A 1,153,433-nucleotide genomic window follows, 5' to 3' on the forward strand; every position below is an offset into this window, starting at 1 on the left:
TTGGATATGTCTCCTAAGGCAAAAGAAACGAAAGCAAAAATAAACAAATGGGACCTAATTAAATTTAAAAGCTTTTATATATGAAAGAAAACCATCAACAAAATGAAAAGACAGTATACTGAATAGGAGACTATATTTACAAATAGTATGACCAATAAGGGATTAATATCCAAAATATATAAACAGCTCATACAATTAATATCAAAAAACCAAAAAAAAATCTAACTTAAAAATGGGCAGAAGACGTGAATAGACATTCTTCCAAAGAGGACATGCTGATGGCCGACAGGCACATGAAAAGATCTTCAACATCACTAAATATTAGAGAAATGCAAATCAAAACTACCATAACATTTCACCTCACACCTGTCTGAATGGCTATCATCAAAAAGACCACAAAAAACAAATGTTGGTGAGGATGTGGAGAAAAGGAAACCCTTCTACACTGTTGGTGGGAATGTAAATTGGTGCAGCTGCTCTGGAAAACAGTATGGAAGTTCCTCAAAAAACTAAATATAGAACTGCCATACGATCCAGCAATTCCACTCCTGGGTATATATCTGAATAAAACAAACACAGTAATTCAAATAGATACATGCACCCCAATGTTCATAGCAGCAATATTTACAACAGCCAAGATATGGAAGCAACCTAAGTGTCCATCAACAGATGAATAGATAAAGAAGATGTGGTACACATATACAATGGAATATTACTCAGCCATAAAAAGAATGAAATTCTGCCATTTGCAACAACGTGGATGGACCTGGAGGGTATTATGATAAGTGAAATAAGTCAGACAAAGACAAATACTGTATGTTATCACTTACATGTGGAATCTAAAAAGTAAGACAAATAAATGAATATAACAAAACAGAAACAGACTCACAGATACATTAAACAAACCAGTTGTTACCAGTGGGGAGAGGGAAGTGGGGGAAGATATGGGTATGGGATTGAGAGATACAACTACTATGTATAAAATAAATAAGCAACAAGGATATATTGTACAGCACAGGGAAATATAACCAATATTTTGTAATAACTTTAAATGGAATATAATCTGTAAAAATATTGAATCGCTATGTTGTACATGTGAAACTAACATAATGTGAATTAACTATAACTCAATTTTAAAAATCTAAATTAATTAAGGTCTGATATAAAAATAAAATCATCAAATTATTAGAGGTAATCTTGGAGAATATTTGTATAGCCTTAGATTTGGCAATAGACGTGGGGAAAAGTGGAACTTCTCAAATAAGACAGCACACCTAGAAGCCATAGACATATTTGATGGCATTATTACATTCAACATTTATTGTTTTCTATATGCCTAGTGTTCCTAATGCTTTTAACCATCATATGCACTGTAAATATTTTCTGACTCTATTGTTTGTCTTCTAAATTTGTTTTAATATTTAGTATTTCCAATATACAAAGAGCTCTTACCAATTAATAATAAAAAGACAGATAATTGGAGAAAATAAGAAGCAGATAAACAATTCAGAGAAGATGAAGTTTAAACATTGACAAGCATTTGAAACGATCTTCAACGTCTCCAGTAGTAATGGAAATGCGAAATAAAACCATAATGAGATGGTACTTTTAACTCATCAGATTGGCAAAAAATTAAAAGTGAAAACATCTCCTGCTGACAATGTTCCAGATAAATAAGAGGGAGACTTGCTAAAATTGTTTTTGGAAAGTACTCTGTCAATAACTGCTAATGTAAAAGGACTTGTAGTCTGTGACTCAGCAGCCCCATTTTTAAAAATCTCACCTTCTGAAGTTAAAAAAACACCTTCACATAAAAAAATGTATATAAAAGCTGTTTTTGTAGCATGGAAGCAACTGAGTGTCTGCCAGTTGGGGAATGCTGAATAAATTATGTTACACCCATGACTTGAAGCTGTAAAAAGTGTAAGCTATTTCTATTTCCATTGCCCTGAAGAGATGTTTCTAGTATACTGTTAGTGAAAAAAGAAAGTTTGAGAGTATTGGGTAGAAAATAGCTGCATTTTAGTTAAAACAAAACCAAATTTTAAAATTTACTTGTGTTACATATCCAGATGAGAGTAACCTGGGAAAGGCCGTTTGTCTGCGGGTGGAGAAGGGCTGAAGGGATGAGAAGATGCATGCGGGGCTCTTACCACCGGTTACCACAGGGGGTGAGAAAAGAGATGGGTTGACAAGTGTGAGATCATTCATTTTTTACCAAACTCTGGATGATCTTTCCCATTAAAATAAGTATCCATTATCTTTTGTAGTTTAAAATCTCAAAGACAAAGACTTTTGAAAAATGAAGCAGTAGTAATGATATAAGGCTGAGGTCATGTCGAAAAACCCCAACTCGATGTGAAGCCATTACGGTGAGTGAAATGTAACTTCAGGGTGAGTCACAGAAGAGGCTTCGGGCCCTGCAATGCTGCCCTGTGGATGGGCCCATGGCAACTGCACAACATTCAGATTTGACAACCTTGAAGTGGAACTCTGTGTCAGCTCACCTCCAACTGGAGTCAGTACAAGGCCTCCTCAGTGCAGAAGAGAGTTTTGGTTTCCTTAGCAAGAGGCAGAAGCGCCTTGAAAAAGAGACAATTGATGGATCCAAGTTGTGGAGAGTTACGTCAGGTGGTGATGCAATCAGACACTTCAGAAACGGGGCAGGACCCTGTGGTCTATGCCCTCCGTGTCCTCAGCCTTCCTTTTGTCTGTGGAAAAACTTTAGCCAAGGAATAAGTTTAATCAGAGAAGTGAGAAAATGTAGAAACAAAGGAAAACCATCAAAGGAGACCAAATAATAATAGTTTAGTCACTGAGTCTAGTCAAGGACCTTTAGTTCCTTCGCAAGGGCTACAGATAATATTCTGAGCCATATCCTGAGAGCTGTGTTGTAGATACTGAAACCGCCGCCAGGTGGAAGAAGTTAACTACATGATGACCAGACTGTAGCCATGACATAAGCTGCTGCGATTCCGAAAACTGGCTGCAAGGAAATGGGAACACACCGACCCTGGAACTGAAGACTAACTGTACTTAAAACAATCAAGGGACTTCCCTGGTGGTCCAGTGGGTAAGACTCCACGCTCCCAATGCAGGGGACCCAGTTCAATTCATGGTCAGGGAACTAGATCCCACATGCGTGCCACAAGGAAGATCCCTAGAGCCCCAACTAACACCTGGAGCAACCAAATAAATAAATAAATAAATACTGGAAAAAGAAAAAACCCAAACAATCAAGATGACCCTCATCAGACCAATTTCAAGATGACGGTCAGAGCTGACTGTGCTGTTTCTGCGTGTAGCTGCCTCCCTCTGTCTATGAAAGTTCTTGCCCACTGATTGTGTGGGTGAGGGAGTCTGCCTGGGGTCCGCCCTCACCCCAGGTTACCGGTATCCGAAATAAAGCGGCGTCTCCTTTCCACCAACCTTGCCTCTCTGTTGGCTTTTGAGTGGAGAGCAGCCGGACCCAACTTTCAGTGACACTTCCTGCAGGGAGAGCCTTAGACAGGGGCCGGGACACAGCTTCAGGAACGCAAGTCAAGGAGAGGAGGGCTCTTCAATCTTAATCCTTCAGCGGTAACAACTGACACGGACAGAGGGCTTCCTGTGGCCAGACACCATCCAGAGAGCCTTAAACATTTACCTCATTTAATCCTCCAACGACTGAATGAAGTTGGTCCTATTATTATCTTCATTCTCCAGATGAAGTAACTGAGGGACAGAGAAATTAATACCCTACGGTCTTATAGCAAGTCAGTGGTGGAATGCAATTTAAACCCAGACAGTCTGGCTACTTAGATTCTCAACAACTGGCTTCCTGTGCTTCCTGGAATATGTCAAGTTACTTGATACTTTCAAGTCTAAGGGTTTTCCCATTGTGTGGAATATACTCTTTTCCTCATCGAGTATTAACGTCTCCTTCCCCAATCTCTTTACTGCCTGACACCTGACACCTGTCATTTTTCACAATACCCTAAGCAACTCTTTCAAAATCTGCATCAGCACATTATAGTATTAGCTTAAAGATGACCAATTTGGACCTACAAAAATGACAGTACCATATGTTTTGATGTAATATCTACCTGTGTTTTATGAATATTACTTATGGATATTTCTTTCCCACTAAGGAGGAACCCACCTCAGAGTCCAAACTTTTTTTAATCACTGTTACTCCAAAGACTATCAGAGTATCTGCCGCATACTATATATTTATTAAATGATTACAGAATATAAAAGTAAATGATGATGCAAATAAATTCTGAAGTAAAAAGGCAGATGAGATGATGAAAAGGAGATGATAAAGCAAAAGACTTTGAGGACATTAAATTGATGATGCAGACATCATAATTTAGCTAACTTCTTAAGGATAGGTATCAACATGGCTCATAAAATGTATAATATCTTTCTATTTCACTCTTAGGGTTAAGTCACTCCCAAGTCTGTTGATTAATTGACATATTTCCTATTTCAGTTCCACAGTATATAGTCATGTTGAAGGATACAAGTCCAACAGAAGCAGAAATCCTAAGTGGTTGGGAAATATGTTACCATACAATCTGATTCAAGTAATTCTTTAAAAATGGAAGATAATGTGGGTCAGTATTATGACTGATTGGAAAGTGCACTTAAGATCAAAGAGATGAGAGCAGATGGAAGCTTTCCGCAGAAGAGCTCAGGCTGAAGATAGGACTGTAAAGCACTCTTCTTTCTCCACTGAATACATGTGGGCTAGAGAAACAGACTTTAAAAATAAGGGATGTGGCTAAACTAAGTAGAAGTTTTAAAGATAAATGTAAGTATAAGCCAACACCAACAGCTATAACCTATTTGTTTTATAAGGGAAGAAATGGATTTTTAAGATATACTAAGTGCAAAGCTGCAAAGGGTCTAAAATAAAGAAGACTGATACCATGGACATAGATGACATTTTGAGTTCTTGGGATTGTGATTTGTAGATTCTATAGTTCATGAACAAATCTATATGGCCTGTCACAGACTCAGTGGATAACCTAGTCTCTTATATATCTGAAATCAATACTACCTTATATCTTCTTCTACTGTTGCTTTCTTTTTTTTAATTCAAATATCATTATCACTTCTCTCCTCACTACCTCAAAGCTTCTGTGAAGTTCATCCTTTATTTCTTCTTAATTCAAAGCCACTCCTTCCTTGTGTGCTCTGGACTTACTATATTTCTGCCTTCATCTTTAAAATGTTACAGCATTCTTTCTCCATTGATTTCTAAGCTGATCCATGCGTCTGTCTCCTCTAATCTTAAAACCCATGAACCTGTAACCTCTTTAAATACTGTACTATTAGTGGTAAAAATTCTCAAAAGGCTTTTCTTATCTCAGTGGCTTAATTTTCTCAACACTTACTCCATTCTTACGTATTTTCATCTGGCTTCAACCATCCTCCTCATATTGCATCTGCTCTCTCCAAGGTTTCAGGAGAAAAGAAAGGGTAGTTGATGGAGTAGGTCTCAGAGAACATGAGAAGTGATGGGAGCAAAGGAACGAGGTATAAGTAAGCCTTGGAAAGGGGAAACACAGTCAAATTTATGGGAAATCGCCTGGAGAACAGCCTGGAAAGAAGGGCTTAGTCAAGCCACGTCCACAAAGCAGTGATACAGTCAGCCTGTGGTGACACCACATTGCGACACTGCACAGTAGAAGAATCTGATCTTCATGAGACCCAGCAGAGAAAAGACCAAAGAGTCAGTGACTTGACCGGAAATTCACGAACCACTTTCATGACCGATAAAGAGATGTCATCACCACAGTAACGGAAAGTGTGGTATCTGTACAATAAAGTCTGCATCTGGTAGGGGCTGTGCCTTTACTGTACAGTTTCAGATACTGTGGTTGTGGTGAGTGAAAGGAGCATAGAAGAGAGACAAGGGTGAGTGAGGCCCACGAGCAGTGTGTAAACTGGATGAGAGACAGTGGTCTGAAGGCTCTGTGTGTTTATGAAGTCTCTATGATTTGCTATCCTGAGGCCAAGAATCCAAGTCCAAAAAATTCTCTCTGTTAGTTTTCACCATTATATCTAAAAACTGGGATGAATTCTTCTTTTCTCCAAGATTCTGGATTTAGTAAGGCTCATTAACTGCCCTTCTGCTTATCCCAGGCCAGTGTTCTCAGAGGCCTTTGTGGGCATTGGTCCTGCAGTGCATCAGTTTGTTGCTTGGAATAGCTTATCACACCCACCTTGATGACCACCATTCTCAAAGAAGACTCTCCAGGTAAAGGTCTGGCTGCACAGTGTAACCAATGAAAACTTGGTAAGAAGGAGGACAGTTTCTTACAGAAATGACTACCACAAGATAACTTGCCACAAAAAATAGGCATATCTTATACGTTTTTCAATTCTGGGGAGAAGGGGGTCATGAGAATCAGACATTATTTAAAATGTTTTCACTTTAGTTTACAAAAGCAGAATTTATGAAATCATTTTTGGTTAAGAAATAGCTTCCTCATACATCCAGAAAAATAGGGTTAGGGTTAGAGTTAAAAAGACAAAATCATAAATATTTCAAAAAGGTAACCACAATAAATTTCCCCTCATCAGTTAATTCAGTGATTAATTGCTGTCCTTCTGGATCTGGTTACTGGTCGGAACTAAAACTGAGTTCTGGACATCCTGACTCAGTGTTTTGGTCTGAAAGTTGTCTAAATGATGTCTACTCAGAAGCCTGGACTCAGAGTCTATTCTCTGAATTGTCAACATCAGTCCAAGGGTTTTTTTTTTTTTTTTTTAATGTTTATTTATTTATTTATTTTTTGGCTGCGTCGTGTCTTAGTCGCGGCACGCGGGATCTTCACTGCGTCATGCAGGATCTTTTCGTTGCGGCGCACGGGCTCTGTAGTTGCGGCATGTGGGCTTAGTTACCCTGCGGCATTTGGGACCCCAGTTCCCCGACCAGGGATCAAACCCGTGTTCCCTGAATTGGAAGGCGGATTCTTAACCACTGGACCACCAGGGAAGTCCCATTCCAAGGTTTTAAGTTACCTAATAATCTTGGAAATTATCCTCAAGCTGACATATGGCAAAACATGATTAGTCTTGAAAAAAAGCTAATCAGAAAAATGATTCAATTAAGATGAATAAAATCTAATCTTTTATAATCATAAATATTATGTAAGAGTAAAGTTAGTCTATTTGATCAGTAAACCTATTTAAGTTTAGAAAAAGCAAACTCAAATAGAATAAAACATAAGCTTGTTTTATACTTAACAGTGATGAATCAGAAGACATAGCTTTTTTTTGACTAAACTAAAATTATTAAACTGGTCTTGTTTGCCACGGAGTTATCTTAATTATGTTAGCCTGGAATCTCAAAACATTTTTGAGATAGTTTTTGTAGGAAAACACATTTTAGATTTATTCCAACCTTGGACTGGAATAGGATGACCTTTGCGCGCTCGAGTCATTCCTCAGGCCAGCAGTTTGTCATGTCTGCCTGGTACGAATGAGTCCCCATTAATTAAAACCAGTGGTCTTGAATTTTTTTCCTCACCTTCTACCAGAAAATTAAGGTTACACCAAATTTTTTGTTATTATTTTAAGGATGTAACTTCTGTCATATATTAATATTGCCTTTTAAATAGAAATTGTTATTTCATGTTTGTAATATATCCAATGGAATTAGAATGACATATCAAACCTGAAAGGGACAAATTAATTCTGACTAAATGAAGTGGGGTCTCTAAAGTTCAGGGCACCATGCCCTAGATTGTCCGAGATTGCAACAGGGGGACATTTAGCTCTGCACCTGCATTTAATATGTTCTGCTATCAAGAGAGAAGTTTTTATTTAATTTGTGGAAATTAATATCAAAAATAAAAGAAGTAAAAGTAAACGTAAGGTTTATAACAGATATATTAATTATTGTCTCTTAAATGAACTCTTTATAGAGTAGAATCCACAATATACTGAATTTAGGTTAATTCAAATCTGGTAAATACATGGTAGAAATGGGCACCATCAGAGATAACAGAAATATCAAAGATGAAAAAGCAGAAAAATGGTCTATCGGTGACAACAAGCAGGGGTCTTACCCCCAAAGGAAACAATGCATTCGTCTGTGCATTATCCAGGAATCTTGTCACAAGTCAAAGAAAACATGTCACCTGTGAGTCTAAACAAATAACACCAAATAATTAAACTATAGTCTATCAGAAATAAACATGGAAGTTTTCACGTCGCCTGCCTTGAAATCATGCAGAGTATCATTTCATACTATAGACACAAGTGGATGAGAGTCTTTACCTTTTCTTTAATGAGGAGACTGAAAATGCTCTTCATAAAGTTTGAATATTCCATTTCCAAAATTCATAGATAAGGCATAGCGACTTGTCAGGATGTTTGGGCTGGATGAAATAAAGTGCTGCCATCTTCAGTATTTCTTAGTGTTGTTTGGTTTTGCTTTCCTGAGATTCTAAGTATCAATGCTTTGACAATAGCAGAGAGATGGGACGAAAGGACTTGTCAAAAAAATGTCATCATTGCCACCACTCCAACCTATAACGTATCTTGAATTCAAAACATACTCGCATGGGTTAAAACTAATTCCGGGATTTACCTTTACCAGAATTACCAGTAAGGCAAGGAAAGGCACAATAACTTACTGCCGGCTCATGGTGACTTCAGTAATGGAGGCTTTGCCAGAATCAATATTTTGAAATGTTTCATTGTTTGGCCCTCTGAAGATGTCACAGCTGGCAGTGAATGATAGCAGTAAGGATAGGTGAAAAAATGGATTTCTTCTGAAAAGTAGAAGAGAGACAATTATGAAAGAGAATACTGGAAAAATCACAGGAGTAGTCTCAGGCCAATCAATTTTAGGAACGACGACATGGATTTAAGGATCTGGAAATAGATTTGCTCAAAATTGCCCATGCTTACATACCCACTTGCAAAGTCCTCAGGACCCACTCCCCACCCCGCCCGAGGTACATCAGAGTTTGAAGACTGTAAACCTAACTTGCTAAAATTACTTTAATGAGATCTCTTTAACTTCCTAAAGGACCTTTAATAATGTGATCTCTTTAAAAGGGAATATAATCCAGATGTATTGATAATTGCATCAAGATGCAATTGAAATTTTGTGAAAATTGACAGCTTATTTCTAAAATGTATATGGAAATTTAAAGGACCAAGAAGAGCCAAGGCAAACTTGAAAACAAAAAGTAGAGGAAATAGAGGACTTAAACTATTGAATTAAGACTTATGAAAAAGCAACAATAATTAAGACAGTGTAGCAAGGGCACAAGAATAAACAGACTGATGGGATGGAAACAAATCCATACATGTACAAGAAAGATAACAATCTGATGTAAAAGAAAGATAATAATCTGGTACAGTGAGGAAAAGGATGGGTTTTTTGAAATGATGCTGTGCAATTGTGTCAGTAAGGACACAATTGTACAAACATTGTATCTTGACCCCCAACCTCACACCACACACAACAGTCAATTCCGGATGAAAATGAAAGATAAAAATATAAAGTTTGCAGAATGAATCACAGGAGAATATCTTCAATAACCTTGGGGAAGGCAAAGATTTTTTAAACACAATACCAAAAGTGCTAACTCGAGAGGAAAAACGATAAGTAGGACTATGTTAAAATGATCACTTCTGTTCGTCAAAAGAATTCTTGAGGGAGTGAAATGGCAGTGCACAGAGTGTACCCAACAAATGTGTGTGTGCAAAATATGTGAAGTGCCCAAAAAAAACAACAATATAAAGGCAAACAACCTATAGGCAAAAGAATTGAATAAGCACTTTCATGCGACCAGTGAACATACGAAGATGCCCAACTTCACTTGTCATTAAGGAGATGCAAGTTATAACCATGATGCAATGCCACTTAAACAACAAACTCCAAGAAGACTAAAATAAAAAATATAGACAGAATCACAGACATAGAGAACAGACTGATGGTTGCCGGAGGAGGGGACTCTTGGGGGAGGTATGCAGTGAGAGGCTGGGGTTAGCAGATGTAAACTGCTATGTCTAGAATGGATAAACAGCAAGGTCTAACTGTACAGCACAGAGAACTATATTCAATATTCTGTGAGAAACCATATGGAAAAGAAGATTAAAAGAAGAATGTATATATATATATAATCAAACGTTTTGCTGTACGGCAGTAATTAACACAATATTGTAAATCAACTGTATGTACTTCAATAAAAAGAAATATAGACAAAACCAGATGTTGACGAGAATGGGATGCAACCTGAACTTTCATACTCTGATGTGAATGTATAAATTAGTATAATCATTATGGAGGGGTTGCAAGACATAGCAAATAAAAATACAGAATACCCATTTATGGAAAAATACTTGGCAGTTTATATTAAAGGCGGACATACGTATGGCCAAGTGACAAAGCAATTACTCCTGATTTCTATAACCAATAAAAATAAACCCCTGTGTTCATCATAATACTGTATAGTAATGTTCATAGCAGCACTATTTGTTATAGCCCCAAACTGAAAACAAACCTAATGTTCATCAATAATTTAAATGGATAAATACATTGTGCTATATTCATAATCTGAAATACTATACAGCAGAGAAATTTAATGACCATCAAGTTTTTCATATCTACTTGTAGATATGAAAAATTCCATACACACAGTGTCTAGTAAATGAAGCCAGATACAAAACCATACACACTGTATTATTCCATTTATATAAAGCTCAAAACCAGGTAAAGGTAATCTATGGATTTAGGAGGTAAAATAGTGGTTACTTTGAGGAAGAATGAGGAAACAATCGATGGGAGGGGGCAAGAAAGTAGCTTCTGGAGTGCTGTTATAATTCTTGATTCAATATGGGTTTAGATGAGTGTTTCCACTTCGTGAAAACTCACTGAACTGTGAGCTTGTGCACTTTTTTGTGTGGATGATGTACATCAAAGTAATTTGTTAGTTTTTAGAATAAAAATATGTATGGAAGGATTTAAAATACATGAAAACAATAGCATTTATGTGAGGGGTGGGTTGGTATAAACAGAGGTAAAGTATTCTAACATCCTTGAATTCCCCAGAAGGAGTAAAACTACCAATTAGCCAAAGCAACCTACTTCTAATAAATAGACTTGACTTGTACAGCTGGTTGAGTTAGGTGACTTTTTATTGTAATTAATATCTATTATATATTCAGCATTAATCTGTCACCTAGAGAGTAGATGCTCTCAGAACAAATAGTTCAGGGAAGGGTGTTTAGTGTAGGCGAAAAGATGAAATAAAAATATACCATTTAGGGTTCTAGGAATAGATTACCTAGTAATTTTCAGAAGACAGCTAACTTGGGCCAAAGGTAATTTTCCCATTTCTGCTTTTAAGCCTTCTGTGTATAAATGGAGCTTTAATGCTCTGGTAGTGCCCCAGGAGCAGAGCAGCAGACCTCATCCTGAAGGGGCAAACCTATAAAGCCAAGGACAGAAAGACGAGAGACATCGGTTTAGCAGCATCTGGGTGCCAAGGGAAGTTTACATGAATATTTCTCAGATGTACGGTGGCCCATCTCCTGACAGTGAGGAAAGTCAGGCGTTGGCTTAGCGCAGGCCCAGGTGGCAGAATAAACGTGGGTTTGCTGCCCTCTGCATCTTACCCTCCCAGAAACTGGTCACACTGATTAAGATGGGACCACACAATTGCTATTTGTTTTATTTTTATAAAATTAGTGTTTATACTGAAGAAAAAAATCTATTTGAATCAGAAACATAATTTGGGGGGAAACATCAAATATAAATGAGATAAAGAAGTATAATGGAATCTAATTTAGGAACAACTTGTTTAGAAACTTGTGTATTTAAAAATTGACAAGTAACATTTTTCTTTCTGGGACTAAGTTTCGTCATCCGTGAAATGGGGATAATAATAATACACATATTTCAAGATTATTGTGAGAATTATATGAGATACATAACTTTAACTTCAGGCTCCAGGACACATTAGTTATGTGAACTTGGGCAAGTTATGAACACGTAATCTCTCTGCATTTTAGCTTTTTCATCTGTAAAATGAGAATATAGTAGCACTCCTCATTCATATAGATACTTTCTTTTAAACACGCGGTATAAATAGTGTGATGTACACACACAAATGAACATGCAGGTCTGTATATGTGTGCGTCAGTTAATTTTCATCCACATGTTCAGTCTGCTTTTGAAATACACTCATCTATTAATCAGCAGATGATTGTTAAAATAACTTTTCATTGGGGAAATATATTGTGTTCAAGAAATTTTATGCACATTGTTCTCCCTTTGAAGGTATGAGAGGTAAGAATCTGGAAAACTCGGCAGTCTGCCTTTTGGAGGAAAAAACTCCAACTCTAGAGCTCTATGTGATTCTGTGTCTTCCACTTCACAGAGCCCTTCAACCCAACTAAATGGTTGGTCACCTCTCCGTTGGGATTGCCAGTGAGTCCTTTACAGTATGGTCCTCCTGGCAGCATATCTTCTGATAGATCAGCATTCACTCTTGGTAGGAGGTTACCCCGCCAAGCTGGCTGTTGATTTTGAGCTTTACTCCTACCAAGGCCCAGCTTGGAGCAAACATCCCTCCACGGTGCTTGTAAAAGTGCCTGACAGTGGAGTGGGGACTTAGCTAAGCTTACAGCACACTGCATGACTGCCTTTTTGCCCTCGTGCAAATAAACACGTATTTGTTCTATTTTGGTCTAACGACCTGTATCCGTTCCAGCGTATGACACGGTGACGAGGTTATCTACATTTCAGAAATACTTGCACAAGTGAAATAAAGTTGCAGGCACAGAGATGCATCTGCTTTACCCACCTTCCAAACTCTGGAAACAGAGTCTTCCAGTCAAACAAGAGCTACTTCTCCTCCCACCCTTCTCTGGTCTAAAACTCTAGCTGCAAGTTGGAGAGGCTGGGAGAAGGGAAACCTAACCAGGCGGCCAGCCATCCTTCCCTGCAGATGGGCACCCTTCCCTGCCAATTGCAGCTCTTTGCTTGGGTGAAGTGAAGCAAAATCTCACTTTTAACGAAGACTAAAGCATTGCTTATAAATTAAGCTGAACATATTGTAGTCTCTGAGTCCAGATTGGATTTTCTTTTTCTTTTTCTCTTTATTGGAGTATAATTGCATTATAATGTTGTGTTAATTTCTGCTGTATAACAAAGTGAATCAGCTATATGCATACGTATATCCCCATATCCCCTCCCTCTTGCGTCTCCCTCCCACCCTCCCTATCCCACCCCTCTAGGTGGTCACAAAGCTGATCTCCCTGTGCTATGCGGCTGCTTCCCACTAGCTATCTATTTTACATTTGGTAGTGTATATGTGTCAATGCTACTCTTTCACTTCGTCCCAGCTTACCCTTCCCGTGTCCTCAAGTCCGTTCTCTACCTCTGTATCTTTATTCCTGTCCTGCCCCATATAGATTGGATTTTTATGATTTAAAATAACCCTAGGGTCGGCTATCACCTGAGGATGGACGGGAAAGTCAGGGGATCTGTCCTACTTTCCACTTAGAGCCATGCTGAAGACATTTGAAAGGAAGAGAAGGAAACAAAACTAAAGTTTTGTTTTAATTTCATCATAAATCATTTTTATTTGATGTGCTTATAAAAATAATTCAATGTCATATTGAATTTATATTATATAAAAATATTGAGAATGATATTCTACTTCTTAGTATAACTGGTTTGACTGATGTGACTCAATTTCTGTGTGTACTATCACAAAATGGTTTTATTTTTCCATTAGCTGTCATCATCTGTATTCTTTCGAAAGTCCCTCTTTCTCTTTCCATTATATATAAGCATCTTTAATGTTGTCTCTAATTCCTAGCACTTTCAGTCATTTTCAGTTATTAAAATAGCTTCATTAGGGAATTCCCTGGTGGTCCAGTGGTTCAGAGTCCGAGCTTCCACTACAGGGGGCATGAGTTTGATCCCTGGTGGGGGAACTAAGATCCCACAGGCTACATACGGTGGCCAAAAAACACAGCTTTGTTATATTTTAAAAATTTAGCTACAATCTTAGCTCTCCCTTTCTCCCCAGTTCCTTCAGTGGGAGTTGAATAAAAGGGAGGTTTCTTCTCTTACACTTTTCCTCCATCCGACTTCCCAACGGTTTCTCCAAATACATCCTTGTCCCCTCTCCGTTGAAAACCACTACCTATTCAGCCTATCTACATAAACACAGCAACACTGGGGCCAACAGACCCTGGATTTAACAGCAAGTAGGTACTCTAAGCATTGGTGGTCCCTTTCTAGGTGAGATCACACCTTCCTATTGTTCCCAAATTGCAGGCAGCACACAGAACTGCTCTGATGCGTGTGCCTCTTTACTCCTCAACATGGTGGCCTGTGACAAGCCTGCAACCTCCAATCCTACCAACACTTTATAGTCAAAGATAGAGGTGGCCGTAAAGCCTGAACCTTAAGAGGCCATCCTTATCCCCTCCACCTGGATATGGTCACCCTCATCTGGCTCCAATGCTCTACCCCAGGATTTGCAAACTTCAGTTGTAAGAATCCAGAGAGTAAGTCCTTTGGCTTTGTAGACCATAAAGAGTGTGTCACAACTATGACTGATGTCAACAACTAATGTCAATTCTGCCGAGGTAGCTCCAAAGGTGCCACAGACAATAGGTAAACAAAGGAATATGGCTGTGTTACAATACAATTTTATTCATGGACATTTGAATTTCATACAATTTCCACGTGTCATGAAATACCATTCTTTAAAAATTTTTTTCAACCATTTACAACTGTGAAGTCATTTGTCACTTGCAGTCACACAAAAACAGAAGGCAAATGGATTTTGCCTGCTGGTGTTTGCTACCCCCTGCTCTTCCCCATCCCTGCATCTCTAAGGTCAGGGAAGCAAGCTCAGGTCTAAACCAACACCCAGTCTTGCAAGGAAATACCTCCTGGGAATTAACCCCAAACCTTGTAAGCAATTCTCTCAGGGAAACTCTCCCCCACCCCCATCAGTGAAGGGATCGGGAAAGTTGGAGATGATAGTTTCTAGGAACAATACACTCCTATCACAACAATGTCCCAGGACCTCCCTTACATATCACCATAGTAATGGCCACCAAAACAGCCCAATACTTCTCATCGGCTCCCCCCCCCCCCACTCCCGATTGGGCCTTGGAGTATGTAGTAATTCCTACAGAGTTCAGTAAACTCGGGGATGTTAAATCTCTATCAATACCTCACATTATTGTTACATAATTTAGACATCAGAAACATTGAACAATTTACTTTTTAAAAAAAATTATTTTCCCAAATGGGTCCCCCAGTTGACCTTCCAGGTGGCTTGATAGCCATTGATGTATTTAGATAAAGTAAAATAAAAGTTTAATGTCCTGATTTCTTCTTCTGCTGTCTCTTAAGGGTCATAAAAATCAGGGAATAACCTGCGAGACATTCACCATCTGAATGACCAGCGATACTCTCCATGACTGCTTGCTGGTCTTTGCTAGCAAAACCATAAGCAAGGCAGCCGTTGTAGTCATAGCTGTCTCTGGAATGTCATCAAGCTTTCTTGATAATCTAGATGACATTCTTCTAGGTAAAACAATGAATAGGAGACCTGAGTTAACCCAGGGACAAGGTGTTCATCCAAATCAAAACTGCATCTTCACAAGCCTTAGTGGTCAAGGATTAGCATCAGTCAGGATGACTCTCTGATTTCCATGGACACTTACAAGATCTCCAGACTGATTCAAAGCTAGAGAATATTCAATACAACACGACTGGATCTGACTCCATCTTACTTGAAGAATTGTAGACACAAGATAAGAAGTCTCACCTCCTGTTTCTTTTCTCTGCACCTGATAGCCACAGATTGATGCCCCTTGGAACAGAACCTTTACAGGAGAGATTAAGGGCTTCCCCACCCTCCTACAAAAAACATCTTTGTTCCTCTCTGAGATTCCATTAGTCATTAAAAACAAAAACCAAACCCTGATCTGCTGTCATTATTAAAGGTGTGTTTACGCATGTTTGATTGCAAACAGACCATCTTGCACCCCACATTCAAGTTACAAGCCATAAAAGCTGAAGCCCTTTCCTAGTATACACACTCAAGTTAGGATAAGTAATTCTGTGCTGGTATTCTATCTATTTTACTTTTTCTGCATCAATACTAGGGTTTGAAAACTTTAAGGATGAAGAACTGTTATTCAATAGCAACCCACTCACAGATATATTTGATTGATGTTACTAGATGGGAATGACCATATTGGAAGATCTACAGTTAGAGATCACAGGCTATAAATGGATTTTTTTGTGTGTCTGTGAGACAAATGAGGTAAATTTTTTTGTGCATTTGTATTTTCTAAATTTCTACAATAATCCTATAGCAACTGTTTTTATTTTTACAAAATAATTTTTAAATCTTAGGAAATAAACAGAGCAATTATCATGATCAATTTTCCAAAGGAGAAACCAGAACCAGCTCAGAGAAAAAGGACAGACATCACTACTACCATCCTGAGCAGGCCCCAACTTCTCTGATTCTCCACTTGGCAACTTTTGGTCTCTGCAATACCTTCTAGAACAATGACCCTGAGACAAATTGGTTATGTCTCCAAAGAACTTAATGAGGGCACTTAGTGAAGGTAATAAAACTAAGGAGCTAATTACCTGACAAAAAGTAATTTTAAACTTACTTTTGAACCTTGGGTCCGTGTTTGATTTTCCTGACTGGTACTTTGTTCTTGTATTCCAGCCACATAATCTACATACTCACAGCGAAAAGCAAGGGGCCTGCTTCAGCCCACACATTGTTTTCCAGTGATTTGTCTCCAGCTCGGACCTTTTCCCAGGATTACTGTTGGGGGACATGACTCTTTCTGCTTCCGGTTTAGATAGAAGGTTTTTCTTTATCAGAGAGAAACCAAGTCACACATACGTGGCACAAACTGAATAAAGCTATTGGTTTTTAAATACTTTATTTCACTGACCCTAGTTTCCTTAGTAGATGAATATAATCAAGTTAGCAACCTGGTTTGGTCACTGAGAAAATGAAACATTTCTGAAACCTCACAAAACAGTGTAGTGTGCAAACTAGAACTAGTCAGGCTTTCATCTCTTTACAGAACAGTCTCTGCAAACAGCACAGTACATCATAAGAGCTTTCACTGCTGTCCTTCAGCCTCTAAACCGCAGAGGAGAGATGAAGGCAAACTTCCAAGGAAATGCCCAGGGAACTGCAGTCAAACATTATCCAGGAAGCTGCAGGTAGGATGCCATTACGTGAAAGCTCCAACTTGCTTCGAAACCTAGGCTACTGAAGTCTACAATGAAATTCACATTTTCTTTACATACAAAGAAATTACACACATTTAAAGAACTGTTACCTCTATGTTAATTCCCAACCTGGTCGATTATTTGTAGTCTTATCAGCAAACTTTGTATGAGGTGGTTCTTTTGTTTACTATTCTGTTACTTAAACGATTATAACTTGCTTTAATGATTCAAAAATGAGAGTGACATTTGTATATATAGTCACAGCTTAGGAGAAAGGTAGTTGACTTGAATTTCTGAATTACGAATGAAGAAAGGTGTTAAATGGCTTTGTTTAAAAAACAAAAAAAGGCCCAACACTATAGATATAAATGATAGCTTTGTCACAACAAGCATGAATGTAATATAAAATGAGACCAGTGTTTTAAAACCAATGTGAACAGACTGACTTTTTAAGAAATCAGCTATTTGAGTTCATTAAAGTGGATTTCACAGCTGCTATGATGTGTCTAGCACTGATTCCAAACATATCCAGCAATTCACTAGGTTTCCCGCTTTTTTTAGGCACTCCTGACACTGCCAGCTGATGAACGTGGATGCCAGGCTCCCCAGAGACGGCTGCACAGACGGCTTCTCCAATGCCAGCTTCTCGGTAGTGATTCTCCACCGTGATAACCCGGCCGCCTGTAGCTTTTGCACTGGATATGATGGTGGCAGCATCCAGGGGTTTAATGGTAAACGGGTCAATGACACAGAGAGAAATACCCTGTTGAGAAATGGCATCGGCAGCCGCTAAGGCTTCAGGCAGAGTAACTCCAGCTCCAATAACCGTGACATTGTCATTAACACTGTGGCGGATGACCGTGGCCCGTCCCATCTCAAAATTTTCTTGTGGTATATAGATAACTGCAGTTTCCGGCCAGCTGGTCCGAACGAAGCACATTCCTTTGGGGTTGGCAGCCAGACAAACAGAACGCTCTGTCGAGACGGCGTCACTTGGATAGAAAACAGTGCAACTGGGGATGCTTTGGAACATGTCTAGATCTTCCAGGGCCATCTGGGAGGGGCCATCTTCACCAACGGACACCCCGCAGTGGGAACCACTAACTAAGACTGATACTGGTTTGAGATATGGCTCCCTTCCGGATCTGATCAAATGCTCTGCTCAAAAAGGCAGCTGAAGTCCTAACAAAAGCAACGGTTCGACCACGTGTAGCACAGGCCAGTTCTGTTCTGCAGTAAAACACTCAGTAAGACGCTCAGAGTGTTCTTTCTTGAATATCTCAGAAGAGATGGAGTTCTTTGGGTCACCACCCAGGACAATGACTCTTTCATCTGCATGGCCCAGTTCAGCCAGAGCCAAACTATATGCTTTCTGAGTAGCTATCTTGTCACCCGCTTTATAATCAGGCAGGCAGGTCATTTTTATATCTGTGACGCTGACTGGAGGTGAGCCTTCAACAGGGGGTATGAGATTCCTGTTGGTCCGTATCTGACTCCCAGTCTGATGACTTCATCTGCTCTTCCTTTCGGCACCGGCTTTCCATGCCAGTTCTCCGCATGCTCAACGTCTGGAATACGCCGGCCCGGGAAGGTCTTCGCAACTACGGCAGCGGGCTTGCTCTTCACTCGAGACGCTTGGCAAAACGCGTGGCACGAGGCCTCCACGTCCTGGCCATCCACTCGCTACCCGCGTGTTCCACCCACAGGCTCCGCGGCGACGCCGACAGATGTCTGCGTGGTGCTTCGGGGCGTGGCACGCCACTCTGTCCCAAGCGGTTCACGTGGAAGACTGCCACGAGGTTATCCAAACTGTAGTGGGCAGCAGAGGCCGAAGCTTCCCGGCCAGAGCCCTGCGAGGCCTCGCCGTCGCCCAGCAGGCAGAACACCCGGTAGCGGGCTCTGGCCCAGTACTCGCCAGCGTAAGCCGTTCCACACGCGGCGCCCAACCCAGCCCCAGCGATCCTGTCGCCACGTCGACGGACGACAGTCTGGGGGTGGGATGTCCCTGTGGGGCACAGCGAATGGTCCTCAAGTTCAGCAGGTCGGGTTCACTGATGCCGCCCGCCTCCGCCCAGGCGGCACCGAGCAGTGGAGCCGCATGGCCCCTGGAGGGGACGAACCTGTCGCTGTTCGGGGGCTCCGGCTCTGTCTGTCTGTAGCTCATCGCGTGGAAGAAGAGCACCGACACGACCTCGGCCGCGCTGCAGCACGACGTGGGGTGGCCCTGATGGAATGGGTGTGCCGGCGGTTGGCCGAGTCCTGCAAGACCTGCACGGTGGTCGCGTCCGGGGGTGGGGGTGGCGGTGTCCGCCACGTTGGCGTCTTCCCCGGTTCCTGAGGAGCGAAAGGGGCGGTGCTACGGCGGTCCCGTCACGTAACAGCGCGCCCTGGCCCCGCCTCCGGGGGAACGAGCGGGGCAGTGCCGTCACGTGACGGCTGCCGCAGCTTCGTCAGGTGACAGCGCGCGCCGGCCCCGCCTCCCTGCGGAAACTGCTCGCCAAGCCGGCTTGGGTTCTCGCCCTGCTCCGCCTTCTTCTTCCGGTGAGTGGGTTTTTACTACTTTGTCGCCGGCATGTTCAACATTATGAGAAGTAATTAAATGTCTTCATACCCTTCCTCGTGGTATAAATTCAGAAGGGGGCATTCTTCTGTCCGTGTGTTACGGGAAGCTGTTTGTTGAAGTCGTGCTTCTTTTTCATCCCGTGAAGCCACGTCCGAGACATCTTCACGGTTCTGTAGCCGAGCATTCATGGGAATTATCCAAAGTCACTTTCAGTCTAACCGATATGGCAGCTCTGTGTCAACGAGACTTTTCGGAGCAGCTGAAAATTCTGTCTGTGACTTGCAGATAGAAGTACCAAAAGGTGCAGGAAAGGTCAAATCTAGACCCGCTGAATGGTGGCGTATCTAGAACTGCAGTTTCCCAAGTATACCCTAAAATACTGTTAGTAATAATAACTTTTAAATAAAATGAATTTACTTGCTTCAGTTATAAAACTAAACTTGTGCCATGGAACACTTCTAGTGGGCAAGGGTTATAGCTTATTGTCTAAAAAAAACAAAAACACAATGACAGTACTATATCCTCTCCCACTCTGCGGTGTTGAACAGCTTGACTCTTGAGTAATAATAAGTTAATAATAATTATTAACTTCACATTAAAATCATCACACTGGACACAAAAAACAAGCAAAAACGCCTGGACTCCACCTTAGGCAAGCCGAATTTTAATTTGTGGGCCTAGAAGTCTCGGACGCTATAGTTTTAATGCACCTTTTGATTCTCTGGGCGGAAAATAAAATGGTGTTGCTAAGAGAACTCTCCAAAATGGAGCCGGGAGGCCACTGAAGAAGTGATTCCGAATGGATTCCGAACTTTTGGCCGCTGGTTGTCTTAACACAGGCATCCAGAACACCTGCCCAACGTTCCAGAAACTTAAGATGCTTGTTGGACCCTTACCCTAAGTAACTCTCATAGCCTATCCCTTAAGGACAAATATCTCCTTCCTGCATGAGGGTCAGTCATAATTCTTGCCAGACAACTTTAACAACCTTGTGGCTTTTGTCTTTATAAGCCCCTGACTCTTTCTCTTCCCTGCACACTCTTTCAGTTTTACCCCAGTCTATGTCTCCAGAATTGCAATTCCTAAGACTTCAGTAAAGCTCTTTGTTCTTGGCACCCTTGATACTGATTATGGTTTGACAGTTCTGATGTTTAGTCAAAGTTAAGAATCAGTCATCTGCAGATAGGCTTACACCAGTGGTTCTCAATGTTGGTAGTACTTTAGAATCATCTGAGGAGTTAAAAAAACAAGTCTCATGTCCAGGCTGCACTCCAAAGCAATTAAATCAGAGTTTCTGGGTAAAGGATCTAGGCATCGGTAATTTTTAAAACTCCCCAGATAATCTCAATGTTCAGTTGGGTTGTAAACAACTAACTCAGGGGTCTTGCTACTCTTTGTTTATCTCAGAAAAAAATTTAAATATTATTTGCCACTTAAATCAATTCTACCGTTTTTATATTTAAGAATACATATTAGAATAAACCATAATGGTATGACACTGGCAAGATTTTAAGACTTGCAGAAGGAATGTTGGAGTCAGAAGAATCCTTAGAAGGTCATCTTGTATTACTCTGCATGCCCTTTACGAATTAGTGCTTGCTTACTAGATTAAAAAAGGAAGAGAAAATAAAAACATACCAAACTAGGACTGGGAGTACAGATGGAAATTAAAGAAAAAAATATTCGTAGTATCATAATAGCAAACTATTAGGGGCTGACAGGAAGGCAGTGAATATAAACATAGGTAACTCACTATTATTTTGGCTAAGGAGAGCTCTAATAAACCCAAACAATTGGTAAACGTGGATGGTATAAAAATGGTCTATGAGGCAGTGTTTACCTGAAAAAAATGGGAGAAATAAGTACTTAACATTTCTTTTAAAGTTCCCAAATTCTTCCATTCGTTTAAAGTATTGCACAACTATTTCCCAAAGTATTAAACAGAAAGTTCTTAACATTAGTAACGATCAATTTTTTTAAGAAAAGAATGTAGTCTTGAAGATTTAATACCCTAGATAGTGAGTGTGAATTTCCCTCTGTTGTTCTGTGAGACCGTGTGGATTTCTTTTTTAACTACATAAAAAAAGAATGTTTTGTAAATTATCTGTAAAATATTTTAAAGTGTTCTGAGATTTTTTAAACAAAGGAATGGAAATTTATATATAAATTATTAATATTCCTTGTAGGCATTTTAGTCTTTTAAAATATATTTTCAAATATGCAGTTGAAAGTAACCATATAAGTATAAAGTATGCATAATTTGATAATGCAGATCACCCAGTGTGGCTGTGAACACAGTCAAGTAAATCAGAGACATGACACCACATTCTATTTTCTCCATTTAGAAGAGACTACTACTGACAAAAGGCCAGCCCCCAGTTTTTAAGCCAACATGGCAAAAATTTAATTGTCTTGGAGAAAAGTCCATTACTCATTTTAGAACTCATTTTGGAAGATAGTCAGAAGTTTTCTGCAAACAGGAAGAAATTATTCATTTGTTAATTTTGGTTTATACACCTAAAGTAGGGATTGGCAAACTCAAGTACCTCTGGAGTAGGGAATTAAATGCGTAAATGAATGTAGGATATAATGTAAGAGGATTGGAGGGGCCTGTGACAAACTGGAGGATACAAGCCCACCTAAAGGCATTCAAAATTGAAAAATTTGTGAACATTTTGTTGGGGGAAAAAGCCATTTCTTCAGGCTGCCAGTTTTTACCCCTGATTTAAGGCATGTTGTAAATAAATAAATATTTTGTTTTACCTTTGTTTAAATTTTTCACTATAATTTTTTCTCATAGTACAAAAAAAAAATTTATTGTGTGTACTTCAAATGAAAATAAAACCCAACCAGAGCACTAATACAGATAGCTATGGAGGGAAAAATATAAATAGCAAGAATTGGTAAGTGCAGCTTCTGAGGAAACAAAACACCCCTACTGATTACTCAGGAGGTCTACACCAATTTGTGAAAATATACATTTCCACTGTTTGAGAGTGAGTTGTATATAGATTGGGAACACTGACATTTCGCTGATATCTGAACTGTTGAGTTTTGTTAAAATGGAATTTTATCAATGCAAGACACAAATGATGAATTCATCCTTTTTCTTCCTTTATTTGAATTTGGTTAGTTTAGTGGGCTAAGTATGGAGTGAGCGAGGGTAAGATTCTTGTGTAGGGCAGTAAGTTTCTTGGGGGAAGAAAGGTGCTCTACTTTCTTGAATTATTGCTTTGAAATTTATGGCAGATGCTATCACTGATGGTTCTACTTTTTCCATAGTTTATAGAGTCCTTATTTTTTTTGGTAGGGGAGAGAGGTAGACAGTAAAGACCTACTTCTAAAAGACCTACTTCTTAAAGTGCTTCTCAGATGAAGAAGTCCTGGGAATGTAATGTACAGCATAGTGACTACAGTTCAAAATACTATATTATATAGTTGAAAGTTGCTAGGAGAGTAGATTTTAAATGTTCTCACCACACACACAAACACACGCGCACAAATTATAACTGTGAGGAGATGGCTGTTTTAACTAACCTTATTGTGGTAACCATCTTGCAATATAAATGTGTATCAGATCATCACATTTTATGCCTTAAACTGACACAATATTATAGGTCAATTATACCTCAATAAAGCTGAGAAAAAAAATAAAGTGCTTCTCTGCTAAGTCCATTATTTCTAAATCTGCTCCTATTGCCTGTTTTCTCTTCGGACAGTGAGTTACACTGTTCTGCTTTTTGAAATAGCTAGTAATTTAAAAATTAAATGATGGACATTGTTTGGGGGTGCTATATTTTATTTCATTAAATTCTTTTAAAGGGTGTTGGATTTCATTCTAGCAGACAGCTTGGTGCTTTACACTTTTTTAAGTTTGTTAAGACTGATATAAAGTATGCTTCACTCTGGTGTTACTGCAAAAGCATAACCTCCCTGGGGTCTCCAATGAAGGTCCCAGGTGTTCAACAAGGACCCTCTTCTCTTGGCCGGTCAAGATTCAGTTGTGTCAGTCAGCGCTTTGTGAGCTCTGGGAACTGTTTCATTTACTGCCCCGAAGCTACCCTTTGCCTGGCCTAGTAGAGATCTCCAGAATTCTGCTGTGCTCTGTGTAAGACAGCCTTCCCTGCAGCGCTGTCTGCAAAGTGCCTCCAGGAAGATGATGTGGCTTACCTTGTTTGTTTTTCTTCTCTAGGGATCACGGTTCTGCCCTGCCTGTTTTCCAACGTATGAACACTATTACTTTCTATAGTGTCTCTAGTTTTGTTGTTGTTTATGGCTAAAGGGTAAGTCTCATTCTAGTTATCCTATCGTAGTCTCAGAACAGCATTTTAAAATGTTTTGAACCATAATACCTTCCATGGGGCATATACTCTCCAGATAACCTATGTTTTGTAGAATGGGTATGATTTTGGTTAGTGTAACCTTGATAGGAAGTCAAGAGCAAAGTTACAAAAGTAGCAAAGTTACAGAAGAGAATTTCTAATCTGACAGGAAGGGAAGATTCATGCTGAGAACAGTGAGGGGAAAGCAGGAAGCCAGATTTTGAAAAGGCCTTGAAATAGAGCCAAGTGAGTTGTTTTTGAGTTTTGTTTTGTTCTCTTGCTTTTGGGTTGAGGGTGAAGTGCAGTGGAAAGGGTTTTATCATCTGAACATCTTGATCATGGCAGTGTTTGGGAAAATTGTTCTGATAGTTTTAGGAGAGATAAAATGAACGTGGGGAAGGCGAGGGTTTGCAATGGTGCCAAAGTCAGACTAGGGAGTTCTTCGTCTCGTTACCTCCATAAAAATCTGTCCTAGTATGACTCTGGGCGTCCCAGTCCTCCTGTGAATCCTGGGCAAGGCAAATGAAACTCTGACTACAGAAACGTTGATAGAAAATTCCCCTGTACACAGAGCTGTAGTTAGGAACTTTTCTGTTTGCTACACGTATGGTACAAAAGTGTAGCAGAAAATTATAAGACAATTTGTGAATCATAAACACAAATTATAATAGGGAAAATTACATTTCCAGAATTAAGTGTCATGGTTTCCATTAGGACTTATTTATTTCTGTTCCATTTATTACGTTCTTTCTTTCAGATCAATTTCCAAATGTTCTAAGTTCCTGTAAGTTTAACTTGGTGTGTAATAAACAAAATTTCATTTGTTACTCCAAAAAAAAAAAATATATATATATATAGTTCTGAACATTAAATTTAATGCAAGTAAGTAGAATTATCTGACAAAGTTGAGAACAAGAAGTGGAGAAAGCAGTAGGTCTTCGGTAACAAAGGATCACACACTGGGGTTTGGGGGTGGGAGCTAAAACAATAGTGATGATCTCACAGCCCTGGAGGCTGGAGGTCCAAAATCGAGGTGTCAGCAGGCTTGTCCTTCTGAGGACCATGAGGAAAGGATCCACGCCTGGCCTCTCTCCTTGGCTCGCAGATGGCTGTCTTCTCCCTATGGCTCCTTCCCCTCTGTGCATGTCTCTATCCAAATCTCCCCTTTTTAGAAGGACATCAGCTATTTTGGGTTAGGGCCCACCTTAACAACCTCCTTTTAATTTGACTACTTCAGGAAAGACTATCTCCAAACAAGGTCACGCTCTGAGGTAGGGGTTAGGACTCCAAGGCATCTTTTGGGGGTGGGAGGGGAGCAGTTCAAATGGTAACACTTGTCTTGTGGTCGTATAACTCCGATATTCACATGGCCTTCTCCCTCATGCGTGTCTATGTCCAAATTTCTTCTTTTTATCAGGACACTAGTCGTACTGAATTAGGGGCCCACCCTTCTCCAGTAATGACCTCATCTTAACTAATTACATCTGCAATGACCCTGTTTCTAAATAAGGTCACGTTCTGAGGTGCTACAGGCTAGGACTTGTGCACTTGAACCCTAAGCTTGATCACCAGCCCTTATGGTTTTGTTTGTATTAACACATCTCTGATGACACCACAGTCTTTGACCACGTTAACCATCAAATTCAGCTTTTCTCAATCTTCCTTTTTTTAATTGGAAAAGTTTTTAAAATATTGCTTTAAATCAAACACTAGAGAAGAACAGAGTGAAGAGTTATTTTCCGAGCTCCCCCCACCTCAAGCCTCATCTCGTAAACTATTAACAGTTGATTGTTATCCTAGCTGATATTTTCTATACTGTCTTCCTTCCACAGTTTGTTCTAAGTGGGATTTCTTATGCACACTGTCTTATAGCTCACTTTTTCCACTTAACGAGTCTATAAAATTGCCCACATCAGTACATACTGATTTAAATCATTTTTTAAAGCAGCAGCAAATAATCTTGACTTGTTAACTAGAGTAGCAATCTCGAGGATGTGACCACGAGATGGCACTAGTGCACAACCACCTTTATTGGGAGTCACTCCGACTGATTTGCATGGGGGCGGGGAAAGCCTCTCAGCGCCGACCCCTCCCAAAGGCAGGGTGGACCACTCTCCGGCAGGGTAGTGGTGGGGCATCAGAGAGGGGAGACCCTAGGCCCAGGTAACTCCGAAGAGCCGCAGTGGCTTGGGGTCCTTTACAGCCCCAGGGTTGATCTCGCCTGCAGGTAGCAGATGCTGGGTGATGTTTCACAGGGTATGCAAAGCAGGGAGACTCGAAATGGCTAAACATCTGCTCTTCGGAGCTATATTTCAAATAATCGGATGTGTAAACATTTGATTTTGGCACCAATCAGGCTTTTGAGTTACTGGGTCCCAGCCTGCTGTGAGGAAGAAAACAAGATACAACTTTATAGGGGACCACCTTTAACTCTTTTGTATAACAACTAGCTCCCTACTGAAAGCCATTTTACAATTTTTCCGCCGCAAAAAAATTGTCACAGATCGTTCAAAAGAAAAATTACCAACCAATTGACATCATATGTGACAAAAGGCTCATTTTATTAATGTGATCAGGACGCCCAACAATAAGTAGGATAAAATGGTGAAGAAGCACAGGCTCCTCGAAAACAACCCTGAAAAATGACGGCAGCAGGAAGGAGCTGGCTGCTAGAAGTGAGATGACGACTGTGAACCCTCTGGGAAGATGGGGACTCGTGAGCCATGGGTGGGAGGCAGCGGCCTGGGAGGAGGATGTCCGTCTGGGGGTCTGGAGAGGTTGTTAACTTGAGCCCTTGTCTCCCTTCTTCACCTTAGGGGTGGGGGGCATCACTGGTGTCCCAGCGGTGTGAGGCACTGGCGGGGGAGACGGAGCCCAGCTAAGTAAGGAGAGGTGAAAACAGGCGCAGGAAGACAGCTGCCCTCGGGCCCTCACGCCTCCTGCTCTCCTGTCAGCAGAAGTCCTCTGGTCCCTGGAGTCTTTCCTCTGTGATTTCGCCCTCCGTGTTCTCAAACTTTCCAAGACTGACACAGTTGAGGGTGTGACTTTTGGCACGTCCCCAGTACACATTACAGGACAAGAGAGCTGACTCCCTCAGTGAAATGTGATGCTACAGGTTCAAGGAATATACACACCTGAGGAGTACGACTCCTCGAACAGAAAGTTAAAAATAATGAAATTGGGGCTTCCCTGGTGGCGCAGTGGTTGAGAGTCTGCCTGCCAATGCAGGGGACACGGGTTCGAGCCCTGGTCTGGGAAGATCCCACGTGCCGTGGAGCAACTAGGCCCGTGAGCCACAATTACTGAGCCTGCGCATCTGGAGCCTGTGCTTCGCAACAAGAGAGGCCACGATAGTGAGAGGCCCGCGCACCGCGATGAAGAGTGGCCCCTGCTTGCCACAACTAGAGAAAGCCCTCGTGCAGAAACGAAGACCCAACTCAGCCATAAATTTAAAAAAAAAACAATAAATAATAATGAAATTGAACAACACATGCCACCTTAAGCAGAGTTATTGGAACAGATGAACCAATAATTTAAAATGAGTACAATACATGTTCAAGAGTTGAAGAAGAATATAGTAATAAAGCAAAGTGATAAACTCTTTTAGAAAACAAGTGATATATGATACATATCTGTTAAAAGTAAGGTAGTTAAAATGAAGACACAAGATGGAATATCTAGCAGGATGATTACATCAAAGAATAAAAGGGTAAACTGGGAGATGAAATTAGGAGTAATCCAAGGGGCAGCAGAAATAAAGAGACAGAAAATACAGGAGAAAGGTTGAAAGATTGGGAGAACAGAATTATCAATATCCAGATAATACAAATCCCCAAAAGGAATTGAGAGGCCGTGAGTATCAGGACACGTAAGGAAATACCAATACCTAGACACACTATAGTAAAACTGCAGAAGAGCAAAGGCAAGAGAAATTATGAAAAGATTCCACACAAAAAGTAAACCACCCACAAAGGAACAAAAATTAGCCCAAAGTGAGACTTCTCAACAGTAAAACTGGATGCAAAAGACAATGGAGTAATACATTTGTGCTAAAATTTTTTTTAACACTTCTTCCTGTGAAGTATAGCCTACAAACATAGAAGTGCATAAACCATAAGTGTGACACATGAAGAAAAATCATAAAGTAAACAGCAAGGTAACCACCACTCAGGTGAAGAATATCGCTGGCCACTTAAGAAAGTGAATCTAGAAAATGTAGCTCATTTTGCCTGTTTTTGAACATTATAAATGAACTTTACAAATGAACTTATACTGTATGCATCCTTTTGTCTATTACTTCTTTTATATTACGATTAAAAATCAATGTTTACCATCACTGTAGTTTGTTAATTTCATTGCTGTATAGAATTTATCACACTTATTTTTCTATTTTTGTTGATGAACAATTAGGTTTTCTCTAGTTTGGGCTATTATAAACAGTACTGTTAGGAATATTTTCATATATGTATCCTGAGAGGCATGGGCTAGAGTTCCTAGGGTATGTGTCCGGGAATGCCACTGCTGGATTAGAAGATGTACACATTTCAACTTTTCAGATAATGCCAGAGTAGTTTCCCAAAGTGGATAAACAGAACCTTGCTCTTTGAGGTCAGGAATAAGACAATGATATCTGCTATCACTAGTACCGATCCACATTTTTATCATATTAAAGAGTAGTGTTCTATTCCTATTTACATGTATTTATAAAATCTAAAAAATCTGTGTTTGTAATTTTAACGTGGGAAGATACTTGAGTAGCATTTTTAGAGATGATGATGGAAATGGTCAAGTTTTCTATTCCTCTGTCAGTTTTATAGGTTATATTTTTTTAAGAATTTGGCTATTTTATTTAAATTTATTTGGTCATAATATCCTCTGACACTTGCATCATCTGAAGTGATGTCACCTGTTTCAATTCCAGTATTGGTTAATTGGGTCTACTCTAAATTTTTTGAGTAAAAATTCCTGCAGGAATGTATCAATTTTATCATTCTTTAAAAGGAACCAAATTTTTACTTTCCTGTTCTCAATTATGTCTATTTTTTCAATTTCAATAATTTCTGGTCTTCACTCTCTTCCACCTTCTGTTTTGAATTTCCCTTATTGTTCCTTTCCTGGCCTCTTGGTGTGGATTAGCTCATTAATATTCAGCCGTTCCTCTTTCCTAACATTTATATTGAGGCGCTAATACATACACTAAAGGACCTAATTGCTGCTTCGGATGTATCTCACAAATCTGGATATGTAGTATTTTTGTTATCATTTCAGCCCCAAATATTTTCCAATTTCCATATGATTTCTTCTTTAACTCACGACTTATTTGAAAGTGTAATTCTTAATTTCTAATTATATGGGAATTGTCCAGCTATCTTCTTCTTGTTGATTTCTAATCTAACTGCACAGTGGTTAGAGAACACATTCTGTAGGATTTCAGGCCTTTCAAATTTGTTTGGATTTGCTTTCTGGCCCAAACTATGATCATTTTTGATAACTATTCCATATATGTTGGAAAACACAAGTATTCTTGCAAGCACTGGAAGCAGCGTTCTATGAGACCCATTAGGTCAAATTGTGTTGGTGGGCTAGTCTTCCAAATCATTGTAAATATTTCATCAGCTTGTTCTATCAATTACTGAAAAAGGTAATTTTCCTCCAAGGCTGTTTGTTTTCTACCATTATTTGAAATTTTATCAGTTTTTCCACTATATACTTGGGGCTATATTACTAGGTGAATATAAGTATATAAATTTAAAATGGAACCTTTTTATCTTTATGAAGTGACCTCTTCTAACTACCATAATACTTTTTGACTTACAGTCTATCTTCTATAAGATTACTATATCTATACTTTTGGTTAGTATTTGTTTAGTATACCTCTTTCCATCTTTGACTTAATTTTCCTGTTTCCTTATGTTTCAGATGTGTCTCAATAAACAGAACAGTTGTATGTTTTAAATCCAATGTAAAATATTCATTTTTTTAATTGCTGGCAGTTAGTCCATAATTATTGTTATATGGATTTAAATCTATCACCATATTTTAAAAATTTTCCCTACAGTCCTATGTTTCTTTTTTTTTATTTCATTGCTTTGAGTTATTTTAGCATTTCATTTTCTCTTCTTGTTTGTATCCTATTCAAAGTCATATACCCTGTTTTCTGTTCTTTTAGTGGTTACCCTAGAAGGTATTCCTGTATTATTATATCAGTATCTAATCTTAATCAATACTTTGCCCCTACACATGCACACACAGACACACAGACACACACACACACACACACACGCCTTAGTACATTTGTGAAAGCACAGGGAAACATCTCTAAAGATATCTCCCAACTCTCTACTGGGTGGCAGGGTGCAGGGGTGTGATATTTGGGGGGAGAAGTAGGAGGCTTCATTCTGCTTTTCACTGTGGTGCATGTACACACTAAATTATGACCAAATATTAGTCTTCACTATTGTACTTTATATATATATAGTGCATTACTGTACTCTTACTTTGTATAACTCATTCTTGCATTTGCTACAGTGTATTTTGAACATGATGCCTTGCCCATAATCAATATTATTTAAGGGTTGAATCTGAATGGGGAAAATACAAAATCTTTTATTTTCAAACCCAAATTAAAGTGAAAAAAAAATTGAAGATACATGGTTTGTTGGATTGTTGGCAATTTGAAATTAAGAATGGGGTAAGAGCAGGTAGGGAATTCTGTGATCGGTAGAGCAATCAGTAACAGCTGAAATAGCCAGAACAAGAATTTAATGCATTTGAATTTACTGGATTTGAATTTAATGCATAAGAATTTACTGGATTTGCACTAACATAGAACTCAGGATGATGACTTGCACTGGGCCGGATTTTGGAAACTGGGTAGAGTGGGTGTAAGTTGGCGTCACAGGAAACGGTTATTGTATAGAAGTAGGGTGCAAAGGTTATGGATTAACCGGAGTTCTCAATAGAGTAGTGCCTCCAGAGTAGATGCTACAAGGGTGCCCTTCATTGTGTAGATTGACACGGAATGCGCTTTCACACACTTAAAAGCCTTTCCCCTAGATTCAGGGATCTTGTGGTCACCCATTCTTGTTTACAATTTAATCTAGTTTTCAGTGGCTATATTCGTTGATTAAATTCATGTACCTGCACACATATACCCCACTTCATCCTACCTGTAGCTCCTTGTCATGCCTGGTTTTCTCCTTTCAGGTGACAGGATTCTCTCCTTGACCAAACTCTACTCAGGCTCCTCTGAACTCTTTTTTCAACTAGACCTGGAATTTCGGATTTCCTGTTCGTATCTGATTGTTCAATTTTAGCAGGAAAGTCGGTTTAGCCAGAGTCCCCCATCTTCCACATCTGGTTAGCCTCCATGTCTGTAACTCATCAGATTCCGGATCATTCACCATCTTCCAGGTGATGTCTGATCACACCAGCCTGCCTATTTCGAGAGTCCTGTTAGGTTGGTGTAGCCAGAATGCCCCGTTACCCCTAATGTTTCCTCTTAGTAATTTTCCATCCACTACCCGCCACCCTGCTCCTGGGCTATCAGTTCCCTCCTGTCCCCGTATATTCCGAGGAGAGCCCGTATCTCCCCCCACTGCGGTGATCCTTATACAGACTGAGGAGGAACCCCTTGAATAAAGTCTGCCTTACCTTTCCTTCAATTTTTTGCCTTTAACATAGGTCTCTGCTCAACTCTTACTTTCAAAAGCGGATTCAGAGACCAGCACGTGTGAAACAGTTTTCCTGCCTACCCTGCCAGCTTTATGTTTTTCAGAACAGTATGATACTGCAAACAATATTAATTAGGTGTTTTTTTTCACACGTCGCCTTGGAATATGAGCTGAGCTAGGGCAGGAATATCGTCGGCGTATTCCCAAGGCCTGGCACACAGTAGGAGATCATTGAGTGTCTGCTGAACGAATATATTGTCCACGGAATCCTCCCAAGTACAGATGGAGCGAAGACTCAAACATCGTGAGAACACAGAAAAACCGGGTGGGAAGGAGCCTCGAGTGGGCAGAGGGGGCCTTCACGGGTGAGGAAACAGCCTCGGGGGAACTTCGCTCCGGCGGCCCGGAGGCGCGGAGGACAGGCCTGCGCCCGGGGGACGCGGCGGCCCTGGGCGCCACCGGCAGCGGGCGGCGTGCGCGAGGCCGGAGCCCGGAGCCCGGAGCCGCCACGTCCGAAGGGGCTGTGCGGCCCGGGAGCTGCGCGCCGGGCGGATGCCCGAGATCCCGCGGGGCCGGGCCCAGGTCGCGGCCTCACGCCCGGCGCCGCCTCGTTCACCCTTGGCCCCGAGCTCCGCCACCCCGCCCACGGCGCCCGGCGAGCACGCGGGGAGCCTGTCTGCGCCGCTGGGGCGTGAGAGTCCGCCGCGGCCCACAAAGGTGAGGTCTTGTTTCCGGGGACGTTTTAGGGAAGAACACTCGTCCCTCCCCCTTCCGGTCAGGCGCGCCCGGCTTCTTCCGCTCCTCGTGGGTTTGGCCGGCGTCGCCTCGTGAGCTGCTGCCGCCGCCGAGCCTGAAGTCCCGCCGTGTGGACTCGGAGGTCCGGAGGTCCCAGGCCGCGAGGACGTCGCCATGGTGGGTCCCACCCGTTCCTGGAAGGCTCCGGTCGGCGGCGGGGAGGGCGGGCCGGCGTCGGGCCGCTCGCTGGGAGCGGGGTGCGGAGGGAGAACGGTGGGCGGTGCGCGGACTGCGGTGCAGGCACGGGTTCCGGGCCGGGTTCTGCAGGGCTCGTAGGGCGCCCGCCGCTGCCCACAGCCCGCGGGAAATCCGCGGGTCTCCGTGTAGTTGCTCCTCAGCGGTGTAGGAGCGGGAGGCGGACGGGGCGCGGCGGGGACGGCGTAGTAGCCGGTCCTCGCGGCCGCTCAGCACCCCTCAGTGCCCTACTCCCGCCCCAGACTCTGCCTCCACGCCCCTCTTCCCCTCCACCGCGCTGACACTTTGTTTTTATTAAAAATGCAGTGGATGCAAAAGAGCGCTTATGTAGCACGTTTAAGTATAAACTATAAGGAACTCTCGTTTATCCGTTATTCACTTTAAGAACCCTTCTGTGTTCTCCTTCTTGAACTTATATCTCCAGGAGCCACTCACAGGTAAACAGTGTCTAAATTATGCTTGTTTGCTTTTATATTTACCACTTGTGTTTATATTGCAAAACTGCTATTTTTTTTTCCTTTTTTTTCTGTTCTTGAGAATAATTCTTGAATAGGAACATGTTTTGTAAATAGTCACTTTTCAGTTAGTTTCTAACGAAAACAACAGCATAAAAAAGTTTATAATCTGGTAAAAAGTTATGATACTCTGGTCTCATGCCATTAGTTCCCTTTCTCTGTCACTTTCCATTTTCTCTTTTTCCTTTTCATTGTATTCTTATTTTTCATGTCTGTCTGCAGTCTTTTTGCTTTAGACTATATACGTTTGTGTAAATTCAGTCTTTATTTATCAGTGTGTGCGGTGGCCAGCTCTTTATAATTTTCTTTTCTAGGCTTTCCTTTTCAGCTTGGAACATTAAAACCTTAGTAGTTGGATTGTGTGTGTGAGCGATTGGGGGGTTGATTGGCATTTGACAGTAGTTGTGTTTTTGACTATCAGAACGTCACTTTTGTCAGGCTGTATAGTAGGAGTATATTGCCTTGTCATGAGTCAAGAAAGCAGCATATAAATCTGTTCTCATTGACACGTTTCCTGCTCTGTCACTTTTCTGGTGCATCAGCCAGGGTGGCTCTGCTGCATCCTCTCTTGAATTTAAACTCAGCTTGGAACTGGAGGTTTTCCATCTAGACTTCTCTATTACTTGCTCTATACTTCTTTCATGCAGCTCAGAATGTGGACAGTGGAGTCCTGGAGGATGAGTTTGCCACCCGTCTTTGCTAAATTATGGTCTTCGTGAAGTTACTTAACCCCTCTAAGACTCAGTTGTTCTGTTAAGTTGGAGTAATCGTAGTGCCTACTTTATAGAAGTGTAAAAATTAAATGTAAGCCATTTAGTCCAGTGTCTAGTACTTAGTGAATGTTATTGTAATTAACCTTAGTAATAATAGTAGTACCTGATGGTTGTTTGTATATCTTCTTTGGAAAAGTATCTATTCACGTCCTTTGTCCAATTTTTAGATTTCTTTTTTTTTTTGTTAATGAATTGGATGAGTGATTTTGCAAATATTTTCTCCCAACTCTAGGTTCCTTTTTATTTTGTTGATCATTTCTTTTGCTGTGCAGAAGCTTTTTCGTTTAATGTAGTCCCACTTGCTTATTTTTGCTTTTGTTGCTTTGTGCTTTTGGTGTCATATCCAAACAGTCCTTACCAAGGTCAATGTCAAGGAACCTTTTTCCCTATGTTTTCTTTTTTTTTTTTAAAGAACTATTCTTTTTTTTTTTTAATTAATTAATTTTTTTTTTTTTTTGGTTGTGTTGGGTCTTCGTTTCTGTGCGAGGGCTTTCTCTAGTTGCGGCAAGCGGGGGCCGCTCTTCATCGCGGTGCGCGGGCCTCTCACTATCGCGGCCTCTCTTCTTGCAGAGCACAGGCTCCAGACGCGCAGGCTCAGCAGGTGTGGCTCACGGGCTCAGTTGCTCGGCGGCATGTGGGATCCTCCCAGACCAGGGCTCGAACCCGTGTCCCCTGCATTAGCAGGCAGATTCTCAACCACTGCACCACCAGGGAAGCCCTTCCCTATGTTTTCTACTAAGAGTTTTACGACTTAGGCCTTACGTTTAAATCTTTAATCCATCTTGAGTTAATTTTTGTGAGTGGTGTAAGATAGGGGACCAGTTTTCATCCTTTTACATGTGAATGTCCAGTTTCCCAGCACCATTTATTGAAGAGACTGTCCTTTCCTCATTGAATATTCTTGGCTCCCTTGTCTGGACTCTCGATTCTGTTTTATTTGTCTCTGTTTCTCTTTTTATGCCTATAAGCGTAGTAAGTATTAAAGCGATTGCCTGCTAGTAAAAACTGGCTTCTGAGAGTTAGTAAAACTAAAGAAAAACATTAATGAAAATCTACCTAGTATACCAACTTTTGGAATAATGTTACATGTACGTGGTTTAAAGAAAAAAAACATAGTAAAATGTGGTTGTCTGTGAAATGTGTGTTAATTTCCTTTTACTGCTGTGAAAAGTTAATACAAATTTAATGGCTTGAAACAACACAGATTCATTCTCTTATATTCCTGGAGATCAGAAGTCCAAAAATGAGTCTTACTGAGCTAAAATCAAGGTGTAGCTGGGGCTGTCTTCCTTCAAGATGCTCTAGTGGAGAATCTCTTCCCTTTTTCCAGTTTCTAGAGGTTGCCTACATTCCTTGGCTCTTGGCCCCTTCCTTCTCTTCAAAGCCATCAGTGTAACATCTTCAAATCTGCCTGAAGAGAAGGGCACATCTCTTTCTCTTGACAATGATCCTTCTGCCTCCCTCTTATAAAGACCCTTGCAATTATTTTGGGCGCATGTGGATAATCCAGGATAATCTCCCCATCTCAGGATCTTTGATGGCGTCTGTACAGTCCTTTTTGCCACGTGTGGTAACACATTCATGGGTGTGGGGAAATTTGGGCATGGACATCTTTGGGAGGGAGGGCATTATTCTACCTACAACAAAAAGTAGGTGTGCCTCCAACTGTGTTACCTAATTCCCTAGCTCAGTTGAGAAACAACCACTGTTAGAACACAGTTTCTTAGGTAACCATTCAGAGATTTCATATGAATGTGCCAGTATATATGTCCTCTGACCTCCCTCCCATACCTAGAAACAGTATGCTAGACACAATCCTATGCCCCTTGTTTTTTTTCTTGTACCTGATCTTAGACGTCAGTCTATGTGAGTACATATAGATCTACCTCTTGCTTTTTTAACAGCTGACATCCTATTGTTTGCTTTTACTGTAATTTATTTACCAGGTCTCTGATGGACACTTAAGCTGTTTACATTCTTTTGCTACTGCAAACACTGCTGCATTGATTATTCTTATTTGTTTTGTACATATGTAAATATGTCTGTAGACTAAATTAATAGAAGTAGGATTCCTTGATCAAAAGATGTACAGTTTTTATTTTGATAAGAAGTATCAAATCGCCTTCCAGAAGATTGTACCAATTTACATCCCACTTATTAGTGAGACTGCTAACTCACCCACAGTGTCACTAATGCAGTGTGAATAAATAATTTTTTTAAATCTTTTTTATACATTAAAAATTATAGCTTATTGAAGTTTTAATTTACATTTCTTTTAAGGTAGAGCACACATCTTTTCAAAACTTAAAAGGCATTTATCTATACTCTTTCTTGTGACCTGTTTTTATTTTAAGTTACTGATCTTTTTCTCATTGATTTCATAATGGTGCCTGTTACGTTGTAGGTGCTTATTAAATATCTGTTCATCTGAGCTTAGCCCTAGCCCCTTTTCTTATTCTACTGAAGAGACTCATCTCTGTGGCTTTAAAGTACCTCCTTTAACCCCAAGTTATCCCAAATTTGTATCTTCAGCCCAGACCTTTTTTCTAGGTGCCAGACTCATAACTTTATTTACTTAGTTTACATCTCTACTTAGCAGTCTCCAGGGCATCTTAAACCAGTGTCTGAAAGTGGGTTCTTGATGCCCCCTGTCTCCATGTGCCAATTCCTATCTTAGTCAGTGGGAGTTCTGACCACTTGGTTGCTTTGTTGCAAACGTGGGAGTCATACTGGACTCCTCCCTTTCCCTCACCGTCCATAGTCAGTCCTGTCATTCTGTCTTCAAAATGCATTTCATACCTTGCCATTTCTCTCCATCTTCACTGTCACCCCGGCTGTGCCACTCAACTGTCATTTTTTTCTTAATGACCTCAATACTTCAGTAGTCTTGCTTCTTCTTTATCTCCGTCCAAACTGTTCTTTATCCAGCAGCTCGCATTATCCTTAAAAAACCAAGTAGGTCTCAAGTCAGTTTCTCGGGGAGTCTCTTCCTGATTTCCCAAAGTTAGGTACACCTATTATATGGTGGCCATTTTCTGGCCAGCACTTATTAAATTACATAGTTATTCATGAGATAACTAGATTGTAAATTATGTAGTTAGGATATAACTAGACTGTAAGCAAGTCCATGTCTGTTTTTAATCCTGGAACCTCAGTGCCTATTTTAATATATGGTAGTATGTGCTCAGTAAGTTTGTGGGTTGTTTTTGTTTTTTTTGGTCAGTGAACGTTAGTATAAGGTAGAGGTGTAAAGAGTGGTAGCAGAAGAATGGGAGAAATGGTTAATTCTGACTAGATATCCATGGGTAAGTCAGGAATAACATAAAGTTGAGCCTGGTGTTAGATTTTTGCATGAAAGGTCAAGTCGGCATTAGAGAATTATTAAGATTTTTTTTAATGTTAAGGAGAGTATTGTTTATGAGCCTTTAAAAATTATTTTTATATGAGGTATTTCACACTATTTTAAAGAACTTTTTAAAATATTTTTTACTGATAGTAGCTCAATGTACAGTATACAGTATACACAGTAACTCAGTGTATAGTATACAGTAAAATATTCACTTGGGTCAACATCCCACTTTCTTTTCTTTCTTTCCAACTATTATTTTCAACCCAGTAGAACATGTTTGTAGTCTTCAGGGAGCTGCAATGTAGGAGATAAGCACACGTGTGGAATTAAATGATTGGTCAGTGCAGTATGTTAAGTGCTACGGGAGAAATGCTACCCAGAGAGAAGGGATACTGAGATGTGAAATGGTTACATATTTGCGGATATCTTCACAAATATGTGAACTGGAAATGGTCCTTGAAAATTGAATGGGGTTTAGCAAGGCTTATGTGGAGAACCGTTAAGTTCCTTTCTGGATGCTCTAACTAGGTATTTGTCGTTGACATTTGTCGTTGGCATCAAATTTACCTGTTAAGCAAGGGAAATGCCCTAGGGTTCTTCAGGGTAGAGCGCCTGCAAAAAAGTGGTGCAGATTCTGTTAATTAGTTCATTATATTCCTGTAATGTCTTCGATGTTAAGTGACTTAGTATATCATATTCTAGAATTTATTTTGTGCTTTAGGGTATTTGGAGTTTAAGGTATTATATACTGTAAGCTTTCTCAGTTGTAGGCATGGCTTTACTCTTATACATTTTTTTTTAAAAAAGTATTCATATATCTTTGTGTACCTTAAGTGTGTTTGGTGAAATGATCATTCTTCTAGGTTTCTAGTTGAACTGGGCAGTCTAAATGACACTTTTGTTTCTAGTTGAGCCTAGATTCTCTCATGCCTTTGATAGTCTTTTAGGAAAAGTTCCATTTTGTTATTTATGATTTTAACAGGAGTATTTAAAGCATATTGCTCCTGAAATACCTCTCTTTGTTGTTGTGTTGTTTGAATAAACTACTTGTGTGTTTTCTTTGTTACTCTGAAGTATGAATCCAAAGATTAGTTTATAATGAATTTTCTGAAGTAATCATTAAAGATTGTGTGTAAGAGATTTTTAATATCAGTTTTCTTAACCGGAATATTTCTGTGGTGCCAGAAACTTTCGAAAGTTTCTGTTATTCAGAGTATTCTGTGATGCATATGAAAAAAATGTATTTTTGTTGTATCTTTGAGAGTTTAATTTGGTGCTTTTTGAAACATAAAATACTAAGTTTTAATTGAAAATACACCTTAAATCCCTCTCCCCCCAGTTTTGTTATACGTTTACATTCTGTACTTTTTTATGAATTGTCAGATGTTCTACAAAATAAATTTGGATAATCCCTGATTTATGGAGATTAATTGCTTTTTAATTAAGAGATGTTTAGCTTGAGTAGACCGTAATTGATAGATTAATTTTCATTGATAGGGTTTTACTTCACTTTTCCCCTGTTGAAGTATTTTGTTGGTTTTTTTTAAAAAGTAATATACTGAAACATAAAATTGTTTTGAAATTTAATATTTTATGATACATGTTTCTGTGCCTTATTATATATTTATAACCTGCCTTGAGGCAACCTTTTCATGAATAACTTATTATAAGAAATCATAGTCTACAGTTGAGTCAGAATATAAGTTCAGTTTTTTTGTATATTCTTTGTAGTAAGTCTTGGAGGTTCTTTAACTGAGATCTTCTAAAGCTGTGCAGACATTTTTATACTCCAACAGTACCAGTATTTCTTGTTCTAAAGAAAGTTTTTAAATCTTTAAAGGAAAATTTTTATAGACTTGGACATACTGCTGAAACGTTACACAGCTCTGTAACTTAAGTTTTACAGCTTCAGAAACCATCTTTTTTTCTTGAGATTTTTGTGACCTTGTTTCATTTTTTTAAGCATTTTATTTGTTGGAATATATGGAATAAAGATACCTTTTCAAAGAGATCTTTGCTTTATTTTTTGGTCTTGCATTAGTTATCTCTTTAACATGCTATCCCACAATTTATCAACTTAAAACAACAGAATTTATTATCTCATACTTTTCCTGGGTCACAGATCAGGATCCTTACCTGGATCCTCTCCATCAAGGTTTCTCACCAGTTTCGGTCAAGGTATAACCTGAAGCTGTGGTTTCATCTCAGGGCACAGCTGTGGATGATCCGTTTCCCAGCTCACTCACGTCTTTCTTGGTGGGATTCAGCTCCCCGTGGACTGTTGGACCAAGGGCCTCAGTTCTTCAGTGGCTGTCGGCCGAGGCCGCTCTCAGTTACTTGTCACACGGGCCTCTGCGTACGTAGGGCAGCTCACTACAAGCCAGCTGGTCTCCATCAGAGTGAGTCAGAAGAGGGCAAAAGAGAGCGAGCGAGACAGAGCCGGGGTCCTTTCATAACCTCGTCTTGGGATTGATAACTCATCGCTTTTGCCCAAGGCTAGTCAGTAACGTGAGCCACTAGGTCCAGCTCACGCTCGGGGAGGGGATTGCAGGTGGGCACAAACACACTTGATTTATGTTTGCTGGGTACACTTCACGCGCAAAAGTTCCTTCTCCCACGTTCTCTTCTCCTTCCTCCCTCCCCGCCACATGTGCAGAGAGACACACAAAAGAATGCACATACTCTTATGATGGCTTCACACTTTATACTCCTATACTTCTAACAGCTTCCAGGGGCATCCTGGGTTTCAGACTTGGAGTTAATCTTCTCTGGTCAGGTTTATGAAGAAGTGAGCAGTAAATATTTATTAAATATTTCAGTAAATATTTGTTGATGAAATGAGTACATGTGTGAGGTGGTCATTTTAACTAATTCTACCTGGAGAGTTTTACAAAGGAAGTGACTTTGAGCTGCGCCTTGTCAAAGGACAAGTAAGGAAATGGATTTTGCAGGCAGAGGTAGCAACAAGTATAGTCTCCAGATGTAAAAAAACAGCAGGGTATGTTCTAGAAATGGTGAGAAGTTAGTAAGAATGGGATGAAGGGTCTTTTGAAGAAGGGGATATAATGCTGGAGAAGTAGGTTGGGGTAGATTGTTTTCCATGTTAAGGATTTAGGACCTGAGTTAGTGGAGCTCTTTAGCAGGGGAGAAGGACTTTACTAATTAGTGTTCTAGAAAGATAAGCTCTGTCACTTCCAATGAAAAAGGACTAGCAGTGAGAACCTAAAGGCCATCCTAATCATGAAAGATCATGAGACTGAATTAAGACAGTGACAGTAGGTTTGAAGAGAATATTCTAGAAACACAACCTTTTTGAGAATTTGGTACGTTAATGCCTCTTTCTTTTTCTTTTGTAATCCTGTATTTTTTCTGAGAATAAAGATTATATTTACTAATCCCTTATGTAATCCTCCCTTACATATAATATAGAAGGAACATGCCTTTTGATTTTCTTTTCCACTTCTCACTGGCTGGAGTGTAGACCTGCTGTTAAGCCATTTTGAACTCTGGATAGATACGTGGTTATAGCCTAAGGATAGTGGGATAACAAGGTGGAAGGAGTTTGGATCTCAGGGCTTTGTGGAACAGAACCTCCAGCTCCTTTTTACATGAGAGAGCTAAACTTTATCTGGGTTAAGCCACTATTATTTTGGCTTTCTATTAAAGCCAAACAAAATTCCCAAGTAATATAGGTCAGATATAAGATACAGAATTATGTAGGAATTAAAAAGTTACTGAAATGCTAGACAGCTAGTTCAGAGGACCTAGTTAAGTGGCGTAAGGCTTGAATGGGATGTGCTAATTTCGAGATGGCTTGTGTTATTTCCTCTGTTCCTGATTTCCTGTGAGCCGACGTCTGATTTGCTTTATTCACTGCCCACTGTTCGACGTGCGGCTTCTGCAGTCCGGCTCCCGTTAACATCCTGTGCTCCTTCTGCCCTCTTGTAACTTTCTTAACTTTGACGCAAATTTCCAGCCGTGAGTCTCCTCACTGTCTGCATTCTCTGTATCTGCTTTGAAGCTGGAACAGTTGAAGAGCTGGGTTTATTGCCTCTGTGCCTTTCTTTTCTTACATTAATGGAGAATAGTTCTGAATACAGTTGACCCTTGAACAATGCAGAGGTTGGGGCGCTGATCCTCCATACAGTCAAAAATCTGCATATAATTTGTAGTCGGCCCTCCATATATGCAGTTCCTCCATAACCGTGGACCATGTAACACTGTAGTATTTACTGTGGGAAGAAAATCAGTCTGTGTTTAAGTGGACCCATGCATTTCAAACCGATGTTCAAGGGTCAACTGTATATCATTTCTGTTCGGAGCATGGAAACAAAGACTTTGAGTCTGGCGTATCTCCTGATTCGTAATGTAGTATTTGTGACTCACAGTATTTCTGTTATATGACTGTTTTAAATTTTTATTTCTAAAGAAAATTTTTTGAGAGAAGTCATTTATGTATCTGACTGTGTGTGCCGTATGTTTCTCTGCATTTTAGCCTAAAGCACCAAAGGGAAGAAGTGTAGGACAAGAAAAAAAAGTCATCCATCCATATAGTAGAAAAGCGGCTCAAATTACGAGAGAGGCCCACAAACAAGAAAAAAAGGAAAAGTAAGTGTCTTCATTGTTTGTATTATGCATTGGTGAAAAGCCCTTTTATACATTTATTCCTAATCAATATTCCCTTTCTCTTCCTTTAATAAATGTTTAAGTATGTTCTGTGCACTGAGGTAACACAGTGAACAAGGATTCAGCTCTTAAAGCTTACCTGAAACAGAGACATAAATATAAATGGGTTGTGATGCGGGCAGTGAAGAAAAATTTTAAAGGATTATGGGATACAGAGTGGGGGAGAGGTTCTGTTTTACATAAGACAGTTGTGGAAGGCTTCTCTGAAGACCTTACATTTGAGCAGAGAGCTGAAAGGTGTGAGGCAGTGAGCCATGTAGACGTTTATTAGGCAAGTAGGTTAAAGTGCCTATTAGATGTGGAAGACGAGAGATAGAATGGGCAGTTGGGTGTGCCGGGTCTGGTGCTCAGAGGATAGGTTAGGGATGTAGACACAGACTTGGGAGCCATCAGCGTGTAGCTGGAACTCGAAGTCATGAGACTGGATAAGATCACCTACCAGTTAAATGAAGATACGAGAGAGAGAGGGGCGTCAAGGATTGAGTCCAGAGGCCCCTACCATTCAGAAGTTGGAGAAATGGGGAGGCTCTGACACTCAAACCTGAGAAAGAGGGAAAAAAAGATAGGGTTTCAAAGAGAAAACACTGACCAACCTGTGTCATTCGTTGGATTAACGCTGAGAATTGATTTAGTAATTTGATTTAGTAAAATGGAGAGCAAGCACTGTATATATATATATTTTTTCTTGAGTTGTTTTCTTAGTTGTTGCTCTGGAAATTTCAACTCACATCTTAAAACTGAAAACAGCCTAGTTCAGGTTAATGTAAAGTTAATTTCAGTAGTATAGGGAAAACTTGCTCCACTATAGCTCCATGACCCCCTTCTTTGTACTATTATTGTCAGATAAGTTACATCTTTATACACCGTAAGCTTATAATTTCATGATTATCGTTTTTATGCAGTTACCATGTTAGGACAAGAAAAGTGTTACAAACGAAAATACATTTATACTGTCTTTTCTATTTATTTACCTATGTAATTACCTTTTTTCATTGGTGCTCCTTATTTTTTCATGTGGATTCAAATTACTATTTACTGTCTTTTCCTTTTGGCCAGAAGGACTCCCTTTAGTGTTTCGCGTAAGGCAGGTCTGAAAATAACAAGATTTTCTCATTTTTGTTTATCTGAGAACGTCTTTAATTTTTCTTTCATTTCTGTAGGACTGTGCTTCATTTTGAAGTTCCACTGTGTATAGAATTCTTGGTTCATAGTCTTCCTATTCAACACTTGGAAGTCACCCCTTGGCCTTCTGGCCTCCAGGGATCTGATTAGGAGTCAGCTGTTAATCTTATTGAGGATCCCTTGTATGTGATGAGTCACTTTTCTCCTGATCTTTCAAGATATCCTCCTTGACTGTCAGTAGTTTGACAATGATAAGCCTAGGTGTGGATCTCTGAGTTCATCCAACATGAAGTTTGTTAAGCTTCTGAGGCATGTAGGTTAATGTTTTTCATCAAATTGGGAAGTTTGGGGCCATTATTTTTTCAGCCATCCTCTTGGTCCTCTCTCTCCTCTCCTGTGACTCCCATTATGCATATGCTGTATGCTTGGTGGTGCCCCCTTTCTGTTGCTCAGATGGGATAATTTCAACTGACTTGTTCTGACGTTTGCTTGTCTTTGTCCATAGGTCCAACCCTCTGGACTGCCTCAGGAACAGTTTCTATTGTATGCTGTCTTTAACCCCTGAGTGTGGGCGCTACTTTCCTGTTTCTTCGTGGGTCTCCTAATTTTTTGTACTTTTTTGTTCAAAACTGGACATTTTAAGCAGTTTGACAATCTTGTTAATCAGACATGCCCTACCCCCAGCCTCAGTCAGGTTTGCTGCTGTTGTGTTGTTGCTCTTTGCTTTGTGACTTTCCTGGGCTAATTTTGTAAAGCCTTTTTGTTGTGTGTGGCCTTTGCAGTTTCTGCTGAGTTAGTGGTCACCTAATGTTTGGACAGGGATTTCTTTAATTGCCTTTAACTAATGAGTCAGCCTCTATTGAGGGGCTATGTTAGTCTGTTGGATATGCTTTCAGTGCTCCAGTAGGCAGTTTATAGACTTCATTTCTCATTTGCACAGAGCCTCAGGGTTACCCAGAGGTGAGAGAGGAGGACTTTGTCAGATCTTTCTTTGGTACGAACACAGTCCTGAATGTACACATGGCATTCTAGATTCCCAGGAGTATGTTGGAGCTAGCTTTTCAAAGCCCTCTATGGGCCTTCCTCTCCTTAATTTTTCCTTTAAAATTTTTTTGGTCAGCCTTTTGTTAGCCCCCAACTGGTAATATCACTCAGGCAGCTGCTGTGTTAGACAACTGCTGCTGAGATTGTTTCTGAGAAGCAACCTGGGGATAGGGCTGCTTCCACAGCGTTAGCTCTGAGTGAGATGAAATAAAGTAATTCTGAGAATGGAGGTGTTCAGTCTGCTGCTGGTTGGGTCAGATGGTGGCAGTTCTCAGGATGGAGCTTTTGGGGAATTCCAAACCCAATCTGTTCTAGTGGCTGCTAGGAGGATGGCTTTTTACAACGACCATAAGTTGCTAGTCTATTGGTTTTCAAGTCTACTGCAGAGCTGGGAAGAGGGGGATGGGATTAAAACACCACAGAGCTTACTCTTCTTACTGAGATTGGGTCATTTTTCTTGAGTAAATGGTCCTTGGATTGTTGTAAGTCTTTGGTTAATTTTTATACTTCTGAAAAGGTTGATTTTGACAAGTTTTATCAGTGTTCTCTTGCTTTTATGGAGGAGTAGATTTCTTTAAGTTCTTATTCTGCCATTCTGAAAGTTGGCCTATATTCTTGATGTGAAGAATTCATAGGAAAATTTTCTTCTTAGGAAAGTTAAATATGTGTATGCTGCCCCTTCTCTGCTCCCCTTCCTATCCCTTAGCCACCCTTCTCTGATCAGCGTCCCGCACTGTAATCTGCCTATTTTCCCTCCATCTGTGGGCTCTGACAGTCCCCAGGAACTGCTGTGGGGTCAAATAAAAAAAATTCCTTAAAATGAAGTTATGGGGGCTTCCCTGGTGGCGCAGTGGTTGAGAGTCTGCCTGCTAGTGCAGGGGACACTGGTTCGAGCCCTGGTTTGGGAGGATCCCGCATGCCGCGGAGCAACTGGGCCCGTGAGCCGCAGTTGCTGAGCCTGCGCGTCTGGAGCCTGTGCTCCGCAACAAGAGGGGCCGCGATGGTGAGAGGCCCGCGCACCGCGATGAAGAGTGGCCCCCGCTTGCCACAACTGGAGAAGGCCCTCGCACAGAAACGAAGACCCAACACGCCATAAATAAATAAAATATATAAAAAAAAAAAAATGAAGTTATGAAATCAAAATTGAAATCATCATTTAGATTATTTTAGAGTAGCCTTAGCACTTTTTTTGGGGGGTGGGGTTTGGAATATAAAGAGTACATCTTCATTTTATTTTACTTTTATTTATTTATTTATTGGCGTAAAATTGCTTTACAATGTTGTGTTAGTTTCTGCTGTACAATGAAGTGAATCAGCTATATGTGTGTCTATATCCCCTCCCTCTTGGACCTCCCTCCTCCCCTTCCACCAACATCTAGGTCATCACAGAGCACCGAGCTGAGCTCCCTGTGCTATACAGCAGGTTCCACTAGCTATCTGTTTTACACATGGTAGTGTATTTACGGCAAACCTAACCTCCCAGTTCGTCCCACCCTCCTCTTCCCCCACTGTGTCCACATGTCCGTTCTCTACGTCTCTGTCTCTATTCTTGCCCTACAGATAGGTTCACCTGTACCATTTTTCTAGATTCCACACATATGCGTTAATGTATGATATTTCTTTTTCTCTTTCTGGCTTACTTCACTCTCTGTGACAGACTCTGGGTCCATCCATGTCTCTACAAATGACCCAATTTCGTTCCTGTTTATGGCTGAGTAATATTCCATTGTATATATGTACCACATATTCTTTATCCATTCATGTATCATTGGACATTTAGGTTGTTTCCATGTCCTGGCTATTGTAATTAGTGCTGCAGTGAACATTGGGTTACATGTGTCCTTTTGAATTATGGTTTTCTCAGGGTATGTTCCCAGTAGTGGGATTGCCTGGTCATATGGTAGTTCTATTTTTAGTTTTTAAGGAACCTCCATACTATTCTCCATAGTGGCTACATCAATTTACATTCCCACCAATAGTGCAAAAGGGTTCCCTTTTCTCCACACCCTCTCCAGCATTTATTGCTCGCAGAATTTTTGATGATGGCCGTTCTGACCGGTGTGAGGTCATACCTCATTGTAGTTTTGATTTGCATTTCTCCAAATTAATTAGTGATGTTGAGCATCTTTTCATATGCCTCTTGGCCATCTGTATGTCTTCTTTGGTGAAATGTCTATTTAGATCTTCCACCCATGTTTTAATTGGGTTTTTCTTTTTGATATTGAGCTCCATGAGCTGTTTGTATATTGTGGAGATTAATCCTTTGTCCATTGCTTCATTTGCAAATATTTTTTCCCAGCCTTAGCATTTTAATGAATGCTACATACAGTCGCAGACTAGCTGATAGAAACCAGCACTTTCATTGTTATATATTGATTCCTTGGCCCAGACCAGTAGGGGTTAGCTGCTTCATCGTGATTTGGCTAGAAGTTTTCTTGAAAAGAATAGTCAAGTGCTATGATAGTATACTCGAATTTTCTTTCTTTTTTTGTAAGGGAGGGTCTTTTTTTGTACATTAAGGGTTATTAGAATAATATTGTTATAAAACAGTAGTTTTCAAACATCAGTTATTTATATATCGCTTTCATGAATTTTTTGGTTTTTTTTAACATGTTTATTGGAGTATAATTGCTTTACATTGTTGTGTTAGTTTCTGCTGTAAAACAAAGTGATTCAGCTATACGTATACTTATATCCCCATATCCCCTCCCTCTTGCGTCTCCCTCCCACCCTCCCTATCCCACTCCTCTAGGTGGTCACAAAGCACCGAGCTGATCTCCCTGTGCTATGCGGCTGCTTCCCACTAGCTAGCTATTTTACATTTGGTAGTGTATATATGTCAATGCTTCTCTCTCACTTCGTCCCAGCTTACCTTTCCCCCTCCCCGTGTCCTTAAGTCCATTCTCTATGTCTTCGTCTTTATTCCTGTCCTGCCCCTAGGTTCTTCAGAACCATTTTTTTTTAGATTCCATATATATGTGTTAGCATAGGGTATTTGTTTTTCTCGTTCTCACTTACTTCACTCTGTATGACAGATTCTACGTCCATCCACCTCACTACAAATAACTCAGTTTTGTTTCTTTTTATGGCTGAGTAATTTTCCATTATATATATGTGCCACATCTTTATCCATTCATCTCTCGATGGACACTTACGTTGCTTCCATGTCCTGGCTATTGTAAATAGAGCTGCAATGAACGTTGTGGTACATGACTCTTTTTGAATTATGGTTTTCTCAGGGTATATGGGATTGCTGGGTCGTATGGTAGTTCTGTTTTTAGTTTTTTAAGGAACCTCCATACTGTTCTCCATAGGGGCTGTGTCAATTTACATTCCCACCAACAGTGCAAGAGGGTTCCCTTTTCTCCACACCCTCTCCAGCATTTATTGTTTGTAGGTTTGTTGATGATGGCCATTCTGACCAGTGTGAGGTGATAGCTCATTGTAGTTTTGATTTGCATTTCTCTAATGATCAGTGATGTTGAGCATCCTTTCCTGTGTTTGTTGGCAATCTGTATATCTTTGGAGAAATGTCTATTTAGGTCTTCTGCCCATTTTTTGATTGGGTTGTTTGCTTTTTGGTTATTGAGCTGCATGAGCAGCTTGTATATTTTGCAGATTAATCCTTTGTCAGTTGCTTTCTTTGCAAATATTTTCTCCCATTCTGAGGGTTGTCTTTTCGTCTTGTATAAGGTTTCCTTTGCTGTGCAAAAGCTTTTAAGTTTCATTAGGTCCCATTTGTTTATTTGTGTTTTTATTTCCATTTTTCTAGGAGGTGGGTCAAAAAGGATCTTGCTGTGATTTATGTCATAGAGTGTTCTGCCTATGTTTTCCTCTGAGAGGTTTATAGTGTCTGGCCTTACATTTAGGTCTTTAATCCATTTTGAGTTTATTTTTGTGTATGGTGTTAGAGAGTGTTCTAATTTCATTCTTTAACATGTAGCTCTCTAGTTCTCCCCGCACCACTTTTTGAAGAGGCTGTCATTTCTCCATTGTATATTCTTGCCTCCTTTATCAAAGATAAGGTGACCATATGTGCATGGGTTTATCTCTGGGCTTTCTATCCTGTTCCATTGATCTGTATTTCTGTTTTTGTGCCAGTACCATACCGTCTTGATTACTGTAACTTTGTAGTATAGTCTAAAGTCAGGGAGGCTGATTCCTCCAACTGCGTTTTTCTTTCTCAAGATTGCTTTGGCTCTTCGGGGTCTTTTGTGTTTCTATACAAATTGTGAAATTTCTTGTTCTAGTTCTGTGAAAAATGCTCTTGGTAGTTTGATAGGGATTGCATTGAATCTGCAGATTACTTTGGGTAGTATAGTCATTTTCACAGTGTTGATTTTTCCAATCCAAGAACGTGGTATATCTCTCCATCTCGTATCATCTTTAATTTCTTTCATCAGTGTCGTATATTTTCTGCATACAGGTCTTTTGTCTCCTTAGGTAGGTTTATTCCTAAGTATTTTGCTCTTTTTCTTGCAGTGGTAAATGGGAGTGTTTCCTTAATTTCTCTTTCAGATTTTTCATCATTAGTGTATAGGAATGCAAGAGGTTTCTGTGCATTAATTTTGTATCCTGCTACTCGACCAAATGCATTGATTAGTTCTAGTAGTTTTCTGGTAGCATCTTTAGGATTCTCTATGTATAGTATCATGTCATCTGCAAACAGTGACAGTTTTACTTCTTTTCCGATTTTGGATTCCTTTTATTTCTTTTTCTTCTCTGATTGCTGTGGCTAAAACTTCCAAAACTTTGTTGAATAATAGTGGTGAGAGTGGGCAACCTTGTCTCGTTCCTGATCTTAGTGGAAATGGTTTCATTTTTCACCATTGAGAACAATGTTGGCTGTGGGTTTGTCATATATGGGCTTTATTATGTTGAGGAAAGTTCCCTCTATGCCGACTTTCTGGAGGTTTTGTTAATCATAAATGGGTGTTGAATTTTGTCAAAAGGTTTTTCTGCATCTATTGAGATCATATGTTTTTTCTCCTTCAATTTGTTAATATAGTGTATCACATTGATTGATTTGCTTATATTGAAGAATCCTTGCCTTCCTGGGATAAACCCCACTTGATCATGCTGTATGATCCTTTTAATGTGCTGTTGGATTCTGTTTGCTAGTATTTTGTTGAGGATCTTTTCATCTATGTTCATCAGTGACACTGGCCTGCAGTTTTCTTTTTTTGTGACATCTTTGTCTGGTTTCGGTATCAGGGTGTTGGTGGCCTCGTAGAATGAGTTTGGGAGTGTTCCTCCTTCGGCTATATTTTGGAAGAGTTAGAGAAGGATAGGTGTTAGTTCTTCTCTAAATGTTTGATAGAATTCCCCTGTGAAGCCATCTGGTCCTGGGTTTTTGTTTGTTGGAAGATTTTTAATTGCAGTTTCAATTTCAGTGCTTGTGATTGGTCTGTTTATATTTTCTATTTCTTCCTGGTTCTGTCTCAGAAGGCTGTGCTTTTCTAAGAGTTTGTCCATTTCTTCCAGGTTGTCCATTTTATTGGCATATAGTTGCTTGTAGTATTCTCTCATGATCCTTTGTATTTCTGCAGTGTCAGTTGTTACTTCTTTTTCATTTCTAATTCTGTTGATTTGAGTGTTCTCCCTTTTTATCTTGATGAGTCTGGCTGATGGTTTGTCAATTTTGTTTGTCTCCATAAAGAACCAGCCTTTAGTTTTATTGATCTTTATGGTCGTTTTCCTTCATTTCTTTTTCCTTTATTTCTGATCTGATCTTTATGATTTCTTTCCTTCTGCTAACTTTGGGGGTTTTTTGTTCTTCTTTCTCTAATTGCTTTAGGTGTAAGCTGAGGTTGTTTATTTGAGATGTTTCTTGTTTCTTGAGGTAGGATTGTATTGCTATAAACTTCCCTCTTAGAACTGCTTTGCTGTATCCCATAGGTTTTGGGTCATCGTGTTTTCACTGTCATTTGTTTCTAGGTATTTTTTGATTTCCTCTTTGATTTCTTCAATAATCTCTTGGTTATTTAGTAACGTACTGTTTAGTCTCCGTGTGTTTCTGTTTTTTACAGTTTTTTTCCTGTAATTGATGTATAGTCTCATAGTGTTGTGGTCAGAAAAGATACTTGATATGATTTCAATTTTCTTAAATTTACCAAGGCTTGATTTGTGACCCAAGATATGATGTATCCTGGAGAATGTTCCATGAGCATTTGAGAAGAAAGTGTATTCTGTTGTTTTTGGATGGAATGTCCTATAAATATCAATTAAGTCCATCTTGTTTAATGTATTATTTAAAGCTTGTGTTTCCTTATTTATTTTCATTTTGGTTGATCTGTCCATTGGTGAAAGTGGGGTGTTAAATAAAGTCCCCTACTATGATTGTGTTATTGTTGTTTCCCCTTTTATGGCGGATAGCATTTGCCTTATGTATTGAGGTGCTCCTGTGTTGGGTGCATAAATATTTACAATTGTTATATCTTCTTCTTGGATTGATTCCTTGATCATTATGTAGTGTCCTTCTTTGTCTCTTTTAATAGTCTTTGTTTTAAAGTCTATTTTGTCTGATATGAGAATGGCTACTACAGCTTGCTTTTGATTTCCATTTGCATGGAATATCTTTTTCCATCCCCTCACTTTCAGTCTGTATGTTTCCCTAGATCTGAAGTGGGTCTCTTGTAGACAGCATATATATGGGTCTTGTTTTTGTATCCATTCAGCCAGTCTGTGTCTTTTGGTTGGAGCATTTAATCCATTTACATTTAAGGTGATTATCGATATGTATGTTCCTATTAGCATTTTCTTAATTGTTTTTGGTTTGTTATTGTAGGTCTTTCCCTTCTCTTGTGTTTCCTGCCTAGAGAAGTTCCTTTAGCATTTGTTGTAAAGCTGGTTTGGTGGTGCTGAACTCTCTCAGCTTTTGCTTGTCTGTAAAGGTTTTAATTTCTTCATCGAATCTGATTGAGATCCTTGCTAGGTAGAGTAATCTTGGTTGTAAGTTTTTCTCTTTCATCACTTTAAATATATCCTGCCACTCCCTTCTGGCTTGCAGAGTTTCTGCTGAAAGATCAGCTGTTCACCTTATGGGGATTGCCTTGTATGTTATTTGTTGTTTTTCCCTTGCTGCTTTTAATGTTTTTTCTTTGTATTTAATTCTTGATAGTTTGATTAATATGTGTTTTAGCGTGTTTCTCCTTGGATTTATCCTATATGGGACGCTCTACGCTTCCTGGACTTGATTGCCCATTTTCTTTCCCATACTAGGGAAGTTTTCAACTATAATCTCTTCAAATATTTTCTCAGTCCCTTTCTTTTTCTCTTCTTCTTCTGGGACCCCTATAATTCGAATATTGGTGCGTTTAATGTTGTCCCAGAGGTCTCCGAGGCTGTCCTCAATTATTTTCATTCTTTTTTCTTTATTCTGCTCTGCAGTAGTTATTTCTACTATTTTATCTTCCAGGTCACTTATCCGTTCTTTTGCCTCAGTTATTCTGCTGTTGATTCCTTCTAGAGAATTTTTAATTTCATTTATTGTGTTGTTCATCATTGTTTGTTTTCTCTTTAGTTGTAGGTCCTTGTTAAACGTTTCTTGTATTTTCTCTGTTCTGTTTCCAAGATTTTGGATCATCTTTACTATCATTACTCTGAATTGTTTTTCAGGGAGGCTGCCTATTTCCTCTTCATTTGTTTCGTCTGGTGGGTTGTTACATTGCTCCTTCATCTGCTGTGTATTTCTCTGTCTTCTCATTTTGCTTAATTTATGGTGTTTGGGGTCTCCTTTTCACAGGCTGCAGGTTCGTAGTTCCTGTTGTTTGTGGTGTCTGCCCCCAGTGGCCAAGGTTGGTTCAGTGCCTTGTGGAGGCTTCCTGGTGGAGGGGACTGGTGCCTGTGTTCTGGTGGATGAGGCTGGATCTTGTCTTTCTGGTGGGCAGGACCCTGTCTGGTGGTGTGTTTTGGGGTGTCTGTGAACTTACTATGATTTTAGGCACCCTCTCTGCTAATGGGTGTGGTTGCGTTCCTGTCTTGCTAGTTGTTTGGTATAGGGTGTCCAGCACTGTAGCTTGCTGGTCATTGAGTGGAGCTGGATCTTAGCATTGAGACATAGATCTCTGGGAGAGCTCTCGCCAGTTGATATTATGTGGTGCTGGGAGGTCTCTGGTGCACCAATGTCCTGAGCTCGGCTCTCTCACCTCAGAGGCTCAGGCCTGTCAACTGGCTGGAGCACCAAGACCCTGTGAGCTACACAGCTTAAAGAAAGGGAGAGGAAAAAAAGAAAGAAAGGAAAAAATAAATAAGTAAAATAAATAAATTAAATAAATAAAGTTATTAAAATAAAAAATTTAAAATTATTATTAAAATAATAAAAGTAATAAAAAATAAAAAGGAGAGCAACCAAACCAATAAACAAATCCACCAATGATAACAAGCGCTAAAAGCTAAACTAAGATAAACATAAAAATCAGAAATTGATCAGTCACGTACAGCAAACCCCAAGTCTACAGTTGCTCCCAAAGTCCACCACCTCAATTTTGAGCTGATTTGTTGTCTGTTCAGGTATTCCACAGATGCAGGCACATCAAGGTGATTGTGGAGATTTAATCTGCTGCTCCTGAGGCTGCTGGGAGAGATTTCCCTTTCTCGTCTTTGTTTGCACAGCTCCCGGGGTTCAGCTTTGGATCTGGCCCCACCTCTGCATGTAGGTCGCCTGAGGGTGTCTGTTCTTCGCTCACACAGGACGGGGTTAAAGGAGCAGCTGCTTCGGGGCTCTGGCTCACTCAGGTGGGGGGAGGGAGCGGTACGGAGGAGGCGGGGCGAGCCTGCAGCAGCAGAGGCGTCGTGACGTTGCAGCAGCCCGAGGCGCGCCGTGCGTTCTCCTGGGGAAGTTGTCCCCGGATCACGGGAGCCTGGCGGTGGCGGGCTGCACAGGCTCCCGGGAGGGGCGGTGTGGAGAGTGACCTGTGCTCACACACAGGCTTCTTGGTGGCGGCAGCAGCAGCCTTAGCGTCTCACGCCCGTCTCTGGGGTCCGCGCTGATGGCCGCGGCTCGCGCCTGTCTCTGGATCTTGTTTAGGCGGCGCTCTGAATCCCCTCTCCTCGCGCACCAGGAAACAAAGAGGGAAGAAAAAGTCTCTTGCCTCTTAGGCAGCTCCAGACTTTTGCCCGGACTCCCTCCCGACTAGCCGTGGCGCACTAGCCCCTTCAGGCTGTGTTCACGCCGCCAACCCCAGTCCTCTCCCTGCGATCCGACCGCAGCCCGAGCCTCAGCTCCCAGCCCCGCCCGCCCCGGCGGGGGAGCAGACAAGCCTCTCGGGTTGGTGAGTGCTGGTCGCCGCTCCTCCGTGCGGGAATCTCTCCACTTTGCCCTCCGCACCCCTGTGGCTGCGCTCTCCTCCGTGGCTCCGAAGCTTCCCGTCCGCCACCCGCAGTCTCCACCCGCGAAGGGGCTCCTAGTGTGTGGAAACCTTTCCTGCTTCACGGCTCCCTCCCCCTGGTGCAGGGCCGGTCCCTATTCTTTTGTCTCTGTTATTTCTTTTTTCTTTTGCCCTGCCCAGGTACGTGGGGAGTTTCTTGCCTATTGGGAAGTCTGACGTCTTCTGCCAGCGTTCAGTAGGTGTTCTGTAGGAGCTGTTCCACATGCAGATGTACTTTTTGATGTGTTTGTGGGGAGGAAGGTGATCTCCATGTCTTACTCCTCTGCCATCTTGAAGGCCCTCTCTTTTCTGTATCTTTTTGACATGATATACTACTTACATGATTTGGCTATCACCTATATCAGTATTTCACAAACTTTGGTATACATGAGATGCACCTGTAAGGTGTATTAAAGTAGTTTTCTGGGCCTGATTCCTAGAGGTTTCCATTCAGAAGGCCTGGGACAGGGCCGAGGTGTTGCATTTCTGACAGGTTTCCAGTAATCCTGATGCTGTTGCTGCTGGCTCAGGCACTGATGTAGAGTGTTCTTTAATTATGCTCTTTACAAATAATTTCCCCTTGAACATTGTTTTTAAAGGAGACATTTTATCTCTGTTAAAACCAAGTAGATACTCTTGTCTTCCCTGAGTGGTTTGAGCTTGAGGCATGCTGGCTGATTTTTGGTGGAAAGATTTAGCAAAGGTTGGAAGACTTGTAAAATAAACTAACATTAAACTAAGTTTTCTCCTTAATGTAATCTGAAAGGGTCCAAAGAAAATGACGGGAAAAGTAACTTGCTTACCATTTGATTAAAGATTATTTAATTCTGTGTATATGAACTACCTAAAATTACCTTACAGAGTACCAGTGGTATACATGCAGTATTTTAAGAAATAATGCTTTAGAATATGATTAAGTACTTCAGTTCACTGTAAATACGTGTGATGTTTATATGTTGTTAGTTATATTCAGGATCCTATGCACTGATTTATTGTTGATTTACAGTCAGCATTACAGAAAGATTACCTAAGGATAAAGCAGAACAACATGCTAATCTCATATATAAAACTTGTCTTAAAGAAGTTCTTGTTATTGGCCAAGGTTCTATTTTAATAGTACAGAGTTGAAAAATATTTAATTTTTTTGTGCTTGGGTGATGTTCTAAACAGACTGAGCTTTCTCTTTTTTCTTAATTTATTTGAAAGAAGTCATCAGTGTAGCAGTCACAGCCCCAGAAACAAACACACGTACAGTTGTGATAGTGTCTACAGGCTTACACTTGTCATGAGTAGCAGCGACAGTGACCGTGAGTCCTATTCAGTTAAGTGGGGGCATGGTCACAAATGGCATCTTGAAATGCTGCTCATCTCCCTGCCTTAGAGCAGCACTTCCAGCAAGACAGAGGTGGTGAATTGCATATCTTCAAAAGATGGTTGGTGATAAGATACTCAGACTGTAGTGGCAGCTGTAAGCAAGGTGATAGAAGAGGTACCAACAGGGCTTACCTTGAACGTCAGGTGCCTGTGACTTCTTAGAAAGAAATAGCAGTTAGCAGCTGCTGCTTTACTCAGCAGCTTGAAACAAACAGTTTCTTGGTCAGGAATCCCAGAGCCACTTAACTGGGTGCTTCAGGCTCAGGGTCTCTCGCAAGGTTACAGTCAAGGTGTTGGCTGGGGCCGCATTCATCGCAGAGCTTGGTAGGGAGAGGTTTTGCTTCCAGGCTGTTTACATGGTGGTTGACAGACCTGTTGCGGCAGCTGTTGGTGGAGGGCGGAGCAGTTAGAAGGGAGGGAGTCCGTTGCTGCTCAGCCTCAGAATAAAGGGGCCGTTTCTTGGCTCAGTTTAAAAAAGAGAAGACAACGTTTGTAACGTCATTTCTAGGTCACATCCATCACTGTGGCACTATTTTATTTGTTAGAAATGAGTCACTAGGTCCAGCCACGCTCAGGGAGGAGAGGGGCGTGAATATCCAAGCAGCAAGAGTCGGCAGTGGGGGCCGTCTTGGATGTCACTGTGTCCCGGTAGCGCTTGCCCGCCGAAGACACTTGGCATTATCTGGAAGGAGGGTAGCCAAGCAGCCCGAGTGTCTGCTCTCTGCTCTTTAGCAGAGGGCCCGGGGTTCTTTGTGTTGCTTCCTAAGATTCATTTTTAGGGAGTGAGAGAGGTGGGGGAGGATCAGGGGCAGGATATTGTTAGGGCGCAGAGCTGCTGGATTCATCAGGTAGACTCTTAGAGGTGGGGTCTACTTGCCTGAAGGTACTGCAGGTGTGACGAGCAGCACAGAGGGAGAGTCAGACGTCCTTCATCTTGAGCATTTGAATGCTCTGATTTAGGACTGTATGAAATACTGCTTCTGTTCCTATTAATAGAAACTAGTGTGGTTTGAAGACTGGCACATTTCAAGTGGTGCACAGTTTACAGGCAGCAAATAGTTATTCTGTATCATGATTTTAGCTTTATTTTATGACTTCTCAGCGTAGTGACATCTTGTTGCTGTGTACTCTCATATTTTGTCCCATTGGGTATGTAGCGAAGAACTCCACATAGCAAATGAAGATTACTTAATACGGAAAATTAACAGACAGAAGCTAAGCATAATGCGTAAGAATCTAGGAAACAACTGTTTTTGAGAATTAGTCTCAGGTTTCTCTTCTTTTCTTCATCCCAGCTCCACCCCACTGTAGTTCAGGCCCCCAGTGCGTTCATTCAGAACCGTAGCAAACTTGACTTCTAACTAGACTCCTCCCTGAGGTATAAATAAGATAGGACAAAGTAGACATGTTTGAAGTGTACAGCGTCTGGGTTTTGACAGTACGTGGTATAACCACTGCAGTCAGTGTACGTAGAGTGCGTTTCCATCCCCCGCAAAGCTCTTCCGGGTCGAGTCTCAGCTCTCCGCCCCTAGCCTTGGGCACCTGTTGATTTGCTCTTTATTTTGGTAGATGAGATTTGTCTTCCGGAGTGTTTCATGTAAATGCAATCATACTGTATGCAATTTTTGTGCTAGTTTTTTTCAGTTATAATGTTTGTGAAATTTGTTGTCTTTCTCTTTTATTACTGAGTACTGTTCCATTGTATGGATATGCAGTTTTTTAATCCATTTACCTGTTGATGGTCATTTGGATTGTTTATAGTTTTTGGCTCTTTTCAGGGTCTGCAAACTAAGTGGCCATCCACCTGTTTTTATAAAAAAAAGTTTGTTTTATTGGAAAGCAGCTGTGCCCATTCCTTTCACGTTGTTTGCAGCTGCTTTGAGGCTACAGTGGCAGAGATGAGTAGTTACGACAGACCAACCACATGGCCCTCAAAGCCTGGTTTGTTACTAGCTGACATTTAAGCAAAGATTATCAACCCTGCTGTTACATTTTGATAAAGCTGCCATGAACATTCGTGTACGGGTCTTTCTGTGGACATAAAACATTTTTCTTTCAGTTCTTAGAACTGGAATTGCTGGGTCATACAAAAGATATATGTTTAAGTAAATAAAAAATTGAGTTTTTAAGAAATTGTTTAAAAGAGTGAAGTTACGTGGTGGGGGTAATGTTTAAGTATATAAAAAATTACCTTATCTGCAGTGATGGTACCATTTTATTTTTTCACCAGTGATGCGTAAGAGTTACATTCACTCCATTTCCTCTCAAACATGTTGTATTTTCAGTTTTAAAACAGATTTTAGCCAATCTAGTAGGTGTACAGTAGTATCTCAATGTGGTTTTAATTTGTATTTCTTTATGACTAATGATATATTTTTATGTGCTTTTTGTTCACTTTTATGTCTTTGGTGAGAAGTCTCTTAAAATCTTTTTCCTTTTGGTTTTGAATTTTATCTGTTGTTAAGTAGTAACAACTATTTGTATATTCTTAATGCAGGTATGTTTTTTGTTTTGTGAATATTTTCTCCATTCTGTGGCTAAAAAGTTTTTATTAAAAAGGCTTCATTTTAGTTCTCCAGTTTTCTAGTTGTTTTAAGTGGGAGGGTAAATCTGGTCTGCTTTGTTAGGGCAGGGACAGTGGATTTTTTTTTTCTTCATTGCTGTATCCCTAGTGGCTAGCATAAAGTGTTGCAAAAACTAGCATCCAAAGGTCTTTTCTGAATGAATTAGAATTTAGAATAACAACAATCGGAGGTATATATCACCTAGACCAATTTTTTGAGAGTAAATAAGTTCTTTTTCTTTGTTATAATTCTTACCAAATTGATGAAAAGTAAACATTCTTTTGTTCTTGTTGAAGTTTAAAAGGTGATAATGATGCATTTTGGTCTTGGTGGCAGCACTCAGTCTTCTAGAAGGTCCTCATTATTCTTTTGTGCACAAGTATTCTGCATATTACAAAATATAATCAAGGTTTCTTTTGTGTCCTCAAAACCAATTTGTTTTATAGGTATCATGTAGTCATTGCAGAGCAGGAAAAGAATTTTTGACAACACTTTGTTCCAGTGATTTAAAAAAGAAGCATGGTATTCAATGTTTCTTCATTAAAAATAATTAATTTCGGGACATCCCTGGTGGCGCAGTGGTTAAGACTCCGTGCTCCCAATGCAGGGGGCCTGGGTTCGATCCCTGGTCAGGGAACTAGATCCCACATGCATGCCGCAACTAAGAGTTCTCATGCCACCACTAAGGAACACACGTGCCGCAGCTAAGGAGCCTGCCTGCTCCAGCTAAGATCCGGTGCAACCAAATAAGTAAATAAAATAATTTTAAAAAATTAATTTCATATGCATAAAAGAATGATCTTTGAATTAAGGTTCTTTGGGTAGTTTTTGTTGTTTTTGACAGATTTTTAAAACTTGCTTTGGAAGTTTTCTAACACATACACTTTTTCTCCCAAGACTGAAGAATGAAAAGGCGTTGCGTCTCAACCTTATTGGTAAGTGGATATACTTATTTGAAGTTCTTCTCTATACCTATTTTCTTTTGACTCTCTTAGTAAAATACTATTTTTATCTAAGTGAATTTTCTCTACCAGACTTGATCAAAACAAAATAAAATCAATTATTAAACTCTGAGAACAAACAGTGTTAATAATACCTAGCTCAGTTTTCTAGGAACTGTTTAGTACAGTTTTTATCCATCCCCCCTTCCTGTCTCTCTCTGTCTTTCTCTCAAGTTTAATTCTAGCTCCCTGACCATTAGAATTATGAAGGATTTTGAAAACAACAATTCATATTTAATGATGTGAATATATACATCCTCAGTCTGTATCTCAGTGTTACAGTCTTTTTGTGTGTGTGACAAGTCTGAGATTTCAAAAGAGTGGCTATTAGGCTTTATAACCAAAATGAAAGGTATTTGAACCATTAACTCTAATGCTTTATCAGGCAATAGAATAGTATTTCTAAATGGTTTATCAGTAATCCTGGGTAGAGCCATTTCTTGATTTGTAATATTAAGAAATCTAATTGAAAGTGACACCCCAATGGTAAGATTTACTCATAAGGATGAGGTCTGTTAGCTCTGTGATCATAAATGTCAGTCATTCTGCACAGTATCTGGCAGATCTTGTATGCTTAAGATATTTACTAACTTTGAGGCCCTGAACAGGTTACTTAACCTTTCTCTTCTAAATGGAGGTGATGATAATAATAATAATAATCCTCATAGGATTGTAAAGATCTTGACATAGTGCCTGCTGCTTATTAAATGTTCAGCAGATGTCATCCTCTTCATTAATCAGACTCTCATTTTTGTTATTTCAGCAAGTTCTATTCTTTGCATTATAAATACTCAGAACTTAATGTTCTGTTAGAGTGTTCTTTCTTTTTTTAAATTTTTTGTATCCTTACTGGATAAGAAATATATACAGAAAAGCATCCCTGCTACCCTTGTCTCTTCCCCAAATTAAAATGTGACAATTTAATTTCTGACAGACTGGTTTAGTTAGCTTTGAGCCCACACAAAACTTTGTATTTAACTTTGAAATAAATTTTGATACTGTTTTAAACGCATTGATGTTGAAAATTATAATGACTACCTCTGCTTGAATGATGACTTGTGGTGTTAAACTGTCTTGGTACTTGTTGTTATAGGTGAAAAACTGCAGTGGTTTCAAAATCATCTTGATCCCAAAAAAGTAGGATATTCAAAGAGAGATGCTTGTGAATTAATTGAAAGGTAAACACTGGGCATGTTATGAGCAAAGGGTCAGTAACAGGAATTCCCCAGCTTGATTCTTCAAGATTCAGAGTTCTATTCAGGATTTATAGATGAGCAAATGAGCTTTGTTATCAAGACTTTGGATTCTTATACTAGCTTAGCCATTTTAGTAGCTTTGTCACCTTTCTGGGCCTCAGAGTGGTAGTTAACCCAGTTTCTTGGCTTCCTGGAGGAATGTCATCTAGACTGCCATTTGAAGATAGGGGTTAGCAGATTGAGGTGAGGTAGTTTGAGGAGCCTCTAGGCAGAGAGAACAAGATCTGAAAGGCCCAGGGGTGAGAGCAGCATATTTAGTGATCTGCCAGACATCTAATAAGACTGAAATAATAGGTTCAAGGAGGGAATTGTGACAAGTAGGATAAACAACCAGCTTATGAAAGATCTCAGATATCAGTGTAAGAGTTTGGACTTTATCCAAGGACTGTGGGAGACACAGCAAGCACCTGAGATGGTCACATTTTTAAACTTTAGAAAGGTCACAGTTGGAGGAATGAGGAAGATGGATGAGGGGGCAGGCTTTGGCTGGGAGACTGTTGAGAGGCTGATGAAGCAGCAGCAGATGGTGGGAGCAGTGTGGTGAAGAGAAGTGAAAGAGTGCAGACACTTTAAGGAGGTGGAAGTCCCAAGCCTTTAATGACGACTTAGATGTGGCGTAAAAGAGAGAGGGGAAGGAGTCAAGGGGGGCATTCACATTCCTCACTTGGGCAACTGGATGAATGGGTGTACCAGGGGATGGAGCGGGTCGGGAGGCGGCGCCTAGGGGCAGCGCGGAGGCGAGTCCAGGGGTGGCGTGTTAAGCCAGATGGAGATGTCCAGGAGGTGGCTGAGTACGAGGACATGGAGTTTGTTTAACAGACACGTTAATGGCAGGCTGTGATGTGGTCCCAGAGATTTTGAAAATGGTTAGTTACCAAGAGAGGCTCTGAGGTCTGAGAACTTCAGGAACTCAGAGGAATATAAAAACTTAAGGGACAGGCGCAGGCTGGGGGTTATGGTTGTTTTTTGCGGGGGGGGATTATATTTTAAATGAACTAATATAAGCCAAACAGAGACTCTGTAAGTCAGATCAGTTTCTTGTTTTTCAGGTATTTGAATCGGTTCAGCAGTGAGCTGGAGCAGATTGAGTTACACAACAGCGTCAAGGCCAGGCAGGGCCGGCGGCACTGCTCCCGAGAGGCGGCCATCAAGCAGACTGTGGAGCGGGAGAGGCAGCAGTACGGGGGCTATGGCCTCGGTAGGAGCGGGAGGGGCGGCGGTACGGGGGCTGCAGCCTTGGTGTGTTCACAGGGTACCTTCCCTTCTTTCTGGTCAGATTTGGCTTTACTTATTCTATTTATTTAGTTTAGTTAGATTTTCTTCCTTTGATTTCCTTTCCTTTTGAGTGTTTGGAGTAATTTTTGAATTCATTCTTTTTTTCTCCTACATTCCCAAAACTGTCAGTGTTGACAGTGACATATCTTTCTACTGTGACAGTAAAGTTTTCCTCTCCCTTCCGGTGTATACTTAATTTGCTTTGTTCTAGAGTTATTACTTGCCCATCTCCAACCACATTGAAGTTTCTTTAGAGTAAGTACTGTGTCCTTCTTGTCTTTGTAAGTCTTGTAGTAAAGAGCTGTACTTGCTGCAGCGTTTCTTGAGAAATTATAGAAACCAAATTTTCTTTCTTAGCACTAGCATTTCTTACAGTTCCTGAAGACAAGTGTGTTGTGGGCTTAACAACACTGTCTGAAGAAAGGCGCTTAGGAGGAGAGGAGAGGGCACTTGTAAGGGCTTGCAAAGCCCAAAGTCAGGTGATGACCCAAGGGCTGCATGGCCTGCAAATAGTGTTTGCTTGGGTTATGAATTGTCAGTATAAAAAAATCTGCTGATTTCACATGAAAAACGTAGATTTCTGGCTTCTCGTAAAACATGCGATCGTCTGCTAGAGCAAAGTAGCAACTGTCCCTTTTAGACTTGAGCATTCAGTGGCCCCAAACCTTCCTTCATTCACATTCCCTGCCTGGTCCCTGTAGGCATTCCTGTGTGGATTTGCTTGGGAAGTCCAGTAAATGAAATACTTAAAGCAACATTAGGTTTTTAAATTTTAATAATAACAGTAGGGCCCTGGCGGAAATACCCTGTGGGTGACTGTTGTGTTGGTCCCAGCCTGTCCAGAGCGATGCTGTGTGCCAGGAAGGTCTGGGGCGGCCTCCACAGGCATTCTCCCCACTGGAGCCAGTGTTGTGGCTGGACCCACCCTGGCGGTTCTTACTGTGATTGCTGGGTGCACCTCAGCAAAAACCAGCAGGGAGCTTTGAAAAAAACAAGATTTAGTGCTTAAAAGTCCTGGACGGTACAGGACATGCCTGATGGCCACACAGCGAGGTCTCCAGTAGAGAAAGAGGGAGGGGACAGGGACTTGGGGCCCTGCCTTTGTTAGGGTCATAGGCGGGATGCCTAGGGTTTCACGGGTTCACTCTTCATAAAGGCGCCAGAAGGGGGAACGGGGTCACTCAGGCGGTCAGCTATCTGCGTTCCCCGGGGCTTTCTAATAGGGGAACTTCGTGGGTGGGGAGCCTGGTCCCTTACCTCGTTGTTTTGCTGTAGCCGTGTCAGTCCGGCAGTAGACCCGTAGAGTTGGATGTCTTCGCAGCGGGTAGGTACCTCGACAGTCGGAAGGTTAGCATCGGGCACTTACCTTCAGCGGCACTGTGAGCCCTGAGCAGATGGCAGTTCCTCTCCATCATTCCTAAGCAGTGAGTTTCTTCACTGAAAAAACAGCAGAGTAACTTCAGAACTAGATAGATCTGGACTTAAACCCTTACAGCTTACTATATAACAGGGCAAGTTACTTCCCACCCACTCGCTGGCCTTGTTACCTTCCATTTAAAAATAGAGGTAAATAGTGCACCTCCTTCCCAGGTTGTTTAAAAGTCAAGTGAGATTTCACGTATCAAGTGCCTGACACCGAACCTACTGTAGGAGGTTGAGGGAGAGCTTCAGCCAGTCCTGTGTCCTTTTCACCTAAATTTGTCTATGCTTGTAGTCTCCATTTCCTCATTTTTCAATTTTTATTGGAACCCCTTAATTAGGCTTTTGTAGCCACCACTCAACTAAAAGCCCTTGTCACCGATGACCTTTAAGTTGCTAAGACGCATCGTGCCTGTACTGGGCACTCACGTAGTCAGCTTTCCTGCAGTGTTTTTATACAGATGATCCCTTCGTTTCTCGTCACACTTTTTATTCGGGGTAGAAGCCCCTGACCTTCCCTGGTTTTCCTCCAGGTTAACTGGCCATGACTTCAGTGTCCTGAGTTGAATCCCTCATAGCCTCACAAACTAAATATTGACCCACGTCCCTGTCCTTGGGCCTCTTCTCTTTTCTATTTACACGAATTCCTGAGTTGATGTCATTCAGTCCTGTGGTTTTAAATACCATTTAAATGCTCATAACTTCCAAATTTATATTGTCAATACTTGTCGCTAGAACTCCAGACTTGCATTATCAAACTTGGGTTTCTCAGAGTATCTACTTGAATGTCTTATATGCATCTCCAGCTTGCGTCCCAAAGCAGAGTCCAGCTTTTCTCCTAAAACTCGTTCCTCCCACAAGCTCCGTGTGTCCGTCAGTGACATCACCACTTGCCCCGTCGCTCGTGTCAGAAACCCTGCTGTCGGTTTCGCATTCCACATGCAGCTTATCAGCAGGATGTACTTAAGAGCCTGACGGCTTGCGCTGCTGCCCCCAGTGCCTCGAGCTCGAGCCACCACCGTCTCAGCTCTGCCGTCGTGACAGCCTCCCAGGTGGTCTCTGTGCTCAGTCTGTTCAGCCTGCAGCCGCCAGGTTAATCAGCAGTGATTGACGGCACATTCCAGGTCAGACATCTACTGGTGGTGGAGCCAGTGCTAACACTCAGACCTCGTCTTCCAGTTACGCCACAGTCCTTATTCCAGATGCAGGGAATGTGTCTGGTGAAAAAAACTTTGTCAACTCTCTCAAGTTTACAAGCATCTAGAAACATGTGGGCAGATTGTCACCAAATGCTGTGTTGATAAGGTTCAGAGAAGACAAGATAACTGACATCTCTCCCACTTGCTCCATGGTGGTATAACTGTTCCTGACTCATTTTATTAGAATTTCTTAAAAAAAATAATTGTGCTTAATTTATACCTTTTAAACACCTGACCCCTCATACTCTTATTTTCTGAAGCTATTGTAAAAGTCAGTATACAGTCATGTCAAACACTTTTATCTTTTTCATTAATTGATACTGGATTTTATTTAATATTTTATCCATTGGCCAGAATTTTTGCAGCAGTGTTCCATTTTCTGTTAAACATGCCTCTTGTGTTCCACCGGCAAGGATGATCTGTGCATACAGGTTTATGACCCACTTTCTAATCATGATAAGGAGCTGTCATACACCTAGTTTTTATTTAAAATGGGTTTAAATTTTATTGAACTTTAATGAACATCTATTGATTATAGTTTATTTAAAATTTTTTTTACATTTTTGATAGTATTTTTTAATATCTAATAATCCTTGCATTCCTCAGACAAACTCTACCTTGCCAAAGCAAAGTATATGCTTGAAAAAATTGCACCTTTCACCAAGAAAATATATAAAACAGCTGAGCATGTTGTTGTAGGGGATTGATAGTTAGAATTTGCCAGGCACCTTTACTGTTTAAAAGGACAGAGTTTATTTTGTTGATAGGTTTGTTTTATTTTATAGATTCTGTGGTAGAATACATTATTTAATGGTGTTCTTTTTGAATCACCTTCTTAAAGTAGTCCTTTATACTTGCAAAACTTACTTTTCATTATAGCATTATAATTATGCTTTGAAATTTTGTTTTTCTTTGGATGTTCTTGCTGTCTGTCAGTTATTATTGTTTCTGAGGTAATAAACGAGGAAACTATAAACGTTATAATAGAAAGCATTGCCTAATAGATATAAATTATTTTCTTTTCCAGAGATTCCAGACATTTTAAATGCAGGTAATCTGACAACTTTTAGGTGAGTCTGTCGCTTTTGTTCTTCGAAGCTGCAAGTAAAATACATAAGAGATAAACGTTCTTCCCTTTTGAGTCTAGACGTTAGAGCTAAAAGAAAATTAGGGGGTTCTTTCTAACCTTTCCCCTCATCAGTTGAAGTAAGAATTTTCCTAAGTTTAGCAGCTGTTAGAGATGCCTGATGTCCACTGAAATGATAATGACCTGGTGCTTTTATTTGTTTTTCAAAATACTTTAAAATTCTTTAATATAGTACTTAAAGAACATGATATCCTTGTTCCTCCCCAGCTGTTATTTTTTAAAAAGATAAATTGTCAGCAGCAGACTTGCTGGCTGAGTCCTGTCCCCATACTGTTTGCAGCACCCCCTTCTGGAGAAGGTGGTTAGTGGGAAGTGGTATGGGGAAATGGTTAAATCATAAAGAACCAGTTGCCCCAGTGGTCTCTCTAATAGTGCTGTGTGACCGAGGGACCAGTGAGTAGGATTTCCTGTTTTCAGTTTTCAAACATGGGTTCTTTGTCTTTAGAACATAATTTTTATTAATCATTTTGATATTAGCTAGACCGTGTTGATCAGCCTGAAATTTTAATTGAAATTAGATACATGTAAGTCCATATTATTTGAAACCCTTAAGCTTATTTTATATTTTTATACTTCTGAATTCATAGAAAATATTTAATATTCATAAAATATTAGCTCTAATAGAATTTATTGATCATATTTAAGAAGTGATTCACTTTGTAGCCTATGTACATGTATTTATAAGTACATGGAGCTTAAGATTATACATTAATTTTTTTTGCCTGTAATGTTAAGTAATCAGATATATAAATGTTCTCTTTATTCCTAAAACAGTGTATGTTCTGCCTCCCGCAAAGAAAGCCAGAAATAAGAAGAAATTAGCCTAGACTGTTAGTATCAGAGTTCAGTTCTCAGAAGAATCTTCACATTGCTCGTAAAGTAATTGAACATAGGATTGTCACAGAAAAGCTGGGGTTGAAGAACTAAAAGTTTTTTTATTATAACCAAAAAAATTGTTTGATTACTAAAACTGAATTGTGATTTACCATTGTGTGTGAAAAGAAAAACCTTTTCTGACTGTGCATTTTGGAGATTTTCCAGGATGATGTAGTTCCTACTTCTGAGATTCTTGATACCATATATGTCCTAATAGAGGGAAGTGTTTGGGTTAGGGAGAATAAAAGAATGGAACGGAGTTTCCTTGTAACTTTTGCCTAATATTTTCCTGCATTGCTTTGGAAATTTTGAATGTGTGGAATTGTCTGTGCAGTTAACCGCTATTGTAGATTAATGAGAAAGTGCAGTAAGTATGGAAAAAGCAAACCTCAGTTCTTGGGGCGTTATTTTTTTTCTAGTGCATTTATATTGTTTCCTTCTAGTGCATTTGAATCTGCTGTAAATTTATAAACTTTCTTCTGCTTAGTTTTGAATATTGACTTTATTACTTCCCTACCTCACCCCTCACCAACCCTCTGCATTCTCTCTTTTGTCTAGGGAATGGGATTTTGATCTGAAGAAATTGCCAAACATTAAAATGAGAAAAATCTGTGCTAATGATGCAGTGCCTAAGAAGTGTAAGAAGAAAACTGTGACAGCTGTAGACAGAGATTTAGGAGAATTGGAACTGAAAGATGAATCAGGTGACACAGATGAGGAGATGACTGCAGTGGCCTAATTGTCTTTACTTGAGTTGAAAATAAATAATTTGAGAACTTCAATTTACACTTGAATTGATTACGGTAAATAATTGTCTCTACACAGCAATTTGCTGTTTAGCTTATTCTCTTACATGATGAGAATCCCATTTTCAGTTTCAAAAACAGTGTTATGATTTTTACTTAAAAATGAATGTTGCTTTATGTTTACATTGTTAGACTAGGTAGAAATGCTCTGCGAAATCCATTTAATCTGAATTTCTGGGGCTGGGAGAGCAATATGAGCGGGGACAAAAAAAATGTTGTAATTTTTCCCCTCATGTTTACTTAGAATCACCTAATCTCACATTTTGGGGCATGGGCAGCAGCTGTTTGCTAGAAGGTTACTGTGGTACTTCTTGAGCAGTGACAATGGCAAAATTGCCTTTTAGTAATATGTTTTACTCTTCTTCCTCTTACACATTAAAACTATTTTCTTTCCTTTTAAAATAGGGAAAATGTGATACGGAATTTATATACATTTATGGATTGTACATTGCTGTTATTTATTAACTTTGAGCCAGAGTTAGTTAAATGGTTTAAAAAAACCAGTAACTATTCTTGTTTTGTTTATCCCCTGCATTTAACCTGTTATCTTGATAAAGGGGATGAATGATTTCAGGTTAGCTCTTTGGGTTTGTATATTATTTTTTGCTCTCTCATTGTGAAAAGTGATAGGTTTTATTTGTGGAAACAGAACTAAAGATTAGAAAACTAGTCATTTCAATTATCTTATTTTTTCTTCTAAGAGGTAGGTTAAATTGACATATAACAGGATTTCTAGTATCATGAAAAACATGGATGTGGTTGAATGTTCTTCACAGAACTTGTTAAATGCAGGTGTCTTCTGGTCTGTTTCCTGAAGAATGCAATGCAGGAGTATGTGAGTACTTTCAAGGAAAAAAAATGCTGTATGACGTAACTAGGTATCAACTAAGTCTTGTTAACAGTTTTTTTTACTTCAGAAAATTAAAAATAAAACATTTCTATGATTTTACTTCTGAAGGTTCTAATTATTGAATGTTTAATGATTTAACTGATGCTGCCTTGCTTTGGCTTTGTAAGTAATCTGTGCAAAAGCATGGTTTTATGGTTGTATAATAAGTTCCTGTCTCTTTAGTCATTGGAAAATTTCCTTCTCCTTTTTTGGGGGGAGGGGATTCATTTTTAGTTTCAAAATGGCCATAAAAAGTGAGCCATAAATTACAGGGAAGAGAATAAAACCCGTTTTGTCTGGTCTGACATTTAAAAAACATTACTGTTAGGTAAATAACTTGTGAAAATAGCAGATCATTCTCCCCCTCAAACATTTGTCCCTGGTTTTGCCTGCGCTTCCAAAGCAAGAAGTATAACAAGCTATACTGCTTGGAACCAGAACGGATGAATATTTGTTGAACGAATGACTTTAGGATGGTCGTTGTCCCGTGGCTCCTGCCTGGACCACGCTAGCCGAAGAGATCGTTTGTCTTTAGACGAGCGCTCTCAGACGGCCCTTCAGCCTCTGTCTTTGGAGCGTGTTCTTTCTTCAGTGACACTTACCCGGCCCCTTTTCGGTGAGTGTTAACACCTTTGTAAGGTGGCTTCTTCAGTCCATGGCCGTGGAACAGAGTAACACCTCGTTGGCACGTCTGTGTCAACTAGTGGCTGGCAAATAGTAAAACGGAATGGCAGATAGCATTGTAAATATTTTAGATGTTGCCGGCCAAACGCAATTTCTGTTGCATATTCTTTTGTGTATGTGTGTGTGTTTTACCGCCCTTTAAAAATGTAAAACCCATTGTGGCCATACCCAAATAGGCTGCAGGCTGGATTTGGCCTGCTTGCCACAGTTTGCCAACCCCTGGTCTACATCAGCCAGCTGAACCCCATGGACTTGGGCTAATGATACGTTTCCAAGCTCAGACCCGGTAACTGGTATCTGCAGTCTCTGTTCCTAATATCTGGCCACTTCTTGCCTTGCAGACATAGATCTCTCTTTGGGACTCTGTTCACCTCAAGTAGCCTTTTCTACTCTTGCAATGCTTATGCTTCAGGGCAGGAGGTTGAATAGGTGTCCTCTTCGGTATGTTTATTTGATGGGGTATAATTTTATTTCTGACCACTTTTATTTTTTAAAGAAGTTTTGGGTTCACATCGAAGTCAAGAGGCAGGGAAAGAGATCTCCCGTCTACCGCCTTGCCCCACATGCATAGCGTCCCTGCCAGCCTGCCCCTCCCTGACTGACGTCCCCCGCCAGACGGTACCTTCGTTACAGCTGATGAACTTGCATTGACATCCAGCACATTTGGAATGAAATTCACATGCCGTACCATGGCCAGAGAGGCCTGAGATGATCTCATTCCTGACGGCCTCTCCAACCTCAGCTTGTTTCCACGTGCCCTTGGCTGGCTTCATTTCAGACACGCTGGCCTTCTGTCCTTTCCCAGGGTGGGACGGAACTCTGCCGGCACCCTGATGACTTTGCGTGCGTCCACCGAGGCCAGGCTTGGTCGCAGCTAACCTGAGCCTTAGGAGAATGCTGTGTGGTCTTCTCGGAAGAGGAGGACATAGGACGCTTGTGAGGAAGTACCCCAGGGCGCTCCACATTCGCCTCCCTGTCTTCCGGGGAGGACAAGTGCGGCGGGTGGTCATCGCCTCCCGGGTTCTGAGGAAGCGTGAGACTTTCCTGCCTCAGTCTCGGGCGTAGCTGCAGGCTGCACAATTGCTTAGCTGCATCATGGAATTGGCTTCTCAGCAACGGCGTCCTGCCCCGGATATTGTGTTATCCCCTCCTCTGGCCCCTTTGTTTTCTGTGCCTTCACTTGGGACGAGACCCCTGGGGAGCTGGCACCTCTGTTCATCTTTGTTTTGCCATCTCTGTAAGTGATGAACTTACTCTAACAAGGGCTTGTTTCCCTACTGGCTGAATCTTGCTGGGCATTTCTTGTTCAGGACTTTGCTGCCTATCTTGCCGTTTCCCTGAGTTAAAGCATCCACCCCACCCTTGCTGCCCTTGGTACCCGTCACAGCTCCCAGTTTTAGATCACTAGCTGAACACACAGTGACAATGATCTGTGATCTAGGTGTGTTGTAATTTGGGAGGTGTGAGAAGACTACACGTGTGGGTACCCAATTTGGGCAGAAGAATGAGCTCGTACAATTAGTCTAATAGGCCGGCAGGCACCCTGGCCAGGTAGTCTGTTGACCCGCCGGATTCAGGCTTAGAAGTTGGGGCTTTGGAGGGGGACATTTTCTTCACTGATCACCAGACCTCCTCTTAGGTTAGAAATAGATTCCAAAGTCTTTCTCTTAGTATTTATCATCTCTGGGTAGAAAAATGCTGTCATATTTTTTTGTATATCCAAGCCTTATTCATGAGAAAATCCTTTCTCTAGATTACGTAGTGACTTTTCTTAAAGTTTTTTTTTCTTCTTTAAAACAGGGTTTGAAAGTCTGTATAGATTATTTGCATTGGTTTTCCCTTGTTAATGCACCTGTTTAATCCTTCCTAAAATGTCACGGGTTGATCAACCGATGTTGGCCTTAAAATACGTTCAGACCCTGCTTAAAAACCCAGACCATTATAAAATCTTAAGAACTCGGGCTTCCCTTGTGGCGCAGTGGTTAGGAATCCGCCTGCCAATGCAGGGGACACGGGTTGGATCCCTGGCCCGGGAGGATCCCACACGCCACAGAGCAACTAAGCCCATGAGCTACAACTACTGAAGCCCGTGCGCCTGGAGCCCATGCTCTGCAACAAGAGAATCCACCGCAATGAGAAGCCTGCGCGCTGCAACGGAGAGTAGACCCCACTCGCTGCAACTAGAGAAAGCCCGTGTGCAGCAACGAAGACCCAACGCAGCCAAAAATAAAGCAAGTAAATTTATATATTAAAAAAAAAATCTTAAGGCTGTTTGAATGTTGCAGATACAAATCTGCAGAAATCCAGGTAAGTTAGGCAAAAAAATATAGAAACCACAACAAAGGTCTGGATCACTTGTTTAATAATACAAAGTCTTTCTTTCACAGGTAATTATTTTCTTTTCCTTAATTTGTCTTAGTACACATTATTCACAAAACAGTAAATTGTTAATGCAAGAGAATTAGGTAAAACCAAAACAGTACAAATGCTCAATCCCCAAAATTGCACACAGTTAAAATAATTTTTCCTCGTTTGTTTTAATGCAGTTTCAAATGGGCTTTCTTCAGATGTGGAGGAAACACTGCAGCCCAAAATAACAGTACTTCCTTTCAACTGTATTCGTAGGTAAAATAGCACCTTTGGGCTGACTTAAGGAAAGAAAACTAATTTTCATCTTTCTTAATTAAAGTGTGAGTCCTACACAATTACCGTATGACAACTACAATAATGATAAGTTTTAAGAGCTCTACTTTGTTCCAAAATATTCATTGGCATGGCAAGGAAAGGTAAATTGTGTCAGGCAGATGCAAAAATCTTCCTCCCCACCTCACCTCCATGACAATTAGAGTATCTTAGTGATGTCATTGCTCTAATGAGCTAGTCTTCCAGCCAAAATAAATAGATGTTTTAGGGACCTTTTGCAAAACAAGATAAGTGTGACTATGTGGCCATCTCTCTGGAACTATAATCACATGTAACAGCAGCTCGGAGTGAGAATAAATAGATGTTTTAGGGACCTTTGGCAAAACAAGATAAATGTAACTATGTGGCCATCTCTGGGACTGTAATCACATGTAACAAGCTCGGAGTGAGATTTAATCCTAGGGCATTTTGAAAGACTCCTTCAGAGTATATACCTGTCTTCCTTTTATTTCTCCATTGCTTTATGTCCCAAGTCGATGGGAACATTTTTGTTTTGCTTTTTTACATTTTGTTTGTACTTAAGTTTAATTGCCCTTTGGGCTTCACTTTAAAAAAAATACTGGATTTCATATCATCTTTACAATTTAATCTTTGATCTTACACAATTAGAGTGACAATTCTTTAAAAAATCAACAGCATAAATATACGTTTTCTGGTATTGATAATACCACAGATTCATGATGATAAAAAGCCAAGGTTTTAGCAGAACTATAAGTAAGTTTATTCTTCAATTTCAGTTCTTTGTTTCAATTGCATTTTATTTCTTACATAAGCAGGTGAGCATGCTTCAAAAAATTGCCATTCCGGAGAGCAGTTTTTCTTTTTGAAGGGTATATCCAGTCCACAAAAGTGTTGTCACAAAGCCAAACCCGGTCATTGAAAGGACAAATGTACCGTTGCCACACAGAACATAAAGAAAAGAATCAACATTAGGTTTTAAATGCACATAGTTACTTCAGATGGTTTGAACTATCAACAGCCATTACGGGAAAACTTCTAAAGATTTAAATTCGGGAGTTCAGTGTTTAAAAAAGAATAGCAGAATAATGTTGACTTTTAATGTGTTAGGGAGCTATATTATTTTCTCATTTCAAGAAAGTCAAAGCCTATTCAAGTTCATTTTGAGAATTTACGTATGGTTTTAAAACACCATGTCATTTTTTATCATTAATACAGCAATGCTTATATTTACTTTTCATACTAGAATTTCTTAGTGTTCAGTATGCCCCTTAATAAATTATTATTTATTAAGCCAATCGTCTTCCACTGTGAAATTATGCACTTACCTATATTGCTAAAGTTCGGACAGAATTTAAATGGTATTGTATGGTATAATTCAGGTAAATAATCCTTTTCCTTACAGAGCAAACAAAAGAGAAATCAACATTTCTTTGTTTGCTGGTGGCTAGATTTTGTTCCCTCAGGAATATTTGTAAACAATTGTTGCCATTGCTGAACCTCAGGAGAAATGGATTAGTAAAATGCTTAGGAAAATTATCAGAAAAAAATGAATCACGTTTAATCCCTTGGGTGAGGTGCCATGATTAAATCACCTAAAGCTTCATTATCCATGAGTGTATTTATCTTAAACCTTGAAAATGGAAATTTAAGGAGTTAATACAAAGTCCAGGTTGTTTAAGCTTCCTATATTTTTAATTACACCACTATGTCTTTATTTGTGCAGAAATTTTGGTCCAGTTTAGTTGCCTCAACTTAGTTTTTCCTGTGCCTTCATTCCGCGCTCCTACAGCAAGTTTTAAGAAAGATGGGTTTTAAACCTTTTGTTTCCTGCCTGACTGAATACCTTGACGTTTTTCTCACGTATATACAGGAACAAACACATGCCACACACACACGAAGTTGATACTGTTGACCTTTGCTCTATTTCTAGGAACTGGGACTATCTGGACTCAGTGTCAGCCACTACTCGTATCGTGTCAACCTTCTCCTCAGTAAAAGGTGATTTATTTCTCTTTTCTTTCCCTACGGTAACCTGTGAGGAAAAAGCCCACTGACCATTACAAAGTGCATCAGTGTGATACCCAGATTTGTGCAGTGCGATACCCATGCTTTGGTTCTATGGCCATCACGGTTGCCTTTTCACAATAATAAATACGACAGCTAGCAAAAATAAATCACCTCGTTCTATGTAAGACATCTCCCTTTGACAGGCCACTATATTTATAATCATTAATCTAGCTCACTGCTATGTCATTCACACTTCAGTTTTACATGAATATGCAAAGAATACAATAATCAGCTGAACTGTCAAACCTAAACAATTCAATTTATTACTTATCACAGAATCTGTTGAATATTTTTGCGTTCCAGCTGAGCAAGGGAAATACTGTCTGTCAGCTTTTTAAAATACAGTCTAAATGCTTGGTCATAACTACTCATCTGTCAAGTTTGACACCTCATAAAAAAAAAGGTACGTTTCACTTAACAAAGAAAGATATTAAATTTTTATTTTCCCTATTATAAGTGCTTCATAGTAGCAAACAAGTTAATTTCAGAACTTACCGCTGGCAGATTGCTTTATAGTTTTGTTTTTTCACCCTTTAGAGAAATGGTAACTTCATCTAACTATTAACCAAGATATTTAATTTGATTAATTTACTGCTTTGTAAAATAGTATTTGTGATACTTTGAATAAAAGAATGAATTAAGCTGCTGTTTTGAAAGATTCAATTGTTAAATGAAGCAGAGGCTTTGTCTCTAATTTTAGGGCTGCACTAGCCAATAAGTTTAATTCAAATTGAGCTATGCTGTAAACATTATGGATTTTGAAAACTTGGTTCATAAAAAAAGATGTAAAATAACTCAATACTTTTTTTTATATTGATGACGTTGAAATGATAACTTGGGTATATAGTGTTAAATAAAATATATTATCAAAATTCATTTCACCTATTTATTTTTACTTTTTCTAATGGGGCTACTAGAAAATTTAAATTTGCATATGTGGCCTTCATTTGTGGCTCACATTATATTTCTGCTGGACAACACTGTTTTAGAGGGTCCAGGTGGAGCATACAAGGCTCCTGTGGGTATTTAACAGAGCTAATTAAACCCCAAAATCTCTGAAAATCATGATTTAAACATAATTCCAAGTATCAATATCTTCAAATGTGTACTGCATCTATTTTAAAAACATGCATCTGTCAAAACAACTGGACTCCACTATAGCCATAAAAACCTGTTAGCTGGCGAAGTATGAATATCAAAATATGCATCTTCTGAGTTTGCTTCTGATGTGCCTTAGGGATAATGCAGACAATTTCAAGCTTAAAACCAAATGTGTTTGTCATTTCCAGATGAGAGAGTTAACATTACGAGGCCCTAGAAGAAAGACACGTTGCCATTCAAGTCCGTATTCTTGACCTTGCCCTGTTACTGGGAAGACTCATGGGTCTGTCCAGTTAGTCTCTCCTCGTTGCCTGAAAGCATCCCTTGCTCCAGCGGCCCTGGTCTCAGAAATCATTCTCCAGCCAACGTTGCACATTTTCTCTTCACACTGGAGACTGCTTCATGGGCTCTGACCATCTGGTGTTTCTTCTCCTTTCCTTTTTGAGCAAAGTGAGGACAAGTGAGTCAGAAAGAGGAGAGACGATAAAGAGGGTGACTAACTCAGGATCACGTCTGTCACTTGTAGTGGCTGAGGGCCAGGCGATCCTCCAGTGACACGCTCCCGGCCGGCCCCATCACACGGGTATGACTTCGGGGGGGCCGCCCTCCGAAGGTGGCGGTGCGTTGGTCCCCGTTTGTAAGGCAGGCACTGCCCCGGCGTCCTTGGCGTCAGTGTTCACCGTGCAGGAGCAGTTCTTCTCCAGCCTCTTGGCCATGTCGGGGCAGTTCTGCACAAAGATCACGCGGTTGTAGGCCTTCAGCCTGCGCCACAGCTGAACGTAGACCTTGCACTGTACGTACATGAAGACCAGACCTCCCGTGAAGCCGATGGCCACCACAACCAGTTTTGTCCAAAATGGCCATTCAAGGACACCTTTGAAATAAAAGAGAGAACATTACCACCAAGTCTTTATTGATGGATTTGGTGATGATTTTTTTTCCTATGGTTCCTTCAAAGGATCATGCCAGCCTGTTAATATTTCATAGATCAGGAATATATTCTTAACAACTAGTAAGAATTATAACCTGATTGCTTAATTGCTTTAAATATTCTCCAGGTATTGCCAAAACTGTACATGAAGAAATTCTCTCCCCTACCGCTGTAATGATGTCTCTCATCTCTCTTAGCCATCAGGAACCTACTGTGATCATCAGATACTACATCAGATACTTACTTCGACATTTATTCTTTACAGGTAAATCTTTAAGGAAGGATAGCTCACATACTGAGTGAAAGAATCAGACTTTAGGATCCTCTTAAGGTAACGTAATAGGTACATGCGTGGGATTGTACCCATGGGTCCCCTCCCCACCCTCATTACCTTTAAAATTAAAAAAAAAGAAAGAAAAGCTGCCACATCTCAGAATTCCTGAGTACAGACGTGCGTAAGGTTTAGGATTTTAGTCACTCGTTTTATCGATCTTATATTTTGTTACTGAGAACCATCTCTTTCTTAGACATCAATCAATATTTTCTCTTAATTTCCATCACCATAACTAGAAACGGACTTTCTTTCACAAAGAGTTTTTAAAACTATGTATGTCACGAGCGTTTCTGTAACTACAACAGTATTTTTAGGCCACACATAATTATAAATGTTAAACATATGATGGTCAAGAGACCAGCTCTTGCCAACATGAGGATGGTGTGGAGGACGTGATAGCTGCCTTCATTCCTGTGAGAGGCTGTCAAGTACAAGAGAAGGGGGGGTTGGAAACCACACTTTAGGGAAGTCGGGTTTTCCTTACTTATAAAACAGCGAAGAGAGTCATAAGAAACATCCTGTCTGCATTTTGTAAGAGTGCCATTTATGAATACTTTATGCTTCTGGAAGCAAAATGGACCCCTGCCCCGTTTGCGTCACACGTTGAAGGGCTTGCCTTGCTCCTTCCTCCTGTCTCTGCAGGGAGAGCAGGCCTGACTCACTGAGCTGGGGGGCCAGCAGCTCACAGCTGGGGGTGGCTGTGTGCCCCGGGCCGCTGAGCAGTGTCTGGACACGGTGATCTTCACACCTGGTGCGGGGCGGGGGCTGCTGACTCAGCAAGTCCTGTGATGCTGCTTTGCCAGCATCCCGCAACGCGTAGGACAGCAAGGAGTTACCTAGTCCAGAGTGCCAAGAGTGCTGAGGTTGAGAAGCCCTGTTGCAGAAGATGATCACTTAAGTTCCTTTATTTATTTAGAAACTTGCAGGGAAGACTCAGTATACAAATAAGACACCTTGGGCTTCTTCTCCAAATTTAGAAGGATTTTTGCTCTCAGCTGTTCCATTGAGCAGTAGTGTCTCCTTGTTTAGAAGGATGTTAACCACAGACAAGCTGAAGCGTGCTTTGTCTCCCATTTTTAGGGAAATCCCCATGGATTACATCTCATTTTCCCCTCTGATTCCTAAATCACACTACCACCTGTGCCCTGGAAGTGCCTGGAGATTGCCTCCTTCCAAGCCTTTGCCCATGCTATTTCTTCTCTCAGAATTTTGCTTCTCTATTTCTGCATGTCTACCTGTCCCACAAAACCTGGCTCGGAAATAATTTCCAGCTGGGAATAAACGTTCTCACTCTTCCAGTTTCATGTTATTTCTTACACTTGTGGCATGAGTCGCCCTCTGACATAAGTTGTTCTCTGCTGTGCCATAATCTTGACAGTGCAGGATCTACGTCTGGTTGGTCTTTCTTTGTTTTCCACCCTGCCTTGCTCAGTGGACATTTTAGGGATGAATGAAAGCTTTTAAAGTTCTAACTTTGATATATGCCTTTCTCTGTCTGACTTACTTCACTCAGTATGACAACCTCTAGGTCCATCCATGTTGCTGCAAATGGCATTATTTAATTCTTTTTTATGGCTAATATTCTATTGTATATATGTACCACATCTTCTTTATCCATTCCTCTGTTGACTGACAGACATTTACGTTGCTTCCATGTCTTGGCTATTGTAAATAGTGCTGCTATGAACACTATTGGGGTGCTGTGTCTTTTCGAATTACGGTTTTCTCTGGATATATGCCCAGTAGTGGGATTGCTGGATCATACGGTAGTTATATATTTAGTTTTTTAAGGATCCTCCATACTGTTCTCCATAATGGTTGTAACAATTTACATTCCCACCAACAACAGTGCAAGAGGGTTCCATTTCTCCACACCCTCGCCAGCATTTATTGTTTGTAGACTTTTTGATGATGGCCAGTCTGACTGGTGTGAGGTGATACCTCAGTGTAGTTTTTTTCTTTTTTTTTTTAATAAATTTATTTATTTATTTATATTTATTTTTGGCCGTGTTGGGTCTTCGTTTCTGTGCGGGGGCTTCCTCCAGTTGCGGAGAGCGGGGGCCACTCTTCATCGCGGTGCGCGGGCCTCTCACCGTCGCGGCCTCTCTTGTTGCGGAGCACAGGCTCCAGACGCGCAGGCTCAGTAGTTGTGGCTCACGGGCTCTAGAGCGCAGGCTCAGTATTTGTGGCTCACGGGCCTAGTCGCTCCGCGGCATGTGGGATCTTCCCAGACCAGAGCTCGAACCCGTGTCCCCTGCATTGGCAGGCAGACTCTTAACCACTGCGCCACCAGGGAAGCCCCTCAGTGTAGTTTTGATTTGCATTTCTCAACTAATTAGTGATGTTGAGCATCTTTTCACGTGCTTTTTGGCCATCTGTATTGCTTATATGTGGAATCTAAAAAAATGGTACAAATGAACTTATTTACAAAACAGAAATAGAGTCACAGATGTAGAAAACAAACATGATTACCAAGGGGGGAAGGGGGGGAGGGATAAATTGGGAGATTGGGATTGACATACACACACTACTATATAAAAAATAGATAATTATTAAGAACCTACTGTATAGCACAGGGAACTCTAGTCAATACTCTGTAATGACCTATATGGAAAAGACTCTAAAGAGTGGATATATGTATAACTGATTCACTTTGCGGTACAGCAGAAACTAAAGCATCACTGTAAAAAAAGCTCTAACTCTGATTGCTGTGCCTCAATCTTTTCAAAATAACCAGAAGTGACAGCTTTTCTTCACTTGTTAGTGAAGCTCCGCTTTGTTGGACAAGCTGAAGAAGACTCCATCCTTGCCCCACCTCTCCTTCCAGAAACAGTGACCAGAACCCATGATATACCTGAGAATACGGGCCAGGAGTAACCAGCTGCCATTTTCTCCATCAATTCTCAGAGACTCTGACCCCTGCACTTCCTTTCACAAGGTGTCTCTGAATCGATTTCCTCTGCTCAAGTCATTCCTCCTTTATACGTTCCTGGGGAGTCAAAGCTCCGGCGATTTCCCTAGACAAAGTTTGCAGAGTACTCCACACCCCACATCCAAAAGCCATTTGGGTGCAAACCCATTGTCCAGATGACCATCGTCTTTCAGAGACAGGCTGAGCTTTCTCTTTGCCTTTCACTAAGTGGGCAGGATTTTTGTTTTCTTTAGAAATTATTGAGCAGTTATAAGATTTTACCTTGGAAAACTCACTAAGGACGTCATGAGAGGAGATGCCAAAATGGGGCTAAATGGATTTTTCAAGATTGTTTTCATTTGCGTCCTTTTATAAAGTTTTATTTTTTAATTTTTTAATTTTTTTTGGCTGCGTTGGGTCTTCCTTGCTACTCACCAGCTTTCTCTAGTTGTGGCGAACAGAGGCTACTCTTTTTGCAGTGCGTGGCTTGTCACTGCGGAGCTTGGGCTCTAGGCGTGTGGGCTTCAGTAGTTGTGGCATGTGAGCTCAGTAGTTGTGGCTCGCAGGCTCTAGAGTGCAGTCTCAGTAGTTGTGGCGCACGGGCTTAGTTGCTCTGCGGCATGTGGGATCTTCCCGGACCAGTGATCAAACCCGTGTCCCCTGCACTGGCTGGCAGGCGGATTCTTAACCACTGCGCCACCAGGGAAGTCCCGTGCTTCCTTTTATTGAGACTTAGCACATTGTCTTCATAGTCAATTATGTTGGACTAGTCAGTTCTGTGCTGTCTTCCGTGAAGAAGAAAGAAGGTACACAATAAGGAAGGGTTGAGGTGAAGAAGGGATGCACAGGGACGTGTTCCTTGTGGACCCCTTGTGTAACCCAAGGAATTCTTTGAAGCTGGAGCCTGAACTCGAAAATGCCAAGAGCACAAAGTTGACCCCACTTGCCAGTTCAGAAGATGAATTTCGAAGATCCATCTTCAGACAATTCAATCATCTGTTTTTTTTTCTCTGAAGCCCAAGGGTCTATCTCTACTTCTGCCTTTCTGCTTGGGATCTTTCTGCAAGGGTTTCTGGAGGTGCAGGAGTCAACTCTCTGCCCATCCCTACCTCCTAAGCACTGATGGGAGACGATGCTTGGGAATTCTTGGGCAAGAATTGGAGGAGCAGATATTTTGTCAATCATCATTTTCTAAGGAAATGGGAATCTTCTCTTGCTCATAATAGATGCATTTTAACTGATTCACTTTTCATATTGTCATGTCAATCCCACAAAAATGGGCAATAAATTCTCAAACCGTCTCAATATACAGTTGTTAAAAGTCTTCTTCCAGGCCTCTTTTCTAATAATTGCATATGTGTGATGTGGTCCTTGAGGGCTGCAACAATATCCGTGCCATCCCAAAACAATGGACCTGCTAATAGGCTTCCCAGGAAAGGCTTAAGATGGTCTGTAGATTTGTCCTGTGATACGGTATTGAAGACTTCGCAAATTATAGAGTTACGTGAATCAAATGCTACGTTCCATCTTCCTGAAAGTGCAGTGCTACCAGAAACACAGAAATCAGTACACAATTTGTAAAGAAGTGTAAAGGGTGAGTGAAAGCACTTTAGACAAATAAAAGCACAGAGACCGTTCAGCTCATCCTAGGCTCTGCATCTAGGCAAGATTTTTCTAGCAAGCCAGAGAGGGAAATGAGGAAGTCCAAGTAAAATTAACTGTATTTATAGAAATTGAATGTAAACATGATAAAAGAGTAAGGTAAACATGATGAAAGAGTAAAACCTGTAACTTTTTTGCATAAAAAATCGCCCAGATCTTCCTCAACACATCCTCCGTTGAGGTTGCGTCAGGAGACAGGGATTGGGGTGAAGGGCATTTCCCCTCAGGAACCTGAGACTAGAGTTTGTTAATCCACAGGACCACTGCCACTGACTGTGTCTTTCATTTCCTTTATAGTCACTATTTTCTCACTTTCACTCTCAGAAGGTCCCCCTTTCCTGGCTAAGAAATACCCCAATCTCAAATAATTCAGACTTGTATTCAATTCCTTTGCAGATCAAACCTTACAAAGATTTCCCTTATTATGGTTAATGGCTTCTGAAGGGCTGTTTTTTTCAAGAATGAAGGGATTTTGCATAGGGAAATAGCCCCGTTTCACATATTTGTAATCTTTTCCTTAACTAGTTTTTTTTTTTTAAAACATCTTTATTGGAGTATAACTGCTTTACAATGCTGTGTTAGTTTCTGCTTTTTAACAAAGTGAATCAGTTATACATATACATATATCCCCATATCTCCTCCCTCTTGCATCTGCCTCCCACCCTCCCTATCCCACCCCTCTAGGTGGTCACAAAGCACCGAGCTGATCTCCCTGTGCTATGTGGCTGCTTCCGACTAGCTATCTGTCTTACATTTGGTAGTGTATATATGTCCATGCCACTCTCTCACTTCGTCCCAGCTTACCCTTCCCCCTCCCCGTGTCCTCAAGTCCATTCTCTATGTCTGCGTCTTTATTCCTGTCCTGCCCCTAGGTTCTTCAGAACCATTTTATTTATTTATTTATTTATTTATTTATTTATTTATTTATTTATTTATTTATTTATTTTCGATTCCATATATATATGTGTCAGCATACATTGTTTTTCTCTTTCTGACTTACTTCACTCTGCATGACAGATTCTAGATCCATACATCTCACTACAAATAACTCAATTTCATTTCTTTTTATGGCTGAGTAATATTCCATTGTATATATGTGCCACATCTTCATTACCCATTCATCTGTCGATGGACACTTAGGTTGCTTCCATGTCCTGGCTATTGTAAATAGAGCTGCAATGAACATTGTGGTACATGACTTTTTGAATTATGGTTTTCTCAGGGTATGTGCCCAGTAGTGGGATTGCTGGGTCATATGGTAGTTCTATTTTTAGTTTTTTAAGGAACCTCCATACTGTTCTCCATAGTGGCTGTATCAATTTACATTCCCACCAAAAGCACAAGAGGGTTCCCTTTTCTCCACACCCTCTCCAGCATTTATTGCTTGTAGATTTTTTGATGATGGCCATTCTGACTGGTGTGAGGTGATACCTCACTGTGGTTTTGATTTCCATTTCTCTAATGATCAGTGATGTTGAGCATTCTTTCATGTGTTTGTTGGCAATCTGTATATCTCCTTCGGAGAAATTTCTATTTAGGTCTCCTGCCCAATTTTGGATTGGGTTGTATGTTTTATTGATATTGAGCTGAATGAGCTGCTTGTAAATTTTGAAGATTAATCTTTTGTTAGTTGCTTCATTTGCAAATGTTTTCTCCCATTCTGAGGGCTGTCTTTTCGTCTTGTTTACGGTTTCCTTTACTGTGCAAAAGCTTTTAAGTTTGATCAGGTCTCATTTGTTTATTTTTGTTTCATTTCCATTTGTTAGGAGGTGGGTCAAAAAGGATCTTGCTGTGATTTATGTCATAGAGTGTTCTGCCTAGGTTTTCCTCTAAGAGTTTTATACTGTCTGGCCTTATATTTAGGTCTTTAATCCATTTTGAGTTTATTTTTGTGAATGGAGTTAGGGAGTGTTCTAATTTCATTCTTTCACATGTAGCTCTCCAGTTTTCCCAGCACCACTTATTGGAGGCTGTATTTTCTGCACTGTATATTCTTGACTCCTTTATCAAAGATAAGGTGACCATATGTGCGTGGGTTTATCTCTGGGCTTTCTATCCTGTTCCATTGATCTACATTTCTGTTTTTGTGCCAGTACCATACTGTCTTAATTAACTGTAGCTTTGTAGTACAGTCTGAAGTCAGGGCGCCTGATTCCTCCAGCTCCATATTTCTTTCTCAAGATTGCTTTGGCTATTCGGGGTCTTTTGTGTTTCCATAAAAATTGTGAACTTTTTTGTTCTAGTTCTGTGAAAAATGTCATTGGTAGGTTGGTAGGGATTGCATTGAATCTGTAGATTGCTCTGGGTAGTATAGTCATTTTCACAATGTTGATTCTTCCAATCCAAGAACATGGTATATCTCTCCATCTATTTGTATCATCTTTAATTTCATTCATCAGTGTCTTGTAGTTTTCTGCATATAGGGTTTTTTTCTCCTTAGGTAGGTTTATTCCTAGGTATTTTATTCTTTTTGTTGCAATGGTAAATGGGAGTGATTCCTTAATTTCTCTTTCAGATTTTTCATCATTAGTGTATAGGAATGCAAGAGATTTCTGTGCATTAAATTTTGTATCCTGCTACAGTAGTTGATTAGCTCTAGTAGTTTCATTCATTGATTAGCTCTAGTAGTTTTCACTGATTAGCTCTAGTAGTTTTCTGGTAGCATCTTTAGGATTCTCTATGTCTAGTATCATGTCATCTGCAAACAGTGACAGCTTTACTTCTTCTTTTCTGACTTGGACTCCTTTTATTTCTTTCTCTTCTCTGATTGCTGTGGCTAAAACTTCCAAAACTATGTTGAATAATAGTGGGGAGAGTGGGCAACCTTGTCTTGGTCCTGATCTTAGTGGAAATGGTTTCAGTTTTTCACCATTGAGAACGATGTTGGCGGGGGGTTTGTCATATATGGCCTTTATTATGTTGAGGTAAGTTCCCTCTATGCCTACTTTCTGGAGGGTTTTTTTTATCATAAAACTGTTGCATTTTGTCAAAAGCCTTTTCTGCACCTATTGAAATGATCATATGGTATTCCACCTTCATTTGTTAATATGGTGTATCACGTTGATTGATTTGCATATTTTGGAGAATCCTTGCATTCCTGGGATAAACCCCACTTGATCATGGTGTATGAGCCTTTTAATGTGCTGTTGGATTCTGTTTGCTAGTATTTTGTTGAGGATTTTTGCCTCTATGTTCATCAGTGATATTGGCCTGTAGTTTTCTTTCTTTGTGACATCTTTATCTGCTTTTGGTATCAGGGTGATGGTGGTCTCGTAGAATGAGTTTCGGAGTGGTCCTCCCTCTGCTGTATTTTGGAAGAGTGAGAAATATAGGTGTTAGCTCTTCTCTAAATATTTGATAGAATTAGACTGTGAAGCCATCGGGTCATGGGCTTTTGTTTGTTGGAAGATTTTTAATCACAGTCTCAATTTCAGTGCTTGTGATTGGTCTGTTTATATTTTCTATTTCTTCTTGGTTCAGTCTCTGAATGTTGTGCTTTTCTAAGAATTTGTCCATTTCTTCCAGGGTGTCCATTTTACTGCCATATAGTTGCTTGTAGTAATCTCTCATGATCCTATGTATTTCTGCAGTGTCAGTTGCTACTTCTCCTTTTTCATTTCTAATTCTATTGATTTGAGTCTTCTTCCTTTTTTTCTTGAGGAATCTGGCTAATGGTTTACCAATTTCATTTATCTTCTCAAAGAACCACCTTTTAGTTTTATTGATCTTTGCTATTATTTCCTTCATTTCTTTTTCATCTATTTCTGATCTGATCTTTATAATTTATTTCCTTCTGCTAACTTTGGGGTTTTTTTGTTCTTTCTCTAATTGCTATAGGTGTAAGTTTAGGTTGTTTATTTGAGATTTTTCATGTTTCTTGAGGTATGATTGTATTGCTAAACTTCCCTCTTAGAACTGCTTTTCCTGCAACCCATAGGTTTTGGTTCGTTTTGTTTCCATTGTCATTTCTTTCTCGGTATTTTTTGATTTCCTCTTTGATTTCTTCAGTGATATCTTGGTTATTTAGTAATGTATTGTTTAGCCTCCATGTGTTTGTATTTTTTTACAGATTTTTTTCCCTGTAATTGATATCTAGTCTCATAGTGTTGTGGTCGGAAAAGATACTTGATACAATTTCAGTTTTCTTAAATTTACCAAGGCTTGATTTGTGATCCAAGATATGATCTATCCTGGAGAATGTTCCATGAACGATTGAGAAGAAAGTGTATTCTGTTGTTTTTGGATGGAATGTCCTATAAATATCAATTAAGTCCATCTTGTTTAATGTATCATTTAAAGCTTGTGTTTCTTTATTTATTTTCATTTTGGATGATCTGTCCATTGGTGAAAGTGGGGTGTTAAAGTTCCCTACTATGATTGTGTTACTGTCGATTTCCCCTTTGATGGCTGTTAGCATTTGCCTTATGTATTGAGGTGCTCCTATGTTGGGTGCATAAATATTTGCAATTGTTATACCTTCTTCTTGGATTGATCCCTTGATCATTATGTAGTGTCCTTCTTTGTCTCTTGTAATAGCCTTTATTTTAAAGTCTATTTTGTCTGATACGAGAATTGCTACTCAGGCTTTCTTCTGATTTCTACTTGCACGGAATATCTTTTTCCATCCCCTCACTTTCAATCTGTATTTGTCCCTAGGTCTGAAATGGGTTTCTTGTAGACAGCATATCTATGGGTCTTGTTTTTGTATCCATTCAGCCAGTCTGTGTCTTTTGGTGGGAGCATTTAATCCACTTACATTTAAGGTAATTATTGATATGTATGTTCCTATTCCCATTTTCTTAAATGTTTTGGGTTTGTTATTGTAGGTGTTTTCCTTGTCTTGTGTTTCTTGCCTAGAGATGTTCCTTTAGCATTTGTCGTAAAGCTGGTTTGGTGGTGCTGAACTCTCTCAGCTTTTGCTTGTCTGTAAAGATTTTAATTTCTCCATCAAATCTGAATGAGATCCTTGCTGGGTAGAGTAATCTTGGTTGTAGGTTTTTCTCCTTCATCACTTTAAGTATATCCTGCCACTCCCTTCTGGCTTGCAGAGTTTCTGCTGAAAGATCAGCTGTTAACCTTATGGGGATTCCCTTGTGTGTTATTTGTTGTCTTTCACTTGCTGCTTTTAATATTTTTTCTTTTTATTTAATTTTTGATAGTTTGATTAATATGTCTTGGTATGTTTCTCCTTGGATTTGTCCTGTATGGGACTCTCTGCACTTCCTGGATTTGATTAACTATTTCCTTTCCCATATTAGAGAAGTTTTCAACTATAATCTCTTCTAATATTTTCTCAGTCCCTTTCCTTTTCTCTTCTTCTGGGTCCCCTATAATTCGAATGTTGGTGTGTTTAATGTTGTCCCAGAGGTCTCTGAGACTGTCCTCAATTCTTTTCATTCTTATTTCTTTATTCTCTCTGCAGTAGTTATTTCCACTATTTTATCATCCAGGTCCCTTATCTGTTTTTCTACCTCAGTTATTCTGCTCTTGATTCCTTCTAGAGAATTTTTAATTTCATTTATTGTGTTGTTCATCATTGTTTATTTGCTCGTTAGGTCTTCTAGGTCCTTGTTTAACGTTTCTTGTATTCTCTCCATTGTATTTCCATGATTTTGGATCATCTTTACTATCATTACTCTGAATTCTTTTTCAGGTAGACTGCTTATTTCCTCTTCATTTGTTTGGTCTGGTGGGTTTTTACCTTGCTCCTTCATCTGCTATGTGTTTCTCTGTCTGTCTTCTCATTTTGCTTAACTTACTCTGTTTAGGGTCTCCTTTTTGCAGGCTGCAGGTTCATAGTTCCCATTGTTTTTGGTGTTTGCGCCCAGTGGCTGAGGTTGGTTCAGTGGGTTGTGTAGGCTTCCTGGTGGAGGGGACTAGTGCCTGTGTTCTGGTGGATGTGGCTGGATCTTGTCTTTCTGGTGGGCAGGTCCACGTCTGGTGGTGTGTTTTGGGGTGTCTGTGTCCTTATTATGATTTTAGGCAGCCTCTCTTCTAATGGGTGGGGTTGTGTTTCTGTCTTGCTAGTCGTTTGGCATATGGTGTCCAGCACTGTAGCTTGCTGGTCGTTGAGTGGAGCTGGGTCTTAGCATTGAGATGGAGATCTATGGGAAAGCTTTCACTGTTTGATATTACATGGAGCCGGGAGGTCTCTGGTGGACCAATGTCCTGAACTCTGCTCTCCCACCTCAGAGGCACAGGTCTGACACCCGCTGGAGCACCAAGACCCGACACCTGCTGGAGCACCAAGATCCTGTCAGCCACACGGCTCAGAAGGAAAGGGAAAAAGAAAGAGAGAGAGAGACAGGGAGGGAGAGAGGGAGGGAGGGAGGGAGGGAGGAAGGAAGGAGCGTTAAAAACTATACTAAAAAAAGAAACAAAACAAAAACGGAGAGACAGAACCCTAGGACACATAGTAATAGCAAAGCTATACAGACAAACTCACACCAAGGTACACACATACACACTCACAAAAAGAGAAAAAGGAAATAAGTATATATATCATTGCTCCCAAAGTCCACCACCTCTTGGGATGATTTGTTGTCTGTTCAGGTATTCCACAGATGCAGGGTACATCAAGTTGACTGTGGAGATTTAATCTGCTGCTTCTGAGGCTGCTGGGAGAGATTTCCCTTTCTCGTCTTTGTTCGCACAGCTCCCGGGGTTCAGCTTTGGATTTGGACCCGCCTCTGCATGTAAGTCGCCTGAGGGCGTCTGTTCTTTGCTCACACAGGACGGGGTTAAAGGAGCAGCTGCTTCGGGGGCTCTGGCTCACTCAGGCGGGGGGAGGGAGCGGTACGGAGGAGGCGGGGCGAGCCTGCGGCGTCAGAGGCGTCGTGACGTTGCAGCAGCCCGAGGCGCGCCGTGCGTTCTCCCGGGGAAGTTGTCCCCGGATCACGGGAGCCTGGCCGTGGCGGGCTGCACCAGCTGCCGGGAGGGGCGGTGTGGAGAGTGACCTGTGCTCGCACACAGGCTTCTTGGTGGCGGCAGCAGCAGCCTTAGCGTCTCATGCCCGTCTCTGGGGTCCGCGCTGATGGCCGCAGCTCGTGCCCGTCTCTGGAGCTCGTTTAGGCGGCGCTCTGAATCCCCTCTCCTCGCGCACCAGGAAACAAAGAGGTAAGAAAAAGTCTCTTGCCTCTTCGGCAGCTGCAGACCTTTTTCCCAGACTCCCTCCCGGCTAGCCGTGGCGCACTAGCCCCCTTCAGGCTGTGTTCACGCCGCCAACCCCAGTCCTCTCCCTGCGATCCGACTGAAGCCCGAGCCTCAGCTCCCAGCCCCGCCCGCCCCGGCGGGGGAGCGGACAAGCCTCTCGGGCTGGTGAGTGCTGCTCGGCGCCGAGCCTCCGTGCGGGAATCTCTCCGCTTTGCCCTCTGCACCCCTGTGGCTGCGCTCTCCTCCGTGGCTCCGAAGCTTCCCCCTCCGCCAACCACAGTCTCTGCCTGCGAAGAGGCTTCCTAGTGTGTGGACACCTTTCCTCCTTCACGGCTCCCTCCCACTGGTGCAGGTCCCGTCCCTATTCTTTTGTCTCTGTTATTTCTTTTTTCTTAGCCCTCCCCATGTACGTGGGGATTTTCTTGCCTTTTGGGAAGTCTGAGGTCTTCTGCCAGCGTTCAGTAGGTGTTCTGTATGAGTTGTTCCACATGTAGATGTATTTCTGATGTATTTGTGGGGAGGAAGGTGATCTCCACGTCTTACTTTTCAGCCATCTTGAAGGTCTCTCTCCTTAACTAGCTTTAATGGTAATTTTTACTGTGAGTAAACACGAATGATACATGTGCTGTTTGTATAAACACTTTGTTTCTTTTTTTTAAAATAATATAGTATGTGTTTTTTTTTTTTTTTTTATAAATTTATTTATTTATTAATTTATTTTTGTCTGCGTTGGGTCTTCGTTGCTGTGCGCGGGCTTTCTCTAGTTGTTTCGAGCTGGGGCTACTCTTCATTGTGGTGCACGGGCTTCTCATTGCGGTGGCTTCTCTTGTTTCAGAGCAAGGGATCTAGGTGCACGGGCTTCAGTAGTTGTGGCTCGTGGCCTCTGGAGCGCAGGCTCAGTAGTTGTGGTGCACGGGCTTAGTTGTTCCGCGGCATGTGGGATCTTCCCGGACCAGGGCTCGAACTCGTGTCCCCTGCATTGGCAGATGGATTCTTATCCACTGCACCACCAGGGAAGCCCTAAACACCTTGTTTCCATTTATCTGATGCAAGGGCAAATTCATGGTGTTTTTGAAAAATGAATCATCGAAAGTTTGGAGAATGTTCAGTCCAATTTAGTCAACAAATGAGAAAAGTGAGCTTCAGAGTGATAATTATTTCATTCAAGATAACTAGCACATGACCAAGGCAGAACGATACCCTGTCCTTCTGACCACTTGCCCAAGCCGGTGTTTACCACTTTGGCGTTGTTCACAATAAGAGCATGTGTAATTACATTAAAAAGGAATGTTTAAGCAACAGTGCTGAAACGGAGAATATAATATGGATGGCAGGAAAGTGATTTTTAAGACATTCTCAAAGCAGATGTTAACAGCCAGCAGGCACGGCCCAGCCCTGGATGTTCTCGGAGGCTCACAGGGGAGTGAGACAAAATCAATTTCTTATTCTAGTCCCTCGCTTCTATGCATTTAAATGTTCCTGCAGCAGCCTTAACATCTATAGTCCCTTTAATAGACAGCATGGGGCTTTGCTGGTGACGCAGTGGTTAAGAATCCACCTGACAATGCAGGGGACACGGGTTTGAGCCCTGGTCCAGGAAGATCCCACGTGCCACGGAGCAACTAAGCCTGTGTGCCACAACTACTGATCCTGCACTCTAGAGCCTGCAAGCCACAACTACTGAGCCCACGTGCCTAGAGCCTGTGCTCCGCAACAAGAGAAGCCACTGCAATGAGAAGCCCGTGCACCACAACGAAGAGTATCCCCTGCTCGCCGCAACTAGAGAAAGTCTGCGTGCAGCAACAAAGACCCAATGCAGTCAAAAATAACTAAACAAATAAATAAATTTATTTAAAATAAAATAGACAGCATGAACTTTTGTTTCGTTTTCCTGGTCTGTATTTTTGTGATTTGTTTTCAGCACACAGATAGTACCCTGGAGCATTCCTCTAGAATATGTAAAGATAAGGCAGGAGGAGTAATTGTTCTCCCAAATTAGAGTTGGCAACATGGATAATTTAGGGAGTTAAAGTTTCAAGTACCATGTATTTATTTCTGTTTTTGTTTTCATCACAGGAAATAGAAAGAGAGGGATCTGGGGCATGATGTTTATTTAATCTAAAAGGACAGCCACTTAAAAACATACAAAGGACTTTTTCCTGGCAGTGTTGTTTTTACAGCTCAGAAGATGCTGTTTTATATTTGACCTCCACTCTGGTTAAAGAAGGGCAAATTGTTCCTCCTCAAAAGTTTTTGAAGGTTTTCAAGATGGATTTAAAATATTTTGACTTTTAAATTATGCAGTTTTTCCCAAAACTTTAAAAGCCAATTCAGGATCAGCTCCCCCTGTTCCAACGCCAAAGGAAGATTAAAATAATAACTCACACAGATGCCCGCACTACCCGAAAATGTGCACTTGGGGAAGTTAGGTGTTAAGTACAATTTGAACATAAGTGCAGAGAGTCTTCTACTAAAAAACTTTTACAAAAGTCACCATGGTCCCATTTGACATTACCCAAGTCAGGAGCTGTCCCACTGGTCAGTGACTCTGTAGGAATAACCATGGGAACTGCTTCGTGATAAAGATCTTGCTTCCTATTTCAGAAGCTCAGAACACCAAAGATAAAAGCTATGTCATTTTCACTTGCTTTTAAGACACAAAATAGGGACTCTCCTTGTGGTCCAGTGGTTAAGAATCCGTCTTCCAGTGCATGGGATGCGGGTTCAATCCCTGGTCGGGGAACTAAGATCCCACATGCCGCAGGGTAATAACTAAGCCTGCGTGGCGCAACTACTGAGCCCACACACTCCTCTGGAGCTCGTGTGCCACAACTAGAGAGAAGCCTGTGTGCCGCAATGAAGAGCCCGCACACCGCAACAAAAGATCTCGCGTGCTGCAACCAAGAGCCGACGCAGCCAAAAATAAATAAATAAATATTTTTAAAAACCTGAAAATAACTTTTAAAAGTATATGGTAGAAAGCTGACCCTATATACTGTGTGTGTGTATATATATGTGTATAGATAGCTATAGCTATAGATATTAAGAAGCTGACCTTTGATTATCATTCAACCTTTTCTGTTGGGAAATATGACTGAGGACTCTTGAGGGACAGTCCATTGGAGACTGTGGTCTGAAATCCTGCATCTACCCAGAACTGAGAAAGAGAAAAAACGTTTTGAAGAAAAATTCCAAAAGAAAGAAAAAAAGTGGAAAAATGTGTGTATGAGGCATTCACTGTCACCGTTCCTCCTCCATTGACTGGGCCCCTTGCCAGGTCCCAGACACACTGCTCAGCGCCCAGGATGTGCTGGTGAGCAGGGCAGACGCTGCCCAGCCTGCTTGGAGCTCAGTCTACTGGTGAGGGGAGACAGACAATTAAATATGTGATTATAATAAGGTGTGGTAAGTCTCCTGGTAGGGCAGAGCTGCTCAGCCTGACTGCACAACAGAATCATGTAAGGGGTAACTAAATCTAAACCTTTGGGGGTAAAACTCACGCTTTGTAGTGGTGTAGACTCTGCACAGGGGATGCGACAGGTGGTCCAGGTAGGGGGGCTACAGGAGCAGGTGTTCTCAACACTTAGAGGGTGTCAGCTACCCCCACATTGCTGGGCTCCACCCGCAGAACCTCTGATTCATAGGTCTGGGGTGGGGAGAGGCCAGGAACCTGCACTTCTAGCAAGTACCTAGGTAATGCTGATGCTGTGGATTTGGGGACCACACGCTGAGAGCTGCTGAGGTAGTAACAGTTACTCTAGTTCAGGGAGCTGAACTGAGTTTCCAAGAGGGAGTGATGTCTAAGGTAAACTGTGAAGGCTGAGTGGGGCTCAGGTGTGTGATGACCCGTGAGCGTGTGAGTGAGTGTGTGGGGTGGACACGAGAAGCTCGAGGACATGTGTCAGGGAGACGGAAAAGCAGAGCAGGGTCTGGAAGCAGATCTGGGAGCTGAACCAGTGTTCGGCATAATTGGCTTCAGCCAGGTCATGAGGTCAGCGTAGCCCCATTCCAGGGTCCAGGGTGTATTTTAAGAGACATGAGTAAACAGGGGTAGAATGTGGTCAGATTTGTGTTTTGTAAATTTGCTGCAAGTCCATTTCTGGATGTGGGTTGAAGGTGGGCAAAACTGGAGAAAGTCTAGCTAAGGAGCAGTTTTCCAGTAAAAGAGATGATCGTTTGCACACGGGTGGTGGCAGAGTGGGGAGGGAGAGAAAGGGACCGATCCCTGAGGTGTGTGGCACAGACTAAATAAATAGGACTTGGTGACCGATGTAAGGTGGACGTTGGAGGTGGCGAGGAGTGAAGCCTGGGGTACATTTGGTTACTGGGGGTTAGCGATGCCATTCCCACAGGGGTCAGAGTGGGAAGTGGTGGTAGCTTAGGAGTTTGGACACACTGCGTCCAGGTGCCTGGGAGACCTTTAAATGGAGAGGTCTGGGAGGCAGGTAGATGTGTGGTTGGAGATCATATGCGTGTGTGTGTGGGGTTACCAGCATAGAAGTGACACCTGAAGGCATAATGACACCCAGGGGGACTAGAGAGGGAGAGAAATTGAAAGAGGCATGGGTCATGGGTCACGGGTTTCAGGGCTGAGGTTGTGACAGTCATGTCCACTGTGGGATAAACGACTGCTGTTCACTCACAGGTGTCAGAAGTGGGATTGAGTAAATGAGTTAAGAGAGAGGTTCTGAGCTGCCTGCCTATGGATGACATGAGAGTGCATCCTCCTGTTCTGTCCGGGAGAGGTGCCATCATCTTGTTTCCCTCCCCTGTAGCTGGGGGACAGCAGCGGGAGCCCCGCAGGCTGGGGCAGCCAGGCCCAGGCAGGGTGGCCACCGGGAGAGGGCAAGGCTACGCCGGAACGCTGAATCAGACATCAGGACATATCCAGCCCGGCTTCAGGTCTGCTCTGGATTGTGAGGAAACACGGCAGTCCTAAGGTCGTAGGCTGGGTGTAGTGAGGTGGGGAAGGTGATGGGGTGTCTCTTCGTCTTCACGTACACACACCATCAGCTGCAATGTTTGTGGCATACTTTCTGTTACCTGGCTTGAGCCAGTTCCTGTAGCCGTAGGCGATATGGGCTTAAAATAAATAAATAAATAAAAAGTTCCTACCCTGAAGGAACTTAGATAGCAGGGATGCGACAGACATTTTAAAATCCAGCATCTCAGGAACAACGCATAATGTAGTTGTAAACAACGTAGTTTGGTATAAACTGTATATAAATGAGTTAGTACTGACACAAAAATACCCGCCACCTGTTTTTTCGAGCACTTTCATTCCCGTTCAGAAGAGGACACTGCCTCTAGAGAACCCCTGCCACACACATGCTCCAGCTACATAAAACACATCCCAGGGGGTCTGGGGTCCCGGTCCTTTTGAGTCCAGCCCTGTTCTACCCAGAAGCAGCACCCAAGGAGCACGAGAAGGGGGACCCTCCCCCCTGCTTTTGTGAACCCCAACAAAGAGACACAGAAGAAAGAAACCTCTCCTTTAAAAAATTCTTTTCCTCCTTCCTTCTTTCCCTCACTGCCTCTCATCTTGTTCTTTCTTTCACTTTCTTCTTTTCTTGAGGGAGACACAAACTTAGTGTTATCAACTGAACAACTTCTTCCAAATTCACTGCTGGTTTTCTATATAATTTATATATTTCCCCCCCAGGGGGAGGCTAGGGGAATATTCCTCACTGTTTCACCTGCTATGATTTAGGCTACAGGCTAAAAGCCAGCAGAACCTGCTGAGAAACAGAACTGGGTACGGAGGTGAAGATAAACAAGCCATTTTTGCTCCTGTTTTGAAGGACCTATCCATTGACAATGTTAGAATATGCCTCAGTGGTTTTAAAACATCTCTCTTTGCAGGCTTGATATCATCCTTCACTATCAAACTTAGCATGGCAAATATTTCAAACTGCAGTGTTAATCCACTCTATCAAATTATAGCGTGCTAATTAATAAGCTGTAACACATCTCTACTAACTGCCATCTTATTTGTGTGTTACAAGAAGCCCTGATTGGGGAGAATTAAATACAATGAAAGACCTTCTATTTTTTCCGCTGTTTGCCTTTTGCCATCAGGCAGAACCTGATACTTATCAGCTCCTTGAAAAGCCTAAAGTGGCGCACGGCCTCTGAATATTCCTCCCCCACTAAGGTTTACTTGATAAACCTTATTTCTCAGCTTGGGACCCCTGTATGCCCAGTGCTTTATCGTCCGAGTGGTCATCAATAACATAACTGGAGACGACTCTGTCGCCAGGACTGGGTGTTGCTCGTGCACCCAACGTGCTCCGGGAAACATCTTCCCTGCCTGTCTCGGGTGTCGTCCCAGGATCCAAGAGGGAAAGAGAATGGACACATGCTCTTACCGTTATCATTGCCTTGCTTGATTTCCTCCGCTGTCCGATCAATCAACACGTACAAAGACCAGACCACGCAGGTGATGGCAATGACGTGGAAGGTGACAGAGCAGAATATCTTCCTCCTCTCGCTCCTGGTCATCTGCAGTTTCTCCCACTGCAATTACAAAGGAATCACACGCAACTGAATCCCCAACCCGTAAATGTCACTCCCAATTTATACCCCAGGCATAAATCATGAATCGAGGGAAAACACTGGAGAGTTGTCATTTTAGATGACACTATAATATTCACATAAGTCTTTGTGTTTGAAAAGATCTGGAATCATAACCCGTGGAGTTATAACAACTTAAGCATATATTAAAATGAAAAAAAAAATTTTTCCTGTTCTCCAAATGAATTAAATTAGGTCATTCCTGGTTTGCTACCCTGTAGTTCCCTTGTCTGTAACACGAAGGGGCCAGTTTTAATATTGTACAATTTGCAGAAACCATTTCTACTCAGGTGTCTGCATATTACTTTTCTGTGGCCCTAGGTTATAAGCAGTAATACATAGTCTCTTCTTGGATTAATACATAACCTGATACAGTGTTGCATTCTTGAATGTGTCAATTTAACAAGTATTTGAATGGCTGAATGATATCTGTGAGAGAAAGTCAACATCTGTTCACGACTCTTCTCCTAGAAGACAAATTTTATCCTCCCGGCAATGGGAGAAAGTCAGCTGCAACCCCTTTCAGAGCAGCCTTGCTTTTCTGCTGCCACTACTGTCACAATCACTGTACCCGAGTCACACTCCTCAGAAAGTTGAGGGCTGCCCCCTCAGCCTGCGAGAGGGGGAGGGCCACAGTGTTTATAGTAGGAAGTCAAGGATTACATGAGGGAACATCTCCATTATTTGAAGTAATAGGCTCAAATGAAATTTTTGCTACCAAACAAAACTTTAATGCCTTGACAGCGACACTATCACTTGATTACTATGTTAGGATTTGATCTTTATTTTTCTTTGCATATTTCTATAGGAAAATCAAATCACTATGATCTTATTAGATCATGGATTATTTCAGTAATCCATGATTCTTTACATTCTTTTTTCTTAAAAACTGAAGTATAGTTGATTTACAGTATTGTGTTAGTTTCAGGTGTACAGCAAAGTGATTCTGTTTTATATATATATATATATATATATATATATATATATATATATGTATATATATATTCTTTTTCAGATTCTTTTCCATTATAGATTATTACAAGATATTATAGCTCCCTGTTCTATATAGTAGGTCCTTGTTGCTTATCTGTTTTCCATATAGTAGTGTGTATCTGTTAATCCCAAACTCTTAATTTATCCATTCTCCCACCCTATCCCCTTTGGTTACCAAAAGTTTGTTTTCTATTTCTGTGTGTCTATTTCTGTTTTGTAAATAGGTCCATTTGTATCTTTTTTTAGATTCCACATATAATTGATATCATATGATATTTGTCTTTGTCTGACTTCACTTAGTATGATAATCTTTAGGTCCATCCATGTTGCTGTGAACGGCATTATTTCATTCTTTTTTATGGCTGAGTAGTATTCCATTGTGTGTGTGTGTGTGTATGATATATATATCACATCTTCTTTACCCACTCCCCTGTCGATGGACATTTAGGCTGCTTCCAGATCTCGGCTAGTGGTGTGAATAGTGCTGCTACAATTCGTCACATTCTTTACCTGTTATGCTCTCGCTAAAAGCAGAACCCTTAGAGCTTCAGAAGGCACTCTCCCATCCCACCCCACCATCATGCTCCCTGAAGCCTGGCTCTGCCACCAGCTCTGGGACATGGGTGAAGCCTTCGGTCTTTCCGGGCCCAGATGCCTCATTTTCCTTAGAGTCAGAGGTGTGATGGACAGGTGTGGTGGAGAATACACTCCTCTCCTTTTCCTGCACTAACAGACTAAACCTCTGAGGCTGGCACTGGGCCAGCTGAAGCTGCTTTCCCACCTTCCTGGCAGAGGTGACAAGGACTGCTTCCTACCGGTGAGATGTGAGTGGCTATCTCCTGGGATGCTGAGTTTTTGTCTTCCTGACCCAGGAATTGCCCCTTCCTCTTTCATTTTCTCTTCTTTGCTATTAATGAGGAGTTCCTAATTAATGGTAAAAGTCCCAACAGTCATCTTGCAACCTTGAGGAAAAGCCTTGAGAATCGGAGAGACCTCAGCCAATCGGCCACAGCTCACTTCCGGCTGCCTGTCATATGCGAGGGAAAGAAAGCCCTGTCTGGCTGAGCCGTTATTTCTCAGGACTCTGGTCCTCGCCGTCAGAGGCCATTCCTGATAGGATCAAATAGAAACCTCCTAACTTCCTTTCCGGTCTGAATGTGAAGGTCCTATCATTTCATTTGTAAGAGAGCACAATGCTTAAAGTCTGATCATGACCCTCTAGAAAGCTTCTTAAACATTTTAGAGAAAGGAATGTTTTCTTTACAAACACTATCCGTTCCTCTCTTACTGCCCGGGTAATCGTCACAGAGTTTTCCTTACAGAGTCTGTTAGAGCCAACTAACCATTCGTACCTCATCTTGGACTTTCTTTTCCAGCAAACTATATTTTATATATTATTCTAAGTAAATAATGGAAAACCTTAGTAATGAAGCTACGGGGAAACCAGATGCTTCAATCTAAAATCTATTTTAAATTAATCAATATTGAATTGAGAAGATTTCAGGATGTGCATCTTAGCTTTTATCAAAACTTCACATCATAGGTGTGAAAGATTGATTTTTAAAATTTCATTTTGTTATTGATTTATTATGATGTTAATCTGAATAATTTGTGTGATTATAGAACAGAACATTATTGTTTTGGCAACAGCATTTTGTGATTTAATAACTATTTCTTGGATTACCTCAGTATCCAGTATGATCAGATAAAAAGTGCACGATGGTGCAGAAGGGCAACTTTCCATGGTCAAATTTCCTAAACGTTCCAAGCAGATGGCGATACCTTCATACTAAAATATCCATACCAAATCAACCCTCACTTGTAAGTCTGGCTTTGGAAAAAACGCTTAAAAAGTGAATCTTCTTCAATCTAAGGAGCGTTTTGATGAAGTGGCTGAAGCACATTCTTTAAAAGTAATGAGCCTCGAATAGAAAAATATCAGCGGCGCTGATAGGGATGAACCAAACTCCTTTTAGCTCCAGACAATAGAAGTTCTGAAGCTGTCACTTCCTAATCTCAGCAGCGTTTTATGGAGTGTAAAAGGACCAGCAAACGTTGCTACTTTCCTTTAGAAATCCTCGCAGGGACCACTCAGGAATTCACCAGACAGCACACGAGTGAACGCGGTACCACAGCGCCCTCGTCCGGGCGATCATATCACTGCACACGATACCCAGCGCCAGGCATCCGCAGAAACGTCAACAATTTCATAAAATGTTCGTCCACATTTTTGTACTTTCAGGTTTATATACAAAGTTTGAATAAGTTTTGCAAGCCCCACAGTGAGAAGTGGATCGGGAAGGCAAAGATAGAAATCTTATTTTAACAAAGTTGTCACGAAAGGGCAAATACTAATTTATTATTTGGGATGCTAAAATTCAACACCATCAGTTCGCGAAAGATTTTGTGATGGCACAGCGCTGATCTGCACAAATGCACATAGCATCGGGCTTCCCTGCCCAGCTGTATAAAGTAATGTGCGCTTATGCCCACAGACCACGTGTCCGTTGTGAAACGGCCCCCCCCCCCCACCACCTGTGGAGCGTTAAGAGAAGCCTCCTGGGTGCTCAGTTTTGGGGGGGGGGCCCCCCCCCACACGTCTCTGCAGGGGGTCTCAGAGGAGCTGGTGGAAGTGACCAGAAGCAGCAGCGCGGGAGGGGGGGCCGCACAGTCTCTCGAGCGCCTGGGCCTCTTTCCTCGCCAGCCCTTGCCCTCCTCGGCCTGCTCGTTCCCTTCACCTGCAACACCAGCTTCGCAATCTTAGCGCCCGGGACCTCGCTTCCCTTTACAGGATCCCTGGGTCTCTGGCACCTGTTTTACTGTCCTTAGCCTTTGATCCCTTATCCAGACCCCTCAACGACAGAGAGAATTGAACAGAACTCCGTTATTCAACTTAGAAATATACAATTAGATTGTTCTGAAAAGACTTCCAAATTGGAGCCAAAATTGATGCAGATACTGTTTCTGTGAAATTCTCCATTTGCTCTAGCGAGATGAAACTGAGCGAGTTTTCTAATTTAAATTACTTGTATTTGCCTTCTGTCCTAAAATATAAATTCAAAAGCACTGCCTAATGAGAATGCTTTTTTAATGTATTTTTTGTTGAAGTATAGTTGAATTACAACATTGTGTTAATTACTGTGGTACAGCAAAGTGACTCAGTTATACATATATATACATTCTTTTTTAAATATTCTTTTCTATTATGGTTTATCACAGAATATCGAATATGGTTCTCTGTGCTATACAGTGGGAGCTTGTTGTTTATCTCTGGGGCAGAGGTTCTTAAAGAGCTTCCCTGGGGCATCAGAATCAACATGGGACTTGTCAGTGTGACATTAATGAAAGAAGGAGGCCATCTGGCTGAGGTGGCTCAGTGCCTGGGCGCCCACATGAACAAACCAAAATCTAAGCCTCTAGACGTCTCACAATGGACACCAGTCAGAAAGTGTACACCATGCGAGCTGGTCCCTCAACAGAATTACAAATAACCAGGTACACAGATCGCCTGGTTTTCTTGCTAAGAGTCAAAACCTCAAATGTGACATCCATAAATGTTCCGTGGGTCTACCGCAATCTCCTGGAAAAACTCTTCCCCCCCCCCCCGCCACCCCATAGTGCTCTGTTCCCTTTTGGTCCACCAATAATTACTACTTAGCGTTGTTCATGCATGGTCCCACGTGAAGGGGTATTATACACTTCTGATTGAATGCAGCTCCTCTATTATTTCCCTTGGTAACAGGACAAGAGGAAATGGCCTCACGCTGCAGCAGGGGCTGGGACCCACATCCAAAGAACTCGCAAGCAGGAACAGTGAGTGTGGGCCGTGAAGTCTCCCGCTGAAATGTAACTATGGGATTGACAGCTCTGATTGCAGGACATTTGGAGCACATGTTGATCTGGAGTTGGGGGAAGTAGTCATTGACATGCAGGGCAGGAAAGATAACACTGCAAGCAAGTGGTGGTCTTACTGAAAAGTGGTTTACAAATTTTCCCAATAAGAAGAGGAATACCTGGGAACATGGAATCAATGGCTTCATTTGCTACCACCCTTGGCATCCAGAACTACTGAGTAATGGGTATTACCTGGACAAGGAGGGAATAATAATACAGATTCTTCAGCTCTGGGAGTCCTTATAAGTAGAAGTAGTTTTCAGCCTTGGCTATCTAACAGAAGCCTCTGGGCAGGTAAGGTCCCAGCACACATACCAGACCTCACTGACTCCATCACCGAGAGCACACTTGGTCCGTGGTCCAAGCACGTCTGCTAAAAATGAGGGCTCTGCCACTACGTGCTGTGTGCCCTGGGCTGGGTTACTTTAATCCTCTGTCCTTCCATTTCCTTACCTGTAAAAAGGTGATAAGAATAGTATCTACAGCAGCCACTACGGAGAAAAGTATGAAGTTTCCTCAAAAAACTAAAAATAGGGTTGCCATATGATCCAGCAATCCCAATCCTGGGAATATAGCTGGAGAAAATGCTAATTCGAAAAGACACATGCACCCCAATGTTCATTGCAGCACTATTTATAATAGCCAAGCCATGGAAGCAACCTAAGTGTCCACTGACAGATGAATGGATAAAGAAGATGTGGTACATATATACAATGGAATTAGCCATAAAAAAGAATGAAATAATGCCATTTGCAGCAACATGGATGGACCTAGAGATGATCATACTAAGTGAAGTAAGCCAGAAAGAAAAAGACAAATATCATATGATATATGATTATATGTGGAATCTGAAAAGTGATACACATGAACTTATTTATAAGACAGAAACTGACTCACAGTCATAGAAAACAGAATTATGGTTACCATATTTTATCTATGAAATCGATAAACAAGGTCCTACTGTACAGCACAGGGAACAATATTCAATATCCTGTAATAAACCATCATGGAAAAGAATGTGAAAAAGGATGTGTATGTATATGTATAACTGAATCACTTTGCTGTACACCGGAAACCAGCACAACATTGTAAATCAACTCTGCTATACTCCAATTAAAAAAAGAATAGTACGTACAGTACAGGGTCAAGTTTAAGTGAATTAATGCACATAGTGAGAAGGGCATCAGGCACTTGGAAAGAATTCAGCGAACGGTTATCATAACTTGGACCTTGCAGCACCACAGCACCTCAGCCAGTTAGACTCTGGTTGCTTTTACCTTCATGTTGATACCATCACTGGAGGATGAGGAAGGGATGAGTTGGGATTTGGTCATTTTGCAGAATTAAGGCAGTCGAAGCGCCCCACCCCCATCTATTTTCCAAGTACAAATAGATTTTTCTGAATATTGACTCTCATAGCAGAGAAATACAGTTTGTTTGTGTTAACTGTTTATACAAAGAAGGGCAAGTGGATGAATTACTGTGCATATCCTAGGTGGACTCTCTTGTTGAAAGACTGCACAACAATACACTCTTTACTGTTAGGACTGGAGAATATATCACAGGTTGCAGTGTATGTCCCAGTAACTTCTCATTCTTTTTGTCTGGAAATTCAAATCAAAATGTTATGTTAAAGCCACCTAAAGAAATACTGTTTTCGGTGACAGTTTTCACAGAAGGTTAAAGGGACTCAAATATTCCACATAAACCACAGCACTGACGCGAGCATGCGGTTATAACTGTGTCTTCCCCGAGTAACGTAATCCACGAGAGGCAGCCTGGTGGGAAACATGCCCCAGGGCCGCTCTTCTGCCTTCGGGATCGCAAAACCCAAGCAGCTACCTGAGAATGGATAAGTGAAGAAATGGCTCTTTTTCCTCAAAGGTAATTCACTTGGATTTCTATACATAATGACTCTTACTGTTTGCTTTTCAAAAACATGTTTTGAGGCCAGCTGACACAGCAGGGCTTTACCCAGAGATCTCCCATCGTTTTACAGGATTCACAGTGGTACCTGGAACGGGTCCACTGAGTAGAAAGGTAGGGGGTGTTACAGTAGGGCCAATTCCACTTGTAACAAAAATCCGAGCATTACTGAACTATCATTGTAAAACTTGAGGAAAACGTGCACCTACTTAAAACCATAGCAGTAAAAATATACTGAATATATTATATATATTGAATATATATATATTCAGTATAATATATTTATATTATTTATATATATACTATATATATTATTATTATATTATATATATTATTAATTATATATTATTAATTATTTATATATATTGAATATATATTCAGTATAATATATTTATATTATTTATATATATACTATATATATCATATATATTATTAATTATTTATATATATTGAATATATATATATTATACAAATATATTATATTTGTCACATTCATTTGCAATGGGATAATAAGTTCCTAAGAATTGCAACCAGCCCAGTGCTGGTGCAGAGATGTGTCAGCTACCTGCTGAGAAACTGCCCAAATGCAAAGACACCAGTAGAAGCAGAGGCCAAGGGAACAGAAGAGGTTGCGAAGAGCCTGGGTGGCAGGGGGTGCGGGCGGGCAGCAGGGGTCCGAGGTGGTGGGAGGGAGAGGAGCACATTGGGACGTTCAGGTGGAAAAGGCTGGAAGCGCTCTGCTGAGAGAGGCCCTGGGGTGAAGTGACAGGAGGCAGACCCTCGGGTCTGGCACCGTGGATTAGAGCCTGCGCCAGGGAACCTCACCTGTCTGGCTTGGGGCGAGGAAACTACCTCCTAAGCCCTCGTTTCCTGGTTGGTACAACTGGGATGTGAAACTATCCCTTGTAAAGGGTTGTCGTTAGAATTATGTGAGAACAATATCCATACACAGTCAGCACTTCGTAAGCCGTCAAGTCAAGCAGGGGTCTTTAGCTGGTTTACGAAACAAAGTTTCATGCAGTTCACAGATGTTTAATTAGGCCCACAGTGGGCTTTATAAAATTATAATTATTCTTGAATTCCTTGAAATGTAACAAACTCAGTTTGCTTTAGTCTCCACCACTGTCTTTGGTTTACACCCTGCCCACCCACTCATCTGTGTCACCTGCTTGGTGCCTTTGGGCAACTGAATTTGTGACTCTGGAAGTGATAGCATCAGTAAGCAAAGTTCTTCAGTGAGATGGAAGCCACAAACAAAACAAAACACATCCAGAGCTTTCAGGATCTTGAAAAGAGCTGTCGATCGTAGAAGCCAACACGAGAGGTGTCAGAAGGGCCAGTAGGTTCTAAAGAGATGCCCAGAAGGGAGCAGTCAGGAAGATCCAAGTTATCGTATTGATTTGCTGGAACGAGTGTATTAGGAAACTGGTGTGTGAGAATATTAATCTTACAGGTATAAATGGCCTAAAAATACTGTGGCCAGTAAATCCAAGGTTTCTAAAATATTTTAATAAAACAGACTAGCTATATTCAGCCAACTTGATCAGGATTAAATTTTTCTCTCTATCATATGTATGTATATTACACATTAAATGTATATTTAAATATATATGAATCTCATGTTCTTGAAGCAATTTTTCTTATGAGCCTTTTCCTGATTTCCCATTGTTTCAAGGAGTTCATGAGAGATGGAATTTCCTAAAAATTTTGAGCAAGGCATTTGTAATACAGAAAAACAGTTTGCTGAGTGAAATCATCCACTAGAGGGTGCAAAAATATCGCAGATGAAGGGATTATAGCGGAAAATAAAGAAACGGACACAGGCTTATTTTATAGGTCTCTCTAGAGGGGAGATATACAATGTGGTTCTGGGGAACATGTGCATTGGAATTGCTATGGTAATAGTTAAAAGGTGATTTCCTAGGCTCTGTCCAGATCTCCATATCTGGGGGTAGAACCTAGGTATCTGCATTCTTAATAAGCACTCCAAGTGATTTTTATGTGTGCTGAAGTCTGAGAATAACTTCCCTGAGAGGGAAAAAAACCCAGAGAAATATTTTAAAGAGGCGCTGTAATTTCTAATACTTTTTCACGAGAGTGAAAATATACCACCCAGCCCATATCTGGGTTGACTAACATGTTGTCATGTAAGAACACAAATTACTTAAAGAATTAATAGATGCATTTAAACAAAGTTACTTTAAAAATATTTAACCAAACTTGGTTGTCCGTTTTCCCTCAAAGGTTATGCTGAAAATATCATGTGGAACATTCTGGAAGCACTGTGAGTGTGTCACTGCTTCAGGCATGTTGAACCAGTGGAGAAATCTAGGGTGCTGAGTCCAGGGGATACTTAATTATAGGCTGAGACTTCAAAAAGAAAACAGGAAGACAGTGGGCTACATCTCATAAGATGGCACGTCACCTCTTCCCCACAGAGTCAAGCCCTCGCCTGGGACTCTGGGACTCGCCCTGCCGTCCACAGTGTTCTCCCCAGAAGCCTGTTTCTCTTTAGTGAGTATCCACAGTGCACATGGGGTGTTCACAGGCCAGGTACCAACTTGTGCCTAAATGATCATAGCCTTGCACTTGAGGAGAAATTGCCTGTGTGCTAAGTAGAACCAGAGACTGGGAAATTAGAAGACTTTAAAAAGCCCCAGTTTTGAATTTGGAATTAACAGACACACTACTATATATAAAATAAACAGCAAGGACCTATTGTATAACATAGGGACTGTATTCAATACCTTGTAATAACCTATAATGGAAAAGAATCTGTAAAAAGAACATATATATATATATATATATATATATATTATATATATATATATATATTATATATATATATATATATATATAAAATATATATATATATATATACACATATATACCTGAATCACTTTGCTGTACACCTGAAACATTGTAAATCAACTCTACTTCAATAAAAAATATATGTGTTTTAAAAAAGGCACATTTTACCTTCTCATTTTCTAGATGAAGAAACTGAGGCCAAGAGAACTGAACTGATTTACCCAGGGTAATACAGTAAGTTGTTAGTAGATTTTTTTTTTTTTCCTAGCTTTATTGGGTAGTAGATTTTTATCATTCAGAAGCTAATTGTTGAAGCATCACAAGGTATCAGATGTTTATTCTCGGTGTCAGGGAGCAAGGTAGCCAAGACTCCTTCTTTTATGATGTTTACATTGGTGTCATAATTGTGGATTTTTCTGTATTTGTTGGAACAAGGGACTGTATAATCGTCCATCAATCAGATATAATGGGCTTTCGTTTCATAAGCACTTCTATCCCTTTCCCAGCTGTCTTTTATTGTGTGTGTGTGTGTGTGTGTGTGTGTGTGTGTGTGTTTTCTGTACTTATCTTTCTAAAATATTCCTTTGGGTGGCAACAAAGAAAAAGAGAAGTTTCTCCCCGGAATCGCTGTGGTGCAGTAGTGCCAGCCTGATTCTAACGACAGCCCACGGTCAATGCTTATTTTCATGTCTGAACGTTGTATATAATGTAATTGGGTTGAGTTTTTTTGTTGTCTTTGTTTTTGTTGCTGTTGTTTTTTACTCTCAGAGTATTTTAGTAAGATAAAACTTTGAAATAAATATATGGTCTCCTCAGCTTGAATGGCAGCTAATGAAGGTTTAATCTCTCTCAATACTGATTCACATTTTGCAGATAATAATACAAATAAAACAAATAGTGTTTTAGGTAATATATTTTAAAATCAGTTTTATAAGTACTTTGACATCAAGCATAATTAATTGGCTCAATATATTACCTTTGATCTTGTTTTTGGCATTTTATCGACTGACCTTTTGCGAGGAATTTTGTCCTAAAACTGAAGACTTTTTATTAAAGAGAAGAGTTCTTCAGACTTTTCAGGGGTAGAGGCACACCTCAGAGGTGTTGTGGGTTCAGTTCCAGACTGTCACAATACAGTGAGTATCACAATACAGCGAGTCACACAAGTTTCTTGTTTCCCAGTGCATATCAAAGTAATGTTTACACTATACTGTAATCTATTGTGTGCAATAGCATTATGTCTAAAAAACAATGTACATACTTTCATTAAAAAATACTTTATTCCTAAAAAATGTTAACTATCATCTGAGCCTTCAGTGAGTTTTAACCTTTCTGCAATAGTAACATCAAAGATCACTGATCACAGATCACCATAGAAATATAATAATAATGAAAAAGTGTGAAATATTTCGAGAATTTCCAAAATGTGACTCAGAGATAGGAAGTGAGCAAATGCTTCCGGAAAAATGTTGCCAGTATCGTCACAATCCCTCATTTGTAAAAAATGCAGTATCTGTGAAGTGCAATTAAGTGAAGCACAATAAAATGGTTTGCCTATATATAAATTCCCTAAATTGTATGTAAAATGCTGTGTGTATTTCCTTTTTCTGGGGAGAAGTCTGTAATTTGCATTGGATTCTCAAAGAGGTCTGAGATATTTTCCGGATTAAAAGCCCTTGCTTTAAACTGCTCTCCCTTGAATTGGTGTAATAGTACTGGGTGCATCCACTTCTTACAAAATAAGGAAGCCCTGGACCGGGGAAGGATGAGAGGTACATAGAATCTCTACAGGCTGGAAATGAAACTTGTGGTCTGGGGACTTGACAAGTTTGGGAAATGAAGAATAACTCTGTAACCATAACGGACCAGATATCCTCATTTGCAGAACCTAGAGTGGGTTCCAATCCCAAATACTGCTTCTCAGCCTCTTGGGTGGTGGGAGAGAATGCGTGATGCTTGCTCGTGTTGTCATGGAGATGCTCATATAAGAGCATCTTTATAAGAAAAGCAACTGTTCCCATCCTACCAGCCCCACATCTAGTTTTCCTCCATTTTATGAAGAAGTTGCTTTGACCAGGGAAAGCTTTTGGGTGGCTAAGCATCTCCTTTCAGTTCCGAGGACACCAGAATGGTGTGTTCAGGTCCTTGCCAAGGCGTCTGTTTCCTGAAATGATCCCTTAGGTCTGACTGCTGTGTGTGTGGAATTTCTTGGGACACACGTGAAAATTGTTCACATTCTAGAACAGATTCTGCTTTCCTTCCTGGAGCTTAAGAGTGAGAAGTGAGTATGAAAGAAGCTCTTATTCAAAAGTTCTTATTTAATAGTCTGTCATTCCCCCCCGCCCCGTCTTTATGGAAATCAAATAAAAATGGGTTGGCCCTGCTTCTTTCTCTATGTCATTCATTCCCAGTTATTAAATTTTTGAAAATAAACACCTTTCTGTGTCACTGTCAATTTCTCTAGCACCATTGAATCCCTGCAAAAGGACACAAATTAAATGGTAAGACAATCTAACATAACTCCAATAATGTGTTCTTATAAAAACAATGAGGTGAAGTTCAGTTATCCTCATTGAAAATGAAGAAGGACGGTTTAATAGTCCCATTTAAATATCCCCTTTGTACCAAAGATCATAAAGGCCTTTTGATGCTTGAGCTCAGTGTGACAAAGGGAAAGAGGACGAGGTGAACTTGGGGTTATGTGACAGTTTAGAGTAGTGTGGGGTAGATTTGTCTGAGGAAACTGCAAAGACTCAGAGTGTAGTGTGAGGAGGGGAGACTGGATGGGACCAAGTGATGAAGAGCCTTGAGTACCAACCCAAAGCGTGGGAATCTGGGGCATGGGATTGACGCGGATGCATTAACACGCGGGGAGAAGTAGAAAATGTTCTTCCCGGATTTCCTTCATGGAATTTGTTTGAAAGCGATTTCTTCACGACTAGTTGGAGTGAAAAGCAAGACACACAGGACGTGAGCCTGGGCTGCTCTCTTTTTTGTGTGTGTGTTAGTTTCTGCTTTATAACAAAGTGAATCAGTTATACATATACATATATCCCCATATCTCCTCCCTCTTGCATCTCCCTCCCTCCCACCCTCCCTATCCCAACCCTCTAGCTGGTCACAAGGCACCGAGCTGATCTCCCTGTGCTATGTGACTGCTTCCCACTAGCTATCTATTTTACATTTGGTAGTGTGTATATGTCCATGCCACTCTCTCACTTTGTCCCAGCTTACCATTCCCCCTCCCTGTGTCCTCAAGTCCATTCTCTAGTAGGTATGGAGGTTCCTTAAAAAACTAAAAATAGAGCTACCATACGACCCAGCAATCCCACTACGGGGCATATACCCTGAGAAAACCATAATTCAAAAAGAGTCATGTACCACAATGTTCATTGCAGCTCTATTTACAATAGCCAGGTCATGGAAGCAACCTAAGGGTCCATCGACAGATGAATGGATAAAGAAGATGTGGCACATATATACAATGGAATATTACTCAGCCATAAAAAGAAATGAAATGGAGTTATTTGTAGTGAGGTGGATGGACCTAGAGTCTGTCATACAGAGTGAAGTAAGTCAGAGAGAGTAAAACCAACACCGTATGCTAACACATATATATGGAATCTAAAAAAAAAAAAAAAAAGGTCGTGAAGAACCTGGGGGCAGGACGGGAATATGGGCTGCTCTCTTTGAGGGAGACAATGAAGAGCTTGTCTGTCCTTCCGAGGAGGTGTGGGGATGGGGGGATGGAGAGAGGCCAGAAGTGGCTGGGGAGAGGGCAGAGCCCCTGGCTTCATGATGAGATTTCTCTCCTGCTATTGCACTCACCAAACGTTGAGCGTATTTGGGGACAAACACCTACAAAGTGGCTGATTTTTGAGGTCAGATTTATATGAACAGAAGTGAGATAGCCTGTATGGACAGAGTATGTAAAAAGAGGGAAAATAAGCTGCAGGTACCTGCAGAAAGCAGGAGGAAGATGTAGATCATCCCAGACCATGGATTTGAAGTTGGGCCAAGTTTAAGCAAATTTCCCAAGGGTACGGTGGAAAGGATGTTAGGGTTTAGGGTTTAGGGACTTAGAAAGCCCGTTCTTGTAGCTCTGTGGAGGACGAACTGGAGAGAGGGGGATGAAGCGGCAGCTCCTGATGCCAGTTTTCTCTCCTCTGGATGGACACATGTGCTAACAGGTGGGTCTTATTAACTGTGACTTCTACTTTGGAGAACACTGAGACTCTCATGGGAAAACTCCCCTAACTTCCTGTCTTCAGACTTAATGCATCATACCCTTCTTACTTCCTTTCCTCTTATTTCAGCTGACAAAATGTCCCTCCACGGTCCAAATGAATCATTCCCCATGACCCTTCACCCTGTGATTGTATCTTTTCATTTATTTTAAACTTCTCTCTCTCTGGATACAACCCCTTTCCCTTCAATATAAAAACCTGCTTTTATGTCTCTCCCAGATTTTATTTTACAGTAGTTTGTTATTTTTATTTAACTGCATGTTCATTATAGAAAATGTATAAAATACAGAAAAGTAAATCAGAAATAAAATCATTCATAATCTCATCGGCCATGTGTATCTCAATATTGCGAAGAGGTCAGTTCTGTTCCAGTTTCTTTTAAAACTTTGGTTTCAAGAGTGTGACTCTCCTCCACTGGCCCTTTGCCCCCTTCTGGCTGCTGCTGCTAATCTTTCTCTGCTGCCTCTTCTTTTCCACCTTCCCCTTTATCTTGGTCTCCAGGGCTCCATCTTCATCCCCGTTCTCATCACACTTTCTCACTCTTCACTGACTCATCTGGGTCTGAAGCTTCCACTACCGGAAATGTCCTGATGGCTGTTCCTCTCTGCATCCAGACTCAAGCTCCCTGAGACTTACCTCCTGTTCTTGGCTGACCACAGGCATCTCAAGCTCATGTGTCCTGCCTGGACTTCTGATGTTATGTCCCCGGATTTGCTCATCTGCATGTATATTCGATCCCCAGTGAATAATCAGACCCTTCCCCCCGTCACGCAAGGCAGAAAGCTGAGAGCCATCATGGGTGGTTTCCTACACCTCATCCTTCATCTTCGGTCCTTGCAGTAGCTCAGGAGCTAAACCTCACCACATGCCTTCCTCTCCATCCCCTCGGCTACTCTGTACTGAATCATTTTCTTTCCTAGCTTGCATGTTGTACCTCGCTTGCTCACTCACACGGGCAATGCACCCTCCACACGTGGCTGCAGCGCAATCTTGCAAAAATACAAATATATTAATTCCTTACTTAATACCCTGAAGTGTCTTTCCATTCCCTTCTGGATAAAACTGAAATTCTTTAGCAAAGCATCCTATATTACCTGACACTTGTTTTCTATTTAACCTCATCTATTATCTGTCTTAACAAGAATATTAATAGCTTTATATGGTTCATTTTATTCTCACAACCTTTCTATGATGGACATCTTATTATTACTTTCATTGTAGGTGAGGATGGGAGATTAAGAAACTTGCCTATGGTCATCCTTCTCTCTGGCAAAGCCAGCTATTTTCAGCTTGTGAATTATTCACACTCTATGCATGTAAATGCACTATTTTCTTGCCTAGAATATCCTCAACTCTCTAGATCTCATTAATCACCATTTATGACCAGTTTCAGTTCCCCCCTCTCCTAGGAAGCATTTCCTAACCATCCAGCAAACACGATCACCCCTACTCTGAACCACAGAGGCAGTATGGGCTACCTAAAACCATAGACCTGGGCATAACATGTTGACCTAAGTCTGAATCCCAGATCCACCGTGTAAAAACTGAGACTTTAAACAGTTTATTTAACCTCCGCTGGCCTCTGTTTACTCACTTCTGACACTATGATAAGAACACCTATTTCATGTTTCTTGGGAGGGTTAAAGGAGGTTAGGTATATAACAAAGCATGCACCACAGGGCTTGGCACCAGTAAGCAACCAGTGAACTCTGGCTGATTATGGAGGCCACAAACATAATGCAGCTTAGTGTATCATTACTGTAGATGATCTACACCGCTACCAAATTTACTTAATGGTAATCCAGGAGGAAATTTTCCTTTGGACCTCAGTGACCTGATAATCTATGTATTTGCTGAAATATTTCTATTTGTATACTAAGAATTATTTAATTGACCACATTTCTCTCTTTGGTTTGGCTGCTAAACTATTGGAAGCACACAGCTCTTCCCATGTAAACAGCATACAGACCATGGTAGGAATCTTCCTTATGTTTGCTTTAGGATTTTACTTCACTCACCTTCTTTTCCTACAACCTCCTCATCCTTTCCCTTATGTTTTGGAATGGATTTCCGAAAGCAGGCTCAAGTTCTTTGTGCATTGTGATGGGGTGCTAATAATCGTTGAAGGCCGTAATAGGAGAGGGCTGAGCTGAAAGGCTTTGTAGACAGACTGACAGGTGAATACCTGATCTGTCAAATCACGATAATGGGAAGAAAATAATGCCAATGCTTCAATAGTGGATATGATAATCTGTACTATTTTGTATAGATAAAACTCTTTATTGAAATAAGAATGGCAGCTGAAAGGTACTGAGGTGTGTTTTATCTAATAAACGTGCAACATGAAAATGCTCTGAGCCAGTAAGCCCCACGCAGAAACTTCATTACAGCCATATTTGTGTCTCAAAGCTTTGGGAATTGTGAAGTGAAAGATGGCTCCCTTTGATGTGATCAACTTTTGAGCAAAAATGTAAGGAGCGGGAAATCATATGACTTTTTGAAAAACTAACTGGAAACCCGTGCCAGCAGTATTGCATGAGTGACTAAGAATTACTTCCAATTATTTACATAATTAAATGTAGCTTGTGAGTTGTATTGCCAAGACTAGGTTAAAAATAAAGTCTTCAAATGTGGTACATATGCACATATGCACATATTCCATTGCATATTCTACTACTCAGCCATGAAAAAGAATGAAATAATGCCATTTGCAGCAGCATGGATGGACCTAGAGATTATCATACTAAGTGAAGTAAGTCAGAAAGAAAAAGACAAATACCATATGATATCAGTTATATGTGGAATCGAAAATATGACATAAATGAACTCATCTACGAAACAGAAACAGATTCACAGACATAGAGAACAGATTTGTGGTTGCCAAGGGGGATGGGAGGTGGGGGAGGGATGGCTTGGGAGTTTGGGATTAGCAGATGCAAATTATAAACAACAAGGTCCTTCTGTAGAGCACAGGGAACTATATTCAATATTCTGTGATAAACCATAATGGAAAAGGATATGAAAGAGAATGTATATATATGAATAACTTCATCACTTTGCTGTACACCTGAAACTAACACAACATTGTAAATCAACTATATTTCAATAAAATAAATTAAAAAAAACAGTCTTCGAATCTTTAAACCTCAGTAAGAATCTTAACCTAACCCAGTTTTCTTGTTAATAGTGAGCTAGCAAAAATAGTAAAATGACCCCTGCTCTTCTTCTATTGAGATTTTCTTTTAAACCAACCTCTCGGGAGCCCAGATCTCTCGGGAGACACCTTCCCCCTTGATGTCAGTATCTGAATTCAAGCATGATGCTGTCATAGCTTCCTAGGGAATTGTGGAGTTAGCCCAATTACATGGAAAGAACTCTCAAAACTGGGTCTTGACTCTTAAAAAGGGGGGAAATATGCAACAGGTGGGTGCTATTAACCTCAGAAAATACTTTGTCTTTTATGTGATTTAATTTCACAAACCATGAAAAAGCTGTTGACTGCAATCAATTTACATAGAAATTAGTTGAAATATGCCGACATTGTTACCACAGCTCCAAAAATGTAACTGCCTTTAGTAAACAACCTCACATCTCCTGGAAATGCAGAGATAGGGCACAAATGCTGTGGGACTAACGTTAACGCTTTAACATACACATTATCCCTCAAGTCAAATTCTTTCACTGTAATGACACGATATCTTATAAAAAAGTAATAGCTTTGTGCATGCAGGGGATGTATTTGACCCTGTGTATTATAAGAGATGATTGAGATTTAGGGTTTGCAGCACTGGAAATGGTTTTCTAGAGGGGAGAAAGCAGTTAAGTGGGTTGCCTTGACAACATGGGTTAGTTGCATCAAGAAATCCATGGCAATGCAGGAGCTTCTGGTATGTCAAGATTGCAAACTATCTCGCAAGTTAGGTTAAAAGAAAACGAATCCCACTGCAAGGCAGTGTTACCTGACCTATGAAATATTAGTTCTCACTTTTTATCATGAACCTTGTTAGAAAATAGATGAAAACTCTAGGTGGGCAAGATAGGAGAGGGGTAAGAAAACAGGAAGTACAAGGGTTCTATTAAAGAGTCTTCCCCACTCTCCTCCACACACCTGCACCCCCAACAGGGCTCCAGGGATCCCTGCATGTTCTCTGAAAGTCAATTCTGCTAAGAAAAGGTGTCTCGCCCCGATTCTGTTCATTTCCCCAGCAGTCTCCCACAAAGCTTCTCTGTGGGGAATATCCCATGTCCATATTGCATATTCATAAATAATGAGCGTAATAAGGGTTACCGCAACAAAGCTGGTTATTAGTGGAAGTGAAAACAAAACCTGTTAATATGCATGCTCTCTAGTCCAATTATCCTGGCAGGGCTGAGGAGAGATTTATCTGCAGAGCATCAAGCCTCAAAGACAAAGCCTGTTACTGAAAACAAGCTTGTTTCTTCCCACCCTCCAGCAAGCAACCCTTTCTGGCCCTGTTCTAAGTACACAGTTTTGAGATTCTGCTTCTAAAATCTCCATCAAGCAATTATGAATGAGGAGCTTGGATTTTCCTTTCATAAAGCCTTTTCTTTAAAAAAAGGTAAGCAGAACTATGCTTTTCTTTGGTTAAACTGCAGTATGAGTTTTGCTTTCAACCTAGTCTTAGGCTATGATTTACCTGATATCATCCGAGATGGGCCCTGAGTATCTGGGCTGCCCTTCCCTTTTGTATTTCCTGGCTTTAGGAGCATGGAAGGGAATGGGGACCAGAGGGACACATATTAGGACAGAGGGACTGCCTCTGTAGTAACAAAGTTGAGACGCACCAGTCCAGACTCCTGCGGGCTTAGAGAGTACGAATAGGCAGGCACTGGAAGCTCCCACACCTGCAGGGCCAAGGAAACCCAGCAGAGTAAGCCACTGAGCGTGAAGGCTAAGAACTAAGACAGTTTTCGTTCCAAGTGGCGTTTGTTTTCTTTCTCCTGCGAAATAGACAGGAAGCCCTAATAGGTGGACCCATCCCCTACAGTAAAGTCCAGTGCTACTCACGAGGCTTTTTATGTGTCTTGGAGGCAAAAGCCATCCCTTCAAGCCGATGAACAGCCTAGAGGGTGCCAAAGGGTGCCGGGGACACTGCTCTTTAGGTGTATCTTTAGAGGTGACAGGTGAATGGGCAGAGCATCAACAATGACTCGCTGGCCAGATACCAGGCAGAAAAATAGGCATGTTATTAGGGAAGTAGGCCAAAGAAGGAGTCCTGGACAGCTTCTGATTCAATCTTAAACGTTAGGGTTTCTCAATCAAGATAAGAAGACAGGGAATGCAAACAAATATTAAGCCATAATTTGTGCTCTTAGCTAAGGCCTTTAACCTAATCAGTGGACAAGACAACCAATATATCTCCTATGCAAACACTCTTCCAGGACCACGGGAAACAGGAATTTCACCCACAAAGACAGGACTCATCTCTCTCCTATGACCTCTTTCCTCAAGGTATCAATAAATGGCCCACCTGTCCTTTGAGCCACTCAGTGTGTCCACACATGGGTCAGTCTCACATGGGAACTCTCTGGGTGAAATACATGAGTCTATCTTAGTGGTCACATTGAAGAAAACCCCTCTATTTCAGAGCAGAAAGTAGGCATATCTAAATAAAAGCTACAGCTGGTGAAAAGCAACAAATATGACACAGAAGGAAATCTTGCCTCCTGGTCCTCATTTTACACAAATGTGTAAGAGGTGTAATAATCTTTGGGTCTTGTGTCTTTCTGCCCCTAAAAAAGTAAAAAGATTTCCGATCTTTTTTCTTTAGAGGCCAGGGATTTCGGAGTCCCAGGGGCTACCAGAAGTCAAAGGGGACCAAGAGCAGGAAGGACTCTGAATCCCCCTTCTGTAACTTTTCTCACTAGTCTAAGCAGAGTATTTCAGCTTTTACCCCTTGTTATTCACTCTTTTATTTAACATTTTAAGAGAAACTTTTAATTTTGGAATAATTTCAGATTTATAGAAAAGTTTCGAAGATAATAAAGGCTGTATGTACCCCTCACCCAATTTCCGCTAATGTGAGCATCTTACGTTACTGTAATACATTTGTCAAAGGAAGAAAACAGCACTAGTACATTAATGTTAATGAAACTCCAGACTTGTTAGGGTTTCACCAGTTTTCCCACAAATTTCCTTTTAACTTTTAACTAGACACTGTTCCCTGAAGAAAGTCTGGAGACTACTTTTGGAGTTGGTAAGCGACAATCTAGTACCTAAGTGAGGCTTTCTCTCTGATGGCATCAGGATGTCTTAAGTTCCAAGTTAGGAATAAATTCTCCTTACGTGACTCCATGCTACAGAAAGCATGGTCCTACATTGGCATTACCTGTGAGCTTATTAGTTATGCAGAATCTCATGCTCTACCGAAGCTTACTGAACAATCAAAACTTGATATATTTCTTGAGATTTATTTCCATAAATCTACAGGAAAGTTCATTTTAAAGACCATCTAGAATTTCATCGTATGCCAATCTCCTGCTCTGCTCTATTGCACCCTTTTTTACCCTTATCTAGAGGCAATCACTTAAATGTGGTAGGTGCTGCTTCTTTTTATCTTCAAATTTAACATATATTTAAAAAATTATTTTATTGACGTATAGTTGATTTACAATGTTGTGTTAATTTCTGCTATACAGCAAAGTGATTCGGTTATACATATTCAATCTTTTCATATTCTTTTCCATTATGGTTTATCACAGGATATTGGATTAGTTCCTTGTGTTCTACAGTAGGACCCTGTTGTTTATCCATCCTATATATACCAGTTTGCATCTGCTGATGCCACACTCCCAATCCATCCCTCCTCTGCCCCCCCTCCCCCTTGGCAACCACAAGTCTGTTCTCTATGTCTCTGAGTCTGTTTCTGTTTCGTAGATAAGTTCATTTGTGTCATATGTTAGATTCCACATATGTGATATCATATGATATTTGTCTTTCTCTGTCTGACTTCACTTAGTATGGTAATCTCTAGGTCCATCCATGTTGTTGCAAATGGCATTATTTCATTCTTTTTTGTGGCTGAATAATGTTCCATTTTATATATATATATATATGTGTGTGTGTGTGTATATATATATATATATATATATATATATATATATGTGTTCTTCCTCATCTATTCTTCTGTTGATGGACACTTAGGTCGTTCCCATGTCTTGGCTATTACGAACAATGCTGCTATGAACATAGGGGTCCATGTATCTTTTTAAATTATAGTTTTCTCAGGGTATATGCCCAGTAGTGGGATTGTTGGGTCCTATGGTAGTTCTATTTTTAGTTTTTTAAGGAACCTCCATACTGTTCTCCACAGTGGCTGCATCAGTTTACATTCCCACCAACAGTTTAGGAAGGTTCCCTTTTCTCCACACCCTCTCCAGCATTCGTTATTTGTAGGTATTTTAACGATGGCCATTCTGACGGTTGTGAGGTGCTATAGTAGGTGCTGCTTCTGATATTTACTTCCCTCATTTTCCGTAATATGCTTCTACTGTTACGACAACTCACTGATATTACACGTCACCTACTGATCTCTTGTTGTTGTTGCTGAGGATTTAATGCTCAGCCGCAGCCCCACTCACTCGTATTCATCCTCCCAGTACAAGTGTGTGGCTAGTTTGATTATATCAACATAAGAAATTATAACTATATAAAACGGTATTCATTAAAGAAATCGAGTGTTACTTGAGGGCAGTGTTTTTCAAAGTGTCATCTGGGAATCCTTTCAAGACATCAGTGCGGTCAAAGCTATTTAATAATAATTCTCAAAGATCTTTGTATGGTGGGATTCTCCAGTAGTTCCATGAAGTATGACACACTCAGCAGACTGAATATGGAAGCAGACCTGAGATTTCAGCTGTCCTCCATTGGACCAGATGTTAAAGGGATGAGACATTAGAGAGATTAGCAAAGTGAGAAAGTGCAGCTCTTCTCATTAAATATGTTTTGTTTTGGAAATATAATTTTTCATAAAACTATAGTACTTATCCTAACATGAAATGTTTCTTATTATTTTAAAATAATTTAATAAGTGCATATTTGACCGTTTCTCAGTCTCAGTTCCTAACCTGGTAAAAATCGGTAGATATAACCCACATAAACCAAAGCTCTCTGGTGTCTTCAATAATTTGTAAAAGCATCTTGAGACCAAAATGTTTGAGAATTGCTGCTCTAGAGAGATAATTCACTTTCTTAATAAATTTCTGTTGCATTTTAAAGATAATTCCCTTTTAATTATTTGCTTAAAATGTACCTACTTTAATTTTTTTCTATATCCTTCAATGCATCTATCCAAAGCCCCTTAATCTTACTTCTGAAGCAAGTCAGATATCCTACCAAACTGAGTTTTCCACTGACCTCTGACCCTGAGGCTTCTATCCTCTTCCCCATTCTGAACACGTCACTGTCTTGCTGGATGGATTTCTTTCGCTCCTCTGCACCCTCCCCGGGGGCAGTCCCTTTCAAATAGTTTAGAAATGCTGGGTGCCCAGACCTTGTTCTGAGAGCATCTTTGCTTCTCTGCTGTGTTGCTTCCTGTGCTTTTCCAGTCTTAACTTTTTCCCATGTCAAGTCCCTTATTGTGCTTAAGGATTCCCTTGAAAAGTTTCCTAAAAGGCCATGGGATGTAAATTTTTAGAATCCTTGCATTGTCTGGAAATCTTCATTCTACTCTTACATTTTGTTGGTATATTTGCTAAGTATTAAAATTGTGGTTGAACATTCCTTTAGAATATGCCAGTGTTTACTAAACCACCTCTTTATCACCAAATTATGGTAATATTTATCACCATAATTCTGATTACAATGGAATTCATTAGAAGCCTTTTGAAAGCTTCCTGAATTTACTCTTCATTTTTATTTATTCTTGGTCTTCGGAGTTTTACAGTAGCAAACACTTATCTAAGTATTTCTTCATTTGTGCTGGATAATCATGCCCTTCATTTTTCGGAAGCACTCTTGCATTATTTCCTTGATGATTTTCTCTGCCTTTTTGTCTATTCTACGACTTAAAAAATTGTTTTACTCTTTTTATCCTTTTATTTTAGTTTCTGGAATATTTGTTCAACTTTCTTTTTCAAGTCTTTCATTGAATGCTTTTTATTAGCTACTTGACGTCTAAGGGAAAAATTTTTACTTTTTTTAATTGATGGGTGCCTAAAACATAAATATACAATTTAATCAATTAAGATTTCTTTGTCAAGTTCTGATAGTAATGCTATGGCAGCTTCCTGAGAAATGCTGGAAACGTCATTCTTTCCCTCCCCACTGGACGTGTTTAAATAACACTGGTGTTATGTAAGTTACAGGCCCTGACATCCTCCAATTTCCACAAACATCAAAATGTCGATAAATGCTGGCCCGTGAGGGGCAGGAATTCTTCAGCTGTCATGACTTTGGTTGGACTGTTCTTTGAGCTAAACTCAAGGGGTAAGTTGGGAGGTTAATTTCTGCTATTTCCTCAAAGTCACCTGACAACGCTCTGTGATTCAGAAATTTGGATGAGGAGATGCCCAAAGGGAGGACAGAAGTTGTAGGCTGTGAGGAAAGGCGGGTGGTTATTTTTCTTACAGAAACAGATTAATCCCTGAGCTTGGTCTCTTTCAACCCAAGTCCACCCATTAAAGGTATCTGGAATGCTTGGTGACATCAGGGCTTGGACACAGACCTTCCTCAAGAACTGTGTGTCTAAGGCAGAAGAAGATCAGTGCCGGCCAGCCTTCCCCTGCCAGGGCACCCAGAGGAAGAGATACATACCTAGGCTGTTGGGATCATCTTCCCCAGGTAAGGCAAACAGTTGTACAATTTGGTCTCTGAATGTCTCAGGGAACTGTGCCCAAGAAAGACCAGAGACTCCAGACATGTTTCTCGGGCATCATAATGCTAAGAATTCCACTATGAACGCCAAGAAGGAGGCACCTCTGCTCAGGGTTGCTCAGTGCCAGAGGCTCAGGTGAATCAGGTGCAGAAGCATTGGGACCCCCAGGACAAGTGTTTGCAGCAGCGGTGGGTACGGGGTCTCCCCTTCACTGAAATGGTATGGTTTGATGCTCCTGGCAAAGCCTGTTGCTGAGTCTTTCCACTGCTGTTTCTTCTACTTGACTCCCTGGTTCTTTTTTTTTTTTATAAATTTATTTTATTTATTTTTTTTAGCTGTGTTGGGTCTTCGCCTCTGCGCGAGGTCTCTCTCCAGTTGCGGCGAGCGGGGGCCACTCTTCATTGCGGTGAGCGGGCCTCTCACTATCGCGGCCTCTCTTGTTGCGGAGCACACGCTCCAGACGTGCAGGCTCAGTAGTTGTGGCTCACGGGCCCAGTTGCTCTGCGGCATGTGGGATCCTCCTGGACCAGGGCTCGAACCCGTGTCCCCTGCACCGGAAGGCAGATTCTCAACCACTGTGCCACCAGGGAAGCCCAACAGCCCGGTTCTTGAACCAAATCATTGGTACTAGCTCATCAAAGCTAGGAGCTGAAGTCAAGCATCCAATCTGTGTCTATGATCTTTTGGAACCCACCTTCCTACACCCTAAGGTGTTCCAGGCTAGGCTGTGTGGCTTCAGCGAGCGTGCCATGGCTTTGCTGATCCCTGGGGAATGCAACTGTCAATCAGGGGGCCACTCCCGAGTCACGCTGTAGTGTCTCCGTTTACCCTGTGTCCTCTTACCTCTTTTATATTTTTCAATTCTAAATAGAATTACATTAAAAAAGGAGGGGAGTTCTACTGCTTTAAACAGCTTTGGAAACCAGTTACAATTTCAAAAGACACTTCTTACTTAAAAATTCTAGGACCATAAACAAGGCTGAGAAGTTGAAATTAAAGTCACTTAAAATTTACATATACTAATAGTTAATATTTATTCTCATCATGTTCCAGATGCAGTGCTGAGTGCTTTTCATGTATTATCTCATTCAGACCGCCTAACAACCATATCAGGTGGTACACACTTTTATTATCTCCATTTTACACATGAGGAAATACAGGCATGGAGAAATTGAGTAACTTGCCCAAAGCTCTAAAGCTACAATGACTCCTTTCAAGGTGCGACCACTGGCGGGCTGACTCCAGAGCTCAAGCCCTAATCATTACATAGTCAGGTAGAAAAAAAGAAAAATAACCATGCTATTGGGTTACTTTGTAACAGAAGTTTTTAAAAGAAATATTTCAATGCATCAATAAAAATGATTAACAACTACGTCAGGTGTTCATATGCAAATGACTGCGCAGTACACTTAGCGGTCACCCTTTAGAAAGTAAACACGAAATAAATTTTGGTCAAATATGCCAGGCAAGGCTAATTATTTTCTTGAACATTTTTATGAACTCCTTAGAAGTTTTCAGTATGTTAATGATTTTCCTGCCTTCACCTTGCTTACATTATTAATTTGCTCAGCAAATTCTTTATAGATAAACTAAGTTGCAAGCTTAAACCAACATAACTCTTATGTGGATGACTAAACACCTCGAATCACTGAACAAATTAATCAATGCATGTACCCCTATAATCAACCAGTGCTTTGGAAATAGTTCTTTGAAAATGTGCACGCTACTCTCTTAATGGCCTTCCAGTGAATTCAATGCTGAATGCTGATTTAGTAAGAGTGGAAAAGTGAATTTGCTAGAGCATCGGGTGATGGGAAACTGGGGAAGATAATAACACCGCCACTTTGTGGGACTTTACTGCTGACAAAGGACTTGTACTTACATCATTTTATTCCTCAGTATAAACTGAAAAGTTGGCAAAGTAGATATCAATATTATTGCCACCCTTCCTCCTTCCTCCTTTAATTTGATAGATCCCATCTCAGGTCACAGGATGCACCTATAGCCACAGGGTGGCTACTTGGGGTTTGACTTCCGCTGTCCTGCACACTCAGCACTGGGGGTTTGACTTCCGCTGTCCTGCACACTCAGCACTGGGGGTTTGACTTCCGCTGTCCCGCACACTCAGCCCAGGTTCTTTTCACTGCATCACGCCCTACTCCATTGGGGAGATATTTGCAAAGACAGATAGGCATTTCTACCCTGCAGAGGTCATAGGCTCTTGGTCTGGGGGCTGAATCTAGCCTTCAGATCTGTTTTGCTTTGCCCGAATAGATTTTGAGTTTGATTAGTTACGATTGTTTTTTAAAAATCAGACGAGATTAAGCTAAATCCAGAATTGTGGCTTCATCTGGAAAAGTAGTTGACTTGGCAACAGTGAACTACTGTTGATTGCTCTGTTTAGAGTAGGCGTGTCTATTTCAGAGTGCCACAGTCTCTGCCACTCCTTATCACATGACCGGTATTGGCTTATTTGCCAATTATCCTCCCAAAACCAGGCTGCTTCATTCATTTATCTTACCTGCCTGGCTCCCAATAGAAAGTGAATTCTCTGTGGGACTGAGCAGCTTTCCACAGACATGGGGTAATTTTTCTCAGCCAACTTGGGCAGGGTTGTCTTTGTGTATCTTCCCAGCTTTGGTTCCTCACTCACTCAACGACCTTTTCATTTAATTTTCTTTATTAAATTGTTCTGCTAATGGAACAGAGAGGTAGTTGTGAAATTGAGGATTCACAATACCTAAAAAGTCCTATAAACTTCCTCTTGATTACAATGTAATAGCTGGAATTTTATTAACCCTGCCCAGAGTTACTAAAAATATCTCCCATATAGTTTTTAAGTCTACTTCAAAATATTTTGACTAACTCATTTTCAAACTCTCAGCCTTCATCCCCACTTCACAAGAATGTAAATTCTCTGGGATCAGAGGACTTTGCTTGTTCATCACTCTAATCTTACTACCAGGGACATTGACTGGCACATAGCAGATGCTCAGTAAATGTTTGTTGACTGACTGAATGAAAGTGGGAGTAGTGTATCAGGACTGGGCATTCCTGGAACCCTCTCAGTGTGGTCCTTCAGACACAGTTGGCCCTTATCTATGGTGTGGTCTTATTTCTGCAGAGAGTCTAGTAGGAGATTATCAGTCTCTTGGGAGATGAGTCATTTCCTGGAGGCAGAAAAGATCTAGCTCAAAAATTTGTTAGCTTTGCTTATTGGTAGAAATACTTCATCAAAATATCAACTTTTGCATTAAACTGGCTCTATGTTTACAGAAACACTAGCCTTCAAGAAAACAGAATCTTTCTTGGATTCAACTAACCCTTCAGTCTACACTGGTTTTCTTGGTTGTGCAAAGAGAAGATGACTTTCAGCCCAGCCTGCCTCTTTTCTTAGGGCCAGGAGTCTTCCATGTAGCGGAAGCTTGTTGTCAAGAACCATTTGAATTTGCTTGACTTTTTTTTAGTTTTTAACGACCTGTTTACATCTTATAAGAAAAAAGACTTCCTGGAAAGCAATTTGTAATATGTAATCAATACTGAGATGCTAAAATGTTTATGCCAATGTTCTATATCTGACATATATATATATAAAATTGATCTGTACAAGAGTTGTACACTTTGCTATACATAAACCATAACCTTAATTTAAAAGAAACATATGTGCCTACAAATGAAAATGGATAAAAATGTTAATAAAAAAAAAAAGAAAGAAAGAAGAGTGTGGCCTGGACCCTCTAGCTTCCAGTCACCTCCCAGGACGCCTCGGGTACTCAGCGCCCCATACACTCCCCTTTCCTCTCTCTGCTTCTTTCTTTCTCCTCTTCCCTCTCCCTTTCTTCTTCCCTGTCTTCCTTTAGTCATGCTTTTCACTGGCTTTCTTTTTTGAATGTGGAGAGAGTGTGTCTTGTTTTTCCCACCATGGTTTGCTCTAAAGGGTAACAAGATTGAGAAAGCACACACATTACTTCTTCAGGACTTGAACTTGGACTCTATTACTCAGCATCCTGTCCTGTACAACCTGAGCTACTGTGGGTGTGAAGTTTTTCTTCTGAGCATTTAAAATTCATTTAATGTGAGGTCCCTTCCTCCCTCCCTCCCCCTTCCTTCCTTCCCTCCCTCCCCTCCTTCCTTCCCCCCTTCCTTCCTTCCTTCCTTCCTTCCTTCCTTCCTTCCTTCCTTCCTTCCTTCCTTTCTCTCTCTCTTTCAGATTCCTCACTTTGCTTTTTTGTGAAATCACAGAATTTTACATTGGAAAAAACTTAAAAGATAACCTTGTCCAGACTCTTCGTTTTACAGATGAAGAAACTGAGGCAAAGGTCAGAGGGATTAAGTTTCAGAACCAGAATTAAAATCTGATCTTCTGGGACTTCCCTGGTGGTCCAGTGGTAAAGAATCCACCTTACGATGCAGGGGACACCGGTTCGATCTCTGGTCAGGGAACTAAAAGATCCCGCATGCCGCGGGGCAACTAAGTCCCATGTGCCACAACTACTGAGCTCCCGCACCTGAATTAGAGCCCACATGCCACAAACTACAGAGCCCACACGCCCTGGAGCCTGTGCGCCACAACTAGAGAAGAGAACACCCGCACTCCACAACTAGAGAGAAGCCCGCACACCACAACGAAGAGCCCCATGCGCCACAACGAAGAGCCAACGCAGTCAAAAATAAATAAAATAAATAGATAAGTAGTAAGTAAATCTTAAAAAAAAGAATCACATATTAAAAAAAAATCTGATCTTCTGACTTGTAGCTCTTTCCTTTACTATTTGAATGGATTATTTGTCTTTTTTAATTTACTGTAACTCCTCTCTGTATATTTCAGTTAAAAGAGGATTTAAACGTATGACTCATTCCTGACTGTAGGGCTCTCTGTGTTTTGGGAGTGGAGTGTGAGGTCCCCTGGAAGAAGATCCCTATGATGCAAGCGATAATGCAAGCTGTTGTCTTCCAGGGAAACCTCTTCCCTTTGCTTCAGGTCTCCGTGTGGAGGAACCTCCCTTAGGGGAGAATAGCTTGCCTCTCAGAGAGAACGGGAAAGAGAATGGGGTACGGATTGCCCAACCTCTCTGCCTCCTGACCCACTTTCCCCACTTTTTATAATGTTTCACGCTGTACATTTCACAGGGGCAGGTCCTGCAATATCGGGCTGGGGTAAATCAGCCTAATTTGGGGCAAAGCGTTCATATGCAGGGTGACAGCATGGTATGAAGAGGCTGTGGTGTATCTATGTGGGAAGCAAGGAAGAGGAGCCACTTGAAGGTACCAGGGAGACAAGAGTAGAAAATCGGAAGGAAGCTGGCTTGTGAGGGATTGGTCCTCTTTTAGAGTGAAACCTTCCAGCCATTGACCTCATGATAATGTTCATAGCATCACACACGCATGTTGATGGACGAGGTGGGGCTCGACACCATCCTCCCAGATAGATCGTACCAAAGCCTCCCTCATTTCTCTCTTACTTGTCAATCCAATAGAAAAGGAATCTGACTTGGTTTAAATCGTTTTTCAAAAGGCCAGGTTGATTCCCAGTGCCTTATGTTTCAAAATATTAAACCAAAAAATTAGGGAAAATTTTTTCTTATGCTTTATGCCAAGATTTGAGCAATGAATTAACAAAAAAACCTCAGCCAAGAGAGAAAAATGTTTAGTTGGAGGAAAATTTAAATATGAAAGTAATTTGATAATCATTCCACTGTCTTAAGAAAAATGAAAGTGCAAGACAAATATAAATATACCTCTTTCCGAGAAACACAAATACCGTATGCTAACACATATATATGGAATCTAAAAAAAAAAAAAAAATGGTTCTGATGAACCTAGGGGCAGGACAGGAATAGAGACAGATGCAGACGTAGAGAATGGACTTGAGGACACAGGGAGGGGGAAGGGTAAGCTGGGACGAAGTGAGAGAGTAGCATGGACATATATACACTACCAAACATAAAACCGAGAGCTAGTGGGAAGCAGCCGCATAGCACAGGGAGATCAGCTCGGTGCTTTGTGACCACCTAGAGGGGTGGGATAGGGAGGGTGGGAGGGAGACGCAAGAAGGAGGGGATACGGGGATATAAGTATACGTATAGCTGATTCACTTTGTTATACAGCACAAACTAACACAACAATGTAAAGCAATTATACTCCAATAAAAGATGTTAAAAAAATATATACATACCTCTTTCCCATAAAAAACCCTCCGTCATAAGATGATGCTTTGGGGAAAGCTTTATTTGCAACTGTGTGTGTGTGTGTGTGTGTGTGTGTGTGTGTGTGCGTGTGCAGATGTGCATCTGCTTTTGCACATTCTAATTTGATGCTTTTATGCTTTCCATATGGATCATTGCAACACTGATTCCATCATTTTAACCATCGTTTACATTTCAAATATCAAAATACACAGTATATAAAAGAAGTTCCATTCTGTGTGTCCCTTATCCTTGGCAAAAGAAAAATAGGTTCTCCCAAGCTGGGGGCACTGTGTCCAGTTAAAGACTTCAGTAAAGAATATAATGTAAGTTAAGTGTTTCTTTTCATATCTAGAATACTAACACCAGGTAACGTTCTAACCAACCCAGTGAAGTTATAGTCTTCAAGGGATAATGTTCAAAGAGAGAAACTGAACTAAATTAGTATACAATTGGGACTTCTAATAAGGAAGTACTGAAGAGAAATGTTCCAGCCAACAATGATCATTCAGGGATAGTTTACTTATGTCTCCTTTGGGAGACCTAGCAAATTCTGCTCTGTTTTCCCAGATGTCCAACTGGTAACTAATACCTTCTTGATTACCCCAGGTTATGGGAAGCATGGAGAACAAAAGAGAAGAGACACTTTGCTATGTGTCTATAGTTACTGCAAAAAGAACCCCTCTTGGTATGATGGTCTCACAATAAAGACCAAATATACGGTGGCTTGCTCTCTCTGAATGACCGTTCCCGTTCCCACAGAAAATTCTTGATTCCCACATCACTACCCACCAACTACCATGCTTTTCAAATTTATTACACCTTATTGTAAGTTATTCATCCTTTTCCATCCTTCTTGCAGGGGACTCTAGGCCCTCTGAGAGCAGGGGTTTTCTATCTGGTTCTCTACTGAGCGCCACTGAGACGTGGTAGATCCTACAGGGAGTTGAGTGAATGAGTGAACTGGGCCCATTGGCCCCTTTCCAGAACAACCATTCAGAACACAGCTGGCTGTGGCTGTGGGGTCCACTCTGCCTAGGAGGAGGCCTCTTTATGGATGCAAGCTTCACAAAAGAAGAAGATCTGCTCCCCAGAGAAGAATATTTCTATTTTGAACCAATTATTCTATATTATTGAGCCCAGTTGACTACACAGTTGTTTTTTTGTTTTTGAAATTTTACAGACTAATTGACCGACGAGTGTTTCCTCAAAAGACAAAAGGATGAGGCCATGTGATAATTCCCAGGTACCTATCAGAAAAATATGCGAGATGCTTGTATTTTCCATCTCATGATTATCTGACACAGACATGTCGGGATTGTTATCTACTCACCCTGGAATATTATTTTAATCGAAATATCAATTGTAGTTCAATCGAGAGCATGAGGGTAAGGCAATAAAACAAATAACAACAACAAAAACCAAGAAAAATGTTTTAGTAGAGAATATAATGCTCCAATTGAATTGAACTACTACTCTTTTAATGATCTTCTTTCTGTTATCTGGTGGTTTACTCACTCTCTCCCTTCCCACAGCAAGCAGTTAGGAGCCTGCTGGCCCCTCCTTCTCACAGAATAAAGCCCTTGGAAGGTAAGGGAAGTGCCGGGCTGGAGACAACGCCACCACTGGACGGTGAGAAATCTGTGTGGAAAACTTCCTGGATCATTTGGAGACTGTGAGTTTGAAAGTGGAATCACTTCCTAAGAGTATTCTAAATCACTGAGGGCTCATATAATAACGAAACTGAAACTCAGCAAGAAGAGGGTTGAATGAGCATGCATCGCAAATTATGAGTATGGATGTTCTGCAAGTGGTATAAAGGAAGCTTTGTCTGGCCCTGTACTAGGGCAGAGATTTTCATTGCTTCCAGGCTTGCACGTCTGTGAAGAAATGAAATAGCAAACCTGCTCCCAAGAGCTGGGCTCTGACTATAAGGGAACAGCCTAGAGACATCAAAAGTTCGTTTGCGGAGGGCTTTCTTATGTAATCCCAGGTAATTCGAGTAAAACTGAGAATTAAGACGGATGCCGTGGAAAACTCCAACAGCACTAGACTGACGTCAGCACGACACACTTGCTAAAACCCCTGCCGATGATCAAAGAGGATCGTGCAGAAGTTCATCTAGAACGGACTTCAGCCTTTTATAGACCCAAGTCCATAATTTTGATTTTGTCGTTTCTGTTGTTTAAAGAGAAAAGGCAGTAGCTATGCAATATGTTGAATAAGGGCTACTGGAGAGGCAGAGGACTGAAGTACATGCTCTGAGCGCAGGAAGAAAGAGAAACAACAAAAAGCAGAGAGAGGGGCTGGCAAAGCACAGTAGGCTGGCAAATCGGAGTGAAGATAAACGGCCGAGGCTGTTAAAGTTTTCAGCCTGTAAAATAATTGATGTTTATATAATGATGTAACTAAGTATTAGGAAAATATATTGGCTGAAACCAGCATGTTTAAAAAAGAAGGGTTTACAAACTATGGTTACCAAAGGGGAAAGGGGGAGGGATAGATTAGGAGTCTGGGACTAACAGATACACACTACTGTATATAAAATAGATAATCAACAAGGACCTACTGGATAGCACAGGGAATTATACTCAATATTTTGTTATAACCTATAAGGGAAAAGAAACTGAAACAGTTTTATATATATACATAACTGAATCACTTTGCTGTGCACCTGAAACTAACACAACATTGTAAGTCAACTATACTTCAATAAAAATAAAAATAAAAAAGGAAGGTTTTAGAAACAATTTTATTTTAGAAAGTTTTAATTTGAAAGATTTCCACTAGATAGTTTAAGTGAAAACTGAAGTTTTGATGCTTAAAGGGCAAGGTTCCCACGGACTTCCCTGGTGGCGCAGTGGTTAAGAATCCACCTGCCAATGCAGGGGACACAGGTTCGAGCCCTGGTCCGGGAAGATCCCACACGCCGCGGAGTAACTAAGCCCCTGCGCCACAACTACTGAGCCTGCGCTCTAGAGCCTGCGAGCCACAACTACTGAGCCCACGTGCCACAACTACTGAAGCCCGCACGCCTAGAGCCTGTGCTCCACAACAAGAGAAGCCACTGCAATGAGAAGTCAGCGCACCGCAACAAAGAGTAGCCCCCGCTCAATGCAACTAGAGAAAGCCCGCATGCAGCAATGAAGACCCAACGCAGCCAAAAATAAATAAATAAATAAATAAATTTATTTAAAAAAAAAAAAAAAAAGGGCAAGGTTCCCAGTGCTTATGGCAGTGAGATGCCATGCAGCGAGCACATGCTATGGAATCAGGAATCTCGGGGTGTGAGACAGCAAGTGGCTCATTTGCTCATCTGTAAAATGGGCTGCACGTGCCTACACACAATGGGGCTGTAATGAGATGAAATTAATTGAGAAATACATTCCAAATGCCTGGCACAGGGTAGAAAATTCAGTCTGTGGTGGTTGCATTAGTGAAACTGCACATCACCCATAATGATAAGTAAAGGATGCATTTTGAATTCCCTTTCTGTATTATTGTATGATTATTCAAGAGGGTGCTAGAAGCTGCTGGCTAGGAATCTGACTGCATCCTGCCTGGTCCAATGTTAAGGCTACGAACTGCAAGAGCTCCAGCTCAGCAGAGAATCAGTAACACCCTTGGGATGGCTGACCTGCTATGGCAACTTGCACTGGTTCTTGGCTAGTCTGAAAGATGGATGCTACCTCAAATTAAGGAAAGGAAAAAAATAGCACGGTAGTTGTTAAATACAGTTCTTTATTTTCTAAAAATAGGTATTTCAGCTAAAGCGTTTGTAAGTCACTATGGCGGAAATGTAGAAATATAAAAATGCTGTATTGCACAGGGAACTATATTCAATATACTGTGATAAACCATAATGGAAAAGAATATGAAAAAGAATATGAATAAGAATATATATATATACATGTATATATATGTATATACATGTATAGCTGAATTACTTTGCTGAACAGCAAAAATTAACACAATGTAAATCAACTATCCTCCAATAAAATAAATTAAAAAATATCAAAATGATTATTCCTTTTTATTTAGCATAATAAGTTCTACAGAACTTACATTTATGAACTTTCCAATCTTCAACTGCTTTTGATCTATAAAAATGACAAGTGCATACGGTTTGACCTAATTGTTACTAAAGCAAAGGTAATTGAATTGATTCACTGCCTCATTTTATTTGTAGAAATGAGATAAGGAATTGATGCATAGACTTGCATATTTTGTATTATCTATTTGTCAAATAGTTTGTAAATGGAAAACCATGTACAGAACTCTTTCAGGGAAGGACACACAGTGTCAGGAGTATTCTCTGTCCTCACAAGCTTAGCTTTCTGTCCAGTAGCTGGTTTCTCCCATTCAGGAGTGAGATTCAGATCTGAGCCCCATGCAGTCCTTCAGCTTCAGAACAGATTAGTTTCCTCGTCCTAACTGAGATTGCATGCAGTTCCAGACTGCACTTAGTCGTTGCTGTGTTTTCTATATTTTTGACTTTTCTGGGCCCTGAGAATTATTACTGATTCTTGGTAACTCAGTAGATTAATGAGACTTCTACTGAGTGTTATAAAAGTAGCTGAGCCACTGACTTAAAGGTGATGAAAATTGCTTTTTCTCAATTAAGGTCTTGCTTTTATTTAGACTTTAAAGATTTTCTTCTGGAAACATTAGGATACCTTGATGAATTCACTAACTTAGATTTTGGTGTAGTAATAGCAGCAATTAATGAAGTAAGCTTTCACTGATGTCTTTAGAGGCTATTAAGTCCCAAGGTTTGTCAGACTATGAAGATTTGTACCTTTCTACTTCAAGAAACCATTTCATCTCCACAGAATCTCCTGCCTCCATTGGCTAATGATAGAAATTCAGAATCATTAGCTAAATTAATTGTTTCATGTGGTTGGTCTTTAGAATGTTATAAACTGTAATAGAATTACTGAGTTGAGAGCAATTAATTAGATGTACTTTGAGTATATTCTAATTAAATGCTATACCTGTCATTCTTAATGACCTCTTGAAAACTACCAAAAGAAAACTGTTGATGAATCTCAGTGCCATGAAAACAAACCATCCAGAACCGTTTAAATATGCCTCATGTCTGTATAGTTCATATCATTTCAAAATGTGAAAAGTCATTTCAGATACTGCCATTGAAGTATTATCACAGGGCCCCATAATTTTAAGGGAGAAAGTGAAAGTGTGGAATCGCTTTTCTAGGTTTTTAAAGCCCGTAAATCATAGAGGTAGGAACAGCATGCATGTTTCTTATGTCTAGGACTGTGTTAGACCATGTTAGACCAGGAGCTGAAAATTCAGATCTGTACACCGGAGCCACAGAGAGATCTGATGCTCAGAGATCACTGAGATCTCATGCTCAAATGAGAGGAGATCCCTCAGGATCAGAAAGAGGGAGGACTGAGAAATGCAGGGCCCTTGAGGGCAAACAGCTTCACAAAGGGGCCAGCCTCCCGCTAGCTACACTGGTGGTTGTCTTACGGAAACGTGGTTCCTGTCAAGCCAGATACAGGGGTTTTCAAATAAATACAGATGTATGGGATTTTACATGAAATAATCACAGATTCAAATTTTCAGCCCTGTGGGTCAAGTAAAACACATCTGTGGGCTGTTGGGAAGCAGCCTCTGGATTAGATTCTGACATCCTCTGTAGGTATATATGCTATTAAAAATGAAGGATGTTGACATGCTGCCCTTCATCAATACTTATGACCAATCAAAGGAAACGTCTGTGAAAAGAAACTGGGGTATTTCATTAATCAACAGATAGGATGTGCCCACTAGGTTGCTGCGATATATATTTTTTTAAATTTTTATTGGAGTATAGTTGCTTTACAATGTTGTGTTAGTTTGTGCTGTGCAGCAAAGTGAATTCGTTATACGTATACATAGATCCACTCTTTTTTGGATTTCCTTCCCATTTAGGTCATGACAGAGGACTGAGTAGAGTTCCCTGTGCTATACAGTAGGTTCTCATTGGTTATCTATTTTATACATAGTTGTGTATATGTGTCGATCACAATCTCCCAGTTCATCCCACACCCCCTTCCCCCCTTGGTATCCATAAGTTTGTTCTCTACATCTGTGTCTCTATTTCTGCTTTGCAAATAAGTTCATCTGTGCCACTTTTCTAGATTCCACATATAAGTGATATTATACGATATTCGTTTTTATCTTTTTGACTTACTTCACTCTGTATGACAGTCTCTAGGTCTATCCACGTCTCTGCAAATGGCACAATTTTGTTCCTTTTTATGGCTGAGTTTAAGATTAAAAAGATAGATGTATTCGTAGTCTTTCTCTGGTTTGTAAACAGGTTGGTTGAGGAAAAAAAAAGATCTCTTGAAAGGATTGTAACTTATTGGGAATGGAATACTAAGAAAGGATCAAAGCTGTAAGTCAGGGGTGATTCTAGAAAAGCTGAAGGTAGAAGACTTTCCAAGGTCCATACAGCATCATGTACTGTTTATGATACAAAAATGGGGGAGGGGGACACAGTATGAAGAAGAGAAAATTAGAATATTTTATTATCCTAGATTGTTGTTCTCATATTGAAATATCATATTTGAAAAGTTGAAATGAAAATTTTATACAGATGTAGGTTGAAAAAAATGGAGAACTATACAGACGTTATGAAACAATTGGTACTTCCCTGAGGGGCAAGAAGAGAAATTTACAGAATCACAGAGCACAGTGTGTCATGTAGCAGCTGCAGAGAGCACACAGCACCCTTCAGCGGATAAAGCAAAGGGCAAGGAGGTAGGGTCCATCTCTATTTCTGGCATCGATTGCTTTGGGACTTGGGAGGATCAGAGTGTCGCCTTTTGGCACTCAGGTCACCCCACATGTTAAAAAAATCCGTAACTCAAAGGTGTCTTGGGCTTCCCTGGTGGCGCAGTGGTTGAGAATCCGCCTCCCAATGCAGGGGACACGGGTTCAAGCCCTGGTCCGGGAAGATCCCACATGTCGCGGAGCAACTGGGCCCGTGAGCCACAACTACTGAGCCTGCGCGTCTGGAGCCCGTGCTCCGCGACAAGAGAGGCCGCGATAGTGAGAGGCCCGCGCACCGCGATGAGGAGTGGCCCCCCGCTCGCCGCAACTAGAGAAAGCCCTCGCACAGAAACAAAGACCCAACACAGGCAAAAATAAATTAATTAATTAATTAATTTTAAAAAAAAAGAAAAAAGAAGGTGTCTTATGCACCAGTTTTGACATCTATAAACCACTGGCAGATTTGAAAAATCAAGGCTATCACGAAAGCAGGGACTGTCGTTCTCCCTCTCTGTAATGTACAGAATTCATGAAGATTTGCAATGGCCAGCCACCAATCAGACGTCTATCGGAATATTCTTGTTTGCCTTACATCTCTGTTCATCCTGGAACCCATCACCTTAATCCACTTTTTCTTTGCATGAAATTTAAATGAAAAAGCAGCTCTAGGGAGATTCATTATTTAAGTTGCAGTCTCCATACTCTCCTTTGGAAATTGAGGCATCCGTATACGTAAGGCTTCAGTTAGGCTAAAAGATAAGTTAACATGCTAAAATCCAGGGTCCCAGCTATCAAGCATGAAGTATATAAAGTTCATTGTCTTCGTTTGCATCCTTTACAAGCTATCCTCTGCCAGCATTGATTTAGATGCTAACTTTATATTTAACTCAATTCTTACCTTCATTCTTTAGAAAAATATAACACAAATGAGAAATTTGAAGATTAAATTTATAGATAAAAATACTTACCTCTCTCTTGCAGCTTGATGCACAATATGGAAAAATAATACATGAAAAAATAAAAATAATACATAAACTATCAAACCAAATCCCCAGATAAAGGCAAACACAAAAAAGAGTCCACGCCTTACAGAAGACATCATTCTCTTCCATTACCTAATGCCTGGCTTTCAAGAAATTAGGTGAGTTCACATTGTTTAATCTATGGGATCTATTATCTAACCTTCTCGGGAACTGACTTCAGTAAGTATCAATACAATGTTCTCACAGCTCTCATCAATTCAATTACATTGACCCACAGGTATATTTTGCACACACACACACACACACATATGCACACATGCACACACATACATACACACACACACACACACACATGCTTTTCTTTGACTTTGAAGAGTGATACAAAAATCATAGGCCCTAGACTCTAAAACAGAAGTAGGGAGGATTATCTGAAAACACTTGGCTGCATTTTACATATTGAGCCCAACCCAAGACGTGTATTCTTAGCGGATACTAGCATGTTAGCAAAATCTTATTGAGGAAAGAAATGGGTTTTTAATATGTATGTGTAACTGAATCACTTTGCTGTACACCTGAAACTAACACAACATTGTACAGTTTTACTGAAGTCAACTATACTTCAATGAACAAAACGCCTGCTTTGTCGGCCGTCTCTCTCACACCAGTCCCGGCGACACCCTACCTTGCGGAGGGGCTTGAGCTTTGTCTCCATGATGAAGTCGTACTTGCATAGCTCACAGCAGCGCGTGTCAGAGCTCTTGATCCACTGGTGGAGGCAGGCCTGGTGCACGAAGCGCAGGGTGCCCGTGCAGCGGCAGGGCGTGATGAGAGGACTCTCCTCATCCCCTTCGCAGTGACAGATCCTGGGGAGGACACAGCAGCCGGGTGAGATCTCCCCCTCGGGGAGCACACGGAATCCTCCTCCCGCACATCCCAGGCTGTGTTAGAAACTGCAACCTCACGTTCAGACCCACGGACACTGCACTTCAGCTTAATGCCAGAGCTGAATCTATGGCCGATACTAATTTCCTTTCCCTTGCATAGTCATTGCTGGACTCTTAAGTCATGTTCAAAGGCATTAGACACCAATACATCAAAAACGTGCGATCATTCCTACACAGAAGTCAATTTTAACAGCAGAGCTATTGAGCTATGTCCCCACCTTCATCTATTAAAAGTCAGTGCCCATAGGCACAAGCTTGCTTTCATATACAAAAGTTATGACTTAGTATTCTAAGGAACGCTGGAACCTGGTAACTTCAATGTTTTACTTTGATGGTAGTTTTATGGGGTGTATACTTTACTACATATGGTATCTTACCAATGTGGAAGAATTCTGAAACATTTTAACGTGCTACTATGGAATAAAGTGAATATAGAAAGTCTCAACTTGGAAATACTATGAAGATTTTCCTAGGAAGATGCACACATATTTGGTCAAAACAAAAGGCCTAAACTGTCAGTAATCATCGTCACAAAAGTTACTGGTTACAGAAAGTCCAAGTACGGTAAATCCTACTGTTTTAAAATGTTAATTACTACATCTTCCAAGGAATTCCTAGTTCAAGTAGTTTACTGAATTACTGTGACTTCTAGTGTCATAGATTCATAGTCTATGAAATCGTCATTATTCTCCTCTTCAAGTTTAAAAAAATAATTTGTTTTCCTCACTGCATAAGTTTTTATACCACCAGGTCACAAATTCAAACCTTAGAACTTCAATAACTCTTATTATATAACCAGCTGTTAGAAGTTGTTACTAAATTTGATTAGAAATATTGCTTGAACTCTGTTAGAAATATGAATGGGATGTTCCCCAAACACCTGTATAGTAATTTTTTGGAGCAGAATTACAGTGGTAGGCTGGAAGAATGTTTGAATTGCTGCTACTGCTTTCCTTTCATCCCTCTTCTCCAGAAGCATGTTTTAAAGAGTGGATTTTAAAATATATTTATCTAGCTCAGCTGTCTCCCCAGGGGAAATGTGATGGTTGGTCAGATTGTTACTGCAATGAGATACAGGAATTGAAACCCAACCCTCCCCTAACCTCAAAATGAAGAAGTATGACACAGTACACTAGTATCTTGGATCTCTTTTTCTTAAGTAAAGATAAAGTAGGCCAAGAGGAACACTGACTTCAAAAGTTCTTTGGGTGGAGTGACAGGATGAGAACACAGGAAAGTTCAAAATCAGCGTCCGCCTTCCCCTGGACAGAGTTAGGAGGTATCAGTGTTGGATGTTGCAGCACCTGTCAGAGGCTGGCGTGGTGGGGAAAAACTAAAAATCATCTCAGAGCCTATTCTTTAATATGAAAGTCCGAGATATGTCCTCTCTCCAAACGTGTAGGTCCTAGGATCAGGGCTTAAGTATACTTTATAGCATACCTGTTGCCGATAGACTGTTGGTCAGTAGACGCTTGTTGACTAAAGGAATTGTTCAGTCAACAAACTGTGACTTATTATAAAAGCAACCAGTGAAAGCAAATCTGGGTTTCTATAGCACATCATTTTATTGTAATATTTATTTTTTTGAGTCACTGAAACCTAACGAATTATACATCATGAGCGGCTGGGATTTCTGAAGTCCTTTGAAGCTCTTCTCTACCTGATCCCACACAAAGATACTCCCTTAGATCAGGGGCCAGCACACCATGACCCGTTTCTTCCTGCTGCATGTTTTGGTAAATAAAGTTTTATTGGACCACACCCACACATGTTTGTTTATGTATTATTTAGAGCTGTGTTTTCACTATAACTGTAGACCTGAGAGTTGATGCAGAGGCCATGTGGCCACAAAAACTATCATCTTCACTATCTGGCCCTTTACAGAAAACACATGTCTTAAACATGGTGATCCTGAGTTAAAGACAATGTCTGACTATTATCAACAATGATGAAAACAAGGTTCACAAAATAAATCACCCCAAATTCTGCAAGTAACAAAAGTTGAAGTAAAGGTTCCAGAGAGAAGCACACAATAAAAACGAAAGCCCCTCCTGACCCACCACTGAAGCTCGCTGATCCATAACAGTCTGCAGGGACAGGGGGTAAAGTTTCTTATTTGAAAAAGAAAACTTTGCAGTTAATGCCATCTCATAATTCGTCACCACAAAGGGGGTCAAGTGCTGCACAGCTGCCAAGACAATTCTGAGGCTCTGATTTTTTACTAACTTGAAGAAGTAATTCATCATAAGCAGATGTAAACAGCGACCTCGCTGATTACTGAGTTCAGACTGACCAGAACCGTTCTCTGTTTGTAGTCAAGACTTCTTGTATCTTACAGATTCTTTTTAAAAAACTTCTCCTGAAACTGTCACCTGAAGCATCACTGGCAATATCATTTTTTCATAAAGTTAAGATTATTTCCCATAGGAAAAAGCAAAAGCTTGGTTCATTTTCATTTCCATTTCACAAGATTTCTTTTCATGTGATTTTAGTATTTTGAATTTTTTCTAAATTATCCAACTCAGGTTGGCTCCTAAGAGTCTTTTTCAAACTATGTTGAGATTGTTCTAAATGAATTTAAAAGCTAAATATCGACTTCAAATATCTGCTAGAAATGAAAATAAAGTGACAGAGCCATTACAGGAAGAATTAAACAATTCTTAAATGGATACACTTCACACAAACCATAATTGCTAAATTATAAATGAAAGCATAGTAATAAAAATATAAACATGCTTTTTTTCCAACAGAATAATTGTGTAGAGAAAATGATTTCAATAATAAAATAAAAATGCATTGTAAAATAATCATAATTTTGATGCATTTTTACCTTATGGGAAATCGAGACTTGGGAATTAAGTGATTTTTTAAAAATCATTGATGATCTACATTGGTGTCTGTCACCTAGCAGCAGGAACAAGCTGAATTCACAGATATTATTGGCATTTTAGTATTTTAACTGGCTGCTTACAATCCAACCACCATGTGTTAGGCTTTCACCATTTATGACGTGAATAAACATCTACTTCCATATAATTTCTAGTTTTCTGTAAAGAGTGGACCACAAAATGCTACTGAGCAAATTAAATTTTAGAAAATGTGTGTGTGTGCGTGTGTTTGCAGCTTCAAGTCCCCCCTTAATGTTTGAGTTTTAAGAAAAGTTGGCTTTTTTTTTCAGTCTTATAGACCTGAAAATGACCTCCACTGCCACCCCCAGCCCCCATCCCTTGCCAAGGCTTCTTGGCTCAGGTAGAATAGTATTTTTTTTTATGCATAAGTTTTAAAAAAAAATAATTCATCACTTAAAAAAATCTTTGTGAGGGCCATAGTGATTATGTAACTTTAGAATTCTTTTCATTCATTCATTCATTCATTATTTAATTCATTCACATTTTCTTAGTTCTTGCTACATGCAAAGAAAATCAGACACTAGCATCTGCACGGAGGGTGACTTGAGAGGAAGAGAAGAGAACCTGAAGGCAGGGACACCATTTGGACAACGATTACAAACATCTAGGTATTAAGAATCTGGAACAATGTGGTAACACTTGGGAGAAGATGGGAGACAGCCTGCAGAGTGTGTCAGGATCCACAAGGGACTTGCTTGGTTTCCATGACTACTAGCGTTGGCATTGAAGCACATCAACAACATGGGACTCTTAAAGGCAGTCATCCCTGTAACCTTCAGACAGCATTGCAACTCTTTTCCCATATTCCATGCCATTTTTTTCCCTTTCTCTATCCCCTCATTTCCCTACCTACATTTTCTTCCATCCGCCTCTCTAACTAAATAAGCTTTAAACACAGTACTTATGGACACTGCTATGTTTGTAATGGTTTAATTTGGATGTTAATCTTTACTCAAAACTAGTCATCATGCTTCAGAGTTTGGCACCCATTCTTAGCCTTTCAAAGAACTAGCTTGGTTTTATTGATATTTTTCTATTTTTTTAACCTTCATTTTATTTATTTCCTCTCTGATCTTTATTATGTCCTACCTTCTGCTGACTTCAGGTTTTTTTTGTTCTTCTTTTTCTAATTATTTTAGGTGTTAGGTTAGGTTGTTTATTTGAGATTTATCTTGTTTTTTGAAGAAGGCCTGTATTGCTATGAACTTCCCTCTAAGAACTGCTTTTGCTGCATCCCATAGATTTTGTATGGTTGTGTGTTTTTTTGTTTGTTTTTAAATTTTATTTATTTATTTATTTTTGGCTGTGTTGGGTCTTCGTTTCTGTGCGAGGGCTTTCTCCAGTTGCGGTGAGTGGGGGCCACTCTTCATCACGGTGCGCGGGCCTCTCACTGTCGTGGCCTCTCCTGTTGCGGAGCACAGGCTCCAGACATGCAGGCTCAGTAGTTGTGGCTCACGGGCCTAGTTGCTCCGTGGCATGTGGGATCCTCCCAGACCAGGGCTCGAACCCATGTCCCCTGCATTGGCAGGCAGATTCTTAACCACTGCGCCACCAGGGAAGCCCTGTATGGTTGTGTTTTGATGTCCATTCTTAGAATTCACTTTCTTAAGCTAAAAAATGATTAGAACACGTTGGGCAGAAGCCATGTTGAAAGGTAGTAAGCAGTTATGAGAAATTAGTGCTCAAGTAAACAAGTGAGGATATATAACCTCTCTTTTTGAGAAATATAGCAGAGCAATGAAAGGATGGTGGACTAGAGAAAATTTTAGTTTTCACTTTCATTTCATTTTTTTTTTTAACAGTAAAAGCTGAATGTGTTCAGAAGCAGAAGTGAAGGTGCCACAGAGAGGGAGACATTTACAGAAATCATCAGGCAAGAGAATGACCCATTGTTAAATGAAGTTTCTTGAGAAGTCAGGAGAGTGTGGGGAAAGAAAAAATGGTAGAGGAACATCTTTGGACAAGTGCAAGGGTATCCAGGAGGGAAACAGACACCATTTCCTGTGAGCAAGAGGTAGAGGAGAAACGGCAGGTGAAGATGGAAAGGAGGTGGGGGCAGGGAAGGTGCAGCCCCTGGGCCTAGGGGGATCTTACTATCTTCCCTGATATAACAGACAACAGGTAACTAAAGGGAAGGCAGGAAGGCATGGGGTTACGGTCTCACAGAGGCTGTAAATAATTAAAGAAAGCCACTGGGAGAATGTGATGGAAAACTAACCAAGCATGTATATCAGAATCGTGGAGCAGCCATGAGGTCCCCGGTGAGATGAGACAGCATGGATTTATGGTGGACGTTCTGGGACTCAGTATGCTGAGCAGTCAGAGAGGTCCTACAAAGGGTAGCACAACCTCTCCGTCCCGAGATCACTAGGTCAGGCTGGGGAAGGACGAGGAGTGAAGGATTCTGGTGCATCAGAGAAGACGGTGTGAAAATAGTTGTCATAAAGTCTAGATGAACTGAGCAGGGAAGCTAGTGAAACCACTTCATGGTCACTGTATTATGAGAAAAGGATGGGTTTGAGAGACCAGAAGACACAGCGATGCGGAAGAACAGATGCTGAAAATAGGAGGAAATGGGACAAAGATTGTCTCTGTGTACAGTATGCATTCATCTCCCTCACGGATGAATTCCTATCCCTTCTGTTGTATTTCTTCCATTGTCACAGAAAAAATGAAAATAAAAAATATAGACTTATTTGGTGCTTGAGGTTCACAAGCAAGTCCAATCCTGACTCACATCCTTGTTTTCCGCTCCAGTAAACTGGAGAAGTTCTCTGTTTACTCATGTGTAAAATGAGGTCAAAAATAACTCTTAGGGTGTCAGGAGGATTAAATAAAAGAGTACATGTCTGCCATATAGTAGGCAATCTAATACTTGTTAATTTATTATGGCTAATTTGTTAATTTTATCATGGGATCATGGGATTAATACTATTGCTACTACTACTATTAATTTGGTTTTTCTATGTTACTGCTGCCAATGCACTGGGACTAACAGCTTTTAGCAGCTAGTTTGTGAAGTCAGTTAAAGCAAGTGCTTGTAAGGCCAAGGTCATGAATTCTGACAGCATCCAGGTGAGTTAGTTACGACACCTTTGAATCCCCAGGTTAGTCGAGTCACAAACATGTCTCAAAGAAATCTTGGCATGGGAGTGTGTTTAGATCTGGGATGGGATTCAGCTTCACTCTTCTGTATGTCGGGTGCTCTCAGACAAGTTTTCAGACAGCTGGTTTTTTCATCTGTAAAATTTTACATGGCTATCACGAGGTTCAAATAAGATATGTGAGAAAATACTGCAAAATATAAATATTATCCCAAAGTAGGGCATTATTGCCAATACATAAACAGTCAATAAAGTCAACAAAAAGTGCTGCTAGGTAATAAATGCATGCTTTTTTAGAAAAGCAACTCAATTCTTTTTTAGTTTTTTTAAATTAATTTTTATTGGAGTATAGTTGCTTTACAATATTGTGTTAGTTTCTGCTGCACAGCAAAGTGAATCAGCTATACGTACACATATATCCCCTCTTCTTTGGATTTCCTTCCCACTTAGGTCACCACAGTTAATTAAGTAGAGTTCCCTGTGCTATACAGTATGTTCCCCTCAGTTGTTTATTTTATACAGAGTATCAATAGTGTTTATGTGTCAATCCCAGTTTCCCAATTCATCCCACCCTCCCCTCCTTGGTATCCATACATTAGTTCTTCACGTCTGTGTCTCTATTTCTGCTTTGCAAATAAGATCATCTCTACCAGTTTTCTAGAGTCCACATATATGCGTTAATATACAATATTTGTTTTTCTCTTTCAGACTTACTTCACTCTGTAGGACACCCTCTAGGTCCATCCACGTCTCTATAAATGACCCAATTTCGTTCCTTTTTATGGCTGAGTAATATTCCATTGTATATATGTATCTTCTTTATCCAGTCCTCTGTTGATGGACATTTAGGTTAAAGCAACACAATTTTTTATGTCTGCATTTTACTTCACAGGACTCTGTCATTTTTCATCTCATAGGACTGTGATGTAAGTAAGGGAGATATTTCCTAATCTACCGTACTAATGAGATTACTTTTCTCCTAAGCTACCAACGTCCTCCTCATAGTCAAGTCCAAGGACCTTCTCTAGTTCTCCGTCTTTCCTGATGTCCTTTTACATTATGGACTAACCCCTCCTTCTTGAAACTTCTCCCTTCTTGGCTTATATGACACCACTCTTATATCACTACCCTTAAACTTGGGAAAAGTGGAATCAGAAGAGCATGCAGGATGATTGTAGGGATTGAAATAGTGACTACTTATGGAGGACCGACCCAAAATGTCGGTATTCTGGAACCTGGAAAGATGAGAGATGATGGGGGAGATGATCCTATGATAAGACATAACAGGTGAGTTACCATGTGGAGAATAGTATACAATTCAGCATATTTAAATTCATGGTTAAAACTCATCTACCATAATTTGATATTGTAGGTTACAAGGCCCACCTGTTAAAGTATGAGTGTACTCATTTTGGGACAAATTAAAAAAAAAATACTAAGTCCTACGTTTAACATCTTGGAGGGGAACAAAAAAGCAAGGAAGGGCCATTACATGCCAATTGTCTTTAGATATATGACAGGCTACTGTGTGGAAGGGCAGCTGGTCTTATTCTGAACCACAACTGGATCCAGGGAGTACAAGTTAAAGAATATATATATTGATATATACAAAACTTTCCAAAGATGAACTGAGCTTGCCCAGGCGGGTGTGGATTTCCCACCATGGAAGGTACTCAAGCAACAAACGTAAGTTGTGTGATTACATGGCAGGCATAGAGTAAAGGAATTCAAGCAAGGGTACTTAAACTACATGACCTAAAATTTCTAGTGTTGAGAGTCTGTTTTCCTTCCTTTCCAGCAGACCGACCTCCCTGCTCCACCCCCTGAAATTTCTTTGTCAGCATTTCCCCTCTGCTTATCCTGGGAGTTTTGTACTTAACCCTTTGATTTTTCCATTCTACGCTGACTGCCCCAGGGAGGCCATCCTGGACCACAAGTTCAAGCATTGCTCCTAGACTTGTGATTTTAAAATATTCATCTCCAAAACCAACCGTTGCCCCTCCAACAGCAAGAAACCTCAGCCGGTTCTTACTGGTTCCTGCATCTCACCATCTCCAAAATAGCTTCTCTTCCCAAAGATGCCATTCCATCAACATCAGCATCCCGTTCTATTGCTTGCCTTTGTTTTGAGCCTTTCAGGTACTTCGTACTCTAAATTCAAATTATCAATATGCCAATAATTTTTCTCCCTTAGTGTTTTGTTTTTTTGAAATTATTTTCCTCTTTTCATCCTCACTGCCATTGCTCTGGTAGTTCTGAATTGTCACCAGATACACAAACTGTCTTAAAGCCTTTGCTCCTTCCAAATCATTCTTTAAACATACAGTTATTCAGATCCTCTTAAAATACTGCCATTCTTCAAGAACCCTATCATCAATCAAATAAAATCCAAATTACTTCACCTGGTTTTCAGCTGACCTTCCATAATTTGGATATACCTTACCCATCCTGCTGTTATTTCCTCTTAATCCCTAACATACAGGCATAGCAGCATGCTACAGAATCTACCAGCTGAGAAGCTATGAGTTTTGCCACAAATAACTTACCACTGTGCCAAGATCTTGATTCCTCTCCATCTAGAGGGCATTTTAAGGGTCTGGGTGTGTTGCCCATTAATCCCAGTTAACTCACAAATGTTATCATGTTCTGCGCGTGTCATGATGTAGAAAGTGTTGGGAAACACTGGTGTGGTTTTTAATAGTACAATCACCATTAGAACCCTAATTCTGCTGGTCCATGTCTGTTACCTCACTTAATCTCTGGTATTTTCAAGTTCCTCACCAATAAAATAGGAAAATAGCAGTGTCTACTTCATAGGATTGTTTATAAGCATTAAGTTAAGTGTCAATAAAGGTTAAATACTATTTTTTTTTCAATTAATGCTCCGATGTTTATTTCCTCAGCCTATTGTGTTCTGGGACTGTGCTTCTGGGAATTTTCTCAAATATGATCCCAAACCCCTGTATTTATAATAAAATACACTTTATTCCATATTTTCATAACTTTTATGTCCAGTGTTAGCTCCATTCTAGAAAGTAATTGTTAACTTTTCAAAAAGTGTACAGATTGTATCTCTTTAGTGAAAATTAAAGAAATAAGGTCCTCGGGACATCTTTCTGAGTTCTTATAAGACACAGAAGACATCTACAGAAGTTTAAACACAAATACAATTGTAATTTAAATTCACTAAACATTTATTTGCTAGACTGTCAATTTGAGCCACACTGAAAAGAAATATAAAGACTTTAACAGTTGCTATTATCAGATATCAGCTTAATCTTTTTTTCCTATTTCTTGATCACACTTCATTTAAATTTAAGCTGCCCTGAGAGTCACATCCTTCATGAAATAGACTCTAGATCTTCTTTCCCTACAGTGTTAGAGGTGTCATTGTTCTTAGCACAGATACAGATCCGGTCTTTGCTGTTTGTTGTTTCATCTATGCAAGTTCTGCTATTATGAGCTGAATACATTCTTGTTGATTAATTTTGAGGGTCAGGATCTTCTTTGTATGGAAAGAATAGCAGGATATTAAGAGTAATTTAAGTGATGGGATCGTTAAAAAGTCAAGGTGAAGATGGCTGATTCCTAGACCGCAAATGGATTGGGAATGCTGTACTTTAAACTACTGTTTAAGCATGTACAGACCAAAAGAGATAGCCTAGGTTAGTGAGATGATTTATCAATTCTCAGAAGATGTTACCAACCACCAGTGTTTTGTTTACGTTTCGGGAAGACTCACTTATAATGAAAGTGAGAAATGTATGACCCTTACACGTACCATGCACTCTTCATTTGCATTTGAGGAACTAAACTGAGGTGTACCAGTTTTACACCCTCTCTGAGCATCAGAGGAAGTCAAGCAAACCGATCTGCTGCAGAAAGGAGAAGTAACTCTTATTTAATAAGCAGAGAAGAAGATAGGCAGTATTCAGTATTATTCTTACCAGCAGCTGTTTCCAGCAACTCTTATTGACATGGAGCCAGAATATAATTTAGAATTAAAAGAAAAAGGCCTTGCAAATCAGGTTTCTAAGATTTCCCTACAGAGATGAAGGTAAGTATTGTGAGCTACCATTCAGCCTGAGATTTAAAATATTTTGAAAACTTCTATTAAAGGTACAATTATGACATAGGAATAAAAATATTTTGTAGAGAGCTGATACAATTTTTATAATCATAAGACTGGTCATTCTGAATCTACAATCTTTTTAACATCTACAGATGAGTGACAGCTTTTTACACACAAGTGACTTTTTTAAGTGTTTTGTTTTCTCAAAGGAATATTTTCAACTCGAAAAACCTGGTATATACCATGACTTCCTTAGTTTAATTTCATGCCCTAATTTGTCACCACTGACTTGGTCAAAACCTCAGACCATCTGCACAGAGCTGCAGGGAAGGATCAACAACAAAGGGAGAAACATAGCAATGTCCCTGGCTCCTCTCTGGATCCTGGAGCAAATCCAAAGTCACAGCTAATCAGCTGCATCTTCTTCCCATCGGATACCACACGATGGAAAACAGTGGAGAAGAAGATAGTGATCACTTGTGCCAATGATGGAAGCAGAGGAAGCCAAGGCTTATTTGAGTTCCTAGGTACTTGGGTTAGGTGAGCTGCAGTGGCTTGGTAAGATACTATTGGAATTGCTCCCCTTGCAGCCCTATCCCCTCTGGTGATGGTTTGAACCTACTGATCCCAGGAGTTCAAACCTTGATTGGGATCGAAGGTTGTCATAAGAACTCCCCTATTAGTGGCTAGCCTAGTGATTCAATCTCATAGTGGGCTAGGTCCTCTTGGAGGGCTTTCTGAGACGTCTCCGTGGGTTCATGGAGTACGTGAGATTTCTTCCCCTGTGTGTTGGCAAGTGTAGCCCCAGGAGTCCCAGCCCCAAGTGTACCCAACAAGAGGATAGATCTTCCTCATTAGTCTTAGTATCAGCTCAGATGGTCCAAATCCTCCAAGTCAGGAGAGATCAAAGGATGGGTTGTGCCCTAAGGGATAATCCCTCCCTTGTTAACCATCACCTTGCTTCCCATCCACACTCTGTTGGTAGGTTCAGACAGAGCACGGTCTACTTCTGAGTAGAGAAATGGATTTTCCCCAATGGTGCTTACCTTTCCAGATCCCACCTTATAATTTTGGTGACATATAGATAAGTTAACAGATAATAAACATTGAATAAATATCCCGAGGTAATGATTCTCTTTACACTCTCACACGTCACCAACATTCATTTTCTGTCAGCTTTGAGACCTTTCTGTGTGTGTTCATAAGATGGACAAAATTGAACTAGACATTTCTAAGCAGGAATTCTTAAAGTTGTTAGGCTCAGTTTTTATTAGCCGCAGGCGTTGACGTGAAAAGGAAAAACAAAAGGACAGATAACACACACTCATTTGCTTTCTGTGTAGATATAACCAAAGAAATATATTTGGTCAGATGCAGAATAGGGCTTTTGTACATGTATAATAACAGAGCTATCAGAAAACTTATCATTATAACTTTTTAGTCCTTTTACTTTTCTGCATGTGGCAGAGATTCTTAATTCAAATTGATTTTGGGATGGCGCTTTTTTGTGATTGCTTAGTGTTTGAATCTTCATAACCTCGTCCTCAACCATGACTTCCTTCTGTTTTTGTCTATTCGTGAATCTTATCTGGTGGAGCATTCCTTCAAAGGAAGTCTCAAGTTGCCATGCACAACTGACAAAGAAGGTAATTTATTTACAGATAACCAAGAATGCACTGAATGAATTAAAAACATGCTTCTGCATATAAATTCTCCTACATAGGCAAGCGAGTGTCTTGGCAAAATATCGATGTTTTATAGCAGCTCCAGCCACCTTGAGTGAACACTGGTCATTCTTGATTCATTTATTCACGTATTCCTTTATTTGTTTATTTATTCATGTAATCATTCTCTCACCAAATAATCTGTGGCATGTGTGCAAGGTTATACGAGGTGCTGAGATAAATGCAAAGATGAGTAAGTCTCAGTCTTTGTCCTTCAAGGAGCTTATACTTTGACACTTTATACATTGGACACCTGCACAGCTAGCTGGAATCCAAGTCACCATGTGATGTATGCCATATCAAATGCTGTGCAAGGCAGGGAAAGAGAATGTGTAGATTGGGGGTGGGGGGAGGGTAGTTAGAGCCTAAGGGAAGATGTTTATAGGAACTGGAATTGGGGCCTGGGGAGAATTTTTGGCAGATGGAGATGGAAGTTGATAGAATACTCCAGACATAGAAGATCCTTTCAGTGAATGCCTAGAAGTAGGAATCACCAGGTAATCGGGTCAAGTATGAGGCTAAGTTTGAAAGGAACATGAAAGTTTGGGTAGGATTGTATTGGGACGTCATGCTGACAAATTAAGATTGTGGAGAGCCTAAAATACATTTCCTTCACCCAGCGCCAACATTTATACACACACACACACACACACAGAGGCATGCACATAAAAAGTTTTAACTATCAATATATTCAGTTGGAGGGGGAACTCAATAAAGAATCGGATTAAGAAAGAAAATTATTAGAAAGATTAATCTGCCTGTGTAACCTCAGAGATTAGAAAGAAAAAGAAGAGGATATTACAATCGTCAAAATCAACAGTAATAAGAACATGCACTAGTGTAATAGTCGTGACAATGAAAAAAGATAACAGGAGATCCTGAATAAAGTTGGTGGGATGTAGACACGAACTTGGGAAGAGGAACAGGGATGAGCTCTGGGAGGAGAGGAAAGGACTGATGACACTGACCTCAGGGTTTTAATTAAAACTATGATATAGAGAATGGATAAAAAACAAGGTCCTCCTGTATAGCACAGGGAACTATATCCAGTGTCCTGTGATAAACCATAATGGAAAAGAACATGAAAAAGAATATGTATATGTATAACTGAGTCACTTTGCTGTACACCTGAAACTAACACAACATTGTAAATCAACTCTACTCCAATAAAATAAAGAAAAAAGCTTCTCTGGACAGAGGTTCAAGATTAACCTACTTACAGGGCCTCTGAGCATTGGTTTGTCACCACAAGCACCACTTGGAAACGATAATGTTCATAATTTAATTTGTAACTTAGTTACACTATATGGGGAGGGTCATTTCGAAAAGCAGAAGGAAGTAGTTCCACACATTCTCATAGATACTGTTTTCTTGGATTTGAGATATTTCAATGAATAAACATATTTGAAAGATGTTTTTCCAAATAGCAACAGAATTACCTATAACAAATAATTATGTCAAATAACAAGTCTATTTGAAATAGACTTTTTTCCAATCAGCAGTAGAACAGCCAAGAGGTTTCTAAATATTAAGCCCAGAATTCTACCTTCTCTCTTCTCTGTGCATTAAAGAAAAAGACACAGTCTGCACTGATATCAAGAAAGTGGAGGAGCAACATTACTTTTGCTCACATTATATGTCAGCTACAAATCATCAGAAACCAAAACAAACTGGGAATTCATCATGATACTCATCTCCTCTTTATTTTACTTATCTTGCATTTTGTATAGTGCAACACCATGCTTGAGGTTTTCATTTTGCACTTGCATTTTTCACTTCTGTAGTTTGTGCATGAAAAAGAAATGTTCTACTTTACCTTTCATTAAACCCCATGTTGAAGTTATACACTTAAAAAATTTTAATTGTTTCTATCTTCACATAAAGACAGCTGCTTCAAAGACATAACAAAAAGGCAGAGATAACAGGAAAGAGATATGTTACTGCTTTTTATTTTCAAATTATATTTTAATTTTCAAATAGCATCTTAATGTGTATATTCTCTAAGGAAGTACATGGTGAATATAAACTGCTAGTAGCTTCAGTTTGATTTCATACAAATAGTATTTTACTTGAGTCTAACTATAACAGCTTTAACTATTATAGATGATTACATATCTATTGTATATATACCCACATATACATATATTATAAACGTAAATGTATATGTTTCAGTCCATAAGGAATATTCACATTTTGGGCTAAGATATCTCCCAAGGGATGTTGAAGGCTGTGGCTTCATAGGTGGGAATTCGGTACGAATGCTCTTTTAGCTGAGTGGCCCCAACCTGTGGTTATACTTTGTCATGTTGGTTCATTGTGGGGAAGGTGAGTAGGGGTGGTGAGGAAGAAGAAGCATATTCTGTTCCTATCCTCTTCTTCAAAGGCTCTTCCTAAGTGAATCTAAGATGATTTTACCCCGGCCTTTTCTCTTCTTCACAAATGATATATTGTATATAGTAGACCATGCAAAATGATCAAAAATGTATCAGCCATGAATTTTAGGATACATCACTGTATTTCTTATAAAATCAATAGGCTCTTGCAATGGCATATTTTAAGACCAAAATAAAATGTAAAAGGAACACAACAAAGGAAAACCAAGCATGGTATCATTTTAAAAATCACGCTTGCAACAATGTGCAAGTCATTACATATCATCATGGGAAAGTGAAGCGGTTACACAAGAGAGGATTGATCTTGAGCTATTTCTCAAGAAAAAGTGCAGGCTGCCAGTGGACATGGACACTTGCTTCTTTGACTTTCTTTTTCCCACAAATACTGAGTGTCTAGGGAGCTTTGGAGTTGGAGAAGCCTCCTTTTAAGTGCTTATCTTGAGGTAGCTCTCTAGTTTCTTGATAGGGCCTTAACCCTGTCTTCTGCCAAGCCTTGATTGTCAAAGAAAGTGGCACACGTTGCTTACACGCAGGTAGCCAAGGATGCCATCCAATATATTGAAATGTTCTCATTGTAAGGAAAGAAGTTTTGCTCAGTCATTCTTTACTAGCAAAAGGTGGGTTTCATCTGAACGCTCGATTTGCTTTTCTGTGAATCCTGTTTCTTTCTTTGCTTTGGCCACTGTACCTATGAAAATTAAACTTGTAGTAAATCTCCATATATGCATTTTTGTGGATTTAGTAGTTTTCTACCCTTCTTTTCATGTGTCCTGATTTTCTCAATTTCCTATTTTATCCATTTTGAGTGTGTGTGTACACACACACACATATACACATGTATACCTATATATACACACACATATATATACATGAAAAAGTGGTCAAACAATTTAAAAGGGACATAGGAAATTTTCAAATACAAACATGTATGATCTCCTTTACTTGCTTTGTGTTTTGCTGTCTCTCATGCATGACTTGCATTGGGATCCTTTTCCTTACCTTCCCCAGCACACTATGCTCAACCCATGGGGGCATGAACACACTCTGTTACAATCGTCTGTTTTCTCCTCTGCAGCCTCTACTCCAGTGGTTCCCAAACATGAGCCTGCATCAGACTCACACGGAGGGCCAGGGCCAGTTAAACTAGGGGCTGGGCCCCCCTCCCAGAGCTTCTGATTCAATATGTCTAAGTTGGGACCCATTAATTTGCATGTCGAACAAATTCCCACATGATTCTGATGTTATGGGTGCAGGGACTATCCTTTGGGAACCATGGATTTAGCTGGGTTTTATTTCCTATCCTGTCATTTGTAAGTGAATTGCAACTAGATGAGAAATTTGAGGTTTCATCAAAGATGAAAACTGTAAAAGACAATTGTATCTTTTATTGCCTCCAATCAAGTTGTCACGTTTGGGAACCCCTGTCCCAAACGGTTTCAGGAGACGAGAGGAAATTATTTGTACCCGTCGTTCACCCCAGGGTCCATTCTACTGAGTCCAGATCACAGACGTGCCACCAAGTGGGCTGCTACCCGAAGTAGGTTTCTTATGACACACGTGTCTTCTGGGGGTCAATCTGTTCACCCAAGACTGAGCTGGAAATCAGTGATTCTCAGCCCTGACTGTGCATGAAAATCGCCTAGGATGCTTTTATACATGTGCCTGTGCTGAGACATCGCTTCCAGAGGGATCTGGATGAAGCCCTGGCGGCACCACTTTTTTTTTTTTTTTTTTCAATTTCCCAGGTGAGTCTAATGTGCAGCCCAGACTGAGAACCACTGGGTGAGGTGAGCTCTCTAGGTCTTTCCAGCTCTACCTGGTAGGATTTTGAGGCTTTCAAGTGCTGATTGGAACCAGGACTTCTCCAATCATGGGACATATTGACAGTGTATATGACTTCTATTTCATTCTAGTTTTTATTTTTTCTATCTTTCCTCCTCCTTAATTTTCTCCCTTGGCACTGGCTGAGAGTGTGGCAAAACACCTTAGGTTAACACCCTCGGAGAGTTGTGAGCTAGCCTAAACCCCCAAATCCCTAAAATAAAGACACCAGAATTTGTTAAGGTGAGGCTCAGAGAGCCAAACAAGAACAAAGTGGTGCAACTTCGGCAGAAAATAGGGAGGTTTTGATTATTATTTATTAGATAACCATGAAGGAAAGAGGAAAGTTTTCAGTCTAAAGTCTAAAGTAAAGGCCACCTCCAAGAAGCTACCTAAACCCAGGACTCCGGGACTATGGCATCTTCAGTCTGCAAAAACATGCAAGTGAGTGCAGGGGAACCAAGAGTCCTCTGGAACAGAGGTGGGAGGACGGTCACGGTGCTGAGTTTGAGACGCTCAGAGTGCTATGAACGGAAGACAACTCACTGGGGCTGCTCCAGGGGCATTTTAATTTCTGAACCGAATTAGACACTGTATTTAAATTTACCTATGTCTGAGGATGGTTGCAGAAGATTTGAAATGAATGTATAACCACTCTGCAACAGTTACAAGGAAGATGAGAACTCAAATATGGTGATTAGGAATGGAGGAAATGCTCAAGCTATAAATACATTCTCAGAGACAAATCGTGATTTGGTAGCAACAAGCACTGTACCCAATATTCATCAGCATTGTACACAGTGTTCATTTCCTGTTTGCATAAATATGTGAATATATAGGATTAAAAAGGAATTTATGTGACTGAAAGAAGAGAGAGGAGGAGACCTTGAAGATGGAGGAGGAGTAAGATGTGGAGATCACCTTCCTCCCCACAAATACATCAGAAATACATCTACATGTGGAACAACTCCTACAGAACACCTACTGAACGCCGGCAGAAGACCTCAGACATCCCAAAAGGATGCGCGAGGAGAGGGGATTCAGAGCACCACCTAAACGAGCTCCAGAGACGGGCGCGAGCCGCGGCCATCAGCGCGGACACCAGAGACGGGCATGAGACGCTAAGGCCGCTGCTGCCGCCACCAAGAAGCCTGTGTGCGAGCACAGGTCACTGTCCACACCGCCACTCCTGGGAGCCTGTGCAGCCCACCACGGCCAGGCTTCCGTGATCCAGGGACAACTTCCCCGGGAGAACGCACGGCGCGCCTCACGCTGCTGCAACGTCACGACGCCTCTGACGCCGCAGGCTCGCCCCGCCTCCTCCGTACCGCTCCCTCCCCCTGCCTGAGTAAGCCAGAGCCCCCGAAGCAGCTGCTCCTTTAACCCCCGTCCTGTCTGAGTGAAGAACAGACGCCCTCAGGCGACCTACACGCAGAGGCGGGTCCAAATCCAAAGCTGAACCCCGGGAGCTGTGCGAACAAAGAAGAGAAAGGGAAATACCTCCCAGCAGCCTCAGGAGCAGCGGATTAAAGCTCCACAAACAACTTGATGTGCCTGCATCTGTGGAATACCTGAATAGACAACGAATCATCCCAAATTGAGGAGGTGGACTTTGGGAGCAACTGTAGACTTGGGGTTTGCTTTCTGCATCTAATTTGTGTCTGATCTTATGTTTATCTTTAGTATTTAGAGTTTATTATCATTGGTATATTTGTTTATTAATTTTGTTGCTCTCTTCCTTTTTTTTATATATAGATATATATATTTTTTTCCTTTTTCTTTTTTTGTGAGTGTGTGTGCTTCTTTGTGTGGTTTTGTCTGTATAGCTTTGCTTTTACCATTTGTCCTAGGGTTCTGTCTGTCCGTTTTTGTTTTTTTTCTTTGTATACTTTTTAGTGCTTGTTATCATTGGTGGATTTGTTTTTTGGTTTGGTTGCTCTCTTCTTTCCTTCTTTCTTTTTTTAAATTACTTTTTAATTTTTAATAATTTAGTCTTATCTTTTATTTTAATAACTTTATTTTCTTTCTTTCTTTCTTTCTTTCTTTCTTTCTTTCTTTCTTTCTTTCTTTCTTTCTTTCTTTCTTTCTTTCTTTCTCTCTCCCTCCTTCCCTCCCTCCCTTCCTTCCTTCCTCCCTTTTCTTCTGAGCCTTGTGGTGGACAGAGTCTTTGTGTTCCAGCCAGTTGTCAGGCCTGTGCCTCTAAGGTGGGAGAGTCGAGCTCAGGACATTGATCCACCAGAGTCCTCCAGGCTCCATGTAATATCAAACAGCAAAAGCTCTCCCAGAGATCTCCATCTCAACGTTAAGATCCAGTTCCACTCAATGACCAGCAAGCTACAGTGCTGGACACCCTATGCCAAACGACTAGCAAGACAGGAACACAACCCCACCCATTAGCAGAGAGGCTGCCTAAAATCATAATAAGGCCACAGACACCCCAAAACACACCACCAGACGCAGTCCTGCCCACCAGAAAAACAAGATCCAACCTTATCCACCAGAACACAGGCACTAGTACCCTCCACCAGGAAGCCTACACAACCCACTGAACCAACCTTAGCCACGGGGGGCAGACACCAAAAACAACGGGAACTACAAACCTGCAGCCTGCAAAAAGGAGACCTCAAACACAGTAAGTTAAGCAAATGAGAAGACAGAGAAACACACTGCAGATGAAGGAGCAAGGTAAAAACCCACCAGACCAAACAAATGAAGAGGAAATAGGCAGTCTCCCTGAAAAAGAATTCAGAGTAATGATAGTAAAGATGATGCAAAATCTTGGAAACAGAACAGAGAAAATACAAGAAATGTTTCACAAGGACGTAGAAAAACTAAAGAGCAGTCAAACAATGGTGAACAACACAATAAATGAAATAAAAAATGCTCTAGAAGGAATCAATAGCAGAATAACTGAGGCAGAAGAACGGATAAGTGACCTGGAAGATAAAATAGTGGAGAAAACTACTGCAGAGCAGAATAAAGGAAAAAGAATGAAAAGAATTGAGGACAGTCTCAGAGACCTCTGGGACAACATTAAACTCACCAACATTCGAATTATAGGGGTCCCAGAAGAAGAAGAAGAGAAAAAGAAAGGGACTGAGAAAATATTTGAAGAGATTATAGTTGAAAACTTCCCTAATATGGGAAGGAAATAGTCAATCAAGTCCAGGAAGCACACAGAGTCCCATACAGGATAAATCCAAGGAGAAACATGCCAAGACACGCATTAATCAAACTATCAAAAATTAAATACAAAGAAAAAATATTGAAAGCAGCAAGGGAAAAACAACAAATAACATACAAGGGAATCCCCATAAAGTTAACAGCTGACCTTTCAGCAGAAGCTCTGCAAGCCAGAAGGGAGTGGCAGGACATATTTAAAGTGATGAAAGGGAAAAACCTACAACCAAGATTACTCTACCCAGCAAGGATCTCATTCAGATTCAATGGAGAAATTAAAACCTTTACAGACAAGCAAAAGCTAACAGAATTCACACCACCAAACCAGCTTTACAACAAATGCTAAAGGAACTTCTCTAGGCAGGAAACACAAGAGAAGGAAAAGACCTACCAAAACAAACCCAAAACAATTAAGAAAATGGTAATAGGAACACACATATGGATAATTACCTTAAATGTAAATGGATTAAATGCTCCAACCAAAAGACATAGACTGGCTGAATGGATACAAAAACAAGACCTGTATATATGCTATCTACAAGAGACCCACTTCAGACCTAGGGACACATACAGACTGAAAGTGAGGGGATGGAAAAAGATATTCCATGCAAATGGAAATCAAAAGAAAGCTAGAGTAGCAATTCTCATATCAGAGAAAATAGCCTTTAAAATAAAGACTATTACAAGAGACAAAGAAGGACACTACAAAATGATCAAGGGATCAATCCAAGAAGAAGATATAGCAATTGTAAATATTTTGGCACCCAACATAGGAGCACCTCAATACATAGGGAAATGCTAACAGCCATAAAAGGGGAAATCGACAGTAACACAATCATAGTAGGGGACTTTAACACCCTACTTTCACCAATGGACAGATCATCCAAAATGAAAATAAATAAGGAAACACAAGCTTTAAATGGCACATTAAACAAATGGACTTAACTGATATTTATAGGACACTCCATCCTAAAACAACAGAATACACTTTCTTCTCAACTGCTCATGAAACATTCTCAAGGATAGATCATATCTTGGGTCACAAATCAAGCCTTGGTAAAGTTAAGAAAATTGAAATCATATCAAGTATCTTTTCCGACAACAATGTTATGAGACTAGATATCAATTACAGGAAAAAACTGTAAAAAATACAAATACATGGAGGTTAAACAATACACTAATAAATAACCAAGAGATCACTGAAGAAATCAAAGAGGAAATAAAAAATACCTAGAAACAAATGACAATAAAAACATGACAACCCAAAACCTATGGGATGCAGCAAAAGCAGTTCTAAGAGGGAAGTTTATAGCAATACAATCCTACCTCAAGAAACAAGAAACATTTCACATAAACAACCTAACCTTACAGCTAAAGCAATTAGAGAAAGAAGAACAAAAAACCCCCAAAGTTAGCAGAAGGAAAGAAATCATAAAAATCACATCGGAAATAAATGAAAAAGAAATGGAGACAATAGCAGAGATCAATAAAACTAAAAGCTAGTTCTTTGAGAAGATAAACAAAATTGATAAACCATTAGCCAGACTCATCAAGATAAAAAGGGAGAAGACTCAAATCAACAGAATTAGAAATGAAAAAGGAGAAGTAACAACTTACACTGTAGAAATACAAAGGATCATGAGAGATGACTACCAGCAACTATATGCCAATAAAATGGACAACCTGGAAGAAATGGACAGATTCTTAGAAAAGCACAACCTTCCGAGACTGAACCAGGAAGAAACAGAAAATATACACAGACCAATCACAAGCACTGAAATTGAGACTGTGGTTAAAATCTTCCAACAAACAAAAGCCCAGGACCAGATGGCTTCACAGGCGAATTCTATCAAACATTTAGAGAAGAGCTAACACCTACCTTTCTCAAACTCTTTCAAAATATAGCAGAGGGAGGAACACTCCCAAACTCATTCTACGAGGCCACCATCACCCTGATACCAAAACCAGACAAAGATGTTCAAAGAAAGAAAACTACTGAGCAATACCACTGATGAACATAGAGGCAAAAATCCTCAACAAAATACTAGCAAACAGAATCCAACAGCACATTAAAAGGATCATACACCATGATCAAGTGGGGTTTATCCCTGGAATGCAAGGATTCTTCAATATACGCAAATCAATCAACGTGATACACCATATTAACAAATTGAAGGATAAAAACCATATGATCATCTCAATAGATGCAGAAAAAGCTTTTGACAAAATTCAACACCCATTTACGATAAACACCCACCAGAAAGTAGGCATAGAGGGAACTTGCCTCAACATAATAAAGGTCAGATATGACAAACCCACAGCCAACATCGTTCTCAATGGTGAAACACTGAAACCATTTCCTCTAAGATCAGGAACAAGAAAAGGTTACCCACTCTCACCACTATTATTTAACATAGTTTTGGAATTTTTAGCCACAGCAATCAGAGAAGAAAAAGAAACAAAAGGAATCCAAGTCGGAAAAGAAGAAGTAAAGCTGTCACTGTATGCAGATGACATGATACTAGACATAGAGAATCCTAAAGATGATACCAGAAAACTACTAGAGCTAATCAATGAATTTGGTAAAGTAGCAGGATACAAAATTAATACACAGAAATCTCTTGCATTCCTATACACTAATGATGAAAAATCTGAAAGAGAAATTAAGGAAACACTCCCATTTACCATTGCAAGCAAAGGAATAAAATACCTAGGAATAAACCTACGTAAGGAGACAAAAGACCTATATGCAGAAAACTATAAGACACTGATGAAAGAAATTAAAGATGATACAAACAGATGGAGAGATATAACATGTTCTTGGATTCGAAGTATCAACATTGTGAAAATGACTCTACTTCCCAAAGCAATCTACAGATTCAATGCATTTTTCACAGAACTAGAACAAAAAACTTCACAATTTGGATGGAAACACAAAAGACCCCGAATAGCCAAAGCAATCTTGAGAAAGAAAAATGGAGCTGGAGGAATCAGCCTCCCTGACTTCAGACTATACTACAAAGCTACAGTGATGAAGACAGTATGGTACTGGCACAAAAACAGAAATATAGATCAAGGGAACAGGATAGAAAGACCAGAGTAAACCCACATACATATGGTCACCTTATTTTTGATAAAGGAGGCAAGAATATACAATGGAGAAAAGACAGACTCTTCAATAAGTGGTGCTGGGAAAACTGGACAGCTACATGTAAAAGAATGAAATTAGAACCCTTCCTAACACCATACAAAATACTAAATTTCAAATGGATTAAAGACCTAAATATAAGGTCAGACACTATAAAACTCTTAGAGGAAAACATAGGCAGAACACTCTATAACATAAATCACAGCAAGATCTTTTTTGACCCACCTCCTAGAGAATTGGAAATAAAAACAAAAATAAACAAATGGGACCTAATGAAACTTAAAAGTTTTGCATAGCAAAGGAAAACATAAACAAGACAAATGGACAACCCTCAGAGGAGGAGAAAATATTTGCAAATGAAGAAACTGACAAAGGATTTATCTCTAAAATTTACAAGCAGCCCATGCAGCTCGATATCAAAAAAACAAACAACCCAATCCAAATATGGGCAGAACACCTAAATAGACATTTCTCCGAAGAAGATATAGAGATTGCCAAAAAACACATGAAATAATGCTCAACATCACTAATCATTAGAGAAATGCAAATCAAGACTACAATGAGGTATCACCTCACACCGGTCAGAATGGCCATCATCAAAAAATCTACAAACAATAAATGCTGGAGAGGGTGTGGAGAAAAGGGAATGCTCTTACACTGTTGGTGGGAATGTAAATTGATACAGCCACTATGGAGAACCGTACGGAGGTTCCTTAAAAAACTAAAAATAGAACTACCATATGACCCAGCAATCCCACTACTGGGCACATACCCTGAGAAAACCATAATTCAAAAAGAGTCATGTACCAAAATGTTCATTGCAGCTCTATTTACAATAGGCAGGACATGGAAGCAACCTAAGTGTCCATCGACAGATGAATGGATAAAGAAGATGTGGCAAATATATACAATGGAATATTACTCAGCCATAAAAAGAAATGAAATTGGGTTATTTGTAGTGAGGTGGATGGACCTAGAGACTGTCATACACAGTGAAGTAAGTCAGAAAGATAAAAACAAACACCGTTTGCTAACACGTATATACGGAATCTAAAAAAAAAAACAGTGGTTCTAATGCACCTAAGGGCAGGACAGGAATAAAGACACAGACGTAGAGAATGACTTGAGGACACGGGGAGGGGAGGGTAAGCTGGGATGAAGTAAGAGAATAGCATTGACATATATACACTAGCAAATGTAAAATAGATAGCTAGTGGGAAGCAGCCGCATGGCACAGGGAGATCAGCTCGGTGCTTTGTGACCACCTAGAGAGGTGGGATAGGGAGGGTGGGAGGGAGGTACAAGAGGGAGGGGATATGGGGATATATGTATACGTGTAGCTGATTCACTTTGTTATAAAGCATAAACTAACACACTATTGTAAAGCAATTATACTACAATAAAGATGTTTTAAAAAAAAAAAGAAAGAGGGTGTTTTTCTTTCCTTTTTGTTTTTTGTTTTTTTGCATATTGCCAAACAGATATAAGTTAATTAGAGAAGGGATATAGTTCAAAATAACTGCAATCCTGGACACATATTGCTCTTAAATTAGAAGTAGATAAACTTGATCTAATCGCTATTCCTTCTCACTCAGTATTTTGCACTTTGCTATGATTGGGCATTTCACAATCGTGGAAATTACCAAAGAAAAGATAAATGTAGCACAGTATAAACAGCTTTATAATATGTACATATTTCCTTTTACTTCTGAAGGAGCTTTGTACTTCTATGTACCTTTGCCTGAAGTTTTCTGAGGTTGGAAAATTCCTGCTTGATTCAAATCTACTTTAACGCATTTTTATAAGCAGAAAAAATTCTGTTTTTTTTCCTTTCTAAATGTACTACTTGTTAAATCATTTGCCTACGGAATACATGTTCTTTCCAAAAATCAGAGGTACTTGATTAGCCAAATTAGAAGGTAATGAATCAACCCGCTTGGTTTTGGTCATGTAAGATAATTTAACAGTCAAGACAATCAGTATTATTGATGACACTGTCATTTCATTCCTGGAAAGATTATCTCCCAATTCAGAACAATTAGAAAAAAGCCTGCATGTCTTTAAAAGATAGAAAAAAAAAAGATATAAATTGCCATTTCTGCTAGCCTTTCAAGTTTTTTCCTTATATGTTTCGTGTGTGTGTGTGTGTGTGTGTGTATCTCAGTGACTTCATTTATTGTTTTTGTTCATTCAAAATACAAATTACTGAGCTAAATGTTGAAATTCTATGTGAAATCACACCAAATATTTATAACATTAAAATGTGGTGTCATCAATGTTTATCTTTTTGAGAACCTTTACTCTGTGAAATAAAGTAGCATCATGTATATCTGAATTTTTGCCGAGGACTGCAATGAATTCAGTTATTCACTTGGAGGAAAGAAATTAGTTTAAAACATTGTATTAGACTAGCAACACACCTATTTGCCACACACATCAATTTTTCACATTTTTGATCACATAAATGAAGAGAGGGCCACTTCACCTTTTGCAGCCTGCCTGCTCCAAGTAGACAGAAAGCAAGAATTGAAAGTGAGACCTTGTGACTCTGTGTCGAGTCACCCCGAGTAACTCATCTCTGGAGGGTCACCAGCAATGTTCATGCTTGTATTTCCTACCAACTCAGCCGTTATTAAAATGAACAGGAGAAAGGTTGTTATTAATTCCTACAAGACTCAGCGAAACAAAGGCAAAGGCATAAGGAAGACAATAAATTTGTGAACTTCCTTAAGAGTCTGTTACCTCTTGGAAATGAATGCTTCTCTTTAGGTCACTTCGGATAAACTTTCTCACCTGAATGTTGAAGACGGTGAACAGCTTATCTTTTACTCATGGAATGGACTTTGAAAAAGAATGTCAGTTTCATTTTTGCACAGAAAAACTAATAGAAGTAATAGAATATGTAACAAAAGTAAAAAAAACTCTACTACTGAGTGAATATAAATCTAGGACTAACAAATAGAAAATAGAGGGACACAGGCTATTAACTATTACAAAGAATGCTTTCACAATTAGAGGCTCTGGAAGGAAAGAGGCTCCCAGGAAAAGATATGTCCAAGGAAGAGATAATGTAACCAAGCAGGAGCCTATGTGGGCTTCTGGGGTTGGACCCCTCCACCATATCCTCTGCTGTAGCTCCTCTCTGAAGTACTTGGATAACAGTATCTGATGCACATTTCCTGAGTTGTTTTACAGATGCTAAAACCACCACCAAATGGAAGAAATTAATTACTTGATAACCATGAGCACGTAGCCCCCAGACCTACTGGCACCTAAAGATTGATAATGTTAACCCCTGTGACCACCCTGTTACTTCACCGCCAACCAATCAGAGAACTGTGCCCCAGCTGATCACACACCCTGTGAGCCACTCCCTCGCCTTGACTTTAAAAATGCTTTGCTGAAACCCACTGAGGAGTCCGGGTTTTGAGCACTAGCTGCCCAGAACTCCTTGCTTGGCGTCTGCAATAAACGCTGCACTTTCCTTCATCACAACCCGGTGTCAGTAGATTGGCTTTACTGCGTATGGGAGAGCGGACCCAAGTTTGGTTCGGTAACAATAGATAATAAGAGTGCTGATATTGAAGGATCCTCAAAGAGCAAACTGGAAAGCGACCTGGACGGTCCATGAACCTAGGAACCCAGTCTTCCCAATGACTGTCATAATTGCCTAAAAGGGGAAGGTAAAGAGAAGTATGTTTTTTCCTCTAAATACATATGGAGAGAAAGACTACTCAGTGAAATGTTATTTTGCTTTAAAAATCTTAATTTGTAAAGCATATTTGTCTTAGTTTTTACATTTCAAAATGTAAATTCAAAATGTAAATGTGAAGTGTGTCCCTGGGGACACATAGGGATAAATACATGAAAATGTGCTACGTGTGAAAGCTGGCTATTTCATGATGTCACTCCTTTAGGTCCCTGTTCAATTGCCCTCCTTTGGTCATATCTGCATTTAAACGATGAGCTGCAGAGGGAAACTGCACTTCCTGCAGCTGTGGCCCCATAAACTCAGTTATGAGTCTCAGCAGCACTTTCAATGTGCTTTTCTCTCTTGTTATTCTTAGCACTGCCAGACTTAGAAAAAATATACAGGATGCCCAGTAAAATTTGAATTTCAGATAAACAACGAATACTTTTTACTGTATGAGTGTGCCCCAGTGACAAACTATTTGTTGTTTATCTGAAATTCAAATTTCCCTGGATGTTTGACCCTGCAAAACTCCCTCATTCTACAAGGCCATAAAAAGAAAATGTTATAATCTGTAGATCTGCATTTGTTCACATCTACCGTTTCCTTGTTCTCTTCTATTGGAAAGAAAGACATACCTATTTTCCTCACCACAGTGATCCTTCTATTTTTGGGCTCTGGGCCCCATCCTTTTCTACCTTCCCTGTGGGACCTCAACAAATAAGCAATCCCCCCAGTTTCCTGCATCTTCAACTTCTTTGAGGCCAAGGGTTCTCTAAATAAAAAGCACTAACAAGCCCCCAAATTCCTCTCTCCCTCCACCTGGTCTTTTCTCTCTTTCCTTCACACACTCTGCTCCTTTTCCTTTCCCAGGGTCACTAAACGTTGCTGTTCCATGGGGTTCTCCGTGCCCTCATCCTCTCAGTTTTCAGTTTTCTACGGGAGATCTCGCCAATCACCACCTATCGGCTCAAGACTTCCTAGTCTTCATCTTAAGTTGCAACGCCACTTCTGACCTCTAGACCTATATATGTCTCTTTGATATCTCTCTTTGGATGTTTGTTTTGTGCCTCAATCTATCATGTCTAAAACTGAACTCCTCTCCTTTTCTGCTTCTCACTGTGTTCTCTCCACAGTAAATGGTACTAGAATCTACCCAGTTTTCTAAATAAGAAACTTGAGATCAGATCTATAGGTACTTAATCATCAAGTCCTGTTTGATTTACTTTCAAAATACTTTAAAAAATCCATCTACTTCTTTTTATTCTCATGGCCACCATCACCTCTTTCCTGAGACACCGCGCTGGCTTTCTAACCGGGTTCATTCAGCTTCCATCTTGCCCTTCCTATCTGTTTTCCAAAAGTAGCTTGAGTGTTCTTCCAAAACACAAAAGTGACAGTGTTGTTCTTTTACTTAAGTCTATGGAAACTTCCCCTTGTCATTGGAACACTGTCCAAACTCCTAACTGTGGTTGATAAAGAACCCGTGGTTGGCTCCCACCCCCTGCTCCTGCTCCCTGAGGGGCTACAGGGAAATCCTTTTCTCCCCAATCTCACTCATCTCTGTGTGCTCACTTGTACCATACCCTTTTCCTAAAACAGGTTATCTCTTCTCTTTGCTTCTCCTTTGGATTGTTCCTTTATTAGTTCCACAGGGAAACCTGCTTTGTTCTACTAGATCAGTATGTTCCTTTAGCTTTGTTTATTCATGGATTTTTTTTTTTTTTTTACATTTGCCTGTTTGATTATTTGTCTTACCACCTGGAATATAAGTTCATTAGGGATGAGACCATTACTGCATTTTCCACTGTATTTCCAGCTTCTAGGACCTAGCTCTGATACAGAGTAAATTCCCAAGAAAGAGTTGTCAATGTGAATGAATAAGTGGGCACACAGATATGATGACAGGGATAAGAAAAAGGTCCATCTTAAGCACAATTTTCTTAGGAGCTCAGGCCTATGATTCAAAAATAATCTAAATCAATTTTCTAAACCCCAGTGCTTTGTCAAAAAGCATGATTCTGTTGCTTTTGAAAGGCAGTCTTCTGCTACGAACACTTGGAGTTTTAGAAATTTTCTGTCTCTACTTTCCCATACCCAGATCAAAATTATTGTAACGATTAAACAAGTCAACATATAGACTATTTTTATCATTTTCTCATCCAATTTGCCTCAAAATTTTTTCTTAATGAAGGTGAAGGCTAGAGAAAAATAACATAAAGTATATCTTCAAGTTCACCATCCAACCCAAGATAGACCTAAAACATTACCAGGAATTATTATTTACTTTTGGGCTCTTCCATCCAACCCAAGATAGACCTAAAACATTACCAGGAATTATTATTTACTTTTGGGCTCTTCCTGTTTTAATGAAACCATTGAAAGAATTCAATATTCCCTCTGTCACCCAATTCCCATTATAGTACCCATGTTCTTTGCAAGTCTCCTCTCTTAGGTTTCACTGATTACAAAGCCATTCCAAAAGTTCTGTGTGAGCCATCGCTAAATTCCCAAGTTATTCTGAGTACTGCATAGGGCACAGAATAGGTGTGAGACATGAGTCCTACCTTCAAGGAGCTTGTTGTGTAGAGAAAAGGGAACCAACACACTTGAAACCACTAAAAAAAAATGACTGAATACCAAACACGTGATATTGAGAATAAAGGTTATGGAATTTTAAGAAGGAAAATGTCACCATGGACCAGAATACTTTGGAAAAGCTTCATGGAAGAGGATAAAAATGAGAAAGCATATCTAAATATGGGTGTTTGGAGAGGAAGAGAAAGACATTTAGGAAGGAAAGAATTGCATTTGATGGTGGTTGAACACTACTGTTTTGTCTTTTTTTTAATTGAAGTACAGTTGATTTACAATGTTGTGTTAATTTCTGCTGTACAGCAAAGTAATTCAGTTATATACATATATATATATATTATATTCTTTTCCATTATGGTTTATCCCAGAGCATTGAATATAGTTCACTGTGCTGTACAGCAGGACCTTGTACTGTATTTTTTTTTGCTTTTTCCTGCTCATAATTCTTTTCCCACTTCTTCTGGTACTAGTGCTGTTCTTTTTGGTGTTGACGTGTTCTTTCCCCAATTCGTAAGGTTCTAAAGGGGTTGCCCATAGCCACATTTTAAATCCAACCTTCCCAAGGACTTTAAATTGGATTTTAAATCCAATCCAACCCAAGGACTGGGTCCAAGCATAATGACCCATGCCCTGGTGACAGTGATTACCCCTTGGATGTGACCTAAGGCAGGCGAATTCTATTCCTTCTCTGGGATTCCATGTAACTGCTTGAAGAGAACATTTCCCTTTTCTGTTAAGCCATTGCTGGTAAAATGTAAGCCTGTCGCTGTCTCTGTCCACAATGTTTCTTCCCTCTGCTGTACAGAGGAAGCTTGTCTGCAGTCAGAGGAAATAAGAACCACACAGAGAAGGAGAGAGAGTGAGGGAACCACATTGCTTGACTCTCTGGAGGCCCCGAGGGCATCTGTGTACCCGGATTTTCTATTTCTGTGGCTAAGACATCAAGCTCATTTGAACTGGTTTCAGCCAATCTTAACCTGGGAGACGAGTCCTGACCAAAACAGGGGGTAAACGGTGGATGTGGAGAGAGAACAGACGTGTAGAGTAGAGTCACAAGGGGATGGTGGTAACGGGAAAGAAGACCCAGATCAAAGCAGTATCTGGAGGAAGTGACAGAACTTGGTTGGGGCCGGATATACCCAATGAGAAGAAAACATTGTCAAAACTGAAAATTCAGGGGATCTGTGAACTCACTGACAGAAGTGGGGATAGATGGGATGAGGAAGTGTGTTTGAAGGGAAACAATAGTCAAACCATGACAGCTGAGTTCCTGGTAAAGTTGGGACTTTGTCAGCCTACGGTTTTAGCTTGATGACCTGTCCCACGCAGGTATGACAGCATGAAATACAGGAAAGTGATCTGATTTGGTGCTTTTTGTGTCAGCACTCAGCAGAGGATGACAGAAAACTCTAATTATGCTTCCCAAACTCAGCCTTTCCCACAGAAGGCCCAGGGAGAATTTGTAGCATCGAACAGTGGTTCTCAAAACGTGGTCCCTGGATCAGCCGCATCTGTATCACTTGGGAATGTTTTAGAAATGCAAAGTCATGGGCCCAACCCCAGAGGAAGGGCATCAGAATCTCTGGAGGTGGGGGCAGTGGTCTGCCTTTTACAGGCCCCATAGCTGATACTGATATCCACTAGCTGCTCGTGAAGAATATTCTTTACATGGGACGCCACTGCAGGAGAGGTAATCCACCACTTACTGTTATGATTTCACATAGGAAGAATGACTCCCTTCAAAAAATTTATTTTCCCTAAATCTATTCAATCAAAAACTGCATGTTGGGCTTCCCTGGTGGCGCAGTGGTTGAGAATCTGCCTGCCAATGCAGGGGACACGGGTTCGAGCCCTGGTCTGGGAAGATCCCACATGCCACGGAGCAACTAGGCCCGTGAGCCACACCTACTGAGCCTGCGCGTCTGGAGCCTGTGCTCCGCAACAAGAGAGGCCGCGATAGTGAGAGGCCCGCGCACCGCGATGAAGAGTGGCCCCCGCTTGCCGCAACTAGAGAAAGCCCTCGCACAGAAACGAAGACCCAACACAGCCATAAAAAAATAAATTAATTAATTAAAAAAAAAAAACATATACGTCACATTAAAAAAAAAAAAAAAACAAAAAAAAAACCTTCATGTTGAGTATGTGCTATTTACCAGGCACTGTTCCAGGCACTTTGGACACTCCAGGGAGCAAATCTGATACCGTTAATCACAAAAATACATAGATGTTGGCAATTGAAAATTATGCTATGGTAACTGAATCACAATGCTGTACACCTGAAACTAGCACAACATTGTAAATCAACTATATTCCAATAAAATAAAATAAAATAATGATGCTCTGGAAGTGGAGGGGACCTGAGTGTCGGTTAGGGAATCACAAAAGCTTCCCTAAAGAAATGACATTTAAATCAAGAAAGAATGACCAGGAGTTAGCCTGGTGAAGGGCAGAGCAGGTAATGTGAAGGCATCCCAGGCCCTGAAAGGGACAGGCCTGGCTCTTTCAGAGACCTGAAGACAGACCGGCATGAGTAGGTCATTGTTAATGAGGCTGTTGAAGCTGGGCAGGCAGGTCAGATAGATCATGCAGGGCCTTGTAAATCCTATTAAAGATTTTGAACTTGCCACTGACGGCAACTAAGAGGCTACTGACAAGTTTCACGCATGAGCTAACATGATTTTTTTTTAATGTAAATTTTCTACAAAAAAAGGCAAAGTCTTTCCTACTCCACAAGTGTGAGTGTGATAGCATGATGATTTAAAGTCCCTCTAAGTTATAGGAAGGTAATAGAGAAACTTTCTCTGCGCGAGGCTTTGGTGAGGGTCAAGAGTGGGTAGCGTGTCCCTGTGGGACTAAATGCCAGGAAGGAAAAAGGAAGAAGGGCTCGGGAGCTTCTTCTGCTTTGTGGTTGTAGCTGAGATTCTTCCTGCCCGTCCGTGTCAAGTGGCAGGAGTGCAAGTTCATCTTCCTCCCGTACGCAGGGGACCCTGGTGCTCGGGCTGGGTCCACAGAGGGGCTTTTTTCCTACATATGATCTCATACAGAGACTTCATTCACTTTCCAGCATCTCAGTCACCTCCCTGAGAATGATACCCAAATCTGTATGTCCTCCGTGACCTTGAGATTTTCATTTTTAATATCTCGATGCGATTGCCCTGTGCTCATACACCACGTTAATGACCATTGCAAACGTGCAGCTGTTTAGTGTTGGTCTGTGTATAGTTCACTACTGCTTGAAAAAATCACACAGACCCAGCCTTGACTGCCCTCCTGCATTTCAGTGACGTGACTCACATTATCTGCTCAACAGCCGACCCTGGGACGTCACTGTCACCACAAATAGCCTGCCTGAAATTAAACTCATCATGTCTTTCCCAAACCAACTGGCCTCTGACCTCTTCTGCCTCTGTCAGTAACATCGGCTTTTACTACCTCCCAACTTCCAAGGTCTGGAGTCTTTCTTGACTTCTTTGTCTTCTGCCCTCACTGATTGCAAGCACGAAGATTGCTCCTGATGACCTGGCGGGGGGTGGGGGGCGGGAATCCTGCTCACCTGGGGGATCCTGCCCACCTGGGGGGATGCAAATGCCTGCATGCCATTTGTTCCTCCCTTTCACTCCCCTTTACCATCCTCATCCTACTCACCCCAAAGTAGGCTGCTTCCACCACATCACCACTCCTCCTCAATCTAGGTCCGTTTCCCGTACATCATTGGCGTCACTGTGACTACTCTTACATGTTGTTCTTCATCAAGCCTATTTGATTTAGCAAAGGCTGTTCTACATTATTTTTTACAGTGGAATTTCTTTGTTTTCCTTAAAGGAATGTTATGTAGAACCCCAACCCTCTGGTTAAAGATGGGCTAACGGGAGCACAATTGCCTTGATCTGTCCTCGGCAGCCTCTTTGGCACCCAGAGGCTCAGCAAGGCAGTTTGAAAACAGGGATGCACGGAACAGAGTTAAGCTCCTTGGAAGGATATGCATGTTTTCTTCACAATGTCTTTTTAAAAAATATTCTAGTTATCCATCTATGCAAACCTTCTAACCTAGTCACACAGTTCACAAAGAGTTCCCAGGTGCACAGCGGCATTCCCTAGTCCCTGCCTGGGCCCTGCCTTGAGGGCCTGGATGCAGGCCGTGCATCTCTGCCAGGCTAACTTCTCCTTTTCTCAGTCCCAATCCCACCTCTCAAGGGGTTCCTGGATTATGTCAGCTCTCAGCAATTTTTCTTTCTTCAAATTCCTGTAGTATTCCTCTTCTTAAACTTACCCTGTGCTATCTTGAACATTCATCGTTTCGAGTATACATTTGATTTCTTCCACTAGAAAATAGGCCACTTAAGGGAAGAATCAAGTCTTTCTGTCACTTTATCCTCAGCTCCCAGTATAATATACGGCTCATAGGATTTGCTTAGTGGGTGTATTTTGACAATAACCTACAGTAAGAAATGATAACTATAGGTCCATCGATCTCACTTTCATTAATAGAAGTCCATGTTAAATATTCTGTCTTTGAAAATGTTCCTCCAGAGCAGTGCTTTTAACTTCAGAGAGCCAGCCTCTATGACTTTAATTACAAGCATTACTTTTTTCTCCAATTACCGTTAAGCCTACAACTAGGTTCTCTGACTCTCTTTCATTAAATTATGTTGGAAGTAGATTTGGGGAATGACCACAGATGTTTGTGATTGGGGAGTTCTTCATCTAGACTAGAAATAGTGTTTTAGTCCATCCCCAGACATTGTAGCAAAGTCACACTTAAATCATAGTCAAAAGATTACAAGAAACTTACTCGTATTAGTGTCTAAGTCAAATGGTGTCACTTCTGTTTTAAACCACTTAGTGTGTTTTACAGGGCCCTCTCCACTTCTCTAGCCTCAGCTCCACCACCTGCCCCCCCTCCTCCCCGCCGCCCCCCTCCCCCTCCCCCCCCCCCCCCCCCCCCCGCAGTAGCATCCGGCTCTCAGTTCCCTGGAACCCTACTGGCACGCTGCCTGGACGGCCTTCCCTGCTCTTTCCTTGATCAATTCCTGTCATGCTTGAGCCTCAGTCAGCTTGTCACTTCCTTAAGAGAGTCCTTCTCTGATCTCCCGGCATAGGTAAACCTTCCTCATTATATGCTCCTACATTCCTTATCACAATTGTAACTAACTGTGAAATAGCTTTCGTGTCTGTTATTCCCATCCGATTGTAAGCTCTAGATGTCAGAGACCCTACAAATCTTAGGCACTGTAATATTTTCAGTGCCTGATGCATTACAAATGCCTGAGTGAATAAATGAACGAACATTTTATGAATGACTATTTCATAAAACTTTCAGAGAAACAAACCATTATAATATTATTTACATCCAGAGCTTAATTCTCCTTCTCGTCCTGCCCTGAATGAACATAGGAAGTGTTCTCTGGGTCACGTGATTCACACGAAACACACATACATGTTTTATAAAATAACTTCAACTTTCATAAAAATAAGCCCCCAAAACCAAGCATTATGCAACGAAAACATCACTTACTCCCAAACAGAATCCAAGCAACGTAAATGATTGGGTATAATAGGAAAATCCAAAATATTTGTTTTGTTTAACATTGTCTTATTTGTGCATACTAGCCTGGAGAGTCACATCATTCTTTTAAATTTTAGGTTATTTTGAAAATTGTATCCAGTCGGGTAAAAAGTGCAAACAAGCAGTCTCAGAGCTATGAACTGTCTACCCATTGAAACCTTGTAGTACACAATTATCACCAAAGTTAATGTGGTCTCCTTCCCCGAAGGCCCCAGCAACCCCGCAGATAGGTCCATGACTTGTTTCTGTGCCCTTTCAGTCTCGAGTTACCCTGCTGAGTCATAACTGGAGAACAAATTAGCACCAACTGCAGAGGAATTTTTTCTGGTACAAAAATCTGACCTTAAACCCCCCAAGCCCTGAATATCCTCTGTCAGAGCACTAACAGTTCACCAGATCTGCATTGAAGAGTCTGAAGTTTCACGCTCTCACTCATGTTTCCTCCACAGTTCTTGTCTTACCGAGAGTAGGGACAGGACGCAATTGGTTTGTCAGTCTTTTGACCAGGACAAGTCATTATTCAGTTAAAAGAAGGGGGAGGGGAAAATCTAACTGTATTCTGGAACAGCTTTCAAACCCACGGATACTTGTGCATTGTTCTTCCCATCGCTTTGCTCGTTTTATCACCCTATATCCAATTGGACAAATAACAGTATGGATAAAGGTTATGTTTTGAGGGTAGGTGACACACACACAAACACACACACACACACACGTAACTCACAGCAGGAGGAGATATATTCGGCTGTAATCAAGTCTTTCTCTGGAGTGACTGACCTGCATGCTTTTAAATGATCAGACCCATCATGGTAGGTGGCAGGAGGCTTCTGAAGGAATCCTGCGGGCTCCACAGTCTTGCCACCTTCTTTGACTGCCAGCATTTCAGTGCTGGAATCTGTCTCTGAAAATATTCTCTTGATTGTTTCATCTTGCCCAAGCCTGGGCAAGAGCTGAGGATCCCTGCGGTGGTACCTGCCTCTGCTTTCCTCATGCTTCCTTGAGGGTCTCTTAATGTCAGAGGACCGTCTTGGCAGGGAAACACTGCATCCTTGGTATGTTGTGCCTTTTCCTCTGTGGAGATTTAAAGAGTAGCTCTCACACTCGGTCAGCTCCGGGCGCTTTTTACCTTCGGATCCCAAATGTACTGGATGGATTTCATTAGGAGCGGAAGACTCATCCAAGTTTCCACTTCGTTTCTTATTTTGCCTTCTCCGAGACAGGCAGAACTTCACCTGGGCTCTCCTTTTTGCCTGAATCCAATGACTCTCATCGGTGGAAGATGAATCTGAAGAATCTGTGTCAGTCTCACTCCATCGGTGGCTGGGGATTTGGAGGTGAAAATCCCTTCTTCTCCCTTTCACTTGTTCTTCTGTGTGCTTGTACCTCAGAGCAGCCCTCCTCCTCCTCCTAGGCCTCTGTTTTACTGATTTCTTACCAGACTCCTTCCTAGCAGGGCTCAGCACCACGACCGGGGTGCTTTGCTCAAGTGAGGCTTCTGACATGTCATGTAAGATGGCAGATCTAGACAAAGCAGCAGGTGAAGGATGGAGAATGGGGATGGGGAGGAAAGCCATGGAAATGGGAATGGAGAGGAAAGCCATGGGAAAACAGAGAGAGAGCAAGCGATGAAAATGATAGCACGGACCCGAAGTTGGTAAATAAAGATCAAATGAGGGAAATGCACTAAGGGAGAAAAATTAGGCTGGTCTAAATTACCCACGGACAATGTAAGGCAGAGGCAAGAGTCACACAGTCTCAGCACACACAGCAAGAGTACAAAGCACTGGTCTCAAAAAACACCAAACGGGATCATTCGCTAGGCACTTACCTGCAGATGTCCTGAGTGGACGGACAGACAGACAACCTTGACTGGCTCCTGGGAGCTGTTCCTGTGGTCGGGCTGCTCGCCTGGAGAAACAAGTTAGATAATTTGGCATCTTGGTTAAGGTAATACATGGTCGATATCTTGCTTTTTTTCCACATATTTAAAAAATTACAACAAATGCGGCTGCCGGTCATGTTGCTCGTAAGGCAGCTCACAGGATATAGGAAGTCGGAGGGCCGGTTTTGCAAAAGTAAAACTGATTTGAGGAACTTGGAACAGCTGAGATGCTGTACCACTTTGCTGTTTCTTCATTTGTGAGAGAGGAAGATGATTCCAGAAGTTTCTATTCTATTTACTGTAAACTTTTGAGGGGGAATGGCTCAATTTGCCTTGGGAACAAATAGGCAACCCCTGAATAGCCTATGATAGAAAGGACACAATGTCTATTATGTGACAAGGGTGATAATAATCCGGGAAGCTTAAATAATCAAATAGCCCTTAGATTGCTAGATACTGCCTGGGGTTAACCTTGTCACTTTAAGGCCCCATGAGATGATATATTTAAAAACACTTCATAATATTTAAAAGCCTGCAGTGATTATTATTATTTCATCATTGACACTAATAAAATCTATCCATTGCAACATTATTGAACCTTCATATCTTTTAACCTAAGAGAGCCTGAAATTATGCAGATTGTTGGCACAAATTTGAGTCCATTTCATGCAACTCCCACCTTTGAAACACAACATTTTCTTCACTATTTTGACTTATTCAACTGTTGTATTTAGTACAGACAATAATGACAAATCAAAAGCTAGACTGTATTGAGAATTTACTGCGCGTAAGGCACGGTGCTGTGGTTTATCTACTGTCCCTTTAATCCTTACAATAATCTCACAAAAGAGAGATAGTAATAACTAACAGTTTTGAGGGAATATTATGTGCCAAGCACTGTCCTAAGTAATTTTCATATGTTCATTCATTAATACTCACAAGAAACACATGTGGCACATACTAGACTTACTTCCATGTTACAGATGAGGAAACTGAGAAATCGGTGCTGTTCCTTGCTAGCAGGTGGTAGAGCAGGGCTTCGGGTTAGAAATCCTGCCCCTCCATCTGTTCTCATTCCCACCTAGAAAGGCACCCCTCTCCTTTACACAGAGGTAACGAGGGAGTCCCAGGTCCAGATTTAGGCCATTCTGACTGCACAGATGAAATTGCCACCAAGAAAATAATAGTAAAGGTAGAAAGATTAACCCCAAATTTCAAAGTAGTTCTAAAAATCTCCATATTAAAGTTATATACATAGAAATCAACTACAAGAAAAAAACTGCAAAAAAATTTTAAAAAACACATAAACATGTGGAGGCTACACAATATGCTACTAAACAACCAAGGTGTCACTGAAGAAATCAAAGAAGAAATAAAAAATACCTGGAGACCAATGAATATGGAAACACGGTCATCCAAAATCTCTGGGACTCAGCAAAAGCAGTTCTAAGAGGAAAGTTTATAGCAATACAAGCCTACCTCGGGAAACAAGAAAAACCTCAAGTAAACAACTTATCCTTACACCTAAAGGAACTAGATAAAGAACAAACAAAAGCCAAAGTTAGTAGAAGGAAAGATATAATAAAGATCAGAGCAGAAATAAACAAACTAGAGACTAAAAAAAAAAAAAAAAAAAAAAAGAACAGATCAATGAAACTAACAGCTGGTTCTTTGGAAAGATAAGCATAATTGATAAACCTTTAGCCAGACTCATCAAGAAAAAAAGAGAGAGGGCCCAAATCAATAAAATCAGAAATGGAAAAGGTAAATTACAACCAACCCCACAAAAATACAGAAGATCATAAGAGACTACTATGAACAACTATATGCCATTAAAATGGACAACCTAGAAGAAATGGGCAAATTCTTAGAAATGTACAATCTCCCAAGACTGAACCAGGAAGAAATAGAAAATATGAACAGACTGATTACCAGTAATGAAATTGAATCCGTAGTTTAAAAACGCCCAACAAACAAAAGTCGAGGACCAGATGGCTTCACAGGTGAATTCTACCAAACATTTAGAGAAGAGTTAATACCTATCCTTCTCAAACTATTCCAAAGAAATTGCAGGGGAGGGAACACTTTCAAACTCTTTCCATGAGGTCAGCCTCACCCTGATACATAAACCAGACAAAGATATTACACAAAAAAGAAAATTCAGGCCAATATCACTGATGAGAATAGATGCAAAAATCCTCAGCAACAACACTAGCAAACTGAATCCAACAGTACATTAAAAGAACCATACACCATGATCAAGTGGGATTTGTCCCACGGATGCAAGGATTTTTCAATATCTGCAAATCAATCAATGTAATACACCACATTAACAAATTGAAGAATAAAAACCATATGATTATATCAATAGATGCAGAAAAGCTTTTGACAAAATTCAACATCCATTTATGACAAAAATTCTCCAGAAAATGGGTATAAATGGGAATATGAAGAATATGGGTATAAATGGGAATATGGCCTTCATGACATAATGAAGGCCATATATGACAAACCCATAGCTAACGTCACACTCAATGGTGAAAAGCTGAAAGCATTTCCTCTAAGATCAGGAACAAGACAAGGATGCCCACTCTTGTTATGTTTATTTAACATAGTTTTGGAAGTCCTAGCTTCTGCAATCAGAGAAAAAAATAATAAAAGGAATCCAAATTGAAAAGAAAGAAGTAATACTGTCACTGTTTGCAGATGACATGATACCATACATAGAAAATCCTAAAGACAACACCAGAAAACTAATAGAGCGAACCAATGAATTCAGTACAGTTTCAGGATACAAAATTAATATACAGAAATTGGTTGCATTTCTATATTAATAATGAACTATCAGAAGGAGAAATTAAGGAAACAATCCCATTTACCATCAACTTGAAAAGAATAAAAACTGGAATAAAACTACCTAGGAATAAAGCTACCTAAGGATGTAAAAGACCTGTACTTGGAAAACTATAAGACACTGATGAAAGAAATTAGGACGACACAAACTGATGAAAGAAATACCACGTTCATGTATTGGAAGAATTAATATTGTTAAGATGACCATATTACCCAAGGCAATCTACAGATTCAGTGCAATCCCTATCAAAATACCAAGGTTATTTTTCACAGAACAGGAACAAATAACTTTACAATGTGTGTGGAACCACAAAAGACCCCCTATAGACAATAATGTCTTCAGAAACAAGAACAGAGCTGGAGGAATTAGGTTTCCTGACTTCAGACTATACTACAAAGCTACAGTAATCAAAATAGTATGGTACTGGTACAAAAACAGAAACATAGATCAATGGAATAGAATAGAGAGTCCAGAAATAAACCCATGCACTAATGATCAATTAACCTATGACAAAAGAGTCAAGAATATACAGTGGAGAAAAGACAGTCTCTTCAATAAGTGGTGCTGGGAAAACTGGACAGCTACACATAAAGAATGAAATTAGAACATTTCCTCACACCATATACAAAAAAAAAAAAACTAAACTCAAAAAACCCTCAAAATGGATTAAAGGCCCAAACGTAAGACATAAACCATAAAACTCCTAGAGGAAAACATAGAACACTCTTTGACATAAATTGTAATAGTATGTTTTTTTAATGTGTCTCCTAAAGCAAAGGAAATAAAAGCAAAAATAAACAAATGGGACCTAATTAAACTTAAAAGCTTTTGCAGAGCAAAGGAAACCATAAGCAAACAAAAAGACAACCTACTGAATGGGAGAAGATATTTGCCAATGATATGACCGATAAGGGGTTGATATGAAACATATATAAACAGCTCATATAACTCAACATCAAAAAACAAACAACCTGATTATAAAAATGGACAGAGGACCTGAATAGACATTTTTCTAAAGAGGACGTTCAGATGGCCAACAGACACATGAAAAGATGCTCAACATCACTAATCATCAGGGAAATGCAAATCAAAACCGCAATGGTGTATCACCTCACACATAGCAAGATTACTATAATCAAAAAGAAAACAAAAGGCAAGTTTTGGAGAGGATGTGGAAAAAAGGGAACAATCCTACACATTGCAGCCACTGTGGAAAACTGTATGGAGGTTTCTCAAAACACTAAAAATAGAATTACCACACATGAGCCAGCAATTCCACTCTTGGGCATACATCTGAAAAAAACAAAAACACTAATTCGAAGAGATACATGCACCCCAGTGTTCACAGTGGCATTATTTACAATTGCCAAGATATGGAAGCAACCTAAGTGTCCATCAACAGATGAATGGATAAAGAAGATAATATTCAATGGAATATTACTCAGTCATAAAAGAAAAAAATTTTCCATTTGCAAAAACATGGGTGGACTTGGAGGGTATTATGCTAAGTGAAATAAGTCAGACAGAGAAAGATAAATACTGTATGATATCACTTCTATGCAGAATCTGAAAAATAAAACAAACTGGTGAATATAACAAAAAAGAAACAGACTCAGATATAAAACAAACCAGTGGTTACCAGTGGGGAGAGGGAACAGGCGAGGGACAAGATAGGGGCAGGGGATTAATAGGTACAAACTACTATGTATAAAGTAAGTAAGCTACAAGGATATATTCCACAATGCAGGGAATACAGCCAATATTTTATAATAATTATAAATGGAGTGTAACTTTTAAAAATTGTGAATCACTATGTTGTACACCTGTAACTTACATAATATTGTACATCAAATATACTTCAATTTACAAAAAGCTAAAAAAAAAAAAAAGAAAAAGGTAAATGCAGATGATTGTGGGATCCAGAGGAAAAGAAACTAATTCTAACTCAAAAGGTTAGGAAAACTTCAAGAGGAGGTGTGGAAGGCTGAATAATACACCCCTTCACCCCAGCCAAGATGTCAACTTCTTAATCCCTGGAGTTTGTGAATCTGTATCCTTACATGACAAAAGGGACTTTGCAGAGGTGATTAAGTTAAAGACCTTGAGATGGGGAGATGGTCCTGCATTATCCAGGTGGGCCAGGTGTAATCAGGAGAATGCTTCTAAGAGGGAGGCAATAGAGTTAGGGTCAGAGAGAGAAGACGTAAGGATGGGAGCAGAGGTTGGAGAGAGGGGAGATGCTACACTTCTGCCTTTGAAGATAGAGGGAGGGGGCTCTGAGTGAAGGAATGCAGGCAGCCTCTAGAAGCTGGAAAAGGCTAGAAAATAAGCTCTCCCTAGAGGGCCCAGAAAAAATGCAGTCTTGCTTATATCTGGATTGTATCCCAGTGAGACCCATGTTTGACTTCTGACCTCTAGAACTATGATACGTTTGTGTTGTTTTAAGACAAGTTTGTGGTAATTTGTTATAGCGGTCACAGGAAACTAATATAGGAGGTAACATTTTAGCTAAGCTTAAAAGGAAAGAAGGAGTTATTAACAAAGAGATTAAAAATATTCTAGGCAGGGGAAGCAGTGTCCTGATAGGGAAGGATGGCATGCTCAATGTGTTCTAACAAACTGATCTACATCTGTGCACTTCTTTTTTAAAAATTTATTTTACTGAAGTATAGTTGACTTAAAATGTGTTAATTTCTGCTGTACAGCAAAGTGATTCAGATATACATATATATTCTTTTTTATGTTCTTTTCCATTATGATTTATTGCGGGGTATGGAATATAGTTCCCTGTGCTATATGGTAGGACTTTGTTGTTTACCCATCCTATATATAATAGTTTGCATCTGCTAATCCCAAACTCTGAATCCTTCCCTCCTTCACCCCCCTCTCCCTTGGCAACCACAGGTCTGTTCTCTATGTCTGAGTCTGTTTCTGTTTCATAGATAAGTTCATTTGTGTCATATTTGAGATTCTATATATATGTGATATTATATGGTATTTGTCTTTCTCTTTCTGACTTCACTTAGTATGATAATCTCTAGGTCCACCCATGTTGCTGCAAATGGCACTATTTCATTCTTTTTTATGGCTGAGCAGTATTCCACTGTATATATGGTACCACATCTTCTTGATCCAATCATCTGTCGATGGACATTTAGGCTGTTTCCACGTCTTGGCTACTGTGAATAGTGCTGCTATGAACATAGGGGTGCATATATCTTTTTGAATTAGCATTTTGCCTGGATATATGCCCAGGAGAGGGATTGCTGGATCATATAGTAACTCTATTTTTAGATTTTGAGGAACTTCCATACTGTTCTCCCTAGTGGCTGCACCAATTTACATTCTTACCAACAGCAAGGGAGGGTTCCCTTTTCTCCACACCCTCTCCAGCATTTGTTATTTGTAACATCTGCACCCTTCTGACTTCTAACTTTCTGAGTCTTTTCTGTCAACCCATGAACGTGGTGTATTTTTAAAGTCTTGAACATCATCTTTGGACACCAGTCCGTGTTTTATTATCTCCTTCAATATTTGTATTAAAACTCACTTATTTCAAGGCTTCTAATTTAGATCAACTTCATATCTACCCATCAAAAGCATAGCCAGTTTTTGTAAAAATAGAAGCATTTCTGTACTCGACGCAGTGAGCAGTAAGTTTTGCCAGATTGTGTACTGTTTATTCCACGTACACCCATTGAGGTTCATAGGAAGCTGTGCATACAGCAGGCACTGAATAAAGGCCACATGTGTGAAGTTTGCTTCTCATTCTGTTTTTAAAAAAGCAATGCACCAAATGCAAAACAGATAGCTAGTGGGAAGCAGCCGCATAGCCCAGGGAGATCAGCTCGGTGCTTTGTGACCACCTAGAGGGGTGGGATGGGGAGGGTGGGAGGGAGATGCAAGAGGGAGGAGATATGCGGATATATGTATATGTATAGCTGATTCACTTTATGATACAGCAGAAACTAACACACCATTGTAAAGCAATTATACTCCAATAAAGACGTCAAAAAAAAAAAGTAATGCAGCCCCAAAATGACCTTCAGTCACTGATGATGTGACTATGAATGTGAACCACAATATGATGAGCATCATAATGGGTATCCATGGCTACTTAATGGTGTGTTAAAACCAATTCCATGGGGCTTCCCTGATGGCGCAGTGGTTGAGGGTCTGCCTGCCAATGCAGGCGACACGGGTTCGAGCCCTGGTCTGGGAAGATCCCACATGCCGCGGAGCAACTAGGCCCGTGAGCCACAGTTACTGAGCCTGCGCGTCTGGAGCCTGTGCTCCGCAACAAGAGAGGCCGCGACAGTGAGAGGCCCGCGCACCGCGATGAAGAGTGGCCCCCGCTTGCCGCAACTAGAGAAAGCCCTCGCACAGAAACGAAGGCCCAGCACAGCCAAAAATAAAATAAATAAATAAATAAAAATTAAAAAAAAAAATAAGAATCACATATAGTACTGAGTATTTATATTAAAAAAAAAAAAAAAAAAAAAAAACAATTCCATGAAGTTGCACAGGCAAAGGTGCTGCAATAGACATCATCATGATAAAACAAATTTTATAACCTCACAGGTCTGGGCAAATGCATATTCTGCAATGGGAAGGTGATTTATCAATTAATAATAACACAGAACATTAAAAAACGTGCAGCTTTCCTTTGGAGAGAGTTTTGGTCCACCATGACACTGAATCAAATAACATTTATATCTATAACCCTGAAGGATTTTGAAGGGGACTGAAACTGTTCCTTGTGGCCCCTCAAGAGTCTTCAAATAGTTCACATCCGGTTTTAGTCTATACGTATTGAGCGGGCAGTTGGGCTACTGCTGGAGCAGTTGCTGTCAGTGCCTCCCTGGGCCTTCGCCCTACCCTGAGTTCACTTGCCTGTGGACTGGTCCCCACTTGATTTCTCTGCCTGGGTCTCTCCTGGTACCACGTGCACTTGCTGGGCGGCACACAGGCACAGCCTGGGAGTGTGGGATAAGTTAAAGCCCTGGGGACAGTTCTTGGATTGGAGTCAGTGGATAAATGCCCTGGCTTATTCCACCTTCCCAGGGGCAGTTCTGAGGTGGCTACCAGAGTTTCTCAAAAGGTCCTGAGCTGGATCAAGGCCCGTTTGTTCAAGCTCAGGACATGGAAGCAACCTAAGAGTCCATTGACAGATGAATGGATAAAGAAGATGTGGCACATATATACAATGGAATATTACTCAGCCATAAAAAGAAACAAAATGGAGTTATTTGTAGTGAGGTAGATGGAGTTAGAGTCTGTCATACAGAGTGAAGTAAGTCAGAAAGAGAAAAACAAATACAGTATGCTAACACATATGTATGGAATCTAAGGGAAAAAAAAAAAAGGTCATGAAGAACCTAGTGGTAAGACGGGAATAAAGACACAGACCTACTAGAGAATGGACTTGAGGATATGGGGAGGGGTAGGGGTGAGATGTGACAGGGTGAGAGAGTGTCATGGACATATATACACTACCAAATGTAAAATAGATAGCTAGTGGGAAGCAGTCACATAGCACAGGGAGATCAGCTCGGTGCTTTGTGGCCAGCTAGAGGGGTGGGATAGGGAGGGAGGGAGGGACGGAGATGCAAGAGGGAAGAAATATGGGAACATATGTATATGTATAACTGATTCACTTTGTTATAAAGCAGAAACTAACACACCATTGTAAAGCAATTATACTCCAATAAAGATGTTAAAAAAACAAAACAAAACAAAAAAAAACACACTCTTTATTGGCATTTCCCCTTTCTCTTACTTTTTTCATGCCTTGCGTGCTTCCCAGAAAAACTACCTGCACCTGACAGAGACAGCATCTAAATTGAATGGAATCTATTTGACCAGCTGATTGATATGAAATTAATCTTAGCTGTGTCACTTTTGATTCATTTGCTCAGCAAACATGAATAAAGATCTATCATATAATCAACACAATGCTGAGTTCTGGGAATAAAGAAATGGGTGGCATCCTGACAGGGCTTCTTGTTTAGTGGAGAAGAGGTGTAAGTGAAGAGGCAATTTTAACACAGTCTAGGGTATCCTGATAGTATAGTAGCGGGAGTTCTGATGAAGGAAGGGCACCTAATGGAGGGTGGAGCAGAGATTTAAAGGAAGTGTCCCAGAGAAGAGAAAACCTCACCTCAAAAGTGTGGTGTGTGTCATGTGGGTGAGGACCGTCCAGAGGGGGAGAAGGGTGTGTCAGAGCAGAGTGGGGAGACCATGGCTTGTTTTGGGAACCACAGAGAGTTTGGTAATGGCCGGAGAGAAGGTGGTGAGGGAGATAGGAAGTGATACAAAGTCAGGAGAAAGAAGTAGATGGAGGTTTTATATGCCACGTTGAAATGCATTGGTTGTATCCTCAAATAAATGGAAAGTCACTGAGATAATCAGCAGCAAATGGAAATGATTAAATTTGGGCACTAGAAAGCTCACTTTGGCAGCTGAGCATTGGAAGGTCCAGAACCGACTATAAATAGGGAGAAGAATTAGGATTTGTTATATCCAGGATACAGCGGGAAAGGAGGAAAGGAAAAGTTTAAGCAATACCATCCCAACTGGTTGTTTTATTTTTAAATATGATAAAAATTATTTGAAAGATCAGCTGAAAAAAGTAACATGGGGAAACATCTAAGAGAATCTTTAATAAGAGCTAAGTGAAATCAGAGTACTTTTACCAAATAGCAAACATAGTGTGAAGCTTCAGAAATAAGAATATGTGGGTGGCAAAGATACATCATTAAAATAGAAATGTATTTATCTATATATCTATCTTTCTATACCTTAGTACATAATAAAGTTGCATTTCAACTTCTCGGTGGGAAAAGGCTAGGTTATTAAATAAATAGCATGGGCAAAAATGACTATAGTCATTTAAAGCTTGATCCCTTCCTTACCATTTACACTAAAGTTTATGTGAATGAAAGACTTAAATGTAGTAAAATAAACGATAAAAGTATGAGAAGGAAACATAACTGATATGATATAATATTGTGGAAGGGAATATTTCTCTTAGGATGATATGGAACAAAAATCTCATACAGGAAAAGACAGATTATCATAATAATTTAAAAAATTAAAACTTCTAATTTATAAAAAGGAAGCACATATACCTACACACCAATACTACCCCAGACAAAAGTCAAAGCCATAAATAATGCCACATTTCATAACATATATGAAAGCCAAACAGCTAATTTTCCTAGTATTCAGAGCTCTATTACAGATCAAGAAAAATAAAATTGATTGTTCTTAGAGGCAAAGGAGTAAAACAGGTAGGTGACAGAGAAGGAATTCCACATTCGCAGAAGAAATTCCAAAAGCCTTGTGTAAAAAGATGCTCGATCTCAGTAAGCAAAGAAATGCTGATTCCGCTAACAATGGTATTTACTTTCACTTATAAGATCAGCACATTCAGGGGCTTCCCTGGTGGCGCAGTGGTTGAGAATCTGCCTGCCAATGCAGGGGACACGGGTTCGCGCCCTGGTCTGGGAAGATCCCACATGCCGCGGAGCAACTGGGCCCGTGAGCCACAACTGCTGAGCCTGCGCGTCTGGAGCCCGTGCTCCGCAACAAGAGAGGCCGCGATAGTGAGAGGGCCGCGCACCGCGATGAAGAGTGGCCCCTGCTTGCCGCAACTGGAGAAAGCCCACGCACAGAAACGAAGACCCAACACAGCCAAAAAATAAATAAATAAATAAATAAACCCAAAAGTTTAAAAAAAAAAAAGAAAAAGAGAAACTATTAAAAAAAAAAAAAAAAAAAAGATCAGCACATTCAAAAAAAATTGATAATACCCAGTGTACCTGAGGTGAGGGGACCAAGCATCACTAATGCATTGTTGAACTAATCATAAATTGGCATGACTAATTTGGAGGGCAATTTGGTAAACTATTAAAATAGAAATTGTCTATGTTACTCAAGTCAGAAATTTTACTCATAGGAATCAGTTTTGTTAAAATACTTGCACAATTGGCCAAAGATATGTTCATTATAAGAAGAAATTGGAAACAACACAAATGTTGTTATTTAAAGTGAAATACGTAAGCCATTAAAAGAATGAGATGCACACACATTTGAAGGATACATTTTTAAGTGAAAAGCTAAGTTTCAAAATTTTATATAGTGTGATCTCATTTGGGTAAGTAACGCTTTCATGATGTATGTTATCATATGACTAGGACACATTTGGAGGAGTACACACCCAGCCACCAACAGTGATTATCTTTGTAAGGCAGGATTATAACAAATCTTTATTCTTCAGGTTAAATATATCTGTAATATCTAAAATCTTTAATTTTAATAAAAGTAAAAAGAACTTTTAAATCATATTAATGATGATGTGATAAATCACAACGATTAAAATCAAGAATCAAGATTTGTGGGTGTTTTCCTCCAATATTTAAGTGATAAAGTCATTGCTTATTTAGCCTTTTTGAGCTCCACTTTGCTCCTTCAATTAAATGTAGTCAATACAACATCTACATAAAAGGATTGTTAGGAAGAGAACGTGAAATCATTGATCAGATAACTGCTTTTTGAGTGTCTAAGAGTTGTAATAGGACACTGATTTTGAAATATTAGAATGTTTTCTCTCTACAAATAACTCAATGATATCCCCTCTTTCAGAAAGAAGACATGTAACAGTCTTAATTCAATGGTTCTCAATCCTGGCTAAAATTTAGAACCACCAGGGAAGTTTTAAGAAAAAATACCTCTTCCTGTGCCTGATTCCAGAGTCTCTGAGGACTGGGCATCAGGGCATAGGACCTGACCATCAGTCTTCTTAAAGCTGTGACTCCATGTATATCCAAAGTTAAGGCTTAGGTCAAAGGGGACACTATTCTACCTTAAATTTCATATTAGATTTTTTCCCCTGAGACTCCAGGGCTAATATTCTTGAAATCCTGATTTTTTTTTGAGAGAGTGAAAATATTTTCTGAATTCCCAAATCAGACTTTTATATATCTAGAAGAGATCTTGGACTGTGGTCATTACTTTACTACAACCTATAGTGTAGGGAGATAAGGGGAAAGACTTAAAGGAAATTTACAGTTCGCAGGAATAGGAATCACGCTCTGCTTACCACTACTTGTGCTGAAGGGCAGGGCAGGGACAGAAGACCAGGGATGACATTCCGGTGTGTCTCCCTCCCCATTTATCCCCCAACAGCACAATCTGGGGAGAGGCAGGGTACGTGGCAGGCTCGCCAGGATAGGCTTGGGGGAAAACCTAGAGCGTGATGGCTCTTCCCTTCCCTGGAAAGACCTGTCTTTCAGATCAGCTTCTGGGTGGCCACGAGCGGTGCCTAGCCTGGCACCTGCTCCGGAGGTGGAGTGACTGAGGATGGGCCTGAGCAGCTCCCCTAGCTCCGCCTGGTGTGGGCCAAGCATCTAGAGGCCTTGTGCTTCTGCGAATGTGTGAGATGGCCAGCCTGGGGGGGCGGGGTAAGCAAGGGTCACCAGAGTTCAAGCTAACGTGACGTCACACCAGAAGGCACAGAAAAGACTACCCAGGCAAGAGGCCTGGCAAGGGTGGTGAAAACCCAGACGGGCTGGAAGGTCAGAGCCTTGCTCGACTGTAATACAGAGCTGGTCACCAGGTCCACCAGCCAGGGGTTGGTGCTTTAGCAACAGGGCTGGTAAAAACCTGTAGGATAAAGGTCTAAATAGAAGCCCCTGCCCCAGCCTATTCCGAAAACTGAAGGGAAAAGAGGAGAAAGTTTAAAAGTCTGAATGTGATTAAGTCCTGAATGGGTAGAGACTGAGGTCTTTTTTTGAAAAAAATCCAACATCTCCCATATCAGAGGTAAAAGGGCTTAAGAGGAAGATAGGGGGACCGAGGTTACTTTTAGAGTCGCATGTTTTCTTCCCTGTCTTGTGCAAAAATTCACCACACTACACACTGAGGGCCATGTGGGATCCCTAAGAAACTGAGTAGCACACATCCACTCCGTTGGCTGATTACAAAACCTGGATGTATTGATAGAAGAAAGTAATCTTGAAGCTGAGTCTATAATCCTGTGAATTAAAGCTGGTGCCTAAAGAGGAAGCAGGCCAGACATGAAGCGCAGAAAACAGCAGGGTGGCAGGTTGTCTCAGTCCTCCTTTTGGGACACCAGGTCTTGGAAGGAAGCGAACATCTTTTCAAAAGGGGAAAATCCAGTCTACCCTTGGCAATTCATATCATTTGGAGAGAGGCTTAGAGCAGGGCTAGATCTGCAGGTCAAAAAGAGAAGCTGCAACCAATGGTGCAGAACCTAGCCTGCCCTGAAAGGCCCTGGAAGGCCAGTGAGTGGAGCCGCAGGGGTCTGCAGAGGCCAAACTGAGCCAGCCTGTATGTCCTACTGGAAGCAGAGATGGGGCACTGACCGTCAGCAGGGAGGCCATGGCCGGGAATTTCATTCAAAGTACCAGCTTGTGTTACCTCCCAGTTCTCAAAGGCCATCCACTCCCATTGATACAGATTAGATCCAAGGTAAGCCTCGGCAGCAGTAAGACCAGGGACCGGGAGATGATAGGTCTGATTCTGAGAGCAAGGGTCGTCTCTTGGGGGATGCATAGGGACCATACTGTGAAGGAGTTGAGGACCCATCCTGGTACCCAGGCAATCTAGTAAGATGCAGGCATTCTGGGAGTGGATGGAGAAGCAGACTCAGACAGGTGTCTCTGGTCCCCTGTATCGCACCCCCTCTGTCTACGTCCAGTGGCTGCAGCCCTGGTGAACACTCCTTGTGAGAGTCAGCTGGCCTCATGCTGACAGTGACCCACCTCAAGTGAGTGCCACACTGTTTGTACTTCCAACTCCTAATTCCATGGGAACCCACTTGGCCTTACATAATCCTGAAGGCAAGGGAGTTCCTCAGTCCAGGGGTGGCCCTCAAAGACACAGGGGCCAGGAGCTTGTGGATAAATGACCCACCCTCCTATCCCTCAGGTAGAAAATTCTGAGAGACATTTTGGATATTTCTCAGGAGTCCCATTAGAATCAGGCCCCCATGACTGACTTCAAAATGCACCCTTCCACCTCAAGTGAGTGCCACACTGTTTGTACTTCCAACTCCTAATTCCATGGGAACCCACTTGGCCTTACATAATCCTGAAGGCAAGGGAGTTCCTCAGTCCAGGGGTAGCCCTCAAAGACACAGGGGCCAGGAGCTTGTGGATAAATGACCCACCCTCCTATCCCTCAGGTAGAAAACGCTGAGAGACATTTTGGATATTTCTCAGGAGTCCCATTAGAATCAGGCCCCCATGACTGACTTCAAAATGCACCCTTAACTTGATTTTTTGCCTGTCCTTGTTTCATGTGCCTTAATCCCTCATTTACGATTTCTGGGATGACTTCTGAAATATACCACCTGCACCAAAAGTCTATTGTTGCCACTACTGCTTTGAGGGGAGCCCAAACTGAGACATAGCTGGTATCAGAAATAGTGCTGGAAAGCAGACCCACATAGAATTTAGGAGCTGGGTCACTCATGGCTAGACATAACAGGGAACCCTTTGCTGGTGGCAGGTAGGGCGGTGATAAAGCCTAGCGAGCTGTAGCATTGCTATTCCTGGGCTGGCCGAGGTGCAGGTGGTGGAAAGCATGCAGTAGCTCTAGCGTTTGTACAGGAAGCACCAATGGTAATTATAAGGACACGTAGTTGCCTGGCTCGGTTTCCTGCCTTGGCAGCTTCTATGAAAGAGAATGGTCAGTTCAGCTTGGTCAGAGGTGCTTTGTGTATATCCCCAAGGTGCTTTGTGTATATCCCCAAGTGCAGAGATGGTACCGAGGCAGCCCTCAACCCAAAGGGGGCAGGAGCCAGAGGAAAAGTGCACCAGCCCCCAATAACTCAGGCGGTCAATTCTTGGCAATATTCTTTTTTTTTTTTGGAAGTTTCGTACACTAGTTTTATTTTGTTCTGGGAGATTTTAAAAGCAAACAATTCTCTGGATGCGTAAAAGTGATGCCTAGGTTTCTGTTTTTAGGTATTTAAGCTAGACATAGAAAACAAACTTATGGTTACCAAATGGGAAAGGGGGGAGGGATAAATTAAGAGTTTGGGATTAACAGATACACATTACTATATATAAAATAAATAACCAACAAGGACCTATTGTATAGCACCAGGAACTATACACAATATTTTTTAACAACTTATAAGGGAAAAGAATCTGAAAAAGAATATATATATGTACATATGAACATATATCTAAATCACTTTGCTGTACACCTGAAACTAACACAACATTGTAAATCAACTATACTTCAATAAAAAAATGAAGATCAGGCAGGAGTCAGGCAGATAGCAGTCTCATGAAAAACCACAGCACTTGTCAGATGCATTTGTATAGGTAGTAGTGACAATGGTAATTATCGCAACACTAGTAATAATCAGAAATAGTCAATAGTAAATATTGGTGATCATTTACTAAACCCTTATAACGTACTTTACTTATACATATCCAACATATACAACCTTGGAAACTAGGGATTATTATTATTATACCCATTTAACAGATGCAAAAACCAAGTCTGAAGAATTCGCAGGATTTGGCGACATTGTTTACGTTTCATAGGAGATCCTAGGGATTCAAGCCCATCACTCTACCAATGGCCTCTTTACACCCTTCTACTGGCTTCTCCCCCTTTTCTGTCTCACTGCCCTTCTCCCTCACTCCTGCTGCCTAGGGAACACTTCCCAAACAGGGTACCCATACAAGTCCTTGTCCCGGGTCCTGCTTGTGTGAGAACAACGCAGACCCTGGAGTTCTAGGGTGGGCTGTACATCAGGTAAATGGTTTGGCTGTCGCCTTCGCACCTGCTGGCCTGTACCACTTCCCACACTCCTGCTGTTGTGTGCATTCTCCACTGCCCAAGCCCTCTACTTTCAGGTCTGCTGCCCAATCTAAGTCTCTTTGCAAGAAGATCAAGTTCCAGATCCTGGCCCTTCCCTTTCCCTGGTGCAGTTAACTGTCCAGAGAGAAGAAAAATATTCTTCTCATAGTTCTCGCTGCCTCCCGTTCTTCTCCATCTTGGTCTGTATTCCATGAGCTTTGAGATGTATCTTCTTAAGGGAGATTCCCCAGTCATTTCCTTTGTCTTATCAAAAGGCTTCAATGGTCTTGACTGTCTAATAAATTAAATACAAAGAGACCAGTTTTGGGGATTTTAGGGCCTCTGGGTTCTGCATCCCATCTACTTTTCTGGTATTAACATCAGTCAGTCCTTTTCATTCCCAGATTCCAGCAAAACCAAGCTTATTTGTTATTATCAAATACATCCTGTACTTTTATTCCTATGCCTTTCTCCATAGAGAAAAGAGCAAAAGCAAAGGCTTGGAATTTTCCTCAAGGCCCAGTTAATTTTCCCAGCTCTCTGCCAGCCATTTCCTTTGAACTCCAAGAGCCCTTCTTCTCTTATGGTATCCACCTTGCTCTAGCATTTATTTTTTTATTTTATTTTTTTTTAAAGTTTAATTTTTATTTATTTATTTATTTATGGCTGTGTTGGGTCTTCGTTTCTGTGCGAGGGCTTTCTCTAGTTGTGGCAAGTGGGGGCCACTCTTCATCGCGGTGCGCAGGCCTCCCATTATCGCGGCCTCTCCTGTTGCGGAGCACAGGCTCCAGACGCGCAGGCTCAGTAATTGTGGCTCACGGGCCTAGTTGCTCCGTGGCATGTGGGATCTTCCCAGACCAGGGCTCGAACCCGTGTCCCCTGCATTGGCAGGCAGATTCCCAACCACTGCGCCACCAGGGAAGCCCTAGCATTTATTTTATCAACCATGTTCCTGTCTAACCATTTCCAAACTGCCATAATGTTCTATGGTTAATCTTCTGTACCGGATTGAGAAAAGAGGCCACATTTTCCTCATTTTGGGGATCTTCACAGTGTCCTCTATGTAGCAGGTATCTAATAAAGAGTTGTGGGGTTGAACTGAACTTGGTAATAGTTGCACTGAGGTGAACTGAGCTTGGGAGTAGTTGGACGGAGTTGAATTGACCTTGGTAAATCCCGTCCTGACTGTGGTGGAGAGACAGATGACAATCGCATTACAGTGAACCAAGGAGAAAGGGCTCCACTCTCTGTAAAAGAGGCATTTCTGCTCTGTAACAAAGTAAATGAACTGAGTCCTAAGTTTTATATATTTCTTGAGATCCCTTCCATGGACTTTGGGGTTAAAAAGCATATCAAATGCAAGATGCATGCTCTGTTTTCTTTTAAAGATAGAGATTTCTAGTTAGGAAATGACATAACTATACTGTGCAGAGAAGAGTGTCTTCCAACAATTTTTAAGCAGGCAGGGTCTGTTTAAAAAGAAGACATGGTAATTGAGGATAAAACTGAATTAAAATCTTTTAAATGCATGGCCCTATTCAGCATCAATCAATTGTTTTAATTAGCTAGTTGGTACATTATGAGAGCTTGGTAATTTGCTCATCCCTTTAATAGGTACAAGAAAGAAATGTATTTGGGGAGGGAAAAATAACAATTGGCTGGATGAACAAAATAATATGTCCTTTGAAATGAAGCATTCGTTGTAATGGATGTTTATTTCAGACGATTACACTGTACAGTGCATTCAAGTGGGAAAAACAAACAGGAGGCCAGCTGCACTAATTTTACTGAAGTTATTTATATCAGCAGTATAATTAAAGGCAGTAATTTCAAATTAGGTTTTCTGAGAATCCATTTATAGGCAATACAAGACAACTCGTCTCTATGGCATCCAGGCCATGATTGTGCTCTGGGGGCAATGTTAACTATTGCCAGTTGGCCTTGGCATTTTGAAAATTAATTATTGTTTCTAAAGACGCTAAAGCTGTTGCCTCCTCCTGCTCTGACCCGTTTAGAGCCACTCCGCTAGGAGAGCCCGACAGATAATTTATGGATGTGACAAAGAATGATCATGCATAACCATTTGCAAATGGCTTCTCTTATTTAGTAATACATTAATAATACCCTGTCAAGGATGATTCTAGAACTTCCGACGGGAAGTGCTGTTGCAGAAGCTGCTTTTTAAAAAAGCCTCTGTTAATTTCAGCAGTAGTTCATGAGTAGCATGTTCAAGAGTTAAGAATTAGAGGAAATATTAAACTGGCTCTAGGGAATGCAAACTGAAAGACTCCTTTTGGTTGTGAAATGATATTTAATGACTATAAATAAATAAATTTAGAGAATATTTTCATGCAATCTCGGCACTAGGGGGAACTTTATAAAGGTGACCCAATTTAATCCCCACGTGACACTATTCATTCTCTTTATCACAATCTCAGTAGCTGATCACTCAGCCCCTGCTTGGCCAGTAACAAAATTTACTGTCTCCTGAGAAAGCGCCTTGCATTTCTCTAACTATATCGTCTGACTGTATCATCCTAGTATCACACTGAAGTCAGTTTCTCTGCAGTTTCCAGCACTAATTCTAGTTTTACCCTCCAAAGCCAAGTAGAAATTGCTTACTCTCTGAGTCTCTCTTCTATATCAAGGCCCTTTACTACTCACTGATCTTCATATATACCGTATTCTTGCACACCATCTTTGGTCCTGGTCCTCTTATGCAAGTTTAGAGTATACATGTGCAGTTTTATATGTAAGCTTGGAGTATACATTTGGAGCAGTGAGTACTTCATTTTATTGGAAACACAGGATGCTGGTGATACATCTTGTGAAGGAAGATTTTAGACAATGATGGGATTTCAATGTCGGGTTAAGTAGTGTTCTACATTATCTGATATGTAATCAGTGAAGGTTCTGATTAGGAGAGAAAGATGATGACAACTCTTAAAAAATAAGCCTGTTGAAAATTGAAATTAAAAAAAATTCTATTTACAACAGCACCAAAACCATAAAATACCTACAAAGTCATCAACGGAACAGAATAGAGAGTCCAAAAATAGACTCACAAATATGCTCAATTGACTTACGTCAAAGGTGCCAAGGCAATTCAATGAAGAAAGGAACATCTTTCAAACAAATGGTGCTGGAACAAATAGGCATCCACATATAAGAAATGAATCTCAGTCCTTACCTTACAACAGGTTAGAAAATTACTTAAAATGATTTGATAATTAAAAAAAATCTAAAACTGTGCCACTCTGAGAAGAAAATATGCAAGAAAATCTTTGTGACCTAAAAGTAGGAAAAGATTTTCTAGATGAGACACAAAAAGCAACAAAGCATAAAATAAATTTTTGGTAAATCAGACTTTATATAAACTAAAACTTTTGTTCTCAGAAAGGCATTATAATGAGAGATAAAATGCAAGGTGTATATTGGATAAAAATATGTAAAGAATTCTTAGACTCTTATGGCTCAAAAATAAACAAACACCCAATAAAGATGGGTTAAAGATTTGAGCAGCTACTTATAAAAAAAGAATATATGAGTTTCCAATAAGCATTTGAAAAGATTCTTCTAAATCATTAGTCATCAGTGAAATGCAAATTAAAGCCACAGTGATGTACCGCTACGTACCCATTAGAAGGGCTACAATTAAAAATACTGACAATATCAAGGACTGGCAGGGATGCAAAGCAACAGGAAGTTTTGTACATTTCTGGAGGAAATGTAAAAAGGAAAATCATTGGGTAGTTTCATAAAAAGTTAAATATGACCTAGCCATTCTACTTCTATGTATTTACCCCAGAGAAATGAAATCACATGTCCACTCACACCAAGACTTATATATGAATGTCTATAGCAGCTTTATTCACAACAGGCCCAAACTGTAAACTATACAAATCTCCATTAATAGGTGAATGGATAAACAAAATGTGGTATATTCATGCCTTAGAATAGTACTCAGTAATAAAAAGGAACAAACTACTGATATACGCAGTAACACTGATGAATCTCCAAATAATTATGCTCAGTGAAAGAAGTTAGTTACAAGACTATATACAGTACAGTCTCATTTATACAATGTCAACTAATCTTTGTGACATAAGCAGACTAGTGGCTGCTAGTGACAGAGGTGGAAGGTGGGATGGATGGACTCCAGTGGAGTCCAAAGCCTCTTTGGGGGGTTGATAGAAATATTCTGTATTTTGGCAGGTTCTAAGGTCAAAACTCTGTGAATTGAACAATTTAAAGGGATGCAGTCTATTGTTCTATTTGTTTGAGTTAGAACAATCTAAACTTAGTTTAATTAGACAATATTGTGATAAATGGATTATGGTGGGAAAAGACAGACTGGATTCCACAGAAGCAAGAATATTTCTATGTTCAAGGTAAGAGATTATTAATGTAGGCTATAGAATATGAGAAGGGGAATGCAGTTAAAAGCAGGAAATGACCAAAGAAAGAGGGAAAAAAGAGAGAAATGAAGAAAAAGTTAAAAATAAGAAAGATGAGTAAAGTTGGAATGAAAAAGAAATTGGAAAGAAAAAAGCTGAGGTCAGAAAAGGAGCAGAGAAAAAGGAAAAATAGAACTAAAATAAAATAATAAAAAGGAGGGATAAAAGAAAAAACAAAAAGATATTTATATTTATATATACTACATGTTGTGGAGAGGAGTCTGGCTGCCTACGGTTTTGAAAACTTTATTCACTCCAGCCTTTATTCCACAGTTTTGCAGGATATCAATTTTTTTTAACTTAGCTATGTTGCTTAGTTATTGTTCTAAACTGGATCTTCTGAGACATGAAGCATTTAAGGCATATCTTAAATAGAATAAACAGATATGCATGAAAATTCAAATACAAAATATAAAATCAACTGCAGGACTTTAAAAGATATGTAGCATGGCTGCTAATTAGTTTGGAGAGGGTTTAAGGAATGGTGTCAAAAAAGAGGTGAATAATTAAAAAACGCTACCTGATGTCTCTTCATATATCTCTTGCTCAAAAATGAATTTAGGATAATTTACACAAATTAGATAAATCAAGCAAAACACAAATACCAAAAATACAGTTTTAAATATAATTAAAAGTAAATGTAAAAAATTATTAGAAGAAAACATAGAGGGAAAGTTTCATGACATTGGTTTTGGTAATGATTTCTTGGATATGACATGAAAAGCACAGGAAACAAAGGTAAAAATAGATAAACTGGACTATATCAAAATTAAAAATTACGGGCACACAATCAACAGAGTGAAAAGGCAGCCTACTGAATGGGAGACAATATTTTCAAATCATATATCATATAAGGGGTTAATATACAGAATATATGACAAACTTCTACAACTCAACAGCCTCAAAAAACAAACAACCCATTTAAAAATGGGCAAAAGACTGATAAACACATGAAGATGCTCAACATCATTAATTATTGGGGTAACGTAAGTCAAAACCACAATGAGATACCACTTCACACCCATTAATTAGGTTGGTCACTATTGAAAAACCAGAAAATAACAAGTGTTGGCAAGGATGTGGAGAAACTGGAATGCTTGTACACTGTTGGTGTGAGTGTAAAATAGCACAGCCACTATGGAAAATCCTACGGCAGCTTCTAAAATATTTAAAAATAGGATTACAAATATGATCCAGCAAATTCACTTGTGGGTATGTACACAAAATAATTGAAAGCAGGGCCTTGAAGATATATATGTATGCCCACATTCATAGTAGCATTATCCAAAATGCCATAATGTGGAAGCAACTCATGTGTCCATCAACAGATGAACAGATAAGCAAAATGTGGTCTATATATATACAAGGAATAGTATTCAGCCTTAAAAAGGAAGGAAATTCAGATACATTTTACAACACAAATGAACCTTGAGAACATTATGATGAGTGAAATAAGCCAGTCACCAAAAGACACATATTGTATGATTCCACTTACATGAGCTACTTATACGTAGTCAAATTCATAGAGACACGAAGTAGAATGTTACCAGGGGACTGCGGGGCAGGGTAATATGAGGAGGTGATTAATGGGTATAGAGTTTGAGTTTTGCAAGAGGAAAAGAGCTCTGGATATTGGTTGCACAGCAATGAGAACGTCCTTAACACTATTGAACCTTACACTTAAAATTGGTTGAGATAGCACATTTTATGTTAGGTGTATTTTAACTACAATTAAAAATTTTAGAAATGTCAAAGAAAATGGGACAAAGAAGAAATGAGAGCAGGAAAGATGAGATACATACCTTTGGGTACACTGGCCAGAGCAGTAACCCCAAGGTGGTTCTAGGTTTTCTAGCCCCTGATACAAAGAATCACATAATTTGTACTTGCCATAGGACAAAAACAAACTGAATCATTAGAAGAAGCACAATCGCTGGTGCTGAGACCAAAAAGAACTCTCACATCCTGCGTGATCATTTAAGAGAACTAGCGATGAACATTTATGCCCAACAAAATTTTTTAAATGAATACAGTGATGAATTTCAAACACACGTCCACTATTATTTTCCAGTGGCATAATGTCAAGGTAAAATGCAGTGTGACAGGAAAAGTTTTACTTTGACACTGTGCCATCGGGAAACAATAATGGATGTGTGTTTGAAATTCATTGCTGTGTTCATTACAAAATATTCTTAGCTCCTTCCGCTATCCCCTCCCTTTTTAAATCTTCACTGCTTGTCGTTATCACGCTATTTGGATTGGCGGATAGTGCTACTTAAGGGAGCACAAGAAGTGGAAAAGATTACAAGGGAAAAGTTTGAAAAGGAAATAAATAAGATCTAATAAGGAGATGGAGTAAGGACAGAGTGATAGGGAGCTGGGAATAGCTTTGAGAGTTCTGTGAATGGACAAAGATGAGCCTCTGCTTTAATGAATGAGGACTCGGGGAATGGAGATAAGGAAAGGATCTCTTGGAGTCTTTATTGTATATTCTTTGCCCTGATTCCAACTTTATATCCACCGCTGCCTCTAATCCATAGACCATTCGAAAGAAACCCTTACGAAAGAGTTCATCAGCGCTGTCAGAATTGGAATTGCATTTCTTTTGAATGACATTTTGTGTCGACGCAGAACTTAAATTAGGAGCAAGAAGGCCTAGATTTCTTTAGTTTGTATCCAAGAAAAACAGCCCTACAAGAGAAAAAGATATGAGATCTAAAGTCCTCTTTACTATCTGGTTGAATTCAGGAATCAAATTTAGAGCACCTGGAGGAAAAGCTATAGATCAGATAATACTTTACAAATATTATGTATCATAAAGGGTGTTGATGAAGAGTTGAAATGAGTTATATATTCCTGGGCATATGCTTCCATGAAGCTATTCTGTGTGGCTAGTTAAGTGTGGAGTCAAGACAAGGTCAATATATATCTTCTTACGTATATTGAGGATCCTATCAAAAATGTGTCTGAATAAAAATCTGACAATCACAAGCAAATTAGGCAAAGATTTACACAGAGGCAAGGCCAGGTGCTATCAGAAGAAACATCTGAGGTGCACTCAAGTGCACAGACAAAAGGACAGTTAAGATCTCACATGCCAACACCATGGGCCAGAGCTATAGATAATTTTATCCTGGAAAAATTTTAAAGTGTGTCCAATCACATTTTACCATGTCCATACAAAAATATTCAGCAAACCACCTACGATATATTTAGCAGCCTGAGCTGTCACCTTCTATTATAACCACCAAGTTCGACATCTTGCCAACTTCATGCCTAAGTCACTGCATGAGTTAGATTTTTATACAGCATTATTGACATTTCAAATAAGCAAAGCACATTAATTGGGCTCATTGTCTGTTAAGGCCATTCTTTTTCATTAAAATCATATTATCTGTATCAAAGACTATGTTTATTTTTGTATTTCAAATGCCAAAGGGGTACAAATGGGCAATGAGATAAGAATGTAGAAAAAGACTTAAATATTAGTCTCAGTTTTCACACCTCCTTCATTTATAATTTGTGTTTTTATGGTTTTAACACAAAATCTCATTATCATGTCAACCTATAAGTGCATTCCCTTTGTTATCTCTAAAGTCATTTAGTCATCTTTAGCTTCTGGCATATATGATACATTTGCTTAATGTTATGTCATTCTTGCATTTCTTACAGGTTAACTTCTAAGTAGTGTCTGCTATAAGAAGCTAAAGAATATTTCTTAACATCCAAGTTGTTATTTCATCAAATCTGTCATTTTTCAAGAATAAAATGATAGTTTAACTTTGATTGAGAGAGCATAGGGAAATCAAGTAATACTATTTGGGAGAAGAAAGAGAAGAACTAAAGTTATTAATGATTCTTGTAATTTAGTTGTTATGACTGGTAATCATATAAGAAAATGATGGCTGTTTGCAGGGAAAAAAAAGAGGTTTCTAAGGGAAATGAATTCTTTCAATCTTCATAAATCTGGGTTTTACTGAAGGTCTTGGGATATATTCCTTCAAGGGTCTACTCTATGTGATTATCACATATTAGACCAGGGGTAGGAAACTACAAGGAAGATATTAATTCCTGAACTTTTTCAGGAGTGAATAAGTATCTTTAAGCTTACTTCAATGGAAAGCAAATATATACATGCTAGTGAGGGAGTCCTGGACATGCCCCAAATCTGCCTCTTTTGCATGTTGATTATTCTGAGGTAAAAGTTCTTGAGAAACAGCAGGGGCGAGAAAGGAGCTCTGACCTCCCCTTTACTTCCTGAAAGAAGGAGATGAAATTCCCACGTGACAGATGCAGTCCCAGTACCAGGAGGAGACAAACATTCTTACCACCAGAGACACAGAGTTGAGGCCCAGAGAGATGACCTCAGCAAATAGACCTGGCTATGATAATTCTTATCTTCCTTGAGTCTCTCCATGTATTTTAGTTACTTTTCCACAATTGCATCTCTTTGTTCGGCCTGGTATATGAGCACTGAGGCCTGGCGGCTTCTTTGGGACTTCATTTTCCTGTGAGAACTCCCATTACTTGTAAGATTTGATTCAATACAATTTGTATCTTTTCCTCTTGTTAATCTGTCCCAGCTGGAAACCCCAAGACGGCAGAAGAGAAAGGTCACCTCCCCTACAGTGGGGACAGGGCGTCCCTCCTCTTGGGTTTTTGTTGAGAAACATCAATCCAATGGCTATATTTAGGAACCCCAAAAATCCCCAAAGGCAATGCTCTTGGGTGGTCCCTCTCTCTCTCTCTGATTTCCGTGTATTTTCTTCTTTTTTCTTGCTCTTCGGTTCTTCCTCTCCAGACTAATGCCAGAGATCTGCGGTACCAAAATCAAAGGTGTTTTTATCTATGTTGGAATTAGGTATGATCCCACTTTGCTCCTTTCTTTGGCTGGCGTGGCACTGTGTACAGAAGCTGCTGAATGAAGGTCACCAACAGAGACACTTGTGTTCCTATTCTTAGGGAAGTCTCCCCCCCTCCAGCCCCACTCCCGCAAGGACAAGCCTGCCTGTTCTCCAGTGGTTGTGTTATCCAGGCTGATCTCCTGATGTGATCACAGATCAGATCACAAAGAGTTAGTAATGTGACTTCATATGTGGATCAATTGCTCAACGACTTTAACTGAGCTTAGGTGACAGTTCCTCATTGTGAGTATGTGGCAGTGCAATCATTACACTCATTTTGGCCTTTCTCTCGAGGGTAATTTTGAGGGTTGGCTTTCAGTTTCTGTTGTTCTCCAGGAAAGAAAAATAGACAAATTCCTTGTGGTGGCTTCTCTTGTTGCAGAGCTTCAGTAGTTGTGGCACGCGGGCTCAGTAGTTGTGGCACAAGGGCTTAGTTGCTCCACGGCGTGTGGGATCTTCCAGGACCAGGGCTCGAACCCGTGTCCCCTGCATTGGCAGGCGGATTCTTAACCACTGCGCCACCAGGGAAGTAGTCCCTGACCTTTTAATAGTCAAATTAAATTTCCTGGAGTCCTGGTTTGCCTGGATTTATTTTTCCACTAAAGTGGATAGCTGTCACTGTTTGCTTAAAAGTCACTTCAGTTCCGCGTGACCCATTCTCATTGGACTGATACATCATTACCTTGCATTCTGGTTGACTTGATTGCATGTCTGTCTTTGACTAAGGAGACAAATTTGCTAGATCTCTTTGTAAAATTGTTTCTGTAGCTACCGTTACAATTGGATTGTTTCCTATGCTCTGAAGCAAATGGATGGGTGATTAATGGAAGCTTACTGGATATACTATTTATCTGTCTGGTTTGCTCCTCCAGAACTGCAGATCTGCTAACCTTATTTTGTAGAGCTAGGGTATTATGTTTCTGTGGACCTGTCAGATAATCCTCCTAAAAACACCTCTATCTGTGGAGTGACAAAAGAATTATGTGACTACAATGTACGGAATTATTTAACACCACGATTGGGCAAGAAACTGAAAAGTCTTAGATTAAGAATCTACTTCCTTGCTTGGCTTACATGTATCTAGCTTTTTCTTCCTGAATCCCTTATGATTTGTTTTTTAATCCTTGTAACTGTGTAACTTCACATATATGTGTGTGTGTGTGTGTGTGTGTGTGTGTATTTTTGGCTTAAAACCACCATGTTTAATTCGTTTATGATTCTGTGGGTTGGTGACTTGGGCTGAGGTCATCTGGTTAGTTCTCTGTTGACTTCTGATGGGCTCATTCATGTACCTTTTATTTTTTTATTGAAGTAGAGTTGATTTACAATGTTGTGTTAGTTTCAGGTGTACAGCAAAGTAATTCAGTTTTACATACATGTATACCTATTTTTTCAGACTCTCTTTCCTTATAAGTTATTACAAAATATTGATTATAATTCCCTGTGCTATACAGTAGGTCCTTATTGGTGTGAGTTAAGCACTAATTGAAATACTAATTGAAATACCTTACTTCTATATTTTATTTTTTAAAAGATGGTTTGTTACTAAAAATGGAGATAGGGTACAAGAAAGAAGAATTATATTTATACGAATAAATCAATCCCAAACATCGATTCTGAAATAATCAATTAAAGGGGAAAATTGCTACAGTTCCTTTTCTTGTAACTCCCTAGGGTGATGGTTAATTTTATGTGTCAATTCGCCAGGGCTAAGGGGTGCCCAGATTAAACGTTATTTCTGGGTGTGTCTGGGAGGGTGTTTCCTGTTGAGATTAGCATTTGAATCTGTGGGTTTAGTGAAGTGGTTTGCTTTCCTGATGGGGGTGGCCATCACCCAATCTGTGAGGACCTGAAAGGAACTAAATCGTGGAAGAAGGAAGAATATGTCCCTGCTTGCTTCCTGCTTGCTGAGCTGGGATGCTGGTCTTTTCCTGCCCTTGGATTGGGATTTATACCATCAACTCTCCTGATTCTCAGGCCTTTAGACCTGGATGGAATCACACCACCAGCTTTCCCGTGTCTCCAGCTTGCAGATGGCAGACTTTTCAACCTTTATAATATCTCAAGACAATTCCGCATAATAAATCACTTTCACTTGGTTTTGTTTCCCTGGAGAACCACGACTAGAACACAGAGGTGGGTTCTGAATACTTAGCAGTGATTTCAATGATTTACATTTCTTTAGACATTCTTTCCTTTTTGGGGGGAGATAGGTAAACAACTGTCTGTTTTTCAAAATTAGCTTTCAGTTTATATTTTGTTACCATTTTGTTATAACAGAAAGAAAGCGGCCAGAAGGAAAACATGTAGAAGAAAACCACATATATAAATATATATATATTTACATATATATATTTATATATATTTAAAATTTTTATTGAAGCATAGTTGATTTATCGTGTTTCAGGTGTACAGCAAAGTGATTCAGTTATATATAAATATATATATTATTTATCAGATTCTTTTTCCTTATAGGTTATTACAAGATATTGAATGTAGTTCCCTGTGCTATACGGTAGGTCCTTGTTGTTTATCTATTTTATATGTACTGATAGTAGTGTGTGTCTGTTAATCCCAAATTCCTAATTTATCCCTCCCCTACATATATTTTTTGTGAATAGGGTGGGATGCAGATGGGACTGATGAACAAGGAATGTGTGGAAACTACGATGTTAGTGCGTTATGTTCCTCCTATGCTATCTTAAAGTTCAAATGTGCTTTATCTCTCTACAGATTATATAGTGCTTTTATAAGTGATACCACCTTGTTTCTTCAAAAAAATGTTTTTAATTATAAAATTTGTAACTTTTAGGTAAAGCCAATAAAAATATTTCTATATTTTCTTTAGTACCATGTTTTCTTAATGTTTTAACCATTTTAAGTAAAATATTGTTTTCTCAGAAATGTCCTTCCAGTGTATGTTCTCCACAAATACTGAAGCAAATTCAGGAGGCTGGTTGATAAGTTTTGATCTACAAGAAAGAGTATCACCTAATAAAGTTTCTCTATTAACATGAAATAAAACTTAGGATTTTCCCCTTAACATTAGGGACCCATTAAAAAAATGAATCATGTAGTTAATAAAAATGTTTCCAAGCTCCCTTTAAAGAAAAATTGTTTTTCTGAGTCAAAACGTGAAATTGAGACTAAGTAAATATTTATCTTCATATAGATCTTTGTTTCTAGGTATTAGGCTTGATTGTTAATTAGTGAGATCAATTTTAGATACAATATATTATCCACTGTGCAGAATATTGCCTAAGAATAATATATTTTATATCTATATATATAATATTATTATTATTATATTATATTATGAAACTTAGTGAGTCCGTGATTTTAAGGCATATCTCCTGTGTCCAAACTTTTGGAGTTTGGTGAATGAAACTAGGCAAGTTAGTCATTTTTGCATCTCTTCTAGTTAATCACGAAGACTTCATTCACTTTGTCATTTTATAGTTTTTATCAGGCGTCAGCAAACTGGCCCATTGAGCTAAATCCAACTTACTGCTTGTTTGTTTGTTGTTTTTAAACTAATTAATTAATTAATTTATTTATTTATGGCTGTGTTGGGTCTTCGTTTCTGTACGAGGGCTTTCTCTAGTTGCGGCGAGCGGGGGCCACTCTTCATCGCGGTGCGCGGGCCTCTCACTGTCGCGGCCTCTCTTGTTGCAGAGCACAGGCTCCAGACGCGCAGGCTCAGTAGTTGTGGCTCACGGGCCTAGTTGCTCCGCGGCATGTGGGATCTTCCCAGACTAGGGCTGGAACCTGTGTCCCCTGCATTGGCAGGCGGATTCTCAACCACTGTGGCATCAGGGAAGCCCACTGCTTGTTTTTGTAAATATCATTTTACTGGAACAGAAACACACTCATTCACAGACATATAGTCTGTGGCTGCTTTCACACTACAAGGCCGAGTTAAGTAGCTGTGACATACTGTGTGGCTTGCAAAGATGAAAATATTTATTATCTGGTCCTCCACAGAAAAAGTTTCCCGTAACCTGGGCTATAGTAAAGGTAAAAAATAATGGGGAAAAGCCCAGCTGGCCACCTTCAATGTCAGATTAAAAAAAAAAAAGCTGGAGAGAAAAGAAAATATATAATGTTGTGGGGAGAATAAAAATAATGGAGGAGCTAAAAATTATCATGGAGAGAAAAGGGCAGAGACATATAAAATAATAATGAGCATATATTAAAACTACAACCCTAGTACTAAACAGCAACTCAGAGAAGAATGGCTGTGAGAGGGAAAAAGAAGAATGTTTGGGCAAAGTAACAGAAAACGTATGTTTGGGATGGAAAAAAAATTTCCTCTACCTTTCTAGGTGCTTCCAGCTGATCTGAGAATGAAGTTGACATGAGACAGATTAACAGGAGAAAATCCAATTTAATTACGTAGGTACAGAGGCCCATAAGAATATGAGGCCCAAGGACAAGTCAGGCCATTGAGACTTAAATGCCCTCTGAGAGAAGAAGCGGGCAGGGGTTTGAGACTTCAAAGGGGAGGAAGGCAATTCACATGGAGGCGGGGAAGCAAATGTTTGGTAAAGAAATGTTTGCTGGGCCAGCCAGATCACAATGGTACACAGAGTGGACTCTGGTCTCTAGGCTCTGTTCTCCTGCCACATCTAGCCATGTTCTCTGCAGATACCCCTGGTGATAGTGTTCTCCCTGGACCAGGCCCTCTATCCAAACCTTTAGGCAGTTAACAGGCCAGTAAAAAGAAGGACTTACTCAGTCTTCTATTTCTTAAAAATAATTAGTCTAAAATAACCCACAGGTTAGCACAAGGAAATTTATTCAATATGCTGTGATAAACCATAATGGAAAAGAATATAAAAAGTGTATATATATGTATAACTGAATCACTTCGCTGTACAGCAGAAATTAACACAACATGGTAAATCAACTATACTTCAATAAAATAAATTTAAAAAAATAAAATAATCCACACGCCAACGAAATACATTTTGGGATGGCAAATTTGCTCCCCTACACAAACAAATACAAGTAGAACAATTGAAACAATCTCTTTCTGTCCTTGCCTGTTATGGTCTGAAGTATTGCTACAGATACCATCATTGGGGAAAAAACATGTAACAACACAGGGAGTTCAATGCAGCTTTTTTTCCCAATGTGACAATATTTTGAGGCTTTCCTCAAATCATCATGGTTCTTGAAGGCAAACAGTGCTATTGATGTTGAATGCCTAGTACAAGATCCAAGCCACATGTGATGCATTTTTCTAAAATATGCTGAACTTAACTTCATTTCTGGTAAATTATATATCTGGTTCAGCATATTTCTGAGAATGAGTTTTTCTTTGAGCACAATATGTTCCATTAAACTGGATATTACATTAAGATGAATGAATTCTCTGAAATAGGCAACTGGAGGCCTCACATCACACAAAAAGAACATCTTCCTGGAGCATTTTTGGAATTTAAATACTTGAAGCTTAATTTCCTTTCAACCCAAAGGAACACCTCATGCAACAATGGAAGAGAAAGTTATGGGCAGAGAGTTATAAATCAAAACAAATTGCCCCAAAGAAAAGGATATTGGGGAAAATAGTTGGTGATAATCAATGCTTTTGTTTCCAAATCTCTTAGTCAGAGAGATTGATGTGGTAAAATTTTGAACAGATGTTTTTAGGACTTAAATAGTGTCTGCAACGTAAAAGCTGGGCATTGAGGGGGTCTGGGCAAGATGGCGGAAGAGTAGGACGCGGAGATCACCTTCCTCCCCATAGATACATTAGAAATACATCTACACGTGGAACTGCTCCTACAGAACACCCACTGAACGCTGGCAGAAGACCTCAGACCTCCCAAAAGGCAAGAAACTCCCCATGTACCTGGGTAGGGCAAAAGAAAAAAGAAATAACAGAGACAAAAGAATAGGGACGGCACCTGCACCAGCGGGAGGGAGCCGTGAAGGAGGAAAGGTGTCCACACACTAGGAGCCCCTTCGCGGGCGGAGACTGCGGGTGGCGGAGGGGGGAGCTTCGGAGCCACGGAGGAGAGCGCAGCCACAGGGGTGCGGAGGGCACAGCGGAGAGGTTCCCGCACGGAGGATCGGCGCCGAGCAGCGCTCACCAGCCCGAGAGGCTTGTCTGCTTCCCCGCCGGGGCGGGCGGGGCTGGGAGCTGAGGCTCGGGCTTCGGTCGGACCGCAGGGAGAGGACTGGGGTTGGCGGCGTGAACACAGCCTGAAGGGGCTAGTGCGCCACGGCTAGCCGGGAGGGAGTCCGGGAAAAAGTCTGCAGCTGCCGAACAGACAAGAGACTTTTTCTTACCTCTTTGTTTCCTGGTGCGCGAGGAGAGGGGATTCAGAGAGCCACCTAAAAGAGCTCCAGAGACGGGCGCGAGCCGCCGCTGTCAGCACGGACCCCAGAGACGGGCATGAGACGCTAAGGCTGCTGCTGCCGCCACCAAGAAGCCTGTGTGCGAGCACAGGTCACTCTCCACACCGCCCCTCCCGGGAGCCTGTGCAGCCCGCCACGGCCAGGCTCCCGTGATCCGGGGACAACTTCCCCGGGAGAACGCACGGCGCGCCTCGGGCTGCTGCAACGTCACGACGCCTCTGACGCTGCAGGCTCGCCCCGCCTCCTCCGTACCGCTCCCTCCCCCCGCCTGAGTGAGCCAGAGCCCCCGAAGCAGCTGCTCCTTTAACCCCGTCCTGTCTGAGCGAAGAACAGACGCCCTCAGGGGACCTACACGCAGAGGCGGGTCCAAATCCAAAGCTGAACCCCGGGAGCTGTGCGAACAAAGAAGAGAAAGGGAAATCTCTCCCAGCAGCCTCAGGAGCAGCGGATTAAAGCTCCACAAACAACTTGATGTGCCTGCATCTGTTGAATACCTGAATAGACAACGAATCATCCCAAATTCAGGAGGTGGACTTTGGGAGCAGGATAGATTAATTTTTCCCCTTTTCCTTTTTTTCTGAGTGTATATCTGTATGCTTCTGGGTGAGATTTTGTCTCTTGAGCTTTGCTTTATAATAGCTTTATTTTACTTCACTATATTATAGCCTCTTTCTTTCTTTCTATTTTATCTCCCTTTTACTCTGAGCCGTGTGGACGAAAGGCTCTTGGTGCTCCAGCCAGGCATCAGGGCCGTGCCTCTGAGGTGGGAGAGCCAACTTCAGGACACTGGTCCACAAGAGACCTCCCAGCTCCACGTAATACCAAACGGCAAAAATCTCTCAGAGATCTCCATCTCAACATCAAGACCCAGCTTCACTCAACAACCAGCAAGCTACAGTGCTGGACACCCTATGCCAAACAACTAGCAAGAAAGGAACACAGCCCCATCCATTAGCAGAGAGGCTGCCTAAAATCATAATAAGGCCACAGACACCCCAAAATACACCACCAGACGTGGACGTGCCCACCAGAAAGACAAGATCCAGACTCATCCACCAGAACTCAGGCACTAGTTCCCTCCACCAGGAAGCCTACACAACCCACTGAACCAACCTTAGCCACAGGGGGCAGACACCAAAAACAACGGGAACTACAAACCTGCAGCCTGTGAAAAGGAGACCCCAAACACGGTAAGATAAGCAAAACGAGACGACAGAAAAACACATGGCAGATGAAGGAGCAGGGTCAAAACACACCAGACCTAACAAATGAAGATGAAATAGGTAGTCTACCTGAAAAAGAATTCAGAATAATGATAGTAAGGATGATCCAAAATCTTGGAAATAGAATAGACAAAATGCAAGAAACATTTAACAAGGATGTAGAAGAACTAAAGAGGAACCAAGCAACGATGAAAAACACAATAAATGAAATTAAAAATACTCTAGATGGGATCAATAGCAGAATAACTGAGGCAGAAGAACGGATAAGTGACCTGGAAGATAAAATGGTGGAAATAACTACTGCAGAGCAGGATAAAGAAAAAAGAATGAAAAGAACCGAGGACAGTCTCAGAGACCTCTGGGACAACATTAAACGCACCAACATTCGAATTATAGGGGTCCCAGAAGAAGAAGAGAAAAAGAAAGGGACTGAGAAAATATTTGAAGAGATTATAGTTGAAAACTTCCCTAATATGGGAAAGGAAATAGTTAATCAAGTCCTGGAATCACAGAGAGTCCCATACAGGATAAACCCAAGGAGAAACACGCCAAGACACATATTAATCAAACTATCAAAAATTAAATATAAGGAAAACATATTAAAAGCAGCAAGGGAAAAACAACAAATAACACACAAGGGAATCCCCATAAGGTTAACAGCTGATCTTTCAGCAGAAACTCTGCAAGCCAGAAGGGAGTGGCAGGATATACTTAAAGTGATGAAGGAGAAAAACCTACAACCAAGATTACTCTACCCAGCAAGGATCTCATTCAGATGTGATGGAGAAATTAAAACCTTTACAGACAAGCAAAAGCTGAGAGAGTTCAGCACCACCAAACCAGCTTTACAACAAATGCTAAAGGAACTTCTCTAGGCAAGAAACACAAGAGAAGGAAAACACCTACAATAACAAACCCAAAACATTTAAGAAAATGGGAATAGGAACATACATATCGATAATTACCTTGAATGTAAATGGATTAAATGCTCCCACCAAAAGACACAGGCTGGCTGAATGGATACAAAAACAAGACCCATATATATGCTGTCTACAAGAGACCCACTTCAGACCTAGAAACACATACAGACTGAAAGTGAGGGGATGGAAAAAGATATTCCATGCAAATGGAAATCAAAAGAAAGCTGGAGTAGCAATTCTCATAGCAGACAAAATAGACTTTAAAATAAAGAATATTACAAGAGACAAAGAAGGACACTATATAATGATCAAGGGATCGATCCAAGAGGAAGGTATAACAATTGTAAATATTTATGCACCCAACATAGGAGCACCTCAATACATAAGGCAAATACTAACAGCCATAAAAGGGGAAATCGACAGCAACACAATCATAGTAGGGGACTTTAACACCCCACTTTCACCAATGGACAGATCATCCAAAATGAAAATAAATAAGGAAACACAAGCTTTAAATGATACATTAAACAGGATGGACTTAATGGATATTTATAGGACATTCCAGCCAAAAACAACAGAATACACATTTTTCTCAACTGCTCATGGAACATTCTCCAGGATAGATCATATCTTGGGTCACAAATCAAGCCTTGGTAAATTTAAGAGAATTGAAATCGTATCAAGTATCTTTTCCGACCACAACGCTATGAGACTACATATCAATTACAGGAAAAGATCTGTAAAAAATACAAACACATGGAGGCTACACAATACACTACTTAATAACGAAGTGATCACTGAAGAAATCAAAGGGGAAATCAAAAAATACCTAGAAACAAATGACAATGGAGATAGGACGACCCAAAACCTATGGGACGGAGCAAAAGCAGTGCTAAGAGGGAAGTTTATAGCAATACAAGCCTACCTCAAGAAACAGGAAACATCTCGAATAAACAACCTAACCTTGCACCTGAAGCAATTAGAGAAAGAAGAACAAAAAAACCCCAAAGCTAGCAGAAGGAAAGAAATCATAAAGATCAGGTCAGAAATAAATGAAAAAGAAATGAAGGAAACAATAGCAAAGATCAGTAAAACTAAAAGCTGGTTCTTTGAGAAGATAAACAAAATTGATAAACCATTAGCCAGACTCATCAAGAGAAAAAGGGAGAAGACTCAAATCAATAGAATTAGAAATGAAAAAGGAGAAGTAACCACTGACACTGAAGAAATACAAACGATCATGAGACATTACTACAAGCAACTCTATGCCAATAAAATGGACAACCTGGAAGAAATGGACAGTTTCTTAGAAATGCACAACCTGCCGAGACTGAACCAGGAAGAAATAGAAAATATGAACAGACCAATCACAAGCACTGAAATTGAAACTAATTAAAAATCTTCCAACAAACAAAAGCCCAGGACCAGATGGTTTCACAGGTGAATTCTATCAAACATTTAGAGAAGAGCTAACACCTATCCTTCTCAAACTCTTCCAAAATATTGCAGAGGGAGGAACACTCCCAAACTCATTCTACGGGGCCACCATCACCCTGATACCAAAACCAGACAAAGATGTCACAAAGAAAGAAAACTACAGGCCAATATCACTGATGAACATAGATGCAAAAATCCTCAACAAAATACTAGCAAACAGAATCCAACAGCACATTAAAAGGATCATACACCATGATCAAGTGGGGTTTATCCCAGGAATGCAAGGATTCTTCAACATACGCAAATCAATCAATGTGATACACCATATTAACAAATTGAAGGAGAAAAACCATATGATCATCTCAATAGATGCAGAGAAAGCTTTCAACAAAATTCAACACCCATTTATGATAAAAGCCCTGCAGAAAGTAGGCATAGAGGGAACTTTCCTCAACATAATAAAGGCCATATATGACAAACCCACAGCCAACATCGTCCTCAATGGTGAAAAACTGAAACCATTTCCACTAAGATCAGGAACAAGACAAGGTTGCCCACTCTCAGCACTATTATTCAACCTAGTTTTGGAAGTGTTAGCCACAGCAATCACAGAAGAAAAAGAAATAAAAGGAATCCAACTTGGAAAAGAAGAAGTAAAGCTGTCACTCTTTGAAGATGACATGATACTATACATAGAGAATCCTAAAGATGCTACCAGAAAACTACTAGAGCTAATCAATGAATTTGGTAAAGTAGCAGGCTACAAAATTAATGCACAGAAATCTCTTGCATTCCTATATACTAATGATGAAAAATCTGAAAGTGAAATTAAGAAAACACTCCCGTTTACCATTGCAACAAAAAGAATAAAATATCTAGGAATAAACCTACCTAAGGAGACAAAAGACCTGTATGCAGAAAATTATAGGACACTGATGAAAGAAATTAAAGATGATACAAATAGATGGAGAGATATACCATGTTCCTGGATTGGAAGAATCAACATTGTGAAAATGACTCTGCTACCCAAAGCAATCTACAGATTCAATGCAATCCCTATCAAACTACCACTGGCATTTTTCACAGAAGTAGAACAGAAAATTTCACAATTTGTATGGAAACACAAAAGACCCCGAATAGCCAAAGCAATCTTGAGAACGAAAAATGGAGCTGGAGGAATCAGGCTGCCTGACTTCAGACTATACTACAAAGGTACAGTAATCAAGACAGTTTGGTACTGGCACAAAAACAGAAATATAGATCAATGGAACAGGATAGAAAGCCCAGAGATAAACCCACGCACATATGGTCACCTTATCTTTGATAAAGGAGGCAAGCATATACAGTGGAGAAAAGACAGCCTCTTCAATAAGTGGTGCTGGGAAAACTGGACCGGTACATGTAAAAGTATGAAATTAGAACACTCCCTGACACCATACACAAAAATAAACTCAAAATGGATTGAAGACCTAAGTGTAAAGCCAGACACTATCAAACTCTTAGAGGAAAACATAGGCAGAACACTCTATGACATAAATCACAGCAAGATCCTTTTTGACCCAGCTCCTAGAGAATTGGAAATAAGAACACAAACAAATGGGACCTAATGAAACTTAAAAGCTTTTGCACAGCAAAGGAAACCATAAACAAGACCAAAAGACAACCCTCAGAATGGGAGAAAATATTTGCAAATGAAGCAACTGACAAAGGATTAATCTCCAAGATTTACAAGCAGCTCATGCAGCTCAATAACAAAAAAACAACCCAATCCAAAAATGGGCAGAAGACCTAAATAGACATTTCTCCAAAGAAGATATACAGATTGCCAACAGACACATGAAGAATGCTCAACATCATTAATCATTAGAGAAATGCAAATCAAAACTACATTGAGATATCATCTCACACCAGTCAGAATGGCCATCATCAAAAAATCTAGAAACAATAAATGCTGGAGAGGGTGTGGAGAAAAGGGAACACTCTTTCACTGTTGGTGGGAATGTAAATTGATACAGCCACTATGGAGAACAGTTTGGAGGTTCCTTAAAAAACTACAAATAGAACTACCATACGACCCAGCAATCCCACTACTGGGCATATACCCTGAGAAAACCATAATTCAAAAAGAGTCATGTACCAAAATGTTCATTGCAGCTCTATTTACAATAGCCAGGACATGGAAGCAACCTAAGTGTCCACCATTGGATGAATGGATAAAGAAGATGTGGCACATATATACAATGGAATATTACTCAGCCATAAAAAGAAACAAAATGGAGTTATTTGTAGTGAGGTGGATGGACCTAGAGTCTGTCATACAGAGTGAAGTAAGTCTGAAAGAGAAAAACAAATACCGTATGCTAACACATATATATGGAATCAAAGGAAAAAAAAAAAAAAGGTCATGAAGAACCTAGTGGCAAGATGGGAATAAAGACACAGACCTACTAGAGAATGGACTTGAGGGTATGGGGAGGGGGAGGGTTGAGATGTGACAGGGTGAGATAGTGTCATGGACATATATACACTACCAAATGTAAAATAGATAGCTAGTGGAAAGCAGCCGCATAGCACAGGGAGATCAGCTCGGTGCTTTGTGACCACCTAGAGGGGTGGGATAGGGAGGGTGGGAGGGAGGGAGATGCAAGAGGGAAGAGATATGGGAACATATGTATATGTATAACTGATTCACTTTGTTATAAAGCAGAAACTAACACACCATTGTAAAGCAATTATACTTCAATAAAGATGTTTAAAAAAAAAAAAAAGATAAAAGCACAAAAAAAAAAAAAAAAAAAAAGCTGGGCCTTGCTGGTTTCCTAGTAGCTGAGGTTGCAGAGACTCACCACACAAAGGTCTCAGAACTCCTAACCTCTTAGCCTGATGTCAGTTTTAAAGTGCATGATGCTAAAAAACAAACAAACAAACCCCCACACACAGCATTTTTCCTCAAACACAGCTAACTGAAACGCCCCTTATGATACACTGTGGAGTCTCTCCTTGTTTATACCTGGCTCTGTCACTGTGTCTGTGATATAATCACTTAATGGCTACACTCTCCACCTCAGGAAGACAGAGAGAATATCTCTGTGAGGATAAAGGCAAAATGAGTAGCTGACTAAGTACAATTCACTTGAGATTATTAGAACAGAGAATGCACTCCAATTCACCCTTATGAGAAGGTTTGCACAGGAAGTCGGCAACAAGGAGGCCTTTACTAAAGATGAGAAATGAACAGTTCTGGGTAGATCTTTGGGGTGAAAGACATGGTTAGTGACAAGATATGGGTAGGGATTAAAATTCACATGTTAGAGTGAAAAGAATGAGTAAGCATAGGAGATATTATGAAAGGCCGTGGCATAGGACTTCTACAAATATACTGGGTATCATTTTGTGAGGTCACTGAGAAGCTTGAAGTTGGGATAAAAAAAAGTTGTGCTGAAAACTCTGAGATAACTAAACATAATCAAGCATTTAAATCATTTAAGAGTAGCTGTTAAAGTAAGAAACTAATAAAAAAGAGAATTAAAAAGGGAAAACAAAGCCATTTTCTAAGTTTAACAGTAGAAAAAGATAAATATTTATACAATGGAAAAGATTAAAGTATCTAGAAATTATGAGACTCTGGCATGGGCTGTGAAGTCAGACAAACTTATGTTTCATTTCTGCTCTCCAGTTCACTAATCCTAAGCCTCCGAAGCCCCATGAAAGTGTCTGAATTTCCCCCGGTCTTGTTTCTTCGTCTATAAAATAGCGATAATATTCCTGCATTGTATGTGCTCTAAAGCTTACATTAAATGCAGTGTAAAGTGTCTAGTACACCTGCTATGTTAGTTCCCTTCTTCCTTAAATATGTTGCTGGGAATTGAATTCCACAGAGTAACAATGCAACGCCAATTAAAATCTTTTCATTCACTTCCACGTTTACTTAATCTGAAAACAGATATCAAGTGAACAATTTCACAATGGATAATCCACTTTCTTTGCAGCATTTCTCACTCTCTGAGAGTTCTTCATGTATTAACTAGTCTTCCAGCCTAGAATGTTTGTGACACTGTCTTTTTTTCGACCATAATCCCAGAGACTGGGACAATTGGACGTGTTGAAGTCACAGAAGGAGAAGCAAATACTTAACGTTGTGCTTATTACATGCCAGGCATTTAAAAATATTAACTTGATCTTCATAACAACCACATGAAATGGATACTTCTATGGTCCTATTTTACAAAAAAGGACATGAAGCAAAGAGAGGTGACGTAATCCACCTAAAGCCACCCAGTATCAGAGCTGGGATTTGCACTCAGGAAGTCTAGTTCCAGAGTCAATAATCTAATCATCACCTTAAACTTAAATCAATACACATTTTTTGAATAAATGGATAAATGAATGAATGGCTTGTTTCGACTGCCACTGGGAACCAGCTGGGACTGGTACCTTGGAGTTCCTTGCTTTGTTATGAGTTTCTGTTTGTTAGTCTGTGTACTTATAAAATTTCCTCTCAGTGTACCCTATGCATTTGTTGACTTTTCTCAGGACGTTCAAGCACCATATGATCTGGATCTGAAGGTTTAACTGCTTCTGAAACAGACTTTCAACCATTACTAGAACTTTCACTCCCACCTTTGTGCCCACCTCCAAAGGCTGGCCTTTTGGGAATTCCTTGCTGGAAATGAAGTGGTTTCTTAGCCTTTCCCGCTGCAAACTTAGGTGTCAGCTTTCTTAACACTGCTTCTTCAATTCCCACAGCTCTATCTGCTTTTCAAATACCACAAGTTTTTAATGTTCTTTCCTATTTTTTAAACGGGTTTATACTTGTAAAAGAGTCCGTTAGTTTTTTTTTTTTTTTTTTAACAAATCTGTGAAATAGCCAGAGTTAGAAACCTTTTTTTTTTTTTAATTTTATTTATTTATTTATTTTATTATTTTTTTTGGCTGTGTTGGGTCTTCGTTTCTGTGCCAGGGCTTTCTCTAGTTGCGGCAAGTGGGGGCCACTCTTCATCGTGGTGCGCGGGCCTCTCACTGTCGCGGCCTCTCTTGTTGCGGAGCACGGGCTCCAGACGCGCAGGCTCAGTAGTTGTGGCTCACGGGCCTAGTTGCTCTGCGGCATGTGGGATCTTCCCAGACCAGGGCTCGAACCCGTGTCCCCTGCATTGGCAGGCAGACTCTCAACCACTGCGCCACCAGGGAAGCCCCAGAGTCCGCTAGTTTTATTTCAGTGGCAGGCTAAAGAAAAGTAGAGGTAAGTAGTCGGGTTCTGCCATAGCATCTTCAACTGAAAATTTAGGTCTTGTCTTTAACTCCTTTCTCTTTGCACTATTTTACACATCCAAGCAGTCATCAAGTTCTACTACCTTTTCCTCATTACTATCTTAATCTATCTACATTTCTCCATTCCCTCTTTTTTTTGCTCAATGACTTTATTTATTTACGGCCACACCGAGCAGTTTGCGGGATCTTAGTTCCCCAACCAGGGATCGAACCTGTGTCCCCTGCAGTGGAAACGCAGAGTCCTAACCACTGGACCTCCAGGGAATTGCTCCCCCCCCTTTTTTTCAAAACTTAGTTCAAGGCATTATTTCTTTTTTTTTTTTTTTAAATTGGGGTATAGTTGTTTTACAATGTTGTGTTAGTTCAAGGCATTATTTCTTGATCGAATGACATCAGCAGTCTCCTAATGGGAGCTTCTTCCAATGATACTCCACTTGCCTAAAGAAATTCATGGCTTTGTATTTTGGCTAACTAGGCTTTATGATCTGGCCCCTGGTTATCTTTGCAGTCTCTTCCCTCCCTCTCTCCATCCTCTGCTTTACTCCTTCTGAATTATTTGTGACCTTGTGATTACTATCTAGGAAGCTTTCTCTGATTCTCTTGGACTGTTTCAGATGCCTCTCAAGTTTCTCCCATAAGAGTCTGCACTTACTCCTCCCATAGTCCTTTTTCACACCAAACTGACAATGGTCTCCCCGAATTAAAACACTTCTATGGCTTCCTACTGTATTCAGAGTAACATTCAAACTCTTAATGGCGGCTGAAGATGTCCCAGGTGATGTGTAACTTCGTGACGTCATCTCCTACAATGTTCCCTTTACTTGCGCTGGGCCAGCCATGCTCTCTTCCTCTCTGTTCCTTCAACACACTGAGGTCCTCCTGGAAGACCGAGTACATTTCCTCTCTCCTCTGGCTGTTGTGACTCTCCTCCAACTGCTGGCAGAGTAGGTTCCTTCTACTTGTCACTCAGCTTCATCTCAAGGCCCTTAATTTGCTGTATCTAAAATAGCCACTTCTCCTCTTTCCAGCTCACATATAACTTTATCTGCTCTATGGCTCTTACCACAAATTTCAGCCATGAGAGCAGGAATCCTGCCTGTGTCTTTCAACATATTTTTTTATTTCTTCTAAATATTTCAGAAGGATCTAGAAATGTTTTACTTTCCAGTTAAGGGAAAGGAACCAGATAACTTCATATGTGTACACACAGTTCCAAGTGGTATTTTCCTTCTTTTCTTTTTAAATTTTTTTATGGAAGTATAGTTGATTTACAATATTATATTTGTTTCAGGTGTATAATATAGTGACAATATTTTTATAGATTATACTCCATTTAGAGTTATTACAAAACAATGGCTATATTTCCCTGTGCTGTACAGTATATCCTTGTCACTTATCTATTTTATATCTACTAGTTCGTACCTCTTAATTCCCTACCCCTATCTTGCCCCTTCCCCATTCCCTCTCCCCAGTAGTAACCATTAGTTTTTTCTCTGTATCTGTGAGTCTGTTTCTGTTTTGTTGTATATATTCATTTGTTTAATTTTTTTAGATTCCACATGTAAGTGATAACATGGAGTATCTGTCCTCTCTCTGACTTATTTTGCTAAGCATCATAATCTCTAGGTCCATCCATGTTGTTGCAAATGATAAAATTTCATTCTTTTTTTATGGCGAAAACTCCATTATATATATATATCACAACTCCTTTATTCATTTGTTGATGGACACTTAGGTTGCTTCCACATCTTGGCTATTTTAAATAATGCTGCTGTGAACATTGGGGTGCACATATCTTTTTGAGGATGTGGAGAAAAGGGAACCCTTGCACACTGTGGGTGAGAATTTAAATTGTCGCAGGCACTATGAAAAACAGTATGGAAGTTCCTCAAAAAATTAAAAATACAACTACCATATGATCCAGCAATGCCACTCCTGGTATATATCTGAAGAAAACAAAAACACCAAGTGGTATTTTCTTATCCAATTTTTAATGTCTGCCAGTAGCTTAGGTTAAGTCCCAATTTATTAATTGAGCAAATATTAAACAAACATTTATTGGTCTCTGATTCTGTTCCCAGTGCCGTGCTAAGCATTAGGGATATAACAGTAAGTAAAACAAAGATGTGTCACTTATGGAGTTCCTATATTTTGTTGGGGGGAGGGGGGTTGGAGACAGAACATTGAAAAGATAAAAAAACAAGAAAATGCCTTATACGGTCATCAGGTACGGATAAGAACTATTAAGGTCAGTTTATCAGGACAATGGGCTGAAAAGTCATTGGTGAGGGGTTTGCAACTCAATGGGTGGTTGGGAAGGCCTCTCTGAAGAAGTGACTGAAGTGGTAGAGTGAACCATACGTTGAGAAAGGGCAGTCCAGACAGAGAACAGCAAGTGCCATTGCAAATGGACATGGGCCAGCTACGAGACCACTATGGCTGCAGCAGAGCAAGCGAGAAGCAGAGCGATGAGAAAAAAAAGGTCAGAGAAGCAGCAGGTGTCAGATTACCTATGTCTGGTAGGCTGTGGTAAACACAAGGGTAGCAACACAATCAGATTTAAACTTGACTGTTGAGCACTGCGTGATGCGTGGGGAGTGGAGCTTAGGGCGTAGAAGTGGAAGTGGGGAGACCAGTTATGAGATTACTGCAACAGGAGAAAGATACAGAAGCTGCGTCTAGGATGTAGTGAGAGAGAGAAGCAAAAGAGGTTGGATTTGGGATATGTGTTGAAAGTGAAGATTATTTACATAAAGACTGACAAGTTGATGACGGGACAGTTTGTTGAACAGGAGAGGAAGAGAGGAGAGAAGGTAGACATCAAGGTTTTGGCCTTTAGGATGAGATGGATGGAGTAGGCTTATTTCAAAGATGAGGAGCCCTCCTAGAGATGCATCAGGTGTTTCCTTGGACAGGTGTTTTGGATTTTAGGGTTTGGTCTTGGAAATATTAAGCTTGAGATGCCTATCTGATACCCAAGTAAAGATGATGAGTAAGTAGGTGGATACGTAAGACCGGAGTTATACATTCTGGAATCACACTGTATAAATGGTATTTCAAGCCATGGAATTGGGTGCTGTCAGCAAGAAAGTGGAATAGGTCCTCCGCTCATACCCACCCCTCAGCAACAACAATTCGACAGCCACCCATAAAAAGGCCTTTGTGGGGGCGTTGAGATCCAGGAAAGAGACTGTAAAACCCTAGCGGGGCCCAAGACCAAGGAGGCTCATTTCAAGAAGGCAGGCCCATGGCCAGGTGGCAGGCTAGCCAACTGTGGTCCCAGTAACAGACCCAGAAACAGCTCCGCTGTTGCTGTGAACTCAGATACAGACCCATGTGGCCTTGGTCCTCCGCCAGCACCATCTGCCAAGGGATCCTGCAGTGGTCACACCCACCTATGCCCCAGTAACAGACTCACTGACCTCAGCCCAAGCTGTGGACTCTGAGGTGGCCCATGAGCCAGCTCCTGACCCTCACATCCTGGACAGGGAACGCTCCTACCCACCCAAGGACCCGCAGGGAGCCATGCCCGTGCGGGCTCTAGGGGCAGGCTCTCTTACCTTGTTTCTACTGCAGATCTAGAAACGGCCCTGTACCTTGGCACCAGCCCCTCTCAGCCACGGGCTGGGAACACTCCTGCCTGTACAGGGACCTTCCAAGAGATAGGCCGTCCATGGCCCTGGAGATAGGCATGTTGACCTTGGTCTGACTGCAGGTCTTGAAGTAACCCTGCAGTACAGCTCTAGCCTCTCTTAGCCATTGTCTGGGGATGGTTCTGCCCACCCAGGGATGCAGAGGGGGACACGTCCATCTGCGGTGAGGGAATCACTTTTGCAGTACCTCCTATGGACGCCAGATTCCAGTCCTGTTCATTGTCTTTCAGGTTTGGTCATTGACCTGCAAACTAGACTGGAATTCTTCTAGTCTCCTTTGACGTCTAGGCTATGACTCTACAAGCTTATGTTTCCAATTTTCTCCCACCCTTCTGACTTGAAATTACTCAGAACAAAAACTGCCTTTTTGGGAAAAGAATCTAAAAAAAGAGTGGATATATGTGTAAGTATAACTGATTCACTTTGCTGTACACCTGAAACTAACACAACATTGTAAATCAACTCTATGCCAATAAAAATTGAACAAACAAATAAAAAAAAAACAACCGCCCTTTTCCTCAAAGCCTTGAAAGCAGAAGCTAGGCAACTGGACACAAACTCCAGAGAAATCACCACAACAGTTCATGTATGCAAAACCATTGTTCCTGTTGCTGTGTGACCCCCTCAGAAAGTTCACTGGAAGAGCCAATGACATCACCAGAGGTATCCAAACTGCAAAGGATTCTTTCAGCCCAACATCTTAAAATCTTCGCTACAGGCTGCCCTCCAGACTTAGAAACTTTTTTATAGTCTTCTCCAATCATTAAGTTGTTTTTCTTTTGTCTCCATAGAAATGTCTGTTATTAAATACCTGATTTCTAACACCTTATAGGCCTAACTTTGATAGGAGCCCAACTTCACCATCATCTCCTGAAATAAGACCCAACTGCTTCACTGAACTGACCTATTTTTAAGGACTAAGAGACAGGTTCAGTGAGATGTGGAGCAATCTACCAACTCAACTTCTGAACTGTGAAACTTCTTGGGGAAGTTTCAAAGGCAGGAAATGAAGGGTAGAAGAATATGGCATCCTTAAATATGCCACTTTGGCATAAGGATTATTTTGAGCTGGAGGCAACTGAGTAGAAGTGGATATAAGAAAAAATTCTCTGCCTTCCCCCTATTTGACTAAAAGCAGGACATAAATTTGCAAAGCTGTCCCTCTTCCCCCCTCTTCCCCTTCCCTACTGTGAAGGACAAAGGCTCATCCCCAGACACAACTTTGTAATTTTATCAAGGGAGAAGGCACCCGCTTCAATCTATGTAACAGATCTTACTCTTTTTACTGTGCTTTTTCTGGTAATCTCCCCATAACTGGCCTCCTCCACAGCTTTTTTTTTTTGTCTTTCGCTGAAGATGGTATTTAAGTCAGAGTTCTAAGCCACTGCTTCGAGTTACTCATTTTTCCTTGGGATATCCCATGTACACATGAGGTATACGTGTTCATAAGCTTCTGTTTCTCTTGCTTAAAAAAAATAAAACCATGAAATGGGTGTGATAACCTAGGAATTGCATATAGAGATGAGAGGTAAGGATACATCTCTGGGGCACTCTGACATTGAGCTCAGAAAGATGAAGAGGAACCACTGAAAGAGACTCAGAAATAGGGACCATTTGGGTGGGAGAAGAGCCTGCAGAGAGGGGGCCTTGAAAGTCAAGTGAAGGGAGAAGGCAGTTTGAGAAGGCCAGAGAGGACCACTGTGCTAGATGTCCTGAGAAGCCTCTTTGCAACATGGAAATCACTGTTGCCCTCGACAGCAAGAGTAGAAGGCCTGACTAGAACACATTCAAGAAAGAGCTGAAATATAGGAATGAAGTCAGCAGCTATAAAGAATTATTTTTAAAAAAATCAAAAAAAAAAAAACAGGGTGGAAAAATGCAAGAGAAAAGAAAAATTAGAGGCAGATGAAGTTTGTGTCAAATGTTGTATTTCTGCCTTTTGAAGATCAGAGATTGTAAAAGCTACTCAAGAACACTTTGGAGTCTCTCACTTTTTAATTATAAAATATTGTAGGCATACAAAACAGTATAGAGGCCATTATAATTGAACGCCTGTGTACCCCGCACAGGCGTTCAATTTTTTTGTCTGATCTTAAACTGGGGCTTCCCAACATTTTTCATGTGTTGATTTCTATATAAAATTACAATAGGGCTTCCCTGGTGGTGCAGTGGTTGAGAATCTGCCTGCCAATGTAGGGGACACGGGTTCGAGCCCTGGTCTGGGAAGATCCCACATGCCACGGAGCAACTGGGCCCGTGAGCCACAACTACTGAGCCTGCGTGTCTGGAGCCTGTGCTCCGCAACAAGAGAGGCCGCAACAGTGAGAGGCCCGTGCACCGCGATGAAGAGTGGCCCCCGCTTGCCACAACTAGAGAAAGCCCTCACACAGAAACGAAGACCCAGCACAGCCAAAAATAAATAAATAAATAAATGATTTTAAAAAAAATTACAATACTATTTGTAGAAAGCAGGGTACATAGAGGCAGCCCCTGGACAGACTGGGTTACCTGACTCAGGACCGCGGCAACGCGAGGATCTTCTTGACTGAGGGATCCCTGTGTTCGGACAGCACCTCTATCATCCTCCTTGAGAAACGGCGAGTTAGATAAAGTTGTTTATTGCATTGCTGGCATCTTGTATACGTTGTAAAGTTTTGTTTTTTTGATTTAGCAAGTACTGAGAGGGATGTATTAAACTTTTTAATGTAGATTTCTCTATTTCTCTTTCAAATTATTATACCTTTTATATTTTTAAGACTCACTGGTGCCTACAAATTTAGAATTCATGTCACTTTCAGGTGAGTTGTTCCTTTTCTTATACGTTCCTCTTCAGCCTTAATAATTGTTCTTCTCAGAAAGTCAATTTTGCCTGATATAAACACCAACTTTCTTTTGCCATTTATTTTCCTGTTATCTATTTTTCTATCTATTTACTTCCAATCATTGTGTCTTTGACTTTAGACATACCTTTTATAAACCCCAAACAGCTGAATTTTGCTCTTTTGAGTCCATCTTACAATTTCTATCATTAAACATCAAGTTTAACTCATTTATATTAATTTTGATTAGTTACATAGTGAATTCCTATTTATTTCTGTTATCTTTTTATGTACTTAATATTTACCATGCTTTTTTTTCCCTTTGTCTTTTTTTCTTTTCTGCTTTGGAATTAAGTTTCCTCTAATCATGTATCCCTTTCTTACCTCCTTCCCACCTCCATCTGCATAGGTTTGGAAGTTATACACTCTACTTTTATTTTCTAAGTTTACTCTTAAATTTTTAACATGCATCCTCTGATCTCTTGCTAAATGTTTGTCATCCCCTTTCATCTTACCAGTTATGGTTCCTCATTTTTTGTTCCACCCTTGTTGTTAAAAGCCCTTAAGTTAATCATTATTATTGTTATAGCTCTTTAGCTCTATGCATACATTTGTTAATTTATTCAGTCATCATTTCCTCTCATATCTCGTGACATTTTGTACCTAATTTTCTTCTTGAATGAGTAAACTTTCTAGTTCTTTTGTGAAGATCTGTAGTAAATTCCATCAGAACTTATTATATCCTTTCTCTTCAAAAATAATTTAGCTGAGTATATAATTCTACATTGACAGGGTTTGTGGATTTTTTTTTTTTTTTAGCTTTTACATGATAGTATTTCATTTTCTTCTGGATTTTATTCATTTTGTTGGAAAAAAATATGGGATTAGTTTATTTGAAGGTACCTGTCTTTGCTCTATTTTGCTCTTCCCTATTGACTATGGTGTTCTGCATTCACTACTTTCTGCAGCCTGGATTTTTACGTGACATTAACCTTCTTAAATCTAAGGATTCATGATTTTCATAAATTCCATAAAATTAGTCTTCCCTACTTCTTCTCACTATTATTATGGAATTCCAAGTGTTATAATTTTTCACTCTGATTCTTCCTCTACAGATAAACCACTTTCAGCTCATTGAGACGTTTCTTTTGGAATTTACCTTTGTATTGCTAAATATATATTATTATTGATATTATTATTATTATTTTTTAATTTGGATGGTATTTGTTGACTTCCTACTATGGAAATTGAGAAATTTACCTTTATTACAATTCTCCTCCAGCCATACATCCCTTCCTTCTGTTCCCCTAATATAACTGTATAATCATTTTGGCTATACTGTATAAACACTGAGTCATGTACTACACTTTCTGCTACCACTTGACATGATTCCACTTCAGAAGCCCTTTTCCTGGATCCAAAGTCTTTATTTTTCTAGATGCTTTCCTTTGTTTGCAAGGAATACAGATTTCAATAGGAATCAGAGAATGGGTTGTAAGTTTGAGATTTTTATTTCTGAAAATATTTTAATCTACCTTGCCATTCAACTGATTGCTTGGTGGGATAAAAAAAAATTCTAGATTACAAATATTTTATTTCAAAACATTGAAGAAATTGTTCCCCTTTTCCCCCTAGAATCTAGTGTAATAATTGAGAAGTTAGAGGTCATTCTGTTTCTTGATTCTTCAAACAAAATCACTTATTTTTGGATGTGTAGGATACTGTCTTTGTCTCCAGTGCTTTAAATTTTTTAAATCCAATTTATTGGGCACTCAGTTTGTCCACGCAATCTGGAAACATATGCTTTTCAGATTGGGGATGTTTTCTTGAATTATTTCCCTGATGATTTCAACTCACTTTTCTTTCTTTTTACTCTCACATGATAACTCTTATTATTTGGATGTTGAAGCTCCTTAACTATCTTTTCTATTTTCTTTGTCTTGTTGTGCTTTCTGGAAGTTTTCCTCAAGATTTTCTTCCAAACTTTTAAATTACTTTTTATTTCTCCTCACATATTTGTAATATCCAGGCACTCTTCTACTCATTGAATCTTCCTTTATAAGAGTTACCTGTCTTGCTTCAAAGACACAATATCTTTCCTCTCTATGGAGTGCTGTGTTAAAAATTTCCTTCTACTCCTTTCACTGGCTTTATTTTCTTCGATCCTTGGACATTGATTCATATTTAAGAATAAGTCACTAAAAAGCTGATTAGAAATTCTATGTGTGCATTTGGGGCTAGTTGACAGATGGTCTTCTCCATAGGGTGATCAGGCTGGACTGTTTTGGGGGGAAATTTCCTCAACTCAATGTCTTCAGCTATTTTCTCTGCTTCCTCAGTTTCTTAAAAAAAAAAAATCTTGCCAATTCTTGCCTTAGGTCATATGGCTGATGCCAGAATTCTGGGACCAAGCAAGGAAAGAGGACTCATCACCACTCAATGTGCAGACTTACACTTAAACTGTTTTACAACATTAACTCCACCCTAAGCTGAGCCTGATTCCTAAATGCAGAATCCATGTGAATTATTTTGTGTCCAAGGTTGGGAGGGGACAGTCATCCAGACACCTGGGGCCGGGGGAAGATCTGCAGGCCTTTCTGATTCTTATGCACACTTTCAATCCAGTTTCTTTTTATTCAGCCCAATCTGAACCCGATTTTCAAAGTACCAGTCACCTCTGATTCCTGGAGTTCCATAGCACGAAGCAGCTTTCTTCTTGTTCTTGGACGCTGGTTTAGTTTTGGCTTTCTCTCTTACAGTCAGCAAGATACTGCTTCCTACGTGCTGAGGTACTCCTCACTTTTCCAACTTCCAATATTTTTGTTATTGTCTCCTTTCTCCTCTCCACAATTTTTTGTCCCTTTGTGTTTACACTTTAAATAAAATATTTTGACTATAATATTAGTGAAGTTTCAAAAAGAACACGTGCAAACATATGTAATCCATCTTTCTGGTTTAACCAGAATTCCAGTTCTCTCTTAAGCTGTGTCTTATCTTCTGTTTAATTACTTACTGAGTTTTTAAAAACACATTTACTATATTCTTCAGTTCAGCATTTCTAATATTTTTTCAAACCCATTTTTTCGTGGTTTCATGATATTTTCTTATTTTGGGGTCCTTTTTTTATGTCTTTAATAATTTTAAACCTACTAATTTGAAATTTTCTATTTAATTTATTCAAGTACTTGAAATTTTGGGGGATTTAATTCTGTCATTTGTTGGTGCTGCTTACTCTTCCTCATGTGGCTGTTTCTTTGTGTCTTTTTAAGGTTTGACTGTAAACTCACCTTCCTCAGGTTGTCATCTGGGGAAACCTGTTCATCCTTCAAGGAGGACAACCCTTCTGAGGGTTTGTGTTTATTCACCTGGGGTTAACATTGGCCTGGAACAAAAATGTTTCTTAATTTGGGGGATCCTAGTTCATGCAGATTAGACAAATTTGAGTCCCCAACTGGAATGTAGCACAGATCCGTGATTAAATTTCTCAGAGAACATTTTTTTTCTTGTATACACAGAATTCAGGTCAAAAAAAGGACAAGCTTCTTCCTTTTTATCTCTCTGTGTGGGTTGGTTGGATTTGTTTTCTTTTCTTGGTAGATACTTTCCCTGAGACAGTTGCATTTTAAAGAGTCCCCCTCCCTTTTTTAAAGGTAGGGGTGGGGGAGTTTAACTCTGCATCCCATGCAGGCCAGCTGCCCCGGCTCCTTTCCTGAGTGGGCGTGGCACTCACTGCGTGATCACAGTGACCAGCTCCCAGGGCAGCCGCCTGTCAGCTCTCAGGCCAGCTTCACTGGCTTACGGCGCCCTCTTCCTTCCTGATTCCTGGAGATTGCTGTCGCCCTCTTGCTCATGCAGCTAAGCATGGATAAGGATATTTGCTATTTTTTATCTAGTGTTTCTAAGTTTTAATATTAGGAATTATCTCAAATCATCCTGTCTGCAACACCACTAGTCTCTACTGTCTTATTTTTATCTTTGCCAACAATGGGTTTTACAGGCAAGGAAGTGGAAGCTTGTAGACTAAATGACCAACCCAGGAGCAAGCAGTAAGTGGCAGAGCCAGGGTCACCTCTCTCCTGGTCAGTGTTCCCTCCAACACACTGTGTCCCTGGATCTCTTCCAAAGCCTTTTGACTTTAATATACACTAAGGTATACAAGCTAACGGTACCAGACCCAGTTCCAATGTGTGTGTATATGTGGCGGGGGGTGGCAATTCTCTGACACAAGCTGGGTGTCCTATAACTTGACTCAATTCTGACCCTCTATATATAGCATCAGAGACCACAGGTTAAGGGATTTGTCCCACAAGACTGCCCTCTCTTCAGATTTCAGATGCCAATCAAAAGTCCAGGTTGCTACCTGTACTTCTGACCAACAGGCTATAAATCAGGGGTTCCTACAGCCTCCTCTCTGTCTTCGATGAATTTGCTGGGGTGGCTCACAGAACCCAGGAAACCTGTTTACTCACCACATTACTAATTTATTACAAAGGATATTAAAGGATACAAATCAACAGCCCGAGGAAGAGCTACTTTGTGCCAGGTCCCAAACAAAGGAGCTTCTGTCCTGGTGGAGTTTGGGGGCCTGGCAGGGTGGTTCACAACAAGTGTTCTAGCTCACCAACCTGGAAGCTCTCTGAACGCCCCCTCTCTGGGTTTTTATGGACGCTTCATTACATAGGCCCGGTTGATTAAATCACTGGTGAATGATTCAACCTCCAGCCCTTTTCCCACCCCCAGAGGCCAGGAGGTGGGATTGAAAGTTCCAACCCTCTGTTCTTGGTTGGTTCCCCTGGCAACAGCCCCCTCCCTTAGGTGCTTTGCAAAGTCACCTCATCAACATAAACTCAGGTGTGGTGGAAAGGGCCTTGTGATGAATATCAAGACACCGTTATAGCTCTTATCACTGAGGAAATTCCAAGGGTCTTAGAAGCTCTGTGACAGAACCAGGGATAAAAACCAAATAGATATTTATCATAAATCACAACGTCACACAAGCTTATGTTGATATCTATTCTCTAAGAAATAAGTATCAAGTACATAGAAATTAATAGAAGCTAAAAATCCCGAGGCTTTCATATTTATCACCGTATCTTCCACTCTGCACCTTTTATCTCTTCTGAAAATCTCTTGCTACTAGACTGTTCTTCAGAACTTTGAGCTAACAACACAGCTAAGGCAAGGCTTCAATGTACTTGCCAAAATAGGGTAGTTAAAAACAAAACAAAACAAAAAAAACGACAAAAATACCAAAGAGCTGACAAATGCAGTCAGCTGTGATACAAGGATTTGCATTGTTTAACTGGCGACTGAACACTGAAAAATAAAGTAAGAGTATTTACACTATCTTAGTTTTCACAGACAATAAAATTCAAAGGCACTTGTAATGCTGAAAAGGTCTGGCAAAAATGTTTTGTTTAATAAATCAAAGAGTAAAGAGTTTAAAGCGATGAACTTGTGTATCACCGTCTCCATCTGTCTCTCCCTGGTAAAGAAAGTAAAGTACTCCTGTTCTCGGTAGTCAACAGGTATGTGGAGCACATACTGCTCAGAAAATTCCAAGGTGTTTACGAAAGATCAAGTTAATTAAAAGATACTTTGAGGGGCTTCCCTGGTGATGCAGTGGTTGAGAATCTGCCTGCCAATGCAGGGGACACGGGTTCGAGCCCTGGTCTGGGAAGATCCCACATGCCGCAGAGCAACTGGGCCCGTGAGCCACAACTACTGAGCCTGTGCTCTACAGCCCGTGAGCCACAACTACTGAGTCCGCACGTTTGGAGCCTGTGCTCCGCAACAAGAGAGGCCGCGATAGTGAGAGGCCAGCACACTGCGATGAAGAGTGGCCCCCGCTCGCCTCAACTAGAGAAAGCCCACGCACAGAAACGAAGACCCAACACAGCCAAATATAAATAAATAAATAAATTAATTAATTAAAAAAGATACTTTGAGACACAGCAATCGACTTCTACTTGTAAACATATAAATTCTGTATTAATGATTTTCTATCTTTTTTAAAAAAGCAGTAAGGCTCATTTTTTCCAAATTAAATGTTATCAAGCGAGTCCTAAATATGAAATAGATGAAAGTAAAATGTTCTCTTTGAAGAAGGGGAGGGGATCTCCTGCCTCCTGGCTGGTCAGGGCAGGCACCTCCAGAAAATTAAGGAGTCCTCAGAAACAGTTCTGAATGAACCAAATCCTGCACGGAGGTTTATTGAATCTAAAGATCACGTTTGAAATTCCTAATCTGATGGAATAAAGACATATTCCATTTGCAGGGTCAGTTTATCCAGCAAGCACAGCAGGTGCAGGGCTTGAGCCCGGTGCTATTTTTAAGGGATCATGAAAATATTTTGATTTTAGTTTCTTTAAAATTAATATGATAAATATAAATGTATAACAATGAAGCCAGATTAGATTATATTTGTCTTTATACTAACATGGTCATAAGGAATAATTTTAATTTTTTTTTTTGGAGTAAGGGGCCCACCAGAGGCAACAGTGCTTTGGGCCCAGGAAAGTCATAAGGCAGCCTTCTCCATCTGCCCCAGTAGTTACTGGACAGGATGCTGTGGTCCTGATCCCAACAACTTTGGAACATTCTGCAGAATTAAAGAGGATCGATTCTGTTACAAGTTTTAGTATACAGGAAAATTCACATGTCACTCTTGATGTCATAATATTTAGTAATACAGATGGAAGTAACTATACAGGTACAAATTACAGTGTATTTAAATTGCTTAAAAGGTTCTGTCAAGAATATAACTGAAATTACGCCATTTGCAGCAACATGGATGGACCTAGAGATGATCATACTAAGTGAAGTAAGCCAGACAGAGAAAGACAAATATCATATGATATCACTTATATGTGGAATCTAAAAAAAATGATACAAATGAACTTATTTACAAAAGAGAAATAGACTCACAGACATAGAAAACAAATTTATGTTTACCAAAGGGGAGGAGGGGAGGGATAAATTAGGAGTTTGGGATTAGCAAACTATTATATATAAAATAGATAAACAACAAGGACCTACTGTATAGCACAGGGAACAATATTAAATATCTTGTAATAACCTATAACATAAAAGAATCTGAAGAAGAATATATATATATACATATATATGTATAACTGAATCACTTTGCTGTATACCTGAAACAGAACATTGTAAATCAACTATACTTCAATAAAGTTTTTTTTAAAAAGGAATAAAATACTGCCCAGAATGGAAGCCTGCTCTGGTTGAGAACTTGGTTGGCTGCAGCCTCTTCTAAGAACTACAATGCTCTGGAGACAGCGGAACTTAAAGGAGCCGTCCAGTCCTACTACCTCAAAGAAATCCTCTTCAAAGTGCATTTTCAGGCAGTAGAGATGACTAAGGATGTTCTTCCAGTCACACTATAGTTTTCTTTTATTACAACAATTTTTATATGTGTGATAGAAATAGCATTCCCTCGAAGCATTGCTGGAGAGTGTATAACATTTAAGGAAACAACCCTGTTACATAAGCCAGCTTTGTGCTTGAAGATTATTAAGGTGAAGTGTGAATTCATTGCCTTTAACCATCCTTTTCCCCTTTGTTGTGGCTTTTCTTTCCTCCATGGGGTAAAAAAAAAAAAAAAATGGCCCAAGCTAGGTAGAAAACTCTAACCATTGCCACCACTGCCTGAGACAGAATAAATCTGTGTTCTAGAGTCAACTCTCAAAGATACTTTGCATTTTATTATAAATCTTCCTGAAAACATCTTAAACTGCTTTTCAATAGCTAAAAGTTACCAGTTTTCTACTGCACTGGGCACACTGACGTAACCTCTCGGAAGGAGAGATTTATGATGAACGTGAGGCTCTGCACCCAGTGGGTCTGATGTGGGGGACATGCCCACGCCCTTTCGGGCAAACATTCATGGTTATGCTGCATGCAAACACTCTTACTAAAATCTCATACAGTAAGTTAACATGTCTTATTTTACTTAATTCATTCTTGATTACTTTATTCCCATTGTCATTCTAATCCCAAGAACAAATATCAATAAATGGTCCAAGTCATGAATATTGCCTCGTCCATCTGATTCTACAGAACAAAATTAACCAGAGCATCGGAACCATTTGCCCACGAGTCTTCTGAAAACCATAAAATACATCATTTGATAGTATTACTTTGTGTGATTAAAGTTTTGGCCACTGTAACACACAGCTTTATAATATTATTTTTTTCTATTTTATGAGCTTCATCTTGTAGGTGATTTTGAAACTGATTTTGAAGAAATACTTTAGCATTAAAAAAAGCGTTTTTCATTTTATTGTTCCTAACCAACTCTTCCTCTTTTTAGTTCCACACACACACACACACACACACACACACACACACACACACACACAGAATAAACCCTCTCAGGTTTGGCACCAGTGCTGTGTAAATGCTGCAGCAACAGCGTTATTTACTAAATTTATTACCAGGAACTTGTCAAAGAAGCACACATGCAGATTTAGACCACCTGCATCTCCATAAACATGAAGCACTCATTTAAAATAGTGATGGTCCCTTCTTCCTGAATTGACTGCTATGCTTACTCTCAGTCAATGGGTTGACCATCTTTCCACGGGTCTCCACTATCAAGTTTATTTTCAGGGGGCAGAGCAATCAGACGACAGATGCCATGTCACGAGATAGAATTCACAGAATTTTCTTTTTGGGCCTGTTTTCAGAGACTTGAAGGTTCTGCTTTGTACTTCCTGTTTCTAACCAGTGTTATAGGTTCCCATTTAAAAATACAATTTAAAAACAGTTTAAATTCTGCTTTTAAATTGGCAAATAGAAATGACACTAAAATCACAAAGCCCTGAATTCTTGGAATCCTCATGTTAGACTCTAAGAACTCCAAATTTTTTGAAAGAAGGGAACATTTTTATCTTTTACTGTATCTTATCATTTTACCTTTTATCATTATTCTCATTTATTTTTTAATATTTTTATCATTATTATCATTTTACCTTTTATCTCACCGCGTTATCCATACACTGCCTTGCCATCTTTAATATTTGGTGACTAAAATAATATGGGGTAAGTCTTATAAACAAAAAATTGGTTCAACACCATTTTCTTTTAAAGCCAGTTAGTTTGATGCAAAATACTTTTTAGAAAACCCAGCAGTGTGACTATTTGCAGATGTTCTGACCAAGAACCGCAGGGGGTGAACTGAAGTTGGGCTGCAGGCCTGCTACCACGGACTCGCCAGCAAGAGAAAAGTACTGCACTTTTCAATCATTAACTACGTGTACTTTTCCTCTCTACACTGCAGGCTTGAACAACAATGCCCCATAATTCAGAAGATGTTGAAAATAGCCTTCTACTGATTGGGTCAAAATCTTTACTGACATCAAAACACACACACTTACTTTCCTTAATCAAGTAAGATTGGAATTATGTAAGAAGCCCCTAGAAGAGTGGAGAATTCCTTAGGAAATCTTTGTTAGTTTTAGAATATTTTCTAAGGTTATATAGCTGTTTGATGTCCATTATAAGAAATGGACATCAAACAGCTTTGAAATTTGAGGGGAAAGTAATATTTTATGGTCCTGCTTTTTTTTTAAAGCTTGTTTTGGAAGGACCTGTGTTAGAATGAATGTAAGCACGACCCCTATATGCCAAATATTTCCAGGTAGAAACACTGGTGGCACTTTAGTGATTGAACCATCTGATATAAGTATATGACCAAGTGATCATGAAATTGTTATATCACTCTGTGTGGTATAAACAACGATAATTTGGAGAAACTTTGCTATAGTTTTTTTTTAGTATGTTCCAAACAAATCCAGAGTTCACAAGTTCACTGCCAAGCTGGATCCTAATCTCAGGGAGGCAGTGATCTAAGTGCAGGTAATAGAAAACGAGTCAGACGTAGTCAGTACCCACCCTCAAGAATGGCCACAATTTTACAAGTGAAGCAGATATGCAAGCAATTGATGTATACGCTGCTTGATAAGGCTCACGCATATGACAGAGAATAGCACAGGGAAGTGACTAATTCTAAGAAGGAAGGGGGAATGATGGAGAAGAATGGACAGAGAAGGGTTAGAGCAATAACAAATGGGCTGGTCTTTAGGGGAGACCAGGACCTGCCGGATACACGTGGGGAAGAAGCCAAATGAGAGGCAAGTGGACAGCACCTTTATTCCCACTGAAACATGGCATCAGCAGAGCGCTGAGTGGTGAGTTGAAAGAGTAAGGATGGCTTGGGCTAATACTTCTGAAGTTCAAAACCAAATCTAGCAGAAGCAAGGTTTCTTTATTATTTCTCCTTAATCATTTTCCCAATTGACAGTGCACTGAAGGAATTGTAAAGGATAGTGTGAAAACCCCATATGTGCCTTCCTTTTAGTAGTATAACATGCAGAAAAGTCATCAAAATTAGCTAGAAGTATCAATGAGTTATCACAAAATATATCAGGTCCAGAGATAGAACATTATGTTCATTTTAGAAGCAGCCTTCATGCCCCCTTTTGGTCACCTACACCTTTTTCCTTCATAAAGAGAATAATTATTTTGTCTTTTATGATACTACCTTCTTTCTTTGAAAGAGTATTTTCAGCATCTATATACGTAGTCCTAATAACTATGATACAGCTTTGCCTGTTTTTAAACTTTATGTAAAGAGGATCGTATAGTATGCATTATGTTCTGACGGGTATCTCAACATTATATTTGAGATTAATTTAATTTTTTGCACGTATAAGCAGTGCGTCCATTTTCATTGCTGTATAGTGTTGAATTTTATAAACATGCCATAACTTCTTTTACGATATTTAGAAATTTGGGTTCAGTTTATTTTATTTAGAAATTTGGGTCCAGTTTGCACTATTAAAATTAATGGTGCTAGAAAGATTATTGTATGCATCTTGGTAAAAATGTGCACACATTTCTATTGAATATATAAATGAGCGGAAATGCTGGGTCATAACGTATATGAATTTTCAATTTTAGGAGATAATGCCAGAAGTGGTTGTTTCAATTAACCTTCCCATCCACTCCCATTGGTCTGTATCCTCTCCAACACTTAGTATTTTCAGTCTTTTAAATTGTAGCCATCCTAATATCTGTGTCATAGTATCTCTTTATGCTTTAAACTTGTGTTCCTTTGATAACTCATTAGCTTGGATATCTTTCATACATTTTTTTAAACTATTTGTATATCTTCTTTTGTGACATGTTGTTAATTGCCATTTTTCTATTGTGCTGTCAGGTTGATTTTTTTCCACCTTACTGAGCCATAGTTCTTTACATAAACCTTTGTCTGTTATGTGTGTTTAAGATATCATTTCATACTCTGTAGCTTGCCTCTTTACTCCATTAATGATGTCTTTTGATGAACAGTTTCTTCATTTTACTGCAGTCCAATCAATCTTTTCTTTTATGGTCCGTGCTCTCTGCATCATAGTTTAGAAGTCTTTCACTGTTCTGAATTCGTTAAGAAATTCTCTCATGTTTCTACATAACTTCTAGAAACCAAGAAAATAAGCCAAAGGACACAGAACGCAAGATCCCCTCCCTGGGTACTCTTGGTGAGAGCCTCTTAGGAGTGATTGGGAGGATAGGAAGGAAGCCATAATTCCCCAGAGGCTTTTGCAGCTGATGTGTGGGCTGGTCGGAGCTTTACAGTGGCTTTCCAATGACCTTGAGATCCACCCATTTCTCTTCTGCAGATTGTGGTATTTGTGGGAACTTGTGAGAATTTCCTGAGAATTGTAGCAGCTTTTGAAAAGCTTTTGAGAAGTTCTACTTTGTTACTTGCGGCTGAGGGCAGTAATTTTCCGTGGTAGCTTCTCAGCTCTACGGTCCTCCCTCCCATCTTCCAGGGTGGATGGAAGCTTCCAGGGCTCCCATTAAATGCTCTGTACCTGGCACGCATCAGTAGCTGCTCTGTTTCTGACTGAACCCCGACTTGGCTCTAGTTTTGTTGTCTTGTCTCTTTGTATGCCTGGTTATCTTTACTGTTGGACATTGTATCCCTAAGAGTGCTTTTTAGAAATAATTTGAACCAAAGTGAGAGTTTAGGTTTGTTTGTATTGGGCACCTAGTGTCACTGGTGATCCAGAATTGCATTAATTCTGTTCCGGGCGCTGAAATGATGTGAAACAAGCTGCAGGTGCTTTGAGGCATGTCTGCCTCCTGCTCGCACTTCATCCTAGGGTTGAGCCTTGAAGGGCCACCAAAGTGAGGGACGCTCACCAGGTGTCTGGCTGGGTGGGCCCTGGACCCCTACTTTGGCCTCTCAGACTGCCAGCTGCTGGGCCACTTCTGAAATTCTTAAATACCTTACACATATTTCCCTGTATAGGGAAAAGTAGCCCCAGATGCCAAGCTCCCCTCCCTGATTTTTACCCCCTTTGGATCTTTGCCTGTTATCTCATCCCTGTCATGTTAATTCTCCAAATTCTTGCCCCAAAAATGATTTTTAAATATTTTTTCAGCTTTTCTAATTGTCTTTGGTGAGAGTAATGATCCAGATTACTTAATTAGTTATAAAGAGCGGAAGTCACCTATGGTGACTTAAAGTTTATTTCTTTAAATATCATTCATTAAACACAAATCCTTCATCATGCATACTAATAAATTTCAGTTGAGTTAAAAAGGCTTACATAAAAAACTATAGAAGAAATGGAAAAAATTATAATCTTAATATGATAAGGGCCTGTCTAAGTCAGACATAAATACTAGAAACCAGAAAGAACAAAAAGAGAGGGAGAGAAAGAGAGAGATTCTACTATATAAAATTTAAATATTTCTGTACTTTAATATTTTTTAATTTTAATATTTTAAATTTTAATATTTTAAAGCAAAGTTATTTGGGGGGGGCAGGGGTATATGGGAAATCTCTGTATCTCCCTTTCAGTTTTGTTGTAACCTAAAACTTCTCTAAAAAATAAAGTCTTTAATGTGAAAAAAATAGCAAAGTTAAAGGACAAGTTATAGACTGAGAATAAGTATTTGATTCATATATAATGACGCATTCTTTATGTCCATTATCTATTACTCTCTCAATTGCACTTTTATTTTCTTTTAAATTTTCTTACTGTGTACATTTTCTTTTCTTTTTTTTCTTCTCTCAGCTTATTCTCTCTATAGCTTTACATTCATGCTTCATAGATTTTAAAGACTTGTTGTTACCCATTGAGAATGTGGAATACTTTTTGAAATGATTTATTCATTAATTTAGTGAGTATTTATTGAATGCCCACTCTCAGTCACACAAATGTTTTAGGAGCTGGGGATATAATTGTTAACAAGACAGACAAGTGTTCTTATTCTGATTGTCAATCACTGTAAGGGTTCTATTTTTCTTATGAAACTTGAGGTGTTTCCTTTCTCTTGTCTTATAGTACCTGGCAATTATAAGTGTGTTTTTCTTTCTGTTTATTAATCTTCAAACGAGAGGAGGGCCAGGCAGACCTAGTGTGCCAACGGGAGGACCATGAGATTATCTTTGACTTCATTCCTTCTGGGTTCACTTGTTTGCTCGTTAAATTCTTTCCCTTGCATTTAGCTGGGGGGTTTATGGAGGACGTAGCTCATGGCTGTTTTACTCTTTGCTGTTCTCTGTCTTAGCAGTTGGATACATAAATGTTCTCCTAGACTTACTGCCTAGTCATATAAATGGATGACTCAAATGAAAAAACAAAATCGTCACTACTTATTGTACCAAGGCTCTTGTGCCTTATCTCTTCCATGATTATAGCCATTTCTCTGTTAACCTGCCTTTTTGTTTTCTGGGAAATACAATTATCAATAAGATGTACTAAAGCTGAGAGTGACCGAGGGTGTTTGAATCAGCACTGGCTACTTCGGAAAGCAGGGGACTCATAGTAGAGGGAGAGCCGCCAAGATTTCGTTAGTAGAGAATTTACATGTTGAATAAGGGTTCAGGTAGAGGCAGAGTCTGATAGTTTTCTTTCAGCAAGAATACAATGTAAATCTTTTACCGTAGCATTTTTCTTTTTTTTTTTTAGTGTGGTTCTAGTCTGGTAGTTTTCTGTATGTCTTTGTAGGTACTTTCCTTGTAAGTGTCATAGGGTGGGCCATATTAGGGGCTAATCAGATCCCATTTTCCCCCAGGGTTAATTTTTTAGTTCAATTCCTAATGCTACATTTTATCATTGGTATTTATTATTGGTATTTATAAGTAAATGTGTTGGTATTTAAATATACATACATTAGATTTGCAAAACTCTGAATGGTATGTAATCAAGTAGGTCATGACATAATCTCATTCTCTAGACCATTACATACTTAGAGAAAATCCTTATAGCAATTTACTTTGAAATGAGACAGGTGTTATTTTTTCTAAAAATGAAAGTGAGAATAGAAACTATTTTTCAGACCATCTCAACAGATTTTTAAAACTTTTATGTTTTATTCTTTTTGAAATTTATTTTTTTTCTTCATTTCAAAAGTAATTAAAGTTTATTGTTCAGATGAAGAAAAGAAGAACATAAAACATGGACATCTTCTACCACATAATATTATCATGCTTTATAAGTTTGCTTTGCTTATTGTCAAGGGTTATTTATGTAAAGAGGACTAACAGTGCAGGCTCAGGGGTCTCATGTCCTGGTTTCAAATCTGTTACCTACTAACTGTGAGCTCCTACTGACTCAGTGCCTTAATTACCTCATCTGTAAAATGGTGATAGTATATCCACTTCCTAGGAGAAATAATTGAGATAATACATGTAAAGCTCTTTAAAATTTCCTGCTGCACATAAAAGCACTTAAAATGCAGCTATTTTCATTTGTAATTTCCTTGTTAAAAATGAGTTAACATTTGTTTTATGACTTATTTTTAATTAATAACATAATATGAGCAGCACATAAAATATTGTCCTACAACACAATTCCAATGGCTGCATAATACATATTTTTTGATGTGTCATTAATTAGTTAACGTTTTGTAGTTGATTTGTTTTTAACTTTTTCCTATTATGTACTTTATTAGTTTCCTATCGTTGCTTTAACAAATTACCACAAATTTAGTGGCTTAAAAAACCCAATTTATTATCTTACAGTTCTAGACGTCAGAGTCTAAAATCAAGATGTCGGCAAGGGTGTGCTCTTTAAGGAGGCTCCAGGGGAGGACCCATTTCTTTGCCTTTTCCAGCTTCTAGAAGCACCTGCATTGCTGGGCCCACCCCCTTCTTCCCTCTTCAAAGTACATCGCTTCAATCTCTGGTTCTCTTGTTCCATGTTCTCTTCCTGACTTCAACCCTCTTGCCTCCCTCTTCATGAACGTTTGTGATTACACGGGGCCCACTCAGATAATCCAGGATCATCTTCCCACCTCAAGGTCCTTAATTAAACCACATCTGCAAAATCCCTTTTGCTGTGGAAGGCAACATATTCATGGGTTCCAGGGCTTTGGACATGGACATCTTTGGAGAAATTAACTTGTGCGTACTTCTTCATTATTTCTTAGAATACATTTCTAGACATAAGTTTCTGGTCAAATAACATGTCCATTTAAAACTTTTGTTCAATATTGCCCTATTTAGGATTTAGCAAAAGCCTAATTGAGTGAGCATTATCTAATTAAATCCAAGAATGTGGTATTAATTTACACTCTGACCCAGATTTCATGACAGCTGCATTTTATTTTAATGTTCAGCATTTCAAAATTTCCAGACTTTCTAATCATCTTAACACTAGGCTTTTAGTTGTTCTTTTTCTTATTTGCCTAGTCAGTTTTCAATAACAAAATGAGGACTTTTCTTAGTTTTCTATATTGAAATACAATGCTAACAGAACAAAGATATCCTATTAAATAAGATTTGCTTTCCTTTCAATCGTAAAACACCTATTCCATGAAATGCAGGTGACAAAAATATGAGATGTTAAAACATCTGAAAAAGGAAAGAAATAAAGTTGTGATTTCCTAGAGACATCCATAAACATAATATCATAAAAGGCAAAAGTTGCTTTTTTTTAAGTGCTTGCCATATGCCACAGACTTTGATATATTATATATGACTTTTGGAATCTGTCATGAGTATAATTCATGAATTGCAGTTGGAGAATAAAGATAGCATTGATTCAAATCAAAGAACTACGAGAAAAAAAACAGAACTTCTACTCCTGTTATGAAGGTGAGCTAGCATGAGTTCCTAGCCACTCCTTCAAAATCAAACTTGGAAAAACCAAAGATGAGAGTAGAAACATGACTTACGGGCGTCACCTGTTAACAAACAACCACTCCGACCTGACCCACCCCTAGGAGACTGCCCGATGTCTTGACCCGGGAGTGTGGGAAGTGGTGAAGGGGCCTTTCAAGTTCCTCTTTGCTTCTCCCTTCATGCCTTCAGACAATCATTCTTTCCTGTCTCATCCTTAAACTCATCACCAACACCTAGAGGATAGTGATTTAAGGTGCAATCAGGGCCGAAAAACATAACGGAGCCAAACATGAGCAACAGGGAGACAAAGTGATGGGCAGCCTCGCCTCCTCTAAGTCCCCAGGGCAAGAGTCGCACCTAGGAAGGAAGACTCCTCTTCATGCTCCTTATTTCATCTCCAAAGCTGACACGAAACCCTGACCCATGAGTTTAACCAGAAGAGTGACAGCAGGTGGAGGTTGTCAGCGGGGGTTTGGGTGTTGGGGGTTTCTGCTGTCCCTCATCCACGGCCCCAGCTAGTAGCCCTTCCCCAGAGTAACTGCTGCCTTCAGGGAAGCAGGAGCTCATAAATCAAATACTGGACACCTGGTAATACAACCTTTGTAAAGAAAGGTTTAAATTGAACAACATATACCATTCAAAGCACAATCATTGTAGTCATAATTTAAAATAAGTATAATATTTATGCTTGAGTAGAAAAGGTAAGACATCAGCAATAAGAAACAAGAAAAATGTCATAAAATTGGAAACATTAGATATTAAAATATAATGGTTGAACCTGAAATGATGCTCAACATCACTAATCATTAGAGAAATGCAAATCAAAACGACAATGAGGTATCACCTCACACCAGTCAGAATGGCCATCATCAAAAAATCTACAAACAATAAATGCTGGAGAGGGTGTGGAGAAAAGGGAACCCTCTTACACAGTTGGTGGGAATATAAATTGATACAGCCACTATGGAGAACAGTATGGAGGTTCCTTAAAAAACTAAAAATAGAACTACCATATGACCCAGCAATCCCACTACTGGGCATATACCCTGAGAAAACGATAATTCAAAAAGAGTCATGTACCACAATGTTCATTGCAGCACTATTTCCAATAGCCAGGACATGGAAGCAACCTAAGTGTCCATCAACAGATGAATGGATAAAGAAGATGTGGCACATATATACAATGGAATATTTCTCAGCCATAAAAAGAAACGAAATTGAGTTATTTGTAGTGAGGTGGATGGACCTAGAGTCTGTCATACAGAGTGAAGTAGGTCAGAAAGATAAAAACAAATACTGTATGCTAACACATATATATGGAAGCTAAAAAAAAAAAAGGTTCGGAAGAACCTAGGGGCAGGACAGGAATAAAGACACAGACATAGAGAATGGACTTGAGGACACAGGGAGTGGGAAGGGTAAGCTGGGATGAAGTGAGAGAGTGGCATGGACATATTTACACTACCATATATAAAACAGAAGCTAGTGGGAAGCAGCCGCATGGCACATGGAGATCAGCTGGGTGCTTTGTGTCCACCTAGTGGGGTGGGATAGGGAGGGTGGGAGGGAGATGTAAGAGGGAGGGGATATGGGGACATATGTATATGGATAGCTGATTCACTTTGTTATAAAGCAGAAACTAACACACCATTGTAAAGCAATTATACTCCAATAAAGATGTTTAAAAAAAAAGAAAAGATGCATCAGAATCGTAAACTGGAAATAAACTTAAAAAAAATAATAAAATAAAATATAATGGTTGAAATAAAAAACATAATAGAAGGGATAAATACCAGGGTAGATATAGCTGAAGTATAAATTAGTGATTTGGATGATAATATGGAACTTTTCCAGAAGACAGAAAAATATACATAAAATATAATAATAAATACAAACTTCACAAGATTAAAGAAAGATGGAAGACTTTAGGGTGAAAGAATTTAGGATTCTAAACAAGGGGAGAAGGGAAAACAATTACCTAACAGATATAATTAAATTTAAGAAATCAAGACAATGAGAGTGTTCTGGAAAACATTTAGAGAGAAAAGCAAAGTTCTATGTAGGAACAAGAATCAGGTTGTCAAACATTTTGATAGCTCACACATAATACAACAAAAATGGAGTAATATTTTTAAAGTATTAAAGAATATCCAGTTGAATAATTCTTCAAACATGAGGACGTAAACATATTCTCATGCACTGAAAATTTCAGAACATTTGATAATGTCATACAATGAAAACATTCTTGAAGTAAGTACTCAAATAAGTAAAGAAAAATAAAAAAGAACCCCAAAGATGTTACAAGTACCAGGTGAAGAAGAGGTAGTCAAATTATTCAGTAACATTTAGTGTGTGTGTATGTGTGTGGGTGTGTATGTGAGGGAGAGAGAGACAGGAGAGAGAGAGAGAGAGAGAACAAGCACAAAATCATAGGACCTAGTTAAACTAGTAAGTTTATCCCTAAAAATTAAAAATTCAGTTCTAGAAAATATTAATAAAATGAGGGCTGGGGAATAACAAATTAGATTTAATAATGTTTTCTGCAAGTGACACTACTAAAGCAAAAAGACAAAATCTTTTAAAAGGGAAAATATGAACAACATAAACCTGGGGTAGCAATTTGAAAACCTAACAAAATAAAATTTAAGAAAAAAGTATCATGTGCGCACAGAAGGATATGCTACACTGCAAAAGAAAAATAATAGGAAAAGAAGGCATGATGTTATAAACATATGTGCTCCTATAAGACAGACTCAAAACATACAAATCAAAACTTTCCAGGGAGAAACAGGTAAATGAACAAACGATTGTCATTTGAGATTTTACATATCCCTCTCAAAAACTGCAATCATGTATATAAAAAATAAGCAATCTGTTCTCCACACAGAACCTAGAATAATTTTTTAAACATGTAAATTAGATTATGTCTTTTTTTTTTTTACCACAATTCTTCTGTAGCTTCCCGTTATTCTTAGAATAAAATCTAGAGGGTTCTACACATCTCTCACGGCTCATGATTTGTTCCCTCTTATTTCACTATTTTCTCTCCCTTATTTATTACACTTGTGCCCGACTAGCCTTCTACTGGTACTTACTTAGAAGTTGCCAAGCTCCTTCTTGCTCAGGATTCTGGAGTTTACTGCTGGTGCTACAATAGTCTCTCACTTACATCTAGTGATTTTGCACCATTCAGGTCTCTCCTTAAAATATCTCTTCCTTGGCTATTGTAAATAGTGCTGCAATGAACATTGGGGTACATATACAGACTACTATATATAAAATAGATAATCAACAAGGACCTACTGTAGAACACAGGGAACTCTACTCAATATTCTGTAACAACCTATATGGGAAAAGAATCTGAAAAAGAATAGATATATGTGTATATGTATAACTGAATCACTTTGCTGTGCACCTGAAACTAACACAACAATGTAAATCAACTATACTCCAATATAAATTTTTTAAAAAATCTCTTCCTCAGAGAGGCCTTGCCTATTCATACTGCATTGAAAACAAACAAACAAAAAAACCAAAAAACTCTTCCCCTCCCCCAATTCTCCCAGCCCACTATTTCTTCAAAAGCTCTTACCACCATCCGATAACACCGTGTGGCTTATATCTTGACTTGTGTACTCTTGGTCTGTCCCACTAGAGTGAAAGCTCTATTGGGGACGTGACTTTTTATCCACCGCACACGCCCACCCTTAGCAGACACGGCACACACTGTGTGTGATTCACACGCATCACTGAATAGGGCAGCGGGCAGAAGGGAAGGGCAGGGCCTTTGCAAGCCCAGATTTCCAGCTCACCAGTTGTGTCATTTTGGAACTCTTCTGGCCTCAGTTTCCTTGTCTCAAATAGTTTGTGTGTGTGTTTAAAGAAGTGGGCTAGATCGTAAGGATGAACTCACTTATGAGTTAATTCATGTGAAAATGCCGAGAAAGGTGTCCAGCTTTTAGCAGATACATCGGAGATGATAATGAAGAAGCTTGGGTTTTCGCCCCTCCTTCCGTAGCTCAATTGCCCTTGATACAGGATTACCGGTACCACTATAAGCTAAAACGGCCACGGCAGAATTCTTCGGGTCTCTGCCCTTCCTTATTCCTTAGAGTAAAACACTAGTGTTACCTTCAGGTCAGGAAACCTCCTGAACTTCATTCTGATGATTGTGACAATGCTATCAGGCCTGCCGGATTAGAGCCATCTCCGGCTCTGTATTGTTTCTACGCTCAGGCAAAGGGGATGCTGTCCACGGTGATTAAGTTATACGGAGTCTGCTGTGCCTCTCGCATAGAATTAACTTTGGTATAGCTTCCATTTCATTAGAGAAACGCTTTAAAACAGGTCAAGTGTAACCAAGACAAAATTGAAAATGCATTATTCTATTTTGATAGGCCCTCCAAGCTGATACATCTTTAATGCAATTTTAGAAGGAAGTTCAAATGTCAGGCAGACTCCTTTAAGGAAACAAATGTCTTAAGCCCCACACTCAGTAATTTTAGAATAAACACTCAGTATATCTCTCCTACTATCCTAGAACATTTTCTGGATGGAAGGAAAATAAGCTATTATTTGTGTGAGTTATGTGGAATGCAGCCGACAGCACTACACTGAATACTGTTCTCGTTAATGTCTGTCTCTTTGGGGCTCACTTTATGCTTTCAGGAATACCTTGAAGTTTTCTATATTTTCTTCCTTTGTATTGGATTCTTGGAATTATCAAAGTTTAATAAAACTTAGGTCTGTGCCTTGCTGTTCTTCCACATATTAACATAATATAATTAAGTCTTATTCATCGGGTTATTCAATCATCTGGGCAACTACAGTCACTTTCAAGTTTTCACTAAGTGCAAAAGCAGCTCCGTTTAGATGGAACCGCTTTCTGCAGTTGTCAACACAATTTTAAAAAGGAACATTTTATTTCTACCACTGTCGTGATTTTTCAAAAAGGAGTCCACGGACTAATGAGTGGTAGATGTTGGGAATCAGCACTGGGCATGGTGGTATGGGATCTGGGCAAAGGGAACAAGGTGTGAAGTGGGTCGTGAGCTGTGGCCATAAGTCATTATCATAGTGTTTGGCTCTCGAAACATTCAAACCAATTGAAAGAGGAGGGGGTGAAATTACTTCCCTTCCTGCCAGCGTGCTTTGGGAGAACACGAAGTGAGAATTTCTGGGCTTAATGTTTAAACTTGTGTCATGAGTTTCAAAAATCACTGGATTTTCCAGGAATATTTTTCCAGATTTAAGGACACTCTGAGCTGATCATTTTCCAGAAGAAAATCTGAGTGTATATGCTGATATGTCTGTTTTATTCCCACAGCCCAGATCCCTCTGCCTAGAGCCTCCTGTCATTTAGAAAACCCCAGGATACCTCAACCCTGTCTTCTTCTACCCCTGTGTCCTCCTTAGCGGTAAGTGCAGTCCCTGCCCCACATGTTCATCCTGGGAATAAAGATGGAGACCTCACAGCAACCTAGCCTCCTCCCTCATCTTGCCCCCAGCCTCCAGAGTCTTCAAGTCCTAACACTTGGCCTTTAAAGGATAGGCACATGTATCACATGTATCTCCACCCCTCAAACTCCCATGTTTCACTCGGGTCAAATGCAGTTGCCTCGTAACTGATCTCTTGCTTTGTGTCTGTCTTTTTTTTTTTTTTTTTGAAACTGATCAACCTTACTGCTGCTGTAGTGCTCTTACTAAAACTTAGATCTTTTAACGTTACTTTCTTGTTTTAAACCTTCCAACGTTTCGCATAACCTTTCATATCAGGCTCCACTCCTGGACCTCGTCCAGGGATCTTGGGTGACCTCGTCCATCCCACTTACCTCCCTAGCCCCGTCTCTCTCATCTGTTCAAATGCAACCGCTTGCCCCAAACCACTGGCAGCTCCAGAACACGCCACCCTCTCCTGTTTCTCCGTGGCTTCCAGCACCTTTTTATCTCACTATTGCTTTACCTGTAAAACTCAGCTGGAGCTCAACCTACCCCCAAAGCCTCCGTGGATGCCACAGCCTAAATCTGAATTCCTCTTCCTCGTGAAGCTGTAATATTCTCCTTGCGTCCTTATCAAAAAACTCAGGACCCTTTTCTAAACTTGAAGGTGGCCAGTGTTCACGTATCTGTCCAACCGAATAACCTCTCCTCAGTGGTCATCGTCCCTAAGCTAAGGACACTTGCCCTCTGCAGCACCAGCTCTTTTTGAAACAGCCTCCTTGGTGTGTTCTGAGGCTCTGACTCAGGTTTGCTCGTGTCTCTCTGCCACTTCTCCTGTTCTTCCAGGGCACCTTCCTCTGTGGAACAAAGGGTGCTCACTGCAACTCTTTTTTTTCATACCTTTACTCCCTGTGATGATCATTTCTTATATTTAGAACCACCATTTCTATGGGATAAATCCCGACTCTATTCTCAATCCGGACCTGTGCTCCAAACATTCCTCTATGACTTGAAATTCCTTCATAACACTCATCAGCATTTACCATTATATATTCATATATCTGTATGATCTTATAACTGTTTGAATAACCCATTACACTGTAAATTCCATGGCTCATCAGTATATTCCTAGTGCCTGGCACTGTGTCTGATTATATATATATATACATATATATATATATACCTATATAGACATAGAATCAATAAATACTGGCTAAATAGAGAATAATAACCAGATGTTACTGGGCTATGTTAAATGGGACTGTTTTTCTTCCTCAACTGCACCTAAAAACAAGTAAACAGTATCCCCATATTTTAAAGGGCTGTGCTACTGAATCTATGTAGGGCTTGTTAAGAGATGGCCCCGTCAAACTAGCTCTGTGACACTTCTAGATCATTAATCATCTTCAGGCTAAGATTGAAAGGGGAGAAGTGCTATTCAGTGTGATTGAGAGAATGCTTCCATCCACTTCAAGCCAAGTAAGGAAACCTTGGAGAAGAATTTTCAGACTGGCATGTACAGTTGTGCAGGTTGTATACTGCGCTCTAGGGGTGCCATTCACATCATAGGCATTATAGTTTTGTACAGTTAAAATAATTTTCAGAGTGGCAGAAGTAAAATATTTTGTTCTAGTAAAATTAGTAAATATGATGAGAATTTTATGAGGGAAGTATGATATCTTGAGTAAGTGGTGCCTTTCTCTACTTTGCACAAAGGGCACATATGCACTGGTGGTTGGCCCGAGTTTGGTATTTACTGTCTAAATTTTGGAAGCTACAGAGAGTCTGTCTCTCATTTAGAAAAGTTTAAAGATGAGAGACTAACTGAATCTAGGCACTACTGCTGAGTGAGGAGAGAAACCAGTTGTAATAAGATGGAATAAGAATAACTGCTAAGGAGCATGGGTTCCTGCTTCCTGCGGGCTTAAGTTGTCTTGAAAGAAGTCGGGTCTTCCTTCTAGGACAACGTGACCTTCCTGGAAAAAGTCTGTGTGAATGTGCTCTACTTAGGATGGCTGAGTGACAAAGTATCTCCAAACTTGGTGGCTTACAGTGATGACATGTATTTCTCTTACAGATGTGTAATCTGGGCGGGGCTCAGCAGGAACTCCGTGGAGGCTCTCTGGCTTATGTGCCCACCACCGGGGCTGGAGCAGCTGAGGTTCCTCGGGCATCTCTCTCTCTCTGTTTGCTGACCATGTGGTCTCTCCAGCATGGTGGCCTCAGGGCGGCCAGGATTCTTCCACTGGCATCTCAGACTCTCAAGGAGTGAGTCATGGGAGACAGGGAGCTAGGCAAAAGACACACAGTAGCACTTCTGCTGCATTCAACTGGTTGCAGAAATTACAAAGGTCCACCTACTTTCAAGGGGGGGGAACCTGGGTCTTCCTCTTGGTATTGATGGACAGGTGAGGATGTCACGTTGCAGGAAGAGCACGTGGCATGGGGTATGATGCATTGGCATAGCCAGTAAATGGAGCTCTAGCGGGGTCAGGAGATGCTAGGTACTAAGTCTGCTGTCAACATCAGGGAGAATTCCAGTTTGGGCAGTCTCCAAAAACACCTGCTACAGAAGTGCCTCAAGAGAGCCGAGATTTGGGCACCTGTCACACCAGCACCTCGACGCCAGAGGACAGAACACCATCATTTGCTCTTTCTCCCAGGCTAGAATCTCTCTGTAAGATTCATTTCTCTTTATTTCATCCCTTATTTCTAATTTTTAAAAAGTAACTCATTCCTTTATTTTAAATATCAATCATGATCAATATTTCTTCTTTCCCACTGTTGTTAACTAGCCTAAGTACTCAGCAGCTCAGATCCAGTTTATTGTTATGTCTCTAAGCATTGCTTTCTGCTCCGCCAATCTCTCCCACGTATGGCTACCAACGTTTCTATTTTTTCTAGCATCTTATGAAAAATGTCAACTATACATAAAACCTGAAAGAATTATGCAGTAACACCAGTATACCAAAACACAAATTTCTAAAATTTTGCTAATTTTACTTTATCACATATTTTCCTATTTACCCATATGTCTATCCAGTTACAAATCCATCATATTTTTATGATTCATGTCTAAATAAATTGCATGTAAAAGTACACTCTATTGGTAAATAAGTTAGAATGTATACCAGTAACCAGCACTCAGTATTTGTGTACAATAATTTTTTAAGGTAAAATTCACATACAGTGAAAGGCATATATCATAAACGCACCATGTGACAAGCTTACACAGCACTGTTTTTTAAGTGCCATTTTTATGATGCTATTCCCCTTCTCAAGAAACTCAAATGGCTTCCCACCCTCCATCAAAATAAGCCGCCCCAAATCTTCCCTTAATACAACCACATTCGTTCTCCAATTATATTCGCAATCACTTCTCTTCCTTCTGTGCTGTGAGTCCTACATAATCTGGGATGGCCATTCACATTTCTGCGTGTGTCACACTGAAGAAAAGTCAGGAGTCCTGTGGGGTGGTCTGTCACTTGCGACCGTGGATGAGTAACTCCTGGAGTGTAACACATAGCTTAAAATCCAGGCTCTGCCACCAAATTGTCCTGTGATTTAGGGTAAACTACTTAATTTAGGTCTTAGTTTTCTAATCTTTAAATTGTAGTCTATCTAAAAAGGCTCACACTTATTAGTGATAATACGTGTACAGTACCGACTAGGAGGCTTGACACATAGTAGGTGCTCAATAAATAACAGCAGGTGTCCTTAAGGATTCTTATAAATGTTAATAAGACACAGCAAAGTTCCGACCTCAAGAAACTTAAAACCCAGTCCGGTATTGTGCTAATAACAAAACAATTTTCAATAGAAAACAATATTTTTCCCTCAGATATTTATTTTTTAAATATAATTTTATTATGCATTAAACAGCAAGCAAAGCCTCTCTTTACACTGGGGCAGAAAGATCTATATGTAAATCACATGTTGTTCTGTTTCCTCACTCGGGTTCGTACGTGAGTCATTGAACATGGCAGGGGATAAAGTATGTGGAAAGATGGAGGGATGGTCCGTATCTCTGCTAATGTCTTTCTCCAAATCTCCTTCAAGTACCTTAAATATACACTCACTGAACTATCTCTATCGTAAGGTCTGATTTTCTGACTACCCACATTGAAAAACCTTCATCTCCTGGGTTAAATGTTGAGCTCATAACACTTTTTTATTGCAAACACATAAGTTTGCAATAAAAGTTAACTATTATTATTATTGTTGTAATTTGTCCATTTAGAAAAGAGAAAGCAAGTCAAAGAGTCAGCTGACATAAGAAAAATGCTTTTTCATACAGGGTATGCCCATGTAGAAAACGAGTCTGCCATTACAATTCACTGTGAAAAACCTAGGAATACAGGACTCAGTTGAAATATTTGTGGAACCGTTAAATAATTATTATAATTTTTATTACTTTTAGCTATTAGTTCAGTTCTCGGAACAAAGATGTTTTCTCAAAACCAAATACTCTTCCATTAGAAGTGATGAAATAAAATTCCTATTTTAAGGCAAGAGAACAAAAATTTAAACACAAAATTTTTTCTCTGCCCTTTGGCCTCCTCCCTCCCCTCTGGTGTGCATTGTGCATCTGTGTTATGTGTTCTCCAGACCTCCCCAAAGGCAGAAATACCTGCTCAGCCATAAAGATTCATTTTACTTCTTCTGACGCCAGCCTTAGAAGATAACATTTCTTTCTCAATCCTGTAATGGGTCATGATGACCCACCACTCGCCTTGTACATGCAGACATCTTTGGTGAACTTTATGTACAAAGCCAATCTATCATGTCTCTTAAAGATAGTGATTGGTGCAGGACAGACTGGTCAGACCACCTGGGGAGATACTGGGCCACACCTAAAGGAAGATCTTAGCTTAAATACTTACTTATGACCTGATTAATGCTACTCTCTTTATTACTTGTATTCTGCCTATTTTACCTGACTATTGTTTCTTGCATTACCAAATGTGTGACTGAACCTCCGATAAAGATAATGATGGCTAGGCAACTTTAAACGATTGACCAAATATAGTTCTGTAAGATCAATGATTGTAATAGTGTAACTCTATATATGGGAAGAAGCAACAAGAGGGAGCCATTTCCTGGACCATAACAGACCAGTAAGACAGGAGGTCCAGAGATTTCTGGTTACGGTTAATAGTAATAGCACATGGAGTGGCCTATCAACGCAATCTTCGTCTGGTCTGGGAATGAGCATTTCTAGCACTGTGGGACAAAGTGGTCATGAAATGCCTCCCAAAGAGTCACTGAAATTAAGAATGTTCTAAAATTGGTTCTGGTGTTGGTTGCACAAGTCTGTGAATATACTACAAATCACTGAATTGTGTACTTTAAATGGGAGAATTGTGTGATATATTATCTCAGTAAAGTGGTTTATTAAAAAAAAGAAATTAAGAATGAAAGGGAGGTGATCATAAAATAAAAAATGTTGCCCACCATTCCTGATCTTTGCCCTGAATTCCTCCCAGGGTGTACTGTACAAAAGTTCGTTGAGTAAAAAAATAAAACACTAGTTTACTGTAGTTTGGTCAGCAAAAATGTTCTTTCTGAAGACTGAAGGCCTATGGTGAGCCAAAACGTAATTACTTATTCTATTTTCATTTTTAAAGCTAAAAATCAAAAGCTATTAAGACTGAGAGTTTCAGTATGTTGCAAGGGGAAGTATGTGTATGAGATTTGGGTTTAGTGGGTGTAGGGTCCCCTCTTTCTCCCTTTCTCCCTTTCCCTGGCGGCAGCACAAACGATGTATTCTTATAACTTTCCCCTTTCCTAACTTACAGAAAACAATGCAAGTGGTTATTGAATTTCATTTTAAATTGGTGCTGTTTATATGTCACCATGCCTTCATAGAGCTTAGACTGTAAATCACAACGAAATGAGAATCAAATGAGGGAATACACCATGCGTCTCTGCAGTAAGTAGTGAGATAGAGATTTGACAATTATCCAGCTAATCTGATTGGCAAAGACAGCCAAACTGGGTGGTTTAAGTCTCAAAGTGGATTTATATGGCCTAGTCAATCCAAATTGACTATGCACATTAATTACATTACCAACACAGCTGCCAACATTCTCCGCACTGTAGGATACATGGAAAGAGCTCAAAGAAAGGGGTGATGAAGGACACAGGAAGGAAAAAAGTATTAGGTGATAGCAAGTAAACGAATCAATGAAACTGAGAAAAGCAAAAATACAGGATTCAACTGTAACCTGCAAAAAAGAAAAAAAAGCCAAGACCTGACCCACAAATTTAAACAGACAATTATTATCTAATAATGTCAGAAATAACAGAGAAGGAAAGAGACACAGAGAAGTCAGTGTAATGCCATAGAAAATATGTCAATACAGTATCTTTTGTTTAAGTGGGTTAAAGATGATCAAAAACTTACTTCTTTGGCTTTTAATGACTTAAACAATGCTTCCTTTATTTACTTGCAGTATTTGAATTAGCATGTGTCTTAAGTCCTTAAGAGATCAATCTCTATGGTTGCTGGAGCTAAATGCAGCCTATTGTCAGGAGTGGGGAAATCTCAAAATTAAACTATTTCCTAAAATAAAATCATAGGTGAAAAATTCAAGAGGGTATCCATCAAACTACCACGTTAGATAAGATGAATTTAGGTACATTTGGTATAGCTTATTAAACTATCCAAAGTTTAAACATATCCAAAGAAAACAAACACCCGTTTGGCTTCAGGTCAATTTTTCTTGCCTTGAACTTTTAGTGGAGGAAATCCAGAGGGAGAAAGTCATGATTGCTTAGAGTGTCAATAGACAGACTTCGTTCCTCTTGCTTATCCCATCTCCCACCCACAGCCACCAGCCACCAGAATCTCAGGAAACTATTCATTCATGACCAGTTAGACTTGGAATGTATGCTCCTATTTCATCAGAGATTCAATAACTGGAATTTATGAGTATCTGCAAAAATTAGAAATACACTGAATACAATCAGTCTCATTTAAAATAAACCCCTTCCTTTAGAAAAGAAACTACAGCTGCAAGGTTGTTTTTTTTGTTTCTGCTCTGTAAAGTAGAAGGATGATCAGTGATGTCGGATGATTTCCACCCTGGCACCACAAAACCATGTGGTCTTCGTTCCCTTTCAGAATTGTTAAGGGAACCGAATACTGGCCCCCTTTTGCCTTATGACCCCATCTGGAAAAACTACTTCCAACATGACCACAGAACCACAGTCACAACCATTACAGCCCTGTCATTTGTGCCCTGGCGCCTGTTCATGATCAATAGTTCTTGATCTTCAGTATTTCTTGTTACGAGAATATTACATTAAGCCACGCAAGGCTGAATGGCAGGCATCAGGATTTAAGAGCTTGCAAATTGCTGAATTAAGTATTATCACATATTATATTATCACAGCTAATAACTGTCACAGATAACTAAGTATTATCACAGATTGGGCTTATTTTTCTAACTGTGTTGAAACTGTCTAGGCAACATTCACCTACCTCTTTCCACAGAGGAGTTTGATGTATTTTCTAGAGCAGCAGAGTCTGTCTGATAGAGCTTTTGGTGACGATGTGAATATTCTGTCCCTATGTTGTCCAATATGGTAATCACTGGAATGTGGTCAGCACAACTGAATCATTTATTTTAAAATTTTATATAATTGCAATTAATTTAAATTTAGATAGCTACCCATGGCTAATGGCTACCATGCTGCTTAAGAATCAATAACCAGCTACTTACTACTGTAAATTCACCTGTATAGAATATTCTTTTCCATATGTGTCATAAAACAAATCTTTTTCATCTTGCCCCAAAGGACGCAGACTCTTTGAGACAGACTTCCCCCATTACTTGTAGGATGGATGAGAACTCTTTACATCATTAGACAGGTATATGACATGATATCCTAAATTCATCTCACGAATCTATTAATTTATATTATACTAAAAAAAAGAAATTAAAATATTCAAGTACAATACTGAAGAGTTTAAGTTAAATCGAACTGGTCCATTTCTTACATGTTTGGTTGGCCACTGCCAGTGTTACTTAATATCTTGGCACTATTCTCTCATTCTGCCTGTTCTCTCCCATTGAGTGGTTGGCATGACCCATTTTCTGAGTTTTTTAGGAGCCTGTACTTAGCTGGGCATTGGGTCAGGAGATCTGAGCTGTCTACACTCGTCATGATATCCAGAGTTCTTCACCTAAGGAGACCCAGGGCACACAGGCTAAACGCCAACAGTGATTCCCACTCACCATTGGTGTCTGATTCCCGGGCCAGCCTGCAGCCTTGTTTCTGAACTTCACCTCCACAAACATAGTCCTTATTATCAACTAATTCTGTTTTCAACTAAAATTACTTTGACTCTGGACTTCACTTAAAGTGAGTCACTCTTCTTACGGGATGTTTACAGAGGCAATACAATGCAAACGGATTAAACACTGAAAGGAGATGGCATCCATCTACTAAGCACTGGGGGAGATAAAATGTTACTGATCCTAACTTCTTAGCAGGTGTTCTGTTCAGGGATTTAATCACTGACAATACTTGAAAGTGGAATTAAAAGCAGACCTTAGAAACTATGAAGCCAACATTTCTTGTTTTAGAGGTGAATCCCGTTCACCACCACCATCCACATGTTGGTCACATTAAGGTACATTTGAAAAGTGTCTCCAAGGACGGTCAACCTCACCCCAGATCTCAATGACACTCCTACCCAGACTCAGCTCCCCGCCTGCCAAGGAGCCAGGCTGGACCCCGTTGGCCCCGTGCTGGGGGCGGGGATGGGGGTATCAGCCCCACATTTCCTATTTCAGACGCCGACAAGCTGTGACCGAAGGCACGACAGGGAACCCCCACATCACAAAGGAGCGGGAACGATGGCTTGAAGGCCTGGACATCCCGCCTTCCACGCCCATGCTGCTCCTGGCATTAAGGAGCTGTCACTCGCTGTGCGAGACCTCTGGGCTGGAATTCTCCTCTAAGCCGGAGAAGGTTCCAGAAGGATGATGATAATCAGTACTTTGCGGTGCAAAGATGGGGAAGTCACCCAGAGCCACGGGGTGGTTTTGCAGACAGAGGAGAAGAGGCTCCTGCTAAGAAGCCTGTCCACACAGACGCCAGATGACCCCTGGGCCTTCTCACCCCGACGACCCACACAACCTCGGGAGCACGGCACCCTGGTCTGGGCTTAGCAGTCTCTCCCCAGACCTGCTCTTCCCACCTGCCCAGAAGCCCAGGGAGCATTCCAGATGACGCCGGCCACTGGTGGAACACATCTGTGAACTTTGCTTTTGTCTCTGACACATCTCCTACCGGCCCACTAAATCCTGCCTCCGTGGAACGTCTAACCTCCCGCCTGGACCGTCAGTTTCTGCCCACGTGGCGTCTGCCTTCAGATCGGCTTGTCTCCAGCCCCAGTGCGCCCTCCAGCGGCGGCGCTGCTGCCGTGGGGCTGGCTGTCCCGCGCATCCTAGGTGCTCGGCACCATCTCTGCCTCCCCCCGCGAGACGCTGAGGCATCCCCCTCCCCAGCTGTGACAACCCAAAGTATCTCCAGATGTTGCCAGATGTCCCAGGGGCTTTCATCTGGGCTGTACATTCAAATCACTTGGGAAACATCTTAAAAAACGCCAATGCCTGGGCTCCACCCTACTTAATTACCTCTTAAGTAAATCAGAAACTAAAAGAGAAAAGTACCTCCAACTCTTCCTATTGTCAGAAGGCTTGACATGGTACGGTTGTTGAAAGAAACCACAACTAAATAAAGATTACATAGTTTAGGGAAGGAAAAAGGAGAGAGTATATTTCAAGCCCTCTGCTACCTATTGCTTGCCAGAATACACATACATAATTTCATTGGATAACAAAAACCAGCTAGCATTACAGTATCCAAATCACGATCCTTTATCACCTTTGGGGTGGTCATGAGGTCACCTCAACCAATGGTCATGTCAACAGCCTTCCCCAGGCTGGCCCCCAGCACTAGACCACCATATCTTCAAAATGTTTTAGCAGAAGGCAGAGTTGACCTGTTACGACACCCAAAGCTTCCCGAACGTCTGGCTTTTCCTACTTCTTGAAATCCAAGAGAGCTATGGAGACCCGTCCTAGAGGAAATTCTGAAAAAACCAACCAACCAAACAAACAAAAGCCAAAATAAACCTTTTAGCTAAAGATAACAAACCAGAGAAATGTTCAATAATCCTGGAATATATATTTCATAATGGCCACGACTAGAGTAGCTCTAATAGCTTTGAATGTTTAGCATCTAAAATAATTTCTTGCATATAATAACTGGGCATTCTGTAACTATTCAAGGTATGAGTGAAAAATCATAGATGCCGTCCTATTCTGTTTTACAAAAAGTAGTAGGGCAGATCGAACCAGTTCTAGCAAACAAACAAACGAAGCTCATGATGACCCAGAAGACTGATCTTTCATGTGTATTTCTCTACAGATATGTGGAGACATAATTTTCATCTTTGCACATTTTTCGGATGATGAAAACTATGTAGTCTCTCCCCAAATGCATAAATATACACACACTCAAGTTAATTCGATGTAATTTCTTTTTTTTTTTCTTTCTGGACTTTCTAAAGCATTCTAGACAATTAATAAATCTGGATCTTCTAAAAACATATTAGATGCCCCAGGGCAGATTATCTGTAGTAAAGAACCAATTCTGTCGTTCTCTCTCTTCCTCTCCCCCACTCTTTCTCTTTCTCTCTTTTTTTCTCTACAATCCTTTACGGACTAATACACTTGAAAATACAATTAAAAATTGCTGTGGGATTGCGTGCTGTAAGAATGTAAAATTGCTAAAAAATTTCTAAGCTGCGTAGGTCAGATTCCCTAGGAGCAGAGCCTGAGACAAGAATTCTTGTCCAAGTGATTTACTAGGGTGGTGTTTTTAGAAGTGGAAAGAGGGGCGAAGTTACAGAACAGGAGCTACAGAGCCGGGCAGAACTTTGTCTTACCTGAACGCTAGCTTCAGCTGATCCCATATGGCGGCTCTGGCACCCACACTGTACCAAGCATTAATCCCACCTTGAGGCAAGGGGGTCAGTGCCCGCTTCCTTCCAGCAGCCCTTGACCTCGTGGGCAATAAAGTTCCCGTGTGGCCAATGATAGGTCTCTGGGGAGGGAGCAGCTGTGAGTTACATTATCAGCCAGCGCTCACAGCAGCTGTGTGACGGGGTCTGTAGTAGGGATCTGGGTGGGGACTCGACAGCGTCCACTTGAGATGATGCCTTGGACCACTCAGATCCACCTGCGGTTGCCATCAAGTTCACCCCACCTTGACATAGCTTCTCCAGGATTCTGACTGGTTCCACCTTCAGGAAAATCTCAGCAGAGGAGGTTAAGAGGGATGAAATACAGCCCCCGTTGCTGCATTTGGTCCAGAGATCATGACTGATAACTCATCATCTTCCTGACTGCACACCCCTTCTAAATTCCTTTCACCTTTGTCAACCGTTCTGTTGGTCTCGGTGGCTTGCCTGAGGGACTGAGCCCTGGTTACTAAGCCCTTATCAGGCTGTAGTTGTTCTACTTGCCCATTTACAGACACAGCGAAAGGAACAGAGATGCTAGTAAATCACATGAGAGGCAAACATATTTCCCCCTGCCCCAATTTTGTATAAAGGTTAAGGATAACGTTAATTGCTCCTGCTAGAATGGTAACAGATTTCTTTACTTGCTGGGATACTAGCTGGAGGCGCTCAAGGTGACCGGACAGCAGTCATAGCTTTCAGTTTAGTGGGATTCTTACTGTGTCCTCCGGTGGGACTGTGTGCCTTGTGAACCAGCACTTAGAAACCCACCGAGCCTAAAGTGATGGCTGTGGGAAGCACAGAGTCCACAAATGGATCACCGGGAGAAGGGTAACTGGACCTGTAAGAAACAAGGCACCATTTCCTGGGTGCTGGTTTCACACACGTAATGCATCTTGTGGGATAGTGTCCCATTCTCCCAGGGAGTCTTCTCTAGGCTGATAGCTCGCAGCCATCTTCAAAAGTCTGTATAATTGCTGTATCAGGCTGACAGCATCTGGCAGACAGGGTATGTGCTGCGGGAGGCCTGTGAATCCCACAGTCACACACACACGGCTGCACCCTCTGCTTTACACTGAGTGCCTGGGTCTGATGTGATGTTGGCAGAATCCTGCATTGGTAGATCAGATGCTGAGTTCAGACTGCTGACAGTGGCTGGAAGCTGTTACATGAGGCACAGAGCCAGGACTCAGACCAGGAAATGAGACACTCGCCTCAGGCATGCAACATAAGGGGGCACGGAAACACTCAATAATCAAGAGGAAAAAAAAACTTTAAAACAATATTTTAAAAAATGCAAAAAATCCTTGATGAACAAACACCAAAAAATTAAATATAGAGAAAATCAGTAATTCAGAATTTTCCTTTTGCCTCTGGCTGCATATGGCCTGATACAACACTGATCCTGTTTTTATTTAAAATGTTGATATCCTATTTATCATGGAGTTTTTGCAAGACACTTGTTTCTTAAAGTATTGCATTAAAATTTATCTTGATTACTGAGTGTTTTGGCACCCTGTTGCAGCTTGCGTCTGAGCCTAGTGCTTTTCTTACTTCACCCTAGTTCTAACTTTTCAAGAGAGGCAAACCCAGAAGGCCTGTGATGCAATCAAGCTGCTATCAGGGGGCTGGCTGGTTTTCTTGATAAACAGTACTAAATTAGGGGGCTCAACATCAGCTTATGCTTCTTCAGATCAAGTGTTCATTCAGCAAGGCAGGTGGCTGGATCACCCCTGGTGAGGAGGAGACCATGGCATTGTGCCCACACAAGGCGTCCTTCTCTGCCACCAGAGCTATTCCATTTATGGGCTCTGGCACAGCAATGGGGGAGCTTAGGACAGAGCCTGGCTGAAATCCACTGGATAAGCCATCCTTTCCACCTATTTAGCACCTCTTCTGCAACAGATGCTCTTTGGTGGGTATTAAAGTATGATTTTTAAAAATGCTCACATGTTATGTATCTAGGGTGAAAGGCTAGACTTCACCCACTTGACTTAGGGAAAATCTCTGAAGAAGGAGGCAGCTGGTGAATTGTGTGAAAACACTCAGAGAAGCTGGGAGAAGGTGGCTGGTGTTGGGCATCTGGGGGGGGCATCAACTGCATCCATTATAAACACGTGTACTTTCGCCTGTCTTGTGTGTATTGGAACAGTGAGTCACGGACTGGCCTGGTCCAAGGATCTGTGCACCCACAGATTCCAAATTAGGAACATACATTCTAAAGCTAACAAAACAAAGCAGGCTCTAGTCTCTCATTCAACACATATTTTTTGAGTGTATTTATTAGTCACATTTCTAGGTGCTGAGGAAGCAATATTGAAACAAGAAATGAAGTTCTTACTCTCATAGACCTTAAACTAAACAAATAAAGAAAATATATAATATTGCAGATTACAAGACAATGCTTAAGGGAAAATAAAGCAGGAAAGGAGATAGGTCCTCACTGATAAGGTAGTATCTAAGTAGAAAAATCGAGAAAGCAAGCCATGTAGACATATGGGGAATGAGCCTTTTGAGCATCCAGGGCAGAGACAAATGCCCCGAAGCAGAGGGGTTCAGTGAGTCGGTAGCTGAGTAACCCAGAGGAAGAGCAATAAGAAATACAATGAGAGAGACTGCAGGGACAGCTTAGGGATTTCTGTTTTACTGAGTGATATAGGAAACGATTGGAGGGTTGAAACAGGAGCAAGACACTATCTGGCATATATTTGAAAAGGATCATATTGGCTGTTTCATGAGAATAGACTTAAAAGGATATAAGGGTGGTTGTTTCCATCAAGTCACTTAATTTCTAGTCTGTTCCTGCTGAAACCTGGTGGGCCAGGCACCCTCACCATCAGAGCAGACCAGCATGTGGTATGAAGCTACTTTCCTAGTAATGTGTTCTTTCAATATTCATCATAAATGAGGATCAAAACCAGTTTGCATTCACCTGGCATGGACAGCAGTACACATTCCTGGTCCTGCGCCAGAGATACGTCACAATATAGACTGAAGGTAACCTTGATGGTCTGACGATTGTCAAAATCAGTTTAGTCCATTTTGTGATGATATCATGTTAATCAGGTCTAATGAGCAGGGAAGGCCAATAATCTGAAGGCTTTTTTAGGACACGAGGGAGGGAGAAAAATTCCACAAACATTCAGGAATTGGCCAAACCAGTGAAAATATTGGGGATCCCATTTTGTTGTGCGTGTCAAGACATTCCCTCAGACACATCTGGCATCTAATCTTGCTATGAAGAAAGACCCAGAATGCTCGGTAGGATTCTGAGTCTTAGAACAAGACAACACTTTGGAATAATTCTCAGGCCCTTTATCAGATGACTCAGAAGGCTACCACTTTTGAGTGGGGACTAGAATGAGAGAAGTTTCTGCAGCAGTGTCAGCTGCAATACAAGCGACCTTGATGCCAAAGCCGTAATAAGTGGCAAGTCCCAGACTATTATCATTACCATGGTAAATAGGAATGCCAGGCGGGTTCTCTGTCAAGTCCCAAATGGAGAATTACAGTGAAAACTTTAGTGTTTTGGATCAAGGTCACACCATTGCAAAGTTCTCATAGTGCAGAAAGCAGCTCCTGGTATGCTACTTGGCTCTAGAAAGACTGGTCAGGACATCAGTGGACCACAGGACTGGAGCTTTCCCTCAGGAGTGACACAAGTTATGTTGTCTGGTAGACAGAGCAGCAATTCACTCAACAACAGATTGGCCATCAAGAGGAGCTAGGGTGGCTGCTACATAATGAGAAATCAAGATAAGTTTAAAACTTGGGGGATCTGCCGTAGCATTTTTCCATTTATCCAAACACAGGTTTAACTTCAAATCGTTGATTATATCAAGCACAACCTGTTAAGGGCAAGGTAATCAGAGACACCTCACCAGCAACCGGCCTAGTCTAAAAGAACTGATAATCAAGAATGAGGGATATCAATACATAAGGTAACTGCTAACAGCTATAAAAGAGGAAGTCGACAGTAACACAGTAATAGTGGGGGACTTTAACACCTCACTTACACCAATGGACAGATCATCCAAAATGAAAATAAATAAGGAAACAGAAGCTTTACATGACACAATAGACCAGATAGATTTAATTGATATTTATAGGATATTCCATCCAAAAACAGCAGATTACACTTTCTTCTCAATGCACATGGAACATTCTCCTGGATAGATCACATCTTGAGTCACAAATCAAGCTTCAGTAATTTAACAAAATTGAAATCATATCAAGCATCTTTTCTGACCACAATGCTATGAGATTAGAAATCACTTACAGGGAAAAAAACGTAAAAAACACAAACACATGGAGGCTAAACAATACATTGCTAAATAACCAAGAAATCAAAGAGGAAATCAAAAAATACCTAGAGACAAATTACACCAAAATATGACAACCCAAAACTTATGGGATGCAGCAAGAGCAGTTCTAAGAGGGAAGTTTATAGCAATACAAGCCTACCTCAAGAAACAAGAAAAATCTCAAATAAAAAATCTAACCTTACACCTAAAGGAACTAGAGAAAGAAGAAAAAACAAAACCCAAACTTAGTAGAAGGAAAGAAATCATAAAGATCAGAGCAGAAATAAATGAAATAGAAACAAAGAAAACAATAGCAAAGATCAATAAAACTAAAAGCTGGTTCTTTGAGAAGATAAACAAAATTGATAAACCATTAGCCAGACTCATCAAGAAAAAGAGGGAGAGGACTCAAATCAATAAAATTAGAAATGAAAAAGGAGAAGTTACAACAGACACCGCAGAAATACAAAGCATCTTAAGAGACTACTACAAGCAACTCTATGCCAATAAAATGGACAACCTGGAAGAAATGGGCAAATTCTTAGAAAGGTATAACCTGCCAAGACTGAACCAGGAAGAAATAGAAAATATGAACAGACCAATCACAAGTAACGAAATTGAAACTGTGATTAAAAATCTTCCAACAAACAAAAGTCCAGGACCAGATGGCTTCACAGGCGAATTCTATCAAACATTTGGAGAAGAGCTAATACCCATCCTTCTCAAACTCTTCCAAAAAAATTGCAGAGGAAGGAACACTCCCAAACTCATTCTATGAGGCCACCATCACCCTGATACCAAAATCAGACAAAGATACTACAAAAAATGAAAATTACAGACCAATATCACAGAAGAATATAGATGCAAATATCCTCAACAAAATACTAGCAAACAGAATCCAACAACACATTAAAAGGATCATACACCATGATCAAGTGGGATTTATCCCAGGGATGCAAGGATTCTTCAATATACGCAAATCAATCAATGTGATACACCATATTAACAAATTGAAGAAGAAAAACCATATGATCATCTCAATAGATGCAGAAAAAGCTTTCGACAAAATTCAACACCCATTTATGATAAAAACTCTCCAGAAAGTGGGCATAGAGGGAACCTACCTCAACATACTAAAGGCCATATACGACAAACCCACAGCAAACATCATTCTCAATGGTGAAAAATTGAAACCATTTCCACTAAGATCAGGAACAAGACAAGGATGTCCACTCTCACCACTATTATTCAACATAGTTTTGGAAGCCCTAGCCATGGCAATCAGAGAAGAAAAAGAAATAAAAGGAATACAAATTGGAAAAGAAGAAGTAAAACTGTCACTGTTTGCAGATGACATGATACTGTACTAAAGATGCCACCAGGAAACTACTAGAGCTAATCAATGAATTTGGTAAAGTTGCAGGATACAAAATTAATGCACAGAAATCTCTTGCATTCCTATACACTAATGATGAAAAATCTGAAAGAGAAATTAAGGAAACACTCCCATTTACCATTGCAACAAAAAGAACAAAATACCTAGGAATAAACCTACCTAGGGAGACAAAAGACCTGTATGCAGAAAACTATAAGACACTGATGAAAGAAATTAAAGATGATACCAACAGATGGAGAGATATACCATGTTTTTGGATTGGAAGAATCAATATTGTGAAAATGACTATACTACCCAAAGCAATCTACAGATTTAATGCAATCCCTATCAAATTACCAATGGCATTTTTTACAGAACTAGAACAAAAAATCTTAAAATTTGTATGGAGACACAAAAGACTCTGAATAGCCAAAGCAGTCTTGAGGGAAAAAAATGGAGTTGGAGGAATCAGCCTCCCTGATTTCAGACTATACTACAAAGCTACAGTGATCAAGACAATATGGTACTGGCAGAAAAACAGAAATATAGATCAATGGAAAAGGATAGAAAGCCCAGAGATAAACCCACGCACCTATGGTCAACTAATCTATGACAAAGGAGGCAAGGATAAACAATGGAGAAAAAACAGCCTCTTCAATAAGTGGTGATGGGAAAGCTTGCCAGCTACATGTAAAAGAATGAAATTAGAACACTCCTTAAAACCATACACAAAAATAAACTCAAAATGGATTAGAGACCTAAATGTAAGACTGGACACTATAAAACTCTTAGGGGAAAACACAGGAAGAAAACTCTTTGACATAAATCACAGCAAGATCTTTTTTGATCCACCTCCTAGAGTAATGGAAATAAAAACAAAAATAAACAAATGGGACCTAATGAAACTTAGAAGGTTTTGCACAGCAAAGGAAACAACAAACAAGACGAAAAGACAACCCTCAAAATGGGAGAAAATATTTGCAAACAAATCAACGGACAAAGGATTAATCTCCAAAATATATAAACAGCTCATGCAGTTCAATATTAAAAAAACAAACAACCCAATCAAAAATGGGCAGAAGACCTAAAAAGACATTTCTCCAAAGAAGACATACAGATGGTGAAGAAGCACATGAAAAGCTGCTCAAATCACTAATTATTAGAGAAATGCAAATCAAAACTACAATGAGGTATCACCTCACACCAGTTAGAATGGGCATCATCAGAAAATCTACAAACAACAATTGCTGGAGAGGGTGTGGAGAAAAGGGAACCCTCTTGCACTGTTGGTGGGAATGTAAATTGATACAGCCACTATGGAGAACAGTATGGAGGTTCCTTAAAAAAACTAAAAATAGAATTACCATATGACCCAGCAATCCCACTACTGGGCATATACCCAGAGAAAACCATAATTCAAAAAGACACATTCACCCCAGTGTTCATTGCAGCACTATATACAATAGCCTGGTCACGGAAGCAACCTAAATGCCCATTGACAGATGAATGGATAAAGAAGATGTGGTACGTATATACAATGGAATATTACTCAGCCATAAAAAGGAATGAAATTGGGTCATTTGTAGAGACGTGGATGGATCTAGAGACTGTCATACAGAGTGAAGTAAGTCAGAAAGAGAAAAACAAATATCGTATATTAACGCATATAGTGGAACCTAGAAAAATTGTACAGATGAACCGTGTTGCAGGGCGGAAATAGAGACACAGATCTAGAGAACAAACGCATGGACATCAAGGGGGGAAAGTGGCAGCAGGGGTGGTGGTGTGATGCATTGGGAGATTGGAATTGACATGTACACACTACTGCGTATAAAATGGATAACTAATAAGAGCCTGCTGTATAAAAAATAAATAAAATAAAATTCAAAAATAAAGGAGGGGCTTCCCTGGTGGTGTAGTGGTTGAGAATCTGCCTGCCAATGCAGGGGACACGGGTTCGAGCCCTGGTCTGGGAAGATCCCACATGCCGCGGGGCAACTAGGCCCATGAGCCACAACTACTGAGCCTGCGCGTCTGGAGCCTGTGCTCCGCAACAAGAGAGGCCGCGATAGTGAGAGGCCCGCGCACCGCGATGAAGAGTGGCCCCCACTCGCCGCGACTAGAGAAAGCCCTCGCACAGAAACGAAGACCCAACACAGTCATAAATAAATAAATAAATAAATAAATAAATAAATAAATAAATAAATAAATAAATAAAAGAACGTGAATTTCTAAAAAAAAAAAAATAATAAAGGAAAAAAGAATGAGGGATAGTGTGGATGAGTGAATGGGTAGAAGGAGGGGATAAAGCAGTGATGGCTTCGGCAGCAGCAATAGCAAAAGCTCATCCTACCAGCCACGTCTTGTCATCTCTTCCTCAGAAATTGTGACCTGACCAGTCATCACCTCTAAGTATCTGTGGGTTCACATAGATCTGGGTGGTGTGACGGACAGACCACAGTGGATGCTGCCAGGGTTCCACCCACACCCAGCTTGGCCCCTTTTACCATGTGAGGTCCTGACTCCTGAAGCACCTGGGCACTTTGGTTTCTAAAGTTCTGCCACTGGGATTCTCTTTGGAAAACTGCCCTGGGCGTCTTAGCTTCCTGATGCGAGAGAGTCACAGTACCTGGACGTTTCCCTCTGTGTAAGTGACCTGAGCCTGGATGGCTGGTGAGGAGGGTAGAAGCCCTGCTTCTCTGCCTCAGGTGGGGACAACTTCAAGTTCATTTTATACTGCAGGGTCCCCTTGCAGGATCGGGGGGACTTTTCTTGACTTCCTCCTCTTTCTGTCCTGCTTCTCCTAATATACTCCCACAATACATCACTGCAAAAGATTCCCATCTCAGCATCTGCTGTGGGACACATGACGTAAGAAAGATTCCTATTACACATTCATGTGGAAAAGTGGAGTAGGATATTTGAGCCTAGAATTCATGGCATAAATCTGGGTTAGAAATATCTATTTGAGAGTTGTTGGCATATTGATTCTATACTGTCATGAGGCTGGATGAGTTCACCTAAGAAGTGAGTGTATATAAAGAAAAAGCCGCATGATATAAGAAGGTCTCAGGCTCTCTTAATCTACCACCACCACTTCTACTAATTCAACTAAATGTTTACTCATTTCCTCAGTTTCGGTCTCAGGACAGATCCTGACCCAGGCTCTATGAGAGTTCTCAAATTAGTCCACCTCATTTCTAGCTGTTTCCTAATTCTACATCCCATTTTACTTCATCAACCTGTCAAATTTACCCTCTCAAGGTATGTAGTCTGAAGGTATGGCTGATTTATAGGTCCCTTGTATAAGCAAACCAAGATGGATCTCTCAGTAACTCAGAACATTAAATGCCTGTTCAGAGATGCAAATACTTGGCTCAGGTTCAGCTGAACGAACTCCCAATACATGTTAAATTGGTGAAGCACATTCACCTTCACCTTGCTGGAAAACACATTGGAATCTTAAAGGCAAAGCTGGCAAAACAGGAAGAGGTGAAGATTTACAGAAGTAGAATCAAGGTATTTATTTGATCAAAAGAAAACACCTATTTAAAATGTACATCCTTAAAAATGTTTGTTGAGTAAATTGTGTTGACTATACTATACACCTTTATTTATTGCAGAATAAGCTGGGGCACACAGAGAGGGAAAGGAAACACTTTAGCATTAACACTTCATACACTATGTACTGTCTTTACCTTAACGTTGTATATGATATTCCTAGGTAGATACCAACTGAATATTTTAGATGACGCTTTGTCAAGTAAGTGAGGTCTATGGTATACAATAGGGAATAATGGAAGCTAACTGAAACATCATTTTAAGGTAGTAGCTTTTGAATTTCTTTTCATAAGTAGATTAGATTCCATGAGCTGCTTCCTACATAGACCAAAAAGCATAAAGTGTTTTGTTTAAAAGAAAATGCCAGATGTTGATTTCAACTGGAAGTACAAGCCTCTCTTTCCTTTTGACAGTTTGCTCTTGAAAGGTTTTTCTTGTGAAATACATAATATACTGTTGCTAGTTGAATGTAATGAGGCCTCACCCTAGAAAAAAGAAAAGAAAAGCCAAATTTGGCTAATTTTGCTTCCCGAGGAACCTATTTGTGAGCCATATGTGTGTTAAAAAGCAGCAACAAACACTAATATCAAAAGCAGCTTTTCAGAGGAAAAGTAAGTGAGAAAAAAATGAAAACTGGCATGTTCACACTGAGATATTTTGACAATCTCACATACATTGTTTTAAACTTATATAGCTTCTCTGTAGCTTTTGGAGAAGCATTAACATATCCAAGGCACACAAATCCTATTAGAGTAAAAAAAAAAAAAAAAAAAGAGTCACAAGTATATCTTATATGTCCTAAAACGAGCTAGAAATATAAACTAATAAAAAACTCAGAGTTGGAATGACCAGAAAACTCAAAGTATAATCACAACTGAATAATATAGGGTAGAAAGATTCAGACATAAAGACTAAGGAGAAAAAGTTTAAATGTTTACTAACAATTCAACATTTGTTATTTATCCCACACTTCGATATTGCATATTCACAGCAGCAAGATCACTCAGGAGTTACACAATCCTGAATATCAAAAATAATAATGTTCCGTTTCTAATGTTCTGTTTACTAAAAAAAAATGTCTCAAGGATCTCGATGGATTCTAAATCCATCTCTCTGTTTCCAAGCCAGGGAACACTTGTACAATTAAAGAGAATGTATCCTACGACCAACGTTCCATCTCAAAGGTCCCTGAAAACTATTTTGAGTACCTTTCTTCTTCTAATCCATGTTTTCTGGCTTCCATGCCTTGTACTTATATGCCTTTAAACATGCTTTCCTTGTTTTTGATCAAGTCACACCCCTCCTTCAAGTCCCTGTTTATATACAGTTCTTCCCTAGTGCTATCCTGTCACCAGACGGAAGCGGTCATTCTCTGAACTCCCACAGCCTGCGGTCTGTACTCTTTTGCCTAGAGCACCAGAGGGTCCCGTGACTATGCCCAGGGGCAGTGATCTGATCTCCTAGGACCCCTCATAGGACTGAACTTGTAGCCATATTCATCCCTACGGTTTATTACAGTGAAAGGACACAAAGCAAAATCAGCAAAGGAAAAAGGCACACGGGGTGAAGTCCAGAGGACATTAGGAGCAGAGTTCCAAACTTCCCCAAGTTTACTCCCAGGGGAGTCATACAGATGCGCTTAATTCCTGCAGCTGTGAGTTGTGAGAACAGATGAGAAGTGCTGTCTACCAGGGAGACTCGTGAGAGACCCAGTGTTCCAACTTTTTACTGGGGGCTGGTCTTATAGGTACCAACTGTCTAGCATGTACCCAAACCCCAGACTCCCAGAAGGAAAGCAGGAATCTAGGATAAACTGTCTTTTTTGCACAATTTAGGCATCATGCGCCATTCTTACCAGTTAGGGTGGTGGTACCCCACTCCTGAAATCCCAGATGCCAACCAAAGGCCAGGCCTTTCTAAAGGTGAGAGGCGCAGGGTTGCTTGCTCTGTTATCTTTTTTGCACATAGTTCTACTTAATATATATTAAATTATAATGTACGTATATATTAAATTACAAGTTATATATCTATGTCATATCTCAACTCCTTCTCTGTAAGCTCACTGAGGACTTGGAGGGGACTTTTTCATGACTCCGTCACTCCCAGTATAGAATAAGATTGCTGACGGAGACATTCCACAAATACTAATGACGAGAAGGTCTGATTCATTAAGAAACTGTAGGAAACAGGCAGGAAAGCAGACTCAGTGGCATGCAGGATGGTTCTGCTACCCCAGCCTGGAAGGAGTCCTCTGAACTGTGACTTCCCTTTATCAAAGGATCAGGGATGGCACAAACTTGACAACAGTTAAGGAAGATGCCCATTATGAGTTTTAGTGCTAATGACCTAACAGAATTTTTATTGTTAAAAACACATGCACTTTTTAATGAAACAAGAATGTGCAGTATTTTTTCAATAAAATTATGTCACATCACAAACGTTTTACTTAATCCTAAATTTAACTTAATCCTGTCCAATCTGTTACTTATTCTTATTCCGCTGAGAAAACAATATATATACTATAACCCGTGTCACAAATTCACTTGCTCACAAAAAGATTACTGAGTACTTACTGTACTGTGAGACATCAGTATTAAGAGCCCCATAATAAGAGCAGCTCATACTTACACAGTGCTGGGTACTGTGCTAAGTACCCCTCTGAGAGAGATACTGTTAGATATTCTTATTTTACAAATAAAGTTACTAAGGAAGTTAAATATGCTGCTAAGCAGTTACTCTGAATCCATACTCTTAATTACTCTGTTATGCTGATTATCACACCCTTGAGAAACTCAGTCTTTTTTTGACATAAAAATTATTTTGACAAAGTTAGAGAAAAAATACCCTTGTTCTACTTTAATGTCTTTTTTTCCACCACTTTAAAAGTTAAAGGACTTGAGGAGACCTTCAAGATGGCAGAGGAGTGAGAAGTGGGGATCACCTTCCTCCCCACAAATGCATCAAAAATACATCTACATGTGGAACAGCTCCTACAGAACACCTACTGAACGCTGGTAGAAGACCTCAGACTTCCCAAAAGGCAAGAAACTCCCCACGTACCTGGCCGTGTGGCTGACAGGGTCTTGGTGCTCCGGCCGGGTGTCAGGCCTGAGCCTCTGAGGTGGGAGAGCCGAGTTCAGGACATTGGTCCACCAGAGACCTCCTGGCTCCATGTAATATCAAACAGCAAAAGCTCTCCCAGAGATCTCCACCTCAACACTAAGACTCAGCTCGATTCAACAACCAGCAAGCTACAGTGCTGGACACCCTATGCCAAACAACTAGCAAGACAGGAACACAATTGCACCCATTAGCAGAGAGGCTGCCTAAAATCATAGTAAGTTCACAGACACCCCAAAACACACCACCAGACAGGGTCCTGCCCACCAGAAAGACAAGATCCAGCCCCACCCACCAGAACACAGGCACCAGTCCCCTCCACCAGGAATCCTACACAACCCACTGAACCAACCTTAGCCACTGGGCACAGATACCAAAAACAACAGAAACTACGAACCTGTAGCCTGTGAAAAGAAGACCCCAAACACAGTAAGTTAAGCAAAATGAGAAGACAGAGAAACACACAGCAGATGAAGGAGCAAGGTAAAAACCCACCAGACCTAACAAATGAAGAGGAAATAGGCAGACCACGTGGAAAAAAATTCAGAATAATGATAGTAAAGATGATCCAAAATCTTGGAAATAGAATGGAGAAAATACAAGAAATGTTTAACAAGGATGTAGAACTAAAGAGAAAACAAACAATGATGAACAACACAATAAATGAAATTAAAAATTCTCCAGAAGGAATCATTAGCAGAATAACTGAGGCAGAAAACGGATAAGTGACCTGGAAGATAAAATAGTGCAAATAACTACTGCAGAACAGAGTAAAGAAAAAAGAAGAAAAAGAACTGAGGACAGTCTCAGAGACGTCTGGGACAACATTGAACACACCAACATTCGAACTAGAGGGATGCCAGAAGAAGAAGAGGAAAAGAAAGGGACTGAGAAAATATTTGAAGTGATTATAGTTGAAAACTTCCCTCATATGGGAAAAGAAATAGTTAATCAAGTCCAGGAAGCACAGAGAGTCCCACACAGGATAAATCCAAGGAGAAACACGCCAAGACACATATTAATCAAACTATCAAAAATTAAATACAAAGAAAAAATATTAAAAGCAGCAAGGGAAAAACAACAAATAACAGACAAGGGAATCCCCATAAGGTTAACAGTTGATCTTTCAACAGAAACTCTGCAAGCCAGAAGGGAGTGGTGAGACATACTTAAAGTGATGAAAGGGAAGAACCTACAACCAAGATTACTCTACGCAGCAAGGATCTCATTCAGATTCAACAGAAAAAGTAAAACCTTCACAGACAAGCAAAAGTTAAGAGAATTCAGCACCACCAAACCAGCTTTACAACAAATGCTAAAGGAACTTCTCTAGGCAGGAAACACAAGAGAAGGAAAAGACCTACAATAACAAACACAAAACAATTAAGAAAATGGTAATAGGAACATACATATCGATAACTACCTTAAATGTGAATGGATTAAATGCTCCCACCAAAAGACACAGACTGGCTGAATGGATACAACAACAAGACCCATACATATGCTGTCTACAAGAGACCCACTTCAGACCTAGGGACACATACAGAATGTAAGTGAGGGGATGGAAAAAGATATTCCATGCAAATGGAAATCAAAAGAAAGCTGGAGTAGCAGTTCTCATATCAGACAAAATAGACATTAAAATAAAGACTATTACAAGAGACAAAGAAGGACACTACATAATGATCAAGGGATCAATCCAAGAAGAAGATATAGCAATTGTAAATATTTAGACACTCAACACAGGAGCACCTCAATACATAAGGCAAATGCTAAGAGCCATAAAAGGGGAAATCGACAGTAACACAATAATAGTAGGGGACTTTAACACCCCACTTTCACCAATGGACAGGTCATGCAAAATGAAAATAAATAAGGAAACACAGCTTTAAATGGCACATTAAACAAGGTGGATTTAATTGATATTTATAGGACATTCCATCCAAAAGCAACAGAATACAATTTCTTCTCAAGTGCTCATGGAACATTCTCCAGGATAGATCATATCTTGGGTCACAAATCAAGCCTCGGTAAATTTAACAAAATTGAAATCGTATCAAGTATGTTTTCCGACTACAGCGCTATGAGACTGGATATCAATTACAGGAAAAATTCTGTAAAAAATACAAATACATGGAGGCTAAACAATACACTACTTAATAACCAAGAGACCACTGAAGAAATCAAAGAGGAAATGAAAAAATGCCTAGAAACAAATGACAATGAAAACATGAGGACCCCAAACCTATGGGATGCAGCAAAAGAAGTTCTAAGAGGGAAGTTTACAGGAATACAAGCCTACCTCAAGAAACAAGAAACATCTCAAATAAACAACCTCAGCTTACACCTAAAGCAATTAGAGAAAGAAGAACAAAAAAACCCCAAAGTTAGCAGAAGGAAAGAAATCATAAAGATTAGATCAGAAATAAATGAAAAAGAAATGAAGGAAATGATAGCAAAGATCAGTAAAACTAAAAGCTGGTTCTTTGAGAAGATAAACAAAATTGATAAACCTTTATCCAGACTCATCAAGAAAAAAGGGAGAAGACTCAAATCAATAGAATTAGAAATGAAAAAGGAGAAGTAAAACTGACACTGCAGAAATACAAAGGATCATGAGAGATTACCGCAAGCAACTATATGCCAATAAAATGGACAACCTGGAAGAAATGGGCAAGTTCTTAGAAAAGCACAACCTTCTGAGACTGAACCAGGAAGAAATAGAAAATATAAACAGACCAATCACAAGCACTGAAATTGAGACTGTGATTAAAATCTTCCAACAAACAAAAGCCCAGGATCAGATGGCTTCACAGGTGAATTCTATCAAACATTTAGAGAAGAGCTAACACCTATCCTTCTCAAGCTCTTCCAAAATATGACAGAGGGAGGAAAACTCCCAAACTCATTCTACGAGGCCACCATCACCCTGATACCTAAACCAAAGATGTCACAAAGAAAGAAAACTACAGACCAATATCACTGATGAACATAGATGCAAATATCCTCAACAAAATACTAGCAAACAGAATCCAACAGCACATTAAAAGGATCATACAACATGATCAAGTGGGGTTTATCCCAGGAATGCAAGGATTCTTCAATATACGCAAATCAATCAATGTGATACACCATATTAACAAATTGAAGGAGAAAAACCATATGATCATCTCAATAGATGCAGAGAAAGCTTTTGACAAAATTCAACACCCATTTATGATACAAACCCTCCAGAAAGTGGGCATAGAGGGAACTTACCTCACCATAATAAAGGCCATGTATGACAAACCCACAGCCAACATCATTCTCAATGGTGAAAAACTGAAACCATTTCCTCTAAGATCAGGAACAAGACAAGGTTGCCCACTCTCACCACTATTATTCAACATAGTTTTGGAAGTGTTAGCCACAGCAATCAGAGAAGAAAAAGAAATAAAAGGAATCCAAATCAGAAAAGAAGAAGTAAAGCTGTCACTGTTTGCAGATGACATGATCCTACACATCGAGACTCGTAAAGATGCTACCAGAAAACTACTAGAGCTAATCAATGAATTTGGTAAAGTAGCAGGATACAAAATTAATGCACAGAAATCTCTTGCATTTCTATACACTAATGATGAAAAATTTGAAAGAGAAATTAAGGAAACACTCCCATTTACCATTGCAACAAAAAGAATAAAATACCTAGGAATAAACCTACTTAGGGAGACAAAAGACCTGTATGCAGAAAACTATAAGACACTGATGAAAGAAATTAAAGATGATACAAACAGATGGAGAGATATACCACATTCTTGGATTGGAAGAATCAACATCATGAAAATGACTATACTACCCAAAGCAATCTACAGATTCAATGCAATCCCTATCAAACTACCAATGGCATTTTCCACAGAACTAAAACAAAAAATTTCACCATTTGGATGGAAACACAGCAGACCCCGAATAGCCAAAGCACTCTTGAGAAAGAAAAACAGAGCTGGAGGAATCAGGCTCCTGGACTTCAGACTATACTACAATGCTACAGTAGTGAAGACAGTATGGTAGTGGCACAAAAACAGAAATATAGATCAATGGAACAGGATAGAAAGCCCAGAGATAAACCCACGCACATATGGTCACCTTATCTTTGATAAAGGAGGCAAGAATATACAATGGAGAAAAGACAGCCTCTTCAATAAGTGGTGCTGGGAAAACTTGCCAGCTACATGTAAAAGAATGAAATTAGAACACTCCCTAACACCATACACAAAAATAAACTCAAAATGGATTAAAGACTTAAATGTAAGGCCAGACACTATCAAATTCTTAGAGGAAAACATAGGCAGAACACTCTATGACATAAATCACAGCAAGATCCTTTCTCACCTACCTCCTAGAGAAATGGAAATAAAAACACAAATAAACAAATGGGACCTACTGAAACTTAAAAGCTTTTGCACAGCAAACGAAACCATAAACAAGATGAAAAGACAACCCTCAGAATGGGAGAAAATATTTGCAAATGAAGCAACTGACAATGGATTAATCTCCAAAATTTACTAGCTGCTCATGCACCTCAATATCAAAAAAACAAACAACCCAATCCAAAAATGGGCAGAAGACCTAAATAGACATTTCTCCAAAGAAGATATACAGACTGCCAATAAACTCATGAAAGAATGCTCAACATCACTAATCATTAGAGAAATGCAAATCAAAACTACAATGAGGTATCACCTCACACTGGTCAGAATGGCCATCATCAAAAAATCTACAAACAATAAATGCTGGAGAGGGTGTGGAGAAAAGGGAACTCTGTTGCACTGTTGGTGGGAATGTAAATTGATACAGCCACTATGGATAACAGTATGGAGGTTCCTTAAAAACTAAAAATAGAACTACCATATGACCCAGCAATCCCACTACTGGGCATATACCCTGAGAACACCATAATTCAAAAAGAGTCATGTACCTCAATGTTCAATGCAGCTCTATTTGCAATAGCCAGGACATGGAACAACCTACGTGTCCATCAACAGATGAATGGATAAAGAAGATATGGCACATATATACAATGGAATATTACTCAGCCATAAAAAGAAACGAAATGGAGTTAGTAGTAGTGAGGTGGATGGACCTAGAGTTTGTCATACAGAGTGAAGTAAGTCAGAAAGAGAAAAACAAAATTGTACGCTAACACATATATATATGGAATCTAAAAAAAAAACATATTTATGAAGAACCTAGGTTCAGGACAGGAATAAAGACACAGACGTAGAGAATGGACTTGAGGTCACGGGGAGGGGGAAGGGTAAGCTGGGACAAAGTGAGAGAGTGGCATGGACTTATATATACTACCAAATGTAAAACAGATAGCTAGTGGAAGCAGCCGCATAGCACAGGGAGATCAACTTGGTGTTTTGGTCCACCTCGAGGGGTGGGATAGCGAGGGTGGGAGGGAGACGCAAGAGGGAGGGGATATGGGGATATATGTATACGTATAGCTCATTCACTTTGTTATACAGCAGAAACTAACACACCATTGTAAAGCAATTATACTCCAATAAAGATGTTAAAAATAAAAAAGTTAAAGGACTCAAATATTACTAGAATTTGCCACCTCCTTCTTGGTAAGTTATGTGGTCTTAATGAAGAGTTTATCACTTAGTAATTCATTAAAAAGTAGTGAGGGCTCAACAGTGGATTTAGGATTTGTGGCTGTCATTCTGAATATAAGTAAAAGTAGCAATATATTGTCTTAAGTCTAATAAACTTAAGCACACTGAAATATTTTCACCCCCATGGGCGTGTGATGGTTTGAGTTTTTGTGACTGTACAATTACAATGACTGTTTAAGGGGAGAGCTTTTTTTTTCTCTCTGAATAGAATGCATTTTATCATTAATTGTCTCCCACACAAGCCTGCAATTAAAATGTATCAAATAAACTGTTTAGTCGTAATTGAAAAAAAAAAAGAATGAGTCTAGAACATTTATGATGCAGTTTGGCAAACCAGTCAATAAGACCTGCCAGTTCATGTTCCTAATCTAAGATAAATTACCATCAAAATGGATAACACCTAATATTTATATCTAATACCTTTTGCAGGTCATCTCATAGAATATGGATTAGCAAATAGTTGTTAGACTGATGACAGCTCACACTTGTCTTATTGTCCCAAACTTGTATCATCTTTGAATAAAATTTCTTCATACTACTCCTATTTTAAAAGTGTTATCAATAGTCTGTGAATACTGTTAATACAAAAGAAAAAAGTATTTCTGAGAGTAATAAGATGTACATGAAAGATATACATTAAACAGTAATAAAATCAATAGTTTGTACCAATAAAATCAAGAGCGTTGCTCTTGAAGATGCAAATACACACACAAAACATGTATCAGAGGCTGGGTGGCGAATTCATGAAGGGAAACTACACTTCTGACTTTTTCTTAAAGAATAAATGAAAAGGTAAAAGCTATGAACAAGCTGCATTATGTCAAAGTCAAACAGCAGTCTGGAAACGCAGATACAATTTTACCCCTGGATCACGAAGCAATTGGCATGACAAAGGAGTTGCCAGTACTGCCTACAGGTTTGTAGGTCAACATTAACACTCACACTCAGAAAGCTGACAATGCCCTGTAGTTGCAGGGAAGGCTCTCCGTGATGTGATGGAGACGATTGACATTTGAAAGGTATTGTTTTGATTTACAACCACTTAAGAAAACCTTCAATGACTGATACCATCGCCTCATGTCCCAGTGGAGGCAAGTGTGTCTCAGGGCGGTTAAGTGAGTGTCTCGGGTCCCATAAGTAGGAAGTGACAGTGGCGACTTACACTCACGTCCTCCGTCTGCACGGCTAGTGCTTTAACCACTGGGCCACATGGGCTCTCAAATGTTAGGAAGGTGCCCAGATTGCAATGTCCTTAGAGATGTACAGTTCCAACTACTGAGATACAATTCTCTGTGGGTCTTTTGCATCTCTGCATGTCTTGGAAGCAGAAACATTGACTGCTTTTGTTCTGGACTATCTTACTACACATGTACAGTGGAGAGCATTGCAACACAGTGATGTGGTCTCCCTATGGAGCGCTGGACAGGCATCCTTATTGTGTATTAAAAACACTAGAGTTTCCTAAGAGCAGGATTCCATTCCCATACTCAACCCAGTGTGTTGACAGGTGTCAACTGACCATCTTAACATGGTCTCATAAGAATCAGCCCAGGAAACCCACTTAAGAAAATGCTGATAATCTGGCTACTGCTATTTTTCAATTTGTAATAAAGTCCTTTGTTTGTGAAAACAAGACAAAACAAAACAAAAACTTTTCTAAATTGGAAGTGGGTCTGTGTTCTGTAGTGCCTATGGTTTATTGCTGTTTTGGGGGCCCCCTTGAAGGAAAATAATACAAAATTACATTTACAAAATTGAGCTCAGGGCTGTGGTGTTGGCAAGTGAGGGGCCCTGCTGTGGAAGTTCTCGTCATGGTAAATTCAGCTTTGTCAGAATTATATTTTTGGAAGTCATAATTTTCCAATTTCACAAATGGCTCTAGATGATTTTTCACTCCCCAAGTACCAAGTCTATAAACTGCATAGTGCCTCATCTTAGAGAATAGCTCTTAATTTTTGTTTTCTAGGAGAAATAAAAATCTAGAGGATCTCTCCCATGCCATGAGATTTTCAACACCCTCGTGTCTTGCTTGGATTTATAGGCAGTCTAGGGAGTATTTTGGTTTATTCATCCATCGACTCTATAAAGCAAATATGACCAAACTAGTGTCTTAAATTAAATTGTTTTCTAAAACATGCCCTGGTTAGATTCCAGCATAGTTGAGCCCATACTCCTGGAAAAATTGAATTCATGGGAATTGTACCATGATGTTGATAGAGTTTCACCTTGGGCGTGTGGTAGCTTTCTGAGCCGAAGTGAGAGAAGAAACATATTTTGAGTGACACTCGGAAAGTAGTAAATTATCTTTTGCATACAGCACTGAAGAGGAAAAATAGCTTCACTCATTTTGCTGTATGAAATCAATCACAGTAAACTCTTAAAATATTTAAGATCATTAACAAGTCATGTTTGTGTATTGCTCACAGATAACAGTAGCAGGTTAAATGTTAGAAAGTATTTACTTGAACTCATAAAATATGTAAATTAATAAACAATTAAGAAAGTGAATACAGTTCACCTACTTTTGAAATATTACTTGATCGACTTGCAGATCGCCCTGGGGATTTGTCATTCTGAAAAATAAAATTAGAGACATTGATTAAAAATATAGCAGTAGTATTCTTTGCTGCTGAGAAAAGAAAGCACAGCACAGGCCAATGTGTAGATGTTCTCTGTATTGTTCTAACAGACATAAAAATTGCTTACACAGGATGGTATTTCTTTTACCAAATTTTATTTCTCTAGTATATCTCGGTGTCCTTTTGAAAATGTTTCAATTATTATCAGGTTATATATCAGTCTAGGAATATTTATTTCCAGGAAACACTTATTTCTCTAGAAAAACATATGAAGTTCCTTGGAAATAGAATTAGAAATGAAAATATAGTCCATTATTTCCCCTTTTCTTCTTCTACCAGTAAATTCCGGTTCTCAGTGTCAGTAAATATTGCATACTGGGTACATGGTGCCTAACATCTAACTCCTGTTCTGCTAAAATACATTTTATCTGTCTGTTCAGTTATTTTATTTTCAAAATTTTAAAAAAATTAAAGGTAATTTAAAATTTTAAAACATTTAATCATTTAAATTAAAAATACTTAGAAATTATTTTAAAATTTAAAACTTAAAAATAAGTTTGGTTTTTTTTTGTTTTTTTAAACATCTTTATTGGAGTATAATTGCTTTACAATGGTGTGTTAGTTTCTGCTTTATAACAAAGTGAATCAGCTATACATATACACGTGTTCCCATATCTCTTCCCTCTTGCAACTCCCCCCTCCCACCCTCCCTATCCCACCAGAAGCAATCATATTTTGCAATCAGAAGCAATCATATTTTGACCTAGGATGGTAAGCTGAAGTTTTTAAAAGAGGTAAAAAGAACAGGGGGCTGATTCTGGCTGAAAAGTATTACCTGGAATTCTGGTATTACACTGCATCTACTTGAGCTGACTCTCCCCCAGGTATTAGCTTTTATATATTTGAGATTTTCTAGGTTTATAAAGTGTTTACATGATTTCAGCCACTCAGATGTGGAAATCTGAAGGGGCTGAACGTTAATCTCAGTGGAAATCGCTCAGATCCAAGACATGAACATATATGCAAGAAGGGAACATGAATTAATGACTATTTATTAAAGACATTTGAATTTCTCATAATAGAAATAATCTCTAGGGATAAAATATAATAAAATCAGGGCTGGTATATCTGCTGAAAATTCTCTACTTCAATATCAGTAGCTCAAGAGGCATTAAGACCTTTGACCGCAAGCAGATTCAAAACAATTAATGAATTTCAACCACACTCTATGGGATCAATAAAAAATCAACACTTCCTAGATCTCCACTTAAAATAAGATAGTCCAGGGAACAATTCAGTTCCTGAAATTTTTGAAAAGCATAAAAAAATGTAAAGTTAAGAAACTTTTACCAAGAATACAGTAAGATAAATATGGGCTGTCATCAAAATATCTCTGGTTCAAAATAAAACAATGTTAGTGAATTATTATTCATCACCAAGAAGATTTATTTGCTTATGTAACTAGTTTTCTGCAAGTCTTTATGGAAGAACAAAATCGAACTTTTATGACGACTCTTCACTTGTTGGCAGGTTCTAAGAAGCCTATCAAATCTAGTAAATGTGATTCAAATTAAGTAAAAACAAAAACAAGCATTCAACAGATACAACTATTTCTCTTTAGTCCTAATTTTAAAATTTGCTTCAGAGTAGAAGATGCACAAGTTTATAACGTTTATATCTACGGAGAAATTTGCAAATTGCCTTCATAGTAATAGATGAAAAGAGTCATTTCACAGCCTTCTGGATGATAATATAGATGGTTCTAAGATGTTGATTCTAGACAGAAGTAAAGTCAACTTCAAATCAGGCAATCTGTAAAACCATAAAAACCCATTATTTCTATGTATGGATATAGGGAAGCAGAAGCTTAATTTATAAACATATATATAGAACCGATCATGTTAAAGAACTGTGGACCTGCTCCCTTGGCATGTGGAGCCCCAGGGACACACTGCTCCCTCTGCTTCTGCAGTGCTGCTAACTTCCCTGACGCAGGGCACCACCATGCCTCCGGTCAGTCCCCGGGTACCAGGGGGTAAATCACCCGCGGGCAGCTGGCAGCGCTGGAGTGCAGCCACGTGCAAAAGAACACCACCTAAAAACCAAAGGGGCACAGAACTGCCAAAGTGTGAGTTGGCTGCTAAGAAGCAACTCCAGGTTTAGAAACTATTCAAAAATCTAGAAGGATACTGTCCACAGTTATTCTAAATGGACGAATTAGCAAATCTTCTCATAGACATTAATGGCTTCTCTTTAGTAGTATAAATTTCTTGAGTTAATAACGTGTTAATTTATAGTGTCTCTTGAAAAAAATAAATGTCCTGAGTGGTATAACATGGTAGTTGTTGATTAATTTGTTTTAGTGAGAAGTTTACATTTCAAGCATTTAAAAAATTGGTGTTAAAAATAGTAGCACAAAAGAAGAAAACACAAAGTATGGTAAAAGAAAATTTAAAAAATGGGAATTTAAGTGGTAATAGTAATGCATTTTCCATTCAATAAGTGGTTTAGAAAATTAATTTCAAAATAAATCCTCAAAATTTTCATAGTCTGTATTTGTGAGGCAGTATAGAACAGCATGTAAGGGCATACAATCTCAAGTCGGAGATTCCAAAGCTGGAGTTCTGGCTCTATCATTTGCTGATTAGCTGTGCAATCTTAGGACACTTACTTAACTCCTCTGTGCCTGTTTCTGTAACTGTAAAAGGTAAGTAACAATGGTACTTATCATTAAATACCTTTACTGTAAGAATTAAATGGGATACTAAATATTTTAGCCTATAATAAGTTAATATCTGTTTTTCATTTTTATTAAACTATCATGTTTAGAATGACATTATTTTATTTTATTTTTCATGGCTTCCATTGACCTAATAATGCAAAAAAATTTTTTAAATGATGAGAAACATAAGTGATCACTTGTCCTTAACTTTTAACATTTCACTGCATGTTATTGCATAGAATTACACATTTTATCAAATTAATATTTTAAAAGTAACGCTGCATGAAGAAATATGCTAGCATGAGCCATCAGAGCATTCATTGCCAAAGGCCAGATCTAAGAGGAACCTTTTGAACTTTCTATTTTTACAGATGAAATAGATATGAATGAGTGAAGTAATTCACTCGAGGCCCTGGTTAACTTGTGGCACCTCGGTTTCTGCCATAAATCTAGCATTTATTCAGCTGAACTTATTCAATATGCATTATTCATTATTTCATTCATTTATTCATTCAATCAACAAACACTTATTGACACAAATAATATCGGGTATCAGACACCCAGCTATAACCCTCTGTTGCTTTTTGACAATACAGTGAGTAAAATGCAAATGCAAAGGGCATAAAATAACTAACATTTATAGTGTACGTATATAAATTTTATTGAGGTTAAAGAATGTTTACTAAGTGATCTGTGGGGTTATCAACCTGAACGTCACAGAAATAGGAAATGATGAGAAGAGTTTTAAAGACAGTAAGGTCTATAAGCCCTGTAACCTTCACATAGGAAAGAGAAGACCAGGTAAAATGATTGCCATGTTTCAACTAGTTGTAATCAGCTTGCTACCTATAATAGCAATAGTGCTAAGACCTGTGGACCAGAGCACGTGAGTTTCCATTACATTAACCTCAACTGAGTGAGCCCTGGGGAATCCAATACAGTCATTTACCTTCCCGTCTTACAGCATAAAGTCATACAGCAGAACCGACATATGTTTATGGGCTTATTTCATAAGTACATTGCTTCTCATTTCAAGTACAGACATTAAGAAAGCTGATTGTCATTCAGGATTTGCACCCACACGAGCTTAAGGAAACTGAAACCAGCCCTGTCACATCTTCCATTAAAGATGGAGTGCCCTTTTGATAATTTCTTTACTTGTTTAACTGCTGTTTTCTTTCTTCCATATCCAAACAGCATGACATGTACCTATTAATTGTGGTTCAGTGAGTTCCTGGCATCACACCCCAACAAAAGTCAATTATTTTTTATTGCTTCTCCCCCTCTCAGTGCCACCTCCACCTCCATTAACCATGGTAACAGTCTTTTTGCTGAATTCTCCTCCTTTTTCAAACTCCTAAAAGTTGGAGTGCCCCAGGGATTACCTCTTGAATTTCTTCTCTTCTTTATCTATACTTAACCTATTGGGCGTGCTCTTCCGGTTCTACGGGTTTAAGGATAACCAGTAGGATGAACTCTCTGAATTCATAACTCCTTGTCTGATCTCTCCTCTGAATTTCAGACTCACCTGCCCAACTTCCTTCTCATCATCTCCAAAAACTTACTTAGCATCTCTATATAGATATATAATAGGCAACTCAAATTTCCTCGTCCGAATCTAAGTCATCCCTACAATGACGCAGGACAAGAACAACTCAGATAACCTAGGGCCTGCTCTAGATAATTGCACTTGAAAGGAGACACCACTGTGCACACCTTTCATGAAGCCCTTGGTGTTTAGCCAAAAGAATAAATTTTAAAACTGAATTTTAATTATGTGCAGAAAAAAAGTAGGATAAAGCTCCCTACGGCCCAACACACCACTACACATACACAATCAATTCTCCTCATGGCAATTAAGATTATTCTTTAAAAAGCAAATCAGGCCACTCAGGAATAGGAATCCTGTGAGCATTACTCACTGCAAGTTCTTGATTCAAGACTCAGTAAAAAGACAACAAACAATTAAAAAAATATGCAAAGATTTGAACTCTTAACCAAAGGAGACATACAGATAGCAAGCAAGCACATGAAAGACATGTAACATCATTAGTCCATCATTAGAGAAATAAAAATTAAAACCATAATGAGCTACCACGACAAAATAATTATTGTGGCCAAAATTTTAAAACAACAAAAAAAACCACAAAACAACTGACCAGTATAAGTGTTGGCAGGACATGGAGAAATGGGAACCCTCATCCACTGCTGGTGGGAATGTATAATAGTACAAGTACTTTGGAGTATAATGTGGCAGTTTCTTTAAAAGTTAAATATACATCTACCATATGACTCAGTCATTCTACTCTTAGATGTTTTAACCCAAGAGAAATGAGAGCATATGTCCATAGAAACACTTGTACACAAATATTCATAAAAGCCTTATTTGCAATCGCAAAAAAACCTGGAAACAATCTAAATTTCCTTTAGCAGGTGGAGAAATAAACTGTGGAATATTTATGCAATAGAATATTAGTCATCAATAAAAAGGATTGAATTACTGATGTGACACAAAGTGGATGATTCTTAAAATAATTGTGCTGAGTTAAGAAGCCGGACCATCATCAAAAAATCTACAAACAATAAATGCTGGAGAGGGTGTGGAGAAAAGGGAACCCTCTTGCACTGTTGGTGGGAATGTAAACTGATACAGCCACTATGGAGAACAGTATGGAGGTTCCTTAAAAAACTAAACATAGAATTACCATATGACTCAGCAATCCCACTACTGGGCATATGCCCTGAGAAAATAATAATTCAAAAAGATACATGTACCACAATGTTCATTGCAGCACTATTTACAAGAGCCAGGACATGGAAGCAACCTAAGTGTCCATCGACAGATGAATGGATAAAGAAGATGTGTCACATATATACAATGGAATATTACCCAGCCATAAAAAGTAACAAAATTTAGTTATTTGTAACGAGGTGGATGGATCTAGAGTCTGTCATATAGAGTGAAGTAAGTCAGAAAGAGAAAAAGAAATACCAGATGCTAACACACATAGATGGAATCTAAAAAAACGATACTGATGAACCTAGGTGCAGGGCAGGAATAAAGATGCAGACGTAGAGAACAGACTTGAGGACACAGGGGGGAAGGGGAAACTGGGACGAAGTGAGAGAGTAGCACTGACATATATACACTACCAAATGTAAAATAAATAGCTAGTGGAAGCAGCCGCGTAGCACAGGGAGATCAGCTCGGTGCTTTGTGACCACCTAGAGGGGTGGGATAGGGAGGGTGGGAGGGAGACGCAAGAGGGAGGGGATATGCGGATATATGTATACGTATAGCTGATTCGCTTTGTTGTACAGCAGAAACTAACACAACACTGTAAAGCAATTATACCCCAATAAAGATATTAAAAAATAAAAAAAGAAGCTGGACAAGAGTGCACACTTTTTGTAATACTCCAATTATAGAATGGAATGTCCAAATTCTAGAATATTCAAACTACTCTAGAGATAGAAGAAACATGGGTAGCCTCCTGGGGATGAGAATGGTGGGGAGTGGCAGGATGGAGGAACTGCCCCGGGATACAGGACCTCCTTTGGGAGAAGGTCATGTTCATTACATTGGTTGCAATAGTGGTTTCAACAGGTCTATACATATGTCAGAATGTATCCAATTGTACACTTTTAACATTGGCCATTTATAGTATGTCAGTTATACCTCAATAACATTGTAAAAATATATTAAATCAGACCTTACCACTCTTCTGCTCAAATCCCTCTATTACCTTCCCACTGTTTCGGAATAAAATTTAAAGCTCCTACGCTGAGTTAAAAGGTTCCACATAATCTGGCCCCTGTAACTCCATCTGGTCTCCCGCCTGGTCCATAATATATCAGACATGCCCCTGATCGGGAGCATTTACCATTCCCTCAACTGCACACATCTTCCCTACGAATCCTCACAGATGCTTCCTCACCTGCTCTATTCTCTAATCAAATGCTGCCTCCTCCGAGAAGCCTTCTTTGACCACAGCATTTAGAGGAACCCCTACAAACTCATCCTGTTCCACTCTTTTTTTTTTAATATTTTATTTATTTATTTATTTGGCTGGGCCCCATCTTAGTTGCGGCAGGCGGGCTCCTTAGTTGCAGCATGTGAACTCTTAGGTGCAGCATGCATGTGGGATCTAGTTCCCTGACCAGGGATCGAACTCCGGCCCCCTGCCTTGGGAGCGTGGAGTCTTAACCACTGTGCCACCAGGGAAGTCCCCCGTTCCACTCTTGATCCCATTATCCCAACCCATTTATCTCCCTGGCTATCATAACTACCCGGTATTATATTAAATAACTGTTTATTTATTTATTGTCCATTTTCCCCGTTTGAAAGGACAGCTATGGCAATGGAGAACCTTTATGTTCTGTTCTATGTTAAAACTCCATCACCTGGAACACTAGCTAACATATTGTGCACTCAATAAAGATATATTGATGCAATTCCCTAGACAACGCTAAACCTTTCGCTGTATGCTATTGTTCTGGAATAGCCCTTGTCATTTCTTTAAAATTTTCCTTTCCTTTTTTTTTGGTCATTCTCATGATATGCTGGAGTAGTTTATGTGTTAGGATTGGAATCAAGGGGGAAAGGGGGGGAGGGATAAATTGGGAGATTAGGATTGACATATACACACTACTAAATATAAAACAGATAACTAATAAGGACCTACTGTATAGCACAGGGAACTCTACTCAATACTTTGTAATGACCTATACGGGAAAAGAATCTAAAAAAGAGTGGATATATGTATATGTATAACTGATTCACTTTGCTGTACAGCAGAAACTAACACAACTTTGTAAATCAACTAGATTCCAATAAAATTTTTTAAAAAATTGTACATACTGCTCCCAACCTACCTTTTCCCAAAGTGAAAAGAATCATGCTGAAATGGGTAGTGATCTGTAAAATGCCTAGGATGTAAGGAAGCCTAAGAAATATAGGGCAAAAAATATGGGCTATTTTAAAGAAACTAAAAGCTGTAAAAATCAATAGTAAATGACACTAAGTTATATCATATCTAAGAAATATAATAAAAAATTCCAAAGTGCTCAACTAGAATGCTTTTATTCTATTACAGTTAACAGTTTTTGTGCATGTATGAGCAAGAAATTGTTTTTCAGTACGAATAAAGTCTTGCATAAGATATACTTTACTTTGTTCATAGTCGTTTAACGCTACATCCTTTCTTAGTTTTCTCCTCAGTACACAAAAGTGAAAGGCTCATAAATTTATGATGGACCTAACATATTCAGTTGCAGATGACATAAAAACCAACCATAACTCACACACGTGAAAGGAGAGAAACAAGCGTAGGGCTGTGTCTAAACTTCTTTAAACGCCATCCTCATGGCTCAGGCACAGAGGCAGAGCCCTCTGTTCATGGAGAGAAGAGGAGGGTGTGTCAGGGAGCAACCATTGTTCTACAGGGCCTCTGTCTAAGCGTCTGTCAACTGGACAAAGCCTGTGGCCACGCCCCTTCGGTCAAATCACCTTCCAGCACTCACAGCTTTCTTTGTCGCTTCCTCTGGAAGCAGTTTAGACTTCCTGGTGGTCTGGTAGGCATGCATTGAGGGTGCATGGTAGGGTTCTGTGTTACTCTGAAGTCTGCAGGCTGGTCTGCCCTGTAGACCTTGTTCACCAAAGTGGTTCAGTTCTTTGTTTTTTTAATTGAAGTATACTTGATTTACGATGTTTGTGTTAATTTCTGCTGTATAGCAGAGTGATTCAGTTATATATATATATATATATATATATATATATATATATATATATATATATATATAAACTTTTTATATTCTTTTTCATTATGTTTTATCTCAGGATACCGAATATAGTTTCCTGTGCTATACAGTAGGACCTTGTTTATCCATCTTGTATGTAATAGTTTGCATCTGCTAACCCCAAACTCCCAGTCCAAAGTGGTTCAGTTCTGACTCTAGGTGCTTCAGAAAAGGCTGAAGGAGATCTGAGTCTGTTTTCAAATTGGCCTTAATTAGTAGAGTCAACAGAAAAATTCCAAAGGCATATTTTATATTCAATTCAGGCCCTTGAAGCAAACATGAGTCTTTCTCAGTTGACTAGAAATTTCCACCAGAGAACCAAAGCCTTCTTTCGGGCTTTGCAAGAACAAAGCTGAATGCTTATGGGCCTGGGGTTTTGTTTCACTCAAGCCTTATCAGATCCCAAAGTATATTTAGCATCAGAGAACTTTTACATATTTTTTTAAAGATTATTTGCATCATCTATTATTGCCTTTTAGGTAATATGACACATGAGACTATACATTTTTATGCAACAAAAGCTTCTTCAGATTGAAAAGTAATGTATTATCTGCCACCTGGTACTTTCATATTAGATACCAAAACATGCCCCAATGTCTTTATGTACGTGATAAAGGGCTATTTTTCTTATTCAAAATGGTATTTTTAGAGAGTGCTTTAACGTCTCCCAAACTGCAGTTCTCACAAATGCAAAGCAGAACAGAATTTCATTCTTCTGTTCAGGACTTCGCCTGAGAAAAACATTTCACTGCTATAAACACAAAGCCACAGCTGGATAAATGGCAAGAAAAAGCACTCATGAAACTTTAAAACCTGAAGCATCTTTTTAAATTACAAATTGCTTCAAACATCATATATTTTCCTGATACTCAGGCACAGTAACTAACCTTTACCTCCTTCCTAACTAATTTTTAGCTGAGGTATCAGTGGCTGATGAGAATCCGTGGATGAAAAAAGGAAAAGAGATCTGTAAGCCCATGGTTGAAATTTCAGAAGGCTTTTTTCTTATTGTCAGATTACTGATATTTGCCTTATGGAAGAAAATACCAGTCTGTCACAAAAATCAAGCAAATATTCTACAAAATAGAATTTGATAGCATTTTGATTTTCATTTCTTTTCTCTAAAAAAAGTTTACATGTGGAATAAATATTTGTTTGCATCTCAGCTAATCTTACAGCCCTGTACAACACACTGAATGTAAATAGATTTTATACTCTTCCTCCATGTGATGCATTACAAAGATCCCTGGTAGGGTGGTCACTGAATCAGACTTTATACATGGAAATACGAGGACAACTAGACAAATCATAAAAGGACACAGTAGACTAATTCATTGAACAAGTGATTATTCACAGATTATGGAGGCTAATTGTTATATATGAGAAAATTCAGTATGATGAAAAGGGCGTGCCTTCTCTTGACATTTATGCCAGGCAGAATGACGAAACTGTATGTGTAAATGACAGAACGGTAATTTCAAAGTACACCATATCTTTAGTAAAAGAACACTAAATTGAAATGCCATGAACTCAAACCACCGCCCACTACACACACTTTTAAAAGCCTTTAATAGAACACTATTTGGTATTTAACAACTAAAATAGTGTAAGAGATAATCAAATAAAATTCACTAACATGACATTCAGAATAAATTCTCAAGAGGAAAGTTTTCAGTCATTTAAACTTCTTTTATATGCTAATTTTCAGAGATAATTTCTATTCACACTTTAATGTTAAGATTAAAGTCCATTTTCTTTAAAATACAGTAACAATCATCACTTAAGACTTCAAAGCATCTTGTCCTGTAGTAAAAACTCTATTTTTCTCATTTCTCAGTGGAGTCCTAATTCCCTCTGATATGGCATTCCACTCATAGGTCAGAATGCCTGAATGGTGGTAAAAGAAATAATAAATTGTGATTCACTTTCTTCTTGTTGCAATCACTTTTTGCCATTTACTTACCAACATGTAAATTACCTGGTCATTACAGGCAGGCTGCACGATTGACCTGACGTTGATTCACAGTCATTTGAAATGAGAGACTTCATGATTGCACACCACCTGAGAGCGAGCTCAGTTTTAGCCCCTAATAAAGACCGATGGCGTTGTAAAACCTAGCTAACCTCATCCACTATCCCCTTCCTGCCAGGCTACTCTGCTCTCACTAACCCTCCGCAATGCAGGCCACCCTTGTTGGTGTCGCCTACCCTTACATGCTTCGGTCCAGGACAGGTCCTGTTTCACTGATGCAGGCAGAAGATGTAAGACTTGTGGATCAAAGACAAGGACAGTTTGTTACTCGGAGTCAGAGTACCAGCATTTATGCTGGTTGCCCATGGCTAATTTACCCTGGACAAAGCGGAGGGAGCCAGAGAGTGTCTACACTCAGGGGGATGTGTAACAGGAGAGCAACCCTGGGCTTTAGGATCCCGAATCACTTGTAACGGCCGGAAAGCATGCCTGGTCGGTGCTTTGGAGGGACACATAGTCTCCCTCTTCCAAGGCTCTTCCTATATATTATCCTTGGAGAGACGGTACGAACTTAGTGCCTCTCCTAGCGAGATGCGCAGAAATGCAAGAGACTCATGGAGACTTGTATTCCAACATTAATTTAACTTAATGTAATGCATTTTTGTTGTCTTCCCTGAATAGGTAAAGAGTGAAATGAAGAAACTCTAAGGCAGGTAGTTCACAACAAGCTACGCATCTTGCTACTCAAGAGCAACCAGAAGACACATGGGGGCAATTGGGGAAAAGGAGATTCCACGTCATCTATTGCAAAGAAGAGCCTTGCCATTTCTAATAAATGACGCTTGTCAGTAGGGACCTCTCCTTTCTTCCACTTAGACCCTTGTCCTTTTGTGAACTATCTTCTCTATTGTTTTTTTCTTCTCTCTGTTACTCTTTTATCTACTACTCTTTATAGGGCAGAGGGTATGATGTAGAGCACACTACCTGGGGGTCAGAAGACTGGCTTCTAAACTCAGTTCTTCTACATATGAATTATGTGACCTTGGTTAGTCATTCAAAATTACTGAGTCTCAAGTGTTCTATGTAAAATGAAGAAGTCACATTTCCATTTCCAGCCCCGTTCTATTACCCCAGTTATTCTTTTCTTCATGGTTTCATGGTTTAATTGCTCAGGATTGTTATTATATGTGTGTGTATGAGGGAGTAGAGAATAAAAGAGAAGGGGGAAGAGAGAGAGAGAGATTAATTTGCCTTTAACGTCACCCTTAATTTGCTCCCTAAGGAAAACCCAAATCTTCATGTATTAACTTACTTATTATGCAGTGTATTATGAAGAAACTGTCTGCTAGAAAGTTTTCAAAAAGGATCTATTCTGTCTAGTAACTGTGCATAATACATTACCTTGATCATTTTGATTGATCTTCACAAAAACCCTTGCTGGTGGGTATATCTCCTGTCACCTCTAAGGGGTGGAATAAGGATTTGCACTGAAAGCAGAGACATGGATTCAGGTCCTGGGTCTGCCCCCTTTGAACCAGTGATCTTAGATAAGTTACATAACTTAATCTTTGTTTTTTCATTAAAACATCTGAATAATAACCTATATTATGAAGCTATTCTGAAGATCATGTATTTTTTTGAAATATAGATGATATACACTATTATGTTAGTTTCAGGTGTACTATATAGTGATTTGACATTTGCACACATTATAAAACAATCTCCAGAATAAGTCTAGTAACCATCTGTCCCCATGGGTTTATGAAATATTTCATGTAAATTACCCTAGTACATATTTGATGTAGATAAATGTAAACATTTCTTACCTCCCATTAAAAAAATTAGGAAACCTAACATCAGGGTGTTTAAGTGACTTGCACAAGATCACATAGCTGGTTTCCCTCCGATGTCATAGATGCTTCCGGAAGGAAGTCTGTCTCCCAGGAGGTCTGGCCTTTAATAGTGGGGACCAGGACTGTGGTATGTTCACTCTGGCTTTAAGCTTCTCTCATCGCTCCAGCCAGCCATCACAGGGCACACCAGCTATTCTGGACTGATATGTTTGAATACTATCTCTACTTATGTCAACATTTTTTTATTATGATCAAATATATATGATATAAAATTTACCATTCTAACCATTTTAAGTGTTCAATCCAGTGGCATTAAGCACCTTCACCATGTTGTACAATTCTACTTACCTTTATCTCATCCTGTCATTTCTATTTTTATATATGCTTATTATCTATATAATGAATCAACACAGTAGTGTATTCATTTTTGAATTATTTTTTAAAATATAGCACACTGAGGGTGTGCTTCCAAAGTTTTTTCATGGGTGCATGACCCCAAATCCTGGAGACCACAGCTGACAGAAGTGCTCTTTATGACCCTAGACCAAATCCACCGGGTGAGATGTGCTCTCCCTTGGTACTCTCTATTCTCGTTCTTCTTCCTCGGGCTCGCTGGGAACACTGAACGAAGTCAAACAAACATGATAGGCAACCAACCAGTCCTAAAGGGGATTAACTTTCTACTTCTGAAAGATTAGGACCCGTCACATCACCAGGAAAGGTTGAGACAGAGAAAACAAGTGTTGCAATTTCGTTGCTGCACGTGGGCTTTCCCCAGTTGCGGCGAGCTATTCTTCATGGAGGTGCGCGGGCTTCTCATTGTGGTTGCTTCTCTTGTTGCGGTGCACGGGCTTCTCATTGTGGTGGCTTCTCTTGTTGTGGAGCACGGGCTCTAGGCGCACCGGCTTCAGTAGTTGTGGCTCGCGGGCTCAGTAGTTGTGGCTCTCGGGCGCTAGAGCACAGGCTCAGTAGTTGTGGCGCACGGGCTTTGTTGCTCCGCGGCATGTGGGATCTTCCCAGACCAGGGATCAAACCTGTGTCCCCTGTATTGGCAGGCGGATTTTTAACCATTGTGCCACCAGGGAAGCCCTAAATGCCATTTTAAAGCTGACACATGTTTCTACGTATTGGCTGGAATTAGACGCTTCAAAGGATTGAAACTAGAAAATGGGCATTTGAAGAAACAAAATATTTTCTGAATTTTAACATGACACTTGATGAACTTTTTTAAAATTAATTTTTATTGGAGTATAGTTGCTTAACAATGTTGTGTTAGCTTCTGCATAGTAAAATGAATCAGCCATACTTATACATATATCCCTTCCCTTTTGGATTTCCCTCCCATTTAGGAAAATGGTATAGATGACCTTATTTGTCAAGCAGAAATTGATGAATTTTTTAAGCAAGGCTAATGTAAGAAAAGTATTTACCCATGTAAATAGACAGTCTCTAGATTTGTGAAGTAATACAAATTCACTCCTTTTATGTTTTTGTCATAGATTGCTTACTGATATAAATTAAATTAGTAATTCAAAATCAGTCCTCAAATAATTAGAATTATAACTAATCTCAGTGGAGGTTCTTGCTGACTCCTGTGTCCCAATAGATTGAGTAATTTAGACATTAAGGCATGTATTATTGATTCCAGTGGCTGTCCTTCTGGGCTTTAGAGGACATGAGACCACGCTATGAAATGTAGGCATGAGGGCTGAGGTGGCAGTGAGGGTTCCTTTGAGGGAGACGGAATTCTCTCCATCTATCCTGGAGCAGGAAGGATGGAGCCTTGTCCTGGGGTTGAGAAGAATCCTTTTTATAGTTGGTGTTGAGGAGAGTTTGGTTTTGGATCCTGACCTGAGAGAAGAAGGTCAAACAGGATTCCAGTGAAGGCGAGAGAAATTGGCCCTTGAAACATGGAGGTCGGCTACAAGCAATGGAGAGAGAAGGCCTCACCTCTGGGAACACTTATGGCCAATAGGCTCCAGGAAAAATATGTGATCTTCAGTTTAAAGTTATATTTTTCTTTCCTTCCCTGATAAGACCAATTGCCAAGCTCTCAGTAATAAATGCAATATGCATTGCTCTGCTTTGTGGAAACAGGAGAAGTACCTACTTCTTCCTTTGGTGGCATCAGACTGAGGAGCTCCAGTCTGATCTCCAGTCACCACGCTCCACCCCTCACTCCTTACCCTCCTGATATTTCCAGCAACATCTCTGGGACTATTATGTGGGCATTAGCTCCATGGGGACCCCTTATGAGAAACTCTCATTTGCTCGATTATTCCTGGAGGGCAACTGCACCGTAGGAATGCAAACAGATAGGAATAGTTCAGATTGTATAGCTCAGTCAGTAGAAATCAGGACTAATAAAGTCAAGGTCAGGAGATTGTTCTCTATGGTAATCAGAGGCAGGAAAATAAGATGGTATACGAGAGAGAGGTACTATTGAGGCTCTTATCTCTGTGGCTGATTATGGTAAAGTTAATGTATAAAGAAAAGGACACTAATTACCCCACCTAATTTTGCTTCTCCGTTTAAATAGATTCAATTATAATAATAAAAAATGGAAAGGTGATATACCTTCTTTCACAGAGTAGTGCTAAACAATTTGCTGAAATTGGTAATCTCTCTTAGACTTAAAAAAATTATAACAAATAAATACCCTGAATGTGGTGCTGAAAATATGCATTCTGTATCACAATTCAGACTCTCAAATGTGTGACAATACATTGAGGCTGTAGCTGCAGCTTTGGTTGAGTATATGCAATAAATCACTTTAGTTTTAGTGAGAAATACTTCAAATAGAATTATTCCATAAAATATTAAATTAAAAACTGTCATCTATCCTCAAATCAATTTCTACTTCATGAGCAGGTGCTGGAGCAGTTTTCAAAGTGACTGTACTTAACCCATTCTCTGGGAGCACTGATTGATTTATTAGTATGGGAATATTTTGTTACTACGAGAAGACTCCAAGGACCCACTGGGTGACTTTTCACAGAATTTTATTTGTATTATCAAACCAAAGTCTTTTTTTCCCTATAGTACAAAAGGAAATAGACATCTTACTCTTATCTTATTCTGTTTAGGGTGATGCTTTGCATATTTCAGGTGCAGAGTTATAATAAAAGTCCACACATTCCAAGAATAACATGGGAAAATAGCATGTTATTCATCTGAGTTCAATAGACTCTCTATATAATAAGCATTTCCTCAGGTCTTGTCTAGATAAATATCAGTACCATGTATTGAAATGAGCTTGTATTATAGAGTCAGTTAGAATTTACTGTTACTTAAGCTCTCTGATCATCAGTTGTCTTGTCTGAAAAGGTAAAGAAAAATACCTAATTTGTTGGTAAATATTGTGTGAAGGTCAAATTTGTAAGATATAAATGTGCCTAGAATAACACCTGGCAAATGAAGAAGTATATGTGTAGAGCATTTCCCCCCACTGCTGCTTGATTGTGTATGGTTTACATCACAGTTGAAAGGTGAGAGCCCAGCCATAAATTGGCCCTAAAGTAAAATGTAAGGCTCCTTTTATGTATGTGTATGTAGATTGCCTCATTTCACAGAGGACTGAGACAACTTATAAAAATATAGAAAACACAATAAAACTGAAAGTAAAATTGAGCCAGAAAATATATTGATAGACTAAAAAGTGTAAAACTGGAGAGTAAGATAATATACAGATTATGAAAAATAGACATTAAGTTCTACATTTTTTCCACTAAATAAGGCTGAAAATTTGGCTCTGAGTGACCAAAGCAAAAAGAAAAACAAAACCAGTTTCAAACTTTGATTACCTATTTTAAAAACCTAGCAATCTCACACCAGAAATGAAAATTTTCATAACACTTAGTTTCAAAAATTGTTGTATGGCTTATTTTTCAAGGGACATAGTAATGTAGTGGGCAATCTACTCAATCACACACTCAAAAACACAGAGGGAATGGGATCCTGGGAAGATGGCAGAGTAGGAAGGTCCAAGAATCCATCTCCCCACCTAGACAACAATTTCACTGGCAGAATCCGTCTGTTGGAATGATTTTGGAACTCTGGAGTCCATTAAAAGCTTAAAATTTCCAAGGGAAAGCTTGGATGGTAAATGATGGTTAATTTTGGTCAGTTTCAGCTCTCCTGTTTCTGGTCTCAGACATGAGGACAAAGAGGCAGGTGGCTACTGTTGCACCCCAAACCCCAATGGTTACACACACCTCCTCCTCCTCCAGCTGAAGGGGCTCCCAGGGGATTGAAATGGCTGACACCCTTCCCCACTCCCTTCATTTTTCTCTTTTTTCTCTTGTGGGAGCCAGACAGTAGCGACTAGGACATTCAAAAGCAACTGCATAAATGGGAGAAATTAGAAAGTTACTATATGTGCCTAGGGAAAGGAGCAGTCTCAGAAAAGACCTGAGATGACCTTGAGTTCACACTTCAGGCTGATCTGCAGCACAAAGACAGCCTACAACAATAATTTAAAAAAATAAACAAAAACAAAAAATTTCAACAAATCCTGGAGAAGGGGGAGAATCTGATTTCCAGAGTTACCACGTTATTAGATTCAAAAGTCCAGTTTTCAACAAAATATCCCAAGGCATACAAAGAGACAGATAAGTATAGCCTATTCAAAGGAAAAAAATCAACAGAGATTGTCCCAGAAAAAGACCGGATGGCAGATCTACTAGACCAGGACTTTAAAACAACTGTCTTAAAGATGCTCAAAGAGCTGAAAAAGATGTGGAAAGAAAATTATGTATGGATAAAACAGAAACATTAATAAGGAGAAAATCGAAAAGGAAACCAAAAATTAATTCTCGAGCTGAAAAGTATAGTAAGTGAAATGAAAAATTCACTAGAGGGATTCAAATACAAATTTGAACTGGCAGAGGAAAGCATTAGCAAATTAGAAGTTAGGACAAAGGAAATGATCAAGTTTGAGGAACAGAAAGAAAAAATATTGAAGAAAAGTGAACAGAGCCTAAAGACCTTTTGAGTCCCATCAAGTAGACCAACATATGCATTGTGGGAGCCCCAGAAGGGGCAGAGACAGAAGGGGCACAGGGAGAACTCAAAGAGAATGGCTGAAAACTTCTCAAATGTCATGAAATACATGAATACAGGAAGGTCAACAAACTCCAATAAGATGAACTCAAAGAGACCTCCAGGGACATGTTATAATCAAATTTTTGAAAGACAAAGACAAAGACAAAAAAAAAAAGAATCTTGAAATCAGCAAGAGAGAAGAAACTCATCACATACAAGAGCTCCTCAGTAAGACTGTCAGCAGATTTTTCATCAGAAACTTTGGAGACCAGAAGACAAGGGACCAATATATTCAAAGTATACAAAGGAAGACTGTCAACCACAAATTCTATATCTGGAAAAACTGTCCTTCAAAAGTGAGGGAGAAAGTAAGACATTGCTAGATAAACAAAAGCTGAGGAAGTTCATTACCATCAGATCTGCCCTGAAAGAAATGCTCAAGGGAGTCCTGTAAGTTGAAATAAAAGGATGCTAAACAGCTAATTGAAGCCATATGAAGAAAAAAGATCTCAGTAAAGATAAATGCATGGGCAATTATAACATCTAGTATTTTATAACAATGGCTATTAATCCAGTTTTTATTTTCTAGATGATTTGAGATTAGTACACTAAAAAAAATTACTAGTTTAAAAGCTAGCACTATTATAATTTTGATGTGTAATTCTACAATTTGTGTTCTACATAATTTTTAAAAAACTAATATATGTAAACAATCATTAGTGTAAGTTTTTGGAAACACAATGTATAAAGATATAATTTTGTGACAACAACAACTGAAAGGGGTGGGGATGGAGTTAGCTGTAAAGAAACAGAGTTTTTGTATGTTATTGATGTAAAGCTGGTATAAATTCAAATTGGTGTGTTATAACTTCAGGATGTCAAATGTAATTCCACAAAAAAATATTAGAACTAATAAATAAATAAGCAAAGTATTAGGATACAAAGTGAACACACAAAACATCAGTTACATTTCTATACACAAACAATGAATAATCCGAAAAGGAAATGAAGAAAATAATTTTATTTACAGTAGCATCAAAAAGAATAAAATACCTAAGAATTAATTTAACCAAGGAGGTGAAAAATTTGTTCAATGAAAACTCTGAAATGCTACTGAAAGAAATTTAAAAAGACATACAAAATGGAAACACATCCCATGTTCATGAATTGGAAGGTAATATTGTTAAGACATCAATAACTTAATACTTATTGTTTAGATGTCACTACAAAGTGATTTGCAGATTCAATGCAATCTCTACCAAAATCCCAATTCTGTTTTTTGCAGAAATTGAAAACCCCATCCTAAAATTAATATGGAACTCAAGGGGCCTCAAATATCCAAAACAATCTTGAAAAATAAGAACAAACCTGGAGGATTCACACTTCCTAATTTCAAAACTCACCACAAGCTATAGTAATCAAAATAGTGTGGTACTGGCATAAAGACAGATATATTAATCAATGGAACAGAACTGAAAACCCAGATATAAACTCTTGCACATATGGTCAAATGATTTTTGACAAAGGTACCAAGATAATTCAGTAGAGAAAGGACAGTCTTTTCAACAAACGGTTCTGGGAAAACAATATCACATGCAAAAGAACAGTCTGACACTTACCTAACACCATACACAAAAATTAACTCAAAATGGATCAAAGACTTAAATGTAAGAGCTAAAAGCATAAAATTCTTAGAAAAAAAACACGGAGTAAAAGCTTCACAACATTAGATTGGCAATAATTTCTTGGAAGTGACACCAAAGACACAGACAACTGAATAAAAAATACAATTGGACTTGATAAAAAATTTTTTTTAATGTATATCAAAAGCCCTGATCAACAGAGTAAAAGTCAACCCACAGAATGGGAGGAAATATTTGTAAATCACATATCTGATAAGGGATTAATATCCAGAATATATAGAGAAGTCCTAAAACTCAACAACAACAACAAATCCAATACAAAAATGGCAAAAGACTTGAATAGAAATTACTCCAAAAAGATATAGACATGGCCAATAAACACATGAAAAGCTGCTCAACATAACTAATCACTACTATTAAAGCTACAATGAGATACCACCTAACACCATTATGGATTTAAAAAAAAAGAGAAAATAACAAGTGTTGGCAAGGATGTGGAGAAATTGGAATCCTTGTGCACTGTTGGTGGGAATGTAAGATTTTTTTCTAGCTCCTGTGGAAAATAGTATGCCAGTTACTCAAAAAATTAAAAATAGAATTACTATATAATCCAGCACTTTCCCTTCTGGGTATATACCCCAAAGCACTGAAAGCAAGGTCTTGAAGATATATTTGTACACTTATCTTCACAGCAGCATTATTCACAAGAGCTAAAATGTAGAAGCAGTCCAGGTATGCACTGATGAATGAATGAATAGGCAAACATGGTATTTACCACAGTGGAATACTACTCAGCTAAAAAATGGAAGGAAATTCTGACATATGCTACAACATGGATGAACCCTGAGGACAATAAGTGAAATAGGCCAAACACAAAATCCAAATATTGTGTGATTCCACTTTTATGAGGTACTTAGAGTCGTCAAAATCATAGAGTCAGAAAGTAGAAGGAGAAGGGTTGTTGCTCGGGGCTGGATGGTTGGAGGAATGGGGTGTTATTCTTTATTAGGTATAGAGTTTCAGTTTTACCAGATTCAAGGTCTTCTGGAGACGGATGGTGGTGATGGTAGCATAGCATTATGAATCTATTTATGACCACTGAACTGTACACTTAAAGATGGTTAAAGGTGGTAAGTCTTATGCTATGTGCATTTTACCGCAATTTAAAAACTGGAAAAAAAATTGTAGGGAAGATCCCTTAATGCAGCCATAATGCTAGGTTAACCCATGAACACCCTCTGCTGGAAGGTGGGCGGGCACGCCGACTCCCGGTGTGCAGCTCTTGCAAAGCTTTGTACTGACCCTTTGCACCTTCTCACGCATTCTGCTCAAGCAATGCATCATCTGATCAAAAGTGACATTCTTCAGCTGCCCATCCCAGCAGCAAGCCATGGGAAAACTCAGGACCTGCTAACGTGACAGCAAGGAGTATCCCGCATGCAAGACGCTGCTCTTCTCCTCTGAGGAGTTTAGGAATTCCCTTCCACCTGAGAGAAGCTGGGCTGCTGTGAAGCTGGGAAGGTTCTGTAATAGACACCCTCATTTTTTAAAAAAATAAACTATTTTTTGGAGCAATTTTAGGTCCACAGAAAAACTGAGCAGAAAGGACAGAGATTTCCCATATACTCCTTGATCCTACACATGCACACCTCCCCTACTGTCAATAACCTGCATCACAGTAGTACGGCTTACAACTGATACAACTGATGAACCTATATTGACACATCATTATCACCCAAAGCCCGTGGTTTACATTAAGGTTCGCTCCTGGTGTTGTACATTCTATACGTTTGGACAAATCTGGAGTGACCTGTATCCACCATGATAGTTACATACAGAGTATTTTTCACTACCCTAAACATCCTCTGTGCTTTGCCTGTTTCATCCATCCATCTTCCCTAACTCCTGGCAACCACTGATCTTCTTACAGTCTCCATAGTTCTGCCTTTTCCAGAATGTCAGGTAGCTGGAATCATACACTATGTAGCCTTTTCAGTCTGGCTTCTTTCACTTAGAATTTTGCATTTATTATTGTGCCTCAGGCTCTATTTCTTCAGAAACATAGGCTAAGGCACCTGGCACCCGTACCATGCTACTCATAAGCTAGCAAAGTGACTTCATCTCAGGATCCCTCATCCTCATGGTACATCAGCAGTGGGGGAGTTTTGTAGACTGAGGCTTCTTACTCAGAAGCACAAAGTAAGAAAGATAAGTAGACCATTAAAATGGTCTTTGACCTTGAGCACATTTTCAAAGCTGGGTGAACTTGATCAACATTTTCTAATATCATACCCTGCCGAGGTACAGGAAACAAAGTTCAGAGTCTGCCAATGGCACTGTTTAATAGGAGAGACACATAATTTGAAGCATTAAAGGATTACATTGCCAGTGTCATGAGGGAATAGAAAAATTTCATCTCCTTTCAGGGAACTATAAAGAAAATTGTCTTTCATGAAGCATAGCACTTATAAGAGGGGAAAAGTACTTTCCCCAGAGAATTTGTAACTATAACGACCCTGAATTCACATTATCTGGCTGGACCAAAATACCTCAAGCTGAGAATTTATTTTAAAGTGATCTCAAGCTGGTAGTGCCCTGAGGCACTGGCAGAAGCAAATATAAATTTTCTCTGATGGAACTTAGTTTTAGATCTCAAAACAATTCCCACAGGTAATATTCCAAGATATATGAGCTCACAGTCAAAACTCAAAATACACAAGAAAACATGGTATCATATATGAGAATCAGCAAATTAACTGACAGCTGAATTTGACATACAAAGTCTTCAAATTCTGGAAGTATGAAATAAACAATATATTTTAAATGTTTAATAAAATAAATGAAGGAATTAAATATATGACTCAAGAAGAAAAGTCTATTAAAAATTATCCAGCAGATTCCAAGAGAGATCAAATTGAACTTCTAGAACTAAAATGATATATAATAATGTAATAATTTAAATTAAAAACTCTGGGATTGGGTTTAACAATAAATTAGATTTGCTGATAACATAAATAAATTTTTTAGAATATGGCAAAGAAATAAAAATACAACAGAGAAGTGCAGAGATGAATAACTGAGTGAGAAGGTGTAAGATCTATCTAGCCAGAAAAGACAGAGTGAGGTATTCTAGTCTTTTACTTTTCCATGTATATTTTAGAATCCTTTTGCTAATTTCTAAAAAAAAAAAAATGCTTGCTAAGATTATTAATAGTATTGCATTGCAACTACAATCATATTGAGAAGAACTGGTATTTTTGTGATTTCCTGTCTTTAATCTATGAATGTGGCATATCTATTCATATTTATTTAAATCTTTTTCCCTGCAGGTGTTCATAGTTTTAGGTGTACTGGTATTGTGGATTATTTCGTTGACTTTATTCCCAAGTATTTTATGTTTTGAATGCCATTGTAAATAGTATTGATTTTCTATTTCATTTTAAAATTATTTTCATAAATAAAGAGAAATATAATAGATTTTCTCCACCATCTGGTCATTTGTAAATAAAATGATTAGCTTCTTGCTTTCTGATTTTTAAGACTTTTATTTCCTTTTCTTGCTTCTTGCCCTGGCAGGGAGCGCTAGTAAAATGCTGAATAGAAGTGATGCGGGTATTCATCCTTGCCTTTTCCACATCTTAGGCAGTTCTGTCTTCACCACTGTGTATAATGTTAGCTATAAGTATTTGTAGACGGTCTTTATTAAATTGGGGGGTTCTTTTCTCTATTTCTAGTTTATGGAGAATTTTTATCATGAACAGTTATTAAATTTTATCAACTGTACCTTCTGAATCTACCGAGTTGATGGTATGATGTGGTTATATAGATTCTCAGGGACTGTTTTGTGAAATCAGCCAACAGAAGCACTTAACAGAGGCTAAATCATTAATATATCCAAGTATTGGCTTCTGTCCTTGTCCTTTTCTATTTCATTCCTTTTGTCCCTCATTCTTGCTTCTTGTGAATGAAATGTTTAAGATGATTCTGCTTCCTAGAGATCCCAGGCCCAAACACCTTAGACCTATTAAAGACACAATCAATAGTGAAAAATATTCTACAAAGAGAACACAAGACTCAGATGGCTTTACTTATGAGTTCTCTCAAACTTTCAAGGAGAAAATAGTTTCAAGCAAGACAGATTCCTCTGAAAAATAACAAAGGATGCCTCTGCCTCATTTTATGACATTAGCATAACCTTGATACCCAAACTAGAACAGTTAAGAGAAAAAATTAAAAGACAGTCTAATTCATAAACATAGATGCAAAATTCTAAACAAAATGCTAGTAACCAAATCTATGGATATAGAACAAGATAGAAAATTAACAAATTTGTATTTCTCTCTGGTATGTAAGAGTAGACTAAATTTAGAAAGAATTTTTCCATTTTACCACATTAACAAATTTAAAATGTTTATACTAAAAGATATAGGAAAATGATAAACTTCAGGATCAATTCAAGATAAATATTCTTTGTAAAATAAGAATATAATTGAATTTTCTGTAACTGATGTAAGAACAGATACCAAAAAAAAAAAACAAACCAGGGCATAATTATATTATACTTAATGTATAACACTAAAAATATTTTTTTCAAGATTAAGAACAAGACAAGGATATCAGCTGCCACCACTTCTATGCAACATTGTCTTGGAGTCTGAGCCATGAAAAAAGGCACAACAAAAGGAAAAAAAAGACAGAAGAGAGGAGAAAGAATATCAAATAGCCGTTTTTTTCAGGAGATACAATTTTAAACAGAAAAATTCAAAAGTATCTACAAATAAATAATCATAATTAACTAAAAAAGGCTTTTGAAAATTCCTAGATATAAAATTAATATATGACAATAAAATGCAAATTTATGTACTATCAAAAATTAAAATATATGATATATGAATAGATATAACATCAAGTGAGCAAGAGCTTTATGAGGAAATTATAAAATTTTATTGAAATACAGTAACATAGACTTACATAAATAGAGAAAAATACCTAATATTCATGACTAAGAGCTACAATATTGAAGAATATCACTTCTCAAGTGATACATAGATTTAATGTAACTTTGGCCTCACTTGCTTCATTCAAATATTGTGGGATCACTTCCCTGGTGGCGCAGTGGCTAAGACTCTGTGCTCCCAATGCAGGAAGCCCGGGTTTGATCCCTGGTCAGGGAACTAGATCCCACATGTGTGCCGCAACTCAGAGTTCGCATGCCACAACTAAGGAGCCCGCCTGCTGCAACTAAGACCCAGCACAACCAAAAAAATAAATAAATAGACAAATATTGTGGGATCATCATAAGTGTTAAATGTTATTATTATAAAAGGGAGAAAAGACAAATCACAAATGTGAATACAATGTTTGCAGAACATATAATTGACATAGGATTAATATACAGAATATACATAGAATACTTAAAAAATAATGAAATACAAAAACCGTATCAGGGGGACTTCCCTGGTGGCACAGTGGTTAAGACCTCACGCTCCAAATGCAGGGGTCCTGGGTTCAATCCCTGGTCAAGGAACTAGACCCCAAGGGCATGCCACAACTAAGAGTTCTCATGCCACAACTAGGGAGCCTGCCTGCTGCAACTAAGGAGCCTGCCTGTTGCAAATAAGACCCAGCCCAAACAAATAAATAAATAATTTTTTTTTTTTAAAAAGCAATGCTGTCATGAGCACACACACACACACACAACTTTTCCCTGCCAGGAAAAAATAACAAAAATAGTCTAAATAGGCACTTCAAAGAAAAAATATCACAAATGTTCAATAAGCATGTGAAAAGTCATTCAACCTCATTTTGTAATCATAAAAGATAAGCAAATCCATAAGATAGTATTTTACTTCCTTTAAATTGGCAAAAACTAAATATTTTAAAAATATGAAATCTTGGTACGAATGTATTGCTATGGTTAGTAGTCTGCAAGTGGAAATTTAAATTGCCACCACTTCTTTGCAAAATAAATTTTCATTACCAATAAAGCTAAAGGTACGTGCCCTTTATGCAAGGTTCTTCAAAAGACTGATGATACGTGAAGTTCTTTCCATGTGTTCTTTCAAATACAGACACAAATATATATAATGAACGTTCTTTTGCATGTTGAGTCCCTGACAACACTGGAACTTCTGGTTTTTTCCATCAATTTAATTTCCAAACTTAACATCAGCAGTGAACACAGCTATCTTGCTGTGTCTGACCCTCTCTCATTTTGAGCAGATCATGCAGAAAGAAAGAAAAAGTGAGCCACAGAGCAAAGATACAACTTTTCTCCTAAAAGAAAAGGACTCAAGAGGTGAAACGATTTGTTTGGCTGGACCTTTGGACTACTGAGCATCTGAAAAGGAAAATAAAATCACCCAAATAATTGAGGAAGCAATGCTATATTTCTATTATAACAAGGGAGCTAGTAAAGAATATAAATTCTTGGTGAGGTTTAGATTGCATGAGCAAGCTCAATAAATTTGGTGCTAGATGAGAAATTTCCTAGATGACATAGAGAACTAGATAAAGGTGCACACAAGCTCTGTCATTCCAGGGAAGTAAGGGGTATTACAGTTGAATCCAAGCTACTGGGCCTTACCTACTATCAGATCTATATTGGTGGCAACCTTACCCCTCCAATGAGTAAGGAGAGAGATTTTACTCTATGATGTAATCTGACCTGACCTATGGATGCAGCCTAAGTGATCCAGATGCTTTTCATTTTAAGGCTACTTGTGACTCCTCAAAGCAACTCAAGTACTAAACACTTAAAGCAACATTGAGCTTACAAATACTTTCACATACGATTTATACTTAGACCATCACAATAGCCCCTAGACAAGAATGAACATTGGGATACAGAGCAAAAAGGATGCTTTATGCAAAGTCATAGAGCTAGTAAACCTGGAGCCAGAATCCAACCCTATCTGTCTAATTCCTATTCCAGGGCTTTTTCTACTGCACCAAAATAGCTTCTATTCTTAGAGAGATCAGTGGTATAAAAGGAAGTGTGCACTGTTGGTAGGAATGTAAATTGATAGAGCCAATATGGAGAACAGTATGCAGGTTCCTTAAAAAACTAAAAATAGAACTACCATACGACCCAGCAATCCCACTACTGGGCATATACCCTGAGAAAACCATAACTCAAAAAGAGACATGTACCACAATGTTCATTGCAGCTCTATTTACAATAGCCAGGACATGGAAGCAACCTAAGTGTCCATCATCGGATGAATGGATAAAGAAGATGTGGCACATATATACAATGGAATATTACTCAGCCATAAAAAGAAATGAAACTGAGTTATTTGTAATGAGGTAGATGGACCTAGAGTCTGTCATACAGAGTGAAGTAAGTCAGAAAGAGAAAAACAAATGCCATATGTTAACACATATATATGGAATCTAAAAAAAAAAAAAAAAAAATCGTTCTGAAGAACCTAGGGGCAGGACAGGAATAAAGACGCAGATTTATAGTGCATTAGCCACTATAGTCGCTGATCTACAGTACACACTGAAAGAAATTCAGGGCAAAGATCTGGATGAAGCACTATCCTCTGCTCTGGGAAAAAAGATAAAGCAGGCTCTCAGATAGTTAGAAATATTATAGGGGAAACTTTTATGAACTTGGATTCTTGCATCTTCCCATACTTAGAAAAGTACTAAATCATTAACTGAAATATCTGTTCCGTGTGACTAGCAGTATCCTTCTACAAAGATGCATGCATGATTGCATGAACCACTTTGTCAAAATCAAATATATACTGGCCTCCCTCCCACCTCTTCAGAGCAGTTCCTCAGGGCTATCTGAGAGGCTGTCTCTGGGGCAATAGTCCTCAGTAAGTCCCCAAGTAAAACTGAAACTCACGGCTCTCACATTGTACATTTTTATCTCAGGCAACAGTTCTGGCAACCATGAAGGGACCCAGAGCAGACTTCTCTCCTTCCCTTGAACTCTATGAAGATCTGGGGCCTTGGTATCAGTAAGGGTCCCTTGTTCCCATCCACCCCCTTGGCAAGTCCAGATGAATTTGTGTGAGTCTCCTCTGGTTTCAGATCTCCTGTTATTGGTTGACAATCTGAGTTTTATTTGGTGGTTGATAAAAAGGCACATGACTTCTCAGTTGAGACACTTAGGAAGATTTGCTCAGTTGAAAGACATTGAGTGGTTTGGACCGGATGATTTGGTAGGAGGCCGGCCTAACATCTTTCCTCTATTTGACAAATTTTGTTAACCATTTAACGGAATTTGTTAGGATAAAAGTGAACATATTGTATAAGAGCTCTCTGCTCCAAAGAAAGATCCTCCCACCTGGTTATGGCTTTCTCAGACACCTGAGAAATTTATGGGAGTGACGGAGGCAAGTCCCCTCACACTGAGCAGCAGTCTTATAGGTTAACCCCCTCATTAATTAAAAACTAGCTTCAGGGATGCACAATGTAAGAGTTGGTCACTCAGTGCTCCGAAGAGCCACAGCCGTTTTCGACTGCTGGAGGGACACATAAAAGAGCTGAAATGACTCTAGCATGACACCTAGAGGAATTAAGCTCACACACAGCACACCAACTCACCATACAGTTGCATACAGTTAGTAATTTTATCCCAACAAACCAACATTACAATGGGGAAAAATGTTTCTCAAACAGAGAAATGAGGGGTGTCAAAGAGCCAACCTCCAACTAACACCCCTGCCAGGTTTATGTAGACACGGAACTTATACTTGCAAGGACTTATTTAATTGGGGAAGCTATACTAAAGGAGATCCCAACCTCAAATGGGTCAAATTGGGGCTCTTTTCACATTTGACAACTGACTTTTGCATACGCAATTAGAGGAAGCCAGCTTGATGAAGCATCTTTTCAAAATTCTTACTCTAAGGGATAAAGTCCTTCTTGGAGGAGCTTACATTTTTCTCCCTGTGCCTTTGAGATGTAAATGTCCTACCAGGGCTCTCAGGAGCGCTTATCTTACTCTTATCTAGATCATCTCTAATTCCTGAGACTGAGAAAAAAAAAAGACAAAGAAAAAGAGACCTTTTTCAAACTTATCTCAACTGTTATTTATAAATTAGTGAGTTTTAATACCTCATTCACGACTAAGTTTCAAAATAAAGCTAAGAGATCTCTGGCTGTGTCTGTCTATATGTCTGGAGTATGTTATAGATATGATATGTCTCTACCTCTGGATGGTATTGACAAAATTAATTTGTAAATGAGCTCTATTTAATTGACTTAAAGAAAATTAAGCACTTACATAAATTCTCAGAAATACAAAAGAAACTAACCCAAATGAATTTCAGGTTCATGTGATTTGAGAAATATTCAATATTAAATTAATATTTGATATTAAAGTTATTTTAATTTTGTTGGGGGCTTCCCTGGTGGTGCAGTGGTTAAGAATCCACCTGCCAATGCAGGGGACATGGGTTCGAGCCCTGGTCCGGGAAGATCCCACATGCCGCGGAGCAACTAAGCCCATGCGCCACAACTTCTGAGCCTGCGCTCTAGAGCCCGTGAGCCACAACTACTGAGGCCCATGAGCCTAGAGCCCTTGCTCCACAACAAGAGAAGCCACTGCAATGAGAAGCCCACGCACCGCAACGAAGAGTAGCCCCCATCGCCACAACGAGAAAGCCCGTGCGCAGCAACAAAGACCCAACGCAGCCAAAAACAAAATAAATAAGAAAAAAAAAATTTAATTTTGTTGGTTTAATTAATACAGACATGTCTTTAGAGTCATCAACATAAGTACTTTTATTGTACCTAGGTTTTCTAGAAGTCAAATAAGACATTACTTCTGTTACAACATTTGTCAGCAAGAAAAATATCTTGGTATGAAAAATTTTTATAAGTAAATTAAATATAAATAAGGTAAGAAGTTTCTTTAGGTGATCTCTTTAGGAATAGTTATGTTTTATGGTATGTCTACTTAAAATAGTTTCTCCAGATTTTTGGTAACTTGAAACTTCAGAGTTTTGCAAAATTAAGTTAAATGATGAAAGTCTATTGAATATCCAGATCATTCTCAAATAAAATAAGATGTTGAAACATTAATTGCTTAACACAGGCTTCCTTTTACAGAGAAACTAAAGATATTTAGGACTATTAATAAATATGTTTGGTGCCACACTAAGACATCCTTTATGAGAAAGCAAGTTTTTAGAAATTATAAATTATAAATAATGTTTATAGGTTTGCCAAGCTACAGAATGCTTACGGAAAATACAGTTCATAACTGCTTACTTCTTAGTTTTCACTAGAAGTTAAGGTTTTCAAGAGTTGAGATTTCTAATTAACATATGTTTCAAGTTACCAAAAATCTGCACTGGACTGGTCTAAGGAGAGGACTGCTGACCTCAAAATCACCTTAAAAGAATGCTCAAACAGAGGATAAATGACACCCACACCAAGACAAGAAGAAGACAGCTATCCTAAGATGCCAGACCTCAGCCGTATGATCACTTATAGTGTTTTCTTAGACTTTTGCATATGAATCAAATGTTTTTCTATCATGAGCATGATCCTATGCAAATTTTAGAAATCAATCCAATTGTTGGGTTTATAGTCAATTATCTACATCCAGTACTTCTGGTTACCTTGGTGGATTTATTCTCTCCAAGGCTCTGACTGGATGGCCCTCAGAAAATTCGTTTTAGAGGAAAGAAGTTATAGTTCTATTCAGGCCACTGTTGATATTACTAGATGGGATCCCATCACTTGGCTGATCAAAAATACCTTCTCAAACTCAGTCAGAACAAAGAGCTGAATCTCAGTCAAAAACCATAACTTCCTGCTTATTAGGAGGAACCCTCCTGCAATTATGGGATGGATTTATATGGATCACACAAGGCTATGGCCATTTGAGTTTAAAGGTCCCTTTATGTTGGGAACAATTAAATCATACTAAGGATAATAAGCGTAGTAACTCTAAGAAATTGGGCTGGGTGCCTAATGAAAAATGCCAATGTATTATTATCCTTAAAGATAGCAATTGGTACAGGCTGGATCAGATGACAAGGGATATACTGGGTTGCACCTAATGGAACTCAACGGCTTTATGGTACCAATTTATGGCCCTGGCTGCTGCCAGGATGGATAGGAAGATGTACCCTAGGATTCCCTTGGACTCAAGGCTACTTGAGTGCAATTTAGATATGACCCCAGCAAAAGAAACCCTTACCAGACCTAGGAATGGGTCTTCCTAAGCCCCATGGGACAAATTGGTCATGAAATACCTCCCCAAACTTGGTTGATATGACCTACAGGGGGCACTGCGAACTAAGGAATGTCACTCACCATCCAGTACTACAAGGATTGAATTATTAGCCACTGCAGTCTCTGACCTACAATACACCCTGAAAACAAGGATGAGGTACTCTGTGTTCTGGGGAACCAAGCAAAATAGACTCTCAGATAGTTAGAAATATTTCAGAAGAAATTTTTATGTATTTCCTGGACTCTTGCACTTTCCCATACTTAGAAAAGCACTAAGGTCATTAACTGAGATATCTGTTCCTTGTGACTAGCAGTCACCGAGATGTGTGCTTCCTTCTACAGAGATGTGTGCTTGAATACATGTACCCTCCTTCACCAAAATCACATATATATACTGGCCTCTCCCCTTACCTCTTAGGAGCAGTTTCTCAGCATTGAAAAATTGTCTCAGGGCTATAGTCCTCAGTAAGTCCCCAAATAAAACTGACACTCACAGCTCTCATATTGAACATTTTTATTTCGGTCCACAATGATAACAATTGAAATGTCTTACATGTTGACTTTCACCTATAAATTTTGGAGTAAGCAAGTAAAAGTTTTTCAAATATTAGGAAAGTCTTCTTATTACTAGTGCTTTTAATTACTAGAATCCTAGTTACTAGAGCTACTAGTTACAGCTTGAAAGAACTGAAGTAAACATTAAATCAAATAATAAGTTGTATATGCACAAGCTGTTTTATCTTTATGTAATTTTTAATTATCTTTTATGTTTCACTTATATTCACTTTATTTTTCTATTTAAGAACAAATTATTCATGCTGGTGATCGTTTTCAAAGTGTAAAGGTTTGGAAGGTAGGGGCTTTATTTATTATTCTTAAAGCATCAAATATGAGTTGGAATTATTTTATGGTGATGGAGAACAAAAGGTGGAAGCGGGTAAGTTCTTTTTCTTACGGTATGAGCTTTTCTTAATGTATGGAAGTATAATTTTAGAAACCACGTGGCTTTCTGGGGAAATTAATAATATAATATACATGCATGGATCATTATTTTATCATGTCAATATTTCCTTTAATTTAATCTCCCGAAAGGTACATGATAATTTGGCTTAGATGTATTCAATAATGGTTTATAAGCTTTTTCTTCATTTGGTCAATAAATGATTAAAAGCATTTTAAGGTTAATGATCTCACGATGTGATCAATCATTCTAAACTACAATCTGCCACCAGGGCTTCTCATTTTGCAAATGATTTCTTGATAATGATCACAAAAGCACATCTGTATGCTGGTTGAGAAGTTAATTAAAATGTGATTCCATCTGGTTGTCCTGTTGGGAATGTCACTATTCAATTTAATCTACATTGAGCTGAAATGAACTCTGCATAATCAAAAGATATAATGCAGTGGGAGACACGGAGATGTTAGTCAGTCAGTGTTGCACATGTTCATTTAAATTTTTTTTCCTTCTCCTTTGATTCTTTTATTTTTTATAAAAGTTAGAAACCTGGGAAAACAACATATCCTTAGGATTTTCTCATTATGGGTACACTTCCCTTTATGTGAACTTTGTCTAACTGCACACTTATTCTTATTTTCCCCATTGATTTTTAGTAGTGTTGAGAGAACTGATGTGAGCGCATCATTCTCTCAAAGCTGCAGACTTCAATCACTCATTTTGTTCTGATGCCATGTGTATTAGGTACCTATTGCTCTTGTAAAAATTTACCACTAACTCAGTGATTTAAAACAACATGAATTTATTAACTTACAGTTCTGGAGATCATAAGTTCGACATGGGTCTCATGGCTAAAATCAAGCTATAAGTAAGATGGTGTTCCTTCTAGAGGCTCTTGGCGGGACTCTGTTCCTTGCTATCCCAGCTCCTAGAGCCTGCCCACATTCCTTGGCCTGTGGCCCCCTTCTGTCCCCAAAGCCAGCAGTGACTGATCAGGTCTTTCTCATGATGCTATCTCTGATTAGGGCTCTTCTGCTTCCCTCTTTCTCTTAAAGGACCCTTGTGATACATGGAGTCCACCCATATTATACATGATAATTTCCTTGTCTTAAAATCAGCTGATTAGTGACCTCAATTCCATCTGCAACTCTTATTTCCTCTTGCCGTGTAACATGACATATTCACAAGTTTGGGGGATTGGGATGTGGACATTTTGGGGAGGCCATTCTTCTATCCTCCACACATTGTAACCGGTTTATTCTCATCCTAATGCTTGGGTAGAGAGTAGAATGATGCCCTTCCTTTCCTCTCAGAGTAATTTGAAATGTTTTCTTTTCTGGTTTGGCTGATGTTTACCAGTTTGCACGTATGCTGACAAGTGTTTCTAGTTACAGATTTTCCCAAGGGATGAGGAACTGGAGATAAGACTTACGTTAAAAGATTCTTTCATTGGGTATTATTGCTATGTAGAATTGAGTTCATATAAAATTCCATTTCTTTGCATGGAAAGGCCGAAGTTTTTTTAAAAATATTAACTCAGAAATTCACTATGGGTCTTACAGTATACCCAATTTTTAAAGCCACTAACTTAGTTATTATGGGTTGGCTAATATTCCATCTTATAAATTCATTTTCCATCTTATTTTTCTTTGGAAAGTGGAAAGTGTTTATTTTTCATCAGTTAAATGTATTTCTGCTAAACTCAAATAGGTAGGGCATTAGACTTTGCTTGTTGAATTTGCAATTTTGATCCAACTCTAAGTTTGAGACTCCAAAGAAAATGTCTAGTAATGTTCTGCAAATAAAATGTATCCAACAAAATAACCATAAAGGATTACTACTAGGATAGTGATAATGCAAGCATAAAATTATTTGCATTTGGAAGACAATCATTTTAAAACTAAAAAAATATAAGAAGTTCTGAGGCTAAGATGTTTAGTCTATCAATCAGTCAGATTTTAATAGACAGGCAGAGACATTAGAATATATATTTATAGATGAAAAGGTTTGTTAGACAGGTTTATTTTTCATTTTTAAAAACCCATTTTATTAAGGTATGATTTATGTGTAAAAAGCTGTTCATATTTAAAGTATACAGTTTGATGAGTTTGGGGATAAGTATACACCTGTGAAACCATCACCACCACCAAGGCCATGGACACATCCATCACTGCCCAAAGTTTCCTGCCATCCCCTTTATTATTATTGTTACTACTATTTTTGGAGGCTGTTTTTTCCCCAGTTTTATTGAGAAATAATTGACATACATCACTGTATAATTTTAGGGTGTACAGCGTGATGGCTTGATTTACACCTATTGTGAAATGATTACCACAATAGGTTCAGCTAACATGCATTGACTCTGTTATACAGATTTGACTTTCCACAGTTATGAGAGCTGGTGAAGCAGTTTCTCTCTTTTATGTGTCTGATGCTGGAGCTTAAAGTCTATGGAGCAGGAAGTGGAGGAGGAAAGATAGATGTGAAGAAGGGGAGGGCGAGGGTAAGCTGTAAGCTACGAGCATGGGTTCAGTCCTAGGAGAACAGAACAGAACCCATTCAGCTCTTGCTGCCTCTGCCCTTGAAGATACTGGTGTCCTGCAGAATCTGAGGCCCTTTGTCATCGAGTCCAGGAGGAGGAGAAGCTAAAGGAAGACCCAGAACGATGTTAAGGGCAGCTGCCTAGCCCTCCCTGCTCAAGTCCCACCGTCGCCCTTTGCTGCTCATCTTACCTGGAAACACACAGTGCAGGGAGTCTGTGCAGCCTTGCCAAGTGGCCACGTTACAAAGCCACCACACACCGTCCGGGAACACTTACGTTCTAATAAAATATTCATCTCTGGTGAGTCTCGAACCATAAGAACAACACATAACCTTGCTTTGCCCCTTTCCCTCCTCCACACTCAGTGTGGGTATTGAGTTGTTTTATTGAAATACACATTATAGAATATTTTTCTTTGGGATAAAAAACACTGATAAATCTTTAGATTTATCATTTTTCTTTCTCAGTATATTGTCAGATGTCATTGGTCTTTCAAGCCAAATAGTAATTTATTCTATTTCAGAAATGGGAAATAAGGGAATAGGACGGGAATTAAGGTACCCCTTTACAGAGTAGAGCAATACTTTTACTAGCTAAATGAAATAGAAAATTGAGGTATTATCTGTGTTATTTCAGGTTTTTCTTTCAAAAGCCTCTCTCACTTGAATTTTATTCTTCCAAAAATAGCCCGCTTACTTTGTATTATTCAGATGTTTCCATTTATTCATTATTTTGTTTCACATTTGTATGTCTGGCCTATATGATTAATACACAGCTTTTTATGAAACCAGCTTTCAGAAAATTCTGTTCTAACAATGGTGAAAAAATGTATAACCTGGACTTTGTTTTAAAGAAAATGGCAAAAGTAACTATGAATGTGTTGTACATAATCAAGAGAAGAATTCCAACAATTACCTGGATCATGTACAAAGAAAAAATACCTTTTTAATTGGATATTTAAGGCAAAATTGCATTATTTGGGCTACTTTATCTTCAAAATTGTCCTGGTTGTCCAGATCCCATTATGTGCACAGAAAGTTGGACAGAAATATATACCTAGAATATTTATATAATATATAATATATTCACATAATATTTACATATCAGATAAATTATAATATATATATATTAGATATATGTAATCAAAGTCAATCTAAATGTTAAGAATGAAGATTTTATATTCTAGAATATTTTAGAAGAAAATACATCCTTTATTATCACTTATTTGATCATTGTAAATATATATTATAAAGATTTAAAATTATACAAATAGCACACTTTAATAATTAAAAAATCTTTAAAAATGTTTCTAGCATATATTTGTTGCATATGTGAAACCTTGGTGCAGCGTTTTATATATAAATACATATATATTTTATTTAGAGGGTTAATATGTGATCATGTATCTTAGCTGGACCTTATGTATTGACTATTTTGGGGTTAATTTTCTTACCAGACACTTCCCTGATGTTCATTATGAATATGATAAAAAGAGTAGGGCCACAATGAAAACATACATGGCCACTTGATAAGCTTACTCTAGTCTTCTTCATTATAAAATAATCATGTATCTCCCTACTGCACATAACAAGGCTCTAATTATATTGAAATGTTGAAGGGATAACATAAACTCTGTTGTCCCTTTGTTGTCCCCTTGAGGCAAAATGCAGTGCTTTTGGCATTGGGACATCAAATGTGCTTATTGCATTCTGAGCACAATTTTAACTTTTTTTTTTTTTTTTTTATACGCCTAGTAAAAGGGAAAGCTTAAATGAGAAGACTTTATGGTTCCTATTTCTTTAGAAATCTGTCAGGATGCAGCTCTTTCCTGCACTTGAACATTTGCAGTTCATTCTACCCTTAATGAAGTCTGAGGACAGAAATCAAGGGAAGCCCTAGGAAAGCCTCTAGTGAGTAGATGAGTTCATGACCTGTGCTTATCCTTGTTTCCATACCTGCTCCCGCATTATTGTTCACTGAGCAGGAGTGAACAAATGTTTATTTGCAGGGCTGCAGCATTCTCGTCCTGTCTAGGGGAGAATTAACCCTCCCCTGGCTTAACATTCATTAATTTTATTTGCCAAGGCTTGCCTAAACTGAGTTTCTCTGGAGCATGTTTAATCTGTAGACTGTAAAATGCCCTGTGTAACTCATGCAAAATTGTCTGTTATATGGGGATACTCATTTTTCTGGGGAGAGGAACCCAGGTCTTTATAAGACCCTCACTGGAACTCCGACCAACAAAAGTTTAAGAATCACTGCTTTAGAGCATGTCTGAACGACTTCCCCTCAGCATTCTACTGTCTGCTAATAAAGTCTTCACACACTGCGTGGCATTTCACAGTCACACCTTGTTTGGGGACATTTCGTACTGGAGAACAATGAAGGCTCTGATATTAAGGACTCATAACTCTACTTTTTAACTGAGTCAGACTGTTATACAGGCAGTGAATTATTTAGTCCTAAACATCATGTATTAAGCGTGCAAGTAAATTAGACTCAAGGAAAAAAAAAAAGTTAAAATCTGTTTTCAAATGATACCAGCTATAAGGCTAGAGTCACATAACCCCCATTACCCCACCTTTTTGGAAATCTGTCATTTTAAATTTTTCATGAAGAAATAAACACCATTCCAAGTCTATGCCAGTGCAGGCAATTAAGGCCAAAAATACAAGACTTTACTCCTTCACCACAAGGAATAGACTCAATTCATTTTCTTTTCTTTTTTTTTTTTTTGGCCTGAGCCTGAGTCAACCCCCCTGAACCATACATTCATCAAAAGAGTTATTGGGGGCTTCCTAGGTCTATGTATTGTTCTAGCGCTTTAGATTGTAATAGATGGTAATACTATTTAGGAAGAAGAAACACCAGGTTGTGGCAATTTACACGTTGTAAAAATGAGGGAAAAAGAAGAACCCAGTATTACATCCAGGTTTCTTGCTTTGATAATTGGTGGACAGAAGTGACATTTAATAAGACAAATAATATAGGAAGAAGAATATGTTAAAGGGTAGAAAGCAGAAGCAGAAGCTCCTTAAAATATTTTCAGTGGCTAAAATTCTTATTTTATTGCACTAAAAATTGAGGTCTGAGCACAGAGGAAAAAACCAAATAGAGGTTTCTCTATTTGCTAATTCTTTGGAGAAACAGTGGCACATGTGTCCACAGAAAAGCATAAGAGAACTTCACTGCGAGCCATTGAAGGGGTTCAGAATGAGCCTCCCCAAACTGTGCCAATTCAGCAAGTGGATTATTTTGAGCTGAAGACAAGCAAGGCCCGAAAGACTCAGGAAGAGCTTTTTATCTCCCCCTGAACTACCTAAAAGAATTTAGATAATGGACCTGGCTTAGAGAGAGAGCTAAGACCAGAGATAACTTTCATCTGAATGACCTATCTGCCTGGCAGGGCAAACATCTAATTAATAAACATCTGCTCTTTTTATCTTCCTGTGAATTGCTCTCATGCCCTCAACCTCTTTGAAGTCCCCGCTCCTACCCCTTTCTTAGCTCAGGATTCACATAGCCTCAACTGCTCAACTTGCCCTGGGGTCTCAAATCTCCGAAGCTCCCATATGTATGTACTTAAATTTGTTTTTCTCCTGTTAATCTGTTTTATAACAATCTAATTAATGTACCAGCCAAAAGAACCTAGAAGGGTAGAGGAAAATTTTTCCTGCCCAACACCATTTTTCACTTTGAGAAAATTTATCTTTGTAGTGGAAATCCACTAAGATTAGAGAAATTCCTAAAATATACCCTTCTCTGAATATTATATGGTCTCAAGGTCTCAAGTTCACTGTGACAACTACAGTGACCATGTAAATGTGTCAATAGAAGACCCAAGAGGGGTTATAAGATTATAATCTCTAATGGAGATTAGACATAGTGGTGAGTCAGCAGCTGAGTATTATTAGTTTCAACCATTTCCCACTTTGTTGCAGGTTGTCATTATGACACCACAAATGGGACCAATAGTATCAGTATGTTGGAGCTGGTTTGTATTGGCCCATGAGAGCCAACTGTTAAAGCTTCAGGAATATTGTGAGCAGTTGTTAATCACAGGCATTATTAAGAAGTTAAATTATATAAAGTCACAACTAAATAAGTTATACTAAAACAAAAATAATAAACACTCAATCTCACTATTTCTTAAATTTTTACTACATTTTACTATTACCTAAGCTCTTGAGGTGACTGATGACTATTATATCTGTATGGTGGAAACACTATATAATGGTGTTTGCTACTGTGCTTCTTTTCTCAACTCTGCATTTAATGAGGTCACATTGGTAGCTTGATCTCAGTCATGGCGAGTGTATACCACTGAAATCGGCAAAAGCTACAAATCAAGGTTTATTGTTTCCTTGATTGTTAGATTTAAGATTGCAGAGAAAATGTTAATTATGGAGATTAAATTTAAAAGTGTGTTTTGTCTGTAGCCATTATAGTTTAAGTAACATAAAAATGTGAGGTTATATTCTTCCAGTATTTGAAGAGTATTCTCCAATTTACCAAAGAAAACATTCATCACTGACCATTGATGAATACATGACCCTCCAACATACAATTCTGATGTTTCACTTTCATCCTACTGTCAAATAAAACAAAAGCACCAACCAGCATTTTTGTTGGAACAACACTCATCTGTCAATTGCAGCCATAGGTTATCTATGGATAGAACATATCACAAAAAGTAATTAAAGCATTCTATGACCATCAACTGACTACATAGAATCTACAATAAAAGTATTACATATTGTATTATTATTTGTAAACTGTGTGCTACAGATCCTTCATGTCAGTAAAGTTTGTAATAAATGTATATACGGATAGGTATGCAGATTTTTTTTTTTTTTTGGTGAATACCTATTGAACACCACTGTCTCAGGCATAGGACCAACGGCTTGACCCCTTTCCTAGTGTACAAATGGCAACATTTGGAACTAGCTGGCTGTATTATGAAATAACTCAATAAATATTCATGGAATATTCCCTAGCTCTGCAGTCATAATTTTCAACTGTTATATTAGAAGCAAATGAGATGGGTAATTAAAACTAAGAAAATAATATTATTCATATGAACATTTTATTGACTTTATTCTCATATCATATAAATTTTTCTCAAGTCTAATTGACTTCTCAGATTAGGGGCTAGAAGAGATACCTTCTATTTATATGGAATTTTCAGTTTTCATACCTTTTTACATAACATCTCATGGATCCCCATAAAGTTTGTGACTAGATAGGAAAGTATTATTATCTTAAGAGACACAGCTGAGGATATCGCTGTGTGCGGCATAACTTGTGCTCAGTGCGCAGCTATTCCTTGCCAGAGCTGAGGACAGAACTTAGGACTTTTGGTGAACTTGCCACTGCCTGGCCACACAGATTCTCCTTTCTTGTTAACTGCTGACTGTGGGCTTGGAGCCTTCTTTCCCTGTCCCAGGTAAGAGAAATACGGTGCACCGAAGTGGTAAGAGCAATGGCATTGAGGGAGGTCTGCCATGGATTTCAGAGAAGGATTTTTTCCTCTCTGTGTTCTGAATTCTGAATGACAGGTTTAAGATTGCTTTTTACCTTAATTTATGTTTTGAGTTTCTTTTTATGATTATCAGTGAGTTCTCACATGAGTATGCAATCATAATGAGTCAAACTTCAGCAACTTCCTGACAAGTTAGAAAACAATAAAATACTCCTAAATGGTATATCACAGAAGATGACACTTTTAAACCAGAGGTATGGTGACACCTATATATCATCTAGGCATTCGTCTAGAGATTTCCATTCTCACTTGGAGAAACTAAAGGAAAAATGTACACAGAAAATGTCATCCAGAGAAAACAAATGTAACCTTGGAGAAAATAAGAAGATACAGAAGTCTTCAGATGCTTATGTAAATTGGAGAAGAGAATGCTTTTCTGTCTCAATTCTTCTCACCCCATATTTACACTTTATCTACACTTCTAAAGGTTTGAGAATTTAGCACATAATATTAAAAGTAAAATATAAATGGCTGATCATGGCTTCTCAAGAAACATCTTTATTTGAATGCACAATCTAATTGCAGGTCTATCATGTTTTAAAATGAGCCCCTGGGAAAAGGGACAGAATCTAAAGTTTTGAAACTCAATCTCACCAGGTGAGTCAGTCTTAAGGAGGAAAAAGAGGTAGGGTGGCACCCCACACCTTTTAATAGACTAACACATTCCACCTTTGTTCTATTTCTGAGCAGCTGGGCATTACCTACAGGCTCATTATTAATGTATAGCTGCCAGAATAGGCTCACGGTGGTATTTTGCCATTAAGAACCCCACCTAAGGGGGATTGCTCCCACAGGGGAATACTCCCCTTTGTTAAAAAAATAACAACAACCGGGCTTCCCTGGTGGCGCAGTGGTTGAGAATCTGCCTGCCAATGCAGGGGACACGGGTTCGAGCCCTGGTCTGGGAAGATCCCACATGCTGCAGAGCAACTAGGCCCGTGAGCCACAACTACTGAGCCTGCGCGTCTGGAGCTTGTGCTCCGCAACAAGAGAGGCTGCGATAGTGAGAAGCCCACGCAGCGTGATGAAGAGTGGCCCCCGCTCGCCGCAACTAGAGGAAGCCCTCGCACAGAAACGAAGACCCAACACAGCCTAAATAAATAAATAAATAAATAAATAAATAAATAAACCCAAAAGTTTAAAAAAAAAAAAAAAAACTAGCACAGCACATATTTCTTTAAAATAAATAAATAACAACAACCAAACCCCAAACAAACGGCTAGAAAAGCAAAACAAACAAAATAGGGCCCAAAGATCTTTTACTTGGTTCTTCTTAGCAGAGATGAGACAAAAGAGGCTTTTCAAAACCACTTTTAAATAAGATAAACTGCAACCGCATTGATTTCCAAGTGTACATGTTTGACTTCCAATAACCTTAAATCTAAGAGGCAGGTTCAAATTCACCAGACTGGGATTGCTTCTGAATTTCCTACCTCTCTGTGCATCAGCGTTCCAAAGCAGCTGGTTTATCAGTGACCCCCTCACAGGTCCTTGAAGAGGCTGCCTTCCCAGCCTTGTCAACCCTGTTCCCCTCTCGTGTCCACCCCCTCCCACTGGTAGACCATCCACCGTACCCTGGGGCCCTGGCTGCGAAAGGAAAGGCCTCTCCCCCAAATAAGGGAGAAAACCGTACCTCTGCCGGTTAATTCACTACAGTCCTTCACTCAGTCACAGAAACACTGCAGGACACAGGTTACATACCTAATAACAGGAAATGCTTTCAAAGGGACAATTAAACATTTGCTTCATTTTTCGAGCTAGATGGATTATTTACCTTTTACTAACAAAAAGAAATCCTCTGGTATTATACAATGTTTCCAAGCCATGGAAACAGTGAGAGTTTTCTTAATCTTTTTGCATCTACTATAGAAATGTTGCAACTTTTATCTATACGTAAAAAAGTTTTCCTGAGGGATTTTTCTAACGTAATACCTAGATTGTTATCATCGGTTGTAAAAATAATAATTACTATATGCCAAGCATTATGACGTACAATTTTTCATTATCTCATTTAACCCCCGTGAAACATCTTCAGGGTACATGCTGCTGTGTATTTTCAGATAGGGAGACGGAGATGTGGCAAAGTTAAATGTCTCGCCCAAGGGGGGATAGCCTGTCAGTGTGGATATCCGCCTGATTCTAAGTTTCCTTCCTAGAAATTCCACTCATTCCCACTGGGGAGGAAAAGCAATCTAGACAAGAGGATACTGCTTTTTTAATAACCAGTGAAAATATGAGGAATTTTGGTTCTGTCTAGTTATCAGTAGAGAACACAGTGCCCTGTCTTCAGCCCCATTATTGCCACTTTTTGACCCAGCGGTGACACCAAACGTTAGGCTGGCCTTTTCCCTGCCCTAATGTTCTGTTCTATCCTTATCTACAGATTTCGTGGTTTTATCTGTTCCCTCAAGTTAACATTACAAAATTTGCTTTTACTTCTTTTATTTCAGTGAGTATTACTAGACCTCGAAACAGGCTTTAAAAAGAAAAAAAAGAAAAACTAAACTAAGAATGAAAGAACCTAATTTTATGTGATTTATAAATGTTGCTACCGATGTTTGTAGCTGCACATTGGCATCAATCATCTCCTTTTACCAAGGCGGAAATTTGGGGTTTTACCCGTTCGGTTTAAATTTTCAGCTTGGGGCTCTCTGTATAGGAATGGCCAGATTTATCTAGAAAGAGTGCATTTATGAAACAAAACAAAACAAAACGAAACTTCTTCATAAAAAAAAAAAAAAGCTGAAAATGAGCAATCATATTTATTAAAAGATTTAAGGGAAAATTTTAGAAATATGATTGTAAGGTTTGATTTTCTCGGTGTCGAAGTTGAACTGAATACTCTCTAGAGTGTCTAGGAGTTTGCACAACCTATGATAATGCTTCCTTGAAGCATTTTGGACTACATTTTTTCTTAATTTTACTTAAAAAAATTTTTTTTCACCCTTTGTTTTCACTGTAAGATCTCCCCAGTTGGAGATCTTCACTCTGACTCTTAAAACACAATAAAACTCTCAGACACTCAGACCTGCTTCTCTCCCAAACAGAACAACATTCTCTTTTAAAATACCATTGTATTATTTTAAAAGGACAAATCCCGTTTTCCCTTTAAAATACCATTGTATTATTTTAAAAGGACAGATCCCGTTTTCTCTTTAAAATAGTCCAAATGTTACCAATAAGCAAAACAGGATCTAAGTACCTGAGTTGCATTAACTGATTGCCAGGATGCCTCATTCTTTCCTCACATAAACGCAGAAGAGAAATCTCATCTGGTTCTCTCTGCAGAGACACGGACCCTCTTGGCTGGTCTAACTTTCTCTTCCCGCTGTGTCATCAGACAGGAATTCCTCCAAAAAAAATTACAGGTGGAATGTGGAATTGGATTTAATTTGGTTAATGTTAGGAAACATTTTAAAACCCTTTCAACTGCCACATATTCTTAGATTAAAAGGAAAATCAGAGAGCTTGGCAAAAGAGTATAAACTTTCAGCTGTCAAATGAAGAAGTCTCAGGCTCTAATGTGGTGACTCTAGTTGACAACACTGTCTAGTGTGATCGAAATTTGCCAAGAGAAGAGAATGTAAATGTTCCCATCAAAAAATAAATAAATGATAAAATATTTGAGGTGATAGATATGTTTATTAACCCGATAGGGGAACCTTTTCACAATGTATATCAAATCACCACGATGTACACTTTAAATATCTTACAATTTCATGTGTCATTTATAATGCAATCTGAAATTCTTAAAAGGTAGAAGAACTAGAAAAAAGTCATAATTATCAGTATAATGTGTTTAAACCCCTCATGCTGAAAAGAACACTATGAACACAACCTCAGTGAGTTACAGAGACACACTGAACTGGCTACATTAAAAAATTATGAATATATCATAAACATGATTCAAACTAGCTAGAAGTATGGGTAGTTCTACTCTAATTTTGAGGGAAAAACACAACAGGAAAAGTGCTGCTAACAGGGAAGGTCATTCAGTTGCCCTCAATCTAAAAAGTCAGGTGAAAAAAGTTTGAAATATTTTATTAATACAATGCTACAATAATTTCATTTCTTTTTTCTTCAGCAACATGTAGGTAATTATTGTTTTGCAAGAGCCTGAATAAATGTCAAAGACGGAGTGAGTCATCTTCAGTACAATGCTTATTATGGAACTATTCAGTGTAACTTTTGCACTTTGTAGTGAGTTTCTGAAAATTCTACAAACCAAATCGAGGCTCCTTTCTTTGGTTTGAGTTTTGGCAAACAAGTAGCAAAGTAAAAACTTAAAGTCAATAATTTTCCTGCCTGTAGAAATAGGATGAACTTTCCTGTACTTTCTTTTTCATTAAGCCATTAACTCTTCAATTGACATTAAATCTCTGTGTCTTAAATATCTGGACATATTGGTGTCTACAATAATCCTGAAAATATTTAGTGTGAATATATATCTTAAACTGCATACTATGTGAAAAGTCCAAGTAATAATAAGTCCTGTTTTTCCTCAATTAGCAAAAGGCCACTGTAGAGATGATTTTTCTGTTGTGCTTTTTAAAAGCAGACCAGGATATTTTAACAAGTGACTTATAGCTATATATAAATGTATATGTTAATTACATATATAGTATATATGTAAAAATATATATATAAGAATTAATATGAACAAACAAATTTCTGATCTAGCCATGCCTTTATGTCTACCCCTAAGATTAAGGAAAACAAATAGCCAGAGAGGCAATAGATCAGGAGAAGTAAAATGATATTACTATATATTAGTTAATAATATTATTATTTATTAATAACATAAATGGAATACTTTCCATGGGCCTAGTCCTGTGCTAATCACTGAACTTATTTTATTGCATTTTATCTTCACAAGAAATCTGTGAGGTTGGTTCATCCCCTTTTCAAATGAGGGGACTAAGATTTAGAGAATTTACGTTATTTGCCAAAATGGTGCACACAGCTAGACTCAAACCCATGTCTGTCTACTCTGAAGACCATGTCTAATTCCATTCCTCTGCACTGTTTTTCCAAATAAATGCTAAGTGACAGACATGAGAATAAAGGAGCAGTGTTCAGGCCACCTTTAACAGAGTGACTAAACTCTGCTCAGTAAACCATTTCTTCTAGGATGGCCTCTGGATTTGAGAAATTAGCAGTAGCTGGGATAGACTTAAGTTTTTTTCCACTTCTCTTTTTATTGAGATATAGTTGATGTACCATAGTATAACTTTCAGTTGTACAACATAGTGAGTCACAATTTTTAAAGGTTACACTCTATTTATAGTTATTATAAGATATTGGCTATATTCCCTGTGCTGTACAGTACATCCTTGTAGCTTATTTTATACATAATAGTTTGTACTTCTTAATTCCCTACCCTTATCTTGCCCTGCCCCCTTTTGTCTCCCCAGTGGTAACCACTAGTTTGTTCTCTATATCTGTGAGTCTGCTTTTATTTTGTCATATTCATTCATTCATTTTATTTTTTATTTTTATTTTTATTTTTGGCTTGCCATGCAGCTTGCGGGATGTTAGTTCCCCGACCAGGGATTGAATCTGGGCCCTTGACAGTGAAAGCGTGGAGTCCTAACCACTGGTCCACCAGGGAATTCCCTGTTTTATTTTTCAGATTCCACATATAAGTGATATCACACAGCATTTGTCTTCCTCTGTCTGACTTATTTCACTTAGCATGATGCTCTCTTAGTCCATCCATGTTGTTACAAATGGCAAAATTTTATCTTTTTTATGGCTGAGTAGTATTCCATTGTGTGTGTTTGTGTGTGTGTGTGTGATTTCACAACTTCTTTATAAAAAAATCTATAATAGATACACACACAAAAGAAAAAGGAATCCAAAGATAACACTATAGATAGTCATCAAGTCACAAGGGAAACAGCAAAAGAAGAAGAAAGGAATAAAACATACCTATGAAACAACCCCAAAACAATTAACAAGATGACAATAAGAATATACATATCAATAATCACCATAAATGTAAATGGACTGAATGCTCCAATCAAAGAGACAGACTTACTTTTAAATGAGTAATTGCAACTACCACACAGACTATTTCACTGTGTACATATTTAAAATCAAGCTTTTAGTGATTTTACCTTACAATTATCTTGAAAATAGTTAGCTGGAAAAGAAAGGATTGTGTCTCGTAAGGAGGGCAAAATGAGGAGTTGAAGTTACTCAGATACACACATGGCTTACTTGCTAGATTGCCTTAACAATAAACTTCAACATGAAATATGAATTCAAAGCAGGCATTATTACTGGTGATACAGAAGCATGGTCGTCAGAATACATTTTTCCTCACTGAAAACACACACATAGTCATTTAATAGTGATGGGAATTACACAGACCCGTAGAAAGTTTCAGAGTCAGATTTTTACTGATCTGTCTCATTTGTGGAGAGAAAAGTGTGACATGCTATTCAGCAGAGAGATTTGCCAGAAGCAAAGGACCACTAAACTGGTTGGGAAAAAATGGAGAAGGGTTGGAAACAGTATTTCATGGTTCATGAGAAATGTTGAGGACATAATTTTTTAACAAGCACTCTTTTTCATAGCTTTTATCAGACAGTTACAGTCTTTTGAAAAGTAGAACTGCTAAGCCTTATAAAGGCATGAGTATTAACCAGGACTTCACAACTTAAAGTCAATTATTGCAAAGTTCAAACTGAATTAAGCAAGGATTGACTGAAAAAAGTTGCACTTAGAAATTAGTGTCTATCTAACAAGTTAAGTCATGCTATAACTTTCATAGCGTATTTTTATGGATATACATTTATTCTATTTTTATAGAAAAAAAAGGTGACTGAGTCCTGTGCTAAACACACTTTCAGTTATGTCTTTTCTAGATAAAGCCTAAATCAACAATCTTTGAAATTTAGAGCCAGGCGGGATTTTGCTCCCTGGGGGCATTTAGCAAAGTCTGGAGGGACTTTTTGTTGTTATGACTGGGGAGGGGGTGTGCTATTGGCATCGATTGAGTAGAGACCAGAAATGTTATTAACATTCTCCAGTGCACAGGAAAGCCATTCACGAAAAGAATTATCCATCCAAAGCATCAACAGTGCAGGGGTTGAGAAACCCTGCTTCTGAGTAACATAAGATACATCTGAGGACCTTATTAAAGATACAAGTTCTTGGGCTCTGCGTCCAGCAGTTCTCATCTCAGGGGTAGAGACGGAATTCAGGAATCAGCACCTGGTTATTTTCCTCAGGTTACATTCCATTCCCCTCTCTCAGGTGACACTTTGAGAAACACCAGACTGAGTATGTAGTTACTTCAATCAAAGTCAATTCAACACCACTTGATGACCATTATCTAACTTATAAGAATGGTGCCTAAGAGGAATTACACATTTCAACAGGGTTAGCCATGCAACTACAAATTTTAGTTGAATTTCTTGAGTTATATCCACAAACAAAGCTATGAGGCATCCCCTGGGAATTGGTTTGAATCTCAAACCCCAACCTAGACCCACAGACGCAATCTGCATTTTCATAAGAGCCCTGGCTTTTGTGAAACTTTAAATAAAATAATACATCGGCAGAATTTAAACACAGTGTCTAGCATATTCATTCACTATTAGAGGTGGTGGTGATGGTGGTGGTGGTGCTGGTGGGGATGACAGTATAAATGAGGCAGCAACGAGAGGCTGAAGACTGAAAACAATTTAATGAAAAGATTCCTAAAAAGAGATAAGAATAGATGTAGAGTGTATTCGTTTTCTATTTCTGTGTAACACATTGTCACAAGCTTAATAGTTTAAAATATCCATTATTATTTCACAGTTCTGCAGGTGTGACTGGGTTTTTTGCTTGGGGTACCACAATGCTGAAACCAGGTACGAGCCTGGCTTGTCTGGAAGCTCCAGAGAAGAGTCAACTTCCAAACTCATTCTTCTTATTGGCAAAGTTCAGTTCCTCGTGGTTGTGGGACTGAGGTTCCTGTTCCTTGAAAGCTGTCAGCAGGGGTCTTCTCTCAGCTTCTAACCACTCACATTCCTTGCCAATGGGACCCTCCATCTTCAAGTCAGCAATAGCTCACTGAACCTTTCTCAGGTTTTGAATCTTTGACTTTCTTTTCTGCCAGGAGCCAGATAAAAAATCTCTGCTTTTCTCATGTGATTAGGTTAGGCACCCAGATAAACTCCCTTTCCTAAAGTCAACCATCCCATAAAATAACCTTACCATGAAAATAAAATCCATATATTCACATCCACAGGGATTATGCTGGGGGCGGGCAGGGAATCTTGGGGGACAACTCTGCCTGTCACACAGAGTCCCTGCGGTGATGAGCCCCACATGGAAGGGCAACCTGTGTGGCATCAGAAAAAAGAAGGAGGTAGGAAGGTGTGATGGTAAACATAAATCTGGCTGTGCTGTGCAGGATGTCTGCAGACCTCTATTCTATTTGTCACGTTACCGTTTAATTTGCTAAAAGTTTCAGTTTCAAAGCTTTAAGGCGACTGAAAGTTTTAAGACGCTGCTACAGGCAACGGGGGAGAAGTTTAACAGAAACAAATGAGAGAAATGTTGCCGGAGAGAACAGAGATTCCAGCGGGAGGCGGAATGCGCCCCAGAGGAGCGGGGGGCTCTACACGAGGGAGGAGCCGTAGCAGGGAGAGGAGGAAGACGCAGAGCACCCCCCCCCCCCCCCCGCACAAGGCAGCCCAGAAACCAGCGTCCTCAGCGGGAGGCTGGGTACCCCAAGCCAGGCGATACCCAGAGGAGAAATCTGCTAACATATTGTTTCCTCTTTATTGTAAAGTGAACATGAAGTAGAGAGGTTCCCACCTCCTGTGAGCTTCAGGATTTTAAGTAGGGGGATGACGGCACTGAATGAAGTTTTTCAGACTTTTCTAAGCCACAGAATGTCACCACTTCATCCTGCTCCTTGGGGCTCTGGGGCCAGGGCTGGGGCTGCCCGGCTAAGAGTGAAGATTCTCTTGACAGATTCATGGTAATGATGTTCAAACAACATAGAATAGAGGGAAATGACTTTATCTTCCCTCCCACTTCATTACAGGTAAGAGACGGTGAGGTATGGGGCTGACACCAGCAATGGGTGACACCAGCAATGGGTGACACCCCGTTTGTCACATGCCTCACAGGCTCCTGACCTTGGGGCTGCCCTGGTCCTCCACATCTTGCTTCCTGGCACCTGCTCCTTTGTAGGCAAGCAGAGGGCAAGGTTTCTGCCTTACTCCTCGCCGTCAGGCCTCTCTGTTAATGCTGTGCTGTCTCACTTTGGGTTTAGATCAATGTTCTGCTTTTGTTTACTGAATAATAATTTTAGAAAACGTTAAGCAGGTTCCCATTATAGACAGGTAGTCTTTTTTTTTTTTTTTTTTCCAGATAAATATTCTTTTATTCCCAGACTCTGCTGTGACACTGCAGCACAGGTATTCAGATCTCATGGGGACATAAAACCCTTATTCACAGGGTGCTCGGTGCAGAGGCACCGACAGGTAGTCTTATAATGTAATTTTAAAAAGTAGGTTTGAGTTTCAGTGAAAAAAAAGAATTAAAGAATTCAAATTTATTATGGTTTTATACATAATAATCTCCTTTTCCCCTGGGTTCAAACTTCTGCCAAAATACTTTGCAAAGGGTTGACATTTTACATAAGGTTTTGAAGAAAAGTCTATTTGAGAATTAATCAGTGAGAATAAGACAAAGATTCTACATGTCTGTTTCCCTTAAGACAGGTTCATGAATTCACTTACAATAAAAAACACTTAAAGCCATGAATGGTGCCTCTAAAACCATATAAAACAGGTCAAGTCAGTATTCACAGTAAGTGAGAATCATACCTGGTTTTGCAGCTTTCCCTTAAATCCAAATATTTTGGGGATTTTGCTTGAGATGACTCAAGATTGCATACATAAAGCATAAGGACATGGGTATCTTTGGTATCTATCCAAAGTGACCACAGTTGTTTAGATGTGATCCCAAGAAAATCATTATTATGGAGAGAGGTAAAAGCTGATATTGACAAACGCACATGCGATAAGGTTTAGTATTGTACTTTTAATAAAGGGTTCATCACGTGTTAGGCATTCTGGTAAGTACTCATTTAATTTTCTCAATTTGACAAGGCAGTTGTTATTTTCCCCATTTAAAAAAAAAAAGAAAGTGAGCCTCAAAAATGTGGGGATATCTCAGCATAATCTAGTAAGAGATTTGGAATTTGTGTCTACACTTCGCTTTGATTTTTTCCCCCAAGTCATGTCGTGTCAGGTCTCTGTTCCAAAGTGTCTAATGGATTCTCCTCTCTTCTCAGTAACATCCCAAACCATTATTGTTTCCTACCAGGAGGGTCCTGAGTTAGCTCTTGCTGCAACCTCACCGCCTACTTACCCCGACTCTGCTCCAGCTACACTCAGGCAAGCTCCTGCTCTCCATCTTTACATTGCTGCTCTCTCTTCCCGAATTCTCTTTCCACCAACATCGGCATGCTTTACTTGCTTACTTCTTTCATATTTTTACTCAAATGTCAACGTACCAGACAAACCTTTAATCATTCTCCCCTTACTTTACTTCATATTTCATCATAGTACTTATTTATGTATTTGTTTACCTGTTTGTTGTCTGTCTCCTGTCTCTCTGCGTGAGAATACGGCTTTCTTTTGTTCAGTGCTATGCCCCTTATTCTTAGAACAAAGCCTGTCATGTGGTAGTCACTCCAATATTGTTGCATGAATATATGAATTATTAATATTTTATAATATCAAAGGAGAACATGCATTATGTGTCCAGGCCGTAAAAGTCTCAAATTCAGCTCAGGAAGGTTTAAGAGGTATTTGTGGCCAACCGTCAGTCCAGCCAGGGCTTTACATAGAGCAGATATAATTTTCAGGGACAGATTAAAGGACTTGATTCACAGATTTAAAGATAATAATAAGAATGGCGGGCTTAAGACAGATGTTAGAAAAAGTGCTTAGTTTGGGGTGAAGCAGAATATTTCCAAGGAGGAAATGGTGAGTAAATTTATCTGAGTCGAGTATAAAAGAAAAGAGGGAAAAAAGGGGGAGACCAGGTGGTGGGGTCATTTAGAGCAGCCTGTGATGGATGGTCAAGGAGAGAGGGTTTGCACTCTGTCTGAAGTGCTATCAGGGGCTTCCCTGGTGGCGCAGTGGTTGAGAATCTGCCTGCCAATGCAGGGGACACGGGTTCAAGCCCTGGTCTGGGAAGATCCCACATGCCGCGGAGCAACTAGGCCCGTGAGCCACAACTACTGAGCCTGCGCGTCTGGAGCCCGTGCTCCGCAACAAGAGAAGCCGCGACAGTGAGAGGCCCGCGCACCGCGATGAAGAGTGGCCCCCGCTCGCCGCAACTAGAGAAAGCCCTCGCACAGCAACGAAGACCCAACACAGCCATATATAAATAAATAAATAAATAATTAAAGTGCTATCAGTGTCTGCAGGTGGTCAAAGTGGTTGTAACGATGCAGTGAGAATGCAGGTGAAGAACCGCCCTGGAAACATTGCTAACCATGTCCTGGAAAGAGCGCAACTTTCGGCTAGATTTCTGCCAGGAAGGCCATATGGATATGAAAGGGCATGCGGGGTGGCGGAGAAAAAAAGAAAACTAGCAATTTATTTAGATCCTACTACAAGTCAGTGTTCAAGTCCAGATCTACTTCTCAGCATCCATTCCCCCGTTCTCTCTTGTTCAGTTTTTGTGGTTGCTGTTTATATAACTGAGATTTGCCAACCTAACAGATGCTGAAAGAAGAAAATTTAAAAAAATGTGTATCCAAGAAAATGCTCAAATGTCCCAGTTGGAGCTAAGCTTTTACTTTTATTTTAATATTTAATGTATTTTGCCTTTTGTGATGCTTGACTGTTCTCCTGCTTTCCTCTTCACTAGACTATCCATCCACTGGGGACTGACACATTTCTCACATGGCTCTGTATCGCCAAGACTCAGCATATCGTTTTATACACAGAAGATACGCAGATTGTTTTCTGTGAAAAATAGGTAACATTTTAGAAACAAGACAATCCAAAGAGGTATTACGGAGGCAACTTGCTAATATCATCACTGCTGTAGAGAGGCTGGGTTTGATCACAGAATTTAGACTATCTAAAAAGATTTGAATTGAAAGTAGAGATCCTCTACTAAAATGTTGATAAAATAGTCATTTGGAGAGATGGGAACAATTTGTGGCAATTTTTCTACCCTCAAGATACACTGCCACTGTACTCTCTTTATGAACCCTTTTGCTCTAGCCTCTTTGGCTTTTTAATTCAACCTCTTTACAAAGGAAATCACTTGTAATTGATATTTAAAGGGACAATGCAGAGACTTTCAATCCTTGTGATGGAGGTCAGAGCGTTTTATGATGATCTGCATCTAGGTCAAGACACCGCCTCCTCGGAAGCGTAGGTCGATGGATCCAGTCTAAGTTGCATGCTAACCTCCATGAGGATAAGGTTGTGCCTTCCCTGAAGATAAAGGGGCCTTTCAAATGGCAGCCTTGCAGCTGGAATTTAATGAGAACGTAAAGGCCACAAAAAGATATTTTCTTTTGCTAACGATGGACCACTTACTCCTTCCTTTTTTTTTTTTTTTTTTTAATGATGAAAGGCTGTGTTCTAAAATTAACAACATAGCACGGAGTTGCATATCTGTTTTTCTCTCAGATGTCTGCATTGCATCATTTTAAGGTCTCTGGTGGCTTCTGTGGATGTTTTGGGTTTTGCTTCAGAACTTCTATTGAAATATATTACATGCTTATTGTGGAAAAATTATACGGGTTATTATCAATTGATTCTTTTAAAAAATATTTTCTTAATACCACAGTGATAAACACTGAAAACCGAGAGCTTGGGATCAGCAGAGAGACCATATGTTTTATTCAGGGATTCTCTGTTTATTTATTTTAGCATGTTTTATTCTCATTTTGTGAAAAATGTTCAAGAGTATTAGGATATCAGGCACAAGAGGCAAGCCTATCCGAACATGTGATGATACTTTTACTTAAGGTTTTCCTTCACCACAGTTTGTACCATTTTACTGTCAGTTTTATTGACTGTAATTTACACACAATATAACCAACTTTAAATGTACAATTTGCTGAGTTTTGACAAATGTATATAGTTGGGTAATGATCATCACAGTAATAATTCTGAATATTTACATCATCTCAAAAGGATCCCATGCTCACTAATGCTTGGCATTGTCAGTCTTCCAAATTTTAGCCATTCTAGTGGGTGTGCCATGGTATCTCACTTTGATTTTAATTTGTATGGCTCTAATGAATAATGATGCTGAGAATATTTTCATGGGCTTGTTTGCCATCTATATATCTTCTTTGGCGAAGTGTCTGTTCAAATCTTTTGCCCATTTGTGAGGACTATTTGTCTTCTTACATCATTTATTTTAAAAGAATGCAGTAAAGCAAAGAAAGTAACTAAAATTTGGCTTTAAAAAATTGACTTTCACCTGCCATTGCCCCCTCAGATCTGCCACCCAAGCAACAAGATCTGGTCACTGAACTCCCACAGCCTAGGGACTAAGTCTTGAGTAGAATTTTGAGAACTGGAGTCTTGAACAGACAAAATGATAGACTTCTTTATAAGGCTCTTTAAATACATATTAATTTCTCTCCCTAAACCTAATACTATCTCTAAGAAACCCCACGAGAGTATTTTTCTTTTTTTTTTTTTTACCATGTTACATCCGGCTGTGAGGAATCTTTTCAATGCAAAATTCTGTTTATTAATTTACTGAGAATACTTCAGTGGCTAATTAGGCTATTCCTTACAGTTTTGTATACCTCAGATTGGTGTGACTTCTGGACGCAATATGTTAATAATTTCTTATAAGTAAAGCTGTAAATTACATACTGCCTAGAAGCAAGAATAGGGCAACCCAATCAACAGCTACTGGGCATTTCTTGAGTATTTAGCTCAGTAACAAGTATAAAGACGATGCTAAAAAATTATAGTTTCTTTTTCACAGGTTGATGTCACAAACCTGACTCCTCTTTACAATGAAACACTGGTAGTTCTGTTAGCTTCGCATTCCAACTTGAAGCATAGAAATGTAGGAGTATTCTAAACAGCAGGTAAAGGTAGGAATTGAACACGATTTTTTAAAAAAACGTGTTTACACCAATCAAGCTACAATCCAGACAGAAGTGACAAACGATGGCATTTACTTCAAAACATTTAAACGACCCTGGATCCACTTTACCAATGGCAACTTTTCCAAAGGTGTCATTATTCTGAAGTATTCTGTTGGCTTCAGAAAAAGGATTGGAATGCTGTCTTTTTTCTCTGTGCCCTGAAACAACTGTTTCCCTCCATCACCAATCCACCTCACCCCTGCTTCAGTATGATTGGTGAAAGATCCGATTAGAGGAAACTGCATTGGTTCATGGAGTTGACAGCGGGCAAACTGACTCCACATAGATCATTAGATCAGACATTTCTCTGATTTACCCTTGAGAACAGTTATCCACTCTTATTCACAAATGTAGGGACACGTTGTTAGAATCTAACGTTTTGCTAAACAAACTTCTCTCTTTTAATATTCTCTCAAATATTAAAATGTACTCATAACCAAAACTAACTTCTAATAAAGGGGTCTGAGTCCTGAAAAGATTATTTGAGAACTTTTCTTATGCCCGTAATCTTTGTTCATAGGCAAAGAATAAATACAGGATGATTCTACCGTGTTTGCTTTTGCCTTCTTAGAATGGGATGCGCAGGGAAAGTCACTGAAATGTATGGTATAAGAGGCAAGAATTCTGTCCAAGCAACTAGAATCATGCTTAGTACATATTAGGCACTCCAAAAGTTTTTGGATGCTTAACAGTGTCTTGGTGTCTTTTCCTTGTCTCCCGCATGACCTATCAAGTTTTTAGAACTCATTTTTCAAGATGAAAAGATATGTAACCGAGCAGGACCCTCTGAGGCCTTCCCAGGACGAACTCCTCCCCCCATGCCCTCTGCCTGCTTCTTGTTTGTAGCAAAGCTGTAGTCTCCCAGGCCTCCCCTGAGTCACGAAAGCCTGGCTCAAGAATGACCGATTGAAAGGATGTGAACATGTAGTGACAAAAATAGCAGTTGGGCCAGGAAAACTGATAAGAATTTAAATAGTAAATCAGCCATATAGCAGTCACAGAATCTTTAGTTCCTCCCTGAAGGACATAGATGACAGTATCTGATGCACATTCCTGAGTTGTTTTACAGATGCTAAAACCCCCACCAAATGGAAGAAGTTAACTATGTGATGACCATGAGCACGTAGCCCCCAGATCAGCTGTAGCCTAAAGATGAATAATGTTAACCCCTATGACACCGCTCTGTTACCTCACTGTCAACCAATTCGAGAATCATGCACAAACTGATCACATACCCTGCAACTCCCCTCCCTAACCTTGCCTTTAAAAATGCTCTTCTGAAACCCATTGGGGAGTTCAGGTGATTTTGAGCATTAGCTGCTCTGAACTCCTTGTCTGGTGCCTACAATAAAGGCTGCACTTTCCTTCACCATAACCCGGTGTCAGTAGATTGGCTTTACTGCGCCCAGGCGAACAGACCCAAGTTTGGTTCGGAAACATATTATTGAGGTTCTGCAGATTGCCCTTTACTGAATTGTGACTCTCATGAAGTAGAATCAAGTATAAACCCCGATGTGAGCAGAATACTGAAAAAGTTAACTGATCAGATAATGAAAATTATCAGAGTCAGGCTGGGAATTCTAAATCTGCCATTAATTCTCTGTAATTCCCTAGCGAAAGTATTTAGCTTTTTCCAGACGTCATTTCTAATCATAAAAGGAAGCTATAACATCTTACAAGAACTGTTCACGAGGAGACACTCTGCAGCTCATAAAAATAGGAAGGCTTGGGACTTCCCTGGTGGCACAGTGGTTAAGAATCTGCCTGCCAATGCAGGGGACACGGGTTTGAGCCCTGGTCCGGGAAGGTTCCATATGCCGTGGAGCAACTAAGCCCATGCGCCACAACTACTGAGCCTGCGCTCTAGAGCCCACGAGCCACAACTACTGAAGCCCGCGTGCCGCAACTACTGAAGCCCGTGTGCTTAGAGCCCATGCTCCACAACAAAAGAAGCCACCACAATAAGAAGCCCGTGCACCACAACAAAGAATAGCCCCCACTTGCTGCAACTAGAAAAAGCCCGCGCACAGCAACGAAGACCCAATGCAGCCAAAAATAAATAAATAAATAAATAAATAAATAAATAAATAAATAAATAAATAAATAAACATTTGAAAAAGGTGTGCATGGATACTGGGCAATAAGTGGGCTGTTGTTTCTGATTTCCAAGCACACCTTCCTCCTTCTGATGAGAGAACCACCTTTTCCACAAGGAAATCATTCTCTTGCGAGGTCGGTAGAACTGTCTGCATCTCCTACAGTGGCATCCATGTGACCCAGCCCCAGCTAATCAGAGTGCTACACCTCACACCTCCTGGCCACAGTGCTTGTCTGAGAAACAGCATGTGCTTGAAGCGGGGTGAGTCAGGTCCCTCTTTGGTAGTTTTCTGCCAGAGCCCAAGTGGAAGACACCGTTTTACTACTGGGATCAACAGGCTGGTGGGGTATGAGCTTTGACTGTTGGAAGACATAAGGAAAGGTCAGTTTAAAAGAAGAGAGAAAACGTCTTGACCTAGATTCTGTCAGGCATGGAGCCAGATGTAGTCTTGGACTTTTCTGTCCATGGCCACATTTGCAGGGTGTGGAGGGAGCCTGTAGCATGACTTATCTGGTATCATTTTACATTCTGTCATTTGGAACGAAAGGAGTCCTGACTGATGCCTTGGGTGGGAAGATGGGCTAAGGTCACTAATGGCCAAGGGGTTCAGGGGGTTCAGCTGAAAGTAGGATTCAAATGTGGCAAGTGATCCGTGTTTGCTAAAGGAGTAGGGAGAGGAAAAAATAGGTGGGAGTTGTGTTGAGAGTAGTGAATTCCCACAGGCCATCTTGCACAGGTTCAGTGTTTTCTGCAGCAAGAATAAAGGAGAAAAAATAGAAAGGAGAGAGATAATAGGAAAACATTTCTGATACAGGGTCCAAGGCCAAAGGAGGCCAAGTTTGGAGTGGTCATATGTGAGTTATACCTATTAATAGTTAGAGATTGCCTTTACAAAGTTAAGATCTCCATCTGACCGTTAATCTAACAAAACCACCTGTGGCATTCCAGAGTCCTTACCCAGGTAAAGTTGGATAAGGTCAGTGCTTACAGTCTGAGGCACATAGACGATGTTCATCTTAAGACCACTAAAAGTAATAGGTCCCCTCGTATCACAGTAACACGCTACAGCTTCTTTGTGCATGTGTTCAACTATCTAGAAAAATATATGTATATATCTTAAAAATTAAGGGAAAGCCCTCTTCCATGGTTACCTGCAGAAAACTATTACTATTGACTCAAAAGAGAAAAAACAATATGTTCTAAATGAGAACAGAATAGCTTTAGTATTATGACAACCCCTGAAAAAATGGGAATTAAGTAGGAAGAAGCAGAGGCACTCTGATTCAGAGACCCGGTAAACTCTCTGGGATGAGGTTGGTGCCCAGGGCATATCTCGGGGTAACGATGAGGCAGGTTGGCATTGTCTGCCAGTATGGCAACGGGCATTGTCCGCCAGTATGGCAACGGGCAGCAGATGACAGTCAAGACTGAGTAGGCACTGGAATGTCCTGCACATGGTCATGGGCAAGCAGGCACGTAGGCACAGGGATGGAGAGTGTGAACCCACGGGCGTGCTGTGAAGATAGGCATGTATCCAAGGGCATCAGGGAGAAAGAACAGGAAGTACTAGTACTGCGATTTAGGACTCCAGTCTCCAATAGCCATGCAAGGGAAGTGCGGAACTTGAGTCTCATTGGAACCGAGGTGCCCAGTAGACTATCAAGGTAAAGAACTTGGAGTGGGAGGAAAATGGTAGAATAGAGACCCTGATTATTAAAACAGTAGTGTCAGGCAAAACCAGGGACAAAAGAACAAGGGAAATTACATTGGTCATTTTAAATTAGAGATAGAGCAAGATCCAGATGCATGGATGACTTAAATCCCCAAATTAATAAATAATGTTAACAAACCACAACTATCCAATGTATGTCTTGCACTGTGTTGTTATGTAAATGCTTAATTTTCAAAATAAGCCCCAAATAACCCCCAAATGTAGCACTTTGGCATATTGAATAATTTAAGCTAGAGGAATTTAAGAAATGGCTTGTGTAGGAAGGACCTTCTGACCTTCTCCTGAAGCAGGTTATGTGAGAGGAGCCCGCCCTATACCTGAAGGAAAGGAACATCCTCATCTCCAAGATGCCGAGAGGAATCTGAATGAACGGGCCTTGCTCTTTCCTCCAGTTTACTACACTTAGCTCATACCGTTTTTTGTCCTATCATTTTTCCATGACTCTCCACTCTTCGTCATACTTTGCCTAAAAACAGTGAGGTTTAACTGCTTCTCTGAGTCTTCATTTCCATGTGAGGGTTCCCATGCCATGTACAACTTTAATAAACTTACATTTAATAAATGTGTATGCTTTACTCTCGTTAATCTGTCCTTTTTTCAGAGTGGCCCCAGCCAAGAACTTAGAAGGGTAAACAAGAAAGATATTTTTCCTCTCCTACACCCATAAGGTACAATTATTATTACCCTTTCACAGATGATAAAATTGAAGCTCAGACTAAAGTAACCTTAATGGAAACTAGCAAATGGCAAAGTCAAAATTTCTGACCATCAAAGTTCTAAATTTTAGACAGCAGAATCTACTCCACCTAGATTAAACAGGGAGAGATTTAATGTAAGATATGATGCAGCTCACAGAATCCTTGGAAAGGATGGGGTCCTTGGCTATAGGTCAAGTTTATAAGACGGCTTCCAGAAACACAGCATGGAATTGGCCTGACAAGTAAGCTGCAGACTCCCATGAACCAGGATCACATTTCTTCTGCTTTAATGATAAACCTGTCTCACCACAGTACCCCAAAAACACACTGCATCTGCTGCCACCTGCACCAGTCGTATCTCCCAGTTCACTTCTGAAACAAAGTCTGAGGGCATACAAACTCCAATTCAAAGGAAGTGTGTGTCGTCTAAAACTTAGTGAATGGGGGAGTGGGAAGGGTAAGCTGGGAAGAAGTGAGAGAGTGGCATGGACATATATACACTACCAAATGTAAAATAGATAGCTAGTGGGAAGCAGCCGCATAGCACAGGGAGATCAGCTCGGTGCTTTGTGACCACCTAGAGGGGTGGGATAGGGATGGTGGGAGGGAGACGCAAGAAGGAGGAGATATGGGGATATCTGTATACGTATAGCTGATTCACTTTGTTATACAGCAGAAACTAACATACTACTGTAAAGCAATTATACTCCAATAAAGATGTTAATAAAAACAACTTAGTGAATGACATGCATTTATGTAATTTTATTTTTAAAAATATAAGGTGTACATAGATATTTTGTATTGTTACATCTTTTTTTTTTTTTTAATTGTTACATCTTTAACCAACTTTTTCAATGAATCCACCAAACACTGGTCTTGATTTTGTTGGTGAAGAGGACAGCCACTCTATTTAATATTCACTGATGTTCTTTAGTTTTGTAAAATTAATGTTTATGGCCAAAACTTCAGATATCCTGAAATGTTTTGTCCTATCTTAAGTGACAAAAGATGACAAAAAAGTCTCATTTTGAAAAGTATTACAATATCAGCTAACCTATACCCGTAAGAGGACCAAGTTCTTTCAGATGGAGTTATCCTCTCACTTGGGGTGTTGTTTGATACTCGTAGGAGGAAGATGAAATGATCTGATGGATGGAAGAATATTTTTATTCCTTAACGAATCCTAAGTTTATTGAACTTTTTGGAGCTCCAGGACAAATTTGTTTTGGAGCACCACAGCAATTCAGCCAAGTCACAGACTGAAAACTCAGCTAGTAGGTCTGTTTCTACCTACGCTGCTGACATAAGATCTTTGATAATTTGCTTACTATTTGGCTCTCCATTTCTGGAAAAATAAGAACTGGGAGATAATGCTATTTCATAGGGACTGCTGAAGTCCATAATTGTTAAATACCTTAACTGCTTAGCAAATAAAGAATGGAATAAGCAATCAATATATATGTTCTTCTAGTGATTAATTTCAAATGAGGGTTTTTTTTTTCCCCAAATAGCAACTTTTGATAGAAAAACCTGATTCCCACCAGTAGATATTCCACTTTAGATATTCTTGATTTGCATATCTCCCCAGCACTCACTGAGAAATTCAAACACTGCACGCAAAGATTTCTATCTGATCTGTAGGTCTCTCAACTTCATTCTTGTAAAACACTGCCTGATCTCAATCAATATCCTTTTGTACCAGCCAAGATATTGACTGCAGAGTGGAGAAATGTGTTCACAGCATTAGGACAAGAAAAATACCAGAGGAATAATTAGTCTTAAAAAACTCTAAAATAGTTACATTTGGGTTGCATTGAGTTTGTAGGTCTAGTGCTGCTAGAAATCAGAATCACAGATTTGAGAACTTAGCATGATGAAAAATTAAGTATTTCAACTTGTAGTTCTCCACATAGGAAAATGACATAAATAGCATTAGTTCTCCAAATATATTAATTTATAACTTGAAAATTTCTCCACAGTTTCTCATACAGAGGACCACAATTTACTTGCCCATGTCTATAGTTTGCTCTGATTCAAAGTGTGTCTCAGGTATTTTATCTAAAGCAGCTGGTATTTCACACCCTGATAATCATAGTTAAGGAGGCTTTTCTAATAGAGGTGTTGTCAAATACTGATCTCAATTTATTCTTCTATTATTCTCGTTTAGCTAGAACTGAAATAAAATGAAGACAGTGGCTTTTTTTCTTCATTCTCAAAAAAAATATTTTACTTATGAAACACAATGTGAAAATACATGGGAGAACAATATTCCATGCTGTTAGAGGCTATTAATTGAAGAATAAAGGATTCTGCTTTACACTTTGTTAGAAGAGGCAGATAATACTAATATATTTCCACAGTGTCTGTCAAATATCTTCCCACAGTATCTGATTAAAAGTAACACATTTACCCCCAATTTAATGGATGTCAGAGGAAGAAAAGTCACTGTTAATGACAGAATAATGCCCCCTACAGAGGTCCACATCCAAATCTCAACACCTATGCATATGTTACCGCACATGGTAAAAAGGACTTTGCACCTGTGATTAAATCAAGGCTTTTGTGATGATGAGATTATTCTGGATTATCTTGGTGGGCCCAGTATAATCAAAAGAGTCCTTTTAGAAGGGAGAAAGGAGGGTCAGAGTCAGGGAAGGAGATATGATATGAGGACACCAAGGGTGGAGAAAGAGAGGGGGTTGGTGGGGAGGGAGACAGAGAGACTGGGAGATTTGCAAACTTTATGCTGCAGACTTTGAAGATAGAGGAAGTGGTCTGGAACCAAGGAAAGCAGGTGGCTTCAAGAGGTGGAAAAGGCAAAAAATGGGTTTCCCTAGAACCTGCAGAAAGAATTCAGTCCTGCTAGAATCTGGATTTTAGGAGTTCTGACCTCCAAAAATGTAAGATAATAACCTTGTGTTGTTTCAAGCCGCTCAGTCTGTGGTTATTTGTTACAACAGGAAGCTCATACATTCTCTCAATCACACCTCTACTTTTTGAATTTCAATATTTATAAATCTCTAATGGAAATTAAATTAAGGGTGTTAAAATTCAGATTTTATATTTGGGATAGATTTGAAGATATAGACAATGAAAATTATTCCTAAAATGGCACTTCAAACTAATTGTAGCAATTAAGTAGAAATCTTTACTCTATGTATATATATATAAATTATATATACTATTTAAAATTATACAAATTTTTCACATAAATAATGAATGATAATAAAATAGTAATGCAAATTATTAAATTTGCTTTTTAAACGTTGACAATGAGACATTATAGTAAATATATAAAATAAAAAGAGTAAATAAATATTTAGTGTTCACAAAATCATGAATTTTGCCAATATTCCTGGAAAACTAAATGTTAAACTTATTATATATTAAAAAACTTTTTGGCTTTCTAACAATTTGGGGTTACAAACACAATAAAATGTTAACAAAGATGATAGAGTTCCTGCATAATCTTCTAACATTAACCCAATGTTAACATTTTACCTAAGTATATTTATCAAAATGAATAAATTTACATTGCTCCATTGATAGTAACTAAATTTCTGACATTATTCAGATTTCACTAGTTTTTCCACTAATGTCTTTTTCTGTTCCAGGATCTAATCAGGGATACCATATTGCATTTGTTCATCATGTTTCCTTAGTCTCCTCTGATCTGTGAAATTTTCTCAGTGTCTCCTTGTTTTTCATGATCTTGACACTTTATAAGTATACTAGCTAGGTGTTTTATAGAATGTCCAGCAGTTGGGGTTTGTCTTATTTTTTCTTGGGAAAGGAACACCATGGAGATGAAGGGCCTTTCTGATTGCATCCCATCAGCATGGGTGTGCTATCCATATGACCTATTGCTATTGATATTAACCTTGATCACTTGGTACAGGGTGTCTGCCCGGTTTCTGCAGAGTATTTTTCCCTAAACCCAGACTGCACTCCAGAGGTGGGGGATTCAGCTTCACCTCCTGCAGGGAGCAGAATCAATGAATCCACGGAAATATGTTAGAAGCCTCACATGATTAATATTTTGGTGGTGATATTTTGAGGCTATGCAAATATTCTGTTTCTCCTCAAAGTTTTTCCCACTAATTTGAGCATTTATTAGTGAATCTTGACAGCAGCAATTCTTACTGGGATGTTCTAATGGTGATATTACATTTCTCTTATTTTTTCTGCATTTTTTAATTGGAAATTTTTGTGCAACAATATGTCTCTTTTCATATATATATTCAGACATTTTTTAATATCAGTAGAGATTCATGGATATTTATTTTATTCTTTGGGTTAGAATCTAAAACTCTCATTTAAAATTTTGTTGCTCTTTAACCTCATATTTTAAAACATGCAAATACTGTGGGATAGAAATATAAATGATATAAATTCTTTCTGTAAAATATTAAAAATAAATGTAAAGGTATGCATGTCAGATTCAGCTGAGGAATCTGATAAAATGCAGATCCTTGGCCCTCCCTCCATATATTTGTATCTTTGTATTTGTATATTTAGCAGGTCTGTGGTGGGGTATAACACTGGCATTTTAATAAATATGCCAGGTGATTCTGATATGTGCACATGAAAAAGTTTGATATATATTGCTTGAAGTAAACATCAATAATATCACTTGTTTAATATGTGGGAAAAAGTATAGTACTTGAGCTTCCTTCTTTCTTTCTACTTGTGAATAAATGGATTTGTAGGAACTTGCTTGGAGGACCTTAAGGGGAAATGTTTAGAAAAGGTCATGTATTAAGAAAAAGTTTAAGAATGCCGTAAGTTCAGTGTTACATCTGCTTCATTTAATATAGTCATGAATTATGTAAGTAAAAGAGTGAAAATCATATCTTTCAAATTTGAAAATAACATTGACAAGTTCAAGAAGCACCAGTTCAGTAAGAACAACCACACACAAAAAATGTGCATGATAAATATCTACGGTGAGGAGAATTTTCATCTTTTCAAATACTTTATTGATTGTCCTCCATCTTATTGGTTTCATTATAGCACTCGGTATGTATAAGCAAAGGATGCTTACAAAAGGTGGTCATTCACTCACGGGAACTTTAAAAAGAATTATAATATGGACTTCCCTCGTGGTCCAGTGGTTAAGAATCCGCCTTCCAATGCAAGGGACGGGGGTTCGATCCCTGGTCGGGGAACTAAGAGGGGCAACTAAGCCTGCGTGCTGCAACTAGAGAGAAGCACGCGTGCTACAACTACAGAGCCCGCGTGCTCTGGAGCCCACGCACCACAACTAGAGAGAAGCCTGAGTGCTGCAATGAAGAGCCCACGCACCACAACGAAGTCCCAGCGCAGCCAAAAAAAAAAATGAATTATAAATGGGGTTTGAGTTCTAGCTCTGCCTTTTGCTAGCTATGACAATGGAAAGTTATTTTACCCCTGTAAATCCCAGAGAATACAATAAGATAGTGCATTTAAATTCTGTACCAAAAAACCTGGCACAAGCCTAATATTTGGCAAGTTATTATTATTACTATTCCTATTATTCTTAATAACTCAATGTCTTAGATATCAACTTCATTTTTTTAGGACATATCTAACCAAAGACAAATTTGTTAACACGAATTAGAAACATCATAGATGTATTTTTTAGCACTTATGTGCATAAGGTACCTCCCTCAAAGTTCAGTTAATGTGCAAAGACTCTATGTGGTTTGCTAAGACTTACGTTAGCTGGTGCTGAAGTTTAATTCCTGTTAAAGTTGTAGACTACACCCACTTCTTAGTCAACTTAAAAAGTTCATTAATACAATGTGAGAATGTATTTCTTATAGTTGGTACTGAAACTATGGAAACATAGCAACAGTTTCTGAAATGTATTTGTGTGTTGATGCACATGTGTGTTGATGTATGTAAACCAGGTAAAAATCCTTAACACATGTGTGTTCGTATCTTTCCTCTTGACCCAATTTATAAGGAACAAAGATACCTGCTTTCTGTGTCAGCTTCTGGGCTTGAGTTGTTTTGAGAATTTTGATGAGTGGGTAAATCTCAGAGAGAAAGCAAAGAAGCCAGAGAAGCTAACCTGATGTAGCTAATAAAGATAATAGAAAAAATATGGTGGCGAAGGTTGGCAGAAAGAGAAAGAAGTGCAGCACGGCATGAGTTTGGAAGGTCATTTTGACATGGAGGTAAAAGTGAAGCATCAAGAAAGGGAGTCTTTGGGGTGGCTTTCGCTTCTTTGAGATCAGAAGGAATGAGAAAAGGAAGATTTTGAGAAATGTGATGAGTTTTACATTAAATCTCCATTACTCTTCCTTGAGATGGTTAAATAGAAATGCAATCTTTTTACTTCTGGGTGTTATTCTTTGAATGAAACACAAGTTAAGATTGACCCATGTAGGGCCTGGGAAGTTAGGTTACAAAATGTATTATTTCACCTTTAATGTATATATGCAGAGACCTTTCTCACTGAGAGTGTCATTGACTGACAGCACAGTGTCTTTTTGTGATCTTGGCATTCTGGGGCCCTGGTGATATTAAAAAATATGAGAAGTAAAGGTATAGTAATTACTTGCTCAGTGTGTTCAATAAGGAAATTTTAAAAGAAGTTTGCAGCTTAACAGTGCTTTATTTTCCTACTGTTTTAATCTTCCCAAAAGGTCAGGTAAGCCTTTATTGATATTCAAGAAATCAAATGTCTGTAGCCCTGAAAAGACAAATGGTAGTGGCTCTTTTAAATTACTTAGTGATGTGGATGAAAACGAACCACTTGATAGAAGATGCTGAAACAACAAAAACCCATGTCCTCCTTCTAACATAGCTTTTCATAGGATGGATATTCACAAGGGCTCAGAAGGCAGAATATTTCGCCTCTCTACACAAACTTCACTTAGGTACTAATATGTCTCTTCGGTTATACAAAGACCTGAAATAAAAACCACCTGCACCTCAGAGTAAAATCAGACTCAGCTTATCCTAGAAACTGATGGATTGAAAGAAGAGTTCTTAGAAAAATTGTTAGGGGAACCACTGACCGAAACCGCCCACCCTGGCCAGGCCCGATAGTAACCACTTGCATGAGTTATCTTACAACAGGAGGTCCTGGTAAGGAATGTGGAACTCACAAGCTACCACCAACTGGAAGGGAAAGGTCAAAAGGAGAGAGAAGACGCCAGCCCATATGTCCTACCAACCTCCCAGAATCCTTTCGCTGGAATCCATCTTGGCTGAGCGATGTGTGCACCACCAGGAAGGACGCTGAGTCAGGATGATTGTCCAGAGACAACTGGAAACTCATCCCATCACCACAGAACCGGAGACCATGAGCCATGTGGCACAGCAGTTCTCCTGGGGTCCCTTACCCTGCTGCTCTCCGCCCGGGCGCCCCTTCCCAATAAAGTCTCCTGCTTTGCCAGCACGTGCGTCTCCTCAGACAATTCATTTCTGAGTGTTAGGCAAGAGCCCACTCTTGGGACCTGGAAGGGGCCCCCCTTCCTGCAACAAAAGGACCCAGAGGAGTGATGAGTCTGGACCTGTAACAGCATACGTTTTTCATCCACTAACAGCACTGCTGACTGGAAACTGAACCTGCAGTGCTGGGGCCTGGGGGTGGGAGAGTGTCTTCTTAGGCGGCAGTGACATGAGACGTAGGGGATGAGAGGGAAGCCACCTTCTCGCACTGGGATGAGGGCTGAAAACAGAATTTCTGCAGCGGCTAGTGACCTGGCTGAAGATGCTGTTAGCGTGCAAGGAATGTAATTAAGGGGCAAGTTTTTTGCGTCAGAAGTCTCATTAACACCTCCTAGCAATGCAAATACCTCATTTTAAGTCTCCTGTAATATATGTTTGAAAAAGGGATGAGAAAATTACTCATTTATTGATTCTGGTTTAGCATGGAAGGCATTCTGACAACGACTTCAGAATAAGAACATAAAACCACAGTACCTCAAGAGTTCCGAAGGCACAATAAAGAAAATAACATGGTAAGAGCACATTTACTCACTCCCTGAACTACAGCATATATGAATGTTTTCTTCTTCTAGCTGAAAATGAACCACCTCTGACTTAGAGACTTACGACAGGTGTGTGGCTATGTGGCCATTGTTATATATTTTGTGTGCTACTCCTGCATTTTTTCCATCACTGATGGGTTTTCTCCATAATGTGTCCCTTGTACAAACCAAGCCCATATATAGTAGGATTGAAGTCCCAAAGAATATCCTAGTGTAATTATCTTGAGGGCTACAGTTTCATTTAAACGTGTAAACTAAGAATGCCTTCTGCCACATCAGTGAACAAAGGATGTTCCAGCCGTCGAGCCACCACATTACAGCCGCCCCGACAGTGAGCCCTGAGGGAGCTCAGGATGGAAACAAAGAATGCCTGCCATGTAGCAGTCAGCTGCTGCAGTCACCCCTGATGGTACCCCTTAAGGAGACTCAGGATGAGAAGCACAGGATACTGGCCCCAGATTCCTGAGGTGCATATCAATGACTTCAGTGAGCCCAGACTCTTGCATCTTCTCATACATAGAAAAGTGCTAAATCCCTTAACATGAGAGAGCTGGTTTTATCGTATTGTATATTATTTTTTTATTAATAGTAATCTTTTTATGTTCCGACCACCTGGTTTTGCTGCAAAACACTCCTATATATCCTGGCTCCCTCCCTTCCTCTTCATAACAGTTTCTCAGAGTTATCTAAGATGCTGTGTCCTGGGGCTTAAGTCCTCAGATTTGTCCACCAAATAAAACATAACTCAACTTTTGGCTGTGTATTTTTTTTTAGCTGACAAAGGTAATTATATATGAGTCATAACATCTTAGTATTTTTTCGTACTCTGGAAATTATACACATTCATATTAACTTCAGAATAACTTGTCAATCAAAAGTGTTTTTATGTTAGACTATGACATCATACCAGCGTAAACCTCACCCCTGATCAACAAGTGTGGGTATTACGGAACTACGGAAGAAGGATTGAGGCCCTGGCTCCTGAACAGGGTCCCCTCCTCTTTACAAAGCACATCTGGTCACCCAGGCATTCCTTCCTGGCTCCAAAGACCAACACAACTTTTCCAACCTAATCTTGCACCTTCGATTTGTTTCTTTCCTTTGATTTACTCTTCACTCCTAAACTTCTCCTGTGCTTTCTGCTTTCATCGCCCACCAATCCTTAAAAGCTTCCTCTCTGCATTTATGCCCATGTCACTCTAGTAAAAATTTTCTTGTTGAAATTTTCTTGTGTTCAAATACTAATGCCCCTCAACTGCCCAAATAGTAACTGTTTCTGAGAACTTTTCTTGCTGGGAATCAAGAGGGAAAAAAAAAGTGTGGTTCTTAAACCATGATGTCACCTTTTTTCTACTATCAAAACACTTCCTCCCACTTGCTGCTTCATAAAGACAGAATCCATGAACAGAATTTTCACTGTTTCATTCCTGCAGTTGCTTCTAGGTTAACAGATTATCACAACAAAACTATTTAAATATCTCCTAAAGTCTACCACAAAGGATCTTCTCTTTGCATAAGTCTTTACATTCTTTTATTTGAGATGAAAAAAAAAATCTCTGCAACAAAATGTAAAGAAAATGATATCCAATTTTCAGTAAACAATATTTAGATTCTACAGAGAATTTAGCAATCAGCTTAATTTTAATTTGATGGCTTATAAATATAATTCATGTTTGTTCCTTTGCTCTTCTGATCCAAACAGACATCCTCTTATGTTCAACAAATGCATGCTGATCTTCAAAATCTAATATTTGCAATGCACATTTCACACAATCTACATCTGTAAATTTGTATTAAAGTATCGATATAATTCTTCCATAGTGACATAACTAAATCCCCATCATATGTGTATAGCTAAATCCTAACTACTTCATTGGTATCATCTTCTAATGCACGTGGCATGCAATTAAAGCATTTGAATAACTATTTTAACTGAGAAGTAAAACATAATCAAGTCAATCCTGATTTAGATGCAATTTGCTATACATGGAATTTAGAATTAAACACTAAAAACCACACCACTTAAAACAGGTATATTGCAACGCACATACTGGTGTTTCACAAGGTGATTGTTGTCAGTTACAGGGGAGAGTTAGACTAGGAATCCAGGGAGAAAGCTTGGAGGAAGAAGTGTGGAGCAGTGAAGAGGCCCTGGCCTGGGAATTAGGGCCACCAGCTCTGATAGACCCTGGTTCTATTGCTACATAACTTGACCTCAAGCACAGCAAGGTACTGAAATTTCTCTGTCTCCTCCTAAAATGGTACTACCGTCCAAGAGTCCTTGGAGGACTGAATGCAATGGTGTGTACAAACAACTCAACTCAATGCCTGACATATAGCAGGTGTTAAGTAAATTTTAGTCTCCCTTTGTTTGAACACCATGTGTCATTTTCGATTAAAACGCAGTAAAAAAAATGTTATCCCTAAATGAAAAGTAGAACAGTCAAAAATGTCATCTCAATCTAGGGATGCAAGTTGCCATGGCAATGCAAATATCATCCTACTATTCTCTCTACTTAGGTAGTAACAGGAATATATTTCACAGATTGAAAACAGCATTTAGAAAAGTCTCAGTTGTGACTGGCATTGGTGGATTCATGAAGTTACTTGCTGGAGGGCAGATCCATCCCCAGGCCTGTAATTCTCCCCAAGTAGCTGGACGAAAAGATATGGACCTCAAGGGAAGAATTTCTCAACCTTTAAGAAATGTCCCCTTCCTCTCCCTTGAAACACTACTCAAGATATTTCCTGGCTTTGAAAATAAATTTGATTTTTGTGATAGAAAGAACAGTGTAGAAAGTGTTCGGTCACACTATTAAGTTCACTATGCTATCTTCTCTCTCAGTAATTGTTAAAATAAGTGTCCTTTATGAAAATTATTGGGGACAGCCTCTGAGAGGGAATTGCTTATGGAAAACACTTATTCCTTCATTTTAATAACTAACAAATAAAAGCAGCAGCTGTGGTGCAGCGTGCTGACGATTCAGATTGACATTAGTGTATGAAATACATGCTTCCTCTGTCTTTCCCCCCCTCCTTTTTTTTGGATTACTAAAAATATATACTTCCTGCACATTATATATCTTTCAGGGGATGTAACCTCTGATGCATTTTCAAGTTTTAGTTTCTAAAATATTGCTATTTCTGAAGAGGATTGCTTGACCAAGCACATCAGTTTCAACTATACTTTTTCATAATAAAAGGTATACTTTTTCAAAATTCCTAACACATCAAATAATAAATTTGTAATAGTCAATGAAAAAGTGTAACACAAATGGATATATAATAAAACAGTAACTCTGTAGAAATTCACAAATTCACAAACAGATGCACACATTCGCAGAGAAAAAGACTAGAAGTATAATGATATTCATGATGCTTAACCTGGATCCTGATGATTTTTATTTATTTGTGCATACTTTCTGTATATTCCAAATTTCCTTGATTACACATGCATTCCATTTATATTAAAATATATTTTAAAGAGTGAATAACAATTATTGAGTTCCACATATAAAATGGTAAAATATCCTCATTTTTAGTTGTCAATTCTTCAGAGCTATGAGCCTCAGATTTATACTGTTAGTTTTTTAAAAAAATGTTCAGAAATAGAGTACATAAAAATATATATAAAAAATAATTTGGGGAGGAGGAGAGAAGATGGCGGAAGAGTAAGACGCGGAGATCACCTTCCTTCCCACAGATACAGTAGAAATACATCTACACGTGGAACTGCTCCTACAGAACACCCACTGAACGCTGGCAGAAAACGTCCGACCTCCAAAAAGGCAAGAAACTCCCCCTGTACTTGGGTAGGGCAAAAGAGAAAAAAGAAATAACAGAGACAAAAGAATAGGGACGGCACCTGCACCAGTGGGAGGGAGCTGTGAAGGAGGAAAGATTTCCACGCACTAGGAAGCCCCTTCGCGGGCAGAGACTGCGGGTGGCAGAGGGGGGAAGCTTCGGAGCCACGGAGGAGAGCGCAGCCACAGGGGTGCGGAGGGCAAAGCGGAGAGGCTCCCGCACGGAGGAGCGGTGCCGACCAGCACTCACCAGCCCGAGAGGCTTGTCTGCTCCCCCGCCAGGGCGGGCGGGGGCTGGGAGCTGAGGCTCGGGCTTCGGTCGGATCGCAGGGAGAGGACTGGGATTGGCGGCGTGAACACAGCCTGAAGGGGTTAGCGCACCACAGCTAGCCGGGAGGGAGTCCGAGAAAAAGTCTGCAGCTGCCGAAGAGGCAAGAGACTTTTTCTCCCCTCTTTGTTTCCTGGTGCGCGAGGAGAGGGGATTCAGAGCGCCGCCTAAACGAACTTCAGAGAAGGGCGCGAGCCGCGGCTAACAGCGCGGATCCCACAGCAACAGGGGCGCAGAGGAAAAAGCGGAGAGACTCCCGCACAGAGGCTCGCCGCCGAGCAGCGCTCACCAGCCCGAGAGGCTTGTCTGCTCCCCCGCCGGGGCGGGCGGGGCTGGGAGCTGAGGCTCGGGCTTCGGTCGGATCGCAGGGAGAGGACTGGGGCTGGCGGCGTGAACACAGCCTGAAGGGCTTAGCGCACCACAGCTGACTGGGAGGGAGACCGGGAAAAGGTCTGCAGCTGCCGAAGAGGCAAGAGGCTTTTTCTTGCCTCTTTGTTTCAGTGCGCGCAAGGAGAGGGGATTCAGAGCGCCGCCTAAACGAACTCCAGAGAAAGGCGCGAGCCGCGGCGATCAGCGCGGACCCCAGAGACGGGCGTGAGACGCTGGGGCTGCTGCTGCCGCCTCCAAAAAGCCTGTGTGTGAGCACAGGTCACTCTCCACACCGCCCCTCCCGGGAGCCGGTGCAGCCCGCCACTGCCAGGGTCCCGTGATCCCCGGACAAATTCCCCAGGAGAACGCACTGTGCGCCGTCTGGTGCAACGTCACGCCGGCTGGTGCAACATCAGGCTGGTGCAACGTCACGCCGGCCTCTGCTGCCACAGGCTCGCCCCGCCTCCTCCGTACCCCTCCCTCCCCACGGCCTGAGTGAGCCAGCGCCCCCGAAGCAGCTGCTCCTTTAACCCCGTTCTGTCTGGGCGGGGAATAGACGCCCTCAGGCGACCTACACTCAGAGGCGGGTCCAAATCCAAAGCTGAACCCCAGGAGCTGTGTGAACAGGGAGGAGAAGGGGAAATCTCTCCCAGCAGCCTCAGAAGCAGCGGATTAAAACTCCACAAACAACTTGATGTGCCTGCATCTGTTGAATACCTGAATAGACAACGAATCATCCCAAATTCAGGAGGTGGACTTTGGGAGCAGGATATATTAATTTTTCCCCTGTTCCTTTTTTTTTGTGAGTGTATATGTATATGCTTCTGGGTGAGATTTTGTCTGTATAGCTTTGCTTTACAATAGCTTTATTTTGCTTACTATACTATAGCCTCTTTCTTTCTTTCTTTCTTTCTTTCTTTCTTTCTTTCTTTCTTTCTTTCTTTCTTTCTTTCTTTCTCTCTCTCTCTCTCTCTCTCTCTCTCTCTCTCTCTCTCTCTCTCTCTCTCTCTCTTTCTTTCTTTCTTTCTTTCTTTCTTTCTTTCTTTCTTTCTTTCTTTCTTTCTTTCTTTCTTTCTTTCTTTCTTTCTATTTTTTCTCCCTTTTACTCTGAGCCGTGTGGACGAAAGGCTCTTGGTGCTCCAGCCAGGCATCAGGGCCGTGCCTCTGAGGTGGGAGAGCCAACTTCAGGACACTGGTCCACAAGAGACCTCCCAGCTCCACGTAATACCAAACGGTAAAAATCTCTCAGAGATCTCCATCTCAAAATCAAGACCCAGCATCACTCAATGACCAGCAAGCTACAGTGCTGAACACCCTATGCCAAACAACTAGCAAGACAGGAACACAGCCCCATCCATTAGCAGAGAGGCTGCCTAAAATCATAATAAGGCCACAGACACCCCAAAATACACCACCAGACGTGGATGTGCCCACCAGAAAGACAAGATCCAGCCTCATCCACCAGAGCTCAGGCACTAGTTCCCTACACCAGGAAGCCTACACAACCCACTGAACCAACCTTAGCCACTGGGGACAGATACCAAAAACAACGGGAACTACAAACCTGCAGTCTGTGAAAAGGAGACCCCAAACACAGTAAGATAAGCAAAATGAGACGACAGAAAAACACACAGCAGATGAAGGAGCAGGGTCAAAGCACACTAGACTTAACAAATGAAGAGGAAATAGGTAGTCTACCTGAAAAAGAATTCAGAATAATGATAGTAAGGATGATCCAAAATCTTGGAAATAGAATAGACAAAATGCAAGAAACATTTAACAAGGACGTAGAAGAACTAAAGAGGAACCAAGCAATGATGAAAAACACAATAAATGAAATTAAAAATACTCTAGATGGGATCAATAGCAGAATAACTGAGGCAGAAGAAAGGATAAGTGACCTGGAAGATAAAATGGTGGAAATAACTACTACAGAGCAGGATAAAGAAAAAAGAATGAAAAGAACTGAGGACAGTCTCAGAGACCTCTGGGACAACATTAAACGCACCAACATTCGAATTATAGGGGTCCCAGAAGAAGAAGAGAAAAAGAAAGGGACTGAGAAAATATTTGAAGAGATTATAGTTGAAAACTTCCCTAATATGGGAAAGGAAATAGTTAATCAAGTCCTGGAAGCACAGAGAGTCCCATACAGGATAAACCCAAGGAGAAACACGCCAAGACACATATTAATCAAACTGTCAAAAATTAAATATAAGGAAAACATATTAAAGGCAGCAAGGGAAAAAAAAACAAATAACACACAAGGGAATCCCCATAAGGTTAACAGCTGATCTTTCAGCAGAAACTCTGCAAGCCAGAAGGGAGTGGCAGGATATACTTAAAGTGATGAAGGAGAAAAACCTACAACCAAGATTACTCTACCCAGCAAGGATCTCATTCAGATTCGATGGAGAAATTAAAACCTTTACAGACAAGCAAAAGCTGAGAGAGTTCAGCACCACCAAACCAGCTTTACAACAAATGCTAAAGGAACTTCTCTAGGCAAGAAACACAAGAGAAGGAAAACACCTACAATAACAAACCCAAAACATTTAAGAAAATGGGAATAGGAACATACATATCGATAATTACCTTGAATGTAAATGGATTAAATGCTCCCACCAAAAGACACAGGCTGGCTGAATGGATACAAAAACAAGACCCATATATATGCTGTCTACAAGAGACCCACTTCAGACCTAGAGACACATACAGACTGAAAGTGAGGGGATGGAAAAAGATATTCCATGCAAATGGAAATCAAAAGAAAGCTGGAGTAGCAATTCTCATATCAGACAAAATAGACTTTAAAATAAAGACTATTACAAGAGACAAAGAAGGACACTATATAATGATCAAGGGATCGATCCAAGAGGAAGCTATAACAATTGTAAATATTTATGCACCCAACATAGGAGCACCTCAATACATAAGGCAAATACTAACAGCCATAAAAGGGGAAATCGACAGCAACACAATCATAGTAGGGGACTTTAACACCCCACTTTCACCAATGGACAGATCGTCCAAAATGAAAATAAATAAGGAAACACAAGCTTTAAATGATACATTAAACAAGATGGACTTAATTGATATTTATAGGACATTCTACCCAAAAACAACAGAATACACATTTTTCTCAAGTGCTCATGGAACATTCTCCAGGATAGATCATATCTTGGGTCATAAATCAAGCCTTGGTAAATTTAAGAAAATTGAAATCGTATCAAGTATCTTTTCCGACCACAACGCTATGAGACTAGATATCAATTACAGGAAAAGATCTGTAAAAAATACAAACACATGGAGGCTACACAATACACTACTTAATAACGAAGTGATTACTGAAGAAATCAAAGGGGAAATCAAAAAATACCTAGAAACAAACGACAATGGAGATACGACGACCCAAAACCTATGGGACGCAGCAAAAGCAGTGCTAAGAGGGAAGTTTATAGCAATACAAGCCTACCTCAAGAAACAGGAAACATCTCGAATAAACAACCTAACCTTGCACCTGAAGCAATTAGAGAAAGAAGAACAAAAAAACCCCAAAGCCAGCAGAAGGAAAGAAATTATAAAGATCAGGTCAGAAATAAATGAAAAAGAAATGAAGGAAACAATAGCAAAAATCAATGAAACTAAAAGCTGGTTCTTTGAGAAGATAAACAAAATTGATAAACCATTAGCCAGACTCATCAAGAGAAAAAGGGAGAAGACTCAGATCAATAGAATTAGAAATGAAAATGGAGAAGTAACCACTGACACTGCAGAAATACAAAAGATCATGAGAGATTACTACAAGCAACTCTATGCCAATAAAATGGACAACCTGGAAGAAATGGACAGATTCTTAGAAATGCACAAACTGCCGAGACTGAACCAGGAAGAAATAGAAAATATGAACAGACCAATCACAAGCACTGAAATTGAAACTGTGATTAAAAACCTTCCAACAAACAAAAGCCCAGGACCAGATGGTTTCACAGGTGAATTCTATCAAACATTTAGAGACGAGCTAACACCTATCCTTCTCAAACTCTTCCAAAATATTGCAGAGGGAGGAACACTCCCAAACTCATTCTACGAGGCCACCATCACCCTGATACCAAAACCAGACAAAGATGTCACAAAGAAAGAAAACTACAGGCCAATATCACTGATGAACATAGATGCAAAAATCCTCAACAAAATACTAGCAAACAGAATCCAACAGCACATTAAAAGGATCATACACCATGATCAAGTGGGGTTTATCCCAGGAATGCAAGGATTCTTCAATATACGCAAATCAATCAATGTGATACACCATATTAACAAATTGAAGGAGAAAAACCATATGATCATCTCAATAGATGCAGAGAAAGCTTTCGACAAAATTCAACACCCATTTATGATAAAAGCCCTGCAGAAAGTAGGCATAGAGGGAACTTTCCTCAACATAATAAAGGCCATATATGACAAACCCACAGCCAACATTGTCCTCAATGGTGAAAAACTGAAACCATTTCCACTAAGATCAGGAACAAGACAAGGTTGCCCACTCTCACCACTATTATTCAACATAGTTTTGGAAGTGTTAGCCACAGCAATCAGAGAAGACAAAGAAATAAAAGGAATCCAAATCGGAAAAGAAGAAGTAAAGCTGTCACTATTTGCAGATGACATGATACTATACATAGAGAATCCTAAAGATGCTACCAGAAAACTCCTAGAGCTAATCAATGAATTTGGTAAAGTAGCAGGATACAAAATAAATGCACAGAAATCTCTTGCATTTCTATACACTAATGACGAAAAATCTGAAAGTGAAATTAAGAAATCACTCCCATTTACCATTGCAACAAAAAGAATAAAATATCTAGGAATAAACCTACCTAAGGAGACAAAAGACCTGTATGCAGAAAATTATAAGACACTGATGAAAGAAATTAAAGATGATACAAATAGATGGAGAGATATACCATGTTCCTGGATTGGAAGAATCAACATTGTGAAAATGACTCTACTACCCAAAGCAATCTACAGATTCAATGCAATCCCTATCAAACTACCACTGGCATTTTTCACAGAACTAGAACAAAAAATTTCACAATTTGTATGGAAACACAAAAGACCCCGAATAGCCAAAGCAATCTTGAGAACGAAAAATGGAGCTGGGGGAATCAGGCTCCCTGACTTCAGACTCTATTACAAAGCTTCAGTAATCAAGACAGTTTGGTACTGGCACAAAAACAGAAATATAGATCAATGGAACAGGATAGAAAGCCCAGAGATAAACCCACACACATATGGTCATCTTATCTTTGATAAAGGTGGCAAGAATATACAGTGGAGAAAAGACAGCCTCTTCAATAAGTGGTGCTGGGAAAATTGGACAGGTACATGTAAAAGTATGAAATCAGAACACTCCCTGACACCATGCACAAAAATAAACTCAAAATGGATTAAAGACCTAAGTGTAAGGGCAGACACTATCAAACTCTTAGAGGAAAACATAGGCAGAACACTCTATGACATACATCACAGCAAGATTCTTTTTGACCCAGCTCCCAGAGAAATGGAAATAAGAACACAAATAAACAAATGGGACCTAATGAAACTTAAAAGCTTTTGCACAGCAAAGGAAACCATAAACAAGACCAAAAGACAGCCATCAGAATGGGAGAAAATATTTGCAAATGAAGCAACTGACAAAGGATTAATCTCCAAGATTTACAAGCAGCTCATGCAGCTCAATAACAAAAAAACCAACAACCCAATCCAAAAATGGGCAGAAGACCTAAATAGACATTTCTCCAAAGAAGATATACAGATGGCCTACAGACACATGAAAGAATGCTCAACATCATTAATCATTAGAGAAATGCAAATCAAAACTACAATGAGATATCATCTCACACCGGTCAGAATGGCCATCATCAAAAAATCTACAAACAATAAATGCTGGAGAGGGTGTGGAGGAAAGGGAACACTCTTGCACTGCTGGTGGGAATGCAAATTGATACAGCCACTATGGAGAACAGTATGGAGGTTCCTGAAAAAACTACAAATAGAACTACCATACGACCCAGCAATCCCAATACTGGGCATATACCCTGAGAAAACCATAGGTCAAAAAGAGTCATGTACCAAAATGTTCATTGCAGCTCTATTTACAATAGCCAGGACATGGAAGCAACCTAAATGTCCATCGACAGATGAATGGATAAAGAAGATGTGGCACATATATACAATGGAATATTACTCAGCCATAAAAAGAAATGAAATGGAGGTATTTGTAATGAGGTGGATGGAGTTAGAGTCTGTCATACAGAGTGAAGTAAGTCAGAAAGAGAAAAACAAATACAGTATGCTAACACATATATACGGAATCTAAGGGAAAAAAAAAAAAAAGGCCATGAAGAACCTAGTGGCAAGACGGGAATAAAGACACAGACCTACTAGAGAATGGACTTGAGGATATGGGGAGGGGGTGGGGTGAGATGTGACAGGGTAAGAGAGTGTCATGGACATATATACACTACCAAATGTAAAATAGATAACTAGTGGGAAGCAGCCGCATAGCACAGGGAGATCAGCTCGGTGCTTTGTGACCACCTAGAGGGGTGGGATGGGGAGGGTGGGAGGGAGGGAGATGCAAGAGGGAAGAGAAATGGGAACATATTGTATATGTATAACTGATTCACTTTGTTATAAAGCAGAATTTAACACACCATTGTAAGGCAATTATACTTCAATAAAGATGTTTAAAAAAAAAAAAAAAAAAAAATAATTTGGGTGTTAAATATAATAAAACAGATTTAAGTCCACCAAGATTAAGAAATAGAAAATTCTTTGTCTACTTTAAACACTGCCCTTCATCTTGTTCTTCTTTTCCGAACATGTCTTGATTATTCTTCACCTATTTTCTTTCCATATATATTTGGGACTCGTTTTATCAGTTTGCAGAACAAACTACATTGGAATGGAATTGTATCTACAAATTCATAAAAATCTGTTTGTGAAATTGATTTTTTCTATCCAATTACATTTATTTAATCTTTTTTCAGTGTGTTTCAATAAAAGATGCTGCACATTTTTGGTTGGATTAATTTGCAGGTATTCTAAGAATATTTTCTAACAAATTTTTACTTGTATAGGCGTACCTTAGAAATATTGCAGGTTCCATTCCAGACTACCGTGATAAAATGAGTATCTCAGTAAAGCAAGTTACATGAATTTTTTGGTTTCCTAGTGCATATAAAAGTTACGTTCACACTATATTGCAATAGCATTATGCCTTAAAAAATGTACATAACTTGGGCTTCCCTGGTGGCACAGCGGTTGAGAATCTGCCTGCCAATGCAGGGGACACGGGTTCGAGCCCTGGTCCGGGAAGATCCCACATGCCGCGGAGCAACTGGGCCCGCGAGCCACAGCTACTGAGCCTGCGCGTCTGGAGCCCGTGCTCCGCGACAAGAGAGGCCGCGACAGTGAGAGGCCCGCGGACCGCGAGGAAGAGTGGCCCCCGCTTGCCGCAACTAGAGAAAGCCCTCGCACAGAAACGAAGACCCAACACAGCCATAAATAAATAAATAAATAAAAATTTTAAAAAAATGTACATAACTTAATTAAAAGTACTTTATTGCTAAAAAATGTTAACCCTCGTTTGAGCCTTTAGTGAGTCCTAATCTTTTTGCTGGTGGAGGGTCTTGCCTTCATGTTGATGGCTGCTGACTAATCAGGGTGGCGGATGCTGAAGACTGGGGTGGCTGGAGAAATTATTTAAAATAAGACAATGACTCTTCCTTTTAGGAACAGTTTCTCTGCAGCACGCGTGCAATGCTCTTTGATAGCATTTTACCCACAGTAGAACTTCTTTCCAAATTGGAGTCGGTCCTCTCCAACCCTGCCACTTGCTTTATCAGCTAGGTTTATGTCATATTTTAAATCGTTTATTGTCATTTCAGCAACCTTCACAGCATCTTCACCAGGAGTAGATTCCATCTCAAGAAACCACTTTCTTTGCTCATCCATATGAAGAAACTCCTCATGTGTTAAAATTTTTCCATGAGATTGCAGCCATTCAGTTACATCTTCAGATTCCATGTCTAATTCTAATTCTCCTGATATTTCCACCACATCTTCGACTAGTTCCTCCACTGAAATCTTGAACCCCTCAAAGTTGTCCTTGAGGGTTGGAATAAACTTCTTCCAAACTCTGGTTAATGGTGATATTTTAACCTCTTCCCATGAACCACAAACATTCTTAATGGCATCTAGGATGGGGAATCCTTTCCAGAGGTTTTCAGTTGACTTTGCCCAGATCTAAATAAGGAATCAATTTCTATGGCAGCTATAGCCTTATGAAATGTATTTCTTAAATAATAAGACTTGAAATAAAAATTACTCCTTGACCCATAGACTGCAGAAGGGATGTTGAGTTAACAGGCAAGAAAACAACATTAATCTAGCTGTACATCTCCATCAGAGTTCTTGGGTGACCAGGTGTATTGTCAACGAGCAGTAATATTTTGAAAGGAATCTTTTTTTTTTTTTTTTTCCCCTGAGGAGTAGGCCTCAATAGTGCACTTAAAATATTCAGTACCAGTACCATACTCTCTTGATTACTGTAGCTTTCTGGTATAGTTTGAGGTCAGGGAGCCTGATTCCTCCAACTCCATTTTTCTTTCTCAAGATTCCTTTGGCTATTCAGGGTCTTTAGTGTTTCCATATGAATTGTAAAATGTTTTGTTCTAATTCTGTGAAGAATGCCATTGGTAGTTTGAGAGGGATTGCATTGAATCTGTTGATTGCTTTGGGTAGTATAGTCATTTTCACAATATTGAGTCTTCCAATCCAAGAACATGGTATATTTCTCCATCTGTTTATGTCATTGATTTCTTTCATCAGTGTTATATAGTTTTCAGAGTACAAGTCTTTCACCTCCTTAGGCAGGTTTATGCCTAGGTAGTTTATTCCTTTTGTTGCAATGGTAAATGGGAGTGTTTCCTTAATTTCTCTTTCTGATTTTTCATTGTTGGTGTATAGAAATGCCAGAGACTTCTGTGCATTAATTTTGTATCCTGCAACTGTACCAAATTCACTGGTTAGTTCTAGTAGTTTTCTGGTGGCATCTTTAGGATTTTCTATGTACAGTATCATGTCATCGGCAAACAGTGACAATTTTACTTCTTCTTTTCCAATTTGTATTCCTTTTATTTCTTTTTCTTCTCTGATTGCTGTGGCTAGGACTTCCAAAACTATGTTGAATAAGAGTGGTGAGAGTGGACATCCTTGTCTTGTTCCTGATCTTAGTGGAAATGCTTTCAGTTTTTCACCATTGAGTATGATGCTTGCTGTGGGATTGTCATATCTTGCCTTTATTATGTTGAGGTAGGTTCCCTCTATGCCCATTTTCTGGAGAGTTTTTATCATAAATCGTGTTGAATTTCGTCAAAAGCTTTCTCTGTATCTATTGAGATGATCATATGGTTTTTATTCCTTAATTTGATAATGTGGTGTATCACATTGATTGATTTGCCGATATTGAAGAATCCTTGCATCCCTGGGATAAACCCCACTTGATCATGGTGCATGATCCTTTGAATGTGCTGTTGGATTCTGTTTGCTAGTATTTTGTTCAGGATTTTTGCATCTATGTTCATCAGTGATATCCGTCTATAGTTTTCTTTTATTGTAATGTCTTTTTCTGGTTTTGGTATCAGGGTGATGGTGGCTTCATAGAATGAATTTGGGAGTGTTTGTTTCTCCCTCTGCAATTTTTTAGAAGACTTTGAGAAGGATTGGTGTTAACTCTTCTCTAAATGTTTGATAGAATTCACCTGTGAAGCCATCTGGTCCTGGACTTTTGTTTGTTGGAAGATTTTTAATTATGGTTTCCATTTCATTACTTGTGATAGGTCTGTTTATATTTTCTAATTCTTCCTGGTTCCGTCTTGGAAAATTGTACCTTTCCAAGAATTTGTCCATTTCTTCGTGGTTGTCCGTTTTATTGGCATATAGTTGTTTGTAGTAGTCTCTTATAATCCTTTGTATTTCTGCAGTGTCAGTTGTGATTTCTCCTTTTTCATTTCTAATTTTGTTGATTTGCGTCCTCTCCCTTTTTTTCCTGATGAGTCTGGCTAAGGGTTTATCAATTTTGTTTATCTTCTCAAAGAACTAGCTTTTAGTTTTATTGATCTTTGCTATTGTTTTCTTTGTTTCTATTTCATTTATTTCTGCTCTGATCTTTATGATTTCTTCCCTTCTACTGACTTCGGGTTTTCTTTGCTCTTCTTTCTCTAGTTGTTTTAAGTGTAGGGTTAGATTGTTTATTTGAGATTTTTCTTGGTTCCTGAGGAGAGACTGACTTGCTATACACTTCCCTCTTAAAACTGCTTTTGCTGAGTCCCATAGGTTTTGTGTCGTCGTGTTTTCATTGTCATTTGTTTCTATGTATTTTTTTTATTTCTTCTTTGATTTCTTCAGTGATCTTTTGGTTATTTAGTAGTGCACTGTTTAGCCTCCATGTATTTGTGGTTTTTCACAGTTTTTTTTCCTGTAACTGATTTCCAATCTCATAGCGTTGTGGTCAGAAACATAGATCAATGGTACAGGATAGAATGCCCAGAGATAAACCCACGCACATATGGGCACCTAATTTATGACAAAGGAGGCAAGAACATACAGTGGAGAAAAGATAGCCTCCTGAATAAGTGGTGCTGGGAAAACTGGACAGCTACATGTAAAAGAATGAAATTAGAACACTCCCTAACACCACACACAAAAATAAACTCCAAATGAATTAAAGATTTACATGTAAGGCCAGACACTATAAAACTCTTAGAGGAAAACATAGGAAAAACACTCTTCGACATAAACCACAGCAAGAACTTTTTTGACCCATCTCCTAGAATAACAGAAATAAAAATAAAAATAAACAAATGGGACTTAATTAAACTTAAAAGCTTTTGCACAGCAAAGGAAACCATAAATAAGGCAAAAAGACAACACTCAGAATAGGAGAAAATATTTGCAAATGAAACAACAGACAAAGGATTAATCTCCAAAATATACAAATAGCTCAGGGAGCTCAATATCAGAAAAACAAACAATCCAGCTAAAAAATGGGCAGAAGACCTAAATAGACATTTGACCAAGGAAGACATACAGATGGCCAAAAGGCACATGAAAAGATGCTCAACATCACTAATTATTAGAGAAATGCAAATCAAAACTACAATGAGGTATCACCTCACGCCAGTCAGAATGGCCATTAGCAAGAAATCTAGAAACCATAAATGCTGGAAAGGGTGTGGGGAAAAGGGAACCCTCCTGCACTGTTGATGGGAATGTAAATTGATACAACCACTATGGAAAACAGTATGGAGGTTCCTTAAAAAACTAAAAATAGCACTACTGTATGACCCAGCAGTCCCACTACTGGGGATGTACCACAATGTTCATTGCAGCACTATTTACAATAGTCAGGACATGGAACCAACCTGAAGGTCCATCGACAGATGAATGGATAAAGACAATGTGGCATATATATACAATGGAATATTACTCAGCCATAAAAGGAAATGAAACTGAGTTATTTGTAGGTAGGTGGATGCACCTAGAGTCTGTCATACAGAGCGAAGTAAATCAGAAAGAGAAAAACAAATACCATATGCTAACACATATATATGGAATCTAAAAACAACAACAAAAAAAATGGTACTGATGAACCTAGTTGCAGGACAGGAATAAAGAGGTAGATATAGAGAATGGACTTGAGGACATGGGCTGGGAGAGCGAAGCTGGGGTGAAGTGAGAGTAGCACTGACATATATACACTACCAAATGTAAAATAGTTGGCTGGTGGGAAGCAGCCACATAGCAGAGAGAGATCGGCTCGGTGCTTTGCGATGACATAGAGGGGTGGGATAGGGAGGATGGGAGGGAGGCTCAAGAGGGAGGGGATATGGGGACATGTGTATGCATATGGCTGATTCGCTTTGTTGTGCAACAGAAACTAACACAGTACTGTGAAGCAATTACACTCCAATAAAGATCTATTAAAAAAATATTCAGTAAACCATGTTGTAAAGAGATGTGCTGTCATTCAGGCTTTGTTGTTCCATGTATAGAGCACAGGAAGAGTAGACTAAGCATAATTTTTAAGGGCCCTAGGATTTTCAGATGGTAAATGAGCATTTGCTCAACTTAAAATCACTGGCTGCATTAACCCCTACAAGAGAGTCAGCCTGTCCTCTGAAGCTCTGAAGCCAGGCATTGACTTCTCCTCTCTAGCTATGAAAGTTCTAGATGGCATCTTCTTCCAGTATAAGATTGTTTTGTCTACATTGAAAATCTGTTGTTTAGTGTAGCCACCTTCATGAATTAGCTAGATCTTCTGGATAACTTGCTGCAGCTTCTATATCTGCACTTGCTTTTTCACCTTGCACTTTCATGTTATGGAGATGGCTTCTTACCTTGAACCTCATGAACCAACCTTTGCTGCCTTCAAACTTTTTTTGCAGTTTCTTAATCTCTGCCAGCCTTCATAGAATTAAAGAAACCTAGGGGAACGGGAAGCTGGGATGAAGTGAGAGAGTAGCACTGACATATATACACTACCAAATGTAAAATGGATGGCTAGTGGGAAGCAGCTGCATAGCACAGGGAGATCAGCTCGGTGCTTTGTCACGACCTAGAGGGATGGGATAGGGAGGGTGGGAGGGAGGCTCAGGAGGGCATATGGGGATATATGTATACATATCGCTGATTCACTTTGTTATACAGCAGAAACTAAGATAACATTGTAAAGCAATTATACTCCAATAAAGATGTTAAAAAAGACCTGAAGGCACACAGGAAGGTAACAATAAATCAGTTCATCCCATTGGAGAATACATAGTAATTGGAGAATTTGCTAAATCTATGTAATTGGAGCAGGATGCGGACATTTTCTAATTGTTGATAACAAACTGTAATATCTTTTATTTGACCACACACACAAAAGAAAGAAAGTTAGGCCCTTGCTCTGGATTAGGCTTTGTCTTAAAGGGATGTTGTGGCTGCTTTGATGTTCTATCCAGACCACTAAAACTTTCTCCATATCAGCAATAAGGCTGTTTTGCTTTCTTATCGTTTGTGTGTTCCCTGGAGGATCACTTTTCATTTCCTTTAAGAACATTTCCTTTGCATTCACAACTTGGCCGTTTGGTGCAAGAGGCCCAGCTTTTGGCCTATTTCAGCTTTCAACATACCTTCCTCATTAAGCTTATTTATTTCTAGCTTCTGATTTAAAGTGGGAGACATGTGACTCTTTCTTGTAAGGTTATTAACTGGCCTAATTTCAATATTGTTGTGTCTCTGGAAATAGGCCTGAGAAGAGGGAGAGAGATGGGGGAATGCCAAGTCGATGGAGCAGTCAGAAAACACACAACACTTATTTTTATTTTTTTTATTGAAGTATAGTTGATTTACAATATTATATTTGTTTCAGATATATAATATAGTGATTTACTATTTTTATAGATTATACTCCATTTACAGCTGTTACAGAAGAATGGTCATATTTCCCTGTACTATATAGTATATCCTTGTTGCTTACCTATTTTATACGTAGTAGTTTATACCTCCTAATCCCTTACTCATATCTTGCCCCTCCTCCTTCCTTCTCCCCACTGGTAACCACTAGTTTGTTCTCTATATGTGTGTTTTTCTATTTTGTTATATATATTCATTTGTTTTATTTTTTTTAATTCCACATATAAATGATAACAGAATATTTTTCCTTCTCTGACTTATTTTACTAAGCATAATACTAATTATGTCTATCCATGTTGTTGCAAATGACAGAATTTCATTCTTTTTTATGGCTAATACACCATTTTATATATATCTCAAAACATCTTTATCCATTCATCTCTTTATGGACACTTAGGTTGCTTCCATATCTTGGCTATTGTAAATAATGCTGCTATGAACCTTGGGGTGCATGTACCTTCTTGAATTAGTGTTTTTAGTTTCTTCGGATATATACCAGGAGTGGAATTGCTGGATCATATGGTAGTTGTATTTTTGGTTTTTTGAGAACACTCCATACTGTTTTTCACGGTGGCTGCACCAATTTACATTCCCACCAATGGTGCACAAGGGTTCTCTTTTCTCCACACCCTCTTCAGCATTTGTTATTTGTAGAAATTTTGATGATAGCCAGTCTGACTGGTGTGAGGTGGTAACTCATTGTAGTTTTTTTTTTTTTTTTTTTTTTTTTTAATGTGGGATCTTCCCGGACCAGGGCTCGAACCCATGTCCCCTGCATTAGCAGGTGGATTCTTAACCACTGCGCCACCAGGGAAGCCCCTCATTGTAGTTTTGATTTGCATTTCTCTGTTGATTAGCAATGCTGAGCATCTTTTCATGTGCCTGATGGTCATCTGTATGTCTTCTTTGGAAAAGTGTCTATTCAGGGCTTCTGCCCATTTTTTAATCATATTGTTTAATTATTTTGATTTTGAGTCATATCATTTGCAAATATTTTCTCCCATTCAGGAGTTTGTCTTTTCATTTTGTTGATGGTTTCCTTCACTGTGTAAAAGCTTTTAAGTTTAATTAGGTTCCATTTGTTTATTTTTGTTTTTGTTTCTGTTGCTTTAGGAGACAGACTCAAAAAAATATTGCTACAATTTATGTTAAAGAGTGTTCTGACTATGTTCTTTTCTAGGAGTTTTATGGTTTCAGGTCTTACATTTAGGTCTTTAATCCATTTTGAGTTTATTTTTTGTATATGGTGTGCTAAAATGTTCTAATCTCATTCTTTTACATGTAGCTGTCCAGTTTTCCCAGAACCACTTAGTGAAGAGACTGTCTTTTCTCCATTGTATATTTTTGCCTCCTTTGTTGTAGATTAATTGAACATAAGTGTGTGGGTTTATTTCTGGACTCTCTATTCTATTCAATTGATCAATGTGTCTGTTTTTGGACCAGTGCTTTGCTGTTTTGATTACTATAGCTTTGTTGTATAGTCTGAAGTCAGGGAGTGTGATACCTCCAGCTTTGTTCTCTTTTCTCAAAATTGTTTTGGCAATTTGGTGTCTTTTATAGTTCCATGTAAACTTTAGCATTGTTTGTTTTAGTTCTGTGAAAAATGTCATGGGTATTTTGATAGGGATTGCATTAAATCTGTAGATGGCTTTGGGCAGTATGGCCATTTTAACAATGTTAATTTTTCCAATCCAAGAACATTGGATATCTTTCCGTGTCATTGTATCACTTTCAAATGCCTCCATCAGTGTTTTGTAATTTTCAGAGTAGAAGCTTCTTGGTTAAGCTTATTTCTAAGTATTTTACCTTTTTGATATGATTTTAAATAAGATTATTTTCACTTTCTTTTTCTGATAGTTCATTATTAGTGTATAGAGAAACAACAGATTTCTGAATATTAATCTTGTATCCTGCAATTTTACAGAATTCATTTATAACACACATGACATTTATTGATTCAGTTTGCCATCTTACATGAGCACGGTTCATGGCACCCCAAAACAATTACAATTGTAACACTGAAGATCATCATAACAAATGTAATAATAATGAAAAAGCTTGAAATATTGCAAGAATAACCAAAACGCGACACAGAGACTGAAGTGAGTAAATGCTGTTGGAAAAATGGCACTGACAAACCTGCTTAACACAGGGTTGCTGCAAACCTTCAATTTGTAAAAGATGCAATATCTGGGAAGCACAATAAAACAAGGTATGCCTGTATAGAAGTGCAATCTTGTTAAATATTCACATTATGTTGTTTAGGTCTTTTTTAGCTTTATTGTTTTCTCCCTTCATCTATCATTTACTAATAGAGTATGTTAAAATTTTTCCCTTATGATGATGATTTATCAACTATTCCATGTAATTCTGTCAAGTTATGAAGAATATTTAACATATGTAAATTTATAGTTATCATGTTCTCCTAGGAAATTGAAACTTTTATCAACTGTAGCCAGGCTTTATCTCTAGCAATAAATTTGACTTAAAGTTTAATTTGTCTGATATTACTACTGCCACACCAGTTTTTGTTTTTGTTTTAGCCAGGAGCAGAGAAAGGTTAAAGGGGTGATGTTTAGCTTTACATCCACCTTGCTATCTTTGGTCTTTTCCATGTCAAGTTTTAGGTGCATCTCTTAAAAATAGTACATCATTATGTTTATGTATGTTTTAATATAGTCTGACATTTTTTCTCTTTTAATTAGTATATTTCATTTATATCTATTTTGATATTTATTCCCACCATTCTTCTGGACTTATTTTGGATTACCCCTGATTCTATTCTTTTCCCTTCACTCTTTGGTAATTACATTCTTTGCTCTTATTTTTCTTTATTAGTTATACAGCTTTTAACCTTCCTACTTAATAAAGTATGAAGTATAAGAACACATTTACTTTCCTCCTAAACAATAAATGTCCTAAGAATGTTTTAAATCTGACCACATCTCACACCTTTATGCTAGTCTTATCTAATTCCTTCTATTTAGGATTATTTTTTAATGTCAGAGGCATACCAGCGAATTTCCTTTCATAATGGTCTATTGGTAGCAAACTCTTTTATTTCTCTTTGTCTTTGTCTTTATTTCACCCCATTCTTGAAATGTAGTTCATATTTGCTGAGTTTATTTTTTTCCTCCAGATATATTGAGGATATTTTTCTACTGCCTGAAGCTTCCATTCTTGCTGTCAGGAAGTCTGTGGTCCTTTCTAAGGGGTCTGTCTCTTCTCTGTGGATGCTCTTTAAGCTCTTTCTGTCTTTGGTATTATGCAGCTTCACTGTGATATGGTGTGTGTGTGTGTGTGTGTGTGTGTGTGTGTGTGTGTGTGTGTGTGTGTGTGTGTGTGTGTGTGTGTGTGTGTGTGTGTGTGTTTATTCCATTTGAGATTATTTGGGCTTCCTGATCTGGGATTAGTGTTTTTCAACAACTCTTGAAGTTGCCAAATTTATCTCTTCAAATATTGCCACATACTATATTCTCTCTATTTCCTTTCAGAACTCAAGATGGATATATATTAGACATTAGATATATATTAGATATATATAGATATATATTAGACAGTATTCCCAGTTTTGATTAAAATCTCTTTTATAATTTACATGTATTTCTCTCTCTGCTGCATTTTGGGTATTTGGTTTGATACTCCACTAATTTCTTGAGCTACATTTAATCTGTTTCTAACTTGTCCATTGAGTTTTTAGTCTTAATTATATTTTTAAATTTATAGAATTTCATTTGACTCTTTTCTAATTCTGTTGATTTTTAAAATAATCTCTCCTTTCTTACGCATAATTTCCAGTTTCTCTTTTACTTTTTTTAACATAGGTATTTAATATTCTGTGCCTGGTCATTTCAACTTCTAAATTTTCTGGGCCTTATTCTGTGGTCCTTGTTGCTTCTTGCACGCATGCTTGTGAGAGTTTGTGAGTTTGTTTTTGTGTGTGATTTTAATCTCAAAGCTCACGTTTCTTGGAACCTTTGGAAGTTCTTGGAGGCCTCAGTTGAAGGTGTATTCTTTAAGAGTGGATATGTATTTGCACTTGGGAGCATTACGAATGTAATATCACTTTATATTTGATTCTCATTTTGAGGGGGTATTTGGACCCCTACATTACATGAGGTCTGGGAGATGGTTACACGTTATCAGGGCAGACTTATTTCCCTGCACTCAATGCCAAATTCTAATCAAGCAAGTTCATTTCCAGGTCATATTTATACTCAGGATAGAGCATTTTGGGAAAGAGAAGTAATTGTTGAGTAGCCTTTCCTGTCACGAAGGGAAGGAGAAAACAAAAGAGTAGATAAGTAGAAATAAAAGTAAAATGGACTGTTTAGTTAAACAAGAGAGAGAATTTTAGGGGAACATAAAGGGAGAACAGGGAACAAACTATAAAAATAGTAGAAAAGTCAACAAATCTCAAGGATCAGCAGTACCGGTTAAGTATCGAATTACAAAAGGAAAGGAAGGAAAGTGACTTAAGTACAACATCTAGTATGGACCAGGCACTATGTATGCACCTCACCATTTTAGGTCATTTCATCTTCTCAGTGATAGTGTCAGGTGGTACTGCTAGCTTCATGGAAGCCCTCTGCTTGATTTTTTATATCTAAAGCTGCACTGTCCAATGCAATAGCAACCAGCCACATGATATTTAAATTTAAATTAAATAAAATTAAGTACTTGTTTTCCTATTTGTATTAGGCACATTGCACATGCTTGATAGCTACATGTGGCTAGCAGCTATCTTCTGTGTAGTACAGACAGAACATTTCCATCAACACAGAAGTTCTGTGAGATCGCACTCATCTAAGTGCCTTCAAAGAGATTCTTAGCGAATAATTTCTGATGATTCTGACAAAGCATTGTCTCTGGGCACTCCTTAATTTCTAAGCTCTACTGATGAAAGAATGTACATTTTCTAGCATGCTTGCAAAAATGTTGTATACCCTTCTAAAAGTGAAAATATAATGTCTGAGAATATTCAAAAAGGCACAAATAAAATAATAGATTTAATTATTTGCTAAATCAGGCAAGTATGAACCAGCATGTATAAAGGTATATAAGCCTAAGTCAACTGAAGCTTAATAATAAAAAAACAAATGTCCACACCTACTAATATTTGATGTTTCTTCACTGGATTCTAAGAAAAAAATTCTTCACAACATGTAATATCTTTACAGAGCTTAAAAATGAGGCTCTAACCATTATTTGATTTTTAATCATGAAGAATTAAACTAAAAACTGTAACAGTCTTAATTTTAATTTTTATTATTTTAAATTATGTTATTAATTATAAACCAGTATTTATTATTTTATTGGCACACATGCTGTCTTTTCAACATCATTTTCCTCTGGTACTCTATTTTATTAAAACACGCAACATATAATTCCTTTTCTCTTTACAATAGTACCTTAAGTACAAATTAATAGGCATTGAGCCATATAAAACACCTCTCTCCCATCTCCTCTCAATAGTCTTAAACACAGGATTCTGGTAACAATCAAAAAATATATAAACATAATTCTAGGCTATATTCTATGATAAAATATATTTGACTTCCTTTTCCCTACATTTAAGCAAGAAACAACGAAGTATCATCTGATATTGAGACTTTAGATAATTATTACGACATGATTTACTTTTAAAACTGATTTTTCAAAGATAAAGTCTTCTGACTCTGCAGAACATCAAGAATCATTGCAAAAAGAAGTTGAAAACTTTTTAAATGATAATACCATTGTAGATGTTCCATCAGGGAAAAGACGTTGGGTAAGATGTCTTCAACTACTCCAAACTCCAGGGAACAAGGCCAGATTTCACATCAGCAAACAAACAGATAATAACCGAGAAGCTCGAGGTGGCTCTGAGATCAGTGATCTCCCTCTTAAGTTCTGTAGACGAGCCCAGCGCCACGAACTGAACTATTCACGGGAAGAATACCACCTCGGCTATAACTGGCGCTCACAGAGCACACTCACTAACGCTCCCATCTTTCCACTGGAAATCTTAAAGAATCTGTAATACCATCGCCATATCACTTGTAAATTAGAGAGAGAACAAAGGTTATACTTTGCTTTTTAAAGAAAGCCAAAAAAAAAAAAAAAAAGCCACCTATACATTCTGGCTAATCTTTTACCCAGAACTTATAAAGGATAAATCCTAATTTTTTTTGTTTGTTTTTAGTTACAGACAATCCATGAATTTTTGATCATGGAAGGATTTCCAATGGACTGTTAGGAATCGTCCAAAAGTCAACACAGGGACGGGCTGTAATATTTGAGGCACCAGTTTCTGAAGAAAATGTCCCTGGGTATCTACCTACCTACCAGTTTCCTGAAAATCTCTAAATAAACTCTGATTTTTGTTCTATTTTCATGATGCTATGTTTAAATATTTTGAGTTGTGTCACTGAAATAACTTGAACTACTTACAGTGACTTGTTTTCACTTTATTTTTTATTAAGGTATAACATAAATTTGGCAAGATGTACTAAACTTAAGTATACGGCACAATGAAGTGTTACATTTGTACACACCAACATGCGTAGCCAGATCAAAATACACATCTTCAGCAACCCATGCTTGCTCTTTCCTCTGCCCAGTCAATTCCTCTTCCTAAGAGGTGACTATTAGTTGTACTTCTATCACATTCCATTAATTTTGCCTGTTCTCTAACTTCATGCAAATAGAATAACAACGAATACACTTTTTGTGTCTGTTTTCTTTCACTCAACACAAGATCTTGAGAGTCATCCATGGTGTTGCATGTGTATGTTTTTCATTCCTAGTTTTAATTGTTATATTCAGAATATGGTTTCTCAGTTTCAGGATTTTTTACAGGAGTATTTTTAAGAGGATTCTTTGTAATGGAGAGATGGTATTTGAAATTGAAAAGCAAAAGCAATTTTGAACATACATTAGATACATTCAATTCTTGAGAGGAAACCATTGACCAAAATTTCCCTTGATTTGCCCAGGGTCTGTACTCTGTAACTCTGAACAGAATACTAACAGGATCTTATTTGATTTATAAAAAAGATAAATTATTCTCTTTCCTCTGGTGAGAATAATAAGATGAATCAGTTAAAGAAATCTAGGTGCTTTGCTCCAATCACAGGGAACGCAGTGTTAATATAAAGTCATTGCCCTGATGATCCTAATACTAATTTAGAACTTCTCTTTCATGTACAAAAATGACTTCTTGCCTCACATTCAAGCGGTAAAGGAAACACTCATTTACTACCTGATTCACCCCATTAAGCCTCATTTTAAGGTGTTTCCTCTGACTCTAGACTTTCATGTCTGTTGAATTCTTGCTAAAACTCCAGTTGGAATTTCTGGAAGAAGTGGTCTTCATAGCTATGCAAACATTGGGAAGTAAATCTATTTTGAATATTTTAAAATAATATTTTCTTAATGTAAAACATGTATTCGAAGAGTCTCCTGAATTCAGAGGTGTCTCTAAACTTTGCATTTTAATTAGATCCGCCAAGTGTTAAATAGCTCTTAACTTTGCAATCACACTCTCCTTAATGTAATACTTTGTATACAGCTCAAGTGCAGTGCCCACTTGAGATTATTATATTGTTAGTAAAAGGTGGTAGGCATCTCTACTTGAAGCTTAAGTCAGTCTTTCTCCCAATGTAATGGTCTTCTGTATCTTTTTGTTTCAATTCCATGTAGATTGGGGGAGAATATTAAATTCAGTCTTTAATCCCCATTGCAAAGTCAAGAATGTATTTTAGCAAAATATTTCTATATAAGTATATTCTTGTACTTACACAAATATAAGAGATTATCTTGGAAGAGTTGTTTGACATCACTTGTAAACCAAGCATTGGATTTCTCATTTCTGCAGCTGAAACAGTAGCTTCTTTTTTTTTTTTTTTCAGTAGCTTCTTAAGACATGCAGCGTGGCAGGCATGATTTTATTTATTTACTTCCAGTATGACCTTACTTTTCATATTAATGCTTAAAGTGCACTCTTTTTTTTTTTTTAATTTTATTTATTTATTTATTTATTTATGGCTGTGTTGGGTCTTCCTTTCTGTGCGAGGGCTTTCTCTAGTTGCGGCAAGCGGGGGCCACTCTTCCTCGCGGTGTGTGGGCCTCTCACTGTCGCGGCCTCTCTTGTTGCGGAGCACAGGCTCCAGACGCGCAGGCTCAGTAACTGTGGCTCACGGGCCCAGTTGCTCCGCGGCATGTGGGATCTTCCCAGACCAGGGCTCGAACCCGCGCCCCCTGCATTGGCAGGCAGATTCTCAACCACTGCGCCACCAAGGAAGCCCCAAAGTGCACTCTTGATTGAGACAAAATCATCTTTGAGAAGCAGCTCTTGAGCCAAACTAAGATCATAGTGGGACGATCTGTTTAAAGAACTGCCATTATGGAACCACAACAGCACTACTCATAACATCGTCACTCACTCATAAAACTGTATTCCTGTGGGTCCCACAAATTTCTAACTCTAAGCAGCCAACATCCAGAGACACGGTTGACTTTAAAACCAAGAACCGAAATATCTGAAAAGTAACCACATCAAGGACCTTTATTTTTGAGTCGCAATCAGTTTTCTGCAGTGCTGGCTCTCTAGGTGCAGTCCTCAGATCCGCACTGTCAACATCAGCTTGAGAACTTGAGAGGTACCACCCAGACCTACTCAATCAGAGACTCTAGGGTTGGGGACAAGCTCTCCAGGGGATTCGGAAGCACACCAAAGTTTGCAAACCACCGTTAATAGAAATATGCAATGGAATATTACTTAGCCATAAAAAAGAAAGAATGCCATTTGCAGCAACATGGATGGACCTAGAGATTATCATACTAAGTAAAGTAAGTCAGACAGAGAAGGACACATATCATGTGATATCACTTATATGTGAAATCTAAAAAACATGATACAAACGAACTTATTTACAAAACAGAAACAGACTCACAGACATAGAAAACAAACTTATGGTTACCAAAGGGGAGGAGGGGAGGGATAAATTAGAAGGTTGAGATTAACATATACGCACTACTATATGTAAAATAGATAACCAACAAGAAACTACTCTAACAAGAACTATACTCAATATTTTGTAATAAGGTATAAGGGAAACGATTTGAAAAGGTATATTATATATATTTTATATATATATATATATATATATATATATATATATATATATATATATATATATATATATATATATGCATGTATAACTGAATCACTGTGCAGTACACCTGAAACTAACACAGTATTGTAAATCAACTATACTTCAATAAAAAAGAAAGTAGAAAAAATATTTAAAAAAATCAAGTTGTATATAGTTTGCAAAACAAAATTCTCTATTGTCTATTACTTTGAATTGAATTAAAGCTTTTCTATGAAACCTTAAAAAAAGAAATTTGAACTAAAAGAATATGAGAAGCTCTAAAAGAAAAATTAGAGGTCAGTAATTAAACTTTCAATTAAATTAAGCAAAAACATCACCAGACTAAATCAACGTAATTAAAACTTTCCTGTTTTCCCACCTCTTGTGAGAAAATAGAAGAGGTTTTATCTCCCAGAGATCTATGACTATAATAAAATAACAGTCCATGCAAAGGTGAATGAGTCATTCATAGAGTAGAAATCCAAAGTTTGTACTAATGCCCACTAGCTGGTGCATTAGGACAATAAAAATGTAGAAATGACTTATTTGCACCTCTATTTTTCTTCGAAGCATTCCTGTCTGATCTGTTCCCTGTCTCGTCTTCATTCTTAGCTGCATGTCTGTCATTGCCTCTTAGTGCCTTGTGTTTCAAATCACTCACTTTAATGATAGAACACAACTCTTTTGGAAATTTCAATGATTCCAATATTGAAATGACTGTAATAAAGTTATGCATTCTGAAGGAGGCTTTGAAAAGCTTATTTTTTCACCTTTGGATAATGGCCCAGACAACTGGTTACCTGCATTATCCATGAAGGCAAGATGGAGATCTGTGAAGATACACACACACACACACACACACACACACACACACACTCTTTCTTCAAGATTCAGCAAGTTGGCAAGTTGGTAATTAGTAAACCTAAAAATATGGTTTCTAAAAGACATAAGATCAAACATTCTTAGACTCAAAAGCAGCTACTGCCAAGCAAAATTTGACATGGCACTTTTGAACCCCCAAAATTAAATTTAGCTTTTCTTACTGCAGGGCAGAGGCAACATGAAAAAAAGGGTTCAATATCAAATTTCAGCTAGATTTTCCTAATTGAAAAATGTGAGGACATGAGGTTCAAGAGATAAGACATGAGGCTCCCAACTTTCTTTACGTTGGTGAGCACGCACGCTTGACAGCTTTGGAGCACACGGCTAGGGCATTCCATGCCAGCATGTCAGTTGCTGTGGACGGACAGAGTGATCGGTGGTTTAAACAGTCACAGCACCAACACAAACTCAGGGTTCACCCGTAGAAGCCCTCCTTCCTTGTCTTTCTCTTATCTTGTTAAAAGTCTTTACCCCCATTTTTTGAAGACTCTTTTAGGATTCTTCGTCACCAACCCCTTAAATAATGTGATTCTCCAGAGATCCTCCTAATTCTAGTTTCGTTTTATTCACTTTCTTGGGAACAATCTGCAAACTCGGAAGTGCCTGTCCTAGGGGAGATGCTTGGATTCTCTGCTTATACATGCGCTAGGCTTACCAAGGGGCTCTGCCCTTACTAGTGGCAGGCCAGTAGCAGGAAAGAATGGGTTCAGTTTAGGAGTTACACGTAAAACCCAACTGTAGGGCAAATAGGCAAATAGTTTTCTCCCATCCACTTTATAGGCAATGGATTAACGTGTTAATTGCCATCTATCTGACAACCTCCTTTCTTTCTCAGTTGGCTTCACACTCTGGGAGAGTGGAAAGAATGGGAGGGATGACAGCATGATTAGCAATCCCCTAAACTCCAAATAGGGAAACAAACTGAAACAGAACATTGAAGGGAAACATCTCAGTCCCACCTCTGAGCTCCAACCCCTTTCCATCCATCTAGCACCTTCTCGTTTCCTGTTAATTGCAGCATCCTCTTTTTTTTTTTTTTTTGTAACTACTGCTGTTCCACTCCAGCCATGGGCTCCAGTGGGTACCACTGGGTACCCCACTAGGGTACCACTAACCCTAGTACCCTGGTTCTCTGGCCACTGGGGTAGACACATAACCCATGAAGTGACAACTGACGTTCTTTCTTAAGAAAGCTTTAGCAGGGAGGGACTTATTCTCTGGTGGCAAAGCTCTGAAGATATAAATAGATGGGCACCATTTCCCCACTGCAAAGAGAAAAGGAAACCAGTATGCAGAGAGGAGGAGAGATGGGAGACAGCATCCTGTCTGATTCCAACTGTTCTTATTCCCAGGTACAATGTTTCCCTTCCCAATTTTATAGAATAAACCTGCCCACTTTAGTCCAAAACAGTGTGATCACTCACAATAAAAAAATTCCAGACTAATAAAACATTACTCAACCAACTAAATTTCAGATGGGTTAAGGAGATAAATGTAAAAAAAATACCAAAAAATCTAAAAGAAAACAAAAAAGTATGTCTCATAAATATCAGATGAAAAATTTTTCTCCAAGCTTGAAAATGAAAGATGATACAAAGGAAATGTCAGATAAAATGGAAAAACAAAAATAATAAGCACTTCTGTTTGTCACAATCCTAAACAAAAAACATAATTGGACAGAAGAAACAGCACAATATTTACTAAAAATTTCAAAAAGTGATTACTCTGTAAAACGGTTATATAAATTGATAAAGGATGGCAACAATGTTTCCAGTATTAAAATAGGTCAGATATATAAACAGACAAGTCACAAAGAGAAAGCATAAATGGCTAACAAACATTTAAAAATGTATCACTGATACAAAGAAATGTAAGGTAAATTACAGCTTTCGGTCAAATGTTATATGCTGTGTGTGTGTGTGTTATAATTTAGAGACACACACATACGTATGCTTACATGTGAAATGAGCATTTTTATACACAATTTATGGATATGTAAACTGCTGTTTTGGAAGCAATTCAGTACTTTTTCCAAGCAGCCTTTACAATCTTCATTCCAATTATCATCTTACAACTTCATTTCTAGGAATCTATTACAAGAAAATAATTCAAAATTACCCAAAGAATTCTTGCCTAAAGATGATTGTGGAAGTGACAAACTAGAAGTAATCCAAATGTATTATAAAAGGGGCACTTTAAATAAAATTTGACATATCCATTTATTATTATTTCACTATTGAAATAATGCTAATGAAGAATTTATAGTAAGATTATAAAAATGGTTCTGCTTCAGTGTAAAGAAGAAGAGTATGGTATTATACACATGGAATTATCTCAATTACATTAAACATAGATATAGAACAAACAGTGGAAATAAATATACCCCAAATTTAATAGTCCTTAACTCTGAGTAGTGAAATCATAGGTAATTTTTATTTGCTTCTTTATGATTTTCTGCATTTTACCCAATCAGTATTTACTATTTTTGTTATAAAATTGTTATATGCAAAGGTTTAACACTTTTCTAGCAGTATTTTTAAAACACTGAATTACAGAATCGACTCTGACGTGATTATTCAGAGTCTCGGGTAATCATAGTAAAATTCAGCCTCTTGCCTGGGATTCTCTCCCCTCAGTCCTACACACATTTCCTGAACTGCTAGCTTCCTGTTGTGATATTTTGTGACACAGTATTTTGAGAGAGAGAAAAAAAAATTACTTATATGCAGATACTGAGTGACATTAGCTTCTTCTAAGTAGGCAATGTAATTGCAACAAAAACCACAGCTAACCAAAACCCAATTATAACCCCTGCTCACATAAAATAAAACATCCATTTCACTAATCACATCCTGACTGGACCGTCCTTTCTCCATGGCTTCTCTATATAAGCTTTTCTGATTCAAGTACATAATCGGCAAGTCCGCTCCAGCTTGATTGACCTAATTTAGCAGAAGTTCTGCAGCCTGAATTGGAAATGCTACAGCTGAAAGGAAATTTCAAATACAAGTATCAATTAAAACATGTTTTATATTTAATTTTGGAAATTAAATATTGGTTAACAGACGTGTTTTTTAATTTTTTTAAATTTTTTATTTTTTATTGGAGTACAGTTGATTAACAAGGTTTTGTGAGTTTCAGGTGTACAACAAAGTGATTCAGTTATACACATACAAATATCTGTTCTTTTTCAAATTCTTTTCTCAATTAGGTTGTTACAGAATATTGAGCAGAGTTCCCTGTGCTACACAGTAGGTCCTGCTGGTTATCCTTTTTTTTTTTTTTTAAGATTTTTTAGATGTGGACCATTTTTTAAAGTCTTTATTGAATTTGTTACAATATTGCTTCTGTTTTATGTTTTTTGGGTTTTTTGGCCGCAAGGCATGTAGGATCTTAGCTCCCCAACCAGGGATTGAATCTGCACCCCCTACATTGGAAGGCGAAGTTTTAACCACTGGACCGCCAGGGAAGTCCCTGGTTATCCATTTAAAATATAGCAGTGTGTACATTAGAGTCAGAGAGATCACTGATATCACTTGAATGAGGCCTAGGAGATGTTAAAATGAGGGACAGGTCACACGGAAATGCATTCAAATCCACTTTTGTATTTAAGGAGAAAATGAGGTACGTTCGTTGGGTGGAGGCCAGATTAGACCACCTCATTCATTTCACACAGAGCCGGGACCTCAGAACTCCGCCCCATCTCTGTCACCGCATCCCAAACACAGCAAGTCCTCCCTCTTTCTGCCTGGCCCCTACCTTCTTGTATCTTTGCAACTGACTCCCAACTTTCACTCACCATCCCTCCCTGACTTTAATCCTATAAATGATAATTAACACATGATTTAAAATTTAAAAAGGCTTTGTTACTGTTAAGCCAATTAAGACCTATCCTATGTGAAACCTTAAAAAGGGGTTATGATTTGTGTAAGACTAGACTAGCTATGGGTTATGCAAAGTAGTTTACTAACCGCAAAAAGAAAAACTTTTTACCAGTGTTTATAAAGTAATAGGTTCAAGAAAAATCCAGCTGAGACCTCAATGTCTAATCCACTCTGCAGTGATATTTGCATTTTATAATGACATCTATAATATTTCACACTTCTATTTATTTCAAAATAGCACTTTAGTAATAAATACCAGTTCTGCCCACATCTTTGGTATGAAAAAATTTCCCCAAGAACTGAAAATGTTAAATTGTTTGGTTCACTCTCTCTTATTATAAAGTCCTCCATGATTTCAGAATAAGTCAGAGGAAAGGTCACAATTTATATTGAAAACCAGGACTGCATGAGGCACATAGCATCTGCTGCGGATATTATTATGTGAAAAAGATATATATTTTTTTCTTTTCTTTCGTTTCCATTACTTTTATATATGTGTGGATATACATATAAGTTATATAAAAATCAAACACACCATATATATGACATATGTGGTAAGTTTTTGGTCAAAATTAAAATATTTTAAAATAAGAATGTAATTTGAAAATGTTAAGGGCTGACTCCTATTGTATAAATAATGGAGTGATAGAAAGAAGAAAGGCTATGGATTTTCACTGAGTTCAGTAACTTCTATAAAGCTTCACTTTTTTTTTCTGTCTTTGGTAAGGTTTCTTGTAAATGATACCATTTTAAAAGCTCTGGGCAAAAACTCTCAGATTGGGAGACACCTTTTAGTTTGAATACCAGACCCCCAAGACAACCGGGAAAGACTGACACGGAGCCTGGCAGCCCACAATTAAACCATTTACAGTGAGTCTCCAGGGCTGCCCTTCCAAGTGTGGACTCCACCTTTGATGTGGACAAACTGAGGCTGCCAACGTTGTATAAAGTGAAGGAAAAAGAGGGGGGTAATGAGAAGAGTCAGTGTATCGGTCTGAGGAAGCCCCCGCTCTGGGCTGACTAAAGATCTTTAGCAGTGTTAAACTCAGAACCATCATGGTGCTTTCCACTATCTGTAATTCAACAGTATTTTTAAAAATTGTTAATAATTTTAAAATGATGATAAATACATTTAAGAATACCCAGCAAGGGCTTCCCTGGTGGCGCAGCGGTTGAGAATCTGCCTGCCAATGCGGGGGACACGGGTTCGAGCCCTGGTCCGGGAAGATCCCACATGCCGCGGAGCAACTAGGCCCGTGAGCCACAACTACTGAGCCTGCGCGTCTGGAGCCTGTGGTCCACAACAAGAGAGGCCGCGACAGTGAGAGGCCCGCGCACCGCGATGAAGAGTGGCCCCCGCTTGCCGCAACTAGAGAAAGCCCTCGCGCAGAAACGAAGACCCAACACAGCCAAAAATAAATAAATAAATAAATAAATTTTAAAAAAGAGTACCCAGCAATATTTTGAACTTTCCCGTGAGGTCTTCTTTTTGCATTCAATGTTCTTTTACAAGGTAGTAAATACAAACTTTAACTAAAAAATGATCAGGTTCTGGGTAAAAAGTTAGACGAGCAAGTGCCAGAGATCTGCTGTACACCCTAGTGCCTGTAATTAACAGTCAGGCACTGTGCACTTAAATATGTGTTCAGATCTCAGATTAAGTGTTCTTACCGTGAAAAAAAAAAAGAAGAAAAGAAAGCCAGAGGGATACTGGAAACTTTTAGAGGTGGTGGATATATTTCTTACCTTGATTATGGTAAAGGTAACACAAGTGTATACATATGTCCAAACTCACCAAATTATATATATATATTAATCATGTGCAGTATTTTGTATACCAATTCTATCTCAATAAATCTTGAAAAAAATCAGGTTCTACTGCTTCTCTGGAGCCTGAGCATGTAAAGTCGACAGGTGAATCCATCTCTGTCTCTGTGGCCCACAGTTTTCTGGGTTTACCATGTCCATGTGGTCTCAAATGGCTCAGCATATTTTTCATATGACAATAATTTCCATGATGGTATGAACATTTTTTCTAGGTTAAAATTAAAACTGAAGTTCTTACCCTTAAAAAAAGTTCATTCACAGACCAAAATTCTGCTTGAATTTAAAATTAAAATTAGCTAAGTATATTTTTGATTGTTTCATTATTTTTATAAATCTGAAATGTTAATATGTTTAAGAAATGTCTTTGAATTCTTACCACTAATTAAATGAATATAAATATGACCTATTGACAATTATAAAGTAATTTCACCCACGGTTAAGAAATCACTTTGAAGCCATCCGCCTTCACCTCATTTCCAAAAATACCCACAAAACCACTGAATTTGCTTGAGTAAATCTTTAAGCAATAGTGACTCAGGCACTACTGTCAATGTCAAGGAGTGGTAGTATCACTGCTTTTGTGTTTTATCGGTTACATCTGTGTTAGCGCAAAGAGGTTTCACTGCAGTAAAGGGCTATCTTATTGGAAATCTGTCGGTTTGCCCGTTTTTCTTCTCCAGGACACAATAGATGAGACCTTAAGTCTTTCATCTAGTCAAATCTGGAGTCGTTCCTTTCTTGACTTTGTCAAACTCTCAGAATGTGGTTTGTCTACTTTTCAAACTTTGTTCCTTTGCAAAATTATATTACTATTTATACATCAGACAGGCCCAAGGTCTAAGCTTTCAATCCACTCAACAGGCTACTTTGGAGAGTCCCTGATGGCCAAAATAAATTTCCTAAATACCTTCAGTCTTCAGAAAACCAAAATGGAGAGGGAGAGGTGTAAATAGCAGAATCAAATTTCTGATGCCTTGGTGGCAATTGCACGTGGGCAGGAAAGAAGAATATAATTCAATTGTACGTAAAGGTCAAACCTAGAAAATTTATTAGAAAAGAGCTGACAATCTGAGGCATTGGGGAAACTCTAGTATAATTATCATGATTCCTACTTATTCGGTACTTAACAATGGACCAGGCGCTGTGCTTCACTTGGATCATCCCATTTAATCTCCACAACGACTTAGTAACTCAGCTGTGGTTTTCACCCTCATTCACAGATGAGGAAGCTGAGGCTTAGAGCTATTAGACCTAGGTCCACAGTGCCTGATTAAAACCTTTTGGAGCTAAATGATCTTTGAAATTCAGAAATGTTATCATTTATTATTGTTTTTAGAAGGTAACATCACACATGAACCATAAATCGTACAACCTCACAATAGCATATAGGGTGATACCAGCAAACATAGACTCTTCACACACTAAGTGGGATAAGTAAACATTATAAATAGCTCATGTCGGCTCAGGACGGGTGGTACTGTAGTCAGAGCTATAAAAATCATTGGGATTTCAGAGCTTTGTGGATTTAAGAATTGTGGACTTACCACATGCTGGAAATTACATGACTGGTCATTGATAGATTTGAGTCTTAAACAGTCAGGCTGATTTCTAAGCCCATGCACTTGCCCCTAAGCCACTTTTAGTGGCTTCAAAGAAGAGGAATCCAAGGACCAGATTGGTTAAGTAACCCTGGAATTCAAACCCATATTTGTCCAATCCCAACATGTAGACTCTGCTTTCAGACTCTTAGGTCAGTTTTTTTGCATGTTAGTTGATATCTTGCTTCGATTCTGCTAACATACTTTATTATCATGGTTGGTCACCTGTAAATAAGCATTATTATTCCTGGGACTATTCTGCCCTCAGATTTCCTCAGGACAATACACAACATGCATTATTGCTAACCCAACCAAAATGCTATACTAGGATATTACGTGGATGTGACTTCTACAAAGCTTGTGTAGTCAACTATATTTTTAAAAAGAAATTAAGGAACAAAAGCTGAAATTGCATCACATCTGCCCATATTTTAATACATAAATTACTTTCACTCAATTTTGTTATGTACAAGATTCTGATTATTTTGTTAAGCAGTTTCGTTCTAAAATAAACCTATAAAATGACTAAATTAGTTGCAAATACCACACATCCTAGAAGCCAATAAGTAACATATTTGAAAAAAATTACTTTCATATGACTAGAAAATTATTTGCTGTAACCACACTTTTTTGGGGGAAGAAAACTTTGCAGTACAATGTAATGTAAATTGAGACTGACTACAAGTCAGAAAACTTATTATTTCTGGTTCAAAAGCTTCTTTGTCATGGGACTTTGAGCAAATCATATATTTTCTTTCTATTTTAGTTTTCTGGTCTGTGCAAAAAACTATCAACAAACACTAAAGGAGTGTGAGATGTTGAAATTATATAAACAAGTTAAAATAATTTAAAAATTCTATAATGCCAAAAAATGTAAGTATCTCTTTTTAGAAACTCATGATTTATTGTAAAAAAAAAAATACATTTGTACAAGTTTGAAATTTTGAAGATTCTTTTCTACTGGTTTTGAAATTAAGTTTATGTATGCTAGAAAATGGTCAACATCATTTTTTAAAAGTTAAGATGGAATGAAAAGGCCACAGTTGTTAACCAGATATACTCACGAACAAAGAATTTTCTTTATTATGTTTGGCTTGTTTGTCCAGACCATAGAGTAGTAAGGGCAATATTACTATAATAAAGTTCAAGTTGGCATTCTACCGTAAATCTTACATGAACATGTTAAACAAGAATAAGTTTGGATACTTTACTTTTATTGTAACATGTTCTCACAAGTTTTCCATTTAAGCCAAGATTTTTAAAACTCCCAAAGAGCCTAGTGAACATGTACATATTCATAAATAAAATGGTCTCAGTCTTTATTCCTTTCACACCCAAGTAACCATACTGAAGTTTTGAAAGAAACTTCTTTTGTGGCAGATCTAGAAAATGGTGTTATATTTTCTTACTGATAAAGAAAGGAAGAAATTTAACAGGACATCAATTATGAGTAATACCTGGTACTCTTGCATTATCCACACGATTGCATGAAATCTTCACAGCACACCTGGATAGGTATTACTAGTCCTACTGTACAGAGGCTCAGAGAGATGAAATACCTTCATGATGATTCCACGGCTGTCTGATGGAAAAGACAGGAGTCCAACCCTCAAATACCAGGCCTAAGGCCCAGTTTCTTTGCAATCTGCCACAGTCTATCTTTCTGTGCTTTTATAGTTCCACACAGTAAGACTTTTCTTCAAAGATGTCAAAGAAAGGGCTATCATAATCTTCCAAGACTCAATAATTTAAATGACCGGTCTATGCAGATTGTATAAGATATGAGAACATTATGTAAGAGACATTCCATACAACTCAGCCATAAAATAGAACAACATTTTGCCATTTGCAGCAAGAGGAATGGATCACGAGGGCATTATTCTGAGTGAAATAAGTCAGACAGAGAAAGATAAATACTGTGATATCACTTATATGAGGAATCAAAAATACAACGAACTAGTGAATATAACAAAAAAGGAAGCAGACTCACAGATATAGAGAACAAACTAGTGATTATCAGTGGGGAGGGGGAGGTACAAACTATTGGGTATAAGATAGGCCAAGGATGTACTATACAATACAGGGAACATAGCCAATTATTTTGTAATAACTGTAAATGCAAAGTAACCTTTAAATTGTATAAAAATGACAAATGATTAAAAAAAGAGACATTCCAGAAAAGTACTTAGTTCTTCCTTCCCAGAAAAAATTGTGGGAACTATCGGCCTAACAATTAATGCAGAAATGTGGGGAAATGAGCCAACCAAATGAAAATTAAAATAGCAACCATCTTTTTTTCAATCATATTAACTCCTTTCATCTTCCCTTTCTGTGGCTGGAGAAAAGTAAATATAATCTCCAAGTAATATTATATGTTCAAGGAAAATGCAAACACACGTATTTACCAGACCAAAGTAGTAAACATTTGTCTCTATGGGTTGCCAGAAATTTCTATTTCATAGCAACCATACTGTACTCAGAGTTGCCTCATTTATACTAAATAAACAATACAATGGGACTTCTCAAAGGAATGTCTGGAGCTTGAGCAATAACACAGTAAAATTAAGGGGATGTCAGTGGGACCAGATGTTTGTAATTACATGTAAACTGCTGCGAAGGTGTTGAAAACTAGCTGAGAAAAGGGAATAAAACCTGAGGCTGATCAATAAGCAGGAGATGACTTCTCATATAGTCCTGTGCACTTGTTGGCAGATAATTACCACAAATTACACTGATCTTCAGAAAAGTACATAGACCACATCAGATGAGTGAAATACTACCTTAGTGTGATTTTTAAAAATATCTTGTAGTTCAGCTAAAACTCTTCACCTTCATACATTTTCCCCTTCTTGACTGGATGTCCTAACCAAAAAGTCTTTAATGATACTATTAATAATAATTTATTTGTCAATACTATTGTATAATTAATTTTAATACAATTCTACAAATAAATATTTATTGGAAGCTATGTATCAGGCTGTGTTCAAAGAGGAAAAGGTTTATTTAATTCTGACCACAGCCCATTGAGATAAGTGGTGTTATCTCCACTTACAGATGAGAACACTGAATTTCAGGAAGGGTAAGTGACTTACACATAGCTGGGAAGTAACAGAGTTGGGGTTTGAAACCAGCAGTCTGGTTTCCGGGCACAGGCTCAGTGGTCACATTACACACCTTCTATGAGAGTGCCAGAGCAGTTCCTGTGTGCCAGGCACTGGCCATACCCTGTCCACGGCACTTCACTTAACTGGCTCAGAAAGCAAGCTCCCAGTAGCTACGATGCTCTGTATTTTACTAAGGAAACTGAGGTTCAGAGGATTTAACAAACCTGGTCAAGGCCCATAGCTACCAAGTGGTGAAAACAGACTATGGCTTAGGTCTTTCCGACCCCAAACCTCTTCCCTGTCTACTCTTCTGTGCCTTGGCTTTGCCAGTTACTTTCTCAGCAATTTTACATTAGTTGCATGAGATCAAATGCCAGAATGGTTTGGAAATAGTCATAAGATGAAAAACAAGGTCAGACGTGTCTTTAATAATTAGAACTCACTCAAGATTGCAATAAACCATGTCTGTTATACCACTCTTCACCGTGTTACCCTTCAGCACTGGTTGCTCTCCTGTTTTATGTGTATCATACGTTTCAGAAGCATATCATCTTTCCCTGATGTAAAATTATGCCCTCACCAGTAGATCTCTTTACTCTTTAAAAGGAGCTAGTTTTATACAATTGTAAGCCACATTTCATGATCTGTTGCACTCAAGAATATGTCTGTGTCCAATAGAATAGCGCCCAAATAGTGTGTATGCTCAGGTGAATTAAAAATACAATTTACATATCAATCAGGATTTGGTGGCATTTCTGTCAAGAATTTACATACATTTTGAAACTACTTGGGAAGGTATCTGCAATGAAATTATTACTCAGATGTTTTACTTTGTTCTATGTTGCTTCATTTACTAATATTTCAATTTTTCCTATTTCATTATTATGTTTTAATCTGCTTCCTTTTTTAAGGGGAAGATAATAAAAGATTCTCTATCTTGTTGATCTTATGGGATCTTGCAAAATATTCTTTTATCCATGTTTCACGAATCCTAACTGATGTAAGGGATGCATCTCATAATATTTGTTTTTAAATCAATGTGAATTAATATTTACTTTTAGCTAGAAAATTATTCTCTGATATTTCTTGATAAAACTGGAACATTTCAAATCAAGTACCTCATTCCCATATTGCTCTGTTTTCTTTGTCCCAAACTCAGGCTTTAATCCCTCCCCCTTTACCCAAACCCTGCCACGTCACCCTCTGGAACTGCCATTCCCAAAGCTGCAAAGCCCCGCTGTGTCCTCTCCATGTTTTAATTGAATTCTGGTTTGCCTCTGAAGACACTAGTTTTTCAGTGTTGGCTATTTTCTCACCATCCTGTGAACCTCACGGTCAAGAAGATAAATTGACGTTCTTCTTACTTTCACTTAGAACTCCCAGGCAGCTAACTTCTCTTTTTGAAGCCCATGCCATCATGCTCAACACGTGCTCACTCTTAATGTCTGCAGACATCCTGCTCACATTTCTACTTTCATTGAAGATTCAGGCACCAGGCTCACAGTCTACTTTCCTGGCCCAAAACCTGCTATTCATCTGCCTGAGGACAACATTCACCCTAATGACCCAGCATCACCGTGGCCTCCTTGACCCCAGTGCGCTTCTCTACCTTGGCGCTTCAGACAGCACGCCAGAGTTACAGCTGAGACTGGTGCTCACCTCTAACAAATGCACTTCCAAATCCACCTTTATTATTCGACTACACCCACTACAATCATTTTGAAACCGCTCTTGGACATCCCAGTCCTTGGTCCTCTTTATGTTATTTACTTCTCTCATTATCAAGTTGATACTCTATAATTTTTTATTTTAATAATACACTTTCTGGTGTCTCAGCCTCTCTCTTTTTTCATCACATTTGATGGTGGAACTACTGGCTGTAATGAAACCCCTGCACATCTGAGTTCTGTGGTTTCCCCAGAGCAGCTGAGTGCTGCTTGGGAGAGTTTCACAACAGGACATATTCAATCCACTATAAATCAATGATTAGCAAACTCAAAAATGCCCTGAAATATCTTCTGTAAACCTTACTCTGTCTCTCTGAAAGCCTCCTCTCCAATTCACCACAACCATTTCAAAATTTTTTGAGTCTCATTATACCTCTGATAACTTTCTACATCTCCAAATTGGCACAAGTCTGTGCAATCAAGAAAAGAAAATATATCTAAATAATATTTTTAAAAAACATAAAACTGACCCTATGTTCCCCTCCAGCTAGTGCCCTCTCTCCTTCACAGCCAAATTCCCCAGAGGAGTTATCTGTGCCCACTGTCTCCACATTCTCACCCCCACTTACTCTCCAGGCTATGTCAAACAGCTCTTGGTACGGTCAGTGCTGGCATTTACATCGTCAACTGCAGTCGATACTTTTCACTCTTCTAACCTGCCCTCTCAGCAGCCTTCTAGAATGCTGACCTCAGTGAAGCATTCTCTTCTATAAACCTCCACAACACGACCCTCTCCTGGTTGTTACGAATCTCCAGCTTTCCTCTCTGTCTCCTTTAGAAGTCATCCTTCTCTACCTGGCCATTAACATTAGGATTTCCAGCTCTTCTAGGTCCTTTCATCTTCTCATTTTATTCTTTCTCACTGGGAAAATCATTCACGCTCACAGATTCAATGGTATACAAATACATGGCCACACTTTGCAGGCCACTCTTTACTCTGCAAATCATTCACTCAAAGTCTACTGACGTCTTAGTTTGAACATGCAAACTCATAATGCCTACCATGAATTTTACTCTCTTCCTCACAGCCCACCAAACCTGCTCTGTTCCAGTGTTCTTTACTTCTAATAACAGTGACCCAGTCACCAAATTATGCTGGCTGGAAACCGAGGGTGGTTTTGCATCTCTCTCCCTTCTTTCCACATCCAACCCCTCACTAAATCCTGTAAAGTTGACTTTGCAAGTTTCATTCACATCCACTTCTTTGTTTCCACAAACACCACCTCCCATGAATTCTAGTCTATTATCATCATCTCCTTCCTGGGTTACTGAAATAATCTCCTAAGTATTCTACCCATTTCTACTCTTGTGCCACTTCACTCTTTATGCTGCAGGAGGAGCTTAAAATGAAAATATAATGGAATCACACCACTTACCTGCATAAAATTCTGTGTTGCTCTTAGTATAAAATGAAAGCTCATCAACCCAGCCTGCAATGTCCAACCTGGGCCCACCCCTACCTGTCCACCTTCATCTTGGACTACTCTTGACAATCTCACTGGGCCTCCTGGTCTTCAGATACACTCACAGTCTTCGTTTCCATGGGTGCTTGCACACGGTTTCCTCATTCTGGGGCACACTTCCCTCCCTTCTTTGTTTAGTGAGCTCTAATCCTCAGCTCTCAATACATGCCATTTCTTCAAGACAGTCTCATTTTCTAATTATATACACTTTTACCTCAATTACCACTCCTCTCTAGTATTCATCACAATTTCAATTTTACATTTTGTGTGTGTTCGGTAATTTAGTTAATGGCTATTTCTCTAACTAGACCATGAGGTCAAGAACCATGTATGGCCAATGCTTAGTATAGGAGTTGGCAACAGTAGGCATTGAATGAATATTTGGGGAACAATATTAAATATAAATAATTTCAATTATCCAGGCTGATAAATCTGTGGTTAAATTAAATCACTGACACTAAGAGGTAAATCAAAAATACTATGGGCCAAAATTGAAAAGTTCAAAGAGGGTAAACTAAAAATTAATCATGAAAACTTTATCACGATTAAAAAAAAATGATTGCTTTAATTATTTTTAGGTTCTCCCTAATTTTCATCTCTTTCCTAATTCAATTGAGAAATGGCTAGTTCCACAAATCAAGGAAAAGCTGTCCTTTGTAGAACAAAAGACTGCAAAAGTAGAAAATTCCAGCTTCAAATCCTGAACCTTTCACTTATTGTCAAGGCCCTGGAAAAACTACTCAGTTGCAATCCCACTTCAGGAAAGCATCATCTGTGGCTCTGTTGTCACAAAACAGAAGCTCCTTTGGCAAAAGAAAGCACAGAGCAAACTTCCCTCTATAACTTCTTCTCCTCATACAGCCACCAGCAGGAGACATGCAAGGAAATTGGTAGAGTTATGAGATAATGTCGTTAGATAAAATTAATAAAAGCATAACTTTGCATGACTTTTTATGCTTTGCAAAGACTTAATTACTTTTCATTTAACCTGTTTTTTTTTTTTTTTCAGCCATGTTCTCAACTTTGAATTTCTTAGATAGAAATCACCTGTTGTTTGATTTCTAAGTAGGGAATCTAAAGGAATATGTAACTATAGAGAGTAAAGGCTTGCATTCCTTTTCATGAACATCTATTCTGTGCACACATCACATGATTATTTTTCACTAAGGAGGCTCACTCCTTCTTGCTGACCTTCCATTCTGAAAGTCACCTGATCTATAACTATTTCTACTCGCTGCAACATGCATACACAACTGGGAAAATACAAAAGTAATTATTAAAAGCATCATTGCCATCTATTTATTTGCCAACTATTTGAATGGTAAGGCAAAAAAAAAGAAGTGCTAGATTTTAAGCCAGTTATTTGAGGTGTGGAGGTCATAGATGTCATTGAGAATAGGATGAAATCTGTGACTCCTTTTTCCGGAAAAGTACTCTTCACGTACAATTTTACATAAAACATCAGGAGATTTGTAGTGTCCTGAATTCCATTCATGGATCTGAGTGTAGAAACCCTGTTAAAGACTGTAGACTCTAAGAGTGTAACTACTTACAGTCTTCTTCACCTGCTGTTAAATCCATCGTGCTTCCAACACAAATAGTCTCACTATATGTTCATTAGTCTTATGCCATCTGTACCCATAACACCTACAAAAGTGATAGAATTACAGACCCCCAAAAGCCAGAGGATTAAGGGAATGGACAAAGAATTTCCTTCACATGTCCACTTAGACCTCCAAAGTGTTCTGATGTCTCAAGTTTGTGTCAAAAAACCCATTACAATGCTGAGTGCTTTGCCAGCTGCTTTGTCCATCTCACTAACTCACAGCTACCCAGCAAGAAAGGCATCGTTACCCTCCTGTTACAGATGAAGAAACAGTGTCAGAGAGTTGAAGACAAGTTGGCCTGGATCCAGCAGCTGATAAATGGCAGAACCAGAATCTACACACAAATCTAATCAATTCTAAACATCTTGTTCTGTCCACTACTTGAATTTTACCTAATGCAAGATAAAAGGTACACATTAGGATAGTAGAGATTTAAGAGAACCATTATTCTTCTAATTTTACAGTAAAATAATGTCCTAACCAAATTCCTAATCGAATATAAACCATTGCTGTTGTTTTGAAAACCACACCAGTGGTCATTAAATTAGTCTTAGATAATTAACTGAGTTGATAGTTTTCTATCCTGATTCAACCATTTCAGCATTATCGCTGCTAGAGCATAAACATTTACAAAGCAGAATGATCAGAAGTAATGAAAGTATGCTGAGATAATGTGACCAGTAGGAAACTAATGGTGAGGATGATGAAATCATGTCAAACCTTCAGGAAAATTATATTTCAGTTTCTACATTTAATAAAACACAATCAATGGACTTTGAGCCAAAAATACATTGAAAATTAAGTTAGAGATTCAACAATAGAAATTGAGAAAAAGAAATTATAGCCAGTGTGGATAATATATTCCCTTCTTATAAAAATTTAAAAATCATAAAATCCCCTTAACCTCAGTCTTTATCTAAAGGATGAAGTCCCAGGATCACAATTTCTGGAAGAGTAGAAATAAAACCAAACTATAACTTGAGGGGATGGGATTACAAAAAAAGCACATAAACAAATGAGCAATTTAGACTTAGTACACAGAATCAGTTTTTGATCATTCCAATAAATATTTAATGTCATCAGTCAAAGTTCATGTGTATATATATATATATATATATATATATATATATATATATACACACACACATATGTGTTATATGTGTTTATTTTAAATTAAAGTCATATAGAGATCCTTCTTGACTTACTGTGTGTTCATCCTGATAAACCCATTGTAAATTGGAGATACTGTAAGTTGAAAATGCATTTACTACACATAACCAACTGCACATCACAGCTTAGCCCAGACTGCCTTAACCATGCTGGGATCGCTTACATGAGCTGTGTTCTTTCTGCGTTTCTCTTTGCTCTCCTGGCTTTACTGCTCTGGGACTCCCACCACCAGCTTCTCTCTGTGCTATTGATCTCGCACTTTTCCTTTCCATTGGTTCCATCAGATCACTGCATGGAGTCAGTATTGAATTATAAATATGCTCACGGTAGGTACTAAAGGCTGTATGATCAGCACAATGAACACCTGTCCTGTTAGGTGTTGAGGGTCTGAAACCTGTTACACCAGTCCCCCCCTTATCTGTGGTTTTGATTTCTGGGGTTTCTGTTACCCTCAGTCAACAACCACCTAAAACTATTGAATGGATAATTCCAGGATTAAACAATTCACTAGTGTTAAATTGCACGTCGTTCTGGGTAGTGTGATGAAATCTGACTGTCCTGCTCTGTCCCGCCCGGGCCGTGAACCATCCCTTTGTCCAGCATGCCCTGCCCATTAGTCACTTAGCAGCCATCTTGTTCATCAGGTTGACTGTCACGGTACTGCAGTTCCTGTGTTCAAGGAACTCTTGTTTTACTTTATAATGCCCCCAAAATGCAAGAGTAGTGACGCTGGCAATTCGGATATTCGCTCACTGTGCCTCATTTATAAATTAAACTTCATCATAGGTTTGTATGCATAGGAAAAAACAGTATATAGAGGGTTCAGTACTATCTGCGGTTTCAGGGGTCCACTGGGGGTCTTGGAACGTTTCCCCCATGGATAAAGGAGGACTACCGTTTATGAGAAACAGTGACCTGTGACCTCATGTGTTTTTGGTGCTTTATGCTCTCAGGATCTGTATACTCAGAGGTACTTTTCTTTCCCACTTTTTACCAACACTGAACCTTATTTTGTTGATTTTCATATGTCATAGGGAGCGGTTGTTAATGTAACCTAGAGGTTTTACCACTCAAGAAGGTGCTTTATTATTTCTTTTTGCAATACTTCTCACTTATATAGGATTTTGCCATTAAATTAATGAATTATCTTTGAACACAGTCTGTCCTTTCTGAGCTTATAAACTATTCAGTTCTAAAATCTTGAATGAAATATAAATGCCAACATAATACTTCATAACTATTTACGCAATTGATCATTTAAATTATTTATTTAATAATTAATTATTCTTCACTAAAACATGTTTCCTTTAAGGTATACTCACTGATTTCAGATTTTCAGTGAAATAATAACTTGAATCAGCTCCTACCAATTCCTCTTTCAGTTCTTCCTGTGATGAACGTGGGTTTATCGAAGCTAGTTACGTCTGGCTATCCAGACACTTCCTGTGGAGAGTGTGGGAGTGGATTGGCTATGGTTACTCAACCTATGAGTAAAACTACTTTTGATCAATGAGTGAAAATAGGAACCAATAGGTTTTGTGCCAATCTTAAGCATCAAGCACTGAAAGGTCTTTGTTTCGTCATGAAACTTTTACAGACATGAAATGATGAAAATGGACCAGTTGGAAAACAATACGATTTTATAAGATGTTAAAAATAACTGACAAAGGCTTCCCTGGTGGCGCAGTGGTTGAGAATCTGCCTGCCAATGCAGGGGACACGGGTTCGAGCCCTGGTCTGGGCAGATCCCACATGCCGCGGAGCGACTGGGCCCGTGAGCCACAATTACTGAGCCTGCGCGTCTGGAGCCTGTGCTCTGCAACGGGAGGGCCGCGATAGTGAAAGACCCGCGCACCGCGATGAAGAGCGGCCCCCGCTTGCTGCAACTAGAGAAAGCCCTCGCACAGAAACGAAGACCCAACACAGCTAAAAATAATAAATAAATAAATAAATTTTAAAAAAAAACCTGACAAAACGTGTTATTCTCTAGTTAATTAATTAACCTAGTTTAATTTATTTAGATTATTATCTAATATTTAACAACTTTTGTAGTACCATTTATAATCTGGCTTTGGCAATTTACTTGCACATTACATATCCAACAGCTATAAAGGTATCTTAGAAAGCTATTAGTGCCCAAAAAGCATCAGAGAAGTCATTTCTTCTCTCTTTGGTTTCGGAAAAAGGCAACACAAGAAAAATAATCACAATTTATTATTATCTAAAAATTTCACTCAAGATTTTATATTTTCATTATCCTTCTTGATGAAAAATTTTGAAATATTTGATAAAGTGATTCCCCAAATTCATACAGTTATGAAAATGAATACCTTAAAGTTGTACATAAACATAGGTTTCATTGAACTACAGAATATTCAAGTGGTATGTATTCATTTAATAAATATTCATTGAGAGTCTAGAAGTGTTGTACTAGGCACTAAGGTACAACATTTAGCAAAATCAACATGCACCCTGCTTCACAGAGTTCATAGGGGAATACACAAAGTGTAAGACAATATATTGATTAAATAATTAGAAAATATAGTCAGTGCTATGAGCAAACAACAGGTATTGCCAGAATAACAAGGGCATCCCTACTTTGAAAGGATAGAAGGCTGCCATGAAGATCCAATATTTATTGAACTTATCTATGAACAGAAACAGACTCACAGATATAGAAAACAGACTTGTGGTTGCCAAGGGGGAGGGGGTTGGGGGAGGGAGAGATGGGGAGTTTGGGGTCAGCAGGTGCAAACTGTTATATAGAGAATGGATAAACAACAAAGTCCTACTGTATGGCACACAGAACTATATTCAATATCCTATGATGAACCATATGAAAAGAATATGAAAAAGAATACATATATATGTATAACTGAATCACTTTGCTGTACAGTAGAAATTAACACAACATTGTAAATGAACTGTCCTTCAATAAAGTAAACTTTTTGAAAAGATAACAATATTTATGCTTAGCTCTGTATCTCCATGGGTAATGCAGGGAGTGGCCAGGAAGTGTATGGGGTTGCTCCCAGCAGAGGAACAAAGGAAGCACAACAGAGAAATAAAATAGTATTAGCAAACCTAACTTATAAATAACAATACTGAGGCATTTCCCACAATTCCCAGAAAGAAAAACTAGGTAAAATTTATGGTTTCCTCACACTTTTCTCTGCAGAATTAATGACTACAGAATATTTTCTACAGTCTAAGGTTACATAAACTTATGTTCCCTTTGCATATAGAAGATATGAATATTTTCATTTTTTAGAATGAAAAAGAGAATCAGTAATAAAAATATATCTTTTTTTGCTGCCATTCCCAATGGAAACTAAAAGTATTCATATTATACTCATTCTTATAGCAGCTTTGAGAGGCAGATAGGAATGCATGTCTCCTTTTATCTTAGGTTAAAAATAAGATATGTAGTGGTATAGAACTGTTTACATACAAACCTCTTCTAAGCATGTTGATGCTTTAGGGAACTTTCAAAAATCAGATTTCTGACCAACATATTGACTTTTTCCCATTGGATTGGGAGAGTCAGGGAGAGGGACCTCAACATTAAAGCCACCAAAAACTAGCTGAAGATTACAACACCTGACACTTCTGTAGGAGATTATTCTAATTAATTCCATTATAAAAATAAGAACTTATGTCAAATAATGTCTTTGAAAAAGCTGAGATTATGTTTCTACTTTCACTGACGTGATTTATAAATCTGTTGAATAGATAGATTGGTTAAAATATTGGTTAGTGAATTATTTCTGACATTGAATTAAATGTTTCCTTTTAGACTATAAGTTCATTTAAGGCCTAAGTTCCTTTGCTTCATGAAAGCAAGGCAAGGCCCTCAGGTTAGCCCATACCTGCCACGTGGTGAGTATTCAGTAAGATATGGCTGAACAGAAAAACCCTTTTGCACTAGTTAATCCTGGGTATACTCCAAGGATGTTTTGTAAGTTACAGATAATATTGTTAATTCTTTGTACACTATTAATTGAACTTTATTTTGCAATTTTGCAGTATTGAAATGGACCATACAATGAGACATATAGCCAATGAAAACAAGACCTTTCTTTTTCTTGGAGACTTTTAAATCAATACAGCTAAACAAGCACAAACCTGAACTGAAATCACTGTCTTGTGTAAGTGAGTTTATAGAATGCACACCATGGGTGTTGACGCAGTGGATCTGAGAGAGGCACAACTATGGGTATTCTGCAACCAGCAAACCCACACTCAGACACACACACACACACACACAGATTCCTCATGTGATCCTATGGCCATCCTGATCAAAAACTTTTGCCTTTGGTTTACTTTTAAAGCATTCCTTATTTTTTTCATACTTGCTCTTAACTTTATAGAAGCATGTTGAAAGAGTCAAAGGAAACATAAGAAATAACTGAGTCCTGGTTTGCATACCTGATTTTACCTTTTATATTATTCTTCTTTTCCTCATTTTACAATAAGACCTAATGCCTCAGACATTATGGAATTTTGTTCTGTGGTGATTTTTCTTATATAAATGTGACTTCTACATGAGGCAGCTGAATGGAGGCACATTTCAAGGAATTTAAATAAACATTTTTAAAGAAACTTTGGTAAAAACGTATTCATTGATGCCTGGAGTTCTTTTTGTAAGGCAAGTAAAGCTGATGTCAAGAAAGGGAGAAATAAAGGGGCATTTACATTAAAAATAGAAAAAATATGTATTCAGTTTTATATGCACATACACACAAAGCCTCAAAAACAACTTACAAGGAAAAAATTGGTTGGTAAAGCAACTCACTATGGCTAATAAAACACCATTTTAATTTCTCCCTCAGCCCTGAACCCTGGCTATTCTGGCTGTGTGAATCTGTGTTATACATTAGGAGAAAAGGGGTCAAAAAATAAGTGCTTGGGTTCTAGATTTGTTTTGGAGAAAATTCATCAGAAACATTTATAACTTCACACTGTGAATCTCCTGTTAAACAAAAGCAGAAGACAGTCTGGGGATCCCAGGCAGGGAGTACAGAGCTACTTTTACATTTGACTGAAGAACAGAAGCACATCTTATCCTGGTAACGTAATTCTCTACAGATGAACAGACATACAGGCCCAGGAAGGACACACAAGGAGCACATAGATGGGGCAGGGACCCCCAGGCAGTCAAGCTGAGCAGCTGAACCAACCCTCGAGTCCAGGGGTGCTGCAGACCACCATCAGAGCCCCTTCACACGCAAAAGTGCAAGAGGAAAGGGCACTCCAAAGAAAGATCCATTTTTATCAGCGTGATTTCTGACCATCAGATGCATACTTTCTCACTCAGCGCCTAAGAACTCCTTTTACTAAGAGAAACCCAAAACAGTTTGTGAAACACCACCATACAGTGACAAGTTAGATGATAAGAATTTTGTCATATTTACTCTGCAATAAAGAGGCAGAGAAAGACTAGAAGACCTGCATCAGTTAACATAAAACCAAGATTCAAGTTGCTTGAATCGCATCTCCTAGAACCTACCCTAGACACCATGTGTCACTAGCATATTTGTGACTCTCTCTTATGACTTAACACATTTTCATATGTGGCAGTTCAAGTCACCCACTTAAATATTCAGAAATTACCAAATCTCCATACAGCTCATACAGCCAGACTGCCCAGGGCCCCCTTCCCTGGATCTCTAGGAAGTGCACAAAGGCCCAAAGGAAAGTACAGAAGGAAGGGAGGCAGCTCTTCTCCTGGGCAGGATGGTGACCGCATCCGCACCAGCATTAAAAACCCACACTTCCGTTTGTAAACGCTGTTTCTGCCAGCGTTACTTTTATAAGTGCAGAGGTACTTTATGAATTTAAGTTTCTCCCTACGGATCTGTATCGAGGGGAATGTGCGCAGCTATGTTTGCGTGTAAATTAATTAGACAAACAATTGAACTGAAGGCCAGGCTGCACGGGAGATAACCCTCTCACCTATTCCGGCAGACAGGTTAATAACGTGGCCTTGCCTGACTTCCTAATTTTCTGAGACTAATTTTTTAAATAGCAGATAGATTGTATCTAGCCAATCCAGTTTTGGGCTTAGTTTCTAAAACATATTGTGTATAGCCTGGAGCAATGATGAAATGTCAGGATTTTGTGAGTAAGGTCGAATTGTAAACAATTGAATTAAAACCTCCAAAAGTTTAATTCAAAATGTGTGCGCTTTCTGGGAATTGTATTCATTTTATAGTTAAGTTCAGTTTCGTATCTGCTTTACCGGTTTGGAAGATAAATACAAACTAGATCTAACAATGCCTGATAAACTCCCAAGTTTTCACATATTACCTAGGAATGTTTCTTTTTCTTCTTCTTTTTTTTTTTTTCTGCTTGTGTTTAAATCCATGTATTTTGTCAGTACCATCATACTATATTGATGGGTCAAGTTGGACTAAAGGAGGAAACTCTATACCTCCTTTGCTGGCTGGAGGAAACTCTATACCTGAAAAAAAGAAAGTACAGCAGGGAGAGGAAACGAACGTCAGGCCAACAGAGGAGCTGCAAGGGAGCTGGAGCTAGAAGGTTGCTGAGGACCCTGGACTGATTCATTCAACCCGCAGTCCTCCCTCCTTCTGCATCTGGAAAAGCCCCAAACTGCTTTTCCCAGATTCCCTTGCAGCTAGGGTCCTCAATGTAAATTAGGCCCATCAATTACACGCCGTCCTGAGATCTGGAAAAGTGGAAACGAGGTCTCCTTTCTGGTGCTTGTGTGGCAGTGGCTGTTTTCAGTCCGGAGTGTGAAAATGTTCAGGTGTCCCAACAGCAGCAGTGAAGTACCTGTTATGAGTTTTGGAGACGCTGCGAGGCAGCTGTGATAGTGCAGATGGGGCTCTGGCTCCAGCCTGGTTCCGGACAAAGAGTGACCTCCCCCTTATGGGGACAAGAGTGTCGTCGTGGGAGTATGTCCAAGAAGCTCAGCCCAAATAGTCTCCGGCCCTTCCAACAACTTAAGTCCCATCTTAACGATCTTCCTCGCGTCGTTTCTGTTTCTGGTACTGAGCCCTGACTGATAAAGGGAGTGAGGGCCGGAGGCTCTCAATGGAATTTTCTGTTCTTAGAACCATGGAACTTTTCCTGGCCCAACACCCAGAGTGTTGTGATGCCGGGTTAGAACCACATCTATGGTCCAAAGTCAGTCTACTTACTAAATCCAAATCAAAACAGAATTAAAGGAAAAAAGAAAGCCAATGGCCAAAACAGAGGCTTCAGGGAAAAGGGAAGCAGTAAAGCTAATTCATGCAGAAAGGTAACAGGCAATGGTCCAAAGGAATTTTTCAGCCCCCAAATTCACGTCTCTCCCGTCTGTACTTTTCTCAGGTATAGAGTTTCCTCCAGCCAGCATTTCTGTGGTCTTTTTTTTTCAGGGTATGTGGCAACACTTTGGTGTGGCAGAGCTTGGGCCACTAAAGGAATTCGTGGTAGTAAATACAGAGCTTGAATTTGAAGAGCCTCATTCACACACCACACTAACAAGCTCGGAGTTTGTGTTACAGGCAAAGCTGAGCATTGATGGTCTCAGGGCACTGGGTTCTATTTATTGTCTTGGAAAGACAACTTTCAAGCAAAGTTCAAAACGTATTAGAAACAATAACACCTAGCAACAGAAAGACAACTTAGGAGACTATTGAACTATTACAGGGCAGACATGATGGTGGCACGAGCGGAAATGAGGACTGAAAAGACATTATCAGGTAAAAAAGACATTATCAGGTAAAGGAAAAAAGACGTTATCAGGTAAATTTGATGAAACAGTGAGTGAGAGACTGGAGGTACATGACAGGAAAGGATGCACTTTCTAATGTCCACAAATAGATAAACTGTGATGCCTTTTATAAAGACATAGAACAGGCATGGAATTCATGGGAATAAAGAACAAGGTAGGACTCAGCAAGGTAGAAAGTCAGGATTACATGATTCTGGGGCTGGTCTTGTTCCTGATGAGTTGTGTGACCCTGAATAAATCCCTTAATCTTCAAGTCCCTCTTGTTTGTATAATGGAGGGAAGAACATCTGTCCTCCATCACACATGAAATTCATGTCCGAAGAAAAGGAGCTCATGTGACAGGAACATGAAGATTAAGTTGTTTTTTCTGATTGTGATTTTTAACTCATTTGGAAAAACTAGAAATGTTTGTAAAAAGTCCCCAACCTTGAAAAATTAAATTTCATTTCCTTCATCTAGCTCAGTTTAAAGTTTGATCCAAAATGTTATTTATTGTTTTTAACCTCAGACCAGGAGGGCTGGGCTCCTTTTGGATGAAAAAGAATAATGGTTTGGAGCCCATTATTTTATTTAGAAAGACAACTGAGTAAAGTGGACATGAGTCAGAGATGTCCATGGAAATGAGGACAATTACCATGGAATAACGCACTTCGGTTTATCGTACACAGCCTTGCGTAACATCAGTCAAAGCTTTCCAGAAGCAGTTAGAAACACACAGGGAACTGCAACTTCATTATTAAGTCCATGTCCACAAGTGAACAGCAGGCACACATGGGAACCTGGTCTCATTCTTCAGCCATTCTGACAAGCAAAAGGCAATGAACATAAGCCATTTTATGTGTTACAAAATTTACACCATGTGTTTGTACCGCACTCCTTTGTTTTCGAAGAGAAAGAGTCAATACGTTCTTTATCAAGAACAAAACAAAACAAAACAAAAATTTGTAAGTCAGCACCTGAGTTAATATCATGTTTGACACAGAAACAAAAGTATGTAAAAAAACAACCTTGCTTTAGGTACATCAGAGTTGTAACTTTAAGAGAACAAGTAGCAGGAATTGGTCACCTGATAAAACCTGTCAAATAACCTTACTAATTAGAGAAATTACACAGACTGCTTTGTGCACTCTCAAACAACTTTTGTGTTATATATAACTAAAATAGGACGTGCATGATATATTATGCTTGGTCAATTTGTGTTGAGACAATAAAACTTTTTCTTCACATAGTAGATCTTAAGTCAATCTCTATATTTATGCCTTGTCCTCATAGGTATCTACTCAGGTCAGGGCAGCTTTCTGGATAGGTAGACATGTGCTGTTGTCATAAATGCAAATAAATATTTGATACTTATATTATTATATTTATAGTAAATAAAGTCCAGTATAATAACTAGGACAGAATACTTATTATCATTTATAATCAATGTATGGAACAGGTAAGGCCACATCCAGGGTTCTTAGAATCCCAGAGTCAGAAGTCTTTATAGACAGGCAGACAGAGGAGTGATGCAAGTCATCCATGGATTTTGGCTGTTTATCTCAAACTTGAGGATTTCACATGTGGTTTACAGAAGCATATATAATTACCTTATGTAAAGAGTTAATGTAATATAATTAAAGATTCTTTTTCTTTATTATTACCTGGCTTAGTGATAAGGAAAAATTTGCTTCAAACATCTTCATTTCAGCTTCTCCATCTGTGAGACGGGAAAAGTAACATAACAATGAGTCTCTTGAAAGAAGAAATAAAAATGGACTGACTTGGTTTGGCACAGTTCCCTTGGATAGGCTGGTGATGAACAACATATGGTGGTCTTAGGCCAGATTGAATGAAATATTTACTTCTTTTTCTAGTGTCAGGAATTAGCATGAAGCTAATTAGAGTGTTTGCAGGAAGAGTTCCATGTAACTGGAAGAAGCTAGCTTTGTAGGGACCCATCTTCAGGTCCATACCTACCTAATAGTTGCAATTTATCTTCTGATGCACACTTATTCTTTACCCTGCACTTAGGGCGTGTTAAAAGACACACCCCAGTCTCTCTGCTATGAGGAATCAAGCGTCACCTTTGGAATAAGGTAGACAAAGACAAGAAATGAGGAATGGCCAAAGCTCACAGAGTAGTAGAAACAGTAATTGTCAGCAGAAGAAACTGTCTTCCCCCAAAACAGGGATACCAAGTGGACCACTGGCAGCAAAAAGCTCAGAGGCTGCTTGACCAGAGGGCTGTGACTGGAGAATATGAGAGAGTTATTTCTGAGCTCAAAAGGACTCGGCCCCCCTGAACACTCTCAGAGTGAACTGGAAAACAAACTGAGGAGGTTGAATTTTAGGTGAGCAAGTTGAAGCAAACCACTCTACTGTGGGTTTTAATAATTGCTCTAAATATACCACAGGATTGTTTTGGAGAGATAAGAATGCAGTATTGTTTTTGGTAGGGAGGACATTAAAAACACCATACGCTTACTATCACAGGGAAGTTGAGTATCTAACTTAAAGACACACCACTAGTCAGTGGCAGATTCAGAAATGAAAATACCGTGAATCACAATTAGAGGCAGTATTTGGAGCAGGCAGGACTGAATTCTCAATCCCAGTACTATGAGACTTGATCCAATCATTTAAACATTCTGAGCCTGAATTTGCCCATGATTATACAAGTAGGAAGCGGCAGAGCTATAATTCAAATTAAAGTAATAGGAACAAAGAAACAGTTGGCACACACACGAAAAGACTAAGATAGTAGATTTAAACATCAAAATTAAAAGTCATCAGATTAAACTCAGTTAAAAAGCAAATATTTCCATGTGGATAAATAAGTACAACTATTAAAAGCTCTATATAAGAGACACAACTTACATATAAGAATAGAGAAAAATGAAAGTATTAATAGTTCAAAAAAGATATATCAAACAAAAACTAACAAAAAGAAAGTTGGTGTAGTTAAACAGACATCAAAGTAAACCTTAAGGAAAAAATTGTTACTATGATTAAATAAGAATATTTATAGTTATAAAATGGTCACTACACAAGGAAGATATAATTAAAATTTTATGAAATGAATAATTAAATTATTATATAAAGCAAAATTGGAAAAATTAAAAAGATAAACCTATAATCATAGTGAAAAATAGTAAGAAACCTCCCTGGAACTGCTAGAAAAAACAAACAAAAAGAAAATCAGCAAGGGTATAAGATCTTTGAAAAACATTATTGACTAGCTTGAGCTAACTGATTTTTATAAAACACTGCACCTGATCATTGTAAAATGTACATTCTTTCCAAGAGAATGGGGACCTTGAACATTTACCAAAATTACCATTTGGTGGCATATAAAGCAATCTGAACAAATTTAAAAGGACTGAAATCAATAATAAAATGATAATCAGAAATATCCCCCCCATGTTTGAAAGCTAAGAAGTATACTTCTAATAGCCTATGAGTTCTTCTGCCCATTTTAAATTGCGTTGTTTGTTTTTTTGATGTTGAGTTATAAGAGCTGTTTATACATGTTGGATATTAATCCCTTATGAGTCATATCGTTTGCAAAAATGGGGCAAAGAACTGAATAGACATTTTTCCAAAGAGGAAATGCAGACGGCCAACAGGCACATGAAAAGATGCTCAACATTGCTAATCATCAGGGAACTGCAACAAAGCCACAATGAGATATCACTCACACCTGTCAGAATGGCTATCATCAAAAAAGAAAAACACAAATAACAAATGTTGGTAAGGATATGGAGAAAAGGGAACCCTCCTACACTGTTGATGGGCACGTAAATTGGTGCAGCCACTGTGGAAAACAGTATGAAGGTTTCTCAAAAAACTAAAAATAGAACTACCATATGACCTAGCAAATCCACTCCTGGGTATATAGCTGAAAAAAATAAAAACACTAATTTGAAAAGATACATGTACCCCAATGTTCAAAGCAGCTTTATTTACAATTGCCAAGGTATGGAAGCAATCTAAGTGTCCATCAACAGAAGAATGGTAAAGAAGATGTGGTATATGTATACAATGGAATACTACTTAGCCATATAAAAGAATGAAATTTTGCCATTTGCAACAGCACGGATGGACTTGGAGGGCATTATGCTAAGTGAAATAAGTGAGACAGAGAAAGACAAATGATGATATCACTTATATGTTGAACCTAAAAAATACAACAAACTAGTGAATATAACAAAAAAAAGAAGTAAATTCACAGAGAGAGAGTACAAACTAGTGGTTACCAGTGAGGGGTGGGGACCATACAGGGGTGGGGTAGTGGGAGGTACAAATGATTGGGTGTAAGACAGGCTATAAGGATGTACTGTACAATACAGGGAACATAGCAACATTCTGTAATAACTATAAATGGAGTGTAACCTTTAAAAATTGTATAAAAAGCAAAAAACAAAAGAACAGAAAACAAGAAAAATCCATCCAAAAAATATCCTATGAGATAAAAAAAACTGTAATGAAACTATTAATATTTTACATCAAATGATAATTTAAAAAATATATTTCCTCTACCAAATAAGTCATAAAGTAAAAGCTGCACAGAGGGAAATTTATAGCCTGAAAATTCCCATATTAGAGAAGAAGAAAGTTGATATTCAATGATCTAAGTATCTGTCTCCATAAATTAGAAAATAAACAACAAATTGAACCCAAAGTAAATAGAAGAAAGAAAACAGTAAATCAAAAGAACAAAATAATTAAATTAAAAACAAATATACAAAGGTCAACACAACTGAATGAGGAAAGAATAGTCTTTCTTTTTTTAATTTTATTTATTTTTCAGACAGCAAGTTCTTATCAGTTATCTATTTTATAGATATTAGTGTATATATGTCAATCCCAATCTCCCAATTCATCCCATCACCAATCCCCCCACCTTCCCCCCTCCTTGGTGTCCATATGTTTGTTCTCTACATCTGTGTCTCTATTTCTGCCTTGCAAACCATTTCATCTGTACCATTTTTCTAGATTCCAAATATATGCGTTAATATACAATATTCATTTTTCACTTTCTGACTTACTTCACTCTGTATGACAGTCTCTGAGTCCATCCACATCTCTACAAATGACCCAATTTTGTTCCTTTAAATGGCTGAGTAATATTCCATTGTATATATGTACCACATCTTCTTTATCCATTTGTCTGTCGATGGGAAGAACAGTCTTTCTATTTAGTCTTTCTAGTTAGCAGCAGATGGAGCTAAAACAAGTAGATTGCATGAATACCCACATTCAGAAGAATAAATGTGAATCCCTACTTCACACCATGCACAAAGACTGACTCAAAGTTGCTCACAGATCTAAAAGTAAGAGTTAAAACTGTAAAACTCTTAGAAGAAAACACAGGAGTAAATCTTTGCAATCTTTGGTTAGGCAGTGATTTCTCAGATGCCACACTAACAGCACAAGCAATAAAACAGAATATTGATACTTAGATTTCAAAGGACACCACCAAGAAAGTGAAATGACAATCCACAAACTGGGAGAGAATATTTGCAAATATTTTTATCATAAAATCCTATTTATAGTAGGGGATTTGTGTCCAGAACATGTAAAGCACTCTGTCAACTCAGTAATAAAAAAGACAATTGAGGGCCTTCCCTGGTGGCGCAGTGGTTGAGAATCTTCCTGCCAATGCAGGGGACACGGGTTCGAGCCCTGGTCTGGGAAGATCCCACATGCCGCGGAGCAACTAGGCCCGTGAGCCACGATTACTGAGCCTGCGCGTCTGGAGCCCGTGCTCCGCAACAAGAGAGGCCGCGATAGTGAGAGGCCCGCGCACCGCGATGAAGAGTGGCCCCCGCTTGCCGCAACTGGAGAGAGCCCTCGCACAGAAACGAAGACCCAACACAGCCAAAAATAATTTTTAAAAAAAGACAATTGAAAAGACATTTCTTGAAAGACGACACACGGGTGACTAACAAATATATGGATAGATGCTCGGCATCACTAGTGAGCAAATTAAAAATCAAAATCATGACCACATCACACCCACTACGATGGGTACAATCAGAAATACAGACAATACAAGTGCCGGAGAGAACGTAGAGAAATTGAAACCCTCGTATATTCCTGGTGAAAATTTAAAATGGTGCAGTCACAATGAAAATCATGTTGGCAGTTCCTTAAATTGTGAAAGAAAGAGTTACCATATGACCAATTGATTCGACCTGCATCTAACCAAGAAAATGAAAATATATGTTCATATAAATACTTGTACATGAATGTTCATAACAACATGACTCACAATAGCCAAGAAGTGGAAATAACCCAAATCGGCTGATGAATGGATAACAAAATGTGGTGTATTTGTACAATGGAATACTATTTGGCAATAAAAAGGAATGAAGAACTGATACACGCTACAGCACGGACAATACTCAAAAACATTACAGGAAGTAAAAGAAGTCAGTCACAAAAGATCACATAGTGTACAATTCTATTTATATGAGATATCCGGAATAGACAAATCTATAGAGTCTAAGTAGATTAGTAGCTGCCAAGGCGTGGGGGCTGGAGGGAGGGCTGCTGAGTGACTACTGATGGGTACAAGTTTCTTTGGGGGATGCTAGAAATGTTCTAAAATTAGATTATACTGATGGCTGCACAACTCCGTAAATATACTAAAAACCACTGAACTGTGCATTTTAAATGGGTTGACTTAATGGTATTTAAAATATATCTCAATAGAGATATTAAGAAAAAGTAAAATTGACAAAGTATAAAATTTGTTCTTTGGAAAATACTGGTCAAAACTGGCAAGAAATATCATGATAAAAAGAGATTAGCCCCAAATACCAGTATCAGAAAGAAAAGATGATGTTATAGATCCTGTAAGTGTTAAAAAAAAAATGACCAATTTTACACTAATAAATTTCAGAATCTACTATCAAGTGGATGAAATTACCATATTTCTAGGAAAACATGACTTATCAAAACTGAAACAGAAAGGAGATAAATTCTGCTTTCTGCTTTTCTGAAATTTGTTGAAATCTCTTTTTGCTGTATGGATTTATTCCTTTTTGTATTTTTATATATTCCTTCTTTGGGATCTCAGGAAGAAAAGGGGATGAATCACTACCCTGAAAGGGAAACAGACATTTGAGAAGAAAGGCAAGTATTTTTATTTTTAAAGAAAAGTAGGTGATTTGAGAGAGACACATTTAATCTAATAAGAAAACATCACTTGATTCCTTTTAAATCAGAAAGTAGATCATTTTTTAAAATAAATTTGTAAATAGTTTTATAAGAAGCAAACTTATTTTTAACCTCTGCTCTGCATTTACTTGTGTGCCCTAAATCAATGTATTATAGTAATGCAAAGATAAGCATACACTGCATAAAGACTGAGTAAAAGAACATGTTTTCTTAAATGTCTTTCACTAAGTGTAAATATGTCTCTGTAAAAGAATTAATACAAACCAGTGGCAGTGGAGCTAATCCTAAGACTTTTCAGAAAATATAGTGAATAATGTGGTTCTGGGCTTTGATAAAACACTATGCATACGACTGCACTAATTTTTGAGTTTATTCTTGCATAGTGAGAGGCAGTAACAAATTGGCAATGTTACTCTCAATGAACAGTGCTGCTTTATCTAATTTCCATAGGTGAAATTACTCAACCCATGAAAACAAGACAACACATTTTTGTTTGCTGTCTCATTGCGACATGTGTAATAGCATTTGGTTGGTGTGACATTGTGTCTGTGAAAGTTGACAGTTGGTAACTGCAATGTGAAAGCTATTTCATTTTTATCTTCAAAGAATTACTGGATTGTTAAATTAAACTTTATTCCTGTAGGATGTACCAGACACATAGAAACCAGGTGTGTAAGTTCCCATATCTGCATTTGAGTTGCTGGTTTCCTAATGTGGGATCACAGGGCTGTACCCATGGATTATTTCACCTAATAATACAGTTGACAATTACTGTGGTGATATAAAAATATTTTAACAGACCATCAACTAAAAGGTTGCTTTGGCTTTTAACCTAAAGGACTCGCTTCCTATGTAGAACAGATAATTTGCTGGATGATATTGCGCTAAATAGTTAAAACGAATTAAGCCTACACAGGAGAATCTATGAAATAACCTTATCCCTTCCTCCAGAAATGTCATTGATAATTATTAGAACATGAGGATAATCAACCAGTGATTTCAAATATAGATCCAACATGTATGCTTCTTACCTCCAAATTCGTTTTAAACACTATTTAAAACTGCTTTGCATTTGCACTTTAACATTTATTAGGTGCAAAGAAAAAACTCAGAAGAGATTACCACTCCTATAAAAATGCACTAAATTGAGCTATTTTAGATGCTGACGAATCCCCTTGGGCAAGATATTTAGTCAAAACCTAAGTTTTTTTATCTGTGAAATGGGGACTATAAGGGCTGTTTTGCTAATTAAAAAAAATATATTATATATAATATAAAATATAATCATACACTGCTTAGAGAATACTATTATATACATACAATATATGTATATAAAATATATATTTATGTATATATGTACATAAAATGTGTTCAAAGTGTGCAACAAATTCAGAGTTAAATGTGAATCTGAATTAAGCTTATTTCTAATAAAGTCAGTGTTTTTATCTTTTCCTGAGCATATTCTTTGCAGCATAGAAAAGTGTAATAGAGCATGGATTCTAGAATAAGATTTGCTAGCAAAATAAACTTGGGCAAGTTACCTCTTTCCTCTGCTGTAGTAAGGATTAAATGGGTTGTTAAAATGTCGGGTGCTCAGAACTAAGCCTGGTACACAGTATGTATTCAACAAACATTAGCTTTTATTGTATTGTTTTCCCACCATGTGCTTTGCCAAGTGAGCAAATACAAGTACATTTACATGTCCTTGTTTCCTTCCCAAAGGATGTGTTTTGACACACAGCTTCTCTTCACTAGGAAGTCTCACTGTTCTCTCAAAGGAACTTACCTTCATGGGGCCACCGAATTATTACAGTCTGTATATATAAGATAACACGTTGGATATTAAGGCTGAATAAAATATACAAAAATATTTAGTTAACTCCACTACCTATAGAAAGTGTTACAGCAGGTAGGTAGCTAGATATGAGCAGAAAAAGGGGGACAGGGGCCAGGTGGCAGGAAACCACATATCTTGTAAACAGCGGGGGTCCATGGACAAAGAAAAGCAGGAACCTTCAGATTGAAAGGAAACCATGCATGTTGGGGTAATAAGTGTCCCAGAGACAAAGAAAGGTGAGGAAAGGCAGGACTCTCCTGCGTCTGAATGTAACCTGTTGCTCATTATGCTCTCATTACAATAAAATTAGCCTTGCAGATAAGAAGTACCCATCATGCACCGACACCATGACACTTCTGATCTAAGCTAAATAAGGGCAAAAATCCCTCCTCCCCTCGGGAAGGTGGAGCTGGGATCAAAATCAGGGAATACGACCCCCAAACTCCTTCTCCCAAATGAACGTTCTGCCCCCTCATTTCTACGCCCTGCAAAACCGGGCTGCCAAAGAAACCCAGGGCAGCTCCCCGCCTGTCTGCCCACTCTCCCTCTGACAGCATATTCTTGCTTAAATAAATCCTCACTTTACTTTCCTAACCTCCCTGTCTCGCTTCTGAATTCTTTCTGTGAGGAGACAAGAACCTTACACTCACCAGGAACAAAAGTACAGTCTTGTGTTAGGTCAAGTGTATTTCTCTAACTCAATTCCTGAAGATGATTCTGCTTACTAACTACACAAAATAGATAATATGTCTTTAAAAGTAAACAAAATTCAGGAGTTTAATTTTCACATGACAAATGGTTTACACAGGGTCATGGAATGCCCCTTCTCATCCCTCCTTACCACCATCCTCTTCATATCTCCAACTCTCAGTGTCTACGGGGAACTTGAACTCCCACAGCTGGACCAGCGTCACCTAAGGGGTCTTCTAACGCCTTATGTTTACTCCCTGTCCTATCCTACCTTTGACTGACTCATTTATTTGTTTTTCTTCCCTAGATTCTTGAGGATAAGGACTGTCTTTTTTTTTCAGTACTGTATATTTATTGCATAGTGCAGGGCTTCACACAAAGCTAACTATCAATACAGAGTAGTTAAATGAATAAATGAAGACACGTTATAAGCTGGGTGGTAACTGTGATTCAGATAGCTCTGAATCACTCAATTTCCCCCAAGACTTACTTACCCCTATTTTGTTCCATGACAACAGACAGCTCTGGAGTCCCAAACTGAAACTGAACAATGGACAGCCCTGGGTGTCAAATAATTCATTCATCAGGCCTTTCAATGACCGTAGTGATGAACTAGTAGGGTAGTTGCTCTAGGTTAAGCATCATTATATTAAATGATGTGACTATCAAATATTTCAATGAACAAAATACACTCTATGAAGTAGCACAGAACTCTGGATTCCTGTTCTGCCACTTTTCTAATCTTCCTGCATCTTCATTTCTCTGTAGGAGTCATCAGAACAGCAGTACTTGCTTTCAGGGTTACCAGGACATTTTGAGATACACATCTAAACTCGTCAGCATAGAACAGGCATTAAAAGTACTCTTACTATGTTATTGGTAATTGTGTTTTGAGATATAAATGTATCTGAGATATAAATGAACTCTATCCTATTTGAGTAAGAAGATTGTTGCACAGAAATAGCTTGGATTCTTCAGGACCACTCTGACATGTTCCACTTATTTCCAGGTACAATTTTTAATTCTGAGGCCAAAACAAGCTGACTTGACAAATATCACATCAATGTGTCCTGCCTGGTCCCTTGCTATAAAACATGACGACACTCCCACAAAAACCAACACAAAGAAGACAACTTGCTGTCTGTATCACTTGTGAGTGGAGAGAAAGAAGGCACCTCAACTCCACACTCGTCTATCTGGGTACACACAAAAATGACCATTGGGTCTCAGATAATTAAATCAGTATATTGGAAAATCAGTACGTTCTAAATACTATACAGACAGTAGAATTAAACAACCATTGAGAATTAAACACTTTTTTGAGGAGCTCACAATTTAATTTATATCTAAATGAAACAGAAAGACATGACACGTTTTGACAAAGAACAGCTCTGAATCTGATCTCGTGACTTACTCTGTAGAGGAAAAGATCTCTTCCTCTGAGAAGCATTTTCAGATCAATCATTACTATTGTGAATAATCATGTTTTGACATTGTTCAGTAACTATACAATTAAAGTTAATGCATTACTTTAAGCTGCACGGCGAATGTAACCTTTCTTTGTGATGTGATGTTTGAGGCACCAGTCTCCCCCCTCTGCATTCTTCAGTTCAATCTGTTTCCATAAAAACCACTGGGATATATTTTTAATGATTTACTTCCTTACAAAAATCAAAGATTTTGAAAGGCATAATGTCTTTTATGCCATTTCCCTCCTTTGTTTTTTATAGTTATTCTAATAAAAATTTAGATTTCATTCACTATTGCCTTTGGCAGTACTTAGTAAAGGCTTTGTAATAGCAATTAAATGCAATAACTGATAAACGATCAAATAAGAAAGAATCCAAGGGAGGAAGAAAATGAGGTTAAAAAAACCTTGCAAACTCTGTCTGCCCTGACTTATTTATTTTCAGAATGTGTACAGGCCATCACACAATGAGAAGCTGGCCCACTTGCTCAGAGACTGAAAGAAATAAGGGTGAACCTATTGAAAATAAGTCAATATGTTTAATGAGAAATTTAATATACTCAATCTCCTCTTTTTATTTACCATTTATTTGGTTTCTAAGAGAGGTTATGTTTGTGGGGCAATACCAGTCCATTTGCTGTAGGCAGATATATGATTTCCTTCAGCCTGATAAGACTAAAAATAGACTAAGGGGATAATTGGAAAGAAAGAGAGTAAGGAAGATGACTCTGGTAAACCGTAATCGGTAAATGTGTTTTCTTAATAAAGACACATTTACATTTCATTGTCTCATGCACTGGGGAAGCTATCTGCAATATTTTAAATTCTTACCAAAGGGGAGCCTTATTCCAACGGAATGTAGTTTTTATAATCATGATTTCAGTTTCTAAAACTTTATGTATTTTTGTCATAGAAACTATCTCAGAATTGTTTGATCTTTCAGACTAGTTTTTCCATATTTTAAGGCATAGGCATTTCTAATAAGAAGGGATTTAATATGAGATATCGTACTTAATAGAATTTTGTAAACAAAAAATAATTTCGCTTTCTCTCAGTTCATGCTGTCTGCTCAAGCTGTTTATCCATTCTACAAATTTTATTAAGTTCCTATTCTGTTCCAAACACCAGGGATATAGAGGTAAATAGGACAGATCTTCCCTTTTCATCCTATATCCTAGTGTAGAAAACAGAAAATAAACCAACATGCATTCATATTTATGTAACTATTTTCAGATTAGGATGAATCTATTAAAAAGAAAAAAGAAAATCAGAATTGGTGTAGAGAGGGAATGGGTGAGGCACAGTTGGATGAAAATCAGGAGTAGCTCCAGTCAAAGTTGCTATGGTAGATGTGCCAAGTCTTGAAGGAAGAAGCTAGCCATGCAAGGATCTAGGAAAAGAAGCTTTTTGGCATATAATCTAGATCTATTAGGAATACACATATACTCCCTGTTCCCATCTCCTTCCTTTGCGTAATAAACATCATCTCCATATTACTAATTTATGAAGCAGATTCCTTTTTCCCTCAGTTTTATTTGTTACCATTCTTGCATAAAGATAGTTGACTTGGATCAAATATTATGGTCATTGATCAAAAGGATGTATTTCTTCACTCCAATCTAATGATTAAATATTATATATTACATTCAATACACCATACTCTAATCGATTCAAACAACACCATTGCTGAAAGTTACGCATAGAAGGCAAATAATTTAAAACATTTTGTTTATTTTGAACACAAAATACTTCAACCTACTAGACTTGGATAATATGGCTATTTCCAGCAGCAAATGATATCAACATTACAAATCCTGGCATAGACTAAGGAAAAAGATGTTATATCCATCTGTCTATAGCAAAAGCTCTACCTGACTTTCTTTTATGTTTTCATCTAATTTTGCTCTTTTGTGATATTATCGTTCTTTGAAATGGTAGGATCACTTGTAATTAATTAAAGTTACATAAATTCTAGGCATGCATTCATTTTCTGTATGATATCCAGCCATTGTTCACTAGATCATAAAGAATGGGATCCCAGATGAAGAAGTCTCAAGTTCAGGGGCTGATTTCATCTATATTACACAAATGTCCAAGTGGGCTGGTTTAATATAAACCAAAGAAAATACTAGTAAAGTCTATGAGCAACAATAACAACAAAAAAGCTGATGATGGTACGGCTTTTCAATTAAAACATACAAAAAGAAGTAAAAATAAAAGTGCATCATTTTAATTTCTGATTTTTTCGTAAGCTTAATAACTATGGAACTTTAACCTTCAACACAACTGTTCTATTTTGAAAATAACCTTATTTTGAAAATAAGGTTATGCCGTAATTAAGCATGAATCTTTTTAGCTGCTTGTTTCATTAATAAATACTTATCAGGCTATGTAAGGAGGTACTTAGTCGTCCAGTAGCTGAAAATTTGATTTCTAAAATGTGTATTATTAAGTTATATTATTCCTAGAAAGAGTTTATAGCAAGCTGGAAAAATCTTGGGATTTAAAATTAGACAGAAATCAGAATCACAAATTCTGATTTGCCACCGGGGTGAATTACTTCACCTTTTTGAGTTACACTATTTTCACTTACATTATGCCAAAAACACTATCAACTTCTCATAATGGGTGTGGTATATAAATAACCTGGAAATTAGAAGTCCTGGGTCCTTATGATTTGGAGTGAATTACTTAACCTCTTAACAGCATCTCCGCTTCATTATTATGTATTTGAATAATTAAATTGTATTGTGTACATTTCAGCAATGGTCCCCAACCTTTTTGGCACCCGGGACCGGTTTCGTGGAAGGCAATTTTTCCACACACCAGGCGGTGGGATGGTTTGGGGATGATTCAAGTGCATTGATTTATTATGGTCTCTGGGCAGTCAAACCTCTCTGCTAATCATAATGTGTATCTGCAGTCCCTCCCCAGCGCTAGCCTCACCTCAGATCATCAGGCATTAGATTCTCATAAGGAGCGCGCAACCTCGATCCCTCGCATGCGCAGTTCACAGCAGGGTTCGCGTTCCTATGAGAATCTAATGCTGCCGCTGATCTGACAGGTGGCAGAGCTCAAGCGGTAATGCAAGCAATGGGGAGCAGCTGTAAATACAGCAGTAATGCAAGCAATGGGGAGCAGCTGTAAATACAGATGAAGCTTCGCTTGCTTGCCCTCCGCTCACCTCCTGCTATGCGGTCTGGTTCCTAATAGGCCATCGACCGGTACCGGTCCGTGGCCCGGAGGTTGGGGACCCCTGCATTTCAGTATGGTTGTGAGAAACAATGACACAATGGACATAAAGACTGCTTGAAAACTGTAAAGCTTTATAAATATATGTCTTATTACAAATAATTATATACATATATGTGTATATATATATATATGAAATATACTTCTCCTTGAAAGCTTCCTTATCTAGTATCTTCAGTCTTTTCTAGAGCAGCAAGTACCTCATCCCAGACCATGGACACAGAAGCTTGGAAAATGTGTCCTGAGCTGACGCATACATGATTGAAAGTGGCAAATCACCCCATCTAACACAGAGTGACACTTTGTTCTTCTTTTCTACCTAACCATAGTCTATTTATAGCCTTAAAGAACCATCACTGATTAGAGGAAAGTAATTTTTTCTGGAGTCATTGATGACTACCTAAAATGACATTTTTGGATCTCCCTATTTTGACTTCCGTAGATTTTTTTAAAACTCCATTCCTCATAAAATCTCTCACCGTCTTATTTCTATTTCTTATGATATCCTTTGCTCTCATTTTGAATTTAATGTTGAACTCTGATTTGATTCAAGAAATTGCTTAAGGGTATAGTCAATATAAGGTATTTTTTTGTTTTCTTTTTAACATGTAAACTTGTGTTACAATAAATTTGAAAGGTTTCTTCCCTGCCTGTCATACAAAGGGCTCCCTCACCCCATAGGTTAAAACTATGAAGATGGTTGCTTAATAAGTATCTCTCAAACCCTTCAATGTTCTCACTCAACTTAAGGGATTTTAGGCTAAGTAAGCACTTTATGAATTTAAAAAGCAGATAGTTTGAACTGCATTATAGATGAAAAAAAGTGCTATTTTTTTTTCAATTAGGTCAGTTATTGAGGATGCAATGGTGATACTGGCCATATTTATATGTCAGTCAATGCAGAGCAGAGAGTAATCTAACAGACACATGTAATCAAGAGAGTATAAAGAAAAGGCCCTATTTGTTTTTAGGTCACACACTGTAATGTATTATTATCTCCTTTACAATCTTTGTGTTTAACCAAATGTATACCATTCAAATAATGACTTTTTCCCCCAACCTGAGAGACAGGAGAGCAGCCCTCTGGTTTTAGACTGCTTGGACTGTTGGAATCTCAGCTTCACCAGTCCTAAGACCTAAGTCACTTTCAGCAGGTTTTACATTTCCCTATTATAACTCAGTTTCTTTATCCACAAAATAGGGATACTAATCATGCCTATCTCATCGGATCCTTGTAGTATTACAAATGGGAATGTGTGTGAAATGCTTAGAAAAGCTCCTGGCAAATACTCATCATCCACAACCTCCTCAACCTCCTTTTTCTCCTCCTCCCCCCCCAATCCTTATCATCACTAGATGGGGTATGATTTGTACAGAAAAGCCTCAAATGCTCTGGGTGACAGCAGAGAGTAATAGAGTTAAAGCCTGGGGATATAAAATGGAACGGCAGGTACAAAACTGCTAGCACTCAAAGAATGAACGCATTTGTGGTAGAGGCTGGCCAAATGCTCTCAATTTCCCTATTCTGGTCATATAGGAAGACCTTATTTCCCATCATTCTGACAGATACACTGGGGTATGCCATTGGTTCCACCCAACGGCATCAGGGGAGTGATGCTTAGCACTTCCAAACCTAAACTGATACCTACACAGTCACCCATTCAGACGTCACCCCTTATCTGATAAACTCACTACTAGCAGGCCTGTGTTTAAGACAGCAGCCCTGGGAGATGCGAGCAGCAGAGATCTCTGCATTCACTGTCTGAGGATCAAACGTCCTGGATCAGACTGAGCCATGAGTGAAAACAAACCTTTATGATGTTAAGCCTATGAAATTTCTGAGTTCGTTAAAGCTTCCATTCTTAATTTTCCATACTGATTACTAAGCTAACATCACTCAGCCCTAAATCCGTTCTCCTGTACTCTACGCCGAGATGCTGGAGCTGGGAGCCTTCAAACCAGATGTCTCCTTTGACATTTACTTCTTGGTCAGGCTCTGCCAATGCTAGTGCTAAAAGAAACCAGAAGACAAGAGCAGAGAGAGGGCTCCGTTTCTGTTAGTGTTATCCCACAAGACTTAAGTCGGCAGTGGAAGGTGGGTCCAGTTTCTAAGTTTTTTTCACACTCCCTGAACTACCTTTATTGCACCAGCCCCTTCCCCCCACTTGAATATATAAGGATTGAGAAGTGCATCCCCTTCAGGGGTCTGCGTCCTAGATCTTCAGGGCCCTTCCTCTGAGCTCCAAGGTTCCTGCATCAGATGAGAAGCACCCCTCCTCAGAGTCGGGGTGCAGTTCTGAGGGGTCCCTCCATCAACCTTTTAGGTTTGAGTAGCTCTAGTCTCCTCCTTGTGTGACTCCTCTGCATGGGTGGTCGCTACTTCTTGCAGCTTCCAAACATGTGTACCTTTCTGACATTTTCAATCTCCCAATAGCAGATTAAATAATTTTTCACATTATATATTCCATTAAAATTGGCTGTTTCTGTTTTCTTGACTATACCCCAACTTCTACAACTATCCAAATACAGAAATCAGCAGCCAAAGTCTGTGCTAGCATAAGAAAAGTCTAAAATATGTGGCATTTGTTTCATGTGTAAGCAACGGGGAGGGGGGAAACTGATTACAAAGGTAGAAAGCTATTTATCTGCATGATGTTTGGGCAAAACTATTGGCAAAATCTCTACTTGAATTAACTCAAGAGGCAGACCCTGGGCCTGCTGGGCTGGCAACACTCAAAATAGATTGAAAAACAGAACTTAATAATGTATGTTAACTGCTATCAGCTACATTCAGCAAGGTGTTACAGGAGAAATGTGAGCTCAGGAACTAAGTGGATTGTGTGAAAGCAGATCTGACCAGGAATAGAGAGAAGCCGAAAGTTTCAAGGTTTGTTGGACCCAATGCCTGGCTTCTTCTAAACCCCAACTTGTAGACCTGCCATTGAAGTGAGTGTTGAGTAACAAAGGTCCAATGAAAAGTTACATTTGAATAAAGTGACTCAAGGCTAATATGATTTTTAGAGCTGACACCGAGTGGACCCTCTCAGTTGAACAAAGCATCTCCGGACAAAGAAGTTAAAGATGTGGTCCTCCTGCCTGTTTTTCAAGATATGATCATCTTGAGATAGAGACATGGAGAACTGGAAATCAAGCGCAACCAAGATAGAACTTTGCTAGGCACACGGACTATCAGGAAGCAAGGAGATCAGAACCCTGGCAGATTTCAGAGGATTGTCGTACTGAAATACCATGATTCCAGCAGTATGAGCCTTGAAATTCTTAAGACTTAAAACAACTCTTGGTTCCATAGTTTTCCCCAAACAGGAAAATAAAATATTTTAAGGCTATACAAGTTTCATTAGGCACTTTAAATGTGGACAAGGAGAATAATAGAAAAGGAAGAACTTCCCAGAGGGCGTATCCAAAGGCTAGAAAAAAGCATGGACAAGGGAGATCTCCCAGGGAGCAGGGTCAAGGCCAATTCAAGGATCCTCCCTGACCTAGAGGTCAGGGAGACTTGACAATGTCTGTCCAGCAGGAATACACCACTGACTTCCATGTACATTTAATTCTTTCTCTTTCCAAATGTGAGTGTTTATTGTGGTTTCCCTTTTCCTACTCTTCTCCTTCATATTGGGTATATATATGTATGTTGGGAGCTGGTTGCAAAATATAAATCATTTATTTATAGGTGATTCACCCTCATCATCATTAGATGAGGACAATGAATAACCAGAGACCATGAATTTGAACTGAATCCAGTGACTGAAAGAATTTTTAGTTACCTCTCTTGGAAAATAATAACCTTCTTAATGAAAGAGTGGAAACATGACATGAATGTTTGGCGACCAGAAGAGTGGACTTTGGCAGAGATGTCCTTATCTGCTTTTCCTGCCCACACGGCTTCCTGATATTCGCCAGCCTCCCTTGCAGTTCAGATGGGGCTATGAGACTAGGTTTTGGCAAATGGAAGGATGTCTACACGTTTCAGGTTGCTCCGTAATAGCTCATGCACAATGGACTGCATAGCCTTTTCCTTTCCTCAGTGACCGAAGAGGCCATGTACTTAAGAAGGCAGCATAAAAAGATGGATGGAGTCTTTGAACAATCAGTTAACCTTTGACAGTGAACCCCCAAGGAGAGCTGCCCCAGACACATGAGCTATGACATAAGGAATATTTTATTTTTCTGAGATTTGGGGGTTAGGTTACAGTGACTGAAGACTATTGCCCTAATACAGTATGCCTTACCTTCAGAAGCCAGCCTTCTAGTAATCCTAGAAGTGACATTTACTAGCTAAGTGACACTGGGAAAGTCACTTAACTTCTCTGGGCCACTACACATTTGTAAAATGAAGCTAATATTAGGTTACCCAAAATTATAAGAGAAAGTCAGGCCAAATGTTTGCTCAAGATTTTTTTAATGGTTTTGATCTATGGTTCTATGAAATAGGAATTAAGCACTAAAGCCACTCTAATGACATCACAGAAGTAATTTTTTTTTTTAATTTTTATTTATTTATTTTTGGCTGTGTTGGGTCTTCGCTTCTGTGCGAGGGCTCTCCCCAGTTGTGGCAAGCGGGGGCCACTCTTCATCGCGGTGCGCGGGCCTCTCACTATTGCGGCCTCTCCCGCTGCGGAGCACAGGCTCCAGACGCGCAGGCTCAGTAGTTATGGCTCGCTCAGTAGTTGTGGCTCACGGGCCCAGTCGCTCCGCGGCATGTGGGATCCTCCCAGACCAGGGCCCAAACCCGTGTCCGCCGCACTGGCAGGCAGACTCTCAACCACTGCGCCACCAGGGAAGCCCAGAAGTAATATTTTTATTTAAAAAATTTTAGTTATTGCATGGTACCTACAAAATCCAGCTTTATGTATAAATATTGTGCAACATGTGTATTTAAATGGTGTTAACTCATGCCAAGCAGTTTTATTGAAAACAGTAATTTACAAAAGAGCATATGAGTTAGATGAAACACTGCAGATAATAATTTCAAAGAATGTATTCCCTAGAACTTTGTCCAATCACATTGCATACTTTCTTCATACCCTCAGCCCTCTCCCTACAGTCTAAGATGATGGAATTAAACAGAATTCCCATTTCTATGTTTTGTCTATTGAAAGCCTCTTCCTTTCGATGGTTTCTCTTGAAATTCACTCAATAATGTTTGCTCAGGACCATTGTTTTTATGTAAAATGATAGAAATTATCAAATAACTCAAAAGTAAAAAAAAAACCTAAAACCTTTGCTTATATTTAATTATATGTTCATCAACTAATAAATCAGGCTAATGAAAGTACGTGTTCTTATAAAATGGTAAAATAGCAATTAAAATACAACTAACATGTCAATTTAAAACTTAGAGATTGAATGGAATTTTCCTTCCTTAAATCAAAATGAAGTATGTTGCAGCCAAAATCTAAACAAAGAACTTATAAAACTCCTTTTGCTAATGAGTTCTCTTTTCCTAATCACTGGGAAATAAAAGCTAGCTGAAGCCGAACATGTAAACTTAAAGCAGAAAACAAAACAAGAACGAGTATGTTATTGATTTGGTCTTCAAATCATTTTAGCAATTAATTCACGACTTTGTATCAAAATTATAATTTTTTGAATCCTATATATTCTAAAAAATGCCTTTAAAAAGGATTCAATGTAGGAAAATACAGAAGGTAGGATTCTGATTTTTCATTATTTTTGGATAACGTTACTTGTTTTGCTCCATTGATGCCATTACCGAAGTGTAGAACGCAAGGTATAAACTTTAAATGTCTCTGTAAGGTCCCTGACATAACGGACGGGCGATGTCCAAAGAAACAGAAAGAAAAAAAGAAATTGTTAATCTGAATTAAACTCTGGATTCTATGAAATTAAGATGTTCTTATTACTACCCGTTGATTAAGCGACGTCTATATGAGCAATATAATACATTGTAAAGCAAAGAACTATTGAGGAAGCCCTCCCCGGCCCCCTCCCCATTCCCTCCGCATCCGTTCGCACAAGCCATCGGAGGTACCACGGCTGCACTCACCAGTGTGGAGGTTTGCGAGGCGTCAGCCCACTCCTCTGAGCCCTCGGGGGTCCGCGTGTTGTTTGGGATCCTGCGAGGGTTACGCGCTATCGCTTCACACCAGCCCAGCATTTTCTCCTTCCTCTTATCCCTTTTCAATTTCTGAAATTCTGAAAATAATTTACATTCCCTGAAACAGGTCACTTGTTTTAGATGTCTGTTTTTGGAAAATGTACATCATTGAAATGAAATAAGCAATTTATTGTAATACCAGTGGAGGCACTTTATTTTAGCCAGGTGTTACAGGGAGGAAAAGAATACGCTGATCATTAATGACCTCAGAACCACAGGCAATGAAAACAGTACACGTCTTACTCAAAGAGCCTAACGTTTTACACCCCGATTTGTGACACTTGTAGATGGTGGGAATTCCTTGCATCAGGTTCTAAGTTATTTTCAAAGATCAGTTTCTAACAAGAAGTTCTTACCTTGAGAGCTAAGAACAGACTCAGTTCCTGATATATCTACATATTTCAATATCTAAAATTTGGCATAGCTTTTCAGCTGAATGTCCTACAGATGCAGAATGAATTGAACACAGGCCAGTGATGAACATTACTCATTCTGGCAGTGGCATGACTATCTCTCTCATAAAATTCTGCCAACTAAAGAACGAGAAATTTTAGTGGAAGCATGGTAAAATTAGTATATGACACCCATCACCAATCTATTAAAATAATAATTTAAAAAATCTCCTTACTATATCATGAATAAAAATATTCCACAACTCTTTCTAGCTTTCCAGAACTTCCCATTTAAGGAATTTTTTGTTTGTCTCTGAAAAAGTTATATCAACAATAACTTTTAATGTAATGAAGAAAACATTGTTTCCTTGTAAAGTTTTACAGCCTAGTTTTTCCACTCCACCACCCTCAGTAATTAGAAATAGTTCATTGCAGATCTTTAGTTAAATGCATTACACTGTCAATTAAATATCAAAAATAATGTGGAGTAATTATTTTTCACAGCATCCAAAGCAATTAGCAATCTGGTGGCTTATAACATTTCAGAGGTTCAAAATAGAACATTTCATAGGACTAAGAAAAGTAACATTAAGAAAGTTTGCATTAACGGATTGATGAGTTATTACTCTAAATGACAAAATACTCAAGTGAAATGGACCTGAACAATGTAAATTGGAAATTATTTTTAAAAAACTTTCATAAAAATTAAGTCTAAGATACTCAATGGAATGGCCTTTTAAATAAGACTGGCAATCTTATATGAGTGAATCATTCATCTGAGGTGCAGGAAAATGGGGAGGGGAGCTTCAAAACAATTGTGTGAATGAGCAACAAATTATTAATGTTTGCCCTTTCAAACACATTGCTTGAGATTTTATTTGAAAACTCTGATCTGTGTAATGCAAAATCTGCATACCCAACTAATTTGCATTCCACAGAAAGTAAATATTTCCACATTCCTGGTACACAGTATCTTGGTTAGTCATCAGTTTTTAACTACATTTCTTGAAGTGTACTAACAGTAAATGAAAATGAGTATCTTTATTCAAAAGCAGGGAGTGAAATGATACATAATGACCAAAACAGTTTATTCAAGTACAAACAAATGTTCTACTTGTAAGTCATTTGGCAATTAAAAAAAAAAAATTAACTCCATAATTAAATATATCACTTTAGTGCTTATAATAAAATGTTGAATTCATGCATGAATAAAAAGCATAATAAAGTGGCCCACAAAAATTATATCATCAGTACACATTCTGGGATATGTTTTTAAAAGCAGTCGACTTCTTATTTCCTATTCAGTTTCTGAGATTAAATAATGCAGTTTAATTTCATTTGCAGCTTTCTCTTGTGATGGTGGTGGTCATAGCTATATTCCTCCTTATTCAGTCAACATTAATCCTTAAGTATTTCTTGAGCCTCTACTATACTGTAGGTACTGAAGTAGGCATGGAAAAGCCCTAAGAGGAAGATTACTTTCATTTTTGATTTGAGTCAGATTCAATGCAATATTCTCGAGAATTTTAAAATCCAAGCATAACTAGGATCTTCCTGACTCCCTAATTTTTGAATTTGTGAACTTATATGCTCAACTCCAAGGTGACTGCCCGCCCCTTTTGATCTTAGACATCCTCCCTGAAGTTTGCTTGTGCAAACCATCTTTCTGAACTGTTTTGTTGAACAAGTCATCGTGACAGGGCTATTAAACTTTGGACTACACCTGCTGATGTAGTATAATAAAACGTCAGCTGCGTTCTAGTTTTTTTTTTGCATGGAACAGATATTATCTTAATTCTAGGATGATTAAGTCGGTTAAATAATTCAACCAGTTAAATACATACTCTTTTTCCCTAAATAATCATCATCGAATATTTACCATGGACACTGTCCTGTCTGTTGTGGGAAAACAGAAAAGAAACATGATACATGGCTATGGTCTGGAAGACTGGAAAGCTTCTCTTTGAACTTGGACATATTCATAGGAATATTCACAAAGAAAGTGAAATGTGTGAAATGACCAGAGCAATCTAACTAGACAGCATCACTTCACCTTTTTATCATATGAATGAAGAATGCATGAGATTATAAGAAAGGCCTCTGATGGTTACATTACTACATCTGGACACTCACATCATCTTATAAGAGAAAAGCTTTTGTCTAATGACGTGCTTAGTATAATGTGCATCCACCCACTTTACCAGCTACTTTTGAGTCGAAGAATCATATCTGAAAGAAACCAATGTTTCAGTGGCCCCCAAGGAAGCAGCACAGGTGCAGGTGAGTTGAAAGAGAGGGAGACAGGGAAGAAAGGAGAGGTCCACTGTCTCATCCTGTAAATTCCTGTGGGTAAGAGACTGTGATAGTTGCTAAAGATAATATCTTCTTCTCTATTATCACAAAACACTCAGACTTTAGCTTACACTTCACAACGATCTTTTTGCCAACATGGATGACAAAGTAGAGATTCCAGAAATAGTTTAGGTTATAGATTTGAGATAACGGAAGGGTTAATAATGGTGATTGCTGAGCCTCTGAAGACCAGTATTCTTCCTACACAGGTCTGGAGTGCACACCATATTCTGAGGTGTAAGAATATACTGTCAGTCAGAAGGGTGGGCAAATTATGAGCATTTATAATTAACCCTAATGCACTTTAAACTGTAAGTATCACTAGTAATATATCAGAATGGAAAAGTGGTCATTAAGTATTCATGTCAATTACCATCTAACCATTGAACCAAGCTAATATGAGATGCAGCAATGAGCAGCTTATATAATTATCACAGGAAATTGAGATTTAACTAAGCTTAATTTTTAATATGCTACCCCTAGGAGATATTTAACTTAATAAAGAGAAACACAGTGCATTCTCTGTGAACTAAATTGACAACAAATTAAAATTAGGAAGAAAAAAATGCAGGGCAATTGGGTGTATGTCACAGAGAATAATTACTTTTAATTCAGAAACATTTAGCAAACCCTTCCTTTGTGCCAGACAGTGTGCTTGGGACTATTGGTCAAGGGATTAAAGCGATCTGGAGTTCCAGGTAGAGGGAAACTGACAAGTCAATCAACTTATGATAGCAGTGCAATGAGTACTATGAAGACCTTGAGAACAGACATTTGACTTAATATCAGCTGAAGGAGACCATTGATTTTGGACAACTCTCCAAAGAAAATACAACTACAGATAACTTACATGAAAATTAAAATTCTTACTACTCCAAAGGCTGCCACAACCAGCTTTGCTACACAACGCTAGGGGGCCTCCTTCCCATTGTAATCCATGTAAATGGCACTGCGCTCCAAGGGGTGCGCTCCACGTAACCGCCATGTGAGTGGTGTTCCTGCAGCTACGCTGCCTGGCGGAAAGAAGGGCCAGACAATTTCTCCAGGAGAGCTTATTAAAATTACCTTACTGAACCCCAAAACTAATGTAATTCAGCTAGTGGGAAGCAGCCGCATGGCAGAGGGTGATCAGCTCGGTGCTTTGGATGGGATAAGGAGGGTGGGAGGGAGACACAGAGGGAGGGGATATGGGGATATATGTATATGTATAGCTGATTCACTTTGTTATACAGCAGAAACTAACACACCATTGTAAAGCAATAATACTCCAATAAAGATGTTAAAAAAAAAAAACATTTTTTTCTCATAGATAGAAAAAAAGCGCAGCTGCCTGCCTCTACCTTGCCTGTCTACCTCCTCAACTCTCTCCTTCCTAAAACATTGCCCACTCCCTGCCATATCCAGGAGAGTATAGTTAAGGGCCTAGTCAAGTCCTTCCCTCTTCACCACATACATGTAACTGAGAAAGTCTCCCCCACCTCCTCATGTACACAACCATCCTCAAATTGGAAACTTGAGGATAGTCCTTGTCTTAAAGAATTTGAAAGGATCTTTCAAATGAAAATTTTAGAGATTTGACTATATAGTTCCTTAGCTAAGTGTCCTTAAGAAATATGTCTCAACAGTTGAACACTTTCCTCACCCCACCAGAATAAACCTGAAGATCAATCTCCATTGTGAAAGAAACAACTTGCAAATAAGAGAAGGAAGGGACAGTTAAGAACATGCTTCCCTTCCTCAGGGGGCTGCAATATCTCTGAGAATTAATGTTTGTTTTTTGAAAAGGTGTGTGTGTGTGTGTGTGTGTGTGTGTGTGTGTGTGTGTGCGCTCCAAGAGTACTCCTTAGACCCTCAGAAGACTATAACATACATGCCTAAAAGTCACACCAACTGCTACACTGGATGCCTCCGTGGATGTTTTGAAGTGCTCACACACCAACTGTGAATTGTCCTTGGAGACATGGAGTCCTAACAACCATCAAGAACTGCCTGCTGGGAAGTCTTCAGACCAGGTAGTCTTTACACGAGGTAACTATTTATTAAATTTACTGTTATGAAATGGAAGTATGTCCTGAGGGCCTTCTGATTTCTATGAGAAGGGTGTGAGGTTTCCCAAATGCACAGAGAGGTTCGTAGCTGCCTTCTAAGATGTGGAACACTAACTGATATAGAGCCCAATAAATAACTGTTGACAATAAAATAAATGAGAAAATAAAGAAGAGCTCTTCCCTTTTGAGTAAAGTTAAGAAATAGGAACCACCATAAGGTGACTCATAGAGAAGGTTTAAATTCTTAAGTGCTTTTTTGCTTGGACTATAGGAAAGATATATTTAGTACATAGTTTTCTTTTTAAAAACTCTCCCTCTACCTTGCAATTCCTTTTAGAAGCACCCGTCTTTCTGTGAAGTCTTACAAGTTACTCTAGCCTTGTGAGGAAGCCTGGGGGTGAATAAAGAAATGGCACAGAAAAGGTAGGGGGCTCCTATTCCCCCTCTGTTGGGGCAGTGCAGAGAGAAGGGTTTTGAAGAGACAGTCTTGGTAGCAGTATGAGCCATAACACTGAGGTCATTAGAAAAGGAGGAAGGGGCAGCTTCCAGGTCAGCAACCTTGGGAAAACTATAATAGCAGGGACTACTCCAGCTTTTTTTTTTTTTTTTTTTTTTGGCTGCGTTGGGTCTTCATTGCTGCATGCGGGCTTTCTCTAGTTGTGCTGAGCGGGGGCTACTCTTCGTTGCGGTGTGCGCGCTTCTCATTGCGGTGGCTTCTCTTGTTGCGGAGCACGGGCTCTAGGTGTGCGGGCTTCAGTAGTTGTGGCATGTGGGCTCAGTAGTTGTGGCTCGCGGGCTCTAGAGCGCAGGCTCAGGAGTTGTGGCGCACGGGCTTAGTTGCTCCGTGGCATGTGGATCTTTCTGGACCAGGGCTCGAACCCGTGTCTCCTACATTGGCAGGCGGATTCTTAACCACTGCACCACCAAGGAAGCCCTACTCCAGTCTTAATACAGACGCAGATGAAGGGAAGGCCACACACACATTTCCACACCAGAGATGGAGGAGCTCTTCTTTAGTGATGGCTAAAGAAGCCTCTTCATGAGAGTGTGGTAGTCACTCAACCCTTAGCACATAGGTTGGGCCAATCTTTGAGACATCAAAGGTGAAGTGTGAGGGACTTCTAGTTTAAACACTGACATGTAAAGAGTGTGGAAACCATCACTCCCATCCTTACAAAAAGATAAACCTGAACAAACTGAAAATTAATGATATTTCTTGGAACCATCAGAGAATGAAGTTGTAATAAAAAACTACTACCCCCAAATATGGAGAGACAGATGCCTACAGAGATGCATGGCCAATTTCAGAATACATGCAGAGAAGCTGCTAGAACCATAAACTGGTGTAAGCACACAGTAATTTTGATGTATTATTGGAGGCACAATATGGCCTAGTTTGAGAAGGAGAACTTCCTGGAGGCTGCATTCTTAGTGGAGGTCCCAGAGTTTCCTGGGTCTCACCACCAGGAAGCTGACCTAGATCTCATGATGAACAGCTCAGAAAGGTGGCACTGTGGCACTACTAGGGAGGAGGGAAGAGTAACCATCATGAAATGCCCTAGAACACTCTTATACAAAGACCCATTCTTCAGGGAAAATATCTTAGCAGAGTCATATTAACCTACCTGAGTGAAGGGCACTGTTCCCACTCCAGGTATTTCTAGGCTTCCTGCCTCACCTAAGGTGGGGAGGGAAGCTAAGAAACACCCGTGAAGGCCACAGCCCAGGAACACAGGCCCACTAAAAGACTTGGAGATTTAATCATACAAATGTAGAATACTTTCCTTCTACTCTACATTCCCACCATGCCAAAAGGGCTCCAGGATAATAATAGCAGATTATAACTGAAAACACTGCAAGATACAAACTCTCTTGGAGGAGGAGCACTTAGGGAAGGCTCAAAGTCAACAGAACAAACACAAGGATGCTAGAAGGATTTGAAGCATCTGGTAGTGATAGCAAACATTAAATACAGCCCTATTTCTAGCCAGAATAATAGAAACTCACTTAATGTGTGTTTACTTCAGTTTCTATTACTTAATACAACATATGTGACTTTCAACAAGAAAAAAAATTAGAAAACATACTAAAAAGCAAGAAAAAAGTCTGAAAAGACATAAGAAAGCATCAGAACCAGATTCAGATATGAAAGATACTGGAATTACCAGATAGGGAAATTTAAATAACTATAATTAATGTATTAAGAGTTGTAACGGAAAAAGTAGACAACATACAAGAACAGATGGGTGGGGTAAGCAGAAAGATGGAAACTCCAAGAAAGAAAAAAAGGGAAATGATAGAAATCAAAACACTGGAACAGAAATGAAGAATGTGTCTGACAGGCTCATCAACAGACTGGAAATGGCCAAGAGAAGCATCAATGAGCTCGACGAGAGAACAGTAGAAACTTCCCAAGAGAGATGCAAAGAGCATGAAGAATGGGGGAAAAAAAAAAAAAGACCAGAACATCCAAGAACTGAGGGATTATTTCAAAAGATGTAACACAGGCATAATCGGAATACCAGAAGAAGAAATAAAGATAACAAAGCTGAAGAAATATTTGCAGGCTACAAGGTTGATATACAAAAGTCAACTGCTTTCCTATATACCTGAGGGCCTATATACTGTCAGTGAACAACTGGAATTTGTACAAATCAATACCATTTTCAATAGCACCAAAAGAAATATTTAGGTATAAATCTAACATAATATTTAAAGAATCTTTGTGGAAAACTACAATATCTTGATTGTAAAAATCAGAGAACATCTAAATAAATGCCAATAAATTCTGTGTTCATGGATGGGAAGACTCAATATTGTTAAGATGTCAATTCTTCCTAACTTGAGCTATAGCACAATCCCAATCAAAATTCCAATAAGCTGTTTTGTAGACATTGACAAACTTATTCTGAAGCTTATATGGAGAGGCAAAACACCTAAAATAGCCAAGGCAATAGCGAAGAAGAACAAAGCTGAAGGATTCACACTACCCAGCTTCAAAACTTACCATAAAGTTACAGTAATCAGGTCAGAGTGATATTGGCAAAAGAATGAACATATAAAACAATGAAACAGAATAGAGAGTCCAAAAACAAACTCAAACAAACTCATAATTATTATTAATTCATCTATCAAAAAGAGCAAAGGCAACGCAATGGAGAAAAAAATCGTTTTTTCAATGAATGGTTCTGGAAGAACTGGACATCCACATGAAAAAAATCAAATCTAGGCACAGAACCTTACACATTTCACAAAAAATAATTCGAAATGGATCATAGACCTAATTTAAATAAAAACTATAAAACTTCTAGACGAAAACAAAGGTGAAAATATGAGTGACTTTGGCTTCAGCACTGAAGTGTTAGATAAAACACTAAAATCATGATCCATGAAAGAAAAACTGATGTTAGAATTTATTAAAATTATAAACTTCTATTCTCTGAAAGACTTAAGAGAATGAAAACTCAAGTCATAAACTTAGAGAAAATATTTGAAAACTGCTTATCAGATAAAGGACTTGTATCCAAAATATACAAAGAGCTCTTAAAAATTAATAACAAGAAAACAAACAACCCAGTAAAAAATGGCCAAATTATCTGAACAGACACCTCACCAAGAGGATATACAGATGGCAGATAAGCATATGAAACATGGTCACCATCATATGTCATTAGAGAACTGCAAATTAAAACAATGAGATACCACTACATATCTATTAGGATGGCTTGAACCCAACTGATAACACCAAATGCTGGCCAAGGATGCAAAGCAACAGCAACTCTCATTCATTGTTGGTGGGAGTGCAAAATGGTGCAGCCACTTTGGTACTTTCTTGCAAAACTAAATATTACCATACAATCAAACAATTGCACTTGTAGCTATTTATCCAACTGATTTGAGAATTTATGTTTCCACAAAAACCTATACACAAGTTTTTCTAGTAGCTTCATTCATAATTGCTAAAAGCTGGAAGTAACTAATATATCCTTCAGTCAGTGACTAGATCAACAAATTGTGGTACATTCATATAATGGTACATTATTCAGAAATAAAAAGAAATGAGCTATTAAGCCATAAAAAGATTCATAAATGAATCTTAAAAGCATATTGCCATGTTAAAGAAGCCAGTCTGAAAAGGGCTACTTTATGTGTGATTCCAGTTATATGACATTCTGGAAAAGACAAAACTATAGGAACAGTAAAATAATCAGTGACAGGGCACTGAAACTATTCTGTATGACACGGTAACAGATTGTGGGATTGTGACAGTCTATAGAATTTCACAGCACAAAGTGTAAACTTGAAAATGGATGCAAATTAAAACATGTCATTTAAAAGGTTGGGGGCTTCCCTGGTGGCGCAGTGGTTGAGAATCTGCCTGCCAATGCAGGGCACACGGGTTCGAGCCCTGGGCTGGGAAGATCCCACATGCCGCGGAGCAACTAGGCCCGTGAGCCACAACTACTGAGCCTGTGCGTCTGGAGCCTGTGCTCCGCAACAAGAGAGGCCGCGACAGTGAGAGGCCCGCGCACCGCGATGAAGAGCGGCGCCCACTTGCCACAACTAGAGAAAGCCCTCGCCCAGAAACGAAGACCCAACACAGCCATAAATAAAATAAATAAACAAACAAACAAAAAAAGAAGTCTGCCTTTGAAAGAAAAAAAAGGTTGGGAGATCCCAAGATGGAATGTGAAAAATACAGTCTAAATACGTGACAAACATACGAAAGGACCTCACCGAAGAGCATGAGGGAAAATGTGCTGACCTAAGAACTTTAGAAATAGTGGAATCTGTTGGATTAAAGTTAAAAAATATTGTACATCAGCACTGTGCTCTAGTTCATATAATTGTTCCCCACGGAAGTACGAGTTGACAATTCTGACACAGCTTGACAGGTATGCTGGGATTGAACAGCTAAGTAAGTGGTTGGCAAGCAAGGAGGGCGAGGTTTCTCAGTGTTGGAGTGGGAGGTTACAGATAAACAGGGGGAGAGCCCGTGCCCGGCAACAAGAGAAGCCACTGCAATGAGACGACCGCACACCGCAGTGAACAGGAGCCCCTGCTCGACGCAACTAGAGAAAGCCCGCGTGCAGCAACGAAGCAACGAAAAATAAATAAATAAATAAATAAATTTTTAAAAATGAAGAAAAAGGCCATACGGTTTCTAATATTTCATTGTTTAAACTTGCCATCTTCATTTCTTTAAGTTCTTAAATAACCAGTAATAATCATGGTAAGTATAAGATTTGTAAGCAAAAATTTTTAATATTAAACAGATGGAAGCCTCTTTGTGGATTTCCTTTCATATATGAGGTAAATTGAACATACAGTGTCCATAATACAGTAGAATTTACTTATGTTTAACATTAAAATGATTGCATATGACCTAATCAGAATTACATTTAAGTGTCAAAAATACAATGAGTATGCTATTGTATACTCAGTCTTATTTTTATCTTGGACACTTGACCTGACTAATAATTCACATATCGACTACCAAGATTTTTTTTTTAATAGTACACTTATTTGCCACAAACTAACCTTTGCCCCTCCCAGAAATTACTTGTCCTTAAATATTCAGTAATATCTGGGTTTTAAATATCACAGTTTAATTGTTTACAAAGCGATATCAAAAATTCAAAGTGTGAAAAGGTATGCCGCATGGTGTTAGAGATGCAAACATCGGTATGATCTCATGTTTACCTTAATTGCACATAGAAATATTTACAAACATGTGCATATACACGGATTACTACATATACATATATCTCCCTGCTCTATCAGTTGAGAGGGCCTAGAAGCAATGAATATCCCTAGTGCCCAGATTTTGCTTTCTAATACTATTCTCCAATAAAAGGGCTGCTTTGGGAGCAATGGCTGATTCTAGGACGGACACAGGAAATATACAAGATAAGCCTGGAGCCGTATGCAGTGCCAGAAAGTGAGGAAATGCTGAGAAACAAAACAAAACCAACCAACCAAGCAACCAACCAAACACAATTATGGGTTTGCCAAAGGGACACAGGAGCCAAACAAAATACCTCCCAATGGCCAAAGCTAGAATCAGATTATAACCCAAAGCATACGTGAACTATCTATGAGTTTTTATTGATATTAATAAACGATTGAATAAGGAAATACATGAAGAAGAGACAAACCTCTCATGTGGAATTCTAAATAATTTATGTAGGTAGTCCACCCTCAAAGGCTGAGGAGGAACATAATTCCCCACTCCATTGCAGACTGTATATAGTAACTTCCTTCCAAAGAGTACAATATGGAAAGATGGAAAAGATGAGTAACTTCACAGGGGAGAAAACTGACGGACTGCACCTTAGGCGGGTTATTAAGGGCAACATCAACGGTGATGTCATATTGATAGTACGTATCCTTTTAAGATATGATGACAATGGTACTTTACCTCTGGGGGCTTCCTCTCCAAAACCTATAACCCCAGTCTAACAATCAGAAAAATCTCAATTAAGGAATCTTCTACATAATATCTGACCAGTAATCCTCAGAACTGTTCAGGTCATCAAACAAGGCAAGTCTGGGAAACTGCCACAGCCAAGAGAAGGCTAAGGAGACATGAGGATTAAATGTAATGTATCTTGAACGGGATGCTGGAAAAGTGACATTAGGAAGAAATGAAGGGAATCCGAATAACGTACAGACTTTAATTAATTTTAATGTATTAGTATTGGTTCATAAATTGGAACAAATGTGCCAATCTAATACAGGATGTTAATAGGTAAAACTGCACACAGGGTATATGGGAACTCTTTGCATTATGTCACAGTTTTTCTGTAAATCTAAAAGTGATATAAAATTGAAAAGTTTATTTTAAAAAATAAAATGTGGATTTTATTTTTCAGGTCTGTGAAAACTACAATTTATTTCACCATACAGTTCTAATCAATAACCAGTAGGAAAGTGCACATTTCCAAAGACTAATGATTTAATTAGTCCAACAAATTGTTCTAAATTACATGGTTCGGATGCTTATTACAGAGAAAGGCTGTAGATGAAGTTAGAAATTTTGACGGGAGTTATTTTTACCTTCTTAGGAGAAATAAATAAATAACTACAAGAGAATGGCAGAAGAGTATGTACTACTTGTTTGGGATTCAAAAGTGACCACATTGATTTTACCCAAATTTCCAAACAAAATAATCACCACTGGGTTGAAAATAGGCTAACTTCCAGCCTCATCTCTCTAGAAATGAGGGAACTTAGTGAAAGAGTGAAATTCATAAAATTGAGTGCAATGCCTTTGAAGTACACATTTTGCTATGTGCATCAGACATATCCACTTCCTCAAGAATTCTGTTTACCAAGAGCATGAAAGTGAGATCGTATAAGAATGAAAAACAAAACAACAAAAAAGGAACTCTGGGTTTCTTGAGTAGCTTTGTGAACACATTTAAAGGTGTTTGAATAAAATATGGGTTTCCAAAAGTTTTCCAGTGTGAAAACATTTTTTTTAATCTATCTTTTTATCATAAAAATTTAGCAAACCACTGACTTAATACTAAGTATATTTTAAGTATATATTTATTGAGAAAAGACATTGCCATGTGAATTTTTTCTGATTGTAGTAACTTCGTAATCCATTCCAGAGATTTATATTTTACATCTTGAAAGTCATTGAAATGTCTAGGTGTTTTGCTTAAAATTTTCAAATATATAGTTTTTACCATCCTCATTGGGCCTGAAAATATAGCTTCCAGGAATACTGGTTTCTTTTCTAATTCTCTTGGTCTTTGAGCTGATTTCAAGATGATTGTGTCACACATTACTCAAGGGAACTTTCTGAAAGGCATATGCATTTGTAACAAGTAGCTGGTACTGAACATTTCACATCAACTATTTTAAACATTTTCTCCCTTAAAACCAAAATACGTCATTTAATGTCAATGACATTCTGCACGGCTAACATATGAAAAATATATGAGAATATAAATACAGAGATGCCTGGATTTCTAGGTTTATTTTGGGGACTTTTATCATTTATGTAAAGGTAGTAAAAATTTCATAAACAGTTTCCTTGTTTTGTCCACACTGTGGGACTGTGGACCTCTATGCCTTCCTTTTCCTACATTACCAGCTGAAATTTCTATTCAATTTTTATAATCAAAGAGAGAGTTTATCTTTTTGACACTGTAACTGTTTGAAAAGAGCTGCATGTTTCTCTCTTTACATGGGCAATTAGGGAACTAGAAGACAACTTTAACAGTATAATTTAATATTTTCTGATGTTTCTAGTATATTTTTTATGTACTTAGTGTAACCCTGATCACTTGTTAAGGTTTGAACCTCATTAATGCTCAGGGTAACACTAAGTATGTAAAATGTATACTAGAAACATCAGAAAATATTAAATTATACTATTAGTTGTCTTCTAGTTCCCTAAATGCCTACATTTTTACCTGATGTTCCAAATATATCTTTGCAGCTCATTCAAACTTCTTTTGCAAGTTATAAAGGTACATTCAGAAAAACAGATTTTTAGTTGCAGGTATATACCAAGAATCGGTAAACTTAGTGCTCACTCACAATGAACGTCCTTCTTCCCTTTCTATCTAGTCTCCAATTGTGATACTTATATAAAATGAAGAGGGACTTCCCCGGTAGCGCAGTGGTTAAGAATCCACCTGCCAATGCAGGGGACACGGGTTCGAGCCCTGGTCTAGGAAGATCCCACATGCCGCGGAGCAACTAAGCCCGTGCGCCACAACTCCTGAGCCTGCGCCCTAGAGCCCACGTGCCACAGCTATTGAAGCCCACACGCCAAGAGGCCGTGCTCCGCAGCAAGAGAAGCCACTGCAATGAGAAGACCACACACTGCAATGAAGAGGAGCCCCTGCTTGACGCAACTTGAGAAAGCCCGCGTGCAGCAATGAAGCAACCAAAAATAAATAAACAAACAAATAATTATTTTTAAATGAAGAAAAAAGGCCATACGGTTCTAATATTTCATTGTTTAAACTTGCCATCTTCATTTCTTTAAGTTCTTAAATAACCAGTAATAATCATGGTAAGTATAAGATTTGTAAGCAAAAATTTTTAATATTAAACAGATGGAAGCCTCTTTGTGGATTTCCTTTCATATATGAGGTTAATTGAACATACGGTGTCCATAATACAGTAGAATTTATTTATTTTTAACATTAAAATTATTGCACGTGACCTAATCAGAATTACATTTCAGTGTCAAAAATACAATAAGTATGCTATTGTATACTCAGTCTTATTTTTATCTTGGACACTTGACCTGACTAATAATTCACATATCGACTACCAAGATTTTTTTTTTAATAGTACACTTATTTGCCACAAACTAATCTTTGCCACTCCCAGAAATGACTTGTCCTTAAATATTCAGTAATATCTGGGTTTTAAATATCACAGTTTAATTGATTATAAAGTGATATCCAAAATTCAAAGTGTGAAAAGGTATATTAACTTTTAATAAATCACTTTTGAATTTTTTTTCTGAGAAGCTGATCCTTGTAAGCCTCCTTGTAGTCTCCTTTTCTGTGTTCATCTCCCTGCGATGTCTCTTCTCAGCTCTCCTAGTTTTGTCATCAGTCTACACTAGACTACTTCAGCGGTAACCCTGCGATATCTTGCCTGGTTCCTTACCTGCTTCCCCGTCTATGAGAACTTGGCGGTTTATTTACTCCACCATCAGAGAGTCTTTTGCATTTCATTATTATTTGTTCATTGTCTGCCTCTCTACCTGTGTTGAGGGTAGTCTGAGAAAGCGGTGAGCGTGTCTTCAAATGAGTCTCTTGTATCTTCAGGACCAAAACCAAATCATAGCGCAAAGCAGATACTCAGTAATGTTAGATGAATATTAAAATAGGAAGAAGAAATGCAGGTTGTCAAAATAAAGAAAATATTTTCCATATGTTAATGAAAAGCAAAAACATTACTCAATGCTGAGCCATCTTTTCATACTGTCCACATACATTATGTATAAGAATGCCATAGAGACTTCCCAGCTGGCACAGTGGTTAAGAATCCGCCTGCCAATGCAGGGGACTCTTGTTCGAGCCCTGGTCCGGGAAGATCCCACATGCCACGGAGCAACTAAGCCTGTGCACCACAACTACTGAGCCTGTGCTCTAGAGCCCGCAAGCCGCAACTACTGAAGCCTACACACCTAGAGCCCGTGCTCCGCAACAAGAGAAGCCACCGCAATGAGAAGCCCACGCACCGCAAGGAAGAGTATCCCCTGATCGCCGCAACTAGAGAAAGCCTGCGCACAGCAATGAAGACCCAACGCAGCCAAAAGTAAAAAGAAAAAAAAAGAATGCCATAAAAATGTAAGTTAGAATTAAAGTCATAAAGAGAGGTCATTTTGTCAGGATATGACAAAAACTACAAACTACTTTTATGACAAATAGGAAGTTGGCACCAAACCAGAGAATATAAGATAGAGAAAACTATTCAACAGTTCATTCTCAAAGGGAAAAATTAAAACTTCATTTGAATGCATCAAAAAATTATGTCTATTATATATAGAATGGATAAACAACAAGGTCCTACTGTATAGCACAAGGAACTATATTCAATACCCTGTGATAAAGCATAATGGAAAAGAATATGAAGAAGAAGGTATGTATATGTATAGCTGAATCACTTTGCTGTACAGCAGAAATTAACACAACACTGTAAATAAACTATACTTGAATAAAATACATTTAAAAAGATATGAGCTTCTGCAGAGTTCTAATGCCACTAATTTCACCACAAAAGAGAAAAGAACATGCATGTATATACATAAGCAAATGTGTAATTTGGAACGGATTCCATGAGAGCTAAACTTGGATATGTGAATAGTAAGTTTTAAAACAGAATCTGGGAAGATCCATCTGAAGATAAATTTGACATTTAAAATGTATCCTAAAAAAAAAATAAAAAATAAAAAAAAAAAAATAAAATGTATCCTGCTCCACCGTGGGAAATAAAAATGTTGCACTGATCATAAAAGAAGAAGGAAACTTTGCTTTTGACACAATAAAATGAAAAGGGACTTTGGTTGACTTTATATCCCTCCATAGATTGCTTGTGTGATGACAAGCAAGGAGTATTGACCCCAAGAACATTTTTTTTTTTCCCAGAATAGGAAATAGAAAGTTCTAATATGACACTATGTCCTGCTGCCAGATTCCTGACCACACACTTTTCTGTAACATTTAATAGATCCTCTACAACACGCTAAATAGTTTCTTAAAATTTAATTCACAATGCACAAGAAATGTCTGAAGCTTTAAACAATACCTTAAAAGGAACAAGGTCACTGTAGCCAAAGAAAAAAGGATATCTACAGAAAAACCCGGGAAGGAATTACATGATTGAGCTGAGGTATCATGCCTTATTTCCCAATCATAATCTAGATCCATGATAGCTTGATTTATGCAGGCCTAACTGTGGCTTCTGAACAGCCAGGTGTAAATAGCGGATATTCTTTAGGGAATTTACTGTAAAGATGCTTCATGACCTTTGTCGATGGTAAATCCCAATAACAAGAACCACCCAATGGATTTGCTCGGACAAGCTGCAGGCAGACTCAATGTGCTCGTTCAGTAGGTTGAGAAATGAAACCCTGACCAGAGATACTGCAGTTCCAGAAAAGGCGTAAGGTCTGCCTCGGGGCCATTCATCTCTTGCTTTCTTTGATCCCAGAATTCGCCACCAAATAAAAACACAAGTTACACATTATATGTTGCTACTGTTGAAAACTCTCCCCATCATATAGTTTCTGTCTGACAACCCAAGGGGAATAGAATAATCCTGAAATAAGAGAGCATCTTCCAGCAGTTTATCTATTAAAGAACATTATAAAAGTCTATTTTGTTCAGATAAGAAAACACTAAGGCTATTAAGTAATATGAAACCAACAAATTACTCTATATTACACAACATTATGTAGCTATATTTATTAATTGCCTCATGATTTAGGTGAGTTAATGTAACACCTTGTCCAGATTTTATACTGTTAAAGTCAAGACTCTCTTGTCATTACTACATATTGTCCATGCACCAAAATTTCAAGCTGGATTTTAGTCATCATGCAAGAAGATTGGTGGAAATAATATTGGAAATAGGCATCTTGCAAAATAGTGAACTCTCCCAAGACTGTCTTTGAATAGTACAGAAATCTTAAGCCTAAGAAATGTATTCAATACATACTCAAATACTGGTCTTGTTCTAGGAATCTGAAACTCAATTTAGCTACTGAGTCAAAGGTCCAACATGTAACACTTCAGACTGTTTAACAGTCAATTTTCTGGCTAAACAGAATTTCTATGTGATTCAAGTACAATACTATAAGGGAAAAAAATTCAAAATAGAAAGAATTATTTTTCGATTATGTATATAGAATTTTTCTAAATTTCTGTATTATATTTAAAACGTCTTGTGGTTCCAAATGACTATTGTCAGTAAGATGCGTCACAAACATTTTCCATTTGAAAAGCTTTGTCATTCAAACCAATCTTATTTTCTATTACTCTTGTCATTGCCCAAATATATTTATGATATAGACAAAACAGAGCAGAGATGTTGCATTTCTGCCTAGTACCCAAGTTTTTTGTTTGGCTTGGTTTCGTTTGTTGGCATATTATGAATAGCGTTTTACGTACAGCAGAAGGGAAATATTTTTTTCAATTAATTAACTTACATGACAAAGAATCTGAAGTGCACATTTCTTCCTGATTGCTGTCACATTTACCCAACACTGCAGTGAAGCAAAGTGGAATGAATTTAAAGAAACTGTCAGTCTAGAGACGTTGCCTTTCTCATCACAGCTCAGAGGAAGATTAAGGTGACTTAAAAATTTCTTAAATCAATGAAACATAAATCATGGGTTTTCATATGTGAGAAACAAAGTACTTTTTTCCCCTTATGTATTATGGTAAGATTCTTATCCTCAGTCATATTTGAAGAGTCAGTACAAAACAGCACTATTTTTTACATGGTATGGCACAATTGGAGGTGTTTAGTGAAAGATCTAATAGGGGGAAAACTTGTTTGGGTAGAGGATAAAAACAGGATTAGTATTTGACTGGTGTTATGCCTAATACTATCTATCCCAACATCAAAACTGCACTCCTTAAGTTCCTTCTTGCCCGTGGTGCTGTGTAGGGCTCATTCAGAGAACTTTAAACACAGTCTTTGCTCTCTAGAGGGCTTCACAGTCAAAGGTGTAGGAAAGTGAAAGGCAGGATAGAAGAATTAATTGACATGAAAGACACATTTTAAATTTGGTTAATTACATTAAAGTATATGTATGTGACTCTAAGAAACCACACATAGAAGGTAATAGTCACAGGATATGCATTTGATATCTCCATTTGAATTATATGAAAACTGTATGCTTCTTCCTTTATTATGTAGTTCTGTACGATACATCTTCATTTGTCAGTATTTGAGACCAGGAATTCCCAGTTAATGAGTAATCCAGAATTAAATGTAGGAAAAGTTTATTTTAGACAGCTTATTAAAATGACTAATTTCATGACCTATAATGTCCAAAACAATTGAGTTTTATTAGCCAAGAAGGATATTTGATACTGGAGTTCGTTATTAATTAATTTAGTCAAAAAGCAGCTTAAAGTATTCGAAATGAAGATGCTTAAGAGAAAAAATTTAAGAGAAGTAATACAATAAAACCAACCATTACATGGAGTTGGACGTTTTACTAGATACAGCAGAACGAAGTTCCAAATATGTTGGTGTAAGCGATATTTAATTCTAATTCAAAATAACCTTAGGTATCCTGCATTCTTTTAGCCAATACTTATGTCATATGTAAAGTGAATAAAACATTCACTGGAGCTGTCTGAGCAAGTCCATCACCTTGAACTGAAACTAAGTTAATTGCCTTCCCAAAGGGAAGACCAAAACAACACTTGATTAGTGTGAAATGCCAAAGAACACTTAACTTTTCATTTACATCTACACAAGTAGACCCTTGAAGAATGGTAACTCTGTACCCACAATAGAAGATGAAAGCAGAATCTTTGCAGAGTTGATTGGAAGCTAAGAGCTCTCAGCAAAGAATATACCTGATGTAAGAAATACTTGATAATCATGCTTTCCTTTTCTGCAATAAGAAAGACACGTTTCTTGCTTATACATCAGAAGAGATATCACAATAATGCTATATCTTTAAGTAAAAAGATAAACATGGTCAACTACAAGTTACCTGCATTCAAAAAGTATTTTGGCCAAAACAAACAATGCATATTTTACTTTCAAAATACTTTCAAGAAAAAATTGTGGAACTCACAGAGACAGAGTAGAATGGTGTTGCCAGGGGTTGGGGGCGGGGAAGTGCAGATGTTGGTCAAAGGGCACATATTTTCAGTTATAAGATGACTTAGTCATGAGGATGTAATGTATCACAGGGAGTCATGAGGATGTAGTGTATCACACGGTGACCAGAACGAGTAACACTGTATCATACACCTGACATTTGCCAAGAGACATGTAACCATCTGCAGTAATGGACTGTGGTAACCATTTTACAATGCATACGTATATCAAATTGTCATCTCATATACTTTAAATATATACAATTTTGTTTGTCTATTGTACCTCAATAAAGCTGGAAAAAAAACAAAAAGTTGTTTAAAAAAAGATACATTCAAGATATTCTGTACCAGAATACCAGAAATGTGTATATATATGGCCATATGTTGTGATATTTCTCAGCATTTATTTAAAAATAAGAAAGTCATACTGGGAAGACCCAATTCACTGGAAATTAAAAAAAAAATCAACTTCTTAAGGTTCTTTTTCAGGTAGTAGACAATCTTCCTCTTTCTATCAGACTGACAAAATTGAAGCCTAAGTCAAGTTTCCCTTTAAGCTTCCTATCTACCAAGTCCACAACTCACGCAGTGGTTGTGGGGATTAGGGTGGGGTAGAGGTGACCAAGTTTAAGTGTTCAAATGCAAAGCCTCTTAGAAATTGCTCTGGTCCTTATTTATGTGTCAATCCAAGCTCCCTTGGCCCCTGGGACTTGGGAGCCACATCAGAGCCCCTTGGCCTCTGCTGCTATTGCCTCATTCCCTGACACCTCTGGTTGATCTCAGCTCCTTTCAAGAGTGAGGCAGTGGTCAGGGCTGGACTTGGGCTTGGCGTCCACCAGGCTCCTTGTGATGGAAGCTGCAGCTGCTCTGACAGCCCCGGTCCCTGGAGCTCTGGTTCCCCAGCATCTGGGGAACACCATCTTCACCTGGTGACACCATCCAAAAGTGTGTGAGAATTAATGCCCAGTAGGTAAACTAAGATTAGTGAGAGATAACGTGACACGAATTCCTTGCCCTTTCTCCCTGCTCAGGGACTGTTCTAAGGCACAGTGGTTCTACGTGTTCTAGCTGGACACTTCCTCTGTGCAAGCCGACTGGTCACGTTTCCTTGTTAAGCTATGGGAAGAAAGATAATGCAGTATCTTTATGTGTTTTCCCTCCCCTGTGCTGTTCTGCAATTGCACCCCTACTAAAGCATTAGTGTGTAAACCTTGCTTCAGTCTCTTTTTCCTAGACTACCTGGGCTGACACAGGAATTGAAACCTGAATTTTGATGTCAACTCTTATTTTTAAAGAATTTAAAAGAATTAAATTCAGTTTAACAAACATTCCCTTCTATATACCAGGAATTGGAAGGCTATACACATGAAAATAGTCCAGGCTGAGTCGTTATGGAGATCTTAGTCTAGCAAAAGAGATAAATAGAGGGATTAGAGCAAGAGTCACCAACTGAGTGACATTCAAAATATTTAACGACCAGTATGGCATGAGGACTACCAATTACAGCAGATATTATCCTCTTGGATGTTGGATTACCAGAGATGCTAGGGCAGCCAGGTGGCAAGAGTTCACTCAGAAGGCTGAGGTCCGCATTATTTATCACCTGGAGCAGAGGTATTGCACTATTTTAATAGCTGGTCTGGTAGTCCTGGTGTGTAGTATCAGTCTGCACGCCAAATACTATAAGTCCCGAAGACACATAAGTAAATGGATATCCATGTGACTGAGATTTTATTGTGCAGAAGCATTGGATTACTTAAATTCTCAGGAAACTTCTGCACTTTATATAATCACCTTTATGTTGTCCTCCTTTAAGGAAAGTTTTCTACCCAATCTTCCTGAAATGGATCCAAATGTATAGAAAAAAGAAAAAGAACAACATTTTGCACACACCTTGAGGTATGCACTTCAACCACAGAGATATGAAGTATCTTTATATGCAGTAAGATTTATGAATCTCTTAGGAAGTTTTGACTTTGTGTCTACATGATATCTCAATAATCTGCCTCCTTCTGTGATTTCTGTCAGTCCAGGATAATTCATAATGGTGGACTGAGCTCTATTTTATCGGTCTTACCTGAAAACCTGCGTTGGATTTGATTCTGAATGCCTGCACTTCTTTTTAACACATCACTGATGCTTTTTTGAAAATTTTTCTTCAGTTAGTCTTCAGTTAAATGTGCTCATACAAATGTTGTTACAAACACGAGTGACGCACTGGGAGGTCCCCCAGTTTCGAGTCTCTTGGAACTCTTTAATTCCAAAGTCACTGATGTGATAAAAAGCAACTCAGCAAGACTCAGCAGTGAAATATGCCAAATTTCAATAAGCTGTCACAATTTCTTCCAAAACTGCCTTAAAGTGGTGAAGATTAAAATCACAATCTGAAAGAAAATTCACTCCCTTAATTACATTCCCCAACACAGCAAGCAAGGAGAACTGCTCCCATGTTCCACAGCATGACCCACCCTGCTCAATGACACGAGGAAAATTGGGCTCATGAACTTTCCCTTTTGCTTTGAATAAAATGTTGAAACCTTTATTTGTCCCCCTTGTATGGCAGATACCAACATGTGAAAACTGAACTCAGTTTTTCCATGTTTAAACCAAACTACAAAATCGTTACTGAACCGCTTTGTTAGGGTTTTTGTAAATTGTGAAGACTTGTGCAAACAATACTACAGAGTCAGGTTAATTCCTCTCATTCAATAGGCTGCCTGGGGGATGTTGCTTGTTCCCCATCCAGAGCAATGAGTACCTGATTCTGACCAGGAGATCTGAGAGGCAATTTAGCACACATTGGAAGGCTGAGTAACCAATCGGTATTTGGAAGAGGGAAGAAAGTAGATTTCAGGCAGAGATAATGGTAGAAAATTAGGGAACACAGAACCATAAAGACATGTGTAGATAAAGAAAAGCAAACTATTAGAATTGGAATTTTAAAAGCCCTTATTAGATAAATTACTGATCAGATATTATGACTGCTTATTAGCCCTTACTAGACACATTCTTCTCATTTTAAAGATAAAGAAATTCCCAGAGAAACTGTCTTGACAATCTCTAGACAGCATAAATTGACACGACACTGGAACACCAAATTTTACAACACAGCTCTAACCTGTTTCCCCAAATCCAGACTCAACAGCTAACTGCAAATGTATCCACGTCAACGTCCTGTGTGGATACATTTGATACATACAATGTCCTGTATATATATATATATACACATACACACACAATGGAACATTACCCAGCCATAAAAAGAACGAAATAATGCCATTTGCAGCAACATGGATGGACCTGGAGATTATCATACTAAGTGAAGTAAGTCAGACAGATATGGCTTATATGTGGAATCTAAAAAAGATACAAATGAACTTATTTACAAAACAGAAACAGACTCACAGACTTAGAGAATGAATTTATGGTTACCAAAGGGGAAAGGTTGGGGGCAGGGGTAGATTGGAAGTTTGGGACTGACACATACACACTGCTATATTTAAAATAGATAACCAACAAACACCTTCTGTATAGCACAGGGAACTCTGCTCAGTATTCCGTAATAACCTAAATGGGAAAAGAATTTGAAAAAGAATAGATACATGTATATGTATAACTGAATCACTTTGCTGTACCCCTGAAACTAACACAACATTGTAAATCAACTACAGTCCAATATAAAATCAAAATTTAAAAAAATATATTGAATGTAATATGTGAAATTACTGGACTTGTAAAAAAAAAAAAAAAAGAATGGCAGGATTACTATGTCTAAAATGGATTTACCTTCTCCTCAAAATTGTTCTGTCACCTAAAACTTCCATTTTTGTTCAGATTTACCTTCTCCTCAAAATTGTTCTGTCACCTAAAACTTCCATTTTTGTTCAGACTTCCCATCCCCTCAGGTTCCTAACTAGAAATGTGGATGCCACCCATGGATACTATCCTCCCTGTATGTCTAGGCAGCCCCCAGATTATAAAGACTGATTTCAGAATGCATCTCAAATCCAGTTTCTTCTCTCCATCTCCTGCTCCCGCTGGCTTGATTCCAATTCCTCAGGTCTCCTTTGGATTATTAAACAGCCTACTCACTCGTCCCCCTTTTCCGCACATGGGGTGGGAGATGCCGGAAGAGCCTCCAGCTCAGCGGCAGTCTGAAGGGTGTGAAGTATTCTTGTGAAACAGGATGGGGATCAGGGCTAGGACTGTACTTATTGGTAAAGAAATAATGGTAGCTATTGGTATAGAAGTAATATTAGAAACCATAGAAATACATGGTAACAAGAAGATGTGGCACATATATACAATGGAATATTACTCAGCCATAAAAAGAAACGAAATTGAGTTATTTGTAGTGAGGTGGATGGAGTTAAGAGTCTGTCATACAGAGTGAAGTAAGTCAGAAAGAGAAAAACAAATACAGTATGCTAACACATATATATGGAATCTAAGGAAAAAAAAAAAAGGTCATGAAGAACCTAGTGGCAAGACGGGAATAAAGACACAGACCTACTAGAGAATGGCCTTGAGGATATGGGGAGGGGGAAGGGTGGGACGTGACAAAGTGAGAGAGTGGCATGGACAAATATACACTACCAAATGTAAAGTAGATAGCTAGTGGGAAGCAGTCGCATAGCACAGGGAGATCAGCTCGGTGCTTTGTGATCACCTAGAGGGGTGGGATAGGGAGGGTGGGAGGGAGGGAGATGCAAGAGGGAAGAGATATGGGAACATATGTATATGTATAACTGATTCACTTTGTTATAAAGCAGAAACTAACACACCATTGTAAAGCAATTATACTCCAATAAAGATGTTAAAAAAAAAAAAAAGAAATACATGGTATTGCCCCAAAACAGGATGGTGAAAAAGGAAGAGGTGGGAATAGAAATACTAAGTGATATCTTTTCCTTTTTTACAGTCTACTGCTGATTATATTCTCCCATCTTCCACGTGGACGTTGAATATTCTTTCACCAATTCACTAGTTAAATCAGAAAATTAACCAGCCAGACTTTCCAAATAATTACAAGAAGAAATATTGATAGTTGAAAAGACTACATAGAGCAAAATGTTAAGCTAATGGTGTTTGATGATTAATCAGATACTTTAAAATAACTTTATGGATGCAATCATAAATTCTAAGCTAATGGTGTTTGATGATTAATCAGATACTTTAAAATAACTTTATGGATTCAATCATAAATTTAGTTGTTTCAAATCATTCTTTAATTATCATCAATTCTTTGAAGTTCTAGGGAGCAGAAAATAGCCCCAAATTATATTTTTAAAACTCCACAGGTTTTGGAATAATAGCTATTATCCGTGCTTAACTCTATGGAGACTGTATTAAGAACTGTACTGTATAAATGATAATGACAGCCTTATATTATAAGCCCCTTTCATCTGTCATCACTTGTGATCTCAAGATCAGTTATTTTCATTGCTACAGAAATGTTTTTGATTAAATGTCTAAGTGACAGAAGCATCAGTGATTTAATCCCAATACATTCACCATTTATCTTTTTCTTCCTACATGTCCAGGGTTTAGTCCTCTTCTCTTTCTTTAACAATGTTTTTTAACCCTCGTTGCACATCAGGATCAGTCGGAGAGTTTTAAAAAATTACCATTGCCTCAGTCCCATCCCAGTCGTTTCTATTCAATTAATGTGTATTTGGATGTGGGCAGTGGTTTTTTGTTTTTTTTTTTTCTAATGAAAACACAGGGCTGAGAATCACTGCTCTACAGTCTCTCCCATTTTCTGGAAAATAATCTGTTACACTCTCAAATTTTATCTCACCTCTATGTCTTACTTTCCTCATGTATAGATTAATAAATCCAAGTTCCTCTTTGATATCTCAACTTAACACGTCCAAAATTAAACTCTTGACCACTCCTCTCCGAAATTTGCACCGTCCACCTTCTTACACGCACAATAGCTAAAAAGTATGGGATTTGGATTTTAGTTACACTGCTGCCACCCTGATATCATTGCTTATATTCTTGTCCTCTGATAGCATAGCCTTTACAGAGCAGGCGGAGCAAGCTTTTAAAAATGTAAATGATCCAGGTGAACTTATTTACAAAGCAGAAATGGACTCACAGACATAGAAAATAAACTTATGGTTACCAAAGGGGAGGCGGGGAGGGATAAATTAGGAGTTTGGGATTAACATAAACACACTATATATAGAACAGATAAACAACAAGGACCTACGGTATAGCACAGGGAACTGTACTCAATATTTTGTAATAACTTATAAGGGAAAAGTATCTGAAAAAAATATATGTATAACTGAATCACTTTGCTGTACCCTTAAAACTAATACAACATTGTAAATCAACTATACTGCAATTTTAAAAACAGTAAACGAAAAGTGTAAATTGGATAATGTCTGCTTACAACCCTCCAACCATCTGGTTATACTGAGAATGAAGCCCAGTCTCTTCCCGTGGCCTTCATGTATGTCCATGCAAGGACGTGTGCGCATCTAGATGTACATATACACACAGGCACGAAAGTGCGGGGTAGGGAGAGGAGGGGATGCACTCTGAGATATGGAGTCGCAGGAAGTTTCTCAAGCTGTCTGAAGACGTTCTCTCCTATGTTTCTCACTTTTCTCTTCCAGCCCCTTTGTCAGGAGCAAAGAGCCCTCTGCTTCTTCCGCGTACTCCCTTTTTCCTTGACCTCGTTTGGCAAACGTCTGCAGGAATTCTGCCAAATGCCCTGCGGTCACATACATTTACGGCAGCCGCTTTCCAAGAACAAGTTTGATTCTGCATAGCACCAGCTTCTTTACTCTGGTGAGCATTAAACAGGAGGAGGTAAGCAGCAGATGTGGGAGGTATTGGTATTAAAAAAAGGATATTTGCTCACCCACTAGAATCTGTAATGGCTCTGACTTTCACCTGTGCTCGGACAGTGAGGTGATGGAAACTGTGACCTGCTAGGCGCAGCTTTGGGGCTTCCTGGGTTTTAGGGTATCATCCTGGCCCTCGCAAGGCTTTCCTAACTCGGGATCTGGGAGGCCCTCAGTGCCTTTTTGGATTAATCCCGCCCCATGACTTTGTGGTGAAGTTTAGGCAGGACTGGGACACGTGAGTCCATTTCTCTGGTGGGTGCTGAGGAGGACTGTAGAGCTTCTTTGTTCACATAACTGAAGGACTCTTTCCCTAAGCCATCAAATAGTCTCCTCAGCAGTTTTTGGCTGAGGTAGGATTAAAAAATAAATTATAGACACCATTACCTGTGCACCAGCTGCAGTTGGGTTTTGTACCAGCCACTGCAGGCTCACCAGGTAAATTTATTCTGGCTGCTACCCGATGCCCCTTTCCACCATGCCACGTTCAGGACTGGACTCAGCGGGGGATGTGGGCACCTTCATTGCAGTGGCACCACGAAATACAGAGGCTCCCAACACATCTGTGCCCTGAGAAACTACAACGAACAAAGGACCATCTGGCTCCACAGTAAAACAAGATGAAGCATTCGACTATTAACAGAAAGAAATTTCAGACTGTCACCAAGGAAGAATTTGAGAAGGGGAACTCATTTTTCAGGTGATCCTGAAAGGGCTGTTCGGATTTGGTATAACTTGAGCACATCGCAGCAGAGTCCTGGAGACTGCCTGTGGGTCACACATTGCCTCTGTAGTTTCTCCATCAGGGGGAGGAGTGCAGGGTCCTGGGGCGACTGAGGCGATGAGATGGGATCCCTGGGGACCAGGGTGCCTAGGACACCAGCATGGTTGTCAGGTGGCACAAGTGTACCCATACACCAGCTACACTTATACAAATATAACTTTCATGGAAGCATTATTTATAGTTATGGAAAAGTAGAAACGATCTAAATGTCCTTCACGGGATACAATTAAATCAATTTTACATTATAAACAAAGAAGAAGGCTGACACTCATGATGCATCGTTTAAAGTAAAAAAGCGAGTTTCAGGCTAAAGATAGTACCATCCCCTCCATTTAAAAAAAGCGTGTGTATGTGTGTGCATGTGTATGTGCGTGTGTTACATACACATGCAAATATCTAGGACGTTTTATATCAAACTTCAACAGTTCCTGGAAAAGTGAACTATGGAGGGAGTGGAGTAACCGAAAAGGACTTCAGATTTTATGTTATCTGCTAAATATTGTTTGAATTTTACAAGGAGTATATGCCATTTTGGTAATTCAAAACTAATCTATTAGACAAAGGAGTTGGAGTGGTGTGTGTGTGTGTCTGTGTGTGTCTGTGTGTGTGTGCGTATATAGTTTTTAAAATCAAAAGTTTGAGGATAAAAGCTAGTGGATATATTTTGAGGGGTACTTGGAGATTTCGCTTGTCCTAAGGTTCCCACACACAGTGCTTGAGGCAATGACCATGGGCAGGGCATTTGCAATGGTCGCCCACATGGATAAGGAAAAATTTGCAATACTAAACAATTTATAATCTTCTTAAATGTTATAATAGTACATATATAGTACTAAAGTAAATACTATAAATACTTAATCAACCAATACTGTATGCACATAGTATGTGTATATATAAATATGTGTGGATTGAGTTATATATGAAATCTGGCGCTGATCAATACATTAGCAAAGAGGTTGATATAGAATTGAAAATACTTTTAGGTTTATAAAGTTATTTAATAAAATGCCAGAAACTTTTCAGAAAATAAATTTAAAATTTTCACCTTTCAAATAATTTTGCTTTCAGATTTTGAAGTTTATAAATACAATTTATAATTTACCTTTTAATTATAACAGGCAACTTTGAATATTTAGAAAAATAATTCTTAAGTAATATGAAAATAATTTAAATTTTATATTTTACATTTACATTAAAGGACATTGTTATAATATATTTGAATTTTCTATATTTTGAATACAGTTATGTTTTACTCTTTTAATCATTTAGATTATTACTTTTGCTGAAACCCAAATTATATAAAAAATATTGATTGTAACAACATAATTATTTTGCTGAAAGCAAGAAAATAACTTTTTGTGAATAAATACATAATAAGATATGAATTAAGAAAGTTTTACTGCATTATTCCTCCAAACATTGTTGATCCATGAATGAGGAACACGTAGACGTGAGCAGAAATAGTGAAATTAATATGTCTGTGAATTTTTGTCAATTCATCGTTGTATAAAAATATAGCTTTATATTTCTTAAAAGCAATTTATTGCATAAAGTTGTATTTTTAATGTAGGGGAAGAGGGTATATTTAATTTAAATGCATTAGCTGGATTTAAAACTGTTAAATATTCCACATATATCCTGAGTTTCCATTTGAGCTCCTGCTCCAAGTATCCCGTTCATCCCCTTGTGAGCGAGCCTCCAGGCTTCCACACTGACAGATTCACTTGAGGAGGAGGGAAGTATTTGACTGCAGAATGAATTAGACGTAAATAGAGACAAAGAAAGGATTGAGGAGACAGGCACAGTGACGTTATCAGGACAACAGCGCAGAGCAGACATGGGGGAGCTGGAAATCTGCACAGCCTCACGCCCTCGTCACCCATCGCATCCAAGTGCACATTTACACTCAGAACATATCTGACTCACTCTGTGAAGCATGAGGAATAAGACCATCCAGCAAACACATAATTGGTGCCCACTCTGTGCCTTTGCTGGGCTCCGGGGGAGAAGACACATGACAGGCTTCCTGCCCTCAGGGTGTCTCATCTACGAAATAACTGAATGTATAACAAGGGGAGGGGGAAGAGAAATAATAAACCAGTCAACCTGCCTGGGATCAGGGGGAGAAAAGATAAGGAATATGGGAAATATAGGAGCTACTCTACAGGAATCAATGAAAAAGATTTAAGAAGAGAAACATATCTATGAACTTTACTTGGGCACATAACACCAATAATAACAGTCAAAGCCATGTAGATAGACACAATTTATTAAATCTGAACACTACCTCTTGTACACGAGGAAACAAGGCAGTCTAATGCTTCTCTACTGTCATCCCCTCAAGGGAGTGTCAGGAAAATAAAATAACTTGATTATGAGTCTACTCCAGTGAAAACATCTATAAATAAAATCGTAAGTTCTTTGTCACTTCATGAAGAAAGCTACATAAACAATGAATTGTGGGTACTGTCTGCAGTATCAGATCCTATTTACTGATTTCTTTCTGTTTTCAACAGGTCAAGAGATTTGCTTCTCTTTCAAATCTGCAGAAATATAGTACTTCACGGGGCAGAGATGGAAGAGCAAGTTTTTGGATGTCTGGTTTTGAAACTGATTTTAAAAGAGTCAACCATTAGGGGAAGACTCTGTCACTGAAATAAACATAGGACTGCATCTCTGGGACTTGCTGGTAATATTAAGCCAGTGAGCTCACTTAACCTCTTTCTGCCAGTGCTAAGGTGACATAGTAATGCTTACCTGCACCACGGAGGATGATCAGAAAGTCAGAAGCCAACCAAAGGGGAGAGGTGGGGGGGAGGGATAAATTAAGAGGTTGGGATTAACACATTGCTATATATAAAATAGATAATCTGTTGTTGGACATTTAGGTTGGCTCCATGTCCTGGCCATTGTAAATAGTGCTACAATGAACATTGTGGTACACGTCTCACAGATGAATGGATAAAGAAGACGTGGCACATATATACAATGGAATATTACCCAGCCAAAAAACGAAACGAAATTGAGTCAGGTGGACGGACCTAGAGTGAGGTGGATGGACCTAGAGACTGTCATACAGAGTGAAGTAAGTCAGAAAGAGAAAAACAAATACCGTATGCTAATACATATATATGGAATCTAAAAAAAAAAAAAAAAATGGTACTGATGAACCTAGTGGCAGGGCAGGAATAAAGAGGTAGACATAGAGAATGGACTTGAGGACACGGGAGGGGGAAGTTGAGGCGAAGTGAGAGAGTAGCATCAACATACATACACTAGCAAATGTAAAATAGATAGCTAGTGGGAAGCAGCCGCATGGCACAGGGAGATCAGCTTGGTGCTTTGTGACCACCTAGAGGGGTGGGATAGGGAGGGTGGGAGGGAGCCGCAAGAGGGAGGAGATATGGGGATATATGTGTATGTATAGCTGATTCACTTTGTTCTACAGCAAAAACTAACACAGTATTGTGAAGCAATTATACTCCAATAAAGATTTATTAGAAAAATAGATAATCAACAAGGACCTACTATATAGCACAGGGAACTCTACTCAATACTCTGTAATAACCTATATGGGAAAATGATCTGAAAAAGAATAGATATATGAACATGTATAATAAATCACTTTGCTGTATACCTGAAGCTAACCCAACACTGTAAATCAACTATACTCTGATATAAAATAAAAATTTTTTTAAAAAGTCGGAACCCAAACAGCCTGAGAGGTCCTGGGTCCCAGGGAAACTCTTGTCTTCAGGAGGAAACATGCCCTTTTAGTCAGCTAAGCAGCTACAGCATATTAAAGGGATTATGAATGTATAAACAAATCTCTTCAATTTCATCATCTATAGAAATTGTCTAAATTATTGTCTTTCTATTTTGACTTCTGCCTCTTAAGACACAGCCTGTTGAAGACCACTGTTAGCTCACTTTTTTTGGTAAGTTTTCTTTTTCCTCTCACTATTATATTAGATGTCCAATGTTGAAATCACATAAAAATATTAAAAATTAATTTCATGAACACATAGTTTACATTCCAGAGGAGGTGAAATATACATAATTCAGCACCTGGGAGCCAGCTGTGCAGGAAACAAGCCCATTGCTCTCGCCTCATACCGTAACTTCTGGTTGTCCTAGAGGCTTGGGAGTAGCTCCCTTTGCTATTGCTGTGCCCTGCCTGTACAGCTCCCCACCACTGGAAATAGACACATATACCTAATGATTATAAAACAACTTTATTAAAAGGAGACTCAATCAACCACACATCATTCATACAAACTAAGATGCCCAGAGATGCTGGCACCCGGTTTGATTTTGGTTATGTTGTATCCGCTAGATTCCACTCTGACATGTGGACATTGACACCTTTCTGCCTGATCTGCTGATTTCACGTGAGAATTTGATGCCTGGTGAAGTCTGGTGGGTCAGATCTATTGCTTTCCTCCAAATAAGCCATTTTACTACCATGGCATACATACCTAATAATGTCTGAAATGCATTTTTATACTTAGACTTGAACATGCATAGGTCTGACCTTACAGAAATTTAGGGTGTTTTAAACATAGCCAAAGTCAAAAGTAAAACACATTTAAGATGCTTTGGAAGGATATCTAGCTAGAAATGGGTGATTGCCATATCACAGATAAAAGGTAGGAAATTCGATTAAGAATTTGACTCTATATTTTTTAATGTTAAGCCTTGTTTTTGAACTGAGATTGGAAAAGGAAAGCAGATGTTAACATCTCTTTCCTTCCACTTTCCATCACTGAGTATGAACAGTGGTAATACGTTCCATTCCACTGATAAATACAAATAAATTCCATTTAATTAACTTATTATTGATACTTATTAAAAAACTGAGAATTACATACAGAGGTATTTTTTCCATTTTACGTATGAAGATTTGAGGGCTCATAATCACCTAGTCATTAAGGTTTCTTAACCATATTCTTTATTGTTTCTTGACTTGCTGAAAGGTTCCAGTAAGCGATCCAACTCTTAATTAAGGAATCTTAAGATTTGTTATAAAAAATGATCAGATATTGTACTATCTGGTAACAGAGTATTGACTGCCAATATTGGAAATTTTAGAAGGACATTATGGTTGTGATATTTTTTTCCCTGAGGCTTTAAGATAGGGTTGCCAGATAAAATATAAGATGCCTGCTTTAATTTAAATTTTAGATAAACAACGAATATTTTTAGTATAAGCATGCCCTAAATTTTGTGGGGGACATGCTTGTACTAAAAAATTATTTGTTTTCATCAGCTATTCATATTTAACTGATGTATTATGTTTTCATTTGCTAAATCTAGCAACTCTATTTACCGAGTACTGCTAGTAAATATCCAATTTATATACTGCCATACTGAGCTCTTTGCCTGCCCCTGTCTGTGTCTAATCTAGGGACATCTAATAGATTTGTCAAAAAATAGCGAATTGATGTTCATTGATGTTTGGTGTTTCTGAATTGCAAATACCATGATTACTAACCACTTCCTCTGGCAATTACTGTACTGAAATAAAAAACAGCTCCTTATTTATTCAAGGAGGGAGAAATACGTGATTTACTAGGTTTCATAAATAGTGTCTGAAAACTGGTTTCTGAATAAAGAGATTGATGGTTGATTGTCACACGTGCCCAAGTCACTTAGTAATCCAGGGAAACGTAACTTTGTAGAGTGACCCAGCCTAAGTGGTACCCTGAGAGGCCCCCATAAGGTCCCCTGGAACCTGGGGCCCAAATCCCTGCTTAAAGTATTTCTAGAAAGAAAGGAGAAAGCAGTCATATTAAGAAAACTCAATAATTATCAAATAAAGGTATCTCGTGTCACCTGAATATAGAATGTTTCCTTTTCTGTCTTAAAATGAACTGCATTTTATGACCATATTTGAGTATTCCTTCATTTTTCTTAATATTCTAAATAAATAAAATTTTAAAATGGAGGGTCTGAGCCTCTCTTCCCTCTGAGAGGTCATGGGTACAAATGTGATAAAGTAGCAGTGGGGCTGCACCTCTGTCCTATTCCCCTCGTCTCCATGTTTACTGAGAGACACCGGTTCCAAGATCCCTTGGTACTGAGAAGGTCACAGGTGCTGCTGGTGTCACCAGGGTTTTGAAACATCAATAGCACAGAGCCAACCGATTTCAAATTACCCTGAACACATTTAAAGAGATCTCTTTTACCTCTGTTCCAAAATTGCAATCCTTAAACTTGCAAACTTACATAAACATAGTTATTTGCCAGGAGACAGACCAAGCCAGAAGACAGACATGGTATACATATACATTTTAGAAAATGGTTAATTATTGGAAAGACACTTTATCTAAAAATCAATATGATGATGAATACGAAAGCTATTTTACTTTTAAGGACTTTTAAAGATATAATGAGAAAACTTCAAAAAAATTTAGTGACTGTCATTTTAAAGCTAATGCCCAAATCTCCAGGAGTGTGAATTGCTTTCCTCTGCAGTGGGTGACCTTTGGGGATAATTTTGGAAAAGTATTCCATTTAAATCAGTGGGAGTCCACAGGAGAACAAACAAATGAGGCAGTGAGTAGGGCTTAGGATGAAAAAAATAGGTATGTGCACACATGTAACAACAAAGAAAACTAAGCTGTACTAGTCAGTGACCAGCACAGCATCCTTTCCCACGCTGGTAACACTCATCACATCACCCAGGTTCCGGAGGAGAGAGCATCCCTCCTGAGGAGGAACGGACAGTGGCTGCCTCACTCAGCCATTTAATTGCAGCATATTTCAACCTCCCTTAGTTTAGACATGCCCTGTTAAATGGATTTCAAGGTTATTTAATCTGCTTTAGTAAATTAACCTTCATTCATTGGACAAGTGGCTTATAGCTACCTTACAAGAAACCACAGATTGAAAATAATAAAGGAACACAAGCAAAAAATAATTGTAAAAAGGGATAGCAAGCCCTTCATCAGGCACATTACAGTTACAAAGTAGGGATGATTTAATCAGAACTTAGAGTCACAAAAACAACAAACTTTAGGATTATGATTTGAAACTTGCTTCCCAGCCTCTATCACCGGAGGTGTGCCCGGCTATCTCTGTGCTTTGAACTTTGAAATATTAACTAAATAATTGTATGACATCATCACCATAGATAACATTTAAAATATAATAATATATTTTAAATGTATAATTTTTTCACCACTCTCACTTTTTTAATTTCTATTTTTATGTGTTTTATAGTCTACCGAATGTAATGATCCACCATATAGCTTATTGTATATAGCTTATTAAAAAATATAGCAAAATAAAATACATTTGGAAATGTGTGATAATATTTTTAAAGCATAAAGAGACTCAATAAAAAAAAATTTGGAGACCCCCTAATTTAAGCTATGGTGAGGCAGTTTGTAAAGAAAATAGATGCTAGGTAGGCATTACCAAAAATCACCCAAATCTTGAGATTAAGTAAGGTCAGTATAGTAAGCAAAGAAGAGGTTGGGGGTTGGAGATTTTTCTGTTCATATAGAGAAAAAAATGTAGAAAATGTAAATGTAATTGAAGGAAGAAAAACCTGTTGTGACTGGAGAGAACCTACATAGGATTTCTCACTTCCAAAGTGAAAGGCAAGTTTCATTTTCCTTGATGAGGGTTTTGAAAGAAGGGGCGTTTAGCAGGAGAAAATCTGAAAGATCCTTGATGCTAAAAAGTTCAAAGCCCATGTCAGGTTTCAGACACAAGGAACTCTCCCCCTGTAAGATGAAGAGGTATTTTTGAAAGATAAGATGAAAAAGTCAAGGATTACCTAAACTTTTGCTCTGAAGCCTCTTCTCACCCAGCCCCAAATTCTCATGCCTAAAAGACTTTTCCATTTCGACACCTTCAAATACCACACTTCCCAACCCAAAATTCTCCCTTGAGTATTTCTACCTGAATTCATTCTTTATTCAACATGTATTTATTGCAGATCCTCCCAAACGTCTGTCCTTAGCAAGAAAACACAGTCATTTTTGCACTTTGAGTATTCCTGTCTGTGTGAGAGTCATTTCTCACAGTTAATTGATAAACTGCCGTCTGGTTTCATCGATCTGATTAATTAGGACAGACAGAGTCCACTCCTGAGAAATGAATAAAGGATTGGTGTGCATTCCAGTTCGTTTTCTAAGCTCTTAAGGCTGAGGCTCAGATAGACAGTGGAAATTCATCAAGACACAAGACTTCTGAAGGTTTCTTGGGAGGTAGCCTGAGGCCCTCTTCTTGGAGAGCATAATGCCACTCCAATATCCTCACTGCTTTGTGTTCAGCAAGCACTGTTTTCTTTTTCCTGCTTAACTCCTGCACTACACGCCAGACATTGTGCTAGATGCTGAGGGTGCAAGATCATTCATTACGGTCCCTGTGAGCTAGAAAAATGTATCTAAGTAAATCAACATCCACAGTAAATTGTATCAACTACTACCTATGCTATAATAAATGCTATTTGAGCTCTGAGTTGATGCTTTACCTGAGTTTCAGTAACAAGCTGGAGTTAATGAGGAATCAGGGAAGGACCTGTGTGAGAAAACAGAAAATCTATACATTGGTCTTCGGCTCCCTGGTTCCAGGCACAGGGCTCCAGAAACCCTTGTAACTGCCTAAGTGACAAGAGCACTAGAAGCGTCTTTGGTTTGACGAGGCGACTCAGGGTGGGCCCCTGGATGGCTCCCGGAAGGGGGCTGGTCACCAGAAAGACCAAGCCACGATTAGAAGCTTGGAATTTTCAGCCCCATTCTCCATCCTCCAGGGAGGGGAGAGGGGCTGGGACAGAGGTCGTGATCCGTCATGGCTACGTGAAGAAGCGGCCATAAAAATCCCCATAGCGCAGGTTTCTAGGTGCTTCCAAGTGGCTCAATACATCCACATACTGGGAGGGTGGTGCACCCCAAGTACTCGGGGACAGAACCTCCTAGGCACGGGACTCTCCCAGACCTGGTTTTATGTGTCTCTCCATCTGTATCCTTTATCATATCCTTTAATAAACTGGTAAATGTACGTGTTTCCCTGACTTCCGTGAGCTGCCCTAGCAAATTATTTGAACCAGAAAAGCGGGTTGTAGCCAAGTCAGACAGAAGCTATGGGGAGCCTGGGGACCTACTACATGTGATCGGCACCTGAGGTGGGATGGGAGCAGTCTTGTGGGACAGAGCCCTCAGCCTATGGGCTCTGACGCTGTCTCCAGGTAGAAAGTGTCAGAATTGAGTTGTAGCACACCCAGCTGGTACCACAGAGAACTGATTGTAAGGGGGGCGGGGAAAGCTCCCATACATCTGGCATCGGAAGCGTTGTACATGTGACAGCAGTGTGACAATAAAGCTAGGACCCAAAAAGAGAACTGTAGGCTTTTGCAATACAAAATGTTAGGAGAAGGAAAAGAATGGAGAAAATAGAGCTATCTGGAATGAAATGCCGTGTTCCGGGAACACAAGTGGTTTATCATAATTTAGTGTAATATTATGTATATTGCATTAAAATAACAAGTAACATTTATAGAGTCTTCACCATGTGCCATGCACTGTTCTAAGTGCTTTATAAATATTAAACCATTTAATTCTTTAATAATCCTATGAGGTAGATATTCTTTTCATCTCTACTTTAGGGATAAAGAACTGAGGTACAGAAAGGTTAAATATCTTGCTCAGATATAGTCTTAGAACCAGGACCGAAATCCAGGGTGTGGGAGCCCAGAGGCTTCACTTTTAACAAAGAGGCTACTTAATATGATGATTTTTTACGTGTTCCTACTTAATTATAAATGTAATTAGAGCAGGAATTCTGTCTCACCACCATATAGTACAGCCAAACTCATTTGACAAATGTATGTTACATGGTGGAAGAGGTTAAGATAATAGATAAAAGATTGACAGAAGAGATCCTGATTAAATTTCTCAGACCTTAGTCCCAGGACTGCCTGAGTATCTCTTGAGTAACGTTTGTTCCTCCCTCACGTGCAATGAGAATCATGTCCTGATCCTATTTCCCTTTTATACTCTATTTTATAGACCAGAAGTCCTGCATTCCCAAGCTGGTGACTCTGAAAACTGTATCAGCCTCTTATTACACTTCTGCACATGCCCTTAAAAAAATCCACCTTTTAAGTTATTACTTCCAGACCACTATCTACAGATCAAAAAGAAATCTTAATAATAAATACCATATACTATTTTTGCTACATTTTAAATGTAGGAATGTATGCTGTAATTTCTGATGTTTTTGTGTCAGAATTAGTAAGTAAAAAGAATTTTCTATGTTTATATTACAAAATATTCAGGGTGTTTTGAAATTTAAAAATAAGCCCCCCTCCCCATTTTTATTCTTTATTGTTTCTTTCTTTGTTTTTTGAGTCCCAATAAAATGCCAGACATAAGGCTTTAGAGCCAGACTGACTGTGATCAAACCCTGACCCTTGACCTCCATTAACTGTGTGACTTTGGGCAAATTACTTGATGTATATGTGCCTCGGTTTCCTCACCTGCAAAACGGAGTGAAAATGACTTCTTCATTGTGTTGTTGGAAGGATTAAATGAATTAATATTATATAAAGCCCTTACAATGGTTTCTGGCAAATAGCAAACACTATTTAAACATTAGTTAGTGTTATGTTCATTTTTAAAGTACAACCAGATTTATTCCTTCTTTCATTCAACAAATATGTGTTAGGAACCTACTATATGCTGGACCTGCTTCTGGCAATGAGTATGTAGCATTGAATTAAAGAGAAAGCATCCCTGCCTTAAGAAGCCTACTTTCTATTGCGGGGACACAGACACTAAACAAATGAGTCAATATAAGTGTGTCAGCTGGTAATAAGTGCTGTGGAGATAAACCAATGCCTAGAAAGCAGGAAAGGGGGTTGGAGAATGGGGGTGTTATTTAATACAGAGTAGGGAGTAGATATCTGAAGGAAATGAAGAAGGCTATAGCTTCAAGAGGAAGATTATTTCCCTGCAGAGTGTATGTCAGATTCACTCAGGAAAACAGAAGCCATTCTTTGTATTCCAAGTATGAAGTGTTTCATGTAAGCCACTAGAGACTTGCGTAAGTTTTGGAAAGGCTGGGGAGGGAAGGTCAGGGAATCCGTTGCCAAAGATCGTGGCCATCAGTACTGAATAGCTTTCTATGACTTGAATCTCAAGAACTCCAGAAGCTCTACTGGTAGACTCTAATCCAGAGCCATCTAAGGTAAGAGGTTTTAAGAAATGTGATGTTGAGGAATCCTTTTAAGAAATGTGATAGAAATGATGTGAAGGTAACAACAGACATCCCGGCATACAGAAGGAAGGGAAAATGCAAAAAGAACATGTCTGATATTGTTCCAGGAAAAGCAAGAAAACCAGTGTGGCCAGAGCAGAGGGAGACTGAGCATGGAATGGGCAAGGCTTGGAAAGTAGTGGGGAATGAGCCAAGGAGCGGACATTTAATTTGTCAATAAAAGTTTTGCTCTAGTTACTTTGTTGTGATGAGGGAGGAAGGGCAATTTAGTAAAACCAATGAAGAGGCACTTGCAGTAGTCTGGTAGAAAGATGACGATGGTTTGGGTAAGCAGTGAAGAGAGGTAGCCAGATTCTGGATTTATTTTTATCTGTTTGGATGTAGTTTGAGGGAGGTGAATAGAGGATGACCCTGAGGTTTTGGATCAGAGCAATTAGGACAATAGAGCGGTCATTTCATGAGATGGGAGCAATATAAAACACTAGGATTTTGGGACTTCCCTGGCGGTCCAGTGGTTAAGACTTTGCACTTCCACTGCAGGGGGAGCAGATTCGATCCCTGGTCAGAGAGCTAAGATCCCGCATGCTGCTGATGCAGCCAAAAACAAAAACCAAAAACATTAGGTTTCTGAGAAGGGGGAGATTAGAAATTTTTTTTAACCATATTTAAATTTGCAGTGTTTATTAGACTCCATGAAGAGCGTCAGGAAGAGAGTTAGATACATGAGTATAGATTTCAGGAGAGAGATCTGGGATGCAGGTATAAATTTGGGAGTAATGAGCATGTAGCTGAGTTTTAAAGCCAACAGATGGATGAAATCGCTTAGGGAGTAAGTAAAAATAGAGAAGAGGTTTAAGGATTCAGCCCCAGAGGAGTCCACAGTTGATAAATAAGGAGAATGTGCAGAGCCAGTAAAGAAGTCTGAGGAAAAACAGCAGCTAATGAAGTGAGGAGGAGGTTGACCATGAGAGAGTGGGGTGTCCTGGGAGTCAACTGGGGGGGCAGTTATAAGGAGGAGGAATTAACCACATAGATCAAATGCTCTGTGAGAAGACAACTGAGACTTGACCATTAAATTAGGAAGGCGAAGGTCACTGGTGACCATGACAGTGCATTGTTGATGAAGAAGGAGAAAGCTTGCTTGAGTGGGCTCCAGAGAGAAAGGGAAGGCGTTAACTGAATGCAGAAAATATGGACAATTTTTGAGGATTTTTTTTTCTGTAAATGGGAATAGAGAAATGGGCTTAGCTGGAATGGTATGTTGGGTTATGAGGTCTTCTGTTGTTGTTTAAGATGGGATTAATGACACATGCTTGAATGCTGATGGGAATGATGGAGTACAAGGGAAATACTGATGATTTCTGGAAGAATTTCTCCAGTGACTTTGAGTAAGATGGAGGAAATTGTATCTAACACACAAGTTGAGGCATTGCCTCAGCTGAGATCGTGGACTCTTAACTACTCAGCCAAAAGAGGGAAGTGTCAAGTGTATGGGCATGGAGCAGTGGAGGTAGGTGATGGTGGAAGGGCTTGTGGATTCATGGAAGTTCTCTTCTGGTTGCTTCTATTCTGGTGAGAAACAAAGCAAGGACATCACTTGAGAGGGAGGATGAGAGAGGAGGCCTCAGGGGTCTCAGGGTGAAGGTATAAAATAGCTGATTAGGTTAGTGAGAGAGTGAGTGAGTTAGAGAAATAGGGATGGATGAGTAGCTCGTGGGTCTGCTTGTGGTAAGTGGCCAGGAAGTTAAAGGGAGGCGTGGGAGGCTTGTTTTTCTTCAGTCGCATTCAGGGCACAGCTAAGTGTCCAGAATAGGCAAAGAATTAGATTTAACAAGACTTAGAAGTTTTCCAACCAAATACTAGAAGGAGAAGAAGGGCAAGTAAGATGGATGGTACATACAAGGGAGTGATTACAACGATGGATCAAGGAATCTAAGTTATGTAAGAAGGACACTGAGAAGCTCACTGGGCTAAAGACAGTGAAAAGTGGTAAGATCAATGGATTCAAGGTCTAAGGGGAGGATATCTAAAGATTGTTGGAGATGGATTCTAGAGAGAGTGAGCTAGAAATACAGGCAGGGTGGTCAGAGAGAGATGTACATGGCAATGAGATTAAGAAGTGGGTATAGTTATTGTTAATGACAAGGTCTAAGCTGCACTGTATAAGACAGTAGCCACATGTGGCTATTTAAGTTAATTAAAATTCAGTAAAATTAGAATTCACTTCCTTAGTCATACTAGCTACATATCAGTGCTCAATAGCCACATGTGGTTTCTGGTTACTTGTTTTACTCTTACTCTGTTCCAGCTGCAATAATACAGTACCATTCTCTGGGGAGCTTAAACAACAGCTATTTATCTCTCATAGTTTTGGAGGCTGGGAAGTCCAAGATCAAGATGCCAACAGATTCACTGTCTGGTGAGAAATTGCTTCCTGGCTCATGGATGGTCATCTCTTTGCTTTATCCTCACATGGCAAAAGGGATGAGGAAGCTCTCTGAGATCTCCTTTAGAAGGGCACTAATTCCATTCATGAGGGCTCCACCCTCATGATCTAATCACCTTCCAAAGGCTCTGCCTCCAAATACCATCACGTTGGAGATTAGGTTCTAACATAAGTTTTAGGAGACAAACATTCCGTCTATAGCATAGGTACAGAACATTCTCACCACTGCAGAAGGTACTATTGAACAGAACTGGTGTAAGATATAGCCATAAGAAGGGATGGCTTAGTTAGGATGGAGGCTAGGATATTGAAGGACAAATAAATGATACACAAGGTCACTGGAAGGATCAATTATTACAGGAACAAATTTTAAGAGCCATACCAATTCTATACAGAATAGAGAACAATTTTGAAGATCGCTATCCAGGAGCTAACATGTTCAAGGAATAAGGGGGATAGATCAATGGCCTGTAGGTGATTATAACAAAGAGAGTTATTAGGTAGTACATTGTGATAGAATGAGCTTCGATGCTAGTGTTTTTTTAGGGAAGAAGGAGGCATGGTGATCTGAAAGTAATTAGGAATTATATCACGTAACAGAGAGAGGAGTGAGGAACGGTTTATCAGCAATTCCCTTACCTGCAGCACCAGCTCCCTGAATTACACTCCCTCTGTTTAAATACTCAGAGCATTTTCTACTTTCCTAATTAGACAGAGGCATATTCTTAATTATATATTTATTACATACTTATTATTTACTTTTTAATTTTTCACTGCAGTTTTGGTCAATATGTCATGTGATAGAGTAGCCTTGCTTTTTAATTTTATTTTGAATTTTGTTATTTTTTTAATAAAGCAGGTTCTTATTAGTTATCTATTTTATACACATTAGTGTATATATGTATCCCAATCTCCCAAGTCATCCCACCACCACCATCTCCCCCCGCTTCCCCCCTTGGTGTCCATATATTTGTTCTCTACATCTGTGTCTCTATTTCTGCCTTGCAAACTGGTTCATCTGTACTATTTTTCTAGATTCCACATATATGTGTTAATATACGATATTTGTTTTTCTCTTTCTGAAATTCCTTGACTCTGTATGACCATCTCTAGGTCCATCCATGTCTCTACAAATGACCCAATTTCGTTCCTTTCTATGGCTGAATAATATTCCATTGTATGTATGTACCACATCTTCTTTATCCATTCATCTATCAGTGGGCTTTGAGGAGCTTCCATGACCTGGTTATTGTAAATAGTGTTGCCATGAACACTGGGGTGCGTGTGTCTTTTTGAGTCATGGTTTTCTCTGGGAATATGCCCAATAGTGGGATTGCTGGGTCATATGGTAATTCTATTTTTAGTTTTTTAAGGAACCTCCATACTGTTCTCCAGAGTAGCTGTATCAATTTACATTCCCACCAAAAGTGCAAGAGGATTCCCTTTTCTCCACACCCTGTCCAGCATTTGTTGTTGGTAGATTTTCTGATGATGCCCATTCTAACCGGTGTGAGGTGATACTTCATTGTAGTTTTGATTTGCACTTCTCTAATAATTAGTGATGTAGAGCAGCTTTGCATGTGCCTCTTGGCCATCTGTATGTCTTCTTTGGAGAAATGTCTATTTAGGTCTTCTGCCCATTTTTTGATAGGGTTGTTGTTTTTTCAGTATTGAGCTACATGAGCTGATTATATATTTTGGAGATTAGTCTTTTGTCTGTTGATTCATTTGCAAATATTGTCTGCCATCCTGAAGGTTACCTTTTCATCTTGTTTATGGTTTCCTTTTTTGTGCAAAAGATTTTGTTTCATTAGGTCCCATTTGTTTATTTTTGCTTTTATTTTCATTATTCTAGGAGGTGGGTCAAAAAAGACCTTGCTGTGATTTATGTCAAAGAGTGTTCTTCCCATGTTCTCCTCTAAGAGTTTTATAGTGTCCAGTCTTATAATCCATTTTGAGTTTATTTTTGTGTATGGTGTTAGGGAGTGTTCTAACTTCATTCTTTTACATGTAGCTGTCCAGTTTTCCCAGCACCACTTACTGAAGAGACTGTCTTTTCTCCATTGTTTATCCTTGCTTCCTTTGTCATAGATTAGTGGACCATAGGTATGTGGGTTTATCTCTGGGCTTTCTATCCTCTTCCATTGACCTATATTTCTGTTTTTGTGCCAGTACCATATTGTCTTGATTACTGTAGCTTTGTAGTATAGTCTGAAGTCAGGGAGTCTGATTCTTCCATCTCTGTTTTTTTCCCTCAGGATTGCTTTGGCAATTCGGGGATTTTTGTGTCTCCATACAAATTTTAAGATTTTTTGTTCTGGTTCTGTAAAAAAGGCCACTGGTAATTTGAAAGGGATTTCATTGAATCTGTAGATCGCTTTGGGTAATATAGTCATTTTCACAATATTGCTTCTTCCAATCCAAGAACATGGTATATCTCCACATCTGTTTGTGTCATATTTGATTTCTTTCATCAGTGTCTTATAGTTTTCTGAGTAGAGGTATTTTACCTCCTTAGGTAGGTTTACTCCTAGGTATTTTATTCTTTTTGTTGCAATGGTGAAAGGGATTGTTTCCTTAATTTCTCTTTCTGATCTTTCCTTGTTACTGTATAGGAATTCAAGAGATTTCTGTGCATTAATTTTGCATCCTGAGACTTTACCAGATTCATTGATTAGCTCTAATAGTTTTCTGGTGGCATCTTTAGGATTATCTATGTATAGTATCATGTCATCTGCAAACAGTGACAGTTTTACTTCTTCTTTTCCAATTTGTATTCCTTTTATTTCTTTCCCTTCTCTGACTGCCATGGCTAGGACTTCCAAAACTATGTTGAATAATAGTGGTGAAAGTGGGCATCCTTGTGTTGTTCCTGATCTTAGAGAAAAATGCTTTCAGTTTTTCACCATTGAGAATGATGTTTGCTGTGGGTTTGTCATATACGGCCTTTATTATGTTGAGGTAGTTTCCCTCTATGCTCACTTTCTGGAGAGTTTTTATCATAAGTGGTGTTGAATTTTGTTGAAAGCTTTTTCTGCATCTCTTGAGATGATCATATGGTTTTTCTTCTTCAATTTAATATGGTGTACCATATTAATACACATTAATATGGTGTACCACATACATTGATTCGCATATATTGAAGAATCCTTGCATCGCTGGGATAAATCCCACTTGATCATGGTGTATGATCCTTTTAATGTGTCATTGGATTCTGTTTGCTAGTATTTTGTTGAGGAGTTTTGCTGCACATTTATCAGTGATATTGGTCTGTAATTTTCTCTTTTTGTAGTATCTTTGTCTGGTTTTGGTATCAGGGTGATGGTGGCCTCGTAGGATGAGTTTGGGACTGTTCCTTCCTCTGTAATTTTTTAGAAGAGTTTGAGAAGGATGGGTGTTAGCTCTTCTCTAAATGTTTGATAGAATTCACCTGTGAAGCCGTCTGGTCCTGGACCTCTGTTTGTTGGAAGATTTTTTTTTTTTTCACACACACACACTGTATTTTATTTTTACAAGAGATAAATAGACTGACACCAAGAATTGTAAATGGATGACCACAACAAAAGCAACAATGATTGCAATTACCAAATGTTGGAAGATTTTTAATCACAGTTTCAATTTCATTACTTGTGATTGGTCTGTTCATATTTTCTATTTCTTCCTTGTTCATTCTTGGAAGGTTATACCTTTCTAAGAATTTGTCCATTTCTTCTCGGTACTCCATTTTATGGGCATAGAGTTGCTTGTAGTAGTCTCTTAGGATGCTTTGTATTTCTGCATTGCCCATTGTAACTTCTCCTTTTTCATTTCTAATTTTATTGATTTGAGTCCTCTCCCTCTTTTTCTTGATGAGTCTGGCTAAAGGTTTATCAATTTTGTTTATCAATTTTGTTTATCTTCTCAAAGAACCAGCTTTTAGTTTTATTGATCTTTGCTACTGTTTTCTTTGTTTCTATTTCATTTATTTCTGCTCTGATCTTTATGATTTCTTTCCTTCTACTAACTTTGGGTTTGGTTTGTTCTTCTTTTTCTAGTTCCTTTAGGTGTATTGTTAGATTGTTTATTTGAGATTTTTCTTGTTTCTTGAGGTAGGATGGCATTGCTATAAACTTCCCTCTTAGAACTGCTTTTGCTGCATCCCATAGGTTTTGGATCATTGTGTTTTCGTTGTCATTTGTCTCTAGGTATTTTCTGATTTCCTCTTTGATTTCTTCAGTGATCTCTTGGTTATTTAGTAATGTACTGTTTAGCTTCCATCTGTTTGTGTTTTTTACGTATTTTTCCCCTGTAATTTATTTCTAATCTCATAGTGTTGTGGTTGGAAAAGATGCTTGATATGATTTCAATTTTCTTAAATTTACCAAGGCTTGATTTGTGACCCAAGATGTGATCTTTCCTGGAGAATGTTCCATCAGCACTTGAGAAGGACGTGTAATATGTTGTTTTCAGATGGAATGTCCTATAAATATCAATGAAATCTATCTGGTCTATTGTGTCTTTTAAAGCTTGGGTTTCCTTATTAATTTCCTGTCTGGATGATCTGTCCATTGGTGTAAGTGAGGTGTTAAAGTCCCCCACTATTACTGTGTTATTGTCGATTTCCTCTTTTATAGCTGTTAGCATTTGTCTTATGTATTGAGGTGCTCCTATGTTGGGTGCATACATATTTATAATTGTTATATCTTCTTCTTGGATTGATCCCTTGATCATTATGTACTGTCATTCCTTGTCTCTTGTAACATTCTTTATTTTAAGGTTTATTTTATCTGATATGAGTATTGCTACTTCAGCTTTCTTTTGATTTCCATTTGCATGGAATCTCTTTTTCCATCCCCTCACTTTCAGTCTGTATGTGTCCCTAGGTCTGAAGTGGGTCTCTTGTAGACAGCATATATAGGGGTCTTCTTTGGGTATCCATTCCGCGAGCCTGTGTCTTTTGGTTGTAGCATTTAATACATTCACATTTAAGGTAATTATCGATATGTATGTTCCTATTACCATTTTCTTAATTGTTTTGGGTTTGCTTTTGTAGGTCCTTTTCTTCTCTTGTGTTTCTCACTTAGAGAAGTTCCTTTAGCATTTGTTGTAGAGCTGGTTTGGTGGTGGTGAATTCTCCTAGCTTTTGCTTGTCTGTAAAGCTTTTGATTTCTCTGTCAAATGGGAATGAGATCCTTGTCGGCTAGAGTAATCTTGTTGTAGGTTCTTCCCTTTCATCACTTTAAATATATCATGCCATTCCCTTCTGGCTTGTAGAGTTTCTGCTGAGAAATCAGCTGTTAACCTTATGGGAGTTCCCTTGTATGTTATTTGTCATTTTTCCCTTGTTGCTTGTAATAATTTTTCTTTGTCTTTAATTTTTGTCAATTTGATTCCTATGTGTCTTGGTGTGTTTCTCCTAGGGTTTATCCTGCCTGGGACTCTCTGTGCTTCCTGGACTTGGGTGGCTATTTCCTTTCCCATGTTAGGGAAGTTTTCAACTATAATCTCTTCAAATATTTTCTCAGGGGCTTCCCTGGTGGCGCAGTGGTTGAGAATCTGCCTGCCAATGCAGGGGACACGGGTTCGAGCCCTGGTCTGGAAAGATCCCACATGCCGCAGAGCAACTGGGCCCGTGAGCCACAACTACTGAGCCTGCGCGTCTGGAGCCTGTGCTCCGCAACAAGAGAGGCCACGATAGTGAGAGGCCCACGCACCGCGATGAAGAGTGGCCCCGCTCGCCGTAACTAGAGAAAGCCCTCGCACAGAAACGAAGACCCAACACAGCCAATAATAAATAATAAATAAATAAATAATTTTAAATATTTTCTCAGGCCCTTTCTCTCTCTCTTCTCCTTTTGGGACCCCTATAATGTGAATGCTGGTGTGTTTAATGTTGTCCCAGAGGTCTCTTAGGCTGTCTTCATTTCTTTTCATTCTTTTTTCTTTATTCTGTTCCACGGCAGTGAATTCCACCATTCTGTCTTCCAGGTCACTTATCCGTTCTTCTGCCTCAGTTATTCTGCTATTCATTCCTTCTAGTGTATTTTTCACTTAAGTTATTGTATTGTTCATCTCTGTTTGTTTGTTCTTTAATTCTTCTAGGTGTTTGTTCTTTAATTCTTCTAGGTCTTTGTTAAACAGTTCTTGCATCGTCTCAATCTCTTCCTCCTTTCTTTTTCCGAGGTCCTGGATCATCTTCACTATCATTATTCTGAATTCTTTTTCTGGAAGGTTGCCTATCTCCACTTCATTTAGTTGGTTTTCTGGGGTTTTATCTTATTTCTTCATCTGGTACATAGTCCTCTGTCTTTTCATATCGTCTCTCTTTCTGTGAGTGTGGTTTTCATTCCACAGGATGCAGGATTGTAGTTTTTCTTGCTTCTGCGGTCTGCCCTCTGGTGGAAGAGGCTATCTAAGAGGCTTGTGTAAGCTTCCTGATGGGAGGGACTGGTGGTGGGTAGAGCTGGCTGTTGCTCTGGTGGGCAGAGCTCAGTAAAACTTTAATCCCCTTGACTATTGATGGGTGGGGCTGAGTTCCCTCCCTGTTGGTTGTTTGGCCTGAGGCGACCCAGCACTGGATCCTACAGGCTCTATGGTGGGGCTAATGGCGGACTTCGGGAGGGCTCATGCCAAGGAGTACTTCCCAGAACTTCTGCTGCCAGTGTCCTTGTCCCCACGGTGAGCCACAGCCACCCCCCACCTCTGCAGGAGACCCTCCAACACTAGCAGGTAGGTCTGGTTCAGTCTCCTATGGGGTCACTGCTCCTTCCCCCTGGGTCCCGATGCACACACTACTTTGTGTGTGCCCTCCAAGAGTGGAGTCTCTGTTTCCCCCAGTCCTGTCGAAATCCTGCAATCAAATCCCGCTAGGCTTCAAAGTCTGACTCTCTAAGAATTCCTCCTCCCGTTGCCGGACCCCCAGGTTGGGAAGCCTGACGTGGGGCTCAGAACCTTCACTCCAGTGGTTGGACTTCTGTGGTATAATTGTTCTCCAGTTTGTGAGTCACCCACCCAGCAGTTATGGGATTTGATTTTATTGTGATTGCGCCCCTTCTACCATTTCACTGCAGCTTCTCCTTTGTCTTTGGATGTGGGGTATATTTTCTGGTGAGTTCCAGTGTCTTCCTGTCGATGACTGTTCAGCAGTTAGTTGTGATTCCGGTGCTTTCGCAAGAGGGAGTGAGTGCACGTCCTTCTACTCTGCCATCTGTAACCAGTCCTTGCTTTTTATAATAATTGTGTATTTTTGGAGTCATAATATTTAAATTCTGGAAATGTCATTAACCTGGGATAAGCCAGCTCTCTGTTATCACTAGTAAAATTTCTGCTGGATCTCAAACCTGGCCTCTTTTTTTTTTTTTTCCTTTGCTTCCTAGTTCAACACCAGGAAACAGACTTGTGCCTAATCAAATGAATAAATATTCAGAGAATTTTGTCAGGCAAGTTTGAAATATGCTACTCTTGCTTATATTCATTTTATTTTTCTGATTTCATACTACTTAGTATAATTAACCTATATCTCAACCACCAGAGACAATATCAAGCTTCAAAGCCCAGGGGACACCATGTGAGGAAAGGAAAGGTCACCAAAATCTTGTCAGGTCACAATTTTGACCGCTCTGTTTTATATGTTTTAGTAATAATTATTTCCATGCTTTATCTTGGCAGCATACAAACAGTAATTAAATTTTCACCCTAAGAAGTGAGTAATTGTCTTCCCGATTTCTTGCCTAGTTCCCATGAAGATAAATGGCTTCACTAGCTCATATGTTGAATAATTTTAACACCTGATTGTCTCAGAGGAAAATCTAGAATAAAAGGTGTTAACTAAAGAACACAAAACTGAGATTCCCAATTAAATTATTTGCACATTGTTCCTGCTTTGTGCTTTGTTTTCTCATTTTTAAAGTTTAAAATAAATTCCCAGTGGATATAGATCCAAAGCATTTATTCCAAAATATGTTTCACAAAGGAGTACTTTTGCCTATGGAAATTTATGAACTCTCTCAACTCACAAAAATGAAACAAAAAGCTGGAAAAGCAGTCATCATCACACAGGACAAGCAGAGGCTGTCCACTGGTCCCCTGAAATGTGTGCCCCGCTCCCTCAGGATGGGACCTCTGCCACCTGAGGACTGGACCTGCCCCCCACTGGGAATTAGGGGGGCTTTGATTCCCTTCACCTTCTCAGGGCTAATCCAACTAGAGCCAAAGCAGACTACGGCAGAAAGCACAGCAAACTGCCCGGCACTTTGTTTCTTCTCCTCTGACATGTATGACTTGATAATCATCCTCCAAGTGGTGATTAATAACACACACAATGGCAAATAATTATTGTACAAGATCGTGTCCTGCTTTCTACTTCACCATCATCAAATGAGACTGGACGCTATTAACCTGACCCTGTTCAATGAAGCACTAAAGGGTCTCCACAGAATAAAAAACACAAAAACTAAAAAAATGAACCCTCAGCCCATTGTCATCTTAACAAGTTAATTTTGAACATGTAGAAAATTAAAAAAAAAAAATGTCGGATGGCCTCATCTACTCACTGAATTTCACATTTTTAAGTTAACAAGGGAAATAAGGTGGGAAAAGCATGAGCACCAGTTCCTAAGCAGCTCTCTCCCAGACTAGAAACCTTTTACATGCATCATATAGAACAGTGATTTAAAACATTTCCTTTTTATATATTCCTATATTCATTCATTTTTTCATTCATTTATTCATTTACAGCCTGAAACATTAGACAGACATGTAACACAGAGAACATGTAAGAGTGGAACTGCCATGTTTGAAATGGGACAGACCCTTCAAGTTGCTCACAATCCAACCACAAGGCCCACTGAGGCTCTGTACAGCTTAATTTAAAAAATACTCCTTAAGAAATATGCTGCTTGACTTGGGAAGGTACAAGCTGCTATAGCTGTTATCATCTAGCAAATATTTATCATAAAGAATACAGGTACAAGGAAAAAAGACATATTAAATGAGTTTTTTTAAAAAGAATTATTGACCTGATATTCTATATAGAAAACCCTAAAGATTCCACACAAAAACTATTAGAACTAATAAATTAATTCAGCAAGATAGCAGGATATAAGATTAATATATAGAAATCTGTTGCACTTCCTTACATTAACAATGAAATAACAGAAAGAGAAAGTACATAAAAAATCCCATTTAAAATTGTGTCAAAAAAATAAAATACCTAGGAATAAACCTAACCAAGGAAGTGGAAGACCTATATGCTGAAAACTATAAAACTATATAGGAAATGAAAGATGATGCAAAAAAAAAAAATGGAAAAATATCCCATGCTATTGAATTGAAATAATTAATATTGTTAAAATGAATATACTACCCAAAGCAATTTACAGATTTATTGTAATCCCTACAAATCACCCATGACATTTTTCACAGAACTAGAACAAATAACCCTAAAATTTATATGGAATCAGTAAAGATCCAGAATTGCCAAAGCAATGCTGAGGAAAAAGAACAAAGCTGGAGGCATAACCCTCCCAGACTTCAGACTATATTACAAAGCACAGTAAACAAAACAGCATGGTATTGGCACACACACACACACACACACAAACACAGACACAAAAGACACATAGATCAATGGGAAAGAATAGAGAGCCCAGAAATAAACCCACACACCTATGGTCAATTAATCAGCAACAAAGGAGTCAAGAATATACAATGGAGAAAAAACAGTCTTTTCAGCAAGTGGTGTTGGGAAAGCTGGACAGCTTCATGTAAATCAATGAACTTAGAACACTCCCTCACACCATATATAAAAATAAACACAAAATGGTTTAATGATCTAAATATAAGACATGATACCATAAAACTCCTAGAGAGAATGTAGGCAAAATATTTTCAGACATAAATCATAGCAATATTTTCTTAGTATCTGAAGGCAAAAGAAATAAAAGCAAAAAAATAAACAAATGGGATCTAATCAAATGTAAAAGCTTTTTCACAGCAGAGAAAACCATCAACAAAACAAAAACACAACCTACACAATGGAACGAAATATTTGTGAACAATGCAACCGACAAGGGCTTAATTTCCAAAACAGGCAAACTGTTCATACAACTCAATATCAGAAAAACAAACAACCCAATCAAAAAACAGGCAGAAGACCTAAATAGATATTTCTCCAAAGAAGACATACAGACAGCCAACAGGCACATGAAAAAATGCTCAACATCACTAATTATTACAGAAATGCAAATCAAAACTACAATGAGGTATCACCTCACACTGGTCAGAATGGCCATCATCCGAAAGTCTACAAATAATAAATGCTGGAGAGGGTGTGGATAAAAGGGAACCTTCTTACACTTTTGATAGGAATGTAAATTGGTGCAGCCACTATGGAGAACAGTAAGGAGGCTCCTTAAAAAACTGAAAATAGAGCTACCACATGACCAAGCAATCCCAGTCCTAGGCATATATCTGGAGAACACCATAATTTGAAAAGATACATGCGCCCCAGTGTTCATAGCAGCACTATTCACAATAGCCAAGACATGGAAGCAACCTAAAGGTCCATCAACAGATGAAAGGATAAAGAAGATGTGGTGTGTATATATATATATATACACATACGTATATAATGGAATATTACTCAGCCATAAAAAAGAATGAAATATTGCCATTTGCAGCAACATGGATAGACGTAGGAAATATCATACGAAGTGAAGTAAGACAGAGAAAGACAAATATTATATGATATCACTTATATATGGAGTCTAAAGAATAATACGAATGAATCTATATATGAAACAGAAACAGATTCATAGACATAGAAAACAAATTTATGGTTACCATGGGGAAAGGGACATGGGAGAGGGATAAATTAGGAGTATGGGATTAACAGATACAAACTAATGTACATAAAATGGATAAGCAACAAGAATTTACTATATAGCACAGGGAACAATATCCACAATCTTATAATAAATTATAATGGAAAATAATCTGAAAAAAATATATAACTGAATCTCTGTTGTTCACTGAAACTAACACGATATTGTAAATCAACTATACTTCAATTAAAAAACTGAAAAAGGGGAATAATTTATTTATTATTTATTTATTTATTTCACCATAAGGAAACAAGATGATGGTAGAAAAGAGGTAATTTAAGAGAACATTATGTCAAGAACTGTGAAGGGTGTATTTGCAAGCTAATTAGTTAGCCACTAATTTCATGGATGCTGGCATGAGACATGAGATTACAGGATCGGGGGCAAGTGACTTTGTTACTCACAGTAACAGCCATAGCCAGAGGATTAATATTTGTGCCAGTTCCTTGAACCCAAATTTCCACACGCTAATGCAAAGGGGATTTGACAATATCTGTACACACAGTGGGTTGCCCAGCAGGAGAGGAACCCTGAACTAGGGTACCCAGATCTTTTACAAAAGGCAGTAAGCCCTGGAGGGAGACATTATCTTTACTATAATGGACAGTAAACAAACCTGCCTTTGCTCTGGCTGGAGATACCATTTATACCTTTCAAGGCTGTTTGCTATACAAACATCTTTGAAAAGATAGTTTGGAACAAAGATAGTTGATGCATCCACTCGCAAAATGTGCAGAAATGCAAGACACCCATGGATAATTTTCTTCCAACTCATTAAGCACACAAATGGATAGGGAACCTGGGTAAATAATTATCAAACATTTACATAATATTCTCTTCACTTGTTTGAATAGCTAATTGCTATTTCTAAAATTTATATGAGAAAACATTAGGAAACTGTACTGAGACTTTCACACATAGTTTAACTAATGTGTTTTGAATAAAAGTATGAATAAATAGCAATGATTTTTCTTTTAGGTTAAGATGAAGGGACACTTAGTAGCTTCCCTAAAACATTCACTGAAGTCTCACTACAGAGTGTAAGAGTGAACCAGGGAGCCACCAGATGCCAGGCAGCCAGGAGCCAACATCATCAAAGAAGTGTTCACAGGCAGTGTGGATGATTCAGCCAGAAAAGAAACTGATTACCTACTCGAAATTTGATCACTGGTCAAATGGCATAGGAACACTCATGATGTTCCTCGATAACTTGGATTAAGGCTGACTTTAAGTACCTCAAATAAATTGTTTCACCCACGTCCTCATTTTTCTTGCATAATCCCAGAAAATAAAGCAGTGCAAGATGGTGTACTCAGTATATATTCATTGAATTGTACACTTTAAATGGGGGAATTACATAATATGTGAAGTATGTCTCAATAAAGCTGCTTTTAAAAAAAGATGGTGATTCAGAATTACAAGGCCACTGACTCTCAAGTACAAATTAATATTATTTCCTATTAGAGACAGTGGGTTGAAGTCTGTCATCCTTTAGGACTCAGCTAACTGTGAGAGTAAACCTTCCTTCCAGGCTGGATTGGTTTGGCAATTTTCCTCTATGTTATTATAGTACCCTAATTGTAGAATTTGGCACTTTATATTGTAGTTGTCTATTGTCTAAATCTCCACGTAGTTATATAAGAAAATTTGAAGCAAGAATTGAACCATAATCTTCGCTAAATACCCCAAACATTCAGTACAAAGCTATTTAGATTTATAATAAATATATGCAGAATCAATGAATGAATGATCAGTTAATGAAGAGATAAGCTTCATTGCCAGCCTTTGTAAGAATGAAGATAGGTACATATTGAAGGCACTTTAAAATCATCTTGCTGAAAGATAAGAAGTACACTCATTTACATATGCACACATATATGTAGTTTTACCTACAAACAAGCATGTATAACAATGCATTTGCAATAGCTAGAAAGTCTGCAGCACCAAAGTTTTCAGCAATTTAAATGATTAAGTTGTGTTGTGTACTTCTACAATTAGGGTAGCAATTACTTGGAATTGTTGAGCTTCATTATTGCCCCCACTACCTCATTTCTTTAAAAGTGCCAATTAAACTCTCTGCTAGAAAGGAATAAATCATTTTAGGACAAGCTGCTCTCCTGAGACAGCTACACTTCCTGGGTGCTTGATGAACTGGCTCAAACAGTGATGCCTGGCCAAGGACAAGCACCGTGTTTGCTGCGTAAAAGAAACTATCTCAACCTAAACCTAACACCCGCCACCTGGACCAGAAGAGGGGCTGAATGTTATTTCTCCGGTTCCTTGCGCATGTGGTCGGCCCCTGCCCTTCCGAAGTCTGAGGTGCACGGTGCACAGTGCAGATGGGGGCAGGAAGGACAGCTGATGGGTTTGAGGGTTTCCATCTCCAAGCCTGTAGTCCCGCAGACTGAGGGAAGTCTCCTGATTGAAGCTCTTCTGTGCTAACCAGGTTGCACATGGAGGGTGGGGGTGGCTAATTTTGCTTTGTATTTTCTGGTTTACTGATTATAAGCAGAGGCTTTGACTGCATACACTGCTGGGGGGATACTCAGTGAACGCTGAGTTACCACTTGGATGCAGGGAGTGGAGGGACAATGGCCCTCGCCTCCCCCAGAACTAATCCTTGACTCTCCCTTTGGCCATCGCTGTTCAGTCACGCAGTACGCACGACACCACCACCCAACAGTAAACACACATGCAACTGCAAACAGGGAAAGAAAAGTTCCCAGCAAAAGTGGCTCAATTACCTCACTGTGAGTAGCACTGATAGACACTTTGAAATCACTGTTTTGTGAAATAAAAATGATTTTCTATAACCAATTATAAAATATAGTGTGCGAACATTTCCCTCTGATTATACTTTTATATTTTCTTTTGATTGTGTCTTCTTGTTTTCTGTTGAATTTATGTTAAATATACATTATGCTAAAAAAGAATCAAGAATAATTTTCTGTTCAAGTTAGGGTGTATTAGCATGCGATTAATTATAACGACAATTATAGTGATGATAAAACCAAGAACAGAAACTAGGGATTCAGCTGGGACTTGGTTGTTTTGTTTGTTCTACGGCACTAATAGTCAGGAAGGCTGAACTCTGGTTTCAGCTCTACCACGTTGGAATCAGTCACGCAATTCAGATAAATCATTTATTTCTTTGTGCTTCAGTTTTCAGATCTGGAAATGGTCAATATAAGGCATTCCACCCCTTACTGTGTTTAGGATTTCTGAGAATCTAAGGGTGGCTGTTCTCTTCTTGGAATTCCTTCCTTATACAGTGTCTTTCTTGGTTTTCCTCCAACCAGCCTGCTATGTCATCCCTTCTTCCAATATGCCTGTAACTTCTCACTAGCAGTTGTATAATAAATAGCCTTATTCTTGATCTCTCTCTTCTCCTCTGTCTCTAATCTATTTTAACTACAGTTGGCATATCAGTCCTCTGGATACCTGTCTCTGATCCTGACACTATCCTAATAAAAATAGTTAATTTTCTCAAGTGCATCAAAAAGAGTATTGAACAAAATACAAAATTAGTACCTTACCTGTACCATGGTGACTTCCCACACTCCCACCACAGCCCTTGCACCACAGGATTGGGAGATGGGTGCCACCCATGTCTCTAGACAATTGTCCTGCTTTCCTCTCTGAATCGCCTCAGTCATCAAATGTATATCACCAAACCACACCATCCATATTAATTCAGGTACAATCAATTCACCCTTGGTCTACTCCCCTTAATTTCTTGAATATTTGAGCGCTTATCTCATTGCTCATTCTCTCCACAACTCCTGAACACTGATAAGTTCAAAATCCATGGAGATAACCATTCCAACACAGCGGCCTCTAAGTCCCTTTATCTTATCTTCACCCTCCCAAGGCCAATCGCTACTGAGTCACCGTATATGCATACATACCTTGTCATTACATTACGTCCTTAATCTCGAGGTCAGACATCTTACTCTTTTCCCAGTAATTCATATCTTTCAACTCTCTACCTCAAGTATCTGACCCTAACAATTCTTTAACCCCAGTGGGATATATAATTTGTTGAACCCACCATCTGGGTGATCTTTGCTAAGTAAATTTGCCTCTTCAAATCTTACTTTTCACAGTCAAATGGTCTTTGACAAGGGACCAAAGGCAATATAATGGAGCAAAAGCTGTCTTTTCAACAAATGGTGCTATAGCAACTGGACATCCACATGCAAACAAATGAATCTCGACACACATCTTACACCATTCACAGAAATTAACTCAAAATGGAACACAGACCTAAATGTAAAAATAAAACTATAAACTCCTACATGATAACATAGGAGAAAATCTAGTATGGTGATGAATTTTAGATGCAACACAAAGCATGATCCATAAAAGAACAGATTGATAATCTGGATGGACTTCATTAAAATTTAAAACTTTCTCTCTGTGAAAGACAATGTCAAGAGAATGACAGGATAAGCCACAGGCTGGAAGAAAATATTTGCAAAAATCACATATGGTAAAGGACTGTTACCCCAAATAAACAAAGAACTCTCAAAACTCAACAATACGAAAACAAAAAACCTGATTAAAAAAATAGGCCAGCACTTCCCTGGTGGTGCAGTGGTTAAGAATCCGCCTGCCAATGCAGGGGACACGGGCTCGAGCCCTGGTCGGGGAAGATCCCACATGCCGCGGAGCAACTAAGCCTGTACACCACAACTACTGAGGCTGCGCTCTAGAGCCCATGAGCCACAACTACTGAGCCCATGCACCACAACTACTGACCCTGTGTTCTAGAGCCCGCGAGCCACAACTACTGAGCCCACGTGCCAGAACTACTGAAGCCGCACACCTAGAGCCCGTGCTCCACAACAAGAGAAGCCACCGCAATGAGAAGACCGTGCACCCCAATGAAGAGTAGCCTCTGCTCGTCGCAACTAGGGAAAGCCCGCGCGCTGCAACAAAGACCCAAAGCAGCCAAAAACAATTAATTAATTAATTAATTAATTAATTTAAAAAAGTCTCCCATTTCTAAAAAAAAAAAAAAAAAGGCCAAAGTCCTAAGCAGACACTCACCAGAGAAGATCTACAGATGTCAATGAAGCATATAAAAAAAATGCTCCGCATCACGTGTCATCAGGGAAATGCAAAGTAAAACAAGACACCACTATACATCTATTAGAATGGCCAAATCCAGAGCACTGACAATGAAACCGGAGGTTAAATTCATGTCACCTGCCTTCATTAATCAAGATCATTTTAAGAGTTGCAGGTCCTCCAAGTGGCATGTAGCCTAAATAGTAAGACGTTTGCCTGAGTTGTTTTCTAGAAACTTGGAGTCAGTTAATTAATTCTAGTTTGCACTGAGCTGGTTAAGACTGGATGGGACCACTGCCCTGCTAGCCAGGCATGCACTAGTGTCTGCTTGTAACCTCTTCCATGTGCAGAGGCCTGTAGCTTAGTTACACCTGTGCAGAAAGACCATTCCTGCACCTTCTCCCTACCACCTTTCCCCACACTCCCCATGCCTCACGCCGCCCTGCTGCTTTATTCGTTATTCCATAATCCCAATCCCCTCACCTTCAGGGAGGCAGATCTTGTTCTCCCATCTCCTTGCTCAGCTGCCTTACGAATAAACACTCTCTTTGCTGCAAACCTCGGGGTCTCACTGTTTTGACTTGCTGTGCATCTGGCAGAACAAACCTGGTTCAGTAACAACACCACCAAATGCTGGTGAGGGTGTGGAGCAACAGGAATGCTCATTCACTGCTGGTGGGAATGCAAAATGGTGCGGCCACTTTGGAAGAAGTTTGGCCGTTTCTTACAAAACTAAGCATATTCTTATCCTAGGATCCAGCCATCGTGCTCCCTGTTTTTTACCCGAAGGTGTTAAAAACTGATGTTCACACAAAACGTGCACACAAGTTTATAGCCGCTATATTCATAATTGCCAAAACTTGGAAGCAACCAAGATGTCCCTCAGTAGGTGAATGGATAAATGAACTGTGGTACATCTAGGCAATGGAATATTATTCAATGTTAAACAGAAATGAGCTATCAAGCCATGAAGTGACATGGAGAAAACTTTAACGCATCTTACTCGGTGAAAGAAGCCAATCTGAAAAGGCTACACACTGTATGATTCCAATTATATGACATTCTGGAAAAAATCAAAAATTATGGAGACAATAAAAAGATCAGCAGTTGCCAGGGGTTGGAGGTAGGGGGGAAGGATAAATATGTGGAACTCAGGGGGTTTTTAGGTCAGTGAAAATGCTCTGTATCCACGCCCACATCACGATGGATATGTGTCATTATACATTTGTCCAGACCTGTAGAATGTACACCACCAAACGTGAACCCCAATTTAAACTGTGGAATTTGGGTGATGACATGTCAGTGTAGGTTCATCAGTTATAAGAAATGTACCCCTCTAGCGGCGGATGGCGACAATAGGGGAAGCTGTGCATGTTTGGGTGCAGTAGATGGGAACTTCTGTACCTTCCTCAATTTTGCTGTGAACCTTGAATTGCTCTTAAAAAGAATAGTCTTAGGGGCTTCCCTGGTGGTGCAGTGGTTGAGAATCTGCCTGCCAATGCAGGGCACACGGGTTCGAGCCCTGGTCTGGGAAGATCCCACATGCCGCGGAGCAACTAGGCCCGTGAGCCACAGTTACTGAGCCTGTGCGTCTGGAGCCTGTGCTCTGCAACAAGAGAGGCCGCAATAGTGAGAGGCCCGCGCACCGCGAGGAAGAGTGGCCCCCGCTCGCCGCAACTAGAGAAAACCCTCGCACAGAAACGAAGACCCAACACAGCCATAAATAAATAAATAAATTTAAAAAAGAATAGTCTTAATAAAAAAAAGTTACCTTTCTTCTCAGTTGATAATTATACTATCTTATTGGGCTGTGGTAAAGACTTAATACGAGGTAAGTCAATTGCCTAGCATAAGAGGATTTAAGGGTATTCAGTATTAGTAATAGCAGTAGCAATAGTGTGCGTCCTGTTCTTGGTATAATACGGTTATTTGTAATACAGTCCTTGTTATTTGCCTGTGGCTTTTATTAGATTTACTGCCCCTACCAGCAGGACCAACCTTCTCCCTTTTTGCAGCTCTATAGAGCGCCCAAGGCAGCACACTTACTCCACACAGAGCTTTAATAAGATTTTGACCCTGAGGATATTTTTTCAGAGTTAAAATTGTTATAGAAAAGCACAGACTAACAAATGGGCAAGAATGACATTTCTCTTCCTGCTAGAGCAATTGCTGTGTCCTATTTCAAATATTCGGAGGTTTTTGCGAAATTTATGGGAACAACTAAATATCTACAATCTCCCCTTTTATCCCATCTACAGAAGCAGTCATTTCAGGAACTTCAGAATAAACCACAGGGCAAATATAGCTCTGCCTCTAGTGTTTGGTTCTGTTGTCCTGATGTTCAAAAGCTCTAGCTCTTTAAAATTAATATCAAGTAAATTCCAACACTTGTAGCAAATGGAATTATACCCACATCACTTCAGTGAGAAATTCTGCTGTAAAATTTCTGGATGAGGAGAAAACGCTGCCAGTGGGGAAGAAACCCTGCCCGCTGGTAATTTTCATATCCCCCAATACTCCACAAAGAGGGGTGATGAAAAGCCTATGGGAAAGGATACGTCAAAAGCACTGTTTGTTACATTTGAGAAGGTTCTAAAACTGGTGTTGAGCACACCTTTAACCCCACAGGGCTCTCTCAGTGAGTTCTACCAGCTGTGATGTGCCCACATTACCATCACAGGAGGCTAATTTTTTAAATCTAATTAAATATTAAGAAGGCAATACACATCTTTTCAAGCGATTTGATGCCCTAATTAGAGACCGTTGATCGCATAGACCAGGAGAATGCTATCGCTGGCTCTCAGAGTACCTTAAGTGGCACTGAAATGGTGAGTATATGAGACTACAGACATGAAGTGTTTTCTATGAACTGATTGTTGGCCCTTCTGTTAATGAGAAAATCTTTGAGACACGATTTCCATCATAATGTAATGTGCATACATTTGTTCAAACCACCTACTGCATCTTTAATGACTTTTTCATCCCTAAACAAAGAGCTTCAGATAGGAACTCCTCCGTGTGCTGTTCTAGAAAAGCCAAAACTGTCATATTCCAGATTCCCTGACTGAGACGGAGTAACTAGAGCTTAGTCTTTCTATCAGAAGGAAATAATTATAATGGACTCTCTTTGTTTCTAGAAAGCATCCTATTATCCATCACAATAAACATATGATTATTTGATTGTTACCTCTGCAAATAAGTGCTCTGTTCAGCTCCCAAACATCGTATGCCTTAATTCCCTGCTATACTTGCAGCTACACTTTCCAAAGCTATTGTCGACTCTACCATCACGCCTGCTTTGGGGCTACAGTAAGAACTAGAGCATAACGTGGGCTGTGGTCTTTCTTCTCCAAACCCTGCCTGTTCCCCTCTGCTGAAGGGCTGTCATTGTCCTCACCCACCGCCTTCAACCTGTACACCCACTGCCTCTCCCCCCTTCACCCTCTGCAGACCGTCCCCAGTGACCCCCATTTCTAAAACGATCCCTAATAACTACTATGTCTTCAAAATGGATTGAGGAGCCAGAATTCTCAGGTTACTGTCAGTTCAGGCAAATTACATAATCTTGGAAGGCTTACTTGAAGTCTCTGAAAGATCGTCCCAAATGTTTAACTTTTGTGTTGGAGGTGAAGTCATTTTTGGTTTTTAAATGATCTTTCCTATATTTTCCTTCCCTTATGCATGTGTACACACATACACTACCGAAAACCATGCTGAGAAAATAAAATATAAGCTCCTTCAGGGAAGAAACCTAGAGCCTGGGACCAGGTGATATAAATGATAAATAAATATTCTCTACTTTGGAATAGTGACAACAGACTTTCCCTAATAGCTACAGTGCCAAGGGCTGTATCACCCAATATGAATTTTCTCCAGCTGTGTCCAGCCTCCCCAGCAAACACTCCATTTCTCTGGCTGGACCTTCCTGATGTCTGAAGGCTGTCTATTTGACACACCCACTATCTTGTTCTTCCTTTTTAGCTGATTGCCTTTAACACTCAGCACCTACCCCATTAAAGTAGATATTTCACATTTTAAGATTTCTCTATGTATCTCCTTTCCAAGGATCTTAAACTTTCAATACTACTACGGTCCTGACATAACCATGATAAAAAGGTTATTCTCAGGAGCTAAGAAACAGAGAAGATTCCAACTTAACTGAACATTTTAGAACTTAGTTAATCTCAGGTTAACTTGAATTTGTTCAGCATGTAATTTGGGGGGAGTTCTATGATTCAAAGAAGTTATATTAAGATTTCAATGCTGAATTCTAAAAGGGTTGCATTTGTAAGAATTAGCCATTTTAGCCACATGGAAAAGTTTCATGATTCTTACAAGTGTGACATACATTAAACAAAAAGTAACTGTAATCTGGGTCATGCTCTTCAGATGATCTATATTTGTACTTTTGAATAGGATAGATTTGATTTAAGTACACTTCAATTATAAATTAGGCATATTTTATTTAATTCATTACACAGTAAGAAGACATTTTAAAAGCTTATGTAGAATAAAAACCTTGTTATTCTACTGATTGTTGAATATTCTACATAAACTTTATGTTCATTACTAATTGGAGATTTTAGGTTCATTTATTGAAAATAGTAATACAATTTTCAACTACAACAGCAAACTGAACCATTGTATGCTTACCTTCTTCTATTTAAAAGAGTTAAACAGGTATTTCTGAAATCATTGCCGACTAAACCATCTCTAATTCACAGGAATATCTTGAGATAAGCTGCAGCCATTTCCAAGGCTGAAGTAAAACTTCGAGAAGCAGAACCAGAAATGAGTAAACCTCAGCGTCCCGAGCTGAAATGCCCTCATTACTTGTCTGCTCACCAAGGCTGCTGACACTGAATACAGAATGATTGCACTGTCTGCAAAGAGCTTACCTTGTGAAGATCCCACTACTACTGGGAATCAAACAGTCCTACACCCCATTCTGGACAGAGGAACAGTTAATGCATATTCTGGATAGTTTTAAATTTTAAAAAATGTATGTGCGTGAGTATGTATGCACTTTTAAACTCATTTTGAATCTCCCCGTGCTGGTTGTTTTGGCTTGGTGTTAACAGATGCATACGACTCCAATATTGCATTTCACATTGCTTAAGGAAAGCAAATTAGAACCTGCTCTGCTACAAAAGCAAAAACATTGTTTCTATTATGCTTCACACAATTTGTTTCTATATTTTAAGCGATGTCATTAATAAAAATTGTATGTTTCATATTTTAGAGCAAATATGTCAAGTATATTGAACAATGCTTCTTAGGTGCCTTATGTTGATACTACTTTAATAAAGTTACAATCATCCATTTGAGGAGGTAGGCATGTCTAATACTACAGATGAAGAAACTAGGGCATAATGAGCATTATTGTACTTTGATTTTGAACCAACAAAGTGAAAAAAATTAAAATAATTCTAAATTAAATAATTCTAAATGACAAGACTATTACGATTTTCAATTTCATTCACCAAATATTTATGTCCCATTAGGGACATTGACTCACATAATTAATGACCTATTTGAACTACCTACTGAATCTTAATCAAGCTTAATATGCTCCTTTAATGATTCTTCTCTAAACCTTTTATCTAAAGCTTAACGGCTTGAACTTCTGAAATAGAATATGACTATCCCAATATTGAGTTAACTTCAATCTGAAGTTTATTTTGCAAATATTTTCAAGGATATATAGCTGAGATATCATAGACAAAGAGGAAATAAAGTATTTAAGGGAGGAATTTCTGGTGAAAGTCGGGGTAAGGACAGTTCTGCTATGTAAATGATGTCCAGTCGGAATCCCTGAAGAGTTAATTTTTGATTGCCACAGATTCAGGCAACCTGTATTGTTGCTTTACTTGTGAGCGTCTTCTGATGGCGATTGTGAGGTGTGGGAAGGCTAAGATGATTTCAGACTCCTAAGCTAATTGTTTGGGTGGGAAGATTCCCCATTTACCAATGCTTCCTTTCCCGTCTGATCTCTGGAAGAGAAACTGGATAATAGCGCGACTGAATGTATTTCTTCTGCTGACAATGTATCCCAGCCATGTAATCAGCTGAACCTGTTACCATCCAAACTCTATCATTGACTCTCCCAACCTGCAAGGAAAGCTCAAAAATGGTTTTCATACTTTTCCCTGTTAATGTATGTGGCTTAATCATTCGTATTAACTCCATGCATCTCAGACAGATAAAAGATATTGATACTAAATCTCTGCGGTATTTTGTGGAAAGCCTAAGATTTATCCAATGGATACATGAAGTAATATCACTATAATTTACCTCTGAAATTTAGTAGAACAAAGGATAGTTTATTTAGTACAAAACTGTTAGCAGATGTGTAGTAATAGTTTTTTTTTTTTTTTCCATCTTCCACAGGAGGAAATTCTTGCTGACCACTGGCTTATACTCATCTTCTCCACCAACCACTACCCACAGAGAATTAAGCATCTCTCCTGGGCCTTAATGTGTAACTGGGGAAATAAAGGGGGTATTGAGGGAGAACCTGAGATGTATCTGGGCTCATTAGGATTTACCTTGGAGAGGCTAGAATATTGCTCAGGTTCAAGGGAACAAAAGAAAAGAGGAGAACGGAGATAAGGAGATAAAGAAGAGAGAAGAGAAAGCTTGTTATGTATCTGGCTAGATTCCAAATAACATGTTTCTCCTTTTATCAGCAATAAACCAGGTTTGTATTTTGTTTTGCACCTCAGGCTATGAACAGGAAGCTTAACTTTCTGTTGATGCCTCTCCAGGTCCTGAAACTAAAAAAATGCCGCTCGCCATCTGACTCTACCAGAATGAAGTCACTAGCCACTGTAGTTGCTGACCTTTAACACACCTTGAAAGTTCAGGGTGAAGATCAGGAATGAGGCCCTCTGTGCTCTGGAAAAAACTGGCAAAACAGGCCTTCAGATAGATATAGGTGATTTCAGGAGAAGGTTTTATGAAGCCAATTTCTTCCATCTTCTTATACCTTCAAAAGCACTGAGTTGTTCACAGAGACATCTGCTCCTCGAGGCTAGCAGCAAGCTTGTCCTGAGATGTGCGCTTGAGCGCATGTACCCCCTTCACCAAAATCACATACGTACTGACCTCCCCCTACTCTTCAGAACAGTTTCTCAGAGCTACCTGAGAGCTTGTCTCCCAGGCTATAGTCCTCAGTAAGCCCCAAATAAAACTGCACTCACGGCTCTCATGTTGCGTGTGTTGCTTTAGCCAACAGAGTCCTCAGTAAGAACACTGGTATTTGACAAAGACTATTTAAGGGACACACTATCTCTTGTCTTTTAGAGATCAGGTATCTAAGGCTTGACTTTGATATCAGGTTAAACACACACACACACACACACACACACACACACACCAAGTTACCAACATAATTTTATTCAGTATTAATTTAATCATTTGCTTTGGCTTTCCTTGAAAATCAATAGATAGTATATTTTTATGAACATTTTTTGCATCTTTCACCAATCCACTGTTCAGATATTATCATCTACTGTCTTTAACTCTTGTTTTTGAATCCATGTGATCAATTTCTTTATAGAATGTCAGAAACAATGGAGTTTCTTCAATAACGTATGTATTTTATCTGGTCTGATAGTAAGAATTACACAGCAGTCTTTTTTCCATACTTGCCTTGTTTTTGGACGCTCACAGCTAAATTTTATGCTTAATCATATGAATTAGTTTTTTCTTATACATTTGCATTTCTTATTTATATGACTTATTAATTTTATATTTCTATTGTAAGGTCTTTGTTTTATACCTTTCTTAACAAAATAAACTGTAAATGAAAGGAATACACTTTACATGCCAGTAAAAGCTGGCTGGCTTTGTGTGTGTGTTTGTGTCATTTTGTTTAGTTGTTTTAAGAAAAAAATAGGGTGTATACAGGAGAATGAGTTGTAAGAGCAGTAATAGCTTACAATATAAAACTCAGTAATGCTTTGAATGAAAATGTATAGGTTAGGAGATGCAGAGGTTACCTTATTTGTCTGGCAATGTTCCCATCCAAACAAAGCACCCAGATCATAACAGAATAAAACATTTCATTCTAAACCAATCAGGTACAATTTGTATAGAGATCTGAGATCAGAACATACTGCAATAACTTTAACTTCTAGACTGAATTTTTAATCAATTAAGATAATAATGGTGTATAAGGGAGAACAAAGTTTAGATGAGTTGACAGGCTGGAATGAATTGGAACTGTAATTTCTTATTTGATCTGGTCAGTCTGCCCTGTCCATTTTGGTTCATTTCTCCTATTTAGAAATTAAATCAAGCTGAACTATGCCACTTACTAAGAAATTCTTACTCCTAAATAATTTCACCAAGGTTTATTAATTTAGGACAATAAATGTTAAAGATCATGCAAGAGTTCTCAGCACCTGGCTCACCCATTATATTCCAACACCAATGGAAGTGAGGTACCTAGAGAATAAAACAAGGGGCCTGGAGATTGGTGTTGGAACACATCTGTTGCATCCCACAACTCAACTGGCTACACAACACACTTCTCCAAATGCGCTCAATTCTCAAATTCCCCAGACACGTCTCCAAATGCTACTACAAGCCGACGTCTACACATGGCATGCATATGAGAAGACACGCAGTGTTGATGGCTCATCTCACAGGATGAATTCAGCAATATGGCTCAGTAATCGAGAGGAAGAAGATCAAAAGTCAGCCTACATCTTACCCAAACAAAAGATTTTAATCAGCTAGTAATATGAAAGTCTGCAACCATCTTCTGCACATACCAAAATGAAAATTCACCTTGACATAGGTAATGGGTTTCAGTCAACAATATTAACCATGTACCCATGACATTCAAAATGTTTGTAGCATGCATTAATTAAAGATATTCTATTGACACCATCAGAGAGAGAGAAAGAGAGTGGGAGAAAGAGACAGAAAGAGTAAGAGACCAAAAATATACTATACTAATTCATATTTTCAGTCCTAGATACTTACAAGCTAGGAGTGATATCATCACAATGGCAAGATACATCCAGAAACCAGGGATGAGGCTGAAGCATGCTCCTTCCTGGACCACAGAGACTGGAAACAACTGCATTCTAAGGGTAAGAGGAGCAGCTAAACTCCAACTACATCACTCCTCCCAGGCCGGCATAGTGACACACCAAGGGGAACCAGCTGGCCTATGGTTTCTCCAGTAAGAAAAAAAAAAAAAAAAAAGAACCCAAGGTGAATATCCAGCTTCCCCAGTATTGAGGGGCACTTCCTAGGAGGCCTACTTGGGTCTTGCCTCACAGGGATCTCTGAGGAAATTTGTGGGGCTTGATCACCTAGGATCAGATAGAAACGGAGAGGTGGGGCAGGCTTAAGGGAACCAGTGCTCAGATGTTGTCAGACCACATTCCTCCCTGAAGCTGCACCTGAGCGGACACCCCAGCCAGCAGCTCTGCCCATCTACCCAGCAGAGCCAGTCTGGCCAGGGAGCTCAGTGGGCAGTTCTGCTTGATTCATGTCCAGCCAACGGGGCTATACTGGCCATGGAGACTGCTCTACAGTCCCACTGGGGCAGGGACGCAAATTCAAAGCCCCGCCTACTGCTAAGTATAGCTTTCAGTCCAGCCTGACTAGAGAGCCTGTCCAGAGAACCTGGACAGCTATGTAGCCCATCCTACATATATCTGCAGCAGCACCAAAGCAGAAATCCCAGCCAACAACTCTGGTCATTTGCAAAGCAGAGCCAGTGGCCCTAGACTGGAGCTTGGTGGGAAGTCTAACACCCTGCCCGGACATGGAAGCAAATTTGCAGCCTTGTCCAACAGCTGAATATAGACTCCAGTTCCACGCAACCAGGAAGCCTGACCGGAGAATCCTGACCGCTTCACAGCCCATCTTACAGCTGCACTTGAGCAAGGAATTGAGCCAGCAGCCCACCTAGCTGTTAAGTACAGCTGCTGGCCCTGCATAACCATGGAGCCTGAAAGTGACCCTGGGCAGCCTTAGCACCCATTATGTTGTACAACCCAGCCATGAGGCCCAGACTACATCCCAACAGCCTTGCCTGACTGCTGAATGCAGCCTGTGACCTTGCCGAGGCAGGGGGCCCAGCCAGTGACTCCATTCAATCGTGGAGCACACTGACGAGGAACTCTGGACCCTTGTCCAACTGAGGAGATACACAAAAGATGATGATAAAGGAGTCAAAGCATACGGCTACAAGTGGTCATCAAATCAAAGAGAGCAAGAGAGGAAGCAAGGAACACGCACCTACAAAACAGCCAGAAAAAAAAATTAACAAAATGACAATAATAAGTCCTTACCTATCAACAATTACTTTAAATGTAAGTGGATTAAATTCTCCAATCAAAAGACAGAATGGCCGAATGAATCAAAAACAAGATCCTACCGTATGCTGCCTACAAGAGACTTACTTCAGCCTGAAGAACACACATAGACTGAGAGTGAAGAGATGCAAAAAAGTATTTCAAGCAAATGATAACCAAAAGAAAGCTCTATATATATATATATATATATATATATATATATATATATATATATATAATCAGACAAAAGAGACTTTAAAAATGGTCAAAAGAGGCAGTCATTATACATTCATTATATATATTCATGAAGAAGATATGACAACTGAAAACCTTTATGTGCCTAACATCAGAGCATGTACATATGTAAAACAAATACTAACAGGGCTAAAAGGAGAAATAAACAGCAGTACGATAATAATTGGAGACTATAGTACCCCACTCTCAACAATGGATAGATTATCTAGACAGGGACTCAATACAGAAAGAGCAAACCTGAACAACACCATAGATAAATGGACCTAAAAGACATATATGGAGCATTCCCTCCAATAGGAACAAAATACACATTCTTCTCAACAACGCATGGAACATTTTTTAGGATATATTGCATGTTAGGCCACAAGAGAAGTCTCAACAAAGTCAAGAGAACAGAAATTATATCAGGTGCCTTTTCTGATCACAATGGAATAAAACTAGAAATAAATAACAGGGGGAAAGCTGCAAAATCCACAAATAAAGGGAAATTAAACAACATACTCCTGAACAACCAAAACGTCAAAGAAGAAATTGAAAGGGAAAATTTTAAATATCTTGAAACAGTGAAAATGGAAACACAATATACCAGAACTTATGAGATACCACAGAAATACAAAGGATTATAAGAGACTACTATGCACAACTATATGCCAACAAACTGGAAAACCTAGAAGAAATGGGTAGATTCCTAGAAACGTGAAACCCATTAAAGCTGAATCACGAAGAAACAGAAACTCCGAACAGACCAACAATGCGTAAGGAGATTGAATCAATCATCAAAACCTCCCAACAAAGGAAAGCTCAGGACCGAATGGTTTCACAGGTAAACTCTACCAAACATTTAAAGAAGAATTAACACCAAATCTTCTCAAACTCATCCAAAAAATTGAAGAGGAGGGAACACTTTCAAACTCATTTGATGAGGTCAAAATTACCCTGATACCAAAGCTAGATAAGGACATTACAAGAGAACTATAGACCAGTATCACTGGTGAATATAAATGCAAAAATTCTCAAAAAGACACTAGCAAACCAAATTCAACAGAACATTTAAATGATTATGTACCATGATTAAGTGGAATTTATCCCTGGGATGCAAGGTTGGTTCAACACACACAAACCAATGAGCATGATAATTCTCAGTAACAGAATGAAAGATAAAAAACACAACATCATCATCATAGATGCAGAAAGAGCACTGACAAAATTCAGCATCCTTTCATGATAAAAACTCTCAACAAATTGGGTAGAGAAGTACCTCAACACATTAAAGGCCATATATGACAAGCCTACAAATTATATGCAATGGTAAAAGGGTGAAAGCTTTTCCTCTAAGATCAAGAACAAGAAAAGGGTGCCCATTCTCACCACTCTCACCAATATAACACTCGAAGTCCTAGCCAGAGCAGTAAGGTAAGAAATAAGAAGGGGGGAGAACATGATTAAAAGAGATCATTTCCAGTTACCAAGTTTATTGATTCTATTAGCTTCTTTACCTGAGGTGAAAAAGCCCATTTCTTTAAAACGTTTCAATTTCTGTAAATGGTTGACCTGCCGATGAAATGGTCACTATAGACACAATGTATCTTTTCTGCAGCCTCTGAACAGAGGTAACATCACTGGGTCAAACTGAAAGGGCAGTTGTAAATAGATAACTATGGGGTGTGTTCATATATCTCTGGAAAAATGAACAGGCCAGGCATACCATAGAAAAAATTCTGCCCTACACAGAGCAAGTGTTCCTAGAATTCATAACTGATCAATACTTTTACATTTTAAATAGATTTCACAGTTTTCTTAGCCAGTAGCAAATATAATACATGGTCACTGTAGAAAATTAGGAAAATATAAAAGAAAAAAATGTAAAAGCCACAATCTAGGGATAACTACTAAGCATTTATATGTGTATGTATATATATATATATATATATTTTATGTATATATATATATATGTATTTGTGTGTGTATAGATATTGCATTTATAATTTTATGGGCTTTTATTGATTTAATTGAAATTCATATTAAACCTCTTTTTAAATGGCTGTGCAGTATTTCATCATAGGACTGGATCTCAATTAATTTATTACCAAGGTTGACTTTTTCTTATTATCATAAATAATCTATGGTGGGCATCCTTCCATATAAGTTTTGCATTTACATTCCTAGAAGTGGAATTAATGGATTTAAAGGCTATATACTTTTTTCTTAAACAGTTTTATTAACACACAGTAAAGATATAACAGTCTATAGAGAATGTAAAACCAGTGGATCAATAAAGTTTATCTCATTCTGCCAGAATATAATATTAAGAAAATCAATAACACACTTCATTATTTTCTCTTTTTTAACATTATAATTTTTCCCAGTAATGCAGTTTTGTGTGGCACTCCTAGGCTTAAAAATTACTTTTAACAAGTGTTAATTTATACACTATAGTATAATATCCTTCTTTAAACAGCCCCTTCTGGATTAACTTAATTTAAATTGCTGCACAAAGTAATTAAATTGTGTTCAGGTAGTGGTTACTATGGAAAACTACCAGCAATAAGAGAAACAGTAAATGTTTAAATGTGAGATGATAATAAACTCTTGTAGCACTCCAGGATCCTGATTTCAGAGACTTAACATTATCTTTTATATGCATAAACATAGCATTTCTCTCATTGCAAGTCCATAAATTGTATCCTACTGTGGTAAGTATGAATGACACCTACAATCATGTTTAATCCATAGTCACACTATAATTACCATGAAACATTACAAATATTTTCAAGGGAGAGAGAAAGCGTTCTATGCCTGTAATTGAAAATGTTTGCCCTCTATAAGAGAGTGGGTTCAACAGTCCAGTGGGAGGGGCATACTTTACAATACAACACTGAATCTCATTTTTCTTTCATTAAGCAGCATTCAATCAGAAGTTTTATTCAGATTTATGAGCTTAAAATAAAGGCTTATCTCCCATAATCTAATCTATTACACTAGTGATTGAAATCTGACTAGATTTTGAAGAATTAAAGAACTTTAATTTCATAGAAAATAAAATTAGGTAACCCAGCTTAAGTTACTTTAGAGATTTTTTTTTAACTGTGCCCTGGAAAACCATCAAGTTATTTGCATACATATATTTAAAGGAGAATTATTTGAGAGTTAGCTTGTATTTCATATTAGTGAAACTGAGACATGTTAGTGAATAAGTATCCTAAACCATTAATTCACTGAGAAAAAATTTCACTAGCTACACTTTACATCTGTTTAGGAAATTATCAACCCATTTTCCCATTAGGGTGCAATGGAAATAAAATTATCTGATCAGATCTTAACTAGAACACTGGTTCTTAGCCTACATGAAGAGGTGTTTTACAATTTTCTAAGCATAGCAGAACATTTTACATATAAGGACCAAAACCTTCTTCTGTGAAGAAATGTAGAATTCATCAGTTTATATCTGAATTAATCCATAAAATTTTTCTATGAATAACTAAATTAAACATAACCAATTACATATGATAATTTGGCATTTTAAAGAGGCAAACTACTGGCTAAAAATGAAAGTATCACATATGACTCTCTTCTATACCCAGGAAAGCAAATATTTCCAGAGCAGGCCACACAATAAATATCTTAGGCCTTGTGGACAATATGTTCTCTTTCATAATGACTCAACTTTGTTGTCTTAGCACAAAACAGCCGTAGACCTTGTATAAACAATGTGTTCCAATAAAACTATTTGCAAAATAGTCTAAGGGCCAAAACTGCCATAGTTTGCCAAACTTGGGTCCGTGCCAACAAATGCACTAAATCCTGAGACCACAGCACTGCCAGTGGCTTTAAGTTCCAGCAATATGTTCTCTTCCCTATGTATTGTGACTCCTACAATATACCATCTCGAGTGCTCCAAATTTTACCAAGTTTCCCAAATAGTAATCTTCCAAAGTGCCTGGTGAAAAGTCTCTCCTACAAGAGACAGTTTGAGTAATTAATAATAACTTTGATAAACTCATAGGCCATGTGCTCAAGACTTCTGGCTTGCAATGTTATCAGCCTTTAAAAAAATTTAAATGCAAAATAAAATTTTAAAAGTCAGTAGTACCAGGTATGTGAGAGGTAGTTTATCCAGCATTAGAGAAAAGAGAACAAAGTCATTTCCCTTAGCTTCATGTTTCCACGTGGAGAATTTTTAATGAGAGGACTCAGGTTTGTGCCTCTCTGCTCATACCTTATCATCAGAGGGTGCAGTGACTGAGCGATCTGTCTGGTGGGTTTGGGAGAAGTTCACACACATGTTTTAGTGTCTCCTGGGTCCCATCTCTTTCTTGGAGCACAGGAAACACACTTCCTGTTCGCTCTCTACCCAGCAATGATAAACTTGCTAGGACAGGTTTTGCCCGCCAGGGGGTGGTGTGTGCCTAGACCGGGCGAGAAGTCAGGTTAGTGAGGAGCAAAGACCTAGGAGGCCTTTGACGTCCAGACATCTAAGCCAGGCCATCTACCGACCCAGCTTCCATCAGTAATTACAGCATTTGAATATCCCCATGTAGTGTCAGGGATACGTTTGGCAACAGGTTAAAAAAGAAAAGGAGAGAAAAGAGTTGCTATGGGTTACATTGTGTCCTGCCAGAATTCATATGTTGAAGTCCTAACCCCAGTACCTTAGAAGGTGACTGTATTTGGAGAGAGGGCCTTTCAAAAGGTAATTCGGGTAAAGTGAGGTCATATGGGTGGGCCGTAATCCAATACGATTGGTTTCCGTAGAAGAAGAGGAAATTTGGACACAGACACATACAGAGGAAGACCACGTGAAGACACAGGGAGAGGATGGCCATCTATAAACCAAGGAGAGAAGCCTCAGAAGAAACCAACCCTGATAATGCCTTAACTTCAGACTTCTAGCCTCCAGAATTGTGAGAAAATAAATTTCCATTGTTTATACCGTTCAGTCTATGGTACTTTGTTATGGCAGCCCTTGCAATCTAATGCAGCGTGGCTTAAGCAAGAGATATGGCTTTTCTTATGAAAACAAAATCTTTCGTCTGGAGCTGGTAAACCAGCACTGTGAAGCCCTCAGGAATACAGGTTATCTCCATGTTTCAGATCCAGCCATCACATCTGCATTCCAGCCAAGAGGAAGAAAAATCAGGAGAGAAACCAGGCATCCTTGGTGTAAGAGCATTTCTGTTTACAAACCATCGGCAGAATGAAGATACATCACCACACATAGTTGCTGGAAGGGAGACTGTACTATGTGGCCATTATTTTAGGAAGTCATCTGTCCAGCTCAAAACTCAAGGTTCTCTTACTTAAGGAAAAAAAGAGAAGCGATAGTGAAAAAAAGAAACCATCTTTCATTTGGATCCGAACCAACTAAAGAAAGAAATGTTACATAATTATCCCCTAAAGAACCAGTAACTTTTAAATGCAGATTTATCCAGAGTATTATAGGTAGCTCCATGGAATGGGGAAGGAAGTGATAATTCAGATTGTCTTCGAAGATAGATCTGAGTGGAAAAAGACATTTGCATACAAGAAATTATCCTTAAAATCCACAAGAGCTGGCTTTTGAATTGGACTTCAGCGAGGCTAATTTGATGGCTTTGACATTTTCCTGGTTATTACCATTTGCTTAGCTTCAACTCAATTATGTGGTGATCCACATTGATTATTAAGACAGCTAACCATCATTCTTCTTGTCTGTTATAGCGGAATAAGCAAAGCAGAACAGAACAAAAACAATCCCGTGGCCTGTCAGTGTAAGATTGGCATTGGCAAAGTTGTCTAGTGGCCCTAACCCTTGTCTAAAATCCATGGAAATCGAAAAATAATGCTGCAGGAATAAGAGAAATTATTTAGGAAGTCACTATGGTAATGTCACAGGAAACAAAGTGTGTAAAAATGCTGTGACAAATAGAACTATGTAAATTAAAAGACATTATTATAAAGCAAATCACTCATTAATTTGAAACAAGTCATTTTTCCTAGATAAATCATACATTATGAATGTTAAATTGCTTTTCTTTACAGTTTGCAATCAAATATAAGTTTCCTTTGTGGAACAGAGTCTGTTGATAAATGGTATCTGAACAGATTTTTGAGACATTTAGAGATTAAGGCCTTGCGTTTTTTAAATTACAAAGTTATACAAAAGTGGAAGATCTTATTACTTATTTCTCTTTAACTAATCAAAGTGCCCCAAGGGGCAGGGCTAGAAGACCCATATGTTTTCTGCATTTTGTGTGAATTATACACATGCGTAATGATGTTCAACATAAGCTTGAGGGCTTGCTGTTCAGGTCTCTATTTTTGATGATTATAGGGTTCTTGATTAATGCTTGTGCCCCCAAAGAGGGATTTGCTTCTGCTTTAGTTTGTAATGAAAATAAACACTGCCTTGTACTCAGAGTCTAGCCTTTTCTGAGACCCTATTGTGGAAACAGTAACCATCTTTTCCAGTGCTATATTCTCATGTCTAGAACCCTCTTCCCTTATCAAGGAAACTGTCTATTTTCCCTGCATACAAGTCTTGAAATCCCACTACCTCTGTGGAATCTTACATTACTCATGGGAAAGTGCCAGGAAATTCCCTTTGCCTTAGGCCACGATGTGCACTAAAAACTAGGGTATTAAACCCACACAACTTGCTAGTCTATATTTAACACTTTTTTTATAAAGAGGAAGATAACTGACGAGAAACTGAGCTCTACTCTGTAATGGCCACACTTTTATTGGATGTGTGAAGCTGTCATAACACCAATCTCACTGTTTTCTGGACACTGGTGCCCTGGTGTCCCTCTCCCTGACACTTCTTACTGTCACTGATTATAACTGTCACCACAGTCTAAGTGCACAAACCCAGCATATCTTGGGCATCAATAAATGTTAATTGATTAGACTTCTGCCTTTCATTCCCCTGATTATACGTTTGTTTCTTTAACATTTGCACAGAGGGTGGTGGCAGGCTATTACAACAGACAGAGGCTGGTGACATCAGAGACCATAGCAAGGTGTCTCCATTCTTGGATTTGTTCTTTGTGCATTCGTAGGAATAAAGATCTTTTTTTGGCAGTTATTATTCAAGTTTTACATAATTTATATAGTATATGGAAATTTTTTATTCTCTAGGAGAGAATGGATATCAAAACTTATGAAAAATTCAATTTAAAAGTGACTTTTTACAACCTCCTTTACATCCTTTAAAATGTTTCTTAACTATGGACTAATGTTCTTTTCTTTTACAGACATTCTCATCAAATCTTTGGTAAAGTACCATTTCATGGAAGTGAGGATCACTTTTTTACAAGGGATATAATCTTGATAAATCTTTAAAAAAGGTTCTCAACTGTAATTCTGCCCTACTATAAGCGAAGGGTTTTAAAGCTCTCTGGGAAAGAAACTGCTTGACTTTTACAAATGTTTTCAGAAAGCAATGGATGTAAGAGAAGAGAATGCCTGTAAATAGTCATAAAACTTTAATCCTCTCCCTACATACTATTAAATACAGACATGCAATAAAACTGTCAGTTACAAAAGGAGATAACAAATACAATTGTTAAGGTATGGAATTTAAAACATGGTTGCTTTTTTCAATATTAAAAAACGCCAGAAAGTAAAAAGAATAGAGTATATGGTTTTATGATGATTAAGATTAAATTCAGAAAAAGAAATTGAGCTTTGTACCTTATTAAGAGTACCTTTCAAGCACATGCTAAAAATTTATAACAAATCACTCAGATATTAAGCCATTAAGAATGCCTGAAAATATTCCCCAAATCAGAACTTATACAGGTATAATATTTTAAACAACATAATAAAATAGAAGTTTCTATTACATTAAAAGTTCTTAAAATAAAACAGTTTCCTTTATTAAAAAAAAAAAAAGGCTTGTTCTTAAAAATACTTTTGATTGAAGAGAAAGCAAAGACCAGATTTTTAAGAAAATTATGATATCCAAAAAATTACAAATAAAACTTAAGGGAAGTGACCAGGCTATATTTAGAGCAAATTCTTTTTTTTGAAGTTTTTTATTTATAAATATATAAGAATGAATATAAATAAACACTCATTTCAAAATACTAGGAACAAGTCTAAAGAAGATATGAGAAAAGAAAGATTAAAGATCGAAAGCAAACAAAATACTAGCAAACAGAATCCAACAGCACATTAAAAGGATCATACACCGTGATCAAGTGGGGTTTATCCAAGGAACACAAGGATTCTTCAATATACACAAATCAATCGATGTGATAAACCATATTAACAAATTGAAGGAGAAAAACCATATGATCATTTCAGTAGATGCAGAGAAAGCTTTCGACAAAATTCAACACCCATTTATGATAAAAGCCCTGCAGAAAGCAGGCATAGAGGGAACTTTCCTCAACATAATAAAGGCCATATATGACAAACCCACAGCCAACATTGTCCTCAATGGTGAAAAACTGAAACCATTTCCACTAAGATCAGGAACAAGACAAGGTTGCCCACTCTCAGCACTATTATTCAACATAGTTTTGGAAGTGTTAGCCACAGCAATCAGAGAAGACAAAGAAATAAAAGGAATCCAAATCGGAAAAGAAGAAGTAAAGCTGTCACTATTTGCAGATGACATGATACTATACATAGAGAATCCTAAAGATGCTACCAGAAAACTCCTAGAGCTAATCAATGAATTTGGTAAAGTAGCAGGATACAAAATTAATGCACAGAAATCTCTTGCATTTCTATACACTAATGACGAAAAATCTGAAAGTGAAATTAAGAAAACACTCCCATTTACCATTGCAACAAAAAGAATAAAATATCTAGGAATAAACCTACCTAAGGAGACAAAAGACCTGTATGCAGAAAATTATAAGACACTGATGAAAGAAATTAAAGATGATACAAATAGATGGAGAGATATACCATGTTCCTGGATTGGAAGAATCAACATTGTGAAAATGACTCTACTACCCAAAGCAATCTACAGATTCAATGCAATCCCTATCAAACTACCACTGGCATTTTTCACAGAACTAGAACAAAAAAATTCACAATTTGTATGGAAACACAAAAGACCCCGAATAGCCAAAGCAATCTTGAGAACGAAAAATGGAGCTGGGGGAATCAGGCTCCCTGACTTCAGACTATATTACAAAGCTTCAGTAATCAAGACAGTTTGGTACTGGCACAAAAACAGAAATATAGATCAATGGAACAGGATAGAAAGCCCGGAGATAAACCCACACACATATGGTCATCTTATCTTTGATAAAGGTGGCAAGAATATACAGTGGAGAAAAGACAGCCTCTTCAATAAGTGGTGCTGGGAAAATTGGACAGGTACATGTAAAAGTATGAAATTAGAACACTCCCTGACACCATGCACAAAAATAAACTCAAAATGGATTAAAGACCTAAGTGTAAGGGCAGACACTATCAAACTCTTAGAGGAAAACATAGGCAGAACACTCTATGACATACATCACAGCAAGATTCTTTTTGACCCAGCTCCCAGAGAAATGGAAATAAGAACACAAATAAACAAATGGGACCTAATGAAACTTAAAAGCTTTTGCACAGCAAAGGAAACCATAAACAAGACCAAAAGACAACCATCAGAATGGGAGAAAATATTTGCAAATGAAGCAACTGACAAAGGATTAATCTCCAAGATTTACAAGCAGCTCATGCAGCTCAATAACAAAAAAACCAACAACCCAATTCAAAAATGGGCAGAAGACCTAAATAGACATTTCTCCAAAGAAGATATACAGATTGCCAACAGACACATGAAAGAATGCTCAACATCATTAATCATTAGAGAAATGCAAATCAAAACTACAATGAGATATCATCTCACACCGGTCAGAATGGCCATCATCAAAAAATCTAGAAACAATAAATGCTGGAGAGGGTGTGGAGGAAAGGGAACACTCTTGCACTGTTGGTGGGAATGTAAATTGATACAGCCACTATGGAGAACAGTATGGAGGTTCCTGAAAAAACTACAAATAGAACTACCATACGACCCAGCAATCCCAATACTGGGCATATACCCTGAGAAAACCATAGGTCAAAAAGAGTCATGTACCAAAATGTTCATTGCAGCTCTATTTACAATAGCCAGGACATGGAAGCAACCTAAATGTCCATCGACAGATGAATGGATAAAGAAGATGTGGCACATATATACAATGGAATATTACTCAGCCATAAAAAGAAATGAAATGGAGGTATTTGTAATGAGGTGGATGGAGTTAGAGTCTGTCATACAGAGTGAAGTAAGTCAGAAAGAGAAAAACAAATACAGTATGCTAACACATATATACGGAATCTAAGGAAAAAAAAAAAAAAAAAGCCATGAAGAACCTAGTGGCAAGACGGGAATAAAGACACAGACCTACTACAGAATGGACTTGAGGATATGGGGAGGGGGTGGGGTGAGATGTGACAGGGTAAGAGAGTGTCATGGACATATATACACTACCAAATGTAAAATAGATAACTAGTGGGAAGCAGCCGCATAGCACAGGGAGATCAGCTCGGTGCTTTGTGACCACCTAGAGGGGTGGGATGGGGAGGGTGGGAGGGAGGGAGATGCAAGAGGGAAGAGAAATGGGAACATATTGTATATGTATAACTGATTCACTTTGTTATAAAGCAGAAGTTAACACACCATTGTAAGGCAATTATACTTCAATAAAGATGTTTAAAAAAAATAAATAAATAAAAAAAATAAAATGAAGAGAATGTCAGATTATAAAAAAAAAAAAAAGATCGAAAGCAAAATTAATAAGTTAAAAAAACAAGTATTTCAAAATTATTTTTAAAAATAATATCAATAAAAGTGAAATTTATAAATCAGAATGCTAGTTGTTTTGAATAAAAGAATTAAATGTACAACATTCTGGCAAGTACAATAAAACTATCAAATATTTCAAATTATTTTATAAATATAATGTAATTCCAATCAAAGTACCAGCAGTGTTTTTTTTTTTTTTTTTCTTTAAGAAACTGATGAGTTTCTAAAGTTTATGTGGAAAACTCGCAGATAAGAACACCCAAAACTTTGGGGGGAATAAAAGAATGATGAGTGAAGCTGGCAGATGATAAAAGCCTTGCTAAACAAATCTTCCTGTGTTTTGTTCGGACTTGAGTTCTGTTTCACTGTCATTTCTGCTTCATGGAGGTGTGAACTGTTCCTTGGAGCCTGAGTCTACACTGCGTATTATCAGTGAGTCCTTCAGCTGTTATTGCAGGATAACTATGCTGAATAATTGGAGCTGGTTGGTCTGAGGAACAGCACGGCTGTGGCAGAGTGGGGCCAGGGGAGTAGCTGGAATAAGTCTGGGGAGATAGGCAGGGACCAGATCACCGCAGGGCGTCGCAAAACAAGGGAGGTCTTTGTATATCTTGTTCTAAGAGCAGTGGGATGTGGGGGGGGGGGGGGGGGAGGGTGGCTAAAGGGGAACAGGCTTTGTTTCCTTTAAAGAAAAAAGTACATGTTGCTCTTTTGTGAAGATTAACATGTGAGAGAGCAAGATTAGAAAGGGGGAGTGAAGAGGAAAAGAGAAATAAAGAAAATTCCTAGGTTGCTTTGAAATTAAAAACAAAGAAAGAAATAGTTGCTTCGTTGATAAGATGGGATGAAAATGACACTTTATCTCTGTGATCTTCCTCCCCTGAACCCATAACCCCAGTTTAACTTTTAAAAAAATATCAGGAATAAATCCAAGAGAAGAGCACCGTACCAGTACACCTCAAAACTGTCAAGGCCATCAGAAATGAGGAAAGCCTGAGAAACTGTCACAGCCAAGAGATGCCTACGGAGACCTGACAGCTGAATGTGATGTGTATCCCACATGGGATCCAGGAACAGAAAACAGACATTAGATAAAAAGTAAGAAAATCTGAATATACGATGGATTTTAGTTAATAATATGTTAATAAATGCTTATTAATTATAACAAATGTACCATATTAATGTAATATGATTTTAATAATAGGGGAAACAGTGAGAGAGGTATGTGGGAGCCCTCTGTACTACCTGCTCAATGTTTCTATAAATCTAATACTACTCTAAAAATAAAGTCTGTTAATAAAAAATGAATACATAGTCTATTGAACTGTATTTATTAAAATAGGGATTGCTGTTAGAATAGTTAGGTGGTCCCTAAAAAGGCAGCTGGTAGGATCTGTGAGCGTTGGCCTGATTTCCTACTTGACTAGTGGTTAGATCCAAAAACCTTCTGCTTTAAGTACTAGGGTATAAAACACTTAATTCTAATACTCCACTGGGAGGTTATAAAGGACAGAAATTAACTCTACCACTAGGACAGTCAGGTCTTCCCAAGGAACCCTGTAAGAATCTGAGCTAAATCTGTTGTAAACTTCTCAGAGAAGCTATGGGGCTCAGAGCCCCATAAACACCAGGATCAGGTAGGATTACCTGCATCTCTGGAAAAAAATATGTATCAGTACCTGTAACTGTGGAGCTAGACCAGGGTAGGTAGAAAGCAGAAATCACTTTCTCATTTCATGTTACTTTCCCACAGTCTTTCGAAAGATGGATCCCCATAAGTTGCTCCAGGCACTAATACATTTGTCCCAGACCGAGGGACCTCCTTTACCCCACCCCTAGATCCAAGGTGAGGAAAACTGGCACCAAAATGAGGAGTTTGTCTACTCTAGCACAGCAGAGGTCATTCGAAGAACCATGGCAGGTCAGAATCCGAGACAAGACGGGGGCAGGTACACAGGTGTGTGAGGGCACAGGAGTGCAAGGAGAAGGAATCGAGAGGAAAGGCAGCACTGAACGTGTGGCTCCAAATGGCCAGAAATATGATCACTGCTTTTCTGATGGTCCCATGAGTCACAGAAACTAGCCCACTAAGTGGGCTAAATTCTCTATGGCCCTATCAGACAAGTCAGGCTACAGGTGACTTCTCTGCGCTTCATTTTTTATAGACTTTAATTTTAGAGACATTTTAGGTTCACAGAAGAATGAAGCAGAAGGTTCAGATTCCTCATATACCTACTGCCTCCACACATACACACAGGCTCCCACCAGGAAAGTCCTGCACCAGAGGGACACATTCTAACAACTGATGGACCTACACTAACACATCACTGTTACCCAGAGGAAGGCCACAGTGTGCATTAGGGTTCACTCTTGGTGTTGTCCGGTCTGTGAGTTTTGACAAATGTGTAATGAGACGTACTCACCCTTAAAATATCACATAGAATCATTTCACTGCCCTAAAAACCTTCCGTTCTTCACCAGTTCATCTTTCCTCCTCCCCAGCCCCTGGCAACCACTGATCCTTTTTCACTGTCTCCATAGTTTTTCCTTTTCCGAAATATCATATAGCTGGAATCATGCAGTGTGTAGCTTTCTCGGACTAGCTTCTTTCACTTAGGAATATGCATTTGAGGTTATTCCATGTTTTTTCAGGGCTTGATCACTCATTTCTTTTTAGCTCCAAATAATATTCCATTGGATGGACCACAGTTTATTTATCCATGCACCTTCTGAAGGACATCTTGGTTGCTTCCAAGTTTCAGCGATTATGAATAAACTTACTATAAACATTATGTGTGTAGGTTTTTGCATGGGCATATGTTTTCAACTCCTTTGGGTAAACACCAGGGAGCATGATTACTAGATCTATTGTAAGAGTATATTTAGCTTTACAAGAAACTGCCAAATTGATTTGCAAAGTAACTGTACCGTTTTGAATTCCCATCAAGCAGTGAACGAGAGTTCCTTTTGCTCTACATCCTCACCAGTATCTGGTGCTGTCAGTGTTTTGGCCACTCTGATAGGTATCCATTGCTTTAATTTGCAATTTATAATGCTGAACATCTTTTCATATGTTTATTTGCCATCTATATGTCTTCTTTGGTGAGGTACTGTTTCTTTGGCCCATTTTTAAATCAGGTTTCTCATTTCTTGTATGTTGAATTTTAAGAGTTCTTTGTACATTTTGAATACAAGACCTTTATCAGATATGTCTTTTGCAAATGTTTTCTCCTAATCTGTGGCTTGTCTTATCGTTCTCTTCACTGTGTTGTATCTTTTATGGGATGTACTCTAAGAGAACACAAGGTGAGGTGGAGAAATATATGAAAGTACTTGCAATCAACTAAAGTTAAGGAGGCCAAAATGTGAGAATGTTGGGGAAAATCTAGCATGTTTGGTTTGAAAGGTGTGTGGCAATAAAGAATGATGTGAAAAAACTGCATCTTTGGAAATACACCACTTTTACTTCATAACTATGGACGTTTTTGTCCATCAAAATATGTCTAACGTTTTACTCTTTCAGACAATAAAGAAGTTTATACCTGGAGTCTATTTGTTGTTCATTCATTTACTTATTTGTTGTGTGCTTATTTTTGCTAATGTGTGGATTAACTGGGAATTAATTGGTTAGAAATCAGCTGCGAGGAGCAATGTATTATTTGTCCAAGATAAGCTCTGTGATAAAAAGAAATATACTATCTGCATCAATTTATATGTGTTTCCCCATCAGTGTGGATTTTATGCAGGGATGTTGGTAATGGTTTGGCCTTAATAGATAGTCTTTCTCCTGTGGTATGAACTCAGGAGAAATTAAGTTGTTTCTAACATATTTGTTTTTTGGTTTTTGTTTTTGTTTTTTTTTCCTATAGGGGATATGTTGTTGCAAGGTCATAAACATTTCTAAAGCAAAAGGCTGCTATTTCCTTTTAACTTAAGAAACTATACTGACACATTGTCCACGAGATGATACTGATTTCATGAGCAGGAATCCAGAGAGTGGCCATGGACTCACGGACGCTATTATGGATTGGATTTCATTTGAAGAGCAAATGTTAAAGCAGTTTTTATTGGCTTAAAATCCATTGTGAAAATACTGGAGAAAGATGTTAGAGCTGGCCAGAGCTGATGAAAGAGATGGGGAAGTCCTTCGAGAAGGTGAGAGTAAGAACTTCCATTAAGAAAACAATTAACAACACATGGGAAAATGGATACAAACACATGATTCTCAAAAAAGGAAGTAAAATATGAAATATCTAAAATATTGTACTGAAAATTACAAATTAACCAAAAAGATATTTTACCAATAAGATCGGGAAGGATATAAAAATGACAATGTCTTGAACTGGAAAGTTTATGTATGTATTTCTTTTTTTCTGTGTATATTACTTTATTTTCTCCCATTTTGTATGACAAATAGAAACTATTTATAGTTAGAAATAAATTAATTAAAAAAATTAAAAACATACATTTTAAAAGACTTCCATTTCTCTTGTCATTACACATAATTATGTAGCTCAGTCTAATGAATGTTATATATTGTAGTCTGGACATGAATTCTGTTATATCAATGTATTTATTGATATAACAATAAATACATTGATATAACAGAATTCATTGATATTGATATTGATATTGCTAAGGTGTTTCAATAACTCAAAATATCCAGAAATATTTTAACCAGTCCTTTGGACTGAGAACTGACTTTAACACTACGTCTTAAGGACCCCTCTATTTTAATGGCATTTAATATTAACTGGAAGACATTAGATCTAGCAATCTACAGGAATACAGATGTCTCACTAAGAAAGAGAGCACAACTCAATTTGAATCCAGCTCCTGTCAAGGAGTGTGATTTTGGTAAGAAATTAAATCTTCATAATTGTATATCTCTACCTTCAAAATGAGGATAATAACTAATATTTCATGGGCTTCTTAGAAAGATTATTAGAAGGACTAATTTAAAATGAGATAACCACATATGTAGGATCTGGCGCAGAGATGGTATTCAAAGGTAGATCCACTTTGTGGCTCCCAGATCAGTGAGGAAATGGTAGATGGTATACTTAGAAATGATCGAAGGTCAAGCTCTGCTTTCTTTACCCAGAATAAACAGCCAGCTGGAAACATGGGCTAAACACTGTCCACGTGTAAGAACCAGGATACCCATGGATTGGTTCACTTTCTTGCAAGAATTAGTCTGCTTAAGAACTCCCCTGGTCGGTCAGGAGATGCTACAATTGGAAGCATTTTTGACATAATGTCAAATTTTAATTTTATGTTGAGTGAAATGAATTAGTCTTCTTGCAAAAATAAGTCTTAAGAATAACGATGCCTCTGTGTTATGGGTTTGAATTTCCAGGACTGAGCAGATTTTTAATTAGTGTGATTTGAACAATGTAAGAATCTTATGAACAGAAACTAGGGAACCATCCTACACGGTTGGTGGGAATGTAAATTGGTACAGCCACTATGGAGAACAGTACGGAGGCGCCTTAAAAAACTAAAAATAGAGCTATTATATGATCCTGCAATCCCCACTCCTGGGCATATATCTGCAGAAAAACATGGTCTGAAAGGATACATGCACCCCAATGTTCATTGCAGCACTGTTTACAATAGCCAAGACGTGGAAGCCACCTAAATGTCCACTGACAGATGAATGGATAGAGAAGGTGTGGTACATATATACAATGGAATATTATTCAGCCATAAAAAAGAATGAAATAATGCCATTTGTAGCAACATGGATGGACCTAGAGATTGTCATACTGAGTGAACTAAGTCAGAGAAAGACAAATATCATATGATATCACTTGTATGTGGAATCTAAAAAAAAAAAAGATAAAAATAAACTTATTTATAAAACAAACAGACTCACAGACTTAGAGAAGGAACTTAAGGTTATCAAGGGGGAAGGGTCGGGGGGAGGGATAGTTAGGGAGTTTAAGACTGACATGTACACACTGCTATATTTAAAATGGATAATCAACAAGGACCTAATGTGTAGCACAGGGAACTCTGCTCAATATTATATAACAACCTAAATGGGAAAATAATTTGAAAAAGAATAGAGACACGTATATGTATAACTAAATCACTTTGCTGTACATGTGAAACTAACACAACATAGTTAACCAACTATACTCCAATATAAAATAAAAAGTTAAAAAAAAAGAAACTCATAAAAAGTACAAAGGATTCAACAAAAAACACCAAACTGGCTACAGTTTAGAAAATAAAAGTTATAAAGTTTTAATAATGTTAAATTTGAAAACAAATATAATTTGAAAAGGTGTAGCAGGTTTGAATCTTGAATTATATCAAGTACTGTTCTCCAAACAGAATGATGGCAACTGTCTTTGTTTCTAAGGAGAGCAAAGTTAGGCTAAAATGATTGAAGATAACGAATAAGAAATTTAAATGAGAAGAAGAAAACAGCCTGATGGGAATGTTCTTAAACTGCTCATGATGCTATGAATTGTGATGGAATCTGATTCCCCCGTGGATGTTTGGAAATTGACCAGACCCTCATTCAGCTGCAGTAGCTTAAGGTTAATCTTGCCTGAGGATGACACTAAAAACCTTCTCGTGGGATCAGACTTCGGATATTTATGAGCCTATATTGGGGCTGATTTAAGTCACTGGCTCAAAAGAAAGCAAGTAGATCTAGAAGTTTACACTCATGCTATATTTTTGCCTTCAATACAAGGGTAATGTGTTGTGAATTCTAAAAATGGGAATTATCATGGATGGTGGTTTTCATAAACAATTTGACCATCATTAGAACCCTTTCATGATGACTCAGAATGGTAACAGAGCAAAGTAAGACGATGTAATTATATTTAATGAGGTAAGAAAGAGTAAGAACATACTTCAGGGAGAATTCTGTGGTGTATTTTTTTCTCAGAATATTACAGCTGTTTTGGAATAAAAAAAGATATAAAGTTGATACCATGATAAAGAAAAAATCAATTTTTGATTTTTCAGAATTGTTTAATTCTTGGGAAAGCCAGGATTAAATTTTGGAAGGGAAAAGTGATTGTTTTTTCTTTCATTCTTCTAAATTAGCTAGTATACTTTTAAATTGGGAAAAAAATTCTCAGGAATCTTGAGCACTTGGAAAGGTACTTTGAACCTCCCACACCATATAAAAAAGAACACAACAAGAACACTGGGTCTTTCACTTTAGACCCATTTTCGGTACTAAACAAAACATAAGTTTCCTCTGGCTATTGTATAGTGAGTTGTGCCGGCCTATAGTACTTTACCAAAACGTCTCTCTAATGTATTTTCATAATGACATTAGATAGATATTTCAGCTAAATAAAGACATTCACAAAGAGTAATGAACTTCCTTTTAATGCCAAAAGACACACATCAACAGATATTCTTCACTGAGCAAACAACTCTTCTGCTCCCATTTTATCTCTGTGGAGTTGTTTCTTTCCATGGATATATAAAAGTGCATTTTCTTTCAACAAACTTTTCTTCAGCACTATTTTAGAGAAAAATCTCTCACCAATAAAGTCAAATTCAGCTCAACCAAGTAAACCATAAGAAAATTTTATCCTAAGAAAAGCTAGAGAAATAGAGGAAATTTTGTCAAAGATGAAGAAATTCCTTAAGGAGCCAAATGTCAGACCTGTGTACCTCTTACAGGACTGGAAGAAAGTCCTTTTGAGAAAAGGTGTTAAAATAAGTATTTGAAGAGCACAGTAATGGTGACCCAGGGTTGCTTAACAACACAAGATAAGTCTACTTAATAGAATAACCTCTTGGAAATACATTTTAGATGATCAATTGAACTCACTTCTAATTGCTTTCTTGAAATGACAAATATTTTACCTTCATTATCAACAAAATAGATATTCATTATTCCTTTATGTGTGCACTATAAAATCCATTTTCAAAATGAATCATTTAAAAAAAAAACACTCTATAGATATATATGGCCAGCTTCCTTTCAATTCCCCATTGGTATTTCTTAATTTCTCTCTACATGCTTTTTGCTTTCTGCATATTTAGAGCAAGTCAAAAATACACTTTGCTTTCAATAATTAAAAGTTCTGTATGGAAAATATTTAGCAGTTCTTTTAAGATTTCTTATTGAGAATTACTTTTTATTTCTCCAAGCTGAACATTCCAGTTTTTATTACAAACTATTTATTGCACTTAGAATTAAGCAAGAGAGATGGAAACTGTCTTCCATGCTGTCTCTCCCCAGGATGTCTAAGGTCTATATGCTGAAAAGCCAGCAGATAAATCTATTAAATCAATTTATTTTAATCTATTTAATCTAAGCTATTCAAAGATGATGGTGTGTTCTTATATTTCTAGGCTAAAGCAATCTTATTTTTGTATAAGCATTTATGTTGTTGCAATACTAAGCTTTTATAATTATAAAGGTGATGTACTGGGATTGTAGAGATTTCATCAAAAACTAAAAGAAAATTTAAATCACCTGCATCTTATAATGTAGACATAAATGCTGTCAACATCTGTGAAGTTTCTTTCCAGTCTTTTCGGAATAGATAGGTAGGAATTTATAGATATGTAGGTAGGTAGATAGATAGATAAGAGGTAAATAGATGGATAGATAGATATTTTATTTTAGAAAATTGGAGTCATACTGCTTATAGAGTTTTCTATCACTTAACATTATATCGTGAGTATTTTGTCCTATAAATAGATATTCTTAGAATATTTCATTTTTAAAAACAATGTATTTTAGTTGTAAAATATATTTAAATCAAGATTCATTAATCCATTCAACAAGTATTCGTTGAGCATCTACTCTGCGCAAAGAACAGTGCTCAACTCATGGAGTGTATAGAAGGATTTGCACAACATCTCCACAGACCTCTCATCTAGATAAGTGTCATATTCAAGGAGCTATAACACAAGATAGAAAGAACTTAAATGCTATAGTAGAACAATAAGATTTACAGTCGCAGAGGAGGAAGAAATTCACATCCTCATTTAGAGAGTAATGAAAGGAGTCGTATATTTGAGCTAAGCCTTCGAGGTCGGCTGGACCTTGGACATGCAAGGATGAGAGGAAGGAACATTCCAAGTGAAGGAGTGCAGGGAAGGGGCAGGAGGGACAGAGCGTCTCAGCATCTCAGCAAGTGTGACATGATGCATGCAGGTTCGAGGGCACAGACGTCTTACAGAACAAGGGACAGCAACAGAAAACAGTGTAGTAACAGATAAAGGAGTTTCCCTTTCTTTACTTAATTTCTGTGGAGGTTTCACTTATTTTATTTAACAAAGCATATTTAGAGCCAAGAAGTTCTCTTACAACTTCATAAACATAAATGCACTTGATCATTTTGACAGTGAGGTGGGTATAACATTTCAGATGAGGAAATGGGGGTAGGTGGAGAAGATGGAAACCTGAAGGGGTGGGGTACACAGCCAGCAGGTCCTAGAACTTGATGTCAAAACCGGAAAGTTTTGCTTCAAAGTCCAATCTCTAAAGCACTTGCTTTGCTGCCTTTCCCCCACCCCATCATTTATAATTCATTCATAATGTAATAAACTTGTGGAAAAAGAAATTGAACAGCAACATAATACATACTTACACAAAGGTATTTCCATAGATACCCGTTTATCTCCATGAGCCAACTGATTTTTGGTCAAGCCCTATGGGTACAGGTATAAAATAACATGACAATGGCTCGTACTCAGGAGTGAAACTCTGCAGAATCTCAAGTTTCAATGAGTTTTCTAACATCCCAGAGGCACAGGTTATTCCCCTGTTTTTGCTCTCCAGTGGACTTGAATTTGGTCTCTCCAGGAAGGACTGAAATCACTGATAAGCTTCTTTAAAGAACTTGTCACAGGAAGTGACCGTGTTTGGCCAAAGACTGTCAGTTTTGAAATCTGTTTTTCTATCTACCTGACAATAATTCCTGGCAGATACTCCATTCAAGAGAGGGAAGGATAAAGAAGATGTGGTATACACAATGGAATATTACTCAGCCATAAAAAAGAATGAAATAATGCCATTTGCAGCAACATGAATGGACCTAGAGATTATCATACTAAGTGAAGTAAATCAGACAAAGACAATACCATATGATATCACTTATATGTGGGATCTAAAAAAATGATACAAGTGAACTTATTTACAAAACAGAAACAGACTCACAGATGTAGAAAACAAACTTATGGTTACCAGAGGGGAAAGCAGGGGGAGGGATACATTAGGAGTTTGGGATCAATAGATACACACCACTGTACATAAAGCAGATAGACCACAAGGTCCTACTGTATAACATAGGGAACTATATATTCAATATCTTGTAATAACCTATAGTGGAAAAGAATCTGAAAAACTGCATCACTTTGCTGAACACCTGAAACACTGTAAATCAACTATACTTCAATTTAAAAAAAAAAGAAAAAGTAAAGAGTGGGAAGGAAAAGAGTAATAAAAGAAAATGAGTAGAAGGTTTGTTCGTACGTGAAGCCATTCAACTCAAAAGCACAGACATGCAGCACTTGCTGGGCACCCAGGGGCCCACACGTTTACTTCTGTACAGAATGTCCATTCCTCAGACACCTCAATAACTCAGTAACTGAATGTTCCAGGAAGGTCCAGGTGGAAATGCTCCCTAGTGAGCACCTCTATACTTACTGTTGAGAAATAGTTATCTGGCAATTGAAATTATTCTTCTAAATCAACCCATTGCTACATTATTTTGTGTATTCAACAGGTGAGATGCTTTAAAAAATTATAGAGATCAAGTGAGATATATCAAGAATTTTGTTCAAAAGAAATAATTATGAAAATCTGTATCTGTCACCCTTTCAAAGAAGCTTGGAGACTGAGCTTTCAGAAACATCTAACAATTTTCATGTGAAAATAGAAGATAAATATTTGGGTAGAACGTATTAGGTAGGCAAGATTGAAGTGTGACAGACCTTTACTAGACCAAATCTCTTGGAGTAACTGCTTATTTGGGGGGTTATAGTTAAATTATTAGTTAATAATCTATTACTTGTTCATTGAAACCTAAACAGAAATTTTGACGTTAATAAATGCATCTTCGTAATGGAGAAAAATAAAATGTCTAATATAAAAAAGAAAGTTAGTGATTAAAATTTGGAAGTACTTCTCCAAAGCTCTTCCTACCCCCAGAAGTATTTAGTTTCAAAGTACTCTTGAGTTTTTTTAGTTGCATTCAAGTACAGAATGCAAATAAAACCAAGTCATATAGAATATGCTTTGTAAACTTTTTAATTGAGGTATCAAAGAACTGTAAAAAACTGGTAAAAATAGTTACATCCATTGAAACTAAAGTTTAGTGTGTGAATTTGGGTATCATACTTGGCCTAAGAACACTTGCACAAAATAAAAAGAAGAGAAAGAGAAGAGGTTGCTTTGCACTCATGAAACCAGGCAAGCGTTAAGTCTTGGAGGGGCCTCCTTTCTATTTTCAAAGTGAGTACCTAGGAGAGTTTTGTGTATGACTCCATGATTTTGATACTTCATGGTGAATGATCCTAACAAGTTCAAGAAACAGCTTTTCCACTTCTAAAATGAAACAGGTTCAAACCAATCCAAAACACTGATTTTCTGAAGTCCAAGGCTTAGTGAATAAGCTCAGAAGTCGTGACATTTAAAAACTCTGCCGCAAACCACAGAAGGGACCACTGCCTCTGCTACACGTGTGTCCCATGACGCAAGGGGCACCAGGCTTTTCATCTTCACTGCAAGGAAGTCTGGAATCTCAGAATGCTGGGGTTGCCAGCTTCTGCCCAGGGCACCACTTTATTTGCTAGTTTAAACAAAGCAACGCAGGGAGGGGTGGCACATTACGTGTGTACTTGGCCAAGTTGGTTCACCCAAGAGACGTGGGGCGGGGGGAGGTGGGAGGGCAGGGAGGGGCAGGGAGAATCAGCATCTCAGAGAGCTTAGAGAGGCACCACAGTTTCTTACCACCTGCATGACCAGCACTAGCATTGGCCACACAGGCAGGTGCCAGGGGAAGCACCCCACCAAGAAAGGGAAAGTACAAAGGTGTAAAATGCCTTCCTGGAATTCTTTAAATAAAATCTGCTCATCATCGTTTTTTAATAGAATTGGGAAATGTTAATGACATGATATAAAATAAAATAAAATAATAAAATGAAATGAAGAGAAATGAAATGAAATGAAGAGAAATGAAATGAAACAGGTTCATTGGTTAGTGGGCAGAGTAATTTCAGAATAGACTATATACAAAGTTAAAGCAAATAACATAAAACTGTACTCAAGAAAGAAAGATAGAAGAATTCTTATGGATTCTTGGTAACATCAGAAATGTCCTCTGCAGTTACAATGTATCCATTCTGTAAGGATTCCAAGATGAACTATGGGATTGAGCTGATTTTTCAGATTAACTTCTCCTTCAATATGGAACGTGTGCACTTATGCAAGTGAAGACTCAAAAGGCTTTCGTACCAATACTAAGATTTAAATATTTTCTTTGCCAAAGGGAATACAAGGAAGGAAAAATTGTACATTTTCTTTCACTTATCTGCTGAGAGAAAGTTCTCGTTTTCTGATTGCCCACTTCTGAATTAGGCACTTGATGCTTGAATTGTGTATGTATAGTTTGCTCATATTGGAAAAGTCTCAATTAGATGTTCAAGTCCTTGAATGATCTCTTATGCAATTCTTTTATGTAATTCTTTACAGTAGAGACAACTGAAGCAAATTGCCTTTGCCAACTTCAACCCTTCATTCCTTCTGTGTTAATTTACTTTTCCCTCCATGAATATTTACTGTTATCTCTAGGCCGCTCATCTGCTGTGCCCAAGGAATACAAACACACCAACACAGTGTCTTTGCCCCAAGCCAACACCCCAATAGCGAGGACAAAACAAAGATAAGAGATAAAGCAGTATGACAAGTGCTGGGAGAAAATGAAAAGGAAGAAGAGTTAGGTATGGGGGCAGAGGTATCTTCTTAGCCTTTGTGTGAACTTTACAATTTTATAATTCTAAGGTAGTTGATATTTTGACTCAGGTTTTACAGATGAGGAAACCAGGACAAAGAGAATTTAATTGATTTGGGGTAATCTAACTGGCATCATCACAACTTCAGAAAGATCAGTTGCTATATTCATTTTGACTGAAAACTCTGGCTAGAAGTGACATTTCAATTATGTCTGTAGCAGCCTTTGAACAAAAACTTTAAAATCCTGACTTAAGTCATATATTAATATTATGAAGACTAGCTATGAACAAGTAATATGTCACGTAAGAAAATCAAGAAAAATAGCACATGCAGAGAGTGGTAAAATCCACTATAAGCACTTTAAGTTCCTTTCACTGGGTTTTTAATTTTAATCATGCTTTTTAATATAATTTAAAAAACATTATTGCCTTAATATAACTTTTGAAAGTTCACTGATCTAATATTTTCTATACTTTAAGAATTGTCCTCAATATACCAGTGGGACAAAATAGAAAAATAAGAGAGCTATATTTCTATTTAAGTAACTTTGTAACCTTTAAATAGAGAGACCACAAAACTTACGGTCCATACTAGAATACTCTTGAGATGGAAAGGGGGCTTTAATAAAAATCATCCCAGCACATCAGATGTAAACTGGGGTTATTCTGAACAAGATGGGATGCATGGTCAGGGGTTAATCGGCTGAATTGTGTCTCCCAAAATGTATATGTTGAAGTCCTGACCCCGAGTCATTCAGAATGTGACTGTATTTGGAGATAGGATCTTTAAAGAGGTAATTAATTTTAAAAGTGGTTGTTAGGATGAGCCCTACTCCAATATGACTGGTGTCCTTATGAGAAGAGGAGGTCGGGACACAGATAACACAGGCACAAAAGGACAGCTGTGAGGGGGCAGGCTGGGGAGGTGTCTGTCTGTAAACCAAGGAGAGCGGTCTCAGGGGAAACTAATTCTCCCAACACCTTGACCTCAGACTTCTAGCCTCCAGAAATAAAATTCTGTTGGTTAAGCCATCAGCCTGTGTTATTTGTCATGGCAGCCCTAGCACACAAATACAGCGTGCCTATCAGGTACTTCATTGCTTTCTTCATGTTCCAAAAGCTAGAAAATAGTTGTTCTGAAACTTGAGGGTACAAAACTATCACTGGGAATTTCTGGGCCTCACTTCAGGCCTACTGAATCAGAACATCTGATTATTGCAGGATTATCCAAGGGGAAGGCTCAGGAATGTGATGATTAATTTTAGACAGTCTAGAGCCATATACTCTAAGACCCTCATCTTCACAGGAATATTTTCTTATAATTCTGAAAAAGAACAATCCACATATATTTTAACAGAGCTTAAGTAGAAGATTTTCTCTAATCAAACTGGCATTGTAATTATATTTCCTCTTTATCTAGCTATATTCTTTTTTCCCAGGTTTATTGAGATATAAACAGCATTTAATATTGTGTAAGCTTAAGGTATACAATGCATTGATTTGATTCACTTATCTGTTGCAAAATGATGACCAGGGTAGGGTTAGCTAATACCTCCATCATGCCACATAAAGCTGTATAGGTCTTGATAATTAAAATTATGGTATAGCAGTTATAAAACTAGATTACTGGGTGCTATTCCCAGAATCAGCACTTCCTTGCTATGTATATTCAGACAAGTTGATTAACCTCTCTGAATATTTCATCTATAAAAGAGAGATAATAATAATGCCTTCTTCACAGGATTATTATCAAAGTTAAATAATTACAGTCATCCCTTGGTATCTGAGCAGGTTGGTTCCAGGACCCGTCAGGGACACCAAAATCCACAGATGCTCATGTCTCATAGTTGGTCCTCCATATCTGCAGTTCTACAGCCTTGGATTCAACCAGCTCTGGATCGTGTAGTACTACAGTATTTATTGAAAAAAATCCACATATAAGTGGACCCACTCAGTGCAAACCCATGTTTTTCAAAGGTCAACCTGTATATGCAAAGCACTTAAACTAGTGCCTGTACAGAGGGAAAAAAATCAGTGAATAGTAATATAATAATATAATTGTATGTACATTAAACTTATCAAATATCTCTATCTTTTCTTGCTGCAATAATTTGGGTGTTGAAGTGATTGGATTGATTTAACAACCCTTTTTCAGGTTGTTCATCTTTGCCAATTAGATTGCTTTCTGTTTCTTAGAAGACTGCTCAAAATTCATGCCAATTCTGGCACCTTCTAATGCTACTCAGATTTATGTCAATATCTCAATGGTAACATATTTGAATATATTTGGATAAATAAATTGTATGATACCATGATAGATTACAAGATCTGAGAGTTTTGGAGCTGTAATAAATGGTGAAAATAGTCATTTACTCTTCAGAGTGGATTTGAGTGATTGCTCAAAGACACATGCAGTTTTTACACTCAGTGCTAGATCCCAGGTGTCCTGACTAGAACACTGTTCTAAACCTTTAGCATGATTGTATCGCTTATTGTTTAACTAGGATACTTTGGAGAGTAAAAGGCAATGAGAGTTAAAAACACAATGGGAAAACAGACATAAATTAGGACAGTCCCAGGAAAACCAGAATTATTGAAATGGACTGAATATTTGTGTTCCCCCAAAATCCATTATGTTTGAAATCCTAATCCCCAATGTGATGACATTAGTAGGTGAGGCCTTTGGGAAGTTATTATGTAATGAAGATGGAGCCCTCATGAGTAGGATTAGTGTCCTTATAAGAAGACACGAGATCTTGCCTCACTCTCTGCTCTCTGCCATGTGAGAACAAAGCCTGCAAATCAGGAAGGGGACTCTCACAGAACCTGACCATGCTGGTACCCTAATCTTGGACTTCCATTCTCTAGAAACTTGAGAAATAAATTTCTGTTGTTTATAAGCCACACCACCTATGTTAAAGACAGTTATGGTGTATCGGCCACCGCGGTCTAACAGAAAAAATAGAAATGGCATCAAATATTTTAATATGCAGAATTTAATATGGGGAATTTGTTAGACAGCTTTACAGAACTGGAAAACAAAAAGGGAACAGTATAGTTAGACAATAGTTGCCGGAATCAACTATCACTTCCTGGACTAGGGAGATTAAAGGAAAGATATTGAGATTTTTAATCCTTAGAAGTTCAGCGGAGGGGCGCCACAGACCTGAGATTCAAATTGTTTGGAGAAAAAGTACCACTGGCTGCTACTGGCACCTCAGAAGCCAGAAGAAGGGTCCCAGAAGAGTTGGGACTCAGACCTTTAAAGATGATGTGATGTCTTATGTGACAATTGATTTCACATGTCAACTTGGCGGGGCCATGGTGCACAGAAATTTGGTCAAATGTTATTCTGGATGTTTCTGGGAAATGTCTGTCTATCCTATGCGTGTCACACCATCAAATTTTAGAAGCACGTAACTTGTGTGGCTTCAGAGGTTCACAGCTGGAAGGAATTTTGCCTCAGGATGAATCATACTTCGAGTCTCACCCGTACCTGATTTAGATGATATTTAAATGTGACTTTGAACTTTAGACTTCAGAGTTGATGCTGGAATAAACTTTAGACTTTGGGGGCTGTTGGGATGGAATGAATGTATTTTCTGTGCAATAAGGACCCAGATTTTAGGGGGCCAGGGAATGCTATGAACTGAATTGTGTTCCCCCAAAATTCATAGGTTGAAACCCTAACCGCCAATGTAACTCTATCTGCAGATAGAGTCTTTATGAGACTTCAGGGGAGCAGATGCTACCCCCCTGATGCTGGGATCTCTGAGTGGGAACATTCAGGCTGGTTCTGGAAATGACTAAGAAGCTTGGGACGTAAACCAACTGCTGCTGATTGAGTGAAACACCATTTGCTAGGATGATACTGACATGAAAGAGATTCTTCTTCTTGCCTTTCCACCTCCCTCCAGGGTCTCTGGTTGGGTGAGCTCACAGGGAATCAGCTGACAAAGGAGAAGGCAGTTTTCAGAATCTCAGGTTCAGCATCTCCAAGCAGAATACATTAGAGTGGGTTTGGAACACAATCCATCCCTAGTCTAAACAGTACCAGTTTTATGCTTCTGTATAACAAGTTGCAAATAGATTTCATGTAAATGAAAGAACTCTCACCTGCTCCCTAAAAAGGGAGGTACAAAATCCAAACCATTATGTATCCATCTCTAGAGACAGTAGTTTACACCTCTCTAGAGATTTTCATTACTGCTCTATTTCAATCACACTGAATATTCTGAATATTCTGTAACCTAAAGGCTAAATTTTGAAGTAAACCACCAGCACCAAGTTTTAAGTAAAATAATAAATAAAATAAGGGAGAAGAAAAAAGAAATTAGTGAATACATACATACAAACATATATACACATGTATGCATACTCATATAGCCAAGTACTTAATAAAATATGCATATTGATTGCACTAACAGTTACTAAATGGCGTTATCATTTTGTAACTGGTTATGAAGCTGTAACTGGTTTCTGTAACTTCTTTATTCTACTATCAAGTCCGTAGACTTTTTGTCATTGGCAGCAATGACAAATTTAGGTCAACCTAAATTTTCATTCCTAAAAAATCCAAATCCTCAGTGGTCTTGTATACTAATATTTGGGTTTGCTATAATTTCCCACTAACTTGTGCCCTTGGGTGGAGGCATCACAGATCATCTTTCAGGCTTGCTGACATATCAGTGACCCAATTTCTTCTTTGTAATCAGGATCAATCATGTCAGCCAGTGTAATAACCTGCCTTTTGGTTCATGACAGGAGAGGCACAAATTGGCCAGGTGTCAGTCAATTTCTAATTCAGTGAAACCATTGCTGTGTCCCCTGGTGAAATTTTTTTTCCCTTAGGAAATTAAAACCAGCAGTGTCTAAGTTATGGGAAAGAAATGCAAAAATTCTGCAAAAGGGTTATTAAGTGAAATAGTGAGTGATACCACTCATCCTCCGCTCCTTAACTATCAGACCCATATGCTCTAGCTAGAGAAAAATGACATGATATGCTGGTCACCCATTCAAAACATATTACCCATCCTACACAATAAAATTTAGTTTTCTAAGGGTATAATTTCTAAACTGCACTGTAATTAAGTTTTAAATAGACCATTCCAGCATTTGATCAGGCTGCCTACTTTAAACTGAAGGAGTGCATGAAGAAGACCAGATAATTTTATGGGCATGAGCCCACTGGAACACTCCTCTTTGTGTGAAATGAGTATTTTGGTCCTAGGCAATGTCCTAGGAACATAACAAAAGTAAATAAGACCGTAGATTTTGGTGCTAATAGAAGCGTTTTAAACAGGGAAAGCAAATGTTTATCCAGAATACAGTCCCATTTTGTAAGGGCAAATTACTGCCTCCCCCTGTTGGAAGGTATTCGGTGTAATCATTCGACAGTGAGGTGGCCGGCCGGTCCCCCTGAGAAAGCTGCCACGTTGGAGCCTGTATTGATCTCTGCAGTTCAGAGGGTTGAGTGTTGAGCCGGGGTGGTGGCCAGATAGGACACTGAAGGGGAGAACAAACCTGACTCCATATTGGATCTGTTTCTTTTACTTTAAACTTTTTCTATTGCTTTTGCTACAATTTAAGAATGTTGCCTATAGCCTGAAATATACAGGATTGCCCATTCTCAAGGCACTGACCTTTAAAAGTGGAACACTGTTCCATTCATATAGAGATAAAAAGTTGCAGAAGAGAGAATAACATTTGTCTTGCTGGAGGTTTACAGGAACACCATGACTTGACCTACAACCTGACCTGCACGGACAGCTGCAAGAACAAAGGATTCCGACACTAAGAAGTCTGCAATTTCCGACACTAACAAGTCTGCAACAACCAACCACACCCCTTAGTATAAAAGAAGCCTGGGGACTTCCCTGGTGGCGCAGTGGTTAAGAATCCGCCTGCCAACGCAGGGGACACGGGTTCAAGCCCTGGTCCAGGAAGATCCCACATGCCATGGAGCAACTAAGTCTGTGCGCCACAACTACTGAGCCTGTGCCACAACTACTGAAACCTGCACGCCTAGAGCTCGTGCTCCACAACAAGAGAAGCCACCGCAATGAGAAGCCCACACACTGCAACGAAGAGTAGCCCCTGCTCACCGCAACTAGAGAAAGCCTGCACACAGCAATGAAGACCCAACGCAGCCAAAAATAAATAAATAAATTAATTAATTAATTTAAAAAAAAAAAAAAAAGAAGCCGTAATTCTAACTCGGGGAAGATGGTTCTTTGGGTCACTAGTCCACCATCTTCTCGGTCTGCCGGCTTTCTGAATAAATCACTATTCCTTGTCCCAACAACTCATCTCTCCATCTACTGGCCCGTCACGCAGTGAGCAGTACGAGCTTGGACGCAGTAGCAAGAGGAAAAAGAAGGGCAAACACTGTCTTCACTATGGTTGTCAAGACAGGCTTTGTGAAGGAGCTGGGGTTGAGCCGGGTGCTGAATGGAGGCGGATAAGGTAAAGGGAGGAAAAGGATATTCCAAGAAACCACGAGAGTGAAAGAGCATGGACCACGGTTAGGGCACGAACCAATGTTGCAGATGTGACAGCAGTAAGGAAACACAGCCTTCGGGTTAGAAGTAGCTCTGTGTGCTTAACAGCAGTGAAGGACACACGCTCGGATTGTGCGGGACCCTCCCTGCTCTCCATCTGTGGTCCTGCTACTTAGTTCTGTGGGACCTTTTTGGGTATTTCCCAACCCATACAAAACCGACAACAAAATACACTGTTCTAAGTTCTGCCCAAAGGGCAGATTTCCCTTTATCACTGATTTTACAGAGACATTCCTCAGTTTTCTGGTTGCTCCTTGAAGAACAGTTTACCTAGGTAGCTCCGTTTTCTCACTTGCGGAAAGGAGATTCACAGAGCCGTTGCAGTGATTAAAGGATTCAATGCATGTAAAGCATGTAAAACAGTGCTTGGCATATAGCAAATGCTATAAAAGTGTTTTTAAATTACTATTTAAATTTATGATTCAATTTTTTAAAGTGTTAACTTACACTCAGAAATACTTCAGATAAAAAACAAATAAAGTAAAACCTGTCTGCCTCTTTCCATGTTATGTTTCTTAAGCCAAAGAACTTTCTTCTGTGTTTACTTTTTGGTCAAAGTCATATACACAATACATGAAATTCAGTGTGAAGGACTGGTTAAACTAGAAACACTTTCTCAATAAAACTGTTGTATTTGGGGTCATGAACAACAAAACAGCATGTTAAAATATTTATTTTCTATTGCTTTATATTACAACTTTCATGAGTCATGGCCTGATTTTGTGAAATATCTGTGAAGCTGCAATGTTCCACATCATCTTCACCTTGGAAAAGTGGTCAGATTTACCATGGCCAATTTGGAAGTCATCCTCAAAGTGCAGTAGTATAAAGTGGTAAAGCAAAGAAAGTAGTCATGGGTTTTAACAATCTCCTTCATATCCAGGAGTTCTAGAAACATGTCCTCCTGGCTAAGCCAGTTGTTTCTCTAATTGTAGCTCCTGTTAAGACTCACATCAAGATAATAAGGTGATTGTTCTGTAAGCCTCTTGGGCAGCTTCCTGACCTTGTGCTACATATGGTGCCAGGCAGTGCTCCTGAGAGCCTGAGCTGATGGAATAGGTGTGATATTACCTGGGCAGAGAGATGGTGGTGGATATACCATATTGGGAAAACTGACAGGAAATCCATCCTCACCAACCATCTTGCAAGCCGGACATTTTTCTCCTCTATTTTTTCCTCCTGATGGGGATGAATAAGGGAGCACTCATCACCTGCCCAGATCTATTTTGGAAAGTTTTTTTGATAGAAAATTCTCCCTTATAATAAGTTGAAATTATTTCCTCTCAAATAAGATTTCTCCTTGTTTTCATACGTTAATTCCTTTGGACTCTACACCACCCACCATTACCACCTTTCTAATGTGGAACTGTGTTTACCTGGTGGAGAACTCTCCTTCAAAAAAAGAACAAAATGGGTATACTGGTTCCTTCAGCATTCTCAGAAACCAGCTCAGAGTACATCATCATCACCATCACCATAACAACACTGTTATTATTATCATTATCATTATTATTTTTGATTAGCCTGGGCACCATCTGTAGGGGACCACTTTATAAGCAACTCAACCAACTCTTGTCAACTAAGAGAAAATAAGTAAGGAATCTATTGGAATACTACTACATCACTCACAGAATCAAAGCAGCATTTTAACACTTAGATCTCAAGCAGAGCAAGAGCCAGGAAAGCCCTGAGGCTTGAGGGCAATCTTTTCAGGAAGCTGCCACCTTGATGAATCAGCCTCAACCATCTCTTTCCTACTCTTGTCATTCCTCCCAAAATTCAAATTCTAGGGGGAATGCATCTTACTGGCTGAACTAGTCTTACGTGCCTACATCTAGGCCAGGAGACAGCAGAGCACGGGACCACAGCAGTAGGAGAGCTGTGATTTTCCAAAAGAAAATCAAGGTTTTGTTCAGGAGAAAAAAAGAGTTGGATTCTAGACAAACACAACTCACCTCATAGAGTATCACTAACGGATACGCTGGCATCTGTGTTCTGTAAATGCTTATAGTGCTTCAAACTGCACAATCATAGATTTTACAGAATGTTAAATCTTATATTCATCTTATAATTCACCCATTACCATTCATCCAAAATGCCTTCACTACAGCCCTTCATCACAATCTGCCATTTACTAACCCAGGGTAGCAGACACAGGAATATGCTTCCCTTTAAGGAAGGATTCATCTCGCTGGGGTGAGCATGGGCTACAGGCAGTCTCCAGCTGGCACCCCCTTTATGGTCTGCTTCTGCAGCAGAAAGCCACCTTGCTGATGGCAGGCCCTGCCGGGGGCCGTTCACACCCAGTGACTGAGTAAGCAAGGTGGAGAATAAACTCCCCGTGATTCCAGCTGGTCGCGGGGCACCCTCACCTGCAGCATCCCCTCCTGAGATCTCAGCCTAGTCGGCCAGAGCAGTGCTGGGTCTGCACTGCAGTTCAAAGTCTTCCTCGACTCAACCCTGCTTCCTCTTACTTTCTTTCCTTTGTGTCAAATGTCGATGTCTAAGAAACATCTTAAACCATAAACTCCCCTTAACACCTGCTCCAGAAAGTCCAACGTGTAACACTTGTAAACTGAGGCAATATCTGTAAGGTAACTTGTTCAAAGTCACATTAACTGGAGGCAGAGACATACATAATCAGAACATGTGTCTCTTGACGGGAAATCCAGTGCTGTTTCTACTCTTCCATTCTGCCTGATGTCAGTCTTCCATGACAATTTGGTTGATTGAGTCTTGCAGGAATTGGTACTAAAATGATTAGATACAGCAGCAAGATAGAAATCATGAAGTCACCTGTATCAATTGACTATCATATCCATGGGACTCCAAGCACAGGAGTGGCCCACCCTTCCATCTCCATAAACCAATTTATTTATGGTACAGTCCTAGCGGTACAGGTAAAATACAAAATGATATTGTCTTACACACATGAACAACACTCACAAAAGCTGAGTCTCAGCTATATGAAATGCCCCTATAATTCCTACCTTAGCCTCTACTCCCAAAGATTTCAGGAAAATAATGTCTCATCTGTTATCTCTAGCTTTACAGAAAACTATGCTTTTCTCTTAATTTTCTTTGAACTCCTGGTTGTAGACCAGCCATATGTTTTTCTGGGATTCTTTGTCATGAAAACTTTTGAGTTATTTTGGGTCACTAATTGGAGAGTAGGTGTTCCAAGGAGCAGAAAAGGTAGCCAAAAATTTCTACTGTCGTGTAAGATGAGAAATTTTATGATAAGCATAATATATATGATTGTCAATCTGTTTGGGGTTCATTATGGTGGGTAGGTGCAAGTAGTATAATTTTCAAATGGCATCAAAGATCATCACTAATAATGCTTCAAAATTAGCTTGTCTAATAGTTAAGTTACCAACAAAACCCCCAAAGCCTAGGTCTTTCTGAATTATTGAGCTCAACCCCCCACAATGCTGCAATTACAGATCTTTACATCAGTTTCAAATTTCATTAGCTCTATATACTAGCTTATTATTGGCAACTCAATATTTTGCATATGAATCTAATGGAAAACTGCGCTGCCCCTGTGTACACCTAATTCATTTATTGAGTCATCTTGATATTTCAAAGGATAAAATAAAGAAAAAAGGGATGAATTCACCAGCATATTATGGAAAGTTGTTAGAATACTCTGCCTTCTGGTCAGTTTAAGAAACAGGCTTTTGTCAGGAAAAGGTTTCTCTCTGCCTTGGAGAGTCCAGGATGGTCCAGCCTTAAAGAAGAGCCCAAACAGAATCATCTTTCTAATGCTAAGTGGACAGTTCAGTGTGTCTCACAGCTTCCCTACTTCTTAGGTCTGGGGTATGGAAAATATGTAACTCAGCTCCTCATCCTGTACTTTTAGTACACTTAGGGAAAAAGGAGAAACCTAATCCTATATGGCATCAAATTGATGCTAAATCATTTACACAAAAACCATTCGTTTCTTGGGGTTTTTTTTTTTAATACATCTTTATTGGAGTATAATTGCTTTACAATGATGTGTTAGTTTCTGCTTTATGACAAAGTGAATCAGCTATACATATACATATATCCCCATATCTCTTCCCTCTTGTGTCTCCCTTCCTCCCTCCCTATCCCACCCCTCTAGGTGGTCACAAAGCACCGAGCTGATCTCCCTGTGCTATGCGGCTGCTTCCCATTAGCTATCTATTTTACATTTGAAAACCATTAGTTTTAAAGTTGATTGTTTACAAAAGCATTACACAGAAAATGAATTCAAGTAATTCATTCATTCAATAAAATTCAATAAATGTATATTAAGCTTCATTCTGAGCAAAAAATAAACAAAATAAACAAAAATCCCCATCACTGCATATTTTTCTTGTGTGCATGTGGGGTGGAGAGACCTTACACTCCAGGGTTTTGTCTGTTTGATTGATTTTTAAATATCCTGTATTATTAAGCCTAAATTTTTTTAACTGCCCTTAAAGAACCTTTTAATCTGACCCCACTGTGTCCATCCAAAATAGAGTCCATAATATCCTGCTTTTCTTTTCACACTGTTCTTTTTTATCAACTGCATATCTAAGTCCACAGTGTCATTTTCCCCTATCCAATTCATCAATGTAAAGTAGTTTCCTCCAGAAAAGGTTGCTGATTCCTCTAAGACAAGACAATTATGTTTATCTCCCAATTTCTACGGCAATTTAATTTTCTTGAATATCTACCTAATCTCTCCGAACAGCTTAATAGAAAAGGTCATGCTTCTATTATTTTTGTGTTCCCCAAAAGGCTTCAGATTAAGCTGAGCACAGTGGAGGATGTTAATTAATTTACTTTTAAGTAATCTTTCGAACTTTATCTGATTGTGGTCATGCTTTTTAAAGTCACAGTAGCATTTTAATCGTCCCTCTCAGTAATTAAAAATGATTACATTTTCCATGATCTGATTTTGATGGGATGAATTTGCATTATGTATTAAAATATCCCTTAAATACCACTGCGACATTTTGTTGAGATGTTACCTCTATACCATTAGAAAATTCTACCAAATTCTACAAAGATAACGAAAGTCCAGATCTGTATTTAAATACAGGGCACCTATTTACAGAATTTTTAAAACGTAGGCAGCGTTCGCCTTTCAAACATGTTTTTGAAATATGGATAAAAATAGCACATTCATTAAACCGTGAATAATTATTTGAACATTTTTGAATCAGCACGTGCACAAAGAAATGGTATAAATGTGGAACAATACATTTGAAGATTGTGACTTGAGAAAAATCATCACTAAATTCACTTGGAGAAAGGTGTTTCACTTTATATGATAATAACTTACTAAAAAGATGGTCTAAAAATTGCAGATTTAAACATTTTTTGGTGACTCTTTTCCAGGTACTCAGAGTAGGAAGATGATGAGCTATGGTCCTTATACCCTTAGTAGCTATGGTGGCCAGAATACTGTCCCGCTACAGATGTCCGTGTCTGAATCCCCAAATACTATGACTATGTTACCTTATATGGCAAAGAGGGTTTTCAAGTTATGATTAAGAATCTTGAGATTGGAGATTATCTTGGATTATCCAGGGGAACCCCTTATAATCACAGGTGGGTCAGAGTCAAAGAGGGGAAATGACAGTGGATGCAGAGGTCAGAGTGATGTGTTGGCACAAGCCCAGACATGCATGCAGCTTCCAGAAACTGGAAAAGGCAAAGAAATGGGTTCTTTCCTTTAGTCTCCTGAAGGAACACAGCCTTGTAGACCAATTTTAGATTTCCGACATTCAGACCATAAAATAATAAATTTTTGGTTTGACTTAAGTCACAAAATTTGTGGTAATTTTTTACATTAGAAATAGGAACTAGCAGCATAGCTTATATTGCCTTTTAGGTAGCTTAGTTTCCTTTTGTGTATGCTGAGCCACCTTTAGTTCATAATTATTTATCTTCTTTTTCACATCTGGGTACTAAAAGCTGTTTTGTAGTTATTATAGCTTCTTAGGAGAAAAATAAACATGATTTAACTGTTTCTATTTCTGTTGACTATTATCAAAATTCTAAAGGTATGCAGTAATATTCCCCAATGCAGACGTCTTTGCTTCCATCCTTGTAATAGGGAAGAACAAATCTGACTCCATATTGGACCTATTTCTTTTACTTTAAACTTTGTGTTCTATTGCTTTCGCTACAAGTTAAGAATGTTGCCTATAGCCTGAAATATACAGGATAGCTCATTCTCAAGGCTCTAACCTTTAAAGGTATAGCAGCTTTTCCATTCATATAGAGATAAAAAGTTGCAGAACAGAGAATAACATTTGTCTTGCTGGAGGTTTATAGGAACATTGTGACCTGACTTATGTAAACAGCTGCAAGAACAAAGGATTTCAAACCAAGAAGTTTGTAACAATCAACCACACCCACTCCCCTTTTAGTATAAAAGAAGCCTGAATTCTAACTCAGGGAAAATGGTTCTTTGGGACCCTTGTCCACCATGTTCTGAGGCTGCTGGCTTTCTGAATAAAGTCTCTATTCCTTACCCCAGCAACTTGTCTCTCCATTTATTGGCCTGTCCTGCAGTGAGCTCTATGAGCTTGGGCTGGGTAACATCCCCAACCAGCACTGCTCCCTTTGATTACGTGTTCTGCCTTCTTACCATCTACTTTTCCATATTATGTCCTCTGCTACAGCACATTACTAGTCTACATAATGTACAAAACCAAAATCTAGCTATAAAATTAAAGGCACAAAACATACAATAGCATTTTAAACTAATAATCAGTGTCCTAAAATGGCAGTACATGGTGCATTTTGCGTTTCAATGGTTCACTAACAATACTCCTGTCAAATCAGACAGTATCATTAGCTACACTTTTTTCATATTAAGAAGCAAATTCTTGGAGTTTAAGCTAATTGTACCTGTCCTAATATAGTACAGAGAGCACATTTATTTTCATTAGAAAGAGCAGTCTTCTAAGAGTTTGCTATATGCCTAGTATTTTAGGACTTTAGGGAGCAAGAACTTTAATTCCTCACCTATGTGAAATTTACAATCAAGTTAGGGAAACAACACAAGTTAGTGAAAAAAGTAGTACATGATGAATTGCCAGGTATTTCAGTCATAATGGTATGCATAAAGAAAGATGATCAAAGAGAGTGTGTTTCTCAGGAAAGACTTTTATGTAAACAGGACATGAGTTGGACTTAAAATTGTGTGTAGAAGAGGAGAGAAGATATTCCAAGTAGACAAACAACAAGAGTAAAGACACAGAAAAACCTAAGCACAGGACTGTGATGGCTTTGTAGTATGGAGGCATAGTGGAAAATTAGAATAAACAAGAAGAGAAGTCCACAATTAGTGGAGCAGTCAGCAGCAACTTGGAAACACTGTGGAAACTTGAGCAAGAAAGCAGAAGTGATGAAAGCATTAAAAAACAATGATTAGCACAATGGGTTTAAGATTGTGAAAACCAAACACCAGAAACCCCAAGTTTAGAGAGTGTGAATGGATAGGAAGATTTTAGTCCTGGAGCCACCTGGCCCTTCAAGGATCTACGACATGACACATGAAATTCCCGTAGCTCATGCTGTGATGCTTAACTATTACAAATGATTTCTTAGGGTAATAAAAGATATTAATTTATAGGGTTATTTGTATTTTATGAGTGTGTAAGTTTATTAATAGAGCATTTTCAAGAGATTAATCTAAATAAATATTTCTCCTTGACATTAGAAGCAACCTCACCTTGATATCAGCTCCACAGAACACTTTCCAAGGGAGGCAATGAGCCAAGTGACTTCTAATAATTTATAGATTACTGCAGTTATTGCAAAGGCTGAGATCTCATAGTCTTGGCCACAGTCAAGTCACATAGACTGAACAGATTAGCTCTCAAAAAATGAAAGCACATAAAAATATTACTTCACTCACTTTGATGGTATTCTGATAAATTCATTAAACTTCATCTGAAATATTAGATGAAAAGAGGGAAAACTGATCTTCAAATCAAAAAAAAAAAGTAGATAAAAAGGATCATTACTTCTGGAAATAGTCAACTGTATTCGCACTCGTTCTTAACCATATCTGCAATTTTGTCTTTAAATCTATCAACTCCTACTCTCCCTCCACTGCCTTTAAATTAACACTTGTCCTGAACTTTCACCCACAAAACAGATTGCTATATAGATGCAAAAAACCATGAACATTAAGTGTAACCCTGTGGAAAGGTTAGGGATAGTAGAGCTTGAAAAATGTGCCTATTGAAGTGAACAGAATTCATCCTTGTGGAAAATAAATGGGCCGAAACTAAAACCAAAGCAAATACCAAGAAGAAAGTAAAGTCCTGGCAAATAGAGAGAAAACCTACATGACTAACTGAAGGTAGTCCTGAAATGAAGGCTCCAAGGGAGTGAGAACTGAAATCTGGGAATTAAGGAGGAGAGAGCAAGAGAAAAAGCAGAAAGATAAAGTAGAAAGGGGACCAGGATAATTGTCAAAAGCAAGTACTGAGGTTCACAGCTTGCTCTCTGGGTCCTGCCTGGGCAGATTGTGTGGAGGAGTCAGTTGAGTTTAAAGCTCTAGGGACAGCTTAGATCATCCCAGAGTATCATTTAGGAAGGAACAGTTGGACTCATGGCTGTAGCTCCCCAAACATTTGCTGTTTCAAAGAGCTATAGCTAAAGGCACCTTAGAATAATATTTTCATAAGCAGACAGTCCCCAGGTTACTATTTCAAAATATGCTACATACTGTGAATTACAGAAGTCAACATTTTTATAAAATATTTCTTGCCTGTTTCCTCATTTTCCATTTCAACCTATAATTTAACATTTATAAAGGATAGAACATTTCTTAATCTTGGAAAATAGTCATTAGTAGCAACAAAAATTCTATTGATCTCTTACCTCTTTAAGACTCCATGAAAATTGCTTAACTTTCTCTAGATAAACATCAGGGCATGAGAAACATAATATTTGCATTTGATCTTCCAAATACAAAGTTATATTTTCCATCTCCTGAATCAAAGTTGAATGCTGTTAAATATCATAGACTCTTCCACACATACTTTTATTGTTTCATTATCCTACTCTGTAGAAGATGCCAACACAACGACATGTGAAATCTCTGTTAGGGTGTAACTTTCTCATATCATTTTTCTAACATTTACTGTAGACTCTTGTGCAAATGTTCTGGACTAATTTCTTCATTGTCTTACCTCAGCTCTTTCAGCTGTGAGGGATTCCTGAACAAAGAATAATTAAAATGCCTAAAGAATAAGTGGATATTAAATATGACTGCATTATTAAGAGGAAAATGTAGATTGTGTTTCTCAACACTCTCACTGCCCAACAGAGTCTGCATAAGGTGCATAGTTGTATTAATGAAATACTCACCACTCCACCTCCATAGTAATTATCACCCAGCTCAAATACTGTGACCAGATATAATGTGCACAGCATCCAAAGAGCTATGTGGCTGTAATCTGCTTTGAGAAAGTACAGAAGGCAATGGTGTATGGAAGACACAACCTCTATGACCTGCCTCCTTTGTCTCTGATTACAGCCCACTGCCAAGTACAACTGCTGGAGATTAGAGGTGCCTTCTGAAAATTTTCTTGGGGACTTGAATTGCCAGGTGAGCAGCCATGAGTTTACTTTTTGAAAAATTTTATCCAAGAACAGAGACAGAAAAGTAAAAAGAAGAATGTGAACAAATTCTCTTTTGGTCAGGTTACTAAGGCTAAAAATTACAAAGGGAAGAGGAAGTTAAATGAAGGGGAGTGAAAGGAAAGACAATGTCACATCCCCTGGGAATTTAAAAGTGGTCTCCCATTTGCCTATTTTTCAGCCTCCAAATACCTCCTCCTTGGCTTTGCACCCCTATATTTGGATTGCCTTCCTCTACCTTCCAAACTACTTGTCAGAGTTCCACTCCGAGGTTCCAAACAAGCATTACATTCTATGTGACACTCTCCCTCATCTTCCTCTAAAAATATATTGTTTTAGTATATTGGGTGCATTCCTGTTGGGGGAGTCACGTGGCCAGTGTGGTATAGTGCAAATCTCTGGGGATTTGGACTCAGACTTGGATTAATTCTGCCATTCACTTGCTGAATGACCTGGAAAAGTTATGTAAGCCTCAGTTGTTCTCATGTGTCAAATGGCAATGACGTTACTTCCTTCACGGGGGTGTGGTGAAGTTTAAACAAGATGACGATATAAGAGGCTGAACGCGGGGTTTAGTACATAGTAGAGTCACAATGACTTTTAGTTCTCTTTGCTTCTACCTCTTTCTCTTTCAGTCTCTGGTTTTCATCTAAAATCAACAAAAACATAAGCCCATGTCATAGTTAAGGTACCAGGACTCATCAGGTTCCTATGGAATCTATAGTCAGTAGTGAACCACCCTGAATACCCACTCATAGACTCAGTGACTTACATCAGAAGCCAGCAAACCAAGCCTGCAGACCAGACCCAGCCCACTGGCTGTTATGTGAAGCCCTCGAGCTAAGAACGGCTTTTACATTTTTAAAGTGGTTGAAAAAAATCAAAAGATAAATAAAATTATATGAAATTGAAATTTCCATGTTCACAAATGAAGTTTTATTGGGACAGGTTCATGCTTACTTGTTTATGTGCTGGCTATGGCTCCTCTTATGCTGAGAGGTCAAAGTTGAGTAGATAAGAGATTATATGGGCTACAAAACCTAAAATATTTACTACTCAGCCTTCACAGAAAAAGATAGCTGACCCCTGTCTTAGATTAGTAACAAGAGAGAACTGAATCAGAATGATTCATGAGCAAGTGTCCCAGACTTTGATGCAAATTTCCTGAAGGCAAAAATCACTGTGGCTCTAACAGCAGTTTTGTATATAATAAGCCCTAAGTAGACACTTTTAAATATATAAAGAAATAATTAGATAAAGGACACAGGTTCTGTGAAAGGTAAATAATTTCTAACTTTCATTTATTAAAATTTCACTTAAAATACACATAGGGAATTATAGTTCTTGCAGAAATCATATAGAATATTAAGATATCATAATTAAATTCCCAAGAAATTCAGAATTTTAAAAAAGTCATGTTTAACACAAACCCAAATATTTAAGTGGTAGTTGAAAGAATTTAGCATCTAACATTCCATATCTAAAACTTTCTTGGAAGATTGATATAATAAATTTCATTCAGTCATTAAAAATGCATAATCAGACGGAGTGAAATGTAGTGAGGTGACATTTAGAGATGCTTAAAAACAATTTTCCCATTTGTCCCCTGCATGCTCTCAGGTAAAAATAAAATCCATATTTAAAAAGACCAATAGTCATAAGCAATATTCTTTCCTTTCTAGAAGAATTTTAGCATGCACATAGTCTTGACAAGTTTTCTTCTTTTAAAAATAAATTATAGCCATGATTTTATTTTTGGCCATCACATTCTTGTTCATAAAAAATTTAAAATCTAATAAACAGTGTCTTAAATTAGTGCTCCTAAAACCTGAAGTGCACATGAATCACAGGGGATTCTGTGACAGACGCAGGTACTGATTCAGTAGCTCCCAGGGGATGCTTATCACACAGTGAGTTGCAAGGTCTAAACAATACTGGCTTCCAACACACACAAAAGAACAGCATAGCCTTGTCTGAGAATTTATAATTTTGTTCTTTTTACCTGGCATAAATTCAGAGTAAAATTCCTTCCTCTGGGGCATGACCTGGAGTTTTCAACAAACTATTATACTGTTTGGGATCTTAAAATGTTAATCCTTTTGCAAAAGTCACACCTTGTTCCACATTTAAAAACCAATTCCAGATTGTAGCAACATTCTTTGTGTTCCTCTACTGTCTTCTGTTCTGTCCACATCCACTGTACTTTTTATTGAGATATAATTGACATATAAAATTATATTAGTTTTAGATGTACAACATAATGATTGGATATTTGTATGTATTGAGAAATGATCACCACAAGAAGTCTAGCTAACATCCATCACCACAAGTAATTACGATTTTTTTTTCTTGTGATGAGAACTCAACTGTAGTCCCCATGCTGTACATTACATACCCAGGACTTATTTATTTTATATCTGTAAGTTTGTACCTTTTGACCACCTGCAGCCATTTCGCCAACCATCCAAGCCCCGCTCTGGCAACCACCAATCTGTTCTGTGAATCTATCGGTTTGGGTTTTTTAAAATATATTCCACATACAAGTGAGATCATACACTATTTGCCTTTCTCTGTCTGACTTATTTCACTTAGCATAATGCCCTCAAGATCAATCCATGTTGTCACAAATGACAAGATTCCCTTCTTTTTAATGGCTGAATAATACTCCACTGTATACATATACCACGTTTTTTTAACCCATTCATCTATTGATAAGCATTTAGGTTGCTTCTATGTCTTGGCTATTGTTAATAATCTTGAAATGAACATGGAGGTGCAGGTATCTTTTTAAGTTAGTGTTTTTATTTCCTTTGGATAAATACCCAGAGGTGGAATTGCAGGATCTTTAAGTAGTTCTACTTTTAATTTTTTAAGGAACATGTGTACTATTTTCCACAGTGGCTGCACCCACCAATTAACAGTCCCACCAATGGTGCACAGGGATTCCCTTTTCTCCACATTCTCGCCAACACTTATTTCTTGTCTTTTTGATAATAGTCATTCTAACAGGTGTAAGGTGATATCTCACTGTGGTTTTGATTTGCATTTCCCTGATGATTACCCATGTTGAACACCTTTTCATGTGCCTGTTGGCCATCTGTATATCTTCTTTGAGAAAATGTCTACTCAGATCCTCTGCCCATTTTCAATCAGCTGGTTTCCTTGATGTCAAGTTGTACGTGTTCTTTACATACTTTGGATATTAACCAACTTATCAGATATATGATTTGCAAGTATTTTCTCTCATCAGGAGGTTGCCTTTTCATTCTGTTGATGGCTACCTTCACCATGTAGAACCCTTTTAGTTTGATGTAGTCCCACTTATTTATTTTTGCTTTTGTTGCCTTTGCTTTTAGTGTCCCATTATATTTCTTACTTGTAAGAAAAAAATATGGGAAATTTGGACAATGGATGTGAAATGTAGGTATGTTTTTACTGGTTATTACTAAAATTTACCTATGGAGAAAAATAACTTCTAAAAATGTTTATGAATGATAGCCTTAGTCTTAAAGTCTTTCCTAATCCTAGTTAAACATTAAGGGAAAATGAAACTACTTTGAGAAAGACACAGTGTTTTGAATAAAAATCTAATAGACAAGAATAACTCCACAGAGTGATCCAATGATCTTATTAACAATCACTGTCACCTAATATAGAGACAAATTTTTACAGGCTCCATTAAAAAAAAAAAATTCAGTGGCTCTCGTTGCCTATGAGATGAAGCCCACACTTTTTAGCAGAACAGACAAGTCCTTCGGGATCTGAGTGCCCACCGCCCCACCTGCCGTCCTACTCTCTCAGCACTCATCCTCTCACTCCGTGTGCCGGTCTTATGAGTAACTGTGCCGTGCTCCTCACCTCTGTGCCTTTGCATATTCTGTTCTCTGTCTGAACAACCCTATTTACCCGCAGAAGTCTCACTTATGCTCCTTGAGGACCTGATCTCTGTTTCCAGTCGGAGTCAGATCCTTCCCCTAACATCCTCCCAATCCCTCTCTTAAGCACTTACGGCATTGCTGGAATTATTTGCTCACAGCAGATTATGAGCCCCTCTAGGATAAGAATAATCTCATCATGTTTATATTCCAGTGCCGAGAACAGTGTATTATAATAGACATTTAATAAGTGTTCAATGAGTTGATAAATAAATGAAACAGATTTCATTTCTGTATAAAATATATTAGAAATGCCAACCATTCAACTACTTGGACATAGATGTAAAAGTTTGCTCAAAAATTGTCTCAGGTAGAAACAGATAAGGGCACATGATGACTAAACCCAAGATCTGATCCTGGGACATGAAAATAGACATGAATGGAAAAAATGGTGAAACTCAAAAATTCTGTAGTGACTAGAATAGCACCAATGCTAACTTTCTTAATTTTGACAAAAACAATATATAAAAATTACAATTATGTAAGATGTTAAATTAGGGGAGCCTGAATGATGGGTATACGTGAACATTCTCTAGCATCTTCATAATTTTTCTGTAAATCTAAAATTATTCCAAAGTAAAAAGTCAAAGAAAAATTCTGCTCAAGTCATAGTGACAAGCCAGATATCCTCAACTCATTCAGTCATTCAATATTTATTGAAATGCCTACCATATAGTAGGGCCTCAAAGGTATTTGTTGAGTGGACCACTGCTACAGGAATAACACAGCACGTGATCACTCTGGAATTGGAAATCCTATCATTAAAGTCACCGTGGAGGCGGCCAGCGAAGGAAGTCAGTACCGTTGCCAGAATGCCCCTGTTTCAGTGGACACACCAGACAATAAGACCTTCAGCCCACTACTAATTTGTAAGAAGATTTTTATCTTGCTTAATTGCTTCTTTAAGCAACAAATAAAGATAATACCAAGGAGAACATTTTCTATAAGGGCAACAAAATAAGAAAGATGTCAGTAAAATATACCATATTAACAGTAAAATTTTAATATATGATACACAAATTATTTTAGATAGTATAATTCCTGTGCTGAAATAACTGACAAATGATTTGGGGCAAAATGAACAAGTAGATTATGAAATGGCAAAGTGACTTTCTATAGTAAAGATCTATATAAGCATTTAAATAGTATGTTTATCATTCCATTTGAAATAATCCCTGTAAGGTTGTTTCTTCATCAGAAGACTTCAAAACTGCACATACTGTGATGGTTATATATTTAGCCAATAAGTATATAAGTATTCCGTCAATAAGAATCTCTCCTGCTTACTCATTCCACTTATCCCAGAATGTTTGTCTACATTACATCTATATTATTAGAAACTCAGAAAATAATTTTTATTTTTCTCCAAATATAGAAATTTTATGTAGCTTTTATTACTTACGTAACTATTTTCAACTGTTTAAGAATTGTATTAAAGTATATAATAGAATTTCTGCATGTTTTAACAGACAAATTTGAATTTACTAACAGAAACTTCATAGTTACAGCTGAGAATAGTTTTTCTTTGGGAAAAAATATAGCTGTGTAATTAAACTGTGATACTAAATTCTAAATACTTTATTAAATTGTATAATCATTAATGTAACGTGACAAATTATTTTCTGAAATTCTGTGTAGATGTGTAGTGACTATAATGAGAAATTAATCTTAGCAGTGGTTTTAGGATTTCTTCTATTTCAGTTCATGAAACCAAAACCAAATTGGTATCAAACCCAGTGGATGGAAGGAAACCATACCATCCACTGATTTCAAATTTTCTTTGAATATATGAAAACTCCTACCCAGAATGCTCTGTTGTGCTGGTAAGTCAACACCTTGGCTCTTTTCTGCCCTTTCTTTTTTCTTTTCTTTTTTAAGGATACACTTTATTATGTTGTAGGAAAAAAAAAAGTTATGAAAGAGGGAAAGATGATATCAAATTGCCTGAGCATTTATTGAAATGTGTGCCAGATACAGCGTTAGTTCCTTCCACATATAAGCTAAATTCGTGCTTTCCTTTATACGGAAACTTGCTCTTTTCCCATTCTTCCAATTAAGGAAATAGCTCTTACTTTTCACTGAGTTGCCCAGGCCAGAAATTTTTAAGTTATTTTGGACTACTTATATCCTTACACCCAACCTCCTTCTTGTAAGTAGATCTACTCTACTTTCACTGTGTGTCGTGGATCTGACGGCTTGCTGTACATCCACAAGCATCACCCACGGTCTGATCATCACTTTTCCCAGACTCCTGTAAAAGCTTCCTAACGGGTTCTCTGTTCAATGCATGTTTCTCCAGTTTATTTTCCATACTGCCTTCAGAGAGCCTTTTAAAAACTTAAATAATTTCTAATCACACTTAGAATAAAAATCAGAGCCTTACGATAGCTTGAAATATTCTGCACGTCTGGCCCCTGGATACTTCTCAACTCCATTTTCCTTCATGGTGCTGCAGCCATTCTTGCTAGAACATTCCAGAGCATTCCTGCCATAGAACCTTTGCACAGAAGGAGCTTCCTCCACACACTGCAGATCTAACTCCCTGATTACCTTCAGATGTTCAAATTTTACCTTTTTCTGACAGCTTTAACCTACTTCATTTAAAATATCAAACTGTCCCTTCCCCGGTTGCCTCTTAATCACTTTATCTTTTTTTCTGTTTTTAATAATCTCCCTTACGATGTGACTTAATACATAAGTGTCTGTTAGTTATCTAACCACTAGGAAGTTATAGCTCTGAAGACAGTGTTAGGAACATTCTTAGGGATAACAAAGCTGGCGACTTTGTTTACTCCGGTATATCCACCGTCCGGAAGCTTGTAACGTAATAGATAGTAAGCATGTAACAGGTAATTATTAATTTTGTAAATCAATGAATTAATATGTTCTCCTTTGATTCTTATACATTCTTGTAAGTTGTTTTCTTATTCATATAAGATATTGACTATCCTACATATGGAGAAAAACCTGGGATCATACAACATAAAACAGATAAAATTTAGCCTTTCTCAGGAAAAGAGTAATAATTTTAAAACCATATTCTTCACTCTGATTTTTAAAAATTTTCTTTATGTTATTTTTATTGCTTACTGACCTAGGCTGGTCTTTTAAAGTGTACTACAGTCTACAACCAGCTGAAATTATTGAAAAAGAAAGAGAGTTCATTCCTGAAAATGTTGTTTCATTTTACCACACACAAAATCTCCCAGTAGTTTCAGACTATTTTGAGTGACCTGTTTTGACCAAGAAAATAGTGAAAGTGACATTCTAGGAGTTCTGATTCTGAGCTTTCAAAAGGATTCACAGATCCTACTTTCACAAAGAGGGAACCCATCTCCATGTAACAAAGTCTAGGTCAGCCCATCCCTTGAGAATTAGAAACACGTGGGAAGAGAAAGCCACGTGGAGAAAACTGTGGCCCTCCCACCAACAGCCAGCACCTGGGCCCCAACGTGAGCATGGGGTCACCTGGGAGTCTCCCTGCCCAGCTGGTCTGCCCTGCACAACACCAGAGAGGGCAGGGGAGAGCTGTCCTTGCCAAACTGGACACAAATTCCTGATCCTTGGAATTGGGGAGCAAAGAGCATCATGGTTGTTTTGAGCCAGTGAAACTCAGAGAGGTTCATTCAGTAGCCATATCAGTCCCCTCAGGTTGCCAAATGCCACAGCCTGGGGGTTTAAACAATGGAAGTTTACTTCCTCACGTTCTGGGGGCTGGAAGACCAAGATCAAGGTGCTGTCAGGGCTGGTTTCTGGTGGGAGCTCTCTTCCTAGCTTGCAGACGGCTGCCTTCTCACTGTGTCCTCACCTGACTCTCCCCATGTGTGTGGAAAGAACACTCTCGGTCTCTTCCTCTTCTGACAAGGACATCAATCCTATTGGATTTGGTACCACCCTTATCACCTCATTTAACCCTAATTATCTCCCTACAGGCCTTATCTGCAAATACAGTCACACTGGGGGGCAGGGATACAATTTATGAATTTTGGGGGGACACAATTCAATCCGTAACAGCAGCAATAGAGAACTTATGGCTATAGAAGAGTTATTAAGTAGCAATTAATCCCATAATGACCTTCCATATAATAAATGCCAAGCATTAATAGTCCTAGGGACGACTAACATATGTGACATTGCTATTTCTTATATTTAAAATGAGCACTAATGCTTTCATTTAAAATGATAAAAGTCAAATGTTTCTACCATTGCTATTGTGTGAGACTAGCTGAGTATCATTGATTTTTTTAACCACTATTTCCCTTAAATGGAAGCAAAAAATAATAATAAAAGAAAGTTACATGGTACCATTCCCTTAAAACTTGTCATGTGCTACCCTTGCCCATAACCGGGACAGACTCTTATCCTATCACAGTTTGCCATCAGCTGAAGCAGCATTAATGATCAAAGTGACACTCAGCCAGCCTGGTCCAGAGACTTGCTTATTCATCTCTTTCTCAGCAAATGACTTTGCTATTCTTTGAGCTAATATTTTATGTAACTTCTTTTTGACTCCTTTTCACTAAAGTTAAAAAATAAGATTAAAAATACTTTCTCTTAAATACCGTACTTAAAAATACATCCTGGGCTTCCCTGGTGGCGCAGTGGTTAGGAATCTGCCTGCCAACGCAGGGGATATGGGTTCAAGCCCTGGTCTGGGAAGATCCCACATGCCGCAGAGCAACTAAGCCCATGCACCACAACTACTGAGCCTGTGCTCTAGAGCCCACAAGCCACAACTACTGAGCCTATGTGCCACAACTACTGAAGCCTGCACGCCTAGAGCCCATGCTCCACAACAAGAGAAGCCATGACAATGAGAAGCCCACGCACCGCAACAAAGAGTAGCCCCCGCTCACCGCAAGTAGAGAAAGCCCACGCACAGCAACGAAGACCCAACACAGCCAAAAATAAATAAATAAATAAATAAACAAGAAAGATTCTTAAAAAAAAACTTCTTTAAAAAAAAAAAAAATCCTGAGGCTAACGGTACTAATGCACTGATGATACCTGTGCTAATTTTCACTAGCATACTTGGAACTCCTTGACGAAAGGCTGTAACTAGCAGAACATATTATCATTTTTTAGAAGAGAATACTCATCGTTTCTCAATGCTCTAGCGATTCTCATTTTTTCTGTTCATTTTACTGATATGGCCCAGATTTCTGGGGACAAAGAGGAAAATTTTAACATTCCTTTTTTACTTTGAAATTAGGAAACATTGCCTGTTAAAATGTTTAAACTGTCATTTGAACTAATCTGTAAAAACAGAATGTTTTAAAAGTTAATACTAAATACAACTTGTTGGTATCTATGTTAAATTTCATTTCTAAAATATTTTTCTAATATTCTCACCCAAAAAAGCCAATCACCTAGGCTTTGCAAAGCTTTCAATTAGGGTAAGCTGCAATTAAAAAACTGATAGAGTCATCCCTAATCCAGGTGATCTTAGAAACTCAGGTACAAGTTGAAGTCATCTGGGACCAGGAATGCTTTCCATCCAATTAAGGAGGCAAAGGTTTTCATTCATTCACCAAATGCTTATTGTGCACATTCATTATGGCAGGCCCGTGCTAGATGCTGGAAGCAATAAGATGAGTAGAGGGGTGGGGGCAGCTTATACGGAGCGCTCCGGGAAGGCTTCAAGGTGGAGGTGGCTGGATGAGAAAGATAAAGCAAAATGCCATCTGTGGGAATTCACAAGTCCACAGCCCCTAATTAACTGATGTAGAGAATGATTTAAAAATATACTATGACCGTGACCTAAATTTGAACAGCAGGTAGTATAGTATACTATACTATAGTGTCCTATAACCCTAGAGAAAAATGTTCTGTTTAGGTATTCAAATCTGAAGAGTGTTTAAAAAAAAAAAAAAGAAACTGTCTAAGAAATAAAATATAAACATTCCCATTCTCTTTCATTTTAAAAGCTTAGATGCTATAGTAATATATTAAAGAAGAGATGTTTTTGGCATTCTGATGAAGAATCGTTTTATAAATATTTTAGTATAAATTTAAACATAAAAATCCTTTACTACTTTTTTAGAGAATAAGCAATTTTTAAAGTAATTTTTAATTATTTAGAGCTTAAATTTTTAGTTTGCTTCTTTGGTAAAATTTTAATGACTTTCATACAAGGAATAGCACCTGGCTTGATTCATGAGATACTCTGAGCAAGAGAGTCTGTACATTCATAAAATTATAAGAAAAATCCACATTTATTTTCACTCATCAGGATTTCCTAGAAGGCACTGCATTTCTCTACAGAACCTTATATTGCAAAACATCTGGGTCAGAATAGAACCATTATTCTTTGAGGAATAATGATTGTAATGGGCTAAAAGTTCCCTTCAGTACACTAAAATGAATTTATAGGACATTATTGACTTTAAGAAACTTACATACACACATGCATTGGCTATATATCACCACTCTGAGATTATGATTAGTGTGGTCTGATTATAGAGATGAAATTAAAGCCAAGATGCTTCACCAACATAAGGATATATTTTTTCTGGGAGGTTGCTGGTAGTTTTATAACCTGAAGAGAAATTTCTCTGTGTACTTCAACAGTCCATACTGGTAACCAATTGAAAACCAAACGCCATGGGAGAGAAAATTGACGATATCCACTTTAGATATATCTTACTGTTCTCCTTGGTGAATTACCATTTATGGAGGCCAGTTTGGAAGGTCATAAGAGGTGAAGCTGCAACAAAGAACACTCCAGAGGTCATCCAGGCCGTAGCCAACATCTTCCAGGGTTTGTCAGCGACTTGTGGTCACCGGTTAGTCTCCGGAAGATGGCCCTCCAAGTAGTCACACCTGTGCCCTCCCTCCCCTTAAACTGGGACTTGACCTGTGACTGCTTTGACTCTGAGACCAGGACGCTGGGAGAAGCCCAAGTCACGTGGAGATGTCCTGGACGCTGAGGGCAGAGGGAGAGAGGTCACGACCTGTGAGTGAAAAAGTGCTCACTGAATCCATCCTCCTCAGACTTTTGGAGAACTCCGCCCAGCTGCAATTGAGACAGGCTGGGACCTGGGACCTGGGACCCTTTGCTGCAGTGCTTGCACTTGGACAAATATCTCCTCAAGCAACAAAATACAGAGAAACTATAAGGGACTAAAAATAACCGTGTGCATGCACAGTTGGTGCAAATTATGGACAATAAGATACAAAAAGACCGAAAAAACTCAACTGCCACTTCTGAAGAGCTGAAAAGCAGGGTATCTGGAGCAAAAGCAAAAGCACATACCCCCTGCGTTCAGCACCACCAAAGGGGTGGTCAAAACACCTAAGCCACCCCTCTGGCCTGATCCCTGGACACACCCCTACCTTCACCCCATATAAGGAACCAGCTCACTCCCTCCTCGGCAAGCAAGCAAGCAAGCAAGGGTTTGTTCTCTCTCCCTGCTGGTGCAGCAGGGGCTCCAAAAAAGCCTTGCCTGAATTTTTTGTCTGGCCTCTCATCAATTTTTATGGATTAAGGAGACCAAGAACCCTGGTCAGTAACAGGATCCCACTGCACTCGCAGAGGAGACCCCAGGCAGGAACCTCCCAGCTGAGCCCAGCAAACCCAGAACTATGAGAGATAATAATACATTGTTGCATTAGGCCACCAAGTTTGGGGTGATTTTTTTACTCAGCAATACATCATCTGGAGACTTGCCTAGAAACCAGAGCTGGAACACGACGACCCACTTCCACTAAATTCTCTGTCCTGACTTTGTCTACAGTCACCTGCCCTGTGGGTATCACCACCTCCTCTGAATATCTATAGTATTTATTACAAAAAATAATCATCTGATACTAAGCAAATACTGCTTTGGATGGTTAGCTGTCTATTTATAACTTCTTTATCTCTAACAAGAAAGCAGAATATAGCTGCTTCTTCATCTTCAGGACGAGCGGAAACGCACGACCTCCATCTACAGCAGTTATGTAGAGATTACAATGATATTTTAAAAATTGTTTCATTACCTTTACTTAATAAGCACTGAACGTCAATGACTGTCTACCTGCCATCTGGCTAGGTTATGACCGGGGTTCCACCTAGAGGGCTTGTGAAAACCAGATTGGGGGGACTCCATCCCCCAGAGTTTCTGATTCACAAGGTCTGAAATGTGGTCCAAGAATGTGCATCTCTAACAAGTTCCCAAGTGACGCTCACGCTGCAGGTCCCAGACCATATTTTGAGAACCTCAGGGTGAAGATAATCCCCAAACAGTATTTTCTAGGATCGTTAGTCCCCCCCAAATTATAAATCAGGTAAAAATAAGTTTGTCTACTATGCTTCTCCGTTTCTCATCCTGGGCTGCTCCCGTTTGTGACTTCTCTGCTTTACAACCCTCTCCATAGGCAGTGCCTTTAGGTCATCCCTGCCGCTCCATGTAAAGTCCTCCAAACATACAGAACATGCCAAAATTCCCATTGCCTTTTACTTTTGATTCAGAAATACTGCATTAAATGATCAAGTTTGAGCTCATCCTGGGTTGAGATTATACCGGTATATTCTTGTACCATCAGTGCCCAAGAACACAGTGCCTGATGTACAGAGTTGGTACCCAACTGTTTTTAGGTAAAATTAAATAAAAATTCAATGTACAGTGTGAATTACTGATCATTTTGCCATGGCGCTACATGCCAAGGATTCTATACAACTTTAAGAATTATGTCTGTGAACTGAAAAGGAATAAAACACCAATATTTGATTTTCAAGTGATTTAAAAAACAATAAAAAAGATTGAAATAATGCCATTTGCAGCAACATGGATGAAACTAGAGATTGTCATACTGAGTGAAGTAAGCCAGACAGAAGAAGACAAATATCATATGATATCACATATGTGGAATTTAAAAAAAAAAAAGTACAAATGAACTTATTTACAAAATAGAGTCACAGATGTAGAAAACAAACTTATGCTTACCAGGGAGGAATGGGGAGGAGGGATAAATTGGGAGATTGGGATTGACACATACACACTACTATATATAAAAGAGATAACTAATAAGGACCTACTGTATAGCTCAGGGAACTCTACTCAATACTCTGTAATGACCTTTATGGGAGAAGAATCTAAAAAAAGAGAGGATATATGTATATGTATAACAGATTCACTTTGCTGTACACCTGACACTAACACAACATTGTAAATCAACTATACTCAATAAAAATTATTAAAATTAATTAATTTAAAAAACAAACAAAAACCCAAGAAAACATAGGTAAGACAGACATTTGTTAAGTTCCTGTGTTAACTAGAACCAGGGAGAATGATGAATAGGGCACAATCACAGTTACTTACAGACTCGGGGAAGACAAGAGGGATGGATGAGATTTTGCTTTAAGCTATGGAGGTTCTAAGCACTCTGTTCAAACATAGAAAAGATCTCTCTTGTTAGAGTGAGGTATTCAGGCACATGCTTGCCACAGGGCTAGATGTGCACTATTTTATATATTCATACTTTACATATATCGACCCACTGAATCCTCATGATTACCCTGTGTGGTAGAGACTGTTCTTTTCAGCATCCCCATTGCACAGATCAGGAAACTGAGTCACAGAGAATAGGTTAATAGAATTGAACTTGGGCAGACTGGTCCTAGAGACTGGGGTCCTTGTGACTAGGATGCAATGCTCTCTTTTAAGGCAATGAGACAGTACAATTCTAAAACAGTTCCAAATGGCAGCATTAAGAACACAGATCTGCCTCTTTCTTGGCTCCACTCCTACTGTACATGACACTTTTACCAGAATAGTTGACAGGTTCACCTCTAAAATAGCTCTGAATTTATAAAATCTGTACTGTTAGCCTGAAAAGACTATAACACTGTAGAGTTAAACCAAGTTGATCTACACCAATTATCCCCAAATGAACAGGTTTAGGCCTATGGAAAACCACATAGAGCACATAACAAGGAGTCTGCTTTGTCACTCAATTTTTAAATGAGTACCTGAATGAGTTATATAGTAAAGTTGCATATGTAACAGACTGTGGTCCATTCACTTAATAGGTCCAGTATTTGATACCTAAGAGCGTATGCATTACCTCCATGTATACGTAAGGATACATATATGTGGAAAAGGACATACTTTCATTTGTATTTCTCACAATTTTCAGTGTAATTTATAATATACCAGAGACTGAGATGTTAGACACAATAACATAAAAATTATAAAATGTAAGTATATTTGGCATTTGAGGTCCTGTGTTATTACTAACAGCTAAGGTTATATATGTAGCTCTTGCAAAGTTATATTGATTTAGTTTCAAAGAGTTGAGATTATTAATATTTCAAAGGTTACAATTTATATCTAATTATACTAAACTTTACCATATTACACTAAGACGAAAACACACAATCATACCATTTATAAATTGGTGTTTCCAATATAATTTCATAAGGTATTATCTTCATAAGTATAGTTATTTTGCATACAAAGAAGGTATTGTTTTATCTTAATTAGGTTATCTAAATTCTGAGCCACTAAGGAAAACAGCATTCGTGTATAAAGCATGTTTATCATAGCTACAGGCAGTATCTTTTTACCTAATAAATAGAATGGAAACTGAGTATCCAATTTCCCAGTAGTTAAGCCTAATGACCAAAGCAATTTTTATGTTGATAAACATATAATGAACATCTATGTGACGTTTACTGGGCTAGGTGTTCAGCATTTAAAAATGAATGTGAACTCAGTAATTATAAGGGTGATCATACTAATGTCTGGTACATAACAGATACTCAATAAATATTTCTTGAAGAATCAATAGATAAATGAACTAAAGCTAATATTTTAGAACTCTTCTTTTATGAGAGGCACTGTTCTAAATACTTTCATGTATTAAAACATTTAATTTTCCTAACAATCGTACTATTTTCACAATTTTCCAGATGAGGAAATGGGCCTTAGGAGGAAATACCTTCCGTGTCACCCAGCTATCACGTAGCACAGCTGAGTTTCCAAGCCAGGTGTGTCTGCTCCAGCAGAAAAATCAGCCGTGTACGCAGTGAAGTCTGCTAAAAACTGGTGTGATGGTGTTATCACAGTCATGCAAAAACATGCTCTGACAGCAAAAAGGAGGTGATTTTTCTGATTCTCTTGAATGGAAAATATTTTACAGCTGAGGGAAAATATTTTCCCTTTTTAGTTGGGGAAAAATTCAAGCACAGGGTAGAGGGGGAAATGCCAGCACGGCTGTCTGTTCAGGCAGTGACCAGTAGAGCGATGAGTTCACAGCAATCAGAGTGAAATGACTCTGGTGAGACCTGGAAGGAGAAATGTCCTTGGCATCCAATCATTAAGGGACCTTGTGTACCATGACAAGGAAATTAGATTTATGGGGAAGACAGTGGGAAGTAATCAGAGTCACTTAAGCAGAGGCGTGATATTGTCAAATTATCTTCTACGAAGTTAACCTGTTGACAGAGTCAAGCCTGGTGCTTGACAGAGAGGAATCAGGAGCAATAAGCAGTGAGAGGAAGGAAGAGGAAATAAGTGACCATGATCATCGGGGATCAATACTTGATCTCCCTGCACTACTGCTCTCCTCCTGGCCCATGTGTTTTTAACTTTGAAGACATGTTTGAAGAAATGCAAATCACTTTGGCAATTTGCACAACTAATACAATCAAAACAGTACCAGAGCCGTGCTGTAATCCGCAGCTGCCCGTGTTTTTCCTGTGCTCTCACTTTCTGCCCTACCACCCAGCTAGCTTCCCCAGTCCCCACTACTTCCTTCAGCCAGTGCAACAAAGAGAGACGTTCAAAGGCTAGTCGTGGTCGTACGGGTCAGTGTTCTCCAGAGAAACAGAACCAAGAGGAGATATATATGTACATATGCATATAAATAGAAAATAATATATATACAGTGCATTAACATATTGCACTTTGTATTATATAATATATATAAATCTCTTTATATAATATAGAGAGATTTTTTTTGTTGTAAGGACTTGGCACATGCAATGATGGAAGCTGGGAAGTCCAACATCTGCAGCATCGACCAGCAGGCAGAGATCCAGGAGAGCAGATATGGCAGATAAGGTTGAAGGCAGTCTACCAGAGAATTTCCTCTTCCTTGAGGAGCCCAGTATTTTCATTCTATTCAGGCTTTCGACTGATTGGATGAGGCTCACTCACATTATGAAGAGCAATCTGCTTACCAATTTAAATATTAACCTCATTGAAAAACATCCAATTCAACACATGGAATTAACAATCAAAGTGGTCATTCATGTTTCTAGTTGATATGCTATCCATTTAAGCATTCATAAGAGTCCCCCTGGCATGGCTGGAAATATCTTTCATCCTACTGGTATTTGCTGCTGTAAGTATTCATTTGCTGCAAGTATTCCCCTAGTGAGAGCATCAAATTCAAGGCTCCTTGTACCCATCTGCACGAGAATCCTTTATTTGCAAATAGCTTCTTGTATGCTCCTTGGACCATACTCACTATACCTTATGACCCATGAAAAATGCAAGTCTTGTTTTGGTTCTTGAAAGGCATTTTAATGCTCACTTAAAGACACTCCTATTATGGAAACAGGGCACAAATAAATAAAGTAAGAGGAAAAGTTAGACTTAAATTTCTACCTGGGTAATTTCCAAATTCCGCACTTAGAAACATTTTACTACTTGTTTCAAAGACAATGATTACCACCACGTAGTTGTTTTTCTCTGAATACAGAAAAAAGTCAATCACTGTGCATGTATTACCATTATTAAATAATACTTAGAGCACTTAAAGCATACAAAGAGCATTCATCAAAAACACCATTACACTTCACCGACATTTGCTGAGCTCTTACTCTATGCCCAGCACAGAGTAAAGGCTTTCTGCTTTCCGACAGTTCCGGGGCATCCTTCCCAGTTGGGCACACTACATCATTTGCACTTAAGAGAAGCCTGGGATTGTGGATGCAAACCCCCAAATCCTAATATTTGGCAATCATTTCCTCTCTCACTCAGCACCACTCCTCGTCCATCTGCCCCTCAGCCAACAAACAGCTCTGAAGTGAAATTAGCCCTGGAAAATAATATGCAACAAAACAAAAAGTAGACTTCCTGGCTCAGGAATTGCTTATCCAAATCCATGGTGTCTAGCCACAGTGCATTAATTAGGAGGGCTAAGCTTAATTACTCCCCCTGGCCCACGCAAAGCAGGGAGGAAGATGGCTTTGTGGCAGAGCCTGGTCCGCAAGATTCGAGGTCCTGGGAATGGCCAGGATCCCCAGCTGACAAGGGGGAAGCAGCTAGGCACTGCAGCTAGCCATAGGCACAGGGCTGGAATTCACTCTCAGCAGAGACTCAGTGGAGCAGGTTGGACAGGTGCTCTCCAGAGTGAACACCTGTTTCTCCAAGAGCTTTGACAAGAAAGGAGTGGGGGGCGGTTCCTGAGAGAGAGTCGGAGCCTGCACACTGCCAGAGAAATGGGATCGCACACACACACACACACACACACACACACACACACACATGCACAGCTGGCAAACTGTGTTTGTTTGCATGTTCACGTGCTGTGCTAGCTCAGTATGTAAGAGTACCATTTCAATTAAGAAAATATAAGAGCAGCGCTATGAAATTCAGTATGTTTCCTATGGCATTTTCTACAAGTTAAAGCAAATTTTGTGTTGGAATAAAAATGCTTTAAAATCTGTTCAAAGAGATCTCAGTCAGAGTGGTGATAGATTTCAGGGAAGAAATAACGCTTTCTGGGGAATTGATTCTTGACAATAAAGCTGGTAGGTGACAGGATAACAGGAATATGTATTTTAACAGTCCCCTTTTACAGAAACTTAAATTGTATTTAATGTAAAAGTGAAAATGGTTTTCCACAGACTGGAAGTTCATCTTTCCATTATTTATCTTTTGTGATAAAGTGGCATATGTTGGAGTCCATCTGGATGGGCAACAGATCAAAACAAATGACGTGAAACAGAAATACATGCTACATGCAACTTGTTTCTATCATCCAATTTTTCTTAAACTTGATGCCATGTAGCTTATCAATCAATGCATTTATCATTCGGCAAACAGACGTAGATTCGAGTGGAAAATGAAGTGGGAGAGGAAATGAACGGAAATTTTTCAGCTCATAACACACGTTTGGGGGAAGAATTAAGGAGAACAGCAACAAACAGTCTCAAAATAATCTGAAATGTGTGACCACTATTTAAATAAACAGGCCTTAGAGTCAAAGAAACAGATTTGTAATTAAATCACTTCACCAGAGTGACACTTGGCAAGGAGAAGGGCAGGAGGGTGATAGGACAGAGCAGGGCTCAGTTGTTCTCACTCATTCCAAGAGCCAGAGAGACAAAGCCTCAGACACAAGACACAACGACATCGTTACTCTGACAGCGTGACACCTTTCCAGGTTCCGTTCACGTCATGTCTTCGGCGTTGGGCAGAATAGTAGGTGTTCTATGGAGACGGGTATGGAGGCTCCTTAAAAAACTAAAAATAGAGCTACCATATGATCCTGCAATCCCACTTCTGGGCACATACCCAGAGAAAACCATAATTCGAAAATGTACTTGCACCACAATGTTCACTGCAGAACTATTTACAATAGCCAGGACATGGAAGCAACCTAAATGTCCTTCAACAGGGGAGTGGATAAAGAAGATGTAGTACATATATACAATGGAATACTACTCAGCCATAAAAAAGAATGAAATAATGCCATTTGCAGCAATATGGATGGACCTAGAGATTGTCATACTGGGTGAAGGAAGTCAGACAGAGAAAGACTAATATCATATGATATCACTTATATGTGGAATCTAAAAGAAATGAAACAAATGAACTTATTTACAAAACAGAAATACAGTCACAGATGTGGAAAACAAACTTATGGTTACCAAGGGGGAAAGTAGGGGGTGGGGAAGGATAAATTGGGAGATTGGGATTGACATATACACACTACTATATATAAAATAGATCACCAAAAAGGACCTACTGTATAGCACAGGGAACTCTGCTCAATACTCTGTAATAATCTAAGTGGGAAAAGAATTTGAAAAAAACCAGATACATGTATATGTACCACTGAATCACTTTGCTGTACAACTGAAACTAACACAGCGTTGTTAATCAACTATAGTCCAATATAAAATTTAAAAAAAATTTAAAGTTAAAAATAAAAATAATCCTTTGGGGTAAACCTACTAGCTTGAAAAGTTACAGTAAGCTGAGGACCTCTATTTTTACTGCCTTGAGTATCATCTGATTGAGAACAGGAATGCACTGTGATCCAGGACTGCATCAAGCTGTCTGAGTGGAGAATCGCTAATTACTCTGCTCTCCCCTGGGTCCCGGAGGATGCTGGGGGCAATCCGACCACCCAGGAACTACACTGAATCGTCCCCTAAGTCCTTCATGACAGATCAGTCATGCATGGGGCATGCTTCAAAACACAGCAAAGCAGACTCTGGAGGAAAAAGAACAGGACTGTCTCCCCATTTGGAAGTTGAATCCCCTCTAGAATATTCCCTCCAAATCCTCTCCCTGCCTGATTGAACCCCTCAGTGGCTCAGGAGCCCTTCTGCTTCATGAACCAGGCCTTCTCTTGTTAGAATGAAATAGCCAGTTCTCAAGGTTTATAAGTCCTTGTGTATAGTGAAAAAAGATCCTACCTCCTTACAGGACTACTTCTGACCTCCGTAATCATACTTAGCGGAATCCCTCTTCTCCCACAGGATGCATGTGAACTCTATGAGGACCAGGAATGCGTCTGTGTGCAGAACAAGTGCTACATGCTAGCAGAGAGTTAGAGCTCGATATGTCGTTGTTAGCTGAGTGAGGGAATGAGTGAGTGAATGACAAATGAATGGAGTCTCAAAGGCTTGAAAGTGCTGTTTCGTAGAAAGAAGGAATGTTAGAATGTAGAGAACAGTGAGCGAGAGCCAGCAAACCTGGATACTAGTTTTACATGCATCTCAAAATTTGTAACATCTTAAGGCATATTTTGATATCAACACTCTGGTTTTTTTTTTTTTTTTAATCTGAAAAGAGGAGTTTGGTTACTTTTAATCTGAATTATCATCAGACTCTGACATTGTGTCCTCTTAATTCTAGGTTATGCATTCTAGTGCTAGATAGAACATATTTAATCCCTCCCCTAGCTCAACTCTCCAAATACTCGGGAAAAAATGTGATTTTATGCATAATATTTATTCTCTAAGACATACATACTCTACATATGCTCTTAAATTTTTATAGAAAAATTGTTTTGAGCCTCTTCACCTCCCTGGGTTGTCCATTTCTTGGAATGCTTTGGTTTGTCCACAGTGCTTTTAAAATGCAACATGGAACTAAACCCAACACTGCCAGCAAGTTGCAAGTTCTGAACAGTACAGACTGGAGGAAGATCATCATTTCACGAGTGCTACACACAGTTTCTTCTTCCCACAAATATTTACCGTAGGGCTGCAATGCACCAGCCCAGCTCTGGGCGCTGTGGCTATAAACAAGGACAGAGGCAAAGCACTTCTCCCTTCTGTACCTTATTTTCAAGGAGGAGTAGACAGGTTAGGTAATTTTGGATTGGGATCTATATTAACCAAGTAAATAATACCAAGGAGTGGGACAGAAAGTGGGGTAGGGAGCTGCAGTACTAAGACAAATTCAGACAGGTGGGCAGAGCCAGACATATAAAGAAGCAGGGGGAAAGCATCACAGGTAAATGGAAACGGTAAATCCTATCCCTGAGGCAGAAATGAGCTTCATGTACCCAAAACTGAAGAAAAGCTTGTGGGCACTGGCCAAAGAAAACCCGGGGAACAGTTTTATTACATGTAACGTAATTGTAGTGATTGACAGTTAGGCTAGTTCCAGTTTATCATGGTAGATTTGCCAGACAGGTTGGTCCTGTTAGTGAAAATCCCACAGAATCATATTTGGTGGAGAGCACGGGGCAAGGAAAGACTTAGAGTCTTCACCCATGTACGTCTGAAAAACTGCACTCTCCATGAAAAAGGTGTGCTGGAGAGCTACTATATTTAAAGGTCTAGGGGCTAGGTGAGAAGATTTGATCTCTTCAGATACTGTCTAACATTGAGTCTTCCAAATACGATACTACATATTTAAGAAGTATGTATGCCTTTTATATTGTCATTCAGAATATTATAAAAAGAGTGAAATATGAATTAGTCAAGGGAAAGAGCCCTGTCAAAAGGATTCTGCAGTTTGCATTTGATATTGTTCAATTTTTAAAAAATTAAAATACACTCCACTTTTTTTTTTTTTTTTAATTTATATATTATTTATTTTTGGCTGTGTTGGGTCTTCGTTTCTGTGCGAGGGCTTTCTCTAGTTGTGGCAAGCGGGGGCCACTCTTCATCGCGATGCACGGGCCTCTCACTATCGCCGCCTCTCTTGTTGCGGAGCACAGGCTCCAGACGTCCAGGCTCAGTAGTTGTGGCTCACGGGCCCAGTTGCTCCGCGGCATGTGGGATCTTCCCAGACCAGGGCTCGAACCCGTGTCCCCTGCATTGGCAGGCAGATTCTCAACCACTGCGCCACCAGGGAAGCCCCACTCTACTTTTAAGTATTAGATTTATTCATATTGCAAGGGATAGTTGTACTAAAAAAATGTCTTAAATATATGTCTTAAGAGCTCAGCTAGGTATGGAAATCTAAAGGGCTCGATTTACAAGAATCAGAATTAGTCACTATCAGAGTAACTGATAAAGTTGTAAAGTTAATTTAGCAGCTGAGATTAACCAATCCAACAATGGCAGAGATGATTTCTATATATAAATGTGGTATTAAAATAGGTTGTCATATCCTTTAAAAAAACAGTGTGGCAAGCACAAAATCTGTATTTAACCTCTTCAGGGACTAATGAACAAGCTGTACAAATTTATCACGTGTAAAGGCAGGCTTTAGCACATAAAGCTTGACCATATATTGGTATTTTGAAGCACCCTAATACCAACCTTTAAGAGACCGTTAGTGACAGGTGGAAAGATCTCAAGGAGATTTGATCAAGGACGGGAAATTTAGGAAGAAATTGGTATTGGAGGTTGAAAAAAAGGGTGAACATTGTTAGTGGCAGAAAGTTTGGTAACACTCTCATTTATGATGAGAAAGTAGCTGAAGAGATTTACAGGCTGCATATGATAAGATACCAATGTAGAGACAAATGGAAAGAGAACTTCAGTTTTGAAGCAAAATTTAGAGGAAATATAAGGGAACCAGGCCTTCCTCCTTTTGCTTAGAAATAAACTTATTTTTTCTATCCTTAGTCTCTCCCAGCAGAAGAGTTTCAAATTAAGAAAATGCCTCAGTGCAAATATCAAATACTGGTTCCTCTCAGGTAAACATCTCTGAGTTAAAACGAATTCCAGGGAATGATTATAAAAATTCTTCAGGGGGACTTCCCTGGTGGTCCAGTGGTTAAGAATCATCCTTCCAATGCCGGGGACACGGGTTCAATCCCTGGCTGGGGAATGGAGATCCCACATGCCGCAGGGCAACTAAGCCTGCGTGCCACAACTAGAGAGCCCACGCACCACAACTACTGAGCCCACGTGCCACAACTGGAGAGGAGCCCGCAAAGAAGATCCTGCATGCCACAACTAAGATGCAACACAGCCAAATATATAAATAAATAAGAATAAATTAAAAAAAAAAAAAAACAACTCTAAGAGCTTAGAAGGATTAGAAGTAGTGCCTTGTAAACCCTTTCCAAGAGAGAAAAGCCCTCTAAGGATCTTAAGAGCATCCCTGGAAAGTTCCCCCTGTTAAACATGGGGATTCTGAGAAGGTTAAGATCCTTGTGTCCAGCTGTCTCACAGGAAGCCAACATAGTTGAGTTGATCTTGAAGAAAATTCTGCGTATGACTTTTGTCTAATTAAATGGATTATAAATCAAAACACAGGAGACCTACAAAATGTTTAAGGAAATTGGTCAGCTTTGACTGAAAAGGACAGAGACAGTCCAAAGTGAAAAGAGGCCTTGGCCACTTTTTGTAAGCAGGAAGCAAGCTTGAGAGGGCTTTTCATCTGAAGGACAGACGGTATCTTATAGAAAAGAAAGAATAAGGAAAAGGGAATAACCAAGCCCTAGACAGCAGAACCAAGAGCCTCAGGAAACTGCTTCTGGGAGGCAGGAACAAACCCTAGTCAAAGAATTTGCAACAAGTACCCAGATTTCAGAACTATTATGGACCAGGGTCTGCTGTGAGTCTCTTATTTCTTTCTTCGTGAATAGGAGTGTCTATGGAGGGGATTCAACCTTTGAGTGTTGAGTGTGTAGCAGAGAGACAGTGTGTTTCTTTATTTTAGAATTCATCATATTGAAAACAACCATCCTAGAAGAACTGCACCCAAGAAGCCTCACTTGCACCTAGATAGCTTAGACGACAAGATCCTGGACTTGTTAGTTGATGAAAAAATGGATTGAGACCTGAGAGGGCTTGGGGAAAGGAATCATTGTAGTTTGCACCCTGGAATGCAAAGGAAGGTGTGTAAGTAATTGTGACCACAGGTGAGCTGTGGTGGCTTTAAAACATGAGCTCCAATTTATTTGACACTATTTCCATCAAAAGGTGGGCTCTATATCCACTGTCCTTGCATCTGGGTAGGAATATGAGCAACTGCTTTGACTAATAGGTTACCGCCTAAGAGATGCTGGAAAATGAAAATCAATGCAGCTTCTGATTTGTTTGTTGGAAAATTCACACTTAGAACTTTGTGTCTCCATGCAAGAAGTCTGGCTACCCTGAAGCACCATGCCTGCTGTGAAGATGCAGAGACATGAAGAGGTCATGTGCAGGTTATTCAGTGGGTGGTCCTCGTCTTCTAATAATCCCAGGTCAGGTGCCCAACATCTGAGTGAATGACCTCTCAGATAGTCCCTAGCATTTGAGTCACCTCAGTGTCATAGACTGGGAGTCACAGACTGGAAGTCAGAGCCACACACAGCAAAGCATTTCACTGTGTGCTGTCAAATACCTCACCCACAGAATTCATGGGCATTATAAGATGGTTGCTTTAACCCATTAAATTTTGGGGCAATTCATTACACAGAAATAGCAACCAGAATATGATTTCATAGAGAAGTTGTGAGTTACCATGGAAAGCACATAAAACTATTCCTATTGGACATGTAGTATTTAACAATATTAGATATAATAACGATGATTATTATAAATACATTAAATACATTATATATATTATACTAATGTCGAGATTAGAGAAAACTGCCTTTACCCTTATAGCACATTCATTTAGCAGGTTGGGAACAGAGATTATCTGTTAAGGCTGATTACCAGAAATTACATACTAAGCCCAGAATTTCTGCAGCTTGAGGCACCTGGGAGAAAATGGTCACCTCCTTTGTTGACATCATACAAAGGCAGAGTAACTGACACCTATTAAACATCACCTGTAGCGTTAGCCAGTCCCTGTAAATCAGCTCCCAAGGATCTCATATTCTGTTATCCCAATTCAAATTCAGGGTAGTGGCTTTTTCTTAGGCATTTCTACTCTCCAAGTTATTTCACTGAAGTTGAAAGCACTAATGTCCCTAAAGTCTAACAGAAGAAAAAAAGTAAAACTTTTCATAGAGCAATTCACTTAGAATTAAACCAGGCCAGTACCTCAGGTAAATGCTGTAGGTTCAACAGTTACAATAAAGTCTTCATCCTGCAGTTGAAGACCATTTAAAAGATCTTCAGAACAATGTTACTTTGTGAAGAAGAGTGTTATTTTGATTTAGAAAAATGAAAAAAAAAAATGACCATTTCCCTAAGTGCTCAGATATTCACAAGACAATCCTATGCGTGTAAACTTTCAACAAACTTTCCCTTTCAGTATCATTGGTTATTTTAGTTTTTCATAGCATGGGCTATTCTACATAATAACTAAAGAGTTGTTAAAACAAAAGGAAATTGAGAGCATCACCCCCTTAGAGATGAAGAAAAGTAAAAAGAATTATCAAAGGGATATGTACAATACTTAAATTTAAAGGCCCATGAAATGTTGAGAAATAGTACCATAAGTAAAGAACGCCTGGCAATATGTACATGGAACAGAAGTGAAAGACAGCATGCATTTTTCTACAAATTCTTGACTCTAGAAAATTCTTGGTTTAGCAGCTGTGAGACTGACATTCAGACAGTAAAGAGAAGCCATAGGTTAGGTTTCACTTATCTAAGGCAAACAGAGGGTCTAAACACATAAAGGTCAGAGTGTGGGCAAACTTCGAATAGCAATGAGTTAGCTTTTTATTTTCATTATTTTTTATCATCACCATTATTATGACAGGCTCCATCTGGGTCTTCATCACTTCATCACTAAGGGAAGGTACTAACTAATGGGTCTTATTCACTGCAGATAATAAACTATGTTGATGAAAAACAGGGATTTGATTCCTTTTTCCACTTTTATTTATCAAACACTTAACGGTATTTATTTTGTCCCAATGAATCTTCCTAGCATTTTAGAACTATTAACTCATTTTAATTCTCATAACTTTGAGGTACGTCTCACATTTGTCACTATTTACACATGAGGAAACTGTGGCACAAAGATGTCAAGTAGTATTGCCGAGGTCCCACTACTAAAAGTGGCAAAGCTCACATTTGAACCCAATTAGTTTTCTTCCAGACACGTTTTTAACTACCTTGCTCTGTAGCCTCTCCACATGTAACATGCAAGAGATTTGTTCGAATTCTAAGCCATGACATTTCTATTATGCGCTCACTGGACACCAAACAGAATGCCTGAGTAAGAAGGTAACGTTGCCAGTCACAGGCAAATCCTTTACTGTGTTATTGGCTAATGATGAGCAGAAATCACTTCTTCTAAAACTTGAATGTACTACAGTAGTCGTTTCATAGTAAACGGTCCGAGAGAAAGTCGTTTCAGATTAAAACAAAACCATCTTGCTGGAATTTGAATTTTTAAAGCTTTGTAAAATTTACAATAACAAATCTCTTTCATATTTTGTAACTTTATGAAAATTAATTTTGAATAAAATTGGAAAGTAAAACTGCTGTGGATCTAAGTCTGCACAACCTGAACCCAACCTTGAGCCACCACGAAGCATTCACAGCCCTACACCACCGTGTGGAACTTGCTTAGCATTAAGTGTTTACGTTTACAGGTAGGAATAATTACTCTCTGTTAAAAAATGTGACCATCTGTGAAAACATAGCCGGTGCCTCACTTAACCAATGTCTGTTCACTCTGTATCTCACGCCTGAGCTTTCCAGCGCCCTGCAGCACTGCGGGTCCAGCAGTTTCCTGGAGCCAGAATTCTTTCCTAAGAAGCTCTCCTTTTGATGCTGACATCAAAAGCACAAATCCTAAAGAATTCCAAGCGCTCCTGTGTATCAGAGACTGTGTATTCTCTGGCAGCGGCTGGGGGAAGAGAGCCCTCTGCAATTGTCTTCTTTGCCTGCCGCGTCCAGATTTGCACCAGATGATGAATGGAGCCATCACGTCAGGAACTCCACACCCAGAAGCACTCTGGTTGTTTCTGCCTTTTGTCCTCTTTTAAGAGCCAAGTCTCATCACCAGTCCTACCCTCGTGTCATGCCTATTTCAATTATTTAACAGGGCTGCAGAGACATGGGAGAGAATCAGTATTGAATAGATGTCATTTCTCATCCCCACCTGGAGGTTATGAAGGCGGTGGCAAGTGGCTCGAGGTGATTTCGTAGGAATGAGCCGGGGGAAAGCAATGCTCTCACCGCCATCCTCCCCCTTCAGCGGTCCCTCAAACTGAGAGATTCTAAATGCATGTTGGCATCCTCAGTGCTCCCTTTGTGCTGCAGAGAATCGAGTTAAATGTTGGCTAATCAGCAAGTTCTAAATATCCTGATTAATAAAACATGGATAGCGACACCTGTTCCTCCCATGCTCCTAGACACTTCCGCATCAAGAATTTTGTTCTACAATCTTTCAAACACAGTGATCACATCGAGTCTCATTAAATCAGCCATAAATTCATAATAATTTCCAAAATCCGCACCCGAGGAGTTTTAACAATCTACCTGCCTAACTGAGCCCACAATTTAAAAACTACTGACCAGGGTGTGTCGGCAATTACTATTTTCATTTAATAGTCAATAAAATGTGTTATTCAGTCTTACTGATTAATGCAATTATCCACAACATCTGTTTTAAACAAGAAAAATTAATGTGAATTACGCTAATTTTGTTTCTGAAAGCAAATAATAATATGGAAATTTCCTGCTTTTCATTATAGAAAAGTCTTTCCATACTATTAGCATGCCCAGTGGAGTTCACGCTAAGCACATGGGACTCTAATACACAATTTAGACTCAGGAGAGTCCTTGGAAAGTGTACTTTTGGAAAAATGAAAAGTGAATTAGCCTTTCTACCCCCTGGCATTCTCCCTGTAGCGTCAGGCTCACACCTGCTCAAAATGCGTTTCACTTGGATAATACAGAGCATTCTGGGTAAATGTGCACAGGTTATTCATAAATTAACGTTTGCGATGGCTTTACCTAGAACCCGGCTCTCTCCAACCTCAGAAGTCAGCTGCTACACTTTGGCAAAGAATCATTTAGGACCCTGTCATGTTGTAAGCGACTTAACATCCAAACAAGAAAATGGCTTAAACAATAAAGAACATATATTGAATCATTTTGTTTGGTTTTGAACAAGGTTTGGTTTCTAGCAAGCACTGACCCCATGGCTCAACCGACATCATGTAGAACGTACGTTTTCTTTCTCTCCTTCTGTCCCGCCTGTTTCCAAGTCAGATTCAGCATCCACCGCATCTCTGGTCCCCTTGAAGCGCCAACCTTTTCCCTCACAATATCCTGTTACAGACCTGAAGTCCTCGCACAAACCATTCAGAAGAAGAGAGCTAGTCTATTCCAGAGGCTTTCAGGAAGAGCAAGGCTTCTCTTCCCAGGAAGTTTACTAAAGGCTCCACGTGTGCTATCGATTCTGATGGAGTTATGTTTCCAGTCCTGAGCCATTTCCTATGACAGAGTATTACGATACACGATCGGTTTAAGCCCATCAAGGCTGTCCTGAGTCACTCGGCTGAACATGGCAGGGCTGGTTCTCTGAGCACGGTTACTAGAAGGCAGAATGAATGGTGGGCAGCAGACAGCAGGTGTCCACTGAAGCAGGTGTCCCATCCGGCCTTAGCTAAACCTGCCTTTGGGGACAACCGCGTCCCTGGGTGTCCAGAGTGAATCACGATCACATGGTTACATTAAAGGAGTAACAGAAGAAGATAAAAGGCTCTTACTTTTGAAATGAGATCTAGCAAACTTACTTTTTTCTGCCTTTACCAGTAAACATACTTTTTTCTCTAGGGGACAAGCTTGAGATGTTGAGTGAGTTTCTCAAGGTTAAAAGGCTTTGGGGAAGCCAGGACTGCATTTCAGGTACTCTGAATCTCAGTACAGTATCCTCCCTACCAAACTCTTTTGAGCATTATTTTTTATTTTTACCTTATTTTCTAAATTTTAATAAAATTAATTCTAGGTATATTCTATAAATTGGACCCATTTTGTATTGCATCTAACCTATGAGTCATGGGCAGCTAACCCTCACAACAAGAAACCCAAACTCCCCCGTTCAGAGGTTAGCAGCTTCGAGGGTTACATGAACTCTTTTAAGTTTGGGGATTGTAATTTTGTGCCTTGAAAGAAAAAAATCAGTAAATTCAGTAATAATAGAAAGGACAAAGAAACTGGCAGTCAGAAGGCCCATGTTTTTGTCCCAACTTTACCACTAACTACTCGTATGACGTAAGTAAGTTATTCATCCTCTGTGGGTTTCAATTGTGGAATTAAGATAAAGACTTTTTAAGGGACTTTCTGATTCTGGAACCCTTTGATCCACAAATTTTGGTTAAGCAATGGGAAAAGTCTGTGGTACTTTAATTGTAAAGAAACACATAGAATTTGGAATTAGATTGGCTAATCTCAAATTAGCCTCTGGCCCTGAGATTAAATATGTTATTTAACTTTTATGATTTTTCTATGCTTTTTCTAGTTCTAAAAATAGAATTAATAAATCTATAATATATCCACTATTTCAAAATGATTAATATTCCAAAAGCCATATTTTTTTCAATTCGCCAAAGTTCATGAAGGGATTGCCGAGTAAGAGATCAGCCGCTACTTGGAGTAAGGAAAGGTGTCCCTTTGGGCTATCACTGGAAAGACAAATAGAAGATCTTGAAAGGGGTATCCTAGGAAAGAGGAAGGGAAGTTAAAGATTCTTTAAAAAAAAAAAAAAAAAGGAAAATTGAAGTAGAGAAATATCGTAAAATTGTGAACGCAGGGAAGGAAAATGTACATATAAACAAAGGTTTATTTGTTTTGGTTTTCTTCCCCCCAAAACCCTTCAAAAGCATGGTTGTCATGCATGGTCAGTTTGAGAGTGAGGAAAAGTTGGAAGGAAAGGGTTCCAGCCTTTTCTCCTCCGACGCAGCCCCCATCATCTGAGGAATGACGGAGTGTGCTGATGGAGGCCTGGCAGCATGTAGGGCAAGTAGTAGGAACACTGCGCTTGGTCCCTGGTTTATCTCCACATTTGAAATACAATGGATCTTAGGGACATTTGCTTATAAATTCCAGAAGGTCATGGGGAGTACGTGCTACAGGTTAACTAAACACTGGACTTTGTACAATCCTTATAATTTCCTGTTATGGAGTATGAAATTAAAATACCCCTGAGGTCTAAGAATTTGATTCCCCTTGTAAGAGACAGATGTCTTACAGGCCCAGATCCCTAGTGTGAATTAATTGCAGCCTAATAAGTGATGTTAATCTATGTAAAAAAGAAGGAAAAGACCGGATTAATAGAAAAGTGGCCATTTGGAAAAGCATGCAAACGAGAGTTAAAGAAGCTAAACTGGTCAGTCTCTGTCTTCAATGAGAGAAGGAGAGCTCCGGAGAGACCTGGAGCTATGGACCTCATCAGAGGTGCGCTTCCCCCGTGGCCTTCTCAACATCCCGGCTTTCCCCAGGTGTAGATGAACTAACCCCACCCCAGACCAGTTGATTTCCCTCCTGATTCCATGCTACGAAGGAAAGTCTGATTACAAATTCCCTTTCCAGAACTTTCCTGCTTGCAGTCAAGCATTTCATCACTAAAATAAATATCTCCAGGTACAAATTAATAAATTTGACCGACTGCATTGTACACATACCTTCTGTAATTTTGATTAGTCCATTCACTTCGTAAGAGATGGATCACCTCTGGTTGTGCTGATAAAATCTTGTGTCTGAAACGCAAGCCCGAGGCACACTACCCTTTAACTGCCCAAGGACCTCCAGAGCCGATGTCTCTGGAAGATGAATCTGCATCCGTCCCTTGAGCACTAATACAAACTATGTCCAAACTGGATGGATTATGTTATTTTGTGTTTTGCACTTCCAGGGTTAGTTAACTAAATAGATAAATGATTATAATGCTATACCATGCAAAATATGTCAAAATGTATATGCATTATAAAGCTTGGGGTTAGATTTATTATTTTTTAAGATCTTAATCTATGTATTTTTTACAGCTTAAATGTTCTGGAGTGTAATAATAGCTACGAAATAGTTTCCACGTTTTCTCTTTTTTTATATGCCTTAAAACAAAAACAAACAAAAAAACTATATATAAAGTTAATAGATCAGTATATTTGAAAGACTCTAAGTTTCTAAAAGAACAAATTAAATTGACTCACATTTAAATTAGCAAAGTCTTAATTCTGAAATTAGATGGTTTGCACATGTATTATTTGGATAACTTTAGCACAGGCAAAATACATTAAGGAAACTTCAAAGGAGGATATGTCTCATTTGTTCAACCATCAGGAAATGTCCCCATGTATACAAGATGTTTTGCCTTCCTTTGGAGAGACTCAAGACTTGAAATTACAGAAATCATTGCCCTGAATAGATTCTTTCTGCTTTCCACACACAGGGTATGCTGTTTAATTTATCCAATTTAAATGGCATTCACAACTTTTCTGGACTATATATTTAGTCCATCAAGACAAACAATTTAATGGCTCATAAGATTTAACAGTATGTTTCAATATACTCTTAAAGAAATACTTTTAACTCCATCCTATAGAAAACTAAGATGTACTTGAACCTGAAATGAGCTTCCATTTCTGATGCTCAGAACTATGTCTCTTTAAGAAAGTAATATATAAGCTGGGAATTTCCTTTATTTCTCTCATAATTAACCCAATTTTCCTATAGAATGTCCACTGACTCACACTGTGACATAATAAGTGTGTTTGCCCCTGAAGAAAACACAGCTGCTCATAAATGGAAACTTTTTCAAAAGACTCTGGAGGATTTCTAAAGATGTGGCTTAACATCAAAATCAGGATAAAGATCGTGGCTATTTATATTTGAGGTTGAATAATTTCATTATTATTTCTAACAAGGAAACAACCAAGTGTGATTTATTTAAAAAGTCACATAAGCCACTCCAGCTTTATCTGACTCATTGCCAAGTAGACATGAACAGCAGGAGATTTCTGGTGGTGACATAATGCCAAAGAAGGGGGTGGGAATCAAAACAGTATTTTCATTTCCAAATACGGTTCAGATGTTGATCATTATGGATATTAAACAAAATTGCCACCCAGTATTCTCATATGAAGTTTCCTTCCAAATCATCTTAGGATCATGCAAAGAGTCTAAATGATGAGTAAATAATGTATAACTTTCGTAAATCTTGCTTTTAGCATTTTCATACCCATTTTCAGAATTGACCAGTGTCCCTCACTCCACACCCCACCCAATACACTTAAGAGATGGCTCTTTGATATTCTAACAATCACATCACCAAGTCAAAAGAAAGAGCCATATCATAGAGAATAGTTCCAGTTAATACTGAGCTGATAAATTTCCTCACTTTGCAGATATTTCATTCTCAGAAACTCCACAAATACACCATGAGCCTATGGCAGGGCAATGACTGGAGTAAAAGTGTCTGTCACTACATGAGTCAGACACACCTTCCGACGTTTCCTACAAACTCTAGACACGTCATGATCTGCTTGCTCTTCGATCACATTTTCAAAATCAGTACAAAGAAAGTACAAAGAGGCTACACATGTCTTTTCTTCCTTGAAGGTGATTCGAGTTCATTACTCTCTTCCTCTCAGGCTCTCCTTGACACTCCACTCCCTTTGTTTCTTTCATTTTGGTTTTGTTTCATTGCCCCTTCTGTCCCTACCATCCATTCTTAAGAAAAAAGAATGAACATACAGAACTAGACGTGGGGGAAGCTCATTTTCTACAAAGCTAATGAGTCCTGAGGACTAGACAACAGTTACGTTGAGGGGAACAACAGGATTACAGATTCTAGCATTCTGTCTCAAGATCCCTTTTAGGGGAACACAACAACATTTATAATATTTTCACGCAATATCCTTGAGCCTGCTCAGTCTCCTTAAAAATGCTTTGAAATAAGTTCCCAGCATCTTTCAAGCAGTTTCACTTAGAACAGCCCCAGCTAGATTTCACTAGGCAAAATAAAGCCTAAATGTAATAAGTTGAATATTCTATTTCTCTAGCCCATGTAAGTTTCAGATAACGCTTTTTTTCATGAAGAAAAACAATACAAATGAAACAGACATCAAACAAAAGTAATCCACACACCCCCCCCCCGAGAACGAATACGGAAGCAGTAGATCGTATGAGGCAGTGAAGTGCCGTCCTAATTCATATTATGTCATCAGCGACACAGCTGTCACAGCTCTCACTTCTGTGTCACTGCGTTAAGAAAGTTATTTTCAAACATTCTAGCTTAATGGGCAGTGGGCAAAATTAGCAGCCATCAACAGCCCCACTGTCTGAAAATGAATGACAGCCGTGTCACAGCCGTCCAGGGCACCCCTGGGAGCCATCCGAGTCCAAAGGGACTCCGTAGGATGTTTAGACAAAGAGAAGTTTTTATCTTTCAAGCAGCAAGTGTCCTCAAGGATTTGGTTCCTTCATTCAGAAAATAAAGGTTACACTTAATATGCTCCTGTTCGTTACCAATGAGGGATTTGGTAACGAAGAGGACGGTCCTCTTCCAGTGGACCATCACACACTGAGCGGGGTAGCCCAGCTGCCCTTAAGCCTTGGCCACTCCTGGGGGCACACAGAGCAGTGCTGGCTGCAGTTGGCTTGGCTGTCCTAGTTGATCAAATCAAACCTCCTCTTACCTCGACTTCCTTGTTCTTCTCTTTGTTTCTGCCCATTGAACTTCGCCCATTGCTGGCCGTCTCCCGGGTGGGGATTACGGAAATCTGGTGGAGGGGCATACTGGCAGGGCTGCAGGTGGCCAGTCCCTGACTGGATGCCTTATCTCTTCACTCGCCCTGAGGAGCCCACCTGCACAATTGTTCATATCCTGGCTTTGCCAAGCTCAGTTCTAAACAAAAAGGGGGAAAATAGTGTTTGAGACACTGTGCAGCAGAAGCCAGGGTCTCTGGCCAAAATGTCAAACACGCTGAAAGGGAATGGAAAAGAAATGCAAGAGCAAATAATCCAGGGAGGGTTGCGTCTCAGAAGAACGACTGACTGCAAGTCATAACCGCTCCGCTTTGTCACTGGAGCACCCCCTCTCCCCTGAGAGCATTGTGGGAGACAATTCAATTTCTAGGGTACCTAATAACTGTCATGGAAACCAAGGAAACGTAGGTCTCACAGGCCCTTATTAGCAACCGCTTCCTTTAATGGCACAGACTCCCATATCTGCAGCGGCTGCCACTTCTGTTTTTGTTTCTCCCTGATTCCCCGGGAGCCCGCTGAGCTCCCAGAGACACCGCATCCTGCTGACTAGGGAAATAAGCAGAAGGCTGAAAAGCTTAGTGTCCTATTTGGAGCCAAATCTCTTCCTTGAAAGGCACGGCTAGCTGGCTGTGCCCTTAATGCATCGCGATAATCTGCTTAGGCCAAAGGATCTGCCTTGAAGTGAAGAGCGTCCAACGAGGTGTTGAAAAAATAAGAGACTGGGAACAAGTGCAAATGTCTTTCTTTGACTGGTTATTAGAGAGAGCTGCCTACTGCCTGCACTTCCTGAGTAAGACATCGGCAACAGGAGTCAGGGCATCCTTACTCCGAGGCTTGGAGCCCCAAACTGCCCATTTCTGCTTTAACTGCCACTCCTGTGCTCCCGGAAATATATCTGTTACAACCAAGAGTATTTTCTCCTTGCTTTTCCAGGAAGGGAGCAGACTCTGCTAAAGACTTTACTGTCCTCTTTATAGATATACAATTTGGAGAAAATGAATGTTTAATCCAGATTTCTGCCCTTCAAATTAAAAAAAAAAAAATCCAATCTCTCAGTGGAGTGAGTTCTCAAAATATATTAACTTTTAAAAAATCCCTTTTCTCCTGTGATCATGTCTTCTTTGTTAGGGTATTTGGTATTCTGTTTTTAAAAGGACAGACTTTTCTTATTTTAATACATGCACTTGCTGTTTTCCAGACGTTATGAGTAAATCAAATCTCCCACTATCTTTTCTGCTTCTTCACCCCAAAAAAAGCAACATTCAGGAAATCTGTTGTTTTTACATGTCTTCAGGCACTTATGTGTTCAAATTTGTCCCTAATCACATAGGAGATATTCAGAGTAGTCTCTAGCTGCAATTCATCTCTAACTAGCTTTGTATTCCATAACAATAATGCCATTTCTATACAACATTCAATTTGTTTAAACTCAGGCAAAGATAAAAAGCGAAAAAGGTAGTATTCTCATTGGCAATTAAGCCAAAGATCATCAAAGATTGCTAAAAATCTTTAAATGTTTACTGAAATGAACACTTTGATGTACTTGCAAGTTTAATCTATTTTCAGCCTAAATTTGCCCCCTCACGGGAGCCCTGGCTCTCTGGCCACCAGGCTCATCTGGGAGATTTCATAACAGGGGAATGGATATCTGAGACTCACTTTAAGACGGATTCAGGTTCAGCCAGTCTGCAGGGAAAATGTGAAGTAGATGCTTCTTTAATATATCACAGAGGATTCGAACATAAACCAAGTTTGAGAATCACCACAGCATATCAATAATATAACCTTGGAACAATAAGCTATTTCAAGTTTACCTAGTGACAAATGTCTTGCTTTAAAATAGTAAAAAATAGAGTTAGATAGCCCTAAACCTAGTATTTATTCATCATCTGAGGTCACAAAGTGTATCTGTAAAGCCTTAATGAAGGGACTAAAAGCCAAACTCTTCCAAAACTGCCACGTCCAAAGTTAAGTACATAATGCTTAAACATTTCTGTAGCTCAAGGATCACACCTATGACCTGTCATTGTGAGGTTGGCATTTCCTTACTTTAAAAATAACCATTAATCCCTCTATCTAAAAGGACTGTCTTAATTAAGGAAAGGATGTAAACAGAAATCTGTAAATTTAATAGTGTGTGACAAATACTAAAATGTAAATTATGAACCTGTTTAGAAAAGTAGTATCGTCTGTGTTTACATCCATGAGAATTTCCGTAAAAAGCTAAGGCAGCTTTCCAGACAATTTAGACTTAAATACTTTTGTTTAAAATATTCATTGAAGTCACAGGAAAGGAGATTTTTAGCTTGAATTAACTAAACTGGTATCTTAATCCTTTACCTCATTATGCGTGTGCTGTTATCCCTTGTTTGCTCTGAGTTTTTTTTAAAAACTCAGATTTGAATTTCAAGTTAATTTTGTTTATGTGGTTGAGTCATTTCAATTAGCTTTCTTTTATCTTAAATTTAGAATATAAATCAGGAAAAAGCTTTACTGTGTCAAGTATTTTACACACTATCCAAGAGTTTAGTTCTTATTAACATAATAAACATGGTTTATCATGTATTTTCAACTAAATGCTTCATAACAGGAATAATTAATAATCAGGATGTTTAATAAACACTTCCCTAGTACTGTATGAGGTACTGCCACAAATTAAGCTTCTAAAATTTTCAAATCAGGGGGAAAAAATGCTTTGAACACTCTGTGGGTTCTAATACCGTGCAGCCTTGGAACACTGGAACCTATAACAGCCAGTGTCAAGGACGCATTTATCTAACACCTTTGCTTAAGCAGCTCCCAGGGTGCTCTCCTAGCTAGAAGCATGAAGTCTCGCTGGGATGACTCTTTATGTAACAATCCAAAGCTAAGAAAAATGTAATGGAATGCATTTCTCCTGTGGGAGCACAGTCTATCTCGCGCACTAATTAAACTCTACGGGATAAACAAGAAGCAGCGTACTCAACAGCTGAGCACGACCAGACACTGGCCCCCATATCAGAGAATCACTCACCTGATTTGTCTCTACATACACAATCAATCATAAGACATGATCCAGATTTCCAAACTTGATTTTTGTGAATACTACTGACCATAATTATTGTTGAAACCACCCTGGAATATTCTCTCTCTACCTGGATACTATTCCACACACATGCCTGAATTGCATTTCTTTTGGCTTCCAACCCCTGGCTCTGGGGACAGTACCCTAATTACTTCCCCTGGCTAATAACTTTGGGGTTTGCAGTTGATGATTCTAATGCTGGGACCTCGGACTTTCTGAAGAGGTTCTGATTTGGTGTTTCTCCTTGCTCTCAATAGCCTCGGTTGTCTCTAGTTTAAAAGGAAAACAAAATGAAATATACATCTGATCCTCTACTATAAGACCTACCTCAGTCTTTGCCAGCTTCAAGAACTAAAAAATGACCTCTAAAAGGTTTATTAAGTTTGATTGTAATTAACCAAGAAAAGAAACTCATTATTAGGCAAAGACAAGGAACCAAGTAAACATCTGCTAATGCTTTACTGGAGAAACTGATAATTGAACAAACATTTATTGAGCATCTTCTGTGTTTTCTGAACCAGGCTAGGAATTAAGCGGCAGGAGGTAATATATAAAATTATGTGGGACAATCTCAGTAGTCAAGAAATTTGCTGTGTCTTTAGGGGGATAGGACTTCCACAGGTAAGTCAGTTTGAAAAATACACGGTAAAATACAATCAACATTCAAAACATAATATAGAATATTGAATGTAAGGGCCAAAGAAGGTTTGAGCACCAAGAAATCATTATAGGTCTAAAAAGTTCACCTTAAGGAGGAATTGGGGTCCGGGCTGGGGCTTAGTAGAGAGAAGGTGATCGACTCACTTCAAGTCATAGAGATGAATGTGAGATTGGCAGGTTCAAGTTCAGGACACTATTTTTAAAACGACAGAAAATTTGTTTCAGGTTATCAAGTTGTTTAAGCCATGTATGGCCATTCGAATGTGACACTGATTGAAACTTGGGAGGAAGAAATCAGGCCAAAGGACTCAAACAGAAAGTCTAGGCAAAGCAGTATCAAAGTTGTAAATGCATTGATAGAGGGCATGGAAGTAATAAAGGTAAGAACTTTAAGAGAATTCTGAAAATGGAAACAAGACGTTCTGAGCTGGGGAAAGGAGATTTCGTAACGCGTTCCTGTTGAATGGGAGGAAACCTGGATGGAATGAGTTTTCGAGGTGCCACTGCACAAGGCACTGGATGGCCACTGTCACAGGTCATCAAGACGAATGCATGAACAAGATAGCACCACACAAAGACTTTATGATAGCTGGTAAAAGAAGAGGAGAAAGGAACTTGGATTGAAAATGCTGTTTTTACTGGGGAAGTGTTGAACCATATGCTTATGTAGAGTTATGTAGGGTTAGGGAAAAACTCAAACAAGCAAAGTAAGATCAATGAGAATAATGAGAGGAAAAAAAAAGGGGGAAACAATTAAAATTTCTGGTTCTGGGTTTACAAAAAATGTGCAATGTAATGAAGCATTTCTAAAATGGTGTGTTTTTCTGTGTTTTGTCTGATAGTTGGAATTCACTTTGTGATTATATTTGGTATATACAAGCATCTTTCGTAATTAGAAGAACATCCATTTAATGTAGACATTTTATCCCTGAAGACCTTTCAGAAGCAATCAGATGATCAACTTATGAAACTGAAGACAGGATGATGGCTGGGATGAACTTTCAAAGTCCTTGATTTTATTCTCTGGAAAGCATTGGTCCTAATTTTGGACACATCTATTTTCTGAGGTTGAAGCAGATTACAATGAAGCCAAGGAATTCATTTCAGTCTTTTGGAGAATCAATAGCAATCCTCACAGTCACATAAAATGTGTGATAATTATAGCAGGTGCTGAAATAGTCAGTTGTACTAGTTTGTATTTTTATATTATGCTCATGACAAAAGAATATCATCAGAAACAGACTCTCCTTATTAATTTCATAGGACTGATCTTTGCTCCCTTCTAATTTGCTAAGGGAAAGTAAAAAAGGTCATTTCATTCAATTATCTAAAAAAATGACATGTTAGAAGTAATCAAAATTCTAAGGAACATAAGCATATATTATTATTCACTTAGCTTTGTGGACATAGTTTAGGATTCAATAAAGGCGAGTATTTAATGTTCTATTTTTTTTTCTTGGCCAGACAAATAGAACTAAAATTTTGTTTAAAAACCAAGATTTATTTTGGAAAATAAAGTTAAACAGCCTTGCTCTCCTACCATATAAATCTACAAATTAGTCTTTGCTAATGTCCTCTATAACTTTCAAAATATTAGTATATCTGGTTGAACAAGGAACAGATAAGAAAAAACAAATCTCTTAGGGCAAATATCTATTTTTTCACGTATCTTCAGAAAATGGAAAGCAGTTATCCCAAAGCATAAACTGGCATCTAGAGGGGAGATGGAATCACGGTAGTGTTCAAGTCACTTGTTGCTTCAGAACCTTGCCACCCGGTCTTCAAGGAATGGGGTGGGGGTCATTTTCACACGGGTAGTGATGTTCTGCCCTCTATATTCTGGAATGCCACTGTCAGCATCTCCAGGGTCTCAGGAACCCCCGCCTCCTCAGAGCCCAGCAGGAAAGCTCCTCTCAGACTTTCAATGACTTAAAGAAGGAAATAGTAGTTTCTCCTCATTCGTGTCAAAACTCTGACTTAATGCATCAGAAAATTAAAGAGCAAATTTAATTAAGTGCTTCTTGTATGGTTTTAAGATATTATGCAAAGGACAGTTGGCCCTGACATTCCTAATCAGGTACACACACACACACACACACACACACACACACACACACACATATACAAGCACATGCACAAAAAACACAAAACAAATAACATTACTTTGGACTCCTAAATAAAATTTAAGTCCAGATGTAGAGATACACATATCTGCTCAAATATTATTTATTTGAATTCTCTATAAATAAATTTCTCTTACTGGTCTTTATTCAGTGTAAATTGAAAATAGAATCATAGAATTTTATATTTGGAAGTAAAATTGGAAAGCACCCTAGCATTTTAGAGATGACCAGATTAAGTCCCAGGAGACGGAATGTTGTGACATATTTGGAGACTAGCTGATGACAGAGAGAATGCAGAACGGTCTCCTCATTCACAGCGACTCCTCCCCTTTCACCATGATCTGGCCCAACCTTATGAGTATAAAGCTTAGATATGTTTTATTTATTTATTTTTATTTTTCATTTTTTGAAAATCAAGGGTGTTTATTTGTAATTCCTACATGCATAGACTTAATCAAAATTACATGCTGTCTCAGCTAGAGATTTTTTTAAAACATCTTTATTGGAGTGTAATTGCTTTACAATGTTGTGCTAGTTTCTGCTGTATAACAAAGTGAATCAGCTATATGTATACATATATCCTCATATCCCCTCCCTCTTGCATCTCCCTCCCACCCTCCCTATCCCACCCCTCTAGATGGTCACAAAGCACAGAGCTGATCTCCCTGTGCTATGCGGCTGCTTCCCACTAGCTATCTATTTTACATTTTGTAATGTATATATGTCCATGCCACTCTCTCACTTCGTCCCAGCTTAGCCTTCCCCCTCCCCGTGTCCTCAAGTCCATTCTCTACGTCTGCGTCTTTATTCCTGTCCTGCCCCTAGGTTCTTCAGAACCATTTTTTTTATTTTTAGATTCCATATATATGTGTTATCATATGGTATTTGTTTTTCTCTTTCTGACTTATTTCACTCTCTATGACAGACTCTAGCTCCATCCACCTCACTACAAATAACTCAACTTCGTTTCTTTTTATGGCTGAGTAATATTCCATTGTATATATGTGCCACATCTTCTTTATCCATTCATCTGTCGATGGACACCTAGGTTGCTTCCATGTCCTGGCTATTGTAAATAGAGCTGCAATGAACATTGTGGTACATGACTCTTTTTGAACTATGGTTTTCTCAGGGTATATGCCCCGTAGTGGGATTGCTGGGTCGTATGGTAGTTCTATTTTTAGTTTTATAAGGAACCTCCCTACTGCTCTCCATAGTGGCTGTATCAATTTACATTCCCACCAACAGTGCAAGAAGGTTCCCTTTTCTCCACACCCTCTCCAGCATTTATTGTTTGTAGATTTTTTGACGATGGCCATTCTGACCGGTGTGAGGTGATACCTCATTGCGGTTTTGATTTGCATTTCTCTAATGATTAGTGATGTTGAGCATCCTTTCATGTGTTTGTTGGCAATCTGTATATTAGAAATGTTTTAAATAAAAACAAGCTATGTAATAAATACATTTATTTATGCACATGATGCATTTATTTTGTCAGCGTTAGCTGTTCTGAGAGAAATATATTTTATGGTATAATTGTGAATTACATGTATCTCCTCTTTGGAAACCTCATTTCACTAAAAGCTTTAAAAAATTTTCTGGAAGATAGAAAAATATGCTACTTTCAATAACAAGTTACCACTAATTCCCCAGTTTTTGTAGCTTAAGGGTTTGTTTTTCTACTCAAAATAACAGAATCTGAGAAATAACTGGGTATAACCCCAATTGAGCAATGTATTTTTACAAGACCATTCAGTGTACAAAACTCTCTCTTGATCTTTCTGAGAACAAAAGTGATTACTCTAATTTGTTTAAACCGGCATGTATATTCCTTGCAGACTTTTAGACATAAGACATAGAATACCATCAGAACTTAGTAATACCCTCTTTTCAGTGAGCTATCCTACTCCACGTTATGGGTTAAGTTATGTCTCCCCAAAAATATATGTCAGAGCCTTAGCCCTCAGAACCTCAGAATATGATTTTATTTGGAGAAAAGGCCTTTCCAGAGGTAATACATTTAAAATGAGTCATCAGCTTGGGCTCCAGACCAGTTCAACTGATGTCCTCAAAAAAAGGGAACATTTGGGCACAGAGATGGAGGGAGATGCCATGTGAAATTTGCAGCTCTGCTACCACAAGCCAGGGGACTGCCAAAAGCCTGGATCCAGCATAGACGCTGCCATAGGGTCCTGAGAAGTAGTCGTCTCAGCTGACACCGTGATCTTGGACTTTTAGCTTCCAGAATTGTGAGACAATACCTTTTTATTGTTTAAGCCATTCGGTTTTGGTACATTGTTACGGCAGCCCTAGGAAACTGACTCCTATTGACAGCCCTAGGAAACTGACTCCTATTGACTCCTATTGACTGACTCCTATTGACGGCAGCCCTAGGAAACTGACTCCTATTAACCTTGTTCTAAAAGTGTATAAGTAATTTTTAATGAGCTGCTGAAAATAACTGGGTATAACTCCAGTTGAAGAATGTATTTTAAGAGACCATTGAGTATACAAAACTATCTCTTGATCCTTTTGAGAACAAAGTTGCTTATTCTTATTTTTTAAACCAGCATGTTTTTCCTTGCAGAGTTTCAGAAATAAGTAAATGAAAGAAGAAATGAGCTACTTATTAATTGTGAGTAGCTAATGTAATGGTCCCAGAAGAGAAAAAGTATACTAAATTCACTAAATATTCTCTTTGCATATATTGTGATTTTAAAATTAATGTTATGCTCTAAATTATAATCTAAAATGGATGAAAACATTATGTCAACATTTGAATTTACCATTATAAAAACAATATCATGAATGGAAAATAAGGAACAACTGAAACCTTTACTCCCTATTGGTTGCTTACATATTTTCTTGATGAATTAATACAATTTTGGCTAAACATTACCTACTCCATATTCAGACAGCTAAGATAGGTCTGATCTCTTTCTAGAAAAGAGGAAAGGAAGGATAAATTCAAAGGATAAATTTGCATTTCTACGTTTCAAATGCTGACTAAAAGAATTAATAAAAGCACTCAGATATCCTTGTTTTTAACTCTATACAATAGACTCTATACCTCATCAAATCTAGTGACTTTTTTCTTCAAACTAGAAACACTTTCCAGTAAGAGGCAAATAACAGGTGTACAAAAATTAGAAAGCAATTTACTGAAATCTGAGCATCAAGAAAGACATGCTACTCGGATAACTGGGAAAACGGAAATGATATTCCAGGGGGCGTCCAGGCTTCCGTATCAGGCAGGTGTGTTCAACAGGAAATGGCCCACGTGAGAGGGACAAATAGGGGAGCCTCTGAGGCACAATACATAAGACATGAGGGCTGACAAAGGGCCAGGTGAAGGCAGATGGTCCTGGGGATGGAGTCTTAGCAGAAGGGCAGTAACTATTGGGTCCTGAAATGGCATATCTTTTTGGGAAATGAGAGTAACCATTAACAAGAAGCAAAACATTAGTCAGATGATAACAATGGGCCTCAAGTCCTGGGGAAACAGCTAAGGATAGAAAGAGGAGACCAAGGATAATGCAGCGAGAGCCACGGGCAGAAAAACACAGCTTTAAAAGCAGCCTGAGGATGAAGAGTACACACCAGGGTCTGCATTTTGTTTGTTGCCTTATGTGTGGTTACAGGGCCTTGTCAGAGCTAGAAGAAAAGCATGGGAAGGGTGGTAAATGGCTGAACTCAAGTGGCCTGGCCAGCTGGTGTATTCTGAAATAACGGAACACATATTCCTTGCCTTGAATATAGTCTAGCAGTTAGAGCCTCATCTGAGCCAATACAAGAAGGAAAATTATGAGTCAGAGCTCTGTGAAAATAAAAACAGGCTATTTTTTTATTCTACAGTTTAGGGACAAACTTTATGGATCAAATAGGAGATACACAACCTCTTACTGGGATGATAAAGGAATACACAAAAAATCTTTTTAGAGGCTGGATTCAGTAAATTCTGAAGTACTTTTTAATTGGGGATTCGGTGACATTAGATCTTGTGTTTATCCTTTGTACCTATGATTGTTCCTTGTATAAAGATAGTAACGTTTTGAAGCGATATATTTTAGTAAAGGGGAATTCAACATGAGTAGGAAGAGTGCTGCTGTTGATGACTTACTATAAAAAAAGAGCAGAAAAAAATAAAAGAAAAAAGCACAGGGGATAAGAGGTGTTAGATTTTATCACAGAAGATTTAAATCACCAGCTTGTGGCAACAGTGTAAAGAATTGAACTGTCTAGTTATTGACTATATTGCTTGTCAATTATACACTCCTTTTCTACAATTTAAAAATGATTGACTAAAACACACACACACACACACGGATTCTACATGTAAAAGGTCTAAAAGGAGGCATAAATAATAGAACAGATTCCTAACATAGTTAACTTTGTAACACTAAAGATTTTTTAAAGTTATTACTATAAAAAATTCATAAAGAAAAGACATTCAATAAAAAGATTAAAGGGTGTAAAATGTATGAAATACTATAAAATATTTGAAAATGGACTGTTGAATAAATATTAAATAAACAGTATTACTGTGACTACTTTTTAAGAAGAATAAATCAAAAACTTTATCAGATGGACATTATATCATTCTTATAGGATGCTCTCGACATTCATGATTTGCTCTCCAAAATCTGATAAATTAGAGCATCACAGTAATCATTCAAATACCTTCTTATTTTTAACAGTATTAATGATCATCTAGATTTTTTAACTTTCAAAGGCAGTAAGATTTTTAAATAGCATTAATTATTAACAGGAGTTCTATGGTAATACTTAAATAAATGAAATAATGCATGTCGACTTCTTGGCATGCGGCCTGTTGTGGAGGAAGCACTAAGCAAGTGTTAATCATTCATATTTGATGAAGTTTAATACATGTTTCAACCACAAAAAATGTACTGATACTTAAAAGAATAATGAAGATTAAATATAGTTTTTTAAAGAAATAATTGAGGGGCTTCTCTGATGGCGCAGTGGTTAAGAATCCGCCTGCCAATGCAGGGGACATGGGTTCGAGCTCCTGGTCCGGGAAGATCCCACATGCCGCGGAGCAACTAAGCCCGTGTGCCACAACTACTTAGCCTGCGCTCTACAGCCCATGAGCCACAACTACTGAGCCCACGCACCACAACTATTGAAGCCCGCGTGCCTAGAGCCCGTGCTCCGCAACAAGAGAGGCCACCGCAATAAGAAGCCCGCGCATCGCAACGAAGAGCAGACCCTGCTCGCTGCAACTAGAGAAAGCCCGTGCGTAGCAACAAAGACCCAACGCAGCCAAAAATAAATAAATAAATATAAGTAAATAAATAAATAAATCTATTTTTAAAAAAAGAAGAAATAATTGAGTATGTTCCTTCAAACTCTACCTAAGAAAGGAGTATTCAAACAAACAGTAAAACCTAATATTTCATACATAAAGGGAATTATTTCCACTTGTTGATTAAACATAAATATGTATGCTAAGTTGAATTGCACTCTTTAAAAACTAAGAATTATAAGAAAATAGCATACACCTTGTACCTATAGTTTATACAATGTAACTTTTCATGATCAGAGGGTTGCAGCAGCTCAGTTCAGTTATTATACATCTGAATTATTACATTGCAGAAAATACCAATGATGACAATAGTAATTATTATTTGTTGAACCATCTACTATCTGCCAATTAATGTATCAGGCACTCTGCATATATACGTTACCTAACTTGGCTCTCACTATAAGCTTTCTAGGCAGAATAATTGTCCCATTTAACAGAGAAGGGAACTGAGGTTCTGAGAGGCGTATGACTTGCCCAGGTTCCCACATATAGTCAATGACAGACTTAAGATTAAATATAACTCTGCCTGACACCAAACACCTTTGAAACAACATGTTAATAGAGAGAACGGATTGATGGAATGGAGAACAACTACGATACTGATGTGTGAGTGCTGATGAGATTCATCATGGTACCCTGGTTATGCCATCCCTGTAGTCCACACCACAAAGCCAGTCAATGGATGTTCTTAAAGCTTTAGTAACAGTGACACCCAGCTCAACGCATTCTATCGTAACGTCTTACTTTCATAGTAGTGGGCAAACAAATATATCCATCACAAGCTCCTATACTGTTAGGTCATTTCCTCAAGAATGTGGAACCAAGAGAGTACTAAAACAGGTCAAAAATCTAGAAAATTAATTTTAAAAAGGTGGAAAAAATAAACTATTTTTATGCCAGATTATAAATCATTGAACTGAAAAGATAAGCGTTTGGCAAGACACTATTTCCTGAAAATTTTCATAGATGGTAGTCACCCTGGATGTCAAATAATCGTTAAGTACCTAAATTTTAGAAAACAAACTTAATTCGCTCCCCTAAGAGGTCTGCATACACACACAGAGAAACCGAACAACTTCATCTAAACTACCAAAAAGAATAAATTGGATTATTTGTGTTGAATATTTACTGATACAATTACTGAGTTGGATGGAATTTAAAAATTATCTTTAGTCCCTGTGGAGTCCACCAAGGAAGAAAGAACACTTGAGTAGAATATTAAGAAGTACTTATTCCCAGACCACACAGTGGACAAATATCTATAAATGGTTTGAAAATAAAATGCAATCTGAACTATGATTCTGTTATGAACATTTTACATAATTTAAAATTTGATATCCTTTCCTTCACAGAAGAACAACTACCTAAGAAAATGTTTACTACTATATAAAACTGCATCAATATAATGAAGCAATAAAAACATAGATCTCTGTTTAGAATTTTTAAATTAACTGGTGATTTTTCATCTGTTGTAAAAGAGTCTGCAATTGCCCAAGGATCATTTTTCTAAAAATAGCTACAATTAGCAAATTAATAAGACATGAAAGAAAGTAATGACCATAAAATTTCCATTTAAGAATAGAGAGTTCAATGCATCTGCAATCATATTGTTCATTGATCTAATTTTTCTTTTAAAGAAAAGGCTAATATATATTTTATTCCTTAAATTACTTTAAAATAAAGACAACCATTTGCTGTTATATGGAGTCTATACGAGATGAATACTAGGAAAACATTTAATAACTTCATCTAAGGTCAGCACATAGAGTTAAAAAGTATGTGGTTAGATTATACAATATGTGTGAAGCACAAGATAGATCATGACACATTCTGGGCACTCAAATAATTTAAGTTACAAACACCTAGGAACAGAAAGGAAATCACAGAATAAGGTATACAAGAGGCAAGGTAGATAGGATGAGGAAGCAAGCAACATGAGATTAAAAGTGATGGTGGGGAGATTTCTCTCTCAGTTGTTTGAGGCTTTCTCTCCCACTGTATATAACTATATACAATTGTAAAGAAATATACAACTGGGGAAATATATCACACGAATGTTTCCAGGCAATGGACAATCAGGCAACACAGATCCATGATTTTTTTTAAAAAGGGAAACAATGAGAAGATTCCTACAATTTTCTGGTTTTCTGCCTGGAGGCAACTTCTGGATTCTAGTACAAAGAAGAACAAAACCAGAACCTGGTTGTTTATCTTAACTGAGGAGATACAGATTGAGATGGAGGGAAATGAAGATGGCTGAAATTTGTGAACCAAAGAACCAGAAAGGACCTCAGAGAAAGAGCTCCAGAAATCTGTAGAAGTTTCTCCTCGAGTCTTTAGCTACACACTAATCTGCATGTTCATGAGGTGACACTCTGCAAGAAGAAGGAATGAAAGAACAACTTCCTGAGAGCCAGAAACCAAGCAAATCCCAGAGGCTACACAGGGTTCAAGATCCAGCAAGTGAGAAAGAAGAGAATTTGTGGAATCGTGGGATACTCAGCAGAGATCCCTGGAAAATTACATCTTAAGAGAGTAAATTCTTCTAGACGTTCTCTAAACAAAGCTTAAAAGCCAGCCTCTAGAAAAAAAAACATACTAAACCTCAAGTAAATTAACTGTTAGCTAAAACAAAATTTTGTACTTTTTAAAGGAAGATAGAAAAATCCAGATTCTCAACAATGGAATATTCAGAATGTCTGGCATTGAATAAAACATGATTAGACATATAAAGATGCAGCAAAATATAATTCATAGTCAGGATTAATGTCAGTGATGTAGCAAATCTAGAAATTATGGAGATGATGGAGTTGGCAGACTGTCATCATAATAGCTATTATAAATTGGCTCAGAGGAAAACAAATGTAGGAGGAAAGAAATGAAAATATTTTTAAAAAGCAAATGGAACTTATAAATATAAAAATATAATATCTGAAATGAAATTTTACTAAATAGATTCAAAACCAAATTAGACATTACAGAAAAAAATAAGTAAACTTGAAGACATAACAAAAAATTATCTAAATTTTTCACAGAGAGAAAAATAAAAAGACTGTAAAATAATAGAGGAGTGAAATATGGGAGAAAATCAAGCAGTTTAACACTCATGCAAATGAAGGGCCAGAAAGAAAAGAGAGAGAAGGGGGGCAGAAATTAAAACATAATGGTTAAATTTTTTTCTAAAATGTATGATAATTAAATCCACAGATATAAAAGGCTTATCAAATCCCAAACTAAAGAAATATAAAGAAAATCAGACCCAAGCACACCAAATTCAAATTTCTGAAAACCTTTAACTAAAAGAAAATCTTAAATAATGCTAGAGAGAAAAAGACATGTTTAATACAAAAGAAGAAAAATGAGAATCACACCAACTTCTCTTTAGTCCATCTGGAAGAAAAAAAAACTAGTCAAGTTAAATACCAATTAAAATATCTTTCAAAATAAAGGAAAAATGACTTTCACACAAATAATAACTGATAAAATTTATGTTAGCAGTCCTGCATTACAAAAAACGTTAAAGGAAGTTTTTCAGGCAGAAGTGACACCAGATGGAAATCTGTATCCACACAGAGACATGATGAGAGCTAGAAATGGTATATTTATAAGTAATTATAAAAGATATTTCTTGTCTCATTAAAAATTTTTACTTAAATATTGATTATTTAAAACAATGCACTGTGGAGTTTATTATATATATATTATGAAATGTTTCTGGCAAACACCATACTTAATGTTACACAAGCAAACAAACAAACCAAATGCTTTCTTCCCTGTGATCAGAAACAAGACCAGATGATTCATAATTCCTAGTCAATATTGTCTTTGTTTTTAGAAAACAGGATCAGGTAAGCAGACAAGCTTCAGGAATCTCACAAAAAAGCAACTAGAACTAAGTGACTTAAGACAAATTACAGAATTGAAAGTCCGTATTGCTAAAATCAATCGTATTTGTACATACTGACACAAACAATGATGAAATATCATTTTCAAACACCATTTACAATAGCATCCCAAAACAAGATTACTTAGGGATATATTAAATAAAGTGTATGTAAGAGCTATACAATGAAAACTATAAACTATTGCTGAGAGAAAATAAAGAAGATTTAAATAAATGGATATATTATGTTTTTTAGAGTATCAATATTATGTCAATTCACCCTAACTTTATTTATAGTCAATGCAATTAAAATAAAAATCCTAGATTTTGTATAAAAATTGATACACTAATGATAAAGTTTATATAAAAATGCAAAGAAACAAGACATGAAATATATTTGAATAAGAACATAGCTGAGGAACTTGGATTACCAGATATTAATATAAAGCTAAGTAATCAAAACTGTGCAGTATTAGTATACGGATAGACAAATGGGCCAAGGGAAACAGATAGGAAGTTTTCAAATATACCTACACATCCGTGGTCAACTGATTTTTCTACAACGTGCCAGGTTAATTCAACAAAGAGAATTATATATCTTTAACAAATGGTGCTGTAATATCTGTAATTGGAAATAAATGCGCATTGATCCTTAGCTTACACCATAGACAATATTTCACCCAACTGAGAACAAAGACCAAAGTATAAGGGCTAAATCAATAAAGTCTCTAAAAGAAAGCATAGGAGAAAAACTTGCAATGCTGGGTTAGGCAAATATTTTTTGCCTGAAGAAAGCCATGAATATAAAAGGAAAACATTTGATAAATTTAATTCAAATAAAACCACCATGTTTGAAAGATACTATTAAATAAATGAAAAAGTAAGCTATGGAGTGGGAGAAAATATTATATCATATATATATTTTGTTATAACAAAATATATAAATAATATATAATAACATATTATACATATTTTTCTCCCACTCCACAGCTTACCTTTTCATTCATACTATTTATTAATTCTATATTTTTAATATATATGATTATAAACATCTATATTTATTTTAGCATATCTATATTAAAACATAAACCTCTGTCTATTTAGACATAGTTATACATTGCAAAAATGAAAAAGATCTCTTATCACTCAATAATAAGACAAACAACCAAATATAAAGTTGTCAAATTAGTTTAATGGATGTCATACCAAATAAGATATACAATTGATAAGTATATAAAACAGTGTTCAAAATAATTAGTAACCTGGAAAAGCAAATTAAATCATAATTATATACTGACAATAAAGGCATTCAAAGAAAATAAAAATTATAATACATATGCTTATTATCATTTATATACAATTGTATAATTGATGAATTTCCTGGTAAACTGAACTTCTGCATTTTACAGTTACTTTTGCTTACCATAATAATGCACATACCAAATGCAAATATTTTATAAATAATAATGGACTCATCACAGAATGCCACTGTGGTTTTCAAGTTAAAGCGCTATTAATATAACAAGACAGGGTGCTCTTGGATGCCATCTAGATTATACTACAAAATCCATTTACTAGTTAGTTCCCCTAAGTTTTATTTTAAAATCTGTAGTCACGAGAGAAGGTAACATATTGGTCTTTCTGCAATTGCCTGAGATTTTTTTTAAGTGTCTGTGCCCATTATTTCCTGTTGGCCTCTCTCTCTTCTCTGCTCTGCCCTTCTCTGCTCTGCTCTGCATCCTAAGATACAGCACAGACCGCATCAGTGGGACTGCTTTATCCCCTGACCTTGGCTGGGTTTGTAAGTGCAGGGCACCAGGAGGGAGTGGAGGGTGGGAGGAGAGTGAGGCCAGGGTCCTTTTCTCTCCGTCTTCCTTCTCTGTGCCATGGCATTTCTAACAGTAGCTGCTCTCCTCTTCAGTGAGAGCATTTGCTGAGTGGTACACCAGCTGTTCCAGATCTCTCCAGATGCACTGTGCTTTCCGGGCTGTTCCCTTCCGGATTCCCACCACAAGTCCCCACTGCCTGTCTTCACCATCTCTTTTTGGTTCACTTAGCTCTGTCTTCTTTGAATTCTTTGTATTAGAACCATTTGGAACGTGCCCTCTGTTTCCTGCTGCAACCCCAGCCGATACAATAATTGGTACCACGAGCGGGACTCTGCCTAGGGCGCCTCTCCTATGTTTGAGTGACTGATAACCGGACGGAGAAGCATCACAGATTTCAGTTTTTCACTGGAGTGACGTGGAATGAATTACTGACCGAGTGCAAACCATTTAGTGATCAATTGTCTTTGGCACTTAGTGGCTATGGCAAGAAAAAAAAGGTTATTGCAAAGATTATGGGATGGGATGTTTGTTTCTGACTGTTCTGAAGAGTACAAAGATAAATATATGTTCAAAAACCTGAATTCTCAATTCACGTCACAGGTGGAGATCCAGAAAACCTTAATAGCAGCCTTAAAATAATCCCTAATTTGTAGCAGCATAGGGCAGACAGGGCTGAAGATCAAATCCAGGGTCTGACTGCAGGGGATGCAAAGTTGCAATGTTGCTGAAATGCACAACTTGCCAAGTCATTTACTCCTAAGGAAAGAAAATTTGTTGGGAAAGAGTGGAGCCATGACATTGGGCAAAAGCAGACAAAGCTGAAATTTGGAATCTAAAAGCCCTCCTGCAGTGTTCTTGACAGTGGAAGTAGCTCTGCTCCTTCAGCTGAGGGAACTAATCTTCCTTGCAAAGAAATGTTTCAGGGACTTCATTTGGGTGGTTGCCTCGAAATAATATGCAGATAATTCTCAGGATCTATCTTCATCACCCCTCATTGCCTTTGGTCTCATAATGAGATTAATATCTGAGTATTAACCAGAGGGAAAAAAGTGCATAGTCTTTTCCGAAAGGAGAAACTGTATATGCCGAAGGAGTTGCAAGATCTTTGATAATTTCATTTGTCAAGAGCCAAGGGAGGGTTTTGGAAAATATTCTAATGATGTTATATGCAAGAAGAGACATTGTGACATTGGACTAAGCCAGACTACCCATAGGGGAGTATTCACCAAGGATTCTGAATAAAATATGAGATAAAGCATCTGTGTGTGGTGGGGATACATTTGAATCAAATACCACTGGGGTTTCACAGACCCATTAACCTCACCCTAGACCTGAGTCAGTTTACAGACTTGCAGTATACTAACTTGGAGGGAGGTTTTGGTTATTTTGAAATAATGCAACATGGCAACAAGCATACACTGTAAATCTTCCCCCAAGCTTTCTCCAGACGCAGTTTTGACCATTTATCAAGATGAAAAAGCTCTGGAAAAACAGCTATATACCTAGACCTTCTGTACAATCTAAGATCCAGGTAAGATTAACTGACGATTGGCCTCACCCTGCAAAGATACCGTGACTGTGGGACTTTGTATTTCTTCTAAGTAGGGAACGCATTTTTCTGAAATTAATCAAAGGACAAAAACAGAAGCTGATGGGTAAAGAGAGTAGAATCTTAGGCGCATTTCCTCTAATCCACTTGCTTTTACTGTTCTTCCCTGTGTGTGCCCTGAAGGGATGACTTCTGTGGACCATGTCAGTCAGGTCCCCCAGCCTCTAGACTCCACTTGGGATGCCAAAGTAGGATAATTGTAGCAGGTAGCTAGAAGTAGATTGTTTTTCCAGTGGATACTTTCCTCATCAAATAAAGCTTCTCCTGGGCAGCCCTCTTCCAGGGTTTTAGCTCTTACTGGGTTGTGCTAACATCGTTTGGCTCTCTGGCCGTTAACTCTGGTGAAATGGCATCCTGCTGCTGTAGTCTCTGGGTTTCCCCTTCCCTTTCTTATTTCCTTAACCCTTATAAATATTTGATATATGGGTTTTCCCTTGAGTCTTTTCAGTTAAAAATTTTTGAATACTAAAATATTTTAATGTTGATAAAGTCCAATTTATCTTTTTTTATTTTGAGTGTGCTTTTTATATCATATTCAAGAACTTCTTACCTAACAAAAGGACAAAAGTATTTTCTCCTAATAGCCTCTTATAGAAGTTTTATAGTTTTACATTGTATTGATATATTAAGGAATATGATTTTATATGAGATATGAGGTATACATCAAGGTTAATTTTATTGCCTATGGACATCCAATTGTCCCAGCACCATTTGTTGAAAACTATCCTTTATAATAGCTTTTGTGTAGTGTAAAAGCCTTACAACAATATTGTCACGTATTTTACTTTACACATGCCACAGAAACACAATATATTGTCACTATTTTTTTTTTTTTTTTTCAGTGAAACCCTGTTGACTGTACAATGAGTTTCCTGCTAGGAAACTGACTGTTGCTGTGTCCAAGTCCTCCTTTTCTCTAAGACTGCACCGTCAGATACATTATCTACTGGCCACATGTGGCTAATTAAATACAACTGAAATTCACTTTCTCAGTTCGACTAGCCACATTTCAAGTGTTCAAGAGACACACGTGGCTAGGGATCACCTGGTCATACAATGAAGAACAGAAAAACTCCATTTGTCTCAGGAAGTGCTGCTGGGCTGCGTCTCCGTACCTATGTTTGTGGTCATAGATTGCTGGGCATATTAAAACTTATTAAACCTCATCTTCTTTGTATTGATTTATAGTAACTTTATTAAGTGATAAATTTTGGGTTGATGGAATATGATACTAAGGGTAAATTTTTAGTTTATTCCAGGATTTGTAGATAGAAGCCATCGACATTGAAGTCATATGAAAAATGCATCAGGAATTTCATAGTTTCAAATGCTGTCCTTAAATCCAAAGATACTTCTTACAATGCTTTATTTCCAATGAACGTTGAGTTTTTTTTTTAACAAATTATATTTTTAAACATTGTATTCTTTTGAGAAAAATTTTGAAAAAGTGTATTTTTTTTCCTTTCTGGGTTCTGCCTTTCATAGGGGTTTTACAAGTGACACACTGACAACAGTGAATGGAAAAAAACACCTGGAAAGGGGACAACCAATTGGAGGACAGCTGTATTTTCTGAAGAGAAATATTTAAAAAGACATATGTGCTACTGTTTCCTCTATTTATAAATAATAATATTTCTCAATGCTTTTAATTATCTTTTACAAGAGGTCCATTTTAAAATTTAGACTTGAAAAGAATATTATTTTAATATAATAACAAATGGAATATTCCATAGAAAAACAGGAGTAAATCCCCTCCCCCAAAAGATGGCTTTTTGGAGAAAAGTGGGAATGTAGCTTGTTGTTTAAAAATTTAGAGCAGGAGCTAATACACCTTTTCTATTGTTTAATAAGCTCCAAGTGCAGCAAAGGCATTTTTAATGTTCTTCCTTAGAAGACTTTATTCTTATCATAAATTCTCTGTCAGTGATGAAATGCTGCTCTATGACAACCTTGTATAATAATCTGCCACCTATTTTTGCATCCCCTTCAAGATCAAACTACCTGTGTTTACAGACACTAACGATTCACCTTAACACAAAAGATTCAGCCTAATCACAAATGACAGGCCTGAGTGTCCTCATCTTTAAATTACAATCCAACAACTCTATGGAATGTTTACTGAGTGTCCAGAACGGTATTGGGCACTGTGGGGTGTGCAAGAAAGCATGAGGATATAGCACTGCAGAGGAGTTCAGACTTATAAAACAGGATCTATTTAGCAATTAAGATAATACAGTAGCACACATAAATCTGTGTGGATAGTAACTGCAACGTAATTTTCAGCATGAATGAATCAGTAGGTATAAGAGGTAATTTTTTTTCTTTTTGCTGAGAAAGTGAGATTGGAGTGTGAATTGAAAATGTTGCGAAGAGAATGTAAGTGGATGGGAGTGAAGGAGATGGTAAGAGAAGACAATTTTGAGTATATGGCAATGCTGTGCTATACTTTATTCTACAAGAAAAAAAATGACATCGGATATATGCACCCCTAAACTCATTGCAACATCACTTAAATGGTCAAGATATGGAAGCAACATAAGTGTCCATCAATGGATGAATGGATAAAGAAGATGTGGTGTGTGTGTGTGTGTGTGTGTGTATATATAAAATGGAATTTTATATAAACCATATATATGTATAAGGGAATTTTACTCAGCCATAAAAAGAATGATATCTTGCCGTTTGTAACAACGTGGATGGACCTGTATGAGACTCTCATGGGAAGCTGAAAGGGAGTAAATGATGGAATCCACGGTGGAGGATGTAAAATTCTCATATTTTGTAGTCAAGAGCCCCAAGTTAATGTCTAATGTTTATGGAACAAGAAATAGAAGATTCTGTATGTATTTAACTGGAAATGTTTGCATTTCTAACATGAGAATTAGTGATGAAATAAAAGCATTTAATGATAAAAAATAAAGTTACAAAGCTATCAATAGAAAATGAATCACAGTAATCTCATTTAAAATATTAGAGTGGGGTGGGTAGAAATGATGGGGGCGGGGGTAGAAAACCAGCTACATTTCGTCTGTCCTGGTGTGAGTCAAAGGCACTGGCAAGAATTAAAGTATAAGTAATGGAGACCGACAAATGCAGGCACTGAGAAAAGTAAAAGCAAGGATGGTTTTCAGTGATTGCCTTGGAGCAAGGGACTGGAGTGAAATATTGCTCCTTTAGAATGTGTGCTTGCTTTATGTCAATTAAAATTTCAATGTATGTAAGTGTACTTCCTGAAAATGGGTGTATTACACCTAAAAAGTGTTCAAATTCAAAGATATTTTATTAAAAGTATATTTCTCGGGCTTCCCTGGTGGCGCAGTGGTTGAGAATCTGCCTGCTAACGCAGGGGACACGGGTTCGAGCCCTGGTCTGGGAAGATCCCACATGCCGCGGACCAACTAGGCCCGTGAGCCACAACTACTGAGCCTGCGCGTCTGGAGCCTGTGCTCCGCAACAAGAGAGGCCACGATAGTGAGAGGCCTGAGCACCGCGATGAAGAGTGGCCCCCGCTTGCCACAACTAGAGGAAACCCCCCGCACAGAAACGAAGACCCAACACAGCCAAAAAAATAAATAAATAAATAAATAATAATGAAAAAAAAAAAAAAAGTATATTTCTCAACATCTTATTTACTTTATTTTTACTTTTACTTTTTTATTGGGGTATAGTTGATTTACAATGTTGTGTTAGTTACAGGTATACAGCAAAGTGATTCAGTTATACATATATAAATCTATCTGTCTATCTATCTATCTATATATTCTTTTTCAGATTCCCCTCCCCCATAGGTCATTACAAAACATTGAGTACAGTTTTCCTGTGCTATACACTAGGTCCTTGTTGGTTACCTATTTTATATATAGTAGTGTGTATATGTTAATCTCAAACTCTTAATTTATCCCTCCCTACCTTTCCCCTTCAGTAACCATAAGTTTGTTTTCTATGTCTGTAGGTCTATTTAAGTTTTGTACATAAGTTTATTTGCATCATACTTATATCAGACAAAATATACTTTAAAATAAAGACTGTTATAAGAGACAAAGAAGGACACTACATAATGATCAAGGGATCAATCCAAGAAGGAGATATAACAATTGTAAATATATATGCACCCAACACAGCAGCACCTTAATATATAAGGTAAATCTTATTTACTTAAAAAAAAAACAACTGAAATATGTACAAGGAGGTGCAATGATTCCTGTGTGGCAAATATACTCTGGACTCAAAAACATGCCTTTTAATCTCACCTTATTTTTGCACTTTTCCTAATGTTCCCTTGTTCATTTTTGCAACCAATTTTAACATATTAAAATGTGACTCACTATTCATCAGCTTCATCAAAAAAAATGACTTTCAGAAAACATTCAAAATACCAAGTAAAATAGAAAATCTTTTTGAAGCTAAAATGCTCAGAATGATTATACAGTGAAATAAGTTTTCATTGCCCAAATTATTAATTCTTTTGGTATGCAGATACTATTAATGTCATAAAAATATTTACCAATACAAAGAAAGAATAATAACAGTAAACTTTTGTTGAGTCCTTATTACAACTTTTTTCTTGTGATGAGATGAAAGATCTACTCTCAGCAACTTTAGTGTGCAATACATTATTATTAGCTGTAGTCACTATGCTGTACATTACATCCTCATGATTTAGTTATTTTATAACTGGAAGTTTTTTTGGTACATTTTGATCCCCTTCACCCATTCTGCCCGCCCCTCATCTCTGGCAAGCACCAATCTGTTCTCTGTATCTATGAGCTCGTTTTTTGTTTGTTTGTGTTTGTTTTTTTTTTTACATTTCATATATAAGTGAGATCATACAATATTTGTCTTTCTCTGTCTGCCTTACTTCACTTAGCATAATGCCCACAAGGTCCATCCATGTTGTTACAAATGGCAAGATTTCATTCTTTTTATGGCTGAGTAAAATTCCATTATACATATATATGGTTTATATAAAATTCCATTTCCATGTAAATAAATCACCAGGGCTGAAAAGAAAAAATACTGGCAAAAATATATTAAATGTTTTTAATGAGAGTACTAAAATCAAACACAGTGGATTCTCTGGTTCTAAGTAAACTTTATATAGATGAAAAAATTAATAGAATTAGATCAAATTAATAGGGTTTTATTACCAAAAAGAGTTGTTAAAAACGATATATGTTTTAGTTTGAATTAATGGTAATGAAGTTCTGGGACCTTAGTTATCTACCTCACCCATGGATAATCTCCCTTAATTACGGTTTCTGAACAATTTGACAGATACCATTAGCTTGTCAATGTTGTGTCTATAATACAGTTTGAGAGGGGATCGAGAGACTGAAGAAAGCTGCTGTGAAGATCTGTGTTTTCTGGTGTTGCGAAAGCTGGACGGCAGCATGTAAATCACTGAAGTTAGAACACTTCCTCACATCACGCACAAAAATAAACACAAAATGGTTTAAAGAGTTAAATATAAGACAAGTCACCATAAAACTCCTAGAAGAGAACACAGGCAAAACATTCTCCAACATAAATTGTACCAATATTTTCGTAGGTCAGTCTCCCAAGTCAATAGAAATAAAAGCAAAAATAAACAAGTGGGACCTAATCAAACTTATAAGCTTTTGCACAGCAAAGGAAACCATAAACAAAATGAAAAGATAGCCTACAGACTAGGAGAAAATATTTGCAAATGATGTAACCAACAATTTCCAAAATATACAAACAGCTTCTACAATTCAATAACAAAAAAACAAACAACCCAATCAAAAAATGGGCAGAAGACCTCAATAGGCATTTCTCCAAAGAAGACATAGAGATGGCCAATAGGCACAGGAAAAGATGCTCATCATTGCTAATTATTAGACAAATGCAAATCAAAGCAACAATGAGGTACCACCTCACACCAGTGAGAATGGCCATCATTAAAAAGTCTACAAATAATAAATGCTGGAGAGGGTGTGGAGAAAAGGGAACACTCTTACACTGTTGGTGGGAATGTAAATTGGTGCAGCCACTGTGGAAAACAGTATGGAGGTTCCTCAGAAAACTAAAAATAGATTTGCCATATGATTCAGCAATCCTACTCTTGGACATATACCCAAACAACTACAATTCAAAAAGATACATGCACCCCTATGTTCATAGCAGCACTACTTACAATGGCTAAGATATGGAAACAATATAAATGTCCAACGACAGAGGAATGGATAAAGAAAATGTGGTATACATGCACAATAAAATATTACTCAGCCATTAAAAAGAATGAAATAATGCCTTTTGCAGCAACAGCGATTGACCTAGAGATTATCATACTAAGCTAAGTATGTCAGAAAGAGAAAGACAAATACCATATGATATCACTAATATGTGGAATCTAAAATATGGCACAAATGAACATATCTATGAAAGAGAAAGAGACTCACAGACATAGAGAACAGACTGTGGTTGCCAAGGGGGTGGGGAGGGAAGGATTGGGAGTTTGGGATTAGCAGATGCAAACTATTATACATAGGATGGATAAACAACAAGGTCCTACTGTATAGCACAGGGAACTATATTCAATATCCAGTGACAAATCATAATGGAAAAGAATATATATATGGATAACTGAGTCACTTTTTTGTACAGCAGAAATTACACACAACATTGTAAATCAACTATATTTCAATAAAATTAAAAAACAAATCTGTTTTTTCTGATTCAGACAGCTAAAAAAAGTGACTGTGTGATTTAATTGGAATACAGGGCCTGATTACAATTACAGTTAATGTTAAGAGCTATGAATATATTACAGAAATGAAAATGTAAAATGATATACAATACATGTCAATCACCTTCCAACTACTTCTTCTGGACCCCTTTCCCAGTCCAGTAGGTCTCCTCTCCAGCTTTCCACTGCTGGGCACCACCATATGCTCTCTGGATGTCTAAGTCCCTCTAACCCCTCATATTCATCCCTCACTCTTCCCTCCTGCTCACCTAACTAGAAAGGTCCCATTTTCCTGTCCAAATTACTCTAAAACCTCATAAATCCTATCATTTTTAACAGATACTAGTTCTGGGCACTAAAGATGAGCCTCATTGATGAACCTATGAATTTCCACCAAAAAATAAAAATCTATACAAGTTGTGTGTTTTTACACATGACCTTCACACATCAGTCCATAATTTATGTAGAACAAAAGAAGTGAATTTGTATAAAAAAAGATAATAATGTTTCATTACAGAAGAACATAAACGTAATCTCCATAGCTTCCATGAGACTGTGATGCATTAAGAACCACAGTATTTCCTCTCTGAATGAAATCTGCCACATAAAATTGTGAGTAACAAGTACAGTCACATTATTAATGTATAATTGTATTACAGAAAAAGAACCTTAAGCATAAACACTTGTGGAAGAGGCAGGGGACTCTGCCATTTCTCCGTCCTTACTTGTCTTCCATGGTAAGTGCAGCACACATGTTACATTCTTTCCTCTGTGAATGCATTCTCCAGTGTGTGAAGCACAGGGCAAGAAGGCTAGCGGGAGCTAAAATGTAGTCTGTGTTTACTTACCAAACTCTGCATCCTGGCACTGGGCTGGACAAAGAAGAGAGATGTCTTTTTATTAGTGCAAAGGACACCTTTCTTCACCAAGCTGGGACTGGCAGGGCTGTGCCTAACTAGAAAAAGTGTGTAGCATTAGGGTCCCAGCAGGAAAAAGAAATGGTGTATTCATACTTTAATTGAAGATAATTTATTGAAGGAAGTATTTACAGAAGTATGTGCAACATGCAGAAAATAAACAAGAGATAGGGACACACACAGGGCATAGACAATGGGAATTCATAGCAACCCCTTACTATAAAAGGATGATGTGAATGTCACTAGATATTGGTAAAAGCAGAAGTGGTGGCAGAAGGGCTGCCTGATAGAGGTTAGAACTACAAGTAGGACAATGTCAGAAGGGAGGGAGCTGGAATAGTATAAATAGCCAGGCCCACTCTCCTTCCCACCTCCAATCTCTGGCAGGTGTGTCTCATTGCTGAGTCTACCTGCAAGCAGAGGGAAAGAGAGTTGGAGTAATGTGCTACATCAAGGTCGGCCTCTCAGGGCACAGAGCAGAGCAAAGAAAGGCAGAGAGTGGGTCTGGAGAGCCAACCAGGATAACTAGCTGGAGATATATCTTTCCAACTCGTCTAATGCATTAACCATGTTTCTAACTTCTATAAACTCAATGCTTTTTAACATCTGTCCTTCATGCATATACTGGACACACCTTGTTGTACACAATTCAATAATATGCCTGAGACACTTGCTCTTGGGAACTGGGAGTAATAAACTGTGTTTTTAATAGAAATTATCCCCTGATAATGTTGGCCTTACTATACCTCTAGTTTTCTATTAATATAGTATATTTTTTAAACCTAGGTTGATGACCATCTTATTAAAATTTGTACAGGTGCTGTATAAGCTAGAAGTAGTCATGAAAAAAAAAGTTGTCCTTTTTTCATGTTAGACTTTCTTGATGATTTAATAGTTTCTCTAGCTCTACTCTGAATTCAGGTAGGAGGAGAGACCAACAAAGTATAGAAAATTGCAGGGCAGAATGGTTGTCTTTGGCAAACTCCCATCTCTCTCTTTCCATCTTTCTTATACCCATTGGTCTCAACTTCATCCAGTAACTTCTTCCTGTGTCTAGAGGACTGTTTGCTAATTTATAAGTAGTACATTTATTAATCCCATGGCATTGTTTGATGATTAAAATGATTTGTTATGAGTTGAGATTATGAAATTTTGTATTACCAAATTCATTATCTCCCATTGTATGTTTTCAAGTGATAAATCAATAATTTATATAATTGACTAGGAATAAACTAACATAAAATAAAACAATAAAATGTGATTACAGGAGACCTGTAACCTCAAGTAAGATAAAGTAAGATGAAGGAAAACTCATTAATTCAACACATACCTTCAAGTTTATAGTCAATATGAACTTCTAACATATGGAATTTGAGCAGATACATATACACAGACACATATACACTAGATTAGAGAATAAAATAAGCTATTCACCTCTAGTCATTCATTTAGAGAAATGGAAAAAGCTCTGTATATCTGCTTTACTTTTAAAATTCAAATACAGTGATGTTTGCTAATTTATCTTTTTTTTTAAATTGGAGTAAAATTGCTTTACAATGTTGTGTTAGTTTCTGCTGTACAGTGAAGTGAATCAGCTATATGTATACCTATATCCCTTCCCTCTTGGACCTCCCTCCCACCCCGTCCCACCCATCTAGGTCATCACAGAGCACCGAGCTGAGCTCCCTGTGTTATACCCCAGGTTCCCACTAGCTATTTTACACATGGTAGTGTATTTATGTCAAACCTAATCTCCCAATTCGTCCCACCCTCCCCATCGCCCCCGTGTCCACATGTCCATTCTCTATGTCTCCATCTCTAGTCCTGCCCTACAAATAGGTTCATCTGTACCATCTTTCTAGATTCCACATATACGTGTTAGTGTACGATATATGTTTTTCTCTTTCTGGCTCACTTCACTCTGTATGACAGACTCTAGGTCCATCCACATCTCTACAAATGACCCAATTTCATTCCTTTTTATGGAGAACAGTAGGCAGCTTCCTTAAAAAACTAAAAATAGAACTACCATATGAGCCAGCAATCCCACTACTGGGCATACACACAAATTTATCTTTTTAAGATGCTTTGAAAAGCAATAGGAGCCACCGGCTTGGTATATAACTTGACTCTCTGCGGAACTTCTGGCATCAAAGTAGCAACTTGTATTGATTTTGACATGCCAATAAAGTTATGGAGAAATAAATTGGGTTGAAATTGCATTTGCCATGTAACAGTAAAAATCTATGCAACAAAATTAAGTGAAGACTGGAGATGTTCTTAATATAAGAAGTCCTTTCCTTGTGCTATTACCGCCAAAGACACAAGACTCATGTAATCACAGTTAAAAATATATCCACGGGGCTTCCCTGGTGGCGCAGTGGTTGAGAATCCGCCTGCCAATGCAGGGGACACGGGTTCGAGCCCTGATCTGGGAAGATCCCACATGCCGCGGGGCAACTGGGCCTGTGAGCCACAACTACTGAGCCTGCCCATCTGGAGCCTGTGCTCCGCAACAAGAGAGGCCGCGATAGTGAGAGGCCCGCACACCGCGATAAAGAGTGGCCCCCGCTTGCCACAACTGGAGAAAGCCCTCGCACAGAGACGAAGACCCAACACAGCCATAAATAAATAAATAAATAAATTTTAAAAAGAAAAGATGACTACTATCTAAAAAAAAAAAAAAAAAATATATATATATATATATATATATATATATATATATATATCTCCATCACTCTTCCCAATGCACATGGTCAAAGACACGTACTCCCTGGAATTTGCAGTAACTTCTAGAAAGAACTGATCAGGAGGCACTATCAAGTATGAGCGTCCATCTACTATTGCTACAGTTCAAGTTAATCTTCCGCTTAAGACATTGTTTCTTTCCACCTCATCACACGATAAACAAATCAATAAATAAAAGCAAAGACATGTTAGTTTCCTATTGTGGTCCAATGCCACATGATAGTAGAGTTTCAGGGAGTATTAAATGAGTCCTTTGAGAATTCTTGACATCTAGTTTAAGAAAATGGAAGTGGTCTTTCCTGTGGAGTATTTGAATAGGTACCTTTTTCCCCTGCTGAGTACTATAAAACTGAGTTCCACCTTGTGGCATTTCCTACTTCCAGAAACAGCCAAGGAAAACAGCTGGGAATATGCATATTCATCTTGGATAAAACAAAGCCCACCTCATGAACTTTTACATTTATATAAATTTTTACATACTTATGTTTGAATTTTTTTTAAATTAGTCTTCTGAATTAGAATGAATTGTGCTGATGGTTGATAAGTAGATTTTTAGAAGATGCGAATGTTAAATATATTTTAAACATCAATATGATTTTGGATTTTGAACTGTGTATACACATGGCAATGGTTTTTTTTGTTTCCTCTTTAATACTCAAAATAAGAGTTTAACACCAGCAAATATGTTTGTTGTTACTTACTTCTCTCTCATATTTAAAGGAATGGCCTTATTTTGTGCTTGGAGAGTTTCCTGTGTAGAAACTGAACATGGAAAGTAACAGTGACCATTTTCTAAGCTAAGGATAACAGAATATAATAGGAAACCCTGAATTGCTTAATCTAATATCAATCTGAGTTATGCTGAAAGACTACCTCGCTAAAATCGTGTGCGTATTTTATCAAATATACACTCACTACCTTTCCTGACAGTGTGCAATTTTATTAGCTCTCAGATACCAAATTTAATTTAAAATCTCATAGGTATATATAATGACAATGTTAATAGAATCATAACATAATAAACCTATTACCACGTATTATATTACGAAGCCAACCAGCTCCAGCTCTCAGATATTTGTCACACAAGTAGATAGAGAATTTCACGGCAGCACCTAAACATGAAAATCAAATATATCTTATATGGCAAGAAGAGAATTTGGCCATGGCTGGAGCTGTGAAACCTATCCTCTAGAACCTCCACATCTTGTAGATCTCTGCCAGATCCTCCCTCCTTTCCCCACCAGAGCTCCATAAGCTACACTTTGTGTTGTGGCTCTTAGCCTTTCTATTGGAAATCATTGTCTTCTACATGCCTTATCTCTTCTTTGAGCCCGGAAGCCATCTGTGGATGGGATGTATGCCTACCTCCTCAAATGATCTGCCATAACTACTAGCACAGTGATTCCTTGGTTGATGTGTCCTTAGCAATTATTTGTGGAGTGGATGAAGACATTAATCACAGAGCCAAATTAGTACCTGTCTTATAACAAAGAGCACTGTATTTTAGATTAGAATATTTAAATGTACTTTCCTTTCCATTCTACCAACAGCCTGGGGTTGTGGTTCTCACAGTGTGGTTCCAGCACCACCAACAGCAGCAGCTAAGAGTTTATTATAAATGCTAGCTCTGGTTCTGATATACTCAATCAGAAACTCTGAAGGTGGGACCCAGCAGCCTATGTTTTTACAAACCTTCTGGGTTACTCTGATATAGGCTAAGTTTCGAGAACTATTGGTCTAAAGATTCATGGCAGGCTTATAATCTTTCATTTGCTTTTCTTTGTACCTCCCATAGAACATTAAGCTTTTTTTAGTTAATTTTTTATTGGAGTCTAGTTGATTTACAATGTTGTGTTAGTTTCTGCTGTACAGCTAAGTGAATCAGTAATACATATACACGCTCTTCTAGAGTCCATTCTCATATAGGTCATTACAGAGCACCAAATAGAGCCTTAGAATTAAGATGGGAATTGTGTAGGGAAAAAAATGGTCCCATGCCGGGTTTAAATGATCGATCTGGGCTTAGAACAGGAAAGGCCCCTCCTCGCTCCCGTGATGTGTCATGCTGGCACTGCCAGTACTGGTCTCCAGTCCCCAACCCTGCTGCAAGATGGCACAACCAACCATTCTCACTTTATTTCTCTTAATGAATATTTTCTGAAAGAGTGAAATATGTTTATCATTGTCTTCTACCTTTCGTCCTCAGGACTGTTCATCCTGGCCAGGATCCAAGGATGAGACCCCTCTGTCCCTCCAGACTGAATAAGAATTCAAGTACTACTTAAAATGATTGTTCTATGAGAGGAGAGGTTAGCCTCTGAGGGAACGGATGGCAGATAATGGAATGAGGCCTGGGAACCTGGCTCCTAGCCTTCCTCCTCTCTCCTCCTCAGATCACCCTGTATCATCGTTTTTTTATTTTATAACATATTTCCCTCCCCTAATCCTAAAACAACTCCCCCAGGGCTGGCTGGAAGTAGATGGGGGATGGAACTGAGGTTCTAATGCTCAGCAAATATAAGAAAAGGTGATCTGTCCAGTAATTCAGGAAAATGGACGTGGACACATATCTAGACGTGGACATCAAAAGAAAAAGGAGTCATTATTACTGTATGATAACTGAAAACAAAAGTCAAAGCATGCCTAAAATTCTCAGAAAAAAAAAACCCTAATTAACCAACTAAAACAAGAAGACAACAAAAAAAGGACCCTTTAAAGAATTTTAAACTTTCTAAATGCATACAACTTTGATTAATTAAAAATTGATATCCTCTTGGCAAATGTTAGGGTTATGTTATTCAAGTTTAGTTTAGTTGTTTTCTTTTTTTTTTAATGCAGAAATAATGGTATTACACCGATGAAAGTATTGTGGCTTACTTTAAAAAATAGCAAAAAACCAAAACAAATAAACAAACAAAAACACCCCTAAAACCCTCCTCCTCCTGATTTTCTTCTCTGTCATTCTTGTCTCAAATAATAGCAACCCAAGATAGATTAATTACATGAGGGTAAGGTACAGCTTCTTTTTAACCTTAGACGTGGAGCAAAGTACCTGAAACATGTCGAAAACAAGGAAGGGATGGGTTTACCCTATTCGCAAGCTAACAAGCCAGCCTGCCTCAGTTTCATGGATGCTGGCAGAAAACAAGGCAAAAGGCAGTTAATTACTCATAGCAATTGCACTAGCCAAAGTACGATCATTTTCTTGTACCGGTTCCCTGTGCCCCACTTATCACAGGCTGACACAACAAGAGGGAGGTGACACCTGCACGTACAGTGGTTTGCACTACAGGAACGGGACCTCAGGCTTAATCCCAATGTTTTATAACACGCCTTTGCCCCAGAGGGACACATTATCCTTATTACACTGGACAGCCAACACATCTTCCTTCTTTCCCAGAAGAGACACTATTTCTATTTTCCAAGGCTGTTTGCTCCACAAATATTCTTGAAAAGATCATCCAGAACAAAAGCTATCTGTGCCTCTGTTCACAAGATGTGCAGAAACACAAAAGACCCATGGGGAATTATCTTCTAACACATAATAGGTGCTCATTTCCAGTTTTCTATTAACTGATGAAAATTTGTCCAATTATAAGCACTATTTCATCGCATTATCACAGACTAATTATTGGTATATTCTTAAATGGCCAATGTGAATATAAAAATTTTCATCTTTCCTACTAAAATAACTCATTAAATGCTTAATATATCTTTCCCCAATACTAGAAATTATAGCTTATTGGCAGAAATCACCTCCTTGTCCTGTAATGAGTTTATAATTCAGTGTAATAATATTAATAAAACTACAAACACATTGGACCTACTATACATGAATGAACATGAAGAACATTATTTTCAAGACACCACTGCATGTCTATGAATGAGAAGAAAGATAAATTACACACTTAGTGTGAGGATTAGTGAAAATAACTATAGAAATATGATCACCCAGGACAGAGTGAAGGAGAACAGCCAGTTATTTTGATGAGAACTCACAAGAAAAACTTTTATGGATGAAGTACTTCCAGATCTGTTTATGAGAAAGGAATATTTTGGTGGAAAATAAGAAAATGCAAACTAAACATAGATTAATATTTTTATAAGAAGGTTAGAATATGCTATATTAGACTTGAAACCTCAGGACAAAAATCACTGCCACAAACTTAATTACATTAAATAAAATGAATATTCCTCAAGGGAATATAACCTTTCACAAATGTTATTAAATATAATGCATATATCTGAAATAAAAAAATTTGGCTTAAAGGCATATCCAAATATATTTTTTTAAAACACTCGTTTGATGATTCTGCTCCTAATCCCAGTGACATTCATATATATTCAGCCCCAGCCAGAGGATGCCCATAACAGCTGAGAATGACATTCAGCTGACAGACAGCAGGGAAACAGAGACCTCAGTCCTACAACCACCTGGCAATGATTACCTCTGTCTTGAATGAGCCTGGAAGCAGACTTTTCTCCAGAACCTCCAGATATGAGCCCAGGCTGGCCGTACCTTGATCTGAGTCTCGTGGGACTCCTCTGGAGCAGAGGAATCCTCCTCCTGTGGCCCCAGCTGAGTCCACAGGGACTTCTGACCTCCCAAACTATTAGATAGTAAAAGAATATTGTTTTAAGCCACTAAATCGGTGGTAAGTTGTTATGGCAGCAATAGAAAACAAATACAGTGACATTCTGTAAACATATCCCAGCTTAATTTTGCAGGTTTTACCACTGCCCCCTGCCCCATATTTGACCACAGAGATATTCTAATTCTAATCTGTTCTCCACTTTTGTTTCCTGAACACACATATGTTCGTTAACCACTATTATTTTGTTTTTAAGTCTTCCAGAAAGACGTCTGTGGGCCATTTCTGCTGAATAAGATCATATCCATCCTTCCAGGCTTAGCCTAAATCCCAAATAAAATGATTTTTATCTTTGAGCATCTGGGCCTAAAGAAATTTCTAATTTGATAAACACCAATGTTCATATTATACAAATCCATTTTGGGGCAGATACGTAGTGCCTTGCCCTTGTAATTATATTTTCTCATTTATTCACCTTATTTCCCAGTTGAGATTCGTACCTCCTAAAGGTGAATGATATTATTTTACCCTCTAGTAACCATCTTCCTTCCCAAGGCAGTGCCTATCACATCCAAACTTCTCTCAGAAGCCTATGGTAGTTAATATACTTTTGGTTCTTTCTACTGAAAAAAAGCAAAATCGAAAGACAAAACAATACAAAATCTCAATAGATATGCAATATAACATAAAGTTAATAAAAATTAAATTGTAAGAAAAATGGTCCATGACCTTTTGTTAGATGCCATATTCCCTGGTCACATGAAAAAATATATTATTACTCAGCTCCAATTTTATAAATAGAAATGTTTAAAAATCAGCTTAAACACACCTACACTTTTATTTCTGATTTACACTTTAAACCTACTAGGCAATTCCTTCGAATTCAGCAAATAATCACATAAATTTTGATGTTGAATATTGTTAGTCATTCCAGACTAACCCAGGAAGCATATCATGACAGTGCACAATGAAAATTCAAGAATCTAATATATAAAATAGTTTATTCTATACAGGGAAAAAGTTAAAAACTAATGAGACCAAATAAGTGATGGCTGAAAATGTTAGAGAGAATGTAAATTCAACAACAACAAAAACTTAATCAAATTACCTAAAACATAGTCTTTATATTAGCAATACCTTCCAGCTCCTTTTTGAGTGCTTCCACAAAAATGCAAGAGCTGAAAGGAAGACAAAGGTCAAATGACCACCCTTTTACTGCACATCTTCCTTCACTATGACCTGGTCAGACTGTTTGTCTTAGTGTGTGCTGGCCTTCTAAGGTTCTTTCAGAAACAACAAAGTACATAGCTGATTTTTACTTCTGAAAATTTCACTATGACTCTAGTTTTCTCTTGACATAGGTATTACACTGCATCTATGGACCTTCAAAGTTCCTCTTCCTTTTTCACTTCAGTTTTCTAGTCTCATGCCTACCCAATCATGACATTGAAAGCATTTTCCTTAGAGGTTTTGCCTTTGACCTTTTAAAAACGTGCAGATCTCAATTTATCTAGTTTAGCAATTTCCTGAAAACTTTTGTCTTAGTTATTTTTCCCACTGCAATAGTCTAATCAATACAAAAAGCTATTGAAAATTCCTTCTAGAATTGATTTTCAGGGTTTTTTCATCTTTTTTGACTTAAATATGTTAAATCTTATCATCTTTTAGCTGCCTTCATAAAATATTTTACACACCTTTACTTATCGTTTACCTACCTATGGGGGGGAAAAAGCACAGAAAAAAATCAACTCTATGTAATTGCCTTACACAAAAATTTCTAATCTAGTGAAAAAATATGCTAATTATTAAAAGAGAATATTTACTGAATATGAATTAACAGATGGTAAGAACCTAATGTTAGTTATTAGGTTAAAAACACTTTCTGATTTATTCTTCTCAACAATCTTGGGGAACACGTATTTTAATCCATTTTTCACAAATGTTGATACCAGGGATCAGAGAGGTTAGTTAACTTGACTGAATTTCCTCAGATATTAAGGATTAGAGCTGTTACTAAACCCATGACTTCTGACACAAAACATAAAGTCTTAACCACTGTGGTATATCACACTCATTTCTGTATGATACATTGAGAACATATCCTTGGCCACATCTGTTCATCCCTTTTTCTAAATGAAATTAACAGAAAATATCACAAAATAATTACCTCACTTGTTTTTCCTAACAAACTGATGAATTAAAACATAGCAGTTTAGCTCCCGGAAGGGAAATTATACCATCTCACTCTTGTCATATATACTTCACACATGCATACACACACATACACATCTGAGAAGCCTAATGAAATTATATCTTTATTGCTACTGTCTCCTTGCATCTTTTAAGAGAGGCACATATTTATAGCATGATACCGTCTCTGATGCAAGTATCTATCTAGACCTCTTCCCTGAACTCTGCATGTACATTTTCAAATGCTACTTAATATTTCCACCTGGACACCTGTTAGGCACCTCAAATTGGATATGTCGAAAACTAAAACTCTGACTTTAGCCCCCCTCCAGCTCTTGCTCCGACTGTGTTCCACATCTCCATTAACATCACTTCCATCCCCCCAGTAGCTCTGATCAAGGACCTGAGGCTATCATTCAGTCTTCTCTCAGTCTTGTGAGCTTTACCTTCAAAATACATCAAACATTCGCACTTCCACTGCTGCGCTCTGATCTAAGACACCGTGATCTCTCATCTCAATTACTGAAATTGTCGCCTAACTTCCTGCTGCTCAAAACGTGGTCCAGCAGGCAGCATCAGCAACACCTGGACGACGGCTGGACATGCAGGGTCACAGGCCCACTGGACAACTGAAGGAGACGCTGCATTTTAATGATACCCCCTGTGGTCACAGGCAAATTAAAATTTGATAAGTACTATTCTACCTCACATCCCTGCTTCCTCCCTTGCCCTTCTATTTGTGTGGTAACCAGAGTAATTCTTTTAAAATGAGAGATTATATCACACTTTTGCTCAATGCTGGAGATCAATTTGCTACCATGTTTCCAAAGATCTTAATATACTCACTCCCTTTAATCCTTTAAATTCCATTCCTCAGATTCTGTCGTGTATATAATGATGCATCTCAGACGTATACATAAAAGTATATATACATTTATGTGTGGAAACGGACTAAATGTCTGTTAATTGGATTATAATACATCTTTGTGGTATCATAATGTGTAGCCACTGATAAGCATGTCTTTTTAAATTTTTTTTTTATTTTTAAAATATCTTTATTGGAGTATAATTGCTTTACAATGGTGTGCTAGTTTCTGCTTTATAACAAAGTGAATCAGCTATACATATACATATATCCCCATATCTCCTCCCTCTTGCGTCTCCCTCCCACCCTCCCTATCCCACCCCTCTAGGTCATAAAGATAAGTATGTCTTTTATAAAATTTTTAGCCAACTTGAGTTGGCTAAATGCACCTGACATACTTTTAAGAAGGAACAGTAGTTCAGAACACAGTAGGTGTGATATGGTCCATATGTGTTTGTGTGTCTGTGTTCATGTAGCATGTGTTCATGTGTTCATGTAGCAGATAAACCAGAATGTTAATAGAGCTTTTTCCTAGTGGGGAAAAATTTTAAGTTCTTATTCATGCTTTTCTATATATCCTAAATTTGTATTCTTAATCTAATGGGTAACATTTTGCATGTTGACATTGGGCCAGACACTCTACCAAGTCTCACATTCTGATGAAATAGGTTATAATATCTTCTCCCTTACCAGAAGAGGTGCCCACTGCTTACAGAGGAGAGGTAACTTTCCCAAGAACATGTAACTAGTTAGCAGCGGAGCCAGCATTTATCTTAGGTCTATCTGATTCCACAGTTCAGATACTTAATTGCCATGTCCTTCAGTAATGTTCAGGAAAAACAAGGCAGTGCATTAGGGCTACTGAAGTCTTTAGAGATAATACAAGATTTATAGAGAATTAGCCTGATTCCTTCAAAATAATGGAGCATTTCTGAATACTTTAGAGGACACTTCTACTTTAACAATGTAGCCTTTTCAAAGCTAAGACTTTTCATTTGCATCCGTGGAAAGTGAATACTGCAACAATGAGATTTCAGATATTAAAATCCTCATCAAGATATATATATATATATATATACACATATACGTGTATATGTACATGTATATGCACATATATATATGTGTGTATATATATATGTGTATATATATATATATATATATATGACTCTGACCTACTGATACAGAGCTGAAATCAAATGACAATGCTTGCTACTTTATTTCTACAAAAAAAAAAATCCTGGTACCCATGTTATAAGACAATTCTCTGAGATGTTTCTATACATCTATGACAGCTTTTTTTTGTTTTGTATTATCTCTTCAAGGACATTTTCAAAGCACACAGCCTTGGAAGCTGAAGCTGTGTCTCTCTCAAATCAGGATAATAAAGATAATGCCTTCCTCCTGGGCAAAGATTGGATAGGTTTGCTAGAAGCCCCTTGTAAGATTAAAGGTTTCCCAAGCTCAGGGTTCCTTGGCTGTGACACAGACCTACTATGTGCACAGCACCCACCTGGGCTGCTTCTCATCACTCCCAGGAAACAGAGGGAAAAAAACGGATGCTACAGAAGCCCATTCTGCCTGTTGTGCTGCGAATAGCAGCCTTTTGTCTCTGACCCAGTGGCCTGTGTCTTCTGCCAGCATCTAGAAAGTGGCAGGATAACTTGTTATCTTGCAAGCGGGTAAATCTCATGCCAGTTCCTGACACCAGGATGGGAAATCACAGTAGTCACCAATGGGGGTAAAAACTACTTAGGAGAATCGGACTAGAGGTACTTAAAATTATCCTAGAGTAGAACCATGAAAGGAATCAACCCACTGTAGAACTCTCCTTCCCAACAGTGGTTTTCACACTCACATGGCCTCTTTGCTTTTGGCTCTTACAGTTTCTTCATCTTTTCCACTTTTGGAGTTCTTTCAAAAGAGAATGTAATTAAATCTTATTTGATAGTCAAAAATAATAGAATTATTAAATTCTTCAAAATATTTAGTAAATTATTGGGGGAGGAAGCATATTGATTTAGAAATAAATTTGGGATTTATAACATACAGTGTACAGTGAAAAACTTTTCTAAATTCGGTCTGAAGAAAGTCTATTTGAATTCATAAAAAAGGCAAGGTGTCCTTTGATGTTTCTTTCAAAGTTATCAATGACTATGTCTCATGGACTTGGATCAAACCATATGAAATTCTTGACTTCTGAGCACTTTTGACCTATAATATCATTTCAATGGGTCAATCCCATACATATGATTTGAGAAATGAAATTTAGGAGGGAATTCCCTGGCAGTCCAGTGGTTAGGACTCCATGCTTTCACTGCAGGGGGCCCAGGTTCGATCCCTGGTCAGGGAACTAAGATCCTGTAAGCCCCGTGGTGCAGCCAAAAAAAAAAAAAAAAAAAGAAATGAAAATTAGGAGTCTGATGATATTTCTCGTTCAATGATGCCATGCTTGAATATAGTAAAAGCCCTGGCACAGTTTGTGATGCTGGCACACATCATGGTGACAGTGATGCTTGGCAGGGTAACATTTGCATGTGATTAAAAAGGTTCAAGCATAATCCATCTCCTGGTTTTCTAGTTTTGTCTACAGTAAACTTCTGTTTGACTAGCAATACTTAAATCTCAGGTTTTAAGGCCCAGGACACTTTTCCTCTGAAAAAGATGTTTTTCCTAACTGTGCCTAGCCCTTGGGAAGCATTTAAAGTAGTGCTTAACTGTGTTTTCCACATGCTTCTTCCATTAAACTCCTGAAATAGCCCTGTTTCAGCCCATGAAGAAACAGTCTAAGTACCTTGCCATCCTTCTTTGTTTTACTTTATATTTCTTCTTCTTCTTTTACTATTTTTTTTTTTTTTGGCTTCTACTCTCGAAGATGAAAATAATATTTAAGGGTATCTCACGCAACCTCATTTTCTAATGCTCTAATGCAGGAATCATCTCTTCAGCATTTTAAGTCAACAGTCAGAATATCTTTGAAAAAGTGTAGCGATAACCAACTCACTGTGTCATGAAGAAGGCCACCTTGATTTGAGATGGCTCTAATCGTTAGAAAATTATTCTTTACAGCATCAGGTAGTATGAAAGTTGCAAGTGACTTTGGATATTGTTTAATTCAATCCTCTGTTAAATCTGTTGGGGCTTACGTGATTGAGGGGGTATGAAAAAATAAACAAGTGAGCAAATGAAAAACATACAGTAAGTTAGTGAAAACTACAGTGAAGGCAAAAACCCTAGACCAAGTGATGAGACACTGGGGAAAGGGAAGCCCCTTGGATTGTGGAGGGTCAAGGGTATCCTCCCTGAGCCCTTCTCTCCCAGAACACAGGCACCAGGCACTAAATTAATATTTATTAGATGAACAAATAAGTAAACTGAAAAGGAGAGGAGTTATAAATAAAGGTAGATTTATGCTGAACTTCTGGTCCACTTAAACATTTTTTCTTTTTGGTTTAACACACGTTAAGTAGCATGGATTAGGGAAGAGAATACAGTCCCAGAGTAATGGTCCTCTGGGGACTATTGCTTTGAAACTGGATTAAATTTATAGTTACTCTATAGGAAAATGCACATATACATATGCATGCAACACTCTCGAGCCTCCTTATTTTATAGCCCCATTATCAACTGTGCCAGATGGGGCTTGTAACAAGAAGAACCTGATTTCCTGAAGGCCTCTGAATGTTAGATTTCAGTGTGAGTTTTTTTGTGCAAGAAAACCTGTTCTTCTTTAGTCACGTCTGCACTATTGATGTTGCTCATTTTCGTCACCAACGAAAGGTGCAAGCATCCACCTTGCAGAAGTAACCTTCAAAGAATTTGTAATGCATTCAATTGGCTACAGATACCTGCAGCAGGAAAAAAAAAAAGTCCAACCATTGCCTGCAAAGCAGCCATCCAGTTTGGGATGTTACTGCAGGACGTGCTATTGGTGCCTGGGCCATATCCCCTGTGCCTGTCACCACCTCTAGGGCCACAGGGATACGGATCCCTCTGCTTTCCCTCCCTCAACCAGCATCTCCCATCTCTTTGCTGAAGGGCTCCCCAGTCAACCCTGGCTGAGTGCCACTGGGAGAACAGAAAGTACTTGGGAATTTATTTTCCTGGGGGGTATCCCCGAACTGGGGACTGCCCCGTGTGGGCAGATATTTCTTAGCTCTCCTGTGGTCCGGTCAGGACAACTCAAGAGGTCTGGCCTACACTGACTCAGGAGCGCTCGCAAGTATGTGGGACAAGTTTCCCTTGAGAACTTGTAGGCCGTCACTTGGGTGCCTGTATTTCCCACCCCACTTCTCCGGGCTCCTACCACGCTTCTCTGGGAAGACTTCCTAGTGAACCACTTTCACAGGAGCTCATGTCAGGGTCTGCCACTGGAAAATTCTACCTATACATATTAATGGTGTTATCAGTTTCCAACCTGTTCGTTTAGAGTAACTGACTGGGTAGAAGAACTCATAACCGGTGCTGGCTTTGAGAGCTTGTAACCAGTGTAGGTGCACAGGGCTCCAGGCTCAGACAGGGACCCCGTGATGACACTTGGGGTTCGTACTCTGTGGTCGCCATCTTGAAATTCTTAATAATTTTATCTTTGAGTCTATGTTTTGTTAGCAAGGTACGACGGGACACTGGAGCTGTAGCAGGGTCCTGGGGCCTCTGCTTACCTGTGGTCCTGCATCCTGCCCCCTCAACTCCCTGGGGCAGACAGGGTCTCAGCCCCTCCCTCACTCTCCCACACTGACTCAGCAACTGTAGCCTCTGTGCCCCCACTGAGGCTTGAGTGTGGACCCTGGGAGGGCTGCATGGAGTTGCAGGGAGGGTTGCCAGCACGTGTGAAGTTTGGTACTCACCTCAGGAGCAGCCTTTTGCCAGGGGCGTATGACATTAAATAGCAAATAAAAACACAGTGACATTTCAAGAGAGAGACTGCAGAAGAAAGCAAAAAGCTTTTTTTCCTGCTTTAGAACAAGGCGCCCCAAATTTTCATATTGCAGTGGACACCACAAATTAGGTAGCTGGCCCTGATCATACCTTTTTTTCTTTGTAATAATTATAATAAAGACTGCAGTGCCTTGAAGAAAAGTATTACCACATTAACAACACAAGAATATCCACTAATTAAGTCAAGCTAAGAAGAATTGCATCCAGCAAATTGTTCTGAGTCAATGTGGTAGAAACTGCTAGTTGCTTAACCCAACTTCCATTTCATCCACTTGTTCTTAGTAACAGATACCTAACTATTTTTCTAGACACATAATTTTATATAATTCAGATTAGATTTTTCTGGTCTCCCTTGTATCTGGATATGGTCATGTGACTAAGTTCTGGCCACTGACACCTAAACATATATATATGTTGGGGGGACTTCCATGAAAGTTGCCTTATAGCTGAAGGAAATTTTTCTGCCAATTTGTCTTCCATCCTTCTTAGAGGTTGAAACTCAGACATGAAACAACCATCGTGGCTAAGGAGACAGCTGTGTGAATAGAAACAATGGGTGAAAATAATAAACTGGAAAGACAGAAGTCTAGATCCTTAATGGAAATGCCATATCTCTCTGGATTGGCTACATCTGTACTTCCTTATGTAGGCAAACTTAACCTTAGCTGACAAAAAAGGCAATTATTTTCCCTTAAAACGCCTAAAATCTAATCAGTCTCTTTGAGACACATCCACTGAAAGCCCATGTTCATCCATGACAGTAAAAAGGAACTTCACATTTTATGCCATGTCTTGATTTAAAAAAACGCCTCTTGAAAATGTGGTTATTCAAACCCCGGTTTTTGACGAAACTGACAACTTTCAGGACAACGGAAAAGATGGACTTGGAGTGGTTGGCATAGTCTTTAATGCAAATATTCACATATATAGAAACCAGTGAGTCACAATGATGCCTGTGGAACTTCTCTGTTCCCTACAATTGTAAATTCAGATATGTTGCCAAAAACTGCAGGTGCTCCGTCTATTTAGAGCAACAAGATTTTCTTTCCAGTTGAAGTCTGCCTTGGCATAGACATTCTTCACCGTCTGAAGATACTGATGTCCTTAACAGTTTGCAAAAGGGACTCATGGAAAAGGAGTTCTTTGTAGATATTTTATGCTTACATGTAAGAGCTGCTTGTACTAAGAACATTGCAGGGTTCCTTCCAGTTGCATATTGAAGGAAAGTAACTACCAATTTCTCCATCATCTGCTTCAAAATATTAAAGCAATATCAGGAGTGGAGTAAATGATGTCTTGTTATAGAGGCATTGATTTGGCTTGCTTTCTCATAAACCACGCTGACATTTCCAGGGCATATGACTTCACTGAGAGCTTTTCAATGCATACACATTCTTCCTCTTAGCAATGTGATAGGCAATTCTGTAGGATACTTCAAGACAAGGCTTTTTTGTTTAGGCAAATTCAAGTTTTGATAAAGTTCTCGCCTTTTCAAATTGATACTTCTCATCAAAAATTCCACATGATTTATACATCTTCAGGATGGATAAATAAAACGTGCTTCTTCAGCTTTCTCGGCATTATATGAATTTATTGGCAAAAAACGCTGGTCACGTAAGAGGCATTGCAGCTTTTGTGCACCATCAAGCTTAGCAATGAAAATGAAATCAAACATCTGAGCTTAGTTGTACTATTTTTATGTTTTCCAATCAAGATTAACCTGACGTAAATAAATAGAGATGTCCACAGTCATCATGGTGGGTACATTTTGGTAGCTCCTAACAAAGGAATCCACTCTGAATGGCACACTATGTGAAACTCACAAATCTGTATTATCTGATGATTTACAATTGTACACTTGTTTTCATGTAATAAAATTTGATAATAAAATTAGACCGTGATTTTTCATAAAGATGGTCAAAATTAAGTAAACAAAATATTTTTGCAACACACTCAACATGGGAGGTAGGTAAATAACCCCTTTGCTTGCATCTCCAGTCTGCCACTTCTTATTGATATAAACATTGTCAAGCTGTTTATCTGCTTTGTGTCTCAGTTTTCTCATGTGTGGAATGAAAATTCTGTCAAAAAGTAAATTAGATAATTTAGTATATAAGTCAATTTGCAAAACCAAATAATTTTAGTTTTTTCTCTGGGTCACATTCTGCTTATAGTATACTTTTTGTACAAACAAAATAAAGGATTTTTAAATCAAGTATGGTCTTTTTTTATTCCCCAAATATCCATATTTTGATACAAGATCCGTAAGTATAATGTAAAATTGTAAGAATTTAACTAAGGATTTGCACTTTAATCTTACTATCTAAACAATGGTTTAGCATAAGCATATATTTTAAAATGTATTGGAGAATTTAATAGAGAGTGACCTCACTGGAGAACAACTTTCTGATACGCTTTCAAGTTATATTAACAGAAAGCAGAAGTTCAAATAAGGGAGATAATCATACACTATTCTAATTTTATCAGAGAATATTCTTTTTGAGAATATCTTTTATTTTATTTGTAGTCTTGGAATGAGATGTGATAAAGTGTACAAAAATATTTTGTGACCAATGGGTATTAAGAACGATTGCACACAAATGCAGAACCATGTCATTTAATAATGAAAAAAGAACGAGGATGTTTACCAGGACAAAGTGGGAACAATCACAAGAGCTTTCAAATAATTAAATGGCTTTCAGTTAGAAAATAAGGTCCAACATTCTTTATAGCCCCCAAGGGAGAGAACCAAAAAAACTAAGAAGTTTCAAGGAGATAAATTTCCTTCAACAATCTTAAGAACTTTCTAAAAGTTTGTAATTTTCTAAAGATGAAATGGATGTTTAGAAGGACTACTGGAGATGTTCCTCTCTGCATTTCTCCTAAACCATGTATTTTATCCTTTTTATCTATGCATCACATTCTGATTTGCCATACGTATAAAGAGTCTCCTCCCCATTCTACCACTAACAAAAATGTTGAAGAGACAAGTTACATGATGCTAAAGGGTGGTCCTCTAAGTTACATCAATTTATCAATCGATACTGTCTGACAATGGTTGTTCGATCGCTTACAAATTCAACCAACTAACCTATCATTGTGCTCTCTTTCATCCATTTGTTTTGCTAAGTCATTGTAAGATATTATTATACATCTTGATTATATATACAAGATGTATATTATCTTTCTACATCTACAACAGTCCAACAAGTTATGAGTTGAACAACAGCAACAAAAGACCAAAAAAAAGGCTAATTAATCACGCCATGCACATCAGAATCTTGTTGGTTCCCACTTACAATGTTGTTATTTCTACTTGCTCATAAACTATTTTTTAAAATAATTTCTTTCATAAATTGTCATGCTTTTGGGGCACTTTGCTTCTGAATTCCAACTTTCCCCACTTTAACTATCTTGGTCTTTCATTAATTCTTTCATTCACTATGTTTTCCCAAATAGGAATAACTGGTTCATCTTCAAAACTTCAATCAGTGCTTTAGGATGGAATTCATTTTTCCTATAATTTTAATTCACTTTGGAATATTTCCATTGAAGTAGTCCAATGGGAAAAAAAAGATAAGTAAACTTGTACTCAAGTAGCTTGATTTTGCCACCTGTGACCATTATATCATCTAGCTCCTCGTAATTAGCCTAGCCCCTTTTTATTTCTCTCAAATTCAACAAAAGTTAGAACCTATTTCACCATGCTTAAATTTTTCTAGGCTTTATTTTGAACTCTTATAATCCAAATATCATTCTTAACATTTCATACTGTACTTTTGCCCTCTCTACATCAGTATAGTCAGAAAAACTGAGTTGTAGCAAATATTGCCTCAAAACATGTAGAATAGATATTTTGAAAGAATTTAGTGTCATGGCATTTAATGTTAAATATATACTTAAGTGATATGTAAAGGCCTTCAATATTAATGTACCCTATGTGGAGAAAAGGGAACCCTCCTATGCTGTTGGTGGGAATGTAAATTCGTATAACCACTATAGAGAACAGTATGGAGGTTCCTTAAAAAACTAAAAATAGAACTACCATATGATCCAGCAATCCCACTCCTGGGCATATATCCAAAGAAAACCATAATTCGAAAAGACATATGCAATCCACTGTTCATAGCAGCACTATTTACAATAGCCAAGACATGGAAACAACCTAAATGTCCATCAACAGAGGAATGGCTAAAGAAGATGTGGTACATATATACAATGGAATATTACTCAGCCATAAAAAGGAACAAAATTGTGCCATTTGCATAGATGTGGATGTACCTAGAGACTGTCATACAGAGTGAAGTAAGTCAGAAAGAGGAAAGCAAATATCGTATGATATCGCCTATATGTGGAATCTAGAAAAATGGTACAGATGAACTTATTTGCAAAACAGAAATAGAGACACAGATGTAGAGCACAAACTTATGGATACCAAGTGGGGGGGAGGGGGGGTGGGAAGAACTGGGAGATTGCGATTGACATATATACACTACTATGTATAAAACAGAAAACTAATGAGAACCTACTGTATAGCACAAGGAACTCTACTCAATACTCTATGGTGACCTAAGTGGGAAAGAAATACAAAAAAGGGGATATATGTATATGTATAGCTGATTCACTTTGCTGTACAGCCGAAACTAACACAACATTGTAAAGCAACTATACTCCAATAAAAAAAAAAATTAGTGTACCCTATGAAAGTTGTGGAGGTCACTTTCCACCCAGAGGTTTGAGATGGTACTCATGAATGTGAGAAGGTCCTTAACTAGAATTTTACTGAAGTGTATATATGTATATAAGACTAAAATGGGGCTCATTGAAAAGACTGATGAGTGGGAGATGTGGGGAAGGTTTCAATGTGTATTCTTTGAAGAATAAAACCACATGTTCTGATTTCTCTGGGATGGCCCACATCCATTCCAGTTGGCCCACCATAATATCCAGTTACTACTCCTTTCCCTCTCAATAGGATCCTGGTTAGATGACAAATTACACATTTAGCCTGACTCTATAACAAGGAATTCTTCATTTGGAAGAACTTTTAATAAGTGCAAAGACAATTCTATTCCTGTATGTTAATAAGCAACTAAATACCTGCAATGTAGGCAGAGTCACAACACCCTCTTTACGCGAGACTAAATGCCCCAATTCATTCTGTTAGAATATTCAGTTACGTAATGTAAAAATCTATTTTGACCTTGAGCTTTGAGCTACAAACAAAGCCAAACATCATTTTTCAAATTTAAAAAGTAATAATAAGTAAGCAGCATTTCATGCCCCTTTCAGGGTAAACATCTGGGTTTTTACTGTATGTGGTAATTTAGTTTCATAATAACTATAAATAAGTAAGCTGAAAAGAATATACCACTGTTTTCAAATTTAAAAGAAATAGAAAAAAATCATAATTCTTCTCTATCAGTTGAGTTGTTTTGGTTCAGACTATATATAATAGTTTTCACAAATAAAAACTATAAGTGAAAAATTTGTATTTTCTCTATTATTTGCTTAAAAACAAAAATTAATAGTGATTAAAAACATACTAGTTGGGGGAGACCTTCAATAAGGCGGAGGAGTGAGACGTGGAGATCACCTTCCTCCCCACAAATACATGAAAACTACATCTACATGTGGAACAACTCCTACAGAACACCTACTGAACGCTGGCAGAAGACGTCAGACCTCCCAAAAGGCAAGAAACTCCCCACGTACCTGGGTAGGGCAAAAGAAAAAAGAAACAACAGAGACAAAAGAATAGGGACGGGACCTACCCCTCTGGGAGGGAGCTGGGAAAGAGGAAAACTTTCCACACACTAGGAAACCCCTTCACTGGTGGAGATGGGGGGTGGCAAGAGGGAAGCTTTGGAGCCACGGAGGAGAGCGCAGCCACAGGGGTGAGGAGGGCAAAGCGGAGAGATTCCCGCACAGAGGATCAGTGCCGACCAGCACTCACCAGCCAGAGAGGCTTGTCCGCTCACCCGCCACGGCAGGCGGGGGCTGGAAGCTGTGGCTCCGGCTCGAGAGGTCAGATCCCAGGGAGAGGACTGGTGTTGGCGGCGTGAACACAGCCTGAAGGGGGCTAGTGCGCCACAGCTAGCCAGGAGGGAGTCTGGGAAAAGGTCTGGAGCTGCCGAAGAGGCAAGAGGCGATTGTTTTGGGGTGTGCGAGGAGAGGGGATTCAGAGCGCCGCCTAAACGAGCTCCAGAGACAGGCGTGAGCCACGGCTATCAGCGCGGACCCCAGAGACGGGCCTGAGACGCTAAGGCTGCTGCTGCCGCCACCAAGCAGCCTGTGTGCGAGCACAGGTCACTCTCCACACCGCCCCTCCCGGGAGCCGGTGCCGCCCGCCACGGCCAGGCTCCCGTGATCCGGGGACAACTTCCCCGGGAGAACGCACAGCGCGCCTCAGGCTGGTGCAATGTCATGCCGGCCTCTGCCGACAGAGGCTCGCCCCGCATCCGTACCCCTCCCTCCCCCAGCTGGAGTGAGCCAGACCCCCTAATCAGCTGCTCCTTTAACCCCCTCCTATTTGGGTGAAGAACAGACACCAGAAGGTGACCTACATGCAGAGGCAGGGCCATATCCAAAGCTGAAACTTAGGAGCTGTGCGAACAAAGAAGAGAAAGGGAAATCTCTCCCTCAGTAGCCTCAGGAGCAGCGGATTAAACCTCCACAATGAACTTGATGTACCCTGCTTCTTTGAAATACCTGAGCAGACAACGAATCATCCCAAAATTGAGGCAGTGAACTTTGGGAGCAACGATATATATATATTTTTCCTTTTTCTCTTTTTGTGAGTGTGAATGTGTATGCTTCTTTGCGTGATTTTCTCTGTATAGCTTTGCTTTTACCATTTGTCCTAGGGTTTTGTCTGTTCGTTTTTCTGTTTTTTTCTTTTTTAGTATAGTTTTTAGTGCTTGTTATCATTGGTGGATTTGTTTTTTTGGTTTGGCTGCTCTCTTCTTTCTTTCTTTCTTTATTTGTTACTTTTAAATTATTTTTATTCTTAATAATTTTTTATTTTTTATTTTAATAAATATTTTATTTTATTTTATTTTATTTTATTCTTTCTTTCATTTTTTCCCCCTTTTCTTCTGAGCCCTGTGGATGAGAGGGTCTTGGTGCTCCAGCCAAGTGTCAGGCCTGTGCCTCTGACGTGGGAGAGCCAAGTTCAGGACATTGGTCCACCAAAGACCTCCCAGCTCCATGTAATATCAAACGGCGAAAGCTCTCCCAGAGATCTCCATCTCAATGCTAAGACCCAGCTCCACTCAACAACCAGCAAGCTACAGTGCTGGACACCCCATGCCAAACAACTAGCAAGACAGGAACACAGCCCCATCCATTAGCAGAGAGGCTGCCTAAAATCATAATAAGGCCACAGACACCCCAAAACACACCACTGGATGGGGTCCTGCCCACCAGAAACACGAGATCCAGCCTGATCCTCCAGAACACAGGCACTAGTCCCCTCCACTAGGAAGCCTACACAACCCACTGAACCAACCTTAACCACTGGGGGCAGACACAGAAAACAATGGGAACCTCAAAACTGCAGCCTGCGAAAAAGAGAACACAAACACAGTAAGTAAAGCAAAGAAGACAGAGAAACACACAGCAGATGAAAGAGCAAGGTAAAAACCCACCAGGCCAAACAAATGAGGAGGAAATAGGCAGTCTACCTGAAAAATAATTCAGAGTAATGATAGTAAAGATGACCCAAAATCTTGGAAATAGAATGGAGAAAATACAAGAAACGTTTAACAAGGACCTAGAAGAACTAAAGAGCAAACAAACAATGATGAACAACACAATAAATGAAGTTAAAAATTCTCTAGAAGGAATCAATAGCAGAATAACTGTGGCAGAAGAACGGATAAGTGACCTGGAGGATAAAATAGTGGAAACAACAACTGCAGAGCAGAATAAAGAAAAAAATGAAAAGAATTGAGGACACTCTTAGAGACCTCTGGGACAACATTAAATGCAACAACATTCGAATTATAGGGGCCCCAGAAGAAGAAGAAGAAAAGAAAGGGACTGAGAAAATATTTGAAGAGATTATAGTTGAAAACTTCCCTAATATGGGAAACGAAATAGTCAATCAAGTCCAGGAAATGCAGAACATCCCATACAGGATAAATCCAAGGAGAAACATGCCAAGACACATATCAATCAAACTATCAAAAATTAAATACAAAGAAAAAATATTAAAAACTGCAAGAGAAAAACAACAAATAACATAAAAGGGAATCCCCATAAAGTTAACAGCTGATCTTCCAGCAGAAAATCTGCAAGCCAAGAGGGAGTGGCAGGACATATTTAAAGTGATGAAAGGGAAAAACCTACAACCAAGATTACTCTACCCAACAAGGATCTCATTCAGATTTGACGGAGAAATTAAAACGTTTACAGACAAGCAAAAGCTAAGACATTCAGCACCACCAAACCAGCCTTAAAACAAATGCTAAAGGAACTTCTCTAGGCAGGAAACACAAGAGAAGAAAAAGACCTACACAAACAAACCTAAAACAATTAAGAAAATGGTAAAAGAAACACACATATCAATAATTACCTTAAATATAAATGGATTAAATGTTCCAACCAAAAGACATAGACTGGCTGAATGGATACAAGACCCATATATATGCTGTCTATAAGTGACCCACTTCAGACCTACAGACACATACAGACTGAAAGTGAGGGGATGGAAAAAGATATTCCATGCAAATGGAAATCAAAAGAAAGCTGGAGTAGCAATTCGCATATCAGACAAAATAGACTTTAAAATAAACACTATTACAAGAGACAAAGAAGGACACTACATAATGATCAAGGGATCAATCCAAGAAGAAGATATAACAATTGTAAATATTTATGCACCCAACATAGGAGCACCTCAATACATAAGGCAAATGCTATCAGCCATAAAAGGGGAAATCAACAGTAACACAATCATAGTAGGGGACTTTAACACCCCACTTTCACCAATGGACAGATTATTCAAAATGAAAATAAACAAGGAAACACAAGCTTTAAATGACACATTAAACAAGATGGACTTAATTGATATTTAAAGGACATTCCATCCAAAAATAACAGAATACACTTTCTTCTCAAGTGTTCATGGAATGTTCTCCAGGATACACCATATCTTGGGTCACAAGTCAAGCCTTGGTAAATTTAAGAAAATTGAAGTCATATGAAGTATCTTTTCTGACCACAACGCTATGAGACTAGATATCAATTACAGGGAAAAAAATCTGTAAAAAATACAAATACATGGAGGCTAAACAATACACTACTTAATAATCAAGAGACGACTGAAAAAATCAAAGAGGAATTCAAAAAGTACCTAGAAACAAATGACAATGAAAACACAACCACCCAAAACCTATGGGATGCAGCAAAAGCAGTTCTAAGAGGGAAGTCTATAGCAATACAATCCTACCTCAAGAAACAAGAAACAACTCAAATAAACAATCTAACATTACACCTAAAGCAATTAGAGAAATAAGAACAAAAAAACCCTGAAGTTAGCAGAGGGAAGAAATCATAAAGATCATATCAGAAAAATATGAAAAAGAAATGAAGGAAACAATAGCAAAGATAAATAAAACTAAAAGCTGGTTCTTTGAGAAGATAAACAAAATTGATAAACCATTAGCCAGACTCATCAAGAAAAAAAGGGAGAAGACTCAAATCAACAGAAAGAGAAATGAAAAAGGAGAAATAACAACTGACACTGAAGAAATACAAAGGATCATGAGAGATAACTACTAGCACCTGTATGACAATAAAATGGACAAACTGAAAGAAATGGAAAAATTCTTAGAAAAGAACAACCTTCCAAGACTGAACCAGGAATAAATAGAAAATATAAACAGACCAATCACAAGCACTGAAATTGAGACTGTGCTTAAAAATCTTCCAACAAACAAAAGCCCAGGACCAGACGGCTTCACAGGCAAATTCTAACAAACATTTAGAGAAGAGCTAACACCTATTTTTCTCAAACTCTTCCAAAATATAGCAGAGGGAGGAACAAACCCCAAATCATTCTATGTGGCCACCGTCACCCTGATACCAAAACCAGACAAAGATGTCACAAAGAAAGAAAACTACAGGCCAATATCACTGATGAACATAGATGCAAAAATCCTTAACAAAATACTAGCAAACAGAATCCAACAGCACATTAAAAGGATCATACACCATGATCAAGTGGGGTTTATTCCAGGAATGCAAGGATTCTTCAATATACACAAATCAATCAATGTGATACACCGTATTAACAAATTGAAGGAGAAAAACCATATGATCATCTCAATAGATGCAGAAAAAGCTTTCGACAAAATTCAACATCCATTTATGATAAAAACCCTCCAGCAGGTAGGCACAGAGGGAATTTAACTCAACATAATAAAGGCCATATATGACAACCCCACAGCCAACACTGTTCTCAATGGTGAAAAACTGAAACCATTTCCACTAAGATCAGGAACAAGACAAGGTTGCCCAGTCTCACCACCGTTATTCAACATAGTTTTGGAAGTTTTAGCCACAGCAATCAGAGAAGAAAAAGTAATAAAAGGAATCCAAATCAGAAAAGAAGAAGTAAAGCTCTCACTGTTTGCAGATGACATGATACTATACATAGAGAGTCCTAAAGATGCTACCAGAAAACTACTAGAGCTAATCAATGAATTTGGTAAAGTAGCAGTATACAAAATTAATGTACAGAAATCTCTTGCATTCCTATACACTAGTGATGAAAAATCTAAAAGAGAAATTAAGGAAACACTCCCATTTACCATTGCAACAAAAAGAATAAAATACCTAGGAATAAACCTACCTAAGGAGACAAAAGATCTGTATGCAGAAAGCTATAAGACACTGATGAAAGAAATTAAAGATGATACAAACAGATGGAGAGATATACCACGTTCTTGGAATGGAAGAATTGACATTGTCAAAATGACTATACTACTCAAAGCAATCTACAGATTCAATGCAATCCCTATCAAACTACCAATGGCACTTTCCACAGAAGTAGAACAAAAAATTTCACAATTTGTATGGAAACAAAAAAGACCCCGAATAGCCAATGCAATCTTGAGAAAGAAAAACAGAGCTGGAGGAATCAGGCTCCTTGACTTCAGACTATACTACAAAGCTACAGTAACAAGACAGTATGGTACTGGCACAAAAACAGAAATATAGATCAATGGAACAGGATAGAAAGCCCAGAGGTAAACCCACGCACATACGGTCACCTTATTTTTGATAAAGGAGGCAAGAATATACAATGGAGAAAAGACAGCCTCTTCAATAAGTGGTGCTGGGAAAACTGGACAGCTATATGTGAAAGAATGAAATTAGAACACTCCCTAACACCATACACAAAATTAAACTCAAAATTCATTAAAGACCTACATGTAAGGCCAGACACTATCAAACTCAGCCTCTTCAATAAGTGGTGCTGGGAAAACTGGACAGCTATATGTGAAAGAATGAAATTAGAACACTCCCTAACACCATACACAAAATTAAACTCAAAATTAAACTCAAAATTAAAGACCTACATGTAAGGCCAGACACTATCAAACTCTTAGAGGAAAACATAGGCAGAACACTCTATGACATAAATCACAGCAAGATCTTTTTTTGACCCACCTCCTAGAGAAATGGAAATAAAAACACAAATAAATAAATGGGACCTAATGAAACTTGAAAGCTTTTGTACAGCAAAGGAAACCAGAAAGAAGTTGAAAAGACAACCCTCAGAATGGGAGAAAATATTTGCAAATGAAGCAACTGGCAAAGGATTAATCTCCAAAATTTACAACAGCTCATGCAGCTCAATATCAAAAAAACAAACAACCCAATCAAAAAATGGGCAGAAGACCTAAATAGAAATTTCTCCAAAGAAGATATATAGACAGCCAAGAAACACATGAAAGAATGCTCAACATCACTAAGCATTAGAGACATGCAAATCAAAACTATAATGAGGTATCACCTCACACCGGTCAGAATGGCCATCATCAAAAAATCTACAAACAATAAATGCTGGAGAAGGTGTGGAGAAAAGGGAACCCTCTTGCACTGTTGGTGGGAATGTAAATTGATACAGCCTATGGAGAACAGTATGGAGGTTCCTTAAAAAACTAAAAATAGAACTACCATACGACCCAGCAATCCCACTACTGGGCACATACCCTGAGAAAACCATAATTCAAAAAGAGTCATGTACCACAATGTTCACTGCAGCTCTATTTACAATAGCCAGGACATGGAAGCAACCTACGTGTCCATCGACAGATGAATGGATAGAGAAGATGTGGCACATATATACAATGGAATATTACTCAGCCATAAAAAGAAACAAAATTGAGTTATTTGTAGTGAGGTGGATGGAGTTAGAGTCTGTCATACAGAGTAAAGTAAGTCAGAAAGAGAAAAACAAATACTGTACCTTAACACAAATATATGCAATCTAAAAAAAAAAAAAAAAATTGGTTCTTATGAACCTAGAGGCAGGACAGGAATAAAGACGCAGATGTAGAGAATGGACCTCAGGACACAGGTAGTGGGAAGGGTAAACTGGGACGCAGTGAGAGAGTGGCATGGACTTACATATACTACCAAATGTAAAATAGATAGCTAGTGGGAAGCAGCCGCATAGCACAGGGAGATCAGCTCGGTGCTTTGTGACCACCTAGAGGGGTGGGATAGGGAGGGTGGGAGAGAGACACAAGAGCGAGGAGATATGGGGATATATGTATATGTATAGCTGATTAACTTTGTTATAAAGCAGAAACTAACACACCATTGTAAAGCAATTATACTCCAATAAAGACATTTAAAAAACCCCAAAAACATACTAGTTAAAAACACAGTAAGAGGGCTTCCCTGGTGGCACAGTGGTTGAGAATCTGCCTGCTAATGCAGGGGACGCGGGTTCGAGCCCTGGTCTGGGAAGATCCCGCATGCCGCGGAGCAACTGGGCCCGTGAGCCACAACTACTGAGCCTGCGCGTCTGGAGCCTGTGCTCCGCAACAAGAGAGGCCGCGATAGTGAGAGGCCCGCGCACCGCGATGAAGAGTGGCCCCCGCTTGCCACAACTGGAGAAAGCCCTCGCACAGAAACAAAGACCCAAGACAGCCAAAAAAATAAATAAATAAAATAAAAAATAGTTAAAAAAAAAAAAAAAAAAACCACAGTAAGAAAATACAAAGTATTTTTTTCCATCAAGGAATAAAACTATAGTTATTAATCTCACTTGTGTTTAATAAAAGATTTTATTTTATTTAATATGCTTTTAAAAATTAATATTAATAAAGCAAACATAGACAATGACATTTGCCCAAATTAATCCAACTTGTTACAATTAATGCTTAAACTTTTGTCTTGTTCCTTTCAGGTGCGTTGCTGCTTTGATTTCTTTCTATAAAACACCTCCTCAGGTTGTTACTGACACCCCACAGCCCCTGATGGTAAACTTTGCTTTTAAAATTCTCACCCTGCTGTGTGTTTTTGGCCGCTGCTATAAGTACACACTATACGAAATAAAACTTTCCTCCTTCTTCTAACCAGCTACCTTACTTTGATCTGAAAGAGAAATATTTCATTGTATCTCTTAGGCATTTTTTAGTGCAGCAAGAAAGTAGAATTCATATCAAATAGATAATTCCAATGCTAACAATATGAGCATACATTTGTAGATTTTTTTTCAAAAGATACTGAAACCACAGAGAGAAGTAATAAAAATGTTTTTTTTGCTCTGCACTTTGAGCTGGTCAAAATCTAGAAATCTAGAAAACAAAGTAATTTCTAACAAGCAAAACCACGACTTCTTCCCTATTTGATGCTTTGTACGAGATATGCAGTTAAAGTAACACAGAAACTGCTGAGGTTAGGTCATTTTTTTTTCCTATACCAAATATAAAAGCTTAATTATTTCCCAATGTTTATTCATGTTTTCCTATCAGCAGAATTATTCACTCATCAGTTTCTTCACTAAAAACAGATAAACTTTAAATGTTCTCATTATTCTCATTTCTTTGAAAGGAAATTGAAGCATTATCTCCTTTACAAAAATGGGAGCACTAAAACCATGAAATTATGTAAGTTTCTCTAAAAAAACCTTTATTAGTGCCCTAGATCCTTGGTTTCTTAAGAAAATATTAATTGATCAAAAATTATGTATTGAGGACTAAAGACACACAGACACAGAAATGAGGGGATGCAAAATGATTTTCACGCAAAGGGAAATGACAGGAAAGTGGGAATAGAAATACACGTCAGATAAAATAGACAAAATTAGAAAATACCTTGAGATAAATGAAAATGGAAACAAAATTTTCCAAAATCTATGGGATGCATCAAAAGCCATTTTAAGACGAAAGTTTATAGCAATACAGGCCTTCCTCACGAAACAAGAAAAATCTCAAATTAACAGCCTAAGCGGGGATTAACCAAGATGGCGGAGTAGAAGGACGTGCTCTCACTCCCTCTCGCGAGAGCACCAGAATCACAACTGGCTGCTGGACAATCATCGACAGGAAGACACTGGAACTCACCAAGGAGGATACCCCACGTCCAAGGACAGAGGAGAAGCCACAGTGAGATGGTAGGAGGGGCGCAAATAAGAGTACAATCAAATCCCATAACTGCTGGGTGGGTGACTCACAAACTGGCGAACAATTATACCACAGAAGTCCAACCACTGGAGTGAAGCTTCTGAGCCCCACGTCAGGCTTCCCAACCTGGGGGTCCGGCAACAGGAGGAGGAATTCCTAGAGAATCAGACTTTGAAGCCTAGTGGGAATTGATCGCAGGACTTTGACAGGACTGGGGGAAACAGAGACCCCACTCTTGGAGGGCACACACAAAGTAGTGTGCGCATCGGGACCCAGGGGAAGGAGCAGTGACCCTGGGGGAGACTGAACCAGACCTACCTGCTGGTGTTGGGGGGTCTCCTGCAGAGGTGGGAGGTGGCTCTGTTTCACCGTGGGGACAAGGACACTGGCAGCGGAGGTTCTGGGAAGTGCTCCTTCGCATGAGCCCTCCCAGAGTCTGCCATTAACCCCATCAAAGAGCCCAGGTAGGCTCCAGTGTTGAATTGCTTCAGGCAAAGCAACCAACAGGGAGGGAACCCAGCCCCACCCATCAACAGTCAAGTGGATTAAAGTGTTACGGAGCTCTGTCCGCCACAGCAACAGTCAGCTCTACCCACCAACAGAGCCTCCCATCAAGCCTCTTAGATAGCCTCAACCACCAGAGGGCAGACAGCAGAAGCAAGAAAAACTACAATCCTGCAGCCTGTGGACCAAAACCCACAGTTACAGAAAGATAGACAAGATGAAAAGGCAGAGGGCTATATATCAGATGAAGGAACAAGAAAAAACCCCAGAAAAACAACTAAATGAAGTGGAGATAGGCAACCTTCCAGAAAAAGAATTCAGAATAATGATAGTGAAGATGATCCAGGACCTCAGAATAAGAATGGAGGCAAAGATTGAGAAGATACAATAAATGTTTAACAAAGAACTAGAAGAATTAAAGAACAAACAAACAGAGATGAACAATACAATAACTGAAATGAAAACTACACTAGAAGGAATCAATAGCAGAATAACTGAGGCAGAAGAACGGATAAGTGACCTGGAAGACAGAATGGTGGAATTCACTGTTGCGGAACAGACTAAAGAAAAAAGAATGAAAAGAAATGAAGACAGCCTAAGAGACCTCTGGGACAACATTAAACGCAACAACATTCGCATTATAGGGGTCCCAGAAGGAGAAGAGAGAGAGAAAGGACCAGAGAAAATATTTGAAGAGGTTATAGTCGAAAACTTCCCTAACATGGGAAAGGAAATAGCCACCCAAGTCCAGGAAGTGCAGAGAGTTCCATACAGGATAAACCCAAGGAGAAACACGCCGAGACACGTAGTAATCAAAGTGGCAAAAATTAAAGACAAAGAAAAATTATTGAAAGCAGCAAGGGAAAAACGACAAATAACATACAAGGGAACTCCCATAAGGTTAACAGCTGATTTCTCAGCAGAAACTCTACAAGCCAGAAGGGAGTGGCATGATATACTTAAAGTGATGAAAGGGAAGAACCTACAACCAAGATTACTCTACCCGGCAAGGATCTCATTTAGATTTGATGGAGAAATCAAAAGCTTTACAGACAAGCAAAAGCTAAGAGAATTCAGCACCACCAAACCAGCTCTACAACAAATGCTAAAGGAACTTCTCTAAGTGGGAAACACAAGAGAAGAAAAGGACCTACAAAAACAAACCCAAAACGATTAAGAAAATGGTCATAGGAACATACATATCGATAATTACCTTAAACGTGAATGGATTAAATGCTCCAACCAAAAGACACAGGCTTGCTGAATGGATACAAAAACAAGACCCATATATATGCTGTCTACAAGAGACCCACTTTAGACCTAGGGACACATACAGACTGAAAGTGAGGGGATGGAAAAAGATATTCCATGCAAATGGAAATCAAAAGAAAGCTGGAGTAGCTATACTCATATCAGATAAAATAGACTTTAAAGTAAAGAATGTTACAAGAGACAAAGAAGGACACTACATAATGATCAAGGGATCCATCCAAGAAGAAGATATAACAATTATAAATATATATGCACCCAACATAGGAGCACCTCAAGGCAACTGCTAACAGCCATAAAAGAGGAAATTGACAGTAACACAATAATAGTGGGGGACTTTAACACCTCACTTACACCAATGGACAGATCATCCAAAATGAAAATAAATAAGGAAACAGAAGCTTTAAATGACACAATAGACCAGATAGATTTAATTGATATATATAGGACATTCCATCCAAAAACAGCAGATTACACGTTCTTCTCAAGTGCACACGGAACATTCTCCAGGATAGATCACATCTTGGGTCACAAATCAAGCCTCAGTAAATTTAAGAAAATTGAAATCATATCAAGCATATTTTCTGACCACAATGCTATGAGATTAGAAATGAATTACAGGGAAAAAAACGTAAAAAAGACAAACACATGGAGGCTAAACAATACATTACTAAATAACCAAGAGATCACTGAAGAAATCAAAGAAGAAATCAAAAAATACCTAGAGACAAATGACAATGAGAACACGACAACCCAAAACGTATGGGGTGCAGCAAAAGCAGTTCTAAGAGGGAAGTTTATAGCTATACAAGCCTACCTAAAGAAACAAGAAAAATCTCAAGTAAACAATCTAACCTCACACCTAAAGAAACTAGAGAAAGAAGAACAAACAAAACCCAAAGTTAGCAGAAGGAAAGAAATCATAAAGATCAGAGCAGAAATAAATGAAATAGAAACAAAGAAAACAATAGCAAAGATCAATAAAACTAAAAGCTGGTTCTTTGAGAAGATAAACAAAATCGATAAACCATTAGCCAGACTCATCAAGAAAAAGAGGGAGAGGACTCAAATCAATAAAATCAGAAATGAAAAAGGAGAAGTTACAACAGACACCGCAGAAATACAAAGCGTCCTAAGAGACTACTACAAGCAACTTTATGCCAATAAAATGGACAACCTGGAAGAAATGGACAAATTCTTAGAAAGGTATAACCTTCCAAGACTGAACCAGGAAGAAATAGAAAATATGAACAGACCAATCACAAGCAATGAAATTGAAACTGTGATTAAAAATCTTCCAACAAACAAAAGTCCAGGACCAGATGGCTTCACAGGTGAATTCTATCAAACATTTAGAGAAGAGCTAACACCCATCCTTCTCAAACTCTTCCAAAAAATTGCAGAGGAAGGAACACTCCCAAACTCATTCTATGAGGCCACCATCACCCTGATACCAAAACCGGACAAAGACACTACAAAGAAAGAAAATTACAGACCGATATCACTGATGAATATAGATGCAAAAATCCTCAACAAAATACTAGCAAACAGAATCCAACAACACATTAAAAGGATCATACACCACGATCAAGTGGGATTTATCCCAGGGATGCGAGGATTCTTCAATATACGCAAATCAATCAATGTGATACACCATATTAACAAATTGAAGAATAAAAACCATATGATCATCTCAATAGATGCAGAAAAAGCTTTTGACAAAATTCAACACCCATTTCTGATAAAAACTCTCCAGAAAGTGGGCATAGAGGGAACCTACCTCAACATAATAAAGGCCATATATGACAAACCCACAGCAAACATCATTCTCAATGGTGAAAAACTGAAAGCATTTCCTCTAAGATCAGGAACGAGACAAGGATGTCCACTCTCACCACTATTATTCAACATAGTTCTGGAAGTCTTAGCCACGGCAATCAGAGAAGAAAAAGAAATAAAAGGAATACAAATTGGAAAAGAAGAAGTAAAACTGTCACTGTTTGCGGATGACATGATATTATACATAGAGAATCCTAAAACTGCCACCAGAAAACTGCTAGAGCTAATTAATGAATATGATAAAGTTGCAGGATACAAAATTAATGCACAGAAATCTCTTGCATTCCTATACACTAATGATGAAAAATCTGAAAGAGAAAAAAAAAATTATGTATTGAGTACCTATTAATGGAAGTTATTACATTAGGTGATAAAGAAGATATAAACAAGTGTGTGAATTTTGCACATAATTGATCTGGTCAAATAGGATAGGAAAAAAGTTAGCATATGATATCAAATTGGTAATAGTGATATCAAGTACATATAATAAAAATTCAAAGGAAAGAGTTTGTTGGTAACCAGTCTTAACATAGAAGATGAAAATGAGTGAGTTTTGAAGAATTCACATAGAAAGGGAGAAGGAATTCCAGAAAAAAAATAATAATGTAAATAGTGTCAGGAGCAAAGTTTCTCTGTAGTACACTGTCTTGTGCAGACATTATGAGTAAGTTATGATGCACGCCTTGAGTTTATGCATAGTACACAAATGTACACGTTAGGGCAGAATAAATATGAAAGTCTCTGAATATCAGTTAAATACACTCATATCATCATTGCTATACTGAATGTTGTGTCTCCCCAAGATTCATATGTAGACACTTAATCCCCAGTGGGATGGTATTAGGAAGTAAGGCCTTTGGGAGGTGATTAGGTCATGAGGCTGGTGCCCTTATGAATGGGATAGATGTCCTTACAAGGGAGACCCCAGAACTCCATTACCCTTTCCACCATACGAGTACATAGTGAAAAAAAAAGTCTGTCTATGTACCAGAAGGAAGATTCTCACCAGACACTGAATCTGTCAGTGGCTTGATCTTGGACTTCCCAGTCTGCAGAACTCCGAGACATAAATTTCTGTTGTTTATACGCCACCCAGTCTATGGTATTCTGTTACATTTTTAGCCTGAACTAAGACAAACATGTAGGATATTAAATGCCATTGAGTTTGTTTTTTTTTTTAACATCTTTATGGGAGTATAATTGCTTTACAATGGTGTGTTAGTTTCTGCTTTATAACAAAGTGAATCAGCTATACATATACATATATCCCCATATCTCCTCCCTCTTGGGTCTCCCTCCCACCCTCCCTATCCACTGAGTTTTGATAAAGGGTAATATAATGAACACACTATTTTAGAAAGTTAAACTTAAGTGAGTAAACAACAATAGCTAGTATTTGCTGAGACCTTGCTATGGATTAATTATTTTGCTAAAATCTTTCCATAAATATTTAATTGTAAAAGCAATTTTTAAAAAATAGATAAAATCACAATGCAAATGAAGCATTAGTTCTTTGATGACTTTTTCAATATTAAAAGACTGAATATACAGATGAGCAATAGCCAGACCCTATATGGCAAGAGACTTCTGATCACACAGGAAGTCCTGGAAGCCAAACCACAGGTTCTGCAACAATCAGGCCAAAGAGCCAAACCTCTGCAGCTGTTGATCCAGAATAGTCAGGACTTAACCAACAATCCACAAGTAATTTTTCTTTTCCCCTGCTTCCAACTCAGGACCAACCAGAGAAAGCTAAATATGCTCCCAAACCAATCACATACACTGCTCAGCTGCTACTTAGCCTGCCTCCAATGTTCCCATGCCCATAACCTCCAATCAGAAACCTCCCCTTTCTCTGTAAAGCTTTCCCATTCCCACGTGCCTGACTGCCTCAGCGGCACTGCCGTGGGCAGGTGATGATGACTGATGCCCGGTGCAAACATCCTCCACTGGTCTCACGGGAGCGGTCCTCATTCACTTCTAGAGTGTGCGACGGGTGAACATTCCCAGGGGCAAATACAGAAACATGTATCCCATCCCTGAAAATGGGTACAAGCTTTAATCAATTTGTCTAATTCAGGTAATTCATCCTCAAGAAATTAATACAAAAAATCAGAAAAATCTACATGAATAGTCCTTGCAGCATTATTTATAATATTGAAAAAAGGAGAGCCCATCTGTCTAAAAGTAGGTGTTTGGCTGAAAAAATTGGGATAAACAACAGAATAAAATAACATGTAGTCGTTAAAAGTATGTAGTAGAGGAGTATTTATAGACGTGAGAAGCTTTCCTCAGTGTGTTTTGAGGTGAAATGAAAGCAAGTTATATATAGTATGAACAGCACTATCCTATTATTTTTTAAATCTATCTGCAGTGATTTCTCCTCGATGCTTTAGGCTAAGTATGGTTCATATTTTCTTCATTGTATAAATCTATATATTTGATTGTCATTATAAGAACAAAATTAATATTTTATCTAATTATAAGAACAAAAAAATGCTACCCTATTTGGTCCAACCAATTCACCATTTGTAATGGTCACATTATATGTGCTTTATTTTGATGACATCTGCCTCAGAATGTTAAAATAGATTAATAATTATAGAAATGAAAAAAAATAAATCAATGAAAACAGGCTCTGTTCTCTCAGGCTATTCTATTTGAACCAAATAAACCAAAGAAAACAGCAAAAATATTAGATAAATATAAAAACAATAAACTTCTTAATAGCATCACAGATCTGAAAAGATAGTCAGAAATTACTGAGGTAAGTTAAATTGTAAATTGTATCCCCATTCTTCAACTCGAAGTGTATCCACCCCTTTGTCACACAGTAACCCTGGTCCAATGCCACGTCGGCAAGCATGCTCCAAGCAGGAGCTTGAAAGGTGCTTATGGCTTTGGATTTTCTCACTTATATGGGAACTGAGGGCCATCATCAGTTAGATCTCTTGAACCATAACTTGCTTAATAAATAATAACCTGAAACCACCTTCACTGACCAAGCTTGCCTTAATTGTTCCTGTGAATTGCACACCTTCTAAGCTTCACGTAGCCTAGACAGTACATGAGGAGACTCCTTAGCAGCTCCCGACAGATAACTCCTCTGAGCTACGGGTCACTATAGTAACAGTGGCTTAAAGAAGTTTTTAGGAAGCTGGAGTCAGCTCTTGTTCAGTTCAGCTCCCTGCTGGTTAAGACTGGTTGGGATGGACACCAACCCTCCAACTGTCAGAGGGTCCAAAACTCCACCCTCAGATCATGCTAATGCTGCCATTTTCTGAACATGCATAAAATGAAGAAGCATGTAACTCAGATATGCTGCACAGAACACCAATCACTTCACCTTTTTCCTACCTCCGATCACCTTTCCCACACCTCAGACCACCCTGTTTCTTTATCGCGTAAATATCCTGGGCCTCTTACCTTCAGGGAGGTGCATCTGAGATGTTCTCCCAACCTCTCTTGGCCGCCTCGGGAATAAAGCTTTTCTCTGCTGCAAACCTTGCTGTCTCAGTGTTTGGCTTGCACACCAGGCAAAGCAACCTGGTTCAGTAGCAATACCTTCTGTGGTAGCCACAAGGGACACACCCAGGCTGGTCCTGCACAGCCCCAGGCAGAGGATGAGAGCCATGAGGGGCAGCATTAAGTCACCCCCGTCCTGCCAGCTGGCCCCGCGCAACTAAACAAACCCCAGCAAGATCCTCAGAGCTGCCTAGCTGACCACGCCAGATACGTGAGCAATGGGTGCCTATTTTTATATATCACTGAAGTACTGTGATTGTTTGTTACACAGCATTATTACAGGAATAGAGAACAGATATCTGAGCCCAAGTCCAATACAGACTAGAGAGCCCAGAAATAAACCTACACACTTAAGGTCATTAATCTTTGACAAAGGGAGCAAGAAAATACAATGAAGAAAAGACAGTCTTTTCAACCAGTGGTATTAGGAAAACTGGAAAGCTACATGTAAATGAATGAGATTAGAACACTCCTTCACACCATATTAAAAAAAAAAAAAAAAAAAGCTCAAAATGGATTGAAGACCTAAAACTCCCAGAAGAAAACATAGGCAGAACACTCTTTGACATAAATCATAGCAGTATTTTATTGATCTGTCTCCTGAGGCAAAAGGAACAAGAGCAAAAATAAAGAAATAGGACCTAATTAAACTTAGAAGTTTTTGCACAGCAAAGGAAACCAATGACAAAATGAAAGACAACCTACTGAATGGGAGAAAATGTTTGCAAATGATATGACCAGTAAAGGGTTAATATCCAAAATATAGAAACAGCTCATAAAACTCAATGTCAAAATAACAAACAAACAAAAAACCTGATTAAAAAAATGGGCAGGGGCTTCCCTGGTGGCGCAGTGGTTGAGAATCTGCCTGCCAATGCAGGGGACACGGGTTCCAGCCCTGGTCTGGGAAGATCCCACATGCCGCGGAGCAACTAGGCCCGTGAGCCACAACTACTGAGCCTGCGCGTCTGGAGCCCGTGCTCCGCAACAAGAGAGGCCGCGATAGTGAGAGGCCCGCGCACCGCGATGAAGAGTGGCCCCCGCTTGCCGCAACTAGAGAAAGCCCTCACACAGAAACGAAGACCCAACACAGCCAAAAATAAATAAATTAATAAATAATTTAAAAAAAAAAATGGGCAGAAGACCTGAACATATATTTTTCAAAAGAGGATTACACATGGTTAACAGGCAAAGAAATAAATACTCAACATTGCTAATTACTAGATAAATGCAAATCAAAACCACAATGAGATGTCACCTCACACCTGTCAGAATGGCTACCACTGAAATGTCTACAACTAATAAATGCTGGAGAGGATGTGGAGAAAGGGGAGCCCTCCTACACTGTTGATGGGAATGTAAATTGGTGCAGCCACTGTGGAAAACAGTATGGAGATTTCTCAAAAAACTGAAAATAGAACTACCATATGATCCAGCAATCCCATTCCTAGGTGTATATTTGAAGTAAATGAAAACACTAATTCGAAAAGATACACCATTGTTCATAGAAGCATTATATACAGTAGCCAAGATATAGAAGCAACCCTAGTGTCCATTAACAGATGAATGGATAAAGATGTGGTAAATATACAATGGAATATTACCCATAAAAAGGAATAAAATTCTGCCATTTGCAACAGTGTGGATGGACCTAGAGGGTATTATGCTTAGCGAAATAAGACAGAAAAAGACAAATTATGTCATCACTTATATGTGGAATATAAAAAAAAATAAAACTATGAATGTATACAAAACAGAAACATACAGATATAGAGAACAAATAAGTGGTTACCAGTGGGAAGAGGAAAGGGCGGAGAGGGGCAAGATAAGGGTATGAGATTAAGAGATACAAACTATTACATATAAAATAAATAAACAACGAGGATGTATTGTACAGCAGAGGGAAATATAGCCATTATTTTGTAATAACTTTAAATGGAGTATAATCTATAAAAATATATTGAATCACTATGTTGTACACCTGAAACTAATGTAATATTGTAAATCAACTATACTTCAATAAAAAATAAAATCTAAGTGACAGTTGGAACTCAGATGATTAACTGGACCCATAACTCCATTTTGTCCTGAGTGTATTTGCCAAATTGAATGAATTTATGCTTTTTTTTTATGTATATATTGCAATATGATTACCACAATGAGGATAGTTAACACATTCATAACCTCACGTAGTTACTTTTTTTGTGTGTATTGCGAAAATTTTAAATCTACTCTCTTATAACTTTCAAAATACAGTAATATTAACTATAGTCATTGTGCTGTATATATTTTTATTTTGCTGTATTTACAGGGATTGGGAAAGAGCATTAAATGCCAGGGTGTGCCCCAAGGTAGGGGTGGAGTCTAAGAGGCCATCTCCCTGTCGTAGTGACTGAGGTGTTTGAAAGAGGAAGATCAAATATCTTTTTGACAAAAGACAGCTTTTGTCTTAGGACTCAAAGAATCCCAACAAACAATTTTCAAAAAAAATAATAATAACAATAATAGGCAGCTCACAAGAAAAAAAAAGTTAAGTACATTAGGAAATGAGAAACCATGAACAAAACCTATAAGAAACAAAGACCAAGGAAGGACTTGGAAATACATTAGATATTAGAATTCAAAGAAAACTATGCTTACTGTGGTCAAAGAAATAAAAGACAATATTTAAATTAATACCAGTTAATAGGAAACTATGAGAAATAACCTAGTCTTTTTGAAAAAGAATTATATATGACTTTTAGAAACAAATACTATAGCTGAAGTTAAAAATTCAAGGACTAGCTTATGAGCACATTAGACATGACTATTTTACTGTCTTTGTTAAGAAATGTTTTTGTATATTTCTGGGTCTAAAATTCTGTGTTGATGCTCAGAAATCACATTTACAATCTCACCAACAGTATATCAGTCTGTTTTCTCAAAACCCTTGCCAATTTTATAGGTAGTAATTTGTATCCCATTATCACTTTAGTTTGCATTTCTTGTATTTTAAAAATAAAGGTTTGAGCATTTTTTTAATCCACTTATGGCCTTTTTCATATCTTCCTCTGTAAGGTGCTTATTGATGTTTTGTCTCTGTTCCTATTGAATTATGTACTTGCTTCTTATTCCACTGTAAAATATATTTTACATTATGATATTAACACTCTGTGTGTTACATATGGCAAATATTTTCCCCTTGTTCATTCTTTGTCAAAAAATGGTTCTATTATTTCAGGAAGACCACTATTCTAAGAAACACAGGGGAAAAATCAGTGAACCAAAGAGAAATCTATATTTTCTGCCAAATTGAAAATGGAAATCAGATGATCACAATGATTATACTTCTTTACCATAAAGTAATCAACAATTGCAGTGACTGCCAAAGCCAGTAATTTTATAGAAATTCTATTCTTTATACTGTTAATAAATGTTTAATTTTTATTGTAATATATTTGTCTAGACAGCATGTCTTTTTATTTTTAGTAGAGTTCATTATGAAATGGATACCTAAGAAAATATTACCAGAACTGTGAATAAACCTGTGGTCTCATATAACCTCTAATTTAATAAAACAGTAAGAGTTTCCAACATAGAAATTCAATGAATCTTCTAGTTTAGAAGCTTTGCTAATTACTTATACTCATTTATAAAAGGATTAGTGTGTTTTTTCTTTTTGGTAAATTTTATCTACTTTTCTATGTCTATTCATCTACTTTGCAGTAGTCATAATTTGACCATTCTCAAAATAAAATAAAATTTTACAACGCAATCTACACATTTTACAACACGATACTAAAAGAAGTATTTACTTGCACTTTAAGTTGCGTATCTTTCCATAATATTAACATTACAAATGTATTATGGAAAGAGTGAATAATGTTATACACAATATATTAGCATCAGTGTGGTTGTCTGTTACATTGGTGGTTCATGATGAGTCATTGCTTAGTATTCATTCCTCAGTGAAATCAAATTCTCTTGATTTGGGGCTCTCCCTGTGGCTCGTTTTAATTAATAAAATACAGTTAAATTGACAATGTGCAATTTTCACCCTAAGCCTTCAGATGCCCTTATAGCTTCTGCTTTTGTGGTTTGGGGAGCTCAGTGACACCAAGTGAGTACTTTGGCTATCTGGCTGAAGAGGCCATTCAGACATGACACATAAGAGAAGAAGAGGTCCTGAGACTATGTGGAATAAGACAGATTACTAGGCTTTCTGGCATCAGAGCTGAGCCCAGGCCTTAGCTAACACGCCAACAGATTTTAGTCACATGACTGACCACTGGCAGTATCAGCAGAAGCATCCAGCTGAACCCTGCGCAAGTTGCAAAATCATGAACAAACACAGTAGGTAATTTATTTAAGCCAATAAATTTTGGAGTGTGGTTGGCTATGCATAATAGATAAAATCTTTATTGTATTTCCGAATATCCAATTACATGTTTTTATTGTATTTTCATTATTTCAAAAATGAGGGAGGGAAAGGTTGAGGGAGAGAACGGAGCATAGATTTTCACCAGAAGAAACTCTTGAGTCATAAATTATATAAACCTTTCCACAGAATCTCTTCCTTCATTTATCTTTAGGGAACCACAAACTTCTACTAAGACTTATTCTCCATTACCTTTCATTGACTTCAAAGACTCTTACTTAATAGTAATCTATTATATATTGTTCTGTTTTATTTTGATAATGGTGAAATGTATATTCTTGCAACACATTAGCAGAAGAGTCAAAAGTAAATGATATAAGTTCATTTGTATCATTTTTTTAGATTCCGCATATAAGCAATATATATTTGTCTTTGTCTGTCTTACTTCCCTTAGTATGATAATCTCTAGGTCCATCCATGCTGCTGCAAATGGCATTATTTCATTCTTTTTAATGGCTGAGTAATATTCCATTATATATATGTACCACATTTCTTTCTCCATTCATCTGTCCATGGACATTTAGGTTGCTTCCATGTCTTGGCTACTGTAAACAGTGCTGCAATGACCATTGGGGTGCATGTATCCTTTCAAACCATAGTTTTCTCCTGATACATACCCAAGACTGGGATTGCTGGATCATATGGTAGCTCTATTTTTAGTTTTTTCAGGAACCTTCATACTGTTCTCCATAGTAGCTGTATCAATTTACATTCCCACCAACAGTGTAAGAGGGTTCCCTTTTCTCCACACCCTCTCCAGCATTTACTGTTTGTAGACTTTTTGATGATGGCCATTCTGACTGGTGTGAGGTGATATCTCATTATAGTTTTGATTTGCATTTCTCTAATAATTAGTGATGTTGAGCATCTTTTCATGTGCCTCTTGGCCATCTGTATGTCTTCTTTGGAGAAATGTCTATTTAGGTCTTCTGCCCATTTTTTGATTGGATTGTTTGTTTTTTAATATTGAGCTGCATGAGCTGTTTGCAAATTTTAGAGATTAATCCCTTGTCAGTTGCATCGTTTGCAAATATTTTATCACATTCTGTGGTTTGTCTTTTCATTTTGTTTATGGTTCCCTTTGCTGTGCAAAAGCTGTACAGTTTAATTACCTCCCATTTGTTTATTTTTGCTTTTATTTTCATTCCTCTAGGAGATGGATCAAAAGATATTGCTGCGATTTTTGTCACAGAGTGTTCTGCCTATGTCTTCCTCTAAGAGTTTTATAGTATCCAGTCATACATTTAGGTCTTTAATCCCTTTTGAGTTTATTTTTGTGTGTGGGGTTAGAGAATGCTCTAATTTCATTCTTTTACATGTAGCTGTCCAGTTTTCCCAGCACCACTTATTGAAGAGACTGTCTTTTCTCCATTGTACAGTCTTGTCTCCTTTATCGGAGATTAATTGACCATAGGTGCGTGGGTTTATTTCTGGGCTTTCTATCTTGTTTCATTGAACTATATTTCTGGTTTTGTGCCAATACCATACAGAAACAGATTCACAGCCATAGAAAACAAACTTACGGTTACCAAAGGGGAAAGGTGCAGGGGAGCGATAAATTGGGAGTTTGGGATTCACATATACACACAACTATATTTAAAATAGATAACCAAGGACCTACTGTGTAGCACAGGGAGCTCTGCTCAATATTCCGTAATAATCTAAATGGAAAAAGAATTTGAAAAAAGAATAGATACATGTATATGTATAACTGAATCACTTTGCTGTACACCTGAAACTAACACAACACTGTAAATCAACTATAGTCCAATATAAAATAAAAATTTAGAAAGTAAAAGATATAAATACTTTAAAAGCATGAAAAACACAGAATTCCCTAATTTTTTGGAGATTTATAAATGAAATTTGCAGTTACTTTCAAAACCAAGGAAACTCTAAAAGTTACTGGACAAAAGTCAAACCAGTTATTATTGGACAAAGGTCAAACCAGTTATCTCTAATTTTGCACATCACGATTTAAGAAAGCCACACTAGATAAATTCTTGAAGTTGAGAGATATTATTTACATATTAAACTGTTGAAATCAGGAATGTTTCTGATTCAGAAGAGCACACATATATAATTATGCTAGCAGATTTTGTTCACTGATTTTATTTAAGTTTTTTATGGAAAATGATACTGTTTTAATATGTAAGCACTTTTTGGCATAACTTAGCAAAGAAAGATTTTTGTAAAATAAGAACTGTTCTGACAAGTCCCTAAATAAAAAATAATACTTAAAACTCTTCCTTGCTCTTCTCAGAATCCTGGGATCTCCAGGGGTGTACAGGGATTTAAACATATTCTGTGAGTTCTCCTCTACTCATCACTTAACAGCACAGCAATCTGTCTCTTCTTAGTTTTGTGACAAAAGGGAAAAAATGCCTTTCCTGTAGGCAAGGTTTCCTAGCTTGATTTGGAAGTCATGAAAACACACACACACACACACACACACACACACACACACACACACACACACACACACACACACTAATGCAGAATCCAGATCTTGGGTCCTTCTCTTTCCTCATGAGCGATTGGGAAATCTGGTAACTAGACCTTTACCTACGGACATGTTTAGCCTTTGGTTTTTCCCATTATGGTTGCATTTTACTCACGGCTCTACCAAAGCCATACTAGACTAACAGTCAACTTGACTAAAACAAGCGAATGAAGACATCATCTAATAAGGAAACTGTCTCATGCCTTCTGGCTGGTAAGTGTACACAGGTTTGCTCACTCTGTCCTGTGCATGTCATCCTGTCTACCTCACCAGCAGAGCAGAGCAAGTTATTCATGTATCAGTGTTTTCCAAATTATGGCAACAGCCCCAGGAGACTACTTTCCCCAAAGCTTCCTCCTCCCCCTATATGCATATGCATATGCCCTATAAATATCAAATTCTCCAAAGAACACGAGTTTGCTTTTCTCCAGTGAAGCCTGACTTCTCATTTCACCTTCAGCAGTCAAGAGTTTCTCTTTTTCACAAGGTATGAAATTATGTATTAACGAAGTAAATTTTCCTCAAGAACACCAGGAACAGATGCTATATTTCTTATTGCCATCAGTTTAAATATATTAATTTATAGACCATTATATATTTTTAACAAAAAATCTGCATAATAAGGAGTGAAGCAACAGATGAAAGACCTTTACAGTAATTCTTATCTGTGCCCTCCCCCCCAATTTGGTCTTCAATATGTCTTTGAATTTGTTTACAATATAGAAGATGCCAATTTTACAGGGAATTTTCAAAGAAAAAGAAGCAGAAAGGGATAGTAAAAATGTCACTTCGTTAAAAAGCTTCACAAAAAAAAAAAAAAAAAAAGCTTCACACATTTCCTAGAAAGCAAACATGCAAACACTATCTATACTTTAACTTAGATAATTATTTTGAGGCCATTCTACAAAAAAAAAATCAAGTAACTGGGCATCACATTATTACTTTCATTTGTTTAGAGTAATGGCAAAGAAATGGCGTGCTAAAAATAGACCAATTCATAAATTGTATCTCATTTTCAAACCCATGAAGCAAGCAATGTGATCGTTTTTGAAATTAGCCAAATTCAGTGCCCTCATCCTGATTTGCAATCCATTTTAAGCAGAGGAGAAACAGGATTGTAATGAAGCACATCCTCACAAATCACTGCTACAAATCAGCACCAGTCGTGTGGAATACTTAAATTAGAATCCACATTAAAAACTCATGTTGCCATTATTCTACCCTGAATCTCAAGTCTCAAAGCTCTTCTTACATGTTGAGATTTTTTTTTTTCCTATATTTCACTAGAAAAGATATGCAAATGGTGGCTTTAAAGGGAAGGTCTCCCGTTTACTATACTTCCGGCCTTCCTTCCCCTCACTTGGAGCACGTGGCATTTTACCTATACTCTGAGGGGACAAATGAAGTCACCAATGTGATGCTTCCACTGTCTCTGCTCAGAAAACTGAAGGAAAGGAGGAGCTCAGGTGGGTAAGAGATGAGAAATAGTCAAATGAGGTTGGATGCAGCTGAAAGTTTTGTGGTTTTGGTTCCCTCCCTCCCTCCCTCCCTCCCTTCCTTCGTTTCTTTTTGAAATAATCTGGCTTTCTCTTGGTCCAAGTGCCATAAAAAATTAAATTGATATGCCGACGATTCATGTTGGCACATGCTAAAGGGGCATTTTAGGGGCGAGGGCTGGTGTGATGGCTCCATTCCTGGCTCATAAAGGGGCAACATGGAATTGGTACCAAGGGCATGAGGGCAGCGACAACAGCCAGGCAAAGGAAATGCCCTGCTTTTATGCAGAAAACAGTATAGATGCAATAGTCAAACAGATTATTCCAAAAAGAATACACTTTGTTTTCCAATGGAGTGAACTGCACAGCATTCCCCCAAGTCTAAGCTGCGTCCGATGATCTGGTACGGAAAGGCACTTGGTTAGATCCCTGAGGAAACAAAACCAAAGTGAGCAAATGTTTCTGGTGGCCTTATTGAATTCTAGCACCACCTAATTCTGCTTCAGTCACATTTTTAAAAATCTGATTCCACATTTTCACAAAATAGACCTAAAAGGACCCCTATGACTAATTTCCAACACTACGATATAAAACATAAAGGCACAAAAACAGAAAAAAATATAGAAATGATTTGTAGTACATTTAATTTCTATTTCCATTAGCCATACTTCTTTTAGATTATTTTAACCTAGGGATGTGACTTTGTTGGTTTTTTTTTAACATGTTTTAGCATCTGTGGTGTATTCTCCATTACCCTCTCATAGCAAAATATCTCCGACTTAGCGAAGGGGCTGCTAAAGGGAGCATTTATCATTTACTAAGGACTATGTTAGACACTTGGGTATAAGCTTATCTCATTGCACCATCACTGCATCATCAGGGAGCTGTGATTTATCCCATTTCACAGGTAAAGAAACTAAGGATCATAAAATAAGGATAAATTAGCTTCCGTCATACAGCCAGTAAGTGAAGTTGAAATTACGTTCTCTCTCTTATCTAATTTTCTAGGACAAAAAATTTCTGTTTTAGAGATGTTGAACTTGCATTAGTAACTGTAATTTGTTATAATTTATTTAAGGTATGAAATCATGGATTATTATTTATTATTTTTCCCAGCTATACCAATTCATTTCTTGGATATAAAGGTATACAATAAATATTTGGTGAATTAAATTGAATTGAATTTCCATACTTTAGATAAGGCACATTTTAGATACCTTATCTTTAAGATGAAGTATTTAAATAAGGAAGAGAGAAGAATTTCCATACTTTAGGTAAGAAATACTTTCTTAATTTGGAGAATAACTTCATTATACAAATGCAATAGCTGTTGCAGAAGCTTATTAAAATAAGCAATTATTATTTGCTATTCTAAGCTAGTATTTTACATAAGTCATAAATTTGCCAGCTTCCAAGTTTAAGTGTTTATAATTTGCTATTCTAGTGTTTTATATGAATTATAGATTTGCAGACTTCCAAAATTCAAGTAAGAAATACTGCAAATTGAGCACCACTTTATCACTGTTTTAATTGGGAGATGTGTTTGTATTTCACAGCTCTTTACTCTAAGATTCAGTTCTTTAGCTATATTGCTTGAACCACCATTAATGTCAAAGAAACAAACTTCAGTGATGATTTTATGAGGACATATAAAATGAAGCAATGCTTCTGTGACAGTATAAAGGTTAATGATGATTTTTTTAACAAATGAGATCAAATATTTATACTTTATATTTTATTGAAGGGATAAGACCACAGAGCCCAAAGAAGATCTTTCTTTATGCTGCCACTGGCCACCTTCTATTGCTTAATTACATAATCTTAACCTAGGGACCGTTTACTAAGTTTTCTCTCCATTTCTCCTTTTAATATACCTCTTTCGTCTACATAATCTAATTTGACATATCCAAAAATACAGGATTATTTTTCCAGCAACTGAAATGTTTTCCACATAGTGGATCTATTATTTGAGGTACAGCAAAATTTGTATGTCACAATTCTATTTATATAAGTCTTCATATCAATCTAAGATATACTTTGATTTCTAATTTATTTTAAATCTCTACATAAGCCAAAAATATTAGTTTTATGAGATTTTTTGAGGCAATAAATTGCCAAGATTTACTCCAAGTTAAATTTGCTGTTACATAAAAAGAGATTTTCAACCCTTTCAAAACCATGTGTTATGGGAGAATCTCTTATTTATCTCACTATGTACAGTGCCATAATGGAGCTAAGATTAAAAAAACAAAATTCTGAATATCCAGATCCAAGAGGATTATATTCTTCAACCCAATAGTACAAAGTCATAATAATAAGTCACATTATGCTCTCAACAAAGCACTTTACCTTTTAAACACATCCTACTGTCATTTCATTTGCCAAATTCCCATTGACATTAAGGAACAGACTAAAGAAAGAATATTGTAATTTAAGAGCTTTTGTGCATTAAAAATAATACATAGTTATCAAGAATAAAACTCTTGGGCACCTAAAAAGAAGTTATTACAACTTTCTCAAAGGCAAATGCCATTGATTTTTTTCTTCTTTATATCTGCAACAATTCTGTAGTGCAATTCTTTTTTTTTTTTAACATCTTTATTGGAGTATAATTGCTTTACATTGTTGTGTTAGTTTCTGCTGTATAACAAAGTGAATCAGCTATACATATACATATATCCCCATATCCCCTCCCTCTTGCGTCTCCCTCCCACCCTTGTCTTGGTGCATGAAAATCATTTCTATTATGAAGGATAATTATGATTATTCATTCCTCACCACTTTTCTGGGTAAGAGTGAGATAAGAGAGGATAAAATTGGAACAAGGTAAATATTGAAATGTGAAAAAAAACCTTGCCAAACATCCTTGTTCTATGAGTTATAGAAAAATTTTTCTATGGGAATGAGTTATTGAATTTTTACAAGGAATTGATGACTTTGGTTAATAAATATAACTAAAAAGAAGGAGAAAACAATTAAGAATAAATGATATGCCTTCTGGAAATACAACATTCCAAAATAATGTTTGGCTGGTTCATTTTAAATCTTGGGATTTATAATATTATTAAAGGCTGAACACCACTAGCCCTAAAGGATGAAAATTTACTTTTCTTTTTCTAAATATACTTCAGGTTTTCAAGTGTTGGTTAGGTTTGATACACCAAGGCACACTTTTATTTCCTGTAGCTAAGACCACTATATAATTTTTATGAATACTGGCTAAAAATATACATTTGCCATGGAGGTGTATCATGGACCTTATCAAACAATTATCACTTGAAAAACATGCTGTACTATGATTTTTCTGAACTACACTTTTGTTTCAAGACATGAAGCCATTTGTTAACGAACATATAGATGGCCAACAATCATCTTAGATTCTTCATGAATATAATACATTTCACATTTAGTCATGAAAAGTTCAACATGCTTTACCACTGTAAATACCAGTTATTAAGATTGATGTTCATTCAGTGTTAATTGCGTACTGCATATTATCTCACTGAACTCTTTCATCTACCCAGGCTACAGATTAAGTACCCAAGTGTTTGGATTAGAAACCACATAGCTAAAAAAGAGGCAGAGTTGATATTCAAGTGCAGAAGAATTTATACTCTGTGTTTAATCAGTAAACCACACAGCACTTTTTTTTTAAGGAACTGACAGATGTTAACTGAAAGTACTAATTAAAAATGTCAATTATCATCAAGAACTCAAAATAATCTCTGTTAATGATTTGCCATCATGGATGTGGACTGAAATCACTGATATAATTTTGGGAAGATGGATGGTGGCTTGAGAAGAGGAAGGAGTATCTGTGAAGTGAATGAAAGGAAATATTAAAACAATAACCACAAAATGGAAGTTATTAAAATCATAATGGTATGAAAACTAACTTTAAAAACGTCTTTAGAAGGTTTTGTTTTAATGAAGCACCAATCACAATGTGTGGAGCATAGTATTATATAATAAATAATTATTTAGTGAACGAAAGAGAAAATTAATATGTCTTAGCAATTGTAGATGTACAGTGAGACCAGTGCTGCCACACGACTGTGCCTCAGAAATGAAGCACAGTTAATTCAGCCAGCTGGATTTGGATGTTTTGGACACTTACTGATCTTTGATCTATTTTGCTAAAGATTTAAGAATGCTGGAAATGAATCAATAACTGCAAAAGTAGCACATTTCTATGATTAAATAGTTTCCTCTTTCTCTACTAGTGCTGGCTAGAACTATTCTCTATTATGTGCAAAAATATATTTCATAAATATTTCAGAGTGATGTTGTATAAGTCAATTACCATAATCAGATTCTTCAGGAAAAAGTTTGTAGTCTTCCTGTAAAGTAGCTATAATTGTTATGAGTGAGAACATAAAGAGATAGCAATATAGACAGGCATCAGGGTGATGGTGGGATAGGGAGGGTGGGAGGGAGACGCAAGAGGGGGGAGATATGGGGATATATGTATATGTATAGCTGATTCACTTTGTTATAAAGCAGAAACTAACACTCCATTGTAAAGCAATTATACTCCAATAAAGACGTTAAAAAAAACTAAGAAAAGAAATACAGACAGGCAAAGTGTATACGAAGAATCAGTGAGAAAAGTAAAATAGATCGTGGAGTGAAGGGAGTTACGTAGACTCTCGTGATGTCCATCAATTAGGTCAGTTAGGTTGTACCCGTGGATTAAAGTCAGGGAAACACAAAGAATCAATTAAAATTATACAGGATGGACATTCTCTACTCGCAGTTTACTCCTAAGCCAATTCTATCTTCATCCCAAGTTCCCAGCTATGTGCACACCAGTCTAGGATAAAATAACTATTTGATCTAGCATAAATCCAAGGGATTTTAGACAAAATGGCTCTGTAGTGTCATCAAGGAATAAATCCTCATTGCAGACCATAACGAAGAGTTTTCTCAGACCCTCCAAGCTAACAGACACAAAACCCAGCTGGGATCTTGGAAAAATGGAAGCGTTTGTTTGGCCCTCATCACTCCGGAAATTCCAGAGTTGCTATGACACTTGAAGGAGAGGATGCAGACCCTGGAATACAGAAGAAAGTTAGAGGTGTCGAACTGAGACATGACCTAAAAGGGGTCTTCCAACACATGAAGGGATTTAGAGACAGAGAAAAGCACTTCCCCTCCCTAGAACCATAAATCAGGAATCAGAAGCAGGGATAATTAGATGTCAGAAAAGGTAACCAACTTTGTTAACAATGCATTTGTGTGTTTCTCCCAATGTGCTTAGTCTTTAAGATAGATACTTTCAGAATTTGTTACTTATAGACTGATCACAAATATGTAAGTATTACTCTACTTCAAAATAAGGGAATAGATTAATTGGCTTTCAAAGGTTCCTATGAATAAAGCTTGATAATTCTACAGGTTGAAAAGTTAAAATATGATTAATTTCAGTGATTTAATATTTTCCTTATTAAGAGTATTGTATATTTATAAATGTTTAAAATTTAAAAGTACTTATAATCTGGAGTTGTAAAGGTTCAGCGGGCATCTGTTTAAAGTCTGAAAATCTAAAAGACAACTTGATAAGACAATCATGAAAGTGGAGAGACAGGGTTTTTGGAAAAAAGTATGTTTTATACAATAGAGATTCCTTTATTTTAAATTACATCTAAGAAGAGATATATGCTGATATGGAAACAGAATCCACATATAAATGTATGGAAACTTCTTTTCCTAGAGTCAACATCAAAGACACAGTTTTAAGCTGCATGAAAACACACATCTGACCTAGAACGACCCTGACAGTGCTCCTAGGATTATATTCCTTACAGCCACTTAAATGCACTTAACTATAAAGGCTATTCTCCAAGGCAATAGTGTCCCTTTCCTGTAAAAAATGGATAACATTCAGTTCACAATGTTTTGTTTTCTTTCTCTTCTTGAGGAAGAATCAAATAAATATGAAAATATCACATTAATATTGTCCATGCAACTAAATATTAGATAACACATTTCTGGGTATGCATCTCCAACAATCTGACAGAATTTTAGCAATCAAACATAGATTAGATTTTATCTTCATACTTACATTCACGAAAGATGGATACATGATAATTAGATAAAATTTCTGCTAAAATCTTTAAAAGATGTATTTCTGTACAGAAGTAATAAAAGACTGTTAATTCATACGGAAGCAGAACATTTACTGATAAGAAATATTCTAAAAGTCAACTGATAATGAGCACAGCATGCTATCACACAACACGCTCAAGTGGAAACGCAAGGAGGAAATAGTGTGAAAAAAGCACAAAAATCACTAAAAAATATATAAATTAAATCAATGAAATACCATTTTTGTCATGCAATTTGGGATGAAAATAATTTCAACAAAAATTCCAATACAGCTGAGAATTATTGAAACAAAGGCTCTCATGTGGTATTGATGTAAGCATAAATGGATTCATACTTTGCGGAAGGAATTTTCTCACTATATAGCAAAGGCTCAGAAATGTTCATACCAAATGACTGAGTCATTCTACTTCTGTGAATTTATTCTAAAGAAATCTAAAATAGAGATTTCTACAAATGACTTTTGTCATTCTGCTTATAAGCATTAAATTTTGAAAATCCATGAAAGAGTATATCTAAGACATTAGAGTAGGCATTCATTAAAGTTAATGTTTGTAGAATTTTGGTTGAAAATATAATCTGTTATCTTTTGAATCGCTTTCTCCAGCTTCATAATAAAATACTTACGAAAATATTATAAAGGCAAAGACTCATAACACAGAAAATACATGATAACAACCAATATAGTGGCCAAATCTGGGTGAAATTAACTAACTCAAAGATTGAGAAAATGGGATTGAGAATGAGTGGCCAATCATTACTAGGCACCAAAAAACCGGGGCAGACACCAAGGTGGCAAAAAACTAATCAGAAAGTATATAAGGTTCACCAATTGCCATTGCAACAAAAAGGATAAAATACCTCGGAATAAACCTACCTAAGGAGACTAAGAACCTGTATGCAGAAAACTATAAGACACTGACGAAAGAAATCAAAGACGACGCAAACAGACGGAGAGATATACCATGTTCTTGGATTGGAAGAATCAACATTGTGAAAATGACTCTACTACCCAAAGCAATCTACAGATTCAATGCAATCCCGATCAAACTACCACTGGCATTTTTCACAGAACTAGAACAAAAAATTTCACAATTTGTATGGAAACACAAAAGACCCCAAATAGCCAAAGCAATCTTGAGAAAGAAAAACAGAGCTGGAGGAATCAGGCTCTCTGACTTCAGACTATACTACAAAGCGACAGTATGCTACTGGCACAAAAACACAAATCTAGATCAATGGAATAGGATAGAGAGCCCAGAAATAAACCTATGCACATATGGTCACTTACCTTTGACAAAGGAGGCAAGAATATACAATGGAGAAAAGACAGCCTCCTCAATAAGTGGTGCTGGGAAAACTGGACAGCTACATGTAAAAGAATGAAATTACAACACTCCCTAACACCATACACAAAAATAAACTCAAAATGGATTAAAGACCAAAATGTAAGGCCAGACACTATCAAACTCTTAGAGGAAAACATAGGCAGAACACTCTATGACATAAATCACAGCAAGATCCTTTTTGACCCACCTCCTAGAGAAATGGAAATAAAAACAAAAATAAACAAATGGGACCTAAGGAAACTTAAAAGCTTTTGTACAGCAAAGGAAACCATAAACAAGATGAAAACTCAACTCTCAGAATGGGAGAATATCTTTGCAAATGAAGCAACTGACAAAGGATTAATCTCCAAAATATACAAACAGCTCAATATCAAAAAAACAAACAGCCCAATCAAAAAATGGGCAGAAGACCTATATAGAAAATTCTCCAAAGAAGATATACAGATTGCCAACAAACACAGGAAAGGTTGCTCAACATCACTACTCATTAGAGAAATGCAAATCAAAACTACAATGAGATATCACCTCACACCAGTCAGAATGGCCATCATCAAAAAATCTACAAACAATAAATGTTGGAGAGGGTGTGGAGAAAAGGGAACCCTCTTGCACTGTTGGTGGGAATGTAAATTGATACAGCCACTATGGAGAACAGTATGGAGGTTCCTTGAAAAACTAAAAATATAACTACCATATGACCCAGCAATCCCACTACTGGGCATATACCCTGAGAAAACCATAATTCAAAAAGAGTCATGTACCACAATGTTCATTGCAGCTCTATTTACAATAGCCAGGACATGGAAGCAACCTAAGTGCCCATCGACAGATGAATGGATAAAGAAGATGTGGCACATATATACAATGGAATATTACTCAGCCATAAAAAGAAATGAAATTGAGTTATTTGTAGTGAGGTAGATGGACCTAGAGTCTGTCATACAGAGTGAAGTAAGTCAGAAAGAGAAAAACAAATACCGTATGCTAGCACATATAAATGGAATCTAAAAAAAAAAATGGTTCTGATGAACCTAGGGGCAGGACAGGAATAAAGACGCAGACGTAGAGAATGGACTTGAGGACACGGGGAGGGGGAAGGGTAAGCTGGGACGAAGTGAGAGAGTAGCATTGACATATATACACTACCAAATGTACAATAGATAGCTAATGGGAAGCAGCCGCATAGCACAGGGAGATCAGCTCGGTGCTTTGTGACCACCTAGAGGGGTGGGATAGGGAGGGTGGGAGGGAGGCTCAAGAGGGAGGAGATATGGGGATATATGTATACATACAGCTGATTCACTTTGTGATGCAGCAGAAACTAATACAACACTGTAAAGCAATTACACTCCAGTAAAGAGGTAAAAAAGAAAGTGTATAAGGTTCAGAGAAAGCTGGTGGGGGAGGGAGTTGGCTGTCATTTGAACATCATGAGTAAAACATCAAAGCTAAGGGCAGAGAAAGATCCTGAAGAAAGGTGAAGACCATTCTCTCCGGAAACCCCACTTGATGGACTGGTCAAGACCCCGGCTGTGGTCCAAGGAAATCACCCCATTTCACAACAACAGAGCAACCTTAAAAATGGCTGCAGAACACAGGAGCTGGGCTAGGCTCTGCACTCATGCTCCAACTCTAGGAGATAATGTAACTGGTATCCAAATGGAAAGAAATCAGGTCACTCCAAATAGTCTGGTAACAACTACCAGAATTTGATAGAATGGGACATTTGAACACATCTCTCTCAGGCATTGATAGATCCTGTCGATTAAAAATAAATAAATAAGAAATAAAAGATATAGATTATTTTATGATATCTATTTGATTTAAAAATTATACATCAGGTACTGTATTCTATTACAGAAATATACATATTTTAAAATGTTGAAATATTTTCTAACACAAAGCCTTCAAGTAGTCATTCAAAAAATTTCAACAAATTCCAAAAAAAATTAAATGTCATATTCTAAGAATATAGTTTAAAGAAAATATCTATTAATAATGAAGTTTGAATAGGCACTCAGAAAAGCACAAAAGTTAAAATATATAACTCATGGTCTAAATAGTAAATGCAAATAATAACATAAGAACTACTTGCAATCATTGTCAATAATTATCAGCATAAAGTAATATGTGACAGAAAAGGGCTAGCAACTAGAGATTCAAAAATAAACAAGAGATGCACTGTCTGCAAATACTTTACAGTCAAACTGGGCATGCTGTTTAAGAGACAATATAGCGTTACAGATATAGTGTGGATAGTATGTGACACACAGCACCTAACTAATTCTTGGAATTTCAGGGAAACCTGTAGGAGTAAATGATATCTAAGCAGAGCCATGAAGTGCTAACAAAGTGGTGTGTGTGTGTGTGTGTGTGTGTGTGTGTGTGTGTGTGTGTGTGTGTGTGTGTAGGATATCAAAAATCAGGTGGAAAAATTTTAAATGAACCAAAATGTGAATTTTTGTCATCTTTTTCCACTCACCCAAGAGTGAAATGGGTTACAGAGTGTAGCTATGTTGGTAGGGATAGATAGAAACTATACATAGCTTAACAACATGGTCTTTCCTCTTTGAGGCTTGTCTGGCTACCACTGCTTGGTGCCTAACTTGCCCGCAGCAAAGACCAGTAATAAGTCCTCAATTCTGCACCAGCAAGCCACTTGGCAGTAGGTTAATTACACTGAAGCTCTTTCCATCGTGATACGGATAGGGAGTTGTACTCACTGGAATAGACACTTGGTCTGAATATGCATTTGTCTTCCCTGACCAAAATGCCTTTGCAAACCTTGACATCTGTGAACTTCTCAGGTCTTAATACCATTGTGGATCCCATGAAACACTGGTTTGGACCAAAGAACAACAAAGGGTTTATGTCAGGGAATTCACTTTTCTCATGATGTACCCTGTTACTCAGCGGCCGCTCAGCTGACAGGAGAGTAGAGTGCACTATTGAAGGCTCAGTTCAAGAAATCTGTGAAGCTGGAGGGCAGTTTAATAGGATGTGTTATATAAAGTAAACAAGGTTCAATGCTCTAGCCTAGAGCTAGAATACTTGGGTCCAGAAATCAAGGATTCAGTGGAAGTGATTCCTCTATTAGACCTAATAACCTACTTGCGGAATTTTTAGTTCTATTACTCAAAACTTTTGCCTTTGATGGTTCAGAGTTCTTGGTTCCTGAGGATGTAATGCTTTCCCCAAAGGATAAAATACTGTTTTAATTTAGTTGGACATTGAAACTGCCACCAGTTCACTATTGAATTCTTTTCCCATAGAGCTAATTGGTAAAGAAGAAAGTAGCTTTACTGGTTAGGTTGACTGATCTCAGTTAACAGAAGGAAATTGGTTTACCGATACATACTAGGACAGGAATGATTATGTCTGGAGCCCAGGGGATTCTCTGGTGCTTCTCTTATCATTCCACATTCAATGGTGAGTGTTAATGGAAAACTGGAACAGTTCTATAAATTCTTGATCACAGAGCTTAAAACCTTCTGGAAATAAAGGCTTGGGTCACTTCTCTGGAGAAGAACCTTCACAAACTAGGGTTCTGGCTAATAACCGGGGAAGATGAAGTCCATGGTGAATAAGGAAGTTATAGAAATGAGAACATTAGCGGTAAAATTATATAGTTTCTTCCTTATTTATTTGAATATATTAACTTACTTTTCCCTCCTTTTTTCCTCTAATATTTTATACTTTAAAATGTTCTTTAAGTTAAAATAGATCCATCGGGAGTATTACTAAACCACAAGAGGAATTACTATCCCCAGAGATGGACTTGAGGACTGATTAACCTTGTTTCTTCCTTTTGGGGAAGAGGGTAAAAGCCTTTCATTTGTATGACAGTGGCTTTATCACATCAGGCAAAAACATGAAAGTGTTGTTATTGTTGCTTGGAAACTACATACGCATAGAAGGCTAAGAACAGACAGACACCAAGAAACCTTTCATCCCTTTGCTCTCAACCTCCATTCCAACCTCCTGTGCTCTGTTATAAGGCCTCTGTGACACCACAAAAGGCACTTCTAAGATTTTCTTGGTTAAGCTTCCAATAGGAGGTGCATATTAAAGTTTAGAAGGCAGAAGAAAGAGAAATGTGACTCTCTTCATTTCAAGTTTCTGGAGGCATCTCCAGCAGGACAGCGCAGGAAAAGTTTCAGCACTGGAGGAGAGAACAATGGCAGTGAGGGATCCAGGCAGCTGCTTTAGACTAGAATAAGCTCGGGGCATCTGGAATCCAGCACAGAACCTTTCTCAGCATGGCACCCTTAGTGTATGGGAAAGTGTTTGCATCTCCAGCCCAGAAAAGGGAAACCAGTTACTAAATCTGGAGTTGCTTTATCTTTTCTTCTTTTTGCCCCATACCTTTGTCTTACTCTCTTTTGTTCCTCCAGTTCTTCCAACACCGTTATAACAAAGACAGTATTAATTTAATATTTCTCTGTATGATGCAACTACACTGGTTTTTGTTATCTAACTGACATATGCCCCGATTCACTCTTCTAGGGTTCAGTCCAAATGAGGGAGGGATGCACCTGATTGATTGAGAGGGATACTGAAGATCTAGAGGTTACTTTCAAATCACCATTCCGGACTTCTTATGTCTGCTGTACAGGACATGCGTGTAAGAGGAAGGGTAGCCCAGAATGCCAAAAAGGGCAGAACTGTGGTGAGGCAAAGGAAAGAAAATAATCTGTGCTGCTAAGCCTCTCTCATTTCTAAGCCACTCCCACACGGTAGACTGCTGGCATTAAAATCAGTGTACACACCTTTGGGTCAGCCATGTGGCAGGGGAGAATGATGCAGTGGCAGCAGACAGGTATGGACCAACTGAACTAAGACTTCAATGGGGGAAAGAGGAAAGGGTTACACAATGCAACCCAGCCCAACATGCAGCCAACCTGGCCCAAGAAGGAGTCACGGGCTCTAACAAAGTCCGGAGAGCACAGAGGAAGACTGGCATCCAGTGATGCCAGTAATCACATTGCAGTCATCATGAATGTGATACCACAGGGTATATAAGCCCTCCTTTTTTAAAACCAATTCTCAGCTGAAAGAGCAACGGTGCGGAAATAAGAGACCATGCACAAGTAGTCCCAAAGACTGACAATTACCTAATATGATCTTGATATAAAAGCCTGCCAAGGATTACACGAGACATAAAGCTACTGTAAGACTATAAATGCAGATATTAAAAGCAAACCTTACGCAAATTGAATTCAGAGCCATGACTAAGAGCTATTTACTGCTACATTGAAAAAAAAACCACTATTAAGCTATTTAGAAACTTATCAATAAAATATAACTTTGATTCGAAAGAAAAAAAGGACTATGACCATCTTGATGCTAAAAGCCGTTTAACAGGATTCAAAACACATTTCTGAGAAACATTCTGAGTTCAACAGGAATATAAGAATACGTTTTACATTAGGAAGTATATCTTTATTATAACAACACCCCTCCCCCCCAGAAATTTTAATAGTAAACAACCAAAAGCAATCCATTAAAGTCTGAATATAGTTAAAAGATACCCATAACATCACTAATGCTTTACAATGGTCTAAAAGCTTTAGTTGATGCAACAAAACACTAACCAGAAATAATATATTTAGGAGCTGAAAAGGAGAAAAAAAGTTATGAGAGGCCTCATAGCATAGAAATTAAGAGCTCAGACTTCAAAGGCAGATGCCCTGTGTTATACTCCAGGGTCTAGTCCTCACTAGCTGCCACTCAACGAACTTTGTGACCTTGAGATAATTACCTGACCTCTGTACTTCAGTTTACTCATCTGTAAAATAAGGCCAGTAATAGCACATATCAAAAAGAGTTATTGTAAAGATAAATGAGTTCCTATAGATGAAGTACTTTTGAAACTGTGGTAACTGTGTTTGCTATTATGCTATATATATATGAATTTAAGCCTGGAAACAAAGATTCAGCTGATAACCTAATAAAGCTAATGTATGTGATTGCAGGAAGTTGCCTAAAGATCTCATTAAACATATGGATGTTCTTAGCAATAGCTGGTTAAAAGTATAATTTAAAAAGGACTCCTTTGTGATTGCATCAAAACTTAAAATATATAGCAATAAATAAGATATCTTCAGATCCTGCATTTCAAAAATTACAAATCTTTACTAAGAAAGATAAACTGAAAAGAGTTTTATAATGCTTTTAAATGGGTGGAATAAATATTATAAATATGTAAATTTTAAAATAAATTTAAATATAATACAACCCAAAATGTTTTCCCTGTTTTCAAACTTGACAGAGGTCAAATTTATGATTTCCAACTTTGATACGTATCACTTCTATAGTTTGAAAGGAAAATAAAATTACGATTAATATTGTTATTTGCCTCATACCTTATAGAAGGTAACGATATGGTGAAAAAACTTGACTTGGCTTTACTTCTGCTACCAGTGATCAAACCTTAGACACATCATAAAGCACTTTGTTCAGGTGTCTCATCTTTTACAAAGAGATGACCATTAGATAGATTTAGAGTACATGTAAATATACTTTGAAAGTTAGAAGGGCTAGTGCAATAAATAAAGAAATCTTTGCCTTTCGAAAGACAATGTATTTTATAAAGTTTATTCCTCTTCTTTTATCAAAAAAAAAAAAAAGAAAAGAAAAGAAAAGAAACTGCACCCCAGAGAAACCAAATGGATTTTCCCAGGTGACAACGTTAGTGGCAAAACCCTGACATGGGACCTACATCAAGTACCTTTTTGACCACATGCAGCGCATAATGAAATGCTCCAAACTTGAGGTACTTGGGGAGAATTCAACACCTCTGAAAACTGGTCAGAGACAAAGAAGACCAAAAGTGACTAGTTTGACATTACAGAATACATAATAATTACTAGAGACCCACAAAGCATCCAAAAGGAAGAAAGCATAGAGAATCAATGATATATTGGGAGAATTTATGTCCATATTACTTGGGAAATGAAAATAGTGTCACAGAAAAGTTTAAAAATAGGTTAACATTCAGAAGACAGATCAAAGTAATTGCCGCACTATTTTAAAATACCCTTTTAAATATTTATAATGTCTAATAAATTAAATGCCCATGGCATTATCTAAAGAAAATCTAACTGACGTTTATTAAGGCCTGCTCTGTGCCATGAAAAGCACATAACAACCATGAAAGGGTGAAGACTGACCATCACCATTTTACAAACAGGTTCAGCTGGGCTGATACTGAGGAAGTGCTTGGTCCAAAACCCAAGTCTACTCAATGAGAAACGATCACAGTCAAGATCTAAATTTAAGTTCCTTCCAAAGCTTGAGCTTTTCATTGACCTCATGGTGTTAGAAGAGTTAATATAATTCACTGTAGTCTACGTACCGAAGTGGTAGAATAAGGTTGGAGCTCCTACCTGGTTTCCAATCCAAACACTTTTGGGTGGTAATGGCATTACCTCAGCCAAGTTATTTAACTTCTCTACGTTTGTTTCTTTTTTTCTTTTTTTTTTTGGAATATGAAGGTAAATACCAACAATAATTATTCCCACTTTAAAGGAATTAAATGAATGGATACAGAAACCATTTAGAACCCTGGCTGACACTCAACTTTTATTTTAATGGCTAAAACATATACAACATTTATGTCCTTAAATAAAGGTAAAAAGCAACATTGAAACTATAAAACCAAGCTTACTGCACACCCAGAGATGGGAGAAAGCTGGCACTAGGCACAGCCCAGGAGCCACAAACGAAGGTTTAGGCCGGAGGGCTGAGGAAAATTGCGGTGGTGGAGAGTTACCTAACTTCAGTCAGGAGGAATGACAGATTGGAAAGCTGGGTGAGAAAGAAGTGACAAAGGTCTGGATGAATGTACCATCTGGGAGGAAAGGGGGCTCTAATATTCAGAAGCCAGCTACATAGGTTACACAGCGTAAATTCTACTACTCCATCCACCAATGACAAAAAGGGAAATTAAATTAAAATGACTGCAAAACCAGCAGTCAATCCAACATGAAACCTCAGTACTATGATGAACATGCCATCAAGAATCAGTTCCTAAACATTAAAAAAATCAAACCAAGAAAGACATAGAAAGTCAAATTGTGAAAGAATTTACACCTGAGAACACAGTTGATGGAGTAACCAGAATTGTTTTAAAACCACTTAATTAAATATTGGGCTACCGATTTTCCTATAATTCCCAAAAGCAGACACAGGAATTATGAAAGTCCACAATTTCTTATTCATCTATAAAATACTTTTATGAGGTGTAAAATTAAACATCAAATAATCTATTATCATCATAAGAGAAAGACAACATAAAGTATGAAACCTTAAATTCTAGAACAAGCACCTTCTGTTTCTTCCATGTGACCTTAGGCAAATCATTTTCCCTCACTTTGTTGGAGCTTATTTATCCATAAAATAAAGAGAATAAACATTTCCCTCTCAGCGCTATAGTGTCAAGATTATCAAATGAAATAATGTATATTAAAGTGATTTTTAGATGTTATAATACAATTAGAATAGATAATAATTATTAATTCCTAATTGTGAAGAGTATCTGTTACTGTAAACAAGTCACCAAACTTTCTACCTCTGAGAATATTCTAAAAATAAGGTAATAATAGAAATTCAGCAAAAATTTTTAATGTATTATTAAAAATCGTGCCTCTATTCATCTGTTGACGGGCATTTGGGTTGTTTCCATACCTTGGCTATTGTGAGTAATGTTGCAATAAACATGAGTGTGCATATATCTAGTCAACATCTTGTTTTCATTTCCTTTGGGTATATACCTAGAAGTAAAATTACTGGATCGTGTGGTAGATCTATTTTTAATTTTTTGAGGAACTCCCATATTGCTTCCCATAGTGTTTGAACTAATGTCCATTCCCACCCACAGTGTATAAGGACTCCCTTTTTACCACATCCTTATCAGCACTTGTCTCTTGTCTTCTTGTTGACAGACATCCCAGCAGGTGTGAGGTGATAACTCGTGGTTTTTATTTGCATCTCTCTGATGATTAGTGATGTTGAGCATCTTTTTATGTGCCTGTTGGCCATTTTAATGTCCTTTTTGGAAAAATGTCTACACAGTTGACCTGTGAACAATGCAGGGGTTAGGGTCATCTACCACCACGCAGGTGAAAATCCACGTGTAACTTTACAGTTGGCCCTCCATTTCCACCGTCCTGCATCCACGGATTCAACCAACTGAGGATCGTGTAGTGCTGTAATTTATTGAAAATAATGTGTGTATAAGTGGACCTGCACAGTTCAAACCTATGATCTTCAAGAATCAACTGTTTTCATTTCTTCTGCCCATTTTTAAGCACATTGTTTGTTTTTTTGTTATTAAGTTGTATTAGTTAATTTATATATTTTGTACATGAACCCCTTATCCAATATATAGTTTGCAGAAAATGGTATATGTACACAATAGAATATTATTCATCCATGAGAAAGGAGGATATCTTGTCATTTGGGACAATATGAACGGACCTTGAACACATTATGCTAAGCGAGATAAGTCAGACAAAGACAAGTACTGTATGATACCACTTCTATGTGTAGTCTAAATAAGTTAAAACTGTAAAAAAGCAGAGAGTAAAATGGTGGTTACCAGGGGATGGGGCCTGAAGGGGTAAGATTGATGGTATTTAAGGATACAAACTTGTAATGAGTAGTAAATAAGCCATGGAGATCTAATGTACAGTATAATGAATATAGATAATAATATTGTACTATAATGATGTAACATGATAAATATTACTTCAATGACAATCATAGTACAATATATAAATGTATCAGGTAACACACTGTACACCTTAAACTTGCAAAGTGTAACATGCCAAATTTATCAAATATAAAAAAGAAAAGAAACAAAATTGTACCTCTAGATTTCTTCTTTTCTTAAGAGTATGCAAAAACAAAGTTGAACACAAAGTTTAAAACGGCCAAAGTTAGAGAAAACAGAATTAAAAGAAAAAAGAATGAGACAGAAATTTGACATTCGATACTAATATTGAATATTATTTCACTTTGTATCCTTATAGCAGTATCTATTTAATAAGCTGTGCATTACTCTGCAGTCTTACTGCATGCAAAGAGAAAAATTTTCCTTATAAAATACAATACAGATTGAAAGAAATTCATTTGAAAACATTTAATAACTGCCATACTCAGGAGTCTAAATGGCACTATTTTACTATGTCTAAACTGTGAAAAAAATCATTGAAGCCTTCATAGCAAGAAGAAAAATCCCGGGACCCTACTAACAATTTAGTGTGGCCAGTTCTTATGGAATGTTGATTTTACTTTTCACAGAGACATACTGAGATGCTGTTCATTACGATTAAGACTTTATAACTATAAACAAGTAAAAAAATAAGCATGAGGTTTATTATACTACAGACATCATTTAGCATGTGATACCCACAGCCGGGCATCTAGACCTCAAAAATGTTTCTTTGAACTTTTTACCTTAAAAAATAAGTACAGGTAAAGATCACTCACCAAGAGAGTTTGTGACTCCAAAGGAGGGATACTATCCTAGGATTTACACATCTTATCTATGAGAGGTCAATGAACAGAATAGATCTGTGCATGTGTATTGGGAAAAAAATTCATATTTTTACTGAATTATAAGTGAAAATTTATCATTTTCTTGAATTATGATGTTAGTCAACAAAGCACAATAGGAATAGCAACATTTATGAACTTTTCTTCATACAAAGTATTACATTTTCATATATTTTATTACAATTATGTAAAGTATGATTTACACTCACCACAGCTTCAGAATTACTCTTATTATTAAACATTTGCCTAGACCCTATTTACCGTATTATGATGCCTGTGTTTGACTACACTACAAATTTGATTTCTCATGTTTTGATGACTGTATTCTAATAAAATTGATTCTCTGTGTAATCCTCAGCATTTGATTATATGCATTTAAAATATTAAAATCATTATTTTGAAAGGGGATGCATAAACTTCATCAGACTTCCAAATGGACCCATGGCACTGTGGTGGCTCTGTGTTATGTCAGCTGGGCTAGGACAAACAACATTGCTCAGAACCCCCTACCCTGTATGATTCCAGTTAGTGTGGGCCATGGAGACGATTTTGTGAGATTTGTGGGCACAAGTGAAGCCGCAGCCATGTTGTTCTTTATCTGGAAGGGCAGGGCAGAGTCATCAGGTGCCTCTGTAGATCACGCACAGTGTATCTTATCTATTCATCCTCCTTCAGCCTCTCCTGCGTCACATGTGTGTTTAGCTCTGTAACGATCATGGCCCCAGTTTCTCCTGAATGACATCTGTATCACCAAGGTTGAAAGCAGTGAAAAGTAAGAACCGACATGACTTCCAATCCATTTCCCTTGGTTTCAGCAAATGCTTGTGAGTTACAACATACTCTTTCCCACACTACATCCATCTTCTCTTCCCAGCTGCCTGTCCTGTGGATTTAAATTCTAGACACATGCAAAGACAGCGGCCCTATTGACATCTTTTACCCAGCTCCTATAAATATGTAAATCCTTATAAAAAGCTCTTATAACAAATATATACTTTTTTCTAATTTTTCAACTTCTCTGATGGAATACTAACTGATACAGCACAAAAATTATGTTAAGAAACCCTGTTTTAAAACAAATTTTTTGAATTATCACAAGACACTGATAACTATAAGGTCATTAAATTGGCTAACATTTATTCTAACTTTAAAAGTAAGTACTGGCTGACATTTTCTGGTCGAGAATGTATGTAAGTTAACTTCACAATAAAACAATTTAATCACAATTTAGTCACATATCTAATCACATACTACATATCTAATGGTTTCAGGTCAGGATATGTCAGGAAGACAACCCTGAAATGGAGAGCAGAAGGGGAAAAAAAAAACAGAAAATAGCCCCAGAAAGTGTTTGTTTCAAAGGGTGAGAATGAATTATTGAAGGGCAGTTCTAAAGTGCCACGACTCAATTCAAGGGGATAATTTAATTCTGCTTCTAGTTGAATTCATAATACACTTCAGTCTTCTCCCATGGCATAATATTGAGTCTTATATATCAGTCTTACTCTATAGTTGTTTTTTAAGAAATGTATGTGATTTTTTGTGTCACAACACAAGTGACAGAATAACATCACCGATATATAGGAACATATTCCCAGCCATTTTAGAATGGAGAGCTTTACACTCTCTCTTCAATCATACAAGAGAGACATACTCAGATCGAAATTTGAATGTGATGCAAAAACTCTTTTGACTGTTTTTGTGCAATGGCTGAAGCTGAATACCTACATTCCTAACTCTTGTCTAACCGTGAACATAAGGAGTAATGCATTTAGACACATGACCATTTTGCCTTTAGACTAACAACACTGAGGAACTACTCAAACTAACCCTTGGAAAAGTACAGAAAACTCTACATCATTTGGAGCCGATTTTTCCCCTTTTGGCTCCAAATGATATAGAGTTTTCTGTACCACTGCAAAGCAGAAAAGATAACCTTTTGCAGATGTAGCATTTCAAATATGACCAATGTTAGGTTTGGGTGGGGAACCCTCAAAACACAATTAAATGCCTGTGTTTGTCACCATCAACAATGCTTCGATCCAGTCTTCTCAAAATACAACAGAAAATCAGAAACCAGGATTCTAAGCAACATTAAAAAAAAGGTCTTACTTGTACACATTCTTTAATCCACAGAAGACTCAGAGAGTTGGCAAAGGTAGAATAACAGTCTGGAAAAGTCTATTTCAGCAGATTGATATTTATGTACTAATTCTGCTCCCATGTAAATTTGCAAGGAGCTCCTTTTCATTTACTTAATAATAGGAAGTTGGAATGTAGACCATTAATATTAAGGAGATTTGAGGCTACATGCAACAATACTAAATGTCTGTTGGTCTGTGTATAAAAACTTTTTTCAATTTCTGTAATTTCATATATTTCTTTGTCAAAACATCTCCCATGTTCATAATGACTTCACTGAAACAAATTCAGTTTGAGATAAACTCTATTTCTTGGGAAAGTCCCTCTCATTTTCTCAGAGAAGTATTATATAAGCTACTGTAACAGGGTCAATTACCTGAGGCATATTAAGAAGCAATGATGCGTAAAACCTTTTTCAATATCAAGTTCAAAGCAGGACAAAAGGTGAATTCATTAATGTGAATGTTAAGACAAATGAAATAGAAAGTCACAGTGGTTAATTATGCCGAGGAAACAAATTAGAGTTTGTCACACTTAAAGAAAGTCTTTTTTAAATAACTAAATTATTCAAAAGGAGATTTTTCTCAATATTGTTTCTGAGGCTATAATGTCAGGAATGTGTGTGTGTCTATGCACGTATGAATTTTTAAAAAACAATAAAAATGGAGAAACTAACAATTTTTGATTTTGTCATATTTTCTTTTTTAAATTTTTTTTAAAAAGTTATTTAAATATAGTTGATTTATAATGTTGTGTTAGTTTCAGGTGTGTAGCAAAGTGATTCAGTTATATACGTATTCTTTTTTTACATTATCTTCCATTATAGGTTATTACAAGATATCAAGTATAGTTCCCTGTGCTATATACAGAAGGTCTTTGTTGGTTATCTATTTTATATATAGTAGTGTGTATCACAGATGCCCAATGATGCAATTGATGGTAATTATGAATAAAGAAGAAGAGATGTGTCTCTCTGCTAATAAGCAAGGACCACTGGTACAGCTGATGAGAAGAAATAATGTATGAAATTTTGTTATTTTTAGAACTGACGCTTACTGTGTTGATCTCTATTCTATCCATGAATATAAACTGAAAAGAAACTGACTTTTCCTTTTAGAGACTTCTAATTTTTACACTTAAACTTACTTGCTTGTACTTACATTATTACACAGTAGTTTTTTTCCCCATTTAGAGGCATTAAGAGCTTTACTCCAAGTAATAAAAGAGCCATAACTTCCCAGATAAGGAAAGAAAGAGTGGGTGAAGTGCACACATTTCCATCACTCTACCTGGACACAGTGCTTCCCTAGCAGATTCATCACAGTGGAATTTCAATCAGATTAAACTCCTTAAGAGAGAAAACTTAGGTTTTACTGTGTTGATGGTATGTAGCGTATCTTTAAGATCTTCTGCCGTATCTTTAAGACAAAGACATACAGAACTTTTAGATATCCTTTTAGCACTCCTAAGCATTTAGAGTTCCTTCCTGACAAAAATTTCCATCCTGCACATGGGTGCCTCAACTTCTGGTGATAAACAGAATGGCCAGCAATATATGCTACCAAAGAATATGTGTAGCTAAGTGAACGAATTGATAACCTTTAACTTTCACAATGAAATGTCTTTATTTTCAACATGGCTGATATCTATAACATAGAGGTGTTTTTTCAGTCAGGAATGAAAAATTCCCGCCCTTCAGATCCTCAGTAGAACTTCACTTATGAGTTGTCTGCCATAAAACTCCTACCTTAAACCTGCTGGAGACAGTTGATGTTCAAGAATTGTCTAAGGAATAAGCTGTCAACTACTTAATCCTCCACAATTCTTCAGGCTTCTTCCCCGTGTATGTAGATAATCAGAAAGCTACCATAATCACTTTGTTTCCTTGTGTAATTGCATTTAAGTTTTGTTCAAGGTGACTACCAAAGGCTCATACAAGAAACAACCAACCGTATGCGGAAGACCTTTCATATATTTTAAAAAGCTGCTGTTGAGAATGCGTGCCATTATGTGGTTCAGTCGTATAAGCAGCCTTATAACATATGGGGGAGAGAAATGATTCTCCTGATGAACTGTTATCCTGTCTTTTAGACAAGGTTAGACTAACAAACTTAAAGCTTTATACTGAAATGCGACAGCTTTCCCCAACATATTTATTTGTTTTGTTTGGACATAAACAATCTCCAGTCCAATTCTGTGCTCAGCTCATGCCCTTTATCATATACCAGTGGTTTTTGGCTCACAGTTTGCATTTTTCTTGTCAATCATCAAATAACTTTTAGATTAGAAAATATTTAACAACATTAAAAATATATTATATGTTCAAAACAAAATGGTGAAAACAGATGAAGAACAGATTATGAGAAATTAGTGTGTCTTGCTGAAATCATTGTTATCAATTCTAGTCTCTCACAACTGGTTGCAAAGGCCCCAAAAGAATCCACATGGGCACATCTCCCTGTGCTTCATAATCCTCTTGAAAAGTCACTAATAAATATTTTTATTCTAAATTATTTTTCACTGACACTTTGGGAAATATTAAGTTGTTTTTCTTTCTTTTATGTCAACTTCCCTCAGTAGGTAGCTATACCATCTGTACTACTCTCTTTTGTATACACTATGTATATTTTTACAAATATTCCTTAAATCAGGGTAAGCATAGTTCTGTCTTCCTCAGAGAATGTCTAAGTTGTTTCTGGCCACATCATAAATAGATGCCTATTAATGGATGAGAAAAATCAACACATGAAATGACTAGGCCTCTACCTCATAGTTATCTCTTTCTGACCAAGTGTCTCTCTGTCTTTTAGGAAAGTAAGAAGAATCTTTGTCAATAGAACAAAAAAATCAAATCCATTTTATTTCTATAAAATGTCCAAAGTTATAAAACAAACTGTTCAATGTCTATAACGAAGCAAATAATTACTCCTGAATGTCAACTCGGGACTTTATGTGAGTAAAAGTTACTCCAAAATGAATGAACATTTCTTTCACCATTTCAATAATTCCTGTTTATTCACTTAAAAATTCACTTTTAGATAGACTAGAGGTGCAGTGACAGTATAAATTATAAATGAATACAAATAACCCATTTGTTTTACTATCAAAAATGCCAATAACATTAAAAGCAAAAAGAATAGGTTTGAGATAAGAAATATAAGTAGAGATAAGTCACTCTTGGAAAATAAGCTAAGGATGTTTCAAAATCAGAAGATTTCACCACTTACATCAACCTTACCAACTGCCCTCTTCACCCCAACCTCTTAATTTTCATATTTCCATTCATAGCACATTTTTTCCACTTATTCAGAGTTAGACGTATGCCATAGTCTTTGATTTTTCTCACCTCTTCCCCCCATGTCAGTTATTCAGGAATTGATAGGAGAGGATTTCACTGAAATGTCTCTGGTGACTGACCCTCCCACTGAATAAAGTATAGGCTGCACAGCATGGAGTTAAGACCTTCCCTCGTTTAGACCAATCTTACTTCTTAGCTTTGCTGCTCACTACTCATTTTATAAAATTCGCTTTCCAAGACCTTTAAAGATAGAATCTATCGCCATATCCTAAGTAAATTCTTAAGCCAAGTCTCTTTTTAGTTTGTCCGATCTGTGATGTGAGTCCCTTAGTTTTTCCTGTTTCATTTCTCAAATTTAATTACATTGACTCTGAATAACTGCAGCACTTCATTCATTCATTCATTGTTCTTTTCTCCATCTCTTTAAATATGTATGTGGCATACAAGGGTACACTTAAGATGTTGCAGGAAGTCAGAGAGTTACAATACAGTCTGAGTTTTTTACTGACTTTAATCCTACATTTAATTTTTATATAATTGATTTTTTGTCCACAATGAAACTGTAGCAATTTGGAAGCACTGGTCTTTTGCAATTCTCCTTTATTCTCCACAGTTCTTAGCACAAATATTCATTTGATTGAATTAAATAATTCAATCATTTGATTGAATTAAAAAATCTTACAAAACATAGTTCTGATTTCATCGCTACTGAGTTTCTTGGAAAAGAAAGTCTATAAAATAACTAGCATTATAAGCCAGAAGATAGAGTGATTTCTAAGCTAGAATCATTCATGATCTAAAATACCAGAAAAATAGCCTCTATTGATAGATATTACCTTGTGAAGTATAATCCTCTCTTAAGGGAATAGCAATATTGGACAGCAAAAAGATAGCTCTGAGGTTTTTTTTTTAATGTGCTCCTTAAAACATCTGTTTAGATGACTTCCAGTCAGATGAAATGAGTAGAGCTCCCAGGGAGGTTCTCATTCCAAAGGCAGAGGGTCCACTTTGATCATCCTTCACACCCTTAGAGAAAAGCATACTAATTCTCCATTAGCGACTAGACAGTATTCAACTGACACCACAGCGGAGCAGGAGGTGTTTTGCTAAACCAGTTAACTTCCTCCTTTGTACTGTCTCAGAAAAGCAAAGTCAATATTGACTGAAGCTAATGACTTATTACAGAATGTAAAGCAGCAACCAACATATGATCATATAATCCTAGGTTTGGAAAATTTCATGTTGAATTAATTAGCATTTTTTCTCTCAGATAGTCTCTGCAAGATAGGATCTGTGTTGCTTGAAAAGTCTTTCAAAATAAGGGATTTTCAAAGATGCATCTGTAGTTATTCTAGCACTTAAAAATTCTCTCAGCATGGAAATCTGCGCTATTAATAGTCAAGGTTTTTGAATTTTTTAAAAATCACTACAAAATAAAGGATGGGTCACGTTTTTGTAAGATTTCTTCATATACATTGAAGAATAATATTCAGTTATTTCAGTATGTTTTCTTTTTCAAATGTAATTATTCTACTTCCTTAATTTTTTTTTATTGGAGTATACTTCTATTACTGAGAATATTTAATCAAAATTTTTATTTCTCCCCTGTACCTTCTTGGTACATTCCAGATTCTTCATTAGCTGAATAAACTACAAGTGCTCAGAGAAATCAAGAAGAGTGTGGTCCAGCCAAGAATACATTTGTTCCTGGTTCTTAAAAATCTTTCTTTTTAGTCTAAGTTCTAATAATACGTCCGTAGTTCCCAACTTGGATTTCTTAGAGCTGTAGGGATTGATGTAGTAATAGGGGAACAGGAAACTTCTGTGAAATCCTAATAGAAAATGTATGTTCACCACTGATCAGATGGCACAGGTCATATTCAACACTAAATGTCTTTGCCATTTTTCATGCATAAGGTTTGATACATACTAAATATTCAACAAATGTTTCTTATTAATATAAAATTGTATAAAGTCATTTAAATGCTGTTGCTATTCAATGATAAAACTTGGAATTTATGAGGAAGATACATACATAGAGAAATCCTTAATAAAAATAGAAAATTGAACATTTTTATTAAATGCAGTGTTTTAGGGGGAGAATTCCCTGGTTTCCATTTAGAAGAAGAATAATGTAAATGGATAGGACTTGAAAAAAGTGGAATTGCTATGTCTTAGTTTAAATTTAAGATAAAGATTTTTTGTTAATCTTCTATATAATCCTTATTTTTTGTCTTCTATATAATCTTATATTTTTTAATCTTCTAAATAAATCCCTATTTATTTATGAGATATGTTAATATTTATCTTTACAAAATTTCCCTCCTTTTTTGTGAGTGATTCTTCACCAATTTCAAGATCTTTTTGATTGATTTATGCCTTCCAAAATACTATATGCATTTCTAAAATCTATTCTAACTTTTGAGTGTGTTTTTCATGTTACCATACTCAGTATTAATCCCGCTTGTTCAAAAATACTGGAGCAACAAAATACCCCTGCTGAATGCACTTGGAATAGCCACTGAGCTGCTGATTACAGATCTCCAGGTACATTGTTTCATCCAGATGACCCCCCCATCCACTTACTATGGGGGGACATAGCACAATTTTCTCTCTTGTTTATTGGGAATAGTTTACTTGAATAAAAAGCAAAAAAAAAAAAAAGCACAGAAAAGAAAAAGTTGCAAATGTCAGATTACATGAGGTGTATTACATTCTCAATCTCCTGAGTCAGTCATAGAAAAGTAACTAGAGGCAAGGGGGCTATTCTGTATCAATATCAGAAGAGAGCTTGTAAAACAGGGAGAAATTGATTTGCTTTATACTATGTTTTAGAAACTGAAATAGCAAAATTCTCAACTTTGAGGTCATCAGAAGGGTTGTAAATTCGAAGGTTCAGGAAACATTCAATTTAATGTCACTCATGACTCTCCACACAGTAGCTTTTGTTTGTTTGCCTCACATCATGAAAAATTCATGAGTGTTAGACAGATTTTAGTACATCCAAACAATGTGATACACATCTCATCATAATGAATAATCCTGGAATGTAAAATCTAAGTTTTAGTAACAAAAAGAAAATCAATATGTTTCCTAAAGAGGGTCATTATTCAGTTACCTTCATCAGGCCACAAGAAGTAGTTGTTACAGATCAAGTTGAAAATATTTGTTCAGTGAAATACAGGACATTATAATTACCAATATATTCACCCAGGCCAAATCGGTATTACTGAGAGCACTGCCTTTTTAAATTAGCTCACCAACTGATAAAGTTCCTCTCACAGGTCATTAAAATACTGGCTAATACATACAATGAAACAGAGTTCATCTAACAAAGAAATGCTTTTCACTATCCATTGAAATTGAATAAAATTTAGGTAAAAAATCTTGAAAAAATAAAATTAAGTCTTCTATTAAATCAAAATTTGACTCTAATTCCAAATTTAAAAAAAAAAACAAAAAACTGGCTCTCTGCAGCAGAAAGTCTTCTTTACTAAGATAAAAATAGATGAACTTACAAAATACAGCAGTGTCTTGTTTAATCCCAGCAGAACATCTGAGGACATTGTCTCAGAACTCCTCTTGGGTACATTTCCTGAAAAAGAAAATTGAAATAAATAAACTTAAAGGCTGAACTTAAAAAAAAAAAAATTTAACTTTAAGGAAACTAATTCTGTGTAATGGAAAGATCCCACAAATGTTGCACAAATTGTGGGTCTATCTAAATAGTCTTTATAATGTAATAGGGAGTGTTCCCAATGTCATTTATGTCAATATTCAGATCATGTGAAAGAATTTATATCAATCTCCATACAGTTTCAAAATGTGTAAATACTTTTAGTATATTAAGAAGAGTCAACTGAAGTTTTATTTTCTAATAAAAAAAGTTCATAATGATCTCTTCTAGTGTAAGACATAAAAAGGCTGTTTATGCCATTTATGTGCTGCTGAACAGCTAAGACACTCAGCAAAAGCCCCAAAGACAGATGACAAACTAAAAAAAAAAAAAATCAGACTATAATATCTGGCTCCGGTTTAATACAGTTGCTTTATAAAGATAGTTGGAAATTGGGCTTCCCTGGCGGTGCAGTGGTTGAGAATCTGCCTGCCAGTGCAGGGCACACGGGTTCGAGCCCTGGTCTGGGAGGATCCCACATGCCATGGAGCGACTAGGCCCGGGAGCCACAACTACTGAGCCTGCGCGTCTGGAGCCCGTGCTCCGCAACAAGAGAGGCCGCGATGGTGAGAGGGCCGCGCACCGCGATGAAGAGTGGCCCCCGCTCGCCGCAACTAGAGAAAACCCTCGCACAGAAACGAAGACCCAACATAGCAATCAATCAATAAATAAATAAATCTTTAAAAAAAAAAAAAAAGTGGGACAGCATTTGTTCCTCAGATTGAGCCTAGCACATCTAAGGGTGCCTCACTCATAGCAAACATTTTTATTTGTATATTTTTATTATAAATATCTAATCCAAAATAGGTGATTTGCATGTTTATTATGACAAACTTCCAGTAAATGGGATAAATTGCTCTGTTATTATAGAAGGATCAATATATATCACTTTACTTGGATTTACAAAGGAGGAATAAGTTTGCTAAACTAAAGATTGGATAATCAAAAAATAGTGTTGATTTAAAAACATCTATGATAATCTGTGCTTCTAAACAAGTGGCTGGGTTTCAAATTGCTACAACCATCAACCTTTCTAGCATTCTATCTTAATTCAATCTGCTTGATCTACCTACCTATGTATCTAATCTATCTACGGTTGGATGTATGCACGTATATATGTATATATATTTACACAATTAAAAAATCTCTCACTGGTGTTAGTGCAATGGCTATACTTAATACAATTTTATGGTAGTTTGCACCATCTGGTTTTTGTTTACTGAAACATAAAGATATTGCTGAGCCCCCATTTAAATCTAGAAGGTGCTTTAAATATGACACAAATCATTACATAAGTGTTATTAATTAATCATTAATAATCCAAAAGTAAATACTAATATAGGCTTAAATTAAAATTACTGTATAATGATCCACTCGTTATAGCACAAGAATTGCTATTTTCTTAGTGTAAATAGTTGGTCAGTACCACTATTAAATGCTGTGTTAAAAGTTGCTGTTTCTTTCCAATACAGGTTATATATTATAGCATATCAAATTATTTTATTATTTTCCCTAAATATTAGAAACACAAAAAAATTTATGATAAACTTATTAGAATATAATCATTGTAATAAACGTATTTTATTATAATAGAAATCATTGAGACTAGTAAACAAAAAGTGGAAAACCTTACACAAAAAAATAAAGAGGAAATTATTTGGAACATCAAAAATATTTTTGAAGAATGAGGATTCAATGATCAAAAAGAAAAAAGGAACAAGAACCTCAGAGCTATTAAGTTTAGCAGAATGTAGCATAAGTCATCATTGATGGGACAGGATATGATATTATCGCCCATCTCTCAGTCTGCAATGACTAGTGACTTTCAAGAAAAACTAGCAGAGAAAAAAATCCTAAAAAAACCATCAAATCAAATGTGTTCCCTTAAAATCCCAGAATGTAGACATATTTTAAAATATTCATCAATGAGCTACTCTTGCTGAAAAATCATCCATTTCATAAAAGAAAGTTTGACTATACAAAAGGTAGCTCAGGTTTTGGGATATTTGATACACTCTGATTTTTTCAAATTAAAAAAAAAATGACTACATTCTGGTTCCTTTATGCAAAGCAACTTGCGGTTAGTCTGAATTTCTACAGATATAAAATCTCTGAATCAGCTGAGAATGAACAAAATCAATTACAGGCAGTGAGTAAACATGAATAAAGTGAACTGGGTAGCTATCACAGTGTGTGTTAGGTGCTTAACATTAAAATCTAATTTGTAAAAATCAATAACTATTTTTGTTGCAGAGACCCTAAATGAAAATAAGAAAGGAGAAGTTCTTGCTCATATAATATAAATAAATTTGGTTTTGGCAAGGCAACTGTGTACAGAATATCATCCAAAGAAATTTTATGAGAGTTATAATGGAAATTTTCTGCATTTGGCAACGATCATAGTAAAACTTGTTAGTATTATGAAAGAATGTTTATTCAGACTAAGAACACTAGCATCAAGTAATATGACACATCATTCAAGGAATGATATACCAAGCTGAATAATTAGATTTATTGCAAAAGTAATGAATCATTAATTTTGAAGGAAATGCTAAATGTTACTCAAATTATTTTATATACAGTTCATACTATAAGCATTGTGTAACAAAATATAATTATTGAGAATTTGATCATTTGAAATTTTGACTATTTCTATGTAAACATTTTGGAGATATTTTTTTCCAGGAGGTACGACAACAGGTACAATTTTTGTAGATTCTTGAATTCCAAATACAGGGGGGAAAACTGATGGCTAAGCGGACGCCGTAGCTGCCACAAAATACACAGAAAACATAATAGATTTCAGTAAAATTTTGATTTCAGGAGAAAATACTCAAAAAAACCTTAGGAATTCTAAATTCTTTTGCTGTCTAGTCTGTAAGCATGAATACTTAATAACACAGCACAAATTTCTTTGGACATACCTGATTTTGTCTTATAAGGTTAAAGATCTTAACAACTTTCCTTGGCTTCAATTAAATTTTAAATGATATTGAATATTTGTCAATCATAAACATTAAAACATTACAAATATTCCATGGGAAAGTTAAATCGATGCCTACACACCATGAAAAACTCAAAGCTTATCATGCACTGTTTCAAATAAATCTCTTGATGACAAGGCTACATGATGGTACACCTTCCAAAATACCTGCTTTTAAATTTATTTCTTAATTCTGCATGCTGTACTAAGTAAAATTAACATTTTAGAGCAGGAGTCTGCAAACTTTTTGTGAAGAGCCAGAGGGTAAGAGCCTGTGGGCTTTGCAGGCTGCATAATGTCACAACAATACTGTTGTGTTGCACATTCTGTGTCTGTGTGTATTTACAATCCTTTACAAACATTCAACAAATTCTTAGCACATGGGTCATACAAAAGCAGGCCATAGTTTACCAGTTTATGTTTTAGAGTTTTTCTAATGAAGTAGCCACTAGCCACATGTAAATTTAAATTTAAGCAATAAAAATTCTCAAGTTCTCAATAATTCCAAGTCTTGATAGCCACATGTGGCTGGTGGCAACTGTAATGAACACTGCAGAGAGAAAGCATGTCAAGAAAGTTCTATTGCACAGTATTGTTTTAGAGAAAAAAAAATGCAAAATGTCGGTGTGTGCATTTGTGTGTGTGTGTGTGTGTATCCCTTGAAAGCATTAGGAAAAACCAAGGTAATAAGGGCTGAATCTCTTGACATTGATACTAATCTATGCCATTTAGAAAATGCCAGAATTAAAAAGATGGCTTAATTTGACATTGAATTCCATTGTTAGTCCTTCTTTATCCAAAGTTATAATCCATATCAACATGCCAAATCAATGTCTCTTTTAAATAATAGAATAATTTATACTTTCAGAGAATATTTTACAATACTAAAAAATAATAACTTTCTCATTATTCTAGGTCAATGCTTTCCCCATTTTAATGGGCATACATATCATCTAGGGACCTTTTTAAAATGCAAATTCTGATCAACTAGGTCTAATCAGGAGATGATTAGGAAAATTTTGATTAAAAAACAAAAAAAACAGTGATGAGCACTGTATACAGTATTTATTTGTGAACCTAGTCAAAAAGATAGGTTGGGACATTTGTGGAAGAATTTAGTAAGGAAGGGTTATGAATTTAGAGACAGTACAAATAATTAACAGTAGAAATAATTACAGTAGAAATAATTAAACTAAAAAATGAGAAGAGGAGGAGAAGGAAAATACTAGTCTAATCGCTGTGTAGGAAGAGGTAAATAATGGATATTATTTAATGCTAATCCTGACAAGCCAAATAGTAGAAAGATAAGTGAGGGGAAAGTAGTGGTAGCATGGTAACAAGTCTTAGAACAAATATAATCACGAGAAAAAGATGCAAATCCCATGAAATATAAAAAAAATAAAAATATATAAATAAATGTAAAGATGCTTAATTCACTTTTGTATTTTTTTCTAAAAAACTAAATACAATTCTATTTTGTATACAAGAGCCACAGCTAAACAAAATTGTCCAGAAAAGCAAAATATTAAAAGGATGTGCAAAGGTGCTCCAGCCAATGCAAATCAAATAAAATGCCAGCCAAATGCCATTAGTTTTTAATTCTGATGTAAGAAAGTAAAATTCAGATCCCAAAACACTAAAACAGGCAACAAAGAACATTTTGTAATGCTAAAGACCAAAAATCGTAATGAATTTATGAGTTATAAATATCTGAATGCAATAACACCAGAACCACCTTCAAAATAAACAAAACAAGGAGATTCAGGAAGAAATTAATAGGAAAACACATTTAATAATACAAGACTTTCAGACCAAGACGCAAGTGGGAAACATATTTTTAAAATATAAATGTATACAATTTACATATTAATTAATAAGGGTTTTATTAATATGGGTTAACTACTAAGGGTTTTTTGCACATCCCCCGAAAAAAGGCACATCTTCTTCATACTAATAAGAAGTGACCATATACTAGGTCCTTAAAAACCTTAGCAAGTCTTATAGCAGAAATAAGACAAACAATATTTTCTAGTCACAATGAAATAAAACTAAAAATCAATACCAACAATTATTAAAGTCTCTCTCACCTCAAATTTTTAAAAATCTTACGTATGCAATTCTATTTAGAAGGGATAATTTACACCAAACTTGAAATATTTCAAAAAATAATGATAAGGAAAACTTAGGATATCAGAATCTATGGGATATAATAAAAGCATTAATCAAAGGAAAGTCATATCTTTAAATCCATAGGTCAGTATATACGAAAAGTAAAAATAAGTGCATCAAATATTAAATGCAAAATTTTGGGGAAAAATTAAGCCAAAAGAAAGCAAAAGGAGGAACATATAAAGATAATACAAAAATTGAAATTAAAAAAAATTTTTAAGGAGTAATAATCATCCTTTGAGAAAAAATTAATAAAAACAGCAAAACCATGAACTAAGCTAATGAATAGAAAACAGAATCATAACGACACCACCTGAGAAGTAATAAGGAGGAATAACTTTTGAAACTGATAATGTTCAAAAATCTTGACTCTTTTCACAAGTTTATGTGAATAAATTTGAAATTCTAGCTGAAATGGATAATTTCATAAGCAAACATATTTTTTAAAATGTAACAAAGCATAGAAAAAAGCTTAAGTGGAGCTATTTCTACAGAAAAAATAAAGTTATAAAACAAATACTACACACAAAAGAACCAGGCTCAGATATTTTCACAAATGAAATCAATCAAATCTTAAAAGACCTAATAAAGCCAAGACTATTTAAATTGTTCCTGAGAATACACAAAGAAATATTTTTAAATTATTTTTATGAAGTGAATATAAGAGGTACCAAAGCTTGATAAAATTGCACTGCATAAGAAACTACAGATCGATCTATATATGCCCATTCATGAAAAATCATAAGTAAAACATTAGCAAATAGAATCCAACTGCACATTAAAAAAACTTAATGCATCATTATAGAGTGGGATTTACTCCAGGAATACAAGGTAGTTCAATACTAAGAAATTCATTAACAGCATTCATCATATAAATAGAGTCATGGAGAAAAACTTTACAGTCATCTTAAGTGCTGAATATGTTTTTGTCATTCAACATCCACTCTTAATAAGAAAATTATGGATAGGAATTGATAAATACATATTTAACATCATAAAATAAATACATCTCACCCAAAAGTCCCTGTAACGCCTACTCTACATTGTAACCTCAGAGTGACAGCCAAGCTCATGAGACACAATAGGCTTTAACCAAGACCAATTTCTAGTTCATAAATGATGTTGATTGCTAAAAGGTCCAAACTTTCAGTTATAAGATGAATAAGATCTGAGGATGGTGACTGTAGTTGATAACACTGTATTGTAGAATTGAAAGTTGCTTAAATGTTCACACACACACAAAAAGCAAACATGTGAGGTAACAGGTGTTAATTAACTTGAAGGGGAAATTCTCTCACAATGTATATGGATATCAAATCATCATGCTGTACAATTTAACTATCTTACAATGTTATTTGTCAATTATACCTCAGTAAAGTTGGGAAAAAAAGGGAGAAAGGGTGTATAACAGGCAACACAGCATGCATGTCAAGAGTCTTGTAAATCCCAGTCACCACTCATTTCTAGGAGGCACATGTTTCTGAGAAATGTGGCTTGGCAGGTAAGGATGTGAACCATCTCAGCTCAGGGAAGCCAGTGGATTGGTGGCCCTCTCTTCTCATTCTCTTGCACTGTTTGCTTCACATCATGAATTACGTATTTACGAAAAAGACAATTCCAACTACCTGGTACAGAGTACTCAGCTCAGTAAAGAGAAATTCACATTTATGTTGAATCTGGTATACTGCTGTATATTCCCTGAGTTAATGTTACAAAGAGTTTGAATAAGCTTGCTTTTCAGTCAGTAGGGTCAAAGGATTCATTTTGGTTCTGTTGCCAACCCATTCATTCCAGGCAAAATCTTAACAGAGAATTATCAAGCTTTCTCACTAAAGTTAAGAGCAAGACAGGGGTGCTCACTACTATTTGATTTAGTAGCCAAAGTAATCAGATAGGAGAAAAGAACTAGAGACGTAACATTGAAAAGAAAGAAGCGGACTATGCCTATTTGTGGGGGAGTGGATTGCATGCAAAACCCATGCGCTGAAAGAATGCTACAACCCATGTTAAAACCTCACATTTGGTAAGATAGAGAAATATAAAATGGACATTGAAAATCAATGGTCTTCCTCTATATTTCCAGATATAATGCAAGGAAATATCTCAGTTACAATAAAACAACAACAACGACAAAAAGATCAAATGGTTAGGAATAAATTTATCAAGAAAAAAGCAATCTATATAAAAATAACTTTAAATTACTTATGAAAGATGCAAAGTAAACATAAAACAATAATTTTTATCCAAGTTAATATATGCATTTTTAATTATCCCCACAAAATAATGAGAGGTTTATCTTTTCTTCTTTTTTGTTTTTTTCTTTTTTGTTTTTCCTTCTAAAGCTGGACAAGTTGACTCTCAAATACAAGTGGAAAAATCAATGGTGGAGAAGAGCCAGAAAACATTTCAAAAGAAATGAGAGTCCTTAGCCCTAGTGAAAGTAAGATGTGCCATAAGGCCACTATAACTAAAATAGTATTGTACTGGCCATAAATATACCCAGAGCAGACATTTGAGAATCAGATTCATCAATATAACTCTGGGAGAAAATGGATTTTTAAATAAAAATGTGTAGCCATCTGGAAAAACCTGGATCTATACCACTACAGAGCAGAATTACTTTAAGTAGATCAGACATCCAACTCAAAAGCAAAAACAAACAAACAAAAAAACATGCACCAGAAGAAAACGTGCATTAATTCCTTATAACTTTGAGGTCAAATTTTCTAAAAATGACATAAAATCCAGAAGCAATTAAAGAAAACACAGATATATTCACCTATGTTTTAAAATACAGACACATTCACTTATGTTTTTAAAATAATAAAATGAACCATGTGCAAATTCGAAAGATAAATTATAAGCTCTTAAGACAAATAGCTATGAGTACTGACCACATTCTTTCTAACTATGTAGAAAAGAATTTAAAACCCCCAAATGCCTGTAGAAATGCTCAGAAAGTATAAACGGAGGATTCACAAGAAAAAGATATAAAAATGACCTTTAAACACATGAAATCATGTACTCATAATAAAAAAAAATACAATTTAAAAATACCCAAGGATACTATCCCTCATTTCTCAGGTTGGCAAAAAAAAAATTATTGCGAGCACACCTCAGCAAAGCTGTAAGGAAGCAATGTGTGCGCGCGCACACACACACACACACACACACACACTGCTGATGAGAACTCAGGGCATCTCTGCAAAATCCTACGGAAGTGTTCATGGATTTACACATCAACCGAGTGATCCCACTCTACACTGAAGATACTCCTTTGCCAACACGAAAGAACATTCACCATCTCTGCTCCATTTCCCCTCATGGACGTCCCCTCTATGGGCTCCAAAACCCGGCATGGAATTGCCCCTTGATGTGGTCCCCAACACCAACACCTTACACTCCATCACGGTCCGCTTTACCCTTCCTGAACTCCAACCCCTGCTCTGTCCTCTCACAGCTCAACCTGCCCCCGGAATGGATGCCCTCCTCGTTTGGTCCCATCTAATGGCTTTTGAACTAGATTTTTAGAAAGAGAAGGGAAATGAAGGGAAAGCAGGGGACAATAAAGAATGTAGATCTTGATTTTTAAATACTTCTCTCAACTAAAAGGTAGTAGGGCTCCTAGGAGAAACGGTTGACACAGAGAAACTGGAAGTGTTATTGTAGCAAAATATTAGCCCATCTGGAAATGTAGATTTTTTTGTGATTTTCTCTTTCTGTTCTACAACAGAATAGTAGTGATTAAGATGAAGGAGGAAGAAGTTCCTGTCACAACAGATGTCATTTGTCATTTGGAAACTCAATCTCACAATGATAAATCTAATTTATTTTAAAACTTGATAAAATGTTTTATAATGGCTTGGTAGTACTCTTTAAGAAAACATATAGCTTGAAACACTGATTAAGGAAACCAATTAATATAATTTACTAGTATGAATCTGTACTTTCCTACTCTGTTTGCAGTTAAGCAAAAATAGAAAAGTATTTGAGACTCTCCTAATTTGGAAGCTGGAATGAATTATCTGAGAATAAATTATCCAGAGGGCTGCCACAGTCTCTCAGAATGGTCATTGAAAAGTTCGGTGATAAGCACCTCCAACTTCTTATATGAACTTTTCTCTATATTAGCTAATTATATAATTTTATTATGTACTCACAATATGATTTTACTCACATGATTTTTATTATATACAGAAATATTGGGTCAGTGTAGATTTTTCCCAGTTTCTTCCATATCAGTTGGCACAAGCAAATGTTGGTTTTTTTTAATGAATTATTGTTCTAAATAAATTTCTAGTTTAAAAATTTTTCTAAAATCATCACATTTATTTTAGAAAGTAAATCCTATGCTACTGAATTTTGATCAAGTATATTTACAATTTACAATTTAGAGTGTTGTAAAAGCATATGAAATAAATTAGCATAATGTTTTGGTTAAGACTCATTAGAATGCAAAAGTCACACATCACTTTTATAAACATAATCATTCTAAACTTAAGCACCAGTGATAACATCTGAAAGGAAAAATGGAATAAAAATTTTAAAAAATAAACATATCTTTTTAAGCACATATGAATTTTAGTTTCTTCATAGTGGTTTGTCACAACAGAATGCTAAAGCACTTTTCAAAATAATTATGATTTGAAAAGTTATTAAAATATGGATGTGTATTCAAAGGTATAAAAGCAATTTTAAATTCAAATACAGAGTGCTTTGGTTTCATAAGAAAGACTATGTAGAAAGCAGTTTACTGTTCCTTTCTGATGATTTCAAATGCCAACAATGATTTCATTTAGAATTTCACTCATTTCATTATTTTGAATAAAGTGCTTAAAGCTACAATATCATTGTTATGTTTTAATTGTGTAAAGCTTACACTTATCAAATGTTGAGGAGGAGAGTGTAATAATAAACCCCTCATAGTGCTTTGTTGTTAACGAAGAGTTTTTATAAGAATCTCCCATTGTCTTCACAACACCCTGCGAAGTTACACCCATTTTCTAAACTGGAAAATTGAGGTTTAGAGAGAGTAAATAACCTCTAAATATTAAAGCTGTAAGTGACCCCTGGGAAGATCCTGAGTTGACTGCTTTGGGCTCACAATCCCTCCCAGGATCCACAAACCTCTCAGCAATAATTAACAAGTTAATGATATAGTTATGTATTATAAGTAAATGGACTTGAATTTTTCTCTTCCCCCTAGAATTCTAAATTTATAAGCTTTTCTTTCAAGTAACTTTCTAGGATAGAGACTTTTTTCACCTTGATAAAAATGATCATCTCGTTGTCTACAGACAGGAGAGTAGTGATTTTGCGAAATAACAGCATTCTCTTCTTTGGGATCGAAACATGATTCACAAACCATGTGAAAATCAAGTACCTTCTTATCCATATAAAGGAACATATATGCAATCATGGAAATTGTGGAAGGGGTCCTCACTAACCAAGCCCCTTCTAAATTAATGAAAAATGCTGTCCTTGAAGTGCTAAGGTGGTTTCCCTGGGAGAGACTAGCTCACTTGGGAGTCAGGGAGCTAAAATGCCATTGGGGGTTGCCATGGGATACAGTTTTATAAGGACATTTGCAGAGCAGATGGAAGGAAGCTAAATAAAGTACATGCAGGTATGAAAAGTTTTCTATTTAATTTGCCATTAAACAATGGACGAGCTTGAACATTTGTCTACGGGAAAAATTTTCTCCTGTCAGAGCAAATTACATTGATGTTTGGAAATGTGATCCCATAATTGTAAACCTAATTTGTCGTAAAACTTGAAAGAGCAGTTTTTATAATGGTGGCATAATGCTCATTAAGGAAAAAGATAGTTTCTAAGCACTGGTTGAGAAAAACAAATTAATATTACATTAGTAATATGAATTTATACTTGCCTCTTTTGTAAGGTTACGGGTAAATAGATTAGGAAACTATTTGTGACTGTACTTTTAAGATCTGACACTGGAAATTCTAAGAATTAATTATCAGAGGGGATAGCAAACCTTTTAAAATTCTACTGATGGCCCTGTTTGCAAACTAGTTTCCTGCATCCGCTACTCTGAGTAGCTCATAATATTTCACTCCTTTAAATAGCACATTTAAGCACAGTTCTTGAGTGGCCTTCAGTGAATTAACCAGCTTTACATAAAAATGTAACTTTTTCCATGAAGTTTCTGTATTGAATACATGTAAGACATGTCATGTAAATTTCTATTAAGAAAAGCAAATGCTTTTCTCCAGAATGCATTGACCAACTATTCCTTGCCAGAAAAATTACAAGAGGACATTTACTTACAAATCTTATATATTAACACTAATTTTTAAATCACCCCTTGAAATGTACTAAATTCTAACAGTAAGAAATCCTACACAGAACAGCCAATAGAACAAAATAAAACAAAATAAACAAAAACCGGTAGCTATCTGTGTGCCTGGCAGAAAAAATGATTCATACATCAAGAGAGAGAAATTGTTGTAGGGCAGAAATAGAGAGAAAGAAGGTAACCTTCCCACCTGTCCTCCCTCCCTCCCTTTTTCTCCTTCTTGCTAGGCTCTGGAATGGAGTGCAGAGGCTTTGTTAGATTCAGGTTAACATTATTAGCAAGAACACTAATAATTTTCTTCATGAGGCATCATATCAGAAAGTGAAAAATCATCGCACTGCCCTACTATTAGTGATAGTCAACTGTAAATGTACTCATTTGGCTCAGATGATGACGGCCAGTTCTGTAGTAAATGTACAATTTCTCTTTGCAATCTGAGCTGGATTTGCCAACATTTGAATATCCTGCTCCCCAACGACCATCTATATGATGGTTTTAGCACTGAATGAATACCTTTCCCTGAATCAGGTATGAATGTTGAATTTCTAATTCTATCATTCCATAGACTTTTATATCTAGCACGTCTCTCACAGAAGAAGTTGTTTTTTCCCCTTTCTCATTTATGTATGTATGTACATACATAGGTACACATGTAGGTATTTATTATGATTAGGGTTCATGGATTTTTTTATACCGTATATTATAATCAGTTGTAGACATTATCATTTTCTGATGCTCAAATATCTCATCATTTATCCAGTAGGAACACCTTCCAACTGGGTCATCTCTCCTCTTAACATGACCCCATTAGTCTTTGAGCTCCCTTGCTTTCTCGTAGAATACAATGTCCGAGGCACTACTTGTACTATAGTTGCCCCAGATCTGAAATTAACTTCCTATCAAGGAAGAATAATAAATTTGCCTGATTGCTGCACCTGGGAGCAGACCCAAGGAAACTGTATGTAGCTCGGTCACTTTAGGGTATCTTTCTAAGGAGATCTCATCAGGATACACGCATCCTGGGTGCTATGCAACAGATAGTGGAATTTTACCTAAACAAAGATGATATGTTTTTGACCTATATAAATTCTAATGCCCAAAGACTAATCAGTTATTGATAACTTTACCAAAAATAAATTACATAGGGTGTTGGTAAGGGCTAGTAGAAGTACAGCCTAAAAGAAAAGTAAAATTCTTGTAATGTGATATGTACTAAAGGAGCATCTGGGTCATCCCAACAGTGGGTATAACCTATCCACCTGTTATAGCTGGTGGTCCTCTCATTAACCTGGATAAGCCACTGCACTTCGCCAAAAAAACACAGAGTAGGTTACGTGTGAAGAGAATCTGATTCACAGAGTCCACTTACGATGGTCTCACTTTCTAAATGGGTACTGCATTAGACCAAGACTATTTTTTTTCACCTATATGTCATTTCCTAAAGATATTAAAAGTTCCTCAAGGGTGTTTTATAACCCTAGCATAGTATACTATAAACAGTAGATAGTCAATTAAAGTTTTGTTTTCAAAGTCATTCTTATTCAATAATCAGTTATGAACTTGGCCGTTTTTTGGCCATGATGTTTTTTTTTTATCTTTCTAAAACCTTTTCAGTTTGGTATTACAAAGAAATGTCATGAATGGATCAAGGGAAGCAATTTCCCCTTTTACTTTCTTTCCAAACACATTACTACAATAAGGTGCACAGTGACCTTCTGCCGGAACAAGTGACTGCTTACCAGTGTTGCTACAGTCTCAAGAGGGCATCTTAAAACTCAGATAAATTTCATTATGCTAAAAGGCATTCTCATTTAAATGTCTGTTGTCTGCTGAAAGCAGTACCTGCTTTAAAATTTTCCTTTCTTTACACTGATAGTGTACATACTTAAATGAAGGATATATTGTATTTCCTCTTGTATCTAAGTCACTCTCTAGTGGTAAATGTGCTGCTCAGTGACACTCACTCTTTAATGCACGTCTCCTGCTAATTTAAAATCAAGGGAATTTCCTGACCTGCATTTATTTATATTCCTGCCTGCTCCCAACACACACCACCATATTCAAAAGACTCTGGGAATATACATAAGCAATGCCTAACAGGGGTGGTCTCCAAAGAGGAGAACTAGAGGACTGTACAGGGGCAAAAGACAGAATTACTTTTATCTCTATTTTTTGAAGTCCTTGAATTTCTTTTGGCATGTGCATGTATTACCCATTAAAAAACAATAGAAGATTCAAGGCACAAATCCAAGCATTATAGAGTCTATCAGAGTATCAGCCTGAGAGAAAAACTAATTTCCCAAGTTTAAGTGAGCAATTATTTCTCCAGGCAACTAAGGTACGGAGTAAGTTGACCACAGTCTGGATAACATCTGTCAGGTCTAGGCAGAGTAATAGGTACCTTTGATATTTCCTCTCATTTTCCTTGTGTCCTTTGAAGGAGTTCCATGTAGAATTTGTTTGACTGTCGTCTTTGAGATCCTCTTATTCAAATAAAAGGACAGGGTCCTCCTGGTTTGTTATTAGTGCATCTCATGTCTTCTTTCTTCCAAGCAGAGCCTCCTCGGCTCCATAAACATAAGAAATACTGGAGAGGGGCTATGCTCAAATTAAAACTATAGAGTTCCATTTGGAAACACAACCAACAACAAAGAAGTCATTATATATGGAAATATACAACACTGTGGTTTTTTTAAATTTTAGCACTTCTCTTAGCATGAAAGCAAGTCAACAATTCAGTGAAGGGTCTGCTTAAATTTATTAAAGGCATCAAAAAAGATTAACTATTTAATGCATTATTGCATTTGATACTGAGCTAGGTGATTGTCATCTAAAATAGGAATACTAAATAATGTGATCCAGTAAATATATGCATCAGGGTCACTAGAATTGCCTGTTAAAAGTGCAAATGCTTGAGCCTTCCTCTCAGTCCCAACAAATCAGAATGTTTAGGGGTGTACTCTAGGCTCATAGATTCTTTTAAAGACTCTTAATTAGAATATTTTTATACTTAAGTCCTAGAATAATGACTCTCAAATCTTTAACAGAAGATCGCATCTGTTTGCTAGAGCACAGAAGATACAGTCGATACACGTTTATAATGTGATAATACATTTTTAGACAGTGCCAAGATTACTTTAAATGGAATTCAAGAAAAACGTTATCATTGAAATTATTATATTGATTATTATGTATTTATACATATATATACGAATCACATATATGACTACATATTATATACATACTCAAATACATAAAGTGTTAACATGATTTAAATGTAAATATTTAAAATGTGTAAAAAGACTGTTGCACTTATAAGTCATATATAATGTAACAGATAAATTATTTTATAAAAAGTAATATAGTGAGTGAAGATTAATTAGATACTTGAGAAATACATCATGACAATTTCTTAAGGAGAACCAGATAAAACATTATTATTTGGGAAATATTAGAACGTTGGAGGAAGATTCATTTTAGTATTTATTTGCCTGAAAGGAGTGGATTCCTGAGAGAGTTTAAAGTGATTAGTAAGTCTCACAGTTAAGAGTATTTTTCAGAAGGTGTGGTAGCAACAGTGGTTACAGTGAGGTCGGAGAGGTAGAGGGTGGAAATAAAAAGATATTTTGAGCCAGATGAACCTGAGATATATAAGAATCATATGCAATGATTGAAGGTAAGTATGTACCTTTAACCTACTTCTATGGTTTCATTACAAGGTCATAATGACTTGTCATAAACAGGTATATCCCTGTAGCACTGCTTCAAATACAACTGAATCAAAGATCAGAAAAATATAAAATGGTTTTGTTATTATTTGCAGCAAAACAAGGTTAAGCAAGCTCTAGGAAACAAATAAATTCAAAGTTGAATATATTTTTCCTCAATATTTTCTCAAACTATTGAAGATGAAAAAAAATCAAAGAAGAAAAAAGTATAAATATATATTTAAAATTTTAAAATATATCAATGTATTAATTCTATCTATAATAATAAAGTACATTAGAAATGCTATATGACCTAGAAAAAGGAATGACTATAAGAATCAAACTGTAATATATATTATATTTATGTTCCTATACATCTATGGGTCATAAAATTATTGTATCTAATTATAAATTAAAATGGTATTTTCAACTTTTTCAGTGATTCACTTGAGCCTCTTCTTTTTTTCTTTGCTCATTTTTTAAAACTTTTTATATTAATAAAACCAATTAAAACTGTCTCTAAACATGAAATTTTAGAGGAAACTAATATCATCCATTTTTTTCCTAAAATATTTATTTTTTATGTTTTAAATAACACTAATAAAATACACTTAAGGATAACTAGTGTTTCTAAGCCTGGTTCTCTAGCTTTCGCAGTCCCTTGTTTCAGGTGCAGAATCCTCACATAGTGTGTGACAGGTCTCTGCAAGGGATTATCGAGTTTTACTTGCTACTGTCAATAGGACACTATTCCCAAACTTAGGAGGTTCTATCATGTCTTTGGACATTTCTAGAGGAGTTTCTGGTCTCCCTAGCAACAGAGCCCTACTTCCATTTCAGAAAACTTTTCTCTTGTTAAATTGAATCTCTCAAAAGGTAGTCTAAGAGCATTTCTTCTTGTGAAAGCAGAGAATCTCTCACCACTGCAACCCCCCGTCGGGAATCTTTAATTTCAATGATCAAATCTCCATTTATTTTTTTCTGTGCAGAATAGGGTCAGTTTAAGTATATTATGATGGGCGATAATGTTCTGTGATGAATGGGTATGTTGCTGAAATATGTAGGATAACTTGAACTACTACTGAATAATAATAGTAATAATAAAAATAATAGAACAAGAAGAGGCAGCATGATATTTTTAAACGCTTATTTTTATTTCATTAGAAAGACTAACTTGGGGCAGAAGCTCTCTTTATGTCCAATTCATCCACTAACTTAATAAATTTCTTTATATTTGTTTTTTCAAATGGATTGAGTTTGGTTTTAAGAAAAGATATTCTCTGCACACTGAAACAGCTCTTTAAAAAATCAGAAACCTATAATCAATACCATATTCTGAATTAATGAAAGCAACAGAGATGTCACACAAAATAAATTTTTTAAAGATTGGCTCCAACTTTAACCCCCTATACCTTCAATGAGCCCTCTACACACTTCATATTTATTCACCTTGAAAACCTACATTAAATCTAACATCTCTTCATCGTTGACAATGACTATTCTGGTAGTCCCGTGGCTAAACTGCATACAGGATGTTTATTCTTTCAATTCTCAAAATAATATCAAGTTACCTGGCAAGTTATCAAAATAGTTAAAAGCCAAAACATTATTTTTATCAATTTAAGTCAAAATAAGGCTTAAAATTAAGGCCCAAGGGGATTCTGGCCAAGATGGTGGAGTAGAAAGACCCTGAGCTCACCCCCCCTCATAAGCACACCAAAACCACAACTATCTGCATGACAACCATCTATGAAAAAGACTGAAACCTACAGTAAGAGATCTTCTACAACTAAAGACATAAAGAAGGAACCACAACTAGTCAGGTAGGAGGGATGACTTCACAATATAATCAAGTCCCATACTCCCTGGGTGGACTACCCACAAGCTGGCAGAGGCTCTCCCACAGGACTGAGAGTTCTGAGCCCCACATAGGTCTCCCCAGCCCAGGGTCCTGGGCCAGGAAGATGAGCCCCCAGATCATTCAGCTTTGAAGGCCAGGGAGGCTTAATTTCAGGAGTTCCAAAGGACTGCAGGCAACAGTGACTTCATTCTTAAAGGGCATACACAAAATCTCATGTACACTGGGACCCAGGGCAAAAGCAGTAATTGGATAGGAGCCTGGGCCAGACCCACCTGCTGGTGTTGGAGAGTCTCCCGGAGAAGTGGGGGATGGCCGTGGCTCGCCACAGGGACAAGACACAGGCATCAGCCATATTTGGGAGCTCATTTGACTGGGCAGAAGTCAGTGCTAGTGGGGGGCATTAGTTCACTGGCTCCAAGATCTGATCCCACCTAACAGCCTGGGGCACCAGTGCTGGGATACCTCAGGCTAAATAACTAAGTGGGTGAGGACACAGCCTCACCCATCAGTACACAGGCTGCCTAAGACTTCCTGAGCCCAAAGCCACCTCTAGACATGACTCTGTACATGGTCCTTCCCACCAGAAGGCCAAACCCCAGCTCCACCCACCAGTGGGCAGGCACCTGCCCTGCCTTCCAGGAAGCCTGCTCTAGCCCCTAGACCAGAATTACCCACCAAGAGGCAGACACCAGAGGGAAGAAAACCATAAACCTGCAGAATGCAGACTCAGCCTGCCCAGAGCAGGCCAAACCCTACTCTGGGACCAGCTGGGCTCCAGCCCTGCCGACTATCAGGCCAACATAAGCTTTGGAACACCCTGGACACCACACCCAACTGTGTCAGGAAACACAGCCACCCCCAGCAACAATCTGACGCCAGCTCTGAGATCCCTGGGCTCTGAAGCCAGACTTCAGGACCTGACTCTACCTGCCAATAGTCTGGCAAGAATCCCAGGACCTGGTTTCGCCCACTGGTGTAGAGGGGTAGCAACAGCCCCAGATTCTTCTGGCCCTGACTCCACCCACCAGTGAGCCAGCACTAACCCCAGGGCCTCCTAGGGTTCCGCAACCAGCGGACTCATGACCAGGCCCTGCTAAACAGCAGGCGGCAGCACCCACATGAGACAGGTCCTGGCAACGAACTGGACTAAAAGCCTACCAGACTGCCCACGTAGTCAGCCCACGGCAATAGAAAGACCCACACAGCCTTCTTAGGGGGAACCCATAAAGGATATAGATCAGGTGAAGAGAAGGGAGTGTGCTGCGGTGACACATAGGACACCTCCTACAGAAGACCACTGCCCCAAGGTTGAGAAATATAACTAAACCTACTGCAAACATAAAAATATCCATAGCAACTTAGACAAAATGAAGTGGCAGAGCAATGTGCTCCAGATGAAGAAACAAGATAAAACCCCAGAAGAACTAAGTGAAGTGGAGATAGGCTCTCTACCTGAGAGGAATGATCATAAAGATAATCAAAAAACTTGGGAGAAGAATGGAGGCACAGGACAAGAAGTTAGAAGTTTTCAACAGAGTTAGAAAATGTAAAGAACAACCAAACAGAATTAAAGAATACAATAACTGAAATGAAAAATACACTACAAGGAATCAGTAGTAGACTAAATGAGGCAGAAGAACGGATCAATGATCTGGAAGACAGAACAGTGAAAATCACTGCCGCTGAACATAAAAAAAAAAAAAAGAATGAAAAGAAATAAGGACAGCTCAAGAGACTTCTGGAACAACGTTAAGTACACCAAGAAGCAGAAGAGAGAGAGAGAAAAGGGCTGAGAACATATTTGAACACAATATTTATAGCTGAAAACATCCCTCCTCTGGGAAGGGAAACAGGTACCCAAGTCCAGGAAGCACAGAGACTCCCACAGAGGATTAACCCAAAGAGGAATATAACCAAGACACATCGTAATCGAAATGACAAATATTAATGATAAAGAGAGAATATAAAAGCAACAAGGGAAACGCAACAAATAACATACAAGCGAACTCCCATAAGACTATCAGCTGATTTTTCAGCAGAAGCTCTGCAGTACAGAAAGCAGTGGTATGATATATTTAAAGTGATGAAAGAGTAAAACCTACAGCTAAGAATACTCTATCCACCACGGCTCTCCTTCAGTTTTGATGTAGAGATGAAAAGCTTTAGAGACAAGCAAAAGCTAAAAGAGTTCAGCACCACCAAACCAGCTTTACAACAAATGTTTAACATTCTCTAGGAGGAACTTTTGTAGGTGAACAAAGAAAAGGCCACAACTAGAAATGAGAAAGTTATGAAATGAAAAAAGCTCACTGGTAAAAGCAAGCATAGAGTAAAGGTAGGAAATCATCCACAAAGTTAGTAAGGACGTTAAAAGACAAAAGTAGTAAAGTCATCTGTATCCACAATAAGCACTTAAAGGATATGCAGAACAATTAGACATAAAATACTATAGCAAAAACAGTAATTCTTACAGGAGGAGAGCAAGAATGCAGTGTTTTTAAAATACATTAGAAACTAAGAAATCAGCAACTTAAAACAATCATATATATGTATATAGACTGCTATACAAAAACCTTATGGTAGCAATAAACCAAAAGCCTATAATAGAATAATAGATACATACACAAAAAAGAAAAGCAATCCAAACACAACAGTAAAGATAGTCATCAAATCACAAGAGAACAAAAGAAAAACAAAGGGGGGGGGCGAAGAACTATAAAAACAAGTCCAAAACAATTAACAAAATGGCAATAAGAACATACATATTGATAATTACCTCAAATATAAATGGACTAAATGCTCCAACCAAAAGACACAGGGTAGCTGAATGGATACAGAAACAAGATCCATGTATATGGCACCTACTGGAGACTCACTTCAGATCTACAGACACAAACAGACTGAAAATGAGAAGACGGAAAAGATATTCCATATGAATGGAAATCAAAAGAAAACCAGAGGCACAATACTTACATAAGACAAAATGACTTTAAAATAAAGACTGTTTCAAAAGAAAAAGAAAGACACTACACATAATGATCAGGGGATCAATCCAGGAAGAAGATAAAACAATTGTAAATATATATGCACCCAACATAGGAGCAACTCGATATATAAGGCAAATACTAACAGCCATAAAAGAAGGGGACTTTAACATGACACTGACATCAGTAAACAGATCATCCAGACAGAAAACCAATAAGGAAATACAGGCCTTAAATGAAACAGTAGATCAAAGAGACTTAATTGACACATACAGAGCATTCCATCCAAAAGCAATTCCATAATTGGATGGAATTATGGAATACACATAATTCCATCCAAATTATGTGTATTCTTAACTGACACATACAGAATACACATTATTTTCAAGTGCACAAGGAATATTCTCCACATAGATCACATGCTAGGCCACAAGAGATGTCTTGGTAATTTAAGAAAATTGAAATCATAAGCATCTTTCCAACCACAACACTATGAGATTAGACATCAATTACAAGAAAAAAAAAACTGCAAAAATACACAAACATATGGAGGCTAAACAACATGCTACTAAACAATCAATGATTCACTGAAGAAATTAAAGAGGAAATCAGAGAATACATACAGACAAATGAAAATGAAAAAAAAAAAAAAAGATGATCCAAAACCTAGGGGACACAGCAAAGCAATTCTAAGAGGAAAGTATATAGTGATACAAGCCCACCTGAGGAAACAAGAAAAATCTCAAATAAACAACCTAACTGTACATCTAAAGCAACTAGAGAAAAAAGAACAATCAAAACCCAAAGTTAGTAGAAGGAAAGAAATCATAAAGATCAGAGCAAAAATAAATGAAATAGAGACTAAAACAATAGAAAAGATCATTGAAATTAAAAGCTGGTTCATTGAAAAGATAAACAAAATTGATAAACCTTTAGCCAGACTCATCAAGAAAAAGAGGAAAAAGGCCCAAATCAATAAAATCAGAAATAAAGAAGAAGTTACAACTGACACCACAGAAATACAAAAGATTATAAGATGCCACTATGAATAAGTATATGCCAATAAAATGGACAACCTAGAAGAAATGGACAAACTCTTAGAGAGGTACAATCTCCCAAGACTGAACCATGAAGAAACAGAAGATATGAACAGACAAATTACCAGTAATGAAATTGAATCAATAATTTAAAAACTCCCAAAATATAAAAGTCCAGGACTAGACGGCTTCACAGGTGAATTCTACCAAACGTCTAGAGAATAGTTAACACCTGTCCTTCTGAAACGATTCCAAAGAATTTCAGAGGAAGGAACACTTCTGAATTCATTCTATGGGGCCAGCATCACCCTGTGACAAACAACAGATTATGATATCACAAAAAAGAAAATCACAGACCAATATCGCTGATGAACATAGATGCAAAAATCCCCCATAAAATATTAGCAAACCAAATCCAACAACTCATTAAAAAGATCATACACCATGATCAAGTGGGATTTATCCCAGAGACGCAGGGAGTTTTCAATATACACAAATCAATCAATCTGATACACCATATTAACAAACTGAAGAATGAAGACCATATGATCATCTCAATAGATAGAGAAAAAAAAACGTTTGATAAAATTCAACATCCATTTATGATAAAAACTCTCCAGAAAGTGAGCATAGAGGGAACCTACCTCAACAATAATATAGGCCATATAGGGCAAACCCAAAGCTAGCATCATACTCAATGGTGAAAAGCTGAAGGCATTTCCTCTAAGATCAGCAACAAGACAGGATGCCCACTTTCACCACTTTTATTCAACATAGTTTTTTGGAAGTCCTAGCCACAGCAATCAGAGAACAGAAAAACATAAAAGGAATCCAAATTGGAAAGGAAGAAGTAAAACTGTCACTGTTTGCAGACGGCATGATGCTATACATAGAAAATCCTAAAGATGCCACCAGAAAACTACTAGAGTTCATCAATGTATTCGATAAAGTTGCAGAATGCAAAATTAATATACAGAAACCTGTTGCTATTCTACACACTAGCAGTGAACTATGAGAAAGAGAAATTGGAAAACAATCCCATTTATAAATAAAAGGCTTCAGAATATGGTCACAAAGCACCGAGCTGATCTCCCTGTGCTATGCAGCTGCTTCCCACTAGCTATCTATTTTACATTTGTTAGTATATATATGTCAATGCTTCTCTCTCACTTCGTCCTAGCTTATCCTTCCCCCTCCCCATGTCCTCAAGTCCATTCTCTATGTCTGTGTCTCTATTCCTGTCCTGCCCCTAGGTTCTTCAGAACCATTTTTTTTTTTTTTAAGATTCCATATATATGTGTTAGCATACGGTATTTGTTTTTCTCTTTCTGACTTACTTCACTCTGTATGACAGACTCTAGGTCCATCCACCTCACTACAAATAACTCAATTTTGTTTCTTTTTATGGCTGAGTAATATTCCATTGTATATATGTGCCATATCTTCTTTATCCATTCATCTGTCGATGGACGTTTAGGTTGCTTCCATGTCCTGGCTATTGTAAATACTGCTGCAGTGAACATTGTGGTACATGACTCATGACCACCTAGATGGGTGGGATAGGGAGGGTGGGAGGGAGACGTAAGAGGGAGGGGATATGGGGATATATGTATACGTATAGCTGACTCACTTTGTTATACAGCAGAAACTAACACAACAATATAAAGCAATTATACTTCAATAAAGATGTTTAAAAAAATAAAAAAATAAAAAATAAATAAAAGACTTTAGAATAAACCTACCTAAGAAGCTGAAAAAGACCTGTACTTGGAAAACTGTGATGCTGATGAAACAAACTGAAGATGGCACAAACAGATGGAAATATATACAATATTCTTGGATTTTAAGAATCAATACTGTTAAAATGACCATACTATCCAAGGCAATCTACAGATTCAGTGCAGCCCCTATCTCTTACCAGTGGCATTTTTCACGACTGGAACAAATAATTTTAAAATTTGTATACAGATGCTAACACAACATTGTAAAGCAACTATAATCCAATAAAAATTAATTTTAAAATAATTAAAAATAAAATTTGTATGGAAACACAAAAGACTCCAAATAGATAAAACAATCTTGAGAAAGAAGAACAGAGCTGGAGGATACAAGCTCCCTGACTATACTACAAAGTGTCAGCAATCAAAACTGCATGGTACTGGCAGAAAAACAGACACATAAATCAATGCAACAGAATTGGGATCTCAGAAATAAACCCACACACTTACGGTCAATTAATCTATGACAAAGAAGCCAAGAATATACAGTGGAGAAAAGACAGTCTCTTCAATAACTGGTGCTGGGAAAACTGGACAGCTACATGAAAAAGAATGCAATTTGAACATTCACTAACACCATATACAAAAATAAACTCAAAATGGATTAAAGATCTAAATGTAAGACGAGATACCATATAACTCCTAGAGGAAAACATAGGCAGAGTACTCTTTGAATAAATCACAGTATTTTTTTAATCTGTCTCCTAAAGCAAAGGAAGTAAAAGCAAAAATAGACAAATGGGACCTCATTAAACTTAAAAGCTTTTGCACAGCAAAGGAAACCATCAACAAAAGGAAAAGACAACCTACTGAATGGGAGAAGATATTTGCAAATGATATGACTGATAAGAGGTTAACATTCCACATATATAAACAGATCATACAACTAAACATCAAAAAAACAAAGAACCTAATATTAAAAATGGGTAGAAGAACTGAATAGACATTTTTCCAAAGAGGAAATCTGGGTGGTCAATAGGCACATGAAAAGTTGCTCAACATCACTAATCTTCAGGGACATGCAAATCAAAACTACGAGTTATCACCTCACACCTGTCAGAATGGCCATCAACAAAAAGAACACAAATAACACATGTTGGCAAGGATATGGAGAAAGAGAAGCCCTAGTATACTGTTGGTGGCAATGTAAATTGGTGCAGCCACTGTGGAAAAGAGCATGAAGGTTTCTCAAAAAACTAAAAATAGAACTGCCATATGACCCAACAATTCCACTTCTGGGAATGTATCCAAACAAAAGCAAAACACTAATTTGAAAAGATACATGCACCCTAATGTTCATACCAGCATTATTTACAATTGCCAAGGTATGGAGGCAACCTCAGTGTCCATCAACAGATGAATGGATAAAGAAGATACGATAGACAGAGATAGAGACAGAGATATACAATGGAATACTAGTCAGCCATTAAAAAGAATGAAATTTTGCCATTTGCAGCAGTATGGATGGACTTAGAGGGCGTTAGGCTAAGTGATATAAGTCAGAGAAAGATAAATACTGTATGATATCACTTATATGTGAAATCTAAAAAATACAACAAACCAGTGTATAAAAAAAAAAGAAGCAGACTCACAGATATAGAGAACAAACTAGTGGTTACCAGTGGGGAGAGGGAAGCGGGGGGCTAATATAGGGTTAGGGAAAAAAGGGTTATTATGGGATTATATGGAATCATGTGTATGAAACTTTTGAAAATTGTAAAGCACAATAAAATTTAAAGCACCTTTGAGTCACATTAAAAAGACCAAAAAAAAAAAAAGATTAAGGCCCGATGTTTTGTGCAGCCTTGACATCTGGTAAAATGAGGGGGTTTTGAGTGGCTTAACTACAAGTCCTCTCCCCACTCTGTTCCCTTGGGTAAAGTCCCCTAGACAACAATCCTCCTTACCAAGGGCACCAGGCACCGTCCCTGCCTGCCCCTGAGTAGTTGGTTTCAGTTGCCAGCCTGCCTACAGAATTATTCAAACAAGCCAGTCAGATCCTCCAGCAGGAACCAGGGGACGCATCTCCTCTTGATACTATAAAGCCTGCCTCCTGAACCCCTGGTTCCTCACTCTGGGTGCAACCCTGTGTGGCCCTGCATTGAGGGCAGTGTCATCTTCATTGGGGCTGTGAGCATATGTGACTAAGAAACTGCTGTCCATCATTGGGTGCTGTGTTCAGTCAGCCCCATGACCTTAAGGCAGGAGTCTTCTCCTCACCAACAGGATGAAGAGAAGCTGGATAAAACATAAGGCAAATCTAAGTCTAAAAAATCTAAATTCTGTAGATGTACAAAATATTAATTTACATGCTTAAATCAAATATAAAATTTATATTAATATTAATTTTATATTCATAAAAATGATTTTCTGAATGAAAAATGAAGAATGTCATTCTGGATTTCCTTGGAAACTAGATGAAAATATTCTGGAATTAGTAGTGATGGTTGCACAACTTTGCAAATAGACTAAAAACCACTGAACTGGACTTCATAAGGTGAATTATATCAATAAAAATAGCTAAAACTTAAAACTAAAATAATAGAGCCAATAGTCCAATGAAAATTTGAATTTTCATACTAAATGTTAATACTCATTTGGAAGCATAAAATCATGTTACAATAGGAATGGCTATAAAATTCAAAGAAATGAGTATTTATTTGGAGAGTAACTCACGGCAAATGCTGAAATAAACATACCAAACCAATCTCTGTTCTAAAGAATAGCAGTGGACACCTAACAAGTGCATTTACTAGCAAAAATTGTGAAGGAAGTAAAACAATTCACATGGAGAATATAATGCTTAGGTTTGATTTATCATAACAAATGCATTAGCAATTAGAATCAAAGTGAGTCATATATTGAATTCAGCTTTACGAATCAATAGCTAATAAACATTTATTTAAGATAAAAACACCCAAACCATTTTTATATTTAATATAATATTTAAAAACCTATATCCACAGAATATTAAGATAGAGGAACTCTAGATAGAGCTCTAGCTTCTTTATTTCCCAGATGAAGAAAAAGATATCCAGAGGGACCATACGCCTGGCCCAAGGTCGTGTATTGAGGTAGGTCAGAGCCAGGACCAGAACTAAGGTTTTCCCTCACCCAGCTCGTGCTCAATTTTCCTCTGCCTTCTTCTCAATCACCAACATTAAACACTGGTATCATTTAGGTTGGCGCTAGACGTGATAAATATTCCTATAGCCATTTTGACCCTGAATGTTCAGAGTCTTTAGTTAGGCATATGTGCATATGTGGCCTCTGGTTATAACAAAGGAGGCAAGAACATACAATGGAGAAAAGAGAGCCTCTTCAATAAGTGGTGCTGGGAAAACTGGACAGCTACATGTAAAAGAATGAAATTAGAACACTACCTAACACCATACACAAGATTAAACTCAAAATGGATTAAAGACCTAAAGGTAAGGCCAGACACTATAAAACTCTTAGAGGAAACATAGGCAGAACACTCTTTCACAAGATCTTTTTCGCCCACTTCTTAGAGTAATGAAAATAAAAACAAAAGGGATCTAATTAAAAGCTTTCGCACAGCAAAGGAAACCATAAACAAAGAGAGAAGACAACCTTCAGAATGGGAGAAAATATTTGCAAATGAAACAACCAACAAGGGATTAATCTCCAAAATATACAAACAGCTCATGAAGCTCAATATATAAAAAAAAAAAATCAGAAAATGGATGGAAGATCTAAATAGACATTTCTCCAAAGAAGACATACAGATGGCCAAAAAGCACATGAAAAGATGTTCAACATCACTAGTTATTAGAGAAATGCAAATCAAAACTACTATGAGGTATCACCTCACACCAGTCAGAATGGCCATCATTAAAAAATCTACAAACATAAATGCTGGAGAGGGTGTGGAGAAAAGGGAACCCTCCTACAGTGTTGGTAGGAATGTAAATTGGTATAGCCACTATGGAGAACAGTATGGAGGTTCTTTAAAAAACTAAAAATAGAGCTATCATATGATCCAGCATTCCCACTCCTGGGCATATAACTGAAGAAAACCATAATTCGAAAAAGATATATGTACCCCAATGTTCATTGCAGCACTGTTTACAATAACCAGGACACGGAAGCAACCTAAATGCCCATCAACAGAGGAATGGATAAAGAAGATGTGGTACATATATACAATGGAATATTACTCAGCCATAAAAAAGAACAAAATAATGCCATCTGCAGCAACATGGATGGACTTAAGGGTCTGTCATACTGAGTGAAGTAAGTCAGACATAGAAAGTGAAATATTGTATGATAGAGGGAGGGAGGGATAAATTGGGAGATTGGGATTGACATATACACACTACTATATATAAAATAGATAACTGATAAGAACCTGCTGTATAGCACAGGGAACTCTACTCACAGCTCCATGGTAACCTAAATGGGAAGGAAATCCAAAAAAGAGGGGATATATGTATGCATATAGCTGATTCACTTTGCTGTGCAGGAGAAATTAACACAACATTGTAAAGCAACTATACTCCATTAAAAATTTTTAAAAATAAAATAAAATAAATAAAAATTAGAAAGAGGGTGTGTTTATATACCACTGATTCATTTTGCTGTACACCTGAGACTAACACAACATTGTAAATCAATTATACTCCAACAGAAATTTAAAAATAAATAAATAAAAGGTTCTAAAATGAGCATTTTATTGATCAAGAGTGATATACTTGGTAAAGAAAATGTCAATAGTCATAATTAGGTCACTCTGGATTGCTATTTATGTATGAGAATCACTTAGAGAAAAAGTCTATTTGAGTACTACTGTATAAGAACTATTTTTTATCACATCTATTCACTTTGCTCACTAAAATTTTGGCTCTGTGTGTTTTTATACACCTAATCAAGGTTTTTAAGCTTTACTCCTTCTTAAAAGCATTTGACTGAGCAATTTAAAACAAAAGGAAGGTTTAATTGCTCCTGGCTGATCAGATATGGTACATAAAATTGAGTAAATAGTTAATATAAATAAATGGGAGTACAGCAGAAAATATATACTTAAGACAGAAAGTGACTAGAAAATGCCCCTTACCTACTTTTCCCAAGTCGGGTTATCAGATGATTAACTAACAGTTACGTAGAGCCCGTGCCTTTCGGGGAGTGGATGGCTCACAGTGGTGCTCTGTGTCGCCTGCGTTCTCCCTGTGGAATGAGTGCTGTTCACACTGAGGGCTTCAAACCTGTTTACAAGAGGAATCTCTTCTTTTCTGAAGTTCACAGGGACAGTTCCTGTACAATACCATTAAGGATTTCCTCAGTCCTTAAAGGTAACGGGAGTGGAAAGCTAGCTTAAAATATTGATCCGGCACGATATCAAAAAAAGGGAAACGACTATAATTTCAAAGCTCTGCCTGGTCTTTGTATAGCTAATGGTGATGATTTGGAATAGATGGCTCTTTGGGAAGGGATTGTAATAGCTTTGTTTCTTTCACTCAGATTGATCTCCAGGCAGAGTGTTTAAGACAAGGCTAACAATAAAGAGAAGTGAACTGTTCTGCCTAGGAAAGTGATAAGAATTTCATGAGTCTTCTATCAAACAAGGAATATGGGTATTTCTGGGAGATGACCCCTGTAAAATTTAAAGCATGTTGTTTTTTTTTTCTCCTAGACACTTAGAATTTAACAGCAAAGCTTAGTTTTCATTCTTTCTTTTCCTTAGGTTGTCGTTTGCTCCATCACCCCTGAACGTTAAGCATCAGCACCCTAGACTTGTAGTAGCAATTACTACAAGTAATGTAGTAATGGGGATGAAAGAAAGTAGTCGAGTGTGCTCAGCCTGGGGTAACATGGTGATTCAATAAACCGCAGTAGCCAAGAGAAGGCCAGAATGAGGGTGAGATCCATGTAACCAAGAAGATGTAGGTTCCAGTAGGTTACCTTTTAGAAAAAATTGGACAAATGTGTTCTCATTTTCAGAAGATAGTCACTTAGGTGTTATGTACAGCATCTGGTGCTTACCTGCTCCATATAAATACCTCACAGCAAAGAGTTACTTTGCTCTATTAAAATTCAATATTTCCCTGGTACAGTCATGACCATGAACGTAATCCATGATGCATGGAAGAGAAGAAGGGTATAGAAAATGCAGTATTGTGACATAGGCTAGCTATATCTAAAAAAAATATGCCATTCTACCACTTGGAAACACAAATGCAGACTTTTGACACATAACTCTCTTAATCATTCAGACATCTCTGGGAAAGAGAATTAGTAGTAAGATTTATATTAAGGTCTTGTTGGGTCCCAGAGGAATGTATGAAAGGAACTAATGGTCTAAATAACCTGTTCATATCTAAAGGGAACTAAAAACTTTATTTTGAGATTTAAACCATATGACAAAATTTACTTCAGTCAAAAATACTGCTATTTTAATTCTCTCTATTCAATTCAAGTTTCACAGCTCTCATTATTTACCTAAGTATTATGGTAATTTTTACCATTGATGTCTACTTTCTATTAATTCTATACATTTTCCAGCTTTAAAGCTATCAGGACTTCTGTTGTTGTCTTCTTAACAGACAACTTTTTTACTTAGTAGACTGAAAATCCGGAATATGTCAGAAGGAGAAGTATTCTGAATAAAATGATTATGTTAATATATTTCTATGATATCATGATAATAGAACATGACAGACAAAACTTGATGATAAAATACGTGGTAATATCTTTCATGCAACATCAACAGAGCGATGATTTTTTTAATAGCAGCAAGGAAAATTCAGCTATCAACGTCCTTTCACAATATTAATGAGTTGTAAGTTTCAGATTGCTCAGCCAAATGCTACGGATTAGGTTCGTTAAGCCAATATCTAATATTAATAGCTCTTTTTTTTCAGAATATATCAAAATATGTATTCCTGGTAAAATATGTCACAATAGAAAAGAAACATTCAGTATCTTATTTTTGAGTATGACGCGGAACAGAGTTCGTTGTGAATGATGAAAGGGTAAATTCCAGTTTTACATCTAATCATTTGTACTATTTCCATATCTTTGGGGGAATATTTCCCCTTGCTGTGATCGAACCAAAATCTTTAGGCTACAAATAACACAAACAAAATAAACATACAAATCTCAAGAAGTTAGTCAGAAGAACTGATAGCAGTGGAATTCCTGAAGGGTGGTGTTGAGGAAATGGTTGTGAAGTGAACCCAATGTAAAGGACTTGAAAGCACGCTTGTCCCTAGCGGTAATTTCTGAAATTCACAGCCGTTTCTTTGCTCCTTGGTCACCAGGCTGCTCCAGGTGCTTCTCACTGCAATGAGGACAGAGCCAGGGCCGACTTCTCAGGGTCAAGTCCCTACAGCGACCGCAGCAGCTGTGAACTCGGGGATAGGATGTGTGTATGTTTCTTAGAGAACTTCCTGGACCAAGCAAGACGTTTTATTATTTTAAGTTCTTTTTCATCTAGTTTATTAGTTTACTTTTTTACTGATCTCTCACATGATACAGTTTTTCTGTTCTTTACGTCATTGTAACCTTTACTTTCTCTTAATGCTAGAAACTAGCATGCCCCTATATAAGCCGAGCCTGTGTCAATGGGTTACTGAAGTTTGGCAGCTTGCACACCAAAAACTAAGATATCTGAATTGAACTCACTAAACAAATAACAAGTTGTTGACAGAGAAGCCTAGGCTAGATGTTGTATATTTTTAGTATATTTAATTCTTCCCCTAGGGCTTGACTTAAAAAGATATTATTCTTTCAGACTGCCAAGGCAATGTCAGTAGTAACAGCTAACCTTTCTTGAGTACGAAACATGCGCATCTGATACTGTTCTAAAAGCTTTTTATGAAATAATTTCAAATATCCTTACAACACACTAAGAAGGTACCATTAGCATCCTCACTTAATGGATGAGAAAACTCGTGGTGCAGGTGCGAAGTAACTTGCTCACATCTGCGTCTGACATTCTTACACTCATGAGAACCATCACCCTCATACCTCTATGTCAGTGATCATGAGCATTAAAGGTAGCAGCCCAGTAGCCTTGAGATCCTATTACTATTTGCTCTAAAGCAGCAGTCTTACATAATGCAAGACTCTTAAGAAACAGTGACGAACTCATGGTTACCGGGGGGTTGGGGGTAGGGATAGTTAGGGAGTTTGGGATTGATGTGTACACACTGCTATATTTAAAATGGATAATCAACAAGGACCTACTGTATAGCACAGGGAACGCTGCTCAGTATTATGTAACAACCTAAAGGGGAAAAGAATTTGAAAAAGAATAGATACATGTATATGTATAACTGAATCACTTTGCTGTACACCTGAAACTAACACAACATTGATGATCAACTATGCTCCAATATAAAATAAAAAGTTAAAAAAAAGAAACAGTTACACAAAAAGACATCTATTTACCAAAAGTGGAGGCATATTTACTGAAAGGAGGATACAACAGTGTGAGGAGAGTCCCAGAAATAAAAATCACTTTGTCTCTGTCCTCATAGAGTTTACAGTGTAGTATAAAGACAGAAGTACCCAAAGGATTAAAAAGCCAAGGACACAAGAGAGGGTCAAAGGGCTGTGTGGAAGGACTATGGGAGAAGAGATTATTTATGGTGAAGAGATCAGGAGAGTCTATATACTTATTAACAACTGAGTTAATAAACAACAACAAAAACAAAATATGCTTGTTAGTTAAAATTTTTAAAAGAATATAGAGACCCACAGACATAGAAAATAAACTGATGGTTACCAAAGGGGAAAAGGGGGGAAGGATACATTAGGAGGTTGGGATTAACAGACATACACTACTATATATAAGATAGATAACCAACAAGGACCTACTGTATAGCACAGGGAACTATACTCAGTATCTTGTAATAACCTATATGGAAAAGAATCTGAAAAAGAATATATATACACACACATATATATGTGTGTGTATATATATAATACATATAACTGAATCAATTTGCTATACACCTGAAACTAATACAACATTGCAAATCAAATATATTTCAATTAAAAAAATATAAATTTTTACAGGATATTTAATTTTGTTTGTTTGTTTGATTGGTTGTATGTTAACCTTGAAGGGCATAACCTATGGAGGAGCTATCATTTTAAAATTACAACTAGTTTGGGCTGCACCTTTGGTTGCGTCTGTGGAATGAGTCTCTTCTATAGTTCTGAAAAACTAACTTGAGAAAGCTCTTTATTATCTAAATATAAAGAGAGTCATCTCCCATTGTGTCTGGAGAAGGTCATTAACATGAATGCATCTTTGGGAGAAGTTTTCCTTAATTTTGTATTAATTTGACTACTGCTTGTTCAGTGTGTATGTACGTGCTTATTTAGAAGTTATTCCCTAAATAACCTAGGCTGGAGCCCCTAAGACTTCAGCCGAGATCTTTAGAAAGACATTTGTTGAAGGAAAGACATTGAAAAGAAAAGTTTCTGGGCTCCAGTGAGCCCAACCTGCACTATAAAATCATGTCCCATGCATGATGCTGCTTGCCAAACGCCACTCTGGGAAATGTACTGATGTGATTGTCCACAAGCACTACTGTGACTCTCACAAGAGGGATAAAGTGTCAGTGAACCAAAGAAGAGTTAGATGCCGCAACCAGAAGCAGGAGGGAGGAGCAAGGCCTGACCCTGGAGGCTGGGTCACTCCTGAGACTCAGGGCCCAGGCTCTGAGTACAGGTGTGCTTGTAGGACAAACAGCCGTCGTGGGCTTGGGATGGGCCAGGACACAGACACAGATGGAAGATGAGTATTCTCTGTGGAAACCAACTCTACACCTACATGACAATTAAAATTCAAAGAACACTATACACAAGTATGTGTATTTAATGCCTATTGTGAATGCTCAAAAATAATGTATAATATATATCATGAACTCTATTTACTTTTAGGAAATAAGGAAATGCTCAGTTAGATTTAGATTCACTAGAAGTTCTGGACAAAAGATGACATACCTCACTTCATCTTTTTTCCCCTGCCCCCAATAACAAAGGTTTGCTAATTATCCTATTTTATCAGGTATAATCTATGTCATGAATCTAAGGGCCAGTTAACAAATCAAGGTCTCCATCTCTGGATTAACCCTTTTATCTTTTGGACTAATAGCATCAACATTTCTCCACCCATATCACCAAAAAATACACCCTTGGAGTTAAGGATATAGATATTTATTACCTGAACTCTAGTTGCCAAGAGGGACTCCGGCTACACCTAATAGCACTACACCCTCATCCATAAGGATATCTCTAACTAATCATAACATCCTTCCTCAACAAACCTGAACATGACCTTCTAAATTTTGTCAAGACAGTGCCCTAACACTGTCCTGTCAGGAAGTCTCTAACCGTTCATGAGGGTTAGCAGAAGAATTTAAACCTATTTGCTACTCTAAGTGTTGAGGGTTTTTTTTTAGTAACAGGCCCCTATAACCTGACACTATTCTTCTCAATGGGAAGTTTCTGAAATGGGCTTCATGAAGTTGTTCACTTGGTGAGTTTATCTTTAAGAGAAAATGGGAGAAAACATCACCAACTACTTCCTGTGATGGAAGCAGCAGGAAACACTGGCTTCCTGACCTTTCCTTTGGCAAATAAACCCCACCACAAGCATTCTCTAAGGGTGAGGCCTTCTAGAATCTTTCCCTGTCCAATATTATTTTAAGATCTGAAATTTGTCTCTGCAACAGCTATTGACTCCTTCTTGATGGGATCAATGAGTGTTAATTTTTATCTGCTTCATTAAGAAAACAGTTGTAGCAAGTTTCTTTTAGCTCTCTTGTGGTAACTCCTTATAAAGGAAAGCCTTATAAAGAAACTTCTGTAAAGAACTTCTCCCATCCTCTCCATTAGGATAACAAGTCTGTATGTACCTTACCAGACAAAATCATACTATCTTTTGTCCTGCCTTCAGGCAGTGAACTTTTCACACTAAGGTTAGTTATTTTAGTAATTAATTTTAAAAAACATCCCTACTAGTTGCAACATGGAGTTCATCATTCCAACTGGTAATGTGCAAGCTTTAGGTAAGATGGCTACTTGGTAAAAATACAAATTCTTCACATTATCCTTCCAAACAGTACAGAAATAACAGTTTCAGTGACCTTTAGAAATAATGCTGGTTGTCCCATGTAATTACTCAGATGAACACAAACTAAATTTAAAAAGTCATTCTAGAGTTTAGCTAAATATAGGAGAGAATAACCCACAGAATATTCAAATATGATAACAATTTGATTAAAATTACAATCATATTTAAATTTTTATAATCAAATTGAATTAAGATATTAGTCATGTCCTGAGAATAAGTACTCAGTTCTTTTAATTTCTTATAACAAAAATATCCTGAGCCCAGGTAAAGAAGACACATATGCATTTAACTGAGGCAATCTATTTAACAGAGGACCAGTAGTGGATGCTGACATGGTGTGAGTTCACTGGATTTTGCTCAATTCTTGAATTTAATTCTAAAACGAGTCAGCGTGAAAATAACACTACTTGACTAATGAGAGCAGATAATTCAGACTCTTCAGAAAAACACCATAATCCACAGATCCTGGCTAAGTAATCTATCCCTGCTAATGATGGACAGCCATCTTCTCCTCAGTTAATCACCACCCCATTCTACCATGTCTTTACCCCTCTCCTAGTCTCACTGTTCAAAACTTAGCTTTCCCAATAGGTTTTCAGTCTGTAAAATCCTTGGGCGGGCAGGGTTGTTTCTATACTGCTTCCACTTAAGCCACTGCCTGAAGCTAGGACTCCTATAGCATTCCATGAAGGTCCTCAAATAAAAAGAAAAATTGTCATTTTAACAAAAATGCAATTAACCAAGCCAACGATTGTTAAGTGCATTTTAAGGCCTTTAGAAAACTCTGGCTAACTGACAACTGTGCATTGTGAATAATACTTTTTTAAAAGAAAAGATGAATTCCTACATGTGATTTTAGAGATTCAAGCAAATGTTGCCTTTTCTTCCTTCTGACCATCCATAACAATTAACATGGGCAAAGACACTAATGTAATTGTTATATATATATATATGATATCCTAACATGATATTTAATTTCCTACAGGCAAGGATCAGGCATATGTGTTTAATGTAGCCTGAGGACTCTAGACTTCTCTGAAACCTTCACATTTGAAAAGTGAATTGTTATTAAATCTAACAGATGACATCTTGGTGAATATCAGAACATGGATTACAGAGAGTCGAGTAGAAGACAGTTTCACGGCATGACAACTCGGGATGGGCCAGGCCTGAAAAAGTTGATCACTACGTATCAGCTTCCCTGAGAAATGGCTGCTTTTCAGAATTTTTCTCCTTTTTAACTAAGAGATTTCGATGATATTTTGTCTTCATTTTCCAAAGCTCGTTCCTTAGCAACAGCTTCAAGGACTCTTTCAGTAAAAACAACTATTTTTAGATTTGAGTCAGTAGTAAAAATTCATGTTTTTGGTCAGGAACACCATGAATTCACAGAGTTCTGGACATAATTAAGTCAGATAAATCAGAAGCTTCCCCAGTGAGGTAGGTGTTGGATGAGTGATGTAAAGAAATTCAGACAGCTTGTTTGAGGTATGGATTACGTTATAGATTTCTGGATATTTAATAAATTCACATCAAGTTTTCAAACTTTTGACATTCAAACATCATTAATCATGGCTTTTACTGTAGTTATGTGTCTCACTTGGGCCCGCCTCACATGAATAATAATCTGATTTCCTGATTTATTGATGGAAATCTCTCTGTTATTCAATAGGATAAATTATTTGTGCCCAGAATTTTTCTACTTAGATGCTATATTATTGCCTCATAAAACAATATGATGGAACAGTCACTGACAAAAACAGTAAAAAATAAGCAACTGTTGGTTTTGCCTGCACACAATTATAAAGTGAAATTCCACTGCAAGTTAATTACAGAGATTAATTCTTATTTAGAATCTACCACAGAGGGTCAAATATATGAGTCATTATTAAATCTCACTTGGACAGATAATAATGATTTCAAAAGATTTGGTATTAATTTTATTTTCTAAAAACTTTGGAAGTGCCTGAAGTGTTGTGTTCTTTGCAAATGTAAAGCACTAGTTCAAATCTTCCCACTAAGTGCAGGGAGTGTACCAAAAAACAATGTATATAAAGTCCTATCTGAGACTTGTGTGTCTGCAAATAGGTAATTACCCGTAACAATGAATGGGATTGCTTTCTTCACAAGAGAATAGGTATTTCTTCTAAACAGCAGCAAGTCTAATTGGAAAAAAACAAGTGCAGCTGTGACATTTCTGACCTCATCCCATTCCAGCAACTGTGAGACTGGTCCTCTTAGAAGAATAAACTGACTAGAAATAAACAAAGGTTTAGATGCTCTTCTTTCCTAGATCTAGGCCATTTCAACCAGACATGAAAGTAGCATTGTCCCTTTTCTAGAGATGTGCTCATTTTTAGAAAAGCCCAAATCTTTATAAATAAAATATATAATGTGGTAGGCAGAATAACTGTCTCCCAGAGATGTACGTTTCCTAATGCCTAGAATCTACGAAAATGTTAATTACATGGCAAAAGAGACTTAAGGTCTCAGGTGGCGTTATTTATGGCTATTAACAAGCTAACCTTCTCTGGATCATCTGAGTGGACCCAATGTAATCACAAGGGTCCTTAAATGGGAAGGGGGAGGCAAAAATGTCAGTGTCAGAGTGATATGTTGTGAGAAATACTTGATCGGCTACGGCTGCATTTGAAGACGGACAGGGGCCAGGAGCCAAGGAATGTGGGTGCTTTTAGAAGCTGGAAAAAAAGCAAGGAGAAACAGATTCCCCTGGATGCCCCAGAAGGAACACACTGTTGACATTTGGTTTTAGCTCAGTGAGCCCCATTTTGGACCTCTGACATCCAAACTGTAAGATAATAAATGTGAGTTATTTTAAGCCAATAAGTTTGTGACAATTTGTTTCACCAGCAACAGAAAACTAAGACAAGGAGGAACAGGAGAGTTAAGAGAGTTCTGAGGAGAAACACATCACAGAAACCCCTCCATTTGGATTTTGAAAGATTGCCTGCAAGTCCATTTGCTTGTAAGTTCAAATGCACAGTATGAAAATGGCCACCCATGCCCTCTGTCCATGGTGACAAAGCTGACAGCCTTGGTTCCTGGAAAAAGCTTCATTCTTACCTATGATGTGCTGTAACTGAAAGGCAGAACAGAATTACCTTTCTACGGTGTGAAGAACAGCCCTTTCCTGAAGTAAGATTTCCTATTGGGCACTTGCCCCAGATGGTGGAAATTGTGCTCAGAACTGAGTGTCATTGAGAATCAGAGGTCCCTCAAGTCCATTTCTGAACTCTGCTGTGCTCCCGGATTTGAATGAAAACTCCTCAGCTGCGTCACCTTCCCCAAGGTCATCCAAGTAGCAGAAGCAGGATCCCCTCCTCCACTGGAGCTGCTACCAGCAAGCCAGGCACTGGCCTAAATGTTTTCTACATTACTTCATTTTGTGCTTTTATCTAAAAGAGGAGAAGACTAAAGTGCTTTTTTCTCACATACCCCAAGTTTTATTTGCTAACACCCTTAATCTCTTAACCACTAATCCCATGAAATGTTTACTTAGCTTGTTATAAATGGTGCCTTTCCTGAGCTTCCCATTCTTTAGGTGTTTTTGACTCTCACCCTTCACAACCCTACTGTGAATAGCTGGTTGAGTGGACGTTAGCACATATGACTTTAACCGTATCCATCCATTCATGCGTTTGCCAAGCACTGTTCTGAGTCCTGTGGTTGCAATGATGTCTAAGGATGGCAAATTCGTTCTCTAATGGAGTTTTATCTTCTAGTGGGAATGTGAGAAAGACAGAAACAAAACAACAAACAGGCACTTTCATTTAGACGTACACACCAAATTATAAGTTCAGGTGCTGATGAGTAAAATAAAACAATGGGAACCAGAGTGACACAGAGATTATTTTAGGAGATTATGTTAGCCAAGATGGTATCAAAATTATTTCTGAATTTTTAAAAAACTATTTCATTTTGTCACTTATGCCTTTAAAAAATACTTTTCTCCCCCATCCTTCCAGAGAATTTGAGAGAGTAGAGGCAAAAATAATGATTAGATTACACACACACACACAGAAATACACAAATATGCACTAACCCTCAATGACTGAAGCAGTAGTTCAAACCATCTTAGAGTTACAAAATGAATCTGTTATTGTAACTTACCTATTCTCTGCTTATCTACTTTGAAACCACCTACATCCTTTTAAAATAAAAGAAAACTTTCTAAAGCAGTGTGTGGAAGGAATAACTCTACCTCAAGTACCTCACCAGGGAGTGTCAGGGATAAATAACCTTTGAGAAAAAATCAAATATATAAATATGAGATGTTAAATTAAAAGTTTGAAAATGTTGAGACATAGCCAAACACTATAATTTATATTATACAATATCACCATGTAGATATAATACTCCTTTTAATAGAGAAAGCAATTATACTCCAATAAAAACATTAAAAAAATAAACGAATAAATAAATAAATAAACAAGAAGCAAAAAAAAAAAAAAGAAAGCATGCCACATATGAAGGAAAATATCTGTCACATTTGAGGAAGAATGGCTTGACTTTTCACAGATCACCACTTAGGAATAAATTTGATTTTTATGCAAAGGGCTCTCCACGGACAAAACATGCTGACTTTCAGAATATACATAATACAAATCACCAAAATTAAAAAGAAAAATCCATCACAGATTATTTTCAACAGTCTCCTATTCTTGTGCATTTAAAATATAATTTGATTTTTAAAATCTTAATTCAGATTTTTAAAATACATATACTGTTAAAAAATCAGATAAAACATGTCTGATATATACATATATACAACAATATAAAAAATACATTAACATATTCATGTATTTTTTGAAGTTCTAACTTTACCTTAAGTGAGATGACACTTTCAGAAATTGCTCTGTAAACTATAAAAAGCCGAAGAAGTGTGATTTCTCTATTTACCTGTTCTATATTATGTTGTGCCACTCAAGAGCTAACATAAATGTGAGCAGGACACATTTCATACATTCTGAGTTATACGTGTGAAATGTTTTGTAAATGAATACTCTTTAAAAAACAGTAGAATAACTTACATGTACTTTTGTGAGAGCGCAACATGGACATATATACACTACCAAACGTAAAATAGATAGCTAGTGGGAAGCAGCCGCATAGCACAGGGATATCAGCTCGGTGCTTTGTGACCACCTAGAGGGGTGGGATAGGGAGTGTGGGAGGGAGGGAGATGCAAGAGGGAAGAGATATGGGGATATATGTATATGTATAGCTGATTCACTTTGTTATAAAGCAGAAACTAACACATCATTGTAAAGCAATTATACTCCAATAAAGATGTTTAAAAAAAAATAAGTATAGGAATGACTGAAACATGCTTCTGAAGAATCACCCAAAAAACAGCATTAGCGAACAGTAGTTTTTACACAGAACTGTATTCATTATCCTGTAATAAAACATAATGGAAAAGAATATGAAAAAGAATACATGTATATATTCTTTTTCATATTCAGTTATATATATAACTGAATACTTTCCACATATATATATAACTGAATCACTTCGCTGTACACCAGAAACTGACACATTATAAATCAACTATACTTGAATAAGAAATAAATTTTAAAAAACAATAGTTTTAAAATTGATGTTAAGATAATTATTTTAACAACTTTGAAAGACAACTTCTGGGCATAACATCATTCAGGATAAAGCAGAATATTTTCCTTAAGAAATTAGGGGCTTCATAGTTTGTGAAAATAATGCAGACTACTCTGTATTGGAAACTGTTCTGTGCATCTGATTTATTCCACTGCACACTGTATTAGCTTTCTAGGTTTGCAGATAACAAGACACCACAAACTGGGTGGCTTAGAAGAACAGAGACTTAGAGTTTCAGAGCTCTAGATGCCAAAAATCAAGGTGTTGGTAGGGCCATGGTCCCTCTGAAGCCTATAGGAGAACCCTTCCTTGCCCCCTCCCAGCTCCTGGTCTGTCCGTAATCTTTGGCATTCCGTGGCTTCCAGCTACATACCTCCAGTCTCTGCCTTGCCTTCTCATGATGTTTTCTGTGGGTGTTTGTGTCTTCACATAGCCATCTTTTTAAAAGGACACAAGTCATATCAGACCAGGAGCCCATCGAACTCCAGGATGATCTCAACTTAATTACATTTGTAACAACACAATTTCCAAATAAGGTTACATTCTGAGTTACTGTGGGTTAGAATTACAACATATCTTTTTTGAGGGGGACACAATTCAACTCATCACACACATTAAAAAAATGCAACTTCACAGCTAATTCTTTAATGTTTCCCAATGCTTTCTTGGATGAGTCTTCAGAAGCATCTTTCAGTCATTACCATGCTCAGTAGTTCTTCTACATTCACCTGGCTAAATTCATCAACAGCATATAGGGAAGTATGTGCATGTGCTACCAAACTCAGGCTCAGTTGCTTGCTGCTCAAAAGCCAATATACGGGGGCTTCCCTGGTGGTGCAGTGGTTAAGAATCCGCCTGCTAATGCAGGGGACACGGGTTTGAGCCCTGGTCCCGGAAGATCCCACGTGCCGCGGAGCAACTAAGCCCGTGCGCCGCAACTACTGAGCCTGAGTGACACAACTACTGAAGCCCACGTGCCTAGAGCCTGTGCTCCACAACGAGAGAAGCCACCGCAATGAGAAGCCCACCCACCACAAGGAAAAGTAGCCCCCGCTCACCGCAACTAGGGAAAGCCCGCGCGCAACAACAAAGAGCCACCGCAGCTAAAAATAAATAAATAAAATAAATTTAAAAAAGAAAGAAAAAAAAAAAAAAAGCCAATATACGGGAGACAAGTGTTGGTAGGCAAGGAAAGGTTGCTTTTTTCAGGAAGCCAGCAACCTGGGGAGAAGGCAGATTCATGTCTAAAAGCCGTTCCCCTGCTGCTGGTCAGGGGGGAAGAGTTTTTAAAGGGGAGTTTCAGGGGTGTATAGATGGAGGGAAGGGGCTGCATGCAGAAACAGCACAGTCAGCTCTGACCGTCGTCTTGAAATTAGTCATGTGGCGGTCTGACCAGCATCATCTTGACTGTTCTAAGCACAGCTAATCTTCAGTTTCAGGGTCGCTTTGTTGCCATTTCTTTGAGGCCAGTTCTTAGAACTGTGTAAGATGGAGCAGCTTATGTCATGTCTACAGCCTGGTCATCACGTAATTAACTTCTTTCACGTGGTGGGGAGTTTCAGCGTCTATAACACAGCTCACAGGATATGGCTCAGAATATTATGATAGCCCTTGAGGAGGAACCAAAGGTCCTTGACTTTGTTTAATGACTAAACTATTACTATCTTGTTTTCTTTGATTATTTTCCTTTATTTTCTGTATTTCCTCATTTCTCTGATTAATTCTGTTCTTTCGCTAAAGTTTTTCTACAAACAAGAGACAGGCAGCGGAGATGGGGGTGCGTGTCCCAGGAAGGGCCCATTGGGTCCTGCGCTCCATTACATATGCACTTGGTGCTATATTTAAAACACAGCAGAAATGACAAGTTCTTGTTCTTAAAACTTATGTTTAATCAGTGTCACACTTAGAAATAAGTCAATGTTTTCATTGGCTAAAATAGACTCTGTTTCTACTATATTTTAACATCCAATCAGATGAGCGCTGCACTTTTTTGTGGTCATGACAAGTACAATTTTGATGAGGACAAATTCACTTAAAAATGATAATGCCTATGTATTTTGTACTTGCAATCTTATAAGGAAATTTAAACCAAATACATGGAATATAGAAAATGAAAGAAGTCTCTAATCGCAAAATTATCCTATCTCAGTTTCCCACAGCAGCCTCTCCCCAGCCAAACTGGCCCATTTGTTTCCATACCTGCTGTTCCTATTCCTCCATCTGTTCCCCACCATCCTCCACCAGGAATCCTGTCACATTGACTATACCACTGGCCTGGCCTCACATGCCTTGGACACCAAGCTACTTTGAATAGTGTTTTCTTTGGAAAGTATGCCAGTTACATAGGTAAAGAAGGATAAAGACATACATTGATTTATTTTTTATGTCTTTTAATATATTTATTGACTATTTGTGTTTCTTGTGATAATTGCCTCCATATATCCTTTGTAAACTTTTCCTTCACTTGTTTAGCTTCTTTGATTTGTATGTACTTCTGAAGTATTCTGGTTAATAATCTTTTTTTTTAATTTTTATTGGAGTATAGTTGTTTTACAACGTTGTGTTAGTTTTTCCTGTAAAGCAAAGTGCATCAGCTATACGTATACATATATCCCCACTTTTTTGGATTTCCTTCCCATTTAGGTCACCACAGAACAGTGAGTAGAGTTTCCTGTGCTATACAGTAGATTCTCATTAGTTATCTATTTTATATATAGTAGTGCATACATGTCAATCCCAATCTCCCAATTCATCCCAACTCCGCTTTCCCCCCTTGGTGTCCATACATTTGTTCTCTGTGTGTCTCTATTTCTGCTTTGCAAATAGGTTCATCTGTACCATTTTTCTAGACTCCACATATATGTGTTAATATGTGATATTTGTTTTTCTCTTTCTGACTTACTTTACTCTGTATGATAGTCTCTAGGTCCACCCATGTCTCGGCAAATGGCACAATTTCGTTCCTTTTTATGGCTGAGTAATATTCCATTGTGTATATGTACCACATCTTCTTTATCCATTCCTATTAATGGACATTTGGGTTGCATCCATGTCTTGGCTATTGTAAATAGTGCTGCAGTGAATATTGTGGTGCATGTGTCTTTTTGAATTATGGTTTTCTCAGGGTATATGCCCAGTAGTGGGATTGCTGAGTCATATGGTAGCTCTATTTTTAGTTTTTTAAGGAACTTCCATACTGTTCTCCACAGTGGCTGTATCAATTTACATTCCCACCAACAGTGCAAGAGGGTTCCATTTTCTCCACACCCTCTCCAGCACTTGTTGCTTGTAGATTTTCTGATGATGCCCATTCTATCAAGTGTCAGGTGATACCTCATTGTAGTTTTGAGTTGCATTTCTCTACTGATTAGTGATGTTGAGCATCTTTTCATGTGCCTCTTGGCCATCTGTGTGTCTTCTAAGACATACAGTGATTTAGATCACCATCCATTTCTCATAACCAGAAGTGTACGTGGCAAAATTAATTAAATCAATAAATACTTTGTACTGTGTGCTTTTTAATAATGTTCATGTTAGGCTTATACCCTATAAAATTATTTAAACGTGACATACTTACATAGGACACCGAATAAGATTCACCACGATGCTTTTAAACCTCACTGTAATGTAAGATCTAAGAGGATGATGACCTTGGCTATCTAACTTATGATGGAATGACTTGCCAGATCGGAAATACATCACCTGGCTCAGAGCCAATGTTCAGTACATATTTGCTGAATGAGTACATAAATGAATGAATTACCTCTTTGCTAATTTTCAGCGCCTAATATAGGTCTTTATCATATCTTGCCTGGTCTGTTACATAATTTTCTAAAGGTATAGCAGGGACTGGCTAAGTGTTCACAAAACCACTCCCATTTTCTCCTGAGGATGTGGTCGGCCATCCTTTTCCAGGACCCCTTGCAGTTAGATGTAGACTTGTTACAGTGTTGGGTCAGTAGAATTTGAGTAGAAGGGGAAAATATCACCTGGTCTGTGACATATACTGCCTGGTTGGTTAGGGCTACGGTTAGGGCTAGGTTTAGGGTTAGACAAAAATCTTCCACCTCCCTTCTCTTCTCTTCTGGTCAGATCCAGAGCACTCATAAGACCCTAGAGGATGAAGAGTTTTTGGATGAGAGAAACCTAAGGCCCGCATTGACTGCACGGAGTGGAGACGAACCCCTGCACGTTTGCCAACCTGCTCCGGGCTGTGATGTGAGAACTAAGCTCCCAGCGCGTCAGGAGATGAGACTTTTGATTGTCAGTTAGAGTAGTGAACATATCATAACTAGTACCAAAATTGGTGCCTTCAAGAAGGGGTTTGTTTTTGTAAAAAAAAAAAAACCTAACATTGGACTTCACTGTCAATTGTCAAGAGAAGATAAACTGGAAGCTGAAAAAAATGGTGACCCACGTTATGTGATGGCAAAATACCTGTTCAAGCTGTCACCTGAGATTACTTGGAAGGAAAAACATGTGCCACTGAATCTGGAGTTCTGAAGGCATTGGTTGGAAAGAATTCTAGTTTTGTGCATTTGACTTCTGTTGACTCTCTGGCAAGATATTAAAAACATGAATGAGCTCATCAATGAACTGGCCAATGTACAGGTTGAAACCAAAACAGTGGACAGACTGGGAAAAAAAAAACGAACTTGGAGCACTTAAGATTGGAAAATCAATTTGCTCCTATATTCCAAGCTATTTGAAAATAAATGAAACTCAGGGTTACCGGGGGTAAAGTGGAGGGTAGGGAGGGGTGAATTGGGAGATTGGGATTGACATATATACACTACTATATATAAAATAGATAACTAATAATGACCTACCGTATAGCACATGGAACTCTTCTCAATACTCTCTAATGACCTATATGGGAAAATAATCTAAAAAAGAGGCGATATATGAATATGTATAACTGACTCACTTTGCTGTACACCTGAAACTAACACAACAACTATACTCTAATAAAACTGTAAATCAACTATACTCCAATAAAAATTTTAAAATATACAAATAAAGTTTTTTTTAATTTAAATAAATAAATAAAAAGGGTCTGGAAGTCATAGACTATAAGTAGCAGAGATTCTATCTCTGTTTCTGGCTTTGAGGACGCAATCTATCACGAATGCTACAGCCTCAAGGAAATGAATTTTGCCCACAACCTTAGAGAGCTTTGAGGCAGACCTTTCCTTAGTCAAGCCTCTAGAAGAGCATGTAGAGTGGCTGACACCTTGATTTAAGCTTTTGAGATCCTTGGGAAAAAAACCCAGCCGAGCCATGCCTGGACTTCTGTCTTACGGAAAGAGTGAGACAAAAAGGAATGCTGTTTTCAACTGCTGAATTCTGGACAGTGTGCTACCCAGCAATAGAAAACGAATACCTACTCCTTCCAAGGATAAACACTCCTTGTTCCCGTCACATCGCTCCCTAAAACATAGAATATTACTTCTGGGCCTTTTCCTTAATGGTCAGGTTCAAATGCCCTTCCCTTTACCTACCTGGCCAAATCCTGTCATCCTTAAAGGATCAGCTTAGATCCCATTCTTGCCTCCATCCCCTGCACCCCCTGCCCTGCCCTACCCTCCACAGAAGAATTAATCCCTTCTTCTCTGTCACCCTTAATTGTTTTGGTACTTTGACTGTACTCATTATTGTTAGCTGTTTATGAGTTTATGCACTAATTTGTGAATTCTTTCAGAGAAAGACACATATCTTATTGATCTGCAAATTCTTATCACCTGGTACAGGGCCTGACCCATAGAAAGTGTTAAGTAAGTATTTGTCCTCTGAGATTTCCAGATTCTTCTAATTTTCCGTTGGTTTTGCTCAAACTCTAATGAGCTCTTGTCTGTTTCTTTTCTCAATTTGGCCAGTATTTTTTTTTCCTTTATTTGCTTCTACTCTTTGGCAGATATTATCCCAGTAATATTTCCTTTTCATTGTGGCTCTTATTTTTAAAGACAATTGTTTTGATACCATCCGGTTTCATAAACATAGATGTTTATAAGTTTGAAGTCTGAAAAAATGTATCACTTAAGCAGCCAACTTATGTAATGATGACAGACACTCTTCATAAGCCTGAGTCTCAATAATAATCACAGTGGTCAGAAATGTTACATGTGTATTTCTAGAAGTATTTATGCTGCTTTATGCCAAGTATTCATGTGCTTCAGATTTCAGTACATCACTGGGGTTGAGAACTCAGGCTCTGCATTTAGACAGACTTAGACTCCATTTCCCTAATTCTTGGGTGACAATGGCCAAATTACTTAATCTCTCCAAGTCTCAGATAATAAAGTCATTAACCTCATAAGGCCACTCTAAGGGTCAAATACCACACACGTGGTTGAAGCTAAAAAAAGTGTTACCGGGAAACTATTGGGAATTAGAGATTAGGTGCAATGGTGCAAATATTTATTGTATCCCTGTTAAATAAATTGCATAGTCACAGATGGCTTTCTCTACAATAAAACTATTTAAGATAAATATATAAATCTAATTTTTTCTTTGAATAAAATAAATGTTTCTCACCTTTTTAAACAGACAATATGGATAAAAGACACGAAAAAGGAATTAATGAAAAGGAATAAATTCATTAGGACTTTGTTCCTGTACTTTATTCTGAACGGTGACTTTTTAAAACATGTTGGAAATGATGAGTGAAGTAGTTGATAAAGACTTCCCTCACCTGAGGCAAACAAGAGGACTTTCTTAGGTTGCAAATCATGATGAAATATTCTCAGTATAAGCTTTGCGTTAGCCCAGGTGATATTTGTAAAGGTGTGCAGAAAAGTTTGTAAAATTGGTGTGAAAGAGCTATAAATGAAATATTTATGATACATTTCTGGGGGAGATTATTAGACATGGAAAAACGTTAGCTAACGGGAAATACAGTGTACTAGAGAGAGAAGTGCACTTGGACTCAGAGTGGAGCTAAACCCTGTCTCTGCCACTGAGCACTGCCTGAGCCCAGCAGATCCTGCCTCTGATCTGGACCTTATTCTCCATCTGTACCCTGAGCCCAGAGGGCGTAATCACTGTGGCTAAATATGCAACTGTCAGTGTTTCAGCCTGTAAAATGCTTCTGAAAAACATGACTTCTCCTTCAAGACATCCTTCCTACTGAGCCAGGACCTAACCCTAGTATCCTTCATAATATTATACTCAAGAAAGCCATTACCATTATGTTTATTATTATTGTTAAGTGGTATAAAATATAAATTTAATCAGCCATCCAAATTACAGATAAATTCTAAAGACTTTCTTACCTTTTAAACTCCATATTTCATAGGAATATATTAAAATTTCACTATCATAATCTGATTTTATATTTATGATGTGAATATTAAAATTAGAAAATGTTTTGTACTTAAAGAACTTTAAAATATCCATTATCAGAAAAACTTGTTGCTTAGGAAGATAACTAACATCAAAAAAAAAAAACTTTGGATAAGACATAATTTTTTACATGCTGCTTTTAAAATAAGGGAAACAGCATGATCCAAAATGAACATGTGAATTCAATCACTGAGGGCTAGTGCTCTTTCCTTCTTTTCTCATTACAAAACCCCAACTGACAGGTACACTTTCATCACAATTCAGCTTAAGGCTTACCTTCCCCATGAAACTTTTAAAGAATAACCCACGTAAAGAACTGTAAAGATCAGAGAGCATGTAACAAGATAACAGAAGACAGACCATGCAATGAAAAGACACAGAATCTCAGATTCAATATAAGTAAAATCAACTGTATTCTCTTTACAAATGACACAAAATGGCAAAAGGATAAGAATAAAATAATGGCTGCTGTTTTCAGCATTTTTGCTAACAAGATATGCTAAGCAACCGTTCAACTGAAAAAAAGTTTGAATGTTGGATAAAACCTAGGGAAGCATATTTTTAAATCTCACCATAAGATTTAAAATAATAATAATAAAAAGAATAATGATGATAGTAATATTGCTCAGGCCAAACCTCAGTGAAAGTGGGAACTAAAATGAAGCGTTGATGATAGCTTTCATCTTGAAGGTAACTGTTAGACCTCATAAACTTGAGTTGATGTTTTCATGGCCTTGTATAGCTTAAAGGTTAAGAGACAAAGCCTGGTACCTCTCTCAGTAGAGAATCTAAAAGAAAAACTTCACTCTAAAGATCTAGGACACCAAATGGCTATAAACATATGTAAAAATGAATTATATACACCTGTCTTATTGCTAATAATTAGCAGTAATCATGAACCATCCCTCATATGACCTAAATTCCAATAATAAATTTTAATTTATAGTGATCCTTGATAATGTAGTTGACTGAGGGACCTGTCAGAAGAAAAACCAATCTTTTAGAGGAAACTGTCTTTATCCCAGGACTCAGAAAATGTCCATCAATTAAATTCCAAGAAATATGAATTCACACTCAAAAAAGCACAAAACACTAAAAGAAACAAAGCATGAAAGAGGCAATGAAAACAACTGTCAACAGAATCAGACTCATGATGACTTCGAGTACAGGAGCCATCCGGCAGCATAAAAAAGAAATATGTTTTGTATGTTCAAAGCTGTAAACCAGGAAGATAAAATATAAATGAAAACCACAGACTATATAAATCAATTACCAAACAGATTTGATACAGAACCCAATAGAACTTTTAGAAGTTCAAAGTATAATCATTTAGTCCAAAAATCATTAGAACTAAAGAAGTAAGATTTGAACTGGAAGGAATGACTCAGAATGTAACACAGACATAGAGACACCAGTTACGACAGGCAGGTTAAGTGGCCCGGAGACTGAGAGAGTCATGACATTGGTATGAGTCAGAGTCTGAATTGGGAACAGTACTGTCCAACTGGGCAGTTTAGGGAGAGGTTAAGAATGGCCATGTATAAATTTGGGGCCATAGTTTAAGGAAACTGCATGAAGCACTACCTCCTTAGGACTCGTGAGGAAAGGTAAGGGAGCGGTGATGGAGCCCAGAGAGGACAGCCATAGGGAAAGGGCTGCCTGACAGGAGCATGGCTTTCAGTAAATGGTCCATCGGCCTGGCTGAGGAGCAATGGTAGTAAGAGGCCAAATTCACTTTCCTCCCTCTCTCTCATCCACTGCCTGTGCCTTACCGTCTTTGAACATCACTGGAAACCAGAGGGCAAAGGAGGTCATTACTGCAGTTCATACAAGTCAGCCTCTTAGAGGTGAGTCGATAAGAGGTCAAAAAAGATATCCAGAGTAATATATACCTGAGTTCTCAGGGGAAATGTAGAGACAATGCTTAAGAATTTTCTAAACTGAATGAAATAGTTAATCATCAGATACAAGAGCTCAGAAAATTCAAAGCAGGAAAAATAAAAAGAAAACATCATTAAGCAAAATTACGGGGGAAGAGCAGAACACACACACAAAAGACTCTGATTTAAGCAGCTAACTTCTCCAGAGCAACACCTGTAGCCAGAAAACAGTGGAATACTATTTTCTATGCACGACAATAAAATAAATGTCAACCTAGAATTCTATACTCCATGAAAATATCATTCATGAATGAAGATAAATTAAGAAAATTTTAGAAAAATACCGATAGATTTTGCCATCGACCAAATTCATCAAAATTGCAAAGAATGGTTTTCAAGCAAAAATAAAGTTACCCCACACAGAAGATCCTAGATACAGGAAGAAATGAAAACCAAACAAACTGATGGCTATGTGGCAATATTTGAAAAGAAAAAAAAAAAATGGATTTATAAAATTATCATAATAATATTGAGGGAATCAGAAACCAAGATAAAACTAAAATACAAAACCAAAATAGCATGCAAGTAAGGCACAAGGTAATTGGAGATAAAGTGAAATTTCCCTCCAGTGTCTGGAAGGAAGGTTATGATCCTGATTGATGTTTAACTTTAAAGTGTGTAAATTAAAGGTTTAGAGCAAGTGCTAAAAGAATAGTTCTATTCTGTATCACTTTCAGATTAGTAGAGGGAAACACTTGGAGAGAAAAAGATAGTAAATCAGTCCAAGAGAAGTCAAGAAGGAGAGAAAATAAAAATATAAAAGACAGGACAAACTGAAGTTTCAAAATTCATAGAGCAAAAACTTCCATAACGGGAATGAAAACAGACAAATCAAGACTCAGCTGAAGATTTCAATACCTTCTTTAAATACATGACAGAGCAAGTAATTAGAAAATTAGTGAGTACATAGAACACTTAACAGTACTATGAACCAGCTTGACCCAGTTGACATTTATAGCACACTTCACCAAATAAGAACAAAATATACATTTTTTTCAAGATAATATGGAACATTTACCAAGATAGACCACATCTGGGTGACAAAATAAGTCTCAAATAAAAGATATGCCATAATACAAAGTATGCTCTCAGACTACAAGGAAATTAAATTAAAAATCAATAGAACAAAGATATCTGTAAAATTCATAAGCATTTGGAAATGAAACAAAGTAATGTTGACACACTCTAAATAACCCATGGGGCAAAGGAGAAATCAAAAGGAAAATTAGAACATATATTGATCTGAAAGTAAATGAAACAAAAATATATCAAAATTTGGGAGAATGTTGCTAAAGCAGTTATTAGAGGAAATTTACAGGAATAAATGCCTATATTAAAAAAAGATCTAAAAAAAAACATGGTTCTGAAGAACCTAGGGGCAGGACAGGAATAAAGACACAGACATAGAGAATGGACTTGAGGACACGGGGAAGGGGAAGGATAAGCTGGGATGAAGTGAGAGAGTGGCATGGACATATATACACTACCAAATGTAAAACAGATAGCTGGTGGGAAGCAGCCGCATAGCACAGGGAGATCAGCTCGGTGCTTTGTGACCACCTAGAGGGGTGGGTTAGGGAGGATGAGAGGGAGACACAAGAGGGAGGAGATATGGGGATATATGCATACATATAGCTGATTCACTTTGTTATACAGCAGAAACTAACACACCATTGTAAAGCAATTATACTCCAATAAAGATGTTAAAAAAAAAAAAAGGGAAAAATAAGATCTCAAATCAAAGACCTGAGTTCTTTCTTAAGAAATGAGGAAAACAAGTGCAAATTAAACCCAAAGAAAGCAGAATAAAGGAAATAATAAATATTAAAGGAAAAATGATGAAATAGAAAATAGATGAAAAAAATTTAAAAATCCATGGACTAAAAGCTGGCACTTTGAAAATATTAATAATATAGGAAAAGCCTCTACCTGGATTGATCAGGAAAAATAGAGAGAAGATACAAATTACCAATATCAGGAGTGATAAAAATGACATAATTCAGATACTGCATATAATAAAAAAATAGGAGAATTTTATGCACAACAATATGAAATATACTGAGATTATGAATAAATAAACATTTAGATCCAGTGAGTAGAGGAACGCCTGATAAATTCCGCCCATATTCAAAGATGATATAAAAAGGTTATGTATACAAAAAAGAAGTGCCCAATGTTCACGCCAATTTAGTGACTGAAATGAGTTGTATACTAAATCATATACACAAATAATTTGTGGTTTCAAGTGTGTACCACTGTGGTCTTGTAAGAAAATAATGGTTCAATAACTTTAATTTGGTGGTAGAGAAACCTCTATGGATTGACAGGGTAATCAAGGCTTTGAATGAATATGAACATGGGTTTGAATCATGGCTCCACTAGTTTCTAACTGTTTGATCCAGAAGTCATTAGTCTCATTTACAGGTAACTCTATCATATAGTGCTTTTGTAAAGATAAAATGCAGTAGTACATGTAAGGATGAGTAGCATTATTCTGTGAATAAAATTTATTTCTCTTACTCTAATAAGAAAATAGCAACGGGGTAAGTAAGACCCTCCCCAATTTCCTTCCTCCCTCCCTGACTCATTCAACTATTAGAAGAAAGCATCTATTATAGAACAAGAATCATACCATCATAAGAGAAAGAAGCCTGGCTGTGGCTAGGATTGGAGTCACCAATATCAGTAAAATGTAGAAAGAACAGTAAACAACCAAGAGAAGGGGATCCGATGACTTGAAATGCAAAGAGCACATGTTGGAAGACTCAAGGATTCTGTGAATAGGGAGACAGAATCTTTGAGCAGTGGTTCTGGCAATCCTTCTGATAAAGGCTTTGGGCCAGAGACAATTGTTGATTTACAATATCGTGTTAGTTTCAGGGGTACAGCACAGCAATTCAGTTATATACACATACACACACACACACACATATATATACTTTTTCAGATCCTTTTCCCTTATAGGCTATGACAAAATATTGAGTATAGTTCCATGTGCTATATAGTTCCTTGTCGGTTATCTATTTTATATATAGCAGTGTGTATATGTTAATCCCAACCTCCTAATTTACCCCCACTTTTTATATATCTATTGTTATGGCCCAAAAATCTTATACTGAAGCCCCAACACCCATTTTGAGTGCATTTGGAGACAGGGTCTTTGTGAGCTGATTAAGGTTAAAGGAGATCGTAAGGGTGGAGCCCTGATCTGATAGTGTTAGCATGCTTATAAGAAGAGACACGGGAGAGCTGTCTGTCTCCATCTCTCTCTCTGTGCCCCCAGTGTCCCATCCCCTCCACCTCCTGCCATGGGAGGATATGCGGGAAAATGGACAGTCTGCAAGCCAAGAGGAGGGCCCTCACCAGAAAGCCATCATGCTGGGACCCTGATCTTGGACACCCACCCCCGAAACTGTGAGAAAATAAATTTCTGTTGTTTAAGCCACTCAGTCAATGGTATTTTGTAATGGCAGCAGAGCTGACTGAGACACCTCTAGTTTTTATTTTCACTACATTATGCAGATTGTGCCTGGTGAATGAGGATTACGCATTAAAGAACCTTCTGTAGAACAAAATCACAAAGTGTGCATGAGCTGAAAGGCCCTGCATTTTGGATCAACACTGGGGTAGGCACGGAGGGGATGTGTGGTGACTTGAGTTCTGTTTTTGCTGGTGATCCCAAATCCCATGTCTTGCTTCTTTCTTTGAGACCATCAGCTGAGCCGGAGCGCTCCCCTTCTCAGTCCCCTCTCTCTCCTGTCTCTACTACTCCAGTGCGTCACGCGGCTGCCACGTCACCAGTCTGATCACAGACCTTGGTGAACAAAGCAGCACAGGCGTGAGACACCATCCAGTTGCTCCTTCCCTTTCCTGTTTGCTTGACTCACATAGCAAAGTACAGGGTCTGAATACACACAGCAAATAATGCAGCAATTCATGTGCAAAGAATTTTTAAAAGCTAATTCATGCAAGGAACAGAGCCTGACATGCTCAACTCTTAACAAGACCCACTCTCACTGGAATCCGGGATAAGAATTTCAAAGAATTTTATGCCTATCAAAAATCAACCTGGGGATAGAATTCCATCAGCCTAATCAGGATCCCTGCCTTTGAAGCGCTCCTTTGTCTTTTATGCCTTTTCCTCTGGAGCCCTTATTTCATGCACAAGATGATACACACATAGGCATGTTGGGTGAGCTTGTTCAGTCTAAGAAAATTCCATCAAAGTCCAAATGAAGTGTGAAGCTAGTTAAAGGCTTTTCATTATTTCCTCACTCATATAATCAAGTTATCCCAAAAAATCATATAGCAAAATGCTGAGTGTTTTCAAAAGACACGGATTACAGAGAAAATACTAGTCTCTAAACCTGTCCTTAATTTTAAAATGTATTCTGTTGGCATAATGACAAGTTAGAAACCCCCAAAAAGAAATGTAAGTTTTTTTTTTTAATGTATGTAATGTCAAAGAGGTATAAAAGCAAAGAGTTTTCAGCATATTTAAAAGAGGGTATTTATTGAAACAACAGAAATCGGACGAGACCATGAGCACCCAGGGCTGTTGGACACTGATTGCATTTCTGCCCCATGGGTACCTGGCGTCAGTTACCCAGTTTTCCCCATTTACCATCTATACCTATGAGAATGACTCGCTCACTTAGTAACCTATACATCATTTTCAGGCAGACAGCACAGCCAAGTAATTTAAAACCACTTGGAGAATTAAAACTCTATCATCTCACAAATACACATTTACCCTTCATTTAGCAAGGTCACCTCGCATGCCAGTTTTTCTTACTCTTACTGATCCCTGTGTTTTCGGCCCTGCTTAATTGGACTCAGGAGTATTTTGAAAGCCAGGAGTATTTTGAAAGCCAGCTATCTTCCCAGAAAGCCAGGTGTCCAGGAAAACCAAACAAAAGGAAAAAAAAAAAAGAAATGAAAAGATAGCACTTTAGGTCCTCTAAGTATGAGCCAGCTCTTATCATGAAAATTTAAATTTTCATATTTTGATGGAAACAGTAAACACATTTTGAAGAAAATGTCAGTGTGCCATTCTAAGAACATAGTAAGTTAAACTACTTTGTTTTGGCCATAAAAAGCCTTAGCATATGTTGCAAAGGTAGAGTTCATGAAGCTCAACAGGAATTAACTGCCTTTAATGAAAATACCTTTAGAGTTGTTATAAATGTCAGTGGCACCTATTAAATGGGTGATGGAGTTTACAACTTCTTTTTTAGACTGATGCTTCCAGGCTCACCAGGGACATTATTAATGTCATAGATAATATTTCAACAAATGTTTATTGTATTTGGGTCAGGGATAGTGTTATCTTTCCTAATCACTGCTGCCGTGAAGATTAAGTGAGATAATGTAACCAGATAACGGACATGACCATGCCTAGCACGTGTTTAATGAATATTGGTTTATCTACAGTTCCTGCCCTCAGAGAGCTTGCAGTCTGTTAGGGTTGCCCAGTCAATCACTGACCACAGTGAACTTATGACTGATGGGACAAGCAGGCCCAGTGGTGCTGCAGGAGCAGAGCAGGGCAGAGGCGTTTAAACACGATTAACAAGAGATTACACCTAAAATTAATTTTGAAGGATACATAAAATTTAGGTAAATGCCAGGAAGAAATTTATTCAAAACTGGTGGAGCAAATCCCTGTGGAGGTGAGAGTAAATGTGATCCAGACACAGAAGAGAAGCCATTAGGATGTGCCGACTGGCATGAAAAATTCATTCACGCTCACAGGCTACCGATGTTCACGAGTAACTGTGATGGCTCCATGTGCTTTAATAAAGACGTCAAAAAACTCTGATGAAATTCACCTAGAATTATATCACTCATTATGGCTGGCTACCAGTATATGCTCCCAACTGGAAAAAACAAATATGTATCCTTGGATGCAACCAATGTTTTAAAATGTTTATTCTTTGATTCAATAAATGTTGCAATGAATTGAGTGGTAAGTGTAACTAGCCTACCAGGAAAAAAGGTCTTATGATGTATTTGCACTGCACAGTACTTTTGCCCTTTTAATAAACATTAATTGTTTCACCATTTATTTCAAGATTTCCTTTCCAATGGGAATACTGAAAAATTTACAAATTCCAATCATCTTAAATGGTAAAAAGAGAGAGTGATTATTTATGATCCTGGGTGTTTCCATTACTGTAATTTACTTTTGGCTTAGCAAAATGATTACATAATCAAGCAACATTAAGATCCACAATAGAGTAATAATATAATTAATATATATGTGTGCTTATGTCTACCTACCTGCCTTTAAAGTGTATTGCCCAGTGACCACAAATTATCACCATGCTTATACTGTGTCACATTAAGTGAATTAAGTGATTAGGCGATTCTAGGGATGATTATTTTTCAAATAAGAGTTAAAAATAAAAAAATTTGTCAAAGTTATACTATTATGCCATTAAAAGGAAAAAGTAAGGGTACCTTATTTTTTCCCAAAACTTATTAAGAAAAGCAAATTACTGGAATCCAAAGCCTAATAGAAATTTAAGTACATTTTGTAAAGAATAATAAGTTAAAAAACAAAACTCATTATCGAGTTCTTCAGTATACTGAGTCTTCCTGTCACTTATCAGCCTCATGATATTGGGAATGAGTGCTGAGAAAATAAAAATGCATCAGACTCTTTAAACTTTGCTGTTCTGGAGATTTCCCAACCAATATGCAAATCTGAGCTTAAGAAAACAATGCTGTTACAGCAAATCCAGTATTTCTCTAGTTTTTCGATGGCTCTGTAAGAATGACATTCTGTTTTGGCCGGGGAATATTCCACTCTATTCAGCAGAGTTTACCATTGCCTCCACCCGTAAGGCCTGGTCCATGGTCTCCACATCACAGCCATGGGGTAGAATTAAGATGCCAAACGTGAGCCCTGTGTTCCAACGTGGAACCTTCGCACTAATCACTTCTTTTCCCCATACTCTGATGCTCAGTTCTTGTCTAACTCATGATCATCCATCACCCCCCATTCTCTCTTGTCTGTTGGAGCAGGAATTACAATGTACCATCTGCGTGGCCTTATTCTCCTCCCTAGTGACTAGAAGGGAGAGTACAAGTAAATTAGTTCATCAAAACCTATAAGGAAATCGAATTATTGTTTACCAGTCTGTAATCACTTTATGGGCAGCAAACACAATACACCATTTCTAGTAATCACTTAAAAGTTTAAGTTAGAAGGAATATTAGAAAGTAATATTTTCTGAGCATCAGAGACCTAAGTTAATTTTTTTCTCTCGTAAGGGATTACTAAAAAAAATTCAAGCCTTGCCCACTGCTTCTCAGCATACTGTAAGCTCATGGAGTCTACTAAGCTTATTCGTTATCAATGTCTTCCCATATACAGACTAGGCAATGACAAATTATTTTTAGAATAATAATAATAAATCTCCAATAGCACACACAAACCAATATTTGAGTTAAAAGTCAATTTGCAGCCTCCAAGTCTGTAATTTATATCCAGAAACAATATTAGATCATAGAAGAAAGAGCTTTGCAAGTTACACATTGTAAAACAAGTTATATTTTCCCTCCCTCTTCATCACATACTCAGGATGCACAATACACTATCTCCATTCCCACACAAGAATAGCTTTTTTAAAGAAAATTAAGGGACAAAATTCAGGTAATATATATATATATATCTTAAAGTTCTACTATTGTGTTTTTGATGGATTACTACATAAAAAGCAATTTTTAAAAATACCGCTATAATAGTTATTTCACAGAATTCTTAAAACTGAAATCTAATGGAGTGACAACTGACAATGTACAATGTTCAAGTTATGAGTAAAAAAGAAACTACCTATTTATTTCCAAATATGTAGGTTTTGCGTTTTCCATTTAGACTTCTTGGAGCAATTTTTATAAAGTTCCAGAACAAAGAAATCTCTTAACCTGAAGAGTAATTTTTTCTTGATGCCTATTCTAGGGAAATCTAATGGCAAATATGATTGAGTTTAAATGAGAACAAATAAAATTAACAATTGGCCACAACATTGGCTACCCAATATTACTTGGCCCCTTATATTAGGACTGGTTCTTCTAGTCATTACTTTCCAACAAAAGCTGAATGAGGTTGACTATTTGTACTGAATGTCATCAATACAGATTACTTTCACAATAGCAGATCAGACACACTGTTAGGTTAAAGTAACAATGATACACATGCAATCTCCATCCTTTCTCATCCTTAAAACATGTTTCCCAAGTTTATAACGGGTCATTCCATGTCTAGGGAAAATTTCTGGCGGGGTTTTATTTTTTATTTTTGAGTTTTTTATTTATTTTTTTATTGAAGTGTAGTTGATTTAAAATGTCACGTTAGTTTCAGGTATACAGCAAAGGGATTCAGTTATACATATATATATATACACATCTATTCCTTTTCAGATTCTTTTCCATTATAGGTTATTACAAGATATTGAGTATAGTTCCCTGTGCTATACAGTAGGTCCTTGTTGGTTATCTATTTTACATCTAGCTGTGAGTATATGTTAATTCCAACCTCCTACTTTATCCCTCCCCCCCTCCCCTTTGGTAACCATAAGTTTGTTTTCTATGTCTGTGAGTCTGTTTCTGTTTTGTAAATGAGTTCATTTGTATCATTTTTTAGATTCCACAGATAAGCAATATCATAAGCCATTACTCTGCAGAAATTATCTAACATGACAGTGTCCACCAATCTTCTAAAATTGTTAGAAAAAGCTGATCAGTATTACTTTTTGCGTTAAAATAAGAAAGTTCAAAGACGGTAAGTTATTTCTCACTATGGCTCAGCACATGTTGGGCTCCAAAGGTGCAATCTTGGGTCTCACAATGTGTGATAAACCAGTAGCAAGAGATGCAGAGGAACGACAAAGGAAGAGAACTGAAAAGACAGCATCAGCGCCTGCATTGCACTGATTCCCTACTCCGGAGCCTCTCAGCTGCTGGGAGGCCAATTACACCAGTAAGGGTGTTACAGAAGTAAAGAAGCAGATTGAAGTGAAGAAAATGCAGAGCTAAAAAGTGAGTGTTGCTAGGAATATTCCTTCCTTCCTAACTTCCCTCCTTCCTTTCTCTCTGGAATGACTGACTCAGCATAATACACTGTGTAAGGCATTAGAAATACAACTATGATGTTGTCCAGCCGACAGAAAGACTTGAGAAAGGTTGCAGCCACGGGTATGAAGTAAGCAGTGGTGAGACATTCGAAAAGCTGGCAGAGCAAACTCAACCTTATTGTTGGATCTGTTGAGATTACTTCTCCAAGCAGTCACTCTGAAGATGGTAGAGATGTCAGTGAAGAGTTTCTATTAAGCTTACGAGGCCTTAATTTTTTTCCCCACAGCTTAAAGGTCAAACTGAAAGTATCTTATTCTAAACCAGTTCTTTAAAAATAGATACACTAATATTTAACAGTTAGTTAATAGTCGTATAGCTGTGCCAACTGCCCACACAATCTTCTTAGAAAATACTGACCAAGAAAACTAATCTGACAAATTATTAAGGAGCAAGAAAGAGTCATCCCTTTTTAAAGGCATTAATAGCTAACTAATTGTTTCTAATTTGGAGGAGAGTTTCTCTTCATAAAAATTGGCTATAATTGAATTTGACATATGTGTGAGTACTTTGTTATATATATATTGCAGAGGATATAACAGAATTAAGGCATGTTTCTTATCCCCATGGAGCTAAGAATTTAATTAAGTGGACAGCATAAATAGTCACATAAATAATACACACTAAAGTTAGACAGCCTTTTCTAATATTTACCTTTGTATAGTACTTAAGTGTCAAGTGTATTGCAATGAAGCTAATGGGAATTAGGAGCTTTGTCTTGTTCCATTCCCGTTCACCAGCATCTGGAATAGGACCTGCGTGCACATAGAAGCTGCTCATAATACGCTCTGGTACAATGTTATAAGTCATAATTCTAGTTATTACTAGAATAGTTATAACTATTACTAGTTATTACTTTAAAATGTGTATCTCAGAAATAACTAAATTTCCTTGTCAACTGCATTATTATGAACGTTCATCAAATCTTTAACCATGGTCATTTTTAAGTCTTTTGTCATTTACAGACAGTTCTGGATGTACTCTGATGCTTTTGCAAAAATGTTCCTATAAAAGGGTTTCATCTTCAAGGAATTCATGGAAAAGACTCTGACGAGTACAGGTTTCTGGTAACTGACTGTACTGCTGAACTGAATGAATAAGCATTTTCAGAACTCTAATGGAAAACTGATGAATTCGTAAAAGTGCTAACAAAAGATCAAGATAAAAAAAAAAATTAATTACATGGGACTGAGTGAACTGATGAGGATGAGTATAATTTTTGTGACTTTCTGTTTGAATACAAAAAAAAAAAAAATCCCACAAGGACCCAGAGGCAAAGAATATACAAATCAATTTTCACTGCAAAGTAAAGGAGCTGTTACAGTGGAGGATTACTGGACTGAATGTCAATATTATGGCATAGTATGAGGGTGTTTTGTGTTTGGTAATTGCAATCGTTGTTGCTTTTGTTGTGGTCATCCATTTACAATGAAAAAAAAAAATAAAGCATGGACATTAAAAAAAAAAAAAGAAGCTGCTCATAAATCCTGATCAGATGACTAAATGTATGAATCATTTCATACGCATTATTTCACGCAAGTAACTTCCCTGTGGTCAAAAGAGAGATCGTTTCGTAGGCAATCAAATCAAGACAGAGATGTAAACTTATTTGCTGAAATCACACCATTAGGAAGGGGCAGAACTGAATACAAAACCCAAGGTTTCTGACTTCCAATACCGTGCAATTGCCATGCACCAAGAATTGCATGGCTTGTAACCACCAAAGGAGATGTACGTGGAAAGAAGCAAATGTCCAGTGTTTCAGACTCAATACAGACACGTTTTCTAGTGTTAAGATTGAACTAAGAACAGGTTCTCACCCTCTAACAAGGTGGATCTTTTAATGAAGAACACACACTCACCAGATGTGAGTTAAATGAAAGCAAGTTTTAATGTTGACACCTAGGAAGTACTGTATTTCTTAAAGAGGAAAATGGATGATCCCAAACCCAGGGGAAATAAAGGGTTGCAATTTTCACAATGTCAGATAGAATATCATGCTGAGACGCATGTAGATTTGTGTGTATGTGTTTGTGTATGAGAGAGAGAGACAGAGAGAAGAGAGAGAGTGGGAGAGAGAGCGTGGCCATAAGTGTAGCCCTGGCCCCCCCTCAGACCATAAATAAGCATTGCACCCACACTGACCCGTCAGGGAGGGACAGTAATTCCATCACCAGAGTCCTTGAGTTGTAACACTCTGCCCTAGGGGGATGTCACAGAACACTTTTTCTTGTGGATCTAAAACAGGGCATTGATGTACAGTGACACTTTCACAAATAACCCCTCAGTTTTCTGAAAATACATCCTTGAACCCAATTACACTCATAATTCAAATACAATACCTGCCTCTACACTCAAATACCCTCTACGATAAAGCTGCATTATCTCTTGCTTGTAACTCTTGTGGAGGGTCTTTCTTAGCAAAGGGATAAAGTCTTTACAAAAAGTAACTTTAGCTCGGAGATGCCTAGACCCGGCTGATGCAGCCAGATAGGAAAGCTTCTGGAAAAGAGGTAACTCTAACAGAGAGGCCGAAATGCAGGATAGATGGAGGGAGGAGGGGGAGCAGGGGCAAAGTTACGGGTCCAGGAGAGATCTGGGTTTTCTAAAGGAAGACGGGTAAGCCACCCTGGTGGCAGGAAAGGTTTCAAGACGGATGTAGTGGGAGTGAGGTTTCCTCGCCCACTTTAATTTAACAATTGGAACTAATGAGATGACAGAGAAACAATTATAATTATTTAAGAACTTCCCATCAGACTTAAGGAGCTCAAGCAGTAATTGATGTATGCTCCCAGAATAAATCACAGATTACCAATGATGCTATTCTGTATATGAAAATCTATACATCACTACAATTTTTAATACTATACCATATCTGAGGAGTTGGTGTTTTCTCTTTTACAATGAAGATTTATGTCAGATAATGATAAAATGTTGGCTTATTTCAAAAACAGTGATCTATTTAACTACAGAAGTTAAAGAAATGTAACTCAAGGAGAAAAAATAAAAGTGTGGTAAGAAGAATATAATCATACTGTAGGCCTAGGGAAAATGAGAATTACAAAGACATGGAGTACTGTTTCTCCTGTGAATTGAAGAAGTTTGCCTCATAGTTGTTTGCTGGCTTTTTTTTAAAGGTGAGGCAATGTTATCTACAGAACAAATTCAAGGCCTCAGTTTTCAGAGAAGAAAAGCACACAGCACCAGCCGTCCCTGGGATGCTGGTGTGTTCAGGAGGAGACCTGTTCTTCTCCCAGCACTGCCCCAGGAACCTTTTGGATCCTTACATGGTTTCTCAACCAGTGAATTACCAGGCAGGTAACCCCAGGTAGCAGAAGCAGCAGGTGACAGATAAGGAGGAAGCCATGGCCTCTTCTTTCCAGGATTCAATCAAAATAGTTTTTAAGAAAATCACTTAGCATAGGGTCCTGCATATAGTAAACTCTCATTATATCTAACCTAAAATTATTAAGACTTAACACGCACCACTTGCCAACAGCCTTGTAATGTAATTTCTTTACTCATCAATTTCTCATAGCCATGTCTTCATGGCAAAATATGTAATACTTGAACAAATAAAGGGAAAAAGTAGCAGGTTATATGAATTATAAGATAATACATGAGTATAATAATATTGAATAGCTTTAAAGTCACAGTATGTCCACAAAGTGGCACAGAAACCACTGAAAAATGCAATTTTCCTAATTCATCTTAGGAAGTAACATAAAAGTCAACTATAAAAATTAATTGCCTGGAATTAAAACATACACACACAGACACATAGACACACACACAGACATACACTGTAAAGGGCAGTTTAATGAGGAAACTTTGCACATTCATTCTTATAGGCTATTATGACCTATAAGATACTATTCGTATGCCTTCTCATTTGCAGTAATTACTCTCCATCTGGTAAAATCTCTAGGAGACATTTTTCTTCTCAAAAGAAAATTTTGCATAAAAACAATTAGATGGCCTCTAACCTATAAAAAGACAAAGCAAGATGGGGAAAGTATCGAGAAGAAAGTTTTGCTCAACCTAAGAATATTCCAATAATTTCTAGAGGGAGGAGAATTTGAACACTGGCTGATTGTTTACAGCAAGGACAGACTAACAAAATATAACTCCATACTAGATGTTAAAACTCTTGATGTTGAGTGTTTTGTTTCCTTCACCACTGAATCACCAACAGTGACTAGTATTTGTATATCGTTAAGTGTTGAATAACTGTTTTTTTTTTTTAAAGCAGGTGTTTTAAAAACACCCTTTTTTTTTTTAATTATTATTTATTTATTTATTTTTATTTATTTATTTTGGCTGTGTTGGGTCTTCGTTTCTGTGCGAGGGCTTCCTCTAGTTGAGGTAAGCGGGGACCACCCTTCATTGCGGTGCGCGGGCCTCTCACTATCGTGGCCTCTCTTGTTGCGGAGCACAGGCTCCAGACGTGCAGGCTCAGTAGTTGTGGCTCACGGGCCCAGCTGCTCCGCGGCATGTGGGATCTTCCCAGACCAGGGCTCGAACCCGTGTCCCCTGCATTGGCAGGCAGATTCTCAACCACTGCGCCACCAGGGAAGCCCCTGAATAACTGTTTCTTGATTTAGATCACAGGATGCTGATAATGGTAGTATCCTTTAGTAGTGACTGCAATGAATTCAAATACAATTACAATTTTTCCAAACTTTAGTTGTCAAAAATGTCATGATTAGGCACATACTTATACATTTTTAAAGTTAGGAATTTATATTGAATTATGGATTCTGCTCTGGTAAGAATTTTATTAGATATAATAAATACAGATTTATTAGATAAATTCAGTGTGTGCTAAATTTGAAGATATAGAATTTTGTGTCATTTAATTTTTTACGTAAGTTTGTAAAATACCCTTGCCTAAAACTGAAGATTTATTAGCACAACTAACCTTTCAAGACATCAGTTACATGAGACTGCAATCTACTAGTATTCCAGCAGTCCATTTAACGTACATCTAATAATTTTTTTTAATTTTTAAAAAAGTTTTATTTATTAATTTTATACAGCAGGTTCTTATTATTTATTTTATACATATTAGTGTCTATAGGTCAATACCAATCTCCCAATTCATCCTGACCCCCCTCCACTTTCCCCCCTTGGTGTCCATACGTTTGTTCCCTACATCTGCGTCTCTATTTCTGCCTTACAAACCCATTCATCTGTACCATTTTTCTAGATTCCACATATATGTGTTAATATACGATATTTGTTTTTATCTTTCTGACTTACTTAACTCTGGATGACAGTCTCTAGGTCCATCAACATCTCTACAAATGACCCAATTTCGTTCCTTTTTATGGCTGAGTAATATTCCATTGTATATATGTACCATATCTTCTTTTTTTTTTAATGTTACTTTTAATTAATTTATTTAATTTTTTTTTTTATTTTTGGCTGTGTTGGGTCTTCGTTTCTGTGCGAGGGTTTTCTCCAGTTGTGGCAAGCGGGGGCCACTCTTCATCGCGGTGCGCGGGCCTCTCACTATCGCGGCTTTTCTTGTTGCGGAGCACAGGCTCCAGACGCGCAGGCTCAGCAGTTGTGGCTCACAGGCCTAGTTGCTCCGTGGCATGTGGGATCTTCCCAGACCAGGGCTCAAACCCGTGTCCCCTGCATTGGCAGGCAGATTCTCAACCACTGCGCCACCAGGGAAGCCCAACCATATCTTCTTTATCCATTCATCTGTCGATGGGCATTTAGATTGCTTCCGTGACCTGGCTATTGTAAATAGTGCTGTAATGAACATTGGGGTATATGTGTCTTTTTAAATTATGGTTTTCTCTGGGTATATGCCCAGTAGTAGGATTTCTGGGTCATATGGTAATTCTATTTTTAGTTTTTAAAGAAACCTCTATACTGTTCTCCATAGTGGCTGCATCAATTTACATTCCCACCAACAATGCAAGAGGGTTCCCTTTTCTCCACACCCTCTCCAGCAATTGTTGTTTGTAGATTTTCTGATGATGCCCATTCTAACTGGTGTGAGGTGATACCTCATTGTAGTTTTGATTTGCATTTCTCTAATGATTAGTGATGTTGAGCAGCTCTTCATGTGCTTCTTGGCCATCTGTACGTCTTCTTTGGAGAAATGTCTATTTAGGCCTTCTGCCCATTTTTTGATTGGGTTTTTTTTTTTAATATTGAGCTCCATGAGCTGTTTATATATTTTGGAGATTAATCCTTTGTCTGTTGATTAATTTGCAAATATTTTCTCCCATTCTGAGGGTTGTCTTTTTGTCTTTATAGTTTCCTCTGCTGTGCAAAAGCTTTTAAGTTTCCTTAGGTCCCATTTTTTTATTTTTGTTTTTATTTCCATTACTCTAGGAGGTGGGTCAAAAAAGATCTTGCTGTGATTTATGTCAAAGAGTGTTCTTCCTATGTTTTCCTCTAAGGGTTTTATAGTGTCTGGCCTCACATTTAGGTCTTTAATCCATTTTGAGTTTATTTTTGTGTAAGGTGTTAGGGAGTGTTCTAATTTCATTCTTTTACATGTAGCTGTCCAGTTTTCCCAGCAACACTTATTGAAGAGACTGTCTTTTCTCCATTGTATATCCTTGCCTCTTTTGTCATAGATTAGTTGACTATAGGGGCATGCGTGTATCTCTGGGCTTTCTATCATATTCCATTGATCTGTATTTCTGTTTTTGTGCCAGTACCATATTGTATTGATTACTGTAGCTTTGTAGTATAGTATGAAGTCAGGGAATCTGATTCCTCCAGCTCTGTTTTCCCTGAAGATTGCTTTGGCTACTCGGGGTCTTTTGTGTCTCCATGCAAATTTCAAGATTTTTTGTTCCAGTTCTGTAAAAAATTTCATTGGTAATTTGATGGGGATTGCATTGAGTCTCTAGACTGCTTTGGGGAGTATAGTCATTTTCACAATATTGATTCTTCCAATCCAAGAACATGGTATATCTCTCAATCTATTTGTGTCACCTTCGATTTCTTTCATCAGTGTCTAACAGTCTTCTGAGTACAGGTCTTTTACCTCCTTAGGTAGGTTTATTCCTAGGTATTTTATTCTTTTTGTTGCAATGGTGAATGTGATTGTTTCTTTAATTTCTCTTTCTGATCTCTCATTGTTAGTGTATAAGAATGCAAGAGATTTCTGTGCACTGATTTTGTATCCTGCAACTTTACCAAATTCATTGATTAGCTCTAGTACTTTTCTGGTGGCATCTTTAGGATTCTCTACGTATAGTATCATGTCATCTGCAAACAGTGACAGTTTTATTTCTTCTTTTCCAATTTTGTTTACCTTTTATTTCTTTTTCTTCTCTGATTGCCGGGGCTAGAACTTCTAAAACTATGTTGAATAATAGTGGTGAGAGTGGACATCCTTGTCTTATTCCTGATCTTAGAGGAAATGCTTTCAGTTTTTCACCATTGAGAATGATGTTTGCTGTGGGTTTGTCATATATGGCCTTTATTATGTTGAGGTAGGTTCCCTGTATGCCCACTTTCTGGAGAGTTTTTATCATAAAAGGGTGTTGAATTTTGTCCAAAGCTTTTCCCGCATTTATTGAGATGATCATATGCTTTTTCTTCTTCAATTTGTTAATATGGTGTATCGCATTGATTGATTTGCAAATATTGAAGAATCCTTGCATCCCTGGGATAAATCCCACTTGATCATGGTGTATATCCTTTTAATGTTTTGTTGGATTCTGTTTGCTAGTATTTTCTTGAGAATTTTTGCATCTATATTCATCAGTGATATCGGTCTGTAATTTTCTTTTTTTGTAGTATCCTTGTCTGGTTTTGGTATCAGAATGATGGTGGCTTCGTAGTATAAGTTTGGGAGTGTTCCTTCCTCTGCAATTTTTTTGGAAGAGTTTGAGAAGGATGGGTATTAGCTCTTCTCCAAATGTTTGATAGAATTCGCCTGTGAAGCCATCTGGTCCTGGACTTTTGTTTGTTGGAAGATTTTTAATCACAGTTTCAATTTCATTACTTGTGATTGGTCTGTTTATATTTTCTAATTCTTCTTTCTCCAGTTCCTTTAGGTGTAAGGTTAGATTGTTTATTTAAGATTTTTCTTGTTTGTTGAGGTAGGATTTTATTGCTATAAACTTCCCTCTTAGAACTGTTGTTGCTGAGTCCCAAAGGTTTTGGATTGTTGTGTTTTCGTTTTCATTTGTCTGTAAGTATTTTTTGATTTCCTCTTTGATTTCTTCAATGATCTCTTTGTTATTTGGCAACGTATTGTTTAGCCTCCATGTGTTTGTGCTTTTTATGTTTTTTCCCCTGGTGATTTATTTCTAATCTCATAGTGTTGTGGTCTGAAAAGATGATTGATATGATTTCAATTTTCTTAAATTTACTGAGGCTTGATTTGTGACCCAAGATGTGATCTATTCTGGAGAATGTTCCATGTGCACTTGAAAAGAAAGTGTAATTTGCTGTTTTCAGATGGAAGGCCCAATAAATATCAATTAAATCTATCTCATCTATTGTGTCATCTAATGCTTGTGTTTGCTTATTAATTTTATGTCTGGACGATCTGTCCATTGGTGTAAGGAGGTGTTAAAGTCCCTACTATTACTGTGTTACTGTCGATTTCCTCTTTTATAGCTGTTAGCAGTCGCCTTATGTATTGAGATGTTCCTATGTTGGGTGCATATATATTTATAATTGTTATATCTTCTTCTTGGATTGATCCCTTGATCATTATGTAGTGTCCTTCCTTGTCTCTTGTAACATTCTTTATTTTAAAGTCTATTTTGTCTGATATGAGAATTGCTACTCCAGCTTTCTTTTGATTTCCATTTGCATGGAATATCTTTTTCCACCCCCTCACTTTCAGTCTGTATGTGTCCCTAGGTCTGAAGTGGGTCTCTTGTAGACAGCATATATACAGGTCTTGTTTTCGTATCCATTCAGCGAGCCTGTGTCTTTTGGTTGGAGCATTTAATCCATTCACATTTAAAGTAATTATCAATATGTATGTTCCTATGACCATTTTTTTAATTGTTTTGGGTTTGTTTTTTTAGGTCCTTTTCTTCTCTTGTGTTTCCCACTTTTATTAGCATTTATTGTAGAGCGTTTATTGTAGAGCTGGTTTGGTGGTGCTGAATTCTCTTAGCTTTTGCTTGTCTGTAAAGCTTTTGATTTCTCCATTGAATCTGAATGAAATCCTTCCTGGGTAGAGTAATCTTGGTTGTAGGTTCTTCTCTTTCATCATTTTAAATATATAGTGCCACTCCCTTCTGGCTTGTAGAGTTTCTGCTGAGAAATAAGCTGTTAACCTTATTGGAGTTCCCTTGTATGTTATTTGTCATTTTTCTCTTGGGCTTTTAAGAATTTTTCTTTAATTTTTGTCAATTTGATTACTATGTGCCTTGGCGTGTTTCTCCTTGGTTTATCCTTCCTGGGTCTCTCTGAGCTTCCTGGACTTCGGTGGCTATTTCCTTTCCCACGTTAGGGAAGTTTTCAACTATAATCTCTTCAAATATTTTCTTGGGTTCTTTCTCTCTCTCTTCTCCTTCTAGGACCCCTATAATGTGAATGTTGGTGCATTTAATGTTGCCCCAGAGGTCTCTTAGGCTGTCTTCATTTTTTTCACTCCTTTTTCTTTTTTCTGTTCCATGGCAGTGATTTCCATTTCCACCATTCTGTCTTCCATGTCACTTATCCATTCTTCTGCCTCAGTAATTCTGCTACTGATTTCTTCTAGTGTACTTTTCACTTCAGTTATTGTATTGTTCATCTCTGTTTGTTCTTTAATTCTTCTAGATCTTTGTTAAACATTTCTTGCATCTTCTCGATCTTTCCCTCCATTCTTTTTCCAAGGTCCTGGATCATCTTCACTATCATTGTCCTGAATTCTTTTTTTGGAAGGTTGCCTATCTCCACTTCATGTAGTTGTTTTTCTGAGGTTTTTATCTTGTTCCTTCATCTGGTACATAGTCCTCTGCCTTTTCATTTTGTCTATCTTTCTGTGAATGTGGTTTTCATTCCACTGGCTGCGAGACTGTAGTTCTTCTTGCTTCTGCTGTCTGCCCTCTGGTGGATGAGGCTATCTAAAAGGCTTGTGCAAGCTTCCTGATAGGAGGAACTGGTGGTGGGTAGAGCTGGGTGTTGCTCTGATGGGTAGAGCTCGGTAAAACTTCAATCCCCTTGTCTGCTGATGGGTGGGGCTGGGTTCCCTCCCTGTTGGTTGTTTGGCCTGAGGCAACCCAACACTGGAGCCTACCCGGGCTCTTTGGTGGGGCTAATGGCGGACTCTGGGGGGGCTCACACCAAGGAGTACTTCCCAGAACTTCTGCTGCCAGCATCCTTGTCCCCACCATGAGCCACAGCCACCCCGCGCCTCTGCAGGAGACCCTCCAACACTAGCAGGTAGGTCTGTTTCAGTCTCCCCTGGGGTCACTGCTCCTTCCCCTGGGCCCTGATGTGCACACTACTTTGTGTGTGCCCTCCAAGAGTGGAGTCTCTGTTTCCCCCAGTCCTGTCAAAATCCTGCAATCAAATCCCACTAGCCTTCAAAGTCTGATTCTCTGGGTATTCCTCCTCCCGTTGCCAGATCCCAGGTTGGGAATCCTGATGTGTGGCTCAGAACCTTCACTCCACTGGGTGGACCTCTGTGGTATAACTGTTCTCCAGTTTGTGGGTCACCCACCCAACAGTTATGGGATTTGATTTTGCTGTGATTGTGCCCCTCCTACCATCTCACTGTGGCTTCTCCTTTGTCTTTGGATGTGGTGTATATTTTTTGGTGAGTGCCAGTGTCTTCCTGTCAATAATTATTCAGCAGTTAGTTGTGATTCTGGTGCTCTTGCCAGAGGGAGCAAGTGCACTCTGCTATCTTGAACCCACTCTACATGTAATAATTTTTAAATTATTAAATTTTTTATTATTATTAAATTTAAATTTTAAATTATAATTATAATTCAAAGTCACATTGACCATGAAAATTATATAGCGCTTGGTAACAATAAAATATTTTGAGGTGTAAGTTTTGTTAAAATATGGTAACCGCCTGTCATATGATATTGCAATCCCACTCCTGGGCATATATCCAGACAAAACTCTAATTCAAAAAGATACATGCACCCCAATGTTCATAGCAGCACTATTTACAATAGCCAAGACATGGAAGCAACCTAAATGCCCATCAACAGATGAATGGATAAAGAAGATGTGGTATATATGCACAACAGAATATTACTCAGCCATAAAAAAGAATGAAATAATGCCATTGGCAGCAACATGGATGGACCTAGAGATTATCATACTAAATTAATTAAGTCAGACAGAGAAAGACAAATACCATATGCTATCACTTATATGTGGAACCTAAATTATCACACAAATGAACCTATCAATGAAAGAGAAACAGATTCACAGACACAGAGACTTGTGGTTGTCAAGGTGGAGGGGGTGGAGGAGGGATGGATTGGGAGTTTGGGATTAGCAGATGTAAACTATTATACATAGGATGGATAAACAACAAGGTCTTACTGTATAGTACAGGGAACTATATTCAATATCCAGTGATAAAGCATAATGGAAAAGAATATGAATCAGAATTCAGTTATATATATATAAAACTGAATCACTTTGCTGTACAGTAGAAATTAACACAACACTGGAAATCAACTATATGTCAATGAAATAAATTTTTTAAAAAATAAAAATATGGTAACTGCCTTGAAGCTCCTTTACTTTATAAGGAGGCTTATGTAGCAGAAGAGACAGTGATATACATCTTTAAGCAGATAACGAACTTTTTATTTACATTAAGACAGCAAAAATGTGTGCAGGTATCCTAAATCTACCTGCACCTCAGGGACAAGTTAGATTACTAAGTCTCTTACAAGTCACTCTAAATCTTACCGTTTTGTAAGTAAGATTTAGTAAGTAATTAATTAGGAAGCAACTAAATTAGATTAACGTAGAACTTAGCATTTGAGGGATGAATGCCATTAGAAGTGCAACGTCCACTCACCATCTCTAGTCGCACTGCTCTAGTCCAAACTGCCAGCTCTCACCTGAACCATGCTACTTGCATCCCTTCTAGGTACCACCTGCCTCCCTAAAACTTAACTTTCAATTCTGTAGCCAGAGAAAGCTTGTCAAACTAAAATCCTCATCACCTCATGTCCTTGTTTAAAATCCTTTACTAGACTCTTACTGCTTTTAGGACAAAAGCAAAATCTTAGTATGGCCTGCAAGTTCCCCATAATGCTGGGTCCCCTTCGCCTCTCCCATGTCAGCCCCCTAAGCCTTCCTCCGCTCCTCACAACCACCAATTTTTCTTCTCTTCAAAGCATTTGCTGGGGTACTTCCTCAGCTAGAATGCATGAGCCTCCTTCATTGACTAGGTAACTCCTACTCAACCTTCAATTTTAGCTCCCAGCATAGTCCTGTGTATCTTTTGTAACACTTTCGCATAAACATTTATGTGTATATCACACACGCGCACACACACACACACACTCACACACACATATAGTGAGGAATATAAGATATATACATATATTAATTATATACATATACGATGTGTGTGAGATTATTTGATGAATGTAAATCTACTTTACTCTACTAGACTGTAAGCTCCATGAAGGCAGAGGTTGTACCTACTTTTCGTTCATAATTTTATCTCTACTTCCACGCCTAATTTCTGGCATGTACTAAGGCCTGATAAGTATAAATTATGTCAACTACATGCAAGAACTACAACTAATTCCACAGTAGGACAGATTAGATGGCCAAAGAAAGGACTCAAATTTGAGGGCACAGAAGAGGCATCATAATTCTGAAGTCTTGTAAAACAAAATCACTTCCAAGTTATTTATTTCCACCACAGTTTTTTGATGAATTTTCTATAATGAACAGTGTGAAATTATGATGCTCCTTTGGGAAGGTGATTATATTTTTAGTACCATCAAATAGATGGCCTAAGTACTGCTTAGAACATGACAATATGGTCCTAATTCAAAGATGTTCTATAATTAAATAGACTGTGTTCTTTAGATATGTCAACTTGTTTATACATTGCTGCAGCACAACTAATATTATTTTTAAATTCTGTGTCAAGTTAACGTATTTTTTGCTAAGAACTATGTCACAGCTTCTTGAAATTCAATTTTTAGTATCACATTACAAATTCCCTGAATGTAAACAGAATTAATCATTTGCCAACCTACACTTCAGGTATGTTTTCTCTTCTTTTCTCAGAAACTTATTAAAATGAACTAAAGAACAAAATCCACAGATAGATGTTTCATTGCCAATGAAATGATTAATAGCTACATGACGCTAAGAAGGCAAATCATAAAGACTTGAAAATTACACCAAGCACTTCCCTGGAGGGCACTGTGCAGAGGGAGACGACCACAGGTTAACAAGATGAATAAATGAAGGATAATGTAGAGACGACTGCAAAATATAGTCAATATATTTGACCAATAGACATATAGCCAATTGCATATCCTACTAATGTTCCCATATAATATTTTCAAAAACAAAATTAAGCACCTTAAGATACAAATAATACAAAAATATATCTCAAAAAGCAAAAGTCATACAGAACATATCTTCTGAGGTAGATGTAAAGGTATCAGGAAGATTAAATAAGCCACATTTGTAAGTAAAAAAAGCAACTTGAGATGATGTAAGCTCATTTCTTTTACAAAAAACCCTCTTTCCCTCCCTCCCTCCTTTCTTTCCTTCCTTCCTAGTTCCTTTTCTTTTTTTCTTTCTTTCTTTCTTTCTTTCTCTTTCTTTCTCTTTTCTTTCGTTCATATATAATACACACATTTTTAGTACATGCATGTAGGTTTATAAAAATGTCTGATGTATGTGCAAGAAAAAGCAGTTACAATACTGTAACTACCCTTGCAGAGTAGGACTGAAGAAGTTGCAGTCATTTTTTCCTAACTTTATACACTTTTATACTACTAGAGGTTTTACAAGGATTGTATCTGTCATTTAAAATTAAATAAATTAATTTTAAATTAAACAAAAAGGGAGGTCTCAAACTCAACTACCTGGAAATGTCTGACACATGTAAGTCGGCCTGTTTTATCAGAAATGGATAATTTGAAATTCTCCCAAATCTAACATCGTATTTTTCCTTTGAAAATTTAAGCCCAATTGCTTTGAGCTCTTCTTAATGGAGAAAGAAAATATTTGGACATAACACTTTATAAAAACCCCTCATGTCAAATGATAAGGTCTCAGAATTTGAAGTGACCAAGAGATCAAGGCCTAAATCCCCATTTTTAAGTCAAAGCATTTAAGCCTGAAGACACTTGCCAATTTACCTTTACCTTCCCTCTGCCTGTTATAAACTCATCCCACTTCTTATACTTTCCTCATATTTTATATTTTTAAAACTTTAAACACTTTCCTTTCTCTAATTGTTGTTTTACTGAATTTTAATAAGTGATATGATTTCAGGGTTCAAAGACTAAAAAGTTAAAGAGTACTCATCACTGAATGTTGAAAAACTCACCTCACATCCCGGTTCCTGCCCCTGCAATTCACTCTAGGTAATCTTATTATTTTTTATATTCTCTCCCCACCACCCAAAGATTGTAGGTATCAACTTGCAAGATTTGATTTGAAATAAGCTGAGAAAATAATATCTCCAGTGAATATTATTTATATGCTTTCACTACACACCTCATTTAGGTTTTCCATCTTCACTACTGGGTGACTGGGAATCCACTTTTAGCCTCCATAACAAAGAGAAAGTAACCCTTTCTACCCAAAGTTACACATCCATTGTTATGTACACAGAAGGATACAGGCTGCATTGAAAATGCTGGCTCAGCCAGAAATAAAGAGTCTCACCACTACTCAATAATCTGTAATGGCCTATATGGGAAAAGAATCCAGAAAAAAAAGAAAAAGGAAAGAGGATATATGTGTATGTGTAACTGATTCACTTTGCTGTACACCTGAAACCATCACAAGATTGTAAATCAACTCTACTCCAATAAAAATTAAAAAAAAAAGTCTCGCGAATGCTGAGCAGCAGCCAGAAGCAAAACCTTGCCTAGAAGATAGGTGATGAAAACTCAGTAAAGAACGATACACGTAAGCAAGGACATCATCAAACATTAACTCCCTTGGTGGAATGGCCCCTGAAGCAACACTGGACTTCAATGTGGAGCTGACCATTTGGTACACAGAGGGAACTGAGCCTGATTAGAACAACTGTCCCCTTGATCTCAGCTTAGCCCAAGTTCTTAGCAATTTTGATTTGGACACTAACACCGAAACCTGCATGGAGTGTGCCGTATAAAAATATTGGTGTCGCGGGGGTCTGGGCAAGATGGTGGAAGAGTAAGACACGGAGATCACCTTCCTTCCCACAGATACATCAGAAATACATCTACACGTGGAACTGCTCCTACAGAACACCCACTGAACGCTGGCAGAAAACGTCAGACCTCCCAAAAGGCAAGAAACTCCCCATGTATTAGGGTAGGGCAAAAGAAAAAAGAAATAACAGAGACAAAAGAATAGGGACGGGACCTGCACCAGTGGGAGGGAGCCGTAAAGGAGGAAAGGTGTCCACACACTAGGAGGCCCCTTCGCAGGCGGAGACTGCAGGGGGCGGAGGGGGGAAGCTTTGGAGCCATGGAGGAGAGCGCAGCCACAGGGGTGCAGAGGGCAAAGTGGAGAGATTCCTGCACGGAGGCTTGGCGCCAAGCAGCGCTCACCAGCCCGAGAGGCTTGTCTGCTCCCCCGCCGGGGCGGGGGTGGGGCTGGGAGCTGAGGCTCGGGCTTCGGTCAGATCGCAGGGAGAGGACTGGGGTTGGCGGCGTGAACACAGCCTGAAGGGGCTAGTGCGCCACGGCGAGCCGGGAGGGAGTCCGGGAAAAGGTCTGCAGCTGCCGAAGAGACAAGAGACTTTTTCTTACCTCTTTGTTTCCTGGAGCGTGAGGAGAGGGGATTCAGAGTGCCGCCTAAACGAGCTCCAGAGACGGGCGTGAGCCACGGCCATCAGCGCGGACCCCAGAGACAGGCATGAGTCGCTAAGGCTGCTGCTGCTGCCACCAAGAAGCCTGTGTGCGAGCACAGGTCACTCTCCACACTGCCCCTCCCGGGAGCCTATGCAGCCCGCCACAGCCAGGGCGCCGTGATCCGGGGACAACTTCCCTGGGAGAACGCACGGAGCGCCTCGGGCTGCTGCAACGTCATGACGCCTCTGACGCCGCAGGCTCGCCCCGCCTCCTCCGTACCGCTCCCTCCCCCCCGCCTGAGTGAGCCAGAGCCCCCGAAGCAGCTGCTCCTTTAGCCCCGGTCTGTCTGGGTGGGGAACAGACGCCCTCAGGCGACCTACACGCAGAGGCGAGTCCAAATCCAAAGCTGAACCCCGGGAGCTGTGTGAACAAAGAAGAGAAAGGGAACTCTCTCCCAGCAGCCTCGGGAGCAGCAGATTAAAACTCCACAAACAACTTGATGTGCCTGCATCTGTTGAATACCTGAATAGACAACGAATCATCCCAAATTCAGGAGATGGACTTTGGGAGCAGGATATATTAATTATTCCCCTTTTCCTTTTTTTGTGAGTGTGTATGTGTATGCTTCTGGGTGAGATTTTGTCTGTATAGCTTTGCTTTCACCATTTGTCCTAGGGTTCGGTCTGTCTGTTTTTTGTTTTTTTTTTTTTACTTAAAAAATTTTTTCCTTATTTTTTATTTAACAAAAATTTTTTTTAATTTTTTCTTAAGATTTTTATTTTTTATTTTAAAAAAAATTAAAAATTTTTTCTTAACAAATTTTTTTCTTAATAATTTTTTTCTTATTTTTTATTATAAAAAATTAATAAATTTATTTAAAAATTTTTTTTTAATATTTCTTAATAAATTTTTTCTTAATAATTTTTTCCTTATTTTTTATTATAATAGCGCTATTTTATTTTATTTTATTTTATTTTATCCTCTTTCTTTCTATTTTTTCTCCATTTTACTCTGAGCCGTGTGGATGAAAGGCTCTTGGTGCTCCAGCCAGGCATCAGGGCTGTGCCTCTGAGGTGGGAGACCCAACTTCAGGACACTAGTCCACAAGAGACCTCCCAGCTCCACGTAATACCAAACGGCGAATATCTCTCAGAGATCTCCATCTCAACATCAAGACCCAGCTTCACTCAACGACCAGCAAGCTACAGTGCTGGACACCCTATGCCAAACAACTAGCAAGACAGGAACACAGTTCCATCCATTAGCAGAGAGGCAGCCTAAAATCATAATAAGGCCACAGACACCCCAAAACACACCACCAGACGTGGACGTGCCCACCAGAAAGACAAGATCCAGCCTCATCCACCAGAACACAGGCACTAGTCCCCTCCACCAGGAAGCCTACACAACCCACTGAACCAACCTTAGCAACTGGGGACACATACCAAAAACAATGGGAACTAAGAACCTGCAGCCTGTGAAAAGGAGACCCCAAACACAGTAAGATAAGCAAAATGAGATGACAGAAAAACACACGGCAGATGAAGGAGCAGGGTCAAAACACACCAGATTTAACAAATGAAGAGGAAATAGGCAGTCTACCTGAAAAAGAATTCAGAATAATGATAGTAAAGATGATCCAAAATCTTGGAAATAGAATAGACAAAATGCAAGAAATATTTAACAAGGACATAGAAGAACTAAAGAGGAACCAAGCAATGATGAAAAACACAATAAATGAAATTAAAAATACTCTAGATGGGATCAATAGCAGAATAACTGAGGCAGAAGAAAGGATAAGTGACCTGGAAGATAAAATGGTGGAAATAACTACTGCAGAGCAGGATAAAGAAAAAAGAATGAAAAGAACTGAGGACAGTCTCAGAGACCTCTGGGACAACATTAAACGCACCAACATTCGAATTATAGGGTGTGCCAGAAGAAGAAGAGAAAAAGAAAGGGACTGAGAAAATATTTGAAGAGATTATAGTTGAAAACTTCCCTAATATGGGAAAGGAAATAGTTAATCAAGTCCTGGAAGCACAGAGAGTCCCATACAGGATAAACCCAAGGAGAAACACGCCAAGACACATATTAATCAAACTGTCAAAAATTAAATATAAGGAAAACATATTAAAAGCAGCAAGGGAAAAACGACAAATAACACACAAGGGAATCCCCATAAGGTTAACATCTGATCTTTCAGCAGAAACTCTGCAAGCCAGAAGGGAGTGGCAGGATATACTTAAAGTGATGAAGGAGAAAAACCTACAACCAAGATTACTCTACCCAGCAAGGATCTCATTCAGATGTGATGGAGAAATTAAAACCTTTACAGACAAGCAAAAGCTGAGAGAGTTCAGCACCACCAAACCAGCTTTACAACAAATGCTAAAGGAACTTCTCTAGGCAAGAAACACAAGAGAAGGAAAACACCTACAATAACAAACCCAAAACATTTAAGAAAATGGGAATAGGAACATACATATCGATAATTACCTTGAATGTAAATGGATTAAATGCTCCCACCAAAAGACACAGGCTGGCTGAATGGATACCAAAACAAGACCCATATATATGCTGTCTACAAGAGACCCACTTCAGACCTAGAGACACATACAGACTGAAAGTGAGGGGATGGAAAAAGATATTCCATGCAAATGGAAATCAAAAGAAAGCTGGAGTAGCAATTCTCATATCAGACAAAATAGACTTTAAAATAAAGACTATTACAAGAGACAAAGAAGGACACTATATAATGATCAAGGGATTGATCCAAGAGGAAGGTATAACAATTGTAAATATTTATACACCCAACATAGGAGCACCTCAATATATAAGGCAAATACTAACAGCCATAAAAGGGGACATCGACAGCAACACAATCATAGTAGGGGACTTTAACACCCCACTTTCACCAATGGACAGATCATCCAAAATGAAAATAAATAAGGACACACAAGCTTTAAATGATACATTAAACAAGATAGACTTAATTGATATTTATAGGACATTCCACCCAAAAACAACAGAATACACATTTTTCTCAAGTGCTCATGGAACATTCTCCAGGATAGATCATACCTTGGGTCACAAATCAAGCCTTGGTAAATTTAAGAAAATTGAAATCGTATCAAGTATCTTTTCTGACCACAATGCTATGAGACTAGATATCAATTATAGGAAAAGATCTGTAAAAAATACAAACACATGGAGGCTACACAATACACTATTTAATAACGAAGTGATAACTGAAGAAATCAAAGGGGAAATCAAAAAATACCTAGAAACAAATGACAATAGAGACACGACGACCCAAAACCTATGGGATGCAGCAAAAGCAGTTCTAAGAGGGAAGTTTACAGCAATACAAGCCTAACATCAAGAAACAGGAAACATCTCGAATAAACAACCTAACCTTGCACCTAAAGCAATTAGAGAAAGAAGAACAAAAAAAAACCCAAAGCTCGCAGAAGGAAAGAAACCAAAAAGATCAGATCAGAAATAAATGAAAAGGAAATGAAGGAGACAATAGCAAAGATCAATGAAACTAAAAGCTGGTTCTTTGAGAAGATAAACAAAATTGATAAACCATTAGCCAGACTCATCAAGAGAAAAAGGGAGAAGACTCAGATCAATAGAATTAGAAATGAAAAAGGAGAAGTAACCACTGACACTGCAGAAATACAAATGATCATGAGAGATTACTACAAGCAACTCTATGCCAATAAAATGGACAACCTGGAAGAAATGGACAGAGTCTTAGAAATGCACAACGTGCCAAGACTGAACCAAGAAGAAATAGAAAATATGAACAGACCAATCACAAGCACTGAAATTGAAACTGTGATTAAAAATCTTCCAACAAACAAAAGCCCAGGACCAGATGGCTTCACAGGCGAATTCTATCAAACATTTAGAGAAGAGCTAACACCTATCCTTCTCAAACTCTTCCAAAATATTGCAGAGGGAGGAACACTCCCCAGCTCATTCTACGAGGCACCATCACCCTGATACCAAAACCAGACAAAGACGTCACAAAGAAAGAAAACTACAGGCCAATATCACTGATGAACATAGATGCAAAAATCCTCAACAAAATACTAGCAAACAGAATCCAACAGCACATTAAGAGGATCATACACCATGATCAAGTGGGGTTTATTCCAGGAATGTAAGGATTCTTCAATATACGCAAATCAATCAACGTGATACACCATATTAACAAATTGAAGGAGAAAAACCACATGATCATCTCAACAGATGCAGAGAAAGCTTTCGACAAAATTCAACACCCATTTATGATAAAAGCCCTGCAGAAAGTAGGCATAGAGGGAACTTTCCTCAACATAATAAAGGCCATATATGACAAACCCACAGCCAACATTGTCCTCAATGGTGAAAAACTGAAACCATTTCCACTAAGATCAGGAACAAGACAAGGTTGCCCACTCTCACCACTATTATTCAACATAGTTTTGGAAGTGTTAGCCACAGCAATCACAGAAGAAAAAGAAATAAAAGGAATCCAAATCGGAAAAGAAGAAGTAAAGCTGTCACTGTTTGCAGATGACATGATACTATACATAGAGAATCCTAAAGATGCTATCAGAAAACTACTAGAGCTAATCAATGAATTTGGTAAAGTAGCAGGATACAAAATTAATGCACAGAAGTCTCTTGCATTCCTATACACTAATGATGAAAAATCTGAAAGTGAAATTAAGAAAACACTCCCGTTTACCATTGCAACAAAAAGAATAAAATATCTAGGAATAAACCTACCTAAGGAGACAAAAGACCTGTATGCAGAAAATTATAAGACACTGATGAAAGAAATTAAAGATGATACAAATAGATGGAGAGATATACCATGTTCTTGGATTGGAAGAATCAACACTGTGAAAATGACTCTACTACCCAAAGCAATCTACAGATTCAATGCAATCCCTATCAAACTACCACTGGCATTTTTTACTGAACTAGAACAAAAAATTTCACAATTTGTATGGAAACACAAAAGACCCCACATAGCCAAAGCAATCTTGAGAACGAAAATGGAGCTGGAGGAATCAGGCTCCCTGACTTCAGACTATATTACAAAGCTACAGTAATCAAGACAGTTTGGTACTGGCACAAAAACAGAAACATAGATCAATGGAACAAGATAGAAAGCCCAGAGATAAACCCACACACATATGGTCACCTTATCTTTGATAAAGGAGGCAAGCATATACAGTGGAGAAAAGACAGCCTCTTCAATAAGTGGTGCTGGGAAAACTGGACAGGTACATGTAAAAGTATGAAATTAGAACACTCCCTGACACCATACACAAAAATAAACCCAAAATGGATTAAAGACCTAAATGTAAGGCCAGACACTATCAAGCTCTTAGAGGAAAACACAGGCAGAACACTCTATGACATAAATTACAGCAAGATCCTTTTTGACCCAACTCCTAGAGAAACGGAAATAAAAACACAAATAAACAAATGGGACCTAATGAAACTTAAAAGCTTTTGCACAGCAAAGGAAACCATAAACAAGATCAAAAGACAACCCTCAGAATGGGAGAAAATATTTGCAAATGAAGCAACTGACAAAGGATTAATCTCCAAGATTTACAAGCAGCTCATGCAGCTCAATAACAAAAAAACAAGCAACCCAATCCAAAAATGGGCAGAAGACCTAAACAAACATTTCTCCAAAGAAGATATACAGATTGCCAACAGACACATGAAAGAATGCTCAACATCATTAATCATTAGAGAAATGCAAATCAAAACTACAATGAGATACCATCTCACACCTGTCAGAATGGCCATCATCAAAAAATCTAGAAACAATAAATGCTGGAGAGGGTGTGGAGAAAAGGGAACCCTCTTGCACTGTTGGTGGGAATGTAAATTGATACAGCCACTATGGAGAACAGTATGGAGGTTCCTTAAAAAACTAAAAATAGTACTACCATACGACCCAGCAATCCCACTACTGGGCATATACTCTGAGAAAACTATAATTCAAAAAGAGTCATGTACCAAAATGTTCATTGCAGCTCTATTTACAATAGCCAGGACATGGAAGCAACCTAAGTGTCCATCGTCGGATGAATGGATAAAGAAGATGTGGCACATATATACAATGGAATATTACTCAGCCATAAAAAGAAACGAAATGGAGTTATTTGTAGTGAGGTGGATGGAGTTAGAGTCTGTCATACAGAGTGAAGTAAGTCAGAAAGAGAAAAACAAATACAGTATGCTAACACATATATATGGAATCTAAGGGAAAAGAAAAAAAAAGGTCATGAAGAACCTAGTGGCAAGACGGGAATAAAGACACAGACCTACTAGAGAATGGACTTGGGGATATGGGGAGGGGGAAGGGTAAGATGTGACAGGGTGAGAGAGTGGCATGGACATATATACACTACTAAATGTAAAACAGATAGCTAGTGGGAAGCAGTCGCATAGCACCGGGAGATCAGCTCGGTGCTTTGTGACCACCTAGAGGGGTGGGATATGGAGGGCGGGAGGGAGGGAGACGCAAGAGGGAAGAGATATGGGAACATATGTATATGTATAACTGATTCACTTTGTTATAAAGCAGAAACTAACACACCATTGTAAAACAATTATACTCCAATAAAGATGTTAAAAAATATATATATTGGTATCGCAAGATGAAAAGTATTCTGTGCATGGATGGTGGTAAAGACATCATAGCAAGTCAGAGTACTTAATGTCCCTGAACTGTATACACGAAAATGGTTAAGACAGTAAATTTCATGTTATGTGTATTTTACCACATTTTTAAATTAAAATATAAAATTAAAAAACAAAACAAAAATTTAAAAAATTGTATTAAACAGTATAAAATTCTAAACAAACCATTTCATTGCCCTCATAAAATTCTTTAGAATTTATACTTAGCTACTCAGGATGGGTGGTAAAAATGCGGAAAAAAATACCACATAAACTCCTACTCTGAGGCTTGTTTCTGTTTGGATTAGCTTTGTGTTGTATTAGCATACAAAATTAGTTTTGACCAAGGCTCTAACGCTGACATTTGGTGATACACATATGGCACACATAAGTCATTTAGGTGACTGCTTATTTTTATTGAATTTTGCTTTTATTTCAATGACAAAAATACTGCAATTAGTACATTCAGTAACTTCGTTAGGAAAATTTCTTTCCAAGGTTAATCAATCTTTAAGTTCTGCACACAGCAAAAAGGTTCTTATCCAATGTTACCATGTATTAATGGAACAGATTTTATTATAGAATCACCTACATTTTGAAGCAACATTAAGTCCTTAGATGCATAAGGATTGTTGAAAAGTAATATATTTCTACAATTAAATTTCCTGCTGGTTTTCATGTCATCTGAGACTCAGTTCCTTTAAAGGAAGAGCAGATCTTTGCTGTAAACTCTGGGGAGATTCAAAAACAAAACCTTTTTTTCCTCATTGAAATAAGACTATACCCAGATGATTTATAAAAATAGGTCACTTATTTTCCAGGAAAAAAAAAAAAAACACTAAAACTCCTTTTATATTGCGGGAGATAGAACTAGTTACAAAAAACTTTTCAGGCCACTATCTAAATTTCCTCTCAACAGTCTGTTATTTTAGCTGAGGGTTTAATAGGACAAGGGCTGATTTCTGGTTTCAATAACTTTTGGAAACATGGGGCAATCCTAAAGCCCCACAGTGTTCAGGATCTCTTCAAGGATAGGAAAATTGTTATATTAGTATACAGCTCTCCCTTTAAAAACCTATCAACCTAATAGAATGTGTGTCATTGTTAGCCAAGCTCTATGTGACCCAGTTGTGTGAAATTCTGAGAACAGAAACTTTGCTCCTAACTTCCTTCCACCAACTGTCATTCAAGCAGAGATCACCCTGTGGATCAGTCCATCTCCTGGGCTCTTATTTGGAAGGGAGCATTTCTTAGTATCTACCGCTACTGTCACATCCTCTTCAGAGAGGAAATGGTATAATCTGAGAAGAGAAAGAGCTCTCCCATTTGTAATTAAAAACTACACACTATTTACAATATCCAGGACATGGAAGCAGCCTAAATGTCCATCAACAGAGGAATGGATACAGAACATGTGGTAGATATATACAATGGAATATTACTCAGCCATAAAAAAGAACAAAATAATGCCATTTGCAGTAACATGGATGGACCTAGAGATTGTCTTACTGAGTGAAGTAAGCCAAACAGAGAAAGACAAAGTATCATATGACATCACTTATACGTGGAATCTAAAAAAAGAAAAGAAAAAAAAAGATGCAAATGAACTTATTTACAAAACAGACATATAGAAAACAAACTTATGGTTATCAAAGGGAGAAGGTGAGGGAGGGATAAATTGGGAGTTTGGGATTAATATATACACAATAGATTGCCAACAAGGACCTACTGTATATCACAGGGAACTATACTCAATATTTTGTAATAACTTATAATAGAAAAAAATCTGGAAAAGAATATACATGTGCATATATATATATATAATATATATATAATTGAATCACTGTGGTGCACACCTGAAATTAACATGACATTGTACATTAACTATACTTCAATTAAAAAAAAATTTTTTTTAAACCAAAAAAATAATAAATAAATAAATAAATAAATAAACCTACAATCTGCTTAGATCTATGTCTGTATACACTTTCTTAGTAGTGAGGGGCTCACACGAGTAAAAGCCTCAGGGCAAAGCTGAATTACTCAAGGATTCTTAGGTTTTAGCTCAATTAAAGATCTCAGAAGAGTTCATTCTTCTCTCCTCCCACGTAATTAGTTAGGTGTTCCAGGTTTCTTTATAATACAAGGGACAGTCCTCAGTTTGCTACCTGTGGACAGGGCCTTGCAGGTATGTGCCTTAATCTCAACACCAGCGGGGTAGGTGGAGGTTAGTCCAGAGGCTTCGGGCCAGATCGAGAGTGTCTAAGTGTGCCAGAGTTGCTTTCATGTTTGTAAATCAATATATATGAAGTTCCCACCAAAAATAATATGACTTGAAATGTTTTCAAATAGCCTTAAACTATGAGCGAAGCAGTCCTCATTTGAGTGCAAATCCACGTTATAATCGAATCTTGCTCAGACTCTCGGCGTCTGTGCACCGTTTAAGGGCAGTGGATGCACCTGTGCAGGGAGAGGTCACCGCGGGTCTGGCGTTTCCGCACACCTGAGCAGAGGGCTTGGACAGTTCTGTCCGAGGACATCCGCAACGCTGCCGTGGGGCAGGGACAGATCTGCTTCTGTAGGAGGGCACTCGAGTGAAGCTCCCCGTCTCTCCCAGGGATATTCCAGGGTGATACAGAAAGTGTGTCGCCTGGGTTAGAGGGTGGCTGGGTCGTGTCTCTCCCTGGAATGGAGGACCAGCAGGTGTAGCAGTCCCCTAACGACTCAGGGATTTCCTGAGCTTCTTCCGGTGACACACACCCATCTACCCAACCACCCCACCTCGGCGACTGACATGAACGTGAACGTGAAGCTCACGCCGCCTACTGTGCTGAGACGAGTACACTGACGAAATCATTTGGGCTGTTGTCACCTCCCTGGTTACATCAACGGAGCCCGGGAGGCCAGCCCAGCATCTGCAACAGCGCTGATGGCAGGACCTGCTGAGCGCCTGGCAATGTGGGTCACAACGGTAGGCGAATTAAAAGAAATTAATACAATGTTCAGCAATACAAAATAAAGCATAATCTTTCGCAATGACTGTCACAATCGTTTCATATAATGATAGGAGTTGTATTGTTTATAATCATGTTCACCAAGGAAGATATTTTCAACCTTGTCAACAGCACAGAGCTTGTACCTCCGGTCCGCTTCCACATCTTCTCTCTTTAATTCCACAGATTAGAAAATCTAATTTCCCAACATAAATTACTCTAAGTAGTAATCATTTTTGGCACTATAAAGCCCTTCCGAATAACCAGATTGAGTTCGGAAACACCTAGAAATTATGAGTGTTTTCTCACTGAGGGTCATTTGCAGCACTCCTTCGGATGCAAAGTCAGTGAGCAAGGCACATTCAAAACTAGAAGGCTGAAGGTTTTCTTTTAGGAGAAAGGGCAGTGTATGGAATTCATATCTGATTTTTGACTGCTGACAGCCCTGGAAATAATTTCCCTATGCTTTTGCTACATTTCATTGTGGTTCTTACATATGCCCAAACATATATAAAAAATACTTTCTCAAAAGAAAAATTTTTAGAAAGAGGTCAGGAGAGTGTCAAATTCTTGATTATTGAGTTTCTTCTTCATATGAAATCCTGATATCATATCAACATGATAAGTAATCTTTCTCATTCGGTCTTGATGCAATAGGTTTACGCTTTGAAGGGCTTCAGATACATTACTAAGATAGTTAATTTAGGACATGTCCCTTGAAATCATAGAACTTCTCTTTACTTGTGTTTTTGTTATCAAGAAGCAATTGTTTTAATGTTTGAATTTTGTTTCTTTTCAAACATTTGAGAAATTGTCTTTACCCTCAATGGTCAGCTGACCTCAGAGTAGACAAGCAAAGTTACATGGTTCTCTTAATACTGAAAAGAATAATATTTGGTGGTAATAATTGGATCATAATAATAATTTTCATTATTTCCTGCAACATGCAATATAACCAAAATTCAGTGCAAAACCCTCTCAAAGTAAATATGTCCTTTCTTAATCCTCACATAGGCAGGGTTGAATCACCACTGAACACTTCTCCCTCATACTCTGGACACCTGCCCAGAACTGATTCATAATCTGCACATCAATTGATAAATCCAGCTATAAAATCAAATGTGTTAGAATACAAGTTAAAAAGTAATTACTTTTCTACAATGTACACAATTAATACAGCATGGCACTAAGCAGTGTCATTTAACAAAGATATTTTGCTAACTTGTTCCACTTTTTCTCTGAGTACAATATTTGGAATTACCTTTGCAACTGTTTCTACAAATTTCTCAGAAATAGTGTTATTTATTCATATTTTCTGTTTTGAGAAGTGCAATTTTGAGCAATGACTCCAAGGTTTGCCCCTTCTCTACAAACAATTGCAGAATTAATCAAATTTACACTGGAAATGTGATTTTGTACTTGTTCTGAAAATCACTATTTGGTAAAGTTTTTATGATAAGTAATATGTTAGAGACATGAGGTAAATGGATTATTTTAAACCAATACTGTCCAACTTTTTACAGTAGTAATTGTACTTCCTATTTGCCCTATATTTAAATGGGTTTCTTTGAAATAGCTATAATCACACTCACTGATAGATACATATTCACTTTCTACATTTTTACTTAAATCCTGTTCACATTGAACATCATGGACGTCTCATGGATGTTCTCTGGGGGCAGATACCATGTCTGTTATTATTTCATCTTCAATGCTATAATAATAATCATCACATCATAAACATTCAATAAACATTTGGTGAATGAATAAATGCTGCCTCGAATCTTCCAGCCCCTGTCAACTACAGTCCTCTGGGGAGATCTGTAACATTCAGGCCAGTAGTCCAGTTCCTTAGATAATCTCAAGCCAAGAGCCTTACAGTAAACAAGTCTGTCTTTAAGAAGCAACTTGCTCTTGGTCAAATACCCCAAGAAATTTGATTTCTGTGGTTAAGAGTTCTAAATCAGTGTCTTTAATGGTCTAAAGATTTCTAGACCAAAATCCGTTTTAAAGATCCTGGTGATTGTGGTGATTCACATGGATAAGTCGTCTCTTTCAAAAATAGGTGAAATCAAACAGAATCATCAACAAAATAAAAATATCAGGCAACTGAGTTCAAGACATAAAAAGGTTTAGCTGATGAGTGAGTCATAAATTAAATTGTTTGTCCTCATGACTATATTACACACAAGTTCCATTTCTTTGTGAAAAGAGAAAAGGGCAAGAAACGTAATTTTAGTTTCAATTTGGTATTTTTTCTTCATCTAGCAGTTTCTGCCCATGGTGCCAACAAAGTATTAAACTTTAATGCCACAGTATTCTAATTTCTAAAATTGCTTTCAGAAACAGATTAAGGGCTCTGCAGGTGGGAAGTGCATTATGACTTCACTGGGAGCAAAATGTGAGAACTGCCATGATGGATGAACAAATCTCTCTAATGGGAAATATCCCCTTCCATTTTTCTTGGCATCATAACATGAAATAAAACTTAATTCAGTTTTTTTTAAAAAACTATTTTCATTTTAATTTTTAATTACCTGGTGTCTGTCAAATCTTGCAGTTAATTAGCTTTTCATACTCACTGTCTCCATCTCTTAATTATATGCTGTCATTCCACAGCAAAATTTAGCACGATACTCTTGACTAACATCAAAATGTTAAGGCCATGTTCTATGAGCATTTAATGGGTTTCCATAAGAAAGAAGAGAAGCATGGTTTTAACCATTTGATATCAAATAGTAAAAATCAAAATTTTAGTACTTCATAAATTCTAAAACGAATTATGTTATACTAAACTCTAACTCACCAATGTACACACCTTTGCTGAAAGGTGTGAAAACTACGCTGACTGTGAAAAGAAAACGTATTTTCCTTACAGCACTCCATTCATTCTAAGTTGGTTGAGGACATGATTCATTTTTTACTAATCTTTGTAACCACACCTCCATCAATATCTAACCACTTTTTTTTCATGTAACAAGCATATGTTTACTGAATGAATAAAAGGAAAGTGCTTTTCCAAATATAATTTTAAGTGTTAAAATCAGGTTTCTTATGCTACTATTAAGAAAATAATGAAGAATTTAAAAAACGAAATCGACTTTTTATATTAATGTTTTCATGGAAATATGACATATTTAGGATATTAAAAATATTTTAAACAGATTATGAGGTAAAATATAGTGAAACTAAGTAAAGTATATACCTCAAGATCTCCAAAATTTTTTATTCCAACAACTTCCATGGCAAATAGAAACAGAAAGTTACTTTCCCATTGTGTAGCACAAGGGACCCTGGATTACACAGTCTGTGCCCTCATTCTGATTCTTCAACTCTCTGGCCTGTGCCCAGGATTTAGAATTCAAATGCTCATGGTCTCATTTTCATCACTGAAAGAACTAGGGAATTTCAGAACTAAAACGGACCTGACAGACCACTGAGACCAACAATAAAGTTGAATGTAGACCACTGACACTTCAAATACATAAAGTCTTACTGGGTTTGGAATTAATCAAAAATTATAAATCTTTTTTTGAGTTTTACTGACATGCTGTAGACTTTTATTTTTATACATGGTGTAACAAGTGAGTTATCAGGGACTACTGAAATCTGATATGAACAACTAAAATTGGTTTATGACTAGAATTTATTGAGGTCTCCAATAACAATAAAAAATAGCAGTCGGTGCTGAAAATTCAACCAGAATCTAGCCGTGCTGCTGCAATTTTCCAACAATCAATACATTGATAAATACCTTGACTGATAAAGGTATCACTGACGATGCCCTGAGTTAGATCATAGTGTTTAATTGCTGTTATTATTACTATCGATTACTGTTATTTATATTACTCTCTGAGGATATCTCTTTTCCACACTTTTTTTGCTAAAGTAGATATATGCGTAATGCCCCCAAGGACGCTTCATTGGTTCTGGACAATGATTTTGCATCATCTAAATAATTTGCAACATATTATGAAAATAAAAAGTATATTAAGTTTCTTTAGGCTTATGAATCATTGTCTTAAAATATAAAATCAGGTATAAAGCACAATATTCTTTTCCCAAAAATGTACATAAAATTTGCTTTAGCAATAAGTTCATTGTAATTTGTTTTATCTTTTCAACATTATTTTCATTGTAAATTTGTGTCTTTCTACATTTTTCTTTTTTATCACTGAGCTTATTTTACTTGAAAACAAGAGCAAGAAGTATTAATTGGGTTGTAGTGTCTTTCCCTCTATAGGAAAGAATTTAAGAAAAGAAAAAGAACAGGACTTCCCAGGTGGTGCAGTGGTTAAGACTCTGAGCTCCCAATGCAAGGGGCCCTGGTTTGATCCCTGGTCAGGGAACTAGATCCCACATTCATGCCACAACTAAGAGTTCGCATGCCACAACTAAGGAGCCCACGAGCTGCAACTGAGTCCACCTGCCACAACTAAGGAGCCAGCCTGCCACAACTAAGGAGCCCATTTGTCACAACTAAGGAGCCCACTTGCCACAACTAAGACCCAGTGCAACCAAATAAATAAATATTAAAAAAAAGAAAAAGAAGAGAATGAGTGAGAAAAGAAAGATAATTGATAGATAAATGCTCTAGAAAGCTGCTGTCCTAGTTAATATTCACCATTCTGATGTGTGAAGAAAATAACAGGTAACATGGGTCAAGCAGAAAAATTATTCTAGCATAAAATCTTCCTTGTAAGAAGCTATGTGTCACTGGAGATGAAAAGAAATGGTACCTGGTGCCCACGATGAATACTTGTGAATGAACATGAAACATCTCTCTATCCTATTGTCACTCGTCACAAGTACCCACTACTTCTTTGTTTTAGAGACCTGGAACCGGATGATTTATCTTTGAATCTATACACTACATGAAAAGTAACCTGAGTATATTCATAACAGAAAATAAATAACACAGTGAACATAAAAAGACATCTTTTTGGTGAGATTTCCTCTCAAATGAAAGAATAAGTAAAATGCCAAAATCATCTTTTAAAAAGCTAAGTATATCCTTCATTGGTGTTTTCCAAAATACCTAACAATATAGGCTGTCTTTAGGTCGAAAATCTTTCAAAAAGCTCACAAATAAAGAGCTTGATTTGTAATTGGTAATTCAAGTGTTATAAAATATCATGAATTCTCCATTTCTCACTTATAATGTGATCTCAGTTGTATCTGTTCTGTCAAATCGTAACTAAAACCATAAGATTTAACCAATTTTACCTATAGCAAAGTATATAGGAGTAAAATTAAAAAGCATATATATCAATTTAGAGAGAAATAATTTTCTCCTTTCTGAGATTTATTTGTTTTTAGTAAGCAAAGAAAATAATATTACTGGTTTTCGTCAGTTTTTCCACAAGGATCTTGAGATCTTTTTCAGCAGGTATTAGGCATGTGTACTATATTTACTAAACATGCTATATTAAAAGAAAATATTTCCCTATAATATGTTTTCACAGATGTATGGGACTTAGGGGAAAACATTCAGAAAGAAGATAAGTTAATACATTGGTCCATTGAGAAGAGCTAGAAGAGCAGACATTAGGGATTTGTGTCTGAGTCATAATTCCACCAGTAAATAGCTCCAAAGAAATGACACAGGGTGCTTTTTTTTTTTTTTTTTGGTCTCATTTTTCAATCAGTGAATTGAGAATAGAAGTATCATTTTGTCCCATATTATAATATATAACATAACCAAAAGGGAAAGGCACAGAACTAAATGGTTGCAATCCTAAGCAAATATAAATACATTTCCTGAAACCCTTACTATAAACATATGAGCAATAGATTCAAATAAAATGGGAAATAGTAAATAAAAGTTATCCCAGATCCCCGCAGTAAGATTTTTGTGGATTTTAACAATCTTATTCAGATTGCTGACTTATATGTGCTTAGACTGACTGTATGTTCCAAATCCTATAACCCACACATAGCAAGAGAGCATTGGGATAGTCTAATGAGCTTAAGTAAACTGTCTCAAAATAATGTCTCAAAATTTGCCTAGTTTATATCCCACATATTTCCATTCTGTACATCCTGACCATCACTACTGGGTTTCAGACCTTCAACATTCTCTTGTACACAGCTACCCAATAAACTTCTGATACTGAACTTCACCCTCCTAATTTGCTCCCCACAAATCCGTCTACAATACTAACACAAAATGATACAGATGCATGGATAAAGTATTTTTGGAATATTCCATTACACAGTGGAATATTACTCAGCCATAAAAAGAATGAAACAATGCCATTTGTAGCAACATGAGTGGACCTAGAGATTATCACACTAAGTGAAGCAAGTCAGAGAAAGAAATATACCGTATGATATCACTTCTATGTGGAATCTAAAAAAAAAAAAGATACAAATGAACTTATTTACAAACAGAAACACACACACATAGAAAAAAATTATGGTTACTAAAGGGGAAATGGTGGAGGAGGGATAAATTAGGACCATGGTCCTAACTTATCCCTCCTCTGCCATTCATAGATAAATAAATTATATATATATATATATATATATATATATATATATATATATATATATATGAATCACTTTGCTGTACACCTGAAACTAACACAACATTCTAAATCAACTATACTCTAATAAAAACATAAAGAACAGATATAACCCTTGCTTAAGATTTCAGCAGCTTCCCTAAGTCTTCCCAGCCATCTTATCATGACACACATGGTTGTCTGTGACCTGGGGCCTATGCATGTGTTCAGTCTCCCTGCTCATCAAACAGGACCCCCAGGCTGTGTGTTCCAGAGGAGCAAACTGCTGAAAGCATCCTCAGAAGTGCCCTACTTTTGCACCTGTGTGTCTTTGCCCTTGTGCTTTTCACCCAGGACCTCCTTGCAATCCCCAGTTGCTTTTGGTCACCCTCTCCTTTAAGAACCACTTAAGATATCACTTCTGCCTAAGGCTTCCTGGGTGATTCTGGTCTCCAAGAAGTGCCCCTTCTCTGTGAGTGCAAACATGGTACCCAGATCTGTATGCTGCAGTTACCACATTTATATGTGCTATGGATCTGGTCGTCCCTCTACAGTGACTTATCCATCATATTATTTTTGTTTCCTAGTGCCTGTCGTGTTATTTTTTAACTAGATATCTGTAAAACGTCACTGTGAACATTAAACAGTCATTTTGAGATTTTTCCAGAAGAAGTATCAAGGATGGCGTAATCTCAATATGATTAAAATAACTGAGAAATAAGGGACACTTTGCCTCTCCACCCTCTGATGTGTCAGGCTCTGAGTTACACTCATATGGTGACTTGCCACTTTCTAAGTTTATCTTGTACCTGTCTTGTGCATGTACCTCTTCCCTAACTAGTTCAATTCCATTCATCTTTCAAGGTACGGTTCTATAAAGTATTTCTTTGTTCATGTCTCTTTTTTCTACCAAGTCCTCAAGTTCTCTTGTCAGATACAAAGATACTGAACAAAAGTTTGTAAATTAAATTGCTCCCACAATTATCTTTCTACAAAAATGGTATATTTCTTCAAGAATTCATTCTACAAAAATTGAATGTCTCCTACAATCCCAGCACTGAGTTTCCAACAGTAAATAATCCAGAAAGATCCTTGCTTTGATGGATCTTATATATCTCAGTAAGAGTAAGTAGAAAAATAAATAAGCAACAAAAATAGATAATTTCGGACAGTACCAAGTAGTAGGGAAGTGAAGAAAACAGAATGATGTTACAGGGAGCAACTGGAGGGTCATGCAGACAGATGGTTGGAGATCTTCCCGGGAAGGTGACAACTGAGCTAAGACCCCTGAGCATGTGGGCCAGAGAGCTTTCCAGGCAGAGTGAACAGCCAGTGCAAAGGCACAGCACAGCAACAGATGGGACTGTATGGGGACAGAAAGAATGCCAGCTCAGCTTGGCTCAAAAGAGTGAGCCACAGGAGAGAGTGGTGGAAGGAGATAAGGATGCTGAAACTCATACTGGCCTTACAAATCACCAAAAGGCATTTGGGTTTTATCTTAGAATGAAAGAAGATCCTGACATCTTCTTGGCATGAAACCTGATTTACGTTTTAAAAGACTGCTTTGAGAAAATGGATTTTTAGCAGGACCAGTGCTGGGAGGCTATTGCCCTAGTACAATCGAGATTGTTAGTGGCTTCCAAAAGGAAATAATGGTGAATTGGCAGGTGGAGTTGGGAGCAATTGTTAATGGGTTGCATATAGGAGGCAAGGGAGAGAGAGAATTAAGAACAACATCTTGATTCTTGGTTTGAGCTAGAGGGACAGTGCTGTCCTCTCAATGGGGAAAAATGGGAAAGGAACAAATTTGGGGGCAGAAACTCAGGATTTTGTTTGTCGAAAGGATAGGTTGGCTTTAATGTCCAAATTCCTTAGTATAACGTACAAGGTTTTAAATTTTTTTGCTATAAATGCAATATATAATGTGTTTCTCAAAATATGAGGGAGAGAAGGGAAAATGTAACTAAGAATTATTTCATCAACTGAACCAGATACTTTAAGTTTCTACTCAATTAAACAAATGTTAATTGAGCATTCACAGTCAGAGACTAGGTCCTAGGGATATAGTGGTGGACAAAACAAAAATATTTCAGCTGTGCTGGAGTTTGTAACTTGGAGAGAAGAGAAACATGCAACAAATAATGTCATGTGTTATGAAGGTTGTGTAAGGAGAAGTTGCAGTATGGGAGCGTAGATCTTGGGGACTGACTTGATTAGCGGTCAGGGAAGTCAGCCCAAGGAAATGGCATTACATTGAGATGATCTGAAGAGAAGTCAGCCTTATCTAAGGTTGCTCTTTAAGCTATCTCTTTAAGATGGTTCAAGCAGAGTTTCAGGCAAAGGACACAATCTACACCAAAACCCAAAGGTGAGAGAATGCAGTAGATTTCATAAACTGAAAGTGTTCTGTATAACTGACTCATAGAGGGTTGGGTAAAAGTGGGGTGAAATATGGTTGCAGAGGCAGGAAGGAGTTAAGGGTCATGGTTATAGGAAATAAGGTGTCTTAATCCTTGTTAAGGAAATAAAATACTTAAAGAAGAAATGTGGTATAATTTTGAAACACATTTTTAAAAGACTAGAATGTGTAAAAATTAATTTTCAAAAAAACTTTATCAGGCAAATATTTATTATCATCCCTATTATATATGTGAAAAAAATCAAAGCTTAGCTTGTGTAAGCAACCTGTCCAATGCACATAACTAGTATTAGAACCAGCATTTAAATCTAATTTTGTGTGATGAAAGTCCATTGTTTTTCCACAGTACTTTGCTGCTTTATATCCCGTCACCTCCTTCTCTTGTATCCACATAACAAAAATCATAGTTCCCAAATACTTCCAAATATTTGCTTATGTCATCTGCAGAACATAAAAGCATTCTTCAACGTGCTTAAAACTAAAGTTCCATGTTTCTCCCTTTGAATTTCCTTAACCAACCTACAGTAATTGTAATGGAACAATATTTTGAAGTAGTCAATGTAATTTTCATTCTCTTAGTTCATTTTGACCTATTCCTGTCTACCATTAAACCAAAACAGCGACACACACACACACACACACACACACACACACACACACACACTCAGAGAACAAGGGAGTGGACTGAGTTTCTGATTTTTGTTTTCATTTGTTTTTTCTTTCTCTTTTTTCTGTCTTGATATGGACAACAGTCATGAAAGCCCTGGATTTCAATTCCTATAATCAGGTACTTACTAGGGTTTTATGGGATTTTTAGAATAGTCTGCATGTCAAAAACTCAAGCAAAAATGATAATTACCACAGAGAAGAGAGAATATAAAATGCAACCATTTTTCTGAACACTCAGGAAAGAGGGAGGAAAGAAGGAAGGAAGGAAGGAAAGAAAGAAAGAAAAAATGAAAGAAAGGAGGGAGGGAGGGAGGGAGGAAGGAAGGAAGGAGAGAGAGGGAGGGAGGGAGAAAGACAGGCAGGCAGAACCTTCTGGACTTCAGAAGGGTCTGGAGAAGACAGAGGAAGACGATGGCTGTAGAACGGCCGTGTGGGACCCTGCTGTGCTGTACCCTCTCCTCAGTGTCAATGGGTAAGAGTAAGTTGATATAAAACTCCACAGAAACTTAAACTGGTTAGGGAAGGTGAGTTAGTCAGGGTTCTCCAGAGAAACAGAACCAACAGGATTTATTTATTTTAAGGAATTGGCTCACACGATTGGTGAGTCCAAAATCTGATGGGCTACACTGGCAGGCTGGAGACTCAGGGAAAAGCTGCAATTTCAATCCAAAGCCAGCCTGCTGGCAAAATTCCTCTGTGCTCAGGGCGGGTTCTATTCAGGCCTCCAGCTGATTAGACGAGCCCCCCCAACACATCTGCTTTACTCAAAGTTCTCTGATATAAACGTTAATCTCATCCAAATACATCCTCACAGAACAAAAATGAAAAGATATTCAACAGCTCTAACTATTAGAGAAATGCAAATCAAAACTATAATGAGGTGTCACCTCACACCGGTCAGAATGACCATCATCAAAAAATCTACAAACAATAAATGCTGGAGAGGGCGTGGAGAAAAGGGAACCCTCCTATACTGTTAGTGGGAATGTAAATTGATACAGCCACTATGGAGAACAGTATGGAGGTTCCTGAAAAAACTAAAGGGCTTCCTCGGTGGCGCAGTGGTTGAGAATCCGCCTGCCAATGCAGGGGACACGGGTTCGAGCCCTGGTCTGGGAGGATCCCGCATGCCGCGGAGCAACTAGGCCCGTGAGCCACAACTGCTGAGCCTGCGCGTCTGGAGCCTGTGCTCCGCAACAAGACAGGCCGCGATGGTGAGAGGCCCTCGCACCGCGATGAAGAGCGGCCCCCGCTTGCCGCAACTAGAGAAAGCCCTCACACAGAAATGAAGACCCAATACAGGCAAAAATAAATAATAAATAAATAATAAATAAATTAAAAAAAAAAAAAACTAAAAATACAGCTACCATATGACCCAGCAATCCCACTCCTGGGCAAATATGTGGAGAAAAACATGGTTCAAAAGGATACAGGATACATGCCCCCCAATTTACATTGCAGCACTATTTACAATAGCCAAGACATGGAAGCCACCGAAATGTCCATGGACAGATAAATGGAGAAAGAAAATATGGTACATATATGCAGTGGAATACTACTCAGCCATTAAAAAGAATAAAATAATGCCTTTTGCAGCAACATGGATGGACCTGGAGATTATCACGCTAAGTAAAGTAAGTCAGACACAGAAAGACAAATATCATGATATTGCTTATATGCAGAATCTAAAAAAAAAAATGATACAAATGAACTTATTTATGAAACAGAAACAGATTCACAGGCTTAGAGAAAGAACTTACGGTTACCAAGGGGGAAGCGTGGGGAGAAGGGATAGCTAGGGAGTTCGGGATTGACATATATACACTGCTATATTTAAAACAGATAACCAACAAGGACCTACTGTATAGCACAGGGAACTCTGCTCAATATTCTGTAATAACCTAAATGGGAAAAAATTTGAAAAAGAATAGATACATGTATATGTATAACTGAATCACTTTGCTGTACACCTGAAACTAACACAACATTGTTAATCAACTGTACTGTAATATAAAATAAAAAGTTAACAAATTAAAAAAAAAAAAGAAATACCCAGAATAACACTTGACCAATGATCTGATCTGGGTACCATGGCCCAGCCAAACTGACATACAAAGTTAACCATCACTAGAGGATTTTGAGAGTCAGAGATTTGCCTTACGTTCAGTCCAGAACATTGGGGAAAACACCCTCACTGAGAACAGACATGTTGGTGGAGGAAAATTGGGGAGAAAGTGAAGAAGATAACAGACAGACCTGTAAACCGGAAGTTCTGAGTTACATTAACTTGCAAAATTTGCTTTATTCAACTATCGTGTTTAAATACAGATCCACAGATAAGCTAATTTCAGTTATAAGCAATAACTTATTTATGTATTAACAGACGTGTTATATTCTAGAATCATCACTGTAGTGTCTGCACCTAACTCTGCTGGCACCTGTTCCCTCCACTGTAAGTGTTTTGAGGTGATATTTTCCCCCTAGATGTGAGGAACAGGCTCTATTATTTCTTTATGTGTCCAGATATGGTTGATAGGCGCTAAATAAAAGCTTCTTGCATGAAGTTTCATTAAGTGGAAAAATCCCTAGATGATGTCATTCACTCAAAGTAAAAGATGATATCCTTCGATTGTTCACCATTTTGAACATAGTTAGAAGAACAAACATTAGAAATCAACATATAACAGCAGTCAAAAAATACCCCTGGGGCTTCCCTGGTGTCGCAGTGGTTGAGAGTCTGCCTGCCAGTGCAGGAGACACGGGTTCGAGCCCTGGTCTGGGAAGATCCCACATGCCGCGGAGCAAATGGGCCCGTGAGCCACAATTACTGAGCCTGCGCGTCTGGAGCCTGTGCTCCGCAACAAGAGAGGCCACGATAGTGAGAGGCCCGCGCACCGCGATGAAGAGTGGCCCTTGCTTGCCGCAACTAGAAAAAGCCCTCGCACAGAAACGAAGACCCAACACAGCAATCAATCAATACATACATACATACATACATACCCCTGTTTTTCACTTACAGAAATTCTTTGGGATTAGGAACGTTTTCCTCCTGACTTTAGACATGTACCTCCATAAAAGAACCTGTTTTTAAAAATCACGATTTTACTTTTTGCTCTTTGACTCAGACAAGAATAGGGAAAATAATAAGAGCCTTTCATTCTGTGTGAGTCACATTTCACTGTAAATACAGAGCAGATTTTGCCAGTGAAAAATGACATGAAATGTGTCCTTCACCACTCAGTAGCAATGACCCAGTTATATCTAACCATTCTGGGTTAAAAGCTTTGTGCTTAATAAAATATGCAAGAAGCTTGTCTGATTCAGAAACCTTGGAATCCTGAAAATGCCTCCAACGACCAGCGTCAGAAAGCCAGTGATGGTGGAGGCTGTGAAAAGAATGTCAAAGATAATGATGGAGGTGTCAAAAGATGTCCTGAGCAGAGGACTCAGGGCTTTCTCTGCAGCAACACTTCCAGCCTCATTCAGCTTTGTCAGAAGGTAAATTCCTCAAGGACTTGTAAACGTAACTGGGAGCATTAAATATTTAATTTTACATTTACAACATGAAATTCTCTCCTACCATTCCAGTATTTAGATGTCTCTATGCAGTCAAGAAACCTAATTTCTTTCAGTAGAAACAAAGTTAAACAAAATAGTATTCAATTATTTTAAAACAAACATTATCGAAACGTCGTGAACATTTTCTTTGAGGACATGTTTTAATTTTCTCTAGTGTTTTACTGTATTCTTTCCTTCAGTTTAATAACTTAAAATCCTGTAGTCTTTTCTGATCCTGAATGAAAACCTTATTCTTAATTCTGTATAAAAAATGGTTGCCTGAGAATTAATTACATTATTAGCCATTGACAGAAAGAAAAACAACCTATATATTAAAAGTGGCTACATTTTAGCACTTAATAACGGCCCAGAGCTTATATTTATTGACCAGTCAGTATGTTCCCAACCTAGGCAAAGAGCTTTTATTTTATACTCATAACAACACAGTGATATCTGTATTTGAAAAATGAAAATAAAGTTTGTTCAGGAAAAGTTGTCCAATCACACAAAAGAACCCAGGCTGGAACCTTGGTCTCTACAATAGCAAAGTCCCTGCTCTAAATCATTCTGCTCCGTGTCTCTTTCCAACAGGGATTAAGATTATGTAATAAGAAGAAGGATTTTAAGTCTCTCACTGAATTTAAAACACGCAAAAGTGCTCTAAATGAGAACTCACATAGGTCTACCCTGCCTGCCCATTGAGGATTTGGCAATGCTACGAAGCGATGGCTTTTGTTTGTTTGTTTGCTTTGAAATACTTGCTAGAAATTTGAAATATTCCTGTGATTTCTCAGCTCTGACTATCTAACTAATATGGTACGCCAAAATTCTCTACTTAAAAAAAAATCTAATTGTTCTTGAAATTCAATTAACCTAAAGTACTGTAAGATACCGCTACAACCATAAAAAGATAGTAAAAATAAATTGTAAGGAAGCCAAGGAAAACTAAAAATCTAACCACACTACACTATTTGATAAAACTTTTCAGAATGATATATTTCTTAGTAATATCTTCCGAAGGGGATACAACTGAATTCATACTTCATCAACAATGACCATTAATCATAGGCTCAGCTGTAATAATGTAAACATAAAATTTAAGTTCAAGACTGAAAACTGTAAACGAGTCACTCTATTCTGGATTATTAGATTTCTGCTCTGAACACTAAAATAGCATGACACCCCCTCCCTCACTTATCTTTGGCAAGAAGTGAAAATGAGAAATGATGAGTTTTTACTTTATACCGCACAGACCAAGGGAAACCTTTGTACTATTTGCTCACTTTCTCTTGGATGGGGCCAAAGTTGCTCCAAAAATCCTTACTCATTAAAACCAAAACAAAAAGAAGTTTCAATTTCCCAAAATTTTTAAACACAATTCTGTTCTATGTCAGACATCAAACTAAGAATTAGAATATAAAAGAAGAAAAACTTTTGCCCCTTAACTTATTACAACACAGCCTTCACATTCTTCTTTGTTTCAAATAAAGTCTATTTAGTTTTCAGAGCCATAAAACTCATTCCTTTTAAAATTAATTATTACTAACAACTAGGCTACAATTTTTCATATAGGTAATCATAGGATATTCATATATTTAATTGGAATATAGCCAATATATGTAATAATTATACAAAACAATTGCTCAAAATAAGAGTTTAAATCAATAACAAAACCCAAAAACACTCTGCAAATTAAAATAAGGAAAAAACAAATTTAAAATTATGATTAACAAATATGATTTTACCAAATAAAAGAATATACTAATTTACCATTAAAATGTAGCATATATACCAAATAAAATTTTACTAGAATGGAAGCCATTCTTAACAAAACTGAAGAATAGTAATATTTATGTCAAAACAAGTCATCATTGTTTTGCATTCTATAATGCATAGAAACATTATTTCCTAATACATCTGTGTAACATGATCACACTGGTATAGCATTGCCAATTTGGAAATGTTTAGTCAATTGTGGGCCAATAAATTTACTAGACTGTCAATTTTCTGTTTTAACTTCATTCATCTATTCATTTTAATAAATATTTCCGACTACTAGGTTACAGACAACGGGGACAAACGCAGATGGGAATAAAACACGCAGCATTAAACAAATTATCCCAAAGCCAATTTACAAATACAAACTGTGACAGCTTCAATAAAGGAAAAGCATACTTTATTAAGAAAACTTATTAAAGAAAGAAACAATGTTGACTGAGACTGAAAGAGACAAAGACGTCACTAAACAACGATATTTAAGCAGAGCCTTGAAAAGAACTTCCCCGCGATGGTTTCTGGGAGGAGCATTCTTGGGGGCACCGCCTGTAGGAAATCCCTGAGGTCAGAGAGCCCTGTATCTTCAAGGAATGAAATAATCAGAGTCGCTGAATCAAAATAAAGGAAATCTGAGAAGAGGCTGGAAAGACAGGCAGGGGCCAGGGCCTGGTCATTAAAATTCCACATTAAAACTGTAGAATTTGACTCAGATGCAATGGGAAGGTATTTGAAGGGCTTTATGGAGGAAAGATGGCTTCTTCAGATTTCCTGGGCTAGATTCTTCCTGTCTCCTTCTGCCTCTATTGCAAATTGAGAAATATGAGCTTTACTTGATGTCCAGGCCAAAGGATCCAGAAAGGAGTTTAACCTGAAGCCGAACTTTCATGGACCAACTGCAGAAGTTTACCTTAAATGAAATCTGAGTCCAGTTTCTAGATGCCATTTAAATATATCTCCCAGGAAGACACAGTAATCTTTGCCTTCCCACTTGTGTTTGCCTGCATAACATCAGTCTGGGGATAACTGCCGTTCCCCACAAACTGAAGAGATGATCAAGCAAGAGCAAAAAGGTTAAGAATCTTTACAGGTCGTATCATATAAAAACAGTGTTCTTTCAGAAGGAGGTGAGTAAAAGCTCTGAATAATGAAAATTGAACATTTAAAAGCTTCTTGTATTATAAACCTTAAATGAAAAAGCAAGAGAATCAGGTCACCATTTTATGGCATTAACATTCATTACGGTGACGCTATTGTGATGGATACAGCTCCAAAAATCTCAGTGGCGTAACTAATATTAGTGGATTAACATTAGTTTCTCTGCTCAAGTCAAGGGCAAAATGTTCTTCCTGATCAGACGACTGTCCTCCAAATGGTAATTCAGGAATATTTCCTTCCAAACGATAGCTCTGTCATCTTGAAAATGTGATCTCCAAGATGTCCATGCTCACCTATATATCAAACCTCAGAAAGAGCAGGAAACATCAAACAAAGGATATTTATATGGCCCAGGGCTGGAATCTTTTCACAGTTCACAGTTCAGAATCCACTAGCTAGAGCTCAGTCCTACCTAACTGCATGGAGTCTGGGACAGACAGTCTGTCTGTGGACCCAGGAAGAAGAAGAGGTGGGTTGGATTAGTAGCCAGACAGTCTCTGATACTACAAGGCTGCCTCAGGACATGTATTTCTGGAAATTCTGCAACACAAAATGGCCAACATTAAGGCAAAGTGATCCATATTTCTGGAGAACAAGGAATGGCCAAAAACAAAATGAAACAAAACAAGAGCTATTTTGTCCCATTTGTAGCAATGTTCTTATCTGATGCCACCTGTAAAGAGTCTTGCCTTTCCTCACTTGCTTCATTATTGGTTCAGCTTGTGAGAAGTGGCAGTTATGCCCAGCTGATGTTATTACGTAGGCAAGTCCTAGTGAGGAAGCAAAGATTACTGTGTCTTCTTGGGAAACAATTTAATCACATCAATGATTTTAATTGTCCCCATTGTATAAATACAGCGTTACAGATTGCCTTTTTCCTTCATGAGTCACTGCCTCTTCTCCTATAACCAGTCCTCTTCATTTAACATGTATCTGTAATCGGAATATTTCACTAATATGAAAAATCTCTTAATTAATTTTACTGAGTGGCCTCCAGAAGAAAATTTGAGTCTTGTGAAAAGCATGTGTAATTTAGAATTAATATTGAGAAGCATCTCAACCACTAGAAGAAGAAAAAAAAAGTGTTTAAAAAACACAGTTAAAAAGAAAGAAATAATTAGGCCTTACTGACTCTTAAATGAGTTAGTCGAATAAACATCTTGGTTAGGCAAGTTCCCTATAATTAAATGTTTTTTACTTTTTTTCTTGGAAAGTATTTTTCTATGAGTAGTGCAAAAGTAAGTTCTACTGTACTATTTTAGTTTTCAGTTATAAATAAAAGAATATGTAAAGAAAAACTGATATAGCACTCTGCTTGCAGTATGGAGTATTGATTAGAAAGAGACAAAAGGGGAAACAGATGGACTGATAAGCAAATAATTACATGTGCCCAAGTGTGAGAGGGCTTGCATCATTAACCAGCAACGCTGAAGATGAAGAGAAGTTGATGGCTTAAAGCTACAGAACATTTCAGAAGTAGCATTGACAGTGTCATGGCAGGTTCCATAGAGGAGGTGAGGGAGAGAGAAATCAAGGCTAACTGCTCAATTTCTAGCACGAGCAATGGGATGAATGTAGATTCCTTAAACTGAAATGGAGAAAAATAGAAGCTAGATGTGGAAGAAAGAACAAGAATTCAGTTTGGGGCATATTAAGTTTGAGATACAAATATTAGCATACCTTGGCATATAAATAGTGTTTAATGCTATGAGTAGATTAACAGAGCTAAAAATAAGTAAATCCAATACTGAGCCTTAAGAAAGTTAGAAGGTGTGGGGATACTACTTGCAATTGGCATCTGAAATGGGGGGCAGTCTTATGGGATGGGATGGAGCCCCAAACCTGTGGTGTCTGCACTAACTCCTGTTAGCGCCAGAATTAAATTGTAGGACACTCAGCTGATGTCGCAGAGAACTGCTTGATATGTGTAAAGAACCCACACGTCTGCTGACAGAAGTACTGTATGTGTGAGTAAAGGATAAACACAGCCAGAGAAACTGTCCAACTCAGAAGGTATACGGGAATAGTGAGTCAGAACTGGAACGAAGAAAGTGAAGATGACCTTTAGGCAATTATTTTAGTAAATTTTGCTTTGAAGGACCCTACAGCAGGGGTCCCCAACCCCCGGGCCGTGGACCAGTACCAGTCCGAAGCCTGTTAGGAACTGGGCCTCACGGCAGGAGGTAAGCACCGGGCAAGAGAGCGAAGCTTCATCTGCCGCCCTCCATCGCTCGCATCACCGCCTGAACCATTCCCCCCATCGCTCGCATCACCGCCTGAACCATTCCCCCCATCGCTCGCATCACCGCCTGATCCATTCCCCCCATCGCTCACATGACCGCCTGATCCATTCCCCCCATCGCTCGCATCACCGCCTGATCCATTCCCCCATCGCTCGCATCACCGCCTGAACCATTCCCCCCATCGCTCGCATCACCGCCTGATCCATTCCCCCCATCGCTCGCATCACCGCCTGATCCATTCCCCCCATCGCTCGCATCACCGCCTGATCCATTCCCCCATCGCTCGCATCACCGCCTGAACCATTCCCCCCATCGCTCGCATCACCGCCTGATCCATTCCCCCCATCGCTCGCATCACCGCCTGATCCATTCCCCCATCGCTCGCATCACCGCCTGACCATTCCCCCCATCGCTCGCATCACCGCCTGATCCATTCCCCCCATCGCTCGCATCACCGCCTGAACCATTCCCCCATCGCTCGCATCACCGCCTGAACCATTCCCCCATCGCTCGCATCACCGCCTGAACCATTCCCCCCGTCGCTCGCATCACCGCCTGAACCATTCCCCCCGTCGCTCGCATCACCGCCTGATCCATTCCCCCCGTCGCTCGCATCACCGCCTGATCCATTCCCCCATCGCTCGCATCACCGCCTGAACCATTCCCCCCGTCGCTCGCATCACCGCCTGATCCATTCCCCCCATCGCTCGCATCACCGCCTGATCCATTCCCCCATCGCTCGCATCACCGCCTGACCATTCCCCCCATCGCTCGCATCACCGCCTGATCCATTCCCCCCATCGCTCGCATCACCGCCTGAACCATTCCCCCATCGCTCGCATCACCGCCTGAACCATTCCCCCCGTCGCTCGCATCACCGCCTGAACCATTCCCCCCGTCGCTCGCATCACCGCCTGAACCATTCCCCCCGTCGCTCGCATCACCGCCTGATCCATTCCCCCCGTCGCTCGCATCACCGCCTGATCCATTCCCCCCGTCGCTCGCATCACCGCCTGATCCATTCCCCCGTCGCTCGCATCACCGCCTGATCCATTCCCCCGTCGCTCGCATCACCGCCTGAACCATTCCCCCGTCGCTCGCATCACCGCCTGAACCATTCCCCCCGTCGCTCGCATCACCGCCTGATCCATTCCCCCCGTCGCTCGCATCACCGCCTGATCCATTCCCCCCGTCGCTCGCATCACCGCCTGATCCATTCCCCCCGTCGCTCGCATCACCGCCTGATCCATTCCCCCCGTCGCTCGCATCACCGCCTGATCCATTCCCCCCGTCGCTCGCATCACCGCCTGATCCATTCCCCCCGTCGCTCGCATCACCGCCTGAACCATTCCCCCCGTCGCTCGCATCACCGCCTGAACCATTCCCCCCATCGCTCACATTACCACCTGAAACATCTCTCCCCACCCCCCCCCCCGCCCCCATGGAAAAATTGTCTTCCAGGAAACCGGTGCCTGGTGCCAAAAAGGTTGGGGACCGCTACCCTAGAGTGATTGGGAAGAGGTAGGTTTAAATGAATTATTTTTTTTAAAGTTGGAGGACAATACAACTTGTTTGAATACTTATGGGAAAACATTTGGAAAGGGAGAGATGAAGGAAATAATGTAGAAAAACAATGGAGCAAAGTCCTTGAGAAGGGAGAATATTACTGTGGTGTCATGTGGTGTTTGACTTCATTTAAAAGCGATGAATAACAGCGATGATGATGATGATGAAAATGATGATATGAAGGAGAAGGAGAGGGGCTACAACAACATTTATTGAACACCCACCACGTTCTAAGTGCTACGCAAATCTCTTGACGTACACTTCCCTCCTTTATTCCTCATGACAGCCATACCAGGAACCATTATTTCTGCCATTTTGCAAGGGAGAAAACTGAGGAAACCTAAGGTGTCTTACATAAGATCATCCAGCCATGATGAGGTGAGTCAAACATTGAAAACGCCAATGTGTCCGTCTCCAGAGCCTGTGCTATGTAACTAAATATGTTTTTCTGTTTTCTAGCTTTCCAGAGATGTTAAACAGATTATATTTAAAAATTTTTGTTATTTCATGGGTTGAGAGAAGACACACGTTTGTTTCACTATCTTATTTCAGATTAGATATAGATAAAGATATAGATATAGATATAGATATAGATTCACACACATTGAAAGATAGGGCAAAACAGCAAAGGGCAAAAATGCGACTGATGGCAAACAGGCAAAGGACAAGCCTGTACATACGTATGTGTGCTAATATCATATGTGTGTATTTTTATGTCACATAAAAATCCCTATCATCAGTAATTCATTTCTTAACTCAGATAAATTTTCAGCGTGCCTTTAATCACTTTTCTCTGGAATTTTATTTTTAAAGCACATTGATAACAGGCAACAAAAAAGTGATATCAGTAATACATAAATATATTCTAATAAAATTATATTATGTCATTAATATTTTTAAATGTTAACATTAGAAGCTAATTTCAGAAAAATTTAGAGTATACATCAAATATGTGATGTTCTTTGGGCCCAATAAATTATATTATCCTAAGATGTTGATTCTCTGCTCTATGAAAGTACATTTAGAAATGTAAATATGTACATGATAAATAACAAACATCTTATGAATTAAAATGTAATTTGATTCTGCACAGCAAAGGAAGCCATCAACAAAACAAAGGCAACCTACCAAATGGGAGAAAATATTCCCAAATCAAGTATCTGATAAAGGGTTAGTATCCAAAATAACTCATACAACTCAACAGCAGAAAAACAAACAGTCTGATTTTAAAATGGGCAGAGGACCTGAACAGGTATTTTTCCAAAGAAGACACACAAATGGCCAACAGTACATGAAAAGGTGCTCAACATCACTTATCATCAGGGAAATGCAAATCAAAACCACAATGAGATATCACCTCACACTTGTTAGAATGGCTATTATCAAAAAGACAAAAAAACAAATATTGTCAAGGATGTGGAGAAAAGGGAACCTTTGTGCACAGAATGTAAATTGATGCAGCCACTACAGAAAACACTATGGAAGTTCCTCACACAATTAAAAACAGAACTACAGTATGATCCATCACCTCCACTTCTGGTTATTTATTTGAAGGAAATGAAAACACTAAGTGAAAAAGATACATGCACCCCACTGTTCATTGCAACATTGTTTATAATAGCTAAGACATGGAAGCAGCCTAAGTGTCCATCAACAGAGGAATGGATAAAGAAGATGTGAGATATATATATACATAAAATTAAAAAGAAGGAAATCTTGCCATTTGCAACAACATGGATGAATCTTGAGGGCATAATGCTAAGGGAAATAAGTCGTATAGAGAAAGTTAAATTCCATATGACCTCACTTATATGTGAAATCTAAAACTAATAAACTCATAGAAACACTGAACAGATTGCTGGTTGCCAGAGGCTCGGATGACGTGTAGAGGAAATGGGTGAAGGTGATCAAAAGGTAAACTTCCAGTTATAAAATAAATAAGTCCTGGGGATGTCACGTACAGTATGGTGACTATAGTTAATAATACAGTATTGTGTATTTGAAAGTTGCTCAGAGTAGATGTTGAAAGTTCTCATTATAAGAAAAAAAATTTGTAACTGTGTGTAGTAATGGATGTCCTCGTGATAATCTTAAAATATATACAAATATCAAATCATTCTGTTGTGCAGCTGAAACTAAAATAATGTTATATGTCAATTATATCTCAATTTTGAAAAATAAAAAAAAATGCAATCCATTTCAACTAGTTTTCAAGAACAATTTTTGGACAGCAGGAAATGGAAATTTTCATAAAACCTTAACTCAAAAACAAGTAATTTGGGGTTTTTAAGTTTGAACCTTCAGGTAAAACGTACATAGTCTTCACCCTAATAAAAAACTTATACTTTATATTGTCAGTATTAGTAAATATATTCTAACCAGAATATTCACATAAAAATAAATATATGACTAAGCCTGAGAATGACAGTCATTAGTTATCATAATTTCATGACATTCTTTTCCTTTAAAAATCTGTGAATTAAAACGAAATTAAAAATGAAACATGAAAACTAAAGGAGCAGTGACATTTGTAATGAGAAAAAATGACGTGTATGTTAAAAATCAATCCATTAACAGAAATATTGAGACATAACAGGATTTTAAGCAATTCAGAGTTACCCTGCCTGTTTGTTGGACTCTGCTGTTCACCCCCCTGTATACCTTGTGAGACACAGTTAACTGTGGGTAACGCCCAGCACCCTGGGGAGTTAGAAAAGTTGGGGAGAGATCTTAACAGTTTAGCCCTAACAATGGATACATTAAAATGTCTAACATAACTTTCTGGACTTTTTTCCTGTGATTATTAAAACTTGATTAAAATTAAAATGAGGGTTTTGTGTCAACTTATTCGTGACATCTTATTTTTCATATACAATTGAGTATATCATGGGAATATAAGCAGAGCTCTTTTGAAATAAATTTACAGCAGTAAAGTCGTTCTTCTTCAGGAGAAAAGACACAGTTCTTACTGCCAAGATATGAGCTGAACACTATTTGATTTCCCATGGTTGACAAACACACACACACACACACACACACACAAATATAAAAAAACAGAATTTTTTAAAATGCTTGTGAAAAACTACAATCATAAAAAGAAGGCTAAACATAACTAAAGGACTATCAAAAGTGAAAAATGGAATATTTCAAATATCATGCTGAATAAATGGGGAAAAGAATGCCTTTTGATAAATGATGCTGTGCAACAGAAATATATTTATGGCAAAAATGAATCAACTCCACCTTATTTCATATGCAAACATTAATTTGAGGTTGCTCGTGGACATATATGTAAAAGCTAAAACATCAAAGCTGATGGAGCAAATGTAGGAAAACGTCTTGACAACTGAACATTTTCACGTTCACGATTTCAATAAGAAGTTCTGATTTCAACAAAACAAACTAATCCAAGAATTTACTGCTTTTCTCTCCCAAATTAAAAACAGTTAAGATCTATGCCACTGTGGACCTGGATAGATGCTACGAACAGGACCAGATTGTGACTGGACTGTACTATGAAGTAGGAAGATTCTAGCAACTGCAGACAGGCGAAAGGACCCTTGGAAAATAAATAGACACCTCCTTCCATCAAACCCCTGAAACAGAGGAAGAAGGCCCAGGGTTGATGAAGAGTGATGGATGGGTGTGAAGAGGAAACAAGGAACTTGAAGAACCTACACAAGCTTCCCACAACTCTGGTCCCCAGTATGTTAAAATCTGACTATTTGCTTGTTGCTACTCTCCAGCCACTTTCTTTCTTTTTTTTTTTTTTTTTTTAGATTGATTGATTGATTGATTGATTGCTATGTTGGGTCTTCGTTTCTGTGCTAGGGCTCTCTCTAGTTGCGGCGAGCGGGGGCCCCTCTTCATCGCTGTGCATGGGCCTCTCACTATCGTGGCCTCTCTTGTTGCGGAGCACAGGCTCCAGACGCGCAGGCTCAGTAGTTGTGGCTCACGGGCCTAGTTGCTCTGCGGCATGTGGGATCCTCCCAGACCAGGGCTCGAACCCGCGTCCCCTGCATTAGCAGGCAGATTCTCAACCGCTGCGCCACCAGGGAAGCCCCTCCAGCCACTTTCTATTCTGCTTTTATATCTCAAAGACCTGGAAAATCCACAAATTACATTCTCTAGACTTTCCTTCATGCTGTATTAGTTTGGGCCCCACCAATGGAAAGCACTAGGAGAAAGCAGAAGTGGGAGGGAGGAACTTCTTTTTTCTGCTCCCAGTGGTATGTCTGTCCGTCCTGTTGTCAGCAGCGTGTGGCCTGAGACTTGAGTGGCCTTTGAAGTTTCTGCAGAGTATCAGAGGTTTCGGGCAGCAGTGAACTCCCAATGCAGAGCTGCTCTTGGACTCTGGTTTCCTCACTCTGTCTTTATTTATCCCAACAGAGCTTCCCAAAAAGCTTCTCTTTTTATCCCAAAAAGAGCTTCCAACTGTTATTAATATCAAGGATATATCAACTTCCTGCTTCCTCCAGCAGTCTGGAAACTTTTGTAAAAAATTCTTTGTGTTTGTTATCAATATTTATAATGGTTTTTGTTTTCTTGCATGAAGGATGAGCAATACACTGAGAGATTTTTCGTGAGAGGTTACTCTCGCATATTTGGGAGAAGGAGAAAGGACGACACTATTTTAGCTAAATGAAAGTGACATCACTACTACTCCAGGGAATACCTCAGCACAGCAGTAACTTCCTCTACTTTTTTCTTCATCCCGGAAACTCTTTACTTTCCACTTTTAAGTGAAGTGGGTAAAGAAACTCAATGGGAGAAATACTCCATTGCTGATGGAGTCAATTCTAATGACCACCACTGTTGCGTTCCCTCATCTTTAAAATCAGCAAAATGCTAAAAACTTACTTCATAGAGTTGTTACGAGATTTAAATGAGCTAAAGCAAATAAGGTACTTAGTATAGGCCCTAAAATATAGAAAGAAATAGTAGTATTAGGAACAGAAGATGCAGCAGTAGTTTTGGGTGGTAGCCACTCAGATTTCTGACCTAAGAGCTGTGAGATAATAAATGGATGTTGTTTTAAGTTACTACATTTATGATAACTTGTTACACAAATTCCTAACAACTTCCTATCTGGTTAACATGACACCACATTGCACTTGCAAGTCTACAATCTGTTTTTTAGTATAAAAAAGTTTCCTTCTAAAACACACCTTTGGTTATAGTGTCTCCCTTCAATGAACCCCCATTATCCTCATGAAAATGGTCCCTACATTTTAACTGCATATAACTACATTATATTATCATATAATAATATATCAGATTATATGATATAATAATGTACTATCAAGCCAAGATCAAAGATTTTGTAAATGGCAAATCTAGATCCAATTCATAGCTCTACCATTATATTGTGACATTAGACAAAGGGCTTAAAATTCTGATTTTCAGAGTCTTTGTCAGTTTAGAAGACAAGTCACACATTGGTAGATTGTTGGGGCAACTTCTGGCCAAGAGTCTGTTTTTTGTTTTTGTGGGGTTTTTTTGGTAGACAGAAAGTTTTAGTACATTTTTAAAACTTTAATGCATTTTGGTAGGACACACTTTCCAAGATTCACCATAATCTCTACCAATTCCTCTTGTCTTAAACCTTCATCATGTTTTCTCATTACTATTCAACTCTTTAAATAATTAGGTTGTGCTACTCTGGCCAAGAACTTCAAACAACAAAATTAAGTGAAGTTGAGAAGAATCTAACATTTAAGGGATTTGAGGAGGAAGAGATAAGGCTGATCAGGAACAGTCAGAACACTAGGGCAAAAATTTTAAAAACTGATAATTATCCTAAAGGATTGTATAGCACTACCAGGGATGAGTTGTGAACGTGAAATATACTTTTCTAAAGTAACAACAGTAAAAACAATTTTCAGGCAACCATGCTAGAGAAAACTCCGAACTATCTTTTTCTATAAAAACTGATACAATAAAATTGCTGAAAAATAATTAGAAATGATCAAAGAACATACTGTGAAAAATGTATGAAAAATATTACTTTTGTGTTTAAGTTGGTTCTCATACAAGGCCTATATAGTTAATGAGGATACTTGGGACTCAATTTTCTGTGGGGCCGGCAACATAGGAAATGTTTCCCAAGGATAGAACTAACATAAACTCCACTTAAAGTCTTTGTGAGGGACTTCCATGGTGGCGCAGTGGTTAGGAGTCCGCCTGCCAATGCAGGGGGACACAGGTTCGAGCCCTGGTCCGGGAGGATCCCACATGCCCCGGAGCAACTAAGCCCATGCGCCAAAACTACTGAGCCTGAGCTCTACTGCCCACAAGCCACAACTACTGAAGCCTGCACGCCTAGAGCCCACGCTCCACAACAAAGAGAAGCCACCGCAATGAGAAGCCCGCGCACCACAGTGAAGAGCAGCCCCTGCTCGCCGCAACTGGATAAAGCCTGCGCGCAGCAACAAAGACCCAACGCAGCCAAAAATAAAAACTATATAAAATAATAATAATAATTAGTATAAAAAAAAAATTTTTAAGTCTTTGTGAAAAAAAATGTTTTTATGACGACGCCAACATTTGAATACATGGAAGTATTTCCTTTTACGGCTTAGCCATTTTCTCCCTTGATCTTTATAAAAGAAAACACCGTAAGTATTAACAGTGGCAGTTGATTCATTTGTTTAGAAATAAAAATATGTCTTTTATAAGAAACTGTCAGGTAGCCAAAGGAAAAATGATGTGCAATTACAGCTCTTTATTCTAAATGTCTTGGAAAATAGCATTGTAAAACATTCTTTTGAATCTGAAAGTCTCACTAGTATTTCATTAAATCTCCCAATATAAGGTGAAAGGGTATGTGATGCTAATAAGGGAAAAAGCAGAAAAACGTATGCTTTATAAGAAATGGCAGCAGATTGAAAAAATAATTAAGTGAAAATTTAATTAGTTGGAGCCCAATTGCTAACAATGGAATGATCACGTTTAGTTAATTTTTCTATTAATAAAGTGAAGTCATTTCTTGGATTAGATTGATTACTGACGAAGAAAAATATTTAAATTTTAATTATCCTGAGCTTCATAATTGAATATATAGTTCATTCTCAGTTTTTACCTCTTTGAAAAATACAGGGATTATCTATGGCCTACAGGTGTCACATTCTATGAGAAAACCATTTGAAAGCAGGGTTCTTCAAGGGTCTCTGCTGCTGCAGGGAAAATTCCTGACTTTAAAAAGATGATAATATTTCCACCTTTCTCTGTGATCTATGTTAGTTAACTATTGAGATCCAAAAATATTAATTTTTTATTAATTTTTTAAAATATATAACTACATATTACCAAACATGCTTATAGAAAGATTATAGAAATATTCAGGATATTTTAATTTAACTGATAGCCTGAAAATAAATATACCTTGGAGTACAAATGCAGAATTAGAACTACGAGAAATAAATGGAAACCTTTAGAGCAAGCACCTTTCTACTCTCATTTATTAAAGATAACAAATTGTCAATGTTTCAACTGCTTGCCAACAATTCTTTCCTATCGTTGAACAGAATTACATTACTCCAGACTATTAGTACTACATTACCACTCACATATGATTAGCCTATTTTTTTTCTTGATATCCTCATTCAGTCAGACCAGATAACTTCCCAAAACCATTTTGGGAAAAGTATCCCTTGCCTATCCCACTAGCTAAGATTCTGATGTAGGCGTTAATTTATTTAGCTGGGAATAAAATAAGAATTCTCCTAAAGGCAAAAAATGTGAGATCTCTGTCAAACGAACAAACAAAACTCTGATTCTGTGTATTCATTTATCATTTATCAAAGGCTAAAAGCTCTCACCACCTACCACGAATGTACCAATACTACAACTACACGTAGAACAACTCTCTTTGAGAACAACCTGATGGCTAGCAGAACAGCACTTCTACAACCAAGGATATAAAGTAAGAACCACACAGAGTCTGGTAGGAGGGAGGAGAAGTAAACTAGTCAGGGCCCACACCCCTGGCAGGTAACCCAGAAGAGGAAGGAGATGTCACACGCTCAGAAGTTCTCCTTAAGGAGCGAGTAGTTCAAGCCCCACATTGGGCACCCCAGCCCTGGGGACCAGATCCGGAAGATGATCCCCCTTAACTGGTTTGCAAAAGCAGCAGGATTTACAACTGGGAGAACCCGAGGGCCGTAGGAAACTGACACTCTGCACTTAAAGGACACATGCACAAACTTACTTCCAGTCACAGCACAGGGGCAGCAGAATGATAAGCACTTGGCAAGGTTTCCCCAGCACATCTCCAGGCCCACCCCTGGCTCCGTCTCCAACCCCACCACCGAGGCAGTGGCCCCAAGCATGCCCTGGGAGAAGCCCTGCCTGCACGGGGCCCTGACTCTATCCCCATTGGCTCCAGTTAACCTCCACCAAGGTGGCAGTTTCCAACACTCCCTGGGAGAAGCCTTGGCCTGCATTGGGCTATGGCTCAAATCCCATGCCCACAACCCAGCCAAGGAAGTTGCTTCTGACACATCCCAGGAAATGCCCTAGCACCCACTAGGCTCCACTTCCAATTCAAATTATCCAGCCAAGATGGTGGGTCCAAGGTGCCCCAGGAGAACCCACAGTCCACGCTAGATTCAGACCCTGCCCTCCCACCAAAACCACCTGTCACACGCAGTCTGCATAGGGATGCTCCCATACAAGGGCATGTTTTCAAGACCTGAAGAAGTAACTGTTTCGCCTAATTTCATAGAGATAAACATAGAAGATCAAACAAAATGAGAAAACAAAGGAAAAGTTCCAAACAAAAGAACAAGATAAAACCTCAGGATAAAAACCCAGATGAAATGGAGATAAGTAATTTACCCAATAGACTTCAAAGCTGAGGTCATAAAAATGCTCACCAAACTCAGGAGAAAAATGGAGGAACACAGTGAAAACTTCAACAAAGAATTAAAAATATATAAAATAACCAACGAGAGCAATCAGAATACAATAACTGAAATGAAGACTACATGATAGGGAATCAAGAGTAGATTAGGTGATAAAGAAGAATGGATCAGCAATCTGGAAGACAGAGTAGTGAAATTCATCAAATCAGAAGAGCAAATAAAGAAAGAATTTAAATGAGGTTAGTTTAAGGGAATTTTGAGACAACATCGAACATACTAATACTCACATTATAGGGTTCTCAGAAAGAGAAGAAAGAGAAAAGGGGGCAGAAAATTTATTTCATGAAATAATGGCTGAAACTTCCCTAATCCAAAGAAGGAAACAAATATCCAGGTCCAGGAAGTACAAAGAGTCCCAAACAAGATGAACCCAGAAAGACTCACACAAAGACATATCACAATTAAAATGTCAAAAGTTAAAAATCAATAGAGAATTTTTAAATCAGCAAGAGAAAAAGAGTCATATACAAAGGAACCCCCATAAGGTTAACAGCCAATTATTTCAGAAGAAATCATGGAAGCAGAAGGGAGTGTCATGGTATATTTAAAGTACAAAAACCTTCAACCAAGGATACTCTACTCAGCAAGGTTATCACTCAGAATTGAAGGAGAAATAAAAAATTTCCCAGACAAGCAAAAACTAAGAGTTCATCACCACTAAACCATCCTTACAAGAAATGTTAAAAGGGGTTCTTTAAGCAAAAAGCATCATAACAAGAAACAAGAAGGTATATGAAAGAAAAAAAATCTCACTGCTAAAGGCAAATATATAGTAAGGGCACTGGATTACCCACTTAAAAAGCTAGTATGAAGATTAAAACACAGAAGTCAGAAAAGCATTGATAACAACAATAAGTAGTTAAAGGATACAAAGAAGATGTAAAATATAACATAAAAAACATAAAACAAGAGGGGTAAAAAATGTAGGGTTTTTACAATGTGTTTGAACTTAAATGACTATCAGTTTAAAATATATGTCTATGTATGTACAACACACATATATATGTATATATACGTGTGTGTATGTATATATATACATACATACATATACATATATATATGTAAAAACTAGAGACTACTAGAAAACAAGGAACAAAATGGCAATAAGTAAGTACCTATCAATAATCACTCTAAATGTAAATGAATTAAGAGCCCAAATCCAAAAACAAGGTGACCTAATAGACAGCAAACAAGACCCATCAATATACTGGCTACAAGAGACTTAATTCAGAGCTGAAGACACGTAGAGATTGAAAGTGAGAGGATGGAAAAATATATATAACATGCAAATGGAAATGAATAGAAAGCTGGGGTAGCAATGGTCATATCAGACAAAATAAACTTTAAAACAAAAACGGTAATAAAGACAAAAAGGGGCACTACATAATGATAAAGGGGGTCAATCCAACAAGAGGATATAACATTCATAAACATATATGCACCTAAATATATAAAGCAAATATGAACAGACATAAAAAGAAAAATTGACAATAATACCATAATAGTAGGGGACTTTAACACCCCACTTACATCAATGAACAGATCATCCAGAGAGAAAATAAATAAGGAAACAGTAATCTTAAATGACATATTAGACCAGATAAGACTTAACAGATAACTGCTCAACATTCCATTCAAAAATAGGAGAATATATTCTTTTCAAGTGCATATAGACATTCACCAGGATAGATCACATGTTAGGCCACCAAACAAGTCTCAATACATTTAAGAAGACTGAAATCGTCATTAATCTTTTCTGACCACAATGGAAAGAAACTAGAAATCAATTACAGGAAGAAAATTGGAAAAAAGCACAAATACTTCAAGACTAAAACCATGGTAATAAAAAAATCATGGGGCAACAAAGAAATAACAAGAAAAATACAGAAATACCTTGAGATGAATGAAAATGGAAACACAACTTTCTAAAATCTATGGGATACAATAAAAGCAGTTCTAAGAGGAAAGTATATAGCAATGTAGGCATAAATCAGGAAATGAGAAAAATCTCAAATAAGCACCTAACTTTGCACCTAAAGGAACTAGAACAAACAAAGCTTAAAATTAGCAGACGGAAAGAAACAATAAAGATCACAGTGAAATAAATTAAATAGCAACCAAAAAAGAAAAGATCCATGAAACTGAGCTGTTTTTTTTCCAAAAAGATCAACAAAATTGATAAAACTTTACCCAAACACATCAAAAAGAAAACAGAGAAAGCCAAATAAAAGTAGAAATAAAAGAGAAAATGTTACAACCAACACCACAGAAATACAAACAATCATAAGAGAATAGTTTGAACAATTATACTCCAACAAATTGGAACACCTAGAAGAATGGATAAATTCCTAGAAACATTCAAATCCAAGACTAAAACAGGAAGAAATAGAAAATATTAAAAGATTGATTGCCAGTAATGAAATTGCATCAGTAATAAAAAAAAAAATCCTAACAAACAGAAGTCCAGGACCAGACTGATTCACAGGGGAATTCTACAAAACATTTAAAGAAGATTTAATACTGATCCTTCTCAAACTATTCCAAAAAAATATATAGAAAAGGGAACACTTCCAAGCTCATGCTACAAGGCCAACATTACCCTGATACCAAAACAACACAAATACACCACAAAAAAAAAAGGGGGGGAAATTATAGACCAATGTCACTGATTAACATAGATGCAAAAATCCTCAACAAAATGCTAGCAAACTGAATTCAATAATACATTAAAAGGTTCACATACCATGATCAACATGGACCTGGAAGGTATTATGCTAGTGAAATAAGTCAGACAGAGAAAGACAAATACTGTATATTTTCACTTACATGTGGAATTTAAAAAAACAAACACAGAAAACAAATGAACAAACAAGCAAATGAAAAATATAACAAAACAGAAACAGTCTCACAGAACAGAGAAGTGTTGGCCAGAAGGGAGGCATGTGGCTAGCTGAGTGAAACAGGTGAATAGGATTAAGAGGTACCACCCACCAGTTATAAAATGTATGACTGGGATGTAATGTACAGGACAGGGAATATAGTCAATAATATTATGATAAGTTTGTATGGTGCATAAGCTATAAAAATGTCGAATCACTATATTGTACACCTGAAACTAATATATAATTGTAAGTCAACTATACTTTAATTTTTTTAAAAAAAGCTAAAATCCTAAAATGTCTATGTAAAAGTTTTTTGGAAAAGTGCCAACTAGTATTATTAAGGATTGAGGATAAGCTATTAGTATGGAAAAAAATAATTTTTCCCCCAAAATTATTTTAAAATAATCACCATCAAATAAGTAAGGGTTTCCCAGGGATGACTATGTCACCTTGGGTGATAAAGACTCATTGTCAGATGTCAGTACTGAAGGCTTACTTCTTTCTCAGGAACACATTCTGCCCAGACATTTATAAGTGTTATTAAAATAATTAGAGAACAAAGTGGAAGAACAGAACCCTCAGCTCCGGTACATGTCCATCCTTATTAAAGTTGAATATTTAGTCCTGTTGTAAACACTATTAGTGCCTAAAGAACAATAATAGGATGGCTCAAGAACAAAAGACCCATTCATAAACAAAATGATACCTGTCTTCCCACACTCACAAGCTGTTTTTATCCTAGTTGTGAAATCAGTTCAGAACGTATTTTTTATCTCTATTCTAAAACCAATGATCTTCAAATAAATTTTCTTCAAAGCAATATGGTAATAAACAATATAAAGAACATGTATCAAGTTTATCATAATAAAAGCAAAATAAAATCAAGTTTTATAATATAGACCTTGAAATTCCAGTGTATTTACATTTAGGTTGGAGCAGTTTTTCATTTTATGAATTTTAGAGGGATGGATCATTCAAAATTTCAGTTCACTCTCACTGATAAAATGTTATCACAAAGTAGGAGGTAATATCTGCGCTATCCTTCATTAACACTAAAATGATTTAGAAAACAAGAGCTCTCAAGTCTCAAAAGGACCTACTTAAAAATTCAATACCTCTGTACATTTTAAAAAGTTATTAACTGTATAGTGTATCTGACTACCCTCTTAAAATGTAATTAAAACTCAGGAAAAAGAAAACAAAAAAATATGGTGGGAAATATGTCCTTTTACTATTACACCATGACATAGTTTAACAAAGCCACTCAAGGATTACTTAAATCTCCAAGAGAATATACCTATGTTTGTTTTTTCCATTTTTATTCGAATACAGTTAATTATAGGCAATATGAAGTTACATGTTAACTTGTAGATTTCTGTCCAGTAAAGAAGATATCCCTAAGGTTATGGTTTAATCACCTTGTAAGATACAGTAATCAACTTTGTGTGTGTCTAACCTAGCAATCTTATTCTAACATTTTAAAATACTTTACCAAAATCCCTGTTTCTCAAAGGTACTTGAAACCAGATTTACCATCTTATCTGTCCCTACCTAATTAACAATTTGAATAAAATGGTTATCATTTTGTATCTGAATGAGGGCTATATTTTTACTTTCTGGAAATTACATTTCCTGAAAAGTATTGAAAACTTTTTGAAAATTATAATTGCTCATCTCTACAGATCATAGTCAAAGTTATTAGAAATGAAGTCCATTATATTAACAAAAATAAAGCAGTGGGGACATTGAATAATAAAATTTTAGGGGCATTTTAGGCAAGTATCTTTTCCTGCCTCAAAATATTTTTGTTTGTTCTGCTTTTCCTCCTAATGGAGTCTGAAAGAACTGTATGGGGGAAAAAAGGGATAAAGACAGAATCTCTCTTCCCTTTAAAACTGGTCTTATCCTTCAAAAGATGTAGTCCATAATTTTAAACATACACTATGGGAGATTATCACATTTTGTACAGTCGATTTAGGGTGTATATAACTAGAGTAGTCTATGAATTTGCTGGTGAATTGTTGACAGTAAGGATATATCTCCACACTGAAACCATTCTTAAAGACACAAGGGAACAAATCTATATATTACTGTGTTAAATTTATGTTAGACTAAACATTATGAAATATCTGTGCACCAATGTTCAGAACATCAGAGATGGCAGATATCTAATGGATAAAGCAGATATTAAATAAGAAATTACATAAATAAAATTGAACTATAACTGAGGAGAAACACATGATATTATTACGGTAGTAATTATGGGAGAATTAAATAATAACAATTGATATCTGATGTAAGAGTAGAAAATAAAATTCATAAAAATATAGGATTATGTCATTTTCAGAGTCCCTTACATTCATGTAAACCATAATTAAGTAAAAAACAATATATAGCATCAAATTTGCATCCAATAGAAATGATCTTCGGTGAAAATATAACCAACCTGCCTACGAAATAAAACACATAATAGTTTATTTTTCTCATGCAAACAGACATCCAGAGATAGAAATCCAGGGATGGTTACAGATGCTCAGTGATGCTTTCAGATACACAGGACATTTTTTTTTCCTCTCTCCTCCACCATCAATATTTTGTTGGTTTTTATGCTATTGCTGTTGCCTCATGATCACACAGCTGCTGCTACCTTCTGAACATCAGAGTTCCAAGCAGAAAGAAGAAGGGGAGGATGGCTTTACTATCTGGCAGACTCTGTTTACATTCTATTGGCAAAAACCGGGTAACATGTCCATTTTCAGGTCAAGAGAAAATGAGCTTACCAGGACTGGTTTGGATCAATTGTGATCCTTCTCTGAACCACATTCCCTGAGCTCAAGGAATATACGTCAGTATTTAAAGAAATCGGCGTTTAGGCAGCAAAGAAAAAGACCTGGTGAGGCAAGAGGGTGGGAAAACAATAGTTGGTGTCTGCTATTAAACAGCCTCCAGAAATTGACTATAATTGAATAAGCTAGAAAGCTTGAAAGTTTATGTAGGTGACCTTTAATTCAATCTGTTAGGCAGGTACACTTTATTATCACACTCTCTGTAGAAAGACAAATGGGAGCTGTTTTGTTCTCATTTTATTAAAAAAAAAAAAAAGAAAATGTATTTGAATAACACCTGTCAACACTCTTTAGAATAGCAATTGATATTTTAGCATTTTAGATTTTAAATTGACATGTGTCTTTTTATTTTCTCTTACCTTCTTGTTCATTTAGATTATGATTTTTATGCTTTATGTGGTTGAGGAAATTAATTTATGGGAAATATTTCAGAAAGGCATCATAAAAATAGGTGGTTCTTCAGGTATATGTATGAAATATATGATTTATGTATACTATGAATGAAGGCACACTGGATTGTGAGTAAAATAATTTTGTAAAAGTAAAAGGACTTACTAGCATAGACTTGTAGTGATAACAGAAATTATAGCTTTCATTCAGATTTTCCTAGGGAGCGTTTCCCATAGGGAGTTCTAACAGTGTCTGCCAGGTAGAAAAATAGGAGAGAGAAAGGGAGGGATGAAGGGGGGGAGGATGGATCATTTATAGCAAATATCTGACTAATCAAAAATAGTAAGGAGAGATTGTAGATTTTGATGGCAGTTTTACAAATTATGACTGTTCAGTGTTTATGATATGTGTTCCACTACCCGAAGGGCAATATTTGATAGAGCATGTGAACTATGTATCAATTAACTCAGTAGTAATAATAAAGTGTGTGGGGAAATTTGAGGAAGACCTCAAAGGGCATATTGTAGAGGTGAGCCAATAATGAAGTTTTAGAAATGCAAAATGACAGCAGTAAACCTACAGGGAGGAAAAACCGCTTGTATTACTGCATTCTTAATTAACCAGAAGAGTGAAGGGAGAAGCGGGAAACTGGTGAATGCATACACATGCTGACAGTTGTTGACTGCTAACAGCAACATTTGAGGACTTGAGCATTTCTTGAAAAGGCACCAGAGAAGTCAAAAGATTGAATAATCAGTGCAATAACAAGCTTCTTGGAAAAGCAGATGAAAAACACCGATCTCATTCATTCTTCAACCAACAGATAGTTATGTGAACTAGGTCCAGTGTTTTGGGAAGAAGATCCAAAGATAAAAATTTCACCATTTATTGTAACAGTGAGCAGATAGGCTCACCCCAGTGATTTTTTTATGCCCTTCAAACTGAGTTCAGATTCCTCAGCAATCAAATCCCTTCTGCAGAGACTACCATTTTCCAAAGTGTGTTTCATGAACTACTAAACCTGCTCTTTAAAAAGAGTGTTCCTTGGTAAAATATATGTAGGAAACATATTTATTAACATATTGTATTCTCCTTTTAGAGAACAGTGACACACACGAACATGTTAAAGGCTCTAAAAATTCCTGAAAAACATTTTTAAATTTGATTAACTTATTCAGTTGTCAAATTTCTGAATTTATTTGTACCCACAGCACTCTTTCCTGCTACCCACTAGCATCCAAAGAAACTAATATTTCAATTCAGGAAGTTTTAGTCTTGCCTCAGGACATTTCCAGGATTCTCTTTTACAGCATCTTTCCATATACACTATTTCAGGGAAGCAGAATCTGCCACCCCAAAATATGTCTCTTTGGCATACTAATTATTTTAAGCTGGTTATTTTCTAAGAAACTGCAGACACGAGGGAAACTCTGAAAACCAAGTAAGAGTTACACTTTCATAAGAAACATCGTATAAGGGAAATCTCCATTTGTAAGGGTGTTTCCCTTGCTCTACCAGTAAGAGGAATATGACCAAATCTCTAGAATTGAGATAATAATGAAGGAGGCAAGGACTTAAACTCTTAATAATGAAGGAGGCAAGGACTTAAATATGCATGACAACCTTACCCTTCTTTACCGTGCTTTTCCTGGTCACCTCCCATACCTGCCTGTCCACCATCAACATCCTCTTTTGTCTTTAGCTGAGGATGGTATTTAAGCTAGGGGCTTTGGTCATTTTGGCAAGTTACTCGGTTTTTCTGGATCTCTCCTGTGTAGGCGTGTTATTAAACTTCAGTTTGATTTTCTCCTATTAATCTGTTTCATGTCAATTTAATTCTTAGACCAGCCAGAAGAACCTGGAAGGGTGAGGAAAATTTCTTCCTTCCCAACACTATTAGTCAAAGTGGAGGACTAGATACTCTCTCTATATATCTTAAGATTTCTTACCTCTCTTGCTATTTTAAATTTTGTGTTCTTCTCTCATTTTTGCTTACTTACATCCCAACCCCTACCTTCTCTCTCCAATCTACCTTCATATCACTAGCATTAAAAACTTCCACAGACTTTTATCTAGTAGCCTCTTCCCTAATAATCTCTCCTATAAAAATCTAAAATGTAGAAAATGACTTTACATGAAAGGATGTTCAAAATGTAACTTATATTAGCAAAACCTAAGAGACTACCTAAATGTCCTACAGGAGAGGCCTGGCTCAGTATTTAGAATATTCAGAAAGGTGGAATAAACAACCATTAACATTATAATTATTAAAAAGTTTTAAAATACAGTGCAACTCTGTTATTTATCTAAGTTAATATGATATTAATTTTCAAAAGCAGCATATAAAATTATAAGCATACTATTCTCTCAAATATATGAGGCAATGAAATGCAGCAGGACCCTGAGGGGCCTTCCCGGATACAAATCTTTTCCGTATCCTCCGTTTCTATTTGTAGGAAATATGGTTCATTCAGCCAGCTTGACCTTCCCTGAATTCCAAAGAGCTGATTCAAACAGCTGCTCATCAGGGAAGGGAGGGGATGCAGAAACAAAGGAGAAGCAGTCAAGAAACAATAGTGCGGCCTTGGGGCAGGGTCCTGGTTCCTCCTCAAGGAATATACATGACAAGATCTTTGAGTTCTTCTGTAGGAACTAAGTCCCCCCCCAACCCAAGTGGAGGATGGCAACTTCAGGCTGAGCACAAGATTCCTGGAACACCGCCCTGTTACCTCACCACCAACAAATCGGAAGAAAGTCTGCACACAGTGGAAGATAACGAAGACTCTGACCCCCTCCCCAAATGATTAACTTCCTTTTCTCCCTTTAAAAACTTTCATGGTTGAGCAGAATCTTCAGAGTTGGTTTCTGGAAACAAGTCCACCTTCTCTTCAGGTTCCCAGCCTCCTGAATAAAGCAACCTTTCCTTTTCCAGCCAACACTTGTCTCTTTAGTATTGGCTTTTGAGTAGCAAGTAAATGAACCTCAGTTTGGTAACAGTAATGCAGAGAAAGGCTAAAGTGAAATATGCTCAAGTGTTAATTATGATTTTATTTGGGTGGTGAAGTCTAAGATTTGTTTTTTGTTGTTTTTTAAAAATTTTTCTAAGTATCTGCATTTTCAAAATTTTTTACAATAACATTAATTTCATAACAAAAAAATTAAAACCAAATAAACAAACAGACAAACCATTATGCATTCTTCAGGGACAAATTGATTTTCTTTGTTGTCAAGAAGCCTTCCCTAATTCCCCCTAACAGATGTCATTGTTTCTGCCTCCCAACTCCACAGCTCTGTGGGGTGTGTCTCCCATGGTACATTTCACAATCTACTTTGGACCAGAGATAATTGTATAATTGTCTTATCCTGCCTGCACCAAATTACATTCTATTTTGTGTCTGCTGCAGTGTCTAACAGAATGCCTTTTATAAAGTACACATTTGAGAAGCATTTGTTCAGTGCATAGATTATTTTCTGTCTCAAATTTGTTCTCTTTTGTCAATATACTTTTAAAAGAAACTTTATAAAATCGAATGGGTAAGATCAAATGGTACAGGCATTCAAGAAACTTCGCCCACTGCCTATTTCTCTTTGCCTATGGCATCCCGTGACAAGATTGATATCCTCTTAAGGGGTTCTTCTGATAACTGAAACTGAAGATTGTAAACATGGAAAAAAAATTGGAAAAATGCACTAGGACTAATGAGCATATCAATCATAATTATATGTTCTCTTCATATTACTTAGTTATTAGACTGGCCTCTGACTTCATTATTCCTTCTAGGTCATCCTACTGTATATTAACGATCGAATGAAAGGGTGTGCCTTTTCTAACTAAGAAGACCTGCTACTCACGCTTCCTGTGAGTTATTCATACTCTTATATTTTCCACTACCTAAATACTAGAATTTATAATTTTTCAATTTAAATTTTAAAACATTTTTTTAAAAAACTGACTAAATCAACTCCTGGTGATAACGTGAAGCAACTGGAATTCTCATATATTACTAATAAAAATATAAAATGGAACAGCCACACAGAAAAAGAGTTTGGCCATTTCTTACAAATGACACATACTTCTAATTCTTCACCAAGTTTGTCAGGCTTAAGCAGCCATTTGAAATATTTCCCACTGGTTTTAATGCATGCCATAAATTTAAGCATAACTATTATTCTTTGCTTTGAGTATCTCCTTATCCTGATTAAATTTCAGTCATTCCATTCCATCTTGCAGGGAGGTTGTTGATGGAAATAGTCGTAGGAGATCAAGAACTAGCAAGTGCAGGACGGGTTTTACACCATCAACTGTAACATAATGCATTTTATACAACCAACTCCCTTCCATCATTTACTGTCTTCCATTTCTGGTCTTATTTCTTTTCTTACATTCTACTTATTTTTCTTTCCTCTTTGTCCTTCTCCTTTGCTTAGGCCAGTGATCCTTAATTCAAGATGTCCCTCAGAACCACGTGTAGACATTTTTAAAAATAAAGACCTGGGCTCCACCATGTGATCCATGCATCTGTATGTTTCAGAAACTCCACATACAAGGTTGATGCGCTCAGCTCCTGGGGGATGCTGACTTAGGGTCTGCGTAGGGAAGCAAGGTTGAACCTCTAGCACTGCCACATGCTTTAGGTGTTGACACCTGCTCTGCAGAAACTACATATCTGCTGTGAGCATAACAAGTATATGCTTCACAGTTCCTTTATGTAAACACCAACTTAGCTTAGGAAAGTGAAAATACTGGCCGAGTACATGAAAACTGAGATCACAGCCTGACCCTCTTCCATTTACTACGACTGACCAGCTCTTCACCTGAATATCCATCCGCTCCCTAGGAACTCATTCCTACTCTCCCTTTCATATCAGCTTTTTATCTTCATTTGAGATATTATCTGGAACACAGCAGACGCTCAACAATTCTTTTGTGTTTGTATTGATTCATTTACATTTATTTTATACTTAGTTTGTATAGTTTTAGCTACCTGGATACAGTACTATATAATTCTTTTTAAGCCTCCCTGAAACTCCGTGTGTACAGCTGAAGCTGCAGCTCTGTAATTCTGACTTGGGCTCTCTAAATGGGTTCTGGAGTTAAAGTGTTCTCAGCTAACCATGGCCAAAAGCAGAGGCCAGGAGACTCTGCACTCAGAAAACACACCCCTGGGTCTATCCTGCTCCTGGCTGTGCTCTCACCCCTGCAACCAGTGAGCAACAACATTGGTTTTCCATAATCCACATTTAGACTTTAAATGCGCTCTAGCTGCCAGTGTTATTTAATATAAAATTTTAACCACAAATATAAACTGATAGCCTCAAATCACCAAAAAGTTAAAGAAAATTAACATTAAGAACAAGAGGGACTTCCCTGGTGGTGCAGTAGGTAAGAATCCGCCTGCCAATGCAGGGCACATGGGTTCGAGCCCTGGTCCAGGAAGATCCCACATGCCACAGAGCAACTAAGCCCGTGCGTCACAACTACTGAGCCTGTGCTCTAGAGCCCGTGAGCCACAACTACTGAAGCCCATGCACCTAGAGCCCTTGCTCCACAACAAGAGAAGCCACCGCAATGAGAAGCCCACACACCGCAACGAAGAGTAGCCCCCGTTCGCAGCAACTAGAGAAAGCCCACGTGCAGCAACGAAGACCTGACGCAGGCAAAAATAAATAAATAAAGATCTTGGTGAAAATGAAAAATGTTTCTTTAAAAAAAAAAAAAAGAACAAGAGAAGTCAAATCTTGCAAAGATGCTAACTTCTGAACAACATCATCATTAATAAAAGCAGAAAAAACTCAGTAAAGTAAATATAATACCTTCAGAGATATTCAGAAGGCTATCACCTCCACAAATGAACAACAAAGATAGTCGTGGCAGAAAAAAGGAAACTATTATTGGAGTTGTCTGGGGGGAAAATCTGTTTGCCAAAATAAAAACATGTGGAAAACAAATAAAAGAACAAGAACAATCAGTTGAGGAGTAGACTAAATCAACTGAAAATCACATTTCTGAGATGAAAGACTGACACAAAAGATTCTTGCAAAATTCAGTGCAGAAACACAAATGAAAAATGCGAGAAAACAGAGAAGAGACACAGAAGACAGAATAGGACATTGTAAAATATGTCTAGTAAGACATATATATGTGCATTATATATACACACACATATATGCACACATATTTATCCATTTACATATGTGCACACATATACAAATACAGATGGGGATGAAGGCAGCAATTACATATATATATAAATACACCAGATGTTCATGTATGTGTCTACATGTGTGCCTATACACATACATATGTGTGTATATAAATGTAATACACCTTACTAAACATATATATATATAATAGAAACTTGTATAATAGAACATAGTAAATAGAACTGTGTACTTAATGTATAGAGAATACAAACAACACATTTCAAAGGGCCATGAACCACATCAGATTACTATGCTCTATATGTCTTTCTCCTTCCAAGCTCCCATCCCGATCTCTCTGACATTAATTTGCTTTCTGGTTGAAAGATTTTCATCCATAATGGTTGATAGAAAGTATAGCCAAAAAGCCAAAGAGGTTTATTAATGAAAATATTGAAATGCAGATTTTACTACAATATCATTTTCCCCAAGGAATTAGTGGAGAAACAGAATGTAAGAGTCAGTAAATAGAGATTGGGAGAAGTACCCCCCCCCCGCACCCCATTTTTATCAGCATCTTAAACACAGGAAACAAGGAACACTGAATAACAAAGCTGTTAACAGTGATCCAAAATCTGTGGTCAAGGATGTCAGGATGTCAAAGAATTTGAAGAGAATGGCATTTGCCGATACTTGATGACAGGAATACTTCCTTATACAAACTATGCTGGGGATAAAGGAAGTGATGTTGACGAATATATTAAAACTAGCCAGAGGCATTATATTACCTCTGTGTTACCTTATTAAAATGTAAACATATGTATATATATATACATCGTGTGGAAAAGGAGGACTAGAGGAGTGCTCCTGTAGTGGTGGATATATCCCGCCATTTCCTGGCGCGCCCACCCAAGATTGCTAATGAAAAACCATCTATATTTGTACACTCAGCCAATTTCAGGACCTCCTCCCTTTGCTCAGCATTTGAGGAGAAGACAGATACCTTATTATGCTGTGATGAACGCTGTGGCCCTGTGATAGAGCCAGGAGGTGGCTGGTAAAGGTGGTGTCATACATGGAGGAAGAGCTATGGTACAGTCAGGGGATGGTACGGCAAGGTAACTTGAAAACATAGGTACCTCAACAACTCCTGGACTTGACTGTTCCCTCGAAATGTAACCTCAGACAAGCCACTTAATCTCTCTATGCCTCAGTGTCTTCATCTCTAAAATGGATTTTTTAAGGGGACTGATTTATAGACATGTTTTTAGAGTTAAAACTGCAGAATGTTTGTGAAAGACTACTCACATAATAAGTCTTCAATAAATGATGATTTTGATGATAACGATAATGGTAACACTTGAAGAGAAGCACCCACTCAGCTCAGGAAACCATGTGATCTAAATACTACAGAGATTCAAGCTTAGCTTCGGGGCACAGACTCCCCCCTTGGTGACAGAAGCTTGAATTTACTTTGCTATCGCTATATTTTATTTATTTGGCCCTATTATCTTAAATATTCCTTAATCTATTAGAGAATAACCATAGACTGAATTAAACACATGCATGTCCTTAATTGGGTTTAATGGAATGTTGTAAGTAGCTTTATTCTACTATTTATCATGGTTAACAGCCTTTACTTCGAAAAGCTCTCTTTAGCAGTTAATCTTCATGTGTGACCATTTGGTTTACCATGGAGATTACTCCAAAAAGCACTAGACTGAATGATGGACAAATCTATAAGATTTAGGGAAAAAAAATGTTTCCCTTAATCCTAATGCATCTACCAGGAATAAACTCAGAGTGTATATCTATTTCTTATTTTTTAATTATTAAAACAAGAACATTTGGGGAAATTCAGGGTCCTCCACAATTCCCTTGCCTTCAGATATTGCATAGGAAAGGATATAGTTTTATTTTCGAGTCCCTTTGCTAAGGATTGCTTGAAAATTTTTAGCTCATGTGAACAAATGCGTGTAAACCTATTGCCTTTCTTGATCAGGGAAAACAAACAGATGTCTCTGGGACCGGTAGACCAAATCCCCATCTCAATAGAGGGAGAAGAGGACAGAGTAATACATGAAAGAAAGCCCGTAACGAAATCAATAGACAAAGAAAAGTTGGCATTTAAACCAGAACCATAAGAGGAAGTAAGGGAAAGATGGATAGCACAGTTTTGTGAGGATGTCTAAGGCAGGGGCTTCTGTGGGCATCAGGCAAATGTGAAGGAGAAAGAAAGGGAAGTGACATAGAACTAGCTTTGCGCTTATAGAGAACAGTGTCTAATTTATAATAAGCTCTCACTAAATGGTAGCTATTATCAATAGTTGTGTCCTGTAGTTTTTAAATGTCCACAAATTCCTTAATACTTCTCCCTTCTTGCTTGCCTCCCCTTGAGCGTGGGCTACCCTTGGTGCATTGCTTCCAATGATAAATGGGATAAGATGCATGTGCTAGTATGTAATTGCAGAGACTGGGACATAAAAGCCATCTCTGTGACTCTGTGGCTTCCGTGGGGCTCTCTCTCTTTGGATCACTCACTCCAGGGAAAGTTAACTGTCATGTCCCAAGCAGCAGTATGGAATGGCCCACATGACAAGGAACTGAGGCCAGCTGCCGACAGCCAATGAAGAACTGAGCCTTTGGTCAACAGTCACGTGAGTGGTCCTTCTTGAAAGTGGAACCTCTAGCCCCAGTTCAGCTTCATCTAGTTATAACCCAGAGTTACATCTTTTTTTTAAATTTATTTTTAAATTTCTTTGGAGAAATGTCTATTTAGGTCTCTGCCCATTTTTCAAACTGACATCTTGACTACAATTGCATTTGAAGACTCTTAGCTAGAAACACCAAGTTCAGGCCCTCTTAAGTTGTTTTGAGTTGCTCAATTTGAGAGCAATTTTTATGCAGCAATAAATAACTAATACACGCTACTATTCTTACTTTTGGTAAAGAGTTTAAATGTGCATTTGCTTTGACTGCTTAGCGTACTGATTTATGAGATAATAATGAAGTGTCGTTTCAAGTAAGTATAGTACTAAAATTTTTAAATCTCTGGTATATCAGAATAATCCTATCCCTGAAAGCATTGCTGCCTAGAAATCCGGGAACAATACAAATATAAAAATAGAACACAAATGGTTAATGAATCCTAGTTTAGTGAACAAGATGTGGATGGATATAAAAGTTTGGTACTTAAAGTAAAGAGCAAAAAGAAATGATGTATTTTCTTCAGCTTGTCAAATTCTGTCCAAAGTCTGTCCCCAACACTAACTCTATGTTGCTTTGATGGGGAAAGAAAGAGCATAAAAGACATATTTAAAAGAAGAAGAAAAAATAATTTTAAAAAAGTTTTGAGGTGGAATAAAAAATACAAGCCACCAAGTTCAGCCTCCACAGAATTTTCTTCCACAATATTTCTGACATATCTTAATGCGGCTTACTTCTTTCATAATTCCATTGATGGAGAATTGGTCAATTTACTTTTTAAAGCATGCTAAAATTTAGAAACCCCAAATGTTAGATTCTTGGTAGGTTCAAATCCCCCTTTCCCCTTGGACATACTTCTGCTATTCAGGTGGAAACAGAAAAAAATTAGCATGTAAATCCTTCAAATTTGGAATAGCTAACATGTCAGCTTTTAAGTCCAGCAAAGACATGTGAAAAGGACATTGTGAAGCGCTGGACACACACACACTCCTAAGTGAGAACAGAATCAAAGAGCAATAAATGTGTGGGGGCATTTTTATGTGCAGTGTGAGACTAAAAGCTGGGGATCCAAATTCATGGCTTTAGACCAAATGTCCTGTCTTTTGTTCCTAGCTCTCAGCCCAAATTACACATAAATGCCCAACATTAAACTGTTGAAAAAGTATTGATATATTCTCCTCCATACTCTTTTCCCTGAACCTCTAATATTATAGGTCAGACTCATAAAGGTTAAGAGGGGATAATACATTTTGACAGGAGAATAAGTTCTTAAATCTATAACCAACTCTAATTTTGGACACATCACTGATTATGGACAACTTATATGCTCTAATTCTATCCTTGTAATGAAAGTGATTGAATGACCTCTAGTCATATCATCAATAAATGTCTTGAGTTGGCTCATATAACAATATCATAAAACGTATAATAGAATGACTGACCAGTGAGAAATTTGGGAATTAAATCATCATATTATTTCATTTACATAAAGTCTATTCTAAAGAAAAGAAGGCAACCACTTATATGACAAGCTTGATTAGTGCACAAAGAACAAAGGCAGTACTAATTTTAGTAAAACCTAATTTTAATCAAGCAACACCATTTTCATTCATCATCTTTTGGCTATAATCACTTGAATGCTGAACAAAAATGATTGCTAATTTTTGAAGGTTAATATAAAGAGTTATCAAACTACACTTACGAACATTGCTATAAAACACCACACATTCCTCACAATGCTTAAATATTCTTGGGACTACAGCTGAATCTACCTAGGTGTCTTTGTGTATATAAAATCTTATCTCACACACACACACACACACACACACACACACACACGAGTAAATGAAGTCAGGGGAGTATATAATGCCTTGTGATGACAAAAGACAGTACAATGACAAGGAAAAGCACATGACAGGGCTCAGACACAGACATATTGATATCAGCGGGTGATAACCAATAAACCAAAAAATATAAATCCCTGTTTCTCATATCTTGAAGATTAGAAAAACTATTCCTATACCACAAATTCACCCTTGGCCTATATGCAGCCATCAAAGGATTTATAGATTTTGATAATAACGTATTTAATATGTGGTTATACCTCTGACCCATGAATAATATGCTTAATATATTAAATTAAAAATCCAGGTCTTCAATGATATCATAACAAAAATATTTTCTAATGTGTTATATTGGATTGTGGCTATAAAATAATATATCCTTTGCTTAGCTGATCAAGGAGTATTTAAGTTTAAGAAATCTTGTATACATGCAACTCAAGCTGTGTCTTCAATTTCAGCGCAAGATGCAATAAATGTTACACAATTATACACACACATGCGTGAGTGTGCACACACACACACATATATAACTGCATACTTGTGCTGTATTATGGCCCATTTTATAAAGCGTCTTGCTTAGTTAACATGAGATTCATTCAGCACTGTGTGTAACTACTGCCTTTGTCAGGTCCTCCTCATCTCCTACCTCTGCAAAATGCGCCCTGAACCACATTTATAGGCTCAGCTGTGCTTTAGAAATAACTCTGGAATTATACAGGAGGTTTCTAAGCACCTAATAAGTAGTATTCTTGGATTCAGGATCATAACAGAGTATTTGGTATTTAACAGTACCCCTCTAAGTGTTTGTTAAATACAAGAATAAAGGTTATCTGCAAGTTTAATCCCTAACTCTTAGCTTGGGGTACAACTCTCATAACGGGATTTCTGCTTATTTCTAAAATAACAACCCTTCAGTTCACAGGGTACCAATAACCAATCTTGCTCACTGCTTCAAAATTTCAGTCTCATCAACCTGCCCAATGACATCATCTCTCTGGGTATAGCATCCTGACATTTTGCTCAACATCCCAAATCCCTAAAGAATCCCCCTAGTAGAACTTAGGGTCTGGGATCTTGCCAAGACCAGAATCTGTGTGCACACCTGCAGGCCTGCCTTCTATTCATTTCCCTTCTTACATCCATCAGGGCCTGTCTCTGTTTACCTGCCATGACACACCTGAATGAAACCCCTCAGGGCCCACAATGCAGCAGGACTGGTGCCTATGGACGGTGTCCACACCTTTAAAATCCAGGCCTTGAGCAGGCTGTCCCCACACCGGACATCAAACTGTGTGTCCTGCCCCTCCCAGGGGGCCATTTTCCTCTTCAGCTAGCCCAACCAAAAAGGGCAGATCCTGAAATATTACTTCCCTGGTCAGTTCAGTCTGTAGAAAAATAAACGTCTCCTTCATCTTATATATTTGAAAATTGAATCAGGTTTGGTGAAATTTAAGGAAGGATATACCAATACCATCGCCACCAAGAAAGAAAACTAAGCATAAAATCTAAATGTTACCTCTATAAAGTCACTTTATAAATATCTTAATTTATAAGAAAGTCAAGTCTTCCTTATAATTTAGTTGCCACATGAATATAATAAATTGAAGTTCAAATCAGATGGGACATTATTTCTGAAATTTTTTTTTAATGAGATGAGAATGTATGCTTCTGAAAATTCCAGAAATTTTCTCTTTCTGGAATACCTCTATCAGTTGAGTTCTACGTGACACTATGAATTAAGATGAAGTAGAGGATCTCTGGGAAACTCCTATCAGAGGTGTCTCCTATCAAAAATTACTATGGGGAGCTTCCCTGGTGGCGCAGTGGTTGAGAGTCTGCCTGCCGATGCAGGGCACACGGGTTCGAGCCCTGGTCTGGGAAGATCCCACATGCCGCGTAGCAACTAGGCCCGTTGAGCCACAACTACTGAGCCTGCACATCTGGAGCCTGTGCTCCGCAACAAGAGAGGCCACGACAGTGAGAAGCCCGCGCACCGCGATGAAGGGTGGCCCCCGCTCGCCGCAACTAGAGAAAAGCCCTCGCACAGAAACGAAGACCCAACATAGCCAACATAGCCAAAAATAAATAAAATAAATAAAGACAGAAAATTAAAAAAAAAAAATTACTGTGAAAGACAAAAATCACCTTCTGGATGCTATAAAACGGTTTAACAAGCTAGAGTTATCTACATCTGGGTAACCAACAGAAAAATATTTAATATTAATTATTTGATAGGCTTCTAATACCTTTTTATAATGTCTTATAATGTATGCACATGCTGAATAAACTATACAAGAGCTATTTATGGTACCTACCTACAAAAATATAATGTCATGCATATTTACCTTTTCTATGATATATTTTGCCAGAAACTTCAAATGAAATAACAAGAGATGACCATAAAAACAATAAAACTGTTAAAACCTTGTTTTAGCCAGTGAAATCATTTTATTGACGTCTGTGAGAGTCCTAATAAATGACCAATACAGAGTCTCAGACTACTTGTCCTTTTTTTCCTTGACAAAATGCATAACTTTAATGCACTTCTAAGGGGAACAGTCAAAAATAGAGGTAATGAAAGTTTTTAATACATTTACCTGGAATAAGCTTTTTCAAGAGATGCCCTGGTATTAGAACTAATTCTCCGTACTCTCTTAAACCCACAGGAATAGACAATGAAAATGATGCGATTTTGAGGCACCATAAGATCTCAAATCAAAGACAGATACAGAATTCTTTTAAAGATTTCCAGCATCAGATAAAATGGGAAAGGTTTCCACTTAAACTACCCTTACCAGGATCCTTCTTTACCTCAACATCTGAATTTCCACCCAGCGGTACTACTGAGTTAAAGAGATTCTGATAGTCTTTGCTGGGACAAGATGAACAGCGAAAACGTGAATTTATACCAAATTAAGTGAATTCATACCAAATTAATTACTCTTAAATTAAGCTGAGGTATCCATACTTTTGTAACACCTATCCTGTTTTTCCTTCTACAGTTTAGCTCTAATTTCTAATTTCCCTTTCTTCACACCTCTTTCTCCTCACATGCCTTAAATAAGGACTTTCCCTAAAACTGTCCCCCTAGGCTTCTCCTTTCAGATCACTCTCTCCTCACATGTACATTGTAAAGTTTCCAAGAAAATATTCTTGATTACCTCCAGCTTAGTTCCTGCCTTCTCCACACACAAGGATTGTGGGAATAGTCCCTATTTCCCTGTATCTCAAATTCCAAATCTCAGACGGCGCTGCAGAACAAAACTACACGAAAGCGTCAACTCACTCTTTAGAATATTGCATTTTACTTTCTATTAGTTTTAAAGTATTAGATCTATTATGCGGGGAAGAAAAAATAATTTTCCCTCTTCCCTTCTTCTTGGCTGAGACACGCCTGTAATGAAAAGACAGATTGACAGAAGAGAAACAAAGGTAAATTTAATAACATGTACATCTTCTGTATACCTGGGAGAGACCCAGGAAAGCTGAGTAACTCCCTGAAATGGCCTAAGCCATCACCTTAAATATCATCTACAGCTAAAGACAAAAGATGTTGGGAGGAGGAAGACCTGTTACGGGAGGTGACCGGGAAAAGCGCAGCAAATGAAGGCAAGGTGGTTTATGCGGATTTAAGTCCTTGCCTCCTTCATTGAGAAACTTCTAGAGATTTAGAGTCATCCTCTTCTTCCTGGTACAGGAGGGAGACACCTTCCAAATGGAGATTTCCCTTATACAAAATGTAACTTTTTCTCAGTTTTCTCCGCTTCACCTGTGTCTGTCTGTTTCTTAAAAATAACCAGCTTAGGTGGTTAAGAAACAGACACAGGTGAAGCTCTGAGAAAACTGAGAAAGAGTTACATTTTGTATAAGGGAAATCTCCATTTGGACATCGACAGATGAATGGATAAAGAAGATGTGGCACATGTATACAATGGAATATTACTCAGCCATGAAAAGGAATGAAATTGAGTTATTTGTGGTGAGGTGGATGGACCTAGAGTCTGTCATACAGAGTGAAGTAAGTCAGAAAGAGAAAAACAAATACCATATTCTAACACATATATATGGAATCTAAAAAAAAAAAATAGTTCTGAAGAACCTAGGGGCAGGACAGGAATAAAGACGCAGATGTAGAGAATGGACTTGAGGACACGGGAAGAGGGATGGGTAAGCTGGGACGAAGTGAGAGAGTGGCATGGACATATATACACTACCAAATGTACAATAGATAGCTAGTGGGAAGCAGCCGCATAGCACAGGGAGATCAGCTCCGTGATTTGTGACCACCTAGAGAGGTGGGACGTAGGGTGGGAGGGAGGGAGACACAAGAGGGAGGTGATATGGGGTATATGTATATGTATAGCTGATTCACTATGTTATACAGCAGAAACTAACACACCATTGTAAAGCAATTAAACTCCAATACAGATGTTAAAAAATAATAATAATAATATAACCTATAGAGGTGAAAAAAATAAATAAATAACCAGCTTAAAATAATCAAGATGTCAAAGAGGCATATTTTGCTCCCCTTCAACTACAAGAGAACATACATTTCAGGACAATTCTTGATCCTACCCTAAAATGCTGTCCTAGTATTTTTCCCCTGTGATGAGTGCTGAGATTCAGAACATCCTCAGAGTAAGTTTCTTGTCATTTACTTTCTAAGTTCTTGTCTAATTTCTTTACTGCTCTTCTTCTCCACCAAAGCTATTAATGAAGAAACCCAGTTATATAGGGAATTTGGCTCTATTTGGCTAAATCCATTCTTTCTTTTTGCCTCATTCCTGCATTTCCCGTCCTGGCCTTTTACACAAGGGGACACGGCATCGCCTGTATTCTGAAATCTAAACTAAAACACCATGTATTTGTTACCTCACACGCTCTCTGAGGGTCAGGAATTTGGAAGCGCTCGGCCCAGTGGCTCTGGCTCAGAGCCTCTAAGGAGTTTGCAGTCTTCACCTGATTACTCCTCCTTTCAATCATTTCTACCTTTTTACCGCAGAAACCTTATTTTATCACCCCTTTCTCCACTTAACCTCATTTGGTTTATTAAATGCTGGTGAAACTGACGAACAGTCTGTGCCATTCTGTTAAATTCTCAGAAGGATCTATATTAAATATTAAGAAAGCTGTCGTGTGTTGAGCCCTCTGACGCAAACAGTGGTAACTTTAACTAATTTGTCATGTGATTTCTCCTTGGCGTGCAGAAGAGCTAGGCAGAAGAAGGTTGATCTCAAACACCCTTGTTCCATAGTTCCTACAAAAACTACTGTAAAGCTATTGCTTTTATTTAACTTATTTTATTTTTTATTTTTGCTTCTCTACCAGGTTTTCTAGCTTATGATACGAACAGCAACATTATATCAGAAATGCTTATAGGAAAAATAGTTGAACCAATGAAACAGAAGGCTGAGGAAACATTAAGGAATTGTTCAGAATATTGATCACATTTTAGAAAAGGATGTGCACTAAAGATACAAATTCAGATGAAGAAAACACACATCCCGATATTCTATTATTTATGGCATAAAACATGATAAAACCATTTAAAATATTTTTTAAAAAACATTGTTTAAAAGTCATTTTAACACACAAGCCACTTTGAATGGCTCATTATCTGAAAGATCCATAACAACTGAATAAATTACTATGAAATTTCTTGCAAATAATCCGTTTGAGCTTTTGTGGACAGATAAAAAAATGCATTTTCTTTGCTTTAATATAGAAACTTCTGAAAAATGTTTTATCAATAACCATGTCCCCTACTCAAAAAATAGTTACATTATGATTATGGCAAAATAAAACACAGACCTGAGAAATATTTTAAAGGATTATCAATATTCCATTTTAATCATCCATCTAAGTTTTGAGCTGTTTATAAGTACAGTCAGTTCTTGTCTTTGGCAGTAGTTAGGATATGAACAATCACTGAACAAGAATTAGCAAACACTGAACCTCTGTTTCTAGGGGAAACACTGGATTAGGTCCCTGCAAACACCAGGTCACATTTCTACCAACCGATCAATAAATAACCTTGCTTTAGGTCTGTTTCTGTTGAAAGACACTGTCAGAGAGGAGGAAGATTTCCTCTACCCTTCTAGGACCTTCTGGCTGCCCTAAGAATTAAATGGACATGAGACAGATTAACAGGAGAAAATCAAACAGAGTTTAATACCATGTATACGTGGGTGAGACCCAGGACAACTGAGTAACTCCCCCAAATGGCTGAAACCCTCACCTTAAATACCATCTTCAGCTAAAAACAAAAGAGGACTTTGGGGATAGTGGTTTGGGACTTCAAAGGAGAGGAAGGCGGCTCAGGTGAAGATGAAAAAGCAAATGTTTGGTAAACAGGTGTTTGCTGGGCCCTGCAGATCACAATGGGACACAGTGTGGACTCTGGTGTCTGGGCCCTGTTCCCCTACCACATCCAACCCATATTCTTTGCACATATCTCTGGAGATGAGCTCTATCCCAGCAACAGAGCCTTTATCTAAATTCTTTAGGCAGCTAAGGGGGAGGTAAAAAGAACATTTCCTGAGCCTTCTGTTTCTTAAAAATAACCAGCTTACCTTAACCCTCATGTCACAGGTGGGGTGGCAAACTGTACTGCCTTAGGACACCTTCTTTAATATGTACCGTTGCTCCATTACCACTGAACTCGCAGCCAAAGCCCTCTCACGCACACCTGAATGATGCCTGTCTCACACAGGCAACTTCTGTAAAAGGCACGTGGGAATGCTACTTAACACTTCAGCCCTAGGTTTGGGGCCATTTTACACAGTGAAATCACAGACGAAACCCACAAAAGTGTGAAAAACATGGCACCAAATAGACTGCAAAAGGGAGGCTTGTCCACAGTAGAGACTGAAACTGAAACAGAGCGGGACCCGGTGGGGCTCCTGGGCACAAAAGTCTTTCCTTGTCCCCCGTTTCTTGTTTATGGGAAATGGGCTTCATTCAGCCTCCCTGACCTTCCCTGAGTTCCAAAGGCCAGGTTCAAAGAGTTGCTTTATCAGGGAAGATGGGGATGCAGAGACGAGGGCGGAACAGTGAAGAAACAATAGTGCAGCCTTGGAGCAGGGTGTGTTTCTCCTCAAGGAATACACAGAACAAGATCTTTGAGTTCTTCTGCAGGGGCTAAGGCCCCCCACCCAAGTGGAGGACGGTCACTTCAGGCTGAGCACCAGATTCCTGGAACACTGCCCTGTTACCTCACCACCAACCAATCAGGGGAAAGTCTGCACACAGTGGAAGATAAGCAATACTCTGACCCCCTCCCCAAATGATTCTCCCTCTAAAACCTCTGATGGTCAGCGGAATCTTTACAGTTGCTCTTTGGACACAAGTCCACCTTCTCCCCAGGTTGCTGGCCTTCTGACTATGGCAGCCCTTCTTTTCCAACCAACACCTGTGTCTCGAGGTTTGGTTTTTGAGTAGCTGAACCTGAGTTTGGTAACAAATCCAGAAGTCAGCATGTCCCCTCGTCTGACCTCAGCTGGGAATGTGTGCATCTGGCGCTCACATTCTTAGCTCCTCTGTGCATGTGGGCAACAGTGAGAGCACTGCCTCGGGGGTTACAAATCCATCTTAGTGAGTACATGAATCCACAAGTACAGAACCCATGAACTAGACCACATTTCAAATGACCTTGAAATTTAAAGACCATATTTTTCTTTGCCTCCTACAAACTGGGTTAATTTGATGTACTCCCAACATCCTCCTATTTGACCATCCCCACTTCACTGGCCATTGTGCACCTCTGTTAACTGCAGGCCAGTAAATCCGCCACGGCTTTCAGCATCACATAACTGCTCCGCCTTCATCTCTCTCATTCGGTTCTTCAAATTTCCACATCCAAGCATTCCTTTCAAATAGACTCAACTTCCTACCATCTTGAACAACTTTTTTCTGAGACTGTGCCATGTTCCTTAACTGTTATTCATTTTCTTTCTGTTTTATGTTCAAATCTTTGAATAAATCACTGATATCCGATAACATGACTTCATCTCCCTATTAGCCCTTAATTCTTTAAAAATCTGGCCACTGCATCCAATACCCAATTAAAATTTCATTCTTCACTGACATCAAAAACCTCTTTCCTGCCAATTCTGGGGGCTTTGGCTCAGATGTTATCTAAGCACGGGGCACTTGCTGCCTCACGGTCTCTCCACTCATACATCATGCTTCTCCTGCTTATTTGACACTTGATCTTCGATGCAGCTGCTTTTCTATCTCTGTAACCATCTCCTCTTTTTCTTCTCTCCCACTATCTGTAGGCATTTCTAAGACCAAGGACATTCAAACATTTTGACTAATGTTGAAATACATTTCTAGGCCCAAGATGGAACCACTCCCATCCAGGGTGCCATGTCAGCCAACTGAACTTTCCTGCACCTGTAAATGACCAGAAGTGCAGTACATTTAGTCAGCCAATCCCCAAATGCCACCAACTCCGGGCTCTACACTTACTTCCTTGTCCCTTGATCTTTCTACTTAAGGTCAGATACACAACCTCAGGCATTCATGCCAGTTCCGCATTGCCACTTTGAACATTCTGTAAAACTCATTCTTGCCCAAAATCCCTCAGAAAGAGGGCCCCAGTGCTGAGGCACTGTATCCCCCAACCCATGGATTGTTTTCCCTTGAATAAAGAATATCAAGGTGTTACTAAATTGTTACAGTTTTGCATTTAACTACAACCCACAATATCAAATACGTGTTATATCATGCCTTAGTGCATGTACACACACACACACACACACACACACATGCACACAGAAACATGAAAATACTTGAAATAAAGGGTTGCAAAATAATTCTCCTTATTAACTGCAATGCACTCTGATACTCCTTTCCTAGTCTACTGTATTCTTTTTCTACATTTCTATTCCTATAATATTCTATTTCTATAATATTTTCTATAGTATATTTATATAACACCTCTCAAAACGTGTTTCTTTCTGTCCTTAAACCTTCCCTCTAAAATGCAGCTCAGTGCTTTGTGCTTGCCCTAGAGACAGACAGGCCTAAATGTTGCCAAATACACAATGAAAAACATTTCAGATATGGAGTTTTTACAAACATTAAAAAGGAGGAATGATTCAAGAATATGTTTTCTTGAAAAGATTAAAATACAAACCTGCTACATATTTCTTTTAGATGCTAAAAAATATTTTGGAGAAAACAATAAAAGTTCCAGTGGACTTTTCCTGATAACTTCCCATAACTGCATCCCCATCCTCAACATTTTTTCTCTTTAGCTGGTGATGGTATTTCAGGTGAGGCTTCCACCATTTCAGGGAGTTACTCAATTTTCCTGGGTCTCTCCATGTATGCAGGAGGTATACATATTATTAAACGTATGCTTGTTTTTCTCCTGTTAACCTGTCTTATATCAATTTAATTATTAAACCAGGCAAAGAACCTAGAAAGGGAGAACAGAAAAGTCTTCATCCCTAACAATGTACACAGCTGGCAGGACACTTCACTGGCTGCATACTGCTCACTCCAGAGCTTTTGCAGCTCAGGGATGCTGGGGCCTCTGGCGGTACAGGTAGTCACCACCTCCATCTCCCAAATCTCTGCCTGCCTGCAGGGCCTAATGGAAGAAAGAGTGGTGAGACTCCTCTTCATTTTCTAACTTTAGATTAGCAGGAAAAAACATTTGCGGAGCTAATTGCTTGGGGATAGCAACTGTGGGAAACACTTGTTACGAGTGCTCTTGTTTTCCACTGATCCCAGTGATGGCCATTGTTGTCTTCTGTCTCTCCCATGTGGTTCTACATCCTGAGGACTTGGCTTTATGACCAGTGAGAATATTCTTTCCAGTCTCCACCAACTGGAGAATTAATGTACTGGCGTGTATCCAGCAGGCAGCTGAATAAGCTGTGGATTCAATGAGCCATTGGTTAGAAGCACAGGTGACAACCCGGGCTTGTGACTGGCATCTCTGGCCAGGCCAGCAATCAAGGCAGTTTGTCATAAAGGGCTCAGGTCTGCAAGGGGCTTTGTCATCTCAGCCTTCATTGTCCTGTTAGTTCTGGAAAAGTCCCATGCCAGTAGTGCCTGCTCAGTGTCACAGATTAAGGGGTCTGTTACTGGAGGCACCTTACATTCCCATGGGAAACCAAAGACACCATTTGCACTACACCATGCTTACCACCTGTGACAACAAGGTCTTCACTTTCTTAGACTATCTTTGGGAGTGAACTTTCTGGATCTTGTGAGGTTTGCTTTCTTTGTACTCTCTTGTAGGATGCCTCTGGCATCCTTGGTTAAGCCATAAAAAGGCTTATTGGTTTGAGTCACGAGTGAGATTAATAAATCCAGACAATGGATGCTTTAGATTGGCTATAATCTTTAAAAGTGTAGAAAGCTTTCATCCTAAACAACTGTCTCGTTGGTACCTTTGGAAAAAAGAAATTAAAAAGCAGATACAAAGAAATATAACCGCTAGCCTTAAAGACTCCTTTAACAAGATGAAAGAACAGAAATTAAACTTAGAATAAAAATTAAAATCCACATCTAATGTAAATTCCACCCTTTTCTATGCCCATTTATCCACAACTCCCTGACCCAACCCTCCAGAAGATCTTTTTGATCTCTGGGTCCCTTGTCTAATCTAAACACTCCCTCTCAAAATCCAGACCCACTGCCTTAGCAAATTCCCTTAGAACCCAAAAACTCTCCAGCTTCTCCAGAGAATTCCTTAAATACCCAGCTGCCTGTTTTGATTTCCCTCCCTTTACAAGATTTACAGAGAGCACTCCAGCCTGATCTCCAGGCCTGCAATATACAAGCTACTAGTGTAAACATTAAAATCCAGGAAATAAACTTAACAGAAGCCTCAAGAGGGGCAGTAGGGCTTGCTTTGCGTCTTTTACAATTCCTCCTACTTCCCAGGGCTCTGTAATCAGGCTCTGCCAGCTTCAGGTCTTCCTGTATGATGTCTTTTGTGGATGTATCCTGGATCCCCACCACAAAGAATTTATGTCCCCTGGACAAGAACAGATCCTTAAGAAACTATGTACACAGAGAGAAAGAGGCAAATTAGAAATAACATAGTTGGATGGGCAGATCAGGCCACTGATACCACTCAGGCAACAAGCCAATTCTCTGAGGAATTAAAAACAGCTGTCCTTTGTTTTACAAACCTAGTCTTTACAGAAACAGAGGTGTGTTTCCAGAAACAAAGTCTCACCCAGCCCAAAACCTCCCCTATTCATGTCAAAATGCTTGTGGATATTGAGACATCAGAAATAGAATTGTCCTGCACGTAAGAAAAAGAAGAATAATTTTAAACAATAACTAGCCTAGACCTCTGATAATAGTCAAATATGCCCCCAAAATTCCATTTTTGAAAAAACTTAGATACTTTCTCTGTGCCTTTGTGATGTAGTTCTTCTACCCTACCTGCTCTAGGACTTAAGAACCATTCTTTGAAATACTAACTTTAGGAAAATTATTCCCTTCAGGGGGAAAAATAAAGGGGGAAGGTGACTATTTGGAAGTTGGGCAAATGAGAAATCTTAAAAATCTTCTCCATATATTTTAGTAACAAAAGCATTAGCCACAGAGGTTGTAAGCTCTCTGTTTGCATCTATCTGTATGTTTCTCTCTTTCTCTCATATATATCTATATCATATATATATATATATATATGATGTGTGATATTTTTCTATCTCCAGATGGTTTTACCAAAATTAATTTATAAAGAGCTCTATTTAGTTGGGTTGAAGGCAAGTGCTTGTAAGAATTGGGTATTCTAAAATTATCAGAAATATAATAGAAGCTAACCAACCCAAATGCTTTTCAGGTTCACAAGATGTGAGAAATTATTTGGTATTAAAGCTAGTCGAAGTTTGTCGGTTTAATTAAAATATGCATGTCTTCAGAGTTATCAACATTGGTTATAATGCAGACATACAACTTTTTTTCTTCCTGAATTCATTAGTCAAATAAGTTCATGTTATCTCTGTTACATAACTTGTCAGTAAGGAAAATAACTTGGTCAGAGGAAATTTTCATAAGGAATCTAAACATAATCACTGAAAACAAGTAAATTAAATGGATGTAAGTGATATAAAAGTTTCTAGGTGACCTTTTCAAACAGTTTCACCATGTGTTTTTGAAAACCTGAATACTTAAAGTTTTGTTAAGTTAGATTAAATGGTGGATAGCCATTGAATACCTAGATCATTCCCAAATAAGATAAAATACTGAAACATTAATTACTGAAAATAGGTTTATCCACTTTGGCTTCCTCTTACAGACAAACTAAAGATATGTGGGTTTATTAATAAACATATTTGGTACCACACTGAGAAATTTTCTATGAGAAAGCACGTTTCTAGAAATTATAAAAAGTATAAGTTTGCCACTCTGCAGAATGCTAATGTAAAAGACAGTTCATAATTGCTTAGTTTTTAGTTTTCACTAGAAATTAAAGGTTTCTAAGGGTTAAAAAAAATCTAATATATGTGGTTAAAGCTACTACAAACAATAAGGAAAACATCTCCATATGCAAGGAAAGTATGATGTGTGTTTTTAGTAAAATAAAATTCATGAAAAAGGAGTCTTTGGAAATGAATTTCATTTGTGGTCATGACTGGCTAACATTGAACTAAATTTAATTGAGTTTTAATATCAAAAGTAAGATCCCACAAAATTAGAATGAACAAAGTTTTTTGGGCTATTGGTCTGCTCTTGATAACATACTGTAAAAAGTTTTTCTGCACCTTTTAAAATAATCTGTCTAAAAACAAGATTTTGTGTTTTGTCACAATTTTCTGTGTTAAGAAAGCTGAATCTCCTCTATTAAAAGAACTAAGTTATTTGTTTGTTTGTTTGTTTTTACAATGATTTAAATTCTGTATTTGCCTTTAACATCTTCTATCATCACTTTGGCTAAATGACAAACTAAGCATTGTTTCACACTGATCTATGAGCCTATCTGACCAAGTATTTTTAAAACTTTTTGATATTTTTGACAAATTTCTCAAAATCAAATTCTAAATAAAGTTTTTTTTTTTTTAACTCTAACTTCAAAATCTTCCAGAGGGCCACTGGAACATTTCAAAAGATTTGTTCCCTCTCCCTATAAAAAGAGAGATGTTAAACTAATTAGGCTTATATGATATGTTAAATTACATGAGAAACATTGTCAAATAAGAAGTAATACAGCACTTTCTTTGTGCTGTGTTTATGTAGGTATATAAGAGTTTCAGAAGTTATGTGAAATTCCTAGAAACCTGTTAGATCCTGGTGTAATGTTATCAGTCATAATTCCAATTATTATCTTAAAATGTGCTATGTTACAGAAATAATCAAATTTCTTTGTTAATTCCATTACAATGAATTCTCATCAGATCTTTAACCATGGCAATTTTTAAGTCTCTTGTCATTTACAGAGAGTCACTGTTTTACTCAGATGCTTTTGTAAAAATATTCCTGCAAAAATGCTTCAATCTCAAGGAGATCCACGGAAAGGACTTTTGATACACACAGGTTTACGATAAATTTAAGATCATACCATTGAACTGGGTAAGAATTTACAGAATCCTAATGGAAAAACTGGATTCATAAAACTGCTAATGAAAGATCAAGCTCAACAAGAATTAATTATATAGCTCTGAATGAGCTAAAGATGATTATAATTTTATGACATTGCTCATTTTTTAATGTTTTATTTCTCCAGATTTAATGAAACTCCTCTTTTCTCTTAAGCTACATATGACCTAGAGCAATTTGGTAAAATATACCTTTGTGGACAAAGATGAAACATTTATCTTTGCTCCTTACCTGATACCTCCAGAATTCAAAAACTCTTAGTATTTTTATTTTCAAGACTATATATTTATTTGCAAAAGTTCAATAAGAACCTGTTCTCCTTGTAACAGAACACAATTGGAAACAGTGGTTATAATTCCAAGGCTTTGACTGGAATGTCATAGTTGTGAATGACGTGCATGGATTCAGATATTAACCCACAGCTTTAGGGAACTATGGTTGGCTTTATGGAGCCAATAAAGACCCTTGGAACAATTCGCCTGATACTTTGCTTACAGGGCTCCTGGCAGCCTTACCAGGTGAGTAAGGAAGATCACTTCCTGGCAGGTGCAGGAACCTCAGGATTTTTCTCTCAAGAAGAGAGAAATTCACCCAAATCTGTAAGTATTTCAGGCACAGTCTGATGGCAAGTATTTGGCCTAGTTTCTTGCCTCAAGAGATTGTTTGTTTAAAGTTTAAATAAGAGATTCCTTAGAAAAGTTCCAGCAAAACACATTTAAAAGAGCCTATCCAATCAATCACTATTCTTGCTACACTTTTATAAATAACCAGGCCAAGTTTATTGAATCTAGACTTATTTTGCAAAGAAATTAGTCTTAATTTGGCTATCTTTGGTAGAAATGAGGATGATTTTATAGAGAAATATTATGTTTCAATAGCCCACCTCTGTGGCTATTAGATTCCACTGTTGTTCATTGCCGTTGAGATTTTGTTGTTTATTATAAACTGTCCAGGATCCTAAATTCTTCTACTTTCCTCCAACATCTGGTTACAAGTCTCCAAATTAACACTTTCAATTCTCTCTTATATTTTTGACTTGGAATCATTGAGAACTAAAGCTGCCCTTTTTCCTGAAGCTCTGCAAACTGAAGCTGAACAACTTGATATAAACTTCAATGAAATCACTACAATAGTTCATGTTTAAACAATCTTCTTTGTGCCTGTTGCTGTGTGATTCACTCAGAAAGTTTACCAATATACTCCATGACATCAGAGACAGTCAAACTGTAAACCAGGAAAATCTGTCAGATTGCCACTACCTGCCCTCACTCCATCTGAAGATCCTTTGAGCCTGACATCTAGAAATCTTCTCCACTGGCAGCACTCAGGACTCAGACACTGGGTTTATAATTTGCTTCAAATCATTAACTTCTGTTTTTCTTTTGTTTCCATAGAAATGCCTCTTATTAAATACCTAACTTTGGAAGCCCACATGCAAGACCATCTCCTGAAATGAGACACAACTGTTTAACTGAACTGAGCTATTCTCAAGACTGAGACGGTTTAGTAATATATGTAGGAATCTGTCAACTTAGTTTCTGGACTATGAAACTTCTTGGGGGAAGATTCAATTTCCAGAATTTGCCACCCCAGAATATGCCCTTTTGGTATGAGGATTATTTTAAGCTGGTTATTCATAAGAAGCAGCAGACACAGATGAAGCTCTGAAAACTTTTGAAAGAGACATTTACATGGATAAGGGAAATCTCAATTTATAAGGGTGTCTCCCTCACTGTACCAGGAAGCAGAGATGACCTTATCTCTAGAACCTCTTATCAATGCAGAAGGCAATGACTTAAATATGCAAAACAACCTTACTCTTCTTTATATAGCTTTTCTTGATAATCTACAATAACTGGGGGGGATGGGGGTGGGAATTGACATCAGGTTGGCTCATCAGTTACCAGGGAAACCAGAAGAAGGGCACGCCCCTCACCACCGCTTTGATAAGTATAGTGGAGAGTTCTGATCTAAAGCTAGAACGATCACTAGCTGGGTTCTGGGGCAAGTATGTAGGAAGGTCAGTCATGTGAGTAGGTGTAGGGGAAGCTGGCACTGGTCGGGCAGGGGATGTACAGAGAGCAAGAGGACAGCCACCTTGAGTGGCCTGACCCATACAATGCTTTTAACAAAATATGGCATAGAAAGATATTTTTAGAGTAGCAATATTACAGTTGAATCTAGAAAACAGAGTTACTGAGTTTCCAGAAAAAGAAACCATGTCTCTAATGAAACAATGTGTATTTATAAACGTATAAAATAAAACCTTAATTAACCAAATTCTGATCAAGTTTGTACGGATATTCCTGATTAAAAGAAGGACTTTCTATGAGTGTCAAATCTTTTAATTTTTAAAGTTTTCCTGTCATCCTTCCTAATTTGCAGACTGAGGCTCTATTTAAATCTATATCAATAAAAGTGAATCGGCTCTGAGCGAGGGGCAAAGTGGCTGTGTCACGATCAAGCACATTAGCTTTACTTCAAGAAGTTTGGAACATCTGTTTTGTTTGGATAAAGGCATAATTCTACTTATTTACTAATTCCTGCCTGTATGCAGATACTGTAACTGAGCAGGACCCTATAGGGCCTTCCCTGGACAGACCTCTCCCCCCATCCTCTGCTTTCTCTCCTCTCCGAAGTACTTGGATAATAGTGTCCGATGCACATTTCCTGAGTTATTGTACAGATGTGAAAACTCCCACCAAGAAGAAGAAGTTAACTACTTGATGACCATGAGGACATAGCCCGCAGACCTACTGGAGCCTAAGGATTGATGACCTTAACCCCTGTGACCCTGTCCTGTTACCTCACCATCAACCAATCAGAGAATTGTGCATGGGCTGATAACTTACCCTGTGACTCCCCTTCCTCACCTGGCCTTAAAAATAATTTGCTAAAACACATAGGGGAGTTTGGGCTTTTTGAGCATTAGCTGCCCTGGACTCCTTGTCTGGCACCTATAATAAAGGCTGCACTTTCCTTCACCACAACCCAGTGTCAGCAGTTTGGCTTTACTGCCTGTAGGCAAGCAGACCCAAGTTTGGTTCAGTAACAATACTCGAGGCCTTACTGTGGTTTTAAAAAACATTATTTCAAAATCTGCCAATAGTTAATTGTTTTATTATGAGACTTTTCAGTATTTGAGAACTTTTTAAAAACTTCAGTAGTATGTCAAAAAAAACAAAAACAAAAACACAAAACACGCCTCCCCAGATATCATCTAAATCGTGTGGTTTGACATGACTGGAGTCAAGCTGTCCTTGATATCTTTGATTTTCCTGCTGGATTACAGTGTTCAGATCGTTCTGTTGGGAGGCAGTACATTACCGGTAATTCAAACATGTTTTGAGCACAAGAAACTGTTTTGACAAAATTTGAAAATGCCTTGTACTTAGAGACTTTGGTAACCCATCTAAATCATGACTCTGTCAACATTTTCAGTAATAAAACTATCACACCTTAAGCAAGCATTGATGTTAAAATAGACTGTCTCTTGAGAAACTGAAAACTCACAGAATTTTTTTTAAAAGGTGTGTGTGGGCTTCCCTGGTGGCACAGTGGTTGAGAGTCTGCCTGCCAATGCAGGGGACACGGGTTCGAGCCCTGGTCTGGGAAGATCCCACATACCGCGGAGCAACTGGGCCCGTGAGCCACAACTACTGAGCCTGCGCGTCTGGAGCCTGTGCTCCGCAACAAGAGAGGCCGCGACAGTGAGAGGCCCGCGCACCGCGATGAAGAGTGGCCCCCACTTGCCGCAGCTAGAGAAAGCCCTCGCACAGAAATGAAGACCCAACACAGTCATAAATAAATAAATTAATTAATTAATTAATTAATTTAAAAAATTTTTAAAAAAAAGGTGTGTGTGTGTGCCATGTTCTTCTTTCATACCTTTGACTTCCTTAGCAGTTTTCCAGAACTTAATACTGATTTCATATTGATGAAAATCTTTCTGACAGCAAGAAAGCATTCTTAATTAAACACTATGATTATCCTATGAAAGCATTCCTTTCCTCCTTATCTTGTATTGATTAGTACACGTTTAAATATAGCAATAGAGCATCTGTGCTTTAAACATTTATGGTGTGGTCATAGCTATTTGTTAATTCAATAAATGCTCATCAAGCACTTTTTAGGTGGTAAGCCTTGAGGTAGACACTAGACTTATAGGACGAGTAAGACAGACTTGGTCATTCCAAGGACAGTATGACCTGAAGCGACACACAGAATAAGAACCAGGAGACTTGGCCTCCCGCCCAGCTGTACCATCAATCAGCCATGTTGCTTTATCCCCACCCCTTCAGTGAGTTTCTTCAAGCTCAGTTTTAGATCACAGAATTTTTCCATTAGAATATAAGTAGTAAACAAGTCATTAGAAGTGACCACTAAGTACCAGCATGAGGGGTAACGTGAATATAATATTCTGTTATTTATTGTATTTGGTTTTGTACTGAAAGAACTTTAGCCATGTTTTTTAGAGAGCATTTTCCACAATAAATACTGCTGCCTGGACAAGTTTCCAGGACCAGTTCCAATGGAGACTTTTCATTCTTCATCTCACTTTACATTCCTGCAACATTTGAACTCGACTTCCAGATCTCACTCCCTCCTGGGTTTCTCCCAACACTCCCAGTGTTCATTTTTAATAAGAACTATTTCTTCTTCCTCTGCCTGTCTTTTAATTCCTTAGGAAATAAGTGGTCCTAAGCCATTCTTACCTTAGTTCTCACCAATCACTCTACAAACAAATGGCTTCCACTAAAATAAAATTATAATTTTCACTTTTTGCATTTGATATTTTGGCCAGTGGTCACTCAGAACACATTGATGCCATGAGTTTAAGCCTTAGATAGTTTAATATTTGGCCACAGTCTTAATTTTGCTTGACAATAGTTTGTCAAGATAATATGTGTTTGAGGTTTTGACAAGAGACCTACAATTGAGAAATTCCTCTTTTCTACGTATTGCATTCTGGGTTTAGCAAAAAGCAGAGCTTGAAGCATAGACTCATATGTTACTAATTTATAAGGAAACACAATCCCAGGCAACACCAGTGCTAGACAAGGGGAATGAAATGGGACAGAAGGAAGAGATGATGTGAGGCTGCTCTATCGAACTGGCCGTGGCAACGTGACTGCAATCTCATAGAACTGCTTTGTGAGTAGCCACAGAAACTTCACCTTAGGACATTCCACCTGGAGGGGGAAAGGGGAAAATTGTTCCTTACTGCCTCCCTTTTCCACGGGTCAAAAGTGTCTGTGAGGGACTGTTAAATCCCTCACACTTGAGTTTTGCCTGCACGTGTGCTAAGCACCCCACACTTTGGAGTCAACAAAGCAGCTCTTGGGCAAGGAACACAGTTACGTAGCTGGGGCACAAGGTGAGGGGTTGTCATGTCGCACCTGAGTGAGTCTATTGGCACCTACGTGGACCTGGCTGACTCAGTACTAGTTGAAACAAAATAGCCCAAGAGCATCTTTAGTGACATGTGATGGATGCCTGATCAAACATGGAACATACATGTCGGCTAGGAGACCGAGTCTTACACGACACTGATCGAGGAGACCCAAGGTGAGAGCTACGTTGTCATGATTTGGTTCTGCCATATTCAGCACAGAGGGAGAAAGTGGGGAGGGTGGAAGGAGAGAAAGAGAGAGAGGCAGAGACAGAGACATTTAATCCTCATTTCCTAAACTGTCCTCTCAACTCTTCTGATTCTCTCTTTAGAGGTGATTACCCACTCTCAACAATGTGGTATATTCCCTAAAAGGCTATTTTTCACTCTTTTACACACAGATTTCCTGTGTGCATGTACACATACAGACACACACGGTTTTTACAAAAATGGAATTATGGTATATGTATTGGTTAGAATCTTGCTGTTTTCTTCAGAGGTTTATTTTAACCCTTTTACGATTACTCAAATCAACCCTAGGAGAAGGGGTAGCGAAAGAAACAACTAGACATGGAGAGCCTTCTGAAGGATTCTGGGTAAGGTCAGGGACTTCCCCTCCCCCACCCAGGTTGCTGTCTTCCAGGAGGCTACCCTCTGTATCAAAATAAACTCCAACTTCTGAAGTTTCTACAGAGATCATTAATCACTATGGGTATGTCCCAAATTCAAAGACCCCTGCCCATTGGCTGCTGTAGGTACTTTACAGATCAGTGCTTACACTCTTAGTTTTGTTGATCCAAATGGGCAGAATCTGTGAGGGAGATGACTGATCTCATGGACAAGACGTGCAACTCGTCAGGCTGCTGACACCCTGGGAGAGGATGCCCTGTGCGTAAGAAGCTCAACATGCGTGGTGGTGGTGACACCGTTACCTGTCTCTACACTTCCACTATCAAAACTTCTCTGCTCCAGCAGAGATCTCAAGAGATAGATAGTACGACAATTTTTATTTTGTCCAAAGAGTTTAGTTTTACCCTCTGTTCAAATCATCTACTGCTGCATAAACAAGTTCCCCAAACTTAGTAGCATAAACAAAAACCATTTTATTTTGCTCATATATTTTTGAAGGTCAGGAATTTGGACAGCGTGCAGTGCAGGCGGCTTGTATCTAGTACGAGCTGCCTGGGGTCTCAGACGACTCAAAGAGCTGGGGTCTAGAATCATCTGGAGGCTCCTTCTCTAATGAAGTCTGGCTTTAGAACTGGGACGATGTACAGGCTGAGCTCAGCTAGAACTGTAAATGCTACATGTGGCCTCTCAGGAAGATGGGAATCTCAGGATGAGTTGGGGTTCCCACAGGGGAAATCTGAGAGGAAGAAGAGTGAGAGCTCCAACAGACCAAGGGAGAAGGGGCCGGGCTTCTTCTGACCTGGCCTGGGAATTCAAGCAGCATCACTCCTGGATTGTTCTGTTGTTTACAAGTAAGTGACTAAGACCAGCTTAGATGTCAGGCGAGCAGAATTACACCCTTACCCTTGATGGGAGATGGCAAAGTCACATTGCTCAAGAGTACGTGCAGTATGAGATGCTGTTGAGGCCATGTTGAAAAATATAATCTACCCATATCATCCCATAGTAATCCACACTTAGTAAACATGGGAAGTCATCAGTGAACACTATCACACTCCTAAAGATCTAGAAATTAAAATGATTTGCTTACAGCTATACAAAGTTCAGGCCCTAGAGAAATTAGCACTTGACCTATACTACATCCACAATACTGCCCCATGCATCAATCACGGCATACGGTTTTTCCATTAAACACTAGTGGAAGAGTAAGGTTATTGTGACCGATATAGTTAAGCTAGTAATGTAATTTCATGGGTTATTTCTCAAACTCTGTAATTTTTTTGTGACCTTGAGCAAGTCTTTTACCATCTTGGGACTTCAGCAGCTACATTTAACATGCATCAGTTCCAAGGTGCACGGTGAGAGTAAATGTCCCATTGTTAAAGACTGTTAAATGTCTGCCTAGTAATGGTTGCATAATGATCGCAATGGTGATGGTGACATTGATTCTTGGTTTAAACATGATTCTAACACTTGTCTTAGAAATGGACTTTTGTGCCTCTCATTATTTCCCCTTCACGTTATCAAAGGTTCCAGCAAATCCTAAAGCAGCTTCTGAAACTCAACCTAAATTTCCATATGAAAAATAATTATTTTATATGTCAAGAGGGGAAGGAAGCAGAACAAGAATAAATGAATAATGATTTTTAAATAATCAAAATATATACGCAATATACTCTGCGTTGGTTCCTGGGGATGACAAATTGCCCAGCATTTACAACTGGCAATGTAAGTTCAGAAGAACATTTGCCGAAAAGGTAAAAAACATTAATGGCGGTATCTTATTTTTAAAGCAATTGTTACTTATTCCTTTATATTGATTTCTTCTTGCAACCCAGAGGATTAAAAAATAAAGATCATGGTATACTATACTATTTTATATATAAGAATGAGGAAATTCTAAATTTCATAATAAATTCACTGGAATATGTAAATAAACCAAATCTGCTCCCTAAAGACATGATTATTATTTTTCAAAGACAAAACTATTTACCAAGTGTTGCTGGCATTTTGTTCAGAAATTACTTCGTGAGATCAGTGAAAAAACAAATGAACTCTAACTTTAACAATTTTGAAATGAGATGTATCTCTTTTAATTAAAGGTAAACATTTTCTCCCTCATTATTCCAATCTGCTAATAACAATATTAGCAACAACAAAACCAAAAACTATAAATTGAATTACAAAGATTTTTGTTTGTTTCAAGTGCGTGTGTGTTACACATCACTAAACATCATCTGTATTCCATGACTATGATGTTATTCTTTCATATTTTATGTTTTATTTTTACGTTATTACAAAATAATAGCTATATTTCTCTGTGCTGTACAATATATCTTTGTTGCTTATTTACTTTATACACAGTAGTTTGTAGCTCTTAATCCCTTACCCTTATCTTTCCCACCCCCTTCCCTCTCCCCACTGGTGACCACTAGTTTTTTTCTGTGTCTTTATAGATAATCTGAACAGACCACTCCCTAGTAGTGAAATTGAATTTATAATAAAAAAATTCCCAACAAACAAAAGTCCAGCACCTGATGGTTTCACAGGGGAATTCTACCAAACATATAAAGAAGAACTAATACCTACCTTTCTTAAATTCTTCCAAAAGGTTTAAGAGGATGGAACAGTCACAAATTCAATTTTTTAAAAACACTTTCCTGTTTATTTATTTATTTATTTATTTTTTGGCCATGCCGCGCAGTATGTGGGATCTTAGTTCCCCAACCAGGGATCGAACCCATGCCCCCTGCATTGGAAGCACAGAGTCTCAAACACTGGATCACCAGGGAAGTCCCCCAAATTCATTTTAAGTGGCCAAAACCAAACACTACAAAACCGGACCCTGACACCAAACTAGACACTACAGAAAAAGAATATCCTTTCATATTTTATATAAGACTTCTGGAACAATTTATAATATAAGCGTTGTTGGAACACAGGCTAATACTATCAGGGTGTTAAATCTCTTATTTAGAGGAAAAGATCATGGATTCATAAAATTTACCACTATCACATGATGGTACCTTAAAATTTTACGGCATCATTCTTCACAGAAACTCAAAAAGTTTTCAATTACATGATCTCATTTACCCCACCATATTCTTTTGGTTGGGAAGATCCAGAATATTCCCTTCATTTAGCCTAACAGAATGTGTGGCATAGAGATTTAATGACCTCGTGGTGATGGATCACGGCATAAAGGAAAGGTTGGATCTGGTTTTCGGCACAGATTCCACTGTTTCCTGTTTGGACAACTAATCCAATCTCTGGAAGCCTTGAGCCTTTCTTCCTCTTGACTCTAAGATGGGAGTTGGGGTAGTTCCAAAATCTATGGTATCCTGCAGCTCCACTCCCTCTTTATTGCACTCAGGAAATACTTGTTGAACATACAAATGTGTGAATTAATAAACAAGTGAGTACAAGAAAACACTGAGACTAAAATTCAGCATGGTTAGCTTTCAGCCCTTTCCTCTGTCTTCAGCTTTTACAAATATAAAACATTTACCATGTAAACTTTCATCAGGATAGTAAAAGCTATGCTATTATTAATAATACAACAAAACCAAGTAGTAATTAAAATTAAGACATTCAATAATTATCTCAAAGTAAATTAAAGCTACCAGTTAAGAATTCAACACACACACACACACACACTCACACACACACACACAAATGGCTAACTGTATGTCTTGGGAACTGAAAAACCAAGAATGTGCAATATTTATGTTATGCCAAAATCCTAATGCAAAGTTTTTGCGGTAAAGCTCCTAATTAGAAGCTTAAATTATAGAATATATTTGGAGTACTGACAGAGATGTTCTTTTTTAAAGGGCAGAATATGTTGTGGCTAAATGAATCACTGAAAAGTATGTTTTAAAAAAAATTCCTCAAAGTTCATAATTTCATCTGTTAGACAAAAATGTTAAGTATATTGGCAATTATAACCTTTTCTGCATCTCATAAAACATGTTGAGAATAGTTCATTCCAAACAGTTTGCTGTCTCTTTAAAAATCACATAACCTACTTTTGTCAAAAATGTAAAAAATCTTTCAGTAAAGTTGTTAAGAATTTAAACCACTGTTAAAACATCATTGAATATTTATGGCAATAAAATCTGGAAAATCCCAGTTCCACAAGATATTTATGCAGAAATAAATATTGTTCATGAATTAAAAATTATCATCAATTAAAATATTTCCTCTCCTATGACGTGTCTTACTGAATGGGAAACACCACCTTACTAAGGTTGCTTAATAAATATATCATTTGAAAAACATTTTGCAAAAGAAACGAAGGAATGATTCTCACATTTTTAACTTGACTCTAAATTTTTTAAGATCCAACTGGCTTAGTACTTCTGAATGTAAATTCAAAACCACAGTAAAAAGAAATTCATTCAGCGTCTCAAAGTATTTTATAAGCAATGAGTGGCAAACGTTGAGACCACTCTCATACTACAGAAAGTCTACTATAACAAGGACTGTACATTTTTATTGCTATATTCATTAATTTTCCTCACAAATTTTCTTAAATCCTTTTGGGAATCACATGAGTGATAACTAAATCAATACATATCCATTTATTTATTCAACAGATGTTTATGAAGTAGTATAGGAAGAGCTTATTTATTACCCTTGAGTGAATTCCAAGATGAAGATATGGATTCTGCCATCAAGAAACTTACGGGGAGAGAGGACATGTAACTAACATAAAGCAGAAAGTGGCAAATCATACAGGTGAAGTGAAAATTTAGATTAAGAAATAATTGCATTACTGGAAATCACTAGAAAGAGGGAAGGCTCTGAGTTGTACCTATAAAATATGGGTATGATTTTGGTCATATGGGCATCAAGAGAAAGATGTTCTGAGGCACTGAGGAGCATAAACAAAGAGTCTGAGAAAGGAAATCACGTGGTGTATGCGTCTAATCAAAGTGGCTTCCTGTGATGTGAGGCAAGGTTTGCAAAGAGAACAGTAAAGACAGAGGGGAAATGCCTAGGTACCGCACTATTGAGGGTCCTGAATCTAAAACAATGCAAGTTGGACTTTATCTTGTAGATACTGGGGAATCCCTTGAAAATTTATTAGTAGTGGAAGGACACTCAGGACTGTATTTCAGAAGTTTTTCCTAGCAAGGTATAAAAACTAAATAAAGAAGGAAGAGCCGGGGTCAGGAAGAACAGTAAAAGCCAATTATGAAATGAACCAGGCAAGTAGATCCTGACCCAGAGTAGAGTCACTTGGGATCAAAGAAAAGCAATTGGTGGGAATTCATGGATTTGACATGGGAGGCAAGGAAAAGCACAAACTGAAAAATGATGATCGGTGAGTGGATGGCGGTTGCCCTGAGAGAAATGGAAAACTCACTCCTCGGAGAGAGGGGGTCAGGGAGGGAAGAGTTGGCCATAAGAGCAAACAACTATTGGGCGCCTCCAGACACAATTCTAAGCACGTCCCTGGTGTTACCTCGTTCAGCCTCACACTGGCTGGGGAAGCTGAGGCTGCTGAGATGACTTGCCCAGGATCACTTAGCGAGTGAGTGACAGATCCAGGAAAGACCACGAGGTCAGCTGGAGTCATGCTGAGTTAGAAGAAGAGGCGTAAAATTCAGGGGATGGTATTGGGTAATGAGTTTGGAGCTCCAATAAAAGGCAGATCCAAGGCAGATTTTGAGTGAGTCATAGGCACAATACAAGCCATTAAGTTACAGAGCTGTAATGGTATAACATAGCATTAAAACAAGGAGGGAAGAGAGGTAGTCAAAGAAAATAGAAGGCAAATATTTGTAAGAGTAAAGAGTTAAATGAGTCATTACATCTTACAGATCTTCACTTGTTACCAGATTTTAGAATTTTTCTCTCACAAAGCAAAGATAGAAGATGCTCTGAATGTGGAAAATTTAAAAGATAAAATTGCATAAAAGAGTTCCAGCATTACTTTGATGTCATTGTGTAAACTGGTAAATAAATCTACAGGAAAAATGGTAACACAATTTTCTACTTCGAGATTTCTTAATTAATAAAACTAATATCACATACATTATATTAATAAATGATATTTATTTTAATTATATTTTGAGAAATTATTTCTCATCCCAAGGTCATCCCAGGTTGATTAAGTAAATAAATCAATAATTAATCATAAGTTTCATAAAATGATAAATTGGAGTTTGGTTTTTTTAATTACTAAAAAACCAATAGCATTATCTGTTACAACTAAAGCAATTTAACTTTTTAAAAATAACTAGACTCTAGGTAAATAGGATGAGAAAGTGTTTTAACAACTCTAGAACAAGAAAAAGGAGGAAATATAATGTAAAAGGGAAATGGACAAGGAAGAATCAATCAAGGCCTTCCAATCCATCAACCAGGAGTATCTAAATGTGTCCTAATCGAGTGAATTCATTATTCCCTACCTGTTTCATTTTGTTCTTTTTTAATCTGGGAGAGGAGAATTGAGAAGACTTGAATGATATCATTTCTTACCAATGTTTAATAGAACCACAACAAAAATAGGGAAATATATTACCATGAACAATTATCACTAGCATAATGATTTAATATAAATAAATGGTCAACAATGTGCTAGTCATTATACAAAATTAAGTATTTAATATAAGACTTATGTTCTTCTTTGCTGAGTTATTCATTTGTGAAATGAATTTCCCTCGCAAAATCTATTTGAACTTGCTCTTTGCTTAACATTGCACAGTAAGCCATTCTTTCCATAGTTCTAAGGCATAATACCACATCAAACACAGAACGTATAATTATATTTACCCAATTCAAACTCACAATGTTTTACTGCCATTTTATGAGATGATCAATAGAAAAAGATACAGTGTAAGCCATGAGACTCACAACACTTGAGGACGCTTATGTGTAAAGAAATGTAATGTCTGCCCTGGCAGCTTTTCTTTCTTGGCCCTTCTCCTCCTTGTCAAATCCTGCACAACCACACAGACGCCAAATTTGAGCCTCAGGCCAAAGCAAAATTCACACGGAAACAATGACCACTTTCAATCCTTACACTGTTGTTTTACACCATGTGTAAATGGATATGGCTTTGCACTTTATGTATCAGGATGACGGTAAAGGCAAATTACTTTATGTATCAGGATGATGGTAAAGGCAAATTACTTTATGAAGTATTGATAAAACAAAACTTTTTATTGCTCCCTCCTTTATAATGCACAATGATTTTGAGAAATCCAAGACTTGGCTTAAATAAAAACACTTCTGTATTGCCTTACCATCCCTTCCAGCAGAATTCTCCACATAGAAACAGAATACACCATAGCTGCATACTAATAAATACACTCTTAACAGGACGGAAATCACTGGGGGAATAAAAAGATACATTTCAAAACTGACAAAATAATACACTGATAACTCAATTTTAAGAAGATTAAGAGAGAAATATAAAATACAATTATTCAATTTTATTCAAAAAAGGCACAAAACACCAATGGATTTTTTAAATGATTTTGATTGCTTAAAGGATCAGTAATTTTCATCTTAGATAAAGCATCACAAAATAATGTTTGGGGAAGAAAAATACACAAATTATTCTAGAGATAATATGATTGCTAAACTAAACTCAAATGGATTTGAACTTTTTTAAACTTCCCTGTAAATGGATGCCAAGAAAATATCCAAAGAGATTGGATTATCCTCTATAACTTAAGCAACAGAATAAAGAAAGAGAGTTTACTACATAACTAAGTATAATTTAGGCCACTGTTACTAGGAATATGTCAAAATGTTCAGCTTATAAGAAAATTAGGCACAAGCTGGATTCTCCCATTCTTGCACCAAGCCTTTAGAAAAGGTAGAAGAGATACACATTTTTTAAATTAATAACTGTATACATCCTTTAAAAAAGAAAAAGAAAATCAGTAGAGGCAACCCCAGGGAAAGGGGAGAGATGTGGCCCTAGCAATAAACTTCCACCTGGAAGCACTGGGACGTCCTCTCAGTCTATCCTCGCCCCCGTAGCCGTGCCCATGCTCGGTACCGGCTTCAGTACCGAAGAGACACAGCCTCAGAGGCGTGCCATTTGGGAGGCCAAACACTATAGAAAGACCAACACTACAGAAACCACATACAAGGCCCTGTGTCCCTGCCCTTTGAAGTTAAAGGCTTTTGCTTTAGTCTCTGGAGCCTCCCCTGAGTCTCTAAAGGCTGCTGCAGAGTTAATGATTAGGAATGTGAAGATGTAGAAACAAGGAATAGCTGTTGGGTGGAGAAACTGGTAACAATTTAGACTATAAATACACAGTGTGGCAGAATCACCAAATTCCCAGTTCCCCGAAAGTTATAAAGGTATAACACACATTCCTAAATTGTTTTTACAGGAAGCGTACCCTCACCAGATGAAAACTGCTGACCACAAGCACAAAGACCCTAGACTGGTTAAAACTAGATGGTTGGGACTTCCCTGGTGGTCCAGTGGTTAAGAATCTGCCCCCCCAGTGCAGGGGACATAGGTTCAATCCCTGGTCGGGGAACTAAGATCCCACATGTTGTGGGGCAACTAAGCCTGCATGCCGCAACTACTGAACACACGGGCCACAACCAGAGAGCCCACATGCCGCAACTACAAAGCCCATGCGCTCTGGAGCCCGTGCTCTGCAACTACTGAGCCCATGCGCCACAACTAGAGAGAAGCCCATGTGCTGCAACGAAGAGCCCCCGTGCCTCAACTAAAACCTGACGCAGCCAAAAATAAAATAAATATTAAAAAAAACAAAAAAACTAGATGGTTGATGACTCTTGAAACCTCACCTTGATGCCAATCAAGCCGAGAACTGTGCTAGAGCTGATCACACACCCTGCAGCTCCCTCCCTCACAGTGCCTTTAAAACACCTTTCCTCAAAGCCATCAGGGAGTTGGGGCCTTTTGAACATAAGCTGCCTGTTCTCCTTACTTTTCACCTCCAATAAACTCTGCACTTTCCTTCACCACAACCCAGTGTCAGTAGATTGGCTTTACTGGGCAATCTTGGTTTTGGGCAAGTTTGGTTTGGTAACACTATCAAAAGAATCAACAAATTTCATACATTAAACACTTAGCACAAAAAGATCAATCAATCAATCAGTATTAACATATTAAAATAAGTAGGTTAATATCCTCAGAGAAAGGAGGGAAAAGTTTACATGAAATAAACATAGAAGGTAATGCAATAAACATCTAACAGTAATAAAATGATTACAAATGAAAAATATAATTGTTATAGTAGAAACTCAATAAATGACTAAAGAAGGAAATGGGGAACATGGATTCACAAGTTTCCAAAATCTATCTCTAAGTAGCTCCCAAGAAGAAAAAAGAGAGAATATAAGTGAGAATGTAAACTAATTCATATTTGAAGGAAGAATGCCTGAGTGTTTTCCAAACTGGGAGGGGGGTAAAGGACAGGGCAAGTTCTCCAGTTGAAAGAGCCCACTGTCTAATAAAAAGGATGAAAACAAATCAATAGGGCCTAATAACGTAGTCCAAATGCAACTTGAAAACAAAGGATAAGAAAAAAAGCTAAAAGCTTTCAAATAGAAATGATAGATTAATACCAAATGAAGAAAATATACTATTTCAATCTTATGATTTGCAAAATTAAATACAAGAACTATAGAAATAATATATTAAAAATGCTGTGGGAAAAGAATTTAAATCTAGAAATCTCTAATAGTCCAACTTTTATTCAAGGGAGATAGGCTCAGTAAAGACAACTGCAGACACCAGAGGACTTGGAAAATAGACTACACACAAAACCTTTTCTAAATATAACCAAGAAGAAAAAAAACATGCTAGAAGAAAATAATAAGATGCAAAAACAGTAAAGCAAGTGAATGAATAAAATCTATTGTAATACTTAAATAGGTACCAGTTAGAAACAATGTTTTTAAGAAGTTGGAACTAAAATTCCAGACAATAGGAAAATAGTAGTGAAATACAACAAAAGTACAATCTGATTATTTAGTATATTCACTATATAGATTTCTTTAGGGGAGGATATGACTACTGATTAATCTATACATTGTTTTAAAAGATACAAGATTAATTCTGTATTAAAAATGTAAGCATAGGGCTTCCCTGGTGGCGCAGTGGTTGAGAATCTGCCTGCTAATGCAGGGGACACAGGTTCGAGCCCTGGTCTGGGAAGATCCCACATGCCGCGGAGCAACTGGGCCCGTGAGCCACAACTGCTGAGCTTGCGCGTCTGGAGCCTGTGCCCCGCAACGGGAGGGGCCGCGATAGTGAGAGGTCCGCGCACCGCGATGAAGAGTGGCCCCCGCACCATGATGAAGAGTGGCCCCCACTTGCAGCAACTAGAGAAAGCCCTCGCACAAAACGAAGACCCAACACAGCTAAAAATAAATAAATAAATAAATAAATAGAGTAGCTATTAATTAAAAAAAAAAAAGTAAGCATATTCCTAGGCATTTATTCTAGAGAAATGAAAACATATGTTCACACAAAAATCTGTTCACAAATATTCGCAGCAGATTTTTGTAATAGCCCCAAACTGGAAATAATCCAATTTCCTTCAAGGGGTGAACTGAATGGATAAAAAGAATCTGGGACACCTATACAACGGATGCATTACAAAGGAAGAAACTATAGAATCACACAAAATTTGGATGTAGAATGAAAAAAAAAATCTCAAAGTGTACAGACTGTATGATTCCATTTTTATAACATTCTTATAAAGACACAATTGTAGAGTAAAGCAGATGAGTGCTAACCAGGGGCGGGTGGAAGGTGGAGGTGCTATAAAGGGTACTACAAAGGGATTCCTTGTGGACAGAGCAGCTCTGTATCTTGACTGCAGTGTTGCTTATACAAGTCTATACACGTGACAAATGTCATACAACAACACACTCACGTAAATGAAACATACAAAAACTGTGAAATCTAAAGTCTCTGATTATATATACCAGTGTTAATTTGGGGGTTCAATGATGTGCTGTAGTTATGTTAGACGCTACCATTAGAGAAAACTGAGTGATGGGTACATGGATATCTCTGTACTATTTTTGCAGCTTCTGTGATTCTATAATTATTTCAAAATATAAAGTTTAAAAAATAAAAAATAGAAAAAAAATTCTAAGTATAGCCCCTAAAAGAATATAAATTATAACTGTTGAACCAGTGAAGGGAAAAATGCAATGATCAACAAACGGCAAGAGAGACCTTCAAGATGGCAGAGGAGTAACACGTGGAGATCAGCTTCTTCCCCACAAATACATCAAAAATACATCTACACGTGGAACAGCTCCTACAGAACACCTACTGAACGCTGGCAGAAGACGTCAGACTTCCCAAAAGGCAAGAAACTCCCCACGTACCTGGGTAGGGCAAAAGAAAAAAGAAAAAACAGAGACAAAAGAATAGGGATGGGACCTGCACCAGTGGGAGGGAGCTGGGAAGGAGGAAAGGTTTCCACACAGTAGGAAGCCCCTTCGCGGGCGGAGACTGTGGGTGGCGGAGGGGGGGAGCTTTGGAGCCACGGAGGAGAGCGCAGCCACAGGGGTGCAGAGGGCAAAGCGGAGAGATTCCCGCACGGAGGCTCGGCGCCGAGCAGCACTCACCAGCCCGAGAGGCTTGTCTGCTCACCCGCCGGGGTGGGCGGGGCCGGGGAGCTGAGGCTCGGGCTTCGAAGGCCGGATCCCAGGGAGAGGACTGGGGTTGGCTGCGTGAACACAGCCTGCAGGTGGCTAGTGCACCAGAGTTAGACGGGACGGAGTCCGGGAAAAACTCTGGAACTGCCTAAGAGGCAAGAGACGATTGTTTCAGGATGCGCGAGGAGAGGGGATTCAGGGCGCCGCCTAAACGAGCTCCAGAGACGGGTGCGAGCCGCGGCGATCAGCGCGGACAACAGAGCTGGGCATGAGACGCTAAGGCTGCTGCTGCAGCCACCAAGAAGCATGTGTGCAAGCACAGGTCACTCTCCACACCTCCCCTCCCTGGAGCCTGCGCAACCCGCCACTGCCAGGGTCCTGTGATCCAGGGACAACTTCCCTGGGAGAACACACAGCGCCGCTCAGGCTGTTGCAACGTCATGCTGAGCTCTGCCGCCGCAGGCTCACCCCGCATCCACACCCCTCCCTCCCCCGGCCTGAGTGAGCCAGAGCCCCTGAATCAGCTGCTCCTTTAACCCCATCCTGTTTGAGCGGGAACAGATGCCCTCAGGCGACCTACATGCAGAGGCGGGCACAAGTCCAAAGCTGAACACCAGGAGCTGTGTGAACAAAGAATAGAAAGGGAAATTTCTCCCAGAAGCCTCAAAAGCAATGGATTAAATCCCCACAATCAACTTGATGTACGCTGCATCTCTGGAATACCTGAATAGACAACAAATCATCCCAAAATTGAGGCAGTGGACTTTGGGAGCAACTGTAGATTTGGGGTTTGCTTTCTGCATCTAATTTCTTTTTGGTTTTATGTTTATCTTAGTTGAGTATTTAGAATTTATTATCATTGGTAGATTTGTTTATTGATTTGGTTGCTCTTTTCCTTTTTTTTTAATGTATAGATATATATATTTTTTTCCTTTTTCTCTATTTGTGAGTGTGTATGTGTATGCTTCTTTGTGTGATTTTGTCTGTATAGCTTTGTTTTACGATTTGTCCTAGGGTTCTGTCTGTCCGGTTTTATTTGTTTTTTTTTCTTTAGCATAGTTTTTAGCACAGGTTATTACTGGTGGATTTGTTTCTGGGTTTGATTGCTCTCTTCGTTCTTTCTCTCTTCCTTCTTATTACATTTTTATTTTTAATAATTTATTTTATTTTTTACTTTAAAAACTTTATTTTTTTCTTCCTTTTTTCATTCTTTTTTTCTCCCTTTTCTTCTGAGCCATGTGGCTGACAGAGTCTTGGTGCCCCGGCCGGGTGTCAGGCCTGTGCCTCTGAGGTGGGAGAGGCAAGTTCAGGACATTGGTACACTAGAGACCTCCCAGCTCCACGTAATATCAAACGGTGCAAGTTCTCCCATAGATCTCCTTCTCAATGCTAAGACCCAGCTCCACTCAATGACCAGCAAGCTACAGTGCTGGACACCCCATGCCAAACAACTAGCAAGACAGGAACACAACCCCACCCTTTAACAGAGAGGCTGCCTAAAATCATAATAAGGTCACAGACACCACAAAACACACCACCGGATGCGGTCCTGCCCACCAGAAAGACAAGATCCAGCTTCATCCATAAGAACACAGGCACCGGTGCCCTCCACCAGGAAGCCTACACAAACATGGAACCAACCTTAGCCACTGGGAGCAGACACCAAAAACAACGGGCACTACAAACCTGCAGTCTGCGAAAAGGAGACCCTGTATACACTAAGTTAAGCAAAATGAGAAGACAGAGAAACACACAGCAGATGAAGGAGCAAGGTAAAAACCCACCAGACCAAACAAATGAAGAGGAAATAGGCAGTCTAACAGAAAAGTAATTCAGAGCAATGATAATAAAGGTGATCCAAAATCTTGGAAATAGAATGGAGAAAATAAAAGAAATGTTTAAAAAGGACCCACAAGAATTAAAGAGCAAACAAACAATGATGAACAACACAAAAAATGAAATTAAAAATTCTCTAGAAGGAAACAATAGCAGAATAACTGAGGCAGAAGAATGGATAAGTCACCTGGAAGATAAACTGGTGGAAATAATTACCACAAATCAGAATAAAGAAAGAAGAATGAAAAGAATTGAGGACAGTTTCAGACACCTCTGGGACAACATTAAACGCACCAACATTCGAATTATAGGGGTCCCAGAAGAAGAAGAGAAAAAGAAAGGGACTGAGAAAATATCTGAAGAGATTAGAGTTGAAAACATCCCTAATATGGGAAAGGAAATAGTCAATCAAGTCCAGGAAGCACAGAGAGTCCCATACAGGATAAATCCAAGGAGAAACACGCCAAGACACATATTAATCAAACTATTAAAAAATAAATACAAAGAAAATATATTAAAATCAGCAAGGGAAAAACAACAAATAACATACAAGGGAATCCCCATAAGATTAAGAGCTAATCTTTCAGCAGAAACACTGCAAGCCAGAAGGGAGTAGCAGGACATATTTAAAGTGATGAAAGGGAAAAACCTACATCCAAGATTACTCTACCCAGCAAGGATCTCATTCAGATTTGATGGAGAAATGAAAACTTTTACAGACAAGCAAAAGCTAAGAAAATTCAGCACCACCAAACCAGCTTTACAACAAATGCTAAACGAACTTCTTTAGGCAGGAAACACAAGAGAAGGAAAAGACCTACAATAACATACGCAAAACAATTAAGAAAATGGTAATAAGACCATACATATCGATAACTACCTTAAATGTAAATGGATTAAATGCCCCAAACAAAAGACTTAGACTGGCTGAATGGATACAAAAACAACACCAATATATATTCTGTATACAAGAGACCGTATATATGTTGTCTAGGGAAACACACAGACAGAAAGTGAGGGGGTGGAAAAAGATATTCCAGGCAAATGGAAATCAAAAGAAAGCTGGAGTAGCAATTCTCATGTCAGACAAGATAGACTTTAAAATAAAGACTATTACAACAAAGAAGGGCACTACATAATGATCAAGGGATCAATCAAAGAAGAAGATACAACACTGTAAATATTTATGCACCCAACATAGGAGCACCTCAATACATAAGGCAAATGCTAGCAGCCATAAAAGGGGAAATCAACAGTAACACAATCATAGTATGGGGCTTTAACACCCAACTTTCACCAATGGACAGATTATCCAAAATGAAAATAAATAAGGAAAAACAAGCTTTAAATGATACATTAAACAAGATAGACTTCATTGATATTTATAGGACATTCCATCCAAAAACAACAGATTACACTTTCTTCTCAAGTGCTCATGGAACATTCTCCAGGATAGATCATATCTTGGGTCACAAATCAAGCCTTGGTAAATTTAAGAAAATTAAAATCATATCAAGTATCTTTTACAAACACAACGCTATGAAACAAGATATCAATTACAGGAAAAAATCTGTAAAAAATAGAAACACATGAAGGCTAAACAATACATTACTAAATAACCAAGAGATCACTGAAGAAATCAAAGAGGAAATCAGAAAATACCTAGAGACAAATGACAACAAAAACACGACAATCCAAAACCTACGGGATGCAGCAAAAGCAGTTCTAAGAGGGAAGTTTATAGCAATACAATCCTACCTCAAGAAACAAGTAAAATCTCAAATAAAAAAATCTAACATTACACCTAAATGAACTAGAGAAAGAAGAACAAACAAAACCCAACATTAGTAGAAGGAAAGAAATCATAAAGATCAGAGCAGAAATAAATGAAACAGAAACAAAGAAAACATTAGCAAAGATCAATAAAACTAAAAGCTGGTTCTTTGAGAAGATAAACAAAATTGATAAACCTTTAGCCAGACTCATCAAGAAAAAAAGGGAGAAGACTTCAATCAATAGAATTAGAAATTAAAAAGAGAAGTAACCACTGACACTGCAGAAATACAAAGGATCATGAGCAATTACTACAAGCAACTATATGCCAATAAAATGGACAACCTAGAAGAAATGGACAAATTCTTAATAAAGCACAACCTTCTGAGGCTGAACCAGGAAGAAATAGAAAATATAAACAGACCAATCACAAGCACTGAAATTGAGACTGTGATGAAAAATCTACCAACAAACAAAAGCCCAGGACCAGGTGGCTTCACAGACAAATTCTATGAAACATTTAGAGAAGAGCTAACACCTGTCCTTCTCAAACTCTTCCAAAATATAGCACACGGAGGAACACTCCCAAACTTACTCTACGAGGCCACCATCACCCTGATGAGACAAACAGACAAAGATTTCACAAAGTAAGAAAACTACAGGGCAGTATCACTGATGAACATAGGTGCAAAAATCCTCAACAAAATACTAGCAAGCAGAATCCAACAGCACATTAAAAGGACCATACACCATGATCAAGTGGGGTTTATCCCAGGAATGCAAGGATTCTTCAGTATATGCAAATCAATGTGATAAACCACATTAACAAACTGAAGTAGAAAAACCATATGATCATCTCAGTAGATGCAGAGAAGGGTATCGACAAATTTCAACACCTATTTTGATACAAACCCTCCAGAAAGTAGGCACAGAGGGAACTTACCTCAACATAGTAAAGGCCATATATGACAAACCCACAGCCAACATTATTCTCAATGGTGAAAAAATGAAACCATTTCCACTAAGATCAGGAACAAGACAAGGTTGCCCACCCTCACCACTATTATTCAACATAGTTTTGGAAGTTTTAGCCACAGCAATCAGGGAAAAAAAAGAAATAAAAGGAATCCGAATTAGAAAAGAAGTCAAATTGTCACTGTTTGCAGATGACATGATACTATGCGTAGAGATTCCTAAAGATGCCACCAGAAAACTACTAGAGCTAATCAATGAATCTGCTAAAGTAGCAGGATACAAAATTAATGCACAGAAATCTCTTGCATTCCTATACACTAATGATGAAAAATCTGAAAGAGAAATTAACGAAACACTCCCTTTTACCATTGCAACAAAAAGAATAAAATACCTAGGAATAAACCTACCTAAGGAGACAAAAGACCTGTATGCAGAAAACTATAAGACACTGATGAAAGTAATTAAAGATGATACAAACAGTTGGAGAGACATACCACCTTCTTTGATTGGAAGAATCAACATTGTGAAAATGAGTATACTACCCAAAGCAATCTACAGATTCAATGCAATCCTTACCAAACTACCAATGGCATTTTTCACAGAACTAGAAAAAAAAAAAATTCACAATCTGTATGGAAAGACAAAAGACCTCGAATAGCCAAAGTAATCTTTAGAAAGAAAAGCAGAGCTGGAGGAATCAGGCTCCCTGGCTTCAGACTATACTACAAAGCTACAGTAATCAAGACAGTATGGTACTGGCACAAAAACAGAAATATAGATCAATGGAATAGGATAGAAAGCCCAGAGATAAACCCACGCACATACGGTCACCTTATCTTTGATAAAGGAGGCAAGAATATACAATGGAGAAAAGACAGCCTCTTCAATAAGTGGTGCTGGGAAAACTGGACAGCTACATGTAAATGAGTGAAATTAGAACACTCCCTAACACCATACACAAAACTAAATTCAAAATGGATTAAAGTCCAAAATGGATTAAAGTCCTATAAAACTCTTAGAGGAAAACATAGGCAGAAGACTCGATTATATAAATCACAGCAAGATCCTTTTTGACCCACCTCCTAGAGAAATGGAAATAAAACAAAAATAAACAAATGGGACCTTATGAAACTTAAAAGCCTTTGCACAGCAAAGGAAACCATAAACAGGAAGAAATGACAACCCTCAGGATGGGAGAAAGTATTTGCAAACGAAGCAACTGACAAAGGATTAATCTCCAAAATATACAAGCAGCTCATGCAGGTCAATATCCAAAAAAAAAAAAAAAAACCCAATCCAAAAATGGGCAGAAGTCCTAAATAGACATTTCTCCAAGGAAGATATACAGATTGCCAACAAACACATGAAAGGTTGCTCAACATCACTAACCATCAGAGAAATGCAAATCAAAACTACAATGAGGTATCACCTCACACCACTCAGAATGGCCATCATCAACAGGTCTACAAAGAGTAAATGCTGGAGTGGGTGTGGAGAAATTGGAACCCTCTTGCACTGTAGGAATGTAAATTGATACAGCCACTATGGAGAACAGTATGGAGGGTCCTCAAAAAACTAAAAATAGAACTACCATATGACCCAGCAATCTCACTACTTGGCATATACTCTGAGAAAACCATGATTCAAAAACAGTCATATACCACAATGTTCACTGCAGGTCTATTTACAATAGCCAGGACATGGAAGCAACCTAAGTGCCCATTGACAGATGAATAGATAAAGAAGATGTGGCACATGTATACAATGGAATATTACTCAGCCATAAAAAGAAACAAAATTGAGTTATCTGTAGTGAGGTGGATGGACCTAGAGACTGTCATACAGAGTGAAGTAAATCAGAAAGAGATAGATAAATATAGTATGGTAACACATATATATGGAGTCTAAAAATAAAAAATAAAAAATGGTTCTGAAAAACTTAGGGGCAGGACAGGAATAAAGATGCAGACGTAGAGAATGGACTTGAGGACACAGGGAGGGGGAAGGTAAGCTGGGACACAGTGAGAGAGAGGCATGGGCATATATACACTACCAAATGTAAAACAGATAGCTAGTGGCAAGCAGCTACATAGCACAGGGAGATCAGCTCGGTGGTTTGTGACCACTTAGAGGGGTGGGATAAGGAGGGTGGGAGGGAGATGCTAGAGGGAGGAGATATGGGGAGATATGTTTATGTGTAGCTGATTCAATTTGTTATAAAGCAGAAACTAACACACCACTGTAAAGCAATTATACTCCAATAAAGATGTTTTAAAAAAGCCACTTATCTTCAAAAGAAAAAGACGGCAATAAAAATTAAAATAAATAAATAAGCGAAAATAGAAGAAAGGGCAAAATAATATGGCAAAAATAAGCCCAAAGTTTTCAACAGTACCATGCATATAAATGAGTTATAGACACATTTAAAAGATGGAGAATATCACAGACAACAAGATCCAAATTTTGTTGCTTATAATCGACCCACTTAAAATCGAAAAGAATAGGATGCCAAAAGTAATATCATAAGATAAAATAGAATAGCTGTTGAATTATTAAAATCAAAGAGGAAAACTCTTCAAATGGACAAAGATAACAAATGATGTGAGTCCCAAATATTTATGTACCTTATACAGTAGCCTTAAAATATATAAAGAAAAATAATATAATTTCAGAAAAGTCAAAAAATCATAAATCATATTTGATAACAATATAACTCTCAAAGAAACTAATGGACCAAATTTGTAAAATATAAAGAATGCATTGAGGTTATGAATTATATAATTAACAAATGACATAATTGCTTTCTGCCTCAAATATGTAGAGAATATACCTTCTAATCATACACTGAAGGAGTATTTATAATATTTGACTATCTAGTAGACCACAGAGGCATTTCAAGGAAAAAAAAGTGTTAATTATATCATAAAAGTCATTATCTAATCATTGATCACAATATAATATTTAGAAAACAAACTGTGAGTTAAATAAAAATACAAGTTTTGGAAATTTAATGCAAATGATATCACTGTTTTCCAAAACGTTAGGATATATCCAAAGTGGTGATCCAAATAAAATTGATACCCCTAAATGCATTTTGGTGAAGCAAAAAGACTGAACATGTGTACTTACTTGTAACACAAGAGTAGGCGAAAAAAGAAAAAGAAAAAGAGAAAAAGACTATAACGAAGATAAAAAAACAATGAGTTGACTATATAAAATCACTGTTTTTTTCAAAAAAGTAATTGAATAGACAAGAAAAATGGTGAGGATGTAGAGAAAAAAGAACCCTAAAAAAAAAAAAAAAGGTTGCCTATTCAGAATATAAACACAAGAATGTCTACCCCCAGACTGATCGATATATCTGTTTATACCCTTAATTTTATCTTAGAATTGAAAGAAAGAGAGGTACATAATTAGATGATTTATCTTATTTTTCTTATAGACACAATAAATTTTATAGATCAGATTTTTCCCTTTGTATGGCTATTAAAAACCTTAGATCTATATTGGAGGCCCAATCACAAAAAAATATTCGATTGTATGTTATAATAAATTGCCAGTTCCATTTTATGTTCCTTTTTCCTTTCTAACATATTTGTTTTATATTTTATTAGGCTAGCTTTTATTATGACCTAATAACTATTTGTTAGATAATGTAAATATTTTGGGGTAAAACATGGGTTAGCAATAAATATGTATATGAAAAATTGAAAATACACAATGTATAAGGTATTTTTCAATATTTAGTAGAATGCAAAAATGAAAACTGTAATAAATGTAATTGTGCATATGGATAGGTTCTGCAGGAAAATACAGAAAAATAAAAATTTGTAAATTTTTAAGATAGAGACATAATACTTTTTAAACTTCTGTATTTTCATGTTTTGTACGATATAAGGGAAAGCTGGCATAAAAGCAATAAATCAGAGCCACAAAGCAAGCAAGCGAGAAAGCTTTTTTAAGAAAAGTCGCCTGGACTCGTAGAAGGCAACACCATCTCAGGAAGAGTGGGGAGACCCGAGTTCTGGTTTCTGTTCCACAGTTAAATAGGGTGTGACGCTCTCTAATTCAGGCCTTTAATCATCTTCTATCCTAGGGATCCTAGTTAATCTAACTTTTGAGTCTTAGCGTTCTTTGCCACTGGATGGCAATTGTTAAAATGAGTCTCTGCGATGTGTGAAGATTGTATCAAGGAAATGCACTTGAGGCTCATGTTTTAATCATTGTATGCAGGCACTTTATAATCCATTTCCATTTTCGGCTTTAAAATATAATGTAGCCCTTTAATTATAAATATGTATTCAAAAAAGGTCTGGATTTGTTTTTCATCTTTTGTCTCACTCACTTTAATAGCTCAAGTTTGATTATTCTGGGGAATTGTTATCTTTAAAGTCAAAGGCTTTTATTAACAGTGAAAAATAATGACATTTCAGAATTACAGAAGCAGATACTAACCTTTGGGACCCGAAGATATTTCAGTATTTACAGACCAACATAAATGAGATTATAAAATCAAGTACATAGTCATTAAAAGTTGGTCCATCCTTTACGCCAGATGGTTAATTCATTTAAAAAAAAAAAAAAAAGCAGACAAAAACCTACTGAGGACTTCCTATACAATAGGCACCATGTTTATAAAATTTAAAGAGGAGATTTAGGTATATTTCTAACAAAAAAATTAGCAATGAACAGTAAATCTGTATTAAATTGAATCTCCCATGGTGCAGAGACTGACCTCAGGCCATCCCTGTGAATCACCTACCCATCAACACCGGTTCTTCTGTAATGATTAGTCAAGATGCATAGTTGCAATAAATATAAGGAGGATAACATTTCAGCAGTTTGCACTATTAAGCTTTCTGGTTTCTTCCAGAATGGTGAATCTCTGTGACCCTTGTAGAAGGTTACATATGTAAATTCTGTGTGACCCTTGAAACAAGTATATGGACATAACCTCTGGCATTTGCATAGATTTAGTCACTTTCCAGTAACCATCAGATTTAAAGGTGTTCAGCTCTTTGGAGATAAGTTAAACTACGTTCAGTTGCCATTCTGTAATTCACATATGCTTGACTGCCACCAAAAATCTCTGGACTGCATAAAAAAGAATAAAATAATGCCATTTGCAGCCATGTGGAAGGACCTAGAGATTATCATACTAAGTGAAGTAAGTCAGACAGAGAAAGAAAAATATCATATGATAAGACTTATAAGTGGAATCTAAAACAATGATACAAATGAACTTATTTACAAAACATAAATAGACCCACAGACATAGAAAGCAAACTTACCAAGGGGGAAAGGGGGGGATAAATTAGGAGTTTGGGATTAACATATACACACTACTATATATAAAATAGATAACCAACAAGGACCTACTGTAAAGCACAGGGAGCTGTACTCAATATCTTGTAGTAACCTATAATGGAAAAGAATCTGAAAAAGAATAGATAAATATGTACACGTATCACTGAATCACTTTACTGTACACCTGAATCTAACACAACACTGTAGATCAACTATATTTCAATAAAAATTTTAAAAACCCAAAAACCTCTGGCCTAACAATGTTCTCAACCCTGGCTGTCAGTCCAACACCCCCAGCAATAATTCAATCGACTTGGAGCAGGGCTGAGCATACTTTTTAGATATCTCCACGTGATTCTAATACAACCAGGAGTGGGAACCAGTGACCAAGTTGTAAAAAGATAATATCCTAGAATGTGGAGGTAAGTTCTTTCCTTCTTGACTTTGAGAAGGATCTAACATAAAGTTTGATCTTCTCTTTTCCTCTAACTCAGGGTCATCAGCCCTCAAGCTTCCGCCTCTGTGTTCACAGGTGCTGCAAACACCCACATCACTATTCCTATCCCACTTCATGCTCTGTGGCTCACAAAACTCCAGATATCTGTAACCTATAAACCTCCAGAATAATGAGCCTACGGGGCTGAATAAATTGCTTTGTTCTGAAGCAGTGTTAGCCCAAAGTAAGAGACAAAGATAAATCTGTCAATGGCACGCTCTTTAAGATGACTTAAATGGTGTGGAAATTGCGGATCAGTCTTCACTCCAGCAAATGGTAAATTAACCCTCTATCCCTGTTCTGTCTCTCTCCAGTTGGGTTCCACCTGGTGTGCTTACCTACCCACCATACTCCAGGGCCTCACCTCACTAGATATTTCTCTTGACCAACCTAACATGGCACACAGCTGAGCTCAGCAAACCCTGGCTGACAATTCCACTCATGCTATTTTCCCTCGTTCAACGTATTTACTGGAGTAAACACGTATGACCACAGATACTCATAGAAACATCAACTTTATTAACATACGGACTAATTGTGTAACAGTCTATACAGGACCAGAGAGCCTTCCTCAGATATTCAATACCTGGCATACGCAAAGGTCCCACCACGAGCTACGAGGGAGCGGGGACAGGAGATGAGTAACTCTACCTTTCACCAGCTACATACCTACCAGTAACACAAAGGTATGGCTATATGTGATAAAATAATAAAGACTGAGTGTTCTCTATTTGGAAGCTATTTTGTTAAATTCTTTACCTATACAATTTCATTTGATCTTCATGTTATAAGTGAACTGTGCTCCCACAAATTTCAAATAACCAAGTCCTAAGGCCTAGTACCTCAAAATGGGACCTTATTTGCAAACTGCAGATGTAATTATTTAAGATGAGGCACTGGTTGAGGGACCTGATGCATTGTGAGTGTGTCCTTATTTTTTAAAAGGGGAGTGGGGATTTGGACACAGAGACAGATACATGGAGAGAATGCCACGTGAAGACTGGAGTTCTGTGCACAGGTCAAGGAACTACCTACCAGAAGCTAGGAGAAAGGCCTGGAACAGAGCCTTCCCAGCACGTTTGCAAGGAGCATGCTCTGCGACACCTTAATCTTGAACTTCTCGCATCCAGAACTGTGAGACAATACATTTCTGTTAAGCTCATTTTGATATCCTTTGTTAAGCAGCCATAGAAAACAGGTACACTTTATAATCAGTAAGGTAGATACTATCATTATGCCCATTTTACATATGAGGAAATGACGCCTCAGAGCGGGACTTGTCCAAAATCATCCACTCTTGACCCACTCCAATGCATTCTCCTTTCAGCAACTTTTAAAAAGTGTACTGCAAATCATGTTAGGTCCTTGCTTAAAGTCTTCAACTGGCTTTCTCTTTCCACAGAATAAAATGCAAACTCTGATCACAGCTCTACATGAACTCCTTCTTGACTATCTTTCTGACACCCTCTTGCATCCCTCTCCTCCTCAGTCATTATCTTCTCCCCAGAGTGGCTGGGATTACCAGCTTAGGTCCTTTGCTCTTCCTGTTCCTTCTACTTGAAATACCTTCCCACCCACTCTTCAGAGAGCTAGCTACTTCAAGGATTTGGTCTCTGTTCAAATATCACTTCTACAATAACGGCTTCCTGACCACGAAGACTGTTTTATTTTTAAGTAAAACAGAATGTATTAATAAATGTATAAATATATAATCATAGTTCTTATACCAACCTAATATATTATCAATTGATAAAAACTTTCTTTGACTGTCCCTTTCCGTTAAACTGAGAAGAATGCCGCATGCGAGAATGAGTCTTAATGATTTTGTGCACCTCCCTAGAAGTGAACACATCCCCAGAGACTGGAATAGTCCCTGGTATATAAAAAGTGCTTGTTAATAGGTAATGATGCAACATCGTTAATCAACTGTGCTCCAATATAACATAAAAATTTTTTTAAATACGTAATGCATGACAATGTGACACATGTGGGAAGAAAATATGCCTCAGCTCACCAAAATTAGATCCCCAACAAGCAAGGATCTTGCTCTGTCATTTCTGCTCACCACCCCCAGTCAGGCCTGAGTCACTTTGTATCTTTAACCAAATCATTTTTTTCCAACTGTAGAAATGAGATGATGATCGTGAATGGGCAATCAATCTCTTTGCATTTTGCAAGCATGGTGGACAACTCAGAACCAGCACTGGACTCTGTTGAACTTTGGGCAAGTGGGATGCCAGCACTTATTTGGGGTATGAAACAGGGAAGCAGAGTGTTCAGTTTTAATGATGCTCAAGTGTGTGTCACAATGGCAGTTATAATCTCTCAATTATAGAACGTGGAGGAATAAGTGGGTATTCATTGTGAGTGGGATGGATTTTATGGTGAATCAAAGAAATACTGTGCCCTGCTCCTGCATCCATGGGAACCGCAAAGACCTTGTAATGATCAGGATAACAGGAAAGAAGAGAAGTATTTACTGCCCCTTCCTTGTGTAACAGAGTGAGTTAAAATGGGGGCAAGAAGAGGACTGGATGAGAAGGATGGGAGTCCACGAGGGCTGACTTTATTAAGGACATTTGGGGGGAAGCTCTAAGAAAAAGAGAAGGGGGTACTTTTCAAATTGTGTGTTCATGTGTGTGTGTGTGTGTGTGTGTTAGTAAGTGAGAGACAGCAGACAGAGGGAAACCCTGGAAGACCAGGAGATGAGAATCGCAGGGGAAAGTTGAGGCAGAAAAGACACATTTAGAAAGCAACGGGCAGGAGGGGGGAGCAGAGAAGTGTGCGCTGTGAGTGTAAACCACAAAACTACATTTGATATTTGCAAATTGTATATATCTATATATGAATATATATTTTAAAATATATATTTAAACAGTTAATATGCATTAATATATTCTTTATCCTTTTTAAAACGAAAAACCATGCAAAGATTAGATGAGGCAGCTCCACTCAATAAAACAAACACTTACTAAAAATTAAGCTCTTCTTATCATCTGCAGGGTAATATGAGAAACACTTTACTTTTATTCATTCCTTTCTGCTGATGAGGAAACTGAGGCATGGAGAGTTAGGAAGTGTCCAAATTGAGACATAAGACCTGCCACCATCATGTTGCAAATTTTCCTAGTGTTGAGGAAGTCAGAGCTGCTCCTAAATCAATTTTAATTCTGCAGAACTGTTCCTCAGTTTGATTTATTTCATAGCTTTGCTCTTGACAAATTATTAACCCTCAATTCATTATCATTATTTCATATACACCTACAACAGAATACATTATCACACTCCTATTAGAAATCTTATTCATAATGCAGAGGATAAGATTGTGATTTTTGCCTTAATTTTTTATTGAAATTTATTCTACATTATATACAGAAGGTTCTTATTAGCATTTTATACATATTAGTGTATACATATCAATCCCAATCTCCCAATTCATCCCACCCCCCCCCTCCACTTTTCCCCCTTGGTATCCATACATTTGTTCTCTACGTCTGTGTCTATATTTCTACCTTGCAAACAGGTTCATCTGTACAGTTTTTCTAGATTCCACATATATGCGATATTTGTTTTTCTCTTTCTGACTTACTTCACTCTATATGACAGTCTCTAGGTCGATCCACATACCTACAAATGACCCAATTTCGTTCCTTTTTATGGCTGAGTAATATTCCATTGTATATATGTACCACATCTTCTTTATCCGTTCATCTGTCAATGGGCATTTAAGTTGCTTCCATGACCTGGCTATTGCAAATAGTGCTACAATGAACACTGGGGTATATGTGTCTTTTTGAATTATGTTTTTCACTGGATATATGCCCAGTGGTGGGATTGCTGGGTCATATAATAATTTTATTTTTAGTTTTTTAAGGCATCTCCATACTGTTCTCCATAGTGGCTGTATCAATCTACATTCCCACAAACAGTGCAAGAGGGTTCCCTTTTCTCCACACCCACTTCAGGATTTGTTGTTTGTACATTTTCTGATGATGCCCATTCTGACTGGTGTCAGGTGATACCTCATTTTGGTTTTGATTTGCATTTCTCTGATAAATAGTGATGTTGAGCAGCTTTTCAGGTACCTCTTGGCCATCTGTACGTCTTCTTTGGAGAAATGTCTATTTAGGTCTCTGCCCATTTTTTGATTGGGTTGTTTGTTTTTTTTAATATTGAACTCCATGAGCTGCTTGTATATTTTGGAGATTAATCCTCTGGGCATTCATTCATTTGCAAATATTTTCTCTCATTCTGAGGGTTGTCTTTTCGTCTTCTTTGTAGTTTCCTTTGCTGTGCAAAAGCTTTTGAGTTTCATTAGGTCCCATTTATTTATTTTACTTTTTATTTCCATTACTCTAGGAGGTGGGACAAAAAAGATCTTGCCATGATTTATGTCAAAAGTGTTCTTTCTATGACTTCCTCTATGAGTTTTATAGTGTCCGGTCTTCCATTTAGGTCTTTAATCCACTTTGAGTTTATTTTTGTGTATGGTGTTAGAGAGTGTTCTAATTTCATTCTTTTACATGTAGCTGTCCGGTTTTCCCAGCACCACTTATTGAAGAGAATGTCTTTTCTCCATTGTATATCCTTGCCTCCTCTGTCATAGATCAGTTGACCATAGGTGTGTGGGTTTATCTCTGGGCTTTCTAACCTGTTCCATTGATCTTTTTTGGTTTTGTGCCAGTACCATATTGTCTTCTTTACTGTAGCTTTCTACTATAGTCTGAATTCAGGGAGTTTGATTCCTCCAGCTTTTCCCTCAAGATTGCTTTGGCTATTCAGGGTCTTTTGTGTCTCCATACAAATTTTAAGATTTTTTTGTTCTAGTTCTGTAAAAACTGAGATTGGTAATTTGATACGGATTGCACTGAATCTGTAGATCGCTTTGGGTAGTATAGTCATTTTCACAATATTGATTCTTCCAATCCAACAACATGGTATATCTCTCCATCTGTTTGTGTCATCTTTGATTTCTTTCTTCATTGTCTTACAGTTTTCTGAGTACAGGTCTTTTACCTCCTTAGGTAGGTTTATCCCTAAGTATTTTATTCTTTCGGTTGCAATGGTGAATGGGATTGTTTCCTTAATTTCTCTTTCTGATCTTTGGCTGTTAGTGTATAGGAATGCAAGAGATTTCTGTGCATTGATTTTGTATCCTGCAACTTTACCAAATTCATTGATTAGCTCTAGTAGTTTTCTGGTGGCATCTTTAGAATGCTCTATGTGTACCATCATGTCATCTGCAAACAGTGACAGTTCTACTTCTTCTTTTCTGATCTGTATACCTTTTATTTCTTTTTCTTCTCTGATTGCCATGGCTAGAACTTCTAAAACTATGTTGAATAATAGTGGTGAGACTGGACATCCTTGTCTTATTCCTGATCTTAGAGGAAATGCTTTCAGTTTTTCACCATTGAGAATGTTTTTGGCTGTGGGTTTGTTGTATATGGCCTTTATGATGTTCAGGGAGGTTCCCTCTATGCCCACTTTCTCAAGAGTTTTTACCATAAATGGGTGTTGAATCTTGTCAAAAGCTTTTTCTGCATCTATTGAGATGATCATATGGTTTTTATTCTTCAATTTGTTAATATGGTGTATCACATTGATTGATTTGCGTATATTAAAGAATCCTTGCATCTCTGGGATAAATCCTACTTGGTCATGTTCTAAGATCCTTTTAATGTGTTGTTGGATTCTGTTTGCTAGTATTTTGTTGAGGATTTTTGCATCTATATTCATCAGTGAAATTAGTCTGTAATTCCCTTTTTTTGTAATATCTTTGTCTGGTTTTGGTATCAGGGTGATGGTGGCCTCGTAGAATGAGTTTGGAAGCGTTCCTTCCTCCGTAATTTTTTGGAAGAGATTGAGAAGGATGGGTTTTATCTATTCTAAATGTTTGACAGAATTCACCTTGAAGCCATCTCGTCCTGGACTTTTGTTTGTTATAAGATTTTTAATCATAGTTTCAATTTCATTACTTGTGATTGGTCTGTTCATATCTTCTGTATCTTCCTGGTTCAGTCTTGGAAGGTTATACCTTCCGAACAACTTGTCCATTTCTTCCAGGTTGTCCATTTTATTGGCATAGAGTTGCGTGTAGTAGTCTCTTATGATGCTTTGTATTTCTGCAGTTTCCATTATCACTTCTCCTTTTTCATTTCTAATTTTATTGATTTCAGTTCTCTCCATTATTTTCGTGATGAGTCTGGCTAATGGTTTTTCAATTTTGTTAATCTTCTCAAAGAACCAGGTTTTAGTTTTATTGATCTTTGCTAATGTTTCATTTGTTTCTATTTCATTTATTTCTGCTCTGATCTTTATGATTTCTTTCCTTCTGCTAACTTTGGGTTTTCTTTGTTCTTCTTCCTCTAGTTCCTTTAGGTGTAAGGTTACATTGTTTATTTGAGATTCTTCTTGTTTCTTGAGGTAAGATTGTATTGCTATAACTTCCCTCTTAGAACTGCTTTTGCTGCATCCCATAGGTTTTGGACTGTCGTGTTTTTGTTGTCATTTGTCTCTAGGTATTTTCTGATTTATCCTTTGATTTCTTCAGTGATCTCTTGATTATTTAGTAACGTATTGTTTAGCCTCCATGTGTTTGTGTTTTATATGTTTTTTTCTCTGTAATTTATTTCTAATCTCGTAACACTGTGGTCAGAAAAGACGCTTGACATGATTTCAATTCTCTTAAGTTTACCAAGGCTCGATTTGTAACTCAAGATGTGATCTGCCTGAAGAATGTTCTGTGTGCACTTGACAAGCAATTGTAATCTGCTCTTTTCAGATGGAATGTCCTAGAAATATCAAAGAAATCTATCTACTCTATTAAGTCATTCAAAGCTCGTGTTTCCTTATTGAGTTTCTGTCTGGATGATTTGTCCATTGGTGTAAATGAGGTGTGAAAGACTCCCACTATTATTGTGTTACTGTCAATTTCCTCTTTTATAGCTGTTAGCATTTGCCTTATGTATTGAGGCGCTCCTATGTTGGGTGCATATATATTTATAATTGTTATATCTTCTTCTTGGATTGATCCCTTGGTCATTATGTAGTGTCCTTCCTGGTCTCTTGTAATATTCTTTATTTAAAAGTCTTTTTTATCTGATATGAGAATTGCTACTCCAGCTTTCTTTTGATTTCCATGTGCATGGAATATCTTTTTCCACCCCCTCACTTTCAGTCTGTATGTGTCCCTAGGTCTGAAGTGGGTCTCTTGTAGACAGCATATATATGGGTCTTGCTTTTGTATCCTTTCAGCGAGCCTGTGTCTTTCGTTGGAGCATTTAATCCATTCACATTTAAGGTAATTATCGATATGTATGCTCCTATTACCATTTTCTTAATTATTTTGGGTTTCTTTTGAAGGTCCTTTTCTTCTCTCATGTTTCCCACTCAGAGAAGTTCCTTTATCATCTGTTGTAAAGCTGGTTTGGTGGTGCTGAATTCTCTTAGCTTTTGAATGTCTGTAAAGCTTTTGATTTATCCATCAAATCTGAATAAGATTCTTGCTGGGTAGAGTAATCTTGGTTGTAGGTTCTTCCCTTTTATCACTTTAAATATATTGTGCCACTCCCTTCTGGCTTGTAGATTTTCTGCTGAGAAATCAGATGTTAACCTTATGGGAGTTCCCTTGTATGTTACTTGTCCTTTTTCCCTTGTTGCTTTTAATAATTTTCTTTGCCTTTAATTTTTGTCAATTTGATTACTATGTATCTCAGAGTGTTTCTCCTTGGGTTTATCCTGCCTGGGACTCTCTGTGTTTCCTGGACTTGGGTGGCTACTTCCTTTCCCATGTTAGGGAAGTTTTTGACCATAATCTCTTCAAATATTTTCTTGGGTCCTTTCCCTCTCTCTTCTCCTTCTGGGACCCCTGTTATTCGAATGTTGCTGTGTTTAATGTTGTCCCAGAGGTCTCTGAGATTATCCTCAATTCTTTTCATTCTTTTTTCTTTATTCTGCTCTGTGGTAGTTATTTCCACTATTTTGTCTTCCAGGTCACTTATCCACTCTTCTGTCTCAGTTATTCTGCTATTGATTCCTTCTAGTGTATTTTTCATTTCAGTTATTGTATTGTTCATCTCTGTTTGTTTGCTCCTTAATTCTTCTAGATGTTTGTTCTTTAATTCTTCTTGGTCTTTGTTAAACATTTCTTGCATCTCCTTGATCTTTGCCGCCCTTCCTTTTCCAAGGTCCAGGGTCATCTTCATTATCATTATTCTGAATTCTTTTTCTGGAAGGTGGCCTATCTCCACTTCATTCAATTGTTTTTCTGGGGTTTCATCTTGTTCCTTCATCTGGTACATAGCCCTCTGTCTTTCCATTTTGTCTATCTTTCTGTGAATGTGGTTTTAGTTCCACAGGCTGCAGGACTGCCTGCCTTAGTGTAAATATTAAGTTGAAATAAGCTATTCAGAATTTGACAAAGAGACTGAAGATAAATATATATGATAAGTATTTAGAAATTTTGAAATTACTAAGTAATTAGAAATTTTGAAAATAGAACAGAAGACAATTATCATTACCTATCTCACAGCCAATTATAATTCTGCCAAGAAGCATAGATAAAAATCATTCCAAGAAATTCATAAAATATCCAGATGACACTGTTATGAACACCTTTTCTGGATTCTTCATGGAAGAAATTCTGCCAATTTAGAATATTTGTGTCATTCAAAGTAGCTAAAGACTGTAGCAGGCTAATAGTAAGCACTTGATATTTGTTAAATATGAATACCATATATGTTCAAATTGCATTTTTAAACGAACTTTTTACAGATATATATTTAATACAATCATGCTTTCACTCGCTGCTTATACTCTCGGTTGTCTGTATTACATTAATATCCTAGCGTGGCCTGCAGGGCCCAGGGCAACGTGAACCTGCTGACATCTCCTGCTTCATTTAACAGCACTTTCCCCCCATCACTCTGATCCAGCCCTTCAGACAATTTGCAGTTCCCAGACCAAGACAACCTCTCCCCATATTCAGGTCTTTGTACCTGCTCTTTCTTGCCTAGACCATTTTAACCCTAACAAATTACTAATTATCAATGATAATTCCACTTAAGTGGCACTGATTCAGGGGAGACTTCCTTAACTGCCTCCCCTCTGTGTGGTCATCATATAGGAGCTCATCATATTTATAATTTTAAAACAACTGGAAGGTTTCATTATTTAACATCAGCTCCTGCCATGAAGGCAGGGACCATGCCTCTTCTGTTCACTTCTACATACAGTCAATAGAGTTCTTGGAATATTCAGTAAATGCCAAAAGAGTACTAAATGAATCAGTAAGTAAGTGAGTGGGTACCTCATGTTTAGAATAAAGTGCTAAAGGGGTCACGAAAGCTCTACTCACACAGGTCATTCATGAGAGATACATATCTCGTCCAGTCTACCTTTTCCTGGATACATGGCTTTGATAAGTCTCTTACTCTCCTATAACTTCAGATTCCTCAGTGGAATACTATTCATCCTTAAAAAGGAAGGGATGGGGACCTTCAAGATGGCGGAGGAGTAAGACATGGAGATCACCTTCCTCCCCACAAAAATATCAAAAATTCTTCTACAAGTGTAACAGCTCCTATAAAACACCTATTGAACACTGGCAGAAGACCTCAGACTTCCCAAAAGGCAAGAAAAACCCCACATATCTTGCCGTGTGGCTGACAGGGTCTTGATGCTCCGGCCTTGTGTCAGGCCTGAACCTCTGAGCTAGGTAAGAGGAGTTCAGGACATTGGACAACCAGAGACCTCCAGACTTCACATAATATCAATCGGAGAGAGCTCTCCCAGAGATCTCTGTCTCAATGCTAAGACCCAGCTCCACCCAAAGGTCAACAAGCTCCAATGCTGGATGTCCCATGCAAAACAAGTAGTAAGACAGGAACACAACGCCACCCATTAAGAGAGAGGCTGCCTAAAATCATAATAAGGTCACAGACACCCCAAAACACACGTCCGGACGTGGCACGTCCCACCAGAGAGACAAAATCCAGCCACACCCACCAGAACACAGGCACCAGTCCCCTCCACCAGGAACCCTAAACAAGCCACTGAACCAAGCTCACCCACTGGGGGCATTCACCAAAAACAATGGGAACTAAAAACGGCCCCTGTGAAAAGGAGACCCCAAACACAGTATGTTAAACAAAATGAGAAGACAGAGAAATATGCAGCAGATGAAGGAGCAAGGTAAAAACTGACCATACCAAACAAATGAAGAGGAAATAGGCAGTCTACCTGAAAAAGAATTCAGAGTAACGATAGTAAAGAAGATCCAAAATCTTGGAAATAGAATGGAGAAAATATAAGAAACGTTTAACAAGGACCTAGAGGAACTAAAGAGCAAACAAACAATGATGAAGAACACAATAAATGAAATTTAAAATTCTCTACAAGGAATCAATAGCAGAATAACTGAGGCAGAAGAATGGATAAGTGACCTGGAAGATAAAATAGTGGAAATAACTACTGCAGAGCAGAATAAAGAAAAAAAGAATGAAACGAATTCAGGACAGTCTCAGAGACTTCCAGAAGAAAAAGAGAAATAGAAAGGGTCTGAGAAAATATTTGAAGAGATTACAGTTGAAAACTTCCCTAATATGGGAAAAGAAATAGTCAATCAAGTCCAGGAAGTGCAGAGAGCCCCATACAGGATGAATCCAAGGAGAAACACACCAAGACACATGATAATCAAACTATCAAAAATTAAATACAAACAAAAAATATTAAAAGCAGCAAGGGAAAGCAACAAATAACATACAATGGAATCCCCATAAGGTTAAGAGCTGATCTTTCAACAGAAACTCTATAAGCCAGAAGGGAGTGGCAGGACATATTTAAAGTGATTAAAGGGAAAGACCTACTACCAAGATTACTCTACACAGCAAGGATCTCATTCAGATGTGATGGAGAAATTAAAACCTTTACAGACAAGCAAAAGTCAAGAAAATTCAGCACCACCCAACCAGCTTTACAACAAATGCTAAAGGAACTTCTCTAGGCATGAAACACAAGGAAAGGAAAAGACCAACAATAACAAACCCAAAACAATATAAAAAATGGTCAGTAACATACATATCGATAATTAGCTTAAATATAAATGGATTAAATGCTCCAACCAAAAGACACAGACTGGCTGAATGGATACAAAAACAAGACCCATATATATGCTGTCTACAAGAGACCCACTTCAGACCTAGGGACACATACAGAATGTAAGTGAAGGGATGGAAAAAGATATTCCATGCAAATGGAAATCAAAAGAAAGCTGGAGTAGCAATTCTCATATAAGATAAAAGAGACTTTAAAATAAACACTACTACAAGAGACACAGAAGGACACTACATAATGATCAAAGGATAAATCCAAGAAAAAGATATAACAATTGTAAATATTTATGCACCCAACATACGCACACCTCAATACATAAGGCAAATGCTAACAGCCATAAAAGGGGAAATCGACAGTAACACAATCATAGTAGGGGACTTTAACACCCCACTTTCACCAATGGACAGATCATCCAAAATGAAAATAAATAAGGAAACACAAGCTTTAAATGACACATTGGACAAGACGGACTTAACTGATATTTACAGAACATGCCATTGAAAAACAACAGAATACACTTTCTTCTCAAGTGTTCATGGAACAGTCTCCAGAACAGATCATATCTTGGGTCACAAATCAAGCCTTGGTAAATTTAAGAAAATTGAAATTGTACCAAGTATCTTTTCTGGTCACAATGCTATGAGACTAGATATCAATTACAAGGGGAAAAAAAACAGTGTAAAAAAGACAAACACTTGGAAGCAAGCAATACATTACTAAGTAACCAAGAGATCAATGAAGAAATCAAAGAGGAAATCAAAAAATACCTAGAGACAAAGGACAGTGAAAACACAATGACGAAACACCTATGGAATGCAGCAAAAGCACTTCTAAGAGGAAAGTTTATAGCAATACAATCCCATCTGAAGAAACAAGAAAAATCTCAAATAAACACCCTAACCTTACACCTAAAGCAAATGGAGAAAGAAGAACAAAAAAACCCCAAAGCTAGCAGAAGGAAAGAAATCATAAAGGTCAGATGACAAATAAATGAAAACGAAATGAAGGAAATGATAGCAAACATCAATAAAACTAAAAGCTGGTTATTTGAAAAGGTAAACAAAATTGATAAACCATTAGGCAAACTCATCAAGAAAAGAAGGGAGAAGACTCAAATCAACAGAATTAGAAGTGAAAAAGGAGAAGTAACAACTGACACTTCAGAAATACAAATGATCATGAGAGATTACTACAAGCAACTATATGCCAATAAAATGGACAACCTGGAAGAAATGGACAAATTCTTAGTAAAGCACAACCTTCCGAGACTGAACCAGGAAGATATAGAAAATATGAACAAACCAATAACAAGCACTGAAATTGAGACTGTGACTAAAAATCTACCAACAAACGAAAGCCCAGGACCAGATGGCTTCACAGGCGAATTCTACCAAACATTTGGGGAAGAGCTAACACCTTTCTCAAACTCTTCCAAAATATGGCAGAGGGAGGAACACTCCCAAACTCATTCTACAAGGCCACCATCTCCCTGGTACCAAAACCAGACAAAGATGTCACAAAAATAGAAAACTACAGGCCAATACCACTGATGAATATAGATGCAAAAATGGTCAACAAAATACTAGCAAACAGAATCCAACAGCACGTTAAAAGGATCATACACCATGATCAATTGGGGTTTATCCCAGGAACGCAAGGATTCTTCAATATACGCAAATCAATCAAGAAGATATACCATATTAACAAACTGACAGACAAAAACCATACGATCATCTCAATAGATGCAGAAAAAGCTTTCAACAGAATTCAACACCCATTTATTATACAAACTCTCCAGAAAGGAAGAATAGAGGGAACTTATCTCAAAATAATAAAGGCCATATATGACAAACCCACAACCAACATCGTTCTCAATGGTGAAAAAATGAAACCATTTCCACTAAGATCAGGAACAAGACAAGGCTGCCCACTCCCACCACTATTATTCAACATAGTTTTGGAAGGTTTAGCCATAGCAATCAGAGAAGAAAAAGAAATAAAAGGAATGCAAATCAGAAAAGAAGTAAAACTGTCACTGTTTCCAGATGACATGATACTATGCATAGAGAATCCTAAAGAGGCTACCAGAAAACTGCTAGAGCTAATCAATGAATTTGGTAAAGTAGCAGGATACCAAATTAATGCACACAAATCTCTTGCATTCCTATACACTAATGATGAAAAATCTGAAAGACAAATTAAGGAAACACTCCGAATAAAATTCCTAGGAATAAACCTACCTAAGGAGACAAAAGACCTGTATGCAGAAAACTATAAGACACTGATGAAGGAAATTAAAGATGGTACAAACAGATGGAGAGATATACCATGTTCTTGGAGTGGAAGAATCAACACTGTGAAAATGACTATACTACCCAAAGCAATCTACAGATTCAATGCAATCCCGATCAAACTACCAATGCCATATTTCACAGAACAAAAAATTTCACAATTTGTATGGAAACACAAAAAACCCCGAATAGCCAAAGCAATCTTGAGAAAGAAAAGCGGAGCTGGAGGAATCAGGTTCCCTGACTTCAGACTATACTGCAAACCTACAGTAATGAAGACAGTATGGTACTGGCACAAAAACAGAAATATAGATCAATGGAATAGGATAGAAACTCCAGAGATAAACCCACGCACATATGGTCACCTTATCTTTGACAAAGGAGGCAAGAATATACCATGGAGGAAAGACAGCCTCTTCAATAAATGGTGCTGGGAAAACTGGACAGCTACAGGTACAAGAATGAAATTAGAACACTCCCTAACACCTTACACAAATGTAAACTCAAAATGGATTAAAGACCTAAATGTAAGGCCAGACACTATAAAACTCTTAGAGGAAAACACAGATATAAGACTCTATGACATAAATCACAGCAAGATCCTTTGTGACCCACCTCCTAGAGAAATGGAAATAAAAACACAAATAAATAAATGCGACCTAATGAAACTTAAAAGCTTTTGCACAGCAAAGGAGACCATAAACAAGAAGAAATGACAACCCTCAGAATGGGAGAAAATATTTGTAAATGAAGCATCTGACAAAGGATTAATCTCCAAAATTTACAAGCAGCTCATGCAGCTCAATATCAAAAAAAAAAAACAACCCAATCCAAAAATGGGCAGAAGACCTAAACAGACATTTCTCCAAAGAAGATATACATATTGCCAACAAACACATGAAAGGTTGCTCAACATCACTAATCACTAGAGAAATGCAAATCAAAACTACAATGAGGTATCACCTCACACCGGTCAGAATGGCAATCATCAAAAAGTCTATAAACAGTAAATGCTGGAGTCGGTGTGGAGAAAAGGGAACACTCTTGCACTGTTGGTGGGAATGTAAAGTGATACAGCCACTATGGAGAACAGTATGGAGGTTCCTTAAAAAACTAAAAATAGAACTACCATACGACCCAGCAATCCCACTACTGGGCATATACCCTGAGGAAACCATAATTCAAAAAGTGTCATGTACCACAATGTTCATTGCAGTACTATTTACAATAGCCAGGACATGGAAGCAACCTAAGTGTCCATCGATAGATGAATAGGTAAAGAAGATGTGGCACATATATACAATGGAATACTACTCAGCCATATAAAGAAACGAAATTGAGTTATTTGTAGTGAGGTGGATAGACCTAGAGACTGTCAAACAGAGTGAAGTAAATCAGAAAGAGAAAAACAAATACCGTATATGCTAACACATATATATGGAATCTAAAAAAAAAAAAAATGGTTCTGATAAACCTAGTGGCAGGCCAGGAATAAAGATGTAGACGTAGAGAATGGACTTGAGGACACGGGGATGGGGAAGGGTAAGCTGGGACAAAGTGAGAGAGTAGCATGGACCAAATGTAAAATAGATAGCTAGTGGGAAGCAGCCGCATAGCACAGGGAGATCAGCTCGGTGCTTTGTGACCACCTAGAAGGGTGTGATAGGGAGGGTGGGAGGGACACACAAGAGGGAGGCGATATGGGGTTACATGTATACATATAGCTGATTCACTTTTTTATATAGCAAAATCTAATACAACACTGTAAAGCATCTGTACTCCAATAAAGATGTTAAGAAGAAAAAAAAGGGAACGGAAGGGAAGGGAATCCTGCAACATGTGACATCATGTATAAAACTTGAGAACATTATGCTAAGTGAAACAAACCAGTCACAGAAGGGCAACAGTGAGAGATTCCACTGATTTTAGGGATCCCACAGAAACAGAGACTGGAGTGGTGTTTCCAGGGGCTGGAGAAAGGAGGAAAGGGGACATTATTAACCAATGGGTATAAATTTCAATGAAGCGGCATGAATAATTTCTAGAGGTCTGCTTATACTGCATTATGCCTACAGATAACAATGCTGTGTTATATACTTAAAAATCTATTAAGAGGGTAGATCTCATGTCAACTGTTCTTATCACATTAAAATTAAATAAAGACTAGGAAACATGGACCATAGCATTGCTGTCTTGCCCAACTCAAACTGTTACTGAGGATCAAGTGAGATGAATGAAAAGTGGCATTGGAAAACTGTAAACCCCTATTAAAAGAAAACTATCAGTTGTTATTATCATTAATATTATTGTTACAACCAGAAACTAATAACATTTCCAACTAACAATATCAATATCTATGACAGCCTTGAATCACTTGTTTAGGTCCATTCTCAAAACACACATCTGCCCACATAGCGACTCCGAGCTTCTAATCCAGAGTTCTTGGAACCCGCATTTATCAGTACTGTGCTAAGCAGTGCCAACGGGTCTCATATCCCACCTGACTCTTTGACTTTCAGGTTTATTTCTCTAAATTTGCAAATTAAATATTTATTTTTGTCATTCAGAAAAGGACACAGGATTGATGAATTCCCTGTAACGGTTGCCCATTTCAAGAGGAACTTTACATATGAAAATAGGGGTCTGATAAACAAACTGAGGGCTCTGACTCAAACAAAATCTTGACAATTTATTTTAGCGTTAAACATCTGTATTCTAATCTAACGCAATAACATGGACAAAAGCAACTTTTTTAATAGAACCATTCACTAAAATACAGACATGATAAATTCTTCCTGTTAGCTGAGAAACAAGGGAGGTATGATACTAATTCAACTCCACAATTTAAGAAACATTCATTAAGAGCCACATACGTGCTCAAGATTGAATAAGCTGCTACGGTTTGGTGAGATGAAATGCTGTGAACACCACCGTGCAGTATTCATGACAAATCAAGACAGACACAGATTCTAACACAGAGGTCTGTGATGAGAGAAAATGTGAGATGGGAGAATGTACAAGAGTCATTTCTTATTAGAGTGACCAGAGAAGATCATATCTGAAGCCCTGAATAAGATATATTCTGGATAAGATATTGTGGCTGCTTCTAAAGTAGCTCCCAATGATCTCTGTCTGCTAGTATTCATGCCCTTGTGTAATCCCTTCCCACTGAATGTGGCCTGGACCTGGTGACTTTACTTTTATTCGGTAGAATATAACAAAAGTAATGAGATGTCACTTCCAAAATTAGGTTATAAAATATTGTGACTTCCCTCCCTCCAACCTTCCTCGCCTCTCTTTCTCCCTCTTGGTGGCTCACTTGGATGAAGCCAGCTGTCCCGTTGTGAGCTGCCCAATGAAAAGGTCCATGTGCAAGAAACTGAGGACTATCTCTGGCCAACAACCTGAGGGAAATTGAATATAGCCAAGCATCCTGTGAGTAAACTTGGAGGAGGGCTCAACCCCAGTCAAACTTTGAGATGACCATAGTAACGGCTGACACCCTGAGTCCCATGGCGTATGGGAGGTGGGGAAGCAGGGGGACAAAGCCAGGGTTCACACAAAGTACAAACTTGGTTTTGAGATCCTCCCATAAATGCTATGCCCTCAGTGAAAGTGTGAACTAGAAATAAAAAATAAATAAATGCTGCAAGACAGACAGTAAGTTTTCCCATGGCCCCAGCTGCCAGTGGATCGAGAATGGCCCCTGTGTGGTTTGTTACCAAAATTCAGCTCTCAAACAGGTTTCAGCCTGAACACACACTACCTGTATGTGGCCCAAACCTGCAAGTTGAGAATTTAATTCCAAGTGGTCTCAGGTTGGTAACTGGCCAAAGCGTCTGGTAGAGATAAAATTCTCTCTGGAAGAATACCCCATCCAACCAGGCCTCCAGAAAACCTATATATCAGGTTTCAAAGACCGTGAGTCTCTGACGACAAAAATCACAAAATACATGCTAATGTAACAGAGAAGAACAAACTTGACTCCATACTGGATCTATCCCTTTAGCTCTAAACCTTGTGGTCTGTTGCCTGTGCTTAGTCATGCTGGCTCTGTACCTTCATAAAAGAATGTTGCCTATAGCCTGAGATATACAGCATAGCACTTTCTTAAGGCTCTGACCTTTAAAGGTGTAACACTCTTCCATTCATATAGAGATAAAGAGTTGCAGAACAGAGAATAACATTTGTCTTGCTGGAGGTTTACAGGAACAGGTGACCTGACCTTCGTGGACAGCTGCCAGAACAAAGGGTTCCTGCACCAAGAAGTCTGCAACAACCAGCCATACGCCCTCCCCTTTTAGAAGAAAAGAAGCCTGAATTGTAACTCGGGGAAGATGGGTCTTTGGGATACTTGTCCACCATCTTCTTGGTCTGCTGGCTTTCTGAATGAAGTTGCTATTCTTTGCCCCAACAACTAGTCTCTTGATTTACTGGCAGCCAGGAGTACAGCTTGGACTCGGTAACACTAACACAAGGCGACAAGCGTTAGCAGAAACACGAGCAGCAGACTCAAACCTGAAAACACTTCAAATGTCTACATTATTAGATACAGATTATAAAATAATATGTTAGTGTGGTTAAAAAATAAAAGAAGGAATCAAACTTATGAGAAAAGAACAAGAAAACCCTGTTGGATGCCCAGGGTGCCACCTCCATTCCCGTTTAAGCCTGGGAACTGTGTTGACCAATGTCTCCCTCCGTGTGCGTTGTTGCAGATTTGAGTTTCCTAATGAAAGAACCTCTTGAGAGCTGGAAAGGAAAGTGAAGAGAAGGTCTTCGGATTCAGGATGTTTGGAATTAGCTATGGCGGCTTTGGCGGATGTGATGGCTTGCAGACCCCCTTCATGAGCCCTCACTGTCAGTCTAGGTGGGATTCACAAATTCTTCAGAAACCCCATAAGCTCTAGTTTTTGTACCCACTCTCTGGTCTTTTAGGCTGAGATCTCAGATATAAAACAGAGCTACTCTAATCTTCTCTAGCTGCTTTCCTGACGTCTACTTCCCCTACTTCTTCCAATAATAGTATAAGCCCCTAATTGATATGAAACTATGATTACTAGAATATGTACCATGGCTTTTGTTTTCCTGATCAGACTCTGAGTAATATTAGAGTACAAAAAGATTGTCCAGAAAGGTATGAGAAAAAACTACACATTAAACTTTTGATAATGAAAATATGTGTAATTGTTTGGACTAGGATGATTATAGTGGAGGTGATGAGAAGTGGTTCAATTCTGAATGTCATGTGATGAAACAGGCAGTAGGAAACCTCAGCAACTTGACAGAAAAAGTTGCCATTTACTTGGAGAAAAGACTGGTGGTGGTAGTGTAGGGAAGGTCTGAATTTCTGGTACCTTTGGGATGTCCATTACAATGTACTAGCTATTTTATTCCTTACCACTTTCTAATGATTCAGGGATTTATATTCTTGAAAGGGATATGCCTTTAATTTTCTTTTCTTGTACTATTTTTATCTAACTTTACTGGGCAGATTATACGACTGTCATAAAATTAGTGGAGAATGTGCCTTATTTTCTGGTCTCTGGAAGAGTTTCTGTGAGAGTAAAATTAACTGTTCCTTACATGCTAGAACTCTCACGTGAAACTGTCTGAGCTGGTTTTCGTTTTAGTTTTCCTTTTTTGGTTGGAGAGGGGGAGGTTTAACCTACTAATTCAAGATGAGAAGATAAGATTCAGATTTTCTATTTCTCCTTAATTCAGTTTGGGCATGTTCCTTTTTTTTTTAGTAATTTGTTCTTTTCATGAAACTTTTTGCAATAGCCTCTGAATGGCCCCTCTGCTCCTGCTCTGGACCTGACAATCGATCCTTAATACAGAGCTGGAGTGTTCATTTAAAACATGTAACGGATTATGCCACTTCTTTTGCCCTAGAATCTCTCATGGTTTCTCATGGTATTTATAGTAAAAGTAAAATCCTTGCACTGGCCTGAGAAATGGCCCCCATCTGGTATCCATATATTGTCTATCCTAATCTCCTTCTAACCACCCCCTTGGCTGATTCTGCCACTGCCATCCTGGCTTCCTTCCTGTTCACTAAAATCTCCAAGATGCTCCTACTTCAGGGTGCTTGCCTATTGGTTGTTTCTGCCTGGGAGATTTCGCTCCCAGATAAACATAGTAATTGCTTTCTCATGTCCTTCAAGGGTTTTCTCAGATGTCCCGTTCTCTGAGAAACCTTCCTGATCATCTTTTTTTTTTTTTTTTTCTGATCATCTTATTTAAAATTACAGTCTTACAGTCCCACGCTCTCTCCTACTTTAATATTCTGCATTTTACTTATCATCCTTAATGACCTATAAATATACATGTTTACTTGTTTATTGTCTGTGTGCAACTTCTGGAGTATAACTTACATAATGACAGATATTTCTGTCTGTTTGATTTACTAGTATTCTTAAAGTATTTGTAACATAATAGACATACTCAATAAATATCTGTTGAATAAATATCACATTGGGTTTATCCCTGAATTCAAGGTTCTTTCAATAGTTATAACTATCCATAAATGTAAAATATTACATTAACTGATTAAAGGAGCTAAATCATATCACTACCACAATAAAACCAGAAAAGGCAGAGAAACATTTGATAAAATTAAATACTCATCCATGTTAAAAAAAAAATCTTATCAAACAACGAAAAAAGACACGATACACCCTATTTGTGTATAAAACAATAAAACTCATAGCAATAACAAATTTTCCAAAATTTATCCAGAATTTAATTAAATTCCTATCAAACTCATAGCAGAATTCTTCTTAAAACTCGACAAAATGATTCTAAAATGTATATGGAAGACAAAAGAGCCAAAATGGTCAAGTTACTTCTAAAGAAGAGGAAAAAGAAAGTAGTGAAAACTTTACAATGAGTCTTGAGACTTATTTTAAAGCTGCAGCAATAACTCCTTCCAGCATGATGTACGAATAGAAGTAAACCTATGGAATAAAATAGAGGAAAAGACCATGCTTAAATGAATTTTGATAATTGATAGGTATGTCACTGCAAATCACTAAGCTAATGATGGAGAATTTAATCAATGATGTTAGGGCAAGTGATGTAATAGGCAGACTTACAGACTTCAAAGATGTCCACCCCCCAAACGTGGAACCTGTGAATACGTAACCTTATACAGTGAAAAGGACTTTTCAGGTGTGACTAAGAATACACACATTGAGAGCCACCACTGATGCCACTCCAGCAGGAATAAGCCAGCTCTCACGTGCTGGGCAGGACTGGTTCCAGCACCCACACCTCAAAGGTCTTTCCTTCTGTTTCCTGCCTAGAGAAGCTCCTTTAGCGTTTCTTATAAAGCTAATTCGAGAGGACCTTCAAGATGGCAGAACAGTAAGACGTCGAGACCACCTTGTTCTCCACAAATACATCAAAAATACATCTAAAGTTGGAATAAGTCCTACTGAACACCTACTGAATGCTGGCAGAAGACCTCAAACTTCCCAAAAGGGTCTTGGTGCTCTGGCCGGGTGTCAGGCCTGAGCCTCTGAGGTGGGAGAGCCAAGTTCAGGACATTGGTCCATAGAAACCTCCTGGCCCCTTGTAATAACAATCAGCGAGAGCTCTCGCGGAGATCTCCATCTCAACACTAAGACCCAGCTCCACCCAACAACCAGCAAGCTCCAGTGCTGGACACCCCATGCCAAACAACTAGCAAGACAGGAACACAACCGCACCCATTAGCAGAGAGGCTGCCTAAAATCATAATAAGTTCACAGACACCTCAAAACACACCAATGGACACGGTCCTGCCCAACAGAAAGACAAGATCCAGCCACATCCACCAGAACACAGGCACCAGTCCCCTCCACCAGGAAGCCTACACAACTCACTGAACCAACATTACTCACTGAGGGCAGACACCAAAAAAAATGGGAACTACAAACCTGGAGCCTGTGAAAATGAGACCCCAAACACAGTAAGTTAAGCAAAATGAGAAAACAGAGGAATACACAGCAGATGAAGGAGCAAGGTAAAAACGCACCAGACCACACAAATGAAGAGGAAATAAGAAGCCTACTTGAAAAAGAATTAAGAGGGATGATAGTAAAGATGATCCAAACTCTTGGAAATAGAATGGAGAAAACACAAGAAACGTTTAACAAGGACCTAGAAGAATTAAAGAGGAAACAAACAATGATGAAGAACACACTAAATGAAATTAAAAATTCTCTAGAAGGAATCAATAGCAGAATAACTGAGGAAGAACAACAGATAAGTGACATGGAGATAAAATAGAGGAAATAACTACCACAGAGCAGAATAAAGAAAAAAGAATGAAACGAATTGAGGACAGTCTCAGAGACCTCTGGGACAACAATAAATGCACCAACATTCGAATTATAGGGATCCCAGAAGAGGAAGAGGAAAAAAAAGGGACTGAGAAAATATTTGAAGAGATTATAGTTGAAAACTTACCTAACATGGGAAAGGAAATAGTCAATCAAGCCCAGGAAGCACAGAGTCCCATACAGGATGAATCCAAGGAGAAACATGCCAAGACACATTAATCAAACTATCAAAAATTAAATAAAAAGAGAAAATATTAAAAGCAGCAAGGGAAAGGCAACAAATGATATTCAAGGGAATCCCCATAAGGTTAATAACTGATCTTTCAGCAGAAACTCCGCAAGCCAGAAGGGAGTGGCAGGACATATTTAAAGGGATGAAAGGGAAAAACCTACAATCAAGATTACTCTACCCAGCACGGATCTCATTCAGTTTCAACAGAGAAATTAAAACCTTTACAGACAAGCAAAAGCTAACATAATTCAGCACCACCAGACCAGCTTAGCAGCAGATCCTGGGGGAGCTTCTCTAGGCAGGAAACAAAAGAGAAGGAAAACAGCTACAATAACAAACCCAAAACAATTAAGAAAATGGTAATATGAACATATATATTGATAATTAGCTTAAATGTAAATGGATCAAATGCTCCAAACAAAAGACACAGACTGGCTAAATGGATACAAAAACAAGACCTGAATACATGCTATCTACAAGAGACCCACTTCAGACCTAGGGACACATACAGACTGAAAGCGAGGGGATGGAAAAAGATATTCCATGCAAATGGAAATCAAAAGAAAGCTGGGGTAGCAATTCTCATATCAGACAAAATAGACTTTAAAATAAAGACTATTACAACAGACAAAGAAGGACACTACGTAATGACCAAGGGATCAATCTAAGAAGAAGATATAACAATTGTAACTATATAAGCACCCAACATAAGAGCACATCAATACATAAGGCAAATGTTAACAGCAATAAATGGGGAAATTGACAGGAACACAATAATAGTAGGGGACTTTAACACCCCACTTTCACCAATGGACAGACCATCCAAAATGAAAATAAATAAGGAAACACAAGCTTTAAAGGACACATTAAACAAGATGGAATTAATTGATATTCATAGGAAATTCCTTCCAAAAACAATGGAATACACTTTCTTCTCAAGTGCTCATGGAACATTCTCCAGGATACATCATATCTTGGGTCACAAATCAAGTCTTGGTAAACTTAAGGAAACTGAAATCATATCTTTTCCGACCACAACACTATGAAACTAGATATCAATTACAAGAAAAAAATCTGTAAAAAATACAAACACTTGGAGGCTAAACAATACACTACTAAATAACCAAAAGATCACTGAAGAAATCAAAGAGGAAATCAAAGAACACTTAGAAACAAATGACAATGAAAACACAACAACCAAAAACCTATGGGATGCAGCAAAAGCAGTTCTAAGAGGGAAGTTTACAGCAATACAATCCTACCTCAGGAAAAACAGAAAAATATCAAATAAACAACCTAACCTTACACCTGAAGCAATTAGAGAAAGAAGAACAAAAAACCCCCAAAGTTAGCAGAAGGAAGGAAATCGTAAAGATCAGATCAGAAGTAAATGAAAACGAAATGAAGGAAATGATAGCAAGGATCAATAAAACTGAAAGCTGGTTCTTTGAGAAGATAAACAAAATTGATAAACCATTAGCCAGACTCATCAAGAAGAAAAGGGAGAAGACTCAAATCAACAGAATTAGAAATGAAAGAGAAGAAGTAACAACTAACACTGCAGAAATGCTAGGATCATGAGAGATTACAACAAGCAACTCTATGCCAATAAAATGGACAACCTGGAAGAAATGGACAAATTCTGAGAAAAGCACAACCTTCCGAGACTGAATCAGGAAGATATAGAAAATATGAACAAACCAATCACAAGCACTTAAATTGAAACTGTGACTAAATATCTTCCAACAAACAAAAGCCCAGGACCAGATGGCTTCACAAGCGAATTCTATAGAACATTTAGAGAAGAGCTAACACCTATCCTTCTCAAATTATTCCAAAATATAGCAGAGGGAGGAACACTCCCAAACTCATTCTATGAGGTCACCATCACCCTGATACCAAAACCAGACAAAGATGTCAGCAAAAAAGAAAACTACAGACCAATATCACTGAGGAATATAGATGCAAAAATCCTCAACAAAATACTAGCAGACAGAACACAACAGCACATTAAAAGGATCATACACCATGATCAACTGGGGTTTATCCCAGGAACGCAAAGATTCTTCAATATACGCATATCAATCAATGTGTGAGGTGAACGTGATAACCACTACACTACGGAACTTAAATCAATCAATGTGATACACCATATCAACAAATTAAAGGAAAAAACCATATGATCTTCTCGATACAGAAAAAGCTTTCAACAAAATTCACCCCTCTTTTGTAATAAAAACCCTCTAAAAAGTAGGCATAGAGGAAACTTACCTCAACATAATAAAGGCCATATATGACAAACCCACAGAGAACATCGTTCTCAATGGTGAAAAACTGAAACCATCTCTATTAAGATCAGGAAAAAGACAGGGTTGCCCTCTCACCACTATTATTCAACATAGTTTTGGAAGTTTTAGCCACAGTAATCAGAGAAGAAAAAGAAAGAAAAGAATCCAAATCGGAAAAGAAGATGTAAAACTGTCACTGTTTACAGATGACATGATACTATACATAGAGCATCCTAAAGATGCTACCAGAAAACTACTAGACTAATCAACGAATTTGGTAAAGTAGCAGGATACAACATTAATGCACAGAAATCTCCTACATTCCTATACACTAACGATGAAAAATCTGAACGAGAAATTAAGGAAACACTCCCATTTACCAATGCAACAAAAAGAATAAAATACCTAGGGATAAACCTACCTAAGGAAAAAAAAAACACCTGTATGCAGAAAACTATAAGACACTGATGAAAGAAATTAAAGATGATACAAACTGATGGAGAAATATACCCTGTTCTTGGATTGGAAGAATCAACACTGTGAAAATGACTATACTACCCAAAGCAATCTACAGATTCAATGCAATCCCGATCAAACTACCAATGGCATTTTTCACAGAACTAGAACAAAAAATTTCACAATTTGTATGGAAACACAAAAGACCCCGAATAGCCAAAGCAATCTTGAGAATGAAAAACGGAGCTGGAGGAATCAGGCTCCCTGACTTCAGACTATACTACAAAGCTACAGTAATCAAGAAAGTATGGTACTGGCACAAAAACAGAAATATAGATCAATGGAACAGGATAGAAAGCACAGAGATAACCCCACGTACATTTGGTCACCTTAACTTTGACAAAGGAGGCAAGAATATATAATGGAGAAAAGACAGCCTCTTCAATAAGTGGTGCTGAGAAAACTGGACAGCTACATGTAAATGAGTGAAATTAGAACACTCCCTAACACCATACACAAAAGTAAACTCAAAATGTATTAAAGACCTAAATGTAAGACCAGATACTATAAAACTCTTAGAAGATAACATAGGCAGAACACTCTATGACATAAATCACAGCAAGATCCTTCTTGACCCACCTCCCAGAGAAATGGAAATAAAACCAAAAATGAACAAATGGGACCTAATGAAACTTAAAAGCTTTTGCACAGCAAAGGAAACCATAAACAAGAAGAAAAGACAACCCTCAGAATGGGAGAAAATATTTGTAAATGAAGTAACCGACAAAGGATTAATCGCCACAATATACAAGCAGCTCAATCAGCTCAATATCAAAAAAAATGGCCGGAAGACCTAAATAGAAATTTCTCCAAAGAAGATATACATTTGCCAACAAACACATGAAAGGTTGCTCAACGTCACTAATCAAAGACATGCAAATCAAAACTACAATGCGGTATCACCTCACACCGGTCAGAATGGCCATCATCAAAAAGTCTACAAACAATAAATGCTGGAGTGGGTGTAGAGAAAAGGGAACCCTCTTGCAGTGTTGGTGGGAATGTAAATTGATGCAGCCACTATGGAGAACAGTATGGAGGTTCCTTAAGAAACCAAAAATAGAACTACCATACAACCCAGCCATCCCACTACTGGGCATATACCCTGAAGAAAACATAGTTCAAAAAGAGTCAGGTAACACTATGTTCACTGCAGCATTATTTACAATAGCCAGGACATGGAAGCAACCTAAGTATCTCTCGACAGATGAATGGATAAAGAAGATGTTGAACATATATACAATGGAATATTACTCAGCTGTAAGAAGAGACGAAATTGAGTTATTTGTAGTGAGGTGGATGGACCTAGAGTCTGTCCTACAGATTGAAGTTAGTCAGAAAGAGAAAAACAAATACCGTATGCTAATACATATATATGGAATCTAAAAAAAAAAAATGGTTCTGATGAACCTAGGGGCAGGATACGAATAACGACACAGACGTAGAGAATGGACTTGAGGACACAGGTAGGGTGAAGGGTAAGGTGGGACGACGTCAGAGAGTAGCATGGACCTATATACACTACCAAATGTAAAATAGATAGCTAGTGAGAAGCAGCTGCACTGCACAGGGAGATCAGCTTGGTGCTTTGTGACCACCTAGAGGGGTGGGATAGGGAGGGTGGGAGGGAGACACAAGAGGGAGGGGATATGGGGATATATGTATACGTATAGCTGATTCACTTTGCTATACAGCAGAAACTAACAAAGCATTGTAAAGCAATTATACTCCAATAAATATGTTAAAAAGTAAAGAAAAAAAACATAAAAGAATACACACTTTGCGGTGGGCACATTTTCCTGGATCATCCAGATGTGTTCAATCTAATCACACGACTCCTTAAAAATGGAGACTTTTTTCTGATTGAGGGCAGAGAAAGAGAATTGTAACAAGGAAAAAAGGGTCAGAGAAATGTGACATTGCTAGTTGTGAAGATAAAGGAAGAGGACCGTGAGACAAGGATGTGGGTGGTCTTTAAAAGCTAGAAATGTCAAAGAAATGAGTTCTACCCTAGAGCCACCAGAAAGAAACCCTGGTGGCAACTTATCTTAGTCCAGTGAAATTCACCTCTGACTTTTCACTTGCAGAACTATAAAATGGTAAATATGTGTTATTTTAATCCACTTTCTGATATGTGTTACAGCAGCTATAGAACAAGTGGTTATCTATATGTGAAACAATTGAACTGCATCACCTATCTCACTCCATAAACAGAAATGAATTCAAGATGGGTTCCAGGAAGATACTGAAAGCTTTTACATAAAAATAAATAAGAATTTTTGTGTCCTTTGGTAGGCCATAAAATAAGCAACACAAAGTGGAAAAATGCATTTCTGACTGCCTTAAAATATAAAGCTTCTATATTTTGAAGACACCACAAAGTGGCAAGAAAAATTATAAACTTTAAATCCTCGCAACATATATAATGAATGTATATTCAGAATACATAATATAATGGATTCTCAAAAATCAAGTAAAAGGAATCATAAAATGGAAAAGGTGAGCAAAATACATAAACAAAAAAGGAAAAAAGAATGACTAGTAAACATATGAAAAGAAGCTCACTCTCATAAATGCACAGGGAAATGCAGATTATAAGACATTTATTTGTGTTGTCTTCAATTTGGTTCATCAACGTCTCACAATTTTCAGAGTATAGGTCTTCACCTCCTTGGTGAAATTTATTCCTAGGTATTTTATTCTTTTTAATGTAATTATAAATGGGATTGTTTTCTTGATTTCTCTCTCTGATAGTTCACTATTAGTACATGGAAATTCAATAGATTTCTGCATATTAATTTTGTATCCTGCAACTTTATTTAATTCATTTACTTTGACAGTTTTTTGGTAAAGTTTTTAGGTTTTCTATATATAGTGCCATGTCATATGCAAAGAGTGACAGCTTTATTTCTTCCCTTCCAATTTGGATGCCTTTCATTTCTTTTTCTTGTCTATTTCTGTGGCTAGGACTTCCAATACTATGTTGAATCGATGTGGTGAGAGTAGGTATCCTTGTCTTGTTCCTGATCTGAGAAGAAATGCTTCCAGCTTTTTACCATTGAGTATGATGATGGCTTTTGGTTTGTCATATGTGACCTTTATTATGTTGAGGTACATTACCTCTACATCCCCTTTGTTGAGAGTTTTCATCATAAATGGGTGTTGAATTTTGTCAAAAGCTTTTCCTACATCTATTGAGGTGATCATATGATTCTGTTCTTCAGTTTGTTAGTGTGATGTATCACACTGATTGATTTGCAGATGTTGAACCATGCGTGCATCCCTGGAATAAATCCCACTTGATCATAATGTATGATCCTTTTAATGTACTGTTGGATTTTGGCTGTTAATATTTTGTTGAGGATTTTTGCATCTATGTTCATCAATGATACTGGCCTATAATTTTCTTTTTTTGTGGTGTCTTTGTCTGATTTTGGTAACAGGATGAAGCTGGTCTTATGGAATGAGTTCTAAAGCATTCCTTCCTCTTCAGTTTTTCGAAACAGTTTGAGAAGGATAAGCGTTCAGTCTTCTTTAAATGTTTGGTAGAATGCACCTGTGGAGTCATTTGTTCCTGGAATGTTGTTAGTTGGGAACTTTTATTACTAATACTTCAATTTTGTTATTGGTAATTGTTCTACTCCTATTTTCTATTTCTTCCTGATTCAGTCTTGGGAGATCATATGTTTCTTGAAATGTATCCATTTCTTCCAGGTTGCTCAATTTGTTAGTATTTAACTGTTCATAGTAATCTCTTAATCTCCTTTATATATTAGCGGTATTGGTTGTAACTTATCCTCTTCCATTTCTAATTAAATTTATTTGGGCCCTCTCTCTTTTTTTCCTCATGATTCTGGATAAAGGTTTGCCAATTATGTTTATCTTTTAAAAATAATAATAATTTTATTGATCTTTTCAATTGTTTTTTTGCTATTTCATTTATTTCTGCACTGCAAGTTATTATTTCCTTTCTTCTGATACCTATGAGCTTTCTTTTTTCTAAATCCTTTAGGTGGAGTGTTAGGTTGTTTATTTGAGATGTTTCTTATTTCTTGGAGTAGGCCAGTATTGTTATAAATTTTCCTCCTAAAACTGCTTTTTCTACATACCATAGATTTGGGAAAGTTTTGTTTCTGTTTTCATTCCTCTCAAGGTATTTCTTGATTTCCCTTTTGATTTCTTCATTGACTGATTTATTTTTTACTAGTATGTTGTTAGTCTCCATGCTTGTGTTTTTTTCCAGTTTTTTTCCTGTAACTGATTTCTAATTTCATACCACTGCGGTTGGGGAAATGCGTGATATGATTTCAGTCTTCTTAAATGTATTAAGACTTGTTTTGTGACCCAGCAAGTGATCTATCATGGAGAATGTTTGTGTACTTGTATACTTGAAAAGAATGTGTATTCTGCTGTTTTTGGATGGAATAATGTGTCAATATCTATTAAGTTCATCTGGTCTAATATGCCATTTAAGGCCTCTGTTTCCTTACTGATTTTCTATCTGGATGATCAAGCCATTGTTGTAAGTGCATTTATTAAAGTCCCCTAATATTACTGTATTACTGTCAATTTCATCCTTTACGTCTGTTAATATTTGCTTTATATATTGAGGTGCTCCTATGTTGCATGCATATATGTCTATGACTATTATATCCTCTTCTTGAATTGACCCCTTTATCATTATATAATGTCCTTCTTTGTCTTTTGTTATAGACTTTGCTTTAAACTCTATTTTGTCTGACATGAGTATTGCTACCCCAGCTTTATTTTCCTTTCCATTTGCATGGAATATCTTTTCCATCCTCTCTCTTTTAATCTGTGTATGTCTTTAGCTCTAAAGTGAGCTTTTTGTATGCAGCATATAGATGGGTCTTGATTATTGTATCCAGTCAGCCACCGAATGTCTTTTGATTGAAGCATTTAGTCTATTTACATCTAAAGTGATTATTGATAGGTATGTACTTATATGTCATTTTGTTTCTTGTTTTCTGGTTGTTTTTGAAGTTCTTCTTTGCTCTTTTCTTCTTCTTTTAGTTTCTTCCTTTGTGGTTTTATGGTTTTCTTTAGTGTAATGTTTGAGTTCCTTTCTTTTTTGTATCTATTGTAGGTTTTTGGTATGTGGTTACCATGAGGTTCATACATATATTTGTTTTAAACTGACAGTCATTTAAGTTCAAACACATTTTTTACCTCCCCCCCCATGTTTTGCTGTTTGAAATCATATTTTACATCTTTTTGTAGTTATAGCTGACTTTACAACTCTTGTCTTTTAACCTTCATACTAGCTTTTTAAGTGGTTGATCCACTGTGTTTACTATATATTTGCCTTTACCAGTGAGATTTTTCCTTTCATATATTTTCTTATTTCTTATTATGTTCTTTATTACTATTTTTTTCCTCTTAAATAAGACCTTTTAACATTTCTTGTGAGGCTGGTTTAGTGGCGATGAACTCTTTTAGTTTTCCCTTGTCTGAGAATATCTTTATCTCTCCTTCAATTCTGAATCATTATCTTGCTGGGTAGAATATCCTTGGTTGTAGTTTTTTTGTTGGGTTTTTTTGTTTGGTTTGGTTTTGTTTCCCTTTTAGCACCTTAAATGTATCATGCCACTACCTTCTGGTCTGCAAATTTTCTGCTGAAAGATCAGCTGATAGCCTCATGGTGGGGACTCCCCTTGCTTGTGACACTTTGTCTTTGTCTTGCTGACTTTAGAATTCTCTCTTGATCTTTAACTTTTGCCATTTTAATTATAATATACCTTGGTATGGATTTCTTTGAGTTAAAGTTGTTTGGGACTCGCTGTCTTTCCTGGACCTGGATATCTCTTTCCTTCTTTTGCTTAGGAAATTTTTCAGCCATGATTTCATCAAATACATTTTCTTCTACTTTTTCTCTCTTCTTTTTAGAAACCCTATAATGTGAATGTTAGTGTCTGATGTTGTCCCAAAGTCCCCTTAAACTATCTTCATTATTATTTTTTGCTTTTTACTTGTTCTGGTTGGGTGATTTCCACTATTCTCTCTTCTAGATTGCTGATCCATTCTTGTGTATCACCTAATCTGCTGTTGATTCCCTCTAGTGTATTTTTCATTTCAGTGAGTACATTCTTCTGCTCTAATTGATTCTTTTTTATATTTTCTAATTCTTTGTTAAAGTTCCCACTGTGTTCCTCTATTCTTTCCCCTGGTTCGGTGAACATTTTTATGACCATTGCTTTGAACTCTTTATTAGGTAAAATACTAATCTCCATTTCATTAGGATTTTTTCTAGGGTTTTATCTTGTTCTTCTGTTGGGAACATATCCGTCTGTCTTATTTTGACTCTTTCTCTCTGTCTCTACGAAATTAGGCAAAACAATCACCTATCCCATTCTTCAAAGGCTGTCCTTGTGTAGGAGCGTCCCTATACAGACTACATGTGTCCATTGGCTTTGGTGGGAGAGCTGGATCTGAAGTGATTGTGGGCCAGGTTTTTTCTGGGAAGCACCAGGGCCACTGCCTTGGCAGGGGTGGGCTGAAACTGGTGAAGCGGGGATGGAGCTGGAGCCTGACATAGGTTAGTGCTTCTCCCAGGGCACACTGACAGCTGCTGCCTTGGCAGGGAGTGAAGCTGGAGCCACGGGAGCCTAGGCTTTTCCTGGGGTTCACCAGAGCTGCTGCCTTGGCAGTGGTGGACGGATTGAAGCTAAGCCCAGTTTGGGCTGAGGGATGTTCTGGGGTGGTTTTGGCAGGCCAGCTACAACATCAGGCACTTTTCATTCTGCTGCCTCTGTGTTGGGATTGGGAGTAAGATTGTGCAGAGCAAAGTCTGTGTCCTTTAAGAGCAGAGTCTGAGTTTCCTACAGCCCCTGGCTCTTGCAGTTGTAAGCCCGCTGGTTTTCAAAACCAGCTGGCTCCAGGCGTTTCCCAGGAGCTGAGGTGCCCAATGTGGGACTCAAATTACTTGTTCCTTAAGGGGGACTTCCGAGGTTGTGATATCCCCTTCCTCTTCTGGGTTGCCTACCAGGGGTGTGAGTCCTGACTAGATCACTTTTCTTCCCCTCCTACCCATGTGGGTGTGGCTACATAATTGTAGACGAGCCTTTCTGCTAGTCCTCAGTTTGTTCTCAGAAAGAGTTGTTCTATATGTAATTGCTGTTTTGACGTGTTCATGTGGAGAGGTGAGCTCAGGGTCTTCCTATTCTGCCATCTTAATCCTGCCTCGAGTTAATGTTTTAACAGAATTCTTAGTAAAGAATAAACAGAAAGTTGTAAACCATCTATGCTAAGACATAAAACTCATTTGGTTAGCTGTAAGATAGAATATGACCTCCTAAGAAAGAAACTTAACTGGTACAAAACCTTAGAAAATATTCAAGTTATTGATCTTAAACAGAGCTATTATTGTAACACTAACTACAGTAGAATAATCTCAGTAAGATAGGTGTATATGTTTCCTAGTCACAGTAATTAAAATTTAATGAAACTCCACTGGTGGTGTTTTCAATCAAACAATTTCTGAAGATGTTCCAGCTTATTCATAGAAGCAAGCCAAATCCCTAATACCACAAAAAGAGAGAAGAAAACAGGCAAATGAGATCTATTCCAAATTTTTCTGAAAAAGTAATAAACAAATAAAAATGTTCTTAAAAGAGGAATAAAGAAATCAATATTCAGCTCAAACTGACAGTATTTGAGGTAATTTATCAGAGGCCACCAACCCTCAAAATCAGTCTTCTGGGCACGAGGCTTTACAGTAGAGAAGACGATATCTTATGAAATAAATCACAAAGTTAAATTTATCTCATCTGAAACTAACTAGACAGTGGTGGTAAATTATTTTCTACAGAAACAAACAAGTCTTATTTACTCAGGTTCCACTCTATCTGGAGCTTCTCCTTGTTGGTTAGCAAGTGGGTAGAAAATCATAATTTGTGCACATGCAGCCTAACCATCCTTTCAGCAGATGAAGATGACTCACAGGGGCTTATCTGTATTTCAAAGTTTGCTTAGAGCAAGTAGTTGGTTCAATATCTACCTCTAAAAGTGCTTAAGCCTGCAACATTTCCCTGAATGATTAACAACGTGTTGGTTGGTTCTTCACTGAATCCTGGATAGATTACTTTTCTTAATAAAGGGGATTCACACGGATCAGCCAGAAAAAAATTATTAAAAGAAAAGTCAATTTGAAAGTTATATTACATGTGAGAAGACCATTCTCAAATCCCCTGTTGTTCACGGCTGTTTGTGCAAGTAAAGAATGCCAGTGTTGATTAGGTTTGAAATGTCACCATTGGTCCAGGATTTATTAACTCTCTGCATGACACACGGCATGTGCTTTAGAATCCACTTTTAAAAGTAGATACTATTCTGAAAGTTGTAAAAATGTAATGAGATAAGACTTATTTGCCCTTAATCTAAGTACAGCAACTGCATATCAACAAAGAGTTCCAAGAAAAGAAATGGAAAGTAAAGAAGGATGGGTCATTAATCATGTCATATATTTTAAATTATAAGAGAAGAATTAGGAAGGATTTTTCTGGAAGTTGTGTTCCTTTTCTGCTGTTGCTGTACAGACTTCCACAACCAGCTGTTCACCTCCTTGCTTCTAGTAGAGAGCTAATTGACTTACGATAAACATTAAGTCGGAAAGAGGTAAGGGTCGCTACAGATATTGTTTATCCTACTCTTACATTAGGATAACCCTTGGGGGGAGAAAAGGTTAAAATCCCCACTGGATAAGTGTTAATTAATTAATGATGATTGTACTAAACAATGTTTGGATAATTTGTCCTTGTCCTTTGACATAAAGTTGATAAATAACACAGAAGTGAGAAAGAGATTAATGGTTTATTAAAATCCACTCAAGGACTTAATAGTAGCTCCTAAAATATAGCTATTTATAAACTGTCATGCATTGTAACAGTAGGTAGTAATATGTAGATTTCGTTTATCTTTGGTGAAGAGAGATTGAAGCATAAATCATTGAAGTCAAATACTCAACTAAGAGAAACATAAAGGCATTTTCCCTTTTTCCTTAAAAAGCAACATCATTAGTTAAGTAGAGATTATTAGTTGATACTGGAAAAATACATTTAAAGTGATAACAATAAATGAATTGATTATTGTGATGATTATTAGAGAGATACTGCCTCTGTAGTTGTGCCTCCACAAAAGTTTATAATATTTGCCAAGTTCGGGTTACCCATTAAACAGTATTATTAAACTTCCCTTCTTTCATTTGTATATTCAACACCTCCATCTTGACTGGATCTCATCAAGTTCTAAACATAACACAGTCTTCCCCATTAAAAACAAAGACTTCCTTGATTCTATAGTCTCCTTCAGACACTATTTTAGTCTCTCCTTTTCGTATCTTTGAAAAGTTTTCCAAAATGTAGCTATTCTGACGCTTTCCACTTCTCGTTTCTCCATTCTAATGGACTCGGCTTCCGATACTCCATCAAAACAGGATTTAGTAACCCTCCAGTCACTAAACCCAAAATAAGTTGTTCTTATCCTTACCTGTCAACACCATTTAATGACAAAACCACTGCTTTCCTTTTTCCTTGAATTCACACAACATACTTGTGGCTTTTTTCTCCCATCTTCAGAGCAGCTTCATCTTTTTCCATCCAGCCATAAAATCTTGTCCTCATCTGTTTCTCCCCTCGCCCTACGTTACCTCTGTAGCCTATTTTCTTCATGTCCACTTCTTAAATTACTGCACATTACATGCGTGCATGCACACATACATATATGTGAGAGCTCATCAGTGCCCTCTGAGCTGCAGAGTCCAGAGTCAGGACAGCTGGAATGGTTTCTTCTGGCTGACATGTATTCCACTGGTCTTAGGTATCATTCATTCCCTCCCTGGATCTCCTCGTTTTCTTCAGATTCTTGCTTACATGTCACTTCCTCTATGAGGATTTCTCAGACCTATTACACACTGCACTGCATTACCAGCAGTATGAGGACAGGGTTTTTTTTAGTCCCTGCTGCATTTCTTGTGCCCATAGCAACGTCTGATGAACAGTAGGCACTTGATAAGTACTTGTCAAATGAAGTGATAAATTTACGTCAGATCATGTCACCCCTTTTAAGCACTTCTTTGGCCTTCACACTGCATGGAGAGTAGAGGACACATCTTCTCATACAACATAAGGCCCTCCACAATGCAGACACCCTCTCCCTCTCAGGCCTCTTTTTAACGCCGCTTCTACTGGCTCTCAATATCCAGGCCATTCAGACCTCAAAGGCCACTCAGACCTTTCCTCAGTTCTTTCTATAGACCTTGTTTCCCCTGCTCGCAGGGTCTCTGCATATGCTCCTCCCCCTGCCAAAAAGGATCTCCTCTCCACTTTGCCTAGCGAATCCCTGCTCAACTTTTCGTCTCAGCAGAAGATCCACTCTCTTTGCAGTCACCCCGGCCTCCCACCCATTTATTGTGTGCTCACATATCAGCATGTACTGCACACTGTATGTACATCAATTGCACTTTCACATTTAACAATTTATATTTCCCATACTGGACTGTAAATCTCCTGAAAGCAGGGACTCTGCTTTTGCTCATCACTGATTTGTCCAGTGTTGACTGCAGTACCTAGCACTTAGGTGTAGTCAATAAAGGTTCATGGAACTTATGGTTGCCAGAGGGGAAGGGTGGAGGGGAGGGATAGTTAGGGAGTTTGGGATTGACATGTACACACTGCCATATTTAAAATGGATAACTAACAAGAACCTACTGTATAGCACAGGGAAACTCTGCTCAATATTATGTAACAACCTAAATGGGAAAAGAATTTGAAAAAGAATGGAAACATGTACATGTATAACTGAACCACTTTGCTGTACACCTGAAACTAACACAACATTGTTAATCAACCATACCCCAATATAAAATTTTTTAAAAAGTAAGGGTTCATGGAATGAATGAGGAAAAGAAAGAGTTGATGTATTTTTCAATCAGGATAGCGGGGCTCATATACAGAAAGCTGGCCAAATTGCTGTAGTGCCTTCACATTACTTCCCAATTAAGGGGAATCATCATTAAAAGGCAGGTTCAAAATTAATAAGTAAGAATTTTTAAAAACAGAAAACAGAAAACTAAGCAACAAATTAGCAGAAAAGATTTAAAGCTTTCTCCAAAACCACTAAATCAACCTAATAAAGTTAAAATTTGATTTAGTGTTCACAAAATTATATTATGTATCAAACATATGTCATTAATCAAATGCTAAAATAATTCCTGGATTAAGTGGTATAATGTTAGCTTATGCCAGAGCTGACCTTGAAAAATCTTTCAAATATGGTTCAGTGTGATTGGAAGTTACATGTGAATATGTTTTCCTAAGGATCTACCAGCAATGCTTCAGTGTATGTTTTTGAAATAAAATGTATCTGAGTAGCAGCAGATAAAGTTACTCTTGGATCCCCTTTTGTTAGCAGTAGCTTTTGAAACATGTATGATAAAACCCAATATGGATTAATTCCTTTTGGGAGTCAATCTATTATATGAACGAAATGTTGAGGTGGGTGGAGAGTTAAAATAAAATAGTTGCTTGGCTCTACAGACTTGATTTCTTATTCACACCATCTGATTGCTGTATCCCCACCCCCTCCCAAGGATTTAGACTAAACAATGAGTTAGGAAAGGTAAAAATAAACCCACAGATACACCATACACAAATTTACCAAAATCTCCACGTATACATGCATATGCACACCTAATGGTGTATTAGTTAAGCCCATTCACAGTTTTTGTCACTATAACTCAGTTTTCTATTTCACCTAAAAATCAACATATGTTTTTACATGGTTAACCAAAATCTGTGTACAATTTAAAATGTGATCTACAAACTCTTAGTTTAGGGGGAAAAAAAGCCAAAATTTACACTATATAAAAATTAAAGGATACAGCCAAATTTCTAACCTGATAAAATTTTACACAAGATTTAAAATTTCTAACCTGATAAAATTTTATACAAGAAAAAAATAACTGAACTAATTACTGAAGAAAGTATAGAAAGAAAACAAAATAAAAAGAGTATAAAGATTTTTTAAAATAAGTGCATAAACTAATATATTAGAAAAAATAGGAAAACAGAATTGATAAATAAGAAAGAACAATATAATACACCTCTGTAAAAACTAATTTAACAAACATAAATAAAAGGTGTTCCATACATAAATGAACATTTTTCAAAATGAGAGAAATTCTATTTAAAGTTGTGGAATAATAAAATTATATGTTCATAAATTGAACAGTTTTAGATAAGTATACCAGACTTAATTAGGAGGAAATAAAAATTGTAATGGATAAAACACGTAAGGGGTAATTAAAAATTTTGTCTAAGTATTGCTTAGCTAATCATTGTGTGTAGCAAAAATTACCTGGATACTAAATACGGCAAAAGAAACAAAATCAAAATTCCACAGACCAATCTGAGTACTGAATACAAATGAAAACTCCTAAATAGAATATTATCAAATTAAAACCAGCTTTGTAAAGCATGAACCAAATACCCAACTAAGTATGTATTATTCTGGAAATTTTAAAAATAGTTTATCTTTTGAGTATTGATTAGAATAATTTATTACATTACATTAATTATTGTAATAATTTATTACAATAATTATTCAATAATTTGAATAATACAATTATATATTCTTTTCCCCAGGTGCCAAAAGCAAAAAAAAAAAAGTAAATTTTTATATTCTTGCCCTGTGCTAGAAGTCAGAAACATAGTTAAAAAGGTAACATAATTCCTGCACTAATGTACAGTCTATCAAAAGGTTCTTGTAGCTTTTTCAAATAAATAAGAGAAGACAAAATAAAACTTTTATGCTATAAAATGGAAGAGTGTAAGTTATCTATGCACAAGACAGTCTACCTGATAATCCAATCAGTACAATGGAAAACCCCTAGAACTAAGAAAATTTAGGAAGGTGGCAGATGACAAAATTCATATTCAAAACACAGCAACTTTTTATCAGCAATAATCAGTTAAAAATAAGACTTTAAAATTTGGCTCCATTTTCAAAGACAACCAACATTATTTTATACCAATAAATATATATATTAAGGAATGTAAAGACTCTTCTAATTTTACGGAGGGATATAAAAGTAAGAAACACACCATGTTTTAGGGGAACTCAAGTTTCCATCCAATTTACCCATAGGTTTAATAAACCTTAAACAAAATGCAAAAAAACCTTCTTTGAAAACTTTACACAATGATTCTTAAGTGTGTGTGTTAGTATAGAAGTGAAAAAATAGGAAAAAATAAATCTTAAAACAGAAGTTAATTGAAGGGGCATTGTCCCATCTCATAATAGATTATGAGATTTAATGGATCATTGGATATTTAATGTGCGCAGAAATTATACTAAGTATGTACATAGATTATCTCAGTTAATCCCCTCAATAATTCTACAAGAAACATTATTGGTATACCCATTTCATAATTATCTTCATTTTAGCATTGAGTAAACTAAAGTTTAAAAAGGTTATTTCCTCAAATTCACAAATCCAGCAGAAAGCAGAATTGAGGTTTGAACATAGGCCCATATGACTTCAAACACTGAACTCTTAACAACAACAAATAACTGTCCAGAGTGACTGATGCAAAGATGGGCACATAATGCAAATAGGGTCAGAGTCACTTATAAGTGATTGAAGAGATCTCCTTTCTCTAAGGCCATGGATTTTAAGGATTGTTTAGGTCTAGTGTTATTGGGGGAGTCATTCTCACTGCATGGGAATAACACTCCTACAGAGGAAGAGAGAGCATAGCGACAGAGAGACAGAGCCTGTTGATTGTTCTAGAACCTCCGGATCCAGCTGTTCTGGACTCTCAGATTTCCAAATTGTGAGAAACAAATTTCCCTTTTTATTCAAATGAGTTGTGTTCCTGACACTTGCAACGAAGAGCATTCTGACCAAAAGACCAGCTGTGTGTTTTTGAGGGAAAGAGGGACAAGAGAATTGAGGGCATCTGCAAGGGAGTGTTTATAATGAGGACCTCTATGGGCAGTGAAGCAGGACAGTGGTGACAGGTGGTGAGGCCATATGGGTACATGTACTGGGAGGGCTGATGAGCTGGAAATACTGCTCCTACATAAAGGGAGTTGGTAGGTGGTGGTCTGAGTGCAAGCTTGTTGAAACTGAGATACTGGAGATGGTGGAATGATTGGTGATAATAAGAGTGCAGGTGTAAACACACCAGTGGGTGACTGAGGTGGATAAAGGTGAGGAGTTCAAGGAACTAGGAGGCCAGGATACAGGATGATAAAGTTGGAAAAGCTTTGAGCAGAGTCGAAATTATGCGTGGGCTGGAGAGTTGGGGACGATGTCTGTTAGCGAGCAGAGAGTGGTGCAAACGGATGGTCCGAGTGCTGACGACGTCAGGGGCTGGAGGAGCAAAGGGTCAAAATGATTTGAAAGTGGTTATTGGCAGCAAGGAGGATCCTTCCACGAGATATATGATGTGAGAGGGAAGAAACAAACTCCATTAAATGAAACTCAGTTCATGCAAGAAAGTGATGTATGAGAGAGTTTATAAATTAGAAACTAAGAGGCCCAGGGGGTAGAGCGAACAGGTGAAGGAGAGAAGCAAATATGAGACACTGGACCATCAGATGTCCAGTGTAGCTGGATGCATAGCTGGTCTCAGGATAACCTTACAATAACTGAAAGTCAGAGAGATCTATCGTATGGGTGTCCCTCAAGCTTTCAGAAGTGCTGGACGTTTTGCAATTAGTTCAGATCATCTCTTAGAAGGAGGAGGGCCAATCAGCGGCCACACAGCCCGCAGTGAGGTGTGTGATGTGCAGCCCAGGTGGCACACACTGTGCCCCCTCAGTGGTATTTCACGGTGCCCTCCTGATAAAGTGACGAGTTTAACATAACGTATGGGCTCTTGTGATCCAGATCCCTGACCCTCCTGTCTAGTCACCTCTCAGCATTGTATATTCTAGTCCAGAACCCCTCTAAGTTCACCTAAATACTCCATATCCTCTCTTGCCTCAGATCTACACACATATTTTTCTTCTGCCTGAGAATGCCTTTCCCACCCACTCCGCCTTCCTGGTTTTGGCTGACAACTGTAGTCGTCATTCGTGATTCAACTTTGGCATCCCCTCCTCAGGGAAGCCTTCTTTTACTCACCAGTCCCAGATCAGTGCTCCCGTAACATCTTTTATCCCTATTAGAGTACTTGCTACACTACGTCATCTTTGACTTTGAGCGGAAGCTCTCGGATGGAAAGTATTATGACTTGTGCACCCAGCCCTTAAGAAAAAAAGGCATGTGGTAGTTAGTTATTCAATACTTATTTATAGCATGAATGACCTGAACAAATTAAAAACAGTCATGACACAATCAGCCTTCTGCTTGAATATTTCAGGTAACTGATCTCACTACTCTGTGTCGTTATGTATTTTTGCAACACAATAAATGATGCTCATGTTCCTGAAGATTATGTGCCACAATAAAGACAAAAATATAACAACTAGGACATTGAGAGACAATTGAATCCAGATGCCACTGAGTATTCAGGTTGGTTATAAGCAATGTATTTTTTCCATATTGTCCTGAGACATAAAAGCTTTAGAAGACATCCCATTCAGTCCTCTCTTCATTCCCCAAAGTACTGTATAATTGCTCAACGATTCTCTTAGTCATCACTAGTTTTGTTCTAAAAGAACCAGGGAAATTTTTAGGAGTACAAAGTTACAGCCAAAATCTTTATAGTTAGGTAGCATGAGCTCAGGGATAGAAAAATAGAAATATTTGTTCCAGTTTTATCCATTGGCTTCCCCACTATCTAATCACTTAGTATAATGGGTCTAATAATATTAGAAAAAAATAAATTTTAAGAAATTTGAAATGGAAACCAGAAGTCTGAATTTATACCTTAAAGGGGCTCATACCTGTTCCTGAAGTGTTCCTAAATCTGTAAACAAAACATCTAGCCTTCTATTTGCTGGGCCAAGTTGACAAGTGTAATAAATTTGGTTTCAATATTTGAATATAAATCTATAATCCATCTGGAGTTTATTTTGGTTTATGTCACAAGGAATGAACCACTGTTATTCTTTTTCCAAATGGTGAGCCAGTTGTTTCAACACCTTTTCTTGAATAATTCATTTCTTTCCACTAATTTGAAATGCCACCTTTATGATATACTAGTTTCTTTAATTGGGTTTATTGCTACTCTTTCTATGCTATTCCAATGATCTTTCTATTCTTGGGGAAAAAGTCAATATTGTCCCAAAAGCCTACTTCTTTTATTTATTCATTTCATTTACCCACTCTGCGTTCAGTATGTCACGATTTTCCTCTCCTCAATATCAAATACACCTTCCCTACCACATTCTCACCACGTATAAGCCACTTTAGAGGAAATTCCTCATCTTTTCTTCACAAAGTCTATCTTTTTCCACCCTTGCCCTCAAGGAAGATGCCTGGGAAATGAGGAAAGACGGTGCTACGCACTAAGAGACAGAACACAGAGAAAGAGATGGGGGTCAGGGGGGTAAGAGCACTGTTTGCAGCAGTACCAGCAGCCCAGAAAGTCTTGAGAACCCACCAGTATATATACGTGTACTCACTGAAGGCTTTGTAGGCAGTCCGACAACCCACAGTGATTTATACAGTAAGAAAAGAGCAGAATGGGACTTCCCTGGTGGTCCAGTGGTTAGGATTCCACCCTTCCAATGCAGGGGGTGCAGGTTTGATACCTGGTTGGGGAACGAAGATCCCACATGCCACACGGCACAGCCAAAAAATAAAAACAAAAACAAAAAAAAGAAAAAGAAAAGAAAAAAGCATAATGGAGTCCAGACACACCAACAAAAACCTTAAAAGATGTTGCCAAAAAAAACCCAAGCCAGTAGAAGAAGACAGGAGAAAATTCAGGCAGGAGTGTATATGGAGGGTGATGGGATCAGGGAACATCAAAGCAACCAAGGGAAGAAGGATTTTTAAAAAAGGTTTTGAATTCTGATTTGGTCTAGTATATTACTATGTTTCTCTGCAAGGAACTATTTTGTTATAAACAGAAGAAACAGAAATTATTTCCTGATTCAAACAGTTATTAAATGTCAAACTCTACTTGAGGTTAAGTAAGAGAATGCCATTTTAAAAAGACAACTGATTCAACAATTAAAATTGATTTGTGGTATGTTTGAAATCAACTCCACTGGAGAGACTTAGCAATGAATTGGATATAAAAGATACTGAGACTGAGGAAGGAGATAAGATTTTGGATGGCTGGCTATCCAAATCAGCTCACAGATGTTAAAAAAGAAAAAAGCAAAAACACATTCTTAGTTTGGATGTGATGCAGAATGAAATGTTTTTGAAAATTCATTCATATGAGTATCCTGATGCATATGTAAGTGTAGACCAAATGGAAAGAGATTTAGGAGGTCACTCAGTTTGTCTTTACTCCAGTCCTTAAGCTAAAGAAGACAAAAAAAAAAAAAAAAAAAAAAAGATCGTTGGTCTATTTCAATTCACTGGAGTAGAAAAACCTCACAGGAAATAGGGTGTCCTATACTGTTTCTGGACACCTACACCTTTATAAAACATATCATGGCAACTAGGTAACTAAGGCTTTGAGTATTCAGGTCATCGCTACGTATCTTAAAACAAGCAACTCACTTTGGAGGAGCTAAGAAACCAACTCAGATTTTTTTAAAAAGAAAACCTTTTAAATAGTTTTACATAGTTTCCACACACTTGGGAACACATGAAAACCAAGAACAGGCTGGTCCCACTCTCTGACTTCCAGGAAACGCTCTATTGCCTCACAGACGCCTGCTTGGCTCCAGTAACTACCTTCTATGTTAGAAGACAACTGGGTCAAAACCACAAAGATATTCAACCATCACAACAATTTTCCTTCCTTGATACACACTGAGAAGTAAAACTAGTAGAACAACATATATATTTAGCACAACTTTTCCAAATACAACATGGGAAAATTAGATAAAAAGTCATCCAAATATGTTTGGGTTTTCAACTTACAAAAAGTGAAGCTTCTTTCAATGACCTTAGCTAAAATGCATACTCATTTATGGTGGCTGATTTTGTTTCTCCTTCATGAACCGATCACATAGATAAAATCAACTGCCGTCTCTTCAGCAAGTGTTCATTTTACAAAAGTGGTTTTACTACTTCAAGGGGGAGTGCAAAATATTATTTACAACAAAAAAATTACCTGACCCTGCTGAACTAGAACATATCTATGATTAAAATTTTAAGAACTGTGAGAACTTCAGAACAAAGACAATTATAAGAGATGTCACTAGGAACTATTATTTCATAACAACCAAAAAAAAGCCTAAAAGTTGAACTGCTATTTACTAATCAAGCTATTTTACTTTACGTTTTAAATTGAATATCCTAGTAATTGTGTCACCTTCACTGTATTTTTTTAAAAGAGGCCAAACTGAGGACACAGATTATATAAAGTGAAAATTTAATGGTAATGCTCTCCCAACAGAATATCTGATAAAAAGTAGCAAACTAGACTACTTTGGTCTCATCTCATCCCTACCAGCACTCCTGGGGAGGAGTAAACATGCAAGTAAATCAATGACAATATTTTAATTTAATTTAAACATGCAAGTAAAACAATGACAATAAATAATTTCTATATTTTTAAAACAATATAGAAATCTAAATTTAATAAGAACAAGGAAAATACTTCATAAACTGTAATCATGACAACAAACAGCTATGGAACTTATTTCCCAGTATTCAGCAGAGCAGTCTACTTGTGTCTGACTCCCCAAAAGATAAAGGGAAATTTTAATCATAAGCCCTGGCCGTGTGATTATTATGAAACTTGCATTCGAAAGTTCATCATGTGAATAATAAAAAACACCACAGTGTCTAACCTCTAAGTTTTTAATATATGTCCATCATTTACCTTGAGTGTTATACATATATTATCTCACTTATATAGAATAAATGAGGGCCTCCCTGGTGGCGCAGTGGCTAAGAATCCTCCAGCCAATGCAGGGGACACGGGTTCGAGCCCTGGTCTGGGAAGATCCCACATGTCGTGGAGCAACTAAGCCCGTGCACCACAACTACTGAACCTACGCTCTAGAGCCCGCAAGCCACAACTACTGAGCCCACGTGCCACAACTACTGAAGCCAGTGCACCTAGAGCCCATGCTCCGCAACAAGAGAAGCCACAGCAATGAGAAGCCTGCGCACCGCAACGATGAGTAGCCCTGCTCGCCGCAACTAGAGAAAGCCTGCGCACAGCAATGAAGACCCAACACAGCCAAAAATAGTAAACAAATAAAATAAATATAGAAGAAGTAAGATAATATTTCATTGAAATATTATTCAATGAAAGCAAGGCATTTCATTGGAAACAAAAACAAGATACACATAATTTAAGTTTTAGTCTTAAAATAAAACTCTATTTTTCACTTATCTTGTTTTTCCTAAGGGCTTACTTATTGCAAGTTTACATGATTAACAAATAATTCCATCAGGAATGAAAAAAATACTAACACAAAACATTTTACCTAAATTAATTTAACAAACTAATAAACAAACTAATGACCTGACAGGACTTGTTTACCGATCACTGTCTTCTGTTTTCCGTGGAGAACCATAGAGTTATAAGGAAAAGCTGGCACAGACAGAGCCAGTGTCTTTCAACATGTGTCATGAAGTCTCTTGGATGACAGGTCATTTTTATTTCAAACACAATTGAACTTTCATTCTCTCTCTCTTTCTGTTAACTGACAAAATTTAAATTTTTGCCTCATCTCTTTGAAATAACACATCAAATTTCTCCTTGATTCTCTTAGAGGAATAATTTGTCACCCAAACCACATTCATTTTTAAGGAAGGCTAATTTTGAGTAGAACTCTCCATATATACTGACACCATTGAGATTAAAAATAAATATTCATCCCATAAAGTGAACAGAAAATATACAGCTTTGTGAGTTCACACGTGTGGATTTGGTCACCTTGGTTTAATGCATATGTTTAGGAAACAGCTGATACATAATAAAATTAAAGCAAGAATACCTGGAAAATACAAGTATAAAAACCTTTTCAAATATGTGTAAACTCTTATTCGTGATCATTTTTTTAGTCTTCCCTCCCCTTCCAAAAGTAGGAGTTCATCGTAATCCCCGTAACATTATTCTCATAAGTAGCAATGTGCAACATGGTCATCAAGCAGAGTTAAGTGTGTTGTGGTCAAACTCTGGATTCAATGATTAAACACAGGGACAAATACTAGAAACAACATAATAATGAAAACAATAACAATAATAAATAAACTATGTAGAACTGACGATGAAGACAAAGCCTTCCTAAATTCAGTGAAAAGATTCAGAGACGGGAAGAAGTCAGACTCAACTCCTTTGCTTGAGAATGGCATGTAGCTCCGTAGACATCATGTTTTGGGTAAATTGTGATTTGGAAATGTTTCACAAGTCCCACACATGACTTATGATCAGTATGTTTGGAAACACATCTCTCAGGCAAGCCACTTTCCAGCAAGGGATCAGAGATAATTCTTAACTGGTGAATAAACATGCACAGAAGTAGGGTCGCCAGAGTTAGGAAATATAAACACAGAACACTCAGTTACATTTGAATTTCAGACTAATAAGGAATAATTTTTTTAGTATAATATATCTCAAATATTGCATACATACACACAAAAAGTTATTCATTGTTTATCTGAAATTTAAATTTAACTGGACCTCCTGAATTTTATCTGGTACCCCTACACAGGAAATCAGTACACAACATTATATATTTTTTTTAAAAGTAAAATGTTTCCCCCTCCACATGACCATTACTGTACAGTGAACTGTGTCATTTTTTTCCTTTATCAATCCCTCAACATCCTTGAAACTAGCTACTACCTATAAATGTAGTCACATATTTTAGCAATGTTTAGTGCCAATTAATTTATAATTACTGGATCATTTGTTCCAACTATTTTCTCAGAATAACAAATTTCTTTAGAAAATGTACAAAGCTCTAGAGGCACACAGAAACTTGATGCAATTCTTTGGTATCATGAATCTTAATCCCTCCTTAAAGAGCCTGGAAATGTATCTTAGATGATTTTATGTATTATTTTTATGTGCATATGTTATATTGTTATAAAATATGTTATATCATACGCGTGTATAAAATTACATTGTATAAAATGCAAAACGGTGGAAGCCTACATTAAAGGTCATTCCATCACTCAGGTCAAGGGTTCTGCAAAGTCACTGCCATCAATAGTCAAGTATATGACAAGGATTTCATGGGAATGGAAACAAGGGAAAAACAACCCATCCTCATGGCAAATGAACTCATTTTAAGGGCAAGTAGGCAAGGACTACCTGTCATCGTTTTCACTATGAAGTTCCTTGCCTGTCACTCCAAAGGACAGCCTCCAGGATAAGCTAAACGACAACACAATTTAAGAGGGAGTAGCCATGTTATAACAGAGATCTCAGTTTCAGAGCAGCAAACATGATGCTGGGCATATAGATTAAGAGAACACACTCCTTGGCATTCCTTAGAATCAGTCAGTCAAATCTGTAAGTCACTGAGACTGCATCACTTTTCCCGGCTACCATGAGCGCAGCCTTCGCAGAACTTAAATGAGAAGTAGTCCTGGGGCTTCCCTGGTGGCGCAGTGGTTGAGAATCTGCCTGCCAATGCAGGGGACACGGGTTCGAGCCCTGGTCTGGGAAGATCCCACATGCCACGGAGCAACTGGACCCGTGGGCCACAATTACTGAGCCTGCACGTCTGGAGCCCGTGCTCCGCAACAAGAGAGGCCGCGATAGTGAGAGGCCCGCGCACCGCCATGTAGAGTGGCCCCTGCTCGCCACAACTAGAGAAAGCCCTTGCACAGAAACGAAGACCCAACACAGCCATAAATTAATTAATTAATTAATAAAAAAAAAAAAAGAAGTAGTCCTTTATTCAAACTTCGAGATCTGCACAATCTCTCTCACTTTATGATGTGCAAAAGAAAAACATCTTTTTCATCATTGTGATGGCAGTGGTGCTGGCACGGCATGAAACTAAACTAGTATCTGTCTTCTTAAGAATTCCAGAAGGTCACTTAAGAATAGCTTCTTGTTGGCTGTATTATGTAAGGTTTTGCATGTGGAAACAAGTTCTTAGAAATTTGTTACTAGACCATTAGATTACAGTGATATATTTCCCTGAGAAGCTGAAAATCAGAGCACACTAAAATGAATTCTACAACTGTTAATATAAACTGGCCCAGAAAAAAAACAAAGATACAATTTTAACTAAGGCTGCTATGGGAAGCTTATGAGTATCTAAAAAAGAAATGTTGTGTGAGTGTAGGAAGGAAAGAGAAATGTCACAGGCAAGATTAAACCCGTGATCTGTATGGTTGGAAATCCTGGGTTGCGAATCCTCAAGGTAAGAGACTTGGCGTTGAGATCTGAGTTTTCACAAACTTTAGAAGCAGCCACTGTCACTGTGCATAGGATAAAGAAAGACAGACATAAAAAAGCTTACCACAAGAGCCAGAGCTACTTAGAATACTCTAACATAGATTAAAATACATTTTTTAATTTTTAAAATGAGTATTTTTAGTAGGGGTTGAAAAAGTGAATCCACTGGAATGAATTCCAAGAAATGAAGTGAAAAAGGAAAGCAAATGTTGCCGAGGACGTTCAGTGACAGCCCCGTGGGTCACAGAGGAGTTCTTCCCAAGGGTGGAGATCAGACCACGGTGGTATTCGGTAGTATTACAAAAGGGGTGGCTATATGAGCAAGAAATTTAGAAAGGAAATACACAGAATGACAATTTCTAGGTGTGAAAGCAGAATTAATGCAAACTAATTGTGAGTGAAGATAAAAAAGAAAGTCATCAAGCCAGATGAAATGTAAAAGATAAGAAACACAAAAGAGATTTCCCTCCCATTCAATAATCATGATTCTCTCCTCATAGTTATATTATTATGTAAGTACCAGTGAAATTTTCACCTTTCACCACATTTCTAGAGACCTGCTCTATTCACTGATGGAGTCCTTTTGAAATCTTTGGGAAAGACTCAAGATAAACATGAGGAGTTTCCACCATTGCATTCTCAGAAATCACTTAACATTCCTAATTGACTGTCTTTGAAGTATATACTAATTTAACTCTCCATCAATAAAGAAAACTTAAGAACCAACCCTATTACTTCAAATTCTCTCATTCCTTGACTATCCAAATTGTTTCACTGTACTTGTTAGAATTAGTTAGGTAAAAAGTACTCAAATCTTGAATGCTTGAGACTTGGACTATTCCAGATAAAATACTTTATGGATATTGAGGGGTTTTGTTTTTGGTTTTTTTGGTATTTGCTATACTGTTTTTGGGGGGTTTTCTGGGTTGTTTTTTTTAACAAACACTGTGCCAATTTATCCTAATTAAGTTGATGTCCTCATTCATTTATTACAGATATTTTTCTGGCTGAGTATATATCAAGCCTCATTTATATAAAACAAACTCTAGTAACTGGGGCTTTCTGCATGGAAGCCTAACAATGAAGTGACACCCACTCTTGGGGTTGTTTGATACCAGTCCCAGGAGGTCTGGGAACTTCCCAAGGGTGGCCTTGCTCATGGCCCCGGTCTTAGGACAGATTTCTATGTAGCTTGATATTCTGTGGTTTAACAGATGGGTTTATATTTTCTGATATCTGGATTTTGGAGTTTTTTTTAAATGAACGTGAAGTACATCAGTCATTACCTGGGGTTTTATAATCACTATGAAACAGATTTTTAAATGTTGGGCTTGACTTGCAAACATATTTTCATAGATGTAGCCAGTTTTGTGTAATGGAAGGAGGCAAGGGGTTGCAGGAGGGAAGTCAGTGAGTTGGGGGAGTGAATAAAGAAAACAGATTTTCTGTTTTCTTTATGATGTTCAAACCATCACTCCCCTGATTGAAGCAATAACAGAGTCAACCTTGCCGTCCACCCCCCTTACTCCACATTTGACCAGACTTTCATAGGCTACAAATTCTCGTGTCTCTCTTCACTCTCCACCACTCCATCCTCAATCCTGTTCTTACAAAGACCTTTCAAACCGCTGATCATATCACACTGCACGTTACACACCTCAGTGGTTTATCATCACTATAAATGTAGAGATCAAAATACTCAGCTCTTTATACTGTAATCCTAGCCTTTCTTTCTAGCCTCATCTACCACTGGGGTCTACACTTCTGCTGTTAACAAATGACCTGCTGTTTCCTAGTAAGTCTATGCCTTCACAGAATTCTCTTATGTCTTGTTTCACGTCTCTCTGAAATTGTTCTGAAATCCTTCAGCGCACACACACACCTTTCTTTCCCTGTGTCCTGACGCACATCATATACGTCTCTATAACAGCATTCGCACAAGGATTGGAACTATTAATCTGCATATCTGTTTTCCCCACTAACAACTGTACCCTCAAGTCAGAGGCATTCTTGGCACCTTCACTTGTCCTTGGGGCTGGCCAGTCACTCAGTACAAGTTTGATGAATGGATGAATAATGATGTCTCTAAGATTACATAAAATATCAAGGAGACCTACCTATTCTTTCTTATGTTATTTGAAGTTTCATCAATTGAAACAAAAAGATACTGCATTACAAAAAACGTTACATAAACTTTTGAGATTTACTAACTTACTGCTTTTCAAAAGTCAAAACCATTCTTAAAAGTTCAAAGACTAATCCTATTTTAAACTCTTGTGATGTCATTGAATTAGCACCATGATTGGGGAAAAGAAAAAGACTGCTTCAGAAGAAGTTAACAACTCAAGAACGTCCCCTCTCCATATATATATTCTTACTTACTTGCCTAATTTTTGCTAATTTATAAATGAGAATCTCAATTATGTGCTTAAAGATAAAATGCATCAATGAATATTTAATCATATAGTTCAAAAAGGAAATGCTGACAAATAATGAAAATAATTTGAAAAGTATTCATACTTCATTTTTGTGAAAGCTAAGAATTGATTTTAAGCTCAGTATCTCAAATTGTCATATAATAGGTCATGAAGGAAAGATCATGAAAAATTATCCACAAAATCTATTTGTTTAACTTCTAGAAATATACACATTTTTCAAACAAGGACAAAGAAGATAGATCTAAACAACTTTAGCTTCAGATATGTCACTAGTATCTTCCCTTTACATGTGTTCATCTTAGGTAGACATTTTTTTAACATGATGATTATCTGTAGTATTACCATTGTTTATTCTAATTTTTAAACTGAAATTAAAAAAAAAATACTTGGTAACCCTGAGACTGTGATTAAGGATCAGAGGACTCAAACTCTGCTGATGATAAAGCATGTCATCAGATTATAATTTTTTAATACCTAAGAATTTGTGAAAGATTGGTTACAGCTTTTCCATTCTGATTTATAATTCAACACTATAAATGAAGTTCTTGATCACTTGGATAAACTTGGATTGCAGTATTAGAAGAAGTCTGTTTTAGAGAAGATCTAATGTAATAGATTTTCACTTACAGAAGGTCCTCAACTTACAACGGTTCAACTTTCTGATGGTGAGACAGCTATACGCATTCAGTAGAAACCTCACTTTGAATTCTGAGTTTGAAATTCTGATCTTTTCCTGGCTGGTGATATGCAGTTCCATACTCTCTAGTGACGCTGGCAGTTCAGCTCCGAGTCAACCATGCGAACACAAGGGTAAACAATTGATACACTCACAAACATTCTAGACCCAGACGACCATTCTGTTTTTTCACTTTCAGTATAGTATTCAACTAATTACATGAGATATTCAACACTTTATTATAAAATAGGCTTTGTGCTAAATGATTTTGCCCCACTATAGGCTAATGTAAGTGTACTCAGCATGTTTAAAGTAGGTTAGGCTAAGCCGTGATGTTCGGTGTATTCAATGCATTTTCAACTTACTGTATTCAACTTACAATGGGTTTATTGGGATGTAACCCCACTGTAAGTAGAGGATTATCCACACATATAAGTAAAATAATTTATTGCATACTATTTGTAGTGCTATGAATGTAAACACAATAAACTTTCTTTAAACTACTGGTTTACAGAATCACTGTTTTGGTAACAAAATTATCTGATTTGTAAAGAGTGATGTCTGGATTACCATTTTATATACAGTAAAATACAAATACATATTTCCTTGATGATTCATGGATTCTTTACATGTATTATATTCTCTCAGGTATTTTAATGGCATTTATACTTACTATAATTTACTCATTCATGCCTTCCACAAACACTATTGAGACTGCCGTATAAATTTTGTTGAAGTATCAACTCAGAGCGATTCTGGTTTACATAATGCTAGCTACTAAAGATTTTCCATATTTGATTGAATTTAAGATGTCATCAACTATAAATATCCCATTATTTCATGTATCACTAAAGAAGGAAAAACCACATCTGCTATTTAAAATTTTGACCTTGTAATTTCTTGTAACTCAGAATATTTATGTAATTCTTCTTGAAAAGGCTCTTCTGGATTTACTTGTACATAGACTACTACCAACTCCTGTTGAAAAATAAATGCAAAATAAATTGCTTAAGATTATTTCTAAAGCTTTTTCATATTCAGAATCTAAAGTCTCTGAAACGTTTTACAATTCAAAGTGATGGATTTTTTTTTTCTTTCATACGGAATGATCCTCTATTCCACCAAGGAAATTGATGAAGCATCAGTTCTTAAAAGAGAGTTCTACTATTGTCTCCAAGCTTCTTACACCCACACTACAGGTTTTGATGCTGACGCTTTCTTGATCTTGGCAGAAGATGTCAATAAACAGTTTCCAGATAACACACGGGAATCATTTTCCCCCTTAAATGGTTTTCACATGGGCTGTTATAAACTGCCAAGATGGTGCAGTTGTACTGTAATGCCCCCAGGAGTGACACATGCCATAACTCAGTCTACCAATGTAAAGGCAATAAAAACTGTCTCTCAACTTCCAACTGGCCAATAGCAACTGCAAGTTTGCATACCAATTTCAGAAATGTTAAAATGTGTATTATATGCACATCTTAGAATCACTGAACAACAGCGGCCATGAATTCACAGTAATATTATTATAACTAACTTTTTTCCATATATGTTCTTACGATAATACAATCAAGAGTATGTGTATTTTGTAACCATTTCAAACTCTACTGGCAAACTGTTTTTCATATGTGTTGCTATACAATGTCACCCCTCCCTAAAATCTTCTACTAATCTTGTAAGATTCGGGATACTATATATATATAGTATATATATATTAATATATATTAATATACTATATATTAATTCTTTCTCCTAATCATTTGACCATCCCATCACTTTTCTTTAACAACACCCATGAAAAGTCAAATTTGATTCACTGTCTTTTCTTAAACAATTATTTTCATTGTTTTTGAGTATAAGAAACCATTTGAAAATGAAAAAATATCATGTGTTCTTATGTGACAGTAAAAATATTTTAGTGGTCATTAATCAAAAAAAAACCCATAATGACAAGAAGCTACTATACACTTAATAAATTGTTTATATAAATGTTATTTTTTATTAAGAGTCACAATTCTGATATATAAATTTTTAAATTACAGTACATATGATCAAATGATATTATTTAAAAATTAACAGAATGTTTCTTGTGCCTGTAAACATGAAGGACTCTTGCAAGGGTCCTTCAGGAATCTAAGGCCCAGAGTTGGAAGTCATTGCTGAAAACCAGCAATTCTCAACCTGATGTCATCTCACTCTGGTGTCATGATCAATTACGAGAGTTTAAGCAACAAGACAGGGAGTATCTTGAAAAGACTCTTACTTTTGCCTCGATCCAAACATGTAAATATCCCTTGTCAATACATGTTCTCCGACAAAATAGCCTGAGAATTACTGCTCCAGATGCAACTCAACCAATTCAAAGCTCAGTGCCCCCCATCCTTCCTCCTGTGATCTGGCAGCGTTACAAAGCAACTGTATCTCTCTTGCCTTCTGAATCCTGCCAGACTCAACCTTCTTCTCACACGTGGCTCAGCCACAACCAACTCACTAGAGTCAATACTACAAGTAGAACCTATTTGCTGTCCCAAGTCTAGACTATATACTTTTTCACATGCTACATAAACCACCTGGTTCCTAAGGTTTTCTAAATTTTTCTTCCTCTCCTTTACAATCCTCTTCTTCTGTCTTCTCTATGAAATCTTTTCAAATCAAGAAATTTTTAGCAGATTCACACATCAATTAACTGTATGCACTGCACATATTATACATTCCAATTCAATTTAATATTTATTGAACTTCTACTTGATATGCCCAGCACTATCACGGAAATTGTGAACACAAATAAAATATCTCAGGATTCCTGGTCTCAAGAAATGTACAGAGTGGTATGTATACTTAAAAATAATTACAAAGTTCTTCAGGGTGCGACAACTTAAATACACAACTTAAATACTACGTCATAGAGGACACTAGAAGACATTTCACACAAGAGAACAGTATGTGAAAAGTCACAGAAAAATAAAACAAGATTTTATTTGAACTAAACTAGATTCAATATTGTGGGAGTATGAGATCCCAAGAGAGCATTTGCCGGATTAAGGTAGAACCATTGGACAGGTCTCAAGTTTTTAAACAACTTGGCATTATATCTTTGAATATCAATTTTGCATATGACAGGAAGGCACTGGAACTTTTAAGAAAAAATGTCCCATGATCAAGATAGCTCTCATAAGAGAAAAAAGAAACAATAGTAGTAGGAAGACCAGGTAGTGAGTTGCAGCATTTGCTAAAGAAATGGAAGAAGACGACCTAAACTAGTGCAAAAGGGGTGAAGGAGGGAGGGCATTTAGACAGTTAGTTACAATCAATAGCACTTGGTAATGGATTAGATAAAGAGTGTGTTGTGGAATGAAGAGGAATTAAGAATGAATTAGAAAGCAAAACAATTACCACACACACACACTATCAATTACAGGAGAGAAATCTGTCTGGCATTTCAACAGAAAGTAGGAATCACTTAAACAGAAATTTCCAGCTTTGTTTCTGTATAGCTGTATAATTAGACTACCTTTAATAATCTCAAGAAGAATTCTGAAATTCCCAAGTAAAAAATTTTGTTTTAACTTAAAAAGTGATTAGTAATAACACTAGTTTTGAGGTGGTGATTGTTGTTTTATGACCCAAGACCAGTGGCAGAAAAATCAATCAGCGATGCTTAAGCCCCACCCCAAGAGTCTGGGGATCCTTGGCTTGCTGAAGATGAGTCACATTTCTTCTATATCTGTCATTGCTGCTGATTTCTCTAACCAACACAAATATTCCATTGATGGTTAAAGAAGTTTTAACTGATGGAAGAGCTTCAACAACCATAATTTAATATTCATGCACTTGTATACAGTTGCTTTGTTACACCCTGATCCCACATTTACCTCATATATATGATTCCACAGCACTTGTCATGGAAATAGTCTCTAGAAAAGGTGAATTTTCAAGTTATATAAACTTTTTGATATACAAATACTTGCCCCAAACATGAATCTTTGCATATAGAGGGAACCAAGAAGCCAGAACAAAGAGTATGCATAAATTTCTCATGGCCAAATTTGGTGAGGTTTGGGGTGTCTATCAGGGAGGCTATATAGCCTAACGGTTCGCAGCAAGGGCTGTAGCGCCCAGCAGACCTGGTTCACGCCCTCGTTCTCTGTGACCTTGTCAAATTGCTTCATCCTTCACTCTAGTTTCCACATCTGTAAGATGAAATAATAACCTCTATTTTATAGGTCTGTCATACTACGAGAAACAATTGATATACCATGTTTAGTATAGTGGATTGAATATAGAAAGCAGAGAAGAAATGGTAACTGTTATTAAAATTCTCTTCAATGGAAGCAATAAGGAAATTTCCTCCATATATTCCCTGAGTCATTAAAACTAGGTAGGGAGCCTAGAGTGTTGGCTGAAATTTAACACTTACTTCCAAAGAAAAGAGTACGGGAAGGGCAGGGAAAGGCAACCTGAGGGTGGAGAGACCTGGTGAGCAGGCCCCTTTCCAGGCGACCCGATGAACATGAGCTATGATGAAATCATGCTGATCGCAGAGACCCCTGTGGGGACATGATGGGAAGGGCACTTGCCCTCTACAGTGTTCCTCGTGAGAATATCAGACAAACGCAAACTGAGAGGCATCCTACAAAAGAGCTGAGTAGTACTCCTCAAAACTGTTAAGTTATGAAAACAAGGAAAGACTGAGACACTGTCACAACCCAGCAGAGACCAAGGAAACGCTAAACAGAACGCAGTGTCCTGGACAGGATCCTGGACTAGAAAGGGGAAACTAGGGGAAAAGCCTGTGATGTGCCGATAAAGCCTGGAGTTCAGTTTATAGCAATGCAGTAACGCTAATGGTTTCTTAGTTTTCATAAGTGGACCACGGTTATGGAAAATGTTGAAAGCTGGAAAACTGGAGGAGACGTATATAGTAATTGTCTATACCAGCTTTGCAACTTCCCTGTAAATCTAAATTTTAAATTACTTTAAAATAAAAAGTGTATTAAAGTGAGTGGGGTCACTTCACACCAATCCGAATGGCCATCATTAAAAAGTCTACAAATAATAAATGCTGCAGAGGGTGTGGAGAAAAAAGAATCCTCTTACATTGTTGGTGGGAATGTAAATTGGTTCAGCCACTATGAAGAACAGTATGGAGGTTCCTTAAGGAACTAAAAGTAGAATTACCATATGATCCGACAATCCCACTCCTGGGCATATATCTGGAGAAAACCATAATTCAAAAAGATACATATACCCCAAGGTTCATTGCAGCACTATTTACAATAGTCAAGACATGGAAGTAACCTACGTGTCCATCAACAGATGAATGGATAAAGAGAATGTAGTACATACGTACAAAAGAATGTTACTCAGCCATTAAAAAGAATGAAATAATACCATTTGTAGCAAGATGGATGGACCTAGAGATTATCATATTAAGTGAAGCCAGACAGAGAAAGACAAATATCATATGATATCACTTATGTGTGGAATCTAAAAAATGATACAACTGAACTTACTTACAAAACAGATATATACTCACAGACAGAAAACAAACTTACTGCTACCAAATGAGATAGCACGACAGGGGGCAGATAAATTAGGAGGTTGGGATTAACATATACACACTATTATATATAAAATATATAAACAGCAAGGACCTACTGTATAGCACAGGGAACTATATTCAATATCTTGTAATAACCTATAAAAGAATATGAAAAAGAATATATATATATATATAACATATATGTGTAACTGAATTCACTTTGCTGTACAACTGAAACTAACACAACGATGTAAATTAAATATACTTCAATTAAAAAATAAAAATTTTAAAATTGAATTCAGAAAGCAATGGTGGGAAGCCATAAGATATAGAAACCATGTAACTCAGTTTACCTAAAGCATGTTTACTTAAGTATAAAATAGATACCATGAATCTCCTCATTTTGAGACCTTATGGCTTTGAATTCTGATAACTTCACAAGACAAGTCAGGTCTTAATCCACACAATCTAAACTAGTAAAACATCCTAATACAGTGCCAAATGATAAGGGTGAAAACACAAGACCCATATAGAGCTTAAAAAGACTCCAACAGATATGGAGGGGACCTTACAGATGGCGGAGGAGTAAGACATGGAGATCACCATACTCCAAACAAATACATCAGAAATACATCTACATGTGGAACAACTCCTACAGAACACCTACTGAATGCTGGCAGAAGACCTCAGACTTCCCAAAGGGCAACAAACTCCCCACGTACCTGGCGACGGCAAAAGAAAAAAGGAAAAACAGAGACAAAAGAATACGGACGGGACCCGCACCAGTGGGAGGGAGCTGTGAAGGAGGAAAGGTGTCCACACACTAGGAGCCCCTTGGCGGGCGGAGACTGCAGGTGGCGGAGGGGGGAGCTTCGGAGCCACGGAGGAGAGCGCAGCCACAGGGGTGCGGAGGGCAAAGCGGAGAGATTCCCGCACGGAGGCTCGGCGCCGAGCAGCACTCACCAGCCCGAGAGGGTTGTCTGCTCCCCCGCCGGGGCGGACGGGGCTGGGAGCTGAGGCTCAGGCTTCGGTCGGATCGCAGGGAGAGGACTGGGGTTGGCAGCGTGAACACAGCCTGAAGGGGCTAGTGCGCCACAGCTAGCCGGGAGGGAGTCCAGGAAAAGGTCTGGAGCTGCTGAAGAGGCAAGAGACCATTGTTTCGGGGTGCGTGAGGAGAGAGGATTCAGAGCGCCGCCTAAACGAGCTCCAGAGACGGGCGCGAGCCGCGGCCATCAGCGCGGACCCCAGAGACGGGCCTGAGACGCTAAGGCTGCTGCTGCCGCCACCAAGAAGCCGGTGTGCGAGCACAGGTCACTCTCCACACCGCCCCTCCCGGGAGCCTGTGCCACCCGCCACCGCCAGGGTCCCGTGATCCAGGGACAACTTCCCCGGGAGAACGCACGGCGCGCCTCGGGCTGCTGCAACGTCACACCGGCCTCTGCCACTGCAGGCTCACCCCGCATTCCATGCACCTCCCTCCCCCCGGCGTGAGTGAGCCAGAGCCCCCGAATCAAATGCTCCTTTAACCCCGTCCTGTGTGAGCGAAGAACAGACGCCCTCAGGCGACCTACACGCAGAGGCGGGGCCAAATCCAAAGCTGAAACCCACCCAGGAGCTGTGCGAACAAAGAAGAGAAAGGGAAATCTCTCCCAGCAGCCTCAGGAGCAGCGGATTAAAGCTCCACAATCAACTTGATGTACCTGCATCTGTGCAATACCTGAATAGACAACGAATCATCCTAAAATTGAGGAGGTGGACTTTGGGAGCAACTGTAGATTTTGGGGTTTGCTTTCTGCATCTAATTTGTTTCTGGCTTTATGTTTAACTTAGTTTAGTATTTATAGCTTATTATCATTGGTAGATTTGTTTATTCATTTGATTGCTCTCTTCCATTTTTTTTATCTTTTTATATATATATTTTTTCCTTTTTCCCTTTTTGTGTGTATGTGTATGCTTCTTTGTGTGATATGTCTGTATAACTTTGCTTTAATCATTTGTCTTAGGGTTCTGTCTGTCCATTATTTGTTTTGTGGGGTTTTTTTAGTATACTTTTTAGCACTTGTTATCATTAGTAGATTTGTTTTTTGGTTTGGTTGCTCTCTTCTTAATTTTTTTTAAAAAATTTTAAAAAAGTTTTTACTTTAATAACTTTATTTTATTTTATTTTACTTCTTTCTTTCTTTCTTTTTTTCCCTCCCTTTTCTTCTGAGCCATATGTCTGACAAAGTCTTGGTGCTCTGGCCGGGTGTCAGGCCTGAGCCTCTGAGATAGGAACCAAGAACAGGACATTGGTCCACCAGAGACCTCCTGGCTCCAGGTAATACCAATTGGTGAAACGTCTCCCAGAGATCTTCATCTCAACACTAAGGCCCAGCTCCACTCAACAACCAGCAAGCTCCAGTGCTGGACACCCTATGCCAAACAACTAGCAAGACAGGAACACAACCCCACCCATGAGCAGAGAGGCTGCCTAAAATCATAATAAAGTCACAGACACCCCAAAACACACAGCCGGACGCGGTCCTGCCCACCAGAAAGACAAGATCCACCCTCATCCACCAGAACACAGGCACCAGTCCCCTCCACCAGGAAGCCTACACAACCCACAGAACCAACTTTACCCATGGGAGGCAGACACCAAAAACAACGGGAACTACGAACCTGCAGACTGTGAAAAGGAGACTCCAAACACAGTAAATTAAGCAAAATAAAAAGACAGAGAAATACACAGCAGATGAAGGAGCAGGTTAAAACCCACCAGACCAAACAAATAAACAAGAAATAGGCAGTCTACCTGGAAAATAATTCAGAGTAATGATAGTAAACATGATCCAAAGTCTTGGAAATAGAATGGAGAAAATACAAGAAACGTTTAACAAGGACCTAGAAGAACTTAAGAGCAAAAAATGATGAACAACACAGTAAATGAAATTAAAAATTCTCTAGAAGGAATCAATAACAGAATAACTGAGGCAGAAGAACGGATAAATGACCTGGAAGATAAAATAGTGGAAATAACTACCACAGAGCAGAATAAAGAAAAAAGAATGAAAAGAATTGAGGACAATCTCAGAGACCTCTGGTACAATATTAAATGCATGAACATTCCAATTATAGGGGCCCCAGAAGAAGAACAGAAAAAAAAAAGGGACTGAGAAAACATCTGAAGAGATTACAGTTGAAAACTTCCCTAATATGGGAAAGGAAAGAGTAAATCAAGTCCAGGAAGCGCAGAGAGTCCCATACAGGATGAATCCAAGGAGAAACACACCAAGACACATATTAATCAAACCATCAAAAATTAAATACAAAGAAAAAATATTAAAGCAGCAAGGGAAAAGCAACAAATAACATACAAGGGAATCCCCATAAGGTTAACAGCTGATCTTTCAGCAGAAACTCTGCAAGCCAGAAACCAGTAGCAGGATATACTTAAAATGATGAAAAGGAAAAACCTACTACCAAGATGACTCTACCCAGCAAGTATCTCATTCAGATTCGTTGGAGAAATTAAAGCCTTTGCAGACAAGCAAAAACTAAGAATTTAGCACCACCAAACCAGCTTCACAACAAATGCTAAAGGAACTTCTCTAGGCAGAAAACACAACAGAAGGAAAAGACCTACGATAACAAACCCAAAACAATTAAGAAAATGGTAATAGGAACATACATATCAATAACTACCTTAAATTTACATGGATTAAATGCTCTAACCAAAAGACAAAGACTGGTTGAATGGATACACACAAGACACACATATATATATGCTGTCTACAAGAGACCCACTTCAGACCTAGGGACACATACAGACTGAAAGTGAGGGGATGGAAAAAGATATTCCATGCAAATGGAAATCAAAAGGAAGCTGGAGTAGAAATTCTCATATCAGACAAACTAGGTTTAAAATAAAGACTATTACAAGAGACAAAGAAACACACTACATAATGATCAAGGGCTCAATCCAAGAAGAAGATATAACAATTGTAAATATTTATGCACGCAACTTAGGAGCACCTCAATACATGAGGAAAATGCTAACAACCATAAAAGGGGAAATTGACAAGAACACAATAATAATAGGGGACTTTAACACCCTACCTTCACCAATGGACAGATCATACAAAATGAAAATAAATAAGGAAACACAAGCTTTAAATGACAAATTAAACAAGATGACTTAATTGATATTTATAGGACATTCCATCCAAAAACAGCAAAATACACTTTCTTCTCAAGTGTCCATGGAACATTCTCCAGGATAGATCATATCTTGGGTCACAAATCAAGCCTTGGTAAATTTAAGAAAATTGAAATCATATCAAGTATCTTTTCCAGCCACAACACTATAAGACTAGATATCAATTAAAGGAAGAAAACAGTAAAAAATACAAACACTTGGAAGCTACACAATACACTACTAAATAACCAAGTGATCACTGAAGAAATCAAAGAGGAAATCAAAAAATACCTAGAAAAAAATGACAGTGAAAATACGACGACCCAAAACCTATGGGATGCAGCAAAAGCAGTTCTAAGAGGGAAGTTAATAGCAATACAATCCTACCTCAAGAAACAAGAAACACCTCAAATAAACAACCTAACCTTACACCTAAAACAATTAGAGAAAGAAGAACAAAAAAAAACCCCCAAAGTTAGCAGAAGGTAACAAATCATAAAGATCACATCAGAAATAAATGAAAAAGAAATGAAGAAAACAATAGCAAAGATCAATAAAACTAGAAGCTCGTTCTTTGAGAAGATAAACAAAATTCATAAACTATTAGCCAGACACATCAAGAAAAAAATAGAGAAGACTCAAATCAACAGAATTAGAAATGAAAAAGGAGAAGCAACAACTGAAACTGCAGAAATACAAAGGATCATGAGAGATTACTACAAGCAACTCTATGCCAATAAAATGGACAACCTGCAAGAAATGGACAAATTCTTAGAAAAACACAACCTTCCAAGACTGAACTAGGAAGAAACAGAAAATATGAAAAGACCAATCACAAGCACTGAAATTGAAACAGTGATTAAAAATCTTCCAACAAACAAAAGCCCAGGACCAGATGGCTTCACAGGCAAATTCTATCAAACATTTAGAGAATAGCTAACATCTGTCCTTCTCAAAATCTTCTAAAATATAGCAGAGGGAGGAACACTCCCAAACTCATTCTACAAGGCCACCATCCCCCTGATACCAAAACCAGACAAAGATGTCACAAAAAAAAAGAAAACTACAGGCCAATATCACTGAGGAACACAGATGCAAAAATCCTCAACAAAATACTAGCAAACAGAATCCAAAAGCACATTAGAAGGATCATACACCATGATCAAGTGGGGTTTATCCCAGGAATGCAAGGATTCTTCAACATACGCAAATCAATCAATGTGATAAACCATATTAATAAACTGAAGGAGAAAAACCATATGATCCTCTAAATAGATGCAGAAAATGCTTTCAACAGAATTCAACACCCATTCATGATAAAAACTCTCCAGAAAGTAGGAATAGAGGGAACTTATCTCAAAATAATAAATGCCATATATGACAAACACACAGCCAACATCATTCTCAATGGTGAAAAAATGAAACCATTTCCACTAAGATCAGGAACAAGACAAGGTTGCCCACTCCCACAACTATTATTCAATATAGTTTTGGAAGTTTTAGCCACAGCAATCAGAGAAGAAAAAGAAATAAATGGGATCCAAATCAGAAAAAAACAAGTAAAACTGTCACTGTTTGCAGATGACATGATACTATTCATAGAGAATCCTTAAGATGTTACCAGAAAACTACTAGCACTCATCAATGAATTTGATAAAGTAGCAGGATACAAAAAATGCACAGAAAACTCTTGCATTCCTACACACTAATGATGAAAAATCTGAAAGAGAAATTAAGGAAACACTCCCTTTTACCACTGCAACAAAAAGAATAAAATACCTAGGAATAAACCTACCTAGGGAGACAAAAGACCTATATGCAGAAACGTATAAGACACTGATGAAAGAAATTAAAGATGATACAAACAGATGGAGAGATATACCATGTTCTTGGATTGGAAGAATCAACATTGTGAAAATGACTATACTACCCAAAGCAATCTACTGATACAACGCAATCCCTATCAAATTACAAATGGCATTTTTCACAGAACTAGAACAAAACATTTCACATTTTGCATGGAAACACAAAGACCCTGAATAGCCAAAGCAATCTTGAGAAAGAAAAATGGAGCTGGAGGAATCAGGCTCCCTGACTTCAGACTATACTACAAAGCTACAGTAATCAAGACAGTATGGTACTGGCACAAAAACAGAAATATAGATCAATGGAACAGGACAGAAAGCCAAGAGATAAACCCACGCACATACGGTCACTTTATCTTTGACAAAGAAGGCAAGAATATACCATGGAGAAAAGACAGCCTCTTCAATAAGTGGTGCTGGGAGAACTGGACAGCTACAAGAATGAAGTTAGAACACTCCCTAACACCATACACAAAAATAAACTCCAAATGGATTAAAGACCTACATGTAAGGCCAGACACTATAAAACTCTTAGAGGATAACATAGGCAGAACACTCTATGACATAAATTACAGCAAGATCCTTTTTGACCCACCTCCTAGAGAAATGGAAATAAAAACAAACATAAACAAATGGGACCTAATGAAACTTAAAAGCGTTTGCACAGGAAAGGAAACCATAAACAAGACGAAAAGACAACCCTGAGAATGGGAGAAAATATTTGCAAATGAAGCAACTGACAACGGATTAATCTCCAAAATTTACAAGCAGCTCATGCAGCTCAATATCAAAAAAACAAAAACCCAATCCAAAAATGGGCGGAAGACCTAAATAGACATTTCTCCAAAGAAGATATACAGATTGCCAACAAACACATGAAAGGTTGTTAAACATCACTAATCATTAGAGAAATGCAAATCAAAACTACAGTGAGGTATCACCTCACACTGGTCAGAATGGCCATCATCAAAAAATCTACAAACCTTAAACGCTAGAGTGGGTGTGGAGAAAAGGGAACCCTCTTGCACTGTTGGTGGGAATGTAAAGTGATATAGCCACCATGGAGAACAGTATGCAGGTTCCTTAAAAAACTAAAAATACAACTACCATACGACCCAGCAATCCCACTACTGGGCATCTACCCTGAGAAAACCATAATTCAAAAAGAGTCATGTACCACAATGTTCATTGCAGCTCTATTTACAATAGCCAGGACATGGAAGCAACTTAAGTGTCCATCGACAGATGAATGGATAAAGAAGATGTGGCACATATATACAATGGAATATTACTCAGCCATATAAAGAAACGAAATTGAGTTTTTTGTAGTGAGGTGGATGGACCTAGAGACTGTCATACAGAGTGAAGTAAGTCAGAAAGAGAGAAACAAATACCATATGTTAACACACATATATGGAATCTAAAAAACAAGGTTCCGAAGAACCTAGAGGCAGGACAGGAATAAAGACGCAAACGTAGAAAGTGGACTTGAGGACACAGGGAGGGGGAAGGGTCAGCTGGGATGAAGTGAGAGAGTAGCATGGACATATATACACTACCAAATGTAAAATAGATAGCTAGTGGGAAGCAGCCGCATAGCACAGGGAGATCAGCTCAGTGCTTTATGTCCACCTAGAGGGGTGGGATAGGGAGGGTGTGAGGGAGACGCAGAGGGAGGAGATATGGGGATATATGTATACGTATAGCTGATTCACTTTGTTATAAAGCAGAAACTAACACACCATTGTAAAGCAATTATACTCCAATAAAGATGTTAAAAAAGAAAAAAAAGTTAATAAGCTACCTCCAAAAAAATAATGAATAAATAAATGAAATATTTATGTACATATAAAAGGAGTCTAACACATTAACAATTTTTAGTCTTATAAATGAAAGTGCTTGGATGGCTCAAGTTTAAGCATAAGTGCATCTTTTTATGAACCGCTCACTACCAAGTAGTATTTTTATAGCAATTTCAAATATGGAACAAGTACATAAAAATAAATGTTAAATGCTAAATAAAATAGATTAAAAATAAAGTCCCCTCCAGAGTGGCTTCGCATTGCAAAGAGAGGTTAAACATATTGAACAGTTTAATGAAGTAGCACTTCTCTTTCTGAGTAAAAGTGAAAACAAAAACAGGAACCCTATGACCCTGAAATCTTTCCATAACAGATATTTTCTTCAAAGTTTGGGCAGTGAATACCCATGGGAAGTAACCCATTACCACCTGATTTACAGCACAGAATATGGACAATTCCCCTTTGTATACTGTAAACAATTTTCATATTCTGCTTCACACAGTAGGATGTGGCACAATACCTTTGCATGGATTTACAGTCATCCCTGAAATATATTATGAGTCTGTCTCTCTAACGGCCTTTCAGGTTTGTTTTCCACAAAGTTACACTCAGCTCTCACCAGAGCTTAAAACAGTCTTTGTCTTGTAGTACGTTTACAAAGACTTCACCTCTCTAAGGTAATAGGTAATATATTATTGCTTCTTCGGATAAATGACACCCCGGTTCCTGGAAACACTTGCTCTTCTGAGAGTATCTCTAGGAAGAGGTTATACTTTATTATTCTCCAAGTTAAATAAACACAGAGATTGAAGCAAAGTGAGGTACTCTGCTATGGTTAGAAGGAGTTAAGTGATAGGAGATAATTCACTTTCCTTTCAGGTAGTATCCTCTATAGAGTAAAATGCTAGATTATTTTTTTAGGATAAAAAGGTGTAAGTAAACTAAGGTATAGAAAAACTGCATTTCAAGTGTATTTTCCTTGAAATCTTGACATGTTATACAAAATACATCTTAAAGTATGCACTCATTCTAGCCCACAATATATTCCTCCTGACATATTCATACTCATCAAATACCTGCTCAAAATTATCATTTAAAAATATGTATTAAGCACATGTTCATCCAACAAATATTTATTGGGTGTCCACTATGTGCCAGTCTTTATGCAAGAAGGTAGCATTATTTTCATTCCATTAGAGCTAGGTTCCCTCCATTAAGAGCACTTCCTAGGCCAAATCCCTTAATTGTCCACAATAATTTATAGTTCTCACATCTATTTTTAATGGAGGGGAAAAAACTAGCACTAAAAGTCCTGACAACTTTAACATGTTAAATAGAAATTTTAGAAATAATGTAATGGAAAGAAATCATTGCATCTGAAAGCTGCAGGCCTTAACATAATAAGAGAGAAATTTAGAACTTGCCTTTATTATTGAAATGGAGTATTAGCTTAAGGAAACAAATCAAGTAACCAAATGTATACGAGGTACAATTTGTTGGAGGTTAAGGAAGTTGGATTTTTGTGGCCTGAATTAAATCTGATAAGCTCAATCTAAGCATTCCAGCCGGGGCTGCAAGACCCTAGATGTACAAAGGAGTTTTCCTATTTGGTGCAACTGATGAAAATAACCTAGATCTCAAATACTGTTCCAGTGTCTGTTCCATGATTTTCTGAGGTTGGGCAGCAGTTGAGCTGCTTGTCTAGTGGGCCAATTTTCAATAATGTCTTATTCGAAGTAAAATATCTCAATTTTCAATCGAATTCACACACTATCTAACAAAATTCTATCGACAAGTGTGTTCAGTGGAAGAAAAACATCTAAATCAATAAATATGGCACCCACTTGTAGCCTTGGAACCCGTAAACAACCGAATAAAAGTCAAAACTTAAGTTACCTAAGCCTAATCTCCCAGGACCAGGATATTTATAAAAGACTAGGTGTTGAATTCAGCCCTAAGTGGCTCTCTCTCCCCCTCCTACTCCTTCCCCCAGCACAGAATATCATTATCATTATAATCTTCTTCATTATCACAAAGAATCTGCCTTAACGGCTGCTCTCAGCTCACCTTCAAAATCCTCTGGCTGAAACAATATTTCAGACAATGAACTGTACACCAGGCTGATTGGAGCCAAATGGTGTATCCTTATGGGAGTTTAGTGCTGGCCATAATGAGCTTTTGAGATATCTATAAATGCTAAAGCCTAGCTTTCTGTCTGTCCACGGACGTCTCAATATAACCTGAAATTTCAAAAACGGCATTTTCCCCCAAGGCCCAAATCTCCTCTCTAGAGATTTTCCAGTCTCCTGACAATTTCCACTCCTTGAACTAATATCTTTACAATACTGTTGGAGAAAAACATGCATGAAATTAACAGTGATACTAGTTTGAAGGTAATAAGTCCAATCAGTGCATCAGATAGCTACATGCCAAATAATAAAAGAGGGAGATTTACTCATTTGCCTGATCTGACTCAGGGTGGTGACAAAAAAGAGGTGGCATTTAAGGTGAACGTTAAAGGATATGGAAGATGTGAATAGAAAGGGAAAAAAGATGGGAAAACAAAAGAAAAAGCTAATCCACACAGATGTGAATATGTGCCTGCCTAATTTGCCTAGGATAGGGTCTTTGGAGAGATATCATGAATAACAAACACACTAAAAATTAAGGTGAGACCAGAACTTAAAATGCCCAAACACATAATTAACTAATGTGCTGACAACGGGAGACATCTAAGTTTTATAAAGGAGCACGGGGCTTCCCTGGTGGCGCAGTGGTTGAGAATCTGCCTGCCAATGCAGGGGACACGGGTTCGAGCCCTGGTCTGGGAAGATTCCACATGCCGCGGAGCAACTAGGCCCGTGAGCCACAACTACTGAGCCTACGCGTCTGGAGCCTGTGCTCCGCAACAAGAGAGGCCACGATAGTGAGAGGCCCGCGCACCGCGATGAAGAGTGGCCCCCGCTTGCCGCAACTAGAGAAAGCCCTCACACAGAAATGAAGACCCAACACAGCCATAAATAAATAATAATAAATAAAATTTTTAAAAAATTAAAAAAAAAAAAAAGGAGCACGAACTTCCAGGACTCTGAGACAATGCTAAAGGAGAAAAGGCATTCGAGGTTGGGGAACCAGATATACTGATCCATGGCAGTGGCAGTAGAAATGAAAGATGAGAATGGAAGACAGAAGTATTTTGAAGATATAATTGCCAGGACCCGACAAATAAGGAAAAGAAAGTGGAGCACTATGTATTTTCTAGCTTGGGTGAAAAATAGTTACAAGAAACACAGTATCTGTAAGGCTGTCTTAAATTAGATTTGGATCTAACTGCACCGAATTCTGTAGAACAGAGAGGGAGTAAGTTCATCTGATAGAAAAGGCATTCTCTTTGGAGCTGAGGAAAGCGGACAAGGCTGGATTTGTGCATTAGGGATGCACAAGCACAGTGCTGAGAGCTAAGCCTTGGGAGTGGGTGCAGTTACCCAAGGAGAAAACACTGAGCCAGTAAAGAAGGCCAATGTCAGAAATTTAAAGAACTCATATATTTAATGAGAGTCAAAGAGTCAAAGAAGAAAACCAACAGGGAAAAAAAAAATCAATGAAATAAAGGAAGAATGCCAAAGGTTCAACATCACGGACGGCAAAAAGAATGAAAATGTCCCAAAGTGGAAGGAAAAACATTGTAGAAGGGTTGAAGGCTGGCAGAGTTCATGAAATTGGCCGACTTTGACAAAGGAGTCAAAATGAAGTGTGACACAAAAACTTATTTGCAACTCCTAAAAAACTGAGAAGTTCAGTTACAGAAGATAAGGCTGAGAGGAAGCCTAATAACACTTGTTTTTACGTTTATGAGTTCTATTATAAAGAATATTCTAATTAGGCCTGTATATTATTTTAAGAATATTCTTTAAGAATATTCAGTGAAGGCCTGGAGGACTCTGTCTGCAAAAGGAAGTTCAGTTAGACATAATTACAAGCATATCTTCATGCTTACAAATAATAAGGCTTCAAAATGAGATCTTTAAAATCACTAAGAGATGTTTATCTTTCTGCAGTGGGAAGAGTTGGACACCAGGCATTCCACGCTGGGATCTGTAGTTTTATCTCTGCCACTGGAGCTGAGCGGTATTGTCTCTGGTTTGGAAGACAGCGTGCCTACAGGCGAACACACAGCCTGTCAGCTGCCCAGCTCATGTTTGCCTTCCTTCTTTCCATAAGGGGTCCCTGGAGCTCAGTAGGCCCCTCTCTGCCTGATGATTTGTGACCAAACTTTATGATCTGTTTCTGTAGAATAACCTTAAGAAACTCAATCTTTTAATAAGAGTACACATTTCTCTTCTAAGAAATGAAGACTGTCTTTATGGTGAAGGAGAGTACTTTCTGGAAGCACCCAGAGGAAAAGGGCCAGCTTGGACAGGTGATCTAACTTCCTGAGTCTTTGCTTCCTTCTCCTCCTCCTTGATACCTCACAGGTATCAAGGGATGAGGGATCAATGAGATGGTGTGTGGACCACCTGTCAATGTGCCTGGCACAGAGCAGGTGTTCACAAATCACCATCCTTCATCCCTACATGGAATTGTAGTCACGCCCTTTCACCTGTTCTTGGACCACACAAGTGATATTAACTAAACACAGGGCTGGGGGGGTGGGGGTTGACTTCACTCCACCAAGCCCTCACTACCCCAAGCACCCATGCCCCCGACCTCCGCCACCAACACACCCACACACATTTCAGGTCTGGGATCTTAAGTGAAATTCATGAGGACAAAGTAAAGGGAATTTGATTTTCCTAGTTGCTATTAGGAAAGAAGAAAATTACAGCCCCCGTGGGCATTACTGGGATGATCAACACCCTGAGTGATAAGTCTGAGCAAAGCTCCCCTACCCCTATCCACTGCTGGCATTTAAGACATCAAGCTGACATGCTATTGAATCCCTTCCAAATGGACTACTGCAAGCTATTTCATTCTAAAACACATTCTTAAAAACAATCAAATTATGAATGAATCCCTAAAGACTGGAAGATTGCAAGCCATGAAGTAGTACAGAAGCTTGCAATTAGGATCATAAATAGGAGATTGCAGAAGAGATGCCAGAAATTATGTTAAATGATTAGCTATAACCAGAGGGAGAAAAACAAGTATAAACGTCCCAGAAGATAATCCCTGAGCTCAGAGCAAGTTACAGGAGGAAAATGCAAACTGTGAGATCTCTAGCCACAGTTGATTACATTCCAAAGAAGCAAACCAAGCCAGTAACATAGAAGATGGGTTACTAATGTAAACTAACAGCCTTTACCTGTACCGCAAGTGCATTTTGAAATAAATGAGAAAGCATGTGTGACCTCTCAGTGACTCTCCCTGCCACTTCTTCGTGTCTTTATTCATTTTGAAACTATTTAGAGTCAGTCAGCAGCATTGGTCAAATATGGCTCAGATTTCTTTAAGGATAATTTCCGAGAATTTACATAAATTCTCAGAGTTTCCTATTTTGGATTTCAAGTGTTAACTCACTCCAATGGAAATACCTTATATTGAGATGGGTTACAGCAAGGCACATACAAGATACGTAATTTCCCTAAAGTACAATGAAAACACCTGTGATCCGAGAACTTATGAATGCTTCCTGATTCCTTAAATACTCACTTCAAAATTTTATGTTCTTGATGCATCCATCATTTTCTCATGTTAGGTCTTTATAAAGTATGTCCCTGAGCAGCAGAATTGTGTCTGTTACGGGGTCCACAGGTTTCTGTTTCTTTTGTTTTGTTTGTGGGAAGAAGAAAGCTAAATTTAGTAAATAAACCATTTTTATTTAGTTTTTGTTTAGAAAAGTTGCTTTTTAGATTTTTAGGTGTTTGGTGAATCTGAATGTTTTCGTCGAACAGATTTATGAATGTAGACATAGTCTAAGTTTCCAACATCATTTGTAAAACCCCAAAACACATTGCTTTGATTATAGTGGACACCCTCATTCATCAAGTCACACCTTAAGTTACTCATTGCAAATTTAATGTGCACTAGGTATGTCAGACACTATCCCAGGAAATGGGAAACAATTGTAGTCCAAAAAAGGCAGGATCCTTACCCCCAAGCAGATTGTACTCGAGGTAGGAAAACAGATACTAACCAAATAAATACAACATACACGCAGATACAAAATTTACAAACTATGAGTCAGTACTATGAAGGAAAAGGACAGAATATTTTGAGAAAGACTAACATTGTTGAGTGGTGGCTTCAGGATGAAGCTGTCATTTAGATGAAATCAGACAAAGAAGTAGGAGCAGGGGTCCAAAAGCAGGGAGAGAACATACGAACAGCAGTTTTCTTTTATTAGAATTATAGAATTCTAGGAGGTCTTGAGAAATTATCTACTAAAATCAAACACGCTCATGTTTTAGAGAAGAAACTGCATTCCAGAAAGAAAAGGTGACTAGTCCAAGGTCACCGTCCAAGTCAGAAATCAAGCCTTGTTTCACAGTTGTTGCTAAACTCACTTCCCCTTTCCTTTGCCACATCAGACTCATTCTCCTGCACAACCCAGCTTTAGACAATTCTCTCCTCACTTGTTTCAGGAAATCATTAATACTCACTTGATTTCAAGTTACCTCCTAGACCCTTCTCTAATATTCCTTAAACTGAGATTATAATCTATACTTGTGACAAACGGTAAAATATTCCTCTTAAAACTGAGGTGAACAAATGGTGATTAAAAGACGAATGAATGTCAAAATGTAAGTCAGTGCACATCCAGAAAGTTTATAAATTAAAACAAAACAATGAGTCCTTTTGTGCCCATCTATCACCTCTCTGGAAAAGAGGGACGATATTTAATAAAATAAAAAGAGAAAATATTAATTTAGCCTCTTACACAAAAGATATTGATTAAAAGTTAGGTATTCAAGGTGCCATAAATTAATCATCATCAATGAAACATCTACTCATTGAGTAATTTTAAATGTTGGGAGAGGTAATATTTAGGGATGTTACACACTCGTTTTCTGTATTTTCCTACCCTGTGGCCCTCCAATCTTGAATTATTTCCTTCTGACTTTTGAATTTTAAGCCCTCAGGCCTGGAGGAATAGGAAAAACTCTTGCTTGAACAAAACATCTAAAGATTCGGGTGAACACAAAAGGAAGAGAAACTAGATGCCCTCACAACCCACAACTCATGTCTTGTCCAGCAAGATATAGCTTCTCTAGATTTTCTGAACTGAGGACAAAACTCTAAGATGAGTTTATAAATCTAGGGAAGAGGGAAAAACTGAGCTGTGATGCCAGAAAGATTTGGAAAAATATACTCCAGTATTTAGGTAGACAAAGCCTCCCAGAGGTCCTTACAGCCCAGCATGATAAGGGGGTAACCAAATGAACTCTGATGCATCTAAAGGGGATGGATCTGAAGGGGCTCTGAGCTCAGGAATGGAAGGGAAAACTAGCAGCAACGGGTTCACTCCTCCAAGGCTGAGATAAAGTGATGGACGTGTCAGTGGTCCATGAGTGTATGTGTGGCCATGCCAACCCCATGTAATCCCTGTATTACCCCACTGTCTCCTACCTCCTACCCCCAACCCCCTGCGCAAAAGGACGGAAAAGCCTGAACCCAATGCCATTGCATTTCTGCTACTCAAGGAATGGAGACCCCCATGAGAAATTAACTTCAACAACAGCAACAGAAATACTCTGTTTGTGGATTGAGACGGTCACCCTCTACATAACAGACTGTGCTAAATGCTAAAGGTACAGATTAATTTAAAAACAGGTCAGGGAATTCTACTCAATGCTCTGTGGTGACCTAAATGGGAAGGAAATCCAAAAAAGAGGGGATATATGTATACGTACAGCTGATTCACTTTGCTGTACAGTAGAAACTAATACAACATTGTAAAGCAATTATACCCCAATCAAAATTAATTTAAAACACAAAACAAAAAAACAGGTTATGCCCTTAAATTGGTGCTACAGCTAGGAGACAGAGTATAGGCACAACAAAACTATAGGGAAACGTGCAATGTAACAAGACCAATAAGCTCTAAGCTGGTGCAACTCCCTGATGTGCCCCGTTTCAGGAAGAATATATGAGCTCAATGTCCAAGTCTTCAAAACTATTGTGCTGTAATGCTTTCAAATCATGTGTCTTCATTCACATTATTGGCCACTTGAGCCTACTAAACATGTCAAATTTTCAAGTTGTCTTATAGCTACACCAACTCTTTCATATCTGCCAGATGAGGTAGCTATACACTAATGAATAAAGAGCAATATATGAGAAAAGCTGCAGTGACAGGACCAGAAAATGTGCCTCTCTACCTAGAGTACTTAGATCTAGCACCCTTTCAGAAATCACAAAGCTTAATAGGATATCGTTAATTCTAGGTAGAACAAAATCACAATGATGCCATGACTTGACATAATTCACAGAGGATCTTGACATTTCATTGAAGCCTAGCATTGAATGTGAGATATATCAGCAAATATTAACTCAGAGTTCATACTTACATTAAACTGTGAAGCATATGTGGAGGATAAATTATCTGCTGTTTTCCTTTCTGGATTCCAGGACAAAGAAATCAGTAGAGAATGGTAATGATATCATTGGTGGAATCTATTGATTTCAAATCATGTTCTCTAAAGATGGGTCTGTGAGCCCGATCATTTTCTCAGAAAAGCAGCTCACTCTGCACTCCTTGTACTTCTCTGATTACCCAAGCTCCAGAAGAGATCAACTAATTATGTGAGATGATTACAAAAGCTATTATTTAAGAAAAAGCAAAGTATAAATTTTTTAAAAGACGTATGATCTCATAAAATGATCACCGGATAAGAAACAGAGAAAAAGAGTGTTGTCTTGGCATCATATAAAAATTCTATATTAGTAAAAATAGATGGACAGATAGATAATAAAAATATATATTGTGCAAAGAGAGCATCAATTTAGGCATAAAGAAAAATTAAGCAGCAAGAACAAATAAACTTGAAAACAGGAAAGAAATATAATTATATAGAATTAGCTGCCCTGGATATTTTCAAAGAAGGTCTATTTTACCATTGATGTATGTGGCAAAAAAATTTTAATCCTTTTCTATAATTCTGGGAAACTACCAAGTGCTGGTTAATTCACAACCAGGACTTAGTGTGTGTATACACATACATACACACAGATATACATACATACATAGTATATATACATAAAGCATCTTGTGTGAGTGTGTGTTCGTATCATGTCTCTGCTTCTCTCTGTGTGTCTGCCCTATTCCACCCTCTGCATTTCAGAAAAAATCAATGGTAATGAGGCCTTTTGGGCAGAACCGTTCCTGTGGGTCTGAGAGTTTGCTTACAAGTCTACAGACGGTGTGCTGTGGGTCAATAGTTCACCTCTGGGTCAAGAACATGAGGCACAGTATCCTCAAGCAGGGGGCTGGGTGCAAGGCAGTATAATTTAGAAAAGTGGCTATGGTGGCAGGCATCACAACTGTTAAGAATTAATAAACTATGACTTGCACTCTTAACACATTTATATGGACCTTGAGGACAGAAGAAATTCACGTCTTCCTGTACTTTTTTATTCTGTACTCAAGGCTTAGCACAGCTCAAGTAACCAACCAGTAACTAGTGGAATTGAATCAAGTTCAAAAGAATAAGATCCATTTGATGGTAACCAACCAATAACCAACCAATAACTAGCTGTGGAATTGAAGCAAGTTCAACAGAATAAGATCCATTTGATGGTAAGCCCAAAGATATTAAGGGGGAAAAGAACTAAGCCAGAAACTGAGTATGTATGAGGAATTTCTGGGCAAGCCAGGTAATGGTAACTCTGTGCTTTGTTTAATTACTTAACAGTGAATCACAAAGAGCGATTACGTTGCTTGCTCTTTTTCTGATGCCTGACAGCTCCCTTACCAAGAAGATGTGTAAAACCAAACTCAGGCAGTGCAAAAATGAACACGTAAAATGATGTTCCTTTTAAATTATTTTCCAACTCATTAGGAAAAATAGAATTTGAGTTTTACTGAACTACCTTGAGAAGAAAGTGTTTTTATAAAGAACATGTTGATTTAAGAGACCATTAAAACCATTCTGTTTCTGAAAATGTGTTTGTATCTTTATCAGAAAATTGAAATTTATTTACAACAGTAGATGAGGTATTTATTATTTCATGGTGTTTAGTCCTTTACCATGTGTAACAATTTGCCCTGCAAGGAATTTAGTTGCTTACATTATTATATAGCTCCTTAATTTTAAATCATTAAACAAAACAGTAGAAATATAGTTACATAAGGAAACTTAGAGAACAAAGCAAATGAGATCATTGAAAAAATATAAAAATATATTTATCACACAGTTTAGAAATTTTTCTAATAATGACAGTGGAGAATGAATATTGATTCTTTTCTTCTCCATTTAGCAATTTGTGGGTCTACATTAAAATCTGAAACAGATTCAATTTTAAAAACCTAGTTTCAAGATTGTGTGCTCAAACTTTCCACTAAGAACCCTTTCCTTCTTATGAGGTTTTGCCTTAGAACTCATTTTAAAGAATTCCAGGGAAAGGAAAAGGTAGAACCATTCCAAAAGCTTTGTACATGCTGCATTTGCCTCCAGGGACAAAGAAGTTGCTCTCTATTATTTATTTAGTATGCTAAAAGGTGAGTGTTCTTGAATTAGTTACTCCTTTTCATTGACTGTGCTCTATACTGAATTGTAGACAGACATGTATTGAGCTATCTTTATGAGGATTACTATTCAAAACACCCAAGATTCTCTTAAACAAGCTCTCAGTCACTCTCTAAGGTAATCTTGAGGCAGAAAAAAGAAGAAAGATAAAATATGAATTTCAGTTACAGAAATAGCTTCTTTAGCTTTATGGCTCAATATGAAAGTAACCAAAGTTAAACGTTTTGGAACATCTTGGAATGAGATACATACAATTAACTGATGCCTCTACTATGCATATTTTAAGGAAACATAACATTTTCTTAAAGAGTACAATTCATTGAACAATTCTTCAAGAAACCTTTCCACTGACCATCTGTCCAAACCGTGTGTTTAAGTTCTGAAACATTTAAAAAGAGATCAGTGTAGTTAATTTTCAGTTGCTGTGGAACTAAGAGAAAAAATTATGGTTCCAAATATTATGTTGAGTCACATTAACCTTGGTGATTATTTTGTGTGTGTGAACATTTTTTTCATAATCTGATTAGATGAAATTTGTCAAGGATTTGCAATCTCATCTGGGTTACATCTACTCCCAAAAATTTTTGGTGCAGTTGTGTTTCACATAAGAAATACATATTTACATGGAGACTAGGAATTAGATTGTAACAATGTTCATGCATCAAATAAGAAAGACCCTATCTAATGTGACTAGATGTGTCATGAAGCTCTTTCTGAGATGGAGAGGAGCTTTATGGCTTTCTCATTAATGTTTTGAACAATGATTCTCTTGTTTTTTATTGTATTTTTTTTTAATTTATTTTTGGCTGTGTTGGGTCTCCATTGCTGCACGCAGGCTTTCTCTAGTTGCAGTGAGCGGGGACTACTCTTCCTTGCGGCGCACAGGCTTCTCATTGCAGTGGCTTCTCTTATTGTGGAGCACGGGCTCTAGGCATGCGGGCTGCAGTAGTTGTGGCACACGGGCTCAGCAGTTGTGGCGCACGGGCTTAGTTGCTCCACAGCATATGGGATCTTCCCGGGACTGATGAACCCATGTGCCCTGCATTGGCAGGCAGATTCTTAACCACTGCGCCACCAGGGAAGTCCCTTGTCTTTTATTTTGGACCAATTTTTTTCCATCTTGCTTCCCTTTGATCCCCAAGTTTCAAGTAAGACCCATAATGATAATATCACCAGCTTTAAATAGCTCCTCAGCTTAATGAGTTTCCTCTCCAAAATCATGTGTATTTTAAAGGAAACAAAAGCCATGAATAACTGAATATATCATCTTCCCCAAAAATCCCTCTCCCTAGATTGCCTAACTTGGTGAATGACAATTAAATCTACCCAAGTCACCCACGCCAGCAACCTGAGAGTCAGAATGAGCCGCCTTCTCCCACATTCAATCAATTATCAAGGCCTGGCATATTTTTTTCTTATTAATAATTCTCAAATTCACTACTTCTCCTATATACCTACTAATCTGCCCCAGTTCTGATCTCTGTTATCTTTTGCCTGAAAGAAAACAGCTTCCCCAGCTTCAGTTGCATCCATTTTAATCCATTCTCTATTCAGATGTCAGAGGAAGGGCTTCAACCAATATATCAAATTCCAACATTCCCCTGCTTAGAATCCTTCACTGCTTCGAAGATAAAGTTAATATCCTTCAGCTTCTACACAGAACCCTTCACTTATGCTCATGCAGCACGTTCTGTGACTGTATCCTCTAACCCAAATTGCTCCTTGGCACTTTCTGATCTGTATCAGAATGGATCATTTCTTTCATCATAGAAAGACTATGTAGACTAGACTACTGTCTAGTCTTCTGTAAAGACTAGAGGAAAATACACTTCTGTCAAGTTCAGACCTTAAGATGGAATGTTCATCACACCTTGTCTATAGGGGTAATTATCCTTGGTCTTATTTGCTAGCATGACAGAGCCATACAATGAGAGAACTAACTGTACCAATCTTGTGCATCACACTTCTCCAGGGAAAGTCACCTGGAAATAACTGGTCTCTTTCCACACCACCCAAGGGATAGAAGGAAGGACTCAACTGTTTATTTTACCTAAGAAGTTTTCTCAACTGTATATAAGCCACTGACTCTAAATAATTCCCTTTGCTCTGCTTATGAGCAACGCTTTACTTTGGGAACAGGAGTTTTGCCAGTCAGTACTTCCATATGCACCCACTGGGGTAGGTGAGACTTTAACCCTGAGAACGCCAACCAAACTAAATACACTTAATAATAATAAGTGTTAGAAAATTTACTATATTCTAGAGACTACATCATGTGATGCAATTTTTAGACCATGCAAAAATTGTACATAAGTATTTGTTAGTCCTTTGTTAGTAATTTATTCATGTGGCCCTTGCCATCATGCCTTTTATTTACCATCTCCTATCACTTCTTATTCATATAGTGAACATATCTTGAACCCTTACTGTGTGCTATGTTCACTATGTTTACAATGCAATGGATTTTATTCCACTATACTAACCAAAATGAAATCTCTGAGGTCCTTTTCCCTTTACTCAGGCAAGAAATTGTTGGAAAATGTATACTTCGACTACTTGTGTTAGGTAGTAGGTCAGACATGAGCAGGTCCCTGCCCTGTCCTGGCTGGGGTCATCGTTTCCTTCCCCACTGGACACCGGGGATCAGGGCATGCCCAGAAATCCTCCCTTTTGTGGTCGAGCACCACTAAGTTTCCAGCCTCATCAGGACCAAGCAAGACGAGGCCACCAGCACAGGTTGCCACAGGTGCACCAGACCCAAAAAGTGGCTCAAAGTAACCCAGGGTTCATCATGCCACATTTGTAATAAATTAGCATTGCAGTCTTTGGCCCGCCATGGGTTTCACTCGGGTGCTTACGGATAAGCACCCGTGCACAAGGAGAAAAGTTATACAACCTAAAGCTGTCGATCAACTTGTCAATCAAACGATACAGGACACAAGGAGGGACTTCCCACCACTCTGAAAAACCAACCCTACCCCCATTCTGGGGCTGCTGCTTTCTAGACAGCCCACTCTCCTTTTTCCGGGAAGCATACTTTCACTTTGCTTAATAAAACACCTGCTGCTTAAAACTGCTCTATGTCGCTTAATAAAACGCTTGCTGCTTAAAACTGTTCTATGTTGCTTAATAAAACCCTTGCTGCTTAAAACTGCTCTATGTCTCCTGATCGTATTCTTTCCTTCAGGAGGACAAGGTCTGAGGAACTGCTATTTCGCTGGTAACACTGGCACTAAAAACTTTTTTCTATGACAGTGACAATACAACTTTCAGAAATGATTTAGAAGTCACTTGCCAAGTAAGTATCAAATAGGGTACAGGAATGACACTACTGAGCAGTTTTCTTGGGCGCGGCAAGATGCTGAGGGAGTTGGCCAGGGTATGGCAAGATGCTGAGGGAGTTGGCCAGGGTATGGCAAGATGCTGAGGGAGTTGGCCAGGGTATGGCAAGATGCTGAGGGAGTTGGCCAGGGTATGGCAAGATGCTGAGGGAGTTGGCCAAGCTACATTTTAAACACTAAGCACCAAGACTGTCCATGCCCCATAGAGCATTTCAGATTTCATTAAAACCAAGTGAAGAGTGCCAATAAGACCATCTAAGGCCAACTTCAGCTTTCTTCTGTATTAGGTTAACTCAAGAAAAAAAAATTCCACAGACCTTCAACTTTCAATTACAATACCATCTTGTGGAAAATACTGAAGCAATGCAAAAGACTCATTACCATCTTGATACAGCAGTTAGCAAACCACTGCAGAAATATGGTAGATATGTGAGAACTTAACACACCAACGGGCAATATTTCCATCAAAGTCTTCTAATTCTACGAGGTAAAAATCACTCCAAGATGCAGAACTATGTTCCATAGCATTAAGATCCAGCCAAGCACATTATCATGAGGAAGGGAGGTAGTCACACTGCAGCAAGGATAAAAGCAGATGAAGAATCGCGGCAAGATGGCAGAGGAGTAAGATGCGGAGATCACCTTCCTTGCCACAAATACATCAGAAATACATCTGCATGTGGAACAACTCCTACAGAACACCTACTGAACGCTGGCAGAAGACCTCAGACTTCCCAAAAGGCAAGAAGATCCCCACGTAACTGGGTAGGGCAGAAGAAAAAAGAAAAAGAAAAAGAGACAAAGGAATCAGGACTGGACCTGCCCCTCTGGGAGGGAGCTGTGAAGAAAGAAAAGTTTCTGCACACTAGGAAGCCCCTTCACTGGTGGAGGACAGGGGGAGGGTAATTTCAGAGCCTTGGAGGACAGCGCAGCAACAGGGGTGCGGAGGGCAAAGCGGAGAGATTCCTGCACGGAGGCTCGGTGCCGACCAGCACTCACCAGCCCGAAAGGCCTGTCTGCTCACCCACTGGGGCGGGCGGGGTCTGGGAGCTGAGGCTCGGGCTTCGGAGGTCGGATCCCAGGGAGAGGACTGGGGTTGGTGGCGTGAACACAGCCTGAAGGGGGCTAGTGCGCCACAGCTAGCCGGGAGGGAGTCCGGGAAAACGCCTGGAGCTGCTAAAGGGGCAGGAGACCTTTGTTGCGGGGTGCTGGAGGGACAGCCCACCATAGGAGTTTCCTGTTCTGTGCACTCACAGACAACAGGGCCACACCTCCGTGAGCACGAGCACAAGCTACGGCTGCTATCTTGGACCCCAGAGGCTGTCGCTGATGTCACCAAGGATCCTGTGTGCAAGGCAGGTCACTGCCCACACCTTTCCAGCAGCCTGTGCAGCCCGCCACTGCCAGGGTCCCGTGGTCCGGGGCCAACTTCCCCAGGAGAACACACGGCCCACCTCAGGCTCTTGCAACTTCACGTCGGCTTCTGCCGCCACAGGCACTCCCCGCACATCCCAACTGTGACTGCCATACCTCTCCCTCCCCTGGCCTGAATGAGCAAGTGAGCCCTAATCAGCTGCTGCTTTCACCCCCTCTTGCCTGGGTGGGGAAGAGATGCCTGACAGCGGCCCACACAGAGGCGGCGCCGCAACCAAAGCTGAACCCCAGTGACTGTGCTACCAAAGAAAGGACAGGGAAATATCCCTGTGCAGCCTCAGGAGCAGCGGATTAAATCCCCACAGTCACAATCAACTGGGTAAACCCTGCACTAGTGGAATACCTGAATATACAACGAGTGTTCCTACAATTGAGGCAGCAGACTTTGGGGGCAACTGTGGACTCCGGGGGCAAGTACACACAGGAGTAACACCAGATGAGAGTGTGAGTGGCCCCCAAAGTGTCCACAGCAGGTCCAGAGACCAACCTAGAGTTACTGGAGGACGTCCTGGGCAGGCAGGGATTGGCTGGGGCTCACTGTGAGGGCAAGGACACTGACAGTTAAAGCCACAGGAAAATACCACTGCTTTCTTTTTGTTGTTGTTGTTTTTTAATTATTCTTTTAATTTTAATTTTTTATTTACTTTTTCTTTTCTTTTTCATGCTTTTATTTTTAACATATTATTTTTTTTTTTCCTATTTCTGCTAGACTTTTTTGTTATACTGTTGGTTTTTTTCCTTTGTTCTGCTTTTTTCTCATTTTACTTTTAAATATATTTCCTGTTTTTGTTTTTAATGTACTACTTCACTGTCTTGTACTTTTTCCTTTTGTTTTCATCTTTCTTCTGTCTTTACCTTTATTTTTTTATTGTTCTTGTGTTTGTTTTATGCTTTCATCATTGCCTTTTTTTTTGTTTGCTTTCTGCATTTGATTTGTTTCTGGTTTTATGTTTTTGTTAGTGTAGCATTTAGTGTTTGTTTTCATTTTTGGGTTTGTTTATTGGTTTGTTTGCTCTCTTCTACTTTGTTTTCTCCTTTTTTCTTTTATCTTTTCTTTTCTTTCTGTGAGTGCATGTGTGTATGTTTCTCTGTGTGATTTTCTCTGTTTTCTTTTTATCATTTGTCTTGGGGTTTTCTCTGTTCATTTGTCTGGGGTTTTGTTTTTGGGGTTTTTTTTTTTTCTTTTTTTTTCTTTATTTTTTTGCTTTTTTCTGTTTCTTCTTCCTTTTCTTCCCCACCATGTGGCTTGCAGGGTCTTGGTGCTCTGGCCATGGGTTGGGCCTGAGCCTCTGAGGTGGGAGAGCTGAGTCCAGGACATTGGACCACCAGAGAACTCCCAGCCCCATGGAACTCTTAATCAGTGACAGCTCTCCCAGAGGTGTCTGTCTCAACACTAAGACCCAGCTCCACCCAAGCTGCATTGCTGGATGCTACATTGCTGGATACCTCCATTGTTGAATGCCTCACACCAAACAACTAGCAAGACAGGAACACAGCCCCACCCATTAGAAGACAGGCTGCCTAAAGTCATACGAAGCTCACAGACACCCCAAAACACACCACCAGACGTGGACCTGCCCACCAGAAAGACAAGATCCAGCCACATCCACCAGAACACAGGCACCAGTCCCCCCAGCCAGGAAGCGTACACTAGCCACTGGACCAACCTCACCCACTGGGGACAGAAAACAGAAGTAAGAGGAACTACGAACCTGCAGCCTACAGAAAGGAGACCCCAAACACAGTAAGTTAAACAAAATGAGAAGACGGAGAAAACACAGTAGCTGAAGGAGCAAGGTAAAAACCCACAAGACCAAACAAATGAAGAAGAAATAGGCAGTCTACCTGAAAAAGAATTCAGAGTGATGATAGTAAAGATGATCCAAAATCTTGGGCATAGAATGGAGAAAATACAAAAGATATTTAACAAGGACCTATAAGAACTAAAGAGCAAACAAACAATGATGAACGCAATAATTGAAATTAAAAATACTCTAGAGGAACCAATAGCAGAATAACTGAGGCAGAAGAACAGATAAGTGAGCTGGAAGATACAAGGGTGGAAATAACTGCCATAGAGCAGAATAAAGAAAAAAGAATGCAAAGAATTGAGGACAGTTTCAGAGACTCTGGGACAACATTAAATGCACCAACATTCGAATTATAGGGGTCCCAGAAGAAGAAGAGAAAAAGAAAGGGTCTGAGAAAATATTTGAAGAGATTATAGTCAAAAACTTCCCTAACATGGGAAAGGAAATAATCAATCAATTGCAGGAAGCGGAGAGAGTCCCATACAGGATAAACCCAAGGAGAAACATGCTGAGACACATATTAATCAAACGCTCAAAAATTAAATACAAAAAAAATATTAAAAGCAGCAAGAGAAAAGCAACGAATAACATACAAGGGAATCCCCATAATATTATCAGCTGAGTTTTCAGCAGAAACTCTGCAGGCCAGAAGGGAGGAGCAGGATATATTTAAAATGATGAAAGGGAAAAACATACAACCAAGATTACTCTACCCAGAAAGGACCTCATTCATATTCAACAGAGAAGTCAAAAGCTTTAAAGACAAGCAAAAGCTAAGAGAATTCAGCACCACCAAACCAGCTCTACAGCAAATGCTAAAGGAACTTCTCTAGGCAGGAAACACAAGAGGAGGAAAAGACCTACAAAAACAAACTCAAAACAATTAAGAAAATGGTAATAGGGACATACATATTGATAACTACCTTAAATGTGAATGGATTAAAGGCTCCAACCAAAAGACACAGATTGGCTGAATGGATACAAAAACAAGATCCATATATATGCTGTCTACAAGAGACCTGCTTAAGACCTAGGGACACATACAGACTGAAAGTGAGGGGATGGAAAAAGATATTCCATGCAAATAGAAATCAAAAGAAAGCTGGAGTAGCAATACTCTTATGAGACAAAATCAACGTTAAAATAAAGACTATTACAAGAGACAAGGAAGCACACTACATAGTGATCAAGGGATCAACCCAAGAAGAAGACATGACAATTATAAATACTTAACCACCCAACATAGGAGCACCACTATATATAGGCAAATGCTAACAGCTATAGAAAGGGAAATCAACAGTAACACAATAATAGCAGGGGACTTTAACACCCCACTTACCACAAGGGGCAGATCATCCAAACAGAAAATAAATAAGGAAACACAAGCTTTAAATGACACATTAGACCTAATGAACTTAGTTGATATTTATAGGACATTCCATTCAAAAACAACAGAATACACTTTCTTCTTAAGCGCACATGGAACATTCTCCAGGATAGAACAAACATCTTGGGTCACAAATTAAGCCTAAGTACAATTAAGAAAATTGAAATCACATCAAGCATCTTTTCCGAACACAACTCTATGAGACTAGATATCAATTATAGGAAAAAAACTGTAAAAAATACAAACACATGGAGGCTAACCAATACACTACTTAACAACCAAGAAATCACTGAACAAACCAAAGAGGAAATCAAAAGATACCTAGAAACAAATGACAATGAAAACACGATGACCCAAAACCTATGGGATGCAGTGGAAGCAATTCTAAGAGGGAAGTTTATAGCAATACAATCCTACCTCAAGAAACAAGAAAAATCTCAAATTAACAACCTAACCTTACACCTTCAGCAATTAGAGAAAGAAGAACAGAAAAAACCCAAAGTTAGCAGAAGGAAAGAAATCATAAAGATCAGATCAGAAATAAATGAAAAAGAAATGAAGGAAACACTAGCAAAGATCAGTAAAACTAAAAGCTGGTTCTTTGAGAAGATAAACAAAATTGATAAACCATTAGGCATACTCATCAAGAGAAAACAGGAGAAGACTCAAATCAACAGAATTAGAAATGAAAAAGGAGAACTAACAACTGACGCTGCAGAAATACAAAGGATCATGAGAGATTACTACAAGTAACTATATGCCAATAAAATGCACAACCTGGAAGAAATGGACAAATTCTCAGAAAAGCAAAACCTTCCAAGACTGAACCAGGAAGAAACAGAAAATATGAACAGACCAATCACAAGCACTGAAATTGAAAACTGTGATTAAAAATCTTTCGACAAACAGAAGCCCAGGACCAGATGGCTTCACAGGTGAATTCTATCAAACATTTAGAGAAGAGCTAACACCTATCCTTCTCAAACTCTTCCAAAATATAGCAGAGGCAGGAACACTCCCAAACTCATTCTACATGACCACCATCACCCTGATACCAAAAACTAGACAAAGATGTCACAAAAAATGAAAATTACAGGTCAATATCACTGATGAACATAGATGCAAAAATCCTCAACAAAATACTAGCAAACACAATCCAACAGCACATTAAAAGGATCATAAACCATGATCAAGTGGAGTTTATCCCAGAAATGTAAGGTTTCTTCAATATATGCAAATCTATCAATATGATATACTATATGAACAAATTGAAGGATAAAAACCATATGATAGATGTAAAAAAAAAAACCTCAATAGATGTAGGAAAAGCTTTTGACAAAATTCAACAGCAATTTATGATAAAAACTCTCCAGAAAGTGGGTATAGAGGGACCCTACCTCAAAATAATAAAGGCCATATATGACAAACCCACAGTCAACATCGTTCTCAATGGTGAAAAACTGAAAGAATTTCCTCTAAGGTCAGGAACAAGACAAGCGTGCCCACTCTCACCAGTATTATTCAACATAGTTTTGGAAGTTTTAGCTATAGCAGAGAAGAAAAAGAAATAAAAGGAATCCAAATCAGAAAAGAAGAAGTAAAACTGTCACTGTTTGCAGATAACATGATACTATACATAGAAAATCCCAGAGATGTCACCAGAAAACTACTAGAGCTAATCAATGAATTTGGTAAAGTAGCAGAATACAAAATTAATGCACAGAAATCTCTTGCATTCCTGTACACAAATGGTGAAAAATCTGAAAGAGAAATTAAGGAAACCCTCCCATTTACCATTGAAACAAAAAGAATAAAATACCTAGGAATAAACCTACCTAAGGAGACAAAAGACCTATATGCAGAAAACTATAAGACACTGATGAAAGAAATTAAAGATGATACAAACAGATGGAGAGATATACCATTTTCTTGGACTGGAAGACTCAACATTGTGAAAATGACTATACTCCCCAAAGCAATCTACAGATTCAATGCAATCCCTATCAAACTAACAATGGCATTTTTCACAGAACTAAAACAAAAAAATTCACAATTTGAATGGAAACACAAAAGACCCCGAATAGCCAAAGCAATCTGGAGAAAGAAAAATGGAGCTGGAGCAATCAGGCTCCCTGACCTCAGACTATACTACAAAGCTACAGTAATCAATATAGTATGGTAGGGCTTCCCTGGTGGCGCAGTGGTTGAGAATCTGCCTGCCAATGCAGGGGACACGGGTTCGTGCCCTGGTCTGGGAAGATCCCACATGCCGCGGAGCAACTAGGCCCGTGAGCCACAACTACTGAGCCTGCGCGTCTGGAGCCTGTGCTCCACAGCAAGAGAGGCCGCGACAGTGAGAGGCCCGCGCACCACGATGAAGAGTGGCCCCCGCTTGCCACAACTAGAGAAAGCCCTCGTACAGAAACGAAGACTCAACACAGACAAAAATAAATAAATAAATAAATTTATTTTCAAAAAAATATATATATAGTATGGTACTCACACAAAAACAGAAATATAGATCAATGGAACAGGATAGAAAGCCCAGAGATAAAACCACACACATATGGTCACCTTATCTTTGATAAAGGAGGCAAGAATATACAATGGAGAAAAGACAGCCTTTCAATAAGTGGTGCTGGGAAAACTGGACAGCTACATGTAAAATGATGAAATTAGAACACTTCCTAACACCACACACAAAAATAAACTCAAAATGGATTAAAGACCTACATGTAAGGCCAGACACTATAAAACTCTTAGAGGGTGACTTCCCTGGCAGTCCATTGACTAAGACTCCATGCTCCCAATGCAGGGGGCATGGGATCGATCCCTGGTCAGAGAACTAAGGTCCTGCATGCCACACCGAGTGACCCAAAAAAAAAAAAAAAAAAAAAAAAACTCTTAGTGGAAAACACAGGCAGAACAATACTCTATGAAATAAATCACAGCAAGATCCTTTTTTGACCCACCTCCTAGAGAAATGGAAATAAAAACAAAAATAAATTGGACCTATGAAACTTAAAAGGTTTTTCACAGTAAAGGAAACCATAAACAAGACAAAAAGACAACCCTCGGAATGGGAGAAAATATTTGCAAATGAAGCATCTGACAAAGATTAATCTCCAAAATATACAAGCAGCTCATGCAGCTCAGTAACAAAAAAACAAACAACCGATCATAAAATGGGCAGAAGACCTAAATAGACATTTCTCCAAAGAAGACATAAAGATGGCCAACAAACACATGAAAAGATGCTCAACATCACCAGTCATTAGAGAAATGCAAATCGAAAGCAAAATGAGTTATCACCTCACACAGGTCAGAACGGCCATCATCAAAAAGTCTACAAACAATAAATGCTGGAGATGGTGTGAGAAATGGGAACCCTCCTTCACTGTTGGTGGGAATGTAAATTGACACAGCCACTATGGAGAACAGTATGGAGATTCCTTAAAAAACTAAAAGTAGAACTACCATATGACCCAGCAATCCCACTACTGGGTATATACCCTGAGAAAACCATAATTCAAAAAGAGTCATTTACCACAATGTTCATTGCAGCTCTATTTACAATAGCCAGGACATGGAAGTAACCTAAGTGACCATCGACAGATGAATGGATAAAGAAGATGTGGCACATATATACAATGGAATATTACTCAGCCATAAAAAGAAACGAAATTGAGTTATTTGTAGTGAGGTGAATGGACCTAGAGTCTGTCATACACAGTGAAGTAAGTCAGAAAGAGAAAAACAAGTACCATATGCTAACGCATATATATGGAGTTTAGAAAAATGGTACTGATGAACTTAGGGTAGGGCCAGAATAAAGATGCAGACATTGAGAATGGACTTGAGGACACAGCCGGGGAAGGGGAGGCTGGGATGTAGTGAGAAAGTGCCATGGACATATATACACTATCAAATGTAAAATACATAGCCAGTGCAAAGCTGCTGCAGAGCACAGGGAGATCAGCTCGGTGCTTCGTGACGACCTAGAGGGGTGGGATAGCGAGGGTAGGAGGGAGGCTCAAGAGGGAGGTGATGTGGGGATATATGTATGCATATAGCTGATTCACTTTGTTGTACAGCAGAAAGTAACACAATATTGTAAAGCAATTAAACTACAATAAAGATGTATTTAAAAGAAAAGATAGTATATGGAGACAAATGTGTCTAGTGTCTGAATTCATAGTCCATTTTGCTGATGATTTAGAACTTGTTCTAGATGTTCCAGGCCAGCTAGTGACCTGTATCAGAGAGCTGAAGTCTTTCAGTGGCCTCAGGAAATCTTTTTTTAAGGAAATCTTATTTTCACAAAATACCTGGCTGGTTCACTGGGAGGTATTGGAAAACCGTTAGTTATATGAGATCAAAACCAGGTGATACCCAGTAACAGTATAGCTACACGGTGTTAATAACAAACTCTGAAATATAAGCTATCAAAAGGACTGGCTAAGAGGCCTCCTTATTTAAGAGATGAGTAAACGGTCTTATAGAGGTTATATACCTTGAGGTCCCAAGTAGAGGTGATGAATGCAGGATCTGGACCAGATGGGTTGAGTTGTAAGTCTAGCTTCTTTACTTTCTAACCGTAAAAACTTGAGCAAATTATTTAATCTCTGACTCACTTTCCTAATATGTAACCTGGAAGTGATAACAATGTCAGCAACTACCATTACTCAAGGTCCTCAGTGGTAGAGTCAGGACAGGAAGTCATGTCTATCGGCGCCTGGACCCAGCTAGCCAGTCATGCCGAAGGTGGCAACAACTTCAGTGTTTGGGGTAAGGGGTTGGTAAAAATGGGGATGAATAGGTCACACTAGCAACAACTTTTGAGAATAACAAAAGACTTTTGCTCGCTAGTTAGTATTCAGATCTCAGGTGGCTCATTTTTAGGGAACAACAAATTCATAAGGGATTTAGGAGGAAGAGATAGGAAAGAAGAGAAAGTAAGGAAAGTTTTGCTTAAATATTAGTACCAATATTGTGTTTTTAAAAATAAGGAAAAAATTAAAAAATAACAAAACCTATCTAAAATATTTTAAAATATCCAAATTCCACACGTCCTATGTTAAAGCAACAATAACACAAAAAAGTTTCCTAAGAGAAGTGAAAGATACCTACCTGTAAGAGAACAAAAGAATATCTTTTTGTTGAAAAAGTACTTCTTTTATGCTGAGTTATTCTAATGTAGCCTTGATCACTATACTTTCTTTCTGGTGGATAATGTCCGGAAGACATGTCTTTGATAAATACTATTTTCTTTGAAAAGCAATACAAGTAAAATAAATAAATTTCTATTCCAAGATTAAGCAACTAACTCTACTTTAAACCACAGCACGTGGAAATTACTATTCACCTGTTTACCTGATTTTCTACTGTCCTTTTATTTTTCTATTGCTCAAAACTCATCACTTCTATTGATACTTAGAATGAATCAGTTAAGTTCAGCTGGTATGATGCAATGAAACCCAAAATAAGAGTTGCTTCATCAAGACAGAAGTTTCTTTCTTTTATATTTAAAAAGCCTGGACATGAGGTGTCCATGGCCAGCAGAGCAGTTCCTCAAGGTTGTCCTCAGATCCAGCCTCCTTCCAGCCATCCGTGGAGGATGTCCCATTTCTTCATGGTCTAGGATGGCTGCCAGACCTGCAATCCTAACATCCACCATCCGGCAAGAGGGCGAACAAGGAGAATAGCCTCCTTCCACACCCTGAACACACCTGCTCATGTCTTATTGACAGGAACCTGGTCCCCTGATCGCTCCTACAAAGAAGTGGAGCTGGAAACTAGCTTGGCTGAGCCCCACTTTTGCTCAGGAAGGGAGAGTGAATATTGGGAGACAAGCAGCAGACTCTGCCTCAGGAAGGACATCAAATAATGCAGAACAGACGACCCTGTTGTAGGAGGGCAGGATATCAGTTGTATTGATCGTGGCTGAAAAATCTGAGAACCAAAGGATGCATAGCTCTGCATAGGCTTGAGTAAATGGGAGACTGGATTGTGTAGATTGTGTGTTGATTCTCTGCTCACTTGTACCTTCCTCATGAGGCACTTATGGTCTGGCTAAAAAGCAATTTTCAGGATACAGTCATCAGCCATGAGACCCACGTGATAACATGTTCAGACGCAAGTCTGTGCAATTTCGGATCGTTTTCAACTAGGATTGAGGACTCCAGCCTGATTCCATGTTCTTCGTCTAAATATATCATTACCATTGACAGGACAGAAATTGCACTTTACTTTTAACTCCAGAAAGAGTGAAAATTCAAGGTCTTGAGAGGCATCGTAGTATAATGGTCATAAGTGCAAACTCAGGAGCCTGATTGCTTGAATTTCAATTCAAGTTCCTCTTTTTACTAAAACTGTGAGTTGGACAAGTTATTTAATTTCTCTCCACCCCGGGTTCCTCATCTACAAAAATGGGGATAATAACAAAATCTAATTGATAAGAGAGTTGGTGTAGGAATTAAATGAATTTACAGTTGTAAATATTTATTATAGGGCCTTGCACATGGTATTTGTTCAAAAAAATGCTAGCTCTTATCAACTGCAGACTTGTATTCTGGAAGAAAACAGTGCACTATAGCCTGCAACCATGCGGTTGATGGCTAAAAAAGCAAAAACCACAGTCTGAGGAAGTGTTTGATATTAGTGGGGGAGATATGGGTTTTGTCATACTCAATCTGGAATTTATTTTTTTCTTCTGAAGAGAGAGCTAGCACAAAATCTTCATACTACCACAACATAATTCAGAAACTGGGACGTGAAAATGACTGGATATTATGTGGAAGGACATAGACGCTGATGTCAGAAAGAAATAGTACCCTACAAAGAGAGAGAACATGTTATAGGACAAAAGAAGTGGCATTCTTAAATGTGGTAAATACAGAAGGAATTGCATCAAGTTGTGTACAGTGAGGGACTGGGATAGTTGGTCTATAGAAATGCATTTGAATGCTGACTGTGTAAAGGAGAACCTTGAGTCCTTTTACCAACTGTGAAGTCTAGGCAGCTATTACTGGAGGCCCTGAAGCAGGAAGGGATGTGTGTAATGTGACAAGGACAAGGTCGGCAGACCCCGCAGAACCTGGATTACAAAGGACTGCCCTTATGTTTCACTTAGCCACTAACGTACTTTTTTTTTTTTTTATTGAAGTATAGTTGATTTACAATGTTGTGTTAATTTCTACTGTACAACAGTGATGGGTTATAAATATATATATATACATTCTTTTTTATATTCTTTTCCATTACAGTTTATCACATGATATCGAATATAGTTCCCTGTGTTATACAGTAGGACCTTGTTGTTTACCCGTTCTATATGTAATAGTTTGCATCTGCTAAACCCAAACTCTCCATCCATTCCTCCCCACCCTGCTCCCCCTAGGCAACCACAAGTCTGTTCTCTATGTCTGTGAGTCTGTTTCTGTTTTGTAGATAAGTTCATTTTGTCATATTTTATATTCCACATATAAGTGATATCATATGATATTTGTCTTTCTCTGTCTGGCATACTTCACTTAGTATGATAATCTCTAGGTCCATCCATGTTGCTACAAATGGCATTATTTCATTCTTTTTTATGGCTGAGTAGTATTCCATTGTATATATGTACCACATCTTCTTTATCCATTCATCTGTCGGTGGACATTTAGGTTGTTTCCATGTCTTGGCTATTGTAAATAGTGCTGCAATAAACACTGGGGTGCATGTATCTTTTCTTTATAGTTTTCTCCATATATATGCCCAGGAGTGGAAATGCAAGATCATATTAGCCACTGAAGTTCTTTTTATAGGAGAAATTGAAATTTAATGCCAGAATTGTAATCTATTTCATTTGTAATATTTTTCCATATGAGAACATATATGTTTTTATTCTTAAATTAATTATATAATCTTCAGCTCACCCTGTGACCTGATAATACCCATCTTATTTGGTTGTCATTATAAAGTATGGAGTTAAAGAGCCTCTTCAGGTGTTGTCTGGACCTGATTGAGTGGACTCCCAAAGACAATTACACTTTCCTGATGCCACAGTGAGCAAACAAAACAGGCAGCACCTCGAACAGGGGAGCCTTCCCCTGGCTGACTGCCCCTAACTGTGCTACATGCAATAGTTCTTCCAGAGAAAAGTGAGAAAAATATTTTAATAAGAAAATGTTCTATTTTAATAAATCCACATGTGGTAGATCTCTTTAAAACTGTCATTGATAAGGCTCTTTGATATAAAGAAAGAACATGAAAAATGTTATATTATTAAAGTTCAACCTCATGTTAAAGAATTACTTTTTAGTTCAGATAATTTATTTGAAGAGGAAAACAAAGACAGAGATGAGATAATAGGCTTCGTGAATGATTTATACACTGTTTGGGGCCATGCCTGGGTCATATTTATATCCCAGAATGAGAACAGCAAAACAATATGCAATTTTTTCAGTCAATTACTGAATCCAACTTTACATTCAACATGTATTTATTGGCATTTACTTTATGCCAGACATTATCTTGGATGCTGGAGACATAATGGAGACCAAAACAATCTTTCTATCTTCATGGAATTTGCGTTCTACTTAATGTGTATAGAAATCACAAAAAGTTTCTGATGAGCTAGGATTCACTCATCAGGGATTTAATTCCAGAATTCTCTGCCAGATATTTCCCAAACTCTCTGAGAGGAAAGGCCTAGGAGAACACCAGAAGCAGAACTAAGGAATTCTTGCTCCTCAATTTATGAGAAATAGTGGACAAGATGAATTCCTTCTCATAAAAATAATGTCACAGAAGTTACCCAGCTCTGAAAGGAACAGAGCAAGGCCGTCCTCATACCCCAGTCTCCACCTGCAGGCTGAGAGCCACTGGTAAGCAAATATAGGCTTCTGGTCTGATACAGGTTTCCTTCATGAAACCTACAAAATCTAAACCCTTCACCATCCCAGATAAACATGAACATCACATGCACAAGCAAACAAAGAGAAGAAGACTGAAAACTAAAAACATGTCAGTTAACCGTAACACGGGAAAGAGCCAGGGATTCAGATCCTTTAAAAAAACCCAGGCCCTTGAAACTGGTGATCCCACAGTAACAAAAGATTCCCATAGGTAAATCTACAGTCATGGCCTTAAAATATGATCAGGGATATAAAATTTAGAAAACCAATGTTCTGGGGAGATGGCCTTCAGACATGGCTTACTGCCCCTCCATTCCCAGCTCCAGCTTCACTGTCTCTTCTGAGCCAAAGGCCAGCCAGGTGTGAGGTGTTGGTTAGTGTCTCAAGATAGAGAATTGGTGTGGTTTTTCTCAATGATAGATTGAGTGAGAGGACACCAGCCTCTGACAGTGCTGGGGTAAGGACCCGGGAGATCCTGGGGATCTGACACACGAGAGACAGTCGCCACTTGGGCTGCTCCAATAGAGATGATTTTCAACTAACCTAACAGTATATTGAAATTTAAAGGGACCAAATAACCACGAGAGGGAGATAAAAATAAGCACATGCCAGTGATAGAGAACCACTGGAGAAGACAGCTGATGAGTTCAACAAAAATTATAATCAGAATACCTAAGGAGATGCATTTACAGTACAAAGAAAAGTCTTGCTGAAGAAAACACTGCTTAACAAAATCATTTTAAAAATTAAAAGATTCCCAAAGTAAAGGATTCAGTAGATAAATGTAAAGAGTGCATAATAGATCCTGTTGAGACCTGCTTTAGTAGCTTGAAAAATCAGGTAAAAAGAAACACTTTAGTAATGGAGAAAAGCTACAAGGGGACAAAAATCATGATACATCCTGGTAAAATGTCTGAATGCCAAGGATAAAAAGAAAAAATTATTACACTATTCCACATACAAAGAATAAGTTATCTGCAAAGGAAAAGGTGATCAGATTTGCATATGATTTCTCACCTGCAACATCAGAAGCAAGAAGGTATTGGAAAAACACGAGAGACTGAAATTCAAGGACAGCGTCCCAAGAATCACTCTCATTCATCTGTCAGCATTAAAGGAAGACTTTTGAAGCTAGGCAAAGGATCTGCGAGTACATTACCCATGTTCCCCCAAATGAAATAAGAACTGAAAAGAAAGCACAAGACACCTGGAGATGGGAAGGTACATAGGACAGTCAATAAAGGTGAACAATGACCTGTAACATAATTACTAACAGATAAATCCAAGTGGAAAACAGTGGACTTAATGCTAATAATTATAGCAAACACTTACTGACTGCTTACATATCAAAAGCAATGTTTCACACACTTATTTTTCATTTAATTCTCACAACAAACCCATAACTTTTATTGCAGTGATTTCAAAACAAGGAGTTGTGGGTGGAAGAATACAGTGTTAAATGTTTCAGCCTAGAGGGAGTCAGCAGAGGAGAAGTAAAAATATTCTGAATTTGCTCTGGTGTGTGCAGTGGGTGCAAGAAGACAGTTAAGGAAGGACAATTTCCCTTGAGGGAATATAGCTGTTATCCACGAAAAACACGTATAAATGCAAACAAAATAATACTAGGATGGCAATAATATTATCAGATCACATGGTGCCTAAGGTTTACACAGTTACATATGTAAAGGGGAATATTATGTAATTAGAAGAGACATGATGCCTATAAACCTGAAGATACCAAAACATAGTAGTTAAATATGTAAAATAAGAAGCATCTTTTCATGTGCCCATTGGCCAACTCTGTGAATATACGAAAAACCACTGAATCAGACATTCTAAATTTGTGATATTGTACAGTATGTGAATTATATTTCAAAAAAGCTGTTACCAAAAAACTAGTATTTAAAAAGAGAAATGAAAAGAACAATTGATATTAAAAACAGGAAAAATACAAATGGACATCATAAATACAAAGAAGAATTTACTTTTAAAAATCAAGAAAACTGATTTAAAAGATATATATAGAACCTTACATTCTTCAATTAGAAAATTTATACTTTTTAGTATGTTCGTGGGTAACTAACAAAAATAAATCACATAGTTGGCCACAAGGAAACCTTGTGGGTTTTTTCTTATGAAGATCTTATAGATTAGAAATACTGATCATATTCCAATAAATTTAAAAATGTCAAATAATCTTAACCAATTTCAAACTAACAAATATATTCCTAAGATAACCCCTGGATGAAAGAGGAAAGCAAAACTGAATATAAGTAATATGAAAAGCATACAAATGAGTAAACACCATCTCAGAATACATGGGACATAGAAAAAGCTTGATATAGGAAACCATACAGTTTTCATGCCTTTATCATTATTAAAGGTGAAAGCACATAAACACAGAACTTATAAGAAACATAGATACCTTTAACAAAATTTATTTAAAAAGTTGGAAAAGAAAACAAAGCAAAAATTAATTAAAACTAGAGAGGATAAATAAATCAAAAACTTCTATGAAGATACAAATAAAGCAGATAAAACCTTTGATTAAGGAGTGGTTAGATAGCAAAAAATATAGAAGATAAAGGTTGAGAAAAGAGACATAACCAGCTATTACATTGCATGAAAAAATTTATAATTGAAACTATGTCAATAAATTTTTTAATGAACAGGAAGTAAAATATTTCATAGCAAAGTCGAAATTTCCAAGTTGGACCTAAGAAGAAGTATACAGAAATTCTGGAATATATCAATTACCTATAGAGACTGGAAAGGTGATGAAAAATCTATTTTAAAAAGAATCTGGATTAGATGGACTCATAGCAAATTCAATCTAATCTCTAACCTTTAAAGAACAAATATTTTCAGTTATTTACAATATTCAACAATGTGAAAGTGCATGGAAAATTCTTCAGTTGATTTGAAAAAGACAGCAAACTTTAACACCAAAACCTAATAAAGATCAAACCAAACAAAAAGAGACCAATTTAAATTATTTCAATGCAAAATTTTAAAGAAAATATTAAGTAAAATCTAGTCCAGTGTAAAACGATTAATATCCCATGCCTCAAGTAGGGTTTATGCAAAGAATATGAATTATTACAGATTACTATGTTATCAGATTTCCTGAAATTGAATCACTCATATACAAAAAATATGCATATGAGTGATTCAATTTCAGGAAATCTGATAACAATCATTTTTACCAATAAACAGAGGGAGAAAATCACATAATCATATAATTATGGGTAGAAAAGGCATTTGACACATTTCATATATTCCTAAAAGGGATTCTAGGTAAAATAGAAATAAAAGAACACTACTGATATATAACAACAATTACCTAAGAAAAATCAACAGCTAATATGATCCCAAATATTGAAACATTAAAACAATTTCAATTACAATTGGAGATTGCACAGGAAATCACAGTATCATTCAACATCACCTTGGAAGTTGTAGTAAATAATTAGACAAGAAAATGAAATTACCTATGTAAAGAATGGAAAAGAATATACGAAACTTTGTGTAATGAATGAATAACATGATTTTATTCTTTGAAAACTCAAGAGAATCTAGGTTTAAAAACTGTTATATTAAATAAGATAATTTGATAAAGTTCTGCATACAAAAATAGCTTGAAGAAATCAATATTTATTCTCTATTTTAGCAATAAATAATTTGAAGGGAAAAAAGAAAAATATTTGCAAGAGCAACAAAACTATAAAATCTTAAGTACTAAATTTAACAAGAAAGTCACAGGATCTATATGAAAAAAATATAAAATAATTTTGAAGGACTCAGAAAAAGATGTAATGAAATGAAGATTTATTGTATTTCTTTGGATGACTTATGTAACAACTTATATAATAATAATAAATTAATATATAAATTTAATGCATCTTGAATTAAAATATCAATAAATTGTAATTAAATAAAATGATATTGGAGCTCATATGGAAAAATAAATTTCCAAGAATATCCAACAGTACAAAACAAACAAAACAAAAAACAAAAAAAATATATATATATATATGAAAGGGAAGAGATTTGCTTTATAAGATTTAACAGGATAATCATATTGATATGTTACTAGCAGAAGAATATTATATGGATGTATGTGTATACATATATATGTATCTATACAGGTGTTGGTGAAAGTTGTGGTTGAATACAGGTTTTTTTAATGATAGATTACATATAAATTATTGGCTTAACTAGCTACACACTTTTAAAAATGTTACACTGGAGCCTTATCTTACTCCATATACAACAATTAATTTCAGATGATTTGAAATGTAAATTAAAAATTGTTGAATTTTTAAAAATTGTTTTAAGTTAAAGAAAACTTACTTACAAAACCAATTTAGGAAGAAGGGTACCAAATAGCTGAGAGATTACATGTACAAATCACACCTTCTTGACTAAAAGAGGAATCCCAGGATGTATAAAAATGTGACAGAAACATTCTACTTTATAAAAAATTTATAATATAGCAAAAGATACAATACACAAAATAAATGATATCTAGTAGCAAGAGGAAAAATAAAAGCAGAAATAAAAAAATTTTTCATTAAGATTTAAAAACATATGGAACCATGGCTATGTACTAGTCACATTTCATCATTTTACATTTTTATTTCTATTCTAAAGCTTTCAGTTATAAGTGCTTGAAAACTTTTCTTAATAGTAAGAAAATCCATAATATTTTTCATTTCAGGCTCCCGAACCATCATATTGTCTCATCAGTCAGCAAAATAAAGCTTGCTATTATTTTAAGTTTCAAACTATGTTTTTTCTTCTCACATCTCTCTTCTATATATTATCCTTGCCTTCACTAGGATTACAGCTTTCCTTTGAGGATACCATGATGGAAACAGCAAGTTCTTACACAGGGTTAAATACAACATCAAAACAGTCTGGGCGTGGTCACAGTTACAGGACATTGAGATGCAAAATGGCTGGATCTTTCCGTCCAGACCATCTTCTGACCTCCAGAAACAGCCAGCAGTTCTACATCACATTCAAAAGTAAACTTAAATTCTGATGAAAGGAAAGTTACTTTTTAAAAACAAGGATTAACTGGATGCCTGGAGAGATAAAAGTAATAATAAAGATAATAGAACGTGTGACTCTATAGGAATTTGCTAGGAGAATCGTGGCTGCTAGAGGGGACACTGTACCAAGGAAACGGGCAAAGGCCCGCGAGTTGGTAGGTAGGAAACTGGGAGCACAGCAAAGTGCTACAGGGAGCTAGCATGTGAGGATACACAGAGTAGAGCAGTGCCTGTCTGACAAGTTCAAGGTGTTGTTTGTATAGTTTTGTTGATATAACCGAGACTGGCAATAACTACAGATTTTCTGAAGTAACTATTAACCAAACCACAAAGTTCACTTATTCATAGGTATGAGTTAAAAGAATAAATTTTGGAGCCAAATAAAAAGACTGCCTGTAGTTTAAGCTCAGATTCTCTGCTGACTTGCTGTTACCCTGGGTATTTTACTTAACGTTATTGTGTCTCAGTTTCTGCAACAGTTAAACAGGTTTAATAACAGTACTTCCTTCACTGACTGGTTGTAAGGGATTAAATGTGAAAACACGTATAGGGCTTAGAACAATCCCTGACACGCATAGGTACTAATAAATGTGAACTATTGTTATCATCTTGTATTCAGACAGCAGAAATATATTTGAGAGTCTACTATATACCCCATGCTATACGCACTGGAAAGACAGAAGTAATAGGAAATACAACCTTAACCTCAAGTAATCTAATGAGGAGATGGGCAAGTTGACCAGCAGCTACAAGTCCTCTGCTGGATCCATGCAGAGTCTGAGAAAGCAGAGGGGTGGCACAGATCAATGACAGTCAGCAAAACCCCCTGCTAGATGTGACTCTTGAGATGAGCCTTAAAGAATGAAGGAAAACTGAAGAGCACAGTTTGTGCAAGCAATGATAGACTGAAGCATCACAGCATTAAAGAGAGAATCTCAAGTACTTTTGTAACAGCTGGAGTTAAGTTGGGGGAAAGAGGGAGGAATGTGGTAGACAGCTGGGCTAAAGTCAGTGAGAAGAGCAGGGGCAACACAGGAAGGATATTGTACGTCTGGGAATCTGAACATGATTGTGAAAGGCTTTAAAGTCAAGGAGTGACAAGTTCAGATACTCCTGAGCTGTGGGTATGAAGGTGACACTGGGAGCAGTGGCCACTTGGAATGACACGCCAGTAATTTAAGTAGAACTGAGGATAGCTATGCTAAAGCAACGTCAGTAGAGAGAAGGAAGAACAAACAAAAAGCAGCAACAAAGGAAACCTGTTGTTAATACCAGGATTCTAATTTGATACAGGAATTTAGGGGAAACAAAGGAATCTAGGACAACTTTCCAGCTCAGGTTTCTAGCCTGTGCAGCTGGAAAGCTGGTGCAGGCATCCTGTAAACCAGGAGGAGGAGCAGATGGGGAGAAGCCCAGGGTGGGGCAGGTCCTATGAGCGCTGTATGCAGGGAGTCCAAGCAAAGATGCTTAGTGTGCAGTTAGCGTCGGGGTTGAGACTCAGGAGTTCAAATCTGTGCCACCCCGATGGAGGATATGCATTCTCCTCTACCCTACAGAAACAGAACAGCAGAAGCCTAACTGTGGAGCATGGATTTTCAAGGGGCTTTAAAAATATATGTGGAGGGCTTCCCTGGTGGCGCAGTGGTTGAGAATCCACCTGCCAATGCAGGGGACACGGGTTCGAGCCCTGGTCTGGGAGGATCCCACGTGTCGCGGAGCGACTGGGCCCATGAGCCACAACTACTGAGCCTGCGCGTCTGGAGCCTGTGCTCCGCAACAAGAGAGGCCGCGACAGTGAGAGGCCCGCGCACCACGATGAAGAGTGGCCCCCGCTCGCCGCAACTAGAGAAAGCCCTCGCACAGAAACGAAGACCCAACACAGCCAAAAATAAATTAATTAATTAATTAATTTTAAAAAAAAAATATGTGGAGAAAATTCTAAAATTAGATTTAGAATATTTCACTTAAAGACGTTTTCTCATATCTGAATAAGTAAAGGAAAAATGATGCAACAAACCAGATGTGTTCTGAAGGATAATGAAATGTTAACAACACTCAAATACTTATTTTTTTTCTTTTTAAAACAGCAAGACATAATATTTAGATTTATGCCCTCCACAACTGTATATCAAATGCAAGGAGATACTTCAAAACCTTACAATAGTTAAAGAAAGAATGTGTTCACCCAGTCAGGTGTGAAAAATTTATTGCAGTGTCAGCCTTTATCTATTTCTTAAAGCAGCCAAATACTAACGCTTAACATGGCAACTGAAGAACAAAGACCCAGGGTATAGCTAAGTCAGTGTATCAGCTTATGTGCCATATATTTCAACAGACAAAATATCCTTATGTGCCATATATTTCAACAGACAAAATATCTACTTTTCAAATTAAATGTTAATTTACATCATTCAGTGGTAACACTCTACTGGAGGAAATCACCAAAGATCCCTAGTTTCAGCATCCCTGCCACAGAAAAAACTTCCAGGAAAGATTTTTTTCCTGGCAGGATCACTGCTGTGTTTCAATCACCTTACCCACCTAAGCATGTGTAATGCATTCTATGTTTAGAACTTAAATATCCCTTCACGATTCCCTCAACATTCTACATTTTTACCTCATTGTGGAAGGAAGGGGACTTACCACCCCAGACAAAGTTCTGTCACTGGATTCCTGGAAAAGAGATTAAAAACTTCCAGAGACAAATGAAATCCTCATTATCATCAGAAATTAACAGATGTGCTTTGGCAAAAGTAAACTGTCCTTGACCTCCACGACGATCTTTGACTTATGGAAACTGTGACAACTGATTCTTTTGAAAGTTATAAGCTTTTCCTGCCCAAAGTGTTAAAACGGTATATAGTTAAATTAAAATATAAGAAAAGTAGTTGATGTGGTCCAGGTTTCACCAGCTTGAGGGAGGAAGGAAGGAAGGAAGGAAGGAAGGAAGGAAGGAAGGAAGGAAGGAAGGAAGGGAGGGAGGGAGGGAGGAAGGAAGTGAGTTAGGGATGATTTATATTAACTGGCTTTTTAATGGCTCAGGGAAATTCTGCCCATCAATCTTTCACACCACAATGAGAATGAAATAATCTCCCAAAAAGGAAAGGAAGAGAAGGAAGGAAGGAAGGAAGGAAGGAAGGGAGGGAGGGAGGGAAGAAAGAGGGAAAAGAAGTCATACTTGTATCAACGTCCTCCCTCCTCCCAGGGTCCCGGTGTTCCCTGGGGCTCTACGAGGACCTCTAGCTCACACACCAGTCTGCCAGCTGCCCCTGCAGACAGCATCTGTTCGGTTCTCCTCTTTTGCTTCAGCACCTCCCCTGGGGTGACCCCAGAGAAAGCCTCTTTGTGAAAATGCCAAGTCCAGGCCAGGGGCGGTCTCCCTGCGCTTCTGAAGCCACACGACTGGCTGTCTGGTCCTGTGGGAGACGTGGGAAGAAACGGCCTTTCCAGCTGCACACCTTATTTTGTCACCTGAACCACAGAGCAGTGCGGTGTCTGCTCAGAGCCCACAGAGTCTTTCCAGAACAGTCTGCTGGGAGGACACCTCATCCCCTAGCGCAAGGACAAGCCCGCTTCACAAGGAGGCTGGGACTGCATGTGTCTCACGCCCTCCATCACTCACTCCATCACTCCCTTGGCTCAAGGCCCAGCGGCGGCACATGGCTCTGAGCGTGACAGACGCAGGGGGGGTCCCACCGCCATCCTCTTGAAGTCCCTGTGGGCTTCAGACTGTGCAAGTTGTGTAATTCAGGATAATTAACCCATCAAGTAGAAAATACAGCTGATACAGAGTTTCCCTTACAAATACAGTAAGTCCCCTACACATGAACCTTCAAGTTGCAAACTTTCAAAGATGCAAACGCTCCCAGAGAAAGGATGAAGAGAGACAAGAGGAAGAAGAAGTGACTGAAGAACTGAAGAGATTCACGATGCAGGAAATGGCAAGGGGATTTTCTTTATGTGAGGAGGCACTGTTAGTTGCTGAGGCACAGGACCCGAACGGAGAATGGTACACAAAGGCTGCAGCAGCCGTTCAGGATGCAATCCAGTGCTACCAGGTCTTCTATGACAAGAAAAAAAAAAAAAAAAAGAGCTACTACCCAGACATCACTGGATCATTCTTTCAAGAGGGTAGATAGAATTGAATCCAGCAAGGAACCAGCACCTGTGCCATCAGCATCAGGCATGAGTGACATTGCAGCTTGCCCTCCGTCTCCTACTGCTGACAATCCTTCAGCTCTACCATCACCTACCTCCTCTCCCTCCTCCAGTCGTAACTCTTCTTGCCTGTCCACTCGATGCCAGCCCCTGTATGCCAGCTGTTGTACTGTACTACTGTACTTTTCAAGGTACTGTACTGTAAGATTAAAAATGTTTTCTTTACTTTTGTGCTTGTTTTTTATGTATTATTTGTGTGAAAAATATTATAAACCTATTACAGTACGGTACTATATAGCCGATTGTGTTAGTTGGGTACCTAGGCTAACTTCGTTGGACTTACAAACAAACTGGACTTACAAACTCGCTCTCAGGAACAAAACTCATTCGTTATGTAGAGGACTTACTGTACACGAAACAGGCACTGCTCAAATGTGAAGATGTAGTAAAACTACTGCAAGAACATGGTGAGAAATATACACATGGTTGGTTTTCTGCACGGAAGCATTAAGGGGGTCTCCAAAAATGCAATACTGACTGATATGGAATAGGATTCCAGTAGGCAAAACACCGCCATCCTACTCGGCAATAGAGCTCTTGTCTGGAGGATTATTCAACACTATTTGGGTTTTTTCCCACATTTGGGGAAATGAGGCTATTCCCAACCATTCAAACTATACCTGTATTTGTTAAAAAATATAAATCACATTTTTGCCAGAGGTAGGCCTAAATATAAAGATGATCCAGTTCTATAAAAACAATTTTGAATGTTACTTGCAGACACATAAAAGCACATCTATTCCTGAATTAAACCTTCACATTCTTTGTGTGTCAGTAGATAATTAGGCTGCTTGAAAGCCTGAGATGTTTAACCATTAGCACTTTTCTGATGAAACCATTTTTCAAATGACTTTTAGTCTTTTATATCTCTAGTTAATATTTCTTCTATCCCCTTTCATTTAAATATATATATTTATACATATACATATATTTTTTTTTCCTCTCCTAAGTAAAGAGTATTACCTTTTGCTACAATCTTAGAGAATTTACTGGTGGCAAAGTAATAGGAAAGTAAATAGTAGGCCATTCAAAATAAGTACATTAAAAAATAATATAAATGCAAGATTTAATTATAATGGTGAATAATTAAGGTCCCATGAAAGAAAGAAAAGTAAAATGGGGTGAGTTAAAGCATCCTTATAAAATGCTTTACAAAGCAACCTTGAAACACATGATTTTGAAGAAAAAGATGGAAAGTGCACATCTCTGATTCTAGACTCCTCGTTTGTACGAGTGGATTTCAACATTTTAATTTCTTTTGTTCAGCCTTTTATGTTTCACATGCATATTTGCATGTATTTCGTAGGTATTATTACCAGGCCATTAAAATGCCATAGGAGTGCATTTCCGTTCTTTTTCTTTAAAATCATGGGCCTCAACAGGTCACTTTGTAAAGCATTTGAAAGAACGCTTTAATTCACCCCATGTCTCTTCCCTTTTTGCCACATTTATATACAGTCTTATAAGTGTATGTGTGTACATACTACCTCTATATGCATACATCTATAATTTACAACTCTCAGGATAAATGATTTGCACACTGGTAAAGAGAAAAATCTTCTCCAAATACCTCCTTCAATCTTCTCAATCTCAACATCACCCCTTTCATATTGTATTTATACCCTAGCTTATCTTTATCTTTATTACATAACATTTCAAACACATACAATAGCAGAGAAGACAATAAAATAAACTCCCATTCCTATCATAAAAAATCATTTTAATAAAGACACTTTTGTTCTTTAGAAATATGCCAGGACCTTACAGAGTTCCACATACCACAAAGAATCCATCTCCTTCCTAAATTTCCCTAAACTCTGTCTTTCTTTTCTACCTTTTATTCTTCCCTTCTAACTTATTTTCTTATTCTGTCTGTTCCTACTGAGGTTATGACAAAGAAAAATGACAGGTGTGCAAACAGAAAGAGAAGAGAGAATAATGGGATAGAACATGCCTCGGCCATGTCTTCTTTATTTGCTACTTTCAAGACACCCAGATCTCACACACTGTGACCCAGACAGACAAATGGCTGCTGTTCCAGTTTCCATCTCTGATATCCCTGTTTTACCTGCCAAAGAGTGTTATCAAAAATAATTAGAGGGCGCCTTCAAGATGGTGGAGGAGTAAGACGGGGAGATCACCTTCCTCCCCACAAAAACATGAAAACTACAGCTACAAGTGGAACAACTCCTACAGAACACCTACTGAACGCTGGCAGAAGACCTCAGACTTCCCAAAAGGCAAGAAACTCCCCACGTACCTGGGGACGGCAAAAGAAAAAAGAAACAACAGAGACAAAAGAATAGGGACGGGACCTGCACCTCTGGGAGGGAGCTGTGAAGGAGGAAAGGTGTCCACACACTAGGAGCCCCTTTGCGGGCGGAGACTGCGGGTGGCGGAGGGGGGGAGCTTCGGAGCCACGGAGGAGAGCGCAGCCACAGGGGTGCGGAGGGCAAAGCGGAGAGATTCCCGCACAGAGGCTCGGCGCCGAGCAGCACTCACCAGCCCGAGAGGCTTGTCTGCTCCTCCGCCGGGGCGGGCAGGGGCTGGGAGCTGAGGCTCGGGCTTCGGTCGGATCGCAGGGAGAGGACTGGGGTTGGCGGCGTGAACACAGCCTGAAGGGGCTAGTGCGCCACGGCTAGCCGGGAGGGAGTCCGGGAAAAAGTCTGGACCTACCTAAGAGTCAAGAGACCATTGTTTCCGGGAGCGCAAGGAGAGGGGATTCAGAGCACCACCTAAACGAGCTCCAGAGACGGGCGCGAGCCGCGGCCATCAGCGCGGACCCCAGAGACGGGCGTGAGACGCTAAGGCTGTTGCTGCCGCCACCAAGAAGCCTGTGTGCGAGCACAGGTCACTCTCCACACCTCCCCTCCCAGGAGCCTGTGCAGCCCGCCATGGCCAGGCTCCCGTGATCCGGGGACAACTTCCCCAGGAGTTTAATGTTTATCTTAGCTTAGTATTTAGAGCTTATTACCATTGGTAGATCTGTTAATTGATTTGATTGCCTTCTTCCTTTTCTTATTTTATATATATATATATTTTTCCCCCTTCTTCTCTTTTTGTGAATGAGTATGTGTATGCTTCTTTGGGTGATTTTGTCTGTATAGCTTTGGTTTTGTCATTTGTCCCAGGGTCCTGACTGTCCGTTGCCTTTTGTTGTTGTTTCGGTTTTTTTACTATAGTTTTCAGTGCTTGTTATCATTGGTGGATTTGTTTTTTGGTTTGGTTGCTCTCTTCTTTCTTTCTTTTTTCTATTACTTTTTTATTTTTAATAATTTTTTTCTATTTTAATAACATTATTTTATTTATTTCTTTTTTCTTTCTTTCTTTCTTTCCTTTTCTCCGTTTTCTTCTGAGCCATGTGGCTGACAGGGTCTTGGGGCTCTGGCCAGGTGTCAGGTCTCAGCCTCTGAGGTGGGTGCGCCGAGTTCAGGACATTGGGCCACCAGAGACCTCCAGGCCCCACATAATATCAAACAGTGAAGGCTCTCCCAGAGATCTGCATCTCAACGCTAAGACCCAGATCCACTCAATGACCAGCAAGCTACAGTGCTGGACACCCTATGCCCAACAAGTAGCAAGACAGGAACAAAAACACACCCATTAGCAAAGAGGCGGCCTAAAATGATACTAAGGTCACAGACACCCCAAAACACACCACCAGACGTGGTCCTGCCCACCAGGAAGACAACATCCAACCTCACCCACCAGAACACAGGCACCAGTCCCCTCCACCAGGAATCCTACACAACCCACTGGACCAACCTTACCCACTGGGAGCAGACACCAAAAACAAAGGGAACGATGAACCTGCAGCTTGCGAAATTGAGACCCCAAACACAGTAAGTTAAGCAAAATGAGAAGACAGAGAAATACACAGCAGATGAAGGAGCAAGGTAAAAACCCACCAGACCAAACAAATGAAGAGGAAATAGGCAGTCTACCTGAAAAAGAATTCAGAGTAATGATAGTAAACATGATCCAAAATCTTGGAAATAGAATGGTGAAATTACAAGAAATGTTTAACAAGGAACTAGAAGAACTAAAGAACAAACAAACAATGATGAACAACACAAGAAATGGAATTAAAAATTCTCTAGAAGGAATCAATAGCAGAATAACTGAGGCAGAAGAACGGATAAGTGACCTGGAAGTTAAAATAGTGGAAATAACTACCACAGAGCAGAATAAAGAAAAGAATGAAAAGAACTGAGGACAATCTCAGAGACCTTTGGGACAACATTAAACACACAAACATTAGAATTATAGGGGTCCCAGAAGAAGAAGAGAAAAAAAAAGGGACTGAGAAAACATTTGAAGAGATTATAGTTGAAAACTTCCCTAATATGGGTAAGGGAACAGTCAATCAAGTCCAGGAAGCGCAGAGAGTCCCATACAGGATAAATCCAAGGAGAAACACGCCAAGACACATATTATTCAAACTATCAAAAATTAACTACAAAGAAAAAATATTAAAAGCAGCAAGGGAAAGGCAACAATTAACATACAAGGGAATCCCCATAAGGTTAACAGCTGATCTTTCAGCAGAAACTCTGCAAGCCAGAAAGGAGTGGCAGGACATATTTAAAGTGATGAAAGGGGAAAACCTACAACCAACATTACTCCACCCAGCAAGGATCTCATTCAGATTCAACGGAGAAATTAAAACCTTTACAGACAAGCAAAAGCTAAAAGAATTCAGCACCACCAAACCAGCTCTACAACAAATGCTAAAGGAACTTCTCTAGGCAGGAAACACAAGAGAAGGAAAAGACCTACAATAACAAACCCAAAACAATTAAGAAAATGGTAATAGGAACATACATATTGATAACTACCTTAAATGTAAATGGATTAAATGCTCCAACCAAAAAAAATGGCTGAATGGATACAAAACCAAGACCCATACATACGCTGTCTACAAGAGACCCACTTTAGACCTAGGGACACATACAGACTGAAAGTAAGGGGATGGAAAAAGATATTCCATGCAAATGGAAATCAAAAGAAAGCTGGAGTAGCAATTCTCATATCAGACCTTAAAATAAAGACTATAACAAGAGACAAAGGACACCACATAATGGTAAAGGGATCAATCCAAGAAGAAGATATAACAATTGTAAATATTTATGCACCCAACATAGGAGCACCTCAATACATAAGGCAAATGCTAACAGCCATAAAAGGGGAAATCGACAGTAACACAATAACAGTAGGGGACTTTAACACCCCACTTTCACCAATGGACACATCATCCAAAATGAAAATAAATAAGGAAACACAAGCTTTAAATAATACATTAAACAAGATAGACTTAATTGATATTTATAGGACATTCCATCCAAAAACAGCAGATTACACTTTCTTCTCAAATGCTCATGGAAAATTCTCCAGGATAGATCATACCTTGGATAACAAATAAAGCCTCGGTAAATTTAAGAAAATTGAAATCGTATCAGTATCCTTTCTAATCACAATGCTATGAGACTAGATATCAATTACAGGAAAAAACCTGTAAAAAAACAAACACATGGAGGCTAAACAATACAGTACTAAATAACCAAGAGATCACTGAAGAAATCAAAGAGGAAATCAAAAGATACCTAGAAACAAATGACAATGAAAACGAGATGACCCAAAACTTATGGGATGCAGCAAACGCAGTTCTACGAGGGAAGTTTATAGCAATACAATCCTACCTCAAGAAACAAGAAACATCTCAAATAACCTAACCTTACACCTAAAGCAATTAGACAAAGAAGAACAAAAAAACCCCAAAGTTAACAGAAGGAAAGAAATCATAAAGATCAGATCAGAAATAAATGAAAAAGAAATGTAGGAAACAATAGCAAAGATCAATAAAACTAAAAGCTGGTTCTTTGAGAAGATAAACAAAATTGATACACCATTAGCCATACTCATCAAGAAAAAACGGGAGAAGACTCAAATCAACAGAATTAGAAATGAAAAAGGAGAAGTAACAACTGACACTGCAGAAATACAAAGGATCATGAGAGACCACTACAAGCAACTATATGCCAATAAAACGCACAACCTGAAACAAATGGACAAATTCTTAGAAAAGTACAACCTTCCGAGACTGAACCAGGAAGAAACAGAAAATATAAACAGACCAATCACAAGCACTGAAATTGAAAGTGTGATTAAAAATCTTCCAACAAACAAAAGCCCAGGACCAGATGGCTTCACAGGTGAATTCTATCAAACATTTAGAGAACAGCTGACACCTATCCTTCTCTAACTCTTCCAAAATATAGCAGAGGGAGGAACACTCCCAAACTCATTCTATGAGGCCACCATCACCCTGATAGCAAAACCAGACACAGATGCCACAAGAAAAGAAAACTACAGGCCAATATCACTGATGAACATAGATGCAAAAATCCTCAACAAATACTAGCAAACAGAATCCAACAGCACATTAAAAGGCTCATACACCATGATCAAGTAGGGTTTATCCCAGGAATGTAAGGATTCTTCAGTACACACAAATCAATCAATGTGTTAAATCATATTAACAAACTGAAGGAGAAAAACCGTATGATCCTATCTATTGATGCAGAAAACGCTTTCGACAAAATTCAACACCGATTTATGATAAAAACCCTCCAGAAAGTAGGCATAAAGGGAACTTACCTCAACATAATAAAGGCCATATATGACAAAGCCACAGCCAACATCATCCTCAGTGGTGAAAAACTGAAACCATTTCCACTAAGATCAGGAACAAGACAAGGTTGCTCACTCTCACCACTATTATTCAACATAGTTTTGGAAGTGTTAGCCACAGCAATCAGGGAAGAAAAAGAAATAAAAGGAATCCAAATCGGAAAAGAAGAAGTAAAGCTGTCACTGTTTGCAGATGACATGATATAATATATAGAGAATCCTAAAGATACTACCAGAAAACTACTAGAGCTAATCAATGAATTGGGTAAAGTAGCAGGATACAGAAGTAATGCACAGAAATCTCTTGCATTCCTGTACACTAATGATGAAAAATCTGAAAGAGAAATTAAGGAAACACTCCCATTTACAATTGCAACAAAAAGAATAAAATACCTAGGAATAAACCTACCTAAGGAGACAAAAGACCTGTATGCAGAAACCTATAAGACACTGATGAAAGAAATTAAAGATGATACAAACAGATGGAGAGATATACCATGTTCTTGGATTGGAAGAATCAACATTGTGAAAATGACTATACCCCCCAAAGCAATCTACAGATTCAATGCAATCCTTATCAAACTACCAATGGCATTTTTCATTGAACTAGAACAAAAAATTTCACAATTTGTACGGAACCACAAAAGACCCCAAATAGCCAAAGCAATCTTGAGAAAGAAAAATGGAGCTGGAGGAATGAGGCTCCCTGACCTCAGACTATACTACAGAGCTACAGTAATGAAGACAGTATGGTACTGGCACAAAAACAGAAATATAGATCAACAGAACAGGACAGACATCCCAGACATAAACCCACACACATATGGTCACCTTATCTTTGATAAAGGAGACAAGAATGTACAATGGAGAAAAGACAGCCTCTTCAATAAGTGGTGCTGGGAAAACTGGACAGCTACATGTACAAGAATGAAATTAGAACACTCCCTAACACCATACACAAAAATAAACTCAAAATGGATTAAAGACCTAAATGTAAGGCCATACACTATAAAACTCTTAGAGGAAAACATAGGCAGAACACTCTATGACATAAATCACAGCAAGATCCTTTTTGACCCAGCTCCTAGAGAAATGGAAATAAAAACAAAAATAAACAAATGGGACCTACTGAAACTTAAAAGCCTTTGCACAGCAAAGGAAACCATAAACAAGATGAAAAGACAACCCTCAGAATGGGAGAAAATATTTGCAAACGAAGCAACTGACAAAGGATTAATCTCCAAATATACAAGCAGCTCATGCAGCTCAATATCAAAAAACCAAACAACCCAAACCAAAAATGGGCAGAACACCTAAATAGACATTTCTCCAAAGAAGATATACAGATTGCCAACAAACACATGAAAGGTTGCTCAGCATCACTAATCATTAGAAAAATGCAAATCTAAAGTACAGTGAGGTATCACTTCACACCGGTCAGAATGGCCATCATCAAAAAATCTAAAAACAATAAATGCTGGAGAGGGTGTGGAGAGAAGGCAATGCTCTTGCACTGTTGGTGGGAATGTAAATTGATACAGCCACTATGGAGAACAGTATGGAGGTTCCTTTAAAAACTGAAAATAGAACTACCATATTACCCAGCAATCCCACTACTGGGCATCTACCCTGAGAAAACCATAATTCAAAAAGAGTCATGTACCACAATGTTCATGGCAGCTCTATTTCCAATAGCCAGGACATGGAAGCAACCTAAGTGTCCATCAACAGATAAATGGATAAAGAAGATGTGTCACATATATACAGTGGAATATTACTCAGTCATAAAAAGGAATGAAATTGAGTTATTTGTACTGAGGTGGATGGACCTAGAGACTGTCCTAGTGTGAAGTAAGTCAGAAAGAGAAAAACAAATACCGTATGCTAACACATATATATGGAATCTTAAAAAAAAAAAAAAAATGGTTCTGAAGAACCCAGGGGCAGGACAGGAATAAAGATGCAGACATAGAGAATGGACTTGAGGACACAGGGATGGGGAAGGGGAAGCTGGGTCGAAGTGAGAGAGTGGCATGGACTTATATATACTAACAAATGTAAAATAGATAGCTAGTGGGAAGCAGCCGCGTAGCACGGGGAGATCAGCTCGGTGCTTTGTGACCACCTAGAGGGGTGGGATAGGGAGGGTGGGAGGGACATGCAAGAGGGAGGGGATATGGGGATATATGCATATGTATAGCTGTTTCACTTTGTTATACAGCAGAAACTAACACACCATTGTAAAGCAATTATACTCCAATAAAGACGTTAAAAAAAGTTTTTCAGTTAAAAAATTTAAGATGTTAAAACAATTAAAAAGGTTGCTTTTCAAAAAATGATTATTTCTAATTCATGCATTTGGTGTATATTATTAGTACAGGTGTGGCCTTTCTACCAAAATTGACTCTGGACATGGGACTCTGAGAGAAGTGGATGTTGCCCCAGGGTTGGGAGTAAGGAGCAAAGGGAGGTGGTAGGCAGCAGGCAGAGACCGTGAGCCCTGGGGGCAGGATACAGGCTTGAGCTGGCTTTCAAGATGCAGAAAAGAAGATGAGCTTTACTGCATTTTGCAATATACGTTAGGGCTGGCCTTGAGCACAGGAAAGAAAAAAGCCCTGATTTCAGCACCTAGGACTCAATGCAATTAGAGCCACACTTGCATCTTGATTAACTGGCCATCTGTGATACAGCCTGGATGCCAACTCAGCACCGTAAGATTGTAGTTTTGAGTGAGAGGTTCTGCAAGCGGACTTAGAAAGGGAACGCTTCAATATAATTCGTTGGTTAGAAGCTGCCTCTATTAACTGAGCTTCCAATGTTGCTAATTTTCAGGTAGGATTTTGGAATTGTGGGTATGGATATTTAATAGTCTTTGTATTTTAAAATATATACTGAAATATACGAGTGAAATGAAATGTCTGGGACTGCTTCAATATAATGTGGGGGAATGGGAGGAATGTGGAAGAAAGACAAAAAAAAGGTTGGCCGCAAGTTGATCACTGTTATGGTTGAGCAGTAGAAACATGGGTGTTCATTTTACTGTCCTCTCTGATATTGTCTGTGTTTCTGAGTTTACATAATAGAGATAAGATGCAATGTAAACATTATAAAATTATGTATATATATATATATATATACATATATATACATATACATATGTATATATTCTCTCCTCCAATCACCAATCAGGCAACCTTAGTAATGTATACTATATAATATTTTCAATAGCAACCTTTTCCTTTTTCTACTTAAAAAAACAAGTAGTTGAGGAAAGAACAGAGTTACTTGTTCAATGGGAGTTAATGAACTTGCATTTGCTGTACCGAAAGACAACATTAGTATCAAATTCAGGAATATAAAATGCTGAGGCAGAAGGTTCACAGTTGTGAAACGGAGGATTTTCTACCCGCACCACCAAAGAGAAAACAAGTGCCGTCTCTGTGATAGATGAGAGACTAAACAACCAAATTGACTATTCTGAGACTTGCCGGGATGCCTGAAGGACAGCCCACGTCAGGCAGGAGTGTTCAGTAAACAGCAGGGAGTGGTCGTATAACAGTCACGTAGTATCGGTATTTGGTTGAGGCAAAGAGAGTGGAAATATTAACCACAAAGGATTTAGTCTTTCGGGCTAGGTATGGGATGTGCAATATCCACTGTAAAATAAACTACCAGCCTCAAAGGGCCCAGAGATCACTACCACCATCATTTTTTCACACAAATCAGTTTCCTAACTCCATTTATTTTATTATATGTAGCAATGGTTATAGGATTTTTCTCTCCTTTTAAAGCAAATATTCATATTTTAAAATAATGAATCTTGGAAGCTGTAACCAATCTACCGAAAGAACATTTTCATTCACAGTAGGAGTTGCTTATACTTGTATTAAGGCTACATTTGCTCTAAGGATACAGTCTGCGAATATTGTCAGTATGAGGACCGCCCTCTTCTCACCTCTTTTTGCAGGTGTGGCAGGTGAGCTCTCAAAGCTTACTCCCAGGTTGCTTTGTTTTTCTGCTCTTGTTGGGAGTCAGAGCAAAGGCTGTGTCCCATCACAGGAAAGGGGTTCAAATAAGGCTGGCTTCATACAGAAAGCTTTCTATCCGACAAGTTAGGGATGATTTATATTAACTGGCTTTTTAATGGCTCAGGGAAATTCTGCCCATCAATCTTTCATACCACAGTGAGAATGAAATAATCTCAAGGAAAGGAAAGGAAAGGACAAAGCGGGGAGGGAGGAAGGAAGAAAGGAAGAAAGAAGGAAAAGAAAGAGGATCTAGAAAGGCAACTAGCTTTAATGGACCAGTACACAGAAATGAATTTGGAGTCGGTTCTGTTGCCACTACTTAACTCTAAATTCTGGCGAAACCTAACCTTTTGGTCCATACATTTGCACACCTACAAAACAGGTCTAAAAGTGGTTTGTTTGCAATCTCGAGAGCTCCCCAAGTGACATTTGGAACTGGCCCTGGACACAAAGAGCAAGGAGAGACAGAAGAGACAGCCACTCCAGATTGGCAGGTGGCAGCTTTAACTTACATGTGAGGCTTGTCGTGGGCACCACAAGACAAGCAGATCTCCACAGCCACCAGCCAGAATCTGCAACGTTTGTACAGAGGCCTTAACGGGGCTCAGTGCCTAGTCCCATATTCAGTCTCGATGGTCTCGGCAACGCGTTGCTCTCTCCAGGCTGCGTCCTTGAAAACAGCTCCCACTGTGGGAACAGGGGGTGGGGCATGCACTCCAAGGACAGGGAAGGGGGGGGAACCTGGATCCCTGGGACCAGCTCATGGGTCAACCTGCGGTCACGTCCTCTCACTGACCTCCTCTAACAAAAGAAACACACCTATCCCAAACCCACCACCCGGCCCTACAAATTAAGGAGACTGATTATTAAACTAAAGAAGTCTTTTGTTCTCTCTGTTTCAAAAGTTTGGTTCTTCATAACTAAAGGCAGTTCATGGACTCATTTAGTTAATTTTTCCCCGTGGGAAACAGTAATCAAACAGTTTTCATGTGCCAAGCACCCTGCTAGGTACTAAATCTATAATCGATAAGCCACGACTTTAAATCGTTGCTGTAATACCATCAAGCAGATGTCACTCTGCATACCATTCTACTGTGCACTGTGGTTAACTGCAAATATTCATGTTAGGACTTGGCTTCCCTATTAAATGCAGTTTTGTTATTTTATCATCTGTTGCCATTTTCTCCAAGTTGTTTATTTCCTCGCTTTCACCAACGCTAAAGTATTTCTGAGTTCCAGAGCCTGATAATACACTGCAAATATTGGAAGATCTCTGAAGAATTTAATAAGAATATACTAAAACCTGTTTTAATGATTCTCACAGTAATAAAAATCATTCATAATGCCTTTAATTAGTAATTAGGTAAGTAAGATCAGGTATTTATATAAAGAGTGTTTTAACAGTAACATGAATTTTATCAGGCCGATGGTCTGATTGCTACTGAGACAAAGTCACATTACTTTAAGAGCTGACCTGGCGAGTGCACAGCCCATGACCACACATCTGGGTTTCAGAGCTGAGACTCTGTTCTCCTTAGCTCTGAATACATGAGCTAAGTGGAACTGAACAGATAATGCCGAGATATATCAGGATATAGGAAATGAGTCTTCTAGGAGCTGGGCTCAAGTAATAAGGAGGCAAAAGAAATATTGGTATTGAATAGGGAGAGTCATTGCCATAAAAATCCCCTATACTTTTAAAAAGCAAATATGTTTTGTGATTCTCTACAATCCATTATTTTTTGAAGAGACTATGTACCTAAACTGCATTGTTCACATACATTTAGCCTTTAAAGATTATGTGCAATGGCTAGACCAAAAGGCCGTGGAGGCCTGGGTCTCATCTTCTGGTATCTCTGGTCCCACGTGCTGAACGATCCTGTCAAAGCTGATATCCCCAAACCAGTGTGCATATACTCAAATATAGTAAGAAATGCTTAGTCTTTTCACTTCAGAGATGCTTATGCATCATTTTAAAAGACGGATTCATTGTGCAGCACCTAGCACTGGTACCTGGCACGAGGGTTAATAATTTGTTGAATAAGTGAATGAACAAGTGAGTGAATGCAGATTTACGAAGAGCTGTATACATTACAGTGACCTTCATAATGCCTAAGTGACTCTGGACTACTCCTCTTTACAGGTCCTTAAGAAAAAAATGTAAATGTAAGTAAAAACTAATTTAATTCTTTAATTGAAAATTTTTCCACTCTTTTTTTTTTTTTAGATTTATAAGCCAGCATTCACATTTCTAGATTTTTTAAATTCATTCTCTGCTAGAATTCACAATCGGGATTACCCTCCGAGTGAGTGTGTGCTGGGGAAGAGTGGAACTGTGTTTTTATTTACTGATGTTTCCCATGCCTCTTGAACTGGGTCTGGCCCATCCTAGGTGCTCCCCACTTGTTGAATGAATAAATGAAGAACACATAATTGTAGGAAACAGCTTGACTTTGGACTAAGCTGAATGAAGAAGTGACGTGTGTTCCAGAAAATCTCCTTCAAATATCTTTATTTGTATTTAATCCTTCACTTTGCATTAGCAGAGATTCCGCCCCTTATTTCTATGTGTCCTTCCAAACTCGGCTGAGCGAGAGCTGCCCCTGGTGACTTACCAGCTGAGGAATGGCCCACAGAGCTGAAGCAATGGAGAACTGGGTAAGTTCTTTTCTTTGCCAGAAACAAACGTCTCTTTTAGCAAAGGGGACAGATGTTGTTCTCAATCACCACTCTCTTCCAAGGGGCTTCTGTACCCCCTGTGTCATGTTAATGAATGATGCTGAATTTATCTCGTTTGTCTGTTCTTCGCCATTTTTATTTTATTTTCATTTATCATACTGATAAAAGGCAGCTTATCCCATTTCCCAAAGTGGGTAAATTATTTAGTTCTTGTATCTGCACTATGCTGCCATTTTTTTAGAAGAATCGAAACATATTCCTAATCTTAGCCCCCAAAATGAAACATATGATAAAACACTTAATAGCTGTTTAATGGAGAGCAGTACTAAGGAAAATTGTTATTTATGAGTTCTGTAGTCCCTGAGGAGTTTCTGTGTTTCGTGGACATTAATTTAGAGATAGTAAACTGAAAGCCAGAATCAAGGTGGTCAAAGGAACAAAATGAAAAGAATCTACTTTAGTGCTAAATACAGTGAATAGAAAATGTTTGTTCATGACATTTAACACAATTTATTCTATACATTTGTTTTGTCCCTACACAGCTTTTAAGAAGTTAGCCTTATCTCTAATCCCATGAGACTTCAAAATATTGTTTTTAAAAGGGAGAACAGGTAGAATTAAATAACAAACTAAACTAAATGAGAGCGAACTGAACACTTGCCTGTGTTGGGGGCAGGGTGGACAGTGGTAATCTGGTATTTCTGCAGTTTTCTAGGAGCAGGTAGAAGAGGGAGTATAAAAATGTAACATTTTGCCCAATAATCGGCATCAAGAGAATCTGCCTGACTTTCTTTATAGGAAATCAGCCTTATTTAAAAGCAGAAAGCTTGTTCAGCAGCCCAGACTGCACTTCAGCCGGTGCTGATTTATAAACTGCCTTTATTTGGGGGAAATGGGGCGAGTTCATACTGATTAGTTGCAATAAGAAATGAGAAGTAGAGGGATAATCTTTATTTAATTAAAATACTTACTTATGAGAACAAGGCTCTTCTACTTCATAAATTAAAGTTGGGATTTCTCTCATCCCAACTTCTTCTGAGATTCATGGTGTTCCCATGATCTGGAGGAGCCAAATACACAGATATAAGATAGCTTGTTTTTAAGTAGACATTGCTGTGCTGGGATCCTCACAAAGGACCCAAACAGAAGACAGCACACTCTTCTGAGAAGGCGTAGAGCCTGGTCTGAGAGCCATGAAGTTCTAAACTCCTTGGGGGTTAATAGCAATATCATTTCTATACAGAAATGAGACTAGGGTCAGAGAATGAATTAATAATAATAAAGTAAGCATTATAAAACAAAGCAAAAAGAAAAACATGGACGTGATTCTTACCTAAACTAATATATGATCTCCTGGTCTTTAGCTGTATGTGACCATGGCAGTGGATGTTTGGCCAATTCATTCATACATTCAAACATTACTTATCGAGACACTACTATATTTCATGCACCTTTCCAAATACTGAAGATACCATCACAAAGAATAAGCCAGACAAGCTCCCTGTCTTAGAGCGCCTTATACTCCAGTGAAGACTGTTAGTTTATGATCAACAAAACCTGCTTTGAGGTTCTAACGGTAAGCAAAGCTTTTGTACACCAGAATATCTTCTTCTACCTGGGCCTTTAACTCTTCCTGACACACAGGGATGGTACTGATGCAGCACACAGAGCAGAGTGCAAGAGTGGTCGGGGAGAAGATGAAAGCCCTCTCTCTGACAGCGCTCTTGAATCAATTCTGGAGATCAATCTACTGCTAGTTTCCAAAAAAGATCTGTACTCCCACTTACAAGTTCACGTTTAACTTCATGGTATCTAATGTATGTCCGCTAAAACCAATACCAGTGACTTGAAAGAGTTCTTTGCACTTCTCAAAATGCAATCTGCTATGAACTACAAGAATATTTTCTGGTCCAACTCCTGAGTAGAAGTAAAATTTGAAGAACATTACAAGGCCTCTGCATTTTCAAATTCTTCTCATCTCTGACCGTATTATTAAAATAAAGCACGAAGTTAATAATATCAAAACATCAGCCAGTCATCAGCTCCCCATTTTGAAGTACCCTTTTTCCACTAACAATCTTATTCAGAACAACCAATCTTGATATAAGAAACGCTGGTGATTATTTTTTTCGTAGTATATCCTGTTTAGAGTATAGTACGTATTTTCCAGTGTTTGTCCAGTACTGTAGGTTTTATATCCTTTTATAGGAATGCTTCTGGAATTAACACAATTTTAGAGAGTAAAGATTTTCATAAGACTTCAAATACTCTATAATTTATAGAACTCGAATATCATAATCAGAGCCACTATACTTATAGAGATGTTTTATCAGTACACAGCAGTTACTTGCAAAAGAATATAGCACGAAAGGAGAAACAAGGAGGAAGAAGAAAAAAATATTTCTTTAGCATTTGAGGTAAAACAGTAAAGTCACATGTAAGAGTGCATTTCAAATTTATCACCTTACATTGTTCAGAAGGTTTCAAGAAATTTCAAACATACTGAAGACAATGTAACACGGTTGCCAAGTAAATATTTGGCTTTCGAAGTCAGAAATATCAAAGCTGGAATTTCAACTCTATCACCTAGTGATTGAATGACTTTGGTTAACTAAACCTCAGTTTCCTCACTATAAGATTGGGATGACAGCACGTATTTCACAGAACGGTGAGGATTAAATTGTAATCTTTGTAATGTATTTAAAACCTATTAATGTTTCATAATAAGCACACAAATATTTAAGCAAACACACACACACACATATTTTCAATAATCCTAGAAAAGAAAAAGCTACTATTACTTGTATTATCCTGGGACTGTAAATATCCAAACTGCCTGATCTGTGCACAGAGGCTGTGTTTAAAAATCATGTGTGCCAATCCAATTTCACATCATACCAAGTACAGTAAAATATTGTCTGTCATCTTCAGGGAGAGGCAAGTCTAATGCTGATTGTATTCGTTCCCTAATGTTGCTATAATACATATCATAAATTTAACATCTCAAAACAACACAAATTTATCATCTTATAATTGCGGAGGTCAGAAACCCAAAATCAGTTTCCCCGGGCTACAGTTGAGGTGTTGGCACGGCTGGCTCATTCTGGAGGCTCTGAGGACATATTCCATTTCCTTGCCTTTTCAGCTTCTAGTGGCCGCCTACGGTCCTTGGCTTGCAGCCTCTTCTTCCCTCTTCAAAGCATATCACTTCATTCTCTGCTCTGTCATCACATCTCTTTCTCTAACTCAGATTCCTGCTGCCTCCCTCTCATAAGGACTGTTGCAGTAACCTTTGGCCGACGCATATAATCCAGGATAACATCCCCTTCTCAAGATCCCTAAATTAATCTCACCTACAAACTCTCTTTGGCCACATAAAGTAACCTTCACAGGCTCTGGGTATTAGGAAATGGAGATTTGGGACCAGGGAGCCATTATTCCACCTACCAAACCCACATAAGACATATAAGAAATGCCAATTCAAAAAAATTATTCTGCCTACCACACCTACACAAGACATATAAGAAATGTCAATTCAAAAAAATTATAATGGAATAAAATACACTTAAGAAAAATTTCTGATCATAGTTCAATCAATTTTCAATACAGAAGAAAGTCTGAATCCTACAGTGAGAGAGGCATTGGAAAAATGAATGTGAGTTATCATTTTATCCTAAGTACTGAGTGTCAATCGGTAAATATCCTGTAACTGATAAAAACTACGTTTTTTCTGTCCTCCCCAATACTCACAAAACAAAACTTTCAGCTAAGTATTAAGTTTGTACAAAAAAGATACCTGAGAAATGATTTTTCCCCAAAACCTCGTAAGAAAAAGGAAGTATCCATTTTCTGGAAGGGATCATAACATCAGGAAGAGTTTCAGATTCTCCTGCAGATTCGGTAAATTCCCAGTGCTCAGGTGACGGGTGGCAAGATGAGAATCATTAAGAACGAGAGGGAAAGACTGCACAAATTGTACACTGTGACTATATTTTTCCAATAAATAGAATACGAATTACTCCCCAGGAAGGTACAAACATCTCCCCCACAACAACTCTGAGATTACAGAAGTGAGTCCACAGCATACAACTAGAGCCCGAGGTGTGACTCGGAACAGAATGCAGAGCATCCCCTGCTAGGGAGTATCTGCTCCTTGGACAGGGAGCCCCGGGGAGAGTGAACAGTTAGATGGGTGCCAGGGGCCCCCAGGATCTCTCGGCATGACTACAAATAGAGGTCATGAGTGGATAGCCTAGAGACAACCAACGTGACTGAGGGGCATAAAGGCTGAGAAAGTCACTGGCCAAGTAACACTGAATATGAAGCAAAGGGAAGCTTCCTTTGTGCCAGAGAAAGAATTAGAAGATGAAAGAAACCTTGGCTTGGTTTAAGAAAAACATATATACAATGGAATATTACTCGGACATAAAAAGGAATGAAATAATGCCATTTGCAGCAACACGGATGGACCTAGAGATTATCATACTAAGTGAAGTAAGTCAGACAAAGACAAATATGATATCACTTATATGTGGAATCCAAAAAAACACAGTACAAATGAACTTATTTACAAAACAAAAATAGAGTCACAGATGTAGAAAACAAACTTATGGTTACCAAGGGGAAAGGGGGGGAACGGATAAATTGGGAGATTGGGATTGACATATACACACTGCTGTATATAAAACAGATAACTAATAAGAACCTACTGGGGACTTCCCTGTTGGTCCAGCGGTTGGGACTTCATCTTCCAATGCAGGGGGTGTGGGTACAATCCCTAATCAGGGAGCTGGGATCCCTCCTGCCTGGCAGCTAAAAAAACGGAAACATGTTGCAGAGGCAATATTGTAACAGATTTGATAAAGACTTTAAAAATAGTCCACATCAAAAAAAAAGAACCTACTGCATGCACAAGGAACTCTTCTCAATACTCTGTAATAATCTATATGGGAAAAGAATCTTAAAAAGTGTGGATATATGTATATGTATAACAGATTCACTTTTCTGTATAGCAGAAACTAACACAACACTGGAAATCAACTATACTCCAATAAAAATTAATTTTAAAAAACACAATGGTAATGCCTTAGAGTTTATCTTCATGATCAAAATGCAAAATTAAAAAAATGTAAAATAAAACCTAGGAAAATTTGTAAAACAATAAAAAAAGAAAAAACTAAGATAAGAAACAGAACAGTGAGAATTTCAAAATGAGACTTACTAAACAGAATATCTGAAATTAATTTCACAAAAATAAACGACATTTTCAACACGGTTTTTGCTTTGGGGACATAAAAAGGGTGCAAAGACAGTGTACACTGAGAGGACTCTTGGCAAATGAGAATGGGGAGAGCTGGTTAATATAAGCAGTTTATCATTCATGCTGATATCATTAAGGAAGAAGGAAGTCAAGGAATAAGAGCATCAGTTTGTAAAGCAAGATGTAATTAGATTAATATTATTAATATCATCCCAAGAAAATTAAATCTATTTTTCTGGCTACTAAACCAAGTTCAGCATAGTTTACAAAAAAGAAAAAGTTACTGAGTAATATTTGTTATTGTAAGAACTGGCTTTTTCTAAGTATTGATGATATGGGACATTCAGCAACCAGACATTAAAATTAAAAAACATAGAAATGTAAAAAGAAGCTCCAAAGGTCTTTTAATCTATTTTCACGTACTTTTATAGCAATAGCATTTTTCTTTAAAGTGTTCGGAAGAAGATATGTTAATACATTCTGATATCTCAATCCATTTAAGAAAGGAGTTTCTGTAATTACTCTACAAACCCTAACCTCAAATAACACAAAGATATGCGCTTTCTTCTGGGGATTCAGAGAGAACATTGCTAGTGCAATAGGTGTATTTAAAAGGAAGGCAATTCCATTCCTTTGCACCCAGCTCTTACAGAACCTTTGGAAGATGTGGACGTCTGCATCGTGCCTTTAAGCGTTCTATTAACTCCAGTGACGTGTGTCATCACGTGGGTGTGGGTTCTGAGAGATAGTGTTCTACTCAAGAAGTGATGGTTGGGGAGGAGTTCACGCTTTCTCTCATTTGCCATTGTTTTCAATATTGCTGTCTGAGGCATTTAAAAGCTCTAAACTTCAGCAGGTCTGTCTGAAGTGAAACCCTTCGATCAAGCTACTACTTCTGCTACACACCAAGACAGATCCCTTAGCTGCTGCTTCTGTAGAGAAGAAAGATTTTCTCTGCAGTCCTTACTCCTGGTGTGCTGTAAGTAAATCATGAAAGACCATAGTCCATAGTCTACACATGGTGAAAATACAGTTTAACCAATTGTACCCGCAACAGAACATTCAAATTATTTATGCTGCAATTTCAATGTACTAGCTGTGCTATGAAATAAATAAGGCACCCTCTAGAGCTTCATTTTTCTTCCTATAGCAAGTTCTTTGCTGTAACAATGTCTATTTTTTTAAAAATAGCCTCACAGGGCTTCCCTAGTGGCACAGTGGTTGAGAATCTGCCTGCCAATGCAGGGGACACGGGTTCGAGCCCTGGTCTGGGAAGATCCCACATGCCGCGGAGCAGCTGGGCCCGTGCACCACAAGTGCTGAGCCTGGGCGTCTGGAGCCTGTGCTCCGCAACGGGAGAGGCCGCGATAGTGAGAGGCCCGCGCACCGCGATGAAGAGTGGCCCTCACTTGTCGCAGCTAGAGAAAGCCCTCGCACAGAAACGAAGACCCAACACAGCCAAAAATAAATAAATAAATTAATAAATAAAATTTAAAAAAAAAAAAAGCCTCACAAGTATGGATAGTGTTACAACATAGGTGCTTACATTGCAGCTGTAAGTCCATCTCTCTGGGAGACACAGGCCACTAGGAAAGTGACAGACTGTTGTTCTCACTCAAAATGTCAGAATCTCTGGCTGTGGGACCCAGGAATCTGGATCTTTAGCAGCTCTACAGGTGATTGTGATTCACACCAAAATCTGAGAACTACTGATACAGACTTTTAAATTAAAAATGGCATTATTTCAGACAGTGGCATATTTTAGCAGCCAATGTGAGCAGGAACTGAGGACCATCCACGTGGCCAGTGTGCCAGGCAGGTACCGGGCCTCAACTGCCGCAACATTCGCCCCAGGAGAACTGTACTGTGTCGTCACTACCAAGAGCATCCTACTGAAGACTTTGTGACCCAGCAGAGCCACTGGCTTTCCTCCCACTGGCTTTATCTTACAAGATAAAAGCTTCCAGCTTTATCCAAAGGGGGAGAAAAAAAAATTTTCTTTTTCTGCCAAGTTTTGCAATATGTTTAACACAGCAGGTGGTCTCTTGCCAGGCTTCCAGAGGCAGAAGGCTTCTCAGGCATCGGGCCCTCACTGAGGGAGAAGAGGAGGAACTCTTCGTCCCCAGAGGATCCATAACAAACATTCCTGGTATTTGTAGATCTTTACGTCTCTATTATTTCTTCACTTTAAAACGGTTTGAGAGAGAAGGCTGAAAAGAAAAATAAGACGAAATAGAATGCCCTCGGTCAGGCCATGGCATGTGTCATACAGAAACAGGAACAGGCTTTATCCTATTAAGTTGTGGCTCATTATATACACGTGTTACCGAGTCTCAGCTCATACCGCTCACCGCACGACAGGCCAATAAATTGACGCTCGAGTTGTTGGGACAAGGAATAGCGACTTTATTCGGAAAGCCCACAGACCAAGAGGATGGTGGACTCGTGTCCCAAAGAACCATCTTCCCCGAGTTAGAATTCAGGACCCTTCTATACTAAAAGGGGAGGGAGTAAAGTCAAACACTTCCTGATTCCCATCAGCTATCGGACGGGATGTGTTCATTTCTTCCTCCCTGCAGTCATTCACAGGTGGGCCTGGTCAGAATGGTTACTGTTTCCTGTGAGCTAAACAAAGGTATTTTAGCTGAACGTTCATTACCTGGGAAGCAGGGTTCCCAGAGATGGGCCATTATGTATAATTTAAGCTTATAGACAACGTCCTTTTAGTGATTAACTTGTAACAGAATACAAAATGTTCTTCCTATTACAGACGCATCCCCCAAAGAGACGGTTCAGTGTAGATTTCTCAGTTCCACCTGAAGAGCTGGTCTGGGAAGAGGGCTCTGCATTTTAACGGCCCTTCTAAAAGTCTCTCCATGGATGTGCTTGGGGAAAACATTGAAGAAATGGCCCTTGGCACTGTTCTCCCAGCTACGGGCACCAAAATTTCACCTGCAATGATCATTTTCATATACTTATTTATAGTAAGAGCTGAAAGCTTTTTCTAACTCTGAGTTTTATAAAAACAGAAATACTTAGTGAAGAATACCTGCACCGGGGCTTCCCTGGTGGCCGCAGTGGTTGAGAACCTGCCTGCCAATGCAGGGGACACGGGTTCGAGCCCTGGTCTGGGAAGATCCCACATGCCGCGGAGCAGCTGGGCCCGTAAGCCACAATTACTGAGCCTGCGCGTCTGGAGCCTGTGCTCCACAACAAGAGAGGCCGCAATAGTGAGAGGCCCGCGCACCGCGATAAAGAGTGGCCCTCACTTGCCGCAACTAGAGAGAAAGTCCTCACACAGAAACGAAGACCCAACACAGCCATAAATAAATAAATAAAGATACCTCTCCATTTAAAAAAAAAAAAAAAAGAATACCTGCACCAATAACTGATAGTAAACCATATGCATATGGTTTGTTGACAAATAACTTAAGCAAATACACATAAGCTGAACCTAACGATATGCACTGTTCTGGTCCTAAGGATCAGTCATTCACACAAAGGACACTTGGCTAAATGCGGCTGAAGCAGCTCAACCCTGACTGTACCCTCGTCCTCCTCTGGTGTTTGATTAGCTAATTCTCTTCCCTTTCCTACAGTGTTGTATGTTCCGCACTTGCTTTTCAAAATAGCTACTTCCTTACAGCAAACCTTTGGTACTCATTACAAGACTTCTTATTCTCTTTGTTTACAGTTATTTAAAGTTCAAATTAAATTAAATCCTTCATCAGCCACCCTCCTCCTTTCTCTGCAGCTGTTGTCATACTTCCTAATTTACTATTACATGCACTGGTACAGTATAAATCCATAAGGGGATTTGTATCCCTCCATTATGGACAACACAAAATCTGCAGTGTTTACTGCAAGTGCTACTTATCTGAAAACAGGGTCAGTTTCCCTCTCTCCTCTTTCTTGAGCTCTGCCTCTGTAATCACTCTCTAGTTGTTTTTGCTAAGATATAACTGACATAGAACAATATAATAGTTTCAGGTGTACAACATAATGATTCAATATTTGTATATCCTTCTCACATTTTTGTAGACATTCATGCTACTATGAACTCTGCCTGTATTTCACTACAACTATAGGAAGCTGGTTTGGGTAGGGAGAGGTGAATATATCAGAAAGAACACTTCACCATGAGAATTTATTAATCAAACATTAACCCTTGTCATGCCTTTCTGAGGTTTACTTTTAAACATGGACAATTTCAAAAGGTAATTTACTAAGGCGGAACTTTGCCTTTAATGATATGAACTTTTGGAATGGATTTCAAAATTACATACATAACACTGTACTGTAATAACCACAGAACACATAGTTTAATTTCAATTACAAAAATGAACACCAACAATTCTAATCATGTATCCCTACCTAGTTGGCCCAGAAGTATCAACACAAATCCAGAATGTTTGGAGCACACTGGGTACATTAAGCATTTGTAGGATTCTAAGATTGACTCTTCATGTTTTTCCCCTCAGTGAACATCAAAGGGCTTAATCACCAAATACGCAGTTTAAATTTAAGTATGCCTCAGGTATTGAAGTAAAAGATAGTGGGTGAACAAACAAAGAAATTGACTTATATAGAAAATATTTTCTAAGGAACAATGAATAATATCTAAAACCTATGGACAGTTATGTGTGTAATACACAGATACACATCCTTTAAAACACATAATCCTTCAAACACATGTGAACAATCTATTTTGTTTTCAAACGGCCAACTCTCTATTTCCTTAACTATTGGAAGAAAACAGTGGTGTATTCCACACCAGAAAGATCTAAATGAACAACAATTGTTTTGGTTAGTGTAAATGTCTGAGGGACATGAGTCCAGGGGCATATGATTTATGTGGATGAAGGTCAGGGCCATACAGGAGCCATAAGAAGTTCTGCCTACATCACTGGCCTGCACCAAAGTTTATAGACACACAGACACCTAAGACTAATTGGACTGGAAAACAGGCACCTTTTATTACCCTGAGGAGGTCAGGAACGTTCCTTTATAACATAAAGTAATAACCAACACAACTGAGGTTCAAATGGTGTGCTTCTGTCACGAGTTAAAATTTAAATAATTATCTGCGATTTATCAAAGGCTAGTCAGGTATGACAGGTGAAGATACTAACAAAGATATAAAAAGGCAGGGAGTTTGCATAACAAGATTTAACACAGTTTCGTGAGCAACAGAGACAAACAGAAACTCATCTACAAATATCATCTACAAATAGGTGTTCTTCTGTTCCAATTCTTATTTTGAAATTTTATTTTCTTTTACTTACAGTCCTACCAGATTGTCTCATTTTTGCCCCAATTGTTTTTCTGGAAACATGTGTTTCTATAAAATATAATTGCTAGAATCATTTTTCACAACAACAAAAAAATTACTGACTAGGTTACGTAGACTCTTGTTGCACACACAACTGCCATAGTCCCTAACAATCCAATACTCCAGGCAGAAAAAGACTTATTAATAGTAAATCCCATAAGAAAACAATTTAGTATACATAAAACATGCATGTGTTCCATTCTGTTTCAAACTTACATGTGGCAAACTTTTACATAACCAATAAATGGTACAAGAAAAGACATTTCCAGATGATGTAAAATAAAAAATTTACTAAATGTAGACTGAATCTAAAAAAAAAAAAATGAGGGCAGAAACCAGGTATATTTAAGACAGGCCAATCTTCTTTCCACTGAGAAGTGAGAAAATCTGAATATTGAATATTTGACAAACAGCTTAAAGCAAATATAACTAGTTCTTATCTTTTGAAAGAGGATTCCAAGGTCCCAAAACAAACACTTGCAAATTTTCTCTTGTGTAGCTGGCAAATTAAGAGAGGATCACAGATAAGAGGATAACATCAGCAGTTAAAAGGGATCCACAGGACCCCATCAGAAGAGAAGCCACCAAAGTTCATCTCCATCATTCCAGGGCATGAGACTTTGGAGGAAGAAAGAACAAAAGTGGAGTCAGGGCTATTCAAGACTTAAAAGAGTTTAAATGATCAGGTGATGACTTCGAACCAGCCACTGAACTGTAAACAAGACTGGCATTCAATGTAATTGCCTGTATTTCATTATTTAGCAATTATATTACTATCAAGAGGCATATGTGTGTGTGTTTCCCTATATTGCATACCCTGGGTCTACAGCATATTCCACCTCACTGATTCTCCTGTTGAATAGAGCGTGTGGAGATGGTCCAGTGATATCAGTGATGTACGACCCAGCAAGCACAAGAACAGGGCTCCTAATACCAAAGAACACTTTCTGCCAATGTTTATCAGGGCAAGATCATTAACCTTTCTAAACAAGTTTCTCATTCATAAGAATAAGAATAATCCTTCTCCTGCATACTTCATAGGGGTTCTCCACCCCAACAAACAGTCCATTGAATTTGTACCTGATAATTAACTGTGGCCAGGATATGGGTGGGTTCTAAGGATATACAATCCTGGCTCTTCTGAAGTTTACCTTCAGCTGAAGGACCAGCATGTAAAAGACTGTAGTTATAACTACACTGGATAATGCATGTGAATATAATCTCTTAGAAAATTAAATAATACCATAAATGTAGGTTAAAATTGTGTGATTCTTTTTCTTACGTTGCATGTGTTCAAATTCACAGGAGGCAAGGGTCTGTCTTATATCAACAGGACTAGGCCTGACCCTTCTGCATAGTCACATAACAGATACTATGATTCGGGGGAAGCAGTTTATTAAAAAGATGATTTAACAATATTAAATACATTTTTAAAGGGAAAAAAATCAACCATAAACTTATCATTGTAACAATACATTTACATTTTTGCCTAATACTTGCCAGTTATCTGTATAATCGCATTCATAGAGTACACATTTTAGTATGCTTTTTAACATATCTTTTTTTTAAGGATTTATTTATTATTTATTTATTTATTTTATTTATTTTTGGCTGCGTTGGGTCTCAGTTGCGGCACGTGAGATCTTCGTTGAGGCATGCAGGATCTTTCGTTGCTGCGTGCGGGCTTCTCTCTAGTTGTGGCGTGCAGCCTCCAGGGCATGTGGGCTCTGTAGTTTGCGGCACATAGGCTCTAGCTGAGGCGCTTGAGCTCAGTAGTTGCAGCACGCGGGCTCTAGTTGAGGTGTGCAAGCTCAGTAGTTGTGGCAGGCGGGCTTAGTTGAGGTGCACGAGCTCGGTAGTTGCGGCGCACGGGCTTAGTTGCCCCGCAGCATGTGGGATCTTAGTTCCCCGACCAGGGATCGAACCAGCGTCCCCTGCATTGGAAGGCGGATTCTTTACCACTGGACCACCAGGGAAGTCCCAGCATATCTTTTTATATTGTACACATTTTACATGTTTATTTAAATGTACATGTTATTTACATTTGCAAAAAAAATTAGGATGATTTGTTTCTAAGTGTTCGAGAGCAGTTTAGTTCAAAATAATTTCCTCATCGTTTGCGTCATCACTATCTACAACCACATAACATTTGTACTCGAATTCAGATCACTTGCTATAGCAAAGTCCCATGATTATCTCATAATCATTTCTTCGGTACTTTCAGGTGCAGTCTAGTTACCAAAAAGAGACAATCTTGTTACAGACTGACAACTGTTCAGAGGGACCAAGCACCACAGGAAGGGAGAGTGATCACAGGAGCCACTACCATACCCTGGGATAGTCAGATTTCAAAAAATAATAAATCTGCCTACTCCTGTCCAAATTTCTGCTTATTTTATTTTTCTTAGTTTTTGACCACCACTTATAGAAAAATACTAAATGTTAATGGTGATAGTGGAGATTTTTGTATTATTCCTAATCTTTCACAGAAGGCATTCTGAAATTATAACCAGTTAGATATGTATTCATACATGCTACAAAATTTTCTTCTATTGTTTTACTAATCGTTTTTAAGCAGAAATGTATCTGTATATTTTCAAAAATCACCTGAGCATCTATTGAAAATTTCTGGCAATTTTATCCTTAAAATGTTCATTGGATGAATTATATTAATAGGTATTCAAAAATTAAACTTTCATTGTACTCCTAGAAATAACCCCATTTTTTCATACTGTTACTGTTTTAATATACCCATATATGTTATTTTTCCAGATATTTTGTTCTGAATTTTAACACCAATAATCACTTGGTAGAAATGTCCAATTTGTTGGCATAGAATTGTTTATAGTAGTCTCATGTCCCTGAAGTATTTCTGTGGTATCAGTTGTAATGTCTCCTCTTTTATTTCTGATTTTGAGTCCTCTCTCTTTTTTTCTTGATTAGTAAAATTGGACCCCTAGATCTTACATTACTCACAAAAATTAACTTAAAATGGATTAAAGACTGAAATGCAAGATCTGAAACCATAAAACTCTTAGAAGAAAACACAGGGGAAAAGCTCTTGATATCGGTTTTGGCAATAAATTTTAAATGTGGCACCAAAAGTACAAAATAAATTAACAAAAGTAAAAATAAATTAACCGCTGGGACTACCATTAAACTAAAAAGCTTCTGCACGACAAAAGAAATAATAAAATGAACCTACAGAAAGGCAACCTATGGAATGGGAAAAATAACTTGCAAACCAACAATCTGACAAGGGGTTAATCTCCAAAACATGTAGGAAACTCATGTAACTCAGTAACAACAAAAATAATAATAATCCAATTTTTTAAATGGACAGAGGACCTGAATAGATACTTTTCCAAAGAAGACATACAAATGGCCAATAGGTACATGAAAAGGTGCTCAATATCACTAATGATCAGGGAAGTGCAAACCAAAATCACAATGAGATATTACCTCACACTTCTTAGGATGGCTGTTATCAAAAAAGACAAGAGATAGCAAGTGAGGATGTGGATAAAAGGGAACGTCTTTGTATACTACTGGTGGGAATGTAAGCTTGTACAGCCACTATGTAAAACAGTACGTAGCTTCCTCAAAAAATTGAAAATAGAACTACCATATGATCCAGCAATTCCACTTCTGTGTATGTAACTAAAGGAAATGAAATCACGATCTCAAAGGGACATCTGGACCCCCATGTTCATTGCAGCACTATTCATAATAGCCACGACATGGAAACATGGAAACAACCTAAATGTTGATAGATGGAATGGATAAAGAAAACATGAGATGGATAGATATTAATATGTTAATATACATGTGTATGTGTGTATTTTGGAATATTATCATAAAAAGAAGGAAATCCTGCCATTTGTAACACTGAAACTTAAGGACATTATGCTAAGTAAAATAGGTCAGAGAAACAGATGCTGTACAATCTCGTTTATACGTAGAATCTAAAAACCCAAACTCATGTAAACGGAGAGTAGAATGATGGCTGCCAAGGGCTGGGGTTTGGGGGCAATAGGTTAAGAAGGTAAAAGGGTGGAAACTTCCAGTTATAAGTTAAATAAGTCCTGGAGATGTAATGTACAAGGAGGTGACTATAGTTAATAATACTGCATTGTATATGTGAAACCTGCTAAGAGAGTAGATCTTAAATATCTCACCACACACAAAAAATAAACTATATGAGATGATAGATATGTTAACTAAACATATCATTTCACAGTATATACATGTATTAAATCGTCACATTGTACACCTTAAACTTATACAATGTTATATGTAAATTATATCTCAATAAAGTTGGAAAAAGTAAATACATATTTTTAATAAAATTTTTAAGTATAAATGCATGATAATAATATCTATATCATAGGATTGAAATGAAGATTAAATGAGTAACTAAAGTATGTCTTTCAGAAAAGTTAGTTCTTAATAAGTTTTAGTAACTATTGTTATTACTATTTTTATTATAAAGACACAATATAATTATCTACCTAGCCTATAAAAGAGAACCTCCATAAAACCTATTAGAAAAAATGAAATAGTTTAATAAGTTTGCTGGATGGAAAGTCAACACGTAAAAATCAATATCCATCACCAATAACCATTTAGAACATATATCTTTATAAATATCTCATTTACAATTATAACAAAAATGATAATAATCCTGGGAATAAATCTCAGGAAAAAAAACTAAGCCAGATCTTTATTTAAAAAAAAGTTTATAACCTCATGGAAGCACACAGAAGAACTCGACAAATAGAGATGTGTAACATATGTATGGGTAAAAAAGGCTCTATCGTAAAAATGACAGTTCTCTCAAATTAAACTATGAGATCAAAATGCACTTCCAATCCCACCAGGGTGTATGTCAGAAGCTTGAAGGAAAGAGATATCACAACCAAAGGGACAAAGTGCTGAGATGTGATGATAGTTAAAAGAAGGATGCTGTTGGGACTTCCCTGGAGGTCCAGCCCAGTGGTTAAGACTCCGCACTTCCACTGCAGGGGGCACGGGTTCGATCCCTGGTCAGGGAACTAAGATCCCACGTGCCATGCCGTGTGGCCAAAAAAAAAAAAAAAAAAAAAAAAAAGGATGCTGTTCTCTATCCCTTCGCTACTACAACCACCACTACCTCCCAGGCTTGATGGGACAAAGGGAAGGTATGGAGTTACAGAATCCAGATGGAACTGAAGCTTTGTAGCACAGTTGCCTCCTTTTATCCACCTTGGATATGCTCCAAAACTCCCAGTGGATGCCTGAAACTTCAGCCAGTATTGAACTTCCTATACACTATGTTTTTTCCTATAGCACTAACAGACAGGTAGTGTATTCAGTGCAGATACGCTGGACAAAGGGATGATTCACGTCCTGGGCAGGATGGAGCTGGGAGGCACAAGATTGCATCACACTTCTCAGAATGGTGCACAATGTAAATCTTATAAATTGTTTTTTTCTGGAATTTTCCGTTCAATATTTTATGACGGAGGTTGACCACGGTAACTGAAACCTCAGAAAGCAAAATCCTGGACAAGGGAGGTACTATACTGTGTAGGGCTTGCAGGCATAGACGTATGCATTTACTGCCACATCTGCTAAGGGCCAGAGAGGGGGCCTGAAAAATAAATTCCCTTACCTCTCTCTTCTCCACCCCAATCTCCTGCTGCTGTCTCCCATTGGCTAAACTCAGCCACTAGTCAGAAGACAAAGAAGCACAAGGGTTGTAGCTCCATGGAGAAATGGTCAAAAGAAGCAACCAAAGACTATCCATCCCATAGAACGTCTTACGGAACTTAACAGGCAGACTCTAAAATAATACAGACAAGTTTATAAGGACAGCCAAGACAATGAAAAAAAAATAAGAATTAGTGTTACTGAACCAGACTTATTTGCCTGAAATGCAGCAAGCCAAATGCTGAGATGCTCAGGTCTGTTTGCAGCCAAGAAAGGGAGGATTCACGAGGCAGCCAAGTGAGATGGGAGAATAAAGCTCAAATCTGCCTACCCGAAGGTGAGGGGCTCGGGGTATTGATGGGATAAAGCTGAGGCACAGGGAAAGGTAACTGCAGACAAGAAGAAGGTGAGGTAACCATTCTGTGAAGACATAACTAAGTTACAGGCTTCTTCTCCACGGGACGCACGCTCAGAAAACCGCAACATCCGCATGCTCTGAGGGTGGAGTTTGGGGCCCTCTGACATCAAAAGGTCACAAGCGGACACTGGCGCAAGCCCATGTGGAGGGTTCATGTTCTTAACAGGCTCAAGCTCAAAGTGGACACAGCCGATTCCCAGTTCCTAAAAAAAACCTGGGCAAACATCTTGCTGTTTAGGCTACATCAGGGGTCCCCAAGCCCCCGGCACCCCGGCCTCACAGAAGGAGGTGAGCAGCCAGATAGCTAGCGAAGCTTCCTCTGCCGCTCCCCATCGCCCCCCATCGCTCTCATGACCGCCTGAACCAACTGTCCCCCAGCCCCGTCCGTGGAAAAACCGTCTTCCACGAAACCGGTCCCCGGTGCCAAAAAGGTTGGGGACCCCTGGGCTACGTGACATGTGGAAGGCATGAGAGTTTTTATAAAAACAATTAACAAGGGCTTCCCTGGTGGCGCAGCGGTTGAGGGTCTGCCTGCCAGTGCAGGGGACACGGGTTCGAGCCCCGGTCTGGGAAGATCCCACATGCCGCGGAGCAACAGGGCCCGTGAGCCACAATTACTGAGCCTGCGCGTCTGGAGCCTGTGCTGCGCAACAAGAGAGGCCGCGACAGTGAGAGGCCCGCGGACCGCGATGAAGAGTGGCCCCCGCTCGCCGCAACTAGAGAGAGCCCTCGCACAGAAACGAAGACCCAACACAGCCATAAATAAATAAATAAATAAATAAATAAATAAAATTAAAAAAAAAAAAAAAAAAGAATGGCAGCACGAGCTCCCAACCAAAAAAAAAAAAAAAATAATTACCGTTTACAACCTTCTTTTTCACACAAGCTAAATTTTACAGATTTATCTACCTCGACATGTAAATTTTCGGTCAGTCATTTAACTTCTATATAGTATTCAGTTGCCTCGAGATACCATAATTGATGATTTTTAGAATTTTTAAACTAATACAAAGATACTCTCATAAACTCATGTCTCTTTGTACCCACATGCAAGAGCTTTTTAGAAATTAAATCGCTGAATACTCCCAGAAATGTAATGTCATACAATTTGTAGACTATACTAGTAAGATATCCAAGAGATATGATAAAAAGATAAGGTACAGCCCAATACATGTTTAGTAAAAGGTGTATGTTCTAATACAGCTGAGCATAAATACATAGGATATATACGAGCATAAAATGTCTATATTTTGGCTACATCTCAGGAAGAAAGTCAATACTTTTGAGTTCAGAGGGAATTAAGGAGGGCCTTTCACTTTTTACTAAGATATTTCCATATTGTTTAAACTCTTTACGACAAGCCTGTTTTACCCTGTAGTTTTATAGCTACAAAACCACTGAAAAAATCCACATTTGTTCTTTTCTTTTGCATTATGCTTATTATCCTACTATGATATAGTAACAATACCCTTGGATATCAGATTGAATGTTTGTTGTCTATGATTCACAAACTAATAATTAAGCAAATAATCCATCTTTCAAATAAAGTTTCCTTCATATTGCTATTATCAAAGTGTTGTGCTCTCATCACTGAAAGTTTTAAAAATAAAGAGAAAAAAGGAAAAATAAAAGCACTCACTGTAAATTGATACCAATTATGAATACATGTATTAATTAATTCATTTGGAGGTGGTAGTGGTAGTTGTTGCCAACTTTCTTAGTTTCTCATGCAACTAAATCTTCAAATTTCATCCACACCTAAAAAGTACCAAGACAACATAGAGAGTATATAATACTAGCTTTAATAATGGTATGAACTACTTGTATTAAATACCTACTATTTATTAGGGAATTTACTTACTACCTTTGATCCTCATAACAACCCTAGTAGGAAGGTACTATTATCCATGTTTTGCAGATAAGGAAGCCAACATTCAACCATGTTAAGCAATTTGATTAGTGTACCTCACTAATGAGTGGGGATTTCAATGACTTAAGAGTCTGAGCTTTTTCCGGCTACCACTGTATACCATTCCTCTAATAGGGATACTGAGTCTTTCAGTTTAAAACCGATTTTCAAATTTTCTTTATATAACAAATATTAACCTAAGTAAAGTATAATAACTTTTCACTCATTGAGGAAGAACTAATGCAAAAGCACTGCATCTCTAAAAGCATGGATACCCCTAGCACCCACATGGTGAAGTGCACATGATCAAATTACACCGCAGCTGCTGAGCAGGACCCCAATCAGGGCTAAGGGGCTTGTGAGTTCAGAGTGTGTAAACCACACAACTGTTACCACCATTAAAAAAAAAAAAAAGGAAGGCAAAAAATGTGGAGAACTCTTTGCTCTTCATGAAAACACATAAAAGCAAAAGTTGGCAATATTAAATTGTTCTCTTACTTATTAGGACAAGTTAGGATAACCAACAATTCCCTTAAAGCAATTTATTTGAAACAAACATAATTTTGGAGCCCAGTAAGAAAAAGCCAAACATACGTTGTCTCTTATACTGTTGAGAGGCACATTATTCAAGTGATTTTTGCACTAGATGTATCACCATAGAGGGTAACTTAGCATGAAATAGAAGATTCCTTTCACATCATTTTTTCTCTATGATTAATTTTATCATAAAATATATATGTATCATGCAGAAAAGTATTAAAAAATAACAAACACCCACAAAAGAACCCTTCAAATTTAACAGAGGTTATCACGTTGAAGTGTGCTTCAGATATTCATTTTTTCCATTCAAGAAGTATTTATTTACATTTTTATTATGAAAATAAATCACACTTATTGAAAAGTTATTTGGAAAATAAAAAGTAGGAAATAAACTAACCATACTCCTATGACCAATACCAATATTTTGAAATACTTCCTTTCATTGTTTAAAGGAAAACAGCTTATTGTAATTAGACTTCAAATACTAAGATCCTTTTTACATGTCCTCAAAATATAGTTTTGGGCTTTTTGGGTTACTGGGCAATATGTGATAAAAAAAAAAACTTAACACTTTTTGCATCACTTTTAACAATTTCTGCAAGTTGACAACTATGGTTCGTCCCCATAGCAAAAGTCCATGAAAATAATATCTATTGTCATTGCTTTTAAGACTTGTTTTCTTACTTCTGGTCTACAGAAAATAGGGGAAGGGATTTTTCTAAGCTGGTTTTTCTGAGTCTAGGGGTGGTTATCTGCCACCATCATAAGGAACAAATCAAAGAGTCCCAGACTTTCGCTTTTATACTTGTTATTCAATATCTTAATAATCTGCCCAATTAATTCCCCTATTTCTGTCTAATTCTCTGGAACAAATCTTTCTTTCATGCTGTACTTGCTGAAGCAATACTTGTATATCCATTTATTTAATAAACTTTTAAAAATGAGACATACAAGATTAAGAGATTTCATAAAAGATTAAGTTTAAAAGTAACATAAAAATAAACCAAGTTATCTCATCAAGAAGACAGAGTAACTAGCAAGAGCTGTTATATATATTATGCTAAATCTTAAAGGGTCATTTCACACTGTGTCTGGAATATAACGTTGGATTCTATTAAGGCAAAATTCCTGAGACATATCAAAGGAAATATGGTTCTAAGTGGAAAATAATTTGTCTCTAGTCCCTTGAATTTTAAATTAGAGAGGAATTAGCAGAACCAGAATCCAAACTTGTGTGGGTACACAGGCAATTTAACTTTATTAAAATCTCAGTGCAGGAAGTGACTTGGGACTGGGTAATTAAATGTGGCCAGGCACCGTGCTTCAGTGCATCCGTGTAGATGCCCTTCTATGTTACACTGTTAAAAGCAACCGTATGTAAAATTTTACTTGAAAAGTCTACCTACAGTTCTACCACCCTACAAATCGACAGATAACTAGTAAAGGTACATAAATTTTATAGCAATGTGAAACTACTTAGATACATAGAACTTAAAAAGCCTTTTGTACAGTTTTTAAGATCTCATGAGCTAGGACAAATAAATAGAGCAACAAATACATGAATATCTCACTCCCTTTTTTTTTTTTCCACTCTTTTTAGAAATGCACTAATTTAGAATGATCCGTTCCTACAATTCTCACATTTTTCAAATATTCATCACTTTTACTATTTGTTAATCTATATACTATACAGCGTTCTCCCCAGATGCCTCGCATATTTCTTTTTTGCTAATACAGCCTCTCACTTATTTATGAGGCCCCTCCTTACTGCCACCATCACACACAAACACAGTTACACACACACATGCACACACACTTCAGTCGTCGACATCTGGAACATTCTGGGACAGCCCCTCATACGTGGCACATCTCCTCAACCATATCACACGCCCTCCTTCAGGCTGCCTACGACTCCTTCAAAACTGTCAAACTTCCCCCAACAACAGGGCCCTGAGCACATTCCATTTGTCCCTCTGTTAGAAGACTCTTTCCTTCTCTCGCTGCCTGATTAACTCGCTCTCACCTTTTGCTGTCAGCTCAAGTGTCCCCTCCTCAAGAAGGCTTGGCCAGACCTCTCCTATAATAGCTGAACTAAGTCAAACTCCCCTGTAACCGGCTTTCTAATCAGTGTGTACCTGTCCTTCAGTGCATTCACTCTCCCATATGTGCATCTGCTTGAGTGTTCAATTAATTTCACAAAATAAAACTCTCCAAAGAGGCAGGAATCATGCCACATTTTTCAATCATCATATCACCAGGACCCAGCTGAGTACAGGATGTAGAGTGGATCACCAGTAAATATATATTAAAAGGAAGTAGAAAAGAAGGGAAGGAGGGAACTTAATCATTAAGTCAACAGGTGACCTCATAGTTACTAAAAGAATTATTTAAACGGCCCCATTTGGTGACTTGAAAAATGATGACTTTGTAAATAAAATACCTTTGAGAAATATGTTGTTTTACTTCTTCCTTATCACTTTTCTCACATTGTAAATGGATGTGGCTTAGGCTTTAGTCCTGATTCTTTTTCTTTCTTTTTTTTTTTTTTTGATTGTTTGTTTCTCATTTTCCTCTAGAGAGGAGAAGCTAATTTACCACATACCTCAGGCCAAGCTTCCTTTAAAAGCAGTGGCTGAAATAAAAATTTACGTGCAAATAGTATAAGGTGATCTCAGCGAAAGAAGAAAGAAGCCCCAGGTAAAGTGAAACAGGCAAAGAATCAAAGCCACTACGGGCGTATGGAGTTGGGTCATGATCATGGCCATCTGAGGTTCCACCCAACCTGGACCTTCTGAGGCCCCACAGAAAGCCTCTCAGAACTGCCCACTTGTCCCACTCTTCCCACTTCTAGGCTGCACTGCACTTCCAGGGGCAGGGGTAAGACATGCTGGTAGATCACAGACCAGAAAGGAAAAGGTTCTCAGCACAAGCTCAAGGTGCAAAGTCAACACAACTGAGTCACAGCCTTCTTACAATGTCTGCCACAGTCACAGACAGAATCAGAAGTGAGGCTGAAGGGAGGCCAGGAAGGGCCCAAGAGGCATGTGATATGCCTGTGAGATTCAAAGCACTGATCTTCAGAGTGTCAGCCCCAAATAGCGAGCCAGCAACTCCACAGTGCCTACTTTATCGCTCCCACCAAGCATTACTCAATTTCCTGATGGACCTTAGGACACTGAGTGGAAGGCAGAAAAAGAGTTCATTCTGGGCATTCTCCAATTTCCACCTGATTGTGTCCCAAAACGTCAGTGGTTTCTTATATGTTACGTAGAATATATAATCACTTAGAAATAGCATTACATATTTTAGTTCACCTTGAGTATTCATCCATCCACAGACAGATTCAATACAACTCCTAGGCTAATCCATAGAAGTATAGTTAAATTAGGTCATGCTTTAAGTATACTGTTAAAGACATTATTTCTAAAACAACTGACCATCATTTGCAACATTTCTTCTGGAAGAAATATATTCTGAGTTTCATGCATATACCAGTAAGAAAAAACTTGATATACTATTAACTTGTTAACTCTTGTTACATGCATATGACAAGCTATCAGTCTGTATCTTTGCTTTCCAGAGTAACAATTTGAAAAACAAAAGACAGTTGTTTCTACAAAGAGCGAGGCTCTAGACTTCCCACGTTATTCACTCCTTTTATGTAGAATTTATTTGTAAATTAAGATGATTCCTAAATCACGGGGTGCTTATGTTCAGAAAGGAATATTACTTTTTATACACACGTGTGTGTGTGTGTGTGTGTGTGTGTGTTGTGTGTATCACTCCTAAGAGGAAGAAATTTCGCCACTTTACTGTGTTTACTTACCATGAATGTAAATTTACTAGCTATTTGAATCACTGTCTTTCACTGTTGCTAAATTCTATCTCAAAAAGGAAATAGTCAAACTGTTTCCAAATCATACTGTACAAAATATGACTACAGTATAATATATAATTAGTAGAATCTGACCTCTTTTTATGACAATACTTTTTTAAATCAAATGGGTTTGGAGTTAGCTGTATTGCCTAGGAGCCCGTAAGGCTGAGATTACTGAGATTACTAACTCCAGCTTTATCACAACGTAATGATCTTGCATCTCTACACATCTATTTTGTACTCAGTGAAAAGTGATGACTCACTTCAGCTGAAAGTTAAGGTGGAGTAACTCACAGTGACCAACATTACCACCTGGAACAACTAGGAAAGCCAGATATAAGAAAAAAATCTGTTAAAAACTATTGAGGATCTTCTGAAGAAGCCAAGACTAGAGGCTTCAAGACTCCAGATAAAGGAAGCATTGAAGAAGTAAACTGAATTGTTGAGGGTGCTTTTCTCCCCTGGAATGAAGAATGGGGGCATTTGTCATTCTAAACACATGGCAAAAGGTTAAGAATATGGGCTTTGCCTGAGCAAAGGACTACTGAGATGGGCTAGAGAATCCAGAAGAAATTTTTGCTTTGACGGTGAAAGATAAAAGATTAGATATAGGACCGGCCGAGATCCCAGTGAGAAACAAATGATGAAGTACCAAACTGGCACATGCCTGGTTTTACCCACATGACATTTGCTCATATGATGTTGCATGTATGATTAGAGGCTAAGACGGTAGGTAAGAAGAAAGCTTCTGAAAAGAAGAGCAGGATTCTCAGAAGTCCTGCCCTGACTGTGTTTAGTACTTGTGAATGCACCCGTGGAAGGCTCTGGATGTCCGTGCCTTGGCAGCTATGTAACCCTGCAGGGGATGAAGTCCATCTGCACTGGAGTTAGCTCTATCACCCACTGGATTACAATGACTGTCCACCACTCCATTTTATCTGCTTAGCAGAAGAAATGTTGACAACTCTTTGGTCTTGGATGAATTTGTCTGGAGCCTCTACAATTTTTATACACAATTACTAAAATCAAGAGTGAAGAGAGACACTGAAAAGAAGCTCACAGTAATCGGCATTAGCATAAAAAACTTTAAAATAATTTTGATTAGCATGGGCAAAGTAACAAGAAAAGATGGAGAAAATAGATAAATTAGTATCCATAGCAAAGAATGAAATACACATTTGAAAACTGGAAAAAAAAATACAGTAATTAGAGTAATAACCCATAGATGAGCCTGAGAGCATAACAGGCATACTGTAGGTGATGATTAGTAAACTGGAAGAAAAGGTCAAAGAAAAATTTCCAAATAAGCATACAGAGAAATAAAGAGTGGAAAGTAGTGAAATAAGTATAAGAGTCATGCTGGGCACAGTGAAACCATGTATTAAACATATAATTGAGATCTCAGAAAAAGAAAAGAGAATGGAGTAGAGTATCAAGAATTCACTACGAATTTCATTTGATGAGAGACATCAATCCACAAATTCAAGAAGTTGTGCAAACTCCAAGGAAGTTAAACCAAAAGAAAATCATACCCAGGTGCATCATAGTAAAAGTGGAAAAAAAAAAAAAAAAAAAGACAAATGAAAATTTTAAAGTCAGCCGGAGACAAAGACCAATTATCTTTAAAGCAACAACAAGATTGAGAGGTCTGATGGAAGGTAGAGTCAAAAGAATAACAAGGTAAAGTGTTGAAAGAAAACAACTGCCAAATAAAAATTTTATACCCAGCTTAAATATTCTTTAAAAATAAAGGCTGTATAAAAATATTTTCAGACACACACACACACACACAAATGAGAGAATTTGTTGCCAGGAAAGTTGCAATAATAAAGATATATAACAGCCTACGTAACAATTTTTATGAAGATTATAATAAATGAGTTGTCAAGAATGCTACTAATTAAAAATACCAGATGTTTAAAGTAGAAATCACAAACTAAATTCACCTTTATATAAATTTACTTCTTTAACTGAAAATACCTGGTTTAAAAGTTAACTAATAAATAATATTTGTTAGATAGTTCTTCCTCTATTTTTAAATAGAAAAACTTTTGCACTTACTTTTGCACATTAGCTCATTTACTATACACCACTCCCTGTGAGAAAGGCAGAGCAGATACTATCTTTGTTTTATGTAAAATGAAAGTGTTATCCAAGAAGTTCAGAGACTTGTCCTCAATTAGATGACAAAGTCAAAGCTAGAACACATTTTTCTTACCCAGTGCTCAACATTCTTACACTGGGAAGCAGAAGATGAATTAATAGTATCAAAGGAGTCCATTAAGTTGCAAAATGTGTCCAATACATAAAAAGGGGATAACTTTGGCTTCTGAGGATTTTTTCTCAATTTTTAAAAAATTTTATTTTTAAAAACTGCATTGACAAAATAACCTTACCCCTATAAATATCATCACACTCCTGAATATTTTCAACAATTCCATACTGTTGGTTTTCACTCTTAAATTATAATTCCAAGAAAAGGCTGAAATGCCAAAACCTTTCAGCCAAAAGGCTTTTACTAAACAACTTCAATATCCAAGGCCTACACAAAAGTTAAAGTCACGATGCTTTGTGATCCATAAAGCATCCTTAAGCTAGAATTTGAATTACACCACAGAAAATACCATAAAACCAACTTCTGATTGGGTTCAAGATTTAATTTAGCCTCAAGGAAGGTGAAGAGACTTTTACTGTATCACAGAAATCCTACATTACCTGTTCAAATCAGACAATTGAAACAACAAACCAAGAGGCCACCAAATAGTATAGACTTAATCCTCATACATCATCTTTTCTTGGAAATCTTCCAGTCTTCTGACATAGTGCTCTTTTTCCATGACCTTGAAACATCACTGATACCTACTCTGGGCAACATACTATAGGTTTGGGGCTTCCCTGGTGGCGCAGTGGTTAAGCATCTGCCTGCCAATGCAGGGGACACGGGTTCGAGCCCTGGTCCAGGAAGATCCCACATGTCGTGGAGCAAGTAAGCCCGTGCGCCACAGCTACTGAGCCTGCGCTCCAGAGCCCGTGAGCCACAACTACTGAGCCCGCGCGCCTAGAGCCCGTGCTCCGCAACAAGAGAAGCCACCGCAATAAGAAGCCCGCGCACCCCAACGAAGAGTAGCCCCCGCTCACCGCAACTAGAGAAAGCCCGCGCGCAGCAACGAAGACCCAACACAGCCAAAAAATAAATAAATAAAATAGAAATCTTTAAAAAAAAAAAAAAAAAAATACTATAGCTTTGTTTTTGTCTTACAACTTCCTCTTCTTCCTCTCATTTTTCCCAATTCAGAGTCCTTGTGTAACAAAATAGCCAAAATATTTGTGAAATATATTAAAGCACATTATGAGAATATTACTTCATACATTTTGAAAAATAATTTTGTACTGCCTATCAAATATATTAAACAATATAGATTTCTAAGATGCTTGCACTATCTGAGGACTTTCCTCACATATTCTAGGGTGTGTGTAGTGAAGCATCAGAGCATTTTCACCTGCTTGGATAAATATTTTTGAAATAAAAGATTTCAGACATACAGTATAACCTGTTGCCTTAATGTACATTTTCATTCACCATGTAAAGGGAGTAAAATATCTTATCGTTAAAGGAAATACCATTTGCCAAAAACCATGAGCCAAATACCATACACCAGCTTATCTCTGCTGGCTGACTGTCAGATCAGGATTATATGTTTTACATAAATGTACATTATTATGTCCGGTGCACATCATCACATGAGCACATCAGCAGACCGTACATTCACTGGGCTAGTTTCAGAGAGATTCTGGTATTACTATATTTAAGGAGAACAGCCAATATAAGCAACAGGCTCTCTAAGAACCTTCACGTGAAGCTCCTGAAGCTTTACTACAAAGAGACGAGCACAACAAAGTTAGAAAGAGAGAAAACTTTTGAAGAAACTGGTGGAGCCCTTTCTGATACGAAGTCAGGAAACAAATAATAAAGTAAAAATTATTTCTGAATCACGGGAGAAAACGTTGCTTCCAAACCCAGAAGTTCCGGATAAAGATAGGCTCCCTCTGGTTATATCACGGGTCCGTCAACAGAACGTAACACAATCAAACATTTAATTATGTCCTCCCGAGAAAGAGAAAGAAGCATGTAAAAGCCACAATGAGCAAAACTGATGTGACATCCTCTGAGACCCATCTTCGTTCCACGGCTTATATTTAGGAAAACCTCCCTCTATGATCTCACCTAGTTCCTTTTTCACCTCCACCCCATTTCTTACTCCAACAATTTTCTATCAAGTCTGTTCTGAAAAGACCTCAAGTTTATCACAAGAGCTTGCACTGATCAAAAAAACTCACTTTGATGCTTCCGTTCTGGAAAAGCTTACTTAGGAATGCCTGTCTTTAAAGGAAAAGAAACATTCTAAAGGAAAACCAGCAAATCTTTTTTAATAAAAAGGCAATAAAATGACCCTCCGAATTATGACTGTGATTACTTCCTTATACCCTCGTACTATGTTAGATGCTGGAATAGCGAATGCGTATACCAAGAATCTCGTTAGTACTCCGAGATAATTTATTATACACTAAATTCATGAATATGAAATAGCTCTTAAAATTTTAAATATCTTACACGGCAATGACAGTAGATGAAACTCCAAAACAAAGTAACTGAACCCCAAAGTGGCAAACTTTCACTTTCTTTCACCTTTTCCACCAAGTGTTTCTTTTGGAAATAAACTGACACTAAAATCAAATATTCCAATAGGTTTCGCTACTTCTGTACGATCTGAAAATTGGATTCTCCCCAAACAGAAAAAATTCACGGGTAAAAGGTGCGTGGAACCCCCGGGCAGCGAGGCGGCGTGGGTGTGGGCGCCGTGGCTTGCAGCTCTCAGAGGCAGCCCAACTCTGAACGAAGGGACGCGAGCAGGTTCCCACTCTTTCCTCGGTCAGCCCACAAAGCTCTGTGACAGAACAGATTCCGACCCCAAAAATATTTAGCAAGCGGACCTCTTCCGGCACTACTGAATAACAAAAGGGATTGCCAGGAAGACGTGCATCTCCCTAACTACATACTGGACGTGCCTCTAACTGCATCCACCTGCCACAAACAATCCTCAGGAAGAGCGCTTTGGAAACGAGAAAACAAAGCGCGAGGGAGTCCCGCTAAGTTTGCCCTTTCACTCGTATCACCTGGGGACAGAACTTGGGCGTCTTTCTGCCTCCACCGGTCACTTCACTTCCTGGAGCTTAAGAAGCTCGCTCTGCACCTGGACAACACTGCACCTGCGACACTCACCCTCGGGCGCAAGACCCTGCTGGGGTCTCAGTCCCGCCGGCGGCAAGAACACGAAGGCATCCCCGGCAGGCGGGCGGGGCCGGGACGCGAGCCCCCCTCGACAGCGGCCGAGGGCCCGCGCAGGGCTGAGCGCCCCGGCGCTCACCCGACACAAAGGCTGCGCTCGGCGGCCCGCGGCGCGCGCCCTCCCCGGGAACCGGCGTCCGAGCCCCTCACGCCCGCACTCGAGCCTCACGAGGGACTGGCATCGACTCCGCGCTGCCCGAGGGGCGCGGTCGGGCACCGGCACGAAGCCGGTGTCAGCCGCTGCCGCGCACCGGGGGGCCCGCCAGAAAGGGCCGGCGCACGGGGCGAGCGCCGGCGGACGGGCGGGGGCGACCGCCCAGGCGGCCGCCGAGGAGGCGGGTCCCAGCGGCCCCGCGGACGCCGAGCCGGAGCGCCCGCTCCCGCGCGGACCCACCGGGCACGGGCACCTGCTGCCTGCGCTCCCGGGCGGGCGCCGCGCCGAGCCCCGCTCGGGTCGGAGACCCAGGCTTCCGGGACGGCGGGCTGAGGGGCTGCGAGCTCGCACCGGCGCTGCCTGGAGGATCCTCGCGGTCACTCACCGGCGGAGGGAGAAGCCGCTCAGGCGGCCGCCCGGCTGCGCGCAGCCCGCCTCCCGCGGCGCAGGCATCCTCCCATCCTTTGTCAGCCGCGGGCGGAGCGCTCCTCTCCGGCTGGCGGACGGCCGGCCGGCGGCAGGCACCCGGCTCCGGCTCCGCTTCCCAGCCTCTGCCCTCCTCTCCCCCCGCCCCTTCTCCGTCCCCCCGGCGGAGCCGGCACTCACTCGCTCCCATGATGTCATCCGGCGGAAATCTGCCGTGCGCAAAGCCTGGCTAAGCCGGCGCGCACGCGGGCACGCAGCGCGGGCGGAGGCGGCACGGGGCCCGAGGCGCAGCGGGGCCCTCCCGGACAGGGTCGCCGGGGTCAAGGGCAGTACAGGGCGGGGTCCGCCGCGCGGTGGCTCCGAGGGTGAGTGCGGGCGGGGTAAGGGTGGGCGGAGCCCAGGACGAGAAGTGCGGGCGCCGCTGCGAAGATTCCTATCTCGGCGCTGGGACTGACGGCAGAGGCGTAGGGTGAGCAGAAAGTTTTGCGGCTTCTCAGCAGCTCATGCGCCCCAGCACGCGGACGGACACCTAGGTTGCAGCCTGGTGAATGACCAGAAGCCCCGGGACATGACCAGAAGCCCCGGGACACCGGAGCCCCAACCTCAGCGAGAGAGTGTAGGATATCTGGCCGGCGGCAGCCTCAGCGACGAGCCGCTGAAAGGATGAAGAAAGGCGTGTACTGTTTATGGGTGAAAGAATCTGAAACAAAGCATCGGGAAACTAGGGGGGCGCGATGACCCAGGAAACTAACACGGAAAAACCTAGGCTCCCCAAAGAGAAGCTAATGGCAGAGATTCACCCGCGGTCTTACGTTGTTGCTCCTTCCCTCCCCACCAAACACTGTTGGGCACTCTAGAGGTGACTTCCTCGTGGCCTCACCCAGGGACTGCCCTAGCTGATAAAACCATGTAAATCACAAGAGGTGCATTAAGAGCCATAAAAGATGTAATATCAATTCCTTTTACTTAATATTCTTTATAAAATCAATACATGTTTTATTAAAGAGGAGTAAGCAAACAGTACTTTTGAAGATTTCCCTGTATTAAGAGAAACATACACACACGCGCGCGCGCGCGCGCGCCAGCCAGATCTGAGACCCAGCCCTACATCAGTCTAGGGCAGCTTCATGTTAAAAACTCTGCCTGTTCAGAGAACAGAGTCTGACAAGTGAGAGTTTGTGCACTTATTAATCAGCGCTTCAGGGAGTCTATCGAGATCCTCAAGATTATACACCACTCTCACCCCTGGAAGAAACTAAGGTTGCAGAGGAGACCACCAACAGCCAGTGCTAGTGAGGCAGGCTGTCCTGAGAGTGTCTAGGTAGGAACATGGGACTCTGCCAGCGGCGTCATCCACCATCATCCTTTACAAGGAGAGACTAGGAACAGCGTTTATAGTAAATATGGGTACAATGAGGAACTCCTTAATCTTTGTAAATACAAGGAGGAGGACTCAATAGAATAACAACCTGAAGGCTATGGGCTGTATTCAACAGGTGTTATGAATTATGAAATTGTGAAATTCACTGGGACTTTCCTTAAGAAAAGTTAATACACTGTGAGAAAGCAAGATCAGAAACTATTTTTAAAAAAATATATCCAAAAGGCCATGAAGTACATAGTTTGCAAATAATGTAGGAAATCTATAAGTGTTAACTTGCATTTATTTATATTCAAGTTAAAATATTTGGGGTATCATTTTTATATATATATATATATATATTAGAAATAGGTATTTTAACATCCTCGTTAACAATTCTTACTTTTTTTAGATTAAAATAAACTTTTAAGGATAATGACATTCTTTCCTTCAAATCAAAGTACAAAAGGACATATAAAATGCACGAACAACTTTTAGAAACAAGTATTTTTAAATAGCAAAATAATGAAGATTTTTAAAATTCAGGGCAACTAGGAAATAAACTAGATGGAAAAAACTAAGAGAGGTAAGCATTTGGTAAAGTAAGCAATGACCATCTTGGAGAATAGAAAAACGATCTAATTGCTTGAAAGAAGCTAATTAGAACTGCTAATGATGCTGTTCTAAGTATATCAGAAGGTCAAGTTGTAAACCTTCCTTCCTAGATTGCTTCTCTGAACCCCATCTATCTTCATTGCCTCGGTTTATCTTGATGTTCTTCAGCGTTCTCTGGGCTAAGACACAAGTGTGGAGACAGGAAGAAGGTCCCAGGGACTTAACAGATCTGGGAAACTGAGACAAATAACCAAAAAGATCAGAAAATGTGTCCCTCAACTTTTATTTTTTTTATCATTGCTCTGAAAGGTTAAAGCAAAACCTCTATCTCTTACTTTAAGAAAAATGAAATGCATTCATATGTGTTCATTTATTTGGTCCTATGGAAAAGTCTCCAGTTATATAATTCTGGCCTTCTTTGAGAATTAAAATTACTGTGCTGTGGCCTTCGCTGTGGCCCTTGATCTTAGCAAAGTGAATTGACTACATCTCTACAAGAACTTTTTCTCTGTGTGTTAACCTACCAAGATCCTTGCCTCTGTCACTGACATTTCCCACTTCTAAACATGCTTTTTTCTTTATTTATAATTTTTTAAGTCATGCTGTTTGAATATTTTAAGATATTTTTATCCAAATGGATGGCTATAAATAACTAAGATCAAACATCCAATTGTTACATTGAAAAAAGTGTCACAATTCTTAGAAAAAAATTACATCTGAAGTCATATAAACCTTACATTAGAATTTCATTTAAATGGTGAATATATTAAACGTTGAAACTGAAGATTCAGAGGGGAAATATTAACTTTGCCTCAATTATTGATGCTTGGCTGCACTTTTTTCATATTGATACATGATTCTCTTCACAAAAACAATGACTGTTCAGGGGGGAAATAAACACATTTTAGTATTTTCCCTTGTGGATTTCATGAAATGTAAAATTGTTACACTCTGGTTTTATCCTAATTAATAGACTCATTAATAGCTAGTGACTTTTTAAAACAAGCTTTCATAGATATGATTTTGTTAATACATAAGAAGCAAAACTAATATTATTAAGCCCTTATTATATGTCAAATACTGTACTAAATGCTTACATGCATATGCCCCTTTGATCGTTAAAATTGCCCCATGACATGAATGTCTTATTAACCTCTCTTGAAGATGAGGAAACAGATACCTAAAGGGGTTACAAAAGTTGTCCAGGCAGCTAAACCAGTAACTAGTCAAAGTTAAGATTTTATTATATCAGCCTAAACACATAAAACCTGCCCTGCTAATGGTACACTAGCAACTTTTAGATAATTTTTCCTCTGAAAGAGTAAAAGCATGATGATTTTCTATATACATATCCTATTTAGAGAGGTGGACAATATGCCTTTGCGAACTTTGCCATCAGTTACTAAATCCATCACAAAATTTATTTCCATTATCCCTGTTAATGAAATGCTTCCAAAGTTATTTACAAAGAAAAGGAATCTCAGGATACCAAATACATTTTAGTTTCTAATGTATCCTTAAAGAGTTTCAGACAGAAAGCAAGGTGCAGTGATTTTACACTTGGAGACAGATCACTGTAAAATGAAATAAAAAAGAAAAAAAAACATTAACAATTTAAATAAAGACAAAGACTACCTCAGCAACTATCTTCTCTATATAGTTAGTCCACTAGTGGATCTGAGAAGACAAACTGCATCACCCATCCAAACAAAGGCTTCCCTCCCTGCTGTGGATATTAACAAGGAAAATAGATCATTTTACACATTGTATCTCAAAGGACCCATACGTTTTTTATCATAGAAAATAATATTCCCTGGGCACAGATGTATAAGCAAGCTTCTTTAAATAGAAAGTTTTAGTATATAGATTTTTCCAAAATCCTTTTTTATCTCACCTTTTTGGTAATTGGGTGATGTTCAGCAACTCTGCTAACAAGGATTATTTGAATGGATTTGTGGAAAGGTTAAAAGGTACACATCACAGATTATCATTCTTCGAAGGTATGCTGCTAACCTAGCTTTTTGTATTAATTTCTCATTTATGAAATAAAAATGTAAACAAATAATGGGACTCCTTATATTCATATGTTAGCAGACCAACTAGTCTATTGCACACATGTGATATACATATTAATGTTATCTTGACTCTGGCTTCAGAATGTTCTTCTGTCATCAAACATGCTTATTTTACAGGGCAGGAGGCTTTTCCCATTCTTATGCTCATCTTCCAGGTGCTCTGTCTGTGGTGTCTGTAACAGGTCACCGGCACTAAAATGACATAGAAGTGGTCATAGAGGAACCACTTTTGTTTAAAGGTGGATGAAAGGATGAGGGAAAGTTCTCTTGAAATGGGCATACTGCTTGTGAAAGGAAAGGGAAGTTATGTATAACAGCGGCAGGCTTTGAAAAAGTGTATGTATACAATCTCTTCTTAAAAAACAGTATTTGAAAAGTAGAGAGGCTGATTTATCTATGCATATGTTAGTTCTTCATTATAATAAGTGGGAATTTTTCTTAATCAAATGCTCATGGTATTCAGCTGTCATAATAGCATGAGTGATCTGCCTTCAATATTTCCACCCATATCCCGTGATCATGTATATATCTTCAAATTACTTCAATTACCTTGGCTGACCCCATTTATAAACATGGAATTAAGGACAATGCAAAATGAAATATTCACAACAGGGAGATACTTCTCTGATTTTTGAGTCATAGTTCTTAATCTTTATAGCATACTGCTTTTCTAAGGCTATACCTTTTTTAACTATTATGGGAGAAAACACTAACAAACATATTTACTAAGGAAAGACCCTAGTAGGCATTCCTGATTTTCCAAGTCAACTTTCATTCCTGAAGTACACCATACACTGAGAGCCATATGGAAAGGGCTCAGAGTGCTATGACCTTGCTTCTGGACCTGGCTCTCTTATTGATGTCTTTTATGATTTAAGCAATTTATTTAACCTAGCTACCTTAGCTTTCTCATTTGGGAAAGGAAGTTAATGACATCTGTCGTACTTGAGAGGATTTTATGAGAAAAGAAAGTAGAGTTGGAAGTGTGATATAAAGGTTGGGTAATAGTTTTAATAATCTAAATGGGCTCCCTGAGCTGTGTCTTGTACAGATAGAAGGAACATTCAATCATGCGTGGTTGATATTGGTGACTAGAAAAAGAAGTAGGAGAAGGAAGAGGAAGAGAGAAGAAAGGAAGATCTAGTCTGTTGGGGAGCTTTCCAACACATGTAAAACTACAGCAGTGAAAAGAGAGTGGCTTTCGAAAAGGTTCTAACTCCAGTTTTGCCATTGACCTTGATTAATATCTTAAACTCTCTGAACCTCACTTCCTCCTGTAAAAGGCAACTAAAGTTATTTTTTTCTTAATTTATTGCAATGTTTCTGAAATCAAGATACGTGTGTACTTCTAGAGTAATTTTAATACAGTGTTATTTCTCACCACTCCTGAAAAGTTATTTGCTATAACAAGAATTGGTGATAAAGTCTCAAAGAAATAAGATGCTATCTCAAAGGAAGGAGAAGTTAATTTGTTTTATTAATGCTACACCCAAACACCCTGAACAGGATCTGGAAACTCTCGGTTGAATGAGTGAATATATGACTGGATCATCATGATGATTAAGTAAAATAACAGAATGGTAATACCTAGGATGGTGTCTGGCATTTAGCAGCTGATCAGTAACTAATATAGCCCCAAATCCTGGATTCGGAGACTAACTGCATCCTAAAAGTTTTTATTCATTTATCCTTTTAGAAAGAAAAGAGTATATAATGTATTTTGTGTAATATCCCCACAGTGGTCTAGGTAAGCACCCTGAAATCAAACACAGCAATATGTCTGCAGTAAAATATTGAAGGTTCACATCCAGCTTGATAAAAGAAGCCATGAGTCAGTTCAGGTCATGTTGTACCAAATGAGTCATGAAAATGTTTTCAATATTCAGAGATTTCTAGATTTTAGAATTTAGTAAATTAATTGTGACTGATAATGGGTAACATTTATTAAGTACCTACAATGTGTCAGGTCCTGCTCTAAGCACTTTACATGAATTAACTTAATTAAACCTCACAACAAATTTCTAAGGTAGGTACAATTATTATTCCCATTTTATAGAAGAGAAACCTGATGCACAAAGAGGTTAAATCACTTGCTCTATTTGGTTTATGAACCAAATAAGTCTGGAAGGATTTGTGTTAAACATTATAAAAGTAAATTTAAAATTAAATTAAGCGGAATATATAGGTAGCCATTTATCTCTAGGAAAGGACTTTCTAAGATATAAGCAATGAAGGAAATAAAAAATTAAAAGAGTAATATATTTTATTAAATAACAAAATTTCTTGAATATCAAAAATACCAAAAAATTTTGAATATCAAAAATTTAAAGTTTAATAAACTGTATTAAATATTTATAACAAATTGTTGATATATTAAATATATAAAGAGTTCATACAAATCAATACAAAAGCACTAAGACCTCAGTAGATGAGAAGGAAAGACATAAAGAAATTACAAAAAAAGAAATGCCAGTGGCAAGACAAGTGTGAAAATTCAAGTCTAAAGTTCAAAGTTAGAAATTGAGGTAAAAATTTTCAAGTATCAAGTAAAGATTTTTATAACTTATAATATGTGCCAAATGCTTTAAAAATTTCCACAGCCTTTGAGGCAGTGAGTTGATTTTTTTAAAATCTACCACAGAGAAATAACCAGAAATAGAGGGGAAAATTTTTATCTGCCAAAATGTTCATTAAAGAGTGATTTATAATATAAAAAAAGGAAACAAGTGCTTTTAAGGCTGAGAGCCATGTTGTCGATAAAATAACTTCCAACCAATGAAAAATTGTTTGGGGCAACCAATATGCCATTCTTCAAGCACTGCTGAGCCTAATAGAATTACCAACGTTGTAAAATCATAGTTTAGTTCCTGATATCACATTAATAAGCTCTCTGGAGTTGTTGCCAGGGAACCTGAGACCCCGAAGCCATATATCTAAGTGGGAGAGTTTTCTGTGAAGTTGTCTTGATCAGGTGGGAGGGTAATTTTTAGTGCAGACACATTTTTTCCGCAGTAAGTGATGACTAGCTGTAAAATTGTTATATTCCACTGTGGACTTGTATGCTGTCCCTCTCTCCAAAAAAGTTAGTACTGCAACTTTAGAGCAGTATTAACTTTGAAGCCTTTGAGAACTAAATTAACCCAACTAGAGTATAATAAAATAGCAATTTTAACCGTTAAAAATGAATCTCATGCATCTTCCTTTTCTTAACTCCAACTCCAGCCCTTCTTCCTTCCTGCTCTGCCTTCTGTAATTCTTTTCTTGGTAAACAATTCCACCATTCATCCAAGTTTTCAAGCAAGAAATCTAAATACCCCTGCAAGATCTCTCTTCTCACTGCACCCTGTTGGAGTAATCAATATTTCATATATACACATACAACTATTATTTAACAGATTATTCTATTTTGATTAATTAAATGCCAGTCCTTTTAAACATGTCTGACATCATACGATTTAGTCATTATATGTTTTCCAATCAAATGCTATCATGTGAATTAGTAGAGTCTTAAGGGATGGGACATAGTCATCAAGTCCTATGGATCCTACTTCACAAAAATCTCTTCTGGGTATTCTTCTTCTCCCCCTTGCCATCGCCTTCATTTAGACCCTTTTCATCTTGTGCTGACTATTCTGTCTCTCTCCCCTCCTACATCTATTCTATATTCTTCTTTGTCTTTCTCGGTTCCCCAGAGAGTTGACTCCCATGGATATTTTTTTGCCCCCTGCCTTCTGGTTGGGTTGGGTTTGGAGAGAGGGAAGAGAGAGAGCTGAGTTGATATTTTCCCCAGTCCCTCTCTGTTTCAGTGTGGTTCTGGTGGATATGACTTTGCTTCCTGATTTCAGCTTCCCCCAGGATTTCAGCCCTCAAACAGCCTCCCGTGATACCTTAAGAGTAGAAGGGTAGTAAGGCTTAAGGGTGGTAGTGGCCTCTTTTCTTGCTAGTCCTAACCTGTTGGTTTCTTTAACTCTACTCACCTATCACTAAGTATTTCCTTTACTAAAATGTCTTGTAATAAACCCTAGCAGATTGTGCCCTTTGTTTCCTATCAAGACACACACAGGTACATAGCCCTTTTCCAAACCACTGAAATGGCCTCTAATTGATTTCATGCCTACAGCCTCACCCTCTCCCCAGCCCTTTTACTGCACATCCTTCAACCATGCAGAGTACCCTTTCTCAGATGCAAACCTGATCATGTCATTTCCCTGAACAATACCTTCAGTGTTTTACATCATCATTGGCAGTAGTTTCCAACCAGACGTGCTGCAGATGATCTACAAATCCTTATACACCCAAGAATTTTCTGTGAAATAATCAGTCTCACTTATACACAAACTACTATTTTTTAAAACATCTTTATTGGAGTATAATTGCTTTAAAATGGTGTGTTACTTTCTGTTTTATAACAAAGTGAATTAGCTATACATATACATATATCCCCATATCTCTTCCCTCTTGCATCTCCCTCCCACCCTCCCTATCCCACCCTTCTAAGTGGTCACAAAGCTGATCTCCCCGTGCTATGCGGCTGCTTCCCACTAGCTATCTATTTTACATTTGCAAACTACTATTTTTTAAAAATTAGGCCACTGTGATTAATTAAATGCCAGCTCATTTAAAACATGACTGACTTCATACTGACCTTGTCATTATATGTTTGCCCAGGCCGTTTAATCTTCCTTTATGTGTATTTTTAAAAGTTCATATTCAAAATAAAGTCTAGACTCTTTCTAATTTTCTAGTTTATTCTTCTATTGCTCACCCACGTGTACTTACATTTTACTTAAGTGCCACACTCTCTCTGCATCTCTGCTTTAGGTAATTTCCTTCCCATTTCTGAAAGGAACTCACCTACACTCCATAAACTTTTCATGGCAAATTCTTTCTCATTTTTCATAATAGAAACATGATATTGAAAACCAGTAGGCTAGAGTTTAAGTACTTTGTATGCATTATCTCACTTAATACTCATTATAATAGCTGAGATGAAGCTTAAGGGGTTTGTACAAGTTCACCCAAACATAATGTGTAAAATTAAGACTTAAACCTGGCTTCAAACCCACACCTTTAAAACTAAACTATACTTTCTCGTAAGATGCTTGTCCAGAAGGTCAAAACACTACATACTCTGAAATCTCCCTCACATGCCTCTCCTTGTGTTTATTCCCATGCCACTTTATACTTACCTCTTCAGAGTTTATTGCCGTGATTTGTTTACTTGTTTATCTCTCCCATCAGTTTCAAATATTTTAGGGATGAAAACTTCATCTTGCATTCTGTTTGTTCATTTTTTTAACTTTGCATATTAAAATTTAATAGAGTATCTAGTTATCAAACCTAGAATAATTTCTTAATCAAGTTAATGCTTGGTAAATTAATGACACTGCTTTTAATATTAAAATGAAACAATTTGTATGAGGAATTGTTGCATTGCAACATTTCCAAAAGCGCTTATTTTATTTAAATCCCTGATTTAATACTGGCTTGATATTTATACAGGGTGTCTCTTCTGACCATCTTATTGTGGCAACTGACCACTTTTTCCTTGGTTGCCCAATAATGATTAACTAATCATACATGCTAAGAAACATTAATTTTTCTGTTAACTTAATTGACTTGGTTCACATATGAATGATTATAGTAATTACTTTTCTGTTATCAATATCATACATTGTAAATCAGCTGCACAGTGAAAAACACTGTCTATCTGGATGTCTTCATTTGTAATTTATGTTGTTTCTTGTTTACCCAGTCACATATACCAAATTTAGAAGATGTGTATGGGGGTGGAAGAGCAGCCAAACTTCTATATTTAAATTATAAAAAAGCAATGCATAAGAAAGAAAATAAATATTTAAACCGTGTCCTTTGGCCACAAGATTTTTGTGAACAAGATAAGGTTTGTCAAATATCTGATTGCAATGTAATTAATGCCATGAAAACATGCAGTAATGATAGCTGATATTTATTGAGGTTTGTTATGTGCCAGGTATTTTTCTAAATACCTTACTTTCATTAATTAATTTAACCTTCACAACAACTTTATGCAACAGGTATTAATAGTTCCCATTTTGTAGATGAGAAAACTGAGGTGCAGAAATGGAAAGCAACTTGCAAAGTCATGGAACTACTGATGTTCCAGGTGGTATTTAGAACCCAGGGAGTCTATCCTCTGAGCTTTCTTAATCACTATGCAATATTGCCTTTACTTAAAGAAATAGCTAGTTGAATCAATTATTATTAGTGAGGACACACACACACACACACACATAAAAGCATTAGAAATAAGGGCCCTGGCCCATATTCCTGACCCTGGCCTATATTCCTGACCTGACTAGTTCCTGAGGCAGGATTCTGGTTCCATCATTTTCTATCTGTGTACTTCAAGTTTTTTACTTATAAAACAAAAACTATGGGTATTTATTTTATAGGTTTGTTGTGATGATTTTATCACCTAATATATATATGAAGCACTTTAAACAGTGCCTAGCGCAGACTAAATGCTGGTTATTAATCATTTTTGACTAAAATGAGCATTTATCCTCTTGGTAAGCATTCATTTCATTACTTTTTAATATGAAAATTAATAAATTATTATTCCAATTTATAGATCAGTCTATTGTATACTTACTAAACTGAATTTTCTTCCACAAGTTCTGAAGTACATGCAAGGATGAGACATAATATTAGACATGGATTGACTGATAGGTTTTAATTTGTGAGCCATCTATAAGAAATTGATGGCCGTTTCTTGGGTATGCAGTTGAGGTTCCTCTAGTCACATAAATGTACAGCAGGAGCAAGTGCTTTGCTGGATTCATGATGAAGCTGTGCACTTGGTTCAGGGAGGCTGGGTTCAGCACCATGGACAGCACTTTGCAGGGACACACTATGCTGGCACTGCTCAATCACTCACGGTCTTCAGCAAAGAGGCACGATAAGAAGAAACCTGGTGTTTTTCAGAAATTTGACCAAGAATACACACATGTGTATATAATTTCATTAATCTTTTGTATATATAGCACCACTAATTATTCCCAAGAAATCAAGGCCATTTTAGTTGTCAAATACCTCAAGCAAAAGCTAACCAAGAAAGAAAAGAATAACTAAAATTTCAGCAGTGCTATATTATTGCCATATTTCTAGTTGCACCTAAAGAATGCATATTTGTATTTTCCTAAGTTTTTTTAAAAAACATTAATTTATATATTTTTATTGCAGTGGAACTTAAAGTGGCAGAATTCATGAGATTGGTAAGATTTGACAGTAATGTTTTATAAGTCTTATTTTAGTCAATAGCAACGTTTGTACTGTATGAAGTTCATACTTAAAAATGTTTTAATATATGCCAACAAATTGAACAACCTAGAAGAAATTAATAACTTCTTATTATCAACAATCTTCCAAGATGGAATCAGAAAGAAATAGAAAATCTGAATAGAAAGATTACTAGTAAGGAGATTAAGTCAGTAATCAAAAACCCCCCAACAAACAAAAGTCCAAGACCAGATGGCTTCACTGGTGAATTCTACCAAACACTTAAAGAAGATTAATACCTATCCTTCTCAAACTCTTCAAAAGAATTCAAGAGGAGAGAATGCTTCCAAATTAATTTTACAAGGCCAGCATTACCTGGACATCAAAGCCTGATAAGGACATCAAAAAAAAAAAAAAAAGAAAGAAAGAAAGAAAGAAAAGAAAAAGACAGTGAAGACCAATATACCTGATGAACACAGATGCAAAACAAAATATTAATAAACCAAGTTCAACAATACATTAAAAGGATCATACACCATGATCAAGTGGGATTTATTCCAGGGATGAGATGCAAGGATGGTTCAACATCTAGAAATCAATCGGTGTGACAAACCACATTAACAAAATGAAGGATAAAAATCATATGATTATCTCAATAAATGCAGAAAAAGTATTTGACAAAATTCAACTTCCATTTATGATAAACATGGAACAAAGTAGGTATAGAGGGAAACTATCTCAACATAATAAAGGCCATATATGAGAAGTCCACAGCTAACATCATACTTAATGGTGGAAAACTGAAAGATTTCCTCTAAGATCAGGAAAAAAAGACAAGGATGCCAATTCTCCCCACTTTTATTCAGCATAGTACTGGAAGTCCTTTCCAGAGCAATTAAGCAAGGGAAAAAAAGAAAAAAAGAAGGAAAGAGAGAAAGAAAGAAAAAGAAAGGGCATCCAAATTGGAAAGGAAGAAGTAAAACTGTCATTATTTGCAGATGACATGATTTTATATATAGAAAACCCTAAAGACTCTACCAAAAAAAAATAAAACTGTTACAACTAATAAACAAATTCAATACAGTAGCAGGGTACAAAATCAATATACAAAAACTTGGTATACATTAGCAACAAACTATCAGAAAGAGAAATTGAGAAGAAAATTCCATTTAAAATTGCGTCAAAAAGAATAAAACACCTAAGAGTAAATTTAACCTAGGAGGTGAAAGACCTCTACACTGAAAACTGTAAGTCATTGATGAAAGAAATTGAAGAAGGCACAAAGAAATGAAAAGATATTTCATGTTCATGAATTGGAAGAATTAATATTCTTAAAATGTTCAAAATTGTTATATACTCAAAGCAGTATATAGGCTCAATACAATCCCTATAAAAATTCCAATAACATATTTACAGAAAGAAAGCAAACAATCCTAAAATTTGTATGGAACCACAAAAGATCCCAAGTAGCCAAAACAATCTTGAGAAAGAAAAACAAATCTGAAGGCATCAGGCTTCCTTATTTCAAACTCTATTACAAAACTATAAAAATCAAAACAGTAAAGTATAACCATAAAAACAGACAATACACAATATTGTAAATCAATTATACTTCAATTAAAATAAATAGACACATGATTCAATGCAAGAGAATAGAGAGCCCAGAAATAAACCCTCTCATACATGGTCAATTAATTTGCAACAAAGGAAGCAAGAATATACAGGGGGAAAGAATGTTTTCTTCAATAAAGGGAGTTGGGAAAACTGGACAGCTATATGCAAAGGAATGAAACTAGACCACTATTTTGCACCACACAAAAAAGTAACTCAAAAGAGATTAAAGACTTGAATGCAAGACCTGAAACCATAAAACTTCTAGTAGAAAACATAGATGGTAAGCCACTTGACATTGGTCTTAGCAATGAATTTTTAGATCTGACTCCAAAAGCAAAGGCAACAAAAGCAAAATAAACAAATAGGACCTCATTAAACTTAAAGGTTTCTGCACAGCAAAGGAAACCATCAACAAAATAAAAAGGCAACTTACTGAATCAGAGAAAATATTTGTAAATCATGTATCTGATAAGGGGTTAATAACTAAAATATATAAAGAACTCATAAAATTTAATAACAAAAAAACAAACAATTTGATTAAAAAACAAGCAGAGGATCTGAATAAATATTTTTCAAAGAAGACATACAGATGGCCAAAAGACACACAAAAAGATGATCAACATCACTAATCATCAGGGAAATGCAAATAAAAACCACAATGAGATATGACCTCACACTGTTAGAATGGCTATTATCAAAAAGACAAGAAATAACAAGTGTTGGAGAAGATGTGGAGAAAAGGGAACTCTTATACACTATTGATAGGAATGTACATTGGTACAATCTCTATGGAGAACAGTATGGATTTTCCTCAAAGAATGAGAAATAGAACTACCAAATGATCCAGCAATTCCACTTCTGGGTATTTATCTGAAGAAAACAGAAACACTAATTTGAAAAGATACATGCATCCCCATGTTCACTGCAGCATTACTTACAATAGCCAAGATATGGAAATAACCAAAGTCTCCAGTGATAGATGAATGGATGAATGGATAAAGAAGATATGGTGTGTGTGTGTATATATATATAGTATATATATTTATACACACCATATATATACCGTATATATATATATATACACTATATATATATATGTGTATATATATATATATATATATATATATATATATACATATATATATATATAATGGAATATTATTCATTCCTGGGAAAGAATCAAATCTTGACATTTGTGACAACATGAATGGACCTTGAGGTCATTACACTAAGTGAAATAAGTCAGAAGGAGAAGGACAAATGCCATATGATTTCACTTATATGGGGAATCTAAAAAGCAAAACAGAACAATATATACTGAGAACAGAGTGGTGGTTGCCAGAGGGGAGGGCCGTTGGGGCCTGAGCAAAGTGGGTGAAGGAAGTCAAGAGATACAAATTTCCGTCTATAAAGTAAACAAGCCATGGGAATGTAATGTACAGATGGTGACTACAGTTAATAATATTGTAGAGCATACTTGAAAGTTACCAAGAGGGTAAATCCCAAAAGTTAACTTTGTATGGTGACAGATGGTAACTAGATTTACTGTGACAATTATTTCACAATGTATACAAATATTGAATCACTATGTTGTACACTTGAAGCCAATATAACAGTATGTCAATTATACCTCAATAAAAGAAATTTTCTTAAATGAGGGAGATACGGTCGTGATGAAGAGTGAATAGAAGGAAAAAGAAGGTGGGGAAGTCTCAGAGAGCTATCGATGAAGAGGGGAATCTCTGTCCTGGTCATCTTTCTCTTTTTTTTCCCTTCCATTTCTAAGCTGTTTTTTCTTTGTTGCTCCCCTCCACCATCACATCCAAGTGAACAGATAATAAAATGGTCAACTAGAAGCAATAATACACTAGTATCAGTAAGCACACACAGCACCCAAATCTTGGTTTTTAAATACCATACTCCATTAAAAAGAAACAGGACTCCTTGGTGAAATGGTTGAGTCATTGCCAGAGCAGAGGAAATACAAGATGATCCTAGAACATCTTGTTCTGCCACGAAGTAAGAATGTGCTCAAACGCTGATAGAGACATGTCAAAAGACAAGGGAATCAGTTTGAATGGACCAATTAGTAAGAAGGAATTACGGAATAGAAAATCATCAGTGGATGAAAGGTAGTGGGTAAAGGCTTGATGAGGAACATATTCTCAAAGAATCTCCCCACAATTACTCTTTGATTGCAAAGAAAAAGTAGCAGTTGTACAGTGGGGGAACTGGGTGCCCACCACCTAAGCCAAGTGATCAAAGACAGCGTCTCTAATAAATGGGGAAATGGGCATCATGTGTCTCCTGATTTGATACTCTGAGAAAGACACAAATCACCTTTGTAGTAACCTTGCCAAAAATGCATAACCTGGAACTAATAATGAGGACAGCAAGCAGAATTTGAGTGACATCATTCTATAAAATAACTTGTCTGCACTTTTCAAAATTATCAAGTTCAAGAAACACAAAGAAAGCCTGAGGAGTTCTTCTAGATTAAAGGAGGCTAAAGGGACATGGCAACTAAATGCAATTGGTGACCCTGGAACAGGAAAAGAATAGACATAAAGGAGACATGATTGAGACAGTTGATGAAACCTGAACATGGACTATAGATTAGATAACAGCATTGTATCATATTGTATCAGTGTTAAATTTTATGATTTTGATAATTGTATCATGGTTCTGTAAAGAATATCTTTGTCCTGACCAATGCACACCAAAGTATTTAGGAGTAAAAAGGCATGATGTCTTCAATTGACTCTCAAGTGACTCAAAAAAAAAAAAAAAAATGTGTGTACGTGTATATATACTAAGTATAGTATATATACCTTGTATAGTGTATATATACTATGTATAGTGTATACATATATAAAATATAGAACATAGAGTATATTGTACCCACATATGTACAGAGAGAATTATAAAATAAATGGACAAAATATAAATAATCGGTGACTCTGCATAAAGGATATATGGAATTGTTTGCAAATTTTATGTAAGTTTGACATTAAAATAAAATTTATGTAAATAATAATGATGGTCAATAATTTTTTTAAATAAAGGATATTTTAAGAATAGATACATAATATTATTCTCTGGAAGATAATTCCATGGTCAATATATGCCTTCTGTCCCAAAGATGTTTGCAGTCATGTTTTTCAATATTTTACTATAGAATTATAAATTCTCAGTGTGCTCCTACTACAGTAGCATAATAACTAAGTTTACTTCTGTTTCAGTGCATTTGAAGGTAAATCAAATTAACTTCCGAACTGACCTTACTACTTGGTAAATTCACTCCAATCTAATGCTATTGTGTAAGTTCCCTGAGCAGGCAGTTGGCTTTTCTTGGCAAATTTTTATCTTTACACATGCCTTCTATTCCTAAATTCAGAAAGCCTTCCCAGATTCCCTTTTTATAAATGACATCTTTCCCTCTTCTGGGTCCCTCCTCTAGATTCCTATAATATTCTATTCTGCATATTTTTACATTTTATATCTTTGTACTGTTTCACCTTATATGAACATTCCTTGCCCCATTAAACATCAGTTTCTTGAAGACAAAGATTATATCTTCACCTTTGTAATTTCCATATTATGTAACATAATGCACTACACACAGAAGGCCCTTAAACAAAGTTTATGAAAGAGTCATAAAATATTTTGAAAACAACTCCTATAAAGAAATATAAGCTGAAGGATGCTTTGTGGCATTCAGAGCATTCTTCTTTTGGTAACTTTTCAGAAAAATAAAATAAATATGCATTTCTACAAATAAATTTTGCTGACAGGGCAGCAGAATTAATGACCATCAAATATAGCAGCCAAACTGTTATTGCTAAAATATCTATTAGTCCTTCCTTAGAATATTTCCTGTTATGAAAAATGCTGTCATGAAGTAAGTTATCTTACTTACTTCATGACAGCATTCTCCAAATCCGCTGGTGGCAAGATCCCAAAAGCCACAGAAGAGAAACGCTCACAGAACAAATTTAAATGCTCAAATAACACGATTTATTTAGTCAGCTAAAACACATAGGGAGAAGCAAAGGGGAAAGATGGCATAGGTTATTGAACTTAAGATAATGTAAAGAATGGAACACCACACCAACTAACTTCTGGGTGATTCTATATAGATGGATAGAAAGATGAGATAGATAGATGATGGATAGATAGATTATATAATAGATATATACACATATCTCCAATATATAATAGATATATAGACACATATATCTATTATATAACATTATAATATTACATAATTTTCATCTCTCTCTCCCGAGCTGCCCTAGCCCCTAATGGTATAGTTATAAGCACTGAGTTGAGGTCTGAGTAAATAGACTCAACAGACAGAAGAGGCCTGGGCCCGGCACACATACTTGCTCTGCCACAGAGATGTAGGGAAATATGCCCAACCAATCACTGGACTCAGTCTGTAAGGAGCTGTGGATTTTATCTGTGTTTCTTGAGTGGAGGACATAGGCCAGAGGACATTAGCAATGAGTGACCAAATTAAAACCTTAAGATGTAAAATAGATAGCTAGTGGGAAGCAGCCGCATAGCACAGGGAGATCAGCTCCGTGCTTTGTGACCACCTAGAGGGGTGGGATAAGGAGGGTGGGGGGGAGATGCAAGAGGGAGGGGATATGGGGATATATGGATACATATAGCTGATTAACTTTGTTATACAGCGGAAACTAACACAACATTGTAAAGCAATTGTACTCCAAAAAAGATGTTGAAGAAAAAAAACCTTATGAACACTCAATGGCTTACATCTATTTGGTACCTCACGAATACTACGTGATATTTAGGGTACCATGAATATTAGGTGCCTTCTGACCTTTCTATTTTTTATATCTATGTTCAGCTCACACAGGCTCTGCTTACAACCTTACTTATCTACTATATTTTGCAAGCTACTTGCTTACACGTTATATGTCCACACCTAACACATCTTATGGGTTTTGCCTGTGTATTCCTCTTCTTATTCCCCTCTATATACTCAAATATTTTCAAATTATTAGTAAAAAAAACTTCTGTAGCAATATTAAAAATTGTGCCATTGGGTTCAAAAGTGTATTGTGTATTTAAAATATTCAGAAGAAAATAAATAGACAACCAGTTTAGCATGAGGTTTGTGGCAGAATTTGTATGTATAAAAACGAAAAAACACAAACATTCCACAAAGCAATGTAAGTAAAAAAGGTATTTCAATAGAGTGAAATAGCATTAGAAGGGTCAGGTAGAAGAAAGTGAGTTGCAGGAATCAACAAATTAAAAAATATTGGTAGGGCTTCCCTGGTGGCGCAGTGGTTAAGAATCTGCCTGCCGATGCAGGGGACATGGGTTCGAGCCCTGGTCCGGGAAGATCCCACATGCCGCGGAGCAACTAAGCCCGTGCGCCACAACTACTGAGCCTGAGCTCTAGAGCCTGCGAGACAGAACTACTGAGCCTGCGAAACACAACTACTGAGCCCACGAGCCACAACTACTGAAGCCCACGTGCCTAGAGCCTGTGCTCTGCAACAAGAGAAGCCACCGCAATGAGAACCCCCGCACCTCAGTGAAGAGTAGCCCCCTGCTCGCCGCAACTAGAGAAAGTCCGCACGCAGCAACAAAGACCCAACACAGGCAAAAATAAAATAAATAAATAAATAAATTTATAAAGAAAAAATAAAACATATTGGTAAGAGTTGCTATAATGGTCAGGATAAGCTGGGTTATGTTGTGTTCAAAACACCCCAAAATCTCACCCTTAAAATTGCAAAGGCTTATTTCTCACTCACTGTTTATGTCCAACACGGATTCAACTAGAGACAGATGTCTACATCTTATAATATCACCATCTTGATATATGGCTTTAAAGTTTATCATAGCAGGAGGTAGGTGAATGAAGAAACTGCATTAGCTTTCAAGGCAGACGCTTCTACCCAGAAGTAACACACATCACTTTCATTCACATTTCATTGCTCAAAGCAAGTCACTTTGCCACACTTAGTTTCAAGGAGGTGTGTGGCAAGAAAGAAAGGAAAACTGAAAGTCTTGGAAAACACTGGTAAAGTCTTTCTTGGTAATTATTAACACGAAAGCAAAAATCAGAGATTTACCAAATTGAAAGGCAACGTGAAATAGTGAAAATTGGATAATATATCTATAGTACACGTACAGACATATGCATATATGTGTGTGTACACATATATAATATTCATATACATGCTACATCATCAGGGGGAGCTGAAGGCAACCTCGTCCCCAGTCAGCAGAAAGTTTGGAATCGAAACCATCTACATTGGGGTGACTCCTGCCCCCCACAGCGGGTTCATAGTCACTCCTGATTAATGAGGTGGTCCTTGTAACCTAAGCAGGCCCTGCAATTTGTCGACTGCTGTTAGAACCATGAAGTCAGGATTATCCCCTCAAAGGTAGGACTGCCTAAGTCACAGTAATAGTGCAAATAAACTTTCCTCATGGGATACTACATTTGCAGTCTTTGAAAGAAAATCAACATTCACCGTCTGAGGTCAAGGTTTGAAGTTTGAGGTAACGTGTGACTTGCTGGGGGAGGGGAAAGGCAGACTAGGGTGAGAGCCCACTGCCTGTTGAGGAAAGAACCCGCCTGCCCCCTTCAACATCAGGAAGGAGCCAGCAGGAAAGTTCCCGACAGCCTCTGGGCTGAAGCTGATATTTGTGCCTCAACAAGGCCCCAAGCGGACGTCTTTCTCCCGGGGAGACGTGGAGATGTCGGGGCAGGGAACCCTCTGGGAAGGAGGAGCTGGAGAAGAAATAAGGAGATGGGTTAGAGGGAGGGCCTGCCTTTAAAATACGAGGAGGACCTCCCTTCTTGTGTAAAACAATACTAATAGACAATATTAATAGACAATACTATTAATAAGGTCCACGCTCTTGGGTTTGTTTTGTGTATATTTTATTTTATATTTTTGTATAATATGAATCTGACCCTTCAAGAAAAGAACTGTGCGTTTTATTCTGGGGCAAGCAGTCCTCGGAGAAGCCGGTGTCTGATTTCTGACCCAAGCAAGAAGAGGCTGAGAAAGCGCCAGCCCCACTTCTGAGGATGAGCGAATGCAGCTGCGGACCTACACGTGGCCCAGCTTGGGAAAGCCTGGCACTGCATTTCCTGTCTCACCTCCCCGTTGCACAGGCGGGGCCGTGCACACACCAGGGAGTGGGAAGAGGGGTGTGGGACTCCTAGTAAGTCCTTAGAAAGTGCACTATGCCTCTCTCTCCATTTCCCTCTTCTTCTGTAAATTAGAAATGGTAATCTGGGCACTGCAGCTCTAACACGTTGTGAGTATCAAATGAGTACATGCGTTTGAAAGGCATCTGGAACTGTTAAGAGCTGGTTTTGTCATTAATAATCTGTTTATTCTGGACATGGAAAACTTATGGTTACCAAAGGAGAAAGGACGGGAGGGAAAATTGGGAATTTGGTATTAAAAGATATACACTATTATATATAAAATAGATAAACAACAAAGACCTACTGCATAGCACAGGGCACTATATTCAATATCTTGTAATAACCTATTATGGAAAAGAATCTGAAAAAGAATAAATGCATATATATGTAAAAATGAATCATTTTGCTGTATACTTGAAACAGTGTAATCAACTATATTTCAATTAAAAAAACGTTTATTTTGAATATTTAAATTAGGTAGTCAATTTATATTTACAGTGTTTTTTAAAAAATAAGGTATTTTCTAGGGGAAATTTATATTTACATGATTCTTTTTAGAAGAAGTCATTTTCTAATCTGATATGTTCATTATGTATTTTATCCTTAAAGTAATCATATCTTGTGTAAGCATATTTCTTTCGGATTTCCTTTTGTAGCAAGCTCTCCCACCCGTGGATTTAAGAACATGAGAGGGTTTCTTTTAAAAATTAAATCCTCTTAAGAGGAAAACATAACACTAACTTTTTGGTGGTCAGCACACCAGTCATTAAACAAACTTCTGTGGATAAATGTTTATACTTTATTATTACAGCTTTTCATAACATACCAACATAGCACTGTAATTACATTGTTATCTATTTTCATAAAAACCTCAACACAGCTTGACAATTTCATAGAATTTTAGAATATTAAGCTCAAAAGGATCTCAGAAATTATTTAGACCATATTTAGATAAAATAACTAGGCCCCAAAAGGTTAAGAGGTTTTTATAAAATTCCGTGGTTACCCCTGGCAGAATTATGACTCTGACTTAGAGTCTCTTTACTAAATAGTGAATTTTCAAAACCTTTATGAAGAAGCCTTCTCAATTTTACTTAGTAGAGAGAACATATACTATGGTGATATGTGGATAGAAGGAAAAATATTTTACTTCAAAACTAAATAATACATTAAAATGAAACAATATACCCATAATTAAGTGGTGTTGCATTGAGCTTTAAACAATTAATTCCACAATACGTTAAAAAACACACTATTTTTAAAAATAAAACATGAAGAGTATGCAGTGTATCAAATACTACCTAAAGCAGCTAAACATACTGCATAAAATGTTTATCTTCCAAATCAGATATTCATTCAAAAAGGAAATTAATGAAAATTGGCCACTAGCAGGTTTCTATGCGTCCAAAACTCATCAATTATATAAAATTTTGTGTACACACACACACACACTCTGTAAAATAGCTGAGTCATCTTATGTCTAAGGTTTCTTTTAAAAGAAAACTACACAAAAAAATCAAAATATAAACATAATTTTTTATTATTTGAAATGTAACTATATTTGGGAGTATTATATTTTTTATAGCCAAATTCTTTGGTTCTTTACTTGTCTCATATCTATTCAATGCTTTCGGTAAATAAGAGTAATTTTTTTCTTCTTTTGGAAAGCAGTCATTACTCATCTGCCACAAAATCATGCTGGTGGAAAAAGAAAAGTATAGTATGGGATTTAATAAAACACAGTCTTAATAGAATTTGAGTTCCATGACACCAAAATAGAAATTAGGCATTCTATGTAATGAATTATACGAAATAAAACCCATATAATATATAAGCAACAGAAGGCAAAAAGGGGAAAATATTTTTATTTAATTTTATTCTTTGGCATAGACTACATAAGAAAACCCCTTATAGGAGCAACTCACAATATGTGAATCAATTTTGTTATGTTGATCTATATAGCCATAAAATACTGAGTTCAAATTTATCAGGTTCTGCTATGTAAGGAACTCATCATTAAGCACTGCATTGATGGACAGAGAAACAGAAAATTACATGAGAGTTACGACTCCCCTGGGGGGACTGGCTTGAGCAGCGTGGATGTGGCCCCCTCTTCCGAGGCTAAGTGGAGGCCTTCACAGAGCTGCGACAATAGCCGCCTTACATGGCTGGACCACGTGATGCCACGTCTGCTGTCTCATCCATCTTCCCTCCTGCTGGGCATCTGATCACCAGGCTTTGCTGTGATCATAAGTGTAAAATATCTGAGTCTTAGGATCTCTCGTAAGATTTGAACCCATGAATGAACTCCAACACCTGCACAGAACTCATTTATGATACTTGGTATCTGAGAGCTGTTTCATAACGAGTGTGTTAATTACTCACTCAATAGAGAGACATCAGTTCTGACATTGCTTCCAGCTTGACCATCAGGAACAAAGTTTCTGCACAACTTCATCTTCACGCCTCACAGCTTGGACTCTGCTTAGTTACAATTCAGTGTCGAACCCTCTATCTTTACGGAGGATTGATTAAACAAAAAAAAAAAAAAAAAGAAGATTGCACAGGCTTTCCTTACTGATTGTAAAACTGTGCTTCAGGATATTGTGCCCTCTGTCATTCAATGCCCTCCATCCAAGGACACACATGATCAATTTATGCTTTGGTTTAGTTAAAAAAAAAAAAAAATCATCTGCATAGATGGGTGTGCCTGCTTTCTGTTGTCACAAGATAAAAGCTGTGTTTCTTTCTTTAGTCTTTAAATCTGAATGAAAACAGCATCACATTTACTCATCAAACACTGTAATTCAATTCTGGTCCTGAAAACATTTCACTTTTTCTGGTAAATTTAAAGGCACCATTCAGGTTTGTTTTGTTTTGTTTTTTCATAAATTTATTTATTTATTTATTATTTTTGGCTGCTTTGGGTCTTCATTGCGGTGCATGGGCTTCTCATTGAGGTGACTTCTTTTGTTGCAGAGCACAAGCTCTAGGTGTGCGGGCTTCAATAGGTGCAGCACGTGGGCTCAGTAGTTGTGGTGCGTGGGCTCTAGAGCGCAGGCTCAGTAGTTGTGGCGCACGGGCTTAGTTGCTCCACGGCATGTGGGATCTTCCCGGATCAGGGCTCAAACCTGTGTCCCCTGCATTGGCAGGCGAATTCTTCACCACTGTGCCACCAGGGAAGGCCACCATTCAGTTTTATATTTCCAATACACATTCTTGAACTCTTATCAAATCTGTAAACTTCTTCAAAATTCTGTTTTCAATCCTGCTTTCTTCGGTGGCTCCATTTATCTGCCACTGTCTTGGCCCTTCTTTGGAGGCCCAGTCCCACATGGACGCTGAGCCTGACCTGACCAGGAGAGGAATGTATTAGGAGACCCCACCGATCAGAATTTCTTGTCGGAGACAAGTCATACTACATTCGATTCAGGAACCAGTGAGCTGGGTATGTTGTGGATACCTGGATGCCCACAGCTACACACTCTTCTCTTCTTCCTTTCTTCTCCTGTTGAAGATTGGGTTTCTGCCTCAATTTCTGGAATTAGCACTCCATGTTCCTTGCTTGGAATGGAGACCTACTCTAAACACTGACTTTGTTAGAATCATGATAACAAGTGTAATATCAGATGATCTCTTTCATACAAGGAAGTTTCTGGGGTGTGTATCCCTCTGTGAGCCCTGGCGCCCTCCACGTCAAAAAATTGCTTGGGAAACTAATGTAGCTGTTTACCCAAGCTTAAATGTGATTGCTACTTAGACACCACAGCTGTCAGACTCTTCACCTGCTATGTTGGATTTACTTGTATATCTGTGTTTGCCCAAATCAAGCTCAAGTTTGTAATTTGTCAACTTATCCCAGGAGCTCTCAGCACTGCCTACAATCCTACAACATTGTCTTAGTCGATTAATTATCTGACTTTCTCAGGCAATTATTTCCTACCTTCTATTCTTTCCTGAACCTCCCAACCCCCTTTCGCCTTCGCACATGCAGATGAAGAACTTCTTATTCCATACTCCCTCATTCTCACAAAAATAGGTGGTATTTTTGTACGGGTGTGTACAACAGACAAAATACACCTGCTTCTACTAAGGTATCACTCTGTTTAGTCCCTAGATCCTATTTCTTCTCATCTGCGCAAGAGTTATGCCACTCTTAGTACTCTGACTGTATTTTGCATTATTAATTTTTATCTTTTCTCTGGATCTTGAGGTTGGCATACAAATGTACTTGTATTGCTTCTTTCATCTTAAAAATAAAATCTCTCTTAAGGTTGTTGCCTCGTTTTTCTGCTCTCCTTTAAAGAAAAACCTATGTTGTCCACACTTCCTGATTCTACTTTCATACTCAGTGGTTCAGTCTAGAAGTCATTTCAATCAAAATTTCATTCCATACACTCAACTAAAACAGCTTTTGTCAAGTTAATCAATAATCTCCACCATACTTCTTCCAATGTTTCATTTTTAGTCTTCATCTTATATGACTTCTTGGGAACATTTGAAGCATTCAGTTGTGTCCTTCTTGAAATGCCTTACTTGGTCATTTGACCTCTGGAACATCATATTTCCTTAGTTGTTCTTATATCTGACCATTCTCTATCTCCTGTGATGGATATCTTTCTTTCCTAACTTGTAAATACTGGAGTGCTCCAGGAATATACTCATCGTAACTTATCTCTATCCACTTAATTCTCTGGATGATCTCATCCAGTTTCATGGACTTTACATATAGTCTTTATTCTGCGGACTTTAAAATTTCACTTCAGACTCAACTTCTTTAATGAATTTCAGACTGATATATGCAGAAGTCTTCATTACAATAAGCTTCTCAAACCAAATTCTTAGTCCCAACACTTCTCCCTCAGGCTTCTCCATTTCAGTAAATAGCACTGTCATCATTTTTGGTGTCTCATTTTATATCACATCCTACATCAAGTCCATTAACAAAGTCTGTTAAAGAATAATGCTAATTTTACCACTTCTTGTCTCCTCCTCTGTTATCACCCCATTCCAAGCCATCATTGTCCTTATCTAGAACATGATCAAAGCATCCTATCTGATTCCCTGCTTCTCCTCTTTTAAGTCTTTTCTCCAGAGCAACTGTAGTAATCCCTTTAAGACATTACAGCTGATTATTCCTTGCTTAATACACTTCTGTATCTTCCTATCATAGTTAGGAAAATAATTAGTCTTTATCTTAAATTTACAAAGTTATATGACGTGGCGCTGGCTAACTCTCCATCAACATCCCTTACCACACTCACTCTGAATCACTAATTCCAGCCACACTGGCCTCTGGCATTTCTCCAATCAGCCAAGCATGCTCTTACCTCAAAGCCTTTGCATTGAATGTTTTCTCTTCTTATGATATCCTTTCCGCAGATATCTTCTTCCTGATTTTATTCAAGACTCAGTTCAGATGTTACCTCCTCTAAGAAACCTTCACTGATAAAACCATTGAAAATAATGCCTCAAGTCACAATCTATTTCCTTGAATTCTTTATTTATTCCATGTTACTTATCATTACCCACCACTGAAACAACCAGTAAATCCAGTCAATTTTGCCATAAAAATATCAGCCAATTTCATGAAACATCCAACCTTTCATCCTGGTATCATAAAAACAGAAAAGGAAATAATGGATTACTTTTTAAAGTTTATTTTGACTTTGGGAAGACAGAATGCAATCAGCATTACCTCCAAACTCCCTCTTATAAAGAACATTTTGCGAAAACGTTATAAAGCATATTATGTGAAATTCACAGTTGTATTATGTGGGAAACTCAGGGAGATAATTTTCAGAGAGAAATACATGCACTTCTCACATATTTTGACACAGAACTGACTGTGTTTTTTCAAATGCTAAATATGCTTATACCACACCTAAAAATCTCATTTCTAACATACTCATGCTGCTCGTATCATTCAGAGACAATTTGTTGGAAAATCTTGCTCTTTTTGGTTGAACTCATAAACAATTTGGACAGTATATTGAAATGTTTATATCCTCTTTTCGACATGAGTGTTAACAGAGGAATACGTGGAGTCCAAAACCCAGAGCTTGAGTCTTGGTCCCATCCTTTAGTGTGTCTGTGATTTTGAGTTAGTGATTCAATGCTATATCTTCAGTGCTCTTATTGTTACAAAAAGAAAAAAAAAGAGCAGACATTTTTTAGATACTTTATAAATGAAATTATCTGAAAACTTGGAATTTATTAGTAATGTAAAATAAATCTTGAACAAATTTTATACTACGGTTGATGAATAGAAATGATTTGGATACAAATGAAGACCTATAACTGGCAACAACTATTTATTTAGGCACAAAGTCATATACTGGGTATTTTGCCACAATATAAGACTAAGATTTTTGGAGGGGTTAATGTGTTTCGCAAGTCCTTATGTTACTACCATATAAAGAGGTGTAATATAAAAGTAAGAATCTGTTGCATACCCAAAGAATATTGGCTGACACAATAAAATAAATATATATGGTTATATATTTACATAAGACTTTCCTTAAAATAGCTTCAAAATCTCAATATTCATGTAGCAGTTACACCAGGGACATTCTAAACAAGTAAGGGAATTATTCTTGTTTTATAAGTTTTGTCACTTATAGTCCAGCTGATGTCTGTCAACTTACCTAAAATCACCTGATAAATCAGTGATAGATTAAAAATAAAAATTAAAAAAAAGAAAACAATTGATGCTTAGCATAAGTTTTAGGACAGAAATTTAATTTTTTAATCACGTTTAACACTAATTCTCTTTACAAATATACTTATGATGTAAGTATATTTGTAAATCCCCACCTTCTAGCATGACCCTTTCCAGTGTCCAGTGTCACACATGGCATAGCATATCATCTGTGAGATGACATTCTCCTGCTCCCTTCCTCCTCTTCAGAACATACTCGAACCATTACAAAGTCACTCTCAGCACTTTCGGTGCTGCTGTGGTGAGATAATGAGCTTTTCTCTTCGGATACAAGAATTTTATTCACATACAGATTATGCTGTGGCTTTCAGGCATGCAAAGCTGACTGCTTCTCTAATTGGGATAGTTTCAAGGAAACTCATACATTTAAGAGAAGATGTGATCTTTTGGTGGACACATCTAGCTTAAAGGATGATCTCATGATGCAATTTATTAACCTCTTTTCACCTTTTTCAATATACTCATGTTAGGAGTCTTCAGAACATTAGCATTTGCCCAGGGGTAATCACTTTTCGAGTTTGGCTTGATAATCAGTTCTACCACGAACAACATTAAGATTAAAATAATTGAAATTCAGCTTCATATGTACCTTGTGCATTGGTACTTTTTCCATGCTATTTAATGTTGTGATTTTCCATTTTCATCTCTTACACTAAAAGAGAATGAGCTGATGTAATGTGAAACAATTAAGATATTTTCTTACATGAGGGCTAACTACCTCATAATTTTCTTATAGTTATAGCTTCCTCTATTTGGGTAACCTATGGAAAACCATCTTCTGCTATTTGCTTGTCTTTGCCTTTATCCAAAATATGAAGGAGGCAAAGCTGATGTTCCAAATCTGATCAGATGTCACTATCAAACCTCTCCCTTCCAGAACTCCATGACGGGTAGCTGATTTAGTCATGTTACCTCTCCATTACTGAGGACTACCAACATCAAGGCAAGCAAAACTTCAAGATTTCAGTCTTTCCTGTCTCCTTCTCTCACCATTGCAAGTTACCTTGCCCTGTGTTCCATTTTCTCCAGATCCTTCTTCATCTTAAGAAATTGAGAAATTCATTGTTCCAAGGTAACAAAAACTAATGATACCCCACCCAAGAAACACATATTACTAGATGCCTTTAATGTGACAACTAAAAGTTCAAAAATAGAACCTCAAGGGTAGGAGAAGTTCGGGAAGGGAAATGTGTGTGTGGTGGTGAGTGGGGCTCCTCAGTTGTCTTTGAACCACACTGTGTATGGCTGACTAACCTGCTGGAACATAGATTGGCCTAATTTATTTAGCTTGAACCTTGAAGATAGTTCACCAGGATATAGGGAAGCAGTAAGACATTTTATGATTACCACATGGCATAAATTTTCCAATATCCCCTTTTGATTTTGAATAATCTCATCTATGAGCCCAATGAACTTAACTCATAAGTTCATGTATTTCATTTTTGTTTCAGAACAGATATTATGGAAAACATTACTAAACTGATGATTCACCACCAGATTCTTGCATTACATTACTACTGGAAAATATCAATGGCCATTTTCTCCCATGGAATCATAAAAATATTGGAAGTGAAAAGACCTCAGATCACTTAAAGATTCATTGACCCCTTAGAAAAAATATTTGCTTGATTTACATTTCCTTGAAAGAGTCCTAGTTAATCATATGTTCTTAAAAATTTTAATAATCTGTCTATTCATTTAGTAATGTGTTTATAAATTAAGCTGGCTCAGCTTTTTGAGTTCAGTTACTTGCTTTTTTTTCATTTTATTTTATTTTTTTATTGGGGAATAGTTGCTTTACAATGTTGTGTTAGGGTTACTTGCCTTTTTAAAAAAACTTATATCTGATAGACTGAAAGAAGGGAGGAAATATTGAAAGCTAAAAATGCAGATAAAATAAAAAAGAAATGTCTTAAAATCTATTTAATAGAGTCAAATAAATTAATAATCTAATGGTTAATATGATCATTTTCAATATTGATCATCTTACAAAATCAATAATATATTAAGTGAAATTAAAGCATACACACCTTTTTGTTGTTGCTGTTGAGTCAGTCCATAAATATTTAGTGAACAGTCCCTGATATCGTTTTAGGTGCAAGGGATAGAGCAGTATAAAAAATACCCTGTCCTTGAAGGTTACATTTTTTCATCAGGATATACCAAAAGTGAACTAGCAAACCAAATAAATAAAATTAATAGAATGTTAAATGATCAAGCCATGGGCAAAAATAAGGCAGGGAAGGTGGGTAGGATGTACCAAGGAATGAGAATCTAGTTGCAATTTTAAGCACTGTGGTGTGGTAAGTTCTTAATAAAGAAGATGACGTCTGAGAAAGACCTGAAGGGTATAGGGGACAAATGATGTAGATGTGTTGGCAAAAAGCATTTCCTTGTACAAGCAGCTGAAACAGAGGGTGAGAGTTGGGAGATGAAGTCAGAAAAGCAACTAAGGACTGGATGTTGTTAGGATCTGGGGCATTGTAAGGTCTTTGGCTTGATGAGTGAGATAGGAACACAGAATTTTGAGCAAAGGAGTAACATGGTCTGACTTGTGTATTAACAAGATAACTCTACCTGCTGTTTTGAGAATATATGACATGCAGCAAGGGTAGAAGCAGGAAGACCAGGTAGGAAGCTAGCACATTAATCCAGGAGAGAGACGGTGGTAACTTCTTTAAGGGAGAGTCAGTGATGTCTCCAACACTTCTGAGCGAACAACTGAAAGAATATATTTGCCATTTACAAGACTAGAAAAAAGGAACAGGAGTGACAGGTTTGAGGTTGGAAGATCAGGATTTCAGTTTGGGATGTGCTAATTTTGAGCTTCCTAGAAATCTAAGTGGAGGTGTAGACTATCACATATTCAGGTGATGGCAGATGGATACAGGTGCTGGAAACTGGGAGAGGTGCCAAGCAGGAGGGTCATAGGCAAATAGATGATATTTCAACCTGTAAGGCATGACACAATCACCAAGAGTTGAGTTTAGAGAGAAAAAAGGAGCCAGAATTCTGAGTCTCAGGACTCCCTGCAGTCTAGAGATCTGAAAGATTCAAAGAAACCAGGCGAGAAGAGGGAGAAGGAACTTCCAGTAAGGTAGGAGAAAAACTAGGAGAGTGATGTCCTGGAAATCAAGTAAAGAAAGTGTTTCAAAGAAGAAGAAATGACCACTGTGTCAAATACTAAGTGTATGTCCAGTAAAAGGAGAACTGAAAATTGGCCATTGGATTTTGAAACGTGACATTGTTGGCTCTGACTAGAGAAGTGTTGGATTTTTGGGTGTGGATTCAAGAGCACACAGGATGACTTAATCATAATTATAATTGTTATAATAAAAACACAATTTTTTGGTTATTCTGCTATTAGACAAGTTGAATATGAAATTTATTTGAAAGAAAAAATAAGTGAGAATAGCCAGGAAAATATTAAAAACAAAAAGAATTAGATCTTGACATTGGTCTTAGTAATGATTATTTAAGATTGGTACCAAAAGCAAAAATAAGTAAGTGGGACTACATCAATAAAAAGCTTCTGCACAGCAAAGGAAATCATCAACATACTGATGGGAGAAACTATTTGCAAATCATGTATCTTTAAGGGGTTAATATCCAAAATATATAAAGAACTCATACAAATCAATAACAAAAAAAATAAACAACCCAATTTAAAAATGGGCAGAAGACCTGAATAGACATTTTTCTAAAAAAGACACAGACGGTCAACAGGTACATGAAAAGACGCTCAGCTTCACTTGTCATCAGGAAAATGCAAATCAAAACCACAATGAGATCTCACCTCACACCTGTTAAAATGGCTACTATTAAAAAGACCAGAAATAACAAGTGCTGGCGAGGATGGGAGAAAAGGGAACACTTGTGCACTGCTGGTGGGAATGTAAATTGGTGCAGCCACTATGGAAAACAGTATGGAGGTTCCTCAAAAAATTGAAAGTAGAGCTACCATATGATTCAACAACTCCACTTCTGGGTATTTATCCAAAGAAAATGAAACCATTAATTTGAAAGGATATACACACCCCCATGTTCATTGCAGCATTATTTACAATAGTCAAGATATGGAAATAACCTAAGTGTCTGTTAATAGATGAATGGATAAAGAAGATGTGATATGTATATATACGGTATATATACTATATATATCAATATATAATATTCCATATATATACACACAATGGAATATTATCCAGCCATAAAAATAAGGACCCCAAGGTCATTATGGTAAGTGAAATAAGTCAGACAGAGAAAGACAAATACCATATGATCTCTTTAATATGTAGAAGGAATCAAAAAAAAAAAAAAAGTTCATAGATACAGAGAACAAATTGGTGGTTGCCAGGCCAGATGGGGTGGGGAATGGGCAAAATGAGAGAAGGGTGTCAAAAGATATACTTGGATTTTTTATAAATTAAATAAGTCCTGGGGATGTAATATATAGCATGGCAACTATAGTTAATAACACTGTATTGCATGTTTGGAAATCGCTAAGAGAGTAGCTCTTAAAAGTTCTCATCACAAGAAAACCATTCTGTAACTATGTGTGGTGATGGGTGTTAACTAGACTTATTGTGGCAATCTTTTCCCAATATACACAAATATTGAATCATTATGTTTTACACCTGAAACTGATATAATCTTCTATGTTAATTATATCTCCATTAAAAAAAAAAAAGCAATTGGGGGTTAGGAAGTAGCTGGCTGTGTCAAATATTAAAACATATTATATAGCTTCTGTAATTAAAATGGTGTGGCATTAGAGCATGAATAAGTGAGTAGACCAATGGAAGCAAATTGAAAACACAGAAATAGAATCAATATCATATAAAAAGTTAGCACATGATAAAGGCTGCACCTTAAAGCATTGGGGAAAATATGGACATTTTAATAAATGGTATCAAAGTGACTGGGCAGCAAAATAATAGAACATAAAATTGAATCTGTTCCTGTATACTATGATAGATTCTAAATAGATGGAATATTTAAATGTAAAAAATATAATTATTCAAGTATTACAAGAAAATATGGCTAAATTCTTCTATAACTCGGGGCTGGAAAAAACTTTTCTAACTCTACTCAAAAGATGCAATAAGAGAATGATTCATAAGTTGGACTAAATAAAATGTTAAATTTAAATAAATTTTAAATTCTGTACTCTTGTGTATGGAAACATTTTATATTATCATGATCAAGATAAAAAAAAAGGAAACCCAGAAAAATATTTTTAACTTTTTTTAACTTGCATGTCATATATTCAACTTATAGGATATTTTATCATTGATAAGGTTTTTAAAAAATATTTATTTATTTATTTGGTTGCGTTGGGTCTTAGTTGCAGCATGCAGGATCTTCACTGTGGCATGTGGGATATTTTCATTGTGGCGCGCAGGCTTCTCTAGTTGTGGCACAGCTTCCAGAGTGAGCGAGCTCAGTGTAGTTGCAGCGCATGGGCTTAGTTGCCCAGCGGCATGTGGGATCTTAGTTCCCCGACTAGGGATTGAACCTGCGTCCTCTGCATTGGAATGCGGATTCTTAACCACCTAACTACCAGGGAAATCCCTGAAAAGGTATTAATAATCCTAATATTTAAGTAGCTTAAAACAGAAGGAACAACCAACAATCAGGTAGAAAAATGGGCATAATATGTGAACAATTTGTGGAAAGAGAAATGAAAATGGTCCTTAAACATGTAATAAGATGTGCAATTGATCTTGAGCCATCATAATGGAAAAAGAAATTTTAAAACTGCTCTGAGATATCATTTCTCCTCTATCAGTCTGGGAACAATTTGAAAGTCGGACAACAGATTTTTGTTAAAAAGGGCTCAGAATAGCATTGCAGGTAGTGGCAAAAACTTGGAGGCTATACAAATGTCCTCCAGTCAAATTTTGTCCTTTAGTTAAATTTTGATTCATTTATTCAATGGAATAGGATATGACCATTCAAAGGACAAAAAAAAAATATAAGCGAAATCTCAGGATTTCTACCTTTAAGTGCTATTTTAGCCAGAATTTTCTGTTTGATTACCTGACCCAGGAAAAGACATAATTATTATTTTTTTTTTTAGACATAATTTTTTAAAGAGTGTTTTAAATAAAATCAATAATCACCACTAAAAGCCAATATATGCTTTGTTTTTAGGCTTTTTAAACACCACCTACCACTGTAAAATCTTCTAAATAACTACTGCACTTAAGTTTCAGTGAGGTATACAAAGCCATGTGTGGAGCCTCTAAACAAAGTTAACAAAACACAGTGAAAGTGCAAAGTGACAGAGTTATTCATGATGTGGAAATTTAAATCAGATGAAGAAGAACCTTGATTATGTTAGAGACCTGAATCTATAATTTACATTCAACAAGATGAAAATCAACATTGCCAGGAGTATTATAATCAGTAACCCAGGGATTAAGTAACTAGCTCGGGGTGGGGGGAAGAAGAGGGAAGTAGTCAAGTCATCAACATTTGTCTTCTTAATGTCAATCTTACCAGCACATTTTCTTGAAAGGAAACACTAACTAGGAAACATTCATATTACAAAGTCATGCATTTTTAGTTCAGCTTGAAAGTCTGCTTTAGAAGTATGATAAGGAACGTGAGAGTCTGGCATAAAAATATCAAGTGCTATCACTCATTCATTAATAAACCATCTGATTGGTTTATCTATCATACCAACGGTCAAGCTTTGCACTAGGGACTGGGTATTTGAAGTTCCCTGTTGTTGACAAATGATTATAAATCAGTGTGATAAGTTCTATATAAAAGTACATATAAAAGACTAGGAAGAAAAATTGAGACTGTTAAGAATGACTTCATAAGGCAAAGAGTGTGTGAGCTGTGTCTTAAGGAATGTTTCCTTCCTTAATCTATTCCATAACCAGATGGAAGAGAGGAAGAAGGTCCACGCAAATAGATTAGCAAGTACAAGGGTATAGAGCATGATATTACATGCTCTATTCAAGAAATGCAAAATAGTTCTGTGCTAGCAGCATTAACTGCAGTGAAAGTGGGTGCAAATGAGGCTGAAGTGTCCATGAAGCCACTGGTGAAGGCTTTCACTTCTACCAGGCTAAAAAAATTGTGAGCTATCTGGAGGAGGATGAGAGACCATCTAAGGTTCTTTAGTAGGATGATGATTTATTTGGGTTTTACAAAGAGAACTCTAAGGCAATATTATAATTGGATTGGAGAAGTGAGACACTAAAGATTTTTTCCTAATTATCTGTTAGTCAGTAGGTCTTGGTAACTAATTGGGTGTTTAAGGTAAAAAAAGAGGGAAAAGTCAAGGATGACTCAAGTTTCTGTCTTGTAAATTAGTGTTAGATGCCAGGAACATCCAGGAGATGCTCAGATGGCAGTTGAATATAAGAGTTTTAAGCTTGAGATAGAAGTAAAGGCTAAAGACACAGATCTTGGAGTAAACAACTTGCTGGTGATATAAAAACTATGGGGGAAGAGGGTCAACTGTATAGTGATGGATGGTAACTAAACTTGTGATGGTGATCATTTTGTAGGGTATACACGTACCCCACAAATCATAATGCTGTACACCTGAAGCTTATATAATAAAAAATGTTTTTAAATTATGGATGAGGATAGATAATATTGACAAGAAAAACTATGGCAAATACAAAAGTAAAGAGTTCCAACAGCAGAATAGAACTTTGGGTCACTGGTATTTAAAGGACAAAGGGAGGGAATCTAGAGAGAGGTGGAGAATCTGTGTCATAGATATCAAGGGAAGAGAGAATTTTATGAAGTACACGTTACTGTCAACTGCTTTACCCTAGTCGTGAAAATAGAGACTAAAATGTTTCCATTGCAAACTTGGGGACCTTATAAGAAGAGTCAATGATTGATGGGGGAGTAAAACTTTATTTCAGTGAGTTAAAAGTAAGTGGAAGAAAAGCAAGTGAAGATAGTGTATGATACATTTCTTGATAAATTGCATGATGAGGAAATGAGAGGGCTTCATCTATATTTTAAGATTGAGTTCTCCTTCTCTAGGTTTACAACAAAATATTGTCATACTAAAACACAGTTGAAATATTTAACTTGCTTGCTTCATGTGAATAGGTTTACATAGTGGAGGATAGAAACAAAGTTGTCTTTAACTACCCTCTTCTTCAAAGTGAGATGAGAATTAGAATCGATTAGTCACTTAACATGAGCCCAAATAAGTTTACCAGAAAAATCAACTTACTACACCGCAATATCCACAAAGATTCTGAGACCTTTGAGAAGCCCTTCTCTGGTTTTCTCCCAAGAACTTTCCTTACCCTGATCTGTAAGAAGCTTAATTCTTCCACTAATGTGCTCCTTTTAAGCTCTGGCACAGACTTTAGGAAAATTCCCAATTTGACCACAAAAACCTCCTCACTCCTTCCCTCCCTCCCTCCCTCCCTCTTTTTTTTTCTTTTTTTCAGACTTTAGGCTGAACCACATTTATTTTAAACACCAATCTTTTACCCTTTCTCAAAGTTCTCAACCCCTGAAATTCCTACACCTTCTCCTTTCCTGTTTTCTTTCATTTCTGTTTTCAAGGAAATGGCTTATCACTGGGCTGTTCCCTAAGTTCCTGCATCTAGCCTGGGTTTACTTCTGGTTCCCATGTCATTTGCAAAGCAGAGATGCTTGATATTGCCTGAGACCAAGCATGGTTAAGCCTTTCTTGTTTCAGGTCCCAATTTCCCTGATTCCTTAAATGCTTCAAGTGCCTTGCTAAGGAAAATAGCCCTTGAGAGTTCTAATTATTAACATGTTGCCACATATTCTACTTAACTTTTTCAACATCAGTGCAAAGTATTTTTCTCACTAGATTTCAAGCAGAAATTACAAAAAATATAAAATTGTCCTGTTCTTTCTTAGATCATATGATTTACTGTCTGTATCTTGCAGCTTCCCTCCTTTCCAAGTAAAATCTCTTCATTTGAAGGGTGACTCAACAAGCATAAGCTGAAACTTCTACTCCTAGGATTGAGCATATGTGTTTTAAAGAATATGCACAAGCATGACTTTGGGCCTTTAAACTATTTAAGTGAAAGTAGTTTGTAGAGGAAAATAATACATAAAACTGGATCAGTTAACTATTGCTGTATAACAAACCACCAATCGTGGCTTAAAACAAGAAAGATTTTACTTGCTCATGAACAATTTTGGTTGAGCACAGATGGAAGGGTCCTCTGCTGACTTCTCCTGAGATCATCTGATGGTTCGGCTGGGGCTGGAAGATCCAAGATGGCCTCAGACACGTATCTGGCAGTGTGCACTGGATGTTGCCTAGAGTGCCTTTGTTCTCTTCCACGTGGTGTCTCATCCTCCAGGAAGCTAGACAGTGATTCTCCCTATAATGGCAGACATGTTTCAAGAGAGCAAGAGTGGAAGTAGCAAGAATTCTTAAGGTCTAGGGTTGGAAATCACCCAACGTCACTTTCACCATAGCGAATCTCAAGGCCAGCCCAGATTCAAGGAATATAGAGATAGATTCCACCAATTGTGGGAGAAATGGTAATATTGCATTGAAAGGAATCATAGATGAAGGGCAGTGTGATTCACTGGAGCTTAGATTAACATTTTCACATGGTAGGAGTACAAATAATAATAATATATGATAATAATTATTGTTATTATCATTATTATGTAGTATAATAGCTAATGTTTATTGAGTTCACCGTGGTCTGAAATCTTTGTGTGGATTATCTTTTTTAATGCTCACAACAACGATACTAGGAAAGTGTTGTTATTACCTTCAATGAAAAGATGAGGAAACTAAGCCTTAGCAGGAACAAATAATATAGCCAAGATTGTATGGATAAGCGAAGAGAGATTACAAACCAGTTCTGCCTGACAACTGAGCCCATCATTTTGACCTCCAAACCATACAGCCTTAGATGATGACATTCATGAGGAATGTGATGTGAATGGTTTTATCTAACTCCAGGCAAGAATATTCACTCACCGAAGTATGAGTCTTTTATCTACTGCTTTATACATTTTTCCTTAGATATTAGTTTAGATTTTGCAAGTCCTGAAGGTGTACGGAGGTGATTTGTTTTCATCTCAGTTCCAACATATTTTGAGCCATTTTATCAGCCCATGGGGAGAACAGATTGTTGTTTTTGTTTTGACTTAATTAAAAAAAAAAAAAAACACACAAAAAGTTGGCTTACTAGGTAAAAATATTGTAAACATTCACCCGGGGACATCTCCTTTGGCAGAAAAACTGTTTGTAGGGTCCAATTCCCACTAGCTCAGTTGAGATTAATGATATGGGAAAGGTTTGAACACTATAGGTGGCAAGAATGGGTGATTGAACAGCAAAGCTGTGCAATTCAATCTACTCCGTATCTCATGGTCAACTTATAAGTTTACAGAAAAAGAAAAAAAGGGAAGGAAGAAGGAAAGGGAGAGAAAGAAGAAAAAAAATTAATATTTCCTACTTTCAATATATGGAGTTATATGTGATTTTTGCCTACTTTTTATATTTATCTTTGTCTTTACTTTTATTACAAAGTGCATGTGTTACCAAAACACTGTTATAATGTGTCTCTCATTGTTAGGAATTTGTATACAAAGCAAATAATACACTTCCTCTGAGCACCAGTTCTAAATGAAAGGTGGGCTCGAGTTTTACCTTTGGGGGAGGGACATGTGGAAAGAGAGTGATTGCTGGACAGGGAACTCTAGGAGAGGAAAAGGTAGATACCTGTGTTTCCAGATTCTACCAGCCTGATCTTCCCCAGTGGGATCAACGAAGGGGTACCATCTGATCTGACAATTCCTTGAATTGTCTCAGACACACCGGAAGCCCAACCAGGAGAAGAATACAGAACTGTCCCAGGTAACACCAAATTTAATTTGGATCAGGCTGTCACATGGTCTCACCTTGGTTATTTTACTAACTGCACAGTGGCATGATTCTACATTTTATTAGATAGATTTTGGTGGAGGGCACTACTTTACAAATTATAACTGAGTTTAACACTGTTTACATACTCATAAGAAAATGTATGTGAAAAAATATGTATGCAAAATAATATGTGTTTATAATAGTAACAGAAACTAAAAAGTATTTACTGCGGTGGAGTCTGCTGGTTGTCCCCTAATGTCCACTTTCCCTTCTTTCATATTAATAGAAGGCTGGACTTTTAACTGATTCATAGTGTCCCAGAATAAAGGAAATATTTCTCTGGCTCTCTTGCCATTGAGGGCTGGCCATGTGACACCTTATTCTGGCCAGTGGGAAATGGTAGGATACGAGTGGAATTATTCTGTGTCAGTTTCCAGAGGCCTTGTTTGTAAGATATCTGGATGTTCTCCTTGTCTCCTTCTTGTGTACCTTTTCCTCAGTCTTCCTGGGATGCAGATATGTCGGCTGCCACTCTTGCAGTTATTGTGAGTCGTGAGGACCGGAACTGACAGGACAATGCAGAGGAAACTGAGACCCTAAGACTGTGTGGGAGAGCTGACCTACCAGCACTTTGTGACACACGTTCATGTGAGAGAGAAATAAATCTCCCTCATATTTAAGTCACTATTACTTTGAGTCTCTTTTACTTTCAGCCAAATCTAGTCCTAGACAGTATACCTAGGAATCAAAATAATAAGAAATGTAAAAGACCTATGTAAAACACACTTTATTTAATGAAGGATATAAATGAAAACTTGAATCAGTAGACAATTATGTTAATTTTCTGGTTGAGAATACTCAATATTATAAAGATTTAAATTCTCCCCAAATTGACCTATAAATTCAATGCAAACACAATCAAAATCTCAATTGGATGTTTAAATGGACCTTAAGGTGATTCTGAAGTTCATCTGGAAAATTAAATGTACAAGAATACTCCCTAAAATGTGAGAAAAAGGATGATGAGTAGCAACTTGTCCTTTAGTACACCAAAATATATTATAAAATACATTAATTAAAATAATGTGTTATTAGCACAGAAATTATAACAAATATACATTATAAAATAAAATACCCAATTATATATGTGTATATATTCATACACTCTATATGAATATAAGCAGGTAACATATATATATATGTACATATATATACACACACATGCATGGGACAATATACATATATATATGTGTGTGTTTATATTTATATTTATATATGTGAAAACTGCTAACATTCATGTGTAGTATGTGTTTAAATATATAGTATATGTAAAGATATATAAACATATGAAAATATCTATATGTTAGTACTTTTAAAGCATAAATGTCAAATGAGTGATGTTGAAGAAATTAGATGTACTTTGGGGGAAAAATTGATTTATATTTTATTTCATATAATTTTCAAAAATAAATTCCAGGTAGATTTAAATATACAAATGTAAAAAAAAACAAAAAACAAAACACAAAAAGCTGAAAAAACAAATTAGTAGGGCATACAGGGTACTATTTTTTAACATAATTCTAGGTTGGAAGAAATTTTCTAAACAATTCTCAGCAGTCATAAGAGAAAATTAAATTATTTCATTGTATATAAATTTAAATTTTTTTCAGTAAATGGTATAGTAAAATTAAAATACAAGCAAAAAATTGGGGGAAAATATTTTCAACATATAAATAGTTTGTGTAACAGATAAATGGTAAATTTTCATAATATATGAAGAGTTCTTACAAATCCAATAAAAATGGGTGAAGTTTCCAAAGAATTAGCAGAAAAAGAAAGGCAAATAACCTGTCAATATAAAAACATACAAATATATTTAACATTTTAATAATCAAAGGAATTCAAAACAACAAAAAAATAAGATACAAACTTTTGGGGTGTTCAATTGCAAAATTTTAAAAGATACATAAAATTTGGTGTTGGAATGGGTGTAGTATACAGGAACTCTTATACACTATGGATGGAATTAAAAAAAGACCACCTGTAATATCTTTCAATATTTAGAATATGCATAACTTTTGGCCCAAGAGTTCCACTTCTAGGAAGGTATCTTACCAAAAGCATAGCCCATGCATACAGATAAAGAAGGATCATAAAACTACAAACTAAAGTTTAGCGTCTACTCCTGGAAACACGCTGGTGTGTGAGCAGTCCCAGTGGCCTGTGGCGGTAAGGATCACCAAGATCTCCCTATCTCAGGCTCTTCCCTGAAGGTCCAAATCCATTTTCCTCCAAATCCAAAGTTTATTTATTTTTATTCTCCTAGGGGATGTCATCTCAACAAGAGAAAGATTCCCAGCCCTGACCATGTTTTGAATTTAAAGGAAAAGTTTGGTTAATATTGTGAACTGTCTTAGTATTAAAATAAATCTAAATGACAGCAAAATCACAGTTTTAATTGTATAAAGTATTGCCAGGGTATTTATCAGTGGGTTAGAGATCAGAAAAACTGCAAATTCTACTATAAATGTCCTAGTAATGTATACTAATAATGTAAATTGGAGAAATGGTTTAATTTATTCATATGTAACAAAATATCACTTATTTTGTATATCAGAAAATTACAGAACAGAAAGGTCTAGAAGCTTTTAGTTAAAGTTTCAAGATACCTTAACTAAAAAAAGAAAAAATATCCAATTTTTTTTATTACTACAATAAATATTGGTCTTATTTTAGACTGCCTTATCAAATTGCCCTATAATTATTGATCATTGAAATATTTGCCATCTGTTATTTAAGAGTCTTACAAATATTTTATCTTATTTAACCATTGAGTTCCAATAACTCAAAAAGATATTCACTTTCTTACTATATAAACAAGGAAATGAATGCTTGAAAAAGAAAGTCCATATCCAGTTAATTATTATCCATGTAAGAATCCAATATGACTTCAGAGAAATAGCATGATACAATGGGTAAGGATCAGAATCCTGACTCTGTCTACCAGCTATGTGAAGACATACAGATGGTAACAGACACATGAACAGATGCTCAACATCACTAATAATCAAGGAAATGCGAATCAAAACCACAATGAGATATCATCATATCATCTCCCACCTTTCAGAATGGCTATTATCAAAAAGACAATAAATAACAAGTGTTGGCAAAAAGGTGGAGAAAGGGTAACCCTTGTGCACTTTTGGTGGGAATGTAAATTGGTGCAGCCAGTATGGAAAACAATATGGAGGTGTCTCCAAAAATTAAAAATAGAACCACCATATGATCTAGCAATTCTACTTCTGGGTATTTTTCTGAAGAAAACAAAAGCACTGATTCTAAAAGATGGATGCACCCCTATCTATGTTCACTGCAGCATTATTTACAACAGACAAGTTATGGAAGCAACCCTAGTCCCACTGATGAATAAACTGATAAAGAAGATGTGGTATACATATACAGTGGCCTATTACTATGCATAAAAAAAGAAGGAAATCTTTATCTGCGACAACATGGATGGACCTAAGGGTATTATGCTAAGTGAAATAAGTCAGAGAGAGAAAGAAGACCACCATATGATTTCACTTTTATGTGGACTCTTTGTTTTTTAACAAGACAGATGAACAAACAGAACAAAACAGAAACACAGTCATAGATACAGTGACGGAACAGTTAGTTCTCAGAGGGGAGGGGCATAGGAGGATGAGTGAAATAAGTGAAGAGGATTAAGAGTTACGAACTTCCAATTACAAAATAAAGGAGTCACAACATAGTAATATTGTAATAAATTTGTTTAGAGACAGATGGTCACTAGACTTATTATGGTGATAATTTTTTAATGTATAGAAATAATGAATTCAGGTTGTGCACCTGAAACTAATACAATATTATAAGTCAGCTATACTTCAAATAATAAAATAAAGAAAATGAAAAAATAAATTAAATTTAAAAAGATAAAGAATGCACTGTGAAAATGCTTAGCTGCAATGATTCTCTAACACTTTCCTACCATTACTCATTGATAGTAGATGCTAATCACTTTTACCTGGAACTATTATTGGATGAGACACAGAAGAGGCAGAATTCACTGCAGCATCACAGAAACAAACACCATACCGTTTTCACACATTCTATTCTTTTCACACATGCTGTTTAGAGTCTTGAGTTTGTGGGGGAGGAAAAAGCGTTCCTCTACCCTTCTAGGTTTTTCTTGCTGTCCTAAGAGTTAAATTGACATGTGACAGATTAACAGGAGAAAACCAAAGTTAACTGTGTAGGTATGGGGGTTCCATAAGAATATGGGGCCCAAGGACAAGTTAGGCAATTGAAGATTACATGCCATCTGAGAGACGAGAAGTGGGGTAGGATTTGGGTCTTCAAAGGAAAGAATGTCATTTTATAGGAAGATGAAAAGAGCAAAAGTTTGGTAAGTAAATGTTTGCTGGACCATACAAAGACAATGGGACAAGGAGGAGACTTTGATCAAACAGGCTTTTCTCCACACTTCCTTTATATTACACTGTAGTTGTCTACAGCGATATTTCTTCTTCCTAGAAAAGGCCTTTTTTTTGTTTATTTATTTTTGGCTGCGTTGGGTCTTTGTTGCTGAGCAGGTTTTTCTCTAGTTGCCGCGAGCGGGGGCTACTCTTCATTGAGCACGGGCTTCTCATTGCGGTGGCTTCTCTTGTTGCAGAGCATGGGCTCTAGGTGCGCGGGCTTCAGTACTTGTGGTACGTGGGCTCAGTAGTTGTGGCTCACAGGCTTAGTTGCTCCGCGGCATGTGAGATCTTCCCGGACCAGGGCTCGAACCCGTGTCCCCTGCATTGGCAGGCAGATTCTTAACCACTGCGTCACCAGGGAAGTCCTAGAAGAGGCCTTTCATCTAAGTTATTTTAGGCTATTGAGGGAGGCAGTAAAAAACTCTTCCTGAGCCCTTTGTTTCTTAAAAACAACCAGCCCCCAGTAATCCTGAAGCCAAAGAGACACATTCTGGGGTGACAAGGTTTGCTCCTCTGCAGTTTAAGAAGTTCCTGCCGTTCAAATACCAGTCTTTTGTCAAACCCAGTCCAAGCGATTCCCTTTTTCCGAGCAGCTCGCCTGAGCACTCCAACCTGAGGTTGTCCCTCCTTCAGGAAGCAGTAATGATGGTTAGCACATTACTCTGTGCTGTCAGGGACTGTTCTATACACTTTAGGTGTGTTAATTAGTCCTCACAGCTTCCTATGGTTTCCCTTTTCCATGGCTAGGAAAACTGAAGCCTGGGGGCACATAGGCAGCAAGTGATGGAACCAGATTGACACAGAGGTCGAGAGCTCCAGATGCTCGTTCTTGACCTCTGCTCTCCTTGTGATGCTTCTGGGACTTACTGACTTTGTGACAGTTGATCTTGTGATGGTACCTGAATTTTCCCACAGGATCCCTCCTATGACGGGGAGAGAGCCCTGCGTTGTCTGCTTTCCAGCCAATTGGTAGAGGAAAGGGCCCATTGTCTCCCTGGCCCCAGGGCCTCCCACAGTACCTTGGCTCCTGCCCTCATTCTGGGAGAGCCACTGTGTCACTGGCTGCTTCCCTGCCACCTTCCCTAGACATGGTGGGGCTCCACCTGGGCAATAGTATTGTTAGCAGGTGTTCCTGCTCTTGTCAGGAGAGAAAAAATAATTTTCCCTCCACCCTTCTAGGTTCCTGGTTGAGACCCCCATGTAATAAAAGACAGATTTAAAGGAGAAAAACAGAAGTTTAAAAACATGCCTATCTCTTACAAGAGACCCAGGAAAAATGAGTAACTCCCCAGCTGCCCAAGCCATCACCTTAAATAATATCTCCGGCTAAAGAAAGAAGATGTTGGGGAAGGGAGTAGTTATGGGAGGTGACCAGAAAAAGCATAGTACACAAGGGTAAGGCTGTTATGCAGATTTAAGTCCCTGCCTGCTGCACTGACCAGAGTGTCTAGAGATTTAGTTATTCTCCTCTTCCAGGTACAGAGAGGGAGACACCTTCACAAATGGAGATTTTTCTTACAAATGTAAATGTTGATTAAAAAGCCTAACTTCTACTCAGCCCTCAGAGCTTTTCCAGTGTCTGCTATTTAAAAAAATAATCAGCCTATAATAATCCTTTTGCCCAAAAAGACATATTTTGGGGTGGCAAATTTCTTCTCTTCACCCTCACTGCCACAGCCCCTCTTCCTCCCACCCCAAATGTTCAAACTCAGGGGCCACAGAAAGGTACCTGTGGATCATGTCTGGCCCCTGACATCCCACTGCCCCAAAGCTGGGTGAAGCCTGCTCAGGACCATATGGGACCAGCCTGGGCAGCGGGCAGTCCGCCTCACCCCAGGCCATTCAGTGTGGCCTCCAGGTGTCCAGCCCCACGGCCCCGCGTCCTGTTGCTGTCACTGCCCACAGGGTGCCCCCTGGTCCAGCACATGGTCTGTCCTGCCTGTTGAGCTGCCCCATGTGGTGTTGTACCCATTCCCCCCAGGGCTGGGCTGGGCTGGGGCCACCTCCCCTCCCATGTACTCACGCTCCAGGGCATTATTATTATTATTATTGTTATTTTGCCGATTTTTGAATGTGATTTTTTTTTCCCCACATTTTAAGAATGAACTATTTAATCGGATTTGTACCACTTGGCCCAAAATGTCAAGCATACAAAAATGTTCTTCTCAGACAGAATATTCTAATGGATCAGAACTCATTTCCCAGGAGCCAATCTGAGGCCATACCTGAAGATAGGCATTTGTAATGAATATGCAGGTTTTGAGCAACCCAGACATGTAAATTAATCCTTTAAACCTATACATTTAAACCAAGTTAAACACTCTGGTAGGCACAATAACACTCCCCCAAAGACGCTCATGTCCTAATTGAATGAGATTTTTAACAAGTGGAAAATGAGAACTCATTTTTATAAAAAAATCGTGCTCCCCCCACCAAAAAAGCTTCAATAAATATTTTAACGCTATTTACTTTTCCCACAAGTTTATGCATTTACTCCCCAATCAGATTATAAGCTCATTGAAGGAAAACAGCATACTTTATAAGTTTTAGGTTTTCCAGAGAATTCCCTGGTGGTCCGGTGATTAGGACTCGGCTCTACCACTGCCGGGAGGCCTGCGTTCCATCCTTGGCCAGAGAACTAAGATCCCGTAAGCCGTGCATCACGGCCAAAAAAGAAAAAACAAATTAGGTTTTTCAGTAGTGATAGTTTCAAAATTTCTCTACAGGAAGGGATTAGCAGCCTCTTCTGTTGTGGGGGGAGGTTGGGATGAACTGCAGGATTTCTCGTGAAACTTCATTTTCAAAGGAAACATTTTTATGTAGATTATATATTTATTTGGGGCACTTGTGATGGTGGAGAGTCTGATAGAATTTTGGGTTGATAAAGACTCCCCATTACCCTTCAGCCCCAAAGCTATACAATAGTGCTATGTACATGAGAGGCACTTAATGAACGTTTGATGTATAATTTTACTAATATGAGAAGATTCAAATGACAGGAAACATCAGGTGCCTTCCTAGATAGTAAAGAGGACAATATTCTCATGAAAAAAATGGACAGTCTGCGATTGTCTCCCCTGCTCCAGTTCCCATCTGGAATGTCCCACTATACCAGTGCGTGATCGGTGGCCACTCTGAGCCAGTCCCAGACAGATGGCAACCTTAAAAAGGAAGTCTATTCTTAGGAATTAGAATCAAGATTTTATAACACGATAAAGTCCAAGACCATATCTTTTTCCTCTATAAAACTTGCAAAAAGGAGCCAGAATTTAATTAAACTGCCATTACTCCTGAATTACGTATTCAGGTTTCTACTTTTTTCCAAAGTTCTTCATTATCTTTTAGTTTTCAGCTTCAAACTGATCTCGGGTGGCCTCGGCCTGCAGCGGCTTGAAGCAGGATCTCAGTTCCCCAAACAGAGACTGAAGCAGGGCCGCGGCGGCGAGAGCGCTGAATCCGAACCACTAGACCACGAGGGCCAATGGCTGGTGACAAGGCCCTGGCTTGTCTGCTTTGGAGAAATGAATTTCAACAAAGAGACAGAAAGTAGTGAAACAACTAAAGTGTTCATTAGGAGGAAAAGAGTACCTGTGAATAGACTCACACGGGTGGGCTCAGAGAGTCACGCCCTTGTGGTAGCTTGAGTGACTTATATGGGGCATTTCTTCTGGATTTCCTCCGGCCAATCCTCTTGCCCTGCCTGCCTCTGAGCCCATATTTGGTTTAACTCAGGGTCCTCCCTTGTGTGCATGCACATCTCTTAGCCAAGATGGATTCCAGCGCAGAGGACTGTGGGAAGGTTGACACCACCTATTATGGGGTGGCACCCCCTTCCTTTCTGACCCCTGAGGAGCTTTGCCACACACGTGTAGTCAGGAGGTCTCCTTGACCTCAAGAATGAGAAATAGGTGGTCTCTTTATCTTTTATCTGGGCAGGACTCAGCTCCTCCTTGCTCTTACCATTATCTTTATCTTGGAATATCTGTCCACAGGGGACAGATCCCAGCTGCTCAGTCTGGGGCCCATCTATCTCCTGCCTCAAAACAAAGCAGCATGAGGAGGAGAAAGAAAAGAAGAAGAGGAGGAGGAAAGGAGGCTGCCAAGGAGGAGAAGAAGGGGGAGGAGGAGATGGAGATGGAAAGAATGACTACCGGAGGAAAGGGCACTGTTCAAGAAAATATTTGTAATTATTTAAACTATTTCCCTTCGTGAGGGAGGAAAAACAATTTTCTCTCTATCCTTCTAGGTCCGTGGCTGAGATGTCCCTGTAAAGAAAAGATGGAGCAATAGGAGAAAAACAAACAGAAGTTGAATGACATGTATACCTCCTGTATACATTTCCTGGGAGACACCCAGGAAAACTGAGTAACTCTCCAAAGTGGCCCAAGTCACCACCCAAAAACCATTTCTAACTAAAGATAAAGGAAGATGTTGGGGGAAGAGAGAGCAGTATGGGAATCCATCAGGCAAAGCACAATAATCAAGGGTACTGTTGTTATACAGATTTAAGTCCTTGCCTTCTCCACTGATAAGTTTCTAGAGATTGAGTCATGCTTCTCTTCCTGGTACAGAGAAGGAGATACCCTACAAATAGGGATTTCTCTTCTAAATACAAATGTCTCTTACAAAAGAGTGACTTGTACTCATTTTCAATGCTTTTTTCCTGTGTTTGCTGTTTCTTAAAATGAATTAGCCTAAAATAATCCTTATGCCTAGGAAACATATTTTAGCATGGCAAATTCTGCTGCCCTTCACCATCTTAATGCAAGGGAATATCACAACAGGAGGGGATCCTATGAGGGGACAGGAATTTAAAGTACAGTATTTGAAATCAAGAAGACCTGGTTCCCTTCCTGATTTTACTATTTACCATCTATGCAAATGAAGTTAAATTATTTAACTATTCTCAGCTTCAGTTTTCTCATCTGTTAAACAGAGACACTAACACCTACCTATCTCAGTGAATTAAATAATGTATACAAAATGCTCAGCACAGGGTCTGGCATATTAGAACTCAGACACTAGTAGCTGTTATGACCATTAGGGCTCCCAAGGCTGATGCTTCTGTTAAAAAAATAATAATAATAACTGAGTAAATTTAAAGACCTAATTACCTTTATTCAATGATTTATGAATCAGTCAGCATCCCATCTAGTAAATAGAAAAGGGCTCAGAGGAGCTGTACAGAATGGAAGACATTTATAGGCAGAAGGAAGTGGAACAAGGAAGTTATTCTAGCAAAGAGTGGATTGTTTCAGGCAAGGTCCCCTTCCTTTGGGGGAAGGTGAGGTCTTGCAGGTAGATTACCTCACTAGTGCTGAGCAGGTCATTCCAGACAGAATGGTTAAAGGTCACATTCCTGGGAGAGGCTAAAACTGCAGTTAGGTTAGGTATGAAGTCTGGGTTTGCTGACATGGGACTGAGCACAAGGGACTCCATTCAGGGCCTGTTGTTTCCTTTCTAACGCTGCCTACTGATGGCACAGGAGAACATACAACCTAGAAAAAAGTGAAATTGACATTCTGCCTTAGCGTGTCCTGCTCTAAGGCAAATAGACTTAAACACTGGTGATTGTTGTGACAGAATTAAACAATATTCTTTTCTTTAACAATTTGATTGAGATATAATTCACATACTATACAATTCACCCATTGAAAGCATACAGTTCAATGACTTTTAGTATATTTAGCTGTGCAATCCTCACAACAATTTTTGAACATTTTCATCACCTTAAAAAGAAACCCCAAACAATATACTCTTTATCAACAATAATTTTTATGCTTTTGAATAATGTCATAGAAACATTCACCTCTAAATTATAAGAAATTACCAGATATGTAATATAAAAATAGTAAACAAAGTAGATTAAGCCATATTTATGTACTATCAGCTTATTCAAACATATTATGATGTTTAATACTATAATAATTTTATAAATAAGTTCAATGAGGGAGGAGAGAAGATGGCGGAAGAGTAAGACGCGGAGATCACCTTCCTTCCCACAGATACAGTAGAAATACATCTACACGTGGAACTGCTCCTACAGAACACCCACTGAACGCTGGCAGAAAACGTCCGACCTCTAAAAAGGCAAGAAACTCCCCACGTACTTGGGTAGGGCAAAAGAAAAAAGAAATAACAGAGACAAAAGAATAGGGACGGGCCCTGCACCAGTGGGAGGGAGCTGTGAAGGAGGAAAGGTTTCCACACACTAGGAGCCCCTTGGCGGGCGGAGACTGCGGGTGGCGGAGGGGGGAGCTTCGGCGCCACGGAGGAGAGCGCAGCCACAGGGGTGCGGAGGGCAAAGCGGAGAGATTCCCGCACGGAGGATCGGTGCCGAGCAGCACTCACCAGCCCGAGAGGCTTGTCTGCTCCCCCACCGGGGCGGGCGGGGCTGGGAGCTGAGGCTCGGGCTTCGGTCGGACCGCAGGGAGAGGACTGGGGTTGGTGGCGTGAACACAGCCTGAAGGGGTTAGCGCACCACAGCTGGCTGGGAGGGAGACCGGGAAAAAGTCTGCAGCTGCCGAACAGGCAAGAGACTTTTTCTTACCTCTTTGCTTCCTGGTGCGCGAGGAGAGGGGATTCAGAGCACCTCCTAAACGAGCTCCAGAGACGGGCGCGAGCCGCGGCCATCAGCGCGGACCCCAGAGACGGGCGTGAGACGCTGGGGCTGCTGCTGCCGCCACCAAGAAGCCTGTGTGCGAGCACAGGTCACTCTCCACACCGCCCCTCCCGGGAGCCCGTGCAGCCGCCACCGCCAGGCTCCCGTGATCCGGGGACAACTTCCCCGGGAGAACGCACGGCGCGCCTCGGGCTGGTGCAACGTCACGATGCCTCTGACGCAGCAGGCTCACCCCGCCTCCTCCGTACCGCTCCCTCCCCCCGCCTGAGTGAGCCAGAGCCCCCTAATCAGCTGCTAATTTAACCCAGTCCTGTGTGAGCGAAGAACAGACGCCCTCAGGCGACCTACACGCAGAGGCGGGTCCAAATCCAAAGCTGAACCCCGGGAGCTGTGCGAACAAAGAAGAGAAAGGGAAATCCCTCCCAGCAGCCTCAGGAGCAGTGGATTAAAACTCCACAAACAACTTGATGTGCCTGCATCTGTTGAATACCTGAATAGACAACGAATCATCCGAAATTCAGGAGGTGGACTTTGGGAGCAGGATATATAATTTTTCCCCTTTTCCTTTTTTTGTGAGTGTATATGTATATGCTTCTGGGTGACATTTTGTCTGTATAGCTTTGCTTTATAATAGCTTTATTTTACTTCACTATATTATATCCTCTTTCTTTCTTTCTTTCTATTTTTTCTCCCTTTTACTCTGAGCCGTGTGGACGAAAGGCTCTTGGTGCTCCAGCCAGGCATCAGGGCTGTGCCTCTGAGGTGGGAGAGCCAACTTCAGGACACTGGTCCACAAGAGACCTCCCAGCTCCACGTAGTACCAAACGGTGACAATCTCTCAGAGATCTCCATCTCAACATCAAAACCCAGCTTCACTCAACAACCAGCAAGCTACAGTGCTGGACACCCTATGCCAAACAACTAGCAAGACAGGAACACAGCCCCATCCATGAGCAGAGAGGCTGCCTAAAATCATAATAAGGCCACAGACACCCCAAAATACACCACCAGACGTGGACGTGCCCACCAGAAAGACAAGATCCAGCCCCATCCACCAGAACTCAGGCACTAGTTCCCTCCACCAGGAAGCCTACACAACCCACTGAACCAACCTTAGCCATTGAAGACAGATACGAAAAACAACGGGAACTACAAACCTGCAGCCTGTGAAAAGGAGACCCCAAACACAGTAAGATAAGCAAAATGAGATGACAGAAAAACACACAGCAGATGAAGGAGCAGGGTCAAAACACACCAGACTTAACAAATGAAGAGGAAATAGGTAGTCTACCTGAAAAAGAATTCAGAATAATGATAGTAAGGATGATCCAAAATCTTCGAAATAGAATAGACAAAATGCAAGAAACATTTAACAAGGACATAGAAGAACTAAAGAGGAACCAAGCAATGATGAAAAACACAATAAATGAAATTAAAAATACTCTAGATGGGATCAATAGCAGAATAATTGAGGCAGAAGAAAGGATAAGTGACCTGGAAGATAAAATGGTGGAAATAACTACTGCAGAGCAGGATAAAGAAAAAAGAATGAAAAGAACTGAGGACAGTCTCAGAGACCTCTGGGACAACATTAAACGCACCAACATTCAAATTATAGGGTGTGCCAGAAGAAGAAGAGAAAAAGAAAGGGACTGAGAAAATATTTGAAGAGATTATAGTTGAAAACTTCCCTAATATGGGAAAGGAAATAGTTAATCAAGTCCTGGAAGCACAGAGAGTCCCATACAGGATAAACCCAAGGAGAAACACGCCAAGACACATATTAATCAAACTGTCAAAAATTAAATATAAGGAAAACATATTAAAAGCAGCAAGGGAAAAACAACAAATAACACACAAGGGAATCCCCATAAGGTTAACATCTGGTCTTTCAGCAGAAACTCTGCAAGCCAGAAGGGAGTGGCAGGATATACTTAAAGTGATGAAGGAGAAAAACCTACAGCCAAGATTACTCTACCCAGCAAGGATCTCATTCAGATGTGATGGAGAAATTAAAACCTTTACAGACAAGCAAAAGCTGAGAGAGTTCAGCACCACCAAACCAGCTTTACAACAAATGCTAAAGGAACTTCTCTAGGCAAGAAACACAAGAGAAGGAAAACACCTACAATAACAAACCCAAAACATTTAAGAAAATGGGAATAGGAACATACATATCGATAATTACCTTGAATGTAAATGGATTAAATGCTCCCACCAAAAGACACAGGCTGGCTGAATGGATACAAAAACAAGACCCATATATATGCTGTCTACAAGAGACCCACTCCAGACCTAGAGACACATACAGACTGAAAGTGAGGGGATGGAAAAAGATATTCCATGCAAATGGAAATCAAAAGAAAGCTGGAGTAGCAATTCTCATATCAGACAAAAAAGACTTTAAAATAAAGACTATTACAAGAGACAAAGAAGGACACTATATAATGATCAAGGGATCGATCCAAGAAGAAGATATAACAATTGTAAATATTTATGCACCCAACATAGGAGCACCTCAATACATAAGGCAAATACTAACAGCCATAAAAGGGAAAATCGACAGCAACACAATCATAGTAGGGGACTTTAACACCCCACTTTCACCAATGGACAGATCATCCAAAATGAAAATAAATAAGGAAACACAAGCTTTAAATGATACATTAAACAAGATGGACTTAATTGATATTTATAGGACATTTCACCCAAAAACAACAGAATACACATTTTTCTCAAGTGCTCATGGAACATTCTCCAGGATAGATCATATCTTGGGTCACAAATCAAGCCTTGGTAAATTTAAGAAAATTGAAATCATATCAAGTATCTTTTCCGACCACAACGCTATGAGACTAGATATCAATTACAGGAAAAGATCTGTAAAAAATACAAACACATGGAGGCTACACAATACACTACTTAATAACGAAGTGATCACTGAAGAAATCAAAGGGGAAATCAAAAAATACCTAGAAACAAATGACAATGGAGACACGACGACCCAAAACCTATGGGACGCAGCAAAAGCAGTGCTAAGAGGGAAGTTTATAGCAATACAAGCCTACCTCAAGAAACAGGAAACATCTCGAATAAACAACCTAACCTTGCACCTAAAGCAATTAGAGAAAGAAGAACAAAAAAACCCCAAAGCCAGCAGAAGGAAAGAAATTATAAAGATCAGGTCAGAAATAAATGAAAAAGAAATGAAGGAAACAATAGCAAAAATCAGTGAAACTAAAAGCTGGTTCTTTGAGAAGATAAGCAAAATTGATAAACCATTAGCCAGACTCATCAAGAGAGAAAGGGAGAAGACTCAAATCAATAGAATTAGAAATGAAAAAGGAGAAGTAACCACTGACACTGCAGAAATACAAAAGACCATGAGAGATTACTACAAGCAACTCTATGCCAATAAAATAGACAACCTGGAAGAAATGGACAGATTCTTAGAAATGCACAAACTGCCGAGACTGAACCAGGAAGAAACAGAAAATATGAACAGACCAATCACAAGCACTGAAATTGAAACTGTGATTAAAAACCTTCCAACAAACAAAAGCCCAGGACCAGATGGCTTCACAGGTGAATTCTATCAAACATTTAGAGAAGAGCTAACACCTATCCTTCTCAAACTCTTCCAAAATATTGCAGAGGAACACCTATCCTTCTCAAACTCTTCCAAAATATTGCAGAATTCCCAAACTCATTCTACGAGGCCACCATCACCCTGATACCAAAACCAGACAAAGATGTCACAAAGAAAGAAAACTACAGGCCAATATCACCGAGGAACATAGATGCAAAAATCCTCAACAAAATACTAGCAAACAGAATCCAACAGCACATTAAAAGGATCACACACCATGATCAAATGGGGTTTACTCTAGGAACAGAAGGATTCTTCAATATACCCAAATCAATCAATGTGATACACCATATTAACAAATTGAAGGAGAAAAACCATATGATCATCTCAATCGATGCAGAGAAAGCTTTCGACAAAATTCAACGCCCATTTATGATAAAAGCCCTGCAGAAAGTAGGCATAGAGGGAACTTTTCTCAACATAATAAAGGCCATATATGACAAACCCACAGCCAACATTGTCCTCAATGGTGAAAAACTGAAACCATTTCCACTAAGATCAAGAACAAGACAAGGTTGCCCACTCTCACCACTATTATTCAACATAGTTTTGGAAGTGTTAGCCACAGCAATCAGAGAAGACAAAGAAATAAAAGGAATCCAAATCGGAAAAGAAGAAGTAAAGCTGTCACTATTTGCAGATGACATGATACTATACATAGAGAATCCTAAAGATGCTACCAGAAAACTCCTAGAGCTAATCAATGAATTTGGTAAAGTAGCAGGATACAAAATTAATGCACAGAAATCTCTTGCATTTCTATACACTAATGACAAAAAATCTGAAAGTGAAATTAAGAAAACACTCCCGTTTACCATTGCAACAAAAAGAATAAAATATCTAGGAATAAACCTACCTAAGGAGACAAAACCCTGTATGCAGAAAATTATAAGACACTGATGAAAGAAATTAAAGATGATACAAATAGATGGAGAGATATACCATGTTCCTGGATTGGAAGAATCAACATTGTGAAAATGACTCTACTACCCAAAGCAATCTACAGATTCAATGCAATCCCTATCAAACTACCACTGGCATTTTTCACAGAACTAGAACAAAAAATTTCACAATTTGTATGGAAACACAAAAGACCCCGAATAGCCAAAGCAATCTTGAGAACGAAAAATGGAGCTGAGGGAACCAGGCTCCCTGACTTCAGACTATATTACAAAGCTACAGTAATCAAGACAGTTTGGTACTGGCACAAAAACAGAAATATAGATCAATGGAACAGGATAGAAAGCCCAGAGATAAACCCACACACATATGGTCACCTTATCTTTGATAAAGGAGGCAAACATATACAGTGGAGAAAAGACAGCCTCTTCAATAAGTGGTACTGGGAAAATTGGACAGATACATGTAAAAGTATGAAAGTAGAACACTCCCTGACACCATGCACAAAAATAAACTCAAAATGGATTAAAGACCTAAGTGTAAGGCCAGACACTATCAAACTCTTAGAGGAAAACATAGGCAGAACACTCTATGACATACATCACAGCAAGATTCTTTTTGACCCAGCTCCCAGAGAAATGGAAATAAGAACACAAATAAACAAATGGGACCTAATGAAACTTAAAAGCTTTTGCACAGCAAAGGAAACCATAAACAAGACCAAAAGACAACCCTCAGAATGGGAGAAAATATTTGCAAATGAAGCAACTGACAAAGGATTAATCTCCAAGATTTACAAGCAGCTCATGCAGCTCAATAACAACAAAACGAACAACCCAATCCAAAAATGGGCAGAAGACCTAAATAGACATTTCTCCAAAGAAGATATACAGATTGCCAACAGACACATGAAAGAATGCTCAACATCATTAATCATTAGAGAAATGCAAATCAAAACTACAATGAGATATCATCTCACACCGATCAGAATGGCCATCATCAGAAAATCTAGAAACAATAAATGCTGGAGAGGGTGTGGAGGAAAGGGAACACTCTTGCACTGTTGGTGGGAATGTAAATTGATACAGCCACTATGGAGAACAGTATGGAGGTTCCTTAAAAAACTACAAATAGAACTACCATACGACCCAGCAATCCCACTACTGGGCATATACACTGAGAAAACCATAATTCGAAAAGAGTCATGTACCAAAATGTTCATTGCAGCTCTATTTACAATAGCCAGGACATGGAAGCAACCTAAGTGTCCATCATCGGATGAATGGATAAAGAAGATGTGGCACATATATACAATGGAATATTACTCAGCCATAAAAAGAAATGAAATGGAGGTATTTGTAATGAGGTGGATGGAGTTAGAGTCTGTCATACAGAGTGAAGTAAGTCAGAAAGAGAAAAACAAATACAGTATGCTAACACATATATACGGAATCTAAGGAAAAAAAAAAAAAGCCATGAAGAACCTAGTGGCAAGACAGGAATAAAGACACAGACCTACTAGAGAATGGACTTGAGGATATGGGGAGGGGTTGGGGTGAGATGTGACAGGGTAAGAGAGTGTCATGGACATATATACACTACCAAATGTAAAATAGATAGCTAGTGGGAAGCAGCCGCATAGCACAGGGAGATCAGCTCGGTGCTTTGTGACCACCTAGAGGGGTGGGATGGGGAGGGTGTGAGGGAGGGAGATGCAAGAGGGAAGAGATATGGGAACATATTGTATGTGTATAACTGATTCACTTTGTTATAAAGCAGAAGCTAACACACCATTGTAAGGCAATTATACTTCAATAAAGATGTTTAAAAAAAAAGATAACTAATAAGGACCTACTGTATAGCACAGGGAAATCTACTCAATTTTCTGGAATAAGCTATACGGGAGAAGAATCTGGAAAAGAATGGATATGTGTATGTGTGTGTGTATATATATATATATATATATATAAATATATATATATATATATATCTGATTCACTTTTCTGTAAACCTGAAACTAATACAACATTGTAAGTCAACTATACTGCAATAAAAATGTTTATTAAAAAATTTAAAAAAAATAAGTTCAATGAAATGCAGTTCACATTAAAAGTGAGAATAATGCTAATAGAATTGATACAGTAACAGTGATAAAATTACCATTTTATGCACACCCCTCTGTATTTTCTTCTAATTCTTTAGGTTTGTAAATGATCAAATACACATTAAAAATTTTTAAACCTTAGAAAATATATGATTATCATGCAGAAATAGTGGTCAGGTGCTCAAATATTTCAAGAAACATCAAGAAATAGAATAATTTCTATTTTTATTCTTAATGGTATTGGTTAGGGAACCATAAGTCTACATTCTTTTTATAATTGACTTTCCAGGTTGTTTTTATTAATCAGGCTCTATGGGGAAAAATAATAGTAGTAAGAGTTAACAAAATGCCTCACGGAGCTGGATGCTCCTTATCAAATCCAGCTGGACAACCTCAAGAAAATTACATGATCTCCCTATGCCTCAGTTTTCTCATCTGTAAAATAGGGTGATGGTGACAGCACATGTAGCCCATAGGATTGTAATGAGGATTAAATATATAACATGCATAAAACAGTATCCAAATAATTCCAAATATATGTAGATAACCCCTTCCAGGAATTAGAGCTTAATTTCCCTCCCCTTGAATAGGGGTTGGACCTAGTGTCCTACTTTCAAAGACTAGTGTATGGAAAGGGGAAATGGTACCTTTACAGTGGAGAAACCTGGCAAACAATCTCACTCTTTAACACCATCTCCCCCTGAAAAGAATAAAATTTTTAAAGTGTTATCCAGACTGTCACATTATTGCTTAAAACCGTCCAATGCTTCTCTTTGTACTTAGAGTAAAATTTCGATTCCTTGCCATGCTTTCTAGACCTCACGTGTATCTACTTCATAATGGACCTCTATTCACCCTCTCGCTATGATCTGGCCTCACAAGCATTTTCAATATAACTCAACTGATCCAAGATGTTTCTGCCTTGCATGCTTTACCTGATCTTACTTCCATGCCTCTGCTCAATAGTTGCCCCTTCACAAATACCTTCCCTGACCATCCAACCTAAAGTCCCTCCACTTGGCCACTCTCTGCCACTTACCTGGCTTATTTCCTTCACAGAACCTATCATACCATGAAATTTTCTTGATTTTGTATTTACTTGCTTGCTGCCTCTAGCCCATCATTAGAAAGATGGCTCATTATTTTCTTTAAGCCCCATATCCCAGTTCCTAGAACCTTGTAGGAACCAAGATATAATTTGCTGCTTGAATAAATGACAGAGTAAAGAGTAAGGTTGTCTGGAACATCCAGGATTTTTATGTATTTTAGTGATGACCTATAAGGTCAACTTTTTAATGAGAACTAGATGCACCGGAAGAAGGTCTATATTTTAAACATCTATTCCTATTAGCTGATAATCACCAATATTTTTCAGCCTTCATGCTTAGCATCATTTGTTCCCCACCCAGTGCTGACCATAGACTCCTACATGCCAGCAGATGAACTGTAGAATTAATCATTCTGCCAAGACTGGGACCACCTATGGGAGTGTGCTAATTATTCCCTTCCCTCAGGCCACAGTTTTCTTATAACACTTACCATATTTTCTTAGCTCTAGTAAAAACTATCAGTGGATTTTTTTTGTCCCTTACTGGGATTGTAGCCCTTTCCGACCTCAATGTAACTGATCAGGACTTTACCACATGTCTAGCTATCAAAAATCCTCTACCTAAGAAACATATTCCTATGCCTCTGTGACTCTTTTTCTCGTTTCCCACATCTTGATTGTGCCACCCATCTCACTTTAGATGTGACCCACCCTATTTTCTTGCAGCACCCAAAACACCAGTTTAGAGCCCCTTGGTCCATGCAGGACTGAGTTTTTATGTCTCCTTGGACATAGGACATTGAATACTAGCTATTAAACCTAGATTTTCTTCTTTTTTCCACCAGCCTCTGCAGCTGAGGTCAGATTATTCCTCAGGGAAAAGCCCACTTAAATCATAAACCCCACTTAATGCGTGTTGCAAAAAAATTATTAAATAGCCAGCCATAGCAGAACCTATTCCAATTTTTGAGACATTTAAAAATAATAAATAAATCACCATTATATGCAAAGTATAGAATGCAGTACTAGCAATTAGTAGACTGCACAATATTCAGCTGAAAGTTAAGAATCTTTGGCATGGTTTGATCATTGCAGCTAATCATGACATTTCCACAAAATACCTTGGACTGTTTAATCATTTTGAAGGTAATCTTATGTTAAGAAACCTCATACCTAAAGAAAACATTTATAAAGTTCTTTATTTTTAAAAAGGATTTACTAATACCTTTCACAGAACCCAAAATCTTTGTATTTTAAGTAATAGGATCTATAGACTATTGATGTTTTTATTTGTTCAGATTCAACTCTCAGTAAAACCTAAAAATAAAGAATGCTGTTCCTATTAGTAAAGACTCACAAGATATAAGTGTAGCAATATAATATCATAATGGTCAAGTGATCAAGGGAAATATTCTGACTATCAGAAAGCAACAGGAATCATGTTTTAAAAATATTCAACTAATGTATTTTCCCTTCTTATTAATCCAATTATTTCCCCTGTAACGCCTTCTGACCCTTAAGACTACATCAAGGAGGTTATTGCCTAGAAAAAGTATGAGTGATGTCCCTAGGTTCACGTGTAGTATAAAACGTATCCCAAATCCTATGTGACCTAGGAGGAGCTATAGAAGAAAGCAGATATGACTTGGCTAACAATCTTGCCAATGGGTGGGACTAGCGGTGGTCACTGTGGCAGAGGTAAAGTGTTCTTGCACGGAAAATGCCTGCGTGGACCACCAAGCCTAAGACTGAATGGAAGTCACAGCCAGAACTAGGGGGCTCTTTAGTGCCAGCCAGAACCAAAATGGGTCTTCCTCTGTGGAGGGTAAGGTCCCAACTTCCCAGGACTCTTGCCAATTTAGAAAGGACAGGTCATGGTTTTCATTAGTGACGTACATCTGTGGCAGATTTCAACAGCATGCCCAGTGACCGAGATGGACTAGGGACACTTCCGTGAGGTCGGTGAGAAGTACACAGAGACCAGAATGCAGGCCAGCCCTTCCAGTGTCCTCTCATCCATCACCATGACCTTCCTCCTACATCTGAGTAGCATATTTTGAGGAAGAGGTGGGGCAATGGTACAATTTTTAGAGAGGAGGAAAACTGGCTGTTGAATCTTGAATTTTATTAAATTATTATCCAAAACAAACTGAGACGACATTAAAGGAACTGTTCTAAACTTGAAGAGATAGTGGGGTGGTGGTTCAGTGGCAAGAAGAGGACCTTTATAAACAAAAGAGAAAACTAATTTTTTGCATATCTGGGTAGAGTGTGTAAGTATTTTTTTCCATGTATCAATATTCCTAGAAAGGTTTAACGAAAGATATTCAACAGAGATTAAGAGAAATTAAAGTATAAATGATTGCTAATTGGTAATAGACTATTAGCTGAAGTCACATGGAAACCTACTTGTGGTAATTCTCCAGAAAAACAGAACCAATAGGATGTGTGTGTGTGTTTATTTATTTATGTATTTATTTATTTTTTTATTACTTTTAAAGGAACTGGCTCAGACTGGCAAGTTCACAATTTGCAGGGCAGGCCCACAGACTGGAGGCCCAGGAGAGCCAATGTCCCAATTTGAGTCTGAAGTCTGTCTGCTGTAGAGCCAGGAAGAGCCGATGCTGCAGATGAAAGGGGGTCTGCTGGAGAATTCTCTCTTGCTCGGGGAAGCCAGTCCTTTTATTCTATTCAAGATTTCCACTGAGGGGATAAGGCCCACCCACATTATGGAGGTCATTTTCTTTACGAAAAGTCCATTGATTTAAATGTTAATCTCATCCAAAAACACCCTGACAGAATAATGTTTGCCCAAGTATCTGGGCATCTCATGGCCCAACCAAACTGACACGTGAAATTAACAATTGTACCACTGTAAAACACTTTGCTGATGTAGCTATTATACTGGAAGGGGAAAGTTAACTAGGAATAAAAGAAGGGAAATAGGCTAGTATCTGTTTTCCATATGTTACAAAACAAAATTCAACTGAGTAAATTTTAAGATCAAATTGGCTTTATTCAAGTATTCATGAATCAGGAAGCATGCTTTCTAGCAAATAGAAAGGAGCTCCAAAGAGGTGCAGAAAAGGAAAGAGCTATAAAGGCAGAAAAGAGGTGAGACAGGGAAGTCATAAACAAAAGAAAGGATCATTTCAGGCAGAATCACCTTCCTTGAGGGGGAAGGCAGGGGCCTAGAAGTAGCGTACCTCATTAGTGCTGGCCAGGAAATTCCAGACTGACTGGTTAAGATTACACTTCCAGGAAAGGCTGAAACTGTAATCAGATTAGGTATTAAGTCTTAGTTTGCAGGTGTAGGACTTAGCACAGGGACTCCGTTTGGGGCCTGTTGTCTCTTTTATAACACATACTGTGGACCTCCATAGTTATGGAATAGCCCTGTAGGGAAGCAGAGTAGATGGGTAGATTGGATTGAGTGGCCAGACTATGTCCTGGTACAGAATGAGAGTACTTTGGGTGAAGAAGCAAAAGGTACTTATTCTAGGGAGCTCTCTGCTGATATTCAACCAAGAATGATTCTTTAATCAGACATTCCTTTAAGTCTTCACTATTCTTTTCAAATACAATGGAAGTTTTAAATTAGGGAAAGATAGTGTTAATAAAATAACAGAAGTTTAGAAGAAATATTTTTATCTCATTTTTGTAGTTGACACGTCAGGCTTCCCTTTTTTCACCTTTTCATTATTACTGCTCTTAATCTGGGTGTCTCACACCACGGGACTTTGTTAATATCCAGTGGTCAATCAGGTAGCTCATTTGGTAAAGATTTTTGGAGGAAAAAATTTTCTCCTACTTGACAATTCTATGGTACCAAGAGGCACACTAATTAAAATGTGCTTATTTTAGGAGTCAGATCACAGGAGGTGTTAGGCTAGCAAAGTTCTGATTATTATCTAAAGTTGCACCATTAATAAAAAGTTTAGGGCTTCCCTGGTGGCGCAGTGGTTGAGAATCTGCCTGCTAATGCGGGGGACACGGGTTCGAGCCCTGGTCTGGGAAGATCCCACATGCTGCGGAGCAACTAGGCCCGTGAGCCACAGTTACTGAGCCTGCGCTTCTGGAGCCTGTGCTCCGCAACAAGAGAGGCCGCGATAGTGAGAGGCCCACGCACCGCGATAAAGAGTGGCCCCTGCTTGCCACAACTAGAGGAAGCCCTCGCACAGAAATGACGACCCAACACAGCCAAAAAAAAAAAAAAAAAAAAAAAGTTTAGGCAAAAATAGTTTGCCCTAAATCCAAAGGGAATGGAAAAGCAAGAGAAGAAAGAAAACTGGCACATCTATGATGAACAAAGGAGGAAATGATTAGGGGGGAGAGAAGACTAGAGGGAAGAATCATTCCCCCAAATGTTAGAAATTTTAGCCCCTCATTAATATGCTCTTTAATTCTTAACATTCTATTTGAGCAATTCACAGCTTAAACTGGTTTAATCTAAAAACGGGTGCACTTCTCACACTAGACGAATTGATGATCCCTTAAGTTAATGACCCAGAATAGGAGAAAAGGTCCGATGTTCCCAGGGTCAGATTGACAAGGTCAGTGTGAAGTGCAGTCTGTGCCACTCATGGATTCATTGTCACTGACCATGGACGGTCCACGCTCACATCTTTAGGATAACATCTGATTGTGCTACGATCATGCAGACCTACTAAGGTATTATAGAACTATGGATGTCTTTCCCTATTCCTGTATTTACAACTTAAGGAAAATGAACGGCTCTTGTGAGATTTATAGGCAAGAGGACAATTGAAAATCAACTTACTGCTTCTGCATATTTCATTAGTTGTCGTGAAAGTGAAACAGGACAGGAACAACTAAAACTGAATGGTTATATAAGACTAGATTATTCTCACAACCTGTTTTTAGTTCTATATAATTGAGAAGCATAATACTTTCAGGATTGACCCGGCCAGTGATTTCTTTTTCAGAGGAAAGGATAATCTGCCTAGAGGTCTGAACTTAGAGTTTGCAGCATGGTTGTCCTTTGTTTTTATACTGAGTTCAAATCCTCCACTTACCTCCATTCTATCTAAAAATGAATAAATCTAAGTCATACTAAACAGATGTGTATCTGTATAAATCAAGCCCACAAAAGCCTGGGTCAAGGCAAAAGAGAAGGAGGTAGGTTGGGAAACTTTATATTAAGCCCAAGGTGACAGGAAGAAAGAGGTACTGGGTGAGGCTCTAAGTGGGTGAAGACCTGGGAAGGAAGTAGGGGCTACCTGCAAATGTTGACCTTTGTCCCAAGTATGATTCATATATCCCGGTAATGCTGTCCTCTGAAATGGTGGCCACTACACAAGCTATAGCTTATCTAAGCCACACAGTCACCATTTGGAGAAGTCAGCCATCAGTCCTCACACCCAGAAAATAGCAACCTTCCACTCATTTGAATACCAAGTCCAGCATTCCTAGTTTGAGCTTACTCAGGTAAGGCGTCTTGCTATTTAAACAGGTGTGGCAATGGAGTGACACCAACCCTTCAAAAAAGGAAAAATCAACTCTCTTCATGCCAGTGTGGGCAGGAAAGACCTTAGGATCAGGGACTCAGAGGTTCCTGGAGGGGATGAGCAGCAACGGCACTTCACGGATTCCACGCTTTTCTTTCTTTTTTTTTTTTAAATGAAAGCTTATTTATTTATTTATTTATTTTTTGGTCTGTGTTGGGTCTTCGTTTCTGTGTGAGGGCTTTCTCTAGTTGCGGCGAGCGGGGTCCACTCTTCGTCGCGGTGCGCGGGCCTCTCACTATCGCAGCCTCTCTTGTTGCGGAGCACAGGCTCCGGACGCACAGGCTCAGTAGTTGTGGCTCACGGGCCCAGCTGCTCCGCGGCATGTGGGATCTTCCCAGACCAGGGCTCGAACCCGTGTCCCCTGCATTGGCAGGCAGATTCTCAACCACTGTACCATCAGGGAAGCCCCATGCTTTTCTTTCTTACAGGATTTCCCTCCATTGATCTGCGGCTACCATTCCCACAGGAGGTTTGAGTATTCCCAATGAAGGCCCGAAGGTCACCAAGGACCTCAAATGTGAGGATGAATTCCTTGCCCACTGGTGGGGTGTGGGTGAGCAACTCCTGGAAGAAGGTCTGTGGAAGTGTGTAGAGCTGCAGACTGTTCTGCAGTCCCCAAGGGGCCCTAGCACAGGACAGGGCAAAGGAAACAGAGCCGGCCTTCTGGAATGTGCTGTGCCCACTACAGTGAGTAGCAGAGGAGGCTGATTTTTTGAAGGAATGAAGTAAAGCTTGGTTGCCAATAGCTGGATCCTGAATCATAAACAAACAAACAAACTGTGGTGCATTAAAAGTAGCCAAAAATTTTGACAGTCTTATCAAAGGATGGGGTCTGTGTCCCCTCCTCTGAATCTGAGTGCGTTCTGTGACTGCTTGACAGATAAAGTACAGGAGATGCGATGCTGGGCACGTTTCTGAGCACAGCCAGTAGGTGATCTGTAGCTTCCATCGTCTTGTGGAATGAATACTCCCTATTACAACCCAGCTTTCAAACTGCAAAGAAGCCCCAGCACCCTATAGTGAGACCCAGGTGGAAAGCAAACTAGGTCCCTGGCCAACAGGCCAGCGGAGCCCCCAGCCACCAGCCCACACCACTTTGGCTGCCATATAAGTGAGCCAAGATGGAAGGAGATCCACCAACCCAGTCAAGCTGCCCTGTACACACCACACAGAGCAGAGGCGCAGTAATAAGTAAGCAAATCAAATACATACTGACTTGGCTATTTTGGAAAGAGGAGTGGGGTAAGCACAGCTATCAAAAGAGGTTCAAAATCCATATACACAATAAGCATTGTCCAAAGTTAGAATAAAGAAAAATGTAACATTTATCATGTGAAGAGGGGACTTAAAATTATTTGATAATAAAAACAATTCCCATCCTTGAAATGGCTGAAAGCTACTCTTTTGTTAGAGAAATATATTTTAATGGATACAGCTAATCAAATATAAACTACTATAGCAATTAGACATATACACACGTATACGTGTTATATACCACACACATTATTATTATAATCTTCAAATACAACAAATGTTTGCAAACTAAACTCTGAGAGAAAACAATTATGTTTAGTTTCCCCTCAGCCCTTTTAAGCAAGAGGACTGCGGGAAACCTAAAAGGCCTCATTGAAAGTCACCAGCCCGAGGACCACATAGGGTTTTAAAGATCAAAGTAACGCATGCAAACTCCACTGACGTCAGATGTTAAATCAAAACATAAAAGCCTTTTTATTCTTGAAAAACTCTATTGGATTTTGTCAGAGAATTTGTGTATGCCTTTCCTATTTCTCTGTTTTAATTATTAGAGGTATTTGCACGAAAACAGGATCTTTATTTTTAAGGGTTCATCTGTTCCTGCTGTTTTTCCCTCACTTGAAGGCATAATCCAGTGTAAGATAAATAGCAGCAGGAGGGGATAATCTCTTAAAAGACAAAAAGATCTTGTTTTTATGCAAATGATTCCAGTAGCGTTTTTGAAGTCAAAAATAAGATTGATGGTATGCATAACATTGTCTGTAATATATTTTTCTGTATATTCTAGGATATTTTTTCCAAAGTGCTTGCTGTACAAAGAAAACAGTGTTCAGAGGAAGTGGTAAACATTTTACTTATCAAATGCTGAGAACTATTAGCAGGGAATTAATATATAACTGACATGTAGCAAGGTAGATCAAATGTCACTTTGAATAAAGTTCACGTCATCCTTAACCAACACTTTCAAAAGCCAAATAATTCTATTGTGATTTTAGAAAGTTCTCTTACAAAAATGTGCTATTTTCTCATGCTTTTATTTTTCCAGATTTAAGTTTTTTTGTTTGCTCCTCAATAATATTCTCTCAAATGCATTGAGAGAATGTTTATTTCTTAGCCCACTATCCATAGGACTACCATCAGTGTACAGTGCCAAAAACTGAGAATGCATAAATACTTAAGAACTATCAAGAATTTTTCAGTTATAATTTAAGATATTTTATTATTACTCTAAATTGTAAGGTGTCATTAATGTTAATTAATATCTTCACATATGTGATCTTTTGTTCTTTAAAAATCCTTTGAAGAGAACAGAGAGGATATTACTAAGCCCATGTTTTAAAGTAAAAAGTAATTAAATTAAATTGCTTGCTTGTAAGTCATGTGACTAGACAATGTTACATCTGGTCTAGAATTCAGGAATTCTGGCTTTCAGACTCAGTATTTACCCACAATATTACGCATATAAAGAAATATCCTTGGGATACCTGTAAGAAATTAATTAACAAAATAGCAAAATTATAATAAAATATATGCTTTATTATGTGTCTGACTTACCATAAGACTGAATCAAGGGGAAAGACATCCATTAGGAGTGAGTTCATTTGTTTTGCAAATGATACGGACAGTTTATTGCCGGGAAGGGGATTTTGAAATTATGGAACAAATACCACCTAAATATAGATGATACTTTGTTTCTATCTGCCCTAAAATACTTCAAGATATAACATTTAGAAAACATTGGTCCAGAAAGCAGATTATCATGATGGAAAAGCAAATGTGAGCTCAATTCTGCCTGGTTTGCAAATTAATTCCATCTACTGGTAGCCTCCAACCACTGTCTTTCGCTAATGGAATAAACGCATTGTGGGGAGGAAAAATAATGTTCCCTCTACACTTCTAGGTTCTTGGCTGAGACACTCTGCGATAAAAAGACAGATTAATAAGAGAAAAACAAACAGAAGTTTAATAATATGTGTATCTCTTGTATACATAAAAGATACCCAGGAAAGCTGAGTTACTCCCCCAAACGACCCAAGCCACCACCTTAAATATTATTTCCAGCTACAGGCAAAAGATGCTGGGCAGGAGGAAAGCCCGTGTTGGGACGTTACCAGAAAACCCATAGTGAACAAGGGTCAGGTTTCAGCCATTGCCTTCTCCATTGGTAAAGAGTGTCTAGAAATTTAGAGTCGCCCTTCTCTTCCTTGTACAGAGAGGAAAACACCCTCACAAATGGAGATTTCCCTTATAAATGTAAATGTTGCTTACAAAACGGTAACTTCTACCCAGTTTTCAGAGGTTCACCTATGTCTGCTATTTCAAAAAAAACCAGCTTATTTATAATAATCAATATGCCAAAGAGACACAGTTTGGGGTGACAAATCCTGATTCCCTTAAGTCTAGCCTTTGAAATTACCCCTAGAAGTTTTATAATCCAGAAGCTGACTGCTCCAGCTTACTGAAACACTCTCCTAGTACAGAAAATTGGTAAATTCAGTTAAACTGTTGCGTCTCATTTCAGGAGGTGGTGATGCAGATGGGCTCCCCAAGTTAGGCCTATATTATTCAAGAAACCAGGTATTTAGTAAAAGGAATTTCTATAGAAATAAAAGAAAAACAAAGGTTAACGTTTGTAGTAAATTAGAAACCAGTTGCTGATTCAGGGGCAGCCAGTCAAAAAGATTTCTAGATATCAGGGTCCAAGTATCCTTTGCAATTTGGATGTTTCTGATGATGTAATTGGGTGCTCAGCGAAACTTTCTGAGTGGCCACAAAGCAGCAGGCACAAAGAAAACCTGAAAGAACCATTGAAGAACCATCAATGTTTCAAGCAAGAGTCACACACGTTACAATCAGCCTCATCAGTTCATTCAGCCCCACGTTATTAACTCCTGAATTCATTTTTTCCATCAGTTCTGGAAATTCTTACCCAGTTCATCTTTATGATCTTAAAGTTATCAGAAACTTGTGTTTGCCAGAGTGCTTCCCATGAATTTCCTTGAAGATGAAGCACTTTTGCAGGAACATTTTTTGCAAACGCATCAGAGTATGATAATAACTATAAGTGACAAAAGACTTAAAAATTGTCATGGTTAAAAATTTAATGAGAGTTCATTACAATGCAGTTGACAAGGAAATTGTTCATTTCCATTACGTATAACACTTTAAGATAATAGCTGGAATTATAACTGATTAACATTATACCAGCACAATCAGAATTTTAGGAATTTCACATAACTTCTGAAACATATACAAATACAAATACAACATAAAGAAGGCTTAGTAATTTCTTCACATTTGACAATGCATCTCGTTTAATTTAACATATCAAATAAACCCGATTAGTTTAATATCTCTCTTTTATAAGGAAAAAGAACAAATTTTTTGACGTGTTACAGAGTCCCTTTGGAAAATCTCAAAGTTACTTCCAGGTCAAAAGGACTTCATTTAGAATTTGATTTTCAGAAGTTTGTTAAGAACATCAAAAAGTTTGGACACTTGACTAAATGAGATTCAGGGATCATTATGAAACAATACTTCGTTATCTATTTAACCAATGTGACAATAAAAGATTTCAAAGACAAATACAGAAGGTTACATAGTTGTAAGCAAAATTTAGCTCTTTTAATAATGAGAAGATTTAAATTTCTTAAGTAATCAAAGACATGATTAAGACAACATAAAGCTTAGGAAATTATTTTGATAAAACCCAGAATCTTTTCTTTCTAAGCAGATTACTTAAAGGGTAAAGAAAAACTTTTCACACACTCTTATTAAAGCAGACAATAGTCCAATATAACTTTGCTTTTATAGAACTTGTAAGGAAATTAAGTTCCAGTTTTACCTAAGTACACTATTGATATTAAAGCTTAATTTTAAAACCCTTATAATAATTCAATTTTTGCCAGCTTGGTTACACAAGGTAACTCTCCAAATGTCTATATTTAGTTTGTCCTTCATTTTCCTCTTTCCTGTTCTGAAATAACCAGCTTTACTTTAGGAAAAAAATCACTTTCATTTCCCTCAACAAAAATGCACTTTTGTACTTCGTGCCTTTTCTAACCAAAAAAAGGAAAAAACAAAAAAAGCCAAACAACCCCCCCCAGACACATCCTACCTTCTTTGCATAGAGAGTTATTTCCCTTACTATTTCTAGTAATTTTAATTGCATATATTAATTGGAATTCTTAACCCTTAGAAACCTTAATTTCTAGTGAAAACTAAGAAATACACAATGTGAACTTGTTACCGAGTCCAAGCTCGCCCGGCTTGCTGCACAACAGGCCAATAAATCGGGAGATGAGATGCTGACGCAAGGAATACAGCTTTATTCAGAAAGCTGGCAGACCGAGAGGATGGCAGACTAAACTCTCAAAATAACCATCTTATCGGGGTTTGGATGCCAGTTTCTTTTATAGCACAGAGAGGGGGAGGAGATGAGGAAGTAAAGTAAAAAGGCCATAAGTTTTGCAAATATCACCTAGAATGGCCAGCGTCGGGGAGGGGATGTGTGAATTTCTTCTTTCTTGCAGCCGTCCACAGGTGGACAGAGTCCGGATGTTTCCCTGAACAAAGGCACTTTGGTTTAACATTCAGGCTGAGGGGCAGGGTTCCCCGAGGCAGGCCATTATGCATAGACAGTATCTTTTTAGTGAACAAAAGCAGCGGAAAGCAAAGGTTAAAGTAGAAGAAAGGTTAAAGTAGTAGATCCAACATGTAGTCCGATTTGGCTCTTCCCTGTTACAAACTGTATATTACACCAACATTCTGAAGACTGGCAAATTTATGAATATATTTAATAATTTATAGAAGCATGTACCCTTTTTAAATATTACAGTCTTTCAATGTGGCCAAGACATGTTTAATAACAAACCCAAATATCTTTAGTTCCTCTGTAATAAGAAGACAAATGTAGGTAAACCTATGTTCAGTAATTAATGTTCAATATATAATCTTATTTAGAAATGATCTAGATATTCAATGAATTTCCATTATTTAACTTAACAAAACTAAACGTGGAAGTTACCAAAAGGTTTGGGAAACTGTTTTTACGTAGACACAACATAAAACATAATTGTAGGTGAAAAGTTCACCTTAAAATTCTTATCCCAGTTGCATCCATCTAAATCACTTGTTCTTAACAATTGTGTTTAGACTACACTTGAAAACTTCATGAGACATTAGATGAAGTTAGCTGTCATGTCAAGCTATTTTTCTTCCTGACAGATTTTATAACAGAGGAAACAAATTTTAATAGCAAACCCAGATTGAATAACTCTGAAGACATGCCTATTTCAATTAAATAAACAAACTTCAACTAGCTTTTATACCAAAGATTGTCCCAGATCACATGAACTTGAGAAACATTTGGATTAATTTCATATTTCTGAGAGTTTTAGAATACCCAGTCCTTGCAAGTGCTTGTCCTTCAACTCAACTAAACAGAGCTCTTTTACAAATTAATTTTGGCAATACCATCCAGAAGTAGAAAAATAAGACAAATACAACATACATATATAGACACACATAAACATACTGACAGATGCAAACAGAGACATAACTATTGTTTCTAAAATTTTAGTTATGAGTCAAGTACAATAGTACAATGTTTATAAAAGAACAGTTGGATCCAAATTTTGTTTTGGCAGTTGAAATAAGTTAAATTCACCTACTTATACGGCTAAAGCTTTTTACTAATATTTATGAAGAGGACATTTAAAATTTTTTATTAGCTCAATTTCCAAATAGTTCATTTTTCTCTTTTTAATGAGAAACATCTCCCTAAAGTTTGTATTTCAAAGAATGGCTCTTGGGTCCTAGAGAAGATGGGAGTAGAAAATCTACATCACAAAGACACAACTGTTTAGGGATATATTTGTGTATTATCAGAGATCTAGAGTGATTACTATTGAAATGTTTTCTTCTTAAGTGCAGAACAGTTCTATTTCCAATGTCCTAATCTTTGGCAATACCTGTAAGCATTTTGAGATGAATTGGCAAGGTTTCGAGATTGGTAAGGATAGGTGGATGTTGAATTGCTCCTAGAGCTGCAATTCTGGTTTTGTAGAGATTTGCAAGACAAAAGCATTTGTTTCCAAATCCTCAAAGCATTGAGTTGTAGACTAAATGATATCAAAAAGCTGATCAGCCCATATAACTATATTCTCTTTAATCTTTAAATTTTTAGTTTATTTCTTTATCAAATCAGGGAGATTTCTAACTAAGATGTAAATCAAAAGATTTCTATGTTCTGGAACTTCAGAGTCCGATGTAGTATACCTTTCAAAAATCTGTATGAAGCATTCAACAAAGGCTTTCTTTCTAAGTGCACAAATCAAAGTGGGACCAATTCTCTTTAGAGGGAAAAACCTCTACTATTGTTTTTGTCAACCCCTGAATATCAGCCTTCAGCTGATATTTTTAGGAAGGCCTAGGAAAAATTCCAGTCATCTGTGTTCTCTGTGGGGGGGGGGGGGGGGGGGGAGGGGGCCCCCAGGGGGCTGTTTGGCTTATCTGATGAAGTATAGTATCATGGGAGGAAAGATCAGCCTTTAGCAGCCAATCAAGGTCCCTATGAGTGGGAGCTGTGAATTACCAAGAATTTTTTAACACCTCTCTAAATTTTGTAGAATCTTCTAAAAGTGGAGGCAAAAAGAGCTTTGTAATTTCATCTTTTTAAGGCAGTCCCTAAGACTAACCACCATACTCTTTCGTGGCCTTTTTTCAACTTTGTCTTCCCATATAGGAACCAATGAAACAATTGTTTTAGATGAAAACACTCTAAGTGTTTTCTCAAAGATAGAAGGTTTTCTAACTCACAGGATCCATCATCTGGCCATTGACCACCAGGATCTTATATTCATCTCAATGGTCACTCAAACCACTACGGCTTTTTAGGACTTAAACATGGACACAAGAGGCATCCCAAAAGAGAGCGCAAAAGATGCGGTCCTCACAAGATCCAGAAAGTTTACACCCCAAGTTTGCCCAAGAAAGCAAAGATCTTTGTTGCCACAGGTGGTAAGAATGGTGTGGTGAAAACAGTGTCTCTGGTTTCCCACAAAAATGTGAGACACCTTCAGTCACAGACCCAATACTCTGTGACACTGGGCAGATTCTGCTGGAAAGGGACATTTCCGGCAGTACGGAGACAGTGAGGGAACAGAGATCCCTTAGGTACCAGGACTTCTGACAAACTCCCCAGAGAGCACACGAGGTGGGACGAAGAGATCGCTGCTCCTCAGATCCTCAGCCTGTCTGACTGTCTGCCAGATGCTTCCGTACATGCATCCTTCAGCTGGCAGAGACCAGACAGACTATTCCCACTGATCACAAAGACACACTCTGAAGATATAGAATGAGATGAAAGGAAAACCCCATTACACCTATGATTCCCCTCCTTACGACAAATGACACAAAAGACAAAGACAAAAGAAAACAATGACCATCTCTGGGAGAAAAGGGATCAATAGAAAACAAGAGCATTCGGAACAAATTTTTAGCAAAGTTACTATACCCAAGGAACTAATTCACACAAATATTGTCTCTTGATGGTTTAAATTTGGGATGAAAGGAACAAGAAACTTTTACCTTCCTCTTGAAACTCAGCAGGACCCTGTGGGGCTCCTGGGCACAAAAGTCTTTCTGTGTCCCCCGTTTCTTATTTGTAGGAAATGGGCTTCATTCAGTCTCCATGACCTTCCCTGAGTTCCAAAGGGCAGGTTCAAACAGTTGCTAATTAGGGAAGGGATGGGGTGCAGAGACAAGGGAGGAGCAGTTAAGAAACAATAATGCAAACTTGGGGCAGGGTCCTGGTTCCTCTTCTAGGAATAGACATAAAAATATCTCTGAGCTCTTCTGCAGAACTAAAAACCCCACCCAATGGAAGATGTTAGCTAACTGATGAAGCATTCTTCATTCCAGAGAGAAGGTCATAGTTTGATAAACCCAAGAACAACAAAAGCCCATCATGAAACCACTTGATGCCAGATGACCTCTGGATTGAAGGAATGCAGGCACTGCAGGCACCCTAACCCTTATCAGCAACCCTGCCCCTTGATTCTAAAACTCCTCACAAGCCCCCTCAGGTTGGGACACACAGTTTTGAGGGCATTGGCCTGCTATGGCCCCCTCTGCCTGGGAAAGCAGTAAAGTTATTCTTCTCTACCTCACCCAAAACTCTGTCTCTGAGATCCAATTTGGTGCCAGTGTACAGAGGATGAATTTCGGCTACACTGTCTTGACTGGGCTCTACAGAGTGAGATCGAGGAGATCTGACTTTGGTAAGAATTCTTACCCTTCGTTGGCTTCTGCCAGCTTTCTAGGATCCTGGCTGTGGTCTTCAGAGAGAATATGGTGTCTCAGAAAGTCCCTTCATATGTTGCCAAACTGTAGGAGAGAAAAAATAATTTGTCCTCTACTTTTCTAGTTTCTTGGCTGAGATACCCCTATAATAAAAAGACAGATTAACAGTAAAAACAAAGCAAACATAAGTTTAATAACATGTATACCTACTGTAAACACAGGAGAGACCCAGGAAAAATAACTTCCTGAAATGGCCCAAGTCATCACCTTAAATATCATCTACAACTAAAGACAAAAGATGTTGGGGGACCCGGGGAGGGGGGAGAGGAAGCCAGTTATGAAAGGTTACCTGGAAAAGCATAGTAAACTAGGGTAAAGTTGTTATGCAGATTTAAGTCATTGCCTGCTCCATTGATCAAACGTTTCTAGAGTCATCCTTTTCTTCCTGGTTCAGAGAGGGAAATACCTTACAAATGGAGATTTCCCTTAAAAATGAAAATGTCTCTTACAAAAGGGTAACTTCTACTCAGTTTTCAGAGCTTTAACTGTGTGCTGTTACTTAAAAACAACCAGGTTAGAATAATCAATATGCAAAAGAGGCATATTTTGCGGTGACAAATTCTGCTTCCCTTCAACCCAAACAGGACCCTTAGGGAATAGCCTGGTGAGTTAAATGATTGATTCCTCAGTTCTTTGCTTCTTAAAAATATGCGTAGAATGACAATCTCAGTCTCCTCTCTCTCTCTCCCTCCCTCCCATCTTGGGCTTTAGCTTTCACTAAAGTTTCTGAAATTTAAATATAAAATACTTAAAATGTATTATAATACATTTATTTATTATAACACATTTATTAAAATGTGTTATCATGCGGATAGGCTCCTATAGCAATTAACAAAAGCATCAGTCACTGGTCAAATCTTACACAGTGCACAAATTTAATAGTTAATATTCCTCTGATTTCTACCTGTCAAACACACAAAATACGAAGTAAGTTTTTTTTCCTAAGTTTATATCAAAGCACAAGGAGAAAAGTAAAACTTAGCTAAGTAACCTTTTTTTTTTTTTAAACATCTTTATTGAAGTATAATTGCTTCACAATGGTGTGTTAGTTTCTGCCTTATAACAAAGTGAATCAGTTATACATATACATATGTTCCCATATCTCTTCCCTCTTGCAACTCCCTCCCTCCAACCCTCCCCATCCCACCCCTCTAAGTGGTCACAAAGCACCGAGCTCCCGGGATAGCTTCCCACTAGCTATCTATTTTACATTTGGTAGTGTATATATGTCCATGACACTCTCTCACCCTGTCACATCTCACCCCAACCCCTCCCCATATCTTCAAGTCCATTCTCTAGTAGGTCTGTGTCTTTATTCCCGTCTTGCCACTAGGTTCTTCATGGCCTTTTTTTTTTTTTTTTCCATAGATTCCATATATATGTGTTAGCATACTGTATTTGTTTTTCTCTTTCTGACTTACTTCACTCTGTATGACAGACTCTAACTCCATCCACCTCATTACAAATACCTCCATTTCATTTCTTTTTATGGCTGAGTAATATTCCATTGTATATATGTGCCACATCTTCTTTATCCATTCATCCGATGATGGACACTTAGGTTGCTTCCATGTCCTGGCTATTGTAAATAGAGCTGCAATGAACATTTTGGTACATGACTCTTTTCGAATTATGGTTTTCTCAGGGTATATGCCCAGTAGTGGGATTGCTGGGTCGTATGGTAGTTCTATTTGTAGTTTTTTAAGGAACCTCCATACTGTTCTCCATAGTGGCTGTATCAATTTACATTCCCACCAACAGTGCAAGAGTGTTCCCTTTCCTCCACACCCTCTCCAGCATTTATTGTTTCTAGATTTTCTGATGATGGCCATTCTGATCGGTGTGAGATGATATCTCATTGTAGTTTTGATTTGCATTTCTCTAATGATTAATGATGTTGAGCATTCTTTCATGTGTCTGTTGGCAATCTGTATATCTTCTTTGGAGAAATGTCTATTTAGGTCTTCTGCCCATTTTTGGATTGGGTTGTTCGTTTTGTTGTTATTGAGCTGCATGAGCTGCTTGTAAATCTTGGAGATTAATCCTTTGTCAGTTGCTTCATTTGCAAATATTTTCTCCCATTCTGAGGGTTGTCTTTTGGTCTTGTTTATGGTTTCCTTTGCTGTGCAAAAGCTTTTAAGCTTCATTAGGTCCCATTTGTTTATTTGTGTTATTTCCGTTTCTCTGGGAGCTGGGTCAGAAAGAATCTTGCTGTGATGTATGTCATAGAGTGTTCTGCCTATGTTTTCCTCTAAGAGTTTGATAGTGTCTGGCCTTACACTTAGGTCTTTAATCCATTTTGAGTTTATTTTTGTGCATGGTGTCAGGGAGTGTTCTACTTTCATACTTTTACATGTAGCTGTCCAATTTTCCCAGTACCACTTATTGAAGAGGCTGTCTTTTCTCCACTGTATATGTTTGCCTCCTTTATCAAAGATAAGGTGACCATATGTGCGTGGGCTTATCTCTGGGCTTTCTATCCTGTTCCATTGATCTATATTTCTGTTTTTGTGCCAGTACCAAACTGTCTTGATTACTGTAGCTTTGTAGTATAGTCTGAAGTCGGGGAGCCTGATTCCCCCAGCTCCATTTTTCGTTCTCAAGATTGCTTTGGCTATTCGGGGTCTTTTGTGTTTCCATACAAATTGTAAAATTTTTTGTTCTAGTTCTGTGAAACATGCCAGTGGTAGTTTGATAGGGATTGCATTGAATCTGTAGATTGCTTTGGGTAGTAGAGTCATTTTCACAATGTTGATTCTTCCAATCCAAGACCATGGTATATCTCTCCATCTATTTGTATCATCTTTAATTTCTTTCATCAGTGTCTTATAATTTTCTGCATACAGGTCTTTTGTCTCCTTAGGTAGGTTTATTCCTAGATATTTTATTCTTTTTGTTGCAATGGTAAACGGGAGTGTTTTCTTAATTTCACTTTCAGATTTTTCGTCATTAGTGTATAGAAATGCAAGAGATTTCTGTGCATTAACTTTGTATCCTGCTACTTTACCAAATTCATTGATTAGCTCTGGTAGTTTCCTGGTAGCATCTTTAGGATTCTCTATGTATAGTATCATGTCATCTGCAAACAGTGACAGCTTTACTTCTTTTCCGATTTGGATTCCTTTTATTTCTTTGTCTTCTCTGATTGCTGTGGCTAACACTTCCAAAACTAAGTTGAATAATAGTGGTGAGAGTGGGCAACCTTGTCTTGTTCCTGATCTTAGTGGAAATGGCTTCAGTTTTTCACCATTGAGGACAATGTTGGCTGTGGGTTTGTCATATATGGCCTTTATTATGTTGAGGAAAGTTCCCTCTATGCTTACTTTCTGCAGGGCTTTTATCATAAATGGGTGTTGAATTTTGTCAAAAGCTTTCTCTGCATCGATTGAGATGATCATATGGTTTTTCTCCTTCAATTTGTTAATATGGTGTATCACGTTGATTGATTTGCGTATATTGAAGAATCCTTGCATTCCTGGGATAAACCCCACTTGATCATGGTGTATAATCCTTTTAATGTGCTGTTGGATTCTGTTTGCTAGTATTTTGTTGAGGATTTTTGCCTCTATGTTCATCAGTGATATTGGCCTGTAGTTTTCTTTCTTTGTGACATCTTTGTCTGGTTTTGGTATCAGGGTGATGGTGGCCTCGTAGAATGAGTTTGGGAGTGTTCCTCCCTCTGCAATATTTTGGAAGAGTTTGAGAAGGATAGGTGTTAGCTCTTCTCTAAATGTTTGATAGAATTCACCTGTGAAGCCATCTGGTCCTGGGCTTTTGTTTGTTGGAAGATTTTTAATCACAGTTTCAATTTCAGTGCTTGTGATTGGTCTGTTCATATTTTCTATTTCTTCCTGGTTCAGTCTCGGCAGGTTGTGCATTTCTAAGAATCTGTCCATTTCTTCCAGGTTGTCCATTTTATTGGCATAGAGTTGCTTGTCGTAATCTCTCATGATCTTTTGCATTTCTGCAGTGTCAGTGGTTACTTCTTCTTTTTCATTTCTAATTCTATTGATTTGAGTCTTCTCCCTTTTTCTCTTGATGAGTCTGGCTAATGGTTTATCAATTTTGTTTATCTTCTCAAAGAACCAGCTTTTAGTTTCATTGATTTTTGCTATTGTTTCCTTCATTTCTTTTTCATTTATTTCTGACCTGATCTTTATGATTTCTTTCCTTCTGCTGGCTTTGGGGTTTTTTTGTTCTTCTTTCTCTAATTGCTTCAGGTGCAAGTTTAGGTTGTTTATTCGAGATGTTTCCTGTTTCTTGAGGTAGGCTCGTATTGCTATAAACTTCCCTCTTAGCACTGCTTTTGCTGCATCCCATAGGTTTTGGGTCGTCGTGTCTCCATTGTCATTTGTTTCTAGGTATTTTTTGATTTCCCCTTTGATTTCTTCAGTGATCACTTCGTTATTAAGTAGTGTATTGTGTAGCCTCCATGTGTTTGTATTTTTTACAGATCTTTTCCTGTAATTGATATCTAGTCTCATAGCGATGTGGTCGGAAAAGATACTCGATATGATTTCAATTTTCTTAAATTTACCAAGGCTTGATTTGTGACCCAAGATATGATCTATCCTGGAGAATGTTCCATGAGCACTTGAGAAAAATGTGTATTCTGTTGTTTTTGGGTGGAATGTCCTATAAATATCAATTAAGTCCATCTTGTTTAATGTATCATTTAAAGCTTGTGTTTCCTTATTTATTTTCATTTTGGATGATCTGTCCATTGGTGAAAGTGGGGTGTTAAAGTCCCCTACTATGATTGTGTTGCTGTCAATTTTCCCTTTTATGGCTGTTAGTATTTCCCTTATGTATTGAGGTGCTCCTATGTTGGGTGCATAAATATTTACAATTGTTATACCCTCCTCTTGGATCGATCCCTTGATCATTATATAGTGTCCTTCTTTGTCTCTTGTAATAATCTTTATTTTAAAGTCTATTTTGTCTGATATGAGAATTGCTCCTCCAGCTTTCTTTTGATTTCCATTTGCATGGAATATCTTTTTCCATCCCCTCACTTTGTCTGTATGTGTCTGTAGGTCTGAAGTGGGTCTCTTGTAGACAGCATATATATGGGTCTTGTTTTGGTATCCATTCAGCCAGCCTGTGTCTTTTGGTGGGAGCATTTAATCCATTTACATTCAAGGTAATTATCGATATGTATGTTCCTATTCCCATTTTCTTAAATGTTTTGGGTTTGTTATTGTAGGTGTTTTCCTTCTCTTGTGTTTCTTGCCTAGAGAAGTTCCTTTAGCATTTGTTGTAAAGCTGGTTTGGTGGTGCTGAACTCTCTCAGCTTTTGATTGTCTGTAAAGGTTTTAATTTCTCCATCGAATCTGAATGAGATCCTTGCTTGGTAGAATAATCTTGGTTGTAGGTTTTTCTCCTTCATCACTTTAAGTATATCCTGCCACTCCCTTCTGGCTTGCAGAGTTTCTGCTGAAAGATCAGATGTTAACCTTATGGGGATTCCCTTGTGTGTTATTTGTTGTTTTTCCCTTGCTGCTTTTAATATGTTTTCTTTATATTTAATTTTTGACAGTTTGATTAATTTGTGTCTTGGCGTGTTTCTCCTTGGGGTTATCCTGTACAGGACTCTCTGTGCTTCCAGGACTTGATTAACTATTTCCTTTCCCATATTAGGGAATTTTTCAACTATAATCTCTTCAAATATTTTCTCAGTCCCTTTCTTTTTCTCTTCTTCTTCTGGGACCCCTATAATTCGAATGTTGGTGCGTTTAATGTTGTCCCAGAGGTCTCTTAGACTGTCCTCAGTTCTTTTCATTCTTTTTTCTTTATCCTGCTCTGCAGTAGTTATTTCTACCATTTTATCTTCCAGGTCACTTATCCGTTCTTCTGCCTCAGTTATTCTGCTATTGATCCCATCTAGAGTATTTTTAATTTCATTTATTGTGTTTTTAGTCGTTGCTTGGTTCCTCTTTAGTTCTTCTACGTCCTTGTTAAATGTTTCTTGCATTTTGTCTATTCTATTTCGAAGATTTTCGATCATCCTTACTATCATTATTCTGAATTCTTTTTCAGGTAGACTACCTATTTCCTCTTCATTTGTTAGGTCTGGTGTGTTTTGACCCTGCTCCTTCATCTGCTGTGTGTTTTTCTGTTGTCTCATATTGCTTATCTTACTGTGTTTGGGGTCTCCTTTTCACAGGCTGCAGGTTTGTAGTTCCCGTTGTTTTTCGTATCTGTCTTCAGTGGCTAAGGTTGGTTCAGTGGGTTGTGTAGGCTTCCTGGTGGAGGGGACTAGTGCCTGTGTTCTGGTGGATGAGGCTGGATCTTGTCTTTCTGGTGGGCACGTCCACGTCTGGTGGTGTGATTTGGGGTGTCTGTGGCCTTATTATGATTTTAGGCAGCCTCTCTGCTCACGGATGGGGCTGTGTTCCTGTCTTGCTAGTTGTTTGGCATAGGGTGTCCAGCACTGTAGCTTGCTGGTCGTTGAGTGAAGCTGGGTCTTGATGTTGAGATGGAGATCTCTGAGAGATTGTCACCGTTTGGTATTACGTGGAGCTGGGAGGTCTCTTGTGGACCAGTGTCCTGAAGTTGGCTCTCCCACCTCAGAGGCACAGCCCTGATGCCTGGCTGGAGCACAGAGCCTTTCATCCACACGGCTCAGAGTAAAAGGGAGAAAAAATAGAAAGAAAGAATGAAAGAGGATATAATATAGTGAAGTAAAATAAAGCTATTATAAAGCAAAGATATACAGACAAAATCTCACCCAGAAGCATATACATATACACTCACAGAAAAAGGAAAAGGGTAAAAATTAATATATCCTGCTCCCAAAGTCCACCTCCTGAATTTGGGATGATTCGTTGTCTATTCAGGTATTCCACAGATTCAGGCACATCAAGTTGTTTGTGGAGTTTTAATCCGCTGCTCCCGAGGCTGCTGGGAGAGATTTCCCTTTCTCTTCTTTGTTCGCACAGCTCCCAGGGTTCAGCTTTGGATTTGGACCCGCCTCTTCGTGTAGGTCGCCTGAGGGCGTCTGTTCTTCGCTCAGACAGGATGGGGTTAAAGGAGCAGCTGCTTCGGGGGCTCTGGCTCACTCAGGCGGGGGGAGGGAGCGGTACGGAGGAGGCGGGGCGAGCCTGCGGCGTCAGAGGCGTCGTGACGTTGCAGCAGCCCGAGGCGCGCCGTGCGTTCTCCCGGGGAAGTTGTCCCCGGATCACGGGAGCCTGGCCGTGGCGGGCTGCACCGGCTCCCGGGAGGGGCGGTGTGGAGAGTGACCTGTGCTCGCACACAGGCTTCTTGGTGGCGGCAGCAGCAGCCTTAGCGTCTCATGCCCGTCTCTGGGGTCCGCGCTGATGGCCGCGGCTCGCGCCCGTCTCTGGAGCTCGTTTAGGCGGCGCTCTGAATCCCCTCTCCTCGCGCACCAGGAAACAAAGAGGGAAGAAAAAGTCTCTTGCCTCTTCGGCAGCTGCAGACTTTTCCCGGACTCCCTCCCGGCTAGCCGTGGCGCACTAGCCCCTTCAGGCCGTGTTCACGCCGCCAACCCCGGTCCTCTCCCTGCGATCCGACCGAAGCCCGAGCCTCAGCTCCCTGCCCCGCCCGCCCCGGCCGGGGAGCAGACAAGCCTCTCGGGCTGGTGAGTGCTGCTCGGCACCGATCCTCCGTGCGGGAATCTCTCCGCTTTGCCCTCCGCACCCCTGTGGCTGCGCTCCCCTCCGTGGCTCCGAAGCTCCCCCCCCTCCGCCACCTGCAGTCTCCGCCCGCCAAGGGGCTCCTAGTGTGTGGACACCTTTCCTCCTTCACGGCTCCCTCCCACTGGTGCAGGGCCCATCCCTATTCTTTTGTCTCTGTTATTTCTTTTTTCTTTTGCCCTACCCTGGTACGTGGGGAGTTTCTTGCCTTTTGGGAGGTCTGACATCTTCTGCCAGCATTCAGTGGGCGTTCTGTAGGAGCAGTTCCACGTGTAGATGTATTTCTAATGTATCTGTGGGAAGGAAGGTGATCTCCGCGTCTTACTCTTCCGCCATCTTCTCTCTCCCCCTAAGTAACCTTTTTATTCTATCTCTTACTGTAAAAAAAATACATCATACACGAAGAATTTTTTGTGTGTGAACATATCTGTCATCTGTGGATGAGTAATGAATCACCCCAAAACTTACTAGCGTAAAACTATGATTATTTATTATTTCTCATGACTCTAGGTCTTCTGATGATCCCACCTAGATTCACATAAACAGCTGTCTTCAGCTGAAGGGTTATTATGGGCTGGACTCAGCTGGGATAGCTGGTACAGGTGGGCCCTTCATTCTATGTGATTTCTTATGTTTCAGGAAGCTAGTCCAAGCCTCTTCAAGTGGTAGCAGCAATATTCCAAAAGAACAAGCTCCAATGTGTACATTTATATCAATCTTCTGCTTGCCATGTGTTTGCTGATGTCCCACTGGCCAAAGCAAAGTCACCTGGCCAAGCCCAGTGTCAAAATGTGAGGGGGCAATCAACACATGACAGTATGGCTACCAGGAGGCATTGTTCATTGAGGGCCACTTGGGTGACCACGTACTATAGTGGGAAAAAAATTACTACTTTGAAATAAACAACTTGTGTGTTTAGACAGAATTATTCTAGAGAGTATAACCAGATTATCTGAATGCTTTTATAGTGGGGCAGATTTCATTCAGGTCAGGAAAAAACCCTATTTTGCTACTTTATAATGATATTTATAATAAAAATAAATAGCAAGAGCTTTACAAAGGAAACAGAGTACCTCTATTTAGAAGGAGGAGAGTATAAATATTACTGAGCACTCACTATGTACTTGGTACTTCATCAGGTGACCTATATTTGTTCTCATTTAATTTAATCTGACAAAAAAATAATTTTGTTAGAGTTAATGCAAAATATAATCCTGAATGCTCACTTATTAAATATTGTGCTTAACTATTTCATCATTTTGACTAATATTCTGAAGACATAATTTCTACATAAAACTAACAGTTTTATTAACAGTCTTTGGGACTTTCACGTTTTTGCCTTATAAATCAGTTAGGATTGGTTCACTTTTGAGTAACAAAGACCAGAAATAACAGTGGCTTAAACAAGACAGGGGTTAATCCCTTTCTCACAGAGAAATCTGGACATAGGAGGTGCAGGGTTGAGCTTTCCTGCTCTGAAGCTTCAGGTACACAGGCTCTTTCCAGCTTATCACTCCCATACCTACAGTATATCCTTGGACACATGACCACACTTTGCTCCAAGGGAAGCTGGGAAATGCTGTCCTAGGCTTTTTTCCTTTGTGTTTATTCACTCTGACTAAAGTCAAAGCAGAATGGATATCAGGAGTCAAAGGCAGTCTTGGCTTCACCTTATATGCATGGCATGCTCTATCCCTGGGGTCAGAGATATAATCCTTAATGGTACACTTAGAACAGATGATTTCTCTGAGTAATGCTAATTTACCTGTAAGAGGATAAGCACACTTATCCTGAACACCATATTCTAACCATCACCTTCCATGATTTGGAGCAAGTTGATGCATTTGTAACTACAGAACTAGCTGCATGCTGAACTGTTAAAATAGGCAGTCACTGTGACTCATTGAAATTCACATGAAGAGGCAAGAAGGTGGCAGGTGGAAAGTCAGTCTGTCAAACAGTATCTCAGGGGATGAGAATGCATTAAGAAAATGGGAGAGGGTGAGTAATCAGCAGGGGAAGTTGGCTTGTAAAGGAAAGGGCTACCTTAAATTTGTGCATTATGAAGGAGATATTTTTTTAAAAAAGAAAGAGGAAATTTTCTAGTAAATTAAAACTAAGGGAAAATGTTATTACTCTACCTTTGAGGTAAAGCTGATTCATTGGTAGATTACTGCATGATTTATTACGTTTTCTCACTGCTTTTCCTATGTGTTTCTTCGGAAACTCGTACTAACTTGTACACGTTGGGTTCCCCTTGACACTAATCCAGGTCCAGCTCAGCGACAGCATTCTTTCTAGGCATCCAGGATATACCCATGCCACCAAAGGAGAGCGGCTGGCACTGACCCAGGCCACTCAAGGTCCTACCTCAGGGAGGGAAGCCAAAGATTCTGAGGGTTAAGACAGACCGTCTCTTCAAGGAGTATCAGCCACAGATTACAGCTGCAGCATTTTCCCAATTCATCTTAGCTATTTCTAGACTTTCTTAGGTAAATTTGATTTATTCAATACACTTTATTGGATCAAAATAGTTTTACCATGGGAACTGATTTACTCAAACTTTATCCATAGCATTATGAATACTGAATACTGGTCTCTGTCTAAATAACATCACTTGGCCAGTTAGCGACATAGCTGCACCCATGAATAAAGGAAATTTAGCTGCTGACTCCTGACCCATGCAATGACTGATTCTAAAGAAAACGCTTAGTTCCTACACTAATTCTCAGTTCTTCTGCCAACTACAATGACTGAAACTCTTGTACATTTATCCAAAGCATCCCTGCCACACTCCCTGCTACGCTGATCGTTACAAATTAGAGATCCGCAGCTTCTCTGTGGGCATCCTGTTGGAATACATAGATTTCCTATTGAGCTGCTAGGGCTTCACTTCAGGTTTGCAGGAGCCAATTGAAGCAGATTGGAGCAATCCTGCTGCATTGTCCGCGTTGGAGCTGTCTTACCAGAATGACTACGAAGAGGAGGAAGGCACACCCTCTGTCACACAGAGTGAACAGTTTGACCTGGCAGAAAGCCTGCAGGCGGGGGAGGTTACTATGTTACCTTCCCATCCTAACTCTGACTTTTCTCATCTATAGAATTGGGGGATAACACCTAACTTTCATGGTAACATGGATTAGAGACGATACATGTGAAATACCTACCACACTATCTGAGATGCAATCCTTCTCAGTTTTTATTATTATCATAAAAACTGAAAGAAACTTGGTTTAGAAAATGTAGAAAACCAAGTATTTTTCTTTAACACTAATATTCAAAATTGAGTCCTGTTAAGACCTTTAATGATTCTACTATTATTGTGCCCTCTTGTCTAACTAAAAGTAACAACAATAATTAACATCAAGATGAGTTTTAGGAAATTTAATGAATTTCTGGTTTCTCCATTAGGATGACTTTTGTCTTTTCAAGAAATGTCAATATTCAAAATCTTTTGCCCGAAACACATTTTTAATTTGCCTTAGGATAATCCAGCACTATTGAAAATATACTTTAATCACGTTAACTCAGAAATGTCCATTCTTCTCTGATCTTTTTGCTAATGATTTCAAAAAGAGCCTTGAGATCTTTACTAATAAGAAAAACTGAGATATTGGCTAAGTAGAAAACAAAATGTAAATGTCTATATTGAATATATTGGGTGATCCTCTTGAAGCCCTGAGGCAAATGCTAACTTTTTATAACATGAATATTAAATCAAAATGTGTCTAAAAGCAGAACGGCATAGCGTGAAGGGGCCAGGCTTAGAAGCGGAGGACCCGTGTAGGATTTATTCGTTCATTCAAAACACATTTATGAAGTCTTACCTTATGCCACACAGTATAAATATTGTGGTGAGCATGACTGTATCTCCTGCCTTTATGCAGTTGTCCTGTGGAGAAGATAGGCAGTATAAACATAATTATGAAGAGTTACAAAAGAAAAATAAGATGTACTGTGGACTCATGATAGATAAACCAAAACAATTGTAAGAAATCAAGGACAAGTTTTGAAGAAGTGCCTTCTAAACTAAGACCTGAGTGTTCAGAAATGCTAAAGTATGGGGTAAGGGAGGGGGCGGTAGATGCGACAGAATGGGGAAGTAAATGTTTCTTCTATGGAAGGGTGTTTCATAAGGAAGTGACATGAATATGTTGGCTTTTTAAACCATGTTTCTAGCTACAGCGTGAAGCATAGGTCAAGGGGCAGCAAGGATGGATATATGAAGATCCATTAAGAGCCCCTTGTAATGGGACAGGTAGGGTATAAGCCAGGTGACAGGCATGGAGATGAAGAAAGATAGGCGGCTTTGCAAGGCTAGGATTGACAGCTTTATAAACAAGGGCTTGATATTTCATCCATTAAGATGGAGAGAGAGAACAACAGCCAAATAGGATGTCCAGATCCAAGACTGAGGAGCTGAGTAATAAAGATGCAATTTACTCACCCAGACAACACAGAAGAATAGAAAGTTTGGGGTTGAAGATTATCATAGACCTTAAAAATACCCAAAGGAAGATGTCTGGTAGGCAGGTATACGGGTTTGGATTTCTGTTCAGGAGTCTGGGCTGAGAAAAAGTCTTAAAAAGTGCTTAACAAAATACATAGCACATAGTAAACATTCAATAAGAGTCAGCTATATTTGTTAGTAATAGTATTATGAGTAATATCGTATCAGTGCTTAGAAATGTAACCATTACCAACACAGAAAGGACTCTAAGAGAACTAAAGGCAATCAGACATTAAAAAGTCATTTTATTCATTCTGAAATGGTGGTAAATTTACACCCAATGAAAATATAAACATAATCCAATTTTGTAATAAAGAAAAATCCTATACTCTTATGCCTCGTGAGGAAGCATCCTGGTCAAGCTTTCCATTAATTGCTTAACCTCTGGTAACATACATTTCTCTCCTGTAATTAATGAATTGTTTTTCAGAGTTTTCCAGACTTTAGCTTAAATCTCTTTCAGTAATAGAGAGTGATGTCATCAACATGGCAGAACAAGAGTTTCCTTCCATCTTCCCCTCTAACAACACTGATTTAGACACTCACCCTAAGACAAGAGGGCCTTTGTGGAAGTCCAGGAGTCCAACACAGAAATTCCAGCACACTGTTAGAGAAAAATAAATCCAAAATTAGATGTCCTGAGGAGGGTAAGAGGACCAGTTTCACTTTACGCTCCCTCCAGGCAGCATTATCCTGACACCAAACCAGATAAGGACACTACCCAAAAGAAGGAAACTAGAGGCAATTATCCCTAGTAAATATAGATTAAAAATTTTCAACAAAATTCTAGCAAACAGAACTCAACAGCACATTAAAAGGATCATGTGCCATGATCAAGTGGGATTTATCCCTGAGATACAAGGATAGTTCAACATCTACAGATTAATCAATGTAATATACCACATTAATAAGTGAAAGATACAAATGATATGATCATCTCCTTATATGCAGAAAAATAATTTATAAAATTCAACATCCTTTCATGATAAATACTCTCAACAAATTGGGTTGAAGGAATATACCTTAACATAATAAAGGCCATGTATGAAAATCTCACAGCTAACAACATACTCAGTGGTTAAAAAGTTGAAATCTTTTCCTCTAAGATCAGGAACAAGACAAGGAAGCCCACTCCCACCACTCCTATTTAACATAGTACTGGAAGCTCTGGGCAGAGCAATTAGTCAAAAAAAAAAAAAAAAAAGACATCCAAATCAGAATGGAAGAAGTAAAATTGTCTCTGTTTGCAGATGATATCATTTATATGCAGAAAATTCTAAAGATTCCACCAAACAACTGTTGGAACTAATACTGGCATACTTGGGAGATATTGTGGGTTCAGTTCCAGACAACTGCAATAAAGTGAATATCCAATGAAACAAGTAACACAATTTTGGGGGGATCCCAGTGCATGTAAATGGTATGTTTATGCTATAATGTACTCTATTAAGTGTGCAATGGCATTACATTAAAAAAAAAAATGAAACATTAAAAACAGCATGGATATGAAATGTACAGTGTGAGGAATATAGTCATTAACTACATAATATCTGTTGTATGGTGACATATTGTAACTAGACTTATCATGAAGATCAGTTTGAAATGTATAGAAATATTGAATAACTATGTTGTGTAACAGGAACTAACATAGTGTTGTAGGTCAATTATATTTCCAAAACAAACAAAATCATAGAAAATGAGATCAGATTTGTGGTACCAGAGGTGTAGGGCAAGGGCAGTAATTAGGTGAAGGGGGGGTCAAAAGATACAAGCTTCCAGTTAAACGATAAATAAGCACTAGGAATATAAGGTACAACATGATAAATATAATGAACACTGTGGTATGTTGTGTATGAAAATAAAATTTTTTTCTATTTCTTTAATTTTTTTAGAATAATTAATTAATTAATTAATTTTTGGCTGTGTTGGGTCTTCGTTTCTGTGCGAGGGCTTTCTCTAGTTGCGGCGAGCGGGGGCCACTCTTCATCGCGGTGCGCGGGCCTCTCACCATCGCGGCCTCTCCTGTTGCGGAGCACGGGCTCCAGACGCGCAGGCTCAGCGACTGTGGCTCGCGGGCCCAGTTGCTCCACGGCATGTGGGATCTTCCCAGACCAGGGCTCGAACCCGTGTCCCCTGCACTAGAAGGCAGATTCTCAACCACTGCGCCACCAGGGAAGCCCTATTTCTTTAATTTTGTACCTATATGAGACGAAGGATGCTCACTAAACTTCTGATAATCCCTTCATGACGTATGTTAATCAAATCATTATGCTGTGTATCTTAAACTTATGCAGTGCTGTATGTCAATTATCGTGTCAAGAAAACTGGAAGAAAAAAACATTAATTTTAAAATAATGCTCTTGGGGGTTTCCCTGGTGGCGCAGTGGTTGAGAATCTGCCTGCCAATGCAGGGGACACGGGTTCGAGCCCTGGCCTGGGAAGATCCCACATGCCGCGGAGCAACTAAGCCCGCGAGCCACAGCTACTGAGCCTGCGCGTCTGGAGCCCGTGCTCCGCGACAAGAGAGGCCGCGACAGTGAGAGGCCCGCGCACCGCGATGAAGAGTGGCCCCCGCTCGCCGCAACTGGAGAAAGCCCTCGCACGGAAACGAAGACCCAACGCACCGAAAATAGATAAATAAATTAATTAATTAAAAAAAGAAAAGAAAAACTCATAGCTAACATCTTAAAAAAAAAAAAAATAATGATGCTCTTGGAAAAATGGCCCTGATAGCCTTGCTTGATGCAGGCGTTGGCAAGGATGTGCACTGTTGGTGGCACTGTAAACTGGTACAGCCATTGTGGAAAACATTATGGAGGTTCCTCAAAAACTTAAAAGAAGAACTGTCATGTGATCTAGCAATCCTTCTGGATGTATTTTTGAAAGAAATGAAATCAGTATCTTGAAAAGATATCTGCACTCTCATGTTAGTTGCAGCATTATTCGCGAAATAGCCAAGACATGGGAGCAAACTAAATGCCCCCTGATGGATTAATGGATACAGAAAATGTGTTATATATATATGTATAATATTAATTTGCGACAACATGGATGGACCTAGCAGGTATTATTCTTAGTGAAACAAGTTAGACAGAGAAAGACGAATACTGTATGATCTCATACGTGGAATCTAAGAACACTGAACTCATAGAAACAGAGAGCAGAATGGTGGTTTCCAAGGGCTGCGGGCAAGGGTAGGGAAATAGGGAGATGTTGGCCCCAAAGTAAACATTTCCAGTTATAAGATGAATATATTCTGGGGATCTAATGTACAGCAATGGTGACTTCAGTTAACAATACTCTATGATAAGGAAACTTCATATTGTGCTTCACTTTACTGAACTTCACAGCTATTACATTTTTTTTTTTACAAATTGATGGTTTGTGGCAATCCTGCATTTTTAGATACTGGTTAGCATTTTGTTTTTTTAGGCATAATGCTATGGCACATTTAACAGACTACAGTGTAGTGCAAACATAACTTTTTTGTGCACTGGGAAACCAAAAAAATTCATGAGACTCACTTTACTGACATACTTGCTTTATTGCATGGATCTGTAACCAGACTTGCAGTATCTCTGAGGTATGCCTGTACGTACTTGAAAGCTGCTATGAGAGTAGATCTTAAATGTCCACCACACACACACGGTAATTATGTGAGGTGATAGATTCGTTAACTCACTTATCACAATAGTCCTTTTGCAATTAATACGTGTATCAAATCATCACATTGTACACTTTAAATTTACACAGTTATATGTCAATTATATCTCAATAAAGCTGAAAGAAAATAAAATTTAAAAAATCTCTTCCATTAATGACAGCCATAAGATGACCAAAAAAAATCTTAATCACCTGAAAGGGATAGAATCAATCTAACACTTGGAAATGTTGGTTACTCTAGCCAGGGTTAAATCATGTACACTTTTCTAAGGTCAGTGATCAAAAAAAGTCTCTCCATCGTTTCAGACACTGAGGATAAGGTGGGATGCATCTAAAGCACTGACATGAGTTGACATGAAGGATTTCAGCTTGCAAATGTTTTCCTGCTGTTGGAATTTGCGTTTATTTTCCTTCCCCAATAATCTTGTTAAGAGTGCTAGCAAGAAGATTGATAGATCACACCAGCACCATATTTCGGACATTACCCAAAGTGCCAAGAGAAGAGATATAGACCAGCAGAGACAACAATCCTGGAACTAACGACTCAGGGAACTTGTGAAGTGCATTGACGTGGCAGTTACATTGTTATCAGATCATTTAGAAAAAGTGATACTGTGGGCATCTACCATTTGTTTTCTCCACAAAATAAGACCCTCGGCAGAAGATTCTGAACTGGAGGATAGACCATATTAGTAGTTCAATGTAGAATGTCTTACCCTCCTATGTAAGTAACATCAAGGATTTAGTTTTAGTCAGCAATTATAATGGATGATCTTATTTTCATTATCCATCAACTCTATTATAACTAACTCACAAAAATCATACCCTAGTATTTGGTAAACACTCGGCATTTTCAAATGCTTTATTACAAAATTCAATATTTGATATGCGTTTTAAAAATTGGTTTTGCCTTAATACCACAAATTTCTTGCAAAGGGATTCAATATCCCTTGTAAAATATTTGAACTCTTGGGAACACTGCAGTATAACTTGGGGTTTTTTTGCCAAATGGAATCCGTTCCTCTTTATATGATAATAATTTGCTGAATTTCATTTGAAAACCTACTAATGTCCATCATTAGTCCACATGGATTGCACAGGGCTGCCCACGCCCTCAACCCCAGTAACAGGAGTAAATATTTGACCCAGACTTGGACAAGGAAAGCATAACATTTCCCTTGGACAATGATAGCTTAAGAATGGCCACATGACAGACTCAACAGAATTAGTACTGGGACGTGGGGGGGATCTGCTGAAAAAAAATAAGCAAGTTTTCTTTTACGTTTGTCCTCAGAGCACAGAAACCTGATACTGATGGCAGCCAGGTTACCACCACATAAAGAGAAATATGGTCCCGATGGCGTCGCTAATCATGCCACCCCTGGACCTTTTAGTCACGTAAGCCAGTATTTTACTACTGTTCTTTCTGCTTAAGCCAGTTTAAGTGCTTTCATCTCCTATAACTAAAAAGAACCCTAACCGATACTGTGTAATTTAATCTTAAGAGAGACATGAGTTAATTTTAGAGAGCTAAGCAAATTCAATAACATGTTCCTTTGCTGTAAAAACACACACACACCATCTATTTACAGTAAATATACTCATAATTTGTACATATTTCTGTGAAAATCAGTGACAGATAGATGATAGAGAGATAGGTAATAGATGATAGATAGATAGATAGATAGATAGATAGATAGATAGATAGATAGGTGGATAGATATTGATAGAGACAGCTAGATCAATTATTCACTGACTAGCTGCCTGGATTGCCTCATATGTGGCAATCCTGATTTCTCCTGGATTTTGGAAAGTCTGCTTTCTAACCTTAGCTCTACCACTGCTAAGCCTCAGTTTTTCTCATATGTGAAATAAATGTGACAAAAATAGAACCTATCTATCTCCTAAGCTTTCACGAGCTTACGTAAGATAGTGCTTGTAAAACTCTATCTAAAGTGGGTTTTCAGTAAACATCAGCTTTTAGGTATTACTTACTCATAGATGACTCTAAGGTAAAGAATACATTTATTTTCACTGGAGCGAAAGAAAAATAGAAAGTCATAAACAGGCAAATTTCAGTTAGATTTCTGGTCTTGTATCTTTCTGATTGGACAAAGAACCAAATCTTACTAGATAAATATAAGGTTTTTTAATGAAATATTATCTAGTTCCAACCTAGCTATATATCTGGCCTTAGATATTTGAATTTGTTATCACCTCTACAGGACGAATTACTTTTAGCATTTAGTCAAACGAAGAATGACTAGAAACGTCTGGAGAATTCTGGGCAGTTTCCATATCCTCTGTGATTTAATTTGTTTGTTGCACTAAGTCGCCAACCTCTATCTGCAGCAAGATTAAATTTTTTGCTATTGAGATGGGAAAGATAACAATGACATGAGCATTTGCGTTTTGACTGGAGCTACTATTTTGGGGCAGGCAAAGGGGAGATGGTTTAGAATGTGAGTCTTCTCACTGTCATCCTGATACGTTTCACCCCATACCTACCAGCACCTATAAAAAACGAAGTCACTCCATATGGTCTCCTTACCTAATATAAGAGCCAATATTCATCATAGTTGATCCCACATAAAACTCACTTAGATCTGTAAAGCTCACTCGACACTTTGTAAAAGATATATGCCAAATAAAATCAAAATTATATTCTGTCGCTTTAAACATGAAATAATCCATTATTAAAATTCCGAGATTTTCACAAATGCAATAAAATTTTCTTGCAGTGCGAAAGTACCCTCAACTCTCGTCCGGTTGATTTCCACTTTCAGACAACTTACAACCAAGGGAACATTTAAATCCTGATGATACAAAAGAAAAAGATCTCCATTTAACACATTAGCATGGATGGAGGCTTGATGGTTTGATCTTCACAGCTACGAATTACATGGATTTTAATAGAAATAAAAACTAAAGTAGGAGCTAAGAAATGCGGAGATACTTCACTAAAAGGAAAGAAAATGAGAGCTTTTTGTTGGATTTACTTTCATTCTTACTGCACCTATAATTTGCATCTCTCCATGTTTCCAATTCTTTCCAGGAGCAAGTTGGAAATCTTTGATATGGAGCTTTATGAAGAAATCTGATCGGTCAGAGGAAAATGTTCTGCTCACTTTTTTCCCCAAGTCCAATCCATTTGTAGTCCTTATTTCTCCAGGTGAAAGGAAGACTTTCTTCCTTTCACCTTCAACTTGAATCTCACGGCTGGTGCTGCCAGCGTCTCTGCCATGAAGATTCTTAACAACGATGAATTGACTCCAACTCTGCTCTCCTTGATTTTTCCTCTCATTATCTGCTTCTTTGCTAAGCCCAGAATCTTTCTGACCATCAGTCTGAAAGAGAGTGCTGTATGTTTGCCTCTAAGTATATACAATGAGACCTGGCTTCTGGAGCAGCTAGTGATGGGGCAACAGTAGGAAAACTCTCTGGTTCTTCTGGTCAGATCAACGCACTCACTGAAGCATTGACTTCAGTTTGTACCCTTTCCTGTGCATCAGACACGGCAGGCCTGGTGGAGCTTCCATTCTGTTATTAGGCAAAGGGGGACAGGGGAGAGATGAGTTAAAGTTAATATGAAATGTAAATGGGAAAAAGCAAAATATGGGTGCTTTCAGTGCCAATATTCTGTGGGCGGAGGACCTCAGAAAGGAAAGATTTCCCCTTGTAGTTTTTGAATTAAACTTTCAATTCATTATTACAAATGTTGTAATATTGAATATTGTTAAATATAGTAAAGTTTATTTGAACAGAACATATATAACACCTTTATATAAAATAAGAAGCAATGATTTTTATAACTGAGGTATAATTGATGTATTAGTTTCAGATGTACAACATAATGATTTAATACTTTTGTATATTGCAAAATGATCATCACAATAAGACTAGTTAACATCTGTCACCATAGTTACATAATTTTTTTTTTTCTGACGGGAACTTTTCAGATCTACTCTCTTAGCAACTTTCAAATATGCAATACAGTATTATTAGCTGTCGTGACCATACTGTGCATTAAATTCCCAGGACTTATTAATCTCTTAACTGAAAGTTTGCTTGTACCTTTGGATCCCCTTCACTCATCTCACCCATCCTCCACCCCTCACCTCTGGCAACCACCAATCTGTACCTATGAGTTTATTTTTTTTGTTTTTTGGGTTTTTATTTTTAGATTCCCTGTATAAGTGAGATCATACGGTATTTGTCTTTCGCCGTCTGACTTATTTGACTTAGCAAAATATCTTCTAGATCTACCCATGTTGTCACAAATGGCAAGATTTCATTCCTTTTTATGGGTAATATTCCATCTTATATATACACCATACCTTCTTTATCCATTCATCCATTGATAGTTCTAAGGTTGCTTTCATAACTTGGCTATTGTGAATAATGCTGCAGTGAACACAGGGATACATAAATCTTTTAGAATTAATGCTTTTGTTTTCTTCAGAAATACTAAGAAGTGGAATACCTTGATCATATGGTAGTTCCATTTTTAATTTTTGAAGAAACTCCATACTGTTTTCCATAGTGGCTGTATAACATTCTCACCAACAGTGTACAAGAGTTCCCTTTTCTCTATAACCTTGCCTCAGAAGTTCAAAAACAGGCAAAAACCAATGTAAGGCGACAGAAATCAGCAATGTTATTGTCTCTGGGGAGCAGGTAGTAGTAGTGATTGAGAAAGGACCCAAGGGGGAACTTCTGGGGTGCTTGCCATAATCCATTTCTTTATTTGGGTATTGATTCCGTGAATGTGTTTCCTTTGTGATAATTCATCAAGCTATACATGTTACATGTGACACTCTCCTGTATTTATATCATACTTCAATAAAGATTTATTTTAAACAAAATATTACTAAAATAAGATAAATTCTAACTAGGACTTTATTTTTAAGAATTATATTTTTGAAGCCCTTCTTTCCAAAGGAAGCATTTCTAGTAGCTCACAGAGATTGCACCAATAAAGAGTACAAATTGGGAATCAGGGTACCTATGTTCTAGTTCCGTTCTGACATAACTAGTTCTCTCACTAGAACATATCATGTCAAATGCCTGGTCTTCATCTCTCCTTTGGTAAAAGAAGGTATTTAAGCTAACCCTTAACATTCTTCTCAACTCTAAAGTCTCGTGGTTCCAAACATCTCCCTAATTAGATGGGTATCAATTGCTGAGCCATGTGAGGGATACTCTTTCCTTCTAACCAAGTTACAGTAAAATCCAGACTATGGAGGGGGAAGGTTAGCATTAATAAGAACATATATGGTATGTTGGCAAAGGACTCATTTACAAAAGCACATGATATGTCTGAGACATGCAAAGTACAAAGATGAAATTTTTCTTCCTTCTCATGTGATCTTTTAAAATCCGAAATAGTATTTATAGATGCCCCCTTCCCGATGCCACTTCTGTTCAAAACATTTCTGACCTTTGCAAATGCAAGGCGTGGAACTCTGAATGTGACTTTAAAAATCAATTAGTAAAGACTGCAATGATATTTACCCATGTAGTTAAAAAGAAAAGATCCTGAAAAAAACTTTTTAAAGCAACCAGATAAACAACCTAATAAATAATGAAGGTCATGTTGACTGTAGAATAGACGTCCTTTCTAACCCTCCTAAGTAATCATTGCAGTCTAGCTGTTGTCTGATAAGAGAGTTAATTATCCCATATTTCATTTTTTTAACTAATTAATTTTTGGCCGCGTTTGGTCTTCGTTGCTGTGCGCAGGCTTTCTCTAGCTGCGGCGAGCGGGGGCTACTCTTCGTTGTGGTGCGCGGGCTTCTCATTGTGGTGGCTTCTCTTGTTGCGGATCACAGGCTCTAGGTGCGCGGGCTTCAGTAGTTGTGGCGCGTGGGCTCAGTAGTTGTGCAGACTCTAGAGCGCAGGCTCAGTAGTTGTGGCGCATGGGCTTAGTTGCTCCGTGGCATGTCGGATCTTCCCGGACCAGGGCTTGAACCTGAGTCCCCTGCACTGACAGGCGGATTCTTAACCACTGCGCCACCATATTTCATTTTTAAAAGCAACCTAAGATCTCAATTAAATGCTCAAGATGGGGAAAAAAAAGTGGTTTTTTTTTCTTGTTGTTTTCATCCATTTTCTTTGTGACATGAATGTGACAATTCGATGAGAGAAAAGTACCCCACTTCCTAGTTCCCCGTGAAGTGCGTGCCCACTGCTGGGGGCTGCTCTGAGTCCTAACTCTTGCTGTAGCCTCACACGGTTGGAGAAGACTGCTAATTAATTTCACAGCTGTCCTAAATTTTCACAGTGAGGTTACTGTCTGCCAAGGCAGTGTCTTCAAGACCGGGTCCTTGCTTCTCACACATACAGTGATTGGCCCTTTCAAATCTTTGAGCCAGTTTCTCAAGACCCAGTAATGGGTGTGAAATGAATTTTACACGTTGCCAACTTACCTTACACATTTTCCTTTCAGCCTAATTATTTAAAAAATAATAATAATTTAAAAAGCTATTCAAAGAAGAACAGACTTTCAGCAACTGGCTTACCTGTCTCTCAAGCTGCAGGACACAGAGCAGATTCATACAGCCCTAAACTTAGGAAACTACAGCTCTATTGTTCCTTGTTCTTCATACAAATTCCTCATTAATTTTCTGTTCCTCCCTTTTCTTTCTAATCCCAGTTTTCTTTGCCTCCTCACCATGTCCTGTCATGAATGTGTTCAGTCTAAGTGTTGCAAAAATATCGCCGGAAAATTTGGAGTAACTGCCACGGTTACTCCCAATTTCCTTACTAGGGTCATTCCAACACTTAGAGGATGATTGTGGCAGTTTCAGTTAATGGGGTGAGGGAGATTCAATATTTAATATTTCAGTTTTCAGGTGCACTTTTTTGGGAAATCTGAATAAGATTTGAGAACTGGAAAGGGCAGTATTAACCCCACTCAGGCAACTGCAATATCCAAAGATTGTCTGACTAGAAGTTTTCCATGGTTTCTTTTTTTCCTGTTTCTATGGGAAAGAAAACTCCCTGGGAGACACTGAATTTAAAAGAAATGTTTAATATATAGGTGTTTCAAAAGTTGTATTAAAATTCATATTTTTAAATAATACAAAAACACTCTGGCCAAGCATTTCTTAATACAGTTTCTAAACAGTAACTTCGTTACACACAATTCAGCTGACTGTATCCCACTCTTAATTCTCATGCTAATGAGAAGTTAAAGCAGACTTACTTGAAAATCCACAGACATCTATAGTTTCACAACCAAATCTGTGTTAACAAAATATAACACTAAGATAACTATAGATGGTGTAACTGGTTGTAATAAACTGAATGTTTATGTTTTGGAAAACAAGTCAGTTTTTGTCAAGGTTATATTTTTGGCAAGGACTGCGTCATTTATAGAACAACAAACTCTCAGGAAAAAATTGAAAATTATTGATGGCCGAGCCTTACACAGAATACATCATTCAAGAATATCAACCAATCCTACCTTCATTCCAGCCTGAAAAGTGAGTGAAGTCAGTTCATTCTATGTCCTAGAAGTCACTAGCTACATTGGCTCCCAGGATATCAGTGTGTCTGACAGGTTCCTGCTAAATTTGAAGTTGTTATGAGATGCAAAGCCCTAACAGGAAGCTGTGAATCAGCACACAGACCAGGATGAGACTGAAAGCTCTGTGAAGACACCTGCCCACTGATCAAAGACCAAGACACTCAGTCAGCATGCCGGACGGCCTGGGTGCCTGAGGGATATCATTGTAGTAATGAGTACCAATAAACCATTTTATGGATTGTGAGAAAATCGAGTTTAGTAGCCAACCTGCACTGTGTGAATAACAGTCTGAAGTCAAATAGTAAGCATAATTCCGTCATTAAGACCTCCACAGACAACCCGGTGGGTTTTCTTTCATCCCCGAAGGTCCGTTTTATGTTGCATAGGTGCTGCCTGAGTTTGAGTTTCATCTTCTTTTATTTCCGTTTCCCATCCTCTGATGGAGGCACTAATGAGCTATAAAAATAGCCAAGGGGCAGACAAGATAAGGGCAGAGAAATCAAGGACAAGGATAATCTACAAATGAAAAAATTACTCCCATAAAAACCAAGAGTTGGTTAGTGATGCCATGAAATAATGAAATTATCTCCAAAAATTCTGTTGCTGTTGTTTTTAAGGTACTGGAGAATACAAGGAATTCCTTAAGGTCTTTGGCACAGAAAACTCTCATGTTTCAGGAAACTTTGACTTTGGCTTCTCTTACAAAGGAAGATTGTCCATAGAAGAATGAATGAGTCTAGCTTGGCTATGGGATCTTGCAGTGATGGGAGTGATCCCATCACTGCAGTGATCTTGCATACTTTATTTTCTGAAGGACCTAAATACTCTAAAGATTAAGATGTGAAGGAAACTGTGTACTAGGCTGGAGAAAAAAATATTGCAAAGACTTAGCTAAATGTCAACTGGAATATGGGAAACCTCGACAGGAAGAGTACAAATTCGACTGGAAAAGGGGTTTCACTTTCAAGACCATATTGTATACTTAGCCAATGTTGGGCACTGTCACGTGTTATCTAATTTAATCCTCCAAACAATCCAGTGAGGTTACTGTTGTTGCTATCTTTATGCAGATGACAAATTGAGACTGAGAAAGCCACCAACTTGCTCAGGATCACAATTAGGGAGTGTTAGAAAGAGCCTTTCTGACACCAGAGCCCTTACTCCTTTCTACTTCAGAGGAATCTCTCAGATTTAAGAACAAATCAAGAGTAGCTGGGAAGGAGGTGGATGACAGGGAAAAATGAGTTTCCCTGTGTATTTTAGTTATTTGATCTAACAAAATAAGTTGGAAAATCCTTTGCACAATAAATCAGGGTTCATTAAAAATAAATTTACAGAAATTAATAACTGGATTTAAAAATAGGCTAAGGAGGACTTCTCTGGTGGCACAGTGGTTAAGAATCCGCCTGTCAATGCAGGAGACACGGGTTCAATCCCTGGTGTGGGAAGATCCCACATGCCACGGAGCAACTAAGCCCGTATGCCACAACTACTGAGCTTGTGCTCTACAGCCCATGAGCCACAACTACTGAGCCCACACGCCACAACTACTGAAGACCGTGCACCTAGAGCCTATGCTCCACAACAAGAGAAGCCACCGCAATGAGAAGCCCGCACACTGCAACGAAGAGTAACCCCCGCTCGCCGCAACTAGACAAAGCCCATGTGCAGCAACGAAGACCCAACGCAGCCAAAAACAAACAAACAAAAAACTCCAAAAATAAAAATAGGCTAAGGACTTGTATAGATGTTTCTCCAAAAAAGACATAAAGTGGCCAACAGATATATGAAAAAATGCTCAACATCACTAATAATCAGGGAAATGCAAATCAAAACCACGATGCAGTTATCATACCTGTTAGGATGGCTATCAACAACAACAACAACAAAAAGATAGCAAGTGAGGATATGGGAAAATTTGAATTGTTACATGGTTTTGACGGGAGGTAAAATGATGCAGCTGCTATGGAAAAGACTATGGAGGTTTTTCCAAAAATTAAAAATAGAATTATCCTATGATCCAGTAATTGCACTTCTGGGTATTTATCTAAAAGAACTGAAATCAAGTTCTCAAAATATTAGCACTCCTATGTCATTGCAGCATTATTCACTATTCAAAATTATATTGTGGAAATAGTTTAGATGTCCATTGACAAATGTATGGATAAGGAAAAACATGGTATATACCTATAATGGAATACTATTTAGCCTTAAAAAAGAAGAAAATTCTGCAATATGTGACAACACAGATGAAACTGGAGGACGTTATGCTAAGTTAAATAATCCAGTCACAGAAAGACAAATACTGCATGATTCCACCTATATGAGGTATCTAAAGTAGTCACATTTATAAACTCAGAGTGTTGAGTAGTGATTGCCAGGGGCTGGGGTTTGGGGGGGAAATGAGGAGTATCTAATCAACAAATGTAAAGTTTCATTTATGCAGGATAAATAAAGAGAGCTTACTTATTGTACAACATAGTCAACAATAATGTGTTGTACGCTTAACAGACGAAATATCATATTGTGTTCTTACCACAATAAAATAAATATATGCTTGCATCCAGAAAAAAAAAAAACTTTCTGAAAAGTGGAAATTATATTAAGTTTTTGTCACACCTAAGGAATATTTTGGTATTTGTGTTTATTATTATTCTTCTTCTCACACTGCCTTATAGAGTACCTGCACAAAGTAAGTATTATTGATTGCTGAGAAGATGGAAACTAGATAGTGTCAGTAAGAAAAGATCTTTCTTATGATCTCCTGAGGAATTAGCCAGACTACTCATTTGTGTCCTGGTAGCTCTATCATGGTTAGAACTTCCACAGAATTCTGCTGACTTGCATTCTGGATAGGACACTATAGTACTACATCTTCTGTACTTCAGAAGCTCAAATTATTCTCCTAATAAAGGAGCTCAATGTGTAAATATATTAAGTAGGATACTATTCTATTTAGAGTGATTTTACATCACGACAGTTTGTATTAATGAACTTGCACACATAGACCTGAATATAGAAATGAATTTCATGTTCTCACCAGTCTCAATCCCACATCCAAATTTTGATTATGTAGATAACATACTTAATTTAACTATCCATTTAATGTAATGGACAAGGCCATTTAATTTGGTATCATATAAGCCAAAGCTTAATGATTCAATCATTTTTGTTTGAACTGGATATACTGTTGTCAACAATGAGTTCCAAAATCAATAAAAATACTTTGAACATATACAGATATATGTGTATTTATAACACACATACAAATATTCCTTTCACAATGGCCTCCCAAATTCTTTAACTCTCTCTCCTCAACAAAGAAACCAAAGCACAAAAACCTAATAGTTTTTCTCTAAATGAACTGAAATCGAATGGGTATTCTGGCTTGGGATCTTGATCTGGGCAATGGTCTCAATACTGTCAATTAGAAGGAAGTGTCACATCATAGTTTACCAGTCAAACATCTTTTTATTTATTTATTTATTTATATTCAAGAGAACAAATCCACATTTTTATTTATTTACTTTTCAATAAGTTTAAATTCTTGAAGGGTACAGCATCACTTGGGTTCTGTGTCCAATGGCCTTAGCAGGAAGATTACTTTGGAATTTGGCATGAACCACACCACTGTTTCCATGAGCATGAGTTATCTTTCCCCACATTACTCTGGTTTTGTTAGGTTTTCCACCAGGAGTTACTATGTTGTTCTTTTCTTTGTACACATAGCACATCTCTTGTCTAGACAGAATTCAGTTTCATCTCGAGCATCTACACCTTCAATTTTCAGAAGAGTTGTGCGCTCCCTCTTGTTCCATAGACAGAGCTTATAGCCAGAAAAAATGGCCTTGGACCACAGCCTTCCAGACATATTTGTCATTTTAGAAGTCCTGTTCCCAGCAGGCCTCCACAGGCTTTAATATGGCTAAAAGAGCTACCACTAAAACATCTTAAAGTGATGCCTAATCATCAAAAAGTAAGTTCAATACACCAGCCTCAAATCAACCTTTTGTTTTGTCTCAATCCTTCATTGGACAAACCAGAAGTGTCCAATATTTAAGTGCTTTGAACATAAAAGAGAAATTTCAAACTGAAAAAAAAGACTGAAGGAGACAAGGATAATTCAAGGGACAGAAAATTAAAAAAAAATTAGTACCTCAGACTCACTTAATGACATAGTGCGTACATAGAACAAGAACAGCATGTTTGTTCAGTGAAAAAGGAAAAATTTCTGAGATTAAAATGATGATTGCAGAAGTCAATATAAATCCAAAGCAAGACTGAAGATAAAAAAGAAATGCAGTGTACAAGTAGTCAAAATACTTATGTTTGAACATTTCTTGATAGATTAAATTCAAAAGATATATGACCTAGATGGGTGGGATGGGGGTGGTGGGAGGGAGGTCCAAGAGGGAGGGGATATAGGTATACATATAGCTGATTCACTTCATTGTACAGCAGAAACTAACACAACATTGTAAAGCAATTTCATTACAATTTAAAAAAACAAAAAAAAGATATGAGAAATAAAATACACACATGAATGAAATAGTCCACCATCCAATTCTAGAAATTCTAAATAAAAAGGATAAAGAAAATGTAGATAAGGAAACTATAAAAGAGATAATATAAGAGCATTTGCTAGAATTGAAAGACCCAAGCCTTCATATTTAAAGGTCTACCCAGAACAGTAACTAAATAAACATACAAACAAGTAACCAAGAGAAGATATATGATTGTGGAATTTCAGAACATCAATAATGAAAAGATTTAAAATCCTTCCAAGGAAGAAATAAAACAGTTTATTTACAAAAGAACAAAAACCATACTAACGTAAGACTTCTCACCAACAACAATGAATGCTAAAAATCAGTGTCCTGAGGAAAGATTGTTTTAAATTGTTATGGTTTTAAAATTATAAAGTAATGTAAAAATAGAAAAAAACCTTTTTTCAACATGCTAAGATAAGCTTATTTTGCACAAACCATTCCTTAGTAAATTACTTCTGGTTATGAGGAAGTTAACTAAGAAACATTTGTAATCTAAGAAACAGTGCATCTAATCCAGATAAGCAATGAAGTTTACCCCTCCACACATATATCTATGCAGCAGTTCTGCAGAAACAAAGCCCTCCAGGGTGGAGAAGGTAAACAGACGATTGTCCAAAACACAGGTAAAGAATAAATAAAACAGATAAAGTAATTGAGAATTTAGAAAAACTGGAATATATTCTGAAAATAACTGATGGAGTATGGAAAAGGAAAATCCATCTGAAGTAATACTAGAAGGATTCTTTGCGAGGTACAGGGCATTGAACCCAGAAGAAAACAAAATTTTAAAATTTCTAAATTTTAGACTCTAAAATTAATGAATGTGTACTAATGTTTACTGGTTTCTACTTTTATAATCAAATCACAGAATAGCGGTTTCTACTTTTTTTCCCATAGATTTAAAAAAAACATTATGGTAAAGAACACGAAACATTAGATCTACCCTCATAACAAAATTTTAAATACACAGTATTGTTAAGCATAAGTACATGGTTGTACAGCAGATCTCTAGAACTTATTTATCTTACATCCTGAAATATTATACCAGTTAAATGGCAACTCCCCATTTCCCCTCCATGCCGCTCCTGGCAACCATCATCCTATTCTTTGTTTCTATGGGCTTGACTGTTTGAGATAATTTATATGAGTAGAATCATGCAGTATTTGTCCTTCTGTGACTGGCTTATTTCACTTAGCATAATGTCCTCCAGCTGCATATATGTTGTCATCTATGGCAGGATTTATTTCTCTTTTAAGGCTGACTGATGTATGTATAAATCACATTTTCTTTCTTCATTAATCTGTGGATGGATATTTAGATTGTTTCAATATTTTTGAAATTATGAATAATGCTGCAATGAATATGGGAGTGCATGTATCTCTTGAAGATCCTGATTTTAATTATTTTGGATGTATACTTCTGTGGGACTGCTAGATCTTATGTTAATTCAGTTTTTAAATTTTTGAGGAACTGTCGTACTGTTTTCCATAGTGGCTGCACCATTTTACATTCCCACCAACAGTGTACAAGGAACTAGTTTCTCCACATCCTTGACAACACTAGTAAGTGTTGCCAAGATAACATCTTTCGGGTTTTTTTTTTTTTTTTTTGATAATAACCTTCCTAAGAGGTGTGATGTATTATTGTGACTTTGATTTAATTTTCCCCTGTTGATTCTTCCTTGGAGAAATGTCTGTTCAAGACCTTTGCCAATTTTTAAAAATTTGGTTATCTTTATGTTATTGAGTTATAGGAGTTCCTTATATATTTTGGATATGAATCCGTTATCAGATAGATGATGTGTAAATACTTTCTCTTATTCTACAGATTACCTTTTCACTCTTTGATGGTTTCCTTTGCTGTGAAGAAACTTTTTAGTCTGATGTAGTCCCACTTGTCTTTTGTATTTTTGCTTTTTTGCCTATGCTTTTGATGTCATATCTAAGAAATTATTTCCAAGACCAATGTCATGAAGTTTCTCCCTATGTTTTCTTCTAAAAGTTTCACAATTCCAGGCCTTATGTTTAAATCTTTTGTCCATTCTGAGTTTATTTTTGTGCATGCTGTAAGATAAGAGTCCAATTTCATTTTCTGCAAATGGATATCAATTTTTTCCCAGCATCATTTGTTAAAGAGACTGTCCTTTCTCCATTGTGTATTTTTGGCAACCTTGTCCAAGATCAGTTGACTGTTTATCTTTGGCCTCTCTATTCTGTTCCATTGGGCTATATGTCTGTTTTTATGCCAGTACCATACTATTTTGATTATAGTTGTGATATACTATATTTTGAAATCAAGAAGCATGATATTTCCAGTTTTGTTCTTCTTGCTCAAGATTGCTTTGACTATTCAGGGTCTTTCGTGGTTTTATATGAATTTTAGAATAGTTCTTATTATTTCCGTAAAGAGCGTCACTGGTGCTTTGAGAGGGATTGCATTGAATCTGTTGATCACCTTGTATGGTATAACACCTTAACAATATTAAGTTTTCTAATCCATGAACACAGAATGTATTTCCATTTATTTGTGTCTTCTTCAATTTTTTCCATCATCGTTTTATTCATTTTTCTTGCTTAATTGATCTTAGACTTCTAGTACTATGTTGAATGCAAGTGGGAAAAGTGGGAATTCTTGCCTTATTCCTGGTCTAAGAAAAAAATTTTCAGTTTTTCACTATTGATTATGATAATAGCTGTGGGCTTTTCACATATAGTCTTTGTTGTGTTAAGACAAATTTCTTCCATTTGTGGAAAGTTTTTATCATGAAATTGTGTTGAGTTTTGTCAAAAAATTTTTCTGCATCTATGGAGATGCTAATGTCCTTTATTCGGTTAGTGTTGCTATATCACATTACTGACTTGCATAGGTTGAACCACTATTTCCTCTGAGGGATAAACTTCACTTGGCCTTGGTGTACAGTCCTTTTAATGTGCTGTTAAATTTTGTTTGCTAGTCTTTTATTGAGGATTTTTACATCTATGTTCAACAGGGACATTGGCCTATAGTTTTGTTTTCTTGCAGTGTCTTTGTCTGGCCTTGATATCAGAGTGATAGTGGCTTCATAAATTGAGTTTGGGAGGGTTCCTTCTTTTTCAATTTTTTAGAGGCATTTGAGAAGAATTGGCATCAATTATTGTATAAGTATATGGTAGATTTTACCCTCTGAAGCCATCTGGTCCTGTATTTTTCTTTGTTGGGAGCTTTTGATTACTGATTAACCCCTTTACTCATTACTGATATGTTCAAATCTTTTATTTCTTCATGATTCAGTCCTGGTAGAAACAATTCTTATGTTTCTAGGAATTGTATTCATTTCTTCTACGTTATCCAATTCATTGGTAGATAGTTGTTCTCAATGTTGTACTCACAATTTACCTCACTTATTTTGTATATGGTTCTCCACGAAGGATAGAGTTTGGGAAAGACTGGATTACAGTTTCTCTGAGATAGTAATGAATGCATGTTACTAATGGTTTTAGACTTGTGCTATAATTAAATTCATAATGCTAATGTATAAATTATTATGCTAAAATCTAGTAAAAATCTATCGCTTTGTGTCACATAATCATCACAGTTAGTGGCATAGTGGAGTTACTATTTGCAGAAGAATAGATTGAAAAGAAAAAAATTATTTAATGTTGTATTTTAAATTTTTACAAATTAGTTTGGTGACAAGAGTGAACCTGATTTTGAATAATGGTGGATATCCAGGGAGACAAAAGCCCAATAAAAGAAGACATAATGTAAAATTAGTTATTGAATTTGTTTGTTATAATCAATAATAGAATGTAAAAGAGGCGCATAAGAGGTGTGACCAATATGGTATGGCAGGAACACCCCAAGTTAACCTCTTCCCATGGGCACACCAAAATTACAACTTTGTACAGAGTAACTAGCTATGAAAACAACCTGAAGGCTACCAGATAAGATTTTCCACTATTAAATACGTAAGGAAGGAACCACAACAAGATAGATAGGAGGGGTAAAGAGGAAGTATCTAACAAAACTCTGGGAGAGGTGATCCAAAAACAAGAAGATAATCACAATTTCAGAGGATCTCTCCAAGGAGTGAGGGGCCCAAGCCCCCACATCAGAATCCCCATCACAGGGGGCTTGTAGCAAAAAACAAAAACAAAAACAAAACACAAAAACCCCAACTAGACCCCAGAATGTCTGCCTTTGAAGGCAGTGGGGCTTACATATGGGAGAGTCAGAGGGTTGTGGGGAAAAAGAGACTTCACTTTTAAAGGGAGTGTGCAAAATCTCACATGCTCCAAATTCCAGTGCAGAGACAAGACAGTAATTTGAAAGGAGCCTGGGTCAGACCTACTTGCTGATTTTGGAGAGCCTTCTGGAGAGGCAGGTGACAACTCAGACTGCTCCTGGTGATATGAATGATGATGGGACACACGTTGGGGAGCTTGTCTGCAACGAGGACATCAGTGGGGGCAAGTGTCGTGTTAGAGTCCTCTCTCTATCCTATTAGTATATGGGACTTACCAGCCCATCATCAGGCCAGCACCAACTCTGAAGCCCTTCAGACCCTAAAGCCAGAGGCCCCACCCACCAGCAAGCCAGCACCAGTCCTGCCCCTGTCCCAAGACCCATAGCCAGCTGCCTGTGGGCCCAATCCTGCCCAACAGTGGGGCATCACCAGACTTGGCGCATACCCCCAGCCCGTGGAGCCCATGGAGGAGATGGCCCAAGACATCAGCAGGCTGGTCACATCCTTGGGATCCCTTGGGCCATGCAGCTACATGAGGCATGGCCTGGCAGCCAGCTGGACTGGGGGCCAGCACAAGATACCAGCACACTCGCAATAATTGGCCCCATCACAACAGAAGGGTGCACACAGCCCACACAGAGGACACCTCCAGAGTGTATACATCTGGTGAACAGAGGGGAGTGAGCTGTTGGGTCTCATAGGATATCTACCTCATAAGGTCACTTCTCAAAGATCAGGAAACATAACTAATCTACCTAATACATAAGAATAAACACAAAGAATTAGGCAAAGTGAGGAGAGAGAAATCGGTTCCAAATGAAGAAACAAGACAAAACCTCAGAAAAAGAACTAAATGAAGTGGAGATAAGCAATTTACTCAATAAAGAGTCTAAGGTAAGGATTATAAAGAGACTCAACAAACTTAGGAGAAGAATGAATGAACACAGGGAGAATTTTAACAAAGAGTTAGAAAATATAAAGAAGAAACAAACGGAGCTGAAGAAAACAATAACTAATATTTAAATACACTAGAAGGAATCAATAGTAGATTAGATGATACAGAGGAATAGATCAGCAAATCGGAAGGCACAGTGGGGGGAAATCATTGAAGTGGAGCAGAAAAAAGAAAAAAAAAAGAATTTGTAAAAAATGAGGATAGTTTAAGCGACCTCTGGGACAACATTAGCATACTAACATTTGCACTATATAGGGGTCCCAGAAGGAGAAGAGAGAGAGAAAGTCACAAAGAACTTATTTGAAGAAATAATATCTGAAACCTTTCCTTACCTGAGAAAGAAAACAGACATACAGTCATAGAAATCACTGAGTGTGCCACAAAGAGGAACTCAAAGAGGTTCACACCAGGACATATGATAATTAAAACAGCAAATACTAAAGTTAAACAATCTTAAGAACAGTAAGAGAAAAGCAACAAATTAAATACAAGGGAAAACCCATAACACTGTCAGCAGACTTTCCAACAGAAACTTTGCCTTCCAGATGGGAGTGGCAGGACATATTTAAAGCGATTAAAAAAAAACTACAACCAAAATTACTCTACCTGGCAATGCTTTCATTCAGATTTGATGGAGAGATAAAGAGTTTTAGAGATAAGCAAAACCTAAAAATAGAGTTCAGCACCACTAAACCAGCTTTGCAAGAAATGTTATAGAGTCCTCTAACTGGAAAAAAGCACAACTAGAAATATGAAAATTATGAAAGGAAAAATCTCTTCGTTAAAGGCAAACATACAGTAAAGGCAATAGATAAACCACATATAAAATTAATAAGAAAGGTAAGAGACAACAGTAAAATCATCTATATCAACAAATAGTTATGAGATATAGAAAACAAAAAAAATATAAAACATGAGGTCAAAAACATTAAACATGGGGAGGGAGTAAAACGGCAGGGTTGTTAGAATGTGATAAAATTTAAGAGATTTTCAAATTAAAATAATCCTGTATGTGTATATGTTGTTTCATATGAACCTCATGTAATGTCAAACAAAAAACCTATAAAAGATACACATGTCCCAAAGGGAAAGGAATACAAACATAACACTGAATATAGTCATCAACTCACAGGAAGAGAGCAAAAGAAGGAAGGAACAAAAAAGAACTACAGAAAAAAAAACCCAAAAAAAACAAAAAACAGAAAAAGCTACCAAAATGGCAAAGGGAACCCTCTTGCACTGTCGGTGGGAATGTAAATTGATACAGCAAATGAATAGTTGCTTCATTAATATCAGAAGTATATCTCACTGTTCTGTTTCCTTTGCTTTTCCCATAGCTTTTTTTAAAAGGCCATACTATAAATTAATACATTTTAGACATTTAAAATCACAATTAAACTCAAAATGTGCAGTATCAGCAATGCATATAACCCCAGTGCAGGCAGGACAGTATGTAGAGCTATGACTAAATTCATGTACACACACAATGCCAGGTGCATGGCTGACAGCGGTTACCATACTCTATGGATTGGAAAATGCATCTCAATTTCAGAGATGTTGAAGTGTGAAAAAATCTTAAAATAAATAAAATTAAGTTATAGAGATAATAATGCGATAGCTGTGATAGTCCTATTCAGCATGGGGGAAAAAAGTTCTATATGGAAAACAGAGGATAGACCAAATGTTAATTTAAACATTATCTCTAAGCATGATTTACCTGCTTATTTATGTTTATTGTATCTTTTTCTGAAGGCTATAAGTTATCATTTGTAGTCCTCAAAAAGCATTGTGGAGAAGGAAAAATATTTTTCCCTCTATACTTCTAGGTTCTTGGCTGATACCGCTCTGTAATAAAAAGACAGAATAACAAGAGAGAAAAAAAAACAACAGAAGTTTAATAACATGTATACCTCCCATATACATGGGTGATACGCAGGAAAACTAAATAACTCCCTGAAATGGCCCAAGCTACCACCTTAAATATGATCTCCAGCTAAAGACAAAAGAAGACGCTGTGAGGGAGGAGTCCAATTAGAGGAGAAGACCAAGAAAAGCACAGTAAACAAGGCAAAGGCTGTTATGCGGATTTAAGTCCTTGCCTTCTCCACTGATAAGACTGTCTAGAGGTTTAGTCATCCTCCTCTTCCGGGTACAGCGAGGGGGACACCCTACAAATGGAGATTTCCCTTATAAATGTAAACACCCCTCACGAAAGGGCAATGCCTACTCAGTTTTCAGAGCATTCCCTCTGTCTGCCACGTGTTAAAAATAATCAGCCTAAAATAATCCTTTTGCCCGAGAGGCATATTTTGGGATGGCATTTTCTGCTTCCCTTCAACACTGAGCACATTTCGTATGTTTCAAATTAATGTAAAGAAGATTAGGAAATTATTATAGAAAGAAGCAGCAATTAAGGGGATACAACTTTGAAAGAGAAAGAAAGGAAGAAAGAGAAAGAAAGAAAGAAAGAAAGAAAGAAAGAAAGAAAGAAAGAAAGAAAGAAAGAAAGAAAGAAAGAAAGAAGAAAGAAAGAGAAAAAAAGAAAGAAAAATGAAGGAAGGAAGGAAGGGGAATTGAGGAGGCAGGAGAAGCTTGAGCACTGTTCAAGACCTCTAGAAACAGTAAATAACACTAAGGTGTAGGTACATTATCATCTCTATTTTCCAAGTGAGAAACTGAGCTGATGAGGGCTGTGCAGATTGCCCAGAGAGTTATGACCTGGAAGGTACAGAGCTGAGGTATGGGTTCAGGCAGCCTGGCTCCAGAGTTCACCCTCTTGGACCTTGTGTTAAACTGCCTTTTACGGGGGGAGGAGAGAGGAGGGAGGCAGTTGTGCATTGATTTCTAACAAAACGGTCTTGTGAAAATTCTATCTACATTTATCCAAATGATAACAGGTTACTCCTATACTGTTTTTCACCAATAATCATTGTTCTGATGTGAGTCGTAAAAAGAAATATCAGTAGTTACCAAAATAATTCAAATTTGGCCTCGCTGGTCTGTTTTTTCGCTTTTCTCCATAACATTTTATTTTAATGTCAAATCATAATTAGGCATTATGATTATGTGATTATGATTAGTGCCAAATCGTAATTACAATGTTTATAATTATTAAAACTATGGTTTTAATTTTTAAAAGACTGGGCAACTAGGCAGATATTAACATCTTGATTTCCTTTCTCTAAAAAAGAATTACAGGGAGTTTTTGCCATTTTCATTCTGTAACAAATCTTAAAAATTTTGTTCATTCATTCATTTATTTATTCAACCAATATTTATGGAAATTGATGCGATCGGGGGGGTTGCCCCCAAAATGTCACTTTGGCATATTGATTATTCCGAAGTAAAGTTATTTGAGAAACAGCCAATGCAAGAAAGACACTCTGACCCTCCTCTCTGCCCTTCTCAAAGCAAAAATAAATCTCCCATGTGAAAGGCACCCTCTCTGATCAGGAAGTAGAGACACATCCTTATTGCCAGAAACAGGGAATTCAGGAACCAGAGGCTATGTAAACAAGCTCTGCTCAGTTTCCCCACTAATTAGTACCCAAACCTAAGTCTCTTTGTCTTGTCAATTCTTCACAAATTTATTGCCTCTTTGTCTAAAAGGAAAAAAAGCTGCCTGCTTTAGTCATTTCTTTGAGTCTCATATTTCTATAAACTTCCATATATGTGAAATTAAAATATGATTTTCTCCTGCTAATCTATCTCATGTCAATTTAATTATTAGACCAGCCAGAATAACTTAGAAGGGTAGAGGAAAGTTTTCCCTCCACTGCAAAACTACCGTGTGCCAGACATTTTGCCAAGTGATGAGCAAAAGCAGGAAACAACACACCAGGATTCTTGCCCTTGTAGAGCTTACAATCTCATCTCGGAGTAAAGACAGACTTAAAACCCCACAAGTGATACAGAGTAAAGGGACAAAGTAGGTGATTAGATAGTTAATCCCACTAGGGGATTGTTAGTAGAGAAAAAGTATGGGAAGACTCCTGTAAATTGATGATTACTCAAGAAGGCAGGCTTGCTTAGAAACAAAACCATGCAACAGAAACATGAGACATGCCCCAAAATGATATAATAATAGTGGCTTGAGACCCACATCCTGCCCAGTGAGCTCAATAAGTTAACAATTCCTAGGGCATGCTCCTCTGCACACACTAAAAACAAAAATATAAGGAAAAGGTGACATTACACTGAAATCCAAGATGATTAAGCATTTTTAGTATATGTTAATGCCTTTTTGCTCATTTCCATTGCACCATGACAGTCCCTACTTGACCATGTAGGGACATGAAAACTCCCCCACCTGACGTGGAGAAGCTGATGATGGAAGCTTGATGTCTACCCAAGAATGAGGAAGAAGTGTCCCCTCCCAACTTTTCCTTGATTATAAAAAGTGTAACCCACTAAGTTCTCAGGGTGAGGCACCTTCTCACTCCCCTGTCTGTAAGCCTCCTAAGTGTCCTATTCTAATAAATAACTTTTTATCTATCACTTGCCTCTCACTGAATTCTTACTTCACTGAGACATAAAGAACAGGAGCTCCTCGGAGCCCCCTGAGACATGTTTTAGCAGTTTCAGCTGGCGACCCAGATGGGACATGGTAAATAAGAAGGTCGAGGGCCAGGTCCTAATAGGGCCATGGGACTCCACGAGCCAGGAGCACTGGAGAGGACACTCAGTCAATGACTGCCCATTTTAGACAGGCTGATCAACCCCAAATGCTTTGGGGCTCTGATTGGGTACCTAGGTACAGACCAGAGGAACGATGGTATGGATATCTAAAGACAGGGAACCAGAGGAATGGTGGCAATCAACATGGGTTGCCATAGAAAGGTGGTGTGGATGTTTAGAGATGCAGAAGGGATCTTATTGCTGGTGCAGGAGACAAGGGAAATGGTATGTGAAAAGGAAGAAATTTTACTGTCTGGGTTGCTTCTGACAGGATTTAGCAATCTATACTCTCCTTCTTAATTCTGAGACTTTTCCCCTACATTCTATGTCTATCCCTGTTTAAACTCAAGCCTGTAAACTTAACTATTAAGGTTTGTTAATAAATACAGACATGTCTTTTTTTTTTTTACTTCAAATATTTTTTTTTAACATCTTTATTGGAGCATAATTGCTTTACAATGGTGTGTTAGTTTCTGCTTTATAACACAGACATGTCTTTAGAGTCTTCAACATTAAGTATAATACTTTATTGTACCTGGCTTTACAAAAAGTCAATAAGTTTATATTTGTTGTAAATTGTCAGAAAGAAAATTCACCCCTATTGTCAAGACTTTTGCCATCCTGATGCCCTTGTAGTATGGTTACAGTCTGCTCCTAAATGAGAGAAAATAAAATGTGTAAACAATAGCATAAATTAAACAGTCAGGGCTATGAGAAATCTAAGATGGTCACTTGACTCTTCCCAGCTTCCTGGCAAACCTCATTTTTTATTTAATGGGTTAAAGCCTTTCTTGGCTACAAGACTGATGCCCTCATAGTGAAAAAAGAAAGGTTAAAAATATGTTTTTCACTTGGAGTATACTTTCTACAATTTTTAGCAATCAAGGCAACCACTTTATTGGAAAAATTATACAAGCCTGTGTGATCAATTAACCTGACTTATTTTTTAAACAAATTAATCTCAATTTGGCTATGTTTGGTAAGAACAAGGGTAATTTTAGAGAAAAAGAAATTATGTTTTAATAGATGATATTAAATTTGAGTTTTGCTAATTGAGGTCAGTACCTACTGTCTAAAACTTACTTTTCAAATAGCTCTTTCTTGCTATGTTATATTATTGTAAAGCTTAACTGAGTTATTAAGAAGATATTCTAAATTGTTTCTGATGCTGGTCACTGTAATCTATCTTTGGATGAAGGTTAGATGCCCATAATCTATAACCAGGGGACTATACATACTAGACAAAAATTGTTTAAAGGACTATGTCCAACCTAGATAAAACCAGCCTCTTATCAGATATTCTTAAGTACATGATACCCAAGAAAACTGAAGGGAATGAACTTCCATGACTTAAGGTACTTTCCCCCTAATTACTAGAAGTGCCCAACGGAGGACTTCCTGAGCCCTGATGTCAGTCTTCCTCTCCCTCCAACCCTTACAAATGCTGACCCTTTATTTCCAATTTGCAGTCAGACCAGTTCTTGCTCATTGTCAACACCACTGGGGACACCTTCTGTACCATTCCTTTGTGGCAATTTCTCAGGTGTTAACACCTCATTGGGAGACTGCTTTGGATGGGATAACATCTATAGTTGTAACTACAAATCTTAATTAAATTGCATGGTGGATTTTGACAAAGGGAATGAAACTTTTTAGTAGAAAACTATTGCTCTGATGGAAGCTGCCGTATCCATGGAAAAGGCTGTTGCAGCAACGGCTCTCTCACAGGTGGGAGCCCTTGCTCAGCCTAGGTTACTATCCCAGGGGAAAACACACCCAGGGATGAGGAGAGACCTCCATATCCAGGAGCTCCTTTGTACCCTGAGTTACCCAAGGGGCCCATTTCCAGCCTAGCTACACCCACAGCAGCCTTAGTTACCAACCAACTGCCCCTACGGTTCTGCCTCTGAGAGAAATTTCTGATAGAAATCAAGGACAATAAGAGTTCATGTGCTTTTTTCAATGTCTGATCTAAGTCTGGCAGAGGATAAATTGGGAAGTTTTTCTGAGGATTCTGAACTTTTTACAAAGGAGTTTACCTGGTTGATGAGATCTTTTGATCTCACCTGTGGGATTTACAGATCTTATCTCACTGCTGCATCTCTGAGAAAGAACAGCATATAATACCGGCAGCCAGAGTCCAAGCTGACCAAGTGGCAGCCTGAGACCAGCAGGGCCATGCAGTTGAGCGGGTGGGGAACAATGCTGTCCCAGAGTCAGATCCACAAAGAAATTGCCAGGTAAATTTTATTGATAAGCATAGATGGGCTCATATGATTGTTTAATAGAGGGTAGGAAAAAATTTACAGTAAAACCGGTCAATTATGAAAAAGTGAAAGAAGTCCAACAGGGACCAGATGAAAATCCGGCCGTTTTCAAGGGAGATTAGAGGAAGCTTTTAAAAAGTATGCGAATGTGGAGCCCTCGTCCCCCGAGGGACAGGCCCTTTTGGCTATGGATGTCACTGCCCAGTCTGCCCCAGACATCAGGCACAAAATTCAGAAAGCAACTGCTGGTCCTCAGACCCCTATGAACGCTTTGCTCCAATTGGCTTATTCAGTTTTCAATATTAGGGATATAGCTGAAAAGGCTGAACACACCCATAAAAATATACAGAAGGCCCAAATGATGGCAGTGGCTTTGTCCACTCAGAGACCACCAAATAGGAGACTGGACTTTCCAGGCCAATTTGGCTGTGGTAGACCACAAGGCCCATGGGTACACAGAAAAAAACCAGTATACCATGTGTGGACAAAAGGGGCACTGGAGGAAAGATTGTGATCGATGTGCCCTTTGCAAACAGCCAGGACATTGGCAGAGGGAATTCCCCAGATGCCAGAGAGTGACGGAGGCCCCTCGGCCTTTGATGGTTTTGCAATCAGAAGACTGAGGGGACCCAAGGCCAAAAGTGGCTCTGCCTAGAGATGCCATTTACATAACTAGTGTCAAGTCCCAGGTGGTCATTGATGTGGTGGGCCATTTGAAAGAATTTTTCATAGACACTGGTGCAACCCTTTTGGTCTTAACCCAAAGGATTGAAAGTCTTAACAATCATAAAAAAATATGTAATGGGAGAGTCAGGAAAGAGACAGGGGCACACTTTCCTGTAACCCCTTTTGTGCAACAGCAAAAGCTGACCATTTTTACATTCCTTTCTGTTTGTGCCTGACTGTCCTATCTCTTTAATGGAAGGGACTTACTAACTAAATTGTCCCTCTGTTTCTCGAGGGACAAGGAAGCCACCCTTATTACCTAAAGATATTAACAGAAAATAAAGAACAGATTAAATCTATAACTGAGATAAAAGACTTGAGAGACCCCAAAGTATGAAACATTGAGGTTCTGGACCTAGTCAAAAACAAACAGATTGAGACCTTAATTGACCCTCTTCCAGATTTGGAAACTGTTTTAAAAAAATGGTTTGGATCTCCAAAATCATATTTATAATCTCTTTTAGTGACTTTTCTAATGCTTATTACTGTATTTCTTTTAATTTACATCTTTCATAAACTCATCCTCCAATGCTTAACATCAAAGAGGGCTAAAAGATATTAAGCAAAGTGACATTGGTTTACAGTTCTCCCAACAGAGAAGGGACAGTCAGCCAGGTGTTTTACTCCTTCCCCAGGCAGGCCTACGTCCCTTCTCAGTAGGAAGCAGTTAACAATCGGTTGTCACCCTTTACCCCCCTTTTAAGCATAAAAGGGTAAACACCTGCAGGGGGGATGACAGGGACAGAGTAAATGGACAAAGTAGGTGATTAAATAGTTAAATCCCACTAGGGGATTGTAAGTAAAGAAAAAAGTAAGGAAGACTCCTGTAAATTAATGATCACTCAGGAAAGCAGGTTTGCTTAACCACAAAGCCAAGCAAGCTTGCTTAGCAACAAAACCATGCAATGTGTTTGAGACAGGGAGTATATGGGAACTCTTGTACTTTCTGTTCAATTTTTCTATGAACTTAAAACTATTCTAAAAAATAAAGTCTACTTAAAATGAAAAAAAAAAACAAAAAAGGAAAAATTAAAAAGCCATGCAACAGAAACATGAGACCTGCCCCTAAAACAATAAAACAATGGTGGAATGAGACCCACATCCTGCCCAGTGAGCTCAGTAAGTTAATGATTCCTAGACACACTCCTCTGTGTACCCTAAAAAACAAAAGTATAAGGAAAAGGTGACATTATACTGAAATCTGAGATGATTTACCATTTTTAGTATATATCATTGCATTTTTGATCATTTCCATAGCACCATGACAGTTCCAGTTTTACCATATATAAGAGCCTGTCCCCAGGCCTCTGTGGGCGAGGAGCTCTGTCCACCTGAAGAGGTCTTTTTACCATACCACAAGAAAACTCCCCCACCTGACATGGAGGAGGAGGTGATAATAGAAGCTTGACATCTACTCAAGAACAAGGAAGAAGGTGGTCTTATCTCCCTCCCCACGTTTCCTTTGACTAGAAAACTGTAGCCCACTAAGTTCTCAGGGTGCAACACCCTCTCACCTGCCCACTTGTAAGCCTCGTAAGTGTCCTATTCTAATAAATCACTTCTTATCTATCACTTTGCTTCTCACTGAACTCTTTCTGTGCTGAGACATAAAGGACCAGAGCTCTTCAGAGCCCCACGAGATGTATTTTAGCAGTTTCACAAGTACTAGGTACTCATGAAGAAAATGATTTTAAACATTCACCTTAGCAGAGACTTGGACTCACAGAAATTATCCTTAAAAAAACTAGAAGAAATAAAGTTTCTCAACAAAGCATTAAACAGATGGCTGTTACAAGTGCCATATCTTAGTTTTGATCTTATGGCAATTGCAGAGATGTTGAATAACATCTGCAAGTGATTTCAAAGTAATAAAAACTGTTCTTGTTTAAAGATCTTCCATAAATAACTACACTGCCTTCTCAAATTGGCGGTGCAAAAAACTCTCTGTAGGATTACATTATTTTGTTATTGAATTTTATAAAGGGATAAGATCTCTGAAAAAAGGAATTTATTAATTAGAGCCAAATCACTTTTGTAATACCTGTCACTAGTACTCTTAGAGTCTAACCAATTGAATCTTAAGAATCTGATCCTTTAATGAAGGAGACTCAGAGGAATTTTTCTGTTTCGCTCCTGGGAGAGGGGAAGGAGACCAGAAAAGCTGGCAAAGATACATAGCTGGATGTAGAGGAAATATTTTAGTATGAAGGATCCTTCACTGAGGGGAAAAAACGCACAAGAGCTGCGAGAGCTAGGGGAGAGGCCAGTACATACGTGATTTTGGTGAAGAGATATGCACAGTCAAGCACACATCTGAGTAGGATACTGCTAGTCACTAGGAACAGATAACTCAGTCAATTATTTTAGTTCATTTCTAAGTATGGGAAGATGCCAGAACCTGGTTCATAAAATTTTCTCATGTAAATATCTAACTATCTCAGAGGCTGTTCTGCAAGTTTTCCCAGGACTCAGTGTGCCTCATCGCGATCCCTGCCCCAAATTCTTCCCAGGGTATATTGTAGGTCAGCGACTACAGTGGATAGTGACTCAATCCTTGTAGAACCAGATGACAAATGACATTCTTTAATTGGCAAAGGAGAGCAGAATTTGCCAGCCCATAATAGGCTGATTAATTTTTTAAGAAGCAGACATATGAAAATTGAGTAGAAATTACCCTTTTGTAAGGACATTTACATATATAAGAGAAATCTCCACTTGTAAAGATGTCTTCCTCTCTGTATCAGGAAGAGGGGGTTGACTCTAAATCTCTAGAAATTCTTATCAATGGAGATGGCAACTATTTAAAATTACTCAACAACTTTACCCTTTTTTACTTTGCTTTTACTGGTAATCTCTCATAACTGACTCTCCCCTGACTCCCCAACATTTTCTTTTGTCTTTAATTGGAAATGATATTTAAGGTGATTGCTTGGTCCATTTTGGGAAGTTACTCAGTTTTCCTGGGTATCTCCCTTGTATACCAGAATGTATACATGTTATTAAACTTCTGTCTTTTTTCCCCTGTTAATCTGTCTTTTTATTACAGAGGAACCTCAGCCAAGAACCTAGAAGAGTAAAGAGAAAATTATTTTTCCTCCCTCACAAGAACAAACATGTCAGATATTCAGTTTAAGTTTTCATATACTGCAAAACAAAGCCCTTTTAATTTCTCAAACCTTTATTAATGTTGCTACATATTCAGAGACTTGGTGTGTGTGTGTGTGTGTGCATGCGTGCGTGCTTATGTATGAATGTGTGCAATCAGAAAGGGGCTGAATTTCAAGTTTAATTGACTCCAGGAGAAATAAAGGAAGTGCCATATCCTACATAGTAGAAAGCAAGCCTCCGATGGAGTTAAAATGCCAGAGCCTGAGATACAAGAGAAATACATCTGCACCACACAGACACCTCTCTCCTCTCTTTCTCTCTCTCCCACTCTCTCTCTTTTCCTCTCCTTCACCCCCTCTCTCCACCTTCTCACTTTCAAAAAATTACAGAAATTAAACATTGACCTTTTTCAAAGAGATGGATTCAAATTAAAATTATCTGGATCTATTCTAGCTCTTAAGGATTTAAGTTACACAAGGAATGGTTAAAGAGAATAAAAATAGTAGGTAACATCTGTTGAGAGCCTGCATTGTTATTTAATCCTCAGAGAATATGTATAAGGTCAGTTGCTTTGTAGCTATTTTACAGACAATAAAACTAAGATTTAGAAAGGTTCAATAATATCACACAACTAGGAAGAGGCAAGAAGGAATTTATCTCAGCTGGGCTCCAAAACCTGTGCATGTAACTTTGCTTAGCCTGAGCAAGAAGAGATTGGGAAAAACATAATAGTTTTCCTTAAGCTGTTATAATATTTTAATTATATAAATAGTGATCAGCAAACAAAAGGAACAAATCTTCTCTCCTATTTAGAGGCAGATCCAGGAAAAATTAGTGAGCATTTTGGGGAGGAGTTTCATCTCCATATAAGTGATTTCAGCAACTAGATGTGTCCAACAGTGGAATTGCTGGTGTGGAGAATGAAATTTTCCTCTACACTTCTAGGTTCTTTTGGCTGGTCTAAGATTTTAATCGACATAAGACAGGTTAACCGGAGAAAATCAAACCAAAGTTTAGTAACATGTACACATGGGAGAGACCTAGGAAGACTGAGTAACTCACCAAGATGGCCAAAGCCCTCACCTTAATAAACAACATCTTCAGCCAAAGACAAAAAAGGATGTTGGGGTAGTAGTTTGGAACTTCAGAGGGGAGGAAGGCAATTCATGGGGACATGGAAAAGCAAATGCTTGGTAAACAAATGTTTGCTGGGCCAGCCAGAGACAATGGGACACAGAGTGGACTCTGGTGTCGAGGCCCTTGCAGTTTCCGCCTCCACACCTAGCCCATGCTCTTTGGAGATGTCTCTGGTGCAGATAGCTTTATTCTGGGAACGGGACCTTTATCTAAGTTCTTCAGGCAGTTAAGAGGGAGGTAACAAGAAAAACCTTCCTAGACTTCTGTTTCTTAAAAATAATCAGCCTAAATTCACCCTCATGCCAAAGAGACACATTTGGGGGTGACAAGTTCTGCTCTCCTACACTGGGATATCAAGGCAGAAGTTGAATGACCATATGACAAAAACACCATGGGAGACACAGGAGATGGTCTTTTAATGCGGTGGGGTGAGAAGCTAGTGATGTCCAGGCTCCAGTAGAGTCCAAGATTCCATGAACTGAAAAATCCCCATGCAATGTAAATTTTCCTTATCTTTTTGTTCCCCCAGGTTCTGTGGATACAAGACTAGAGTTCTTAGATTATTAAACATTAGATGGTAACCCAAATTTTGACCTCTGATTATTCTCTAAGTTGCCAATGGTGTTATTGAAATCCTACTTGATTATTTTAACTCCAGCAGGAAACAATTTCTGATGAATAATATACTCAAATATTTTTCATATAAACTATGGCTAAACAAGATCACCCCATCCCTGAATGTGTTCAATTTGCATCTGTTCCCAGAATTTCAGAAAACATTCCCTATGATTTTTGGAAAAGAATCAAATGCCTAAATAACCAATAGTAATTTTATCTGTCCTTATGATAAAAGAATTCTTCTTAAGTAACCATGATCTTTGCAGATGAAGGTGGCCTTAAAATTAATGAAGCATGGGACAGTTCCTGGAAGAAATCCCAGTTTCTCTTGGATTGTTGTAGAGAAGTATAAAATTTTGCTCAACCATAAAATAATTATGCATAGATCCAACCTATTCAGACTTTCTTCTCAACAAAAAAACATTAAGGGAAATTTTCAGGACCATTAGAAGTATAAGGAAGGGGTATAAGGCTATGATTTACTTCAAAGTATACTTTTTCATCATTTTCAGTCATTTCTGGATCAAGAAAAGTCGTACACTGAAGGCTCCTCTGTACCTCTTTCTGGCAAAGCAACAACCAAAATGCATCCATGTATGTGCATGTGCGCAAAACTTTGTAAGTTTTTTTTAATGTGGATTCTATTAGCATTTAATGCATTTTCTGCATTTTGCTTTTTATAATCAGATCATAAATCTCCATTGATGGATACAGAATTGAGGTTGCTCTTGCTGCCCTGTATAGCAAAGTCAATCATACCCTGAGGGTAAGCTAATGCTATTCTTCATGGCTTGTTCAGAAGAACCTTGAAATAAGATGTCCGTCTCTCTAGGATATGAGCATTTTAGGTATAAAGACTTACTATTTCATCACCAACAAGGATACAGCCCTGGGAATATTATGTTTTTTGCTAAGTGCAGTAAACTCTTAATGGTCTACTGCATTTTTTTATGGAGTCTTCTCGCAATGATATTTTCTGTAGGTTACCCATTCAGTGATTTTTGCAAGTATTCAGAAAATAGTTGTCAGCAATCAACTGAATCAATGGAAGTTTTGGCCTAATGGGGAAAGTTGAATCATCCATGACTGGTCTATTCATCTTTTACTGAAGTGCTGACAGAAAAGAAAAACAGCTTTATAATCATTGGACTTCTTTTGATAGAATTATTGCAGTGTTTTTTGGTTGATATTTTAGTTTGTGGACCTCAAATTTTCTGATATTAATTTAACCATATATCTAACATTTAAAATATGTTAAACATTTTACATAAGCATTTGTAAATAATATCTTTAATAAACATATATATATATATATGTTATTTATTTAGCACATTCTATGTGCTGGAATAGTTTAAGGGACTAACATGAATTATGGGGTCACCCCTCATTACACTCCAGGAAATGGATAGATGTATTATTTGGACTCACTTTACAAATGAGAAAAATAGGGCATAGTTAGTAAGCTTGGAACTTACTCAAAGTCACATAGCTAGAAAGTAACAGAACACTTGTAGCCATATATAAGTATTTTCAAACTACTTTTCCTAGTAAGTTGTGAATTTTAAAACCAACTTCCCAGTCATATGTAAAAAAATCAGCTATCAATAGGAATGAATAATGATATACATACTTGCAATTTTTGACAAGGCTAATTATTAAGACCACATAGTCACAAGGAAAATATTTACATCAATGTCAATTTTTAAGCATGGGATTCAAAAGTGTGTGTGCAATACAATTATAACTATGCAAAGTAGACATTCATATGGGAAAGAACTGGAAGAGAGTATTAATAAACAAAACCATATGGGTAACATTATTTTAGTGATTTTGGTTTTCTGAATTTCTCTTAATGTTGTTATTGCATTATTTACACAATGAAAATTACTCAAGTTAAAATTAGTCAAATGCGTCCCTAAAAATGAAATATTAAGTATAAATATAACAAAATATGTACAAGATCTATATGAAGAAATTTACAAAACTCTGATGAAATAAATAAAAGGAAAACTAAGTAAATGGAGAGATATTCCATGTTCTTTCATAGGAAGACTGAATACTGTTAAGATGTTAGTTCTTCCCAACTACTGATGTATAGATTCAAAGCAGTCTCAGTCAAATCCCAGCAAGTTATTTTGTGGATATCAACAAACTGATTTTAAAATTTATATGGAGAGGCGAAAGACCCAGAATAGTCAACACAATACTGAAAGAGAAGAACAAAGTTAGAGGACTGATATTACTTAACTTCAAGACTTATTGTAAAATTATAGTAATCCACAGGGTGTGGTACTGGTGAAAAAATGCAGTAGAACAGAATGGAGAGTCCAGAAGTAGACACACATAAATATAGTCAACTGATCTTTGACAAAGGCAACACAATGGATAAAACTTGGTCATTTCAACAAACAGTGCTGGAACTGGATATGTGCATGCAAAAAAAAAAAAAAAAGAATATAAACATAGACCTTCTACCCTTCAAAAAAAATCAATTTAAAGTGAATCACAGACCTGAATGCAAAATATAAAACTGTAAAATTCCTAGCAGATAATATAAGAGAAAAATTGAAATAAACTTGGGTATGGCAATGACTTTTTAGATACAACACCAAAGGCATAATATCCATGAAAGAAAGAATTGATGAGCTGGACTTTATTAAAATTAAAAAAATTACATTCTGTGAAAGACATTGTCAAGAGAAAAACAAAACAAACAACATATTGGGAGAAAATATTTGCAAGACATATCTGATAAAGAACTTAACCAAAATATAGAAAGAACTGTTAAACCTTAACAATAAGAAGACAAACAACCCAATTTAAAAATGGGCAAAATAACTGAACAGGTGACAAATAAGCACAAGAAAAGATGGTCCACATCAAATGTCATCAGGGAAATTCAAATTAAAACAATGAGATAGCACTACACAACGATTCGAATGTGCAAAATCAGAACACTGACAACATCAAACACTGACAGCTGGCAAGGGTGCGGAGCAACGGTAACTGCCATTCATTTCTGGTGGGAATGTAAAATGGTACAACCACTTTGGAAGAAAGTTTGGTGATTTCTTATAAAACTACACACACTATTACCTATTACCATATAATCCAGAAATTTCACTCCTTTGGATTTACCCAAAGGAATTGAAAACTTAGGTTGACACAAAATCCTGCACATTAATGATGTTTATAGCAGCTTGATTCATAATTGCCAGAACTTGGAAGCAACAAAGATGTTCTTCAGTAGGTGAATGAATAAAAATAAATTGCAGTACATCTGGACAATGGAATATTATTCAGTGCTAAAAAGAAATGAGTTATTGAGACATGAAAAGACATGGGGAAATCTCAAATGCATATTACTAAGTGAAAAAAGCCAATCTGAGAAAGCTATATACTGTATGATTCCAAATATATGACACTCTGGAAAGCAAAAGTGTGGAGACAGTTAAAAGATTAGTGGTTGCCAGGTGTTAGGGGAGAGGGAGGAATAAATAAACAAAACACAGAGGGATTTCAGGGCATTTGAAATACTCTGTATGATACTATAATGGTAAATACATGTCATTATAAATTTGTCCAAACCCATAGAATGTACAAAACCAAGAGTGAACCCCATTTAAACTATGGACTCTGGGTGATAATGATATGTCAATGTAAGTTAATCAACTGTAATCAGTGTACCACTCTAGTAAAAGATATTGACAATGGAAGGGGCTATGCCTGTGTGGGAGCACGGAAGTATACAGGGAATCTCTTCACCTCCCACTCAATCTTGCTCTGAAACTAAAATTTCTGTAAAACTGAAATCTATTTTAAAAATTACTCCAGTGAAAAACTTTACAATTCTTTTCATCTGATTCAAATTGTCTTATATATATACACATATATATTTAAATTGTGTGTGTGTGTGTGTGTGTGTGTAGATACATACGCTTTGGACTCAACTGTGTTCCTCCCAAAATTCAAATGTCAAAGTCTTAACTCCCAATGAGATGATATTTGGAGATGGAAACATTTAGAATGTCGTTAGGGCAAAATGAGATGATGAGGGTGATCCCTCGTGATGGGATTTGTGACTTTATTAAAGGAAGGGAGAGATTGCTCTCTCTCCACTAATTAGGGACACAGTGAGAGGCAGCTGTCTACAAGGCAGGAAGACAATCTTTGCCAGGAATCAGAATGGCTGGCATCTTGATCTTACATTTCAGAATCTCCAGAACCATGAAAAATAAATGTCTTAAATATCTGTCTTTTAATGTACTCAGCCTACGGTAGTTTGTTATAGCAGCCTGACCAGAACAGTATTACACACGCACACACAGACACAAACACTCTGAAAGGACGCACAACAAACTGTTAAAAGTTGCTACTTCTGAGGAGTGTTAATGGAAATGTCGGAGGGAGGAAGGAGGAAGGAAAGATTGCATTTTATGTCCAACTTGTGTAATGTTTGAAATTTTAATAAAGTTGTTACCGAACTCAGGTTCAGCTGCTTGCCATTCAAAAAATGATAATTTGAGAGGCAAGTGTCAATAGAAAGGAAAGGTGCTTTAATTACCAGCAATCTGGGAAGAAGATGGACTCATGTCCAGAGACCAACTCCAAAGATTCTGCTCAACCATGACAGTTTTTAAAGGGAAAAAGTGGGGGAAGAATTTCAGTGAGTCATCGAGGCAGGAGGTTGGGTTCTGCATCATTCTCCATTGAGTGCAGACCCTCTCCCTTCAGATGTTATCCTACCTGTGTGATCTGCTTGCAGGATTGCTAAGGGTGCTGTTTGGGGTAGAGAGTTAGTCATTTCTTAACTGCTTAATTCTTCATTCTTACTTCTTTTTTATCTAGGAAAATAATCAACAGGTTAGACAAGACATGGTGTGCATTCAGGAGAGCATAAGTCAGGAGTTAGGTTAAATTGCCTAGTGGTTCACTCCTACAATTAGGTTCTTTCAAGGTTAGAGGGGAACAGAAGCAGGCAAACAGGAAAGGGGCAAAAGAGCTGCTTTCAAAGGATCGGGGAGGAAGAAATTTTTCTCTACCCTTCTAGGTTGTTCTGGCTGGTCTAAGACTTGAATTGACATGAGACAGATAAATGGGAGAAAAATCAAGTAAGAGTTTAATAACGTGTATATGGGAGAGACCCCGGAAAAATGAGTAACTCAAGCCAATGGGCAAAAGCCTTTTAAATACGAGCTTCAGCTAATGACATAAAAGCCGTGGTTGGGATAGTGGTTGTGGACTTCAGAGGGGAGGAAGGCAACTCACGTGGAGAAGCAAATGTTTGGTAAACAAGCATTTGCTGGGCCAGGCAGAGACCATGGGACACAGAGCGGTCTCTGATCTCTAGACCTCGCTGAGGTTCCCCAACCGCAGGTAGCCGGTGTTCGTTGCAGACGTATCTGGAGAGGAGCTCCAGGACGCAGAGGGATAGTTAAGGGGAAAGGCAGTCCTTCTGGAAGAGAACGATGGTGGTTCAAGTCATGCCATGAAAGGGGCTTCTGGCTGTATAATTTTACGCTTATGGCCAAATATGACTCAATACAAGTAGTATTCCTTAACTAACAATATAACAAAAAAGGAAGATTAAAAGGAGAAGGAAGACTAGAGTTTACGTGTGTATGAATATATGAGCAAGAGTACATTATATAAAAACTCAAAAGTTCTTAACAAATACATGCATATATATATATATACATATATATATATTTCAAATTCAGAGACACACAGTCATTTAGCAAATGAGTATGGCACAAAGACTAGCGTCTGATTGCACACTCCATGACAGACAGGGTGCAATGTGTACAAACTGGTAGATTTTAGACACAGTCACTCTACATCTTTCAAAGCTTACCAAGCTGTTTGTGGTAAAGTAATAATGGTGTCTTGATAGTAATATCAACTTTACCCATTTTCCTTACAAAACACCTAGTAACTTTTCTCAAAATAAGCTGGATCTGTTTTCTAGATTTGATAATATAGAAAAAATAATAATATTTGATACCAGCATAAACCTTGTTAGGCTTGAAAAGTGTTTTCATTTACATCTTCCCATTTGGTGATCACAACAATCTTCTGAAGTTTTTTATAGACCAAAAACAACAAAAACAACAAATCTAAGGGAAGTTAAATGATACTATTTTTTGCACAGAAGGTGAGTAGCAGGGCTGTGGTATAAACGCAGATATCCTGATTTCAAATCCAGCCTTTTAAAATTGTAATGGTGGAAATTCCATAACTGTTTTAGAAAACTAGAGAGCAAAAATATTCCAGGAAAGAGAGTATTTCCTGAGTCTTTTGCTGCTTTATTTATTTACTATCTCAACAGTTAGCCAACTGAAGCTGTAAATAGCTTTATCTTTTTCTATAAAAGCAGCATTTTATCTATTTTCGCCTCTATACTGCATGTACTTGGTAATTATAAACTTCACATGTGAGCCAATTTACTTAATGAAAAGCATTTCAGCCCTAGTTTAAACTTTAGAAGCCTTAGGATAGGGTATTAACATCATTTTGCATATTTAAAGGTTCATAGAATTGACTTTAAATGACCCAAATGAACGTCTTAGCACATAGAGAACTAGAAGAGTTCATTAGAGCAGGCACGTATATGAATTACTGAAACAACATTTTAAATAGCTGAAGCTTATATGATTACAAGTCACTTTCTTTTATTAAAATGACCAATTAGGAGTCAGCAGTCTATTTTATCAAGGTGGAAACGTAGGCTGGATTTTTCTTTTTAATGAAAAGGACAAGATCATGCTTAAATTTAAGTTTAATGGTCTGAAAATTTCCACCCTCATTTTGCATCACAGTAATTTAGTCCAAGAAAGGAAAGGTGTATTTATAAAAACTGGTTTCACTCCCTCACACAACCAGGAGGCCCAAGGAGGATGGAAAATAATAGAAGTTCCCCAAAGAAGACTGAAATACACTACATTGTCTCTTTATTTATTTATGTGAGCAGATGTGCAATGTAATTTTGTGTGTGTGTTTTTAACATCTTTATTGGAGTATAATTGCTTTACATTGTTGTGTTAGTTTCTGCTGTATAACAAAGTGAATCAGCTATACGTATACATATATCCTCATATCCCCTCCCTCTTGCGTCTCCCTCCCACCCTCCCTATCCCACCCCTCGAGGGGGTCACAAAGCACCGAGCTGATCTCCCTGTGCTATGCAGTTGCTTCCCACTCGCTATCTATTCTACACTTGGTAGTGTATATATGTCAATGTCACTCTCTTACTTCGTCCTAGCTAACCCTTCCCCCTCCCCGTGTCCTCAAGTCCATTCTCTATGTCTGCGTCTTTATTCTTGTGCTGTCCCTAGGTCCTTCAGAACCCTTTTTTTTTTTTTTAAGATTCCATATATATGTGTTAGCATACGGTATTTGTTTTTCTCTTTCTGACTTACTTCACTCTGTATGACAGACTCTAGGTCCATCTACCTCACTACAAATAACTCAATTTCATTGCTTTTTATGGCTGAGTAATATTCCATTGTATATATATGCCACATCTTCTTTATCCATTCATCTGTTGATGGACACTTAGGTTGCTTCCATGTCCTGGCTATTGTAAATAGTGCTTCAATGAACATTGTGGTACGTGTCTCTTTTTGAATTATGGTTTTCTTAGGGTATATGCCCAGTAGTGGGATTGCTGGGTCATATGGTAGTTCTAGTTTTAGTTTTTTAAGGGACCTCCATACTGTTATCCATAGTGGCTGTATCAATTTACACTCCCACCAACAGTGCAATAGGGTTCCCTTTTCTCCCCACTCTCTCCAGCATTTATTGTTTGTAGATTTTTTGGTGATGGCCATTCTGACCGGTGTGAGGGGATACCTCATTGTAATTTTGATTTGCATTTCTCTCATGATTAGTGATGTTGAGCATCCTTTCATGTGTTTTCTGGCAATCTGTATATCTTCTTTGGAGAAATGTCTATTTAGGTCTTCTGCCCATTTTTGGATTGGGTTGTTTGTTTTCTTGATATTGAGCTACATGAGCTGCTTGTAAATCTTGGAGATTAATCCTTTGTCAGTTGCTTCATTTGCAAATATTTTCTCCCATTCTGAGTCTTGTCTTTTTGTCTTGTTTATGGTTTCCTTTGCTGTGCAAAAGCCTTTAAGTTTCATTCAGTCCCATTTGTTTATTTTTGTTTTTATTTCCATTTCTTTAGGAGGTGGGTCAAAAAGAATCTTGCTGTGATTTATGTCATAGAGTCTTCTGCCTATGTTTTCCTCTAAGTTTTATAGTGCCTGGCCTTACATTTAGGTCTTTAATCCATTTTGAGTTTATTTTTGTGTATGGTGTTAGGGAGTGTTCTAATTTCATTCTTTTACACGTAGATGTCCAGTTTTCCCAGCACCACTTACTGAAGAGGCTGTTTTTTCTCCATTGCATGATAAAAACTCTCCAGAAAGTGGGCATAGAGGGAACTTACCTCAACATAATAAAGGCCATATATGACAAACCCACAGCCAATATCGTTCTCAATGGTGAAAAACTGAAACCATTTCCACTAAGATCAGGAACAAGACAAGGTTGTCCACTCTCACCACTATTATTCAACATCGTTTTGGAAGTTTTAGCCACAGCAATCAGTGAAGAAAAAGAAATAAAACCAATCCAAATGTGAGAAGAAGAAGTAAAACTGTCACTGTTTGCAGATGACATGATAGTATACATAAAATATCCTAAAGATGCTACCAGAAAACTACTAGAGCTAATCAATGAATTTGGTAAAGTAGCAGGATACAAAATTAATGAACAGAAATCTCTTGTATTCCTATACACTAACGATGAATTATCTGAAAGATAAATTAAGGAAACACTCCCACTTACCACTGCAATAAAAAGAATAGAATACCTAGGAATAAACCTACTTAAGGAGACAAAAGACCTGTATGCAGAAAACTATGACACTGATGAAATAAATTAAAGAAGGTACAAACAGATGGAGAGATATATCATGTTCTTGGATTGGAAGAATCAACACTGTGAAAATGACTATACTACCCAAAGCAATCTACAGATTCAGTGTAATCCCTTTCAAACTACCAATGGAATATTTCACTGAACTAGAACAAAATATTTCACAATTTGTATGGAAACAGAAAAGACCCTGAATAGCCAAAGCAATCTTGGTAAAGAAAAACGGAGCTGGTGGAATCAGGCTCCTTGACTTTAGACTATACTACAAAGCTACAGTAATCAAGACAGTATGGTACTGGCACATAAACAGAAATATAGATCAATGGAACAGGATAGAAAGCCCAGAGATAAACCCACGGACATATGGTCACCTTATCTTTGATAAAGGAGGCAAGAGTATACATCTTCTCTTTAATCCCTACATTTCTAGTGAGAAGTTGGAGATCAGAATGAAAAGCAAAAGTGGAAGGTGAACTTTATACTCTACTATGGCAGTTGGAGTCTGAAAGCAAAAGAACAGAAGCAGGATCAGTCCAGGGAGCCGTGATACAGCAGTACAGGTCTGACAGAGTCCCTGCTTCCCCAAGGGGGCACCGGAGCAGAGGTTACCCCTGTAAAGGATCCCATTGGGGTGGAAATGGCTAAGCTCTGGTTCCACAGACTTGCTTGATCATTGACTGGCTCACCTCAAAAATAGTGTGACCTTGACTCAAAAACTGAGGAGGATCTGAAGGGGTTGACAACAGGAGGCTCTCAGCTGGCTGCTCTCTTTTGAAGGGGATCTCTGGGGCACAGGGGCACATCCTCATGCTTCCACACATGGTACACATCTATTGGTTACATGTATGGATAGGGATATGTTATGATTGATATCACTTATATATTTATTATGTATAATACAAGGACAAAAGCCCTCATGACTTGAATAAAGACAAGTATTCATTCAATTTATCATAAGAAATCACTTAATTTTCTTATAATCATAAAAAATTATAAACATAAACTCACATGTACCTTACCCTGAATCGTCAAACTCCTTAAGAATGGAAGTATCAAAGAAAAAAAAGGACTGGAATGCATATATTCAGTACTATGCTTAAATGTATTCAATAAGTTATAAGGAAAATTAGCATTAAGCCTATATTAAGAATTGCACAGCTAACAGCCTTGCAGGGCAGGAAGCCTGACCCTTCTGAAAGTCCACTTCAATGGTGGCATTTAACTTGTTCACACACTGTGTAGATGACCCTGTTCCATGCACAGGACAAGACAAAGCAAATTCCTCAAACTAGCCTCTGATACAAAGATTATTCTAGTGTTGGTCAATGTCAGTTGCAAAAGACTGTATAGAAGCCATTTCTCAGCTGCTTCAGTATAGTTCGTGTATATAATACTCATTTTTCAAATGTGCAAAATAACTTAATCATTAACACTTGGTGGCTATTTAATGAACTGACCTGAAAAGAAATCTTGGTATAAATGATATTTCAAGATGGGGATTCATCCATTTCCTACTGGGGAGCTAAAAAAACAAAGATTTTTAATCTAAACATCAATCAACAAAGAATTAAAGAGGGTAGCAAAAAAGTAAATGACTATCAGGGAAATTCAGGGGCAAGGGAAACATTGTTTGGGTTTAGGATATGTGAAAATACCTAAGGTAGTTAAAGACGTGGCTTACAGCACGGACCTCCTGGAATTCAGCTGAGAACAGAGTTTGTGTGGTGAAATATTGAAACAAGCATCATCTATGCTCCCCTTTTTGTCCTTTGTCTGCAGCCCTTCTTCTAACCGTCCCACCACGGCAGACACAGCGTCTCCAAGCCTCACACGGCAACACCCTCGCACTCAGATCTGAACTGCCCACCTCTCCCTGACCACCCCTTCTCCAACTGCCTCCGTGACTGCACACCAGTGTATTAACACGAGGGAACAACTAGCTGTTTGGTAGCAGAAGAACCTGAGTTCAAGTAGCCCCTTCAATTATAATTACAGAGAGTTGCCTAGACTGAGGATATCGTATGATAGTTGCAGGCAATAGTCTTGGCTGAGTCCACTTCCCAGGTAAGTTTATAGAACTTCACATGAAATCATCTTCTCACAGCTGGCGCTGACCCCTGGGCACCAGTTGTGCTCATATCTCAATAAAATGCAGAATGCTCCCACATCCCTTCTTGATCCACCCTTCTAATTCCAATTTATTGACATTACAATGTGTTCCAGGTATCCCCCAGTTTTCCAAAGTTCACTTTGGCATTTCACTTTTTTGAAAGGCTTACAGTAGTACCTGTTTTTGTTAACTGAATAAAAATCCGAAGGAGATTTTCGCTTTTAAGAATAAAGGTAAAAATCAAAAATAGTGTTCAGCGTTTGCTCTGCAGTGACCTGAGCCATTATAGAGGCAGCTCGCAGCCCGAGCAGGGAGAGTGGCGCCACCAAGCTCCTTCCCAGGAGCTACACTCAGCGTCAAGCATCTAGCCGCCATAGCTTTGAGCTGTGTCTGGCTGCATATCTGCTTTTTCTCAATTTATTTTGTGCATCCGTTAGTGGCATGTGTCCTTCTCTTTATTCGATTTCAACTTACAAAAGGTTTCATAGGAACTCTCTACTTCCAGAAAGCGTGGGAAACCTGTAGATGGATCATTTGTTTTAAACAAGACATTTAATTGAAATTGGATTAGTAATGTATTTGGATTAAAAAAATTTTTGCCTGGTTCATTATTCTATTCCAGAGTTAGGCACACTAGAGTAATCTTAACTCAAGTAGATGTATGTCTATGTCACTTTGAATTTAAAAAAGATACCAATACACTACACCCACACACAAAAATATTATTTTTATAACCTTCAAGTAAAATAGATTAATACCCAAATACAGCATTGTCAGGAAATATGTGTGTATATACTTGTGTATATATATAGGACAATATATGAAAGGTCTAAAAATAAAAGAATAATGTAATCACTTATCTAATCAGTATAAAGTACTTAGAAATAACCAGTTGTTTTACTAAATATTCAGTTTTCATCCAGGTATTTGGTTTATGTACCTCCATCCACAATCTGACAATTTTGAGAAGTATAATGTTTTAAAGGAAAATCAGAAAATAAAAGTACATAAGACATTTATATATAAGCATTCAAAGTGGAATCAAAATGATAATCAACTTAAATTGTTCTACAGTCTACTTTTCTTTAAAAGGGACAAAATAGCCATAGTAAGACTAACAAGACTAACACGGTTCTGATTTCAGCTCCTCCACTTCCTAGTTATGGAAACTTGGGCAAGTTGTAAGATGGAAATATAAATGTGTTAATGTGTAAGGTTGTTGTGAGGATTAGATAGGTTAATACATGTAAAGCACTCAATAATCAATCATTATTTATTCATGAAAATAAGCAAACTGCACAGTGTAGATGTAAGAAATGGCCCATTTATTGATATATATGAATAGTTAATTATGCATGGTTTATTAGAGACTGGACATTTTATAATGTATGTGTTCAAAGCTTCTCTGGAATCAATTTTCTAAAAGTACCTGGGCAATTTGACTTGTTTGGTGGGAATAGTACCCATCCTGTTTCAGTGCATAATTTGTATACTTTAATACACGTGGAGGGGATTATTTTGTAATAATACAGAAGGAGGAAGTAGCTTGGTTACGTCAGGTTTACTGAAGGAGAAAGGAAAAAGGATAGTTAAAAGAATTTATTATATCTGTTACCCATTAGCCTCCTTCAGACCAGTTTGAATCATATTGATTAGAAAAGTAAAGGCTAGGAACTGATGGAACTATATTCATAAAATATTTGATGAAATTCTATGTGAAGAATGAATGCCAGAAATTAACCTATTTTAAGAGAGACTTTGGGAGAAACCCAAGCATATTCTCCCTGCCTCTGCACAGAAACCAGCAGGACATGATCACTGTAGCAGTCATGAGCTAATGTCCTTGGCAAGAACTGTGATATTTTCACCATGAGTGCCATCCACCTTGTCAGAGGATTTGTGGAGTGAGTTTATACACAGTGGGTGTCAAAAATGCTGGATGCTATATGACGAACTGCAGGTGACTCACTGGCATAAGACTGGTTTATAGGCATATATGAGATATGCCTTTGGGGCTTCCCAGAAATAGCTGAGAAATGCTTTGAGACACTGCTTGACTATGAAGGGTATTGTTGAGAATCATCAGAATTCTGACGATTCAGAAAATAAATGTAATTTCACTTGTGCCCCAAACCTAGTACTCCTGGAGAAATTTAGGATTACATATGGTTACACATAGATCCAAGCATCTTGTTTAGAGAATACAACTATATACTGTCAACTAAATGACAAATCAATCATTTTAGTGGTTTAAAATATAAGGAATATGAATAGCACTTAAAGGAAAGTTACTAATAGAAAAAATACAATTTAATTAAAACACTTTTAACTTATGGAATTAAAAAATATGAAAAGAAAAAAATAACACATTATATTCAATTCTTCAACTAATAAATACTATAAGAAAACGCTAACCAGAAAATTAGCATTACTTAATGAGGCAAATAATTGCCTGTTATGATCTTTGTAACAATTCCCATAAGATATGAGAGCAAAGAATATATTTGAAAAACATACTAAAATTAATTTTACTTTTGAAGGAAATTGCATTACTGTACAATCTTATTTTGTGTCCTAGATATAAAATCATATCACAGGAAAATCTCCTCCCACATGCCATTAAAACCTCTGCCCCAGAATTTCTACTTTCATCCATTAAGGAGTAACAGGAAATAGATTTGCCTCCTCCCACCTAAAATACTAAAAGGCTAGACAAAATACATGAAACAATAGCTTTCCAACATTGTACAACAAGCAGTGTTGAGAGGAAAAAAAGAAGAAAGGTGAGGCCTAAAAATGTCTGGGTTTACTGCCTAGAGAGGTTCTCAAGCTGCAGTGCAGGGAGGGGAAACACAAATCTAGCCCATTGGTTTCCTTGAGCTGAGAAGACAGAGTTCAGCGTTCAGGAAGACCAAGATGGCCAGAATGGTTAAGGCAGAGAACTGAAGAGGAGAGGGCTGCCCAGACAGAGATGTGGAGGTATGCATAGGGTCTTCCTTGAGGCTTCACCTGATCTGTGCATGCCATGAAAAAACCAAAAAGTCTGGGGAAAGAGCTACTTTGAAGAAGTAGAAATCCCCAGAGCTTAAAAAGAACCAGGAATAGTTCATGTTCTAACCAGCCGAGTGTGTAGACTTTCTAACACATGAAGCATCACATAGAATCTTCAGAAGAATGTGGTGCCACTGTAAGCCCAAGACTAAAGACTGTCCTGGTTCATCTAACAGAGCTTATAAAGGGTCTACTGCTTCCAAATAACTTTGTTTCACCCCAGAACAAAGCCAAAATATATTTAAGAAATACAAAATAGAAACTCGGGCACCCAAAAAGGTAAAATTTGCAACATCTAGTTTAGCATACAAATAGAAAATAACAGATATGCAAAGAAGCAGAAAAAATGCAATCTACTATAGTTTATGTACTCATTGTATATTGCATTTTTTTGTAGGACACACAAAAATGATACATATGATAGGCTTAGTAGACAAGGGTGCTGAAGCAGCTATTATAAATATACTCCATATGTTCAAGAAGGTTGAGGAAAACATGAGCATGATAAGAGACATGGAAAACATGGAAAAGAGTTGAAAGACCCAGATCAAACTTCTGTAAAAAAAAAAATGTAGGTGAAGAAAAATACACTTGATGAGATTAATAGTAGATTAAACACTGTATAAGAAATGATTAATTATTATGAAGACATTGCAGTAGAAACTATCCAAAATGAAACATGGAAAGAAATAAGACTAAGAAAAAAAATGAACTGTGGCATGAAATATGGAATGAGAAAAAAATGAGCTGTGAAATTTGAATGGGGGGAGATGGAAAAAAATGGAAGAAATAATGGCTGAAATCTTCCCAAATTCGATAAAAATTGTAAGCCCTCAGATCCAGTAACCTAAACAAACCTCAAGCACAAGTTATATGAAAAAAAAGTTACATCAAGACACATCATAAACAAATCTCTTAAAATCAGGGATAAAGAAAAGTAATCTTGGTTGTAGGTTTTTCCCTTTCATCACTTTCAATATGGGCTGCCACTCCCTTCTGGCTGGCAGAGTTTTCTGCTGAAAGATCAGCTGTTAACCTTATGGGGATTCCCTTGTATGTTTTTTGTTGTTTTTCCCTTGCTGCTTTAATATTTTTTCTTTGTAGTTAACTTTTGAGAGTTTGATTAATATGTGTCTTGGCGTGTTTCTCCTTGGATTTATCCTGTATGGGACTCTGTGTGCTTCCTGGACTTGATTAACTATCTCCTTACCCATATTAGGGAAGTTTTCAAGTATAATCTCTTCAAATATTTTCTCAGTCCCTTTCTTTTTCTCTTCTTCTTCTGGGACCCCTATAATTTGAATGTTGGTGTGCTTAATATTGTCCCAGAGGTCTCTGAGACTGTCCTCAGTTCTTCTCATTCTTTTTTCTTTATTCTGCTCTGCAGTAGTTATTTCCACTATTTTATCTTCCAGGTCACTTATCCGTTCTTCTGCCTCAGTTATTCTGCTATTGATCCCTTCTAGAGAATTTTTCATTCCATTGTATATATGTGCTACATCTTTTTTACCCATTCATCTGTCGATGGACACTTATGTTGCTTCCTAGGGGCAGGACAGGAATAAAGACACAGACGTAGAGAATGCACTTGAGGACACGGGGAGGGGGAAAGGTAAGCTGGGACGAAGTGAGAGAGAAGCATTGACATATAGACACTACCAAAAGTAAAATAGATAGCTAGTGGGAAGCAGCTGCACAGCACAGGGAGATCAGCTGGGTGCTTTGTGACCACCTAGAGGGGCAGGATAGGGAGGATGGGAGGGAGACGCAAGAGGGAGGAGATATAGGGATATATGTATACATATAGCTGAATCACTTTGTTATACACCAGAAACTAACACACATTGTAGAGCAATTATATTCCAACAAAGATGTTTAAAAAAAAAAGAATTTCTAAACCACTTTCTGTTGTGGATTTTGTAACGGAGATACTGACAGCTTGTGTACTGTTGTTTGGCACGTGCAGTGGAAGCAAGGAAAATGTATAAAGAATAAAAATGTTTTCATTTATTTAAAAGCAGCAGGTGTTAACTTAAGCTTCCAAAATCATTTGGAAAACACATCCTATGGAGGTCCACAAAGAGTTCTGAAAATCACAATGTAGTACTTTTATATTTACTTCACACAATTAAAACAAATCCCGATGCCTCAGTAGTGGGTTGTGAATGCACTGGGCTAAGAACCAGGAAATCTTCACTTCTATCTCAGCTCTGATACTATCTGTCTTCATGACTTGAGACAAATCACTTTAACCTCTCAAGGTCTCAGATCTAGGATTTGTTGATTGCTAAGGTCCCTTTCAATGATATAATATTATATCTGCATTTGTATTTATACAAAGTAAATGTGGGATTTGAAAAATACAAATCTGGTGTCATGTCTGCCCACCTTCCACAGAGCAAAACAAGGTAGAGACAATGAGTCTGTAATTACATCACTCCACTGTTTACTGACAAGTCACAGGAAATTATCTGGCTGATGAGAAAGATTAGAAGATTCTCTAAACATGTATTTGAAACTTCTCTGCCATTTCAATTGTCAATTCCTATTGAAAATATTTTCAGGCCAACTTCACAGGCAGCAGAGTATATGGAGAAGGTTGAAAAAGAACACAATTATTGACTTTTAGAATGGGCTGGCTAATAACCTCATTTGATGAATCTTAATTCTAAGTCCTGTAATCAGTAACTTTGCAGACCATGTCCATGGCTTGATATCTGATTCAAGGTAATTAAGTGATTTCTAAATAATTTGATGGTTATTTCAATTTCCAACAGTTTTTTAAAAGAAGAAAAATATTTTTGTGTGGTCTGAAATTAGGCTTAATTTGATGTTAAAAGACATGTTTTTCTCAAACTTAGCAAATTTTTTCTTGAATTATTTTCTAGAAATATATTTAATCTTCAGTCCTCTTTTCCAGTTTAGGAAATTACCTCTCCCTGAGTGTTAGGTAGGCTGTGAATCAATCTAAAATAGCAGTTAGATGGACTACCAAGAAATAAATTTGGTTGGTGAATTTGCCACTGTAAGCCATGATACTCTTATATTCAGGCAGAACACGCTAACCACAGTTAAGTGTTTCCAATTATTCTTTCTCTTCTTGACCATTTCATTTACCTTCCTGATGCTTTTATCTACCAGCAACATAGAAACCCGAGGCAGAGAATATAGTCACATAATTTTTGAGTAGCCTGTGAGCTTCACTTTTGAAGAAGAGCTTAAAAACAGCTATGCCTTATTGGTATGGAACCTGTCCACTCACTGGATTTAATGTTTTTTTCTTTTACTACAGAATACCAACAAAGTATCTAGTGCTATTAACAACATATTGTGCTGCCCGTAACTTATAATTAGAAGAATATTAGCATTTTCACTCCTAACCAAAATGTTTGATCCTTCAATTATTAGTATAGTAATTGAAAATTAGGGAATTCAATGGCATGTTTGCTTTTTGAAACCCTTATCCTTCTTATATTCCCTAGATAAAGTATTCCATATAATTTCTAGTCATTCACACATCTGGCCTCCTGTAATGTTTCCTTTGTGGGCAGATGCAGAGTTCAAGATGGCTGTCTTTTCCCCATAAAAAGTTTCCTGTAGAAATTTAAACCTTATTGATCATTAGAAATCTAGTTCAAGTAGTTCTTTCTTAGTATGATTCAAATGACTACGGCAAAATAATGATTAAAACCACTGATTTAAAAGTTACGTTTAACTCTTTATGTTAAGCTGAGGAATGAATTTTTTATTCCACACTTATTTCTATTGTTTTACGATTAAGATTAGTTTAAACTATGGTTGCAATCATTTGAGAAGTTTTCCAAGAGAGAACTTAACAGCTTGAATTAACAAGCCCTAACGTAGTCAGCACAATAATGAATAAAATATTGTGCCATCAGCACAGGCCTTGACTCACAGAGCAAAGATAAATATGAAAGGGATGTCTGAGACAAGCAAGGAATAAAATCACTGTTCACCTATTAGTTGACTATCTATAGTTCAGTTGCAGCTAACCCTCTGCAGTGCTCTGCTTGCCCAGCAGATGGGTTTTGGATGACTTGGCTCCTGGGTCCACACCCCTCTCCCCAGCCCCTGGATGATGGGGGCCTTTGGAGGGAGGAGGTGAGGAAAGTCTCCAAGAGCACACAGTTCCTCACCTAGGAAGAGAAGACATAAAATCCCCTTTGGGATAGTTTCCCTACAGTAACTAACAGCAGAAGAATTAGTCCCATAGAGAATACACGCAAGGCCAATCCAAAATAATATTCTCCTCCATTTTCAGATGCCTTTTCTCTTCCTTTTCGACTCTGAGTCTACGCAAGGTCCTGTTCCTACACACCCACCATCGTTATGTGATAGTATTTCTGCAGGTCAGAACGCTCCAGTTATTATCTCCTCCTTGCCCCATCCTGCCTCTCCTCCCCACTTTACAAGTAAATTATCCCCAGGAGATCACTGCAGAGATTCTAGCTAGTAGTTCCTTTGGGCCGGGAGAGGTGGCAGCCTGGCCGGCAGCCTGGAGGCATCGCTCAGGCAGCCAGTGGCGGGCGCTGGAGGAGGCAGCCCCAGCCCTGCCCCAAAGGGGATGCCGCGGATCGAAAGGTCTAAGGCGGCGGGGCTTAGCTCAAATTCCAGACACCCGAAAATTAAACAAGAATGTGATAGTTTAGCAATAATCAAGGAGTATGGTGATGCACTAAGAGTATTTAAAATGCTTAGAGACTCTTTCCTGACTGTCTGGGCGCGAGGGGGAGTCCCGTGGCCTTTTAACCAGGCATTCCTGGAACGGGTGTTTGCTAGTTTGTCCAGGATCCCTTCAGCTTCTCCAGTCTTGCCCAGACCCAAAGATCCTGACGACTTCAAATGAAGCTTCATATGCCAAAAAGACATAAATAGCAAGGGGGAAAAGGGGTGAATTTTGAATGGAACCCCACCCTACCCCCCGAGAATAAAGTATTTTCCGCAAGACACAAAATAATGGATTTTCTTTTTGAGTGGAATATTTTTTTCTTTGTTTATTCTCACCACCATAAAGCACAATCTCTGTTCCTACAGAGAAGAGTCTTGAATATGTGTCTTTTCTAAATAAGCACAGGGAAAGGTTGTGGTTTCCCTAGCAACAGATGACTTCTTTCTATTTTTCTTTTGGAGGAAAAACGTACTTTGGCTTTATAAAGAACCTTCCATCACGGATATCAAAGCATTCTATGGCCAAATTGTCACCCTGCCCCGGCAAAGTAGATAAATAATATCCTCCCCACTTAACTGGGGCAGGAAAATGGCAGCTGGGACCAGCTGCTGCAGTAGAAACTTCATCCCTCCTGCTCTGGGCCGTGCTTCCCGAACCTTCCTCAGCAGCCCTGTGAGAACTTCGGCAAAGGAGTCTGGAGGACACCCCTAATATCACCCCCCAATAATCTACTCCTGGTAGGATCCCCTCCCCTTGAGTGTGGGAGGGACTTGTGAGTTGCCTCTAACCAATAGAATACAGCAAAGGTGTTGGGCTGTCACTCCTTTGGTTGTGTTACATTTGTAAGACTCCATGGTAACACAATGGAGAGGAGAGGGGGTCCCTGGGACATAAAAGGGGAGACCTTTAGGACCACCCCAGCCAACAGCAGTAAGAAGCCAGGGCTCTCAGGCATGCAGCTGCAAGGAAATAAATTTTGCTAACAGTTGGAAGAGGACACCAAGCTCCAGAAAGGAAGGAAGTCCAGCTGACACCTTGATTGCAGTTTTTGAGACCCTCAGCAAAGGAGCCAGCTAAGTCATGGTCAGGCTCCTGACCCATGGAAACTGAGATAATAAATGTGCGTTGTTTGAAGCCACTAAGCTTGTTATGCAGCAATAGGTAACTAATACAAGGGGCTCTGCAAATGGATGGTTGCTAGGCTGAGGTCAGCAGCTGGAAGACGATAATAAAAAGGGAGGTGATAGCACAAAGGCTTGGAACTCAGACGCATGTGGGTTCATATCCAAATATATCACTTAACATCTGACTTGAACCCCTCTAAACCACAACTTCACTTGCAGGATGGAGCTAATACCTAGCCTGCACATAGCAGTATGGATTAAAAATGGTGACTCTGAAAGTATCTGGCACAGTAACTGTTCCATAGTGGGTGTGCAATGAAAGACAGCAAGCAGTAGATGTAGTCATGGTAAAAAAAAGATTTTTGACCCAGTTCCTAGAGCTCTAGTAATTGCAACATGGATGGAGGTGTGGGCTGGGGAGTGATTATAAGCTAGCAATCCCCTAGTGAGAAACCCTGGTCGACAAGATGAGGTCAACGGAGAGGTTCAAGAAATCAGCTCACCTTTCACCCCACTGGGACCTCACGGTACTTGGAGCAAAGGTGGTAGAATTTAAGAGCTTAATCTATTTGGAAGCTTGGCAGTGGAAAGCTGCCTGCCTGTTTGGTGGTTTCCCTTGTGTTCTGTCTTATTCTATCATAAGGGATACACTGGGAACATATTCTAAGACACTGTGAGGCAGTGGCGCCTGAGGGATGGGCTGGTGTCAGTGCACTTAACCTGAAAGATGTCCAAATGGATTATCCATCTGCAGGAGTTCCTGTGAAGAGGCAGGGAAGAGGCGTAAGTAAAGGAGGAGCAAGGAATCAAAACCAAGTGAACCCAAATAACAATGTCAAATGAGAAGGTCCAGAGGCAGATCAGAGATGGGGTGTAAAACCGTTCAATCAGGGCAGAACCAGAGAAGATGCAGAATAACAAGGAAGGTACAAATTTTATGGATAGAATGTGCCTTGAATGGGCGAATCTAGCTGCCTTAGAATGTGAGATGTGAGCATAGACAGACATGGTTCTGGGTTGTGAAAAACTGAAGAGATATAGCCCATCTAATAAGAGGATCACCTAAATTTGAACAGTTGCATGGTCAATCAGAAGCCTGCTGCCATGGAAGGAAAAACTCTTTGGGTTTTCTCTGTTTTTGAGGCAGTTTTCTAGACAGGATGCCCAGCAAAATGAGCCCGCAGTTGTGACTGGGTTCTGGAAGTGGTCGAGCTCCTTTCATATACAGAATATATCAGAGCCTCCCACATCTCTCTGGACCAGAATTGGCTCCTAGAGTGGCCAAGTGCAAATCCCCACAGTGGGCGTTGCCGCCCAGCAACTCCCCTATGCACTTCTTTTGGAAGATTCATTTGTAGTTATGAGATTTGCACATGGTGAAATTTGTGAATTCTACAGTTTATCTATGTTTTTGCTTTCATGAATCCACAGAGATATGTGGTTTTGAATGAATGGAAAACAAATAGGAATGTGCAAGAGATGCCCTTTCCTACTACCAATGCTTGGTTAAGATGTGTAGGATAACTAAGCACTCAAGAGATGAGGTGCCCTGTCTGATGTAATTCAAAAGAAAAACAGTATGAAACTCTAAAAAAGAAGTCAAAATTCTGATTTCCTTCATGGCAAGTGCTGCAATGATATTTTCTAAAATTTGCAATACCAAATTCTTTCTGCAAAAAATGTCCCTCGTCTCTTTTAGGTCCCATGCTTTGCTGGTTCCCTAAGTATATGCTCAGGGCCTTCAGTAATGTCCCCTAGAAGCAGAGCCTAAGGGTGTGCTTTTGTGCAAGTGATTTTGAGGCCGTGCTCTTGGGAGAACCCTATGAGGTGAAGGAAGCAGAGTAAAGATGGGTAGAAGCTATGCAAAGACGTGGGTTCAGCTGAAACCAGCTTCAAGCTGAGCCCATGAGGAGTTCAAGAGACTGAATGGTAACCCACTGTAGTTCCAGCTTTAGCTGAGTGGCTGGGATTTTGTCCTGTGTATCAGTCTGCCATTGGCCATGGCCATGGCCATGGGCTGTCCCTGAAGTGAGAATAACTGCCCAGGAATTTTGAAGCTAGGTGCCTTCAATTGTTGGATGGGGATTCTCCTGAGAAGGGTACAGGTGTGATTCCTTAGCAGCTGACACGTTAAGCAACTGGAGGATGGCTACACCAGCAGGATAGGGGGATCAGAGTGGGAAACCAGGAGCTTCTGTTACATTTGGTGTGCTGACCAGGAATCCAACACAATCTACTTCATGGTGAGACCTTCTCTAAGGACCCCCAGACAAATAGAGCATGTAATCACCTATATAATATGGTTGAAAGGACACCTTATCCATTCCTGGGTATTCCACTCATATTTCTTTGGGCTGAATATTGCTCTCTTCCTATGGTCCTCATATATAATGGAAATTAAGAAGTAACCTAACACTTGAATAAAAATTAGCCTCTCAGAGGTAGAAGGATCTTAAATCGGAGGAGGGGCACTGGCTGGGCAGTGGAAAAGGGAGGAGCAGTCTTCAAGAGTTGGAGGGTTGGGAACCCAAAATTAGTGCAGAGGGTACCCCAAAACACCTTTACCGCATTTTCTCAAGTTGCCCAACTGAGCTGCTCAGAGCTGCCCTACCCTCCACCCTGTCAGTCTCCACCCAGAACAAATACAACTACAGTGTGAGCAGAGGACTTTAGAAGATTAACTATTAATAAAGCTGAGAAACAGAGAACTTGGGACAAAAGAGAAGCAGCAGAATAGAGCTTTTTCATACCAGAAACAGCAAAACTATCTGCACACGGAATGAACTCCCATATGACATGAGAAGCAAACAAGCAATTCAAAGTCTGTGCAAAAAATAATAAGAGCCAAGGGTGTTCATAAACAAAGGTAGTAATTTCAAACCGTCTTGCAATAAATGGGAAATCAGAAAAGTTGTTTGAGAAAAGACATGGTTTATTAAGGAATCTGAGCGTTTCTGAAACTATGATTCAAAAAAATAAAAAAGCTTTGACAGGATTCACAATTAATGAAGAAAGAGAGGACATCATCCCTGTCAGGGTAAGAAACTGCTGACCTCTGAACTTTGAACTTTGAATTCTGCCATCAGATTGTCTTTGGTCTCAAACTACAACTCTCCTGGCAACATTTCTGTTGTTTCTGATTCACTGTAGAACACTGACTAATACAGATGGGTATTATTTATTCTTAGATGAGAAAATTGAAAACTTTTAGTCAAATATGTCTTGAATCAAATTGTACCCCCGAGTCAATTTTCACAGTTTCTTAAACCCATTTTTTATTCTACTGTTCAAAGCAACTGAAACCAAGGCACTTAAAGAATAAGACACACCATTTAACATGTGCTTGTTTATTCCACAGACAAGAAATTTACCAAGAGCAATTATAAACTAAAGCATTTATCAGTTTGATTCTGTGTCATCATCAAACTTAGATTCTGCAAATTTTTTGACTTCTTTCACCAAAGTTTTATTCCCTAAAATTGTCCCCTCTCAAGTCTGCCAAGATTAAAATAAACCATTAACTATTTGAATTAGACAATTCAAAATTGTACACTTTTGAAAAAAAAGGATTATTTTGTTTTTCTTTTCTTTAGAGTTCCATTGACAAAGCTCCCTTTAGTTTAGTAAAAGATTCCTACAAGAAATCAGAGTGTAGTTTTCTTATTTATAGATTAGTCTCAAGGTAAAAGGAAACATCAATAATCTTCATCTTACTTTTTCTTAGAAAATAGATATATGAAACAGGATATTTAATCTGATATACATGAAAATTTTTAAATGATTCTAAGTACTGGGGGCACCTTCAAGATAGTGGAAGAGTAAGGTGATCACCTTCCTCCCCACAAATACATCAAAAATACATCTACATGTGGAACAACTCCTATAGAACACCTACTGAACACTGGCAGAAGACCTTAAACTTTCTGAAAGGCAAGAAAATCCCCACATAGCTGAGTCGGGCAAAAGAAAAAAGAAAAAAAGGAGACAAAAGAATAAGGATGGGACCCACACTTCTGGGAGGGAGCCGTGAAGGAGGAAAGGTGTCCACACACTAGGAGCCCCTTCGCGGGCGGAGACTGCGGGTGGCGGAGGGGGGAGCTTCGGAGCCACGGAGGAGAGCGCAGCCACAGGGGTGCGGAGGGCAAAGCGGAGAGACTCCCGCACGGAGGCTCGGCGCCGAGCAGCACTCAGCAGCCCGAGAGGCTTGTCTGCTCCCCCGCCGGGGCGGGCGGGGCTGGGAGCTGAGGCTCGGGCTGCGGTCGGATCGCAGGGAGACGACTGGGGTGGGCGGCGTGAACACAGCCTGAGGGGCTAGTGCGCCACGGCGAGCCGGGAGGGAGTCCGGGAAAAGGTCTGCAGCTGCCGAAGAGACAAGAGACTTTTTCTTACCTCTTTGTTTCCTGGTGCGCGAGGAGAGGGGATTCAGAGCGCCGCCTAAATGAGCTCCAGAGACGGGCGCGAGCCGCGGCTACCAGCGCGGACCCCAGAGACGGGCATGAGACGCTAAGGCTGCTGCTGCCGCCACCAAGAAGCCTGTGTGCGAGCCCAGGTCACTCTCCACGCCGCCCCTCCCGGGAGCTGGCGCAGCCCGCCACGGCCAGGCTCCCTTGACCTGGGGACAATTCTCCCCCGGGAGAACGCACAGCGCGCCTCGGGCTGCTGCAACGTCACGACGCCTCTGACGCCGCAGGCTCGCCCCGCCTCCTCCGTACCGCTCCCTCCCCCCGGCCGGAGTGAGCCAGAGCCCCCGAAGCAGCTGCTCCTTTAACCCCGTCCTGTCTGAGCGAAGAAGAGACGCCCTCAGGCGACCTACACGCAGAGGCGGGGCCAAATCCAAAGCTGAACCCCGGGAGCTGTGCGAACAAAGAAGAGAAAGGGAAATCTCACCCAGCAGCCTCGGGAGCAGCGGATTAAAGCTCCACAATCAACTTGATGTACCTGCATCTGTAGAATACCTGAACAGACAACGAATCATTCCAAAATTAAGGCAGTGGACTTTGGGAGTAACGGTAGGCTTGGGTTTGCTGTCTGAGACTGACTTCTTTCTGATTATTATGTTTAACTTAGTATAGTTTTTAGCGCTTGTTAGCATTGGTGTATTTGTTTATTGGTTTGGCTGCTCTCTTTTTTTAAAATTACTTTTAAATTTTTTATTTTAATAATTTTTAAATTTTAATTATATTATATTCTTTTCTTTTCTTTTTCTTTCTATCTTTCTCCCTTTTTTCTGAGCCTTGTGGCTGACACGGTCTTGGTGCTCTGGCCTGGTGTCAGGCCTGAGCCTCTGAGGTGGGAGAGCCGAGTTCAGGACATGGGTCCACCAGAGTCCTCCCAGCTCCATGTAATATCAAATGGTGAAAGCTCTCCCAGAGATCTCCGTCTCAAGGCTAAGACCCAGCTCCACTCAATGACCAGCAAACTCCAGTGCTGGACTCCCCATGCCAAACAACTAGCAAGACAGGAACACAGCCCCATCCATGAGCAGAGAGGCTGCCTAAAATTATACTAAGCTCACAGACACCCCAAAATACACCACTAGACACAGCCTTGCCCACCAGAACAACAAGATCCAGCCTCACCCACCAGAACACAGGCACCAGTCCCCTCCACCAATAGCCTACACAACTCACTGAACCAACATTATCCACTGAGGGCAGACACCAAAAACAAAGGGAACTATGAACCTGCAGCCTGTGAAAAGGAGACCCCAAACACAGTAAGTTAAGCAAAATGGGAAGACAGAGAAATATGCAGCAAATGAAGGAGCAAGGTAAAAACCCAACAGACAAGACAAATGAAGAGGAAATAGGCAGTCTATCTGAAAAAGAACTTAGGGAAATGACAGTAAAGGTGATCAAAAGTCGTGGAAATAGAATGGAGAAAATACAAGAAACCTTTAACAAGGACCTAGAAGAACTAAAGAGCAAACAAACAATGATGAACAACACAGTAAACGAAATTAAAAATTCTCTAGAAGGAATCAACAGCAGAAAAACTGAGGCAGAAGAACGGATAAGTGACCTGGAAGATAAAATAGTGGAAATAACTACCACAGAGCAGAATAAAGAAAAAAGAATGAAAAGAATTGAGGACAGTCTCAGAGACCTCTGGGACAAAATTAAATGCACCAACATTTGAAATATACAGCTCCTAGAAGAAGAGACTAAAATCAAGTGTCTGAGAAAATATTTGAAGAGATTATAGTCGAAAACTTCCCTAACATGGGAAAGGAAATAATCAAGTCCAGGAAGCACAGAGAGTACCATACAGAAAGAATCCAAGGAGAAACATGCCAAGACACGTTAATCAAACTATCAAAAATTAAATACAAAGAAAAAATATTAAAAGCAGCAAGGGAAAAATAACAAATAACATACAAGGGAATCCCCATAAGTTTAAAAGCTGATCTTTCAGCAGAAACTCTGCAGGCCAGAAGGCAATAGCAGGACATATTTAAAGTGATGAAAGGGAAAAACCTACAATCAAGATTACTCTACCCAGCAAGGATCTCATTCAGATTGATGGAGAAATCAAAAGCTTTACAGACAAGCAAAAGCTAAGAGAATTCAGCACCACCAAACCAGCTCTACAATAAATGCTAAAAGAATTTCGCTAAGTGGGAAACACAAGAGAAGAAAAGGACCTACAAAAACAAACCCAAAACAATTAAGAAAATGCTCATAGTAACATACATATCAATAATTACCTTAAATGTGAATGGATTAAATGCTCCAACCAAAAGACACAGGCTCACTGAATGGATACAAAAACAAGACCCATATATATGCTGTCTACAAGAGACCCACTTCAGACCTAGGGACACATACAGACTGAAAGTGGGGGATGGAAGAAGGTATTCCATGCAAATGGAAATCAAAAGAAAGCTGGAGTAGCAATACTCATATCAGATAAAATAGACTTTAAAATAAACAATGTTATAAGAGAAAAGGAAGGATACTACATAACAATCAAGGGATCAATGCAAGAAGAAGACATAACAATTGTAAATATTTATCCACCCAACATAGGAGCACCTTAATACATAAGGCAACTGCTAACAGCTATAAAAGAGGAAGTCTAAAGTAACACATTAATAGTGGGGAACTTTAACACTTTAATTACACCAATGGACAGATAATCCAAACAGAAAATTAATAAGGAAACACAAGCTTTAAATGACACAATAGACCAGATAGATTTAATTGATATTTATAGGACATTCCATCCAAAAACAGCAGATTACACTTTCTTCTCATGTGCACACAGAACGTTCTCCAGGATAGATCACATAGGTTTGGGTCACAAATCAAACCTTGGTAAATTTAAGAAAATTGAAATCATATAAAGCATATTTTTGGACCACAATGCTAGAGATTAGAAATCAATTAGAGGGGTAAAAATGTAAAAAACACAAAAACATGGAGGCTAAACAATATGTTACTAAATAACCAAGAGATCACTGAAGAAATCAAAGAGGAAATCAAAAAATACCTAGACACAAATTACAACGAAAATACGATGATCCAAAACCTATGGGATGCAGCAAAAGCAGTTTTAAGAGGGAAGTTTATAGCAATACAAGCCGACCTCAAGAAACAAGAAAAATCTCAAATAAACAATCTAACCTCACACCTAAAGGAACTAGACAAAGAAGGGCAAAGAAAACCCAAAGTTAGTAGAAGGAAAGAAATCATAAAGATGAGAGCAGATATAAATGAAATAGAAACAAAGAAAACAATAGCAAAGATCAATAAAACCAAACGCTGGTTCTTTGAGAAGATAAACCAAATTGATAAACCATTAGCCAGACTCATCAAGAAAAAGAGGGAGAGGACTCAAATCAATAAAATTAGAAATGGAAAAGGAGAAGTTACCACAGACACTGCAGAAATACAAAGCATCCTAAGAGACTACGACAAGAAACTCTGCCAATAAATTGGACAACCTGGAAGAAATGGACAAATTCTTAGAAAGGTATAACCTTCCAAGACTGAACCCGGAAGAAATAGAAAATATGAACAGACCAATCACAAGCATTGAAATTGAAACTGTGATTAAAAATCTTCCAACAAACAAAAAATCAGGACCAGATGGCTACACAGGTGAATTCTATCAGGCATTTACAGAAGAGCTAACACCCATCTTTCCCAAACTCTTCCAAAACATTGCAGAGGAAGGAACACTCCCAAACTCATTCTATGAGGCCACCTTCACCTTGATACCAAAACCAGACAAGGATACTACAAAAAAACAAAATTACAGACCAATATCACTGATGAATATAGATGCAAAAATCCTCAACAAAATACTAGCAAACAGAATCCAACAACACATTAAAAGGATCATACACCATGATCAAGTGGGATTTTCCCAGGGATGCAAAGATTCTTCAATATATGCAAATCAATCAATGTGATACACCATATTAACAAATTGAAGAATAAAAACCATATGGTCATCTCAATAGATTCAGAAAAATCTTTTGACAAAATTCAATACCTATTTATGATAAAAACTCTCCAGAGAGTGAGCATAGAGGGAACCTACCTCAACATAATAATGGCCATATACGAGAAACCCAAAGCAAACATCATTCTCAGTGGTGAAAAACTGAAAGCATTTCCTCTAAGATCAGGAACAAGACAGGGATGTCCACTCTTGCTACTATTATTCAACATAGTTTTGGAAGTCCTAGCCACAGCAATCAGAGAAGAAAAAGGAATAAAAGAATACAAATTGGAAAAGAAGAAGTAAAACTGTCACTGTTTTCAAATAACGTGATATTATACATCGAGAATCCTAAAGATGTCAACAGAAAACTACTAGAGCTAATCAATGAATTTGGTAAAGTTGCAGGATACAAAAAGAAGACATACAGATGGCAAAGAAGCACATGAAAAGCTGCTCAACATCACTAATTATTAGAGAAATGCAAATCAAAACTACACTGAGGTATCACCTCACACCAGTTAGAATGGGCATCATCAGAAAATTTACAAACAACAAATGTTGTAGAGGGTGTGGAGAAAAGGGAACCCTCTTGCACTGTTGGTGGGTATGTAAATTGATACAGCCACTATGGAGAACAGTATAGGGGTTCCTTAAAAAACTGAAAATAGAATTACCTTATGACCCAGCAATCCTACTACTGGGCATATACCCAGAGAAAACCATAATTCAAAAAGACACATGCACCCCAATATTCATTGCAGCACTATTTACAATAGCCAGGTCATGGAAGCAATCTAAATGCCCATCAACAGACGAATGGATAAAGAAGTTGTGGTACATATATACAATGGAATATTACTCAGCCATAAAAAGGAACGAAATTGGGTCATTTGTAGAGACATGGATGGATCTAGAGACTGTCATACAGAGTGAAGTAAGTCTGAAAGAGAAAAACAAATATCATATATTAACGCATGTATGTGGAACCTAGAAAAATGGTACAGATGAACCAGTCTGCAGGGCAGAAATAGAGACACAGATGTAGAGAACAAACGTATGGACACCAAGTGGGGAAAGTGGTGGGGGGTGTTGGTGGTGTGATGAATTGGGAGATTGGGATTGACATGGATACACTATATGTATAAGATGGATAACTAATGAGAACCTGCTGTATAAAAAAATAAAGTAAAATTCAAAAATTCAAAAGAAAAGAAGAAAGACAATGGGAAACTGTTTGTTACTGAAAGCCAAAACACAGACGTTCTAGTGAAGATAGCCGTTTATTGGTCCTTGTATGGAATCAAGGTTTCCCATTGCCATTGAAAAAGACCCTTACAAGTATATGTAAGATTAAAAAAAAAAAAAATACACGCTACCAGAAAACTACTAGAGCTACTCAATGAATTTTGTCAAGTAGCAGGATTCAAAATTAATACACAGAAATCTCTTCATTCCTATATACTAATGATGAAAAATCTGAAAGAGAGATTAAGGAAACACTCCCATTTACCACTGCAACAAAAAGAATAAAATACCTAGGAATAAACCTACTTAAGGAGACAAAAGACCTGTATGCAGAAAACTATAAGACACTGATGAAAGAAATTAAAGATGATACAAAAGAATGGAGAGATATACCATGTTCTTGGACTGGAAGAATCAACATTGTGAAAATGACTATACTATCCAAAGCAATCTACAGATTCAATGCAGTCCCTATCAAACTACCAATGGCATTTTTCACAGAGCTAGAACAAAAAATTTTACAATTTGTATGGAAACCCAGAAGACCTCGAATAGCCAAAGCAATCTTGAGAAAGAAAAATGAAGCTGGAGGAATCAAGCTCCCTGACTTCAGACTATATCACAAAGCTACAGTAATCAAGACAGTATGGTACTGGCACAAAAATAGAAATATAGATCAATGGAGCAGGATAGAAAACCCAGAGACAAAACCATGCACATATGGTCACTTTATCTTTGATAAAGGAGGCAAGAATATACAGTGGAGAAAATACAGCCTCTTCAATAAGTGGTGCTGGGAAAACTGGACATCTACATGTAAAAGAATGCAAATTGAACACTCCCTAATACCGTATACAAAAATAAACTGAAAATGGATTAAAGACCTAAATGTAAGGCCAGACACTATAAAACTCTTAGAGGAAAACATAGGAAGAACACACTTTGAAATAAATCACAGCAAGATCCTTTTTGACCCACCTCCTAAAGATACGGAAATAAAAACAAAAATAAACAAATGGGACCTAATGAAACTTAAAAGCTTTTGCACAGCAAAAGAAACCATAAACAAGACGAAAAGACAACTCTCAGAATGGGAGGAAATATTTGCAAATGAAGCAACTGACAAAGGATTAATCTCCAAAATATACAAACAGCTCATGAAGCTCAATACCAAAAAAACAAACAACCCAATCTAAAAATGGGCAGAAGTCCTAAATAGACATTTCTCCAAAGAAGATATACAGATGGCCAACAAACACATGAAAGGATGGTCAATATCACTAATCATTAGAGAAATGCAGATGAAAACCACAATGAGTTATCATCTCATACTGGTCAGAATGGCCATTGTCTAAAAATCTACAAACAATAAATGCTGGAGAGGGTGTGGAGAAAAGGGAACCCTCTAGCACAGTTGGTGGGAATGTAAATTGATATAGCCACTATGGAGAACAGTATGGAGGTTCCTTAAAAAACTAAAAATAGAACTACCATATGACCCAGCAATCCCACTCCTGGGCATATACTGTGAGAAAACGATAATTCAAAAAGAGTCATGTACCACAATGTTCATTGCAGCTCTATTTACAATAGCCAGGACATGGAAGCAACCTAAGTGTCCATCGACAGATGAATGGATAAACAAGATGTGGCACATATATACAATGGAATATTACTCAGCCATAAAAAAAACGAAATTAAATTATCTGTAGTGAGGTGGATGGACCTAGAATCCGTCATACAGAATGAAGTAAGTCAGAAAGAGAAAAACGAATACCATGTGCTAACACATATATAAGGAATCTAAAAAGGGAAAAAATGGTTCTGTAGAACCTAGCAGCAGGACAGGAATAAAGATGCAGGCGTAGAGAATGGACTTGAGGACACGGGGAGGGGAAAGGGTAAGCTGGGACGAAGTGAGAGAGTGGCATGGACATATATACACTACCAAATGTAAAAGAGATAGCTAGTGGGAAGCAGCTGTATAGCACAGGGAGATCAGCTCGGTGCTTTGTGACCACCTAGAGGGGTGGGATAGGGAGGGTGAGAGGGAGACGCAAGAGGGAGGGGATATGGGGATATATATATATACACATATAGCTGATTCACTTTGCTATTCAGCAGAAACTAGCACAACTATGTAAAGCAATTATACTCCAATAAAGATGTTTAAAAAAAATGATTCCAAGTACTAACCAAGGCTTTGATTTTTTTTAAACTTTCTATTAACTTTTTTCTACCTCCATAATTTTTGCAGATTACTGTAGTCCCATGGTGCCTGGAGGCATTGGTTCCTGGATCCCCCATGGATTCCAAGATCCTCGATTGCTCAAATCCCTTATATAAAGTGACAGTAGTGCAGTAATACAGTCGACCCTCTGCGTCCACTGGTTCCACATCCTCAGGTTCTAGCAAATCCATCTGCAGTTGATTGAATCTAAGGATGTGGATCCTGTGGATACAGAGGGCTGACTGTATTTCCCAGTATTCTCTAAGAGAGAGAGAGAGAGAGAGGAAGGAGGGAGGGAGGGAGGGAGGTAGTTAGAAAGGAAGGAAGGAAGGAAGGAAGGGAGCGAGCCTAAGCAAATTACTTAGGATTAGCAAGCCTGTTCCGAAGTAAAGACGTGTTGTATTAATAGTTTTTTTAAAGAACATTTTCTTTTCCCCCCTCAGGGACCAAGATTAGCTCAGAGATATTACTTCATCATTAGGAATAACATTTCCAAAAAGAAAGTCATATGTACTCTTGTAGTAGTTTTGTCAAAATAAAATAAAATTGCTAAAGTAAAATGTCTGACCCAGGACACATGGTGCCACATTAGAAACAGTGTTATGTTTGAACATGGCTCTTGGGCTCATTAAGTGCCTTTTGCTGATTAAGAAAGAGGTCCCCTTCCTCTGATTAAGAAAGAGGACCTCAACCTGGAGGTCTCCGTCCTCTATGTAGATGTGACCCACCAAGGGAATGCAGCTTGGAAGCTGGTCCTGGCATTAGAGTCAATCTTGATTTTTCTCCTTACTAGATGTGTGACTTTGGGTTAATTACTTAGCTTCTCTGAGCTTCCATTTGTTCACCTGAAGCATGGGGATATTAATACTCTCATCTCATTTGTTATCCATTTTCCCATCCCTGCTGCGACTACTTCAGATCAAACCCCCATCATTTCTCTCAATTGTTTCCTAACTTGCCTTCCCACTCCACTTTTCACCACTTTAATTTTTTTTCTTTTCTTTTTTTTTTTTTTGGCTGCATTGGGTCTTTGTTTCTATGCGCGGGTTCTCTCTAGTTGCGGTGAGCAAGTGCTACTCTTCGTTGCTGTGCATGGGCTTGTCATTGTGGTGGCTTCTCTTGTTGCAGAGCACGGGCTCCAGGCACATGGGCTTCAGTAGTTTCAGCACGCAGGCTCAGTAGTTGCTGCACACGGGCCCTAGAGTGCACAGACTTCAGTAGTTGTTGTATGTGCGTTCAGTAGTTGTGGCACATGGACTCTAGGGCACGCAGGCTTCAGGAGTTGTGGCGCGCTGGCTCAGTAGCTGTGGCTTGCGAGCTCTAGAGTGCAGGCTCAGTAGTTGTGACGCACGGGCTTAGTTGCTCTGTGGTGTGTGGGATCTTCCCGGACCAGGGATGGAACCCATGTCCCCTGCATTGGCAGGTGGATTCTTAACCACTGCGCCACCAGGGAAGTCCTACCACTTTAATTCTTTCTCCATTCTGCTCCAGGGAGTAATTTTTTTTTTAATTGGAAAAAAAAAAATTTAAGTGAGACCAGTCTGCCTACATTAAAGCCATGAAGATCTTTCCACTGGTTTTGACGGTAAGAACTCCACACTGTAGTGCCTACTCTTCCTCTTTATTCCCACATCTTAACGCGGGTCTGCTGGATGGGGCGGACCCCTCTCCACCTCTTCTTTCCTTAAATCCCTCTTCTGCTGACCCCTCCCTCACACTCCACATCCTGCTGTTTCACCAACACACCAAGGTGTTTTGCTTCCTCAGTACTTTTGCACGTGTCTTCCTTTTATACTTGGGATGTTCTCTTCCAGCCATCTCCACCAGGTCCTTCCAACCCCATGTCCACACACACACAATTTGCAAACTCCTCATCCAAATCAGTCAAGTGTCCCCCTTTTTACTTGACCACAACCTCTCTGTTCCCTTTTTCAGTATCGTCAATGAACCTTTTTTTTAACCTGCCTCTATTAAAGCCCACATCCTAGTTTTTTGCTGTTCTTTTCATATATATTTGTTCCTCATTGCATTGTGATTCCTTGTGGCCAACGGTTGTTTTATTTATCTTTATTTTTCTTTTTTATTTATTTTCTTTTAAAAGAATTTTTTTACAGTAGGTCCTTGTTGGTTATTTATTTTAAATATAGCAGTTGTACATGTCGATCCCAAACTCCCAATCCATCCCTCCCCCACCATTTATCTTTATTTTTCAATTCCCATTGCCTATCACGGTATGTTTTCAACAAACATTTCATGTTTGGAAGAAGGTACATAAAACGCCTAACACAGTACTCACAGTCAGGAAGCACTGGTTTCCATTCCTATCCTATGTAAATGAAGATAGTACGGAATAGTAAAAAGACATTTGGAACACCTGAGCCCAAAGTCCTGCTCTTATTACCGAGCTATTGGTTTGTCCTTGGGTTTCTCCCTTTACTTCTCTGTGCCTTTGTTTCTTTAGCTATGATATGAAGAGAGTAGACCACCTCTTTGAGGCCCTTTACTTAAATGCTTAACTAGATTCAATTGGTTTATGGCTGCTTGGATGTTTCTACACAATGACAAATATGTGAATGAAAAATAAAAGCTCATTACCTGGATGCTCTTAATATATGGTGCCAGACAATTCCAATGGGGAAATAATAATGTGTGAAAATATGTAAAATATATTATTTTTGCATGGTTTGTAAAGTTTATAGTTTTTAACATACTGTCAGATGCATTACTTCATTTTAATTATCACAACACTCTTGATTATTTTCTTCTTATAAATGAGGAATCTGAGACTTAGAGATGTTAAGTGACTTGCACAAAATTGCACAGGTAGCAGGAAATGGCTGGAATGAAAATGCCAGTTTTCTATTAAGATAATGATTCTTTTTTCAGAGATATCAACTATAATCAAGATATTTAAGCAAAAGAGCAAAATTTCCACTTTTTGTGTGTATTATGGAATCAAAATAGGAAGAACTATAATCTTCATTATAGTCATACTTTACAGGATTTTTTTGTTTTGTTTTGCATTTTTGAAATGAAGTAAGAAAAGAAGAAAGAGAGAGAGAGAGAGATGCAGGATATTTTAAATTATTAGGTAAAACAGTTGACTATATATCTTAGAAAAACATTTTTTAGGATATTAAAAAGGTTATTTTTTCCAAAATCCACTTCTAGGCAGTCTGTTCTAAAATTAAATGCCAAAAATTATATTTCTTATTCATACGTAGATTGTGCATGCCAAAGTTCGTCTACATTATTATTCAGTCTGTTGGCAATCGTTCCTCTTCCAGGTTGTTGAGTTCATTTATTTCTGGTTATTACAATCTGTTCATATTTTTCCAATTCACCCTTTTATTAAATGAGAAAAGCTATCAAATTTATTTAGGAAATGAGCAGTTAGTCCAAAAGAAGCATCTTTAATGCTTCATAATACTGTTCAAAAGTGTTTTGATGTCCTGCTGTTCATTCAAAGCATTATTATCAACTTACTAATTCAAACATAAGATAATTCATCATTTTTATCAATTTTAAACATGTTCTTTCAAAACTCAAACATTCTTCTGACTAGTTCTGGTGGAGAAAATATCACCTTATGGGAAAAAGGTAGAGTGGAGAGAAAAACCAAAATGACTATCAAATTAATGATTCTCTGCAAACTTTCAAAAATCTTTCCTGCAGTCCCATCTTAACACTTGGTACACATTTACTTTTCTTTTCCTTCCCTGACTTATGTTCATGAATTTATTTTTGCAAATGCTTTTGTAGGTGTTTTAGAAACAAATATTATATAAATAGAACTCTTCTAAGGAAGTCAATAAAATTTTCCTACACTTAAAAACCTAGATTATAAATTACAACTCTTTTAAGACATATGGCTTATACAGTAAAAGTTAGCATTGACATAGGTTCTCTGTTTGATCTCACTTGATCATTATAACAACGTTGGAAATTAGTATTTATTGCCCCCATTTTACAGATAAGAGAACAGAGTCAGAGAAGGTAAGAAAGACACAGTAAAACAAGGAAAAGTGTTTGAGAGATGCCTAAGTGTGCAGCAACAAGCTTATAAAAGGAGGGACCTGACATCCTCTGGGCCTCAAGGGAAAGGCAGGGATAGGAGCAGGTGTGGGAGAAGCCTCTCAGGGGCAAGTCTTTGGGCAAGGACTAGAAAGAGTGGGGCTGAGAGAAATTGGGACAAGGGTGGTAAAGATAACGAAATGACCACTATTGGAGACAGGAGAGAGGGTGGCCAAGTGGACTAAGTGCATTTAGATGGGCCCAGTGACTTATAATAAGACTTGATCTAGATTTTTAAAATATGATGAGTGTTTCTTCATTAGTGAGGCATGCTAGAAAAAGACTGCCCACTGAAAAAAGTGAAGAAAGAAGGCTAAACATTTTTAGAGTGACCTGTCGCATGATAGAGCAAATAACTTTCATTTATGTCCCGAAGTTTCTTATTTTTATGCCTAAATCTTTTGGGGGGTGTGTGTGATTATATCAGTAACTTTATTTTTATTGAAGTATATTTGATGTACAATATAAGTTACAGGTGTAGAATATAGTGATTCACAATTTTTAAAAGTTATATTCCATTTATAGCTATTATAAAATATTAGCTATATTCCCTGTGTTGTACAGTATACTCTTATAGCTTATTTTGTACTTAATAGTTTGGACCTCTTATTCCTCTGCCCCTATCTTGCCCCTCCCCCATCCCTGTCCCCACTGGTAACCACTAGTTTGTTCTCTATATCTATGAGTGCTTCTTTTTTGTTATATTCCCTAGTTTGTTGTATTCTTTAGATTCCACATATAAGTGATATCATACAGTATTTGTCTTTAATAATAATTTGTATTATTAAATATTTCATATAGGAAAAAATACAGAATAATATACTGAACAACAATCTTGTCTATCTTAATATTTTACTAAATTTGCCTTGGAGGGTTTTAGGAAATTAGACATTTCAGATACAGGTAAAGCCTACTGTATATCTCTTCTGGTTTCCCTTCTCATTCTTTCCCCAGACATAACCTCTATCTTGAATTTGGAATTTATCATTTTCATGTATATTTTTACAATTTTGCTGCTTGTGCCTGTATCCAAGAACAATATTTTGATTTACTACACATCACCTTATAATGCTGTTAAACTTTACATATTGTTTCTTAATTTGCATTTTTGATTCGATATGTTCTTTGTTTTTTTGTAAAGACTTTAATTTTTTAAATGGCCAAAAGATATAAAGCAATTTCCTTATTCATTTTCTTTTAGCTGAAAATGCTGATAATGTGCCTGAAACTTCTTTGCCTCTAGTTCTTTTTATTTTAATTTATATTAATCAAAAAAATTTTTTTTACTTTTATTTTTTTATTGAAGAATAGTTGACTTACGTAGCAAACATTATATTGGTTTCAGGTGTACAACATATTGATTCAATATTTCTATAGATTATACTCCATTTAAAGTTATTACAAAATAATGGCTATATTATCCTGTGCTGTACAGTATATCCTTGTCTTTATTTATTTTATACGTAGTACTTTGTGTCTCTTAATCCCATACCCCTATCTTGCCCTTCCCCACTTCCCTCTCCCCACTGGTAACCACTAGTTTGGCCTCTACAGATGTGAGTCTGTTTCTGTTTTGTTATATATGTTTGTTTTATTTTTTAGATTTCACATATAACTGATAACATTTGTCTTCTACTGTCTGACTCATTTCACTAAGCATAATACTCTCTAGGTTCATCCACAGTGTTGCAAATGGCAAAATATCACTATTTTCTATGGCTGAATGACTGAGTAATATTTCATTATGTATGCGTCCATATATATATGGGTACTTAGGTTGATTGGTGTTGGAGCATTCGCTTGGCTCAGGCTGGGGCACAGAGTGGGGTGGTCACAAGAGACCAGTCAGCCACACATGTGGTTTCAACCTGCCCTCTCTGTCCTGTTCTAGGAGCAAGCAAGTGAGTCTGTCTCCTAAAGAGCAGAGTCCAGGCTTCCCACAGCCCTCCTCCTAGCCCCACTAGCCCTCCAACCACTGAAAGGGGTTTATCTTCCCTGTGTCGGACCCCAGGGCTGGGACGCCCAATGTGTGGCTTGAACCACTCACTTCTCAGGGAGGATCTCCACCCATGTAATCTCTTTTTTCTTCTGAGTCCCTTCCCACGGGCAGAGGTCCTGGTCTGATTGCTTTCCTTCCCTTCCTACCAATTCTTTGTGTATCTTTCTTACAGCCATGGTTGTATGGGAGTCTTTCTGCCAGTATCCAGTTAGTTTTCAGTGAGAATTGTTCCACATGTAGATGTATTTTCGTTTTTGTTTTTAATTAATTTTTATTGGAGTATAGTTGATTTACAATACTGTGTTAGTTTCTGTTGTACAGCAAAGTGTATCTGTTATACATATACATATATCCACTCTTTTTAAGATTCTTTTCCCATATAAGTCATTACAGAGTATTGAGTAGAGTTCCCTGTGCTATACAGCAGGTCCTTATTAGTTATCTGTTTTATACATAGTAATGCAGTTTGCAGCAACATGGATGGACCTAGAGATTATCATATTAAGTGAAGTAAATCAGACAGAGAAAGACAAATATCATATGATATCACATATGTGGAATCTAAAAAAAATGGTACAAATGAACTTATTTACGAAACAGAAGTAGAGTCACAGATGTAGAAAACAAGCTTATGGCTACCAGGGGGAGGGGGTAGATGTACTTTTGATGTGTTCATGGAGGAAGGAGCGCCATGTCCTCCTACTCTGCCACCTTGAGTCCCGCCTCCTTTCCTATGGTCTTTCTGAGCATTGTCAATGCCGATGCATATAGCACTGCTCATTCATTTTAGCTGCTGAACAGTATTCTACTGTATGAAAGTACCACACTCATGTATCTGTTATCCAGCTGATGAATACTTAAGTTGTTTTCAGTTTTCCTTTCTTAAAAACAATGCTTCAATAAAGACTTGTGCCTAGAAGTGAAGTTTCTGGGTTAAATATGATCAAGTTATTTTTCAAAATGGTTGTAGTGTTACACTCTCACCTTCTTCATGCTATGTATGAGTGTTCCTGTTCTTCGCGTCTTCAACAACATTTAGTATTTTCATATTTAAAAAACTTCCAATCTGATGAGTATGAAATATTTTATTTCCTTGACTTATAATTATGTAGGTTTATATTTTTACCGCCAATTTGGGCTTACTAATCTATGAGTTTTGTGTGATGTCTTTTTTCTTATTGCTTTTCATTTCTTTAAGCATTCTGGATGCTAATCTTTTGTTGAAAATATTTTTTTCTCAAGACATGACTTGTCTTTGATTATAGTGTCTTTAGAAATGCAGAAATTTATAATTTTGATATAAATCAAATCATAAATTCTTTTAATTTTTGATTTGTGCTTTTTGCATCTTATTTAAGAAAGCCTTCTCTATGCTGAAATGACAATGATATTCTTCAATATTTTTGTTAAATACTCTAAAGTGTTGTTTTTTCACATTTAGGCCTTTAGTCCATCTGAAATTAATTTATATATACTGTGAGACAGGGATTTAATTTTATTGTTCCAATACCTGAGCATCATGTATTGAATAGATCATCTTTCCTTCCTGGATTTGTAATGACACCTCTATAATATACAAAGTGTCTTCATATGAATGAGTCTCATTCTTAGCTCTCAGTTGCATGACTTAGCATTCAAACTCTGCATCAATTTGTCACATTTTATATTTTTACAGCTTCATCAAAAGTCTTCATATCTGCTAAGGTGAATCCATACTGTCTGTATTCCTCAAATTTTTAGGTTTATTCATAACCCTTTAGTGATACAAGAGAATTTTTGAATCAGCTTTTAAATTTCCATATAAAATCACAAAAACTCTATTGGAACTTTAAGGGATTTTGTAATAAAAATACAAATTAATTAGAAGCTAAATTACATTTTGTTCATTTAAATTTTCCAAACTTAAACATCATTTTACTCAGGTATTTTAATATGTCTTTTCATAGAGTTTTATAAGTTTCCCTATAAAACTCTAAAACCTCATTTGTTAGATTTTACCTAGGCACTTACATTTCCTCTGTCTTTCAAAAAGTACATTTTTAATTTAAAAAATTCTGATGTATTAAATTGCAATTATCTTTTGTATATTTTCTGTGCAATATTAGTTGTGCTGCACCCTTAGTTTTAATAATTTGCCTGTAGACTATTTTGAATTTTCTTGTAGACCATCATTCTATCTGTAAAGTGTGTATTTATTTTTTTTAATACTCTCACACCTTTTATTTCTTACTCCCAAACTACTGAATTGATCAAAGCCTCCAGTATAATTTGATTAGCAGTAGAGATAGTTGGCATCCTTTTGTTGTTCTTGACATGAACTAGAATGCTACTAATGATAAATATTAAGTTTATTTTGGATATTTGGTAGATAAATATGAAATTTAGTCTTGATTATTTGGTAGAAATATAGGTTATCCCTGCTTTTAAATTTCTGATTTACTGTGAGTTTTTCTCTTGAATTACATCAGATGGGGAATTTTATCAGATGCCTCTTCTATCTGATATAGCTATATATTTTTTCTTTGTGTCTTTTGATTAATTACATTAACTGATTTTCGAATATTAAAAATATCCTTATATTCCTGGTGTAAATTCAACTTGCTCAAGATGTTGTTTTTAAGTATTTTAATATAAAAAATACACAATAAATTGTGTGGCATGGTTTCTTAATATCTGTGAGAAAAATTAAACTCATTTTCTTGTAAATATTTTTCTGATTTTTTGGATCAAATTATATTCCCTCATAAGATGAGTCAGTAATTATTCTCTCACTTTTTATTCTCAAGAAGAGTTTATTTAAGATTAAGATTATCTCTTCTTTGTCACTACTAAAACATCTAGATCTGTGCTATAGACTGAATATTTGTGTGCCCCCCAAATTCATATGTTGAAACCTAATCCCCAATGTAGTGTTATTTGAAGTTGAGACCTTAGGGAGGTGATTGGTTAATGAGTGGAGCCCTCATGAATGATATTAGTGTCCTTATAAAAGAGGTCCCAGAGGGCTCCCTTGCTCCTTCCACCATGTGAGGACACAGGGAGAAGACAGCTGTATATGAACAAGGAAGCAGTACCTCACCAGATACCAAGTGTGCTGACACCTTGATCTTGGACTTCTCAGTCTGCAGAACGACGAGAAGTAAATTTCTATTGTTATGACCAGTATGACAGTCTATGGTATTCTATTACACCAGCCTGAACAAAGACAGTCTGACTTCTAGTTAAAGAAGATTTGAAGACGTGTATTTGCCTCTTCTCCCTGCCCAAATGGATGGATTTATAAAATTGAAAAATAGGTAGATAAGTGATAACTGTCACAGAAGACTGGAGTAAATTTAATCCTAAACTGGCTGCAAAGAAAGCCAAGAAGAAACACAATTTCCACCACAGATGGCAAAACTCTCAGGAACTGGTGGTAACAAGTACGTCTAGAAGTGAGGGTGTAGAAGTGAAGTAGGTGTAAACAAGGAACTCAAAATAGATGTAAAATTTTAAAGTAGATTAACAAGATTTGAATTGCCAAATGGTCTTCTCCACCCCAGCAGAAGACTGTAACTTTATTCTTCGGCGGGAATAAAACAGACCATAGGAAACTATATTCAAAACAGGCATTTGTTTGAAAACTTATATAAGAAATATGGTAACCTCAGTCTTCTGCTTGAACCTAGCTCCAAGAATGTCGGCAGCAAGGATTCTACACCCCCAGGCAGGAGATTATAAGAGGCTTGTTTATAGGGTTGCCAGATAAAATTCAGGATGCTCAATTAAATCTGAATTTCAGATAAAGAATGAATAATTTTTCAATGTAACTATATCCCCATTAATAACTGGGTCACATTTATGATAAAAAAATTACTCTTCACTTAAATAGAATAATATTAAGTTGGGCATCCTATATTTTTATTTGCTAAATCTGGCAACCTACTTGTTTGAAGAATTTGAACAGCCCATGAGGAAAGACATAAAGACTTTGACATTCAGTGTCCCTGCTAACACTCGACATTTAACAAGCCCCATGCATGTGCAAAGACTTCCAATCAGCTTTTTAGTGTACCACTTTTTTGTAAACAAATTCAGTAAATGTGTGATCACTTTATTCATTAATAACAACTGTTAATACTTTGAGTTGTTATGACCCAAGCTTCACTTTCTGGTAAGTATACACCAAATAGAGCACATCTCTAAATATCAATGCTCCATGCTCTTGCTTCTTTACCATGGAAATTAAATATATCCCACCATAACGTTTATTTTTTCTAGAAATATAAGAAAACAGAGAATGTTATGGAAGAATGTGGAGTGATGTCATGCTACTTTGTTGGATTTATTACTATTTTGCTCTTCAGAGGTTGCTTCTAATCCTGCAACCTAGTACCTCTTTTTGAGGTGAAATTTACATAAACATTAAATGAATCACTTTAAAGTGAAAAATCCAGTGGCATTTAGTGCATTCATAATGTTGTGCAACATTTATCACTATCTAATTCTAATTTGGGGTTATAACCAAATACTGCTTTGGCCACTGGGAGCTCTTTGAGTTGGCTTCTGTGCCCCTTTGACATACCCTCATCAATGTCTAATTTTTTTTTCCAGTTCTACTTTTAACTGGCATTTGAGTTGTTCTCAATTATTATGATGATGAATAGTGCTGCTAAGGACATTTTTGAATATTTCCTGTGTAGGAGTTTATCTAGAAAATTCATTTAAAATAAGAATTTCTGTATCATAGGATATACGATAATGCCAAATATTTTTCCCATTTGGTAGCACTGATTTATACTCCCACCAACAGCATATAAGATGTTCCACTGAGTCACATTCTCTGCAACACTTGATACTAATTTCAAGTTTTGCAAATCTAGTAGCCATAAATTATGTTACATTTCATTTCTCTATTTATTAATGAGGTTGAATACATTTTCAAATGCTCAGTTATAATTCATGTCTTCCTCCTGTGGAAGACTTGTTCACATATTTTGTTCTTTTTCCCATTTGATTTTGTGTGTTTTCTTATTGATATATATGAATTATTTGGCAGTTGTATATATCATAAATATCTTATGTATTTGTCTTGCCACTTTTTATCGTGTCTTTAATAAGGAAATAAGTTCTTAGTGTCAACATAGTAATTTTATCTTTTGTTGTTCTGATTACTAAAATTATGACGATTTTTCTCTCAGTATTGTTCCCTAAAATTTTGAGATCTTGATTCTACATTTAAGTCTTACTCTTTCAGAAACGTAAATTGAATCTATAAAGTGAAATAGAAATAATGGTTTTATTTACTGCTATTGAGTAGTGCTGATATGAACATTTTGTACATCTCTGTGCAGGAGTTTATCAGGAAATACATCTAGGAAGAAATTTCTGTGTCATAGGATATGTGCTAATGCCAAATATTTTACTGAATAGTCTTTTCTTTCTCCCAGTGATCTGCAAACACAATCCCTATTATATATAATGTATAGGTTTAAGTTCTCAATTTTCTTTTATTTTTATTTACCTATCTTTAGGCCAGCACCCTCACTGCCTTATTACTAAGTAGACTGCTCTATTTCTCTTCTACAGGGTTGTCTTTTATCACTGACTCTTTGCTCTTTACATAAATTTTAGAATGTATTTGTCAAGTTCCCCCAAAACCATGCTGAAATAATGTTTTGAATTGAATTGAATCTATAGATCAGTATGAAAAGAATACATATCTGTATGATATTGAGCTTTACTATTCATGGATATGATTTACCTTTCCATCTACTTAGTTCTCTCTTTATGGTTTATCAATTAAGTTTTTATTTTTTTAATATTTATTTTTTATTGAAATATAGTTTATGTATAATTCTAATAGTTTCAGATGTAATATATAGTGATTTGACATTTTCATGTATTATAAAATTATCAACAAATAAGTCTATTAACAATGTCTCCATACGAAGCTCTTACAATACTGTTGACCATAGTCCTTATGCTGTATATTACATCTCCATGGCCTATTTATTTTATAACTGGAGGTTTGTACCTCTTAACCATTCACCCATTGTGTGACCCCCACCCTACCCTCCTCCCCTCTGGAAACAACCCGTTTGTTCTCTGTATCTGTGAGTCTGTTTTCATTTTGCTTTCTTTGTTTATTTTGTTTTCTAGATACCACATATAAATGAGATCATACAGGATTTGTCTCTCTCTATCTGACTTATTTTTGTCTTGTTCCTGATCTTATAAGAAATGCTTTCAGCTTTTCACTGTTGAGTATGATGTTGGCTATGGGTTTGTCAATAGGCCTTTATTATGTTGAGATATGTCCCCTCTATACCCGCTTTGTTGAGATTCTATCATAAATGGATGTTGAATTTTGTCAAAAGCTTTTTCTGCATCTTTTGAGATTATCATATGTTTTCTATATTTCAGTATGTTAATGGGGTGTATTACTTTGATTGATTTCCAGATATTGAACAATTTTTGTGCCCCTGGGATAAATCCCTTTTGATCATGATGTATAATCCCTTAATGTATTATTGAATTTGGTTGGCTAATATTTTGTTGAGGATTTTTGCATCTATGTTCATCAAGGATATTGGCCTGTAGTGTGTGTGTGTGTGTGTGTTTGTGTGTGTGTGTGACATCTTTGTCTGGTTTCAGTATCAGGATAATGCTGGCCTGGCCTGGTAGAATGAATTTGGAAGCATTCCTTCCTCTTCAGTTTTTTGGGATAGTTTGAGAATAATAGGTCTTAACTCTTTTTTAAATGTTTGGTAGATGCTGTCTTGTCCTGGACTTTTGTTTGTTGGAAGTTTTTTTGATTACTGATCTAATTTCATTACTGGTTATCAGTCTGTTCATATTTTGGATTTCTTCCTGATTCACTTTTGGGAAATGGTATGTTTCTAGAAATTTATCCATTTCTTCTTGTTTGTCCATTTTATTGGTGTATAATTGCTTGTAGTAATTCTTATGATGATCTGTATTTCTGTGGTATCAGTAGTAACTTCTCCTCTTTTATTTATGAATTTATATATTTGGTCCTTCTTTCTTTTTTTTCTTTTTTATCTATTCGTTTATCTTTCCAGAGAACCAGCTCTTAGTTTCATTAATCTTGTCTATTGTTTTTTAAGTCTCTATTTTATTAATTTTTGTTCTATCTTTATTATTTCTTTCCTTCTACTAACTTTGGATTTTGTTTTTTTTTAGTTCCTTTAGGTTTAAAGTTAGGATATTTATTTGAGATTTTTCTTGTTTTCCTAGGTAAGCATTTATTACTATAATCTTCCCCTTTAGAACTGTTTTTGCTGCATCCCATGGGTTTTAAATATTTGTTTATTTATTTTTTACTTTTGGCTGCGTTGGGTCTTAGGTGTGGCATGCGGGATCTTCATTGTGGCACGTGGGATCCTCCGCTGTGGTGCACAGGCTCTTCGTTGTGGTGCGTGGGCTTCCCTCTAGTTGTGGCACGTGGGCTCAGTAGTTGCGGCATGCGGGCTCCAGAGTGCGTGGGCTCTGTAGTTGAGGCATGCAGGCTCTCTAGCTGTGGCCCACATGCTGAGTAGTTGCGGTCTGCAGGCTTAGTTGCCCCACAGCATGTGGTATCTTAGTTCCCCAACAAGGGATTGAACCTGCATTCCCTGGATTGGAAGGCAGATTCTTAACCACTGAACCACAAGGAAAGTCCCTCCCGTGGATTTTAGATTGTTGTGTTTCCATTTTCATTTGTCTCGAGGTTTTTTTTTAATTTCCTCTTTGATTTCTTTAGTGACCCATTGGTTGTTTAGTAGAATATTTGTTCAGCCTCCAAGTGTTCTGTTTTTTGCAGTTTTTTTCTTGTAGTCTGGTATCATAATGTTTTAATCAGAAATGATGCTTGATATGATTTCAATCTTCTTAAATTAATTGAAAATTGTTTTGTGGCCTAACATATTATCTATCCTGGAAATTGTTCCCTGTGCACTTGAAGAAAAAATGTGTATTCTGCTGCTTTTGGATGGAATGTGATAGATAGATAGATAAACAGATAGATAGATAATAGATAGATATAGATATATAGATATAGATACATCTGATCTAACGTGTAATTTAAAGCCAGTGTTTCCTTATTAATTTTCTCTTTAGAGGATCTGTCCATTGAGGTAAGTGCAATGGGTTAAAGTCCCCTACTATGATTGTGGTACTGTCAATTTCTCCCTTTATGTTTGTTAACATTTACTTTATGCATTTAGGTCCTCCAGTGTTTGATGCATAGATATTTACAGTTGTTACATCTTCTTGTTGGATTGATCCCTTTATCATGATGTGATATCCTTTGTCTCTTGTTACAGTTTTAAAGTCAATTTTGTCTGATATGAGTATTGCTACCCCAGCTTTCTTTTTGTTTCCATTTATATGTAATACCTTTTCCATCCCCTCATTTTCAGTCAGAGTTTCTTTAGATCTGAAATGAATCTCTTTTAGGCAGCATATATATGGGCCTTATTTTTTTTATGCATTCAGCCCCCCATGTCTTTTTTTTTTTTTTTTTTCTGGGACAAAGGCAAGACAGAGGGACCTCTCTATGTCTTTTAATTGGAGTATTTAGTCCAGTTACATTTAAAGTAATTATTGATATGTATGTACTTATTGTCATTTTGTTGATTGTTTTCTCTTTGCAGTTCTTTTTTGTTCCTTCTTTCTTCTTTAGTGGTAGCAAATGATTTAGATATACGTAAGTGAAGTAAGAGTTTAAAAATAAACTTTTTTAGTAGCAATTATATTTTCTGGTATGTGTACTTAAAAATAGCTCCAAAATCTTCTTGGTAACTTGTAATTTTAGAGTTTTGCTATGTTATTTCCAGATAAGGCAAAATAGTGAAACATATATTATAGAATGTAGGTTTATATACTTTTGCCTTCCTATTGCAGAAATATTAAATTTGGGTCTCTTAGTAAACATGTTTTGTGTCATCTTTAAAGGCTATGCTGTGAAGAAGCACACATTTCTAGAAATTATAAAATATATTCATAAATTTGTAAATCTAAAAATGTGCTTGTATGACATATTTCATCTTTACTTAGTTCTTAGTTTTCACTAGAAATTAAGGTTTCTAGGGGTTAATATTTCTAATTAATATGCCTAATTAAAACTACTAGCGCTAATAATGGAAACAATTCTCTGTGGAAGGGCAGTAGGATGTGTTTTTTGGCTAAGAAAAGGTATGAGGTATAAAGATGCATTCTCGTTAAGGAAAATGAGAGTAATTTTATCTAAAATAAAACTTTTGGTTATTTCAGAATGGGAAGAAAAAAGTGAAGGACAATCTAGCGACATAGAAAGTTGGGAAGAGGGAGAAAATGAGAGAAGAAATCTTGTGTAATCAAGTTGCCTAAAATTGAATTGTTACTGTGGGGATTTTAAGAATGAGCTTTAATATTAATAGTATAGTGATGTAAAACTAGAACTTTATTTTCTTTCATTGGTTAAAAGGTCAAAGGCTTCTTGGACTATTGGTCTACTCTTGATAATAAGAGATTATGAAAGGTTTTTCTTTAGCTTTTAAAGTAATCTGCCTATAAAACAAGGATTCTGTATTTTGCCAAAATAATTTCCTGAGTTTATCAGGCCTTTGATTACCTAAACCTAGTACCCTCAACATTAAAAGAGGTACGTTTTCTCATAACTATGTAACCTTTTGAAATTGCTGACATCCAAATTGAAGCTCACACCAAAAGAACAAAACCTGAGTATCAGGGAAGTGCCCTGTCTGACTGCAAAGGCAGCAAAAAACAGAATCTAAAAAGATTGCTGTACATGTAGATTGAGTCCACACTGCTTGTGCAAAAAATAACCCCTTATTGCCAGACTCTCACCATCCTGATTTCCTTGTAACATGGCAACAGTCTACTCCTAAATCAGAGAAATTAAAATGGGTATATAATTGCTGTTAATTAAACACACAGTCAGAGCTATGGGAAACCCAAGACAGCTGTTCGATTCTTCCTGGCCCCCTAGCAAACTCAGTTTTTGCATTTCTTCACCCACCATAGTGCATTTAAGATGACTCTAATTGTAAATATACATTGGTGGAAAGACTTCTTTAAAAAATGGTTTACCACCAATGTCTAACCTTTCAGGTCCATAATTCTGGAAAAACTATTTTTGTCCTCAGAAGCCTCAGATGTCCTCCCTCTGGACCAGTTGAGCACCTGAAACTGGACTTCAACCAACTGTCACTTAGTATGTGTTATCAACATGTTCGTGTTATTGTGTGTATATTTTCCAGATTGGATGAAATCTTCCCAGGCTGCAAGGCTGATGCCCTCACAGTGGCAAATTAACTATTAGAAAATGTGTTTCCCACTTGAGGTTTACCTTACACAATTTCCAACATTGAAGGTACCCACTTCACTGGACAAATCATACGAGCCTTAATGGCAACCTTGTAAACTTCTTGGAATTATCATTGTCCTTATCACATTCAATCATCAGGCAAGGTCAAGAGAACTAATGAAAAAAACTGGACTCAAGCAGAACAAGAATTAGTAACATGAGACTGAATTAACTAATGAGGATAATTATCATTTTTTATGATTTTGTGTTTAAAATATAGCTGTCCTTTAATATTTTTCAGATTTAAAGAAATCTTTTCTCTTAAGTTATCACCAGTTTGGTAAAGTATACCTTTATGAACAAAGATGAAACATTTAATTTCTCTCCCTACCTGATTCCTCCAGCATTTGGAAACTCTCGGTGAGTATTCTTATTTTTATGACTATATATATATATATATATATATATATATATATATATATATATATAGTTGTATTTGCATAAGTTCAGTAAGAATCTGTTTTCCTTGTTATAGAACACAATTGAAAACATTGGCTATATTACCAAGGTTTTGACTGAAATTGTATTACAGGTAAAATTGAATGTGTATATCCTTGACTTGGCTTCCTTGCCTCAGAGGCTTTTGAAGGTTCAGTCTGAGACTCCTTATGAAAAGATTCAACAAAGTAGTCTTTAAAAGATGGTTAATCACGATTTTTTATCTGCACTTATATAAATAATCAGGCTAAGTTTAATACAGAAAAATTCATTTTATTATGTTTGGTGAAAAATGGGGAGGGGACTAATTATAGAGAGAAAAATTATGTTTGCAACTTTCTGGATATTAGAGTCTAATCCTGATAATTGTCTTTGAGGTTTTGTTATATAACTGTAAACCAGACTGGATCCTGAATTCTTCTAGTTTCCTCAAATATTTGTCTATAACTCACCAAAGTAATGTTTCCAATTTTCTCCCACCCTCCATATTTGGAATCACTAGAAACAAAGACTGCTCTTAAGTCTCCTTGGAAGGGACTGAACTAGGTCCTCTTCACTACCCAGAAGGCAGTAAACTTCAGGGACTTGAACCTTGGATACCCATCTTAAAACCGAAGAAGACCCCCACCTGATACCTAGTCCTGTACAAATGCTGGAGACTTCCAAACCAAATTGATGGGGAAGAGAAGTAGCTGACATTGAGGTACAACTGCTTCTGCCAAAGGTAATGGATCAACACTTCATGCTTTAAACACGACACCCTTTCTCCTCTTTTCCTTTTCTTTACTCAGGCATTGGCATGGAAAGGTAGCACCCTCATCTGTATCTCCCAGACCATTGCTAACGGGGGTAAACTTTCAAGTTTCTGGGTTTGTCACAAAGATTCTGATCTATCCATAGCTATCTAGACCAGATTTGCCCCTACTCACTGAGAGAGCTCACCAGCAGCACCCATTTTTGCAAGGCATTTAGGATGACTACTTCAGGCTAGGAAAATCTCTTCCCACATGTGCTAAAGACCTGATTGACCCCTGGCTTGAATGGGTAAATACAGCAATCCCTGTGAATAAATCCATTCTCTGGTTAGGAGTAGAGATAAATGAGAATGTGATCAGAAACCTCTTCTTAACTCTTAGAGGTATTGCAGATTCCATCATTAAGACGTTAGCTGGCCAGCAACAATCCTAAGACTTTCTGGCCAAGTTTCCTCTTGATAATAGAACAGCCCTTGATTATCTTTTAGCTGAGCAAGGAGGTGTCTGTGCCGTGGCCAGCACCACCTGCTGCACCTGGATTGACATTTCTGGGGAAGTTAAGACTAATTTATGTAAGATCCCTGAGAAAGCCACTTGCCTTAAAAGGGTGACCCCTTCATGAGGGTCTTTCTTTGACTGGTTTGTGTCTTGGTGACCATGGCTCCAAACTACACTCCAAACATTTGGAATTATCCTGCTAATAATCCCCCTGGCATATTTGTTGTATTCTCTCAAGAGCTTTAAATGCATGTTCACAGCTGCTAACCACACAGCAAATAACCTCCCTAGGACTGGAACATCAGAAAAGAAGCAAAGCATTATGAACCTGAAACCATGACCTGTGAATGCCACAGGGACTAAGCAAGAACATCATGACCTATGGTTACCAACCAAAGATCAATAAAGCTGTGAGAAATACAGAGCAGTAGCTGAGAGTGACCCTGGTGCCTTAAATGTTGATCATATGTCTCAATTAGGCTTACAGTTTGATTAAAAGGGGTAAATTGCTGAAGAAGAAGAAGGAGAAGGAAAGAAAGAAGAAAGAAGAAAGAAAGAAAGAAAGAAAGAAAGAAAGAAAGAAAGAAAGAAAGAAAGAAAGAAAGAAAGAAAGAAAGAAAGAAAGAGAAAGAAAGAAAGAAGGAAGGAAGGAAAGAAAGAAAGAAAAAAGAAAGGAAGAAAGAAAGAAAAAGAAAGAAAGAGAAAGAAAGAACGAAAGAAAGAACGAAAGAAAGAAAAAGGAAGGAAGAAAGAAAAAGAAAGAGAAAAAGAAAGAAAGAAAGAGAAAGAAAGAAAGAGAAAGAAAGAAAGAAAGAAAGAAAGAAAGAAAGAAAGAGAGAAAGGAAGAAAGAAAGAAAGAAAGTAAGTGAAGGTGAAGTCACTTGCCCAGAGAACAGCGAACCAAAACTAAATTGCAGTTTCAATCTCTCCCAGGAATAAAATTTCTGGAATTTCCTGGTCAGCACTAGTGAGATAACCTTGCCAGAAACAATTCTTTTTTTCTTTTCTTTTCTTTTTTTTGCTAATACCCTCCTTGTCCCGCACCATTTCTAAAAAAACCTTCCATGTTGTATAGCTCCACAGAATGCCCTTCTATTTACTAGATGGGATGTTTCTGGATTCATGAATCATTAAATAAAGCCAAGTAGATCTTCAAATTTGCTCAGCTGGATTTTGTTTTTAAACAACACCCAAGCTTAAAAGTTACTATGGTACTGAGTTTAGAACTAACACCATGTTTCCATATGGTCAGACTTCATTTACTAAATAATATCTTCATTAAAATCCAAAGAAGAAATCTTAGTGTTCCTCCCAGAGATTCATAATCAAATGATTTTGCTCTGGTTGCAGAGCCTGTTTATTCCTTCAATCCTTTGTTAGTTGCTTAGCTTTTGCAATATTTTCTTGATGTGTTTGTTTCTTCTTTTGCTCCTCTTCTCTGGTGTTTGTCCAGAGGACCAGTTTCCAGGAGAGCTTACACTTGCTGGGCACAAGTGGGGCAGGGCCAATCTAACTGCTGTAAGGAAGCATATGTGTCTTCCATAATTCATTCTATGACATGCTCAGCAAGTCTTTCTATTTCTGCAGCTTAGGAAGACTTATGCTTGGGTAGTGATCTCTGACTTTGTCTTGGGACTATTGGTGAGCAAATCACAATTTCGATGACCCTTGGGTGTTTGTTTTCTTCTTCCATCTGAAAAAGGTGGAGGGGGCCAGATCTCTGCCCTAGGCCTGCGGGGCCTGAAGCTACAGCTGGTGACCCTTTGCTACCAACTGAACCTCCCTCCTCCTTTGTCTTTCTCTTCCCTGCTCACTTCTCATTTCCTACCGCAATGGGGCCACCAACCAGGAGAGCCATGGATAATGCAAGACCCTCACCTCATGACACATGCCTCCCTGGGCAGGTGACTGCCTCTATTGGGCCCCAGCAAATCCATGGCCACTGTGCCACCAGCCTCCCTCTGTTTCCCCAAGGACTAGGTGCTTGAACGCCCACTCCCAGCTCACACAGCCATTTATTGTTTATCCCAGCCACAGCAGTCAGGAGGACATTTAATAACGGAACACTAAAATTTCTTTTTTTGGCTTTCTTTAAAATCCTAGGATAAATAGTTCTTCCAAAAATTTGTCAAGAATAGACTGAATCTACCATTTTCAGGGAATATTTTAGAGCACATATTGGACCGTCCCAGAAAACACCCTTTATCGTAATGTGTCCCAGTAGGATTGATTTCTCTTTGAGCCAACAAACATTAACTAAGCATTGAATTACCCATGATTTGTATGGCCTAGGTATTCCTTAAGTTATATTAGGAAGCAGAGATTGATGGCATATTCTCCCTTAACGAATGTCCTTGTTTCAAGCAAAAGGCAATTCAAATTCATTCCAGAAACCTAAGAGCTACATCAAATAGTAGGTATTCAAAAATATGTTTGTATTGTGCACGATGGTGGTGATGTTTCTTACAGTGAAAAGCATTTCTCAAATGTATTCGCTGGTCCTTTCAACCTCTCAGCACCTCAGTTCACTCACAGCTGCAAGTGTACTCACTATCTGACCAAAAGAGCAGCCCAGGACACAGTGTCACTATTAAATCACTCTTTCCTGTCCTTGGAGGCCAGTGGGATTTTCTCTGTATTGTTCTGCCAAAAGCATTTTGGTTGTACCATCAAGCATTCACTATATACTCCTTGCAGAAACCAAACCCAAATCCCAAAGTCCAGCACATGTCTCCCTAACCTGCTCAGTTCTCCCCAGGTCTGGCATTCCCAAACTATTACACACGATAACCCTCTTGTCTAAAATAAACAATAATAAAGGATGTATTATTTCTGCATAAGTGTATTGAGTAAAATACAAAGCAGAAAGGCAGAATATTTGTTACTACGTTTGATTCTTGACTGTCATATATCTGGACACTCTTGTTTTATTGTGAAGTTTTAAAAATAATTAGCAGGACATTGAAAGAATATAATTTTTATGCCTCTTTGCCCCTATAATTGACAGTTTCCAACTTCTCTACTTTCTGTACCAAAACCTCTCTTCATCTGCACCTGCTCTCCATTAATACTGCCGACAATCTAGTTCAGACCTCGACCAGTGATTTCAACTCTTTGAACATGAGGAAATTTTAAAGTGTTATAACGTTGTTTATTCCTTCCTACAAAAAGAAACTTATAATTTTAGTGTCTAGTGTTTGATAAAATCTATACTGACAAAAGCTACTACTGATTTATTAACACATTTAAATGATTTCTATTTTATTAGTCAAAATAATATCTAGATAAATGTCCCAAATATTATGTGTGTGTATGTGTGTATGTTGTGGGTTTTTGCCTACCTAGCACCTCTCCCTTATTTGGGAAACAGGCTACCCCTTTTTGCTCTGGTTGTGTTTCCTTTGCCATGATAATTGGCCTTGAGTCTTGAGGCAATAACATCGCATATGTCTGCAAACACCACTCCTTGTGCGAGGGGTTGGTCCAGGGCCTTAGCAAGTGACACAAGCTGGGATAATCAGAGTTCCTTCCTGTGACTGGGGCGAAGAGCCCTCTAGAGACTAATGGAAAGGCCATGAGGGTACCAGCCTACCTGCTGACAGCACCTCTTTCCTTCACAATGTGGTAAAGTTGGAAGGAGGCCAACTCATAGAGAAGAGCAGAAATAAAATATGAAATATAAAAAATATCCTTTCTGCTTTCTACATAAACTGGCTTAAGTTGAGTTTCTGTAATTTTAAACCTCCCACCTCAGAGTGCAACATTAAGGAAGTAGGGTCTGAGAAAACCAACTGATCTTTAAAATAAACTAATTCATTTTTTAAATTATACAAGTAAAGCAGGAACATGAACCAACATTACATAAAAATATAAAAGTCTCCCCACTCAAATCGACAGCCCAAATTTTCATTGGAAATGTCTAAAGTCCCTTCTAGAAAATGGTTAACATACACAAAGATAAAAGACGTACAAAGGGCAACCTTTTAAACTTTGTTTAAACAATTAGTATTATACAATACATATTAGTTCACCATTTGCTTTCTTCCTAGAAATATGGATCTACTCCATTATTTTTAATGAGTTTTGGGGAGAGGGCAATTTCCCCCTTGACTCCTCTTAAATTCTTGGGGCTGGACTAATAAAATTGACATGATACAGATTAACAGAAGAAAAAGAAAGAAATTTTAATTCATTTGCATGGAGGTCTCAGAAATGCGACCTAAGAAGTGGCCAAAGCAAACAGCTTTTACACTTTTTTAGACAAAGAAACAAATTTGTGAGGAATTAACAGGACAAAGGATTTAGGCTTTGGGTGCTCAATTAGGGAAGAATCTAAACAAAGTTTGGGCTTGGAGTAGTAAAGAAGAAACAATGTTTGTTTATACAGGCTTCTCTGCCCAAATTCCCGATCTCTAACGGTAGGCTGTCCAGATGCAGGGAAAGGACCTTTCACGTGGGATATTTATTTCCTGCTTTCAGGGAGATACAGGGGAGGGTCTGAGTATCCCTCTTGCATTGGCCATTTCTTAAGTATCTTTAATTCAAAATAACCTATATGTCATTGAGGGGTGGCCTGCCCTGGACCCAGTAAGCTACAGAGCTTTCCCTTGCAAAGATGCCATAATTTATTTTACCAGCCCTCTGCCAGTAATTAGAAAAGTAAATAGAATTTTAAAGCATTTGGCTTCAATGAAGAAGTAAGTGATTTTTCTCCATATTGTTTGGATGCTAAAAGATTTTTTTTTTTTTTTTTTTGCTTATTTCACATGGAATTATAATCAGAATGTTAAGTGATGATTTCCCTTTGAATGATGGAGTTGACTGTATCTTAGCTACTCAGCTTTAACTAAGATTTCATTTAAAATTCAAAAATAAAGAAATTATCTTCTTTATGGTACATTTCAAAACATATACTAAGCAGTTAAGAATAGTAAATCTTTTCATTGTGACTCAGAAGTCGACCCATATATTTAAGGAATTTCTTTCCTCATTCTGGATGAACATAGTATAAGTGCTACAGACAAAAAGGACCAAACAGAAATTCAAAATATTTCTGAGCACTATGGAAAACTGGAAGAACTGTTAGCTCTATAAATATTTTATATTTTTGATACTTTTAAGAAGTATTCCATATTTCTTTCATATGTATAAAGTTGATGCTACATTATAGAGTTCAATCAATCAATAGTTACTTTTCCGTGTGAATATGATGCTATCACTTCTGAATTTTGTTTGATTTCCCCCAGGGCTCTTAGTCCTATGTACATTCCTTCCTGCCCCTGCTGGGCACAATTGGATAAATACAGTTTCTTGATGCTTAGTCTGACTATAAACCAACCACTTTGAAAAAAAAAATATATATATATATATATATAGATATATCTATCTATCTATCTATATATATATCTATATATATGGTAGCTGAATTACCTATTGCAATCTGATCAAGTTGGCCTCAATAAGCTGCATCTTAACTTATCTCCCTGATATGAAATATATTATTTTGCAAAATAATATGAGAAAAACAATTCAGTGACATGCCTTACAGAAGCTGGGATTTATGACCTCTGAGAAAGCAGTCACTGAAGATAGATTTTAATATAACTCTACTGAATATCAGATCAACAATAGATAACCAAGTTTAATTTTCTATGATTTTCCACAAGATACTCCACAGTGTGGCAGACCTAGGCCTAACTTTAATAAAATAAATATTTAGGAGGCAAAAGGGTTAATGTGACGCTTGCAAAAAAAAAAAAAGAAAAAGTAATTAGGTTCAACATCACCAATTTTTGGAAATTTCTTAAAAATGGTCAAATGTGAACTTCTTAGTAGATACTGGTAGATATTCTCTGCAGCAAAGTAACGAGCACAGAAGAATGTTGAAATGTTCCCATTATAATGAATATTTCGCATTTACTGTGTGCCTTCCTGGAAAAACTCTGAAGACTTTATGAATAATTATTTCTCTCAGTAAATGAGTTTCATTGCAGAGTAAACAAGGTGCTTAACAGAACTGAGTCTTATCTGAAGACTTGTTTCATATATGAACTGCACAAAATATAAATAATGAGACAATACTCTTTGAAAAGATAAATATATCTCCAAATATGTGGATTAATGTAGAAAACAGCTTAGGGTTTAGTAAAAGTTTCTTTTCACGGGAAAAACTAGTTCCAAATTTTCTATATGAGCAACTACTGCCCTTGATTGCCAAAGACTTCTACAGCCTATGAGATATATTTAAATAAATAACTAGTAATTGTTGCTTGGTTCATTTATGTTTTCCACCTACATAAAAAAATAAAATAATTCATAAGCGAGGGCAGTGTGTTGTTCTCAGTTCAATGTAGACACTGCAGATCACAGCAGAATGTTCTGTTATTGGACAACAATGATAGTAGCACATTTAGGAACATTAACAAGTAATAGTTCTAGAGAACGCCAGTTGGCAAAAGCTGCTGCCATATTAGACATGAGACTAGTGAACTCTTACAGTCCCTCCTGCATTAGAAGTAGAAAAATATTTACATTACATACAATTACATTATTGTTAATGTTCATATGCACGAAGTATTTATATGCATTTATAAAATATTTGATTTTTACTTAAAATTCAGAAAGTGCTTTGAGACACTAATGGGCTGATATGTTGTTATGTGCCATGGGGTCATCCACATGTAGAATTGAGGAAGTTCTTCACAGATAAATGATCTTGCTAAAAATGTAATGCAAACCAAATTATCCTCATATTGAGCTACCAGGGCTCCTAATACTCTTTTTTTTTTTAATTAGGGTATAGTTTCTTTACAATGTTGTGTTAGTTTCTGCCGTACAGCGAAGTGAATCAGCTATATGTATACATATATCCCCTCTTTTTTGCATTTCCTTCCTATTTAGGTCACCACAGAGCACTGAGTAGAGTTCCCTGTGCTAACAAATTAAAACTAGAATTCAAATCCAGATTTTTGAGAATTCAATGCCAATGCCATAATCATTAAATACTTTAAGCAATTGATTTATGAATTATTTGATTTATTTTTTCTTTAAATCACTTTATCTTTTTAAAAATTTACATTAAGTTAATTATAGGTGTGTTCAAGTTAAAGGCCATTTTCAGCAAGTTAGCATTATAAATTTCTAATTATATGGTATTTGATGTAATAAGTGTATTTTTATTTGCTAAGTTTTTATACACAATGGTCTTTCCCAACAGATATAAGAAAGCTTATGTGAAAAGTCATATTTACAAGAAAAACATATATAAAGAAAAAAAGAACAAGAGCAAACCAAGAAAGTGCTGGATTGGAGCAAAAAACACACAGGTTAAGGTAAACTATGAGCAATGTTCCTAAATGAAAACCCTATTTCTCAGAGCCTTACGTACATGTGTGGAGACCAGTTCAGACTAAAGAAGGAATCAGAACCCATCATGGAATATCTGTATTTGGAAAACGTGGTATATCTGTATGTCCAAAACTTGAAAAAAAACACAAAAATATTACAGCAAACTCTTTCAAATTCATGCCCAGCATTGTCCAACGAGCTCACCTGAGGGGGATCTGATTCCCTGAGGGTTTTTTGACTCCCTAGGAAATGTGACTTTATTTGAATTATTATGTACTAGCTATTAGGGCTCAGGTTCTGAAAAATCAGAGGATGTCTTGTAGAAAATGGATAAATTGCAAATTATGTTTGTCCAGGAGAGATGAAAATGATCTGTATCTATTAGAAGAGATAGGATAACCCAAAGGTTACCATTGTATTGCCCAGTCGGGCATTAACCAGTTTTGACTCAAAATTACTTAGTATTCTTATTCCATCAATAATTTTCTATATGTATGTGTGCGTGTAATCAATTTCATCATTCTGTATCATAGATACAGTTAAATAGATCTCTGAATCTTTAACATGTGCCCACTAAGAGACTTATCTATTTAACTTTTTGAAAACGTTATCTTAACATCTGATAAACCGATAGGTCAGTGATCCTCCAGGTATCTGTTTAATGAGTTTACGTGTATTGGGCAAATACTACCTTTGATATTTTGTGCATAGATGCCTAGACCAAATTTGAGAGAGAAGAGAACAGAGAGAATAGATGGTTCATCCTTGGCCTCAGTTTGGGGATTAGATGTGATCTATTATGACCAAGGTGTACAAGCAGCCAGGCTGTCGTGACGAAGCTCAGAACACAGTCAGCGCTACATCTGATCCCAAATGGGGGTCAGTGTGTATCAGGGACCATGGGGAAGAGAGGACCTTCACTGCAGAGAGCATCATTACCATCAGGGAAGCAAGCTGACTGTGAGGCCAGTGGTGACTGGCTTCTAAGCTCCCATTTCTAATGGTTTGTGAGAAAAGGAATTTAGTCAGGAGACCATAGCAGAGGTACATGCAGGGGCTTACTTCTCAGATCGCAGGGGATACCACCTTGAAATTCACAAACGTAATTGGGAAAAATTGATAAAGATACTTTGGTTTCGAAGTAAGGGACATGCCCCGGGGGGGTAAGGGTGATGCCTTAGCAAAATTCATGTGTTCATGTTGATGTTACTTCATTTGAATACAGTGTAAGAAGACCTGAAGGTATGTCATTCATTCCAGTTCTAATATAAACGTTTTATGAAAGTGTCACAACAGACCTTATTCAATTTAGGTACCCAGTCTTAAGGAATTCCAGAGTCATCTTTACATTATGTTATACAAGACTAAAGAAAACTATCCCATGAATATTTGTATAAAAAAAAAAGATATTTAATTGTGGTTTTCAAACTTTGAGTTTTTCTCTCAGCTAGCATGCTCATAATGGATAAATCATGGCAGACCTGATGACTGTTTTCTCTTTGAAAGATTTTGTAAACAAAGGCATGGTCTTTATTTCTACAAAATTAATTTTTTCTAGAAACTAAGTTAATAAAAGATTATAAGTAGAGGAACAAGGAGAAGCAGAAGAGCATCAGAAAAACAAAATAATTTACATCCAACCAAGAGAGTTTCAAGAGTAAAAGGGAAAGCTATTAATAATTAAGCTAGAAATACAAGTGTAAACTAGGACTTTGTGGAGCAATTGGGATTTAAGGTCAGTTTAGTAGCAGAATAAATCTTAATTAATATTTTCTAGAGACTCTCAGAAAATATGAGGGTACCTATAGTGGACATAGAGATGCACTACCCAGATCAGACCTCCTCTGAGAAAGTTCCCCAACTCCTAGGACCACTGTCAATAGGCAGCCTTCACCACAAGCTTCTTCATAAACACCTCAGCTACAGAGGACTGTTTTGCCCAAGATCTTGCCCTCTGGGGCAGCCCAGGCCATTTCAGTCCAGCACAGGACTATTTTCAGGCCGTTTTGGCTCCAGAGCTCCCGTGGGTTGACTTCTTCCTCTGTCCAATCGTGTCTCGCTTCCCCCAGGTGTTGATCTCAAAGGCACTCCCTAATAGACATCTTGCATACTAAACTCCATCTCACGATCTGTTTCCCAGAAATCCCACCTGGGACAGTGCTTGACATTGATACATTAAGTAGACTGTAATCACCCAATGGTAAAGTGGTGATGACCACAGGCTCTGAAACCAGACTCCTGGTGACAACCTGGGCTCACCACTTACCAGCTATATGACTGTGGGCAAGTTACTTAGCCTTGATTTCTTTTTCTGTAGAAGGTAGACAAAGACAGAGCTTACCTCATAGGGTTGCTGTGAGATTTAAATGACAATATGTGTGGAGAACTTAGAACAGTGCTTAGAATGTAGAAAGACCTCGGTAATTCTTAGCTGTTGTTAGTATCAGTGATACTATTTTTAGTCCATTTTTAGTCAAGTTGGAAATATCCCAGCATCTTCTTTCAAGCATAGGAAGCCAGTAGCAGGTCGGGATTGACTGAGTTCCCTGTGGCGAGACCCCTCCTCACAAACCAGGGCAACGTGAGCTTCCTAACCAGCACCCAGGTCCTCAGTGACTTAACTCTTATCCAGATTCTGGCACTAAGGACACTCCTTCCGGGGATGAAATTTCCTGTCTGGGGTCAATGTCTACCCAAAGTCTAGATTCCTGGAATATCCCAATATTTCCATGTCCCTGATAGTCATTCTGGGATATTCCCAACATCCCCAAATCCACTCACCCAGACCCCAAACCACGTCTAGTTGAGCAGATATCTGGGCCTCCTCTGTCTGACCTTTTCCAACAGCATGTTCATGCTGCCTTTTCTCTACCACCTTGGGGACATAAGGAGAGGTAAATTTCCCAGGTTGATTCATGCCCAAAACAAGTCTCCTATTTTTTTTTTTTTTTTTTTTTCCTGTTTTCGTACTCAACCCTGTCAGGCTGCAGAGACCTCAGTTCTTTTGTTCTATAATCTGGCCTTTGCTGATGCCTCCAAAAGCTCAGTCCCAATCAGTGTGATAGAAAGAAAATCTCTCAGGGCAACAAACCACAAATGACACAGGGATGTTACAAATATGCTCTATAATACCAACCGCAGTGAAATTTCAGGAGCCTGGTGTGGCTTTGAAGTACTTCTCCCCAAGTGACTTCATAGAAAGAAACTGGAGAACTGTGTACATCATATACTATTTAAGATAATCTAGGTTATGATAGTAGTAACTGCTTCTGCAGTTGGAAAATGAACATTTATTTTTGAGATATTATTTATTCATTTTAAAGAAAGAAACTAACTGTGAAAGAAAAAGGCAGAATATTTTGTTTTGATTTTTTAGTCTTTAAATAAATAAGACAGGAATAGTGTCTTATTAGATAAGACTAAATAAATAATAAATAAGACTAAATAAATAATAAATAAGACTAAATTGTACAATCCCTTACTTCAACATATTGCTCAATTTATTTTTGTTAATAAAAAGTGCACTTCATACTTACAAAGTATTTTAAAATTTTTAATCAAAATTTGTTTTCATAAAACAAACTTTTTTTAAAAATAATTTTGTAGTATATTTTGCAGTAGAATGTTTTTTTTTTTTAATAAATTTATTTATTTATTTATTTTTGGCTGTGTTGGGTCTTCGTTTCTGGGTGAGGGCTTTCTCCAGTTGCGGCGAGCGGGGGCCACTCTTCATCGCGGTGCGCGGGCCTCTCACTGTCGTGGCCTCTCTTGTTGCGGAGCACAGGCTCCAGACGCGCAGGCTCAGTAGTTGTGGCTCATGGGCCTAGTTGCTCCGCGGCATGTGGGATCTTCCCAGACCAGTGCTCGAACCCGTGTCCCCTGCATTGGCATGCAGATTCTCAACCACTGCGCCACCAGGGAAGCCCCAAAACAAACATTTTTATTGTTAAGGAAAAATACTTAGAATAAAACCCTTTTGGTTTGGGTGTATTTGTTTTGGTGATAGTGCCTATTTGCCCTGATGTTTTAAAAATCCATCACGGATAGTGCAAAAGACCTTGAGTAGCCAACGCAACCCTGAGAAAGAAGAACAAATCTGGAGGCATCACGCTTCCTGACTTCAAGCTATAATGTAAAACTATAGTAATCAAAACAGAATGGAACGGGCATAAAAACAGATACATAGACCAATGGAATAGAATTGAGGGCCTAAACGCATGCACATATGGTCAAATAATATTTGACCAGGGAGCCAATAATCCTCAATGGAGAAAAGACAGTCTCTTCAATAAATGGTGTTGGGAAAATTAGATATTCACATGTAAGAGAATGAAACTAGACCCTATCTTACACCGATCACAAAAAATAAATTGAAACAGATTACAGACTTAAATGTAAGGCCGGAAACCATAAAACTCCTGGAAAAAAACATAAGGAAAAAGATCCTTGACATTGGTCTAGGCAAAAACTTTTTAGTTATGACACCTAAAGCACAAGCAACAAAATAAGAAATGAACGAGTACTCTAAGTACTCCAGTTTGGGTTATGCTATTACTCCTGTGACTAAGAGAATGAAATGAAATAATTAGTTGAAGTGGAAGGAAATGCAGCTCCCCAAAAGAAGGGAAAAATCTGTTCCTGGGAGGGAAGGGACAAAACAATGCCTTTCCATTACAAAAAACACCACTGTTTCCAACTTTAGCTATAAGCCAGCTACTGCTACAGGGCAATAGGCATTGCTTCTGACTCTTATTTCAAACATCAATAAAGCTGATGCTGTTTATTCGTGGCCATGCAGGGTTTAGATGTACTTGGTCTTGATCCTAGAAATGCTGACATGCCTCTCTATTACCAACCCAGACCAATGTCCCAAGTGACCTCCAGAATCTGAACCAAATGGAGCCAATGACACCCTTGGCCTTCTCTTTAACAGAGAACTAAACACTCAGTAAGAGAGATCTTTGATGTTGAAATAATCTTGTTTTCCACAATAGTTTTCCTGAGAACTTCAGGATTCCACTTTATTGTAAGCCAAATCTGTGCCTGGTCCATAACCGTGGCATTGTTCTTCTACTCTCCATTGTGGTTCCAAGAGTTGGGAATGAGCAACTTCTTACGGGCATGAAGAAGACCACAAGAGAGGAGGTTTTCATCTAAAAAGATAATAACTGGAGGTATCAGGTTATATGTGATACAAAACAAGGAGAAAGGCACAAAGCTGAGGTGGATTGGGGCCCTTTCCATTTTAACAGCAATGAATCATTGGTCATTATTCCATAGTGGCCTAATGCCTAGAGGCATTTATAAGAAAAATGGAAAAACAATTCCAGGTGTGCAGCAGAGGTAGCATTCACTGGGCATAGCCTGCTAATTGTTCATTATATAAACCTCCCAGTGAATAACCATTCTGGCAACAGCAGAAAAGAGTCCTGACGCTGTAGCCCATCTCGTTTCTAAAATACTCAAATCCCTATTAAGATGATAAATCACAATGTTTCTAAAGAAGTGTGACTAATTCTTGGTCTAGTGGGTGAATGATCACTGGATTAAGAGTCGCTAACAATATTATAGATGTAATAATGATTATAGCTCTTTTTAATAATAGGTCAGGAATTCTGAACCTTGCCTTTTAATCCATATTGCTTTCAAAAGCTATTATAATCCAAGTATATGGAAATTAAATTGACTTTTCTGGGAGATTAGTAAAGAGAATTTATTATTGAATTTAGTGCCAGAAATATGCCTACAGTGGTAACTCAAAACAAAACAAAATTAAAAAACACATCAGGGCCAATAGCCACTCAAAAAAAAAAAAACCAAAGTTTGAATTACAATGTTCCCAAACCAAAGGCCCTCATCAATTTAAATCTATTTGATTAATAGTCCAGAAAATCAGTTACTAGTGCTTGACGTTCGGGAAGTGGACCATGTGAAAAACCAGATTAAAAGCTACATCATTTGCCCTTGATGCCATAGACAAAATAGAATTAAATAAAATAAATACAAATAAATAATACATCTATTCTTCTAAATTTAAATAGATGACACGTTGATAGAGTGGATTCAACTTTAAAATGACAATGACTCTATAAAACAGTTGAGTTTTTTTAATCAACGATGAATTGGTAGATTTCACTCTGGGTTGTTGAGTCTGATGGCTGTAATCCAAGCCAACCTTAAACTGCTAATCTGTCCAAGGGTTGCTCATCCGTCACTCTTTCTATCCTGGTGGATTACATTTTCCATCAGCCAGTGAATTTACCTACCAAAATGAAGTCAATAGGTATGCCAGCTCACTGCATTTCCTTTTAAATAGCTTAGGCTTTTATTAGAGGAAGAAAATAGAGGCTGCTGTGAGATTAAATCAAACCAAGGGTCAAGGCTCATGGTGAAGAGAAGCTGAGATTTCAGGACTCATTGCGGGGAGCTGATAAAGGTGAATAGGCTTTTTTCCACCTCAGGGGGACAGCTGAGAGATTGTTCTACTGCAGGTGATATGTCAGCCTGTTACTTTCTCATCATACCTGCCAACCTTGAGGGGGTCTCCTTGTCATTACTTTTAACTGCCAATTTAAAAGATGGCCCAGTAGAGAGTGAAAGAACCAACTCGAACAAATAGAGGTTTTACCACAGCTGCAATCTGTCTACTCTAGTCAGCACAAGTAGTGAATCTTAAATAGGAAGGAGCAGCCCAAATACTTTTCCTTTCAGGTCACCAGACATCATGGCCCTGAGAGATGGGTCCCAGCCCCAGGAGTCAACTTCTGTGGAGTGCTGTGGACCAGGCGTTATGGTTGATAGCTGAGAAGAAAGGCTTGATTTGATCACGTAAAGTCTTTCTTTCCATAATAACTGGTTCAGGACAGATAAGGTTTTTCGTAGTAACTTTACCTTGAATTCAAATTCTGGGGAAGGAGCAACCAATTAAGCAGAAGCATCAGTGAAAAGACGGTGCAGCAATACGAGAAACACAAGGACAGCCCTCACAATCTGACTAGACTGAAATAAGAGCAGCTGAAATTGAGAAAAGGCTTTTGTCTGCCTAGAATATTTCTGCTGCGCCATTTCTCTCCCTCTGGTCATTTCTGTGTGTTTAGGCATTTCAAGCTAGAGGCTGTTCTGGGCATAGTATAAGGCTGGCTCCTTTGTTCACCCTGGTCTTACTTTGATTTGACCTTTCACTTAAATTTGTAGTTATTTGGAAACTGTGCCTTGGGGAGGGAGTTTGAGGTGGTGAGCAGGGAAGGGACTGAAGCAAAAGAACACCATTAATAACCATTTTGGTAGCTCGTTGACAGTGGAAGTTCGTGCTATGATGTTTTAAATGCATTTCTGGGGACTATGTCAGCCCCCTAATGTGACTGCAAGTTAAAACTTAGCTTGGATGTGGCTTTAAAGAACAATAGAATGACCTAGGGAGCTTTTTAAAAGTACCCATGCTTGGATCTCATCCCTGGACTTTCTGACTTAATTGGACTAGGACGGGACCCAATTCTCAAACTTTTAAAAAAGCTCCCTCAGGTATTTATAATGTGCACATATTTCTAATGTGCAGCCAGGACATAGAACCCCTGAAAGGCAGGAAAAAAATTCCAAATACAAAGACAGGGTATGCTCTGGTCTGTAAGGGCACTTCTGCTGCTATTTGGAAAGGATCCATCAAATCCTTAGTGGCACCTGCTCTGGCATTTGTGAGTGGCATTTGTTGAGATGCATCAGCCTCAGAGATGCTTAGCTCTGTGTTTCCATCAGAAATCCTTGCCTAAAGTTATGCAGGTTGGGATTATATATATATATATATATATACATATATATATATATATATGTATATATATATATATATATATGTATATATGTATATATATCTATATTTATATAGATATATATAGCCCGGCATGCATGTGGCAGGTATACCTGTTAACGGCTTAAAACGATAGTGGTGTACAGTGAAAATTCAAACTTAAGGAAATCCTTCTGAAGGAATGCCACAGTGATCATTATAACACTAATGGCATTTCAAAAGTATAAATTTTCACTCATTTGGGCTCAAAGTCTTTTTCAAATGTGGCATTCAAGAGATCGTTCTGTGTCTAAAATTTGATATTCAACCAGAGTAAGAGAGACTATGGTTTTTTAAATTGACACAATTTCTTTGATAAAGTAAAGGCTGTCAAAATTATATGTAGAAGCCCTAAGGCAAGAGGAAAGATACTTTCCATCTCCGTGGTAAATAAGTTTCTTGACAGAGTCTGAGTGAAAGAGGAGAGCGGTCCAGCTGGCAATCTCCTGATAGTCATTCTTGGCATGATGGAAGAAGGATTTTGGAAGGGGGAACATAATTAGCTTTCATCACAGTGTCATGACAGAATCCTCCCCTCTGTGGGACTAGCCTTATGGAAAATATTATTATACCCACTGCCATTCATAAATGGGCTGCATTATGCAACCAATGATAAAAAAATGTTTGACGTTCCATGAAGCCTAAATCGAGAAAGCACAGCATATGAATTTTGATTTAAGTGGGCAAACAACCTCGTGGGAAGAGAGCAGTTTAGTCCATGACAAGCAATTCGGGCTTTTTGATTCCTCTGTGTTCCAAGTTTCAGTGGGCTGATAAATTGGAAGTGATGAGTGATTAACTTTGTTGCAGAGTATAAAACTCCCTCTGAGAATTAGAACTGATACTGGATATTTACTCAATATTCTCCCAAAGAGTATTTGCCTTTCAATGTATAAGCACAAAACTTGATACTAGGAGTTCTGAGTTCTGATCCCAAATTTTCAAATAGGTACTATAAGCAATTCTATCTCTGGATCTTGCTTTTTATCACCTGTAAACAATGGGATTTTATTCATTCATTTGTTCATTCAAGAAATATTCATTGTTGCCTATTATGCACCTAAACACCTTCTAGGCGCTGAGGATACAGAGAAGAACACCACAACGAGCTTGTTCTCAAGCAGTGCACAGCCTAGACAACTAAAGAAGTAAGTATGGACTATTCAGAAGAGCAGAAACATACACAAAGTACAACAGGAAATAACTAACTTGGTTGGGGAGGGGAGGTAGAATTCCACAGAGCAAGGAATTATTTTTTTCTTTTTTAAAAATAATTATTTATTTTTATTTTTTTACTTTATTGGGGCATACTTGATTTACAATGTTGTATTAGTTTCAGGTGTGCAGCGAAGGATTCAGTTATACATATACATATATCCATTCTTTTTTAGATTCTTTTCTTATATAGGTTATCACAGAATATTGAGTAGAGTTCCCTGTGCTATACAGTAGGTCCTTGTTGGTTATCTTGAGCCAGGTCATGAGCACATAGGCCCATATTCATTTAAGATTCTGTGATCTTAAAATTGAAAATAAAGTAGTTCAATAATAAATGGAGTTATATGCACAGACATAGAAAGCAAACTTATGGCTACCAAAGGGGAACCTGGAAGGGGCAATAAATTAGGAGCCTGGGATTAACAGACTACTACATATAAAATAGATAAACAACAAGGACCTACTGTATAGTACTGGGAACAATATTCAATATCTTGTTATAACCTATCATGGAAAAGAATCTGAAAAAGAATATATATTTATGTATAACTGAATCACTTTGCTGTACAGCTGAAACTAACACATTGTAAATCAATCATACTTCAATTTAAAAAATAAAATAAAATAATAAATGGAGTTATGTGGGTCAATTGTTGTCTCTATCTAAATTTCAAGAGTTTTTCCATTAGTCTTGTAAAGCAGCGGTCCCCAACCTTTTTGGCACCAGGGATTGGTTTCGTGGAAGACAATTTTTCCACGATCCGGAGTGGGGGGATGGTTTGGGGATGATTCAAGTGCATTACATTTACTGTGCACTTTATTTCTATTATTATTACATTGTAATGTATAATGAAATAATTATACAACTCACCATAATGCAGATTCAATGGGAGCCCTGAGCTTGTTTTCCTGCAACTAGATGGTCCCATCTGGGGATGATGGGAGACAGTGATACCCAATGTGTGTTGCTTATGTCCAGTCTACTCCGTAAGATGTAGCTTAATTGTCACTTGCCACTCACTGGTAGGGTTTTGATATGAGTTTGCAAGCAATTGATTGATTAGGGTCTCTGTGCAGTCAAACCTCTCTGCTAATGATAATCTGTATTTGCAGCCAATCCCCAGCTCCACCTCAGATCATCAGGCATTAGATTCTCATAAAGAGCGCTCAGCCTAGATCCCTTGCATGCGCAGTTCACAGTAGGGTTCGCGCTCCTATGAGACTCTAATGCTGCTGCTGATCTGACAGGAGGTGGAGCTCAGGCGGTAATGCGAGCAATGGGGAGCGGCTATAAATATAGATGAAGCTTCGCTCGCTCACCTGCCGCTCGTCTCCTGCTGTTCAGCCCAGTTCCTAACGGGCCATGGGCAGGTGCCTGTCCATGGCCTGGGGGTTGGGGACCCCTGTTGTAGAGCATCAGAGAATAATATTTGTTAAGCATCTTGTCGTCCTTTCATAGCGCTGTACCAGGCCCTACCTGGAAAGCGTCATGGTGCCACAGTCCCTCAATTCAGTTGTGCTGCCTGCCTACCATCTGCTTGGCTTTGTACAACACCCTAGGCAGACGGGAAGGAATAAGACATAGTTCTGCTTTTATTGAGTTTAGTAGGCAGCTGGGGGGAAAGATTTATAAACATATCTTACTTAAAAGTAAGGAGATTACAGAGTAATGAGCCCCATAAGAGGGGTTGATAAAAGATGCTATGGCAACTCAGAAAAAGGGGGCACTTAATTTTGACCAGGGGTGGGGTTTTAGAAGAATAACACCGCAGTTCATATTTATTGAGCTCTTATATCTTGTGGGCATTTCCCATGATTGTCTCATTTAATTCCTTATTACAATCTTATAAGGTAAATATTATTACCCCTTTTTACAGGTTAAAAAAAAAAACAAACTTGGGCTCAGAGAAGTTACCTACTTAGCCCAAAATCACAGTTATTCTTAAAAAGGTGAGCTTTCAACACAAGTCTGCCTGAAACCAAAGTACTCATGTGCAGCTGTAATTAGATACTGCTTCCCAAAGAGAGGTCTCCTAAGGAATTGCTTGCGTTTGTTTCCTAGGGCTGCTATTACAAATTACCACAAACTGGATGGATTAAAACAACAGAATTTATTTTCTCACAGTTCTGCAGCCCGCAAGTTCAAAATCAATGTGCCGGCAGGACGGTGCTCCCTCCGGAAGCTCCAGGGGATAACCCTTCCCTTCCTCCCCAGCTCTCAGGTACTCCAGGTGTTCCTTGGCTTGTGGAAGCACAGTCCCAAGCTCTGCCTCCTTCTCCACGTGACTCCTCCTGGGTGTCTCTGTATCTTCTCCTTTGTTTCTCACAAGGACCTTGGTCATTGGATTTAGGGCCTAATTCAGGAGGCTCTCTCATCTTGAGATCTTTACCTTAATTCCACCTGCAAACACCCTTATTCTAAACAAGGTCACATTCATAGGTACCAGGGTTTAGGACTTCAAGATATTGTTCAGAAGGCCACAATCCCACCCACTAGAGTACTGCTTTAGTGGACTGTATAGGACAAGTCAGAGTTTGTCAGAACGGGAGAGTACCCCAAGCAGAAATAACAGTGGGATCAAAGACTGGGCAGGTAAGAGAAAGCCACATTGGAAACTACTTGTATTGGGTTGGCCAAAAGTTTCATTTGTTTTTTTCCATAAGATGGCTCTATAGCACTTAGTTGTCTTTAACTTCATTCGAAACAATTTTGTTAGATTGTATGTGACACCTCTCATATCAGCATGCATTTTAAAAAAGACATCAAAATTGGTGAATTTTTGTGTAGCCATTTTAATATTGAAGATGGAAGAAAAAAAGCAACATTTTCAGCATATTATGTTTTATTATTTCAAGAAAGGTAAAAAAGCAACTGAAAAGCAAAAAAAGAGTTGTGCAGTGTATGGAGAGGGTGCTGTGACTGATCGGACGTGTCAAAAGTGGTTTGCGAAGTTTTGTGCTGGAGATTTCTTTCTGGATGATTCTCCATGTTTGGGTAGACCAGCTGAAGTTGATAATGATCAAATGAAGACATTAATTGAGAACAATCAACGTTATACCACGTGGGAGATAGCTGACATACTCAAAATATCCAAATCAAGTGTTGAAAATCATTTGCACCAGCTTGGTTATATTCATCACTTTGATGTTTGGGTTCCACATAAGTTAAGCGAAAAAAACCTTCTTGACCATATTTCTGCATGCAATTCTCTACTGAAATGTAATGAAAACGTTCTGTTTTTAAAACAAATTGTGACAGGCGATGAAAAGTGGATACTGTACAATAATGTGGAATGGAAGAGATCGTGGGGCATGCGAAATGAACCACCACCAACCACAGCAAAGGCCGATCTTCGTCCAAAGAAGGTGATGTTGTGTATATGGTGGGATTGGAAGGGAGTCCTCTATTACGAGCTCCTTCCGGAAAACCATACAATTAATTCCAACAAGTACTGCTCCCAGTTAGACCAACTGAAAGCAGCACTCGACGAAAAGTGTCCAGAATTACTCAACAGAAAATGCATAATCTTCCATCAGGATAACACAAGACTGCAAGTTTCTTTGATGACCAGGCAAAAACTGTTACAGCTTGGCTGGGAAATTCTGATTCATCTGCCTTATTCACCAGACATTGCACCTTCGGATTTCCATTTATTTTGGTCTTTACAAAATTCTCTTAATGGAAAAATATTTCAATTCCCTGGAGGACTGTAAAAGACACCTGGAACAGTTCTTTGCTCAAAAAGATAAAAAGTTTTGGGAAGATGGAATTATGAAGTTGCCCGAACAATGGCAGAAGTAGTGGAACAAAAGTGTGAGTATGTTGTTCAATAAAGTTCATGGTGAAAATGAAAAATGTATCTTATTTTTACTTAAAAATCGAAGGCACTTTTTGGCCAACCAAATACCTTGTTAAACTGGGAATGCCAAAATAAAAATAAACAAACAAGAAAGCATATGCTGAGAAATGAGTTTCAAACACTAGAGAAAGGTTAGATAATCCAGAACCTGGTCCACCAAGCTAAGTTATTAGGGCTATATTCAAACCTGAGAGTCATTCAAGACTTTTTATGTAAGGAAAGAGCATAATTAATTATGCATTTTATAAAAGTCACTCTAGTGCCAATATAGAGGCAGCATTATAGGATGGGAATTCATGGTCAGGGAGATCTACTAGGTAGCCTTTGACATAACCCAGATGGATGAGAATAGATCAAAGACCATTGAAAAGGAAAAGGGATTATGAAATCAAATAATAATAAGGGATAGATTTGACTAGACTTGATAATCAGCTTCACTGTGCAGAAGCTTTTTAATTTGATTAGGTCCCATTTGTTTATTTTTTCTTTTGTTTCCCTTGCCTGAGGGGACATATCTCAAACAATATTGCTACAACCAATGTCAAAGAACATACTGCTTATGTTTTCTTCTAGAAGTTTCATGGTTTCAGGTCTTAGTTCAGCTATGGCTAGGACTTCCAATCCAATGTTGATTAAAAGTGGTGAGTCGGAATCCTTGTCTTGTTCCTGATCTTAGAGGAAATGCTTTCAGCTTTTCACCACTGAGTATAAGGTTGGTTATAGATTTGTCATTTATGGCCTTATTATGTTGAAGCATATTTCCTCTATACTCAATTTGTTAAGAGTTTTATCATAAATGGATGTTGAATTTTGTCAAAAGCTTTTTTTTTTGCATCTGTTGAGACAATCATATGAAATTTATCCTATGCTTTGTTAATGTGGTGTAACACATTGTTTGATTTGCAGATATTGATCTATCCTTGCATTACTAAAATAAATCCCACTTGATCATAGTGTTTGATCCTTTTAATGTATTGTTGAATTCAGCTTACTAATATTTTGTTGAAGATATCTGCATCTATGTTTATCAGGGATATCAGCCTGTAATTTTCTTTTTCTGCTATGTCTTTGTCTGGTTTTGGTATCAGGGTAATGTTGCCCTTGTAGAATGAGTTCTAAAGTATTCCTTCCTCTTCAAATTTTTGGAATAATTTGAAGATAGGTGTTAACTCTTCTTTAAATGTTTGGTAGAATTTCCCTGTGAAACCATCTGTTCCTGGACTTCTGCTTTGGGGAGTTTTTTTTTTTTTTTTTACTGATTAAATTTCATTACTGGTAATTATTCTGATCATATTTTGTATTTCTTCCTGATTCAATCTTGGGAAATTTCATGTTTCTAGGAATTTATTCATTTCTTCTAGGTTGTCCATTTTATTGGCATATAACTCTTTGTAGTAATCTCTTATGATCCTTCGTTTTCTTGTGCTGTCAGTTGTAACTTCTCCTCTTACATATCTGATTTTATCTACTTGTGTCCTCTCTTTGTTTTTTCTTGATTAGTCTGGCTAAAGTTTTATCAATTTTGTTTATTTTTTCCAACAATCAGATCTTATTTTCATAGATCTCTTCTGTTTTTGTTTTTCTTTGTTTTTTTAACTCTCTATTTAATTTACATCCACTCCAATCTTTATTGTCCCTTCCTTCTATTAATTTTGGGCTTAGTTTGTTCTTATTTTATACTTCCTTTAGTGTAGGTTAGTTGTTTATTTGAGGGTTTTTTGTTTGTTTCCTGAGGTAGGACTGTATTGCTATACACTTCCCTCTTAGAACTGCTTTTGCTGTGGTCCATACATTTTGGATCATTGTTTCTGTTTTCATTGGTCTCCAGGTATTTTTTGATTTCTTATTTATTTCTTCAGTGACCCACTCATTGTTTAGTAACATATTGTCTAACCTCCATGTTTGTGTTTTCTGCAGTTTTTTTCTTGTAGTTGATTTCTGGTTTTATACCATTGTGGTCAGAAAAGATGCTTGATATGATTTCAATCTTCTTAATATTATTGAGACATGCTTTGTGGCCTAGCATATGATCTATCCTGGAGAATGTTCCATGTGCACTTGAAAACAATGTGTATTCTGCTGCTTTTGGATAGAATGTTCTTTCTTTCTATCTAGCTAGCTAGCTAGCTATCATCTAGCTAGCTATCATCTATCTCTCTATCAATTAAATCCATGTGATAATGTGTCATTTAAGGCCAGTGTTTCCTTATTGGTTTTCTGTCTGGATGATCTGTCCATTGATGTAAGTAGGATCTTAAAGTTTCTTACTGGTGTTGTATTACTGTCAATTTTTCCCTTTATGTTTGTTAATATTTACTTTCATGGATTTAGGTGCTCCATGTTGTATGCATAGATATTTACAAATGTTATATCCTCTTGTTGGATTGATCAATTTATTATAATGTAATGTCCTTCTTTGTCTCCTGTTACAGTCTTTGTTTTAAAGTCTATTTTGCCCAATATAAGTATTGCTACCCTGGCTTTCTTTTCGTTTCCTTTGCATGGAATATATTTCCACCCCCTCACTTTCAGTCTGTGTGTATCTTTAGCTCTGAAGTGATTCTCTCATAGGCAGCATATGTATGGGTCTTGTTTTTATATTCATTCAGTTACCCTATGTCTTAATTGGAACATTTAGTTAATTTACATTATAGTAATTATTGGTAGATATGTATTTATTGCCATTTTTTAAATGTTTTCTGATTGTTTTGTAGTTCTTCTCCGTTACTTTCTTTTTTTCTTGTTCTCTTCCCTTTTGATTTGATGACTATTTTTAGTGTTATGTTTGTATTTCTTTTGCCTTATTTTCTGTGTACCTGTTAAAGGTTTTTTTCTTTGTGGTCATCATGAGGTTCATATATAACAACCTATGTATATAGCAGTCTAAGTTGATGGTCACTTAAGTTTGCATTTTAAACCCTCAACACATTATGTTTTTGACATCATATTTTAAATCTTTTTATTTTGTGTGTCACTTTATTATTTTAGATATAGATGACTTTACTACTTTTGTCTTTTAACCTTCATACTATTAGTTTGGCCAAAAAGTGCCTTTGGTTTTTAAGTAAAAATAAAAGACACATTTTTCATTTTCACCAAGAACTTTATTGAACAACGTACTCACACTTTTGTTCCACTACCTTCTGCCATTTTTTGGGCAACTTCATAATTCCATCTTCGCAAAACTTTTTATCTTTTTGAGCAAAGAACTGTTCCAGGTGTCTTTTACAGTCTTCCAGGGAATTGAAATTTTTTCCATTAAGAGAATTTTGTAAAGACCGAAATAAAAGGAAATCCGAAGGTGCAATGTCTGGTGAATGAGGCAGATGAATCGGAATTTCCCAGCCAAGCTGTAACAGCTTTTGTCTGGTCATCAAGGAAACATGCGGTCTTGTGTTATCCTGATGGAAGATTATGCGTTTTCTGTTGACTAATTCTGGACACTTTTTGTAGAGTGCCGCTTTCAGTTGGTCTAATTAGGAGCCATACTTGTTGGCATTAATTGTTTGGTTTTCCGGAAGGAGCTCATAATAGAGGACTCCCTTCCAATCCCACCATATACACAACACCACCTTCTTCGGACGAAGATCGGCCTTTGCTGTGGTTGGTGGTGATTCATTTCACATGCCCCACGATCTCTTCATTCCACATTATTGTACAGTATCCACTTTTCATTTCCTGTCACAATTTGTTTTAAAAATGGAACGTTTTCATTAAGTTTAAGTAGAGAATCACAAGCAGAAATACGGTCAAGACGGTTCTTTTTGTTTAATTTATGTGGAACCCAAATATCAAAGCAATTAACATAACCAACCTGGTGCAAATGATTTTCAACACTTGGTTTGGATATGTTGAGTATGTCGGCTATCTCCCGCGTGGTATAACGTTGCTTGTTCTCAATTAACGTCTCGATTTGATCGCTATCAACTTCAACTGGTCTACCCGACTGTGGGGCATCATCCAGCGAGAAATCTCCAGCACAAAACTTCGCAAACCACTTTTGATACATCTGATCAGTCATAGCACCTTCTCCATACACTGCACAAATATATTTTTTTCTTTTTTTTTGCATTTTGGTTCTGTTTTTACCTTTCTTGAAAAATAAAGCATAATATGCCAAAAATGTGGCTTTTTTCTTCCATCCTCAATATTAAAATGGCTACACAAAAACTCACCAGTTTGATAAGTCTTTTTTTAAATGCATGCTGATATGAGAGCTGTCACATACAATCTAACAAAATTGTTTCAAATGAAGTTAAAGAAAACTAAGTGCTCCTAGAGCCATCTTACAGAAAAAAAGAATGAACTTTTTGGCCAATCCAATAGCTTTATAGATGGTTGATCCACTACACTTACTATATGTTTGCCTTTACCAGTGAGTTTTTTTCTTTAATAATTTTCTTATTTCTAGTTATGGCCTTTTCTTTTCCATTTAAATAAGTTCTTTTAACATTTAAAGAACGAGTTTAGTGGTGATGAACTCCTCTAGATTTTTGCTTGTCTGGGAAACTATCTTTCCTTCAATTCTGATGATAACCTTGCTCGTTGTCAAGAGTATTCTTGGTTGTACTTTTTTTTTTCTTTCAGCACTTTGAACGCATTGTGCCATCCCTTCTGACCCCTAAAGTTTCTGCTGAAAAATCAACCTGTAGTCTTATGGGGTTTCCCTTGCGCATAACTAGTTGTTTTTCTCTTGCTGCTTTTATGATTCAGTCTTTAAATTTTGACATTTTAATTATAATGAGTTTTGGTGTGGGTCTTTGGGGGTTCATCTTGTTTGGCACTCTATATGCTTCTTGGATTTTGATATCTGTTCCCTTTGCTAGGTTAAGGAAGTTTTCAGACATTATTTCTTCAAATACGGTTGATGTCCCTTTATCGCTCTCTTCTCCTTCTAGGAATGCTACAATGCAAATGTTAGCATGCTTGATGTTATCCCAAAGGTCCATTAAACTATCCTTCTTTTTTACTGTTTTTTTTCTTTTACTCTTCTGATTGGGTGTTTTCCACTACCCTGTCTTCCAGATCACTGATCCATTCTTCTGCATCCTCTTATCTGATGTTGAGTCCCTCTAGTATATTTTTCATTTCAGTTATTGTATTGTTTAGTTTTGATTGGTGCTTTTTATATTTTCTATCTCTGTTGAAGTTCTCAATGAGTTCATCCATTCTCCTCTCAAGTCCAGTGAGAGTCTTTTATGACTATTAATTTGAACACTTTACCTGGTAAACTGCTTATCTTTGCTTTGGTTAGTTCTTTTTCTGAGATTCTGTCTTGTTCTTTTGTTTGAAAGGTATTCCTATGTCTCCTCATTTTGCTTAACTCTCTTCGTTTGTTTCTGTATATCAGGTATATCAGTTACATCTACCTGTCTTGAAAGAGTAGCCTTATGTAGAAGGTGGCCTGTGGGGCCCTATGGCACAACCTCCCTTGGTCACTAGAGCCAGGTGTCCAAGGATATCCCCTGTGAGGGTTGCGCATGCCCTCCTGTTGTGGTTGGGCTATGATTGCTATAGGTGTGTTAGTGGCAGGGCTGACCCCTGGCCCGGCTAGCTATGTATCTCAGCTGCAACTGCTGCAGATACCCTGTTGGGGGGCTGATCCCTGGCCTGCCTGGCTGAACAGTCTGGCCACAACTGTTTCAGGCATGCTGAAGTGCCAGGCTAGCCTCTGGCATGACTGCCTGTGAGGCCCAGCCACAAATGCTGCAGGCCCACTGGTGTGCATAGCTGGCCTCCAGAGCAGGAGCTGCTTTGAAGGGTTTCCAGGGTCAGCTGAGGCTGCCTTTCAGGTGGGGTGGAGTAAGAGCTGCTTTGGAGAGGCCGACTGGGGTGGATAGGTTGGGCGGAGCAGGTTCTCAGGAGACTGCTGGGGCAGGGCATGATGTTAGCTAGGTTGCTGAAGAGCGACAGAAATGGCTGGGCCAGCTAGGTGGAAGGAGTATTAAAAAGATGGCACCAACCCCACTTCCATTCCCAGAGAAAGTTCTATCAGATCTCTACCCACATGCCCTAAAATTAGTTACTGAATCTCCTCATATGACCCAGGTGCTTTTCAAGCTGCTGCTTCAGCACTGGGACTCAGAGTGAGTTTGTTCATAATCCCTTCAAGAGCCAAGTCTCGGTTTCCCATAATCCTTTGTGTCTCCAGGTGTAAACCTGCTGGTTTTCCAATCCAGATATTATGGGGGCTTGTCTTCCCAGTGCAGGTTCCCTGGGCTCAGGGAGCCTGATGTGGAGGTTGGACTCCTGTTCCTCAAGGAGTACCTCCATGGTTGTGATACCCCTTGTGGGTCACCGCCCTGGGATGGGGGTTCTGATTGGATCGTGTCTCTGCCACTCCTACCTGTCTCCATGTGGCCTTCTTTTAATACCTTTAATC

At 38.1% G+C, this 1,153,433-nt stretch overlaps 3 protein-coding genes, 1 long non-coding RNA gene and 1 pseudogene across 5 annotated transcripts; 2 read left to right on the plus strand and 3 right to left on the minus strand.

Annotated features, from left to right (window-relative positions):
* Positions 1-17,711: 17,711 nt before the first annotated feature.
* Positions 17,712-19,582, minus strand: TKTL2 (transketolase like 2; the record flags this gene model as incomplete). Its single annotated transcript, XM_068543644.1, is given in 8 exon segments — positions 17,712-18,356; positions 18,358-18,476; positions 18,479-18,751; positions 18,754-18,934; positions 18,936-19,004; positions 19,006-19,205; positions 19,208-19,480; positions 19,483-19,582. Coding segments are annotated over 8 exon segments (1,860 nt in total), but the record flags the coding sequence as incomplete, so codon positions are not given.
* Positions 19,583-32,580: 12,998 nt separating this feature from the next.
* Positions 32,581-67,525, plus strand: TMA16 (translation machinery associated 16 homolog). Of its 2 annotated transcripts, none has more exons than XM_068542411.1 (7): positions 32,581-32,724; positions 41,935-42,047; positions 58,495-58,532; positions 59,692-59,776; positions 60,889-61,052; positions 64,775-64,817; positions 66,329-67,525. In XM_068542411.1, exons 1-7 carry the CDS (start codon positions 32,722-32,724, stop codon positions 66,507-66,509), a joined length of 627 nt encoding a protein of 208 aa, XP_068398512.1. In that variant the 5' UTR covers positions 32,581-32,721; the 3' UTR covers positions 66,510-67,525. The 2 variants fall into 2 exon arrangements, with proteins under 2 accessions (XP_068398512.1, XP_068398514.1); XM_068542413.1 differs by having other exon boundaries at positions 32,583-32,724; positions 60,904-61,052.
* A 4,608-nt stretch (positions 67,526-72,133) lies between these two features.
* LOC137763950 (uncharacterized) lies at positions 72,134-77,157 on the plus strand. The gene is made up of 3 exons (XR_011073874.1): positions 72,134-72,811; positions 73,184-73,283; positions 74,170-77,157. It is a non-coding gene; the product is annotated as an uncharacterized lncRNA (long non-coding RNA).
* Positions 74,557-546,903, minus strand: MARCHF1 (membrane associated ring-CH-type finger 1). The gene is made up of 8 exons (XM_068542410.1): positions 546,862-546,903; positions 406,782-406,930; positions 268,163-268,213; positions 168,181-168,260; positions 167,130-167,873; positions 131,888-132,068; positions 93,340-93,487; positions 74,557-74,855 (listed from the first exon to the last, which is right to left on the minus strand). Exons 2-8 carry the CDS (start codon positions 406,890-406,892, stop codon positions 74,557-74,559), a joined length of 1,614 nt encoding a protein of 537 aa, XP_068398511.1. The 5' UTR covers positions 406,893-406,930; positions 546,862-546,903.
* Positions 546,904-1,058,102: 511,199 nt separating this feature from the next.
* On the minus strand, positions 1,058,103-1,058,471 carry LOC137763578 (large ribosomal subunit protein eL33 pseudogene; annotated as a pseudogene).
* Positions 1,058,472-1,153,433: the final 94,962 nt, after the last annotated feature.

Source organism: Eschrichtius robustus, chromosome 4 (genome assembly GCF_028021215.1).
Source record: "Eschrichtius robustus isolate mEscRob2 chromosome 4, mEscRob2.pri, whole genome shotgun sequence".
Classification (NCBI taxonomy): Eukaryota; Metazoa; Chordata; class Mammalia; order Artiodactyla; family Eschrichtiidae; genus Eschrichtius; species Eschrichtius robustus.

What these genes read in the sequence shown, in the direction of transcription:
- TMA16 (XM_068542411.1), top strand. An exon ending in AAACAAGAAAAAAAGGAAAA is followed by an intron (nt 42,048 to 58,494) that starts GTAAGTGTCTTC and finishes TTTTCTCCCAAG; the next exon opens with ACTGAAGAATGAAAAGGCGT. An exon ending in GTACGGGGGCTATGGCCTCG is followed by an intron (nt 61,053 to 64,774) that starts GTAGGAGCGGGA and finishes TTTCTTTTCCAG; the next exon opens with AGATTCCAGACATTTTAAAT.
- MARCHF1 (XM_068542410.1), bottom strand. Translation starts at nt 406,892, where the DNA reads ATGCTGGGCTGGTGTGAAGCGATAGCGCGTAACCCTCGCAGGATCCCA. An exon ending in AGCTCAAGCCCCTCCGCAAG is followed by an intron (nt 93,488 to 131,887) that starts GTAGGGTGTCGC and finishes TTGTAATTGCAG; the next exon opens with TGGGAGAAACTGCAGATGAC. An exon ending in CAAGCAAGGCAATGATAACG is followed by an intron (nt 74,856 to 93,339) that starts GTAAGAGCATGT and finishes TTTATTTCAAAG; the next exon opens with GTGTCCTTGAATGGCCATTT.